Source organism: Pristis pectinata, chromosome 20, assembly GCF_009764475.1.
Source record: "Pristis pectinata isolate sPriPec2 chromosome 20, sPriPec2.1.pri, whole genome shotgun sequence".
Classification (NCBI taxonomy): Eukaryota; Metazoa; Chordata; class Chondrichthyes; order Rhinopristiformes; family Pristidae; genus Pristis; species Pristis pectinata.
Window position 1 is genome coordinate 25,266,455 of NC_067424.1, and position 867,102 is coordinate 26,133,556.

At 40.2% G+C, this 867,102-nt stretch overlaps 3 protein-coding genes and 1 long non-coding RNA gene across 5 annotated transcripts; 1 reads left to right on the plus strand and 3 right to left on the minus strand.

Annotated features, from left to right (window-relative positions):
* Positions 1 to 65,898: 65,898 nt before the first annotated feature.
* Positions 65,899 to 72,454, minus strand: LOC127580828 (pleckstrin homology-like domain family A member 2). Its single transcript, XM_052034752.1, has 2 exons — positions 71,787 to 72,454; positions 65,899 to 66,304 (listed from the first exon to the last, which is right to left on the minus strand). Exon 1 carries the CDS (start codon positions 72,186 to 72,188, stop codon positions 71,802 to 71,804), a length of 387 nt encoding a protein of 128 aa, XP_051890712.1. The 5' UTR covers positions 72,189 to 72,454; the 3' UTR covers positions 65,899 to 66,304; positions 71,787 to 71,801.
* A 93,941-nt stretch (positions 72,455 to 166,395) lies between these two features.
* On the minus strand, positions 166,396 to 187,590 carry LOC127580848 (cysteine and glycine-rich protein 1-like). The gene is made up of 6 exons (XM_052034782.1): positions 187,485 to 187,590; positions 176,752 to 176,864; positions 171,541 to 171,709; positions 169,552 to 169,681; positions 168,675 to 168,768; positions 166,396 to 167,611 (listed from the first exon to the last, which is right to left on the minus strand). Exons 2-6 carry the CDS (start codon positions 176,861 to 176,863, stop codon positions 167,535 to 167,537), a joined length of 582 nt encoding a protein of 193 aa, XP_051890742.1. The 5' UTR covers position 176,864; positions 187,485 to 187,590; the 3' UTR covers positions 166,396 to 167,534.
* Positions 187,591 to 237,689: 50,099 nt separating this feature from the next.
* On the plus strand, positions 237,690 to 723,684 carry nav1b (neuron navigator 1b). 2 transcript variants are annotated; one of them, XM_052034603.1, is made up of 35 exons: positions 237,690 to 237,888; positions 246,976 to 247,098; positions 251,445 to 251,551; positions 349,747 to 349,855; positions 366,236 to 366,375; positions 384,141 to 385,110; positions 408,071 to 408,177; positions 462,259 to 462,361; positions 470,435 to 470,821; positions 578,711 to 578,849; positions 591,888 to 592,182; positions 614,008 to 614,710; positions 623,764 to 624,198; positions 636,628 to 636,669; positions 645,845 to 645,969; positions 649,520 to 649,705; positions 656,301 to 656,353; positions 658,193 to 658,216; positions 658,574 to 658,651; positions 661,440 to 661,523; positions 663,697 to 663,808; positions 665,604 to 665,725; positions 677,578 to 677,756; positions 680,741 to 680,894; positions 683,807 to 683,975; positions 686,929 to 687,026; positions 690,807 to 690,902; positions 694,648 to 694,816; positions 698,632 to 698,867; positions 701,118 to 701,272; positions 707,076 to 707,147; positions 708,821 to 709,017; positions 710,954 to 711,072; positions 716,222 to 716,419; positions 721,388 to 723,684. In XM_052034603.1, exons 4-35 carry the CDS (start codon positions 349,845 to 349,847, stop codon positions 721,481 to 721,483), a joined length of 6,054 nt encoding a protein of 2,017 aa, XP_051890563.1. In that variant the 5' UTR covers positions 237,690 to 237,888; positions 246,976 to 247,098; positions 251,445 to 251,551; positions 349,747 to 349,844; the 3' UTR covers positions 721,484 to 723,684. The 2 variants fall into 2 exon arrangements, with proteins under 2 accessions (XP_051890563.1, XP_051890564.1); XM_052034604.1 differs by lacking the exons at positions 237,690 to 237,888; positions 246,976 to 247,098; positions 251,445 to 251,551; ... (2 more) ...; positions 384,141 to 385,110; positions 408,071 to 408,177 and adding an exon at positions 434,811 to 435,609.
* Positions 332,079 to 337,092, minus strand: LOC127580768 (uncharacterized). The gene is made up of 3 exons (XR_007957875.1): positions 337,055 to 337,092; positions 334,070 to 334,157; positions 332,079 to 332,260 (listed from the first exon to the last, which is right to left on the minus strand). It is a non-coding gene; the product is annotated as an uncharacterized LOC127580768 (long non-coding RNA).
* Positions 723,685 to 867,102: the final 143,418 nt, after the last annotated feature.

The following is an 867,102-nucleotide window of genomic DNA, read 5'->3' on the forward strand; positions in this document are numbered from 1 at the left end:
TCGTCTACGCCTGTTGTCTGTGCCCATGCAGGAAAGGGCTGCTTTGTTATCTGATGAGTTGCAAGTGGAAACAAACTTTGTGTAGTCATCGGGGAACCTCATCATTTCGGACCTCATAATGGACAGAAGGTCATTGAAGATGGTTGGGCCTAGGGCACCGCCCTGATAAAGTTTGGCCTCTAACAGCCATAACCATCTCCCTTTTATGTAGGCATAGTTCTAGCCAAAGGAGATTTTTCATGTTGATGCCTATTGACTTCAGTTTTTCCAGGGCACTTTTATTCCCCATTCAGTCACAAAACCCTTGGTGAAATTGTCAGTCACTCTCATCATGCCTCTGGAAATCACTTGATGTTTGGACCAAGGCAGTTATGTCCAAATATGAAAATTAAGTGAATTTCAGAGCTGTACAATGTTGGTGAAACCCAAACTGGTCATCAGTTTTCAGGTTATTGATGCTGCTTGATGCCACTATTGAAACACCTTCCCTCACTTTCCCAATGATTTGCAAGTACACTAACAGAGTGGTCATTAGTCGATTGGATTCTTCCTGCCTTTTATGAAGAGGGCATACCTGGAGAATTTTCAGGGAGATGCAAATGTTGTACTCAGCAAGAGGTGAGGTTTGTTCTGGAGCAGATGTCTTCAGAACCACAGCTGGGAGGTAACCTGCTCCCATTGCTTTAACTGCATCCAGTTCTCTCAGCTGTTTCTTGAATTCAGAGGAGTCAATTGGTTTGCCAGCAACCTCGGGAGGAAACTGATTTAATCTTCTACTCTCCCCTTCTAGCTGAAGATGGTTGCAAATGATTCACCCTTCCATAGAGGATGGGGCTGTTCCTGGAATTGTCTTCATTATGTTTATTTGAGAGTTGATAGACCAACTAAATGTAATATAAGTATTTGGCTTCAACAAGCCACAGCTGAAAGAACATTTAACTCTTGGTGGAGTCATGTCCAGACAGTGCAGAGTTTCTCTGGCAAGTGTTTTATTTTATAAGTGTCACTTCTCCAGGTCAAAGTTTGCTTTGTTGTTGAGCAATTATTTTTGAACAGCTAATAAATGCAATCTGCAAATTAGTGAGTAAAAAGATCCTCTGCAACAAAATACATCTCTGTAAAACCATTGCAGAGAACTGCCAATGTTGAAATTAATTCAATATAGTTACCAATGTTTATAGTTTGAGTTTTCAATACATAGGCGGGGGGGGGGTGATAGAGGAGGGATGAAGTGTGCGTGCTGCTCTAGTATAATAAATTTCTGCAGCAAAGGCCAATTGTGACATCATGAAAAGCTGATTTGAAGCCAATGTTACAAAGTGGACCTCAATGGTTCTGCTAAATGTCATCTATTAAGCATGCACAGAGAACCTAATGTTCAATGCCTGGAAATGCCGCTATACAATGCCAGTTAAAGGAATTATCAATGGTCCATTGCTGATTTATTAATGGAGAACCACTTAGAGTAAGGAGTGGATTGGTCAACTTCTCAGGGGTATCTGATAGTCATACAACACAGAAATGGACCCTTCAGCACACCCTGACCATGCCAACCATTAAGTACCCACCCAAACTAATTCCATTCACCAGCACTTGCTCCATAGCCTTCAATGTCTTGGCAATTCAAGTGCTTGTCCAGCTGCTTCTTAATGTGAGTCTCTGCTTCCACCACCTTCCCAGGCAAATTCTAACCACCCTCTAGCTGAAAGAAAAAATCATCTTTTTATCTTCTCTAAACCTCTTGCTGGTTATCTTAAACCTATGCCCTCTGGTGTAGGCCCCTCTGCCATGTGGAAAAGTTTATTATTGTCCTTAACTACCAGCAGGAATACAGTGTGATGAGGAGAATAAGGAGAGGGCACACAGAACTGTAAGGAGAGAGGGTCTCTCAGCAGAAAGCCCCACCTACATTGGATAGCCATGGAATAATTCTCCTCAGTGTGATGCAGTACATTAGGAAAATCTGTTTCATATCCTCTGAGGAAATATTCCTCAATTGCAGCCACAACAATATGGCCAGTTACACATTGCCAGTGGCAGCTAAGGCCAGGGCAATGGTTAATTTTCCCCTCTCAATCATTCTGGGTTGAAGCAGGGAATATCTGCACCTCACTCAGGCTTTAAGGAGGTCATGGATACACCATGAGAGTGGAAGTTATCACCATCTCTCTAGGCAGAAGCACCAGGCAACACAATTCTGGGACTCAGAATGTTCTAACTCTACAAATGTGCAGAACCTATAACACGATGAATGCATAAACTGAACAACACTATGAATGTAAAGAAAGCCATGCACTTTTTTTTTGTATCTATCTTTTAAAGTTTATTTTAAAAATTAAAAAAAAGGATTGTTGTATTCCCAGTGGAGCAGGTTACCATTAACTACACTCAGGTTGCCATGAGGGCACTGCACCAGAAGTAGAGACGAACATAGAACATAGAACTTCAGCGCATCATGTCCATGCTGAACACAATGCCAAATTAAACCGGATTTCTTCTGCCTGTATGTGATCCACTTGCTGCATATTCATGTGTCTGTCCATCCTTAACCCTAAGGGCTTCTATGTCTTGAATGTGTTTTTTGTTATTAATGTCACTGCCCTTTAAGTAGTCCACTGTGCCTTCTTTCTTTGATCCACCCTGCTGGTAGTCATTGCAAGATATATTGGTTCTATCATTTCACCTGTGTTTGGATTCTGTGCAAATCCCACACAAAAGAGCACAATCTATGTAGAGCATGCAATTGGGCCACCAGCAATCTCGTCATACAGACTGTTGACATTCTCAGACGATGCTACTTCTGGCTAAAAATGCTGTGGAGGACATGCACTATGAGGCAGAAAGTCATGGAGCGCAGAAACAGGTCCTTCTGCCTATTATCTGCGATGACCATCAAGCACCCACTGATGCTAATCCTACATTAATCTGATTTTTATTTTTCCCACATTCCTAACAAATCTCTTCTGCAACTGATCAGAATCAGGTTTATTATCACTGTCTTATATAACGTGAAATTTGTTGTTTTGCAGCAGCGATACAGTGCAAAGACATAAAATTACTATAAATTACAAAATAAATAAATAGAGGGGAAAAAAAGGAATAATAAGGTCGGTTCATGGACCATACAGAAATCTGATGGCAGAAGGGAAGAAGCTTGTTCTAAATCATTGAGTGTCGGTCTTCAGGCTCCTGTACCTTCTCCTTGATGGTAGTAATGAGAGGAGGGCATGTCCAGGATGGTGAGGGTCCTTCGCGATGGGGAGGGTTGTGCCTGTGATGGAGCTGGCTGAGTCTACAACGCTATGCATCCTCTTGCAATCCTGTGCATAAGAGCCTCTATACCAGGCTGTGATGCAACCAGTCAGAATGCTCTCCACCATACATCTATAGAAATTTGCAATAGTCTTGTGACCCATCAAATCTCCTCAAATTTCTAACAAAGTAGAGCTGCTGGTGTGCCTTCTTCATGACTGCATCAATGTGTTGGGTCCAGGATGGATCCTTGGACACTCAGGAACTTAAAGCTGCTCACTCTTTCCACCGCTGACCCCTCAATGAAGACTAGTGTGTGTTCTCCCATCTTCCCATTCCTGAAGTCCACAATCAATTCCTTGGTCTTGCTGATGTTGAGTGCGAGGTTGTTGTTGTGACACCACTCAGCCAGCTGCTCTATTTCACTACTGTACATCTCCTTGTTGCCATCTGAGATTTTACCAACAACAGTGGTGCCATCTGCGAATTTATAAATGGTGTTTGAGCTGTGCTTAGCCACACAGTCAGGAGTTTAGAAGGAGTAGTGGGCTAAGCAAGCATCCTTGAGGTGCGCCTGTGTTGATTGTCAGCGAGGAGGAGATGTTACTACCGATCCGCACTGACTGTGGTTTCCTGATGAGGAAGTTGAGGATCCAGTTGCAGAGGGAGGTACAGAGGCCCAGGTCTAGAAGCTTGGTGGTTAATACTGAGGGGATGATGGTGTTGAATGCCGAGCTGAAAATTGATAAACAGCAGCCTGACATATGTTGCTATTGTCTAGGTGCTCCAAAGCAAGTGGAGATCCAGTGAGATTGCTTCCGCTGTAGACCTGTTGTGGCGGGAGGAAAATTGCAGCGGGTCCAGGTCCAGGTCCTTGCTCAGGCAGGAGTTAATTCTAGCCATAACCAACCTCTCAAAGCTCTTCGTCATAGATGTGAGTGCTACTGGTCAATAGTTGTTGAGGCAGCTCACGCTGTTCTTCTTGGGCACCTATATGATTGACGCCCCTTTGAAGCAGGTCAGAACCTCTGACTGCAGCAGTGAGAGGTTGAAGATGTCCCTGAACACTCCAGCCAGTTGGTCGGCACAGATTTTCAGTACCCTGCCAAGTACACTGTCGGGGCCTGACGCCTTGAGAGAGTTCACCCTCTTGAAGGAAGTTCTGACATCAGCCTCCAAGACAGATCACATGGTCACCAGATGTTGTGGGGATTCACATAGGTATAGTGTTATTCTCCCTTTCAAAGCATGCATAAAAGGCACTGAGCTCATCAGAGGGTGAAGCATTACTGCTGTTAGGTTTCGCCTTGTAGGAAGTAATCACATGTAAACCCTGTCACAACTGTCATGCATCTGATTATGTCTCTAGTTTCGCACGGAGTTGCCTTTTCACTCTCACTATGACCTTCCGTAGGTCGTACCTGGACTTCTTGTAGGGTTCTGGATCACCAGTCGTGAACGCCACAGCTCTAGCCCTCAGTAGATTTTGAATCTCCTGGTTCATCCAGGGCTTCTGGTTAGGGAAGACTCGGTATGTTCTCAAAGGCACATACTCATCCACGCAGGTCTTGATGAAGTCGGTGACGGCCGTGGCATATTCATTCAGATCCGAAGATGAATCCCTGAATATGGTCCAGTCCACCGATTCAAAGCAACACAAGTGAAGGGTGTAGTGGATACAATAATTGAGTGAGAAAATGAACTTGAGGCAAATTATCTGTGGTCTTATTGAATGGCAGAACTGCTCAATGAGCTACAAGGTCTTCTCCTTCTCATCTTTATTTTCTTGCACCAAACTCTAATGGTGTGTCTGGTGAAAGATCACTGACTTTCAGTCTGCAGACAGCCTGACAGGGTGACACCAAGCAGACCAGCTTCAGACTGCATATTCCTGACATGAGTGGCCATGATTTGGCTGGGTGACCAGTAGTGAGGATGCTGCCAGTGGTGATCTGGAGAGGGGATGATAGACTCGTACTCCACAGGGCTACTGCCTCCTCTCTGAGGATGGAGGTTAAACAATCCAATAATCTGCTGAAGGACAGAATGGAGAAGCAACATAGCCCATTTGATCACTGGGATTCAGAGCAGTGATGCCCTTTGCCTCCTTTCAGATTCCTTCTTCTTCAGCCCTTTGCCTCTTCCACCTATCACCTCCCAGCTTCTCACATCTTCCCTTTCATCCCCCACTTCCCCACCCGCCTGCCTTCCCTCTCTCACCTGGACTCACCTATCTCGTGCTCCTCCACCTCTCCCTACCCTTTTATTCTGGGTTCTGCCCTCTTCCTTTCCAGTCCTGATGAAGGGTCTCGACCCGAAGCATTGACTGTTTATTTCCCTCCATAGATGCTGCCTGACCTGCTGAGTTCCTCCAGCATTTTGTGTGTGTTGCTCCAGATTCCAATATCTGCAGAATCCCTTATGTCTCCGCTGAGATGCCATGGCCAGAACTTGCAAACCTGTAAAGTAACTTTACAGATAGCCTCACAGAGTGACCCCAAGTAGCCCAGCTTCAGACTACATCCTCTCATTATGAGCACCCACAATTTGGGTTGGGTGACCAACAGCGATAGTACTGCCAGAGTGGCAGTGGTGAGATCTTAAAAGCCATCATCCAGAGCGAGAGGGAATGATCACTTCATGCTTTCTCATGGAGCTTGCATTAATTTCCATTGCAACTTTCATATATTGGCTGTCCACTGCTTTGTTGCAATGGAAATTAATCCAACAGTCAACTGTTTCTTCCACAATAAAAGCAACATCTTCAGAAAGAGAAACACAAGTAATGTTTGAGATTGAAGACCTTCCATCAGAACTGGTTGTAGCGATCCTCAAATGCATGCAGTTAGAGCTTGATAATAGAAACAAAGAAGCATAGTGTGTTGCAGATAGTAGTGCTGTAGGACATGCTCAACAGTTTGGGCTGTGCTATTGGAGGATAAAACTGAGCCAAGATCACAGATGGATGACACAACAGAACTAGCCAGTTCACAGACTGAGAAAGTAAGTTACTTATAGTTGGAGAATTGAGCAGAGAAGGTTGAAGGTAAATTTTGTAAGCAAATAGAACAATATATCATTCTGAAAAGCAACACATAAATGTCCTGTTTTACATATTTGCAAATTGTAGGAATAAAGTACATTTTTGGAAAAATATATTACTTGCTATCTTTTGGTATCTTAAAAGAGAGTGAGAGTGATTTACGTTAATTTTAACACATTTCCTTAAAAGATTTGCATCTAACTTCTTGGGACACAAAGGGAAGTTTATCTTCAGTTCAACTAGATTCCATAAATCAGGTTGTACACTGCCTTACTCATGAACAGAGACTGCATTGGGATGTTTACAAAAGGTTACCTCTGCCAACAAGTTTTGCAAATTATTTTATTGTATAAAGATATTCTTGAATCATATTTTACATGCAAGCTTCAATTATTGTTTCTTTAGTATTTATACAACCAGTTCCTAACTGTTTAAGTATTGTTGCATAATAAGATAAATATAATTACAACTGTATTCTGAATGTAATGGTTACAAAAGAATGCAGGATAAGTGCCAGTAGAAGAGTGATTGATTGACATTTCGAAGGATTATCTTCTAATTCTGGCTTAATTATAAGGCTTCTGACACCTGTTTGACTTGCAGCACAATTTCAGTGCCCCACAGACCTCTGATTATCAAATGGTTTAATGATCCTGAGAGCAAGTTTAAGCTGTGAAGGACTCTTCCGATACAGTTCACTAAGAGGATGCTTGCACCTAACTTTTAACCTAGAGCCGCAGCCCTGTACTTCAACACCATTAACACTGCAGCCCAATTTCCTTTTGTATTTCCTGTTCTGCTGAGTTTACCCTGAAACTAAGTTGTGGAATGAGTCCAGCTCTTTAGAAATTTTGAGCCCTTGTCTGAAGCAACTAAGACCAATCATGGAATGTTGGACCTTCTAATCTGTATACCTCCTTATCATAACAATCTGACTGAAGCATAAAGTTCTGAAAATTTGGAGACAATGGTTCTGTAGAAGGTAGCCTTCTGCAGTCCACAGTGCAGCTTATTCATATTCCACTCAGCTGTCATCAAACGCAGCAGTCCAAGATGAGCTGACGGGCAATTCAGCTGCATCTGACTCGCCATTAAGTCCAGCAGCAAAGTACTAACGTGCTCAATAGAGGGAGTGTATAAACTTCATTTCAAGGAGTTTTTTTAAAAATTATTTTTATTTAATTTGGACAATTATTTGAAATGCCTCTTAATATTTTAAAAATGCTTCCAAAGCCTTTGACAACTATGAGTTTTCAATGACCATCTGAGAATCCTTATGAAATTCTGGGCTGGTGAGTCAATAGGATAGAGTACATTCTCCCTCAGATATAAAGGGCCAGTTCAGACAGATCGAGAGAGTGGGTGAGTGTCAGATATGAAAGCTAAGGCACCAGGCTGGATGTAGTCACTGAGGAGCGAGTCTGAAATCAGGGTCAGACATCAAACACAACTTGAGTTGGACTTGAAAGTGGAGGGGTCTGATACAAGAGATGGTAGATAAGGGTCTGACCATCCAGGTACCAGGGGATAGGGATTTGATCATTGGTTTCTGGGTGTAAGAATTGAAGCAGATAATCTTGGGGGGGGGGGGGGTGGAAATGAAGGTAAACACATCTGCTGCTTCCAATACATAGGCAGCACTGGAAATATACTGTTCTATAATGTCATTTATGCTTCCCTTAAGCTGCCAGTTTTCCCAAAGCTGCAGAAACCCAGTCTGCCTGCATTAAATCTAAAAGAAGCATAATGTCTCGGACACACAGCCTCATTAGAATGACAGTAACATGTTCACGTCTGCAGAGCAGGTAATCACAGGCTTCATTCTGTTTATCTTTTATCCAGAAGTGAGCACTTTGTAGGCTGGTTAGGGTTGGGTTTCCTGTCTTTTATAGTTTTTAACCATCACTATTCAACTTTAGACAACACAAATCATTGCTATTTCCATTGAAATTTGGAGAAAAAATATATTAAATAATGAAGTCAATACATCTGTGGTACGCTTATTGAAGTGGAATATTGTAAAATAATGAATTCTGATCTTGAAATTTGCTTCCATTAATTTCAGAAGCTGGGATAAATGTACAAACATTGTGTGATGTTTTCCATAAAATACAAAATTCTTCACATCACACTTTGATATGATCATTATAATCAAAACAGCCTCCTCACTGTCTGTTTTGTGCAGTGATTCAAACAGGCTGCTTCAAAAGACAGATGGTATCATTTTGCAGGTCATCCGTTTCCACAGCTGGTTATCACTCCCCATCAAGACATTTATAAAATGAGGTTAGTGAAAACCTAGCAGCTATTTCTCTGGAAAAATGAAATGTATTTAAAATAACCAAAATAATCTTAATTCTACATTTACTATTCTCATTTCCTTCACATATATTCTCTCAATAGTTAGAGCTGAACTCATTACTGAAATTTCCTTGGGCTGGAAACAAAACTAAAATGATACCATGTGGTTTAACAAAGGTTTCATAGCATTACCTAGTATTTCATTGTATTTGGAAAATGGAAACTGGCCAATTGGATCCAAGGAGTAGAGGCTGGCATTGATGCTGAGTGAGAGCCTCTTCCCATTTCATCTCCTCTTTGCATCCAAATAATTTTAATGCCTCTATTTTTAACAGATGTTACTTTGTAATAATTTTTTATTTTAACAGGAGTAAAACTGCAAAAGTTCTCAAATATTTAGGAGTACTTTGAATTATCACAGAAGCAATAAATGAACACTGGTCAGAATTTCCACTTACTTTGCATGTATTATCAGATATAAAGGGATTGATGGTATATTTTCTAGGATCTGGCAGTATTAGGGTAAGTATCAAATGATTTGATCAAAGAAGTGGTTTATAAAGTGAAACTTAAAAGAGAAGACAGTTAAGTTAATATATTTTGGGAAGGATTTCTAGAAATTCAGGCACTGCCCATTGAAGATACTGCTACTAATAATGAGCAAATTGATTGGGGAATAATCAACAGGTAGACTTGGAGGAATTTAAAGTTCTTGGAGGACTGGAGGATAAAGACTGAGAGGGCTGAGACCACAGATGAAGTTAAGCACAATGAGAGTTTTAAAAATGAGGCATTGGGAAACTAGAAGTCAGTCAGCACAGCATGGATGAGTCATCTGCGTGGTGCATGTCAGGGTAAGAGCTGCAGAGTTTTGGAGAAACAGTTTGTGGAACAGAAAGATGCAAGACCAACTGCAAGAGCAATGGAATGGCTGCCTGGCAATAGGTGAGTTTCTTAGCAAGAAGTGAACGAAGAAAGTGATGCTGCTAAAGTGGATGTTAAGATCAAGAAAGATGGGGCTGGGGTAGAGCTGAGTTCACATTTGCCATTGCAATGTGTCCAGTAGTTTGGCAACAGCATGGTTCCTCTGTGGACACTCTGAGCCCTCAAGGTGACCTTGAGCTATGAAGGGTTTTTTTTGTACAAATCACAACTCCACCACCCCCTTCCCTCACCAACCCCAGTGCGTAACATATAAAGGGAAGCATTTTCTAGTGCCACTATCTTATGAAAGAACACTGATTAAAGGCAAATTCCCACAGAGGAGTCTAAATCAATGCAGCATCACGATGATGAATGGCATCCTTCCAAGATTTGACTTTGAAAGTCTTTGTCTGTATTGAAGAACAACCTTTATTGTGAAGCAGAGAGAAGCAGAGGGATATAACTTGCTCCCCTACTAACATAAAAAGAGAAATGAATTAATCCTCACCTGTGATAATGTTCTAAGCTCAGGTAAGGAAGAAACTCTCCAGAGATAAATTGATTCAAAATTTCATCAATTTTTGCATCGCTTCAGAGAATGAATACATGATATTCAGGTCAGCTTATTTTCAAATGCATGACCTGTCCAAGTTTTGTCATCGCTCTCTCCTATATTGCATGCTAAAATTTCTTTATAGCTTGCATATTGTTTAATCAAATGGTCACACCTGTAAGTTCAGATGCTGATTCTTTATTTGCACCATATCATTTCAAGGAAGTTTCTTATTCCCTAAACTGTGTGATTAATACAGTTGTTTACGAACAAAGATAAAATGACACAACTGAATGACAGTGTTCATCATTTGGTTATATTTAGTATGCCCCTTTCAAAGACGCTCCACTTTGTAGTCTCCTGACTGGAAGTAATTAGCATCTTCTCCCATTCTGTCCTGATGACATTACAGCGATCTCCTACAGCCCTGCTGCTCCAGGCTTTTACAACTATGGCAAGGAGTGAATCCAAAGCATGCAGACAACACCAGGGAGCTGCAAGTTTAATGACAACAGACACTGTGAATGATTGTCTGGGTTCAATCCTAAAGCAGATTTTAATCTCTCTGGATGTTGGCAGGGAAGGGGAAGGTGGGGGTGATAACTGCCAATGAAAATCTAACCAAAGGAAGTTGGCCATCTTATCATATGCATGGAAGATCCAAATCAAAATATACATAATTGACTAAAATAGATCATATTATTGATAAAATTCCATTGTATTTTTTGCCATTTGATATAATTCATCCCTAATCTGTTCGACTGAAAATTCATTCTTGGTGTAAAGTATGCCAACATGAAATTCATTAGCACTGCAGGAGGCAAGTCAAGTCGAGTTTATTGTCATGTGCACAATACGGTGAGATACAGGTACAATGCAAATCTTGCTTGCAGCAACATCACAGGCACATAAGTTACATGAATTATGCATAAATTCTACACAACAGTGCAGAGAGAGAGAGTGAGAAAGAAAAAAAATAAGACTGTGCAAAAACAAGACCTGAGTGCAAAAAGCAGGACACAATCAGAGACAACTCCGTGGTTGTGGAAGGGGTGGTCATAGTGTACCACTGCTGAGGTAAGGTTAGGGTTCAAGAACCTGATGGTTTTAGGAAAGTAGCTGTTCCTGAACCTGGTGGTGTCAGACTTCAGACTTCTGTACCTCCTGCCTGACAGTAGCAGTGAGAAGAGGGGTGAAAATGTCATAAGTGCATTATAGTAATAATTACACAATGTGCCAATGACAGGTTTGGTTATTGGTGGAAGTGTCAGGGGCTTTTAATGACCTTGTGTGCAAAAAGAGGTTACAGGAAAAAAGGGGGGAATAATATTGATATAATTGCTTTGAGAGCTGGCATTGGCACAATGGGTCCAATAGTTGCCTCCTACATCATTATAAAATGTGAATCTGAAAATATATGGGTCTGTAATACCAGATTTCTGCAGCAACTGAGGCCCAGTGTATGGGTGCTGCTGGATAGCTTTTAGTCAGTTTCCTTTGCACGATGCACCATTGCAGAACTTCTGAAGAAAATTATCTGGGGCTGGGCCTGGTCCTAGTTCAAGAATCCCAGTGGAGTTTGGGGGGAGGGGAGAAGAGGTCATTGAGCTGGGAGTTGTTGGGGGGGGGGGTTGATCAGGGATCATATATAGGCCCCATTCAGGTTGACCCAAGGTTGGATCAAGTTGAGTACTGATTGAGACTTCACTGGGATCAGGGGTGGATTGAGCCCTCAGTCAATGGAAAGAAGGAAGAGGTAGGCCAGTGTCACAGGGTGATTGGGGAGTTGGGGGCACTTGAGGTGACTAACTTGGGGTGAGTGATAATTGCTAATTATGTGCTTGGCGATTGAAGATTTGGAGCCAGAATCAGTGAGTGATCAGAGAGTCAGAGGGTGAAATCATTGGGTTGGAGATTGGTACCACGGGGATATTGGTCAAAGTCAAGCTTATTGTCATTTACACAAAGTACAATGAAAAACTTACTTGCAGCAACATCACAGACATATAGTGCAAAGTGATCAAAGTGGTCATAGTGTTGCTAAACTGTAGTGATTAGGGTTGTGCCAGTTGGTTCAAGAACTGAATGGTTGAAGGGAAGTAACTGTTTTTGAAACTGCTGGTGTGGGACTTCAGGCTTCTGTACTTCCTGCCCAATGGTAGCTGTGAGAAGATGGTATGGCCTGGATAGTGGGGATTTTTGATGATGGACTTTGCTTTCTTGAGGCAGAACCTCCTGTAGATACTACCAATGGTGGGGATGGATGTGCCCGTGATGTCTTGGGCCAAGTCTACTACTCTCTGAAGCTTCTTGCGTTCCTGCCCATTTGAATTGCTGTACCAGACCATGATGCAACCAATCAGGATACTATCAACAGTATGTCTGCAGAAATTTGTTAGAGTGTTCAGTGACAAGCCAAACATCCTAAGAAGATAAAGACACTGATGAGCCTTTCTTGTAGTCCTAAGAGAAGAGCTATGTATGGGAATGCATCTGGGTGCAGTCCCGGTCCCTTGCTGAGACCTACTCAAAAAATAGTTCCATTAAAACATAGATGTGTTGAGAGTCCCCTGTGATGGATGCACCACAAAATAACATGAATGGATTTCCTAGGCAAAATCATTCTGTCCACTAAAGTGAAACAAAGTGCAAGAAATGTTCAATTGATCAGGCAGTATCTGTGGAGGGAGAAACAGATATAATGTTTCAGGTCAATGACTTTTCATCAGAACCTTGACCAGAAGTGACTGATAGAATTTGCAGGGCAGTGTGATTCAATCCAGAATTTGTCACAACTAAATTGCACTCCAGAAATAATCAACCTTTCTAATGTGTAGAGCTGGAAAAAATGTGATACTTGTAAGAATTTCTAGACTTTCCTTTTCTAAATTTGGCACCATGCCATCAAAAATAGGAATAAAAGTTAAGTTATTTTAGGGTAGGTGCACCTTAGCGATGGCATTTCCTTCCTTCTCTGTTTTCATCCAAAATCACCTGAGGCAAATCATTGTATCTATCAATCCTTAATCTAACCTACTTCCCTGTTGCTCAACTTTATTCATTTAATCCTTTTTTTACAATCATTTGGCAAGTTGCAAGCTAAACTGTTCTTTGCTTGAAGGAGGCTCATATCTCCTTTAATAATGTGAGGCACATAGTAATGGTAGATTTGGCAGGCACAGCGACACAGCAAGTAGAGCTGCTGCCTCATAGATCCAGTGATTTAGATTCAATCCTGATCTTTGCTGCTGACTGTGTGGAGTGTGCACATTTACCTTGTGACTGTGTGGGTTTCTTCCAAGCGCTTTGATTTCCTCCACATCTCAATACTTGCGAGTTGATAGGTTAATTGATCAGTATAAACAGCCTCCAGTGTGTAGATGAGTGATGGAATCTAGTGGGACTTGATGGGAATATGGGGAGAATAAAAATGAGATTAGTGTAAGCGGGTGCTTGATGGTGAGTGTAGAAGCACCTGGCCGAAGCCCCTGTTTCTGTACTGTCTGCCTCTGCCCTGCTCTACAATTCATTGCCTATCCAGCACATTCCACCACTGGGTACTGCAAGAGTCAATGGCCCAGAAATACTTCTCCTACCAGCAGAAACCTTGCAAGTGGGTGGGGATAGAAAGCTAACATGGAGTGCTTGTGATTTATTCCTGCTTCCTGGTAGAAACAACCCATAAAATCACTCTGAGTCTACTCTATGAAGAAATTGTTTTAAGTAAGTTAAACTATTGTTTATTTCCCTCCATGGATGCTGCTTGATTTGCTGAGTTCCTCCAGCACTTTTTGTGTATTGGTCCAGGTTCTAGCATCAGCAGAATTTTTTGTCTCCTGGTAGTTTAACCTACTTAAAATAAGTTCTTCATAGAGACCTCAGAGTGATTCCATGGGTTGTTTCTGCCTTTGTTTCTAAATAATATGTTAGATCTGCCAGCAAAAGTGACATCCTGGCCACAGAAGGCCAACATTAGTTTATTTTAAGTTTGTGGGCCATATGAATACCATGAGCCTGACACATGCTGGCCTTCCCCCGTCACTGATTGCAAACTTTGCTTGTTTCTTAACCTTCTCTTTCATTTGTTCTCCCTGGGACCATTTCTGCTGGTTACTAGCCACAGTTTAAACATGCACAAATTTCCCACACTTGCTCAATGACTTTGACTTCATTCCTTTGCTGGGGGTGGTGGGGTGGGGGGTATAAGTATTCAGGCTAGCAAATGGACTTAAAGAGCAAAGGAGAACATCTGTTCTTAACAGATCTCAAAATACTGGAAATCATTGGTGTCTTATGTGATCTGAGATTTATAGAATGAACAATAGGTGCAGCTTTTGGTGACTCACAGCTGTGTAATGGCTGATTTTCTGGCAACTAAGACAGCAGAGAAATAAACAATTGAGTCCAATCAGTCATAACAACATTTATGCTCTGTTCAAGCCTCCCCTCATCCTTTCTCATCTCAATCTACCAGCAGTCTCTTCTCTTCAATACGCTTATCAGTCTCCCCTTAAATGTATCTGCACTATTTGCCTCAGATACTGCGGTTGGAAGTTCCTTAATCTGACTGTTCTCTGGGTAAGGGAGTCTCTTATGAATTTCCTGTTGCTAGGTAGCTATCTTACATTAATGACTATTTGTGTCCCTGCAGGGAAAAGATTCTCTCTAGCAAATTATTCATAACTTTTCGTAATTTGACCTGATGACCTCTTTGTTCAACTTTCAGTCTTCATTTTTGTAAAAACAAATAGGTTCAACCAATAAGCATGATCTCTCAGCTATGCATCATCTTTATCAATTATTTTAATACCTTCTAGGGTGCCACCATATGCTTTTACCAATCTGATGCCCAAAGTGCTCCAGTTGTGGCCCAACAGGGTGACTGAACTGAGTTACTTCTAACACATTAAACAGAGCATTACCTCTGCTAATATAAAGATTCATCATTAGCTAAATACAACAGAATGTTGCTGTCATTATTCTAAACTAATCTCAGATTTTATTATGTAGGTGTGCTAAACAAACATATTAAGTTTTTTTTTCACTACTATAACTTGTATTAAGCTCAAAATACATCAACTCTTACAGATGAAATTCAAGACTTCTGTTTTGGTTGAATGGACAGGAAATTGCCCTCCACAAATATACTTTAAAAATGTAAAGAATGCTGTTCTTAGTTCTACTTCGCACAACAGCCTATTTTGTTCCATGTGTGTGGATGGTCCATTAATTATAAAGGTATTTGCTCTCAGATGGCAATGATGTTGGTCTGGCACCTGTCACATCAAAAGGATTCCTTTGTATTAATAATGTGTTTACTTAGCAGCTTTATTTGCATTTGAGAGATACATTTTGAGATATGTGCTCCCTGTTCAAACTTCAAAGGGTATGAAGCCATCGCTTGCACAATACACTCCCAATTCATCATGTTTTTTTCTCTAAAGTCGTCGATGTGTAAACAGCGGGTGGGACACTATTGCCTGAAAATTAGATTGCCTACCACTATCTATTTCATTTGCATGACTGAAACATGGTAATAACCGTTTCCAGTTCATTTCACATCATTCCAGATCACTCAATTGGGTCCTTCCTGATTGTATTGTGCTTGTGAGTCTGACATAGTTGTCAAGACAGATGTTCATGATGTGACTGAGTGTGTGTTCTGATGTATGTTTATTAACCTGAAATGCTAACTTTATTTCTCTCTCCACAGATGCTGCCTGATCAGCTGAGCATCTCCAACATTTGCTGTTTTATTTCAGACTTGCAGCACCTTTCATAGTTGCTTTCAAACTACGTCATTCCCTAAGATACATTCTTTCTGGAGTACCTCAGGGGGAAGTGCACAAGTTGTTTTGGTAGAGGCCATTGATGGATGCTCATGGGCCAGCTAGATCCTTACAGCACAGCACCAGACTGAATCGCAACTAGGGGAAGCCCCGTTTGTAAATTTTGTCCTTTTGGGGCACCCACACTACAATACTGACCCCTCTCACTACCTGCCCACCTTCACCCTGCCACCTCCACCCCCAAATGGCCCTGCTCTCAACCTCCTGACTTCCGGCACCAGGCTCCAATATACTCTGACCACCACCCTCACTCTGACTCACTCAAATCATGACCTCACACCACCCATTAACCCCTCCCCTTATCAACCACACCCAACCATTCCCTCCTGCCTCTCCCACCAAATCTCCATTTAGGCCACTAATCCTCAATCAGCCCACCAACCATCTCAGAGACCTTTTGATGCCCCCCAAGGCCTCAGAAGGAGGCCCCAGTCTTAAACCATTTTCCACACCCACCTGCCTGATGCCTTCAAATGTGCTACTTGACTGTCCACCAAGCTTGGTCACTGCTCTTCTGTCCAGTTGCCTGATTGCTGCCCCCAGTCCTGATTCCAGACACTGCTCTCCCCACCTTCTTGGGTTCACGGGAATTTCTAGGTAATGAATGAAGATCCAGGGTTATTAGCCATTGAGTTAGCAAAGTATCACATCTACTTAATTTCATCTGAGATGGAAAAAGTGCTTAACAGTTCTGTGAATAAAATAATACAAATTCGTTTATTGGCTTGGCTATAGCACATCATCTGGTTTCAATAAATTTGCTATGTAACTTACAGCTGAAGCTGGCGGAATGTATTCTCTTACAGTTTTCAGCCTAAGGGAGAAAACAAGAGTGTTTGTGACATGTACAACGTTAAAGGTTTCATTTTTAATTTTGGGCTTGTTGCACTATCAATTATTGAGTATGCAAGGGTATATTCCAGTTCATAAGGAATGAGATCTCACTTAGAGGAGCGCCATTGGCCCTGAGCATCAGTGAAATTGAGTTTTAAAAACTCAGAAGTGTGATACACATTCTTCTCAGAACAGAATGGAATGAGATTTTCTGAGTACTGACTATTTCACTCCGGTAGAACTGGTAGGATACAATCCATGGAACCTTTAAAACAATGTCCAAGCAGTTGATTATTTTATATGTAAGGTTCAATGATTTTCTCAATCTTCCCCTTTCCCTGTGCAATTTCCCCCCCAACGCACCCTTGCCCCCTAACAATGAAACAGTTTAACCACCAAATCTTTCCCCATTCTGAACAATAATTCTTTGGTTTAACTAAGTTGCACCTCCTTTTTGTATAGATTACATCCATCCAATGTTTAGTAAAGGTTTTGTATAAAACATAATTTTTATAAGATCTTTCTTTCCTGTACAAAGCTTCAGATTATCTATTACCATCTATATCTTTGATGGAATTAGTTACATTGACTTTTATGCTGCATTCATACCTGTTTCTCATCATGGTGTAAACTGCAAATATGAAATTGGGTCCACTTGGCAAAGATTGCCCAGTAAAGCATCATACTGGAGAAGGTGAGCAGATTATGCTATTTGTGGAAATTACAGTTTTTAAACTCTGCCCCAAAATTCACCCAAGCTAATTAATATCTGAGAACCTCTCAGCTGGAAACTTCAGCACAAATCTAATGATTCTTATAAACTAGTAAGAGATAGAAACTGTACATTCTGTGTTGATAAAGCCATCTGAGCTCTAACAGATTTATGTGAAATAATATAATCCTAATTTTATCATACATACACTTACTCACACATTTTGGCAGTTGAAACTAAAGGAAAACTGCAGATGCTGGAAATCTAAAATAAAGACAAAAAATGCTGGAACTCTCAGTGAGTCAGGCACCATCTGTAGAGAGAAATAGAGTTACTGTTTTAAGTCAACCTGCTAACTGCCACGCTCACTCGTCCTATCCCATTCATTCCCCCTGATGTCTACTAAGTTTTTAGTTATGATTTACCCTAACGAGCATGGTCTTAGTTTCTTTCCTTTCTTTCAAACCTTTTTTCTTTACCTCATGTTCTTGTAATCTTCTGCCGTTGCATTCCTTCTCTTCAGTTTCCTTCCTGTTATTTTTTTTGCTCTTTCCATCTTTTCCTGTTTATCCCTGTCTCATTCTGCCTTCCCTCCTCCTCTATTCCACTGCCATTCTTGCCCTGAAAATGTCAAATGTCTTCAATGTACCTGTGCAATATCATGGAAGATCAATCCCCACATGCACTTTGAAGGAAATAAATCACTGTTAAAATGCTGTTAAGTCATTGTTAATAACTCACAAACAAAAAACTTTAAACAGTAAGTGGTGTACTCTTTGTTGCAATTGAACATTTTAAGTCCCCTTTAAATTTTGTGCACAATCAGCTTATTAAGCATACAAGTCTGTAAATATTACATTATGTCCATTCACTAAGCTGGAGGAGTATACTCAAGATTTGCAGAGAGAATGATTGCTCCTGCCAGGTGACCATGTGAAAAGTGCCCCTTAGGAGGCTGCAGCTAATGCCTGCTTACTTCAGGTCCTTGAAACTATCCCATAATGATAAATTCATCAGGTTATTGCTATTTCAATTGACTCTATTTGTAGACAGTGCTAGAGGCTAAAAGGGATGTTCACTTCTGAATGTGCAATAATAAAAAAAAATTCTTTTATCCTCCTCACAGATGGCAAGCAAAAAGGTTTGTAGTCAACAAGGTGAAGGAAAAAGCCCCACGGGTAAGAATTTTACAAAAAAGTCTTCTTAGACCATAATTAAGGAAGACAACTTCTTTATTGCATTCTGAAACCCAAGCCGCTAAACTCACTGATGTGAGCTGCTATTACCTTACAGATGTTTTGTATAAAAGATAAGAAACCAAGCCAGGGTGATAAATTACAAGGTCTGAGAAGAAGCATGTTATTCTTTGATTTGTGTAAACAAGCTGAAAGAGGCGATGCTTCCCAGACTGCCTAGTTTTAGATTTCTGCACAAACATGATCTTTCCGGCACAGAATGCTAATTGTATTTTGGAACACAACATTTTCTTACTAGGTCAATGCCTTATTTTTCACCATGAATTAAAAAAAATTGTTCTAAATATATATAAATCTTAACTTCAATTTGCTATTCTGCAGACATAATTAATTACAAAATGTTATTTTTCATTTCTTTCATGAAAGTAGTACTTTTGCATTTGGGTTCTGTTGCTCTGTGCTTTTCCTGTGTTTTGTTTTGAGGGGCATGATTTAATGCCCTATTTCAATGTAACCTCAGTTTCACAGATCAACCTAAAATACAAACAAAGCTATTGCAGTAACATAGGAGGTCCCAAGACTCCATTCATAAGTAGGCTTCCAGAGAGCCATCAACATTGGCTCCGGTGAAACAAACCACTTGTTCCTATTTCATCTTGGTTGGGACCTTCATTTTGATTGTTTTAAAGACATGTCAACGGTTGATTTCCATGCAGTTGCTCTTTGTGCTGTATACCTCAATATCATCTTAGCTTCTGGCTTGGGTTGCAAATGCGACTTTGCGTAAAATGTATGAGCTCAGTGGGTTCCTAATCTCTAACAAAATCCATTGTAGAACATACAGACTGATACACCTAAATCACAAGAAGCTCAACGTCTGTGCAATTCACAGAATGCCTCTGGAACTCTCCGCACACAATGTTACAGCTCAGAAATCTGTTAGTCACAGGATACAATCTTTAAGGGGACACAGCATATATTTGTAAATTCAACCAAGTCACAGTGTTTCACACTCTCTATGATCTTCACACAGGTACAAGTGTCATTTTCATTGAACTCAGGATTTTGTCACAAGTTGTTAGAATATCATCAGGCTCTCGACTTAGTTGTCTCAGCTTTACTCTGTTCAGGAATATAATGAGTTGGTTCTTCTTGAGCAATTTTTCCACAGTCATCTTCACAATTCTGCTGGGTATTGCGTGTGAAAATTAAATGGGTTACGTGGACTTTTGGATTTTTCTCAGCAATCTTCACAAGATAATCCTTAGAAAGGTACCCTGCCACTATTTCTCCCATACTCTGTGATTTTCCGTGAATGCAACTTGGTATGGGTGTATAATCACATGTGAAATTAAATTCCCAGGTAGAGTAGGTTAAGCTGGCTATTAGCTGGAGACAGGTGTAATTTTAGTGAAAACCTTTGCCCCTCCCAATTCTTTACATAAATCTTCAGACATGGGCAGGGTGTTACTTTATAATCTCTCCAAACAGTTGAACGGTCTTATCTGCCTTAGGCAACATCATGCTAGGTGTTGCCTAATTACCCATGGCACTTTCATCAAGACCCAATGTCATTTCCGTTGATTTAACTCTCCTTCTCCCTGAGGTTATCATGTAGGTCTGGGTTTACAATTGTTCAGCTTGGCATTTGGTTAGGTATGTATATGAGCTTGGTTCTTTCCATGTCCATATTGAATCCTTAAATATATCATCATATCGTTCCAGACGTTACGTTAAATATGGTAGTGATGCATTCAAGCTAAGTATGTTTTTTTTCTAAACTGTTCTCAACCCTTTCTACTAGACTGTGTACCAGCAGAGTTCACATGATTAGCCACTATAACAGTAGCCTTGCCTTTTGCATTTGTCCTAGCAGGGTTTTATCAGTTATACATTCTCACCTTTAATGTGTTTCTTGCTAATGATGCCTTTCTAAACCTTCCCATTATGAATCAGTCACTAGCTGTGTCAATATTCACATTGTCTTGATTATTAAACATTGATTTTGAAGTTGCTGGGTGCTTATCACTACTGGGGACGCAGATGCTATTTAATGTATGCTCCTTGAATTTCTCATCCGCCTCAATGCTAAGGAAACCTGTTTCCTGTGGTCTTCTAAAGGAATTGATCCCTTCCGTTGGGATACCACTTGGCTTGCACAACATTGGCTTGCTATACTCCATCACCTCTGCATACAGACAGGATGTATTCTTGTTTTCTATAAATAAAACATCTTGGTAGTCTGAAATGACACACTTGCACTGAATAATTTTTCCACTGCAATGGTAGTAGAGCTTCCCACAAGACCCCTTTTTCATACCATTTGTGCTCAAGGGACCCGGACTCCATTTCAGAGCTCCCCATATAGCTGCTACCATTTACCATTTACTAACATTCTGTATTGGCTGAAATTCCTTCCCAATTTTGAAGGCAGTTTCCACAGTTGCAGCTACCTTACATATCCACTTGAATGTTGGATCTAGCATGTTTAGTGACCTGGACTGGATCTGTTCATCAGTTAGTGCACACACAAACCTACCTCACAATGGATAGTCTAAAAGCACAGTAAAGTTCTCTAAAGAACTAATCAGCTCTAATAAGTTCACTAATAAGTTCTCCCAACCTCTGAATAAAGGTTCCAAAGATATAAAACTGTCAACAATTTCCAGTGCTGGATTGAAATGGTTTTACAGGTTTTCTATTGTTTGGTTAAATAAAGGTGTTGATTGGCAAGTAAGTTTGCCAATATTACATTAGTATCTGGCCCACCACTCTCCATGAATGCACCCTCTTGCATTCATTTATAGCTTCATCCTGATCATTTTCCCATAATCCTCCATTTTGATTTTATTTGCCAGAAACATCTTGATCTGTTTGATGTACAAATGGGAGGGTTCCCGTGCTTTGTTGTAACACCTGGATTTCCAGTCTAACCAGATTGGGATTGGATGACCATGTTGTTTCATTTTGTACATCAGCTGTTGCCAGGCTAGTCTTTTTATTTGCAATACATTTTGATGGCACTGCCTTGTTTCCCCTTGTGCTTAAGCATGCAACTCAGACATGCGTCAATTAGTGGCAATGAAGTAAAAGTTCACCCTGTAGCAGAATAGACATGAGAGACAAAATAGCTATTCCTGCTTCAGTTGATAATGTTCTCATGATTAATTATGAGCTTCTCAAACTTATTCCATCAACACAGTCATGTTGTCACTCAACATCCTTGATAGTTTCATAAGTGCTGATGGCTGTGATTGTTCACCATCCTCACCACCAGTGTACTTAACATCTCATGACTTTATTGTAGAGTGTATAGACTGATACATGTGCAACATAAGGAAGTCAAACAAGATGTGCAGAGTTTATTCAAGGGCTGTTCATTGCCTGCCTTGTGACTTTGAGCCAGGCAGAAACTGGAGATGTAGATATAACAGCACAAGCAAACACACTGAGGGGACCTAGTGGAAAAATGCCTCAGTATAATCTCCTTGAACTCAAAGTACATCAAGTTTTTATGCCCTTCAAGTGAAAAGGTAAAAGTAGGTTAATAAATACAATTACAACAGTTTCAAATGGTTTCATTTACAACCGGAGCACACCAGCAATAAACAAAAGTACATTGGACCAAATTTGTGGGGCTATGTCCCAGAAGCACAGATTTATATGTAGCACCATATTGATAGGCAACAAAATCAAGGCCATCTTATCCAATTAATGGCTGCCTTGCAAAAATCAATGAGGCAGTTTATCCCCTATTTAAAGAATCTTTCTTTTCATCCAGTTTGAAAATGAATTAACTAAAGTAGTTACTTTACTGAGGCATCAACTAATCTATTAGAACATAGAAAAACATAGAAAAGGAACAAGCCCTTCAGCCCATGATGTCTGTGCTGACCATGATGCCAATCCAAACTATTAGGAAAGAGTATACTGGTTTTCCTGTCCCTGCAACCAAATCATCTACAAAGATTATAAAAACTAAATTTTCCATCTTAGTTACCTGGGTAGAAACATCACACAAGACAACAGAGGTAGAAAGTTGTGTGTGATGTACTTTGTGCTGAAATGGAACTGGAAGAGAAGTTGAGCAGGGTCACATATCTGTCCTTGACCAATATTCTTCACTGCTGTTAATGCTTTGTAGATAATAACCCCAAGTGACATTTTCAAACATCCTTCCCTCATAATTGGGAAATTTACCCCTCTTAAAAAGATGAAAAGCTTGAAACAGTAAAAAATTTCTCTTGTCCTTTCCTACCGATCCATACCAAATGCAAACTGGATTTATACAGAGTATTTCTAAAGTGTCTCATAATGTAACATGATATACCTAGGCAATGAAAGAAGAAAAAAAAGACTTTCATTTAAATAGCAACTTGGGTGGCCTTGTGCCATCCCAAAGTACTTTGCAGCCATTGAAGAACAGTCACTACCACCATGTAGGAAACATTGCAACCATTTAGCACAAAGCAAGCTCCCTCAACAACTGAGAGATATTGACCAGATTCAGATCCTTCAGACCAGCACTGTGGCATCTTTTACATTCATTTGAAAGATTTACGTCTTTCACATTCTTTTACAAATCTCTTACATTCATCTGATAATCTGAAAAAATTCATCCGCTTCATGTCTTGTTTGAGAAGTGCACCATCAGTCTAGATTTTGAACTCAGAACCTTCTGACTTGAAGGCTACAGGTTGCAAAACCACAACTGACATCAGTTATGCAGTATAGTTACAAATTAGGACAAGCCATTGGCAATGTCACAGTGAAACAATAGTAAGATAAATATACATTTAATCTTCCTCTTGATAGTCTTAGTTAAGGGATAACTATTGACTAGAACTCTAGAAAAGCTCCTCGTTCTTCAATTGGTTGACATGGGGTATTTTACATCCACTGAACATCACTTGAAGGATAGCACCTCTCAGTATGCTCACTCCCTCAATACTCTTCAGGTCTCAATGGAATGTTTCTGTCTTCGAGATGCAAATCCAGACAATAGGAAAAAAAATAGTGTATTCCTGGCTAAATCCACTCATCCCAGCCCAAAGTTAAATCTAACATGTTCCTTCAGATTACGTTCTTGGAGTGTATAAGGGGACTTAGAAATTCACATTATGGAAATGTAAGGGGGAACAACAGAAGATTTCCAGATATCGTGTGAGTTGAAGTTGGAGTTATTCAGGGGAAAAAATGGACACTGCAATGATGATGTTGTAGATCCTTCAATGAATACAAACACACAAATTTACAGTACAAATGGAGTTTACTTGGCCATCATGTCCTGATGGCCAAAAATGGACTAGTTTACTGTCACATCCTAGGTTTTGGTACATAAACCTGCAGTTATGACCACTCAAAGTGATTATGCAGGTACACGTTAAGTGTGAAGAGGATTTCTGCATTCACTATTCTTGCAGGCAATTAATTACTTACATAAATAATTGTTTTCCAACTTCCCTCTAGTTATTCCACATATTAAACTAAGATAGATGTATTGAATGATATAGGGAAAAAAGTGGGATGGGGTCCTACAAGCTGAATTTCGGGAGCTAGGAGATGGACTAAAAAATAGGACCTCAAATTTAATGATCTCAGGATTACTACCTGTGCCACATGCTAGGCAGAGTAGGAATAGAAGCATAATTAGGATGAATATGTGGCTTGAGCAGTGGTGCAGGAAGGAGGGTTTCAGATTCCTGGGGCATTGGAACCAGTTCTTGGGGAGGTGGAACCAGTACAAACCGGATTGTCTACACCTGGGCAGAACTGGGATCAATGTCCTAGGGGGATTGTTTGCTGGTGCTGTTGGGGAGGGTTTAAAAAAATATAGCAGGGGGATGGGAATCCATGCAGAAAGACAGAGGGAAGCAAAGCAGAGACCAGAGCAAAAGTTAGAAAAGAGGAAAGTGAGAGGGGAGTACAGAAGTCAAATGCAAAGGACACAGAGGTTACTAGATTCTAAAAGGACAATGAGTGTAAAGGCACTTTTATCTGAACGCCTGGAGTACTCAAAACAAGGTCAGTGAACTTGTGGCACAAATCAGTACAGATGGGTATGATTTAGTAGCCATTACAGAAATGGGTTGCGGGGGGGGGGGGGGGGGAATGAGTGGGAATTAAATATCCAAGGGTATCAGGTAATACAGAAGGATAGGCAGGAAGGTAAGGGAGGTGCGGTAGTGCTCTTAATTAAAGGATGAGATCAGGGCAATAATGAGAGACGATATGAGATCTAAGGGGCAGAATGTTGAGTCCATCTGGCTAGAGATTAAGAATAGTAATGGGAAAAAATCACTGATGGAAGTTGTCTGTAGACCACCAAATAATAACATTACAGTGGCACAGGCAATAAACCAAGAAATAGCTGATGCATGTAAAAAAGGAATGGCAGTTGTAATGGGGGACTTTAACTTCCACATAGATTGGGCGAATCAAGTTGGTCAAGGCACTCTTGAGGAGGACTTCATAGAATACATCCATGTTAACTTTCTTGAACAGCATATTAGTGAACCTACAAAGGAAAATGCTATCTTAGATCTGGTCCTGTGCAATGAGACAGGTATAATTAACGGTCTCATAGTTAGGGATCCTCTTGGAAAGAGTGATCATAGTATGATTGAATTTCTCATACAAATGGGGGGGTGCAATAGTTCGATCTAAAACCAGTGTACTATGTCTAAACAAGGGAGACTACAATGGGATGAGGGAGGAGTTGGCTAGTGTGGACTAGAAACACAGTTAAAATGGTGGGACAGTTGAAGAACAGTGGAAGACTTTCAAAGAGATTTTTCACAGTGCTCAACAAAATTATATTTTGATAAAAGCAAGGACAGTGAGGGTGGGGAGAGCCAGCCATGGATAACTAAGGAAATGAAAGAAGACATCAAGCTAAAAGCTCATGCATACAAAGTCGCCAAGAGTAGTGGGAAACTGGAAGATTGGGAAAACTTTAAAAAGCAACAAAGAACCACTAAGCAAGCAATAAGGAAAGGGAAGGTAGATTATGAAAGTAAACTAGCACAATATATAATAACAGTAAAAGTTTTTATAATTATATAAAATGGAAAAGGGTGGCTAAAGTGAATGTAGATCCCTTGGAAGGTGAATTAATATTGGGTAATGTGGAAATGGCCGAGGCCTTGAACAACTATTTTGTGGTGGTCTTCACGGTGGAGGACACATTTAACATGCCAAAGAGAGATGTTAAGGATGCGATGGGAGATGAGGACCCCGATACGATCACTGTCACTAAAGAGGTAATGATGAGCAAGCTAGTGGGCCTGAAGGTAGACAAGTCCCCTGGTCCTGAATGGATGCATCCCAGGGCACTGAAAGAAATGGAAGAAGTTATAGTAGAGGCATTTGTGATAATTTATCAAAATTCTCTGGACTCTGGGCAGGTCCCGGCAGATTGGAAGACAGTGCATGTCACGTCACTGTTTAAAAAAAGGATGTAGGCAAAAGACAGATAACTATAGGACAGTTAGCTTACCATCTGCAGTCAGGAAAATGCTTGAAGCTATGATTGAGGAAGAAATAGCAAGACATCTGGATAGAAGTGGTCCCATCAGGCAGACACAGCATGGATTCAGGAAGGGCAGGTCCTGTTTGATAAACTTACTAGAGTTCTTTGAGGATATAATGAGCGCAGTGGATAGAGGGGAACAGGTGGATGTTGTATACTTGGATATTCAGAAGGTGATTGATAAGGTGCCACATAAAATACTTATCCATAAGATAAGGATGAATGGAGTTGGGGGTAAGGTATTAGCATGGATAGAGGATTGGTTAACCAATAGAAGGCAGAGAGTTAGGATAAATGGGTGTTTCTCTGGTTGGCAATCAGTGGTGAGCAGGGTGCCTCAGGGGTCAGTGCTGGGCCTGCAACTGTTCACGACATGCATTAATGATTTGGAAGAGGGGACCGAGTGTAGTGTATCTAAGTTTGCTGATGACACTAAATTGAGTGGAAAAGCAAATTGTGCAGAGGATGCGGAGAGTCTGCAGAAAGATATAGATAGGTTAAGTGAGTGGGCAAGGAGTACAATGTTGGTAAATGTGAGGTTATCCACTTTGGAAGGAAAAACAGAAGATCAGATTATTATTCAAATGGTGAAAGATTGCAGCATGCTGTTGTGCAGAGGGACTTGGGAGTGCTTGTGTATGAATCACAAGAGGTTGGTTTGCAGGCGCAACAGGTTATCAAGAAGGCAAATGGAATATTTGCCTTCATTGCTGGAGGGATTGAATTTAAGAGCAGGGGGGTTATGCTGCAACTGTACAGGGTACTGGTGAGGCCGCACCTGGAGCACTGCGTGCAGTTCTGGTCTCCTTACTTGAGGAAGGATATACTGGCTTTGGAGGCAGTGCAGAGGATGTTCACCAGGTTGATTCTGGAGATGAGGGGTTAGCCTATGAGGAGAGATTGAGTCGCCTAGGACTATACTCACTGGAATTCAGAATAGAAACATATGAAATTATGAAAGGGATAAATAAAATAGGGACAGGACAGTTGTTTCCACTGGTAGGTGAGACTAGGATGAGGGGATATAGCCTCAAGATTCAGGGTAATAGAGTTAGGATGGAGATGAGGAGAAACTGCTTTTCCCAGAGAGTACTGAATCTCTGGAATTCTCTGCCCAGGGAAGCATTAGAGGCTACCACATTAAATATATTTAAGACACAGTTAGATAGATTTTTGCATAGTAGAGGAATTAGGGGTTATGGGGAAAAGGCAGGGAGGTGATCTGAGACCATGGCCAGATCAGCCGTGATCTTATTGAATGGCGGAGAAGGTTCGACTGGCCAGATGGCCTACTCCTGCTCTATTTCTTATGTTCTGTGATGTTATAAATTTCACATTGATGAGTAATGGGAGAGGTTTATGCTATTGGTGTCCACGCTGTAGAACTAATTCATGCTTTTGTTTTGTTTCACAGCCCAATCCAATGATAGGAAATAACATTTGTGCCAGTATTTATTATAGTTTTCTTAAAATAATTAGGCAGGCATTTCTAAGTGTTATCCTCCCATAAGCCATTTTCTTGAACAGTAGTATAGAATGAAGTCAGAATTAATGATCTTTTCAGAGGTTTTCCACTGAATGTCTTTGTGCAGATATAATGCCTAACATAAATTCCTATACTTCCTCCTGTCATACATTGAGTATGAATAATGATTTTAAGTAAATTAACTGTTAGAAAAAACATGCAATGTTAAATTAAGTCATTCTTCCAATATCAGATTCCTTTCCGCCAAATTTCAAAGCAGGGTGTAATATACTTTCTTATCCAGCACTAATACAGTTATAAATGAGTAAAAACCTATGATTGGTTTTCAACATATGTATATTGATTACCAATGTGCATAGTATGATCATCAGAGTGATTTTTCTTTATCTAGAAACAATAACTGGTAAAAATACACTGAAGTAGTTTATATGGAGATGAATTGGACTTTATTTGCTTAACCATTTTGTCAGTGCAATCCTTGCTCATCAATTAAGTAATGTAGCTGTTCTTACTTTGTTTATTCAAAATGGTCTGTGATCACTTGTTTAGATCAAATGGGTGTGATTTGCATCTTTTTATGGTTTTTAATAGCAGCTGATTAACAATAGTTTTGAAATATAAATATATCTAGTCCTAATGTGCAATTAAGCAGGTGGGTAACAGTGACTTGAAGACAGTAGCATAATACCAACCTTTGATGATGTGTACAAACCGTACCAGCTTTTAGAATGTCATCTGAATTCACCAGTATTGTAATTCTTTTCTCTCATCCATTCTAACATTGGCTTCTGCAATAGGCTGGAACATCTACAGAGAGCTAATTCATTACATGCTTTATTTGTCACGTTGCTTGTTACACTCCACATCCTGCACCCTACACTGCTGCAGTAGTAATGCCTGGTAATGAGTTCCAGGTAGGAATGATGCCAAATAGCTTCCTTATGGAGAACAAAGCTGAGATAGATGTGAAATGCATACAACAAGAACATATAAACTAGTAAGTACTGTACACTAAACAAATAAAGGAATATTGGCCAAATCATGCACTTCTCTATTTATTTTGGTAATATCTATATGGAAACTTGCTGTTCTCTTCTGTATTCATGTTCTTAAATCAAAATATTTACAGCAAACTGTATATGATAAATTTTTACTGTAAACTTTGATTACATTATTTCTTAAATTTGTGCCCTTTCTTCTCATAACTGGAAAGATGCAGACAATCAATCAGGTTTCCTTTCCTTCCAGAACAATTGGGCTTGTTTTCCCTGGAGCAGAAGAGGCTAAGGGGTGACCTGATAGAGGTATACAAAATTATTTGGAGAATAGATAGGACAGATAGCAAGAATATTTTCCCTTGGAGGGGACGTCTGAAACAGGAGGGCATAGGTATACAGTAAGAGGTAGGAGGTTTAGTAGGGATCTGAGGGGGATTTTTTTCACATACAGAATGGTTGGAAACTGAAACATGCTGGCTCAGGAGGTGATGGAAGCAGGAACTCTCACATTTAAGAAGCAACTAGACGAGCACTTGAATTGCCAAGGCTTAGAAGGCTACAGACTAAATGCAGGTAAATGGGACTGGTATAGATAAGTACAGTGGTTGACATGGAGATGATGGGCTGAAGAGCCTGTTTCTGTGCTGTACGATTATGACTCCATTTTTCTCCGAGTCATAATGACAGGATATTGTGATTAAGAAGAAAAATAAAGGAAGGGATAATATTTATGTAACACATTTCTTCTATTCAAATCATCCTAAAGTGTCCTGCAGACAATGAAGTCCTTTTTAGATGTGTGTTCATTGTATTGCAGGAAATATAGCAGCCAAATTGTACACAGCAAGTTCCAACAAACAGCAATAAAATTATGTCTGGGCAAGAGGAGAACAGCCATAATGCTGCAGTTGTCCCTTAGTACTGCACAAGAGTGTCAGCATGGAACTTTGCAGTTAAGTCCCTGGGAATAGGACTTGAACCTTCTGACACTGATTGAGCATGCTACTAAAGAATCCTTTTTGACTTGATGCATGACTCTCCACATGCTCTCATTAGTATCTGTGAAGTCTTGATATGGTTGACCATAGCATTTCCATCCCATAACTTTTCTTTGGCTCACTAAGACTGTCTTCACCTGGTTTCTACCTTTTAGCCAGAGCATCACATGGAATGGCTACTTTTCACAAATCTGCACACTCATTCCCCAGTCACCTTCCTCCATCCCAGAACAGCTCTTTTTTCCCCATTTGCTCGCAGTCCCTTGGTAACATCGATTTCATTATTTGGGTGACCATCCATGCGCATTTTGAAGCTGCTAGATCTTTCACTCCCCTGTGTCTTATTGGACTGCTTGTCTGATGTCTTGTCTTATATTAGTCATACCTTGCTCCAGTTGTCAACACATTGTTACAGTTTACATATCCTTAACCAACGTTAGCCTCTCTATTTTATGCTAAAAGAAACTGTTCACAACCTTACAGATCCAATTAATGACAAGCTGAGATCTGATCCCATATTCCTCAAAGACAAAACTGATTACCTTTGCCTCCATAGTATTGCTCAGCTCCATCCATACTTCAACCTCTCTGCCTCTGAAAACTTCATTGATGCATTTGTGGACCTAGAAATGGTAAGTTAAATGCCAATCACCACCCCTTGGCTCTTCCAGTCTATTGTGTTCACGTTTAACCCCACGCCCAGGTCCTTAGGTTCATCACTGGCATTACTGGATTTACGTTAACTTCCAATCCCTCAATATCTCAAATTGAAATATTAACTCATGCAGCAATCTCTTTGTCATCATTTTTCCACCATATTATGAGCTCACCCAGCCTTGCAACTCCTCAGACCCTGGTCTCTTTCATTTCTGTACTGCCCTCCTGTGCCAACAGTGAGCCTTCCCAAGTTATTATCTGGCCTGACCTCTAACTCTTAACCCCACATTTTGAAAGTTCCTTCCCCTCATTTTCTGCATCCAATAATTTCCCAATGTAAAACCCAGCTTTTTGGCCAAGTTTTCAGTCAGATCTCCCAGTGTTGTAGGACACATTTTAAAATGAATAATACTTAAATTCATCTTCATGTGGAATTTAGAAATAAAAAGTTCTGCAAAAAGAAAAGGTCATTTTGAAACTGATGAACATTGGTTACTTATGTGTTTGTCGGTTTTAAAGTCTACTTTTCTATTACATGACCCAAAGATATAAAAACATCAGTTATTTAACATTGTGAAAAATGCTGCCATGATTACTTTGATGAGACCTCTCTGTTGCCTTTCATCTATTTAATGCTGATTTGCTTTTGTCAGCTTGTCAGCCATTGATACTCAACATCAACAGTCAACGTTTTGATGTATGTGTCCACCTGTCTGTTACTGCACATGAAAATCTCCCGCTCTCCTAGTAGTCTTTGATCTAAGAGAAAACACACCATTGTGGATGGGAATTCTCATGAGAGTTGCACTGAAGGATTCTCAAGAGCAGAACTCCACCCCCATAGTGGCAGCATTACGGAATCTTTCCTTTGTCTTCAAAAAGAATCTTGTTCATGCCATCAGGTGGGAATTCCTGACATGTTGCTTGCTGCATCCAGGAATCACAAAGCTTGGGCAAAATATTCCCATGTAAGATGTGCATGATTCATGCTGTATTAACAAAAATAGCAAGCATGTCAGTCCTTTGCTAATATCATGAACAGAACAACTTTTGAGAGGAAAGGGCCATCATAAATTAGGAAAGGGTGTATAGGGTGGGTCATTGGACAGACAGAGCTGTGTCACAATCTGAAATGATAGGTAAACATTTCAGACAGTAAACCAATTTGTCAGATCCAGATACCTTAATCTTGGTTTTTTTTCCCCCAGATTTTAACAGATGCTTCAAGAAGTGAAGGAAATTTGTCCTGATACCTTATTACTGTCATCTGCCAGAATGCAAATAGTAAACTTAATTCATGCAAGATGCTCATTACTGTAATTACAATAGGTCTGACCCTGATTAGGCTATAACCTACAGAGTTTGCAGTTTGACTCAGAAATTCATGCCATCACTTGCAGGATTAGTTGGACACAAGTCACTAGATTGAAGATTATGCCTAATAATAGATTTATTATTATTATTATTATTATTATTATTATATGTGATAGATGTAGACAGTTATCTTTAAATATGTTCACACTTATTTTTGCATTCTACAGAACCTTCTTTTAATTATCATTTCCTTTTCTAACTCTTATTGATCATCACATGACACAATAGATTGTATTCATGTTTGATATCAGTATTTATATTATCTGCAAATGATTTAACATCTGCTGTTACTTTCACTAAGGGGGTAAGTTGCACACTGTTGACTCTGCTTGCAATGTGTTGTTCTTTCTTTCATTTCTTGGCTTTGTATCATTGTATTGCACTTTGTGAATGGAATCACCTCATTAATTTGATAGTATTTTTTCAGAGTTGATGCATGCCATATGCTAAATGGTGAGATTACTGGACAAGCAATGAGATTGCGGCATGATCCATGTCATTTACAAAATCTGTTAAGTGGTAGGTGGAAAGCTAATATAATTTTGGTTAATGTCCTAAATTTCATTTCTATGTGGAAACCCGCCGTCCATTCAGTTTCCAGCTACTGAGACATCAAATATGAAAGACATAGATGTTCTTAATAATGCAGAGTTGAATGTAAACTGTGATGTAATTCTGAACATCTACATATGGACCATTAAGAATTGTAAAATTAGAAATATTCATAAACAGTGTAAGTTCCATCAGACAGATATTCTTTATAATTCCCTACTTTGTTTCCAAGAATTTGAATTGCAGCATGGTTTACATTCAACATTCCAAATGGTTAATAGAATCTGTGTTTTTATGTGTGATATTCTGGTGGTTAGAGCCAACAGAAAGGCAGGTAATCATTCTGGACTTGGAATGAGGATATTTTTATAAATCATACTAGCTTCCCAGATTCCACAGAGTTTTCACAATCGACATTCGTTACGTACAGCCCCACTCAGTACGCATCAACTCATAAAATATTAATTTAAAGGAGTGATTCCATGAGTAAAATCAACTCTTAGAAACAAAGTAGAGAATCATAAATAATATTTGTCTTCTGTTATCATTTTTACTATGACTCCTCTTTCTAATGTTTACTTTTCTTAATTGTCATGTACCCAATGCAGTTCGTCATCATAATCAAAGTAGGTTTCACTTATTTGGAAACAGTCAATGCTATATTTCAAAGCCAGTTCAAATGAAGCAGTCTAAGCCAGACATATTAAATGTCTTTAAGCACTTCCTATGGATTGTTGCTTATCTACCCAACACACACTCAGCTGTCCACCTAGTTTTCTTCTTCCTTTGTTCACGTCTCCCATCCACAACCCCCCCCTGGTTCCATCCTCCCATCACCCCCTCCCCACCTGGTTCCACCTATCACTTAGCAGCTTCCATCCCACCACCACCTCCACCTCCACCACCCCCCCCCCCCCCCCCACCCCTTCAGACTCCTAAATGCTGGGAAAAATTCCTCTTCCCTCTCAGTCCTGATGTAAGATCTTGACCTGAAACATTAACTTTAGCCTCCACAGAGATGCTTTAAACTCACTGAATTCTTCCAGTGTTCTATTTTTTTGTTTCAGGTTCCAGCATCTGCAGTCTCTTTTGCCTTAAGCACCAAATAATAGACTTGTTTAAGTTTATACAATTAAATCAAAAAAGGTGTAAACTCCTGAACCTTACCTCTTTCCCTAGGAGACATTCATCTCCATTGAAGTGAATGGAGCCACTAAACCAGTTCCACATCTATCCTGGCACAGGTTCACTGGACAGATTTCCCAGCCCAACCACCGCAAGACTGCAGAAATTCTCATTCAGTCACCTATCTCTATGAGGAGTCCAGCAGCAGAGTGTGGAGGATTTTAAAATGGCAATCTATTGTGCAGAAGTTCCAGATTTCTAAGTTCACTCATGAGGTCTAAACTTTCTTACTACTTTGGAGATAAATTCAGCGGTTCCATGAAAAACTGTCGGCTTTTTGTTGGAAATTTGTGAACATTATGTACTACAAATTCTACCATATTAAAATAGTTCAGGGCATATTTCTTATAAAATTAAATTTAGAAGAATGATTTTCCTTTGTCTTTCCTGCTGGATTCCTGACTGCCAGATTCTGAAGTAACCAATTTCAATTCTTAGGCTCTCCAATGCCATTGATCTAATTTTATCAAGGATCAGTGGTTTTATTTTTGACATCTTCTTGGTCTCGCTCTTGAGTGGGTAGACCTTTTTTCACCAGGTTCCCTTTCCTTGTGCCAAGCTGGTGATTGGGAGACACCATGTGGTATCATGAAGTCCAAGCCAACATGATCTCACCTGACAAGAACAGACATTTTAAATTCAATGTACACATATTTCACTGGATAATCAGGAATGGAAACCCTCGCTACCCTACTGAGGCTAGTAATGGTTAACTGATTGAAAAATAGAGATTCATTGTTGTCTGGGATCTTCCAGAGGGGATAATCAATATGTTTCCCAAGGCCCAGTCCTCAAATCCAGCCAAGCCTGAAACATGGGAGGCGTAAGAATGAAATAGCCAAGTTGCCTGGTTTCCTGTCATCGATCACTGCCAAAAACCTGAGAAGACCTCAACAGTAGGAAACCAATGCACCCACTCAGCCTACATTTTCTGCTGAAGAAACAAGAGAACAAGTCCTTCTCCCTTGAGTAAACAGCATTCATGATCTCCCTAATTCTGAAATGAGCAGCAGAGTGGGACATGGCACCAATTGCCATCACTTCCAGGCTAGCTTCGAAGGCTAGGAAGTGGAGGGTGATGGTGTCATTGACCAGTGGGTATAGTGGTTCAGCCACTGTGTGTGGCTGGAGATGTAACCACAGAAGGTTGCAGGTCCCTGTCACTACTAACCTAAAAAACATTAGACTATGTTCAGAAAGGATACCTCTAGGGGATGGCATCTGAGGGTGATAATCCTGTCAGCTCTCCCTCTGGATCCCTGGCCATGTCTTCATTGCCTCCAACACCTACCTCCTGCCTCCAACTCATGAAGCACACCAGCAGGATAATCAAAGTATCCATGGTGTGAAGTTTTCAAAAGTGAACCTCATCCACAGATATATGCCAAGTTCTCAATCAGAAATCAGCCTCTGAACACAGAACATCAGTGTTCTAGTTGTTCTAGCGTAGTCTGAAAAGGATAGAACATGTGAGGCCCTTTAAAATGCATTGCTGCACAGAATTCAGTATATAAAAGCATAGTTCCACAGATGCTACGAGACCTGTTCCATGTTCATGGCATCTTCTGTTTTATTCCAGATTTACAGCATCTGTACTTCTTTTGATTTTCACTATGAAAACCAGGTTCTGTTCTGAATGGCCAAATTGAAGCTCTATGACCTAATTTCTTTGGTGATGCCATTAACGACATAGCAGAAGGTTGAACATCATGACAATCACATCCTATGCAGAAAGTGAGCCAAGTACAAATTGCATCAGGAAGTGCACAGTCTAATTTTTGGAATGGCATGATTCCCAGTGCAAAACTGCATGATTGCTTTTCTCTCTAGAGTACATTGATTTTCCAATGCATAGTGCTGAAAAGCCAGTTCTTTGCAAAATAATTTCCATTGATATTTCAGATAAGCAGAATGGAGTTCTCATGTTGAAAAATAGGAAAATTCAAATCCAAATAGCACAGAAGAGCACTTCAAGAGTTAACCTTCACTTTCAGACCAAAAATATGAGCCTTGATCTGCACAAGAAGTAAATACTGGACTTAAATCAGCTTTTATATGCATGATTACGCAGAGCAACATTGGCAATGCAAGCCATATATCAATGTGAAAGACTCACTTCCTCTCTTAGCTGGAAGCATGTAACCTGGGATTGAGTAGTACTGAAGCACAAATGAAAAATCTGACTTCTTTAGAATAACTTGAAGAGATAATATAACTCACTCCTTCTATCAATAAAGGTTAAAACATTAAAGAACAGCTTTTAAAATCAAAATAATGGAGACATTTCAAACAATAACAGAAAATTCAGCCTCCTTGTGCGTGTTGTTAATGTTATTATTGCAACGTTGTGTGGATCGCATTAGTCATCCTGTTTCCATGGAAATCTTTCCTTTATGCTCATACTTCATTTGCCCTTTGAGAAAATTATGCACACATCAAAAACAAGTGAGTAAACTGTGCTCAGCAATTTCCATTCACCCACATAAGTCTCCTTTATGCAATATGGGTCTGTATTTCATCAGAGTGGCATTGTTAATACATTGGGTATAATCAGGATTGCAAAGCTGTGAACTTAGTTCAACTGTAATTTGATGCTATGTGTCCCTCTGCACTATTTGAGTTCAAGAAAAACAGCAGCTAACAAGAGATTACTCAAAATAATCAGAATAAATGTGATAAACCTTTCAGATTGAATTAAAACCCAAATGCACTTTCAGAAATATCGCTGTTTGAACTGAAGGCATAATGTTGTCAGGGATAAGTTCTTTCCCTTCAACTTGCTTCAAAATTATTCAATATAACATATTACAAAATTGAGACTCTAACAACTTGGCATTATTTACAATATGTACGTAGTTAAAATATGTCTTATATAGTAGGTCCTCTCCTCTTTCTAGATTAAGTAGAAAAGTTTGTCCAGATGGTCATTATAGATGTTACATTTAATCTTGTGCATCTCTTCAGGGATGCCACTTTGTTATTCTTCATAGACCTCATAGTGATCTCCATTTCCTTGATAACATTGATTACTTCCATATTGCAATCCAATGGCACCTCAGTAAGAGATAATGCAGTATTCAGTAGTTCCTCATCCATCTTGTGGTATTATGTCTTCAGCTGTTATCAATGTTTTAACAGCCTTGACCTTCATGATGTTGGCCATAGGAAACCTCCTGTGCCAATTATCTCATGATGCTTATTGGCATATTTCTGCAATTACCTGCAACCTGCAATCATGTACTTAGTGTACTTCATTGCAAAGATGCATTGTCCTTCAAACCAGGGTCAGCAAGGCCTAGTAAGCTTACTTCATGCAAAGTCAAAGAACAGGTGGATCCCTCATTCTCATTGCTCAATCTTGGTTTGACCTAGATATGATCTCCTCACTACCCCACCACACCCTGACCTCATCAGCATCTATCCCCATCCCCAAGTCATCATTTATAGCTCCCAAAAATATGAGCTTCCAATCTACATCGCCAGCTGGTTGCTTTCCATGGGGCAGTATCATTTACTTACCAGCCTTCCAGGAATGAACTGGATTTTCCAGGAAACAAAGTTAATCTCCTGATCACAACCTTAAGAAATGTAATCGTAAAATTATTTAAATGATTTTACAACTATAAAGGGATTTTTGTTGACAGGCTAGGGTGGCTAGAAGCGGATCATGTGGTGAATTCTTCAGTAATCCATTCAACCAAAATTGGGAACCCCAAACCATCATCACAGGAGAGGGAAGAGAGGAGTTGTAGAGAATGAAGCAGAAAGGTGAATGAAGTGAAAGGAGCAGAAAGGAAAGTGGGAGGAGAGGAGTGAGTAATACTGAAAACAAATGGAGAAGGAAGCAGATGTGAGGAAAGAGAGAAATAGAAAGGGTTGTGAGATGAGGAGATGTTGTGATTGTTTGCACTGAAATGGGGAAACTCCAGCTGATGGCTGAAGCTGCAATGGTTTACCCAGTCCAGCGGAAATGTGGAATAGACGGCAGAAATGACCTAAAGAAATGTCGCCACACTTTCTGCAGCAGAGGACCCACAACTAAAAAAGGAAAAAAACTGGAAGAGGGCAATTTAGCTGGACCTATTTAAAAGAGGGGATTATGAATACGTGAATTAAACCACCTTATGTGTTAGCAAATTCCGAAAGGATGAATAATGAGTATATGAAATGGTACTGAGGTATGAAGTATTATTGAAGCCTCTTTTTCATAAACACCAAAGTCATTAGGTGGACCTCAATGATCTTAAATATTTCTATGTCTCTTTGTAATACTGATTGAGATAGAAAATTGAGTAAATTGTTTAATTTTCAATGGCAATGCCAGTGTCTTCTCCTCATTAGACAGTCCCAGAGGTTGCCCTAAGGGCATTCAGAAGCTTTCTCCTCTGACTATAGATTTTTATCTCTATGCTGTGTTAGGACATTTTCTGTTTTAGAATACAGTGCATGTTTTCTCTTTAATATTGTGTACTATTCTGATCATGTCCGGTATATTGGGTGTGGTCATGAAGAAAGCGGTCATTGTTCTACATTGTGCAACAATGAGTTTGACTAATTAATCTCATATATCAAAGGCTTACTGATCATAGTTTGAATCATTCGATTTAGAAGTGTCTGGTCTGTGCTTTGTGTCTTTACCAGAGACCCAGCCCAGATCCATTGCTCACTGTGTGTAAAACCTCAAGGCCAAATGTTGTTGAACCATTGCTTTTTTATCTTTAGATGATATGACATTTTTTCCAAGCTCATTTATAAATCTGGTTATGGATAAAAAAAATATGATATTTTAATCTTTACATAGTGTTTCATGTTGAAATTCATTAATATCCACCCTAATACTTACTGACCCCATATATTGATTCAGACATGAGGCAAGTTTAGATTTTTGTTTGTAAATGGTTCTGTTTCTGATCCTGTTGCATTATGATGTTGGAAAGGAAGAAAAAAGCTCAGTACGCCTGTAGAAAGTTCAGGAAGCTGCAGGTACATTGTAGGTATTTTGACAACTTTTGTGCATACGTATGTACAAATATAGCACTGTTTTGAATGTTTAATGGTTCAAGTTCAAGTTTCAAGTTCAAGTTTATTGTCATGGACACACATACACAGGGTATAAACGCCATGAAAATTTGCTTTTTGCAGCAGCAGCAGCACAGTACATTGCAAACATGACAAACATAAGTTAGCATAAACTTAAATTAACATAAATTATACATAACTTGCACAAAAAAATAAAAATAATGACACTAGTACAAGTTGAGGGAGAGAAAAGAGCTACAGTCTGAGGTGGTGTTAGGGTTTTTCAGGTCAGTTCAGGAATCTGACGGCAATGGAGAAGAAGCTGTTGTTGAACCTTAAGCTGCTGGTATTCAGGCTTCTGTCCCTATTACCTGATGGCAGCATTGAGAAGAGGGCATGGCCCGGATGGTGAAAGTCGCTGATGATGGATGTCGCCTTCCTGCAACATCCATGGTGGGGAGAGTTGTACCCTTGAAGGTACTGGCTGAGTCCACCCCTCTCTGTAGCCTCTTGCAAGCCTGTGCATTGGAGTTTTCATACCAGGCCGTGATGCAACCAGTCTGATATTCAACATAAATATCTTCTTTAAAGACAGGGAGAGTGCATGCACATGGATTCTGAAATTCTTCATAACAAGATTTAACATTAATCGTTTTCATATTTTTCAAAAAGTCAAATTAAAACCATTGGCTCCTTTTTTGTTCTGATTGTTGGTCTTCACATTGCTCCAAGGTGAAAATAATCACCTGGTAGTTAGCATTTCTTAATACCAAATCATTTAGGAATAGTTATTGAGACTGAAAGTCAGATACTCATGATTTGTCATTCTGATTGTGATTGGTTGATGATGCAGACGTAAATGTAATTTAAAAATCTTGAGTACCATTTTTCCTAAGTCAAAAACTAGCACGAAAGGAATGACTCTGTGGCTAAGGGTGCTAAAGTAGAGGGTATCAAAGTCATTTGAGCTGATCAGTAGAAATGACATGGTAAATGGCTGGACAGTCATTAATTTGCAAATGCATTTGCTAACAATTGGGAAGAGATGTTCTTGGGATGCACATCCATGGATGTTGATTTGGGGGTAGAGAAGAAATCATGGCTGGAGAACAAAACACGAGGAGGGCTATATCTTTGATGGGCATAATGGTACAATAGAGGCCTCATTAGATGGCAAAGTCATGGAGGTGAACATGAGTACGAGAATTAATATGAAGGGAGAGGTTGAGGAGAATTAGAATATATTGAACAGAATGCATAATAAATTAAGAGGAAGACCTCAATTTCAATTCAACAATAATAATTAATCATCTCTCCCACCCTCTCTGCATCATTAGTCATATGGGAACATGATTATCTCCATGGCTTGGAAATAAAAAACTGTTTTTTATTGTTACAAGCCAAAAATCCTGGAATAACTGTGCAATAAGCAGGGAAATGGCTCAGCCATTATAACTAAATTTATATTATCTGATCGTTAGGGTACTGCTGACTGTCAGAGTTTAATGTGCATATTTTGCTGGCTAAATTTCCTATATTGCAATAATTGCTACACTTTAAAAGTACTTACTTATCTGTAAAATACATTTGAAATTGCTGAGGTTAAGAAATGCAGATAAAAAGAATGTTGTTTCTTTTGTTTCATTTATACTATGTTTTCTGATGTGAGTGCAAGGGATTACATTTTATTAAAGGTATTCATACTGCATAAAAGTTCAAACATATAATTAAACATGTTGTAATTATAACATTATAAGACGCACCAGTGGCTCTTGAGAGAGTTAGTCCCTTCACTTAGACAAACCATGTTGCTCAATAATTAAAATACTGAGGGCAGTAAGATTATTGAGTTATCCTTGGGACCTATCACTGCATTTGCTATGGAAACTGGTAAAAGACAATTAACAATCACGAGTAATCATTACTTATTCACACTCTAAACTTTTATGGCATTATAACTGGAATAATACTTTTTGAATAACAGGGAATCACCACTGTGATGATTATAATTCACTACAAATGGACTACAATAACAGTTTCAGATGGGTGTGTTTTATGACAATAGGTTTACATGATCAGTAAATTGATACCTAATTGAAAATCTACTTCAATTTTCCTTTCTCTTTGCATTAGGAAGACATATTATTTCCAACGTAGTGAGGGGAAGTGCATTCAGCTTCAAAGTAACTGTTCATAGCTTCCACATTTCTACAATTGTTAATAAAGAGAGCCTTTGTAGACTTTACCAGAAGTCTTGGCAGTTTTATTCCAAGCATCTTTATGAGCGCTGAGGGTAAATGTGCCAGAAATACCAACAAGCTTTGTCAGTCTGTCTTGCCATCATGCACGAATATAATTTGGGCTTCCGGTCATGAGTTCCAACTCTTACCAGTTATGACTGTACAGTATACTTCTGATCTTGAAGAGCTGCTTCACCACAGGAAAGGAACAACATGAGAGTGAGTTATCCCAACCAACACTCTCAATCAGTGGCCATTTACAAAATATAGAAAACATAGAAAATATGAACAGGAGCAGACCATTCTGCCCTTCAAGCCAGCTCCCCTATTCAATACAATCATAGCTATCTTAGTACCACATTCCCACTCTCTCCCCCGACACCCCAATACCTTCTGTGTCTCGAAAGCAACATCACACATGGCTGGAAATAAGTCCCCTGTCTTGGGAAGGACATGCATCAGAGAGCATTTAATGACATTTGTGAACAATATTAACCTAAATACAAAATAAAATGAAGAATCCAAGATAGGGTTTATCCATTCTGTTGAAATTCTTAACCTTGTTTCTAAACTGGTATTCAACCTGTTCCTTTTTAATTAACCCAAAATTCATCATTTCTTTTCCACTTTTAATTCTGGACATCATGATTTTTGGAAGAGTGCATCTGATTTATGCACTGATTAGTACAAAGTAAATGAACTGTTTATGTTCTCTCTGTTATCTACCTATATTCTTGTTACAAAGATTTGGATCCTGTCTCCTTCTAATTCTGACTAAAATGATTACATAAGAGTAACAGGAAGTCCAAAGTATAATGGAATGTATCTGAAGGTGAACCTTGAACATTGATGGATAGCTGGTAAATTCTACCTGCAATAACAGTGAGCTTAACATCTGTCATTGGGAAAATATCAAATGCTATTATTAAAGATGTTATAGCAGGGGCCTTAGAAAAATATCAAGGTAATCAGGCAAAGTCAACATGGTTTTGGGAAAGGAAAATTATGTTTGACTAATTTATTGCAGTTCTTTGAAGAAGTAACATGTGGTGTGCATAAAGGGAAACAAGTAAATTTACAGAAAACATTTGATAAGGTGCTGCATCAAAGATATGGCACAAAATCATAGCTCATGATGTAGGAGATACCATACTGGCTTGGATAACAGATTGGCTGGCTGACAGGAAACAGAGAACGGAGATTCCCTGGAGCATAGGAGACTGAGGGGTGACCCTATAGAGGCATATAAAATGCACGAGGGGTGTAGATAAGCTCACAGTCTTATTCCCAGGGTAGCGAAGTCTAAAACTAATAGAGTTATGGTGAGACGTAAGGTGAGGGAAGAAAGATTTAAAAGGGACCTGGGGGGAATCTTTTTCACGCAGGTGATGGTGGGTATATGGAACAAGCTCCAGGGAAAGCTGTTGAGGCAGGTACAATTCCAATGTTTAAAAGACATTTGGACAGGTACATGGATAGGAAAGGTTTAGAGGGATATGGACCAAATGCAGGTAAATGGGACTAGCTTGGATGGACATCTTGGACGAGTTGGGCTGAAGGACCAGTTTTCATGCTGTATAACTCAATAATGAGCATAAGTGGGTCTTTTTCTGGTTGGCAAGGTATACTACAGTATACTACAGTGACTGGCACTGGGAGCACAACATTTTATAATTTTTGAAAATGACTTGACAAAGCCTCTGAAGGTATCGTCACTAAATTTGCTGAGGACACGTAGATATTGTAGGAAAATAAGTTGTGAAGGGGACATAAGGAGTTTATGAAGGGATATAAATAGGTTATGTAACTGAGCAAAGATCTGGCAAATTGTACAACATGACAAAATGTGAAATTATCTATTTTGGTAGAAAAAAATTAAAAAGAAGCATATTATCTAAATGACAGACTGCAGAGATCTGAGATGCAGAGGGATCTAAGGGTCACCATTTTAAAAATAAGAGATCATCCAATTAAGACAGAGATGAAAAAAACTTACTTCGCTTGGGGCTTTTGGAATGCTTTTCCTCAAAGGGTAGTGGAGATTTTGTGATTTTTTAAAGGCAGAAGTAGATTGGTTCTTGATAAGCAGGAGTAGGCAGAAGTGCACAGCTAAAGTTACTATCCAATCAATTATGATGTTACTGATTGGTGGAACAGTCTTGAAGGGCTGAGTGGCCTATTCCTGCTCCAAAGTTGTAGGTTTGTATCTTGGACACAGGATTTTCAAGCAAGTGTGTTCACTTTATTCCACTTTATCAGCAAAGAGATCGCTACTGGTGGGAGTGTCATCATATTCATACATATGTCACCATATCCTCTGACCACAATTATTCAGCATATATAAATACACCACATTACTTTCCCACTTTGAAGAAACCACATGTAAACACTTTTCACAGTCATTACAGATTTTGCCTGTTGACTAGCCTTATAAGTTGATTTGACTTTCTCAACTACGTGTTTGTCCCTGATGGCGTACTTGTTCCTTGAACTGAGGAACTTACAATCTCTTGACTTGACTCACTGCTGTTTTATGTCTCGAGAACAGCAGTTGACTCAGTGCCAATGTCAGGATTAAACTCATCATCATACGTTACTGCTCTCCACAGATGTATCCTCTGTTGTAATCACTTGAGCTTTACCTCTAAGGCTTAGAGTCTTCTTAGTTACTTATTGCAACATCGTTCACTCTTTGAAGACAGAAGTTCAGTTATTTACTGACTTCTGCGAAATCAATCTTGAAATAGGGGCGTGAAAGGCAATTCAGCCCCAGGTATATAGAAATTAGGGGCCAAATACTAGTTTCTGGCACAAATGCTGCACACCTATTTTGTGCCTTTCAATTACAAAAATTTCAATAATATGAAGAAGCAGAAAACTTATGACATAGAAGAAAACCATTCAGACCATCGTATCCATTCTCATACACCTCTTAGATAGTCCAAAGGATCATATAATCAATTTATTCTCTTCATTGACGGATATTGAACTAAACCTAATTTTTGTTTTGTTAAATTGCAGGACAAATATATGTGAAGTGCAAGTTAACTTTTAGCACCAAAGGCCAAATTAAACATTGATACAGAATGTATACTACTGTACTTAATGAGCATGTGAGCAAATAGGCTGACAAATGGCAGATGAACAGTAACATGGTGATAAACACAAGTTAATCAAAATAAACAAATAAGCATGTATACCTCATGAAAGAGCTTGAGTTTAAATCAGATCTATCTGTCCTCAGCCTTCTCCATTGCAGGTTGAGGTGAAAAGGAAACCAGAGGAACAACACCTCATATTCCATTTAGGTATAATCTACCATCCAACGGTATGAACATTGAATATTCCAATTTCAAGTAATCCTTTCCTCCTATGTCTTCTGCCATCTGCCCCCACCTTTTCTTCTGATCCACCACTGCTCCTCCCATTCATATCCCCTTTCCCATACCTACCCCCAACCATCCATCACCCATTTTTTTAAAGATCTCTTTATTAGTCACATGTACAGTGAAACACACAGTGAGATGCATCTTTTGCGTGAAATGCTCTGGGGGCAGCCCTCAAGTGTCTCCATGCTTCCGGCGCCAACATAGCATGCCCACAACTTCCTAACCCGTACGTCTTTGGAAGGTGGGAGGAAACCAGAGCACCCGGAGGAAACCCACGCAGACACGGGGAGAACGTACGAACTCCTTACAGAGAGCGGTGGGAATTGAACCCGGGTCGCTGGCGCTGTAATAGTGTTTTTCACCCCCCTTCCCCTCTTGGTTCAACCTACCTACTACCTAGACATTTCACCCTCTGAATCTGCTCTCCCCTTCTGTTTCTATTTGCCCTTCACTTCTCCTCTAATGGTTCCTTTGTGATTCTGATTTTCAATTTTGCCTGAGAGGTTATAAGTCTTAACATTTTTCAGATAAAATTCCTTTTGTGTAGCACAACATTTTTGTGCATAAAGCAATTTAAAAGTTGAATGTAAATGGGATCAGGCCCCTTGTGCACAGCACACACTCTTTGGAGAAGTTGTTTTCGGTCACCTAGATTATGACATGCGTGCACTCGGAGGCCAGTGGGCATAATGATTTCTTCAATGAGGCTAAGTTCGCATAGCAGAGGGCAGCATGCGTCAGTATTGTGTGAAGTCCCCAGTAACAATATCCTATCGCTCACAGTGTACAAGACTTGTCAAGAATCTTAGGAGAGGTGGCAGAGGAAGGTGTTAAGACTGAAAGTAACACAAATGTGGGTAGAGAGTATCAGGCCTGGAGTAGGGGTTACCAAGGGCAGGGACTACATTAGAAGAAGAGACTTTGAAGTAAGGATCAATATTAGGAGAAAGGGAATTGAGGAAAGGGACATCAGAGCTAGAGATGCACTCAGTAGCGGGGTTGGAGGGAAACTTACATGTTATCAGTGAGGATCTAGTTTGGATGAAAGTGAAAAGGCCAGGGTCCAAATTTGGTGGTGATAGGAGGGATAATTAGGGCAAAAATGACATTGGTGAAGGTTGAGAGGGTTTGGTAACAGAGTAGTACAAGTAAACACCAAGCTAAATACATAAGGAATTGCCTGTCAATGATTGATGCTGTGGGTTTGCCAGCTACAGATCAGATAAGGTCAGTTTCTAGCTAACACAGAAGGGAGGCCTCAACTCTCCAATAAGGCTTGTTTCCATGTGCATTTGCAACTCCCAGGTACACTTCTTTGCATGTGTGCGTGATACATGAGAAGAGCACAGAGCAAATTTATGAAAGTCTCCTGCCTGCTAAAGCAATGTTTTAATATACAAAGCAATTTCTCGCCCTTGGCCTTTGATCCCAATATTCATACATTCATGCTTTTAGAGGCATAGATCATTCCTGTGAACATACCCTGGTTCTCTTATGTTCTGGAATTCGTCCACAGTCCTCATCATCTAGTGATGCTATATCATAATCCATTAAATTGGTAAATTGGTAAATTGTTTTTTTTATTGTCACATGTACCAAGGTACAATGAAAAACTTTGTTTTGCATGCCATCCATACAGATCATTTCATTACAGCAGTGCATTGTGGTAGCATAAGGGAAAACAATAACAGAATGCAGAATAAAGTGTTACACTTACAGAGAAAATGCAGTGCAGGCAGACAATAAGGTACAAGGCCATAATGAGGTAGACTGTGAAGTCAAGAGTCCATCTTATCGTACAATGAACAATGCTTGTTTGGTCTTTAGAATACAATCCTTTAGAAGCCACAAAAAAAGAAAATAAATCTTTGTGATTTTGATCATCATCACAAGGACTACATTATGTTTCTATTATGCTTCACATTACCGTCTAAGCATACACTATTGTGGTGAGGAGCAATGAGCCTTCAATTCATATTAGCATGTTTAACATTCAGTCTGTCTTTCTCCACGATGTATGATATGGTCCTCCAGTTTATGTGGCTCAAAAGCCACCTGTTTTATCATTGTTCAAAACCAAATCTCAAACTGGCTCTTGAAATTTGTTTTCTTTCAAAAAGTGTGAAGAGTCTGCAACCGCATATGAAAATGTTGTGGATTAAAATCTGTAACTCTTATAATTCAATAGAACATGGTAATGTTCTACATTTTTTCACTTGGTTTTGGAAAGATTGCAGTTTCTTATTTAGGGAATATCCTTGTTTGGCAGTCCCTTGGGGTTGAGAATGACTTGCCTCCACTCCAGCAATGGACACCGATGATGTAATTTACAAAGTTTGCTTTGAAAGAATTATCAGTGAATCCCAATAAAGATTGACTAAGATTAGGGAAAACAAGTCTAGATCAGTTAACAAAAGAAATAATATTTCAGCTGCGACTGAGACACAGGAGAAATAAACAAATAGTTAAAAAAACTGGTCAATAACTTGCCTCACAAAAAAGACACTGCAATCTGCCTCACAAGTTTCAGTAAACCAAAGGCTCCAGTCCTACATTTCTTGATCTTTGTTGGAATTCTAAATGACTCTCTTAATTATACTTCTAAACTGCTTTCCATTTAGCAACAGGAAACAGTTAGTCCCAGGCATGTGATTCATTTCACTAAGAATGCAGTTGGGTTCAAGGCAGGCTTACGAGATGTCAGTGTTGATTACTGTCACTTAATTCCCACAAGCTTTTCCCATTTCAATAAACTGCCTTTAAACTAATACTGCTTATGACAGTACCCAATGTAGTAACACTTCAGTTTACTGCGGACATGATTCCCTCCTAAATCTGACCACTGTTACAGGATAAAGCTTTCAAACTGACTAGTAATCAGGAATGAGAAATACACAGTTGTCCAGAATTGAGTATCCGCCAAGGTTATATTTATATCAGTTAACAATAAGTATAGCAAATACAAGATTTCTAAGGTAACTGGTTTCATCCTGTATTGCTTTTGCTAGATTTATTTACATTGCTCCAGTTTCTGCTCCAAGAGTGACTATGTTCAACTGTGGTGGGATGCAGGGATTTAAAAACAAATATACAGATTTTGGATTGGATAATCTGATACAATGGAACATCCACCTTCTCCCTGGCTCTGGTTAATATCATCAGCCACTGGCAGTGTTCCACGCTGTGGTGGAGTGGAAGATTTCTGAAGCTGCTGCATACTTGGATAATTTTTGAAAACATGTTTAGAACTAAAGCAGAAGAGCAACAGAGAAAATATCCTGGACATTTTACTTTGTGAACTATCAGAATTTTTTTCGACACACCATCAATCTTCATTTCCCTTGAAGCACCTGCATGCAGTCAAAATTAGAAATAGACCGAGAGGATTATGCTCAGTATAATTCGTAGACCATGAGTGAATAGAATGAGCTGGAATCAGAACAAGAGGCCGTTCTGGTGTTTTTGAAATCAGGAGATGATCTGGTCACGGCAGTGAAGCTTTGGGACTGAGACATTGTAATTGAGCTTTTCAGAGGTGCTAGAAGTACATGTGTGAAGACAGAAAGAGACCATTCAGTACATCAAGACTGTGTTGGTTCTATGCAAAAGCAATAGATTAGTCTCACTACCCTACCTTCTGCCTCATGGTACTGCAACTTTTTCCTTTCAAGTACTCATCCAGTCCTCTTTGAAATGCCTCTGCAGGGTACGCATCATTATCTGGATTGCAGTCTTCTTACTTGTCTTGGCATTGTGTATTGTTCACTATGGAACTGAACAATGACTCTTTATTGCAAAGAACAGGCGACTTACAACTATGTACAGTCAGGCAAGTAGTCATCATGGAGTTCAGTCACACAGTGCTCTTCATCCATGTGTAGATATGATATGTACAATTAATGACATCATCACATTACACCACGAGCTCTCTTTAGATGTAGACAACACTTTACTTCCCTTTTGAAATGTAAAATTCTACACACACCCCTCCACTAGCCCAGGTATACATAATCTTCAGTTCAGTTGCTCAACTTGTTTACATTTAAGTTATGATCTCCTCGGAGGGTCTTGCATTTGTGGAGCTTCTGTGAATTTCTGACTGTCCAACAGCACATCCCTCTGGCTTGACTCTGTGACAACTTGCTTTTCTGGTCCATAGATTGGCATGGCAGGTAATCAAATATACTGCCCATCTCTTCTTCCTCAACAAGGTCAGTGTTGTGGAGAGAGATGGGAGCAGGCATATTACGTCCCAGTCCTACTCTGCTATTTTCCTGTCCCTGCCTCTCTGGACTCTATATACTTTGATCTGACAATCTACTTTGTCCAAAAGTAGAATATTCCTTATATATATCTTCCTTTTCCATACTGAATTCAGTATTCTCCAGGCAGTCTCAATGGCCAGAACTTGGAAGGATAGATTACACTTGTCCTCAGTGGACTGACTTTGCAGCGGCCCAGGCAGCAGCTCTCAGATACCTCCTCATTACCTACCCTTGAACTATGACCCTGCCAAAGTACACCAGGGCCACTGTCTCCTAGACTGTCATAGATCTCATCACATCAGGAGATCTCCCCTCTGCAGCCTCAAACTGATAGTGCTCCAACCCTACAATTCCTGTTTCCAACAGTAAAACCAAGATCTGCGAACAGCACTGTCCTGATAGGCCCATTGTTCCTGCCTGTTCTTGTCTGACTGAACTTATATCTCATACCTTTGACTCTATCCTGTCTCCCCTTGTCCAGTCATTCTCACCTACGTCCAGGACACCTCATATGCCCTCTACTATTTTGACAATTTCCGATTCCCTGGCACTCACTGCCTCATCTTCACTATAGATGTCTAGTCTTCATACACCTCCATTTCCAATCAGGAAGGCCTTTAAGCCCTTTGCTTCTTTTTGCAATAAAGATTCAACCAGTTCCCTTCCACCAACATCCTCATCAACCTGGCAGAACTTGTTCTTACCCTAAACAACTTCCCATTTGATTCCTCTCACTTCCTACAAATCATAGGTATAGCCACAGGCTGTCGTATGGGCCCTAGATATGCTACATGGAACAGTGCTTTTTCCAACCCTTCTATGATACAACCCCCAACTCTTTGTCTGTTACTTTGATATCTGCATTAGTGCTGCTTCCTTCGCTGCTTCCTTCCACCCTGCTCTCAAATGCACTTGGACCATTTCTGACACTATTCTCCTTTTTCTGGATCTCTGTCTCTATCTCAAAAGAAAAGCTATCCACTGACATTTACTATAAACCCACAGCTATCTTGACCAACAACCTCTTTCCACCCTATCTCTTGTAAAGATGCCATCTCTTTCTCCCAGTTTCTCCATCCACGACCGCATCTACTCTCAAGATGAGGCCTTTCTGTTCCAGGACATCTGAAATTTCCTCCTTTTTATAGAAATGTGGCTTCCCTTTTTCTGTAGTTGATGCAGCCAATTCTGGCATTTCCTCCATTTCACGGACTTCTGCTCTCACTCCATCTCCCTCCAAATAGAACAGAGATAGAGTTCTCACATTTCATCCTGCTAGCTTCTGCATGCAGCACAACATCCTTCATCATTTTTGCCAACTGCAATGAGATGCCCACCATTACACACAACTTCCCCTCCCTATCCCCTTCCACCTACCAGAGGGTCCATTCCCTCCTTGACTCCATACTCTGTTCATGCCTACCCACCCACCTCACCCCATCCTATGGCACTTTTCCCTGCAAACGCAGGAGGTGGAACACCCACCCATCTGCTCCCATCAGCTCTTCAATTCTCCCTTAATGTTCCCATTGTAGACTTCCTTACTTATCAGGTTTCAACATGTGTAAGCCTTTGTAAACCTGCTTATCACCCTCCAGCCTCTGTCTCCACTTTCACGCTTCCCCACTTGCTCCATCTGCCCATTTTCATCAGTTGTCCTGCTTCCACCTATCAACTAACCAGCCTCTGTCTCCCAATCCCACCCCTCCTCCACCTTGCTCCTTCTGCACATCATCCCACAACCCATCTTGGTCCACCAATCCACCTACTGACCCTCGTCTCACCCCTTCCCTTTCCCCTTTGTCCTTCTCTACTCTCAGTGCAAGTTTTCAACTCTAAACTTTGACAATTCCTTTCCCCCTACAGATGCCTGCTCGATCCTCTTGAGTTTCCTCCAGCAGCTTTTTCTTTGCTCCTGATTACAGCATCTTTAGTCTCTATGTCTTTAGATTTATATTTGCATGTGTAGATCAAATTCTCCATGTAACTGTAAAGCATAGCCAATTTAGCTGGAGATTGTTGATTATTTTTTTCCTTCGCTTAACAGTCAAGCAATTGAGTATGCTTGCATTCACAGTTTCTGCAACTTTTAATCCTGCTTCAGTTCATGCTGCATTGATTTCAGGTGCTGTGTCTTCACGGGAAATTCTTGTAAACTTCTGAAATTATTCTCCCTCTTTCACTTCTGATTCTTCAAACATTTCAGCCAATGCCTCAACAGAGAACCACACCAGCTACAGTCTATTCTCATTCTTTGGTCCTTGATGAAACAGTAATAACGCCCATTACCTGTCAATCTGGAGATCTGTTACATTGCAAAGTCTCTTCAGGTGGTAAATCTTGAAGGTCTACACCCAGAGGTCCCGTAGAGGCTCAGTTGCTGAATAGCTCAAGTAAAAGATTGAATATTAAGGGAATCAAACAATATGGAGCCAGCATAGGAAAGTGGCACTGAAGTAAAAGATCTATCATAATATGTCATAAGATCATAAGATCTATCATAAAGATCTATCTGGTCACCTAACTATAGGAAAGATGTGGAAGCCATAGAGATGGTGCAGAGGAGATTTACAAGGATGCTGCCTGGGATGCGGAGCATGCCTTATGAAAGCAGGTCGAGGGAACTTGGCCTTTTCTCCTTGGAGAGACGGAGGATGAGGGGTGACCTGATAGAGGTGTATAAGATGATGAGAGGCATTGATAGAGTAGATAGTCAGAGGCTTTTCCCCAGGGTTGAATTGGTGGCCACAAGAGGACGTAGGTTTAAGGTGCTGGGGAGTAGATGTAGAGGAGATGTCAGGGGTAAGTTTTTTACTCAGAGAGTGGTGAGTGTGTGGAATGGGCTGCCAGAAATCGTGGTGGAGGCTGATACGATAGGGTCTTTCAAGAGACTGTTAGATCAGTATATGGAGCTGAGTAAAATAGGGGGCTATGGGTAAGCCTAGTAATTTCTAGGGCAGGGACATGTTCGGCACAGCTTTGTGGACTGAAGGGCCTGAATTGTGCTGTAATTGTTCTATGTTCTATGTTCTATTATTGAACAGCACAGCAGGCATGAGGAACAACATTTCCTGCTCTTGTTTATTTCTTTTGTTTTTAAATCTTTCCTACAGAAGAAAATTGATTGCAAATCCTCTATATTTAACACTTACACAGTACTTTATCCATTGTAAGAATAGGCTCTGTATAAGCCATATCTCTGTAGCAGGATTTGTTTTTAGTAGAACCAATGTCATTTTAAGTTCCATTGTATATGAAATAGATGCTTGTCGCTGGCAAAAGCAACAAAAGTGTGTTGATAATATTGGCAAACAATGCGACAATGTAGAGCAACAATGCAAATCCCATGAAAAGGAAATAAAAAATAAACAAACTCCATGGATGACTGAGGACAGAGAGAACAGATGAGAGTTAAGGAAAGAGAAATGCATAGAATATACAGTATAGATGGTGCAGATGTGAAGAATAAGGGAGAATGCAAAGGCATGATGAGAAAAATCAAAAATAATTTGAAAGACAAAGAGGACATGTGAAGTTAAATTGTCAAGGAAAATAAAACAAAATCGTAAAATGCTTCACAGACAATTCAATAAAAAAGAGAATTTCCATCACCTTCAACAAGATGATGCACCTTCCTCTCCCTTTTCCTTTCACTATTGCAAATGGACTGTTTATTTCTGCAACTCCCTGGTCTGCTCTTCCATCTCCACCAAGCATTTTCCTTCTCACAGCACTTTCTCATACAAGTGCAGGAAAGAGTACGCCTGTCCTTTTACCTCCTCCTTTCCTACCATCTGGGGTCCTGAAGGATCCATCTAAGTTAAGCTGCAATGCAATTGTAGTGAACTTAAGACGGGGTTATTGGACACATGAAAAAATTTAAAGTAAAGTTCAGAGGACAAAGCATCCAGTCTGGATGGATTGCAGTCAATAATTTTAAAAGATTCTAGTGTATTGCATTCAGTGTTAATGACATGGTCTCTGCTGCAATGGAGCAACCAAACGCAGATTGGGAGACCGTGTTAGATAAGTTTGTCTTCATTGACATCCTTCCTATCATCTACCAACCACATCACATCATGAATTTAAAAGCTACACACACACACACACACACACACACACACACACACACACTCTCTGCGTGTGTGTGTCTCTCTCTCTCGAGCTACAATTGAATCTGCCTTCCACTGAACCTATTGCAAAGCTAAGCACTGTATGTGTTAAGTAAAGGTTTTCCTCATGTCACAATTTATTGCATCTGGTGCTCCCGGTGCAGCCTCCTCTACAACGGTGAGACCCGACACAGGTTAAGGGATCGCTTCGTTGAGGACCTTCGCTCCGTCCACCAGAACAGCCAAGATCTCCCGGTGGCCAGCCATTTTAATTCCCCTTCCCATTCCCACACTGACATGTCTGTCCATGGCCTCCTCTACTGCCATTTGAGGCTAGACACAGATTAGAGGAACAACACATCATATTCTGTCTTGGTAGCCTCCCAACCTAAGCTAAAGCATCAACGATCAATTTCTCTAACTTCCAGGAACCACTACCCCCGTTCCCCCCCACTTTGTTTTCCCTTATCCTTCTGGCCCCTTTACCCCTTCTCTTTCCCCTCCTCCCCTCACGATCTGCCCATCACCTACACCTTCCTCCCTCTGGTTCCCCACCCTCACTTTATTCCATGGTCTACTGTCTGATCCTATATGATTCCGTCTTTTCCAGCCCTTTGCCTCTTCCACCTATCACCTCCCAGCTTCTCACATCATTCCCACTTCCCCCCCTTCCCCCACCTACCTACCTTCCCCCCACACCTGGATTCACCTATCACCCACCCACTTGTGCTCCTCCCCCTCCCCCAATCCTTTTATTCTGGCTTCTGCCCTCTTTCTTTCCAGTCCTGATGAAGGGTCTTGACCCGAAATGTCGACTGTTCATTTCCCTCCATAGATGCTGCCTGACCTGCCAAGTTTCTCCAGCATTTTGTGTGTGTTGTTCCAGATTTCCAGCATCTGCAGTCTCTGCTGTGTCTCCACATGTCAATTTTTTGTTTTTTTTTGCCAGTTCCTGTTTTGCTATGTCCCCTGGTTCTTGTCCCTTCCACCAAGAACACAAGGAATTAGCTTATGGATTATGCATAAAGTGTGTTGGAGGAGTGTATTGTGCAGTGAGTTCAGCAGTAAAGTCCACTGGAGCATAAAGCAATTTCAACGGATGCCTCAAAGTCCCAAGAGCAGTCTTCTGGCATTAACTCTTAGGCTAGGGTCTTTGAGGCTTGAGTCACAAAATGAGGTTGTCTTTCATGCTTTGCAGTTTTAAAGGATCTGCTAAACTTTGAAACAAGGCATGTTCCCCGTAGCAGTGACGTGCCAGAAACATGAATGCATTCTGCTGTGTCTCAGATAGCAATACACCGAAATTCTGGCACCAATACTGTCAAATGGCAACTGTGATCTTGTGATTCCACAAGAGAGGACCAATTAGCAACTGTCCTGAGGCTACTTTATTTGCATAGACTCACATGGAAGTCGTTTAATCAGCCATCTGTGTTGTGCATAGTAAAAGCAGCAGGTTAGGAATATTACGTAGACTGGTACACACCAGTGCCAGGAAGAACCTAGTGATAAACAAAGGAGGCATGATTTTAGGAAAGCATTGTTTTCTCTGGAAGTGGATTGTCTGTGGTAGATTTAATCTGTATGTCAGACTTCCAGAGATACCAATAACCTGATCAGAAAATCCTGGTGACAGAGTAATGATTTGACACAATAAGCACATGCATTCTGAAAGTTCATTGTTTCCCTTACTCATTCAAATGACAAGAATGTTATTCTCAGTGAGGAAACGACTAGTTATGCTCCCAGTTAAAAATTTATACTCCTCTTCAGAAAACAGAATCCCAACAAAGATGCTGATTTGGAATTGCAGAAGTAACAAAAGCTGGCAGAAGTAATCTAACAATGCATGCTTTGATAATAACTTATGCTCACAATGATCATACAATGGCTGTATTGTGGTATCTATTAGTGACATAGACATGCTCAGCACTGCAAAAGAACACAACTCATATCAGGACTTTACCTACGTGTGAGCTTCACTAGCTCAGATAAATTTGGACATGCACTCCTCCCACAAATGTTATTTCCTGCACTATTCACAACCTCAAGACATCCCAAAGTGCAATCAGAATAATCATGGCCAGGGGTCTGGCATTAACCCTGCTCTTCATTAAAATTGTGCTGAGGGATCTTTCACATGCCTCTGAGCAGGTAGACCAGACCTGCTTATAATTTCATCCAAAAGATGGTTCTTTTAACAGTACAATATTCACTCAATTCCACACTGGGGAGTCAGTTTCGATTTTATGTACAAGTCTCTGGAATGGGATTCTGAAGTGAAAGATCTGTCACTGAGCCACAGCTGACACACCTAGGAGCGTGCAAGTGGTGTGATGACTCCTGTCAAACTTTACACATCTGCTCATCCAAAAATCACCTGAAACGTCATAAAGGTATCAGAAAATCCAGGCTTCTCTTCCTTTAAGCCCAAGTAGTCTGGATGTTAATCACTTTATAGTTCACCTTCAAGTGAACATACCTTTCTGGGAGTGGGTATCCTGTAACTTAAGGGGCAGCATAGTTGTGCAGCCAATAGAGTTGCTGCCTCACAGCTCCAGCACTCGGGTTTGACCCTGACCTCTGGTGCTGTCAGTGTGGAGTTTGCACATTCTCCCTGTGACTGGAGTCTAATCCAGACAAGTGTGAGGTGTGGCAATTTGGGAGGTCAAATGTAAGAGGAAAGTATACAGAAAATGGCAGCATTCTTAAGAGCAGTGATGTACAGAGGGATCTTGGGGTGCAAGTCCACAGCTCCTGGAAATTGGCAACACAAGTGGATGAGGTAATAAAAAAGATGTACAGCGTGCTTGCCTAAAAGTTGGCAAGTCATTTTGCATCTGTATAAAACTTGGTTAGGCTACATTTGGAGTCTTGTGTGCAGTTCTGATCATCACACTATAGGAAGGATGTGGAGGATTTGGAGAGGGTGTATAAGAGGTTCACCAGGATGTTGCCTGGACTACAGAGTATTAGCTATAAGGAGAGGTTGGACAAACTTGGAATTTTTTCTCTGGAGTACTGGAGGCTGAGGGGTGAACTGAGAGAAGTTTTTTTTATTTCAAAAATAAACATTATTCATAATAAAAAAGATATACAAAGGAAGAAACAGTGCAAAACCAAAACCTTAACATTTATGGTTGTTACATTCCGTAGTGTAAACTTTAAGGTGAAAGACACCCAAACAAACATGGCATCTATGTGGCTCCCTGAGGTGATACCCCTTTCATTGTTTGAGGGGCTTCCCAACCCAACTCTGCCCTTCCATGTGTGGCAATGGAAGGAGCCCAGATTGCGTCCTTCCCCAGAGAACATTAGCATTGGCTGCCCCGAGCTTCAGTGCGTCCCTCAGCACGTACTCCTGCAGCCGGGACTGTGCCAGTCGGCAGCATTCCCTTACGGACATCTCACTGTGCTGGAAGACCAGCAAGTTTCGGGCAGACAAAAGTGCATCCTTCACTGAGTTGATGACCTTCCAGCAGCAGTTGATGCCTGTCTCAGTGTGTCCCCCTAGGAACAGCCCATATATCAGAGAGTCCTCTGTCATGCAACTGTTGGGGATGAACCAGGACACGAACCCTTGCATCCTTCTCCACACCCTTCTTGCAAATCCACAGTCTGCAGAGAGGTAGGTGACCATTTCTACCCCACCGGAGCTGTCCCGAGGCCAGCGTACGTTGGGGGTGATATGTCGTCTGTAGCGGAAAGCTCTGACTGGGAGGGCACCTCTCACCGCTCAGCCAGGCGAGGTCTTGGTGCGTGTTGGTCAGATCTGGCGATGAGGCATTCTGCCATATGGTTTGGACCGTTTGCTCCAGGGACAAACCCACAAAATCCGTAGTGTCCCTGTCCCACAGTGTATGAAGTACATTCCGCACTGACCACTGTCTGATGGACTTGTGGTCAAAGGTGTTTACTTGGAAGTACTCTTCCACAAAGGACAGGTTGTGCGGCACGTCCAGCTGACTGGGACATTGTGTGATAGAGGGGCCAGGCCTATCTTCCGCAACACCGGGGACAGGTAGAACCTCAGCACACAGTGACACTTAGTGCCCACGTACTTTGGATAAACATGAAAGTGGTTATTAGGATGAGGGCAACGTTGGGTAAACTTCTGCCTCCATTCCCAGGGGCCTTGTGCAGTGAGACCCATCAGACACATTCCATCTTGGACCCCCAGATAAACTGGAAGATGTCCTGGGTGATTGCCGAAGCAGAGGAGTGAGGAACAGGCCATACCTGAGCCAAGTACAGCAGCGCTGATAGCACATTGCATCTGATGACCAAGTTCTTCCCAGTTATTGACAGAGGACACTGTTTCCACAGATCCAATTTTTGTCTGACCTTCCCAATCTGCTCCAGCCAATTCTTGTTATATGCCTCAGCCCCTCCGAACCAGATTCCCAGCACCTTCAAGTTGTCAGACCTGATGGTGAGGGGGACATTGGATCAGACGGGCCAGTTACCGAAGAGCATGGCCTCGCTCTTCCTGTGGTTGACTCTGGCCCCCAATGCCAACTTGAACTGGTCGCAGATGCTGATCCATCTGCAAACTAACCATGGATACGAGCAGAAGACGGCGACATCCTCCATGTGTAGGGAGGTTTTGACTTGTGTGCCTCCATTGCCTGACAACATCACCCCTCTTATGCTCTCGTCCTTCCTGATCGATTCAGCAAAGGTTCCATGCAGCACACAAGCAAAACAGGGGAGAGTGGACAACTCTGCCTGACTCCGGATCTGATGGGGAAGTTCAAAGGAAATTTAAGAAGGAAATTTTTACACAGAGAGCAGTAGGTGCCTGGAATGCGCTGTCAGGGATGGTGGTAGAAGCAGATATGATAGCAATGGTTAAGAGGCATTGAGTCAGGCACATGAACAGACAGGGAATGGAGGGATATAGACCATGCACAAGCAAATGGGATAAATTTAATTTGGCCTCATGGTCAGCACAGCCATCGTGGACTGAAGAACCTGTTCCTCTATGAACTATTCTATGTTCTATGTGGGGGTTTCCTCATGGTGCTCAGGTTTCCTCCCACATCCCAAAAATATGCAAATTGTTGGCTTGCTTGGCCACAGTAAAATGCCTCTAGTATATGGATGTGTGGTAGAATTTGGGACAGAGTTGATGGAGATGTAGGGAAAATGAAATAGGTTAGGTTACCATTAGAGTAAAAATGAATGCTTGATATCTGGCAGGGGCTCAATGGGCCAAAAGGCCTGTTTCCACACTGTATGTCTCTATGACTCTACAGATAGGGTGAATGCACTCCAGGGGTGGGGAATCAAGAATTTGTGGTTTAAGGTGAGAGGGTAAAGATTTGATAGGAACTTATGGGCAACTTTTTTTACACAAAGGATGGTACCTATGTGGAATGAGCTGCCAGAGGAAGTGGTTGAGGCAGGTACAATACCAACTTTTAAAAGGCAGTTGGACAGGTACATGTATTGGAAAGGTTCAGAAGGTTAAGGGCCAAACGCTGGCAAATGGGATTAGCTTAGGTGGGGCATCTTGGTCGGCATGGACCAGTTGGGCTGAAGGGCCTGTTTCCGTGCTGTATAATTCTATCTCTAATGTAATGGGGGAGAAGAGGGTGGGAAGTGTTTCCAGAATGTTTGCTGTTTGGCTATTAAACAGGCAAATTCCACAGGAGGAGCAAACTTCCTTATGTGAATTGAGGAATGTTTCCTCCAAAGATTCTTGCAGTAGCTGTTCATTCATGGAGAGTCAGTAGCCAATCAGATCAAACTAAGATGACACCAATTAGGCATTCTAATAAAAGAAGAAAATGAACCTCTTAAACATTCAAAAAACAAACTGGTTACTACTTCAGCTAATCCTCAAAATTTACCCAAGACAGCTCCATCACTAGAACAGAGCGTGCAAGCATTCTTTCCAGTCATTCAAGCCAATGGCTGGAAAATGAGCAGAGAAACATAAAACCAAGAAGGTCAGTGCTGTGTCAACCATTTCCACTCCTACCCTCAATGGTATAAGGTCAGAATGCATTCTGATGATGTGGAAAAACAATAAAGCTGGAAATGACTTTCACCTCCAGGCACGCAAGATCACAAAAAAATCACAAAGTACATACACTGTCAGCACAAATAACACTCATGATTTAAAATGTTACTTCAACTTTTTCCCTTTCCTTTCCTTTTAATTCTAATAAGTAGAATTCAAATAAGCAGAACAAGCCCCAGCTTCTTATTTAATCTTTTCTGGCACAGATGAGTTCAGTTCACATTGTAACCCCTGTGCATTAATAATGAATCACAGTCCTTCTGCACACTTTGACTACCTTGTACTGTAAGTTTCCTCCTGAAGTCTTAAGGTACCATAATGACAGCATCAGACAGACAACGATTCATTCAGTGACAGACACCAGCTCCAAAACTATGACTTCTCCAGAAGGGGAATAAAAGTGGATACACACAAGACTGCAGATGCTGGAATCTGGAGCAACACAAAAGGCGCTGGACAAACTCAACGGGTCAGGCAGCATCTATGGAGGGAAATGGACCCATTTCCCTCCATAGATGCTGCCTGACCCACTGAGTTCCTTCAGCACCTTCTGTGTTTCTCCAGGGTAATAGAAGGTACTGTTTTTGTAACAGGTTTCCAATCTCTCTTTCCACCTGGGCAGTAGCTAGTAACACTCCTCAAGGCAAAGGAAGAAATGACCTGCAAAATTCAGAATAGAAATAATACACTTCCCAAGATGTTTTCTTTCATTAGATAGTCTCAAGGCCAGTTTTTCTCTTCCCAAAGTCCTGTGCATATCGATTTCCAGAATTTGAGAATGAGGGAAAATAAACTGCCAAATATCTGTTATGTTGGAGCTCCATACAATTTTCAAATGGCACACAATTGTGGCACAGAGCAGACAGATCCAGCAGCATCCATCTTATAATTTTATTGAAGTGATGGAGTACTGGCAGCAAAGTGCTTGGCTCAACATTTTCCACCAATAACACTAATTCTGCATTCTGTTATTGTTTTCTTCAACGTGCTTATGTATGGAATGAGCTGCATCGATGGCATGCAAACAAAAGATTCTCACTGTATCTCGGTACACGTGACAATAATAAACCAATTGCCAATTACCAGAATCAGAATCAGGTTTATTAACACTAACATATGTCATGAAATTTGTCGTTTTGTGGCAGCAGTACAGTGCAAGACATAAAAATTACTACAAATTACAAAAATAAATAAATAGTGCAAAAGAGGAAAACAAGATAGCGTTCATGGGTTCATGAACTGTTCAGAAACCTGATGGTGGAGGGGAAGAAGTTGTTCCTGAAACATTGAGTGTGGGTCTTCAGGCTCCTGTATCTCCCCACCGATGGTAGTAATGTGAAGAGGGTGTGTCCTGGATGGTGAGGGTCCTTAATGATGGATACCACCTTCTTGAGGCACTACCTCTTGAAGATGTCCTCAGTGGCAAGCAGGGTTGTGCCCATGATGGAGCTGCCTGAGTCTACAACACTCTGTAGCCTCAAAACACTGTTGTTGAAGAAATAACTTTTTGTGGATATTATTAAAAACCTGCATTAGCCTTAACTCCTCCACTTCAGGAGGAAACTGACAGTACAAGGTAGCCTAGGTGTAGAAGGGAATGAAGAGAAGTAGGAATGAGCAAAACTAATAGCTAGACACGAGGGTTAAGGGTGGAAACAGAAACAATTGCTATTTGTCCTTGAATATAGCTGTACCTTGTAGCATATTCTGCTGGGTAAGGAAGGGAAGCTTGCAAGAACCTCTATTAATTAAATCTGAAATGTCTCTGAAAACCATTGTGGAGTATTTAATCTGATTAACACTAACCTTGTCATACCAAAGGCAGGATGAGACAAGGACAGGACCAATTCATATGATGAAGGAAGAAGAGCAGAGACATTGATTAACACCTCTGGTGCAAAGACACGGGGAAATGGTTGAATAAACAAAAGATATCTGTTTTGCTTGATCCTGTCTGTATATTAAAAGTATATAAACAGGGAGAAACTGTGCTTGGGCAGAAAAGTCCATGAGACTTTCTGGGCTGTTCTCTTGATTAATCAGTACTGCGCAATAAAGCTTCTCTCCACTACTCCGGATTTCTTGATTTTATTTCGTCTCTACACTAAGTTTGCAGAAGGATTGGGATCCTCTGCAATCACTGTCAATGTGCAAGGAATACAATGTGAACTGAAGTGACTTATGCTAAAAAAATGTTTTAAGGTAGCCTGGACTTAGAATCATAGAAGTGATACAGCGCAGAAATGGGACTTGCTGCCCTCAACATCCATGCCGACTTTTTTGCCCATCTGCACTAATCCCATTTGCCTGCATTGGAGCCACATCCTTCTGTGACCTGCCTATTTAAGAGACTGTATGAAAGCCTTTTAAATGTAGTATTGTATCTGATTCCATCACCTCCTCTGGCAGTACATTTCAGATATCAGCCACTCTGTGTGTAAAAAATTTACCCCTCAGAATCCCTTTAAAACTTTTTCCTCTCACTTGAAACTTATGCTCTCTTATTTTTGATAGTCCTACCATGGGAAAAATATTTTGATTATTTCCCCTATCCATGCCTCTCATAATCTTATATATTCTGCTTTTCTGTTCTACCTACTAAGGTGAGTAATCTTTCATTTTCTCACATTACTCTCCATCTGCCAACTTCTTGCCCAGTCACTTAACCTATCTATATTCCTTTGCAGGCTCTTTGTGTCCTTCTCACAATTTGCTAAACCACCTCTTCCTTGTATGTCAGCCAAAATTTGATACAATACACACAATAAATTGCACTTGTTCTCTCTTAGTCCTGGTTTCCTCCAACATTCCAAAGACGTACTGGTTAGGAGTTGTGGGCATGCTATGTTGGCACCAGAAGCATGGCGACACTTGCCGGCTGCCCCCAGAACACTCTATGCAAAAGATGTATTTCACTGTGTGTTTTGATGTACATGTGACTAATAAGGATATCTTCAGATATCTTAAAAGGAATGTTAAGTGCAAAAGTGGAAGTAAAATGTTAAATCACATTACTGCAGGATGTGAGACCAGCAGATGATGTAAGGTGGTCTGGGAGGTCTTTTTTATTCATCTGCTATTATTCCTCTCCGCACAATCAACATTTCTCTCTACAACAACCTGCACTGTGCCTTTGATGAAACATCCTAAGGTGCTTCACAAGGGCCATATCAGAAAATAACACTTGAGCCAAAAGAGGCATCAGGAGGGATGATCAAAATCTTAGCCAAAGAGATGTGTTTGAGCAGGAGTTCTCAGGATGAGCGGATTAGGGCAGAAATTCCAGAGTTTAAGGCTGGGTGGCTGTAGGCAAGTCCAGTAATGAGATGATGAAAGTGGGGAGGTGCACAAGGCCAGGTTTGGAGGAAAGCTGTAGCTTTGTGTGGGTTGCAAGGCTGGAAGTCAGAGAAGTTTGAAGAGGTGAGGACCTGCAGGTTTGAACACAAGGATTTAAGTTGAGGCAATGATCAACTGTGATCCAGCGGAGGTCAGTGGGCACAGAGATGATGGATTAAAGTGGGAATGCTGATATTGATGAGGCCCAAGCACTAATCCCTGTGGTGCCCCCCTAGTTACTGCCTGCAACCTGAGAATGGCCTATTTACTCCATTCTCTGTTTCCTGTCTGTCAACCAACTTTCATCCATGCCCGTACATTTCCGCCAAAACCACGTGTGTTAATTTTACACATCAACCTTTCATGTGTCACTTTATCAAAGTATTTCTGAAAATCCAAGTGCACCACTTCCATTAGTTTTCCCTCACCTATTCCACCAATTATATCCTCAAAAAACTCCCAAGGTTTGTCAAACATGATTTCCCTTCCAAAAATCCATGTTGACTTTATCTCATCCTGTTCATATTTTCAAAGTGTCTTGTTATGATATCCTTTATAATAACCTCTTGCCTTTTCCCCACTACTGAGGTTTGGCTAACCAGTTTGTAGTTTCCTGGTTTCCCTCTCCTTTTTTGAATGGGGCTTGCAATCATAGGAAGGGGTTATTCAGCCTCAACAGGAAGAAATCCAGCAGCCCCAGAATGATCTGTTTGGAACCGCATTAGTATTAACAAAATTCTAGAAGCTGACATAGTCTAGGGGGAAGTTGTGTTACCAGGGATAGGGATATTGCCATGAACAGAGCTTCAAACTCCCAGATGGGTACCGTGAGTGTTCAGGTACAGCACTGGGAGAACCCCTGGCTGGACAATTTCTGTTGTTCTTGAGGTTTCTCTGCCTACTACAAAATCCAGCCCACTATTTCTTTCTTGACTCAGGTCTAGGTCCTTGAAGTTTGGATGCCCACGTCAGGAAACTTATAAGGGAAATAGCCTACCCAGTATCAAACTAATAAGGGCTGATCTATTTCTCATTGAAATAAGGAAGTCCCTTTCAGTGAGGGACATTGACAACTCATTGGACATAATAACTTAGGGTCTGAGCAACAGGATGTGCTCAGATTGAAAGAGGTTGGTAGATGGTAGATTGCCCACTAGAACATTGTGATAGGCTTTCAGCAATAAATGGTTTGTACTGATGTTGCTTTTCCTCAACTGTTGAAGAGGTAGAAGCAAATAACCTTAGTGATCTATCAGATTGACGGATCAGATCTTAGTGATCTGGCAGGCTTTGGGCTTCCTGGAGTTTAACTAAGACAGCCAAGGAACCAAGGGATGCTGAAGCAGAACTAAGTGCCACCAACTTTCACATAGAGATTGACTTCACTTCTTTGGTGATGTCAGTGAATGATGTGTGGATGAGAAATTGAAGGAGGTAAGGGACAGATTATTGGCAGATTTCAGAGGTGACACTGTGGGATGTAAAGCCCAGAGCAGAAGAATATTTGACTATGATTGACTTAGGTAACAATCTACCAGACGAGAGCAACAGGGGATTGAAGAGGAGATGTCAGAGAAGGAAATCTTAACACATCCACCCATTCCGATTATCCTGAGGATGTTACTCCTAAAACAAACTCCAATAAATTGGTTAATGAATAATTGTGCAATGACTACATGGTGTGAGTGAAGAAAGGTCTTGGATAAGCCTTGAGCTAGGCTTTGTCTCCTTCTTCCTTTCTCCAATTTCTTTATCCAAGTGTCATCCTTAAATTCAGAGAATGCTCAGCAGTAATGAAGGGGTCAGTGATATAGCAGGTGGAGCTGTTGTCTTTAGTTCCAGGAATTATTCAGTTTTGACCTCCCATTCTTTCTGTGTGACATTTGTATATTCTCCCTGTGACCATATGTATTTCCCCCACTAGCTCAGGTTTTCTTCCACATCCCAAAGACATGCTGTTGGGTTAATTAACTACTGTAAATTACCCCTTGTGTAGTTCAGTGGTAGAAGAACCAGGTTGGAGTTCAAGGGAATATGAGAAGAGTTTATAGGGAACAAGTGGTGCATGGGATTGATGGAAATGCTCTGAGAGCCAGCATTGACTCAATGGGCCAAACTGCCTCCTTCTGTGTCATGAGAAAATATGAAAGATAAGTGGTTTCTTTTGACTTTCTCTCCTGGCTTTCATCTACTGCTTATTTGGTGCATCGCGGACCATGCTTTGGATCGTCGTTGCTGGTACCCAACTAATCCCAAAACCATTGACCTTGAATTCCTTCAATAGATTTTTAAAGCACACTCCTTTGCACAAATTATAATTTGAGTAATAACCAAAACTTTGTCTTGCGCAGCTCTCTTCTGAAGATGTGGGTCTAGGAAGTCAACAACAGGATCTCAGTAAAGTAAGGCATGGAGGAATATTGAGAAGCAGGAGATACACCAATGAAATAAATATGTTGATGGAATGAGTTCATGCAACAGTCTTGGTGTGAGATGATCATGTAGTGAAATGGTCACGTGTATTGGTAAGGAGCATAGGAGGGTGAGGCATGGGAGCTTTAAAGGACCTGATGCAAGAGAGGCCCAGGAATGTGGAAAGCAGAGCATAAGGTAATTGTTGCTGCTGGATGAAGATAGCACCCAAGAAATATGTTCCCATGGCTGCAGGAGACTGCAGTCTGCTGACATCAGGCAGTACCAGAAGGGCAAATGAAAATTCTCCTTCACTTTCAGGTGTTCTAGGCTAGACTGAAGGCTTCAGGAGGCATGGTGATTGGCAGTTGGGAAGTGATCCCTGAAAAGGATGAGCCAGAGCAGCCACTTTGTGGCCACACTCTTAGAAAGAGCAAGCAGCTGGAGATTGGGGAGCAATGGGGAGGTGAGAGAGTCAGGGACACTGAGAAGGAGGTGAAAAAAACTGGGGGGAGCTGAGAATGGCAAGGACTAAGGCAGTGGGGAGACAGAGTGAGAGGAGAAGATTAGGGTGTGTTTGTGTGTGTGGGGGAAGGTTGTTGAGGAAGTGGAGCTGATGGAGAGTGTGTGCAAAATCACATGTATGTGTTCATAGTGATTAGTTAGAGTATGTCAGTGTGTACTTTGTGTGTGTGTGTGTGTGTGTGTGTGTGTGTGTGTGCGCGCGCGCGCGCTGTCCATGTAGCAGAGCCTGGTCATCAGTCTCCTTGGGTCTCCTTGCCATTGGACCAAGACCACACTCTGTCAAAACTGTGTGGTGGCTGGTGTGTTCTGCCACATTAAAAGAAAGCATGCATTGGCAATTTCTGCTGCACAGTGGAAACTATTCATCCTCATTACCAAGATGATGTTCCCTCATAAGGACATTGAACTTTTTACGTACACTGATTTAGCATCCTCTGGGGAGAGCATGCTGTAATCTGCCTACAACTGCTTCGCTCAAACACCAATCAGCATCTATCAACCACACTAGTGCAATGTTGCATTGGTCCTGAGCTGTACTGGCTGCAGAGAATCTATTGCCTTATCATTGCCTTTCTAACACTTTTTCCAGAATACTTTTTCACTGCAGAAGCTGCTTCCTCTATTCTAAAACATGTGATTATATCCCATTCTCAAACATCTGGCTGCTCCATCATTAACTACACCCAGTATTGGGTGACAACCTTCTTTGTGCAGTGATTCAAGTGGAGAAAACCAGTTTTTACTGGAATAACAGGATGAAACTGGAAGTCCAATTAACTTCAGAAAAGTTCAGGTCAGGTGAATTTCAGACAGGCACTGTAAGACATATTGTGGGCTTGGGCGAGGAGAAGCTAATTCTGCACTGGATTATTAGGTCCATAGATGCTGACCACCAGTAACTAAGGAATTACTGTCCATTACAAATGGCTAGTAATCTTCTGTACTGTTTAATCTTTGAATAAACAAATTCAACAACATCTAGTTGTTCCATCTTGTCTCCTTTCCTAAATCTTTCTGCTTCCCTGTAAAATTCGCCTTGGTCAATCCCCTTCTTCTTAAAGACATTTCATTAAATACCATCAAATACAAAATAGTTTCAGTACATAGTCATCTGTTTTTATTTACAGCATAACACACAAAAAAAATTGTCGTACAGATTGCAAGATTTCCCATTTGGCAGAGTAAAATCACGATGTGAAGCATTGGAAAGACATTATATCTAAATAAATAAAGTAGGCATAGTAATTTACAATGTATTATGCGTGACTTTAATGAAGTCATCACTACAGTGAATATTGGTCATTTAATAAATAAAAAATTAAGACTTAGAAGCATCTTGTGAATAATGAATCTGTTTTCTAAATTATTATAGTCCTTCTCATGAAAATACATCCATTTTGATTCATGATTGTCATTTGGTTGAACCGATGTATATTCTTGTGATGGCTGCAGACACATAATTAATCCTGTCCCATTCAGCACTGTTTGGTTGCAGGTCAAGAATTGCTCATTGCTTTTGCATATTGATAATACCTAGAGACAAAGAATGACATTTAAAAAGTTAGACATCAAACAAGATTTTAAGAGGGTAAAAAGAAATAATGAGGTAAATCATGTCATTTAAATGTTAAACTGATAATTTTGAAAAAGAAAACAAAATAAACAAGCTCAATGTAACCATGAGAAAGTATCACAGCCATTCTGTCAGATAGCCAGATTTAATATTTTTTCTTCACTTCTTATATCTCCCCTATCAATCTCTCATGTAGCATTGAATCAATTCAAAGATGTTCCCATGTGCAGAATGTAACCCTCAGTAATTCACCCGGGTGAGTCATCATTAACGTGCATGCCCCAATGGTAAATTGTAGGAAGCTACTCGGCCATTGTAGCCAGATCCAATTCTGTCCTTGCCCAAGACTGACACCTGACCTGCTGAGTTCCTCCAGCACTTTGTGTGTGTTGCTCCAGATTCCACCATCTGCAGAATCTCTGTCTCTTACATGCTGCTACTTACAGGGAAGTCACTCTTGAAATGCAAACTTGAACTCATTTTTCCTTACCAACAGAAAACAATTGTATTCTGTTCACAGTTACAACTGCTGAAATCACCTAGCGCAAAAGAATAGCGTCTGTTCTAAAAATAATCAGCGCATATTCAAGCACAATTCAATAAAATACAAAGTTACTTATTTTGAAGGTGATATATACCACTGAGGCAAGTATAATGTTGAGATATGGAATTTGCATCATCATATTTAAATACAAAGCTGCAACTTGTCTTTGCAAGTAAGTGATGAATTCTTTCTTCTTCTTAGTCAGTCGCTCAGGATTGAGGATGTCCTACTTCCACTCTGCTTTTGTGAATTCCAAGATGGCTAATGAGGCCAATTTGGGAACCCCAGATTCTTCCACAGATGGGGCAGCTTGTAACCAGTGGTGAATTAATATATTTTCAGCTCACTGGCACCAAACACAACCAGTGGTGAAAGTAAATTGATTAATCAGACTTACAATGCAGTCAGAACAAAAGTAATAGCAGACCATATATTTTCTGTGGTTCTCCAGCATTCAGTAAAAACATGATTGATCTTAGGCCTCAATCCCTCTTACCCACTTGATCTCTGTATCCCTTCGTTCCCTCAAAGGCAAAAACATGTTAACTTCAACATTGAATATATTCAGTAATTGAGCATCCATAACTGTCAGGGGTGCAGAAAACCAAAGATTCACAGCCAATTTAATCATTCCCCTCACCACCACCTCCAATATAATAGGCCAACCAATAACCTGAGATTATGCCTTTAACCTGCTCACCTATGTGCTTCAATTAATTACCTTTCATAGACCACTGGCACATTTTCTCCTCAATCACAGCAATGTTAGACCTCTCTCTGCAAACCATGTTTAACCAGCAAGACTACATGTTCTCAAGTGATTATCAAAGGTGCAGTCCCCCTTTGAGTAAATAAAGTACCTGACCTACATTTAAATATTCCGCCATATCAAAATACTAATGCACAAAGATTTTTTTCAAAAGTTGCATGCATGTGTAATCAGTTGAATATAAGCTATTATACTTACATTATTGTTTGCTAGGTGTGGAAAGGGTAATAAATTACTTGTAAAGAATAATAAAGGCATATTTTTCTCCAAGTCTGCACTGCAATCTAATGTTTCAATTAAATTTGTTCTACTTACTGTGTTAAAAAATAAAATAAAAGACAAAATGAAAGATTCATCATATTTGCTGAAATTTTTGAAATTGCATCTTGTGGTTTTATTTACTCAAACAGTAACAAGAGTCTTAGATTTGTAATACCTGTATTAATATGTCAAATATAACAGTATTTTCTAGGATACATTACACTCTGGTCATATCAGATATATGATGGGTAAGCCACTGTGAAAAAATCATCAATAAATGTATTTTTAAATGCTGCATGTCAAAGATAATCAATGATATGATGATGAAATAGAATTTCCTTACTCTTCTTGCCCTCAAACCCCATTCTGTCATCCAGTGACATGAGCAACCAACATCACATCAAGCATAGAAATGTTTGTTGTATTCAATCTACTGTATTTCCCTCATCCATCATTCCACTCTTAGACTATGTAAAGCTCGTGTTGAATGACAGTGACATTTATTTTATTGATGGGTATTTAAAAGCCAAGCTTCTGATTCAGTGTTATTTAACATTTAAAGGATTCAAATAATCGAGATATGTCTATATCATGTTTTATATCATGCTGCAAGCCATATACACAATAGTGATTTTAAACTGAAGATTAGATTAGAACCTCTGATTTATTTGGAACCTCAGTTTGCATAATGTGCAAAGTAAGGTTCCAAATAACCTATAACCAAAAAAATTATTTATCAATATTGGGAGATGAATCCTTAATGTGTTCATACATTCACTGTGTAATAATTTAATAACTATAAACTTGTTTATTTTAGCACAAATTAATATCCCTTTTGGTAATAAACCATAGAATATGAAATTTATGGTCATAAATCACAGATTACATTAATGTATGTAACAGTCATTCCAGCAACCTCAACAGCAATTCCTGGCTTTTAAAAAAAGTGAAAATGTAACCTTCTGGTGATAATTCTAGAAAACCCGACAGTTCCATTGATCTGGAACCAATGTTAATGATATTCACATAACAGTATTATGCTGTCTTGTAAAACAATTACAGGGGGTTTAGTGTAACACAATTTACAGGAAGATTTCATTAACTGTAAATTGTATGCTGGAAATCAAATTAAGATCTATTTCAATTAAAGTCCTAACAAAAATTACCTTCTGAAATATCAGATTTGTATATTGGACATCCTGGATATACTAAAGAGCATGTTTAGAAAAATCAAATATAATTGGAGATATGTTTATCTACTGCAAATTGATGATAAAAGATTTTGACATCAAGTGGTACCTTGTTTATATTTAAAATCATCAATTTATAATGTTCATTTTTTAAATGACAATGTTGAATAGGGAAAATCTATACCACCAATTCAACACTGTGACATTAAAAATGACTCATAAATTGAGATTGAAAATGATAGTGTTGAAAATTTACTTGAAAAAGAGTAATCTGTCCAAGTCTCAGAAGTGGCAAGTTAATTCCCACTGCTCCCTGGTTTGAATTAATTTGTTTTGCCTGAATACTAAAACCAGTCAGCCTGATGGGTTATGGCTTGGAGTATCAGCAAACTGCAAAGAACCTGGGCCCCAAGAAAAATAATGCCATGTTTTTTTAAAGTCATTCTGCACTTCTCATGAAATTATAATATGACTCATACTTGAAAATATAATCTCAAAACTAACAGTGCCAACTTCTATGTTCAGCCAGGCAAGCCACTTACTATCATGGTTGATACTCTTCAGATTCCTGTGCAGCTGAACTTTACAGACAATCATTTTCTCTGATAAAAATCCCCCAAGCTTATTTCAATTGATGTAAAGTTATAAAATTACTCTGTTATTATGACACTTAATGTCAGTTGTATCTAATACTAGGGAGGGGTTTGAAGCAGTATTTCAGAATGTAACTATGGGTGTGTATTCCATTCACAATTTACACAAAGAAACCAGTTGGTGCTGAATTCAACCTGTGTTGTCTTACAATCCTAAAGTTTGCATTGTACATAAATGTTGTATAACTGGTGGTTTATTGTTTAAAATTGAAGATTTTTTCATTTGTTTCCAACTTCAGTTTGGGACTAGATTTCCCCTTGTCAAAAGTTTTGAACAATGGGAAGTTGGTTTTCCTTTTGTCTTCCTCACTGAATATTAACAATGGGATCAGGTGTTGGCTGTGCTGCTCACATAAACACCAACTGAATGGCTTGAAGGTGATTTTTTTTATCCCTCTAGACACCTACTGCACCTCCAGCGCACAATGCACAGGCCTAAAGCAGCTCACTCCAGACTCACCACCTGGATGACATTCAACAATATGCATTTTAACCCAATAGAGCTAATGCAACTCTCATCAATTGTAAACAGAACTATTGCCTCAGTTCACATATCAAGAAAAGCCACTTGGGTGTGACACTGAATGACTTATGCCGTAATGGAACAATAGTGCAGACTTGGTGCTGCAGAGGGATAAACTCACTATTTAGAACAATTGAACCTGTTGTTTATATTCAGCCACCAATTGACTCCTCCTGGTTTTTAACGGTAAATCTTCTGCTTTTTTATCAGTACAACTTTATGTCTCTATTATACCAGTAACATCCACACTTAACTTCATAACATTACAATTCAGTATCTGAACTTGTTAATTGAGCGTAATTATTAATTGCTTTCCTGATCTTCTGTTAAAGAAACCTTTAACAATCTAATACCACAGATTGTTAATGTGTTCAATCACTGCAGCAACATTACCGGCATATGGGAATAGTCTAGGGAAGGTGTACTATTTGTTGCAAAAGTTAGATGGATCTAAGTTAATGGATTCAAATGATCCAGAAAGTATGTGAACCATTCCACAAGTTATAGTATTTGAAACTGCTTTCCTATCAATTGAAATATGTTTTCACGCAATGTTCATTTTAACATTAAAGGAGATAAGAATTTTGAACTCAGCCCCGTGTGGTATGTATAGTAAGTACATTAGCATACTAGTATAAAATTCTTCTGTTCAGTATTTTTAAAAAATATTAACCTTTATATTAGTGAATTTAAGAGTGTTGTTTAAATAGGAGGGTTCTGCACAAACGTATTGAGTAAACATTTGAATTTATATGGTGCCATTTCACATCCTCAGGATGTTCCCATGTGCTCCGTAGTAGCTGTATTTTAATACTTTGCAACTATATGATGTTAAGCTACTGGATTCCCAATCTAGTTTCAAAATAAAATTAACTTTTTAATTAACATTCATAGGGATGGGGTGACGGCATCTTTTATACAAATATACTCTATTCAAATGCCTGTGGCTGAGTTTCAAAAACTTTTTTTTGTACTGGGACGTCAGGATTCCATCCCGTGGAATTTATTGCTGCTTGTGGGAGGGAGCAAATGCCCAACCATGTAGTTTTCTATAAAGTAATGCAATTAAAATAGTTCTCATCCGTTAAGCAAAATAATCTTGTACCAGAATAACGGGGATGAGATTGTTCTGAAATCCCACCCCCTCTTCCTAACCCCAGAACTGAGCAGAACAAGGCACCGCGGCATTTCTTGGCATTTGCTTACTGGACTAAACTTTCATGTTGATGCAGTGAGCTGATAGAACTGCGAGCTGTTCGATATCGTGTATATGCCCAATGCGAGTCACTTGCTCGGTGACAGAAATGGCGAAAGAAACAATGCATTGCAAGCTATCAGCGACTACTCCGCATGTCGATCGCCTGTTGATCCAATTTCACTTGACATTTAACCGGGTTATTGTTCATTCATGTGCGTGCTCACTAGTAAATAACATGCAGCCTTGAGTGGGGGGAAGGCAGCAGTGATGCGACAAAGAAGCGTTCTGTTGACCACCAACTCACCCTGGTGTCTTTGGATCAGGACATGGTGCTGATTGCTGTTGGCGTACAGATGTGAGTCAGCTGTCGAGATTTCACAGACTGAATTGCCTGGCGGTTCTTAAACTGCACCATCCCCAGTGTGATCTCGGCGTTCCACGTCGAGTCTTCCAGGCACCTGAAGTCAATTTCCTTGTTATCTGCCATCACGATGGTGAAATAGACGTATCTACCTTTCCTCTCCACGCAGTCTACCGTCTTCATGTTTTCAAAGGTTAGCACTTTGCATTTTGACCGGCTTGCCTTCGGATCGTGGATGCACAGCCCTTCGTCCGTCAACAGGCAGCTTTTCCTTTTCCAAAGCTGCAGTAAGCCGTCGCTCCTCTTCTCCAACTGCCCTTCCTTCAGGACGTTCTGACCACTCATTTCGGCTGCACTGTTTGATTCCCCCTTTACTGCAAATTTTGTCTAAGAACTTGGGATGGTAGATCTTTCTAGTTCATCTCTCTCTCTCTCTCTCTTTCTTTCTGGTCCCTCCTTCAGCCTCTGCTCCTATGCTGCTAAGGATCTGTTGTAACATGCCCAGATGGCTTTTTATTCAATTCAGCATTTCTTCGCCCAACCCTCCGCTGACGTCTCCCAGATCAAAGGCTTAATCCTACGCAGCAGTTAGTCACTCAGGAAACTGGCAAACTGGGGGATATACCGGCAGGACTGTCTGTCTGAGGTTTGGGAAGATTTAGGGCTATCATCTGCCTGTGGTATGGGGAAGCCCCTGCCTTTAGTCTTTAACGTCACCCTATCGCAGTCAAAGCCCCGCAGCATCTGAAGATACGTAAATATTCCTTTTTGCAAAAAGGAAATAATGCAGACGAACCACACTTGAGTGCAGTTCTTCCCAGACACCATGTGCGATTATGATTTCTATATTCTTATAAATAATTTCATTATCGCTGTTGATGCAAACCGCATTGTACTGCATGCATTCCGAATTATACAAAACCTGCTGCTGTAAAATCCCTTAGATATTTGTTTTAATTCTGACACCTTGCCCGCGTTCCTGCGAGCACGATGCACTAGCTCTTACATAGGGTGGCTGTGGTCAGACTGAACCCCAGTCCATCAGCTGATACGCGGGGACTTGGAAGGGATATTCATTCAGCGGATTGCGTTCATTCACCGTTCCTCCCCGAATTTTCCCACCTCTGAAACAATTGTGCGTTAGATAAAAGGAAGCACCGCATGGTGCACTCGTGAGGTTGTGTGGTGATTGTACGGCCTTTGTCTTGCTTCCGCTACACAATTCTGCAATTATCCTTTTAAGGTTGTTTACTCCGGCCTCCCTTCAGTCTTCAACACGTCTGTTACACTTTCCCTCATCACCTGTACAACCCTGGCTTTGCGGTTTGATGTATTGCCCAGGGTTAGGGTCGGGCGTTTTTTTTAAATAACCCGCTTTTTGTGAAACGGAATTAACGCTGAAGATCCTTCCTCAGAACAACGATACACTGATTCTCATCGTTAGTTACTTTTTGTGGACTCCAACATTAAGACAATAAAAGAAAAAAAAGTTGGAAATCCTGGGTAGGTCAGAAGAGAAAGAAACGTATTCGTGTTTTAGGTTCCTTCGAAACGTTAACTCCACAGACACAGGCTATTTCCAGCATTTTCTGCTTTCACTTCAGATTTCCAGCACCTGCAGTTTTTTGCTTTGATTTGTTGTGTGAAAGGCACTTTACTAACTCTTTGGTGGGGTGTGTAGTCACCAACATTTTTAAAATGTATTTTATTCATAAAATTTGCAATTGTGTAACACAGTGCATCCATATGTCAACATTCTCAATCTAAGCCATATAATTTAATTAACATCACATTAGCTTGACATTAATTTCCCTTTACCTCCATTCTTTGAGCAAACAGTCTGATGGGTTTTTTACACAGGTTCTAGCCCATCAATGTGCAATGGTGGCAGGGCCTTGATCTATGGCCTTCTCCCATAGAGCCCTCACTGTAGCCGAACAAAGCTTCAGTGTGTCCTCGAGCACATTGTCCAGAACAACTGAAGCAACACACAAAAAGTGCTGGAGGAACTCAGCAGGTCAGGATGAAACAATTGTGAGCAATTGAAGCATTGCTTCTTATTCTGGTTTCTGTCCTCTTCCTTTCCAGTCCTGATGAAGGGTCTCGACCCGAAACGTCAACTATTTATTTCCCTCCATAGATGCTCCCTGGCCTTCTGAGTTCCTCCAGCACTTTTTGTGTATTGCTCCAGATTCCAGCATCTGCCGAATTTCGTGTTGTCTCCAGAACAACTGAATGTGTCACCCACAACACACATGGTAACCAGCTCCTTCACTGGGCTGGTGGACCTCCAGCAATGGCTGATATGCATGTGGCCCTGGGAACAGCCTGCAGAGCACAGAGTCCTGTACTCTGTAGCTTTTGGGGATGAACCTTAATAAAGGTCGCTGCATCTCTTTCTTAAGAAACATATCTTCTTGCAATGGGGTTGAGACTCTAACTGTGCAGGAAGGATCTGACAGGGGTTTCCCTTCCCTCCACAGCCAAGCAAGGTCTTATTGCAGGATGGAAAGTTCTGGTGGTGAGGTATTACACATTTATTGCTCATCACTAATTGTCCTTAAGAAGCCAGTGACGATAACTGGTCACGTGGCAGGGCATAATTTGTTTGATATATCCAATCTGATGGACAGTGAAGAAGGATATCTAGGGTTACAACAGGATCTAGTTCAACTGGGAAAATAGGCCAAGGAATAGCAGAAGGAATTTAACTCAGGCAAATGCAAAGTGATGCATTTTGGGAAGTTAAACCAGGGCAGGACATACACCATGAATGACAGGCCCTGAGGAGTTTTATAGAACAGAAAGACGTAGGGGTACAAATACATCGTTCCCTGAAAGTGGTGGCACATGTAGACAAAGTGATGAAGAAGGCATATGGCACGCTTGCCTTCATCGGACGGGGCATTGAGTACAAGAATTGGGACATTATGTTACAGCTATATAAGACATTGGTGAGACTGCACCTGGAATATTGTGTGCAGTTCTGGTTGCCATACCATTGAAAGGATGTGACGAAGCTAGAGAGGCTGCAGAAAAGATTCACAAGGATGTTGTTAGGACTGGAGGACTTGAGTTATACAGAGAGACTGAATAGGCTGGAACTGTTTTCCCTGGAGCAAAGGAGGATGAGGTATGACATTACAAAGGTTTATAAAATCATAAGATGGATTGTCACTGTCTTTTTTCCATGAGTAGGGGAGTCTAAAACTAGAGAGAATAGGGTTAAGATGATAGGGGAAAGATTTAAAGGGGAACTGAGCGGCAAGTTTTTCACACAGAGGGTGGTGGGTATGTGGAATGAGCCTCCAGAGGAAGAGGTAGAGGCGGGTACTTTGACAATGCTTTAAAGACATTTGGACAACTACGTGGATGGAATGGTCCAAATGCAGGCAAATGGGACTAGCTCAGGAAGACACTTTAGTCAGCATGGGCGAGTTGAACCAAAGGGCCTGTTTCCATGCTGTCTCAGTGTGAAGCTGAGAGAGAATTTTGAACACAATTCTAAATATTTATTTCTGTTTATTATGAAATCACACCATTTAATTGTTGCATTATACAGAAGAATTCTTATTTACACAGTGCCCTTTTACAATCTAATTTTACAATTCCACAATACCTATCAGCTAGTGAAGTTCTTTTGGTTTGAAGAACAGTCCTGTTGTAATATAGGAGTGTTCCACTAGATGGAGCAACAGTACTAAGTGTATTGTACCTCAGAGCAGGATCAAGCCTCCAGCATTGTTACTTCTAGACTTGTCCATCTTCCTTAGTTCTGCTCTCCGTGAACCTGAGGTCACCAACAACTTTGTGCTGTGTTCCTAACACTTTCTGTACCTGACTTGACATGGATCCATTCATTTTAATTTACACATGGGGATCACAGTGGCACAGCTAGTGGACCTGCTGCCGCACAGCTAGTGGAGCTGCTACCTCACAGCTCCAGAGACCCAGGTTCAATCTTGACCTCTGATGCTGCCCGAATCAGAATCAGGTTTATTGTCACTGAGTTATATGTCGTGTAATTTGTTGTTTTGCGGCAGCAGTACAGTGCAAAGACGTAAAATTACTATAAATTACAAAATAAATAAATAGTGCAAAAAAGAGTTGTGTTCATGGGTTCACAGACCATTCAGAAATCTGATGCCAGAGGGGAAGAACGTATTCCTAAATCATTGAGTGTGGGTCTTCAGACTCCTGTACCTCCTCCCCAATGGTAGTAACGAGAAGAGGGCATGTCCCGGATTGTGAGGGTCCTTATTGATGTATGCCATCTTCCTGAGGCACCACCTCTTGAAGATGTCCTCGATGGTGGGGAGGGTCGTACCCGTGATGGAGCTGGCTGAGTCTACAACCCTCTGCAGCCTCTTTCAATCCTGTGCATTGGAGCCTCCATACCAGGCAGTGATGCAACCAGTCAGAATGCATCTCCACCGTGCATTCTGTAGAAATTTGTAAGAGTCTTTGGTGACATACAAAATCTTCTCAAACTCCTAACGAAATAGTGCTGCTGGCTTGCCTTCTTCCTGATTCAGGTGCGCCTGTGTTGATTGTCAGCAAGAAGGAGGTGTTATTACTGATCTACACTGACAGTGATCTCTCAATAAGTAAGTCAAGGATCCAGTTGCAGAGGGAGGTACAAAGGCCCAGGGTTTGAGGCTTGTTGATTAATACTGAGGGGGTGATGATGTTGAACACTGAGCTGTAATCGATGAACAGCAGCCTAACATATGTTTTTTGTTACCCATGTGCTCCAAAGCAGAGTGTTTGTGTTATGTTTGTGCATTCTCCCTGTGACTGCATGGTTTTCCTCCAGGTGCTGCAGTTTCCTCCCAGGGTAGGTAGGTTTAATTGGCTATTCTAAATTGCCCTTAATGTGTAGATGAGTGGTAGAAAATGTGTGAGTGTGTGGGGGGGGGGGGGGGGGGGGGCGGGAGGAAGGGAGGAGAAGTTGATGGGAATATGGGAAAAATAAAAAATGTGGTCCGTGTTGAAATAGTGTTAGTGGATGCTTGATAGTCTTCTTTTTATGATTCCAAAATAAACTTTATTCATCATAAAAAACAAACTATATACAACAATACAACAGTGCAAACTTTTACATTCGTGTATGGATCAATCATTAGTATTACCTTATATATAAAAAAAAGCACCGATGCCACACTGTGTGGCTCCCTGGGGTGCTACCCCAATCCCATATTTAAGGGGCTTCCTCGCCTGACCCCGCCCCTCCCTCTCCAGTGGCAGAAGAACCTTAAACTGTAGTCCTTCCCCACCGAGCCCTTACGTTGGCTGCAGCCAGCTTCAGTGCGTCCCTTAGCACGTACTCCTGCAGTCTGGAATGTGCCAGTCGGCAGCATTCCCCTACGGACATCTCACAGTGCCACCAAGTTTCGGGCAGACCAAAGGGCGTCTTTCACTGAGCTGATGACCTTCCAGCAGCAGTTGATGTCCGTCTGTGTGTGTGTCCCCGGGAACAACCCGTAGATTAGAGAATCCTCTGTTACACAGCTGCTGTGGATGAAACGTGACAAGGACCCTTGCATCTTTTGCCACACCCTCCTCGCAAGCCCACAGCCCGCAAAGAGGTGGGCAACCGTCTCTTCACCAGCGCAGTCCTCCCGGGGGCAGCGCGCACTGGGACTGATGTTTCAACCATGCAGGTATGATCTAACTGGGAGGTCCCCTCTCACCACTAGCCAAGCAAGGTCTTGGTGCTTGTTGGTGAGTTCTGGCGATGAGGCATTCTGCCAGATGGTCTGGACAGTCTGCTCAGGGAACCACCCCACAGTATCCATCGAGCCCTTCTCCTGCAGTGTCTGCAGGATGTTCCATATTGACCACTGCCTGATGGATTTGTGGTCAAAGGTGTTGGTCTGGAAGAACTTTTTCACGAAGGACAGGTAGTGCGGCAACATCCAGCTGACTGGGACGTTGCACGGCAACGGGACCAAGCCAATCCTTCACAACACCAGGGACAGGTAGAACCTTGGCACATAGTGACACTTGGTGCCCATGTACTTTGGTTCCACGCACAGCCTGATGCAGCCACAGACGGAGGTGGTCATCAGGATAGGACGACATTGGGGACACTTTATCCCCCATTGTCCAGGGGCTTGTGCATGGCGACCCATCGGACCTGCTCCATCTTGGATCCCCAGATGAACCGGAAGACAGCGCGGGTGATTCCCAAGCCATAGGAGCAAGGAACAAGCCACACCTGCACCAAGTATAGCAGCCCTTAGAGCACCTCACACCTGATGACCAAGTTCTTCCCAGTTATTGAGAGGGAGCGCTGTTCCCACAGTCCCAGTATTTGGTTCACCTTCCCAATCCGCTCCCGCCAATATTTGTTGCACGCCCCAGCCCCTCCGAACCAGATCCCCAGCACCTTCTTGATAGTCAGCGCAGACTCGATGTGCTGAAGGGTCTATTCCTGGGCTGTATGACTCCATTATGCACCATTCTGCTGTTTTGCGCTCATTGTTAAATTATTGTATTTAATATTACCATGTATACTGTTTACTCTGTGAGCTTCATGCAAACAAGGAATTTCATTGCACCCTGGTGTTTATGACAATAAACTAATCTAATCTAATCTATTACCCCAAGACAACCTAATCATAATCCTTGCATGATTAATGTTAAAATCCCTTAATCTGATTGGTTAACAAGATGTCCAGTATGTTTCGCTGTGTGTAATGAATTTGTGTCAACAAGAACTTAGCACACTAAATATTTAAACTCTAAACAACATTGCAAGTTTAATTAATGGCAGATGCAAGTGAAAGCCAACTTTTTCAACCCACTCCTATCTGTCTTTCTGCCTTGCACCCTTCAGAAACCTGAGCTCATCTAAAACTCTGTTATCCCTAACCTAACTTGCACTTCACCCCAGCTCGATGTTTCCCCAGAGAGTCATCGAGTTTCACAGCACAGAAACAGACCCTTCAGCCCAACTCATCCTTGTTGCCATGCTGCCGATCTACGTTAATCTTATTTGCTTGCATTAGGCTCATATCCATCTACTCCTTTCCTATTCAAGTACCTGTTCAAAGGTCTTTAAAATGTTCTAATGGTATCTGCCCTTTCCACTTCTTCTGGCAGCTCATATCATATAACCACCATCCTCTTGTGAAAAACTTGCCCCTCAGATCCCCTTTAAATTTCCCCCCTCTCACCTTTAAACCCATGCCCTCTTGTTTTAGATTCCTCCACTGTGGGAAAAAGATTCTGACTACCCATCCTATCTACTCATAATTTTAGAAACCTTGATAAGGTCACCCCACAGCCTCCAAAATTCCAGTGAGAATAAACCCATTTTATCCAATCTCTCCCTATAGGTAAAGCTCTCCATTCCAGGCAACATCCTGGTGAACCTCTTCAGCACTCTTTCAAATGTTATCACGTCCTTCCTGGACTCCAAATGTAGCCTGAAAAATGTGTTGTACAGATGCAACATGACATCCCAACCCTTATGCTCAATGCCTCAGCCTATGAAGGCAGGCATGCTGAATGTCTTCTTCACTATCCTATCTACTCGTGTCACCATTTTCAGGGAGCTATGAACTTGCATTCCCAAGGTCCCTCTGTTCACCCACACTCCTGAGGTCCCTGCCATTAACTCTGTATATCCAGTTAGTATTTGATGTCCCTGAATGCATTACCTGACATTTCCTGACAGACTATTGCTCCTTGTCCAGCAATGGTTTTATTTTAAATTTCCCATTGTTTTTAAAGTCCTCAGGCATGACCTTTCCCCTATTTCAGTAACTTTTCTGGAGTTTAAACTAAACAAGGTCTCTGGGCTTGCCCACTTCTAGGCTCCTTTGCACACCTTGACGTTAAATGCTCCACTAATGCCATTCGTGCTTTCTGCCGGCTCAGTGCTAAGCAATAGAATTCCTTCCTTAAATTCTCCATCTTACCTCCTTAAGATGCTTGTTAAAGCCAACATTAAATCAAGCTTTTGGGTACCTGCCCTAATATTTGCTAATGTGGCTCATGTCAAATTTTGTTTGATAGCACACTTGTGAAGGAGTTTGGGATATTTTGCTATTTTAAAGAAACCTTAAGTATAGCAATGAATCCTACAGCACTTAATGGTGCAATCAAATAAAGTTGATACTGAGGTAAGAACATAGAACAAAGAACAGTACAGCACAGGAACAGGCCCTTTGGCCCATGACGTCTGTGCAGACCATGCTAATTTTAACTAATCCCATCTGTCTGCACTTGCCTGTATCCCTTCATTCCTTGCCTGTTCATGTGCCTGTCTAAATGCCTCATAAATGTTACTATTTTATATGTTTCCACCTCTTCCCCTGGCAGCGTGTGCTAGGCACCTATCACTCCCGGTGTAAAAAAAACTTGTCTTGTAAATATCCTTTAAATTATCCCTCTCTCACCTTACAGCTATGGCCTCTAGTATTTGACATTTCCACCCTGGGAAAAAGATTCTGACTATATACCTTTCATAATTTTAAACACCTCTCCCCTCAGCCTCCGACACTTCAGAGAAAACAACCCAAGTTTGTCCAACCTCTCCTTATAGTTAATACTCTCTAATCCGGGCAACATCCTGGTGAACCTCTTCTGCATCCTCCCCAAAGTTTCCACATCCTTCCCGTAATGTGGTGACCAGAACTGCACACAATACTTCAAATGTGGCCGAACCAAAGTTTTGAACAGCTGCTACATGACTTCTCTACTTTTATACTCAACACCCTGACCGATGAAGGCAAGTATGCCACACGCCTTTTTTTACCACCCTATCTACTCATGTTGCCACTTTCAGGAAGCCACTGTACATCAATGTAGATCCCTCTGTACATCAATGTTCCTGATTGTTCTCCCAGTTACTGTATACTTTCCTTTTACATTTGACCTCCCAAAGTGCAACACCTCATACTTATCCGAATTAAACTCCATCAGCCATTTCTCTGCCCACATTTCCAACTGGTGTACATCCTGCTGAATCCTTTGACAACCTTCCTCATTATCAACAGCTCTGCCAATATTTGTGTCATCTGCAAATTTACTAAGCAACCCACCTACATTTTCATCCACATCATTTATATATGTCACAATCTACAGAGGTCCCAGCACTGATCCACTGATCGCAGACCTCCAGTCAGAATAACACCCCTCCACCACTGTCTTCTAAGGCCAAGCCAATTTTAAATCTAATCCAGCAAGTCTCCATGGATCCCACGTGCCTTAATATTTGGATCGGCCTTCCAAGAGGGACCTTGTAGAACACTTTACTAAAGTCCACATGTACAACATCTACTACCCTATCTTCATCAATCATCTTGGTCACCTTCGAAAAATACTCAATCAAGTTTGTAAGACGTGACCTTCCCCACACAAGGCCATGCTGATTATCACCAATAAGTCTATGCTATTCCAGACGTGAGTAAATCCTATCCCTAAGATTATTCTCCAATAATTTCCCTTCCACTGATGTAAGACTCGCTGACCTATAATTTCCTGGTTTGTTTCTATTGCCCTTCTTAAACAGAGGAACAATATTGGCTATTCTCCAATCCTTTGATTCTCCAGTAACAAAGAAAGGAAATTCTAGTTTGGCTGAGCAGAAGGTAGATATTAAGGCTGAACTTAAAAGTGTAGTGAGAGGTGGAGAGACTAAATGGTTAAGTGCAGAATTATTTTTTTATTCAAAATAAACTTTATTCATAATAAAAGACAAACTATATATAATTACAAAACAGTGCAAACCTTTACATTCTTGTACAGATCATTCATTAGTGTTACCTTTTTATATATATTAAAAAAACAGCACCGATGCCACACGTATGGCTCCCTGGAAGCTACCCGGTCCCGTATTTACAATATTTAGGGGCTTTCTTGCCTGTCCCCACCCCTCCCTCTCCAGTGGCAGAAGAATCCTAAACTGTAGTCCTTCCCCACCGAGCCTTTGCGTTGGCTGCACACAGCTTCAGTGCGTCCCTCAGCACGTACTCCTGCAGCCTGGAATGTGCCAGCCAGCAGCATCCCCCTACGGACATCTCACAGTGCTGGAAGACCAACAAGTTTCGGGCAGACCAAAGAACATCTTTCACCACTTGTGGTCTTGATTCTTATTCCAGCAGAATCTGTCCCAGTGTTTTGGTTAAAGGGAGCTCATGAATATCTTCAAGATAGGGATGATGGGAGAGGCAGGACCTTGCATATGACATGTTAGTCTTGTGAAATCTAGGCTATTTATTGTCCATAGGGGGTGAGATCTGGTAATTACCAAGGAAAACAATGGAACAGCTGATTGAGGTCTCAGGTGAGATAAGAATGGATGTGGGCAGCATTTTAAGGAGGTGGAAATATGAAAGCTTGGTTATCTCTAGGTAAATCAACTTCAGTCACGTCAACTAAAAGTAGGGAAAAACAACATCATGTCACACTGCACCCTTTCCAGGAGTATGTATCTCCTGTAATAAAAGGCAGAAACTAATTATTTTGATGTTGTTACACTGTATCTCACTCAATTGATGGCACGGACAAATAAAAAATATGATTGAAGATGTGTGTTGAATCTTGGCAGACTCTCAGCAATGTTTAATGATTCCAGACATTTCTTGCTGTTGCATGAAAATAACCTGGCCCAAAAGACTGCCTATCTTGGAACCAATAAGCTTTTAATTTAGGAAATCAAACCAAATATCTTGGCTACAAAAATAACCAATGTTGCAAAAAAAGGACGATATAACGTTATTTATTTGTCTTTCTTGCATGTTCTAAGATGCCCATAATAGTAGTCCTTTTCAATGGTAATATATTTTCAGATATTGATGGCTGTGAGTTCCTTTCAAATGAATTATTCAGATACAAGAATATTATTAAGGGAACAACTTACAGTGTCTTTAATGTAGCAACATAGTCCAGGGCATTTATTGGCATAATTAGATAAGAATTTTGCCGAGCCAAGAAAGGAAATACTAGTTTGACAGAGAGAAAAGTAGACATTAAGGCTGAACTTAAAAAGTGTAGTGAGAGTTGCAGAGGCCACTTGGTTCAGTTACAAAGTTTGTGCTTGAGACTGGTGCTAACAGTGAGCCAAGGAGAGTCGGAATGAGTGGAAAGCCTGGGTAAAAGGAAAGGAAAGATCTTGGAAGGGTAGAGGGTTGGAAGTGACTGCAGAGGTAAGAAAGGGTGAGAAAGTGCAGAAATTTTAACAAATATTAAATCTGAGTCATTGATGGTCATTGTAGGTCAGCATGCATAGTGTGGTGAGCAGGTGGGGACTTTATGCCACCTAAACAATGGGCAGCAGAGTTTTGGATGAAGTCAAGTTTGTGGAAGGTCAGGGAAAAAACACAGCCTGGATGGTCAGGGCTGGAGATCACAAGATCATGGATCCAGGTTTCTGCAGCAGATGAGCCAAGAGGTGGAAACAGCTGATATTACAGAGTTATAAGTAAGTGGGCTGCAACATACTTTCCTATAAACTCTGCTGCTTATTGTGAGGAGACTGTATTTTGGGTCAGGATCCAGTAGGGTTCCAAGGTTGCATTTATAATCAGGTATTGGTATTGGTATATTATTGTCACTTGTACCGAGGTACAGTGAAAAACTTGTCTTGCATACCGATCGTACAGGTCAATTCATTACACAGTCCAGTTGCATTGAGTTAGTACAGAGTACATTGAGGTAGTACAGGTAAAAACAATAACAGTACGGAGTAAAGTGTCACAGCTACAGGGAAGTGCAGTGCAGGTAGACAATAAGGTGGAAGGTCACAACGAGGTAGTTTGTAAGGTCAGAGTCCACGATTTCCCAAAGTGAGGGTGAGGGGTGGCTCGGAAGGCATCTTTGATGGTTGTATAGCAGTGGTCAAGGGTGTTAGGGCCCCTGGTGGAGCAGAAGATGTGCTGGTATAAAAATGCTTCAAGTTTCAAGTCGAGTTTATTGTCATGTGCACAAGTACAGTTAGGTACACGTACAATGAAAACTTGCTTGTAACAGCATCACAGGCATCTATGTACAGACAACACACAGAATGTAACTTACACAAGACAGTGAAGAGAAAGAAAGAAAGACTGTGCAAAAACAAGACATCGGTGCAAAATAAAGACAGAATCAGTGACAAATCCATGGTAGTATAAGAGGTGGTCCGCAATGTTCCATTGCTGAGGTAGGATTAGGTTTGTGCAGGTCGGTTCAAGAACCTGATGGTTGTAGGAATGTAGCTGTTCCTGAACCTGTTGGTGTGGGACTTCAGGCTTCTAAATGCTGCTTTGTTTTTGTTGTCACAGAGTTTATTGCCTTGTCTCTGTAGGTTCTGAAAAGCTAAAGAATATGGGCACAGTATATCTTGCAGCCTGGATTAAACGTTATCCATCAACTGTGACACAAACAGCTTGTGTACTACCTATTACATGGGAAATTGTTAATGTAAGTTTTGACTAGTTGTTTAGCTATTATGCTGGATACATCCTGGAGATACATTGGGACCTTACCTGAGTCACACAATAGATGTCAGACACAAATCAAATTCACACCTGACCCAACTTCCTTTTTCTTGATTGATTAACCTGAGAACAAAGCAAGATTGTAAACAAGAATGCAATTAACATACTAAACACATAGTTCTGTCATAAATTGGTTTGCTTCAGGGGTAAACACACAGACTTAATGAAATATGCATTTTCAGAATTAAGCTGACAATCTATTGTACCTGGGAGGTACAACAAGAAAGAAAGAAAGACAATATACCATGAACAAAATACTTAATTTTGTTATTTTAAACATTACTGAAGGCGCAAAGGTGTGTATGCATGTGTTCAGATCAGGATGTTGTGTAATAACAGGTTTAGGTTTAGCTGTGATGTTTCCCACGATCAGAAAATCTGCTGATACACACATTGTCAAAGCTCATAATAATATTCACATGGAGTGCTTGAGGCAAGCCAGTGCACAAAGAATCTTACAAATTATTTTTGTTATCAAGTTTTTTCTCCTTATTGATTTCTTTTCTCTCTGGAAATGAAGTGACAAAAAAAATACCTGATTTCTGATTATTACAACTAGTATGTATACAATTCCTTGAAGAATCTTTGCAGGAGAATCACTTGACACTCAGCCACATGAGATACTAAGGGCACTTACCAAAAGCTTGGTCAAATTAATAGGCTTTGTGATGCATCATGAATAGGACAGAGCAACAGAGTGGCAGAGATGTTTAGGAAGGGAATACTATACTTCTGAGCCTTGGCAACTGTGGCCATAAAAGGCTGGGTGATTGTAAAAGCTGGCTGGAAAGAACACAATAACACTAGAAGGGAGGAGCAGAAGTAGGTCACCTGACCCCTCAACCCTGCCCTGCCATTCAAAATCATTATGGCTGATTTATGTTGCCCTCAACTCCTCTTCTGTCCCATTCTCCATATCCCTCTATTCCTTGATCTATCAAATATTTATTCGGCTCCATTTTAAATACTTAGAATGGAGGACATAGAACATGGAAGAGTACAGCAGAGGAACAGGACCTTCAGCTCACAATGTCCATGCCAACCATGATGCCAAATTAAACTAATCCCATCCACCTGCACATGGTCTATATCCTTCTTTTCCCTGCCTGTTCATGTGCCTGACTAAGTGCCTCTGACACATTGCTTTCATGTCTACTTCTACTACCTTCCCGGACAGCGTATTTGACATTTCCATCCTGGGGAAAGAAAAGACTTTGTATACCCTGTCTATCCCTTTCATTATTTTATATACTTTCATCAGCCTCCAACCTCTCCTTATAGCTAGTAGTCTCTAATCCAGGCAACATCCTGGTGAACTTCTTCTGCATCCTGTCCAAAGCCTCCACATCCTTCTGTAGTGAGGCAACCAGAACTGCACACAATACACCAAATGCGGCCTGACCAAAGTCTTATGCAGTTGCATCATGACTTCCTAACTTTTATAATGATCCAGTTTCCACCACCCATAGGGACAGAGAATTCCAGAGATTCACCATCCTCTGCAATAAGAAATTTCTACATACCTCAGTTTTAAATGATCAGCCTCTTATCTGGTCATTATGTCCCTTTGTTCAATCCTCTCCCACTTGTGAAAACATCCCAACATCTACCCTGTCAAACCTCCTTAGGATCTTGTGTTTGAATAAGGTCACCCTTCATTCTTTTCAACTCCAAGGAATGCAGACCCAAACTATTTAGTCTCTCTTGGTAGGATAAGCCTCTCATCCCAGGAATTAGCCTGGTGAATTTTCTTTGTACTGTCTCCAATGTTACTATATTTTTCTTAGGTAAGTGACCGAAACTGTACACAGTATTCCAGGTGAGGCCTCACCAATACCCTGTACAATTGCAACAAGACCTCCCTTTTTTTTAAACTCCAGTCCTTTTGCAATGAATGCCAAAATGCCATATGCCTTCATAACTGCTTGTTTGATCTGCCTATCTTTTTGTGATTCATGCACTAGAACACCTACACCCCTCTGTACTTCACTCACTTGCAGTCTCTCTCTACTTAGATAATTAACTGCTTTTTAATTTCTCTTACCAAAGTGAATCAACTTAACCTTCATTTGCCAGTCTTTTGCCCACCCACTCAAGCTACCATTATAGAATCACAATGTCTTTATCACATGCCCTTCCACCTATTTTCGTATCATCAGCGAATTTGGAAACCTACATACTGTTGCTTCCTCCAGGTCATAAGTGTAAATGGTGAACAATTGCGGTCAGAGAACTGATCCCTGCGGTGTTCCACTAGTTACCTCCTTCCTGTCTGAAAAGGACCCATTTATTACAACTCTGTCAAGGACCAGCAAGGCCACTGATGTCAAGAGGCTGAATCTAACTAACTTTATATACCATGCCTTTGAAATTTATTCTTTTAATTTCAGTGGAAAGAATTTTGGATGCAATGTGCAAAGCACTCATATTGCTCTTTGTTGTGCATCCCCCCCAGGCATGAATTTCTAGGCACTGGACTTCTAGCAAGTTATGTTTGTTGGCCTTGATACATGATCATATTACTTCCATTTGTCTGGCATGAAACAATGAAAACTATGTGCCAATGACACGAAAATAGGTGGGAGGGCACGTCGTGATGAGGATTTTTGGACACGGCAAACAGGATATAGATAGTTAAGTGAGTGGGCGAAAACTTGGCAAATGGAGTTTTATGTGGGAAAGTGTGAGGTCATGCACTTTAGTGGGAGTAACCTAAAGGCAGACCATTATTTAAAAGGAGAAAGCTTGCAGATGAGTGGAGTACAGAGGGATTGAGGTGTTCTTGTGCATGAGTCACAAAAAAGATAACAGGCTGGTGCATCAAGTGGTTCGGAAGGCAATGGTATAAAAATAGATCTGTCTTCTTTGGAGTTCGGAAGAATGAGGGGTGAACTTATTAAAACATATAATATCCTGAGGACGCATGACAGAGGATGTGGAGCTGTTTCCACTAGTGGAAGAATCTCAAATGAGGGGACATAGTTATAAAATTAGGGAATGGTCATTTAAAACTGAGGTGTGAAGGAACTTCTCACAGAGGGTGGTGAATCTTTGGAACTCTCTGTTCCAGAGGGTTGTGGAGGCTGGATCTTTGGAGGTAATTAAAGAGGAAGGAGATAATTTCTATGAAAGATCAGGAAAAGATCAGGTGAACTGGCAGAGAAGAGAAGATGAAACCTGGGGCAGATCAGCCCTGATGATATTGAACGGTAGGGCAGGCTTGAGGAGCTACACCTGCTTCTGTTCCCTTATGTTCTTATGTTCAACCGCCTGACACTCTGATATTGTGGGCAGGAATTGGGTACACATTTCACATTGGGTGTGCCACATCTGCCAGTTTGGAGTGAGCTGCCCCAATGGCATTCTGAATGTTTCAGCAGGTAACTCACGTACCTGCCAAGGTACCTCTCCAACTTTGGAATTTCTTCATAGACAAGCCTAGTGTATATCAATGTAGGTATACATATAAGATGTGAGTGTGTCATGTAGTATTACCTTGATACAATGTTGTACCAGTCATTGCAGTTCAGTTTAAGAATAGTTATTGGTTTACAGACAAGTCTTGGGACATTGGGACATTTTGTTGCATTATATGGCACGAGATGCAAGCTATTAGTGGGTTTTACATGTTAATCTTACTACTTAAGGCACAGGCTTTTTTTTAGACGACAAGAAGTTAGAAGAAAGGAAACAGAGCAGGTGAATATTGTGAATAGGAAATAGAAATAGAACATGCTGGAAGACATTTTAGGGAGATCAGAGAATTGAGGGCTATATGGAAATGGCATAGAAAAGGAGCTGTGGCCTGGGGTATATCAGGTATGATCACTTTGAATGGCGGAACAGGCCTGAGAGCCAGATGGCCTACTCCTTCTATTTTCTTGTGTTCTTATAAAAGCCAAATTAACCTAACAAAACAAGATGCAAGCCACCTTGCTGTTCAACTGCACCTGATAAACAAAGGAAGGGTAGATAGAGGTTACACTAAGTGCCACTTGCTAGCTGCAATAATTTAAAAGATATCAGTAGTGTTTTCCTGTGAAAATCAATTAGCTTTTGCAGTTTCCTAGGCAACTACATCTCAGAAAACACTCAATTATACACCTTGCAGCGCTTCCTTTCTTCAAAATTCAGAATTAGGTTCAAGTTCAAAACTGTTAAAATATATTATTGGGCAGTTATTGTGGAGATGCAATCCTGCCCATTTGAACAGAACCAGTTAACCAAAAAATGGATTTATAATTATTTCCCCAAGTCAACCATAACAAAGTAGAGTGGTTTAAAATTTATGGAACATTAATAAACAATCTATTCCCTTTAAATACAGAGAAAACTTTTCTATTTACAGTTTAGTTCCCAGTTGATGTTCACAATATCTCAATGTGTTATTCACTGTTACTTAAAGGGACACTGACGCCCTCCATGGAGAGAACGGTGCACATTTTGTTGTCTTTTGCCAGAAATTTGATCGTGTGGTTTTCCCTGAATAGCAGGTTTCCCCATAGTGCAGAATGCCATTGATGGTGTACACTTTGATTTGCACATGCTGTGTGTGCACTCTTAATGGAACTGACAGGTGTTATCCTCCCTCAGACACCAGCTGGTACCTGATCAGGGTAGGTCAGTGCTCTATTTGCTGTCTGCTATGATAGTGCCTTCATTCTGTGTCAGTCTATTGTTCCAGCCAGATTTGAGCTACCATGCTTGAGCAAAGGCTAAAACGAGCTGGGGACATGGTTGATAACTCCAGTGCACAATCCACACATGTCTTCTCTTTAGGCCAGCCTCTCAGGATCAAGGATGACATAGCTCCACTCCAGTTCTGTGGTTTTAAGGTGGATGATGAGGACATTGTGGCATTCACAGACTCCTCCATAGGAAGGTCAGGGTGACTATGTAGCATGACAGGTGGTGCACTGCTTCTGCCATTTTCACTGGGCTTCCACCGGCTGCCAACAAACAGACGCTATGCTTTCACTGCCATTCCAGATGCTGCTTCTTCATTTTGAGCAGTCATGGGCCAGAGATTCCTATATGTTGGTGAAAGTGTTATGTTCTTTCAAGGGACATTTGAGAATATTCTTGGAGCATTTCCTCTGTCCTCCTGATAATTTCTTATTGTGACCGAGCTCAGAGTAGAGTGCATGGTTTGGGACTCTGGTGCCAGGCATTTGAACAATGGTAGCTGACCTACCACCACCGGCTGACGTTGGGGATGTTGGCCAGGGAGAGACTGCTGATATTACTTGGATTTTCCTGTCTGTGGATTTGGAGGATTTTGTGAATGAACTTGGCTACTCACATAAAATCTTCACCATTCTACATCTGCTACAGAATGACATGCAAACCATGATCCTAACCAATGGGACAATCATGGCTTGTGTGTCATTCTGTAGCAGATGTATAATGCTACAGACTCAATCCCAGTACAGACTCAGGTCAAGAAAGCCTGTGTCATTATTCCCTTTTCTTAATCTTTCCCCACGTAATAATGTACCAACATGCCTCCTGTTAGAATACAGTTAATCTCCATCTCTTTCTTAGGACAAATCTACAGGATGAATGGGAAAATGTTCGTTTTATATCTCCTTCATTCCAAAACAAAGGTCATTCCAACTTCAGTCCTCATGCTGAAGTATACCGATGGCACTTACATCTGCGCATGTTAAGAGGCCAAGTTCTAAGTCATCACTGATACATTAAAGAGAATGGGCTTTATGCTAAATATCCTCAAAACAAAGATTCTCTGCCAATCTGCATCTGCTATACAGTGCTATCTGTCAACAATAAGTACCTGGAAGTTGAATCCCTGCAAATGCAGACCAATTACAACATCTTGGAAACCACCTCTCAAAGTTAGGCATCAGTAATGAAATTCACCAATGTGTCCGCATAGTCTTTAGTCATCTGGGAAAAAGAGTGTTCAAAGATCAATACCTCTAACCCTTCACAATGTTTATGGCCTTCTGGGTAGCAGTGATCAGGACATGCATTTGAGGTGAGAGGGGGTAAGTTCAAAGGAGATGTGTGGGACATTTTTTTTATGCAGAGAGTGGTGGGTGTCTGGAAATCACTGCCAGAGGTTGTAGTGGAGGCAGATATGACACAGGCATTTAAGGGGTTCTTAGATAGGCACATAAATATGCAGAGAATGGAGCAATATGGACCATGTGCAGGCAGAAAGGATTGGTTTAATTAGGTGTCATTAACAATTAGTTTGGCATAACATCATGGGCTGAAGGGCCTGTTCCTGTGCTATATTTTTCTATGTTCTACTTAATGAGATGTAGATTATCTACAACAAGCACTTCAAAGTACAGAAGAGATCCCAGCAAATGTGATGCCATATCCATTGAAAGGATAAGCAAATCAATGCCAGTCTCCTCTTGCTGGCAAAAGTCCCCTACATCAAGGCATTAATCACATATCATGTTTGCATTGAAGGTCATGAGTTGGACAATACCTTTGGGGTGCTGCAACAATCATTTCAATGCCTGGGTCACTCTGGAGGAGCCCTGAAGTACTCAGCTGAGTGGGTGTTAGGATTTGTGGTGGTTATTTATACAGTATCTTGCCCACCCTTACCATCACAGCACTAATTACACAGTGAGCCAATAAGGACCAGGTAGAGGATTAGGAATATATAAAACTATGGAGTTATACAGTGTGGAAATAGATCCTTCAGCCCAACTCATCCATGCCAACCAAGATGTCTATCTGACCTAGTCCCATCTGCCTGTGCTTGACCCATATCCCTCTAAAACTTGTCTAATTGTCTTTTAAACATTGTAATTGTCTTTTAAATATTCTACAGCTTCCTCAGGCAGCTCGTTCCATATCCCTACTACCCTCTGGGTGAAAATGTTTCCCCTCAGGATCCTTTTAAATCTTTCCCCTCTCAGCTTAAATCTATGTCCTCTGGTTTTAGACTTCCTCTTGTTTTCGGCTCCCCTACCCAGGGAAAAAGACTGTGACCATCCACCTTATCTACACCCCTCATGATTTTATATAACTCTATGCTCCAGGGAAAAAAGTCCCAGCCTATCCAGCTTATCCTTACTACTCAAGCCCTCCAGTCTGGGTAACATCCTCATGAATCTTTTCTGCACCCTTTCTAGCTTAATGACATCTTTCTTAATAGCTGGGCGACCAGAACTGCACACAATACTCCAAGTGTGGTTTCACCTGCAAAATGACGTCCCAACTCCTGTACTGAATGCACTGATCAATGAAGGCAAGCACGCCAAATGCCTTCTGCACCATCCTGTGTAGCTGTGTCATCATTTTCAGGTAGCTGTACCACTGGGTCTCTCTGCTCTACAATACTCAACCAATTATTGCGCAAGTCCTGCCTTGGTTTAACTTGCCAAAATGCAACACCTTGCACTCGTCTGAGTTACATTCTATCTGCCGTTCCTTGACCCATTTCCTCAGTTCATTTAGATCCCATTGTAATTTCAGATAACCTTCTTAACCATCCACTGCACCAAAATTTTGGTGTTATCTGCAAGCTTACTAACCATGTTAACAACACTATTATCCAAATCATTAATATAGATGACAAACAACAGTGGACCCAGCACCAATCCTTGCGGCACACCACTGGTCACAGGCCTCCAATAGCAACCCTCTACTACCACCCTCTGTCTCCTCCAACCGGGCCAACATTCTATTCAGCTGGCTAGCTCACCCTGGACCTCATGTGATCCAATGTTCCAGAATAGCCTACTATGTGGGACCTTGTCAAAGGCCCTGCCAAAGGAATGCAGAATGACAAAGGGATGAAACAACCTGGACAATTGCACTTGGCCCAGGCTGTCTGTGAAGAACTCAACTCAGTGCATTTTTATTAACCACAAAACCAATTCATCATTCACCAACTGATCATATTTTCCCTCTGTTGTCAATCGTCACAGCATTTGCATTCCTTACAACCGGAAATAAAGAAGAAAGACTGCCATTTATGCCACACTTACCCTGAACTCAGGACATCCTGAAACAATTTACATCCAATTAAGTAATTTTGAAGTGTCATGATGTAATGTAGGAGATATGTGACCATTCAGCACACAGCAATCTCTTTTCTCCACCTTCCACTACCCACACATTCAGAGCTCCACACTGGATTGTCCCTTCCACAGCATTATAAATTTTCATACATACATAGAACAGTACAGCACTCAAAGTTTCTTTCCCTTTCAGTTAGTATTTCAAATGGTTTTTCTGGGGATTTACGTCATGACATTTTGAAGTGCCATCTCAGATCTCCATCTTCCGTCAATTGCAACGTCTCTAATCCTGTGCTTCTGTACAGATGGTTTAATTGATTTAGTCCTTGAATCGTTAAACTGTAATTATATGTAATCTTTACTCTGCCACTTTTATAAATTTAGAAACTAATGCATTTTAAATGAGTAGCAGATATAACTTTGTCATCCCAACTCGTTCAGAAAATGAATAGAGATGAGCACAATGGATAGATTTAGCTCTCCAGGAACCCATTATATCAAACATACTCATCTGAAAGACGAACACGTTGCTAGAACTTAAGGCATCACACTTTTTAATTTCACTTAAAAAACAGTTTATCCAATAGCGTAATTAAACTTATCTATCCAGTGGCCATTTATGACTCTGAATAGCTTTTATAACATTATTGAACAGAGATCAGTAAAAAACACAAAATGCCAAAACAATTTTTGTGGATGTAATAAACCAAGCAACATGGATGCTAAATAGCAAAGGAAGCTGGCTGTGAACTACTCAGAAGGAAACTACAGCCAATTAATCAGGACAAAATTCTGCAGTTTTGGTACATCAACTTGTTAATGGTGATAGGCAAGCAAGCAACTTAATGATAATTTGTGAACATCCCCATCTCCTGCTGTAGAACTACCATGTGAGTGGAACTAAAAATTCATGGGTGCTGTGGAAGGCACAACAGGGCCATTGCAAGGCATCACAACAATCATTTCAGTCATAGGTCTGGTGATGTAAACTTCAGTAGGCCCAAGGTCCAAAGTCTAAGATGTTAATGCATGAGGAAAATATGGTGGCCAGGACTGGGACAGTGTTCAGTGGAGCTCAGATAAGGGAGACCCAGCAGTCAGGAGATGGGTAGTGGTTGATCAGAGACTGGTGACTTGTTGGGGATCCTAATGCAGTGGTGGGTCAGGGACTCGACTGGTAAGTCAGGGCCTTGATTGGTGAGTTGGAGGGTTTAGAAAGTCAGTGCAATTGGTTTTGTGGGGGAGGTTGTTGGGTAGTTTGGGGAAGGGTTGTGGTGATTAGGGCATTGGGTGGTAAGTAAATCAAAGGGGGGTTGGAGATGGGACAATCAGGGAGCTATGGGCATAAAACAGACTGCTAGAGGAACTCAGCGGACCAAGTAGCATCTGTGAAGACAGAGGGGTAGTTAACGTTTCAGGTGGAGACTTTGCGCCAAAGTCTAGACCTGAAATGTTGACCGTCTCTTTGCCTCCACAGATGCTGCCTGACCCGTTGAGTTCCTCCATCAGTTTGTTTTTTGCTTCAGATTCCAGAATCTGCAGTCTCCAGTGTCTCCGGAGAGTTGGGGAGTCTGGTTTTTGTGTAGGTTGATTGGCACTATGGTGGGGTAGCTTGAAGACAAAGAGGTAATGGGACTTAACTGTTCTTAAAGTAGAATAATGTTATTGAAGTATGATTGTTCCAAAAGTGACGAACAGCTATCTACTCTAGGAAAAATGTGCGCTGATTTCCTTGGCAAATGTTGTATGTTGAATTGATGTTGTTTAATGTGTAGACACGAAACTGCAGATGATGTATCTCTCCTCTATACTCACAGTGGATCCACCTATCACTTGTCAGCTCCTGCCTAAGTCCTGCCCCTCACCTCTTTATATTGGCTATCTCCCCTCTACACTCTCGGTCCTGATGCAGGATCTCAACCTAAAATTTTGACTATCCCTCTGCCTCCATAGATGCTGTCTGGAGGAACTCAGCAGGTTGAGCAGCATCTGTGGGAGGAAAGAAATTGTCGATGTTTTGGGTTGAAACTGTGCATCAGTTCCTCCAGCAGTCTGTTTATTTAATGTGGGCCTGACTCAGAAAATGCATCAGATATGCAATGTGATCCATGTCTGGAAGTACCCAACTGAACGTCTGGAGTGGCAGATTTCACCTGGAAACAATCACACTCATGTTCCACTCATGATAAAAGAACAGTTTTCAGAAGCGCAGCAAATCAGTACTGGTTGCAGAAGCTGGCAGTTTGTTCTTTGGCTGAGTGTAGAAAGAAATATCTCCTGGCATCTCATCTCATTCCATACTTCTGTAATTTATCAGGTATTTTTTGATGAAGGCTCCAAACTTGTACAGTAGTTTCATGTTTCCAAATAAGAGAAAGATATTTTGTTATTATTGTGCATGCACAGGATAAAGCTAGCAACATTTGCAATCACCAAAACAAACCTTTTATCCACAGCTGAGGATCAACCGGTTTCTCATCTCAAACAAACTCCAAGTTAAGGAAGAATGGAGAATAAAAGACAGAGTGAGTAAGACATTAGCTGAGAGCCACAATGAGTATCACCAGGATGGAACTGAAGTTTTGAACTATTCAACAAAAAGCTACATGCAATTAAAAGATGATCATGTGTTTAGTTTCAGATTTCACACCAACAAGTATCAGGCTAAGAAGAAATTCTCTCATGACATTAGCTTGTAAAGTTCCATGGCAGAAAGTTACTGTGAATATTTGACAATACAATCATGTTAATGTAACCAGGAAATGTGGTCTCTTTAAAAGCATTATAAGCCATCAGGCCAAAGTCTGTGGAATTGTTATTCATTCAAGGGATGTGGGCTTCACAGGCTGAGCCAGCATTTAATTGCCCATCCCTAAATGACCTTGAGAAAGGGGTGGTGAGCTGCCTTTTTGAACTGAAATGGGGAATGAAGAAATACTTTCCATTGTACCAACACAGCTAAAGCAAACCACTTCCAATAATGTTTGAATCATTTAATAAAGCTTAAAAAGCCTGACAATATTCCACTTTCATCATTTTTCTGGTTGTTAGTTCATAATACATGAAGAAAATAAATTTATCAAAGTTCAGACCATCAATTGGTTCAACAGATTTTTCCAAGACAGAGCTCATTAATATGGTCATTTATTTGTTAAACTCCTGTGTTTATAATTCTCAAAATCACTTAGAAATATCTGTTAAGCAATAGTACATTTTGTTACATTTTACTAAACCAGTTCAAACAAAAATGTCATTATGTTTTAGAAAATAAATCGCATTAAAAGGAGATTTTCATTTTGCTACACAAACTACTTAGCTTTTGCCTTGGTTTAGTAGACAATAGTCTATGAAATTGAGCAATTCCCCTGCATCACTGAAAGATGAGTTTCAGTCCCTGCTGGGAACTGCAACAGCATAAACACTCTGCAGCTTGCTAACTATATAAATGATGATTTCATTTCCTGCTCTTAGTCACATTCCTTGGCAAAGATTCCATATCAGGAGCAGAATGATTTTGATTCAGCTGAAGCCACAGACTATTGATGGGCAAGGCATGGATTTCTTGTAAACTGCTGTGAAGTGTTAGAGGGAGAAAGGTTAGAGAAGAACCACTAAACTATTACCAGTAAATAGGTCTATAAATCTTACAGGATAACTAAGATTGGAAAGTAGAAAAGTGAAATATTTTCTTAATGGCAAGAGATTGAAAGGTGTTGATGTTCAAAGGGATGTGAGTGTTCTTGTTTATGAGTCACTGGAAGTTACTATGTATGTACAGCAAATAATTAGGAAGGCAAATGGTATGTTAGCCTTTACTGTAATGGAATTTGAATACAGTAGAGATGACTTGTTCCAATTATATGAACCTATGCCTGGAATATTGTGGACAGATCTGGATATATAATGAATAAAGCATACTTTTGAAATAACAACTAATTTGGTCTCTGTCTAAAGAAAGATATTGCTGCAACAGAGGAAGTGCAGTAAAGGTTCAACAGCTGATTTATGGCAAGGCAGGTTTGCCATATGAGGAGAGATAAGGCAGACTGGGTCTGTACTCTCTTGAGTTTAAAAGAATTAGAGGGAATCTTACTGAAAATACACATAATTCTTCTGAGGCTTTGCAGAACAGATGCAGAATTGACAATACAGCTATCTCACAACATGGGTTCAGCAATTCAGGACAGAGACAAGAAGAAATTTCTTCACCCAGAAGAGTTGAATCTTTGGAATCTCCACCAAGAGAGCTGTGGGGATCAATCATGTAGTCGATTCAAGACAGTAATTGGTACGATTTTAGAATCAAGGAATAAAGGGTTCGTGAAGGAAAGCAGTGGTGAAGAGATAAATAATCCACAATCTTATTGAATAGCCAAGCAGGCACAGTAGGGACAATGCCCTACTTCTGCTGCTATTTCTTATGAAGATGCAGAAGTAAACAAGGCAGAGCCTATAGCATCCCAAAACATGGAAATATGGGCTTCCCAATGGTCCTGCCAAATTTAATGACAGGACCTGAATAAATGGAAAAAAATGCTGTCTCCGTTTGCAACCAGGCAGACTGAAAAATGTAGACACAAAAGATTGTAGATGCTGGAATCTGGAGTATCACATTGAAAAATGTCTTGACCATCATTCGGTAGGACATTGAGAGAAGAGTGGTCCTCAGGAGAGGGTCAGATATGAAGAGAACAGATATCGAGAGGGGAGTGAAGATCAAGGGGAGAGTCAAACAATGAAAGCAATAAAAGTGTGACTATGGTTGCAGGAGTCAGTGGAATGGGTTGCAAACAGTATTGTAAAACACTCACCACATTTGTTCCAACTATTCTTGCCTCCCATCAGCTGCCAGGTGCCCTGAGATTCAGAATCCCCAGCTGCTCAGTATTAAATTTAAAACAGAGCATCATTAAAATTTTAAATTTGGCCTCCATCTCTTGAAAGTGGAGTTGGTTAGCTGCTGCAACCAACCAGAAAAACTGAACGTAGGTAGGATGGGGTTAGGTAGGCCAACTGGCGCCGATATCTGTGGGAGAACATTCAGTGAGAAGCAATCACAGCATCACCTTATGGATGGATCACTTTAGGATAAAGGAAATAAATTGCAGAAGGACCAGATTAAAAGGGATGAGAACAGGTCTGACCTGGATAAATTGTATTCAAAGATTAGCAAGTAAAACCATAATTGAACAAAGGGTGGTCATTAAGGACACAACAGCTCAGATATAGTCTAGATACATTCCCATGAGGGAGATGTATTAAAGACAGAGTTCCCTGGATGAACAAAGAGCTAGAGAGTAAAAGAAAAGCAGACAGGCTGATTATAGAAAGTTTAGAGAGGAATTTAAAAGGGAATTAAGAGGGACAGAGTATGAGATGTTCTGGCAACAAACATAAAGGGGGTGGGGGAGGGGAAGACAGGCTTTGGTGAGAAGAGGCTGAGTAAGTGACCTAGGTGAGGGGAGTGCAAGCAGCTCTTTAAAAAAACAATTTCAGTAAGAAGGTATAGGTAAGGTCTTTATTTTGTTGTCTGTAAATCCTTAGTCTTTGATTTAGTGTCGGTAGGATGGTAGTCCGGGCAGTGGAATGCTCCTCCTGCAAGATGTGGGATGTCAGGGAACGTCACAGTCTCCCTGATGACTACGTTGCAGGAAGTGCACCCAGCAGCAGCTCCTGACTGACCAGGTCAAGGAAATGGAGCTGGAGTTGGATGTACTCTGGACCATCCAGGAAGCTGAAAACCTCTTAGATGAGACTTTTACACCCAGGGTACAGGCTTCAGGTAGATGGGTGACCACCAGAGGAAGTAAGGGGAGTAAGCAGTCAGTGCAGGGGTCCCCTGTGGCCATACCCCTCAGCAACAAGTATACCCCTTTGGATACTGCTGGGGGGGTGACCTATCAGGGCACAACAGCAACAGCCAGGTCAGCGGCACTATGGCTGGCTCTGTGGCTCAGCAGGGAAGGGTAAAGTCAGGCAGAGTAACAGTGAAAGGAGATTTGTTAGTTAGGGTGACAGACAGGAGATTCTGTGGCTGCAAAAGAGACACCAGGATGGTGTGTTGCCTCTAAGGTGCTAGGGTTGAGGATATCTCAGAGCAGCTGCAGAACATTCTCAAGGAGGAGGGTGAGCAGCTAGAGGTTGTGGTGCACATTGGCACCAATGACATGGGTAGAAAGGGAGAAGAGGTCCTGCACAGTGACTATAGGGAGTTAGGAAAGAGGCTGAAGAGTAGGACCTCCAAGGTTGTAATCTCTGGATTACTCCTGGTGCCACGTGCTAGTCGGGGCAGGAATAGGATGATAGAACAGGTGAATGAGTGGCTGAGGATCTGGGGCAGGATTTCAGGTTCTTGGATCATTGGAACCCCTTCTGGGGTAGGGGTGACCTGTACAAGAAGGACAGGTTGCACCTGAACTGGAGGTGAACCAATATCCTGACCAGGAGGTTCGCAAGTGTTACTTGGGAGGGTTTATACTAGTTTCCCAGGGGATAGGAACCAGAGCACCAGGTCAAAAAATGGAGGGATTGAGAGGAAGGTAGATGTCAGAACCAGTAGAAACAGGCAGGAGCAAAGTAATAGACACGATGGGACGGACAGTTTGAAGTGTGTGTATTTGAATGTGAGGAGTATTATGGGTGAGGGTGATGAACTGAGAGCATGGATTAGTACGTGGAACTATGATGTTGTGGCCATTACAGAGACTTGGTTAAGAGAGGGACATGAATGGGTGCTTAATATTCCAGGGTTTCTGTCTTTAAGAAAAGATGGAGAGGGAGGTAAAGGGGGGTGGAGTTGCACAACTAATCAGGGCCAATATCACAGCTTCACTCAGAGGGGACATATTGGAAAGTTTGTCCATGAGTCTATATGGGTATAACTCAAAAATAAGAAAGGTGTGATCGCTCGGATGGGATTATACTACAGACCTACCACCACCACCACCACCACCACCACCACCACCCCCACCCCAATAGCCACTGGGTCATTGAAGAACTGATATGCAGGCAGATTAGGGAAAGGTGTAAAACTAATTGGGTTGTTGTCATGGGGAACTTCAACTTCTCTCATATAAACTGGGACCTCCTTAGTGTAAGAGGTTTAGACAGGGTAGAATTTATTAGGTGTACCCAGGAGGGTTTCAAGTCGATATGTAGATAGTCCAACAAGAGGAGTGGCCGTACTAGACCTGGTGTTAGGTAACAAACCTGGCCAGGTGACTGACGTTTCAGTGAGAGAACAGTTGGGGAACAGTGACCACAACTCCTTAAGTTTTAAGATAGCTATAGATGAAGATAAGTATGGACCTTGCAGGAGGGTATCAAATTGGAGCAGGGCAAATTACTAGAGCATTAGGCAGGAACTAGGGAGAATTAATTGGGAACAGCTGTTTTTGGGCAAGTCCACAGAATGATAGGTTTTGAGATATCAAGGTAAATGAGATTGGAGCAGGAAAGTGTTTGAGGTAAAAGATCAGTCATAATTTTGCTGAATGGTGGAGCAGACACAACGGATTGAATGGCCCACGCCTCCTATTTATGCTCTGATGTAATGTGCAATGTAACTGAAATCCTTATTGAATGCTCATTTGGATAATTTATTTCTTCAGGTAGCAAGATCTCATACCTGGTCTTTCCAGATGGTCTCCCTTTCAGGTACTTGCCAAGACTGGGTCTATTTAGCCAGGTGCTCAGAGGGAGCAGACACAACAAGGGCACTGATTTATTGCACCTCAGAGGGTTGGTAATCAGAGGACACAGATTTAGCACAATTATCAAAGGAACCAGTGGATGAAATGAGTGTTCTTTTTTATTTTACACAGTGAGTTGCTGTGATCTGTTGATCAATGGCTGAAGACATGTTGAAATAGAATTGAGGAAATTGCAAAAGAGCATTAGCTAAATATTTGAAATTTTCATACCTGTGGAGAAAGAGCAGGAGAGAATGCATGACTCTTTTGAAGTGTTGCCATGGGGCTAATTTATCTCCATTAATGCTGTACAACTCTACAACTTTACCACGTATTAAAAATAAAATGGAGAAGCTTTGGAAAGAAATGTGTAGATCTTGTCTGTTGTTTTTGGCCTACTGTCATTGAGGAGCTAACACTCCTCTTGTTCACCCCTTTGACTGATTGACTTGCTCTATATAAAACCCAGAAAACAAGGGAGTAGTATATATTTTTTTGTTGTCAGCATTAAACACCTCCACTGGTATTACCCACTGTTGTGATTCCACACATTCAGATCCATTAATTTTAATGCACAGAGGTAAGTACAATTCACATCTGATACTCATTTGTGCATTAAATGCTTGTGACCAAAGATGAATTTCTCCCCACAATAATTACAGATGACAAATCCTTCAGGAGGGTGAATCCACAAAAGGCATCTGCTCCTGATGGCACACAAATGAAAGATTTGTGTGGATCAACTGGTTGGAGTAGTTATGGATATATTCAACTTCTCGTTTCTGCAGTCTGAGGTTCCCAACTGCTTCAAAAAGGCATCTATTGTACCAGTGCCCAAGAAGAGTGTGGTGACCTGCCTCTGACTACCATCTGGTAGCACTTGCATCAACCATAATGAAGTGCTTGGAGGTTGGTTATGGTGCAAATCAACTCTCGCCTCAGATAACCTGGATCTGCACCAGTTTGCCTACCGCCACAACAGGTCAACAGCAGATGTGATTTCTCTGGCTCTTCACTCTGCTCTGGACCATGTGGACAACAGGAGCTCATACATCAAGCTGCTGTTCATCAACTACAGCTCATCATTCAACACAACCATCCCATCCAAGCTCATCACCAACCTTCAAGACCTGGACCTCTGTATCTCCCTCTGCAACTGGATACTCGACTTCCTCATTGGCAGACCTCAGTCAGTGAGAATTGGTAACAATATCTCCTTCTTGCTGATCATCTATACAGGTGCACCTCAAGGCTGCATGCTTAGCCACCTTCTTTACTCTCGATACACAAATAACTGTAGCTAAGAACAGCTCCAATTTGCCAACAACACTACTGTTGTTGGTGAAATCACAGGTGGCAAAGAGACAGCTCACTGGAGTGAGATAGGGCACCTGGTTGAGTGATGCCACAACAATCTTTTGCTCAACATCAGCAGAACTAAAGAGCTGATTGTTAACTTCAGTGAGGTGAAGAAGGGTGAACATGTACTAGTCTACATTGGGGGATCAGCAGTGGAGAGAGTCAGCAGCTTTAAATTCCTGAGCGTTAACGTATGTGAAAACCTGACCTGGGCCCAGCACAAATGCAATCATAAGGAAAGCGTGCTAGCATCTTCCCTTTCTTAGGAGGTTAAGGGGGTTCAGCTTGTCACTGAACTCTCTAATAAACTTCTAAAATGTACTGTTGGAAGTATCCTGACCAGTTGCATCATGGTCTGGTATGGTGATTTGAAAGCACAGGAATGTAAGAAGCTGCAGAGAGTAGTGAACTCTGCCCAACACATCACAGGCACATCCCTCCTCACCATCAATAGTATCTACAGGAGGCACTGCCTCAAGAAGACAACATCCATGATCAATGAACTCCATCATCCGGGCCATGCCATCTTTTTGCAGCTACCATCAGGCAGGAGATACAGAAGCCTGAAGTCCCACACCACAAAGTTCAAGAGCAGCTACTTCTCTTCAACCATTAGGTTCTTCAACCAGCCAGCACAACCCTAATCACCACTACAGTTGAACAACACTGTGATCATCTTGCACTATAATGAACTTTTTTTGTTCTAATTGTTTTGTTAATTGTAAAAAATTGTATATAATTTGTTTTTCTTGTGAATGTGGCTTATATGATGCTTTGTGCCAGTGATCCTGCTGCAAGTAAGTTTTTCATTGCACCTATGCTTACATGTACTTGTACACATGACAATAAATTCTACTTTGACTCGGATATTGAACATATCCTTATCAGTCATAACAGAAGTTACTCCCCTGTTCACATATACATAAAATCTGCATTGCCTTGATGTAACTGAGCTAAGTGAATAATCATGATTGCTCAATTAAGTCTTGTGAATGGTTTCAAAAATGGTAATTGTAACACAGCTGCAGCAAAGGAAATATTGCTTTTTTCAATAGATTTTAAGGGATGTATTCTAATTTGTATATACAGCCAATGTTCTCCAAAACTTTTCGTGTTGTACTTGGGGTTAAACTATAATGTGCTGCTACTTTTTGAGATGGTATATTCTATATTTTTAAACCTATGTGATTTTTTTAAATTCACTTAAATGTCTAAGTTATATATTTAGGATTATCTCACCCCCTATATTCAATTTCCCCATTGAAAGAGTTATTCTTGTACAACTATATCAATGAACTTCATTACTTTAATGATTGTTTCAACGATTTCAGGGCATACCTTACAAAAGGGAAAACAGTTGTGATTGTTAGAAGCAAGTAAGCTCATCTGCAAGCTATGACCTTGTAGAATCTGCAGGTTATGAGATTGCCTGCTCTGCCATTCAGTAAGATGATGGCTAACTGTTTCCCACAACAACACTTTCCTGCACTAAACCCATGTATCCCTCCATTCCCTTGATATCTAAAAAATCTATTCACTTCTGTCTTGAATAGTATAGAAAGACTCGGTGCCACCAGAGAAACTCTTAAAATTTAGAGCAACTGAGCTTGTTTCTTTTCAGTTAGGGTTCTAATGGTAAATCTTCCCGAGTACACACTCATCATTAAGGTCCTAATTGGTTTATTTTTATTTTGTTATTCAATTTTCAGGATCTGGGTGTCATTTCTAAGGCCAGAATTTATTGTCCACCCTTAATTGCCATTGAGAAGGTGCTGGTGAGCTGCTGCCTTGAATCTCTGCAGTCCTTCTAGTGAAGGTATTCCCAAAATGGTGAAGGATTGGTGATATATTTCCAAGTCAGGATGGTACATAACTTGGAAGAAATCTGTTTGTGTTCCTTCGTGCCTGCTACCCTCATCCTTGTTCTGAGTAGAAATTGTGGGTTTTGGAGGTGCTGTCAAAATAGCCTAGGTGAGTAAATGTGGTGCAATTTGTAGACGGAAAACACTGCAGCTATTGTGCACTGGTGGTGGAGGGAATGAATGCTTGGGGTGGTGGATTGGGTGGCAATCAAGCAGGCTGTTTTGTCCTGGATGGTGCCAAGCCTCATGAGTTGTTGGACATGCATTCATCCAGGCAAATGGAAATAATTCTATCATGCCGTGGACTTGTGTCTTGTAGATAGTTAAAAGGCTTTGGGAAGCTAGGGATTGAGTCACTCACCACAGAATACCTAACCTCTGACCTGCTGTTGCTCGTCTAGTTGAGTTTTTGATCAATGGTGACCCCTGGGATGTTGTTGGTGGGGACACAGTGTGATCAATGTCAAGGGAATGTGATTAGATTCTCTCTTGTTGATGGGCATTGCTTGACACTTCTTGGACACAGATTTTGTTGCCACCTGTCTGCCAACATCTGAATGTTGTCTAGGTCTAGCTACTAGCAGACATAAGCTGTTTCATTTCTGAGTACATGCAAATGGAATTGAACATTACGTAACTATCAGTGGAACTCTCTGCTCTGACCTTGGGATGAAAGGAAGCACATGAATGAAGCATCTGAAAATGACTGGGCCTAGGACACTGCCCTAAAAATTTCCTGTTGTTCCTAATTGTGCAAGGTATGACTCCAGACTCTTTGCTTTTATGCGTATATTATACCAATAACTTCTACATCAAAATGATTGCTTAAAAACTTGCATGTTGTTTAACATATGGTCTATATTTATGATATAATATCTAACATAAATACTAATTACCTTCATGTTCATAGAGTCATAGTCATACAGCATGGAAACAGGTCCTGTGGCACAACTCGTCCATGCCCATGTTTGGCCCATCGTCCTCTAAACCTCTCCTATCCATGTATTTATCTCGATGGCTTTTAAATGTTGCTAATGTGCCCACTTCAACCACTATTTTGGGCAGTTCATTCCAAATGCACATCACCTTCTGTGTGAAGAAGCTGCCCCAATGGCCCTTTTAAATCTCTCATCTCTGGTCTTGAACCTGTGCCCTCTTGTTTTTAGCAGCCATTCCCTTGGGGAAAAAGACTGTGCTTTCACCCTGTCAATGCAACTCATGATCTTGTATACCTCTATCAGGTCACCCCTCAATCTCTTGTATTACAGGAAATAAAGTCCAGGTCTATGCAACCTCTCCTTGTAACTCAGGCCCCCCAAGTCCAGGCAGCATCCCGGTAAATCTGAGACACAAGATATTCAGCAGTTCGGGCAGCACCGATGGAGGGAAATAAACAGTCGACATTTTGGGTCGAGACCCTTCATTAGGACTAGAAAGGAAGAGGGCAGAAGGTTGGCGGAAGGGAAGGAGCAAAAGCTGGCAGGTGATAGCTGAGAGGGGAAAAGTGGGTGGGTTAGGGGGATGAAAGAGGGTGATGTAAGAAGCAGAGGTGATAGGTAGAGGAGGCAAATTCTGATGACCCCCCCCCCCCACCCCTTCTCTTTTTCCTCCCCTGACCTCATGACCTGCCCATCTATTCCCCATCTCCTTCCCTTTATTCCATGGTCTACTGTCCTCTCCTACCAGATTCCTCCTTCAGACCTTTGCCTCTTCTACCAATCACCTCTCACCTTCTTGCATCACTCCCTTTCAGCCCCCCTTCTCCCCCCTCCCCCCTTCACCTGGACTCACCTATCACCTGCCAGCCTGTGTTCCTCCCCTTCCCTCAGTCTTGGGCTACTGCTCTCTTCCTTTCCAGTCCTGACGAAGGGGCTCGACCCAAAATGTTGACTGTATTTCCCTACATAGATGCTGCCTGACTGCTGAGTTCCTCCAGCGTTTTGTCTGTGTTGATCCTAGTAAATTTTTTCTGCACTCTTTCCACTTTCATGACATTGTTTCTATAATAGGGTTATCAAAACTGTACACAATACTCCAAGTGCGGTCTCAATGTCTTATTTAACTGCATCATAATTTCCCAACTCCTATACTCACTGCCCTGACTGAAGGCCGGCGTGCCAAATGCCACCTTCACCACCCTATCTACTTATGACACTGCTTTCAGCAAACTATGCACTTGCACTCCTAGGTCTCTCTGTTCCATAATACTCCCCTGGACCCTACCATTCACTGTATCAGTCCTACCCTGGTTTGATCTCCCAAAATGCAATACCTCATTTATCTGGATTGAAAGCCATTTTCCAATCCTGAGCCCACATACCTAGCTGATCAAGATCCCCCTGTATGTAACTTTACATAACCTTCTACACTATCTATAACCCCACCTATTAGTATCATCCGCAAACTTGCTAACCATGTCTTGTACATTCACACCCAAATCGTTTATCTAAATTACAAACAACAAAGGTCCCAGCACCAACCCCTTGACACACCACTAGAGACAGGCCTCCAGTCTGAGAAACAACCCTAGACCATCACCCTCTGCTTCCTACCACTGAGGGAATTATGAATCCAATCTACTATCTCCCCCTGGATCCCATACAATCTAACCTTCCAGACTAGCCTGCCATGAGGGACCTTGTCAAAGGCCTGGCTGAAGTCTATTATAGACAACATCCACCGCCCTACCCTCATCTACCTCTTGGTTACCTCCTTGAACTCCAAGAGATTTGTCAGACACGACTTCCCACACACAATGCCATGCTGATGGTCCTGAATCAGACCCTGTCTTTCCAAATGTTGGTAGATCTTGTGCCTCAGAATCCCTTCCAGCAATTTATCCACCAGCAATGTCAGACTCACCAGCCTGTAGTTTCCTGGCTTGTTTTTACAATGGTAAAAATTTGAACAATGGTACCACTTTAGCTGCTTTCAAGTCCTCTGGAACCTCACCTGTGGCCAGAGATGAAGCAAAAATCCCTGCAAAGACCTCCACAATTTCTTCTCTGGTTTCCCACAAGGTCTGAGAATGCACCAGGTCAGGCCCTGGGGATTTATCCACCTCAATGCACTGAGACCTCCAATACCTCCTTCCTGCTAATTCGTATGTGGTCCAAGACAACACCACTCACTTCCCCCATTTCCTTAGCTTCCAGCTTTTTCTCCACAGTAAAAACTGAAGTGAAATATTCATTAAAAATCTCACCTATTTCCTTCTGGCTCCACACACAACCATACTGATCTCTAAGGGGACCTATTCTTTCCCTAGCCACCCTTTTAATATACCTATAGAATCCCTTGGGATTTTGCTTCACCTTCCCTGCCAGATCCTTATTGTATCCTCTTTTTTCCTATTCTAAATTCTCTATAGTGCACTCCTACACTTGTCATCAAGAGATTTGATTGTTTCCAATTGCTTATGCATGGTGTAAGCATCCCTCTTTTTCTTAACCAGAGCCTCAATATCGTTTGTCAGCCAGGGTTCCCTAAACCTGCCAGCCTTGTCCTTCACCCTAACAGGAACTTGCAGGCCCTGACCTCTTGACATCACACTTTTAAAGGCCTCCCACTTGGCAGATGCTCCTTTCCCTGCAAACAATCTCACCCAATCAACCGCTACAAGATCCTGCCTAATGGCTCCAAAATTTGCTCTGCTCCAGTTCAGGGCCTTGACCTGTGAACCCACCGTATCCTTCTCTATAACTATTTTAAAACAAATAGAATCATGATCATTAGACCCAAAGTGCTTGCTGACAGACACTTCTGCCACTTGCCTTACCTCATTCCCCAGGAGGAGATCTGGTGTTGCACCCTCTCTAGTAGGTCCCTCAATATATTGATCAAGGAAGCTTTCTTGGACACATTTCACAAATTCTATTCCATCCAAGCCTTTCATACTATGGTTGGTGTGGAAGGCTTGGATGGAATAGAATTTGTGAAATGTGTCCAAGAAAGCTTCCTTGATCCAGAGCCAATCCACACCCTGAATTCATCCACCTTGCCTGTCAAGCCTCTTGCATTGAAATGAATGCAGTTTAAACCAATGGTCTTTCCTGTCCTTTTACTGTGCTCCTGTCTATCAGTTGTAAAAGAATCATTTTACAATCTAATATTACAAAATATTAATAGGTTAAATCACCGCACCAACATTTCTAGAATGTGGGATTCTACTCACAAGTCTAGTAGTCTGCATAACAGTAGTACATCCTTTCTTTTACATTTCATCTGCTGAATCTAACAACATTCAGTTTGGATTTTGATTCCTTTTGTATCTTTGGGCTCATTTTGATGTCCTTCTTCCCCAACCTATTTGATCATCTCTCTCTCGAACTTTCCCCATTTATTTGCATCTTGTTAAGGATATATGCAATTGTCCTTCCCACTTATTTAGTTATTTTAGCAGTGTTACATTCTTCATAATTCACTGTGCCTTTTAGATAAATATGATCTATAAACCTGAAGTATATTGGTGGACGTGTTAAGTTTTAGGATGATATGACCCAGGCATTTCATAAGGGAGAACCTGGTAAACATTCATTTGATCTCTTCTATTTTCAATGCAAGTCAGCTGTATGTAGAATGAAAAGCTGATAACCAAACACTGATCCCTGGGAGATTCCATTTGTCATTGATCATCTATGCAAGAATGTCTTTTTTTTTGCAACACCATCTCCTACTGCTGCGTAACAGAATGTGCTGTTATTTCCCTCATTTAAAATTCTTGGGCGATATCCTGCAAGAGGTTTTAACAATAGCGATTCACCAATTTTATTCAATTTGTAATGACTGCTACCGCGGAATGAACACAAGACACTAGTCGTAGAGTTTCAGAACAGAACTGGTTTATTTTCCCGCCTTGCGTGGGCCTTTTAAGAGAGCCTGTTCCCGTCCACTCAAAACGGCAATGACGTATACGCCACATCATCAAACCCTTCCCGCGCGCGGGTTCTCCCTGTCGCTCGGGGCAGACAAAGGCCCACTGCCATCTTGGGCCTCGCCGCTTCAACGACACGCGACCCGACCGCCGAGCCGTTTTAAGTGCTTCAATTCTGATTCCCTTCAGACAGGGAAGAAAATTGCCTCCTGAGGAAAAACTGATCTTCCCAAAAAAGTGGAGCATTTGTTATTAAAACTGCCAAGTTACTTTTATCACATGTATTTAAGGAAAGGAGGGTTTCAATCATTAAAATGTGTTGCTTGAAATTGCTGCAGAGACTGGTTCAGGAGAAAAAAGCTATAATTTTGAATTTTAACCTTTCCATTAATATTGCATTATATTTGTAATACAAATTGCTGGAATAGTGAATTGTTGGTGTGGTGAAGGACAAATCATGGACCAAGCAGGGAAATTGGTCTTTGGCCTTTTCGTCAGACTATCTGTGTGCCACCATAAATACTGAGATCATTGGAGCTGACTCAGACTGAGGCAAGATGTTGAGAAATAACTTGAAACTTGGGAAATTGTATATTCGCTATAAAATGTTAATGGATTAGCAACTTCATTGCACTTGAAAATGTGTGCTGAAATGGCAATGCCTATGTCTTGCATAAGTATTCAGATCCTAGGCCTTCCAAGCAATTATGTATAAAAACTGGTCACATGAGAGGCATAAATTTTTAAAGTGTGATCTCTCCTTGGAAACAACTGCTTCAAATAGCAGCTTTCAGACTGCCATCTCTTTGAATGGTAGATAGGTGATGGGAGCTAACAAATGTCTCTGAGCAGCCATCAATCTTCTGCAGGAACTTAGTGGGTCAAGCAGCAGCTGTGGGGAGAAAATAATTATTACATTTCAGGTTGAAACCCTAAAACCTCACGCATCTAAATTAAATTCCATCTGCCGCCACTTTACCGAACCCTGTTCCTTTCCCTCTAATAGATGCTGCTCGACCCCGCTGAGTTCCTCCGGTACATTGTTATTCCAGATTCCAGCATCTGCATTCTCTTGTGTCTCCCTGTCTCTAAGGCAAGGTTGGGCAGATTGAACCTAAATTCAAAGAGCTTAGAATAATAATTAAAACCTATAAGATCGAGTGGGCTTGACAGGGTTGATGCTGAAAGGATGTTTCCATATATGGAGATAGCCAGAGCTAGGTCGCATTGCTTCATTATTTAGGAATTGGGGTGGGGATGAAAAGGAGTTTATTCTCTCTGTGGGTCACAAATCTTTGGAATGCTGTACCCCAGAGAGCTGTGGAATTTCAGTATATTCAAGGCTGAGATGGCAGAGGGAGAGTTAAGGGTTAAGAAGAACAGGCAGTGGTGGAAAATGGTGCCATGACCAAGATCAGATGAGCCATGATCTTGTGGAATGCAGAAGCAGGCTCAAGGAGCCACAGGGCTGCCTCCTGTTCCTATTTCTTAGCTTCTTAATTTATTCTTGCTCTTGGAGACCTGCTCCTACATAAAGGTTCATGCTGTTTCTTAAGGGCATAAGGTGACACAATATTGCAGCGGTGACATCAATCCTGCATAGCACACTGATTGACATCATTGCAGGCTGCTGGTGGCCTCCCTGTGTGCATCATACTCCAGGGGAGTGAGGATAGAATTTGCTATGATACATTTTGACCATGTGTTATTGTTTCTAAATATCATTTTTTGATTCGCAAGCCACTGCATCATGCATAAAAACTTCAGCCTGCACCATAAAATATCCAGCCTGATAACTCTTAAATGTATACTGCAATGTTCCACAGCAATGGCCAATTTGTGTATGATTGAAAACAGAAGAAGCAATCCTAATATGCACAGACAATGTTGTAACACAGCAGCGTAGGATATGATTGCACTCTAGCACATAAAGGCAGGCATGATGTAACATCACACCAGCACAATTTTAGCCTCCACCCTGTAATTAGGTGACACAAGGAAAACACTGGCACTTACTGTGGAGAAGAATTAAAAGTCTAGAATATGAGAAGAGAAAGGATACAAAGGTTTTTTTCCGTAGGGAGAAAACGTTGAGCTAAATCAGCTTTTATATTGTGTCCAGTGTGAAAACAAGTATCTTTGGCACAAGTTGGCCCGGTTTGGAGGGGTGACAGTGGGAGGAGTTGTGAATTCTGCACAGCCAGCCCACACCAGAGGCATTGTAGGTAGAATGGAATATGAAGAATTGTTCAACACTGGTCTACTGATGGTACAGTCAATGCTTCAGATAGTGCCCCTCTTAACTGCACACTGAACACATTCAGCAAACGGAAGGATCATCTTCCCACTGCAATGCCAGTGCATTTGACACTATTTCAGGCCATCGCTGTTGGATTGATTCATCAAGTATCTGGCCTCTGTTGCTGAAGCAATTTCCCTTAACATTAAATCTTCTGTACATATCTATTAGTCCCTGTAAATGAGTGCCTTCATATGCAACCGCATCTGCATACTGGAAGGATAAACAGACAAACAACGTGCAAGAAGAGATGGGAGTGCTGGGGGGAAACAGCTCATATGCCCAGGATTTTCAGGAAGAAATTCTGTCTGAACCTTAGCAAGAGACAATGTGTGAGATGTCTACATTTGAGTAGGGTTGACCCACTCCATTTTCAGCAACAACCTTGGGGTATAATAAGGACCACATTGCCAGTGGCTGCCAAGGTCATCCTGATCATGAGATTTTATAAGTCAGGGTTCTTTCAGGATGGAACTAGAGGTATTTATAACACCTTGTCTTCCTTTGTCTATTGCAAAAAGTAATCAATGAAGCTCTCTATTTGAAGAAAGCTGATTACATTTTATACTCACTTGCTAGAGAGAAGCAGATGGAGTGGGCTCGTGGTTTCACTAAGGCTGCTGGTTTCCCCTTAGTTCAAGGTGCTATCAACTACATATACACTATTTTTCAGGCACTGTATATCAACACTGAGTGTTCCATCCATCAGTGTCCAGCTAGTGTGAACTTAAACGTAGAAAGTAGCTTGATAGCCAATATACTGGTAGCAACAATGATGTTTTCATTCTGTGGCAATCCCCTGTGACATCTGAAATGCCACCATGACAAACCAAACATGGTTGCTGAGTGACTAGATTGTCTACTGATGACATAGTTCTGACTCCAGTGTCCAACCTGTAGATATGCCAGTGGTCAGACAATCAAAGCTATACTGTCATTTGAAACGTGATATGATTGTTGTACTATGAATGATTCCACTGCCTGGACAGGTCACGAGAAGCCATTCAATACTCATCCGAGTGGGCATCATGAATTGTGGTCATCTGCAGTGTAATGCATTGCTTAGAGAATATTGGTCTTTGACTATTAATGGAATCAAGGGATAATGGGTTAGTGCAGGAAAGTGGCACTGATGTAATAGATCACATGATCTTACTGAATGGTGGGGCAAGCATGAAGAGCCAAATGGACTACAGCTGCTCTGTTTTTTATGCTCTTGTGTTCCAAACAACATTCATTAGGTTTAACTAATTTATTGTTTGTTTTGGATATTTGGAAACTAATTATCTTTATTGGCTTTTAGGAAATGCATGACAGTACTGCCTCCTACAGCTGCCAGCACAAACAGCTGAGGAGTTTGTTATTGCCCATGTGTATTAAAGTGCCCGGTGTAATTATTCCTTTTAGTTAGTTTTTTGTGATTGTTATTGCATTGATTATGTCGGTCATGAAAGTCAATGTCATACAATCTGTAAGCTCCCACAGATAGGCACACAACTGTGACCCACTAACCTGATTTTATTATAGTGACATTCATTAGGGTATTAACCTGGCTAAGCAATCAGGAAGATTTTCTCTCCTTTTTATTCGACCATTGCCCTGGAATCTGTTATGACCATCTGAGGGGCTGATGTGGCCCTGGTTTATCTCCGACAAATACAACATGCAGTAACTAGGTTCAATCCTGACCTCTAGTGCTGTCTGCTTGCTAAAGGTATTCCACAATGACCAATAAAGCACTTTCCATTAATAATGGAGATGGTGAGAAAGGGTTGAGTTCTGGTTGGCCAGTATTCCTCATTCTTGTTTGCCCACTTGGCTTGCTCCCATCAGACAAGCAGAGTTAAATTCCATTGTTCAATTCATTTTTATTCAGTTTTGGATGCAATTCATGGTTTATTCAATTGATGATTGATTTACTCACTAGTTCTTTAAATTGTTAACATATTAATTTTTGAAAAATGATAGTCATATTTACCAAACACACAAAAAGAATAGCTATAACTTCGGTTCCAGGCCAAAATATGGCTTGAAGACCAAAAGTCAAACCGTTTTGGAGAAATTAGCCATATAATTATTAGCAGATAAAGGACAGTTGTTTCATTTTCTGCTAAATTAATAAATTGAGAATAACCAATTTAATGAGGATTTTCAGTGGGATTAATACACACATTAAAATAGCTGGCAGAAAACCTGCTCAATGTTTATTTATTATTACCACCAGTAAACCAACCCCCAAACCCACACTGCCCCCACCACTACCAATTCTCCTATCACCCACCAACACTGGAGATGATTTGCAGTAACCAATTAGCCTGCTAATCAGCATGTATTTGGGATGTGGGAAGAGGACAGGAGCACCCAGAAGAACCCCACAGGGAGAACATGCAAACTTCACACAGAATCAAATTTGCAAATATATAATAATGACATCTATATGGATGACATTTGTATCTGGTTGTCTAATTACCTAATTTTCTGAAGACAGTATCTCAGTTATTGTCAGGTGACAATGTAATGGTCAAAAGCACATTTATCACACTGAAAGATTTTGTTTATGCAGCTTCAGACAAGTGTGATTGACGTTGAAAAATTTTGCTGTTTCTTTTAGCACTGTACAGGGGGAAATAACCTTTGGATGGAGCAAGGCAATAACCACCATTTCTGGGCTGTTTCATGTAATTCCAGAAATTTGACAGGCCATTTTCCTGGGTGTGTCATACTTGCGGATCAGATAAGTGGCAAATGATATTATTTCCTATGTGACCTTCCTTCTGTTGTGTTGCTGGAGAAATTTCGTCCTGTTGTCCCAGGAGCCATCATTGTTGATCTCCCCTGGCAGTCTTGTTTTCAACAGACTGGGACCCCAGTGAGGCAAGTCTAATGCTTACCCTCCACCCTCAAGAGCCAATCTCCTCTCTAAAACTCTGACCACAAGAATCAGCCGAGGTCCCAACCACAATCATACAATATAACTCATGGATCACTGGTAAATAAATTGGTTTATTATTGTCACACATACTGAGGTACAGTGGAAAAACTTGTCTTGCATACCGTTCATACAGATCAATTTATTACACAGTGCATTGGGGTAGTACAAAGTAAAGGCAATAACAGACTGCAGAATAAATGTTACAGTTACAGGAAAAGTGCAGTGCAGGCAGACAATAAGATGCAAGGCCACTGATATTCCAATCACAAGAGGCCCCGACTCACCACTCCCCATAACCTGCAACCCACTGATCCACAAGGCCACCAGCCCAGCCCACTCACTCTTCAAGGACCCACTTCCCTGAGTCACCAACCCTCTGACCCACTGCACCATTCAGTTAAATAATTTACAGCGGTTAATTAGTATGATCAGAGAGCTAACCGTTTCATACAACCTAACCATTTTCTTAAAATAAACAGAAAAAAAACAAAGTGCCTGGAAATTACATATATTGGGCAGCACAGTGGGAAAGTTAGAGTTGCTAGCTCCAGACCAGAGACCTGGGTTCAATGCTGACCTAGGGTGCTGTCTGTGTGGAGTATGTGAGTTTCGTCTGGGTGCTCTGGTTTCCTCCCCCATTCCAAAGATGTGCTGGTTGGATGGTTAATTAGCCACTGTAAATTGCCCCTAGTGTGTAGGTGAGTGGCATTGGTTTATTACTGTCACATGTACCGAGGTACAGTGTAGAACTTGCATGCCGATTGTACAGATCAACACAGTGCATTGAGGTAGGACAGGGTAAAAGCAATAACACAACACAGAGTGGTAGAATCTGGAGGAGAGTTGATGAGAATATCGTAGAGAATGAAAATAATGGGATTAATGTGTGACTAGTGTGAGTGGGTGGCTGATTGTCTGCATAGTCAGTGGGCCAAAGGTCCTGTTTTCATGCTGTATTTCTCCATGGCTCCAAATTTTTGTGTGACTTACATAGTGTCTTTTCCTCACACTCTAACTTCCCTGGCATTCATTTTGCACACATTAGATTGTGTTCACATTTGTATCTGTGTCAATTGGCAATCATCAGGAAATTTGCCTTGATGTTACTGAGGGTGATTCACCGAATATGGCTGACAGTTGCCTGGCATCAGTCACCCAGCTAACGATGTCATAAATCATGCAGTGCATGTTTCCTCCACTTCCAGCAGAAATAATAACTTCTGTGGCCAACCTACATCCTTCATTATCAACTCACAAAAGTATGAGAGATCATTGCATTATGTTTGGAAATGCAATGGGAATTATACGATCAGCACTGTCCTGCACACAGCAGCTCCTCACCTTGCTTTTCAATGGGCAACATTATGCTACATAGTTCACAGGATCTCCCATCACATGCAGTCTTTTAATTCACAGTCAGTTGTGATCTGCATGCTGTGATCTCTGGCTCATTGATCAGCTTGCAACTCACAGTGGCTTGGGGCCATACGCAGCACAGGAGCTGATCAGGCCAGTTTATCACACTGGAGAGCACCTTCTCCCCAACTTCCCTGGTATCCTGTTCTGTGGCTGTCATGGGGAGTGTACTTTATGCACTGGCTTCCCAATAGTCAGTGAGCGATGGATAAAAGACCCATAGGTAACAAACTGTTTGTTGTAAATGTCATTGCACTATTTTTTTTGTTTCTTTGCCAATTTGCAAATTTTGTCAGAAATATGGGAGTGGATCTCAAATCCACTGCATTTATTTGGAGAACCAAGAAATGGTTGGCACCAATTTCTAGACACTTTTTTGTGACATTAGTAGAAAACGAAACTTTTAAATTATGATTTTGTCCAGAATTGATTGTGCTTTATTTCATTTCCAATTTTACTATCTAATCTTTAAACATCCAATTAATGTTTCAGCTCTTATTTTTACAACAGTAAAATAATACTATTGATCTAATCTCTACAGAAATATCGTGACTATTATCTCCTTAGTTGTAAAGTTTATGTAAGTTTGAATACAACAAAGTTGAAATATGAAATCACATGAGCATTTGATAGGAGTTCATTAATGCATAACACAATAGCTCACTCATCAATGAGGCTTCTGTTCCCACTTAATTATGATGGTGTGTGGTCTTTACATAGTTCCTGTTGACACTCACTTTTTGAAGTCAGCTTTGTTTCAAAGCCAAAAAGTTTAGTGATTAGTTGTTGATTTACTTTCTGTAAATCACTAATCCCACTTATCGCTGAGTAAATTTTTTTCCCCTGATATCCATCCCAAACTTACGTTTCTCCAGTTTCCATTCGTTCCCTGTGATCGCATTTTCTTTGCTTACATTGAAAGGTTGTTCTGAGATTAACTTATGGACACATTTAAACTTCTATAATCTTTCTCTTCTCTACATGTAGCATTGACCCTGCTGATCATTTTCTGTGCTCCTTCTAATGCAAATGTCGTGGTGATGTATTTTTGGACTGGCAGTATTCTATCATTTTTGGTGTTGCTGCATTAGTGGCAGAATAAAGGGTTGGTTGGCTGGCTTACTCTCCACTTTAACTCTTGAATTGCTCTGGGTTGTAAGGTCACTTCCACTCAGCACCATCATATTGTCAGGCTTTATGACTGATTGGGGTCTAATTCCAGTTTTGTACAATGTCATATTTATTACTGTGAGATGTTCTTGAGATCTTACAAAATTATTTTTGATTCTTGTTTACTATTTGAGAGAAGCAGCTCACTCAGCTGCCCCGCTGACAGGAGATTAAATATTAGCTGCTTGAGGAAACCAAGCTCTGTGTCATTCTGACATGTGGTCTACTCCTGTGTTGCTGCCATCAGTTAAGTCAGACTGCACTAGGCCTGGTCTCTCGTGGGATGCCTGTGGTTACACTTACCTACTCCTGATGTATGGCTCGCAATGTGGCAGGGATGCATACACCAACTGGTCCATAGGCAGCAGAAACAAAGACCCACTGCTGTCTTCAGAAATCTGGTGATCAGAGACATTCAGAAACAGTTGAAAATACTTCAACTCATTATTGTAATTAAAAAGAAGTATTAAATTCATACTCAACTTGCACAATGATAAGAGTCCTAGATGCACAACACAGCAACATGACGTTCAAGCCATTCCATCCACGCTGACCTTCTCGCCCTTCTAAACTAATCCCATCTGCCCACATTAGGACCAGGTTCTTCTATGATGTTAACTTAGTGAAGGAGCCAGCAAACCTGTCTTGTCCCCTGGCTCAGTACACCGCAGAGCAGTCGCTGGACTTGCTGCTGACCCAGTGGGATGTCACGTGTCACTCTGACCACCAGCACACTCAGCACATTGTGTTGTGGTGCACGGGTGCAGAAGCCCAGAATGCATTGACACGCGTACTTCTCTGCAGAACCGCTGGCTAGCTGTTGGCACCATCCAGTCCTTTGAGTGTATTCAAGGCTGAGATTTGTGGACTCTAATCAAATCTGGGAAAATGGTGATTAGGGTTGGACTTGAGGATCAGTGATGGATAAGATAAGATATCTTTATTAGTCACATGTACATCAAAACACACAGTGAAACGCATCTTTTGGGTAGAGTGTTCTGGGGCAGCCCACAAGTGTCACCACGCTTCCGGCGCCAGAATAGCATGCCCATGGCTTCCTAACCCATACGTCTTTGGAATGTGGGAGGAAACTGGAGCACCCGGAGGAAACCCACGCAGACATGGGAAGAACATACAAACTCCTTACAGACAGCAGCCGGAATTGACTGAGCCCAAAGATCCATTTAGTCTACATCTGTACTCTTCGCTCTTATGTTCTTATCTTCACAATTTTATGAAAATAAAATTCAGTGTCTTTTTATGTACTGAATAGCTTGTACAAACATAAAGATCTCATCAGTTGACTAATTGTGTTGGGGAAGGTCATGGAATAGCACAGCCCCTAAAACAGCAGAGAATCACTGATGTTATTCCAGATTTGAGTGTCCACCTACGTGATTTAGATCTTGTTGTGAAGCTGGTGAATGCTAACAGTTTTGTCACCATTACAACAGGGCCAGAGCAAGTGTTTGCTGCTGCAAAATTCAAGGCCTCCTCTAAGGCACAATTGACCTTGCACTATTAATGCCCTGAAAAACATATCCTTTGCACACTTTAATATTGCGAGGTATGGACAGGTTAACAGTATCTGATTGGTCACCCTGGCACAGTAGTCACAATGAAATGACCATTGGTTCACATATTCTTCAAATGAATTTGGAGGATTCTGCACAGACAGTTTTGGTGGTGGTATTTCACCAGAGACTTGAGATGTCTGCTGCTGGCAGTCCAGGTTTCAGAAGCATAGAGGAAAGAGTATTTTTAAACTAAAAAACAATGTAGGAATCTTCTTTAAGTATCAAACATTGAAGTGAGATTTTTGCATCTGTTCTCTTCCATTCCAGCCCAGGAGAAATGGTCAGTTGCACCTCCTCTAACCTGCCACATGGATGTCCTGCATGTACTTTATGTAAGTGACTCTCCTTAAGAGTTTGTCACTGAAACACAGCCTTCTGCCCAGCGGTGAATCACTGACAGCAACTTCCAAGCTTCTGGGTTTCTGGGTTCACGTACATGTGTGTAGAAATGAGAATGTTGCTGCATAATTTATGCAAGGTGTTGTCAGCAGAGAGGTTTCCCTAAAGAATCCAAAATAATAATTCTGACACCTGTTGTGACAAAACATTAAGACTTAGATGCACAGCCTTTTTACATTTCAGGGACAATTTAAAGACAAATTATAACCTCAAGGAAAACACAGGCATTGAGCTTCTCTGGAACAGATATGTTTATCAGCATCATAGCACCTTTGTACCAGAGACCACTGTAGTTTTGTCAGGAATTAAGGAAGAGCAGAGGCAAGTAATATGGTCCCAGGAAACTGCTCACCATTCAAGACTTTCATGGCAGATCCCCTGCCTCAATCCCTCTTTCCTGCCTTGTCCCCATATCAGAACTGTGGTTTTAGCTGAGGGTTGAAAGAGAATTTCAAGTTTCTCTGACTTCATCGCCACAGATTTGCTGGAAGGGCAGCGTAATCCCCCAACAAGCATAAATGAGTTCTTACCACTCCTGTCAGGGAATGATCTGTCAGAATGAGAGCAGTTTTGATGACATAGGAAGCCAGAGAGTTGTATGATAATAATGATGTATTAGATGCATAATATATAAAGTGTTAATAATAGTTGTTTGACACTGGCCCAGACCTAGAGGACATTTCAGCACATAGTGTCCCAAAGCTCTTTGTAGAATTTTATGCACTACTGAACTTCAAATCATTCCCAAACCATGAGTAAGCCCATTATTTTTGTTTCACACCATTGGCCTCTTCCATCCTTCCTGTCAAAACTCTTATCTGTTTATCTCCAGAAAAGGTGCTGATTTTGCCAGGGCAAGGCCTCTAATGGTGCCTCTCTTTAGGTTTTACATTTTTGCGTGAGAAATTGCTGGGAATGTGAGTTGATAACATCTCAGTGAGGGAAGCAAGGCATCTGGGCCCTTGGTAAACAAGGTAAAACCAATCACTGAAGGGGTGGGAAATCAACAGCACAATGACAGAGTATGTAAATGACAGTCGGTGAATTCAATGTCAAAGCAGTTACAGAATGAGAGAGAATGAGCTGGAAACAGAAACAGCAAAGGCCTGTAAAATTGCACTATTTTCACTAAACACAACAAATAAATCCTGAAGCAATGACACCCCATACTTGTGAAAGCTCACTTTCAGTAATCAAGAGTTGATTAGCAGTTACTAACATCCAGCAAGCCTTACATTTGCCCTTAGATGTGCAACAGAAAGGCTAAACTTTCTGTGCTGATTTAGGTATGTGCCCACCACACAAATACAGCTCCACAATGTTTAATGTATTTCAATGTGAGACATTGCGAGAATCCTTTTTTTCTCATCTGGTGGCTAAGTGGAGCAGATCAGTCACTACCTTTTGGTTATTTGATTTGAAGATCTTGGACTTGGCACATTATTCATGGTCTGCAAAGCAGCAGTGACCCCTGCCCTACTATACATTTCTGAGGTCTGGACTATCAACCACAGGCACCTCAAGGCACTGAAAAAAAACATATGCTATTTCCACAAAACATTCCAACTTTACTGGGAGGACTAGTGAACCAATATCAGTGTCCTCTCCCAGGTCCACATCCCTGGTGTTGGGAGTCTACTTACACTACAGTAAGTAGACCACATCATTTACATACCTGACATCAGACTTCCAAAGCAGATTCTCTGTTCCAGCTCTGTCTTGGGAAGAGGTTACCAAGGTGAAGAGAGGAATAGTTTCAAAGATGTGTTCGAAGCCTCCTGCAGGAAGTACAACATTCTCCAGACTCCTGGGAATCTCTGGCCCCTGATCATTCAAAATGGAGAAGCAGAATTCAGGTTGGTATCGAGAACCTTGAGCCCATGTACTGGGAACACACAAGACGTCCTGTGTAAGTGGCGGACAGAGTACACCACCTCCTAATCTACCCACCCAACCATCTGTAGAAGGGTCTGTGGTTCTTACATTGGCCTCATTAGCCTTCTCTGAATCCACAAAACTTAAGTGAAACAAGACATCCTTGACCCCAAGAACTGTCTTCGAGAAAGAACTTTGAATTAACCACAAGCTTGACTTTTGCCTGAAGTTTCTGTATCATTTGTACATAATTAACACCAACTATCTTTAGCCCAACACTGCCCCGCCTGCTAGTTTGATGATAAAAATTCTTTTATCAACTTGCTTGTCACCTATCAACATTCACTCTTCATGTGCCTCAAACTTCATCCCCAGTCAATAGGACTGTGGGCTATGTTATCACATCAGCCTGTTATACACCACTGGAGCTCAACTTTCATCGCAGCTGCTATGAAAATGAGAAAAAACCTGAAGTATAAACAGAATCCAAGCAAACTCATCACCAAACTCTGAGACCTGGGACACGACACCTCCCTCTGTAACTGGATCCTTGAGTTTCTGACCAACAGACCACAACAAGGGAGGATTGGCAGCAACACCACCGGCATAAATGTTCTCAACACTGGTGCCCCATAAGGCTGCATCCTCAGCCCTCTACTCTACTCCCTATATACTCATGACTGCATGACCAGATTCTGCTCTAACTCCATCTACAAGTTTGCAGATGATACCACCGTAGTATGCTGTATCTCAAATAATGATGAGTCGGAGTACAAGAAGAAGATAGAGAGCTTAGTGACATGCTGTCATGACAACAACCTTTCCCTCAATGTCAGCAAAACAAAAGAGCTGGTCATTGACTTCAGGAAAGGGGACGGTGCACATGCACCTGTTTACATCAATGGTGCTGAGGTCGAGAGGGTTGAGGGCTTCAAGTTCCTCGGAGCGAACATCACTAATAGCCTGTCCTGGTCTAACCACGTAGACGCCATGGCCAAGAAGGCTCACCAGTGCTTCTAATTCCTCAGGAGACTAAAGAAATTTGGCATGTCCCCTTTGACACTCACCAACTTTTATCAATGCACCATAGAAAGCATCCTATCTGGATGCATTATGGCTAGGTACGGCAACTGCTTTGCCCGGGACTGCAAGAAGCTGCAGAGGGTTGTGGACAAAGCCCAACACATCACAGAAACCAGCCTCCCCTCCATGGATTCTGTCTATACCTCTCGCTGCCTTGGTGAAGAAGCCAGCATAATCAAAGACCCCATCCACTGGGTCATTCTTTCTTCTCCCCTCTCCCATCAGGCAAAAGATACAAGAGACTGAGGACAGGCTCAAGGACAGCTTCTATTCTACTGTGATAAGACTATTGAACAGTTCCCTTATACGATGAGATGGACTCTTGACCTCACAATCTACCTTGTTTGACCTTGCACCTTATTGTCTACCTGCAATGCACTTCCCCGTAGCTGTGACACTTTACTCTGTATTCTGTTCTTGTTTTTACCCTGTACTACTTCAATGCACTGTGTAATGAATTGATCTGCACATACAGTATACAAGACAATTTTTTCACTGTACCTCGGTACAAGTGACAATAATAAACCAATCCCAGTACCAAAATGCTGGAGTTACTCAGCTGGTCAGGCAGGATCTGTAGAGAGAGAAACTGTGTTAACGTTTAGGTTGATAACCCTTCGTTAGTTCTGAAATGTTAACTTTGTTTCTCTCTCCATAGCTGCCGCCTGACCTGCTGAGTGTACCCTGTACTCCTTGTTTTAGTTGATTCTCACCAGCTCCTTGCAGCCTTTAGTAATGTATTCCATCAGCCAAGTGCCCTCGGCCCACTCACATACTTCTCCTATTAAGGCTCAGGATTGATGGGTTGTCTCACATTAACTATTAAATGGATGTTACTGAGGTAAGAATGACTCCCCTTAGATTCGGCTCCATGTAAAAATAGAAAATGCTGGAAATATTCAGCAGGTCAGGCAGCATCTGCAGAAGAGAGAACATGTTGAAACCGAATAGAATTAGAAAAACACTATACATGTTTTTTAAATTATATTTAGTTTCAACATGTTCTTCTTCATGGAAATGTACATGCACCCTGATTGTATGACATTTTATTCCAACTTCTGCAGTATTAAGTGAGAAGGTAACATGCAAATACTACAGCCTGGTTTCCAGGTCAGAGAATCAGTTCTCTTTTCACCTGAGAGTGTTCTGGTCCCTTAGAGAACCATACACTCTGATTCCCAGGCCTGTACTGATCAGCTCCAGTCCTCTGTGCAGTCTGAATGTCTGTTTAACTCCTGACTGCTCCCACAGCACTCAGACCTTTAAGAAAAAAATTGTCTCATTCTTATTCTGCCTTGGATGAGGACTCTGTACATTGAGGTGGGGATATAGAATCATAGAATCATAGAGTTATACAGCACAGAAACAGGCCCTTCAGCCCAACTTGTCCATGCCAACCAAGGTGCATTTGGCCCATATTCTTCTCAACCTTTCCTATCCATGAACCTGATTGTACCCACCTCTACCACTTCCTCTGGCAGCTTGTTGCACATATCCACCACGCTAAGAGTGAAAAACTTGCCCTTTAGTTCCTCTTTAAGTCCTTTCCCTCTCACCTCAAGCCTATGCCCTCTGCTTTTCAAGTCTGCTACCGTGGGAGAAAGACTATGACCATCTACCTCATCCATGACCCTCATGATATGTTACTGAGGCTGTGTTTTCAGTAGTTTGCTCTGTCACTGACCTTATGGCCCTTCAGCTCTGATCTGCAAGCTTGCTTTAGTTTTGGTTGCCACGTCCCTTGCCTTACTGGGACATGCAGCGACTTTTCCTTGGCCCTACATTCTCTGGGTTTGCAATAATCGAGAAACCGATACTTTTCTCTTCATTTGCTAAAAATGCCGAAGGAAATCATGTTGGGGCATTTTGACAAACGTGTGGCAATTTCAGATGTTCTAACTCCCAGAATTTGGCTTTCTCCCCTACTGTGAGCCCTCTTCCTTGGGATCCTTCCTTGAGGGCAAGCAAGCATTTTAAAAATCTTCACAATGCTGGAGGAACTCAGCAGGCCAGGCAGCATCCGTGGAGAAAAGCAGGCAGTCAATGTTTCGGGTCAGGACCCTTCTTCAGGACTGAAGATAGGAAAAGGGGAAGCCCAATATATGGGGGGCAGGGAAACAGAGCTTTAAGTAAACCAACCCCCCCACCTTGCCTCTTCTTTTCTTCCCTTTACTAGCCTCTCTCTCTTTTTTCTCCTCACCATTTTTTCTCTCTCCTTTTCTTTTTCCTCTTCTCCCCTCCCCCCATGCCACCTGCCTCTATACCTTTGACCCATCCCCCAGGTGGATCTGCTCTCCCCTCCTCTCCCGCACCTGCCTATCACTATCTCTTAGCTGCATCTACCTATCACCACCCTGTGCCCACCCCTCCTCCCCTCTTTTGTCCACCTATCACTGCTCTGTTTTCCTCCCTGTATATTGGGCTTCCCCTTTTCCTATCTTCAGTCCTGAAGAAGGGTCCTGACCCGAAACGTTGACCGCCTGCTTTTCTCCACGGATGCTGCCCGACCTGCTGAGTTCCTCCAGCATCTTGTTTTTTCATGTAGATTCCAGCATCTGCAGTCCTTTGTTTCTCTATTTTAAAAACCTTGGTTCTGCTTTGAAAATGATACATCTGTCACCAACCATCCAACATCAGCAGCTACACATTCATTAACAAAAACCATTTTGCTTTTAGTCTCCTGTTTGAAGAGCATGTCCATGTTGGAACTACTGAGACACATTGCAATTGAAACCATTCTCATTGTCTTTGCTGGAAATATTTTCCTTCTGTTTTTTTAGGGTGGGAATGGGAACAACTTAAAACAACTCAAAATTTACATGCAGTATGTTTAAAATTCTGCTTCATTAGCAAATATTATTTTTAACAAGGACATGATTAGTGACGTTACTGCAGCAGAACTGAGATGTTCACAGCTGGCCTGCCCTCAGTGAAGTCTCTCATCCCATTGCAGTTGAGGCTGCATGGACAGCAGGTGGCAGTGTGTCAGACTCCTCACAGAGAGAAAACTAGTTTCTCTTGAATCTGACATTCTGAGAAGGGTAAGATTCACGATGGAAGTTGTTGCCTTTAAAATATGCATTCTTGGACAAATCCAAGGTGAATTTGATTTCCATTCTGCAGTCATTTGAAGGAGGGAGGGTTGTCAGAATGCCTCTGCAACACTTTTGATGGGTGCCTATGTGTTTCCTCCTGTCGTAACATTTTCGTCCAGTAGGTGGGAGTGTTGGACTATTTTAAAGAAATGTGAAGTTTTGTTTATGTGTCATCGACCTGTGTATATACAGTAGGGAGAGGATTGAATATTTCGACCACCCGCAGTATAAACAGAGCACCTTTTAGATCCAGAATTGCCTTGATGGTTGGAGGCAGAGGGTAGTGGTGGAAGGATGTTTTACTGATTGGAAGTCTGTGACTGGTGGTGTACTGCAGGGTTCAGTGCTGGGACCTTTGCTGTTTGTGATATATATTAATGACATGAATGTGAAGCTAGGAGGGATGATGAGTAGGCTTGCTGATGACATGAAAGTTGATGATACCATGGATAGCAAGGAATGTTGTCTAAGATCAGATGGAAAGTCGGGCAAAGCGTTGGCAGATGGAATTTAATTCTGAAAAATACAAGGTGATTCATATCAGGCTAGGACACGTAGAGTAAATGGTGGGACACAAAGGAACATTGATCAACAGAGGGACAACCTTGGAGTTCAAGTCTATAGTTCCCTGAAAGTGGCAACACAAGTTGATAGGGTGTTGAAGAAGTCAATGTTGCATGCTCGTCCTCATAGAAAATAAAAGATGAGATATTATATTTGCAACTTTACAAAACACTAGTTTGGCAGCATTTGGGGTATCATATGCATTTCCGGTCACCACAATACTGAAAGGATGTGGTTGCGCTGGAGAGAGAGCACAGGAGATTCACCAGAGTATTGCCTGGATTGAAGGATATTAGTAATAAGGAGAGATTGGATAGGCTGGGCTTGTTTTCCCTGGAGCAAAGGAGGCAGAGGGATGACCTGGTAGAGGTTTTTAAAATTATGAGAGGCTTAGATAGATAGTCAGAATCGTTTCCCAATGATAGGTGAGACAAAAACAAGGGGACATAGGTTTAAGGTGAAAGGGAGGATTGGAGGGGAAAGTCTTTCTACACAGAGAGTGATTAATATCTAGAATGCGCTGCCAGAGGAGGTGGTGGAATCAGATGCAGTCACAATGTTTAAGAAGCATTTAGACAGGCACTTCAATAGGCAAGGCATAGAAGGATATGGATGTAATGTGGGGAATTGGGATTATTATATAAAGGCACAACGGTCGGCATGGATGAAGGCCCCGTTTCTGTATGACTCTGCAATCCATCCCCTCCCCATCAACCGAACAATTTGTATCTTCCTCTATCCCAAAATATAAACTTTCACGCAGAAAACAAGCTATCACATTTCTGAAAGTGAAATCTGAGATGTCACACAACCACTTCCTTTGTATGAATCGTGGAAAGAGAAGCAGTTCACATTTCAAATCCAGGTCCCATCAACCAGGCTCTGATGAAGGGTCCATACCTGAAACGTTAACTGTTTCTCTTTCCACAGAAGCTGCCCGACCTGCTGAATTTCTCCAGCATTTTCTGTTTTTATTTCAGATTTCCAGCATTTACAGTTTTCCTTTCTGTAAATACAGCCTGAATAATCATTTATTCCAGTGTAGTAGAAATGCCAAGGAAATGTTACACAAATGGAGGAAACAGCTGAGGAACTTAACAGGCACCTGCATGTAATTTTAATTTGGATGGGTTATACTGGTGCACTAGTACAGGCAGGAGGTTTTGTGTGAAAGGGATGGTGCTGCATTTTCTATTGTGGCCTCACTGTGGAACTTGACTGTGTGGACTGCCGATTGGAGAGGCTCACAGCATCAACAGAATCAGACTTCCATGCAATATACAAACATGGTTATTCTCAATCAAAATAAGGCAGGGCCAACTTGTGACACTCATAACCACAGCTTTCTGTAATGCATGAGCAGGGCACATCTTTTCTCCTACAAATGTGCTCATTTCTTCAGAATTTTGGAACATTAACGAAACAGCTTTCTCTGTTTTAAATGGAGTGCTGCTTAGGAAGAGAAATAATTGCCTTTGACAATCAAATCTTTTGACATTTGTATACATGTGATTACTTTCAGTGCCTTAAAAACAGGTGGCAGAATTGTAATTACTTCTGCACCTTCCTTTCTGTCCACCTAAACCAGACACACACCCAGTTTCTCTTGGCACATCCAATCAATTCTACTTCCCTTCTCCACCAGACATTCTTCTAATTAAAACAAGAACATTACATGGAGCATCTGGCACCATGAATTGAAACGTTTAGGCACCTCACAATAGAATTATGAAATGATAATAGCATACTTTTGGATCTTTGCTCTAACTGTCTGTGTGTGTAGAGTTGGATTGGACTCCTGTACTCAAGAGGCCTTGCCTGGATGATTGAGGTCAGCATCAGTTGAAGGGCACCTGGCCTTACCTGGGGGCTGCCAGGGATTCCGAAGTGTCCATCCTTTTCTAAGTTAGTCTTCAAGTGTAGTTCCTGGAGGTTGTTTCTGCACCATCTCAATATGTTGCCAATATCCTCTGATCCAACCTCCAGTCAAATCCCTTGAATCTCTCCCTGACTGATACTGTCTGGAACCCTATTCAATTGTTACCCTTCCAACCACAACCCTCACCCCAAACATCTTCCCCTCCATTCCACTACCTCCCAGTGATCCCCACCTCTCTGTCTCCCCACTCAATCGTCTCCTTCCTCAGTGATTCCATCCAGCAATCCCAGATTCCCATCCAGAACCCACTGTTGAACTAACTCCCTCTCCGAGCTCCACTCCCAGACAAAAGGGCCAGCTGTAACTTCCGGAGTGCCTGGCCTGTTCTATCCACAAAACACCTCTGTGTCTCATATGGGATAGAGTGTGGCTGCTGGGAGCCCCACACAAAACTGACACGTGGCCCCACACTGAGCAACTTTCATGCATCTTCTCCAGTCTTGTGTAATTTCTAGCCTCAAATGTTAATATAATCTATGAATGACCCTTGGAGGTTTTCTGGCCTGAAACATTGATTCGATTTGCCTCTTCTCAGGTGCTGCTGGATCTGTAGAGTATTCCCTGCAACTTTTTGTTTTTCTTCAGGTTACTAGCATCCACAATACGTAGCGTTTGTACTAGATTTACTTAATTTGGTAATATATTTGGCTTCATGTGTGTCATTTTGGTTCTTAAAATAGTGAACAAAAACTGTTCAGTGGAGATGAGAGAGACTCATGGGACCCTGTATGAAAATTGCTGTTGGTTTAGATTTCAGTGTGGACTAACAATTGAATTCCTTTGTCATTGTTAATAATATTTTTAGCCAGGCATAACTTAAACACACTGGGGGAAGCAACAGATAATGTCACAGTGTACTTGGCTTGCTTGGTAACAATTAAATCATGTTGAATATGAACATCTGGACTTGTTTTCAACATGGAAAACAAATCCTGTGACATATTCAGGAAAGCATCCAAAACCCAGCCATGGATGGACTGATGCAGGAGCAGAGACAGGCAATGTTACAAAGGGGAGGCTCATTGGTGCAGCTAGCAGAGCTGGTGCCTCACAACTCCAGTGCTCCAGGTTCAATCCTGGCCATCTTGTTACCATGTGGGATTCCCCCAGGTGCTCTGGTTTCCTCCCACATCCCAAAGACACGCAAGTTGGTTGGTAAATTGCCCCTCGTGTATGTGTGAGATAAAATTGATGAGAATGTGGAGAGAATAGGTTACAGGGAAAATTAGTAGGGAAATCTGTGTGCTGGCATAGACTCAAAGGGCTGAACGGCTTCCTTCTGTGTCATTAGGAAATATGGAAATTCTTTATGGGACCAAGAATTTCAGGGTGAAATGAAGGTTCATAAGTTATAAACTTATATTATTCCAAATGTTTTATGCCTTCTGGAGAGATGGACAGAAGTCTAAAAAAATGAATAATACACAGAAACTAATGGAAATGTCTAACAGGCCAGCCAGTGTCTGAGAAGGACAAAATAGGACAAGGCTTGAAAGAACTAGGTTAACGATCTATGTGCAACTCCAGAACTACAAAGCAAAAAGCTGCAGATGCTGGAAATCTGAAATAAAAACAGAAAATTCTTGAAGTACTCGGCCAATTTTTTTTTAAGTTATCTTTATTAGTCACATGTACATTGAAACACTCAATGAAATGCATCTTTTGTATAGAGTGTTCTGGGGGCAGCCCGCAAGTGTCGCCACACTTCCGGTGCCAACATAGCATGCGCACGACTTCCTAACCCGTATGTCTTTGGAATATGGCAGGAAACCGGAGCACCCGGAGGAAACCTACGCAAACACACAACAAACTCCTTACAGACAGTGGCTGGAATTGAACCTGGGTCACTGACGTTGTAATAGTGTTACGCTAACCGCTACACTACTGTGCCTGCCCCTTTTCTTTGGTCTGAGTGAGAATACATGAAAGGATATACATTATGATACATTCAGAATTTCTGAAGGTTCATCATCAGGTTCCCATGGAATGTTTCCCACACTCCAGCAAGACTCCCCAGTCCCCACCCAGGATATTCCCCTGAGTCTCAGCAGGTCCTGCACTGTCCCAAGACTTACCAGGTCCCTGGTTCCCACACTCCCCTGAAATTTACCCAGTTCAGTGGAGAATTTATTATAATACTGTGATATCATAAAAAACTAATTAAAAGTGTGTGGGAATAACTCTGAAAAACACCCAATAGTCTGCAAAATCCACCAGTCCAGCACCTTCAAAGTCCTGAATGTGTTGGATTTCACTGGATATTGTTTTGAATAATTCAAATAAAGAACTTTCACTGTTGTCTTTTTACCATCTTACCCTGTTCCATTTCTAGATGGAGGATACTCTTATGCACTCATATGCTCTCTTTCTTCCTGGCAGACTCTAGTTATCATTACCGTTTTACCACCCTGCTCTATCACAGTCATTATTCTTTAACTTTGTAAGTTTCCTCTTGCCACCCTACCCCCTTCCCCTTCAAACACTGTTTAATTTAAAACTGTATTTACATCCTCAGGTATTCAGTTTGCTCGGACTCTTCTCATCCACAAACAATGTTGGAAATATTTCTTGGAATATCAGAAACCCCTATTACTCAGCACATTTCATTATGTAATATGCTACTGTTTAAACTGTTTCCATTTAAGGAAGTTTTCAATAACAGTCCTTCAGTGCTTCTGTGGTTGGATCTGTAAGCAGTATTATCCAAATGCAGTTAACCCAATCATGGGGTAGACTTCATATTCCCATTTTAGGAGAAGTATGTGAATTACCTTTGATAGTCTGGACTTCATTACAGTACTGGTTAAAAAAACATTTATCTTCTCATGATTTATTCATTGAAAAAGAATTTGAAAATACACAGAAGTGAACCGTACTTTTTCTATGGCATTTATACAAACTAATATATGAGCAGTCTCTGTATATTTTATTAATATTTAAGTGTGCAAGCAAACTGACACTAAACACAGAAGCTGTAAAATTCATCTGTGTGGTGCTGTTTGTTGATTCAGAGCAAAAACTCACAAAATGATTCTAATATGGCATTGATTTCTGTACATAGCTGGAGAGTGTGTAATGAGTGCTCCATAAAGGACAACACGCTATCCACTGGGGTGGTTGGGTATTGGGTATTGCTGACACACACGTCATCCCTCTGGTTGTTGGTTGATGCCGATTATGAGCTATTTCCTTCTATAGAGAGGGAGGTGTGTTAGTGAGGATTGGGGCTGAGGCTAGTGTTGTTGAATAGCTAGCAATGTGTAAACAAGCAATGAGTTATGAGTTAACATCATGGTTACTGTGTCAGGGACTGGTCAAACACAAGAAGTTAGGTCACTACCCTGAATAGTAAACATCATTAAAAGGTGAATGAGGGGATTGTGGTGCATTGAGCACCGTGCAAGGTTAGTGGTGCAGTTTGATGATACATCTACTAGCATTGACTGGGACGTGAGATCATTCAGCCTTTTGCTACACTCCATCAATGTCCTCAAGGCTGCACTCTGTGCATTGATCTCAACAGCTGCCTCCTTGAATTTCCACTTTACCATAAACACAAAGGGTTTCCTGGACCCTAACACTTGAGGACTTCTCTCTTCATCTTCACTTTAACCAGCAAACCTTCCATTCCGCATGTGAATATGTGTGTGTACACTCTTGCTCATGTTAAGCTGTGGTTTCCAACAAGTTTCTCAGGCTTTTGCCATTAGGTGAAGGAGGCCAGATTTAAATCTGTGGTAGCTATCTTGAACTGGTTTGAATTACTCTGAAAGCCCCATGGTGGTGTACCTGGGCAATCAAGCACTTCATGCTGATTGGCTGCTAGAGTCACCAAAATGAGCAGTCAGCACAAGGTCAGGATCAGAATCAGGCTTATCATCACTGACATATGTCGTGAAATGTGTTGTTTTGCAGCAGCAGTACAGTTCAAGACTTAAAGACATAAAACTTACTATAAGTTACAAAATAAATAAATAGTGCAAAAGTGGAATAACGAGGTTATGTTCATGGACCGTTCAGAAATCTGATGGCGGAGGGGAAGAAGCTGTTCCTGAAACATTGAATGTGGGTCTTCAGGCTCCTGTCCCTCCTCCACGATGGTACTAACATGAAGAGGACATGTCCCATGTGGTGAGCATCCTTAACGATGGATGCCGCCTTCTTGAGGCGCCGCCTCTTGATGATGTCCTCGATGGCAGGGAGGGTTGTGTCTGTGATGGAGCTGGCTGAGTCTACAACCCTCTGCAGCATCTTTCGATCCTGTGCATCGGCGCCTCCGTAGCAGGCAGTGATGCAACCAGTCAGAATGCTCTCCACCGTATATCTGTTGAAATTTGCAAGAGTCTTTGGTGATATACCAAATCTCCTCAAACTCCTAATGAAGTAGAGCTGCTGGTGTGCCTTCTTCTTGATTGCATCAATATATTGACAATATTGATGCCCAGGAACTTGAAGCTGTTCACCCTTTCCACCACTGACCCCTCAATGAAGACTGGTGTGTGTTCTCCCAACTTCCCCATCTTGAAGTCCACAATCAATTCCTTGGTCTTGCTGACAATGAGTGCGAGGTTGTTGTTCAACACCACTCAACCAGCTGATCTATCTCACTCCTAATATACCTCCTCATCGCTATCTGAGATTCTGCCAACAACAGTGGTGTCACCGGCGAATTTATAGAGAGAACAAGGATGTGTACTTAGCCACATAGTCACGAGTGTAGAGAGCGTAGAGCAGTGGGCTAAGCACGCATCCTTGAGGTGCACCTGTGTTGATTGTCAGCGAGGAGGAGATGTTACTACTGATCAGCACTGACTGTGTTCTCCCAATAAGGAAGTCAAGGATCCAGTCGCAGAGGGAGGTACAGAGGCCCAGGTTTTGAAGCTTGATGGTTAGTACAGAGGGGATGATGGTGTTGAATACTGAGCTGTAATCGATAAACAGCAGCCTGACATATGTTTTGCTGTTGTCTAGGTGCTCCAAAGTCGAGTGCAGAGCCAGTGAGATTGTGTCTGCTGTAAACCTGTTGTAGCAGTAGGCAAATTGCAGCGGGTCCAGGTCCTTGCTTCAGGCAGGAGTTAATTCGAGCCATGACCAACCTCTCAAAGCATTTCATCACAGTAGATGTGAGTACTACCGGGCGATAGTCATTGAGGCAGCTCACCCTGCTCTTCTTGGGCACCGGTACGATTGATGCCCTTTTGAAGCAGGTAGGAACCTTAGACTGCAGCAGTGAGAGGTTGACGATGTCCTTGAACACTCCAGCCAGTTGGTCGGCACAGATTTTCAGTACCCGGCCAGGTACACCGTCAGAGCTTGACACTTCGCGAAAGTTCACCTTCTTGAAGGCTGTTCTGACATTGGCCTCTGAGACAGAGATCACAGGGTTGCCGGATGCTGTGGGGATTTGCACGTGTGTAGTGTTATTCTCCCTTTCAAAGTGTGCATAAAAGACATTAAGCTCATCAGGGAGTGAAGCATCACTGCCATTTATGCTGTTAGGTTTCGCCTTATAGGAAGTAATGGCACGCAAACCCTGCCACAGCTGTTGTGCGTCCGATTGTGTCTCTAATTTCACACAGAATTGCCTTTTCACTCTCAAGATGGCCTTCCATAGGTCATACCTGGACTTCTTATAGGGGTCTGGATGAATACACAGGTAGATTGGGAAAATCAAGTTGGTACTGGATTCCTAGAGAAGGAATTTGTAGAATGTCTACAAGATGGTGCTTTAGAGCAGCTTGTGGTCGAGCCCAATAGGGACAAGGAAATTCTGGATTTGGTGTTGTGCAATGAACCAGATTTGATTAGGGAGCTTAAGGTAAAACAACCCTTAGGAGGCAGTGATCATAATATTTAAGAATTCTCCCCGCAGATTGAGAGGGAAAAGCTGAAATCAGATGTATAGGTATTACAATTGAGTAAATGTAATTACAGAGGCATAAGAGAGGAGCTACCAAAGTTGATTGGAAGGGGACCCTATCAGGGATGATGGTAGAGCAGCAATGGCAGGAGTTTCTGGGAGTAATTCGGAAGACACAGGATCAGTTCGTCCCAGAGAAGAAGAAGCATTCGTTAGGAAGGATGAAGCAACTGTGGCTGACAAGGAAAGTCAAAGGCAGCATAAAAGCAAAAGAGGGTGAACTATGAAGGTAAGCTAACCAATAATATAAAAGAGGATACCAAAAGTTTTTCAGATATCTAAAGAGTAAAAGAGAGGCAAGAGTGGAGGGGGCAGAAGGTTCTTGGGAAACAGGAAGGTCCGAAGGCAGATAAGTCACCTGGACTGGATGAACTACACCCCAGAGTTCTGAAAGAGGTAGCTGAAGAAATTTTGCAGGCATTAGTAGTGATCTTTCAAGAATCTCTTGAGTCAGGAATGGTTCCGAAGGACTGGAAAATTGCAAATGTCACTGCATTCTTTAAGAAGGGAGGGAGGCAAAAGATGGAATTATTGGCCAGTTAGCCTGACTTCAGTGGTTGGTAAGATGTTAGAGTCCATTATTAAGGATGAGGTTTCAGGGTACTTGGAAGCTCATGACAAAATAGGCCGGATTCAGCACGGTTTCCTTAAGTGGAGATCTTGCCTGTCAAATCTGTTGGAATTCTTTGAGGAAGTAACAGGCAGGATAGACAAAGGAGAGTCAGTGAATTTTGTTTACTTGGATTTTCAGAAGGCCTTTGACAAGGTGCCACACATAAAGCTGCTACACAAGACAAGAGCCCATGATATTACAGGAAAGGTACTAGCATGGATAGAAGATTGGCTGACTGGCAGAAGGCAAAGAGTGGGAATAAAGGGGGCCTTTTCTGGTTGGCTGCCGGTGACTAGTGGTGTTCCGCAGGGATCGGTGTTGGATCCACTACTTCTCACATTATAAGTTAATGATCTAGATGATGGAATTGATGGCTTTGTGGCCAAGTTTTCAGATGATACAAAGATAGGTGGAGGGGCAGGTAGTGCTGAGGAAGCAGGGAGTCTGCAGAAGGATTTGGACAAGTTGGGAGAATGGGCAAAGAAGTGGCAGATGGAATACAGTGTAGGGAAATGTATGGTCATGCATTTTGGTCGAAGGAATAAAGGCGTAGACTATTTTCTAAATGGAGAGCAAATTCAGAAATTGAAGGTGCAAAGGGACTTGGAAGTCCTAGTGCAGGATTCCCTAAAGGTTAACTTGCAGGTTGAGTCAGTGTTAAGGAAAGCAAATGCAATGTTCACGTTCATTTTGAGAGGACTAGAATATAAAATCAAGGATGTAATGCTGAGGCTTTATAATGCGTTGGTCAGACCACATTTGGAGTGCTGTGAGCAGCTTTGGACCCCATATCCAAGGAAGGATGTGCTGGCATTAGAGAGTGTCCAGAGGAGGTTTACGAGAATGATACTGGGAATGAAAGGGTTAATGTATGAGAAGTGTTTGATGGTTTTGGGCCTGTACTCACTGGAGTTTAGAAGGATGAGGGAGAATCTCATTGAAATCTACCAAATATTGAAAGGCCTGGATAGAGTGGACGTGGAGAGGATGTTTCCAGTAGTGGAAGAGTCTAGGACCAGAAAGCACAGCCTCAGAACAAAAGGACATCCCTTTAGTACAGAGATGAGGAGGAATTTCTTTATCCAGAGGGTGGTGAATCTCTGGAATTCATTGCCACAGATGGCTGTGGAGGCCAAGTCACTGGGTATATTTAAAGTGAAGGTTGATAGGTTCTTGAATAGAAAGGACGTCAAAGGTTACGGGGAGAAGGCAGGAGAATGGAGTTGAGAGGGAAAGATAAATCAACCATGATCGAATGGCAGAGCAGACTCGAAGGGCCGAATGGCCTAATTCTGCTCCTCTGTTTTATGGTCTTATGTCAGGAATAGAAGTACAGCCAGGTGATAGGACTTGCCAAAGTGCTGCTTTGACAAGCCAGGGAGATTCTGAATTCAGTTGGCTTCTACCTCTACTGCTGCTATTACTTCTAGTATTGTTATTACTACTGATATTATGAAAATTACTATGCACCAGCTTTCCCTCATAGAAAAGTTTCCATGGAAAATTCCTTTGACTGCAAGTCAATCAGGCACTGGTCTGCACAGGGTGCCCTGGAGATCCTGGTTTGTTGAGCAGAGTATCAGAGTATTTGGCAGAATGCCTCATCACCAGAACTCACACCACAACTTCACTTCGCAGGTAGTGACAAGGACTCTCTCCAGCAGATCCTCATGCAGAATCCAACTGCACATGGCTTCTGAAGTGATCATCCAACTCCTTGTGGACTGTGTGTTTGTCAAGAAGGTCTAGAAAGGGACACGGTGGTCCTTGTCGAGGTTCATCCCAAGAAGCTGTGTAACAAGGGAGCACATTGAGCCAAACATCAACTGCTGCTGGAAGATCAGCAGCTCAGAATAGACGCACCTTAACTTGTTGGTCTTCCAGTGTAAGATGTCCACAACCAAATGCTTCCGACTGGCACATTCCAAGACACAGGAGTACATACTGAGGGACAGACTGAAACTCAGCGCAGCCATGAAAAGACTCTGTGGAGAAGGACCGCAGTCAGTGTTCTGCTACTACTGAACACTGAGGGGCTGTGCCCCATATAACAGTCTCTCAGACATTTCAATGATAGAATGTTTGGGAACGAAATATTAGTGACTTTCACACTTCGTAAGTGAATGTATTGAATTGCTTGGGGAGCAACAAATGAAGATAACAACATGTCCTGAAAGTATTGATGTACAGTATATTTTATGAATAAAGTGTATTTTGGGGGAAATATTACTGCTACTTTTGCCACAGCATCAACAACAACAAAAATAACAATAGCAGCAGCAAGATAAAATATATATTCCCTTAACAGACTCAAATCCAAAGAGTTTCTTGACATATCCGTTGTCAACAATACTTTGTGAGCAGGCCCTGACAAGATATCAATACTAGAAATACTGGTAATTGGCTTATTATTGTCACATGTACAGTGAAACACTTTGTTTTGCATGCCACCCATACAGATCATTTCACAACATCAGTACACAGAGGTAGTACAAGGGAAAAGCAATAACAGAATGCAGAATATAGTGTTACAGTCACAAAGTGTAGTGCAGGTAGCCAGTAAGGTGCAAGGCCATGGTGAGGTAGATTGTGAGGTCAAGAGTCCATCTTACTATACAGAGATCTGTTCAATAGTCTTATAACAGCAGGATAGAAGCTGTCCTTGAGCCTGGTGATGTGTGCTTTCAGGTTTGTTTTTGCAATGAAGATTGTGATTTCACCCCTCCCCTTAAAACCTGCTGATTTTTGTTTTCACTCATGATAACTCCTGATGTCAATTAAACATTTTACTGGAAATAATGGGGGAAGAATTTATTTTTGGTTTCTAGCAGTAAACACATATTAGGCACAGGTTGCAGCCAGCCTAAAACATGGGTGCTTAGAAATCAAGACATTTTTTGACTAGGTACGTTCAATCATTTAAATAAACACAAGACTGAAGTTTCAGTTTAAGTATGCCAGTATAATTGTTATGCTCTAAGTGTAATTAACTGTTTTAGTACAGCTAAGAAATATAGAGAATGCAGGAACAATTATGCAAAAAACATATAATTGCAATTGCTGTGAAATCATACCCCTCTGCACTTTGTATTGGAGAGGTGACATTTTTGAAGCTACCTTCAATATTCAGCTGCATTGACTTCAATGGAAATTGAATTTTGGGATGCAGTAGAGAACACGTTGATGGTAATATAGAGAGCCTTTACCACCACTGACCAGGGATGGATTTCTAAGCAAACTGACAGTCCATGCTTTTAAGTCCCCAGTGTGTAGTGAGTTCCTTGTAGGGCCAACATTAGCCAACTGTCAAGGACCGAAAGCCTTCTTGCCTGTGAGCCCAAGAGTAATAAGCAAATGCACAATGGGACCCATCTTCCAGAATTCGCCTAGAAGTCCTTAAAGCCCCAAATGTTTTCACAAATTACCAGAGGTTCCATATCAAATCCAGGAAATTCCATGCATAGGTTGATCAAATCTACAAACTCACCATACATTCACCATACACCCAGAACATCCCAGAAGTATGTTGTTCACAATGGTCCTGAAATAGACTGAAGGTAGGAAGTGCAGGAGGAAAACAAAACCTTACTGGGAAATAATGATAAATACATGACTTTGTTAATGCATGATTTGCTCACTGAGACAGACAGGATTAAGAGATGCAACATGTCAGATCTTGCAGAGAACAATTTTGTTTTACTTTAATATTTTTAATTGCATATTTGTGTTTTATACATTTTTAGTTAAGTTCATGTTGTATAGTTCAATTTTTAAAAATAATGTTAGCGTTTTAAATAATTTACTCAAATTTTAATAGTTTTTTGATGTTGCTGAATGTTTTGCTGATTATTAAAGGTTGTCAGGAGTGTTTGAGAGGCATCCTCCTCACTACACTACTGACAGACCATGCCATCAGACTCTGCATGTGGAAATAATTTCACTCGGTTGTACAGGCGTAGGTATATCATGGGCAGTGCTTCCAGTAGGAACAGGGGTGGTTGGACTTGCTGGGAGCAAGTGGAGAGGCAATCAGGGCAACCACTCTTGGCTTCAAATGTTGCAAATCACTGTAACTTGTTGGTCACTTTCACAGTTATGAAAACTTGCCTTAAGCACCATATAATCTTAAACATCTTGCATCTGAACATTAAGTATCCATTAACCATTCCTCAGAAAGATAGGGTTGTTATTTAAGTGTATAAGCACCCTTCCATTGACATAATTGTTAATTCAATGCCACCCAAACTCTCAGGCCTGGAAAGAAAGGAACTAAAGCTGTCATGTCTCATTCCTGCATATAATAAATCATAAATATGGATTATTTTTTACTTGTCCTATTGTTTGTTTATTCCTTTCTCTACCTGATTTGACTTCAATTCCCTTTCTTTCTCTTCTGTTATTTCTCAGTCCATAAATTTCATTGGTTATGGACACAGAGTGACCATTCTGTTGCTTGGACTAATGGTCCTAAATACTATATTGTCCTTGCTGTGCCATTATGGACCACAGTTTCAGCAATGTAAAGGACAAAGTGACTTCAAGGAAGAGAACACAGGGAAGTGTAACAAGATACACCACAAGATATCCCATTCCGATAAGACTTGGCCCAATAGTTATAAATTGGTACCTACAAAATCTGTAGACAGGTGACATAGTCAGCCATAATATTTGCCTAATTGTTAATATGCTCTGACAGCAAGGGTGAAATCATGAACACCCACATGTTAAATAAAAAAAATGTTTTGAGCATACTGCATTTGTTAGCCGAAACAAAATAGTTTGATTATAAGAAATGGTTCTATTGAAACAATATGATCACACATTGAAGCTGCAACATTGAGCCTTCCTCAACAATAGTTAATGATAATGTTTTATTTTAATTGCCTTTCCATTTCTTCTCCTTCCTCTCCAAAAGGCAGTGACTCAGTGTGGGTGTAGATGTGAAGATGTTTCCTCTTATGGAGAATCTAGAACCAGTGACACACATTTAAAACTCTGCGAGTCTTTCAAACTCTGCGAGCTGCAAGTCTTTCAAACTCTCTTCTTCAATGGGTTTTGAGGGAAAGCAGGGTCTTTGAATACTTTTAAGGCTGGGGTAGATCGATTCTTGTTAAGCAGGGGGTGAAAGATTACCAGCATAGACAGAAACGCAAATTTGAGGTTAGAATTAGATAAGCCATGATCTAATTGAATAAAGGAGGAGGCTCAAGGGTCCCAACTCCTACTCCTGATTCGTATGTTTGTGTATCCTGGGTGTCACCAGGGTTGTTGGGAGCACTTCAAACTCCCAATCAAATTATGGTTCATCACTGAGTCAGGCTATGCATGCCTGCCCTGATGGAATCCAAATGTATGTGTTGGGTTTGAAGTGGATTGGGTCAACTTTTATATATATAGATAGATAGATGTATCAGCTCTGCTCAGTACCATATCCAGATTAGGATTATTTGCTTGTCATTCCTGCATGTGGTCTCTGTTCTTGATCAATAGCAAAGTGTGTTCCACATAGGGTCTTATTTTCCCACATTGCTGCAAACACATCTAGGTCAGTTAGGTGAGATATAGAGAAAGAAAATTATAATTACTGGGGCTCAGGTCTGGTTCAGATTGGCTGTGGTTAAATGGGTTTTAATTTTACACCCCAGCAGACCTTGAACTTATTATAAATGATCCCAATTGATATCAGCAGGGTATCCTCTGGCAATAGGAGGAAGAACATCACAGCTGAACCTAGAACTACTCCATAAGGTAGTTTTCTGAGGCCTCATTGTACAATATTTTAAAATGGAAGCCTTCTCTGATTTTGTTTCTACCTGCACCTCCTGTCAACCTTCTTCCCTCTCCCTTTCCCCACTGCTGAAAACAAGAACTCTGTCACTACAGTTGACCAGTGCCTCCTGTTTCCTACTTGAAGTGCAGCAGTCAATTAGCAGGTCACAGGGTCTTGTGACTGATTTCCATTCCCGACACCAAAGAAAGAAAGACTTGGATTTCTAGGGACCCCTTCACAACTTCAGGATGCATCAACTCAATTGCAGCCAATGAAGTACTTTTAAAGCAGAGTTTCTCTTGTGATGCAAGAAATGCAGCAGCAAATTAAAGGATCCTGCAAGAAGGAATGTTATAATGACTCACTAATCTATTTTTAACGGCAATTTAAAGGGTAAACATTGGCCAGGCCACTGGCAAAACTTCATCAATATAATGCAATGGAGTCATTTACATCCGTCCATTGGACAGAAAGGGTATCAGTTTAACAGCTCATTTGAAAGCCAGCAGCATGAATAGTGGTGCACACCCTCAGCAAAAGATGATCATGAATCCTGTGCTTGGGTCTCTGAAATGAACTGTGCACCCAACATCTACCAACATAAATGTGTAACCAACTAAAATAAAACCAGAAACACTCAGCAGGTCAGGCGGGATCAGTGGGAAGAAAAACAGAGTGAACATTTCAGATCAAAGACCCATCATCAGAACTGGGCAAGAGGGAAAACAAGTTACTTTTAACTTGCAGAGAGTGTGAGGGAGAAAATGCATAGGACTGGAGGATATCTGATTTAACTTCAGATTTCCAGCATCTGTCATCTTTTGATTTTCATGCTGTCAATTGAGATGCTATTGGTGCATGAAAATCCAGTTGCCAAAATTGAACTCACCCATTTTCTTTCCAGATTCAGTTACCTGAGATACGTCAGGGCAGAACAACTCTCTCTTGCTCATTATCAAGACAAAACTTCTACATTCTCCACTTTGCAATGCAACAGCTGTTTTCCTCATTGCCAGAGATTACTTCTCTCATTCTCCTACATAATGAAGAACTGCTGCAGTGAAGTAATATAACATCTCACTTACTGGAAATTATGAAACTGCCTTTCACAAGCCCTCCAATTTAAAGAGCAGCCAAGTTATAAATTCCCCAGGAAATAAACATCAGGTGCAAAGAGACTATAGACTCTGAGTATTAGATCTCTATCCTTCTGTCCAACCAGATCTAGGTGCATGTGATGAGTTGAGCAATATTACTGCAAAATTTTTTAAAGCTTTGAGTTAGTTAATATTCAGGAGTGAATAGCTTTAAAACTCAGGGGCCATCAAGGTGACGTGAAACAGATGTGTTTATATTTATTTCAATCAATCCATTTTCCTACTGAAATCCTAGTATATTAATCTGCAAGGAATTGTTTGGTTCCACAATGTTCCATAATAGTGCTGCATGCTTTCCAACCTCATTATGGATTATTTTCTTCAATACATTTGAATGTCCTTGAACCAAGTGAACTCTGATTATTCTCTTCTTCCTCCTTACTCTGTCCTACTTTAATTTTTCCAGCTCCTCAATACCATTGTTATTCCTCATTTCCTCTCGTATTCTACAGGCTCTTGAATCCAGAGTGTGTTGTTACCTGCCCACTGTAACTTGATTTACCTGTGTGAAAGGTCTTTCCTCCACTCTGTCTCTGAAATCTTCCCCAGCCCATTATCCCCACCCCCTAAATGATTCTTTCCTGCCACTGAGATTTTTTGTCATCTTCTTTACATTACCATTAGTGACCAAACATTTAGATAGCTTGGCCCTAACTTTAAGAATCCACACTTCAACCTCATCACCATACCCTCTCTGCCTCAAAATTCTGCTCAACCACATTTATTTCACCAGTCTTTCAGTTACCCCACTGAGGGTACAATTTTGGCTGAATGCTTTAAGCACAAGAGTAATAAAGTAATTGCCAAGAAAGCTTGACTGCTTCTTCCCAGTTTAGTATAAACACCACTTTGGTGAAGAATTTGAAGCATTAAGGAGAACTATTTGGATGATAGTTAAAGGGCTGCTTGACAATTAAATTGTCTGCTAGTTCTTATTACTTACTTATTATGACACAGAAGGAAGCTATTGAGCCCATCATTGCCAGCTCCCAACAATCCCATTACCCCTCATTTCCCCTGTAACTCTCACACTAATTCTCTTTCACTTGCTCATCCAGTCCCCTTTGACTCGTTTACCATTTAACTACACCTCATGGCAATTTACAGCAGCCAATGAATTTACCAGCACAGCACTGGGAGCATCTAGTAGAAACTCACACAGTCAGAGGGTCAGGGTCAATTCCCAATCCCAGGTTCCTGGATCTGTGAGGCAGTAGCACTCACTTCTGTGTCAACAAAGATGCTAGATGTTATTTTGATACCTAACATTTCATTTAACACCCTCTCTGAACAGCAACCAGTTGAATAGGACCAAACAAGTAATTGCTGAGAATAGCAAGGATACTGAAAGGTATGTTGCTTTTTTTCTATTTATTTGCAGCTACTATCAAGGGGTTTTTGAAGCACTTTAGTAGGCTTTCTGGGGCATTTTATCAAGACTTTACCAATTGTCTATCAACATTTATTTCAAATTTGTCTGAAGAATTTGCCTTAAAAAGGGTGATACTATGCTATCTCATCTGACTGCTTTTTAGAATCACCATTTGAAAGTCAATATATGGCCACTGACATCTTGCCAAATATCTGTCTAAGGAAGATTCTTCACTTACAATTCACTCCAGCAAGCTGCAGAAAAAAAATAGTGGACATTTGCAAACTGGTAGCTGATGCCTTCATTAATGTCACCAGACAATAACAAAATCTAACCAAGCCATCGGTGATCTTCAAGAAAGGGAGTTGTATAATTGTCACTGAATGTTATTGCATTTGTTAAATGATTCATCAGTGAGCAATTGGGAGAGTGGGATGGAGTGAGTGTGGGGGGGGGAATAACATGACTTTTTCCAGGACATCAATGTCCAGAGAACAAATTTGCCCTCATTGTTACTGATTAGAATTGCTAGAGCAGTTGTCATCTGGGTAGATTGCTTCTAACCCCTAATTTATTCACTTCCTCAAAGCAGCATCTGATCAACAACCATAACCTTACCAAAACTATACTGGAGTACTCTTACACACTAAAAATGATTTCCACCATTTAAAGCAACAGAGTAGAAAAGTTACCAATAAAGCCCATTTTCTGGATTTTCTACTTCTCTCTGGCAACCATTTTCTAGAAACAAAAAGGAGCATCTCACATGTAAAGGTCATTTGAGTAAAGCCAAGCCATTCAAAGATGCGAATCTAATTACCTCCAACTTAAGTATAAATTCAATGTTTTGAGCAATTTCATTTCAGACAGCCATTTCTTTATTGCTGTTGAATTATTGATTTCAGAATGTTGTGGTCCCTTTGATGCATTTCAGTGGAATGATCGTTTTCAAACAAATTGGCTTTTCTGTATAAAGATCTTGAGCAATATTTTAATGTAAATATATTTGTCTACCTATTTAGTGTTGGAACAATATTTTTAAAAATAAAATGCTTTGAAAATATCCCCATTATAATCACTTAAGAATGTGAGTGAATTTTAGAACCATTATGCACTTTTTAAAAAAAGTTTCTCAATTATCTTATTGAGACATCTTAAACTATTCCAACTGAATTGTGTGATTGTTCAGAGAATCATCTGATTCTGACATGTGATGGTATTGAAGACTAGTCAAGCTGGATCTTAGCAGAGAACTCATAGAATGTACTGATAATCTTGCTACTTTGGCAGTTGTTACTATTTGTTTCTTTATGTATATTATGGGATTAATACTACATGGCACAGTGTACCTGAAATTTTGCAGTTGGCTTGCTGTTAGCTGTGTCTTGGTGGCTTCCTTGCCTCTCAGTAAAAGGTTTTGGGTTGAAGTCCCATTCCAGAGACTTGACTAACACTCTGGAACAGTACAAATAGATTTTTTTTTCTGGTTGCAGCATTTATCTTTAGATGCTGGAAGCTCTCTCGACCACAAATTCCATTTTGAAAAAGGCAGTAAAAATTATCTATCCTCAATCCTCACTAATATTTTCCCTCGATTAACATCATTTAAAAAAAGTCATCTGGTCTCTGCGCAATGCTGTTGAGGGAAACTTGCTGTGGACAAATTAGCTGCAGGGTTTCCCACCTTAAAACAGTTAGCATGCTTCAGGTGAAAAATCACTATTTGTTTTTTCTCTCTACAGATCCTTCCTGACCTTCCAAATATATACAGCACTTTTTATTTTATTTCAAATGTCCATCACCTGCAGTATTTTTTTCTTTGTTTCATTGAGTGGGTCTATTCTCTCCTGGATAAAAATGACCTGGTCAATGGCCATTCTCAATATAGTTTTCACTTGAGATTTTCAGAAAAAGCTGGATCCAGCCACACAAATTTAATTCACAGGACTGCCACCCTCCAGTAACAAAAGACGCACTGTTGCATGTTTCTGCTGGACCAATTTGGAAAAATATTCCACTGTCCATCTCCACTGTAATCTTCATAATGTCAGGCCTCCATTTGCAACATTGTCCTCTCTAAATTAAATCTGTGCCATATTTGACAAGCAGGAACAAACTACCAACAGACAAGTACGAAGAGAGGGATGTGGCCAAACTATCTAATTTCAGCAGTATTTGTCTTTTGTGAAAACCTCCAAATCCCTGACAAGTCTGGTGACACCTCTTATCACCAATGCATGACCAAGTTTTCACACTTACATTGTGAAAACACTTCATTTACCTTATTGGAACTGAACTCCAAAATCAACAGCTGTACATAAATACAGCCAATGTACATACACATAATATTGTATGAATAGTGCTCGTAGCATTACTGAGTACGAATACCTAGTCATGCACTGGTGTCACTAGATTTGTCAGGGATTTGGAGGTTTTCACAAAAGATAAACACTTGAAATTAGAAAGTAGAAATTCAGTTTATTAAAATTAAAATAAGAAGTTTAGTTTTTCACAACAGCCTAACTCCAGTGCAATTAGAAAGGTTTCAGGTGAATCTCTCCCTTTTCTCACTTTGTATTCATACTTTTTGTCAGTAGCTTGCTCCTACTAGTCAAACATCAGTGCAGAAATGATTTTGGTGGTTTGGATATCATAACTCCAAGACAGAAGAAGCAACAAGGGGAGGAATGTGCTTGCATGGGAATTCAGATTCTTCGGCATTAAATGGTATGATACATTGACATTCTGATTGGTACAAAATTATATCAATAAACTTTGAAAGTAAGTATCTGCACATTATAAAATGTAAATGATCAGTCTTGGGCAGATGATAGTTGAGGTGTGAAAGTAAGTGGGACAGTCTCGTGAGTGGAAAGAGAATGCTAAAGATGGAAGAGGGCACATGGGCTAATGTTCTGAATTTGAGAAGCAGTCTCTCCCAATGCACAAGAACATAAGAAGCACAAGCCCTGTCTGCCATTCACTAAAGTCATGGCTGATCTGATTGCTGGTCTCCCCACTTTCTTGCCTGGTCTCTCATAATCTTTGATTCTCGAATCCAAAAATCTATCCATCTATCTCTGCCTCAAATATACAGAATGGACCTGCACCACAATTCTCTGGAGTTGGAAATCCCAAAGATTCACATTCCTCTGAAAGAAGAAACTGATCCTTGTCTCCATCTTATAAGGGCATCCATTTACTATATACCCTCTAGTCCTAGCCTCCCCTGCCCCCCCCCCCCCCACTTAGCTAAACACCCTTGACATCTACCTTGTCAAGCCTTCTCATGATTTTGTTTTGATAAGATCATTGCTCTTCTAAACTCGTATCACCTCTCATTCTTCTAAATTCCAGAAACTATTGTCCCAATGTACTCAGCTGTTCCTCATGAGATATTGATTTCTAGTGATTCATCTATTGATTAATCTACTGAACTTTCTCTGCACTTCCAATACAACTATATCTTTCCTTAAATTAGGAGACCAGAATTGTATGCAGTATTCTTATGTGAGGTCTTACCAAAGCCCTGTGGAGTTATATCCAGACTTCCCCACTTCTGTACTCCATTCATCTTGCAATAAAGACTAACAAATATTTGCTTTCCTAATTACTAAGTTGTATGTGCATGTTAATTCCCTGCATTCCTTGTTGAGAGCACACAGATTTCTCTGAACAGAATTCTGTATCCATTTAAATTTGCTGCTTTTTCTTTCTTTTTCAATCTTTTTATTAGTTTTCAGATTAATACAGATTGATATAGCATCAATATTTATACATGTGATGCAAAGAGATCAGGACAACAATCATAGCATATATAATCATAAAGAACAATAAAATATAAAAAAAAATCTGTAGATCCAACGATCTCTTAGTAAATGAATATAACAAAAGAAAGGAAAGAAAAAGATTTATTATATAAATCTTAAAAAAAAACCAAATCAATAAAAAAAATTATTAACAATATAAACTAAACAAAAAAAACTTTTCAAAAGAAAAACAAACAAGAAAAAAGGGGGAAAAAAAACTGGGCTAAAATTTCTCAGTAGAAACAGAGCAATATTATGTCGTCAAGTCCGTTCCTCCAAGTTGGAAAGTTATTGAAAGGGGATCTACATCATGTGAAAATATTGAATAAATGGACTCCTGCTGCTTTTCTACTCTTCCTACCAAAGTGGATAGACTCACATTTTCTCGCACTGCACTCCATCTCCCATTATCAAGAACAAGCCCTGGAGTTTCTGTGACCACAACAGATAAGAGCAGAAGGCCAAATTTGACATGTCCAGCTTTTCTGCCTGTCTGGTAAGTCTGCCCCAAGTCTGAGGTGGGCACAATTGTATAACTCTCCTCTCCATAATAAAGGAAGGCACAACATAATAGCTTTCAAATTAAGGAAAACCTGGCTCACAGCTCCAGTGACCCAAGTTTAGTTTTGTCCTTGAGTGCTGTCTGAGTGGAGTTTGCAGATTCTCCTTGTGGCCTCATAGGTTTCCTGTGGTGCTCCACTTTCCTCCCAAATTCCTAGGACGTTAGAGTAATTGGCTGTTGTAAATTAACCATAGTGTAGATGGGTTGTGGGAGAATCATAGACGAGTGGGGAATTGGGAGAATAAATTACAAGGAAATAAGAGAAGGAATGAGATTGGTAATGCTCAGAACTAGCAGAGACTTGATGGATCAAATGCCTCTTTCTATTTTGGAAGGAAATCTGACAGATGAAATGAGAAATATCAACAGAGTCTCAAGCACATGTGCTGTACACTCCTCAATGAATAATTCACCCACACAAAATCTGTCCACCGTGATGATGCCAGTGAGATTTTGGTATTACTTATTCAAATGTATGAGTTAACATCATTAACCATTCATAAGTCATCTCAGTTTGTGATAGGTGGGTTTGGATGAGATGGATGGAGTACTGAGCATGGGAGAATTGACAGGAAATTAGAAAAAATATTATTGACCATGATTTTCTGTGCTTAACACAAGCTAATCATGATCAGGCCACCATGCTAGATGGCTGTAACTACCTATTCTTGAATAAAATGTGCAAATCTGTCAGACTTGGTCAATCTTTTATTTCATTTCTACAATCCTACCTCTGTTCTTGTAAAAAGTCAGCCTTTTCTAAATAAGGATTTATTTAAGGATTTTGTGTAAATGGCACTTGCAGACTTGTCCTCCTAGACATCCATTAGCCATCATGAGCAGCATAGCAACACTGAGCCACAAAAAGCACCATAGCAACAAAATCACACTGCTTTTTGCAGCAAGACACCTCAGAACGACTTTCCAGAGGAAGAGAGAAGTGTATTTTGTCGTTCTTTTTTCCACTGCATTTGGATGTGATGAAATAATGCAGCGGTTTAAAGAGGATAGAGAGTGGAAAGGTTTGTCTACACTTCTATTCAGTTATTTTGTCCAGTTGAGTAACTGAAGTATAAAGGTCAGAAACAATTATATTTAATCCAGTCTCATGATTTGTGTTGTAATTTTGAATTATTGTTTCATTGTCAGTAATGAAAAATAGCTTCAAAATTGACAATTGGTCTTGGATAATTACATTATGCTGATGGTTTTATTGTTTTTCACTGCTGTTCTGTAGTAATTGAGAATATAATTGTTACTGCATTGTTTTTAAACCATCGGTTGGGTTACTACAGCTATAACTCAAATGGCATCTGGTACTGACATCATGTTGACTTATTCTGTGGTCTGTCTCCTGTGTTGTGCCTGTTTATAAGTCCTTGAGTAAGAATTCTTTTGAAACTGGCTTTCAAGCTTAATCAGGATGTCCTGCACAAACATTTGGTCAGAAATGGAAAAAGGACAGGAATCAGGAAATATCAGATCAGGAAATTGGATACTCTGGAGTGCTTTAAAAATGGATTAGCAATTGTATTGAAAAAGCTTCAAAATTTAAGAACAATGGGAAGCTGGATCACTTTTGCTTCTTGAAGCATTTTTGACTTTCATAGCTCCAATCCACAGAATTTACATGGTTCTCTGGTTATATATGGGCATCGAATTGGGTCAAGTACAGGCAGGCAGCCCCGCACCCCCCCGACTGATTATTAGTGATGCACATGTATATATTTGTGTCTGGCCCCTGCAAAACCAGTGAAATTGAAGCTCCTTCAATTGTCACAGGAAGACAGACCAGGTGTCAACTATTTAAATATTTAACCTGTCAATTAATCACAGGAATAAAGAATACACTCAGTAACTTGTAAATGTAGGTGAAAGTAACTTGCAGTTTAATAAAAAAACAGTCAATAGTTCCATTTAAGATGGTCAACTACAAAATCACATTTGCAGCCTAGCATTAAAGGGCACCATGTCACCCAGTGAAGACTCTGCAGAGGTGGACATTCAAGTTCTTTGACAGCTTTGTCTGCATGTTCAGATTTGGAGGCCAGGGATTTACCAGCTGTGAAAGTAATACTGGAATTTATGATCAGAGCATATTTAGCAGGAAGGAAACGGTGAATGCAAGTGTCAACTGTCAAATTTCTGACTATTGAATCAACAGTGGAACACAGAAGATCAAAGCCAAGATCTCCACTCACCCAGACCAAGAATCTGGACAAGTAAATCATAACAATCTTGTGGTTCAATCCTGGCCTCAGTGCTGTTTGTGTGGACTTTGTGCATTCTCCCTATAACTGTGTAGGTTTCCTTCAGAGCTCGGTTTTCCTCCCAGTCTCAGAAACGTGGATCGGTAGGTTAATCAGTCACTGTAAATTGTCCCTAGTGCGTAGATGAGTGGAAGATTCTGGAGGGAATTGATGAGAATGTGGGAGAATTTTAAAAACTTAAATATAGGAACAGAACAAGTGGATACTTGATCTCTGCAGATGTTGGGCCAAAGGGCCTGTTTGTGTGCTATATTGCCCTCACTTTGACTCTGATTTAAAATTTGTTTTATTTTCCATTTGTACAATCATCTGAAGATAGATGAAGTTCTCCATTTTGCAGTTTATAAGGAAGTATAATATCAATAATCTGATTCTTACTCAGTAGTGTGGTCTTGTGTGAACAGAAGTTAACTTGCTGCTTCCTATTTTGTATGTTAGTATCTGTAACAGTTCTGCAACAAATGATGGAACATTAATTCTTTAACCGAATAATGTGGAGCTTTAACTTGGAATCGGCAGCCTTCAGACAATCCTAACTGAGGAGTTCGAAGATTTCAATGGCTTATTTTTATTAATCCTGACTATTTCTACTAAATTTGACAATTACTTTGGTAAAATACCCAAATGTTAAACTGGTTAATCTTACAGATATGAAGTTTAATTGCAATTAAACAGCTGGACTTCTGGGGAATTGATATGAGCATTCACACACTTTATGAAATGTTCATGCAGATTTAATTTTGCATATGTGGGTTAACAAGACTTGGTCTGTATTATATTTCTGTGCACCTTTTTTTGAGAAATCAAGGGTTTGAATCAAGCCTTCATTGGTATGAAAATTTGGTCTTTTTCCATATCTCAAAGCGGAACTACTGTGGAGTTCCATTTGCTCATTTATCTGACTGCTGTTTCTCTGCGCTGTGATTGCTTCTCTTTCATACTCGTCTGGTAAGGCACTTACTTATAAAGCAAGTTGCCAGATTTTTTTCATCTGCATATTTTGAGTAGGTGTTACTGCTTCAGTCATGTAATTCTCATTTACATTCCTGGTACAAAGGAATCTGGACTGAAGAAACCACATAATAGAATACGATATCTTTCATCCTAACTTGTTATTCTCAGATGCCATTGCATGGGGTGTAACCATTCTGCACACTCATTTCTACATGCATGCAGTAATACTGTTAGGAGAACACTTCACAAAGTTTAAAGTTCCTTTCATAGGATTCCCAAGATGGAAAAGGAGAACATTCACTCCATCAGGACATTGTAGGGTAATCCATACTGTCCTACTTCCCCCACTCTTACCTGGAGCTCTTTTTCCATCCATACAACTGTCCAAACCCTACTGATAGCCCCAGTTGACTGTTTCTACCACCCATTGAGGCAATGAAATACAAGTCATAACCACTAGAGTGACAGATCCACTTTAAATACAAGGCAGGTTAACACAGTATATTCTTAATAAGAGGACCTAGCAACAATGAAGGGATCTGAATGTCCTGGTGTATAAATCATTAAAAGCTAGTCCACAAGAACTAATGGAATATTAGCCTATACCTTATGCCTAGAATACAAAGGAGAGGGTTATTTGTGTTACTTCTACAAAGGCTTGATCTGATGTCTTAAATATTACGTTTGGCTTTTGGCACCTCAACTTAGCAAGAATATAATGGCCTTGGAGGGAGTATGGTGAAAATTCACAAGAACGATGCCAAGACCTGAAAGATTCGGTTACATGGAGCAATTGTCCAAACTTAAGTGATTTAATTGTACTGCTTAAGATAAGATTGGAGCTAATTCCCCTGGAAAGGAAAATTTCAAATGAAGACCAGACCCTTCAGGGGTGAAATCGCATCCATATGCAGTAGTGCCATGAAGTTTGGAGAAAAACTTTTTTTATGGCGCGTAACTATACAATTTACTTTTTTAACCAGGAAAAAGAGTGGTTTATTTTTAAATAGAAACAGAATGCTGGAAAAGCTCAGTGGGTCAAGCAGCATCTGTGCAGAAGCTGGAAGGCTGTTGTGACCAGAGGTCGGATGCTCAGCAAAACAATTGCCGCGTCGACACTTGGCTTCTCGGGTGTAGGGGAGCTCCCGTTGTGAGCACTGCACACAGGTTGGAAGAGGTGAAGGTGACCCTCTTCATCACTTGGAAGGGCTGTTTAGGTCCCTGGATGGTGGTAAGGGAGGAGGTGAAGGGCCAGGGGAAATTGCCAGGGTTGGAGGGTGAGGACCAAGGGAAATCTATTACTGTTCTGTCTGGGGAGAAGGGAGGTGAGAGCAGATGTGTGGCAAATGAAGAAATGCATGCGAGGGTTCCATCTCAAGCTTCTGGTTGAATGTTATTTTAACTCTTTCCCACTCCCACACTGACTTGTCTGTCCTTGGCCTTCTCCATCGCTATGGAGAGGCCAAATGCAAACTGGAAGAACGACATCTCTTGTTCTGCTTAAGTAGCTTACAACCCAATGATATGAACATGAAGTTGGTAAATTCAAGGTAACCCATGCCCCTGGTGTTCTCTGATGTGCACTAGCCTTTCCTAGGTTTCTTCTCCCTTTATTTTGTTCACTGTTTCCATGCACTCTCCCACCTGGTTCCACCTATCACCTATACCAGCCTCTATCCCAACCCCCTAAAATTGTTTTATACTAGCAATCTTTCCTCCTCAGTCCTGATACAGGGTCTCAATCTGACATCAACATGCACCTTTTGCCTCCACAGATGCTGCTTAACCTGTTAAATTCTTCCAGCATTCTGGTTTTGTTTTTGTTCCAGATACCAGCATCTGCAATCTTTTCTTACTTCAAGACAAGTGACCTTTTTTTGACTGGAGAAAGAAAACTAGGAACTGTAGTAGCAGAGGGATTTGGGTGAGGTGTAGAAGCCACTAAAAGCTGTTGCAGAGGTGAAAGAGTAGGCAAAATGACTGATACAATTTATCTCGAGATACCTGAGATATGAAGGATGGAGTCTTGTGCTTCACCAGTACAGAGCCTTAATCACAGTCTGAGATACTATATTCTCTGACATCAAATCTTGGGAAGAATATAATGGTCTTGGATGCTGTGGCATGGATTTATCAGAATGAAAGCAAGGCACAAATGGTTCATTTATCGACAATACTGAGTAGGGACCTGATTGCCCTGTTTAAAACTGTAAGCCAACTTAAGAGGGTTGATACTGAGAAGTGACTTCCTCTATCTCTCCCCTAAAATTTTAATGGATGCTACAATATTTGAAAATTTCAAGTTGGTTGAATTTTTTAATCTGATGAGTGCATCAAATGCCATGGTCCCAATGTTCCTCATATTCTGCTTTTGGTTTTTACATACAAAGTTGACAAATGGACCATAGTCTTTAAACATGCTTTTTAGGGAAGCTCAATTATGTACTGAAATACCAATTTAGAAGTGGAGTTCTTCAAAAAGTGCTGTGGAATTTTTATCTTTGGAAGAAAGAGCTAAATGTAGCATGGAAGAAACAAAGACAGTTTCACTGATGGTGTAGCACTTTCTCAGTACTACATTGGAGTGTCACCTTGGCTTGCATGCTTAATTCACTGGAGTGGGGCTTGGCATTTATAGAAACATAAACAAGTGTTCTCAAGATGATTCATCTACAAATCTTTTCTATGGTGTTCCCAGCCAATTTTTCAGGATCGGATCCCTTTACACATTTTTAGGTGAGTGCCAGCCTTTGCTAGAATTGAGTTCTGTCGGAGAATGGATTTGGCAAAACTGATAACTGTTGCAGTAGACAGCCTTGGGTCAGAAACAACTGAAAATGTTATTTTAACAGAAACCTTAACAGTTGCAATTGATTTGCTCTGTGATTGATTGTGTGGCCTCTAAAAATGTAACTAGCTTTTCCAACCAGCTCCACTACCATAGCAACATGGGAGGTCAGAGACAAATCAGCATTCCTGACACCCAGCATTGCTATGGTATGAACTGTGGAAAACATTTTAGTAATTAGCATAGTACTGCAACTGCCTACCCATATATGAGCAGATGTATTGCAAGTCCCCATCACTTCCGGTGGAAAATATCAACAGTGATAGTAAAGAGAAATAAACTCTGTTCGAACTTCCTAAAGATGCTTATCACCCAGTCTGCTCAAATTACAATCAAAATATTCTCCCCTGATAACTCACTGAATTTATTCAATGCGCTATCTGTGATACACAGAATAAATAGGCTAGGCAACTCCTAAATACACTCGTTTCCCATTCAGTTGGATGGGCAGCCAACTATCAACAAGCTGCCAGGAAAAAAAATCATGCCAAATGTGGGTGAAGGAATTGCTGCTGTCCAATCCAACAAGTACTATAGATTTAACTGCACATCCTGGAAAACAGACATTTGAGTTTTGGCTAATTTTATAAATCGTAATCACTGCATAGTAACAGTACAGAATTTCACTCTGAATAGAATGACCATTGCAGTTCATTGCCGGCAAATTATTCTCTCCCTCAAGTGCTTGTCCAATTCCCTTTTGAAGGCACTGATTCTGTTTCCAGCACCCTTGCAAGCATGAATTCCAGATCATAAAGACTCTCTGAAGTAAAATGCCTTTCCCTCGCACCACACCTCCCCTCCTTCACCTTGTACCTTTTCTCCCTGGTCCTTGAACCATCCACTGATTACCTCTAATTACACTAGATGTGATCATGCCAACTTCCACTAAACCCCCTCTTAACTTGCTCTCTCCAAGGGCAAAGACTGTGTAGCTTCTCTAGTCTAACCCTGTCACTGAAACCTCTTGTTCCTTGAACTTCTCCAGTACACAAGAAAATCAGAGCAGGGGTAGGTCATCAGGCCCCTCAAGCCTGTCCTACCATTCAGTATGATCATGGTTGATCTATGCTGGCCTCGATGACTCTTCTGTGCCAGTTTCCCACAGCTTTCAGTCCCTCAATCTTTCAAATATTCATTTAACTCCACCATAAACATATCCAGTGTTTCGAAATGTATCTGGGGCTGAGAATTCCAGAGATTTACTGCCACCTGTGAGAAGAAATTTCCACCCACTTTTGTTTTAAATGATTGGCCCCTTGTGTCCCCTAGTTCATGACTCTCCCACCAGTGAGAACATTCAACATCTATCCTCTCAAACCCAAGTATTATTATTAGTGTCATGAGATTCATAAATATAGTAGTGAACTTTGATCAAGTTATCATGAGCAGCCAGTAGGTTGCCAGGAAGTCTACCAGAACCATGACTGAATTGGTAGAACCTGATTTTCAACAGCTAGTTATCGGAAAGCACCAACCCACTTTAACATCAAGTAAGCACAGCCAGTCAATCATCCAACTTTAGTCAACCACCTGCCATCAATGGCCAGTGCACTGATCATTAGTAACCAGTACTTCGCTAACTGCTAAGATAAGGCAGGTCTGCTGAGGTGGGGAGTGAATTTGGGACCATGCCCTACTGTACAATTTTTAGTACTGACCTTCTGCCATAAAATGGTTTATTGTATTAGTGAATTGCAGTGGATTTCAGAGTATATGGGTGCCACTGCAAGCTCCTTTGAGATCCTTAAGTGACCCTGCAGCTAAATCCCACTCAGACTGGCTGCAGACTGCACTGCTTGTACATGGAGAGAATTTTATTTTGTATGTCCTTGAAAAAGCCTTTTTTTGTTTGGCAAATCTGAAACAGCTCATTGTGCAGATTTCTGACCATTTCTGTACAGATCTCTGTACTCAATGACCATTTGGAAAGTTAATTGAATTTTAAAGTGGGATGAGTAAGTCCTGTGAGCTTACTTAGACACTGAAAGAGAATGGCCTCTAGCCTCTGATATTGAAGGCCTCCAAAGCATCAGCAGGGCATTTTGAACATTCAGATTGGATGTAAACATTATCCTCGTTGACTCTATCTTGCCACTTGCTCCACATCCTGATGGTTGGCAGCTTGCAGATCGGCTATCACAGTTCTTCAACTTGACCCACAGCTGCTCGCTGGTGCAGACTGATCTCCAGTGCCTGTTATGTACATGGAGTGCTCTTATACATGCCTGCAACCAGATCGGACAACTTTGATGGATGTAGGGTTTCTTCACTGTTATGAGGTTGTAGAGTTCAATGGCAGAGTTGGTATTTGGCTGGGTGGGGGAGGTGGGTTAGATAGTTAAAGGAATATGGGAAGAGAGTAGGTAAATGGGATTACTCTTATTTGCTTGAGTGAATGATAAATCCTGACAAGGAGTGTATGATCTGATTTCACGTTGTAATTCCTGCATATTTTTAAGTATAGGTTAATGATATTTCAGCACATTCTATTTATGTTCAGATGAAGAAAGAGCACAATAATTGATACTGAAACCGTCATATGGTTGGTAACAATCCAGGTGGATCCAGAAACTTGTGACTTGCATTTCTGGCCATGACTGAAAGGATGAAATGCACTGATGCTGACCTTGAGTAAGTACTGGAGAACTAATGGACTTCAGAGTGGATGTCTTGAGGCAGTTACATTAGCAAAATGTGATTGAGGGAAAAGAGGAATAATAACTACAATGGCCAAATCTAGCTAAATGGCCCAGTGCATCAAGTCTTCCTTTTGCACAGATTGCTATCCTCTTGAAGGAAAACAGTGGGAGAGATGAGTTCTCGCTTGGGCTATACCTGTTTATAAAGCACTTGGAATTAAAACATAAGCACACTTCATTAGAAAGGATTTCATTTTGGTGATTTGAGTGATAAACACCAAATACCAAGACATTCTGAGCAACAGCTCCTAAATGGATTTCTATTTCACATCAAGGAAAAGTGAAAGAGGCATTGATTGGGGTGGGATAAATTTAAAGAAAATGGCTCAAGTCGAATTTGTATTTTTCTCTCTGGAAGGAAGTTTTTGAACGTCTTGATGTACAGATCCTAGAGCAGCTGAAGAAAGCAAAATGCACAGTTCTAAAGTATAGCTGGATGCTAGAAAGCTCCAGGGGGCTAAAGATGTAAGGAAGCTTTGAAGCTCTGCTGTATCGGGAGTCCATTTTAAATAGGTCCCATTTATGGTTTATATCTCTGACCATTATTACAAATTCTACAGCAAGGATACCTTCAAAGTTTGGTTACTTGGGTTACCTCAACTAGAATGGAAGAGCATGCCAAGAAATTGGAATATCACATTAGAATTTTTTTTTTTGAAAGTTGCAATTCTAATACATTGCACCAAGGGATTGAGGGATAGCAAGTTGAGAGAGCTTTTATGTATTTAATCAACTGTTTCCAGTCTTCTGAAAATTCTAGATGCCAACGTTAAGTCCGACAGTTGTAAAGTCTTCCGTTTTCCTGTAAGAACAACTACCCACTTGTCAAGCAGAAAAGGTGCACACAGAACACTTACAAAAAGCACTTTAACTTCTTCCAGTTGTGTGATAAACACAGGGATTTTCTGGAATATAATTTGTCTCTGGCTTTCACTTAGCTTTATAGTTATATGTCAACAAGTGCAACAGTAAGTTGATGACATCATCTTCTGTTAAAATTATTATTGCCTGAAATTCCTAACATTAAACACAAGCCAAATTCATCTGATCCTCCACCTTATGAAAACACTAAGGGATCTTGAATATGGAAATATAAATTAATTTTTTGAAAAGGCTAAAATATTTAACATTTTGGGAACATTGATGCTACATATAATGGTCACAGTCACCTTCAAAGCCATTGAAATTGGCTTGTGTTTAATGGTAGGAATTCTGGATGATGATTATCTGAAGAGTACAGGTTACTTCCTGTTACGAAACATAGTGAACTGCACAGGAAGTCAGAATTGGAAACTCTAACCTATGCTTTGAGCACTTATTACTTTGAAAGGTTACTTCATTAGGAAGTCTTCTAATGCAGGCCCAATTAAAATAATTATAACTTTGCTAATTACTCTTGGTGTATTGAAGCTTGATTTTGGAAGTAGCCTTATTTTTCTATCAAGGCAGACCTGTATGATGAAATATTGAAAATGAAAGTTAAAATGTACTGCAGAGCTATGTCCCAATATGTTGTCTTGCTGCAACCACATTAGAGGCCAACAAGAAACTATAATAGGGAGGAGTAAACATTGGTGGATGGGAATATTAACAGGACTTGATCACTCAGTTCTGATCATTTCAGGGTAAGACAACAGCTTATGATACCTCTTTGCAGCACTAAACCAATGCCTATAGTGTTTAAGAAAATGAATTAAACTTGTATTCTGGGTAACATTTCTTAAACTAGATTTTTTTTTCTTGATTATTTCTGTATTCTGTAAATGCATTTCTGCATTTACCAAACAATCTTTATAAATGAAAATTACTTAGGAAGCAGGTATAATGTTGGTAAGATTCTTGTCAAAACTAAGTCATCTGTTTTAAAATCTAAACTATTGTTAAAGTATTAGTCACTGCACATCCAACTTAACTGTGTTAGAATAAGTTGTATGAAATAGGATTACAAGTCTTCTAGTTGTCAAGTATTTACTCATCATAGGTGAATTTATGGAGCTTTCTTCTGATTTTTCATTTCATTATGAATATTGTAACACACCCAAGAGGAACCTTAGCTATTTCATCTTTTGCAACACCAAAGGTTAGAAATTGGATAATGAAGCATCTGTTTTTGAGGCATAAACAGTGCAGATTTTGATTTTTACCCAGAGTAGATCACACGAGCAATCAATTCACAAAAATCACTAAATCGGAAGAGGTACTTCAAGTGTGATTCATGTTAGCATGCCTGACCTCTTCCCAGCATTCACCAAATGACTGCAGGTTCTGTCCACACCATCAAATACTGGAGCTCAAAGCTCTGCACTATGAATATCATGGAACAGTCTCCATTGAACCACCCTTCCTTCCTTCCTCTCTCTCCAATTTGCAAACCTGCCATAGCACATGAGAACCCTGTAAAGACCAGTATTGTTGTGGAGAATGCAACATTTCTTCTTTTTTAAAAAAAACAGATTCAATCACCTGCACAATCCAAGGGCACCTGCAGGACACTCAGCAGGTGCAAAGACTTCATAGTGGTGTGCTACTTGCTGCAGAACACAATCAACAAAAGGTAGCAGCTGATGCTGGAGTAAATGTAGCATATGAATCCAGATTCTGAGGGTTATTAGTTATATCTTGAAGAGGAGCAGAGAAATGAGGAAGGCTCTTGTGTGATATTCAAGGTGAACATAAGCTACCTCCTCTCCCAGCAAAATATGGGATGCTATAGGTAAAAGGAACCCCTCCCTGAAGGCTGATCTTCATAAGGAACCTGCTAAATTGCATGCAGACCTATACACTAAGAGGACCTAGAACCATTCTAACTAATCTTTTCTGCACCCTCTTTGGGCAGTTCACATCCGAAATTATGGTGATGAAAATTGGGTGCAGTACTCCAGGTGTGGTCTAATTAGTGTTTTACAAAGGTTAAAATTATATTTTTGTTTTGTACTTTGTGCGTTTCTCTGCCCTGCCACTTTCAAAGATTCATCCAGGTTTCTGTGCCCCTACACCGATTGAACTATTTAGCTTTTATTTCCCCTCTTTCTTCCCACCAAAGTGTGTTCCCTTACACTTCTAAAAATTAAATTTCATCTGTCACGTTTTCTTATCTCACTACCCTTGTTATGCCCTCTGGAAGTTTACAGTCTTTCTCCAGACCAATCCTACTTCTAAATTTTATTATTCACATCCCTTTCTAAATCACTAATGTATGTCAAAAAAGTTGTCCCAGCACCGCATACTTCCCTTTAGTCTTAAAAACTATGACTTTGTTTTCTGCCCTACAGTCATTTTATTACCTGTACCATTGCTAATCCTTTTATTCCAATTTGCTAACCAACCTTTTAAGAAGGATTTCATCAAAGTCTGATAGAAAATACATATTTGGGACATTTATCCCACCCATCCTCTCTGCCTCTTTTCATATATGGTATCATACAAGCAGTGTTTTATTCATGTGAAATGCATTAATCTAGAATAATAACTAGTTATGTTAGCCTCAGTTATTTGGTTAGCTAAAAATTATTTGAGTAAAATTGGGCGGCACGGTGACACAGCGAGTAGAACTGCTACCTCACAATGCCAGAGACCTGGGTTCAATCCTGACTTCGGTTGCTGTCGGTGTGGAGTTTGCATGTTCTTCCTGTGACTGCTCTGGTTTCCATTGGGTGCTCCAGTTTCCTCGCATGTCATGTCGGCTGGTAGGCTAATTGTCCTAGTGCGTAGGTGGGTGGTAAAATCTGGGGGGTAGTTGATGAGAATGTGGGGAAAACAAAATAAATAGTTAATGTTGGTTTAGTGTAAATGAGTGATTAATGGTTGGCACGAACAGTGGGCCAAAGGGCCTATTTCCATGCTGTATATCTCAATGACTCTATTATCAACAAATGAGACTGCTTTGAATCGGTGGACTGGACCGTATTCAGGGATTCATCTCTGGATCTGAATGAATATACCACTGCCATCACCGACTTCATCAAGACCTGCGTGGATGAGTGTGTGCCGTCGAGAACATACCGAGTTTTCCCAAACCAGAAGCCCTGGATGGACCAGGAGATTCGCAATCTGATGAGGGCTAGAGCTGTGGCGTTCACGACCGGCGATCCAGAACCCTTCAAGAAATTCAGGTATGAACTATGGAACGCCATCGTGAGAGCAAAAAGGCAATTCCGTGTGAAATTAGAGACACAATCGGATGCGCAACAGCTGTGGCAGGGTTTGCATGCCATTACTTCATATGAAGCAAAACCTAACAGCGTAAGTGGCAGTGATGCCTCACTCCCTGATGAGCTGAATGCCTTTTATCCATGCTTTGAAAGGGAGAATAACACGACGCCTGTGCGAATCCCCACAACATCTGGTGACTCTGTGATCTCTATCTTGGAGGCTGATGTCAGAACATCCTTCAAAAGGGTGAACCCTCGCAAGGTGTCAGGCCTCGATGGAGTAACTGACAGGGTATTGAAAATCTGTGCTGACCAACTAGCTGGAGCGTTCAAGGACATCTTCAACCTCTCACTGCTGCGGTCAGAGGTTCCCACCTGCTTCAAAAGGGCATCAATTACACCGGTGCCCAAGAAGAGCAGGGTGAGCTGCTTCAATGACTATTGCCTAGTAGCACTCACCCACTGTGATGAAGTGCTGTGAGAGGTTGGTCATGGCTAGAATTAACTCCTGCCTGAGCAAGGACCTGGACCTGCTGCAATTTGCCTACCGCTACAACAAGTCTACCTGTTGTGCATACCACCACAACCGGCTCTCCACTCGGCTTTGGAGCACCTAGACAACAGCAAAACATATGTCAGGCTGCTGTTTATTGATTACAGCTCTGCGTTCAACAACATCATCCTCTAAGTACTAATCAACAAGCTTCAAACCTGGGCCTCTGTATCTCCCTCTGCAACTGGATCCTTGACTTCCTTATCAGGAGACCACAGTGTAGATTAGTAATAACATTTCCTCCTCACTGACAATCAATGCAGGTGCACCTCAAGGGTGCATGCTTAGCCCACTGCTCTACCCTCTCTACAGTCATGACTGTGTCGCTAGGCACAGCTCAAACACCATCTATAAATTTGCCAATGACCACTGTTGTTGGCAGAATCTCAGATGGCGATGAGGTGGTGTACAGGACTGAGATAGATCAAGTGGTTGAGTGGTGCCACAACAACAACCTCGCACTCAATGTCAGCAAGACCAAGAAATTGATTGTGGACTTCAGGAAGGGGAGGTCAGGAGAACACACACCAGTGTTCATTGAGGGGTCAGCAGTGGAAAGGGTGAGCAGGTTCAAGTTCCTGGGCGTCAACATCTCAGAGGATCCATCTTGGGCCCAACACATTGCTGCAATCATGAAGAAGGCATGCTGGCGGTTCTACTTCATTAGGAGTTTGAGGAGATTTGGTACGCCACCAGCGGTTCTTGCAAATTTCAACAGATGTATGGTGGAGAGCATTCTGACCAGTTGCATCACAGCCTGGTATGGAGGCTCCAATGCACAGGATTGAAAGATGCTGTAGAGGGTTGTAGACTCAGCCAGCTCCATCAGAGACACAACCCTCCCCACCATTGAGGATATGTCTTTGTCTTGCACTGTACTGCTGCTGCAAAACAACAAATTTCACAACATATGTCAGTGATAATAAACCTGATTCTGAAATAAGATTACTTCCATGCACTGTGCAGCTACCTATTAATAAAGAGTGTGTTTATAATCCGTCTACACTATGATGCTTAATACCAGCATAGCACACCAGTGATTGATTGAGCCTGGATGACGCAGATGCTTCCAGCACATCCACCTGCACTGATTACAACAATCAATGATTTCAGAAGTTAAATGGCTTGCTGCAAAATTTGCCTTTCCTGATGAGTGGCTGATATGTGCACAAAATACACTTGAATCAACTCCACTCTTCCAATCTAATATTGGCCAAAATCTAGAACTTCTTGGACTGCTTTTCAACATCAATGTTAGTGAGTTAGCACTGTCATCTCAGCAACTGAGTGTGATGTATGTAACAACATATCACTCAGATTGTCCTTAATTGGGCAGGAAGATGCATTGACAGGGTAGTGTTTCAAGCTCTTGAATGTACAGTCATTCAGTTAACCCTATCCCCCTTCCTTCCCCCCCAGTACAGAAGGCCTCACTGCAGCATGTATTTAATGAACCAGAACTTCTAACACCACTTTTGAAAATTGAACCCCTCTACTGCAGCCTGTCCCTCCAAGTTCAGTGCTAATTGTGTGTTGAATCTCTGCCTCCTGTGGGGAGTGTGCCTTTAATCAATCATAATTCTGTGATTGCTGCAGAGCAAAGTGCTGGCAGTTGCATTCAGCTGAGTCTGGCTAGACTGTGGGAGTAAACTGCCCTAATGCTGTTTCAAGTTTTTTTAAGCCAAGTTTGTGACTCTTTAGCAAATGCTGTCTGTGTAAAAAAAAACAGATGTTTGAAGGCACCAAATGTAGATAAAATCCAATTTTGGGGCATAATTGATTTCTTAATACCTAGAAAATACAGGTCTGGAAATTGGATCATGCAGCACCATGTTTTTGTGAACCAATGGAAAGTAATACACAATGGAAAACTGAGGAACTCACTTGCACAAAGATCCCAGGCCCCTGTTCACTTCTTGTGTTAACACATGGAGGATACTGGATATGCATAGTTGCTCCCATAATTTTCAATGTCTTTCTGCAGACTTTCATAGAATCTGTGAGACTTGCTTCTGTATGTCTTAAAGAAGCCTCCTTGAGCTCATCCCTAGCAAGTGCAGTGAACCTATGTCAGTTAGATTCCCTTAACAGACATGCAGCCTAGCCGTTTTTAGCACCCTCACCACCCCATTTCTAGAGTCACTATCATCATCACCACCTCATCCACATTTCCCTGGTTTTCTCCGAGCTTGTCTCTTGCCCAACTGGCACCCACATACACTGATCTGCTCTCTGAACCAACAATTGTGACTCCTTCATCCCCATCGATAACTGCCAGTAATTGCATCTCCCAATTACCTATCTTAATAATCTTGCACCCCTAACGACCAAGCCTACCCTCAATGCCACCCTGCTCCTAAACCACTTGCTAATCATCAGTCCCACCTTGCCTGCCTACACCCCCCCCCCCCACAAAACCATTGATCCCCAACTAAACCTCACCATGATTCCTCTACCCATGGGTGAGTACTGACTTTCACTCTCCTAATCCCTGCATTTCTCCCCCACCACCAGAAGCCTTTCTCCCCTTCAGTCCCAGTCCTAATTCCGCCATCGCTAAACCTGACGGCATCTTTTCCTGATTTCCTTCCCTCTGGTTTGCTCCACCATTAGCCGGTAGGGCTAAGCCTTGGGCCTCTTCCACTACCATGGTAGTGGTGTAGCTGGTCGAGCCATTACCTCCCACCTCCAGAGACGCTGGTTCAATTCTGACCTCGGACTGTCTGTTTGGAGGTTGCATGTTCTCCCTGTGACTGGGTGCTCTGGTTTCCTCCCATGTCCCAAGGATGTATGTGTTGGTAGGTTAACAGGCCACTGTAAATTGCCCCTTGTGTGTGTAGGTGAATGGTAGAATTCTGGGGAGAGTTGATGAGAATATGGGGGGAAATTAAAAAAAAAGGGTGAAATAAAAAAAATGGGTGAAATGAAGGATTAGTGTAACTGGGTGGTTGATGGTTGGTACAAACTTGATGGGCCAGAAGGGTGGTTCCAATGTTGTATCTCTCTCTGACTCCACTGGTTTTATCAGCAACAATCTCATGAATTGAATTGATCTGCCACAAACCAACTGCTCAACACTCCTTTTGGTGAGGTCTATCAATCCTAGGCAACACAGTAGAAGTAAAGAATGAAATTAATTGTCATGGCAGTCTAGAAGTCATTAAAATTAGATGCATGGGGTAGGATTTTTTTTATTCAAAGAAAGATTTTATTCAAAATAGGCCAGTCATCATTGGGGAAAATGCTAGAAGCAAGAGAGTTAGAAACTATCAAGGTAATCTGGCAAAGTCAACATAGGCAGGCACAGTAGTGTAGCAGTTAGCGTAACACTATTACAGCGCCAGCGACCCGGGTTCAATTCTGGCCACTGTCTGTAAGGAGTCTGTACGTTCTTCCCATGTCTGTGTGGGGTTCCTCTGGGTGCTCCGGTTTCCTCCCGCATTCCAAAGACGTACAGGTTAGGAAGTTGTTGGGCATGCGATGTTGGTGCCGGAAGCGTGGTGACACTTGCGAACTGCCCCTAAAAGATGCATTTCACTGTGTTTTGATGTACATGTGACAAAGAAATCTTATCTTTTGCAAAAGGGACATCATTATTTGACCAATTTATTGGAGTTCTTTTGAAGAAGAAACATGCTGTACATAAAGGAGAACTGATGGATGGCTGAATGAACTGAGATTTCTGGCAGGCATTTAATACCACACCATGTCAAAGGTTATTGTGGAAAATAAAAGCTCATGGTGTGAATAGAAAATTAACTAATGGGAAACAGGATCTGCTTGAATGTTTTTTTTTCTGGCTGGCAAGAAGTAACAAAAGGTTCAGTACTAGAGACACAACTTTAACAATACATCTCATGACTTGGGTAAAGACACCAAAGTATGATTGCAAAATTCATTGATGTGAAGATAGGTAGGAAAATAATTTATGAAGAGGACATGAAAAGGCTGTCAAGAAATGGGTAAAGTGAGAGAGCAAAGACCTGTTAAATGGAGAAAATGTAAAACTGCATTATGGCAGAACATGTCAAAAGGAATGATCTAAAGGATAAGAGATTGCAAAGCTCTGAGATGCAGCAAGATCTAGGTGTCCTAGTGCATGATTCACAGAAGACTAGCATATGTGCTGCAAGCAATTTGCAAAACAATATTATTTATTGCTTGAATTGAATACAAGAGGAATGTTATGCTTGTTATGACATTGAGGTCATAGCTGGAGTACAATCTACAGTATCTTTCTTTCTTATTTAAGAAAAGATGTTAAGGAAGCAGTTTTGGAAAAAAAACTTTTACTTGGAATGGCTGTTTTCTTCTGAGGAATGGTTCGACAAGCCGGGCTTTGACATTGGTATCCTGTTTGGAGAGAGGCTGTAGAGTGCGAGACTCTTGGTCTCACAGAATGAACACACACAGGTGTGTACCCTCCTGTTCATCATCTGCTTAGGCTGTGCACTGGAACCCGATTATGAATCCCTGTCCTCCCAATTGCAATGAGCGATAATGCTGGAAATCTGATTGGTCCCATAAGTGAGTGGTCACAGGCTACCTATGAGGGCTGGTATTAGCTGGCTGGGGTGAGTGGGCATTGCTGGCAAGTGGCAGCACCTGGCTCCATGTAATGACAGACCTATGGTCCTACAATCTCATTACCTTCTGTTGATGATTTGATTCAGTTTTTTTTAAAATGAAGTGACCCAGAGGAATGATGCAGGCAGGACAGTAGATGTTTCCTACATGGACTTTAGTAAGGCCTTTGATAAGATCCTACATGGTAGGCTGGTCCAGAAGGTTAGATCATGTGGGATCCAGGGTGATCTACCCGATTGGATACAAAGTTGGCTGGGTGGTAGGAGTTGGAGGGTGGTAGTGGGGGGGTTGTTTTTCAGATTGGAGGCCTATGACTAATGGTGTGGTACAGGGAGCAGCGTTGGGTCCAATGCTTGTTATATTAATGATTTGGATGTGAATATAGGTGGCATTATTAGTAAATTTGCAGATGACACCAAAGTTGGTGGTATAATGGATAGTGAAGAACACTAGCTAAGGTTACAGGATGATCAAGATCAACTGGGAAAGTGGGCCAAGGAACAGCAGATGGAATTTAACCTGAACAAATGTGAAGCGTTACACTTTGGTAAGTTAAAGCTGGGCAGGGTTTGCACAGTAAATGACAGGGCCCCAGTATTGGAGAAGAGACTTAGGGATAAAAGTACATAGTTCTGGGGCTTTTTTCCTTAGTGCAGAAGGCTGATGGGGTGACCTTTGAGGTGTGGATAAGGTGAATGGTCAGTCTTTTTCTTCCAAGGTAGGGGAGTCTAAAACTAGAGGGCATAGGTTTAAGGTGAGAGGGGAAAGATTTAAAGGGGACCCAAGGGACCACATTCCTTCTCTCCCCCCCCCCCCCCCCCCATATAGTAGTGGGTTTGTGGAATGAGCTGCCAGAATAAGTGGGTCCAATTACAACATTTAAGATATTTGGGCAAGTGCATAGATAAAGGTGGTTTAGAGAGAGAAGAGGCAAGCAGGACTAAATCATGGATGAGTTGGGCTAAAGGGCCTGTTTCCCAGCTTCTTTTATAGTTATAGAGCTACTGTGCACTCTTTTTGGCTGCACACCCTGCCTCAGCCTGTCCACAAACAATTCATTGCCAGGTTTGCAGCACTTGGTAACACCTCTCCACATATGCTACAATGCCACTTAACATTCATTCCATCACTCAGAGGGTACACTAACTGAGTTATCAGGTGTCATTTAGAATGAGAGGGTACTTGATCAAATAATGAAAGATTAGTCTTTACAGGGCATAGGATAATCTAGAGGTGGAAGTCACTAAAAAGTTATTTAAGACTGAGAATTGGTGGGTCACAAATCTTCAGAGCTCTGCATGTGAAAGGGAGCCTTTGAAAAGGAAGTGCAAGATTATCAGGAATGTGCAGTTAAGGAAACAATCAGGTAAGCATGGGAGTAGATCCATGAAAGTGAGTGACCCACTGCTGCTCTGAATTCATAATGGCTACTTCTACCACATGAAGTTGTGTAAAGAACAACTCCTTACTTGAGGTAATTTATCTTTGCAGGATAGTTTATCTATTGTCATCAAGCAATAAATGGGGTAGAAATTACTTGACCCCAGCACAATAGCAAAAAATTGTACTAATAGCCTGTTAAATACACTGCCTAGATCTCTTCTATAGAGTGCATCAAAATAGATTCTCTCCTCATCCCATCAGCAAGCATAACATGCTCCAGATACAATGTGACCTATTTAATAATGTGGTTCTGTGGGTTCCATTTTCTATTCTCTCAAGAAGAGGGATGTATAAAATGGTATTTGACAGCTCTTCACTTTTAATGTCGATCCATTCAAAATTCTTACTGTGGCTGTTAATGGTGGGATGAAGGCTAGATGCCACCTATTGAACAACTGATCTCATCATATTCCTCTGTAGAAACTGAAGAGAAAGGTCATCCCAGCTTACTCCAGTGTTACTAAACATTTTGAACATCAAAGACACTGCTCACACATAACCTTAGAGTATGGGAGTACTGGGCCTCATGGGTAATCAACACCCAAATCTGTAACCTGCTTGGCCCAGGAGGTCCAATGCTGTTTGGCTATGCTGGAGTGCTGAGATTCAGGATCAGATGTTGACCATGCTCCATGTGGCTCAGGAGGTAGGTGGCTAATGGAATAAAAAAAGACACACAGATCAAGGACAGAAACAGACATTGAAACCAGTTAATTAACCATTCTCCCCAAAACTCTCCCATTCATGTCAATGGGGCTATTGTACTTGCACAACACTCAACAGGAAAGGTTCTCAGCTTGAGCTTGTTTTCACTGCTCTACCAGACTCTGCTTAGGCCTACATTAATGCTGCATAAACACAGGTAACTCCTGGCATTAGCACTGGGATGGGAACAAGATTCAGACCATTAAGGAGCAAATCTCCTTGATTCAATGCTGAGGAATCCCAAAGTTACCAGGCTCAGTTACTGGATCAAGTACAGTCCAGTGACAATGTGGTGTCATCAAAAACTTGGGTATTCATGAATTTATAACAGGTCTGCCTGACAGGACCAAATCAGTTGGAATAGTTAAATGCTGCAAGTTCCAGAAAGCTACCACCATCCACAGTCAGGAAACATTCAAACTAATAAAGGAATGCTGCAATAATCCAAAGTTATCAGATTCTAAACTTGCCCTGGGGGAAAAAAAGGCAAATTAGAAGTCATACATTGTGTGGGAGGAGAGCCAGATGGCCTTTATTAAAATGCAAGACACTGCTTTCATGTAATATGGAAAGGCATTAAAAATGGTCCTAAAGCCCAACTGATCAAATTAGCAAAACAAGTTGCATTTAAAAAGCAGCACAATTATATAGTCCACTTTTTTGCATATGCTACAGAAAGTGAGTAATACCAAGCCAACTACTGATGATCTCCACGTGTTGCATTCCTCCAACAAAAAAAATCCACCATTTATTAGGGAAAGATTTATACCAATTACAGATTTAACTCCATGCATCATCTAATTTTTTGAAAAGAGATTACTCAAAGCAAGAGCAGAGCAGAAGAACTTGTTCATTTGTTAGTGATGCTTGCAGTATATGTTTGGATCATTAAAAATCTACAAAGGTTCCTCTTAGTTACTGTCACAGATTTTAAAAAAAATCACCCAATGTGTAAAAATTCAATGGTGGACTAAACTCAAGCAAGCCTCAGTGCTCAAGTCACCCATTTTATCATGTGATACTTTGATATGATTTAGAGAAACAAACATCAGTTAGTCAGTAAACCAGACTAAACTTTGGCATTGACTGCAGCTGTTAAATCAAATTAGACATCACATGTGAATCAAATTGAAACCTGGCTGAGCAATTCAAGCCACCAAGGCTCCAGCAGGATCTGGACAGCTTATCTACAATGCAGCGTCAATCTGTAGTTCTACAGTTACATGCAGTACAAGAAAAACATTTCTGTACAAAATAATTTTGAAGAGTGCTGAATAAAACTTGGACTAATATTGGAGTGTTGAGAACTGTAGCTGCCAAGTGAATGCTAATCCCAAGTGTGTAATTAACCACAAGCAAATCCAATGCACTAAAATTAGATTTTGGACTTCAGCCATCATTCATTCTGGTTTTCATGTTAGTATATTTAATCTTAAAACATTTCAGTTTGAGAGAGGTAGGACACTTAACATGGTACATGAAGCAGTCTGTGCCAAGCAATGCAGAAGTGAGAGAAAACATCTTATTGTTTATATATACACATAGTGTTGTAATCTGAACTACTACTGCTATTACTACAGGAACATCCAGAATTCAGCAAATACACTGCAGGTAGGGTCTCCATGTAATTCAGCACAAGGTCCTTTACTGGGTGTTGATGAGTGCACCAGCTCCTTGACCAAAGCCAAATCCTTTAGGTCCAAAGTTCTTAGCATAACAACCTAAAGAGAAAGAAAAATGTCACAATTTGAAGAGCAATTTCTAATGAGCATCAGATTTGTGTACAAGTGCCTACACCAATAAAAGTAAATAGATTGAAGTGGCTCTAGTAGCAGCAAAGTAGAATATTTTTACCTAAAGGATAACAGGCTCCTGAAATAATGAATTTGCTATATTTTTAGTACATTGTCTCTTATGGAGAGCTGTCCTATAGATTCTTCCCTGCATGATCACTAATTCTGCCAATGATACCAAAACAAAGGGAAAGCACATGTCTGGGAGCAACAAACTAAATAAGCTCACCTTTTATGCTTTCCCCTCAAAGCTTTATCATCTTGCCAGGTCACCTGTTAGTTGTAAAGTCCTTCAAAGTGCAAAGTGCAGTCAGTTACCTGACAATTATTCACACAGTTAGAACTAGTCAGTCTATGCTGGGATACAGATTTTGTCTCATGGACTTACTGTTGAAGTATACATACTTTTAAAAAAAAAAACTGGCTGAGGTCAACACTGACAAAGCCAGCATCTCTGCTGTTGTGCTTCTCTGCTTGGTGCAGAGGTCATGGTACACTACCTTGAACTATGACAGCTCTTCTGGGAAATATTGTTTGACAAGCCTACTTGAGTTTTCAGGATTAACTGGTAGAATAGACAAGGAAAAGCCAGTGGTGACATACTTGGATTGCCAGAAAACTTCAATCTTGTGTGACTTCATCTGAAGTTTAAAATTAAAGTGCATGGTACTGGAGGTGATATTGAATATTGGCTGACAAAAAACAATAGAAATGTTTTAGGTTGGCAGCCAATAACTAGTGGGGTACCACAGGGATCGGTGATTGGGCCTCAGCTATTCCTGATGTACAGCAATGATTTGGATAAGGGCAATGTAATATTTCAGTTTGCTGATGATACTAATGTGTACAACACAGATGATTTGGGCAGATTGAGTGGGCAAAAATATGCACCATCACACAAATATAGGCTTAGAGGGCAAAACTGTTTACACCCATTTTCTGAACTGTTCAATCACAACATTAATTAAAAGCCAACAATTAAAAAACAAACCTTTGCAATAGATCTCCCCATCCTTATCAGCCAATGTTGTGGACTCCAGGCCTTTACCACATTTAGCACAGCGGAAGCACGCCTTATGCCAAGCCTAAAATAAGACAAGCATAACAGTAGTTTACAAAAACATTACAACTAAATCTAGATACAAGGTCTCTATAGCACATTTTAATGAGAGATTTAGCATCAACTACTTAGCATGGAATACTGCTAATTGTGAATATCAGAACATTTTCCATCAATAGTGAAAATGCTATATGGGAGGGGAAAAGGAAACACTAGGTGTCTCATCACAAACCTTGCTGACCACAAATCTGAGAGATGCACAATATTATAGCTTAGATTTATTAAATGCTTCTGAGTAAATGTTATTAGACCCCTTAAGGGGAGCAAACTCACATCAGGCAGCATCTGTGGACAGAAATAGACAGTCAACTTTTCAGGTCGAGACCCTTCATCTGGACTCAGCCCAAAAGCACTAATTGTCCATTTCCCTCCATGGATGGTGCCTGACCCACAGTTCCTCCAGCTTCTTGTTTGTTGCTCTGGGTTCCAGGATCTGCAGTCTCCTGAGTCCTCAAGAATAGCTTCAACTGGTAGGGAAACAGACAATTACTTCCCCATCCAGTAGAGTTGGAATTGCATCACAGCCCAATCACACTTTTGGGCACAAACCTGCTTCAGGTGGGTACTTTTGCTGTCTACTTGAAAATAGATAACCATTATTTAGTGAGGTTGTCATTAAAATTGCCCTTAATTTTTTTTTAAAAAACAAGTTATTCAAATTGCTAACAAAAATGTGAAACTTAATTATCGGTTTCGTCAACAGGTATGGACTGTTAAAAATTTTAAATTGTGCAGAAAATTGAATTACCTTGCCAGCTCCAATAATTTTCTCAGCAGCATAAACTGCTTGTTCACATCGAGGGCACTTTTCTGAACTGCCAAATTTCTGAGCAAACTTGGATTCATTGACATTGGTTGTTGGGCAATGAGCCTGGGGTCTGAAAATACAACATTTTCCAATAAACAGAACTGACTGAAGTCCATATTAATAATTAAAGCAGTCTTGACATTTAGCAAGCACCAACCCAGATAAGTATCAAAGCCCCAGACCAAGATTCTTGGGGGATTAAGTAGCCTTGCCTTCCATATGCAAGTTAATGAATTAATTCAGACAATTAAAAATAAATCAATAGTACCCATTGCATGAAAGGGGAAGCAGGAGGAAAATTCTTCCTGCTGAAACACAAATGCTTAACTTGATAAGGCTAGAAGGATCACCCCTATAGAACCCTAAAAAGGTGAAAAGCAGCTTCTTTACTATAGTTACTTGGGTTGTGACACAATCATGCCAACTCACATCAAATTGATACCCATGAAACTCTCTCTTATTAGGCCACACAACCTCCCCCTCTCTATAACATTCATAGGCTTCCTTTCCACAAGGAAAACCAGAGCTGGTGGTCATATACTGGTACATTTCACCACCTGCTCTGCTGCTGCACTCAGGAGTCCAGTGTACAAAGTGTCCTGAGCTGAGGGAGCATGCCCTACATGTCCATCGATACACCAGAAATGACTGCCATAGGTAGCACAGACCAATTCACGCCAATGGAGTTCCAGACATTGAGGAAAAGAGTCTCAATTATTCCCCCCCCCCCCCACCATTTTAAAATTTTAATCAGTTTTTAAAAACCTCTAATCAGCAGGGAGGTATTTGAGAGCAGTTCAAAAGGCCCATGAAAGAAGCAGAATCTTAGGATCAGACACACAAGTTATAGTCACTGCTCAGAGCCACTGAAACAGTGGATTGGAGCTGTATGGCCTTAAATTAAAATGCCACCAAAAGGAATGGATTGGGTACTATCCAGCCCAATATAAGAGGTGGAAAATCTCTTCCCTCCCTCAACCAAAACACTGCAGCAGACTTGCATGTGGTAAATGGGAACTTTACTGATAGCATTCAAGAGCCACTGAACTTATCCCCTCCATTCAAATAAGAACAGGAGTAATTTGTGTTGCCCCTGGAACTGGTTCTTCTATTCAATACAATGGCTGATCTTCTCAAATCCATTTTAGCATCCAATCACCCAATTTCCCCAGTTGTCCAAGTTTCCAAAGCTTCACCATTTCAGCCTCTAATATACCCAGACCAACTTAACACATTCCTCTGCATAAAGAATTGTCACATAGTCAATCCTGCATACTTTGAGTTCACCCCTCATTTTTCTCAATCCTAGCAAGCAATATGCAATTTTCCTGTCTCGGAGAACCTTCTCATCCCAGGAATAATTTTATAGATAAACCCTGCACCTACTAAACGCTTGTCAGTACAGCACAAAAATTGAAATCCAAAACAACTCTGCAAAAGAACATGGGTTACACAAGTGGGCAAGAATATTGGAGGTGGAAAACTTAAGGAAAGAAGTCATGCACTGATCAGAATAGAAACAATTATTAAATGTTAGTGTACAGATGAATCTGGTTGTGCATGTACAGGAGATTCAAGTAAACATTCAGGTACTGCAAGCAGTGACATCGTATTTAATTGGAGTGCCAAGTGAGAAAGTCTAGCTGAGATTGTGGAATGCTTTGGTGAATCATAGTTGAATATTGTATATACTTTGTTCTCCGTACCTAAGGAAGGATGCACTTAAGGTGCAGCATAGATTTACAAAACCAACATCCATCTCAGATACAGGAGTTCTTAAAAAGGAAATATTTAAAATTAAGCAAGAATGCCTTCTGCAAAAGTGTCCCAATTATTTGTTCAGGTTTAAAATAGTACAAGGAACATCCATTCAAATTAAATAATACCAAGCAACTCAAACACAGTTTAACTTAAATAAACTAAACTTACTGTACAGGCTTTATTCCCACCCTTGCACCAGAGTCCATGTTCAGAACACCTGCACCTTGACCATAGCCATAACCTTTAGGTCCATACTTTTTCCCATAACATGATTTGCAGTAGATTTCATTTCCATGCACAGCGATTGTGGTGCTGTCAAGGTTCTTTTTACAGGCCACTGAAAAAAGAATGAGGATTGTTAGCAAATGGAATCTTTCAGCACTTCACGTAACACAGCTCAATAGCAAGCAAGGGCAAAGAACTGGTCTCACATCTAACACTTCTGGTATGCCACTTTGTTTTAATTAGAGGTGTCACTTTTAAATTATACGTTTCCCCCACCCTCCTCCTCCTCCCACAGACTGTACCAATTTACAGTTGAAATGATTACTAAAATATTCCAAGCAGCCACCCATTCCCTCCTCCCCACAATAGTTATTCACTTTTTTCCCCGTTACTATAGATTGAGTAAATCAGAATAAAACAATATGTTGGGCATGTTGGCTTCATGTTAATGCCATGTAATGTTTCTCTGTAATGAATGCAAATTTTGAAGTGTTATACTTGAGTGCATTTTGATCTTGGTTGATTGTGTAAAGTGCAGTATATTCATGATAGAGTACCCATAAAAGGGGATCTACAATATTGCCACTTTATGTTGAAATTCCATATTACAGCTTCAGTACAAAATAATCTTAGTTATAAATGACAATTCTTTAAGGGCCCTCTGAGGATTTATTATATAATGACTTTTCATAAAGTTCTAAAGCTAAATCTTTGAAAAGCCCAAGTCCATACAACATTTAGAGGTCATGGACCCATGGAATATACAACAGATCTGCCAAACTAGATTTTGGCACCAACTATACCTTGCATCACCACCCCTCCCCTCCTTCACTTGTGTTAAGTCTGATATGTGCAGTTTTTCCCCTGCTTAGTGGTAAACCCCTTTGTTTTTAGCACCAAGTTATTATCCCTCTTAGTTGGAAAGTAGGAAGTGTTTTTAATGCTGGTAACAGTACAGACAAAAAAATATCCTAAACAAAATCAAGAGGCAAGATACTGCAGATGCTGGAATTTGGAGCAAAAAAAAACAAACTGCCAGAGGAACTCAGAGGGTCAGGCAGCATTTGGAAGGAAATGGACATTCAATATCTTGACCCAAAACATCAACTGTCCATTTCCCTTCATACACCCACAGAGTTCTTCTGGCTGTTTGTTTTTTGCTAAACAGTAATCACATTGTTTCTCACTGCTATAGAAACCAGTCTTTTTTTGTTTAAAAGGCACATTAGCAGTTCAAGCTTATTCATCCTCCAACAACATTAAGTTTACACAACATTACATTTTTTGTATGAACATTTGTTTGGATCTTGCTACTCAATTTGAGTTAGCAAAAATACTATACAGTTGCCAGAACAATAGAAAATTTGTGAAGTTCCAAGTTATAGGCTTAAGCAAAAATATTTACATTGCTAAATACAATTTCATGTTAAACTGGTGCTCAGAAAGAATTACTCCTCCATTCCAGTGCCTGAAGTATCAAGATTCTTTGAAATGTTAAAAATGTCAACATTCACTGTCATTCAGCTACTAAAATGATAAATATGGTGAAAATGATAAATCAGCAACTTTTAGAATTCACCAATACTTAATGGGAATTATGCTGGAGACTTCTGTTTGAAGACCTGTACTTAAACATTTTTCTATAGAATCTAGTGTTTTTGATAAATTCTTTAAAGAAAATTTATCAAAAAAAATCAAAAGACCCAACTTCGTAAAGTTTCCACATATTTAAGTTTTCCTCTTCATGAGATGATTTCAATTGAGATAATTAACGAGGAAAACTTCAGCTGAAACATTCTAATCCTTCAGGCAAAATTAATTTATTATTGATGGCAGTCACATCACATGACCAACTACTATTACCAAGTGACAAATGTTACTGAAGGATAGGATCAGCCAGTATTGCAATATAAATTAGTTTAGCTGTATCGCCTTCCACAAATTCATTGCTTTTATTGAGCTGCTTATGTGAAAAATCCAGAATATTCAACCCAGGCACTCTTTGCTCCCTGAAGCATTCCAATGTCTTGGCCTACCTTTCAATCCATACATGGCAGTCAGACAGATGAAGTTTTTACCAATTATGGTTAGTCTTAGGCAATAAGTTGGCAAGCATTACATAAAAACTTTGAAACTGAAAAATCACCAGTTGGAACAGTTCCCAGCAGCTGGATATCCAGGAAAGAAATTATTAACTTATTTAAATGCCATGTGTGCCCTAATATTTAATCTGCTAGGTTTGTTTCAACACAATCTGACTTTAGAAACCTGGGTCCTTCGACTTCTTACAGTAGTTAACTGTCAAGTTTCACATACACCTCATTCCATCCTGATTAAGCCAACTGCCATAAGGAAATGAGACCCAAATGCACTTGTATCAACAAGGATAAAACCCATTCTCACCAAGCACAAATGTTGTATGGATAAAAAGGGTAAGATAAATAGCCACAACAACACACAAATCACAAGTACAATTTGATAGTGAAGCCTTTTAATTCTTATTTCAGTCAAATAAGCACAAAAATACTATGGTGCTCAAAAATAAACTCCTTCCCAGCTGTTTAGGATTGGTTTGGGTGCCAAATGCATTTCCTTTAATCCTGTAAGTATGCTGGAACAGATTTCGCCAAATCAATTCAAATGCAGGATGTCTGTAATTAAGTCAATGCCACACTAGTTAAAATGGTAAGCATTTTATTGCACCCCAGAGGACAGAGTCTAGTACAGCAAAACTCCAATAATCCACTATCCAGCATTTGGAGATTTCAGTGGTTCAGCATTTAGTTCAGTGGTCTCGTTTCCTATGCTCCCTTCAAACTCAAGGCAAACTGGAAAATTATACTACTGGGTATTGTTCAAAAGAAAAGTAAATTAAGAGAATTGTGACATTAATAGATTATCCAGTAGTCTGTAAAAATCTGCCAGATCAGCACCAAAGTCCCAAGGCTGTCAAATTTAGTTTTACTGTAATATAACAAAGTGGACTACTATGCATTGCATCCAACTAAAGACTAAATGCAATACTGGAAATTCATAACCGACCAAGTTAGTGAACACTAATAGACCAGAACATGACGTATGGGCTTAAGGAGAAGCTATGATTAAGAAAGTAATTTCTTCCAAAACATTAAGTAATTTGCAGTCAATTACTAGATTAAATGATAATAATGTCAGGTCTGTTATCAAATGGGAACTGAACTATGGAACATGCAGTGGTTCCACCTGCACTAATGGATTTGGATAGGGGCATTCACAAAACAGATCAAAAGACTTTAAGAAATGTGCAAAGCAAAAAAAAAGTCAGTGATACGAGTCTACTAGACCCAATTTAGCAAACTGGGCTGTGTCTTGCAAATGTAACTTAATGCAATGTATGCATGCAGTTTTTGGAAACCCCAGACCCAAACAACCAGACCTGGAGGCTCAAAAGTCATTGTCTACAAGACGAGACCTGGAAAGAGCATTTTCAATTATACTACTACTTCCCCATCTTCTCTTTTCTTCACCCTCACCCCCCCCCACCCCCAACCACCAAAATCAATCAATTTTTGTTCCTTGCCCCTCTTCACTACTTTAATGGTTCCCCTATACAAGGCCACTTAATTGATACATGTGTCTGACGAGAGTGGTCATAAAAAATGGTGTAGGTTGCCAAACTGTACTAAGGAAAAGGGCTTAGCTGATGTAGGAAGAAAGTGACAAGGGAATTAAAATCTCTACTCTTCCAATTTCTTATTCTCAGAGAACATGTAGAATAACTAAGTATTTACAACTGTTTCTAAATTCAATTAGCTAAAATCTAGCAGTTTAATATTCCAGTTACAAGCAAAGCCCAGTATATTTCCAATGAATGGAGGTAAAGGGACATGTGAAGATCTGTGACATTAATGGACAAGCTAATGATCCTGTATTACATAAATTAAAATGTTCATCTAGATTGATTTTGTGACAAAGAATTCAGCAATGCAGGCAGCCAATTCCTTCCAAGCATTGAGGTAAGTACAGGAAATGAATACTCATACATCAGCCAGTTGGTTTCAATGACGTAAACAGCAGCAGCTCATAATATCAGTAGACTAGAATGCTTTGGTGAATGACATTGCTGTGTACAATGGTAAGCAATCTGAATACTGCAAAATAAGGGGAGAAAAATGGGTTGAAACAATGGTTTCTTGAAAAAAGAAACCCGAATTGAAGGTATGATTTGGATGCCAGGTCAAGTGATATCAATAAGTAACTGCACACTCTGTTGCTCTGATGATATTAGTTTTGATTAATGTGCTGTTTCTTTCACATCTGACAGTCCAGGTTGATGATAAAAAAAAGTGCACTCACATGGGACAAAAAAAAATTCCACAGGTTAATTCCTGGGTTATTTCAAATAATCAGTGGTCTCCCACTCAGAATTGGGAGTAGAAATTTTGTAGATAACCTGAAGTGAAACTAATTTTTCTAGCTGGAAGTTAGCACTAACTTCCAGGATTCTGTCTTGGAGGGAGAAGCACTGCAGTGGTGCCCAAAGCACACTTCTGTTCCTTCTAGCCAAAATGTTTTTGGACATTACAGATCAATAGGAAGAGGACAGCAAGAAAACAGCAGTAAAATACAGACATGCCCAAGCTGCTAATTCCAAGTGCATCAAACTAATTAAATGCCATTAGAATGTTGCAGGTAATACAGAATTCTGCAAAGTACAGTCAAAGACTTCAATGATGAAGCAGTGGCATTCTTTACGAAAGTGGACAACATTTTAGAAATAGGATATGCTTTGGGGAGGGAGAGAAAAAGGAAGTTTAGGAGATGTATAGGGCAGCTTTGAAGAGTGGTAGGTGCTTGGAATGGGCTGCTGAGGTATTGGTAGAAGCAGATACAATAGGTGGCATTTAAGAGGCTTTGAGACACAAATATGCAGGGAACAGAGGGATATGGATCACGTGCAGGTGGAAGAGATTTTAATTTGGCATCATGTTCAGCACAGACACTGTGGGCCAAAGGGCCTGTTACTACACTGTACTGTTCTGCGTTTTAGTTTGATTATTGCTCCCAATTTTAATTCTGTAGGAAAAAGGGAAGTGGAAAAAAACCTTAGTTTTTGCAAGATTAAGAGCTATCAATTAGGTATGCAGACAAAGTTAAATTTCACTATCTACTTACTACACCGGAAGCACGACTTGTGGAAGTATTTCCCATCACATTGCACTTCTTCAGCGAAGTACACAGTCTTCTGGCAAACGCCACACATGTTTCCACCACCAAAGTTTGGCATTCTACAATGAAGAACACAGGCATTACTTCATAAGTAAAATAGTGCAAATGCTGGAAATCTGAAATAAAACAGTGCTGGGAATTCTCAGCTGGTCAGGCAGCATCTATGGAGAGTGACACAATTAACATTTCAGAGCAATGATTTTTTAAATTAAAAAAGCATTTGTTCCTGAATATTTTGATAGTTGTTTATGGGCAATAACCGAAATTTAGAAGTTATTTGGTTGTTGCACAATTATCACTTGGAATAAGAATTGCTTCGCTCTTCTAGTAAATTCACTATGCAAAATTCACCACAATTCAGACTGCAGCATTGGTTGGAAATGAAGGCAAGTTATCTAGGCCAGAATGCATGCAAATACAGTAGTTAGTGTTGAGAAGAAAGAGACTGATGATAATCCCATGATTTCTTGTTGCAAAACAAAAGAATGTTGATTTTGGGCCTCCATAAAAACCAGATTTGGCTATGATACGATCATTAGAGCCAGAAAACTATAGCTGGCCCAGCACTCAGTGAAAGGGACATATTGTATAATGCCCCATTAGTTAAACTTTTAACTTGCAGCTCAAAAAAATGTCACAAAGCAAGTTACTGCAAGTGAGACCATCAGATGGTAGTGAGAATTAGGGCATGTGAGAATACCAAATGGAAGGCTGTTGGCTCACTCCATTAACCAATATCACAGACTGAGAAAAAGCAACAAACAAGAAATTGGGTAAATTAACATCCAATCAGATATAGGAATAAAAGGATAGAGCAAGACTGAAGAGGTAAAGAAAAACTAAAAAAAATTACCACCTACAAGAATAGTTTCCTTTCTGGCCTGGACAAGTAGAGTAGTTTTTTTTTAAAAAATGTTTCCCATGCTTTGGTATTAGCCCTACTTATGCAGATAATTAGAGAGCACAAATAATTAGCTTGCAAAGTCAATTTCTTCAAACACTCAAACTGGTTACTATTTTCATGATGTTAATTATAGAGCATTGTAAACAATTTAGAAGTTAATGATAATTAGCCACTCATGGACATCACCTCAAGATGCTGGACAATTTACATGAACAGTGAGTACAATCCCAGTTCTGCTAGCAATTTTTGACCATGCTCAGGCATGAAATACTAGAGGTTTGCCAGGAGTTCTCAACATTATCTCTTTCTCTGTACAAAACATAACGTCCAGTTTAAACATCAATGGATGCAACATATTAGTTCAAAAATGGAAGTTCATTTCACAAGTTAAGTGAACCATGCTATTTGTGGTGACCTTGATTTGGGGGTGGTTCCAATTAGTAGTTAGTTTCTACGTGGAGTTGTATATTTAATGACATAGCTTTATTTAGGAGATATTGGGGTTGCCAAAGCAAACATTTTGCATCTGATGTTTTAAGAAAAGTGAGTGCAAATCAACACTTGTGTAGTATGGGCTTAAACCTATCCCACAAGTAAAATGCCAGCAGGGATAAAAACAAAGCTATAATTGACCTGCAAAGTATTAATTTGGAGAATTATTTTATGAGTGTAATGAAACAGATGCCAAATCTTTTGTACAGGAGAGGGTTAGTGGGACTTTATTAATGCAACAAAAACTTCAATAAAAAGACAAATTTTGACTGCAAGGAAAAATTCTGCACTTTTCAGAACTGTTCTACAAAAGTGATCAACTAATGACTTGTTGACATGCAATGCCAGGCAAGACAGAACAACAGGTCAGGGCAGAGTTCGCTTCAGGCAAAGCATTATGCCATTACCACAAATGCTTTGATCCAAGACAAGAAATCCCAGAGGCATGTGTTCAGATTCTTAAGTGCAATTTCAGGCAAGACAACAGTATCCATTACAGGTAGTCCTCTAAATCATATTAGTTTTGGAGCTGCAATCTGTTAAAACAAGAATGAGCTAAATAGTTTATTTTGCCTTCTGGAGTATTCTTTCCTTATGACACAGAAGGCACCCATTCAACCCACTGGGTCTCTGCCAGCTCTCCTGTCAATCCTAGTTTCACCATATTTCCCCCAAAACCTGTTTGTTCTCATGTGCTTATGAATTTCCCTCTACTTCTGCAATCACCCATCTACACAATTGATAATTTAATGGCCAATTAAACTAACCAGCAAGTCTTCATGATGCAAGACGACGACTACAGAGCCACATGGAAAAATGTGCAAACTCCATACACAGCACTGGAAGTCAGGAATGAACCCAGGTCACTAGAGTTGAGATAAGATATATTAGCCACACCACTGTGTGGCAGTTTTCATCTAGTGTTTGTAATTTTGACCAAGGATGGAACAATGACAGATTAATCTATTTCTAAATTGATGCAATTTTCCCACTGAACAAAGCAGAATGCACAGAAACTACAGCCACATTATTTAGCATTTCCAGAACATGATCTCCAATCTAATGAAAATTTAAATTTTGTCATAAACAGGTCATGAAGAGATGTGGCAGAGATTCAACTTTGTTTATATAGAAAATTGAAGGTAAGCAGGTTGGATTAAGGTCAAACACCTATTATGACGTTCTGCCCAACTATGCACCATTGAATTCAAATGGAGACAAAACCAAGTAAGGTGAAAAATTAATGAGGGGCCCAGATCTGTGCTGGTCTTGCCAGGCATGTTGGCTTAAAATTCAGCATTCTGAATTTCTGAAGCCAAATCACTAAATGCGATCAATCATCCCACACAAAATATTGCACTGTCCAGAAGTTTAAAAGGAAATCAGGACTTTGATGTTGTGCAGGTGGCAATGGCACAAAAACACCTTTAGTTACTACTGCTCTTTGTCAGAGATCAACTTGCTTTGTCAAGCACCACAAGCATGATCTCAGCTCCATCAATCATTCCCAATTGTGCTTTGATCTGTTTGAGGAGTTTTTTTTATAAAAAGTCTTAGAATATTATCTACGCATCTATGTTGTGCAATTATCTTCAAATTGAAACACGTACAGAGCTTCTGTAATAATTAAAAAATCCTCAATGACGTAACAGATGCCCAGCTTGTATCTACACTTTCTTGCATTAGCAACAATTGCAAGAAATGGTATAGAGGTGCCACAGGACAAACAAATTTAGCGACAGCATGCCAGAACAGATCTTAAAGTATATCACACTTGCAAATCAGTCTTGTAGGCACAAATTGTGCAGCAGGCCTAAAACTTCACTCAAGTGAGAGTTCCAAATTAAAGGCATTCCTGATTATGGAACCATTAGTTTCCTTTGGAGCAGATATACTTGGGCAATAGAGAAAAGGAATAGACCATTGACAATGCATTCTGAAATTAAGTCCAGTATATCCACTGGTTCCCTTTTATCTACAGGTGATGTTACTTCTTCAATGAACTCCAATAACTGGTCAAGGCAACAAGTGCATTAGACAAAGGAGAACTTGAATTAATTTCTGGAATCATGCTATGCACAGACTATCTGATCACAGTAATCAAATGCCAGGAGCTGATACAGCTGCAGTGTACAGCAAAGAAATTTAGCCTGTTTAATACTGAATTTCAAAATTGGAAGTGTTTTATAATCCACAATCCAAAAAGGATGTCATACTTGCCTTTGGCTCCAGTACCCCAAACAACAACTTTATGGGCCAAAATCAAATTTACAAAAAAAAAAATCCCCACCATCCCCAATCCATGACATGAAGCTTTATCCAATTTAATCCATGGCATTGAATACCAAAATGCAGTTCTGCCTGGGCTTTTAAACCCAACTAACTAGAAATCAAATTTGAGACAATTGGAATAAAAAAGGACAGCTTTTTCCTCACTAGGTCAACAGGATAGTTTTTATGCAACAGCTAATCTGCTGGAGGACCTCAATGGGTCAAGCGGCATTTAAGGGAAAGGAATTGTCAATTTTTTGGGGATCAAAACCCTGCATCAGGATAGTTTCAATATCTAATAACAAGAGTCAAACATTTACTTAGTGGTAGGAAGACTCTGCACCCCCTCAAATAGTCAATGATCAAATAAAGCCATCAAGTCCCTTGCCACATGTCACAGGTTCAAAACGGAAAAAAATATTCAGTATAACTAAAAATAAATTGACAGTACAATTTGCTTTTACAAAAAAAGCATGAAGCCACCATTCAAAAACCTCTACATGTGAAACAATGGTTCTTTATCCCAGCTTTTGGCACTTGAAGTTTTGTATTGTGTTACCTCCAAACAAAACTCCCAGATTTCCCAGCACTGCACTGACTGATGATTCAAAAGGGCAGCATTCCCTCATATTAACTACACTGATGAGAATAAGATAGTTTGATGCTACTACCGTAATGCTAGTCAAGCAAGACATTAAAAACTTGATAACGAAATGTTGCTCCTTTATACAAGACACTGGAATTTTTCCAGCTGCTCCACCTATAGTGTGTAGAGTTGAGTATTTATCAGCACAGGAAGTATAATCTTTTCTTCCCCTCAATTCAAAACAAGAAAATGTCAAAAAGAACATTCCTTCAATAATTGGCATTGATTTGAAGACTCCCCCCATATTCTTGGGGTTTTCACTTTATTTCAAAGTGGAACAATGCTGTTTGAAAGTAACACTGCATTTTAGGCAAACTGCATCAAGACACGTTGAGACTGATCCTTCATTCCTGCCCACTCCCGTTTCACCTTCTGCTGAGAGCACAAGTTTTTGTTCCTGCTATCAGAATACTAGCAGGAAAGGGAAAATTAACCAGCTAAAATATTTCCTTTTATTTCTGCTAATACTCCAAGGATAGGTGTGGCTAGGAAGAAGCAGTTTGAAATTCACCCAAATAAATTAAAATTACAGGGTTCATAAATATAAATACAACCACTCATTTAGCTTTAGGACAAGAATTTGTAACATTGATGGACTGATGCATCAATACAAATAAAAGCCAAACATTGGTTTCACTTCCTAATATGGTGTAATATTGAAATAAACAGATCTGAAAGATGTTTAAGGTCTGTTCTCATGCAAGTTAAACAACTTTGGTCAGTAATGCAGTAAGCAATACTCTTCCCCAGACTGAGAAATTAGATGTTGGGGTTATTAACAGAATTGAGAGTCTCATTTAAAACAATATCAGGATTTCCTAACTCTGATCAATTGTGATCTGTCACACAGATGCAAGAGTACAAATTCAACTACATAGTGTCATCCAAGGACTAAGAATGTGATTTTATGAATAACAGTTCATAAATTCCAAAAAAACATCTGTTAGTGTGCTATCAGAGGACAAATGGCAACAACCAACTATACTCCAAGAGTTGGTTTTCAGTAAGGAAGAAAGAAACCCAACACTATTTTGCACACTGCAGACATTTCTACCAGGAGTCAATATTTTGTTAAAAAGATTGCACTAAATCCAATTCCAATGTGAAAAGAGTGCATACATTGTGCATCCATTCTAAAACACCAACTATGACAAAGCAAGTGCTGTTAGGTAGCTACCATGTCTTCCAATCCTTAACCAGCATGCAGCAATTGCAATAAACAAGTCAGAATAGTCAGCCTCAAAAGGAAGTGGTGATTACCCAGGACCTGCACAAGAAGACAGTGACATACAAGGACTTGCTCATCTGTGAACTTACTGTTAAAGTATGATGTCATGTTAATGGAATGATATGGTCAGTACTGAGAACTACATCACAAATTTCTTGAATAAAAGTAGTTTTCAAAGACCTATATTGGTCACCTCACCACCATCTTACTTAATTCAACAGATCGTCATGTGTTTGTGACAATCAGGTATTTGGCCTCAAATCTGTCCTTGGAAATTGTTCATCTTTATACACTTAAAAATACCATCCCACTCAAATACACAAAATATACAATGCTTTTCAACTGCATTCCTTTAATCCCAAAAAAAGGAATCTGATAATGCAATAAATTAGTGTTACAATTTTGACCCATTAAACACCATTCAGAAGCATTGAGAACCCAAGGGACCAAACCCTGGGCTCTGGGCACGTAAGTTTACAGTTTTGTATTTTGTCAGACAGATTGATGTTCTGTTTTTGTGCGCAAGCCAAAGGGCACATCCCCGTGGAGTGAAGAAAAAACTTAAAACTCACGCCCACAAATCACCAGTTCAGTCACTACATCTGCCCCTGCTTTAAAAAGCACAAGAAGAAATGCCAACACCACTTCTGAAAGGTCAACAATAAACCAAAGCCATTGTTGGGATTCATGTAAATATATCCAAAAACTTGGAGAATGCGCACACATTCTTTTTGTAGAATTTCTGCAATTGACTTGGCCAAAACCAAGCACATTGAACAAAACAATTTTATTTGTGAACTGGGATTTTCCACATCTGTGCTTTCTGGCCCACCATTATGGGCCATTCCTCTTATTGAGGAAGAAGAGCAAGGAAGAGATCAGCAGCTACAGGACAACAAGTGGGAAGTGATGGCAGGGTAAAACTTAAACCTTACCTGCAGTAAAAGAACAAAATACACAAGAGGCAAGTGAGCATCGAGATCAACAGCAGAAATTCATTTCTAGTTTGCATTAAACTTGAAGATATAGCATGTTCATTGTAAGGCCAGTTTTCAAATTTCAGATCCAGAGTGCAATGACATGAAGCTATGCTGCTTGTTGAATGCAAGTCACCAGGAATGCACTCTACCCCAAAATATCACTGAATGTGGGTTCCATTCTGGCCCCATATTGGAGCAGAGGAGTTGTGGGACACAAGCCGCCAGCTGAATGAAGCAAGAGCAAGAGACTTGACAAGGATTGCAGGGATAAATTAGACTTGGCCCCAGTACACACAATTGAAGCAAGAGTCTCTGATCTCAGCACATTCAAATGAGGTACAGAGTGTCCTCACTTAGCACAGCAGGTTTAATACCAGAAATCAGTCAGAGCTGTTGCCAGCATGGCCAATTGAGTGAGTGTTTGATCTGTGGGGAGTGATTGATTGCAACAGGGGGCAATAGTAATGCAGATTGTGTGGGTCCCAGTGGAGCAGGCATATAACAATTCAAACCTACTTTGACAGGAGATTTTCTACCCTCCACCTAACCCCTATTTTTGGTAGAAAATAGAAAAGGCTCATTTAAAAATGGTGAGATTCTGAAAACACTGGTATTCAGAGGAACCTGGGTACACAAATCACTGCAAGACAACATCCAGGTTCAGAAAACAACTAGTTCATAGGCCTATCTTGCATGAGAATTTGAGCACGAGAATGGAGACAACTTGCTCCAATTAGATAGAGCCCTGCTGAGATTACAAATGGTACACTGCATATACTGTAGGTCTGGTCTCCCTATCCAAGGAAGGATAGGCAGTGAAAGATCACCAGACTGATTTCAGGAATAACACTTTGTCCATGCAGTGAAGATTAGTGGGTATGGTTTTTTTTAAAAAAGTATTCTTTCTTCACCTTTGTTTGGGTCATGTACTTTGGGTTTGCACTCAAGAACAGAACATTAATGCAACTGACAAAATATAACATAGTAAATGCACACATCCCAGAACCCAGGTTTTGGTCCCTTGGATTCTCAACACTTGAATGTTATTTCGGCCAAAGTGTGTAACATTAAACTCCAAGCAGACTGTGCCTATAATAACTTAAAAACAAATTGAGAAGTAATCACATGGAGGTGTCCACATTTTTAAAAAATGAGACTTGACAAGGTAGATGGAGATGCTTCCCATGGCTGGGATGTCTAGAAAAAGGAGTCAGCCTCAAATAAAGCTGTTGGCTGTTCAGGAAAGACCAGCAGAAATTTCTTCACTCAGGAGGTATTTAACTTTCAGGAATCTCCACTCAGGAGGACCGAGTCAGCTCAGCTGCTGAATATATTCAAGAAGAATGATGAACTTTTGGACACTAAGCATATTAAGGGATATGGAGTTAGAGTAAGAATGTGGCACAAAGTAAATAAACTATGCTCTCACCAAATGGCAAAACAGCCACAAGGAGGCAAATGGCCCACGACTACTTCATGTTCTCTAAAACTGCTCATTGAAATCTGCCCTGTATATTTCTCCTACCTTAACTGGCAAGGGGTTCTAGTTGCACCATAGGATCCTAGTTTGCATATATGTTACCCTAAACAGACGGGACTCCTAGCAGGAAGCCCTGTTCAAAATGGAGATGTTTAACTATCCATCATTAAGATGGTAAACCAGCAAACCCATTTCAAAGCAATCACTGCTAGGCAAAGGTAATCCTATCAAAACAATCCATGACATTGGAGATCTCCCTTAAATCTAACCTCCTCTGGGCCACACAGTGGCACAGTTAGAAAAGCTGTTGCCGTGCAGGTTCAGTAAGAGTTCAGTCCTGACCATCTGTGTAATCCATTCAGTTTGCATGGGTTTCCTACAGGTGCTCCAGTTTTCTTGTATATTCCAAAAGGCATGGGTTGGTAGGTTAATTGGCCACTAAATTGTGCCTAGTATGGCTGAGTGGTGGAATCTTGGAGGAAGAAAAGCATAGATGGGAAGAATAGTGGGATTAATGTGCACTGGTGAGTATTCAGTGAGCCAAAAGAGGCTGTGTCAATGCTGTACAACTCCCAAGAAAAATAAGCCACTTTACTAGTCTCTCCACAATACTCATCATTCCTTCTCACTGGCATTCTGACAAACCTACATTGCACTCTCCAGCATTTGATATCTTTTCTAAACTGTTGCACCCATAATTGGACAATCCTTTAACTGTGATCCATCCAGCTGTATAAGGCAGCTTGCAGCACATTCTTGATTTTTTATTGCATGCCTTTGGTTAAAAGACCAAGGATCCCATTTCACCATGTCCTCATAAGGTCCACTACCATTCTCCTTGCATTGCCAAGCACTAGCACAATCTTTAAACTTGAAATTATGCTCTTCCTGCTCCATAACAAAGTACAATTCATGGATTCAAAAGAGCTATAATCCCAATAAAAAGCATCAACAGATGACATTGAAACAACCACTACTCACTGCTTTCTTCCACTTAAGAATGCCATTTCTACATGGCTACTGACCTACTAATTATATGGGCTTCAAATCATGCAAACAGATTTGTTGTGTGGCACTTTATCAAACACCTTCTAGAAATCGTCATACATATCTCTAATAGAAGTCCAATAATCCACAATCTAATGATTGTTCAGCATCTAGTTCAAAAGCTGATATATACCAAACTCCCCTTCCACTCACCAAGCCCCAGTTCCCATATTCTCTTCCAACCTACCCACCTTCAATGGAAAATTTACTTTAAAAAATGTTACACAGTATTATAAAGCAAATTAAAAGTTTGTTGGGTAATAGAAATAACATCCAATGGTCCAGAATGTCTGGTAGTCTGGCACCAAATTCCTGAACTACAAATTAGTTTTACTGTATTACATTTTCAATCCTCTGAATCTGCTTTTGATGAAAGCTCACTTATCAACAGTTGTTCTTGCAAGCAAAAGTTTGTCTTGTATTATAATTACCAATGTTCCTCACTACTATCACATGACAAGCTGTCCAGTTATTACTAATTTCTCTCTCAATCTCTCTCCCTTTTTGGAATAGGGATGTAAAATAAGCAATTCTCCAGTCTTCTGGCACTAATTTCTACATTCAGGAAGGACTGGAGGATTGCAGCCAAAACCTTCACTCTCTCCAGCCTCAATTGTCTCAAAAATCAGTGATGCAAACTAATCCAAACCAACTGACTTTTCCCCATAAAAACAGCTGCCAGCTGTTTAAATGCCTCTTTTTCATCTGCTTCTATCCAATTTCCTCTCATCTTTACCATGTCATTGGAAACATCCTCTTTAGTAAGTAAAAGTGTAAAGTACTCTTTTAGTACTCAAGTTAAGCAATCTGCCTCTACAAGAACTACGTTGGTTCAAGAACAGCCCCACTTCCATTATTTTATGCCTAGCTGCAAAATACTTTAGTGTGCCCTACTATATATGTCCCATTTTCTCTCCCCAACTCTCATTCTATTTGAATTTCTGTTGTATTATAGTAGTATATAATAAGTTCATGAAAAAAAAACTTCAGCATCCAGGGAGCTCTGGCTTTCCATGTCTTTATAGTACTTGTTTAAACCCAAGTTAGAAACTTTGGATCAAAATAGGCATTCCTTTTTTCGTTCTTGGGTTTGTTACTAGAGATTACAAAAGCAGAGGTGCTTTTTAAATTCTGAATGAATAACCCAATAAAGTTAACACAATGTCCGTTCAGTCACGGTGATAAACACCCCAACTCTGGTTTAGGCTCCGATTTATTGCTACAGTGCCTACCACCTCACATGCTTCGGGAGTGCCAATGCAACACTACTGTTCAGCTTCCTGTTACGCCTCATCAAAAGTCTCTCTGCTCCTCTCCGGGGAAAACCAACTTTGCAGAAAGTGATCACATTCGCCACATCCAGAGTTTTACCTAATATGGAAAGTAGACCAAAGCTGACAACTGCTCCCTCCAGCAGCCAGACTGCACACCAGTTTGAACGCGATTTCAGTCCAGAAGCCACATCCCTCCCCAAAAAGAATACGACAGTCTCCGAAAGCATTTCTCTGTGGCGCTGACAAACAGCATCGATCTCAAGCCACTTTCTAAACACCTGCCATTTGCACCTGAAATAACGGTAGTGCTAATGCATCTGCAATAAACAACGCTTGAGGAGCAGCGTATAAGTTTACCTGCTGGTAGTACCGACTCTCACTGCGTCCCGAATCCAACTAACAGCACACTACCGCTGCAATCAGCGCTCAATTTAAGGCGGAACCCCCAGCCAAAGACAACGCCTTGTCCCTTTGCACACAGCACTAAGGATGACGTTATCACTGTCTGTAGTTTTAATGCCAAAACATGTTTTTTCTCGTTTCTTTTCAAACATACTTTAATTTCAACTTTTGCAAACAAGACTATTTCTTTATTCATAACTGTTAATAACAAGGATTGAGATTCTACAAGGAAAAGCTGTAATTTTCCCTTGTCTCTGAAGAACATTAATATCAGATATTGTTTTGTTACCAGAAGTTTCTGATATTACGTGGTTGCTTCTTGTTCAGGTTGTCATCAATGAGGATTAATTTATTCACAAAAAATATAGTTTTTTGTCATTAACTGTTACAAGTCAAACGAGCCGATTAATTGGATGTTATGCTGCATTCTTCTACACATTGTTTCAGCACTTCAGCCTTTTCTGGGCCACCTACATCACTTTTGAAGTTCTCGCACGTTCTCCACCACTGCTGCAAGGTGGCCTCCTGCCATTCCTCATCCACCCCTTGCACTGAGTGTAAACGGTGTTTTAATTCCCAGTCATGCTGCAGTCGAGTTTCACTGCTCTGGGTTAACCATCTTCTTTCAACTCTCTTCCTCCTTCTCCATCCTCAGCTCCAAAGAGAGGCGCAAGATTCCTGAGCTTCCAGTTCACCATGATAATGATCTTTCATTCTTCCACTTCTACTTGTTGCCTCAAACAAAATTTCTCCCCAGGATCCCCTCCTCCAGGTTGATGAACGGATACCCGTGCCCCTCCTTGCCCACATGGCCACCCTTATCTCCACTTCTATCCCTCCTGCCAGGAGCCCTGGTATCATCTTTGAGCTTATCTTATTCACGATATCCAATAACTGTTCCTTTCATCCATTTCCTTAATACATCTGACCCTTCAGATTCTCTTCTGAGCCTCAGTGCTCACTGATATTCTTGCCTCCCCTCAGATATTTTCAACGCTATCAGATTATTGCACTGCCTCAAAGAAATTCCCCCTCTGCCCAATTGCTACTCAATGTTCCTTTCCTTCCCAAAACTGACCTTCCAGACCTGTGAATATAATTCCAACAGTTTCTGAGACTAGCAGGCAGAAACCCTTTAAAATGAGATAAGATATTTAATTATTAGTCATATGTACATTGAAACACACAGTGAAATGCGTCTTTTTGCGTTACTGAGAATGTGCTGGGGCAGAGACATTTATCTATGTGTTGTGCCCTGGAGTCAGTATCTGCAGATATGGAACCCATTTCCACATTTGTTACCACTGCCTCTGCATTCTCAGATTCCAAATTTGCCTTTGAGTGTTGAATGAGCTGCAATTTCCACCAGTGAAATAGTGGGAAGATCAAAAGTCTTTTAGCATTCTCATAAACTCAGTACATGTATTACTGATTCTGTTCCCCTTCCTAGCCATAGTGTTAGTTTAAACCTCAGGCCCCTGTCTCATCCAGAATTAAGCTTCCAGCCCCATGCACAAAGACATTTTCTTCAGAATGTGAACTGTCAGTCATACCTTTGAAGCAGTCCAATATTCCAAAAGGAAACCTCCTGTCCTTTACCTTCTGTAAACTTCAGCTCATCCACCATTCTGTCACACGTTTCATCCGGTAGAAAGATCCAGACATCAATCACCCCATTCTTCCTGATTTTGGCTCCCGGTCTCTCATCAGTTCAAATTAAAAATATCTGTTCTTATTTCCAGACTCCTTCATTGTTCCACCTTTCTGGAACATTTTAACTTCCTCCAGATGTATACTCTTCCCACCCTCACCCCAAGTTCTCAGATCTTTGGCCTTGGCCTTGTGTTCACCCTACTGTCTTTCACTCAACTGTTGGTACTTGTGCTTTCAGCCACTGTGACCCTGATAAACAAATTCTCCTGTAAAACCTCCCCACCTATAACCACACCCACTCTTCCTCACCATCACCACCCCACCCCCTTCTCTCTCCTTTTTAAACCCATATCTTTCTCAAACAGTGGCTCGGGATCTTCTCGATCACCCCTCGATAACTTGCTTTCGGAAATAATTTTACATTAAAAATGCTAGTTTATGCAAGTTGTTTATGAGACTGGAATATGGTTACTTAGCCAAGTGAAAGATTTAATATCTAAGTTGAAGCTTTAATATATTAATTTAAATTTATTTGTGGATCATGAAACTGACAGTTAGTACATCACATCAGACAATTATTATTTAACATCCGGCCTCAGTGATACAACGCTCCAAGGCACACAGAAAGGTTACTGTATTCCTTTATTTTCATCCAGAATTATCTTGTAACTTCGAAACGATTCACAAATAAATTTATTATGCTCCATCTTGAAAAGGTCAAGACAGTCTACTCTTAACCATAGATCTCTGCTAACAAATTAATGTTATTTTCTAACTCAAATGGTCCATTAAATAACTTATAGTAACAAAGTTATAGTACAGTACCATTCATAGAGCATTTTGCCCAGCATATTAATGTCAGACTACGAGTAGCTGATTAGGAATCCAGTTGCGTCATTTAAATTTCAGATATCGAATAAAAAAAATCGAACATGTCTTTAAAAGTTTGTGATCTCAAAATTCATTACCATTTGACGTATGGTGTAAGCACATTTAATTATTCTTTGTGGTAAAAATGTAATGTGAAATCAAAGTTTGTGAACATTTTTCAATCACTCTGTGTGCTTTATGACCTTGGCCATTGAATGCTTGTTAATTAACTGTACAGATGAAGTCATTTATTTACATCGAATGAATTTGCGTAAGGCATTTCTGACTCAATTAAATGCACGCCACTAAATGTTATCTCTTGTTGGTAATGAGTAATTTTTCTTAGAAACATTTTGCGTGCATGAATCCATGGTAATTGCCTTTGGGTTGATTTTATTCCACCCAGTTTTCAAGAAATGGCAAAATTGGGTGAAATGTATACAGAGGAAAAGAGCTTGTAAATCGTTCCCATTTTGGTCCTATCTTCCATTGTTTTTCTGGCGTCTGAATCTGATAGACCAGATGATTGTGAAAAAATACAAATAAATAAGACTTAGTGACCACTGTATCCAAAAGTCTCTGTTAACTGTTCAGGAACAAATCTGCTTCAAGCAAAACCTAGAGTCACAGATTCCAGAGCTGCTGTTTAAATACTTTGGGATGTGAATCTATTGGTCAACACTGCAGTACAGGAATAAATAAATTGCTTTTAAGGAGCAGGCTGCTGTTGTCTTTATTTTATGCTCTTTAATCCAAAACTGCATTTACTGCTTCTCTATTTGTCACAGAATACAATTATTACTCTACACAGTAATAGAATGTATGTTCGTTGCAGCATCATCCTGCTTGTTTTAAATGACTTGTTTAAATGCAAATTTTGTGACATAGTTCTTTGTCCCACAAACTGGCATAGCAGTTAGCACTGTTGGCTCATACCTCCAGAGATGCAGGTTGGATCCTGAACTCAGGTTCTCTGCCTGAACTTAAAACAATCTCCCTGTGATTGCATGGATTTCCACCAGGTGCTCAGGATTCCTCCCACATTCCCAAAGATGTGCTGTCAGGTTAATTGGCCACTGCAAAACAAAAAGTGGCAAAAAGGATCAAAAGGGAGTTGATGGACATGTGAAAGAATAAATCGCAGGATAAAGGGAAATAAGGACAACGGGAATGGGACTAATGGGATTGCTTTGCTGGGAGCTGGCATGAACCTGATGGGCCAACTGGCCTTCTGTATTGTAATGTTTCCATTATAGCTGCTGAAGAAATTTAGCTTTCCCTTCTCTGAGCTCCCGACAATAGCAGAGCAAAATTTGCCCTAGCTCAAGTCGCCATGTCACCAGAAATGGAGATTCCAGCAATCTCATCCTATTTCATGAATGCAAGAAGTAGAAGCAGGGATATGGCATTTGGCCCCTTACACCTGGTCCACCATTCAATACATCCACAGCTGATCTTTCACCTCAGTGCCATTTTCCTGCATGAACTCTAATTCCTTGATTCCACTAACATCCAAAAACCTATCAATCTTTGTTTGCAATCTACTCAATGATTGAAGCTTTGGTTGTGATTTCCAAAGAGTCACTACCCTCTAGGTGAAAAAAACTTCTCACTTCTGTCCTGATTGGCTGAACCTGCATTTTGAGATTGTGACTCCTGGTTCCAGATACCCCAGCCAGTGGACTATCCCTCCTGCATCCAGCCTGTTAAGTCCCAAATGAATTTTGTATACTTCAATGTTCATACGTTACCATCTGAAACTATCAAATTTGTCAAACATGATTTCACTTTCGTAAGTCAATGTTGACTCTGCCCAATTCTTTTATTATTTTCTAAGTGCCCTTTAACCACTTTCTCTCACATAGAATCTAACATTTTCCCAGCTGCTGATGGCTGGCTAATTGAAATATAGTTCCTCATTTTTTTTCTCACCTCTTTTTAAGTGGTGGGATAATATTCATTACTTTCTACTGGGAATTATTCTAGATTCTGCAGAACTTTGGAAGATGACAAATTGGTAGCCATTTCTTTCAAAACCTTGTGATTCAGGTCATCAGGCCCTGTGAATTTATTACCTTTCAGGCGTATTAATTTCTCTCTTTTTTACTATTCTACTTTCTTTCTACTCCTCATTCACTCTTGACTTATTGTTCTCAACTATTTTCGGGAGGTTTGCTGTGTCATCGGTGAAGACAGACAAAAGAATATTTAATTTCTCTGACATTTTCTGATACCTCAGTCTGTAAGGCACTCACAAACAGTCCCTATCTCTATTTTCTGCAATTTGCAAATTCTTATCTCCACCCAAAATGATTCTACAACTGGATTTTCCAAGCTAAGATCAATTCTACTGCTTTTATCTCATTATTTATTGTCAGGGATTCTACTCCTCCTGTTCCATTTTGCTCACCTTTTCTAAAATTTATATATTCTGGAATATTTAATCCCAGTCCTTGCAATCACATCCCCATTATAACTATTGGGTCGTACTGACTTATTTCTATGTGTGTCATTAATGGAACACTCCTGTTCACTTGTCCTTCATGCTTGCAGTCATTCTGTTCCTCCAATAATAATTCTATCCACTGACCAGTTCCCACTGACCCGTACTAAATGGACACATAAATTTCTGTTGGTTGTGCTGCTGCCTTGGCACAACAGTGTGACAACACTCACAAGACTCAGCATAATACAATTAAGGTGAAGACCATAGCAATGAAAAGGCACATTTCTTGGTGGCTATAATCAATTTTAGCACTCACAAAGCCTGAGACAATTTTTTTTAACAGACTTTAGATCTACAGAGATGGATTTACCGCCCAAAGAAACTTACCCTCGGCTGGTGTAGATAACTTTGAGTGGGTATAAATTTGGTGTGACAGCCCTACTAGGTTTCTGTTTTTAAAGGAGCCAGACAAAATTTTTAAAAAGTGACATAATTACTTACAAATGCTAATATGTGAGATTTTCACAGTTTAGAGGTACCGCCATTGTCTGCAGATAGCACTGACCACTCATGTGAAAGCAGACCTTCCAATATAAGCAATTCCTACCTGAGTAGTTTCAGGTCACAATACATGGATTCCAGTGCTGGGAGGTAACTTTAAGCAAGTCCACTTTTAATTAAAACACATGCAATCCATATCTGTTCTCCCTTGGACTCTTCAAAATCCTCTCACTCATCACATCCTCATGCACATTTGTATCCCCCTATAATGGCCTACCCTATCCTTCACATCTCAATCCTCCCAAATCTCACCCCCATAGAAGCAGAGGAACATATTCTGAATGTGTTCAGCTTGTGAATCCCATTCTCCTACATATAATATCTTGGATTGTATGCCAGTGAAACTCCGCAACGGTGGGCCCAAAACACTGTGACCTGCCAAGCACTGTGACTATTGCACTGCTCCATGTGCTGAAGAATTTCAAGGACAATACCTTGATGTCATGATCTACAAGCAAAACACAATGTGGTCAATTTTTATCTTTATTCCATTGGTTTAATGGCGTCTGGATGTCGTTTGGAAAAAAAATGTTTCGGTGAGGATTGTGCATACCTTTAAAAACCCAGTGGAGTTTCCTTCCAATGACAAACTAACTCAGTGCCCCAGGTCAAAATATGATCTATTTTCCAACACTGATTTCCAGTTTCTGCTTCCATCTGGCTTGAACCTTGCCAATGTTTTTTAGCAGTTCTTTATCTCAGCACCAATAGCTTTTCTTTGCTCAACTGCTACCAAGAAACTTGGAAGTATTTTCAGTCTAAACACTGTTATCTTATCTATTGGCAATGTTTGACTACAAGTCCTATCTTCCTCTAATAAAATAATTCACACAAAATTAAGCAGGGTCTTTCAGGATGTCTTCCTCATTTTTAAACAGAATACAGAAATAAATGTCACTTTGTTTGAGCTCAAGATCTAATCATTGCAATGTTCCTTGCAAATTCCTTTTATGTCAATTCTAGCATACACAGTGCTTTTAAGAATGTTTTCTTTTTGATGTTTGTAATTAGCAGCCCCTCTCCTTGCACTTCCACTGATTTGAAATCAAGACTAATTTCACAGTTTTTTCTAGAACTCATTTCTTTCCAAGGACCTCAAATTATCAAAGAACTTATCTGCTTTCAAACCTTCTTTCAATTTACAACCTTCAGGCTTTTAAATCTTACATTTCACATCATGCAAAATGACAATAATGGTTCTCCTTCTTTCCTGTCTTCATTCTATCCTTGACATGATTTATGAAGGAATTTGGCTTTTGCTTTCTTGAGTGAGAAAAAAAATTATATCCCAGAACTTCATGAAAAATTATTAATGAAAGAAACTAGTGCTTTATTGATCGTGGGTAATGAAAGTTAGTTTACTTTTATAGATTAAAAATAAATTATTTCATTCTATGGACTGCCCATATCATTTCCAATGTGGAGCATATCAAGTATATCATTGTAAAGGTCAACATTACATACTTTACCATGAATAATCAATCAATGTAATGACCTTGGAAGCTTGACCTTTTTACTTCATTCAAACAAGTTATAAATGCACATTTATATTGTCAATGAGATTACATGTTTCTTCACAACTTCAGTTTTTAATAGCACCTCTGTAATTTGTGATTTATATTACAGTGCTGAAGGCATTAAGCTATGCATGCAACACTGATATTTCTCTTTGTGTTTACAACTTGCTTCCCTTGGTGATTGGGTTGTAGAACACCAGGTTATCAACTTATCCCCTTCCACATGTCCACTGTGATTTACTTCAGTGTAACTGTTAAGTGGTGTCACTACCACAGTTTAATGAGTTAACATAATTTACTAAAAGACAAACTGTGAACCATATTTTTCCTCCTTTCCTCTCCGTCTCTCTTTCAGCTACTGGTTTACATTTATATGGCTATAGAGAGGACAGCTTTAATGCAGTACTTAATAGAAAATAAAAATAATTAAGTGATTGTTTTTTGCTTTGAAAATAATGACAATAAATGAGCCTTGGTAAACAGCATGACATAGAACATAGAACAGCACAGCACAGTATGGGCCCTTTGGCCCACGATGTTGTGCCGAACTATGTGAACAACTCCTCCATGATCAATCTAACCCTTCCCTCCAGCACAGCTCATAACTCTCCATTTCTCTTACTTCCATGTGCCTATCTGAGAGCCTTTTAAATGTCCCTGTTGTATCAGCATCTACAACCACCTCCAGCAGTGCATTCCAGGCACCCACCACTCTCTGTGTAAAGAACCTTCCTCTGACATCTCCCCTAAACGTTCCTCCTCTGACCTTAAATTGATGTCCTCTGGTATTGGCCATTGCTGCCCTGGGGAAAAGGTGCTGGCTGTCCACTCATGTACCTTAAGTTCCAAAAAGGCTTTTGATAAAGTAAAACAATTTAATTTCAAAGCCATGGGCTTTCAACCTAAAGGTTGGGAATTAACTTAAGGCTAATAAACAGTGATCATTAGTAAAATCCAGATGAAGTGTGGTGGGTTGTGCTGGGTATTCCAAGGAATCACAACTGTTTCCAATTTACATCAGCAACCAGGATTTAGAACATCAATCAAAAATGATCAAATTTGAAGATAATATTGAACCAAAAGGAGAAAACAAATTTAAGTTCACAGCCACACCCAATTTCACATGGAATCAAGAACATAACATAAGTTTTTTTGCTCCAGAAGTAAAGAATGAACTAAACAGAGTTTGTGAACAAAAATTTGCATCAATATGCAGATAGGAAGTGATAGTAAAAATATGACAATGGGTGTACTTCTGTAAGGGCTTCTGGAGGGTTATAATGAAACAGTTTTCCCCATTCTTACATCTCTTGCAAAGACAGCCTTAATTTTCAGTGAAAAGTTTAAATGGCAATCAAACTCCCATTAAAGGGATTTCATGAAACTCACTAAGGGACTACTACCAGTTCCACAAGATTAACCACAGAGTGGTGAAATTGCATGTGGCAGTTTCCTGGCGAATTGCTTCCTTGTTAGACTTGTCATCACTTGCATGTAAGTCACATGATAAGCACATGATAAGTGTTGATATTTTGTCAGTAAATTATGGGCTCATATATTTTTTGCTTCTATGACTGTTAGTGCAATGGGGAATTGGCTTGGGTGGGAATATGGATGAGGCAGAGGATCAGCCTCTTGTCCTTTAAATGGCAGAACAAACCTGATGGGCCATGTTCTCCTCCTTTATTTATTTCTTCTCATAACAGAACTTCATTAATGGAAAACATAAAGATGGAGTTCCAAAATATTAAACCTAACAAAATCATTGGAAATTCTACACAGCCCCTGAAAGAGAAAGAGGGATTGGTGCTTTGTTGTAACTTATCATCTACAGTGGAGTTTCTAAACTGCAGTGTGCTTACCCCCGGAGTTATGCGAGTGAAGTCTGGGGTAATAGGAACAATTAAGTTTCATCATGGTTTCAAATGTGAGCATTTAGCAGTACACTTACTAAATTGACTAGCATCTGGCTTGAATAAAAGATGCTGTTCTAGCTTGAGAACTCATTGGCTGGGCCACAACTTGGCTACCTGGGTCTCTGAGCTTCGGGGGGTTTGGATGGCCTGGCTGGCTGAAGTGGAGGTGACTGAACATCTAGGGCTTTGCTTGCCTGCTTCCTTGTGCCCCAGTACACATCTTACTCTCGGGCAGCCCATGAGTGTCCACAGAGCTCTAAAGGCAAGCAATTCAGTTGCTCGAAGAGTTGGGAGGCCTGGCAAAGTCAACAGCACTGGCTGCCCTTTGCTGTAAGCCTGCAGTTGCCTTGAAGGTCCTGTCCAGCTGATGGCCTGTCCACCATCACTACTGTAGCTGCTGCCATGTTGTACACCTTCATCTGTCTCAACCACCACAGGTGTGTTGTCTACACCTCCTCGAGATTTCATCGTGTGTATAAGTGACACCAGTTGCTGCTCCACTGTTCTGTCCACCATTACCACCAGTCTCATCCTCCCTGAGTTGGCAGGTCCATCTCCTAACTATTCCATTGCTACTCCGCCTCACCAACGTATGTTGACAGGTTTTATCAGGCAACTGGTAAATTTGACAATTCTGAAGTACACCAGAAAGTGTGGATTGAAAAACCAGTGAAAGCAGTGAGATGGAGAGAGGGAAATGTACTTTAAAAACAATTGGATATCACGGAGATATTGCTGATCAAAAAAAAATGCTAATCAGATTATTTCAGCGGTGTTTCATGGAGGAGCCAGAGGCAAGGCCTCAGAAAATAATGTGAGCATGAATGGGCTTTTCAGACAATTCTTTAAATTGACTGAATCATAGAATTTTTTTGAAGTATTTGTTTATCTGCCTTTTGCAGATCAGTGAGCTTGTTTAAAGACTTTGAAGTGAACTTGTGGGTATGGAAAAGAAAAAGATTCAATATGAAAATTAGTTTCACATTGCATGCCAGGTGGGAAATAATTATTTTATTATTTTCCCTTACAGTAGGGCACCAGTCAAGCGTACAAAATAAATGTTTGTGTTACTGTCACTATTTGCTTGTTCTAAAATAATTTAATCAAACTGTTTGGCATTTAGGCTGAAGAAAATGTCTAATGATGCATTATTCTGCAGCTTTACAAAGCTATGGAGGATCCTGTGAAGAAAGTGTAGGATAAATAGCTGAAATAATCAGAAAGGATTTCTGTACTTGGACACTCTCCAAATTTTGCCAAAGAAAATGACAATATTGGAGTATTTACAAGATTATAATGCAATGTGGGAGCTAAAAATATCAAAAATTAAAAAGGAAAATAAAACAGAAGTTTAACCAGAGCAGTTAGATGGTTGATAGCATTATCGTTGAATGCAGGCTTTCCTCATGTGCAATGTGTTGCAAATGGCATCCTCATGATCTTAAGTTTACACTGGCAACAGCAGTTGGCTACTCAGTGTCAGTTGCTTGTGTGCTGTGGGTGGTAATTGAACCCAATGTGCAGCCCATCCGGCACACATTTCCAAATCGAGTCACTTCAGCCCCCATATTGGGAAGGGTGTTAGCACACACAATGTAAATTCCTGTTGGAACTACACAGTGCAGGCAGATCATTGTGCATTACCAGTTTGACGCCAGCATTGCCAAATCAGAGCTTAATTCACCAGCAAAGCACAATAGAAGTTCATTCAGCAGCAGGAAGGAACCTATCCATTGCCAATTTAAAGCGGTCCTCAGCTGTTTAGGACCCTGACATTTTCACTTGAATGAATTTTAAGCACAATTTGACGTTGAGAACTTCTTCACTGACTTAGGCTCTGTGCTTGTTTATTTGACTGGAGATCTTTACCCAACACAGCAAACCCTTTCTTTCAACTTCAAAGTTCCTGGTCTCCCTGGGCCCTTCCCTTTGACCCCTTACCCCTCCTCGAATGGTCTCTTAAGAGTGAGATTTAAACTCCCATTCCTTGAGCTCATTTCTACTTATTTCTGTAGCTTACACCTAGGACATAGAATCATGCAGCACAGGAACAGGCTCCTCAGCCCTTCATGTCTGTGCCAACCATGATGTCAATGCAAACTAGTTCCATCTGCCTGCACATGGTCTATACCCCTCCAATCCCTGCTTGTTTAAGTGCCTTTCTAAATGTCTCTTAAACGTTGCTATTGTATCTGTTTCTACCACCTTCCCAGCAGCCTGTTCCACAACACGTGTAAAAAAAATCCTGCCTTGTATATCTCCTTTAAACTTTCCCCCTCTCACCTTAAATCAATAACATTTAGAACAGTACAGCACAGGAATAGGCCCTTCGGCCCACGATGTCTGTGGCATGCATGATGCCAAATTAAACTCATCCCTTCTGCCTGCACATGATCCCTATCCCTCCATCCCCTGCAATATTCATGTGCCTATTGAAAAGCCTCTTAAATGCCAACTTCATATCTGCTTCCACTCCCACCTCTGGCAGCCTGTTCCGGGCACCTAACACTCACTGTGTGAAAAAACCTTGCCCTGCACATCCCCTTTAAACTGCCGAGAGCTTCCATCATGTTCTGTTTTATTTTCTCTATTTTTCCAGTCCCTTTCCTGTCACTTCTCCATTGGTGCCTATGTCTTCAAATATCTTCCTTGCAATGAAAGTTCCTTGAAATACCTCAGCCGCTTTCTTCATCATCTTTAAACTCTACAGAGAACCCCTTTACTTAGCCAACCTTTTGATCCATTATAGCTTCATAAACTCTTCTCTTGATTACTTTTAAATGACAACCTGCTTCTTTGTCCTGTAATCAATTGTCTTTCACAAGCTAAAAATGCCGTGAAACTTTTTATCTTATTTTCAGCATTTAAAAGAACTTTAGGTGATTAGACCCATCAATCACGAGGATGGAACAATTCCTATTTAATACCAAAGACTTTTAATATACACTCCTCAGGAGGCATTGTGGTGCTGACGTTGTGACACCCGTTGATAGATATTGAACAGTTGCTTTCCCATATGGAACTATTTCCAAAATTAAATGATCTAATTATAATGTACAGTCACAAATGCAGAATAAGAAGTTTGTTTCAGTGCTTCCCCGATGAATTGCGAATTGATCTCGCCTTATCCTTGTTCAGTTGTCAGCAAGAATATTTCTCTGAAACCCACAGAAAGTTTAGGCCTCTGCTGCATTTGTGGTCTCCTCAATGCTCACTCCAAAACGTCCACCTCTCCATAACTGTTGCCCCCTCCTCTTTTCAATTCCCAATCTCCCTCATTAACCTTCCACCTTGCACCACCATCTCCTGGCCATCCCTCCTCTAGCCCCTTCAATTCTGCTGGCCTTCTGACAGTTTACAGGAGTTTCCTCCCTCTCCCAAGCTTCCAAAGAGCCACCTGTGACCGTGGACTCCTGCCTGATAGTGCCAATTCCCGCAGGGTACTGCAGGAAACTGATGGGGTTTATTTATGCAAGAGAGGCCAAGGAGTTAGAATCTTCCAGCCTAGGCCTGACTTACACTGTTGAACTCCCCTCCAACACACCTCACACCCCCAGATAAAAACGGATGTTAAAACTCAAAACTCAAAGGTTTAGGATGATCACCAAAAGCCCAAAAGTAGTGGTTTGGAATAAATTATTTCATTCAATTGACATTGCAGCCAGGAATTTTCATAACAGTGTCCTTCAATAGTGAATTGGCGAGTGATCCACTGAGTTGGACCCTGGCTTAGGACCCTTACCTTGTGTGAGGTATTATCTCATAGCAACAAGAGGCAGGAGGGGGTGGGTGAACTGCCACTGAAAAGAAGTTTATGTTGTTACTGTCTGAAACCATTAGCCTTCTGAGTCCCATTTAAAACTTGACAAACTCAAAAAGGAATGCTACCACCAAAGGTCTCAGCCAAAACCAAGATCTTGAGCAGCTAAATTCTGCCCAATGAAGGCAGGGGGAGGAGTTTGCTGTAACTACAAGGCCCTGTCTCACAGGATCTCAGGAAGGTAATCACTATGGAAGTACTTCACAGCGATTACCTTCCTGCAATCCTGTGAAATTCCCTGTAACGATCCTATAACTAGCAGTAATACAGGCTGAATGGAGGAATATCTGACATGAATTCCTTACATTCTCACTTTCATGTGGAGTGTGGTGAATGACATGCTGATTCCATGGCAGCACAAAATGAGTGAAGCGGTGGTGGGCACAGGTAGCGTCACAGGCTGAATTTTGCCTCATTTTCAACCAGTCAAGCTCATTATAAGGCAGAAATACAATCTGGTAAATCCTACTGAAAACAGTGTTTGGAATCTGTCAGCTAATTTGGAAATTTTATAAATAATTGAAAAAAGTGAATAATAAGGAAGTTTGGGGAAGGTCATAAAATGGGACTAAGTGGATTATCCTTTCATTGAACTGCTACAGCGACTCTGGGCCAAACAACCCTGTTTTATTATATAAAATATGAATAATTTATGATTCTGTATGTAGTTCATGCTAATAACCCGTCTTAATACTAAAGCATAACCTGCACACAATGATGGACGAAGTCAGCTGACAAGCAGCACTGCAGCCTTTTATTCCGTAGTCAAGTGGCTTGGAAGTAACAATAATGAATAAATAGATTGTGATGAGATCATGGAATATTGGCACACACATGGGTGATGTTGTGTACATCAATCATCTAATATGTTCATAAAACTTAATCCTTTCTAATTACAAAATTGTGTCGCAAACTAGAGGCTTATCCATTCTTGCAGGTCCCTGTAGAAGCCAATTATAACACAAAACATGATGGGTTTCTGTTGCCGGTCTGTTTTGTCAGTATTTTTTTGTGACTAATCATGCAAAACAAAGCAGCTGTTATTTGGCTAATACAATTTCCTATGTGTTATTCATGGTCTGTATGAAATATGATCAATGATATGCTTCAACTTTAAAGTTATTGAAAGAATATTTATTAATATTTAAGTGATTATTAATTCAAATGAATGCTGTTTAACATTATATAATTAAACCAAAAATCAGTAAAGGAACAGCAGGATCAATATTTTAAAATATAAAAAGACATATGTTTTGGTTATGCATATTATGAATATTAGTAATAGTGCAGCAAAATTAATTAACATGGTGAATTATGAATAATTTAGGCTTTCTGACATATTCACACAGAAGTAAATTTGACAGCATTGGATACATTTTGGAAGAATATCCTGTATCCATACATCTACAGGAGAATCAATAGCATTTACAGCTAATATGCAACCAGTTTCTTTACCAGCACAGTTGTTCTGATCCTGGACTAGATTGTTTTGGAAGGTAAATTGAGGTTAGCTGATAATTCAGGGAGGATTCTGTGTTCCTCAGAAAAGGGACGCAAATCAAACAGCATCAAATAACTGTCTGACATTTGTACTGAGTTATACACTAAGTCAATGGAAAACTTGTGAGAATTCAAATAAGAGAATTTTCATTAGGTTCATTTATGATTCATAGCTGTTTCAAAGCCAAAGGAAAGTACATTTTTCCATCACACTTTAATAGTAGGACAATAAGTTAACACTATTTTGATAGGAATTCTAATTCCGAACAGCAGTGAATTTGTTATAATATCAAATAGACAGTTTATAAATGAAAATTATTAAACTACCTTTTCATATTTTACTTATAATGGGTAAAGTTTAGGTAGGGCACAACTGTGATCTCCAACATGAACACAGCAGGCAACTGTTTTGGAACCAAGAGCTCATATTAAGTGAAATGCATTCATTTGTTGATGAGACCCATTGTATATGACTGGTTATTGTAAATATTTAGTGGAAGTTTCTAATAGGTGTGCTGTATGGTTAATGTACATGTCAGCCTTAAAGTGCTTTTGAGTCATAAACTGCACAACTTGGATAAATATCACAGCATATTGAAGAGCAAAACAAGTTAATTACCGAGAAAGAAACCAGTCCTGATTGGTTTCACACAGGCACAGACAACATGAGAGGTATAAATTTTATATACAAAAGCCATGCAGATTCAGGATAAAAATGTTTCACAAGTGTATCAACACTACCTATTAAGTTGTGTGAAATTTATATGTCCCATGAGTTACAGCTCTCATATTTGTATTTTGATTTCCCCAGGATGGGAAAAACTTGAGTGCTCATTTTGACAATGCTCTGTAGCTTTAACTTAAAGTTGACCCAGGAGTGCAATGAATTTGGCAGCATGTAAAACATGTTCCAACGGAGCAAAAACTGACTTTCCTTCCTGTTTAATGGAATTAGTTAATATTTTAATAGAGGGAAGCAACATAAAAACATTATTCTCCTATTTTTTCTCTTGTTTCTTTAGGTCACTGTGACACCAATTAAGTAAAATTGGGTAGGCAAGATGTTCTCAGTCTTCTGTTAATGCTGCTTTTAGGACAGAGATGGGAATGTGTACAACTTTCGCTGAAGTGATTATTGCACTACATCTGCTCTCATGTTATGTGGTGAACACCCAAAAGTCTGCATGATCCAGTCATTGCAGCTGAGTTTGAGAGTTTAGTGGAGCCAGTTTTCATTCTTATCATCAGCTGCACAGTTATATATCCAATGGCAAATGTGAAAATTACTCCCATTTTGCACATTAAACCACTTAAAGAATGAGAAATTTAGCGACATTAGTTCTTAACTTCAAAAATATCATAATAAGGGAAAATAAATATAAAGAGTAGGAAAATCAGTAGAAAGTGGTAGTATCCTTTGTCAGTTCTAGTAACTCTGATTCCAAAAATAATAGTAGAGAAAGCATTTACTTGTTAATAACTGTGACAATCTTATTCAGGATCAAATGTGAAGTATTACATGAGTAGTAAAAATAGGAAGAACAATTGAATAGTTTGTTGTACTTTTCTGATTTGATTTAACTCTAGCATTGATTAGATTGGGATATATTTTCCAAGAATTATAAGGAGCACCAGACAAATCTTTAGCCCTTCACTCCAACTCTTTTATCGCCCAGTTTATCATCCAGTTTATGTTTAAGGGCATACAATGGTTAAATAAGGCAGATTGACCTCAGCTACAATAACACATTCAGATCATATAGACATTTACTCCGAGAGCTTTCATCAGGATACCTATCAATTATTAGAAAAGATTTCAGATATTAAAAAGTTACAGAAACAATTCACTTAAGGTGTGGAAATGGAGCAATAACTATTTGTGGTCACGGTTTACATTTCAGATCAGTGCCTGAGATTGTCATGAGTTGGTGGCATTGACATAAAATTAGGTTCCTCAGCTCACAGAAATGTTATAAAACATGAAATATCTTAAAAAGATTAAAGATATAATTAAAGATACTAAATTTAATGGTCTCCAAATACAGTTTGGGGGAATCACAATGCACGACTTACTCAGACCTATTAATTATAGTGCAGACAAAACCTAACTTCATACTAACTCCTAACGGTACTGTTGATTGGCTGGACACATCAGCTGAGGTAGAATATTGTGAGCAACTGGCTCTACTTAAAGCTATCCTGGACTGCTCAAAACTATCTAGCAGCTCTTCTGGGAAAGTGTATAGTGGTGGGAGTAAGTACTGGCATCCATGTAGGATGTGACTCTGGTCTGGGAAATATTGAAGGAAAGAACAGCATGGGAAAGAATAAGATCCAAAGTTTTTAGTCCCTGTGTTGGAGGCCTTGGTGGAGGAGGTGCAAAGTAGTAGAGATATCCAGTATTAATAGGGGGCCAAGGGGTACAAATTACTCGAGCAGTCATAGCCAACAGTGAAGCCCCAAAGAGCTGGATGAGAGACAGAAACAGTTCAACGACCACACACAAACAGAAGTTTATAACATTGATAGGTCTATAAAGTTATGAGAGGCATAGATAGAATAGACAGCTGGTATCTTTTTCCCAGGTCCAAAATGACTAATGCAAGAGACCATGCATTTAAGGTGAGAGGAGGCAAGTTTAAAGGGGATGGGTGGAGTGTTTTTTTTACACAGAGAGTGGTGGGTGTCTGGATTGCACTGCCAGGGTTGGTGGTGGAGGCAGATATGATGAAGGCATTTAAGAGGCTCTTATATAGGCACATAAATATACAGAGAATGGAGGGATATGGACTATGTGCAGACAAAAGGGACTAGTGTAATTAGGCATCATTAGCTCAACTAGTTTGGCACAACATTGTGGGCCGACGGGCCTGCTTCTGTGTTGTACAGTTCTATGTTCTGTGTTTTAAATGGTCAACATTAGTACATGCACCCTTACCTCATGCCACAGACATTGTGTAATTTAAAATGCCCCCATCACCTACCTGAAAACAACCTCTATCAATCAGGACTCGTACCCTACATTGATTCTCATCATCCCATCCACACAGACCAGGTGCTGCTATAAATCTTGCATCCAGATCCTACATCTTGCACCTAACGTAAGCTTATCAGTCATGGGAGTCACATCACCCAAACAGATCGCATAAAACTCATGCCACACTTTAATCTGTCTTGCACGGTAGTGTAGGGCAGGTATGGTAGTGTAGCAGTTAGCATAACGCTATTACAGCACCAGCGACCCGGGTTCAATTCCAGCCACTGTCTGTAAAGAGTCAGTACGTTCTCCCCATGTCTGTGTGGGTTTCCTCCAAGTGCTCCGGTTTCCTCCCACATTCCAAAGATGTACAGGTTAGGAAGTTGTGGGCATGCTGTGTTGGCGCCAGAAGCGTGGCAACACTTGTGGGCTGCCCCAGAACACTCTACGCAAAAGATGCATTTCACTGTGTGTTTCGATGTGACTAATAAAGATATCTTACCAATATGATGCACAGTTGGAGGGTGTAGGAACTATTTGGATGAGACAAGCATATCTATGTGTCTCAACACCCTCTACATTGGTGAGACTAGGTGACCGTTTCACAGAACACCTGAGCTCTGTCTGTAACCACAATCTGCATACCTCGATTACAGCTCGTCCCACCCTGTCTCTTGCAAGGACGCGATCCCTTTTTCTCAATTTCTCCGTCTTCGCCACATCTGCTCCCATGATGAGGCTTTCCATTCCAGGACATCCAAGATGTCCAACTTCTTTTCTAACCAGGGCTTCCACCCCACCCCCCCACCCCCCCCCCCCCAACTGTGGTCGAGAGAGCTTGCACCCGCATCTCTGCCATTTCCCGCACCTCCACTCTCACCCCCACCTCTCTCAGACCCAACAGGGATAGGGTCCCCCTTGTTCTCACATTTCATCCCAGCAGCCTACGTATCCAACACATCATTCTCCGCCACTACCACCATCTCCAACAGGACCCCACTACCAAGCATATCTTCCCCTCCCCTTCCCTTTATGCCTTTTGCAGGGAACGTTCTCTCGTGACTCCCTAGTTCACTCCTCCCCAACCCCCCCCCCCCCACCCATCCCGCTCCCACTCCGGGAACTTTCCACTGCCCCCGCCATAGGTGCAACACCTGCCCCTACACCACCTCCATCACCTCCATCCAGGGACCCAAACAGTCCTTTCAGGTGAGACAGAGATTCACCTGCACCTCCCCTAATATCATCTACTGCATTCAATGCTCCAAGTGTGGCCTTCTCTACACTGGTGAGACCAAACGCAGACGAGGTGACTGCGCTCTGTCTGTAACCACGATCTGCATGCTTTTCTCCACGGATGCTACCTGGCCTACTGAGTTTCCTCAGCATCATAGTGTTTTTCATCTAGATTCCAGCATCTACAGTCCCTTGTTTCTCTACTACCACTGGGGGAGATCCTGCTGGCCTTTATTGGTGAGCCTTAAGTAATTGAAGATGACAATATCTTCACAGCTAGTTCTTCTTAAGGTCCAGCCTCCCTTCAACATTCATTCTCTTCTGACGTACAAACTACATGTGATATAAGCATTTTTGTCCAGTTTTTCCTTGACTCTGCATCACAATCTTACCCTTGGTTCCCTTTCCCTTTCAGTTGTCCAACTCTGCAACCTGATCAGGATGTGCAGGAAACAGGTGAAGACAGGGATGATAAAGATGCAACATTACTTGATCTCAGCACCACCTACCTGCTCACTACATGCCTGTTCAGGGATAGCACGAAGAGGATGTGCAAATGGAGAGATAGTAGCACAAATGACCTACAGCTGAGGAGGTGCAATGATAATACAGGTGCAAGCTTGTCCAAATGTAAAGCAGTGGAAGATTTCTGGTGCATAGGTTTAGATGAAGATTTAGATGAAGTTGGCCTCAGAAGTTAATGAATGCGCACAGTGATCCATATTTTGATGGGTACCTCTTGCTACCTGAAGTCACTCCCCATTCTCATATACCTAGTCTGGATGTGGAATGTCAGTCTAATTCACCCTCCACACCAACAGGACATCTGATGAGGCATAGTGGGGGTTAGAGTGCAAACTGAGCTTCAGGAAGCAAAGTCATGAGGCCCCACCCTCAGAACTCATCGACAAGCTTTGCAGACTTTCCTTCAGTCAAAGACTTTTAAAAAAATTAACAATTTTTAAATGCCTTTCATACTCAGAAACACTTATATTTTGTTAAAATAGATGTAATTCTTTAAACAATATATAAATAACTTTTCTTAAAAAAGTTAATTAAAATGGATCAAAGCACTAAAATGATTAAAAAACATTAAGTAAGCAACTGAATTTACTTTACTTAGCTTTCTCCATCTAATCTATGGGACAATCCCTGTTCAAATGAATGGATTTGTCCCTTCCATACCAAGTCTGGTCTACAATAGGATCTCTGAGTGATCCCTCAGTGCAATTCTTGGAAATCCCAGTGAGACCAGGGTTCCATACCATGGAGCAGGATGACAGATGTATTTCCATTATTGGTCAGTAAGTAGTTGACTTGAATTGGTAAGCAGGCCAGAGTCACTTGGTTCTTTATCGAGGTGCATGGAGGTGTTCTGCTTGCACAAAGCTTGATATCCATACTTTCCAGCATGGCAATGGTGACCAAATCCCTTCACACGCATGTAGAGTCAAGCAGAACACAATGCTTGATGGTTAGTATCACAACTGCCATTGCAACACAAGCAAAAATGCTGTTATGCAGTCATCTGCTCCCAGAGATCCTCAAATATCCACAATCATGTGTGTGAAGCATCATGTGCAGAGGGATTTGCAAGATGTCACAACAATCCAGTAATCAGTTCTCCAGCAGATCATTACGCTTGCTAAAACATCATCCTTGGGGATGATGTTTTAGCAAGAAGAAAAACCTGCTGTCCTTTCTCAGGAAGACGCCATTTGTTCTTCCTCTCCTACCAGTATGTCAGTGTCTATGATGATTCCTATCAGCTGTTTCCTCCAATTGCTATTGGGATATTCAAGTACAGAGACAGATCTGGGGCCACAACAGCTTTGTGCTAGTCTCTGAGGTACTGTAGCATGGTGGTTTTGTTACCTGAAAAGTAATTGAGAATCTGGATTCATAATGCAGAATATGACAGGTGGGGAATTCAAATTCAGTTAGTTAACCTAAACAAAAAATTAAATAAATAATATATACCCAGTAATCAACATTGATACTGTAGTTCTTTAAAATCCCATCTAGTTCATTAATTTTTTTTAAGGATGGAAATATGCTGCCCTTGACTGGTCTGTCCTGTGAATAGTTGATTCTTAACTACCTTCTGAAACAGCTTAGAAAGCCACTCAGTTGTCAACACCACCATGTTCTTACAGCTGAGGTAGGGATGGGAAATAACTTTCTACTTTCCAGTGACTCCCACATATCATTCATTGGAGTTGAGTTTACTGACATCATATTGACATTACTTTTTAATAGAGAGCCTGGACCTACTGGGGTGTCTAGCTTTTTAGTTCCTTCTCTTCTCCTTGTCGTCCTGCTCCTCAGCTACTCAATACACAGGTAGTGGTAGGACTGCCTCCCCATGTCGTTAGACCACCATAAATCCACAGCCAATTGAGGGCTGTAAGACTCCAGTGGGCTGCTCTGTCTGCTTTTATTGGACCATTAGACTTACACTGTTGTATACTGGTTTGTGTGGACAATCCGGGGGTCCTGTTGCCGGGATAGATGAGTGCAGAGATGGCAGATTGTGGTTGAGTTTGGTGGGATGCCCAGTTGTTTCAGTAGTGGGGATCTGAACTTGGAGGGGTGATTGGCACTTGGGGAGTAGGTCAGGTAGGGGTTAAGAGGAGTGGATATAACAACTGAGAAGGAGGCAGGTTAGACTGGTGGATTGGAAGGAGATACTCCAGTACCTGATGGTCTGTGTAGTGTGCTAGACATGTCCCTATAGCAGATTTCTTCTCTCCTTACATAAAGGTTTTCTGATTCTTGGGTGCCTGACCAGTCAGGTTTCAAACTGAACAACACAGCAAAAATCTGAATCACAGAACCTTATTAAGAAATGTAAATGCCCAATCCGTCTTCTGGGACTAATCAATCTCCTGTCCATGTTCTATCTGTGTGAAAACCAGAAGTAGGCTGGTTTATGGAAGGTGATGTTTCAGTGTGAAAAATTGAACATTTTTACATCCCTGTCACAAACCAACTTGCTTCTAGGTATTAAAATTCCTTCCTATGGTTCCTTCATGACAAAAAGGAGATGCATGCTATCAAATTACTTTTACTATTTCATAGAAAGAATTTCAAGGTTGTCAGATATTGTTCTTTCCTTCAGCCTATCTTATCAGGTGGAGGTAGAAGACTGTTCAGGGGAATGGTTATTAAAATATCAAGCCATTGGATTCATTATAGCTGTATACTATTGCAAACTGTATGATGGATTTTTCACCAATAAGGAAGCATATTATATAATAAAGTGTGGTCTTTGGAATTTTATGCAAATATAGTAACTCATATTTTAATTTCTTGCCTTGCAATATTGAAGAGGTTTATAATCTATCTCCCAAAATCACCCTATTTGCATCATTAAAAGGACAACAAATTTGCTATTTATTTAATTGTAAACCCTGAATATTTTGTATAAATTTGAAGTTATTAAATGATCGTAACATGCAGTCCTGGAGATTTTATTGATTGACAAGTACAACATGTCCTGCAAACTGAGCTTCAATAACTCTTTTCACAAGAAAAGGTAGTTCATCTTCTCTGACTGTAAGATGGGCACCTGACCTGCTGTAGCATGCAGACGAGGGAAGTGATTCAGGACAATCCAATTGCTGCAGGCAGATTTGCAGCATGCTCTCAGGCAGATCCCTGTGCTTTGACACTGGGCCAGATGCAGAAGTTTAGATGCAGGCCAGAGAAGCCATGTTCCTGGTTCCTGCCCAGGAAACAGCCTTTCAGCCTAGTTTTACTTCATTGTTTCATTATAGAAATGCAAGCTGCTGTTTTATTGTTGTTAGCCTGGAAGAAGATGGAGGTGACTAACAAGAAAAAGTGCCTGTGAAAGTTTTCAGGCTGTAGACTTTCAAATCCAACTTCAGCTACCAATGATCCAACACTAAGGGGAGTGAGGCTGGAGGTGAAATGCTTTATCCCACTTCACTGAATGTTATTGTGGCTGTGCATGTACTCCAAGAGCAGATCGAGCACTGCTCACCTACAAAACCCCAGAAATTCCTCCGACAATGCTCTGAGTTCAGCAGCAGGAGGAAACTTTATCAGTGCGAGATAAAGATGATCAGCTGCGTGCATGTGAGTTTGATTTCATGGCCGGCAATCAAAGTGTTTGGTAATTTTCACAGCTGTATAACATTATTGTGTAAAAATGGCTGAAGATTGCCAGTTGCTGAATGCCTTTGTTGTGACTTCAGGGTCCCTGCCCAAATCAGTTGCTCAGATGTTGATGCATTATTAGACATTCCCCGGGAGTACAGCATGACTGGGATAAGGAGCTGAGGGCAAAGTAGAACAACCCGTTTGATGAGGGAGGCTTGTGAGGGGGAGAAGGCCCTTCAACAGGGTACTACTTCCACCCAGGGAGCAATTCTCCTTTCTGAACCTCAGCAAATAATAACGCGCGTGATGTCTGTACTTCAGTAAGGATGCCCTCACTGAGATATGCCACTTTGTCCAGTCACAGCAACAACTGCAAAACAAAGTGAGAACTTCATTGCCAATGTATGTCAAAGTGACAGCATTCATGAGGACTCAAGCTTTCAGATCCTCTCACATACTGGAGTTGCATGTATTTGCAACACCTCGCCATTTAGCCATTAAAGTAGGTGAATGATGATAAAGTAGGTGGATGAGGTCTTATGAGGGTAGGTTGAGTGAGCTAGGGCTTTTCTCTTTGGAGAGAAGGAGGATGAGAGGTGACTTGATAGAGGTGTACAAGATGATAAGAGGTGTACAAGATGATAAGAGGCATGGATTGAGTGGACAGTCAGAGACTTTTTCCCAGTGCGACAATGGCTAACACAATGGAACATAATTTTAAGGTGATTGGAGGAAGGTATAAGGGGGAATGTCAGGGGTAAGTTTTTTTTTTACACAGAGAGTGGTGGGTGTATGGAACGCACTGGCTGCAGAGGTTGTGGGGGCAGATACATTAGGGACATTAAAGAGACTCTTAGATAGACACATGAATGATAGAAAAATGGAGGGCTATGTGGGAGGGAAGGGTTAGATAGATCTTAGAGCAATATCAAACGGCCTGCACTGTGCTGTTGTGTTCTATGTTCTAAAGTAATGTATGATGCTGATGTCCTGTCCATATCAGAAACAACAGACATGAGTTAATTGCATCTCATGATCCCTATTCCCATTTTTGAAGATTAAGCAATTTAACCCAATCTAGAAAGAATTGGGCTATTAAAGTTCACTACTAAAGTAGGCCACAGATTTCCTTCTATCTTATCACAGCATGGAAGATAGAATGAGCACGTGGCTGTGTGATTGCAGGACTCTCCCTGGGGTGCCATTGACTGTGCATGTCATTTTTCAGGTAGCATATTTTAACTCAGAGATGTACCATAAGCAAAAGGGATTCCACCCTTTCAATGTCTATCTGGTATGTGACCTCAGTGCATCATGCAAGTCAGTAGTCATTATGGCAATGATTGTTGTGCCTTCATTATTCAATAGTCCATTTTGGCATCTACATTTAGGCACCTTGACAAACCGAAGGGTGGTTACTACACAGCACAGCTTATTCAAAATTACTTGCTTGACTGCAATATGCTTTCCATCTACAAAAGGTCAATATTTACACAGGGCATACCATGAATGCATATGAAGTGTTATGGAGCAGATCAGTGCCAAGCTGAAGCTATGATTCCACTATCTGCACCACTCTGAAAGAACCCTGTGGTACTCAGCAGAGCGCATGTTCAGAATCATGTAGCTCTGCTGTACGGTGAACCACCTGTTATCATGGCAACTCACCCCATGCCACCAACTATACAGCAAGTGGCTGTAGAACAAGAAAGGAGGGGAAGGAAGAGGAAGAAGAAGAGGAATAAAGGCAGTGAATAGGGCAGTTCATTTCTGGCCAGGGTAAACAGGGTAAACACTGCAACACCAAAAAACGCAATCCAACTTCCCCATCCCCAAACTATCCCACACCTCCCTTTCACTCTTTTGTTGACCTTCAGTGTCCATTTGGTCACCATGCAGTGCAAAAACAAAAGCCAACCCAAAATCAACACTCCAAACCAAATTTCCAAATCCAAGCATACGATTTTTAATGGAGACATTCTCTAGTCCCCTGTCCATTCATTTAATGTCTGTCCCCTTTCTGCTTCTGCCTGATGTAGTGCTCCTGCACTGTGCTACTCCAGGGCCTGCAGAAAGGTTGGTGGAAGTCAGCTGACTCGCAGTGGGGGAAATTGCAGACGGACTTAGAAGTTGACCACAAGCAGCACAGTCTCCTCCATGACTGTAAGATAAAGCTGCCATATGTGTCCCCTGCCAGTAGGCTGTTACTCCCTGGGTAGTTTGTCACCTTATTTTGCAAGGATGAGGAAAGTGTGTAAGTTGCTCTTATTCAATGTATTTGGGTAATGTGCCCATCATTGTTGAATAACCAAGAGTATGCACAAGCTGTGAGATGTGGGTGTAAGGCACACTTATAAGTGAGGTGTAAGTGTGTGAGGATGCAGTGGAGCGTATTATTATTATGTAGGATATTGATTGCAGATGGGTGAATGACGTGTATATTGTACAGTGAACAAAAACCTAGTCATGCAATTTTTGGCATATGGCATTTTGAAAATGCTGTTACTGACTGACGATGCATGTGAGATCACAGAATTTACACCAATACTGAGTTTACTGAATTTATACCAATACATCAGGACTTGAGTTCTAACTTTGAGCACACCAGTTATCTCCTCCCATTACAATTGCAGTACATGTCTCAAGGACAAATTGACTCTCCATGAATCTAGGACATCTCTCATGTGTTCATCCTCCTCTAAACTATGCCATTCAATCCCTCCCAGGTCAGAATGATTTCCAGAGTCCTAGCTATTATGCACTGAAGCCACAATCCAGTCTTAAAAGGTGCAGCATAAATTTTAAAGGACTTATCTTTAAGTGGTGCTAGCCATTGATACTGTCAGTCCCCTGCCTCAGTATGCAGTGATAAACAGCATGGGTTTGTGCTGGTTGCATGTAGTAATTATAACTATAAGCAGGCCTCATGATGCTGATGTACTGTCTGTATCAGAAACAAGAGACATGAGTTAATTGTATCTCATGATCCCTATTCCTGTTTTTGAAGATTAAACAATTTAACAAGATCTAGAGACAAAACAAAGTAGAAAGTCTTCTTTTGTTAGAGGCCCCAGTAAAGCATATGGGTTGAGCTCTGTTTCTGAAATTCGGTTCCTTTGAAATTATTTAGCCCATATAACTGAGGGATGAGTTTGCAGCCCCATATTGGGGCATGATTTTATTTTGTGGATGAGCTCAGAATATTATGTATGACCAAAGGGTGAAGAGCGGGGAGCTGCGTAAACAAGAATATTTTGTGAAGTGCAAAATCTTCTACAATACTGCCACCAGGTGGAATTCTGTGTGGACTTGTTCATTTCCTAATGCTGACTGCCACACAGATTTATACTTTATATTCATCAATGCTATTAATTTTGCTGATAAATCAGTTATGGAGTCACAAAGTTATACAGCCCTTTGGCCCAACGTATTTATGCTGGCCAAGGTGTCTTCTTGAGCCTGCATTTGGCCCAAATCCCTTAACCTCTCCTGTCCATGCACCTGTCCAAATGTTTTTTAAATGTTGTAAATGTACCTGCCGCTACAACTTCATCTGGTAGTTCATTCACATCCCCTGTGTGAAAAACTTGCCCCTCAGGTCCCCTTTAAATCTTTCCCCTCTCACCTTAAACCTATGCTATCTAGTTTCGGATTCACCATACCCTTGGGAAAAGACTGTGTCAATCCATCTTATTTATGCCCCTTATGATTTTTAAACACTTATAAGGTCACCCCTCAGCCTTCTTCACTCCAGGGAAAACAGTCCCAGCCTATCCAGTCCCTCTTTATAACTAAAGTCCTGCAGGCCCGGCGACATCCTTGTGAATGTTTTCTGTACCCTCTCCAGCTTAACCACATCCTTCCTACGGTATGGTGACCAGAACTGCAAATATTCCAGATGCAGAGTTATCAATGTCTTCTACAGATGTAACATGATGTCCCAACTCTTGTACTCAATGCCCTGGCCAATGAAAGCAAGCGTACCACACACTCTCTTCAGCACCTTGCTTACCTGTGTCACCACTTTCAAGGAACTATGTACTTATGCCCTTGTTATTTTATTCTACAACACTCCCCAGGGCCCTGTCATTCACTGTGTACAGTATGTCCTACCCTGGTTTAACTTCCCAACATGCATCACTTCACACTTGTCTAAGTTAAATTCCATCTCACCTTGGCCCACGTTCTGGATCCTGTTGTGAGCTCAGACAACCTTCTTCACTCTTCTCCATTCTGTGTAGTAACAGCTTATAGCCTTATCCATGTTCAGGATGTAGCTGATTCTTCCAAGTGAGCTAAATATAATTTACAGATAAAAACCCCAGGAAATTTTGGAACATAAGCCAACACCTCTTTTATTTTTTTCACAGAATTTGATGTTATTTTCATAGTATGTGACTGATTTTCCGGAACTGCTCTTGAAACAAATGGCTTGCTAGCTAATTTCTGTTAAGAATCAATGATCTTGAAAAATTGGATACCCAATGCCAAAAAAAAAGTGTGACACAGTTTGAAAATTGGACCCATTGCCAAATTCACTTGACAGCTCTGTGCACCATTCATATTAAGGTGTCTGATATTTATCCCATGTCAATTGCATATTATTCATACAATGCCCATCCCCCCCCCCTCCCTTAGCAACATAAATTAGAGCCCATGGTTGAGACCTACGAGCTAAATGGAACAGTTTCAGTGCAATTAGAGCTCATTGTGTTACTTTCTTCCTTTCATTGTTATTTAAAGGTACATGTTGCTGATTTTGCAGCATCACACCTCACTATAGTCTGCTGACATGCAACAGCTCCCTGTTCATGCAGAATAGCTGGATTCTCACAAGCAGCATCCCTTTGTTTTTGGAGAGCTGCCCATGGATTGTATCCCTGTGTCCACCGGGAGATACAACCTGAATGGCATTGACTGCTCCCTGAGGACAGTGATCTGCTCATGAGTAGAATGTTTTTGTTTAATGAGATCATTAATCTGTTTCACTGTGGCAGAAACCATACCTCTGACTGGAACATGGTGAGATTGCAAAGGAGCAGCAAGACTTTATGTGGCCTACACTTGTGTCTCCATAGAAACTATTAATCCACCCACAAGGTGATAAGTGATGATATTGTTGCTGAGTCCTTGAAAAGAAGTGCCCTTAGCCTCCAGGGTGAAGGTCGTGGTCTCCTGATTCCACACAGTGTCTAGCTAGAGCATGATACTGGACTCCTTCATGCATCTTGTCATTTGGTCAGGCAAGCCTGACAGCTCACTTACTTTCACACTCTGCATCCACATCGTACATTCAGTGAAACATACAAACTGGGAGCTGGAGGAGGTTCTCCAATATGATCGGGGATGGTCTGATTGTGACCTCAGTCTTGTCATGAGAGTCTCCCCATCATGGTCCTCCTCTTGAGTCCTTCAGTGCAGTACAGATGTGCTGCACAAAGCTCTGTGGCCCCACTACAAAATGAGAGTGTCTCCCATTCCCTTCTCTTCACTGCAGCATCCATCCATCCATCCATTCAGCCAGTAACAATGCTCCCCCATGGATGGAAGAATGGCACCTGTATTGTGGTATGTCCCTTTAAGAGCTGGCTGCACAGAGGGCCAATATCAGCAGCTGCAAGAACTTGCAATAAATCAATAGAAAGCATCACACTGACTCTGACGATGACAAAAATCATCAACCTTAAACGGTAATCCCATTGTTTTCTCCATAGACGCTGCCTGGTCTGATCAATATGATAGCTATTTGTGTTTCCATGTCATTTTAAATAGTGCAGGCATTCCTGGGTTGTTGCTGCTGATGGTGAGGGTCACCCATGGAGGTAAAATTTCTTACTACTATTCATAGAGTTCTTTGGCCCATGCTGAGCTTCATTACCCTTTAGCACTAATCTACATGAATTCTGTTTGTTCTCCCCACAGTCCCTTCAACTCCCCCCAGATTCTATCACTTACTTGTTCAATTTACAATGACCAATCCACCAACCCACACACCTCTTGGATGTGGGAGGCACACAGGAGAACCCCATGCGGTCACAGGGAGAAGGTGCAGACTCTGCACAGACAGCACCAGAGGTCTGGATTCAACCGGGGTCACTGGAGCTGTGAGGCACAGATCTACACTATTGTGAAATCCCATTCAATGTCAGGTTCTCAGTGCATGCTTAGTAGATGGCACGAACTGAATTATTGAGACTGAATTGGCAGTGCTGCATCAAATTAGCATTTCTTGAAGGTTTGTTTTTCAATTCCGTGTACCATTTGTATCCTCTGTATAATCAGTGGGTGGCACAGTGGTGCAGCTGGTGAAGCCACTGCCTTGCAGCATTAGAGACCTGGTTTCAATCCTGACCTCAGCTGCTGTCTGCATAGAGTTTACACATTCTCCCTGTGATCACATGGGTTTCCTCTGGATCCTCCAGTTTCCTCCTACATTCTAAAAACATGGGGGTTGGAAGATTAATTAAACACTATAAATTGTCCCTGGTATGTAGGTGAGTGTTAGACTTTGGGGGGAGTTGAGCAGAATATGGGGAGAATAAAAATTTGGATTAATGTAGGATTAATGCAAAGCAATGTTGATGGTCAGCTTGGACTTGGGACCAAAGAGCCTTTTTCCATGTTGTATCTCTACAACTTCCAACCTATGTGTCCATCCTTGTGAGATGCTCTAAAGTGAATGCAGAAACAGTGGATAAAAATACACCCAGGTCAACACTTGGGGTGGCCAAATAACAGCACTACAGAGGTCAGTTCAAATTCCTTTAATTTCATTAACCTTTAGTTGGATGAGATTTTGCAATCTGTGAATTTTGATTGAGAAACTTAAACTTCACTTTTTTAAAAAAACTGACCTTTTAGGTGGTTAGAAATAGTGTAAAAAAATCAAATTTCAGCACTTTGAAATCATTTCTAAAGATGGTTTATTTATGCTTTCCCCTTCAATGAAGATCACAATTTAATGTCTTAATTGCACGGAAGTTTAGATATTGGAGGATACAGCCAGTATTACCACCTTGCTCTCCACCAAGTTATTTTTTCTTCTAGTCCTTTCCATAATATTTCACTGTGGACAAGTTCAGGAGTTCTGCTTGAACACAAATGTTCTGGTCTTAAATTTACTTATCCTTTATGATAGAGAGGTCATTCCTCCATCCTTTCCTGCATCTCATTTATCTAGTTTCATCAAGATTTTATAGGTTTCAATAAGTGTCCTCTTATTATTTTAAGCTCTAAGGAGTATAAACCCAATTGGTCCAATCTCTTTTCAAACATCAGCCCCGCCATCCCAGGAGTCAGTCTAATGAACCACTACTACACTCCTTCTACAGTAAGACTGCCCTCCAGGATAAGGAGACCAAAACTGCACATAATACTCAAGGTATTATCCCTGTGTAATCGCAATAGGACATTGCTGTTCCTGTACACAAATCCACTTGCTAAGACAGCCAATATACCAGTTGCCTTGTTAACCACCTGCTGCACTTGCATGTTTGCTTTCCCGGACTGGTCGGCAAGGATACCCAGGTCTTGCTGCATCTCCACTTTCCTAATCTATCAGCATTCAGTTTTTGCCACCAGAGTGGATAACCTCACATCATACTGCAATAGCCATGCAATTGCCTGTTCACTCAACCTGTCCAAATTACTCTAGAGCCTCTGTGCTTCTTCTTCAGAGCTCACACTCTCGCCCAGATTTGTAGAGACATCGTACATTATATACTGGGACTATTTGCATCCAGGGCAATCTGGCAGCTGGTATCAATACCATCTTGATCATATGAAGATAAAAGATAGGCACAGGCTTCTGTAGTGTCATTGCAACAATGGGATCCAGACACCTAATACTCCATGGGTGCAGAGATATGAATGTCAGAAACAACACTTGTCAGTGCTGATGTTGTTGTTTCTTCCAATTATGATAATTTACTCTACACTGTAGTGCTCCTCATTGAATACTTAGTACCAGAAAACATCAGGGCCAGAGCTACTCCTGCACTAATATATGTAATTTAGATCAAATGTCCCTGTGTGGTCCATACTCTGGGACATTGAGAATCACTTCACTTCCAGACCCCAGCACACTCAGCTGCAAACTTCCTGATTCCATTGAGTTAAAACACCAGATGAGATGGTCAAGTGCAGAATATGCAGAACCGTGCTTTGAAAGAAAGGAGGAGTAAATTACAGGATGACATTCATGTGTGTTTTGTCAGGTCAATGATTTTGTACAATAGATGCAACATTGGCTTGTGCTTTTATTGTGAAGTTGAGTATCAGTTTTGTTATGAGGAGGAAGGGTTAAACATTTTCAATTATTAGACAGTGATTAATTTCAGTAAAGGGCAAATTTAACCAAAAACCTCAAATTGTGTTGAGATTTCTTGAGGAGGTCATGATAATATTGATGAAGTTTGATGGTTTAGTGTTTTCCTTCAGTGCTACGGTTGCTGATTTACCTGTAATTTTAAGTTAGGATGACGAGTACACAATTTGAGTTGAATTTGTGCCATTCAGCAAATTGCACAGTTATGCTTAGTCAAGTAAAACTGAGCAATGCAGAGCCCATCATCGGTAATGTTGATCCTCATGCAATGGTGATTTGACAGTGACCATGTCTAATTGAGGACAAAAGTGACATGTGACGTATATTTATGCACACCTGCTGCAGAACATGCTGGATGCCTTATTGGTGAGGTGTAAGACGCTTATACCAAATAGAAAGCCGAAGCATGCAAAGCAGCAGATCATGATATCAGTCAACCATGTCACAATGATTTTACGCCAGTGTTGATACCTCAGACATTTATGCTCTTGCCTGTGTTCTTGTTTTTCTTTAATCTTGCATAACTAAACATACATTTAGCAGTAGGAAGAGCTCTGCTTTAGTTCTGGTTTGACTTTTTATTTCAGACTGTTGGTATAATTCTGCCACTGTTTGGTGCTTTCCACTGATGTTTCAAGCTGAAAAATTCAGTGGGGAGTGCTGTGGCAAGAACTTTTTCCTGACTTAAAAGGTTTGATACAAACAAGTTGCTGCCAACTTGTATCTCAACTGGTAGGGTCTTCTCTTGGAACCAAGAAAGACTGGAAGGATAAGCAGAGCCTCAAATGATTGCACATGTTGGAAGTTGGGCAAAAAACAAATTGATGGAGGAACTCAATGGATCAAGCAGCATCTGAGGAGGGAAAGGTTTCAGGAAGAGATCCTGGGTCAGGACTGAGAGTATAGAGGGAAGATGGCCAGTATAAAGAGTTGAGAGGAAGGGGTGAGACAAGGACTGGTAGGTGATAGGTAGAAGCAGGTGAGGTGGGAGTTGATGGGCAGATGGAGCCAGGCTGGGGGGAGGGGAAAATAGGCCAAGAGAGAAGGTGGATTGGTGTGTGGGTGATGGGCAGATGGTTCCCTCAATGTCAGCTAAACATAAAAGCTGGTCATTGACTTCAGGAAATGGGGCAGTGTACATGCACCTGTCTACATCAATGGTGCTGAGGCTGAGAGGGTTGAGAGCTTCAAGTTCCTGGGAGTGAACATCACCAATAAGTCCAACCACGTAGATGCCACTGCCAAGAATGGTCACCAGCGCCTCTACTTCCTCAGAGGGCTAAAGAAATTTGACATGTCACCTTTGACACTCACCAACTTTTATCGATGCACCATAGAAGGCATCCTATCTGGCTACACCATGGCTTGGTCTGCCCGATATTGCAAAAAACTGCAGAGAGTTGTGGACACAGCTCAGCACATCACGGAAACCAGCCTCCCTTCCATGGACTCTGTCTATACCTCTTGCTGCCTTGGTGAAGCAGCCAACATAATCAAAGACCCCATCCACCAGGGTCATTCTCTCTTCTCCCCTCTCCCATCAGGCAGAAGATACAGGAGTGTGAGGGCACACACCACCAGGCTCAAGGACAGCTTCTATCCCACAGTGATAAGACTATTGAATGATTCCCTTATACGATGAGATGGACTCTTGACTTCACAATTTACCTTGTTATGACCTTGCACCTTAATGTCTATCCGCAATGCATTTCCCTGTTGCTGTGACACTTTACTCTGTACTACCTCAAAGCACTGTGTACTGAATTGATCTGTACGATCGGTATGCAAGACAAGTTTTTCACTGTACGTCAGTACAAGTGACAATAATAAACCGATATCAATACCAATACCATGTGGAGAAGGGTAATGAGGGTGGGGGAATGGAAAAGTTGAACAAAAAGGGCAGGAACCTATCTGGACTAGTAGGAGTGGGAAAGGAATATAGGGGGTGTGGGTTACTTGAAAATGGAAAATTCATTGTTCATACCATGGGTTGTATGCTACTCAAGTGGAATATGAGGTGTCATTCTTCTGGTTTGTGTTTGGCTTCACCATGGCATGGAGAAGGCCGAGGACAGACAGCTGGAGTGGGAATGGGAAGGGGAGCTGAAACGATATGCAACCAGAAGCTCAAGATGGCCATCGTGGACTGAGTGCAAGATCATCTGGAACAGAAAGCCTCATCTTGAGAACAGATGTAGTGGAGATGGAAAAACTGAGAGAAAGGGATGGCGCCCTTACAGGAGACAGAGTGAGAGAAGGTGTGATTGAGGTAGCTGTGGGAGTCAGTGGCTTTATGGTTGATATCAGTGGCTAGTTTGTCTCCTGAGATGGAGACAGAGAGATCCAGAAAAGGGAGAGAAGTGTGGGAAGTTCTCCAAGTAAATCTGAGGGTAAGGTAGAAGTTAGTAGTGAAGGTGATAAAATTGATGAGTTCTGCATGCATGCAGGAAGCAGCAGTCATCGACGTAGCACAGAAGGAGTTTGGTGGGGGTGCCAGAGAAGGTTTAGAACAAGGACTATTCCTTGTAGCCAAAAGAAAAAGACAGACATAAGTGAATGGGGCCCATGTGAATTTCTATAGCTACACCATTGATTTGTAGAATGTGGGAGGAATCAGAAGAGAAGTTGTTGAGGGTGAGAACAAGTTCTGCCAGGCAGATGAGTGTTAGTGGAGGGGAACTGACCAGGTCTTTGTTCCAGAAAGAAGTGGAGACCTTCCAAACGGGGAATGGAGGTGTATAAAGATTGAATGTCCAAAGCGAAGATGAGGCAGTTGGAGCCAAGTTGTTAAAATAGTGGGGGGCATGAGAGGTGTCCTGGATGTTGGTGGGAAGGAACTGGACAAGGGGAGACAGGATAGAGTCAAAGTATGAAGAGATGAGTTTGGTGGGGGGGGGGGGGCAAGTGCAGGAGAAAACAATGAGTATACCAGGGCGTTCCTGTTTGTGCATCTTGGGTGAGAGATAGAAGCGGGTAGTGTGAGATTGGGACAATATCATATTGGAGGCTGTGGAGGGGAAATCTTTTGATGTGATGAGATCTGTAATGATCTGGGATACAGTGGCCTGGTGTTTGACGGTGGGGTCATGGTCCAGGGGAGGTCTGAGAGCTGCTGTCTGGCCTCTGTAAGGTAGAGGTCAGGCCGCCAGACCACAACGGCACTGCACTTGTCTGCAGGTTTGATGATGTGGTTCAGATTGATGCAAAGTGAGTGGAGTGCTGCCCATCCAGAGGGGGTGATGTATGCATGGGTGAAGGGAATGGAGAAGTCAAGGCGTTTGATATTGCATCGGCAATTGGAAATGAAAAGGTGAAGAGATGGTAAAAGGGCAGAAAGGGGTATCCAAGAGGAAGAAGAATGTTGGTGCCACAAGAAGCAATGGTCAGTGGGGTGGGGTTAGTGGGGAGGGGTGTGGCATTGGTGAGGATTCCTTGCCAAAGAAATAGGCATGGAGGCAGAGGCAATGGAAGAAGGGCTCACCCGGAACTTCTGGAGGTGTGGGCTCAGGGGTACGAAGGTAAGACCTCTGCTCAGGACGGACTGCTCACCATCAGACTGAGGGAGGTCTGAGGGGAATGGTGAAGACCCCTTTTAGGTTGGAGTTGGGATGAGGCGTGCAGTCAGAAAATGGTAATGGGAGGGAAGATGAGGAATGGAAGTAGCAATCAAAACAACCCCTTCTGCCTGGATGACGTATGTGGAAATATTGCAAGTTCTACATAAGAAACCATAATCTCAATTCCATACTGATGAACAGTCTCACATTTTCACTTTCGCTCTGTTACTGATTACCTTCAGGGCCACAAAACAAAACCAAAAACCACCACAAATTGACCCATTTCAGATTAAATTCATAAACCAAATCATTTCTCACTGCATGGAATTTTTAGATAATCACCCTTCTGTTTCTGTCTCCTGCCAGTCTTCTGTGTGCCCTTGACTGTCCCAGTGCCTCTACACAGAACAACTCAGTGGCTACCACGTGGCTGATGGAAGATTCAGTTTTAATGGCGGCAAAACGAACTTATGTGACTGAAGTCTGAGCTTCCACTGCAGCACCCAAAGGTTAGGTGGCTTCTGCTTCTGCTGCATGGAAGGCCATTGAATGCTGCAAAGTAATTTGTTCACTAGTCTACAAATGGAGTTTGACAAAAAATGTGGTAAATAATTTTGACTTTTTACACATGGTGGTTATTTGTAAAGACTGTAGGCATATTTTCTGGGGAAATAGCTTAATCTACATGAACAAAAATCAAAAATCTGGAAGTGCTGGAAATCTAAAACAAAAGCAGAAAAGGCCGGAAAAATCTCAGCAGGTCAGTCAGCATCTGTGGAAAAAGAAACAGTCGAAGTTTTGATTCTGCAACCCTTCATCAGAAATGGGGAAGAGAGAGATGCAAACTAGTTCTGATGAAAAGTTGCAGACCTGAAATGTTTACTGCTTCTCTTCCCACAGGTGCTGCCTGACCTGCTGAGTTTTTCCAGCATGTTCTGCTTTTCTTTTAAACTATATGAACACTTCTTACATTTGCCTTGTTGATTTTGTTGAGAACCAGCTGCTCCCCTTCCTCAACCATCAAGCACCATTCTTCAGCAAAGACTGAGAATTGAGCACAGTGGCACTTGGTGCTGGCAGTCCAGAGAGTGAGTCTGTTTTGCTCCCTCTCACACCAATGCTGGAGCACAAAATGTGATCAGATCCAGACTTGGAAGCCAAACTCTCTGACCCATTAATTATCTCCCACTGATGGGTCAGGCCAACACCTCATAACCTCTGCAGTCAGTCAACTGCACCCACCGTCATTCTTCTTTACTGATGGTCATCAACCCCTGACACTAGCTCACCTACACAATTTCCCAGCACACTGCTGTCTCTACATCACCTCTCTTTCTTTTTTGAGTTGTGCATCCTGAATGCAGAGCATCAGCACTGCGGTGAGAGGAGAATACTCAGTGTGAGGGAGTAAATCGGGAGCTGCTGATGGCCTGAGCCCAAACATTACAGCAGAGGTTTAATGTTGCAAGACCTGCAGTTTCCACAAAATCACAATTTAGTGAACATGGAGTGACGTTGGAAACATTTGTGAGAATGAACGGATACAATTAAGAGTTCTGTCAACTATGCTTAAGGGGAGACCACGGTTAGGGGAAAAAGGAGGACATCTTGCAAGCACTGGTACAGAAGGTGTCACCATAATAGATATGATGAAGCCAGAGAAACGGGGAGAATGCAATGTATCCTTGCGTGAGGCAGGGTAGAGGTATGTATAGACGAGGTAGAAAGGAACAATTCAGTAAGGCAAAAGCAGGCTGAAACAATGGGTCTACCCTTAACAGTCCTGTTTGTGAACCGTGGGCAGGAGGGAGATGCTTGTTTGCAAGGGACAGGGAATACATTGACTTTCTACTAATAAAGTTAGATTTGAATCTCTGTTTCCCTCTCGTCAGATTGCTGCCCAACCCATTGAATATTTCCAGCATTTTCTAATTTTATTTTTGTTTAAACTGATGCTAACAATCATAGTATTGGACTGCAGAAACAGAGCTAGTGCTGGCTGGATGCTGCAGTTTTTAGGATTAATAGTCAGCATGAAGTCACCGGCATTCCACTGGGTGGACTGAGATAATGGCGCATTGCAATGCCAGTGTCTGTTTCCCAGGCTTTTGAATTTGACCCCAAGTCTCTAAATCTGAATAAAGCATAAAGTGCTTTGTCACCCACCCCAGCCCCCACTCACACCCTGCACTGCACTAGTTACAGCTTTAATGCATACTCCCTGAACCTTTGCAGTAGTCCAATTTATCCTTTTGTTTCTCTTCTTATTCCATTGAATCCTTGTGTGAAGTTCCTCGGGCAATGATTGATCTTCTGTGGCTGATCTGGTGGCTATTCTTCAAAGAATGCTCTTGGACAGTAATCATGTGTAGAACTTCAATGAATGATCCCATGACTGCCGGTGGAAGGAGTGAATGAAGCACAGGTGGCTGAAGTCTTCTCCCTTTTGGAGCTCATGAGGATATCTCCATAGACTGTCCCATCTCTCCCCGTGCAGGCACGACTCAGCCATTGAGATAATGGGCATATGCAGTGTCCTGACTGAGGGAGGTGAAGAGTGGAAAAGCTTGAATATGATCTCCATTTCCACCACCATTTACATCATCACCCGCTCATCATTTTCCTGCACTCCACACCTAAGCTGGTGAATGCTTTGCTGCATATCAGTGGGGCACAGAATGGCCAAGGCCACATTAGCTGTCATCTTATTGAAGGGGCGTTCGTAGTGTGCAAGCCCTCGGTGAGAGTTGCTTGCAATTGTGTAGTTGCCACATTTATTGTTCCTTGCAGAACATCAGTTTTTTTCAGACAACATCATAGCAAGTGAATGAAAGGGCTCACCTTTCCTGACCTCATAAGGACATTGTGACCCTCATGCCTGAAACAGGCTGCTCCAGTCTCTCCACAAGGGTGCACAGAGTGACGAGAATACCTCATGCATTATTCGCTTTTGCATCAGAAGTATCCTGTTGTTAAGCAGCCCCCAAAGTACCCTAGTTACCTACTTCCCACTGAACAGAGTTTAGTGGATCCTGTACTGACTTATCACAGACAATCCTTTCTCAACCATTTGTTCTTAGTCATAAGTGAAGTTCAATGTGAAAAACCAATCATCTGGCTTACCACATCTACTGAAGTGAGAGTACCTGCATTGGTTGGCACAAGTAGTGTGACGTTACACCCTCATTGTCATCCTCCTTCTCTGTGGGATGGGTGAAGGCCTTAGCCGAGCTTTAAGACATGGACATTTAACGTTTCCTTTATGCAGGGTGATAACCGTTTATTCATTACTGACATCAGATGAATGAGCAATGTAGCTGGATAATGTACTTTTCTGCCATTTTTTTGCTATGAGATTTTCCCTATCTCCAAGGTCACCTCTACAGTGTTAGGCCAAAGGGCTAAAACCTGTTCTTCGTCTTCTTCGTCTTTTCCTGGCATACGCTTCCTCTCATGTAAATGTGGAAAGAAGAGACCCAGGATTGAGGGTAAGGACATATGTTGAATAAATGGTATGGAGAACATTTGTGTGAGCAAAGATAGTTATATAAGCAGTGCTACTTCTGATGATATCTGTAGATCTTTGAGGAAGAGGAGAAACATTCAAGGTTCCTGCATAGTTAATATGATGTCAGGCGACCATTCACAGTTACGTACCCTCCAAGGAAGTTGTGTGTATGATTATGTAGTATGGTAAAAATCCAACAATCCGGCACACCCAGGACTTTGGTAGTGCTAGACGAGCAGATTTTCCAGATATTGGATGTTATTCCCTATTAATCCCAATCTTTGAATCGCCTTTTTTTAAGATGTTACAGAGTATTATATATTTTGCACGTTCTGGAGATGTTTTTGCCAGGCTTGGAATTTTCCTTATTTCTGGACTATTTATTGAACAATCACTTTTCTAAAAGCATCACAACATCTAATTTCAAATTAGAATGGTAATTTCTGTGCATAAAATTGAAGTTGGGTATCAGTGAGGCTGAAATGGAGATGGAAGGAAGTGCATTGACCAAGTGGGGTGGGAGTCTCTCCAAGAAGATGGGGGGAGAAGTGATATGTTAAAATGCACTTTAAAGGCAGTGAGGGATTGGGGGTGTGTGTGGGGAAACATTTGGTCCACTGGCTTCATGCAGCTTCCCAACAGAGTAATCCTATCAGTCCCATTCCCCCTCCGTATTTCTCTGCATCCCAGCAACTTAAATCAACCACCCACAGCATGTTTCTCCCAAAGCTCAATAGGAGTTATTCATCACCCTTGCCGCTGACTTCTGTGGCTACCTCCTGCCACACGTTCTTGGTGTCCCCTGGAGCCTTCAGTAGCAGGGAATATGATCTCCCAGCTAACCCTTACAACCCCCAACCTGATGTCCAGCCAGTCATCAGGGAACCCGAGGGCAGACATTATACATCCACTTTCTATTCAGCTCTCCTTTGAAGAGCGGGTCGCATAATCCTTGCAATGTACCTTTAAATATCTGGGCTGACATTATGTTGTATGCTTCATCACTGTCATCCCTCTGCCTAACTGGTGAGCAAACAATACAGAATTATAGAACTGTAGAATCGTATAATTGTACCAGACAGAAATGGGCCCTTATGGCCCACCTCACCCGTGCTGATCGTGTACGCTAATCCCATTTGCTTGAATTAGGCTTGTATCCCTTTATGCCATTCACATCTAAGCACTGTACTTGTTTGAGTGCCTTTTAAGTGCTGTGATTGCACCTGCCTCTACCACCTTCTCTAGCAGCTTGTTCCAGGTAACCACCAGCCTCTGTAATGAAGAGCTTTCCTCTCGGATCGCTTTTAAATTTCTCCCCTCTCACCTTAAACGTGTGTCCTCTAGTTCTAGACTCCCCTGCTCTGTATACCCTATCCATGCCCCTCATAATTTTATGAACCTCTATCAGGTCACCCCTCAGCCTCCTGTGGTCCAGTGAGAATAAACCAGCCTATCTAATTTTGTCCATTTAACTACAGCCCTCCATTCCAGGCAACATCCTGGTGAATCTCTTCTGCACACTCTCTATTACTACCACATCTTTCCTGTAGTGTGATGGCCAGAACTGTACATAATGCTCCAAGTGTAGTCTCAGCCCTTATACTCAATGCCTTAGACTACGAAGGCAAGTATACTAAAGGCCTTCTTCGTTACCCTATCCACCTGCGTTGCCACTTTCAGCTGGCTGTGGACTTGCATCCCAAGCTCCTTCTGTGTCAATGCTCCAAAGTTCCCATCATTTACTTCATATGTCCCACAAGAATTTGACTTCCCGTAGGTTGGATTGGAAGCATAGCGAAACAGGTTGTCTAAGGATATAGTGGAACATGGATCAGCTGGAAGGTTGTCTGGATTAAATGCCATCTGCTACTATCCAACTTGGAATTTTGATGTAGCTATGAGACTTGGTTGTAGCAGGGGCAGGACTGGCAGCTCAATGTTCCGGGGTTTGGTTGTTTCAGACATGATAGAGGAGGAGGTATTACAGGGGGAGGGGTGGCATTACTCATCAGGGAATATGTCACGGCAGTGCTCAGAGAGGAGATACTGGAGGGCTCGACCACCGAGGCAATTTGGGTGGAACTAAGGAATAAAAAAGGGATGATCAGGTTAGTAGGACTACATTATGGCCCTCCCAATAGTCAGTGGGATTTAGAGGAGCAAATTTGTAGAGAGATCACAGATGGCTGTAGGAAATATAAAGTTGTGATAGTAGGTGATATTAACTTTCCACATGTGGTCTGGGACTCCTATACTGTAAAAGGACAGAATGGGATAGAATTTGTCTGATGTGTTCAGGAAAGTTTCCTCAATCAATATGTAGAGGTCCCAACTAGAGAGGGTGCAATACTGGATATCGTCTTAGGGAATGAGACAGGGCAGGTGACAGAAGTGAGTGTTGGGGAACACTTTGGACCTAGTGATCATAATTCCATTAGTTTCAAGATAATTATGGAGAAGGAAAGGACTGGTCCTTGGGTTAAGATTCTAAACTGGAGGAAGGCCTACATTGATGGCATCAGAAGGGATCTGGGAGGCGTGCACTAGGATAGGCTGTTTTCCAGCGACGTGATGCTTGGTAAGTGGGAGGCCTTTAAAAGTGAAATATTGAGAGTACAGAATTGGTATGTTCCTGTCAGGATAAAAGGCAAAGCTAACAGGTTTAGGGAACCTTGGTTATCAAGCGATATTGAAGCCCTGGTAAAGAAAAAGGAGGCGCACCTCAGATACAGGCAGTTAGGATCTAATGAGGCACTTGAGAAATATAAGAAATGCAGGAGACACTTAAGAGAGAAATCAGGAGGCAAAAAAAGGACATGAAGTTGCTCTGGCAGACAAGGTGAAAGAGAATCCCAAGGGTTTCTATTGCTATATTAAGAGCAAAAGGATAGTAAGGGACAAAATTGGTTGTCTTGAAGATCAGCGTGGTCACTTATGCGTGGAGCCGAAAGAAATGGGGGAAGTCTTACATGAATTTTTTGTGTCTGTACTTACTTGAGAGACAGACACAGTCTACAGAACAAGAAAAAGAGTAGTGAGGTCATGGACCGTATCTGAAAGAGGTGCTTGCTGTCTTGAGGCGAATTAGGGTGGATAAATCCCCAGGGCCTAATGAGGTGTGCCCTCGGACCTTGTGGGACGCTAGTGCACAAATTGCAGGGGTCCTGGTAGAGATATTTAGAATGGGTGAAGTGCCAGAGGACTGGAGAATAGCTAATGTTGTTCTATTGTTTAAGAAAGGCTCTAAGAATAAGCCGGGAAATTATAGGCCAGTGTGCCTGATGTCAGTCGTGGGTAAATTATTGGAAGATATTCTGAGGGACAGGATATATAAGTATTTGGTTTGACATGGCCTGATTAGGGATAGTCAAGCTTTGTGCAAGGCGAACCAATCTTATAGAGTTTTTCAAGGAGGTTACCAGGAAGGTTGATGAAGGGAAGGCGGTGGACATTGTCTACATGGATTTTAGCAAGGCCTTTGACAAAGTCCCACATGGGAGGCTGCTCCAGAAGGTTAAGTCTCTTGGCATTCAGGATGAAGTAGTCAATTAGATTCAATGGTGGCCTAGCAGGAGAAGCCAGAGAGTGGTAGCAGATGGTTGTCTCTCTGATTGAAGGCCTGTGACTAGAGGTGTGCTGTAGGGATTGGTGCTGGGCCTATTGTTATCATCTATATTAATGATTTTGATGATAATGGGGTAAACTGGATCAGCAAATTTGCAAATGACACCAAGGTTGGGGGCATAGTGGACAATCTATGCCCCCTATACCCCCAATCTTGGTGTCATCTACAAGATTGGGAAGGCTGTCAAAGCTTGCAAAGTGATCTGGGCCAGCTTGGAAAATTGGCTGAAAAATGGCAGATGGAATTTAATGCAGACAAGTGTGAGGTGATGCACTTTGGGAGGACAAACCAGGGTAAGGCTTAAACAGTGAGTGACAGGGCACTGAGGTGTGCGGTAGGACAAAAGGACCTGGGAATACAAATCCTTAATTCCTTAAAAGTGGCATCACAGGTAGATAGGGTTGTAAAGAGAGATTTTGGCACATTGGCCTTCATAAATCAGGGCATTGAGTACAGGAGTTGGGATGTTATGTTTAAGTTGTTTAAGATGTTGGTGAGGCCAAACTTAGAGTATTGTTATCAATAAGCTTGAAATAGTGCAGAGAAAGTTTATAAGGATGTTGCTGGGACTTGAGGACTTGAGTTATAAGGAAAGGTTGAATAGGTTAGGACTTTATTACCTGGAGTGCAGGAGAATGAGAGGAGATCTTATAGAAGTATTCAAGATTATGAGGGGTATAGATAGGGTGAATGCATGAAGGCTTTTTCCCCTCAAGTTGGGTGAGACTAGAACTAGAGGACATAAATTTAGGGTGAAAGGTGAAATATTTAAGGGGAATCTGAGGGGGAATTACTTCACTCAGAGGGTGGCACGAGTGTGGAATGAGCTGCCAGTGGAAGTGGTCGATGTGGGTTCGATTGTGATAATTAAGACAAATTTGGATAGGTGCATGGATGAGAGGGGTTTGGAGGGCTATTGCCTGGGTGCAGGTAGATGGGACTTGGCAGAAAACCAGGCCAGCATGGACTAGATGGGCCGAAGGGCCTGCTTCTGTGCTGTAGTGATCCATGACCTGCTATATCCTTAGACAACCTTGTTCACTATCCACCACTCTACCAATTTTCGTGCCGTTTGCAAACTTATCCATCAGACCACCTACATTCTCATTCAAGTGATTTATGTATACTGCGAACAACAAAGGTCCCGGCACCAGTCCCTGCAGTACACCATTTATTACAGATTTCCAGTCAGAAAGAAGCCCATCCATCACTACCCTTGGCCTCCTATCACCAAGCCAATTTTGAATCCAGTTTTCCAACACCCCAGATCCCTTGTGCTTTTTGTTAATGGAGCAGCTGAGTTAAACTTGTTCCAACAAAGGTGCTGCCAAAAACAAAACTGGGTGTCCTAACCAAAGCTATGATCCCTTCCCTCCCCACCCCACCTTGCTCTTCGTGGCATGGTGGCACATGTAATAGAGCTGCTGCCTCACAGTTCCAGTGATTCCGGTTCAATCCAGACCTCTGGTGCTGTTCATCAGACTCAACAGATTGATGGGCCTGTTTCTGTGCTGTGTGACTCTATGGACCAGGGACTTAAAATTCACCCTTATGTCAGATATTTTACTATTATAAATACTTATTATATTCTGTCATACAGGCTCAGCAGGTGCTGAAGTTAAACGTTAGGTTGTGGCGACTCACCGTCTGAGCAGGCGAACCGGCTCAACGGTCGGGGGGCGCGTCATCAGAGCGGCGAGGCCCAAGATGGCGCTGGGCCTTCGTCTTCCCCAAGCGACAGGGGAGAACCCGCGCGTGTGAAAAGACTCTAATGACGTAGCGCGTTCGTTATTTCCTCTCTCGGAAGGCGGGAACCATTTCACTTAAAAGGCCCGTGCATGGCAGTCAGTCTTGTTCTACAACTCACAGACTCGTGTCTTTATTTTCGAATCACGGTAGCAGCCGCTACATTGGTGACCCCAACGGTCCAACAGGATTTTGGACCCTCACAATGACCAACAACGCAACAGCCAACGCAATGGCACTCAAGCTGCCCACCTTTTGGACGCTTCGGTCCCACGTGTGGTTCGACCAGGCCAAAGCCCAGTTCCAAATTTGCCAGATCACCTCCAACTCCACACGGTACTACCGTGTGGTCAGCTCCCTGGACGAGGAGACAGCCGTCCAGGTCGGAGACTTCATCCAGCCTCCTCCGGAGGAGGCAAGCACCTGGCTTTCAAGGACCTTCTCATTCGGACATTCGGCTTCTCCCGTCGTGAGCGCACTGCCCGCCTGCTTCATCTCGATGGCCTGGGGGACAGATCTCCATCGGCCCCGATGAATGAGATGCTGGCTTTGGCTGAGGGGCACAAGCCCTGCCTGATGTTCGAGCAGGCCTTCCTTGAACAGCTGCCCAACGACATTCACCTGCTGTTGGCTGATGCCGATTTCAGCAACCCACATGAGGTAGCCACCCACGCAGATGTCCTGTGGAAGGCCAAACGTGAGAGCAGTTCGTCCGTCTGCCAAATCGCCAGACTGCGTGCCCAACGCCTACCTAAACCAGCAGCCCAGTGACCACACCCCAGAAACACAGATGACGACACTGACGACCAGCTGTGTTTCTACCATCAGAGGTGGGGCGCTGAGGCCCGTCAATGCTGCCCACCCTGCAAGTCTCAGGGAAACGCCAGGGTCAGCCACTGCTGATGGCTACGACGGCTGGCCGCTGACACAGCCTCCTATTCGTTTGGGACAAGCAGTCCGGGCGTCGTTTCCTCATCGATACTGGAACAGAGGTCAGTGTTCTACCCCCAACCAGCCACGACACTCGTAGCAGGCAACAGGGACCCACCCTCAAAGCCGCAAACGGCACAACGATACGGACTTTCGGTACCCAAACAGTCCAATTACAATTTGACGACAGCCGTTTTACTTGAAACTTTACCCTTGCCGCCGTCGCCCAGCCACTCCTGGGAGCCGACTTCCTCCGGGCCCACAGCCTGTTAGTCGACCTGCGAGGGAAATGGCTAGTGCACTCCAGAACCTTCCAAACTTACTCTCTGGGAGAAGCCAGCCTACCAGCCCCGCGCCTGGACTCCGTTTCCCTGTCTGGCAACGAGTTCACCAAGCTCCTAGCCAAGTTCCCGTGGGTTCTGGCACCTCAGTTCACGAATTCGATGCCCAAACACGGGGTGCGGCACCACATCACTACGACAGGGCCACCCCTTCACGCTCGAGCACGACGCCTACCTCCAGACAAGCTCCGCCTGGCAAAGGAGGAGTTTCGCCGCATGGAGGAGCTGGGGATTGTTTGCAGATCAGACAGCCCCTGGGCCTCCCAGGGGCACATGGTCCCCAAAGCCACCGGCGGGTGGAGGCCCTGCTGCGGCAATTACTGCAGGCTAAATGACACCACCACCCCAGACCGCTACCCCGTCCCTCATATCCAGGACTTCGCAGCAAACATACAGGGGCCCACATCTTCTCCAAGGTGGACCTCGTCCGGGAGTACCACCAAATCCCCGTCCACCCTGACGACGTCCCCAAAACTGCGCTCATCACTTCGTTCGGCCTCTTCAAATTCCTTCGAATGCCGTTCGGCCTTAAGAACGCTGCGCAGACCTTCCAGCGGCTGATGGACGCAGTAGGCTGCGACCTGGACTTTGTGTTCATTTACTTAGATGACATTTTCATCGCCAGCCGTAACCGCCAAGAACACCTTTCCCACCTCCACCGACTGTACTCCCACCTTAGTGATTTCAGCCTCACTATCAACCCAGCCAAGTGCCAATTCGGGCTTGACTCTATTGATTTCCTTGGCCACAGAATCACCAGTGAGGGAGCAACACCCCTACCCGCCAAGGTAGACGCAATCTGCCATTTTGCCCGTCCCAACACGATCAATGGCCTGCAGGAGTTCGTTGGGATGGTCAATTTTTACCATCGTTTCATCCCTGCAGCAGCCCATATCATGTGCCCCTTGTTCTCGCTGATGTCTGGCAAGGGCAAGGACATCACCTGAGATGACGAAGCCGCGGCTGCCTTCATTAAGGCCAAAGCAGCCCTAGCAGACGCCGCGATGCTGGTCCACCCCAGGACAGACATCCCAACTGCCCTCACGGTGGACGCATCCAACACCGCGGTCAGTGGGGTACTGGAACAACTAATTGAAGGCCATTGGCAACCCTTGGCATTTTTCAGCAGGCACCTTAGGCCACCTGAACTTAAATACAGTGCTTTTGATTGGGAGCTACTAGCGCTGTACCTGGCAATCCGGCACTTCTGGTACTTTTTAGAAGGCAGGCCTTTCACTTAGTTCACTGACCATAAGCCATTGCCTTTCATCTTCTCTAAAATCTCCGATCCCTGGTCAGCCCGCCAGCAGTGACATTTGTCCTACATTTCCGAGTTCACAACGGATATCCAACATGTCTCCGGAAAGGACAATGTCATTGCTGATGCACTCTCAAGACCAACCATCCACAGCCTGTCCCTGGGTGTAGACTATGCGGCCCTGGCTGATGCACAGCAAGTCGACAACGAGCTGCCCAGCTACAGAACCGCAGTCTCAGGCCTGCAGCTCCAAGAATTCATAGTTGGCCCAGGTCAGCAGACCCTCCTGTGCGACGTCGCAACTGGTCAGCCCTGCCCAATAGTTCCTGCAGCCTGGCGGAAACGCATTTTTGACTCGGTACACAGGTTGGCGCACCCGTCCATCAGATCGACTGTCCGACTAGTCACCAGCAAGTTCGTCTGGCACGGCCTGCGCAAACAGGTCAGTGAGTGGGCCAAGTCCTGTCCACACTGCCAAACGTCAAAAATCCAATGACACACCAGGGTCCTGCCACAGCAGTTCGAGTCTACCCGTAGAAGGTTCGACCACATTCACGTCGACCTCGTTGGTCCCCTGCCAGTTTCAAGAGGAGCACGGTACCTTTTTACCATCGTGGACCGGTTCACGAGGTGGCCAGAGGCAACCCCTCTCTCAGACATCATGACCGATTCCTGTGCCCAGGCGCTGCTCACAACTTGGGTCTCGCGCTTTGGTGTTCCGGCCCACATCACTTCAGACAGAGGTGCTCAGTTTACCTCCAGCCTATGGTCTGCATTAGCGAACATGCTAGGAACGCAGCTGCACACCACCATGGCCTACCACCCTCAGTCAAACGGGTTGGTAGAACATTTCCACTGCCATTTGAAATCAGCCCTGATGGCCCTCCTTAAAGGTCCTAACTGGGTTGACGAACTTCCTTGGGCTCTGCTCGGCATACGCACTGCCCCCAAGGAGGATCTCCATGCTTCGTCAGCCGAACTTGTGTACGGTGCACCCCTGGTCATCACAGGGGAGTTCATACCCGCCCTTAGGGGGCAAGAGGAGCAACCTGCGGCAGTCCTGGGAAGACTGCGCGAGAGACTCGGCAGCTTGGCACCGATCCCCACTTTGCGACATGGTCCATCCCTATCCTGTGAGCCCAAGGAACTACGAGACTGTAAGTTTGTTTCCATTCGCAGGGGTGCACCCCGGGTCGTCAGAAACAATGAGTCCACCTTTATTTTGGACATTGGGGCAAGTCTTCATGACGGACCGCCTCAGACTGGCCCATTTAGACCTACAACAACCAGTCGAGGTCCCAACACCGTGACGCAGAGGCCGACCACCTAAGCAACGGCTAGCACAGCCCACGAACTTTGGGGACCGTATCGCCGGTTCTGGGAGAGGGTGTGGGGTTGTGTGGCGACTCATGGTCTGAGCAGGCGAACCGGCTCGACGGTTAGGGCGCGCGTCGTCAGAGTGGCGAGGCCCAAGATGGCGCTGGGCCTTCGTCTTCCCTGAGCGACGGGGGAGAACCCGCGCGCGCGAAAAGACTCTAGTGACGTAGCGCATACATCATTTTCTCTCTCGGAAGGCGGGAACCGTTTCACTCCTGCCCGCACACGGCAGGAAATAAATCAGTCAGTCTTGTTCTACAACTCACAGACTCGTGTCTTTATTTTCGAATCATGGTAGCAGCCGCTACAAGGTCATCTTTCTTTGTTCTCAGGATGTATTTGTTACCGGTAAGGTTGGCATTGATTGCCTGTCCCAAGCAGTACAAGGAAGAATAGTGCTGAACCATCTCCTTGAATCATTGCATTCCACAGAATTGTTTTGTTTGGAGTTCTTGAATTTTGACCCACTGACAACAATAGGAATTTCCACTCAGAAAGCAGATCATGGAACATTTTAATCTATTTTGAAATTAAATGTTATGATCCATCCAGAGATGTGATTATTTAATAAACGGTGCAGAACTTGAGCAAATCTTTCCATGCCTGACAGGAAATCACTGTGACAACCATAAGAATTCATGAAGTGTTATGATAGCTCACAGCTTCCTAATCCATTGCCACATGGTCTACTGAGCTTCAGTAGTGTACATACAAGTTCCTTGGATGATGCAAATACTGCTTTCTGAATGGTCACAACTCATTGTATGAATTATGTAGAACTCTTTTTAGTGTTTCTTCTCATCCTCAATAATCTGGTAGATATCATTGGAAGTAATAGTGCCCCAGTCTCTCATAACGCGATTCTTATCTTTTCTTATCTTTGTTTTGACAGGCACGCATGAACCGAATCCTTAAATCAGATAGAAAGACTAAAATGGAGCAATGGAAATTTTCAGAACTGCTTTGTTTCATTCTCTCTGATCATTCCTCGCCATTCTGAGAGCTGAATTGCATAATCACACAATAAAGATAGATAGTACTGGTTATGAATCAGTTATTAAAAAATCCACTCATGTATGGAGATTCTCTGGAATGCACTTGGGCACCCTATATAATCTCAACAGTTTATTTTGTTTTTTTTTATATCCTCCCAGAACATTAATATAAAATAAAATTGGAGAAATTAATGGCACTGAAAACCAATAAATCCCCAGGATCTGATGCTCTGCATTCTAAGGTTTTGGAGGAAGTGACTTCAAAGATAATGGGCACACTAGTTGTTAACCTTCAAAATTACAGCGGTTCTAGAATATGGTTCCGAAAGATTGGAAGGCAGCAAATGCAACATAACTACTTAAGGGAAGGGGAGAGAAAATGGGTATGAATAGAGAGCCCCACATCAGTGGCCGGGAAAATGTGAAATATTATTTTAAAAATAGTAATGTAATTTTGAAAATGCTAATAGAATTAGGTTGGGTCAACGCAGATATATGAAAAGGAAATCATGTTTTCTGATATTGAAGACCAGATAAGGGGAACCAGTGGATGTCATGTATTTGGACTTTCAGAAAAACTTTGATAGGTTGCCACATAAAAGGATTGTCCTTTGAGGAGGAATGAGGCATACTGGGCCTATATTGTCTGGAGTTTAGAAGGATGAGTCATAATCTCATTTAAACATGCAAAATTCTTGCAGGGTTGGAGGGTGTAATGCAGGGGTGATGTTTCCCCTGGCTGAGGCGTCAAGAACCAAGGGTTCCAATCTCAAAATAAGAGTAACATTGCCAAAATTATGAACCAAGACTGGTGAGCTTCATTTATAATGAGTAACTGTTCACTTGGATGTCACAGGCGTCCAGCCACACACTTCTGATAGATATTCACAAAATGCTGGAGGAACTCAGTGTGTCAGGCAGCATTGTGACCCACTGAGTTCCTCCGGCATTTTGTGTGTGTTGCTCCACATTTCCAGCATCTGCAGTCTCTCTTGTGTCTCTGTGCTGATAGATATTGTTGTTTTGTCAGTTATGGGCCCAGCCCAGTAGCTTTGTCTGGGCATCAACACAAAAGTAATCAGGTCCTGGTCTGAAGCTGGAATACCATAAAGCCAACCTGATGAAGGGTCTCAACCCGAAACATTGGCTGTTTATTTCCCTCCATAGATGCTGCCTGACCTGCTGAGTTCCTCCAGCACCTTGTGTGTGTTGGTAAAGCCAACCAATTTGAAGACCCCTCAGGGATGCACTCTCTCTCTCTCTCTCTCTCCGTGCTGGGTCTTGGCAACAAGTGAAAGTGTAACGAGTCCAACAAGGTTTACAAAAAGCTAAAGCACCTCCTGAATCTAAAATTGAGAAAACTAACTCCTCTGTCCAAACCCTTGTATCTTTTAGATATAATCATGCAGAACTTTTTCCACCCAGTAATGCAAATCACAGACACCCCCCACCCCCTCCTATACAACTCGTACTGGCATCCGGTTCAAACTTGGAAGCTCAGGCCAGTAGTGTACCGGCCAGTCATTGAAAGAAGTCACATTTTGATCAAAACATTGAACAAACGCAGAGCAGCAGTGCACGCAGTCTTTGAAGGAGGAAACATTTTGATCAAATCATCTAACTCCAAATGCAATTTTCTTCAGCCAAGCATCGACAAAACCCCCAATGTAAGTTGCTCCTGGATCTTTCAGCCCCCTCATTCGCAGAGTCCTCAGCAGCCGTCTGAAATACTCTGCGTTTCCAGAATCTGGGGCTATTGCTTTCATTGTCCTCCACAAAAGGAGCTGGCGACTAGGCGAGAGGGAGACAGAGAGAGATCGGGGGCGGTGCGAGCTCCGGGGAAGGAGGCGGCACCCAGTTACTGCTGCAAGGTAAAGGCTTTGTAGCGCCGAGCAACCGACTGCTGGTTCCGACGCGGCCAAATGTGTGCGTGGGGCTGTTCAGTCTTTTAAAGAAAAGCGTAAGGAGAGATTACCGTGCCTGAGGCGTATTGCAGTGAGGTGTGTCTTATCACCACGCACGGCGAGGAGGGCTCGATCAGGAATTTTGTGGCAGCATTTTTAATTTGAAAGGTAAAACTGGGGAAACGGAAAAAAAGAAAGAAAATTGCGACGCATTAGAATAAGTGCGGTGTTTGTGTGCAGTCACACAATAGAAGCTAGCATGAAGGGGGTCTGTGTAAACAGCGCCCTCGCAATGGTAGAGACGGAGGGTCAATAATACAGCCACGACTGATCCAACCGCAAATGCGTTGCTCTCCATATGAAACTTTAAGGCTGCTTTCCCCTACAGTCCTCTGAATAAATAAACTGTTCCACTAATGAAACTGCCATTTAAATAAGGCAAAGCATTGACAGACCTGTTCCAAACTCTCTTCAGTTCCAGTGGTGTGCATGTTTGCAAACCCCTTCCACAGTATTGTTTTCTCTTTTTGATAATTACAATTATATTGACCCCCATCTTTGTGGATGATGTTTGTATTGGTTTGCAACATGAACATTGACAAACCGAAGTGTATTACTTTGCATTCTTCTCATAGAAGCATTGAACTATATTCACATCAAAAGAGAGCACAAAGATAAGTGTAATTATGTTATTCAGAGCCTGAAAAAAAATGATCCCAATGGAACTGCACGATGTGGACCCCGACTTTATAAATTAATTTTAATTACAAGGTTTCCATTCATCTTTTTGTGGACATTATTCTGTAATTGGTGCTGAGTCTACTATAGTTTGTTATTTTTATTGCAGCTATTTTTAAATTTAATCTCCTATATGAAATGTGCATACAGATACTGTAAGATTTATTTACTTTCAACTGGAAATAACTTTGTTTTGTTTCTGTTAGGTATTGTAACTGAGGACGTGGAAAAAAATGAAGTTTTTTTGTGTAGCCATCCTTAGGACTGAAATATAAAATGAAATTGAAGAAACTCTGTGTTTGAAACTGCTTTGACTCTTGTTTGGTAAATAATTGGGCAAAAACTTGTCTTTAGTGGGCTGTGGTTGTGATTTTTTTTTGAGTCATCTACATGTTTGAGTATAGAATCTAATTGCTAAGTTGTATGCGTGCTACAATATTGCTGCATTCTGTGATGGAGATGTCATTATACAATAGAACAATAATCTAGGTGGCAATGCTTTCTGTTTTTCAAACCATTTTTAATGATTCAGTGAAAGTGGCTTTGCATGAGGTTAGCACGTTAAAATGGCTAATTCTTTGGTTTGGTTTTTGTTATGTTTTGTATCAGAAACAGCTGCTGCATTTAAATAGTTTGGTGAGAACTGAATTATACAGACCAATGTAGCAGGTTTGGGTGCCTGGTATGTACTGATTTTCTGATTTCAGTTAAGGTTCTTTGTTTTCATATTTAAAAGATGCCACGGTTGGCTCTACCATAACTTCCCATTGATGGGTGTGGACAGAATTGGACTTGATTATACTAAACCCCAGTGATCAGTGGTTCATTGCTCCTGATCTTGGCTTGCATGTCAAGAACAGTGACTGGCACAAGTTACTACAAGATCACTGTTTGTTGATGGATCACTGTGGGATTGTATGTCATGAACTACAGCCCTCTTTTTTTGGGGGGGGGAGGAGAAATGGATTGATTTAATAAGGCAAGTTGATGCTACAGGCTTGATTCTCAAGTGACAACAGCGATCAATAACATGATTTTATTTTCCACAATGCAAAATAACCATTCAGAACTAGTTTATTTACTTAAAACTGTATGCTTAATAAATGGTCGGTTTGTTTTATTCTCTCGGGCAACTTTAAATCCAATTTCTGATGAAGTTAGATCCTTCAGTTTCATTTTATTTTCCAGTCCAAAGGTAATCAAAACAAAAGCTGTCTTTATTTTTGCTAATAGTTTTTTGCCTTATCTTGGCTTTGTCGTTGGCAGGATGGTCTGTATAAACATTAGTGTTTTTCCACAATGAAAGAAAAGAAAGTATTTTAAGAAATCAGGATTGATTATGCTAGCTCCCTTACTTGAAATTGACACATCAAACAGGGAAATAATTTGTTCTTATACCTCTTTGATCAGGGAAAATTGTGTGAAAAAGAAGTTCAGCTCATTGTTAAAACATGCATCTCAGAATATTACTGCAATCTTACAATGCACTAAGAAATAAGGTAAAACATAAAATTATTTAAGTTGGAAGCCGGCCAGTCATAAGAACTTCACCAATATAAAATGTGCTTTCCTCTCTGCCAGCTCCTTAAAAAGCCTGCCAGTTACCACTCTTCCATTCTGATGCCCACTCCACAACCCCGTCTCTGGTCTGACCTTTCTTTAACTCTTCTATACTGTGTTGATCCTATGGTTTCTTTTTCTATTGGGTTGTTTGGAATTTTACTCTATTTAAGATTTTCCTGGTCTGTTTCTCAATACTTGAATATGTTAATTATTCTTATTGCTGTCAAGAAGCCTCTGTTGTTGTTGAGTATCCAAAAAAGATCACAGTACATTTATTCCTGAAGTCTGATTCCACCAGGAATGGATCACTGCCCCGTTGGCATGTTTTATTGACTCCTGGACATGGGCAATAGTCCTGATTTTCATATTGGAAAGGCAGATTGACTCGTATGGGTTGGTTGGGAAGGGAGATTTTTCCCAGATCTCAGTATTGCCAACTCTGGAGACTTTGGGCCATAAAAGGCCATAAAGGTGGAATTCCAGGGGTCGTACAAGAATTCCCGAAGCAGTAAAAAACACAAATGATTCCAGAGTGAACAAAGTTTATTGGTTTTCCTGGATTAAAAGCATACAGAAAGACTACCCATATACTGTTAGGCATGCATTAGAACAAGAATGGATCTGCCTGCTTTTTGTATCAGAATGCAGAATCAATACTTGGGTCTAGAATTAATGCCAGAATATTAATAATTAGCATTGACTATGGGAACTTTATTCAGTCTTCTCATCAAGGCCAAGTTAAATATTGGTTAAAATAGTGCATTTGGCTTTAACATCTTATCCCTCCTGACCGCCAGAATAATTGTTTACTGTGATTAGTTGGCTGAGGCGCATGCTGGGTATGGACAGAAGTTTCAGATGTTTACAAATGTTCTTCAATTATGTTAATGAGACCCCAGCTGAAATTTAATTTGGGCCCCAGGATGAGAGTTCCAGGCTCCAAGAGGAAACCTCATTGCTTTCCATTTTGTATCCTCGATAACCCAACTGAGACATTGTCCTCATGGCTAACCTTCCAGCTGGCAGCATCAATTGGTTCCGGCAAATGATCATTGACCCTCCCAGGAAATCATTTTATGCTTGTCTTAGGTTGGCAGATGAGGCCAAGACATCTGTCTGTGACTGTTTTTGCACTAGTCTTTCTCTTCCATCCTATATCTGCAGAGAAACTAATTTTAACCTATGTTTTTCCAAACCTTGGGGCAGAACATCTGGGACGTTGACTTGGGATTTAGGGTTTGTAATGCATCACATGAATTATATGAGTAAAAAAATTGTTGTGGGGCCTTAATGGGGACCACATAAGAAGCTGGCTGAAGGCAATTGGTGAAACAATGCAAGCCAGTGTCAGGAAATACATAGATATAATTCCTCTAATTTGTTTGCTTTTTAATGCTTCTAAAATCCTTTCTCATAAACTATCTCTTGCTAAGTGACCACAGGAGACCGTCTACTTATGAGTAATCATGTGACATGTCTAAGAAGCTTCTGAGTTCTCTAAGTAGAAGTCATTGGCCTTGGAATCTTGCCATGTGGTGATAGTGAATACTTCGAGCTCTTCTGAAATTTTACATGCATCGTAGAGATAAAGTACATTAATGTGAATGCAACTCATAATTTCCTCAAGATTTAATTTTATCACATTGGTTTGAAAAGCTGGAAATATAGGCTTTCTTCACTACACTTTAGAACGAATTCCTCATATTTTGTGGGGTAGCTTTATTTATGAAAATAATCATAAAATGTACTTTGATTTCTCATGCCTTATGCATAAATACAGAGCTTAAAGCAGTACTCTGCTTTTTTAGTGGGATCATGACTCTAGTTGGAATTGATACCGCTTGGTTAAAATATAGTGAGGGAATTACTGATCAGTTGAGATGAATGCTATCATGTGGGATTAGGGGTTTAACTCTTGCAAGATTGGATGCACAAGTGTCAGTGGGCTATATGGCTCCTTGATCTTGTTCTGCCATTCAATAATATCGTAACTGATCCTGTACCTCAAGTCCACTTCCCCATCCGATTTCCATATTCCATCAATTTCCTGACTGTGCAACAACCTATAGATTCTAGCTTCAAATAACTGAGCGTTCTGGGATAGAGAATGCCTGAAGTCCATGAGACTCGAAGTAATTAAATTTCTCCCTGCTGAAACCCCTTGTCCTGAGACTTTGCCCTTTAGTTTGAAGCTCTTTCTCTTCATGAAATAGCTTTTCAGCATCTGCCCTGCAAACTCCTCTAAGCAGTGTTTTTCATGTTTCAGTGAGACTGCCTCTCAAACTATACTTTAAGGATTTTGACCAGCTCTCTATTTTGTGTGTTGGTCCATAACCTATGAGCAATAAAAACTCTGGAAAATTTTATCTAATGTCTGATTGAATTTTTTTAAAATCCAAATATATTGCGTCTACTAGTTCTCTCCTTTGAACTAACAAAGGTAATAATTAGATCTGTGATTAGATCTAATTAGAACATGATTTCCCTTTCGGAAACTATTTTGACATTATTGAATCATAGTATGCTTTTCTGAATGCCCGTTTACCAAGTCAGTAACTGATTCCATCATTTTTTGTAACAACTGATGTCAGACTAACTGTTCTGTAGTTCCATTTTGTGCTCTTTTTTTTGAAGAGCAGGGTTATATTTGTGATTTTTCAGTCTGTTACGACTGTTCCAAAATCCAGTGAATGTTGGAAGTGTATCACTGATGCACCTATTGACTCTGTAGTTACCTGTTTTATAATTTTGTGTTGCTGGTTACCATGTCCGGGGGATTTGCAGACTTTTAGTCCTTTAATTTCTCCATGACTTTCCCTTTACTGATGTCAATTACTTTTAAACCTCCTTGTCATCACATCCTTAGTTCCCCAGTATTTCCAGTACATATATTGTGTCTTGTACTAGATAAAACATTCATTTAACACCTCAGAAATTTCTTTATTCCTCTTTACGATTTCTCTTGCGTCTGCTGCGAGCCCATTTTTATTTTTGCTGCTCTGTTCATGTGGTTGTAGGAGGACCTAGTCTCTTTACGTCTTGCTAGCTTGTGCTCATTTTACCTTGCCTCTCTTTACCACCATTTATTCACCCTTTTAAGAGTTAAACAAAGAACAAAACTTGCATTTATATATCCCCTTCATGATCCACCAATGCACTTTTTTAGAACTATTAGGTATGAAACAGAGTAAAAAGTGATGTGATAACACCTGGGTAATCTATTTGTATCTCCAATATATTTAGTAATATTGAATGAGGGTGAGTTAATTATTGGGTAGGTAAACCAGGGATGACTCCCTGCTCTTCAAAATAATGCCATGGGATCTTCTGCTTCTGCTGAATTGGACAGGTCCTTGTCTTAACTCTGCATTTGAAAAATAGCATATCCAACCATGCAGCACAGGAGCGTCAGCCTAGAATTTTTTGTTTCAGACTCTGGAGTTGGTCTCAAACTTAGAACATTTAGACTCACAAGGCAAGTGTTCCATCCACTGAGGCATATCTGATATCGAAATTAATGATCCAAGTTATCCATGGCAACATATGAAGGTAGATTAGGGATCAGGCCCTAAAAGAGGACAAAGGCGAAATGTACAATCATTGATTGATATGTGTATGACCAGAAGATAGCTTGTATTTCCATTTGCAGGCATACCATCAGACTGTTATCATCCAATAATCTTTTTATTTTGTTTTTTCATTTTCATATGGAGGCAAAACATCTGTTAACACCTGAGTTTTGTTTGCAGGCCTGAAGTTCCTGGGAGGGTGGTGGTGGATAGAGGGTGTAGGTACAGAATGAGAAGGAACAGATGTGAAATAGAGAGAAATAGTGTTTTTAAAACCAGAAAGACAAAATCCTAACAATTTGGGGAATGAACCACTGGATCATGGAATAAACTCTAGGTGTCCAGTGGGAGGGCTGGTTCCAAAGCAAAATATGTGGCTGTTGTAGAATTTTGATCATGCCACCACATACTCAATGTCTTTTCAAAATTGCAGGTAGAAGTGCCAACCAGTGGCTTGGGGCATTGTTCTTTTCTCCATTAATAAGAACAGCTATAACCTATCAGAGGAGTCTCTGGTTGCAATAGACTCGGTATCTGAAACCTCTTGTGATTGTTTCCCATTCTTGTAGAATGTGCAATGAAATCTGTGGCAGTAATTCCAGGTGCTTAGTGCCAAATAGTAATTTAATTGGAGGTGATCTGACACTGACTGTGGATGGATAAGCATTTCATTTCTTTTTGTACAGTTTATTGAGAATCTGTAAGTCATCACATTTAACTTAATTTAAAAAAATTTTTTAAAGTTTTATTTACAGTGTGGTAACACGCCCTTCCGGCCCAACAAGTCCGTGGCGCCCATTTTAAACCCAAATTAACCTACCCATACGTCTTTGCAATGTGGGAGGAAACCGGAGCACCCAGAGGAAACCCATGCAGACACGGGAGAACGTACAAACTCCTTACAGACAGTGACGGGAATCGAACCCCAATCACTGGCACTGTAATAGCGTTGCGCTAACTGCTACGCTACCGTAATGATAGGGAATTTATTTTCCTGGAGGAAATGAGATGATTGGTTACCATTTTGTGAACAGCCATCAATATTCATTATGCAAGTTTCCAGGCATTACATATTTTTACACCTTCATTTGTACTGCCTGGGCCTCTTCTCGTGAGCCCAGTATGCCAGCATCGGTGCTTTTGTACTGGGGAAAGTGGTGAATAGCCTAGCACTTGTATGGTGGAGAGAAGGCATGGATCATGTCACACTCCTTTCCTTTAGAATGGGTGTTTTTGCCATAGATGAAGAGAGTGAAGATTCCCTAGATTGGTTCCAGAGAAGGGGGAGGGGTCAATGACGGAGAGAGAGAGTAACCTGGGACCGTATTCTCTGGAGTTCAGAAGAATAAGAGAAAATCTCATCAAAATTTACAAAAATGCTTAAGGGCTTGACAGGCTGGATGTGGAGAGGAGTTTCCCCTTACCGAGGAGTGTAGGACCGGCCACACATTTTCACAATAAAGGGATGGCCAATTAGGGCTGAACTGAGGAGAAATTTCTTCACTGAGAGGCTGAGGAAGCTTTGGAATTCTCAAAATGCATCATGCTGACCATTTAAAACAGAAATGTGGACTTCTGAACATGGAGGGAATTGAGGAATATGAAGATATTGCATGAAATGACACATAGAAAATCAGCCATGACCTAAGTAAATGGCAGAGCAGGCATGAAGGTGCTACTTCTGGGCCTACTTCTTGTGATTTGTGCTAGGAATGATGAGATTGAGCCAACATTTGAGAAAAGGTGGGAGTTTGTGGTTGGTGGTGAGATGAGGGAAGCTGACAGTAGCTTTGTAGGAGGCAGTATCAGGAGGAGGGGATCGGTAAGGCTGGCATCGTGGTTGAAGTGGGAGGATCATGGAGGAAGGCTGGCCACAAGATATGGTGGCATGGTTGGCAGAGGCAACAACATGAGGGACAGAGCTGGGAGATTGATGGGGATGGGTTTTAGGGGGTGGGGGTGGGGGTAGGGGGGATTCTACCTGAGGATTTGAATAAGCTTCTAACTTATTTGATAGCCTCCTGGTCAATGCTGTGATATTGAGGATGCGGACTCTCCCAGGACCACAATGATGGATGTGCTTAGAACAGCACAGAGAGTGAAGTTATTCTGTGCATCCTTGGCCAGAGAACCTTATTGCAGTTACACATGTAATTTGTACCAGGAAGAGCTTGGCCAATTTTTCCAATGACTGTAATTTGATCAGGGAAATGGTCACAAGCACTGTTTTATCATAGAATTGTACAGCAGAGAAATGGGACTCTTTCAGCACACTGCCCAAACAGACCACGATGCCTATCAAAGGTAATCCCATTTGTCCACATTAGGCCCATATCCCTCCAAACCTTTCCTATCCAAGTACCTGTCTAAATGCCTTTTAAATGTTGTAATTATACCTGCCTTTACTATCTCCTCTGGCAGCTCGTTTTCTCTGGGTTAAAACAATTGGCAACCACTTCACACTGAGAAAACCAAAACTCTGCAATTTAACTTCTAGGCAAGTTTGTTGGAGTAACCTTGAAAGTATCTTTTTGTTAAAGTCATAGAACATAGAACACTACAGCACAGTACAGGCCCTTTGGCCCACAATGTTGTGCCAATATTTTATCCTGCACCAAGATCTATCTAACCCTTCCCTCCCACATAGCTCCCCATTTCTCTATCATTCATGTGTCTAAGAGTCTCTTAAGTGTCCCTAATGTATCTGCCCCCACAACCTCTGCAGGCAGTGTGTTCCATGCACCTACCACTCTCTGTGTTTTTTTTTAAAAAAACTTACCCCTAACATCCCCCTTATACCTTCCTCCAATCACAAAATTATGTCCTCTCATGTTAGCCATTGTCGCCCTGGAAAAAAGTCTCTGACTGTTCATTTGATCTATGCCTCTTATCATCTTGTACGCCTCTATCAAGTCACCTCTCATCCTCCTCCTCTCCAAAAAGAAAAGCCCTATCCTCATAAGACATACTTTCCCATCCAGGCAACATCCTGATAAATCTCCCCTGCACCCTCTCTAAAGCTCTCTAAATCATGGGATAAGATGAATTGTGACACTCCTTGTGACTTAAAATGGGTAGGATTTGAGTTGTAAATAAGCAGTCGCAGCAATTGTTATCGTATGTATTTTATCAGAAATTGTCAGAGGATTGCATTGTGAGTCCTTCACATGTTGCTGGTTTCTTATTGTGGAAACCAAATAAGAAATTGTGCCTGGGTAGAACATTATAGTTAGATATTCTTTCCATTTCATGTTTCACCTCCCCAAAGCTGTAAACCCGTTTTTCATTGTGTACTGAGTTCACTGCATATATGCTTGCAGAGGTTACAACCACAGCAGAGTGCCCCTCATTCCACCAGTCTTTGCTAAGAGACTTTAATTTCTAGTTCACAGAAGTTGGGGGACATGACCACAATGACTGCACAGCAGCAAAGTGTTTGACCCTCATCTGTTCTGGCAGAACCTGAAGGAAAGTCTAACTGGAAAGGTTCGAACAAGGAGTTGCTGAGGTGAGTCTGTGGATTACAATGTTCAAGGTTAATGGGAGAGGAAAGTTGTTAGTTTGAGAATATGGGAAAATTAACCTGGATGGCAAAAAAAAATGACAACGCCTTTCAAGGGATTTGGTAACACTACAGTATTTTGCCAGCCTTTGGTGAGGCTACAAGAAACCAATATGAGATTAGCAAAAATGAAGGGAAAGTAAACCCAAGAGAGCTGTGGGCAAATGGTCCAACACTGAGCCACACGTCAGATATCTCAGGTGGAATTGGTGGTTCATGAAGTAACCATGGCATTAGCTGAGTTTTGTTACTCTTAGTGGCATCTCCATCTGCCATAAAATGGAAGGATACTGTGTGGACCATTGTGTGTATGCTATCCGTAAAGAGCAATGTGGGCTCATCCCACTTCCCTGTTCTCGCTGTGTACAGTTTTAGATACTGGCACTTCAAATGCTTGTCTGGTTACCAATGAATTTGATCAATGTTTCTTTTTACAGCATCCTTTCTGATAATCAGCTCCACACCCTTGGGTGATTTTCTTTTCTATCAGCTTCCTTGAAACCTGTTGTTGTTCCCTCTGCTCTTCACCCTGCTTAAGCCTCTCATTAATTTTATACAGCTCGATTAAACTTTCCTTCAGCCTGTTTTATTTCAGAGAAAAGTAGCCAAGGTTGGCTAATCTTTTCTCATAGCCAAAATTCTCCTGCTCTGGCAACATTATTGTAAATCTTGCAAATCAAAAAAAACTGATTCTGAAAATTTGAAATAAAAGCAGAAAATGCTGGAAATACTCAGCAGATTAGGTGGCATCTGTGGGATGAGTAGCAGAGTTAATGTTTCAGGTCTGAGATCTTTCTGCAGACAAAGACCGTTCTGCTGAAGGATCTCAGACCTGAAATATTAATTCTTTTTCTCTAACCACAGAAGCTACCTGATCTGCTGAGTGTTTCCAGCATCATCTGTTGTTATTGTCCTTGTAAATCTTCTCTGCACTGCCTAGTGGTATCACCAGTGGTATCTTGTGGTATCCTGTAGCATGCTGACCAGAAGTGAACATAGTACTTTAATACTTACTAGTGTTTAACATAGTTTCAGAATGATCTGTTGTATTCCACGGCTCGGCCAATGAAGAAGTGTGTCCAGGATACAATTCTTTATCGGCTAAGCCTCCAGGGATCTGTGACTACATGCTCCAGATTTCTTTATTTCTGCATGCTTCTTAATTTCCTACCATTTGTTGTGTATTCCCTTATCTTGTTTGCTTTCTCCAAATGCATTATATTGCATTTCTCTGGATTAAAATCCATTGACCACTTTTAATCCCCCAACTTTCTTACTCAGTGTCAACCACACTGGCACTTTGATAATTTTGACATACCCACAATAAGGTGAAATTTTACTGGGCATAGATGGGAATAAAGAGTTGAGGTTACAGTCAGAATAACCATGATCTTACTGAGTAAGGTCTGCTAGGGGTGGGGTGGTGGTGGGGAGGAGGGGACAGTCCTACTCATTCGCCTAAAAGCTTGTGTTTTCATACGAGAAGAGCTGACGTTCATGCTTCAGCTGACCAGGACTATCCTGCAGCTTCTCGTCCAATCTTTTATGGTGTCACTTAAGTGATAAGACACCTTTGTCTGTGTCTCTTTGTTCACTGTAATGAGATAGCCCCACCATCGATCATTCACACTAACACACAAAATCTCGCAGAAATATTTGGCAGCTGCAGAAAATCCCCATTAGTTCTTTTTTACCCTCTTTTGTACAGAACTATTAAAAGCACAATCTGCAATTGTAGTGCTTTGTTTGGGCATAGTACGTTAAGGTTAGTAAGTCTCTTGCATATCTTACTGATGGCATTTTACAGCTGCTGCGTTAGCTTGCTTTTGGAAGATGAGCTGACATCAGCATTAATCTAATAAAGTTAATTATTTTTATTATCTATTTCAGCCTAATTGCCTGTGAGCCATTTGTAGATCCTCTTTTGCATCCAGCTATGTAGAGGACTCTCTTTGGTGTCAGTGTTGGTGCCGGAGGAAGGGGAATAAATAACCTGCATCATTTGGTGAATGAGAGATAATGCTGTTATTTCTGCTTTTACTTCTAATAATTTAAATTTAGCAATGACAGGAAGAAGATGGTGTGAGGTGAGCTCAGCAGCTTAAGTAGATTTTCCATTATAAAGACCCTCTGCTTTTCTAAGTGAGTTCAGCAAAACAAATTTTATTTGTTGTTGTCAAAGAATTCTGGTGCTTGAGAAAGGCCAATATTAAATTACTGTAAGAGTTCTTGTGTACCAAATCAATAAAGGATTATCACAATGTTTTTTAAATGGGAAGATCTTTTTTGACTAAAAAAAACTGTTTAATGATGAATGAGAAAAAAATGGTTTCAACATAGATTAACAGGTTAATTTGGTATTTAAATCATTAAAATATTTTGATAGTTTTTAAATTCTAATTATGTCAGTTGTGTACAATGTGAGTTTACTAACGTTGTAGTGTTTCATTTTATGGAACTTGTATTTAAATGACAACTCACTTAGGATCATTAATGTTTTTGGTCAGTGGGAATCCAGCCAAGCTAATTACGTACCTATTGTCATGCATGGAATCAGTTGTATTTGTATCTTGTTAACAATCAACTAATTATCTTGAGCTGATATCATGGGTGTAAGAATGTTATAGATTTTCATTTATGCCATGATGGAGGAATTGTCATAGGGTGTTGGGGGAGTACAGGGTGGAAATTCACATGGAGAATTTACCAATAGTGGAATTAACGATTTATTTCTTTTAATCTGAAGGGAAATCAGATGGGTTCACTATAAATGTACAATTGTATCTCTGCAACTTTTCTCTTGGCACTTTGCTTAACTGAAACTTAAGTCTAGGTAGTTTACTCTGCAGTCCATCTGTTAGTTATGGTAGAATGTAATTATCATGGAAGATTGTTTAGCAACAAATTGAAATTAGTGCACATTTTTAAAAAAATTAGAAATGATATATTTTATGGATGTGGTGTTTTATATCAAATTTAATTTTTGTTTTGCTGCTTAGATGTTATCCTTCCAAAAGTATCAAATTGCAGCAGTTCAGTTCTATTTGGAAGTGTAGATGTTGTTAATATTTTCATTCATTTGTAATCATTTATCATCCTTAATATGAAATTATCTCTGAAGGAAATTAAAAATATATATTTTTTTACATATTTTGTGCTGCTGTTTTAGCTCTCAAATAAAATAATTGTGCTAAAGCCTGGTTTTGTATTTTCCCCTGGTTTGCAGCCCAATTTTACTGTTGCATAAATTTCTCTTTACTCCCCCCCCACCCCCCACAACCCTCATTTATAAATTAGAAATATTAGCATTGACATCAAATGAGAAATAATTCAGTGGAAAATATTAAATAGCTGCAAAAATGCTCTTTGTCAGGGCAATAATTTCTTATTAATTTATTACAGAATCTTTTTTCTTCTTTTTGATGTTGCTGTTGTCATGAGGACCTTGCACGAGCCCCTTTTGCTTTCCTGCAGGCTTATTGTGTCTAGGCTCCAGCAGTTGAACCAGTCGCAATGAGCTGCTTTGGAGTAAAAATGTATCTTTCTAAAATAGATTTTCATTTATTATACGTTAGATTATAGTTAAATCCGAATGTGAGTAGAAGTGCATCTTGTAAAAGGTATGTATTTCCTGACAGCAATCATCAGAGCATGTTTTTTTTGAGTAATTTACTCCGTTTGGGTGCTGATATGTAGTTTATTGGAAATTAATTTTTTCATCACATTGATGTATAGCATAAGTCAGTCTTGATTTACAAAACCTCATAATTCATTTTTAGTGAAAGAGTAAAAACCAGACATTTTATTGAAAATTTTAACGATAAAGAACATTCAAAAAGCACAAATCTGGTTTGAGCTCTGTGGCTATAAAATTGTTTCCTCAATTAGGTTATCAATGGTGAATCCAGAATATTGATAGAGAAACTTCTGTTTTTGCTCCATTTAGGCAGACTACGGTTGCCCTGCCTGAGTTTAACTTGGTGGTTCCAGACGATATGTGAAAGGAGCTTTGTTGCTTAATTCTATGAGGGTGTTTCCTTTGCAACTGCTGCAGTAATTAATGAGATCTTCCTAAATGCAGACCACTGATGTGCAATGGGACACGGTCACTGAAGAGATTAGTATTCTTGAAATGCCATAAGACCTCTATTGTAAACTGCAGCTGCACAGCAGCCCTCGTACTGTAAGTGTAAAAGCTGACTGGTGCCAAAATGCAAATGAAGTGGGATAAATATTTTGTAGGGATTAAAAACATGAGACTGATCATCTTTGAACTTGACTTTTTTCCCCAGTCTTATGAGGAATATCTTCAGTGAACTGAATATGCAGCAAATTTTCAAGGATGAAATTGGAGTATAAATTGAAATGGAACTTACTAGTCACCTGCTTTCCACCAATAGTAAGTAACCTCTTGTGTAACTATTTTGTACATTTACAAACTGAGTGTAAATGAACCCTGTAAATTGAATTAACCAAAGACTTTAAATGCTCACTTTGTTTTTACCTTTTTAAAGTGTTCTAATTGTCAAGCCATAAATGCAATTTTCTTTTCCTTTGCCATCACAAATTAGATAAAGACTTCAGTTATGTAAATATCTGAACATGTAGGCATATTGATGCTATACGTAAATTATTGGTTTTCCACTTTTGGCAGACAACTAGTCTCCATGATTGAGTAGTATTTTATAAAGGGGTCTTTCTTAATGAAAACTTGTATTTCGAATTGTGTTTAACAAAGAAAAATGTACCACTTTGCAGAATTGTAAGGATAATGAAGGGCTAAAAAACTTAAACTCAAGAAGGATAACTGCAACTTTTTCAAAGAAGTTAGTTCTATGGGAAGTTGTTGCCAAGTGGTTTTCTAAATGCACAACCGAGGTAGTATACAACTCTGGAGCCAAACTTGATCTGAATTTGAAATACAGCAGGACAAGATTCCCTTGGGGTGGTATCTTATATAATTTGGGGATTATGTTGCATAGTGTGTGTTAAGTTCTATTTAATGTTTTGAGGAGGTGGATATTCCAATTTAAAATTTTCCAAGACCAGCAATCATTTTGTGCTTGCAAGCACCCATTGCGATGGGATTTTGATTCACAGGTTTCACTGTGCCAAAGACCATCTTCTGTTCTTCCAATCATACACCTTGGTTTCAGTTAAAACATTTAACTGTAGGTGAATCACTTTGATTTCACATTACCAACATTTTGTGTTAACTAGTTAAGAAAGTTGAATGATTACATCAGAAATCATCGTAAATTAACTCTGTATAGGAAAGATAATTACTTTGAACCTATATTGTCCATTTGCAGAACTAGTGTGTTCCCAAAATTACAAATAATTTCACTGTGGCATCAACAATTCAAGTCTTTTGTGAGTCCAACCTTGTGGAGTATTGACTGTAAATACTTCCATTTTGATTATAATGCACAATCAGACATCACATGAAAGCGACTTTTCTTTGTCCATTCTACACCATTCCCCAACAAAACATCTGCCACATGTACTTGAATTGCTTCCATACTCTTTTTGGAGTATACAAGTTCTGCAGCAAGAATAATGTGAATAAAGTTTACTGATTTTTCTATTAGATTAACACTGTATGGGGTTTCTCAAATGCCCTGATTTACTCAAGGCATCCTAAAGTTAATCAGTACCAATGAGCACTAGCAACATCTGCTTTTCCTGCTATTGCCCAGATATAGACCGGAAAAAATACCATATGGTAATTAATGTATCAACATATTTGGGATCTTACTTTGGGCAAATTAGCTACCATTTGTGTGAATCATAATCAATTTTAAGCCCTGGAAGACCTGTCTTTTTATAGTAATATAACTTGTTCACTTCTTCTATCATGACTTTGTTTTCCCAATGTGTGTAAACATTGGGATTTCTTTTCTTTTTCCTCTTGGAGTGGAGGACATACCCAGCCTGACCTGCTGGGCATGTCTTCCTGCTCTGCATTTAAGTAACTCACACATTTATTGTCTTGGTTCTTTTGTCTATGATTTCACTCATTGACTAGATTACCTTGTTTGCTTCTTATCCCCACAGTCATCCCAATTCTACCCATCAGAGATGTCCCCCTCTCCCACTCTCCTTTCCGTTCATCATGCTTCTTTTGTCTCCTTCCATGCTTTGATAAAGGGTCTTTGACCTGAAAAGTTAGTTTTATTTCTCACAGATACAGCCTGACCAGCTGAGTATTTCCAATGTTTTCTATTTTAGATATCCAGCATCTATAGTTGTTTTTTGTTTGATTTTCATTCTAAATATTCCTAGTTTGGCTTGGTAGGTCTAAACATTCTTGGATAGGGAAATGAGGGATCTTTGCTTTGGAGCTAATGAGCTGCACCAAGAGCATTTGATGCTGATATTGAAAGCTGGGAGATAGCGCTCTTCATGTTGCAAGGACACATGTCTGCTGATGATTGTACATTGTTTAATTTCCAATTGCAATTCCTCTGAAAATGTAGTCCATGGTGCATACAGCAAAATAACATTCAGGGATGAGCTGGTGAGTGGAAAGTTATCATTTTCCCTAAATAAGCAGGGGGATTCTAACCACCTCCCCTTTGATATTTCATAGAATTCCCAATGCTGATTCCTCTACCATCAACTTCCTAGCATCACCGTTGACCAGAAGCTCAGCTGGATCAGCCACAAAACAATGTCAGTACAAGAGTAGGTCAGAGGCTGGCTGTCCTGTAGTGAGTAACTTGCTTGCTGACATCCCAAAACATCTTTACCATTGACAAAGCAGGAGTGTGATGGAATATTCTTCAGTTACCTGAATAAGACATTTGACAGTCCAGAGCAAAGGAGGCTACTTGATTTGCATTTCATTCAACATCCTTTCCCTGCACAACTTTTATAACAACATTGCAGGAAAACAGTAATAATTACTGAACATTCTGTTCCTTGTCCAAGCAGGAATTTCAAATGCAAATCCCCAAAAACTCAGTTATTAAATTACATGGTTTAAACCTTTCAAAGAAACCACCATTCATTTTCAAGATCTACTTGGTCATTTAAATCTTTGAATTCAGACACTCCCCAGGTTTAATAGCTTAAATGCTGTTTCAGATTGTATCTTGGGATTCAAAGGCTGACATTATAGCACATGAACAATGTCCCAACAGTGTTACACCACTTCAAACATCGCACAAGCATTGTCATTATTTATGATTATAGTTCCCGAGAGGAACAGCATTCATTTGCAGTCTCTCATGTAGCACGAACAAAATTTTAATTTTTGGCAGAAGTGTAGATATCTGGAATAATTCTATAGCTCTCTTCAATTTCTTGTTTTCCTCTCACATCTCAGTGGCTGATGAATGTTTTGTATAGATAAAATTTGTGGTTGCCAGTAATGAGGATTTAATTCTGTGAGGCAGTTCACTTGATATCAGAGTATTTGGAAGAGGGTTTAAGTTTTTTTATGATTATCATGTGATCCCAAGGTTTAAAAAAAAAGCAGACTCGATTATCCAGTCTTGCTTTCATGCATCTTTTAATGGGTCTAGTTTAATTCGTTATAGCAGGGAGCTGTTTTAAGTTTTTTTTCTCTTGGTGCCATTTCTGCTGTACTTGTTTGAGGTGAATAATAGAAAAGATCCTGTGTGTTTGCAATGCAGCATTAGCACAGGTACCTTTTACTACCTTTTGATTAATTTCCCTTTGGTTATCAAAACATAACAATATCCTATATATAAGTCTCAATTGACCTAGCTGTAGTTGCTATTTTCAGAACTTGGCACATGATGTCTTTCTCAATCATACCCAAGCTGTCAGGCTCTAATCTTCAGATCTGTGATCTATGGCTTTTATTTCTCTGTGAATAAAAATAGTTCATCCACCATTTTGATTTTCCTTAACTTCTGGAAACTTTGAGCATTATCCTGTTAACATCCTAAATTATTATGATGACAATCCTGTATCATTTCTTGTCATAATTGAACCCTTGTGGTGCAGCTATTATTCTGGTATAAATTCTGGTATTATTCTGGTATCCAGAATAAAATCTATCTTTTATTCTCCCCAAGGTCAGTAGGTGCCCACAACTGCTTTCAGAACTATTGATTTTTATAAGCTGTTAATATAACTTATACCATCCTGTTTCGTAGTCCCTTACATGCAAAATTCAGCATTCCATATTATTGATTATTTTCTGAATTATTTTCTCACTTTAGTGTTCATAGATCCCCATCACTCTGAACCTCCTAATTTCTTACTATTCGGGGAGTATTCTGTTCTACATTTTTTCAATTAAAGATTTTAATTATGTATTTGTTTAGATTGAAATCTATTTGCCTTAGGTTTGGCATTTTACTTCATCTATTAATATCCTATTAATTTCATACCTATATCTAGACTAGAGACTCTCAGATGCCTTTTGCAAGTCCATATAAGTCATATCCACAGGCATCCCCCTGTCCATTACTTCAGTCACCCTTTAAATAGTCAGTCAGTTTTGTCAGACAAGTCTTATTTTTAGAAATTTCAACTAGCACTTTCTCAGGAATTGAAAGTTTTCAGGATGTTCAAGCATTTCATTCTAAATTCTAACCTCTGGTAATTTTCTAATAACAGGCCAACTGGTCTTTTATTTCTTAGTTTTCTTTGTCACTTCTCTTATATCAGAGAGGTGTGCAGTTTTCCAATCAAGAATAACATTTCTTGATCAAGAGGAATTTAGGAGATTACATTTGGCACCTGCGGTGTCCTCAGTCACTTCATTTTAAAAACCTGCTCTGGAAACCAGCTGTGGACTTCTCATTCTATATTTATTTTAATTTGCAGAATCACTGGTCTGATTTTAAGGAGCCCATATTGGTCCTGACCAGCTACTTTTTTCTCAGTTACAAACTTATAAAAATGTTAGCTTTTAATATCCTTGCAAGTTTCTCCTTGTATTCCTTGTCATCCTCACTATCTATTCTATCACCATTTTTTCTTTGTCTCTCTCCTAGTTGTCAGAATTTGTTTTTTTTTCCCCTTGTATAATGTTTACTTTTATGATTTTTATATTTTGTTTAGTTTTATGTTATTCTTTATCATGAGCTCGTCTCACCTTCAGAGAATCAGCTGGCAGTTCAGTTGACCATCTGTCATTTCACCCATTGAGCAAATCTGCTTAGTTCATCATGGATTGTACTTTATTATTGCACTGAAGTTAGCTTAACCTGTGTGTAGAATCTTGGTTGTAAAAATTGATTTCTCCATTTTGAATGTCACATTGAGCTCAGAAATACTATGTTTGCAATTAGATAGAAGTTTACTCTCGAGCTATTAACTTAAGCAAGTTATTACTCTTTTTTTTTTATTAGATCTTTTACAGTCTGCCCTTCGTTGGTTCTAGGACATATAGTTGTAGAAGATTATCCTGAACACACAGGAAATTTACAGCCTTTCTCACATTCCTATCCTAATCTCTGTGGAGTTTAAAATCTACTTTTCTTATATGTGTGTCCAGTCTTTGCAATTATGCCTTCTATGTCTTCATAGTTGTAACCAGAGGCCTATTAATTACTCGCACTGCAGAATTAAACGTGTTCCTGTTTCTTGGGGTTAAAAATTTGTCCTCTGCTCAATGTGCAATATAATGGCAATGGAACTGAAGTCAATTGTACCAAATTCCTGAAACAGTGTAGTACATTAACCACTATATTATGTTTTTAAAGAATACAATTGACGGCAAATTTCTATTGCATAGCCTTGATGCCTTCTCTCACCAATGGGGATTTCATCCTTGATCACAGAGGCAATGCCTCCCCTCTACCATTCCCCTTACCTTTCCTGTGGGCCTTTGTTTACGAGGTATATTTAATTTCTCATCCAGTCTGTCTTGCATCCGTATTTCAATAATTGCTATCATATCACGTACTCTGAGTTGAATTAACATCTGCAGTTCATTCAGTTTGTTCATTATTCTGGTGTTTGTTTTTTAAAAAAGCCTTCTTTGGGTCACACACTAATGTGTCATTGTGGTCTGATATTTTACGCACTCATTTCTTATCTCTGTTTCCTGATTTTATTCACACGTTTTACCTCCTTTTATCTGTGGTGGCTGAAATGCAATTCCTAACATGAAACATACCAAATAAAGCTTAGCAAGAATATTAAAAAAACATACTTGGATGTGCAAGGTATGTGTGGTGGCTCAAAGCAGCTAAAATTTAACTGGCATATTAAGCTTTGGTTCAGATCTGTCATTTCACTCCTCAAATCATGATGTAAAACAATTGGGTTCCATAACATTAGAATGTGAAATTTAAATCCCAACAAGAAAGTGTCTCCTGATCTTTAATAACATCATCGTCACTGAATCTAAAACAGAAATGGAAAATACTGGAAATACTCAGCAGGGCAGACAGTGTCTGTGGGGAGGGAAGTATAGTTGATGTTTTATGTTGCATAACCTTTCAGAAGAGATTTTTCTCACAGATGTGGCCTGACCTGCTGAGTATTTCTAGCATTTTTCATTTTAGATTTCTAGCAGTTTTTTTTTAAGCTTCACGTCATCACTAAATCACCCACTATAAGCATATTGCCCCATCATTTTTGATCACACGTAAGAGTGTGTCAGCTCAACTAGAAGACCAAGGTGGAGGCCGGACTCTCCAAAAGCTTTCACCTACAATACTCAAGCCAGGGCAAATGAGAATGTGCACCACTTAGTTGGACATCAACTACAATCTGATTGCATCGTACTCCATTATTATCACCGGTTTTCTCCTCATGTTATATATTGCCATTTAAACTTTAATCCAAAATCTTGGGATTCATTCCCTAATACATAATTTTGAGAGTGCCATAAACATAATATCCAGAGGGGCCTTGGCAAGGTGAATGTGGAGAGGATATTTTCCCTTATAGAAGGATCTAAAACAAGATGTCATTGTTTTTTCAAAAAAGAGATCAACTGTGCAAAACAGAGAGGAGATTTTTTTTCCCTTCTGAGGGTTGTGAATCTTTGAGACTCTTCCTCAAAGGACAATGGGCGAAGGTGGATAAACATTTGATAAGGGGATGAAAGGTTACCGGAGGTAGACAGTAATGTGGAATTGGCATTTCAGTGAGATCAGCAGATTTTATTAAGTGCAGGATTGAGGGCTGAGAGATCTACTTCTGCTCCTAACTTGTATCTTCTTAACATCCACTACTGGCCTCCGAGCACCAAGCAATTGGCAAGAATATAGACACAGGTTGACCATTTTAAGAAAATGATTAAAATCTGCTGCAGGTGTGAAAAAAGGCATTGGGCCCATTGTAAACAAGGTGAATGCCAGGTGTGAGAGTCTGCAGATAATTATTACAGAAGGTCTGTAAAATGTTTAACACCTGGTGATGAGTGATATTGAATGGTGGGGAACCTTGGACTGAGCTCCAGGAGTGGTGGCATTGATGCCGGTAATGGCATCTCAGTGGGTTGTTAGGAGTGGTGGGAAATGTTAGTCTGGGGCGTTTTGTTGCTGTGGATGGAAAAAAATAAAAAGATCAAGGGGAGGAGGAGAAGTCGTGGTTGGGACGGCTGATAGTGTTCTAATTGAGGAAAGGTGGGATGGGGGCATAAGTGGGGCATGGTGGGGACTCATTGCTGGGGTGTGGAGAACAGCAGCTGTGCAGTCAAAAGCAGGTTAGGGGGTTGGGTTGTGGGGAGAACTCTCCTAAGTGACCAGCAGTGCTGTTAGTTTATGTATATTGCAAACCTGGCCACCTTCAACTGGATGGATTTCTTGAGTTCCTGGAAAACATAAACCAGGTTAAAAATAAAATTCAGTTAAGATGGAGGTATTGCACATTTGGAATTGGAATTAAAGAGCAGGAGCCAATTTCCATAGAGGCAATGTTTGTGGAAAAAGCTGATGCAAACAGACCCACCTACTGAAACCAAATTGGTTGTCCGCAGCTTCCCCTCATCTCCATCCTTGTGTGTTCATTTTCCTTTTTGAAATTGGAAAGCTATCCATGTCCTGAATAAACTTACCCAATTGTTCCAGTTTTAGTTTGAATATTGGATGGAGCAAGGCTGAAAGGAACATATGGCTTTGTGGAAAGCTGCACATACTTGTCCTGTCCATCCAATGTCTCCCAAACTTTTGCAACAGGATTCCATGTGTCCAGTCCCCAAACATGTAATACAGCTCAGTAAGTTGAGAGGAAATGGTTTTCTTTGTGTGAATTACCATGATCATTTTTCAAAGGAGTCTGAATGTAACACCATATTCTCTGATACTCAAACAAATTTATTCATTGAGTATATTGAAGGTCAAGATCAATTTGCATGGTTTTAACTTATAAGGGATCTGTGTATAAGGCAGGTAAGCGAAGTTAAAGTCAGGAAGAATACATGATCTTTGTGTGAGCATTTTCGCCGCAAGAATCACACCCATTCAAGAAGGTACTCGCTAGTATTTGCAAATGGACTTTAAATAGTGGACTTGCCAGAATGACATTCACTGCTGGTGATGTTGGTTTCATTAAGAATAATAAAAAAGTATAAATGGTAATGTTGGCTCAGTAATGCACCCATTCCTTGAGTCACAAAAGCGATACCTTGGTGGAATACGTTTTTGTTAAATGGAATTTCATAAATCCAAGGCTGGATGAAAGCATTATGGGATTTTGGTATTCCTGTGTGTGGAGAGCGATACATATTTCATTATAGCCAAAGGTGGCTTAGTTAGTCAAGGGCATTAATCACGGATCTGAGTCAATGGTGTTGTAATACTGGTTCATAGATCAAGAACTCATTTGGTTATTATTGCTTTGTCTCAAATCCCAATCTAGGGTTGACATTTCTCCTGACTTTTTTTATTATTGTTTGTCATCATGTTGGTCACTTGGGGTTACTGGAGTATGGTGTAAGTGTATGTATGGTTTTCAGTATTAGAAAGAGTTGCATTCAGCATGCCAACGAGTGTTTATGTGTTAAAATAGGGAGTGTTTGCTATAATGAGGAGGACATGTAATATAACAGGGAGACATATTGAAGTTGGTGCCTTGGAGATTCCAATTTTCATGCAAAATAATCTTAAAAGTAACTTCAGGTATGAATGACCATCTCCCTCCTCTGAAAATGCCTATTGGGATGATGGACTGTAAGGATGGGACAAAAACACATTTTTCCTTAGCCCAAGTTTGGATGACAGATGTGTGCCGCTCCATTCCATTATGGCAAACAGTGGCACTTACCAGATTGTGGAGGAATCTTAAGGCTTTAATAAAATTTTGAGAGTAGCCAAACCTGGCATGTACCTTTCACAGGGCTTCGTACTTAAAGGAGTCAGTCAAATCATTGAATGCCATGTACATTTCCTGATCTTTTTTGTTCCTGATATTTTTCCAGGATTTGGTGAGCAAAGAGTATCATGTTAGTCTCTGTGGGATAGTCTAAAACAGGATCTCCTTTACCACGAGAAGTAATCAGTTTGACAGGATGTGGGTAAAGATTTTACTGCTGTAGAGAGGAAGGCAAAGCATTGACAGTCACAACGCTCTGATTTACCTCCTTTCTTAAAGTCTGTGACTACGATGGCATTTCTCAAGTCCACTGGAGTCTTCTCAGTGTAGCAGATTTGAAGAGAGGGTTTGCGGAACTTCTGTACCTTGCTGACTTCATCTCTTACCCAATCCATCCCAGAGTGTTGTTGTTCTTAGTTTGCACGGTGGCGCATCATAGTTTTCTGAGGAAGGTTGGAACACCAAGAGAGTCCCTTTCCGAGCATTGAGGGATGGGGTTCAATAGTGGCATCTGTCTTAAGTTGACATGAAGTTCAGGAGTATCTTGGAGTGTTCCCTCCATCTCACTTTGATGGCTTTGTTTTCTTTGAGGAGCACCTTTGGCTTGGAGTGGTTTGAGATCTTAGGATCTTGGATCATAAGTGGCCCTTGTAGCCTGGGAAAAGCTTTTCATGGCATTTTTATTAGCATATAGCTCCATCTCCTTAACCTTCTTTTGCTGCCACTTAATTTTAATAACATGAATCACCTCCCTTTACGCTTCAGCATTGAGTTGCTATATTGAATCTTTCCTTTGCTGGATGCTGTTTATTGCATATGGATCTGCCATATGCAATAAAATGCATTAACATCATATACTGTTCACAACAAACACCCCTGTTTTATTTCTCAACTTTGGACTCGTAGAATCATGACTAAGTATGACATGGAAACAGGTCCTTCGACCCACTGAGTCAGCACATTTTTACAGTAATCCTTCCCTAACCCATTTTCTTCTCCCCACATTGCCATTAACCTGCACTTGATTCTACCGCTCATTGACACACTAGTAGCAATTTGCAGCGTCATTTAACCTACCAACCTACACATTTTTGGGATGTAGGAGAAAAAACAGAGGAAACCCATGTGGCCACAGGGAGAACTCCACACAGACAGCACCAGAGGTCAGAATTGAACTTGGGTTGCTGGAACTGTGAGGCAGCAGCCTTACTGACTCTGCCACTAAGTAGGTCAAACTAATTCAATGGACCAAAAGGCTTTGTTCTGGTCCGAGTTCTTGTACTTCATTTCCTGTTTAGTATGGTAATTGAGAAGTCAACATTTTGAATGTTATAATACTTAATCTTAAATAACGTTAATTAAATTGCTAAAGTAAGAATGTGTTTGGTTCAGATATAATTACGTGAGCTGGAATTTGCACTCTGCTCCACTGCCAGAGAAAACCTAATTCCACAGCTTTACTGGTAATTGAAGCTGAGGATATGGGCAATAAAGTATGAAGTTGATTTTACAGCATGTTAAGAAAACATGGATACACTGTATTTGCATCATACAGACCATTCAGTCATCAGTTCTTTATGCTTCCTGAGTCTCCTCTCACCTTACTTCAACCAACATTTTCAACATATCCTGCTATTTCTTTCTTCCTTGTTTGTTTCTGTAATTACATCTGTGTGCTGATTTTGACTTTGAAACTCTATTTTAACTGCTTATTTCTATATTGCATCCCAAATACCTGGGTAAAGGAAGTTTGGGCTCAGTTTATCCTAAAAAAATGTTTAAGTTAACACCTTATTTAAAAATAAATTTGGTTTAATTACCAATGACAGCCTCATTCTAAGGTTTGTTAATACTTTCTATATTTTCTCCGCTTTCCTCTGTATTAATTATAATCCTGCTTTTCCCCATCTTCCCTCCTCACACAAAAAAATTTGGTGTAATTTAATATATTCATTTTACCAGAGGCTGGTATTGCTGGTAAAATCAGCATTTATTGCCTATCCTTAATTATCTTTGAGAATATGGTTGGGAGCAGCTGTCTTGGAATGCTTCAGTCCTTTTAGTGAGGGTACTGCCATGCTGCTATTCGGTGGTGAGTTGATGAAGAACTGACAGTATTTTTCCAAGTCAGGATGGTGTGTGACTTGGAGAGGCACCTTCAGGTAGCAGTGTTCCCATGGCACCAGCTGCCTTTGTTCTTGGTGCTGATTTGGGAAGTGCAGTTTGAATTGACTCAAAGTAACTCTAGTGTATGTTTATAAATGGTATTTGGTGCAAGGAATGCTTAGGGCGCTGGATGGGGTACCGATCAAGAAGGTTGCTTTGTTCTGGATGGTGTTGAAGTTCTTGAGGTTGGTGCTGTGCTCGTCTAGGTAGATGGAGAATATTTCAAGCTTTGTGCCCTGTAGATTGTAGAAAGGCCTCTGGGTGTCAGTAGATAAGTCACTTGATACCCAGCCTCTGACCTTGTGGCAATGTCATTTATGTGACCTGTCCACTTGAGTTTCTGTTCAATGATGACACCCAGGATATGGTGATGGGGACTCGGTGGTGAGGTGAAAGTGACTACCCTCGACATCACGACTGCCCTGCTAAATCTGAAGACAATGAGCATCAAAGGGAAAATCTGCGTTGATGCGATCCAGGAGCTTTATTGTAGACATATTTGTTCAGTGTATCACTTACCTCCTCTCTTTTTGTGTTGGATAACTGTATATCTTTATTCATTTCTTCTCCAAACATTACCTCCATTATGTTAGTCATCCTGGTAAAAAAGGCGGGCAGAGTATCATTTCTGCTAGTTTGCAATTAGTACTTAGCTTGTTTTGTTTCTCATTTATTTGGCTTAGCTTGACCATATTTTATTTCCTTTTGCTATTTATGTGTCTTTGGAAAATTTTTAATTATTCCTTGGTAATTTTAATTTGGGAAGTCTTTTTTCTATACAGCCTTAATTGTTTTCATATTCTTATCAAATCTTTTCCTTGTTTGTCATCAATCTATTTTAGTTCTTCATTCATGTTCTGTGAGCATGAAATTATTCAGTACACCACTGAAAACTGAGAGCATTAACACATTTTTGTTGCACGAGGACAAGGCAGGGAAACTCAAGATGGACTGAAGTGCCTACTGAATGGCAGAGTAGACGCAAGGGAACAAATGAGCAGTCGAGCACTTACGTTTGTGGGAATTAGCTCAGCAAAAGGAAGCAGGAGGGGCATGATGAATAACAGACTGACGTGGGTATACAGTGTGTTTCACAAGTAAGTTCTCATATGTTTCTCAAATTATGATTGACAAGGAGGCCATTTGGCACGTCAGGTCCATGCTGCCTCTCAGAGCAATCCTAGCAAACCCATTCTCTCACTTATTTCCCCATTACACACATCTGTTAATTCCCCATATTCTCTTGCCTAGACTAGGGGTAACTTACAACAGCCTGTTAACCCATCATCATGTCTTTGGAATTTAGGAGGAAACCACAGCACCAAGAGGAAACCAAGAAGGTCACAAGTAGACTATGCAAACACCACCCCACAAAGACATACCCAAGGTTAGGATCAAACCCAAGTTACTGGAGCTGTACAGCAGCAGGTCTAACCACTGCACCCGAAGTTGAACTATATAAATTCTTGTTTAAACTTCAGCAGAAATATTGTGTTCGTTTCTCTTGCTAAAGCCTTGGTGAGGGTGCAGAAGAAGTTTACTAAGTGGTGACGGGAATGAGACGTTCCCCATGTTCTGAGAGATTGGCGAACCAGGATTTAATTTTCCTTTGAGACAGCTTTAAAAACGAGATTTGTTTGAGCTGCTCAATAAATTGAAAATAAATGAAAACTGCAGATATTGGAAATCTAAGATAAAAACAGAAAATGCTGGAAATGCTCATCAGGTCAGGCCACATCTGTGGGAAGAGCAACAGAATTAATGTTTCATGTTGAAGGTCCTTCATCAGAACTGGGAAGAAGGGAAATGAAGCTTGTTAAGTTGCAGGGAGGGTGGGGGAGGGGGATGTCTCCGATAGGGTAAAACCAGGGTAACCATGGGGATAAGCTGTAAATAACGTCACCTGGTTGATGAGTGAATAGAAGCAGTTAGAGAGTGAGAACATAGGCAAAAGAACATAGATGGAAGAATGTAGGAGTTGTGAGATACAGTGCGGGAAGATGTGCCCGGGTGATTTGGCTGATCATGTCCTCCATTTCCAGGGGGAAAAATAGGAAAAAAAGGAAAAACAAACAAACAAGCTGAGATATCACAAACAACATCACAGATGGAGAAAGCAGATTACTTGAAGTTGTAGGATTTAATATTGAGTCTTGAAGGCTGCAATGTGCTCATATGGAAGATGGGGTGCTGTTCCTCAAGCTTGTGTTGGTCCTCATTGTAACACTGCAGGAGGCCACAGATCAATTGGTCAGAGCGGGAGTGGGATGGAGAATTGACATTAAATAAGAAGGAACTGTTTACAGCAGCAGAAAGGCCAGTAACTGCAGGGCAGATATTTAAGTTAATTGGTGAAAGAATCAGAGTTGACATAGTAAGATTGTGAAAGTCATGGCCTGAAAGGATGGTGGAAACACATTCAGTAGCTAAATTAAGAAGAGAATTGGGTGAAAGAAGGGAAAAAGAGCCACTGGGAAAGAACAAAAGAGTGACTAATTGTGGAGCTTCACAAAAAAACAAGGATGGGTCAAATAGCCTCCTTCTGTGCAGTATCATTCTGTGATTCAGCGGTTTGTCACAAATATATTATTATATCTGGGAAAAACAAGCAATTGGGTAATTAAAAATTAAGTTCTAAAAGATGATACGCTCTTAGCAGAATCTTCACATTACAGCTCCTAATTTGGCCTGCATTAAACTTTCAGAATGCTTCACCAAGCATTTCACTGCCCGCCCATCCTGAGTGTTTTCAGAGCTGGGTGGCGTGCTTCTGTTCTTTTGCTTACCTTTCAAGCTTTGCAGCTTCCCTAATTGCAGCTGTCTTTAGAAATGGGTTTACTTACATGAATAATCTCAACCAACTGGGAGACTGGAATGGCACAAAATTTATCAGCATCTTTCTGAATCTTACATAAAAACAGAAATTGTTGGAAACACTTGGCAAGTTGGGCAGCATCTGTGGAGAGAGGAGCAGAACTAATATTTCAGATTATTGAAAGCTCCTTGAATTGAAATATTAACTTTGTTTCTCTTTCCCCAGATGCTGCCTGCCTGTTGAATAGCATTTTCTGTTTGTATTTTAGATTTCCAGCATCAATAATGTTTTACTTTCTTTGAACCTTGGTTGTCCGGATTATGACCTGCAGACCAAATTCTGCCCATTGCATTGTTTGAGTTGAGCTGCTGACTAATCCTAGGCTTGGATCTTATACTCTGCACAAGGATATGCACAGCACAATTTCACTGCAAACTCTTTCCATCAGGAAGAGTGGAGATCACAAAAGAAGTGTGTTGGAGTTCAAATTGTAAATGTCTGAGCGATTGCTTTGGGGGTGTGAGATGGGTTTCGAGAGATGATCAAGACCTTGGATGGTGGGGTTCAGAAAGGATTGAGACATGGTAAGAAAGAGCTGCTATGAGCAGTGAACAGGGTGGGGGAATACAGAGGATGCTTGGCACATGGGAAATTAGCTTTTTTTTGGAAGAATTGGTGGGTCAGACAGGTGACAAAGGCTGGTTGGATAGTTGATCAAGTTGATGAGATGTTCAATGAGGTGAGGGAGGAGCCTGAGACTAAGGCAGCATAGCAGTGAGTATGGGTGGAAGGACAACTCCCAAAAGAGTAAAGTTAAATGAGGCATCTGCACATCTGCCTCAAGGAGGATTCTCCAGTTATAGCCCGGGTAAGGTCTCCGTGCTCCAGTGTTTGAGACCTTTGCTGTTTGCAGGCGTGATGAACTTTTTGCAAGTGACATCAAATAACGTTGTCCATTATTTGTTACGGTGAATGCCATCTGGCTCTGGATAGTCAAATGTATGGAAGTACTGGCAACATTTTTGGCCTATGAGCTTCTCCAATCTAAAAATGGTCTTCCAACTGCGAAGTCTGAGTGACATGCTCCGAATATACTTTGTGCATTGTAACCTCTGAGCCTAATGAATGGAAAAAAAATATTTGAAGACCTCCTTATAAATGAAAATCTATAATATGGAAATGGCCATTTGTATAAATGTTTATCTTGTCCAACTTACATTTTCTTGTATTGTATTTTCTGTATTGTTCCCATTTCTTTTTATCCCTTTTTTTTCCTTTATCCATTTATCCTGTCAAATCTTAAATGCTCATACATGTTCCCCCTCACTGACTAACCCTGGAAGTGAATTCCACTACCTTTGATTTGACTCTGTGTGTGTGTGTGTGTGTGTGTGTGTGTGTGTGTGTGTGTCCCTTCTCAGCAGCTCAGGCAAATGTCTAGCCTTTCCTTTTTATTTCAGGTTTCCAGCATCTGCAGTATTTTGGTTTTACAGTCTTTATTCTTGTTCATTGAATACAAAAGCCAATATGCTTCTGTCAGCTGTGTCACATTCTGTCATAATTTTTATGGTCTTATTTTCGCTAATGGAAATTGTTGACTTAAATAAATTAACTAAATGGATTTACCTAATACACATCTATCACGAAGTAGTCCAAAACTCTTCACTTTTGAAAACTGCTTTTTACCACTTTACTTGTAATGACATAAAACACTTCTCGTATGCATGCATGTGCCATTCAAATGAGTACTGGTGTCATCTTCCTAATTACTGTCATTTTTTTTGTGTATTGATCAAAAATAGATTTGGCCACATGTTTGTTAACATATAGATTATCTGTTCAGATGGTAAAACCTCAGAATATTCAGACATTTACTTTCCTTTGGAAATATCAGGACCATCAGTCCTGATACAGGGTTTTGACCTGAAATGTTGACAATTCCTTTCGTCCCACAGATGCTGCTCAACCTGCTGAGTTCCTCCAGCAGATTGTTCATTGCTCCAGATTCCGGCATCTGCAGTCTCGTACGTCTCTCCTTTGTTGTTTATCTTCCAGTGAGTCTTCATCATACCTCCAAAGCCTTCAGGTCTCTGTTCCTGAAACAAAATGATTGCACAATATTGATTATGAACTTTAATTGTTGCTGCCACATTCAGGATTGTGTCTTAGGACTGCTCTGTTGGGCTACAGTAATGTTTGTAGAAAGTTCCAGAGCAGTCTGTGAGGAACCCTTGTGTAAAGAGGTCATGTGTTACTTGGAATTCCTTGTGCCTTCTGTATTTTTCTGTGCATTTCGCAAAGTTTGTTGAATATTTGGAACCCCACACAAGCAACAAAGATGGGATGGCACAGAGCTGATCGGTATGAGTAGTGTGAGTGCAGGAAATATGCAATCAATTGCGGTGAGTTGAAGTGTGGACCCAAGTTTGTGGGGAAAGAAGTGTAGCATTTGGAAAGATTGATTGCAATTAAAAGAACAGCCTTGATGCTGTCATTGTATTGGAAATGTCAGAGGCTACAGCCAAGTGCAGGAACCTTTTATCCATACTTTGAAAATTTGGAGGTGTCTGATTGGGATGAATGACTTCATTGAAATAGAAGGCGAGGAAGAAGATGGACACTGTGAAGCTATAGGCAAATGCATCGTGTCAATAGAAATAGGGCTAGGCACTTGCCTAAGCCAGCTTGGGCAACCAATTTCACCCTTCCAAAATAAACGATAGGAGAGAAGTTGATAAACCTCTTCAATGCTGCAGCATCCGAAATAAGGAGTGTTGCAGGTTTGGGACGTAGGTCAAGGAAGCTGATTAGTAACTATGTAGTTGTTCTGAAAAAAAACCTATCACAACATTGTAATTCAGGTGTGTTTTTTGGATCACATACAGAAAGAACTTGGACTTTTGGGTGAACAAATCCAGTCCAAATCACTAAATGTGCAAGATGTAACATTCGAATGGGCAAGCAGGATTGTCACATCTATAAGAAATGGCCTTGAAGATGCAAAGCAGCTTCAACCAGCACGGCACACTGGTGTAAATGAAGCAAATGGACCACTGCAGAAAAGACGGCAAGATTTTTAACATCAATTTCATGTCTAGTGAGAAATCGCCGTGAGAGAAAGTCTTGCTACTGTTGTCATGGGAACCACTTGCTCAAGCCTATTGATCTAGATTTGCAAAATGCCTTAAGCGAGGGCAGGCAGCCTCCCTATCTATGCAAGGCTAGACAGAATGCAGTGAACCAGAATAGTGGCAGTTAAAGCAAAATCCCACTGGAATGGAAATAACTACAGCAGCATACCACAAGGAAGGTTTGCACAACAATGAGATTGATGAGCAATGTGTGAAATGGAGTTGGATTACTATACATGTTACTGGTGGTGACTCTAAAATAAAAAGTGATTTCAGAATTATACATCAATAATTGGTACATGATTTGAATATTGGCACAGCCACAGATCCTTCCATTAGGGAAGAGATTAAGCCAGAAGTTTGGTCAGGTGCCATTGTAGAAGCATTTTAAAGTTAAGGAGTTGCATTAATGAGATCCTGAGTGCATTAGGACAAACAGTACATGTGGCAGAGGGAAAAGTTGCTAATTATATTAGCAGACTAACCTTGTAAGGAAGGGATTGGTTGAAAGAGTTGAGGGTGAATCAGAGAAAGATATTCAATCTAACTACATCACCATTAGGTTTGAACAGGCTTCTGCAAAAGTGTAATGATATGTCAAGTTTTAGCAAATGTGTCTTCATTCACAAGAAAGTAATTTGGGTATGTCTGCAAGTAGATGAGAATGGGCTACAGCCAGTGAAAGAGGAAACTGAGACTATCATTAAAGTTAGGAAACATGGAAATATTGCTGAGCTCACATTGCTTTGGGCATGATTCAGTACAGTGCCAGATACCTACCCAGTCATGGCACAGTGTTGACACCACTTCACTATCTAGTAAAGAGAGATGAAATGAACTGTGGTGCTAGAGTATAGCTCAGCAAAAATCCTATAATCTGTTCAAGAAAAGCCTCAGCAGTGGTTGTTTTTGGTACTTTGCAGCTGTGTGTTGAAGCTAGCTTGTGATGCTTCTAACCATGAAATGGAGCAATGATTAGTCTCCATGGATAGTGCCTGTCACATATGCATCATGCACACTGACCAAAAACCCAGGAAGTTATACACAGATGAAGAAAGAAGCATTGACAATTTTATTCCAAGTGACACAGCTTCACTCAGTCTTGCCGGGATCCCATACTGCCATTTGCCTTACGTACATAATACAGTTAGCAAGGACATTGTGGGCATAAATGGAAAAAATAATGTTCTAGACTTGCTGTGTGGCCATTACATTAAAATTGTTATACATTTATATATCAGTAAAGTGGCTATTTTTGTGCTGAATAATTTTAGAGCATTATTTAAGCAGGGATGTCATGATTTGTTACTTTATTTCTGACTAATTGGTTCTGTCATTTCATTAGCACAAATTCTGATGAAAACTGGCATTTTGGAAACTGCTTTCACTTTAGCATATGATTTTTCTCATGTCCTCTGATGTTTAGCTGCACAAAGACTTCAGGATTTGCACCATTTGCTTGTCATACAATTCACTAATCTAAAATCCAGTCTCCTTGAATCCTTTCCAGTACTTCTGTTTTAGTGCTTGACAAACTAGATATTGTATTTCATATGTGGTTTTGGGACTTGTTTGTGGTGTGTGTATCCATTTCTCCAAATTTGCTGTGCAGATTCTGATAATTGGTTCTTGAGTTATAATTCCTTGGCTCATGCTTTTTACTGAATAGTTTTCTAACCTAATAAGTGCTTTCCATTGTCCTGGTACAATGGCAAGATCTGATCAGCTTTCTCCCTATGGGCACCCTTAGGTCTACACATACTGTAGTGCACTTGGATGCTTTCCATTTGGGCTATTGCAGTGGTCATTTCTTATGCACTCCAGAATTTCATGACTATTTAATTGCTGGAAATAGTTTCTTTATTAATGTAAATGCTTCTTTTCCTACTCTATTTAGCTAATAATGGTGGTGATGCTCAGATCCCAGAAAATGGAGAAATAATAAAAAAAAACGTAGTCAAAATATTCACATTTTTATCTGTTCCCCAATTTAAAAATGTTTAGCACATAAAAAGGTTTTTGATACATAAAGCCAGTAGCGCTTTCCTCTGCTTTGTCTAATCTCTTCGTCTTCCTCTGAAATTCACTTCGTCTAATCTTTGCCTGACTTGTTTGGAGTAATAATTACTTGGTAAAGAATTTGTGAGTTTTGGTTCTACTATAGATTGTAGCAGAGAATTTCACATATAGTGGTACTCAGACTTGGTGCTACCCCACAAAGCATTGTTTCATTATAATGCTCTTGGTCCTCTAGTTTGTACACTCACAGGCACGCATTTCCCCCCCCCCCCCCCCCCCCCCACCGTACTATTTTTAAAAAAAGACATCCACTCAGACTGCATGCTGTTGTATCAGGAATCTGGCACATACCCCTCCCCGCTGGTATTCCCATAGTAGTGAATTGCTCTTGGCTCAGAGAGTGGGCTGGAGTGTAAAGTGGGCCAGAGAGAGCAGTGCGGTCGCTCAGTGCTGAGATGTGCGGCTCAGGGCAACATCCTGGCCGGCATGGTGAGTGTGAGTCATTGCCGGTTACAGGCAGCACTTGTGCCACATGTTGAAAAACCGCTGGGAGTGCAGGGACTTGTGCCATATTCCCTGCCTAGTAGCACTATCAGTAACTCAGTTCTCTATATCTAGTGCCAGTGCTGATTCCGTTAGCATTCTCATTCCAAGGAAGCATCCTGTGTTTGCTAACATGTGCAAGTATTTTAAAAACTTGCCTATTTAATTTTCCTCATTATTCTATAATCCTTATTTTGATTAACTTAGCTTAATTAACAGCTTTCTTGTTTCCAATTCACAGACTTTGAATATATTATATAGGCTGATACTTAAGTACACCATTGTAGATGTGCTAAATTATCAGTTTCTCGTTGAAAGACTGATGTTTTTAAGCAAGTACTTGTCTCTTTGTTGCAGTCTGTGAAATGATTCAGAGTAGAGTTTCTTCCGTGTCCTACCAACAGTTCTTACCCCATTTATAAAACTTAAAGGTTATTTGGTCTTTCATTGAATTTCTTTTATGAAAAGTTACACCGTGTAGATTGATAATTGGGTTTACTTACTGAACACTTGAGAAATAACTTATTGTTTGCATTGGTGTTAGATATTTAATGGAAATAATTTGAAGGCTGGTTCTTACTTGTATCAGTTGTTCTGAAATTAGCTATAAACCCTCATGACTTTGTCTCTACTCCCCATCACTCTGAACCATACTTCTAGACCTGTTACTGAGGGAAACGATCTCTCCACATTTATCCTGTACACCCTCTGTTTGTTAGTTTCATTAATCTTGCACACTTGAGTAAAAATTAATGGTGTTAAAAGAAAAACTTTTTTTAACTTCAGCTAAATTTGATGGTGGGGAGGATAACTTGAATAAATGAAACGGACTTGTAAGTACAACAGATGTTCAAAATGTAGACCACATAGTAGATATTTACATATTTTACACCTTTTGGGACTATGGAACAATAATCAATGAATACAAGCTGCTTCATTATTTACTAGTGTGAAAACAGCTGGGCTCAAAAGAATGGGTCAACTCTTTTTAAAAAGTTGTGTAACTCTAAGTTATGGGAACAGATTCTCTGTCCAAATCTGCTGGCAGATAAGACTGTAACTCTCCCTAGAAAACCCAGTCTTCATGGAGTCCATCAGCGCACTGCCAACTTCTGCACATTTCCTCTCTCTGAGACTGGGAACTTTGCCCACTGAGCCAGTGTTAGTTTAAACCTGGTGCTTGCACACATTGTCATGAGTGGGAAAATAAGCTGCTGGGAGAAAGGTAAATAGGTAAATTGAATATTCCTGGTTTTCAGTGTTTTAAAAGGGATGGGGGGGGTAGAAGAGGAGGAGGGGTGGCGATATTGATCAGGGATACTACTACAGCGGCAGAAAGGGTGGATAATGTAGAAGGATCCTCTCTAGAGTCAATATGGGTGGAAGTTAGGAACAAGAAAGGGGCAGTTACCCTCCTGGGAATATTCTATAGGCCCCCTTGGTAGCAGTAGGATACTGAGGAGCAGATTGGGAGGCAGTTTTTGGAAAGATGCGAAAATAACAGGGTTATTATAATGGGAGACTTCAACTTTCCAAGTATTGATTGGCACCTACTTAGTGCCAAGGGTTTAGACGGGGCGCAGTTTGTTAAGTGTGTCCAGGACGGATTCCTGACACAGTATGTTGACAGGCCGACTCGAGGGAATGCCATATTAGATCTAGTTTTAGGTAATGAACTGGGACAGGTGACAGATCTTTTGGTAGGTGAGCATTTGGGGGACAGTGACCATTGCTCCATAACCTTTAGAATTGTCATGGACAGGGATAGGAGCAAAGAGGACAGGAAGATATTTAATTGGGGAAGGGCAAATTATAAGGCTATAAGGCTAGAACTTGCGAGTGTAAATTGGGATGACATTTTTGAGGGGAAATGTACTATGAAGATGTGGTCGTTGTTCAGGGATCTCTTGCAGGATGTTAGGGATAAATTTGTCCCGGTGAGGCAGAGAAGGAATGGTAGGGTGAATTTACGTTGAGTAAATTAGGTTGGTTTAAATGTTTTAATGATTGTCGTCGTGTGTGTTTCTGTGTGTTTTATCCTTTCATTTCAAAAATATTTTTATATTTTTCAAACATAGTTGTGTTTTAATTGATCATAAGCATTTGAGAAGTGGGAGCAGCAATAAGAAATTGGGAATGTGGGAGCAACGCTCCCTCCTGTGGCGGCCAGCACCCTAGTCATTGGTGCAAGGTGCTTTTGGTGTTGCTGTATGTGGTACAGAGGTTGCCCCCTACTCTATCCCTGTGCGGTGGAAGTCGCCAGAGCCTTCTTCCTTTTCATCTAGAGATCCATGATAGATTGCATCCATGGGATCATGATGTACAAGTTTCCAGACAAAGGAGAAACATACCCAATCTAGCCCTCAGCAATTGGTCACCTTTGTGTGTGGCTGCACTAGGCTGTGGGTAGAGTTGGAGGAAGCAAACCCCAAGTGTCTCTACATGCTGAGGTTCTATCTGCCCTGCTGTTGTATCAAATGGGCCTGGCCTCATTGCTAAACAATTTTCTATTCAGTTGGACCCTACTCCCTTACCTGCCTTCTTAAAAGGTTTTTTGCATAAAATCACCTTTGACCACAAGTCCAGCCAGCAATAGTCAGTATGGAACATCCTGAAAGCACCGTGGGAGGAGGGAACAGTGGATCCCATGGGATGGTTTCCTGAGAAGACAGTCAAAGTCATTTGGCAAAATGCCTCATTGCCAGAACTTGCCAACAAGATCAAGACCTGGTTTGGTTGGAGGTGAGAGGGACCTTCCTCATCAGATCCTTCCTGCACAGCTGGAGTCTCATTTCCACTGCATGTTGCACTCAAGGTTGCTGTGGTACAGATAAGGTGATTGTCCACCTGCTCATGGCCTGTGCCTTTGCCAAGAAGGACTGGAAAAGGTCCTTGCTGAGGTTCATCCTGAGCAATTGCATTACGGAGGATTCTGTGATCTACGGGCTATTCCCATGTAATGAGACAAACATCAACTGCTGCTGGAATTGCATCAACTCAGTGAAATACGCTCTTTAGTCTGTTGAAACTTGTTTTAAGGAGCTGTCTGCAAGTGAATGCTGCTGACTGGCACATTCCAAGGTGCAGGAGTACGTGCTGAGGGACGTACAGAAACTCAATGCAGCCACTGCAGAGGCTGTGTGGGGAATGACTGCTGTCCTACTGCCACTGAACACTGGCTGGGCCCTGTGTACACTTTCTTAAATGCTTCACAAGTGCTTTGCTTAAGGAGGAAACAAATGGCTTTAACACATCGTAAGAGAGTGCACTTTATTGATGGTACAATGAATGTAGAGAAAGATGAGTACCAATTTTATTTACTGTCTATAAATTACAAACATAGTACATTTTTGAAATAAAAAAACAATGCGTTCTTGGGGCAGGGGTATTGATCTTGGAAGCAGAAGATCATCCTCAGTATTTTATTCATTGATGTAATTTTTATTGTGTATTAGAGAAGCCAGTCGTGCTCTTACCTTGAACAGTAATTACCATTGATTTTTGCTTCTCCCACTTGTTCTATTTCCACTTAAGAACAGTGCTGGCACACTAGAATGCTTTGGGACAGTTTTTCTTTCATTTACTTTATCAATAAAAAATGTAACAAATGGAATTCATTGAGCCCCCAGGGTCAAATTCCATCCAACTCAAAAAACAAAGTTGGGTCCAGTGGCACACTGTCTGCTTACTATCTGTAATTTTACTGCAATGTACTGATGTAATTTTCTCTGTTCTGACATGGAGCACCTGCGTATATACCACTGGAAAGCATTTTCATTCAAATCTATTTAGTAAGATACAAATGGCATAATACTGCCATATAACCTTTTTGTGGACGCTTTACTATGTCCCAGTCTGATGTTGCTGCCTGCAGTCAGAATGTTTATGGAGCCATCAACTTTAACTATACCCTCACCTCTATTTTTGATGCTTAGCCCACTTCAGATATATTACTCTTTCTTTTCCTGATAACACCCGTTCACTGTAATTCATCGTCAGTGGGATGCAGCCTTAGATTTTACATGGTGAGCAACTGGGTTACCTTCTCATCATGTATTGGCTAGAGTGTGAAGTCTAATTAGCTTTCTCTTTCCTCTGCTTAAAGTGCTCAGTATTCCAGAAATTCCTTGTTTTTTCTTTACAGAAGACTGTCTGATTAAACCACTCTCCCCTACCTCCTCATCTACTTCAACAACCAGGGCTGTTTGTCACTAAGTTTGAGACTATCCATTCAACAGCCTCAGTAACTTCCTTTTCTTGCCTAAGCCTTGCAGGCTAAACATCATCTTGATTTAGTCCTTGACTCTCAACATTTGCCACTCATCTGCCCATATTTCATCGATGAATTCACTTCGTCTATGGCACTCACCTTATGCACACTTGATCCCATTCCCACTAAGCTGCTGGCAACTCACTCTTCCTCCCTGGCCTCTATGTTATGTGATATATCAGTGGCTGGGATATATGTGATACTGGGCCCCTCTTGAGATTTGCCTTGTCTCCATATGGATAGGATTGTTGACCCTTTGGTTCTTGCTGGCTACTGTCCTATCTTCAACCTCTTTTTTTTGTCTTAAGTCTTTGAATGTTTTGGAATCTCCTAAATCCATGCCCATCTTTTCCAGAAATGAGTAATTGAATCCCTTCCATTAGACTTGGCTCCCTGCCACATCTCTGAAATGCTTCCAACCATTTTTCATTTGATCTCAAGTTTGGGAATCCCTAACTCAATGAATGAAGACTGTTCCTGCAAGTCTGATAGGAGAAGAAACTTCCCCATAGTAATGTTGGGGAATCCAAGCAAGTCACAGCTCCATTATTGGACTACAATGTGGAGTCTGGTGATAGGGCATGGTGACAGATGTGCTGGCACATGTTACTTGGCATGTCCTGGACTGACAAAGTATATACGATTTGATTATGAATCAATAACTTTGAATGGCCGAAACCTTCTAAGATCAACATGACAGTTTTCCGCTTGCTTAAAGTGTTCCTGATCCATAGCACAGTGGTGACCCTTTTTTATAAGTAGTCGAGTATTTTGTAAATGTTCTGTTTCTTTCACTTCCTCAAGAAAATCCACCTGATATATTGGGAGAGAGAGAATGGGATGAATCATCACACTTCCACAATATCCTTTGATCTAGTAAATCGACATCTGGAGAGTTCTGAATTACACTATATTGACTCTTTCTTCAGTTGTTGAAGTGTTTGTTCAGTCAGTATAGAAATGCATCCTTGGCTGTGCGCACTGAATGCAGGATTTGTTATTGCATATACACTGTGTTTAGCATTTGAAATTCAGTGCTACTAAAGCCAGTGGAGTCAATTTTCAAGAACTAGATGCAATGCATATAAACTACATTACCGTGTATTTGCATTCAAAGTCAAATTTCAGTGCTATTCACCATTAAGAGGTATAGAGATATCTATATGTATTTGGAAATTTATTCATATTTCTGATGCACTTCTAGGTTTGAGCAACAGAGGGCAGTGCCTCACTAAATTACCCCTTTGGAAGGAACACTTTAAAATGTAAGACTGTGAGACAGACACAATCACTCCAGAAGAGAGAGGGGAAAAAAACAGGGATCTATTTTAAAAGCAGCTTGCTGCAGGTTGCTGTAGCTGTGTCCAAGGATAACTTAAAATGAAAAACTAAATAAAACATTGACTAATTGAATAGAGTGAAGGAAAATACAGTACCTTAAGTTGGAATATGCCCTTTTTATTTTGGAAAGCAAAGTCCAATGATTAATTCTTCATTGAATCTGTTGATCCTGATGATGTTGATATTTGAACCTGTTCCTTTTTTCAAAATGTAACCTTTAGCATAATGTTGAATTATTGTTAGTTTATTATTGAGTGTAGTGCCTTCACAACTGCATTGAGACGCAGCATTTGTATCCAAAGCGATAATGGTTTGTTGGAAAGGCACGTTTAAGCGTTGGACATGTTGAGTTTTTAAAGTGGCAGACTGAATGTTCCTCACTCTGTGATATTACGTGGTTGAAATGCAGACACATTATCTTGCCAAATAGGATCACAATATGAACACAGATGGATACAGTGTGAAAATATGTTCACACATAAAGATACACAACAATATTCTGCTTTTGTTTTAAGCAACAGTGAGGGATAAGTAACTTATCAATATGCACATTTAATGAACAAAGCTATAAATATAGTCAAGAAATTGTGTGTCAGAGTCTTCCAGATCTCCTGACTCGATTTAGTGCAGAATGAACTTTTAGACAGTTCTCACCTAAACATGAGGAGCAACTTACACAGGCCAATTAACCTGCTAACTCACACATATTTGGGATGTGCGAGGAAAGTGGAGCACCCTCCACACAGTTAGCAGTGGAAGGTCAGGAGAAGACAAGGGATAGAAATGTGGAAGAGAACAGGGTATTACTGCAGACATAGATAACGCAACTAATATGTCAGCTGGACTCCTACAACAACAAACCTAGCATGTCTGTCTGACTGTGTACTCTCTGTGCAGTGCTTCGGGACAATATTATTGGAATGCAAATGGTATGGTTTTGTTATTTCAAGTGGCTTCTGAATGTGCTTCAGTTGTATATTTTCACATCTGTGGAAGTTTGTACATATATCAGTCATGTAAAACTATAACTTCTACAAATCTAGGGAGTGAACATTTTTTCAACCTGCCACACAGTGCAAGGTTCCTTTTACATCCTGGCGAATTTGCTGTGCTCACACTGTGTATCCCTGGGTACAGTTTAAAAAAAAAGACCATTGTGCACCACCAACTTTGTTTTTGACTCGTGTCAACATGTAAGGCACCCATCTGCTGCAGAGTGCAGGAATCGGAAGCAAGAGCCCATCTCTGTGTCTTGCTGTCAGGTGCACTGGCCTGAATCTAACACTTGCAGACATGAAACTCCAGATACTGGAATCCAGAGCAACACAAAATGCTGGAGGAATTCAGCAGGTCAGGCAGTATGTATGGAGGAAAATGGACAGTCGCCATTTCAACCCGAAACGTCAACTGTCCATTTCCCTCCATAGATGTTGCCTGACCTGCTGAGTTCCTCCAGCATTTTGTGTGCTGAATCAAGCACTTGTTTGGACTGTTTTTCCTGCAGTGGTGCTGAAAGAGCCATGGTGACCAGTAAAATTAGTCACAGCCTAGGCTTTGGCCAGTTTACTAAGAGGTAGGGTTTAAAACAATGGGGCTAGAAATGCACTAATTTTATAAACATGCATTAAAACTGGCTAACTGCACCAGTTAGTCCCACAGTGTACTTAGGAATTATGAATTGTATTTTCTGATAGATGTGGTGCATTTGGACTTTCAGAATGCCTTTTGATAAAGGCAAAATGGCATAGAAAGGGTCGATAGTCCAAATCTTTTTCCCATGTGGAAATGGGAAATCTCAAATACGAGAGGGCATAGCTTTAAGGTGAGAGGGGAAAGTTTAAAGGAGATGTGTGAAGCAGGTCTTTTTACACAGAGTGGTAGGTGCCTGGATGTGCTGGCGGGATGGGGGGCAGTGGGGGGGCACAGACATAGTGGGCCGAAGGACCTGTTCCTAGGCTGTAGTGTTCTATGACAAGATGCCACAAAAGAGTTTATTAAATAAAATTAGGTTGCGTGGGGATGGGGGTATCACACTGGTGTGGATTAAGATTAGTGCATAGATAGTGAATGGGGAGCAGAGGATCAGGTTCACTTTCAGTGTGGAATTGGTATTACAGACCCATCTCTTCACAACCTCTTGCAATCATTCAGCTGAGGAGAGTGAATGTTGGATTTCCAAGTCTGCTGGTGATACAAAGCTGGGTGGCACTTTGAGTTGTGAGGTAGATGTTGAGAAGTTTCAAGAGGTATAGACTGGTTAAGTAAATGCATGAAGATATGGCAGATGGAATATAACATGGCAAAGTATGAGAGCCACATTAAATTTAGAAAGGTAGAAACTTTTTTAAAAAGCTGGAAGGTTGAAAGATATTGGTGTTCAGAGGGACCAGGGTGTCCTTTATACATGAATCACTGAAGGGTAACATGTGAGTACAACTTGGAACCTGGATGGTACATTGGTCTTTATTGTAGAAGGGTTTGACTTACTGAAAATAGATTGGTCCCTGGTGAGAACTCACATGGAATATGGTGAACAGATCTGGTCGCCCTACACAAAGAAGAATATGGATAGTCCTATGATTGGGCTGATACTGGTTAGAGTTTAGAAGAACGAGAAGTGATATTGAAGTATCAAAGTCGAGTTTATTGTTATATGCACAAGTACATGCATGCACAGGTGCAATGTAAAACTTACTTGAATCAGAGACACATAGCATCATATAAGCAGCATTCGCAAGAAAAACATAGACATAAATTATACACAATTTTTACAAGAAAGAACATAATTAGAACTATAAAAAAAGAGACCATTTTAGTGCAAAGTGATCATAGTGTTGCCAAACTGTAGTGTTCAGGGTTTTGCCAGTTGGTTCAAGAACCGAATGATTAAAGGGAAGTAGCTGTTCTTGAACCTGGTGGTGTGGGACTTCAGGCTTATGTATCTCCTGCCCAGTGGTAGCTGCATAAAGATGGCATAGCCCGGATAGTGGGGATCTTTGACAATAGATGTTGCCTTCTTGAGGCAGCACCTCCTGTAGATACTGCTGATGGTGGGGAGGGATGTGCCCGTGATGTATTGGGCAGAATTCACTACTGTCTGCAGCTTCTTATGTTCCTGTGCATTCGAATTGCTGTGCCAGACTATGATGCAACCAGTCAGGATACTTTCAACAGTACATCTATAGAAGTTTGTTAGAGTGTTCGGTGACAAACCAAACCTCCTTGACCTCCTCAGAAAGTGAAGATGCTGGCGCGCTTTCCTGATGATTGCATCTATGTGCTGGGCCCAGGACAGGTCATCCGATATATTAATGCCCAGGAATTTAAAGCTGCTGACCCTCTCCACCACTGATTTCCCCCAATGTGGACTGGTGTATATTCACCCTCCTTCCCCTTCCTGAAGTCAACAATCAGCTCGTTAGTTTAGCAGATGTTGAGCAAGAGGTTGTTGTTGCGGCAGCACTCAACCAGGTGTCCTATCTCGCTCCGGTAAGCTGACTCATCGCCACCTGTGATTCATCCAACAACAGCGGTGTCGTTGGCGAATTTGAAGATGGCATTGGAGCTGTGCTTAGCCACACAGTCATGTGTGCACAGAAAATAGAGCAGTGGGCTATGCACACAGCCTTGAGGTACACCTATGTTGATGATCAGCGAGGAGAAGATATTGTTACCAATCCTCACTGACTGAGGTCTGCCGATGAGGAAGTCAAGGAGGTACAGTGGCCCAGGTCTTGAAGATTGATGATGGGGTTGGATGGGATGATTGTGTTGAACGCTGACCTGTTGTTGATGAACAGTAGCCTGATGTACGAGTTCCTGTTGTCCAGATGTAAAATTCATATGAGGTGATCTTCCTCTGGTTCAGGCATCCAGAACCAGGAGTCCTAGTCTTGCAATGAAGCCTTGGCCACTTGGGAATGAGGTGAGAAGATATTTCTTCATTCAATGAGTAGCGAGTCCTTGGAATTTACAACCCAAGACAGCTGTGGAGGTTCAGTTGTGGGTGCATTCATGTCAGAGATTTATAAGGTTCTTGGACATTAATGGAGATCAAGAAATATGGGGTTATCACAGAAAAGTGACAATGAGGTAAAGGATCAGCCAAGCTCTCATTGAATGGTAGTACAGGTGTGAGGGGCCTGCTCAGGCATTCTGGCTTTTATGTGATGACCAGAGAACTTCATACCAGGAGCAAAGCGCAGTTAATGCTACAAATGTTTATAGACTTGCTTCTTTTGTCAAAATCAGGAGAGGCGTCAACAACTCCTATTTTGTTACCATGTGCATTACTGCATGGGAAGCCCTTCCAGTTCTTCTTCTCCATCTGTGTTGATGACCATGCAGAATGGCAGACATTTCAGATTGGTGGTGTTGTGGATAGTATAGAAGACTGGCAAAGGATACAGCGGGATATAGATCAGTTGCAGATATGGGCGGAGAAATGGCAGATGGAGTTCAACCAGGCCAAATGTGAAGTGTTGCACCTTGGGAGATCAAATGTAAAGAGACAGTACACTGTTAATGGTAAGACCCTTAACAGTTTTGATGAGCAGAGGGATCTTGGGGTCCAAGTTCATAGCTCCCTGAAAGCAGCGACACAGGTTGATAGAGTGGTAAACTAGTGAAGGCATGCTTGCCTTCATTAGTCGAGGCATTGAGTTCAAGAGTCAGAAAGTTATGCTGCAGCTTTATAAAACTTTAGTCTGGCTGCATTTGGAGTATTGCATTCAGTTCTGGTTGCCCCATTATAGGAAGGATGTTGAGGCTCTGGAGAGGGTGCATAAGAGGTTTACCAAGATGCTGCCTGGATTAGAGGGTATGTGCTACGAGGACAGGTTGGACAAACTTGGGTTGTTCTCTCTGGAGTGGCGGAGGCTGAGGGGAGATCTGATAGAGGTTTATAAGATTATGAGAGGCGTAGAGTAGACAGCCAGTATCTTTTCCCCAGGGTTGAAATGTCTAATACCAGAGGACATGCATTTAAGGTGATAGGAGGTAAGTTGAAAGGAGATGCGTGGGGCAAGTTTTTTTTACACAGGTCCTGGAATGCACTGTCTGGGGTGGTGGTGGAGGCAAATATGATAGGGGCATTCAAGAAGCCCTTAGATAGGCACATGAATGTGAGGGAAATAGTTGGATATGGACATTGTGTGGGCAGAAGGGATTAGTTTAGTTGGGCATTTTATTACTAATATAATTGGTTCGACACAATGTTGTGGGCCGAAGGGTCTGTTCCTGTGCTGAATTGTTCTATGTTCTATAATTAGCCCAATGCGGTTACACTCTGTTGTGATACCATCCACCATATATTTTTTCCCCATATATTTTTCGAGCAACTATTGTTAAATTATTTTAAAGAAATTTTTGCACAGGCGGAAACAGATGTTAGTTGATAGCGTAATGTTACTTTTTTTAGGTACCTATTGTTGAAATTATCAAGAATGAATGGGACAGGTTTGAGTTGGTTCAGCAGCAGCAGGAGTTGGATCTCTCTGGGGAGATGGGTAGGGGGTGGCAGTTTGCTCCTTTCATTGTTTCTTCTTCACTTCTCAACTTGGGACTGATTTGAGGGTCACTAAGCAATGAGGCAGGTGAAACAATTTCACCTCCCTAGTGATGCAAACTGGCTTGACATCACAACAACTCCTAACAGCTCACCACAATTATTTCGGTGAGTCCAAAGGATCATTTTTTCATGGTCCTTTGGCCTCTGTTCCCTGCATTCATTTGTCACTGAAGAAGCAGCCTATATAAATTTCTGGTCCATCAGTTGTTATCTTTAGCACAAGAATAGATAACTTGTGAAACTAGTTAACAGGGGAGAATATCTAAATGGTTTAAAAAAAGCAATTAGAATGGTTTCCAGCTAATTGGAAAGGAAGCTAATGGCTGGCAGGTTTATCAAGTGGCTGAGATTAATCAAAAATTAAGGTGTCTATTGGGCCCAACAGCATACGTCTTTTTGAAGACTTGTGTTTCCATAGCAACAAGGTTTAGATATGGGAATAGAATGAGCTTCCTGAGGCTTCTCCAATTGTATGGCTGTTTGAGGTACTGATTAAACCTTGTCTCTGTGGTGTCATAAGGTTGTATTCCAGTACTCCATTGATGTACACAAGCTTCTTTCTACAATAGATTTTGATTGAATTCTTAAACCCTGTTCTTTGTTTAAGCATTAATGTAAATGGTGAATTTGTACAGTGTTCCAACTATAATTATAAAAATGAGATGAGAAAATCACACAATGAAAACTGTTACTCTTTACAAAAACAATGGAAGTGAGTAAATAATAATTGATCATATACCATAAATCCTTGATTTTTGTAGTACATAATGAATAACTCGTATAAATTGGCAAATAAAAGATTTAACATGAAGCCAGAGATTCCGTGGGCTTTTTATTGGGTCTCTTTGTTTATTTAACAATTTCATTCTCTTGTTAATAACTGTATTGTTTATTTTAGAAAGGTATGGCAGCCATGTATGTTAATATCTGCATCCTAATCTGTTAAATTTTGAATTAATAATTATCTGAACAACACTATTAAAATTGCTGAGAAAATATATTGTCTAGCTTCACAATTTTTTAGACTACGCAATTCGATGTCTGTGAATGTGGTGGAGAATCAGGGATCAAATTTCACAATGCTCTTGATTTTCCTCAGACCCCGTTGAGCATCTAATGCACTAACACATGGGGTCAGGCACAATGGCACACAGTAGACACCAACTTCCGTGACTTTTTGTCCATATTGTCACTCATGCAAAGGTAGATCTTCATCCAGCTTGTGAGGCCTGCTGATGTGTTGCTTACATTGTCCCAGCCCATGGAATACAGCACTGGCAGCCAGCCTCTTGCAGATTTAGTAAAATGCTCTGCCAACATTTTTTCTACCACTCCCTTCACTTTTCACCCCCCCCCACCCCACCTCCCAAAATCATCCCTGACAGTTAGCTCTGCTCTTATACCTCTACCAACTTCCTGACCTAATCTTAACCCTTCTGAACATGGCCCAGTGATTCCTCTTCCAATCTCAGGCCATACTTCTGATCATCAAATTCCACCTCGCAGCACCTCCTTTCTCCCCCAGGCCCAACCCCAGATCTTCTTTGCATTTGCAGCAAAGATCTTTCCTTGTTTAAATTTCATTCAGTCGTGTGTAAGATTTTAGGTCTCATGTACTGCTGAATTTTCCTGTGGAGAGCCCTCTTTTGCCTGCTGTATGTCAACAACATAATATGCCTAAATAAGTATCATTCAGTTTCCAGAGAAAAGTGTCTAAATTGCTTTAAAAGGGGTCACAACATTTTGTTAGCTAGTTTTCCCTTGGAACTGAGTTGATTAATCTAATAATACTCCATATCTTTGCTATTTAGTTCCATAAATCAGGTGAACAGCACTAATTTCCAAACTTGTATCAACTACAGAGATAACAATTTTGAAATTGTACTTCTATCAAAGATTCACTGAAGAATGCATTAATTTTAAGGTTTTCAGATTCCGTTCACCATTACACATTCTTTCTGTTGAAGGCCACCAGAAACATTTGTAAAACTGTTGTTTTCACTTTTCAATCATTCTAGATGCTAACTGAAGCATGCACTCATTCATAGTCATAGAGTAATACAGCATAGAAACAGGCCCTTTGGACTAACTCATCCATGCCAACCATAGTGCCCACCAAGCTAGTCCCATTTGCCCACATCCCTTTAAGGCCCTCCTATCCATATACTTATCCAAATGTCTTTTAACTGTCGTTATCGTAACTGCCTCAACCATTTCCTCTGGCAGCTCGTTCCATACATTCATCACCCTACGTGTGAAGAAGTTGCCCCTCAGGTCCCTTTTAAATCTTTCACCTCTCACCTTAAACCTATGCCTTCCAGTTTTTACTTCTCCTTCCCTGGGGAAAAAGACAATGTATGATCACTGTATCTAAACCTTCATGATTCTATGCGCCTCAATCCCCTATGTTCCAAGGAATAAAGTCCTAGCCTGCCCAAACTCTCCCTGTAACTCTCCCTCAAGTCCTGGTGGCAACCCTGTAAATTTTCCCTCTACTCATTCCAGTTTAATGATGTTTCTCTTAAAACAGGGCAACCAAAACTGTAAACAATAGATGCGATCTAACCAATATCTTGTACAACTGTAACATAACATCCCAACTCCTACACTCAGTGCCCTCACTGATGCCAGTGGGCCAGATGCCTTCTTCACCACCCTGTCTACCTGTTACACCCCTTTCAGCTAACTTTGTACTTGTACTCCTAGGTCCCTCTGTCCCACAATGCTCCCTAGAGTCCGACCATTCACTATATAAGTCCTACCCTGGTTTGACTTCCCAAAATGCAACACTTCGCACTTGGCTGGATTGAAAGCCATTTGCCAACCTTCGGCCCACTTGCCTCGCTGATCAAGATCCCCCTGTAATTTTTGATAACCTTCTTCACTGTCTCCTTTAATTGTATTTACTGAATCTCAAAGCAAATGCAATTGGATCACAAGACCTAGTAACTTGAATAATTGTTGGTTTGTGGGAAATTTGAAAGAACTTGTTAACTCTTTTGATATTGGAAATAATTGGAGTTTAACAGCTTTTAAATCCAGATATAAGAACCAAACCTGTTTGAATGTTGATGTTTCACATTATTTCAAATAATGTGATAAGTCTTACAATTGGTAATTAGATAATGAATTAGTTTAAGGTAATTATATTTTTCAGGTAACTATGAGCAATATTGTTCCAGAATTCTATGTGAGTGAATGTAATGCACCACTCTAAAATTATTTTAAGCATTGACTTGAATCTTTCTGATGGATAGCTGGTGGTTTCATTTGGCACCTTCAGCTGTCATCCTTTTGAGCCCCAGCATGCATGTGTGTGGTGAAAGGCAGAGTCTGAGACCTGCTGAAGGTCAGGTGCCTGCATATCTGACTGTCCATGTCATTGTTGACCTCACCATGATGCCCAGTGGTGGAGCAGTACCATGCTGAAGAGATGGTCAGGAGGCACTTTGCATCTGGCCTTCAGCTTTATACCAGGAAGCCTGGCCAGGGAAAAATGACCCCATTCATTTGAATGGAGTCATTGATAATAGAGAAAAAAGGTAGTGCCTGAGTTATTTTAATGTTTGTGATTGCTGGTATTTTAAATTGCTTTATATTACATTTATTCTTATATATTTTTTTTATTTGAATAATTTAAATCAATTTGGAATATTTGCTTTATAAAGATAATGCTTCCTTCTTTCTGAACCTTTTTATCCAAACTCGTCACTCTCCTGTGGAATGGCATGTAGGGACTAAGTATAGTAATTAGATTAGGCAGGATGGTGAAGGATAACTAGGTTAGGGGAAGGGGAACTGGGGGAGAAGAGAACAAATGGGCTTCAGAGGGGAGAGTTGGCAGAGATGATTCTTTGCTGGGATCTGGGGAATGACTGGAAGGTTCCTAGTGTGTTGTGTGAAAGGAGGAGTGTGTTAATTTATGTTGGTTTGCTGGATTGGGTAAGGCAAATCCTTAATAAATGATGTTGTAGATGGTGAAAAGACCATTACATTGCAAGAGCAACAGGGAATAGAGAGAGGACTTGATGTGAGTGAATGTGAATGTGCAACCAAGAGTTGGTAAGTTAATGCACTCTGGGTCTGTTGTGTGTATACCTGGTCAAGGCTTCTTCACCGACGTGTATGGGGGTGTGGGAGGTGGAGAGATGACTGAAAAGGCTGATTAAGGGGGACAGGGTGGTCATGCATATTTTTAAAAGACCACAGCCAAATGTGGGTAAATTTGAATTGTGTAGATAGATACAGTGATCAGTGTTATGTTTGTTCTTCATCTTCATCTGAACATTTTATTAACCAACACCAGACGATGATGTCATCCATCATGGTCTCGACACCAGGTATGCCCTCAGAAATCATGTAGATGGTTTTATAGTAAAGTTCTGGTGCGGACAGGATCCCATATGGCAGCCGAAGATAGCAATCTCTTCTCTGTGGTGTGTTAAAAGTACACAGTCTTGAACTTGCCTCATCAGGCTTCATCTGCCAAAACCCAGACGATGCTTCGAGCTTGCTAAACCATTTGGCACCTGAAAACTGGGACATGATCTCCTCCTGTGCTGGCAATTTAAAATGCTCTCTCTTGATGGCTTTATTGAGATCTCTTGGGCCTAGACATATCCGCAATGCTCCATTTTTCTTTGATAAGGCTGCAGAAATATGATGTGAAGAAGACCAGGGAGACACTTTGGGAAAGGACCTTGCTGAATTGCAGAAGCAGTTGAATGAAATATTAAAGTGTTCACAACAAGAAAAAGAGAAGGAAAGCAAGCCAGTCTGGTGTTGGTTAATAAAGTGTTCAGATGTTAAACCCACACGAAGTTTGTCTCTTGATGAAGAACAAACATAACAATCAGCATGGGCATCGTGGGCCGAAGGGTCTGTTTTTCTGCTGTATGATTCCGAGTTGCCTTACAATGACATTCTAATCAATGGGAGAGAGTCTTCAGGGATTCTGAGTGTATGGAGTTAAAGGTAGGGAAACACATAGATACGAGTTGAGGAAGGTTTGAAAGTTAGCCCACATTCCAAAGGTGTGCGGGTAGGTTAACGTGGGTTTAAATGGGTGGCGCGGACTCGTTGGGCCAGAAGGGCCTGTTACCATGCTGTATAAATAAAGTTTTAAACAGATGGTAGCAGGTTAGGAATCTGTTCACACACTAATCTGATTAAGGAGAAAGAAAATCACATGGAGAAGAAAACTGGGTTGAGTGTAAAACTAGCTGCAGTCACCCATTTAGCATTACCACTCATGATGTTTTACACTTTCAGGATTGAAGATGACTGACTTTGCCATCGCAACCTGCATGCATTAGATTCTCACTATAAAATAAATCTTTACTACATATTCCCAAAACTGTGTTTGGCAAATGTCTTGAAATGTTTTCCAAAAGGAGAAATCATTTACCATTTTTACTGATTATATGAAAGTTTCTTGACTCAAAATAGGAGATAAAGCAAAATAAAATTCATTGATTTAGGCATTTTACAATGAAATGATTGAAATATTATGCCTTTGAATGCTTTTATTAAAATATTTGCTTTATTCCAATATTGTGGGTTTGTGCTTGATAGTTCTGCTCAGAGCTGTAAACTGTGTTGAATTTGTATTGTGAGCTACATCATTTTCCTGGAAGCATCACCGGTGTTCAGTTAGCTGTACCATATGGACATTTTCTTGTGTTTCCAACAGAGTGTGTTCAGAGATGTTTTGAGGGTGTAGGGGTGAGTACTGCTGTATGGAATTGCTGTGTACAAGGTCATCATTGCCAGTAACTGGAAATGAATATTCGTCAGAAGGTGATGTGAATGTGGTATGACTCCACCTTTCTCATCAATAAAGGGCTTTTGGTAAGAGAGAGATTCACCATAGTTTCTGACATTTATCTTTCAACAACTTTTCACTGGACTATCTTTATTACAACTGAACCATCTTGAGAGCTGTACTATGCCAGGTTATAAAGATGAGGTGCTGTTCCTCAAACCTGCAGTGGACTGTGATACAAGAGACTGCAACTGCTAGAATCTGGAGCAAAAATCAAACTGCTGGGGATTCCACAAAAGATGTTTTGCTCATTTATGAAAACACATCCATGTGTCCAAAAACCCCTCTTCTTGAAATTTGAGTAATGCAGTGAAAATTACCTGAAATGTGGGTAATATGCATCTAATTCTATAATCATTGACTGCCACTAGAGGCTGCTCAAGTACACAATTGCAGTGCAAGCTTTGTAAATGAGCATCGTATCTATGCATGAACTATCTTCTGGTATCACTTAAAGCGCGGCTTCTTACAATGTTTCAATTCAGGACATAAAAGCAATGGCTCACTGCTTTCTCAAGACCCACCTTGTGTTTCATTTTGACACCACATCCCAGACCTATTCTTGGTGACCCATCCCATTTTTACCCGTTGTTTGCCGGAGTTTCAGTGACTTAGTTACCATGAAATTGCACTAATAATGTGATTATTTGTTAAATATCTTGGTTGTTTTCTTCACCTTAACTGTTGGACTTAAGGATTTTTAGGATTCAACTTGGTATGTGAGAATGCCATTGAAAGAAAACCTACGAAGATTGTCTGGGCAGGAACAGGACTGGGAAATCCTGGTCTCTGAAAATAAAAATGTGGGGAAAGAAACAACTTTTAAATGAAGATGACGGTGACATTAGTATGACAGTGAGTTGTTGTAGCACAGAGACAGACTGATCACACAGGTTCAGACAGATGGCCAACACGAACACGGTCTTGTCCACACATTCTTCCTTAGTCTCCCCTATACTTAACCACCTTCCTCCTTCCACCAATTACCTGCCCCACCTTCTCTCTCCCCAAACCCTCACCAGCTCCTGCTCTTCCACTTCTCCTCACCACTCTGCTATACCTTTCTCTCTCACTCTCCCTTTTCTCCTTCCCTACACCCTCTCTTCTCCCACCACCTTGCTACCCCTCCCTGTGTCAACATAGAACAGTACAGCACAGGAACAGGCCCTTCCGCCCACGATGTCTGTGTTGAACACGATGCCGACTTAAACTAAATCTTTTCTGCCTGCACATGATCCATATCCCTCCATTCTCTGCATATTCATGTGCCTATCTAAAAGCCTCTTAAATGCCATTATCGTATCTGCTACACTTGGGAGCCCGTTCCAGGCAGCTACCACTCTCTGTGTGTGGGGGAAAAAAACTTGCCTGGCACATCTCCTTTAAACTTTCCCTCTCTTACCTTAAATGCATGTCCTCTAGTGTTTGACATTTCTACCCAGGGAAAAAGATTCTGAGTTTACCCTGTCTATGCCTCTCATAATTTTATAAACTTCCATCAGGTCTCCCCTCGGCCTCTGACGCTCCACAGAAAACAACCCAAGTATTTGTCCAACCTCTCTTTATAGCTCATACCCTCTAATCCAGGCAGCATCCTGGTAAACCTCTTCTGTTCCCTTTCCAAAGACTCCATATCCTTCCTGTAATGGGGAAACCAGAATTGCACACCATACTCCAAGTACAGCCTAAGCAAAGTTTTATACAGCTGCAACATGACTCTCTTGTACTCAATTCTCTGAATGAAGGCAAGCATGCCATACGCCTTCTTTACCACCCTACTTACTTGCGTGGCCACTTTCAGAGAGCTATGGACTTAGACTTGTTAAGGGTCCTGCCATTAACTGTGTACTTTCCCCTAACATTTGACCTCCCGAAGTGCAACATCTGACAGTTTCCTGGATTAAATTCCATCTGCCATTTCTCCATCCATGTCTGTAAGTGATCCATATCCTGCTGTATTTTTGACAACTTTCTTCACTGTCCACAACTCTGCCAATCTTTGTGTCACCTGCTTTTCTTCCTTTCTCATTGCCTCCATTGTCTTTCCCTCACTGTTCCACCTCTCTCCCATGGAATCCGTCGCCTGTTTTCCCTCTTTTCTCCATGTCCCTTGCTTTGCCTTTTCTTCCTCCCCCGCTCTCCTTCTGTTGTCCCATCTTGCCCTCCCCACAATCTCTGCTCTCTTCTTCCCAACCTCTTGCTGTCCTTCCTCTCCTCCATGAACTTCAAGCCCCACTTTCCCTTTACTCCCACCCCTGGTTTCCTTCTCCCCCTTGCCTTCCCCACTCTCCCTCTTTTCCTCCTTTGCTCCTCGACCCATCGCCTGCCCATTTTCCCAGCTTGCCCTCTTTCCCCCACACTCTCTCTCCCTCTACGCGCTCTCTCTCTCTCCCCCTCTCCCTCTACGTGCTCGCGCTCTCTCTCTCTCTCTCTCTCTCTCTCTCTCTCTCTCTCTCCCTCTCTCTCTCTCCCTCTCTCTCCCTCTCTCTCCCTCTACACGCTCTCTCTATCTCTCTCCCTCTATGCGCGCTCCCCTTCCATCCGTTGGCTCGATTCATCTCTCCTGGGATGAAGCCACTCCTGATCATCAACCATCCTGCCCCCACTTCAACCCTCCTGTCCCAATCACCACCAACGATTCTCCTCCAGTCCCAGCAGTTTGGGCACCGGAGCCTGGAGGGTCTCTGACAGCAGGTGAATGACATGGATGGCTAAGGTCACTGTGGATGAGGGGAGCAAGTGATCCCCATTGGATGAATGCATCTCATCTTCCAACAAAATCTGCAATTGATCAGAAAGGTGTTAGGTAATTGGTTTATTATTGTCACATACTGAAATACAGTGGAAAAACTTAGTTTTGCATGCCATCCATACCGATCATTTCAAAACATAAGTACATTGAGATAGTACAAAGGGAAGAGCAATAACAAAATGCAGAATATAGTGTAACAGTTACAATTACAGAGGAAGTGCAGTCCCGGTAGACAATAAGATGCAAGGGCCATAACGAGATAGATTGTGAGGTCAAGAGTTAATCTTTATCATACAAGAGGTCCATTCAAGAGTATTATAACAATGGGATAGAATCTGTCCTTGAGCCTGGTAGTGCGTGTTTTTAAGCATTTGTATCTTTTGCCTGATGGAAGGGGGGAGAAGAGAGAATATCTGGGGTGGGAGGGGTCTTTGATTATGCTGGCCGCTTTCCCGAGGTGGCGGGAAGTGTAGATATGGAGGGGAGACTGGTTTTCATGATGTGCCGAGAGGTGTCCACAATTCTCTGTAATTTCTCGTGGTCTTGGGCACAGCAGTTGCCATACCAAGTGGTGATGCATCTGGATCAGATGCCTTCTATGGTGCACGTGTAAAATTAGTGAGGATAAATGGGGACGTGTTGAATTTCCTTCGTCCTCTGACGAAGTAGAGATGCTGGTGAGCTTTCTTGGCCATAGCGTCTAAGTGGTTGGACCAGGGCAGGCCACTGGTGATATTTACACCTCAGAACTTGAAGCTCTCAACCATCTCCACCTTGGCACCATTGATACATACAGGGCCATGTGCTCCGCCCTGCTACACAATCCATAAGAACTAATGGTTTAAATTATGGTGAAATGAAGCACTGGCTGGGGTCTACTGTCAGAAGAGCCAAAGCAATTGGCTGAACTGATTGCTGGGGGAATCTCGTTATCTTATACAGTCCCAAGAGCTTAAGGATCATTTGCTTCCACTCTAGTTCTGTAGTACTGAGGGGGTTGAACTGTTCTGCGTGGGGTCTGCAGACTGTCTTGGATGGGGCAGGAGGAGGCATGGCTTGATGCGATCCTTCCACTGTTCGCTCTTGGCCTCGTCACTCTGAATAGTCTTGGGTCAGGGTTTCCATGAGTTAGGGAGCATTTAAATTCTTTTCATGACAACTTTGAGAAAATCCTTGAAGAATTTTCTCTAACCTGAAAATCTCACAAGGAAATAGAATCAGGAGTAGGCTACTCTGCCCCTCAAGTCTGCTCTGCCATTCAGTAGAATCATGGCTGATCTGTCCCTGACTGCAATTCCTTGCCTTGTCACTGACCTTTCATGAACATATCTACCTCTTTAAGTAACTCCAGTGACCTAGTCTCCGCAACAGTCTCTTTCCCTGATGGTGTTCAGAGGATAGTGCCTGATTTGGGGGCCTGCTGCCAGGTATGTGGTGTGGCTGGCCCTGCAAGGTTGATTAAGCATTATCAGAACCTTGATGTTGGGCATGTTGGCCTGGGAGAGGACACGGACATCCTGCCTGTCCTGCCAATATATTTAGAAGAGATTGTGAAGACAACATTGGTGTTTTCCCAGTGCTTTGAGATATGTACTGTATGTTCTCCAAGATTCCCGAGCACACAGGAGGAAATCATTATTCGTTAGGCCATGAGCTTGGTGCTGGGTATATGGTTTGGCCTTTGCCTCCCTTTATCTCTGTCGGCTTAAGGCTGTCCTGTTGCACTGGAGGGTGTGGTTTTGTCATCAACATCAGCCTTCGCTGGGAGGTGGCTCCCAAGAAATAGAACACTTTTCATTTTTTCTATTATTAACATGACCTAACGTGTAAAACAGCTTTCATGTGCAGTCTTTTTATAATGATGTTGAATTATAGATAATATTGGCCAGTGTACCAGGGATAATTCCAATGTTTTGTCACAAAATAGACCATGGGACCCTTCACATCCATCTGAGGGAAATAGCAGGGACTCTATTTAAGGGCTTGCCTCAAAGACTGCAGCTCTGGTAGTGTAGTATTCCCTTAGAACTGTACAGAAAAGCTAGAGTAGGTGATTATATTCAAATCTTTGGAGTGGAACTTCTTCCTGGAAGATTGTGACTCCGAGACAAGAACGCTACCAACTGAGGCTCGACTGATAAAAGGCTAAACCAACACAAAAAAATGCTTTCAAAAGTTTTTGACAAAGAGCAATTGTGTAAAAATGTTTGCAAATCTGAGATCCTAGTTCTTGCTTTTTATTCTCCCATTTGAAAGACCATATTGTCTTTGTCCAGCAGATGTATAGGATTTAGGTGGTCACATGGGAGATGCAGGAACGTTGACAGTACTGTATGTGGGTGATTGATTGGATAGAAATCACGAGGATATTTCTGTGAGACTTTAGAACTTTTCCCCTCTCGACAATTAGTAGTAGTGCTCAGAAATCCATATGCATAGCAGATGGCCTCATTCACAGACCACAATAGACTAATGTGTTTTGTCAAAGCAATAGTAATGGATTTTAATTTAATTATCTATTTAGATCTTTATGATTATTTTAGAGTTACATTAGTTTTCTTTTACAACCTGTGTGCAATTTAGATTTATAAAAAATGCATTGTTCATTTCTTTCAAACAGGAATGATATATGACAGAATATCCAGCAGTGGCAAAGTAACTTAGCTTGGAAATTGGATTAGAGACTTATGTGGCATGTTGAACTTTGTTTGTGCCAAATTGGAGGTCACTGGGGAAAAAAAAATGGCTTTCAGCCACCTTTGGTTTATGAGATTGCCATCAAAGTTTCCTCCCACATATAAGCATGGAATGATGACCTGTGTGTTTACAGAGGGCAGCTGCCTGCAGAGCTTGCAACTACTGTGTCATTCGCCCACTGACCACTGGGGAACGGGTCAGCTCAGCTCAAGACTACTCTCTATGCGGCACTGGGACATTGGAGGAGTACAAAATCAGGGTGCAGTGGAGAATGAGTTGGACGGGGGAAGGAGCAAAATAGCACACTTGACCCCTGATGGGGCTCGCCACTCCAGACCATGCTCCGTGCCTGGATTGGGCAACTGTCACTGAGAGCAATGAAAGCACCGGGGACATTGATCACAGCGTCATCGCTGAGCTCCAGAGTGCAGAGATGATGCAGTCATTCTCAGTGCTGCCTGTGTGCAGAAGGGCAGGATAAAAACATTAATGTAGGGAGTCGATCAATGTAAATTCGATGTCTCAGGGGTGACCCTTTGTATCAAGTATGGTTCCCATATTTCTGCATGTTTTGCTGTTCCCTGCCTTCCACTGAGTGAATAATAAAGGTCATGACAACTTGATCTAATTTATCCAAACCACTGATAGAGTGATTGTAACTGGAAGTGCCAGGTCAAATTTTCCAATATGGAGGATTTCTGGAAATGGGTGCAAACGGACAAATATTTATGCTTAATGTATTTGTAGAAAAGCAAATGGCATTTTTCTAATCCAATTTCTAGGCAATAGATCCTTATCAATAATTGCAGTTTAAAACTTTAATATATCTGGATTTAGGAGAAAAATGTGAGTTTATTTTATTACTAAGCGCCGTTTGATCGCTGTGTCTGATGCCAGCTGCTGTATGAAATATTGACTAAATTCCAAAAAAAATTGGCAGGCTGGTTCAGCACCTGGGACACCACAGCTGAGACTAACCAACCAGTATCCATGTGCATACTAGCTTCCTTCTTCAGCTTGGTTCTTGAATCGGAATCAGGAGCAGGGCTCTAGCTGTTTTCCCTCAAGTGTCCAATCTGCTGCCGCGGCTGAAATCGGCTAGCTCGCCACAAATCAGGATCAAATCTCAAAAGTTGACCCCTAATAGCAGTCAGCAAGTGGACGATAAGTTGCAGTTTGAGATAGAAAAAGCATGCCAGAGTGACAATGTGAAGATAATTATGGGGGATTTTAACATGAAGGTGGACTGGGAAATCCAGAATGGCGGTAGTACTCAGGAGAGGGAGTTTGTGGAATGTCTAAGGGACATTTTTCTAGAGCAACTTGTTGAAGAGCCCACCAGGGGATCGGCTGTTTTGGATTGGGTGCTGTGTAATGAACCGGAGGTGATTAGGGAACTAAAGGTAAAGGAACCACTGGGAACCAGTGATCACAATATGATTGAGTTCAGTTTCAAGTTTGAGAAGGAGAAGCTGATAACTGGTGTATCAATATTTCAGTGGAACAAAGGAAATTACAATGGTATGAGAGAGGAGTTGGCCCTAATTGATTGGAAGAGTAAGCTGGCTGGAGGGACGGCAGAGGAGAAATGGAAGGAATTTCTACAGGAAATAAGGAAATTGCAGGATAGATATATTCCAAGAAAAAAGAAGGTTTTGAATGGGGAAAAAAGGCACAAATGTGGATAACGAGAGAGGTGAAGGCTAAAATAAAAGCAAAAGGGGCAGCGTACAAAGAAGCAAAAATTAGTGGGAAAACAGAAGACTGGGAAGCTTTTAAAAACCTGCAGAGAGAAACTAAGAAGGTCATTAGGAAAGAAAAGATGAATTATGAAAGGAAGTTGGCGGATAACATTCAAAAGGATACTAAGAGTTTTTTTAAATACATAAGGTGTAAAAGAGAGACACGGGTTGATATAGGACCAATTGATAACGGTGCAGGAGCTATTATAATGGATGATAGAGAGATGGCAGAGGAATTGAATGAATATTTTGCATCGGTCTTCACCGTGGAGGACATCAGCAATGTGCCGGTTAGTCAGGAGTCTCACGAAATGGAATTGAGTTCAGTTAAGATTACTAGGGAGAAGGTGCTAGGAAAACTAAATGGACTAAAGACTGATAAGTCTCCCGGACCGGATGAAGTGCATCCCCGGGTTCTGAAGGAGGTGGCTTTAGAGATAACGGAGGCATTGGCGATAATTTTCCAGAAATCGATAGATTCCGGCGTGGTTCCGGAGGACTGGAGGGTCGCAAATGTAGTTCTGTTGTATAAGAAAGGTGGGAGGCAGCATAAAGGAAATTACAGACCTATTAGTCTGACGTCAGTGGCGGGAAAGTTATTGGAATCTATCCTCAAAGACAGGGTTACGGAATACCTAGAGGCGCAGGGCAGGATAGGTCCTAGCCAACATGGTTTTGTGAAGGGAAGATCCTGCCTGACCAACCTATTGGAGTTTTTTGAAGAAATCACAGGTAAGGTGGATAAGGGAGAGGCGGTAGATGTTGTGTATTTAGACTTTCAAAAGGCCTTTGATAAGGTGCCTCACAAGAGACTGATTAATAAGATGAGAGGTCATGGAATTACGGGTAGGATAACAGAATGGGTGGAGCATTGGCTGGTTGACAGGAAGCAAAGAGTGGAAATAAAAGGATCTCATTCTGGTCGGTTACCGGTTACTAGTGGTGTGCCGCAGGGGTCGGTGTTGGGACCGCTCCTTTTTACCTTGTACATTAACGATTTGGATGATGGGGTAAATGGTTTCGTGGCTAAGTTTGCGGATGACACCAAGATAGGGGGAGGAGTAGGGAGTATTGAAGAGATAGGAAGGTTGCAGAGGGACCTAGACAGTTTAGGAGAATGGGCAAGGAAATGGCAGATGAGATTCAATGTAGAGAAATGTGCAGTTGTACACTTTGGAAGCAGAAATAAGCGGGCAGATTATTATCCAGGAGGAGAGAAAATCCAAAGCACGGAAGTACAAAGGGACTTGGGGGTACTCGTGCAGGATACCTTAAAGGTTAACCACCAGGTCGGATCGGTGGTAAAGAAAGCGAATGCTATGTTGGCATTCATTTCGAGAGGTATAGTGTATAAAAGTAAGGAAGTGTTGATAACGCTCTACGGGGCACTAGTGAGGCCTCATTTGGAATATTGTGCGCAGTTTTGGGCCCCACATCTTAGGAAGGATGTGTTGACGTTGGAGAGGGTTCAGAGGAGATTTACGAGGATGATTCCAGGAATGAAAGGGCTTACGTATGAGGAGCGTTTGTCGGCTCTTGGACTGTACTCACTGGAGTACAGAAGAATGAGAGGGGACCTCATAGCGACATTTAAAATATTGATAGGAAAGGACAGAGTAAATGTGGCTAGGCTGTTTCCCTTGGTGGGTGAGTCCAGGACCAGAGGGCACAATCTTAGAATTAGAGGGTACAGTTTCAAAACAGAGATGAGGAAAAATTTCTCTAGCCAGAGGGTGGTGAATTTGTGGAACTCCTTGCCACGTACAGCAGTGGAGGCCAGATCAGTGGGGGCATTCAAGGAGGAGATAGATAGATATCTAAATAGTCAGGATATCAAGGGATATGGGGATAAGGCCGGTAATTGGGATTAGAATAGTTTTTTTTTTCTTCTTCTTCCCCCATTCCCCATTTCTCATTTCTATTTCCCTTTCCTTGGAGCAGACTCGATGGGCCGAATGGCCTGCTTCTGCTCCCTTGTCTTATGATATTGTGATCTGTATGACCCAGTTCCTTGTCATGTTGCCAGCTGAACCATCAGCTGAATCTATTGCTGATCTTTATTGAACAGACTCTCAAATAAATGCAGGAAAAAGTATGGGGAAGTCACATTTTGTTGTTTTTAAATGGAAGATAACCTTGAATAGATGCACATGTTACAGCATTAATTGATGTTATATTGGCAGCAAGAAGTTCCAGTTTGAGGAAAATCTAATTTCAAAACTGTAAAATACCAATCATTTGGTGCTTTAAAAAATCTTCTTCTTGTCTTCTACATTCTTATGCGAATGAATTGTGGATCACATGCATTCTTTGAATTTCCAATCTCTAATGTTCTCTTTGTTTGTGCATGCAGTTTTTATTGAAAATAACCATAATTTTTTTTTTCTTTACAGGAGGTAGCATGCAAGCATTTTAATAATTAATAATTAAGTAGAATGCATTTTATTCTTGATTTTTATATATTATGTACTATCATCAAATATTCCACCAATAATAAAAAAAAATAGTGAGTAATTCAGCGGAGTGAGAGGGAGCAGAGGGATTGGGCTTTGGCTCAATGGGCTTAGGCAGTAACAGGTCGAGGCGGGACCCACTTATCTATTATTCTTGTTGGCATCGAGGCAGAGGCCATCTGCAACAGCACTGGTGAGTAGCTGGTAAGTAAGAGTAAGGTTTAACTGTTATTGTTATAACTTTTAAGTAGAAAACAACTAGGTAGGGAAAAAATAGTTCAGATGGAGGGCAAGGCGATGTGCTGCAGCTGCTTGATGTGGGAGCTAGTGGACCCTGCTGTGGTGCACAGTGATCACATCTACAGTAAGTGTTTGAGGCTGGTGGAACTTTGGCTCAGAGTTGATGAGTTGGAGTCGCAGCTTCAAACACTGCAAAGCATCAGGGAGGGAGAGAGGTATGTAGATGCTGTGCATCAGGAGGCAGTCGCCCCCCCCTTAGACCAGGTACTTCTAGGGTCCAGGAGGCAGATAGAAGGGTGACTGTCAGGGGAGAGAAAAAGAAAGGGAACAGGCAGATAGTGCAGAGGAACTCAGAGGCTGTTCCCCTCAGTAATAGGCGTTCCACTTTGGATGCTGTTGAAGGGGATGACCTACAGGGATCAAGTGGCAGAAGCCAGGGGTCTGGCACTGGGGCTGATCCTGCTGCTCAGAAGGGAAGAGAGGAAAAGAGGAGGGCAATAGTGTTAGGGGACTCGATAGTCAGGGGAACAGACAGGAGGTTCTGTGGACGTGAGCGAGAATCCCAGATGGTATGTTGCCTCCCAGGTGCCAGGGTCCAGGATGTCTCTGATTGGGTCCACAGCATTCTTGAGCAGGAGGGAACGCAGCCAGAAGTCGTGGTACATGTTGGTACCAACGACATAGGTAGGAAGGGGGATGAGGTCCTGTAAAGGGGGTTTAGGGAGCTAGGCAGAAGGCTGAAGAACAGGACCTCAAGGGTAGCAATCTCAGGATTGCTGCCAGTACCACATGATAGTGAAGGTAAGAATAGGAGGAGATGGCAGTTGAATGCGTGGCTGAGGAGTTGGTGCAGGGGGCAAAGTTTTAGATTTTTGGATCATTGGGATCTCTTCTGGGGAAGGTGGGACCTGTACAGAGTGGATGGGTTACACCTGAACTCGAGGGGGACCAATATCCTTGCAGGCAGGTTTGCTAGTGTGGTTTGGGAGGGTTTAAACTAGTTTGCAAGGGGGATGGGAACCAGAGGGGTAGGTCAGTGGAAGAAGTGTATGGAGTAAAGTCAGATCTAACATAGAGAGGCTTTGAGGAAGGAGAAGCCGAGTATAGGGTATAAAAGTAGAAAGGTAGATGGGCTAAAGTGCATTTACTTAAATGCAAAAATTATCAGGAATAAGGGTGATGAATTGAGAGCTTGGATAAATACTTGGAACTATGATATTGTGGCTCTTGCAGAGACTTGGCTATCACCAGGGCAGGAATGGATACTGAATATTCCTGGATTTCAGTGTTTTAAAAGGGATGGGGGGTCGGCGGGGAGAAGAGGGAGACGGGTGGCGTTACTGGTCAGGGATACTATTACAGCTGCAGAAAGGGTGGATAATGTGGAAGGATCCTCTCTAGAGTCAGTATGGGTGGAAATTAGGAACAAGAAAGGAGCAGTTACTCTACTGGGAGTTTTCTATAGGCCCCCTGGTAGCAGCAAGGATACTGAGGAGCAGATTGGGAGGCAGATTTTGGAAAGGTGCAAGAATAACAGGGTAGTTATCATGGGAGACTTCAACTTCCCAAATATTGATTGGCACCTGCTTAGTACCAAAGGTTTAGACGGGGCAGAGTTTGCTAAGTGTGTCCAGGACAGATTTCTGTCACAGTGTGTTGACAGGCTGACTAGAGGGAATGCCATATTAGATCTAGTATTAGGTAATGAACTGGGTCAGGTGACAGATCTATCGGTGGGTGAGCATTTGGGGGAGAGTGACCACTGCTCCATAACCTCTAGCATTGTCATGGACAAGGATAGGAGCAAAGAGGACAGGAAGATATTTAATTGGGGAAGGGCAAATTATAAGGCTATAAGGCTAGAACTTGCGAGTGTAAATTGGGATGACGTTTTTGAAGGGAAATGTACTATGAAGATGTGGTCGTTGTTCAGGGATCTCTTGCAGGATGTTAGGGATAAATTTGTCCCGGTGAGGTAGAGAAGGAATGGTAGGGTGAAGGAACCATGGGTGACGAGAGGTGGAACATCTAGTTAGGAAGAAGAAGGCAGCATACATAAGGTGTAGGCAGCAAGGATCAGATAGGGCTCATGAGGAATATAGGGTAGCAAGGAAGGAACTTAAGAAGGGGCTGAGGAGAGCAAGAAGGGGGACATGAAAGGGCCTTGGCGAGTCGGGTTAAGGAAAATCCCAAGGCATTTTTCACTTATGTGAAGAGCAGAAGGATGACGGGAGTAAAGGTAGGACCGATTAAAGACAAAGGTGGGAGGATGTGCCTCGAAGCTGTGGAAGTGGGTGAGGTTCTCAGTGAATACTTCTTTTCAGTATTCACCAAGGAGAGGGGCCTTGATGATGCCGAGGACAGTGTTGGTAAGGTTAATGTTCTAGAGCATGTAGATATCAAGAGAGAGGATTTGTTGGAGCTGTTTGAAAATATTAGGACAGATAAGTCCCCGGGGCCTGACGGAATATTCCCCAGGCTGCTCCGCGCGGTGAGGGAGGAGATTGCTGAACCGTTGGCTAGGATCTTTGAGTCCTTGTTGTTCATGGGAATGGTACCAGATTTTTGGAGGGTGGCAAGTGTTGTCCCCTTATTCAAAACAGGAAATAGGGATAGTCCAGGGAATTATAGACCAGTGAGCCTTACGTCTATGGTGGGCAAGCTGTTGGAAAGGATTCTTAGAGATAGGATCTGTGGGTATTTAGAGAATCATGGACTGATCAGGGACAGCCAGCATGACTTTGTGAAGGGCAGATCATGTCTCACAAGCCTGATAGGGTTCTTTGAGGAGGTAACAAGGCAGATTGATGAGGGTAGTGTAGTAGAAGTGGTCTACATGGATTTTAGTAAGGCATTTGACAAGGTTCCACATGGTAGGCTTCTTCAGAAGGTCAGAGGGCATGGGATCCAGGGAAGCTTGGCCGTGTGGATTCAGAATTGGCTTGCCTGTAGAAAGCAGAGGGTTGTTGTGGAGGATGTGCATTCAGATTGGAGGGCTGTGACTAGCAGTGTCCCACAAGAATTGGTTCTGGGATCTCTGCTTTTCATGATTTTTATTAATGACTTGGATGAGGGAGTAGAATGGTGGGTTGGCAAGTTTGCAGACAACACAAAGGTTGGTGGTGTTGTGGATAGTGTGGAGGACTGTCGAAGATTGCAGATGGACATTGATAGGATGCAGAGCTGGGCTGAGGAGTGGCAGATGGAGTTCAATCTGGAGAAGTGTGAGGTGGTACACTTTGGAAGGACAAACTCCAAGGCAGAGTACAAAGTTAATGGCAGGATTCTGGGTAGTGTGGAGGAGCAGAGGGATCTGGGGGTTCATATCCACAGATCCCTGAAAGTTGCCTCACAGATGGATAGGGTAGTTAAGGAAGCATATGGGATGTTAGCTTTCATAAGTCGTGGGACCGAGTTTTGGAGCCGTGAAGTAATGATGCAGCTCTACAAATCTCTGGTTAGACCACACTTAGAATACTGTGTCCAGTTCTGGTCGCCTCATTATAAGAAGGATGTGGAAGCGTTGGAAAGAGTGCAGAGGAGATTTACCAGGATGCTTCCTGGTTTGGAGAGTATGCATTATGAGGAGATACTAAGGGAGCTAGGGCTTTACTCTTTGGAGAGAAGGAGGATGAGATGAGACATGATGGAGGTGTACAAAATATTAAGAGGAATAGATAGAGTGGATAACCAGTGCCTCTTTCCCAGGGCACCAATGCTCAATACAAGAGGGCATAGCTTTAAAGTAATGGGCGGGAAGTTCAAGGGAGATATCAGAAGGAGGTTTTTTACCCAGAGAGTGGTTGGGGCATGGAATGTGCTGCCTGGGGCGGTGGTGGATGCGGGTACATTGGTCAAATTCAAGAGATTGCTAGATAAGCATATGGAGGAATTTAAAATAGAGGGATATGGGGGAGGTAGAGGTTAGATAGGTGAGGTTTAAAGGTCGGCACAACATTGTGGGCCGAAGGGCCTGTATTGTGCTGTACTGTTCTATATTCTAAGATTCTATGAAGCATGCAGATCAATAAAGCAACTTACCTTTGAGCATTTCTTAGTAAGATTTTAAGTCTCTAACAATTAAGGAAATCTTGGTGAGTTTCTTTATTGTTTCATCAAATATGTTGAACAGAAAAAATGTGCTGATGCTGTCACTCACAAAAATGATTTGTGGTTTGCTGATCCTTAGTATCATCATTCTTTGTTTTTATTGGTTTCATCTTTATCAGCAAAATTCTTTATAGTCTCATCTTAGTTTGTTTCACTGGACGACATCCACTTTGTAAAATATGCTGCATACAGTAGCTGGTTCAACTGCTCCCTGTTTTGATCTGTTTGTACCCTGATAATTTCCAAATCTGGTGCTCTTCATCAAAGTAAATGAGTACACCATGTGCTTATGTATTTTCCCCTTCTCCTGCCGGTGAATGTTTTATTAAAATAAAACTAGGTGGTAGAAATATCAATGGGATGAGATTCCCCAAAACCATTGAAAATTAGGGAATAAAGTTCTGTTCTAAACAGGTTTGTTTTTGCTATTAAAATCCAATTTGAGGGCTGATATGATGAGGAATCAGGCACTTGCATTAGACAATGTGCCTGGACCATGCCTGGCAGCGTTTGTCAATCCACATCTTTGTTCATCCAACAATTTCTTTTCATGAGTCAGAAATACACCTGAAGGCAGCTTTTCACAGGACTGAGCTGCAGTTTGTAAATTGCTCTTGACTTTGGAGTTGTATTGCTGTAGGGGAGATAATACAAGTGTTGGGTAAGTTTACTTGTTGCCTTCATAATCTCCATCAGTCCTTTTGCGTAACTGTTCACTCAGGCAAATAAGAAAGATAGAACACCCAGCAAAATGTCCTTTACTAAAAGTAATCAATGCTCAACTACAACAGTAATTCTTGCAAAAGTGAATAAAAAGGCATGTCAAATGGTCAACTGCTCTTTAAGGTACATTCACACTCAGTTACTATACTGTTTTCCCCCTTTTTAAAAAGAAAAGAACAAATTTATGTCAGGCAACGACTATATTAATACATTAAATTATATGATCAACTAACTATTGGCACATGAAATTATACAATTGACTAATTATTTATAGAGAATATGCATGGACACATGTATATTTAAAAAGTCATATTTTTAATGAAATATTCCAATTATTTTCTCATTCTCTCAACTAAACTACATGAAGCTCAGCATGAAATCTCAATGGTGTCTACTCATACCATTAATAATCTTAAAGGGTCAACTTTCTAATCAGCTTCAGAGATGACAACTGTCGCACCGCATTCTCCAGTTGTTTCCAGTATATTCTTAAATACTGTAACGTCTAATTAAGACTCCCCACCTTCATGCCTTTGTGCTCGTCCTGTTTTGCATCTTCTGTGGAGGCAAAGAGTTCGTTGACGTTTTAGGTTGAGACTCTGCTGTAGGGTCTCGACCCAAAACGTTGACCATCCCTTTGCCTCCACAGATGTTGCTCGATCCGCTGAGTTTTTTTAGCAGTTTATTTTTTTGCTTCAGATTCCAGCTCTGAAGTCTCTTGTGTCTCTTGGCTTCCACATTGGCTTCCATGAACACTGAATTTTCTTTTCCCCATTGTTCCTTTAGGAAATTAAAGCTGTTGATCTGATATTTCCTCTCTGGATTGTTTCCAGTGGTTGTAGCTTAGCCATAACTGTTTTCCCCTCCATTGGTGCATCTTGGTTACTTTGTACTGAGCTCAATCCAGGCCTAGTGTAACATTGTTTATGAGATCTTCAGAACTTTTCAGTGCCTCTGCATTGCAATACAATTCTCCTTGTGGCATCTGGAATTCTCGGTTTGCCCGATTCTGTACTCTAACTTGGCCATCCCACGTTGCAATAGCCTCCATTGATATTTCTGCCCAAGTACTTCACTGCTATTGTCCTGCAGTATTTGTTATACTTGCTGCCCTGCAGTGAACAGAACATGTGCACAACTCCAACTGACAGGCATCCAGCAAATGCATATTATTCAAAAAAGAAGGCTGTTAATATCTAAAAGTTCTATTCACTGATGTTATGAATTCGTACCAACCCCATGTTTGGGTATGTCATTTTTCCATTCACCACTGTACAATTTCACCATGGCCTTTGACTTGTATCACCTGATATCTCTTTCGCTGGTCGCTTTTGTATTCATTGGCCCAATTTCTGGTTTCCTTCATCCTGGGTAGACCTGACATTTGCCCATTTCTCTCGTTTTATGGCCCAAATTTCGTAGTCCCCTTTAAATGGGCTATTGTCAAACTCCATCTCCATTGGTGCCAATGTGTTGCTACATATATCCCAATCCCTGCACCTGTGAGTCCATCTGATCAGTACACCCCAAAGGTTGATTGGCTCCTGGATTTCATCACTGCACAATGCTTTAATTCTCTCAAACATGCAGTCCCTCAAACTGAGTGAGTCAATCCAGATGATACCTATGATGGCTGGTGCATGCCTCAGGCTCTTAACCATAATAGGTAGCTGGACTCATCTGTCTCTGCTGGCAACTCAACCTCGTAACTTGGAGACTTCCTACTGCATAAGTGCCCATTACCATTTTATTCTGCATTAATAGAAAGTGTAGAGATATTCCCAGCACATATCCTGGTCTTAACAGAATGGCTTTCCATTGTTTTGATACATGTATTGACATGATGGCCTTCAAAGTACTGTTATTATGCTCGATCTCCGGTGTATGGTAAATTCCATTAAACATATCCATTTCCACCTCTTGTCTCTCAGATTCCAATGCATGGCTCATACCCAAAAGGAACTGTTCTAGTTCTGCTAAGTATTTTCCCCCTTTCAAACAAGGACCTTTCTCTTTACCAGGAGCTACATACTTCAAGAATTTGCATGCCCTTATGGTAGTTCTTATTTTGATCTGCTAGAACACCAGGGCATTTTGATTGGGTGTTCTCCTATATTTTATATCATTATTATCTTATTTTAGTTTACAATATTCAACTGATTCTCAGAGCCTTCCCATCAGCTCCTTTACAGTGCTTATTCTCGATAATCTATTTTTCCTTACTTACTTCCCCCCACCCCTCAAATTCTGAGGACAGGTAACTAACAAAACATTCCTGTCAAGGTTTCTTGCCCTTTACACCTACATATCGTACAGCCTTCTTGCCTCTGGCTTTCATGTGATCCTCTTGTTTTCCCCAACCTACTTCCAGCATCCAGGTGAAGAAGACCATCACACCTCCATTACCATTTCTTCTTGGCTGCACATCCAAAGCTTGCCTTCACCAAAACCATGTTCCATGTTTTCTAGTACCATCTCCATGCTGGTGGCTAGTTTGCACTCTCCCTCGAATGTTGGGACTAGTGTGGCAAGTAGTTCTGCCTGAATTCTCTCCTTTTCCAGGTTGCTCATTAAATGACCTTGCAATGCCCAGTCTTAAAAGGTCCGAAAGTTGCAGCTTTTAGCCATTGTCTTTAGCTTGGCTACATATTTGCCAACCATCTATTTTGGTTCCTGGCTACACATCCCAAATTTGTAATTTTCAAAAATCATTGAAGGTATTAAATTAAAATGTCCCATCAGGGATTTTACATTGTTCTCCTGAGAGCTCTTATCCATGGTTCTTGATGCTTACAGTCTGACCAAGATTTCGTATGTTGACTTTACCATCGAGAACAATGTCATCCACCTCCTTCCATGTACAGTGTCATTGCTCCATTCTGTGTACTTCCCAGGACCTCAATTATATTGTTTTCACTCAGGGACATCTCCACTTGTTCCGTGGATAGGGAAAATGGCTGAGACCTTTTGCACTTCTCAATCTTGCTAATATACTGCCACATCCATTGCTGTAGCTGGAGAACCCCACCTTCTATTACCTCACACCTGATTCCTGTATTGGTTCTTCCTTAAGCAGCAGCGTTCTGAACTCATCATCACGGTCATAGGCTTTTTGTGTTCACTATGGTCAGTAACAAGGATAGAGTTAGTAATTAAACATTTTTTACTGAATGCAGTCAACATTCAACCAACAGCAGTACTGACACAACTATATATCAAAAGACATTCCACATCGTAGATCTGCACTTAAAGGTACATTCATGCTTTGATTTGCGATCCCAATCAATTTTATCCAATAGCAGAAAATCAATTTTGAAGACTATTTAAATAATAGCGAATCTAATACAATAGGGTGTGCATAATCTGGAAACGTGGGCATTTTTTAGTGTCCCCTTAATTATGTCCAGTTATTATTGTGATTTGTTTGCAGCCTATATTAGTGTTCAGCCTATAACTGTAAAAATATGGTGTGTGTTAGGCACACCAGATCCTGAAGATGACTTACCTGTTTTGCGTGCTGCTGGATCCAGTTTTTATGCTCTTTCCAAATTCAGCATTTACTGAAATTTAGTAAGCTCTGTCTATAAGGCTTGCTCTTGTGATGTGCACAATTTCCTGTTTGGAATCTGTTTTCATTTAATATGGTTACAGTTATATAAATCTCTGTATCTCATTTAGCATGTTGTATACAGTTCTGGCAATGTACCTAATGAGGAATAGGTCAGAGAAGCCATGGCATAGATTCACCAGAGCAATGAATCTGAAATGGTTGAATTACGAGGACGGGTTCCATCAACTAGTCCTGTAGATGGTTAAGGAATGATGTAAGTTAGATGCTCAAGGTGATAGTAGGATTTGATTAGATCTTCTAGTTGATTTGTTCAGAACAAGAGGATTTAATATTAAATTTTGAGTCAGACTGTAAGGCTAATGGAGACCTTTTGAGGCAAAGTCAATTAACCATTCAAACCGGCCCTAAATAGATTTCTGTTGACAACAGTGTTAATGGTTACATAACCAAGTGGGGAGATAGAATTAAGATTGCAGTTGGCTTTTATTTAGTTGAAAGGAAGAACAAGCTCGAGTGGCTGAAAGGGTAATTTCTTTCCATATGTTCTTATAGTAGTGGTAAGCTTTCCTGGAAGCACATTAGATTTGGCAAGTGTATGATTTTGCAGGCCTCCACAGCTTATTATGTGTTGCATTAGAGGAAAGGAATACCATCTTGAAATTATGTAAAAGAATATTCGACCAGGACCAGCCCATAAAAATACCAGCAATATATTACCCAGAGTTAATAATGTAGAGAGAATTTATTGGTGCAATTATTTTCTTAGAAGCAATAAGCATTGGAAAATTTCCAACAGCAGGTTTTGTTTTAAATTGTGAAGAGAACTGCACAAACTACACTTATGTTCGACATGCTTTTGTCTCACAAATGAAAGTGCTCATCTTGTCCAGAATAGAAATTGTTCCCGACAGTTATGCCATGTGAAGAATTTGATAACAGATGTTTATTGTTATTTGATTTCACTGAGCATTTTGCTGTCATTCTTTTTCTTCATTTGGATATGGTGTAGTTTCTTGCTCAGCTTTTCACAGTATTTTCTGTCTAGCTCTTTCCAGGCTCATCTTGTTTGGAAGATGTAATTCTTTGTCAGCCTTCTCTCTACCAAGTTGCTTGCCACCTAATCATGCTAGCAGTTCCTTAGGCCTTCAAATATGTCATCAACACCACCCTCCTCAGGAACCTTGCACTTGACCCGTCTGTTTTCGGATCTGCTCCAAAATGGAATCTCGCCGCTGTCACAATAAGCATGTCTTACTTCCATATCCATTGATTTTTCTACTCCTCTGCCATGTTTAGGTAGCCCTAGTGTAATTCAGAAATGGGCAGGCATAGTAGTGTATGTGCAGGCATGGTAGTTCAACGGTTAGCAAACGCCATTACAGCGCCAGCGACCCGGGTTCAATTCTGGCCACTGTCTGTAAGGAGTTTGTATGTTCTCTCTGTGTCTGCGTGGGTTTCCTCTGGGTGCACTGGTTTCTTCCCACATTCCAAAAGACGTACGGGTTAGGAAGTTGTGGGCATGCTATGTTGGTGCCGGAAGCGTGGTGACACTTGTGGGCTTCCCCCAGAATACTCTATGCAAAAGATGTATTTCACTGTGTGTTTTGATGTACATGTGACTAATAAAGATACCCTGTCTTATCTTAAATGAGGATATTTGTTGGAAATCATTATCCTTGTTGTTCTCCACCTAATTTCAGGCATTGACATCAATCATCTCACCATCTTCCTCCCTTTTGTTGTCCAGCTCAGAGCCTTGCCTCGTTCCATTAGATTGTTCTCAACCTTGACTTGCATTTGGCCCTGAGATGAGCTTCTGTTCAATTACCATTGTTGCCAATTAAATACAGCACACGATAAAAATGCCAGACAATGACTTTGCCTAACAATTACCTTCTTTCTTAATCACGATTGATTCAACCAACTCAAAGGTTTAGCACGTAGTTTCAAACAATCATTGAACTCTTTAGTTTCACAACTCTCTTAATTAGAAGCAAAATTCTTTAGTTTACTTTTGCAACTTCCAAAACTCACAACCAGTATTCAGATATTACCCCCGCTTGATTAATCTGGCAGGAGTTCTTCTGAGTCCTTGACTTAGGGTCGTCTTCTGCAGTGGTTGGTCTCCGGAGTCACTGCTGCTGATCATCTCTTAAGGCAACTTTTTATGCATTTTTTTTCACATACCTCCCAAACATTGCCTTTATTTGTTGTTCTTTATTGCCTTTACACAGCCTTAATTCCAATCCTTATCTGTAGGAGCTTGTGTTTCCTTCATATTGCTGCTGGCACCATCCTACTATTATTTTAACCATTTGTTTCCTAAATTATCAGAATGTTTATCTGAGATTTGGAATTTGCCAAATGTCCTTTTCCATAGGATGTCAGGTCCCAAATACCCCTAGCTGCTTGTCCTGTCTTTGGGATAGTCCACAGGGCTGTAAAGCTGTCTCAGCTGTGTTCTCAATTGAGGCTGACCAAGCATTCCATGACCTTCCTTCATTATGCCCCTTTGTCCTGTGGTGTCCAGCATCTCTTCCTAGGCAGCAGAGTATCCTCCCAAAGCCTGATGGGATACTTGACAACGCACTCTGGCTGCTACACCATGACTACCAATGTCCATCCCATAATTTTGTGCATCTCCTGCTCTGCCTTAGCTCATCCAACATTGCTGAAATGGATTTTATATCTTCTACATTTGACATTTTAATGTTTTACTGGACAGCCTCCCATCTTCCATCCCCCATCAACTTGAATGCAAACAAAACTTTGCTGCTCTTATTCATATTGGTGGACGCAGGGTCAGATTTCACATGTACCTTGATGACATCCAGCTCACTCTGCCATCTAAGAGGCCATGTGCTTGTACAGTAACTAATCATAAGCTGTTGTATTTAATTTTCAAACACAGACTCCTATAGTCTTGCCATCAGTTTCATTCCCCACTCCAGCCATTTCCTCGGCTGAACCAGAATATTAAAGAATTCATATTCTCTCTGATCCTTAGGGCACGCAGATTTGCATTGGTTTCCGATTCGATTTTATTGACCATTTTCTCCTGCTAACTCCTCAAGTAACACTGTGTCAGCTTTTTTTAAATAACACTCCCATGAGGTGCCTTAAATTGTTGTAATCTATTAAAGGTGCTATAAAAATGCAAATTGCTGTTGTTTTCAAGTAACAACATGCTCCGAGACAATGTTTTAATATGTCTTTACACCTAATAATAAATGATTTTGTTGTATACACAATGCTTGCTGCCATCACTATTAGCTGGGGAATTGTCAGTAGTATATTAGGATTTAAACTGTCGGTACATCAAAATTATGTTCATGTACATGAGGTTTGTCTTTATTGTTACACCAATGAGTGCATCTGTGCACTAGAAAGTGGAGGAGGCTGGGTGTTAGTGGAGTGTCCTAGAAATTATATTGTGTAGTGCAATGTTTATTTGCAGTACAAGATTGGATTTCCAAGAGAAAAAAAATCACGTTAAATCAAGTTGGGAGCAACGTGGATTGCAATGCTGGTGGTTTCGCTTCTGGATCCTCCATGTATTAGATATGCAGACTCATAGACATATGAGGTAGCAGGTAGCACACATCTGGGCTTCGCTTCTGTGATTTTCATTCACGTGTACTTGCCATGCAGGTGGCAAGCACCACAAGACAATAACTGCCCATCACATGGATGTGTCCAGCCTTCATATTGTGCTTAAAGGACACTTGCCTTGAAGGTCCCAATCTGTGTGTCAAGTGGAGTTTAACTTGAAATTGTAGCCCCCATGGTGTGCCTTGTTTGGAGTTCCCAATCCACCTGCCCCTCCTCCTCCTGGTTATGACCAGCAGGTTCAAACCTGGACCCCATTTTTACCCAGAAATAGATGGGACTCAACATAATCACCCAATTCTAAAGGTCCTGTTCATTTTTGCCTGCATCCCCCAACCTCAAACCACTGATTTTCATAAAACAATATTGTTAAAATTATTTTTGTTTCATTCTGAATGTCTTATCTATCATTTAACATGAATAGTTTTCTTTGAAACAGCAAAAAAAAATGCTAAAAATGTTCAGAAGATCACACAGCATCTTCCCGAAGCAATTACTGACCTGGAACTTTGACTCTTCTCTCTCCACAGATGCATAGTTCCAGCATTTTCTGTTTTTATTTCAGATTTCCAGCATCCGCAATATTTTCATTCTGTAGGCTTTTTTTTTTACTTTCTTTGTTGTGATTAGTGTTATTCACTCCAAATATGCCCTTGGATATTTACAATCAATGCAATAATGTTCAAATATATAAGAAGAACTTTGCATTATTACAAGTTACAAAGAACTTATTCCATGTTACAAAGGTGTTATAACACCACAGGGTACTTCAGGAAGGTGTGATTGGACAATGCCAATGAAGAGAAAGATGGAGTGCGCTTGGGTGAGTTTTTGAGCCTGATTATGTTAAAGGCATGGGTGAGAGCATGATAATTGGAAAAGGCTGGATGGATGCAGGCAACAGCAGTGGAGATGAAAGTAGGTGGTCTTTGTGGTGGACATATATTGGATCAGAAGTTCAGCTTGACATAGTACAGAAGCCAATGTGGGTTCATGAACTCCAGAGCTCGACAGAATTCTGATTTTTGAACGTTCTGGGAATGGCTGAAGAGGAAGGTAAGGGTTACAGGAGTTTGTGCTTGAATATTAAAGATAACAGTTTTGACCTTGCAACTGATTTGGCCTTTGACGTTATTGGACAAGCATTAGAACTACATATGGGTAGGGAAGAGGTGGATGTTGTCAGTATACGTGTGGAATCTGACCCTATGTCTCCATAGGAAGAAGAAAGTATAGTTGGTACATGGGTTTTCCAAGAGGTTGGTTCGTTGAAAAACTTACAACCCAATAACTGTTGGGGTTAATCAGAATGATCCTCCCTGAGGTAATGCGTATGATGCATCTTCACATTTTTTTCATTTATGTCTGTGGTCAGAATTTTATTCTGCTGATTGACATACAGCATCAGGAATCTATATTCCTCTATTTTGATGCAAAGACTTGTGCATCTTACTACAAATATGCATTTATTCTTCAGTTGTTCAGAGTTAACAATAATGTATCACTGAGGAACATGAAGAAGTTCATGTTCTACTGTCATTTACAGTGAGCAATTTTTATTTTGTTACCAGTAGAGTCTGTTCGTTGCAGGACTATCATTAGTATTATATAGCATATATAATAATACGATCTATGTTATCCATGCTTTGTTGTATTTGAATGACACTGAAACTAATTTTGTGTAAGATTTCATTATTCAGTTCCAACTTCTATAGTTAATTCAAAGCACTTGTTTACTGTTTAAAAATGCAGTGCTACAATTTGAACCTTATTGACATTCATTGTTGAGTCCTATCAATGCAGTTAACATGACATGTTTAGGCTTATGATCAAGTAACCTGAATGGTTAAATAAACATTCGAGAACTATGTACTATGTGAATGATTCCATTTAAATTATTTCCTTTTCCACTGTCTTTTTAGTTTCTTCCCATACACATTTCATATTCTGTTCTAATCTTGTATTTGTTTGAGAGGATAGCAAAGCACTTTCAAACTTGTGTGATCAAGATGCATTCTTTGTCATTGTTTTTATGAAGTTAATTCTTTACCATTTTATGTACTAATAAAACAGTTGCGGCTTTTAGGAAAGTACACTGGCGGATGGATCACCCACTTATTATCGTACCTGCATGATTCTCTATTCCATTATTGCTATATTACTGTAAGATGCTGCTCATGAGTCCAGAATTAAAGCCCAAATTTTGGTTAGTAGACCACTTTCTGGCAGCATTGTTGAAAATGATATTGTATCACAGTGCTGGGCTCATCAGATTTGTATGTTTTTAATACTTGCATTGTTTGGGTAGTTAGAAGCATAAATGTTAAAGGATCTTTACTGCAGGTATGTTATGTTTCACTGAATTTTGTTAACACCATCTTTCTTTGGATGGGAAGCCATCGACCAATTGTACGAATTGCTACGTTGTTTAAAGATCTTAAAGAATGGAAATGTGGTCTGGTAATCAGTCCACATTTCTTTTGATTCTGGGCTTTTCTTGAGCAGCTGAAAACATTGTGGAAAGAAAGAAACATCAATAACATGAAAGCAGATTTTTTACAATTTTGGATAAATCTTGTTTGAATATTTGAGAATTGCAAGAGAAGCACTTTAATAAATTTGACCCAAGTAATTCAAGACATCTTGCGTTTTGTTACTTGAAAGAGGTAAACTTATGTAATTTTATACAGAAAATAAATGACTAATACATCTGTTGTGAATCATAATTACGGCATTATATTTTTTGTCAATTTTCTTTGATTTTTCTCCCTAAAGCATTCCAATTCTTGAACAATTAACACCTCATCATTGATCATGTGGTGATACCATTGACATCTGCAGTGACAGTCCTAGTAACAGACCCTTTCAAAGTGGCAATACCATCTCATGGTACTACATTTGAGTTCTAAGCAGGAAGAAGTAGTTATAGATGCATTTGGAAATCTTATGGATACGTGGTATTGTTGGTCAAAGATTATGTAAGGTGTTCAAAGGAAAATGTCCCCTGTATGTGACATTTCTGGAGCAGCAGTTTGGCATGAAACCCTGCACATGTTCCAGCAGATCCCAATTGTGAAAGTAAAGATTCTATTGCAATTCTTTTAAGCAAAAACCTGGCATTAATGCAGCTTCATCGACATACGGGTAGATATTTTTTATTCACCAGAGTTGACCAGGTAACCATATACCTATCTGTAAAAGAAGATTCGGGTACCATTAAGTTAAATGGAATCCAGTCACTGCAAAATTTATAGAAGATAAGATATCTTTAGTCACATGTATATCAAAACACACAGTGAAATACATCTTTTGTGCAGAGTGTTCTAGGGGCAGCCCGCAAGTGTTGCCACACTTCCGGCACCAACATAGCATGCCCACAGCTTCCTAACCCGTACGTCTCTGGAATGTGGGAGGAAACCAGAGCACCTTGAGGAAACCCACACAGACACGGGGAGAACGTACAAACTCCTTACAGACAGCGGCGGGAATTGAACCCGGATCGCTGGTGCTGTAATAGCATTACGCTAACCGCTATATCACAGAATTCTTAAAATCCATTGGGAACTTATTTTGTCAGCACATAGCAAGCCCAACAGTAGTTTTAGAGAATGAAGCAGCACAGCTGGAAGGAGTATCAATGGTTCAGCATTTTGATGGTAGTAATTAAAATTCAGTTAGATTTAACATAGTTAATAAAAAGAGCAAGCTAAACCAGGAGTAAAGGTCAGAAACAGTAGATTTTTATTCTTGCATGACCGGCAGGTAGTCTGTAAACAGCTACTGGAAGGTAGGTCTGTCAGAACAAGAGGTATTTGACGAGCAAATGGTGATGAATATTTTAATAAAGAGGATGGGTCTCAAATCTTGATATCTCTTAATGACCATACAAAAAATACAGTGAAGTTGAACAGAGGAATATCTGAAATGCAAGGGTTAAATAAATGAAGAAATTAGGAAAACATAAAGATGGCACGATAAAGATATTTGCAAATAAAATCAAGGAAAACTCAAAGACCTAGAAAGATCAATGGAAAGGCCGTGTCCAGTTAGAGACTGAAAAGGTGACCCATGTGTGTTGCCAGAAAACATAGCAGAGTGCTTCATGGATACTTCATCTCTACCCTCAAAAGAGAGCAAGGTGACAAAAATTATAGTCGAAGAGGAGTGTGAAATACTTGGGAAATCGAGAAAGAGAGAAAACATCAAGGGGTTTAGCCTCATTCAAAGTAGGTAAATTACAATGCCTGTATGAAATTTATCCCAAGGTGTGTAGAGAAATGAAGGTAGAAAGAGTGAAGTTTTTGGCAATTATGGTCAGAAGACTGCCACAACAGTACAGTGGCATAAAGAGGAAGAAAGCAATAGATCAAGTAACTAACCAGGCAGTCAGCCCAGCATAAGTGGTGGATAAATTGTTGAAGAAAGTTAGAGGGACAATATATATATACACCGTCATTTATAAAGGCACAAGTTAATCAAGGACAATCAGCAAGTGATTATTTATGGAAGGTCCTGTCTGACGAGAGGATTACTTAGAGGGTTGAAGAGTGTAGTGTTTTTGATACAATCCACATGGATTTTACATATAGTTTAATATAGTCCACATGGATTATGGCAAAGCCATGAGTGGCCCACTGGTCAGAAAAGTCATGGAATCCTAGGGAAAGAGAGAAGTTGGATCCAGGTTAGGTTAGTGCAGGAAGCAAAGGGTCATGGTTGATTGATGCTTTAGTTACTGACAGACCATTTGCAGTGCGCCTATGCAGGTCAAGATGCTAGGTCCATTGCTCTTCAAGGTATTTTGTCTTAAATGTAGGAACCATAAATATGAAATGCAGAAAATTCAAACATTTGTTATACAGTTGGTAAAGAGAAAGAATGCTGTGGACAGCAGGAAGACAACCCAGTAGGCTGACTAGGTGGACAGAAAAGTGCTGAATCTAAATTATTCTGGAGGAATGTGAAGTGACACACTTAGGGAGAGAGAGAATGCACAACATATAGTAGGATATTGAGAAATGTAGAAGCAAGGAGGGACTTTGGAGTGCAGGTCCATTGATGTCTAAGGAGAAAATAGGTATGATGCTTAAGAAGGCACGTGGGATATTTTCCTTACTTGTCTGAGGAATAGATTATAAGACCAACAAGGTCATGCTAGAACTGTATAAAACACCAATTAGGCCAATGTTAGGAATATCATTTACAACTCTGGTTATCTCAGCTGAGGATCTCTGTGATATCACATGAGAGGATGTAAAGGTGCATTACAGAAATGTTCTGAAAATGGGGAATTTTAGTTATGAGCATGATATGAGAGAGTGAGACAGCACAGAAACATGCCCTTCAGCTCATCGAGTCGAAGCCGACCATCAGATACCCATTTCTACGCTGATCCAATGGCTAACCCATTTGATTCTCCCTCTATTCACATCAACTCCACTCCAAATTCTACACTTTTCCACACAGGGCAATTTACAGTGACCAATTAATCTACTGACTTGCACTAATTAACCTGCTGACTTGCATGTCTTTGGATGTGGGAGGAAACTGGACCATCCAAGGGAAATCTACGTGAACACAGGGAGAATGTGCAAACTCCACACAGATAGTACCCAAGCTCAGGATCAAATCTGGGTTGCTGGAGCTGTGAGGTAGTGGCTGTGCTAGTTGCACTACTGTGCCAGTCCCAATTTGGGTAGCATATGGTTGTTTTCTTTAAAACTGAGGTGGTTGAGGAGAGATTTGCTTGATGTGTATGAAATGATGAGAGGTGTTGGTAGTGAATAGGAAGGGCTTAAGTGCTTTAGTAGAAAAGACATTACCCAATTTTTTCAATTATTTTGTATTTATGTATTCACATACCAGATACTACTGTACCCTTTCTGTATTGCTTGTCATTATTCCTGTGACACAAAGCTCAAAGTTCTTCATTATAGAGCTATAATCTTGGTAAGTGTTTATATAAAAGTGTAATTATATTGAATTTTTTGCTGAAATTACTAACAAGAAAATATAGATCAGAATTTGTTGGGTAGGGAAATTGATTATCATGTCCACTTAATATGCAATGTGAAAGTCTATATGAATGAGCATGCCACTTACTTCAGACTTCATTCAGGCCCTGAAGCTGTAGGCCCTGAAGCTGCAGGCCCTGAAATTCCACCAGGCTGAAAGTTGTTGGTGCTTTTTAACTCAAATCTTGTCAAAGGGCATTTCATTTACATAACTCGTATGGGTGTCAGTGTCACCTCAAGTGTATCTTGAGGGCTGAACACCATTGAAAATCCCTCAAGGAAGCCAATCTGGTTAAATTTTTCTATAAAGAAATGAGCTCGCATGGATCCAGGCTGTCTATCTGATTATAAATAAGGAATCATTTAAGGCATCATTCAAAAGCTATAAAATGGTAAACGTCTACTCCAGAAATTCAAACTGAATGATTTAGCACTGCCAGAAGCTAATGGGTGGGCTACACACAGAATCAGATAAAAGTAATTCACTATATTTTGTGAATAGTGGCATATAAATAATATCTGAAGCTAATGATCAGCACATTTCCAGAAGCTTGACCTTATTTTTCAATTTTAGGCATTTGTTTTGGAGGGAACTTAAAGTCTGTAATGTCTTGAATGAAGGATGCAGAAAGACAAGTACAATGGACATTTCTTTGCACCACCTGAAACTCTAATTGTTTTCTTTTTCTGCTTTGTAAATATCTTAAATCTGGATAACAAATGGAATACTTTGTTGGGAGGGACTTTGAAATGTTTTAACATCAGTATTTCCAGTGCCTTTAAAATTTTGATCAACTCATCTGAAATAAAACCAGTTCCATTTTTCTCCTTCCGCGGTGAAGATTATTTTTAGTAGTTTCATGATTGACAATCTGTAAATTTATCTGAATTGTTTCAAGTTTCATGTGTAACATTTGGGCTTGAACTGGTACAGTACCTTAATGCCACAGTGAATGGTAACATGAATATAGAATGAAAATAGTGTTTGGAAGTCTGCCAAAGTATAATTTGTTTTCCACATTGCTGTAATATATAAATAGTATAACTAAAATGTACATGTTTAACTGAATATATTGTAGTCATGGAATTGCACCATTTTATACAAGGAATGAAGTTTATTGTGATTTTGATGACGCTTTAAAAGAGCTAGCTAGTCTCTTGCTTTAGCCTCAGATAAGTTAATAATTTTCTCATTAAATATTTGCCATTTTCTTTGTAAAACCATCATGGATTTTGCTTCACCAGTAATTCTAGTTGGTATTACATAATCTAGCACCCAAGTTCAATAAATAATTCACTCAGTGGGGTAGAAATTTCTTTCTCTGCTGCTTGCACATAACATACAGTTTTTAGTAGCAGTTGTATATTGTAGTCTGCTTCTAAAATTTGGCTCCATTAATTTCAACCAAATTTGACAATGAGAATACAATTCAGAGCCTCTATGATGTATTGCATTTAGGACAAGCTACTGAGGATGAATTACTATCCTATTAATAAGTGGAAATAGTTTTCTCCTGATTTACCTTAACAAATCTCTGTAATTCCAAAAGAAATCAATTCTCTAACAGAAAATAAGCAACTGCGAGTCACATACAGTTGTCAGGCAGCATTAGTTTAGAGAGGAACTCAGTTAAAATTTCAGGTGGATGATGTCTCATCAGACACCTACGGAAACCTTCACTGTGTTTCTGTCTCTGCATCAATGCTACATGTGAAGTATTCCCAGCATTTTCTGTTTTATTTCAAATTTTTAGCAACTGCAATGTTTTGGTTTTGGGTTAATTTTTAATCTTTTTTGGTCGAATGAAAAATTATCTCTTTTCATAACAGGAGTCTTATCTGTTCTGTCTGCACTCTGTCTGTCGCCTTACTACAGTCTGATACCCAAAGTTTGAACTGTGTCCAGCGTGCTGAGTTGACATGTGGCTTTGCATGGAGTCTGGAGCTGATCCTTTCCAAAATTGAATCACTTCTGTTGCTGTCTTATGGAATGCAACACGACACAGTGTCCAGTAGCTACCGTCAAAGTTCTGGGTGCTATTTTGGAAGCCCAGCGTTCGCCTATTTTGGCTTTTCTTCAGCAGCTCAATAAAATTGTCCTGGGGAAGGTATTGATGGCATGAACTGTTTTATCTTAGGATGACCGCATTTCTGTTCCAATGCCTGCCCTTTCACTAGTGCTCTTATTGTTTCCTGTCACCCAGCCAGAGCAGGCTGTTGAAGCCTGTGGCAAGTGGATGCAGCTGGGTTCTCTTAAACTCAGAGCTGCTTGAGGTCACCCTTTAAGACTGCCTCCTCAATTGAAGTAGTCCTTCGACCAGCCATGCTTCAGTCACTCTGCAAGTACCCTACAAGGAGAAGTATTGGGGATGTGAGATTAAGAATGGGTTGTTTAGCATCTTAGGTTATCAGTGAGAATGTGGCTGATCTTTGGAGACATAAGAGACAGCAGATGCTGGGATGTGGAGCACCAATCAAGATGCTGGAGGAACTCAGCAGATCAGGCTGCATCTGTGGAGGGAAATGGACAGGTGACATTTCAGGTTGAGGCCTGTCATCTGGACTGAAAGAGAGAAGGGACATAGCCTGTATAAAGAGGTGAGGGGAAGGGGTGGGTCAAGAGCTAGCAAGCGATAGGTAGATCCAGGTGTGAAGGGGTGATAGGCAGATGGAGGAGGGAAGAGTGGAAATAGCGACAGAAGCTGGGAGGTGATAGGTGGAGGCAACAAAGAGCTGAAGATGATGGAATCTGATAGGAAAGGAAGGTGGAGCATGGAACCAAATAAGGGGGGTGGGATGGGCAGATGGGAACAGTAGGGGGAGAGAACCCAGTGGGAGGAGTGTGTGGGTGGTGGGCGATGGAGTGGGTGGAGAAGGGGAATATAACAGGGTGATGGGGGGGGGGGGGAGGATGTAGGAGGAACTGGGTAAATCAGGAGGAGAGAGAAAAGGGACAGAGGTGGTGCAGTTTACCTGCAGTTGGAGAATTCAGTGTTCATGTTATCGGGTTGTAAACTACCCGGGTGGAATATGAGATGCTGTTCGTCCGGTTTATGTTTAGCCTCACCCTGGCAGTAGAGGAGGCAGAGAACAGCCAGGTTGGTGTGGAGATGGGGAGGGGAATTAAAATGGCTAGCAACCAGAGCTCCAGAAGGCAAGGCTGACTGAGCACAGGTGCTCGGCTAAGCAGTTGCCTAGTCTGCGCTTGGTCTCACCAATGTAGAGAAGCTACATGGAAAGCACCGAATGCAATAAATGAGGTTGGGAGAGATGCATGTGAATCTCTGCCTCACCTGGAAGGGCTGTTTAGGGATTGTGATAATTGGCCTAATGTTGATTGAAGTTTGGGGAAGAGATTTGCAAATTTTTGCTTTGCCTCCCAAAAGTCCTGCCTTTAATTTTTAGACATCTCAACAAGTCCAGGGCTCCCCAACCAACAGAAAAAGCTTATCTACCCTATCTTTTCCCCTTAATATTGTGAAATCTTCAATCAAGATACCCTTCTAAACTATCATGGAGATGGTAGCCAAATATCATTCCACTGCCATGGTAACCAAATATCATTCTATGCCTCTGTCTGCAATGGCACTATATTTATCCTTTAATGTGGTGGCCAGAACTATTGGTAGTGCTAAAGGAAGGTTCTAATCAGGGCTTTTATAGCTATAACTTTTACCCTCTTGTATTCTCGTCTTCAAGATATAATGCCTTGTATCACACTGACCTTTGTGATTTCTTTTATATGCCTGTCCATGATATTTCACTGATCTACAGAGCTGAACTCTTAGATTTCTTGAGAGGTCCACTGTTTCTAACATTTTACTAGTTAAGATTTCTTTTATCACAAAGTTGATCAAAGGCAGGTGAAAGATGGGCACTGAGAGGATACAGTAGGTTGATTAGTTATTTTATATTTTTATTAAATATTTGTACTTATAAAACATTATCTGAATGTGTATTATCTCATCTTTATTCTTCTGTTGCTTGAAAATTGGTGATTTGATGATCAGTGATAGAGGAGAATTAGAGATGTCTGGTTATTTGTTCATGAATTATGTTGTTCATGAATCCACTTGGAATCAGGCGGAAATGGACTATCCACTTTCCCATGGCTTCCCCTACTTCCTGTTGCATTTGCTCCTCTTTTCTTTTTTGCTCCTGTTCCTTAGCTTCTTGCCTGATAGTGTTGGAAAAGACATTTCCCTTGAGGCAATTAGGTTATGCATTATGCAGCATACCATCATCTGATACAAGATTCATCCAGTATGTTGGGGCTAGTGGAAGCACACTTAAGTTCACTTCCACTAGGATAACTTTCACTGTAGGTCTGCCATATAGGTGGGTGAGTGTTTCAGTTGGAGTTATTGGTCATGCCATAAGGATGGCGAACTGGGAACCTTTGACTTGCCATAGTGTCTCAAATATAGATGACACAATCGATTGTCACAGAATGAAGGTACTGTATGTTGAAAGCTGCTAGCCTGTCAGCAATGACCTAAGTGGTGTGCTGCAGATGTAGTTAAATGCCAACTGCATATCGAGGAGTGAAGTATCTTTCAGCTCAGAAAAATGGCTGAGGTATACAAAAATCCACAGTCGGTATGTCAGGAAGAATAACAAATCGAAGTAGGTTTAAGTATGAGGAACTTGAATTTATTACCTTTAATGCTAATAAGCACACTGATGATTTCATCAAAATCCTGATCTAAGCTTCCCTCTGGAAATTCTGCACAGTATTTAGAATGATAGTTCAGTTTGTGCTACTGAGGGAGTGTTGCATGATTGGAGTGCTGTTTTTGGATTAGGTTTAAAAAAATCAATCTCTATTAGTATGTCCAGGTGAATGTAAATGGTGCCTTTTGAAGAAAAACAGTTGTTGTCTCTTATCTTGATGTTCATTTCATTGTTCCTCCAATCTGTCTAATGACCTTCCATCAATATCTAGATAAACATTAATAATGTCTGAAAACAAAGGGATGACTTGGTCATTGTGTCTTGACTTGCCTTCATCTGAATGTTAGCTATGATGAGCAGGCTTCAGTGAAGATGAAGCACAGCCGCTTTAATTGACTTGTTCCTTTATTAGACATTCAACTCTCACACCTTTTTCCCTCGACTCTGAGACTGATTGTAAGATTATTCATTGGTTTCTTGGTCCCTCATCTCTTTTCTCGTTGTACTATTGTTGATAATGTTAAACTCCTTCCAGTTTCAGTCACCAGTAAAATGAGTTTTCAAGCTGCTAATTTAATCTGTCAGTGAGGTGATCATGGCCTTTATCCTCTGCTAAACTAATCATTTGTTGAAGTGGTCAGCACTTTTGCTAGTTTAATGGCACTCTTTATTTTGTGCCCCAGTGGTCCTTTCTGCTCATTTTCAACTTAACTACTTCCTTCCCATGTCTCAACATATTTGTTTTATTCAATTTGTTATTTGTGGAACTTCACTGTGTGAAAAGCAGCCACTACATTTTCCTGTGTACTTTGCACTAATTAATTGACTGTGAAGCACTTTGGGAGATCTTGGGTACTATACAAGCACTATATAAGTGTATGTTTGTTTATTCAATGCTTATTGGTTTTTATTCTGACTTCTGTAGTAGACTTATTATTTCAGTATGAACAATTTAATTTGGTGGCCCAGAACGACATGTAATTCAGAGTAGACACAGAAACAGGCTCGTATGTCCACATTTGCCAACCAGTGTCGGTTTTCACCATCCCTACACTATTCCCATTTCATTCTCCCCACATTCCCATCAACTCCCCAAGGATTTTGCCACTTACCTACGCACTAAGGGCAATTTACAGTGGCTAAATAACCTACCAATCCATGTGTCTTTTGGATGTAGGAGGAAACCAGAGCACCCTGGAGGAAATCCATGCTGTCACAAGGAGTATATGCAAACTCCACACAGGTCAGCATTGATCCTAGATTACCGGAGCAGTAAAGCAGTCAGTCTACTAATGGCACTATGTGATCACATGATGGTTAAATATATAGTATCTCAATTGTTAAATAATCATATAACTAAATATTTCTCATAATGTGCATAGTTGAAGACTTTGATCTTTTGATAGATCCAACTTCTCTGAAATATGCACACTGTCTTTTTCCCAGGGAAAGGGAACCAAAAACTAGAGGGCATAGGTTTAAGGTGAGATGGGAAAGATTTAAAAGGAACATGAGGGGCAACTTCTTCATGTAGTGCATATATGGAACGAGCTGCCAGAGGAAGTGGTTGAGGCAGGTACAATAACAACATTTAAAACACAGTTGGACAGGTACATGAATAAGAAAGGTTGAGAGGGATGTGGGCCAAACACTGGCAAATGGGACTAGCTTAGATGGGCATCTTGGTCGGCATGGATGAGTTGGGCTGAAGGGTCTGTTTTTGTGCTGTCTTGCTCTGCCTGTGCTCAACAGATAGGGAGCAAAAGTGTGGATCACTTTTACCTGTAGTTTTGAATATAAATTATAATTACATTGGGCAAGAATTATCATCTGTTTCAACTCTGGTCATAAGTTTACAAGAAATTCAGGAAGCAAAACTGTTTATTCCTCTTTTAGTATTGCTTTTATTGTTGGGTGCACTGTTTTATTGTTAACAGGTTCAGTGGAAGGACTGATGGATCTAAACTTTTGAAGGTCAGCTAACTTCATTGGATATAATTTACTAAAAGTATCAGTTGAAGCCCTATTATAGAAACCAGCTGCAGCTTATAATAGTAGTCTCCAAAGAGAGAAGGATCTTCCTATAGGGGGAAGGTGGTGGTGGTGGTGATGATGGTAATAAGATTTAATAGTATGCCCTTTACACAAAAATAGGTTGGTAATTGAGCTGATTATAATTGATAGTGACCTGAAAAATACATTTGCAAAGATTTATCTTTCTAATCCTTCTCATAAAGTCAAGAAAACATTTTTAAAAAATACCTTCATCATTTCATTATATACAGTGAATTAAGAAAATCTTCACAAATATGTTCACAGTGTTGCTTTGTTTTTTTATGTTTGTATGCTATGACATATTTTCATAAATGTTACCAAAAGCAGATAATATAACTTTTAACATGAAAATTGGCTAACCATGAATTAATGGAACAATATCAGCAGAAATTTGAATCTGCTTTAGGGCAAAGCATGAACCTGAGCCAGAAATCTAAACCAACATGAATTTTGATGTTATTTATTGGTGCAGTGGTAGCTAAAAGCTTATGAAAAGGTGCCCATGCAATGAGGAATCTAAACCTATATTGAACAGGCAATTGGAGCTCAGCCGAGTTTTCATTTGCACTGTTGATCATGTTAATGATTTTGGTGGTTTGGTTTTGGCTTACTTAAGTGATGTGGAGTAATTCTGGGTCAAACTGAACCAACTATGTAAACGTAAGATTGGTTTGCTGTGGTTGCTTTTCAAGCACAATATTTTCCTTGGGACCTGCAGAAACCTATCTCTAGACCTCTCTTTTGTATTTCTTCCCTTTTTTTCTTTGTTTTACTTTTGCTCATTTTCTTCAAAGCTCCGTGGGGCTTATATTCAGGCTTACATATGTTTGCTTAGCGTATGTTGACAATCTTGTTTTTTTTACTCATAACATTAAATTAAAAAAAAGAGAGAGACCTTGAATTTTTTGGATCCCAGCCTACCAAGTCCATTTTCCTTAATAAATTTCATTCCACATCTGTGCTTAATATTGCAAATTTGAACCATGGTGGTTGCTGAAAAAAAATTGCAAATATCGAACATCCTGTGCCTGATAAATCCATGGTTTGACAACCTTGATTTACCATTCACAAATGTTACCATATTCCAGCATAATCCGTAGTTTTCAACAGTGGAATATTGTATTTTCTTGTGCTTTTATATTTCATTCAATGCTTTCTGTACAAACGTTTTCCCATTTTTTTTTCACTATATGAAACTTATAGTTTAAATGAAGACAGTTCAAATGTTGTCCATAAGAGATTTTTTTAGATATGTATGCATTTTAATATTGCAGAAACTTTATCAGAATATCATAATAAGATTAAGACAACATGTGGTGCTGGCATGGAATATCTTAGCTACAAATATGCTTTGTGCAGTATTTGAAGTTTAATTTGCTTGTTGCCATTCCAAAAGCCGTAAATGTAATTCCTCCTACAATACAACTTTGGCAAGTTGCAATTGTTTTATTGAATTAGTCCACATAAGGAAATACTATCTAATGTCTACATCACTTGGCTAAATGTTTTGCAAAGGCTTCAGCTTATTATGAGATGAAAAACACAATGATGCTGGAAGAACTCAGCGAGCCAGGCAGCATCTGTGGAGAAAAGCAGGCAGTCAACATTTCAGGTCAGGACCCTTCTTAGCTTGTTATGAGAATTTTATTCAGAAATATCAATAATGTATTGATCAGCAATAAGCAATTGCTTCAAACTTAGAAGACAATCTAAATAAGTATTCTGGAGGCAAAAAAACAATCTGCTGGAGGAACTCAGTGGGTCAAGCAGCACCTGTGGAGGGAAAGGAATTGTTGACATTTCGGGTTGAAACCCTGCATCAGGACTGTGTGTGTAGAGGGGAGGGAGGTAGTATAAAGAGGAGAGGAGGGGTGGTGAAACGGGCCAGAAGTGATTGGTGGACTGAGAGGGTAGTGGGTGTTGAAGGATGACAGGCAGATCGAGCCAGGTAGGGGAGGAGGAAGGGTGGAGTTGGGAGACATGATAAATGGAGGCAGATGAAAATAAAGATGGAGGCAGGAGGAGGCTGGGGAGGTTGAAGATGGAGACAGCTGCTGGATGGTGATAAGCAGGAACACAAAGGCTACCAGTGCTAGAATCTGATAAGTAAGCAAGGTGATAATGGGGACATTTGGGAGGCATTAGAACATAGAAAAACTACAGCACAATTCAGACCCTTCAGCCCACAAAGCTGTGCCGAACATGTCCCTACCCTAGAAATTACCAGGCTTACCCATAGCCCTCTATTTTTCTCAGCTCCATGTACCTATCCAACAGTTTCTTAAAAGAACCTATCGTATCCACCTCCACCACCATTGCCACCAGCCCATTCCATGCACTCACCACTCTCTGAGTAAAAAAACTTAACCTGACATCTCCTCTATACCTACTCCCCAGCACCTTAAACCCATGTCCTCTTGTGGCCACCATTTCAGCCCTGGGGAAAAGCCTCTGACTATCTACCCGATCAATACCTCTCATCATCTTATATACCTCTATCAGGTCCCCCCTCATCCTCCGTCACTCCAAGGAGAAAAGGCCAAGTTCCCTCAACCTGCTTTCATAAGGCATGCTCTGCATTCCAGGCAGCATCCTTGTAAATCTCCTCTGCTCCCTTTCTATGGCTTCCACATCCTTCCTGTAGTGAGGTGACCAGAACTGAGCATAGTACTCCAAGTGGGGTCTGACCAGGGACCTATATAACTGCAACAATACCTCTCGGCTCCTAAATTCAATTCCCTGATTGATGAAGGACAATACACCATATGCTTTCTTAACCACAGAGTCAACCTGCACAGCCGCTTTGAGCGTCCTGTGGACTCAGACCCCAAGATCCCTCTGATCCTCCACACTGCCAAGAGTCCTACCATTAATACTATATTCTGCCATCATATTTGATCAACCAAAATGAACCACTTCACATTTATCTGGGTTGAACTGCATCTGCCACTTCTCAGCCCAACTTTGCATCCTATCTATGTCCCTCTGTAACCTCTGACAGCCCTCCAAACTATCCACAGCACCCCCAACCTTCATGTCATCTGCAAACTTACTAACCCACTCCTCCACTTCCTCATCCAGGTCGTTTATAAAAATCACAAAGAGCAAGGGTCCCAGTACAGATCCCTGAGGTACACCACTGGTCACTGACCTCCACGCAGAATACGACCCTTCAACAACCACTCTTTGCCTTCTGTGGGCCAGCCAGTTCTGGATCCACACTGCAATGTCCCCTTGGATCCCATGCCTCCTTACTTTCTCAATAAGCCTTGTGTGGGGTACCTTATCAAACGCCTTGCTGAAATCCATATACACTACATCTACTGCTCTCCCTTCATCGATGTGTTTAGTCACATCCTCAAAAAATTCAATCAGGCTCGTAAGGCAGGACCTGCCCTTGACAAAGCCATGCTGACTATTCCTAATCGTATTATACCTCTCCAAATGTTCATAAATCCTGCCTCTCAAGATCTTCTCCATCAGCTTACCAACCACTGAGGTAAGACTCACTGGTCTATAATTCCCTGGGTTATCCCTACTCCCGTTCTTGAATAAGGGAATAACATCCACAACCCTCCAATCTTCCGGAACCTCTCCCGTCTCCACCAACGATGCAAAGATCATTGTCAGTGGCTCCGCAATCTCTTCCCTTGCCTCCCACAGCAGCCTGGGGTACATCTCATCTGGTCCCGGCGATTTATCCAACTTGATGCTTTCCAAAAGTTTCAGCACCTCCTCTTTCCTAATATCTACATGCTCAAGTTTTTCAGCCCGCTGCAAGTCCCCACTACAATCCCCCATATCTTTTTCTGTAGTGAATACTGACGTAAAGTACTCATTAAGTACCTCTGCTATTTCTTCAGGATCCATATACACCTTCCCATTGCTGCACTTGATAGGCCCTATTCTTTCTCATCTTATCCTCTTGCTCTTCACATACTTGTTGAATGCCTTGGGGTTTTCCTTAATCCTGCCCGCCAAGGCCTTCTCATGTCCCCTTCTGGCTCTCCTAATCTCCTTCTTAAGCTCCTTCCTATTAGTCTTATACTCTTCCAGATCGCTAACATTACCTAGCTCTCTGTACCTTTTGTAAGCTTTTCTTTTCCTTTTGACTAGATTTACTATAGCCTTTGCGCACCACAGTTCCTGTATCCTCTCGTGACTCCCCTATCTCATTGGAACATGCCTATGCAGAAGTCCACACAGATATCCCCTGAATATTTGCCACATTTCTTCCGTATTTTTCCCTGAGAACATCTGTTCCCAATTTAATCTTCCAATTTCCAGCCTGAGAGCCTCATAATTCCCTTTACTCCAAGTAAACACCTTTCTAGTCTGTCTGTTCCTATCTCTCTCCAGTGCTGACGTAAAGGAGATAGAATTATGATCACTATCACCAAAATGTTCACCCACTGAGAGATCTGACACCTGACCAGGTTCATTTCCCAATACCAAATCAAGCACAGCCTCTCTTCTTGTAGGCCTATCTACATATTGTGTCAAGAATCCTTCCTGAACACACTTAACAAACTCCGCCCCATCTAAACCCCTCACTGTCTGGAGATGCCAATCGATGTTTGGGAAATTAAAATCCCCCATCACAACAACTCCGTTATTCTCACACCTTTCTAGGATCTGCTTCCCTATCTGCTCCTCAATATCCCTGTTACTATTGGACAGCCTATTAAAAAAACCCAGTAAAGTTATTGACCCCTTCCTGTTCCTAACCTCCACCCCCAGAGACCCCGTAGACAGTCCCTCCACGACGTCCACCTTTTCCGCAGCCGTGACACTATCTCTGATCAACAGTGCCACCCCCCCCACCTCTTTTGCCTCTCTCCCTGTCCTTTCTGAAACATCTAAAACCCGGCACTTGAAGCAACCATTCCAGTCCCTGAGCCATCCAAGTCTCCGTAGTGGCCACCACATCATAGCTCCAAGTATTGATCCAAGCTCTAAGCTCATCCGCCTTGTTCACAATACTCCTTGCGTTAAAATAGACACATCTCAAACCTGTTTGAGCACATTCCTTCTCTATCATCTGCCTATCGTACCTACTACCAGCTTTCTCTATTTGAGAGCCAAACACCTCTTCCCCAGTCTCTCCAGTTTGGATCCCACCCCCCAGCAATTCTAGTTTAAACTCTCCCCAGTAGCCTTAGCAAACCTCCCTGCCAGGATATTCGTCCCCCTGGGATTCAAGTGCAACCCGTCCTCTTTGAACAGGTCATACCAGCCCCAATGATCCAGAAATCTGAATCTCTGCTCCTTACTCCAATCCCTCAGCCACGCATTTAACCTCCTCCTCATTCTGTTCCTATACCCACCGTCACTTAGCACAGGCAGTAATCCGGAAATTACTACCTTTGAGGTCCTGCTTCTCAACTTCCTTCCTTCCTAATTCTCTATAGTCTTTTTTTCAGGACCTCATTCCTTTCCCCTACCTATGTCGTTGGTACCAATATGTACCACGACATCTGGCTGTTCTCCCTCCTCCTTCAGGATATCCTGGACGCGATCTGAAACGTCCCGGACCCTGGCACCTGGGAGGCAAACTACCTTCTGAGTTTCTTTCCTGCATCCACAGAATGGTTTGTCTGCCCACCTGACTATAGAGTCCCCTATCACTAGTGCCCTCCTCTCTCCTCCCCTACCCTTCTGAGCCACAGGGCCAGACTCTGTGCTAGAGACACTGCCACTATTGCTTCCCCCAGGTAGGCTGACTCCCCCAACAGTACTCAAGCAGGAGTACTTATTGTCAAGGGGGACAGCCACAGGGGTACTCTCTAGTACCTGACTCTTCCCATAGAACCATACAGCACAAAACAGGCCCTTCGGCCCACCATGTTCCCCTTCCCCCTCCTGACTGTGACCCACTTGCCTGACTCCCGTGGTCCCGGTGTGACCACCTGCCCATAACTCCTTTCTACCACCTCCTCATTCTCCCTGCTCAAAGGTCATTGAGCTTCATCTCCATTTCCCTAACACGGTCCCTCAGGAGCTGCAGCTCGACACCTGGTGCAGATGTAGCCTTCCTGGAGGCAGGGAGACTCCTGGAACTCCCACATCTGACACCGAGTACAGGAAAAGGCACTCATACCCCTTCCTTAACTCGTCACCTACCTTTCCTCGCCCCTTTACACCGAAGCCCCTTGAGCCAAAGCCCAAAAACACTTTGCTACCTCCCACTCCGCTGCCTGCTCTGACGCTGCCCGCTGGATATGGCGGTTTGCTTTTTAAACTGCCCATGCCTTACCTGCTGATGTCACGCGCCTGCGCAGTCCAGTCCCCACTATTCCCGATTAAAACTCATATAAAAAAACTTATAAAAAAGAACCTTATAAAACTAAACCTTATAATAAAAACCCTATTTAAAAAAAAGAAAAACTTATCTGTCCCGACGTCTGCCGAAGCATTTGGGAATAAATCCTCTCAATTTTCATTGGTTTAAATTATGCTTAAGTAACATGTTCCAGTGAGATCTTGGTTACTGTGTTCTGGCATGAATGTAAAAACTAAAAGTTTCATTTAAGAAAAAGAATCAGGAAATCTGATTGGCCTCCTGTCTCCTAGCTGTTACATTTTAAGACTACTACTCATTTGCATCCTTGCATTAACATCCTGTTTAATTTCCCCATCTCCTTCATACTGAGAGCACCCCCTACTGTGTTTTAGAGCAGTACAATCATAGTAAATGGGATAGATTCAGAACAGATATGACTGCTCAACACTTGGCATCCACAAGGCACTGTGTACCATTAGCAGCAGCAGAAGTGTACATCAAGACAATGTTTAACCTCCTTGCATATCCCTCAGTCTACAATTACACACAAAATGCTGGAGGAACTCAGCTGGTCAGGCAGCATCTGTGAAGGGAAATGAACAGTCGACGTTTCTGGCCGAGACCTTTCATCAGGACCCTTCGTCTTGGCCTGAAACGTTGACTGTCCATTTCCCTCCACGGATGCTGCCTGACCTGCTGAGTTCCTCCAGCATTTTGTGTGTTGCTCCAGATTTCCAGCACCTGCGGCCTCTCTTGTGTTTACAGTCAAACCAGAGGATCAAACCCACTTCATTGCAGAGTGCAGAATGGCATACATAAAAAATAAGGTGTCAAAATGGTGAAGTTGTAACGTGTACTAAACAGCAAAGACCAGCATGAAATAGACAGAGATAATTGATCCCACAAGTAATAGTTCAAATCAGACTGAAGCTCTGCAGTCCTGCCACATCTCATTGTGAACGATGGCAGACAATTAAACTGCCAATGGGAGGTGGAGTCTCCAGGAATCTCCCCGTCCTCAATAGTGGGGCCCAGAATACTAAAGAAAAATACAGAAGCACGTGTGAATGTGTTCAACCAGATGTGCTGAGTGGATGATCTGTTTTGACTTCCTCCTGAGAGCCCCACCCTTACAGACACCATTCTTCATACATTTCAGTTTACTTCATGTGATATCAAGAAATGCTGAGAGCACTGAATACAGGAGATGCATTGGGATCAGACAACATTCCAGAGGTAGTACAGAAGGTCTGCTCTCTAGAAATAGCTATGCCTCTAACCAAGCTTTCCAATATAGTTACAACACTGGGATTGAACGGAAATGTGGAAAATTGCCCAGGGACCATCCTTTTCACAAGACGTAAGACAAATCCAACCCTTTTCATTACTGGCCAATCATCAGCAAATTGATGAACAATGTCGAACAGCAGTACCGTCAGGTTGCATTTACTCTCCAGTAACCTGCATGGTACTCTTGAATTTGGGATTTATCTGGATCACATGGATGGAAGAGCTGAATTCCGGAGGTGAGCTGAGAAAGAGTAACCTTGACTTCAAAACAACGGTGTGGTATTAAAGAGCCCTGGTAAAAATGAAGTTTGTGGCAACAAGAGAAAAACACTTCAATAACCGGACAAAGGAAGGTGCTTGTGGCTTTTGGAAACCAATCATCTCACCCCAGGTCATCAGTACAGAAGGTCGTCTGGGCCGTGATCTAGGTCAACCATTTATAACTGCTTCATCACTGACCTTCCTTCCATCATGGTGTCAGATAATTGCTGATTGTGCAATATTCAATTCTATTCACAATTCCTCAGCATATGATGAAACTCATGCTTGCATGCAGACAGGCCTAGACAACATTCAGATGTGGTCGAATAGGTGGCTAGCAACATTCATGCCACAGAAGTGCCAATGACCACCTCCAACAAGTGAGTCCACCAAATACCTTTGACATCCAATAGCATTACTTTTTGTTGGGCTCCCCCACCATTGACATCTTGATATTCATCGTGAAACAAGTAACTGAACAGAATTGGCCACAAATACTGTGAGTATGAGACCAGCTCAGAGGCTGGGTATTCTATGGTGAGTGAGTCGCGTCCTGACACCCCACAGCCTTTCCACCACCTACAAGGTAAAAGTCAGAGTGTGATGGAATAGTCTCTGCTTGCTTGGATGGAGCTGGATGAGTGCAGCTCCAACCACACTGAAAATATTCAGCATCCAGGCCAAAGCAGCTGCATGATTGGTACCTCATTCACCAAAGTAAACAATTAATGTACAGTGCATTGTGGCTGCAGTGTGTGCCATCTCCAAAATGTTTGCTGTTCTTTGCCTCGGGTACTATGACAGCACCTCTCAAACCTGTGGCATCTGCCATCTAGAAGGATGAGGGCAGCGGGTGGATTGAAACACTACTAGATGCATGCTCACCGCAAAGTAGCACTGGATCCAAACTTGGAAATTTATCACTATTAAGAGGTCATTGCTGTGTCTGGATTCTTGAATTCCATCCCCAACAACAATTGGGGGAGTACCTTCACCAGAAGCACTGCAGTGATCAAGAAGGCAGCTCACCATTACCTTCTTAAGGGCAGTTATGGATGGGCAATAAATTCTGGCTTGCTAGCGATCCCTCATAAAGGAATAAATTAAATGGATGGATGAATAAATTCATTAATCGCTTGTTTGCCCTATCAGCACTCTTGCTAAAGTCTGTTGCTGCTAACACTAGACAGGAATTGTAATAATGGATACATACAAGTTTTGTTTTACACTCGCTTTTCACCCTGGAACTGACAGTGGAAATAAAGCAATGATATATGCACACCTGAGTTTACTTCAGAAATATATGTCTTTGGAGGACCTTTAATTCATCACATTTAATGGAAAGGACTAATACATTTCAGAATTGACAGAATTACACCTGGTAGTTACAAAACCTGTGACTAAGGATCTTTTCAGTTGCAGATATTCTTTGTTAACGGTGGACTTCAAAACAGCACACTTACATTGATTAGTTGCATCTTTGTTATGGTGCTTATCTATATATGCAAATTGAAACTAACTGCTACTTTTCCTACAGAGTCTTAAAAATTGCAATGGTGTTTGTGCATAGATTTGGAACTTTTGGACGTTGAATGAGATCACTGGGCTGGATCGTGCTGCTGCCAGTGTTCTTCCCATGTCCTATTCCCATGGCTACGCTTGTCATTTGCTGTTCTCCATTCCAATTAACATTTGTCTGGGTTTAGTGCTTTAAATAATGAAAAAAATAATTATTTTAAAAAAGTCTGTTTACTTAGAATAGCTCAAAGTAGCTTAATCCACTGAAATCAAATCAAAACCATGAACATAAAGTTAAAGAAAAATAAACCACTTCCTTTTAAATCAAAGTCAGTAATTGCAACCTCCTCTCTTCCAAACAGAACAACCCCAGCTTCGTCAGTCTATCCACATCACTGAAATCCGTTAGTCTTGGAATCATTTTGGCAAATCTTTTCCTCACACTTTTCAAATCCTTCACATCTTTTCCAAAGTGTGACGCCCAGGACTGGACACAATATTCTGGTTTTGGCCATACCAGTGTTTTGTATAGATTCATCATGACTTCCTTGCTCTTGTACTCTATGCCTCTACTTATAAAGCCCAGGAACTTGTGTGCTTTCAAAGAGCTATGCAATTATTCCCCAGATTTCTGTGTTCTTGCATGCCTTTCAGAATTGTGTCCTCCAGTTAACATTGCCTCTTCTCATTCTTCCTACTAACATTCTAGATATCTCTCAGCCCTGCCATCTATCTGGCCATTTCACTTGCTAATCTTTCTATACTCCCTTGAAATCTATTACTACCCTCCAAGTTTTAAAGTAATTGAGTTGTACAGCTCAGAAACAGGCTCTTCAGCCCATCGTGTCCATGCCAACCATTTTGCCCATTTACACTAATCCCATTTGCCTGCATTAGGACCAAATCCTTTTATACATTACGCATTTGTGTCTGTTTAAATGCCTCTTAAACATAGTAATTGTGTATCTGATTCCACTATCTCCTCCGACAGTGCATTCCAGATATCAACCACTCTCCATGTAAAAAAAATAAACTTATCCCTAAGATTTCCTTGAAGTGTACTATCTCTCATCTTAAACCTCTTCCCTCTTGTTTATTGATACCCCTACCATGTGAAAAATATTTTATCTCCCTTTTCTATGCCTCTAAGAATCTTCTTTACTTTTGTTAGGACACCCTCCCCCACCCCACCCCCACCCCCAGCCTCCTTTACGCCTGGGGAAAAAAAAAGCCCAGTTTATCCAATCTCTCCGCACAACTAAAATCCTCTAATCCAGGCAACACCCTGGTGAATCTCATCTGCACTCCTTCCAGTGCAATCATTTCCTTCCTATAGTGTGGTGATCAGAACTGGTTTCCTACATCAGAACTGTGTCATCTGCCCCCAATGCCAAATTATTAGTACATTTTAAGCAAAGTCATGGTTCTAATACACTTGAATCTCCATTGTGTTCCGTCCTGACTGAAAAACAATTTTCTCTGCTACTGTTTCCATCCCTGCTGCAACGGCCCCTTTTGTTCCATGGCACTTAATCTTGATGACAAGATGACCCACAAGGAGGATGTTAGTGGTGGTCTCACCAGTGGTCCCCTATGGAACAACTGGCCAAAGGTGAGAATCTATCAGCCCATTAACATTTGCACGTTCTATGGAGACTAGTTTTCAGTTGATGCCTAGAGCCAGAGAACACTGAAACACTGTGTGTGTTTGTGTGTATGTGTTTGGTTAAAACCCAGACCAGATAGCATTAATCATTACTTGTCTATGCTGAGACGCACCTCGTGGCTTCTAAATGTACAAGAAGAAAATCTGTTGTAACATATGTTTCTGTACAGTTTTAATGCTATTTAATCTCTCTGCCTATTGTGAAGCAAATTCTCTTGCAGATTTAGTGTTTTTGTTAGAGTCTCTTTCTAGTAGAGGCTGTTTATGTTGTCTCATAACTGCTTTTCTGTACATTGTTTACATTGTGATTTTATTTTTCAGAAGTGTCCTTACATTGTGTATTTTCTTAAATAAAGCCAGGTGTTTTACGTTTCAGACAATTTACATTGGCTCCATTCCGGTGAAAGGTTTTATTGGTTTCCTGTGAGAGGAAGGAGAATAACTTTAAAAGTCAAATAAAAGAACAAAAAATAGAAGTTAACCAAAATAGAAATAGGAAAAATATTACAGTACCTGGAACTGCTGAATACAGGACACCACATGTAGATTCATAGCAATTATTACCAAGTCATACTGACCTGTTACATTAAGTGTATGTGCCATGAGTTGTTTTGTTGCCAAATTATGTATGACTAGGTTTTAAATCTATTTCTTGGGTAGGAAATACTGAGCATTACATTTTATAGTGAAATAACTCTGCATTGAAACATTTATATGACTTGGCTGGTTCTAATGTGGAGTGTAGATAGTCCTGTTGAAATCCCAGTCAGCATGTTTCCTTAGCGGATGCTACTAGTTACAGGGTAACCAGTTAGTCCTTTCTTTGTTGTTTGTACAGTCTTGTGGTGTGTAAATTGATAGTTGTGTTTGCCTTCATGTACATTCACTAATTTCAAAGCCAAGTGCCACTTTGAGAAATGAGGAGGTTCAAAAATCATCCTTGGCCATGCTTCACCTGAGCAATATAGTAGTGATTGCATGGTGTAATCCACTTCCAAAATTCAGTTCCACTGAGACCAGTGGTGCCAAATTTTGGAACGAAAGTAATGTACATGCAGTATAAATAAAATGTTTTTTCGGGTAGATAATCTTAAAATAGCGCATTACAGAAATATACTGAAATAGGAAAAAGGCAGCTGTGGTAAAACATTTACCAATGTTTGTATTTAATTACTGTGGAATTAAATTTGCTAGGGTATTTAAGGAATACAATACAGAAAAAAGTAGTTGTAGAAGGAAACATTTAACAATTATGATTAATCAAGGTGCAAAGATCTCCTTATGAAGCAGCTGATATTCCATTGTTTACGGAAAATTATCGGTGAAAATCGCTAATGTGTTTGCTGACATCAACAGCAGTTTGTCAAAGTATCTCTTCAGACATATGGACCGTCTGGAGAAAATAACAAACACGCATCACATAGTGCACATAGACACATTTTAGGAGACTAAAGCTATAGAGGATTTATTTTGATATGAATACACAGTTCTAATGAATCAGATTGGGATTTAGTATTCAAATCAGGAATGCTCTACCAGTTCAATTTCTTCATGTGATACGTTAAGAAATCTTCCTCTCCTTTCTTCCACTTGAATTATACAATTGCTTTAATTTGCTTTTCTAAATGAATGCATCTGGCTAGAACACAGCACTTCTGAATCTTGTTATATTTGTATATTATGTGATCATCATCCCTTAATGGTGCCACATCGTCCAGACCTTGTAAATTGTCTGAATTACATGCTAATCCAGAGCATTATGGTTTCTGTGATACGGTGTAGCCCTGGATTAGACCTTCTGACTCAGGCTTAAAGATATGAAATGTTCAGCAAAATACATGATCGCTTCATTTGTCTTAATGATGCTACCAGGAGTCTGCTGTCTCAGTTTCTTTTAGAAGAGGAGTATCTATCAGCATAAATTGACAGCCAATGTAAGCATGCTGAATTCTAACTACAAATATGGATTTTGATTTGATTAAAAAGAAGCATTTACATGGCATCTTTCATGACATCAGGACATAAGAAGGAACATTACTACACTTCAGAAGTACTTCATTAGCTGTAATCATTTCAATGAAGGAAGTGCAGCAGGCAGTTCATGCTTAGCAATGCCCGACAGCCACATGATGGAGACCAGCTAATCTGTTTTGGTGATATGAAGTGAAGGATAAATGTTGGACAGGATTCTTCAAAATAGTGCCATGGGATCATTTACTTCAGCTGGAGAGAACAGATCGCCCTTTGATTAGCACTTCATCCAAAAGAAGACAGCTCTCAGGGTATGCCCTTTGGGATAGTCTACTTGCTTTCCTTTGAGGTAGTAATACTGGATCTTTTTGAGAGGGCTTATAAATTTTGACTTCACATGTCATCCAATAGATGACACTCCTTTGGTAATTCACTCGGGTATCAACCTCGATTTTTATACACCGGTTTCTGAGTGGGACTTGAACACATTATCTTCTGATTCAGAAAAAAAAGAGTGCTACCAAGTGAGCCACAGCTGACAGCAGAGATCATATCTCAGCCAACTACATTTTCTTAATATTCATCATTGATCCTCCTTTTTCTAAACCTGTCAAGTGTGGATATTTCCTTCTGAAAGTTTTTGCCAGAGTAATGATGGTTGGGAAGAAAACATTGCTTGTGACAATTGCTACAAAGTCTTCAGTGAACCTGACAACCTGAACAGGTTAAATAAAAAGAAGCGTGGTTTAAGAAATGAGTAAAATTATTAGACCTTCCAAGTAAATTCAATAAGCAACTTAAGAGAAAGACGCATTTGGACCCTGGCACCACAAGGAGCAACGGAGGCAATTACACAGCGATGCCTTCAAGGAGAAGCTGGATAGATACAGGAGGGAGAGGAGGATAGAAGAATGTGCTGAAAGGGATGATAAAGTAGGGTAGGACTTGGCTGTTGTGTAGCACAAACCCTGCCTGTTTAGGCCAAGGCACCTAACTATGACCTGTATACTCAATGGAGATTAACATACAATTTTTTATGCTTATCACAGTTCAAGGTACCTCACTATTTGATGATAGATGGAATTTGGTATAATTTGTACTAAAATGAAAAAAGTAAGTCAAATTTAAGTCACAAGGCATTAAAAATGAGAAGTAACCAAGGGTGGATACAAGGCAGCATTATATCTGTATGAACCAGTTTGTGAAGTGATGTGCATCATTCAGACTTAGGCCTGAGAAATTGGATGCCCATTGAAACAACTTGGCAAATCTACCTATTTATTATATTTGGGTTGTATTCTTGTGAACTGCATCAGGTATCAGTTTACAATAATAATATGCACTCACCTGCCTGGACAGCAAATGGGGTAATTATTCTGGTGTCATTCTTTCCTCCAAACTCAGCAGGAAGTATTGCAGCAAAAACTTTTGATCTGAGGTGGGGAAACATATGGGTTAATCAGTCACTTCATTGACCAATCTGTGGCCAGGAAAAGCTGGAAGGAAGTCTAAGGCTAAGCCCTTGGTTTCCTGTCCAGATAGGAAAGAAAAGACTGAAACAAACAATCACCAGTTAGGTCCAGAAGGTTTAGTAAGAGTGACACAGAACAATCTAATACTTCCTAAAATAGAATTAGTAGGGATCAAATGAACTATTGAACCACAGGGGGAAACAAAGGGACATCTTTAACAGACAGCGTGGCATATTATGCTATATTCTTTGGATGCGGTGAGATTTACTTTAAACATTACTCTTCATCTTACGATTGTAAAATTGAGCAATGCCAGTTTGTATTGAGCCTTTTCTCATTTGGAAAGTTGAATAGCTTTAAACTGATGCATGGTTCTGCCTTACAGTGTTCTTGGTTGTCTGTACTTTTGTTCCTGCTTTCATGCTCCTCCCTTTTTATTCTTAGGCAACTGGCAATGCCTGAATAGTCGTCCTGTTGTTCCCACATCATTTTACATCTTAAATAGATTCTTTCTTAGTTATCCAATCTGGTATTCACCTAAATTTTTCTGAGATGAACACAGTTCTCCTCTATTTGACTTATTTTAAGTTATTTTCCTTTATCTCACTGGTTGTTGGTCCTCTTCAAACTTATCTTCTGAAGAGTGCCACACATTTAATTTTACTGCTTTCTTTGCTGGGTTAACGCCTCGCATTCAAGAGGAATTCCCCCAGGATAAGCTGATGAATTTTTCTTCACAATTCCCTAAGCTATGAACTCTTCCCACTATCCATTTCCCAGCTTCAGCTCCTTTGTGATTGGATTCTGTTTCAAAGTTTGTGGAAATATTCATAAGATTTCAAGCTAATTGATGATACTTCAACAAAAAAAAGCTATTGTTTCATAAAGTTGAAGGTGATCTTGAACAAGAGCAATGACAATCTCTCTCGCTCACTCCCGCTCTCTCTCTCACATCAGTTTCACTAGTTGACCTGTAGAAGTGAGCTTAAAGAGTCCTTAAGATTTTTCTATTTGAATGGAAATATTTTAATAGAAACTATTGGTGGCTAAAAAGACAAATGTTAAAATAAATTAGAAATCTAAACAGGAAGCAGCAAAATAATTATCTGTTAAGATACAAACTATGAATACTGATTATGATTAGTATGGGATAAACCTGGATATATGTTACTGTACATTACAGTAAGATTATTAACTGGTTATGTCCTCAAAATTGCAATAAATCTGTCAAGAATGATTTTCTTTCTGTAAATCCATGTTGACTCTAACCAATCCTGTCAAAGCTGACCAAATACTCTACTGTTACTTATAGAAATTTTTATGTCTTACACTGAACTGCTGCTGCTGCAAAACAACAAAATCACAACATATGTCAGTGATAATAAACCTGATTCTGATTCTGTAATAATGAACTGAAGCATTTCCCCACTACTGATGTTTTCTCTCTCCCTCATTTTTTTTTAAACAATGGGGTTACATTAGCTGCCCTCCAGTCTGCAGCAACTGATGTACAATTCACTTTCGGGATCTATGCATTATCAACAAAGCCACCATTTATTGCCTATCTCCTCAACAGCAATTACAGATGAGCAATAAATGCTGGCCTTGCTGACAATGCTAAAACTGAACTCTGGATCAGTTCCAGAGTTTGGAGGATAACTATTTAAATAAAAGGGTGGGAGAGAGAAAATTGGAAATTCCAGATTGATTGGCCTGACATCCATAGTGGGCACCTCATTGAAACTATTACAATACTGACGGACTGGACAGAGTGGGTGCAGGAAGGTTGTTCCTGATTGGAGGTTATTTAGGTCTGAAATGAGAAGAAATTTCTTCACCCAAAGAGTGGGGAATCTGTGAACACAATGGAGGACAAACCATTAAATATATTTGAGGAGTTAGATTGAATGATGAAGTATGCTCAAAGGAATGAATGCCCAACTCTTAATCCTATTTCTATGTTTGGCAACTAGAGGTGAGCAACCAGGAGAGGAGTTTTTTTATCGGAGCTACTCAGAGAAATCAAACTTTGCGGAGTGGTTGCCTCCTGTTTCAGCATTCAAGGCCAACACTGCACACAAAGCTACAATAGTGTAATGGAGATCCCATTAGATGGAAAGTGTCAATCAAGTACCTTTTATTACACTTCAAAAGTAATTGCAGTAACAGCTTTAGTAGAAGTGAAGTGGACAGAGCTCAACCACAAGTGATCATTTTAATTTTATTCATGATTCTCACCATGTGTCCTATTTAGGGCAGCAAGTCTACCTGTATGAGAATTGACATTTGGAAAAAAAAACACTGGATCTATTTTACTTGTCCCACCTTCATGACATTTGGAGGATCCTACCTGCTCCAATATAATCAAGTGATTTTCTGGAAAAGGCAAAAAGAAAGAAGTCCCAGGTTCACAATGGGAAGGTGGAAACAAATCTGGAAAAATCCTTTTAACCTTCGTCAGCTAGGGAAACCAATTCAGGAGTTCATGTTGACCATGTATGTCATTGACTTCAGGAAGGGGGGCATTGCACATGCTCCTGTTTACATCAAAGGTGCTGAGGTCAAGAGGGTTGAGAACTTCAAGTTCCCGGTAGTGAACATCACCAATAGCCTGTCCTGGTCCAACCATGTTGACACCACCGCCAAGAAAGCTCACTAGTGCCTCTACTTCCTCAGGAGGCTAAAGAAATTTGGCATGTCCCCTTTGACACTCATCAATTTTTATGCATCAGGGCTTGGTATGGCAACTGCTCTGCCCGTGACCTGCAAGAAACTGCAGAGAGTTGTTGATACAGCTCAGTACATCACAGAAACTAGCCTCCCCTCCATGGACTCTGTCTACTCTTCTCACTGCCTTGATGAAGCAGGCAGCATAATCAAAAACCCCACCCACTCTGGACATTCTCTCTTCTCCCCCCTTCCATCAGGCAGAAGATACAAAAGCCTGAAAGCACGTACCAGCAGGCTCAAGGATGGCTTCTATCCCACTGTTATAAGACTATTGAATGGTTCCCTAGTGCGATAAGATAGACTCTTGACCTCACAATCTACCTTATCTACAATAGCATCTTATTCTCTATCTGCATTGCACTTTCTCTGTAACTTTATTCTGCACTCTGTTATTGTTTTACCTTGTACTGCCTCAATGCACTGTTGTAATGAATTGCTCTGTATGAACAGTATGCATAACAAGTTTTTCACTGTACCTTGGTACATGTGACAATAATAAACTAATTTACCAATTTATCTGTTATTTTTATTTGAATGATCTTCTCAGTGCATCTCTCATTAGACGGCCTTCCTTTGCATGCTCTCCAGCATACATTAGGAGGATTTGATTGCTAATGGTTGAAAACATTGTTTGAATATCAATCTTGTTTGTTTGGTTGTAAACCTTTTGAAAGTATTTGTCTAGTATTCTTGTTACTTATATCTAACAGTTCAACTAAATCACAAAGTTTAAGTTTCTTTATGTAAGAAAGGATAAAGTTGGCTTGGAGTGGGTGGACAGAAAATTTACTTGATTGATTCCACACATGAAGGTATAGAGGAAAGATTAAGTAGACTGAGCTGTTAGAAACTGGAGCTCAGAAGAATGAGAGGTAATCTCATGAAAACATGCAATCCTGATGGGAGCTAGACAGGATCGAAGTTGAGGATGTTTCTTTTGATGGGGTCATCTGGAACTAGTGGCACACCTTCAGGGTAAAGAGTTAAGTCGGAATTCCTTCTCTCAGAAGACTTTGAATCTTTGGAATTTCCTAACACTGTGAAGATTGAGTCAGCTTCAAACTTTATAGGGATCGAGGATTATGGTGATCAGGCAGGAAAGTGGCATTGAGGCTAAAATCAGATTATCCGTGATTTTATTAAATGGTGCACCAGGCCCAAGTGGCTGTATGGCAGATTGTGTCTCCGTTTTGCTGCACCTATTTCTGTTATTCTTTGAGAAGGCATAGAAATTTGAGTTTTGTTGCTTGAATTAAATGGTGATATATGGTTGAGGCATTATGTGGTACTCAAATTGTAAAATTTGGCTCTTTTGACTTCAATGCACAACCACTTGTATTTATTGCTTTTTAGCTTGTTGCCAAGTAAAAATTTCAAATCCACAGGCTCTTTCAACCATAATTTTTCTTTATTTCATTGTTTGCTATACTACCATTTTTCTAAGCAATTCTAGAGCTTGCTGTTCTCAAGTTTTGCAGTCATTTTTCTCTAAGTAATAGCTGCTGTGAATTGTGACTTTATGGTAGTTGCTAAAATTTAGCTATTAAACTTTCAGTCAACTAGCTTGTTATGGTTTAACATTTCCTACTTGTAATATAAAACAATATGTTGGAACCATTCAGCAGGTCAAGCAGCATCTATGAGAGAGAAACAGAGTTAACGTTAGCTTTGCTTCGATGGTGTTTGGAAATACGTGACATGCTTAGTTCATGAAAGGCACGATATAAATGCAGTTTTACCTTTTATCTCTGTAATTTTCAGTGCATTCTCTGCCCTAATAAAATAGTAGTCCTTTTGGAAAAAATGAATTATCCAGTACTTACAATTTAGCAGTTTTAATAACAATGAAATTATAGAGCTGCTATATTTAGCAATTTTAATCAAACAATTCAAGAAGATAGTTTTCTGCAATTTCCATTGGAATTAGTAGATAATTTCAAATTGGCAACTTTGAAATTGGCTGACTTCTATACACTGGTTCCTGTCTTTCTGATTTTCTTTAAATTTTTGCTCTTTATTGAATTTGTCCACAAATGTCACATTATGAGTTCTAGCAGATTCTATTATATATCTAAGTTGTTCATTATCGACATTCATCTCAATATTTGAGTAACCAACTGGAACCCTGGTCATTGCTAAGTTGTCTGAACAATCCTCACTTGATATTTTTAATTCTAAACTATAATACAAATCACCATTAACCTTGATCTTTCTACCTTAGAAAGAATTTTGAACTCCTTTACCACCTTGTGTTTAGAACCATGTTTATATCATGTTGTTAGTATCATGTTGTTCTGCTAATCGTATCAATCTCTGAATCTAAATGCTGCTCATTTTAGTTAATAAAAAATCAGGTATAATTGTTCTAATTTCATTATTTTGTATTTCTGTATTCATCACTAGGCAGTCTGTTTAGTAGAACAGTAATTTAAAATTTAGTTCAAAGTCGGTTTAAGCATCTTTCTGCTTAACTTGTCTTTTGCCTTGGCTGCCTTTTGCTGTGACATCAGCTGACAATACAACCCTGCTATAGGCCTCTGGGACTTACTGCAGCATTTTTTATTCCTTCGAGGCAGAGCATTCCACAGACCGAGTCATAATGGTCTGCAGACTATGCTAATAACCCTTAGATCAGAGGCTTGGTTTGTTGATGGCAGAATTCCCAGCATGTTGAAGATGCTTCCAAATTCACAAGCAGTGGAATATCTGGACCCTTATCTTCAATTGTTTTCCATTTGCCAATGGAAAAACTGAAGAGAATTTAAAATAGAGCTGCTCTTGTTTGTATTGCACCATTTTGAAACTGGAACTTGCATTAATTTTGTGATGACACTGGCAAAGGAGATTTTTTTGACTTTAGTCTTGTAAATTATCTTGGACTATTCTATTTTGGTTGCTGAGGCATTAATTGTATCAAGTTAGAAGGCAATTGAATTAACCATTTTCTTACAAAGAAACTCCAACAGATATAGCAAACTTTTCAATCAGAACAAGTTAATGTGATTATGCTAATGTACATGCTGTTCTGTAGATCAGTATTTAACAGGTTTTGATCATTTTAGGATTGTAGAGTCAATTTTGTCAAGTTTCTGTTGTTACTGCATCTTATTATTTTGAACTGGTCTAACAGGTTCAGAGGAAGTATTATTTGATGTTCATTTAGTGGAATCTTCTATGATGGAGTTCCAGCCCTCATCCCTATTTCCTACGTGTCTTGTTTGTGGAGGGAATGAAGGCTGTGATCCATACTATGCTTCTCGAACTATTCTACACATGCATTTGAACATTTCCTTGTCCACCGTTCCAGCAGGAATATCCCAGAACAGCTCAACAATGTTGCTGTTATTTTCCATAATTGGATAAAAGGGAGATGTTTAATGTAGCATGTAGAATGACATATGGACATGTCTGGAAATGTCATCCAAATTTGGGCATGGTTGGGACATCTTAAATTGAAAGGCATTAGTTTTTTTTATGTTATGCATTATCAGTGGAAGAAAATATGTATTTATTTCTGTTCCTCTTCATATATATTTACCAGGAGGATGACTTTCTCCTTTGAAATCTTTGTAGAGGAAGTTCACTTTTGTAAGGTAAATCTATTGTGTTGAAACAAAATAACCACTAATTTTAAAGCAGTGGCCAACGTGCCAGGACAAATCAGATTTGTTTGTATTCCATATTCACTATCTACAGTACCTCAATGGCCATACTTATCTGTATTCAGATCACTGTTAGATCTTCATGTAATTAACATTCACAATATGCCCAATCAGCTGTGTCATCTCAGCCTAGTTGATTGCACCCTTGCCTCTCATTTTGAAACGAGTAGGTTTAAATCATCCTCCAGAGATTTGTATCTCTGTGCATGCCGCACTGACAGGAATTCCATCATGGTCTTTCAGATGGTTGCATGTAATCCTAATTGCACCAAATTGAAGAACGAGGAAAGAACAGCCTATCTGGTTATTATCACATTGCTGTTCATGGGTGCTTGCTATGAACAAATTTGGCTAATTTTTCCCCACATTGTAACTATCTCACTTTAACGATACTCCAAGACCAGTAGAATGTAGAGTATTTGTGATGATCTCAGAGTACTATATAAAGTTCAAAGCTTTCTTAGATGAGGTTTTTAAACTGCATCCTGTATCAGTTAAACACAAAAATAAATTCATGTTCTTTTGGACTCACAGTACATTTCATAATAATGTTTGGCATAATATATAATCGTGTTGTAATGCATCTGTCAAGATGGCACAATCCTGCGTGCCAATTTTGAGAAGGATGCACTATTATACCTTTCAAATGGAACCAAAGAGATCCAAAATGGCCGTGTATATTAGATTCTGAAATTCGGATCCCTGCAGACAGGAGGAGGAGATGAATTTCTGCTTTACAATGGCATATCCGCCTTGTTCTTAGCCAAAAGGTCCATAACTGATGCAATCTCAGTACAGACTGGTACAAACGAGGCTGCGTCATTTCTTGGTCTCTCCTGCTGTAGTGGTGCACCTCACATCCATGAGCTTCTTGCTGTCGTGGAGCTGAGCTATAGGATAAACGGAGTACTCTTCAACCTATGTCACTTCCACTCTTAAAACCTAAGTCACCCCAACATTAGACATTGAGTTGCAGTATGCAGATGATGGTTGGATATATTTTTGGACCAAGCTTCAACTCGTCATTGGTTAATTCACTGAAGCGTACAAGAGACTGGGCCTTAGATTTCTGCATAACAATGGTCCTCTTCCAGCCTTCCCCTGCTGACAATGTACACCTCTGATAATAAAAGTTCTTGAGGAAAGGTGGGCAGTTTGAATGATTTCTTTTTCTCTCCTTAGTTCAGAGAAGCTAAGGAACCAGATGTGTTAACAAATTAAACTGACTAAAGTGCAACAGAAGACTGGAATAAAACCCTGGACCATGTTCATTTGTAAGGCTCAATGGTACACAACATATGTTTTTATCTAACAATTCATCAGGGTGTTCCATTTTATAATTTTCATATGACTCGGCTGCTATTCAAGTACACAGTAAATCATTGTAACACATGTATGAGATTACTTGGATGGATTGCTCAGAAAAGAATGTCATTTTACAGAGAAAATATCTTGGATGATTAAAGGATTACCCTCATGCTCTAAAGGGTTTGCTTGAAGTTTCCCAATTCTTTTGGCATCTCTGGATTAATCCCTTCTGAAAGGAATAACTGACTCATCGTCCTGCTGCATAGGGGATTCCTTGGATTTGATGCTGGTTTGCATTTTATCTACATGTCCACGCTTGACTTATTTAATAGGAAACCATATTCCACTGGCTGAGATTAAACTTTAAAAGTAATACTTTGATTTTATGCCATATTTTGGAATCAGAATGTATTAATTTGTATCATATATAGTAATTTCCTACCTACACAGCTGTTTATCTGGTACAATAATTACTGAAATTTAAGGATAGAACTTAAAGTTCAGCAGGTTTGCTTGTCCCTTGTCTCAACACACTACTAGTTAGTTGTCCATTTATTGGATTACCTACTCCCTCATGCCCGGGCCCCCTCCACTCACCCTCCCCACTGGCAGCCCAGAAGGACCCTAATCACCAATCCCAGTGCAGGCCATCCTGGGTTAAAATGGGTTCTGTTATTATAGACATCCATAAATTGACTTTGTCCATAAGTCGGAAAATACACTAGATCACCCAATGTGGTAAGAATACCTCCACGGTATTGTAATAAATGGTGTTGTGACTGTGAATAAGCCACTGGTGACTGAAGCTGTCAGATGTAAAAGGTCTTTATTCAACACAAGCAGGTATATTTCCTCTCCCCCTCTCCCCCTCTCTCTCCCTCTCCCCCCTCTCTCTCCCCTGTCCCTCTCTCTCCCCTGTCCCTCTCTGCCCCTCTCCCCCTCCCCTCTCTCTCTCCCACTCTCTCCCCCCTCCCCCTCTCCCCCATCCTCCCCATCTCCCTCTCCCCATCTCTCCCCCTCCCCATCTCTCTCCCTCCCCATCTCTCTCCCTCCCCATCTCTCTCCCTCCCCCTCCCCCTCTCTCTCCCTCCCCCTCCCCCTCTCTCTCTCCCCCCCTCCCCCTCTCTCTCTCCCCCCCCTCCCCGTCTCTCTCTCCCCCCCTCCCCCTCTCTCTGCCTCCCCCTCTCTCTGCCTCCCCCCTCTCTCTGCCTCCCCCTCTCTCTGCCTCCCCCCTCCCCCTCTCTCTCTCCCCCCCCCCTCTCTCTCTCCCCCTCCCCGTCTCTCTCTCCCCCTCACCTCCCTCCCCCCCTCCCCCTCCCCCCCCCTTTCTCTCCCCCCCCCCCCTCCCGACACACCGCATTACAGTGAAGTTTTAATAGAACATAGTACAGCACAGGAACAGGCCCTTTGGCCCACGATGTTGTGCTGAATTTATACTTTTAAAACACAGATTAAGTATAAATTCAATAGTTATAATTACTGACTTAAACATTTTGTGTGTAGATAGGTAACTTTGCCGAATTACGTACGTACAATGGGAGCACATACCAACTGACAGAATCTGTTTGAATATTCAAATACCGGTGAATGCAAAACCCCAGACAGTCAAAATACACTTCTTTAGTTATAGTGTTGAGGGGTGCTGGATATACAATCAGCTACAATATTAATTGACAAAACAGACATGTCCTGGCCTGTGTATTAAGTAGCAGGGATATGTCTTTAACGAAGTGTTAATACCAGAAAAGGCCTTCCCTGATCTCATCATGAGGGTTTCAATGAGGGCCAATTAACATGAACATCAATTTATTGTCTTCCCTGCATAGTTATAATGGTACAGAATCGGGTTGCCCCACACTCAATGACTGGTTTTGATGTCCTTGAAGTATCAGTTGATGTTGCATTGTTTCATTGCACAATTATCAATTAGTTATTGCCTAGTCAGTTTCCAAAGCAAATCCCTTAAGTGGCCTCCCACTGTGAAACAGACAGCCAGTATTCAAGCAAATCCCTTAAGTGGCCTCCCACTGTGAAACAGACAGCCAGTATTCAAAAAAGACCATGGTTATGATTACTGCAGGGAAGTTACATGTAAACAGTTTTTTTTATCATACTGGTTCTCGTTTTAATTAACTAATATTCATGGGAGCTCATTTGTATGTAGAGGTGTCCATAAATCAGGCGTTTGTAACCTGGGGAGGGCCTCTGTATCTGCTTCTCGTGGCACTGAATAAGGACACGTAAAAATGGTACTTAGTGTCGCTAATTTGATTGCCATTTGCCATATCTGCAGTCCAGAACATGCTGTGTTCAAATCTTTGGACTTGTCAGTCTTATTCCACTGTAAACGATTCAAGTGCAAACCAATCTGATGAGGATGTTAATGAGTACAATTTATTTAAAATGGATTACAGCTGTAAAACACACTGGTTAATCGAGCAGAAATATGATTTATGACAAGTGTTGCTTGAGTGGACCAGATTGGCAAGTCTTTGACAGTTCTTTTTTGAATCTGCCTCCAGGGATCCCTCTTTCACTGTTAATAGAGGTGCATTGTCAATCTAGATAACAATAGAGCCTGTTGTCTACTCCCCTTGGCTGAACTCCTGCCCCCTTGAGGCAACCCCTCAGGGGATGACTTGTTTTCATTCCAATTTTCTGGTTTCTGAGTTGGCTGATGAATTCTTTGCAAGAATGAATGACTCTACCACAAATGGAGCTTACCAGGGCAAGTAGATGTGTGTGGTTTTTATGGCTTCCTTGTTGTGTGCTCCCATTGTAAAGACACAAGATCTTCTCTCTTGGTCCGTTTCCATTTTGAACATTTGTGGACCAGGGATTCCCATGAGTTGCTGACGATGTTACATCTTTTCAGGGGGATCTTGGCATTCTTTATGTGCTTTTGCTATCCTCCTGAAAATCTCTTGCCCAATGAAAAAGCTTGGAATAAAGTGCTTGCTTTGTGTGTTTGGTGTCAGGCATATGGACAACCTAGTCCACTGGAGCTGTGTGTGAGAGACAAATTTTACCATCATGAAAATAATGTTTCATTTTAAAAGAACAGGAGAACAGATGAAACTACAGCCACAGTGTCGTGGGGAAAGAAGTTCCAGGATTTAGAATGAAAGGCGATGAGGGAACAGTGATATGTTTCCAGGTGTAACTTGGAGGGAAAGCTGCAGGGTATATATAATAAAAACACAGAAAATACTGGAAATATTGGGCAGGTCAGGCAGTGTCTGTGGAAGGAAGGACAGAGTTAAAATTTCTGATCGAATGTCATTTTGTCTTAACTGGCAAGGAGAGAAAACAAGTTCATTTTTAAGTTGCAGACAGGGTGGGTGATGGATAGATTGGAAAAAAGAAATATCCCTGATAGGGTGAAGTCACAGTTGCTATGGCGATAAGCTGTTGATGTAGTAATTCGGTTGATGAATTAATGAGGGCAGTGGGAGAGAGGTAACATGAACAAAGCAACTTAAGAAAATGTTAGATGAAGAATGACAGTGGAGGCAATGCCTATGCATTGATGCATGGATGGCAATGATCGACTCTCGACCTTGTCATGGCTTTGCACCATATTGTCTGACTGCACTGCACTTTCTCTGTTACTGTAACACTACATTCTGCATTGTGTTATTGCTTTTCCCTTGTATCACCTCGATGTACTGATGTGATGAAGTGATCTGGATGGAAAACAAAGTTTTTCACCGTACCAATTATCCATTTACTTTTTTCCTTCCCACCATCTAGGAACCCCAGCACTCCTTCCAGGTGAAGCAGAAATGCACTTGCGCTTCTTCTAACCTAGTGAACTGCATTAAGTGTTCATGATGTGGTCTCCTCTTGAGTGGAGGAGCCAAACTGGATGACTGCTTTATGGAGCACTTGTGTTCAGTCCACTGGCTGACCCTGTGCTTCCTTTTGCCTGTTACTTTTATTTTCCATCCCACTCTCGCTCTGACCACTCTGTCCACAGCCTTGTGCGCTGCTCTAATGACCTGCATTAGAGTGTTGCTTATATGTACCATTGCTTAATATCACCTACCTGGTAATGATCATGGAAAACTTTCGTTGCAAGTTTTTGGTGAGCACCAAGCCAGATACAGATCAGAATCATTTCTATGAAGACATACAGCACCATGAGGTGTGAGGTTGTCAGTACAAGCTAGTCACCTATGCTTACACTTGCTGAAGATGCACGGAGTGGTTCTACTTCCAGCAGCTCTCACATAGGGGATCTTTTGTTGTGTTACTTAGTCTTTTGCCTGAAAACTTATACCTCCTGATGAAGGGTCTCAGCCCAAAACGTCGACTGTTCATTTCCCTCCAGAGATGCTGCCTAATCTGCTGAGTTCCTCCAGCATCTTGTGTGTGTTGCTCCGGATTTGTAGCATCTGCAGTCTTTCTTGTCTCCAACTTGTATGTTGGTTGCTTTTAGTTTCCTCTGTCCATTCTTGGTCCTCTGTCATTCAATGTTGGCAGAAATTTGGCTGCTTTTAGCATTTATCCATGCTGGCAAGACTTCTATCAGTTTGACAACTAATTTGCCTAGTATCTGTAGGTGAAAATCATTCTCCCTCTCCGATGATTGGATGTGCTAGATTTCTTGTTATGTTCCATCAACAGCATGATAAAGTGGTCTTCAGAATGTGGAAGGGTAATGTTTAAGCTGATGTTAACAAGCATTTGCTATTTACCAATTTGTTTTAACTCTCATCATTAAAATTGTAGATCTCATAAGAATTGTCCTTATTTTGTATAGCTCTCAAGACATTATGTACCTGGGGATTTTATCATATTAAAAAATTTGGGTTGAATTAAATTTAAAATTATAAATATAATGTGTGATTTCCTTTATTTCTAGATATTGGCAACTGGACATTAATGGCTATTGTCAACCCAATATTCCACGATCTGTTACAGAACTTTGATTGACATTTCCTCCCTCAAGAACACTTAGACATGCAGTCCAGGTAAGTACCACTCTGATATTCATGATTATACTATACTTTGGCTTTTTGTAATAAATTTTTGTATAGTAATAAATGAAAAGTTCTCCTTCAGATTCTAAGTAGCCAAGCGAACCCATGAGACTCGTCAAGTTATTTGTGTTGTTGAATATTCTTTTAAGCTCAGTATTTCCATCATTATATATGTGGATTTCACAGCTACGAGGACTTTGATGGAGTTTGATGATTTCTTCAACTGTGCTGACATCTTAATATGTTGACTATAAAGTGAACAGTGGATAATTGTCAAGGAATTACAGTGCCGCAGTATGGTTCAGCTGCTACCTTATGCTGCTGGAGTGAGTTGTTTGTGTTCAAGGTTTTCCTTTTCCTTAAGCTCCCTTGTGCAAAAGGCATTTGGATATTTGATTTTCCAAATATTCCCTTTCTCCTCTGGTTGTTTATGGATCAAAATTATACATATTAGTGAAAGATATGCAATATGGATACAGAAGAATGACAATCATTTCGGGATGCATATCCCGTGTGAGACCAGTGTATTGAGTGTCGATACTAGTCAGCTTATTAGTTACAAATCCATTCAGCAGTGCTACTTTTAGCAGCTATTATTCATGGGGTCAGATGCTGGGTTGACAGTCCTGTGCACTCTCCATTATCTACAATTACTATTACCATTAGTCTTACACTTATTTTTAAGATGGTTAAAAGCATAACAGCATGTGAATATTTGTTAAGCATAGTTAGAAAGAGAGATTCACCCTTGACCTCCTGCACTAAGTGCACTAAATTGCAACAGCTAAATGCAATACACAAAACACTGGAGGAACTCAGCACCTGTGGAGGGAAATGAACAGTCAACGTTTCGGGTCGAGACCCTTCATCTGGACTGGATGAAAATTTAATTCTTTTTTCTCATGTGACATGCCCCTCTGACTTACTGTTTTTTGCTTTTGTTGTGCCGACATTTGTCCTGATGTATCTCAGCAAAGTCACAATGTTCTTTCTCAGCCTGCCTCTCCACTGCTGCTGCTCCTCACCTCTTGGTGGTTGGTCATTGGACGATGGAGGTTCTCAATATCTCTCTGGATAGTTTGCAATGATAAATAAAAAGGTACGGGCACATCAAAGCTTTGTGCACTGTCTTTTTGGGAAAAGCAGCCAAGAGTTGCATTTAAGCATCGGGCAGATTGGTAAGGGATGGAGGAACAATTAGGGAACACTTGAATTATACTTACCTCAGAGATTGACAGTTTCCTCAACTGGACCTTCAGCGTGTGCCTGGCTTGCCCTAGTGCCAAATGGAGGAAGACTCTCGTACAAACAGAGCTCAAGAAGGTCCACCATGTTTCTGATGTGCCACCTTTGCAACTTTGTCCAAAGCGATAGATGAAGCATCTTTTAGTAGTCTACCATGATATTTGAATGATGTGTGGCCCGAATGCGGCAGAGAGGGGCTGTATGCTTCTGTGCATTTCACTCCTCCCCCCCCACTCCTGCTTCTCATCTGTGGCAGCTGTTATATCCCTTGCTGGCACTTGCATACCATTGTGAATGTGGCCATTCAAGGACTGGAGCCCTATTATGCTTGCAGTGCAGCTGTGCCAATGATCCTAAGGCAGCGAGCTGAATCTGTGCAAGTTAACCACAAAGCAATGTTTTGAAACTGCAACACTGAACTGATGGAGTTTCTAAACAATGCCTTCACTGTATTGATTCACTGCACCACTCTTTTTTGTAAGCAGGTGATTAGCTTGAGAAACAAAAAAAAACTTTCCAGAGTCCTGATTGATGACTCTATTTGGAAATCCACAAATGGATACAGGTTGATAATACAATAAGGATCATACCACTGCTAGATCACCACTGAATTGTGCCATTATAGACTGAAGTAGGGATTTGATTGTAAGTGGATGACGCTGTATAGCTCTGACAGTATCTCTAACATGGTAACCTTCTGACACCTTGCATAGTTTTATTATTGGTAGAGATGTAAAAAGGTAGATGAGGAGGTCCAATCCCAACATTTATCAGAAAAGGACAATTAAGAAGAGGAAATAACGTAATGTCTACAAATACATCATTGCAAATCAATAACGTTGGCTTATAAATTTTTTTCCAAACCTCAGACATACTTTATACATTGGCAATGCATTATGGGCTAATGCATGTTCCCTCCACTGAAGTATTCTATTGTGGATGAGGGCCCCACTGAAGTATTCCACTATGCTCAAGGCTGAAGGGATTGTGTGGATCATGTGGTTGGGGTCAGGATGGATCAGGATGGGGAAGGATGTGTTGGATCTTTAGTCATGGAAGGAATTGGAATGCCAGGGTTGGATTGGATCAGAGCATCATGGTGGGGGAACTGGCAATCAGACATTGGGGGCTTGAAATTGCATTGGGGATTCTAATGGTGATGGTGGTGTTGGGGGAAGTGTGCTCAAAGTACTCCTCAGGTATAGGGGATAGGTGAGAATGAGGAGTAAGTATTGAACTTAAAAGTGTACCTTGGATAGATCTGTTCATGGGCTGTATCGCCTTAGACTTGGTTGGATAAGTCCTCTTTAAGTTACATAGAAACAGGCCTTGCGTGAGTTGTCAAGGCTCAATTCAGAGTGACTATTCCACACCATTTGTCACTGTTCTACATAAAGTCACTGTTCTACAGAGATATTTCTGGACCACTGTGTTCTCTCTGATGGCTGATCAAGATTCTGCATGAACAGTTTACCACTAGCTCTGCCTAAGGAAGGGTTTTGCATCCACGAGGTAGGCAAGGCTGATTCTGTTGAATACTATAATTTACAAAATACAGCGCAGCATTAATACCATTCCAGCCATTCTACTACTGTACCTCAGACCACATTTATCTACACCAACTGTTTGTTTTTATCTTAGAATGTTTCAACAAAGCATTTAATAAGATAAAATTTTTATTAGTCACATGTACATTGAAGCATACAGTGAAATGCATCTTTTGCGGAGAGTGTTCTGAGGGCAGCCCACAAGTGTCGCCACACTTCTGACACCAACATAGCATTCTTACAACTTCCCAACCTGTTTGTCTTTGGAATCTGGGAGGAAACCAAAGCACTTGGAGGAAGCCCACGCAGACACGGGAAGAAGGTACGAATTCTTTACGGACAGCGGCCGGAATTGAACCTGGGTCACTGGCGCTGTAATAGCGTTACGCTAACCGCTACACTACCGTGCCTGCCCTATAATATCTTTGCAAGCCAATTATTTATTGCACTAACACTTCAAATCACCTTCCCCTCAGCAGCATTTATATTATTTCTTTCCTCCGATCTAACTCACTGAATGTGGCCTTGTTGGTGGCTCCAGTTAAATGGCAATAGAAAATCATTGCAACATTCTTTATATTAAGCTAACTATTTCATGTTGCTATCTGTAAAGTACTATTTTTCCTGTCTTTTAAAGATTTTTGGCTAATTTGGTCCATAGGTAATATCGTTTTGTTCATAGAGAATATCATTTTTCTTCATGAGAAATATCATCCTTGCCTAGTCCTGCTTAGCCTATTTTCCCACCATTCCTAGCTGAGAATGCTTCAGACTGCCAATTGTCAAGGGATGGAGACTTCGCTGGATACTTGACAGGGGTTCAGAGTCACAGGGATTTGTCAGTCTCTACAGTCAACCTCCAATAATCAGAACTCTAGGGAGTTCAGTAGTGCCAGACCAGCAGATTTTCCAGACTATTGGATGTTAGCCTAATAATTCCCCAAGTCACTATTATTTCACTTTTTTTTCCACATGTTACACAGCAGTATAATAAATCTTGGTGAATTTAAAGGGAGCAGGAAATATGCAAGATCCTAGCTCCAGCCTTAAACCTACCCACGTTCCTGTTCGTGTTCCAGATCCAAACTTCAGCTTTGGCTGCACGTTTGGACCACAGTCCAGACTTTGTCCTCAGGTGTACAAACCCCTGGCATTGGCTGCACACCCTGCTTGCACTTTGGACCCGCAATTCACACTCTGAACTGGGTGAGCCTGATGCTGAATTGTTCAAGATTTCTGAACAATTTGATGCTGAATTATCAGAATTTTACTGTGGGCCTTTTTTCCCACCATCAAATATGGCATTCTTTATGTCAATCATATTTCCCCCATACCTCTCCCCATTTGGACTTTGAAACATCTAATGAACATAAATGCTTAGAAGTGGGAGTCCTTTCTTATTTGATGTGCCAAAGATGCATGCTTCATGCCCAATTGGATGACCTGCATGAAATCACAAAATTGGTCAAAAAGCCAGTTTAAAAAGTCATGGACAGAATCGTTAACCACACATCTCCTGATGATATCTGCCTTTAGAGATCACTGCCACAGCGTCATTCCTCCAACGAGCTTCCCACCGGAGAGAAACAGTTCAACCTACTGCTTGGAGATCACTCTGGCTTCAGTCATTGAGCTGCAGCACATAGACAATGCTTGTGTCCGCATATGTTTTGAGGCTGAACCCCAAATCATTATCAGCTCATTCACTGAGGTATGCGAGACAACAGGCCTTGCATTAAACATCCACGAAACATAGGTCCTCTGCCAATTTGTCCCTAGTATAAAACACCGCCCTCCAACAATAAAGGTCCATGACAGGAAACTGGGAATTATGGACAACTTTCTGTTGCTAAGGAGCCGCTTCTCAGCAAAGACAACCATGGATTCATGACTACCTCTGGTTTTCCAGCACAGCCTGAGGCCAATTGATGTAGAGAGTGCCTGAGCAGATGAATTCACCAAGGTTATGGTCTACTGAGCAACAATGACCCCTGTAAACCCCAAGTAGGAAATATATTTCATTATATTCAAAAGCTGGCTTTGCATTATTTAGAGACACAAGAGGTTCTGCAGATGCTGGAATCTGGAGCAACACACACAAAATGCTGGAGGAACTCAGCAGGTCAGGCAGCATCTATGGAGGGAAATAAACAGTCGACATTTTGGGTCAGGACCCTTCATCAGGACGGACCAGAGTCCTGAGGAAGTGTCTCGACCCAAAATGTCGACTGTTTATTTCCCTCCATAGATGCTGCTTGACCTGCTGAGTTCCTCCAGCATTTTGTGTGCGTTGCTCCTTGCACTATTTGTCAAGGACAGTTGATCACCAAATTGACATACCTTCTTGGACTTGTTGAATTGGCCCCAAAGGCATGTAGGATTGAGTTACATGGTCTACAATAGCTAAGGTCAAGATCATCATGCACAACTCTCCTTCCCAAACAGAAAATACTGCACTAAGTAATTCATGCTTGTTTACTCTTTCTTCAGTGATACCACATGCCACTCAGATGATTCCCTGCCCAAATAATCTACAACAATATTAAATATATTCCCAAATTTTAATTGACAAGGGAATAATGAGCAGGGCATCACTGTTGAAGTGATTAAGATTTGGATCATTACCCAATGTTCAGTATTACTGAAGAAGAATATAGTTCCGACTAATGATCAACTGGACCATGAGTGGATTGGCATCAATCATTGTCACATATGTCATAAAATATTTTATGAGAAACTGCACTGCTCATCAAGCCATTGTGAGGAAGCCTTGCCAACAGTTGCTTGCTTTATGAATTGTGCTTGTTCATTTGCCTCATGACCAGCTAATGACTCCTTGCTGGGTTGGGAAGGGAGTTAAGTCGTGTCTCCTGAGAACTGAGCAAGAATCAGGATGAAATGCTGAGCTCCATTTGTGGTCATGATCCTCATTATGTGCTGGAGTGCAGTTTATTCCTCCTCACTCTTTGCATGTCATTGAAAATTTTGGTCTTGGCAGGTCTGTTTATTTCTGGATGTTGTGCTCAGCCACCAAGCAAATCCTTCCCAGGCCAGCTTTCTTAAACAATGAAATACTTGGTGTCTGTGATTTGGCAGTGCACGTTAGTATAACTTCACTGATCTTAGCTGTGCAGTGAGGGAGCCACACTCAACAGGAATGCGAGCTGGAGAAATGAATCCATAATGTTGAAACACTATCTCTGACGTGTTCCTTTTGATGCAGCTCCCTACTGGAAGTAATGTGGAGAGTAAGTTATTCATCTCAAGAGTAGTCATGATTTATTTACTTTATGTAACCTACTACTGTTTCAAAGGCCAGGAGAACTAGATGGACGTCTGCTAAGGAAGCAAGTGCTACCCACTCCATTGAAAGCTGTCATGTCTCATTAACGTGCACGATCAAGGGAAGAAGAGTGACATAATGATGCGTACATGCAACCAAGGGTTAGGTTTGTCAATCTCATAAGAATCCCCTATGGCATCAGATTCCAATCAATTGCTCAGCATGGTACTCTTTGTGTCTACCTTGTTTCTGTCGCATTTTAACATTACAGCCAGTTTCCCCTGAAGGGAGCCGTCAGCCGTTCAGCAACTTGCAGTGCCAGATAACGTCACCCCTTGGGTCTTCTCAATTCATTATTCTGTATGTCTGGAACATCAAAAAGTTACCATGCATTGCTGTATCAGGCTAGCCTCTGGGTATGGATGGTACCTAAAGAAAAGTTGGCCCGGCATGCTCAGCTCCCTTTATTATTTCTACATCTTTATTTGAATGTTAATAAATTCCCATCCATCAATTCAGGAGTAATAATGGGAGCAAATGAATTCACTCCATTGTTGTTGGTTCTCTACGAACTACCTTTTTTAGTGACTTAAGTGACAGGTCACTTTTGATGTGATCTATCCAACACTTTCTTAGTCCTCCTCAATTTCCTGTTAATGTGTTGCTGTATGGAGAATAATTCTAGCTGCTTTTGTTCTTAAAATATATGCAAATATCAATCCTGCTGAATCACTAAGCATTTTGTTATCTGGTGTACTGTTCAACATCTCTATAAACATCAAGCTTGCTCCCTTCTGCATTAGAAAATCACATACTTCATTGGCTGGTGGATAATATTGTGAGTAATGCTGTGTAAAAAGCAAATTTAGTTTCATTTTGCAATAAATAAAACTATAATAGCTAATAATCTTAATATGGATCTCTTGTGGTTCTTGTATTTGTTATACTGTTTGTTATATAAACTACTAAGTTGGTATTGTAAAATATAAAGGCTTATCAGTGTGTTTTAGAATTTTATATGAAGCCTTGGTTGTGTGCTTGCTGAATCTGCCACTTATCATATTGTGGATTGCAGACCACAATACCTAACCATCAATGAGAGCTTTCTGAAAAATGTTTCAGTTCCGTTTTTACCTTGCAGGCTTCAGGTCTGAGCCAATCATGGTGCACAATGCTTAGTAACATTTACTGAATTGAAGAATGCATGATACATTTAGGAACTGTTCACTTCTCAACTTGCATTCTTCTTTTCCAGTTTTTATTGCCCATTGATCAATCTCTCTGTTCCAAGCATCCATGGATGTATTCAGTTTCCACCTATCCTGGATTTGCTCTGTATCTTCAAAAAGTTTGTGTTACATTCCAAATGTGTTCTAAAAGGCTATGGTGAAGTTGAAAAAGACCATGCGCAGTAGTTGGTACTGATCCCTGCATTTCTCTTTGAGTTGTTGTGTGGTGAAGATCATGTCCACTGTGTCCCTAGATGAACAAAATTCACACTGTGATTTGAGGAGTGGCTCCTCAACTGCTTGGAGGAGGCACTTAAAAACGACAGGGAATGCATGTTGGTATTTATTGTTCAGAACAGTCAGGTACTTTATGGGGGGAAAAAGGGAAGGAAGCTGAAAGAAACAAAATGATACTTGCATTTCACAATCTCAGGGCAGAGTTAATTGCCTTTAAAATTTATATGAGCACACCAGCTAATTAACACATTGTCACACAATTGGATGTTTGAAGGGATGTGGGGAATTGGTAAAACTCCATTCTGTGACCATCAGACCTGCAGAATTTAATTCTCCATCATGTGTGAGAGGCTGACAGGCAAATACATGGCAAAGAAGAGGAATAGCCTTAAAAAGCCAAATACCATGTATTTGGAAGAATGTGTATTCAGGGCTTTTCTGAGATTGTTATGCTGATCTTTGAACTATTTGGGTTGAATTTTCCAAGGCCTTGTACCAATGCAGGAATTTCTCATGTAGGGTGTAACATATTTCAGAAAAACATCACGGCCATTTTCAGTGCATTAAGATTATTTGCATTTGACATTCTGGCATTGAACCGTGTGCATTCCTTTGACTGGGAGTAAATCTTTGGGGGCTTAGTCTAGTAGAGGCATCATTTCCTGTGAGTCAGTAGGCTGTGGGTGTAAGCACCACAATAGTGACGTGACAATACTATCAAGGCCAACACTCCCAGCTGGTGTTATGTTTTGATACAAGTGGCTGATTGGGCAGTTGGTTGTTAAAATGAATTCCTTGGCTTTTGGATCTTTCAGTGTTGCAAAACATACCATATAATTTTATGTACTTTTAGTATGATTTGAGACAAAAAGGTTCTACATTTAAGAATAATCAGTTTAGAGTTCTTTTCAGAAGTAGTTCAGAGAAGGTTTGCTGGACTAATATCTGAATGTCTTATCAGAAAGGGTTGGACTGACAATGCTTGTGTCAGCTGGAGAGGGGATTTAATTGAAACAGGTAAAACCATAAAAGGTTTGATCAGTTGATTTGGAGAGGATGCTTCCTTTCGTGGGAGAGCCAAGAACTAGGGGGTCACTGTTTAGAAAGAGGTCATCCATTAAGACAGAGATGTGGGAAATTTTTTTCTCTTAGAGAGTTGTGAGTCTTTCAAAGTTTCTTCCTCAAAGCATGGTAGAAGCCGAGTTCGTTGAATATTTTTAAGGCAGAAGTAGATAAATCTTGATAAGAAAGGGGGGAGTGGGGGGAGGAGTTATTGGGGAAGGATAGAATGCCAAGTTGAGGTTATGGTCAGATCTGCTATGTTCCTGCGAGGTTTAGGGGTTCATATTAGAATTTTTATTAACAGGAAGATCAAAACCATAAATCGAATTTGTCCTCCTTTAAAGAGCTTCAGTATGCATTCACTAATGCCTCTGGGCTTGTGAAAATTACAGTTGGGAAGTGTAGGTTTAACACTTGCAATATCTCCAAAGGACCATGCTCTGGAGAAATAGATTTTGGCAGACACTGAAAAGATTGTAATGGAAAAAGTTTTTTTGGCAAGGATTTTGTGTTTTCATTATAACGATTGAAATTGTAATGTCTGTAGACTCTTTCATGTTGTAAGGCTGTTTGCAGAGGTAGAGCTATCAACAGAATACCTTTCATTGGAGCAAGTAACTCGCAACAAATGCTACAACAATACATTGAAAGTAATACCATTTGGTACTCTCAGTTTTGAAAGGGATGTTTTTACCTTTACATAAATAACTAATGTGGTGCTGCCTTGCATATCTATACAAGGTACATTTATACTTGTATAGATATGCAAGGCAGCACCACATCAGTTATTTCTATATTAACAAATGAAAGCAGAATCAGGTATCCTCAAGAACAACAAACATTTCTTCCACTTACATCGCATCGTAGCATCAAAATCATATCAAGGCATTTAATGGGAGCATTCTCAATCAAGATTAATTCTCAATTAATCTCAATCTTGATTGATTCATAATCAAGATCTCCCTGCTTCAATCTGAGGTTCCCACCTGCTTTAAGAAGACCACTATCATCCCAGTACCTAAGAAAAACAAGGTAACATGCCTTAATAACTACCAACTGATGGCTCTGACATCCACCATCATGTAGTGCTTTGAGAGGCTGGTCATTGGCACACATTAACTCCAGCCTCCCAGACAACCTCGACCCATTGCAATTCACCTACTGCCAAAGTAGGTCTACAGTGGATGCCATCTCCATGGCCCTACACTCATGTCTGGAGCAGCTGGACAGTAAAGACACCTATGTTAAACAATTGCTTATTGACTACAGCTCCGCCTTCAATACTATAATTCCAAGCAAACTCATTACCAAACTCCGAGACCTGGGACTCAACACCTCCCTCTGCAATTGGATCCTTGACTTTCTGACTAACAGACCACAATCAGTGAGGATAGGCAGCAATACCTCTAGCACGATTACTCTCAACACTGGTGGCCCACAAGGCTGCGTCCTCAGCCTCTCTACTCTACTCCCTGTATACTCATGACTGCATGGCCAGATTCTGCTCTAACTTCATCTATAAGTTTGCAGATGATACCACCGTAGTAGGCTGTATCTGAAATAATGATGAGTTGGAGTATGGGAAGGAGGTAGAGAGCTTAGTGACACGGTGTCATGACAACAACTTTTCCCTCAATGTCAACAAAACAAAAGAGCTGGTCCTTGACTTCAGAAAAGGGGGCAGTGTACATGCACCTGTCTACATCAATGGTGCTGAGGTCAAGGGGGTTGAGAGCTTCAAGTTCCTAGGAGTGAACATCACCAATAGCCTGTCCTGGTCCAACCACATAGACGCATGACCAAGAAAGCTCACCAGCGCCTCTACTTTCTCAGGAGGCTAAAGGAATTTGGCATGTCCCTTTTGACACACACCAACTTTGATTGATACACTATAGAAAGCATCCTATCTAGATGCATCATGACTTGGTATAGCAACTGCTCTGCCCATGACTGCAAGAAACTGCGGAGAGTTGTAGACACGGCCCAGCACATCACGGAAACCAGCCTCCCCTCCATGGACTCTGTCAAAACCTCTCGCTGCTTTGGTGAAGCAGCCAACATAATCAAAGACCCCACCCACCCTGGTCATTTTCTCTTCTCCCCTCTCCCATCAGGCAGAAGATACAGGAGCCAGATGGCACATACCACCAGGCTCAAGGAGAGCTTCTATCCCACTGTGATAAGACTATTGAACGGTTCCCTTATATGATGAGATGGACTCTTGACCTCACAATCTACCTTGTTATGACCTTGCACCTTATTGCCTTATTGCAATGCACTTCCCTGTAGCTGTGACACTTTACTCTGTATTCTGTTATTGTTTTTACCCTGTGTGATGAATTGATTTGTACGAACGATATGCAAAATAAGTTTTTCACTGTGCCTTGGTACAAGTGACAATAATAAACCAATACCAATACCAAAAGAGGCCTGGTCACAGAGTTAGCTTTTAAGTGTCCTGAAGCAGGTAGAAAGGCAGAGTTGTTTTGGAAGGGATATCTCGAGCTTAGGGCCTTAGCAGCTAAAACTACTGCCATCAATGATGCAACAATTAGGCCATCTTAAAAGGTCAGAATTTGAGTAGCACAGGGCTGAAGGAGATGACAGAGAAAGGGGGAAACCTGAGAATAAAGATGAAGATCCAGTGTAGGTCAGCATGTGTAAGGGCGATGGGTGAATGTGACCTGGTCTTGGAAAAACAGATTGGAGAGATTGTTGAAGGGAGTGGCAAAGGATGATAGCTGTGTCTTGGTGATATGAAGTTGTTAGTCATCGATTAATTAGAGATACTTCCCCTCCAAAACAAGTGTCAGAACTGGCAACAATTGCAAACTGCCCACACTTGTCACTGGCACTCGGAAAAAGTTCAGGTTTCTTTTTTGCATTTCCCTTGACATTTCCGTTGACGTTGACATGTTGTCAAGTGCTGCCTCGATCAAAATATTGAGGTTCTGAATCCCTTGCGTAATTAATAGATGGGCTAGAATGAGCAGTTGAAGCAGCTGAAAGAAAGTGGTTGCTGGAAGAGCAACTTCCAGTGCTTCTCCAGCTGTCAATATGATTAAAGGTTCTGAATGTTGCTCAATGTTCCTGTTATTCAAACTATTAGGCTGGATCGCCCAACCCGCTGACAGGTAGTTATTGCATTAATTGCCACTATTTACCCACGTTTTGGTGGGTGGGATGGCTCAGTGGAGGTACTCACCTTTCCTAAACCTCTGATGCTCTGTGAATCAATTAAGCCAGTCTTTTTCCATGTCGCCAGCACTGTCCAACTTTCTTGCTGTTGTGACTTTTGTTCCCTCCGCCCCAGTTAGCATCAACGTTTATTGAAACACCTGGTAGCAGGAAGGATGTGAAGGTCCTATTCTCTGGTTATTTTGGGTGCATTTGATTCTAGGATTGTCTTTGATTATCCATGATATATGGTAGTTATCTTGAAGTTTTAAGCTTGTACTGTAAAAAGCAACTAAGAGGTTTCACTTTGAACTATTTTGGATCTGCCTAGTTCATTTTCATCTGTAGTATGAAGTTAATCTGAAGGAATGAAGTTATTTGTGATGGGTGATCATTATTAGTATGTACATTTTTAAAGAATATTACTTTATGGTCAGTAACCTCGAATGAATAAAACAATGTTTCGTACAGCATGAGAACGTGTGTGTGTCTTTTAATCTCTCAGGCCTCTTCCACCATTTAATGTGATTATGTCTGATCTGTGACCTAATTCCAGGTATATTTCATTTCCCAATATCCCTTTAAATCTTTGCTTGGCAATTATCTATTGATTTCAGATTTGAAATTAACACCAATTGCCATTTGTGGGAAAAGTTCCAAACTTCCAGAACTCTGCATGTGGAAGCTATTTGTGAATTCAGTCCTGAAAGATCTGGCTCCAATTTTCAGACTGTGCCCCTCTAGTCTGAAACTCCCTGGCCAGCAGGAATAGTTCTATCGCCCAAACAATTCCCCTTAATACACTGAAAACTTCAAACAAATCACCTTTTAATCACTGGATGGTCTTTATGTGAGAAAGCCATTGAAGAACTCTATTTTTTGTTAATTCAACCCATGTGCTTACATGCTAACCATGGACAACTATTGATTTAGGTATCACTGTAAATGTAGTAAGACTGTGCCAGATAGTGCCTTAAATGAGGTAACAAAGGCAAGTGTGTAAATTTGATTTTGTGTCAAGGTCAACACCAAAGATAAAACTTTTTTCAGAACAATTTCCAGTGTAGATTTGATTTATAATGACACAAATTTGGTGTGTATGAATTGGCTTAAATATTTAGAACATCTGAGATAAGGTATTCAACGGGGAGTAGAGATGGTGCAGAAAAGGCCAAAAATAAACAAAACAATTTTGCAGAACTGAGGACACAGGGAACCAAAGTAAGTTAATGTTAAAATTGCAGAGCATGAGATTTATTAAAGTAAAGCCACAGAAGTAAGTTGATAATACAAAACAAATCAGAGAACTGACAATAGGTGAGGAAATGATGGGGGTCTCTGAAGATTGTCTTATCAGTACTTTGCATCTGGAAGCCTCAACTTCAGTCTTCACAGTTATCTTAGAGAAATATAAAATGAAGGCACTCTTTTCTTCGGCTTTAAATAGGCAGAAGTTATTTATTATTGCTTTTAAGTACTTTGGAGCATGTTTGATGATATACTCATTTTATTTTTTACTTCTACAGATCTCACCCAAAGGCAGTTTATAATGTGTATAAAGCCTAACATGACATAGGGTCATAACACAACTGCCGGGGAATTCAGCTGGTTCATGCTCTGCTTTTGGACTCAATGTGGAACATAGCCGGGAAGTCTGGCAGATCTCCGCCAGAAAGTTGGGACTTCTAGGGTCTGTACTTCAGTTCCAAACTTCCTGTCATTTATGGGGAATAAATGCAATCCATTGGGAATGAACTGCTGGCAATTCCCAGTGATTTTAATCTTATTTTTATAACATAAGTGTCTGTGAATATTCTATGATCTTAATCAGTGGCTCCAACAGAGCCGATCTCAGGCTGAACTTGGAGTACTGTGTGTGGTTCTGGTCACCACACTATAGGAAGGATGTGGTTTTACTGGAGAGAGTGCAGAGGAGATTCACTTGGATGTTGCCGAGATTGGAGGACCTAAGTTATAGGGAGAGACTGGATAAGTTGGGCTTGTTTTCCCCAGAGCAAAGAAGGCTAAGGGGTAATTTGTATAAGATGATGAGAGGAATGGGTGGTCAAAATCTTTTTTCCATGGTAGGGGTATCAAAAGCAAAATGGCAAAGGCTTAAGGTGAGAGGTAGTAAGGAATTCTTTTACGCAGAGAATAGCTGTTATCTGGAACTTGTTGTCAGGGGAGGTGCTGGAATCAGATACAATTACTACGTTTGAGAGGCATTTAGATAGACACTTAAATAGGCAAGGCATACTAGGATACAGTCCTAATGTGGGCCAATAGGATAAATGGAATTAGTATAGATAGACATAAAGGTCAGCCTGGACACGGTGGGCCGAAGGGTCTGTTTCTGTGCTGTACAGCCCCATGACTCTCAATGCAAATTGGCGTCCAGCAATACAATGTCACCCTCATTTTTTCCAACTTTTCTCATTGCAATGTTGTACCTTATTTTCAAAGCTTGCTGCTGGAGTGAAATTAATCTGTAGGACAAAAAAAATGTGAATCCCTGCCATTTCATTCTAGAATCGTGGTCACCCCACATTAGTCATTAAGCAGCACTACGCAGATGATGAGTGAGTATGCGCACATTTGGAGACTAAGCTCCAAGTCATAATTGATTGTGCAATGAATAATAGAATGTGGGCCTTATGCTTAACATCCACAAAACACAGGTCCTCAGCCAACTTTCCCTCAATGAACAATGTTTTTCAACAATAAAGATCCATGATGAGACCCTGGGCCTTATCGTAGGAGCCACCTCTCAGCGAAGGCAGACACAGGCGAAGAAATCCACCATTGTCTTCAGTACACTGGCACAGCTTTGGGTCATTTGAGGACAAACGTGTTTGAATCTCAAGATAAGACTCATGGTCTACCAGGCAGCAGTCATGCTTGCTCTTCACGAGGTCTCTGAATTATGGGCGATCAGTAGCAGGCACCTCAAAGCACTGGAGAATAATTATCAGTATTGTTTCGGACTTAAAAGCAGCTTCTTCCCCACTGCTATCTGACTTCTGAATCAATCACCTCTTTCATATTCCCTTCTCACTGGTGCTTTCATGTTCTCTGCCTCTCTCGGTTATTCTATTATTGTCACTTCAGCATTTCTTATTGCACTACTTCAGATTGCATTGCAACCTTTGCACCATTTTGCTGTTTTGTGCTTGCTGTTGTATATATTGTTGTATTTATTTTACCATGTTTACACTTTACTCTGTGAGCTTCATTGTGAGCAAGGAATTTTATTGCACCCTGGTGTGTATGACAATAAACAAATCGGAATCGGAATTTGAACGTCCTCCAAATCCACTATCAGAAAATGTGAACCGCCATCAGTATCCTCTCCCAGACCAGCATACCCAGCACTGAGGGCCTAGTTGCACTTAGTCAGTTCTGATGTGCAGGCTACATTGTTTATAGACCCAAAACCAAAAGCCTGATACAGCTATTTTCTGAATTATGTTACAGCAAGAGATTACCAGGTGGACAGAGGAAATGGTTCAAGGATATTCTCAAAGCCTCTTTCCAGAAGTGGCCCAACATAAAAAGTGGAAAGAGCACATTACTTTCCAAAGTACCCACCTATCAAGCACCACCTGCCTCACCTGTGGCAGGTATTTGGGCCGTACACTGGCCTCATCTGCCTCCACAGAATCAAAAGAACTGGGCTGGAAGCAGGTCATCTTCAATTCCAGGGGACTACCCAAGAGAAGAAAAGATGCTCCAGAGAAAACAATTCAAGTCTGTCCAACCTCTCCTTATAGATAATGCTTTCTAATTTGAGCCTGTCCTGATGAAGGGTTTCGACCTGAAACGTCGACAATTCCCTTCCTTCCCCCAGATGCTGCTCGACCTGCTGATTTCTTCCAGCAGATTGTTTGTTGCTCCAGAATCCAGCATCTGCAGTCTCCTGTGTCTCCTCTCTCTCATTTGAATCTGGGACTATAGAAATTTTGTTAGCTGTAATTCTCATTTGGTTTATGAATCGCTCTTGTATAAATTATGCCTTTCTTTCAAGTAGTTAAATAGACAATCTTTGGTAAGCTCTGGTGAACAAACCAGAAGAGGAAATTGCTGATTCTGGGTATGAATCTCGGCCTTTTGCATCATTATTTCTATTGCTTTATTTCTAGCTACTGTTCAACCATAGGATTAAGAATCTGTGCTCAGCAGTGCTATGCTCTGCTTGTGATTCAGTAATAGATTGCTTATGCTAAATACTAAAGTTGGCTTGGGCATCTGCCTGTTCCCACCCCACATATATCCCTCTTAGTAATTGTATTTTAGTACATGTAGTTAGCATTAAGATGACCACTGAACTACATCTCTTAATCTAAAATATAACACATGATATGTAATCCTGCAGACATATCATATTTCTGAAGAGTGGTGAGGTAATTTCTTTAACTTTTAGTCTTAATACGTGGATTGGCATAATTGAATGTTTTTTTTTCACTTTGCTGATTTCAGTGCTGCTTCCATTTGTGGTTAAACCCAGAATGTCTTGTTACTACTGCGCAAAGCATGTTCTCTGTTATGAATCTGCTTCATATTTACACTCAAGCCAGAATGTTTCTTTCTTCAGGATTCCTGGCCCCACTACAAGGGCAGCCGCAGCAATCAGCAGCAATTCCAAGTCTCTCACAACTATGAACAGACAAGGTCAAACTGTTAGCTGTTTGAATAAGCACAACGCATTGCCGTGCAAGTCCGGGAGTCAGAAAGGTAAGGACTAAACATGTAATAGTACATCTTAAAAGTTAGCTGAATTTGAAGTGTACCTAAATTAACTCAATTATCAAGCAACAAAGTTGGTAGATCTAGTCTTGATTAAATTGATAATAATCAGGTTACTTACAGGAATGCAAATTTGACATAATTTTTTGCTTGCATAGGTTTTTATTTCTTGTCTTGCATCAAGATGCTGTTGAAGATTTTGTATTGTAGTATATGGAATTACTGTTCCACCAAAAATATGTTCAATCAAATAATATAATCATTCTGAATATAAGAGAAAAAATGATATTGAGTGAAATTCAATGTCAAGTATAAAGCCAGAGCATCTCAGCACTAAGATCTATTAAACAGGGTGTGGCATCTTAAAAGGTGCTTTTGCACTGTTATTCAAGGATACTATTGCTCTCCATGTCCAGTCAGTTAATTTGTAACATTCTTTACTAAGTGATATTTTTATGCTGTTAGCTGTAATTTAATCTTTTCATTGATTTCATACCAAAGCTACACATGTAGCTGCATGATAAAAATATTGTTGTGGTATAAACAGCTATAAAAAGGTAAATAGCTGTAGCTAAGTAGTGCAACGAAATTCTAACTCTTCTCCAGCCAAAATGGTTCAGTACTAGTTCTATTTTAATGGCAATGGAAGTTAGAAACAACTTTTTACTTCCTATTGATATCATGTGGAATGGGGCAAAGCACACACACACTCAGATACATAAACTGAATTGAGCTGTAGTTAATGATTTCCAATTATCTGTCATACCTCTTGTAATTAGGAAGAGATGATGAGATAATTAGGTTTCTTTTATCACAAAATGCAAGTGTGAACCACTCACTTAAAGGTAGTTCAAGGCTCAAAAGCTTCCACATTGGCTGCACTTGCAGACGGTGAAAGTGAGTCACCTTTTCGAACTACTGCCCCAAGTGTCACTAATTACTCTTACAACAAAAAATCACCAGATTATTATCATAATATGTATGTTACAGACGAAAGTTTTATATTAAAATTCCGAGGTAAGAGAACTTTCATAAAGCACCCTTGATTTTACTATATAATCAAAAATTTTAATCTTCCAGTGATTAATGAGATCTACTTGTAGATAAAATTAATTTGAGTTAGATATGTGGTTCCAAGGAAATCCATGGTCATGAAAAATTTTGCAATGCACTTTAGTAAACTATGAAGGATTTAAATGCTTGATCCAAATGTTTTTTCCTGTGTAAAGGTGAACTTTCATGGATTGGCAGTCATGGTACATTTACGCTATAGCCTCTGAGGTTGAATGTAGCTTAACTGAGGATGATCTGAATTGAAAGGGATGTCAGAGAATTCATATCCACAGCTGCTTCAGTCAGTTCATGTGCTTGCCAATATTGAATTACATGCCCAAGGCATATGTTAAAATACTTATTCTGGTTACAAATGCATATTTCTTGATGTGTTTAATATTTAAATACATATCTTCCATTGGTAAAGTTAGAGGGATTTTTTATTTTGCCTTGTTATTGTCATAGAGTTTTACAGCATGGATATAAGCTCTTTGGCCCAACTCACCCAGGCCAAACATGGTGCTTTCCTGAGTTAGTCCTATTTACAAAAAAATGTCCCATTGGTACAAAATAATTTTGCAACAGACATACTTTCCATATGCATGTCAGAAAATTGTGCCATACAGCTGTAATGTAAGCGGGTCTTTTGTAACTATTAATAATGTTGCCAGTATTCAAGATATTGTAAATGCCCATTAAACTGAAGTATTCATGTGGTAGATAAACATTAAAAGGCACGGCAGTATTCTCAATAACTATAATTAACATTATCAAAATCAAATATGAACAAATTGCATAGTTCATTAACAGTAAACAGTCGAAGGATTGTATCTTACAGCAAAAATATGCAGACAGGGAGAGCTAGCCAAAAGCTTTAACAAATATGCTATTGAATATTAGTATTTATTTATTATGGTAGGAATGGTTTACACCTGAATCTTAATTGTGATTTTGTGAAGCAGTGATGCAATTGCCCCTTTAATAGTTTTCCTGCTGTTCATTTCCATAGAAGGCAATGGAAATAGAATTTGGGAAAGATGTAAAATGGGCAACTTAAGCAATCTCTCGCAGTTCATGCTATCACTGAAGGTCAAAATGGCTGCCAATCAAAAAAAGACAACTTTAATTATGCTTGATTTTTCAAGCTTTTTTTATAATGTTAACAACTAGAGATACTTATGATATTTCTGCAACTGTTACCAGATGTAAAATGTTAATACATAAGTCTTGATCTGATCAAAATATATTTTACAGTTTTAATAACATGTTATGCTCACAATATTTAAAAACTTTTCAAAACGTTATGTAAATCACCATTGTTATTTGAAAAATCACTTGGAATGGAATATCACCTAACATGACATAACAGTGTTCTTGCATCAAGACCAGATGTTTGCCATTAGCCATTTTCCCTTCAAACACAAACTTAAATTGCAAGGTGCCAAAAGTAATTACGGAAACAATCAAACTTAAGGCTTTTTTTCCCAGTATATTTGTATATAGGAAAGTCATCAAGGAAGTATTAGAAAATTGCATGTGTGGGCAATGTTGTTTAGATATTGTAGTTTTTCTATTCTCACTTCTGCTATTTTTTAACTCTTAAATTTTTCTTGCTCTTTGTGAGCACTCTCATCTCTGAGTCACTCAGTGGAATTCATGTTCTACCACCGAAGACCTGAACATAAAAATTTAGGCTGATATACCAGTGCTGTACAGAGGAGTATTGCCCACTTCAAAGTGGCCTCTTTTGGATGCAGGGTAGACCTGGGCCCCACCTTCCCTCTAGGATTGATACCAAAAAGCACTGTGGCGCCCCTGAAGAAGAACAGGGAAGTTACTCCAGATGCATCATCTCTGAACCAAATTCACAAAAGAAGATCTGGACATTATAAAACTGGTGCTGGTGGGGACCCCCTTGCGCATGAATTGCTGCTGTTTCCTACATTATATAAGAACAATCACTTCTAAAGTGATTCATTGACTTTGGGACGTTGAGAGGCTGAGAAAAGTGCAATGTAAGTGCACCATTTTATCAGTTTCTGGATTTTTCTTTTTCTTTCTCTCAAGTTATATTGCCTTTTTCCATCACTAATAATTTTGTTACATTTATTCTTTGTACTGGCCATTGTTTCCTGAATTTTTTACTTTTGCTATTCAGTCTTTGGGTCATTGGTAAACTCTCTGATAGGTTATAAAAGCCATGAACAAATGCATGCTAAATAGTTAAGAACCAGCACAAATCTTTGCATGACACCATTGGTCACCATTTGTCTTCAATTCCATGAACTTCGGCTATTTATCTCTTATACCGGAACTTTCAATATCTAGTGGAAGCCGTTATAAACTATATCCATGGATATTCCTGTGTTTCACTTTAGTTTCTTTCTCAAAAATGCAAGTAAGTTTGTTAAACATTCCCCACCCTTTACAAATTCATGTTGACTTTCTTTAATTAACTCGCATTCTCTTAGGTTTAAGTCATTCTTTCCTTCAATAAGATTCTTTCATTCCCTGCAACAGATATCACAGTAATTAGGTCCACAATTTCCTGATTTCTCACCTTTCTTAAATTAAGGAATCAAAACTGCAGTCTTCCAACCTAAGAAAGGCAGAAAGCAGATAAGTAAGTGTTCCCATTCTAATCTTACCTCCATAGACTAGAGTCTGTGATGTGTTGAATTTTGTGCTACATACCTTTCAAGGACAAGTGCCTGCTCTTCAGATAGTACAGATTGTTAAAAGAAGATGAAATCTTGAAACTCCCAAGCCAGATTTCAATAGTGTAAGAGAAGCCTGGTGAAAGTAGATTGGGAGCAGATGCTTGAAGGTAAAATGACAGCAGACAAGTGGAAGTTGTCTAAGAGAGAGGTAATAATAGTTCTGGGCCTAAATGTCTTGGCAAGGGTGAAAGGCAAAGGTAGCAAGATTGAAAGTTTGATCAGGAAAAAAAAGGAAGCAGATGGCAGGTATGGACTATTGGGATGGAGGTAGTCACTTGAGTATCATAGAGTGTGTAGGAGAAAACACGGTAGCGTAGCAGTTAGTGCGACGCTATTACAGTGCCAGCGATCGGGGTTCGATTCCCGTCGCTGTCTGTAAGGAGTTTGTACGTTCTCCTGTGTCTGCGTGGGTTTTGTCCGGGTGCTCCGGTTTCCTCCCACATTGCAAAGACGTACGGGTAGGTTAATTTGGGTTTAAAATGGGTGGCGCGGACTCGTTGGGCCGGAAGGGCCTGTTACCACACTGTAAATAAAAAAAAATTTAAAACAAGAGAAGAAATTAAGAGGACAAAAAGGGGCCGTAAAATATCTTTGGCAAGTAAGATCAAAGAAAATCCCAAGACATTCTATGTATTCCAGAAGCAAGAGGGTAGCCGGGGAAAGAGTGGGTCCCCTTAAGGACCAAAGGGGCAATCTTTGTGTGGAGGCAGGAGATGTGGGGGAGTCATAAATGAACACTTCTAGCAAGGAGAGGGTAATGAATTCAGAGAGGGACACAGGGATAATCTGAAGCAGGTCAATATTAGGAAGGGGGATATGTTCGATGCATAACAGTTGATAAATCTCCAGGGCTGGATGAGATCAGTTTAGATTGCTTTAGTTATGGGGATAGATTGGACTTATTTTCTCTGGAGTGAAGGGGATTGAGGAGTGACCTAATAGATGTATAGAGGTATATATAGATAGAGTAGATAGACAGAATCTTTTTCCCATGGTAGGGGTATCAAAAACAAGAGGACATAGGTTTGAGATGAGAGGAAGGAGTTTTAAAGGCTGTCTGAGGGGAAGGCTTTTTACCCAGAGAGTGGTTGATATCTGGAACTTGGTGCCAGAGGAGGTGGCGGAGTCACATACAATCACTACGTTTAGAAAGGCACTTAAATAAGCAAACAAAAGGATAAGGTCCTAATGAAGCCAATTGGATTAGAATGGCAAAATGGTTGGCATGGATGTGGTGGGCTGAGGGGCCCATTCCTGTGCGGTACAACTATATGGCTGTATGACTTGGTGGAATAAACACTGGGGATTGTTGGAGGTTCAAGGCACAGACTGTGAAATTATTGACTTTGAGGTGTTGTCCGTAGGTCATCCAGGTTTTACATCCATGGAGGTGTGCTGAGATGATGAGTGTATTATGGACTTGGATCATTGTGTCCTTCTGTAGATTGTAATATTGTTCATTTTTTTGCTTAGTCGGGGAATTAAGGGTTATGGGGAAAAGGCAGGTAGGTGGATCTGAGTCCACGGCCAGATCAGCCATGACCTTATTGAATGGCGGAGTGGGCTCCACGTGCCAGATGGCCGACTCCTGCTCCTATTTCTTATGTTCTTATGTACTTATCTTCAATAGCTGACATCTGCTTTTAGTTAACGATTCATTCAGTACTGGTGGAATCAAGAACTGACTGAATTGTTAACCTATCACGATACTAGATTAATCCAGCCTGACGACTAAATTAGAAACAAGAAAATTAAAATCTGCACTTACTTCTAATTGAAAATAAAACCTAATTGAACAGCTTACCAGGCTGTGGCCTCCATTCAATTTGTCTTGTCTTTAGGAGCCTTGCATTGTGTCAGGCAAAGCTTTGTGTTCAGGTGGTCTGCTGCATGCTGAGCATTGTGTGGCAAGGTTCAGGAGGCTCACTCTAACATGGCATTCTCTGTCACACTTGCCTGACAATTGCCTGAGATGGTGCTAAGTTTGCTGGCCGCTCTTTTCTCGGGGCTCTCCCTAAGCAGCTGAGCTTTCCATTTAGCCTTGCCTCTGATGCACTCCTGAAGCTGTCGGTGTCCAGGGACTGATGTTTGGTGGCTGTCTCCCAGTTTTCTACCGTCTTCGTATCTCACTTACAGTTGTAAACCATGACACTGTCAAACCATGAATGAGATATATACAGTTTTAGCCATCTCTGAGCCTGTAAGTGTCTCTCATTTAACTTGGAAAGACAATATTACTTAAATTGCAAGAATGTTTCATTTATCAGACTAAATTAGGTGAATTTGTGTTTTTGAGAATATTGAAACTTGGATCATTTAGCTACAACTGGCCATGCAACTTTCTTATTAACTTCTGCTCAAATGTTTAGTTTTGCCATTCACAAGTATAAATATTTAGTCGGTCTACAATTTGTCTTTAGGCTATATTTACAAGCACTAACTCATTCCATTTTCAGACAAGAAAATCTGTAACTCTTTAGTTGATAAAACTGTTGCAATGAACAGAAACTAAAATTGTAGTACTAAATACTCAAAATTAGCTTGTGCAACCTTAATAATTATTTTGTGGTTTACATATACGTTTATTAGCAAAAAAAAGCTAAGGAGAAGAAATGGAAGAACTCTATGGGAATGAAAAACATATACCTAAATTTATTTTCCAAGTCTTCTCCATTTATTTTCATATTTTAAATCCATATTTCCTTTCTGCATATAAATAAGGTCATGTATATTGGACATTTCAACTGCATTGTATTTTTTTGAAGTCTTGAGGAAGAATATTTTCTTTGGGTAGTAGAAGTGCAAAGCTTTCCCATACTACATGAGAGTAATAATATCTTGGGAGATGGTTGTCATTGGGAGATCTGAGATTTCTGTCCATTTCAAGTACATCATCAATTGGTGTAATGTCGACGCAAGAGACTGCAGATGCTGGAATCTGGAGCATCAAACAATCTGCTGGAGGAACTCAGTGGATCAAGCAGCATCTGTGGGAGGAAAGGAAATGTTGATGTTTTGGGTTGAAACCCAAAATGTCGACAGTTCCTTTGCATGACCCATTGACTTCCTCCAGCAGATTGTTTGTTGTGTGAGTATCATGTCGCTTTATAGGTTTTGCAAGTTCAAACTTTATGAGCTGTCTTGCAAGCTACTTTACCTTGTAGTTAATTAGAGTGAACTAGTTGAACAATGAGCAGGAGATTTAGGAATCTGGTAAATACTGAAAATGTTGCACTGAGTATATTGAAAGTTTAAATCTTGTGATACAGCATACAAAACAACAAATGTACAGTATATGTCTCGAAATCAACATTAAACTTCAATGTATCCATTATATGTAACACTCACTTTCCATTTTACAGTGGTTGCAGCTTTCTTTCCTGGATAGTTTAGGGAAACAGTTTTTCAGTCCAGACTTCCTAGATAGCAAAAGTCATAAAAGTTTAGTTAAATGTTGGAAAATCACACAACCAAAGAGGACTTTGAGCTCTCAGGCTGTTGTGCATTGTGAACATTATAGAAGCAATGGTTTGATTCCTCTGGTTGATTACTTGATGTTACCATCTGACGACTACATGTAGACAGAGATATGCTCTGAAGAGCTGACCTACATTTTTCCACAGCCATCAGCAAGTGGGTATGATTGCTATCTTTCTGCAATGCAATGTATTGAAAACCTTACCAATTGTACAGAGTCAGAATCTTTTTCAGGAATTTTTTTTTGTGCTAAGGATATTTCTGACTAAAGCACAAGTTTCTGCATATTTATATTTGAACAACAGATTTGAAGAATTGAAATGCCATATAAAATTAGAATTATGGTGAGCATTACCTCATCACTCTCCCATATGGAGTATAATTTTTTTTGTAATAAACTATGCTATTTCTTGAATTCTAAGGGCTAGCCATAATCCTTGGATTCCAGCAGGTTGAGGAACCTGCTGTTACTCATGATTATCCAACTTTTTCAAGTAGTCAACTCAGTAATATCACCCACCAATAATTAAAATGTTATAATAAAGCTGCGCAAACACCAAGGAAGTATATTACAGTGATGTTAAACATGTACAACAATAACTATTAATAATACTTAATGGTATTAATTTTGATTGTGTATGTTTCACATCACTAATACAGTGATTTTTAATATAATTTAAAATAAAACAACAGCTTCTGTAATCAAAGGACAAAAATCAAGAGGCAACAGATCCTGCAAGTACAAAATAAAATCACAAAATGCTGGGAATACTCGGGAGCTCAGGCAATTTACCTGCTCGTGTTCCCTAGCCTGTCTTTTGTCATTAGTAGGGATAATTTAGCTACATCAATTGATGAAAGATGAAGATAGATATAATTAATTAGTTCTTTAATCCAATTTCCTAATGATAGAGACCAATAGATAAAGGAAAATGGAAAACTAGGGAATGGAGTTATTCCTGACCAAGCTAATCCTTGAGGTGTTACAGATGAGGAGAAAGCATTAAATGCTGATTGCACACATCAGCACTTTGGCAATAGTGAAAAATGATTCCCATTTGGAAATAAAATTGATGAGAGAAATGTGTGTGCATGCAAACATCTATTCCTCTCTCTGCCTTTCAGGAAGGGATATATTAGCATAGCTCCTATCCACGGTCAGATAGTACACATGAAGAAACTAGGATGTAACAGATTTCCATCTCAGTGTTCTATAATTGTCCCAGTATAAAAATGCTGTAGTACACAACCCGTTATCTAAACAGTTCACAACCATGACCTGTTAACATATCCGGATAGTTTGGAAATAGAAATAGGCCATATCAAGATTCTTTTTGGTGTGAACTGTCACGTTTGTCATGTGAACTGAACTGCTTGCATTTATTTCAATGTTCTTAGTTAATTCATGTGAACTAGTGCTCTGTTTTTCTTTTAGTAATGAAACTGATAGAAGAGCATTGACCTGAAACATTGACACAGTTTCTTTCTGCACAGATGCTCCCTGGATGAAAGGTTATTGACCTGAAATATTAACCTTGCCTCGCAGATATTAGCTAATCTGCAGTGTATATCCATCATTTTCTTATTTTTACTTGAGGGATTTTAAGCTTCTGAAGTATTTTGCTTTTGTATGAATAAAAGTAAATTGCATTGAATTTTACAGATATTATACACCAAGGGGAAATACCCAGAAGAAAAAGAATAGCTGTTTAGAAAGTACAACAGTGTGACTATTAAGCTGTGAATAATTGAAAAAATAGATTGAATGGAAAAAAAATGATCGTACAGGGTAGGAGGTTGTCTGAGCCTGGATCTAATTCCTGCCACAGAATACATTGCATTTGGCTGTGTTCTAAGTGGCCGTACCTGGGAATATTTGATGTTAAATATTGTGCTTTAGAATTGCAAAAAGGGAGAATTTGGGGCAGGGCACAACTCTTTATATATTTTCCTGCAAGGACTTCTTGTTCTTGGCAAGGGAAGCAACCAAGGCAATTCTGTTAATGAGGGAAAGCTGGGATATGAGATCAACAGCATAACACTTGTGTACCATTTAACAAATGATAGTTGACCTTGAATAACGTTATTTGCCAGCTTTGTTTGACTGAATAATGAGTTGCAATGTGAATGAACAAGAAAAAAAATGTTAATTTGAGCATTAGGTAACAGATAATCCAATAATAATCATTTTATATAGTTAAAAACAGTTATTTTATTCCATTACATATATCTTTGTCAATTTTCCAAGAAGAAATTGCATTTTCCAAGCCAGATTTTTGGAAAATGCTTTGTATTTTATAATAAATGGTTTATGTTAATATTGTAAAGTGATGAATTATGGGGGTCAATACCCACTCGGGAATACAGAACCGTATTGCACACAGATTATTAATGAGTCCTACCCTTCATGAGAATAATTTAATCCCTTTATTATATGTTCTTTCAGAGTCTTTCCCTCTTTGGCACTCAGTTTGAGTTGTATATGGTGACACAGTTTTGCATAATTAATATTTTACTACATACAATATCTTAATATTTTTGTTTAAGTCAAGTACTTCCTGAACTTAAGTCCCAAAAGTTACAAGCCCTGAACATTGGTTCTAGGGCATATTTCCTTGCAACCACTGAAAGGCACGTATATCTGAGGTGATGTTCTGGGAGCGTGGGAGTTTCAATCATTACTGGTATTTGTGTCACCAGGAGGCTATGTAGTGCAGCTGTCTGCTCAGGAGGCTAAAAGGGTCTGTGGTGACCTTCACCACCCCCTGCCAAGTTGCTGAGAAACAAATTAGAAGAGGTTACCTTTGTAAAAGATTGAGGTTGAGGTTGGGGAGGGGTGGGGGAGGTGCTCATTCTCTCTCTATTTGCTCTACCTAGTCAGGCTATGATCAGAGGCAGAACTACTGGCTGGACTCCATGAGCATCCACCAACAACTTGCCATTTTTTCTCTTATTATACATCAATTGCCCGTAAGAGATTATAAACTCCTCAATACACATACATTCATAACATTACTCATAACTACCTCCTCCCTTAGGTCTTCAGTTACCTTGATTAGTGATTCCCACACTTCTGTAAAACTTGTACAAGGAATCCAATCCAACATGCCATGTTGCCTCATAATTCATAATAAATGTTTTGACAGATCAATTGCTGGGGGGGGGGGGGGAGATTAAAAAATGTTGACAAACGAATGTACCAGATGATTTCTGAATAATTTAATGAAATTTAAAAAAAAATTGTTAGCTGGCATGTAGCCTCAGTGACTTGAATCATTCATTAAGGGTGCATTACTAAATACCAATGCAAAATATTGCCTCGCAGGTTATCTGCACCTGTAATTTATGATTCTTTTCTGCTAATGCACTTTGCACCTAGATATAATATGTACTACTACACCACTGTTGTTGTTCTATTGTGAATTACTTACTTGAGTAGAGGGACAGTTTCCATCAACATATATGCACTTCCAAATTTTTCTTTCTTAACTTGCTTTCAAGATTAGGAACAGGATACTGAAGAGGTTCAATTTCTCAAAAATAGGGACAGGAGGCTATGAAAGGTTTCTATTTCAAAATAATAATGGGATAAAGTTACTTCAATTGGAACTGAAAGAGACTTCCTCTGCTTAATGTTGTTAGCAAAATCATAAACATCTTTGATTCTAGGATGCTGCTAACAAACGGCGACCCATAAAATCTTATTACTTTCTTAAATTGGGTTAAATATTGTTATAGTGCATTTTCAGTTTTTGTAAGCTTCTTTCAATTCAGGTTTTGAATTGAAAATTAAGCCTGAAGTATTATTTTAGCATATCTGTTGAAGTTTTTCTTTGACTTGGAAAATAATGACATGCAGGACAAAGGAGAGGATGTGTTGACAAAATTCTGGAAACAGTGTAACCATTTGCCACGATTCATTGAGAAAATGAATATATTTCAATGCTTGTCATTTCTCAACATTAGTTATGTCTTGAACTTTATTGAAATCAATTTGTGTTCATTTTATTTTATATTTGGGTTCTTACATTCACTGGCAAGGGAATAATTGGAATACTGTTTTTTTCAAAGTGAATATCCTTTACAAGAAGTTATGAGGAATGGTGATTTTTATCAGTGTAAATTAACCAATTACAGGTGCTTTTCTCTTCCACCAATTCTGCACGCAAGGTTACATTACACCAGTGATTACACTTCACAAAGTACTTAATTAACTGCAAAACACTTTTGAGCTCCTGAGGCCAGAGGTGACCTATGGATGGCACCAGATAGCAGGTCACATGGGAGAAGTTGGAAGGCAGAACCCACTAAATACTTGTGGGTTGTGTTCACAGAATTATGACATCTCCAAGGTCAGCAGTAAGTGTGATCCTTTTGAGATTTATTTGGCCAATGAATAAAAAAAGTCCTGATATTATTTGCCAGCCTTGTCAAAAGGTTTTTAGTTTGGCTCTGTCATAACACACTATTCTCTAAATTAGAAAATGGGGTTCAAGTTTTACTCCATAGACCATCGCACATGAACTAAGATGGTAGATCAATGCATTACACAACTGGGGATTACATTGATGTGGGTGGGAGGGAGGCTTCTTTCTAATGACAGGATAAACTGTGCATTGCTCATTGTGTAACTAAAGATGTTGTGGAATTGTTTGAAGAAAGCCTGAGAGTTCACCCATTGTCCTGGGGTAAAAAATTAATCTCACCACCAACATTACCAAATAATTACTTTTTGAAATTTACCGTATTGCTGTTGGTAACACACATTAAAAACCACATTTATGACTTACAGGCATGGCTGGTGAGGCTAACGTTTATTGTCCATCTCTAATTGCCTATGAGAAGGTGAAAGTGTGTTGTAGTCTTTGAGATGAAGGTACTCTCATAGTGCTGTTGAGTAGGGATTTCCAGTATATCGGTCAAATAACAATGAAAGAACAGCAGTGTATTTACATGTTAGGCAAGTGTGTGTATTGGAGGGGAACATGCAGGTAGGTAGTGGTGTTTCCATGTACTTGCTGTCTTTGTCCTTTTTGGTGGCAGAAGTTGCTGGCTTGGGAGGAGCTATTGGAGTAGCATTGATGGGTAATTGCTGTGTATTTTGTAGTGTGTACAAACAGCAGCCAGGATGCAATTGTAGTAGAGCGAGTGAAAGTTTGGGTGGTTTATGGGATACCAATCAAGTGGACTGCACTTTTCCGAATGGTGTTGAGCTGCTTCAGAGTTGTTGGAGGTGCACTCGATCGGACAGGTAGAGAGTATTCCATCATGCTGCAGATTTATGCATTTCCAGTGGTGAAAAAAAGGCCTTGCAGTGTCAGGAGCCGAATTGGTTGCTTTTGGCTCTATCTCAATCTTGTATTTAAATGATTGGTTCAATTGAAGATGTTGGTGGGGACTTAGTGATATTAAAGTCATTGAACGTCAAGGGTAAATAGAGAGATTTTCTCTTATTGGAGATGGTCATTGTATGGCTCTTTGGTGAAGCAAATGTTACTTGTCATTTGTCATCTGTATCTGAATGTTGTCCAGGTTTTGTTGCATGCAGACCTAACCGCATTGTGTGTTGAGTTGTGAATGGAATTGATCATGCTGCAGTCATCAGCGACATCCACACTTCTGGCTGCATGATGGAAGTGTCTCTGGAGCAGCTGAAGAAGCTTGGGCCTGAAACACACCCCTGAGCAGTCAGTGTCATTGGCACTATATGAAGCCAGTAATCCTAGTAATACTGCATGCTGCCTTCACATGATGGTCTCTGCAAAATACAACAGAATGCAGATAATTGTCTTTGAACAGGAAGCCTCAGTGACCTTCCTTATATAATAGTGAATGGGAAATGATGAGATTCAGGTTTTTCCAGCTGCAAGCTGGAAGGATCGAGCTAAATAAAATGTAATTGCCACAGTCTCCTTTGGAAAAGTGGTCAATGACCTGCTCAGATGTTATAATTGCATGTATAGCAGATTGAGAACATCCTTATTGAAGTGCTGATACCTAGCATTCTATGCTGAAGTTACTCTAGAACTGTTGGCAGCTCCTCAAGTTACTGCTGATGTTTCTCCATGAATGTGGATGTCCTAAATATGAAGTGGGATGTCTCTGATATTTTTCACAAATATGTTCTGGCCCTGGAAAGCAGTGAGGGAACACAGTTTGCCGCCACTTCCAATGGGAATCCCTTTGGATATCCTACTCCAGGTTACAAGCAGGGAATGCTTCTCCAATCATTTTAACGGAGGGGAATGGCTGTGAGGAACTAAGTAGAGTATTATTTAACCTACATATTTTAAAGATTGTATGAGTTTATTTAAATTCTTCCATGTATTTTCTCAGAATTTTTTTGTTTGCATTTTTCAAAAAAGAAATGTTTAAATTTTTCTTTGTCTGAATAGTTTAAATGATTTTTGAATGCAAGAGTCAATGTCCTTTGCTGAAATTTGGGTAGCAATGTTGTCTGAGCATTCTAGGCAGACAAGAGACTGTGGTAAGAGTATCTCTTGTATTCTTTCCCTTCCTCCTCTTTCCCCTCCTTTGACTTAAAATAGCATAGCACAGGAACAGGTCCTTCAACCCACCTTGTCTGCATTGACCATGATGCCAATCTAAACTAATCCCATCTGCCTGCATGTGGTCTATATCCCTCTATTCCCTGCCTGTTCGTGTGTCTGTCCAAATGCCTCTTAAATGTTGCTATTATATTTGCTTCTACCACCTCCCCTTGCATGTGTTTCAGGCACCTACCACTCTGTGTAAAAAAAAAATTAAGTCTTGCAAATCTCCTTTAACTCCACCCCCCCCCCCCCCCCCCCCCCACCTTAAAGCTAGACCTTAAAATATTTGACATTTCCACCCTGGGAAAAAGACCTTGACTACCTATACTATCTATGGCTCTCATAACTTTCTATATTTTTATCAGATTGCACCCCTCCCCCAGTCTCTGATGCTCCAGAGCAAACAATCCAAGTTTATCACAGAAACAAAGGACTGTAGATGCTGGAATCTAGATGAAAAACACGATGATGCTGGAGGAACTCAGCAGGCAGGGCAGCATCCATGAAGAAAAGCAAGGGTCCTGACCCGAGACGTTGACCGCCTGCTTTTCTCCATGGATGCTACCTGGTCTGCTGAGTTCCTCCAGCATCATCATGTTTTTAATCCAAGTTTATCCATCCTTTCCTCATAGCTTGTACACTCCAATCCAGTCAACATCCTGGATTGGAGTGCACCTCTCTTGCACCATCTCCAAAGCCTCCACATTCTTCCTAGAACTGCACACAGTATTCCAAATGTGGCCTAAGCAACGTTTTACGCAGCTGCAATGTGACTTCCCAATTATTATACTCAACACCCTGACCGATGAAAGCAAGCATGTCACATGTCTTCATTGTCCTATCCATTTGTGGTGCCAATTTCAGGGAGCTATGTACTTGCATCTGAAGATTCCCCTGTATTTCAGTGCTCCAAAGGGTCCTGCCATTTACTGCATTCTTTCTCTTGCATTTCACCTGCCAAAATGCATCACATCACACTTGTCAGGACTAAACTCCATCTGATCTGTATCTTTCTGTATCCTTTGACAACCTTCTTCACTGTCCACAACTCCACCAATTTTCATGTTATCTGCTAAGTTACTAATCAGACCACCAACATTTTCGTCTAAGTCATTAATATATTATTAGAAACAACAGAGCTTCCAGCACTGATACTTGAGGAACACGACTGGTCAGGGAAAGCTCATCAGAAGAACATCCCTCCACCACCACCCTCTGTGAAAGCAGATACAATAGCAATATTTAAGAGGCATTTAGACATACACATGAACAGGCAGGGGGTGGCAGGATATGGACTATGTGCAGGCAGATGAGGTTAGTTTAAATTGTCATCATGGTCAGCACAGTCATTGTGGGCTAAAGGCCCTGTACCCTGGCATAAGGTTCGGTACGGCTCCTTCCCTAGTTTGACTATCCATATATTGTTTCAAGAAACCCTCCTGGATGTACCTAACAAATTCTGCTCCATTTAAGCCCCTGGCATCAAGGTAGTCCCAGTCAATATTGGGAAAGTTAAAATCACTCACTATACTATGGTTTTTGCATCTCTCTATGATCTGCCTGCATATCTGTTCCTCTGGCTCCCACTGGCTATTGGGAAACCTCTCGTATGACCCCATCACAGTGATTGCACCTTTCTTATTCTTTAGTTTTCCCCATATGGCCTCACAGGATGAGCCCTCCAAGATGCCCTCTTGTAGTGCAGCTGTGACATTCTCCCTGGTCCGTAATGTAAATCCTCCATCTGTTTTACATCTCTCTCTGTCACGCCTAAAACGTCAGTACCCTGGAACGTTGAGCTGCCAGCCCTCCCCTCCTGGATTAGTACATGGAACCACAATATTTTAGCTATTACAGAAACTAAGCATCTGCCTTATCCGTTAAACTCCTTGCATTAAAAGAAATGCACTTCAAACCATCATTCCTGCTGTGTTTATTATCCTGGCCCTGCCTATTTTTTCCATAAGACTTATTTGACTGATACCAATTTGTCTTAATGTGTGGCCCTCTGCTCATTCCAAAGGAAATTTGCATAAATGCACTAACACCGCTGAGCATCTCGTCTGTGCAGAGGTTTTGAATCAGCAAAAAGTCCTTCAGAATGTATCTCATCTCTCACTATCAGCTTCTGCAACTTGAAACTACCTCAGCAAGGACCCAACGTAGAGGCATATTACTAGCCAGCCTGTAACTAATTAATGATCCAGTTAAATAGTTCATGTGGGCACTTCTTCCTATTGACTATGCTGTACAAGGCTGCAAGCATAGGCTGGAGAATTGATCTCCAAAAGGTTGTATTGGCATTAAATTAGCTTTCGATACAGACTGATGTCAGATGTTAGTTCTGTGCACAGTGATGCTTTTTCTAATGTGGCATCCAGCCAAATTTGCAGCTGAAGTGTGTGAGCAGTTTGGCTATCAAAAAATCTATATCGGACCAATCAATAGTCATCAGGAGCACTAATTTCATGCCTGATATGTTCTGTGATTAGGACCATCATAATTGCTGCAATGTCTACAAAGAATGTTCAACCCATTATTAATTTTGTAACTATCAACTTCTGCCTGCATGATTTAACCAACACAGCTTTCAGAATTTAGGCAGTTAAAGTAGGAAAAACCTAATTGGATGCTATTTCTCAGGCACTTAATAAAACTTAAAACAAAACATTGATTCCTGGCTCCAAAATGGAAAAGGCCTACAAAAGAAGAAAAATGTAAGATTTTGCACTAGCATGAAACAATACAATAGTTAGAAAGTAGTGAACTAGAATGTTAGTAATTCATTTGCAGACATTGCTTTGGAAAACAACAAAGGGAGAAGAGCGAATAAGAACAGCTGTGGAAAAGTAATCGATTTTTTTATTTTGCTTTTGTACGAAATTATGTTTTAGATGCTCATTAGTTTGATATTCCTATAGCATTAAAGTTATGTTGCCCCAGTATTTATTTAAGGTACAAAGTTTTTGAGTTACAAACAAATGAAACCAATCAACCAACTGACAAAGATATTTTTGAGACTGCTGGCAAGCAGATGGTTAAAAGTTTAAAATGTGTTCGTGAAAATTTCTCATTGGGAGTGGTATTGAAGGGTGAATGTGCTGCATGAATACTGGGTGGGACATAATGTTTACTGAATTATTGGATCATGTAGTTATTATGCCAAGAAAAGCAATGAGTCAAGAATGGAAACTGAGATGTCAGAGTGGATAGATATTGTGGTTTTATTCCCATTAAATTTAGAATGCTGAATTTTTCCAATTGTCATTCACTGGTTTGGGTAGATTCTATGACCACACTTACCAGAATATGTGAGAAAGAAATTATCTGTGTGAAATTGTGATAATAAACTTTTGGCATAATGCAGTTGTGTTCTAATAAATGTACATTACAGTTTTGGTAGTTTCTGATGCAGACATATATTTATAATTTGGTGTTATGATAGCCTTAAAATTGCTGAACATTAATAACTTGCTCAGCTAAATCTGCATAAATTGAGAGATTTTGTCCACTTGGAAATATCATTTTACAGGCTGGTCTCATTTAGCACAATTGGAGAAAATCTTCTGTGACATCCAGAAGTAAACAGCTGTAATGTGAATAGTTCCAGATGTTTTTTTAAAGGAAGGGTGAGCAAACCATTTAAGGACCTAAATCTGGAGTGTAAAAGTTAGACCTTTCAATCCACCTTAATTCTTTTCCATTATATCTAAACTTCTTTAAAAGGTGTTCATTTTAAAATCTACTTTATTCAGCAATTAAATAAGTTTGAAATATTGCCAGCAAATCCAAACAAGATTGCATCTAAACAGAAAATTCCTTTTGCTGCAATATTTTCTTAATAGGCATTTATATTGCACTACTTCAATTTTAACTGCTTGTTTAAATTAGAGATAATCCATAAATAGTGATCAGTATAGGTTAAAGTGTATTTTCCATCTTTTTTCAGATTTATCTGACAATATAACTCAACTGCCAGTCATGAATGGGAACATGCAATTAAATTCAACAAGGCACCAGCACACTTCAACCGTATCTCAACCCAGAAACATACCACCTAATAGAAAGCAAACCTCCGAGATGTCCTCCAAACAGATTTCTAGGCAGCTGAATCCTTCTGTTTCTTCCTCAATAAATGATCTGGATAAGGTCCCTACCCCAGGAAATGAAAAAAGCTCATCTAATGCAAATAAATCTGTGGAAGAACAGAAATATCACAGTAAAACCTCCAGAAATACTGCAGAGGGTAGAGCTGAAGTCTTTTTGAACAACAAGGGGCAGGATAGTTCAGTAGAACTTGGGAACCCTGAATTGTGTAATACTGAACCAGACAGTGGAGAATCTGCATACAACAGTCCACGGATACCACGGAAGGGAATCGTTCAGTCTTCGAATAAAACTCAGAACATGCAGAAGTCAGCATCAAAAATGTCGGATAGAGGTCAAAAGGACGAGAAGAGAGATAGTAGTGGAGTCAACTCCAGGGGAAAAGTTGCTTCTACAAAAGCCTCTCGAATTGCTGGCTTGAACCATGCAAGGAGCAAAGTTTTGAATGATGTACAGAAGGGCATTGCAACTCTTCCTCCCAGGGGAAAGTGTAAATCCAGATTCAGTATTTCAAATGATAATCTATTACAGCTGTCGAGATGTGGAAGTGCAACAGATACAGAGAAACCTAAAAGCAGTTCCAGTCAAAGACAGTGGAAATCTGATGTTAGCTGGAAGTCCTACAGTTTCTCCAATTTGCTTTTAGATGACAATGAAGATTTGTCAGAACTGTCTGTCTCCTCTGTGAGTTCTCCAAAGCATACTTTTACAGGTGGTGTGAAAATGTCCGTCAATAGCAACGTCATCAAGCTTCCATCTCCAACGCAAAACAGCCATCCCAACACAGCAACAGTAGCTCCCTTCATGTACAAGTAAGTAATATTTCACAACTAGCAATGCTTATTAAAATGTGAAAAGTTACAGCTTGCACATTTACTGACCTTTCAATTTTTGTACATTTAGTATTTAAAGTTTGCTGCTACAGTGTTATGCCGGCTGTTATTCTGTGCATACTGCTAAGCCTAAGCATAACTGACCTCATTGATGTGTGGTAGGCATCAAAGTTGGTGCAAAATGAAGCAATATTTATGAAAAAATATAAAAACTGGGAAATGAAGTTTAGTTACGATAATTGCTCTTTTATTTATTTTTGTGGTTTTTCCTTTTCCTGCTCTGGTTATTTACTAGTCCTCTATTTACAGTAAGTTGTTCTGTGTCCATTCTTTGGAAACTGGTGTCTGTTCCAGTGTTCCTTTAATTCTATTGGAGAGTTTTGAAAATGATGGAAACATTGAGGTTTTGGGATTCCTGCAGTAAAAGGGAATTCTGTATTGTGTGCACTAAATCTGTGCAGCAGAGCCTGGTCACCAATCATATTCAATCTTCTCAGCATTGGACGAAGATTTCACTCTGTCAACTCCAGGTGCTAGCTGGTTTGCAGAGGTTAAAAGAATTTGTGCATTAGTGTCACCCTTAAACTTGAGGGATTGTCAAAGAAGAGGAAGCTCACTATGAATGACCACAATGAGGTGCACCAGGATAACTGGGCTGATTTATCACCTGATTGTTCCCCCCCACCCCCCCATTCAGTTCAGTTTATGACTTTATGACTTCTGTTTGTCAACTCCTGAAAAAGCACAGGTGATGATCAGGTGCTGATTGTGGGCAATCTCCTATGTCCTGCTATTTTCAGCACAGAGTGTTGATGTGTTATTTCCTCTGCTGTCAGTCTAACTCTGCCACTGAGTGCTTGAATTAACAGGTAAAATGTAATTTGACAGTAGCTTGGGAGAAGTTTAAAAGGCAGAAAGTTTCAGATGCAGGAAATTTGAAAACCAAGTGCCAGAAGCACTCAACATGTCAGGCAGCATCGATGGAGAGAAAATCAGAGTCAACATTTCGATCAATGACTCTTCATGGGAGAAACCCAATCTACTATGATGTAAATGATTAATTGCCCATAAATTTCAAGGGAAAAAAAGTAAGGAAGAAAGTAAGTAGCTGGACAGAACATTTTCTCGGGTTCTTTCCTAGTGTACCTCAGGAATGTGCCAAAATAGTAATAGTAATCTAGGACTTGATAATCTGGAAATATAATAGAATGAAGGTGAAAGTAAATAACAGTGATTAGAGAAGTATAGGTCTATTTCCAGGTGAATGACACAGAGTTATAGAGCAATACATCATGGATACAGGTCCTTCAGACTAACGGCCATGGTGCCTACCCATCTAGTTCTAATTTCCTGTGTTCATCCCATATCCCTCTAAGCCCCACCCCTTTGTGTACCTAATGATAGTATTGTAATGATTAAATGATACTCTTGTACCTGCCTCAACCACTTCCTCTGGCAGCTCATTCTATATACTCACAACCCTCTGTGTGAAGAAGTTGCTCCTCAGGTCCCTTTTTAAATCTTTCCCCCTCACCCTAAATCTATGCCCACTGGTTTTGGACACCCCCCTCCACCCTATCCTGGGGAAAAGATTGCAACCATCCACCTTATCTATGCCCCTCATGATTTTATAAACCTCTATAAGATCACCCCTCATTCTCCTACGCTCCAAGGAATAAAGACCTAGCCTGGCCAACCTCTCCCTATAACTCAGGCCTTCTAGTCCTGGCAACATCCTCATAAACCTTTTCTGCACTTTTTCCAGTTTAATCATGTCTTTCCTATAAGAGGGTGACCAAAACTGTACACAGCGCTCCAAGTGTGGCCTCACCAATGACTTGTACAACTGCAACATAATGTAATGTCTCAGCTCCTATACTCAGTGCTCTGACCATGAAGATTATTGCTAATGTGCTTCCTTGGACAGCTCATGAGCCAGAAATGACTTGAATATTTCTCCTCACAGGTACTCATGGAATTACAGGATTGTGCAAGAAAAACGACAGCCATTTGGCACATTGTGGCAGACCTGATACATGATAAAGCTACCTACTTAGACTTATTCACTTGCTCCTTTCCCACAGACTCAGAAGGTTTTTTTGATTCAGATATTTATCTGGTTCCCCTTTGGAAGTTATTATTGAATCTGCTTCACCTACTAACTCTCCAATTTCAGATCATAAAAGTTGCTGCAGTTTTCGTGTAAAACAAAAGTGTCCTTATCCGGACCTGATTGTCTGTCATAGAGTCATAGAGAGATAAAGCATGGAAACTGACCCCTCGATCCAACAAGTCTGTGTTAACCATCAAACACTCATTTACACCAATCTTAGCCTAACCCATTTTACTTTTCCCCACATTCCCATCACCATCACCTCGCCCCCTACACACTAGAGACATTTTACAATGGTCAATTAAGCCACAAATCTGCTCATGTTAGAAATGTGAGAGGAAACCCAGTAACAGGGAGAACACAGGCAGCAGCAGAGGACAGGATTGAACCCGAGATGCTTGGCTGTAAGGCGCCACTTCTATCAGCTCTGCCACTGTGCTTGCCGCTAGTCCTACTGCCATTAGAACCAGTTTCTTCATATTTATCAAATGGTTTCATGATTTTGAATACTTCTTGCAAATCTCTTCATAACTTTTTTTCTGAAGAGAGCAACACAGCTTTTCCTGTTTGTCCCCAGGACAATTCTTTCATCAAGAGGACCATTTTAATGTCTTTTTTGCACTCTATCAACTGCCTGGACATCTTTCATAAACTGTGATATTCAAAACTGAATTCTGATGATCTTCAGCTGAGAACAGAAGAGTTCGCACAGCTGCTTTGCTTTTGTTCTCTGCAAATAAAGTTGAGAAATTCTGTATGTTTTAGTAGCTTTTTAACTTGTCCTTGCACTCTTACTTCATGTTTGTCTTCTACACACTTCCAAATTATCATTAAAGTTCCACTATTTATTATTACCAAAATGTATCTCTTCATTTCTCTGGATTATATTTCATTGGCCACGTGTCTGCCCAGTTTATCAGTCTCTCCATATTCTGCCGTTGACATCCTCCTCATGGGTCACTACATTCCTGAGCTTTATCACATTCTAAATTTTGAAAGGTATCCCTGTGTACCCCAGACCAAAGTCGTTAATATATTATCAAAAAGTGCAGCCTTACTAGTACCACTGCCTGGGAAACTGCACTGTGTGTGACCCTCCAGTGGTGATAAGCAGCCATCATCACACCTCTCTGCTTTCTGTGCACTCTTGTCAGAGAATTAAATTTTGCTGACAAGTCGATTCTGTGGTCCTTCATCAAACACCTTTCAAAGATTCATGAACACATCACCTGCAGTGCTGCTATCCTCATAAACTACTTCTATTATTTCATCAAAAATTGCAATCAAGATAGTTAAACATAAATTGTCTTTCACAATCCAGAATTGCAATCAAGATAGTTAAACATAAATTGTCTTTCACAATCCAGGCTTATTTTCATTTTTTAAACAATTAATTGTTGATTAAAAATTAATTCATTAATCAAGTAATCAATTATGGTGGGCCGAAGGGCCTGTTTTGTGCTGTATGGTTCTATGGTCTCATTTTAAAAGTTTGAGAAGTTTCCCACCAATGACGTTAGACTCCTGAGAAGTCACTTTAAAACTGGTTACCGAGCATTCTGCTACTGAGAACAGTTTCTTTATATTTATGAAAGCCTTTATGATTTTGAACACATTTTGAAAATCTCCACTTTACTTCTTCTAAGGAAAACAATCCCAGCTTGTTCAGCCTGTTTCCAGGAAAATTCCTACTTTTTTTTTGCACTGTTTGCAATGCTTGCAATCTTTCAGCTATTTAATACCATCTAATGATGGTTGGAAAATTCTGGCCAGGGCCTCGAGTTTTCACTTTCAATTTGCTCAGTCACCCATGATGCATCCTCTCTTGACTTGATAACTTTTCTACCCTGAGTACTTCATTTTTTAAATTGCACTATTTGACTACAACCTCTAATTTTCCCGCTTAAAATAAACGATACATCTCCTCATGAAGAAAGACTCATTTAGCTACATCTCCTGTCACTATGAATATCTTTTTTGATCTCTTAATTGTCTTCACCCTTCTATTCAGTACTGTTTTGCTATTTAAATGTTGATAATAGGCTTTTGGTTTCTCTTTGATGCTATCAGCTAATAACATCCTTTCTTTATTCCATTTTTCAGATCGCTTCTGTATTTTCTTTGTATTCCACACTTCTCCATTATCTTGTGAGCACTACATACATGATCCTTGGTTACATCTCTTAAGTTATCCAAGGACCTTGAGCTTTAGATAGCCTACCATTTCCCCTTTATGTGTCTACTTTGAGACTCGGCCACCCCTTCTTTTGAAGGCTTTCCGTTGTTCTGTTCTTTGCTCAGCATGCATCGAAGGCAATGCACTTGGGCCAGATCCTTTTTCACTTCATTGAAATTCACAGTTTTTTTAGTTTAGAGTTTTTCATTCTCGAGTGTTCCTTGTCTTTTTCCATAACTATTCTGAATCTAATTCTATTATGACTACCGAACATTCAATGCTCTCTCACTGAAACACTTCATTTGTAGCCAGAATTGGATCCAGCATTGCTTCCTTCCTTATTGGGCTGGAAATATTCTGACTGAAATCTTTTGTTCTCATTTCAGGAATTCCTCTTCATTTTTGTTCTTTCCGCTCACTATTTTATGACAAATTGAGTCCCCCATTATCATCTCTATATATTCCTTTATGAAGTTTTCTCTTCTGTCTCCTTCTCACTATTTGCACAGTGTATTCCCAGAGTCAGAAGAGCCCCCATTCTAACCAAACGGACTTTTTCTTTGACCCCTCCTTTTTGTCATCCCTTTCCCGTGCTATAAAACTGCTGCTCACTCTCCTCTTCTCCCTTCCCTGTCTTTCCTAAATACCATAGCCAGGAATATTTAATTTACTGATCCTCCCTCCTTGGTCTCTGCAGTTCACGTACCTTATTCAAACACAGAAAATGCTGGAAACACTCAGCAGGTCAGGCAGCACGAGTGGGAAGAAAAACAGAGTTAACGTTTCAGATTGAAGACCCCTCATCAGAACTGGGAAAAAGAGAAAACGAGTTTGTTTAACATTGCAGAAAAGGTGGGGGAGGGACAGTTAGGACAAAGGGAATATCTCCGATGAGGTGAGGGCAGGGATGCCATGGGTATATGTTGTAGATGTTATCTGCAGGGCAGTTATAGAGAGAAAATATGGAACAAAAGCTGAGAAATGAGGGTTGTTAGTGAGAATACAGAGAAAAGAACAAGAAAAAGGTTTAAAATGCCTGACTGCATGATGTGTCCAGTAGGTCAGGCTATGCTAATGGAGAGAGGAAAACTGACCCAACATCACAGATGACTTGCTGGCAGCGGAAATGGCCAGTTCTGACGTAGTCAGAAAAAGTTGTGGAATTCAATATTGAGTCCAGAAAACTGTTCCCTGAGCTTACATTCAACATTGTTATAACAGTGTAGGAGGCCATGGACAGATAGGTTGGAGTGGTAGTGGGTGAAGAATTAAAGTGGCAGGCAACAGGGAACTCTGAGTCATGCCTGCAGTCTGAATGCAGCTGCTCTGCAGAGCAGTCACCCAAGCTGTGTGTGGTTTCTTCTGTGTAGGAGAGATCATATTGTGAACAATGGATGCAGCATATTGGAAGAAGTATTGGCATTGGTTTATTTTTGTCACTTTGTACCAAGGTACAGTGGAAAAACTTGTCTTGCATACTGATCGTACAGGTCAATTCATTACACAGTGCAGTTACATTGAGTCAGTACAGAGCACAGGTGAATCGCTGCATGGGAAAGTGGTACGATGCATACCTTTCCCTCTCTTCCCTTTTCAGAATTTTGAAGGTTCCATTTGCTTTGTGGCTCCCTATTCTGCTCTTCCCTTCCCACCAACCATTTCTGTTCATTCGTCACTTTTCCATACAACCACAGGAGAAGCCCTTTAACGTCTTTCCTTTCCAGCATTCCAGGGTGCAAACAGTCCTTCTAAATGAAACAACAATTCACTTGCACCCTGCTGCCTGAGACCTTGCCACTGCTGAGACCCACCACCCAACTCTTATCCTTCGCATCGGGCCAGATGAGTGCAGATAAGTAGGTACAGTGGGCTGCGGTTCCAGATGGTGGGCTGAGACCAGGAGGATCCAGAGGAATGTCCTGGGACAAAATGATTTCCAAAACATTTCAGTGACAAATTAAGGTGGTAGTTGGAATGCAGTCAAGTGAACTGCATTGTTCTGGATGGCGGTTAGCTTGAACATTATTGGAACTGCACTCATCCACTCAAGCTCAGAGTGTTCCACCACAGTTCTGATTTGTGTCCTGTAGATGACAGAAGGTCTTTATGAGTCAGGGGGTGAGTAACTCACCACAGGATGGTGGTCCAGTTAAATTTCTAGTCAGTGGTGGCTGCCTGGATGATGGGGGTTTTGCCAATAATAGTGCTTTTAAATGTCAAAGGTAGGTGGTTAGACTCTTTGGTTGGAAATGTTCATTGCCTGACATTTATGTGGCACAAATGCTCATCTCTACTTATCAGTAGAAGCTTGAATGTCGTCCAGAGTTTGCTGTATGCTGTTTGCTGTTTGATTTAATGAGGACTTGCAAATGGAATTATTCTCTGCACAATTATCAGAAATTAGAAGAAGAGTTATTAGTGAAGCAGCTGAAGATCGTTGAACCCAAGACACTGCTCCAAGGAACTCTTACTGCAGTGGCCTGGGGCTGAGGTAATTGGCCTCTGACAACCGCAGTCATTTTCCCTGTGAGGTATGACTCTAGACATTGGAGTGTTTCCCACTTGATGCCCATTGACTTCAGTTTTACTAGGACTTCTTGATGCCATGCTGGGTTGCATATTGCCTTGACGAAAGAGCAGACACTTTTGGAATTTAGCTGTTTGGTCAGGAGCCAACTGGATCTGGTAAAATTCAAACTGAGCTTAGGTTTTTCATGAGTAAGTGCCATTTAATAGCACTTTTAGCAACTCTTTGTATTACTGATGATTGTCAGTAGATTGTTGGGGTAGGAATTAAATTTGCCCTGCTTTTTGTGGACAGGACTCACCTGGGCAATTTTTTTCACATTGTGGAATAAGTGAAGATATTGCAACTATACTGCAAGAGCATGACTAGAGATGCAGCTCGTTCTGTAGGATCAGAACTTAGCACCAAAGCCTGGAAATTATTTAGTCCTATAATCTGTGATGCATCCAATGTTCTTATTTATTTCTTGAAATAATGTAGAATGAATCAAATTAGCTAAAGACTGCTTCTGTGATGGCAGGGATCTCTGGAGATGGATAAAAGATGGATCATCTGCTCTGTACTGCTGACAGAAAATGATTGCAAATTCTTCAGTCTTGTCTTTGGCACTTGGTTGCAAAAATTGTCAACACATTGTTGTAAATTTTGATGGTAATTGTAGTGACCATGGCGTTAAATATTATATGTCTACTAATGACAACTTCTCAGTTATTTCTTTACACATCAGCTGTAATCCTTCTAAAACAAAGTCTAATTGGTGTAATTTGAAAACTATCCATTAGAACAAATTTGTTTTAAAGCTCAATTTTGAATTTTGTAAGCAATTCATTTGATTGATTATTTAATAACTAGATGATATGTGACACTTTGTCGTAGCATATACACTGAAATGGAATGAAATCAATTATAAATATGAGTGACAATTATTGTGTAGCTTTTTAAAAATTGCTGTATCTGGTTAGATTTGATTTTCCACTTCCATTAGTTTGTAATTTTTTATTTAACTTTAAAGACTTTAATGAGGTGGTGAAGAACATTTTGCAAGATCTGCTTTGCTTGGCAAAATATTCAAATTGATTACACAGAAGGAAGGGAATTGCATAAATTTCTTCCATATCTACTAATCCACACATTTTTTTGGCAGAATTTAAATTTTACCAGATGCTAGAAAGAATGAGTTCAAATCAAAACCTAGAAATTTGAAGTCAATTGAAACAGACAATTACATTGAAGCAATAATGAAGCATAAAAGCCCAACAGGTTTACTGATGTCCTTAGCAGATTGTCTTTACCTTGGCTGCCATTTCCAGTGCTGTACCTTTGTGATTAGCCCTTAACTTTCACTGAACAAGCCACTGAACCTACTGCAGAGTATAAGAATGAAACCAGCTAGTCTACACAAGTAGATCCTCGCCAACAATTTGCCAAGCAAAGAAGATCCTGCATAATGTTCTTCACTGACCTCATAGAACTGATACCAAAGTTGGGAGATCTGTCCTTCAGTTTAATCAATCAACAACCTCACCCCATCTTCATGGACTCTGCCCTCATTCACTTTTCCATCCAGAATGCTATGCCACTTGCAACCAATGCCACTCATATAAAAGTAACAAGGAATTTTTTACCTCTCTTTCCCAGTTCTGACAAAGGATCTTGGACAATGTACCCTTAACTCTGTTTCTCGTCCCGCAGGTGCTGCTTTACCTGCTGAGTGTTTCCTACATTTTCTGTTTTTTTATTTCTGATTTCTAGCATCCACATTTTGTTTTTGATTTTTACCAAATCTCATTTTGGTTAGACCTCCTCCCTAACTGTCTGGACCTTCTTCTTTGAGCACTTCTCATCTCTTCTTTAAAATCTTGATTCTCTTCTGCCCATTCATGCCCTTACCCACTTAAATTCACCATCTTATCTCAGCTTTTCTTTCTCATTGTTTTGATCATCCATTTCAACTCAGCTTGTCCTCTCTATCTTCCTGTTCTCCTTTAACCTCTCTCCACAAGAAGTCTCTTACCTGCATTCATCACCATATCCTCATGACACTTCCAAATTTTAGCCTGAGATTCACCACCTACCACAGCACTTCTGCAGCTCTCCAATGTGTTGGGTCATACACCAGCTCTACCACTAGTTGCCATAAAACACTTTCACTCCACGCCCTTATTTGTTCCTTTGGATTCAAACCCTATTCTCCTTTCAGGCCAAAGGACCCCCATTTGAACATTTTATTGCAGAGTTGAACAGGTTGAGTCATTTGTTGCCAGGTTTGGCTGAACCATGCTTCATTAAGGTTGCCTTCCTTTGTCTTAACAGTTTATTCCAGAGCCAGTTAATCCTTGTGATAACTCATCAAATCCTGTTCTTCCTACATCCCCAAAGTAAGTACGAGGAGCTCATAAACTGTTTTGATCTGAGACCATTCTTGCCACGTGCTTTTTCCATCTGAGCCATAAATTTATATGTATTGGTAACGTTACTCCCATGACGTGCTGTCTCTGATCTCCACAAGTGAATGAGACCACCCACTGTTTCAACTCTGATCTCAGTAAAATGCTGAACTCTCAACATTGCCTTCTGGATTCATACTAGCTGATGTTGTAAATGGGCTCTCCCTTTAGAGGAACTGTGAACTCTCCCCAAATTAGGCTCCGCTTCAAAAAATATCTTGATTCCAACGTCCTTGAAAATGACCATTTCATTTTCAATTTTCTATTCTCCTGCAAAACCTTTGAATGTGTTCAGCTTTCCTGGACACTATATTTCTGCCTCCAGCACAGTACTGATAAGGACCTAATCAGAGTCACTATAAATAGTCCCTGTGACTGAATAAGTTGCACTATTCATCTACATCCCTCTTAAACTGTCTGCAACCTTTGTGAAAGCAGACATTATAATGTTAAGTTATTTAAAATATACACTTTAAGACCAGCTGTAAACTTCCATCTTGCAATCAACTATGCATTTCCCTTTTAAGGACACTGATTATAAGACAAGATACCTTTATCAGTCACATGTACATCAAAACACACAGTTCAGGAGCATGGGTAGTTGATCGCGTCAATAATGAAGAAGCATGATGGACATCATTTTATTGAGCAGCAATAAGCCTAATCCATCCCATCTCTCATCCTATAAAAATTTGAGTACTCTGTATTCATCCTCCCATGACTTTTTGCACCATTGTGAGCAATTGCTGTGTAATATCTCGACCTCAGTTCCTTAAAACCTATTCTGTGACCAAGCATCTTGTTCCCCGTCCTGATATTTCCTTTCCCTTGGAATCACTCTGATTGATTCACTCTGTGAATCATCCAAGATTTTCTTTCAAACCAGGTTAAAGATGCTATACTAAATGGAACACAATATCTTGCACTCTTGTAACACTATATTCTACATTCTTTTTTTCCCTTTTGTGCTACCTCAATGTACTTATGTTTGGAATGATCTGTCTGGATGGCATGCAAACAAAAGCTTTTCACTGTATCTTAGTACATGTGACAATAATAAACCAATTACCAATGATATAGACCAAGTTGTAATTGTCATATGTGTTATGTCACTCCCCTTGATTCCTCCATCATGGCAGGACAGAACCACCAGAGGTGGCAGTGGCCTTAACATTGGCCAAAATCTCCCATGGACTCTGCTTGAATACCCACTAAATTCAGCTGACCAGCAACTAGTGAAGTTGAATGCTTCCTGAATGTACCTGGTAGTCACATACAGTATAATATCAAAAACATTCAAAATCTATTAAAGTAAGCATGTTATTCAATAAAAACATAAAATTCATAAAGATGAGCAAACAATTGACTGGATTTTCATTCACATTTTCACTTCCCCCTCCTTTTTCAGCATTTTGAAAAGACCATTCCATTCTCAATTCCCTAGTCCACTCTTCTGTTTCCACCATCACTCCCTTTCTCATGGCACTTTCCCATTGCAACCTCAGGAGATGCAACTTCTGTCCTTTTATTGCTTCCCTTCCCACCACCCAGGGACCCAAACATTCCTTCCAGTTGAAGCAATGAATCACTTACACTTCTTCCAATTTAGTGTATTCCATTCAGTGCACACAATGTGGACTCCTCTGCACTGGAGAAATCAAACACCAATTTGGTGACTGCAAAAGGCAACCCTGAGCTTCCTGCTGTCGGCTACTATAATTCCCATCTCTCTACCCACTCTGCCTGTGGCTTCTTTCACTATTATAATGAGGCCCAACACAAGCTTGAGGAACAGTGTCTCTGGACACATTGCAGCTTCTGGACTTGTATCAAATTCTACCACAGCACTGGCCAGTCCATCTGTGATATTGGCTCAGTTTCTCTCTCCATTCTCACAGGCAGGCCCTACCGCTTTTCATTTGTAACATCTACGCTCCTTTATGTTCGTAGTGGTCAGCATAACGCTTTACAGTGCCAGCGACCCGGGTTCAATTCCGGCCGCTGTCTGGAAGGTGTTTGTACGTTCTCCCCATGACTGCGTGGGTTTCCTCTGGGTGCTCCGGTTTCCTCCCATATTCCAAAGGGTTAGGAAGTTGTGGGCATGTTATATTGGCACCGGAAGTGTGGCGACACTTGCGGGCTGCCCACAGAATACTCTACGCAAGAGATGCATTTCACTGTGTGTTTCGATGTACATGTGACTAATAAAGATATCTTAACTGTACTTACCTCGTCGCTTTTATGCTCTTTTGCTCAGATTCCCTCTCTCTAACTGCCCCAATTAAATGACTGGATGGCCTCATTTACAGCTTATCCTCACAGCCACCCTGGCCTCACCTTGTCAGTGAAATTACCTTTGACCTATTCAACTCTTCCCCTGCCTTCATTTTCTCAGTTTTGATGAGGGGTCTTCAACTCAAAATGTTAACTCTGTTTCCAAAATTTTTCTGGTTTTATTTCAGATTTCCAGCATTGGTACTTTTAAAATTTGCTTTCGGTGTCCTTGGGGAGACAAAGCCCATTCTTCACCTTAGACCATGTGTCACTGTGGCAAGTGGGATAGATTACAGATAGGTCACAGCAGCTGTCTCCACCTTTAGCACCTCTTCCCCCCACCTGGCTCCATCTGCCCATCATCCTTAAACAATCTTCAGTCTGCCAATCACTTATTGGCCCCTGTCTCACCATTCCCTCTCTCTTTATACTGGCTATCTTCCCACTCCATTACTCAGTCCTGATGCAGGGCTTTAACCCAAAATGTCAACAACACCTTTTCACCCAACAGATGCTGATCGACCCTCTGAGTTCCTCCAGTAGATTGTTTGATGCTCCGGATTCCAGAATCTGCAGTCTCTTGTGCCTCTAGGTTACAAATAAATCTGATTGTCAGAACAGGGGCATTGTAGGAAATTAGTGACTCTGACAAACTCATTTATAAAATATTTCAAACTCATTTATAAAATAATGGCTTGGCAAAGCTATATTTTATGTCTGTCAATCCACATCATGTTCCCTGACCTATTAAGCATGTAAAAAGTACTTGCTATGAGCAGCACTGGGAGTAATTTGAAAGCAGATGCTGATCTGGTGAAACGACATTACAAACTTGCAAACTAGCAAGAAATAAATGTTATAGACAGAGCTCAGCCATTTCACAGCTAGCAGGACTGATCAAAGCACTGCATTCATGAATGGTGGGGGACGGTGAAGCAACCAAAAGAAAGAGGATGGTTCATGGATAAAAATCCATTTGTCTTGTTTTGAAAGGTGCAATTAAGCCAGCATTCACAGCCTTTCTAAAGAGCTTTCCAGATTTCTTTGTGTGAGGATGTGCTTCCTGATTTCAATCATGAATGGTCTGGTTTTAATTTTAAGGTTATGCTCCCTTAATCTGTATTCCCCCCCATATCCTCTATTGAATTCTTCAGAATTTTAAATAAATTCCCTGCACTCCCCCAGCCCAAACTACCTTTCTCCTCTGTATTCAAAGAAGTAGAATCAACATTTATGCAAGGTAAAGCTGACTTATTTGGAACTATCTTTAAACAGAAGTGACAGGCAGGTAATCCTTCTCAACTACCTTCTCAACTACCTGAGGTCCCCACCTATGATAGATACCAGACCTCAGCCAATTCCATCTACTCTTTATGATATCAAGTAATGAGTCAGTTTTGTCAACACAGCAAAGTCTATCGACCCTGGCAACATTTTGACCAGTGTTGAAGATCTGTGGTTCAGAAATACTTTTATCTCTGGCCAAATTATTCCAATGCAATTGCAGAACCAGCATCTTTTCACAAATATTCTTTCTTCCAAATCCAAAGTTAGATGAACAGTGTTTCCTTAATTTTCTTTTATTTTCATGTGGTAACATTGACTTTCTTTTTAAGTCCTTTTCCTTTTGTTGTATTCTTTATTACTTCCTTTTTTATTCTTTTAAACAGATGTGATAGTTCTTTTCCTTGCTCTATTCCACCTGGTGGTGGAATTAAATATTGCAATATTCAAATAATACAGGTCATTAATATGATTGCATCTTGTTATTTGTGAAAACGTGCAAAGCACCAGGCTAAAGAAGAATATTTTTATTTGTCCAAAAATTTCATATCTCCATGTTTGCTTATGGCTTAGAAGGAGGCTATTTGCCCATCATGATGGTTTTCACAGCAATCCTATCACCCTGCATGTTTCCCTGTGATCTATTCTCTCGAAAATAAAAATCAGCAAATCAGTTTTGATCCTGGAGTTTACTTTTCCATTAGCAATCAGCTACAAGTGTTCGTACTAATCAACAAATGCAATGGAAAGTTATAGCCTTGATTTCCTGTCTAAATAAAAACTTGAAGTAAATAATTCCTGTTCTCATCGGTTCAATCCATGCCAATCATAGGAATCACTGTGAAACATTGCTAAGGACAATGTTTATAAGTACAGCAACCTCAGTGTAATTGTAATCCTGTTTACGGCTCATCTGTGAATGAGCTGCATGCTTCTTTCCACTTTGATGTGAGGGAGTGACTTGCAAACATTTAACACTAATCCCTTGCTCCCATTGGGTGTTTCCTGAGTAGTAAGTGAGCACGAGGTGACTGCACATGAAAATGAGTCTTTTAGATGAGACTTGGAGAGAATTTATACCCAGCAACAACATGGTCTTTCCCACCTCTTCCTGCAAATGGCAAATTCCAGGCCAAAGCAGTGTTATTGCCAGGGCTGTGACCATAGTATCTGAAGTGAGTTGATGCTTAAAAGATGTGATGTTAGCTCAATTCACTTCCAACAGACAGTATGCCATCAGCCATGTGAAGATTACCTTGCTCATTCTGCTACTGTGCCCTCTTAACTGTAGTGAAAGTGTGGACAGTATTTCTGATGAGCTCAAATTGTTTTCTGGGAATGTGCCTGTGGTTACAGTATAGAATTAAACATGTATTGCAGTACCTCATCAGCCTTACTTCATCAGCACTTGTCAGTTCTAAATCTTTATCACTAAGTACAATGGGAGCAAGATCATAAAACATGCAAGTTCCCCTTCAAGTTCACACCCCATTCTATTTGAAATATATTACCATTTCCTCAATTTTGTTGTAGTTTTGTTGATTCTTACATTTTCTTACTTGGTACCATTGAGGAAACAACTGGAACACAAAAAGTGAAATACTTAAGAAGGTACTACAATATAAATGTGGTTTGTCTAAAAGTATATATTATTTAAATAAAATACAGTGAACCACAGAACCATACAGCACAAAACAGGCCCTTCGGCCCACCATGTTGTGCCGCCCATCAAACCACCCTCACACTATCTAACCCTTTCCTCCCGCATATCCCTCTATCTCACATTCCTCCATGTGCCTATCCAACAAACTCTTGAACCTGTCCAACGTATCTGCCTCCACCACCACCCCAGGCAGTGCATTCCATGCACCAACCACTCTCTGGGTGAAAAACCTCCCCCTGACATCTCCCCTGAACCTCCCACCCATAACCTTAAAGCCATGCCCTCTCGTCTTGAGCATTGGTGCCCTGGGAAGGAGGCGCTGGCTGTCTACTCTATCTATTCCTCTCAATATTTTATATAAAGCACATCATCTCATTACAGGGCTCAGAAATGTAGAAATTTGCTCTCAGTTGCTTGCAGTGTAGAAGCAGGTTTGTGTTATATTCTGCCTCTTAAAATTGGTTTGGTTCCTTATCACCACATTATTATTTATTACTTTAGTATCCTTACCGAAATAACATGGATAATGTGATATCTGAGAGAGTGTGAGGAATCATAACCGTATGGAAGCCCTAGTCTCTACTGACTGTCTGCACTGAACGACAACACCCAAGTCAGGAAGTGGCTGTGTTGGGAAAGTGGTTGTTAACCCATAACATCAATTGAAACATTACCACAGTTGTGAATTTAATTGAATGTTTCACTTTTGAGCATTTAATGAATCTTATAGCTTTCTTCAGTCATTAATCCAATGTACATCTGCTATTTCATTAAAGACTAAAGATATTGGGGATTGGATACTTCCTTTATTAGTATCCTTCCTATATAAGCAGCTGTTCAGGAGCAAAAAAAAAACCCAGTAATTTAAAAAAAAAGTAGGAAATGCAGTCTTTTCAAAGCTTTTGAAGACAAGAAGGTGCATTCTATTTTTGTTTGGACAAATAGTTAACAGAACGCAAAGCATAACAGGATGTGGCAAAGCCTGAGGAGGATCTCACAGGTGGCTTTTATTCTGACAAGGCCAAGGCTTAAATGCATGGATGGAACTTTCTGGCTCATGAGCATTGTTGAATGTTTCGACGTGCCTGAAAGAGCTCTTTGATTTAAACTTAAATGAAATGTGTTCTGTTTTTGGAAGAGTACATGAGGTTATGTGTTCATTCTAAAGTAGGACTGCCTTAAGAAAGGAGAAAAGTTAAAGTTGAAATATCCTCAAAGTTACACACAGGGGAGCATTGAGCCATTGTGTTTGTAGCAGCTCTATGAAGGAAGTAACCAGTAGTCCCACTCACCTACCCTTTCTTTTTAGCCCCTTCAAGTATGATTTTTTTTTCCACTATATCCAAATCCCCTTTGAAAGTTATTGAATCTCCTTCTGTCAGCTGTTCAGGTAGTGCATTCCAGATCATAGCACCTCGCAGTGTGAAAGTTCTATCCATGTAGAACAATGTTTTTCTATGATGTGTGTTGGAAAGTTACCAAAAAATCTGATTGTAGTTAGTGATGTGAGTGCTTGATGTAGTGCTACTGTGATACAAGGATTTTGTTATGGGTCCTCTGTGCAGCACATGGCCAGAGAACCATCAGGCATGCATGATGCACAATGGAGATTTTGGTGTCACTTGAGCAAAATTGTTCTCCTTTTAGGAAGGCGGCAGGCAGCAGGAGCCTTGCATCTGAAGCAGGCCTTGCTTGAGTATTGAAGCCATTATTCTGCCATTAGTTAAGGTGTTAATAGGGGCTGGGCTTACTTGGCTGCTGCTAGGAGTCCATGATTTCCATTTTCTGGGTGGATTCTTCTTCCCTTTTGCCAAATGTGATCATTTCCACCTTATCTGCACCCTCACTGTTGATGTGCAACCCATCCTAATTGTTGTTCCAACTCCTGCTCCAGTTGTTTCTGTTGTTCACCCTGACTCCAGCTCATCACCTCCCTTCTACTTACACTGACTGACCATCCTCAGTAACTGTGATCTCCTCTACCTCCCCAAGCTACAATCGCCTCACTGATTGTCCACTCCCAATTGTTCCCATGCTGATCCCCTCAGGCACTCCTGGCCATCTCTTTCTCTAATTCTCTCTGCCTCACCCATCTGATCCTCACCACACTGCTGGCAATCCACTGCTCAGTTAACTTCGTCTGTAATTTTGAATGCAAAAGGCTTTTGTGCACAATAGACAAGGCCTTGTACGCTACACCTTGGGCCTTATTCATAAATTGTATTATATCTGGGGATTCTTCACAAACATGGCACAGGACTCCCACAACGCCACTTTAATTGGCTTTTCAGGCACGGTGCAATTTTTAGCCCATTTCTTTTCATCTCTGATCTTTGCTAATTGTTTGAGATCTTCATCCATGTGTCGCCAACTCTTATATTGTGCTCACACATGTGTCACTGGTGATATATGGAGTGTAATTTAGTTCTGAAGAAACATTGGATTACATTTATATTTTACAAGTGGACTACAATAAATATGGCAACCTTGCAAAAGAGCATCAGGGGTCTGATATGTTAATGTTGATAGATGCAGAAATGTTAACTGAGTCAAAGTCCAAATAAAACAATGACAGAGTAATTTTAAGGGAGCCTATAATGGAGGACTCATCTGTGCCAGCATTAAGGCACCCAGCTGGCAAACACATATTCAAGCTAAAATTCACCACAGGGCTGATTACCCTCACTTAAATATTAATGCTCGGCCTGCACATGCTGGTTACATCTACCTTGGAACTTCCCCAAATAGCTCGAATCTATAACCCCAGCTGGTGCTGATAAGTTTCCTCCCAGCATGACTTTTCTGAATTTTATCTGGTTAACAGGCTAAACTGAAAGACCTTTTTGTTGGAATAAAACCACCCCAAATTCCATTTTCTGGGTTGCCTTTGTAAAGGGTTATTACAACTTTTGTTTAATAGTATAATAGAGGAGAAAATGATCTGCTTTTCTATTTCACTATTCCAGTGTGACAGGAATAGTGAAATAAAAATAATGTTATTAGCATAAGCTAATTTGAAAAATGATTCTGACAACTTCTTATTCCAAAGTTGGTTTTGTTTGCAAAATGTTCTAACTGTCAAGATTTCAGTATCAATCAATTTGGCAAAATATCACCAATGAGTGGTCATATTATTTTACTAATATTTTGAATGGCTAATACTCTGAGCTATTATTTTTATTGAACCCTGTAGCCAGTATCTTCATGCGATCAGGATCATTATGAGGCAAAAATGGCAACAAAATCAAAATTGCCAGCTTGTCTGAAGGGTTTGCAGTTACTAATCAAACCTCAATTAAAGCAGCCAACAACTGCCTGACTCTGTATCACTAGATTAAAGAGATCCCTTATCCACAAAAGATCTAGCGGTCACAGTCCTGAACCATTCATTTGACCAAGCAGGCACAGCTTTATTTCTAGATTCCCATGGAAGAATTGCTTTATAAATGGCCTGACAAATTTTAAATCAAACCATTAGATCAACGCAAAATAAAAGGAAATTTATTAACAAGAATAACTCCCATATAAGAAAAAATAAACAGTTCTTATCAGGTTAGTAGAGTTGTATTAGAATTGGACAGAAGCTAATATATAGATTATTATTACAAAATACAGTTACATAAAAATGCAACATAGAAATGGGTCTTCTGACCCAATCAATGCTTTTTGATGTCTATTTCCAATTTAAATGGGTCTGTGTTTATGTTTGTCAGTTTTCTTATTATTTTATCCCAGTTTCTTTCAATTATCTATGTAAGCTATTAAATGTTAGTATTAGCACAACATCAATCACTTACTTCAATAAAGGATTCCATAATGCTTTCTGTCCAAATCAATTGTATTAAACCTTGCATCTATATCCAGTCATATTAACCCTTCACAATGGAAAAAAGTGCTTCTATCTACTGTCTTCGACACTTTACAACACCTGTATCAAAATGTCCTGTTACTCTCCTCTTACCTGCATGTAATTGTAAGACATCTGCTTCCAAGCAATTTTCTCTGTTGACAGAAAAATCCCAATTCCAGCCACCCCATCCCCACATGCATGACTACCAAACCATCCCGCTGAGTGCTGGTAATTCCCAAATCCATCACCTCCCCTGCCATGCCCTCAATCCCTTGACTGCAAGCTAAATCGGGCCTATGATCAGTGTCCTGAAGCCAGCTGTGGGGGAAGAGAACTGTGCAACAAATTTCCAAATGCAAAAATTTGGTTTGTTGCTGAAATTGTGATTGGTGGGACAAGCCCAGGAATGTTTTTCCAGCACAGCTATGCCCTCCTAGCGCAGTCTTTGGGGTGCCTTAGAATTGCTAGGATTTAATTACCAAAGAATGGATGCCAAGAAAGCCAGTCGCTTGCAGATGGAGTTGTATTGGTTTACTGTCAGCTCTATTTTCTGATACTATTGGCTATTGATCATGCTTGTTTCTGAGGAAAAATTAGCAATCACTGAAGTGCCTTTTTTTGGTTTGTACCAACTGACTAAAGGGTTTAGCCTGGCCATTGCAGTTCAAAATATGCTGCATTTGCCTCAACCCCTGTTGTGTTTGCTATTTATATAGTCTTTTTAATAACTTTTTAAAAAGCTTTTGCTAAATAAAAGTTACTACTTTAAAATACGAACTTTTATTAGTCTTAAAGGAGCTCTGCTTGTTAATTATGAATAAATTCTGTTAAATTAGACCTTGTGTTAATATGAAACAGCTGCAAAAATGAATGCACTGTTGTTTTCAAATTAGGTCCCTTACACTGCTGTATTCACTTGAAGGGGTGAATTGGGTAAAAAGCCATTTGAATTTACATTAAAATTCTGCAGGCTTTACGTCAACATGGCTTACCACTGGTCTCTTAGGCTGTGTAGTTTTAATGCATATTTTACAGAGCCAGTCAAAATTTCATTTGTCCATGATTTGAAGCCCAGTTTGTGCTGAGTCCACACATATCAGCGGTAAGTGTTCTGTAATTTACTAAAGTAAACATGAAGAAAAACAGCAAAAATAACTGGCCTAGAGATTCAATAATATGGAACATATTTTTTAAATGTTGCAAAGTTGACTGAGTGTGAAATGTGATTGCTACCTTATGGCACATAATCAATCTTTGATCAGCTGCTTCCATGCACACGATGTGTCAATGCAAGACGCACGTAGAACATGAACAAATGATGTCAATCCATGCAGCTCTCCTCTGAAATAGATAATTAAAACAGTGTGGTCCACATGAAAGAAAGCATTTCCTAACAACAGTGCAATTCCTGTAACTATGCAGTATTGAAGGAATGTTAAATACTTCAGGAACGATTTAGAGCAGAACTCTCTTCATTCCATGGAACAGAAGACTGTGGCCACAATACCAAAGCACTGTAGATGCTGGAAATCTGAAACAGATCCTGATGAAAGGTTATCAAGTTGAAATATTAACTCTGTTTCACTGTCCTCAGATGCTGACTGGTCTGTTCAGTTTTTCCAGTGTTTTTTTGTTTTTACTGCTTGATACGTTGTGTGAGAATCTGGATATATATTGAGCACAAGGTTATCTTTCTTTGTTGCTTATCGTGCGTGCTTCAGAAGTACTACCCCTCGGCTTCCATTGTGACCAGGAGCAGGAGGAAGAGGGCCGAAGGCTAGGCTGACTTGGGAGTAGTGGGATGTTTCAGGCTGGAAGGGTACATCCTCTCAGAAGCTTTTAGGAGTCATGCTTCTATCTCCAATAACTTGAAAAGATATGGAGGGCCAATGGTTTCCAAATCAGTGTGTGACCAACAGCAGCCAGAAGCCCCAGGCAGCATTTGTACCTGCTTGTAGATGTGAAGAGCAGCTTAGTATTTGGGTCATTGCAGGTGGATTTATGTCAGGCTGCATGCTGCAGTAAAGGATGCAATGGATACTGTCTGTTCAGGGACAGGGTAATTTATCTCCCTCTCCTTGAGTAGAGACCAGCAGATATCATTGCCAGGGCTGTTATCTTCCTGAGTGACGGATTGTACTCATGTGACATTCTAAGCACCACACGTCAGGTGGGAGCTCTTTATGAGCTGCAAATGTATTCATACCTTGAATCAACAGTTAATGTGGGACTACCAACAGAATACTCTCATGGCTAAATCCACAGATACATGTGCTTCCCGGATAAATGACACTCTTTTTGTGCCCACGTTCTTTCACCCACCAAGCTGGACAGTTTGAAGACCCTTGGACAAGGGCTCTCCCCTTGGGAGCTCACTCCAGTCTTGAATCCTGACTATGCTGGAAATGGAAAAACAATTTCATTTGCAGGGCGACTAGGAACTTGATGGGGCATCCTGAAGCTGAGAGTCCACTTCTTGTACTGATCTGGTGCCATCCACCAATTCTTCCCAGAGAGAGTGTTGTACTTTGTTGTTGTCTGCTTCATGCTTCAAAGCCAGGCTGTCAAGACATCATACCCGTGGTTAGTCAGACAGCAGGAGGGACAAATGGGTATTAAATAGAAACTCTGTCTAGAGCTTCCTAATAGCCTTGTAATTCACTTGAGGAACCCACTGAGCCCCATGCTGAAAGACAGTCCATCATCAAATGCAACAAATCTATTGACTTGGAATAATAAGTGCCTGGCAATGACTTTTTGCATTAAGTGGATGTCTCTCTATTTCCTTTGAGATGAGAGGGATATGGTTGAGGGTTTAAGCAGCAGGTGAACTGAAGTAGGAGCAGTGTCAAACAATGTTAAGGAGGTGGAAACAGGTGATTGGAAGCTCATCTTTGAAACAGATGTTGCAAATTGCAGGGTTCAATTTCAGAGTTGCTAGTGAAAGAGATTGGATTGGTGTTAGAGAACAGATTTTTTTGCTAGGGAGGGAAGAGAATAACTGGTTTAACCGATATTTAGCTGGACATAATTTCTGTTCATTACTGGATGTTAGGCAAACAATATGCCAATTTTGAGAGTTCAAGAGAGGTGAAGCAGAATTAGTCATTGTCAACATACATAAGAAGACTGGTTCTGTGCTTTCAGATGATCACTGAGCTATCTGTACAAATTCAAAATGTTACTATTAAAGTTACTGAAATATTATTGGTGGGGAATAAAGTTTCTGGTGAAAAAAACTTTTTTGACACTTGTCATAAGGATAGTTGCAACTTTGTTGTTTATGGAAAAAAAGTGGAATTAGACCATGTGTGAAATAATGTAATGAAAGAGTAGAGACTTTTGTGAAATATTTGGTTAAATTGTCTGATGAACCTGCTGAACATAAAAACCTAAAATACTGGAAACACTCAGCAGCAGTAAAGATGTACGGGTAGGTTCACATGGGTTTAAAAGGGGCAGCGTGAACTCATTGGGCCGGAAGGGCCTGTTACCGTTCTGTATAAATAAAGTTTTAAAGTTTTAGATCAGGGCCAGGGAGTAGATGAGAAAAGGAGGAGTTCCAATGATACGCCTGATTTAATTGTGTGAGATCAGGAAGGATAGGAGAGGCCAATGCAGGTGATCTCCAGGTATGGTTGGGCAGATAAGGACAGTACCTGGTGAGCGCAGCCTCACCCAGCTGAATAGTGATGGAGAATCATGTGATCAGCTATGGCAAAAACTGCAGGAGATTGAACAACGGGCATAGAGTCATACAGCACAGAAACAGACCTTTTGGCCCACGTAGTACTCATTGACCATAAAGCACCAATTTGAACTAATCCCATTTTGTTCTCCCACATTCCCATCAAATTCCCCCAGGTTCCACCACTTACATACTAGAGTCAATTTACAATGGCCAATTAACTTACCAACCTACCAACCTGCACGTCTTTTTGCGATGCAGAGGAAGCTGGAGCACCCTGGCAGTCACAACAAGAATGTGCCAACTCCACACCGACAGCACCAGAAGTTAGGATTGAACTGGGTCACTAGATCTGTGAGGCAGCAGCTCTATAAGTTGTGACACTATGCTCTATAACTGTATAGCCAACTGTGTCAAAGATTGTAGATGGTTCAAAAGGGATGTGCAGATAGATTAAACTTGTCAAAATCCTTTAGATTGTCAATAGATCTGTTTAGGTATTGTGGCAGAAGTGGAAATTTGATTAGAAGTGTGTGCACAAGGAAAGATGAGTCAGAATTTGGGATTTAATATCATCTTAGTATTTTTCTGTCCATGAAGTTTCTCTGAATTTCTGATGTTTGTTTCTGACATCTAATGCTCCATGCATGAAGAAATTTGTAAACTTATCTCTTTTTATCAATGAAATATTCAGTATTGCCTAAATAAGTATCTTGCAAAGAATTCTGGAAATACAGAAATTGTGACATTGATATTTTGAAAAAAAAGATGATATAGCACGATGATCTCGCGCCCACAAAAATATAATGTAAACTTTCAAAGTTATTCTTTAAAGGTTGTTCAGTTTGATCTTGGTTTAATTATGAAAATATGATTTTTACATCAAATCATTGAGTTGTTCTGTTTCCATCTTTCAGAGGAGAAACAAAGAGAGAAAGTAATAACGCAGAGGTAAAGGAGTCTACAGCCTATCCTAACACAGGGGAATGCAACTGGAAACTCAAAAAGTCTCTTGAGGATATTGGTAATGTACATTTTGTGTGATTTTAGCTTTAATGAACAGATTTTAAATATACTTAACACTTTTTTAAAAATTCTAAGTATCGTGGTAGCTTGATGAACTGCAATCATTTGATGCATAATTCTTACCAAATCTTCACCAAGTTCTTCTAGGCAAAGACAACTATAACTGTTTTTCTCTATGCAACTTTTTTTTCATTCTTGTCTATTCTATTATACATGCTTCAGGAGCACCATAGTGTTCATACAACAGACCATCTGTGACATTATACGCACAAGCATATTAGAATTAATTTCCTGTTGATTAACAGTGTTTTCATTTGATGTACTCAGTTACAGCTTTTGATTTTTGTAGGTTGATTTTATGATAGTGTTGCATAACTGAGGATAACCCATTTGGTTTCTAATCAGAAGTAATAAAGGCATGTTCAAAGCAGTTACTATGAATTGGATTAGATTCATGTGGATTAATATTTAGAATAGTGTACATTGGACATAAGAACCAAGCACAGGCAGGGCTCCATGATCAAGTTTTATGCTGTATTTTTTCCATTTTCTTTCAAGAAGATTTGCACGTTACTGAAGAACAGATCTGTATTGAGTTAGTGCATTCAGACAACATTTCGGGTATTTTTCTTTTAAGAAATGTAGCATTTTTAGGAATGGTTGCCCGATACTGCTAAAAGTAACCTTCATCCAATACATTAGGCTTTTAATCATGGTGTTTGGTTGACTGACTGTGAGTAACCTGATGTTAAATGAATATGAATATCTATAAAATATAACCAGAACCATTCCTAATTGCATTGCTGCACCCAAAAGTTAAACAATTTTATGAACCCTTGCATACACACATATCGGCCCCATTAACAAAAAATTGATTAATTCTGAAAGTAATCAGAACAGTAAGGAAGTTGTATGGGTTCCCCTGACCTCCAGGAAGATAGTTTTAAAAAAAGCAAAGGTCAGAGTCATACAGGACAAACACAGGCCCCTCAGCTCGACTCATCCATGCTGATCGAGATGCCTATCGACACTAATCCCATTTTTCTGCATTTGGCCTTTCCCCCTCTACTCCTCTCCTATCCACATGCCTATCCAAGTGCTTTTTTAAGTGCTGTGATTACACCTGCATCTACTGCCTCCTCTGGCAGCTTGTTCCATGCACCCACCCCCCCCTCTGTGTGGAAAAACCTGTCCCTCTCAAACTACACCTTGGTCCTCTACCCTGGGAAAAAGACGATCTACCCTACCTATGCCCCTCATAATTTTATAAACCTCTGTAAGTTGATCCCTCAGCCTCCTATGCTCCCGTGAGAACAATCTCAGCCTATCCAGTCACTCATTGTAACCAAAGCCCTCCGTTCCAGGCAACATCCCTGTGAATCTCCTCTGCACTCTTTCTGGCGCTACCACATCTCTTCTGTAGTGTGGTGACCAGAACTGCACACAATATTCCAAGTGTGGCCTAACCAATGTCTTGTGCAGCTGCAACATGATGTCCCAGCTCCGATACTCAATACCTCTGCCTGTGAAGGCAAGGAAGCGAAACGCCTTCTTCACTACTCTATCCACCTGTGTTGCCATTTTCAGGGAGCTATGAACTTGCACCCCCCAGCTTCCTCTGTACATCAACATTTCCAAGGTTCCTGCCATTTACTGTATATGTCCTGCCGGTATTAGTCAACCCATGTTGCAGAAATTTCATATTTATTGACTGCGTATTTTTAACATGTATATTTTTTCAGGATGTGAGCATAGCCTACAAGGCCAGCATTTACTGCCCTTGAGAAGGTAGTAGTAAGCTGCCTTCTTGAACTACTGCAATCCTTCTGGTGAAATATGTTCCCACAATGCTGTTGGAAATTTGGACACAGTGCCAATGAAGGAATGGCAATATTTTTCCATGTCAAAGATAGTGCGTAAATTGGAGAAGAATGTACTGGTGGTGTTCCCATGTTTCTGTTGTCCTTATCATATCAGGTGGGAGAGGTCATGGGTTTGGCAGGTGCTGTAGGAAAAACCAAAGTGGTTGTCTGCAGGGAATTTTATACATGGTAGATATTGCAGCCACTGTGCAGCAGTGGTGGAGGGAATGATTGTTTTGGGTGGGCTGCTGATCAAGTGGGTATTGAGTGTCTCAGCTGTTGTTAGAGTAATGCTCATCCAGGCAACTGGAGAGTTTTTCATCACAGTCCTGATTTATGCCTTGCAACTGGTGCAAAGACTTTGGGATGTCAGGGTGTGCATCACACACCACAAGATTTTATGACACAACCTCTCAGGATACCTATCTCAGACTTGCTCTTGTAGCCCTGTATATATGTGGCTGGTCCAATTGTGCTTCTGGTCAATGGTGACGCGCTAGATATTAATGGTTAGGGACTCAGCAATGATTATATAATTGGATGTCAAGGGGCAAATAGTTGTATTCTCTGTTGGAGAAGATAGTCATTGCCTGACACTCTCATGCCCTTGCCTGAATGTTGTCTCAATCTTGCTGCTAGAAGATAAGCGCTGCTTCATTTTTTGAAGAGCTGTGATTGAAATTGAGCATTGTGTAATCATTAGTGAACACTCCCAAGTTCTGATCTTATGGTGAAAGGAGGGTCAACTGAAGATAGTTGGGCCCAGGTCATTGCCCTGAGGAACTCCTGCAGTGATGTCAGGGGGCTGAGATTATTTGACCTCCAACAAACACGACCACCTCTCCCTGTGAAAGGTGTGAGTCCATCCAGAAGACTTTATACCCATTGATTTCAGTTTTACCAGGGCTTCTTGATGCCACTTGGTCAAACTTTACCTTGATGACAAGAGGGTCACTGTCATCTTCCCTCTGGATTTCAGCTTTTTAGCCCATAACTGTGATGATATCTGTGAGTGGTTCTGGCAAAATGCAAACTGAGCTTCAAGAATCAGGTTATTGGAGAGTAAGTGTCAAACAGCACTATTGACAAGATCTTCCATTGAGAATACACTGACTGGGCTTATTGGATTTGTTCTTTTAGTGAATGGGATATACCTGGGAAATTTTCCATATTGTTGGGCAGATACCAGTGTTGTAACTATTCTGGAACAACTTGGCACATTTAGGCACATTGTGCTGGATATACCATTGCAACCAGACCTCCAGCTGTCAATGAAGCAACTGGAAAACAATAGAATAGCAAGTTGAAACACTACGCATGTGCACACTTGCCAACTGTACATCCACAGCCATAATCACAAAATGGTAGATGTAATAATGGACTGAAAATGATTGTTGTAATAGTGGCCTGAAAAGTTGGGCTTTTTGCACTGACCTGATGAGAACTTAAGGTGTTTATGATTGGGATGATGTTATACTTCATTGTATGAGGTATAAGTGGATACTATATACTCCGTAGTGCTCTATGACTTAGGGTTTTAGAGCAATACAGCATGGATACAGGCCCTTTGGCCCAACCAGTCCATGCTGACCACCCAGCTAGTCCCAATTTCCTGCATTCAGTCCCTCCATGTACTTATCCAAGTTCTTCTTAAATGATACTATTGTACCTGCCTCAACTACTTCCTCTGACAGCTCGTTCCATATACTCACCACCCTCTGCATGAAAGCATTGCCCCTCAGGTCCCTCTTAAATCTATCATCTCGCACCATAAATCTATGCCCCCTATTTTTGGACTTCCCTACTCTGGGGAAAAGACTGTTACTGTCCACCTTACCTATGCCTCTCATAATTTAAAAAAGTTCTATAATGTCGCCCCTCATTCTCCTATGTTCCAAGGAATAAAGACCTAGCCTGACCAACCTATAACTCAGGCCCTCTAGTCCTGGCAACATCCTCGTAAATCTTTTCAGTACTCTTTCTAGTTTAACCACATCTTTCCTATAACAGGGTAACGAAAACTGTAAACTGTACTCCAAATGCAGCCTCATCAACAACTTATGCAACTGCAACGTAATGTCTCAACTCTTATACTCATTGCCCTGACTGATGAAGGCCAGCGTGCTAAACGCCTTTTTCACCACCTTGTCTACCTGCGAAGCCACTTTCAACAAACGACGCACTTGTACTCCTAGGTCCCTCTGTTCCATTACACTCCGTAGTGCCCTACCATTCATAGTATAAGTCCTACACTGGTTTGACTTTCCAAAATGTACCTGCATTGAAATCCATTTGTTACTCTTCAGCCCATTTCCCAAACTGATCTAGATCCCCCTGTAATCTACGATAACCTTCTTCATTATCAACAACATCTCCGAATTTCGTGTCATCCACAAACTTACTGATCACGTCTTGTGCATTTGCATCCAAATCATTTGCATAAATAACTAATAACAAGGGTCCAAACACCAACTCCTGCAGCACACCACTGGTCACTGGCCTCCATTTCGAGAAACAACCTTCAATCACCATCCTCTGCTTCCTACCAATTTTCCATCACTGTCTTAAAACTAATAGAATTATGGTCACTAGAGCCAAAGTGCTCCGTGACTGCCACTAGTTGCTTGCCCTACCTCGTTCCCTAAGAGAAGTATTGCACTCTCCTGAGTAGGGCCCTCTATATATTGACTTAGGAAACTTTCCTGGACACATTTCACAAATTCCACCTCCTCCAAGCCCTTAACATTCTGGGTAGTCCAGTCAATACTGGGGAAATTAAAATCTCCCACTAATACGACCCTATTATTCTTACAACTATGAGCAATTTCTCTACACACCTGCTCCTTAAATTCCCACTGACTATTGGGGTCCATAATCATAAGTATTGTGTTACGATCTCTCTGATTCTGAAAAATAATTTTCATTGTCATTTACTTCAGTAGATAATTCAATATTTGAATGCATTTTAAAATCAATATAAATTATTTTAATTTTCTCAACATTTAGTGACATTTCTGCTTCTACCATAATTTGATATATGCTTCAAAGTTATTTCACATACCATGAAGTGCTTAAGAAGTTTTGCTTTTTTTTAATCTCTTGGCTGGATTTCTGTGAGAATTCTTCATTGTGACTAGCCACACAGGCTACTTGATAACAGTGCCAGGGATTTCCTCAAATTGATGCTCATTAGTAGCCAATATTGGAAAAGGGGAAATCCACAACACGGAGATCGTTGCTAAAGACTCCAAGCCACTATTCTGACTACAAAATTCAAATGTTTACTGTTCAGTTCAGAGTTTCTGAAATCTTGTGTGTGGGTCAGTGTGTGTGTGTGTGTGTGTGTGTGTGTGTGTGTGTGTGTGTGTGTGTTTGAGGTGGGACACGAGAACACTTCTTCAATGGTAATGACAATTGTGAATTAGCGAGAGAGAAGGAAGTTATAGCAAAGGTGTATGTTGCTGTAAAGGACAGTAGAGTAGTCTGTGCAACAGATTAAATCCCGTGATGAAGGATAAACCTGGGATCTAGTTATACACCACAGTTCTGCACTTCTGAGGATAGGTAATTAACCTCATGATTTCAAATACGTCATTGTAATTGGCTGCTGGGAAGTCCATATGATTACTTCGAAGTGATTAACACTCTAAAAAGAGTAAGGCAGTCTACTCTTTTTTCAGGAATTTAAGTTCAGATGATTAATTAAATAAATCGTAATTTACAAAAAAAAACGTTAGAAGAGAAAGGGAGGGAGCAAATGAGAGTCAAAAGCTCTCAGCAGGAAATCATGTTCACCGAGGGAAGTGAAAGAGAAATCCTACCTCCTAAACAGGGGTAGAGTAGCATAGTGACATGTTGCTGGACCAGTAATTCAGATGATGAATAAATGATGTTTAGACATGAGTTCAGATCTCACCACAACATCTGGAGTATTTAAATTCAGTTAATTAAATAAAGCTGGAATCAATAACGGTGGCCATGAAAGTACTGGATTGTTGTAAAAACACAGCTGGTTCACTTATTTGCTTAAGGAAGGGAAGTATACAACTTTTGCCCTGTCTGGCCTCTGTATATCAACAGACCCACAGTAAAGTGATTGCAGGTCTCTGAAATGGGAACTGGGATATAAACGGTTACAAAGGAACTATCAGGACAAAACATGACAAAATTCGAGCAATGACCCAGGCACTGAATTTGAGTGTGACAGAAGTCCAAGCAAAGACCACTTCACTGACATCTGGGCTGTGCAAAAATCTAGAAAGCTGATCCACAAAGGTAAAAGTTTGACATAGCCACACTTACACCTTTTTAGCCAACATCACAGACTTCTCCATTAATAACGATGGAATATCTTAGTGGTGCAATGGGATTGGGGAGAGGTTGTTCTGGAAATCCTCAACATTGTCATTGGACTCTATGAGCTTTCAAGATAACAGTCAAATAAGGAAACAAGGAAACCACCTGTTCATTATCAACTGTTATCCTCCCTCAGCTGAAGAATGTTGGACATCACGTTGAAGAACGTTTGGAAGAAGCTCTGAAGGTATCAAATACATAGAGGTCGGAGTGCATCAGTGTTCAAAACTAAATACTTTCGAGACATTACCACAGGCTCAGCTGATGGAGTTCTGAAGGGCATAACTGGCAGACTGGACTTAAGGCAGGTGCTGAGAGACCCATGATGAGGGAAGTACCCACTTGACCCAGTGTATGGAGCAGTTGCATCTATAATAAATGCAGATGCATCTATAATTGAGATTATTGTTAATACTGATCACTGAACCATTTTTGGGACCTGATGTCCATCTTCAAAGTAAAGGCACTATCCATTTTGCTGCAGGATACCATAATAATTTCGATTAATTTGGAAAAGATCTAGCAAGGTGGCACTGTGGCCCAGCAATCAGTGCTGTTTTCTCATACCCTCAGGGACTGAGGTTTTATCCTATCCTTGGGTGCTGTCTGTGTGAAGTTTTGCATGGTCTCCCTGTGACCACGTGTTCCTCTGGCTGTTCTGGTTTCTTCCCATATCCCAAAGATGTGTTGGTAGGTTAATTGGCCACTGTAAATTGCCCTTTAGTATATTCAGTGCAGAGTGTAGAAGGGGATGCCATGGAGATGTTTAGAAATCAGGTGTCAATCTGATGAAGTTGCAACACATGATTAGATGCATGTTAAACAGCAGAAGGAGCATGACCATATGCGACATCATATTTTAGCATATAAAACTAACATTCATCCATAGAGATAAACCTATGTTCCATCAATGGTGAACATAAATGTCTTAAAAATTGTACAAAGATCCTGCATTTTAATCTGTTTGCATACCGATCCATTTTTGAGTGGAAGAGACGATATTTAAAATGTAAATCAAAGCAAATGTTGAAATTTCTCTGAACCTGAATTTCATGGAATGTGGAGAAATAAAAATTCAAGTGATATAAGTTATGATGTCATTACTGCCTGAGGTATGTGAAATAAAAGAGAATCAGTGACATTAAATCCAATAACAGATTGTGAACCACCAAGTAATTTATATATCTTAAGAAAATTTTTATGGGTTGGTAGATGTGCAAAAGATCTATGCTTTTAATCAAAGGTAATAAGTCCTACTGTGTTTGCTGGGGTTGTACTGTGGTTATGAAAAATCAGGCTTTACAATCCAAACAAAATGAATACAGCATTGTTGTGCTATTTTTCCAGCATGGCACAAGCACAACATTGGACAGTTTAGCAGAGCAGCTACATATTTATGTAAGGTAGTTCTGCTGTAACGTGTTTTCATAATTTGTATTGGTTATAATGTGATATAGGGAACACTATTTGCATGACATGGGCTACATTGGTTATAGCATGATCGTGATTGGAAAAACCTGTGTAAATCTGTGCTTTGAAGATAAGTACAGCTTGTTCTGCTGTAAAGCAATTTTCTACAATGCAAGAAGAAGACACAAGAGACTGCAGATGCTGGAAATCTGGAGTAACACACAAAGGAGCTGGAGGAATTCAGCGGCTCAGACAGCTGAGGGAAATGGACGGTTGACGTTTCGGGTTGGGACCCTTCATCAGGATCAAATGTGTCAGGGAGAACTTGCAAACTCTTTACAGACGGCATCAGAGGCTAGGATTGAACTGTGGTTGTTGGAGCTGTGAGGGAGCAGCACTATTGCTGTGCCAGTGTGCCATCCCATGCACTGCTTGAATGAATTGCAGCTCTAAGCATAAAGCACTTCAAACTCTGGGAATAATTTAGCTGTAGATTGATTATATTTTTTAATCTAAGCACATTATCTGAATTTTCACAATCTTAATTAAAGTTCTCTAATTTGGCTTTCTGCATGATAATATGTTTTACAAAATCTGGCAGATGATTCCTTACAGCACTGATATTGTTTCCAAGCAAGTAGTATCTGGTTAAGGTAAGAAAATAAGATAGAGATAACGAGTAATGTCATTAAAGGTGACCATTTCTGAAATAAACTAGGAGAAGGGAGGGGTGGAGACAGTGACAGAGGCTGGGAGGTGATAAGTGGAGACAGCAGAGGGCTGCAGATTATGGAATCGCATAAGAAAGGAAGGTGATGAGTGGAACCAGGTAAGGGAGGGGTGGTGGGCAGATGGGATCAGTGGGGGGAAGGGAGGGCAGTGGGGGGTTGAGTGTGTGGGTGATAGGCATATGGAAATGGGGGGGAGGGGAAAGAAACTGGGAGTGGGAAGAAATTGGGTAAAAGGGGTGGGGGTGTGGGTTTGGGTTTGGATAGAAGGGTGTGTGTAAGAGGACCTGGGTGGATTGGAGGGAGAGAATAAGGAACAGAAAGGTTGTGGGTTACCTGAAATTGGAGAATTTGGTGTTCATGCCATTGAGTTGAGGAATACCCAGGCAGAATATGAGATGCTGTTTCTCTACTTTGTGTTTGGCCTCCCTCTGGCAGTATGGAGGAGGCCGAGGACAGACAGGATGGTGTGTGAGTGGGGAGGGTTGAACTGGGAGCTCAAATTGGTCACTGCAGACAGAGTGCAGGTGCTTGGCAAAACTGTTGCCTGGTCTGTGTTTGGTCTCACTGACGTAGACGGGACCATATCGAGAACACCAAATGCAACTGACAAGGTTGAAGGAGGTGTATGTGAATCTCTGCCTCACCTGGATAGGCTGTTTAGGTCCCTGGATGGTGGTGGGGGAGGAGGGGGAGGGTTGGGTGAGGAGCATCAAGCAAACTCAGGGTCCCAGAGAGAGTGGTTCCTGCAGAAAGGGGTGGGATAGTGATGCAGCTGGCAGCACTCCGAACCAGGCTAAATAGCCACTCGATTGCTAAAGTAATTGCTGTGAAGTTCTACTGCTGCTTTCTTAGAGTAATTAGAGATAGAGAATACCTTTATTCAACCCATGATTAGTCACTCCCTTGGAACAGATGCCACAGACATTTAAAAGTAAATTATTTGAAGTGGAAGTCTTCCATCTTATGTTACAAAAATTGTCCAGCCTAGAAGTTGGTCAGGGTCTGGAAAGAACCATTAACATTCACTGTGTAGTAGGCCAACGAACTGGTGGAGTAGGCAATGGAAACCAGCTCAGGTCTCAGGGACTGCCGATTGAGTGAAAATAATTATCAGCGCACTTCAAATATTGAAGCACTGTCATGATTTTCTGGCACAATGATAAGGAGGGAAGCTTGGGTGAGGGCAGCGGGACATTATTGATCATTGTGTGAGAAATTGGAGCTCAGGTTGGCAGCAAGTGGCCGTTGTCAGAAGCGAGTTAGGAGTTGAGTCAGGAGTGTAATTGCCAGTCAGGGATTGGGGGTTTTCAGTTGGAGGACGTGATTGTCAGTCAGAGAGTTGGGGGTGATTGAATAGGGACGTGCAATTAACAATAAAGGGGGTAAAGGTCCATGGTCATGTGTATAATCTGCAGTTGGGGGGGGGGTTGATCAGGGATATGAGGGTTGGATATCAGGGTGGACCTTGAGTTGGTAAGATGTTAAATCATTGGGTGGGGAGCTTTGAGGAGAGTCAGGGTTGCTGTTGCGGGTTGGGGTTGAAGTGGGGTAGCTGAAACAGAACTGGATGTGCAAAATACTGAAGAAGAATGCAACTGAGTTGAATTCCCAATGTCTTGGACCTGCTCAGGTAGATCTCATTAAATTATGTAGAAGCTGACCAATAGCATTGTGACAGTATGAATGGCTCTCTCACATACACCACTGAAAAGTCCAAAGTGGCATCTAGCCACATTACACACTATTGAATTGTCCTGCATGTAATTGGGGTTCTCTGTGCATCAGTGTGTCAGCACGTAAAGGGCCCAGAATGAAAACAGGGAGTTTGCAATCCTCCTAGTCTTAGGAAACCTTTTCGTGGAAATGTATCCTGTAGATATTGATTACTAAATGGTCCCAAAAGATAATGTTTATGAACTATATTATTTATTACTAAATAACATTTAAATGACAGCAATATGCTTTGTCATCTTTTAATAAGCTTTTGCTAATTATTCTATGAGTTGTATCCTCAAACCAAATAATTGTTGCCATAGGGACCAGAATTTGTGAAATAGATCGACCTCTGTTCTCTGCATGAAGTAAGTCATCATTTTACACTGAACATCCAAGTTGTAACTTTGAAATAAATCTCCATGTTCACAGTAAATCTCATGGTAAACTGTTGCCAATAATCATGAAATGTGAAATCAGTGAGTTTTCAGGGAGATTTTTAATGGCAACAAACTTCTGGATGTGTTTTATCTCCAAGCTGGCAAATCCACTAACACATTCTATAAAATGCTTTCAGCCAAATTGGTTCCTAATTTATTGCAGTTTTATTGAAAGCCCCTGCATGCTGAATCTGTTTGTGTCTTCTCAAATAACATTACTGGTGTCATTGCACAGTTGTACCACAAGTTCCACAAGGAAGCGATGAGCTCAATTAATATATTGAATGCAGTTTATGTGAAATCTGCTTTTGAGTACAGGTCTCCTGCTTGAGTGGTTTTAGAGGGGCTGAGTTTACACATTGCTTTCGGTAGACTTCTGCAGAGTCTGTCTGGAAATCGAGAAATTATGTGAAGACTCGCTATGTCCAAGTGATGGTTTTGAATGGGATGGAACCTCATCACTCCAAACGAGACCAATAAGAATATGGCTGGGTGGGGCTGGGATCTTTTATGCTGGGAGTTCCTGTGTTCCAACCATACTGGGACCTGATGTGTGATTGAACTCTAATACAGTGTGTCAAAGGAGGCCACAGTGCCAGCCGATTGAGTCTTCTGTATCCACACCGGATCAGTATGTGTGCAGGGAGATCCTCACCCTATCTAAGCAAGGTCTGGACCTTTATGTCCAACTGTAACACCTAATATGGTATTACTTCACCGCCAGAGTGCTACCTTGCTTGGTTTTCATTGTGGGTAACACTAGTAAATGAGAATTAAGTTCAACTGTTGTTTCTTACAGTTTTTCCATCTTTCTTATGCTGGTCAGAGGAAAGTGCCAGGACGTACAATTATTATCTAATATTTCACAATTAGAGCTCTATTTATCGCTACAATTGTACTACCTAGAGAATAGACTGAGATTGATAATCTGGTGTTGAGTATTTATTGTTTCTTAATGTTGTCGTGCACCAATTTAACATTTTCCTCTGAAGTAGTTGAATCTTGGCTCCACAGAGATCATTAGCACTTAGGTTACTAACTGTGTTTGCTTTTTATTCATATCTGATCCTAAGTGTATGAATATGAGACAGCTGTTCATTCATGAAGGATATCACAGCTGAAGTCTGACTGTGCCCGAAATTCATTCAGCTCATCCCAGAAATAGAACTTGGAACTTTTTGAGCTATATGGGTACATGAACAACATCTGTATCCAGTCAGTCATGAGAGAACAGAGATGGAAGGTTTATTTTGATGTGCATCCAGTTCTGAGGTAATGCACTGGCAGTACAATACATGCCAGATTATCTCTCAAGCCCAACATATAATTCATACCTTTTATTTATGTTCTGTTTTTTACCTGACTTAGTATAGTTACGAAACCATAAAAGTGACTTTTATTGGAGTGGAAACATTAAAAAGAGCTGGGATTTATACAGTGCTGAATTGCACACTCAGATGCATTTTTTTTGTCTGATGGCATATTGAATAAATATTCTGAGAGTGTTATGCACGGTATCCTTACATCCAGTCAATAATGATAATTATCATTGTAAATGGTCATAATCTATTTTTATTCTTCACCTTTAATTGCATGTTGCACAATGTCCCTGAATGACCTCAGACTTTCTTCCACAGTGCCATCATAACTTCATTGCAAGTTATGATGGCACTTGCAATGTTTTCTGGCTGTTTTCAGACTTAAATGAAGTTCCCACCACCCTTTTGAAATTCACACCATCCTTTTGAAATTCACACCACCAAAATTGCAGCAGCAGAAACTCCAGAGCAGTTCAGGGCATTTTCTTCCTGTTGGGCAATCGGCCATAATTGGTGGAAAATCTACTGTAACTGTTCCACATTGCAATCAGTGGCTCTCTAGATCACCCCATGGAAACTGGATGTTGATATGCTCAGATTCCAAGTATGCAATGAACAGATTTTGTATCAGTTGAGAGGAGGTCACTCAGGGTGAGAGTTTCTATTGCTTATATTGTTTTAATGCATTATGCAGCAGATATGAATCTGAAATGTGATCACTAAATGTGATTGGTTTTTCCAATGACAATGGAAAATAATGCTCGTCTTCTGCACACGTGAAGAGCCCACACATAGAAACCATTTGGTGTGTAACACTTATTGGCATGTGTTCCATGTTTGACGTTGCTGTTGCAACATTGAGGTATACTGCACATCCGAATAAGGAAGGGAGAATCTTGTGATCAATCACCATGAACATTATCACCATTCCATTGTAATTAGTCTCATCCTTATTCCTAAAAAAAATGCCTAGAAATTCAGTTGTGTAATGAGTTTTCAGAAGTTTTATGATAATTTTTTTCTAGAATGAAGTGGGATAATGATCATTCCTGTAGTCTTCCATGTTACCCAGAAATATAACCAGGCACTTCCAGCCATGAGTCAGCCTTGCATTCCAACTCAGTTTTTGCACTGGGTGCATGGGGATGATCCTATTTCCTGTGTGACACTTCTTTTGGAGCAACCTGGAGGAACTTGGGCCATGTTGTCCCTGGAGCAACACTTCCGGGATAACTTGATCTTCCCAGTGCAATGTGGGATTGGGATTACTATCTGCCAAGTTCTCTACTTACTTTTCATCTTTTGCACCTCAGTCTCAAGACCCTCATCTTCTTCATTCCCCCTCCCCCCCCACCCCACCTGTCAGTCCTCCTCCCAGGACTGCACAATTCCCCAAGGCCTACACACTGATATCTTCCCTTATCCTCTAACCGAATGATGCTGGGAGGCAGCCTGATGGAACTTGTTACTTTTCTAAAATTGCAGGTCTAACAGAACAACCTGCTATCTCTGCCGTTGACCCAGAAGGTACATACAGCAATCTTGATCCTGTGTTTACAGCTTTAGTTAAGTACCCAGAGGATCCAGTTAGCAATCATGAAGTCATGAAGCACCAGACAGGTCATTGTGCATTGGTGAAGAGAGCAACATTCAGTTGTTGTGTAGGTTATAAATAGAGATGAAATTATTGGCAATGCAGACCTATACATGAATCATTTACTTGATACATTCAATAGCAGCTGATATTGCAGATGATCCCGATGCTGCATTGAGGAGAAGAGTGACCTTGACTGACACCGGCATGCTTAGAACCTTCAAACCAATGGTGCAACTCTACACATGGCTTAATGCTGACGCAGCACATATGCATTTCACCTCAGCCTTTGCCATGGAGATTAGCTGGAGCTTGTGGATGCAGTCGGTGGTATAACAGCAGGTCTGTACAATCCAGCTCAAGTGTCATCTGATCTAATCGGCATGGCTTCTTTCAGCGTGTATCACTTCAACCATTACGTACTGTGACTGGAGCTTTTACATGTACTGGCCCATCAGTAATTTTAAAATGACTTGCCAAGCAGTGCAAGATTAAATACAGGTCAGAGAGTGACTGAATATTTAAATATGATCTGCAGAATGTTAACATCTCTGTGGACCCTTTGGAAATGTTTTATTTACAGTCACTTTCATTTTCTAGTGATTGGGATATTCAGCTTCAAATATATTCAAATTCTACTGAGCAGTAGTGCAGTGTAAATTAATGAAGAACTACCACGTAATCCATCTGCCCGTCATTCCTCTGTTATTTGGTTTTACCTGTCACCTACCAGTCCCTGTCTCTACCTTTCCCCTCCCCCATCTGGTTCCATCTGCCCAATTAAACCCCCTACCCCCCCCCCCCCCCCCCCCCCAATCCTCATCTGGTTCCATCCATTAGCCTCTGCCTCACCCCTCCCTCTCACCTCTTTATGCCAGCTATCTTTACACTTTCAATGCTGATGCAGGGACTCGACATTAAAAGCCAACCATCTCTTTGCCTCCACAGATGTGGTTAAATGCGTTACTCAGCCCCACTGTAAATAATGAGAATTTGCCGAAAGAATACTTGAAGTTTAAGTTATACTGTGCAAGAGTAATTCACAAACTCTAACCAAAATTTAATGGTCAACTTGTATTCATTTTTGGCCTTTGCTTGTTGTTGTGCCAACAAGAATATTCTCGTTCCATCAGCCAGAATGCCTGCTCTAGTTTTGGTCTCTATGGTTACAAAATTATGAAGTATAATTGGAAACTACACTCTAAATAGCTTCACTAAGCTATTATGTGTTCTATGAGCAAACACCAAAATAGCTGAAAGAAGTTTACTTAAGGTAACTTAGGATATGTCCTGCTCGAACTTTTCATCTTCGTCAGAAATGAAGAACTGACTTTTAAAGGTGTAATGTTTAATGTGAGCTAACGATATATGACTTTCATTTTTCCATACTGTAACATCACCATTTTCTCTTTGCATGACATTCTAATTCTCACTATTTAATTTTCAGAATCTTATGAACAAGTTGGATTCTTCCCCACTTCTGTAAAAGAGCAAATGTTTGACATAAATCAGGGGTAGTCCATTCATGAAATTTATTTCCATCTCCAATTTGGGGACTGAAAGTTGAGGAGAAACAAAATAAATGAAATGTTTTAATGCCAGATATTTTTACAAGGGGGAACAGAAGAAAATACAGCAGAAATAAGGATAGTGAATGATGGCTGATGACATGGAAGATTGTCTTCTGATTTTTGGATTTATTTTTAATTGTCAAGAATAGATTTAAAAGTTTGTTACACTTCGTGCATAGAAGAAATCTTCCTCATTAATTTTAATTGTGCAAAAATAACATTACAGGAAGTGTTACTCATCTTCAAGGTACCTATTATCTCACATGGATGTTTTATTGGTGTTGGAGTATGAGCTGAAAATGTGGAAAACCAGCTGATGTGTTTCTAGAATAAGGCAGTCAAAAATTGTAGAGCATAGAGAAAATTTTTGACACACATAAGAGGAAGTACTTTGTTTTTAAGCCTGTTGGTAGCAACAGTGAAATGTTTTGTGTCTCTTAAAAATGGCTCATTCCTCTTGTCAGTGAAATGTTTGTGTTTGTGACTGGCAGTGTTGAGCACAAGAGGTATCATTGTTTGGGTCAAAATTCAAGTGTGTCAGCAAGATAGAGCACTATGCTTTAGTCCTGAAAGAGAATGATAAGAAGGAAAACTTGTTGCAATCAGAAATCAGCCTGTGTTCAATTTTTATTCTGATCAAAAAAAAAGTCCAGCAACAAATCCCTTGCAATTGTGTTTGGAGCACTTTTTTAAAAAGGAGATAAGTTGGCACAAATTTCCCTTCAGGCCATAACTTACTCTCAGTCAAACGTATTTAGCAGTTGATATATTTGCTAAATCAGCATTTGATTCACCAGCAGCTTCAGTGTCGGTTAGCTTTCTATACAAGCTTTCATAGAGTAGTGAATGACTTGAGACCTGAAACAGTAACGTTCAAATCGTGCCTTAATGTTGCATAGTATTTAGTTTTAAATCTCTGTGTATTCTGAATAAATTGTTGCAGCTGTACCTTCTAACATTATTATTACTTTCATTCATTATAATTATCTTGAACATTTTAGCAATGGGAAAACAAAATTTTATATCGTAATTACTGGTTGCATCAGAGTTCCAAAGTGTAAGGATGTGACTATCTAGTTTAGTTACATATTATGAAAGAAAATTATTGTATTTAAAGAAGATAGAAAAAGCTTGAGGTTTCATGACATAAATGTGATTGCATGTGACAATATATCCCTAACTGAAATACTAAAACGTTGGTTGCATGTGTAAAATGAATGAGTCCTAAAGGGGTGAAAAAAAATCGGACTCCTTATTGCTTATAAGTGGTAGAGGTGGGTACAAATACATAAATAAAAGACATTTGGACAGGTACATGGATAGGAAAGGTTTAGAGGAATATGGGCCAAACGCAGGCAAATGGGAAAGCTCAGTTAGGTAACTTGATCAGCATGGACAAGTTGGGCCGAAGGGCCTGTTTTTTGTGCTGTATATCTCTGACTCCATGCTTGCTATTCCCACAGCTAAGGTTCAAATGTTTTGTAAGATTATTAGCAATATTGAGAGACAGATTTTGTAATGATAAAAATTGCAAGGCCATCATCATTATAGAGCAAATTGCACACTGACTTACTATTGGCCCCAGTCTTACTGCAGCAGCGTGGAGTTATTCTGCAGAGATTGGAGTTATATACTGGCTTCCACTTGGGAAGAAAAGCCTGCAACAGAAAGATACAGCAGAGCAGAAAGTGAGGTGAAATAGGCATTTGAGTCTCAAACGGTGGGAGAGATCATGGTGGTGGTGGTTTTGGGTATGAGGGATTGTAATCACGGGAGAAAGCATGTGGTGATCTGAGAGGGAAAGCGTGCAGTATCAGAGATGCTAATCATGAGAGTGGGGATGTCGACAGGCCAGAGGGTTTTGCAAGTAGGGAGATTTCATGGTTAATCAGTTGGATTGGGAGCAAACAACTCTGCTCCTTCTGCCCACGTACAATATTGTGGTCAGTTGTCGATTGGATCCAGCCCTTCTGACTTCCATTCACCTGCTGTTTTTGCCAGGCCTGGGAAACTCAGCCAACATGCATTTCAGATAGAATTGCAATCAACAACTGGTCCCACCCCATGCCCATCTCCTGCGTTACACACCCTTCTGTGCCACCAGCATTGAAACCAGATGGAAGAATTTGAGGCAAGTTTGCTTCCTGGCACAGATTTTGTGAATCTCCCAATCAAGCCAAACTCACCCATTTTTGGTGTTTAATTTAGCCTTTGCATGTTGATTGATAAGTCTTCAGTCTGATTGGTCACAGAACCTCACTACTTAATGCCTCGTATCCCATTTAAAGGTAGCCACAATGGGTCATGTGCCAGATTGGAGCAAGGTTCTTAAAATACAGAAGCATTGTGCAAAGCTGTCAGCAAGGTGAATGGTGATTGTCATTCCTTTCCTAACAGTAAAATCCATGCCTTTATTTATACATTATTGCTTCCAAAATTCACCCTTGGTTGGTAAGTGTTAAACGGGCTATATAGTTACATCGGTGGAATGAACATCAGAGGCAGAGTACAATGTGACAACTGAGGATAAACTTCCAGGTGAATGTTACTTGGATATATAAGAGCTTGCTGTAAAGCTCTTTGTAGTTTAAATTTTAACCTTTAATACAACTAATGTTTATAACGAAGTGATGAAAAGAAGATTGTGATCTATATGTATGTTAATCGTAGTTGATTGCGGGTACACTGATCAGTGAAGTGGAGCTTTCAAAGCTTGCAGCCAGTATGCTGCTTCTAGTTCTGCATTACCCAGCTAACACCAGGGGAAAGCATTCTCATTCAGGAAAACGTTTCAGTTATCAGAAGGGACTCACTAGGCTGGGTTTGTATCCCTGGGAGCGGAGGAGCAAGAGGACTTGGCAGAGATATACAAAGTTATGAGAGGGTGAAAAGTAAGCATTTTTCCCCATAATAGAGAAATCTAAAACTAGGAGGGGAAATGTTTAAGGTGCGTAATAAAAGAGTTAAGGGGATCTGAGGATTTTTTATTTTCGTCCAGAGGGTGGTTACAATCTGTAATTCATTGCCCAAGAAAGAGGTAGAGGTGTGTACTCACACAGCATTTAAAATGTATTTTAGCAAACACTTGAATTGTAAAACATAAAAAGTTATAGATAAAGTGATGGGAAATGAGATTAGTATAGTTAGGGGACACGAGGTTCTGCAGATGCTGGAATCTGGAGCAACACACACAAAATACTGGAAGAACTCAGCAGGTTCAGGCAGTATCTATGGAGAGGAATAAACAGTTGACGTTTTGGGTTGAGACCCTTCATCAGGACTGTGAAGGAAGAGGGCAGAAGCCATAGTTAGGTACTTGACAGTTGGCATGGACATAAAGGACCAAAGGGCTTGTTTCTGTCTTGTATAACACTGGGCTTCAAAAGCTAATGCCTGAGAGTCATAGAGTAACACAGCATGGAAACAGGCCCTTTGGCCGAACTCGTCCATGCCAACCATGGTGCCCACCAAACTAGTCTCATTTGCCTGCATTTGGCCCAGATCCCTCTAAACCCTTCCTATCCATGTACTTACCCAAATGCCTTTTGAATGTTGTTATTGTACCTGCCTCAACCACTTTGTCTGGCAGCTCAGTCTATATACGCACCACCCTCTGCATGAAGAAGTTGCCACTCAGGTTCCTTTTAAATCTTTCCCCTCTCATTTTAACCTCTGCCCTCTAGTTTATAGTTCTCCTTCACTGGAAAAAACACTGTGCATTCTCCTCATCTATGCCCCTCATGATTTTATACACCTCTATAAGGTCACCTCTCAGTCTCCTACGTTCCAAGGAATAAAGTCTTAGCCTGCCCAACCTTTCCCTACAGCTCAGGCCCTTGACTCCTGGCAGCTCCCTTTTAAATCTTCTCTGCACTCTTACCAGTTTAATGATGTCTTTCCTATAACAGAGCGACCAAAACTGCGCACAACGATGTGTGGACGTGGTGGGTGGAACGCTGAACAGTGTTTCTGTTCCCTTTCCAACACATCAACAAAAACTGACTGATTCTTCTCCATGCTTTGAATTAGAATTGGAATTGGAATATTATTGTCACATGTACTGAGGTACAGTGAAAAATTTGTCCTGCATACCGTTCATATAGATCAATTCATTACACAGTGCATTTAGGTAGTACAAGGTAAAACAATACAGAATGCAGAATAAAGTGTCAAAGCAACAGAGAAAGTGCAGTGCAGGCAGACAATAAGGTGCAAGGTAAATTGTGAGGTGGAGAGTCCATCTTATCATACTAGGGAACTGTTCAATAATCTTATAACAGCAGGATAGAAGCTGCCCTTGATCCTGGTGGTACGTGCTTTCAGGCTTTTGTATCTTCTGCCAGATGGGAGAGGGGAGAAGAGAGAATGACCCAGGTGTGTGGGGTTTTTGATTATATTGGCTGCTTCACCAAGGCAGCGAGAGGTATAGACAGTGTCCATGGAGGGGAGGCTGGTTTCTATGATGTTCTGAGCTGTGTCCACAACTCTCTGCAGTTTCTTGCGGTCCTGGGCAGAGCAGTGGCCATACCAAGCTGCGATACACCCAGGTAGAATGCTTTCTGTGGTGCATCAATAAAAATTGCTGAGTGTCAAAGTGGACATGCCAAATTTCTTTAGCCTCCTGAGGAAGTAGAGGTGCTGGTGAGCTTTCTTGGCCATGGCATCTACGTGGTTGGACCATGACAGGCTACTGGTGATGTTTACTCCAAGGAACTTGAAGCTCTCAACCCTCTTGACCTCAGCACTGTTGATGTCGACAGGAGCATGTGCACCGCCCCCCTTCACGAAGTCAATGACCAGCTCTTTTGTTTTGCTGACATTCAGGGAAAGGTTGTTGTCATGACATCATGTCACTAAGCTCCCTATCTCCTTCCTGTACTACGACTCGTTATTTGAAATTCGGCCCAGAATCTGGCCATGCAGTCGTGTGTGTATAGGGGATAGAGTAGGGGGCTGAGGACGTAGCCTTGTGGGGCACTGGTGTTGAGAATAATCTTGCCAAATGTGTTGCTGCCTGTCCTTACTGAGAAAATGTTGAGGGGTTTTAAAATGTTGATACACATTGGTCTGTTGGTGAGGAAGTCAAGAATCCAGTTGCAAAAGGAGGTGCTGAGTCCCAGGTCTCAGAGTTTGGTGATGAGTTTGCTTGGAATTACAGTACTGAAGGCAGAACTGTAGTTAATTAACAATTTAGGTATCTAATAATGTACTGTCCAGATTCTCCAGAGACGAGTGTAGGGCCAGGGAGTGGTGTCTGTCATGGACCTGTTTTGGCAGAAGGCGAATTGCAGTGGGTTGAGGTTGTCTGGGAGGGTGGAGTTAATGCGTGCCATGACCAGCCTCTTGAAGCACTTCATGATGATGGATGTCAGAGCCACCGGTTGATAGTCATTAAGGCACATTTCCTTATTTTTCTTAGGTACCGGGATGATAGTGGTCTTTTTAAAGCAGGTGGGAACCTCAGATTGAAGCAAAGACAGGTTAAAAATGTCTGCAAGTACCCCGACCAGCTGATCTGTATAGGATCTAAGGACACGGCTAGGGACACCATCCGGGCTAGGTGCTGTCCACGAGTTCACTCTCCTGAAGACTGATCTTACGTCCTCAGTGGTGATGATGGGTTCAGGTGTATTGGAGGTTGTCGGGGTGGGTGGTGACATACCAATTACTTTCTGTTCAAAACGTGCATAGGATGTGTTAAGCTTATCGGGAAGGGATGCACTGTTGTCAGCGATGCTGCCCGACTTCGGTTTGTAGCCCATTATGGCATGTAAGCCCTGCCACAACTAATGGCTGGTCTGAGACTTGATTTTGAACTGGTATTGTCTCTTGGCATCTCTGATAGATTTATGCTGCATATGTCTGTGCACTGGCTTGAAGAGCAAATGTGTTCCTGCCCTGAGCAAAACATTTTGAAGGGTGGTAGTGCGACCTTGTCGATCACTGAAAATTAAATATTTTATTTAATTATGTGATCATTATATTTGTCAGGGGGAAAGGATAGAACACAAGGATAGGAGATATGAATTCTGGATTTATATACCTTGCAGAAGAGAAAGCTAAGAGAAAATGTTGACAGACATTGGTTGGATTGGATTGGAAAGATAATTCCCTTGGTCTGAGAGACTGTGACCATCTTATTCATGTAAAATTGCCACTATACAAGTGAGGAAAGAGGATATTTACTCCTTGAGTTGTGAAAGAATGAAAGACTTGCTTCAGGCTGTAGTTTAGACAGGCATTGTTTCATCTTTTAAGAGATGAATTGATGCACATTTGAATCTGACAAAGGCAAATGCACGTGGGCTCTGAGGGGGAAGTAGGACAGGAGGGACTAGTGAGGATTTTTTAGCCAAAACCCAAAACAGCCACAAAGGACCAGGCACAAAAGTCTGGAATTCTAAGAATTTATAAAAACAAGCAATTCTGTATGATCAGTAACGAGACCAAATTAATAATATGAAGGAGGTGAAAATTTCTCAAAACTTTGCTTTCACCCAAATCTGCAGAAAAAGATAAATATGGAAAATAGGTTGAGAAAAGATCAGGCTGAGTGTATTAACCTAATTGCTCCCAGTTTCCTGTGGGTGATTGAGATATCTGGAGAGGATCTGGCTGAAGACAAAAAGGGATCATCAAGGGAAAAAAGGGCACAACGCAGTGAGAGAAAACAGATGACTCAATTGAGAATCTCACAGACAGGATGCCTCGTGAGTTGGTCTTATTACTCATATAAAAGACCAAATGTCTGCATTTTATGCAGACAGTGTTTTGTATCCAGAGGTCAAATTTGTGGTTGAAAATCAACAGCTTTTCATATTTTCCAGCCATGGTGGAGGTCAGACAATGAGCCAATGCAGTTTGCTTTTAATATATTGATCCATCAAATTACTGTAGAAGGTACATTTAGGAATTTGAGTTGCTTTTGCTTTCAACATTAAAGCTGTTTAAAAGGGGAGGCAAGAGCTTGGGAAAGATTTGAGATGGAGCCTGACTCCTAGAAGCACAACAAATAAATTAGGTACTGATTAGTTAAAGGAAACAGGTTTTCCCTGTTCTTGGTATAATTCTGCCATCAAAAAGACAGTTGAAAGAAACTTTTCTGAGGACAGAAAACCTCAGAAAATAAATTTCACACCTTCTAAGTGCTTGTGTCCCCCAATTGTTCCAGTGCTTTATATTATCCCAGTGTTGTATGTAACAGGACATATAGTTTACCAGCAACTTCTGATGCTGCTGGAACAGCTAAGTACCTCCAGCAGATTGTTTGTTGCTGCAGATCCAGCATCTGCAGTTTCTTGTGTCTGGCAGCAACTCGATTTGCAGCAAGCTGGGGGCTGTCTTGTACTTTCAACCTAGTGAAAGTTTCGGGTCTGTTTAAAGCGATGAGCATTTTGTAGTTGTGTCAGCTGCTCTGAATTTAGTGTGCTATGTATGATTTTTAAAATATGTGATGTGATGCATTTAAAACAAGATATCAGTGATAAAAGGCTGATATCCAGCTTACCATGATAGCCATACATCTTAAAAAGTGTTTTAACGATGCAAAATTAAAAATGGTATTGGCCAAATACGTATATTTGTCTCAGGTTTAATCTCCTTCACCTGACAAGATCAAGGTTAAAGTAACAGCAAACAACTGCGTATCTTGGCCATCACATTTCAATTGCTGGATTTAGAAAATGGAAGAGATTCCCACTTGGAATAAATGAGATCCTCATATTAAAGTCATGGATATTTTTCCAAAGTTTTACCCCTCTCTATTTGGGCTACAAGATTGCTGGTGACTTGATACAGAGTATGGAAGACACAGGACGAGAAATCCCTCCATGGCAGGAAGGACTTGCTAAAGTAGAATTGTGTAGCAGCACCGTATCAATTTTGAGGAGATCCCTGCAGCAAAATTCTGTTGAGCCTGAGATCAAAGGCATTGTAGGCAATAGAATAGTCCTTGCACAGATAAACACATTGGCCTAGAAATTGCTTTGCTACATTTCACTGGCACTTACACAGCATTGTGGGTCACCCTAACTCCAGTAGAAGTCTCATAAAGATCGGCATCTTCAATTATGAAGTTCCTAGAGTGGCATTGTCAAGTTTTCCTGTGTACTGTTGTGCTGGAGTACAGAAGAATGAGAGGGGACCTCATAGAAACATTTAAATGTTGAAAGGACTGGACAGAGTAGATGTGGCCAAGCTGTTTCCCTTGGTGGGTGAGTCCAGGACCAGAGGGCACAATCTTAGAATTAGAGGGTACAGGTTTAAAACAGAGATGAGGAGAAATTTCTTTAGCCAGAGGGTAGTGAATTTATGGAATTCCTTGCCACGTACAGCAGTGGAGGCTAGATCACTGGAGGCGTTTAAGGAGGAGATAGATATCTAATTAGTCAAGGTATCAAGGGATATGGGGATAAGGCCGGAAATTGGGGTTAGAATAGTTTTTTTTTCATTGCCCCCCCCCCCATTTCTCATTCTTTTTTTCCCCCTTTTCTTTGGAGCAGACTCAATGGGCTGAATGGCCTACTTCTGCTCCCTTGTCTTGTGATCTTGTGTGTCCATTTCAGAACACACTATTTCTTTGTTTAAAAATGAGCTGCTGGAGGAACACAATGGGTCAAGCAGCATCTGTAGAGGGAAATGGGCAGTTGATGTTTCAGGTCGAGACCTTTAACCTGGACTGATGAAAGTTCTTCACCCGAAATGTCGACTATCCATTTCCCTCCACAGATGCTGTCTGACCCGCTGAGTTCCTCCAGCAGCTACTATTTTCCTCCAGGTTCCAGCGTCTGCAGTCTCTTGCATCTCTATTGTTTGGTCTGTTGCAAGTTTACAGCGTACTTATTCTTGAAGTTGCAGAGTCACCAGCCAGCATTTGAAGGGACGTACAATACAAAAAGCACTCTGCTAGGTACTGGAGAATATGTTGCCTAATGAATAGATGTTGCAATGATTGGGGGAGGGGACTCATTGGAGAGGTGGGACAGAGGTGGAGGTGGTATTGGGGCCAGGAAAGGCTGATGAAGAATATTAAGTACAGTCTGCAAATTCATGTGTAAGGAATGCAATGGACCACTCCAGGGTTACATCAGGAGGTTTCCAGGAAGGTCATTGTAAGGAGTGATACTTTGTCAGTGCTGATCATAACTTTGGAGAAGTCTGCACTGCAGGCAAATGGCCATGCTTTGCCTACTCCTGTGGGTTGAAAGAAAGTAGATGAAGTCTTATCTCCTTGAGCATGCAGTTGGGTGATATCCCTGATGAAGCATTGAAAAACAAACTGAGATATTTTGTATTAAGCATTAGCACCCTGGAATATGCCTGGGACCAGGAAGCTGAGAGTGTCTGTGACTTTGAACTCCAAGGGCAAAGTAGTCAGGTGTTAGTCTATGTTTGAAGTTGCAGGAGGTCGTAGATTTCTGTGAAGATAAAGGAGGAGGAACAGGATTAGTAAAAGCTGGCTGTGTGAGTGAATAAGAAGAGGCATTTTTCAGCCCACTGAGCTTGAAAATCTCACTGGAGTTGAATTTTGGAAGTTGCACTGTTGTTGATGTCACCCAGGGGCACATTAGGTTGAAAGGTGCCAGTGCAACAAAAATCTGGTTGCAAAATTTGGAATTGAATTTTCAGTGGGTGCTAAGGCACAGAAATGAACACAAAATTGCTCTTCCCTTTGATAAGCTGATCGACAAGAACACAGTGCTATGTTTTTTGTTGTTGCATAAAGGGATTTTTGGGCCCTTCCTTCCAAAACCAGCTAGGACATGGATCATGAATGGTGGGCAGGAACGGACGATTCATGTGGGAAAAACAGTTAGGGAGGATCTGACCTGGAGTCAGAAGTTACAGACATTGTAGTTGGTGACTTCAGTGCAAGGTCTCTCATCGGACGAGGTGCATGCAGTTTGATGGGTGGGGTGAGGCATGGGTGGTAGATGGTGAATTGGAGATGTGATCAGGCCAGAGTTTGAAGAGGAGGGGTTTGATTCAGGCATAGGCTGGTCTCCATTTTGATGATGGGAATAATTAAATGGTTAGTCACACATGTTAGCCATGTGTCCGACTATCCCATTGCTTTCAACACTACCCCACTAATCTGTAAGGAGGGTGGATGTCGGTGGCGAGATCTGGGCTTTTAGCAAAATAAGTAGGAAAGAGAGGGATGTGTGGGAACTGATACCTGGAATAAGGTCAATGCAGTGGTCCAGTTAAGCCTGGACCTTTTGAACTAATGCTGCGGCAGGCCTTATCACACTAATTGAGGCTTGTTTCAGCATGGATAGCTCACACCAGTTGAGGACCTATTTGAGAGAATATGCTGAAGTCTTCTCTGCAGGTAAGATCAAAGCATGTGCTTTTAGATAAAATTCATTCAAATCAAGTAGAAAAAAAATTAAGCTTCTCTTCTAGTTTACGGATTTCTGTAATTACTTTAGTCCATCATTATAAGAACCTTTTGATGTTTTTTGGTCTTTCCATTACTGGAATGCTTGCTGTTTGAAAATGAACATCAAATTTGTCCTGAATGTTATTGTTTTTCATTTTCAATATTGTCATGCAGCAATCTACATGCAGCTGAGTCATTTGTGATTCGATACATAGTGTGAGTAAATGGATGCAAATGAAAGTTGAGGGCTGGGAAAAAATTGATGTAAATATGTCCTGAGAGGGACTGCCATTTCCTGTTGGAAGACAGGAATTATAATGTTCACTTTTATTCGACATACAGAGCTATTGTTTTCTTCACTTGCTCCCTAATTACGTTACTAAGCGTCAGTGATCTGTATGCTTTATGTGTGTTATCCTCTGAGACAATAAAATGGTTACACCTCCGTTTGTAATGGGGCATGGCATTTATTTGATTGAATTTATATTTCGAAAATATCTTGTCTTCAAATTTTTATGCACCTGTAAGAAAATATTTTTTCATGAATATCAGATAATTTGCCTCTTTTTTAATAAATTCAATAGCATATTTTTAAAAAATTAAAGGTTTCCATTTACCCTTTTGCAGGTATGGTATGGTACCTTCCACCCTTAAATGCACTTTCTAAAATTAATAATTATATAGTAACATTACTTAGGGTTTTACCAAAGGAACAGGATGCACTAAAATCAATTGAAATGATAGAACTTGCCACTTTTGCATTCTGCTTCTTGATGGATGTTTTATTTTATTTAATGTTTTATGCTCTTGTTCTAATTTTCACTGAGATGTCTGCTGCCATGGCAGCAAGGAGCAGCCACTGCAGTGGAGGAAGCTGGGATACACTAGGGATGTGGGCTGCATATTGAGGAGGGCTGAGTCCAGCCCATTCCCCTGCTCTCTCACGCTCAGTATTTCCTGTCTTGCTAATTGAGCTGATTTAATGCCGGAATGGAAGCTGTTACCACAACAGCTGTTTGAATTGATGCCTGTTTTGAGCTGTGAGAAAAATTCTAGAGAGAGCAATTGAACAAGAAAGAAGCTGCTCTCTGATTTCCCCCTTTTGCTGGGAATGATGGAATAGCCTTTTCTTTCTTAGCACAGAGCATCTTGGAAGCAGGGGAGGGCGTTTGGTGATGACATTCCTCTGGTGATCAATCTGCCAGCGGGAGTTGATCATCTGATGCTGCAACAAGCAAGCTGTGTGAAGAGAGCTGCACAGCCCAGGAACTGCTGTTTCAGAGAGGGATATCTGGATTGAATACTGGAGCTGGAAAGCAAGAAACCTTCCTGTTATCCTGCTGTTTGGATACAGACGAATGATTACATTCAAGCAAGATGCTTGGTGCAAATGTCAAATGTTGCGAAACTGAGATGTGTGATGAGACCCAAGAAGATGTGAAGAATTATAAGCGGCAGCCAGATGGCAAGGGAGTGCAGCATGCAAAGAAGGGTAAACCTCCAACAATGCAAAGAACCACCGAGCTGAAGGTGTTTAAAGGTGGAACTAATTTGAGGAAGCAAAAATCTCTCACTAACCTTTCCTTCCTGACTGATGCAGAAAAAAAGATGCAGCTGTATGAGCCCAAGTGGTGCGACGACATGTCAAAACCAGCTCAAACACTCGGCAAGGGAGGGCTGAAACCTAAAGAGGCACCAATGTCTAAATCTCTCTCAAAATCTGAGCACTCACTGCTTCAGTGTAAAATAGCACCAAGTGTGAATAAACCTCTCGCAGCACCTTCTGCAATCCGTGGGATCCCAAGTAGGATCCCAAGAGGACCCTGGGCTGAAGTAAAACCACTTAATAAACCAACTGACACCAGCACAGGGGATGGGAGCAAGTCTGACGATGAAATTTTGTCCAGCAAAGCAAAGAATATTAAAAAGCAGACACCGGCAACAAGCAAGACACAGCAACCAGAGGAAAAAGCTTATTTAAAGGTGGATCCTGAGCTTGTTGTCACAGTGCTGGGTGACCTAGAACAGCTTTTATTTAGTCAGATGCTGGGTGAGTTTTATGCCTGTTATGCTAAAGGCATGTCCATTAAATAGTAAAAATAAACTCATTCAGTTTTTACATCCAGTTTATTTGTTTCACAGTTTACACCACAGTTGTTACTTTTTCCCTGCATAAATAGTTAAAATGTGCTCTTTTTATGATCTGTCATTATAATTAATGTAAAGAAGGATGTCTATAATTAGGCCTTTGTTGTATTAATAGCATTCCTTGACTCACTTAAAATTGTCATCTTTAATTACTGATGCAGTGCAGTGATGCTCTGGTGGGCAGGTTGCTGCATTTGCAGCCTCATAATGCATTTTAATTGTGCCTTAGCTATCTATGTGCCATCTGCACATTATGAGATAACTGATGGTTAAAAATGTATTGTCCACTGGATGAATTTTGTTATTTTCTTTATACTTTATATTCCAGATATGTTTTAATTTGTGGGAAAAGATTTTGTTTAAAAATGAGAATCTTTGTGTAGCTACAAATAGCTGCTCTGCTAAATTTGTTGTACTGACTGCTTTAAAATAATGGATGGATAATATTTTATGATAACTTTTTTTAAAATCAGTTATTTCAAAAGGAATGTTTGATATAGTTGTACACGATTGAAGTTAATTTAAGGTATTTCTGTTTAATGGTAATACAAATGTTTTATTCAATCATGCCATACTTTGCATGTTCTGCATCTTAACAATCCTACTTGAAAAGAAAGTTTCATGCCCTTTGGTTAACATTGCGCTTCTGCATTGCTTTAAATAGGTGATATCACGCATGCACTTGAAAGAGAGCAAATCAGTACCACTTACTTCAGCATTCACTTTGACTTAAAGAAAAATATTATTAGAAACAGAAATCTCTTTTTTAATCCATTTCAACATTTTAATCACAGTGGAATATTTTATTAATATTAACATAATATTTATATAATAACAAAACTGTGCAAAACTGAGATGTACACATTTAAAATTACATTAAAAATCTCTTGAGATAAAGGAATTATTTTTGCATTATTTTAATATAGGAATTGTTATGTAGTATTTAAAAATCAGTGTACAACACTGGGTAGCTTTGATTTCATATTTTCTAATTGAAAATTAAATTCTAAACTGTTTTATTTAGTATGTTTGTAAAGTAATTTTTTTCTCCATTTAAAAATCCAACCATTATGGCACTCATATAAATGTCAGGTTGAGGTGATAAACTATAGATCCAAAAATAAATTTATATCTCACTATAATATTTTGAATAATAATGTTTGACTAAAAATTATGTTAGAATGTTAGAGGATCTGGATTTTTCAGTGTCCATTTGCAGATTGAGGTTTAAATTGGATCCATTTAATAAACTCTTTATGAAGTCATTGTAATTTACTTTGCAAATTGCTACCAAGTAACTATATGTGGATTACATAAATCTAATTTCATGCTTTTTGTGAACATAGGTGGACAATATAGTTAGAGATGTGTTCATGTGACAGCTAAGATTGACTCTTTAGTATTGATTTATGATTTTGGCAAGGGACTTCAAGGTTTTGATGTTTAATTTAATGCATGACACTATAATTTCCATTTTTGCTGTATTAACTTAATTGTCATGCGCATGGCTGAAATTGGACCTCCCATTAAAAGAATTGTAATCCTTTGAGGAATGACGGTGTGCTATTGCAGCATGACCACTGTTCAAAAGACTGCAGTGTTTTACATCTCACTAAACTGTGGGCATCATTGTAATATATGGTATTCACAATGGACATTGCATTATCCAGACATTAATCATGCTTATCAGGGTTCAACCCAGTAGCTATTAAATAGTTTGAAATGCTAGATACAATTAAAATTGAAATTATGCTAAAAGAGAGTTCAAAGTGATTTAGTGAGTTCTGGAAAGCAAAACATGATTCTGATTTACGAACATTTACAGAATGCCATAATTGTGAAGTTCCTAAATGATAGATGATTTGAACTGTCTTCTACTTATGATGATTGCCCCCAAATCTGCTAAAGCTGTTGAATACCTATTACGTAAAATTTTCTGTGAGCTAATTATAGGTAATACACTACACATATTGTTTAAATTACCTAAACATCATTTAAAAAAGAACAATATATGAAACTAATCTTGTGTATTTCTAAGAAATGAAAGTACAAGTGCAATATCACATTAGCCAGGGTACAGATTTAGCATTTGAGCTTGGGTGTCCCAGGACAGGGAAGGAGAAAATGAAATGTCAACGTTAAGTGGTAAAATCAGCTTGATCACAAAGCTAAGTGCATTCTTGATTTCACCAAATGGGCAAACCACTGATCACATGTCAGGCATTTCTACACAAAATGTGAGGTGATCAATGGAGAAGTTCCCATTGGCCTACTGCAGTGTTCCTCTGATCAAAAGCAACATTGCCAGTAGCTTGGTGGTCAATTGCCTGCAAAGCATCTGAGTTAAGGATGGAATGCAGTATATTACCCCTGTGGTAGAGCAGGTGGAGAGTCTCTACTTGTAAATGATAGTTATATGAAAGTAAATGCCTCATTTCAACTGGCTCCTTGATGCATTTTTCTGTTACAGTAAAGCTCTATGTAAATTATATAATAAGATGAGATAACAGGGAGGAAAAAGTAATTAAAATGCAGACATTTTCTTACTTCTTCCTGCCCAAAGCTGTTTTTATTTTGTATACAGGTCTTTCTGCTTTTCTTTCTGTGGAATCTCTAGAACATGCAACCTGGGTTCCAGACAGTGAATGAATGGGTAATCTAAAGCTTCTTCATGGCAGATCAATTCATTACACAGTGCATTGAGGTAGTACAGGGTAAAAACAATAACAAAACACAGAGTAAAGTGTCACAGCTACAGGGAAGTGCACTGAAGGTAGACAATAAAGTGCAAGGTCAAACAAGGTAGATTGTGAGGTCAAGAGTCTATCTCATCATATAAAGGAACCGTTCAATAGTCTTATTAGCGTGGGATAGAAGCTGTCCTTGAGCCTGGTGGTATGTGCCCTCAGGCTCCTGTATCTTCTGCCTGATGGAGAGGAAAAGAAGACAGAATGACCTGGGTGGGAGGGGTTGAGATGATTGAGAGGTAGTTTGAGATATTCAATTGAAAGTTTTTCCCACCTTCCACTTGAACACTTACTAAGGACAAATGTGTTGAGCAACAATAGTTGTTTAAGCAAATAATCCTGCATTTACTAGATTCTTCTTCTTGGCTCAGGAAAGTGCAAAAGGAAGAAAATAATCTCTGGTTGCCCAGTGCTGAATGCATGTGAGAAAACTGGTGGGCTAGTTGTATTCGCCTGTTGTACACCCTTTGTAGTCAAAGGACAAAATGTGTAAAGTGAATAAGCACCAGCAGTTCCTCTCAGCTTGAGTGACCAAAGATGAATTTCTCTCCTCTGTTGTGTATGAGAAAAGGCACAAGGTAGGGAGGAACATGATTCAAATTGCAGCTGTGACTTTATACCAGTGCTCTTGTCTCTGAGTCAGATGATTGTGGGTTTGATTCTGGACATGAAAACAAATCCTAATTTAGCCCTGTGGGAAAGGTACTATTTTCTAGATGAGTCATTGAGATGAGGTTCTGTCTACCATCTCATATTCTGTGACACTGTTTTGAATATGAACATTTTGAATATCCCACTGACTTGTCAAAATTTTCCCTTCAACCAATGTCACTAAAACAAAGCATCTGGCTGATATCAAGTCAGCTGTTTCTGGGACTTAGGTATTTGTAAATTGGTTGACATGTTACCTATTTGTAGGAGTGATCACAAAATTTATTCATTCATTGTGAAGAGCTTTGGGGCATCCTGAAGTTATGAAAGGTTTTGTATATTTGTACACTCCTTCCAATTGGTTGTCTTGCACATTGTATTCAGTCATTCCATATATATTCTTAGTGAGTCAATGGGGCGATGAATGCATAGATAGTTGAGTGGCAAATATAATTTATATAACTGAGGTAGAGAAATGGTTATCAAAAATGTAAGCTGTTTTTTAGGGATGAGGAGAAGCTCTTCTCAATTTTTTTAAACATCTGTTTGGTCTTCAAATCTTCATAAACTATTAGATTACTAAATTACATTAGAATGATACACTTCCAGTTGTGCTTCAAGCAAATTTCCTCATTCCAATGGAAGGCATTGAGACAAAACCTTTCAACCAGAAAAGGATTTGGAATGAAACACTAATTTCCTATTTTGCAATGCTGGCTATACTTCAAAGGTACTTTGTTGGCTCTAAAGTACATTGAAATTTTCGAGGTTGTGAAAGGCACTGTATAAATGCATTTAGAATTGTAGAATCTTGACATCAATGAATTCAGGCAGCTCTGCCCATTGAGTTTATACCAGCTCTTTGCAGGGAAATCCAATTAGTCGCTTTCCTCAGAACCCTGCAATTTTTATTTACCTTCAATTATTCAGCAAATTCACTTCTTGGGCCAAACAGGGGCAAATGGGACCAGCTTAGCTGGGAATCCTGGTTGGCGTGGATCAGTTGGGTAAAGGGGCCTGTTTCTGTGCTGTATGACTCTATGAAAGCTGTGGCTAAATCTGTGTCCACCATACTTTCAGGCAATACATTCTTGATCATAAATATTTGCCACATAAAGAAAGCTATTTCATATACCAACTTTGTATCTTTTGCCAATCACATTAAAGCTGTGTCCTCTGGACATGTTTCTCATTGTTTGTCCTATCTCAACCTGTTATGACTTTGTATATCTCTATCGATGCCCCTGTGAACAGTCTCTGCTCCAGAGGGAATAACCTCATTTTCTCCAGGTTCACCAGACAGCTGAAATCTCTCATTTCTGGAACCATTCTAACTAATCTTTTCTGCACCCTCTTTGGGCAGTTCACATCCGAAATTATGGTGATGAAAATTGGGTGCAGTACTCCAGGTGTGGTCTAATTAGTGTTTTACAAAGGTTAAAATGATATTTTTATTTTGTACTTTGTGCGTTTCTCTGCCCTGCCACTTTCAAAGATTCATCCAGGTTTCTGTGCCCCTACACCGATTGAACTATTTAGCTTTTATTTCCCCTCTTTCTTCCCACCAAAGTGTGTTCCCTTACACTTCTAAAAATTAAATTTCATCTGTCACATGTTTTCTTATCTCACTACCCTTGTTATGCCCTCTTGAAGTTTACAGTCCTTCTCCAGACCATCCTACTTCCAAATTTTAAAATGTTATTATTCACATCCCTTTCTAAATCACTAATATATGTCAAAAAAAGTTGTCCCAGCACCGTGTACTTCCCTTTAGTCTTAAAAACTATGACTTTGTTTTCTGCCCTACAGTCATTTTATTACCTGTACCATTGCTAATCCTTTTATTCCAATTTGCTAACCAACCTTTTAGGAAGGATTTCATCAAAGTCTGATAGAAAATACATATTTGGGACATTTATCCCACCCATCCTCTCTGCCTCTTTTCATATATGGTATCATACAAGCAGTGTTTTATTCATGTGAAATGCATTAATCTAGAATAATAACTAGTTATGTTAGCCTCAGTTATTTGGTTAGCTAAAAATTATTTGAGTAAAATTGGGCGGCACGGTGACACAGCGAGTAGAAACTGCTACCTCACAATGCCAGAGACCTGGGTTCAATCCTGACTTCGGTTGCTGTCGGTGTGGAGTTTGCATGTTCTTCCTGTGACTGCTCTGGTTTCCATTGGGTGCTCCAGTTTCCTCGCATGTCATGTCGGCTGGTAGGCTAATTGTCCTAGTGCGTAGGTGGGTGGTAAAATCTGGGGGGTAGTTGATGAGAATGTGGGGAAAACAAAATAAATAGTTAATGTTGGTTTAGTGTAAATGAGTGATTAATGGTTGGCACGAACAGTGGGCCAAAGGGCCTATTTCCATGCTGTATATCTCAATGACTCTATTATCAACAAATGAGACTGCTTTGAATCGGTGGACTGGACCGTATTCAGGGATTCATCTCTGGATCTGAATGATCACTGCCATCACCGACTTCATCAAGACCTGCGTGGATGAGTGTGTGCCGTCGAGAACATACCGAGTTTTCCCAAACCAGAAGCCCTGGATGGACCAGGAGATTCGCAATCTGATGAGGGCTAGAGCTGTGGCGTTCACGACCGGCGATCCAGAACCCTTCAAGAAATTCAGGTATGAACTATGGAACGCCATCGTGAGAGCAAAAAGGCAATTCCGTGTGAAATTAGAAACACAATCGGATGCGCAACAGCTGTGGCAGGGTTTGCGTGCCATTACTTCATATGAAGCAAAACCTAACAGCGTAAGTGGCAGTGATGCCTCACTCCCCGATGAGCTGAATGCCTTTTATCCATGCTTTGAAAGGGAGAATAACACTACGCCTGTGCGAATCCCCACAACATCTGGTGACTCTGTGATCTCTATCTTGGAGGCTGATGTCAGAACATCCTTCAAAAGGGTGAACCCTCGCAAGGTGTCAGGCCTCGATGGAGTAACTGACAGGGTATTGAAAATCTGTGCCGACCAACTGGCTGGAGCGTTCAAGGACATCTTCAACCTCTCACTGCTGCGGTCAGAGGTTCCCACCTGCTTCAAAAGGGCATCAATTACATCGGTGCCCAAGAAGAGCAGGGTGAGCTGCCTCAACGACTATTGCCCAGTAGCACTCACACCCCCACGTGATGAAGTGCTTTGAGAGGTTGGTCATGACTAGAATTAACTCCTGCCTGAGCAAGGACCTGGACCTGCTGCAATTTGCCTACCGCTACAACAAGTCTACCTGTTGTGCATACCACCACAACCGGCTCTCTACTCAGCTTTGGAGCACCTAGACAACAGCAAAACATATGTCAGGCTGCTGTTTATTGATTACAGCTCTGCGTTCAACAACATCATCCTCTCAGTACTAATCAACAAGCTTCAAACCTGGGCCTCTGTATCTCCATCTGCAACTGGATCCTTGACTTCCTTATCAGGAGACCACAGTGAAGATTAGTAATAACATTTCCTCCTCACTGACAATCAATGCAGGTGCACCTCAAGGGTGCATGCTTAGCCCACTGCTCTACCCTCTCTACAGTCATGACTGTGTCGCTAGGCACAGCTCAAACACCATCTATAAATTTGCCAATGACACCACTGTTGTTGGCAGAATCTCAGATGGCGATGAGGTGGTGTACAGGACTGAAGTAGATCAAGTGGTTGAGTGGTGTCACAACAACAACCTCACACTCAATGTCAGCAAGACCAAGAAATTGATTGTGGACTTCAGGAAGGGGAGGTCAGGAGAACACACACCAGTGTTCATTGAGGGGTCAGCAGTGGAAAGGGTGAGCAGGTTCAAGTTCCTGGGCATCAACATCTCAGAGGATCTATCTTGGGCCCAACACATTGCTGCAATCATGAAGAAGGCACGCTGGCGGTTCTACTTCATTAGGAGTTTGAGGAGATTTGGTACACCACCAGCGGTTCTTGCAAATTTCAACAGATGTATGGTCTGGAGCATTCTGACTGGTTGCATCACAGCCTGGTATGGAGGCTCCAATGCACAGGATTGAAAGATGCTGCAGAGGGTTGTAGACTCAGCCAGCTCCATCAGAGACACAACCCTCCCCACCACTGAGGATATGTCTTTATGTCTTGCACTGTACTGCTGCTGCAAAACAACAAATTTCACAACATATGTCAGTAATAATAAACCTGATTCTGAAATAAGATTACTTCCATGCACTGTGCAGCTACCTATTAATAAAGAGTGTGTTTATAATTCCGTTATAGATTCTGTACAGAGGAAATCTTCCCCATTATTAGAAAGTTCTTAGTTTACAACTTTTGTTAGCTGTGATAAAACAGCCTTTACTCTCACAGTTCTAGGATGTCATTAAACCAGATGGCAGTTATTGAAACATAAAAAACTGCAAAGGTTGAATTCATTCTTTCACCTCATCACTTCTGGTGAGAAATAAGACTCTTTTATTTTTTTTATTTCTAATGGAAATATTCAGTAAATTTCTACAAATAAATCAGAAGTACATTTGCTGTCAAAGGTAACAGTAATTTTATTCATACTGTACTTGCTGTGCATTGTAATGTTACTCATATAAAATGCAGTGTTTAAGCTGCATTAACTCTAATGCAAAAACATCAACTGACCCATTACAACATTTTATAATCGATTGAGGCAAAAATTTATAAATGATCTTGCGTGTAAAATTGAACATCTTTTCTTGGCTATATTCTGCTTGCAGCTGGAAAACAGCATGCAGCTGACGAAGCAGCCAATATGTTTCTGATTTAGATTGAACTTAATGGATAATTTTTGCATCAAGTTCACACTGTCGAGTATAAAAGATCCATTTCAGATGGAACATAAAATATTTTGAGAATGAAATGATTTAACTTAATTTTGTCTTTTCTGGAACTCTGATGCAAATACTTGTGACTAGTAAACTCATTTATGTACAATGATTGTATTGTTGCATTTGATGATTAATAAATGCAACCTTTGATGACAACAAAATATGTTCTTAAGATGCTCTAAAATAAAAATGTTGTAATTGTTTTCACAATGTAGGAATAACTGATATTTTCAACTCATGACGAACATATTCAATTGCAATGCTTTGGAAAATCTCCTCAAATAATCCCTGGCATTCTATTTACAAAACTTCATTATTTTTAAGATTTCCTCTTAAAAAAAAATGGATGATTCACAACAGTTGAAAAGATACTTCTGAAGTATTGGGGGAATAATTCTGTAAACCATTAATAATTTCCAATAATTCCTTACACTTAAATAGAAAAAAGTATGCAATTAGAATAATAAAATCAGTACAACACAGGAGGAATTTGGCCCATTGAGCTTTCTTGAGAGAAATTTGGTTTGTCCCATTCTTTACCTCTTTCCGAATAGATCTGCAGTATTTTTCCCTTGAAGTACATTTATAATTTCTTCTTGGAAGCCACAATTGAATCTTCCTCCCCCAGTCTTTCAGGTAGTGAACTTGAGCGCATAATTACTGTGTGAAGCAGTTTTTTTCTCATGTGACCTTACGTTTCCTTTGCCACTTATCTTAAATCATTGAGCTCTAGTATTCACCGTTTTGCGAACAGAAACATTCTCGTGATGCACATTATTCTTTTTATTCTTGAACACTGGTATCAATTCTCCTCTCAACATTCTCTGCTTGAAATGGTCTTGCTGCAGTCAGGCATATTCTGCTTCATTTGCAAATGAGGTTGAACACTGTGCAATAATTAGTGAACATCCCCATCTCTGGTCTTATGATGGAAAGAAGGTTATTGATGAAGCAGCTGGAGCTGGTTGGATGTAGGGCACTGTTCTGAGGAACTCCTGTGGAGATATCCCAGGGCTGAGATGATTGATTTCTGACAATCATAACCATCTTCCATTGTGAGAAGTATCACTCCAACCATTGGAGTATTTTTCTGTTGAGGCCAGTTGTCTTCAGCTTTAACAGGGCTGCTGGTAAATTGCTTGTGGATAATATAATCTTCATTTTTCTCCCTCTGTTAAATATTAAAAATCTTAATGATTTCTTCTTAATAAATCTAGCCTGGCTTTAATAATTCACAAATGACTGTTAGTTTTGTAATACATTGCCATTCCTAGTAGCCTCTCCACCACCAAGTTTAAACCGCCTGTATTTATTGGGTTTACCTTACATCTTTTGTTGAAGTGTAAGAATTTCAACTTTGCTGAAACCTCTTTACCAGTGTCTATCCTACTCAGTATCTCAGCTGCCATCATTCTTACATTGCCTTAAAAATTCTGCGGTATCTTTGCCATAGAAATTCTGCCATGCTCTCTGTCTTTATGCCTAGAAACTTGCACTCTGTCCTTAACCGCGATCTGCATCTCCCCGTTACCAGTCACTCCAACTCCCCCTCCCACACTATCACAGATATGTCAGTCCTTGGCCTCCTCCACTGTCAGGAGAATTCCAAGCGCAAACTGGAGGAACAGCACCTCATTTTCCATCTTGGAACCTTGCAGCCGAACAGCATGAACATTGAATTCTCCCACTTTAAGTAATTCCCACCCCACTTCCCCACAACCCCCCCCCCCCCAATGTGCTGCTTCTCTTCTTCCCTCTCCTAGCCTCTTTTTTTCCTACCTTCTTTTCCTTTCTCTCCTCACCCTTGACCCATCCCCCGGTGGATCTGCTCTCCCTTCCTCCCTCATACCTGCCTATCACTATCTCTCACCTGTATCCACCTATCACCACCTTTTGGCCACCCCGCCTCCCCTCTTTTGTCCACCTATCACTGCTCTGCTTTTCCCTCCTATATATTAGGCTTCCTCTTTTCCTATCTTCAGTCCTGAAGAAAGGTCCTGACCCGAAACGTTGACCGCCTGCTTTTCTCCACGGATGCTGAGTTCCTCCAGCATCATCGTGTTTTTCATCTGGATTCCAGCATCTGCAGTCCTTTGTTTCTCTTTGCCTAGAACTTATTTTCCATCCCTGGTTGTCCCCATCCCTCCTCTCATGACCTGTTCATTCTTTATACCCTTTTTATTTTGCCACTGTCTCTTTCATGCTCTCTCCCTTTGCTCCTTTTGGTTTTTTCTTTCACTTCCCCTTTGATCTTGTACCCACTTTTTCTACATCACTGTAATTCTTTTTCCCAGAGTTGGGACTTCACCCTCTTTTTGTTTGCTAGGTAGAGCAGCAACTCTCGTGTCGATTCTCCACAAAATTTGGCAAAATACTAAAAAAATACAGCATTTTGATCACTAATTTGCATGCTAAAATGGGACCTACATGGTCTCTCTCAGGACCTTGATGCGATCTTGTAGTTGCCATGTCATTGGTTTACTGACTGCTGGGGAGTGAGTCAGCATTTAAAGAACTCCCTCCATGGGACTCACAGTACAGTAGCAGAAAAGACTGCCACGGAAATGAAAGGGGCCACCTTTCCCTCCCGTTTATCTGGGCATGCTTCCCACTGCCCTCCCCAGCCCCAGTATGAATGACTTCTATGCTATGAGTGGCCCACCCTCTGTGAAGGGGCAAGCTGATCATAGGGATGATATCGCCCTACACAACTTAAAAGTGATTTTAAAAAAAGGTTGCCTTCTATGAAGGAATTAATTTAATGTAATGCTAGCCATTGAAAAATGATGCTGGGAGATTCTGTGCACAGTTCATTGATATGACGGTGGAGACTCTGATGTCTCGTCGCTGAGCTTTGAGCAATCTGCTGCAATATTTTTGTGCTTTAATAATGAAGGTTGCAGGTTTCAACAGAAGTTCCAACTTCTGTTTGCAGGGGAGGGAAAGTGCACTGCTCACCCCATGATATCATTGGTTGTGTAGTTGATATTGAGAAAATGTCAGTTATGCTAAGGTGAATCATTGGACAAGTGCCCAAGCCACTTTCTCATTGGTTGTATATTGACCTTGACGTGCTGGCTAATGCAATTTAACGCGTGAAATGTTAAGTATATATATAATATATAAACAATATACATTACAAGTTTGCACAAGCATGTCCAGCTTTTGGGCAGTTATCCCTTCTGTCAACCAGGGCTCTGGGTTCTGCTGCCCATTGCTTCCTTGAGATGAGAAGGAACCTGGATTATATCTGAACCAACTTCTCTTTAAAGGTCTCTCATTGATTGATTGCAGTTTTCTTTACCAATCTTTGATTCCAATTTACCTTACTCTAGCTTGCTCCTCGTTATCTTACATATCTGATCTAAGTCTTATGCTGCTATGACCATTTTCTGCAAATGTTCCCCATTGACACATTCTCCACTTGATCCCCTCAGTTCCTGAGATCCAGAAATGCCTTTTTTGGAACTGAAACCTACTGATGAAGAAACTTCTGCCAAATGCACTTCTTATATTCTTATCTTGACCTGTTAAAATATTCCACTGTGGTTATCTTATTCATTAGTCACATTTTCCATAAGATTTGGCTTATTTCAAATTACTGTCACAAAAATTGTAATATTACAATTTGTAAATCATCCTCTATGCCGATCCTCCCTTTGAGAGTCTATAAAAATTCTAATGTTGTTTTCTACTTTATTAAAAATAGAAATATTGACACATACCACTAGTGAATACACTCTCTTAACCTTGTAAGGGTGAATATTGTTTCAGCAGGAGGAAGATATTTTTAAAAGTATCATCAAGTACAGGGGTGCTACCTAATTTAGAGTCATAGAGTCATACAGCACAGATACAGACCCTTAGGTCCAACGTCCATGCAGATCACGGTGTCTACCCAGCTTGTCCCAATTTCCTGCATTTGGCCCATATCCCTCTAAACCCTGCCCTCCATGTACATATCCAAGTGCCTCTTAAATTGTACCTGCCTCAAACATTTCCTCCAGCAGTTCATTCCAAATACATGCCACTCCCTGTATGGAAAAAGTCGCCTCTCATGTCCCTTATAAATCTTGCCCCTCTCACCCTGAACCTATGTCTCCTAGTTTTGGATTCCCCTATCCCGGGGAAAAGACTGCTTTTTTGGCTGCAACTCTCTTAAGTGGCTGTTGCTTTCGTTAGTTATTTCAACTTTCAAAAATCTTTAGCCCTTCTATTATTAAAAGGGATTATCAACTACATACAGGTTAGTTGTTAAGCTGCTTCTTTCTGATTGTTACTGCAATCCAATGAACATTTGCTGTTTTCTCTAATTATTTCTAGCTGCAAAAATCCACAGTGAGTACTGTGGCAAGTGCTGAGGGAAGTTTTGCTGATTTCAAGGCTTCTGCACAAACCGGTTGTTCTCAGACATGGTGCATTAGCAGACAATCCCCTGGAATAGAGCATGACTGGGAGAATGAGTAAAGGACAATCAGAGAAGGACAAGCTGCTCAAAGCAGCAGCAGGAGGACAGGACAACAGGGAAACTCAGCACAAGGCCTTAGCTACCCAGGGTGTTGAGGGGACAGTTCTCTTACCTGAATATGTTAGCTGATAGTAACACAGATGCCTTAACTATTTGAGTTCCAGTCCTATTAGAGCAATTGTGGAAATTACAGTTGATTAACTAAGTAACTCCTGGAGTAAAAAGCTAGAACTAGTACTGATAACCATGAAACTAACAAATTGTTTTAAAAAACCATCTGGTTCAGTTATGTCCTCTTGGGAATAAAACCTACTGTCTTTGCCCCATCTGGTCTATATTGTGATTCCAGACTCTCAGCAATTTGGCTGACTCTTAACCGCCCTTTAAAATGACCCAGTAAGCCATTCAGTTGTATCAAACAGCAATTAAAAATCAACATTGGCCCAGACTTTGCAGTCAGCAGTGAGCCACCTGCACTTACTGCTGACTTCCCAGTGGGACTGTTGGGAAATTATTGAGAGGAACCCATGATCCAAGTTCAGCATGGTGAGAGAGCCTTCTACAGGATCACGTAGGAGGGAGATTAAAATGAGCCCTACCCACCAAAAGAAGGAAACACCCCTGACTTTGCTGGAAGCATTAAAACAGTAAAACGCTTTGATTCTTTCTGAGACATTCAGAAACACTTAAAAGCATGCTTTAAAAACACTTAATAAGCAAAAAAAAAATACAATGATAGACGTTAAGAGTTGAAAAACTGAAAAAAGATCCAAAAGGCTTTTGAAGTGTCATACAAACTTCTTTAAGTCTGTTAAGGCATTTTAAAAGATTGGGAAAAAAAGTGGCCTAGAAATTGGAACAGGTTTGCCACATCATTGGTGCACGGTTTGCCAATGACTATTTTGATTGTGGATCTGCCTCTACAAACTGCAGTTGTGCCGAAGGTCGGTGATCAATTCAGGCTGCTGGGAGTTGTTTGAAATTGAAGGTTCCCCTGGGTATTGGAGGGTCAGGTGTCAGGAGGATCTGGGCTTTGGGCATTGTTGATCTTGGTCCTAGGCTTTGTAGGGTGTGGGATGGGTTTGAGGATTTGTTGGTGAGTCTGGGCATTTTGCCAACATCATGTGAAATTGATTGAGATTTATGAAGATGTAACCAAGAGGATTGATGAGAGCAAGGTGGTAGATGTTGCCTACATTGACAAGATCCTGCATGGTAGGCTGAACTGGAAGGTTAGAGCACATGGGGTCCAGAGTGAGTTTGCCATTTGGATACAAAGTTGTCTTGGTGGTAGGAGGCATTGTTTTTTAGATTGGAGGTCTGTGACCAGTGGTGTGCTGCAGCGATTGGTGCTGGGTCTTCTGTCATTTGTCATATATATTAATGATTTGGATGAGAATGTAGGTAGCACAATCAGTAGGTCTGCAGATGACACCACAATTGGTGATATAGTGGACAGTGAAAAAGTTTGTCTACGGTTGTAATAGGATATAGATCAACTGGGAAAGTGGGCAAGGTAATGGCAGATGGAATTTAACTCAGACAGGTACAAAGTGATGCATTTTGGGAAGTTAAGCGGAAATGCACCATTTACCAATAATCGCACAATTAACCTTAACGCTGTTATTGTCTGTCAGCTTTGGAGTGCAGAAATAAAAGTCACTGCAAAAGAAAGATTTTGAACTGACTTTGTGAATGAAGTGATTATATTGGTTGACTTTTCTATGTAACCACCCTAGTGTATTCTACTGGTGCCTGTTCCCCTCCTCCTCTGTAGTCCTAACCCAGTTGCAGAAGCGTGCTAGAAGGCTACTGACTCTCACAGGAGGAGACTGCCACGGCCTTGTGACATGACCTCAAATTACTCTGTGCCTGGGATTGTACAGCTGCAGATGCACCATCTGGTTGTGGGCAGCAGCGGTCTTGTTTGGCTGGCTGATAGGCAGAAGCAAGAATTCCAGCGCAGTGGTAGAGGTGTGAGATCAAATGCAGTCTTCCTGAGAAAGACTAGCAGAACCATCGGTCTTGGAACCACCACCTCAAAAAGCCTCATAATCTAAGAACAGATTGTTGTTACCGTGACACCTTGGAGCCTCTTTACACTCCCTCATCCACAGCCATTGTGGCAGTAATGTGAACTTGATGTTGGCAGCGAAGTGATTTTTGAGTGGCAGCACACTCAGCCTCCACTGGGCTCTCCAATGTTAGGGTATCTCTGCTTGTGCAATGGAAGCTCCAATGTCAGCTTCCAGAGGATATTTCTTGTTTGGGTGCACAAGTGTGCAAAAAGTTTTGGCCCTCACTGGAGAGCAAGATCCAGGCAAAGTTCTGTGCCGAGTTAGTGTTGGGCTTGCCCATCTGTTGTTGTTGAATGCCCATCAGCCGCCTTCTGCAGCTATGCCACCATAGTCAGTGAAGCTTTTGTTAGCCACCTGACACTGCTGTGGGAGACAGGAGCTACATTGTAGCCCAGACCTCATTACAATGTCCTGTATGAGCTTCATGTCCCAAATGCATAACCTCAGCAACTTCATGCCAAATGGTGAGGAATGAGGGGAGGGAAAGTGACATTGATTCGTAAACAGCCACTATTTTGTGGAGCTATTTGGAGTCATTTTAAAGACCACTATTGAAGTTGCTTAATATCAGGACACATGGAGGGTACGAAATACCACACATGCTTCACCCATATGTCCCTTAAAATTACAATCATGATCCAAAGTTTGGAATAGGTTGAATTGTAAATGCACAATCTGCCCTAAACAGTAGGCCATTCCAGTTAAGATTCTAATATCCCTTTACTTTCAAAAGAAAGATCTTTTTCTTCATAAAAATTTAAGTCCAACCACTTGATTGAACATTCATGTCGGGGAGAATTTGGAGAAAACACTAATTATAGAGAGAGACCACCAACATTGCAGCAACAATTGTGATCTTGATAGATAAGTAACTAATGTTCGAGAAGATAAATTTAGCATTTGGAAAGGGCTTGTTTGGAAAAGTTTTGCCAAGCTTTCCCTTGGGAGATGAGGTGGATTACATGAGGGATCCAATAACACAGTCCCGATGTTGAGACATCTGGAGCCTTGCCCTTTGAACAGTACGTTTGCCTGTAGCATGATGAAATCACCTTGTACAGCGATCCAAGGTCAACTCCTTTGCATATTATTGAGACACTACTTCTACATAAAGCTTGAAGCAGTCAGGTGATTTATCTGGTGACAGCAGTTTTTAATGGGTTACAAGGCACCCCAAGGCTGTACTGTTGAAAATTTAAAAATGGTTGAGTAAGGCATGAATAATATTCTGCCAGTTTGCAATCATTTGGAAGACTGGAACATGGCTAATATTGTGCCCTTTATTTAAAGGCTGCAAGGACATGCTAGGGTACTACAGGCCAGTGAGCCTAACTTCAGTGGTGGGAAAGCTAATGGAGGGGATTCTGAGAGATAGGATCTACTTGCATTGGGACTGACAAGGACTGATTGGGGATGGTCAGCAAGGCTTGTGCGTGGGAAATCACATCTCATGAATTTGGTTGAGTCTTTTGAAGAGGCGACCAAGAAGATTGATGAGGACAGGGTGATACATGGACTTTAGCAAGGCCCTTTGACCAAGATCCCATGTGGTAGGCTGGTCTGGAGGATTTTTTGGTGAGTCTGGACATGTTGCCGACTTCATGTGAAATTGAAGAGGCAACCAAGAGGATTGATGAGGGCAGGGTGGTAGATGTTGCCTACATGGACTTTAGCAGGCCTTTGACAATGTCCTGCATGGTAGGCTGAACTGGAAGGTTAGAGCACATGGGGTCCAGAGTGAGTTTGCCATTTAGATACAAAGTTGGCTTGGTGGTAGGAGGGAGAGGGTGGTAGTGGAGAATTGTTTTTCAGATTCGAGGCCTGTGACCAGTGATGTGCCACAGGGATCGGTACTGGGTCCACTCTTTGCCATCTATATTAATGATTCAGATGAAGATGTACTGTAGGTGATGTGGTTAGTAAGTTTGTGGATGCCACCAAAATTGATGGTGTAGTGGACTGTGAGGAAGGTTATTTAAGATTACAAAAGGATCTAGAATAACTGAGAACGTTGGCCAAGGAATACAGGTGGAATTTGACTTAGGCAAGTGTGAAGTGTCGCATTTTGGGAAGTTAAACCAGGGCAGGACTTGCACAGTAATTAGCAGGGCTCTGGAGAGTGTTGTAGAACAGGGAGACCTAGGGGTACAAGTATTTAGTTCCCTGAAAGTGATGACACAGGTAGACAGGGTGGTGAAGAGAGCATTTGGCACACTTACCTTCATCGGTCAGAGCATTGCGTACAAGAGTTGGGCTGTCATGTTACAACTATTCAAGTTGTTGGTGAGACTACACTTGTCATATTGTGTGTAGGTCTGGTCACTGAGCTATATAGGAAGGATGTCATTAAGCTGGAAAGGGCACAGAAAAGATTCACAAGGATGTTACAGGGACTGGAGGGCTTGAGTTATAAGGAGAGACTGGATAGGCTGGGGCTTTTTTCCCAGGAGTGGAGAAGGCTGAGGGGTTATCTTATAGATGTGTATAAAATCATGAAGGGCAAAAATAAATGAATGGTCAAAATCTTTTTCCCAGAGTAGGGGAGTCTAAAACTCAGGTACAGATTAAAGATGAGAGGAAAAGCAATTAAACTTTTTCACACAGAGAGTGGTGGGTATGTGGACTAAGCTGCCAGAGGAAGTGGTAGGGGCAGGTACAATTATAATGTTTAAAAGTCATTTGGACAGTTACATGTATAGAAAAGATTTAAAGGGATATAGGCCAAATGCAGGCAAATGGGACCAGCCCATGTTGGCATGGATGAGTTGGGCCAAAGCACCTGTTTCCATGCTGTATAACTAACCCGTATCGCTCTGTTCTGCGGTGTCCTCGTTGGTTAACCAACTGGGATCACAAGTCCAGGTTCCGCTGTGGTGTGCTGTGAAACTAAATTCAAGAGATCTGTTAACCTTTGAGTTAGATATTGAAAGATTTTGGATTGGCAGCAAGTGTTTATTGGCTCAAAGATATTCTTTAGGAAAAGGAACTAGCCACTTTACTTGGTGTAGCCTGCATCTGACAAGCCACAGTACATAGCTGACTTAATGTACAATCAAGTAGCTTACAAGAAATTTGGTTGAAGCAACTGATAAGTGAAGACCAGTCCTTCTCAAGACTGGATAAGTACTTAAAGGAAACAATTGCAGTCATATGGGGAATAACATGGGTATGGTGGGGTTAACTTTGTGGTTAAGAGGACACCAAGAGTGTTACTCACAACCCCTACCAAGTGGGTATTTTTCACTTGTGAGAATGTTAGCTTTCTATTATGTGGCAGGTTTTGCAGATGAGCCCATTACAGTTTTAGTCAATGCTCACATGTGCATTGTGATAGAGGATTTCCTGACTAGAAATCTCTGATTAATTCCTTTTTGTACTTCAGGAGAACCACAGTTTTATCCACACTGAGGTAAGCCAACTCAGGGAAAACTAAGATCCAATCTAGAAGCTTCCAGGATGATGTGGTTTCCCACGTTACTTTGAAGCCAAGTAGATAAGTGACCATTCACAGCTCCACTTTATAATTTGCTGAATCTGTTGCTGTAACAAATGGCTGCTTACATTCTGACGTATCTTCGTCGAACTCTTCTCCTGCTGCTTCTGCCTCTGCCCATTTCTTTGGCCTCATGCCTGATCAATGGCCCATTCTCCTGTCTCCAGTATTCCTGATCCACTTGGACCCCTCCTCCCCTGTCACCTGGCCTCTTATCCCCGTTTAACTATTCATTGCGAATTGCTGACTTGACATTGGCTGCCTTGATGTCTTTACTTCCTTCACCCACTCCAACCTACCTCCTTCTGAACAGACAGCACTCTGAACACTTCAAACCAATTCAGATTTTGTTAGCAAACCCACAAAGGTAGTGCTGTTGTAGTCTGGTGAACCAACCTTTACCTTGTAGAGGCCAAACGTCATCCCTCAGACACATCCTCATATCTGCCTCTGGACCATGATCCCACCAACCAACGTCAGGCTATTGTCCCCCTGACTGTCACAGATCTCATTTCATCAGCAGATCTTCCCTCCACAGCCTCCAACCTGGTAGGGCCCCAACCTCATACCTGCTACCCCTACCTCTCTTTTGTTTCCTATCCAAGATCCACATACAGGTCTGTCCCATTAGACCTGTTGTTTCAACCTGTCCTTGCCCTACCAAACATATTTCTTCCTACCTTGACTTGATCCTGACTCAATCCAACTGGTTGACTCAATCCAACCAGTTCTGCCACTCATTTGATTGGCAGAACTTGTCTTTACTCTCAGCAACTTCTCCTTCAATTGCACTCACTTTCCCTAGATTAAAGGTGTCGCTATGGGAGTGTGCATGGGCCCAGCTACACTTATCTTTTGATTTGATGTGTGGAACAGTCTTTGTTCCAGGCTTGCTGGGACCATGCCCCAAATCTTTCTCTGATACATTGATGACTGCCCCATTCGCCATCAATACAGAACTCAAAGATTTCATCACTTTTGCTGCCAATTTCCACCTTGCTCTCACGTTCACTTGATCCATCTCTGACACTTCCCTTCCTGGATCTCTCTGGCTCTAAGTCAAGAGAGAGGTTAGCCACTAACATCTTTTACAAACTCATAGACCCCCACAGGCACCTTGACTATACATCCTCTCACCCTGCCTCCTGTAAGGACTCCTTTCCTTTATCTCAGTTTCTTTATCTCTGTTGTATTTGTTCCAACAATGAGGCCTCCTTCTGTGGTATCTCTGAAATGGCCTCCTTCATGCTGAATCATGGTTTCCCCTCCACCATAGTGGATGGAACACTCAACTGCCATTCCTCTATTTCCTGATCTCACCTCCCTCCCCCGGGACAGAACAAAGATAGAGTTCCCTGGTACTCGCCTTCCATGTCACCAGCCTTTGCATCCAACATATTATCCTTCATAATTTCTGCCAGCTCCATCATGATCCCAGTACAAGTCATATCTTCCCCATCCTGCATTTCATGGGGTCTGTTCACTTTGTGACTCCCTGGTCCATTCTTCTACCCCTATCCACCACTCCCTGTCCCATGCCACCCTTTCCGTCCAACCAGAGGAGGTGCAACGCATGTCCATTTACCTCTTCCCTTCCCACCATCCATGGGCCCCAACAATCATTCCAGCTGAGGCAGTGATTCACTTGCGCTTCTTCTAATCTAGTGTGCTGTGTTCAGTGTTCACAGTGTGATCTCCTCTACGCTGGAGAAGCCAAACGCAGATTAAGTGGTCACTTTGCGAAGCACCTGTGCTCAGTCCACAAGGTGACCCTGAGCTTTCTGTTGCATGCCATTTTAATTTGCAATCCCACTCCCTCTTCACCCTGTTGGTCTGCAGCCTCCTCCACTGCCACAGTGAGGCCCATCGTAAACTGTAGGAACAACATCTTCTGTCTTGGCACTTTACAATGCTCCAGAATGAACATTGAATTTTTTGACTTCAGATAAACTGCTCTCTCATTGTTTCCTATAATCAAGCTGATGTTCCTTTCTTATCCCATTTCTTTAAAATGTCTTGCTGATGGTCAGTGTTCATGCTCCTTATCACATGATCTGACTTAACTATCTCCAATAGGCTTTTGTCTTGCACCACACTCCTCTCATTGCTCTGCTTTGAAAACAGTAAACCTTCCACTCTCCCCCCCCAATTTCTGAGGAAGGGCCCCTGATCTGAAACACAGAGGGTTTTCTCTTTCCACAGATGCTGCGTGACTGGCTGAGTTCTTCCAGCGTTTCTATTTTTGTTTTAGATCCTAGCATCTGCAGTTTATTTGTTCACCATTCAGCAGAGCTCTGCCCTAAGTAATTAAAAATTAACCTTGCATGAAGTCTCCTCCACCTAAGAAATGTTGTTCATGAAGCACCTGATGCTTCCTCACCAGAAACCATAGCAGCTGCAAATCAGACTCAGTGAAATATAAAGGTGACAGTTGCAATGCACCCATTATTGTTCTCCTGTCCTTTGAAGCAGCTGTCTTTGGCTAGCTCCCTCCTTTAACATAAAACCATTAGGTTTTTTCAGGCTGGTAAAACCAAACTTGGTCTGGAATAGATGAGGTGTATCTATGGCCCAGAAAGAAGCAAAAGCTCTAGGGTGGCACGGTAGTGCAGTAGGGCAACGCAGTAGTGTAGCGGTTAGGGTAACGCTATTACAGCGCCAGTAACCTGGGTTCAATTCCCGCTGCTGTCTGTAAGGAGTTTGTACGCTCTCCCTGTGACTGCGTGGGTTTCCTCCGGGTGCTCTGTTTTCCTCCCACATTATAAAGATGCACGGGTTAGGAAGTTGTGGGCATGCTATGTTGCCGCTGGAAGCATCGTGACACTTGCGGGCTGCCCCTAGAACACTCTATGCAAAAAGATGTATTTTACTGTGTGTTTCAATGTACATGTGACTAACATAGAAATCTTACCTTATCTTATTTATGGTAAGTTTTGTGACTTGAAACCCAATGGAACACATGCCTTTGTGGCCTCCGTTCTTACCTGCTGTGAGTTTGAAAACCTAGGCCTTAATAAGCATCCTGTTGGGCACCATGCTTCAGATGCAAACAAACTAATGTTTTATCTATGTTCAGACTAACTTACTGGATTTTGTACTCTGTATCGCTGGTTATAAAACTAAAGGTTTGTTAACATATTCAGCCGTTTTCAGAAATTTGACTCACACATTCAAACATTTGTGATGGCTCTTGCATGCTCAGTAAAATTGTACTCTTGACCTAGTAATGCTTCTCTTCATTCTTCCAAAGAAAACACATCAGCTCTCATTTTTTGCATTGACTGTTACGTGTCATGTGTCCACGCATTCCATAAGTCAGTCTATGTCCTCATAATATCTATAAACATCTTCCTCACTCTGAATTAGATTCCCAAGTTTTGTGTCCTCTGCAGAATTTGATACTGCCCTGTAGCCTCGAGATGAAATTATTAATATATACGAGAAACAGCCGTGATTAAGATACTGAACCTTGGGGAACACTATGTTCATCTTGAGAAACGGTTATTTACCACAACCCTCTTTACTGTCAGCCAATTTTGTATCCATGCTGCTCTTGCTGCTTTATTTACTGGGTTTCAGTTTTGCTCATAAACCTGATATTTGGTAATTTACCAAATGCTTCTTAGAAGTCCATGTACAAGCTGTGTTGCTACCATCCACCCTTGCTACATCATCAAAATCTCAGTGAAATTCATCATTGACATTTGATCTGACCAAATCTATACTGACTCATCTTTATTTGTCACACTTGTCCAAGTAGCTATTTTTATTCCCCTGGTTTATTGCATGAATAGTTTTCCTACTGGTTAAACTAATAGCCTGTCTTTCTAACTGTTTTAGATTTAACATGTTTAATCTGCTAGCCCTCTGGAATGACCTCATTGAAGCTAAAGAGCTATCAGATGGAGAAGGTTTTGGGGGGGGGGGGGCATTGGCGATAGAGTTCTTATTAGTCCATTTTGTCAGATCACCATTGCAGATCCTGTACTAATATCCACAGATGTTACATGAGGTGCAGCTTTTATGTAACATGTTCAATATAATTCCGAAAATATAGGACGCCATGAGTTAAATTCTCAAAATTCCGTTTTTATCAAACAGAACTCACATTTATGTATAGGAACTAGCTTGACATTGGACCAACCTGTTTCAAGTTAACTGTTCATAACCTCAGCATCCTATTTAGATCAAGCTGGGCTTTTGATCTCATAATTTCTCTAGTGCAGAGACCACATACTTCCATCTCTGTTATATCATTTGTTTCCACTCCTATCTCAACTTATCTTCAGCTCAAACCCACATCAATATTTCTGTTACTTGACTTTGCCAGTCCACTCCTAGTTGAAATTGCATCTTCCACCTTGCCAAATTTAAGCTCATTGAAAACACTCATTAACCCATCACCTTTACACTAGTGGACCTATGTTGGCTTCTAACCTCATGGTGTCACATATTTAAAAATGTCTTTCACACGTTCAAATCCAGTCCAAGGCCCTGCTCCCTTTGTATCTCTGTAATCCTCAGCTCCATAGCATTGGAGAATTGTGTCCTGCACTAATTCTGGCCTCTTGCTCTCTGTTATTTTACTAATCCTTTTGTCTTTAGGTGTCCATGACATATGCTGTGCTGACCTGCCTCTAAAGTTCTGTCTATTTTTAGATGCCAAGTGTTGACTTCACTATTCTACTACCTTTCTTTCTGTCAGTTGCCTTATTACTCTTTTGTGGCTGATTTGAATTTTTCTTATTTTAAAGGCACCATATAAATGTAATTTGATGATTAGAGGGTGCTTTACCCAAGAATATTTGCTTGGATCAGACCTGAAGGTAGAATCCTCCTTGAGGCAACTGAAAATTAAAACAAAACTGAGAACGCTGGAAATATAAAAGCAGAAAATGCTGGAGATATTCAGCAGGTCAGGCAGCATTTGCAGAGAAAGAAACCAAGTTACCTTTTCCAGTCAATGATTCTTTATTAGAACTAGTAAATGAGAAAACAAATGTGTTTTATCTTGCAGAGAAGAGGAGGGTTGGAGTGAACAAAGGGAATGTCAGTACTCTGGTTCAGATCAAGATTGTTCATGAATCACAATACCTTTGGAGCTGTTCAGCGAATGGATGAATGAAAGCAACGAGAAAGAGAGAGAGAGAAGGGAAAAAAAAACAAAACATGCTGGAACTGCAGGACAGTGCAGTTGTTGAAAATCTGAAACAAAATAGTATGGTGGAAATGACCAGTACATCAGGCAGCATCCACGGAGAGTAGAAGCTGAGCTAGAGTTGCAGCTGGATTTATGTCAGAACTGGACAGTGCTGATGCAATGAGGAAAGGCTGGTTATCTGAAAAGTTGAATTCACTACTGAGCCCCAAGGGCTGCAACGTGTGGAGATGTGAGGTGCTTTCCTTGAGCTTCCACTAGGCATTTGTAGAACAATATAGAAGGTGAAAGGAATAAAGATGAGGGAGGCAGTGGTATAGAAAATTAAAGTGATAGGTGACTGGAAGTTTGGAGTCACCCTCTTGGGACAATATGTTTCCTGCTGTGAAATGGTATCATGCTGGAAGCACATATCTCCTAATTGTCTTCAAGTATTCATTCCTTTTATATCTATTATAAGTAGAAAGCCAAACACTCCAATTTAATTTTTAATGTATGCTCCCAGCAAGTATAACTCTCTGCCAAGAAAAGGAGTAATATATGATTACCACATTGCTGTGGTGCAAGATTACTATATTGTTCCGTATGTACTTTAGAGAGTTACTTAACATAAGGTAATCAGAAAATACAAAATTAATGCACAGAGAAAAGCATCTGGTCCATCAAATGTGCTGTGCATTATAGCCTTAGAATCTTGATTAAACCCATCTTCCTACCATTTCCCTTTTGCTCTCAACAATTCTAATCTCTGCTCAGTCTCCACTGTGTTTAATAAGAAGTGAGTCTACATTGGGGACCTAGTAAGGTTCACACACTTCCATTATTTTTGTTTTGTGCTTCATCTTTTCTTTAAATATAAAGACTACCTCTTCTTAAACTCTGAATGCTAGAAACACTCAGCAAGTCAAGAAGTGTCTGTGGAAAGGGAAACATAGTTAATGTTTTGGGTCTGACAAAGGGTCTCTGACCTGAAGCAATGACTCTGCTTTTCTTTTCAGATAAAAACAATTATCTGAACTACTGACCAGGAGCCTTGATTTTTGAATCCCATTGATGGGGATTTAAAAAGCTAGTAAAAGAAAATGTGGCTATGGCACTACCAGATTGCCATTAAAAACCTATCTGGTCCACTTACAGTATGTCCTTAAGGGCAGGAAATCTGCTATTGTTACCTGCTCTGGTCTTCATGTGACTCCAGACCCACACCAATGTGCTCCATTCTTATCTGATCTCTGAAATGGTCTCTCAAGCCATTCAGTTCATGGATAACTAGTGATGAGCAATAAATGATGTCCTAGCCAGTGATGGGAAGAAATTGTGGAAGAACAAATTAAAATATTGTTAGATTTTCAGACGTCAACATTCTCCATGTCATTATGATCTTTTTTCATTCAGCCATCCTCCAAGCTGTTATCCCCACCTTCTACCCAATCTGTGTACAAACTGGAAAATCCATGCACTATGGGCACACAGCACCTTAGCTGCATCCAGTTCGGCATGAATTATTTTTAAAATCAAATTAGCGAACTCATGGTCATTATAATGGTTGGCAGGGAATGAGTTAATATGGACTGACACAGGAATAAGTGACCTTCTGGAGTCAAGGTTAGACTAATCTTTTTTCAATGCATTAGAGAAAATAGATATATTTGGCTTAGTTATTTGTAACCTAGGTATGCTTAATAGATACTCATAACTCACGCATCATCTCTCCAATGTATCTTTCATCTTAATTAAGTATTAAAGTGGGAAAGCAAAAAAAAGGTTATAGAAGTTTATAAACGGAATTACAATATGATGAGAATTACCCAAAGTTACATCCAGAAGACCATATTCTCTTCAAATATGGAAATAAAATTGGCAAATTGCATTTACTTTAAAGCTGTCTTTTAATTTGACATATTAATCTAGAATATTCATCAGTGTTCTGTCACTCATTATCTGTGTATGGAACACATGATCTCAGGAATAGCAGTTGAAACAAAAGGCAAATGCATTGACTAATACCAAAACTAATTGATATCAACAAATAGAAAGCGCTGTCCTCTTAATGGGCAACTCTGGTTCAGATTCTTCCTTGAATTTTGCCCATTACTTTTTTTGATTTAAACTACAGCAAAGATATCATTGGAGCTATTGTCTGATGGGGAATTGAGTTGCCAGCAGTGGTGATGAATCTGTGTCTCAAAGCATATATTTCTTGTATTTAGTATATCTTGACATGTCACCTCCTTTGGCATTTTGAACAAAATTAAACAGAGGTCTATTTGTGATATTTTGTGTTTAACCTTGAAGCAAAATATTTAATTATTATTATGTGTGCAAAAGCAATTTTTTTGATGTTATTCCACCATTGATTCTCAACATTTGATTGTTCTGTATATCACACAATCTCCTCTGGGGATCATGTTGGCTGTGGGCTTTAACATAACTGCTTGCAGCATTGCAGTGGGGGATGGATTTAAGTGGGGTGAGGTGATGTCAGTTTTTATTCCTTTGAGCTTCATGCAGTGTCCCAGGCTGGTAACTGCCCAAACTTATTCAGCTGTCACAACTGAATTGATATGGCAGGCAGCCTTTGGCTTCATGCTTTCTAACCATCTGGCTAGGAATGAAGACCCAGAGTCCTTTGGCTACGAGCCTGACATTTCATTCCCACATTTACAGTGTGTTTCTTCATGTTAACTTTAAAAAGCAGAATCAAATAACTGTGTGGATTCATTAGAGCTCCTTAATTTTGCTAACAATGAATAAGCCCAAAACTTGCAATCTACTTTGTTTTCAATAGGATCTACTGGGATTCACAAAATATTTGATATTTTGAATCTAATGTGACAGCATTAGTAGTATTCATTCAAAATTCTATTTGTTTTTGATGTTACTACATTCCGTTCAATTTAGTTCTTTTAATTCTTGCAAGTGTTTTTGGGGTTCAGGAAGGAAAATTGGCTGATTCATTTATTTGGGACCACTTTTTGAAAGATTCTATTGATTTCTTAGTTAATGGTTTTATAAAATTGCACCTGAAGATAACTAGGAAGAAATATATGTTAACAGTTGAAGAAATAATGTTGAAAATGAATAAATTAATTTAATAATTTAATGTTTATTCATTTGATTCAAAGATCCAGAGACCCAGAGAAAAAGGACTGTTCAGAATATTGTAGATCTTCGGCAGAACTTGGAAGACACCATGTCGAGTTTGAGGGGATCACAGATAACCCATAGGTATGGCATAAATTTAAATTTATTTAAATGAGTGTCTGTTGGTAATCAGAACAAAAAATAATGCGAGCATGTGTGTGCACCTTCATTTGTGTAGCTTCCCCTATTTTCAGCATTCTCATCAAGGTTAAAAATGCTTATAAATTGGTAGTCTATTACCAGATGGTTCCAGCTAAGTATTTGCCAGAATCATCACTTAATGAATCCCATTTCCTTCAAACATTCCAACCACCAAATCATGCACAGCTCTGCATCCTTCAACAATTTCACTTAGGAAACAACAGAACAACCATTTGTTTGATGACAGAATCATCTGCCTGATTTAGTTTTCCTTCTGCTTAATGAAGACTACAGCATGGCTATGTTGGCTCTGATCCTCATATCATGTCATGTCTGGTTGTGATCATAATCAAAAATCATTTATTTTACCTGATTTTGACTGAGATTGAATTAGTGAAAATTCCTCAGTCCTCAAATAAATCTCTCACTTGCTTTCGTGAGCATGACAATTATTAAGCCATTTGTAAACTGAGTGGTTTTAGTGTCCTACTGCCATGCACTGTCAAAAGCTAGAAGCTTCGTGCAACATTCATTAATTTCTTGTTTTGTTTCTTAAATGTTATTTTTTATTAATCTGCATGTAGAATGTTTTCAGCCAGATGTGAGTTGTATTGGTGCTGTAATAAAAGTACGTATATCCACGTAAGAGACGTTCTGCTTCTGTCTTGTATTGATTTGGTCTGTGCGGAGATAATTGGTCATGGAACTGGCTTTGTGTGAAGCTTTGGGAATAATTTGCCTGTGCTTTAATATATACTAAAGCCATGTCATTGACCAATAATTTCTGAACAATCAGTTAATATTTTAAGAGGAGAAAGTAAACTAATATAGTAACTATTTCAAGATATACATACATCTACCTCATCCAATTGTTATCTGAGTAATAAAGGTTAGAAAAGTCCTAGGTTTGGTTCTATTTTGCGTTGAGTTAAACGAGTGCTTGCCAGCCTCAGCATCTCCAGTTAAAGCTGATCCTGGATAAGGTGGGGGAATTAGTTTTTTTTCTCAGGACTCACTGACAGAAGTCACAGATGAATAATTAAAAGTGGGCTGTGCAGGAAGTGAGGGGAATAGCATTTGCATGAACAAATAATAATAGTGATGTTTATAAAGGCAGAACCGGTTTTGTGTTATTTAACATTCAACTATTCAAGTTACTGAATAGTCAGATTTAATTCAGTTGATATTGCAATTTTGATTTCCAAATTTTCATAAAATAATTTAAAAATATTTGTTCACATCGCTTATAAATTCCAGAATATTTTAAGATGAGTGGTTCAAAGCAGGGATGCATTGGATGAATGAAGCAGAAGGCCCTTTTTGTTGGCCAGGAATTATTATGAAAGCACCTCATGGAGCTGCAGTGAGGGTAGGTAGGGTACTCCCAGCCCCACTTCCAGGGTTTGACATCTTGAGCTAAGCCTGACCTTCCCAGCATGACAGACATTCCAGGTGATATTAGCCATCAATCCATTGAAGTTTAACTTTCATTCACTCTTGCACTGAAACAAACAATGATATTGCAGTAACTTGTATACGAGCGGTAGTATTTCTGTAATAGCATTACATGGCTAATTGGAGACTGCCTGCTGCACACAGAAGAAGACCAAGGCTCTGATGCAATGACTAGGTCATATTAGGCCTAAGAAATTCAGCATTCCCACTAACCTCTGAGAACAGTGCCCATAACTCATTTGGGGGAAGCTGAATCATGGCAGGTGGAATCACTGCAGGGAGCCACCGAAGAGCCTCGAGGCTCACAGGCAAGCCAAGGGAGCAGACTGTGCTGCAGACTCTGACAGTTGAGTGGATCTGCCAACTGCTTTGACACAAAAGCAGAAAATGCTGGAAACAGTCATGCAGCATCTGTGGAAAGAGAAACAAATCAACATTTCCGGTCCAGGACCCTTTGTTGGATCTCATCAGATTTCTAACATCTGTTTTGATTTTCATTTACTGCAACCACTTTAGGCAGGCTTGCCCCTTAGACAATTGGTATTTTCTCCCACACCACTGCCAAGCACTATTAACTGACTGACCTACTTGTATTGCCTCTCATTTGTTAGGATATTGAATAGCCTTTCAACATGTTCTTAATTACAATAACAACATGTTTTAACTTGGTTGGCTCTGTCTTCATTATCAATTTTTCCCATCCTCTTACTTCTCAGTTTTTTCCACCAATTATCAGCCCTTAACTCCTCCCATTAAAAAAAAGAACCTCTGTATTTTAATTTGCTTTGATTCTTAACTTAGTTCCTTTGAGATGAAGGCAATGTTTCTTGTGTTCTACTTGTTATAAACCATCTACAAAAGCTGCTTTTTAAAAAAAATTGAGAAACTACAAATTCTGACATTGAAGATAAATGTTATCAGGTCGGTCTCTGCTTATGGATGAATGAGCTCAAAGATGACCCCTAAAGGGAATTGAGGAAATCCATTTGTGTCAAAATAATATTTTAAATGATATAGGAAGGAAAAGTATTCCTCAATTCTACTTGTATTTTGTTATAAACTATGATTGGTAAAATTGGATATGATCCAAGCAAAATATGGGCTTGAAATTCTTCGAGGCATGTTTTTGACAGGTGTTGCATGTGCTGGCCCTGGTTTGATGCAAAACACATGGAGTTGACGATGGTACAATAGGTCTTGTACATGCAACTTCGCATGAAAGCCTTTCTTCCACTGCTGAGAAGTGATTGGTGGGGAACAGGTTGTGGCACAGGGTGGGGAGATGATTAGGATGGTGAAGTACAAACAGAGGATGGGAAATTGCAGGGGTTTGAGCATGTGTGCAGAGGATGGGAGAAGACAGAGGGAGTTGAGAAAGGATTGTGGCAGTGGGGAGAGAGTTTACTGTGGGTTGGAATGATCTTGAATGGCTGGGAAGATGATCATGGAGATTGGTGCTGAGGAGATAGAAAGTGGGCATATGATTAGAGTGCTGAGTAGTAGTTCAGAGAGGCTGTTGGGGAGATAAAAAGTCAGGTGCACTGGAGACTGGATTGTCGGGCACAGGTCAGCAACTGAAGGGCCATTGAGCACTTTGGCAGGGCTTGATAGCAGAGCGAGAATGAGAAGATAAAATTAGCTTTTTCAGACTGTCCAGAGCAGCCCAGGTGGGGTGAGCCCTTTAACTGGAGTCACCTTAACTCCATGGTTAGAAACTGCTGCCATGTGTGAGACACTGCCTAATATCACTCGGATGATGTCAGCCCTGTGTTGTATGCTGGCTTCTGCCACTGTGATTGCCCAGTGTCTCCATGCACCTAATACACATCCTGTCTTGGATCAGACTTCCAGAAGTGTAATATGTAGCACGTTAAAAGCATTATGTCATGGAAGAGAACTTGGAGACTTTTCTGGTTGTAAATTTTATGGTGCAAAACAACAGCTTGAAATAGTTTGGTGACTCTGCTAAATTTGTTTACCCTGCACTGATAATCCAATCTTCATGAGACCGCACCTGGAGTGTTGTGTGCCGTTTTGATCTCCTTACCTAGAAAGGGATATTCTTGTCATGGAGGAAGTGAAGTTCAGCAAAGATTCACCTGGGCAGGCAGGTCTGTGCAGTTATAGATTCAGATTAGTTTATTGTCATATACACTAGGGTTCAATGAAATTCCTTCTTTACCAGCAGAGTACATGGTATACATGGTAATAATAAATTCAACAACAAATACAGCGACAAACGCAAAATAACGGAATGGTGTGAAATATAGTAGTGCAAACTGAGGTGTGCAAAAAAAATGCTAAAGGGACAATAACAGAGGAGGTAGAATTAAGGGTTTGAGAAAGTGGCAGCACCACTGGGAAGGGGGTGTGAAAGAGGTGATTAGTTCAAAAGTCTGATAGCAGTGGGGAAGACGGCAGAATGAAGGGCAGGCTGAATTTGCCACAAAAAGAAACAGTTAAAGATGGTAGCTGAGATGAAGCCATACACTCCAACCAGTGCAATCATTGTTAGGTTGGGTTTGGTATGTGACCATGCTGCTGTGGTCAAGGGGTTGGGCACAGTGCACTCATTTTTAGTGGTGAATCGAACATTCTGCTAAACCATTTGAATGGTATTTTTTGCTGACCGATGTCAATTCTGCAGTCAGCTGTTATGTATTTCATGACCAAGTGTCTCTGCTTTGGGAAGGGAGGAACAGATCATTGGAAACACTTTTAGGGATGTGAGGCTTAAACCAAGTCAAATATCTGTGTAATATAAGATGTGCTCTGGCAATCACTTAGCCAGGTTGATTCTGCAGTGTTTCACTGGGAACCTGGATTTTTCCTCTGGACGGCTTTGAAGGACAGTGCAAGAATGTCTAAATTGGATGGGGCATATCATTTCAATGACTACCAGCAGTGCCACTTTTGTAGGCTTTCACTATCACATGGAAAGGCATTGGGCTTAGGAACCCATTCACCTGCCTTCTGAGTGACCTCCTGTCAATCCAGCAGGTGCCTTTCACTGCACTGGCACACCCTTCATTGTCCCAGTAGAACATTTCTGCCCTCTTGTTGACGGACTACATGGCAGTTCAGGGAGTGCTGAATGGAGTCAGAGGATCAGGACCACTGGAGTTGTTCACCAGCTTGTAAATCCCTTTTGTCTCCCTACACTTACCTGGCTTCAGACAATTTTCATGAGAACATCTCAAAGCTCTGTTAGTTCTTTCAGGATTTATTTCTACTTTTGAGCATCAGTTTTTATATGAAACTGGTTTGTACTAGGGAGGGTGGGTAAACCTAGCAAGGCCTGGAACTCTCCTGACATTGGCCTCCAAACTAGTGACCCAACCCAAGGTATTATTTTGTTTATTTTAGACCTTCCAGGCATGTGGAAGGCAACTGAAGATTGATGCCTTTTGATATGTACTGAAAGTTAATTACAGTTAGAATTATGTTGTTGGGAGAGAGTGAGAGATCCAAGTAGTGCAGAGGAATCCGAGCATCATTGGGAAGTGTACGTTCTGATCAAATGGAGAATCAGAGACTTTTTCCCAGGGCGGAAATGGCTAATGCGAGGGGGCATAATTTTGGGATTGGAGGAAGGTAGAAGGGGGATGTCAGAGGTAAGTTTTTTACACAGAGAGTGGTGGGTGCGTGGAATACACTGCCGGCGGATGTTGTGGGGGCAGATACATTAGGGACGTGTAAAAGACTCTTAGGTAGCCACATGAATGATAAAGAAATGGAGGGCAATGTGGAAGGGTTAGATGGATATTAGAGCAAGATAAAATGTCGGCACAACATTGTGGGCCGAAGGGCCTGTACTGTTCTATGTTCTATGTAACTTGAAAGACAAGATCTCATTATCATTCATCGCCATTGAGTCTGAGGGTGGAAGCTGTCAAGGCCATGTAGGTAGGACTGGCCACTTACAGTATATTGCAAAAGCCCTGTACTGTTATGTCCCACCCCTGACAGTGTGCGGATGATGAAGAGATTGGATCGGGGCCATAAGAATGAGTCATGGGAAAATAACAATCATGGTACTATTTAGTTCAATGATAAACAAAAGCAACATTTGTAATAATTAGTCAATCACTACAGAGTGGGGGTTGATCAAACTTACCTCTTAGCATTGTGCAATGCACTGCCCACGTGTTGGTATAGCAGTGAAAGTGTTGCAGCAGTAGGGAAGCTTTTCACTGTGCATGATAAGCTTGAAGGGAACAGTCAGGCGGAGTTAAAGTGGTGTTCAAGCACAAAGAGGGTGCTCTGTTCATTTGAAGGTTATAAGTGGCTTTGCTCATCAGTGCAGCACCTACAGAGATAGCTGTTTATCAATTTAAACCATTTTCATAAGTTTGCTGAGACAAACTGCATATCTCATCTTTCAGGAAAAGGGAGTAAGCCATGCATCAGGAGAGATAATTCTGAGCTGCCGACTAGAAATTGCTTCAGAAGTACATTTTATCAAGGTGATAGATATTAATTGATTGATATGACAGATTGCCTGAGATGAGAGGAGGAGACATCAGAGCCCAGCATGTGGGTAGGTAGGCTGGGAACATGGAGGTTGGTATGTTTTGCAGTGTGGAGATTGGGGATGTCACAGTGTTTTTGAGGGTTGGGATCAGGAAAGCTGACATGCTTCAGAGACCCAGGAGACTTGGCCTGAAGGCATTGTGATTTGGGGGAGTTGGGATCAGCAGGCAAGGGTGTACATTTTGAAAAGGGAATTGTGGAGACCGAGGTGGTGGTTTAGGGAGGGAACTGTGAAGTCTCAGCATGGTGTTTTAGGGAGTGAATTGTGGAGTCTGGGCTCAGTGTTTTATAAAGAGATTGGGGAGGCCAGGCTTGGTGTTCTACAAAGAGGTATTGGAATCTGGGCTCAGTGTTTTGGAGAGTGGATTGGGGAATCCGGATAGGGAGTTTTGGAGGGAGGAATCAGGGAGATTGGGCTTGGTGTTTTGGAGTGGCCATCACAAAGTCCGAAATTGGCATTTGGGGAGAAGTTCAGGGAGATTGTGCGTGATGCTTTGGAATGTGGACAGATGATGGGGGAGGAGAATAGAAACAAAGGCAGGCATGTAGACATGGGAGGACAGTGAGATCAAAGGGGAGGATCAGTTGCTGTCCTGTGGGGTGCACTGATGAAGTATGTGAGGTGGTTGATGTCCAGGGGTGTTGAGGATGCTGGCTCAGTGTGTTGGGGGAGCAGGTCTATGGTGGGACAGGATGTTGGTGAGTGTTTTAACTTATCAGCTGGCCTCCCTGTTTCCTGCTGTGTCCCCTGGGAGTGACCTGCCATAGGGGCCCAGAACAATGTGTTCTGAATTCCCTTGCAGTGCCCCAAATGCAGTGTTGCATTGGGAGTGATGTTAAGAAGTACAGCCACAATGTAGAAATCATGTCAGGATTGCAAAGGTGGCTCAGCAGTGAAAGTGCCTGGCCTTATTTACTGATTGGCATGGTTTGACCTGGAAATAGTCACAAACACAATTTACTCCAGGTTAAATTTATTTCCAATCACATAGTGCTTGAAAAAACATGCCATCTGATTTGATTTCTCGACCCTATACCTAAATTAAAGGTGTCATCATTACTCCAATGGTTCAGCATCTTCTCAGTAACTTTCTCTAGCTATTGTTATTGTTTCTTTTGATTGTTCTCATATGAACAATAGAATTATGATTGTTTATTTGAACAGTACATTTTTTGTCATAGTGCAGATTGACAGTATTAAGGATCCCTAAGTGGTATAGAAATGATTATTTTGTTTCCATTAATGTAATAAATTTTAAATTGAAGAACTTTCTAAAAAGGCTCATTTTCAGGAATAAGCACGGGAAATTATGTAACGTTTGAGTGAATTGGCTTGAGTTACCATTGATTGTAAAATTAAAATCACTGAAGCTAAAAACCTGATTGTCACCAACTGCACAGAGCGATCACGATCAGCACTCAGAATTACTGCTGGAATGTTCATAGTGGCAAGCAATTATCATATCCATTATCTCCTTGTGCTAACTAACAATGGTTTCATATCACATTATTTGAATAAACAGTTCATGGAGTTCCATTTTTTTTAAAAATAACTACCTTTTCTATAAGCATGACAAATTGCAATCTATTTTTTACCTTGTGCAACATTTTGGGAAAAAAAAGAGGGAACAGTCCAAAAAATCCTCTAGGAAGCCTAACCCTGTGGAGTCCTCACTTCATAATAGCTAGGAAGATAAAAGATTTTCCATTTACAGGGAGTCTGTTATATCACAGGACACCCCAGTGTCTGCACAGGCAAGGAATTGCTCATGAATGGTTGACACTTGTTTTGTAGAAAGTAAGCTTCTGTGGTTAGATTGTTCTTTTTTCTCCATGGGTGGGAAATTCTCTATTTTGTCATATCGGATAGCTCAGGCTAATAAAACATATCACATAGCAGACATGCTAGTATATAAGCCACAGCTGGAAGCATTAAGGTAGCTTTCTCTGTTTCAGCTCCGAGTAAGTGTTAGCATTTCTTAACATTACACCTACCTTAATTCCTCATTTTCTTTACTTACTTTGCAGTGCTTTAGATGCAGCCTTTGACAGCGACCTGACTGCTGAAGTAAATGCCAGAAGCCGCGGCACAAGTTCATCTAACCGATCTTCACCATTGTCCTGGCGCTATGGTCAAGCAAGCCCCCGTCTCCAGGCAGGGGATGCACCTTCTGTAGGCACTGGCTGCCAGCCTGGAGGGAATTCTGGCTGGTTTGTTCGTGGAGACTCCTCCCATTACTCTCACACCATGCCCATGCGGAGTTCCAGCAAATCATGTAACATCTCTCGCTTAGACTTGGATTCTCTGGATGCTGATGACGTGGACCTGAAGTCTATCAGTGCTGACATGTCTGGCTATATGAGTGACAGTGATCTGTTGGGGAAAACAATGAATGATGATGACATTACAACTGGGTAAGTTGGAATTTCATTCTTGTAGCTTCCCTATAGTATCAACTTTAAAACTGTTTCTCAAATTGTTTTCGCATTATTTTTATTAAATACCCACTGCATGTTAAAATCATACTGATTGCAAAGTTGCATGAAAGTGATGTGTGTGTCATTTAGGTTCTATTTGAGAAGGCACGTTTAAGTTGCCCAGTGTTTAGCAGTGATTGGCTAATTGCATAAAAAAAATCAAAATACCATGGATGCTGGAAATACTCAGTAAGTCAGGCGGTCTTTGTGGAAAGAGAAATAATGTTAATTTTCAGCTTTTCAGAATCCAACATGGGCAGTAAGATCAGTTTAGAATCAAGAATATTTCATTTGCTGAATCTTAAACTAAGTGAACTATACTACCTAAAAATTCAGTTGTTTCTCACTACTTTTTTCAGCAAGATGTAACTGGAAATCGATCTTTTTGTTCCAGACTGAAATGTGATAATAATTATTTCTGGGTTGTTTCATGTCATTCTACTAATTCAACTGTGCACATCCTGGTGGAAGTCTGGTTTGTGACCCTGAGTGGAAATCACTTCTGGGGTTTGCATGATGATGCTGTTCCTTCGCATGATGATGCTGTTCCTTTGCAACACTCCTTGCAGCAAACAGGGGGAATGGTCACCAAGAGCACCAGTTGGAGGGCAGGTTAACTTTTACTGGAGGGCCTCTGATCACTGGAATCCTACTACTGCACCATATCCACTACACCCTGTTGGGGTGCACTTGAATTTCAAGGTTTATGTACAGTGATGTTGAGTTAAAGTTGGAGTACTGCCAGATGAAGAAGAACTAGTGACTAATGGCCCAAACTAATTTCTTGGTGGTGATTGACTTTTTTTTCATCGTTGAATTTAAATTGGTACAGTATTGTTCTATCAAGTAATAGTATTTAACCATTCATTTATTATTTGTTTCTGTCTGAGATCAACACGGTAACGGGTCTTTATTCAAGTGCCCTTTATATCTAACTGTCCTCATAAAGGTTTAGAGGCAAGGTAGTGTTAAGTTATTGTGCTGGTAACCAAAGGTTTAAACTTAGACGTTGGAGAATGCAGATTTAAGTAATTGATTAAATCTGAATCTCTCCTCAGCTGCTGATGTTCATAGGAGTAATCGTAAAACTGACAGATTGATGTAAACTTCCATCTGGGTCATTAATATTCTTCAAGAAAGGAAATCTGCACTAGCAGACCATTTCGCAGAACACCTGCACTCTGTCCGTAACCGCGATTTGCATCTCCCCTTTGCCAGTCACTTCAACTCCCCCTCCCACCCCATCACAGATCTGTCAGTCCTCGGCCTCCTCCACTACCAGGAGAATTCCAAGCACAAACTGGAGGAACAGCACCTCATTTTTCACCTTGGAACCTTACAGCTAAACGGCATGAACATTGAATTCTCCCACTTTAAGTAACCCCCACCCTCTACACACCCACCATCCCTCTTCTTCCCTTTCCTAGCCTATCTCTCTTTTTTCTGTCCTTTTTTTCCTCCTTACCTTTGACCCATCCCCCGGTGGATCTGCTCTCCACTCCTCCCCTGCACCTGCCCATCTGTCTCTTACCTGCATCTACCTATCACCACCTTGTGCCCACCCCACCTCCCCTCTAATGTCAACTTATCACTGCTCTGCTTTTCCCACCTATATATTGGGCTTCCCCTTTTCCTATCTCCCTTCCTGAAGAAGGGTCCTGACCCGAAACGTTGACCGCCTGCTGTTCTCCACGGATGTTGCCTGGCCTGCTGAGTTCCTCCAGCATCATCGTGTTTTTCATGCCTCTTAACCAGTCAGGCTGTTTGTGGCTCCAGACTCAACAACGTTGTTGACTCTGAATTACCTGATGAGTTCAGGAATAATTAGGGAAGGGCAGTAATGTTCACATTCTGTGAGGAAATACTTCCTGCCAGTCTGGATGAATTCTATGCTTATTTGCTCATTTCAAACAATTTCAGCTTTTGAAAGAAGTAATAGAAACATCTCCCTCCAAAATTAGAAAGGATGTTTGGTTAGTTAAGAAATTGAAGCACACAAAAATGATGTCCACATTTTAATGACAAAAGAATGTATTAAAATTCCAGAAGTTTACACGTGGTTATCCATGTGCTCAGAAAGTTGAGTAAAGAAGTCCTTAGTCAAGTGACAAAATCCTGATTGGCAGCATGGCTTTGAACAATGCAGTGGAAAGATGTGAGTGGACAAAGTCTGTTCTACGAACCAGGGACTCTCAGATCTTACAGGTTCCTTATCCCAGTTCCAGGATAATCATCACAAGGCACTGCTCTGCCACTGGACCTCAAGGGGGGTCCATCAGTGGCGTGCAGCCAGGAAATGGTTGGTCGTGCTCACCCAACAAGTTTATGACTTGGGAAAAAGAAAAAATAATTGCCAGAATTTATTTATCTGAAAATGTACTTAAGTTATATGATGCAAGATTTAAGTAAATGAAGAAAATCCATTTCCCTGAAGACCACTCTGGCTTTTTGGTTACAATGATTCCAGTAAAATGTCTGTACTATAGTGATATTTGCTCCAAGGCAGGACTTCCAAAGTAGTAATCTCTGGATTACTCCTGGTGCCACGTGCTAATCAGGGCAGGAATAGGATGATAGAACAGGTGAATGAGTGGCTGAGGTACTGGTGCAGGGGGCAGGGTTTCAGGTTCTTGGATCATTGGAACCTCTTCTGGGGCAGGTGTGACCTGTACAAGAAGGACGGGTTGCACCTCAACTAGAGGGGAACCAATTTCCTGGCCAGGAGGTCTGCTAGTGCTACTTGGGAGGGTTCAAACTAGTTTGGCAGGGGGATGGGAACCAGAGCACCAGGTTAGAAAGTGGAGGGATTGGGAGGAAGGTAAATGTCAGGGCCAGTAAAAACAGGCAGGAGCAAAGTAATAGACACGATGGGACGAACAGTTTGAAGTGTGTGTATTTGAATGTGAGGAGTATTGTGGGTAAGGAAGATGAATTTAGAGCATGGATCAGTACATGGGATTATGATGTTGTGGTCATAACAGACTTGGTTGAGAGAGGGACAGGAATGGGTGCTTAATTTTAAAATTTTTTTTTAAATTTTATTTTTTTAAATTTTATTTACAGCGTGGTAACAGTCCAACGAGTCCACGCCGCCATTTTAAACCCCCAAATTAACCTACCCGTACGTCTTTAGAATGTGGGAGGAAACCGGAGCACCCGGAGGAAACCCACACAGACACGGGAGAACACACAAACTCCTTACAGACAGCGACGGGAATCGAACCCCGATCACTGGCACTGTAATAGCATTGCACTAACTGCTACACTACCGTGCTGCCCCATGTTCTTGGGTTTTGATGTTTTAGAAAAGATAGAGAGGGAGGTAAAAGAGTGGAGGGGGGGAATGCGCTGCCAATCAGGGCCAATATCACGGCTGCACTCAGAGGGGACATAATGGAGGGCTCGTCCACTGAGTCTATATGGGCTGAACTCAAAAATGAGAAAGGTGCAATCACTTTGATGGGATTATACTACAGACCCCCCAGTAGCCACTGGGACATTGAGGAACAGATATGCAGGCAGATTAGGGAAAGGTGTAAAACTAATAGGGTTATTGTCATGGGGGACTTCAACTTCCCTAATATAAACTGGGACCTCCTTAATGTAAGAGGTTTAGACGGGCAGAATTTGTTAGGTATATGCAGGAGGGTTTCTTAAATCAATATGTAGATAGTCCAATGAGAGGAGGGGCTGTACTGGACCTGGTGTTGGGTAATGAGCCTGGCTAGGTGACCGACCTTTCAGTGGGAGAACAGTAAGGGAACAATGACCACAAGTCATTATGTTTTAAGGTGGATATAGATAAGGATAAGTATGGACCCTTGTGGGAGAGTATTAAATTGGAGCAGGGCAAATTACGGGAGCATTAGGCAGGAACTAGGGAGAATTAATTGGGAACAGCTGTTTTTGGGCAAGTCCACATCTGACATGTGGAGGGTGTTTAAAGACCAACTGCAGAGAGCACAGAACAGGTATGTTCCAGTAAGAAGGAAGGACAAGGATGGCAGGGTAAGAGAACCCTGGATGTCGAGAGAGGTGGTGAATTTAGTCAAGAATATAAAAGAAAAGTATATAAAGCTTAGGAAGCTCGGATCAAACAGAGAACTTGAGGATTACAAAGAAGCCAGAAAGGAACTCAGGAAGGGAATTAGGAGAGGCAGGAGGGGCCATGAAAGGTCCTTGGCAAGTAGGATTAAAGAGAATCCCAAGGCATTCTATACATACATCAAAAGCAAGAGGAAAACTAGGTAGGACCACTCAAGGATAAAGGAGGGAGCACATGCTTGGAAGTGGAGGATGTGGGTGAAGTCCTTAATGAGTACTTTGCATCAATATTTACCAAGGAGAAGAACGTGGAGGATGGGGAGATCAGTGTGGAGCATGCTAATATGCAAGGGCATTTCGAGATAAAGGAAGTGATGGCGTTAGGTCTCTTAAAGAGCATTAAGGTGGATAAGTCCCCAGGGCCTGATGGGATATATCCCAGTTTATTGAGAGAGGCAAGAGATAAGATTGCTGGGGCCTTGACCAATGTCTTCATGTCCTCTCTAGCCACAGGTGAGATCCCGGAGAACTGGCGAGTAGTTAATGTTGTTCCATCATTCAAGAAGGGAAACAGGGATAATCCTGATAACCATAGACCGGTGAGTCTCACGTCAGTGGTAGGGGAGTTACTGGAGAGGATTCTTAGGGATAGGATTTATGAGCATTTAGAAACCCATAACCTAATTAGGGACAGTCAGCATGGCTTTGTGCAGGACAAGTCGTGTCCTACTAACTTGATTGAGTTTTTTGACAAGGTGACGAGGGTGATTGATGAAGATAGAGCTGTGGATGTGGGCGACATGGATTTTAGTAAGGCGTTTGACAAGGTCGCTCATGGGAGGTTCACCCAGAAGATTAAGATGCATGGGATCCACAGTGAATTGGCTGTTTGAATTCAGAACTGGCTTGCCCATAGAAGACAGGGTAGTGGTCGATGGGACTTACTCTAGCTGGAGGTCTGTGACGAGTGGTGTTCCTCAGGGATCCGTACTGGGACCTCTGCTGTTTGTGATGTATATAAATGACCTGGATAAAAATGTACATGCGTGGGTTAGTAAATTTGCAGATGATTGGTGGTGTTGTGGATAGTATAGAAGACTGGCAAAGGATACAGCAGGATTTCGATCAGTTGCAGATATGGGCGGAGAATTGGCAGATGGAGTTCAACCCGGCCAAATGTGAAGTGTTGCACTGTGGGAGATCAACTGTAAAGAGACAGTACACTGTTAATGGTAAAACACTTAACAGTGTTGATGAGCACAGGGATCTTGGGATCCAAGTTCATAGCTCCCTGAAAGTGGCTACACAGGTTGATAGGATGGTAAAGAAGGCATACGGCATGCTTGCCTTCATTAGTAGAGGCATTGAGTTCAAGAGTCAGGAAGTTATACTGCAGCTTTATAAAACTTTAGTTTGGCTGCTTCTGGAGTATTGCATTCAGTTCTGGTTGCCCCATTATAGGAAGGATGATGAGGCTTTGGAGAGGGTGCAGAAGAGATTTACCAGGATGCTGCCTGGATTAGAGGGCATGTGCTATGATGATAGGTTGGACAAACTTGGGTTGTTCTCTCTGGAGCAGTGGAGGCTAAGGGGAGATCTGATAGTTTTATAAGATTATGGGAGGCATAGATGGAGTAGACAGCCAGTATCTTTTCCCCAGGGTTGAAATGTCTAATACTAGAGGGCATGCATTTATAGGGGGTAAGTTCAAAGGGGATGTGCGGTGCAAGTTTTTTACGCAGAGAGTGGTGGGTGTCTGGAATGTGCTGCCTGGGGTGGTGGTGGTGGTGGTGGTGGTGGAGGCAAATACGATAGGGGCATTCAAGGAGCTCTTATATAGGCACATGAATGTCGAGGTAAATGGCAGGATATGGACATTGTGTCGGCAGATTAGTTTAGTTGGGCATTTTATTACTAATGTAACTGGTTTTGCACAACATTGTGGGCCGAAGGGCCTGTTCCTGTGCTATGTTCATCGAACTATGTTCTATATTCTATTTGCATCATTGTTTTACCAAAGCAAATGATGACTGTTGCTTATATATGCATTCAGACCCACTAGTTAGGATCTGGTTTGGATCATCTTAATATTTTATTTAGCTTTATCCTTCAAGGAATAATTTGTGTCAATATACGAACAGTTAACTAGAAGGCAAAAAAAAAGCTTCTAAACTTTTGCTGTAGACAGGTGTTAAAATGGAAGAAGATCAGAATTGGCAGTTTAATTATATTGAGTAATTGAATCTTAAGCTCTTACCTTCTTCCCCTCCCTATAAAATAAAGTCCTCTCTATTCCCCTGCTGTGCCAGATGTTCTCAAATCACAAGGGAAGGTAGGCAGCTTAAAGAAAGGTTGCTGTTGGAAGATTTATAGGAGAGGCACAAGTTGATTTCGCCTCATGTTGTTTCGTTCCTTCCTTCTTCCCTAAGGGCAGTCCTTTCACTTCGATACAGCATAATGTTCACATGGTTTAGGAAGGTATAATCTGGAGGGAGCCATCTTGATCCAGTGCTCTGTGACATACTCTATGGTGCAGTCACAATGTGCTTCATAAGACTGCCTTAAATAGAACACAGAATTAATCTTAATTTAGAAAATAAAGTTTCTTGCAATGTTTACACTTCTTAATTCAGTACACCAACCCAATTTAGTAACAAAATAATCACAAAATCATGTGAAATGCCATCCAGTAATCTTGCAGTAAATATTCCTGATGAAGCCTGTTTTGATTGCTACGGTGTGCTTTCCGGAAGAGATTGTAGGTGTACTGAAGAAACAACTTCAGTGGATTATTCTTGAAAGGTGGCAAGAAATGATCTCAATGTGGTAATTGCACATATTAATTGTACAAGTTAATTGTAGAATCTCTAAAAAGGAATATCTGAGTTTTTATGTTTATTTTTATGTGGGCTTTGTAGGCTGAGGCAACATTTAATTGCCTATCCTTAACTGATTTTGAGAAGGTGGTGGTGAGCTGCCTTCTTGAACCACAACAGTCCTTGATATATGAGTATACCCACAATGCTATTAGGGAGTGTGCTCCAGGATCTTAACCTAGTAAAGGAAAGGCAATATATTTCCAGGTCAGGATGGTGTGTGGTTTGGAGGGCAACTTCCAGGTGGTGGCATTCCCATGCTTCTACTGCCCTTGTCCTTCTGGCTGGTAGAGGTGGGTTGGGAAGGTGGTGTCTCAGGAGACTTAATGAGTTGCTGCGGTGCATCTTGTGGATGGTACAAACTGCTGCTACTGTATGTTGGTGGTGGATTGAGTGAATGGTTGTGGATAGGGGTGCCATCCACAACTTGCGTAAGGCACTGATGTTTAGTCTTTGAATTATTCTTTTAATGTAATATTTTTCACTGAAGGGGCATTTATTTCTTCCTTTATCAATATTGTTTCCTGGGTGTTCACAAGTGTCAATGCACAGTACTAGAGGTCTGGTACTAGAGTTTCACTTTGATTTTCCTGCTTACAGGTAAGGTGAGAAATTCAGTAGGGTTAGAGGGAAGGAACTGGGAGGATGTGGGTTTGGGGAAGTGGGAGGGGGTGATTAGGGCAGAAAAGAGCTTGGAGGAGAGGGTTAATATGGCTGGGGGGCTACCGCAGAGCTCTGAGACAAGGGTGTGAGACTGCAGCTTGAAGCAGTATCGTCTTGATGTCAGTGGTGTCAGTTTTGATAAATTTAAAACTGAACCGAAATTCTCTGGGTCGATCCTTTCTTCAAATTACTTCCATTAATTAACATCTGTACCAGTTCCAAAATAAATCTGGAATGGCGCAAATAACTCATTGCCTTGTTAAACTGTTCCCATTAAAAGTTTGTGTTTAGCAATTTGATGAAAAGAGTGTTTTCAATTTGGAATTTAAATCGGGGGATAATTTTTGGATTAGGTGCTGATGGGTAGAATGTCCTCCTCTACCCAAGAGCATGTTAGCTGATGTATTTTTTGGCTACAGGCATATATTGGAAAATTTAGACTGATCATTTTCTTGATGCTGAAGCCCAGTTATTCTACATGTCATGTATGTGCTCTCGTACCATTGAAATGAGGGGCATCCCATCATCAGTAGCTTTTGTGTCCTTAATTTCATTTGTACTAGATTGAACCTAAATTTAATGATGCTAGTCCAGTTTCTTACTGCAGCTTAATGTCTAAAATATTAATTTACTTTCAGGGATTATTTCATCAGTCATATATTTTAAAGACAGGTAATAAGTATACATTAGAATGCTGCCTGATTAAATTAAAATATGTTGCTTATAAGCTTCAACTGATCACTTGGTCAATAACTTATTAAATATTTGTACATGCATGAATAGCTCTAAAATGCCTATAACCAATAAACTATTTGAGACTGGCTGCTTCTTTGTCTGGTAGTGGCCGAAATATGATTCAAAACTTTGTGTGGTTGATTGAGATACAGTCACCAGATCTGCCCAATAGTTGGCATTTGAATGATGCATTTGTAAAGATTGTGATTTAGTTAAGTGAAAAGTACAAACATATATCTGTTATATTTAATCGGTGAATGATTCAAAAGATCTGGCTAGAAGTTCTTTGCCAGTTCGAAATAGACCAGCTGCGTTAACAATTTTACGAAAATTTTCTGTACCTAATTTTACACCAGGGTATGCACGGTACTTCTCATAGAGTTTACACCACTCTATGAAAGCTGTCTTACAGTCTTCTTAAAATAGAATTAGAAATGTTGGTGCAAACATGATACCAAGATGGGAATGTGTGTTTTTTCCAGTAGAGCAAGCAGCTCTGGGTCTGAATGACTTGGGTGCCTTCTCACCATGGGCAGCAGCAGATAGATTAACTGGCTAATGGGCAGCTCTGCTGGAGCGGCAGTTATGGAAGCCTGATTGCTTCATCTCAAGAGAGGACAGGAGGTTCGTGCTCTCAACCATCTGGCTCTCCCTTGGGCCAAGGCTTCAGGTGGTTTTGCTTCAGTCTGCCAGAAGGCAGATCACACAGCCGCTATCATACATTCTAGCTCACTAAAGCCTTCCAGAGAAGGAAACCCTATGCCCTTACCCCATCTGGACTATATGTGACTCCCGACCAACAGGTTGTTGGTTCTTAACTGTCTCATCATTTTAAGGGCAATTAGAGATGGACAATAAAAGCCACAATTGCCAGCAACATCTAGGTCACCTGAATGAATACAGTAACTCAGAAGCCTCTGCCAATGGTGGGGAGTTCAGAAGGTTGTCCTGGATGGCAGAGGAGTGAGATTCCATTGCAGCTTTGAGACACTGAATGGCCTCTTCCTGTGCTGCTTTGGCAACTGAGACCTCACCATGATCCACTGCCCCATGGATATGGTCAGATGAAGCTGGCCACCAAATTCCACTCTGGAATTCCTCCATGAAAAGACTCCCTGGAGCTGGATTCGATCATGCTCCTTGACATTTAATGTAAGCTTTTAGACAGATCTGATAGTATGTTCACGATCACTTGCATTAGGCTCTGTCCAGGAAATGGCCATTGATATCCTGAGATGATCCTTCTGAGCAGTCCGATATGCAACCTTCCCCTCCAGGGAGTTGCCACAAAAGCTGCCTTTCCCCTTTGCATCTTCTCACCTTGTACAAAACATAACACTAAAGTAAAATAAAAGCAATAGGTCAGGTATCCCTTGTGAGTTAACATTATAGCTGGATGATCTTTCATCAAAATTGGGAAATAAAACAGATATACAGGTTTTAACTTGTGAAGAAAGTAGAAAGAGGAAGAAGGCACATTTGGTGGAATTCTACAAACAGATTGAAGGCAGGAGAGATTAAGTGCGAAAATGGGATTTAAGTTGAGGTGAAAGAGAAAGTCAGTCAAGCATGTAAAGAAAGTAGGTTGGTCTGGGGAAGATACAAATAAAAGAAGCAAAAAGTACCAGAGAAAAGTACTGCAGATACTGGAAATCTGAAAGAAAACCAGGAAAAACTGGAAATGCTCAATATCTGAATTTGGTGAACTCATTGCTAAGCTCCAAAAAAGACTATAATGTACCGAATGATAAATTGAGGTGCTATTCCAACACTGCACTTTGCGTACCATCAAGTGCCTGGATCTGGGCTGGTGGATGGGACTGATAGTCCAGACCCAGTAAATGCATGTCTTCTTCCTCTTTGGAGACCCATAACTCCTGGGAGTGTGTGCAAATGGGATGGCCCATGAATCTGAAATATGAAAGGCCAAAGAGAGGAGAGGGCAGGCAGGAGGGGCTCTAATGAAACATGTGGGTGTTACAGACAGGAGATTGCAGAATGAGGAGAGCTGAGTTGTGCAGGGGCTGACTGGCAACGAACATACTGTCACCAGTCCTCCAGGGAATGGCTAGGTGGCAGCAGAACCCATGATTATAGACCGCATCTCCTCCAAACAGTTGAGATGCTGAGGTTGGAAGGGCTCCCACTCTTACTTGTTGCAGTGGTTGCCTGTTGTGACCAACCTCCTCCTGCAAGAGAGACAGAAAAGGATCAGTGGGTGTATTTCAATGTGTATGAATGAAACAGCTGCTGTTTATTGAATATCTGTAAACGTGTGTGAACGATGCATATGGGTGAAATAATGCACGTGCTGTCACAATGGTACCTCCATTGATCTTGATCACACCAGTGAGGTCATTGAACCTCTGTACTGAGAGGTCCACAGATCTTCAATCCCAACATTGATCCCTCCTGACACATCATCTCACTGGCTTCTGTTACCCTGGCATGTAAGACCACTGTGTGGCTGTTGGTCAATTTAATAATGATGTCAAGGTGAGGGCTTTAGTGAATTCTGGGGGGGGCTTTAGCCATCAATGAGCAATTGCCTTGCAGCCATAACTCTATGCAGTGATTGGAATTCTGTGCAATGGTTTCCAGCATTGGTTGGATTAGAGGGTCAACTTCCCTTGATTAAATTGAACCATGGCACAGTTGGTGTTGTTTGCATTCAATAAATGCATAATACTCATGAAATTGTTTGTATTTAAAGAGTGTAATGGGCAAATCTTTGTGCTTTATGTTTCAAGCACACACAAGCTCTTGCATGAGGAGCAAGCATAAAAATTGTAGTCCAGTTGTAATGAGGCAAATAACTGCAGATTCTCATGCAGGATTATTTAATTGCATGTTTTTATGGCCAGCACATTTCTAGCTGATAGTCTTTGATGAAATACTGGCTCACTAGAAAGCTAGATTCAGCAAAGGTTTCCCAGCCCAGAGTCCTATCCCCAAACATATACCTCTCCTTCAACAGGATGATTTGGACTTGCCAGACCTCAAATGAAAACTTGATGAGCACTGTTCAGTGGAAATATCCAGACTGCAGTCTGACATGGAGTCCAACGGTAAAAGTTTCAGCAATGCCCCGTCACTAATACTGCGATAGAAATACTGCAAGAGCAGCTAATTCTTTCCTTCGAGTGCAAAGAAAAGTCTAAGGGGAGCAAAGTACATGGTAATTCATTATTTGAATTATCACACAAAGGTGCTGGAGGAACTCGGCAGGTCAGGCAGCATCTATGGAGGGCAATGGACTGACAGTGTTTTGGGTTGAGACCCTCATCTGGACTGGAAAAAAAAGAGAGGAGATAGTAAGGAGTTTGTATGTTCTCCCCGTGTCTGCGTGGGTTTCCTCCCACATTCTAAAGACGTACAGGTTAGGAGCTATGGGCATGCTAGGTTGGTGCCGGAAGAGTGGCGACACTTGCGGGCTGCCCCCAGCACATTGTCAGTAACACAAAAAGACGTATTTCACTGTGTGTTTCGATGTACATGTGGCTAAAAAGGTGGGGGGAAGGGGTGGAGCAAGATCTGGCAGGTGATAGGTGGATCCAGGTGAGGGGTGATAGGCAGATGAGGGAGGGGGGAGAGTGGGAATGATGTCAGAAGCTGGGAAGTGATAGGTGGAAGTGGCAAAGGGCTGAAGATGCTGGAATCTGATAGAAGAGGACGGTGGAGCATGGAATAAAGGGAGGGGGTGGGGAGGGCAGCTGATGGGGAGGGTGTGTGGGTGTTGGGCAGATGGAGAGGGAGGGTGCAGGGGAGGAGGATAAAACATCAAGTGATGAGGGCCAGTTGCATTAGGAGGAGAGGGAAAAAATGGGAGAAAAACAGACAGAGGGAGAGCAGTTACTGGAAGTTAGAGAATTTGATGTTCATGCTTCTGGATCGGAGACTGCCCAGGCAGAATATGAGGTGCTATTCCTCTAATTTGCATTTAACCATAACCTGACAGTGGACAAGGCTTATTTATTGAGGAACATCTATAGCTTTTGAGCAATTTGACAGCTGATTAGGCCAAGAAATGCAGCTTGCTCAGCTGTCAATGCTTTCATGGGTGGGGCTGGTTCTGGCTTGGCTCACGTGACAACATTTTAAGCATTGAAGACCCTGGATCTTTCTACCAGGATGTATTTATGGTGTATGAATAGCCATGGTAGAAAAGGGGAGTACATCTGTAATATTTTACAAAATGTATGGATAAGTATTACAATTAACTGGCAGGCATTCTGATTTATATATGCATTGTTCTTTTAGGATATCTTAGGTTTTTATTATAGTTGTAGCAGAAAGAAAGAAATTATAATGGAGACATCTTCTTACACAATTTTGTTCTCTCATCTGTTTAAGTTGATACTAAAATGATTTTAGTTTCACAACATCTTAAGTGCAGAAAATTAAATATCTAGTTCATTCTACCCCTGAACATGCTGAACATCAACACTAAACAGGAATTTCCACTTCCAACACCCTCGTGTACAGTTCCACGATGTAAAGTTACTGCAATGCCGTTGTCATCTCAACCACTCAGTCTTGTATTATTGTTGTTATTCTCTGTCCAGTGGCTGTTTGCTTAGCTTGAAGCTGTATAACTTTAAAAGTGGAGAAATACTAGACATCAGAAATCAAATAAGGGAACAGCATGTATTATGGAATTAGATGGAAAATAGATTTAGGTTCCAAATGTGGTTAGTGTAAGAATGCTACCACATCTTGTTACACAGATTCAAAATAAAGGATAAAAATCTCTGAAAACACATACAAGTGTAGCTTTGTAAGAGCTCCATTTTCTGAAGTCAATAGGAAATGAAGTCTTGCAATTGCCAGTGTGCTGGTGGCATCATTGGTATGCCACAGCAATTGTTTGAGAAGCTGAAGTCCTTAATCAGGACTATCGAATTAGCTGATCTTGGAATTTTTTTATCATAGGGTACTAAAGGAAGTGGCTTGCAGTACAATGATGACTTTTAATGGGTACAGAAAAGTTCAATGGGTTTAGTTAAAGACCTCTTTGAATTCATCAGATGACGGGATACCGATGGCCAAAGAAAACTGAATACTCACTGGGTATCCCAGGACAATATGAGTTGTGTGTGGATATAATAGAAAGTAATTGCAGTCCTTAAATTAATCAAGCTAGTCATAATTGCTGAATGAGTGAATAGTACATTGTTATTTCTTCCAGACTATTAATACTATTCACTAGTTGAGAGAAATGTTAATTAGTGAGCAGGCCAGTTTGTGCAATCTAATAATGCTGATCAAGTTTATTCTGTTTTGCATGAGATAAATATGTTTGTTACAGTGGGGCCTTTGTTTTTGCATGTGAATTTTAAATAAGGTAAAACTCCCATAATCCAGCATGGAGCTATGGTTGCGTCGGACTAGCAGGTTTCCCGGATATTGGATGTTACTCCTTTGAATACCCAAACACACTTTTATTTAACTTTCTTTACATATTACATCGTGATATAATAAATTTCCAGTGAACCCAGTGTGTTGAAAGGGAGTGGGAATATACAAGCATTCCAGACCTTGAATCCAGTCGCACACCTGGCCCACAGTCTGGACCCTGGCCTCAGTTGCACTCCAGACCCCTGGTTCTGGCTATAGACTTCGCTTGCCTCCTGAATCTTGGCTCACGTTCTGGACTCGCAAGTGAGCCAGATGCAGGACCATCAGGATTTCCCAATAATGCTGGATTATTGGAGTTTTACTGCAGCTGTGAAAATCTGTCATTAAATTAGATTCCTTTGAAAGTCAATTTATGTTTTTCTGTCGGTAAATAATTTGTATATCTTTGCTGTTTATTGCAAAATCTCTATCATCTTCAGGAAGCCAGAGTTGTACATGCAACATATATTGATCCCTGTAAAGATAATGTCTTCAAAGTAATGGTGATCAACAATAACTAGTATTTATATCACACCTTAAACATCACAAGGAATACAAAGGCACCCCAATTTCAAAGACATTAATCTCATATGAAGCAGAAGGAACCTAGTCTTTACCATATTATATGGAACAAATATAAGTGTCCTATTATATCAGCAGCTCTGTGTACTTTTGGCGTGTAAATTAAAGATAACTGGAAACATGTGCACTTTGAGAAACTAATGGAAACTGCCCCCTTATTTTCCATTGATTTTTTTAATGCTGTCTTATACAGTACTGAGATAATTACTGCTAGATCATACAGATTTAACAGATTTGATCAAATTTTCACACTACAACTTCACTTACTATGGGTAAGTCAATGAAAAACATGGGTGCAATGTTACTATATTGATATCACATTTTGCCTATTTTGCATTTTCCCAGTTATGATGGGAATTGACTATACTATTCCAGACTAAGACAGGAAATCATTACCAAAATATGTTTTGTGGTTCGAAAGCATGGCCACAGAACTTAATATTGCATCATTGAGTATATAACCTAGTCCAAGATTTTAGTGCAGTATTGTAGGAGTCCTAAACTGCAGGAAGTGCATCTTTCCGATGAAAATTTCAACCAGAGGTTATAACTGCCCTGTTGGATGAATATAAGAAACCCTGCAAGGGCAGTGATTGGAAGGGGTTTGGCGAGTAATGGAAGGTGTGAATGCATCCCTTCTATCCTGAACATTATTCATAGTTTAACTCTAATTAGCTACCTCATTTCCTTATCCAACAAAGAATAAATTCATTGGCTGTGACCATGTGTGGCTGGGTGGGATTAATTACTGTGGAAAGACAAACTGAGTTAACGTTTCAGGTTGAAGAACCTTCATCAGAATGACCTAGAAGAATTGATTTGCTCTCTGTAATGATTTTTATTAATTGCTTAATGTTGTTTCTCAGAATAAGTCAATAGTGAAGGCATTGAAGCATAGCAGATTTTGTTTTAGATTGTGCACATAAAAATTTACCAGGATGTCATACAAAGCTTTGAACTTCACTTGCAATCCAATTTATTACTGCTCTAACTGCTGAAGAGGATATTTTAATTAGTTTTTATTTTTTTTTAATTTTATTTACAGCATGGTAACAGGCCCTTCCGACCCAACGAGTCCACGCTGCCCGTTTTAAACCCAAATTGACCTACCCGTACGTCTTTGCAATGTGGGAGGAAACCGGAGCACCCGGAGGAAACCCACGCAGACACGGGAAAATGTACAAACTCCTTACAGACAGCAACGGGAATCGAACCCCGATCGCTGACGCTGTAATAGCGTCGCACTAACCGCTATGCTACCGTTTTGTTTACCTGTTCTTTATGTGCAACAACTAGTTCTGTAGGACAGCAATTGAGGCATAGACTTCGAAGTGCCTGCTAAAATTCCATACATCTGAATTTTTGTAACTTTAGTCAAAACATATTTTTGATATTGATTTTCTGCCTAGCTTAGGCAAGCTCAGTAAGATTCACTATCTGGGAAGGGAAAGAAAATGCAAATCAACGGGGCTGTGCAGTGCCAGAAAGACATTGTGCAGGCAGTTGGTAAACCATGGAGCAAGGTAGGGCATGTGCCAGGTGTCAGTGGGGGAATGAATGGCCCAGTTTAGATCTTTTTCTTGTATGTGACTAATCCTGCTGCTTCATCTAAAATAAGTACTTGTCACAGCAGTAGCACATCATGTTAACAGTTTTATTTGTAATTGCAAGAGCCTTCTAACACCGTAGCATTTGGAGAATTTAAATTTGAACTAATTCCCACTCAGTCCTCCAGGACATTTTCATGCAACTGCTCTTTTTGACTGCAGCTGTGATAGATGGCATTATTTTACTTCTGTTATTTGAAGTTCAGTGACATCAGTGTCATAATTAACCGCAATTACACAGCAAGGGGGCAATCACTGGAAATAGCTTGCAGGCAATTAGTTTTCACAGGACAATGACCAAGAGGCACTTTCTGTACTGTTGAAGTTGTTACTGTCAGAGCTGTTTTACATTTTAAGATCTGTTGGATATATTGAAATATTACGGTTAGGCAGCTGTGGCATTATACTTGTTGTCTGGCAGGTTTTAAAAATAAGGACTTTTACAAAATTAATTAATTGTTCGTTTGGTTTTTGATAATTGCCAACAGTATCTCTGAAAAATTTCTCTTCGATAAATAGTCTGTCTTGAAACTGGGATAGAGATATTAGCTTTAAATAACAACTTTTCAAACAGTAATCGAAGAACAATTTTTCATGCAACATTTGCAACATTGAAAAGCAATAGACCTAACATTACATTCCCATTGATTTCAGTGGAATGGATTTTGGAAGCAAGTACAAGATGGTATTGCTATTTTACAGGAAGTTTAATACTATTGACTGAGGATGAAGTTGACTGGGACAATTGTAGTTCAGATGCAACCAGTGCAAAAGTAGTGTGCACGAAATAGTGCATTACAGAAAACAGAAGACTATTCTCCATTCATTTGTTCAAATCTGTCTTGTTATTAACATAAAAAATCAGTGAATCGCATCCTGCTTACCTCCGGCTGATGGTTCCATTGAGAACTGTGAAGCAGCTTGTAGTGGACTTCCATGAATGTGCAATGCAACATGGAAGTCAGAGGTGAGCTATTGATCAGACCGCCCACTGTGCCACTAGACTCAGCAATGAGTCCAGGGGCAGGGTACAAACGTCCTGAAGCATTTCACCCTTGGCACCTCAAGCTGTGCTATGTAATGCAACCCCATTCATTTAAATCAGCTTCATCAGCTAAATGTTACTTCACCTTTGTTTTAATTAATTTCTAACAGTTAACTTTTTAAATTTTTTTAATCACTTTTAAATCTAGTTCAACTGATCTTTCTGATTATCAGAAACATTTAGTTTAAAGTCCTTTCAGGGCTGTGAGCTGCTAAAGGTCACAAGGATGTTTTGTGGGCAGGGCCTCAAGATCTGCTACCTGAGGCCTGGCCACTCGCAGCTCATTCTGCTCCACAGCTAGGCCTTGATGTCAATTGGAACCACAAAGCAGGGAAGCTAAGTGTGGCCAAGGGCAAAGTACAGGGCTGTGAGCATGTATCAAGGACAATCTGACAAAACATAGTTTTCTCTTTTACTTATTTCCTCAGTTGAATTTGGCAAACACTATCAAGTAATAATGCTCAGTATATTTATTCAAACAATTTTTATATGGCAGTGCAACTTAATTTATTTATGTTCAAAATATCTATATCTAAGATTCAGCCCATTGGGCCTTAAAGATGAATGATTTTAAGACAAAGATTGTTATTGGCCCAGATTATATGGGCAGTAAAAATAGCAAGGTTAAATGAACAATGCAGTATTTGTTCTGGAGTTCAGTGGTCTAGTGTCATGCATCCTCAGACTGACTTATATTTCCATTAGCTGTGATTGACTGAAAAGTAGAACATTTATTCTTGCATGACTTATCCTTTGTTAGTGAAGTAACAATATAAAATGTGCGTGCTTAGTTTAAAATTGCCTAGATACTGGCCTCATTTACCTTACATTAGTTACTGAAGAAACTTAATGTTGTTTCACATAATTGGGCTCTGTGTATGTGTGGATTTTAAGCCAGAATAGTATGTGTATATAACTTTGGAAAATAACCAAAAGCAATTTATGTTAGTGTTATTAATTAAGATTTGATTGACCCACTAATATTAGGATGGCTGACCAAAGGTTTTGTCAAGGAAATAGAATTTTAACAGAATACCTCAAAGGAAAGGAATAGAGGGATATACGGGCACATGGGTTGAGTGTAGATAGGTATCACAATCAGCATGGATGAATTGGGCAGAATGGCCTGGTTCTGTACAGTGCAACTCCATGATGTTTTGACTCTACGAAGGGAGAGTGATAGGTAGCAGTTAGGTCAAAGGGTGATCAGTGGTAGAACAGTGAAAATCAAGGATGGGCAAGAATTTCAAATTGAGGGGTGTGGGGCTGGAAGAGATGGAAAGGTTTTTAACCAAAGAAAGACTTTTAACTTGAGAAGCCTAGGGTTCCAGCACTTTGAGCACATGAATAAAAGTTGAATGGATACAGGCTGTTGTTTTTTAGGAGAGTTCAAGTTTATAGAGTGTGTAACTTGGGGGACTGCCAGTAGAGTATTGGCATTGTCAGAGCATTGGGATTGTTAGTAGTGTTATGCCTTTAATCGATACAAATCTAATGAGATTGAGAGCAACACCCTTTCCCTAATGGCAGATAAATGTTAGCTCTGCTGTAATAATATTCTGTATAATTATTAACATTTTAGTTTTATTACCTTCATTTGTAAAACATAAGACACCATTTTTTTTCAGTTCAGTTCATCTTTCTACCTGGGTCACTACTTTTGAAAATCTTTATGATGAGGAACTTGAGTTTGAATGGTCACTTATCCTCTATTCTTTTGGTTTGACATAAGGAGCAGTTATTCTAAACCAACTTTTCCCCCATCCCTGTAATTAATCAGTATCCTTAAATCTGTTTAATGCATGTGGAATGGCGAATATCTACACATACTTTGCTTGCACAGGTTTAGCTCAAAAAACATTTCTATATTTTCATTTTCATAGAACCTCATTTTAACTTCAGTCCCACAAAATTTTACACTTGATGTTATCTTCCAATGATGTATTAATTCATCTACATTAGTTTATTCTAACCTAAATACATTGAACCACATCTGTAACATATCAGGTTGCTTCTAATTCTCTTTGTTCTACTGCATTTGTTCTCATAATTTGGAATAATTTCTAATGTGGCAATAATGGTATATTTTGAATGTTTGCTCTCTGATCAAATGCCTGTCATTTATTTATAATGGAAAACAACAAAGGTCAGAGATCTCTGGGGGGTAAATAGCTATATCTAGCCAATCTGAGAACATCACTGTGCTCTTGATTCCTGCTTCAAAACATCATTCATCTTTAATGTGTTCTGTGTAACATGTGTACTTTATGGATTTTGTTTATAGATTTCATTATCAACATATCAATGTGTTCAGTAATTTCCTCTAAATATTGGACCTTATTAGCAAAGCATGACTTGCTTTTTACATCTTCCTGCTTCTTAATGCTTAAAGTCAAATAACTTTGGTTTGTTGTGTGTGTTGAGAGATCTCTTCATTCAGCTGTTTTGTTAATGATTTTAAAATTACAACGGGTTTGACTTGATTAAAGAACCTTAGCTTTCCCACAGAATACCAAAGTAATATTCTCTGGCTGTTCAAATTCATTTAACACCTTGTTTAACAGAGCTCACCGCTCATGCCTGGCAATAGGGCTTAGTTTCTTCCACCATGTCCTTTCAGGGGAATTGCCAATATCAATGTACTCTACGTCAACGTAAGTCCTGCTTGCTGACCCTTTCTTTTGCAGCCCTGATGATGAGGAAGTTAGAGATGTAGCCTGTGACTACAGAGTTAACATCCAGTGAAATGCTTGCATCCAGTGAGAATACAGAGTTGATTCCCTAAAATATCCCTCTGATAGGTAGTTGTGACTGAGGCTAAGTTCTGGTCCCAATTAAAAATGAAGTATCTTTGTTACTGAAACTACTTAAGGCTTGACATGCTGAATAGAAAAGCTGTAGAAGATATGAATTGTGTTGACAGCTGGGCATGGAAGAGAAAGAAGATGATTTGTAAAAAGTGTTTGATTCCTTTCCCACTCAAAACCTGTCGGAGCTGAACTTGTATGCAATTTTCACCTTCTTTTCCGTCTTCTTGACATCTGTAGGTGCTTATGTCTGGTTGTAAAAACTTCACTAAACTGCATGGCTCAACCACTATCACCCTCAGCAGATATGACAAGCAGTGGCTAAATTCCTGTCCAAGCCATTGGGCCAGATTGTACTTAATTCAACCTGTCACCCATGCTCGTCTCTCAGCACAAGGTCCACAGCCATTTACCAAGCTTTTACAGCTGTGTGGCTCCCAATAACCTTAGGCCTCGGTTTGTGGCTGCCCTATAAGTAGAGCGGGCCGCTAATGGTGACCAGTCCTTCAAACTTTGTATCTGGAGGCCTATTCCTCAGCACCATCCTGACAGCCTCATTCCGTTTCTGATAATCAGGGAATTTCAAAACAGTTGAAATTAACTTAAACACTCTGAACTGCACAGTGGCACAGCTGGTAGAGCCGCTACCTTGCAGCCTCAGAGACCTGGGTTCAATCCTGACTTTGGGTGCTGCTTGTGTGGAGTTTGCACATTCTCCATGTGTCTGCATAGGTTTCTTCAGGCTGCTCTGGTTTCCTCCCACAGCCCAAAGATGTGCTGGTTGGCAGGTTCTTTGTCCACTTTAAATACCCCCAGTGTGTAAGTGAGTGGTAGAACCTGAGGGGGTTGGTGGAGTTGATGATAATGTGAGGAGAATAAAAAATGGAACTAATGCAGGATTAGTGTAAATGGATGGTTGATGGTTGGTACAGACTCAGTAAGCTGAAGGCTCATCTCTGTACTGTGTCTTTTTGTTGATTTGCAAATTCAGATTTATTTTAATACTAATTTATTTCAGAACATTATTGTTTTCAAAATCATATTGAGAGAAAGAATATAAACAATGAAGGTTTAAATCATGTCGTAGAAGTTGGTGGCCCAATTCAACTGAATAGATCTACACTAGATGTGTCACCTCCAGCAGACATAAAGCCAGTGGAGGTGAGGTATTGGGGATTGGTGGGGGAGGAGGGAGGGAGGGGCAGAGGGAAGTGTTTCTGGCCCTTCAACTTGGTTACAGAATGTCCCTGGATCTAGGAGCCAGTTGAGAGGTCAGAAGCTCCAAGTTTCCATGCTATAGTGCACAGACATGGAAGTCCAGAACACACTGATATGCACATTGCAACTTGCCAGTGGTTGCCACTGAGCTGTTGGGTAGCTGTATACATGATCAGACCTGCTTTGAACTGTTAATTAGCTCCAGAAATCAGCAGTTTATGTGCACACATCAATTCTGCTTTACGCAGTACATAGATTGAACAAAATCTTCAGTAAACCTGAAAATTAGTAGGGCATTGAAACAAAATATTGAACAACCTTTACATGAAAGAATCAACACAGGGTAATGATTCATGTTGGACAACAAAAATTTAATGAGGCTCTGAGCTGTCCCCTCAGAGAACTACTCGCTGTGAGAGGCTGCATTTTTCACTCGGAAGATCCGAAACTAACATTTCAGATCAGAAATACTCCTGGGTGGTATGTAATTATTGCAGGCAGCAGGCTTTACCAATGAGTTTTTCTATCAATTCCATGCTCCAAATGGTGTGCCAAAGCTGTCAGTCTGTTTTAAATGAGTGCATGACCTAGTTTTGAGAATGGATGAAAATCAGAATTCCTCCTAGCAGGGTGCAAAAAATTTAAACAAGTTGTATAAAACATAGAAGAGTCTGAAGTCTTTGTATCTTGTTGATTTTTATTTTGTTTGTCGTACGTTAATATTTCATTCACACAAGAGCCACTTGATCATAGGCCACTGCTATCTACTTGGAATTTGAATAAGTCTAATGTGAGCTTCCTCATTGTTTTTAGCTTTGGCCAAAAAAAAACTGCAGTATGTCATGAACTTTACTGTTGTTCTGCAAGAACCAAAGACTTGCATTTGTCTATAGCGATTTGCATCCCCTTCAGACTGTCCCAGATTGTTTTATATCCATTGGAATAGTTCTGAAATGTCACTGTTACAGTGTAGAATACGTGACAAGCAATTTACACACAGCATGCTTCCATAAACTGAAGTGTGATAATGAGCAGGTAATATGATTTGGCCACATTGAGTGAGAGAGAAGTATTAGCCATGGACACTGGGGATAATTCTCCTGCTCTAGTGGCATTGGGATCTATTGCATTCATCTGAGAAAGCAGACAGGGCCTCGGGTTAAATCGAATCTTAAAAAGACAGCATCTCTCGCTTTGCAGGGCTCCCTTGGTACTGCACAGGAGTGTCAGTTTAGATTTTGTGCTGATGTTGCTGGATTGGAAATTGAACTCAGAACTATCTGATTCAGAGAAAGAGTGTTGACAATGCATAGTACACCAATCTCCCATGGCACTGTATTGCTCATACACTGAGTATTTTGGGGATTTTATTGTGTCGGTAATGGATAACTGTTTCAGTCATCATATTCTTATTATTTCAAAAGCAGTAAGCTGGAGGCAGCAGTTTTGCTTGTTGATATTTATTAAGAAACATAAAAATAAAGTGGGAAGTGTTGAATCAGTCTCATTATAAGAAAAAAAACTGTGAATTACAAGTTTTCCAAAAGATGAATTCCACCATTTACTATCTGTTGTGACATAAACTTAATTACTAATGTATGAATTTAGTGCATTAATTTTGCACATTTTGATGTCTTAGAAATAAATGATTAAATGGATTATAAATATACCGTGAGTTCCAGTTGAAAGGAAATGAAGAGTCAGCGTTGCAATACTATGTAAGGCACAGGAAAAGAAGGTCACATGAAGAGATGATGTAAAATGCTCATATAGTAACAGACATCCTGAAACTTTGCCCTCTGGGCTAAAGCTGGCTTCAAATCACTACCATTTCCTGTGAAAACAGCTTTATTTAAACAACATAACTATAGGATGCTTGGGAAACTATCTTTAAATGCAGTCTGTGGCATTGTGTGGTTTCATCAATGGTATTCTGCAAGCAAAATATAGCCATGGATGATTTGATGGGTAATTCACATTTTTTAATGCTTTTCCAGTTATTTTCTAACATTATTCATTTAACCAATGACACAAATAACGTCAAGCATAAATCAGCTGTTTAAATTTTAATATGAGTTTATTTCGTGTTCAATTATGAGGAATTTATTTACTTAGTTCTTGTACCATTTTTCACTCTGGAAGTAGAATGAACATTGATGGATTTCTCCATTATTCTTCAAGTTCTTGAGTAATAGAGTCATACAGCATGGAAACAGATCCTTTGACCCAACTCGTGCATGCTGATCAAGATGGCTATCTGAGCTAGTTTTTCTCAATTTTATGTTACAATAGTGCCATGAAATATTTAAAATAAATGTAAATGCAATTTAGCACTAAATTACTGAGTCAGAATTTACCCTTATTTAGTTTCCTCTTTTTAATATCATAGTCTTTTAAGTTAGTGGTACACTACAGTACATTATTAATTATTATAAATGCATTTTAACAACTGTTTGATATCAAATAATAGTTCCAATGATTTTGACAATACAAGTCTCTTTGGGATTAATTTTGTCGTTTGAAACTATATGTTTTATCTCCAACTATATTTACTAGGATATGTTTTATTCTGTTTAGTATTAATGCAATGAAGCAGAAAATTCCAGCTGAGGCTTAACATTAAATAATGTAGTATTCAAAGTGTTGCTTCAAGTTATATCTATTGTTTTTTTTCCTCTAAATATTTCAAGAGGTTCAAAACCTCTAAATGTTCCAAGAGAACCTGTGAAGTGTATAAGCACATAGTTCTATTAATTAGCAACCACTTTCAATCGTAAAATTAAGGGAGAAAATGAAAATCCTGATGTTAAATCTTTTTAGGAGCCATCATGAATAATCCTGACATTTAATTTATTGCTTTAGGGTTTTCAACCCTGAAACCATTGTTCATGATTTAGATTAGTTACATAACACGATTATCATTCTGAACTGTTATGAACAAAAAAAGAATAAAAAAGTCACACAAGAAGTTGCTACCTCAAAGCCCAGTTGGAAAGTTTTTCGCAGAATAAAATAGGGAGCTCACAGGGAGCTACAGGTTTGACTTAATGCAGTCATTGTGATTCACTTTTAGGTTGTTACAGTGGTTGGCACAAATAATTTGACTGTGCTCAAGAATTTAAGGGGGCAGTTTTTGCATGGCATAGCAAACACAACTTTATTCCATAATAAGATTTTTGTCGCTAGCAATCAGTAACAGAAACAAAAGCAAGCGTAAAATGAGGCAGATAATTTGAATATATTGACTGATGAAAGATGAGCAATTTTCCTATTCAGATCTATATTTAACATTATGAAGGAAAAAGCTCATTTAGATGGTAGTTCATTACTTTAAGTTGAAGATCTTCTGTTTTACTTTCCTAAGTTCCTCACCTAATTTAAAAAAAAGTGAAGTTAACACATGCATCCATATGATAAACAAAGGTTATTTGGCTCATTGGGTCCATGCTGCCTCTCAGGGGATCAGTCCCATTAGTTCCATTTCCCATCTCCTCATTTCCTTTTACACTTGCAACTTATTCTCTCTCATATTAATAAGTTAAATTGGTTTATTATTGTCACACGCTCCAAGATACAGTGAAAAACTTTGTTTTGCATGCCAGCCATACAGATCATTTCATTACAACAGTCCATTGAGGTAGTACAAGGGAAAAGCAATAATAGAACGCAGAATAAAGTGTTATACTTACAGAGAAAGTGCAGTGCAGGCAGACGATAAGGTGCAAGGCCATAATGAGGTAGATTGTGAAGTCAACAGTCCACCTTATCATACTAAGGGACCGTTCAATAGTCTTAATACAGCGGGATAGAAGCTGTCCTTGAGCCTGGTGGTATGTGCTTTCAGGCTTTTGTATCTTCTGCCCGATGGGATGGGGGAGAACAGAAAATGACCGGGGTGGATGGGGTCTTTGATTATGTTGGCTGCTTTACGAGGCAGTGAGAAGTGTAGATGGAGTCTGTGGAGGGGAGGCTGGTTTCCGTGATATGCTTGTAAACTCCCCTTTTGATTCCATTTACAATTAACCCACATTAAGGGATAATTTACAGTGGCCAGTTAAACTACCAGCATGACTTTGGGATGTGAGAGGAACAGGAGCACCCAGAGGAAACCCAGGTGGTCACAAAGAAAACATGAAAACTTTGCATGAACAACATCTGAGGTCAGGGTTAAACCTGGGAATGTGAGACAGCAGTACTAACTGCTGTACGGCAGCACAAGAAGTTCACAGGTACACAAGTAAGCTATTGTAATGATTTGGAATAAATTACAATTATAGTGGGATGAAATACATACATTCAAGGTAAATTGATAGGTTGCACGTTAAGTATAAAATGGACACTTGCATTAGGAAATCTATATGTCTGCCTGTGATCACCTGTCTTCCAAGGAAATTAATAAATATTCCATAACTGTCTATAAACTCTCTGCACATAATATATTGCAGCTGCTAGAAATATGTCGTCATAATTCTTTCTCCACTTTTTATATGGTTCTAAATTCAGGTCAGTGTCAAATATGATTACTATATCGATTATTTTGCTTTTACTCACATGCTGTTTGAAGGGTTGTACTATTTTGTGGCAACATTTTGCAAACTTATTTTCTTTCATTTTTAAATTAGAAAATACACTGAACAGACAATTGAATTAAACATCTATTATTAAATGAATAATAGAAGTTGCAGATAATTTCAGCTGTTTGAAAATGAATTCAGAATGACTTTAATTATGCCATCTAAATTCTAAGTTGCAACTATAACCATAAAATCATCCCGCATTATATTGTTTTAAAAATGTTTGTGGTCCATGTGTGGAACTACTGTAGACTTCCAGAAATGTTTTTTTTTATTATTTTAAAATCACTTTTTGCCAGTGTTATAGACCAGTGGACAATATGTTCTACCATGCAAACACAGTAATATGTTAGAGTTCAGTGTCTCTGATATGCTTGCTAGTTTACTGAGAATTCATTTGCAGTTTATTTCTAATGTGAATGCCATCACTGTAAAGACAGTTTTAGAAATATTATTCATAACCAACAGAGGCAAGCTGCTGAATCACAAGTAACAGCTCTGTTATTTCAAAGGTTTTCATTTTCTGCCTGTTTGCTTATAAGATAAGATGAGAGATCTTTATTAGTCACATGTACATTGAAATACACAGTGAAATGCATCTTTGCGTAGGGTGTTCTGGGGGCAGCCCGCAAGTGTCGCCACACTTCCGGCAACTGATGCAAGAGTTGGGCTAAAGAGTTTGTTTCCGTGCTGTATAACCTTATGAATCTATGAAATGTAGCATTGAGCTGAAAGAGAAAGCTGTTCAATTCTTGACATTTAGAACACACAGACAGTTTTATAAATCAAGTTATCAGAATCATCATCAATGTATAACTTTTGAAGAGGTATGTAAATTTTCACAGGTTTGATTTCAAAGCTCTTAATAAAAGAAATCTGATTTGATTCACATTATATTGCACAATTCCACATGAACTTTAGAATTAGAAAGCAAGGCAGAGGTGCAGTAGATAGACAATTGCTCTGGCCTTTTTGTGATTCATTTGGAAATCAGGCAGAAGTTGAGTCTATGGTGTTGTTTATTGATACATGTGAATTACTGGATAAGCATTGCCTATCCACCATTTTGTTTGTCTTATATTCTCTTGGAAATTGCATGATACCATAATAATGGCAATCAATCTTTATCAATTAGTCCACAAAAAACACAGACATGATATGAGAAAAATCCCCAGTGATGGAAAGCTTTGGAAACTATAGTTCCAATGTCACCTGTTCCTCCCTACATTTGCCATATGTCATGTCTCAAATTACGCATACACTTATTCCAAAATATTATTTTCTGAAAGAAATGTAATTTGCATTTGGATGAATCAATACTATCTGCTTCCAGTGTCGCCCTACTCCATTGATTTAACTCTCACTTACTCAAATGAAGTTTTTAATTTATCCCTGTTCAAGCACAGGCCATGCTCTCAAAGTCTGCTGCTCGGGATAAGAAGGAACAGCTGGTCTTTCTGTATTCCCTTTGGGACCCTAAAAACAGCACGCAAAGCACCTTTTAACCTTCACTTTTCTGGTGGGATAGAAGCTGTCCTTGAGCCTGGTGGTATGTGCCCTCAGGCTCCTGTATCTTCTGCCTGATGGGAGAGGAGAGGAGAATGACCCGGGTGTGTGGGGTCTTTGATTATGCTGGCTGCTTCACCAAGGCAGTGAGAGGTATAGACAGATCCACAGATGAAAACAAAATGATTGATTGTCTTATTATGTAACAAAAGAAAACAACTTATTACTTCTGGCACTTGCTTGATTAAAAAGTGGCTTCTCCTGTCTTTCCAGTAGTTTGTAACCCAGGTCCTCTCTGGGTTACAAAAACCAGACTTGCGGGTACCTGTGCATATGAATGAGCCGCAAAAATCAAGGGCTGGGTTGAGCTGTGCAGAGCTGGGAGCACTGAGCAAACTCACTTGCTCACTTACTGAATCACTGAGGCCGGCTGACGGCTGGTCTTCTCGTGCCTGCTCGCTGTCCCATCACAGCTGTTCCTGTGATCCTCTCCCACTGTTGTTGTTTGTTTCTGACTTGCGCAAGATTTGGGTTATGAACAATTCGAACCTGGAGTCTGCCTCTACCTCTTGTGCATGTTGATAAATGTGCCCCTGTTTTCTCCTTGATCTAAGTTAGATTATTCATTGAGTATTCATCAGTTTACAGAACAATATCCATTCTTTGTCACTCATTCCTGAAGCCCCTTTTGCAATAATAGTACCAAAAGGCAAAGATTTAGGTTAGGATCTCAGATCAGATCAAAATATTCCAAATTTACTGCATTGCAGCAAAAGGTTTAGATGCTTTTTGTACCACATTTTGTTTAATCAGATTTCTATTATCTGTAATACTTTATTATCTGTAATAATTATTATCTGTAATAATTGTAAGGATTTACCTTTCCATTGCATAATGAATGATGAGATTCTGTGTTGTCTGAAAATTGATAATTTTTAAATGAAAAGGGAAGAACTTGCTTTTATTTAACACCTTTCCTGACTATGTCCTAAAGCACTTAATCACCATTGATGTACTTTCAAGGAATCACCTCAGTTTTTATGTAGTTAATGCCAAACAATTTAATCACAGGTCGCTCCCGTGAACAGCAACTTAAAATGTCTGGGTTACTTGCTTTAGTGACGTTGATCAATAGATAGATATAAATTCTGGAGATATCACGTGATACCTCATAATATTTCAATGGTCTGGAGAGGTACCAGCAATGATGTTATGGAAGATCCAACACATAAAGTGCAAGATCGCTAGACTAATGTCATCATCCTCACTGGAATCATTATCATCAGCAATGAGGCAGTTAATCCCAAAGCACCAACAACGCTGGAGAAGGCAGCGTGTCCAAATGCCAAATTCTTGTTTCTTCAGATGAATGATCTACTCTCTACTCACTCAGGTCAGAGATCTTGTGATGGCCAGAAAAATCACTGCAAAGACTCTCTGAAAGCATATTTTATGAGGACAGGGAGGGACAAGACATCAGTGAGCCTCAGTGGTACTGTATGTTCCATTGGACTGTGGCCCCACTTTGCTCTTGTAGCTTGAAAGGGAGACAGAAATAAGGAAAGGGAAAGAACCTCCATCGGCGGGCAATTGACCTACAACGAATTGTCTGCAGGTGAATTTATGGTTCTAGAGTCAGACTCTGGAGTTATCTGGGGAACCATCATCTGTGGTGAAGGCCATTCTTGAATTGAGGAATGGCATGTGATTGGCCAGGACATGGGAGAATTCTTCTCCACTGCATCTAGTAATGCCATCGGGTCTTTTATTCCCATCTGAGGGGGTGGGTGAGCCCTCTGTTAAACTTTTCATCTGATAAATGAAAAGTAGGTAGGAATATGCTTCATGTAATTGGGTGCAGAACATTGGTATAAGTACAGTAGGCCTTTGTTCAGGGCAAAATGTTACTTGGTTGTAAAATTGATGGCTTGCCTGTTGGCTGTATTAAAAATAACATACTGTAAGAGCACTGTGTGCAGTCTGTCATCTGATAGTCATATGAATAGTGTGGAGCAAAGGACTGTTTCTATATGGTTACATTTTTTTTTAGCTTCATCTGCCCCTTTTTTTTAGTAATTACCTTAAATCTTTTCATGCATTGAAACCACATTAAAGGTGAAGCACATAATCTTATTGTTGGTAATTTGTTATTCCTGTATTTAGTGTTTCCAAAAGGCTTAATTTAACCTCTGAAAAGATTTTTCAGAAAATGAGAAAAGATGTGTGGCTGATTAATAGGAGAATAAACATGCAGACTAAATTTGCGTTTCATTTTTTCCGAATGCACCAACGTTTTATTCAGCGAAGCCTTTTGGAAGATTTTTGTAAAGAAATTTAATAATGATGCAATTTAATTTTTGCTCCTGCATATTCATGAAATTTTAATGTTGATAATCAAAATCTATCACCAGAGTTCAAATCTCTATTCATATGAATGAGCAGTATGAACTTTACTGCTCAGTCATAAAGTAATTTAAAAATGTCAATCCAGTAAAATAAAATGATATTTGAAGTATTGTTTTTGTTGGAATATATTGTGCCAGCAACTAGGGAGTGGATACCCTGCAGCTCTTGTGGTGATGGCACCTCCTATACTACTGTTGAGGGAATTCCAGGGCTTCCACCCAACAGTGACGAATGATGAACAATATACTTCCAAGTCAGGAGCAGATTGAAATGGCTGAGAACTGGTTTTGATGTTTGCAGAGATTCAGGAGTTAGTGGAGGTGGATTATTCATTCCACACATTCAGCAAAAGATTTATAAGATACTTCAGCCATACCTTGCTCAGATTTAATCATTGTGGAGGCCTCCTCCTCCTCCTGTTAGCTGCTTCATTTGCCATGATCATTTAATTTCCCCTTGTGGATGCTGCCTTTTGTGCTGTCACATCTTTTCCAAACCTATCCCATTTAGCTGCACAACATGTTGGAGGAGTCAGTGTGAAGGTGGGATTTGCTCCACAAGAACAATGGAGTGAACACTTTTGCCAATAGTGTCCTTGGCAGCTGCATCTACAAAAAAAAGGTTATTGAGAATGAAGCCAAGTAAATTTTCCCCTCATTTTGATCCTCGTCAACTTCTGCAGGCTCAGTTTGGCAGCTCTCTTTCAGGACTCAGGTATCTTAGTCAATGTCAATGTTACTAAGTCACTGTTGATAACGGTGCTTAAAGTTCTCTGATCCAGAGTACATTTGGTGATCTTGTTCCGTCCATGTGGTATACAACGTGGAAGGACTGAGTGAGGGAGCTGGGTGGTAATCCATAAGATATCTCCTTATCCATCTTTGACCTGATACCATGGGACTTGAAGGGAACTGAACATACTGACTCCCAGGACCCTTCCTTTCTGAATTTTACTTGCTCAGTGGACATTGCTAGCTAGGCCAGAAGTTATTGTCCACCTCAAATCAATACAGAAGTGGGGTCACGTATACGATAGAGAAGATAAGCATAGCAGATTTTTAACTTGTGAGACATGAGTGAACCAAATTGTTTTTTATGACAGCCACTATTTTGTGGTTACCAATACCTTTTATTCCAGATTTATTAAATTATTTAAATGTAAATGCCACAGCAATCAGAGTGGCTAGAGCATTTCACATCAACAGTCTAACCCTCGAGCTTTAGTCTCATATCTTAACCACTACCCACTTTGTCCTGCGATGGATCCGGTTGCTGGTAGAATAAAGCATTCCCAGGGATTGTAATGGAGCAATTTGGGATATTGCTTGTACCGTACTTCTCTTACTTGAGTTACTTGATTAGTTTGAGTCCAGATTCACTTTGCCTCTCTTTATCTTTCTGTACCTAATTTTCATTGAATTAACCTACTGTATTCTCTTTCACCCTCCTCACAATATTTCCTCTGTTTATCTTTAAACCTCACTGATCAAAGGGATTCATTGTCCTTTTGTTGACAAACATTGCAAATGCCCTCTTGACCTTAGTGCATCATTACCGGCTTCCATTCTCAACAATTTTCTGAAAAATTGAATGTGCAGGAACAAGTCTCCACTAAAGTCTGGCCCAAGTTGTATATTCATCTATTAATTCATAGAGAATGTACGCATTCAAATATAAACATTCTGTGCCTTGCTTAGAACTTTCTCAAGAAATAAGTTCTCCATTTAGTGTTGAGTTACATATGATGTTCAAGTACAATATTTTGGGTTATTTTAAAACAAGTACAAATTACTTAAGTGTTATAATACGTGAATCATCCATCAAGTAATTGAGAACTGAATCTAGTCTGGTGGTAAGGAGTTGTGTCTTTATCTGCAATCTGACATGAGTAGATGACAAAGATGGGATTGTTTAAAACTTTTTTTGCCTTCTGGCATGAATCTGTTGATCTTAATTTACAAATCTGCAGCACCCAGGAACACTCCAAATGTTTGTTTATTCTGTGCAAGTTTAGCTGGGAGGGTTCTTAAGCCATTTTGTCCATGCAGAGGATCATAAACAAGCCATGTCATTTCCTCTTTTTTGTCCAGAAATTGGATTTCACCCATCTTCTGCTGTGCCTCAACATCATTACATTTAACACTAGTAGCAAATTGGGTCGGCCTTAACAAATTTAGAAATTGGTCAAATGTTTGCTTGTTCCTGATGGGATCACACTCAATTCAATGTAGCTGCTGACACTTTGCCACAAAGTAATCAAAGAAGAACCTCGCCCCTTAAACACACACTCCCCATAGCAACCAGAAAGCACCAAAGGACATTGTGGGTGGCATGGATTAGAGAGAGGTTGCAAGGGAGAGGGAGAGTGCTTTCAAATTTTCAGCAAGGATTCAGCAGTGGTTAATGAAATGCAAATGAGGAGCCCTTGAGAAGTGGAAGGAGAGGGAAGAAGGCAGGAGAGCCATCAGGGCCTCCATGAGAAGAACGTGGCAGAAGGCGGTTTAAATTGTTTTCTCAAGGAGTGAGAGTACCCATGTAGGAATACCCATGTAAGATATTTAATGATCTCATCAAGTATAGCAAGATGAGCTGCAAACTAGTGAAAATACTGCACAGCAAACTCACACACTTATGCAAGTTTTTAGTTCTAGAAGATATTTCTCCATCCGTACCTTCATGCTCCCTCTCCTGCATCACCCTCATCCTCACCTCACCAATGCCATTCTACTCCCTCTCCATCACTGCCCTCTGTCCTGCCCTGCACGTGCGCACAACACACGCACACACACACACACACACACACACACACACACACACACACACACACACACACACACACACACACACACACACACACACACACAAGTAAAGCCTCAAGTGGTTGGATAATGAAACTGTTCCTCAATATTCTTCATCTCCTTTGAGGTTAAAATAGCAAATCACTCGCACAGGAAAGTGAGGACATGCAGCCACAGGGCCTCTTCATGCTGACCATGGATTTCTTGACCATTTGACTCAGAATTTTGTTGCTGATTAAGTGCACAGGGAATAATGTTGTGAGGAATAGTATAACCCATTAAGAATGGGCCATAAAATGTTTGTATAATGGGAATTTTAAGGAAGATTTCCACAGTGCACTGGATCATGTAGAGGATTATCACCTTAGACTTTTAAACTGAAGGCTATAGGCTTAGACATGTGCCCCATTCTGGCCCTGAGCAGTACCAGATTAAATGAGATTCTGCAACTGATAGCATTTAAAGACCCATGTGGTTACATGCAAGTGAAATCTTAGTGATCTTTGCAATGAGATTTCTTATTTCAGGGGAACATATCAGAGGCAGACTGCTCTCAAAAACATTAGTACTTTTGCCTTTTGACTGCCTCATACCTGTTATCATTAAATTGGGTCTTTAGTTTTTGATTGAAAAGGGGGACCTCTATTCCAGTGCCTGTGGTGGAAACCACACCTATTTGAAGCAGTCAAAAGGAAGCAGTCACACTCCTGTTAATGGCAGGCTAGATTTCTTTTCAACCATTGACAGAGCATCTCTGTGACAGAGTACTTATCTATCTACTACTTTCCTTCCACCATCCCATCCTCACACATCTCATTGTCTACTCATTCGTCTGGAGTAAAGAGAAGCCTGACAACACCAAACTTTATTCCCATACAGACATGACAAGGCACACACATGGACTTGCAAATTTCTGGTCATGAGCATCTGGGGATGGGTCTGAACTGGGAAAGCTCTCCTGCAAACTATTCAAGCTGATTTAGTCATACTCACAGGTTCATGCGTTTTAGCCAACATCCCAGACTCCTCTATCATGATTCCTTGTTACCCTATGTCTCCCTAGCAGAATAAACCACCGGAGTTGACAAAACACAGTTGTAGAATTCGGAAGAAGTGGTCCTAACTTTTGTCAACATTTGAATGCAGACACTTGAGGTCTCTCAGCAACAGGCAAGCAAACCTTCTGATTACCATTCACTATCCTCCTTCAGCCGATGAATCAATCTTGAAGAGCATCTGGAAGGCAGCAAGGGTGCAACATGTACTCTGGGTGGTGGACTTCCAATTCCTGTCACCAAGCATGGCTTGGTAACACAGTGTTTACTGAGTTGGGTATTTTCTGAAGGATATAATTGCCAGACAGCCAGTCCAAGAGATAAGCCTCCTTGTCCTCATCCTCACTGATCTACCTATTGCAGTCTATCTGTCCATGGGGTGATATTGGTAGCAATGGCCACTGTACATTCATTATGGGCCTTAAGAATATTTCTACATTTATTATGTGGCAAAACCATTGTGCTTAATGGTGTTGATTTAGAACAGATCCATCATTCAATGATGGGCATCGATAAGGCACTGTAGTCCATCACCAGAAGGAGAAATGTGTTGCAACACAATACACCTCATAATCCAGCAAACCAGTCACTCTACCTTCATTATCAGGTCAAGGGAGTAAACTCTGTCTCATGAGGGTATTAAAGTGTACACCAGGAGCACCTCAAAAAAAAATGGTAACACCAAATGGCAATCAAAAGCAATGTGCAATAGACAGATGCAAGCAGTCCCACAATCAGCAAATCAGATCACTCCCCTGAAGTCCTGCCTCTACCAATTGTTCCCATCTTCAATAGTGCTGGAGTCCTGCATGTGAGTATCAGAACTGAGGCTGTTGTTTGCAAGTTTGTTCAGCAGAGTGATCCTGGTCATCTCCTGCGATACCTGCCATCACAAAGGCCAGTCTTAAGGCAGTGTCATTCAGTCCACAAGTAAGGCTGAAAGCACCAGACACAGCAAATGCCCTAAGACCTGACAATATCCTGATGATAACACTAAAGGTTGAACATTGCATTTCTGGTCAAACTGTACCAGTACAGCATCAAAAGTGACAATGGAAACCTGTCCAGGGATATCTTTTCCACAAAAAGCAGAGTAAATCCATTTCAGCTAATTAACATAAAAATGTGTGAGGAAGCATGTTACGATGAGGATATTTGGACTCTGCAACAGGATATGGATAGGTTGAGTAGGTGAGTGAAAACTTGGCAAATGGAGTTTAATGTCGGAAAGTGTGAGGTCATTCACTTTGGGTTTGAGAAACCTCAAGGCAGACTATTACCCAAATAGAAGAACATTGCAGATGAATGAGGGATCTCGGTGTTCTTGTGCATGAATCACAAAGAGTTAGCAGATAGGTACAGTAAGTAGTTAGGAAGACAAATGGCATTTTGAACATTATTGCAAGAGGATTGGAGTTTAGAAAAAGGGAAGTATTACATTTCTATAAGGTACTGGCGAAGCTGCACCTGGAGTACTGTGCACAGTTTTGGTCCTATTATTTAGGAAAGAAAACAGCAACATTGGAGGCAATCCAAAAGGGATTCACTTGGCTAGTTCCTGTGATGAGAGGATTGTTGGATCACAAGCGGCTAAAGAGATTAGATCTATGTTCTTTGGAGTTTAGAAGACTGAGGAGTGATCTTATTGAAACATATAAGATGCTCAAGGGTATGACAGGGTAGTTGTCTGGAAGTATTTTGAAGGAGGGAATATAGTTACAAGATTAGAAGGTGATCATTTAAAACTGAGGTGCATAGGGAGAGTGGTGAATCTTCAGAATTCTTTACCTTGGAGAGTTCAGGAGATTAGATCGTTGGTATATTTAAAGAAGAAGAAGAAGATAATTTTTTGAAAGATCAGGGAATTGAGGGCAGTGGGGCATGGAAGTGGAGATGAGGTCTGCGGTGAGTCATAATGATAGTGAGTGACAAGACAGGCATGAGGGTCTGAGTGGCCTACTCCTCCTCCTATTTTTTTTAAGTGCTTATGTCCTAACTTTCACTCCATCAGTCCAATCACAATCATTTGCAAAGTGAGAAAAGGTGTCGCTGACAGTGCTATCAAATGGCACGTCGTCACCAGTAATCTGTGTGAAATGTTAGAAGTGGAGATGATTGCGAAGTTTGCATAATGTTCAATCCTATTGGATAGCGAATCTGTCTGTGCTACACACAGCAGGACCTGGGCAACATTCAGACATGGCCTGGTAAGTGGCAAGTGACTTTTGTGCTGCACAAGTGCCAGTCAGTGACCATCTCCAACAAGAAAGAGTTAAACCTCCTTCCAATATTCAGCCTTACCACCTCTGAGTTCCCCACCGACTTCAGATCATTATTGACTAAAAAACTTGACTGGATCCACCACGTTACCACTGTGGTCACAAGAGCAGGTCAGTGGCTAGGTATCCTGTGGTAAGTGATTCACCTCCTGAGCCCCAAAATATTTCGACTATCTGCAAAGAACAAGTCAAGGCTTTGACTGAATACTGTCCAGTTCCCTGAACGAGTGCAGCTCTAATGATATTCGACATCATCCAGGATATAGCACCCTGATTGAATGGCACCCCAACCACCATCCTATCTCTACCAAAGGTGCACTCTACCTGTACAGTCAAGAAAGATGTGCTGTCTTAAACCTTCTATGCACTCTTTCCAGCATAATGGAATGTTTTCTTTAATATGGAGTGCAGTCATTCAAGAAGGTAGTTTAACAATGTCTTCTCAAGAACGATAAGAAATGTTCTATAAATTCTGACCTTGCCAATGAAACCATCACCAACTGAAAGAAAGAAAAAAAAGTCATTTAGTTTCCAACTGATGCTTATCTCTGTGATGTAAGTATTTGAAATGAAGTTTCAATGGGACCATGCGGTCTTCTACTTTTTAGGAGTTTCCTAATCTTCAATCAAGTTATAACTTTCTAGTTAGAATTGATCTTAATTAATTCAGAATGGGTAATTCCACATGTCCATCTGTTGATGAGCTTCATTGGTTCTTGTCCACGCTTTGTGGGGCAAAACACCACAAGATATGATCAATGCTGTACCAGTGCTAGTGAAAGGATGCAGCTGGTTCTTGATATCGAATGCAGTCAAGTGGACCACAGACCACAGGCTCTTTAACTGGCTGATGAACTGTGGATCAGGGCCAAATGACTGGGAAAGGGGACAGAAACATAATCAAGATCTGGGCATCGTCTTTCTTTTTGACATCAGTAGAACAGACTGTGCTGTCAATATAAATGACTCAACAGCATTGCAGAGTAAGGGAAGCAATAGTTGGACTTTGTACACTTATGAATAAGATACATTTGACACTTTGGTCTCATAAAATTGATACACATGGATTTATGCTGCAGCTTTTACTGAATACATATGTGACTACTTTGGCAGAAAACCAGTGTTTAATGCATTTTACAGAACCTGAGGGAGAAATGTTTAGCTAGAATTGGAGTAGGTGTTGCTGCTACTGTCCAATTATAAAAATAATATGGAACTTCTCTCAGAAAAGCTGAAAGGAAAGCAAAAACGAATCCCAGGAAAAAAACATGACATTCTATTAAGTTAAATTTAAACTTATATCACCAGCAGTACAACAAATAGTCTGAGCAGGGATTAAACATATTTAAACAAAATACCAGAAAATTATCTAGAACGAAATGTAATTTAACAATGCTGTTGTTTCATGAGTTCTGGTGAAAGTTCTCCCACAGTGCTGCTGAGGAGAGAGTTCCAGGAATTAGACCCAGAGATGGCGATGGACCAGTGATATACTTCCAAGTCAGGATGTCGTGCAATTTGGAGGGGACTTGGAGTATTTGTGATGAAAAATTATTTGCATTTAGGGTACAAACTCCTATGAATGCCACAAATAGCCTAGGAACAAAGTAGCAAGACCAACATTTTTATGCGCTTTTTGTGGCCTTGGGTGTTTCACGGCAGAGAGGAAGCAAGCAGAATTCTTCAAAGTGAACGTGCTGTCAAGTGGACGATCAAAAAAGCCCTACTGAAATGAACTCTAACACATCGTGGCTGAGTCACAGACAAGACACGTACCATTGCAGAAGAAAATTATTTAATTTTATTGGAAAACAATTAAGACTGCAAATGCTGGAATCTGAAGCAAAAACAGAAGTGTTGTAAGAACTCAGCCAGTCAAGCAGCATCTGTAGAAAGAGACACCAGTTAATGTTTCAGATCAAAGTGGTAGGGAGAAAAAGGTTGTAATAGGGAATCTGGAGAGCAGTTTGTTATTTTACAACAATATTAATGAAAAGAGAATTGTTAAATGTCGAGTGGGACAACTTAAATGAGAGGATGCTGGTTTAGTAAGTACTTTGCTTCAGCATCAAGCAGCAGCATATTGTGGAGGAGATTATTCACGATCATGGCTAGAGAGGCTCAGGGAAGTTATATTATTTGATATTTCTTTTTGTTGGGGGCCATAATGTGCCTTCCCTGCACCAGGTTTCCCTCAACCTTCCGCAGCTACAATCAAGGGCAGGCACGGTAGTGTAACTGTTAGTGTAATGCTATTACAGTACCAGCAACCCGGGTTCAATTCCGGCCACTGTCTGCAAAGAGTTTGTACGTTCTCCCCGTGTCTGCGTGGGTTTCCTCCGGGTGCTCCGGTTTCCTCCCACATTCCAAAGATGTACGGGTTAGGAAGTTGTGGGCATGCTATGTTGGTGCTGGAGGTGTGGTGACATTTGTGGGCTGCCCCCAGAATACTCTATACAAAAGATGAATTTCACTGTGTGTTTTGATGTATATGTGATTAATAAAGGTATATTATCTTATCCCAAGACCCTTACCAAGCTTAAGTAAGTTCTTTGACCTACACAATTATTTGAGACTCTCTTTACCACACTGCTCCCTGTGACCAGCCTGTGTAGCCTTCTTGCCAGCTTCAGGTTGGTACAACTTAAAATGTTCAAATGGGACCAGAACTCAAAAATCATAGTCTCAGTTTCTGGGTGGTCCAAATTAGTCTCCACATGCCACACTCCCGCTTTAGGTTGTCATTGGGGATTGTATTTCAGAATTTTACAAAAAGGTAATGTATGTTGGAAGACTGTAATGGTCAATGAAATAATAATGTTCAAACCAGGAAAACAGAGCTAACGCAAGTAATTACAGACCAGTTAATTGAACATCATTGATGGAGAGCATTTTGAAATCTTTAATTAAACATGAAGTCACTAAATATCTTGATGCAGGAAGTTGGTTGGGTACAGCTAATTTACATTTCTGTAAGGAGGATTGTGCCTTGACAAACCTTCCGATCTTCTGTGAGGTGGCAGTTTATGGTGGGTGAGGATATTGCAGTGCATACGTAAAAGTATAGACTTTCAGAAAGCTTTTGAGAAGATAGCCATTAAGCATGGAGCTAGTGTTTGAGAAGATTGGGGACCTTAAACTTTGTACAAGAAAGTGAAAAGAATACAACTTAAGCACATGTTCTCAATGTGATTGGAAGTAGGTGGTAATGAGCTAGAGAACTCTCCTCTGGGATCATTTCCATTCATTGAAACTTTCATCTTACATATGGCTGGACCAACATTTAAAAATTAGTGTTGAGTTATACAAACCAGTGTTTGGCCTTTTTGGAGTAACTAAAACTAAAAGAATATATTTCTTAAATGGGTTCAATGCCAAGACTTCTGGAAGAGCAAAACAATTTAAACATTAACTTCCATTCTTTGTGTTTGACTAAGCATGTGCCATTGCCAGCAATACTGTTTTAGAATGGTATTGCTAATAGCCTCTCCATTAATCCTATCACAAATCTTTCCCACAAAAATCTTGTTGCATTGTATTGTCGTTCATATTTAGAGTGTACATCTCTGCACCAGAACTTATTCCACTGAGGCATTTGAAGTCTTATTGTTCAGAAATATGAGGATCAACAATGGAGACATGTACAGGAAAGGGAACTATCTAGCAGCCTCTGCAGTGAGATTTTGTTAGGTGGTTTTGTGACTTTGTAATTAGTTAAGATCCTTAAGGAAAAAGCTGTGGATATTGCATGTAAAGATCTAAATTGTATTGATAATTAGAATAATATCAGTTGAAAAGGTTTACTCTTCCAATGGTGAAAGGCTTTTTGAATGTTAAAGAGTGGTCTGTTATACTCTCAGTCATCAATATATTTTAAATTAAAACTTAATTTTAAAAATTTGTATTACAAATTATTTTTGAGATTCTTAAGATTGCATCTGTACCATAAACTTGTAAGAAATATAACCAGATCATTAACCTTAAAATGTATTAATGAAAAAGTGGTGTATGAAACAAAAGGGTAGGATACCATTGTACATGCAATAGTTTATAGGCTGGAGATAAAGGGAGAAATTACATTTATGAAAATAAGTTGACAGGATGTGCTTAGTAGCAATGAGCACACCTGTCAATAACATAAAGGTTGTGTGATTGGATTCATATAAGATTCCTCCATCATCTTACCTTGGTATACTGTGTAATTTTGTATGAATCTTCTTCCAAAGAAGAATTATCATCACCCTGCTTTCAAACCTGATAGTCCATTTGTTTGAGTTTTCTCAACTACAAGGTCCCTATCAATTAATTAGGAGAATATCAATGTTCCATTAATATATCATCCCTCATTTTTGGATATACTCTTTGCAAATAAAACCAAAAAATGGAAATTGTAGCGTGATATATGCAGGATTATATTTGTAGCATTCGTTGAGGTGTAACATGGTCTTTCTGAGAAAAACTCACATTGCACAAGTATTATTAGTTTATGGAATTGTATTTCTCAGGAGTCTTCATAAAATTCTTGAGAAGCAAAGAATGCTCCCATGTGAATATTTAAGATTTTAACATGTTTGTTATTTGTACCTTGCCTCACTCCCTATTCTCGTGATGTCCAATATGCCTAAACAATCTGCTGCTTCTGGATGGATGGAAGTTTGTTTCAGAAAAATGTTTGCCTGGCAATTCAATTGTGTAATGTAGTTTATTGGGCAATGAAAACCTTTCTCCATGAGTGAAGTATGACTATGACCATTACTTGGTCATTTTGCATCAGTCATAAAACTTGACACAACATCTCCATCCTTGAGTCGCCTATACAACCCTTTGTACAAATTCATACAAGACTTTGCATCAAGACTTCTGCATCATGTACGAGAAATGACATCATTCCCCATGCAGCATTGCAGAAGAACGTGGAGATGTGTGTTGTTGGATATTTCTGGGACAACGTAGTCTTAAAATTTCAGTATCCAACCGGGAGGCCAGCAGGTAAGTGAAATAATTACCTAAAATCTTGCCCCTCCCCACCTACCCCCACTGAATCCCACCTTGAAGATGTGAAATATTTACTTGCATCCATCCATCCACTCCCCACCTTTAACAACCCCCGATCTCCAATCTATCTTCCACACTGAGGCTCCATCACCTGATGTGTTTGTTCTTGCAATTTTCTGTTTCCCTCTCTCCCCCGTCCCCCTCTTCCTGACCCCCTTACCATTCTCAGTCAAGCACAATGACACTCTTTGCCTTGCCAGTGCTCTTGGCATTATGCTTGTCCTTCTCCATGCAATGCCCAAAGTAGAATGCTGGTCTCCAGCTCCCGGTCTCAATACTCCCACCTGCTGAAATGCTGGGCCCTGATGTGCCCACCACTACACCCCCCACCTTCCCACAGCCAACAGCTCCGAAGCCCAGCCTTAAGTGAAGGGGACCAAGAAGCATATGTTCATCTGCACAAATTGCAGTGCCTTGTTTGCTGAGGACCTGAGTACAATTGGCAGATAAGACAATGACCAAAATGGTCATGTCCCATCGCATCTGTGCTGATCTAACATATCCTTGGGAGTGCACGAGAGTTTCTAGACAGATATCACTTAACTGTGTCAAGTTTTCTGATAAAGGCTTTCAATATACATGAATTCCAGTTAATCATCCCTCTGCTGAAGTTTGAAACAATTCAGGAGGCAAAGATCAAGATGCAAGTTATTCTGTTGATTAGTGTAAAGTGACAGTGTTATCATCGAATCTTATTCGTTGAATATTGCCAGCTGTCCTACACCAGTGGTTGCAATTTGCTTGACAGCGATTGGATAAAGAGTTGCATGTTATAAAGTTCTTTTCCTCCATTAGTGTAGGATTACAAAATATTAATTTTTCCAATGTGTCAAATGGAAAACTCTTGCCAATAGTATCCTTTTATTTTTTCTTGGACATTTGTTTAAAACAGATTGAATGTTTTTATGTGCCTCTATTGAATGTTATTACTGCTTTCTTTAAATGAGTTTATTTTAATAAAGTTATAAAAAGTGTGTGTGCACAAGCAAAATATTTATATAGTTCTTGATTTATGTGGCTTGGGTCAAGCCAAAGATTCACTCCATTCACGTATTGTTGGTACATGCTTCCTTGTTCAAAAGCATGAATCGTATTAAAACCTTCTTTACAAAATGAGTTTGCATCTGCTTGTTAATAATTTTACCCTATAGTCTTGCATGTAGACATCAGCTGTAAGCAATTAAAATAGTTTAGTATAGTATTATACCAGATCCTTACTTTCATTGAATAGTTTGTCCATGCTCTTTATATCCTTCTAAATTAAGTATTAACATCTGTGTTAGAAAAAACTGAAGGATATTATTTTCCCATTTTTCTGCAATGCTGATTTATCAGACACTTAATTGTGAAGTAGATATAGAGAGTTTATACCTTTGGTTTAAAGTTTTCAATTACCCATAGAAAGTTAACTCGAGTGAATAAATCTTTCCTGCCCATTTGAGAGTCATTAAATCTGCTCCACACAATTGTGTAACACTGGTTAACATTTACAGTTTGGATAGATTCAACCATCGGATGTAATATAAACTCAATTTACAATGGTGAGTTTATCTCAGTATACTTAATGTGCTTTGGGGTGCAGTGATTAAGTATATATGTATCAGGATATTGATGGAGATTTTATTTCTGATAGTTAAAAAAGCAACACTGCTTTTTGTTATATATTTTTCATGACCTGAATTTGATATTTATTTGCCATGGCTAACTAAAAGAAGTTCAGGTTTAAAAATGAAACTTTTCTTGTTTCTTTAATCCGTGCCCTGAGTTTTCTGTGTTTAACTGATAATGCAAATGAAGCAAAGAAATGGTTTGATGAGAACTTGTTGGGTTATTGCCATGGCAACTGTCTTTTCCTTCTCTCTAGCTAAATAAGGAAACTGATTTTTTTCAATGATGAGGCTGAAGTAATTCCGTTTTTCTGTTGACATACTGGTGAAGAGAGCTGGTACGTCTTCTGCGATGCCAGGTTTCCCCTCCATGATCCATTCATTTTACAATGAGGTTTGCATTATTGGAGGGAGGATACCTAGGAAATTCTTATCTCTAAACATTGTTAAAGGGCATAGATTTAGATTGTAAATCAGACTTTAAATCCTGGGTACTGAGGTTTATATCCCAACATGCAATGAGAAGAATATTCCAAAGAGGGGCAGGCACGGTAGTGTAGCGGTTAGCGTAATGTTATTACAGCACCAACAACCCGGGTTCAATTCCGGCCACTGTCTGTTAGGAGTTTGTACGTTCTCCCCGTGACTGTGTGGGTTTCCTCTGGGTGCTCTGGTTTTCTCCCACATTCCAAAGACATATGAGTTAGGAAGTTATGGGCATGCTATGTTGGCACTGGAAGCATGGCGACACTTGCAGGATGCCCCCAGAACACAATACACAAAGATGCATTTCACTGTGTGTTTTGATGCACATGTGGCTAATAAAGGTCTGAATCTTAATCTTTAATCCTATTCATAAAGTGCACATGAGAATACTTGGATGACAAAACATAGGTAAATGAGTGTCCTCCCGTTTACACAGAAGGAGTTTAGCAGCATTTTTAATTAAGCCTCTGTAAACAAACCTTGCAACATTTTGTTTTTTGCAATTGTATAAGTTATTGCGTACTTCTAAAGAGCACCAAAATTATTTACCTAGTTGGCCCCACAATTGTGACCAAGAGCCACACAATTGCCTATTCTTCTGTCATTCTGCATAAAGCAGCTAAAATGCTCCACCAGAGTTGTATTTTCACCCAGCTCCCAATATGGTCGAAAAAAATGTCAGCATCTTCTCAAGGAAATTATCAGCCGTGTGTTGTCTGGCTGGTTGTTACACATTTTCAGCCCTTGGTAACAAGGCACAAGGGATAGGAAAATATTTTACTTCACATTACAGGGCAGTGTCAAGCCATTGTGTATTAATTATATTTATAGTTTTTTTTGTCAGATAACATGCTGGCTTCAGGAATAATTAACAATAAGCACACTGGTGAGTCCTTCTGCATTGAATAAAAAAATAATGTGGATCTAATTACCAGTAAGCATAAAAATAAAACAACTAGGGAAATCAAGTTAATTGTATTGTGCAATCTAAATGAGATATAAATAAGATAATTCTTGCCATAATAAAATAATTTACATTTTGCACATTTCCAAGTGCCATTTTCTTCCTGCAATACTTTTCGAATTCAATTTATTGATTGGTTTGAAATGATGGGTTTCCTTGGGGTGCTTGTTTTATACTCGTTGCCCCAATATAAGTCCTAGCCATCAAAATATATTATCCTCCCAATGACACTGTGGTGCCTCCAACCCAAAAGACCCACAGAAGTAAAATCTACTCCACTATCTAGCTCTCTTACAAGTTCTGAATGAAACTAAGAGCTCCTTATTCGCAAGATAGACTCTGTGCTGGCAAAGCTGGTACTCAGCCTTCTAGGCCCATCCCAAGTTAACCTGAGAGAAGCATTGAGACTTTTTTCTTGCTTGATTGATTGCAAGTCTTTATCATTGGTGAGCTTTTCGACCAGTGGTGCTCTGTAGTGGGCAGTGGATAAGAATTTTTTAAATAATTATTTAAGTTTTGTTTTTGAATGTTTCTAATAGTTTCTGATCGTCAATATGAGCCGTCTGAAGGCCATTAAGGTGGTCAAAGGAGGGGATTTATTTTCCTCTGTCCCTCACCTGGTCTTTGCTCATAGACTGTTCCACCTCATTGGATGGCTACAGTGGAAAGGCTGATGCGTCTTTAGGACCTCTGCAAGAGCAAGAGTTAAGTGTAACCGCAGATATCAATGCAAGATGTAGATGTGTCAAGCACAATCCAACCCCTTGAACTCAAGAAATGTATTGAAGCTTCTACATAAATCAACTCGTGTACAAAATCTCACAGTACAAGTTTACAGTAATTTATTCTGGCATTGTGGTAAGGCTTTCAGTGTTGGTACTCCTGTGACTTCCCTGACAATGAAAATAACCCAGACCTTTAGTGAGTGCATTACAAGGCATTCAGATTGAAATCTTCAGGGGAGAGCTGAAAGCCCTCCACCACTGGGGTTCATGTTACCCCATGAGTTTTACTTCTCAAATATATCTATGAAATACTGAATTGATTCTTTGGTTCCATTTTCAACTCTGCCACACCTCATTACAAAAAGAACACATCTTGTGCTATTTCTACCATGAGCTAACCCTACCTGCAATCTGAAGTTTCAGCATGAAGTTATGCTAAATCCACCAGATTCAGTCTTATGTCCAGTAACCTGATCCTCAAGAGTTTTAGAAAACCTGAAAATAAGCATAATATGGATTTGAGATTGTGAATGCTGCTTTGGTGGCATGGATGAGGAGAACAGCTGGCTAAAGAAGGAAGCTTGTAAATGTTATAGATGTGACTTTCCGAGGGGAAATCAATCAGGATGAATTAGGTGGAGAGGTGGCAAACCAAAATATAAAATGGTGGAGGGGGGATGAGTGAGAGATCAAGGAACAGATAGATTGATTAGGAAAGGAAGCAATCTGATGAAAAGGATATTGATGCAGATGATCAGTAAAAAGAGTGGTGCAATAAAGTGAGTAAAGATGGGGAATTCCAAGGAAAGCAGTGGATCGTGTGACAGTATTTTCCTCTCTTAACGCTTTCCAAACTGCATGGTTTTGGAGCACAAGAAGTGGCAAAGTGAGCAGCAAAGATTGTCCCTGACTACTCAATGTTTCACCCTCTATTCCCTCTGGGAAGGATGTGTCAGTTTTTGACTGTTGTATGCAAATGTGAGGTGAAACAGTGTGGTGAACCTCCCCATCCTGGCCTTCTGCCAGTGCCCAAGTCCCCTTTGGTAAATGCAGCAGCAGCCTCACTGGGCAACCTGATATTTACCCTCTCGAAGAGCTCAGTTTAGGGTGTGGGGGAACCAGCTTGTGCAACTAGAATCAGTTGAGGTCAGAGTGGAAAATGGACACTAGCCTCAATTCTGAAACGGGTTGAAAGAAAATTTGGGTTACATGGTCAAAGGGGAGATTGAAGTTCAGGTGATCCCACCCAGTCCTTGTCTGTAACTCTTTGTCCACTAATTATTCTTTACTGCTAATCACACTCACATTTCATTTTCAGATCTTCCCAACCAGTCTCCGCCTCCTTCGATTTCCCTGTTCTTCCCTGACATTTTGAACTGCTACCTTGGCCCAGATATGAAAATAAACCAAATGAAATACTTTCTTTTGGCAGCAGGTATTTGAGAGGTGTGAAATTACCCAGGTACTGGGTAGTGGTAGAGCAGAAGCCATTGTTTCCAGTATCTCAAGGGAAGAACTACCTCCTAATAGTCAGCTCCGGGCCAGTTCTTCTGTTTTAACTTCATGTAGTGTTCAAGAGAAGAGATAATAAGGTAAAATACAAAATAATACTTGAAGGATCAGCAAAAATGTAATTGTCTAAAACTTTGTTTAATTCTCATTTTACTTTGTAATATTCATTGTTGGAGAGGAAGAGGAAATTACTTGGTACATTGTGCATTGATTTTGAAAGCTACGCAATTTATCGTACAGACAAGGTAAAAGGAGACAGAGTGTATCTTTAGCCAATCATATATTTTCTTCAATCTCTCATTTTTGCTGCTTTTCTTTATGTTTTATCCTTTTTCCTCTCACTCATAGATTTTAATTGACTTTTTCAATCTTATTGGAAGTGTGGTGTGCCTTTTGTGTTCTGGTACTGTCCAACACAGTCTTTTTGTGAGTGCAGTATCTTCCTCCATAGTTGTCTTAGGAAAAGCAGCTATTGTATTTAGAAGGCCTAGCAAGGTACTTTTACATTTCTCTGTGCTCGAATATAAAAGATATTATGAATCCCTTTTATAAACAACATAATTTTTCCTGCAGTAATGGAATTTGCAAAGTTTTTAATGCTAAATGTCAACATTAATTGCATTAAATTATATCAGCTCATCATCTATGTCTAATGTTATTGTGGTGAAAATGTTACATGCCACATTAGGGTTTTCTCACTTTCAAGCAAATAAAGAAAGCACTTCTCAGAGGTATTTGATAAAGCGTACTGCTGAAAGCAAATGAAGTAGGCATTCTTTGATATCTGGTTGTAGAATATAATTTAAATTTTCTAATTAATATCAAATTAGGACCTGCTATTATTGGTGCTGGAGGAAATTAATTCTCTCTCAGACCTTTCTGATCTTCCTTGACATCAGCTAAAGAAGTAAAGAACATTCACCGTTTGCTGGCCAAACAGGATTTGCTTTGTAAAGTAATTGTGGTTTTCTAAAGAAAGCAGATCTCCTTAAAAATGATATATGTGTGTAAGATTGATCTGAGGCAACATTGAATTCTGCATCATTAATGCAATAAAATATATTGTTCTGCACACAGCAGTTGAGATTAGTGCAAACAATTTTATAATTTTTTTGTATATGAAAGTTAGCCTTTCAAGATTCAATCTGAAACATACACAACAGATGTTTTGGCTTTTTGATGCTTGTGGAGTTTCGGGGATCCTTTTGGCTGTATGCATCAGTTTCTTTAGATTATTGGCAAAGTTCCAGTGTTGTTTAGTTGCTTTTTGTGGGATGGATTGGGAGGTAGTGGAATATTGATATGGTTTACTAAGCTGTGGTTCTACATGGCAAACAGTATGTACTATAACAGAATAGATATAACATTCTTACTAAATTTCTTTTAGTTTTAAATACGTATTGGTTTAAAATTCAATCCTCCCTGGATTGAAGTAGGTGAAGAAAATCTTTGTTATTGAGCAAGCTGAGAAGAAGTTCTTCAAACTTGTGGTGATTATGAGAATGATTCAAATTGTTTGGACATTTGCTCTGCTCTGCCTTTCCAAGTGAACTTGGCTGCATTGTTCAGATTGATGGGATGTTAGGCACACTAAAGAAATGTAGATATTTTGGGTACATTCAAGGAATATTTAATAGGGGTGCAATTACAATCTAATTATTTAAAAGTATAACCAAATGTTCCTATTTACTTCTTATATTATCACTCTTATCCAGGACAAAGTAGGTAAGATAAACATTGCAAATTTGGTGGAAAAATCATCCAGTCAGTAGAATTGCAATATTTTAAAGTTTTTTTTTAATGTTACTTTTTTTTGTCAACATAAGGTTTGATTTTGAAATTTTACTGAGTATTAATTGTACCTTTTTATCTGAAAGTAAGTAACTTATTTTCCTGATCTATTAAATACTAACAAAGATAACATTATTTGCATTTGACATAAAAAAGACAGCTAAAAGTGACACATGGCAAAACTAAATGCTGCTTCTATGTTAATTAATCAACAAGATGTCTCTAACAAACTGTTTGGTGAAGAAGTCATCCAAATGTTAGTGCATGTAAATGTAGGCTATTCCAGACAGAACTTGTTTTTGGACCTGTTATTATGCAGGCCGATGGTAGCTGCGAAAAGCTGGCAACTGCAAATTGGAATTAACACTTTGAATACCACTCCTCTGCAACTGCATGAGAAAAATAGTTCAACCTGTAATAGAAGTAATATTTAACATGATAACATTGCCGAAAGGACTTTTAAAAAATATATCCATTGTTTTGGGATTTGGGCACCACCAGTAAGGCCAACATTTATTGGTCATCCATGATTGTACTTGAACTGTATTCAAAGTTGAGTTTATTGTCATATGCATAAATTCATGTGTGCCCAGGTGCAATGAAAAACTTACTTTCAGCAGCATCACAGGCACATAGAATCATATAAGCAGCATTCACAAGAAAAACATAAATTAAACACAATTTTTTACAAGAAAGAACACAATTTGAACACAAAAAAAAGAAAGTCCATTTTAGAGCAACGTGGTCAGAGTGGTCATAGTGTTGCTAAACTGTAGTGATTAGGGTTTTGCCGGTTGGTACAAGAACCGAATGGTTGAAGGGAAGTAGCTGTTCTTGAACCTGGTGGTGTGGGACTTCAGCTTCTGTACCTCCTACCGGATGGTAGCTGCGAAAAGCTGGCATGGCCTGGCTGGTGGGGGTCTTTGATGATGGATGTTGCCTTCTTGAGGCAGCACCTCCTGTATATACTACCAGTGGTAGAAAGGGATGTGCCTGTGTTGTAATGGACTGAATCCACTACTCTCTGCAGCTTCTTACATTCCTGTGCAATACAAGCCAAACCTCCTTAATCTCCTGAGAAAGTAGACACTGGTGCACTCTCCTGATTGCATCCATGTGCTGGGCCCAGGACAGGTCATCCATTATGTCAACACCCAGGAATTTAAAGTTGCTGATCCCCCAATATAGACTGGCACATGTTCACCCTTCTTCAGCTTCCTGAAGTCAACAATCAGCTCTTTAGTTCTGCAGACGTTGAGCAAGAGGTTGTTTTTGCGGCACCACTCAACCAGGTGTCCTATTTCATTCCAGTAAGCTGACTCATTGCCAATTGTGATTCATCCAACAACAGTGGTGTCATTGGCAAATTTGAAGATGGCATTGGAGCTGTGCTTAGCCACGCAGTCATGTGTATATACAGAGTAGAGCAGGGGGCTAAGCACACAGCTTTGAGGTGTACCTGTGCTGATTGTCAGCAGGGAGGAGATGTTGTTACCAATCCTCACTGTTTGAGGTCTGCTGATGAGGAAGCTGAGGATCCAGTTGCAGAGGGAGGTACAGAGGCCCAGGTCTTGAAGCTTGATGATGAGTTTAGACTGAAGGGTTTGCTAGGCTATTTAAGAGTCAATCACATTGGTTGGCCTGGAGTCATATGAAGGCTGGGTCAGGTAAAGATAGTGAATTTCTCTCCACCAAGGGCATTAGTGAACTAGTTTTGATGACAATCTTGTTGTCTTGTGAGCATCATTACTTCCAACTTTTTTTCCCGAAAATTCCAGATTATTAACTGCCATAGGAGATTTGAACTCAAGTGCTGGATGGTTAGTCCAAACTTTTGGATTGCTAATCCAATAATTTAACCACTGCGCCACAACCATGCAAATGGTTTTTCATTTCTTTAATATGATCTCATTAGATGCAACACTGCTTTACATAAATAAACTTAAACTGCTACCACAGAAACCAAGGGGATCATCACACTGTTAAGTTGCAATATGAATTAACTTGTTTTACTCTATATGTCAATACTTGGAGCATGATTAAAATATTACATTGATGTTCTTGGGTGTTTGCAAATTGGCTGCTGATTATCCTATATTAGAACAGTAGTTAAAATTCACTGCAGTAGAAGTACATGTACTTCACTGTATGCACTTTGGGATGTTCTAAATGGGTCATGAAAGGTGCTATATAAATGTCTTACTTTAATTGGAAAATAGGCACTAACATGATACAGCACTGTGCATCAACGGTATATACTGTCATAGTTCTCAAAGAGTTAAGAAGGCTTTATTCTGGTTTACATTTGTGAGTGAACAGCTGCAGTCATATTCATGTGGATTCCGGCCAGTTGGCTCACAATGGTACAAATCCCTAGTGATGAAACAAAAGAAGCCTTGGTGGCGTTAGAATTAAAATTTGGAGAGTGGATTCCCTTACATTGAACACAGAGATATATCAGTCACAGAAATGTCTTTAATTGACTCTGAAAAACAAGAAAGTTTGTATATTAAGTGCTGAATAGTTTCCACTGTAAGGAGCCATTGTAATGCATCACTACATTTGCTTTTCAGTGTTTTCTTCAAAGTTAAAATTTATCTAGTATTCAGTGGTACCTATTCAGTTGGTCTACAAATCATCCATAAGCAGCAGGAAATGCTGGATAGGAAAGCTGCAACTAAAATTGTTTCTAGAAATAATCTCATTGTTTTACTGCATTGATAATCATGAATATTATGGAGTTTAACTATGTGTGTGCTTCACTGGGTTTACATTCAGGTTGAAGGTTGAAGATTACAAGTTAAAAATTAGCTCTGGCTTCATATGGAAAAAAAATGTGTCCAGGCATTAAGCAGTAACTTCATGGGGAAAAAAATGTTTGCATAACTTTGTTGAGAATAAGGCAAAGATTTATGCCATTTATTTAAAGGTGACATAAGCACAGTTGATGCAATGGGGTATTTGATATTGTTTACATCATCCTGGACCTCGTTTGTAAAGATAATGTAATAGAGATTAACCAAACAATTTTGAATCATAATCTTTCTGCAAGAGAAATTAGATTGTATTTTCAGTCCTCTACTGACCTTTTCCACATCTGATCACAAAGACTGGAGCTCTTCCACTTTTCTGACATTTAATGTTGAGATCTAACTAATTATTAATGGCAGATTATGGATTTCTTTTTATATTCCCACTATTAAACTGTTCTCAAATCGTGATACTTATAGTAATTCCAAGTTTTCCTATTCCTTATAAGGTCCGAATTGATGCTTTCATTCCCAGTCCTGGGCTGCCATTATTCAGGAAAGAAGTACATGCCTTTGCTGATTTGGGATACGTGGAATGGAAGCCAATTAGCCCTTGTGCCAGTTCTGCCATTCAATTAAGATCATGGCTGACATTTTACCTCAGTGCCACTTCTTGCACTAACCCTGTGCTTCCCTTAATATCCAAAAATCCATCAACTTCTGTTTTCAATATACTCAATGACTGAGCTTCCACAGCACTATTAAGTGGAAAATTCCAAAGGTTCATTACCCTCTCGGTGAAGAACTTTCTTCTTCCAACCTAAATGGCTGATCCCTTATTTTGAAATTATGACCGCTGATTCTAACTACCCTGGGGAGGAGAAACATCAGCATCTACCCTGCCAAGCTCCTAAGCATTTTTGTTTGTTTCACTGAGATCACCTCTTATTCCTCCTGACAGTTTAAGTCTAGTCTTCTTATACTCTTCTCCTAGGACAACCCCCCCCACCCCCATCCCCAGCACTTATCAGAAGTCAGTCTGGTGATCCTACTTGCATTCCAGCAAGTATATTCTTCCTGAGAGAGGAAGATCAGATCAAACGCAATATTCCAGGTGTGGTCTCACCAGGGCCCTTCATAAAATGTAGTAAAATGTCTTTACTCTGTATCGAAATCCCTTTGCCAAAAAGACCAGCACACTCTTGTCTTTACTAATTGCTTGCTGAACCTGCATATTGACTCTTGGTGATTTGTACACAATGACAGCCAGGTCAGCCTGAACACCAAAACCTTCTAATCTCTCACTATTCAGTTGAAAAAGTCTGCTTTTCTGTTTTTTTAAAACCAAATAATTTCCATTTTGTCTATATTTTAATCAGCATTATTAGGGTGCTATTACATGATGGGATACATTATGATTAAGTAACTGTAATAAAGAGACAGCAGCATATTTGAAGTAATCGGTTTTAAATTCATACAATTTTTGATTCACAAATCACAAAATGTAAAAAGCAACTGAGTTAATTTGTTCAAATCATGAATTTATTCCTTATTTATTTTAAGCTATTTTCATTTTAAGGGCAATTTTTTTTAACCAAGAAACCACTTTAACCACTGCCTACACGCTGATATTTGGTAATCTAATATTTTTTTTATTTTGTGCCATATTCATTGATGACTTTGCAGTTACTACAAAAACTTAGACAACCTTATGGGATTTGTTTTTAGGAAATAAAGATCACAATTGTTTTGAGTATTATTCAGTTATAACTAAAGGTGGAAAGTTGAAATGCTTGTTCATAGCAATTTTTATCAGGTTCAACATTTTGAATTTTAAATGTCCTTAGTCGGAATTAATGTTTACAAAGCTATAACTTCCCATTTATCTTAAAACAATCAAGGAAGCCAAGCAACGTAACTATGTGGCAAAATGTGAATGTGGCTTACTTTACCATATTTTAAAATGAACATTGTTCAGGAAAAGGGAACTGTCTAAGAAACTTACACGTTTAATTCTTACTGCTGACGATCATATCACCATTTTTAGCACATGGCTAATTCCGATTAGATTTGGACTTAGTGATGTGTCAGTTGTCTTCAAAATCATACGGTAGAATTGTTTGAAGTTTTTAATTGAATGAAAAGCAATAAATGTGGCAAAAGCAAGGTTAGCCATTATGTCCTTTGATCATGTTAGTTGAAATGTGCTTATCATTATGTTTGCCCTTTTTCATTCTTTGTTTCCATTGCACATCTCTGTTTAATGTTAGTTTTACCAGCTTTCAAGAATTATTCTTCCTTTCTTTACCTTTTGCTATCTAATCACTCTTTCCTCCCCATTTTTAATTAGTTGGTTTGGATTACTTTTTGTTGTTCCATTCATCTGATGGCTGTCATATTGTGTGACATTATCACACAATAATGGCTGTATTTTTCTATCATAACTGCACTTCAAAATAAAGGTACTGAAATCTTAAAATATCTTGCAGAAATGCAAGCAAATGACAAGAGTATGAAAAGACTAGCCTAACACAGAAGAATTGGCAGTTTTGTTCATGGATGTGAGGTCAAATGAGGAAGTCACTGCAGAAAACTGTTTTCAGAGTGACTTCAAATAATTTCATAAAAAATCAGTCATGTCAAATAATGAAAAAAAATGTTCCCCGTTTTGGAATAGGTACTGTTTTAATGTCCTGTTTTGAACATTAGTTCTGTAACCATTCACTTAGAAAAAGAGAATTTCTTTTTTGTCTTTTTCCTTTTTTAATGTCAGTGTGTTTTTGGCTCATGAAGATGCAACATGTTCCGGTTACAAAGGCTAACTTTGTTTCAGTTGAAGTAAAAGGGCTCTAGGAAAATGTTAGTGTGCTGGTCAGGGGTGAGACGGAACTCCCACAAGACACCACATTGGTTCAATTAACACAGATGTCTCAGGCAGACATGAGTATCGGTTCATTGGCCGATAGTGTAGTTTTGTTTAACTCATTCATTCTAAGTAGAAGACCTAGATTTACTGACTAGACAAAAATTGGAACTCAAATGTCTTGCCAGTCATTGCATTTTTACACAAGGGTGGATTGAAAATTTACTGGTCAGTTTGCTGCTTTGAATCTGGGTCTGTAACTGCAGCTGAAAGCTATCAAAGGGAGTGACTGGGGGCAGCTCATGTTGCACTTCCCCATGTGGCTCATTTTCTGATTGTGAAGCAGTCGAATGGATCTGATCAAGCCTGACTCTGTGCTTACTAGAGGAAAGTAATATGCAATTCGATCTGAAGGGAATATAGAGACCTAATTGATAAAATGATACAGTTTCCGTCTGCGAAGATGGGCCGGACAATGCATTTTAGTTCCAGGTAAGGTAAGGTAACCTTGACTGTTCTGTCTGAGCTTTGTTTTAAAACTTCAGCACTTGCTCTGTTGTGACTTGGCCCAGAGTGCTTCAAGGTTTCCCTCATTGAAAGCCATTGAATCCATTCATTATAATGTGTTCTCTGTGTATTATACTGAGCAAGTCTCTGCAACTTAATACAGTAGCAGATGATTAAAAGTTGGCACAACGTCCATGAGCACATGGACTTTCTCCAATAAAATCTGCAAAATTCAGTTAAATCAAACTTGTGTCTCGTGTACTGAAGGGGTTGTGTGAAAATCTTTATCAGTTTTAAAAGTTGTGATATGCTTTCTTCATGAAAGAAATGAAAGGTGTTTGCTTAGGCAGTTCAATTGTATGGATTGCTTAATTCTGTCAGAGTAATTAGTGCCTGTGTGATTTTGAGGATATATGTCTGTGTTCATAATGCTCCAGTGCTTTTCTCCACCCCAGTTTTCTCCTCTCCTTTCATGAAGCAGGTCAGGGTCAAGTGTCATTACAATTTGAAGACTAGTCAAACAGTGAGGAGCAGAGGAAATGACTGCTTAACCTGAACCTGTCCTTGTCCAGTATCCTCACCCATGAACTGCCCGGCAAAGATAATGGATTGCATTTAGGAAAAGCAAATGCAGTCTGTTCCCTTTTCCCCAGCTCCTGTCAAAGCGACCAGCTGGTGTAACTTATTGCCGTGCCAGCCTTGGTCAGTTCTCTTAGTGCAGAACAGACATGTTGTGCAGTTATTCATTTATTGGGCTCTCAGCACCACTGACAAGGCCAGCATTTATTGCCCTTCCTGAATTAACATGGAAAAGGTGATGGTGAGCTATCTTCTTAAATTACTGCAGTCCTTTGGGTGAAGCTGCTCCCACAGTGCTATCAAGTAGGCAGTTCCAGGGTGCTGACCTAGTAACAATGAAGGAACAGCAATATACCTCCAATTCAGGACAGTGTGCGACTTGGAAGGGAAGTTGCAGGTGGTGGTGTTCTGATTGCCTTTTCCTTCTTGGTGGTAGACGTCAGAGGTTTGGAAGGTAATGTTGGAGGAGCCTAGATGGGTAAATCCACATGATTTTGCAGTTAGTACACACAACAACTACTCTGCATCAGTAGTGGAAGGAGTAAGTTTAGATTAGTGTATGGGGCACCAATCAAATGGCTTACTTTGTCCAGGATGGTGTTGAGCTTCATGAGAATTGTTGGAGATATTCATTCAGTCAAGTGGAGATTTATCTGTCATATTGCTGATGGTGTCAAGAGCAAGTCACTCACTACAGGACCTTTGACCTGCTCTTGTAGCCATGATGTTTATGTGGCTGGTCCAGTTGAGTTGGTGGTGGTGGACTTGGCGATGGTAGTGCCATTGTATGTCAGAGGTTGGTAGCTGGACTCTCTCTTGTTGGAGATGCTCTTTGTTTGGCTACTCTGTGGTATGAATGTTACATGCTAATTATCAACCTATACCTCAACATAGTCTGAGTCATATTATACAACTGGTTCATTTGCTGAAGTGTTGCAAATGGAATTGAATATTGTTGGCATCAGCAAAAATTCTCAATTTCTGATCTTGCTGTGGAAGAAAGGACTTTGAGGAATCAGCTGAAAAACTCCAGCTGCAATGTCCTTGGGCTGGGATGATTGACTTCCAACAATTACAACCATCATCTTTTGTATGAAGTCTTACTCCAACTTTTAGATTGTTTTGTTTTCTTCCCTTTGAGGACCACTAAATTCAGTTTTATCAGGGCTCTTGAACACCAGACTTGGTCAAATTTTAGGAGCAGTCACCTGCATGTTACCTCTACAATTTAGCTCTTTGGTCCATGTTTAGAAAAAAATCAGTTGTAAAATGGTCTGAATCATAGTCATACAGCACAGAATCAGGCCCTTTGGCCCACCATGTCTGTGCTGACTACTAAATACCCATCTACACTACTCCCATTTACTAGTACTTGGTCTATGGCCTTGGCATTTCTAGTGTTCATCTAGATACTTATTAAATGTTGTAAGAGTACTTGCCTCCACCACCCACTCAGGCACTGGTTTTTTTCACCCTTTGGGTGAAAAAAATTCTTCCTCAGATCCCCTCTAAACCTCTTACTCCTTGCCTAAGCCTATGCCCTTTAGTTTTAGGGGAAAAGTCTCCTAATATCTACCCTATCCATGGCCCTCATAATTTTGTATCCTTCTATCAGATACCCCCTTAGCTTCCTCTACTCCAGGGAAAACAAATCCACCTTATCTAGTCTCTCCTCAAAATTGAAATGCTCCATCTCAGGCAACATCCCAGTGAATCTCCTCTGCATCTTCTCCAGTTTAATCATGTCCTTCCTACAGTGTGGTGACCAGAACAGTATTTCAGTTACTAACATTTTATAAAATTGTCCCATAATTTTCCTGCCCTGGTTAAATACCACCTTTTCTACCTGCACCCTTCAGGGATTCGTACGTTTTGTTACCTCCTCAAAAAATTCGATCAGATTGGTTTCCCCTTAAGGAAGCCATGCTGGCCAGCTTTGATTACTCCCTGGTGTCCAAAATGTAGATTAATCCTGTCAGTCAGAATTTTTTCTAGAGTGGCATGGTCTTGCTATAATCCATACAAGGTATCAGTAAGTACATTATTGGTGAGTTTATGCTGTCTGACATTGAATGGAGGGTTTTTTCTAGTCCACTAAGCCCAGCTTCTAACTGGTTGTGAAACTTTACTCAAAGCAAGTCGGAAATGGGTGGAATGGTTGATTTACCCAGGCAGTTCTTGTCACCAGAGAGCAGGACAGCTTTCAGTGTGTGTGCAACATTGAAATGCTGCCAGCAAGATGCAAATGCAGGGAGACAGACAGCTTGCTGTAAGTTAATGGTTGTTCAAGAACAGGAAAGTAATTGACATGTCAGCTTTAGGAATGTGAGGGGGTGCATTTAGGTGGAATCTAGTGGGTGGGAAGTGAGGTTTGCAGGTATTACCCTGGGAGGCTTGTGGTAGATTTGCAGGTGTCCCCACAGAAATTGAAACTAGATATTTTTCTCTGCCATTTCATGTGGTCTCTGATAAGGCTTCTCAACACCTGCTACTAACTGATACCTGTTTGTGATGCAGGGTATACCTTTTCTACCTAATGTTGTGCCCTGTTTCTGTGTTAATGTAGGATTCAAATATTTCAGCCAGATATTCCACTCCATTGCTTGCAAGCCATAAATATTCCAGCAGCTGAACCTTGAACATCAGCATAGCCTCTGAATTTTCTCCCCTCCCCCAATTTTCAACAGCTCTCAGCATTTCTCAGGCGAGAGGCTGGCAGCTCACAGCAGCAACTTGTTCAAGCAAACTGTTTGTGTTCATCTACTCTGTGTATAAATTCACCTGACATCTTAAGAATGTTATGCATATTCAGATTCAGTTTATAGTCAGATACACCAGGGTGCAATGAAATTCCTTGCTTGCATGAAGCTCACAGAGTAAACAGTATATATGGTAATAATAAATACAACAATAAATACAGTGACAAGTGCAATACAACAGAATGGTGCAAAGATTGTAGTGCAATCTGAAGTAGTGCAAAAAGAAATGCTAAGGTGACAATAATGGAATAACTGAGCGAGGTAGAATTAAGAGTCTGAGAGTGTGGCAGTGCCACTGGGAAGGGGATGTGAAAAAGATGATTGATTCAGAAGTCTGATAGCAATGGGGAAGAAGCAGTTACTGAGTCTGATCATCTGGGCTTTCAAGCTCCTTTATCTTCTCTCAGAAGGTAGAAGAGAGAAAAGGGAATAGCCAGGGCCTTGACGATACTAACAGCATTCCTGAAGCAACACATCATGAAGGGAGACTGGATGGAAGTGATGAGCCTGCAATGGACTGGGCAGTGTTTACAATCTATATTTGAGAAAGACATTGTGTTGTAGAAATTTTTCTTATTCTACCACTGATCTGTGGGCTTGTATCATGGATGATCTCTGCCCATTATTTATATTTGCACAGGCCCTCTTTGCTACTGTTGCAGTGGCATCAGATGCTGTTAGCCCTGAGCCTCAATGAACTTCGTCTATTATTTTATTTTTATGCATCTCCATTAAATGTGAAGCCAAAACTTTCCCTCACTGGTCACTTCCAAATCGTAAATTATGTTATTGATACCTCTTTATTATGATTGCACCTCCAGCACCGAAACCACTCCCTGCAGAAAGGCCATTTGGTCCCACAATGTCATCCAAACCCTTCCTTATCTCTGGCCTGCTTAAGGCTCTTGCTGGGAGAGAGCTGCACCTCATTGAATTGCCTCTCCTCTTCCCAATCTTTTGAAAGGATTGTGTGTGTTGTTCTGCTCAGCCTCTCTTCTGTGAAGCCGACTACTGGTTGAGAAAGTACTCTCCAAATCTTCGTGCTTTGGTATTAGATTGGCACTGAACCTGTTTTTCCTCTTGCTTCCTTATCGAAGCATTCTTACAGGATGCAGTAACATTCTGTGCACTTACACAAGTGAGCTGAAGAATTTTTAGGCCACAGAGTTCAACTCGTTCCCACTGTACTCGGCAACCCCGAACTCCCTCCCTACAGCAGCACCCGCACAATCCCCACCAACCTCCTTCCTCCCCTTGCTGCACGTGTGTTCTGGGTCTCCGAATATTGAATCAGTCTGCATCCAGCAGGTTGTGTTGAGTTGGCCATTTTGGACACACAGCTTCCCCACCAGCCTGGAACTTCCTGCACTGATCTCCAAAGCAGTGCAGTTGACAATCAGTGTAAGCTGGAGTACAGCAATTGTAGTACTTTCCAGAGCACATTAGTGTCTGCAGGGAAATTTGACATTTTGGCAAGATTTTCGTTGCACAAAATTCCTGCAGCAGTAGTGCAATGCCCAAAGTTCAACTGTAGTGAGATTTTCATTGTTCCTAGCCTGTATAGTGACAGTTCTTATTTACTCACAGAACAACCAGCTTTCACTGATCTGTGTCTCCTGAAACCATATTGTTCAAAAGCCAACTGCATTCATTGTCCCCACTGAGATCTGTGGCCTTCTGTGACCTTAAACATATCCCGACACCATTGCCTCGACTGCTTTGCTTGCAGAGGTCAAGGTCACAGTGCGACTTAGCTTCCCTGCCTCAGGATCAGCCTGGATTGCCACTGCTGTTCTCTGCCACATCTCACATTTTGCTGCACTGTGCTGCCTTAGAGAGATCACCCAAATTTCATTCTTTATCATTACCTGGCTGAAGAGCTGGTAATCACGTTCATTTAAGATCCAATGTAACAATTTCTTTGAGGTGATATATTGCATGTTGTTTGAAAATTCAGATCTAATTCACAAAAATGTGAAATTCCTCATTTGTATTTTTTGAGAACATTATAACACAGTTTTGCCAAGAGCAACATTTAATTCTTTGCATTTTTTAAGGAGAAGTAAGTTTATGCATGTGTTTTTGATTCATTTGATGTTAATATAATGTAAATTTCCTGGAATTGGTGTTAGTGGGAATAAAACACATTAACAATTTCAAGAGGCATTGAACACTAAATTAGATTTAAATAGCTGTCTGAACAGAGCAGTTAATGATGCATGTATTGTAGGAGTTCTGAATATAGAAAGGCATCCTTTTTAAAATTGTGTTGTGATGTGTGTTAATCCTGCTTTATCCATAAATGGACAGGTTTTCCAGGTTGATGTTGAAGCAAATGTTCAAAGGTGAAATAGCTTTTTATTAAATTGTATACAGCATAAACAATATTAAGTATGTAAATACTTAATTTAAGTTCATTTCAAAGTTGTCCCATTACTTACACCATTGCTTATTGGTTTATACTGTTAGTATAGCAGTATCACTCAAGATTATTATCATTGCAGCTTGCTCTGTGTACTTCAATGTGTGAATGAGCGTGTTTCCACACTTCACATTCTCAACATCTTCCTGTTCCATTCACTATCCTGTCCCAGTGAAATTGGGATAACCAATCCATCACTGGACATTGGACCGATGACTTGAAATGATCGACTGAATTGTTTCTTTACTCTCATTCCCTCTGGAGAAGTGTCGCGCCTTCATTTCTTGATAGCTGAAAGCAGAAACTTATCGGGGAGTTGGATTGGTGCATTACGTTTCATTTGTCAGGGTTTTTTATCATGGAGGTGGAAGTAACAATCCAAACAATATAAAACCAGAACATCAAATATTTTGCCCGCAAAAGAACAAGCCACATTCAACTGCAAAATGCATGCATTGTAATCAGGATGTCACCTAGTTAAAGCTGGTTTCAAATCAAACAATACCTCATATGTGATAGGATCATAGAATTCTTACAGCATTGAAAGAGTCATTCAGCCTGTCAAGTCTACATCAATCTTGTGTAAAAGCAAACTAATTCGCCCTATTTTCTGGATTTTTCCCTGTAGTTCTGCATTTTTATTTTCCCTTTGATTACTTATCCAATTCATTTTTGAAAGCCATAATTGAATCTAATTCCAGCACCCTTTTACGCAGTGCAGTCAAGTTCAAAAATACTCACAATGTGAAATATGTTATTCTTTTCTCTCCTCTAGTTCTTTTGTCAATCAACTTAAATATGTGCTTTCTGCTTCTTGACCTGTCCACCAATGGAATTCTTTTCCTTTATTATTTTGTCCAGATCTCTGTGATTTTGTAAACCTCAATCAAACCAGCTCTCAATCTTTTCTGCTTGATGAAGAACAGTCATAGCTTCTCTCGTATACCTACTCATTCCTGTGAGCGTTCCAATAAATCTTTTCTTTTCTTAAGGCCTTCGCATCCTTCCTCAAGTGCAATGCTCTGAATTGAACACAATACTCAAGTTATATTCCTCAGTTTGGTACTGTTATCCTTTTGCTTTCTGTAAATTTCATGGGTTGCATGTCTGCACATTTTACTGGCCTGTATACTCATTATGGCCCATATATCCATTATGACCCTTGTCATTGTTTACCACACTTCAATGGTTTTGTTACATTTGGAAGTGTACTCTCTACATCCTAATCCAAGTCATTAGCATATATAAAGACGAGAAAGAAAAATACTAGAACAACGTATACCTTCCTTCACTTCAAGAACCAATGGTTTCTCACTACTCTTTGTTTCCTATTCCTAAATCAATTTTGCTTCTATTCTGCTAATGCTCTATTTATTTCATGAATTCCAATGTTCTTGATGTGCCTCTTATGCAATGCTTTGTCAGGCTTCTTTTGTGAGTTCATATGACCACATTAAGCACAGTGCCCTCATTACTTTGTGTTACTACATTAAAACAATACACCTTTACCAAATCCATAATGGTTTTCATTCATTGACCTGTATTTGTTAAGTTGATATTAATTTTGTTCTAGATGATCATTTTCAGCAACTCATTCATGAGGAGGTTAGGTTGACTGGAGTGTCCCCTTACATCACTTTTTGCAATGTTTCCAGTTTAGTAACACAATGCCTGTAGCCAAGATGGATCTTAGAATATGGCAAGAACTTCCACAATTTTCATTTCTACTTTCCAGGACATCTCAGAGTGCACACAATCTGGACCTGATGACATTTTCACTTTTAAATATGGCTAGGTTGTCCTATACCTCCTCTGTTAATCTTTAGGAGATAAACTGTTTGTAAAATAGGCAATTTTAAGGATAAACTTCCACTTACTGTGAGTTTAAGAGGGAACTTCAGGCTAAAATCTATTCAAGTAGTTTTGAAGTGATGATGGATGAATAAGCTACAAGATCACAGATTAGTAAGGAATCATTTGATCCCTGTCCATCTGTTCTTTTCTTATAATGCATACAAGCTGTTCAGTTTCTATTTTGATAATAGAAGATTGGTAGAATAAGCTCATTCCATGCATAGACAATGGAAAAGAATAGCCATAAGATATCAAAATCTGAGAAAACAATCAATTTATATCAGAATTAAATAAATTACACAGAATTTTTTTTTAGAAAAATACCAGCTATATTTTATTGCAGCAGGACATCCAATGGCATCTGATAAAAGCCTTCTCTTTGCACATTTTAATTCAGAAAGAAATGTGTGCTAAAAATGTGAGCTGACAACATGGGGAGTAGGGCTCCTGTAACCTGATGAAATGAGAAAGCAATTATATATCTCCTTAAACTATCAGATTGCAATAACATGAAACTAAATAGGGTGAGCACTGAAGGAGGTATAAATGATTATGGGCAAATTCAAAGCCAAATGGGTAGCAGAGAAAGGGAAAGAAAAGCTCAATGAAGTGGGAAAGAAAATAGAAATTGACAGGAAAAGTAATTTTTAAAGAAATTATTGCAAATTTTACTTATTTGTAATCTCTAAATCAGAATGAGATTCAACAATTTAATAGAAATTTTTCATAATCAGGGATGTTATTTGACAGTAAGTAAGACATCAAGTTGTTAAAATGTAATTGGGCTGAAATGGATAAGACCTAACTTTACGACAACTTTACAATAATAGAATGTACTAACGTACACCCACTCCCTGATGTACAAACGCACAAGTCATGGATGCCTGGACTTACAAATGGCTCCACATAGTTGACGTTTTTCAATCATGGTAAGACGCCAGAAAAACATTTATAATTAAACCCTTGCATTAAGTGGAAGAATTGGAAACAGTTTAAACACTAAATATTGTTATTTGCTGCAACATCTGAAGATGGAATCAAGTAGGCTTGTTGACGGAGCGCTATTACTTCAGAAGCTTATCTCCAGTTCAACCATGGCGACATAGAGGATTGGTGTTCATGACAAGGACAAAAAACAATGGCTGCAATGTTATCAATTTTTGGAAATAATTTTTTCTCATCCTGTTGGGCAAATTGTGCAATAAACCGAAAACAGTGGTTGATCACAAAAGGTATTGATCAAGCATCATTACCTTACATATAGAAATTAATGTATAGCCAAGAGGCATTTTATAGATATAACAGTGAGATTTTATACAGCTACAGTGAGATCCTTGGGACTTTCCCATTGGTGCCAGAGTGGGTGAAAAAGCTGTTGCGGTTAATTGACTTGTTATGTTTGAACAGAGAAGCGATCAGTCAATCACACACAACTGGACATTAGGAGGAACTCCAGATCCTCTAATATTAAAATTAATTGGTGCTTCATCTTTGAAGGGAAAATGATTCTACTGCTCATTTCACTGAAAAAAAAGTGGGCATTGGGAAGGAAGTCTTGCTGTAATTATGGGGAATTATGGGATCATACCTGGAGCACTGTGTACAATTTTGTTCTCTTGAGAAAGGATATATTCATATGAGAGGGGATGCAACAAAGATCATAAAAAATATGTTCACCCTTACATTTTACACCATCTTGCTTAGCTACTTAACTGTTTTCTATCCCATTTTAGATTCTATGTACCTTCTTACTGTCCCACCTATGGTCAAGGAATTTGGATAAATTATTCAGCACCTTCCATGATCTCAGGATCTCCTAAAGCGCAATATAGCCAATAAGACACTTCTGATGGGTAGTCACTAGTGCAATGTAAATGTGTTAAAATTAATTGTCTATCTTTCTATACTGTGAATCTCTAATCAATTGTTTTATTCAGAGCAGCAATTATTCTATCCAGGTCTCTACTACCATTATAAAGTTGTGTGGAAGATACTCATGAAATGCAGCTTTTTATTTGCAGATTTAGACAAAAATAGCAACAAGTTTGTGGTTTAAAATTTTCTGACAACTTTATTGGTTTAATTAATATAATTTTAAAAAATTGAGGCACCAGGTGACTGATTTGACAACAGAAAGCTGTCTTATATTTTGTGAGTTTTTCTTCAGAATGTTTTATGTTCAGAAAATCAATTATATTACAGATGAAATTTTCTTATTATAGAAACAGTTACAAAGAATGTGCAAGATGATATTGTATGTTGTTGATGGATGTATTATATCTTAATAATATGGTTTGCATAACAAAAAATAGGAAGACAGTGCACAGTAGATTGGAAAATGTAATTGAAAGATCAAATAAAAATGAAAGTTTTTATATAAAAGTATAAGAGCAATAACTCACAAAATTTCACTCAGAAGAACAGAGGTTGTTGAACAGAACTCTTCAAGGACAGTTGTTCTTGGAAAATGACCATTGAAAGTCCTAAAAATACTAAAAAATAGCCAAGAGTGGTCAAATGGGCTGCAGGCTTTGACCCAGTTTGTCCCTTAACCAATCAATGTCACTAAAGAAAATGATCTGGTCATTATCATGTTACATTTTTAGGGAGCTTGCTGAGCACAAATAGGCAGTGATACTTCCTATATTACAATAGTAATGCACTTCAAATGTAACTCGTTGGCTGTAATACATGTCAGGACTTCCTATGATTGTGAAAGCCTCTATATAATACAACCCTTCCTTCTTTTTATTTCAGTGGTAGGTTCCAGTTTTGATTTTCAGCTCATTACTTTTCCCTGATTATCACCACTCCTCCATTATGGCACATTATAAAATTTACATCAGCTATTATTTAATATATAATTTTTGATGTGGCATGCAAACGACAAACTGCACTAACTACTCACATGCATGGTTATTGGGGTTCAAAATTTTAAATGTAGGTATTCAGTTTTAGAGGATATATGCATCCTTTTATGCTGCTTGAAAAGAAGATTGGATGTATTTATCTTATTTCAGAAATCTGCAACTAATAACCATTGATTATGACCATCTGCAGTCTGTCTTGTGGTCCAATTCCACAACCCATTTCATCTCTTTTAAGAATAGCATTGCAGCTGTGGGTGCCTGACCACTACATTAAATCTCAAGTAGTTTTGCTTCTGCATTTATGAAGTATTTCTATCTGATTCTGTAAATTTTCCACACAATCTTTGATCCTTAATTACCGGGCCATTTATTGAGACAAGATACAGATCTATTCATTACTTCTAATGATATATTTTAAAATAAACATCCTTAAATATATTGCTCTCATTATGATAGCTTACTGTATTGCATGAATACATTTATACTGCCTAACACACTGAAATTCATTTATTGAAAAAGAGATTTAAGTGCTGTAGCTTTCAGCTACTTAATTTAAAAATAACTTTCAAAAAACACTATGACCCATTAACCTCTGGTATAAAGGGAGATAATAAGGTTCAATCCCAGTGCTCCACTGAATTGGTGAAACCATTTGCAACTCCATGTTGAGACGCCTTGTCTTCTAATCTGGGAAAGAGGAAAAAAATGTCATTTATTGAGAGGTTGGGAGCAAGTCAGTCAGTCTAAAGCCACATGAGGTGCAGGGTTTGTAACAACAAAATTGAGTTAATTCATGCAATATTAATGGTCCCAGTCTTATCTTGGAGACACTTGAGGGAGCAGATTTTGGAATATACAATTTTGTGGTCCCGGGTCCTGCTGAATTTAATGCTGAACCTGATTATCTTCTGTTGGCTGTTTCCTGCCTAGATTGAGATGGACAAGCTGTTCAGTGTGTAGGCTTTTACTCTTGATTCCTCTCCAGGCCTCCACTGGATACCTGAATCATGCAACGTAGCAGAATTGCTTGTGCAACGAAGAGTGGAGGAGTTGGAGGCCAAACAGGAGATCAGGGTTGAGGGAAAATTTGGAAGTGGATCGAAGAGGAGATAGGAGGCCAGGGTTGAGTAACCTGGACCCAAAACACGGAGCAGGGATTGGACAAAGATCAGTGTGCAACAGGATAATTAGCAAGGTCAAGTGATATGGGAGGATTGTGGTGTGTGATCGTGTGCTATGGGTGGATCACTTAAATGGATAGCAATTTACCCATGGTCCATGCCTCCCAGGAAACTCTGGTTAGGATAAATAAAAATAAAAACAATGGATAATTCAAAGTGAAGAAGCTTCTTTATATTATTTAAATAACTAGCCCACCTCCTGTGAGCATGTCATTGCAACTCTAAATATCTCTGCCCCTTCACCCTACCCATCCTGCCTTCATTAAAAACAGAAGTGGTTGGGAGTCCAGCTTCCATCCAAACCAAAAGCTACCTATTTTGGGGGGGGGGGGGGAGGAAGTGGGGTGTCGGTTGGTTGGGAATTCCCCCAATGTGGTTCACATGTATAGAAAGTTTCAAATATACTGAGGAACTCAAAAACCTTTCTTTTGTTCATTCTATATGTTTTAAGGAACATAAATTGAAGGCCACTTGGACACGAGAGCTGTTGTAGATTTATATCATGTTCTTTTGAATCTCTTGTGTGCAGACCACTGTTCTCAGTTTTTAGATTTCAAGTGTTTTAAAAACACTTCCAGATGCATCCCTGCTCTCAAAAGGTTTAACTCAAGGCTGGTTTACAAAATGCCAGGAACCTCCTGTGAATTTTTTAAATTTGGTTTGATATCCACTGGTGTTGTATTTTGGCTGAAATTGCACTCATTGTGAAATTGTATCCTTCATGGAGTCTGTTTCTCTCCAGAGTCAAGTGGGGACCTGACTCCAGAGCTGCACTGTGATTATAATTGCATCTTAAGTAGTTTGCTGCTTTTGCCAACCAAGCTAATTACACAGAACATTACAGAGTCTGGTTTCCTCTCTGGGCCTCCACTAGATACCTGAATCACACAGTACAGGACTGCTTGTGAAGTAAAGAGTACTTTCAATGTTTCTGCCCTGAGCAATTTGGAGCAAAGCTACTGCCTGCGAGACCTATGCCTGTGCTCTTGAATGTTAGGGAGCCTGGCTGGCAATCTCCAGCAGGGACTGAAAGAGCTTTAAGAGAAGCAAGGGGAATTTTGATTTCCATTCTTTGGATGTAACATTATTTGAAAACATGGATATAACATTATCTGAAAAACATGAGAATAGATAAGTCCCCGGGGCCGGACAGGGTAAACCTCAGGTTACTATGGGAAGCGGGGAAGAGATTGTTGGGGCGTTGATGATGATCTTTGCATTCTGCTTGTCCACAGGAGTGATACCAGAAGATTGGAGGATGGCAAATGTTGTTCTGTTGTTCAGAAAGGTAATAGGTATAATCCTGGGAATTATAGACCAGTAAGTTTTACGTCAGTGGTGGACAAACTATTGGAGAGGATTCTTAGGGGCAGGATTTATGAGCATTTCGAGAAGCAAAGTCTTATTAGGGATAGTCAGTATGGCTTTGTGAGGGGCAGGTCATGCCTCATGAGCCTAATTGAGTTTTTCGAGGAGGTGACAAAACAAATTGATGAAGGTAGACTGGTGGATGTGGTGTATATGGATTTTAGTAAGGCGTTTCACAAAGCTCATCCATAAAGTCATGAGGCATGGGATCCATGAAGACTTGGCTGCATGGATTGAGAATTCACTTGCCTGCAGAAGGCAGAGGGTGGTAGTAGATGGAACATGTTCTGCCTGGAGGTTGGTGACCAGTGGCATTCAGCAGGGATCTGTTCTGGGGCCCCTACTCTTTGTGATTTTTATAAATGACTTGGATGAGAAAGTGGAAAGGCGGGTTAGTAAGTTTGTAGATGGCACAAAGGTCGGTGGTGTTGTGGATAGTGTAGAAGTTTGTCGTAGGTTACAATGGGATATAGACAGGATGCAGAGCTGGGTGGAGGAGTGGCAGATGGCGTTCAATCTGGAAAAGGATGAAGTGATATACTTTGGAAGATTGAAGTTGAAGGGAGAGTACAAGGTTAATGGCAAGATTCTTAGCAGTGTGGAGGAACAGCGGGATCTTGGGGTCCAAGTCCATAGATCCCTCAGAGTTGCAGTGCAAATTGATAGGGCGGTTAAGAAGGTGTATGGTGTGCTGGCCTTCATTCGTCGGGGGATTGAGTTCAAGAGCTATAAGGTAATATTGCAGCTCTATAAAACTCTGGTTAGACCACACTTAGAGTATCATGTTCCGTTCTGGTTGCCTCATTAAAGATGTGGAAGCTTCAGAGAGGGTGCAGAGGAGATTTACCAGGATGCTGCCTGGATTAGAGATCATGTCTTATGAGGAAAGGTTGAGCAAGCCAGGGCTTTTCTCTTTGGAGCAACACAGGATGAGAGGCAACTTGATAAAGGTGTATAAGATTATTAGAGGCATAGATAGAGTGGACAGCCAACACCTTTTTTCCCCAGGGCGGCAATGGCCAATACCGGAGGACACCCATTTAAGGTGAGTGGAGGAAAGTTCAGGGGAGATGTCAGAGGTATGTTTTTTTACACAGAGTGGTGGGTGCCTGGAATACACTGCCGGGGGTGGTGGTAGAGGCTGATACAATGGGGACATTTAAGAGACTCTTAGGCAGGGAAGGGTTAGATTGATCATGGAGTAGGTTTATATGGGTCGGCACAACATCGTGGGCTGAAGGGCTTGTACTGTACTGAGAGAAGAATTTGTAACTATATTTATAGATATTTGAATCACTTGAAACTATTGGTTACGGAAGGGATAAATATCATTTGAAAAGGGACAGGTACCAGAAGATTAGGGGACAATTAATTCTATTTCTGTATTCAGTAAGAGAGATAAAACATACAGGGAACTAAACATTCATGTTTATTCAAAGATGTGAGAGAAAATTATTTAGAAACTGAAAATACTGGAGTGGTCAGTACAAACTTCAGAAGGGAAGGTTCGGCTTTAACGTACGAAATCGGTGCAATGAAGAACGGATAAAGGTAATGCAATGCATGCGAAAAGAAAAGATTTTCAAAGGGCTTTTGTCAGTAGACTGCATCATAAAATCATCAGTAACATCTGGGTATGGAATGAGGAACAGTTAGCAGAATTCTAACAAAACAGGCAGGAGTGTAGGGGATCAGAGTGGATACTCTGACTGTCAAACAGTAGATTATGATATTTCACTTGGATTGCTGCTGGGCCATTGAAATACAATTTAAGAATTTATGGATAGTTTTAAATTAAGAGATATTATTAGCATGAAGGGAGTTTGTAATAAAAAATTAATAAACATAACAGACCTATAATTGGGAAATAAATTTCAACATGGGGTATATGAGATGGTTCATTTTGGTGAAGATGTGGTAAAGCTTCTTTAAGACAGTGGGAATATACATGCCTAGAATTAAAGCAAAGTGTTGCATAAGTTGGCAGTCCAAATAAACAACACAAAATTCAGAAAGAACGTCAAACGGCCTTTGCAGGGATAGATACAATAATAGTGTTTTCAGGTCGAAGATTTGTCATCGATGATCTACTTTTCCTCCCCTGCCCTGTACCTGTATTTGTCTAAAACTGATGCATCTCTAAACATCCCATCAACAAACAAATGCAGATGTTGGAAATCTGAAATGTTGCAATGTTGAGAAATGTGCAGTTGTACACTTTGGAAGTAGAAATAAGCGGGTAGATTATTATCTAGAAGGAGAGAAGATTGATAGTGCGGTAGTACAAAGGGACTTGGGGGTACTCATACAAGATACCTTAAAAGTTAACCACCAGGTTGGATCGGTGGTTAAGAAAGCGAATGCTATGTTGGCATTCATCTCGAGAGGTATAGTGTATAAAAGTAAGGAAGTGTTGATGAGGCTCTACGGGGCGCTAGTGAGGCCTCATTTGGAATACTGTGCGCAGTTTTGGGCCCCGCATCTTAGGAAGGATGTGCTGACGTTGGAGAGGGTTCAGAGGAGATTTACGAGAATGATTCCAGGAATGAAAGGGCTTAAGTATGATGAGCGTTTGTCGGCTCTTGGACTGTACTCGCTGGAGTACAGAAGGATGAGAGGGGACCTCGTAGCGACATTTAAAATGTTGACAGGTAAGGATAGAGTAGATGTGGCTAGGCTGTTTCCCTTGGTGGGCGTGTCCAGGACCAGAGGGCACAATCTTAGAATTAGAGGGTACAGTTTCAAGACAGAGATGAGGAGAAGTTTCTTTACCCAGAGGGTGGTGAAATTGTGGAACTCCTTGCCATGCACAGCAGTGGAGGCCAGATCAGTGGGGGTATTCAAGGAGGAGATAGACAGATATCTAAATAGTCAGGGTATCAAGGGATATGGGGATAAGGCTGGCAAATGGGATTAGAATAGTTTTTTTTTCTCTCTCTTTTTTTCCCACCCCATTTCTTTTTCCCTTTTCCTTGGAGCAGACTCGATGGGCCGAATGGCCTGCTTCTGCTCCCTTATCTTGTGATCTTGTGTGAAAATCAAAATGGTGAAAGTACTCAGTAGGTCAGTCAGAAAAAGAGTTAACGTTTCAGGTTGTTGACCTTTCATGAGAACTGAGACACATGAAGAGATGAAAAAAATTATTTGAAGTTGCAGAGAAATGGAGGAAGAGCTGATAGAACAAAGGAGAATGCTGGTGATTGGGTGGAGACCAGCAATGATTGTATGTCATGGTGTGGTAATGCTAGCTAAATCCAATGGCAAAGGCCAGTGAATGTAAATTTAGGAGACAAAATGAAATCTGAACATACCCAAAGAGGAGAGGGAGAGAAAAAACTGAACACTGAAAATGTGAGATACAGAACTGGATAAAATTTGATAGAAAGCAGATAAAATTGACTCCTAATAAATTTTTAGACTCTAAAGTCTCAGGTTTACTTGCATTCAATTTGGAGAATAGCAGATAGAATTTAACATGGATAAAGAATGTACAGTCCCAAATGGTTTTGCAAAGCAGCGAAAAATAAAATTGAAACTGACCTTGGTGACCTTGGCAGACTTGGTGGTCAACATGGCCAACCACAACAGAACTACAGTCAATTGCCAAGCCTTACATTGAATGCTGTGTCCGATATTGAGACGTAAAGGAAGGCATTCTAGTGTTGAAGGTTGTTCAGAGTATTGCTATGCAGTTGATAGTGTTGGATTTATGAGGATATACTAGAGAATCATGGATTTTTTAGCCTTGAAAAGACGGAAAAGATTGTTGATCATGTTTGGGAAGTAGCATGGTGAACACATACACCTAGATATTAGACCATTTATTGAAAGTCTATTAGCACTACTGATTAAAAATTGCTTTAACCCAGAGTAAATCAAGTTCACAACAATTCCTGAGTCATATCAGGGCATCAGTAAGTTTGACCAGCCACTTCCAATCATGATTCGGCCTTGTGACAGCGACTCAATTTACACATACTGTAGAAATAATGACACGATTCTTCTTTTGCAGCATTGCAGGCAAATTTGGACCATGTTGTCATGGGTGATCCGTCACCTCTCCCAGCTTCTTATGACCTGCCTCAGGCATGGATTACTGAACAGCACGTTCTCAAGCACACCCAGCAGCTGGCAACCAAAGACTGAGGCTCAGTAACAAGTGAATTTTGATGTGGTTGGCAGTGACCAAATAGTTATTTATGCCACTGTACCACTGGCATTCTAGGGCAGCCTTTAAATTTGCACTGGAATTTCCAGAAAATTTTAAACACAGTAGTAAGTAATGTGGAAATATCTGAGGTCGTCCTTGAAACTAAGTTGCAATGGTAGAATACAGGAACATTGGTTCAAGCAAGTAAATACAAATTCAAGACTGATTTCAAGTAGTGGCAAATATAATAAGTATTGATAATGCACTTTTAATCCAAAATCCATGAAGGACAAAATAAAAGCAAAAATGTGCTTTGATGGGAGGAATATATGTTTTTTCAGGATGGAGTTATAAGATGGTGAATTTAGATAAATAATGCAAACTGGCTCATGGTCTTCATGATACGACAGCAACAATTTTCCTTTTAACACAGTAACACTATAATGAGCTGAGGGAAGACTGCTATAGAGTTTGAGCTTCCTGTGTTACCTGTTCTTAGACTTCTGCTGTCTTACAGAGGAAAGTGTCTAAAACATTCCCCACCAGTAGCATGTCTGGAACCGGAAACCAAGCAAATGAGGAATTGCAGTCTTAATCTGAATCCTTTCAGTCTGGGCTTTGGCTTGGAGTGAATGTGCAGGCAGAGGTGAACACAAATGATGAAAAGTTGAAACTGTCTGCTACTGAACATAAAAAACTTGAGATTTAAACAATCTGGTGTATCCTGAATCTGAAAATACAACTCACCCTAAATTTGCTTTGTGTTACCTCTGGGAAAATAAGTGCTGGTTTTATAAAGTGTCTCATGTACATTTCAACCTCAATAGCATACCACTTCCAAAAGGGAAGTTTATGTGGAGAGATACACAAATTAACATAAGTGGTGTGGCTAGTGGATTTGTACAGCCTAACAAGGTGCTGTGACCTTGTGTGTGAGAGATGGGTCTGTTTAACTTTAGCAGTATAGTTAAAGGAAGGGATAAACAGTCTGGTTTTGTTTCCTTGGTGTCTGTTTTCTAACTAACTAGAACCATGACTTCATTAGCCACAATTTATTGACATTTATAGTGCAGGGCTTCAAAGCCAAACAGTTGCATATGGGATGATGAAACAGCAGGGGGTCTTTTACAGAAAACTTTATCTGAAGTAAAACCTAAAAATCAAAGGGTGACAGATGAACTCTTTCCTACATTAACGCTACATGATGCAGACCTTGAAGTCCAAAAAATTTAATTGGGCAAAGTTATTCCTTCCCATTCAGGCAGAGTTTAAACTTTTTGGATTGACAGTAGTGATGTGAAGTGAAAGCACTTTCAATCTCCTGGATTAGCTGTGAGGATGGCATAAATTTATTTCTTGGCAGTGAAACATTAATTCTTTTGCAGCTGACCAAGCTAGCATTATACACAGGATTTTGCTAAATGGAGGTGCCACCGTTCACAATTGGTGCTCAGACTCCCTGTTTACCTGCACTTAAGGGACCAAGAGCATTTTGGATTTGATCCCTGAGGGCCAGTGTAATCTGGTCACATGACTGGATCAGAGCAAGCCCCATCCACAAAAATATGAGAGCTGTTGTGCTTTTAGAATACTTCTGAATGTCCCTGAAGAACAAAAGCCATTTAAAAAAGCAGACAATCAAAAGAATTAAAAAGAAAGAAAATAACCAACTTTATTTTGCTGATTTTATTAGTTTTTAAGAACGTTTGAATAATTAAATCACATTAGAATAATTAAAATGGAAATAAAAATGAAACTCCCCTTCTTATCTTTTGACCTATTAGCCATAAAATTGCCATTGAAATGAATAGAACCATGGATCCATTTTGAGGACTAATGTGACGTAGGATCCAAGAGCAGATTCCATGCATCCTGATGCAGCATTTTGACCCAAAACATCAACAGTTCCTTTTCTCACACAGAAACTCAGCTGTACAATCCACTGAGCCTCTCCAGCAGATTGTTTGTTGCTCCAGAATCCAGCATCTACCATTTCTTGTGTTTTCCCAGCGTAAATGCCCAGGCATCTCTGTGAGTTTGTGGTCTACCTTAGGATTCCATATGGGCTGTAAGAGTACTGGTAGATTTACCAGCTGGAATCTATCATTAAGTTTAGGACTTCAGCCTTTCAATAATTGTGTACCAAGGATAAGCTGACATCTGGCATCGTGAGCAAAATTCTGCCTGTTCTGATATTCGACCAAGCATGAGGCTCAGATTGTTGTGCATTGTTGAAAAGGCCTTATGTACAAACATGGACAGTCTTCTATAATCTCTCAGCTTTGCAAAATGTGATGCCTGTGAAGGGTGCATTTGGCAGATGGATGAGATAGTAGTTGATTGGTTGGGAAGACCCATGAGGGTAGAGAGAGGATTGCAGGGTTGGAGGGAGGAAAATATGTGGAGAGGGCAAAGAAATAATTTGAAGGGCTGACGATGAGGAGAAAGAATTAGGCAGAGGATGAAAAAGCTGGTGGAAAAGATCCAGAGGGCAATGAGGACATTGCTAGGAGGGATAGATGAGGTGGGGCAAGTCATTAATGATAAAAGAAGGAAGTTATATGGATCATTGACACCTTAGAGTCCAGGTAGGAACAGATTTCTTCATTAATACCAAGCCAAGCCTCAACCTAGGAAAAAATAAAGGTACTGGGAAAAACTCAAATGTGACCTTATGTCAAGAAAAAACACAGAGACAGGTATGATTACATTCAAAAGATAAGAGAGAAATCACACTGGGGCTTCACGTAGGTAAAGGTTGGAGAGGAATCTTCTGACGGAATGCATGAAAACAAACATGCAACAAGGATCTCAACTCAAAATGTTGACTGTCCATTTCCCTCCACAGATACTGCTTGGCACGCTGAGGTCCTTCAGCATTTTATTTTTTGCTCCAGATTCCAGCATCTGCAGTCTCTTGTGTCTCCACCCAACATCAATCCAGTTTCCACCACCTTCCCCTTCTCCACCTTTGTAAATAGGTGTCTAGCCGATGAATAGTAGGAGGAAACCACCCACTACCTGTATCACAATAATAAGCAAATAAAATGCATATTACATGCTGCTTGGGACAACTTTAAGAGTCACACGTAGCACATGCTTTGGGAGAGGTTGCAGTTGTAAGCCAATATTTCTGAGCAATTTTGGTCTACCAAGAATTTTATTATATTCAAAGTTCTTTCATTGTTCCCTCTCTGGGTGTACCTTCAACTGTTAGAATTTAATTGTTTGCCAAGTTTTATGACAGAAAAATGTGTTTCTGAACACAGAATAATTATCAAATTGTCACGTCAAGCTGATTTCAAGTGCACAGGAGCTGTTTTGCAATGTCTTTTTGATGGCTACATCTTTTACAGTTATTTTATGACACACCTTTGACTTCTTTTTGGCTTATGTTAATAAACAGGGTGCAGAAACCCTGCTGTTTCAATGGTTTCAATCCAGAATTGTGGTTGCCCAGAAAAGTAGTTTATAACTTGGTTAAGAATGAGAAGAAAAATTGTGCAAAAGTACCAAGTTATACAATAGGTTTATCTGACATAAGTTTTATTTAAAATAATGAGTTGAAATTGTGTCAGTTGTATAATACTTACTTCTGGAACTTTTGTTATTTTCAGGATGCAGCATTGCCTGTAAGGCCAGTATTTATTGCCCATCGCTGGTTGCTCTTGAGAAGATGGTAGAGGGTCACCTGCTTGAACCACTGCAGTGCTTCCAGTGAGGGTGTTACCACAGTGGTGTTGAGAAGTGAGTCCAGGATTTAGACCTGGCAATAGCGAAGGATGATGTGCAACTTGGAGAGGAACCTGCAGTGGTTACGTTCCCAGGTGCCTGCTGTCCTTGTCATTGATGGTAGGGCTTGTGGATTTGGGAAGTGCTATTAGAGTGATCTAGGGGACCTACTGCATGTATTTTGCACGTGAAACACACTGCAGCCCATGTGCTCCATTGGTGAAGAGAATAAGTGTTTAGGGTTATGTACAGGATGTCAGTCATGCAGGTTGCTTTCTCCTGGATGGTGTTGAACTTCTTGAGAGTTGTTGGAGCTGCATTCATCCAAACAATTGAAAAGTATTCCTTCATGCCACTGACTTGCACCTTCTAGATAATGGGAAGGCTTTGGGGTGTGAGGCAGTGAGTCACTCAGCACAGGATACCCAACATCCAACCTGCTCTCATATACTCAGCATTTGTGTGACTGGTCCAGGTGAGCTTCTGGTCAGTGCTGACTCCCAAGGTATTCATGGTGAGGGGCTTTGCAATACGCCATTGAATATCAAGGGTAGGCGGCTAGACCTTCTTTTGTTGGAGATGACCATTGCCTGGCATTCTGTAGCATGAATGTTACCTTCCACTTATCAGCCATGCCTGAATGTTGTTTCGGTCTAGTTGTGTGCAGACATGGGTTGCTTCATTTGCTGAGAAGTTACAAATGGAATTGAATGTTGTACAGCATCAACAAACATCCCCACATCTGACTTTAGGGTGGAAGGAGACTGCTAATGGATCAGTTGAGGATGGCTGGACCTAGGACCCTGCCCTGAGATAATCCCATACCATCCATCTCTTTACTGATGATTAAAGGCTAACAGGGCTGTAATGAGTGGGTGGGATTTGACCTTTTTGTGAACAGGATAGACCTGGGCAACTTTCCATATTGTCAGCAAGCTGCCAGTGCTCTAACCAAAGATCCACTGTGCAGCTGCGTTTTAACCCTGTGTTCACATATTAATAAGAAAGGCAAAATGGAGCCATTAAATACAAATAGCTTGGATTTTCTGAACATTTTTATTTTAAATGAGTTACAATTTTTGACTCGGGTATAAAAATCTGGTACCTCATTTGATTATGATTATTTTTAGAATATACACTCCCTAATTTAAAATAAGTTGCACTTTCTTTCAAAACAAAATCAGTGTAAATGTAAGGAATGTAACTCCATTTGTATCTGTCTTTAGCCTTATTTCTGCCTGCTGTCTGTCTTGAATGCCTGGGGCATCTGGCTCAGCTCTGAAGCAGTTCACAGTTATGCAGTGCTTACCACTTCCTCCAGCTGGGAAGACTCAAAAATGAAGTGATTATGGAAAGGATGAGATTGAACAGCAAAATCATCCAGTGTGGCAAAGCGAATAACATTAACAAGATGGGCTTTGTCTGTAATTTCAATACCAGTAAGCCTAAAATTCTGCAAGAGCACCTCAGAGCCTGGGAATTTTGTGAGGAACTGATTCAGCTCCTTTCTCCCCAAAGCCCTTCCACCATCCAAGGCAGGAAGCATGTGGCAAGGCGGTGGAGTAGTTAGTGTTGCTGTTTCACAGCTCCAGGGACCTGGGTTCAATCCTAATCTTAGGTGCTGTCCCACAGAGTTTGCACATTCTCCCTCTGATCACACGACTTACCAACAAGGTGCTCAATTTACTTCCACATCCCAAATTCCTGCAGGTAGTTAATTGGCCATTGTAAATTACCCTTTAATGAAATAATCAAGTGGGAGTTACTGTGTGTGTGTGAGGGTGAATATATTGCAGGATTGGAGGGCAAATGGGACTGGTCTGCTGGGAGTCAGCATGAACACAGTGGGGCAAATGGCTTTCTGTGTCATAGTAAGTAAGTGTGATATTAATCTCACCACTGGTTTCAAAGAGTGCATCTTCAACATTGCTTGGCATTACCCAGGACAGTCTTCTTGATTGACTCCACATTCAATAGGCTTAATATTCTCTCTCTCCACCATTGGTGCATCGAGGTTGCAGTGTGTACTATCTGCCAAGTTACTGCAGCTGCTTCTCAAGGTTTCTTCAATGACACCCACTAAAGCTGTGATCCTTACCATTAAAGAGATATCTAGTGAGTTAACCTCTTCCTGTAATGTAAATACAGATGTAATTATTCTCTGTGTCTGCTACAGCCTTGTTTTAATTCACACCTTTTCAAGAGACTCACATTGACCACCATTTTCCTAGAATAATACTTTTTTAAAGAAGTATTGTTTTTGATATCCCATGTACTGTAAGGTTCTTTTTACACACATTATCTTAATAAAGTTAATGGGAATTCACGAGATAGTAGCAAGATAATATTGTAAGAGTGATGTCTGAGAGATCTAGCCTGCTAGTCTTTAAGAGGAAATAGATATTGAACTGCTTTCCATAACCTCAGCACATCCCATTGTCCCTTACAGCCAAAGGAGTATTTTTGAAGTGTAATTCCTGTTATGAATACAGAAAATACAGTGGTACAGGCTACAGGAACTAGAAAAGTGTCAGTCAGCCATGGCTCAATAGAGGCAAGTTTGATTGCAGGAGATTGTGAGAGTAATTTGTATTCTAGGTTCCTGAGGACGTAGTCTAGACTGGCAGGTGAGGGAGGGCTGCACTATTATTGGTGTTGCAGTTCAAGTATGAGACTTACAAATCGTAATATATGGTGCCACAGTACTACTCAGAACCCTTTTGTAGTTTCATCCATTCAGTAAATTCAGCAATCACAGTGGATCAACTACACAGGAACAGCACCCATAAGATTTCCCCAAGTCTGTTACGTAAGCCATTTATTATGATTTGGGAACCTTAATCTCTGTACTTATTGGGATCACAAAATTCTAGCTGTCAAAAGACAGCTGTCTTCCTTCCAAATCTCCAAAACTGTTTTGCTGAGCAGACCATTATTTGATTTATTAATGTGGTGAACTGACAATGTTTAATGATGATCAGGTTAGTTGCTCATTATATATTGAGGATACAAGTACCACCAGAAACAAGTTTTTTCCAAAAATTGGATCTGGGTACAAGGGGGAAGTAAAACAAATATTCTACACCCCAGGAGAAATTGAGTTATGGAGCTACAAAGATCACAGGAATGGATCAAATTTATGGGTTTAAGGGCTAAACGTAGGTGTTTGCCGATAATGGGATTGCATGCCTAGAACTTCAGCTTAAGTCGGATGTGCTCAATGCATTATATGATAGAAGCAGTGTGTTGCATGGCCCTTCCAGACTCCGGTTACCTTGACTTTAAGTTTGCAGCAAGGCGCTCATGATTGAAGTGTTCACTGGCACCCCCTGCAATGCCCTTCCAGTACATAGAGGAGTAGATTAGAATTTCTTAGGCTGCAGCTTTTAAGATCTTGATTGTCTTCTCCTTTCTGTTAACAGAATAATGTGAATACAAATTGCCCTCTCTGTTTGCTCAAAAATAGGGATTGGATCAGATGATCCATTTCCATGTTGTAATTACTGTGTATTCCCATATCCAATGTTTTAGTCTTTGTCAGAACTACATAAAAGTGTGAAAAGAATGTCTGGATCTTGCTGTGTAAAGCTTATAGATTCTATTTATATTCAGAACAGTGTAAATTTCTGTGTTTGATTTCTTTTCCTTATTAAAATTCACACAATAACAGAAACGTGCCTTTATAATACTGCTGAGGCATCTTTTTTGTCAAAACAAAACCTGAAGCAAAGCAAAATAATATTGATAGAAGCAGCCCATTAACATTGAGAGCACGTTCACGCTGCCTGAAAATATTGCTTATGTTGGGAATTGCTCTTTAGGAAGTCTTTCTCCTGCTGTTAGTAATTGCTACCAGAACTGACACAAGGTTAAATAAGTTCTAAACTACACACTATCAAGATAGCCATTCAGCAAAACTAATTATAATCATGCCACCAAATCCACGATAATGCAGTTTATTAAACTTGCTGCATCAATACATTGCAGTGTCTGTTTTGCAGTAATCTGAGATGTACAGGATAATTACAGCTTAACAGGCATTGATTTAGTCTTTGTGTCATTTGCAAGAGTTACCTTGGTTTTTATCAAACTACGACTGGGCTGGTCAATGTATAAAAGGGATAATTTACATATATAGAAAAATGCCATGGTTTTTCATGTTTCCTTATTTCATTCAGTAGAGCGTAAAAAAATGGTAATTCAGCCATCACCAGGAGTAATTTCACTCACAACCAAAATGTTTCTTCCACTCACAAAAGAATCCCAGATGAGGATTGTACGTGTGATAGGGATAAACCATGGCTCAGCTTTCTTATTCCATTTTGCAATAAATTGATTGGGGCGAATTTTGCAGAAATGGAAGCAGTTCCCCATGTGAGCACCAGCAAGGTCCTCTTAAACATTGCTATCATAATAGTGGCTGTTCTTTAATAGAACATAGAATAATATAGCACAGGAACAGGAAGGGCCTAACATGTCTGCACTGACCTTGATGCCGATCTCAAATCCTATCTGTCTACAACATGGGCCATATCCCTTTCTATTCGCTGCCTGTTCACATATCTGTCTAAATGCCTTTTAAAGTTGCTTTTACCTGTACTTCCACTGCCTTCCCTGGCAATGCATCCCAGGCACCTACCACTCTCTATGTAAAAAAAACTTGCCTCTGAAATCTCCTTTAAACTTTCCTCTCTCATCTTAAATTTATGCTATCTGGTGTTTGACATTTCCATAAGCCTGCTCAAATGTCTCCCGCAGGTAGGGTTCCTCACCAGCATGGCAATGTTCCTCCACAGCCCATTCCTAACCTTTTCCCAAGTTTGCTACAGCCATTCCATCCATAGTACCATTTCCCTGTAACTGGGGGAGTGTTGCCTATATTTTGGTCAATCCTTTTAAGAGCAGGCTGCAAAAAATCACACCTAATATTCCACATGCTGAGAATTTGCAACACATCAGCCAGGAACAATACACTGAAACTGATAATGCCAATTTCTTTATGACATTTCATAAGGAAACTCCACAATGCCAATCTCTGAGCCCTGCAATTCAACTTCTCACTCTTTGTGTGATTTTCAAAAACTGGGGTGATCTGCAGTGCTGTTTTGGCACCCGAGCAACTGCCTGGAGGAATTTCTGGGCCAAAGTATTCTGGAACTTTGAGGGCCTGCTAAGCAGAAGGTGTGGCTTAGCCAGATGTCAAAGTTTACTTCAGTTTCATGTAACGGCTTTCTCTGCCTTCTCCTCACCATGTGACAAGATTTAGATGAGGTAGATCTTGCCACTGTAATTGCAGCTCAAAATTGAAATAAATTACAAAGGTATAATTGAAAACATAAATTAAGAAGCATATAAATGTTATTTGAGGTAATAAATAGGAAATAATCCCGAGGCTTCCTTTTCATTGGATTCCCACTCAATGTCTTAACCCAGAAAATATATCTTTTTTCAACTGATTAAATTTAATATTTTTAAAATAAATAAAAATAAGCCTCCGACATAACAATAAAAAATGAAGACTGTCAGCCATTCTTGAAAGTGGGTGATCTTGACGCAATGCAGTTGTAGTCCAGTTAGTCACCACTGGCATAGCTCAAGAGCGTTCTGAGGTCTGAAGCCAATTTGTGATCTATGCTTGTCAAGGTTGAATAGCACTTAAGTTGTCAATGACTTAGGCATTCCCTGCGGGGAATGGTGTAAATATCCCATGGCCAATTGAAGGATGATTGAGAGAAGTTTTTATATGTCAGCTAGCAAAGGTAAATCGCAGACTCTGAAGTGCACCATGATGTGTAATAGACAAATATAACACACCAGGCTTCTGTATGTGGGACACAGATACACGTACTTATTCACACACTAGCAGATCTTATGTTGTACTGCAAATAGACCTGTCTGGAATTTAGATAGTGGCTGTTCTTTTATAGAACAATATAACACTGGAATAGGCCCTTCGGCCCACCATGTCTGCACTAACCATGATGCCAATCTAAACTAATCCCATCTGCTTGCAACATGGTCCATATCCCTCTATTCCCTGCCTGTTCACATCTGTCTTAATTTCTGTTCAACATTGCTATCATATCTGCTTCTACCACTTCCTCTGGTTGTGATTTCCAGGCAGCTCTGTGTAAAAAAATATCTTGCAAATCTCCTTTCAACTTTTCCCCTCTCACCTTAAACCTTAAATGTATTTGACATTTCCACCCTGGGAAAAGGAGTCTGACTAGCCATGCTTCTCATAATTTTCTATACTTCTATTAGGTTGCTTGTCAGCCTCCAAAGCACCAGAGAAAACAAACCAAGTTTGTCCAACCTCTCCTTATAACTAGTACACTCCAGTCCAGGCAACATCCTGGTAAACCTCTTCTGCACTCTCTCCAAAGCCTCCACATCCTTCCTATAGTGTGGCATCCAGAAATGCACATAATACTGGCCTAACCAATGTTTTATACAGCTACAACGTGGCTTCCCAACTTTTATACTCAATGCCCCAACTGAAGAAGGCAAACATGCCGTATTTCTTCTTTACCACTCTATTCACTTGTGTTGCCGCTTTCAGGGAGCCATGGACTTGCACTCCAAGATCCCTCTGTACATCAGGCTCCCAGGGTCCTGCAATTAATTTACACTTTCCTCTTGCATTTGACCTGCCAAAATTCATCACCTCACATTTAAAATGTATCTGCCATTTCTCCACTCAAATTTCCAATTGATGTATATCCTGCTGAATCCTTTGACAACCTTCCTCACCATTTACAACTCAAGTTATTGTGTCATCTACATACTTACTGATCAGACTGCCTAAATTGCCATTCAAATTATTAATATATATTACAAACAACGGAAGTTCCAGCACAGATCCTTGTGGAATACCACTGGTCATAGACCTCCAGTCAGAAAAACACCCCTCTACCACTATCCTCTGTCTTCTATGACCAGGCCAATTATGGATCCAATTTACCGTGGATCCCATGTGACTTAATCTTCTGGACCCATCTACCAGAAGAGACCTTACCAAATGCTTTACTACGTAAACAACTTCCATTACCCTACTTTTATCAACTATCTTCGTAATTTCCTCAAAAAAATTCAGATTTGTGAGACAGGACCTCCCCTGAATAAGGCCATGCAGACTATCCCTAAGAACTCTATGCTTTTCCAAATGTAAGTAAATCCCGATCCTAAGAATCTTTTCCAATAATTTCTCTACCACTGATGTAAGGCTCAGCAGCCTATAATATCCTGGTTTGTCCCTGTTGCACTTCTTAAACAAAGGAACATCATTGGGTATTCTTCAATCTTCTGACATCTTGCCTATGGCTAAAGAGGATACAAAGAACCATCAAGGCACCAGCAATGTCCTTCCTTGCTTCCTTCAGTACCCTGGACCTGGGGTCTTATCCACCTTCATTCAAGACACCCAATGCACCCTCCTTAATATCAACGTGTCCAAGAATATCAACATACCCCTTCTCAATCTCACCTTCATCCATATCCTTCTCCTTGGTGTGAATGACAATGCAAAGTACTCAATAAGGACCTCACCCATTTCCTCTGGCTCCACGCATAAATTCCTTCCTTTGTCCTTGAGTTGACCTACCCTTTCCCTAGCTACTCTCTGGCTCCTGATAGACATATAAAATGCCTTGGGATTCTCCTACCTGCGAAGGACATGTTATGGCCCCTTTTAGCCCTCCTAATTTCTTGCTTACGTTCTTTCTTGCTGCCTTTATATTCCTGATTTCAGCTTTCTAAACCTTATGTATGCTTCCTTTATCTTTTTGACTTAACTTACAATATTTATTGTCATCCAAGGTTCCCAAACCTTGCCATCCTTATCTTTCATTCTCACATGAACATACTGTCCTGAACCCTAATCAACTGGCCCACACGTCAGATGTGGATTAGCCCTCAAACAGCTGCTCCCAATCTACTTTCTCCAGGTTCTGCCTCATCCTGTTGTAATTAGCCTTCCTCCAGTTTAGCACTTTCACCTGAGGACCAGTCTTAACCTTATCCATAATTATCCTAAGACTTATGGAATTATGGTCATTGTTCCCAATATTAGTATTGGTTTATTATTGTCACTTGTACCGAGGCACAGTGAAAAACTTGTCTTGCATACTGATCATACAGGTCAATTCATTACACAGTGCAGTTACATTGGGTTAGTACAGAGTGCATTGATGTAGTACAGGTAAAAATAATAACAGTACAGAGTAAAGTGTCACAGCTACAGAGAAAGTGCAGTGCAATAAGGTGCAAGGTCACAACAAGGTAGATCATGAGGTCATAGTCCATCTCATCGTATAAGGGAACTGTTCAATAGTCTTATCACAGTGGGGTAGGATTATTGAATGGTTCCCTTGGACGATTCCCAATATGCTCCCCCACTGAAACTTTGATACCTGGCTAGACTCATTCCCCAACAGAAGCTCCAATACAGCCTCATCCATAGTTGGACTATTTACATCTTTTGTGGCTTGGTAGGTCACTTAAGGGCATTTAGTGACATGTGTAGATTAGATCACATTGGGGTGATAAATTCAATGTTTTTTGGAATTAAGTTTTTCATTTTGTCACAATAGAATATAGCCCATAACCACTGCCATATCCTGTAAATCCATAGTTCATACTTGTTTCATTAAAATGCATCTTGCAAAAATGTTTTATATGAAAATCCACAATTAGAGATGCTGGAAATTCTCGAAACATTCAGCAGGCCAGGGCATTGGTATTGGGAGCTTCTATGGATAGAACAACAGAGTTAATGATTTGGGTCGAAGACCATACATTTTGCAAATTAATTGGTTCCAAGTTTCACATGAACTGGAATGGATGAGCCCTGCAATTTTCTACGTATATATCAGGTGGGCAATTACCCACACCATAGTAGTGCATGTACACAAATACCAGATCTTTCTGTGGGGTACCAATGAAGCTTTTTTTTTTGGACATGCCTGCCAACTTCACCAGAAACTTCATGTTTCAGTGTGCATAAGTGAACACCGTAAACTGCTGCATGGTTTATTCATTGATAATTTGAGTGCTGGTGGACTAGATTATTACTATTGCAAACTGTGGTCCATTATACCTAATATTGGGGAAACATCTTCTGCTCTCTAGTACCCTTTTTCCTGTATTTGTAGAACTCTCAATGTTAATACTCTCCCTTTAGTTAGTGCTCATCTTTCTGAGGTTAATTTCTGCTTGGTTACCGCTTTACCACACTGATCCCTCCTGAGCTCCCTTCTCCCTAATGTTTACCTGTCTTTTTAAGTATCATCAAAGTCTGTTCTTGTAAATATGTAAAATATTCTGGAGAGGTTCAGTATTTGATCTTTCTCATCAGATGTGTTCCAACATTGCAGTTTAAATCTCTGCTAAAAAAAAAGCTTTCAATATTTTGGAGGTTCGGTGTGAATTTTAAAAAATCTCTGAAACTACAGCATTCCTAAAGGATTTGTACATCAACATCAAACAAAAATCTTGAGCCAAGAGCACTGGTGTTACCCAACAGTATTATGATTCCTTATTATGCTGTTGGTTCAGTGGTAAGATTTTTTTTAAATAACTGCAGAAAAACAGACAACAAAAATCACCAAAAGTAACCAGCTTGGTCCAGACTGCTTACTGAACACAACCACCTTGTTTACATTCAGTGGGCTAGAGAAAGTGCTGTATGTATTTTGATACTTGGCCAATGAGAGTGCACAATGTAATTTGACACTTGGCCAATGAGCACAGTACTTCATTGTCGTTCAGCCACTGCAAATCCAGTAATGTATTTTCCTGTATTTACAAGTGGTTCATGTGCTCCTCTACAGTATTTGTATATATAATGCCTGAAAAAAAGACCACCAATTTTCAATACAGGTAATATGTCCAAGTTGTCAAGACTTGGATATTAAAATGTAAATGTTGAGGTGGCTTGAAGTGGGTGAATGCCAGGGAGAATGTTGGACAAGATTTCAATTTCGCTTTGTTGACCACATAAAGAATTTAGGGGGATGTAGATGAAATAAGATCTTCTACCAAGACCACCACTTTTATTAATACTACACAGTTAACTTGATCAGCAGCTCGCCGGAGAAGATGGTCATGTTTGTGGATGGTAGACCCAAAATACCACCCCATGCCTGTAAGACCGCTTATAATCATGGAGAAAGCCAGGAGCACCTTCATCCAGTTGCAGGAGCAAGAGAGCAAAGGATAAGTGCCAGAAACATTCATAGCCAGTTGAGAATGGTTCTTTTTATTTACACTTTGCTTGCACACTATTTGCCTCAGTGGTGAAACTGCAGGCACCGATAAATAGGCAGCCCAGGAATACCCTGCCAGGTTCAAAGCCATCATCAAGGATGGCAACTATCCTCCTCATCTAAACTTCAATGTAGATGAAGTCTTCAACTTGAAAGGTTAGCTCTGTTTCTCTTCCCACAGATGCTGCCTAACCTGCAGAATATTTCCAGCACTTTCTGTTTTTATTTCAGATTTCTTGCATCTGCAGTTTTCTTTTGATTTTCATGTAGATGAGACACACCTCTTTTGCAAAGAATGCCGTTATGCACCTTTCTCTCTCGAGAAGAAAAGCATGCATCTAGATTTAAGGCTGCCAATTACACTCCTCGGGGCTAATGCTTTGGGAGACTTTGTGCTGAAACCCCTGCTTGTCAATCATGCAGAAACTCTGAGAACAATGTAGGGATTTTATAAAGTGCATCTGCCTGGAGACAAGTAAGAGGGCTTGGATAAAACTGCCATGTTCCAGAAGTGGTTCACTTTATATTTTTGCCCAGCAGTGAGGCTTTACTACAAGGAAAGCAACTTTGAGCTTAGGGCAGTCTTGGTTCTTGACAATGTCCAGGGCCACCCACAGAACCTTGACAGCCTTCCAACTTCCCTCCCTGGGGAAAGTGTGTACCTTCGGCCTTCCTACCTCTGGCACACCTTTGAACAGCTAGTTGAAGCAACAGATGTCAAGGTTGGCTGCTGACAAGGGAATTCTGGAGGTCGTACAACCTCCTGAAAGCTGTTGATAACATCAGTGCATCCTGGATGAAAGTCACCAGCGTTTGTATGAGCAGTGTTTGGCAGAAGTTATCATCCGTCAATATTGTTGAATTTGAGGGGGGTGGGGGGGGAAGAGCAGGGCGATCACCAATGACACCCAAGCAGAGCTAGATGAAGTTGTTACCAGCGATATGGCAGATCTAGTCAGTCTCACGGGGACTGGCAAATAAATGAGGAGCTGCAAGAGTTGGAACAGCACCATGTTTATGTGGAGGCAGACAATGCAAACACTAGTGCCTCCAGATGAAGGTTACCCAAGCACAGCAATTTTGATGGGAGGCATCACAAAGGTCAAGGAGGAAATGACCCAGGAGACACACGAGACCTCAGATGCTGGAATCTGGACCAATATCTGGTCCTGATGCAGTGGTTCTGACCTGAAATGTCAACATTTCCTTTCCTCCCGCAGATGCTGCTCGACCCACTGAGTTCTTCCAGCAGATTGTTTATCGTTGGAGGAAATGGCCCAGTCTGTGTGCCCAGCTTCTCAGTGAAGAGAACTGTGCTCTAGAGTACCTCCTGCCTCAGAAATCCTTCCTGGAAGGAAGAGACTTGCAAGATTTAGTCCCTGAATATCATCAAAAAGGAAGAGTCATAACCTGGCCCATATTCCCAGGAGAGAGAGCCACGATCTGGCTCATCTCCTCACAACCCAGCTGTAGCCTCTTCCACATTGTCTCCTACTCCTGCTGCTGCCCTGATATATTGTACTTTGTATTGTGTTAACTCTCATTGTATGTTCACCATTTAACAAATAGTACTGTCATATCCTGTGTTTATCTTCAAAGCAACTCTCATTTACCACTCACATCTCCATACATATAATGTATACTGACAGCTTTTAGAGCTGATTCATGCAGCATTCTCATGCCCAGGAATGCATCCTAAATACTAAGTTAGGCACCGATATATGTGAATTGTGAAATAGTCATAAGTTAACTGAGGAAATGCTTTATATGTTTTTATTGGGGATAATGTAACAGAATTAAATGAAGTACTCAGAATTATGCCGTGTAGACAGATTATTTTATAATATAAGTGATATCCAAATGGATCCACAAGAGTTCACTGCACTGTCGTTAACATATAATGGCACACAGCTTGAACATATGTGCCACTATTGTAGATTCTGTCATCAAAACAGGTGGTAGCAAGTGCCCTTGTGAAGAGGGTTCAATCCTTGCCAGGCCTGAGGGGGAACTAGGGACTTCCCTAGTTCCTGTTTTTGCTAATTTGAGTAGAAGTAGTACGGTTTATTCATATTCAGGAAGTATTGAATTTGTTTATTTTTCTTCATTCCTTTCACAGATTAAAATTCTTGGGACTTCCTTCTACCAGCCAGGGTAATTTGCTCTTCAGATTTGACCTCGGGCATTTTTTGAACTTTACAAAGATACAATGCAAAATTATGGCAAAACCTAATCAATAAGTCAGGGCATATGAACAAATGTGATGGAGAACTTTAAAGAAGTTAACAATCACATACAAACAGATCACCAAAAAGTAAAATCAAAATGGTGGTAACAAAATCAAATTAGCATTGTGGCAACACCAAAGTTGTGATTATTTCATGTAAAATTTAACAAAAGAAAAGCAGAGGAGGTTCAGTTTCAGTGGGCATGCAAAGCTGGTAGTGAGAGATTGGTGATCATAATATGACAGTCCTATTTTTTTTAGTTTTAATGGAAAGGAAAATTGAATGGTTACCATGAGCAAAGGAAAGATCTCCAGGGATCGATTACCATTGATAAACTGAAGAAAGATAACTGAAGATATTCTGAAGGTGATTTTATTAGGTTGCAGCACAATCCATTGCAGTTTGGTAGTTGATGTGTTGCTGAGGGATCTAGGAGAAATGTATTTCCAAATCCAGTGCAAGATTAGTGAAGTTGTAGATTTGCAGACAGAGATGGATGTGTATTGATCCAATATTACCTTGGTAAAACCTTGGAAATAACCAGGTGTCATGTGCTCTCACAATCAAGGGAATGTTCTTGAACATGGCTGAATGGATTGAGAAGTTAGTGGAAAGGGGGAGAGAAAATCTAAATTCAGCTTAAAATGACCACCAATATACTCCATACAGTGGAAAGAAGAGGAGGGTGCACATATTGAGGTCACGAGAGTTAGACAAAATAATTGTTGGAAGTAAACACTTTACAGTACAAGCAGGAAGGCTGGAGGACTTTGAGATGATCAAACAATGAATACAGTGGGAGAGGAATTCTTTTGTAGAGTGCAATATTGTTTCTGAATATACCCCACACATCTCTGAGCATGTCATTCAAAAAAACCTTACTTAAATTCTCTTATCAATTTGAGATCTGCAAATGACTGAAATGGACATTAACTAAATAGTCAAAGTCTGCTTCAGCATTTGTCAAAGGAATCCAAACTTAATTGCTCGCTTCCCATTGAATTTGGTGTCTAGTAGTTCTGCCTGTACTTATATTGATTTTTCACTTCCCTCTCCAACCATGTTCACCAACGCCAGTACGCACATTTGAATAATTTTTTCCAAAGTAATAACATTTTTCTCAGGCTGGTTGAACTAAGCACACTATAATTGTCATTTCCCCCTCCAACTGCACTCATTGAAGTCAGCACATCCAATGAAAAGGAAAATAACACCTTCATACAGTTGCATCACATGCAAATGCCACGTTTCAATTCTTGGCAGCTGATCAAGTTGACTATCCACTTACTGAATTCTATCCACCAGTTCATAGAAGTGGGTTACATTTTGCTTTTCACTTCTTCACCCGCAGCTGAATTCAGAATGTTACACTTAATTGAATATTATTGCAGTTAAATATCTAAAGTTGTATAAAATCTGCTCAAATTGAGAAAGAACCAGTGGATATTTTGAATAATATGGGCACTCTGGAATGTGGATACAATTTATGACCACATTTAATAAGGAAGGTTAGTAAAACAGCTTGCAGAGGTAGAGTAAATTTTAAGATAACAGACTGCTATATCCTCCAGCAGATTGTTTGTTGCTCCAGATTCCAGCATCTGCAGTCTCTTGTGCTTCTAGATTGTTATATCTGTCCATGTGTATCATACTTCCTAAAATACTCATTGTTTGTGTTAGAGTAATAAGAATTTTTGACAGAAGTGTTCATTAGCTGTTATATTACATTTTGACTTGCATTTAGTGATAGTCTATAGATGGTAATGACTTTTTCTATCTCTACTGTTTGGTAGCATATGGTTGACTTTGGAAAAATATCTGTAAAGCTAACCAATCATATTGATTGGCCTGAGATAATTTCATGGAGTGCCATGGACAAGGTGTTTCACTATTCTTTTTTGGAATTATGTTGACTGTTTTTCATATTGAAAAATATCCATGTGAGATTCAAACTATTTGGTGTGTCAGATTACAATCAAGGTTAGTGAATATGCCTTGATAAAAGTACACAAAAGAACTAGAATGAATTGAGCAGGCAAGATGTATCACTCTATTCTGTAGACATCTGGCTTTTCTCCAGACAGGAGTCAGTATCAAGCCATCCAGGCAAGTCCTTTTATAAAACACAATGCATCTCTGTGCACATGCATGGTTTGATTTACAATGCATGTCATGTAGTAAATTTTTGTCTACGGGTAGCAGTTTGTTTATTCATTGCAACTGGTACTTATTTAACTTTATGGGATGCCTATTGTGAATTCTGCCCATGAACATAACTGGGAGGAAATTAGTGCAGGAAGCATATCAATTTTGTAGTTGTGGTCTGAGCCCAGTCAGCACAGATATTGGTTTCACTGCTAAAGTTGTGGGGCAGAATCCCAAAATGGATAAAAGGAGATTCGAATAAGTTAATGGAAGACTGGCCAATGAAGCCCACGTCCTGTGAATTAATAAATAATAAATAAAAGTTGTCAAATTTCCAGGATTTGGCTGTAAGGTGGGGAAACTGAAAATTTCGTATTTTGGATTTTATAATGATGTTATACCATGATGTCAAATGACATTTTTTGTCTGCTTCAGAGAAGTAACATTCCAGAAACTCACACCTTGATCAATTCTGGCATTTGATTTTGATACATCTCATCCTTTATTCTATTAGCTCTAATTTAAGGTTTCTTTTCAAATTAAACTATAGTAACTTTGATTGACCTACAATTTTGTAAGGCTTACATAACAACAATGAAACAGAAAGATTATGATATGAAAAATATAAAATAATAATAGAACAGCATTTCTAATTACAAACAGCACAGGTTCTGTACCTGAGTAGACCATGGGCTGGAAACTCTACAATGCCTGTAAAAGGTGGCATCAGGCAAAGTGAGCACTGGGGGAAAGAGCTTCAGGTATTGTAAAGAATAAGTGATTAGGCATGCCACTAAGGCTGGTGAGATGTGGAGTGATAAGTCAGATGTTCTAATCCATTATCTTAAATGGATGATTTAGGCCTTGTATTAAAATTGTGAACAAAAGATGTACAGTTCTGAGGGCATTCAGAATGGAATAATATCCAACAAAAGCATCCTTGTTCAAAAATGTGTGGTGGTATAGCAAGACACACATCAGGAACTTCTTCAGTATGTTCAACAATGTACACAATTCACTACTGCAGTTAATGGTTCAACTCGAGCAGTGCATTCTCTTACAAAGATGATCACAGAAGAATATATCTACTGAAAAGCGCACTGATTGGTTTGATTGAACACTTTTGGGGATGATGGATACATCAATCCCTTTTGCAAAATTAACCTTCCATATACATCCACTTCTAAAATTAAGCTTTATACCACTACCCTTCACCTGTATCGCTAACCATACATGCTGCTCATCTGCCTTTTAGCTATAATTATATATACATAATATTGACCAAACCTGGAATAAAAGGAGTTTTCTAAAATCTGTTGGAAATCAGTGTCATCTCAGAATCCATCAAGTAAAAGAAGCTCTATTTAATATTACTTGAACAATTTTGCTCCTTGCCTCAAAATCCTGCTTGGCTTCCATCTGTCAGCTGAATATTATGGCTCATTTGGGAAGGCAAGCTCACGTTGTGGGAATTTTTGGGAATAAGCCCATAACCCAGAAATCCATTCAACAGTTATGTTGTAATTTTCACAGAGTGGCTATGAGCAAGGAATTGATAGGGGCTGTGCTCTTCAAGAAAAAAAATTAGTGTGAAAATTAGAAGAAGGAGTAAATTATTGTGAATGCTTCCTCTGGGAGGTAGGTGTAACAAAATTCTAATTTGTTATTTATGAATACAGTATGTTTTGTCTCCATCTGATGTACAAAGAGAGTCTCCCTATATATTTAATAAAATGTAATAATAAATGGACTTGGGATCAATTATTGAATTTGCTAGTCCCAGTGATACATTCATAGATGTATGTAATTCTTAAGGTGAGCCATTTTTGACAAAGTGTTCATCCATCTGCAAGGTAAAGTATCAGGGAAAATCTATTAGATTGGCAACGAATTGCACAAGGAAACGCAAAACCCATTTTCCTGTATAAATTAACAAGAGGAAATTTGCAATTTCTATGTGATAAGCCTGTGGTTATACTAATTCACACCATGTTATGTAAAAATGTGACTGTTCATATAACTGTGAAGCATTTCACAAAGGTATCTGCAAACCATTGAGGCACAGGAGAAATTATGATTGCTCTCAGAACATTGGTATCCTGGAGAATGCAACGTGTCAGTTTTAATTCTAATATTTGTGTGCAAGAGCTGCCACTCTAGAGGCCCCAGAACACCCAGAGATGTTGTAGATATTAAATATAATCTTGGGAAATATACATTTGCATGTTCTCAAATTTGGATAGATTTTGTCAATTTCCTGTCCAGAGCATTTGGAAATGTTGTTTCAATGTATTCCTCCCTTTTGTTTTCCCTTCTGCACATTGGTACGTAAGTCTGGAAAGTCTGAATAAAGAAGTTAGGTCCCAAGATGTATTGAGATGATAACCATACTGCTTTGTCTGCTGTAGCTCGCACAGTGGTGTTGGTGGTCTATGTTAAACTGCATAACATTTGTGATCTTTGTCCCACATCAGTTAACTACATTATGACTTATTAGTATTAGGTCCCTTAAGCTCTGCCAGGTCATCAATTTGCACACAGATTTAAGCATTAGACTAGACTATGACTATTTGTATTGTTTATGTTTTAGATATTTAGGCACTGAGATTTAAAACACTAATCTTGATGCCAAGATATCATACTGAATTATTATCAAACATGATAAATATTGTAAAACAAATTTCATCCTGTCAGCAAAGAACTTCCTCAGAATACTTGGTTGTGTATTCTTTTCATAGTTATTTCAGCTATGTCATTTTTTTCCAGTAAAATTTCTGAGCATTTGTAGGCGGTTGCAATCTCTGCTGAATAGATACAGAATTCTAGCAGACTTTTGAAGGAGTGATTGATCGGCAGTCCTGCTCGGTTCTAAAGTGACAGAAACTCAGAGAAAGAAGAGAGAGAAAACACAAACAAATCCACACACGTTCATGCATGCGCAAGTGTGCGCGCGCGCACACACACACACACACAGAGTCAATGGAAGTCATGAATTTGGGGGTTGGTGTATAAATTTAAAATAGCAGCTAGAAAGATTACACGGGAGTTGAAGGTTTATTTCTTCCACTCAAAGAGTGAAGAGGGTGTAGACCTCATTGTCTGAATGAGTGGTGGAAGCAAATAGCAGCTCATTTAAAACGTACCAATATGCACTTAATGTGTCATATTCTACAGACTATGGACCAAAAGCTCTCTTTCTGTGCTGTAGATTCCTATGCTTCTGTGGTGTAACTGTGATTTCTTTTTCAATACTAGGTTTGTTCTGAATAAATCACTTTTTTTTAATAGTTTTTGGTTGTCTCGTGCCATGCCCTATTTCGTGTTTAAGAGCTGTTTATATCCTAATACTGACACTTGTGTCCATTGAAAAAAAATTGGGAGAGTGTGTCTTAAAGTAACATTCCATTTAGCCCAACCACACTTGCACTTTTAATATCATGGGGAAGTCAGAAAAACTTAAAGATTGTTATCTTCATTGCCTCTTTAAATCTGTGATGTGTCTCTTGTCACAATATCAAATGCCATGTTTACCTTCCTCTCTTATGAACTATTACTACAGCATTTGCAATAAAAATAACAGTGGGGCTATCAATATTCACAGTTATGAAGAGGTGACATATGATGTAAGCACGTGCACAATTAAATGTAGAAATCTAGCTGTTGTCTGAAGTACCTTTGCAAGATATATCAGACTCATCTCAGCAATTAATACAACATTGTGAAGTTACGTATTTTACTACATAAATACTTCTGCATTAAAAAGGGATAGAATAATTTGGGCTGGTAGATTTTGGTTGAAATTACTTTTTAATGACTGGCATGAAAAGACCTCTCTACCTTTAAACATTTAACTTTCAAGTATGCAGTTCAGAAAGAAAATAGTGTTTGAAAGCCAGCAATCAAGATGCTAGAGTCAACATTTTGGGTTGAGACCCTTCATCTGACAGAGGGGAGATAGTTAGTATAAATAAGGGAGGGGAAGAGCTGGAGCAAGAGCTGGCAAGCGATAGGTAAATCCAGGTGAGGAGGGTGATAGGCAGAAGAAGGATGGAAGAGTGGAAACAGCATTGTGGGCCGAAGGGCCTGTATTGTGCTGTACTTTCTATGAAATAGCAACAGAGTCTGGGACATGATAGTTGGAGGCAACACATTCCACAAATGATGGAAGCTGATGGGAAGGGAAGGAGGTGGGGGTGGGCAGATGGGAACAGTTGGGGGAAGGGACTCAGTGGAAGGAGTATGTGGGTGATGGGCAGATGGAGTGGGTGAAAGAGAGAAAAGAACCAGTGTGATGGGAGGAAGGCGGGGATATAGGATGAACTGAGTAGATCAGGAGGAGAGAGAAAAGAGACAAGAGGGAGCAGTTCACCTGAAAATGGAGAATTCGATGTTCATGCTATTGGGTTGTCGACTGTTGAAGGCTTTTCTTTATATATTCTGGCTATCTTTTATCTCTCTTCCTTAATTCTATTCCTCTGCATTCCCAATCTTTATTTTGCTTTCTCTCAATATTTAACATTTTATTTCAAGCCTTATACTTTATGACTTAGTTTCTGCAATTCTCGGTGAGGATACCTCACTGTGACAGGTTGAAGAGCCACACAGCTCATGAACACCACACATGTGCTGGGCTGGATCGCACATGAGAGGGCGAAAGCACTGCAACAATGTTATGAGCTGCTGCAAGTGGTGAGCTGCTTTCCTTTTTCACTGCCTAAAGCACCCAGGCAACTTTCAACAACTTGAAGAATTCTGATCTTTTAAAACCTAAAGCGGCATGATGGATAAATAAAGAACATTTCCACTAATGTCTGATTTCATAATCATTTTGGCCATATTTCTAACCAATTGTAAATTTATGCATTTTCTGACCTCAGGCAAGATTGAATGGTGTGGAATCTAGGCTGTTAACCTGGATCATGGTTCCAAGGCATCTCTTGTCTTGAATATGGGGTTTATTTAAAAATAAACTAGCATTGTACAACAGTGCTTTTTATTGGTGAATGCTCCCTAATTTCACATGGTGAGATATTCTTTTAAAAGAAGTGTAGGAGTAAATATGTCACCTTGCCATTAGTATGTAAAACTGGATAATTGCAACAGTTCTGTTGTATAGATTCATTTCTTTAAATTAATGTTTTATGCAGGAAATCTGATGAAGGGTGTTGCACTTGCAGAGAATCTGTTGGCTCTACATTCCTAGTATGCCAATTTCTGATTATTACACTACACTAAATAAGAGTTAATTTTCTTCCCTTTATAAGCTGTTAAAATAATTTCTTATAAAGGCTGATAAGCATACGTTTTGGTGTCAGTTTTAAGCTATTATCCATCAGCATGCTGTAGGTAGCATCATGTGCCATGAGTATAGTTATACTGTAAAGCAGAAAAAATACAATTCAATAAAATATAAATAGGTAGAAACTTATCCTTTGCTAGACATATGAACGCAAAACTCCATTGGGGATGTTCTCAGGCTGCTGTTCCAAAGGTGAGGAACACTAGACAGATTAGATTCCCCAAGAGGTGTTCCTTTCCCATCCACTGCCCCCTGTTTGGTTGCAGCTGTGTGGAGGGGTTCAGTCACCTCAAATTAGCAATGGAGGTACTGACAGAGTTATCTCATCCCACAATGCCAACAAGATCTCTCGTGGCACTGCTAATAAATCTTTGTACCAGTTTATGCCAGCAGTGCTTCAGCAACTGCCCAATCATTGTGTCTTATACTTTAAGTGGTACCAATGAAAGAAGTCTTCCAAAAGACTGTTAAGAGATAGTATTGTCTGAATGGCTGAATGGCTGCAGTTATATCAACTTGCAAGCTATGAAGCACTTATCTGGAAAAAGGTGTGAGAACCTGTCCTCTCACTGCATGGGTCAGCAGAGAATCAGAGGCAGAGCTGTGCCATCTGCTCCAAGTTATCTGTGGTTCCTGTGCAGCTCAGGATTGGCACATTAAGTATCAGGAAAAGTCAGCTTAATATCCTTCTAACCCCTTGTTTTTTTAGAAAGTCTGTCTGTTGTGAATGTTCAGTGGCTGGCTATCTTTTGTCTGATTAATCTAAGGATTATTTTTGTCACATCTGTCAATGAATAGATGTTGGTAGCATCTTGCGGTGTACAGACATGACAGATTCATTATTTGAGGAGTGACAAATGGTACCAAGCATTGTGCGATTATCAATGGCTGTTTCAACTTCTGATTTTGTGATTGAGAGAGATAATCAATAGAACAGCTGATGATAGTTGCATCAAGGGAACGATCCCAAAGTGCACCTTCGGAGATTTTTAAGATATCTTTATTATTCACATGTACATCGAAACACACAGTGACATGCATCTTTTGCATAGAGGGTTCTGGGGGCAAGTGTCGCCACTCCTCCGGCACCAACATAGCATGCCCACAACTTCCTAACCCGTACGTCTTTAGAATGCGGGAGGAAATCGGAGCACCCAGAGGAAACCCACGCAGACACGGGGAGCACATGCAAACTCCTTACAGACAGCAGCCGGAATTGAACCCGGGTCGCTGGCGCTGTAAAAGCGTTGTGCTAACCGCTACACTACTGTGCCTGCCAGTGATTGGCCTCCAATAACCACAATGTCACCTTCCATACAGAGAGTTAAAGCTGCTTGGATATCAAGGCAGGCAGTGTTCACTCAAAGAGCAATGAGGTCTCAAGTTGAATGGTAGAATCCAAAGATCTTCTTCCCCTGAACTTGGTAGCCAAGTTAAACATGGTGTGAATTGGGCACGATTGCCTGACCCATCAACTGGGCTGGCTGCTATTCAGCTGCTCAATCACTGACAAAGATGGTCCCATGCTGGGATGTGGAATCTCTTGCCCTTTACATCAGTGTGTGACCTATACCGTTCAGCAATTCACCAATACGGAGGGTTTTCAGCACAACTAGCAGCTAAGTGGCAAGAGTGAGACTGTAACTGAGGTAATGGGGGTAGGAGGCATTGAATTTGGTGAATTTTGCTTATATAATTATTTGCCCAAAATGTCAACCGACAAGATGAGAGATAATATGGGTGGATGATTACATGAAGACAGAATCCAATATTTTTAATTTATTTTTCTAGTTTCTCAAATTTTTGCTTCCTTTAAGATAATTGATGTGGAAACCCCAGTGGTGTTCCTCAGCCAAATCCTTGTTTTGAGGTGGGGTGGGTTAGGGTGGTATAAGACCATGTCCCATCCCAAAAAGGGACACAACTGACAAACATTTGCAAGGGTTTCCATTGCTCAGAACCATTTTCAATGAAGTGAGAAAAAGGTAGGAACACCAGTATTGATGCTAATGTGTATTTAACATTCTTGGCATGTGCTGTATCTTACTCCAAGTCATTGTAGAATCTATTTTTGTGCCTTTTATTTAGCAATTATAATCATCTTCCTGTACATACGTGATCAACTTACTTTAATGAACTAATTAGCATTTTATTTCAGTTCGTCGCTGACAGTAAGATAATTGCTAGAAATTCTTAACTACAGTGTGAATTCTTGCTCTGTAGTTGGAATACACATGCAAATATCATGGAAATCATTCAAGCAAAATTAAGTACTTATTTTAAATAAAACTACTGAATCCTGTTTTCCTCTGGGTATTTATGACCTGTTCAGATATTGACCTGGAAAGGATTTTGACAGATTTTGTTAACCGAGAGACTGTTAAAAGCGGCGTCATTATCAGATGTCTTGTAAAAAAATATATGTACCGTAGGGTGGACAGGTGCCACGTAAATGTGGCAGGCCAGTGCTGCATTGTCATATGATGAGGCTGTGGCTAAAGGCATCTGCTGCTGTGACTCTATTTTGTCAGTGTAATTATAGTAGATAGACAATGCATCATATAAAATGGGATAGAATATCCTATTATTTTTATCCACCATACTTTTTTTAGAATCAATTGGTACACAAGTAAGAACTAGGGAATTCTCTTCTAATGTTAAAATAAATGCAGTAGAATTTCATTTTGACATCTTGTTTAAAAATGTTTCTGTAATTGGTTGAAGGTACATTCACCTCTTAATAGCTCAGATGTAGGGTATAGTTGGGGGGATGCTTGTACTTGGAAACTGATGGTCTAGCAAATTTTATCTCAGGAAATAATTAAAATCTTTTAATGCAGTTTCCTGGGCTGCAGCACCTGAGTTGAGAAGCTAGGTGGTTACCAAGAGCTTACAGGCTGGGAAATAATGGAGGAATTGATAGGGGGATGGTTGAGTCAGGAGTTGGATTGCTAGAATTCATTGCATAGTATATTGCTCTGAGTTTGAGATATGATTATGTGCATCCCACTTTCTGTTTTGATAAGGAGCTTTACTTTAAATGTATTAGAAAACAAATCAAAGTAATGACCTCTGTTTGGAATGCTATTATTTAGTCTCTTTTAGAAAACAGCGAGGCTAACAACTGCATGGATCCTACAACCAAATTATAAAACACCATAACAGTACAGCTCGGGAACAAGCCCTTCAGCCCACAACATCTGTGCCGACCATGATGCCAATTTAAACAGCACATCTGCCTGTATTAGTCTATATCCCTCCACTCCCTGCCTGATCATGTATTTATTTTACTGTCTATATTTTACTGAATCCTTTGATAACTTTCCTTTCTGCCGGACATCACCTCGCTTTCTGCCAGTGTTGTTAGTACCAATATAGACCACGATCTCTGGCTGCTCACCCTCCCCTTTCAGAATGTCCTGTGCCCGCTCAGAGACATCCTTGACCCTGGCACCAGGGAGGCAACACACCATCCTGGAGTCTCACTCACAGCCACAGGAAAGCTGTCTATGCCCCTGACTATAGAGCCCCCTATCACTATTGCTTGCCTACTCCTTCACCTACCCTGCTGTGCCATTGATCTGGCTGCTGCTGTCAGTTTCTCCTGAGTATATTTATTTGAGAGGGGAACAGCCACAGATAAATACTACATCACCTGCCTGCCCTTCCTGGCAGACACCCATCTGTCTGACTGAATCTTTGGTGTGACCACGTCTTTGAAACTTCTACAGCACAAAAAAAATCCCTTTGACCCACCTTGTCCATGCCAAACAAGATGTCTATCTGAGCTACTCCCAGTGTTTGACCCATATCCCTCTAAACCTTTTCTACTCACGTACCTGTCAAAATGTCTTTTAGACACAGTAATTGTACCCACCTCCATAGCTTCCTTTGGCCATTCGTTCCATATACCCACCACCCTCTGTATGGAAAAAGTTTCCCCTCAGGTCTCTTTTAAATCTTTCCTCTCTCACAAATCTGTACCTTCTAGTTTTAGACTCCCCTCTCCTGGGAAAAAGACTGTAACCATTCACCTTATCTGTGCCCCTCATGATTTTATAAACCTCTGTAAAGTCACCCCTCATTCTCCTACGCTGCAAGGAGAAAAGTCCCAGCTTATCCAGCCTCTCCTTATAACTTAAGTCCTCTAGTCCTGGTAAATCCTTTCCAGCTTAACGATGTCTTTCCTCTAGATGGGTGACCCAAACTGCGCACAAGGCTCTGTATGGTCTCACCAACGACTTGTTCAGTTGCAACATGACGTCCTGACTCCTGTACTCAGTGCCCTGACCGATGAAGGCAAGCACGCCAAATGCCTTCTTCACCACCCTGTCTATCTGCATCATCACTTTCAGGGAACTATGTATCTGTACCCTTAGGTGTCTCTGTTCTTCAACACTATCCAGGGCCATACCAATTATTGTGCAAGTCCTGCCCTGGTTTAAGTGACCAAAATGGAACACCTTGCATTTGAGTTAAATTCCATCTGCCATTCCTTGGCCAACTTCCCCAGCTCATCTCAATCCTATAACACTCTCTGCCTGCTGAATGGTCCTCAGTGAGTCTGACTACCACTTTAACCAATCCAGGTGGTCTGAGAGGATCTGCAGTTGGACACACTTCCTGCAGACATAGTCATCAGGGACACTCGAACGCTTCCTGATATCCCACATCTCCCAGGAGGAACATACCACTCCACCAACAGCCATTATTGCCCCTTAACAATGAGTGGAATCAGGAAAGGGAAAAGGAAGAATCTTGTCTTGCCTTGATGCTACTCGGCCTCCTCACCAAACCTAGCACTTTGACCACAACAGCAGCACTTCAACCTCAAGGGCGTCCTTTTCTAAATGGCCACTCCAAAATACAGCTCCACTAGATCCTGTCTCTCTTTTAATGGCCTCAGGTAAGAAAATAAACAGCTCCTCACCTGATGCACAGTTTTTAAAGAGTCACTATAGCTCCTTCTCCCTCATAAAATTACAAAGATTACTAAAAGGTGATTCCAATAGAAGTCATTATCAAATTGAGTGATGGTGCAGCATTGTTACATTCAATATTCAACAGTGGAGAGTGTTTCACATGTTTCCAATTTCAGCCTTGCTCTCATGGATGCACCAACCAGAAGGGTTTACCTGCAGGCTTCTCTCAACACCTCCCAGCAGCTGGCTTCACAGCAACATCTGGAGAAACTTGAGATCAGGTTGCATACGCAAATTGTATCCACCGTAATACCCTTGAACAGTTTAAGCAAATAGCAGTTACATATAACATGATATAATGACCTCTCAGCAATCTCAGACTCATACCTGTGGAGAGTCTTACTCTACCTGTTAAACTAGTTACTGCTTCTGATAAGATAAGATTTCTTTATTAGTCACATGTACATTGAAACACAGTGAAATGCATCTTTTTTGCGTAGAGTGTTCTGGGGGCAGCCCGCAAGTGTCACCACGCTTCTGGCGCCAACATAGCATGCCCACAACTTTCTAACCCATATGTCTTTGGAATGTGGCAGGAAACCAGAGCACTCAGGGTAAACTCATGCAGACACGGGGAGAACGTACAAACTCCTTACAGACAGTGGCCGGATTTAAACCCAGATCGCTGGCGCTGTAAAATGTTACGCTAACTGCTACACTACCATGGCAGCTAATGAGAGAACAGTTGGGAGTATACCTTGTTCACTAACAGTGAAAGAAATTGACAAGTAAAGGATAAAGTTCACAGGATACACCAAGAACTGTGTGGGCATTTTTAAAAGTCAACTGGACTTGTTTTTCTTTAGGTGCAAAAAAAAATTCCAGAAGATAAACTTCTCAGGATGTTCATATATTTATTACTCTGCTGCTATTGATCTCATTCTCAATTTATTCGCAAGATAAAAATTCTATTCTGGGATGGATGCATGCATCGTATAGTAGAGTCCGTGTGTTGAACTCCACTTCTTTGTCAATGTTTTTATTAATTTCAAATAAGAAGTACAAAATGCATGAAACAAAGGAAAAAAAGAAAATGTTACAAAATAGATTGTATTGAATCACACAAGAAATCACAATGCTTCATATTGATAAACAAAAAAAATCAATTGATATTGATAAGTTGGAATAATTTTATTATAAAAAAAATCTAACCCCACTACCAAAACCAAAGCTGTTTAGTAACATCCTAAAGACATAGTAGTATTGGCCAATATCTGTACATTTAGCACCAAATCAGCGGTTTTGAAAGTAGTTCAAACAAGGTCCCCATAATTTTTGAAAGTTCAAAATAGATCCAGAAATAGAGCAACAGATCTTCTCTAAACTTAGATATGACATAACATCCCATAACCATTGAGCATGAGTAGGGGAAATAGTTTCCTTCCATATTAGCAATACAGCCCTCCTGGCTATAAGAGAAATGAAGGCCAATTTGAACTCCACTTCTGAATTTGAAATCAATGGAACCAAGTTTCAGAAACTGTGTGCAATGTCTGTTAGTATATTGCTTGTTTTCTGCCTACCCCACACCAGGGACACATTTCTCCCCCACCACCATCTACTTTGCACCAATTGTATCCAAATGATTGTCTATAAATGCAAACGTGGTAAAATAATATTACCCAGAAGTATTACAAAGTAGGGAATGCTAATAAAAGTCAATAATGACACAGTATACAACACTATTTTGGGAGTTTTTTTTTGCTTATGATCAGCTGGACACTTATCCACAATTGGTGCATTGTACTCTGCTTCAGAATTCAATGAAACTTAAATTTTGGAATCTGAATTGTGTGTTTTATGCCACCAACCAAGGACTAAGTTATTGGTGATTATTTTCCAGTAACATAGTATCAGTAAATTTACAACTAATCATTTTTTTTTCTTTTGTCCTTAATTTTTAAATGAAATTTCAAAAGACTGTTACGACAAACTCGATAGATTTTTGATAGGAAACTACTTTAATACCGTTCTGAAATGATCATGCATATGATGCACTCTGATGGCAAATATAAATTGGTTGCATAATGTTTTGTTTCATTTAATTGGAACATTCAGTTGCACATAATTTAAGTTATGCCAGCAGCTAGACAGCTGGTCTCCTCTTGAGCAGAAACAGAGCATCTTGTAATGTGGCCTATTAGTTAGACATTACCTCTCCCCCAGCAGCTTGAAAAGGATTTTCCCTTGTGAGGGCAACACAGCATCAGAGAATATCGTGAATAATGGGGCTAACTACTTAATTACTGAATCATTGGGATTTGAAGACTGAGAAAGATGTAGAGCGATTTCAGGGAAGGGTATAGGATGAACTGGAGAAAACTAAAAGGCAAGAAAGGCTGGATTAAGAAAGAAGGAAAAGAGAGAGAAAAGTAAACAATGGCCTGGAATTTATAGACATCAGCAAGCCCTGTAATTTCCCATGGTCTTCCAAATTAAACTTGAACTTGCTTTTTGTCATTGTTGCTCTAGGAGGAATCCAGTTAAGGTCCAGTGCAGTGAAAGAGCCTTCTACACGGTGATAGAACTGCCTGATTTCATAGAGTCATCCAGCACAGGAATGGGACCTTAGACATATCATGTCCATTCTAATTGCATTTATCAGCATTTGATCCATAGCCTTATGTGCCTTGGTGATTTGTTTGTCTTCATACTTCTTAAAGGTTGTGAGGGTCTCTGCTACTAACACCCGTAAACAAGCTCAAGACATGAATATTGCATAGGACACTAAAGATAACGCCCTTGATCTTCTTCAACATGGTGAATTAGGTCATTTTGTCCACCTGAGAGACTAGATGGGACCTTGGTTTAACATCTCATCCAAAAGATGGTACCTCTGTTAGCATAATAGCATAACCCTGCAGTACTGCATTGGAGTGAAAGCATAGGTTTGTATGCTCAAATCTCTGGGATGGGACATGAACCTCAAATACTAAACCATGGGAAACAACAGAAAATAGGATGAAATAAAGCACAAATTAAATCAAATAGATTATTACAGATCTAAAAGTCAGGATCTTTTCAAATTTTACCCCTTCTATAAAGGACTTCATGAAAAACTTGACATGCACTTGTAATGACTCTTCAGCTGCTTGAACTCATACGTTCACATCTTTGACATGCACTTCAGGTGAGAAGTGCAGAATCAAAACACTATTCCTTTCAATGTTAATTGATATAAAATCTTTTGGAGTGCATCTTGTTAAATTCATTTGATAGATATGGTGGCTGTGTTTAATAGGGTCTACCTTGTGTATGTGAATTTAATAATCAAATTTCCATACATCAAAAAATTAGCCCTTATGAAATTCTGGAAGATATTTATGAAAGGAGAAATGATTGATGGGATAGTCCACATCAATTGAAAAAAATGCGTGTAAGTGTTTCACCTGGAATATTTGCCTAATGTTAAAATATTAATTGACATTGACATTTGACTAGAATAATTGTAAATAAGTAGAAGATAGAAAATGAGAGGAAATGAGCAAATAATAAAAAGGTAAGGAAGGAAGAGATTAGCTGGAGTAAATGTTGGCCCCTTAGAGAATGAAACTGGGGAATTAATGATGAGAAGTAAAGAACTGGCTGAGATCCTAAATAATTATTTTGGATCCATTTTCATGGTAAAAGACACACAAAAAATCTCAATAATAACATATAATCAAATGACTATAGGCAGGAAAGAACTTAAAATAATCTCTGTCACTAATATAAATAAGTACTAGGCCAGCCAATGGAAACTACAGGCTAACAGAACCCCTGGACCTGATGAACTGCATTCCAGGGTTTTAAATGAAATGGCTGTAGAGATAGTAGATGCATTAGTTGTAATCTACCTAAATTCCCTTGATTCTGAAAAGGTCCTCTCAGAATCCTCTCAGAGGATTCTTCCTGGAGGCCAGTGATCAGTGGTGCTCTGCAGGGATCTGTTCTGGCTGGGACCCCTGCTCTTTGTGATGTTTATAAAATGACTTGGATGAGGAAGTGGAGAGATGGGTTAGTAAGTTTGCAGTTGACATGAAGGTTGAAGGTGTTGTGGATAGTGTAGAAGGTTGTCGTAGGCTACAACGGGATCTAGACAGGATGCAGAGTTAGGTGCAAAAGTGGCAGATGGAGTTCAATCTGGAAAAGTGTGAGGTGATACACTTTGGAAGAACTAACTTGAAGGCAGAGTACAAGGTTAATGGCAAGATCCTTTGCAGTGTGGAGGAACAGAGGAATCTTGGAATCCAAACCCTCAAAGTTGTCGCGCAAATTGATAGGGTGATTAAGAAGGCATATGTTGTGCTGGCCTTCATTAGTCGGGGTTCAAGTTCAACTCAAGTTCAAGAGCCACAAGGTAATGTTGCAGCTCTATAAAACTCTGGTTAAACCACACACAATATTGTGTTCAGTTCTGGTCACCTCATTATAGGAAGGATGTGGAAGTTTTAGAGAGGGTGCAGAGGAGATTTACTAGGATGCTGGATTAGAGAATTTATGAGGAAAGGATGAGCGAGCTAGGGCTTTTCTCTTTGAAGTGATGCAGGATGAGATGCGACTTGATAGTATAAGATTATGAGGGGCATAGATAGAGTGGACGGCCAGCACCTTTTCCCCAGGGCAGCAATGGCCAATACCAGAGGACATCCTTTTAAGGTCAGAGGAGGAAAGTTTAGGGGAGATATCAGAGGTAGGTTTTTTACACCGAGAGTTGTGAGTGCCTGGAACATACTGCCGGGGGTGGTGGTAGAGGCTGATACAATAGGGACATTTAAGAGAATCTTAGATTGGCACATGGAAGTAAGAAAAATGGAGGGTTATGGGATGTGTGGGAGGGAAAGGTTAGATTGATCATGGAGTAGGTTTATATAGGTCAAGGGGCCCATACTGTGCTGTACTGTTTTATGTCCTATGATTCGGAAACAGTAAATGGAATGCACAACAGTAAATGAGCTAACTTCTCCAAAGTTTTCCACTTTTTCTCTCCCTCCTATTCAAGAAAGGAGGGAGAAAAAAAACAGGAAACTATAGGCAAGTTAGCTTAACATCTGTCATTGGAAAAATGCTGGAATTCATCATTAAGAAGGTGATAGCAGGACATAAGAATTCAAGCAGAGTCAACATTATTTTTAAAAGAGGAATTGTGTTTGACAGATTTACTCAAGTTTGAGAACATAACAAACAAGGTGGACAGAGAAGAATCAGTAGATACAGTGTATTTGGATTTCCAGAAAGCATTTGATAAGGTGCCACAAAAAAATGCTTAAGAGGACACAAAGTTAAGGGTAGTATATTAGCATAATAGGGGTGTGGCTAACTAATAAAAAGCAGAGGGTCAGGATAAGTGAGTCACTTTTGGATTGGCAATCAGTAACAAGTGTGGTGCCACTGGGTCAGTGCTAGGGCCTCAACTATTTATAATAAATGAATGAAAGGGCAGCACAGTAGCATAGCGGTTAGTGTAACACTATTACAGCGCCAGCGATCGGGGTTCAATTCCCAGCGCTGTCCGTAAGGAGTTTGTACGTTCTCCCCGGGACTGTGTGGGTTACCTCTGGGTGCTCTGGTTTCCTCCCACATTCCAAAGACGTAAAGACATACGGGTTGGTAGGTTAATATGGGTGTAATTGGGTGGTGCAGGTTCATTGGTCTGGAAGGGCCTGTTGCTGTGCTGTATAAATAAAGTTTTAAAGTTTAAAAACTTCATTGAAGGAAACAAGTGTATCATAGCTTGATTTGCTGATGAGCTAAATATACAGCAAAAGGTAAGTTAGTAAGTTGTAAGAAGGACTCGAGCCTACAGAGGAAATAGTGAGGTGGGCAAGAGGTTGGAAGATAGAGCATAATGTGAGAAAATGTGAAGTTATTCACTTTGGAGGGAAGAATGAAAATACAAATTATTATTTAAACAATGTGAGTCTGTAGAATGTTGTGGTACAAAGGGCTCTGGGGTTCCTAGTGCATGAAAAGCTAAACAAATAGCATGCAGGTGCAACAAACACTCGGGAAGGCCAATGGAATGTTGGCCTTTATTGCAAGGGTATGGAGTAGAAAAGAAGGGAAGTTTTAATGCACTTTTACAGAGTGCTTTGTGTCGTCAAGGGGAATGGGAAGGGAGATAGACAGGCCAAGGTTGGATCAGCTGTAATGTTATCGACATTTATAATATTTCCTCATATCTACCATTCAATGAAGGCTTTTGTTAACCTTTTTGTCCACAGTTGGAGTTTTTTTTGCAGTACCTTAACTGATACATTTGTATGTTTATCGAAATGACACTGAGAAAGTCTACTCCAGTGTGTTTTCATATTTTGTTCTGATATTTTTCATTAAGTATAATTTGGACTTTAATATTTTAATTTATGATGCTTTGTGCATTATTAATTGTATTTAAATTACTGCCATTTAATGAATATTTATAAATTAAAATACAGTGCATTTAGATCTAAATATGATTAAGCATCAAAATGTAGACAGGGATTATTTTTAGTCGTGTGGCTGGCCTGTACTGTATGTGATTGACCCAATTTACACTTCCAGGTGCCATAGCAATGCTTGGAAATTTAATTTCTATAACATAAACTTTATCCAATTTTAGATTTCCTCCTTAGAAAAACAAATAAAATGAATTATCATGACTTTGTGAAATCTCTCTTCACTTTTTCTAAACTGGCTACTGCTGGCCTAATGCTGATCACTACTTCCTTGTTAGTCCTTAAGAAATTTCATGCCAGTTATTAGACACTTCCCCTACTGAGATGAGTGATATTTTTCCAACTCTCGAGGTGGCACTTCATAGTTAACAGATCTCCATTTTCGTATGGATAAGTCACTTGATTTGGCAGTCCTCCATATTTCTCCTATTTTAACTTTGGCAAGCATCCTCGATATAGGTGTCTGTTATCCTTTTCATCTGCGTATTAGATGGAATGTAAGTACATGGTTCAATTCTCTCCTGTAACTGACTCCTTACTTCACTGCACTTCCCACTCACTCTAAAAACACTCTGTGTGTTACACTGCAGTGACATCCTGTCAGCAGGTAATTACACCTGGTCCTGCTTGGACGAAATCCTCAATCGAAAGACTTATTTCCATATTTTTGCTGCGATTTCCCATTTGGTGTCATTTTAAATGGATTAGCATTGACATTAAAATTACTCTAAGCATAAAGTACAGGCTTCCACGTCTATTAACTTGCAAATCATCTCTATTTAGCTTGCAGTAATGTTGTAAATTATTTATACCTATATGGATCCCAATCATTGGTGATTCATTTTCATGTGACAATATAAGAAACCTGATTACATGGAAAGTTTCCTTGATAATGATATGAGGTGAGCACTTAATATGCTTGCATGAAGTCAGCTCTCTGCTATTTTATAAGAAACACTTATCGATATAAAATAGACTAATACCACCATTAAGATAGTCAAAAAGGGATTTTTACAAATGTTTAGTAAGATCACGTGACAGCATCAACGGTAATTTCTGTCCTGTCCTGCAAAGAATTGGAGAAGTTAAATGTCATGTAAGAACTCCCTGAAAATGAGATGTGGGAAATAATTTAATACCAGAAATTACGTCAAAAATCAACAATATGGGTAGGAATGGGGATTTTGTCCAAATTGGGCCCACAGAAATAAAGACCAGTTACCAAAAACATGGACTTTCCACCAACTTAGTACTTTAAGTGGATTGCTCTATCAGTATAATTGTGGTAATTTTGTTTATGGATTGTTGGTATTCTTCAGGACTAATGAGCACACTAGAATGGTGGCTTCTGTTACTAGGTGCATGTATTGATTTGCCAGACCTGATTTAGTATATTGCAAATTTAGAACATCATTGGTGTTTTATCAGCATTACTGGAATATATTGAATATTAATTATCAAGTGCAGCTGTGGGATTTGAAAATTTGTATGGAAGGATGACTTTCTGTCATCTGTATTTATTTTTAGCATCTTTGATAAAGTAAATTTTTGCCATTGGAAAGAAAATTTTTGATTAATGCCTGTCAGTTTCTCAGATTCTCCAAAAAAACTTGCAACAGAGTGCCTGAAATTGCAGTGTAAGTGCCAGGCCCACTTGCTCTTCAAGGGTAGTGTGTTTACTTTTCATTAGACTTCTCAACTTTATTTTCATTTCTCTCTTGCAGTTGGGATGAAAGTAGCTCCGTTAGCAGTGGCCTCAGTGACACCTCTGACAATCTTAGCTCTGAAGATTTAAATGCCAGTTCATCTCTCAACTCCTATCCAACTACGCCTGTTGCTTCCAGAAGAAATTCCGGCATAGCGGTAAGAGCAAAATAGTGTTGTAATAATCTGCTTGTGATGTGGTGTTGTAATCTCCTTCTCTGGAAAACATGCATCAACCTTTGTTACTCTCAGGCTAAGATCATTCCTGTCTCTTCCTTTTACCTTTTTTAAACAGAGTGATGTTAATTATTTTTGGTTCTTTTCTCTGGCAGCCCTTTCTCATAGTGCCGTTACTGTAGTTGTGCCTATGAAGAAAATAGCTTCTCTCGGTTGTGCTTTGTTTTACTACCACAAGTGAAAGAAATGGAGAACTGTGCTTTCCCTAAGCAGTTTTACAGCACAGAAACAAGTGTCTGTGCCTTTATTTGTACAGATTTTTTCCAAGTGTTGTATTACGGTTATTCTATAATGCCCTCTTGTTTTAACATGCTTCTTGAGCACAAGCCAAGAAGTGTGTTACAGCACATTGTATTTTGGACACAGGCAATGGCAAGGGGGCATGATTAATATTACATCCAAGTATAAAGCCAGTGCAGGAGGCAAAGTTATATAGTTTTGTACAAACGATATAACCTCCACCCGTCTCTCTGCCCCCACCACCCCCACTCCCAGTCCTTCGCCTCGTAATGTACTGCATGGAAGACTGCCAAACAACCATCAATAATCGGGTGTGTTACAGCAAAAAGCAGAGTGGAATTTATGCAGTGGTACAGCTGTGTTAATGCTAACTTCTGAAAGACATGTATAGTAAAGATTATCTTTGTTTCTAACTGCTCATCTGCAATTAGAAATCTGTTCGAAAGGCATCTGTCAGCTGGAGAAGTTATGCGCAGGGATTTCTGAAATACATAAATGCATAGATATTTAAAACAACTGTTCCAATTTGGGATTGAATTAAGCTTGTCTTCTGCGATTGACGTTCACTATCTGTATTGCAGAAAATGAATGTGCAAGCTGTTAACACCACAAGAGAAGTAAGTATATCTGGGAAGCTGTTTGTTTTCAGGTACAGCACTTTCAGTGGTGAACCAGAACATTAATATTGAAATATAACTTCTGCTAAGTAGTGTTGATTTAAAGTTGAATACTTCACCACTGGAAGCAAAAGGTTAACTGGTCAGCAGAAAAAGAATCCAGGAAGCACAAAGACAACCTAGAACTTTGTTTTTTACTTTTAAGTGGCAGAAAGACAACCTAGAACTTTGTTTTTACTTTTAAGTGGCAGAACTCAGTGGTGACGAGACAGAAATCATGAAACAAAAAGTGACAGAAATCTGGAGGTCAAAATAGCCCTCTTCCCTTCCAGTCCTGATGAAAGGTATCAACCCAAAACATCGACTATTTACTTCTCTCTGTAGGTGCTGCCTGACCTGCTGAGTTCCTCCAGCATTTTGCGTGTTTTGGTCAAAATAGCCCTGTTAAATTGTTGTATGGCAGAAGGTGCTTGCCTTAAATTTTAAGCAAAAGGCAGGGAATTAGAAGTGGATTTATTGCAAAAAGACATTGCAAATGGGCACATTGTCCAAGATGTTGAATGCTGCCAGTTAAGATGCATTAATGGGGCAGAGTACCACAGACCAATGTGGGTTTTGTTTCAAGAAGATTAGTTTGGTTGCTAGGACCATGGCATGAGTAATAATGCCATTGCAAGAATCAAAAAAAGATCTATAAATGTGGCTCGTTAGCAAAGTGGATGTGTTCCTGGGAAAGAAAAATTCAGGGGTTTAAGAGAGTGAGAGTCAGACATAAACAGAGACTTGGGCCAGCAGATTGATAGTTACAGAGGGTCATTTAGCCGAAGGTGTAGTTTTGATTGCTGCGGGGAGGTGGTGTAGGATGGACGAAGGCCAAATCATTTGATGGGTAGACATAGGGTTGGGGTTGAAGGTGGTTGAGCAGGGGGATCAAAAGTTTTGATCAAAAAGTTTTGATCAGTGATCAAAAGATGATTGGTAATTAGGGGTGGGGTTTCTTGGATAAGAGCATGTGCTGTGCAAGGTGTGTGGGTGGGAGATGGGTAATAAGAAGAAGAGCTATCATGTTGGTCAGTACATTACTTAAAGAAGGAATTTCCAAAGTTATTTCCTTCTGGCAGACATTGTCAGACATGTCCCACAGGCACTGTGAAGACCTGTTTCCCCACGAGTGACCCACACTGCCCGGGGGCCATGCATGTGTAGGTAGCGGCCAGGTGTGCACTGGATGCCTCTGCACATGCCCAGGTTCATTAATCCAATAGCATAGAGCTGCACTGAGGACCTGGAAGGAAATTACGGACTTCATGCAACCCACAGATAGTCCTGGATATTCCATTAAGATTGAATTTTCATTGAAATAGTATCAAACAGTGCATTAAATGTGGCACTAAATGATTATATTTTTAGACAAGTGAGTTTTGTAAGATGGAATATATTTGTCAGTTGTACAAATTAAAATTCCAGCTGCTTAGCTTTTATTTATATAAAGCATCAAATAACTATTATATTCAGTTACATTCTCGCAAAGGAACGAAAGGAAAAGGAGAAAGATAGAGACTGTATTGTACATAACAGATGCCTGAAATTTCTTACAAAATGTAACACAAGTGGAGCCATCTGATAATGTGGATATCATGCTCATTTGTAGCTCAAGGTTTTGATTTATGAAGCACTTAAATCATTTGGAGGATGCATCTAAATAACTTAAGGGAATAAGATGGGAAAGCATCTTTGCCAAATGCCAATTAGAATCCTGCTCTAAGTTATTTAATTTATAAAAATGAAACATTTATAAATATGGCTGTTCTAAATATAAACTGATGTTGTCTAGCTCCACTATTGTGTAAATGTTCATTAACCCTGTGTTACTTTACAATTTACAATTAGTAAATAGTGCAAATGCAATAATAACTACTAAACTGTAGAATTTATTGTGGTTTTCACGTTATTGTAACAGGTTAAAAATCGCTACCTACAATCTTGTCTGTGTGGATAGTCAGCAATTCCTGATAGAGTGCTTTGTTGAGCCTTGATTGAAGTGACATGAATGAAACCTGTCATACAAGCTTTAGCAAAGAAAGTTAAGGAAACTGAATATGAGCAGACATGTGGTTCGTTCTCAACTACAGCTGTATTGGTTATTTAATTGATTAGGCACAAACAGATGATTTGCAAGTTTTCCATTAGTGTGAGTCACCATGCATCTGATGTAAGTCAGGCAACGCACTGCACTGCAGGTGAGAAAGCAGCCTTCCACTTTCTTTACACTAGCATCAATTGCAGGCACAAACCCATCTCTGTCTCTTGTCACTTCTGTTTGAGACTAGCGTGGTGGAAGCAATTGCAGGTTAATCTACATTTTGACAGACTACAATTTAAAGTCACATTTATTGGCTGCATTCAGTTTTATCCCAGGGATGTTAGTCCACTCCAAAGGAAATACTCCAAGCTCCCACAGCCCATAGGATGTCATGTGGAAGGCACACCCAGATGCGCAGGAGAAAGGCATCCTGCTGTATGTTAATCCAGAATTTGAAGCTGAGCTCCAGTTTCCACTGCCTGGAGCAAGATTCAAGCCCTGCACCATCTGAGGCAAGAATGCTACTGCTAAATTAAAGGCATACCCTGGGTCAAAAGCAAAGTGGGTGCAGATGCAGAGAATAGGGTTCTTACCCCTTCAAAATGATCATTACACACATTGCTGTGGCAATACCCAATGGCAAAGATTGGAAAAATCAACTTCTCTGCATGTTTAATGTAATTTACACATCAGATTTATACAAAATAAAATACCAGCAGCTATTTTGAATATACTTTAGTAATGTCAGTTTTAATTCTATTTAAAACACTTGAGGGAGGTCAGAATTATCTGTTATGCCATGATGGATATAGCATATACATATCTTGTGATTTATAGCAGGATGATTAAATTCACATCTGCAAAAGAAGGAAAGCTTGGAGCTCCAGCCATATGGGTTTAGGGAGGTGAATGTCAACTTTAGAGAGTTAGCATCCACTAACTCTGTTCTGCACTGATTCAAGTCTACTTGTTCTCTTTTAAAGTCTTTGGGCAAAGGATTTCATTGAGAATTGAAATGAAGGTTATCATTGGAGTGAGATGCAGTAATTAGATATTTCAATACAAGGGAAATGGCCAGAACCTGCAAGTTAAATCACATTCACTAATATTTGAATGATAGCAACATCTGCCAGTGCTTTTTATTCAAAAGTTGGAACTAACATACATCGTACACGAAATCATGTTCTTCCAGAAAATGAAGTTGCAAAACCTCTTTTAAATGTCCTTCAATTTTGAGCATAGAAATTCTTTCCTATTAAAACAGAAGCAATGGGAGCAATCAACAGCAAACAAAGGTATGATTCCAGTAACTATGTTTGTGGCCTCCACTTTCAAGCAATTTATTGCAAGTCATTGAAGCAAATCAAAGATTTCAAAGGTTCATAGAACTAGGCTAATGTTAGTGAAGAGTCTTTGGCTGAATGATGTGTTTTAGCTGCTTCAGATGAAGGATTAAAATAAAGTAAAAGAAGAGCAGTTTTAGGGTACTTAGTGTTGATGTTCAAGAATGTTTTCTGTATTCAGATAATTACGAGAAAAAATGAGCGATTTAGAAAACTAGCCTCCAGTTACATACCACCTCAGGGAAGCATCCCTAGCATGGAGGAGTAGATTCAGGTGCGTAGTTGAGGCTGCCTACTAGCAAGCAAAATAGCAGTAGGGGGTTATTACTGCTCTTTATTTACATCCTCCACTAATGTTATTAATTAAGGTAAGGCACTATACAGCCCATATTTCAAAATCTAAAATCCCAGAGGAATTGAACCTGGACCTGGTTATGCCCAATTTCTTGGGGAAAAAAATGTAAGTAATGATGCTTAATTTCAGTGATTAATATCCTGAATCACAGGACACCCGATAAATGTCCAATCCAAACTTAGCTTGCACCATTTATCAGACAACCCTTGGCTACCACTTATTAACACAGTATCTTACATGTATAAATTAGGTCCTGTCCTAGGTTTATCCAGCAGACCTGACCTGCTTAGTGTTCTTCAGTCGCCATCAAAGTACAGTCTGTCACCGTGGTCATTGCAGTCAGATGCACTAATTAGCTATTTAAATCCAAAGGAAGTGGCCAGAACCTCTTGGTTAAGTTGCAGTTACTAACAATGAAACAATAGCAGCATCTGCCAATCTTCTAATTTATATTTAATTTAATTTATAATTAATCTAACTTAAAGACTGAATACACCAAATCATGTTCTATAAGAAAATAATGCGTAAAATCTTTTTGTAATATGCCATCCAGTTTTGGACATAGAAATTCTTGCCTATTAAAAGAGAAGTGATGGGAGCAATTTCTGGCCAACAACGGTATTGCAAAGTTTTACAAAGCACTTTTGTGGAGCCTGGGAGAGCAGCGTCCATTCTCGTCACAAATTCCAAACTTCAGTCATTGTGATTGATCCCCTGTTATTTGGATAACACCCCAGCTTGGAACTTCAAGTCTCTGAGACGTTATCAGTGGAGTTGCAACAGGCATCAACAGCTTACTCATTAAAGTGCTATTGACTGATGTTAATCTCAATTGATCAGCCTCTGTCTTGGCACACTGCAACTCTGCACAAAAATAAACGTACATAAATTTCTGGCCCAAATCATCAGATAACTTTGAAAATGGCTTTTCAATACATCTTGGGGTAGGTCGTTTTAAACCTTTTTATTAAACACAGGGTAGGCCATAACTGGAGTATTGTTGTTGCACTATAGGAAGGATGTGAAGGTTTGAGAGAAGATGCTGAAAATTCTGAGGGAGGTCTCTGACCCAAAACCTTAACTGTTTTCTCTTTTCACAGATGCTGCTTGACTGGCTGAGTTCCTTCAGCATTTTCTGTTTATATTTCAGATTCCAGCATCTGCAGTATTCGTGTTCCATTACTGCAAGAAAGATGTACTTGAGTGGTTCCAAGGATAAGGGATTCTGTCTATCAGATAAGAATGGAGAAGCTGGATTGTTTAATGACATGAAAATAGATGGGAAGGCATGTAGCGATGAGGACCAAAAAACAAAATGCTGGAGGAACTCAGCAGGTCGAGCAGCATCTGTGGAGGCAAAGGGATAGTCAAGTTTTTGGGTCGAGACCCTGCATCAGGACTGAGATTGTAGAGGGGAGATGGCTGGAGGTGAGGCGGAGGGGTGAGGCAGAGGCTTGCAAGTGATAGGTAGGTCCAGGTGAGGAGGGATTGATGGGCAGATGGAGCCAGGTGGGGGAAGGAGGAGTGGAGATAGTGACAGAGGCTGGGAGGTGATAAATGGAGACAACAAAGGACTGCAGATTATGGAATCTGATAAGAAAGGAAAGTGATGAATGTTTCCAGACAAGGGAAGATTGGTGGGCAGTTGGAACAGGGGAGGGGATGGGAGACCGTGTGGGTAGAGTATATGGGTGATAGGCAGATGGAACTAGGTGGGGAGAAGAAAGAAAGTGGGAAATGGGCGAGGGGGTGAGGGTGGTTCGGGGGTTGGGATGAGGATACTTGGACTATGTAACAGGATACAGATAATTTGATTGAATAGGTGACAACATGGGAAATAGAGTTTAATGTGGGGAAGCATGAGGTCATACACTTTGGTAAGAGGAATCTAAAGGAAGACTATTATCTAAATAGAAAAAGATTGCACACGAGCAAAATACAGAGAGATCTAGTTGTTCTAATGCATGAAGCACAGAAAGTGAACAGCAAGTGATTAGGAAGACAAATGGCATATTGATTTTTATTGCAAGAAGGTTGGAGTTTAGAAATCAGAAAATATTATTGCAATTGTACAGGGTGCCAATGAGGTCACACCCTGGAGGACTGTGCATAGTTTCCGTTCCCTTATTCAAGAAAGGATATACTGGCTTTGGAGGCAGTTCAAAAGAGATTTACTGGGCTAATTCCTAGCATGATAAGGTTGTTCTGTCACAAACAGCTAAAGAAATTAGATCTATACTTTTTGGAGTTTAGAAGATTGAGGACTGATCTTATTGACACATAAAGATCCTAAGAGGGCATGACCAGCAGATGTCGAGAAGTTTCCATCAGTGGGAGAATCTTGAACAAGGAGACAGAGTTACAAGGTCAGGGGTAATCATTTCAAACTGAGATGTACAGCAACTTCTTTTCTCAAAATCTAGTAAATCTCTGGAATTCTTTACCCCAGAGGGTTTTGGAAGCTTAATTATTATGGGCATTTAAAGAGGAAGTAGGTAAATTTTTGGAAGATAAGGGAATTGAGGTTTTTGGGGAGCTTGCACAGAAGAGGAAATGAGGCCTGGGGCAGATCAGCTGTGATCATATTGAATGGCAGGGCAGGTTTGATGGGCTGAATGGCCTACTCCTCCTACTATTTCCTTATTATGTTCTTATGTTCTCCTTGTAGTAAAGATAGTTGAGATGAGACTTGTTAGAAATGCACAGTTATGACTCATTTAAAGAAGGAATGTTTTCATTCATGGATGGTTCAAGGATGTGGAGACAAGGATTTAAAATTTTAGGCTAAAGTTACAAGTTACTAGTTTTTTACTCAATGTTTATGATTTGGAACTCACTGCCTGGAGAGGTGGTGATAACAGAATCAATCAGTGCCCTGAAAAGGGAATTGGATAGGCACTTGAAGGAGAATTATTTGCAGAACTATGGGAGAGTGGGATAGAATGGGACTAATGAGATTGCACTACCAGGAGCTGGCACAGACTGAATGGGCTGAATGCAGTAATTCAATGATTCTATGATTACTTGGGAACAAAGATTGGAATAGTTTTTGAAAATCAAGTTTTCATTTTAGTCATGAGTGATTACAAGGGTTGCATCATCCCCATAATGTTTCATCTCTCTCTGGAGAAGCAGAGTCTGCTTCGTGTCTTCGGTTGACCAAAAGTATGCTCTGGCCTGGATTTCATTGCAGTTACCCAAGTTTGACCCTGATATATGTTCCAAGATCCAGCTCATTCTTGAACAACACTGGCTGATATTTTGCTGCTTTTAGCTCTTCAATCTTCAAGGTTAGAAGTGTATTGCTGTCTGCCTGCTCTGTTGTGCTCTGGTTGGCTGTACTAAAGAAGGATTGAACAAAATTATTCATGTTTTAAAACCTCCTATTTTAACGAGTGCACTTGACTGGATGTGGTCCAACACCATGAAACCAAAGACATTTCTCCCTAAATTATTAGTATCTTTGAAAACCCTGTCATCTCTGATGAAAGGTCCTCAATCTGAAATATTAATTCTCTCTCTGTTTCCACAGATGCTGCTTGACCTACTGAGTGTTTCCAGCATTTCTGTTTTATTTCAGTTTTCCAGCATCTGCAGTTTTTAAAAAAAATTTCATTCTTTTTCCAGGTAAAATGGCACAAGATAAGATTTCTTTACTAGTCACATGTACATCGAAACACACAGTAAAATGCATCATTTACGTAGAGTGTTCTGGGGACAGCCTGCAAGTGTCGCCATGCTTCCAGCGCCAACATAGCATGCCCACAACTTCCTAACCCACACGTCTTTGGAAAGTGGGAGGAAACCGGAGCATCCAGAGGAAACCAACGCAGACATGGGGAGAACGTACAAACTCCTTACAGACAGTGGCCAGAATTGAACCCGGGTCGCTGACGTTGTAATAGCATTACGCTAACCGCAACACTACCGTGCCTGCCCAGCCTGCACGTTAAACCCAGCCTGCACAGAATCAGAATCAGGTTTAATATCACTGACATATGATGTGAAATTTGTTGTTTTGTAGCAGCAGTACAGTGCAAAGACATAATATTGCCGTAAATTACAAAAATAAATAAATAGTGTAAAAAAAAGGAATAACGAGGTTCATGGACCATTCAAAAATCTGATGTTGGAGGGGAAAAAGCTGTCTTTGAATCATTGAGTGTGGGTCTTCAGGTACCTATATCTCCTCCCTGATGGTAGTAATGAGAAGAGTAGAATTAAGCCTCTAAATTCAGATAGATTCCACAAGATTTCTCAGTGTGTATACTTTGTAACTATTTTACTTAATGATCTGAATTTAGTCTTCATGAAATATTTAATATATGAATAGTTTCTTCCTTTGCTGACTTTCTTGTCTTTACCATCTTCATTTTATGGATTAAATTCTGTGTAGAACTTGATCAAAGGGTCTAGGCTTTTAAATTACATTCCACTTATTGATTACATTCCTCGCTGCAGTGATTGGATTTGCAGTTTTGATTGATCATCTCAATGGGATGAGGGATTGAAATTGTATTTTTCAATTTCCATTTTGTAATTATTTTGTCTGCTTTCATTTAGTTTCAGTGGAGACCGTTGTTTCTTTTATCTTTGTTTTTCCCGATTGTGAAATATCCTGCATGATTTTAATGAAGGATATTGGCTAGAAATATCATGACATTGAACAAAAAAGTACAGTGTCAAACTTGCAGGAGCAATTTTTATCAGGAAGCATGTGGGAGTCAGCAAAATCTGATTTCAATAGCTGAGAACAATGCTTGACCTGCGGTTACTGATGCAAGGATGAACTTCACAATGAAGGCAATTTAATTGAGAGGAAAGAATAATAGCAGAGCTTCAGGAACAACCAATGCAGTCTCATTTTCAGAAGTTTCAAATATTGATTGTGGCTTCTGTTGGCCTATTTTCTGTTTCCTGAACTTGGAGAACCAGAGCCTTCAAATTTCAGCTCATTTTCAGGTCACAAAATTGCCTTAAATTGTAGTTTTACCAATTCCTGTTAAGTTTATCAGGTAAACTAATTTATACTATTTCTGGCCTCATAAAATATAATGCCATATCCAATTTAACAGTAGAATTGAGTGGAATAAACCCTGCCCTGAAAACATTGTCCAATATAAAGAACATTCAAGACCCATTGGCAAGACTGCTTGGATTTCACCGGTCTCAAAGGACTTGGATTGTTCCAAATAGGATTGGAATTAACATGAGAAATTTGCCAACTCTTTGCATTTTAGAAGAATGAGATGATCCTTTGAAACATAAAAGAGCCCTGGGGGTATGACAGGGAAGATGCCAAGATGTTTCCACGAGTGGGAGAATCTTGAATGAGGAAACATAGTTACAAGATTAAGGGGTGGTCTTTTAAAATTGAAGTATAGATGAATTTCTTCTCATAGAGGGTAGTGAATCTCTGTAATTCTCTACAATGGGGTTGTAAAGGCTCGATCTTTGGGGATATTTAAAGAGGAAATAGATACATTTTTGAAAGGTCATGGAATTTATGGTTATATGAAACTGGACAGAAGAGGAGATGAAGCCTAGTGGAGATCAGCCATGACCATAATTGAATGACAGGGCAGGCTTGAGGAGCTGAGCAACCTACTCCTGCTCTACTTGTCTCATATTATACTGTAACTTAATACGTAAGTGGCAAATCAAACCCTAGCAAATTCTAGCAACCCCGTACTATATAGAACGTGCTCAAACCATGGACTATATCATCACTTACTGCTCTCAAAATGCTTGGGATAAATGTCCTCATCAAGAAGGCCTTTCAGTAGCTTTCAAACCATAAGTCTCAATTTATAAATGTTGCTCCAGCCAAACACAAGAAGAAGGAAGAAGAAATGTGAAAAGCAATGCATGGTATCTCTTTTACAGACACAATCCTGAAAGTTTTACATACAAAGCTTGTAGTTTGGCTTTTACTTATTTCATGATTGATAGTTTTCCTAATTCAATGTGCAGTTCAAGTGTTCATAATGTTTAGTTTCTTTAAAAAAAGGAAAATTGTGCAAATGAATAGGTACTCAAAAGGCTTTGCCAAGAAGTGAAGTCATTGTAGGAAAGAGATGAAGGAAACACATTCTCCGGTCCAGCCCATAATATTGCACTGCTCTAATCCCTTGAACTGCCCTTCAGCTGCCTGACTGGAGTTTCCTCCTTGTGGTGGAAATTAGACCCATGAGTGTGCCCAACATTGCTTTTATTTTAACAGTGTCAAGTTATGCATGTTTCCTCCCAATATCATTGGAGCACAGTCAAAATCAAAATAGATGCAAAGCACATAAGTAGTTGGAGCCCAATGAAGTAATGTACCACAACAGTGTCCCAAAATTTAAATTTTAGCTCATTGCTGAACATTTGTGCAGACAAGGCACATCTTATTTAAGATCTATAACAATGAAAGCTTTCAGTTCTTAATATGGTTTTATTTGTACCATAAAGATGCATTAATGGAAAAAGAAAATACAGATAAGGTCTCTGAGGATAATTTTATTTTTTAAAGCTGATATTAAAATGAACATGTACAGCTACACCTTAAAATTTGATCAAATAGTGAAAGTGATTGACACCTCAGGTAATGTTTGAGAGATAGGGATGATCAAATCTCAGGATGGAGAGTCATTTGGACAGTGGCTAAAGAGAAAATTGGGGCAAATTGTGCACATGCATATAACTTGTATGCACCTCAAATTTCTTTAAACCACACATGTACTTTACTAATGAATGTCTATACCAGGGAAAGCCTGGTCCTTATTTATTGCATCCCTGAAGTTTTCTGAATCATGTATTTTACACAAAACATTTTCTTCATAGCTTTTGTTTTCTATGATAAAATATCATTTCCTCCCCTCTGAAACTTAATACATTCTTCTCCAGATAAAATCTACACTAGTTGATCTGTGCTTTGAAGCTGTGTTTTCAAATTTTCCACAAAATCCTGGTTTGCAAAATTGACATCTGCCAAAACTAATAATGTCTTAAAATATTATTAAGCACACTGCTGAGTCTCCAATAATGTTAATCTGAGTTTAATGAAGCATAATAAAGTTAACCAGTATTTGTGAGTTTTGGAAACTTTCTGGCATTCTTTTTTTGTAATTTTTCCACGTTTTCATGATCCTTAGTAAATTCTTATGGCATAATATCATTGAATGTAACAGGTCGTTTCATACTTATGGAAAATATTATCAGAACTGAGTCAATGCATTTTAAATGTTAATTGTCTGCTTCTTTTCCCACGGAAAGAGAATCGCAGACAGTCTTACTCCCTTCATCCATCAAAATGGTTAGTCACTGCAATTAAAAGATTATTGTCTCTTTCTTTGTTAACATTTTTATTTTAAAACATTTTTATTTTCCTTGATATCCAGGGTGTGATCCTTTAACATTCCACACTACATTTTAAGCCAATTCATTATTGAGCTGACATGTCAGAATGACAACATTTCAGCACTCAATGCCAAGCTGCAAGAAGACATTTTAATTTTCTGTTAATGTTTGCTGAGTTTCAGTTGCTTTCAGAGTATTAAAACCAACTGTCCATGCAGTTATAATATTTCCTGTAATAACTTGGTTATGGATGAAAGAAGCACAATTGATTTTGAAAGAGCCAAGATTTAGATAGGAAAAGATTGACATGTATTCTCTTTCCACCTTCTGGGATCAAGGTATAAATATGATGGGGCGGAACATTTAATGACATCTGAGTAAACAAATTTAAGTAGTCACTATATGATTTCCATTGAGCATAAAGCCAAAGAAATAAATTTTTCCCAGATCCATACAAATAGCATTAAATTTGTAATCCCATGTGAAAGCTCAAAAAATGTAATATCTTGAGAGACTGAAAGGAGTTACAATGATGAATTCAAAAGAAGCAAAGTCCATATAGAAAAGCTTTATTATACATCTGACGTTGATTGCATTTACATTTCTTTATTGACTAAATAATCTAGAACCAGTAAATAGTAGTCTCAGTGAGAAAGTTGTAAATACGCTGCAGGTAATTGACTGGGTCCTCTTGGGTGATGTAAGTGAAGAAAAGAGCTGATATTCCATGTTGGTAGATAATTGGTTTATTTTCAGCACCTATGGCCTGGCTCAATACTACATGTTAGAACAGTTATAAACCTTGAACCCGGTAGCCAGATAAAGGAGCACAGTAAATCTGATATGATATTCCTGCTTGCATTTGAACTTGTTAATTCTTTAGGGTTTTTTTTCTTTTTGTCATATTACTCTATAACTGTCAATGTTTGAATTTTCATTTGAGAACAGTTGGTCATCTGATCTGTATAAATTGCATTACAGTTGCGGACAGATGCAGAGAAGCGCTCTATGGTTGAGAGTGGTCTGACCTGGTGCAGTGGCTCTGAAGGCAAAGGCCAGAAGAAGTCTGAGGGTGGCTATGATGCCAGCAACCTCAAGATGGATCAAAACACAAAGTGGAGACGCATTCGGAGCGAATCAGCTGACGAAACTACAAAAGGAGAACTAAAGAAACCACAACCTACAGTGCAAACCAGTTCACTAAAAAAGAGTGCAGCACCAGTGGGTGTAACTTCCCCAATGACCAGTTCAGGAGCAGGCTCTCTGAAACCAGCTGGTAAGTGTCAAGAATGGCAATGGTAGTTTCAAGAAAGTGTATTTGACACAGGAGTTTTTGAGCAGATGTGTAAGGCCTCTGTTAGCCAAAACCCCAAATAGTTTTATGGTTAATATTGCCCTGCATTTCCAATTTCATGTTTATGTTCACTGTGGCCTGTAAAATGACATGGCTCCACGTTGCAATTACTTCACTATGATCCCCATTTATCCTCAAAGGAACTGTATGTGACCATCTTTTCTTACTCATTCCTCTCTCGCTTTTCTCCTGGGAAATCAGCTTCTTTAAAAAAACAATTGTTCACCCTAGGAATTGGGTTTTACCAGTTTATAGCAGATTAAATGAGAGTTATGTTTTGCCCTAATACCAAATCAAGGGTCAGCAAACAAATACAGTGATATGGTGCTTTCCTCCATTTGGAAGCGTTGTAATGTGACCTGCACATTTACAGATGAGAGCTGCCTGAAGCACTCACAACTGCTATGTCATTTGCCAGTTACCATCACCATTAAAGTGCACTCCCCACGGCAACCAGACTGGGACCATCACAGCCACCATGGAGATGAGCAAAATCAAGGAAGTGGGGAAGGAGCGGATAGATTGGGTGTGGGAAGGACACACTGGATTCCTGACAGGATTCTCCCCTGCCCCCTCCCATACTATGGAGCAGCCAAATAATGTTCCATGCTGTGATTGGGCCCCTGTCACTGAGAGTAGTGGGAGCACCAGGATCATTTTTCACAGCATCGTCACTGAACTCCAGAGTGCAGAAGCACTGCAGTCTTTCTCAGTGCTGCCTTTGTGCAAAAGGGCAGCACCTAAATATTAATGTAAAAAGTCCATCAATGCTAACTCAATGTTCCAGCTGGAAACCTTTAAATCACATATTGTTCCTGCCTTGCCCATGGTTTGCTACTTATTTTACCATGACTCAAAAAAATGTAGATCATAGATCAGAAGCTTTTGATCCAATTTCCATCAGAAAGTCAGAAACATATTCCATTTACGTTGAAGATGTCATCCCATGTGTGAAACACAATAGGGTCATGATGCCAGCGCTAGGATGAATTGTGACATGACTTCAACACCAATAAGAAGCAAATACTTCAAATCACGTGCAAAATGATTTTAATGCATACCTTGTGTGTAAAACAAAAGCAAACGGTCCACTTTCCAGGATGCTTACTTTAGATGTGGTCCGGTATATCTCTGATTCACAATTGCTGCAATTTTTTATTACAACTGCTCATTGTGTAACATTACCTAACTTATTATGCCTTGTTTAATTTGAGCGCAGGTTTTCAAATTTATAGTTGTTCATATAAAAATGGAATGTTTGTGATAATTTTGTGAATTAACGGTGACTAACAGGGTGCTCTCAGTGTGCCACGTGAAATGTTTCTGGGTTTAATCTCCTTCCCCTACAACTACCTTCTCACCATCCTGAACAAACCCCTTGGAATTGTTGTGTTCTAGCCAAGAAAAAGCATGTGGGATGTTACCACATTTCCACCCATCCATTTTAAAGTCATCTTAAAGTCTCCATTTGTCTCAGTACGAGCATTCTCATTCTGAGTCAGAAAGTCATGTGTAGGTCTAAAACTCAGTCAAGAGTGGCACACCACTGACCAATTGCACCTTTGTTCAAGGTCTCTTATTTCAGATAAGACATAAGACAACAGTGATTTAGCTATTCAGATAGTAGTGACAGATCCCATTTTGAAAAACAACTGTGCTGTCATGTGTTGGCCAATATGTCTTCCTCATCCAGGGGCAAGCCAACATACACGATCAATTCCCCTATTGTGGCTTGTAGTACATACGAAGCAGAAATGGTAAACCCTTTTCCAATGAAACAATATTAAACGTTCGTTAAAAATGTCATTCTCCTAAGGACGTGGAAGTCACAGTATAAATTAAAGTTTTCTGCTTTTATATCATTTGACACAGCTCTAATGCCACTGTAACTAGCATGATCAAGTTAAGAACTACAATAAATACTTTATACTATATTGTTCAGTGACATAAAATCTAGATTAATGTAAGATGGAAATGCAGCTTTGGCTGGGCTTTGCTTGATGATTATATTACAGAGCTGTATTTATTGTCGAAAACTAGTGTATAGCCTAGCAAGTTAATTATATTGCTGAAATAAAAACAGAAAATGCTTGAAACACCCTGCAGCTCAGGCAGCATCTGTGAAATGAGAAACTGTTAACCTGGGAGGTATGAGACTCTTCATCACAACTGGCAAAGATAGAAAACAGGTTAGTTTTTAATAACAGAGAAGATGGTGGAGGAATGGGTAGAACAGAGAGAATATCTCTGATAGGGTGAGACCAAATGTAGCAATTTTAATGAGAGTTACAATCGGATTATGCTTCTTTCTCTGTGTAATGTGCTGCTAATGATGAGGCTGTGGAGGAACATGCCTAGCAGGCAAGATTATGTTAATAGAAAAAGAAAAAAAAACTGAGCCAAAATGATGACAAGAAGAAATGTCCAGTTCTGAGACACTCAGAAAGAAACGGCCACTTATCTAAAGTTGGAGAATCTGACAGTGAGTCCAGAAGGCTGCAAGATGCCCAGACAAAAGATGAGGTGTTGTTCTTGAAGTTTGTGATGAACCTTGTTGTAACAGTTCAGGAGACCTAAAACAGGCAGGTCAGAGTGAGAGTGAGATGGAGGATTAAACTGGCAGGCAACAAGAAGCTCTGTGTCACCCCTGCAGACTCAACACAAGTGCTCTGCCAAAGTAATTAGCTTTGCCAAAGTCATGAATTAACCTCATTCTCTCAGAATGCCTATTGTATTTTTTTTTATGAAATCTGTGTTTGAGCCCAGCAAGACACAACACTGGCAGCAGATTGCTGACAGTTTCCTGAGATGGAGCCATTTGGTCCATTGCATCTGCACTGACCATCAAGCACCATTTTCCCTCTTGCATCCCCATGTACTCTCCCCCCATCTGATTCTCCTGTCATGCACTGATACTGCGGACATGCAACAGTTGATAAGTAACTGACCAACCAAATGAGCTTACTGCTTCATAATTTGCATTAGTTACTTAGAGTCCATCAAATGCAGGAAAAATTTGATATGCTGATCTTCTTATGTAATGCAACACACACCCATCAAATTGATCGAAAAAATCTTTTAAATTTTGTACAGCCCCTTCAGAAATGGTGAGTTGTTGTTAGTAAAGCCATGGATCAAGGTTTCTGCATTGAGATTGATTAGGGGGTCAGTCATACAACATAAGGGGAAAAGAGGCAATATTTGAGGTGAACTGACTGCAGTGTAGAAAGCTCAGAATCAAAACTTATACTGACTTTGCACTGAACTAAACTAAAAGCAAAGTAATGCAGAAACTGGAAATCTAAAATAAAAATAGAAAGAGCCAAAATACTGAAGTAACTGGCATAGACTCAGTAGGTCCAATGACCTTCTATATGGCAAGAGATATGAGAACAAAATTAACTTTGTATAAGACACAGAGTCAATGTTTCAGGTCAGGGATCTTTCTTCAGAACTGGGCTTAACATCGAAGAGCTGCTGAGACATGTCTTTGATAACAGAGCTGGAGGAACACAAACTCCAGAAGAAAATGAAGAAGTGTCTGCTTTGTCAGTACTAAACTGGAGACAGTTTTATTCTTTTGTATGACTTGCTGTAGTGCAAGTGCTGGATCAGTGGAGGCACCGGAGAGGGTTTTGTATTGTCAGCGCATAAACTAACTCCATGATTGTAAATAATGTTACCACAGGTGATTGTACATATGAGGAGGCATGCTAACTTCATTCGTCAACTGCGTACATAGGATGAGAATCAGCTTGCTGAGATGTAAGATCAAATAAGATATCTTTATTGATCACATGTACATTGAAACACACAGTGAAATGCATCTTTTTGCATAGTATTCTGGGGGCAGCCCGCAAGTGTCACCACGCTTCCAGCGCCAACATAGCAGGCCCACAACTTCCTAACCCATATGTCTTCTTGCGTAGCATTCTGGTGGCAGCCCGAAGGTGTTGCCACGCTTCCAGCACCAACATAGCGTGCCCGCAACTTCCTAACCTGTATGGTAACCAAATTAGTTGGCATGGAGCCTTTATAGAATGGTAACAAGCTAATCAATTGTGGAAGTAACATGGTAAAGGGAAGTGGTATCTATTGAGTGACAGAGGTCAAGGAGAACTTCAAAGGGAAACAAAGCGTGTTGACACTCATGAAACTTTGATCAGAATGGGCTAGATGCTGAGATTTGGTCAGAAGGTTTTGTGAAACAGAGAAATGAATGTTAGATGTTGCAGATGGAATTTTAAAACTCATTAGTGCTATAAGTCACATGCTCACCAAGGCACATCATCCTCTGAAGCTGTTGTCAGAGGGTTAATTTCAACCTCAGGTTTTCTTATATATTTTGATCTTTATAGTTTTTTGAAGTTTAATTGTGTGCTTACTGTGCAAGCTTCTGCCTGGGGCTCCAGAGTGTACCTTTTAATGGCAATTAAGAGATGTTGTCAAGTGTGAAGGGTGCTTTATTAAATGGATGCTGTTGTTAACTTTACCTTATGGAGAATTTGTCAGGACTTCACAACTTGAGATCATGTGTTAGTATAAAGATCGTGTTCATGGATACGAATCAGCATTTTGTACTATGACTAATATCTGTTTATAATACAGAGTTCACATCTAAATTCATGAATATAGGGATCACATCTGGACTTTAGTAAATAAAACAAAAATTGGAAGCAGAGCGAATACTTTTCTCAAAAGTTGTTATTTTTTGGAATGAGCAGAGGAACTGATAAAAATCAGAATCAGGTTTATTATCACTGTCTCATATGACGTGGAATTTGTTGTTTTGCGGCAGCAGTACAGTGCAAAGGCATAAAAACTATAAATTACAAAATAAATAGTGCAAAAAAAAAGGAACAATGAGTTAGTGTTCATGGGTTCATGCACTGTTCAGAAATCTGATGACAGAGGGGAAGAAGCTGCTCCTGAATTGTTGAGTGTGGGTCTTCAGGCTTCTGTACCTCCTCCCTGATAGTAGTAACAAGAAGAGGGCATGTCCCGGATGGTGAGGGTCCTTAATGATGGATGCTGCCTTCTTGAGGCACCGCCTCTTGAAGATATTATGGATGGTAGGGAGGGTTGTGCCCATGATGGAGCTGACTGAGGTTACAATCCTCTGCAGCCTCTTGCAATCCCGTGCACTGGAGCCTCCATGCCAGGCTGTGATGCAACCAGTCAGAATGCTCTCCACCGTACATCGATAGAAATGTGCAAGAGTGTTTGGTGACATACCAAATCTCCTCAAATTCCTAATGAATCAGAGCCACTGGTGTGCCTTCTTCATGATCGCATCAATGTGTTGGGCCCAGAGCAGATCCTCAGAGATGTTGACACCCAGGAACTTGAAGCCGCTCACCTTTTCCACTGCTGACCCCTCAATGAGGACTGGTGTGTGTTCTCCCGACTTCCCCTTTCTGAAGCTTCAACTAACCACTCATGAAATTGCGGCCCATAAATAAACAGTAAAGGGATAAGTTAACTGGACCCTGCAGTCGAGGTAATGAGGTGGTCAAATAGACGTTACAATGCCAGTGCTTGTTTTTAGCACAGTCAAATTTCTTGCGGTTTCGATCATTGGTTTCACCATAGCAAGTATCATAAATGTGTACATGACCACAGGTAAAAGAAGCCATCGTCTCTGCTATCAACAGATTAACCTGAGGACATGTTGTATGATATTTAACCTATTGAGATCATGGTATTGCCCCTGCTGTTTGGAAATGATTCAGTGACCAGGAAATAAAGATTTGAATCACAGCTTTCAAACACTTGGACTTGGGCTGGCATACATGAATGTTATTTCCTATTCTTTTTTGGAATTCACATTTTTTTGGTCTTGAAATGTGTTGGAAGCTTGCGAGGTTATCACACAGCTTTGGATTAATATTTAATTTAAATTTAATTTACTATTTTTGGTACAATACTGCTAAAATTAGTGGAAGTGTATCCAGATTTCAGATTAAAACATTTGTCAGGGTATTGCATTTCATATATACTAGAAAAAGAATGTGGTTTTATAATTCTAATGTTTTTTATACATGTGGAACTGAACTCACCTTTGGAAGGTTTTAAATTGTTCAGAGATTTGCATATGATTGTCGAAACGAGGGCTCTATTCTTATGAACCAAAGCAATGACATCTAAAAAGTGCATTATTTAGTATGAAATTTGTTGAAATTAATGTGGATTGTTGGTGAGGTAACCTGCCTTGAGTGTAATTAGTTATAGTGGGAAAATCCAGATAAAACATAGTCAGCTTTTAATGTTAATTTTATGCAACAGATGCATTGCTGCCCTTCGTCGCATTGTGTGAAGGTTTGAACAACGAATCATCATCAATTCTCATTATTGGATGATTTTTCATGTGTTATTTTGGTTTTACTCTCTGTGACTTCCATAACAAAAAACCTTTTACATGCTACTTTGTGCATGTAAGCAGCAGTTGTTAGAACAAGACACTGAAAGCCAAATAAAATGTAATCATGCCAGCAAATGATTGAGGTATGACATGACCTGGGGTCTGGAGTGTGTCTACACACTTTCATACTAATATATATCTAATACGTATTTATCAAAAGAGCAGCAATTTCAGTTATCATATTTAACACAGCACATGGAGATATATATTTTAACACCGTCCCATAATCTTATCTGCTTTAACTCCTATGATGAACCATCTGGACTCTCAGCAGCAATTTTCAATCATACCCTGACTGAAATCGTAAACACATTATTGGTGAATTACAAATCAATCTATTCTTTTAAGTAGCAAAAAAAAGATGGCATTTAAGTTGAGGCTCTCAGAAATTGCTTCAAGAAGAGCACTTCTGCAAGTTGCCTAAGCATTCAGTGGTGTACCTGTTTATGTGCATAACATTGACCACCAGCCTGAACTGAGCTAAATACTTCTATCTATATTTTGATGTCTTTTGGGTTGTCTGAACTTCCTTTCGTCCTGTCCAATCAAAATATATATTTTTAATTTCACCACTTTGACCCCTGTCCCCATTCCTATCCCACTGCATCATTGCATTTCTGCCTTCCTTCTCTCCTATGTCACCCCAAATAAACTTATTTCCACCCTCTGTGAGACTCTCAGCATACTCCAAAAGGCCAGTGAACTACCAGCAGCTGCTTCACTGAACATTAAAAATATAACATTATAAACCAGAACAAGAGGAGCCAATTCAACCTTTTGACCCTGCTCAGTTGTTCAAAAGAATTGGGGCTCATTTTCTACCATGGTTGCAATATTACCATACCCCTTGGATGTCTTATGTTAATGTGTGGCTTGAATGTACTCAGTGACTGAGTGTACACAAACCCCTGGCATTCAAAATCTCAGTCCTCAATGGTCATCCCCTCCTTCTGAGACCTGATCTCTATTTCTTGACCCAGGGGAATCATCTTTACATTGTTCTGGAGCGGCAGAGGCTGGGGGGAGACATGTAGTTTATAAGATTATGAGAAGCACAGATGGAGTAGACAGCCAGTATCTTTTTCCCAGGATTTACATGTCTAATACTAGAGGGCATGCATTTAAAGTGAGAGGGGGTAAGTTCTAAGGAGATCTATGGAACAAGTTTTTGCACAGAGAGTGGTGGGTGCCTGGAATGTGCTGCCAGGGATGGTAGTGGAGGCAAGCATGATAGAGGTGTTTAAGAGGCTCTTAGATAGGCACGTGAATCTGCAGAGAATGGAGGCATATGGACATTGTGTAGGCAGAAGGGATTAGTTGAGTTAGGCATTTAACTACTAGTTTAATTAGTTTGGCACAACATTGTGAGCTGAAGGGCCTGTTCCTGTGCTGTACTGTTCTATGTTATATTGTATACTCAAATTTAAGATTTTATATATTTCATTCAGATTGCCTATCATTCTTTTAAACTCTGAGGAATGTAGGCCTAGACTCCTCAATTTTTCCTCATGGTCACCCCTCCCTCTCCACCTATCCCTGGAATCCGTCTGGACGGATCCAAACAGTGTCCTCCTTCACTTCTGCTGACATTTTAACCCACAAGGGTTACTGTGGGCACTAACATCACTGACCTGCCCACTCCATTGTCTTCTGAATTTTCCTATAGAATGAACACTTGAGTAGAAACAAGCCATTTGCAATCCTTAATTATATTAGAAGAGATTGCACTGACCTCTTTTTGACTGAAAACTGGCTCACGAATGGTGATACTTGGCTATGAAGCTGTACTTGGCAACACCAGCCCTGCCCTGTCATGGTAGTTGTGTAGTCCTCTTCACCAAATAATATTTTCAGTTTATCCTCCTAAGACTCTGTTTCCTTCTTTCCCTTCATACATCTTACATTGTTCCACTCCCATCATATATCCTTTGAGATCCACACATCCTGCTTTTTTGCCCCCAAGACATGCCTCAAATTTCTTGCCAATGTATTTTCCTCCTATCCTCCAACAGCATCTGCACTGAATGAAGTTTTATCCTTGTGGATGTTAACCTTCTTATCAACTTATCTAGCCAATTTCCCTCTGAATTCCCTGCTCCGAAGTAGTTGCCTCCAAGGAAGTCAAGACCTGTTAATCTTTCTCCAGAAATGACCAAGCTCTTGAATTGTGTGCCAACTGGTGGTGCAATCAGCAATGTAATCATGTTGTTTCATGTTGAAGGAATACTTGCAAAGTTTTAGGCATTATAAACGTAAAGTGCAACTCTTCAACAAGTAACCCTGCTGTTAAATTATATTACAATACTTTAATGCATAAGTCTTTCAGAAATGCATTTTTTGCCTCTTATTTATGAACTACGGAGGTGTAAGGTAGAAAATCAGAGATGTTGGGAGCACTTTGCATCGATGAACAGTAAAATTAGAATATTTGTGGCCTGGAAACTTTGGCCATCTGTTTGGAATTTAACTCTGTTGGGTAGTTGTACAGAATTATTAAAAGAGAACCATATCCTCTGGCATCCGTTCATATGTGTTGCAGGTGTTCTTCACGGTGATGAACTTGATGGTCACCCACTGATGGGAATAATGCAGTACCACCTTCTAGGGTGGGTGCCTTGACATCAGGGAGACCTTTCTTATCCTCACCTCGTGCCACGAGAAATTTTTTGCAAGCTTTTAGTGCGAGGATTATGAACCATGGAGTAGGATTTCTGCTTTGTGCAAAACCTTGAAAGTGAACTGATTTTTTTTAAAGGGAACTTAGTCCTCAAGTTTCCACTCAAATACAATTGCAAAATAGCAAATGTTAAATCTTCCATAAACCAGTGTAAATGGGCAGTGTTTTAATGCTTATTTTCTTTTCCTCTTGCAAAAAAAATCCTTGAGATATTTAAGAGTTGTTATTTAGTTCCTTTTTATTAGTACAGCTGCAATGCACAACACAAAATAAGCATTTTTATTAAAAATATCTCTTCCAGTACTTGTGTGTAGCTCAACGTTAAACCACTGAAATTGATTTAAAAAGTACATAAAACAGTTTTCTAGTTTGATTGTTGTGCATTTAATTAAGTAAATACATTCTATCATTTAAAAGCTTTTAAAAGGTATCCGTGGAGCCTGTGCCTAAAAACGTAGTTCTGTACAGAGCTTGCGAGGAAACACGGTGTGTATTGATTTGATCCAGAGGCAGAGTTAATTTCTAGTTTGAATTTAATGTGAAACAGAATGGAAACATGAATTACTCTGGACAACACTTGTGTTTGAAATTACTGAACATTTGTGCTGATTTGTCCAGTTTCTATCAAATTGCCTAGCTGGATCCAAGGCAGTCTAGGGGGGAAATTCTACCCATATCTAGAGGCTGTTTTTTCTCTCTCACTAATACTTTATGTTGACCCATCTCCATACAGCCATTCCAACTTGACCAAATTATTTTTCAGCCTTTAAAAGAGACTTCAGCTCTTTTGTAATCTCCCTGTACAAAGTGTTTTTCCTATGGATTCACTATTCATGCAGTTTCTTATCTCCATGCAGCCAAGAACCGTGTGGAAGGTTGAAACCATGCTTAGTTGCTTGTATTAACACAATATAGCTGTGATTGCACGCTGTACTCCAGTTCCATTGACTGTAGTCATTAACCCATTTAAACACAAGGATGTGAGACAACTGTTATTTTAAAACTATTCTTTTTGTTGTCAGAGTTATTTTGATATTTTGCTTCTATTTCCAGTAGTATGGATATTGTGGAGCTAGGATCACATCAAAGTATACCCACCTGTCTGAAATTGAGGGTTTGCCAGATCCATTTTTAATGTGTTGTCCTGACTGCTGATAGCTTTCTTGTAGCCAATAAATGCAGTGGATTGGTAGTGAGATTGTGATGAAACATACACCTCACTGTTCTCTCTGCGCTGTTGGCATCTCAGAACATCAGTACCCTTTAGTGAATGATAGTCAAATATCACGACCAGTCCAAACATGCACAATAATGAACTCCAGAATGTCCCTACTTTCCAAAATGATTGGTTGCACATCATAAGATAAATTTAGAAATGCAGAGTAATTATTTATTCTGTCATGTCTGCAGATGAATGTAAAGTTAGATTATATAAGCAGCTTGCTTTATTTTCACAGTTAATAGTCTCATATGTATACTCGATTAGATCATTGCCTTGTACTTTACTAAGAGGTTTGATTATCACCATGTAACCTGTCGTAATGTAATACTGCAGTTGCAATCTAAGACAATATTTTGAGTTATCTAATCCATCATGGATCCACCGGGGCCTAAATAAAATATTACCCCACAGTTAATCATCATGTCAAATATCACTTGCTCAGGCTTTTGCATGTAAATATGAAGTCACAAGTTCATATTCCCTGTAGGAAGCTAAGCTTGAAGAAAGTGCAGGTCAAAGATGCAGCACCGTTAGTCTTTAGTCTGAGCTCTCTTCAAGTACATTTCCCTGCTGGGACATGTATTTTGTTCATTCCTCTGTATATTTAACAAATGTATTTATTTGCAAAGAAGCACATGAAGATGTATTTAATATTATTTATATATTCATACTGTTTCATATGTTTCTGTGAAAAAACTTAGTATTAAGGGTAGATTTTCCCCAGTAGGAAGGTACTAAATAAATCTTCTAAGTAATTACTTTTGGCCTTCCACAGTAAGCCAAATAATATATTCATATCTATCTTAGATTAAATAGCCATGTTACATCACTGTCAACCGAATCAACCAAACCGCTGTACTAATATTGAAATAACACTGCAGCATCAAATAAAAAAATGCCGTTACAAGAGTATGATAGGCTGAAAATACTTGCAGAAAGTTAAAGGATTAAGATTCCTTTTGTTAAATCACTATAGCAACAACTTCCATTTATTTAACACCTTCGTCAAGGTGCTTCACGTGTAAGTTAAAATAAAATTGAAGCCTAGCCTTATAAGGAAATATTGAGGCAGATGACCAAGTCCTTGGTCAACGACCAGCTTTTAAGGTGTGATAAAGGAAGAAAGAGGGAGCAAAAGTATTAGCAGGGATTTCCTCAACTTAGGACTTTGGTAGCTGAAGCCAAGACAGCAATGATGGAATAATAACATTTGGGGCGTGCAAGAAACCCAAACTGGTAGATATAAATTTGAACTAGATTGCAGAGAAATGAAAAAAGGAGACTTCATAATTGAGGCATTGGTCAGTGGTTGTGCATCTCATGTCTGCAAACACAGGATGATGGGTGAATGCGGCTTGAGAGTTCAGACACAAGCAACCGACATTTGGATGACCTCAAGTCTGCAAAGACTATTGAGGGTTCCAGCAGCAGGTGACAGAAGCAGAGATGCAGTTGGGTGGAAGGAGGCAGAGATGGCAACTGATATGTGGTCCAAAACTCAACCCCATGTCAGATGTGAGACTAAGCTTATGAATGGTCTCGTTCCAGGTTGGGCAATTGCCAGGAAGAGGGGCACTATCAGTGGCTAAGGGAAAGAGCTTATAATAAGGATTCAAGACCATAGCTTTGGTCATCCCAATATTTAACTTGTACTTTCCAGTTTAAAAATTTAGAGACAATGGAGAGTGGGGTCTGACTGTAGCTTATTTCTTTGTCCTCTGTGAGGCCCTAATTAAAGTGCTGTCTTCAGCTGAAATATTTATAAAGTGATAACAACAGGTTGGGGTTCTGAGAGAGAAGGTGAGGAACAACTCTGAATCTGGTCAACCTAAGTAATGCTGCATAATCAGATTTGCACATCTGCCAATCATGAGCTTCTTGTCACCTCTCCAGCATAAATTATGTGTATAAATGGCGAGGCAGGGATGGATGTAGAGGAACATGCTTTTTTGTCTGTTTATTAATTACACCCTTACACTCTGTAACTGAATTATCCATTCAAACAAATTAAAATGCACCAGATGTATTATCTATCTGTTTGGCATTCAGTTGGGATTCTGTGTCAGATTAAACTATCATGGATCAACCAACATCTATTTCACATTCGCTTTACTTTATCATTTTTATATCTCACCAAGCAGGTGCTCCTTCTGAAAACAAAAGATTGTTGGTATAAAAATTGAATTTGCTGAGCAGTGGATCTATCCCCAGTATTGAATTGTGATAAAATAACATCAGGATATGAAGACTTGTTTTTGCTGACTGTCGAGGGCCAAACAATGTCATTGTGCAACTAAATTTGACCTCTGCTTGTTATTGAGAATATATTGAACTCTCAGTACTCATGAATTAGCTTTAATGCCATGTGTAATTCAAATGAAAAATTCAGTGGATTTGCCATCATGGTCAATTTCTATCCACTGTGTCAATTCAATTCAATGTCATAAATCTGATTTTTCAGCCTTGTTTAATCTGATTGGTCTCATTGTAAAGTATAAATCATTTCCATGGAGGGGAATATTTGTTATTCTCACTCACTTGTCAACATGTAAGCCAGCCTAGCAGAATATTTAAAAAGTATGTTAATTGTATTCTTAAAGAGGAGCATCCTACTTGCAGTACTGAAGTTAGTGTCTCCTTTGAATGAACACTGAATAAAGCTGCAGAAATTCTAGTTCTATAAGTGGTTCTTTATCCTACATATCTTAAGTTTGAAGCAGTTGGTTGAATTAGAGCTAAGAAAACCATTTTGATGAAGTAAAATAATGTATCTGTGTCCATTGCTGCCATCCAATTCTGTCCCTAATTTCCTAAATGCATGAACCAGATTGCAACCATTGATTTATATCCATGATTCAGAGAGCATCATATACAAAGTTGTGCAACTGGCTGTGATTGGCTCAGGCACCTGTAGTCTCCATCCCCACCAATACTTGGTCCAGAAGCATCACGGACTCCAGTGACATGGTTTGAACGTGGCAGGGCCTCAAGCGGCTTACTGAGGAACCCAGGCCCCCAGGAAAGCTTTGGCCCAGAGTATCTCAGGTGTTGGTGTGAATGTTGTAGTTCTTCATGCAGATGTTGAGTACATTCTTGAATCTTTTCTGTCACCTGGTGATCTCTTCCTATTTGAGTGCTCAGAGTAGAGTGAAAATTTTAATCAATACAGATGCTGGAAATCTGAAACAAAAACAGAAAATATTACAGAAACTCGGCAAGTCAGGCAGCATCTATGGACAGAGAAATCAAAGTAATATTTCAGGTTGAAACATGCTTCCTCAGACCCAGGAATAAGATAACGAGTTGCAGAGAGTGTGGGAGGGGATGGCTAGATAAAAGGGAATATTTCTGATAGGGTGACTTTGGGGTTGCAATGGGGAAAAGTATAGATGAAGTCATCCAGTCCATAGGATGATGAGGCCAGTTACAGAGAGGAAGCATGTACAAAGGAGCATAAAAGCAATGAAATGAGTGCAGTTAGACAGAGGATACACAAAGCAATATGAAACCTGCAAAATGCAGAGCTGGTCAGATATAGGATCCAGGAGGTGATTACCCCTGCATAAATGGGGAATCTCAGCAAGAATGGGCTCCAGGACTGGATATGGAGTCTAGCAGTGGAAAGAACTGATAGATTTAGCATTTCCAGTCTATGATTTTCTTTTTTAAAACTGCATACATGCAAGTCCCAGATTTGCTGCTATTTATAAAGCTAAGCACTGATGGTTTTGTTCAGAACCACCAGCATTAACAAGTGTTAAGTTAGAGACGTTTACAACACAGAAATGTGCACTGTTGACCCATAAATTCACTTTCCCTGAGAAGAAATGCACCAGCACTGGATTCAAAGGCTGGTCTTAGCTCACCCCACATTCAAATTTTGGATCAGTGCAACAGCTGCACTCTGATCCTTGAACAGCTGATTAAAAGTTTGATTAACACATCGTATTTTAACCACAGAGATAGCAGTAGAACGAGGAGGAATTAAATCCACGAAGCCATTATGAACCAGAACATATGGTTCCAGAAGATGAAAAATATATGTGAGGGTGAAATCATTTGCACACTACACTTCATAAGCTAATAACTGAAAGCACATTTTTTTCAAGTTAGAAAACCATATAAAGGCTAACCTCCTGTTACCATCACAGTGTCATGGTTGAAATGTGTGAAATCAAAATTTCCATTTTTAGGGATACTGGTGGACAGGAAATAGTCCCCAACCATGTGCTAAACATGTACGATGCACAGCTGCTACTATTTATACTTCTATTCCAATGTTCAGATGCATTGATTTCAATAGAGCTGACTTTTGGACAACACGCAAATGCTACCATATCACATGAATTTTTCCAGTCAGGATTCCCTTTGCTGACAATGCGTGCATGCAAGTCCCAGATTTACTGCCATTGAAAAGGCAGAAAATACATTTTGGATCCTATTTTGCAAAATATAAGATTCCTTCCATTTATTTTGGAATGATAACATCAGAAGATATATGTGGTGTCCTGAATGAATACTTTGCATTAGTATTTTCACCAGGGAGAAGGATGAGGAGGATGAAGAGTTAGGGGAGGTATCCCCCGATAGTCTGGAACATATGTATCAGGAAAGAGGAACTGTTAGAGATATTGACGTACATTAAGATGAACAAAACCCCAGGCCCTGATGGGATCTATCCCAGGGTATTAGGGGAAGCAAGGCAGGAGATTGAGGCTCTGACAGGGATTCTTCCATCATCTTTAGCCCTGGGTGAGGTACTGGAAGGCTCGAGGGGAACTAATGTTGTTCCCATATTCAAGAAGGGTGGTGGGGACAAGCCAGGAAACTACAGGCCAGTGAGCCTTACATCAGTAGTAGGGAAACTATCGGAAGGGATTCTTAGGGATGGGACTTATGATCACTTGGAAAGGCACGGACTGATTAGGAGGAGTCAGCATGGTATTGTGCATGGGAAATCCTGCCTCTCAAATCTGAGTGTTTTGAGGAGGTTACCGAGAAAACTGATGAAGGCAAGATGGTACACATGGTATATATGGACTTTTGCAAGGTTTTGACAAGGTCCCACATGGTAGGCTATTCCAGAAATTTAGGGCACATGGGATCCAAGGTGTTTTGGCAAACTGCATACAAACTTGGCTTGGTGAGAGGAGGCAGAGGGTAATGGTGGAGGGTTGACTGTAAGTCTGTAACAAGTGGTGTACCACAGGGGTAGGTGCTGGGACCTTTGTTTGTCATATATATTGTATTTTTCCCAAGGGAAGGGGAATCTAAAACTAGAGAACATAGGTTTAAAGTTAGAGGGGAAATATTTAAAAGAGATCTGAGGGGCAAGTTTTTGACAGAGAGGGTGGTGTGTATATGGAACAACCTACCAGAGGAAGAGGTAGAGGCAGGTACAATCAGTGTTTAGGAAGCATTTGGACAGGTATGTGGATAGGAGAGAAATAGAGGGACAGGGGCCAAATGCAAGAAGATGGAATTAACTTAGATGGGCATCTCATTCGGCATGTACAAGTGGGCTGAAGGGCCTATTTCTGTACTGTGTAACTCCATGAAAAAGAATAAGCCAAGAAATTATAGGAATTATATGATCTTTTTCATCAGTCATGGGTAAATTATTGGAAGGTATTCTAAGGGACGGGATCTATACGTTTTTGGATAGACAAGGCCTGATTAGGGATAGTCGACATGGCTTTATGCGTGGTAGGTCATGTCTAACCAATCTTATCGAGTTTCTCGAGGAGGTTACCAAGAAGGTTGATGAAGGAAAGGCAGTGAACGTTGTCTGCATGGACTTTTGCAAGGCTTTTGACAAAGTCCCGCATGGGAGGCTGGTCCAGAAGGTTAAATCGGTTGGCATTCAGGATGAAGTAACCAATTGGATTCAACATTGGCTTAGCAGGACAAGCCAGAGAGTGGTAGTAGATGGTTGTCTGTCTGACTGGAGGCCTGTGACTAGTGGTGTGCCACAGGGATCGGTGTTGGGTCTGTTGTTGTTTATCATCTATATCAATGATTTATATGATAGTGTGATAAACTGGATCAGCAAGTTTGCAGATGATGCCAAGACAGGGACCATAATGGACAACGAGGAAAGTTATCTAAGCTTACAACGTGATCTTGACCAGGTGGGAAAATAGGCTGGAAAATGGCAGATGGAATTTAATGCAGACAAGTGTGAGGTGTTGTACTTTGGGAGGACAAACCAGGGTAGGACTTACACAGTGAATGATAGGGCTCTGAGCTGTGTGGTAGAACAAAGGGACCTGGGAATACAGATCCATAATCCCTTGAAAGTGGCATCACAGGTAGATAGGGTCATAAAGAGAGCTTTTGGCCCATTGGCCTTCATAAATCAGGGCATTGAGTACAGGAGTTGGGATGTTATGTTGAAGTTGTACAAGATGGTGAGGCCAAATTTAGAGTATTGTGTGCAGTTCTGGTCACCTGCCTACGGGAAAGATATCAATAAGCTTGAAAGACTGCAGAGAAAATTTACAAGGATGTTGCTGGGACTTGAGGACCTGAGTTATAGGGAAAGGCTGAATAGGTTAGGACTTTATTACCTGGAGCGCAGGAGAACGAGGGGAGATCTTCTAGAGGTATACAAAATTATGAGGGGTATAGACAGGGTGAATGCATGCAGGCTTTTTCCCCTTAGGTTGGATGAGACTAGAACTAGAGGACATGGGTTTAGGGTGAAAGGTGAAATATTTAAGGGGAATATGAGGGGGAGCTTCTTCACTCAGAGGGTGGTGCAAGTGTGGAACGAGCTGCCAGCGGAAATGGTCGATGTGGTTCAATTGTAACATTTAAGAGAAGTTTGGATAGGTACATGGATGGGAAGGGTTTGGAGAGATATGGTCCGGGTGCAAGTAGATGGAACTAGGCAGAAGATCAGGTCGGCATGGGCTAGATGAGCCGAAGGGCCTGTTTCTGTACTGTTGTACTCTATGACTCTATCATATTGACATTGTTGGCTGGGTTATTTTCTGATAAACATGCCCCAAATACTCTGCTGCGGTATTCCTGTTAAGCTGTGAGAATTTGTTTATCAACACACACAAAAATTGCTGGAGGAACTCAGCAGGTCAGGCAGCATCTATGGAGAGAAATAAACAGTCAACATTTCGGGTTGAGACCCTTCATCGGGACTGGAAAGGAAGAGGACAGAAGCCAGAATAAGAAGGTTGGGGGAGGGGGAGGAGCACACGCAGGCAGTTGATAGGTGAGTTCAGATTATAGGTGAGTCAATAGGTGAGTTTTGTTTATATAGTATTTTATTCAACATTTGGGGCCTGATATGATTGCTAGGATTTCTTCTTTTTCCAGATTTGTTCACTGTTATATGCATTGCCTTTTGGTATTCCATGATCCCACCAGAGCTAACAACCCTTCTTTAACATGTGAGCCAGGTCAGTGAATGTCAAAAGGTTATTTGACCAAAGAGGCTTTAAAATCACATCTAATCTAGTGTTAATCTGACTTGCAGCAGGGACTCTGGAAATCAATCAGGAGTCAGGGCACAGAGTGATTTTCCCCTTGCCAGCCCAAGATTACTGGGCACAACTGCTGTCTCTGTTGAAATCAGATGTGACATTTCAGGTCAGGATCAAATCTGGCATGATAGATTAAGGGCACTCTGCACCATTTACCGTTACCCAGAAGACTATGAGAGAGCAACAATCATGAATGATTTATTTTTGTCACAGATGGGTTTGTTCACTCTCTCTGAAAGGACATAGATATATGCTGATAATACTCCTTCAATTATAAAGTCTATGTTTTGCAAAATAATAGTATTTGTATGTAAACAAAGAAATTATAAGTTCTCTTTATAGATCTAAATCAGATTGATCTGAATGTGCTCTTACCATCTGTGTGTGTTGATGCCTGAATAAGCCAGAGCTCACAATGCCGTGCACCTGCTATAGCTTGTTCACATGGTTAATTGAACTTGGTGCGAGGGGGTTCCAGGACTCTGTATTTTACAGAATATTTCAAAGCAAAATAATTTAAATCTGCCGAAGAACTTGGAGGCATGTTGTGCCTGGTCTGCAATTCTGTTTGTATTGCTCTTCAACTGTGAATGTCACAAACCAGATTGTCACATCTCAAGTCTTGGTTGGGCAAAAAAACTATTAACTGATACAATTAAATGGTATTAATTCGCTGATGTAAAAATAATCAAAAATGAATTTCACACTCACATAAAAAGGCACCAATCAGCAACTCTCAACTAAGTAGAATTTTCTTCTAAACCCAACTATCATTAATAACATAAAATGAATTTATCTCGTTATATGTACTTTATGATGACATACACATTTCTTTACAAACTGCATTTGGTTTTTACTTGAACCAGGTTTCTCACCTGAACCAGATAAAGGTACAAACCAAAAGTAATCTTCATCATGAAGTACTTATAAAAAGATACAAAAAGCTGATTACTTCAAGGCACGTTATAAAGACAATTCATTTGCATAGATACTTTGCTCAAACTGGGATGTGAAATTTGCTTCCTACTTCAGCCTCTGAGTTGTAAATTTTCTCAGGACCTGCAATGCTAAAACATTTCAGTTCCTGTGGGGAACAAAACACAGTTGGAACAATTATGAGCTGTGAGTGATGGGAAAAACAAACATTGGCCCAGAATTTTTAATCAGAGGTGAAGCAATGATACTCACCACTGACTTTTAAGAAAGCCCCCTGCAAAGATTAAGTAATCTCCATGATGAGAACATCTTTTCAAATGTCTGTTTCTGTCAGCTGTCAGTTCAGAGGGATCCTCCACAGTCAGTTACATTAAAGTCTTCACAGGAAGCAAGAAGTGTAGGTTTTAAAAAAACTTATAACACTCTTACAATGTTAAATATAAAGATTTAAATGGACACATATGATTAAGTTTGAAGCTAAAACATCATAAATAAACTAATTAAAATATAAAATATAAAAATCTTTATGTTAGAGATTTACAACACACACAAAAAATAGTTTTATGGGGGGGCAGAAAGTTGTTTGACAGTAATTATGACTTAGTTTGCAGTTTAAAAACTCACTAATACCTCCTGCAGCAAGGCATAGTTTTGGGGTTTTTTTACTGCAAGACTATTTTGTTACTGCCTTTATTTACAAGTTGGAGTTGAGCAATTTTTGGCACACTTAGCACCTGCCACATGCAGCACTACTGTGCAAACAGGGGATCTAATTGTGAAATTGGAGTGCAACCTGGTAAAGAAATAGTTAAGGTGGTTTTCCACCTTGGAACATGTGGTAAAACCTGTGCAATTCCTGATGGCAGCTGCCTGTGGTGCTTGCAGTTGCTGCAAATTAGCTGTGTTAGCTGCTGGGAAGTGAGTCAACTCCTCAACAACATTCTCAATGGCAGCTGCAATACAGCAATATAAAGGGTAAAGAGTGGAGGGGAAAGGGAACACATGGCATCCACCTGTGCATCTGGACACATCTCCTACAATGGTCTGACCTGATGGAGTTCAATACTCTGAGTTGCGCAAGGTTCTGCACGTTATGGGCTCAACAAGTGACCCAGTGCCATACACTGAGGTGCATACTATAGAGATGTAACTAACATTGTCAGTGATTCTTGTGGAGCAAGGATGAGTGAAGAATAACGAGTCTGGTGGTAGCTTTGAATAAAGTGCCAATATCCCCAGTTAATTCACATCATTTGGCCAATATTTCTTGCATGCTCCTTGTTTTACCATAAGACTCAAACACAGGACAGAGGTCACAGTTTCAGCAGCTAAATTCTGCCAATAAACAGAGAAATTACTCTTGCACTCTGGATGATATCATTTGATGTGTACCTGACAACTGGAAAATATTGAGAGCCAGTAAGGTGAATCTTGCCCAATAATACTCAGGACAATATCCCATTGGTTTTTAATTGAATCAGAATGGGTTGCTAATACAACCTAATAGGTGCAAAGGAATAACTTTTAAAATTGCACATTAAAAAGTGTTTAAATGGATCTAATTTCCAGGCACCTCCATTCAAAGGATTTCTCTTGAGTCTATTGAATAAACTCACAAACAGCAGAGCCTTTAGACTGGATTGTTGGCAATAATATTATGATTTCTGCACTAAACTCTGCCTGCACGGAAATCCCAAAGTTGCTGTCAGGTTCCAGTTTAATGGAAACAATCCTGACTATTCCCACATCATTACCACTGCAAAATCTGGCCATGTAGAAATAAACTGGTTTACACTCTGGGTCACTGAGTAAGAGTTATGAGTCGCAGTGAAACAAACCTGCCTTATGACTTTGATGGGTAATTGCATAAGGGATCAACAGGTTACCAGATGTTCTGATGCTGACTGTGGATATGCCCACAAAATGCCACATTACTGTTTATTGAAAATGATGCCAACCAAAATGAGCCAATAGCGAAGACCTGTTTAGTGTGTTGATACATCAAAACAGTGCAATGACATGCCCACTATGGGTGATAAAGAGATACATATTTTGAGATCTGAAAATACCAAAAAAGTAAGGTAGAGCTGGTTTAGTTAATAATGTAGCAGCAGAGGACCCTTCAGGCCTGTTCCATTATTCAATGGCCCACTGATTTTGAACCAAGCCCTGCCACAATAATGAGCTGAAAGCTTGTTCCCTATTCCTATACTTTGTGGACCTCCCTCCCCTGCAAAGCACCATCACCCCACCCTACATTCCACCCTGCCCTGGTGCCATCACACACACACACCTGAATTCATTGCCTATTTTTTTATGCCCTGCATTAATGAAGTCAAGGCCTCCCAGCTCACAAGAAGTTCTGGGCCCAATATTCTCAGCGATCGGTCTTTGATAAAAACTACTGTCTGACTGATTCCATATTCCTTTCTGAGAGGCAAAGCCTTCCTAAAGTCAAAAGTCAAAGTTGAATTGATTGCCATATGGACAAGAACATGTACGCAAAGGTGCAATGAAAAACCTGCTTGCAGCAGCATCACAGGCACATAGCATCAGAGGTACAACATTCAAAAAAAAAGCATAAATTAAACATAAATTTTGCAAAATTATACAATGAAGAACACAATTAGAACAAAAAATAAACAAAGTCTATTGCAGTGCAAAGTGGCTATAGTGTTGCTATACTGAGGTAGTGGTTTGGGTTGTGCAAGTTGGTTCAAGAACCGAATGGTTGAAAGGAAGTAGCTGTTCTTGAACTTGGTGGTTTGAGACTTCAGGCTTCTGTACCTCCTGCCCAAAGATGGTTGTGAGAATATGGCATGACCTGGATGGTGGCCATATTTCTGTTCCTTTGCTTCCTGATGAGGTGATTAACCAGCATCTCGGGATTAACTTGAATGAGATACACCAGAAGTATTGCCTGTGGACTCTGTTTTGCCTCAATTTCCTGACCATTAATTCCTCTTCATTCTTCTTTTTGCACCTGCAGGTAAAATTGATTCTAAAGTCCAAGACAAAGGAAAATTGGCTCTCAAAGGAACAAGCTTGCAAAGATCTTCTTCTGACGCTAGTAGGGACAGAGTTGGAGAAGCACGAAAACCTCCATCAGGAATTTCCAGGCCTTCTACTGGTGGTTCTTTTGGCTATAAGAAGCCAACTACAGGCACCGCAACTGTGATGACATCTGGTGGGAGCTCTGTGCCAGTGGGAAAAACTCAGAAATCCACAGGCATCCCTGTTAAACCAACAAACTCCAGGAAAACCAGCCTTGATGTTTCCCAAAACCATGATGGTTTCATGTCATCAGGTGCAAGGACAGCCGTGCAGTACCGCAGCTTGCCCCGTCCAGCCAAGTCGAGTTCTGTTAGTGTCACTGGCAGAGCAGGTGTAAATAGACCTGTTAGTAGCAACATTGACCCAAGTCTCATCAGCAGTAAGCATGGGGGTATCCCTGTGTCACGTCTGAAAGAACCCTCAAAAATTGGTTTGGGGCGTACAAATTCAGGACCAGTGAATCAAACAGATCGAGAGAAAGAGAAGGCAAAGGCAAAGGCAGTGGCTTCGGATACTGAATGTACAACTGCAGCAAGTTCTGCAAAGACCACTGCAACCCCCGAAAGTCAAAATAAATTGCAAGGAATGCGACAGCAAAGTTCCAAGTTCTCAGAGATGTCATCTCCAACAGCACAGAGGTGAGCTGTATGAACATTCAGATGATTACATTTCAAATAGATTTTAATCATATAATTAATTCATTGCATATTTATACATGCAGTGATCATTTATTGTTATTATAATTAAGCTAAATTACAGTGACCATAAATCAGATTTGTGTTTTAACAATATGGAATTTCATTTTCAATTTGATTGAGGCCAAAATAATCCTGTTATTTTAATGGTCCCTGTCTTTATCATTGAAGACACCTGTGTTGTTTCCTTATTTCCACATGTTATTAAAGGTTAGCTAATTTACATCTATCATAATTTTGCTAAGAATTTAGTTTTAAGCTTTTATAATATGGAATTTAATTGCCAATTTTATTGAGGCTAAAATGATTCTGGTCTTTTTTTAAATGGTACCTGCTTTTATCATTGAAGACACCTGTGTTGTCTCCTCACTTCCATATGGCTAATTGGTATTTCTCCATGATTGCTGGCAGTGGGCCATGCCATGCTAATTGACAGATAGTGCTTCACTGGAAGGGCTTTACAGCATTTTCTGGTAAAGTTTGCCTGCTGAATTGGCCCCAAGTTAGAGCAGCCACAGGGGCAGCAGTAGCATTAATTTATATTGAAAGGAATAGTGGTAAGGGAACATGGTATTAGAGTATTTACATATTTTAATTAACTGTTTAGTTAAATATTTTAATTGTTAGGCATGTTCTGAAGTGTTTTAGTTTTATTTTAATAATTTTTAATAGTTTGAGTAGTAAAGCTAATAATTCAGCATCCAACCATTCAGAAATGCTTACGGTTGTGCATGTGACAAACAGGGTGTGCGGCCAGAACCGAGGTTCCAGAGAGCGGCTAGGTCTGGGGTCTGGGTTGTATGCCGCCTAGGCCCAAGTAGGGGACAGAGGTGCCAGGGGTTAGGACTGTGGGTAGTTTTGCAGCTGGAGCCGTGGTCCTGGGTAGAATCATAGAGCAATACATCACGGATACAGGCCCTTCGGCCCAACGAGTCCATGCCGACCATGGTGCCCATCCAGCTAGTCCCGATTTCCTGCATTCGGCCCATATCTCTCCAAGCCCCGCCCCTCCATGTACCCATCCAAGTGCTTCTGAAATGATACTATTGTACCTGCCTCAACGACTTCCTCTGGCAGCTCGTTCCATATACTCACCACCCTCTGCGTGAAACAGAGTGCCCCTCAGGTCCCTTTTAAATCTTCCTCCTCTCACCCTAAATCTATGCCCCCTATTTTTGGACTCCCCTACCCTGGGGAAAAGACTGTTACGTCCACTTTATCTATGCCTCTTATAATTTTAAGCATTTCTATAAGGTCACCCATCATTCTCCTATGTTCCAAGGAATAAAGACCTAGCCTGGCCAACCTCTCGCTGTAACTCAGGCCCTCAAGTCCTGGCAACATCCTCGTAAATCTTTTCTGTACTCTTTCCAGTTTAACCACATCTTTCCTGTAACAGGGTGACCAAAACTGTACACAGTACTCCAAGTGCGGCCTCACCAATGACTTATACAACTGCAACCTAATGTCCCAACTCCTATACTCAGTGCCCTGACTGATGAAGGCCAGCGTGCTAAATGCCTTTTTCACCACCCTGTCTACCTGTGATGTCACTTTCAATGAACTATGCACTTGTACTACTAGGTCCCTCTGTTCCATTACATGCCCGAGTGCCCTACCATTCATAGTACTTGTATATTTCCTGCTCCCTTTAAACTCACTGGGTTCACTGGATAATTTATTGTACTACTGTGTAACATGTAAAAAAAAGTGAAATATAAGTGTGTGTGGATATTAATAGGAGTAACATCCAATAGTCCGAAAGTCTGCTCTTCCAGTACTACTGAAATCCCAAGGATTTTGGATGATTGGAGCTTTATTGTAATAGGTTTCAAATGCTTTTGAAGTGCAAAGGCATTCAGAAACATTTGTAGATTTTGACAGGTTTAATTGCCCAAATGGCAAATCCAGAATCCATGGCTTTGTTATTTTGTGAGCCACTCGAGTGCCTGGAGAAATTTGTGTCCTCTGTTGATGACCACTCTGCCACTGGCAATAGTTCCTACTCACTTGGTCTTCATGGATTTCAACACATCTGTTAAATCTGCCCTGTCTACGAAGAGTATTCTTATTTCTCCAGTCTCAGATGTTTGTCATTTATGGTATGTTTTCAGAAATTCTCCACTTCACCATCTCAAAGACTTTGGCATGTGATGCCTAGAATTCGATAAATACTCTACCAGGAGCTTAACCAGTGCTTTAGAGTCATAGAGATGTTAGGCACAAAATGGCTCTTTGGCCCATCACATCCACACCGACCTCTCTTGCCCCATCTACCCTAATCCCATTTGCCTGCATTAGGACTGTGTCCTTCTATGTCTTGCCTTTTAAACATCACGTCTTTTAAATGTCTTTTAAACATAGTAATAGTCAATAGAATTACATAGTGTTATCTTATAAAGCTTTGGCATAACATCCTTTCCTTCTTCACCAAGTAACTACCTCTGATTATGAACCCAAGAATCTCATATGCCCTTTTAAAAAACATTCTTAACTTGTCCTAACGCCTTCAAGAATTTGTGTATAAATATTTCAGGTGTCAATAATTCTGCACCCTTTAACATGGTACTATGTTATGTTACCTCTGCACATTGTTCATGCTGACATGTATCACCTTACATTTGCCTGCATTAAATTAACCCGCCATTGGCCACTCAGTGATCCAGTTTGAATACGCCCTCCTCAAGTCTGTTACTATCCTCCTCATTGTTTACTACTTTCTGTCATCTGCAAGTTTTTTTAAGTGGTACCCTTTATGCTTCAGTTCTTCTATTTGAAACAAAGTGGTGCTGATACCAACCTCTGAGGGACAATTCTGCACCACCTCCTTCCAGTCTGAAAAACAGCCATTCATCATTGTTCTCTGCTTTCTGTCACTTCACCAATTTGACTTCCATGGAGCCACCAACCCTTTAATCCCAATGGATTTAATGTTGCAGACATTTATTAACTGATACTTCATCAAATACTTTTCTGAAAGTTCATTTACAGAACAACTATGCTTCCTCCATTGGCCTGCTCCGTTACTTCAGAATGAACTCGTAATCATTTGCAGTTGTAGGCTAATCATTTCCAAAAGTACATTTTCAATTAACTTACGATAAAGGATGCACTTGCCACGAGTGTGAAAATTGATAAGGTTGCATTTTATGGATGTTGGGTAATTTTACTAAGTTAACCTATATTCAAAAGAATGCATCCCAACTGTAGAATTGTATCTTTGTGGAAAAAGAGGGGTTAAAAAGGATAAGCTTGATGTAAAAGTAAAATTCAAATTTAGATTATCCTATAGTGCATGGGTATTTCCTTATGTCTTTGGCTTTACTTTTGTTTGAAATATTCAATTACAAACACCCAGAACAGCATGAAACAATTAAAATTATTGAAGTCAATTGGTTCAGGATTTGTATGTACGTGGACAAAGGAAATAGGAAACAAATGCAATCTTTATGGCTGCAAAACATAAATCTTTATGATAGAAATTCATCTTTGGTCAGATGTGCATAGTGTGCAAGTGAATAGGATATGTAAATTGAACTCCACTTCAGAACCTTGGTCCTGTTGACCGAGAATATATTTCCACTGTATTATCTTTCTTTTAGCAAAGGCATCATTGCTGTCCTTCCTGTGTGCTGAAAATCATGATGGTCTGCAAGAACTTGAGTCAGCCAAGGTAGAAAATGATCCTCCAGGGCACTGGTGACTTTTTCCAGTTACTTTGTGATGTTTCAATTTACTTTGAAATTTGGTACAATAGGTGCAAAAATAAAATAGTGACCACAGGGACTGAATTTGATGGATATCAGAGTTCTGCCATGGGATTGCGACACAAACATTCAATGCATTGATCCAAATTTAATTTAGTTGTACATTCCTGTCACTGTGGAGTAGTATTAAAATATATTAATAAAAAGGCACCTTTTACTGCATTGGGAGATTCAACTGATTGACGTAAGCTACCTGGGAGAGTTTTCGTGTCCTGTGGCTTTGGTGTGCTTCAAAATCCCGACAATTACACTGTTATTTTTGTGTTCATTCACAATCACCACCAATTCATGTTCATGCCAAACGGAACTCTAAATATACAAAGTTACATCTCCCTCTGGATACTATTATCAATCATTGAGGCCTGTGCAGCTGGTTTTATCCCTTTGGAGTCTTTTCAGGATTTCTGTGCTTTTGTCATCCAGTTACTTCATCTACAGCTCTAATTTTGCAACACTCTAAATTCTTAAACAAATCGCTGCTTAAGTAATCTTTTTTGCAGATGTACATGCCCTTCACCCAGTTGTTGAATAAAAGCAGAGTGCACGACCTAGCTTGAAATCTGCAGCCTGAGACATCTATTGAACATCCAGTTTATTGTGTTTTAGGGGAGATGATAATGTGGACAAATTTTTCAGTGCTGAGAAAATGTTGGTCTCGCATGTTGACATGAGAAGATCCTTTGCAACTGGATCCTCAGCTTCCTTGTTGGAAGACCACAGTCAGTGCAGATCGGTAATAACATCCCCTCCTCGCTGACAGTCAACATAGGTGCACCATAACGATGCGTGCTGAGCCCACTGTTCTACTCTCTCTACACTTATGACTGTGTGGCTTGGTACAGCTCAAACACCATCTATAAATTTGCTGATAACAGCACTGTTGTTGGTAGAATCTCAGCTGGCAACAAGGAGGTGTACGGCAGTGAGATAGATCAGCTGGTTGAGTGGTGTTGCAACAACAACCTCACACTCAACGTCAGCAAGACCAAGGAGTTGATTGTGGACTTCAGGAAGGGGAAGTTGGGGAGAACACACACCAGTCCTCGTTGAGGGATCAGTGGTGGAAAGGGTGAGCAGCTTCAAGTTCCTGAGCGTCAACATCGCGGAGGATCTATCCTGGGCCCAACACATTGATGCAATCACAAAGAAGGCACACCAGTGCCTCTATTTCATTAGGAATTTGTGGAGATTCAGTATCACTGAAGACTCTTGCAAATTTCTATAGTTGTTGGTGGAGAGCATTCTGACTGGTTGCTTCACAGTATGGAGGCTCCAATGCACAGGATCAGAAAAGGCTGCAGAGAGTTGTCGACTCAGCCAGCTCCATCATGGGCACAACTATCCTCACCATCGACGGCATTTTCAAGAGGCGGTGCCTCAAGAAGGTGGAATCCATTGCTAAGCACCCTCGCCATCCGGGATATGCCCTCTTCTTGTTACTGCCAACAGGGAGGAGGTACAGGAGCCTGAAGACCCACACTCAAAAATTCAGAAACATTTTTTTCCCTTCCGCCGTCAGATTTCTGAACAGTCCGTGAACCCATGAACTCTACCTCATTATTCCTTTTTTTGTACTATTTTATTTTTGTAATTTATAGTAATTTTATGTATGCTGCAAAACAACAAATTTCACATGTTCTAAGTCAGTGATAATAAATCGGATTCTGATTCTGCATCTCCCCATCACCACCAAGTCGTTGATATTGGGGCACTTGACAATGGTCAAGCTGTTAAATGTTAAGAATTGGTGGTATTAGACTCTGTTTTGTGGAGATGATGGTCATTGCCCTGCACTTTATGCAGTATCAACATTTTTAGCATTCAGCCTATGTCTGAATGTTGTCCAGACTTTGCTACACACAAACTCAGAGTTGAGGAAGTGCAAGTGGAGTTGAATATTGTGCAGTCGTCAGTGAACCAAGCACACTTTCAACATGATGATGGAATGTCATCAATGACATTGGTTGGGCCTTGGACACCATCCTAAGGAACTCCTGCAGGAAGGCACTGGAGCCGACATGATTGCTGGACCAAATCTATTGCAACCAACTAATTTTGTACACAGTCTGACTACAGCCAGTGAAAAGCTTCTTATTGATTCCCATTGACTTCAGTTTTCCTTGGAGCCACACTCAATCAGATATTGCCTTGATATCAAAGGCAGTCATCATCACATTACCCGTTGAATTCAGTTCGTTTGGCCATACTTGAGTCAGGGATCAAGGTCTGGACTGGAATAGTCATAGCAGATCACAAATTGTGTAAGGCCATTTGTATTAAATAGTCTTTACTTCTGTCTTCATTCCAGCTGGACTAGCATGCGAATTGGAGAACAGATGCCCATGAGCCGAGGAAAAATGTTAGCAGAAAATTAACATTAAGCATACTTACAACCATTTGCATGCATTATTCCTTTCTCACCATGAATCAGTTGGTTTTTGTATTATTGTTACTATTCAATTGGTGTAGGAGCAGTTATAAATTTGTTTGGCTAAAAATAGATAAATAAATATGCAAGACAAAAATGTTCAGAATTGCACTTCTTAAAAACAGGCTTATGCTTTACATATCTTTACAGACTAAACACAGTCAGTGGCCTTTCCACATGTCACAATCATCGAGGTTCTGTCAAGACCAGCATGATTTGTTTTCTTTCCCCATTATATCAGGATGGCATGCTGTGTCAGTAGATCATGCTGTTGTCATTCAAATTGCACAGTTGGTTCTGAACAGAACCAAGGCAAATAACCATCGCAATGACTTTCTATTATATGTCATCGATGAACTGCTGCAGTTCTCAACAGATGTTCATTTGAACACAAAATGCATAAAATAATTTGAGATTATTTATACAGTGCTACTAAGGTTTGTTTAAAGCTGGCTACTGTAGGAAATTGAGACTACTTAAGGTGAGCTAATCTATTTTTATTACTCATGAGAGACCAGCCTACTAAAAGGCAAAAAAATTACAAGCAACTATACATGCAATGTTAAATTTATAACCCTTATTAATTCAGTGCTTGCAATTGTTTCTGTTTCATTGTTTCTTTGTCTCCCTCCTTCCCCGAAGGCATTCGCCCCTTGCTGTTATCTTTTGGTCATAGTTTGTAAGCTTCTACAGTGAGTGACAGGAACCAGGGGGCATCACAGCTGTTTTTACTCAACATGCTATTCCAACATGGGTCATAGGAACCCTGCTGGATTAACCCCTCAGTAACCCAGTGCTCTGAGCTCAATTCTAACCTGCCAACTGATGGAGTATTCTTGGTTACTTAGTGCTTTGGGTAAGTCTGTATGAATAAAGTTTTGTTTCAGAAGTCTAGTAACATTTTTCTGGCTAAGTTTTCCATTACTTTCAGTTGCAGGTAAATGGAATTATAGAACTTACTATCAAACTGACTGTGCTAGATCTTTATCAGCACGTATTTCCATTAGTCAAGGAGACACTGCATTGGTTGGGGGTAGGAAGGATAACGCCAATTTGGTCTGCGACTGTGAAGTTGTAAATATTCTACAGAGCAAAATGTACAATGTATCATATATGTTGACACCAGATTTGCACATGCAATGACACATTTCACTCCATGTTCTCCCACCACAACAGTGTGGAGATCGTAGAGAGAGTCATGGTGAGAAGATTAAGGGGAGGGAGTTTGAACCACAGATAACTTGGGGCAGATAGAGAAAGAATCACAGGTGACATAGCAGATGGGTTGTAAGAAGGAGATTGGAAGAAATGGGAGATTGGAAAGGAGATCAGAAGGGTCTAAGGAAATGATTGTGGAGGGAGTTGGAGAGAAGATCAGATGATCAGATAGAAGATTGCAGTATCAGGGAGATGGCCATTGGAAAGGGGTGGGAAGAGATCCCAGGTGCTGAAGAGGACTTGCAGAGATCGGTAGGAGGAAAGCTGGTGATCAATTTGACAGTGAAGAAGAAACAGGAACTTTAAGGAAAACTGCATCATCAGTTTCTTGACAACAGCCCAGGCAGGAACAGACCCTTCAATTCACATTGGCGCAGGGCTGAAGACTCTTGTAAAGACCATCTTCTGTATCAGAGGCCTGCAATATTCCTATACACATATAGATGACCAAAACAAACATGCATGTAATATAAATTACAGGCCATATATCTATCAATATCACTACATGGATCCAGCAGCGTCTACGCATATGAACATCATTTACTTAGAGCATTGGGTTCAGATTGATGGAAATTTATTGCATACTGAATATAGAACGTGATTACGTTTAGTTGAAATTCTACTGTGACACACAGAAATGTTGTATTCTGCAATGGAATTTATAGGCTATTATTTCCCTTGAAGTGTGATTAAAAGTTCCCACACGCGGTTGATCTCAGTCTCAGTTCAGTCCCAATATAGTGTATTTCCTAGTTGTTCTTGCTAAAAGATAGTTACAGGTGTGACTTGCATTAAGTGGAAAACAAATCATCTCTGGATGTGGATATTTTTATGTTTGAGAAACAGAAGGAACCTCTGTTTCCTCCTAATATTAAAAGGATTCTTCACAGGTTTTGATAGTTTGCAGAAGTGATTTGATATCTGATTACTTAATACATGGCTCACATACAATTTGGTGTAAAGCCATAATGGTCCGAGACTAGCAACTGGAAATAGTTTGGCCTCTGTCATGAGTTTTACAGCTTTTATATTGTAGCTTCGATGTTAATATGTACTCAGAACTGTTTTATACCAAAATAAATACATTAATATAATGCAATTGCAATATTCATTTACAAATGGCAGTTTATGTGAATATGCATCATAGATTAGTCCAGTTAATGGGGTACTATTTGAGTTGACTTTTGGGATCATTGTTTCAAAACTCAGTGGGAACATTACCTTGTTTTTAATATTTTTTCTGATGTATAAGCCATGGGGATTGATTTTTTTCCTCATCAATAACAATGAACTCGAAAACATACAAAGAAGGCCTTTTCAAGATGATAATCCATGTTGTGTATAATCTTCAATCCATTCTAGCACAAAACAACTAGGTAATTGGGCCTAGTTTTATAATTTTTTTTTACATGTTTCTGAAGTGCCAGGTCTTTCTGTCTGATTATTGAACATTTTTGATCAATTATATTCTCGATTGAAAAAAATGCCCTGCTTTATTCTACGCTTACTCAGAGTAGATTGTGGCTTTTCCCATATATTGCATTGGTAAAATAGTCATTTGAATTTTTTCTCTTTTATTCCAGGGTGATAAGCTCAAAAGGAATCAGCAAGCCACCTACAATGGCCAACATTGACAAAATCAACTCCAATAGCTTGGACTCTTCCACCTCAGGACATGCATCTGTCAGTAGCAGTATTGCAAATGAAACTTTAACCAAACTCCCTGATGCCCAGACAAGTACAATCAGCTTAGCTCCATGTCTAACTCCAAGCCCTGCCCCTGTCCTTAATGTAAATTCCAGTACCTTTAGTCAAGGTCTTGGTCTCGGTAGCAATTTCACAAACAACAAGGAAACTCTAATGTACCCTAAGCTAAGTAGCCTGCACACCAGCATGGAATCTTTGGATCTTCCATTGAGTGTTCCATGTTCATTTCCCGCTAGTGGCACGATTTCGAGGGAAGAAGATCACAGCACACTCACATGGACTGGAGGTTCTAGATTCTCACAGATGGAAAGGTAAATGACTCATTTGTTATGTTACTTTTATGTTATAGCATTGAAGATAGAAAGAGTGCAAGATTTTGGATGAATAATGTTATTTAGTTGAAGTTCCTTTTTAATAAATATTTAGATTCACTTCATGCAACTTAAAATCATTTTGCTGGCAAGTAATAATGATTTTTGAAGTGATATAATGTTGCCTATTCAATATTCAGACACTTAGTTTGTGAAGTAATAAGGTCAAATGTGTAAATCTCTAGTGTGGTCTTTAGCTCTCAGCAGATATATTTGAGAAGTTGAGTTGGTAATTATGTGCACTCTGATTTTTGCTCCAAAGTATTGCTACTAATGCTGTATGTTACTAATGAAGTGGTAACCCATTTAATTAATTGATCTTTGCTCTCAGTTTCAGTGGCTATTTTCTTTATATCAGCTGCACACAATGGATCCTAAATTCCTAATTCAGCTTGTGACAATAGTGTCTCATTTCAATTGGATTTGTTAAGTGTCAGCAGCACAAGCTGCTCTTGGTTGCTACTTATAGCTTGATAAAGTTTTAGAATAGTTTATATTTTTCCAATCCAAACAACACCACTTTATTATAATCCCTTCACCTACCTGAGGTGTCTTTGTTGCACAGAAAAGTTATTTACAGAACTAAAAATTAATTGGATTGATGGGAACAAAACATAGGAATCTGTGAAAAGGCATTCTGTGCAATGGCAACTACTCATATACTTATAGCTCAGTAACAAAGAGATATTTTATATTCTTGAAATAGAATACAGTGATGGGCCTGTGTTATATGTTTACCATGAGACCTTTTAAGTAAAATTATAACGCACATTCAAAAGGAAAATTCGACTGAAGACTTACTGGCTTTGGGGATCAAAGGTTGAGAACAAAACAACAAATATTAGGTAATAACAACATCTCTTGTTTATGACATATAATGGGTAACTAATAGGAAGTGGTGAACTGGAATTAAAAGTATAACGTGCATGGAATGTTAAAATACCCATATGCCAATGTCGCCCTATTTCTGCCATATAATTGTCTTGATGTTGACTCATTTCTTTGACATAAAAACTAGCAGAGCATTCACCAAGCAATGAATAGGGATTGAAATACAAGCATATATGTACATTTAAATGTAAACAATATTTCGTAAAAGAACTTTTAATTTATTACAGACTTCTAGTCTGTAATTTTAATGTTTATTGCAGTCAGAAATACTTAATACAAACAAAATGCTTTCTTTCTTTCTTCAAAGATAACTTAAGTCATATTTGAGGCAGGGATATACTTTACCTTTTCTTTCTAGAAAGGTTTTAATGTTCTTTTTTTAAGGATTCAATTACTGTCAGTCTCAATAAGGATTTTCAAAAACTCAGATTTGCTGGTGGGAACATGAAGCTATTAATCTAAATGTACCTGTAATAATTAAGCTTTCACAGTTTTAAGCACTTAAATAGGTACTTAAGAATGACTGGAGGAACATTTTGTGTCTGAGCTGTGCAGTTTTGTGTGCAAAGATTTCCTGAAAGCAAACTAAATACTAATCTACCAACACAGCTTAGTATTCATGAAAAACAAAGCCTAAAATAGAGATATCTGTTTTACCAGTTAAGAAAGGTTGGAAGCTAAGCTGGATACACCCAGAAAATGACCATGGTTGGTTGTGACCTGCAATTAACCCAAACCCATTCAACACAATGCAGGCAGCACACCAATAGCTTTAAATAGTGCATGCTACTCAGTAAATTGACCCAAGATACTGAGTAACAAGCACTGTTTAAAGTCAGCCTGCCCTGCTTAAAGGTAGTCTGTATCTCTTAAAGGAGGGATGCATTATGCTGGAAGTAGTTGCTGTCAGACACACAGGAACTTAAACTGACCTGGAAGTGGGATGTAGAAGTGGATTAGGTGAAGATGAGAAATAACAAAGGCAAAAAATCACTTGTGAGAGTGGTGCACAGGTTGCCTAACAGTCACCACATAGTGAAACAATATAAAGGAAAAAATAATGGAAACTTGTGATAAAGATACAGAAATAATTCTGAGACATTTTAATGTACCTATTGAGTGGCAAAGATCACATTGGGTGAAATTTCGAGTATTTCCATGATAGTTTCTTAGAACAGCACAATCTGGAATCAGCCAGAGAACGTACCGTATACTAGACCTGAAATCATGCAACAAGATACGGTTAGTTCATCAAGAAGCCACTCTTTGTCCATTGTGATCATAATATAATTGAATTACACATTCCTTTCAGGGGAGAAAAAATAGATGACACTAACCTACCATGGCGTCTAGTCATGATCATTCCTGTTAAGGGATAACATTTCTATCCACCCTATCTATGCTTCTCATAATTTTGATTCCCAGCACGAGCACTTTAAATTTAAATGAAGGCAGGAAAGCAAAACTTGTTGAAGTGAGCTGACAAATTATATAAAGGGATCAGTCATTCACAATACAAAGAATAGAGACATTCCAATGAGAAAGGAAAATTCCAAGAGGAGGACCCACCATCTACTGATAACTTAAAAAAATTAAAGATGGTATCAATTTTTTTTAAAAAAAGTATAATCACACAAAGGTGGGTGGTAGTTTAGAGGACTGAATAGAATATAAAGAACAACAATGAATGACTCAAAAGTAAATAAGGGATGAAAAATGAAGGAATGGGTTAAGCTAGCCTGGGATATAAAACCGATAGAGTTCAATTAAAAAACGAGAAGAGTTATCAAAGTGAGTGTTGGTCGTGTAGAAGTTGAGTCTGGGGAATTAACAATGGAAAACAATGAATAATAATGAATTAAACAGATATTTTACATCACTCTTCACATTGGGATACAGTTAAAGCAGCTGTAAATCTGGAAGTGGAAGGGAGGGAGGAGTTCAAGAAAACTGCAGTCACCGAGGAATTGGTACTGCAGAAATTGTTGGCACTGTGGACTGACAAGTCTCCCAGTCCTGATGGACTTTACCCTAAGATTTTAAAGGAAGTGGCGAATGAGATTGTTAATGCATCAGATTTAATTTTCCAAATTTCCCTAGACTCGGGGAAAGTTCTATTAGAATGCAAAATAACATTCTTTATTCAGAGAGATGGCCCAGAAAGCAGGAAATTAAAAGCCAGTTAGCTTCACATCTGTTACTGGGAAGAATAGGAGCTGTTTCAAAGATGTCATAGCAGGATGCTTCGAAAAATTGAGTGTAATTGATAAAGTCAACATGGATTTGTGGAAGGGAAATCACGTTTGATAAATTTATTGGAATTCTTTGAAGAAGTAACATGTGGTGTAGATAAAAGGGAACTGATGCATTATTCTACATAGATTTGCAGAATGCATTTGATAAGGTACTGCATCAAATGTTAATGCAGAAAATAAAAACACATGGTGTAGGCAGTGACACATTGTTGTGGATAGATATTTGGCTGGATAACAGATAACAGAGAGCAAGCTTAAATAGATCTTTCTCTGGTTGGAGATATGTAACAAGTAGTGTGCCGCAGGGATCGATATTATTGCAATTTATATAAATGACTGCCAGATCTTTGCCCATTCATTTCACCTGCTTAGCCTCGTTGTATCCTCTTCACATCCAAAACTATGGTTGCTAAATTTGCCGATGACACAAAAGTTGGTAGAAAAATAAATAGTGAAAGGGATGGAAGGAGGCTAATAAGGAATGTAGATATGTCGACACAAGAGACAGCAGATGCTGGCGTCTGGAGCAACTCCCAAGATGCTGGAGGAACTCAGCGGGTCAAGCAGCACTCATGGAGAGAAATGGACAGTCGACATTTCAGGTTGAGACTCTTCATCTGGACTGAAAGATAGAGGGGAGATAGCCAATATTAAAAAGTGGAGCAAGAGCTAGCAAGTGATAGGTGGATGCAGGTGAGGAGGGGTGATAGGGCAGATGGAGGAGGGGGAAGTGGAAATAGCAATAGAAGCTGGGAGGTGGGAGGTGGAAATAGTGATGTAGATAATGTTAAATGAATGGGCAAGGATCTGGCAAATGGAATAGAATGCAAGGAAACGTGAAATTGAAAATAAGCATATTTTCTAAAAGCAAAGCTCTGAGATACAGAACAATCTAAGTGGCCTTGTGCATGATTTGTAAGACTGGTATACAGGTACAGCAAGTAATTCAGAAAACTAACCAGATATTAGTGTTCATTGTGAAGGGAAATGAATAGAAAGTTGGGAGATGATGCTTCAGTTATATAGGCCATTACTGAGACCACATCTGAGTACTTTGTATGGTCTCATTTAAGAAAAGATATTAATGCAATGGAAGCAATTCATAGAAGGTTCGGGATCAAATTCAGAATCAGGTTTATTATCACTGACTTATATGTCATGGAATTTGTTGTTTTGCGGCAGCAGTACAGTGCAAAGACATAACACCACAATAAATTACAAAATAAATAAATAGTGGAAAAAAAAGGAATAACTAAGTAGGGTCCATGGGTTCATGGATCGCTCAGAAATCTGATGGCAGAGGGAAAGAAACTGTTCCTAAATCATTGAGTGTAGGTCTTCAGGCTCCTGTACCTGGACTAATACCTTGAATTGGTGGGTTGCCTTACGAGGAAAGATTGGTCATGCAAAGCTTATATCTGCTGCAGTTTCAAAGAGTCAGAGGGGACTTGCTTGGGCCTTATTAGTCCTGAGGGATCATGACAGAGTAAACATGGAGAGGATGTTTCCTCTTGTGGGGGAACTCAGGACTAGAGGTCACTGTTTAAAAATAAGAGGTTGTTCATTTAAGATAGAGATGAGACAAACAGATTTTCTCTCAGAGGGTTAAAGGGTGGTGGAAGCAGAGTCATTGAGTATTTTTAAAGTCAGGGTCGATAGAAACTTAATAAGCAAGGGATGAAAAGATTACCATGGGTAGAATATGGAATACAGAGTTGAAGTTACAATCAGATCTTATTAATTGGCAGAGCTGGATTAAGGGACTGTGAGGCCTACTCTTGCTCTTAAATAGGCTCTTTGGCCCACTGTGTCTATGCCAGTTGTGAAGTACCAATCTATGCATCCTCTCTAGGACAATAACATCTTTCCCATAGAAATACCCAAGGCTTCAAGGTAATCTGGCAAAATCAAGGTAGTTTTGTGAAAGGGAAATTCTGCATGAAGCTTTTTTTCCCGTGACCATCTGACTTTCCTCTGGCATCGCAAAGACATACCAGTAGGTTAAATTGCTACTGCAAATTACCCCTTAGAACAGCTAAATGACAAAATAATCAAAGGGGAGTTGATGGGCATGTGAGAGCGTATAAGTTGCAGGCACACAGGGAAATGAGACTGATTTGCTGGGAGCCAACGTAGACCCATTGGAACAAATAGCCTCATTCTGTGTCCTAATATGTCAGTAAAATCTTTCACCATGTAAAAAAAATGTTTTCTACTAAATTGAATGACCTTACGTTTCCACCTGTATAATTATCCGCCATGTTCTAACATATTCATTTAACCCCTTTATCCCCTTGAAGCTTTTCTACATCCTCCTCACAGTGCACACTGCTACCCAGCCGTGCCTTGTCATCAAGCTCAGGCACATTAGATTTGCCATCCACATCACTGATACAAACTGTAATCAGCTGGGACCCCAGCAGCACTCTCCATAGCAGCCCAGTAGTTAAAGACCCCCAATTTGAAGATGACCCATTTATTCCTTCTCTAGATTTTCTGTCCTTTAACTAATCCTCACTCCACACCAGTATCATACTCCCAATCTCATGCATTCTAATCTTCTCTTGTGAGGCAATTTATTGAAGGCCTTCTGAAAGTCCAAATACACACAGTCCACTGGTTGTTCCTTATTGCTTCAGCATATTACAATTTCTAATTGTTGGCTATCTCCCCTCTATCTTTCAGTCCAAATGAAGAGTCTTGACTGTCCATTTTCCTCCACAGATACTGCTTGACTCGCTGAGTTCCTCCAGCATTTTGTTTGTTGCTACAGTCTCTAAAAACTCTAACAGATTTGTCAAACATGATTTTCTTTCACAAATGTATCCTTACTCTGCCCAGTCCTATTATTATTTTCGAGGTGTTCTGTTACCATCTCCTTAATAATTGATTCCAGCATTTCTCCTACTATTGATGTCAGGCTAATTGGTCTGAGGTCCCCATTTCCTCATTCCATCCATTCATAGTAGTGTACTTACATTTGTTGCCTTCCCATAGAGTCATAGAGCACAGAAGCAGGCCCTTCGGCCTATCTCATCCATGCCAGCCTGGTTTTCTGCCTAGTCCCATCAACCTGCACCCGGACCATAGCCCTCCATACCTCTTTCATCCATGCAACTGTCCAGACTTCTCTTAAATGTTACAATTGAACACACATCCACCATTTCCACTGGCAGCTCATTCTACACTTGCACCACCCTCCGTGAAGTAGTTCCCCCTCAGATTCCCCTTAAATATTTCACCTTTCACCTGTGTCCTCTAGAGGACCTATGTCCTCTAGTTCTACTCTCACCCAACCTGAGGGGAAAAAGCCTGCATATCTATACCCCTCATAATTTTGTATACTTCTATAAGATCTCCCCCTATTTTCCTGTGCTCCAGGGAATAAAGTCCTAACCTATTCAACCTATCCCTGTAACACAGGTCCTCTAGTCCTGGCAACATTTTTGTAAATTTTCTCTAATATCTTTCCTGTAGGTAGGTGACCAGAACTGCACACAGTACTCTTAAGTTTGGCCTCATCAGCATCTTGTACAACTTCAACATAACATCCCAACTCCTGTACTCAATGCCCTGATTTATGAAGGCCAATGTGCCAAAAGCTCTCTTTACAACCCTATCTACCTGCAATGCCACTTTCAAGGAATTATGGATCTGTATTCCCAGGTCCCTTTGTTCTCCCGCACACCTTAGTAACCAACCATTCACTGTGTAAGTCTTACCCTGGTTTGTCCTTCCAAAGTGCATCACCTCACACTTGTCTGCATTAAATTCCATCTGCCATTTTTCAGCCCATTTTCCCAGCTGATCCAGATCACTTTGCAAGCTTTGATAGCCTTCCTCGCTGTCCACTATTCCCCCAATCATGGTGTCATATGCATATTTGCTGATCCAGTTTACCACATTATCATCTAAATCATTAATACAAACAATAAACAACAATAGACCCAGCACCGATCCCTGTGGCACACCGCTAGTCACAGGCCTCCAATCAGAGAGACTACCACTCTCTGGCTTATCTTGCTAAGCCAACGTTGAATCCAATTGACTACTTCATCCTGAATGCCAAGCGACTTAACCTTCTGGAGCAGCCTCCCATGCAGGACTTTGTCAAAGGCCTTGCTAAGGTCCACGTAGACAAGATCCACCACCTTCCCTTCATCAACCTTCCTGGTAACCTCCTTGAAAAACTCTATTAGATTGGTTAGACATAACATGCCATGCACAAAGCCATGTTGACTGTCCCTAATCAGGCCCTGTATACTCAAATACTTATATATCCTGTCCCTCAGAATACCATCCAATAATCTACCCACGACTGATGTGAGGTTCACCGGCCTATAATTTCATGGCTTATTCTTAGAGTCTTTTTTAAACAATGGAACAACATTAACTGTCCTACAGTCATCTGGCACCTCACCCGTGGCTAAAGACATTTTAAATCTGAGTACCATTCTGGAATCCATGAAACTTTGGAAGATGACAACTAGTATTTCCTTTGCCACCTTTCTCAGAACCTTGGGATGCAGACATCAGGTCCTGGGGATTTATTGTTCCTCAGTCCCATTAATTTCTTCAATGCAATTTTTTTAAACTGTCGTTAATTTCTTTCAGCCTCTCAAAAACTCTAAATTCATTGTCCTCCACTATTTCCAGGGAATATAGATACAAAATATGTTTAATTTCTCTGCATTTCTTCATTCTGCTATACAATTTCTGCTGTCTCAGTTCCTAATCTTAACTTCTTACTACAATATCCAAGCTTATCCATGTTTCCATGTTTCTCCCTGGAATACTCCTGCATTCTACTTTCCATTCTCGTAATTTCTTGGTCCTCCGTTGCTGAATTCTGATATGTTCCCAATCCTCAGGCTTACTGTTCTTTTTGCAACATTATTAGCCTTTTCCTTTGATCTAATACTATCTTTAGCTTCTTTAATAATAGATTTAATTCTGTGCAAGGGTCTTCAATCTGAAATGTTAACTCTATCTCACATGCCAAGTATTCCCTGCATTTTCTGTTTTTACTGTCTTTAACTTATCTTGGTAGCTATAGCTGAATCATTCTTCCTGTTGGGTTTTGTATCTTGAAGGAGTAGGTACTTGTAAACTGTATAATACTTCTTTTAAAATTTTAGTCATTGCTTATTTATTGTCATACCTTTTAATGTAATTACCCCATGCAATATAGCCACAATGTTGAATTCTCCCACTTTAAGTAATCCCCACCCCACTTCCCCACAACACCTCCAGCCCCCCCCCCCCCCATGCTTCTTCTCTTTCCTGGCCTATCTATTTTTTTCCTTTTTTCCCTTTCTCTCCTTACCTTTGACCCATCCCCCGGTGGACCTGCTTTCCCCTCCTCCCCAACACCTGCCTTCCCCTCCTCTCTGACACCTGCCTATCACTATCTCTTTCCTGCATCTACCAATCACCACCTTGTGCCTACCCCATCTCCCCTCTTTTGTCCACCTATCACTGCTCTGCTTTTACCTCCTATATATTGGGCTTCCCCTTTTCCTATCTTCAGTCCTGAAGAAGGGTCCTGACCCAAAACGTTGACCACCTGCTTTTCTCCATGGATGCTGCCTGGCCTGCTGAGTTCTTCCAGTATCATTGTGTTTTTCATTTCTCAATGACCTGAAGATGGCAAATATATCTTAAACTGCCATTTCCAATTACTGTACCACAAGTCTCAGATACTACTCAGACCACTTCATCTCTGTCACTCATCCACCACTGAATTTATATCAATCAGCACTTAAGGTTAACATTCTTCTGCTCACACACAGGTGCTACAAGCCTGACACCTGTATCCCACAGGTTGCACAAACCACCAACTGTGTAACCAGGATAAGCACATCACCAAGACATTCACACTACATTCACCAATACCTCCACTTCTACCACCACCCATTCTCCTCCTCCTCTTTCCAACGGTTTGTTCTGCTCTACATGCTCACTGCTCAGTCTCCCACTCACGGTACACTTTGTGGGAAAGGCAACTAATATACCCATGTGTGGAAGCTACCAACTTCTGCAGAGGCTTTAAACCCAGGCAAATGTGACTTTCAACAGCTCCCTTCAGACTTCCTTAACCTTAAAAAAACACTAGAAAGCACCATACCCCAGAGGAGAAGAAACAGGAGCTAATAGAAATTAATCATCAACTAATCTGCAAGTAGTTGATGCACTTAGAGAGTGTTGGTAGGGAGTTCATTACTGCTACAAAGCACCTGATCAGCTATGTGACCTAATAAAAGGACATAAACTGGAACATTAAACTACACTTTAACATTTAACATCACATTCTGTCTATGTAGGAACTTCCTGCAGGTGTCAGCTCCCAAGTGATAACACCTTTGGCAGTGTAGCAGATGGAATGACTCACGTTGAAATTATGCACCTGTGTACTGCTTTGGTTGCTGTATTAAAGCCAATTCAAGATCTGTTGTATCCTCACAATGGCTCAGTGAATTTGAGTTTTGTGGCCATTGCTCTTTCTGATTCACTTTTTGTAGTTACATCCTGAACACTATGTGCACATGAACACCTGTCCATTTGGGGATGCTGCATTAGTTGTCAGCAGAGACTCTTGAAGATTTCAAGTCACCTGGAGAACCTAGTGCACTTCACCATTCAGATATTGACTTCACTTTATGGAAATAAGTTTGTGTACCATAATGGCAACTGAAGCATGTTTCTGGTGCCTACAGAAGAGTATTCATTAATTAAAAGAGAAAATATTGTCATCACTTAGCAGGTCAGGCAATCTCTGTGGAATGAGAAACAATTTTCATTATTTTTGAAAAGTCATCAACCATTAACAGTAAGACTTTTTCTTTCTCTGCAGTTGCTTCCTGGCCTGCTGAGTGTTTCCAACAGAATCTGTTTCATTCCAGATTTCCAGCATCTCCAATATTTTGCATTTGGATATTGTTAATTAAATTGTACTTTCTATGATTTAATGTTGCAAAGATTTTGAAATGATATTCCCTTAGGGAATGACCTACTTTAACCATAGGTTGCTGTGTTGGTCCTTGTTACAGAGGCAGCATTTCGACTAATTCAGCATTTTTTCTTAATTAAAGTCATACAGTACAAAATCTTGCAAAGGAAAAGTTGAGGAGAATTTCTCAGATCTGTCCATCCATTGCTTGTGATAAGAAAGTAGGAAAGCAGAGATTCTAATCATGCTTGAATATCAGGGTGTTGGTAAATGATCTAGACAACAAAAAGAGGTCACATCTGTAAATGCAGAATGCTGCTAGTTTGCAGGCCAGTGTTGTAGGTTATTGTTTTATTTCTGGCACTCATATTTCATTGTAAACCAGGTGTTGCATTGTAAATTCAGGCAATAACCCCCAGAGCCTGGTTAGAGTCCAAATTAACCAAAATAACTATTGGGTAAAGGACAAACCTTTTGAAAAGTGCTATAAAACTCCATGGTAACATAATGAATGAGTATATTACTCTTCTAAAGTTAAAAAGTTTCAGAAATGTTGTGCAATATTTAAATTTCACACAACAAGGAAAAAGTAAGCATGCTTGCACCTTTTTTGATCCCCCTCTCAAATTACTAGCTGCATGACTGATTAATAGAGTATTTATTTACCTTAACCTCCAGGGTGTACAATGTGCATGGAGGCAGGAAGAGAGAGATTAGGCAGATGATCAAATGCTTGTTCAAATGGTTTGGTTTTGAAAAACTCAAAAAATCCAAGGAGAGAGCTCTGGAGAGCAGGGGGTAGAAACTCATTCTCTGAAACATGCACTGTGCATAATATTTTACAGTAACTGAGTTGTTCTCCACTTACAAAATTCTTCCAAAAACTTGCCATTTGCCACTTTTTTTAAGGTTCTTTTATAAAATGTTATGTCATATTGTATTTTGTAGGTTTGAAGTGTTTTGGGAGAGTCTTATAAATGTTGCGTCCCTAATGTTTTCTTCTTGTTTTTAGGTATCTTAGCAACTCCTCTTCCCTTCATCCCAATATTGATGACATCCTGGTGCATCTTTCCCTCAATTTCTCCATCGCTTCCAAATCTGTTCCTTGGCCATGCTTTCAGGTGGCCCTACTAACTACTTGCATCTCCATTGAATGTTCATTCCCCTTATTCCTAAATTAAATACAACAGAACATTCTTTCATGGGTAGGACAATATTTAAGTAGTTGTTAAAAAGCTGATTTTGTACAAATTTGGAACCAGAAATTAATAATTATTTTTTTTACCTTGCCAGAGGTTTCTAAGCCAAGTTTGTCAATCATTGCTTGGTATTGTGTTTTAGTTAAAAGTAGACTGGGCTGAGTAGTTGGAACAGGAAGATGTTGCGATATATTTGATGTTTGACATGATGCTGGATAAAATAACATCATCTTTGATTGCTACTGGCATTCATTTAGTGATTGATATTTTCATGTGTTTTTAAACATTACACACAGTAGTTGTTTTGTTGTTACCCTTCACAAGAAACCACTGACTGCTGAGAGTGGAATGAATTCGGAATACTTTTGTGTTGCCAATTCCATACAAGTTCATATTTCCTAAACAATGCATTCTTTTGTGAAATGATTTTTATACAAAAATACAGGGTTGAATTTGAAGCATCCAGCAATAAGTATCCAGGAACCTGGTCCAACAGTTCTTTGACACTATTTTGAAACTACTCTATTTTTTTCAACAAAATTCATACCTTATCTGCAAAAGAATCCAAACAGTTTTAATTTAATGTATGAGAAGTTTATAAAATATAAAATAATTCAGATTCAATCAAATATGAATTATGAAGTACAGATGCTCCAATTGCCTGACTGTAGATTGATGTAGATTGTGCCTGTGGTGCTTCATAACAAGAATTGTCTCAATGAAAAAAATAGAGGAAGACAAAATAAGGTCATACTGGCCTTGGTTTAATGCCTGTTCAAACAGCTGGCTCAAGCATAAGTCTGAGGGTAGTGTTAATGTCTAAACCTATAGCTTAGGACAATCACTGAACCAGGAAACCAAAGGAACAAGCAATAGCACCAATGATCCAAAAGCTGAAGCAATTTTGGTGTGTGCAAGTTTAAGCCAAGCCTCATCATCCATTTTAATCACTCCAATCAAATTAAATCCATCTGTTTTTTTTTCCTTTGAATAGTTTGTTAGTAATTCCATGTCTGTGTTGTTTTGTCTGTTGTTGTGTATGATGTTGTATCAGTGTTCCCTGTTTATTTTGTAGTGCACAACGTGACAGAAATACTCTGCCGAAAAAAGGACTCAGGTAACAACCTTTTGATGTAGCTTGATTCATCTTTTGATGTCAAATTCTAAATTCCAGACAGCCTTTGTAGGTAAAGTTATAAAGTACAAAGCTGTAACATAAAGGAACTGAACTGAATCCCCCATCCCCTTAACCATTTTGACCATGGGTTATTGATGGATTTGTCCATTATTTCACATGCCATAGCTCTATCTCTTCAGATCAATAAATGAAAAATTAAGGAACAGTATGACTAAAATGACAAAGTAAATGACAGATCTGACATCTTTTGAGACAAAGAGATACATTGTCATACAGCAAGGAAACAGGTCCTTTGACCAACTGTACTGACCATCAAGCACCCATTTACACTAATCCGACACTGATTCCAGTTTATTCTTCCCATATTCCCATTAGCCTCCCCCAGATTCTGCCACTCATCTACATATTAGGGGCAATTTACAGTGGACAATTAACCTGCCAACCTGCATGTTTTTGGGAATGTGGATGGAGACCAAAGCACCTGGAGAAAACCCATACTATCAGGGACAACATACAAACTCCACGCAGACAATGCTGTAGGTCAGGGTTAAACCCGGGTCACTGGCACTGTGAGGCAGCAGCTCAACTTGCTGTGCCACAGACTTTAGTCCTCACATCCCAGTTTTATTAAGTCAACTGTGAAAGTCATCCTTCCATTTACAATACACTCAGAAAGATCACAGCTGACCTTTCATTTCAAATTCCTACCCAACACTCAAATCCTCAGTGCTGAAGAATCATTATGCCAGTCTTGAAAATGCTCATTGACTGAGTATTCACAGTCATCTGGGGTAGAAAAGTCCAGGTTCACCCTCTGAGTGAAGCTGTTTGAACCTGAGCGTTTGGACTTCCTGCACAACCAACTCTCCACTGAGCTCAGCAGTGGATCAGTGACTCATTAAAGGCAGGGTCCAGAAGCAGTTTGCAGCTGGCCCCTCAACTTTAAGCCAAGTCTGGCTGGCATTGAAACAGTAGTCCCTTTCATTTGAAAGAAGTGCTCAAGTTATTTTGCTTTATTTCAATTTTTTTAAAATTACCTGTTAGTGTTTTAATGTGTTTTAATTAATTTTTGTTACTTTCTTTTTTTTAATTAGTTGTACCTATTTGAATAGTGTTTGAATGTTTCTGTCAGAGGCATTTATAATATTTTAAAGACCTTTGACCAGCGGTGAGCATCAGGGCATTCTGGGGCATGGATTCAGGACAGACTGCAAGAGGCCTACTTGTCCCTTGGAGCCTGCTGCATCTCCCAGGTGTGGTAGCTCAACACATCTGGTCTTCCTCATCCAGAGAAAGTAAGTGCAGTCAGGTGGGGACCACAGGCAGGAGCCAAGTCCAGGATATCTATTCCAACTCCTTCAGCTCCGGCAGGTCCCTTCTGTTGACTGAGAAATAAATCAGGCAGTTGTTGTATGATAAACCGTTAACAATACTCAGTGTGAATGCTCTCATGTAAACAGTGATATGTCAGTGAAGTACTGACTTGGGGTGACTGACACCCTTGGCTTTGTTCCCCAACAGGGAAGAGAATTAGTGAAAAAATTCTTAAAATTAAAATCAATGAGTGTCAAGGGTTATATTAATCCCACACATAGTAGAAAAGATCTCTCCCTCTCTCTCTCTCTCTCTTTCTCTCTCTCTCTCTCTTTGTATGCTATAAGCTGCTTATAATTAACTCTGAACTGGAACATCTGCATCTCCAGCATCTGCAGTCCTTTGTTTCTCTGAACTGGAACTAACAGTCTGACTTCCATTCATAAAATACAATTGGAAATTTATGCTAGACCATTAATAATAATGTTGTGTTCTGCATTGTTTACTTTCCATTATTTTTTATGACCACCTCATAAACAAACTGTATTCATATCTGTATGGTGCAGATACATTGTGTTGATTTTGTTATTTCCGAATGTGCTGTTATCAGAATTCACTGAAATTTACTCATTCATAGAATCTATGGCGACAATTGAAATGACAGTGACAGCCAATGGTACTCCAAAAACTTACCCAGAAATTGTACCACCTGTATTGTCAGCACATTGCTAGATTTCTGTCTGCTGTGTGATCATAACTGAATCAAAAAAAACCCCAGAAAATCAAGGATTGACTGCAGGATTGGCAAAATCTGCTATGTTTCTTTGGGATTCTCTGTAAATCTGACATCCTAATTCAGAGAGGGCCACTCTTACAGGAGACATTCACAGAACATCTGAGGCTGCTTCAGCATTAGTTCTAGGGGTTCAGCTTGAGCAGCTACCAGCAGGTAGAGTCTGGTGCTGGGGAATCAGTTTCAGATGAATACCCTTCAACTCAAACACATATCCTCTCATTGTGGCTGTGATTCACACGTGCATCCAACCCTAGTGAAGGGCCGAATGGCCTAATTCTGTTCCGATATCTTATGTCTTATGATGCCGATTAATCCACTCACTCACGTCTCAGTGTGAAGCTGACCAGCCCCTCACAACTACCCCCAACAGGTACCAATGACAGAGGCAGGAACAGGGATGAGGTCCTACAAAGTGATTTTAGGGAGCTACATAGAAAGTTAAAAAGCAGGGCTTCCAGGGTTGTAATCTCAGGATTACTGCCCATGCCACATGCTAGTGAGGTGAGAAGTAGATACATAATGCAGCTCAATACGTGGCTAAGGATCTGGTGCAGGAGGGAGGGCTTCAGATTTACAGTTCATTGGGCTCTCTTCCTGGGCAGGTGGGACCTGTACAAACAAGACGGTTTGTATCTGAACTGGAGGGGAGCCAATATCGTCACTAAGAGATTTGCTAGTGATACTCGGGAGGGTGTAGACTAGAGTGGCAGGGGATTGGTAACCACAGCAGCAGGGCAACAGGTGGTAGGGTTGAGGGCAAGAAAGATGGTATGACAAATGAGACTGAAAGGAGGGAGAGCAAGACACAGGGTAATAAACATGGTAGGACTGACGGGCTGAAATGTGTTTATTTCAGCGCTAGGAGTATTCTGGATAAGGAGATGAACTTAGAGCCTGGATCAGTACATGGAATTATGATGTTGTTGCCATTATAGAGACCCGGTTGTATGAGGGACAGGACTGGCAGCTCAACGTTCCTGGGTTTCATTGTTTTAGACGTGATAGAAGTGGGGTAAAAGAGGTGGAGGGGTTGCACTACCGATAAGGGAGAAAGTCACAGCACCACTCAGGACATGCTGGAAGGCTCATCCACAGAGGCAGTTTGGGTGGAGCTCAGAAATAAGAAAGGTGCAGTTACACTAATGGGATTGTACCATAGGCCACCCAATAGCCAATCGAGAGGTGGAGAAACAGATATGTAGAGAGATTATGGAAAGGAGCAGAAACAACAGGGTTGTCATAATGTGGGACTTTAACTTCCCCAGTATTGATTGGAACTTCTTTAATACAAGAGGCTTAGATGGGGCAGGATTTCTTCAGTGCATCCAAGAGGAGTTCTTGAAACAGGATGTGGAGAGTCCAACAAGAGGAGAGAACATACTGAACCTAGTTTTGGGAAATGAGCCAAGCCAGGTGACAGACCTGATAGTGGGTGAACATTTTGGGGATAGTGGCCACAACTCATAACGTTTTAAGATAGTTATGTGTAAGGATAAATTCGGATCTTGCGGGAAGGTACTAAATTGGGGGAGGGCAAATTACGACAGGATAAGGCAGAAGCTAAGGGGCAATGATTGGGAGCAGCTGCTGTCGGACAAGTCCACGTCTGACATGTGGGAGTTGTTTAAAGACCAGCTGATCAGAGTTCAGGATCAGCATGTTCTGGTAAGGAGTAAGGACAAGGATGGTAAGGTATGGGAACCTTGGATGACTCGAAAGGTTCTAAATTTAGTCAAGAAGAGAAAAAAGGAAGCATATGTAAGGTTTAGGAAGCTAAAATCAAACTGGGCCATTGTAGAATATAAAGATAGCAGGAAAGTGCTCAAGTAGGCAATTAGGAAGGCCAGAACGTGCCATGAAATGTCCTTGGCAACCAGGATCACGGAGAGAATCCCAAGGCATTTGATATAATATTAAGAAAAAGAGGATAACTAAAGAAAGGGTAGGTCCACTCAAGGATAAAGGAGGGAATTTGTGCTTGGAGTCAGGTCAAGTGGCAGAGGTACTAAATGAGTACTTTGCGTTGGTATTTACCAAGGATAAGGATTTGGAGGATAGTGAAAGCAGAGTGGGGCATGCTAATGTGCTGGGACATTTTGAGATTAAGGAGGAGGTGGTGCTGCGTCTTCTGAAAAGTTAAAGGTGAATAAGTCCCCAGGGCCTGATGGCATGTATCCCAGAATATTGAAAGAAGCAAGTGAGGAGATTGCTGGGACTTTAACAAAGATCTTTGTGTCCTCACTAGCAACAGGTAAGGTCCCAGAGAACTGGAGAACAGCAAATGTTGTGCCTTTGTTCAAGAAGGGAAATAGGGATAATCCAGGTGATTATAGGCCAGTGAGCCTCATGAATATGAAAGGAATGGAGGGATAGGAGGAGGAGGTCATTTAGTAAATATTGGCATCAAGATCAGCAGAACATCATGGGCCAAATGGCCTGTCCAGTGCTACATTAACAGCCCCCCTGCACAACCTCTCCTCTACTCCTTACCCCAACCTCCAACATTTGAGATCCTTCTTGGACCGACCTCTGCTGTACATCCACAAACCAGACCTGTGAATAAAGTTCTCCATCAAGCAGGCAGAGTTCACGAAGGGAACAAGTGTGTAAGGCTGATTCTATTGCATGCAGTAATGTAGAATTGTACAGTGGGAGACCTTTAAAAAACACTTTTGTTGGTCTTCCCATAATGGAGGTTAACATGCCTCCCAGACACACAGGAATTTAAGAGCTGATATCTTTTAATTTGATAAGTTTGCAGACCTATAAAGGAAAAAATGAATCAAATAGCCAGTTGCATATTTGCATTTGGAATTTTCTCATGCATTTTTACAATGTACATATTCAAGAACTTTGACTGTTTGAGTCAGAGTCACAGACCACAGAAATAGGCCATTCAGCCCACCATATCCCTGCCGACCATTGTACTTATCTGTACTGGTTCCATTTATCTGCTTTTGTTCCATGGCATTTTATAATTAAATCCTTGAGCAAGGTAAGTAGGTCCACTATTGATAGATACACTGCAGCTGAAATGTGGTTTGACTGGGGATACAAGCTAAGCAAGTGTGCATAATCCACCATTTACATGCCCTAGAGTTTCATTGATATATAACTTTGAGGATCTTCTAGAGTATATTGAGCAGGCCAGAAAACATGATGGCTAGAAATTCTGCAGCATGTTTTCACAAAATGATGAGGCACTTCAGGGGCTGCAAAACATTGAGCTTCCAATACTCTGCCTCAAATTACACCCAAAATTGAGCTGGTCTTATAAGTTCAATGAGGCACATGGGCCTTCCTTCCACCATCTCTCACCATCAAGATTGAACAGTCAATGGTAGGCGAAAGAGAGCAGACGGGAATTGGGAGAGGATTGGGGGAAGAGGATGTAGAGATGGAGGTTGAGGGGGAAGATCCAGAGAGGGAGATTAAATCCGGGGTGTTGGATGTGAAGATGACAATGGTGAGAGGAAGTGAAGCATTAAGGAATAATGCTGTAGTTGATGTTTGGAGAGGGAGGAGGAAGACGATCATCATTTTTTGCGGGGATGATGGCCAAGGGGAAAAGATCAGAAAGAACCTGGAAGAATATTGAGCAAAGTTCTCGGAGATGATATTGATGCGAATGGAGAGATCAGAGAGAGACACCAAGGTGAAGTTCTAAATGGGTATCAGGAAGGACACTGGAGGTGGAAAGCTCAAGCAGAAAATCAGTGGGGAGATGCAGAGAGATCCAAGACACTTAGAGGACATCGGGAGAGGGTGAAGACTTATTGTAGCTGGGGATTGGCGCCAATGAGGCAGTAAGGGAATCACAAGATGGGAGTAGATAAAGCTGCATCCTGCTTCAAGGTAGATCAACTCATTGGACTTCAACCCTGGTGGGAAAGGCTATTAAAGGATATGTTTCACCTCTTTTTAAGCCCTCCTACAGCACTGGGCCTGTGTTGCTTGTGAACTGTGTATGTGTGGTGTAAGATCACGCAGCTGATGGAAGTCATAGGTTACATGCCAGTTGAGGTGATTGTGCATGCCCAGTGACCTTCCTGCAGTGTTTTCTTTGGACATGGAGGGACTGGATCAAATTTCTAGATGCAAACTCTACATGCACAAAGTAACTAATCAGATTTAACTGGACACCTTCGATAAAATTCACTCGCAAAGTGTGATTAAAACATTCTGCTATATGTGGGGATTTTTAGGTTGATGTATTTAAAACCTGACATGAATGATTATTTTAAATTAAATATCATCAGGAGACTGTTACAAAGACTTATTACTAGTTTGAAAGAAGCTTTTTTGATGTGTAACTAAGATGGAATCAATGACAGTTCAGACAGAGTTATAAATGAACCTTTCAATGTCAGTTTAAGAAGCTTACAACCATTGAGGTTTGCAGCACAGGACGAGGTCAGATAACTTCAACACGCTGACTTTTTTAACCAGATCAATTCAGATCTAAACCCAAAGCCATTCTGCCCCCATGGTCTTGTATCTTCTTCCGCTTATGCACACAATTTTTCTGCTAAAGGTAATGTTTTCGTAATATCAGCTATTCCCAAGAGCAAAATATTCCCTGCTCTAACAACTCTGAACAAATAAATTTCTCCTAACCTACATCCTCTTAATAAACATTTTAAGTGGGTGACCCCTCATGACTTTGCCCCAATCAAAGGAAGTGGTCTCTCACCAATAATAAAACTTCATAATTCAAAACATCTCTATTTAACTTCTTAAGATCTTAATAGCACTTTCAAATAATTCTAGGAACTCCTAGCCCTCTTTCATTGCTTCATCACTCATATCCTGCTGGTTACCACATGGTTTCTGAGGCTTTAATATCATTGCTTCAGGAAGGTGCCCAAAACTGTGTAATATTCCGCTGCCTCCGTTAGCTTGAGACAAAGGATGATATTTTCATATTTTAATTCCTTACACCCTACTTTTAAAACTCACAATGCTTTTATTTCCTGACTTTATCAATCTGCACTTGCAATTTAATGGACTCACACAGACATTTTATTCATTTTACAGAACCTTCCGTATGAACTATATTGCTACTTCTCATTTCTCCTCCCAATTGGCATTTTGTTTAAATGACCACTTTATTCTAAGATAAAGTAACGGCTGTTTTTGATTCAATCAGATGCATCTATGAATGCTTTTAAATTTAATCTTGAATTAAGTATCCCAAGAGTTTGCTCACAACTGCAAGGCTAGCTGAAATATTGTTATCCAGTTTAATCTTATTTTTCCTCCTTGAACAAAGCTGACAAGTTATCTGCCTTGTCTGCCCCAGATCCAATTTGTGAATCTAAGAATATCAGAATGTTTGTAATTTATTTTGTCCACACCATTGTGCTTGAGTAGAGTTGACATAATAGCAGGGCACAACCTAAATCTTTTCCAACTGTCCAACTATTTTATAAAAGTTTAGACAACTTGTTAGCCAGGTTAACCATGTTGGAGTCCCTGGTTTTTTTTATCATTTGAACATACTTGAAATAAAATTAAAATGAATGATCAACTGAGCAAGCCCATTATAGAATTATCTTAAATTCATGTTTTGAAAATGTGAGTCATGCCAGGTTTTGTTACTTTTGTACAAAATGTAAGTGATGCTAGATGAACGAGCTTCAAATGAGCACACTTTATGAATTAAGCCAGGTCTAAATCTCTCAAAACCACTAAGGTGTGTAATTTTGTGCAAACAGCTTCTTGATAAAAGACTTCTGTCATCGCTAAAAGCTGCAAACCAGAGCAGAGCATGGAACTGATATAATATACATTTTGGACAGTTCTAGGTCTATCTTTCAGAGCTTCAGGTTGAAACTCTCTAATCTGGCATTCTGTGGTCCAGCAAATCCTGTGCTCCGACATGTTTAAACCTGTAATTCAAATCTGTACCAATAAACAAGTTCTATCTAAAATCTAACTAAGGGATCTGAAATTAACTAAGATCTGTACTAATCTGCAGGTTAATTAGCTACAGATTAACCTTTAACCTACCTTTGCGATCTCAGCCAACAGTGTTTCTAATTTACGGCAACTTCGGGTTACGGACAGTTCTTGAAATCCTTACTTAACTTGGGGAATTGTATACCTAAAAAGAACAGTTCTTCTGCTCAAAGAGGGACATTTTCTGTGGTCTGGCATTTTCTGTGGTCTGGCACCAGTCAGGTTCCAGGGGTGCTGGACAGGGGAGTTTCAATCTGTACCAACCTTTCAATAGTTTCACATTTTTGCTACTTTCAAACAGTTTCAAAAACATTTGAAATAGTTTCAAAAACAAATAAAGGAGTGTTCTTAAAATAATTTTTTTGTATGTCAATTTATAGTGAGTTTAAACTGACACAAGTACCCAAGGTTTTGAATTGGTCATTGTACTCAGAAGTGTTATATTTCACTTGAAGGCTAGATTTTATCTTAGGTTCAGCATATGGAGAAAAATTTGCCCCAAGCACAAGCAAACACACAAAATAATTTGCTTGACAATTGTGATGGAAACACGTCTTTTTAGCTCAGAACGAACTTAAACAACAAATGTTTGATCCTCGTTAGAAAGTCTTGTGTTTTATTCTGTATGCTTATTTTAAAGTAGACTTGGTTTCTTTGGTTGAGATTCTCTTTGTTCCAACTCTGAGGGATGATGGTTACTTCTCTGGTTTAAATGTACTTAATTCTCTTCAGTTACAAAAGCAGTCATTCTGATGGAAGTGGAAAGTATTCAGAACCCTGTGCAGAAGAGTTGGCAAACAACTAAAGCATTGTCTCTGTAGAAATCCATCTCTATTTGATCCTATATTGCATTTATAATATAATCAAGAACTCGGTGCTATATATCTATTAATACTAAATGTGCAGTATTTAAATTTATCTTGAGTGAATTATAGAGCTAATACCAGCAAGCAGTATAAACTATCCATAACATAAAATATTAATTTGTACTTTTACTCCATTACCTTCCACACTATTAGCCCGGTTCCTACATTAGCCAAGTGAATGATAATTTATGTGCATCTGATTTCACTTCATTTACAGATATGGAACAAGTTCGCAGCAAGAAGACACGAAGGAATGGCTCCACACACGCCCTATTGGCGGCTCTATAGACTCAGATAACCAATTACTTTCTTCTCCCTCTGCTGTCCCGTTGTCAAATTTAGGTTAGTACGTTTCATATTCAATTACGTTATAAACAAAACCTGTACTCTGGGTTTTCCATTCGCCTTTTGTCTATTTAATTTTACTGAAAAATATCCTTTTTGTCTTGCAGCTGCTGAGTATAGAATGTATTAAGAATGACAAATTTTATTTTTTGGAGAAATAAATTTTATTGAGGAAAGCATACACATGATATATGTTGTTGAATGGTTTGAAGTTAGTTTCCACATTGTAAAAGAAAATTTATAATGCTTTATAATGTAGCCAAGAGACCTGTTGACCATTGAAGAATGGTCATATAAAAATTTTGATTAATGAAGTTTATATATAAATGCTAGACTCAATCATGCTGCATTACTCTATGCACTCTTTAAAGTTTTAAGTTGCTTTAAATAGATGGGCTTTGTCTATGTATGCAAAAATGCACACAGAATAAGTACATTACACTTTTATGTAAACTTTACAGATTAGATATACACTTGGAGTTACCCACATAAGTATAAACTATTTATGCCTGCAACAAACAAAATCTGTCACTGTTAATTTGTCGAGCAGTATCCAGATTTTGACAGATCTTCATATTTTAGTGACTAATGCATAAATGATTTCTGACCTTACTTTCATCTAAACTCCTGGTGCATATGGTAGACAACATCTGTAGATGTTAGAATCTGGAAAAACAAAAACAGAATGCGAGTAAACTCAGCAGGTCAAGCAGCATCTGCAGAGACTTGCACCTTTTGCCTCCACAAATGCTGATATATGTTGTGCTCAATTCCTGATGGTCCTAATGTCTGCTGACCTCGATGATTAGGTTAGAGGTGGATACACTGATTGATAAATGATGGGGAGTAGAATCCTGAAGGCTAACTGCTGTTGTTCAGTGTTTACATGAATGATATGGACATGAGAAATGCAGATATAATTCTGAAATTGATAACGAATTGGAAGATGGAGAGGTGTCATTAATTACAAAAGAGGATTGCAGCAATGTACACAAAGCCATTAATATAAAGAAATGTGTTTGGACTCTACTTGAAGTACACCATTTTATTAAAAAAATTGTTTAAAAAAGGAAGAGTGCCATAAAAACTAATTTCTGGAAAGATATCAAAAATGTGAAACTATACCTGACAGGGAAGGCAAGAAAATAAGACTGAGTGAGCCAATAGAGAGGTGTTTAAGATGTTGAAAGGGTATAAATTGAGTAGAGTTTTCCATCTGGTGTAACTAAAAGCATGGGTGATAAATGTAAGGCAGTAAATACTCCGGAACAGAATTCAGGAGAAAACTCTTTACCCAGATAAAGGTTAGAAAGTGGAACTCACTATCACAGGGAGTAATTGAGGCAAAACAGATTATGATCACATTTTACTTTCAATCTTCATTGTGCTCTTTTTGACCCACAATGATCAAATTCTGCAACTCAAAATTATTTTGAGCCACTACCTGAATTACAGATACTTTGAGAGGATCATGTGGCTGCTTTTTCTTTTTGACAACATGTGTTAGCTCATTTATTTATACTGAAGGTGAATTTCCAATCACGGGCACATATTTCAAGTTCACTATTGGCTTTGTGTATTTAGCTGCAGTTGTCTTCTACAGTTAATGACTTCTCCCCACGCTCCAATTTGGTATCAGTTTCAGAATTATATTTGCAGAATCATGGAATCAAACAGAATGGAAACAGGTCACACCGACCAGTGGGCACCTTTCGTATTTATCCCATTGCCCAGCACTTGGTCCATAGCCCTCTATTTGCCATGTTCATATCACTTCTGTGGATTCCTGCTTCCTACCATTTGCCAGTCAAGTCAATCTGGACAATCTGTACATGAGCTGAGCTTCCATCACTTCAATGGAGAGGAATAGATGTAAAGACCAAGCATCCTTTCAGGTCATTTACAATTTTAAAGTTGTTTATGTTTACTTAAATATTTTAATTTTCATGTTTTTAAAGTTTATATAAGTTTTTATTTTTTTTAAGTTTTAATCATTTTAATTAGTTTAAAGATGTTTCATGATTGTGAACTCTCTTTGAATGTTTCTGAATGTCGGAAGCATATTTTATATTTTGACTATTTGACAGCCAGCTAAGCTCAGGGAACGTCTTAGTCAGCTGTCAAATTACTCATCAGTATTTTTGTGGATAGGATTTGTTTTGTATACACCTCCCCCCATCCCCTTCTACCTCCAACATGACAGGATTTCTGTCCAGTGCCCAGAAGATCCTATGTCACTCCAATGGCCTCAAGAGATCTGCACCAGCCAAGCACAGATTACAGAATCCTAGTTAATACTAATCCTTGTCACAACATTTCAGTGTGTGAATTTAGTAATGACCTGACCTGGAATTCCTTACAATTTAAAAACAAACTTCTATGAAGTGAATCATCCAGATAGAATATTTATGAAATCTGAATATTCCTTTTTTTAAGCCTGAAGTTTGTTTAACTGGCATCTTAATGAGGTGATTCTAAAACCAACAGTTAATTTAGACCAGAAGTCTCATTAGTGACCATGAAGCATGACAAAAGACTCTTTTTTATGGACTTTGCAGTAAACAAATGGCAATTATACAAGAGATGTGACATTCTCAGAGTGAATGCCAATTAACAGCTGGATACTGGGAAAAAGAACAAACCTAAGTTCTATACAGCACCTGTTCATTATTTCTAACTCTTATGGTTGAATAATATTGTTTGTGCAAAAACACCCAAAAATATTCGAAGAACTATCAATTTTTTTTCATAAATTGTATGTAATTGCTGTGATTACTACCTTAAATGCAGAAGTCCATTCAATGAAGTGTAGTAGTTTGGGATTATGAAAATAACATATTTATTTCACTTTTGAACATTAATTAATTGTTTTTATTTATTTCTCAGAATGTGTCCTTTTTCAATATCAGTCATTGAAACTTTTGCTATATGTATCAGTACAAACTATTAGTTTAATACATTAACTAGTGTCGGAATTAGTAAGATTATGTTAAAACAATGTTGTGCCATGGTCACTTTTCCTTTATTTTCAAAGTGCTTTGGGGACTATTCAATATGATAGTAATATACCGGTTAGGCTTCTGAGGTTGATAAAAACCCAGAGCTCACCTAATGTGGCTGAAAACTCACTTTTGCAAATGTCATTTCCACAATTTTTGTTGGAGCATTTTACTTCAACTTTGTATGTGGAAACAGATATGAAATTAATTTTATTGAGGATTTCTATTACTCATAAATGATGTTGCCAAAATGTTGCCCTCAAATAGATATTGAAGTAAGTTCCGCAGCAACAACAGTGACAGTCAGTGTTTGAAGCATAATTAGATGAATACATATAGCATAAATACATCTATTGCTAAATATCTGATCTGTTACCTGGATGTGATGCAGATTAATGAGCAATCCTGTCCAGCCAAAAAAAATGAACTGCTAAATCATTTTTTCTTTCTCTGTATGTCTTCTCACATCGGATTCACATCCAGACTTGTTTCTGTTTTCATTCTGCGATTTGCAGCTTAGTTGAATATGTATATTGCTTCATTAACAGCAAGCCCCACAGTGGTGTCTCAGCTCAGCAGCCCCACTCCAAAAATGATGCGCTCCAATAGCATTCCAACCCATGATTCCTCTTTTGATTTGTATGGAAGTCTGCAGATGGGAAGCACAATTTCTTTGGCAGAAAGACCAAAGGGGATGATCCGCTCAGGCTCATTTAGGGATCCTGTGGATGATGGTAAGATTAAATGTTTTCACTTTTAACCAGTGTTAAGTAAATAATTTTTAAGATATTTGATGTGGCAGTATCATACAGCAATTTATATCAATGTTGCCCCAGGATATGTGACTGTAGAGGTAGCAAAGCTGTTTGCACTTACTGTTGTTTTTGTGTAAAGTTGTCCTCCACTTTAGGCTTCCCCATGTGTGCACTTAAATGCTTAAGTCCAGAAGTTGCTGCCAGTATTAACCTGGGGAAGATTGTTGTGATTTTTCCTGGTGCAGTCAGCAGAGATGCAGTAATTGATTTATACTTCAATATATCAAACACTGTTTTGGTTGCAAAGTCAATTGAAAACATTGGCTTACTGGATGCTAAAACTGAGTTTTTAATGATATACTGAATTTTTAATGGTGTACTGCTTCATAAGTACTGCGAAACAAACTCTCTGTCCCAAAAAGTATATTATGTGGCGTGTCAGAAATTCCATTCCATCATAAGGATTAAAAAATATCACATATTTCTTAAAGTGATAATTTTTAGTAAAAAATATTGTTCAGCTTCTGTTGAATGCCATGTGTTTTTCCCATTTGCTGTAAAATGAATATAAAATTATTTATAATCCCAGTTTTTCAATCCCAGTTTACTCTGTTCTGATTGGCTGTTCAGGCTGCTTATGACTTCACTGTTCCCAGATGTCACACGATCCCAAAGGATATAGCTGGAGTGGAAGTCATATTGTAATAGGAGAACTCAACACACTCAGTGTGCTAAACCTTTGTGAACAACTTTATTCAAGGTCAGCAAGCAGCATCCCTTTGGCGCTGATTGCAAATTCCAAGCCATTATTTGAAAGCCTTGCTCTAGCAAAGCATATCTAACCTTATGTAACCGTTTCACTCAATCAAACCTAACAAAAGAAAAGAGCCAAAATATGCATTTAATAACTTACATGAGCTTAGGATATCCCAAAGCAGTTTAGAGCTCATGAACATTGTGAACATAAATTCAATGTATTATTATCTGTGAAACCTGATATCAAACCTTCCTGACTAATATTAATCATTTTATACCACTCATAAATTGTAGAACCAATAATTTAACCTGGTGGAAATATTAGCATTTCCGCCATGTGTTACAGCCATCACTTGCACAACCAACTGCTGTTTCAAAAAGCTAACACAATAATTTAATAGAAATATCATGTTTAGGAAGAAAACATTGGCCTTTAAAATAACCTGGATACTATGTTGTTTATTCACATCTCCATTTTGACTGATATTATGAATTGCATATCCCCAATGAGTAATTTCATTGATTTCATTGATTCAAAATGCCTTGTCTCAGCAGACAGGTTTTGATGATGTCTCTTGCATAGTGTTCATACTGAGAAGATCAATGGTCCTGGTGAAGTCTCCTTATAATCTTGATGGTAAAAATTAGAAAATGTATTTTTTTTGGAAAAAAAATTATTCATAGGAACACCCAAGTTCCTGTATTCATTTAATAAAAGAAATGAACTCAAAGAAGTGCCTTATCTTTGTAAAGAAAAATAGGATTAAAGTAGGATTATGCTATATAGCGGTTGATATTTGGCATGGACTCAGTGGGCCGAAGTGTTTGTGTGCTGTATGTCTGTGACTCTATATCAGCTTCTAAGGAGCCACTGCATGATCATACTGCTGTATTTCCTAAATGGTAGAGCACACTGTGTGCTATTATCAAAAGAGACGAGATGAATAGGGACAGAAATTAGGTCAGGACGTATTTACGCTAAATCTCCTTCCCATTCTTGATATGCCAATAATTTATGAAGGGATACCATCCGCACTCTTGCTTGAACAAGTCGAAATGATAAAATTAAGTTCTCCCTGTTGAATCCCCATAGAATACTTGTCAGTTGACAGAGGTGCAGCCTGCTCTCCCTGCCTTCTTCTCCTGGCAAACTTAGGGAGGTTGTTTTCTTCACAGCACCCAGCCTCAAAGGGGTTAGCTACAGTAAGGATACTGGCTATCTTGGAAAAGGATTTGTTAAGGTCATATATTTCTTCGGGCTGCGTGATAGTCAACCCTACTCCAGAACAGTACAGAACAGAAACAGGCCCTTCAGTCCACTAAGTAAACTGCAACCATCAAGCACCCAGTTACGTTAATCCTATACTAATCGCATAGCTGGCCAATTAGCGGCCAGTCCCATCAAGTCACTGCAACCCCACCAGCTCTGGCAGAGACACACACACTTTACTCAAGTATCCATGACAGCAAAAACCCAAAGGTTTAGCAGCACCAACAGACAAAACTTGTGGTGTTTCAGGGTCAACATAATTTGAACAATACACTTGGAGAATAACTTGTATCTCCACATAATAAAGTCATGTGTAACTTTAAATAAAAAGGAGCAAGAGAGGATCAATGTGGTTTGGCATCTCCTTCAGTTACCATGATTACATCTCTGAATTTTATGACCTTCTGTGTAAAGTCACATTAAAATCAAAGTTGATCTGATTTTCTTTTGCCATCAGATTATCTTTCCTTATGCCACATTGCTATTCAATTTCAGTTTTCTAATCATTTCATTCTTTTACTGGCTCCATCCCATTGAGGTTTTCTGCAGCAGATTCAGATAATTGGGGGTATTTATGCATTGCCTGTTATTTTTGCACTTACTTTCTGTTTATAAACTTTTTACTTCAGGCTTTTATTACAACATACAAACCTCCGATTCCCAGTGGAAAAATAACCACCTCCAAACCCAAGTCAGATAGCACTGAGACTAGCTACCTTGAGGCCACAATTAACATTTTCGGAAATGCTACTTCTACCAAAGTTTAAAATAGTCTTTTACGGGTTTTTTTCTTCTCCCTTCCTTGCAGAATTCTGTAGTATTTATTAAGAACAGATGGTAAAGTCAGTGGTGGTCCTTTAGCAGTGTTAAACTTCAAAGCACTCATTAGCAAAGACAAGTCCTGCTGCCCGAGGCTAAAAATATGCATTCATTGCTTTACGGTTGTATTGTAAATTTTCCCCAGTTGCATAGGTTATGAAGCCGGGGTCCCAAACACACTGTTTCCAGATCCCAAAGGTCAGGCGTTTCTGTCAGATTCACTTGATTACTATATTTCTCTAAATTTGTTGATTTGTTGGCATATTATATCTGTTACTATATATCCCAAGAAAAAGTTAAATATTTTATATATATACACACACACATACACCAAGAAAAGTCAAATATTCCCAGTGTCCCTATATTCTTAAGCTTGGAAAGTCTTGTGGAACTATCCACCAGTTGTTATGGGATTGACCTGCAGCTTGACGCCTGTTAGAATGTTTTGAAAATTCTCCTTTGTTTTACTGAAACCTCTGACATACAGGCTCATATTTCCCTTTGTAATCAAGCTTTACGTGTTTTTTCAAAGCTTTCCTAGGCTTGTCATATGGTTTAAGATAACAATACTGCCTCTATTAACATTGTATGAAAGCAGGACATGGATTTGTCTTTCATTGTTATCTGTATTTTTGTCTTTGTCCTTTATTGTATCTGAGTTAAATTTCAGATTTTAAGGAGGTGAACTAAATGGTTGTAAACCCTAAAAAAAAGATAATTAAAGTGAGATTACAGTTGATGGTGCTGTACATGAATGAGAATGGGGAGGGCTGAAATAAAAGAGAAACCAAGTCAGGCAGACAGTAAGTTGCCCACAAACTGCTAAAAGAACACCCAAGACTTCAAATGTGGCTGGCCATCCCCTCAACTATTGTTCAGTACAGACCACTAAACCATGAGCAATAAAAGAAGCACTTACATACATAGCACTTTTCAAGTTCCCATTGGGACATTGCAAAGCACTTTACAGCCAGTGAAGTATTTTTGAAGTATAGTTTCGGTTAAAGTGTAAGAAAAGCAGCAACCAAATCATATACAACAAACTCCCATTAAAGCATGCAGAGAAGAGGAGGAATCTTTGCTTAGTTTTCCTATAATCGTAACTTAATATTTTACCTAATGTTTTAGAAATGTTGAATGAGGGCTTTAGCATTGATGGGGACACCAGAAGAAGCTTACCTTCTTCAAAATGTTGTGATAAAATATTTTACAACTTAGACACCACTTCAGTAAAACAAGCTCATCTGAAAGTCTGCACATCTGAAAGTGCAGAACTCCCTCAGTACTGTTCTTGAGTGTCAGCCTAATTCCTGTGTTCAGATCTCTTGAGTGGAACTTAGACCTACAACCTTCTAACTCAGAGGCAAGAATGCTACCAAGTGAGTCATTGCTGATGCGTGTATATCAAATGCCAGAAGCATACTGTGTCTAAAAAGGTGGTCTGTTTACAATGTAGCTGCAGTGTAGTACATCAAACCAAAACCTTTTATAAAAATTTAAACACCACGTTTAATCTTTCCATCCATCACCCTTAATGTCCATACTGTCACAATAAGGAGAGTCATAAATTTACTATCACAAATTAAGATCTGTATGTTTTATGTTAGTAGAGAGTGACATAATTAGGAAATTTGTATTAGATTTGCACAGCATTCTGATTGATAATTTCAGAGCTTAGATTCTGAAAACTTGATATTTAATTTTGCTCTGAAACGAAGTGTGCCCTAGTTACACTCTGTTGCTTGCCTTAGGCAGGCTATGTCATTCACATACCTGACACCAGACATCCGAACCAGGATGTTTTCCAAACTCTGTCATGGAAAGAGAGAGATTACTAGGCACTCCATTCCAAACTCTGTCATGGGAAGAGAGACATCACTAGGCAGACAGAGAAAAATATGCTGAAAGCCTCCCTGAAGAAATGCAACATCCACACAGACTCCTGGGAATTTCTGGCCCAGGACAGCTCAAAGCAGAGAAGGACCATTCAGGGTGGTCTTGAAGACCTCAAGTCTAATGACATCAGAAGTCCTCTGTCAACAGTGGAAGGGGGACACCACCTCACCAAGTACTCACCTGTTTGCCTTATCTGTGGAAGTATCTGGGCATCTCACAATGATTGCATTAGCCACCTAATAACCCACAAAACCAAAGTGGAAGCAAGTCGTCATCACTCTGAGAGACTGCCTAAGAAGAAGAGCAACAGCACCAAAGTGCACAGAGTTACTTTTCCTTCTTCTCAGTAAAATAAATGTGATGCATTTATTAGCGACAAACGCATTAATGCAATGGTGCATAATGGATCCCTTTGATGTTGCTAAAAGATAAATATAAAGTTGATTTGGAATTTTGGTCACAGTGTATGTTATTTATTACACGTTTTACTGAAAGTGAAGATATTGCTCTATAGATGTGTGTCAGACCCTGTCAGAAATACTGTGCCTTGTCTTGGGCTCTGAAGTCTACAAAACATACATTGACCTTGTAAGGAGTCCAGTGTGGACTCACTAGATTGAAACCAGCCTGAAAGCATTAAATTTTTCAGCACACATTGGATAATATTGGTTGGTATATGTTGAGCTTAGAACGTAGAAGGCTGTCTTTTGAGCTGCTTAACATAATAACAAGGTTTGATTGGGAAGGTACTCATGAAGTCCAGCAAAAGGACGAATATTAGAAATGGCTTGATTCAAGCTGGGCTGAACACAAAGGGCAGCGGAAATTGATAACTTGTTTCAACAGAACTTTCCAAGATGGATTCCTAGACTTTTTGGTGATTAGCTATTGTTACCCCAGTAAACATAAATCTTACTGTGCTGGAAAAAGTACCCTGATGTAAGTGGAGCCAGTTTTCAACTAAGTTTTTAAACAGAGTGTACTTCTTCCTGGTCAGGTGCATGTAAGAGTTCCAGCACAGGTATCTCCTTGAGTTTAGAAACATCTGAGCATTATTCAGAGAGCAGCAGTGTTTTTCCAATGCCCTGACAACAACACCTAAAGCAGCCATGTCGACTAATTCCAGGGCTTTCTAAAGGGTGTACAAGAAGGGTGTAGATACAGTTAGATATTGTCATTTGGTCTCGGTTGCCAACCAGAAATACTTAGCCCACTCCACTGTCCTGAGGCTGTACACAGGAGACAGGATAAAGTCTCCTTTGGGCTTATGATTATGGTGGCATGGAGGTGTGGTAGGAACCAACTTTTTTCCTTGGAGAATCAGGAAGAAAAAAACTGGCACTCTTACCTGGGGATGAGGTGGGCATTCTATGTAATGAACTGGAAGAAGACTGGGATTCAGATCCATGTTTGGGGGGGAATGGTGGTGGTGGTTGTGTGGGGGCATGTTAAAGATTGGTTTGATTCAAGCTGGGCTAAACACAAAGGGCAGTGGAAATTGGTAACTTGTTTCAACAGAACTTTCCAAGACGGATTCCAAGACTTTTTGATGAGAAGTACAGGGAAAATGAATAGGTACGTAGCTAAGTACTTACCTTATGGGTTTCACAGGTAAGTCCAACAGTGGTAAGATCACACAGTGCCAAGAGAGTTACTGCACAGGGTAACATGGTCCAAGTTCCCCTACTATTGTCCAAGAAGAACAATATACAGTGATTGGCACTGATGCAGAAATCAGGAATTAATTTATTGGCAGATGTTTCTATTTTGAGAGTGTAAATGCATGTAATAATCAGACAATTACTTACTTTAATTTGAAAAACTGTTTTGCAGTTCATGGCTCAGTGCTTTCACTTGCATCTACCACATCATCGGTTCATTCTATGGTAAGCCTTGTTTTCATTTTTATAAAATTTAAGGATCATATTTTAGTGGTAGCTTTAAATTTCAGGCTTTAAATATATTGGTGGATTTATATTACAATGGCATGTATCAGGTGATATTTTGTTGATGTGATTTTGAGAATAAATAAATTAGTTGCACGTTTATGTGTAGTGTTCTTTCTGATCAATATCCTATTTAATATACATTGAAACGTGCTGAAGAGTGGAGTTATTTCATGAAAGGCTTGTTATTCTCTGTAAAATCTATATTCTTAATCAACCTGCTTTCTATCTAAAGCCAGATCAATGACTTAATGTAGCAACGAGATTTCAGCAACAATACTTACCAGCACAAACATTGCTTAGATTTGTAGATGAGTTTCCTCTCTGAAGTAAAAAGTAAAGTACTTACATATCCACAATTAAAGTTATTAGGGATCATAGAATAATACAACATAGGAAGCCATTCCAGTCACCGTGTCTGTTCTAAAACTTGGGAAGGTTTCCCAGACACTGCAGCATTGACAACACTGAGTCAGCCAGAATTGGACCACAGAAACAATCTGACTCTAAGTACAATTGTGCAGAAAAATTACTCAGAAAACAAAACCTATTTGAAGAGCAGAGGAAAAAGAAACTACGACAACCTCCCCCATTAAAACCAGGGTAAATGTGGTGAATGGAGGTTAATTACATATAAATTAGTTGATTCAGGTAAGTTTCAGTCACTTATTGCAGTATGGCCACTAAGGTGATTTTCAGCAGAAATACTCAGTCATCTCCACCCTGCCTCTCATTATGGCGTTGTAAGTAAATAAAATAATTCCCATAACTCTGTAAATTTCTCTTCTTGAAGTATTTTTCCAATAGTGTTTTGAGTTATTCTCGAGTCTGGTTTCGTCACCCATCCCCTCTTCCAGGTAGTGCATACCTGATCATCAAAATTCACTGTGTGTGAAGAAACAGTTCTCTTCATTTCCCCATGAGATATTTTTCCATTTACATTAAAGTTGCATTCCAGTTATCGAACTCGGTGTCTGTGGAAGCAGCTTTGCACTGCCTAATTTATCCAGCACAAAAACTCATAACTTTAAGCACTTCTCGCAAATCTCCCCTTAACCGCCACTGTCTGAAGGATAACCATCACACTTGCATTATATTTCCTTTCAAATAAGGAAAGAGATCAAGAAAGTTGGGGCAGTGGGTAGGGACAATGGGGATGGTGTAGAAGTTCTTCCTGAAGGAACAAGCGGTACAGCTATGCTCTGGTCCTCTTGCCTGAGATTGCGAGGTGTAGATTTGATTGACTATTTAGAATATTCCAGACTACATCGCCGCTTTCTGCTATTGTGACTTCCAGTAGTAAAGCATTCTGGTTTAGCAATTCAGAGAATGGATGCCACTCACATTGGCATAAAAAGGTAACCTTTGATTCCGTATACTTATGATAGTATGAGCAAAAGCAGTTCAAAGACCTTGACCTTGGACTTAATATGGCAATGAATTACTGTGCAATAATTGTCAACATAGAAACTTCAGTGAACATATGAGAGAGTGACAGTAAGTCTAAAGGAGGGGTGGCTTTCCTAGAGTTTGGTAAAGTAAACCAATCTTTGCTGTCTTCCTGGAGCATTTGATGTGTGGATATGAAGGATGTTGACTACATCTTCACTGTATATTGAGTGATGATGGGTCTGGAAGAACAAAAAGGACTTGAATATTTTCTTTCAGTTTCTCCTTGATTTTGCACACCAGTTTAGGCAGGAGCTGTCAACAATTAGAAGAAGTCTGCATTTTGCATTAATTTTTAGGTTTGAAAATTTTTTTTGTTACTTTCTGCAGAGTGAAGACAAGGTCCAAGGAGAGGTATGAATAGATGAATATTTATTGCTTTGCTTAATGTAGTGAGGCAATGAATAATCACTTGTTTAATTAAAATTGTTGATTTAATGCATGTTTACACTAGAATTAATAAGAATAAGGTAAGATAAGACTTAATACATTTCTACTCATCCATATTGTATACCAAGATAACGTAAACTACAATTTATTTTAGATTTGCAACACTGACATTGTATCAGTAATAAAATTAGTACACTTATAAATTTTTGTTCTATTTGTGCATTTGAATAAAGAGGGCATCTTGCATTCAGAGGGTTGCAAGGTATGTTGAATTTGTAGCCCTATAAATAAGTGGCATTAATATTGAATTCTTTGTTACAGCATATTCGGAAACTACGTAGAGAACTTGAATCTTCACACGACAAGGTTTCTGCACTTACATCACAACTGTCTACGAATGTAAGTTATTTCTTTGTACTTCCTTCATGGCGTTAGGCATAAAACAACACCTTGTTCTCTCCATCTGTTACTGGTTTTCTGTTGCAAATAGCATCATACTGACTAAGATCATGAAGTAATGCCCTGCAATATATATTCTGAGTATTAGCTGGCCTTTGATGACTGAAAATTAGCTTTGCACATACATAGTATATCTCTGAACCTCAGGGCAACCAAAGTGCTTCACATCAAATGGAGCTGTTTTGATGTGCAGTTACTGCAGTGATGTGAGAAAAACAGCAGCCAATTTTGGGCACAATAATCCCCCACAAATAGGAATGTGGTAATGACCAGATCAGCTTTTTTGATGATGTTTATCATTAATATTGGTGAGGACACCCTGGGTAATTTCTCGGCTCCAAAATGGCAGCATAGAATCTTTTCGACACACCTGAGAGAGAACTTTGGACTTTGGTTTAGGGTCACCTTTGAACAACACCAACTTTGAGAGTGCAGCAAGAGAGCATAACACTTATTGCTGTTGTCTCACTGCTTCGGGGACCTGGGTTCCATCCTTGGTCAGTGTGGAATTTGAATGTTCTCCCTGTGATAGCTTGGGTTTCTGTCAAGGGCTCTGGCTTCCTCCCACATCCCAAAGATGTGCTGCTAGATTAATTGGCTACTTTAATATCCCCCTTTGTGCAGGTAAATGGCATAAGAATCAAAGGAGAGTTGATGGGCATGTGCAAGAGAATAAGTTGTGGGGCAATTGGGCAGTGGGATTGATGGGATGGCTCTGTTGAGGGCCGGCATGGACCAGATGGGCCAAATAACCTCTTTTTATGTTGAAGCAAGTGCCTCACCAGACTCAGGATCGATTTTTGTGCCAATGTTGCCAGAATGGTGCCTTTGGACCCAAAGATCAATGTGCTACAAACCAAGCCCTAGCTAACAAAGTGTCAGCATTAACAAAACTGACCACAAGTACCATCATACAATTCTGCATCAGGGTGATTGAATAAAAAAAACACAATTTTAGTTTATAGTGAAGAACAAGGAATGAAGAATATAGCAGTTGATGAATACACACGGGTCAAAGCTCCTTAGCAAGCTTTGTGGTGAACTAAAAGAAGCTGATGTCACATAACAATGTAAAGCCAGCATGTGGAGGATAACATACCAGGTACATTGTGATTAAGCACGAGTTAAAATGTTAGATGCATCATGCAGACAAGGGATGCAGATTGGCATCCAATTTTTGCCTTGTGCATGCTCAGTGCTCCCAATCTCAATGCTTCAGTGCCTGGGGAGTGGAAGAATAGGGCCTCATGACCATACATGAGAAAGCATTAACCCTTCCTCATTCGATTCCTTTATCATGTACCTTAACGTTTGACCTACAATTGAAGCTAGTTCATATGATAGAATGAAAGTCATTTTTCTTTATCGCTTGCTCAGGTTCGAAATGAATCAATGGTCAGCCTCCAGCCACTGAGCTTGCCAATGTTTTTTGGTCAACAAATAACATACTACAGTAAGCTCCAATGATCCGCTATCCAACTATTTGGAAATCCCGATGGTTTGGCATCTAGCTCACAAGGTTATGTCTGCAACGCTCCTTTTTATTTGCCCAGCCCTGGTTTCCATACTCCCTTCCTATGTTCTGGGCCCCACTTCGTGAGCTCCTTGTCCACTCACCCAGGGCCTGGTTCCCACCCTCCCTTTAAAATCATTTGTTCCTGTTGCCTGTGCTCCCTTGAATCTTAGCTGGTTCTGTTCCCCTTAAATTCCAGCCCAGATGAAGGGTCTCAACCCGAAACATCTACTGTCCATTTCCCTCCACAGATGCTGCCTGACCCTTTAAATTCCTACAGCTGCTCATTTTTTGCTTCAGATTCCAGCATCTGCAGTCTCTTGTGTCTCTGTAGCCCTTTAAATTTATCTGGCCTTGTCTTGTGCACTTCCTTGGGACTTACCAGGTTCACTGGAAGAAAATGTTATTCTAGTGTGTAACATTTGAAGAAAAAGTGACTTAAATGTGTGTCGGAGCATAAATAGAATAGCATCCAATAGTCCAGAAAGTCCACTAGTCCGGCACCAACAAAGTCCCCAGCATGCCAGATTAATTGAGTTTTACTTTCTTTGTGTTCTTGCATCATGAAGGTCAGTCAAGGCCCAACCACTCCTGCTGTTACTTGAGGTGCAGACACTTCATAGTTAAAACTAAGCATACTTGGTGACTTTTCCCATTGTTATCCCAAGGAAGTTGAAACCAATTAGCAAAAGATGCTGCCTCAGCCATGATAAGCTAAATTAATGCAGACCACTGATCAAACTTATGAGGTTTGCACTTCATACTGTCTTTGTTCATTAAATTCATTTTACCATTAAATACCTTTACAATATCATAATTATTCCAGTTCCTTCAATCTGAGCCACAATTGTTATTAAAGACATTAACTGTATAGTTATTATTTCCTTATCCTGCCATTCTTTTATCACATTAACCAGAAATTGAAGTTCACTTTATCAACCATGGCATATATTATTTCAAAAGCGGTCACAAAAAGATGCCTTTCCTCAGCAAGCCATCAAAGGACTTATATTTCTTGGTCAAAAAATGTACAAAATTATTTTAGGTTATTTTGCAACGAGAAATTTGATTAGTTTGATTTAAACTGAACATTACTCTAACATGAACATGTATCATTGTGAAATGTTTCTGGACTTTTGTGAACCAGCCTTAAAAATAGATAAAGTAAAATAAAAAATTGCCATGTTGCTTACTGCTTCCTGTTGTAATTTTCAGGCTCATCTTGTGGCAGCATTTGAGCAGAGTTTGACCAATATGACATCTCGTCTGCAGAGCCTTGCCATGACAGCAGAACAAAAGGTCAGTAATACCCAAACTTCCACGATTCTAAAATCTAATTGCAGACCAAATAGAGTCAGACCTCAATAAATACCATGTCTACAACATTCATTATTAAGATGAGAATAGCGAGACAATGAGAGAGCAATGAATTCTGTCAAATTAAACCTATATCAGATCATACAGTTGTCGTATATTGTCAAGTTCTACATGACGAAGGTACATTTTGATCACAGTCACTAACTAATCATGTGTGGGAGAGAACTGAGAAGGAGGAAAAAAATCAATGGAAGATTGCCATCTGTTCTATCATTTTGGCAGATGGTAGACAACAGGAGCAGCTGCTTTATCAGGGTGAAAAATGCAGAAGATTCATTACAATAATGGTAATATTCTGGAAACTGTGTGAAGGTGGCATTAATGATTGAGAAGCAGTATTCTAATATTAGTATAAAGAGAGAAAACTCCATTGGGAAGTGCAGTCTTCTTGAGAAGGAAGAAATTGAGTGTCTTTAGTAAAGTGCCAACCAGGATGTTTCCTATCTCTGGTGTGGTTGCAGATTGCAGACCTGACGTAGGTGTGTGCGCTCCAATACACTGACCAATATTCCTGTGTTTCTGTATTAAACCCCAGGTTTTAGACAGAAATGACAAATGTCACATAACCAGCTTGTAAATTTAAACAACAGAAAGAAACAGAGGATTAAATTTTACTCTTTCCCTTGCCTCCAGATGAAGAAATGATACAAATTGATAATTGTCATCTAGGATAATCATTTGTGCTTTGAAACCAATGAGACATTGTGCTAATTTTTTCTATCCAAAAGACAATCCTTTGATGAAGAACACTAAAAGATGTTTACAGTTATGGAGTTATACAGCAGGGGAATTTCCTCAGCCAGAAGGTGGTGAATTTGGTGCCACAGAGGGCGGTGGAGGCCAAGTCATTGGGTGTATTTAGGGCAGAAATTGATAGGTTCTTGATCGGTAAAGGGGTTAAGGGTTTATAGGAAGAAGGCTGGAGAATGGATTGAAAAACAAAATCAGCTATGATTGAATGGCAGAGCAGACTCGATGGGCTGAATGGCCAAATCCTGTTCCTATATCTTATGGGAATGGGCCCTTTGACCCACGAAGTCCATGCTGAAAACAGTGGCCAATTAACCAAACAACCACAGGTCTTTGGGATGTGCGAAGAAACACATATTCACAGGGAAAATATACAAACTTCACATAGACAGCTCTAGAAGTCAGGATTGAACTTGGGTTGCTGGAACTGTGATGCTGCAACTCTACTGGCTGAACCACTGTGACACCAATTAATGACTTGACCTACTTTGACTTTTTTTTCTGAGATATCGTGAAAAAGGAAAGAGAGGAGGCAGATGGCTTATGATTGGTCTGGAAGCAGACCACACTGTGACAATGAGAATAATTTGGATATGCTTTGAGGGAACCCCCACTGAGTAACATGATTGGAACACACACACAAAATGCTAGAGGAACTCAGCAGGTCAGGCAGCATCTATGGAGAGAAATAAACAGTCGACGTTTTGGGTCGAGACTTTTCAACAGGACCCTGATGCAGGTTCTCGACCCAAAACGTTGACTGTTTATTTCCCCCCATAGATGCTGCCTGACCTGCTGAGTCCCTCCAGCATTTTGTGTGTATTACTCCAGATTCCAGCATCTGCAGAATCTCTTGTCTCTACGATTGGAACACATATACCCCAGTTTTAAAAAGCAGACTGAGAGCAGAATAGTCTTCCCCAGGAAATAAAAAAACAAGTATCATCATTTATACTAAGCCGCATTATGAACTTTTAAATTTTAGTTTGTGAAGTTCTGGAAGTAAGATAAAAATCAGTTGGAGTTGCTCTGGTGCTATGATTTTGATAACACCAGGAATTCATTCTAACATTTCATTCTGGTGGCAGTTGAATTGCTGACAAAATTCTGCCTATCTCTGAAGTCATTATATTTGCATTATCTCCATACAGTAATTGTTTTCTTTATATTTCTGCATTATTCAGATTTGGTGCTTTTGCAAATATTATACACTAGGACCCGCATGTTGGCCTTCTATTAGAGCAATTCTTTTAGCACTGTTTTCAGGATTGCTGACAGTGATATATTTTGCTAAAGATTAAGTTATTTCCTTGAAAGTCAAATATTTTGTCTTAACTTAAAACAGGACTCAGAGTTATTTGACCTCAAAGAAACTATCGATATGTTGCACAAGAAAAATGCAGAAGCACAAGCTGTTATACATGGAGCCTTGAACAATCCTGATTTAACACCCAAAGGTAACTCTTGTTAATTTTAAAACAGGATCATGGATATTCTTAAGCCTTTGAACAATGACTAGCCAAATATTTTTTGAACATTCTTATTTCTTTAATTTCATTCATCGCTCTCCTTACGTGTGCATTATTCACTATAGACTACTTGGATCAACTGTGTGATGATTGCACATTTTACCTGATTTCTAGACCAAATGAATTTCATAGCAAAGGTACAAAATTCCATGGCTACTATACCGTGTGCTTAGTTCATGCCTGAGAAAAAATTTCTAGCCTAATTATAAACAAAATTCAAAAATTGGTCCTTTTTAAAACATAGCAGATTATGGTGTGTTGATAGAATTGTTCAATAATGTGAAGTATTGGTATTGGTTTATTATTGTCCCTGATACCGAGGTACAGTGGAAAAACTTATCATGCATACCAATCGTACAGGTCAATTCATTACACAGTACAGTTACATTGAGTTAGTACAGAGTGCATTGATGTCGTACAAATAAAAACAATAACAGTACAGAGTAAAGTGTCACAGCTACAGAGAAAGTGCAGTGCAATAAGGTGCAAGGTCACAACAAGGTAGATCGTGAGGTCATAGTCCATCTCATCGTACAAGGGAACCATTCAATACTCTTATCACAGTGGGGTAGAAGCTGTCCTTAAGTCTGGTGGTACGTGCCTTCAGGCTCCTGTATCTTCTACCTGATGGAAGAGGAGAGAAGAGAGAATGACCCGGGTGGGTGGGGTCTTTGATTATGCTGGCTGCTTCACCAAGACAGCGAGAAGTAAAGACAGAGTCCAAGGAGGGGAGGCTGTTGTCCGTGACATGCTGGGCTGTGTCCACAGCTCTCTGCAGTTTCTTGCGGTCCTGGGCAGAGCAGTTGCCGTACCAAGCCATGATTGAAAGAAAGAAACCAACACATCGGTGACTAAAGAAAGGGTCTTGAAAGGCAGGAAGTAGAAGTGAGCAAAAACATCAGCTTCAGCCAAGTGGTTGTAAGGTTGTGGAATTCACTCGGAGCATGAACAATATCTATATGTAAGAATAGGACAGGTATGAGAAATGGAACTGAACATTGTCTGTAAATCATTAGGAAGTTCACAACAATTAAGACATTTACAAGAGATGTTGCAAGACACCATACACATATTTTATAGGCTTCATTACACACAGTATGTTTACTCAGAATTTTCTAGATATCTTACATGCCAGGTATAGAGATTTCAGTCAGTCAAAAAATTTTAACCTCAAAGTGGAAAGATGATATTTATTTTTGAAAATATGAATTCAATTTTTTCCTGCTGCTGTTTGGATTTCCTTTTCCATTGCTACTTGGAATATCAGTGGTGATTTTTAAACAGTTGCACCAATATGGTTATAACACTGATGTTGTCCTTTGACAAAGGGGGAGTAGTTCCCAATCATGCAGTAAGAGCCCTGTTTTACGTTTTATGTTCTTTCTTTCCACCATTGGGTACACAGATGTTTAAATGTCTACCATTCATAAAGATGATTGCTGCCACACACATCTTCTATTATGAATTTAACATTTCTTATTCTTTTATTCCTACCTGTTTGACTCTATTTTTTTGATGTGAGTGTGCTGATATCAAGATCAAGGTGCTTTGAAACATTTCCTTATTGTGCGTTATACTATTTTGCTAAATTTACCATAGTTTATCATATGGGAACATAAAATTATGCATAAATGAGAAATATTAGAACTTTAACTCAATAAGGATCTGCTGTGTCATCTAGAGGCTGAATAATGTTGTGAAATTAAGTTGTCTTCTTTAACAGAATTACGTATAAAGAGGCAGAATTCATCAGACAGTATCTCCAGTCTCAACAGCATTACAAGCCATTCCAGCATTGGGAGTGGTAAGGATGCTGATGCAAAAAAGAAGAAAAAGAAAAGCTGGGTAGGTTATGTTTTCAGTTCTATGATGGTCAAAGTGATAAACTGGCACTCTTTCTGTGATACTTTTAATTTTACACTTGTATTTCACTGCAGAGATTGAGTGTTCACCATCAGGGTTTCAAGTATATCTATCACAGTCCTTTTAATCAAACTGTCAAATAGAATTTGATATTGCTGTGAAAGCCTTCCTTTTATGGTTGTATGTGGGTCCTTATGCATATTCACCTGCAATTATAAGCAAATTCTTATCCCTAGACTCTAGTGTCCACTTTTAGTTCTGTAGAACCAGGTTATAGGTTTCCACTGTCAAGACCAACAAAGCTTCAACGGTAAATCATTTCACAATGGAAACAATCCTGTTGGAAACAGGTTATATTTTTCAGAATGTCACAGCCACAGCACAGTCAATTAGGGGTGAACACCCTAATCACAGTCTCCCAGTAAACAGCTGCACTCAGAGTACATTTAGGTTCAGGATATGGTAACAATTGCTGCAACACTCAGATTCTATAACCCACATACCTTTCAAGTGCTGTTCTTAGCTCTCATTGGAAGATCATTCACTAAAAACAAACTTTTGGAAAGAAATTACATTTTCAATTTCCTTCACATAAAACCATAAAACTGACAAATGGATCGAAAAATCTCCAGACTATATCCATACTTCCTGTTCCTCAACAGATGCTGTCAGTTTCAGGATCATTCCCTGCATGTCCATGACATTTTGTGTTTCATCCAATGCCTTCAATCATTGTATCTTCCTTTAACTTGTGCCCCAATTGCAGTCCTCAGAACCATATTCTTTCTACATTGATTTCTCATTTATTCTGTTTCGTTTTTATGGTGGAGAAAGTTTAGAGGAGGATACTTGTGTGTTAGTATCAATAACTTGTTTCAAAATTAACAAGAATGTTAATACAATATTTAAATATAGCTCCATGATCTGCCACTCATAAGACGAAGCTCAATTAAAAGTTTTAAATATATTGATGCTACATATCAAAGCATGTAGGATAAATTGTCAGACAATCTAAAATCTCCCTGGATCCTGACCACTGATTTTATTGCTATTCATGCTTCAATCCATGATGCTGAAACAAAACTGTAACAACAATAAGACATTGGTAATACTTTCATCAATGTTATATTAATTCCAAATTACATAGAACATAGAACAGTACAGCACAATAAAGGCCCTTCAGCCCACAATGTTATGCCGACCTTTTAACCTCACCTAAGACTATCTAACCCCTTCCTCCTACATATCCCTCTATTTTAAATTCCTCCATATGCTTATCTAGTAATCTCTTGAATTTGACCAATGTACCTGCCTCCACCACTGCCCCAGGCAGTGCATTCCATGCTCCAACCACTCCCTGCGTAAAAAAACCTTCTTCTGATATCTCCCTTGAACTTCCCACCCATTACTTTAAAGCCATGCCCTCTTGTATTGAGCATGGATGCCCTGGGAAAGGGCCATTGGCTGTCCACTCTATCTATTCCTCTTAATATTTTGTACACCTCTATCATGTCTCATCTCATCCTCCTTCTCTCCAAAGAGTAAAGCCGTAGCTCCCTTGGTCTCTCCTCATAATGTATACTCTCCAAACCAGGCAGCATCCTGGTAAATCTCCTCTGCACCCTTTCCAATGCTTCCACGTCCTTCCTATAATGAGGCGACCAGAGCTGGACACAGTACTCTTAAGTGTGGTCTAACCAGAGTTTTATAGAGCTGCATCATTACCTCGCGGCTCTTAAACTCGATCCCTCGACTTATGAAAGCTAACATCACATAAGCTTTCTTAACTACCCTATCCACCTGTGAGGCAACTTTCAGGGATCTGTGAATATGGACCCCCAGATCCCTCTGCTTCTCCGCACTACCCAGAATCCTGCCATTAACTTTGTACTCTGCCTTGGAGTTTGTCCTTCCAAAGTGTACCACCTCACACTTCTCCGGATTGAACTCCATCTGCCACTTCTCAGCCCAGCTCTGCATCCTATCAATGTCCCTCTGCAATCTTTGACAATCCTCTGCACTATCCACAACACCACCAACCTTTGTGTCGTCTGCAAACTTGCTAACCCACCCTTCTACCCCCTCATCCAAGTCATTAGTAAAAGTCATGAAAAGCAAAGGTCCTAGAACCGATCCTTGTGGGACACCGCTAATCACAGCCCTCCAATCTGAATGCACTCCCTCCACCACAACCCTCTGCTTTCTGCAGGCAAGCCAGGTCTGAATCCACATGGCCAAGCTTCCCTGGATCCCATTCCCTCTGACCTTCTGAAGAAGCCTACCATGTGGAATCTTGTCAAATGCCTTACTAAAATCCATGTAGACCACATCTACTGCACTATCCTCATCAACCTGTCTGGTCACCTCCTCAAAGAACACTATCAGGCTTGTGAGACATGATCTGCTCTTCACAAAGCCATGCTGACTGTCCCTGATCAGACCATGGTTCTCCAAATGCCCATAGATCCTATCTCTAAGAATCCTTTCCAACAGCTTGTCCACCACAGATGAAAGGCTCGCTGGTCTATAATTCCCTGGACTATCCCTACTACCTTTTTTGAATAAGGGGACAACATTTGCCACCCTCCAATCCTCTGCTACCATTCCTGTGGACAACAAGGACTCAAAGATCCTAGCCAAAGGCTCAGCAATCTCCTCCCTCGCCTCGCGGAGCAGCCTGGGGAATATAAAATTACTGAACTAATCACTTAAAACAAAATGTTATCTAAAGATTATCCCTTTATCTATGCTCATTTTAAATTGTATTTGTCATGGGTAATGTTTGACTAACTTTTTATTAACCTTGCCATTTACACTTTCCTTTCTATTGAACATGTATTTTGATTGGATTTTAAGATCCTTTCCTTACCTTTCTTCTGCCCCTTTAGGCATGCAATAGCTTCTTCTAATTTGAGTATTTTGTTGCTTTTGCTTAAAGGTAATAATTCTGATCAGTAAATGTGTTTTTTTTAGTATAAAGTATATTGATTAATACAAGTAGGGATAAATGCTCCATAAATCAATTGATCTGACAATATGAAGAAACAAATTTTGGAATCATATTTATTGAAGACAACTGCCTGCTACAAAGTTAGAATCTTAAATGGTTCTGCAACAAATATGTGCTTTGTATGGGTTTGGAATAAATTAGTTCTATTGACTCCAAAAGACGTCATATTCATTTGGTAATTAGCTTATTATCGTCACATTCACTGGGATACAGTGAAAAGTGTTGCTTTGCATGCCATCCATGCAGATCATTCCAAAACATAAGTACATTGAGGTAGTACAAAGGGAAAGGCAATAACAGAATGCAGAATATGGTGCAACAGTTACCATTACAGAGAAAGCACAGTGCAGGTAGACATTAATGTACAAGGACCATGATGTGGTCAATTGAGAGATCAGGAGTTTATCTTTAACGTATAAGAGGTCCATTCAAGAGTCTTATAACAGCAGGACAGAAGCTGTCCTTAAGACAGGTGGTGTGTGTATTCAAGCTTTTGTATCCTCTGCCTAATGGAAGGGGGGAGAAGGGGGAATGACCATGGCGGGGGGCTGGGGTCTTTGACTGTGTTGGCCGCTTTCCCCAGCTAGCAGGAAGTGTAGACAAAGTCGATGGAGGGGAGGCTGGTTTTCATGATGGACTGAGCTACGTCCACAACCCTCTGCAATTTGTTGTGGTCTTGGGCAGAGTAATTACCATACCAAGCTGTGATGCATCCGGATAGGATGCTTTTCTATGATTGTTGTGTACCACCATAGTAAGAAAACTAATATCCCTTTGCAATTTATCGTATTGATCTCTTGATGTTACAGTGGACATTGTCATGATTTTCCAAAAATAACTCCATTGCTCCTGCAATATTAAATGACAAAAAACAGTAGTAAATCCCCAGAAAAAAAAAGTTCTAATTTACATTTTAGTTTGGTACAGCAAAATGTAATGTTCATATCTGACTTAGTTCATATGAAGTTAGACAGAAGTTATTATAATGCTGTATTCTATGCAAGTAATCTGGATTAATCCATAGTTACATGACGCTGGGAAGATAGAAAACAAAAATAACATCAGAATCACCAAAGGGGAAAGTACAGAAGATGTTAGCAATGTGAAACAAAACATGAAGTGCAAGAGAATCCCAGGTGGCAATCCAGCTCTGAAATCTTCCTCATAAGTTTAGCAGCAGCTAAAACCTGAAGTTCTTAATTTACTAGCATGTGCTCGAATGTGTCTGGAATCTAAGAAAGAGGAACTAATCACTGCAATAATCTTCCTGAAACCAGAGTTAAACTTTTGAGTTATAGAAAACATCAAGTGCTCCATCCATTCAAAGTTGCCACTTGGAAAGTATACGATATTAGCCATTGGACCACTGTAAATTAAGTAAAAATATGATTGATACTGTTCACAACAATAGAGATTATTAATGAGTAAGCATTTTTCAATTGAATTTACACCAGACAATTTTAATTTAATTATCCAAAAACTGGAAAACAGATGAATTTCTAAAATACATAGAAGGGTAACAAGTATTGCTTTGTTTTTCCTCCCATGCTGACACAAAACTTTTTTTCAGGTTTATGAGGTAAGTGCTCTCAGTATGTCAACCATGCGAGGAAATCATATAATACATCCAGTATGGATGCGTGCCATCCACTGACATCCGAATCCATCAGCCCCATTGAGACCCTTAAAGCACTCTTCCCCACTTTTGCAGTTCAGCAGTGATGCATGACCTCATGATTTATTAACTCTTGGCATTTGTGTATTGTAGTAGTTTCATTGTAGTCTGTGCCTTGTACCTTTTATTTTGTTGACTTTTATTATACTATCCAGTATCACTTGTTGGGATTGTAAATTATTACTTTAACTCTGCATTTTGAAATTTCAAAAAAAAATCTTTGTACTTCACAACAAGTGACTTCAGGGTAGATACAAACTGTCTATGAACAATATGCACCCATTGTTATCAATGTAAATAGAGTGAATTGAATATTTCACTGATGAACTATTTGTTGCCCTCTATTTGCTGGTTAAGACAATTTCACAAATAGGACTGTCATGAGTACTTGATTATGAAAATTTGAAGTATTATATTTAAACTGGATTCCTTTTGTGTCAAATGCTTTTTGGACTTGAAATTTTCTAGAACCTCTAAAGCAGTTCCTGCGATCTAACTGAGTACACATTTACAAAGGATGCTAGATTAAGACTAAGTGAGTAGATAAATGGCAAGAGCAAGAATGTTTGCGATATGAAATATGAGGTGGTAATGACTACAAAATGTTTGAATTTCAAAAATGTTATTGCATTACGGAGATTAGTGAATTATTTTGCGTAAATGATCACTGTAACCTGTACATTTTCTTTAATATAATTATATGATAAAATATTTTACATCGTAGTGAATCTCCCGTAACATTGTTCCTGAATATAACTGGAGATGAGTGAGTTTTATGCAATAACAAACATGTCGAATTTTATAGTGAAGAAAAGCATCTTAGAATATTAAAGGGAAGGGAGAGGTGCGCGTGAAAGTGATGAACATCTGAAGGCTGGTAAAGTCAAGAAGACATGATGGGAATGGAGGGGTAGGTAGAGGGATGTCAGTGAGGAAGGTATAGCTTAAAACTGTCAAAAGCTAGATTTTCATGAGAAATTTCCTGTAATGTGTTGCAGATGGAGGTAAAAGCCACCTGCAGCAGCCGGGCACCACATTGGAGCCATTGGATAGTCAACTCAATCTGATAAGCAAGCTGCTCAGACTGAGATTTGGAAATAAATCCTGACTGTGAAAATTGGTCAGATTGTTAGGCAAGTGAGAGATTCACATCACTTGCTGCTGACCCAGGAAATCAGTCATCTGAAAATCCCAGGCCAGAATGTCGTAAAGTTTAATGACCAAAAATTGGATGGCTTCTGCCAACAGGCACCTCGTGATGGTTGGAAATATTGAAAGTGACCTGGGCACATTTTCCATGCTGGGAAGGATGGGCTCCAAGCTCCATTGAAAGCCTGGTTCAAGGTTGGATCTGAGCTCCTCCATGCTCCCTGACATTGCACACGTATTTTCTTGCAGGCCTGCTGTTACACCAAATGCTTCATTGTGCATGCTCATCAGCCTTCATCTATAGACCTCCCCATCAATGTCCTCATACAAGTCCTCTGCAACCTGTCCCTTGGGGAGCTGACAAACAGACTACTCTGTCTGGAGCCACAGGGTAAGGGACTGCACAGGGGTGAACAGTGAAATGTAGAAGTGCAGTAGTCACAGTGGGCATCAGGCAGACGTTCTTGCAAACTTCATCATCAGTCCCATATTGGCCTCCCAGATACCAGGGTAACGGGCATAACTGAGATGGTGGGAATATTCTGCCCATGCAGGGAAGGGAATTAGTTACATCGGTACCAATGACATGGGAAGAAAGAGAGAAGGCGTCCTGGAGGTAGATTGTAAGGAATTGGAAGAGAGTTTAAGAAAGAGGGCCTTAATCAGGGTGGAGTCTGAAGGGAGACCTGATAGTTTATAAGATTATGAGAGACACAGATAGAGTAGACAGCCAATATCTTTTTCCCAGGGTCGAAATGTCTAATACTAGAGGGCATGTTTTTAAGGTGAGGGGGGTAAGTTTAAAGGAGATATGCGGGGCAAGTTTTTTACACAGAGAGTGATGGGTGCCTGGAATACACTGCCAGGGGTGGTAGTGGAAGCAGATATGGTAGTAGCTCTTGGATAGCCACATGAATGTGCAAAGAATGGAGGAATATGGACATTGTTTAGGCAGCAGGGGTTAGTTTAGTTAGGTGTTTGTTAACTAGTTTAATTAGTTCAGCACAACATCATGGGCCAAAGGGCCTGTTCCTGTGCTGTACTGTTCTATGTTCTATGCCTTTTGTTAAAAGGACTACTTCTGGTTCCCCATGGCATTATAACCTAGAAATTGGACCATTGGTGCCTCTTTTCTATGTATAAATCATATTTAAAATGATTTTGAACATGATCTGAAGTTGCACACAATTCCAGTTGGCCTGCTCATCAGAACAAAGGACACAGCAGTTCTGGGTCACTATTCATGTTAGTGTCAGTGTATGTCCCTTTTTTATGCTCATGATGACATTATCAGCATATGCAGTGCATGTTTCTGGCTTACTAACAAGAATTAGATCAAGTGCTTGCAACCTACAGCCTTTGTTATTGTAATGAATGGCATCAGAAGCACACAAGGCTGATAAGAAAGGACAATTGCTAAAAGTGGAGAAAGAGAGGAAACTAGTTCTGCCATTTGTAGGAACAAATGTGCATGCATCAGACCTTTGAATTTAATAATAATATGGGAGCTATCTCATATGTTGAGGTGTCCATAAGTCAGCTGTTCATAACCAAGGGATGGCCTGTATAGCAAAAGGGCAGTCTTTATGGAGAAAATAGTTCAGGTACAGTCAGAAATACATTCCCATGAGGGAGAAGGGTAGGGCCAGTAAAGCCAAAGCCCCTTGAATGGCCAAAGAAATAGAAAGTAAAAAGGTATCAAGATGATAACATAAATGAAAACAGGTGATTTTTAGGAAGTCCAATATAAATAGGAAGAGGGCAAAAAGAAAGTTTGAGAAAATAAGCAGCAAACATAAAAGGGAATTCAAAAATCTTCTCCAGAGATGTAATCAGACAGTGAGAACCTTAAAGGAGTTGAAAACTTGTTTTTGAAACAGGAAGCAGACAGTCATAGTAAACAGTTGTTTTTCAAGATGGAGGAACAGTAGAAAAATAATAGACAGCAGTGTTCCCCAAATGTCACTATTTTCTTCTTGAAAGATATGAATGATTTGCATGTGGGTGAGAGGATTTTAATAGTCTATAGCACATGGTCTGGTAGAAGTACAGAGAAGTGGCAGATGAAATTTGAGACCAAAATCTGTGAAATGATATGAGCAGAAAGAACAAGGGAAGAATATTGACCAAATGTCATAGTTCTCAACAGTGCCCTGAAACAAGGACGTAAGTGTGTATTTGCTTAAGTCTTTGAAAGTGACAGAACATGTTGAAAGATCAGTTAATAAAGCAGATGGAATGGTGGACTTCATAAGAATACAAAAACAATGTTATGTTGAAACTTCATAAAGTGCTGGCCAGACCACAATTAGAGTAATCCATTCATTTGTGCTCACTGCATTGCTGGAAGATGTGAAGGTCCCTGGAGAGGTGCACAAACGATTTATTAGGATGGATCCAGGGATGAAGGATTTCACCACAAGGTTAAAATGGAGAAGATGTTTTTATTTCCCATTGGAGGAATTAATCGAGGCATAAGAGATGATGACTGGCTTAGACAGTGTAACGGAAGGAAGCTAATCCCATTAGTAGATGGTTCAAGGACAAGGGGTCATAGTTTTAAAGTGATGACCAAAAGGCACAGAAAGGATTTGAGTTTTTTTTAAGCAGAGAGTGATTATGAACTGGAGATCATTCTCTGTAAGAGTGAAGGAAATGGAACAAGTCAAGGCTTTCAGAAGGAATTAGACAGGCAGTTGAGAGAAAATAATGAATAGGATTTCAGGTTCAAAGTGGGGAGGAATAGGAAAGAACAGATTGTTCTGCAAAGTGACAGCATGGACTAGATGATTGAATAGCCTCCTTCTGTACCAAAATAATTTCATATCCTCCAACAAGGTACCAACAGAATGATTTCAACCATCAGTTGCAGTGTAGACCATTACATTCTCAAGAAGCCCAGGCTAGCCTGGGCTTTACTCATTGCTGGCCATCTTGAGCTGGTGCTATCCGCTTACAAAACTGGCCCCACATTTATGGCCTAAGGTCAGCAGCAGCTAGGTTACCATTGGCTTGTTACTGAAACTTGAGGCACAAATTTTGTGCATGTCCTGCTTTGGATCAAGGCACATCACAACTGCATTGCCATTTTTGGATGCTATCCAATGTAGTTCACAGGATCCTTAATTACCTTAGCATGGTTCGAAAGTTACATTTGAAGGCGTGATTAGTAATTTTGACTATTTAATTGTGTTAGTTAATTTCAAGGACTATGACAGAGTAGTTATTGAGAAGAAATGGATATCCCCCTCAAAACCAAAGATATACCGTAGAGGAAACTTTTTTGTACAGAGGTTGTAAGAGTGTGGAATACAGTCGTGATTGTCAGGGCAGATTATGTCACCTTTTCTGTGTATGTTAGGCAGATAATTGAAGGGATAGAGATGGAGAAAGAGGATGGGTGCATTGGAACAAGATTTCCACCATCTGTGACAATGTCGCCCAAATGGACCAGATGATCTGTTGTAATTTCTTCAAATGGGTTTATAATGAATTGGGTACTTAGAAAAACTGTTAAAAATTTAGATTCTTATCAATGAGACAACCTGTGATGAGGTGACAGTGATGTTCAGTGAATCGTTATATTTTAAATTTCAGTGAATAATTAAGTTCATTGCTAATGAACATTGTACTGAGATGATGGCTGAAATGTTGAGATTCTGGATGTGCTGCTAAGTTTAGGTATACAATTAGGAGTGATATTCCTTGTGGATAACGAGAAATGGTCACTGCATTTGAGCTGAGATTCAGAAGATAAATTTTATAAACTATGCTTTGTTTATATACACGGTGAAGTTTTGGTATGGGAGAAGTGAATCTTGGTGAGTCAGAAGAGCCTGGGAAAGTGTTACTGGGATTTATCATCCCTCATTTAAAAAGGAATAGGGAATCATTGAACTGGAACCCATTGACTGGGTGCCCTGTCTGGAATCACCATCCAGGTATTACCCCACCAACCCCCATGTATTTATCTAGTTCAGATGCGAAGGGGGGATCTCAGTGATTCTCAGCATTCAGGACTCCAGTGGTATAACCTGAGCAGTGGCAGGACGTTTAGTCCACATTGAGGAAGCCTCATAATTAACATAACAGAGTTCTGTCCCCAGCTTTGCCAGCTGTAAAGCTGCAGGTATTCCTGTAGGGTTTTTTTTTATTGTCTTTGTGATAGCCAGAGACATTCAAAACCTTTTAAAATTGAAATGGATAATTAAAAAATGTATTAAAATGTTATTAATTAAAACATTAAAACACATAAATAATTAAAGATGTAACAGTGAAATAATTTTAGATTAAGTAGCTTAATTTCCCCTTTGCCTCCTAATCTGCAGTTCTACCATCCCCATTAACGAAATCTTGGATCCTGTGGTAGGGCTGACCCTGCATGCAATCCGAGAGGCAATTTGCCCATTTTTTTGCAGGGGCATCTGAGCAAATCTGGGCTTTTCCACTAGACTCCACATGAAGTCCAGCAGAGGAGGAAACAGACAGCAAGTTCAGTACATTGGCACGACATGTGTGGAGGTATGGGGGTTTCCTGCCACTAAGACACCTAAATACTCTGTGTTCTTGCCCTCTCTTCTCAATTCTATAGTAGGTTTGACACATACCTTCACAAGCCCATTCCTCAACATTTTAGTCCTCCATGAAATGAGTACTCAGGCCCTCTGTTCCATTGTGGGGCAGATGTATCCACTCATTACATCCCTAAGGCAGTAGTTGTAAAATCATTCATTGAGATCAAATCTGTTCTTCTTCATTTGAATTTTGACATTGTAATGCAGATTTAAGTACACTTATCTAGTTGTTCACCCAATTCATCCTATACTATAAATTTAAAGCCAAAGGATCACTTGAAGTTGGGCAAATCTTCAAGGCACATTTTGAGTTTAATGTCCCCTCTTTTGTCTGAGTGCCCATTGTAATTTGTTGTTTCTATTGCTGTGTATATTTAACCCATTCAATGCATTTGACAAATGTGGAATGTGGAAAAGATATTATCATTTGTTTTGGCTGAAAACTTATGGCAGAGTTGGTTCGGATGCCACTTAATTTCGGACAACTTTACTTCTAATGCCATCTACAAAAAGAAAAAAAAAATCAGTGTGAGGTTTATTAGTGGAATATTCTCCACTGAATCTCCACATATTCTAAAGATCAATGTCATGACAGCCCTGAAATCATCACATCTAACTCTTATTTGTATTTCTTTGTAAAATTGTATGTCACTGAACTTGTTGGCAGTATTATTTTTGACAGGATTATAGCTAATTGCAAATATCCTACAATTTATATCTTGAGATTTATCCTCCGTGATGTCACCTAAGTGATATCTAATTTCTTTGCAATTCTAAATTATTCAAATTAAAATATAGACCTAAAGCCCAGTTGAAAATTTGGGTCTTTTAAATAGCAATGTTTAGTTTTATACTTGAAGATTGAGGAGTTAAAGGACACAGCACATTTTTAGTCAAACAAGCAGTGTTTTCTGTACTTAAATGAAATTCCAGGTTAGGTTGACATCTGCAATGATGTGGTATTGGATTTCTATTCCCAGATTAGCTTTAAAATTGAAACACATCTGTTGTTCGCCTGCAGTTTCCGTTGAATGAGTTTTGGTAGAATACCTGGAAGGAACTTCTTATTGAAGACAAGTTGAAGTAAACAGCTAGTATCACATACAGCAAATCACTGTGGAAGTCCCAGAGCAATATACCTCCTGACTAAAAGAAGACTCTGACACAGGAGAAAAATGAAAAGCAATGATTGATTTTTTTTTGGTGAAAGAAAACACGTTGTCCCTTTATTTTGAGGCATTCACTGAAATATGTTTCATGCTTTGAGGATTGAACTTTTCTCAAACTTGCTTAATTTTTTTGTTTGCTTTTATTTCCTGTGAACAGACGGTGCATATGCAGATATGAAACCCATTGCTTCGCAAGCTGTCGTCTTTGCATGTTCTGTGAAGTTATACTATGCTGTCAAAATCTTCTCTCTTTTCAGCTGAGAAGCTCATTTAAGCAAGCCTTTACCCTCAAAAAAGCACCCAAATCAGCATCCTCATATTCTGACATTGAAGAGATAGCAACACCGGACTCTTCTGTTCCATCATCACCCAAAGTGCAACATGAAGATGCAGAATCATCATCTCCCTCCATGAAACCATCACTTTCATCCACTAAGTAAATACAAATTTTGATACTGTAAATTTTTTAAATTATGAAAATTAGAGTTTTCCATTTATAATGCACCTTGCATGGTTTTAGTACATCTCAAAATGCATAAATACCATTGAATTACTTTTGAAATATAGAAAATGCAGTGATGCATGAAACATATCAGTAAAGTCCCACCAACTGGAATGCAACAATGGTGACCATGGTAGATGATTTTATTTAGTAGTAATTGGTTTATTATTGCCACATGTACCAAGATACAGTGAAAAGCTTTGTTTGCATGCCATCCAAACAGATCATTTCATGCACAAGTACATCAAAGTAACACATGAAAAACAATAAAAGAATGCCGAATATAGTGTTGCATTTACAGAGAAAGTGCAGTGCAGATGGGCAAATAAGATGCAAGGGCCATGACAAGGTAGATTGAGAGATTGAGTTCATCTTAAGTGTATAAGAGGTCAGTTCAAGAGTCTTTTAACAGTGGGACAGAAGCTATGCTTGAGCCTGGTTGTACATATTCTCGGAGTTTTGTATCTTTTGCCCAATGGGAGAGGGGAGAAGAGACAATGACCGGGGTGGGTGGGGTCCTTGATTTTGTTGGCTGCTTTCCCGAAGCAGCGGGAAGTGTAGACGGAGTCAGTGGAGGGAAGGCTGGTTTTCATGATAGACTGGGCTGTGTTCACAACTCTCTGCAATTTCTTGCAGTCTTGGGCAGAGCAGTTGCCATACCACTCTGTGATGCATCTGGATAGGATGTTTTCTGTGGTGCATTTGTAAACATTGGTGAGTGTCATTGGGGACATGTCGAATTTCCTTTGCCTTCTAAGGAAGTAGGGGCACTGATGTGCTTTCTTGGCCATAGCGTCTATGTAGCTGGACCAGGTCAAGTTATAGATGATGTTTACGCCGAGGAACTCCACCTCAGCAGCATTGATACAGTCAGGGACGTGTACTCTACCCTGATTTCCTGAAGTCAATGACTAGCTCTTTTGTTTTGCTGATACTGAGGGAAAGGTTGTCGTCTTGACACCATGCCACTAGGCTCTCTATCTTCTTCCTGTGCTCTGTCTCTTCATTGAGATCTGGCCCACTAGGGTGGTGTCATCTGCAAACTTAAGAGATGGAGTTAGAGCAGAATCTGGCTATGTGGTTGTGAGCGCATAGGGTGTAAAGTAAGAGGCTGAGGACTCAGCCTTGCAGGGCACCAGTGTTGAGGATAATTGTGGTGGAGGTGTTGCTGCCTATCCTTATTCATTGCAGTCTGTTGGTCAGGAAGTCAAGAATCCAGTTGCAGAGGGAGGTGCCAAGTCCTAGGTCTAGGAGTTTGGAGATGAGTTTGTGTGGAATTATGGTATTGAAGGTGGAGCTGTAGTCGTCAAATAGGAGTCTGCGTAGGTGTCTTTGTTATCCAGATGTTCCAGAGGTGAGTGTAGATACTGATAAATATTGATAGAGAAACTGGAAGAATTCTGAAATAAAATATAAATTGCTAAAAAAATTCAGTAGAGCAGCCAGCACCTGTGGGGAGAGAACCATTTCTGATCGAGACTTGCAGATTTCCAGCATCTGCAGCATTTTGCATTTCACCCTGGTTATTTTCAGATAAGTGCCTCTGCATCTTTTATGTCCAGCTTAAAGAGTAAACAGGCTCTCCATTTAACCGCTCATCAAAATATATTTAGTTTGTTTGTTTCATTATATAGCTTTAAGGCATGATGCATTGAATTCTAGCAAAATAATTTTGTGGGTATTTCAAGTCTTTTTTTTGAATATGTAGGAAATTGTTGAAAGGTATGAAATGATAGAAAGTATTGTAATCCTTATGTTTTCCAAAACTTCCCTCTTTCGGGCATTTGGATCCCATGATGTTGCCAGGTACTGAGTATCTTTTAAATGAAAAATTCTTGTTGCAGTGAATGTTTGAGCAACATTGCTGAGTCTTGGATGTTGCCTGAGGTAATCCTTTGCAGGAGTTCCTTCGACAACGAAGGAGAGCTATTCATCCTCAGTCACATGTACTCAACGGGTAGTATAGTGGTGACTGTGAACTTCTGAATTTCTACTTAATCAACTTCAGTGTAGCACAAAGTTTTAGAGTAGGCATACAGGAGTGAATTTCTATCACCCCAATTCTGTCAGATGAGGAAGGGAGTGAAGACTCTTTTAGTGGGTACAGGATGCACCCATTTGATCTCTCTGTGAGAAACCTCTGAAGCCCTTTAGTCAGCTTTTTGCAGTTGTAGAGTGATGGATGTTGCTTCCAGATTCTCCATATAGCCTGAACAGCTATAATGGAGCTCCTTTGACTTCAGCTGTCTTGGGGTCTGGTCCTTGATTCCCCTGAAAGAACATTGACAGAGTGACACTTATCACTTCTATTTCCATTCCTATTCCTTTATTTGCCTGGAGCTTTCTAAATGTCGAGCAATTTTAGTGCACACTATAGAATGTGCTGAGATGAAATAACAGGGCTTGGTTCACAAAAAAAAGGCATTGGGTTTTCACGCTTAACAATGTGTTGCTGGGACCTCCAGCCCATCTCCTGAGACCAAGCTTGGAGGGGTCTGTGGCTGGGGATGGGCCTTGAATACACTTACTGGCATCAGCTGTGCTCACACCTCCAAGAGAGGAGGGGGGGACCTTCTGGGGTGGTGGGGGAGAGGCATTTGTGTGCTGAGGAGGGGGAGATTGGCCTGGCATTTGGGGGGTGGGAAGAACACAATACACAGTCTCTTTGTTCAAGCCTTTGGCCATCTGTCTTAAAATATTTTTGTCTAGCTTAGTGCCAAACTTTTGTCTGATTGCTATACTCTGAAAGGCCTTGTTACATTAAAGGAACAATATATATGCACATCATTATTATGTTCACAATGGTTAAAAACTTAATAACATCAATTGATCTAACGAATTTAAACTGATGAATTTCCAGCCTGTTGTGAAGTCAGCCTTGCTCTCCAGAAAATAATAAGAATTTATTTAAAACTTAGGGCCTTTGACTCCAATGAGACTGACTTGAAGGAGGTATCAATCCTACGGAGTGAGCTGTGGGAGAAGGAACGGAAACTAACGGATATTCGCCTGGAGGCTCTTAGTTCAGCTCACCAGCTGGAGCAATTGCGAGAAGCAATGCACAATATGCAGGTATGTTGTATGTTATCAACATGAATACATTTATACAAAAATAGGGAGCTTACTTGTCAGTAAATGTTTATCTCATGGATTTGTTTTTAAAGAGATTAAAGTACTCTGCAAAATTATTGTGAGATACAACATCACTAAAATCCTGTGTGGGAATTATTTGCATTTGTTAGTCTTGTTGATTCTCTCATTTTTAAGGCAAAGCTTCTATCATTTGACTCAGTTACTTGCTGACTGCTCTGCCAATCTGACAATGGTTGTATCTCTTCTTGAGAGGTTAAGCACTCACCTGCTTTTGGCAGGACTTGGAGACATGCTGATATATTCTACACTAAGCATCTGTGAATATCTAAGCCATCTTTAGTCGGTTCAAGCCCACATTGCTTTATTAATGTCATTAGTCTCATTTCATGTTTTCAAGCATATATAACATTCATTAACTTATTTGTCTTTGAATGTGTTGTAGACTTTACTCATGCAATTGAAAGAAACCTATGTGCTGAAAACAGATTTTGTTTTAAACCTTTGGTAGAAATGGATGTGTGATAACCAAACTAAATTTTTCTGGAGATTATGATGAGCTGCACTCTCACATGATTCTAATTGCCACTATTAGGAATACTTCTGAACAAGCAATTAAAAAGTTTCAATGTCTTATCAACAATCATCATTTGCACATGGAGCAGATGGTGACACATTGTAATCAATGATGATGATAAATGTGGTGCAAACATGTTAGCAAATGTGCCAGACATGTTTGCCAGATTCTAACACAGTAAAAATAAGAAATTATGAATTTTAAAGAAGTGTTCATGACACGAGCCTGTTTCTGGATAAATTAATTAATTTACGAACTACTTTTTTTCCCAACATGTCATCAAGGTCCCACATTACAGGTTAGTCCAGAAGGTTAGAGTTCATGGGATCCAAAGCAGGCATACAATGACAGAGATAGATAAAATTATGTTGAGTTTAGACAGGGTAGATAGTAAACATCTTTTTCCCATGGTGGGTGTGTCTAAGATGAGACGACATTGGTTAAGATGAGAAGTAGGAATTTTAGAAAGGATCTGAGGGGAATTTTTCCAGAGGGTTGTTGAAGTTTGGAATGCATTGCCTGAAGAGGTGATGGAAGCAGATCCCCTCATGATATTTAAGAAGCATCCAGACAAGTATTTGAATCAACATGGCACAGGTGGCTACAGGGTTGCTGCTGGTAAATGGTAGTAGTGTAGATAGGTACAACAGGTGGCATAGACATTGTGGGCTGAAGCACCTGTTTCTGTGCTGCATGACACCAACAGTCTTCTCTAGTGGTCTCCTGAAGGATCCACAGATCATTGGAACAAATTCAGCCACTTCATCCTTTGAACCTGTTCTGCTTTCAGTGACGATTAAAGATTGCTGATGCAGGGACCTGGAGCAAAAAAAGCAAACTGCTGGAAGAATCAGCAGGCAGAGCAGCATCTGTGGGGGTAAAAGAATTATCAACATTTTGGGTTGAGACACTGCTTTCAGTGAGCTCGTTGCTGATCCATGGTTTGCAAAATTGAATAGCAACTTTAATCGTTGTCACATTAAGACATTGTTTTTGGACTCAATTTACCACACATAACCTCTCAGCTGAGGGAATACTAACCTCTCAGACACATACTATCCCTGGAGACACAAGAGACTGCAGATGCTGGAATCTGGAGCAACAAACAAGATGCTGAAGGAACTCAGCAGGTCAGGCAGCATCTATGGAGGGAAATAGGCAGTCGATATTTCAGATCGAGACCCTTAATCTGGAGTCAGATGAAAGGTCACGACCTGAAACTCCGACTGTCCATTTCCCTCCACAGATGCTGCTTGACCTGCTGAGTTCCTTCACCATCTTGTTTTTGGTACATGCTATCCCTTCTAAGCCATCACTGGTAGCAAGTCCTTCCCTCCCTCTTGTGAAGAGACACCTTTCCAATTGCACCTGACAGTCCAGATGGAATCAAGACTCGTGAAGTGGAGAACAAATCTCACAAAGTTATATCCAGTTATATATGTAAATTATTACACCACAAACTCTGTGACATTTTAAGAAATGTAAAGAGTCACAGAGTTTCTTATTTTAAAATCAAATAAGAATGACGCTGAAATATGTTTATATTTATGTGAATTTTACGGCAGCAAATTCCCTTTCTGATGAAATCATGAAATCTATTTAACCTTGGCCAATAATGTGGAAACAGAGCACAGTTTTTATTAGCTCTATTTTAAAAGTTGTGGTGGCGTAGCCATGGATTGCAAATTTTCGTGCCTGCCATTTTTTTCCCCTGTTTCATTATCTGAACCAAAGTTTCAGATGAATTATTTGCTGTGCAAGTAGAATATTGCCAATCTGAAATTGATTGTTGTGTTCATAATTATGCAACCAAAATTACACAGTATGAGCAGAATTACTAAATGAGATAGATTTTCATTTCTAATGCTTGGGTGGTAATCTTGTGGAGTTTGGTGGTTTTAAGATTACTATGGCATTATTTTCAGTGGAATGAAAAAGAAGCAGGTTCGACAGAAATCCTGCAGATTCCCAGCCAACTAGCAAATTCAGTATTCTAACCCAGTAGCTTTCTCAAAGTTTGATGAATCTTTCATTTGTGCGACATTCATCACAAAATCCTTCATAAAAAGTATTTCCCCTCTAACAGCACCAAAGTACATTTTCTACAAAATAAAAGGCCACATTTGGTCAATTATTTGTTGAGCTGTAAGAAGAATAATTTCAGCTTAAGTATTTAAATCAACATAGTATGAAAATAATATTAGAAATACTTGATTTTGGTGAGTTTCCTGTATTTGCTATGAGTTGGGAACTTTGCCTTTATTTTCAAAGCAAAACCATAAGTGGACGTTTCTACTGAATCATGTTATCTCTGTAGGTGGAAATTGAAGCACTGAAACTGGAAAATGACCGTCTAAAAGCAGATACAGGTACAGGAGCTCCACAGGCTGCACCATTATCTTCTGCCACTTCTTCTCCTCGGCGATCATTAGGGCTCACCTTAGCTCATTCGTTCAGCCTCAGTCTTACAGATTCTGTCGACCAAGGTAATGTTAAATAGAGTTCATGCTACTCTCACATATGTGTCTTTCAACTATACGTTTCACAAATCAGGAATATCTCTGAATTCTATGATGGGAATTTGGTCGACTAGACTATTGTTAAGATGGCCATAATGAGTTTAATTATGAAGTTAACATCTCTGGTTCTGAAAGCTTTTCCCTTGCCTCCCTACTCTCCAATCAGCAGTTACTGTCCCAATTTCTCTTATTACTGAAAATTCTGGCCAGTCTCTCTTTTTACTCAGTCTTTCATTTGACTTTCTCATGATTAACCTATCTGTTTGAAACCCACCATTAGGCACGAAGCCTACTTGATTGGATTCAAGTGCTCAGTCACTTGACTTCACATCCAAGTGTCATAAATACCCGTTAGTTGGGATTTTCACAATATTTGCCTAGTATCTTGTGTCTCGGTGCTTTATGCACAGATGATTTTGAAGTTCTGCACCTGTTCCTGTGCACATATTTTTGGAAGCTTCAGAAAATTCCCAAAGACAGCCATAAGAGGAATATCTAGTTTATCAGTTCATGGCAACATTGGTTGAGATAGGATTGTTGGCAAGGACATAAGAATTTCTTCCACTTTCTTCAATAAAGCAATGAGATGCGTAAGGGTAGCTTTTTCTAGGCCAATATTCAATTGCATTAGATCACCTGGGCAAACTATGTATTGCAACATTGAATGGGTTAGGAAAACACACTGTAAAGCAACCAATGCAAACTCCTGTTTGAATGAAAGGAGGAAGTTGGTGTGAGCTGCTATAAATCCCTATACTGTAATGCAACTAATTGTCACACTCTCTTTGCCCAGGTTATTCTGCCCCCCTGACAATGGACTCAGGAAAACCTCCCCTTTTACAAGGAATATGTACTTTGTCCATAATGTATTTGTAAAGAAGAAAGAAAAAGGAGGAATTCCATTCATACGATCCTTTGACAACTAGTAAACCATTTAGTGATTAATTTCCCTGACCCACCACTGCTGTTGCTATGTTACAATTGTGAAATTTCAAAAGCTCTCAGTTGTTACCTCTTGACAAGCCTTTTGATCTTGAAATTCAGTCTCATGGTGCAGTTTTATCAATGATGTTTGACTGAGGGTCACTTACTTTCAAAGTGGAACCCACAATTGTAACCATTTTTGGCTTGAATCGTGCTACTCAAGAAATTCAACCAGGCACTTCCATCTGTCAATCAGCCTTGCACTGATGACACTATTTCCATATCAGTCAAGCAAGGGGCAACATATTTCCCTGCATCATGTTCCTTTGGAGCATTGCCCGAGAAATTAGGTCATGTTATTCAAGATGCAGCTGTTGTTGGTCACCCGCAGAACAATCATGCTTTCACATGAGCCTAAGCAGCAATGTTGTTGAAAGGCATCTCCTGAAACACGTACCTGTGCAGTGGTGGGTGCCTGATGCAGATAGGTTCCTTTATTTCATTTTAAAATTGATTTTAAATGCTTTTGAGCAAAGGTTTCTTTGGCATTTCTGGGGCTTCAGGGTTGAAGTTTCTGCCGGGTACATTGGTGGACAATTCTTTCCTCATAATTGTCACCTTTATGTTATCACTGGACAGTGCTTTATACAATAAAGACAAAGATGTGTTTCCAGGATTGAAATCATTTGTGCAGTTTGTTTTCTTATCAGTCCATTCAGAAGTGAATCTGTTCCTTATTTAGGCTTTAGCAATTGAGAACATAAAGAATGTAGCTAAGACACCTAATTTGTTTTTATTTTGGATACAAAAACTAACCTTGCTGTAAATGCTGATGCCGCAAAATGACAGGCATTTTTTTTTGTTTTATGTATCAAAACTCAGTTGAAATGGACATTGATTTGTGCAATTCAACAGAGCTCTAAACATGCCTGTTAAAAAAGTATAGGAACTGTGTAACAGAATGGGATTAGATAAAGTTATTCCAAGAGAGAGAAACACCAACACAGATTTAACAGATTTATTTCTGCGTTGTATCATTCTGAATCTATCTCAGATAGATAATTGTGTGCTTGATTCGTTATCTTCCATTATGCCAATAAATTGATGTAAGTTTTGATATAAATAGGTAGTTATTTTGATCTATGTGCTATACAGTGCTGGTGGAAATTTGCACTTATTTAATATTTAAATTTGGTATTTTTCACTGCAATTGGTGCCATCAACGAAACCTCATGTTTTTAGTGGCATGACAAATATCTTTTACCAAGAACTGTGTAAATTAGTGGGTTTGATATAATAGTCACTTCTGTTTTTCTTGTAAGTTATTTTCTTATAGTCTCCTATTTTTCTTGGCTTACATAATTTGAACATTAAATGTGTGGAAGGAATATCAGGGCAAAACAAGACAGCCCTGCCTTTCCTGGTGCTGAGTAATGGAGCCACTGACAGCAATATGTGTGCCTGTGTGTGGAAGAAATAAGACTAAATTTAGTTACTGAGGGAGTGAAATTATTTTCTTTGTATGAAAAAGTATAATTTATCTACTCATACCTAAAATAGAAAAGACGGGCATTTTCTTTCCATTTCCACAACAGATAAGCACTTAAGATCAATTGGCTGCATTTGAAATGGGAGAGAAATGATTTGCCATTGTCCCATTATCCCTTAGGAACTGTACCACTCTTTGTGTCGGCTTCCGTGTACATAATAGCTTTAACACTTGAAATTACATGAATTTTCAATTTCAAATTAAACACAGCACAGCAAATACTATACTAATTCAATTTAATTTTAATTCAATTTAGGACATTCAGTTAAGGATATTTTCATCAAATTTAATAAATTACTTTGCTTTTGGTGGCTATGTCTGCAGAAAAAAATATTTTCTTATTGCTGTATATAAATTAGAAACAGAATTGGTGCTACATGACAATGATGATGAAACTTTGGTCCTGTTCAGGTTTGTTGCATTATTTTCCTCCTTTTACTGATTCAGATACATCCCCAATGGATGGGGTGACCAGCTCCTCCTCGAAGGAAGAAAGGACTGTTCGAATTGTGGTCCTGTTGACTGAAGAGCAGATTTGTAATGAAGTAAGATGGATACTAATATGAAGTTAATTTGGGTTCAGTGTTCAACTTTTATGAGTACAAAGCAAAATTTGATTAAATGTGTTCATGTATTCTCCATTATCCACAAAAATTGGTATATAAAGGGATAAGAGTGGGGATTAGAGGCAGAAGAATGTTTCCTCTGTTTCAGACTGTGGTCCTTCTGCCAGTAAGACCAGCTGCATCATAGCAGCTGAACAGTAAGATGCATGGAGACGCCAATAGATAACTGATTGATCAACTGGAGGAGCTTTGTTTGCCGGCAGAACTAAGGGATATGAGTCCTGCTGGAAAAGATTAAGGAGAGCTCATAGAGGGAAAGAAGATGGATGCCAAGTTTATACAGCCTGTCATCATATTTTAATCCTTTTAACGCGCTCATAATTCTGGTGAATTTTCTTTTTAAGTATCCTCATATGAGGAACATTGCTGAAAACAGAATAATACTTCAGACAGTGTCTGGCCAAAGCACGATGCAACTGAAGCAGAACTTCCTTCCCTTTGTATTTCAGCCCCTTGAGATTAAGGTCAATGTTCCAACATCCTCTCTGCTTCTTCTTTGTGTATGTGTGTTGCTTCTTAATGATTCACATGTCTGGGCACCCAAACCCTTTGGCCCTGCACAGTTCCTTCTTTCTCATTAAAAAGAAAAGCTTGGATGCATCCTTCCATCTTTCTGACCATAGTTAAAAATAGAAAATTTAATTGAGCAAAATATGCTCTTTTTTTCTCCCCAGCCAATCACATGATGTCTTACTGTAACTTCGTTTTAATTGGGTTGTGCAGCACAGAAACAGGCCATTTGGCCAATCAGGCCCATGCTGATCTTTTCATCCACATTAATCCCATTTGCCTGCATTAGGTCCATATCCTTTTCTGCCATGCCTATTTAAATGCTTCTTAAACATCGTGATTGTATTTGATTCCACCCCATCCTCTAGCAGCACATTCCATTTATCAACCACTCTCTTTGTTCAAAAAAAACTTTCCCCTCAGATCCCCTTTAAAATTTCTTCCTCTCACCTTATACCTATGCCTTCTTGTTTTTTGATATGGAAAATGTTTTCCAACCATGTGGAAAAAGTGTCTGACTATTTACCCTACCTGTGCCTCCCATAATTTTATATACCTCCATCAGGTCACCTCTCAGCCTCCTTCCTTCCAGGGTAAACGAGCCCTGTCACCAATCTCTCCCCATAAATGAAGTCCTCCAACTCTGCTAAATCTCCTCTGCACCTTCCAGTGCAGTCACATCCTATAGTGTGGCAACCAGAATTGCACACAATACTCCAAATGTGGACTAACCAGTGTTTGTAAAGTTGCCACATACCCCCCCAACATTCTATGCTCCAGCCTACGAAGGCAAGTATACCATATGCCTTCTTCACCACACTACCTACCTGTGTTATCACTTTCAAGGATCTATGTACTTGAACCCGAACGTCCCTCAGTTCATCAGCATTGCTTTGCGCTTGACCATTTGCTGTATATGTTCTACCTCTATTTGATTTCCCAGAATGGATCACTTCACACTAGTCAGGATTAAATGCTCCACCCAACTTTCCATCTGATCTCTATCATGCTGTAGGCATAGACAGCCTTCTTCTCTGTCCACAACACCATCAATTTTCATGTCATCTGTAAAGTTAATAACCATATTTCATACATTCACATGCAAGTTGTTAATGTATATCACAAACTGCACAGATCCCTGCGGTACACCACTGGTCATAGACTCCCATCACAAAAGCATCCTTCCACCACCACCCTCTGCCCCCTATCACTAAGCCAATGTTGGATTCAATTAGCAAGCTCACCTTGGATTCCATGTTACTTAATCTTCTGGACCAGTCTTACTGAAATGCCTTACTAAAGTCCCTTTTGACAACATTTACCACCCTGTCTTCATCAGTCTTCTGAGTTACCTCATTGCATGTGATTATTTTGCAAGAATAATACTAATATGAACTATTGAAGAACTCCCTGCATAATTATGACAAAATTAAACTGGTTAATGTTAGCTGAAGATATTATGATTAGATAGAGGGTCCACACTTTTCCCCCTGTCGCTCACCTAGTCCATATTTGGAAGGATGCTTTTGCACAAACAATTGACCTAACCTTTTTGACTTAAGCTGGGCGAGACAGAATTTGGCAGATGCTTCAAATGAAAGCCATGAGTTTGCTTGATGTCTCTCATTGGCAGAACTTGCAAATTCATAGAGGTTGTCAGTTTTTCACAATAATGTCAAATGTATAATGCACAATGTTTTATATGACTGAAGTAGCTCATATATATAGAAATAGTTCTAAATAGGATAGTTAAGGCCTGATATTTCATTAATTAAATAGGAACAGCCTTAGATGTTTTGTTCCACTTGAGTCTGACATATTAGTTTTTCATCAGGTTAAAAGTTTTTCTTAACATTTATTCTCAACTGGCCAACTGCACCCACTCCCCTTCCCAATACAGCCTTGCTGCTAGTATCAATCTATATACTCTATTTGACCCCCATCCAATGTCATGCCCTCATCTATTTATGTCCCCACACCCTTACCCCAGCAACCTGACCATCCCACCGCACCCATTTTCTCCCCCTCACGCAAATATGCCCCTTTTACCCCAACCCCAACTCAAGGTCATTCCCATGACTTATCAAAGTGTATATTTTTCAAGTGCAACACCCATCTATTTTGCATGATTCTAAATGTGTAATATTGTATTGCAATATGGGGTTTCCAATAAAACTGGTCTGGGTCCCCTGTGTGAAGCCATTTTAATGCATTTTTTTGAGATGCAAGAACATTTCTAAGCCACCACCATTCTGGAAACTGGGGATTCTCCAAATTACTCCAATATCCATGATTCTTTGGTAGTTTTTGATGGTAAATCCCTGGATACTAATATGGGAAGCATTATAACATCATTCTCACATCATTTGCATGTCTCTGACCACACTTTCTCATTGTAATTTTGAAGAATTTGTGTACAGGAAAAAATAATATTGAGACATGCTGAGAATGTACTTTATCTTGCCCCTCCAAGCCTCTTCCACTATTTGATAACTCATCAGAATCAGGTGTATTATCACTGACTTGTATGTCATGAAATTTGTGTTTCTGCAGCAGCAGTAGAATGCAAAGACATAAAATTATGATAAATTATAAAATAAATAAATAGTGCAAAAAAAAAGGAATAATGAGGTAGTGTTCATGGGTTCATGGACCGTTCAGAAATCTGATGGCGGAGGGGAAGAATCTGTTTCTAAATCGCTGACTATGAGTCTTCAGGCTCCTGTACCTCCTCCCCGATGGTAGTATTGAGAAGAGGGCTTTTCCCGGCTGGTGAGGATCCTTCATGCATCAGTTCCCAAATTCCTTTGTTTTATCAGGTATCCAGAAATCTGTGATTCTGAACCTTGAGTTTATTCAGTGGGTGGGTACCCACAACCATCCATGATTCACAGCCCTCCGTACAAAGAAATAGCTACTTATCTCACAGATAAATGAGCAATCCTACATCCCCAATGTACTTTCTTTTCCTTGCTTCTAAAAACACTGTTGCATAAATGATCCCAAATTTCAATTTACATTTTTGCAGCTATCGGGAAATTCATGACTTAGAACTCTGGAGAGGATTCACTTTGATTCTTTGCCTATTTAATTTCCATTTGTAAAACAAATGCATTTGTCAAAAACATATGTTTTAAACATTCCAGAAGACAGATATGAAACTCAACAGATTTGTTTATCTTCAAACAGACCACAAAGCAGCAAGAGTTTTTCATTGGTTCCACCAAAGTAAGTGGAACAACTGACTGGACTGCTTTGGATGGAGTTATCTGCCAACTATTTAAGGTATGCTTTATATGATTATGGGTTACATTCTGAAAGTTGTGTACTGTGTAAAGGGCTTATCTAAATAAGACCAATGCAATGTGGGTGACTATCAAGCTCCCTGACTCAGCTCACCAGCAATAGCCTTTTCAGAACTGACCAGCTTAGATGCCAAATTGGCTCACAAGATATTTCTGAAAAGAGATATCACTGGAGGGACACAAACTTCAACTAGCATTAGTCTACAGTATTGGACCTGGGTGAAACAAGAATGCCCCCTCCTGATTCTAAAGATAAATCACTTTTTTTTTGTGTGGAGCTCTTTTAATGACTACTAGTTAAGCCACAGAGGATGTATAAATACTGAACCTTATCCTAATTTCAACTGGAATTTATTAGCATATTTATTGAACATAATGTCACAGGCGCCCGGACTACCTGAAGACTCCAGTTTCTGATTTGGTTGCTGTCACATGCAATGGAGAAATTGGACCTAGGAGGATCCTGCCTGAAAAGCTCTTCCTTAAAACTCTAATTTTACATTAAGTTGCAAGCGCAATGCAAAATATTTTCTCCTGTATTTTCTTTGGCTGCTGCATGCCACTGACTTTTGCAGGAATGAACCTTTATGGTCTGTGATAACTGAGCAGCATAGTTTTTAGAGTTTGTCCCTTGGAAAACTCTTGAAAACAAGCTTGTAATTTCTTTTCAGTATGAAATGGTATTCTATTTGCACTACATTTATTTACATCAATGTCCATGGTGATAGCAGTAAAATTCATGAGCTGGAGTGTAAGCTGCCTTGTGGGATTATGATGTGGTAGCAGTAATAAAGACATAGTTGATTCAAGGCCCAGAATGGGCCCTTACTGTTTCTGGTTACCAAGTAGAGAAGGAGAAGGAGGAAGGATTATTGATTAAAGGTGATATTCTAAACAGAAAGGTGGTTCCAGGACTAGATCTGTTTGGTTTGAGTGAAAGTTCAAACACAAAGGAGAAGATAGATGAGCAAATCTGAGAGCAAAATTTAATGGCATGAAAGAAATGAAGGGCAGGAATAAAGGAAGTATTTAGTAACTTCATATAATTTGGAAAAAATATGTAAAGCTAAGTATAGGGAGGAATGTATAGACAAGAGAACTTCCTCAATCAACATGATTCCAATTCAGCAGCTTAAATTCTGGTTTTGTGAGTTGAATTTGGGCAAGTGGTGTGTGTTACAGTAGATCACCGTCCTATTAGCTCTTCAAAATTTGGCTTATAATAATTATGGAAAGACCTAAAAAGATAATTCCAGTGATTTGAAATGAGATGCAGCATAGATAAATTGGAAATGGCAATTAAGGGTTAAGCAGTAACAAAGCAATGCAAAGCTTTCTGGAAGAAGTTAGAAACTGGACATTTCCCTGTGAAGGGAAAAGTTAGAGTATCCAGTTCTAATGTGGTGTGGAAAGGTAGCATGATAAATATCAGAATAAGATACAGAAGATTATGATATGAACAGAAAGGAATAAAAAATTAATGCAGTTAGGCAATAAAGTATATAAGAAAAAATTATAAATATATTTAAAGGGTTACCTAATTGTGCCTAATAAAGACCCAAGGGAATATCTTCATATAGAAGCAAAGTATTACATCTACCTTTACAAAGAAAGTAGCTTTGCGAAGATGATATTAAGAGAAAAAGAACTTCTGAATATAAAGAGGAGGACTATTACTTGAAGTTGGAAAGTCACCTGGTCCAGAAGGAAAGCATCCTAGATTGCAGAAAGGAAGGATAGAAATAGCAGAGGGGTTGGTCAAGATCTTTGAGTCCTCATTACATGTAGGAATGGTGATTGGGAACTGGGAAATGTTAACTTTATATCACTGTTTAGAGCGAAATGGTGCCTGATAAACTAGGAAGATCTAGTCACCTTAACACTGGTGATGACAATGATATTGAAAGCTATTATCAGAAACAAAATAAAGCTTAATTCACAATAACGAAGTTAACCAGGGATTTTCTGAATTGTGTCTGATGAGCTTAATTCATCAAAGAAGTTAATCAAAGCAGCACAGTAAATGTTGTACAGGAAGACATGAGAACATTTTGATCAACTGTAATTTGGAGGTTTTTTTGAAAGATGGAAGTCAGTAGAATAAAGCAACTGTGAATATAGTATGGGTATGGAATTGGGTCAGCAGCAGAAGGTTGATGGGACCTTGGTCAAGTTGTTTGAGGCATCAAGGTTAGATCAGCCCTTGATTACGGCTGAGTGGAGGGATGGGCAATCAAGGAGACAGAGGTTAGGACCTGAGCCAGTGGATGATTTGGAGCAGCAGGAAGTGGGAGAGGTCAGGAATTTAAGGGTTGAGGCCAGATTTGAGAATGATCACAAGGCAGGCCAAAGTCAGGGAATAGGGGGACAATTGGAGAGTTGGTAATTGGATCACATCCAAAGTCAGTGTAAGTCAAGAGGTGGGGCCAGAGTCAAAGCTGACTAGGGAATTGGTGGGAGTTGGTGGGGGTGGGGGGGGTGGGGGGTCAGAGTGACAGTGGGGAAGGGTTTGCTTGATCATGAATTTGTGGAGGGAGATCAATGAGCAGGTGGTGTGATGCCTTCAGACTAGAGAAGGGAAGGTATGTAAGAGAGCAGCCCACTGACAGGTGCCCTTCAAAAAGAGTGGAAAAAAAGTGTGAAGTGTTTTCAGTGGAGTGCTCAGAAAGAGAACTGCACAGTGAATTACAATATGCCTGGCAAATCTGATATGGAGGTTTGTCATCAGTGCAAGTAAATCTGACTGCTGCAAGTGCCTGGTGAAAAATCCTGGAAATATTTGAGCAGGAAGTTGTCAAAATTATGTTCCACTCTGGAAAGATCTGATTTTAATGTAGACAGCACTATGGGTACGGATTTCGAGGTAAATGTTCAAAAATCTGGCCTTGCCCACAAACCTAGCACTAACATAACCTATAATGGGATCAAATGAATCATCCACAGCTTTTCATTAATTGCATCAGTTCTCGAAACTTCAAGTTGGCTTTTAAAACTATGCTATATTTCTTTAGGCATGGGGCACATTTTAAAAACGCTTGACTATTTTTATCATTATATTGAAACTGACTGTTTTATATACTGGAATATATATAGTTTTTATAAGTTATTTAAATTGAGCTCATGCACTTCTTAGTTGCATAATATCCAATCTATTGAAGGTTCTGGCCCTAGTCCATGATCCCAATTTATCTCTTGCACCTCTGATAGGAAGAGAGGTCCATCAGCCACAAGAATGCCTTTCTGAACAGTAATAATGATCCATTTTTGACAACAGCATCTTGTATTTGTCCAGTGCTATTAACATATAAAAACATCCTAAAATGCTTTGGAGGAGCATTAACAAATAAAATATGACACCAGGGCACTGACCCACATAGGTTGTAATAATCCACCTGTAAGGTAAGTGACGTAGGGCCGTTGCCATTCTTGGGATGTGTTTTCCAGTGTAGGTGTGAAAGAAGGACAACATTTTAAGAACAACACATTGAGGACAAACACTTCCATATTAACCAACTCCCTCCTTTCCTTGCCCACTCATGGGTCAGGTAGCCACCAAGGATGTAGTGCACAGGTTATGTAAACACCAAGGCACAGGTTATGTAAAATGTGTGAGATTCCCAATATTTGCATGAAATTACAATACAGCTGCATAAATTTTAAGAGTATGTCTGTGGCCTAATTCTGCTTCTATGTATTATGATCTCATGTTAACACCTCTCTCATAGGACTACATTACAAAAGTGGACCCGGTTTCTTGTCTTGGGTTGAGTACAGATGCCATCTACAGCTATACTGTTGATCATGTAAAACGAGTGTTTGGAACTGATCCACCAGAGCTACTGCCCTACAGATATATGGGAAAGGAAGCCACCAGCTTCTCCGTAACTTTGAAAGGTTAGTGAAAAAAATAATGTGGAATTTCCAAGCATTTACCCATTGCCTTTAATGGTTGGTTCATGAAAAATTTGTGATTGGTGATACACTGTTTCAGTTTCTTTGTGTGAAGTAAAATGCATATTGTAATGAATACAGAACAGTACAGTACAGCAGCAGGCCCTTCGGCCCACGATGTTGTGCTGAACTAATTAAGCTAATGACACCTAATCCCTTCTGCCTGCACATGATCCATACCCCTCCATTCCCTACATATTCATGTGTCTATCACTTAAACACCGCTATCGTATCTGCCTCCGCCACCACCACCAGCAGCACATTCCAGGCACCCACCACTCTCTGTAAGAATACCAGCCCTGCACGTCTCCTTTGAACTTTCACCCTCTCACTTAAATGCACGCCCCCTCTAGTATTAGACATTTCAACCCTGGGAGAAAGATACTGGCTGTCTATCTATGCTTCTCATAATTTTATAAACTTCTATCAGGTCTTCCCTCAGCCTCCATCGCTCCATAGAAAACAAACCTAGTTTGACCAACCTCTATCCCACATGCCCTCTGTTCCAAGCAGCATCCTGATAAATCTCTTCTGCACCCTCTCCATAGCCTCCACATCCTTCCTATAATGGGGCAACCAGAATTGAAGGCAGTACTCCAGCCTAATCAGAGTTTTATAAAACTGCAACATGACTTCCTGACTCTTGAACTCAGTACCTTGACTAATAAAGGCAAGTATGCCATATGCCTCCTTTACCACCCTATCGACTTGTGCAGCCACTGTCAGGGAGCAATGGACATGGACTCCAAGTTCCTTCATCAACACTGTAAAGGGCCCTACAATTAACTGTGTACTTTCCCTTTACACTTGATCTCCCAAAAAGTGCAACACCTCACACTTGCCCGGATTAAACTCCATCTGCCATTTTTCTGCCCACATCTGCAACTGATCTATATCCAGCTGTATCCTTTGGCAACCTTCTACACTATCCACAGCGCCACCAATCTTTGTGTCATCTGCAAACTTACTAACCCACCCATCCACATTTTCATCTGTAATTTATATACATATATATCACAAACAGCAGAGATCTCAGTAGCAATCCCTACAGAACACCACAAGTCACAGACGTCCAGACAGAATAAGACTCATCAATCATTACCCTCTGTCTTCTATGGGCAAGCCAATTCTGAATCCAAACAGCCAATCACCGGGGCTCCTATGCATCTTAATCATCTGGATAAACCTCCCATGAGGGACCATGTAGACAACATCAATAGCTCTACATCGTTCAATCACCATCACCTCCTCAAAAAACTCAAAAGAAAACCCTGCTCCACACAAGGTCATACTAACTGTCCCTAATTTGGTCATGCTTTTCCAAATGCTTATAAATCCCATCTCTAAGAATCCTCTCCAAAAGCTTCCCTACCACTGACATGACACTCACTGGCCTCCAGTTACCTAGATTATCCCTATTTCCCTTCATAAACAACAGAACAACATTAGCTACTCGCCAGTCCTCCGAGACCTCGCCAGTGGATAGAGAGGACACAAAGATCTTAGTCAAGGCCCCAGCAATCTCATCTCTTGCCTCTTTAAATAACCTGGGGTATATCGCATCAGGCGCTGGGGACTTACCTTAACGTTCTTCAAGAGACCCAACACCACTCCTTTCTTTATCTCAAAATGTCCGAGCATATTATCATGCTCCGCACTGATCTCGCTATCCTCCATGTCCTTCCCCTTTGTGAATACCAACACAAAGTACTCATTTAGTACCTAGCCCACATCTTCCACCTCCAAGTGCATGTCACCTCCTTTATCTTTGAGTTGTCCTACCCTGTCCCTAGTCACCCTCTTGCTCTTGATGTATGTATACAATGAAGCACATGTTTTAAGGAAAATGTAGAGAAAGTGGTATTTATTAAACTGAGACCTGGTGAAATAATCCCTAACCACATAAACAAGTACATCATTGGGGATATTTAATATGAGTCATAGCCTGAGCACACAGAGTTCATTTTTTAATAAATGAAATACTGTAAATTGATAAGAACAGAGATAGAAAAATTCTGAAGATTAAAGAGAGTGCAGATGCAGGAATCTGGATCAAAAAGCAGAATGCTGGAAGAATTCAGCAGGTCAAGCAGCATCTGTGGAGGCAAAAGGTGTAAGTCGATGTTTTGGGTCAAGACCCTGCATCAGGACTGAGAGGGAACAGGAAAGCTTGCCAGTGCATAGCAGTATAAGGGGGGAGTGGATGGGATAGATTCTGATAAGGTGATAGATGAAACCAGATGAGGAGGGGATGGAACCAGGTAGGGGGATGGGAAAGGTGAACAAAGGGGGAATAAAACCAGGTGGACGTGTGTGTGTGTGTGTGTGTGTGTGTGTGTCTATATATATATATAGAACATTGGGCCTGTGAATTACCTGAAATTAGAAAATTCAATTTTCATGCCATTGGGTTGTAAGCTACCCAAGTGGAATATGAGATGTTGGAGATGTTGTTCTTCCAATTTGCGTTTGGCCTCTCCGTAGCAATGGAGAAGGCCAAACACAGACAGGTCGGTGTGAACGTAAGAAGGAGAGTTGAAATGACATGCAGCCAGAAGCTCGAGCTGGCCGTTGTGGACAGAACTGCTAACTGGTCACCTCGTCTACACTTGGTTTCACCAAGGTGGAGGAAGCCACACCACAAGAAACGAATGCAGTAGACCAGATTGGAAGGGGTGCAAGTGAATATCTGCCTCACTTGGAAGGGCTGTTTAGGTCCCTGGTTGATGGTGAGGGAGAAGGTGAGGGGACAGGTGTTATACCTCCTACAGATGCAGGGAAAGGTGTCGGGATGGAGAGGGTTGGGTGGGGAAGAATGAGCAGACCTAGAAGTCACAAAGAGGGTGGTCTTTTTGGAATTGGAGGAAATGCGTATGAGGGCTCCATCAACTGTGGTAGAAGGGAAGCCACAATTCTCTGGTGAGATTTCCACTATCATTGATGCCAATCTTCAGCCAATTCACTTGACTCCAAGAGTAATTAAGTAACAACAGGGCACCCTGAATACAGGACAGTGTATGGGTTTCACTTGCATTTCAGGTATAGCACTAAAGGTTTCTGTTATAGAACCAGCTGTGTTTATCGCCCATCTGTTCCAGTATATTAATAATATTGTCATTTACCCAACAAAGAAGAAAGTTACACAGTTCTCTCCAGACCACAGAAAACAGGACAAATCCAATCTGGCCAATTACTATCCTACAAATGTACTGTTAAACAGCAGCAAAGTGATGAAAAGTATTGTTGACCTTGTTAAAAGCCAATTACTCATCAGTTTTGGATTCTGCCAAGATCATTCTGCTCCAGAGTGTTTTCTTGTGTCTGCCTGGACATGGACAAAAGTGATGAAAAGTGACAAACACAATCCTTGACAATAAGCAACATTTCCATGAAGAGACAAGAAAGAGCCAAAGTAAAACTGAAATCCACAGAAGTTAGAGAAAAACTCTTCATCTTTGGTAATGTTTGTTGGAGGCCGATCATGTTGGCATTAGCACAAGAATTCCTCAGTATGTTAAGTCCTATCACCTTCACAGACTCCATCAATGACCTTCCCTCCATCATAATGCCAGAACTGGGGATTTTCACTGGTGACTACACAGTGTTCAAACTTGCATCAGACTTGTCATGTTCATCAGGAAAATTGGATTGGTAATTTTACAGGTGAATGTAGCTTTGATTCCCAAATTTTCCTTATGCATTGACTGTTAGTAATGGCCAGTCTAATTGGAGAATTAACCAATGTGATTTCCTTTCAGGATTGAAAGAGAAGAGTGTAGACAGCTTGGTTTTTGAAACTCTGATTCCTAAGCCAATGATGCAGCATTACCTCAGTCTACTGCTCAAACATCGAAGGCTCATCTTGTCAGGCCCCAGTGGGACTGGCAAGTCCTACCTGTCCATTCGTTTGGCTGAATACTTGGTTCAGAGGTCAGGACGAGAAGTCACGGATGAAATCATTGTAACGTTTAACATGGATACACATTCATGCAAGGTGATGTTTCACTGTTATGTTTCACTGTATGATTATTACATTTTCTTTGCAGTGTGTTTATTTCGTATATACTGGAAGCTGCAAGGGGCTTGAAATTTTAAACCAGCATTTCCCAAATGCACTTATTTTTCTTTGTGTGCTTGTTCAATCTATGATAGAGACAATTTTATCTCAAACAGGAAGCTCTGTATTCATTTTTCAAAAGATCTTGTGAGATAATGTGACTTAACTCAGCTGTATTTTCCAAAGTCTGAGGTCTATTGTCAATGTCTGATGCAGTCGTACAGGTAATGCAATACAAGAGACAAGACTGAGGAAGCCCAAAATCCTATTTTGCCAAATTGGTGGACCAGGATTTCCTGTTCACCAGGTAATTGCAGTCAGATGTCCATCTAGTTTTTTTGTGTACTGAGCAGGAGCCCTCATTGATATTGGGGCAACCAGGATCACTGCCAATTGAACAGAGAGAAGACTTGAGTATTTACCGGCTGCTGGGGTCCAGAAGCTCAGAACAATTTCCTTCCAACAGTCAAGAACATGGTGACTGGCAGACACAAGGACATTGTCCTGCCCCCTTTCGTCTCCAAGGTTGCTTCAAAGGGGAAGCAGCACTGAATCATCACCCCCAAGATATGACTGGGACTGTCAGGGCAAAGATGCAGAGTAAATAAATTTAATTGCCAACCATTCTTTACTAATTACCCTCCCCACAATGGTGCATTAATCTTCAACAAATCCAGGATCAAATTGGCTCCATGAGAATAAATTTATTGATTTATGAAAGTGCCCAATTTATTCTGTGCTTTAGGTTCATTTTGAATTATTGGTCCTTTGAAGAAGAAGAATTATTTTTGTTATTAAGCTCCAGACACAATCAGTTTGATATGAAAGATGTTTTCCCTTACAGTTTTCTTTCAAAAACAAATTAAACCACAAAATTGGGCATAAATGACTGTTATTTGAAAAATATCTCTTTCAGTAATAGAAATTATTAACTGTTTGATTACCTAACTACTGAAAATCAACCTTTTTCTTCTCAGTTGTTCAATAAAAGCCACGTAAGAAAGGTTTTACAAATTAAATTAGTTCCTTTCATTATGCTCCTTCTTATAGTGGAGTTAATAAAGGGGGGCTCCAGACATCTTTGCTATGTAATAATTCCTCAGAAAATTAACTCAGAAAACATTGAAAGGAACTGCTGACTATATAGGGCTTTATATTGTTCTGAATTAATTTTGCATTTAAATTTTGGGGTGTTTTTCTGCATCTCACAAATAAATCGGTTTAGCTTGATTGTTATGATGCAACAGTGCAGACAGAAAAAAAAGTCTCTGTTAAATAATACAATAAGTGGATAATTGTGACATAATACTTCACATGATTCAATCTGTCCCAGTGACTACACTCACTGTATCATCAAGATAGGAAAACTGTTAACTGTGAAATAAAAGGATTGGAAACCAGTTCTTTAACATTTGGCAATGCAAGTTAACTCCCTACTACAGTTAGTAGAAGGATTAGTCAAACTCCAAGTTACAAATGTTCATGTATGCCAAAAATATGAAGAAATTCTTTTCTTTCAGTGACCTAATGGAGGTTGTTAAAATTATGAAAGAGTTTGGTAGGTTAAACAAGTAGGACAAAGATTAATGGCCATAAAATAAGTCCAGTGAAGAATTCATGGTAAACACCAAATGTATGGTTGGAATCTGAACCTCCCTACTATGAATGGTTAAAGTGAATTGCGTGGGTATATTAGGAAAAACTGGAAGAGCAGGTGAGTGAGTAAACAGCAGGTTAATGGACTGGGAGGAAGCCTGTGTGGAACGTAAAGACTGTACAGACAATTTTTCCAAAAGTGCCTGTTTGGAGTAAGTTCAATGCAATTTTATGCAAAGTGGAACCTATTGTGCAGTGAATTGAAAACACTTACCTTGAAATAGCTTCATTTGAATATTGTTATACAAATGTTTAACACCTAACCATTATTCCAGTAAATTACCATCTCTGTTAAAATATAATCAAAGGGATTTGATATAAAGTGAAGTGATGGTTTGCTTTAGTATTCAGTCGTTTTAAGCCCCATGAGTCTTCACTGTTTATAGTGTATATACAGGTCATGAATTTAAACAAATCAGTCTTAATAAGCTTTACATTGTTTTATAAACTAAGGAACATTTCATTACAGCTAATTTCATAATATTTTTGATCCTATCAATATAAAATTGTGTTTATGCATTTCACTTGTAGGATTTGCAGCTATATCTTTCCAACCTCGCCAATCAAATTGACAGAGAAACTAGCACAGGGAATGTACCATTGGTAATAATACTTGATGATCTCAGTGAGCCTGGTTCTCTAAGTGAACTTGTCAATGGTGCCCTTACATGCAAGTATCATAAATGGTAATTATACTTATTTTTACTACTAATTGTATGCTGTTTCAAAACTAATTATATTCACTGCTGGTGCCATTGGTCACGATTTACTCTTGAAATCACACAGAATTTATAGCATTTTTTTCCAAGACATTAGTTAAGACAGAGACTTAATTTTAACCTAAGCCAACCGATGACAATGGAAAGGGTTGAGTTAAAATGTGAGCTGAAGTAACTTGCATGATACAGTCATTAAAGCATAGGACAATACAGCTTTTGGGGACCAGAAATCTGCACTTTTTATCCCAACACCACTATAAAGATAGATACCCTGAATAACGTGCACAAAGGTGGGCTGTGTTTCTTGAATGAATTGCACAACTACAGTAGTTAAGAAGCTATAGAGAATTTTAAAACTCTGTAAGCTCCAGTAGTTATCAGATACACTGCTTATAAATAGCATGAGTGAAACGTGTGAAAATGCTGTTGTGCCCGAATACATTTGCCTAGGAGCAGTGGTGTGTATTGTACTAATCCTTTAATGTGAGGGTTCTTTTGGTCCAGAGGCATGGTGGTCTCAACTTGCAGAAGGTAACCTTTACAGGTAAAACAAAAGAATCTTTTTAAATTATAAGTTAGTTGTTTTTATGAAATATTAAACATTAATTTCAACATAGGGTTGTTTCATGTTTTGAAATAATATATATGATTTAATAATATTTTAGTATATGGTATGGTAGAATCTCATTTTGTCATATTTCTTTTGGTATTGCAGATTGTTACAGCATAAAAAATTAATATAATGCTGGCTGTAAATGCAGATAGAATATAAATTAGTGGTAGTGACTTGAATCATAGTGATAATTTTCATTGCTCACATCCAAAGTTAGTATTATTAACTGTATGATTGTGCTTTTAAGTTGAACTTATTTTAAAATTCAGTCAGGGCATCAGGATATGAAGAGGTAAACCCTCAAAGTGGAGGAAAAAAGTGTAAGTGTTCAGGAATTACACCTTTTGCCTTCACAGATGCTGTTTGACCCACTGAGTTCTTCCAGCCTTCTGTTGTTTGTTTCAGACTCCAGCATCTGCAGTCTCTTTTGTTTTCAATGAAAACAATCCTAGTCTGCAGGTGGGTGAAGTAATTCTGCAGGGCAATGTTCACTAATAGTTAGCTGATCACCGATCCCAAGACAACTGTACTCTGTCATTGGACTCTTCATGGAATTCAAAGAGGCAGTGCAAACTTCCAATGATTTCCTGGCACTTAGGCAAGGAAATCTGCTTGCGTCATGTAAGGCAGGGTAACTTGGTGCAAGACCAGTGGGCTCAAAGTTTTCAATAGGAAGACATAGCTACAGACAGAAGTGTGAAGACAAGATAATTTCCAGTTTTAATTTAATTGAGTTGATCTTATTGCTTCCTAGTATTCTAATTTTTTCTTTTAAATGTTTAGTAATTTTAATAACATAGGCATTCACAAAAGTTCTTTGACTGCTGGTATGCCTGGGTACAGGGTCTAACAGGTTCTCAAGGCAGAGACTGGGACCTGCCAGTATGTTTGCAAATGCCCTTTGCTGGCCTGGGCCTCATCAATCAGCTGGTTACTGGCTTTCTAGTGGAAGAGTGCACCTGGTGTTCTGCTCCAGGGATGAGCAGGCTTTGGGGCAGGTAGGCAGTAAGCTCAGGCAACTCCCAGTTGAGTGGAAGACCTAGGACATTGAAACAATATAATATGCATTCCAAAGGTATCAGAGTCTTCAGAATGGGAGATGGAAATTTGTCCTCTGTTGTACACATTGAACAAAATTTCAGAATCATTGTTGAACATTATGTTACAAGGTTACCCATTTAGTACATTCAACAGAGGTGAATTTGTATTTACAAAGGCCTGAATATCCAACAGAGTCATACAGCATAGAAACAGGACCTTCGGCCCAACTGGTCCATGCTGACCAAGGTTCCGATCAAAACTAGTCCCATTTGCCCACTTTTGGCCCACATCCCTCTAAACCTTTCCTATCCATGTACCTTTCCAAGTAGCTTTTAAATATTGTTAATGTACCTGCCTCAACCAATTCTTCTGGCAGCTCATCCCATGTATGGACCACCCTCTGGGTGAAAAGGTTGCCCCTCAGTTTCCTATTAAATCTCTCCCCTCTCACCTTAAACCCATGCCCTCTAGTTCTTTATTCCCCAACCCTGGGATAAAGACTGTGCACATTGACCTTTTCTATGCCCTTCATGATTTTATACACCTCAATAAGAGCTGAAAACTGAGCAGGATCCAGATAGTTTCACCTGAGGCTTTGTACAGTTGCTTTGTCTCTTAAGGGAGAAACATCCATCCACCCTAAACATGGCACCAGGTGACAGTAGATGTGGAATTGAGGGTTATAATTCCTTCATCTCATGCCTGGGGTCCACCAAATAGCCGAATGGAGGAACCAATCACACTGGGACACCAGGAGGATGTGGGCTGAGAAAAGAATTTTCAGAAGTTCTTTCATTTAGCATCTTATGCTTATTGGCTTCTATTGACTTCAACCCTGCTAATACTTTATTTTGTAAAAATTCTCATCCTTGAGATCAAATCCCTTCACATCCTTGCTTATATAACTTCCTCTACCCTCTGACTCTCCTCATATCTCTCCTTCACTGATGTACTGTGTTTCCTTCACACCCTTTGACCCACCATTGGACTGCACTTTCAGCTGCCTCAGCTCCAAGTAGTGGAATTCCCTCCCTACCTCCCCACATCTCTCTCTCCTCCTTTGAGATACTTCGTAAAACCTGATACTTCAATCCAAGACTTACAACAATATCTACTCTTTGAATTGGTCACTGTTTGTTTACCCTCCTGTGATGCACCTTGGAACTTCATACAACTTTAGGGTAGCTTATAAGTTGTTGTTAAAACATCTGATTGGCTATAAACTATACATAAGCTGTATCTCCTACTAACTACTCTCCTGCCACTTGTCCACACACAATAAAGTCATCAAAAAAAGAATTCTAGGAGGAGAAAAAAGAAATGAAAGTTGTTAAACCAATTTTTGTCTCCAGGCTTCCAAATCAAGTTTGCAAACAGTAAATTTATTACAAATAGCAGATTCATAAATATTACTGGGATCTACCTAATTAAATATTTCAATTTGAATAAATTGAAGTATATATGTCAATGAAAAGCTGAATTCTGAAATAACATTCACTTTGGATCTTTGCAATTATGTCACTGTCTGGCATTTTCACACAGATGCACAGATCCAATTTCTTTACGAAGTCTGTCTCTGTTTCATTGATTCTGGTGACAGTTCTCTTTTGCACATGGATTAGATTGCCCTTTATTTCTGCTTCAAATAAAATTTGTTGAGAAGTATTGAATACACAGCAATTAAGAATTATACAATTATTTTCTCCTCATTAACTGATACTAAATAGGAATTGTCATTGCAGTGACAGACCAACCTGATATATATACCCATCAAACACTGCATTTTATTGGCCTTGATGTCTTTCTGAAATTAATATTATAGTCATGGGAGAATACTTACACATGGCAGAATGCATTAAGTGGTCTTGAGGATATGTATAAATGAGCTTTGTATGTTTTGAGAGACGAACTGTACAACTGTATAGCAGATTCATGCTAGTTCTTTTTCATTACTCTCAGCTGGATAATCAAGCTGTCCAATAATATGATAGAGTTGGCTAGATATTGGACTCATTTGCACACATTCCACAAATAACGCATATAAGGCCATTTGCAAATGTTGGATTATCTTAGCAATTATTTCCAGTATGATTAGTGATCATCAGGAAGCTGGCCCAGCCATGTTTTACCTTAGTGCAGCTAATGTTTGCCTGTCATCAGCTGCACAGCTAATAATATCACAGATTTCACAATGCATGTTTCATCCACTGCCAACAGAAATCGGAGATGTTATGAAAAATCTACACTCTTCATTGTTAACTGAACTGCAGGATTTGGGAACAAGACAGCAATTATAGGGTCTGCATTATAACATCCATCTCCTGCACAAAGCATCGTTGCAGCCTCATTGTGCAGTGGCCAATAGGATTCACTGGAGCTCCCTTCATTGATCACAACTTTTTGTTATTTTATGACCCTGCAACCTGCAGTCCCTGGGTCCTTGAACAAATCCCACCATACAGTAGCTTTTAGAGACACCTGCAACACAGGAGTTGATCAGACTAGTTTCTTGCATGGGGGAATGTCCAGACTTGATGGAGAGTGCAGTCTTCTCCCATATCCTGCGTTTTCCCACACCTCTGTGGCAGCCTTCTCTGATGCTGTACCGTGGCTGCCGTGAGAAAATTCCTTAAGTGCAATTGCACTTCCTAGCAGTCAGCACAACAATGACACAGTAGCAATGAGCTCTACACTTAAGTCCTTATGGGAACAACACAAATCCAATCATAACACATGAATTGGTGAGCAAAATGCCATAATGCTACTTTCAATTTATCTTTGTCCAATTTTGTGATTTTTATTTGGAGGGCAGGGTGAAAATTACAATGAGCATTCGCAAAATATGTAGCACAAGCTTAGCACAGAAACAGGTGAACCCCAGTATCTAGGCAAGCAAGTTTTATCCTTACATCTAGTCAAATCAGAAAAAGGTGAGCTTCATTATTGGTCGATGTTATTGAAGCAGATTTGACTTTGTTTTGAGGAGAGTTATATTAAAATTAAAATCTGCTTTACATAGAGCATAAGAAGTAGGAATAGAAGTAGGCAACCCCTTCCTTCGAGCCTTCTTCACCAGTCATCAAGATCTTCTACCCCAGTGCCATTTTCCTGCACTATTCCCATACCTCTTGATTCCTTTCATAGTTGGAAATCTGTTTTGGGTGAACTCAACAAATGAGCCTCCACAGAGCTCTGAAATAGAAATTAACAAAGTTTCTTCAGTCCTAAAAGCCCTTCCTTTTATTCTGAGACTGTGACCAATGACTCTAACCAGAGGAAACTTCATGCATTCGGCATATCAAGCCCCGTAAATGTTTGTAAGTTTCAATGAGATCTTCACTAACTTTTATAATCTCTGGAGAATATAAGCCTGGTCTACTTAATTCTTCTTCATAAGGAAAACTCACTAGTCCTGGAACCAATCTAGTGAATCTTTGCTGTACTCTTTGGCTACGTACATCCTTTGCAATGCATGCAGCTTGAAATTATTAAACAAATCTGGCATTCTTTGCACCTTCCTGTTGCTGATTCTTTCATCTTGAAAACCAATCAGTTACTTCAATAGCATGTACTTTTAACCTAACAGCAGAAATGTCCTGTGCTTGATCCGCACAAGATCTTAATCAGAGTTTTTTTTAAATAAGTGTAGTTACAACTCAAGTCCCTCTACATCTGTCAGGCAACATCCAGATGTGCACCAGCAGTGGGTGAGGTTCATTCAATCAGCACATTTCAAAAAAAATTAACACCTTGCCATTGATAGGAAACCTATTTTTGCACTACAAGTGATTTTATTTCAAATTATGGCACTCTTAGATTCTTATAACTTTGATCTGTGTGTGTTCTATTTAGCATATTGTAACTAACCATTACATGTCTTGCACCAAATATCTCATTAACAGTAAGTGATTTAACTGAGTATTATATACATTTCTTGCTCGATCTGTGATGGTGTTAAATTATTATTTGAAAATGAAACCATGTGTGCAACTGTAGAAAATATATTGCAAAAGTTAATCACAGTTCTGAAGTTGTAAACCAGTTGATATAGTAACTTGGATATGGCCCTGGTGTTATCTTTGTTTTTAACTTTTTAAAATCTTTCTTGTAATGTAGCCCATATGTAATTGGAACCACCAACCAGCCTATCAAAACAACACCAAACCATGGCCTTCACCTCAGTTTCAGGTAAAGTACAGATTGATGTTTAGAAATAAAAACATGGTGTAAATATGCCATTGGTCTTTGTGAAGTTGATTTAATTTTCATAATAGGTCCAGGCTCCTCATGTTCAGTGAAGTAAATAAAATGGTCCAATTTTCCTCTTAACGATTAAGATGCAGTGTTCACCATTCTTACCATGTACAAATACCCACAAATGTGTCAGCAGAGATTTCTCCATATTCAGCATCTGTCTCAATGTGATGTCCTTGCATGGATGAGCGGCTGTTAGGCTTTGAAGTAATCAGATTGAACCATGCTAACCAAAATCGCACAAGTGACAAAGCAAGAAGTAAAAAAGAACTAAAATATAAATTACATTTAAATCAGTGTACAGGAAGCAAATAAATGGACATACATGGAATTCAGGGAGAGAAAGAAAATGTATTTTTCTGATTTGAAATCTATCACATTAATTTTCTTGAGAAAATGAGACTCCACATTTATCAAATTATTCTTTTCAGTACCTCAGAAATCATTTAGCAGAAATTTTTACTTTTTAAAAACTCACTCACTCCTGAATGCACAGGCCCCAACCCATTCAGCTTTTTCTAAATTCAGTGCAAGTGGACAGAGAACCCAGGTTTTGTACCATTCCATTAGTTTCTGAATAAATTCCATTGTCAGAGATAGCAGCAGTGCAGTCTATCAAAGAGTACACGATGAACTGACAGCAATATATGTTTCTATAAATGTGTAGATGCCAGAAGTTGCTGTCAGATTTTCCTTTAATATTGGTGAATGCTTATAGCCTCCCTGGTATTATTGCAGCAAATTCTGGGCCACTAAGTTTCAAAGTACTTCAGACTATAGGATTTACTCAATACCATAAAGATTAAACTGTGAATGTTCAAGATCTGACATAAAAATAAACATGCCTTCACTAATCTGAAAAAGAAACGATAAATTAAAAGTTTAATACAGTCCTTACCACTATGGATCTGAACAGAACATATGCCTGAAGAATCCTCAGACTTTTCCCAGGATAGATGATCAGGTCCAGAAGGAATTGCCAACATTTTCAAAGATTCCCATTTGGTCCATTAAAGGTAATTGATTAAAAGAAAACAGTTTATTCACAAACTCACTATGCCAGTGGAGTAACATGTTGGTACTATGACATGGCTGGTAGAGTCATCAAGTGTCCTATCCTGTCCTGAGTTGGACCTATTCTAACAATGCCGGCAACTACATCCTTCAATTTGGGACAGGGCTTTTAGCTTAGGAATCCTGTCATGCAACATTTGCAAATCACCCAGAATTTTTAATCATCCAAGCAGATGTTGAGATGTGCCTGTTTTAACTTAGAGCAATAGGCAATGTTTCAAGTATTCTATCCACAGTTAGAACAAAATACTTCAAGGCGATAATTCAAGGAAGTTAAATGGAAAGGTAACTGGGCAAATAACTGACTCCACACCAGAAGTATATTTGTAAGTGTGTCTTTGGGACGATTAGATTTCTTTGAATTGATGCAATAACTGCAGAGGATCAGAGCAGGAGAGTGCACTTCCATAAATAAATAAAATGTGGTATTTTCCTTGTAGGATTATAACAAGAACAATTGCTGTTTTCCACAGTGTTTTCTATAATTGACAATAAAAAAGTATGGAATAACAGTTTGCAATTTTGTTCACTAGGTTGGTGCCATTTTCCAACAATGCAGAACCTGCTAATGGATTCCTTAGTCGCTACTTACAGAGAAAGTTGATCGAGTCAGAGAATGTCGCAAATGCAAACAATAATGAAATCCTTAATATTCTTAACTGGGTGCCCAAGTTATGGTATCATCTGCACACATTTCTGGAAATGCACAGTACATCTGACTTCCTCATCGGTAGGTGCTGTTACATTGATGATGTTGGAAGGTGCTTGATAAATGACATTCATTTGATGTCAATTATTATCATGTAAATGCATTTGATATTTAATGTAATATATTCACAGAAATCAGTTAGTGTTCATCCTATTAGGAACTAGTTTATGGGAACTTTGACCTATTGTAGTGAAATCCAATTAGAGCCTTGAAAAACACTTGCAGTGATAAACCATAACAATATTTCTTCTTGTGATGTCAAATATAATTTGTGTGAAGAACAATATACAGTTGACTGGTATTGTACGAGCAAACTGGTGGCGTCAGCTAACTTTTAGAGTTTGCTCCTACAACACTAGTTTTAGGAGTATTCAGCTTGGACAGAGTTCAATGGTTAAGTCAATTATGAAGAGGGTGAAAGGGGAGAGGAGATATGTAGGAAAAGGAGGAGGTAATTCAGCCCCTTGAACCTGTTCCACCATTCAATCAGACCATGGCTGAATGTACTCAATTCCTTTCCCTGTCTTTGTTCCAAATCCCTTGTCATTATCTGGTAAAAAATTGATTAATAACAGTCTTGAAAATTTCATATGAGTCAGTATCCAAGCCATTTGGGACAAACAATTGCATTTTTTCCTAGCTTTTGTTTGGAAATGTGTTGTCTCATTCTTTGGGACGTGGGCATTGGTGAAAAGGATTACATTTATAATCCATCTCTGGTTGCCCGAGAAAATGTTACTGCTGAAGCCCAAGTGACGAATATATTCCCACAATATGTGCTGCTTCAGAACTTTTCAGATAACAACAATGATTATATGAATGTCAGGTCACAGAATAATTTTGAGGGAAATCTGCTGATCTTGACTTACCAAGTGTGGAAGTTGTGCTCTCCTTAAAGGCCTATAACTAATCATAAAAATATGTCTCTTTTCTGAAGTCATTTACCAGTTACTTTCATATCAACTAGAGGCAGGAAACTATTTTATTACCAGTGCACTGGCTTCAGAAATTAATTAAGTTTGCCTGTGGTGAATCCATTAATATATTGAACTTTAAAAACTGGCCAAATAAGGATTTCATTGGGTTCCATTCCAAATAAGTAATCCAAATTGGCTTAAAATGCTTTTTAGAGCAATAGTTTAAGGGAAAGCAAAACATGTAAGTAGGAAAGAAAGGTGGGACTGAGTAAAATGGATTTAAACTCGAATGTTGCAGGCTCTCCAAACAGAGATTTTATTGACTATAAATAAGGTACAATATAGAAGAGACCTGATTCTTGTATTTTCTTTATGGATTCTACTTCTGAAACAAACCTAGTTGTTCAATTCAGAATCTGAGCCCAGCATCAGAGAAAGAGAGAGGAGTATAGGTTCCAGTAAACACATAGGTGGCAATTTAGGAAGGGGAAACATTGAGCTTTTCACAGCTGCTCTTGTTCTTTCACCTTTCCAAGTGTTTATTTCCATAATTACATTAGACGTCTGATAACGTCAATGCTTAGAATCTGGTCTAATCCAGTTAAATCTGACATAAGAATGCAGATTAAAAATGTGTCACTGTTTTCAGAAACACTCGATTGCATCCGCTTGCTTGGCACTGTTGGAGATTTCCTACTGCTGCTGCCATTGAGTATTGAATGAAAAGGCCAAGGATGCGATAATAATCGGCCTGAAATACTTGGTGGTCGGGTTTTGTTGAAATGAGGTGTGAATACACCAAATTTAACATTATGTTTTCTGTTGCATCATCTCAGAAATAATAGGGGGCACAGTGAATAGAGCTGAAGAAATAAACAGCTTTTAGCCAATGGGTTTAGTTCAGCAGGTATTTAAATTACTCATTTTGTTTCATCTTATTAAATTTCAAGGGAGTAAGAGTTTGAAATATATTGTAGCCAGGATGGAGCATTAACACTATATTTTATTCATTGCCTTCTATTTTATTTATTCTCTTCCAGGCCCTTGCTTTTTCCTATCTTCTCCTGTCAATGTGGCTGAATTTAGAGAATGGTTCATTGACCTGTGGAATTACTCCATTCTCCCTTATCTTCAGGAAGGAGTTAATGATGGTGTTAAGGTGATTATATGTATTAAGTGATACTGAATTGCAGTCATTTTCTTTAATTAAATTGAAAGTTTATGCCATTTAATTTTGCCTTTATGATCTCTTCCCTGAAATGGTTGAAACAAAATACTTGGACCTTCAGAATTATTTAAGAAAGACACATGAGGTGATAACAAAAAGACCATGCAAACAAATATTTTAATTTAAAAAGTGATAGAGCATTTTTCTGGTGAAATCAAATTTACTAATCCACTCAGCTAACATCATGAATTTGGTTGCTTTCATGCTGTTACTAAATTAATATTTAATATAATACGCCATTGAGCTTATTTCACTCTTCCAGGAGAGGCTATTGAGTCAGTATATTGATAGTCCTATCTGAGAAGGGGGAGTACTTGGCCTAATCTTAGGGAATGAAGTAGACAGGTGTGTGTGGTGAGCGTTTTTGGGATAGTGACTACAACTCTGTTACTTTCAAGATAGTTGTGGCAAGAGATAAGGGTAATCTGAAAATTAAAGTCTTGAATAGGTGGAAGGCTGATTTCAATTTCATAAGACAGGGACTGACAAAAGTAGGTTGGGAGCAGTTATTTGTGACATAATCTACATTTGACGAAGGAGTCTTTTAAAAATAAAATAGTTCAGAGCCAACATGTTCCTGTAAGTGTGAAAGCTAATGAAGGCAAGCCCAGACAACCCTGGATGTCAAGGGATGTTGTCAGGCTGGATGCAGAGAGGATGCTTCTCTTGAATGAAGAATCTAGGACAAGGGAGCACTGTTCAAGAACAAGGAATAGACCAGAAACAGGTTTATTATCACTGACATATATCGTGAAATTTGTTGTCCTGCAGCAGCAGTACAGTGCAAGACGTAAAGACATAAAAATTACTATGAGTGACAAAAATAAATAAATAGTGCAAAAGAGGAATAACGAGGTTGTGTTCATGGACCGTTCAGAAATCTGATGGCAGAGGGTAAGAAGCTGTTCCTGAAACATTGAGTGTGGGTCTTCAGGCTCCTGCACCTCCTCCCTGATGTTACAAATGTGAAGAGGGCATATCCCGGGTGGTGAGGGTCCTTAATAATGGATGCCGCCTCTTGAAGATGTCCTCAATGGTGGGGAGGGTTGTGCCATGATGGAGCTGGCTAATGAAGTAGAGCTGCCAGCATGCCTTCTTCATGATTGCATCAATGTGTCAGAGGGTCCAAGATCAATCCTCTGAGATGTTGACACCCAGGAACTTGAAGCTGCTCACCCTTTCCACTGCTGACCCTTCAGTGCGGACTGGTATGTGTTCTCCTGACTTCCCCTTCCTGAAGTCCACAATCAATTCCTTGGTCTTGCTGACACTGAGTGCAAAGTTGTTGTTGTGACACCATTGAACCAGCCAATCTATCTCACTCCTGTACACCTCCTCATCACCATCTGAGATTCTGCTAACAACAGTGGTATCATTGGAAAATTTATAGATGGCATTTGAGCTGTGCCAACCCACACAGTCATGAGTGTAGAGAGAGTAGAACAGTGGGCTAAGCATGCATCCTTGAGATGCGCCTGTGTTGATTGTCAGCGAGGAGAAGATGTTACTACTGATCCCCACTGACTGTGGTCTCCCGATAAGGAAGTCGAGTGAGGTACAGAGGCCCAGGTTTTGAAGCTTGTTGATTAGTACTGAGGGGATGATGGTGTTGAACGCCAAGCTGTAATCGATAAACAGCAGCCTGACGTAAGTTTTGCTGTTGTCTAGATGCTCCAAAGCCGAATAAAGAGCCAGTGAGATTGTGTCCGCTGTAGACCTGTTGTTGTGGTAGGCAAATTGCAATGGGTCCAGGTCCTTGCCCAGACAGGAGTTAATTCTAGCCATGGCCAACCTCTCAAAGCATTTCATCACAGTAGATGTGAGTGCTACCAGGCGATAGTCATTGAGGCAGCTCACCCTGCTCTTCTTGGGCACCAGTATGATTGATGCCCTTTTGAACCATTTAGGATTGGGGTGAGGAGAAACTTCTTCATTCAGAGGGTAGTGAACCTGTGACATTTTCTACCTCAGTGGGCTGTGGAGGCTCAGTTACTGAGTTCATTCAAAATAGATCAAACATTTCAGGACATCAAGGGAATCAGTGGTTATGGCACTGAGATCTGCCATGATCTTGATAAATAGCAAAGCGAGCTCAATGGACCAGACAATCTATTCCTCCTCCCATTTCTTATGTTCTAATGAATTTCTAGATCATTGTTTGCTGCTTTGATTGGGGTGATTTCAGTATTTTTCTGCAAATTTATCTTTTAAACTGAAGTTCAGCTGCTATAATTGTGTAAATGTGATAAAATGAATTATCACATGCAAATCAGACTGCAGATCCTCCATTTCACACATGTTGTCCAAAAAGGAGTTAGGAACCTTAATGAAATCAGGTGAAGGGGTTGTCTTCATTTTAAAAGGCCCTCTTGTCAACTTTGCTAGCAATTGTCATAGCTCGATACAGACAGAGTAATGATTCATAAATGGGAGAACTCTCATAATTACTATGAAACTGATTGCAGTGTCTATTAAACATTAAAAGATATGATTGCATTTCCAAATTTATAATACAAGGACCAGTTCAGGAAGGATATATTGAATTTGATTACATACATAATGAATTCATTCTTTAAGTAGATAGTTTGATATAGCAGAGTCTTCAAAATGATCTAAAATAGTATGTATATTTATAGTGCCTTTAGCATTCTAAGACATTTCACAGAAGCATTATCACACAAAATGTTCACTGAAGGAAAAGTTAAGGCAGATGTTTGGTCCAAAGAGCATCTTTAAAGGTAAAGGTATCTCTTAGAAAGATGGGGAAGGGTTTGCTGATGCCTTTGATCAACTGAAGCTCCAGTCATCACTGGTGGTGTACTTAAAGTTGGGATACTCAAGAGGCTAGAGAATGAATTGTTAAATTTTGATAACTATCTGTGGGTGAGAATCCTAATCCATGACAAGTGAATAGTTGATTTCTATTATCATTTAGTTTATATTAGTCATGTAAAGCCAGCCCTGGTTTCTTCATTTTCAAAACCATATTTTTCTTTGTTTTCATCAATGCTGGTTTTCCTTTGAAGATGGTGTTGGCTGCTAATGATGTGCAGTATTATGTGTGCAGCCACACTTGAGCATCTTGGTAACCATTATACATGTGCGATTGTGGATTGAGTTTTGATAGGCTATACAACTGAGGTAGCACCACTGCAGAGCCATTTCTGTCTGCAGTGCAGCATCTTTCACCTTGTGTCATTGCACCATAAATTGGAAACAAAGTCCTGGCTGTTTTACTTTGAGGCTAGCTTCACTGACATCAGTTCTCATACTCCATACTGTAACTCAGATTCAAATTAGCAACCATAGTACATTGAACTTCATAGCATTTGCTGGAAGATTAGAAGCTAACTTTCATTCTAAAGACTTATGGATTAATACTTTATTCTATTTGTGATCATTTATCAACATAGTGCAACATTAGGACCTATTTTGCAGTTCAACATGTTTTTATCCCCATTGAAAATACCAATTATGCAGGAGTTGGTATCATGGTGTTGGTCATTATTTTGCTATATAAATCTATACAGTACATGTGGGTAGATTTATGGTTTGGGGATGTGGGAATTAGGCCAAGATAGCAGTGGTGGTAGTGGTAGGGGTCTATTAGTCTCTGTATTCAGTTAAGATTTGTATGTCTGCATTTTCTTGATGGCATGGTAGGTTAATGACCTGTTGAGATACTCCTAGCTCATTATGCATTAAAACCCACCCTGAGGATATGGATGCTGTTTGCAAAAGTCTGCCACAGTTTGCAAAAGTCTGCCACAGTTCTTTGTGGATCACTTCTATAATGAACAATGCCCTTCACCAAGGCATCAAGGAATGAGAAACCAAAAAACTTAACTGCTAGTTCTTGAAGAAGGAGAATATTTAAAATATTATATAATAATTATGAATTACTGAATTCAGCCCACCACTAATAATAAATCATGTCCTTGAAAACCTCTTTGCTTTAATAGAATGTCATATTTTATATGAAAATTAAGCACTTACATTTTTGATGCTGTTGGGTGATTTTTTCTGTTTTGTTCATTCTGTTTAAATCTGTCTTCTAGCAATATTTCATTTTTACACAATTTATTTTTACACAAATCCATGAGGGCTAATTTTTCTTCTGTTACCAATAGATTGCTATTTGTATCGTAATTATAACATGGTTAAAGGTGTAATCTAGTCACAGAGGTTTCGAATGTCATGTATTCTGTGATATTTGCTTGTGTCCATCATTGGAGAAATTAGTTTCTTTTACATATTTTGAATTAGCCCTCTGCCATCACAGCCCTCATTATTGACACTGTTTAGACCTAAGAATACAACCTCACAGTCCTGTTTCTCCAACTTCAACATCTACTGATTCAGGCTTCCTAAGGAGGGTGCAGGATCGATTAATTAAACTGCATGTACAAAATAGTAATTGTTCTATTTATTCTGTTATGTTCAGCATCATGTGTGTATGTGTACTGCTTCCCATGACTTTATTCTTTTTTTCTCTGATTTTGAGTAAATATGCCATGACTGTTCTGTGACTTACGTCCAAGTTTGCTATGACTCAATCCAAACCCTACTTACAAATAACACACAAACTGAGTTATTTCCCTTTAGTCATACTCTTTGTTGAGATTCAGAATTAATGTCACCTAAAGGACATCCATGCTTTGCAAATATCAATTGATTATTTTTATTTAATGCAGATTATTATGGACTGATTTAGAGAAAGAAAACTCGGGAAAGAAGCTGTGAGAGATAAAAACATGCCAGTGAAAAGATTTTGAAATTATGTTGAGCAGCTGTTCTCCTATCAGGAGTACTCTGACACTTCACTCACTGAGATCCAAGTTTATGGCTGCCCCAAAACTGGAGAGAAGAACAATATACATTCAACAGGAGATACTTAACTAAACCTCTCCTTCAGTAAAGGAACATAATACTTTGATATCTTCTGTTGAATCAAATTGAAAATTAAAATTAGTCTTAGAAACACATCTTGGGTTTCTCTATGAATTCCTTATGTTTTGAGAACATCTTCTGAGCTGTTGGATACAATTATTACAATGCATTTTTCTCAATTTTATCGTAGACTTATGGAAGGAAAGCTGTGTGGGAAGACCCTGCTAAGTGGGTACAGGATACACTGCCTTGGTCAACTGCTTCACAAGACCGCTCCAAGATCTTCCATTTGCCTCCTCCAAGTATAGGATCACATGTTACAGGACCTCCTGCAGATGAAAGAAAGATCAAAGAGACGGCACCTACTTCAATTGAATCTGACCCACTTGTAAGCATAGTAGCTTTGTCATTAGTTATTGGTGGTGAGGGTCTGAATTTTACTAACTTTAGCAGGAAAGTAAGCATGAGCATCAAATGTTGGAATAGCACTTTATACCTCTGACTACTTTTACTGTTGAATTAATAAAATATGAGCGGGATTGATTAGGAAGAATCCAACTTTTAACTGGAAGAAATGCTGTTGTTTGAATAATGCCTTAAGATCTTAGGATCCCTCTACAGAGACAAAATTGATTAGATTGCATCCCAATTTTTCATTTCACTTGAAAGGCAACACTTTCGCCAATGAATCATTGCCCACCAACTACACCAAAATATCAAGTATAAACAGAAAATGCTGGAAAAACTCAGGTAACATCTATGGAAAGAGCAACAGTTGTTGATTCAGGTCAAGGATGTGTTAGACCTTGAGTTCTAACCCATTAAGACTGATGAAGTGTCTTTGACCTAGCATGTTAACATTGTTTCCCTTTCTGCAGATGCTGCTTGATCTGCTGGGTATTTGCAGCTTTTTCTGCTTTTATTTCAGATTTCCAGCATCTGTGTGAGTTTCAGATTGAAATGCTTGATCAGTGTGTGCTTAAGACTACTTAGAGGAAAATTATCCAACTAGCTGTACTAGGTCAAGAATGGAGAGAAATTTCCCTTCTGTACCTGATTGTTTGCTAAAATTACTCTTTAAAGAACCACTTATTTGATGAAAATTCACCTAGTTCTGATTTTACCAAAAACCTGGAGCCAGCCAAAGCCACAGTGTTTTAATTAACATTTTCTGATCTTCATGCAATGGTGACGATGGTTTTAACTGAGGCATGAGTATGGAAGCCACCAGATGAAGGCCTGCTTGTAGTGGATCACATTTTTTCTCTTTGGAGAGTGAAGAGGAGGAGGGGTACACCTTCAGACAGCATAAGTAGAGATTAGACTTCCACAGTTTAGATCTCCCTGATCTCAGGTTCTAACACAATCACCACCACTCTCCACCACCACCACCACCTAAATTCCTTTCTGCAAGAGCACCTACCCAGAACCTCCTTCATGCTGCAGAGTAATCAGGGACAACTTGATTTTCAGCCACATGCAGCCACTTCTTCCAACTTTCTACCTGGTTCAGGTGGGATATAATCTCATGACATGTTCATTAAATGTACCTGGGTCTTAAAATTGGCATGGAATCATACTGCTATGGCTAGGTTCAGTTTAAACTTTCAATGAGGAATTGAATAAGTATTGAAGTGGAAAAACTGTAGGGTTCAGGGCAAGAGCTGGGGAAAGGATATCTCCTCCAAAACAGCATTGAGGAGGCAGTCCTCCTCCAAGCAAGTGAGAGGCACAGAGGTCAAGTCAACTTGGCTTCCAGCTTTCCAATATCATTCTCTGACTCCATACCGATGTCTATCCTTTAAAAGAAAAAAACAAATATTATTCTACCAGTTGCTTGAGTTATTTTAGCACATTACAAACAACCCTTTCCAGACTAAAACCAGTTTCATGCTAACACAAGGAGTGCTGAACAACAGATGGTGCTTTCAAAAAATTATTCATCTCGATGGTAGACAGTGGTGTTTAGAAGTTTACAAATCATTCTGGTGACTGGATACTTTAATGGGTGATCATACATTATATTCAGATCTGTAGATTCAATGGGAAGCCTGAGTTTAATCAGAATAGAGAGGGAAAACACAAATATTTTGGAGGAAATATTTGCTCATACTGTATGTTGCACCAGCAGTGTGACAGTGTAGAAGCAGCAGGGGATTAAATAAGGAGATGAGATTAAAGGTGGGTTTCATCAGTGTACAAGTGGAAGTTGAAGATGTGAATTTTTAAGATTTTGTTGAGGCACAGCCTTTGGTTGAGGAGTAAAAGCACCCAAAGACAGATCTTTGTGGTGCAGCTGCTGAAACAGAAGCCATTGCTGGTGATTCTCTGGTGAATAGATTAGAATGAGATAAATTGGCTGTGGCTCCATTCAATTGAATGATGACAGTGATGTTTTGAAGGACAGTCTGGTCAAAGAGGGGAAGCAGTTCACGAAGAGTAAAAGCAAACATGAATTATCAATGTTGTAGTCACACAAGATGTCATTGATGACATTTAGACTGTGTAGATTTGGTATTGTGACAAGGGTGAAAACCTGATTAGAGGGATTCAAAGAAGGAGTGTCTGGTAAGGTAGAGATAAATTTAGGAGGCCACAACACACCCAAGGAGTTTGGAGAGAATTAGCTTGCAAGGGTTAGCAATGTTTTTTGAGAGGGGTAATGATGGCAGATTTGAAAGAGAGGAGTACAATATATCAGGAGAAGGAAGCTTTAATGACATCAGCCTACATAGGGGCCAGGAAGGGAGTAACTTGGAATGAATAGTATCCAGAGAGCAGGAGGTGGGTCTCATGGGCAAGAGTAATGATTTGTGAATGACTTGTCAGCTGAACTCCCATATCTTACTCCAGTGTAAAGTCCTCTGAATATTTTTAGAATTATATTGATTTCTTCATACACATCTATTTTAATATTTTTGTGCATTGTTAGGGGAGCACTAACAGTCATTCTGTTCTATATCATTGGACTGGGAATTGTTTATTTAATGAACAAGAAATGAGATTACTATGGGTTGCATAGAATATTAAATGCAAATTCACTAGCAGGTAATTTTTGTATAAATCCTTAAATTAGCTCTTTTAAGAGTCCAAATTTGTTTATGTATAATATACATCCCTGAAGTTACAATTCAGTAAAATAATAATATAACAATATTTTTGTATCCAATAATTTTGGGATACACTACAATATTGGAGGATTATATTTATCCTTAAAACCATGTGGTCAGAATTTATGGTCAGCAAGGAGCACCTGGTCCTCAGTACCGACTTCCAAATAAATTCCGAACCTTCCTGGAGAAATCCAGACTGCTGCTCTTTCTGAGCCTCTCCTGGGAAGCTGTGCACAGCTCTGTAATTTAATCACATGGTGGGGATTGAGGGTCCTCAGAACAAACTCCTCTTACATAAAGAGTGGAAAAGACTTTGACAGCTGGCTGACCCCCCGGCTGACTCACGACCTCAAAATTACTCAAAGTTGTCAAATACTTCAAATACGTGAATGCTTCAAACATACAAAAGAATGTTATAACTTCTTAAAAACTGAAATATTAAGTTAAAATGGATCAAAGGCATATAAAAACAATTTAAAAGGAAATAAAACTAGCTAATACTAAACCAATGGCCGCTGCAATCCTTTTCCTCCACCAAAGTTAACAGAGAATTACTCAGCGCACCAGGCCCAGTGTTTGTGAGGAATCACTGCAACTTCACCTTCCCACGCTGAACTCAATGAGGACTCCAGCAATGGAGCGCAGTTGGAGCAAGCTGCTGACTACAACTCTTGGAGCTCTGCGTTCACCTGTGAATGCGTGGCATCGGTGGAGTTACTGACAGTTGTGCAGGGAAATGTTGGCTGTTTCACCAGCATTTCCCCACAGTATCCATACCATGGCCTCTCTCTCTCTGTCATGACTCTGACTGCCGTATGTAACAATTTCAAGTTGTTTAGTTGACTGAGGAGGCATCCTGACCCTGTAATTAATTGCAGCTTTAGCTACTTGATATGGTAATGCTCAATGTGTGATTATTTGATACTGTTCAGTAAAGCTTGTTTCACACACTGAATGCTGGCTGCACAACTAAGCATGTTCAAGCCAGTGCCAGGTTTAAACAACTGTGCTGTTATTACCAGTGAAAACCTGGTGATGTTCAAAGCAAGAGGCAATATTCTGATCCTCCAATTAATTCATGTTCATTCTTTTATAAAGGTCATTTAAGTTGCAAGAATAGATAATTGCTGTTGCAGTCCTTGTAGATTCAGCTTATATATTAGCCATCGTAATTAATTTGTTCTGCTTTAAAGAACCCAAGAGAAATTTGCTTAATTCTTATTATTATGGATCACAATTTAGTGACTGAATTTGGGTGAGCTGTGAGGAAGAAGAATTTCCACAACATCTTCATAAATTCTCTCCATTTGCCATATATATTTTAATGGCACATGACGCTCTAAGTTATATCAATATTTGTTCATCATTTTAAAATGTACAAATTGTAAAAGCATTGAATTTTACAAGTAGTGATTTCCTTTTGTTTAGACTAGTATTTCCAGTCTTTTTCAACTGGAGTTTGCCAAACCAGTTTAATAGATGGTTGAAGATCAGTCGCAAATTACATCCAACACATTGGCGGAACTGCAGTCTTTTACATTTGTTTTAAAGCTTTGCACCAGAAACGCTCCCCACCCCAAAACTGCCCAGACCGCCAGATCAAATCAAATGCCATGCCAAGTTTCTCCTAATTATGCCTGTCTGTGGACATTTGTGGAAGCACTTAAAATTCTGCTCCATTTTTCAGCACAAGGACATCAAAGGCACATTTATTGATGTTTAATTTTTAAAACTATATACAAAGAAAGAGACTGTTGTATGCCAATACAAATATTAACTGGTGTTATATAGCATTTAAAGTCATTTCAGTTACTTAAAATCTAGAGAGACAGTTTAAACAGAATGGTCTCGAATTTCCTGGCACTGGCAGGCCATCCACATTCACAACTTCCCCATCTCTTGTGTCCACTCTTAACTGCAGCGAATCCACAGGCAACTTAGGGATCATCACAAGGAACCCTTACTCACTTCAGTGATGAATGTGACAGATCTAGGTCAATAAAACAGTTAAAATTTTAAATAACCCACCTCCCTGAGAATAGTGACATATTGGATTCTCTCCCACAAAATCGTCTGGCCTGGGAAATTTTCTGTTAATCTTTTATTTAATCTTGGCCATTGACTGGTTACAAGCTATTCTAGCAAAACCAATATTGCAGCTAAACTGTCACCTCGTTTCAATTAGCACCAATCAAATGTATGATAGTTCAACGCTAAATGTTTCTTCTCTTTTATATTGACAGATGAGTATGCTACTGAGGCTCCAGGAGGCAGCCAATTACACCCAAAGTTGTGAAGGAGACAATGTTTTGGAATCATCTTTGCAATCAACACATTGAAAGGAAAGAAAGCAAGGAATATGGGAGCCATCTTGTTTTTAATCATGTCATAACTACATTTTGAATATTGTAGTCCTGAAACAGATGTATATTCTGTGATAGACGTAGTTAGGTAGGGGGCTAAATTAATTGATGGGTAAAATTGTAGGTTTAAGGCCCAAAATCATATGTAAGTTAACTGTGATCATTTATTGTAAATCATATCGCCTAGCCATCTGGAAGGAAAAATACCATCTAACTGTATGGACTTTTAATGCTGTGTTTGTACCTTATAATTCAATCTTCAAAAGTGCATGGCAATCATTTAAGCAGAAACAAATAATATTTTAGTGAGCTTTATTAAGGTTAATTCCAAATCTACAACTCAATTATAGGAGCCATCGCTGTTCCACTACTGCTATCATCTCAGATGTCACACTGGTGCTGACTGGAGGACCTCTCCACCAATCTTTGCAGTTTATAGTGTTCAAAACCGCATTAGTCCGCACAATTTGTGTGCACAAAAGCACAGCTAAAATGTGAATCATTGTGAAACCACTAAAACAGGAGTTTATTATTTCCCAAGTGCTAAAATGGTGCACATTGTAATTGAAAGATTTTTGTATCCTGAATTTAAAACTGATATGTTTTATGAATTTTGGTTTCATTAGTCATTATCGTGTATTATAGGAACCCTTTAAGTACTTGTTTCCCTTTGTACTGCTTCAAACATAAGAAAGCTTTTTAATCAAGGGCAGTTGAGGGAGGAGTGAGTGTACATTACGGAAACAAAATTCTTAACCTCAGGAACAAGTTATTTTCCCTTCTTCTACGTCCCAACTTAAGTTAATTAGTTTCATAAGATCCCCTGCACTAAAACTATTAACAAGGGGCTAAATTAACTTTTCCCAGAGATGACCTAAAACCAACTTGTAACTAGCTCCTTGAAGATGTACGACAATTAAATTTTTAATCCCTGCTAAGTATTATCTGTTTTGGGGCATTTGCCTTGTGTCTCAATGGCTATTCTATATACTTCCTTGTGTCACATATTGTACCACAGAGTACCCATAATGGTAGGAGCAGATTTTTTTCTTATCTCTAGCACAATATGTGTTTCTTGTGTTTATAATGATACAAGTAAGGAACTTTCGAAAATAGTTGCAGAAATGTCATTTTTTGATTTCTTCTGAACTACTTAAGCTTTGCTATTAAGAACGCCCACAGCATGAGTAATTACTTGGAGCTTTTACAATAAAACTGTGTGGGAAGAGATTCAGCCTCTGCAATATGAGCTAAATGTTTGATGTAGTGTCATGTCCATTGGACTATATATCGAAGTCAATGGAACCGAATTTCAATATTAGATTGCACGTTTAGCACATACAGCAGATGGTGAATTTCGAGCCTATGCACTTTCCTTAAGATGTAAAAGGCAGCAATTTAGGTTAATTTTTATGTTGTTTCTGAACTAGCTTTTATACAATATTCTGTGATTTTTCTGGTTATTGATTAAATCAAATCATCAACCTTATCAACTTCATTCTCATCATTCATTCCATCAGTTCAATTTGCCTGGATATAACTATATGTGTGGCTGGGACTTTGGCCAGGAGTTTCATCTTTCATGTAACACAGAGGATGACCATTTGGCTCATCAGATATGCTGGCTTTCAGACCATTTCCCAACATTTCTCTGTAACCTATTCTCTCTCACATATCCATCAACTTCCCCCAATTTTTGCATCAGGGATAACTTACAGTAGTCAATTCATCTATCATCCAGTGCAATTTTGGGATATGGGAGGAAACTGAAGCACCCAGGAGAAACCCACATAGTCATAGAGGGTATGTGAAAACTCTGCACAGAAATCTGAAAGACATAAGCACTGCTTATATTGTGTGTGACTGATGCCCCCTCTCCTTATCCACACCTCCAAACATATTACTGTTACATTTATATTTTGCTTAATTTAATCTTTGACCTACACACAAATATTTTTAGTACTGGTTAATTGTAAACTTTACTGATCTGTAACTAAGGTACCAATAGCTTCCAAGTTATTGTACTTTATATTCTTGAACACAATTGTTCTTAATCAAATTATTTAAATACTTAAAATTTTCTGTGACACTCATGTATAATTTTTACAATAGAGATTCAGTACCCATTTTCCTTCCTGTTCAGCAGTGAATCTAACGTACTTGAGATTGCTTCTTTGCCAAAGAATTGAAGCAATTCCTGAATTTTTATCATTTGGGCTATCTGCACAGACAAATAAATCACACATTTCACTATATTTCTAACAATAACATAGCAACACAAAGCCAAGCATTTCGAACTGCAGAGCACTAAATGAGTGCAGCAAGTGCTTTAATAATACATCACATGATCCAATAAAAATGCTATTTTAACCCAATAAATTCTTATATGAACAAGCAGCTCAAGGATATCAACATGATTAAGGAAATTAAATTTTCCAATATCTCTACTTCATTTTGCCTCATTATTGTAAATGTTCTACCATCCAATGTAGAATTTGCTCAAGATGGTTAGTGAGCAGACAGAGTAGTTCCAATCCACTGTTGATATGTAAAATCTGATGTTATGACTTGAATATGTGAAAACTAAAATCATAATCTAAGATATTTAAAACAAAACATTTCATTTCACAATGGAATGTTCTAGTCATAAAATTCCTGCCAATTGGAAAACCATCAATATTTTCAGATCTGTTCTCTGCATGTGAGGAAATAAACAGCCTAAGTTTACAGTGATCAAAGGTAAGTTAACAAAGGGTACCCATTTACAATGAGAGAAATGAGAATTTTTCAAAGAATATTTGCCTCAAAATTGATCTCTGGTGTGTTACACCAACCACGTTATACAGTAGCAGCAGTGCATTCTGCTCTGTTTTGGAAATTTGGTGTCACTGATGTTAACTGAACAAAATTTCAGAAGCAAGTAGAATGTATGACTGCTACAATACAGCACAGTTGCTACAAACCAGAGATGAATTTCCAAAATTTCTAGAATTCATGATGCTCAAGGAATTTTGTCAGTACTTTTCTTTTAATCTGCATCTGTACCATATTGCCCTAAACAATGCTTTTTGAACAAGTTTTTTGCCCACCTTTCTTAATAATCACCTCCTTATAATCCCAACCCTACTTGGAAGCATTTTGCAGTAGTTCTCATAGAGAGTTGTTATTATACAGTAACTAACACAATAACAATGTATAAAATACAAGCAAAATTTTATATTGCAAAATAAATGATGCAACTTAGAAAATTAGAATTCCAAAGTTGATGTAATGCATTGAAATAATGTGAAGAGGCTGCTATTGTAGAAATAGTACATTATCAAAGATTTGTTAGTGGTACATTTTTACCTATCCTTTAGCAAGCCAGTAAAGGCTTTAGCATGTGCTACCTTGCAGGAAGATAGAAATATTCTTTGCATTCTGCCATTTTGTTCTGTGAACATACACTCCACGGATGGATGAATGAACCTTTCAATATTTCAACAAATTACATACTGTAGCTGGCTTTTAAAAGTTAAATTATACTTATTGCGATTATTGGTGATGGGTTTCATTAATGCAAATGATTGTGGAAAATTCTCACATTTCCCGAATGTGTTGGTAGTTCATAATTTGAGCTAAATTAATCCCAGTTTTTTGCGGGGAGGAAAACAACAGGTTCCAGCTCCACCATGTGCAGAATTTTGCTATTAACTAATTTTCCATTATGATGATAAGAATAGGGAAGTGCTGCCCCCTGTCCTTATCCATGTGATTTCCAGTCATGATGTTACTGTAACAAGAATTGTTGTGTCTGTTTTTTGCATAATTTCTAGGCTTCAGTTATCATGCATCTGTTTTCATTTCAATTAAATTGGATGGCAACTAATATTATATAGGATGGTTACTCTTACACCATTGCAAATTCGTGATAATGCATTCCCTTGCTGTCCTGTTTAGAATTATGTGACAATCCGGCAAGAAATGTTTCATCCTTTGAGAAAGATTTTTATTCCTGCAATGTTTTATCGTTGTACTGAAATTGGAACTCATTTCAAAGAAGTCACAATGCACTTGTCTGATTTGCTAAAATCTGGTACTTAAAGGGTTCTGTGACCAAAAGCACAAAATTTAACATAATGTAACATGAACTACTAACAGTTTTCAATATAAATTATTGTTTGTAGTGTGCTCTGATTAATGGGTGTTCCAAACAATGTGTACCAATCTTATTGGATTGCATTGAGAATAATTCAGTTTCCCATTATTTGCTTCAAAGGTACTGGGAGTTGGGATCACTGAGTGGTACATACTCAAAGGAAAGTTTCAACTCAGGCTGCAGTTCGGTATGAAACTAATAACTGGAAGGCTTCTCAGGTTTTATTTCCAGCCGTGATTTATTTTCCCATCGTTTTCTGTGTAGCAATGCCTCAAAGTAAAGGTTTCTTCTTACATGATATAAGGCATTGAATAACTTAGTGATGCATAGTCCAGATGAATATCACTGGTTTAAATACATAGACAACTAGGACATCAAGGAAAGATAATTGAACAAAAACAGTTAATTAGACATTTCCTTAGGGGGAGAAAACTGCATTAGCATATTGGTATTTCACTTCATGCGATTTGGGTCTGTTTCCAACAAAAAGAATGGAACTTTATGCCAGCTATTACATACTTGTCTGATATGAAATGAACTTAAATAGTCTTTGATGAATGTTTATTTGATATCAAGTCGTATTCATGAAACTGCTCATAATTCAGCAAGAAATTGCCTCATAATTGGCAATTTCATTTGACTAAGTCATGAGGATGTGACACGGAAATAATCAATCTAGTAAGGAGCGATACTTTAAGATTTCTTTGGTGAAATGCCTGACCCATAATCCTTGCTACTGATGCACAGTTTTAACATCATTAAAAATAATATTTACCAGAAAACTACAAAAAAAACCAAAGTACATCTCTGTTAGTGATGTTAGCAGTTTGTCATAAACCCATCCTAAACATTGTCGGAAGATAAAAATCAACATGTCAGATTCTTGTGCCTTGAATTTCATCCCTGGTCAGTAATAGTGCCAGCCCTCTGCCCCCGAACTTAATTCCATTCACTCCCATGGATTACATTTCAGAAGCAAGAGTGGAACATGTTAGAGTTGTTGTATAATGCTTTTAGCATCATTGACAAGGATGACTTTGTAGGCCCGAATTTATTGTATGCTGTTCTGATTATTTTTTCAGATATCAGCAGTATCAGGATATTCTTGCTCGTTGGCTCAACCATTCAAAACAAAAGTTCAATGTTATAAAGATGAAATATTCTCAGATATGAAAGTAACAATGGGATTCAAATTGAATATATTAGACACTTCTAAAGGTATCGATGCTTCAGCTTATTTTTTTCACATTTACCCCCAGATAATTATTATTTTAGCCTTTAGTGCATCATATTTCATATGTTGCATGTTCTTCTGTACTTCAACATTACGCTCTCCTTCTTATAGCTGGAACCCACATCCCTAGAAGGAAGTTAAGCTGGCTTCCTTTACGCAACAGAAATGAACAGAACACAAATTTAACCTGGTACTGTCACAGGAACTGGGCCAAACTACTGCTCCTCACAAATCCACCCATCTTCATTGACAGCTCAGGGAATAGTCCCTTAAAAATTAGGACACATGTTACGTGGGTTTAAATTTGGCTACCCTCTTGTGTGAGCTTAATTTAGTTTTATTGATTGCTTCAGGTTTAGTCTGTTTAACCTCATTGGACCTAAATATCATTCCATGACTTTCCATTAACATTTGGTCAAGCTTCAAGTAGGCTGGGTGGCATGTGTGGAATACTTGCAGTTTAAAAAAATAACAGGAGTAAATGTTTGTGTGCCACCAAGTGCAAAGTGCTATTTTTAAAATGGGCATATACAGTATGTAGATTGCAGTAAAATCCCAGTGTTAACAACTTTACTTCAAAGGTGCCCTTTTCAAAGTGTCTAATGATTAGAAAACATTTATTTAAGTTATTTTTACTGCATCAGTAGAATGGTACAAATTTCTGTAAGGAACTAGATATTAGAATATAATAGATAGTATTTAGAGTCTGAAAATTTGCTTCATTGTCTTAACATCAACCTTTTCTGTAATTAAAACAACTCTTTCATGCTGAAGCTATGACTTAAGAGTTAAAATAGTTAATCACATGTTCCAAGTCTTTCTATTTAAATATGTAAGGTTGACATTAATGTCAAATACAACTTATAAAATAGTATATCCTTAAATTATTAGTCTAAAACTTCTGCCAGGTCTGGTAGCTTATTAGATGAATAACACATTCACGTTTTGTGTGCAATTAAGCTCTGCATTTACATTAGTGCACATCAGAAGCAAGTAACTTTGAAAATATTAAACATATTCTCTAATGTTATTCAAGTATCCAAAACCAATGAGTTTAAACACATGATCAAAAACCCAACAAGTTCAATATTTTTCTTAATTGAAAAGCAAAAAAACCTGCAGATGGTGGACATCTGAAATACAAGCAGAAACTGCTAGAAATACTCATCAGGTCAGGCAATAGAATTAGTGTTTCAGGTCAGAACAATGAGAGGTTATTGACTTGAAGCATTAACATTATTTATGTCTCCACAGATGTTGCCTGACCTGCTGTGCATTCCCACAATTTTCTGCTTTTGATATTTTAACCATCCTCTGCCAGTTTTATTGGTTTAAAAAAATTTCTATTTTTTAAAATCAGTTAAACCCCTTTGAATTTAAATAAAAGTGCATGAAACTTTTATCTGTAAAGTGTCCTAGTTGGTTGGTGCAAGATCTCTAAACTTTTCTGGCAAATTTGAAGCTACAATCCCAGTCTCATTTGTCATTTTTATTTAGGTTCACCCAAGGGGAAAGTTTATCAGGTTGCAAGCAGCTTGTCATCAGGAGGAAATGGAATAAGATGGATCATTTTATGTAGCATTCTTATGTACCTGCTGGAAATTTACCCGTGGCACAAAACTGTTTTGCAAGCTGCACCTGACCAAATGAAAAGAATTAGTCGAAAGCGCTATCAGGGAAAAAGATTTAAACAAAATCCAAATTTGGGGATAAGACGGGAGAAAATCAGAAATTGTAATTTCATATAATGAACTGGCATGCTCCAAGAGGTCTCTTCCAATACATACCGAATTGAATTAAATATGACAATAGATACTGAGACCAAACATTCTAGTTTTTAAATTCTTTTATTTCTGGAGATATCATTCAGGTGGGGATTAGCACAAACCATAGGTTATCAGCATGCAGTTTAAAATCTTAAACTACAAGTTTATTGCAGACACTGGCATAAGTCAGGATATTTTTATCAATGCCATTTTACATATGCACAAAGAATGTTATCTGCCTTTTTGCTACACTGTTCTTGTTTCCTCTGAAACTCTGAGTTGCCTGAACTGCTGTATATTCCCAGCATCTTTTGTTTTTTGTCCTTTTCTTTCACCAGAATATATAGGTTCAAAGTGAGGAATCAGAGGGTTAGAGGGGACCTGTGGAATGTTTTGTTTTCACCCTGAGGGTGGTTGCAATCTGAATCACACTGCCTGAGAAGATAGTGGAGGCAGGTGCTCTCACATTTGGAGGAACACTGAAATTGCCAAGGGTTAGAAGCCTATGGACTACATTCCTGGTAAATGAGATTCAAATAGATTATGGTCAGCATGTTCATGGTGGGCAGAAGGGCCTGTTTCTGTGCTGTATGACTCTATGACTAAGTACAAATGAGAGGCAGAGAACCAAAATTGTGCAAAATGGACAAAAATTGAAATCTGCTGACTGCTGTAAATTTAAATCTCCCCAGAGCTCAGATGCATGCCAGAAAATTATTTAAATGGTTTCTGATTACTTTCTGTTATGTTCATTGTTATCTAAGATATGTCTCCTTGTCACACTAGTTGTGCCATAAAGGAAGTCCAGTGGATGATTATTAGGTTCCTTGTAAAAGGTTAGAATCAGAATCAGAATGTGGATTTAAAATTTGATAGTGGTTTGTTCTGATGTTTTTTTTATTATCATGGATAGCTATGTGATAAGTTCATGGAACACCAGCGTAATAGCTCACTGCTGTGAAGATGAAGTGTAACAGAATTCTACAGTCTTTAATTCAATCATATTGGAGTCCACCTAATTATTTCATTCCAGAGCTTAAGTTTAAGTCCTTGGAGTTGGAGCAGGAGACTTTCTGTTGCTTTCCATCTGTCTCTCACTTGGAAACCAAGCAATTACAGTTGAATAAGTTATGGGGATTTGAGTTTGATCACTTCCAGAGCTTTGTGAATTATGGGACTCGATCTGAGAGATGGCTGTTGCTCCTTTAATTAGTTTTAAAGAGATAAATTAGGTTGCTGAATTTTTATGCTAATTTTTGCTGAAATTCATTTCCCAAAGTTTAAATCTTTGAGTATTTGCACAGATATGGTTGTTGATGTGTGGGTGGATGATCAATGCAACAGCAATCTCAAATTGGAACATTTGTGCTTGGAAATCAGACCCTTTTGCACAAATTATACAAAATTGGACCAGGCATTCCCAGTCATGATTCACCCCTAGAATGGTTTACATTTCTCCAGCATCATTTGCAAATGTTATGAAGTCATTTACGTGTGCGGCACTTATTCCTGCCTTACCAACGGAATTGGATGAATGATGTGCCACATAAAACCTTTACCTATAGTGCCCAGTAAACCCAGCAGGCCTGAGTCTTCAGTGGTGTACGTATTTGTTACATTATCACTGGATCCCTGTATCATATTCCATATCATGTACAGCTACAACTCTCTCTGATTAGTGAGTCTGTACATCTCAGTGTTATGGGCCCACTTACTGCACAGGACTCAAATCTCTGAGGACAGTCACTGGGTGGGGAGGGCACACATGCCAAAGTACGTGTTCCCCTCCCCCAAATATTCCACCATGTCATGGGAACCTTTAATTCACTATACTATGGCTACAGTGGAGAGAGTCTTTTAAGGCTCTGACCCACATCCCATGTTTTCCCACAGCAAAGTAGCATGTATTTTATCGATTCCCCCGCTTCCCCCACCAGTTTGCAGTATTTTGCATGATCCCAGACTGGCATTTGTGCAAAATACAGCACTTGTTCAGCACACCAATTAAGGGTGTGTAACAGCAAATAAGTCTTGTTCCACAGCATGTTCTGAATTGGATTGTTGTACTTTGGGTATGTGTTATTTGTGCCTTTAATGTCACTGTAATCAATGGATAGTATATCATGATTAGCTTGAATTTCAAAAGTAAACCCAACATGCTTCAGTTCTGAAATTACCAGCCTGGTATGTCACAACCAAATATAATCTTTCAGAGAAAGACGCAGTCAGGTTTTGTGGTTTTAAAACTTTTCCATATCAACACCATCAATTGAGACAGTTGTGGAAATTTTCTGGCTATTATCTTAGTCAGTTGCAGAATCCAGAAACCTGATGTTATGAGATCCAATTACATAAGAACATTAGAGATAGAAGCAGGAATATGCCATTTTCCTCATCCCCCTGCCTGCTCCACCATTCAATAAGATCTTTTATATCATTGTCACTTTCTTGCACTAACCCCACATCTCTTGATTGATATGCAAAACTCTGTTGATCTCTCCAGCTAGAAACTGGCCATGAAAATTTCAGTTTTCTGTATAAAAACTCAATTGACCTTCTCTGATTGGTCATGTCTACCTGTAACCTCCCCTCACAATATTAGTTTTATGTTCTTATATGTGCAATATGTTTGAACTGGTCAACAACAGGAACTTCACTTGCCATTTTTAAACTATCTATTATGAAACATCACTATCTTCAGCAATTAGAAGTTGGGGTTCCAACTAGCTAAATATTGTAATTTGTTTTTCTTTAATCAATTTTGGGTGATCAATTTGAAAAGCAGGAAATATTTCTCTAGTTTTAAATTTGTTTTCTATGGTTGAGCCTGCTGGAGACATGTTTAAACTTTTTGGTGATACATTAATGGAGTATACTATTTTCAGGCATACACTTGCAGAATCAGACATAAATTCGCTAATAGATAATTTATTGAAGGTCTTTTAATTTTGAATGTATTCCAAAAGTTAATTTTGAATTGTATTAAAGTGAAACATATCTGAACCAATTTATGATGTCTTTTTCCAAATGAACTCTAAACTACTTATAAAAGCAAAAAAAAAAGTGCAGATTAAGTGTTCACCATTGTGCCACACTTTTTAATTATACAAACGTATATTTGGTGCTTGTTCCTTCATGTAAATATACACTGCAGCAACCAAAAAAAATCATCCTGGTCAACTGTGTAAATATGCAATGAAAAAACTCACTAACAGCAATCTAGATTTACCCTAAACTATTGTAAATGTTTTACTTACATTTCAGGTAGTTAGAAACATTATTTTTCTCTTTCTCTCTCTCTCAAAATGCTACTTTTTAATTCTTATCACATCATGTAAATGAAGATCATTGAAGCATGTTTATGGCAATTGTTAGAGTTGAGTTCCTAAGGACCTTATACTGGCGAGTAAATTCACTATTTTTCATCATTGATAACTTCCAACATCCAGAAAGTATCTGTGATATTTAAGGAGTGCATTTGCTTGATGCACAATAAATACTTTACATGTGAGCAGTTGTGGACCAGCAGGTTTTCCTTTGTGGTTACGTATAAGAGTACAATTGAGCAAAAATTTAAAGAAAGCTGAAACCATAAAAACAATACTATCTGTTAAGCATGATAATACGTCATGGCATCTTAATATTTTACTATTTAATTTTTTAATGTTATTCAATGTAACTAGAAATGTTATTAATGAAGCTCGGCTTTTAATTTCACTTGTTTTACTTTTATAATTCAAAATGGTTCTTTATACAAATGTAGAGGTGAACAGTTACCCTGAGTTTATGATCAGGGTATTTGCACAGTTACTGGTTAAGTAATTAAAAAGAAACTGCTTTTTACAGTTTAGAATTTTTTACTGGTTTCTCTCGTGTCATGTTTTTGGAGTTGTAGGATATATTTGAAAAGGTTTTTTCTGTAAGTATAGAGTTTGGTACCACTTTCAACCAAGCCTCTGTGATGATGTGCTTCTGATGGGTATTTCCAATATTGTGTGTGGATTAATGTGCTAAACAGAAGCAGTGATTTATTGTAAGGGACTGTGCAACAATTTCTATTGGCTTTTTAAAAGTTAGCTTCATAAAGATTATTGACAACCTGTTTTATTAGATTTTCTGATAAATCACCTCTTTGGCAAACTCTTAAATCTTTTAACCAAACATTAAAATAATCAAGCCAATCAATTAGTAGAAGCATTACCCTTTGGTTTCAACATATTGGATAGATGGAATGGCAATTTTGATTGGATGATTTAAAGTCAGAATTTTATCATATGTTTATATCCCTTGTTTTTGTTTGAAAGTATTGGCTATGAGAAGTAAAGACCCAAGTAAATAAATAAGTTTAAACCAGCCAATTTCATTGGATATTGAAACATTAGCAGAAAGAGTATTCAATTTCTATGCAAGCCCTGCTGTATTTCCTCAGCCTTAAAATTATTAAAATCCAAAAACAATTAAAATATTTAAAATAGACCAGATATAATCAGCAAAGGGAATTAGGTTTGATAGTTGCAATTTCACATCCCATACATACCTCATTTAAAAATTCAGGAGTGGTGTCCTTTTATCTCTAAAAGTGATTAAAGAATAGATTTTTCCACGTGGAAATTGTATAATGGTTTAACCAAACCTTGTGGAACAAATTCCAAATTTAGAAGTGGTCACTAAAATTTAAACATTTGAAAACATAAGTAGGAATTAAATATGTTTCATAATTGCATTTGTCCAAGATCATGCAATGATTCTTGTACATATGTCTTTTTATACCCTAACAAATGAAAACAGCCAATACAGATTGCTGAATAGTCTTGTTTATATACCATAAAGTTGGATTGCTAGGATTTAAAAGCATTAACATTAAAATGTTTACTAAACTGTGAAGTCATAGACTCCCATGTTAGCATGTTATTATGTTTGCCTAGGTGCTCTGTTCTCAGTTACTTTTTATGAACAAGTTTTGCAAAGCAGTTCTTTGTAAACTCGCTTTATATTTTGTACATTATAATGTATACAATGTAAATACGCAATGTCGGCGACAGCAATCATTTAAAGTGTCTGTAGTCTTTCAAAGAAACTAATGGATTCTATTCTTTATGCCAGAGTAAGCTATCAGTTGCCTTTGCTCTTGGCTCAATACCAACCTGAAGCATGTCTCTACGGCAACAAAATTATCATCTGTCTAACTTTCTGTCCATTAAAGTGATGCTACATATTTGTCAGTTATTTTTCTAATGTCTAATGGATGATGAATTGGTTTCATGTTCAGGTTGCCTTGTTAATATAGCGGAAACTAACATGTGGTCAGTGTGGAAATCAATAGAGGGGCACACATTAGAGTAAAGATACATTCCTGCATGTGTCACTACTTTTTGCTGATCTGCACTATTTGGCATCTAAGTGTTAATGCAGTTAGCAATAGTGCAATAACACTTGATAGTTATTCATAATGTCTTATGATTACATTATGAACAACAATGATGAAGATTCTGAGACTGCTAGGATGTTGATGGTAAGGAATTCAATAATAGTGCCAACAATTATTTAAACTAAAACATGATATTTATGCATAATATATTTTCTTCCATTGAATTTCTTATAGATAGGGGAATCAAGGGATATGGGGACAAGGCAGGAACAGGATATTGATTGTTGAGGATCAGCCATGATCTCAAAATGGTGGTGCAGACTCGAAGGGCCGAATGGTCTACTTCTGCTTCTATTGTCTATTGAATTCAGAAAGGATGAACTTATGGCTGTCATTGCCTAGAAATTCACTCATGGTTAGTAATGCTATGTGTGCTAAATTGTGTCAGTGCACAGTAATTTGCTTTGGAATTATTCCACTGAAGTAATGAATGAATTTTGGAGGCAGGGTACAATTTCTTGGTTCTTCTCTGCTGAAGTACAATTACTTTAAACCCAACAGGCCTAAAATACAACAGATATGAAAACAGCTAAAAGGTGAAATAAATATACAAAATATGTTACAGACATTTAACATGCCAGATCGAATAGGCCACAACGAACTCAAAAATAGAAAAGTAGCCATATGAATGAAACAATACTCAACATATTATATTCATATCTTGTTACTTGGGTTTTAAAATATGAACTGCAGAAGCTCAACACAAGTGGTTGTTCAGCTTAAAATAATGGCGAGGGCGAAAGGTGAATGAATGCATAATGTTTTCACCTTAATTCCTATGCCTATCACTTTAAAGCAGGTGCCAGCCAGATACTTTACATAAGTGATTGTGTCTGATAAAATAGAAAATGAAGGAATACAAATGTCTGCTTTTTTTCATAAGTTCATTCATGGGATGTGGGCATCATTAGCAAGGTGAGTATTTGCCATCCCTAATTTCCCTGCAGAAACTGAATTTTTTGAAGCACTGCAGTCTGTGTGGTAAGATATAGCGATAATCTTATTTCATAGGTAGTTTCTGAATGTTTACGCAATGATGCTAAAGGAATGATAAAATGTTACCAAGTAAGGTTAGTGTGTAACATACAGAGTTTATATTCACGTGTTGCTTTTGACTTTGCTTAGTGATAGAGTATTTGGGAGGTTCTATGAAAGTGGTTTATTTAAATTGTTGATGTACATCTTGTAGGTGGTAGATGCTGTAGCCACAGGAACATATGACGAAGGGAGTAAAGGTGTAAGCTGGCAGATACAGTGCCAATGAAGTCAACTACATTGGTCTGAACAGTGCTGAGCTTCTTAAATGTTGTTGGAACTGTATTTATCCAAGCAAGTAATACATATTGTATCGCACCATTGATTTGTGCCTTGAAGATGATTGAAAATTTTTGAGAGGGTAAGGAGGTGAGCCACACACAGCAGAATACCCAGGCTCAGACCTGCACGTGGTTGCTGACTTTAGTGGGGCTGATTCAATTAAGTCCCTAGTCCTGAGAGTGCTCGGATGTTGATGGTAGGGAGTTCAATAATACAACCAATGCTTCCATTCACTCCCCCAGTCTCTTTCCCCCAACCCCACAACTTGTACCTGATCACTTTGTACACATCTACCAGAAACGCTTTTAATGCATGCGTCAGTTTCCTCATCACTGGAGGAGGATTGCAAGGACCATCCAACCATGGCAGACATTCAGCAGAGGGATCACTGCCACAATCCACATGTTCATGCACACATGCATTCAACAGAAGATAAAGTTTAGACAAAATACATTGCACTCTGAAGTGTTCCAACTTTCCAAAATCTCTTTTATCATTCCAATTGTATGTTTTATTCAAGTGGTTAAACTGGAGTGAATGTGAAAAGATTTTAATTAAATAAATGTTTGAATATTAAAATCAATTAAATTTACTAACTGAACAGTCACATAAGATTTTCATCTTTGAGCCTCCGTAGTGGCAATTTTCCAACGAGGTTTGCTGGCCCTGCCATATCCACACAGTACCCCCACTATAACATGGGTCAGGCAGGTAGATGCCTGCTCTCCCTCAATGGTTGCAACTTCTGATTGTTGAATTGGACTGCCACAGCCAAGTCACGGGAACAAATGAAATGGGAGCAGAAGGCAGTCAAACAACCCCTGTCAATAAGGTCATGGCTGGCCTAATTGTTGGTCTCAACTCCACTTTCCTGCTTGAGCTCCCTAACTTTGATCTCAGCCTTTAATGTACTTTAAAATTCAGCACCTCCAACTCTCTGGGGCGGAGAGCTGCGGACATGGGATAACTGTTGTCTAGTTCTTCAAGCTGCACTGGCAGCCTCCTTCCTGAATCTGTTCCCCTGTCTTACTCCTCATCCAAGTCCTCTGAAGTAGAGTTGATGCGTGACTTATCTCTCCAGGAAACTGGCACATTAGTTCTGCTAACTCTCTGGCATGACTGCTGCCTGCTAATGCCAGACATCTCTCAGTGTGTTACATCTCTAACCAAGCCGCATCAATCCTCACAATGCCAGTACCTGAGCTGGTGCTTGGTGGTGTCTGGGGGCACTGATGTGCTGCCCTTCTCATCTGTAGAGTGCTCTTCCTGTCCCTGGTGTGGCCGGACGGGTAATTTCCTCTGGACTTTGCAATAATAAAGATGAAAGGTAAAACATGGTATGGCAACTGCACAGTGCCGTTAAATGGTGTGCTCAGTAAACGTGCAGTGCATACAGCAATTCATTGTTATGATTGGAAGAGGCATATGAAGTGGCTGGTTAGGAACTTGCATATCTTTGCCCTTGGCATCTTAATTCCAAATTTATTCATGGCTTGGGTAACCCTAATGCCTGGAGGATCCTTTGGTTGGCCTGTTGTGGGTGACCTTATCCTGCCAAACCTAGAAGAATCTTCATATGATAGATTTGTAAATACTTGACTATCATTGTTCAGTTTTTGCAGCTGTGCCTGGTGTGCACTTTAAGCTATGAGAGTTGTTCAGAAGTAATATTGCAGTGAAGAATGCATTCGGGACCTGGTAGCATGTCTGTCATTGTGGGTGAACATGAATGTGAGCATGCACACCCACAGAGTGTAGAATAAGGCACGTGAGTGTTGCCGCTGTGGACTCTGGCTGCTTCAGGGTTGAATTGGAGAGCCAGGGTTAGATAAGTTAGAACACTCCCCTTGATTAAAGAGTGACAATTCCTTCCTGCTCTACTTACAGCTGTGATAAGACACATTTCTTGCCACCTCCTGCTGCTGATTTTACATCTCCGGTCTGGGTATCTGCCTCGCACCCTGTTGCCAAGGCCATGCCTCCTCCTATCGACTACATCAATGATATGAGGGTGCTTGTTCAGTGAAGGGTGGGCTATTAATTTCATTCTCCCTGCACTCCTATTGAAAACTATTGTCACATGAATAATCAGAAGTGAACCAGAAGATCAGGGGAAAGAGCAACAGTTTGTGAATAGTCATAACCAAAAAGATGACTGTTGCAATCAGTTTTCGTCTTCTTTCCCTCTTGCTGTAGGCTTGAATAAGGTTACTAGAATCAGCATGTTAATGTTGGAAAGCTCTTCAGATTGCAAATCCAACATATGGCACACTTGTGAGTTTTCCCATGTTGCAGAGTTCCTGTTGTCAATAATGTTAATGTAGAAAAGTTCTGAACAGAATCTGTGCTTCTCAACACAGCAGGTAATGGTGAGTTTTCCCACTGGCCACTTAAAGGCATTTGCTTGTGGTGCCCTCAAAAATGACCTTGAAAAGTTACCCCCTTTCTTGGAGGCTGTAGTTATCTGGCAGTGCTCTGCAGATAAAAGAGAGGAACAATTCTCTTCATGTCCTGAAACATTTTTCAATGTGACATTCTTTCCTAAGCAGCAATCATAAATTTTAGTGCTAAACTACTTTCTAGCAAGGCTCATTGACCACAAGCTGAAATCCTAACTACTATCCCTTTGAGCCTTGAGACTAATTGCTATCTCTCTCCTGCTACACCACAGATCAGAAATCTCAGCATAAAGTAGAATGCTTCCAGAATACTCTTAATTGTTACTTGAAAAATATTGGTTGATATCAGAAAACCCAAATTGAATGTTAAGAGTTAGCTAAGAACTAAACGTAATTAATAGACTATAGTACTGGAAATTCATGAACATGCTGTCTAACTGATTGATGCATTGGTTCCCTGTAGCCCCAAGGTACATCAAAGGAGCCAAGCAAGACTTCTTAAAATAGCACAGTTTGCCCTTGCAAAGGTTTTCGATACCAGATGTACATGAAAAAAAAAACTAAGCAAATATTCTGAAATATCCTTGAGCTTCGTAACAGGCAGCAACAAAATTGTCTGCAGACATCAGTATGTATTAAAGTGAAACAGAAACTTCAAATACACAGCAGCAAGGCATATCAATAGCCTTCGAGTGGGGACACGAAGAATATTTACTGGAGATGATTCTTATATTAGATTTCAGTTACATCGATGGACAGAGAAAACTGATAGAGGCAAGCATCACGCACTCACGCACACACCCACCCACCCACCCCCCAACCAGCACTATTACGACCATTCAGCTTACATTGCCCTTATGGAATTCACAAACCACTGCTCAAACTCTCGGATGCAGAATAAAATTCACTCTTACAGAATTTATGTGGGGAAAAACTTGAATAAATAAGCACAATACGGAAGAGAAACAACAAATTTTTGTTTTCTTCAACTTGCACTCCTTGATGCATCTTCATGTGGGGAATTGACCTGTGAGGAGCGATAGGCAGATTGGGGCTATATACTTGAGAGATTCAAAGAATGAGAGATAATCCGAATGAAACTTTTATAATTCTAACAGGGCTTAATAGGATAAATGCAGTGATGATGTTTCCCCTAGCTGGGGTGTGTAGAACCAGAGGTTATAGTCTCAAAATAAAGGGCCAGGCTTTCAATTATGAGATGAGAAGAAATGTCTTCATCCAGAGGGTGGTGAATCCTTGGAATTCTTTGGCTTGGTGGTCAATAGAGGATCAGTTGTTGAATATATTCAGGAGTGTGATTGACATATTTTTGGATATTAACGGAGGCAAGGGATATTTGTGCAGGAAAACAATCAGTAAAAGATCAACTATGATCTTATTAAATGGGGAGCAGGCATGAGACACTAGATAGGTAAGTCTGACCTCTATATTCTTATGAATATATAAGACAAAAGGAATTGTTTCCAGAACTATGTGGGGGATGGCGGTGGGAACATGGGAACTGAACTAATTGGAAACACTTTCAAAAGCATACAAGGGCATTATGGCTTGCAGTTCTTGCCCTGTGCCATACATTGATTCTATGCAATGCAGTTCTACAAATTTTCATTCCTGGCAAAGATATTAATTAATTAGACACATGTTTGATGAACTACCTTTTAGTATTACTATTTTAAATCTACAAAGTGATTAATAATAATTAAATCTATAAGATAGGAACACCACTGGGGGTTTCCAATCTCCTTTCATTAGTTTGGTGGGAATTCTGGGGAAAATACCTGAATGGCCAATCATGACACCTTCCTGGTATATCCACCCATCCCTCACTAACATAATGATGGGATTCCCTTGTACTTTTAGCATGATCTGAAAAGACAGCTTGTGACTCAATCCTTCATCAAAGATATCCTGAATATCCTTAATGATATTTTCCACAGTTCTTTGAAAGTTTACTTCTCAATTTGTGTCTATCAGCCATCAGATAAACTGGCATTTGTTTCCCATTTTATAACGGTCTGCTTTTGCTGAATTAATTCAATAACCTACCACATCAGAATGGCAGATCTGCAACTTCATCTCTCTTGAATAAGTTAATTAATGATAGGAAAAGGTGAAAATGATACTTATTGAGATGGTTAGATGAAGGGAATGATTTTCATCATAAATCAGATCTGAATTGGCATGTCCTTATGTGGTAGAAAGGACCCGACGTTAACTTTGCCAGGTACATATGTCATGCCATGTGGTTTTGTTGCTATCTAATTAATGCACTCAACTCAGGGCCACTGACACTGGAAATCTACAATGGGGCAAAGAAGAAAGGTTGGGCAAACTTGGATTGTTTTCTCTGGAATGTCAGACCCTGATGGGCAACCTGATAGAAGTATATAAAATTATGAGAGGCATAAACAGGGTAGAAAATCAGAGTCTTTTTCCCAGGATGTTAAGTGTCGAATACTAGAGAGCATAGATTGAAGGGGAAAGGGGAAAAGTTTAAGGGGGATGTACGAGGCAAGTTTTTTACATAGAGAGTGGTAGGTGCCTGAAATGTGCTGACAGGGGAGGTGACAGAAGCAGATATGATGGCCACATTTAAGGGGCATTTAGACAGACACATGAACAGGCAGGAAGAGAGGGAATATGAACCATGTGCAGGTAGATGGGATTAGTTTAAAATGGCGTCACAGTCAGTGCAAACATAGTGAGCTGAATGTTCTGTTCCTGTGCCGTACTGTTGTATGTTCTATGTTCTGGATTATAAGACCTGCAAACACTTAATAAAAATCATTATCATATAAAATCATCTGATAAGTAATTAAGACCATTGCTGGACCAGGATGGACTGTGGGCCCACCATTTGTGGTGATCAGCATGATAACAATTGATATTCAACATCAATTTACCCTGTCCAGCAATTTCCACTCACTTTATTCATGAGACACTGTATTGCTCTTTTGTTTAAATGACCTCACTGTGTTCACAAGATCCATTACAATTATGGAAATGCAGTAGCATTTTTATGTTACCAACTGTAGTCAGGTAGTCTGCCTGTGTTCAAAGGTTACGACGTGGTGGAGTAATGAGTTTAGAAATAAAAGTCTGACATGTTAAAGGTCTTGCAATAGTTGCAGGAAATTGTATTCCACATTGAATAGTCTGTTTTGTTTCATTCACCGTTTTGTGCTCTCCTGATGCTAATTATAGCATATATCAATCCATTAATCTTTGGTGATGATGTACCAAAATATTAACATACAAGGGGCTTGTACTTATGCCTTTTATTGCCTCATTTCATTAATTCAATCACTACCAACTAGAATTAATCCATCCCATATCATTTCACTCCCAAACAGTAAAATCTTGACAGCTTCATGTGGTGTATGTGATTTATAAGAGGATATGACTGCTTCTGGGCCAAATGTTTATTGAATGTTCTCTTAAATAGGTTTAGAAAAATCTCATGTTCCGTTTTAAAAAGTGCCTTCTACCAAGATGCAAAACAGGTGAATTCTAATCTGGATGGACATGAGTGATTGGGTGCTGCTGGGTGTTGAAGAAGTTTAAGGTGCCATCGGAGGGGATAATAGTGGGTGGGGTGAAAACCAGACCAAATGTTATCAGGACCAGCTAGCTGCCTTCTACCTTTAACTTGACTGTATATGGTCTCCTTCCACGGCACTCTTAGTCAAGGTGGATTGTTTGTTGACATATATTGATGGTGTATTAAGAACAATATTTCAAGTGATTTTTAAAATTATAGGTGTGCCCATGGATTACTTGAGACCTAGCATTGGAGGCAAAACATGAGAACAATAACAATAATTTAGAGGGCTGAATTCACCTTGTGAATGGAAATGCTACACAATACTCAGTACTTGACTTCATTTGAATGGAGTGTTCAATGGGCCACAGAGCTTACCAAAATACATGTGAAAAAACAAATCATTGCAACATCCTGTGACATAAAGCCACACTGGAAATTGTACATTTTCTATTGCTAGTCAATGATTCTCCTCCTTACTGCAACACCAAGGTTCCGCTGATCTTGGTGTTCCAGTGAAGTGAAGGATTGAAGCTGAACATAGGTGAGTGTTCAAGTGTACTCACTTTTCCTGACCCAGTAAGGTCATTGAAGTAGTGTCTGCACTGAATTCAGGAGAGAAGCACAAACCTCCTGCCACTTATGTCCTGTCATGTATTCTTTGTAATAATAGGAGGCTTCTACTTTTTGTTCATGGGGAAGAAAATCCTTTTGCAGATCTTCACGTGCCCTAACGTCACTTGAAAAGGCAGAATTAAAGTGGGAAGCAGTCTTTCAACATCCTGATTCTGTGGTCTATGATTCAAAATCTTCAAAATTGCATTGTCAGATTGCCTTTTAGATATTGGAATTGAGATCACTTCACGGGAGTCCTCACCACACCCACTTCTACAGAGTGGTTGGCAAATGTGAAGATAAAATGCTAATATTTTGGCCTGGTTTAAAAGCTGGAGGAACAATATCTGCAATTGCTTCCAGATTTCTCCTGCAGAATTGAATACGTCTCTAATAAATATCAGGCCAAAATGTCAGTCTTCAAAAGGAGCATTTAATTGTGAACTTTCCTTCACAATGTTGACCATGTTCTTGTTTTCTTTTACAACACTCTCCCATGTGAGAATATGATCTTCTTGGGATTCAGATACCATATTTTTCAAGCTTGACCTCAAGGGTGAAATTTGTTTGAGGAAAAAAAACCTGGAATGTTGCACCAGTTTACAGGCACGAAATGAATGAAATGAGGAACAATTCTGTAGAATGATATCTTGTGTCAAGAAGTGGCCAGGGACACAGGTGCTATTATTTTGCCATACACAGTGCCTACGGTTGCTGCCTGAAGCAATGCATTAGTTCTCTTCCATTTGCAACTGAAGGTTATACTCCTGCTTCAGGTCGGCAGCACTACATGATGAGCAATGTGCAGAGGATGCTCATGGTGTCAGCAAATTACAACATCCGAGAGCCGCTGTCAATCTACTACCTCCACCAGCTTAACCCTAAACCCAACCCTCCCACCAAAACAATTCCCATCTACCCCTAGCTCCCAGAACCTAACGCAGTGCTTCTGTCAACGAAGTGGATTTTACTGAGATTGAAACTGTGACAATGGATGTGTGGCCTTTGGAAGTATAAATTATTTAGATTTGAGGCAAATCTCCATCTGCTTTGAATTCCCATGGGTTTATCCTCATGTTTTGCGGTAATTTTGTCTGGTGGATGGCAGAACCCCAGAAAAGTGGTTTTAATAGGTTTTTTTGCTGTTCATTTCATTTTTCTGAAGGTTCCTCCAGTTTTCCAGTAGACAATTCACACAGAAATTCTGAGTGTGCACTTTTGCTATGAACGTCTAGTTTATACTGAACCACAGAACTGCTATGGCACAGAAGGAAACCATTTGGTCCACCGAATCTAAGTAGAGCATTCCCATCTGTCCTGTTTCCTGCTCTTTCCCCACAGCCCTGCAAATAATTCTCTCTCCTGTCTATCGAATTCTCTTCTGCAGTTACTGACAGATTATGTTTTCTAAGAAGTAAATTCTAAGAAGCAAATTCCAGATCATAACTGCGATCTGAGTGAAAGGACATTTCTTCACGTTCCCCTTGTATCTTTTGTCCAAAATTTTAAACGTGAGGAAATTCCAGGCCCTTATCTGGCAGTGGGTGAAGCCCAACACTTAAATTAAGTACATCCTGGGCCTACACAAATATGCTGTTGGCCCTGGATGAGTTGAGGTACAAATGCTGGCACATCTGTCTCTCTGCTCTGTCACTGGATTCCCAATGGAGTCCATCTCCAGAGCCCAATCATGTGAGGTTCCCCAGCATTATGCTAGGAACACCCTCTACAATTGTGCATTATGCACTCTGGCTTGGATCAGCACCTCCATTTATTTGAGTAGTGCTACCTGATATAGCAATTAGGAAGAGGATATTATTAACATTTACTTAATTTAGTTTCAATGTAATTATTTTAGTGATTTCTCTTGATTTTAATCGGCAAGGTTCCACTCCTAGTCTTGCTTCCTGTCAAGGGTGATCAGGACATCCAAGGGGGAGGCTCAGTGTTCCGGCATCTGAGACCTAGTTGATCGAGGCTTTACTATTCCATGCTGCCTGACTCCTGGGGGTGGAGAACCAGTCAACTCTGCCCTCCACGTCTCAGCCAGGTAAGCACCAGTGGGTGGGTTTGTGGACAGGTGTCACTCTACTGCAATAGATGGTGCTGCACCACACAGCTCCATTGGCTTGGGTTCGGCCTGCTCCTTGGGTGCTGTGTGCATGGAGTTTGCACATTCATTCTGTGACTGCATGCGTTTTCCTCATATGCTCCAGTTTGCTCCTACATCCTGAAAATATGCTGGTAGATTAATTGCTAACTATAAACTGCCTCCAATGCTTGTGGGTGGCAGGAGGGTCAAAGTGGTGTTGATAAATGTGAGAGAAATCAGGTTTCAGCAGATAAGTGGGGGAATGGGACCGATAGAAGTGCTCTGAAATGAGGGACTCATTTGGCCAAATAACTTCTTCTATGTTGTAATGAAATATGAGACTCAGCCCAATGTTTTTCCTGAATTCATGTTTCTTCAGAGACCTAATACATTTGGAAGCTTCAAACATTCCTTAATGTACTCACATGAGACCTGTTTCAGGTGTTAAGTCCGGATGCCACTATTCCTTTTGCCTTCATCAAAAGGAATTCTTATACAATTTCAGCATGTACGTGTGCATTCCCCACCCCCTAATCATATTAGAAACTAGATGCTTGAGAAACAAGAGTCACTATCTAAGCAAAAAGAGTGAGCAGCTTTGATGTGAAAGTGATGGTGGATTAGTATCTTAAGAGCAAACCAATTCTATGTGAATATAAATTGGGCAGAATTGAGTAAAGGGGATAATGATCATTATGATTAATGAGAATGTACATTATTGGAAATGACTGAATCAATAATCAAATAACTAATGCAATAAAGATAAATATTAATAGACAAATGGGATACCTTTACAGAGGAATAGGAATAGAAAGGAGAAGACCATGATTTAACAAAAAGATCTGGCAGTGACTAAAATATCTGAAGGAGCAATGCTAGTGTTGTGAATTTTTCTTCAGACTGCAAAACCTTAAACTGCTCATCCAGTTTTGCAGCAATTTTCCATTGGTCATACCTTTTGTTGCTTAGCAACACTATGGATTCTATTCTTCTGTTCACATCAAATCCATGTTGTTACTTTGCTTAACAGTGTGATATTGCCAGTGGGATTTAGCAATAATTTGGATCTGACAGTCATAAAGAAATGCAGGAATGAGTTTTGGCTTATTAAAAAATATTGGTTGCTACATCTCTATGGCTACTCGAACAATTCCTGCTCTTGTTCAAATGGAAATTCAGCAGAACAGTCAGGAGCTCCATCTGTTTGTGTATGTGCATTACAGCTTTGCAAAGGGAGTTCTCTAGCAAAGATGGTGGAATAAACCAAAATGCATCCATATGAGCAGCTCTCCATGTCTATTGTGATTCCTTACATTCCTAGCATTGCATGCAGTTACACCAAGAAACCACAGACACATTACAATCTGACAATGAGGATGTAGAGAATGAACTTCACATGAAAAAGAGAACTTTTTCATGCAGGCAAAATCAGACTTTGGGTCAATCAATAAGACTCCCCCGCGCCATTGGTAACGGCAGTGACATTTGAGCATTGCAGCAGTTAACCTGGAGTAAATGCCAGCAAGTATGGGCACTGGGGATAACAAAAAGATAGAACATGAATATGCAGAGAGTGGATGGATATGTAGGCAGAAGGGACTAGTTTTGTTTGGTGTTTAATTAGTTTGACACAACATTGTGGGCTGAAGGGCTGTTCTTGTGCTGCAATCTTCTATGTTCTATGTTTGATGTAAAAGGAGGACACCGCATGGCTTGAGGAGACAGCTGTGTGAGTACCTTGGACATGGGTTAGTATTATTCTGTGGAGAAGAGCAAGGCTACTCAGACACAGTGCAGCCAGTGGACCAACTTCAGATGCATGTATGTACCAGGGTAAGAGAGTTTCTGATGCTTCCAACAGCACATAAGTTGCATTGGCAGAGGCTTTGCTGTTAACTTAAGTCAGAGGGCATGGCCATTAAATTAAATCAGCACTGCAGTGAGAAACTTTGCATATTCTGGTGTGTTGCCATCGAACTTGGTGGGAATGGCATCAGATGAAGAGGACAGAGGAAATGATTTGAAGATGTTCTCAAAGCCTCCTTTGGAAAAAATATAACATCTGCATTGACTCATGAAATTTTCTGGCCTGAGATTGATCCAAATAGAGAAGGACCATCCAGGAGAGCACTGAGAACCTTGAGTCCTTTTTCAGAAGCATGTGGAAGTCCTTTGAAAAGGGAAAGGAGTGCACCACCAATTGTATGAGCCACCCCCTGCCTGTCCCATTAGGCACCTCCTGCCCCACCCGTGGCAGGTCCCACATTGGCCACATCAGCCATCTTGTAGCCCACAGAAATGGAATGGAAGTAAGTCATTCTCAACTCTGAGCAACTGCCTGAGGAGAAGGTGAAGGAAATATGAGAAAACTTTAAAAAGATCTTCTGAATCAGACAAACATCCAGATGAAGGATTGAGACTGTGTTATGCCTACAGTTGCCCAGAAATTGGATTACACCTAGTTTTGGTGCTCTAAAACATGGCTTTGTTGATTGTCAATGCTCGGTTTAGACCATGCAAAAATTATTCAGCGCATGTTGCAGTAATTGCAAACCTTATCATTCTCTTCATAGATCTAAAAACAATGCCATGTCTTACCATGTGTTGAACATTAAAAACAAATGTTCATTTCCTTCTTGATGAATAAATGCAGAGAATAGCTCAGTCCTTTTAGCTGTGAAGTGACTAATAATCTAGATGTTCATGCTCCCAGGTCCACACACACTGGAAACTTTGGTCATACAGCAGTTAACAGTCTAAAACCCATGTGGGTAATGTCTTCTTCGAGGCAGTTCCTGGGATTCCAAGTTGACTTACTTCCACACCAGTTCTGTGACTCCTGTGATGGACGATGAGGCATATGTTGGATCCTTAAACGCTGCAATGGTAGGGCAGGAGGTGCTTGGTGGAGTGGGTGGGTGAGTGATACTTGGTGTAATGTGTTCCTACCAATTTTCCAGGGCTTCACATGCTCCCAGTGAAAAGACTCAAGGTCCTAATGTTCTTCCTTTATTTTGAGTGGTTATGAGTTTGGGATTACCACAGTTGATGAAGGTGTTATGAGGAGAATTTGGAACTTCATTGTATTGCCTTTTTCGATCCATCTTGCAATCTTTTGCCAAGAAGGTCCTTGGAACGGAGTTCCTGTTTCAAGAGTGAATGTTGGGCACATGGACAATGTAGCTTCCCAATTGGAAACTGGTTGAGTGTCATTAAGCCTCGATGCTGGATATGTTGGCCTGGGAGAGGAGAATGATATTGTTGGTTTATCTGTCAATAGATTTGGAAGATTTTGCAGAGACAACATTGGTGGCATGTCTCCAATGCTTTGAGTCGTCTGCTGTAAGTAGCTCATTTTTCCAGAGCATACAGGAGGTGAGCAATCACAGAATGTGAGCTTAATGGTGGGCATGAGGTCTTGAGCTTTGAACTCTCTCTTTCTCAAATGGCCATAGGTGCACTGGAAATGGTGGTAAATTTTGCTATCAATACTTGCCTTTGCTGAAAGGTCCATCCTGAGCTATGGAAAGTTTTCCATGTTTTCCAGCATCTCATCATGACCCTCATTCCAGCGTCCCATCATGGACAGCTGTTGCTGGGACAGAGGTCTGCAATATGGGCAGATTGACAGAGGACCTTTGGTTAATGTTTGGTATAAGACTTATTCACTTGTATGATTTAGGGAATGAGGGCAGTTATTTAGAGTGAGTCCTTTGAAAATACACATACCCAAGCTCAAAACAGGCAGTCTATTCCATGTGTCATATACTGTAAATATATATATATATATGTATATAGTGACTGAAGTTGGAGGAACGTTGTTTTTTGAGTAGGGGTGATGTAGGTTGAAGAGTTTTCCATTCATCCTGTAGATTAGCTCCACTCCAGCCAGAGTCTTGATGTGAGCTACAAGGCTGTGGTGGGATAGACTGGCAAGAGTATTGGAGTAATGTCACAGCTTTACTTGGTCCCAATCTGCAGTGAGACTGGGTCTGTGGAGGATTCATTGGTTAAAATTACTGCTTGCTTATCATCATAGAGAAGACATAGATTGAAGCCCAATGTCTGAAGGCAGCTACGTTTGAGAAGAATTCTTTACATTGTGTCCTGGTTGATAGTCAAAGTCTTTTGTAAGGTTGATAAAGGCCATATATGGCAGTTGAAACTGCTCCCAATATTTTTCTTGGCGTTATCTCGTAGTGAAGGTTTTTGATGCATTTTGATGGACAGAGTTCATACTGGGATTTGGGGAGCATCTTTTTGGCCAGTGGGAGGAACAGGCAAGAAGGTTCTTTGCAATGGCTTGGCCTGTGGCAGGCAACAGTGATATGCCTCAGCAATTACTGCAGTTGGACTTGTCTCCTTGCTTGAATTTGGTCATAATTATGCCAACCCTGATGTCCCCAGAGGTGTCCTCTTCTTCCCATGGGTGGAGATAAGACTGTGAATTTGTATCAAACATTTTTCTCCACCAAGTTTTGGATTTAAGCAGGAATACTCTCTGCACCAAGGTCCTTTTTGTTTCTCAGTTGGCATGTGGCTTTTTACTCAGAGAGTGGTGAGTGCGTGGAATGGGCTGCCGGAAACGGTGGTGGAGGCTGATACGATAGGATCTTTCAAGAGACAGTTAGATAGGTATATGGAGCTGAGTAAAATAGAGGGCTATGGGTAAGCTAGTAATTTCTAGGGCAGGGACATGTTCGGCACAGCTTTGTGGCCGAAGGGCCTGAATTGTGCTGTAATTGTTCTATGTTCTATGTTCTATGTCTTGTTGGATCTAGATATCAGCAATGGTGGACTAGCTATTGTCTTGTGGAGTAAAGTCAAAGATACCTGTGAGAAAACAGAGTCTTAACTAAAGGATTCTTTAAAGTGCTTATTCCAGTGGGCAGTGACTGTCTTTCTCTTCAAGGATAAACTTTTGTTTGTCCTCAGTGGGCCTTTGGGTGTTTGAGTCACGGATGGCTTGACATGAAGAATCCATACATGCTTTTACTCACTTTTTTAAGACGTGATTTATTGTTGGTCTTCAGGCTTCACTTGCCTGTAGAGCTGGGGTGATATTTCCCTTAAGGATGAGGTAGGTTTGAAATGAATAGATTAGATCGTTCAAATAAGTATCTTGATTTAAATAACTATCCTGATTTTATGGTAGTTAAATTACTTATTAAATTTTAAGATATAGCATCTAACAATATTGGTTGTTGCTAGAAAAAAACATTTTAATCTATTTTTCCACAGACAGGAGTTCAAATCCCAACATGGCAGCTGGAGAATTTAAGTTCAAGTAATTTAAAACATCTGGATATTAAATAGAAGCTCATAAAATGTCCATTAAACCATCAAATTTGACACACAAAAATGTCCTTCAGGGAAGGATATTTGCCATTCTTAACTGGTATACCAATATTGAATCCTAGATGCATCATTACACCATCAGAAGTGCCCTGTGATATGGTCTAGAAAACCAGTCAGTTCACAGGCCATTCAAAGATGGGCAATAAATATCATCTTTGCCTGTAACACCTGCATTCTGTGAATAAGTAATTAATTCCTTTTGCATTTTTACCTGAACAGTTTTGGAGATGGTGATCTATTACGGTTACGGGCCTCTAATTTTTTTATTTGAATCCCAGCTGAAATGTTTGTAACAGAATGGAAAACTGTAAGGTTTGTCTGAAGAATCTTTGGAAATTTGAAGCGTAGTAGACACAGCATGAGTAATGATTCTTTCCAAGCAGAGTAGCACATCAGCAATGCAGCAGGGCGCACACAGCCCAGTGCCAATGTTGCCTCCCCCTTCCCTTGCACGATCAATAACATCCATAATGAAAGGAACACACAGTCAGTATTAAAATGAGGTTGACCCACTTCTCACTGGGCAGGTGCAAAGTGCATGCATCCGCTCATGATTCCATCCAAGCAGAAAATCCAGGCTTGTGTGAGAGAAATTAACAGAAAGAACCTTCTGATTGCAGCTGAACCGTAAGCAGATCCTGTTGATTAGGGGGGGAAAAGATCCTGCAAAGCTATCTTCCTTTGAGGGCAGTCAGAGCGTCATTGTGCTGAGCTTGTGAATCCTGAAATTTGTACAGCAAAAGCACATTCTGAATATACTATTTATTGAAGGCCAAGGGCATGACTGTGCTGAATGTGCACTTTATGTGCAGCCTGTTACAAAAAATAAACAGTGGCTCTGTGGCATCAGCTGATTTATTCTGGCATCTATAAAGAGAACCTTCTGCTTGTCCAATGATTTGGAAAATCATAATAGTTTTAAGTGCTCAATAATTATTTATTTTATAAGAAGCACAATGACCTCCCAGTAATCATTACATTTTAATAGGAAGGTTAAATCCGATGCTACTGCACAAAATCTCAGGCAGTCCCAGCTCTCAGTTGCATGCTGGTAAATGTTGTAAGGCTGTTAAGCTTCAATTTATCTCTTAGACAAGCTTCCATTTCAATGAAAGTGGATTTATTAAATGAACCAAAAACAGCATCAGTCACCTTCAGGAAGTTCAAGGCACATCCCTGGGAAGCAGTGCAGTAAATCCACTCAAACTTCAAAAAGTACAGGATTTTTATTAACAGTGCGGGATTCAGGCAATATACACTGAGGTTTGTTGGATGTAACTGTGATACCCCTGTGGCACAGCCTGCAGCTTTTAATCAAATATTACCACATGTGCTTGATAGCACAGATGTTTTGAATCAGAATTTTCAATGATTTGCTTTATACTTTGACTCTCCTTGAGACTTCTAAATTTAGAAGATATGATCAAAAGACAATCATTTTTGTCTGCACTGCTGTGAAAAGGAAATTAAGCTGTGATCATCTTTCCCATCCTATATAAACTCTACCCTTTGGAGTTACGCACTGTTTCATTTATGGTTATTGAGACTTCAAACCAGTGCGTAATGTTTTTGTGAGAATTAATAGCTGCCATTTGCTTTGAAGTAGGAACTTGATTCTTTAAGCTACATCAAATGGTACATGTTTTGAAACCCAGACAATAATATTAACATTTTACTGAAATTTTTATCTCAAAAAGTGGCACAGTATGATACATACAATTCTGCCTCTGTCCCCAGTCCATTTTTTGGTCATTTTAATCAATTTGCAAAGGAACCTGTCCTTAATCCTCTTGTAATCTTTCCTGATGCAAATGCTACAAAGCACATTATGTAAGAATAAAAAATTCAATGAAGAGTTTTTATATAAGAACAAAGAATTAGCGTTTTGTTTTAGTTAGGAGGAAATTTAAGGCATGATTGATTTTATGATGAGCTAGACCCAAGTCCTTGCAGCCTGCTGCCCATACCGCCCCTCCATAATTTTCCTGCAGACATACGTACCTTTTGCAGTTGTGCTGGACTGATCAACCTGCCATGATCATCCCATGAAGTGGAGCAGGCTGGAAGTGGCAACTTGACATCAGGTGACACATTCTGCTTTCCCATCCCCCAGATGGCCCTGATAACTGGATCACATCATGGTCAGAGTGTTTACCATCCTGAAGAGATGCAAACACTATGACCATGATGTAATCCAGGAGGATCCCAACAAACTGTAGTTGCAGGCAGTAATAATGGGAGTGAAGGACCATCTAATATATGAGCTGCGACAGAATCAAAGGGAGACACGGTGCACAGCCAGGGTGACCTCAGGTACTGTTTGTGGAGTCTGCGCATTCTCCCTGTGAGTTTTGTCTGAGTGCTCTGGTTTCTTACCACAACCCAAAGACAGATGGGTAGCCTAATTGGCTACTTTAAATTGCCCCTAGTGTGTAGGTGAGTGATACATACTGGGGGGAGTTGATGACAAAGTGGGAGAATAAAAGAATGGGATTTACATCGGATAAGTGTAAATAAGTGGTTAATGGTCAGCATGAACTCAGTGGGCTGAATGGCCTGTTTCCCTGCTGCATCTTTTAAAGACTACAAACCCTTGACAACTATCAACTTCAAAAATTTTCTGATAATGAGGTACATTTAAAAGCAGTTCAAATACATTTAAATAATTCAAAAAGAAGTACTTAAAATAGTTTAAACTACCAGAAATTAATTAGAAGCATACAGACAGAGTAAAATAAAGAAAACTAAGCATATCATTGACTTGCACTTACACCATGAGTAGCTTAAAGCTGAACAAGATGCAAAATACATCTACACCCTCAACTCATAACATTTCTGGTTGGCTGCAGGATTAATTTTTGAGGTCACAGTGGAGTGGGAAATCAGATGCACTGTGCCCTGTGCTCCAACTCATTTCTGACCTGTTTTTCCATTCAGAAACACAGTGGTCAGAACTGATTTCCCAGGAGGATGTTGCCAACGATTCTTTGCAGAACCATGGTCTGGAGGCAAGTACATTTTGCACCAAGGCTGATGGGGTATCTCGATTGCACTGTGAATAACGCTTGAGGAAGGTTTACCTGACTTTATTGAACATGGTTCAATATGGTGTTATGGTAGTAGAACTTGTATCCAAACCTGGAAATACTCCAGTGCCTGGAGAGGTGAGATAAATGTGTGGCCTATGGCAGGCCAACAAATATTTTGTATAAGGGCCCAATACATAAAGATTCTGTAGTGTGTAATCCCAAGATGTTACTCGCAACAGAACTGGCCTTGGATGATTAAGAGTTCAAAGGCCATTCCTCCATTCAATGCACCAATATGGATTCATCTATTTATTTGCTTTAGTGGAGCAGAATAAAATATATGTATATGTCAACATGAAAAGCTGTAACACATAACAAACCAGATAAAGAAAGAACATCATTGATGTAAGAGAATGACGTGGTAAAAAAAAAAAATTGCATTCAAAACAAACTTTTAACGAACTCTGGAAAGAATAATTTCCTTCCATATTCAAAAGAAACTATAGTTTTATCCAGCAGAGTGCAGAACCATGCCAGTGGAAAATTTTGATTTTTAAACACATTATTTGATGCATCCTCAAATAGTTGAGATAGTTTAGAATTTCATTTCTTGCAAAAAGAAATAAAAGCTGGATGGCAAATCCAGCAGAGGAGCAATTTTGATGGGACTTCACTTTACATAAGAATAAACCGTTTAAAAATAATTGTCATTCATATTGTAATTGCAATTCATATTGATTGAAACTTTCATACTATTCCTCAAAAGTGCCTTGTGATATTTCACAATGCTAAAATGCATGTTGTCTTTCTTGTTGTTGATATCATAAATCTGTCAGTTAAAGAGTTTAGACATTCATTTCAATAAGATGGTACCCTAATAGTAGTTAATACAGTCTCACATACCACTCTTGTTTGATAATTTTCTCTTCTTATTTGCATTTATATTCCTGAAACAAAAGTATAGGTCACAGCTGAGTGACTGGGAATTTGTCCTACATACCACAGTGAAAGCTCCTGAACAGGCAGGAGATTTAGCAGATCACTTTAGATTTTAAGCTTTGGTCTCAATTCCAAATAAGGTGAGAAATCCTGCAACTGGAAAACACTTTGGCAGACAAAAATCTGTGCTTTTTCATTATGCCTGACTTATGCATTTAATCAAGGCTTATGTTCATTGCTGCTCCTTACCAACTTGCAGTCTTTAAAATATCATTGGCAGGGAGTGATCACTTTGGAGAATCCTGTTGAGAATTCCAGGAGATCTGCCTGGAAATTGGATCACCTGGTCCGATGAATTTCAATAATAAGTGAAACATAATTGAAGATTGGGGATAACAAAAAAACAATTGGGAATAAACATGGTTTTAGTTCCAGATCTTCCATGCATCTAATACATGGAGAAACCCAGACCTGTGCAGTGGCAACATGCACATTAACACCAGTTCTGTAATCTTTAATGTGTGTCCAGAACTATCTGCATTCCACCAGAACAAAAGTAGACTTTCATAATAGCCTCACCATCTACCACCTGCCCGTCTGTGACTTTTGGCAGGATGTCTGAGCAGGATCTAATCTAGTATCAAGAAATCTACACTTGTAGGTCCTCTTTAATATAAGAAATTGCCTGCTTTCCCAATGAGTGCTCCTATCCCCACCACTGTTTCAATATCCTCCCTCATGCTCTTGCCTAAACTGTCCTCAAAAGTTGACCTTCTGACACAAACTGACCCATGCTCCAAACTATGACCACCACCAGCCACTCACAGCTATCGATTAGAACTCCAACCAGGCAGCCATCCTTGAATTATCAATTCTAATTCCTGATCTCTATCCTGCTGCTACCTTCCAACCATGAATCTTCTGCCACTGTGACCTCTGGCAGTCAACACTCACCCTGACACCTGTACGAGTTGTTTATCCCAATCCCTTCCCATTACATCAATGCATCTCTCTCCTGTTCCCCCTCACAACTTCATTTCATGATCCCCAACCCCATTCCCCAGCTCTGAACCTTCTAAAGGAAAGATCTTGAGTGTGAAAGGCTGGTTCAGTAGTGTGCATTGCCATGGACCTTGTGTACTCCTTAACTTTCCGATGCTGGTGTCTGTTTACCTGTCATGAATCTACTAGGCGCATCTGGGAACAGTGTGTAGATAGTTCAGCCAGGGTAGGGGCCACACAAGACCTAGTACGGGGGAATGAGCATGGCCAGATAATCAAATTTTAAATGGGAGAGCATTTTGGGAACAGTCATCATTATTCCATAAATTTTGTGACAGTTATGGATAAGGATAAGACAGGTCCTCTGGTGAAAGTGCTAAGTTGCAGGAAGGCTAATTACCACAGTATCAGGCGGGAACTGGGGAAAATAGATTGGGAGTGGCTGTTTGGGGGGTAAATCCACAGCTGACTTGTGGGAGTGTTATGCAGGACAGTTGGTTAGATCAGCATTTTCTTGTGAGGATGAAAGATAAGGATGGCAAACTCTGGGAACCTCGGATGACCAGACATTTTGTAAGTTTTGTCAAAAAGGAAAAGGAAGCATATGTAAGGTTTAGGAAATTGAAATCAGACAAGAACCTTGAGGAATATAAAGGAATCAGGAAAGAACTTAAACAAGGAATTAGGAGGGCCAAAAGGGGCCATGAAATGTCCTCGGCAGGTAGGATTAAGGAGAATCCCTGGGCACTTCATGCGTGTAGTAGAAGCAAGAAGGTATCTAGGAAAAGGGTAGATCCATTCAGAGACGAAGGATTATGTGTGGATCCAGGGGACGTGGGTGGGATTCTTAATAAGTACTTTGCATTGGTATTCACTAGGGAGAAGAACATAATTGGTCTAGGGCATAAATTCTAGGTCATATTGATATTAAGAAGGAGGAGGTGTTGGGTGTCTTGAAAAACATTAAGCTGGATAAGTCCCTTGGGCCTGATAGGATCAATCCCAGGATACCGAGGGAGGCAAGAGAGGAGATTGTGGGGGCCACAGTCGAGGTCCTAGAAGACTAGAGAATAAGCAATGTTATTTCTTTGTTGCAGAAGGGCAACAGTATTAATCAGAGGGTTTTTCCCAGGGTGGAAATCTCAAATACTAGAGGGCAAGGGTTTAAGACGAGAGTGGGAAAGTCTAAAGGAGGTGTGAAGGGCAAGTTTTTTTGCACAGAGAATGGTAGGTGCTTGGAATGTACTGCCAGGGGAGGTGGCCAAAGCAGATACCATATTTAGACAGATACATGAACAGGCAGGGAATGGATGGATACTGTCCAAGTGCAGGCAGATAGGATTAGTTAGAGTGACATCATGGTTGGCACAGAAGGGCCTCTTCCTGTTCTCTACTGTTCTGTATTATATCCTTTATGTTCCATGTTCTGTGAAGCATCTGACAAATTGGCCTTTAGTAGCAACAACCAATCTCTAGGCATGCCTATTTCTGAGCCAGTTAGGTTTAAACCACTGTGGACGTCATACTGTTCACAAAGAAGATACTGGATTTTGTCATTCATAGCTTGTCATAAACATTGCATCATTTTGCTTTTGTGTTAGACTGTAGTAAAGCATAACAATTACTAAGCGGTTACAGGAATGCCACTGTGTAAAGCATGGGCACAAGTTCAAACAATATCATCATTGCAAGCCATGGTTAGCATGTAGGATCCTCTGGGTTCAGTTAAGCTTGTGAATTTCTTAATCATTATAATCTGAAATCACAATGTCACTTAACGGTTTGTCTTGCACTGATGAGGTCAATATAACGATTGAAGAATATTAAAGATTTGTGACCTGATCCCAGTGAGAATTGACCTGTTACAAATTCAGATATGACAATTCTGTCTACAGATGGGCAAGTCAAAAAAGAGTGGGCAACATGCATTAAAAAACTGCCATATTAGTACAAAAATGGAATGGGACAGACTACTAGCAAGCTGAAACAATGGCTCCACTTTCTGGAACACTATGAAAGAGCTTTGTAAAACATTATCCCATGGTTATAAGACTATGGAATGGTTCCCTTATATGATGAGATGGACTCTTGACCACACAATCTACCTTGTTTGACCTTGCACCTTATTGTCTACCTTCAATGCACTTCCCTGTACCAGTGACACTTTACTCTGTATTTCTTAAATCCATTCTGACTTTGACTGATCCTGTCACTGTTTTCCAAGTACTCTGCTATAACATTTTGGTAATTGACTCCAGCATTTCCCACACTACCTAACCAGTCGATAATTCCTTATTTTCTCTCTCCTCTCTTCTTTAAATACTGAAATTCGATTAGCTCCCCTTTAATCTGTAGGAACTGATCCAGAGTCCAAAGAATATTGGAAAATGACCACCAATGCATCCAACATTTGCAGGGCCACTTCTTTAAGTATTCTGGGATGTAGTCAGTTGGACCCTGAGGACTCATTAGCCTTCAATCCCATCAATTTCCCAAAAACCATTTCAATACTAATGCTGATTTTCTTCAGTTCCTTCATCTCACTAGGTCCTAGGTTCACTAACATTTCTGGGAGGTTATTTATGGGCTCCTTTGTGAAGACAAAACAAAATTCTACAGTTCTGAGGAAGGGCCCCTGACTTATAGCATCAACTGGCTTCTCTTTCCACAGATGCTGCTTGACTAGCTGAATTCTTCCAGCTTTTTTCTTTTTGTGACCTAAATTACTTTTTCAAATTTTCTGTCTTTTCTTTGTTCCCCATTATAAATTCCCCTGTTTCTGACTATCCTCAGGTTTACTGCACTTTTGAGCCAACTTATTCATAGAATTATGGAGGTAAACAATCTCAGTTTATCCAATCTTTCCTTGTTATTAATATCCTCTAATCCAGGCAACATCCTGGTGAATCATCTCTGCACTCTCTCCAGCCCAACCACATCCTTCCTCTCATGTGCAACCAGAACTGCACACAGCACTCCAAGTATAGCCTAAACAGTGTTTTGTAAAGTTGCAACATAATGTCCCAACTTCTATATTCTCTGTGCTGATCTATGCAGGCAAGCATGCCAAATGACTTGTGCACCACTCTATCCACTTGTGTGCCACTTTCAGGGACCTATGGACTTGAACTTCAAGGTCATCTGTCTGTTCATCAACAGTTCTTAGCACCCTTCCATTTACCGTGTATATCCTACTCCTATTTGACATCCCAAAATACATCACCTCTCGCTTTTGTTGCTTCAGGTTTCTCACAGTTCATATAATAAAAGGGTTACTGGACTTTTTTGAGGATGCAAACCAGTAGAGTGGATGGAAGAGAATCAGTGGTATGTTTGGACTTTCAGAAGGCTTTTGACAAGGTCCCATGTAAGAGATTAGCAAGTAAAATTTAAGCACATAGGATCAGGAGAGAGGTACTGACGTGGATAGACAACCGGTTGGCAGACAGAAAACAAAGAGTGGGAATATACAGGCACTTTTCCATGTGGCAAGGAGTGGCTGGGTTACTGCAGTGTTCACTGCTTGCATCCAGCTATTTACGTTGTATATTAATATTTAGATCAAGTCTATGAATGATACAAAGCTGCATGGGAGTTTGAGCTCTGAGGAACTATTTGGAACAAGTTGAGTGAGGAGGCAACGCATTGCAGATGCAGTATAATATGGATAACTAAGCTGGTAGTTTAGTTATTTCATCAAAATTAACTCTTAAGATAATTGGGATTACTGTTCCCCTTTTATTATATGAACCCTGAGAAATCTGATGCAACAAAAGCCTAATTTCTGTGTATGTTTTAAACTAAAATTTCCATGTAAACCCGGGCTCGGTCCATAACATAAGCACATTCTGCCCTTCTCTACACCTAGCTCACTGTTTTTTTTATTTGAGCAACATTTTAGTTTCTTCAGCAATCCCCTCACTGTGGAAGTCAGGAGAGAGAAGCTCATGGCTGCCTGCCATTTATAGTTTCCATATTTGTCCTTTAATCTGTTGAGCATGAAACGACTCAGCTAACTCTTACCTGGAGTGGATCATTTGTGTTTTTGTGCCTTGGAACATCTCTTCTCTGAAGTATTCTTTTAATTTAGTGTGATTCTGGTTATTGAATCAAAATTCCCTATAGAAATTACATAGCTCCTTTTAATGACTGACAGCATCTATACAACAACGGTTTCTGCACATAAGCATAATTAGTGCAGTAAATTTCATAGTCCCAGAAAAGATTGGCAGGTGGGTCTATGTTTTTGGACTGGTGTTTGCTTCTTGTCCTATTATTTTTCAAATAACCTGTCAAACACACCACTTTTCCAAATTCACGTTAATAAGCAGAATCTCAAGGGGCTGAACACCAATGTACATAAACTATATACGTTTTTTTGAAATATATGCTGCTTCAATTATTATGTTCTGAGTGACTCTAAATATGTTGTATGCCTCACAAAATCCTTTAATATGCAAATAGTCAAGCAATGTATTCTAAGTTAAGTTTACACTTGCAGAGAGCTGAATACCTCAAATGATCCATGCAAAAGATGGCTTTCATGCTAATTATTTAAAGGAATTATTCAATGCTTTTTAACTGAAATTAGTTTGCCAGTGATATTTTTGAAATTGTGTGATTTATTTTTCTTTGGTTTGTTTTAACAAATACTGCATTAAAAACTGTTCAAGTTCTGAGTCACTGTGGTTGCATTTAAAGCTTTCCTTTTACCTGGTCGCTATAGTTCATTGAATACATTTAGCCTTTATAAAAGTATCATTCAGAGCTCAATTGTATTCTGTGCAGAAATCTGGAATTGATAGTCAGAATATTTCTTTCAGAAGGGATTGAAGGTCCAGTGAGATGGATGAGGTGAACTTGCAAATTGAACAAGTTTGTAAATATTCATATTGTAATTTTTTTAAATGAGAGCATTCAGTCAAGTAATGAAATGATGAAAGTCAGAAATCAGAGTCATAAAATACATTATTGTGTGAACTAAAAAGGCCTAAGTTTATGCCAAAATCTTTCTTAGGAGAATAAACTACACTACATATTTTAAAAATAGTTAGCTTGACACATCGCTATTGTTGAATGCTGTAACTGTTGCCAAAGGAGTAAGCTGTCCGAATCTAGTGGTAGCCATATATTTAATAAATAGTCTTTTTATTATCTTTGTAGACATCCCTGAGCTCCCATTTGGAAAATCTTGTTTTATGTAGTTGCCAAAGATGTGTTCTCCTTATATTGCCTGTTAATCTTGCTTCTTTCTTCACTTTATATAAATGTAAATACATTTAAATTGGCTATCTATTTAAAACCTAGGAAGCACAGAGAAGTTTTCTGATGATACAAAGCTAGGTGGCAGTGTGGGCTGTGGGGATGGTGCAGAGAGAATGCAGAGATATATACACACTAAGTCAGTGAACAAAGACGTGGCAGATAGAACATAATGTGGAAAAATATGAGTTCATCTACTCTGGTAGAAAAAAATAGAATATGGTGGGGTATGTTTTTTTAAAGTGAGAAATTGAAAGGTGCTGATGTTCAGAGGGATGTTGGTTTCCTTGTGCACAGATGACTAAAAGTTAATATACACATTCAACAAGCAATTAAGAAGGCAAACAGTATGTTGGCCTTTGTTGAAGAAGATTTGAATACAGGAGACGTATTGCTCCGATTAGACAGAGGCCCAGTGAGATTGGATCTGGAACAGAGCTGGTCTCTCTGCCTCAGGAAGGATACGCTTGCAATGGAGGGAGTGCAGCAAAGGTTCACTGGATTAATTCCAAGAATGGGGGTCTGTACATGAGGAAAGGTTAAGAAAAATAGGCCTGAGCTCTTTTGAGTTTAGAAGAATTAGAGGTGATTTTATTTGAAACAGACAAAATTCTTATTGCTTGTCGGAAGTGATATGGAGTTTGGCATGTGAAACGTTAACTCTGTTTTCTTTCCACAGATGCTGCCTGACTTGCTGAGTCTTCCCAGTATTTTCTGTTTTTATTTCAGACTTCCAGCATCTGACGTTTTGTGATATTCATTTGACATGGAGTTGATATTCCCCCTGGATAGTTTTTAGAACCAGTATCACCACCTCAAGACAGAGGAGAAGAAATTTCTTCACCCAGAGGCTGGTGAATCTTTGGAATTCACAACCCGATGGAGTTGTGAAAGCTCAAAGATCATATTCAAGGTACAAGTGACAATAATAAACCAATACCAATACCAAGACAGAGAATGGTAGTTTTTTTAGTTGTTAAAGGAGCCAAGGGTTTATTGAGGAAAGTGGTGATGAAGTAAAAGATCAGCAATGATTTTAATGGATGGTGGAACAAGCAAAAGGAACCAAATGGCCTACTGTTGTTTCTATTTCTTCAGTATCAATAACATTATAATTAACAGTGGAAATAAATTCTTCCCAGTGAAAAATAATTTTGTAAGTTCTTTTCATTTTTATTTCAATTTCCAATCATACTTAAATGCCAGCGTTTCCCTGCCAGTAAAATAGGTGTAATATTGCATATATGCACTTGGGGGAGCCAAACTGCTAACTAATGATAGTTTAGGCACCAGCCTCGATTGTGTGGCAAAAAATAATCCCTTGTTTTCTTTTGCCTCCAATGTTTCATCAGGATGGTTACTGTTGACAACAGAAGTCTATATTTTAGAAATTTTGCCTCACTTAGGACATGTAGAGCTTTGGGTTTATAGTCAGCATGTCAAACTTCACCTACAGTACATTATAAGTTGTAAATGTGATACATGCTACTGTCTTGATCTTATTCAAATCATTAGCAAAGTGTAAGATTGCAGTGCACTTTGTGTCTTGAAGATCTTTCCAACATGCTTCAGGAAGCCTGAAGCTAAAATGGTCAAAGCCAGGAGATAAAGTCCTTTGATGGTAATGCATCCTGCAATGTTAAGAAATGCATATTTTTGTTGCAGAGTTTCGTATGGCATTTTCAATGTCTGTTCTTGGGTAATGGGACATCTGTTTATATTCCTTTCGAAATGGGGAGGTGAAATTTAACAGGTCATCTTAGAGCTGCAAAATAAATCAGATGAGCTTTGGAGAATGGCTCTTGTTCATAGCGCAATCAATCACAAAGAAAATGCTTGACTGTTCATGAGGTTTGCAGCAAAGGAATTACAATATCTTGACTGGTTTCTTTTTAAAGAAACTGGAAAATGTGTGAGAGTAGGACCTCATACAGTCATTGTGGGTCCCAGTGCCAAACATCTCACTGTACACATACTGGGGCATGAATTATACTGGCATACAGGATGGACTTTGGGAGGAATGCAGAGGCAATTCAAAGAGAAACCGAATACTTTTCTGATCTCAAGTCTTTTTAATTCATGATATCAGAGCAACAAATTTTGAATTTGGCTCACATAGCTGCCTGTCTCTGCTTGATCAGATAATAAATAACTAGAGCTGTGTGACATTGCACAGATGAACTGCCTGTGAAAAGGATACAACTCAGGCGACGTTTTATTGTGGTGCCTGCAGCTGCTTGCAGCAATAACTGCTTGAATGCCAATAGCATGGCTGGTCAAGCCAGTTAACACCAAAACAGAAAATTCTGCAGCACAGTGCTTTGTAAATCATCTTTCAGTTTGTTTATTAATTAATATTCCTGGATGGTGACACATTAATTGGCTCTGTTATTGCATACTTCTCTGTTTATGGACCTAGTAAACCTTGGTACAATTACACAGCAGGTGATTTAGTTATTCAATCACTTCATGGCCAAATGGCACATTGTGATCTCTCCACTGTTGTCTGAGTGTGGCTGGCCTAATGATGATATCCCATGTCATGCCGCACACGTTCTTCTCTCTATTAGCTGCTTTCTATCATCTCTCCAAGGGATGACCTCCTACTGCTTGTAGTGTAGTATCCCACATAGGGCAGTTCAGGGTATTGTGTCTGGTGGCACATTACTCACTTGCCCAATGCCTTGCAATCTTTTCCTTCTTATTTGAGCAAAAGGTTTTGCATTTGTCTTTTTGAAAACCCTCAGTTTGAGATTCTTCTCAGAAAATCCTAAGAATTGCAGTCACTTATTTTGGGAAGTCTTTAGATTGTAAACTATTCTGACTGTAAGTTTCTGACATTTTGAGGTATATACCAATACACGGAGGATTTTGCTGTGGAAAATCCTGAGGTGCGCCTTTGTTTCCATTTGTTTTATGTCTAGTTATTCTTCATTATGGTAAAGGACATGTTAACTTTACTAATGGACTGGGATTACCATAGGATTAGTGTAGAGGGGTGCTTGATGATTGGCACAGACCTGGTGGGCTGAAGGGCATGTATCCATGTTGTGTGACTCTGCAATATTGTGTTGACTTCTTGTCAATCTCCCTATGTTGCTAACATATTTCTCATGTCAGCAAACTCACTTACTTCCATGGAATCATTGTTGATGGTGACTAAGTTGTTATTTGACTTCTAATTCACTTTCATCAACATTATTTTTCTTGTGCACTTTCAGTGCAAGCTCGAGATGGTGAATCAAACCATTTTCTAAAATACCTTTCTGACTTGTGGCAGTTGCGGGCATGCTGATATCATTACTGTCACTGCATTTTCCAGACAGTAGGTGGGGTTCCATCGATTCCTCTTCGGATGTCTATTATGGTTTCTTTCAAAAACCACTCCACAGCAACAATGAAAAGATTAACAGAAGAAACTAAAAAAGTCAAGGAGCATGTCTTCTTAATATTGTAGAGAGACTTTCAACAGAAGCAAAAGGAAGCAATGGGTATATGAGAAGGCCCTGTATAAAATCAGCAGAAGGTTAAGATGGCCTTACATATTTATTTGCATTCTGACATTTATTCACTTTGACTTTTCTCGTTTCATGTATTGAGCTTTCTTTAACAAATTCCCTTCTTTTCATTTTCTACGCTCCCACATTACTTAAGACAACATATCTATTTATACATATAGGAACAGCACAGTCTGGTCAAAAGGCCAACATTTATTGCCCATGAGAAGGTGGGAATGAGCTGTCTTCTTGCATTTGATGCCTTCCACATGGTGAAGTGGTTATGAAACATTACAGTTTTAAGAAAAAGGATTGCAAGTTAAGCTTTTGCCCTGCAAGTTGTCCTTTATGGAGATTCAGGTTTGGACTGAGTGCATTTAGGCAAATACTTTTTGGATTTTACTCCAGTGATGGTTAAACTTTTTGCATTGCAGTTATTTTAAGTTGCAGTTGGAACTGCTCTTGCAGAGGAAGGTGGAGCAAATTCCCCCAATCACCTGATGGGTACCTTGCAAATGATCAGAAAGTTTGATAAGATAAGATATGATATCTTTATTAGTCACGTGTACATTGAAACACAGTGTGAAATGCATCTTTTGTGTAGAGTGTTCTGGGGCCAGCCCGCAAGTGTCGCCACGCTTCTGGCACCAACATAGCATGCCCACAACTTCCTAACCCGTACTTCTTTGGAATATGGGAGGAAACAGAAGCACCTGGAGGAAACCCATGCAGATAAGGGGAGAATGTACAAACTCCTTACAGACAGTGGTCGGAATTGAACCCGGGTTGCTGGCACTTAAATAACATTACACTAGCCACTACACTACCATGGGGAACCAATCACCACAAAATATCTAATCTTTGGTATGCAGGCACAGTGCTTGGTCCACAGAAGTTTCTGGTCAATGTGATTCCCTGGATGTTGATTATGGTGAGCTGGAAATGGTGATGTCACTGACCATCAGAGCAAGGTGATTAAACTTCATTTTGTTACTGATAGTCATCGCTTGGCACTTGGAGTATGCTACTTATCAACCCAAGTCCTGACCTTGCTGAATATAAACACAGACTGCTTCATTACCCGAGGAAACATAGATAGAAGTGAAAGCAGTAACCTTCACTGTACAGTCTGAAGTCTAAACTTCATTCAGACCTCTCAATTTCACATCACGTCTGAAGTTAACATAGAACACGGAACAGTACAGCACAGGAACAGGCCCTTCAGCCCATGATGTCTGTGCTGAACATAAAGCCGAATTAAGCTAAATCTCTTCTGCCTATACAAGGTTCATATCCTTCCATTCACATTCATTTGTCCAACTAACAGCCTATTAAACAACACTATCGTATCTGCTTCCACCACTAGCCCTGGCAGCCCATTCCAGGCACCTTCTACCTTCTGTGTAAAAAAAAACTTGCCCTGCACATCTCCTTTAAACTTTCCCCCTCTTACCTTAAATGCATGTCCTCTAGTATTTGACATTTCTATCCTGGGAAAAAGATTCTGACTATCTACCCTACCTATGCCTCTCATAACTTTGTAAACTTCTATCAGGTTTCCCCTCAGCCCCTGGCGCTCCAGAGAAAACAGCCCAAGCAAATCTCTTCTGCACCCTTTCCAAAGCTTACACATCCTTCCTGTACTGGAGTGATCGTAATTGCACACAATACTCCAAGTGAAGTCCAACCAAAGTTCAACTTCTTTTCAATGAAATCTGGAGCCAAGCGGTCCTGGTGGAACCCAAAATCAGTATGGTTGAAGAGTTTTAGTGAATAAGTACCTTAGAGAAAGTGATTAGACTGTTGATTCTTCCAAGCTTTGCTGATGGTTTGAAAAGGACCAATGGGACAGTAAGTTGCTTTAGTACCTTCATTCTCCATTTTAAGAACACCATATATGGCTAATTTTAGAACAGTTGCAGGTTTGTAACCAATCTGGAACTGCTGAGCGAGAGATAAATCTAGTTCTGGAGTTAGTCTTCAGCACTGGAATATTGTCTAGCTCCAAAGCCTTTACCATCTTTCCGTGCTCAGCTGAATACCATAAGATCTGAATCTAAATGGCTGGAGACAGACATCTTTGACAATGGAGATCTCAGGAGGAGGCTGAGTTGTATCATCCGCTTATGAACAGTTTGAAGGTGTTTGGCATCACTTCAGCCTTGTCTTTTCACCCCTTCCTGGGGCTGTGTGTTCATTTAGAATCAGAATATTCATGGTTTTTTTTCTCAACAGCTGTTTAATTGTCCATCACCATTCACATGCAGATGTCCCACAATTGCAGAATTTTAATCTGCTCTGTTAGTTGTGGGTTCACTTAGCCAACTGCTTCTGAAGTTTAGCATGCCATTTTTTTGTGGCTTTACTAGATTATTACTTCTGTTTTGCATTTGTCTCATGTTGCTTCGGGGCTACTTTCATACTTGGTAAAGCAAAAGTTGGGTGATTGGCTTGATGGTGATAACGGAGAGGTCGATATGCCAAGCCTTGAATCTGTGGATAGTGGTTAGCAGCAGCAGAATGGTGGCATCAGTTTTGGTCTGGGATGTTATCGAAAATGTATGAATCTATGGCAATGACTTTTCATGGCTCTATTTGTTCTTCTAAATCTGATGTCTTGGTCACTACTGTGATATGCCATGTTTATTCTTATTGGTCCAAAAGTTCCTCAGAGAGGTTGGATTTCCTAACATAGGTGCTGTGCTCCATGAGGATCTGGAGTACATTGAGCTTCAGAGATGTGATCTGTTATGCAGCATATTTGGACTTTGTGTTTATGCGACCTTATGTGGCAATCTCAAACTTATGGCAAAGTTATGAAAGTAAATGTCCCCCAGTATCCCACATTTCCTGCCCAGCAGTTTTGTGTGGGCTTGTTGACATTTTAGCAGAAATCTTAGACCATGATATTTTTGTAGGGCTTTGTCAGGCCATTTCAATGGCAGCTGTCAATCACATTGCTGTTTGAAATCACATATAGTACAGACTGGGTAAAAATAAATGTTTTCTTACATAAAGGACATCAGTGAATCCTTCAGGATTTTTCAAAAATATGACAGGGCCAAATTCTCCTGTGACTATATAATAGCATTACTATTACTGATATGTGCATTTTATTGCACGTTTATTCAGATTCATAAACTAGCACAGTGAAATTTGAACTCACGTCTCCAGATTTTTAGAGCACACCTTTGGACTTCTTGTTAGTATATCAAGAGCAATGTTATGAGTGTGGTTGGACAGTAGGGGGACGATGCCTGTCATCTCTGTATTCTTGAACTGAGACTGAACTCCCAATCCTGTTACAAATACTCATCCACTAGAGCTGCTATTCATATTAATTTAACTGCTGAAGTTCAAGGAAAGAAGAAAAGATTTATGAACTTGTAAGTCAAATAAATACACATGCAAGTGAAGCTTAATGTAACTTAAGTGCTATAAAAATGATCAGCCAAGGCAATAGGATAGCAAGAGCTGTTTGTATATTAATGCTCAATGACATAATTTTATTAAGTATTGATGATACATAGTTAAAACTTTTTCCATTAGGCAGCACCACTACGTCAGTAGTTGTTCTTTGGGCCTAATTTTGCAATATTATTTTTCTCCTTTGGCCTACAATTTCAGAAGTAATTTCAAAATGAAATTATAGGCATAATGTAAAGTTATATCATTCATGCGTCCTGGCACATAGAACAATCATTTATTGTTTTCATGACAGAAGCACTTTATATTCTGCCAGTTGAATGCAATTTCACTTTATAGCCTTTGAAACAATGTCATAAATTAGAAACACCCATTGCATTGTCATCAGGCACTAATCATGAAAAGCACCGAACATTGTACTGTATCAAAGTTATTCAGATGCAATTTAATGCCTTGCTCTCTCCCTATATGTTTTATCCATGAAAACCAGAATTGAGAATCTATTCTAGTCGGTCACAAGAATTAACCATCACAGATTTTCATTTCATATGAAGTGACTGTTTTAGAAAAGCAATTCAGCCAAAATCAAGTGATCAATTCCAATGACCAGTTTGGTTTGTGACTGCAATAAACTGTGAGCACAGTTTTCAACACTTGCTGGATTGCGTAGTGCTGTTAATCTTAAAGGGTGTTTGGTATTTGGTAAGTGGTGGGTAAGCTTGTTGTAAACTCCATATATCTCCCTCGGATTTTTTATTTCAATGGGCTGAAAATGACTGTCATTTTGAGTTGTAAATAATTTTGTACTGAAACAAAATACTAGGTTGATTGAAAATGTAAAATAAAAGAGGAAAATATTGGCCAAACAGATTCTGTCAGCTAATCTGTTGTTCAATCATTCCCAACATCCTCTCCATTTCCAGAGGAATTTCTCAGGCAGATGTTCCAAATGAAAAATGAAAGGTATCTGTAAAACATAATAGGGAAAGAACACTGAACATCTCTTCTGAAGAATGATCATCAATGATGTTAATTTTCAAGAGCTCAACATATGTACTTTATAATATTTAGTGGATACAACAGAGGACAAGTTCCTACTGCTGCTGATTTACCTTCTCTCTTCTCAATGTCTAATTCCAATCAAAGGTTGGTGAAGAAGGCATATGCTATGCTTGCCTTCATAGGTCGGGGCATAGGATATAAGAGTTGGGACATTAGATTGCAACTTTATAAAGCGCTGGTTTGGCTGCACTTGGGGTGGTGCATGCAGTTCTGGTCACCATACTATAGCAACAATGTGATTGCGTAGGAGAGAGTTTAGAGTAGATTCACCAGGATATTGCCTGGATTGGAGGACTTTACTTATGGGGAGAGATTGGGTTGACTGGATTTGTTTTCCCTGGAGTGCAGAAGGCTGAGGGGTGACCAGATAGAGGTACAGAAAGTGGAATAGACAGGGTAGATAGTCAGAATCTTTTTCCCATGGTAGTGATATCAAAAACAAGGGAAATAGTTTTAAGGTGAGAGGAAGGAATTTTAAAGGGAATCTGAGGGGAAAGTTTTTCACACAGAGCGTAGTTGATATCTGGAAATCACTGCCAGAGGAGGTGGTGGAATCAGTTACAGGTGCTATACTTAAGAAGTATTTAGAATGATACTTCTAGGCAAGGCTTAGAAGGGACCTAATGTGGTTAAATGGGATTAGTGTAGATGGTTGAAAAGGTCGGCATTGTCCTGGTGGGCCGAAGGGCCTGGTTCTGTGCTTTACAATTTCCTAACTCTATGAGTCTAAATATTGCTTCCAGGTGAAGCACTGATTTACTTTCACTGTTATCACAAGATCACAAGACAAGGGAGCAGAAGCAGGCCATTCGGCCCATCGAGTCTGCTCCAAGGAAAAGGGAAAAAGAAATGGGGTGGGGGAAAAAAAAACTATTCTAATCCCATTTTCCAGCCTTATCCCCATATCCCTTGATACCCTGACTATTTAGATATCTGTCTATCTCCTCCTTGAACACCCCCACTGATCTGGCCTCCACTGCTGTGCGTGGCAAGGATTTCCACAATTTCACCACCCTCTGGGTAAAGAAATTTCTCCTCATCTCTGTCTTGAAACTGTACCCTCTAATTCTAAGATTGTGCCCTCTGGTTCTGGACTCGCCCACCAAGGGAAACAACCTAGCCACATCTACTCTATCCTTACCTGTCAACATTTTAAATGTCGCGACGAGGTCCCCTCTCATCCTTCTGTACTCCAGTGAGTACAGTCCAAGAGCCGACAAACGCTCATCATACTTAAGCCCTTTCATTCCCGGAATCATTCTCGTAAATCTCCTCTGAACCCTCTCCAACGTCAGCACATCCTTCCTAAGATGTGGGGCCCAAAACTGCGCACAGTATTCCAAATGAGGCCTCACTAGTGCCCCGTAGAGCCTCATCAACACTTCCTTACTTTTATACACTATACCTCTCGAGATGAATGCCAACATAGCATTCACTTTCTTAACCACCGATCCAACCTGGTGGTTAACTTTTAAGGTATCCTGTACGAGTACCCCCAAGTCCCTTTGTACTACCGTACTATCAATCTTCTCTCCTTCTAGATAATAATCTACCCGCTTATTTCTGCTTCCAAAGTGTACAACTGCACATTTCTCAACATTGAATCTCATCTGCCATTTCCTTGCCCATTCTCCTAAACAATCTAGGTCCCTCTGCATCCTTTCTATTTCCTCCATGCTCCCTACTCCTCCACTTATCTTGGTGTCATCCGCAAACTTAGCCACACAACCATTTATTCCATCATCCAAATCATTGATGTACAAGGTAAAAAGGAGCGGCCCCAACACCGACCCCTGCGGCACACCACTAGTAACCGGTAACCAACCAGAACGAGATCCTTTTATTTCCACCCTTTGCTTCCTGCCAACCAGCCAATGCTCCACCCATTTTGCTACCCTACCCATAATTCCATGACCTCTCATCTTATTAATCAGTCTCTTGTGAGGCACCTTATCGAAGGCCTTTTGAAAGTCTAAATACACAACGTCTACCGCCTCTCCCTTATCCACCCTACCTGTGATTTCTTCAAAAAACTCCAATAGGTTGGTCAGACAGGACCTCCCCTTCACAAAACCATGTTGACTAGGTCCAATCTTGCCTTGCGCCTCTAGGTATTCGGTAACCTCCTCCTTGAGGATAGATTCCAATAATTTTCCCACCACTGACGTCAGACTAATAGGTCTGTAATTGCCTTTGTGCTGCCTCCCACCTTTCTTATACAACGGAACTACATTCGCTACCCTCCAGTCCTCCGGAACCATGCCAGAATCTATCGATTCCTGAAAAATAATCGCCAATGCCTCCGCTATCTCTACAGCCACCTCCTTCAGAACCCGGGGATGCACCTCATCCGGTCCGGGAGACTTATCAGTCTTAAGCCCCTTTAGTTTTCCTAGCACCTTCTCCCTATTAATCTCAACTGAACTCAGTTCCAATTCGTGAGACTCCTGACTAACGGGCACATTGCTTATGTCCTCCACGGTGAAGACCGATGCAAAATATTCATTCAATTCCCTTGCCATCTCACTATCGTCCATTATAATACCTCCTGCACCGTTATCAATTGGTCCTATGTCAACCCGTGTCTCTCTTTTATTCCTTATGTATTTAAAAAAACTCTTAGAATCCTTCCGAATGTTGTCCGCCAGCTTCCTTTCGTAACTCATCTTTGCTTTCCTAATGACCTTCTTAGTTTCTCTCTGCAGATTTTTAAAAACTTTCCAATCTTCTGTTTTCCCACTAATTTTTGCTACTTTGTACGCCGCCCCTTTTGCTTTTATTTTATCCTTCACCTCCCTCGTTATCCACATCTGTGCCTTTATTCCATTCAAAACCTTCTTTTTTCTTGGAATATATCTGTCCTGCATTGTCCTTATTTCCTGTAGAAATTTCTTCCATTTCTCCTCTGCCGTCCCTCCAGCTAACTTACTCCTCCAATCAATTTGGGCCAACTCTTCTCTCATACCTTTGTAATTTCCCTTATTCCACTGAAATATCGATACACCAGTTATCAGCTTCTCCTCCTCAAACTTGAAACTAAACTCAATCATATTGTGATCACTTGTTCCCAGTGGTTCCATTACCTTTAGTTCCCTAATCACCTCGGGTTCACTACACAGCACCCAATCCAAAACAGCCGATCCCCTGGTGGGCTCCTCAATAAGTTGCTCCAGAAAAACATCCCTTAGACATTCCACAAACTCACTCTCCTGAGTACTACCGCCTTGCTGGATTTCCCAGTCCACCTTCATGTTAAAATCCCCCATAATTATCTTCACATTGTCACTCTGGCACGCTTTTTCTATCTCAATCTGCAACTTATGGTCCACTTCCTGACTGCTGTTCGGGGGCCTATATATGACTGCTACTATTGTCCTTTTACCCTTACTATTTCTTAGCTCCACCCATAAGGATTCCACCTCCTCTGACCCAATGTCCTTCCTTTCTATTGATTTTATATCGCTACTAACCATCATGGCCACACCTCCCCCTCTGCCTACCCGCCTATCCTTCCTATACACTGTATACCCCTTGACATTCAGTTTCCAATCACATCCATCATGAAGCCATGACTCAGTGATTGCAACGATGTCATATTTATTAACCTGTAGTTGTGCCACTAGGTCATCTACTTTATTCCTGATGCTACGTGCATTTAAATATAGTACGTTTAGACTGGTATCTGCTATTGATTTTATTGTACTTCTATTGTTCAGCAGATTATCCTGACTTTCTACCTGTCCATCCTTCTTACTATCTTCGCTACCTACTATCTTAGACATGTTCGTGTAGACCTCATCCCCTATCCTAACATTCAGTATCCTAACATCCTCATCCCCGATCCTAACATTCTGTATCCTAACATCCTGATTTGTTGTACTTCTATTATTCAGTAAATTATCCTGACTTATCACCTGCCTGTCATTCTTGCCATCCTCAATGGATTCGTTTCTATACACTTCCTCCCTCACCTTAGCATCTTGTAACCTAGCATCCTGGTTACCATCCCCCTGCCAGATCAGTTTAAACCCTCCCCTACAACTAAATTAAACATTCCCGCCAGGATATTGGACCCTTTGGAGTTTAGGTGCAACCCATCCTTAGCAAATAGGTCTTGCCTCCCCCAAAAAAGGTCCCAGGTATCCAAGAATCTGAAGCCCTGCCCCTTGCACCAGTCACTCAGCCACGCATTTAACTGCCAGAGCTTTCTATTCTTCCTGTCATTGACACGCGGCATGGGTAGTAGTCCTGAGATTACTACCCTTGAGGTCCTACTTTTCAACCTTCTCCCTAATGCCTTGTATTCCTCCTTCAGGACCTCTTCTCTTTTTCTACCTACATCATTGGTACCTACATGTACCAAGATTTCTGGCTGCTCAACCTCCCGTCTCAGAATATTCTCGACACGGTCTGTGATATCCCGTACCCTGGCACCAGGGAGGCAACACACCATCCGAGACTCATTATCGCTATCGCAGAATCTGCTATCCGTACCCCTTACTATCGAATCCCCAATAACCACTGCATGTCTCTTCCTCTGCTGGACCACAGTACCAGACACGGTGCCAAGGTCCTGGCTGCTGAGGTCTTCCTCTATGAAGTCATCCTCTCCAACCGAATCTAAAATGAGATATCGGTTTTTGAGGGGGGCCGCCACTGAGGTGCTGTCTACATATTCTTTATAACTCCTGTCTATCTCCTGCTCGCTCTCCCTAACCAACTGAAGGTCATCCAGCTGCTGCTCCAGACTCTCAATCCGTTCCTTGAGGAGCCGCATCTCGGTGCACTTTGCGCAGATGTAGTTATCAGGGAGTCTGGTCGTCTCCCAGGGGCCCCACATCTGACACTCCAAACACAACACTAATCCCAGATGCATACTGCTGAATATCACTGAGGTCAACAACTAAACTAAACTAATAACTTACCCCCTCTCTATAATCTCGCCTCTTTCCCGCTCTCGCCGAAGCCCGTTGAGCCAAAGCCGAACCCACTCTGCTCCCTCTCACTCCGCTGCCCGTTCTGACGCTGCCCGCTAGATATGCTTGTCTGCTTTTTAAATCGCCCGCGCGCTTCCGGGTGATGTCACGCGCCTGCACAGTCACTCGCCGCTGTCCCGAACGCTAGAAAGAGAAAAAAAAACCTTGCTCGTTATTTTCCGGCACTCTCCGCTCTCTCGTCACTGGAAAGAAAACTGAAGGCGAACCTCCGACTTTTAAATTGCCTGCGCGCTTCCGGGTGACGTCACGCGCCTGCGCAGTCACTCGCCGCTGTCCCGAACGCTAGAAAGAGAAAAAAAAACCTTGCTCGTTATTTTCCGGCACTCTCCGCTCTCTCGTCACTGGAAAGAAAACTAAAGGCGAACCTCCGACTTTTAAATCGCCCGCGCGCTTCCGGGTGACGTCACGCGCCTGCGCAGTCACTCGCCGCTGTCCCGAACGCTAGAAAGAGAAAAAAAAACCTTGCTCATTATTTTCCGGCACTCTCCGCTCTCTCGTCACTGGACTTGCAGCCCTCCTCAATGGGGAAAACAAATATAGAGAGGAAAATTGATTCCATTTTCCTCCATTTAGTAAAGCTTTCATATTTATCGTTGCCCAAGACCATCTTTTGTTCCTTGAGTTTCCCCTCTTCCACCTCCTTTTATGATGATCCATTTTGTCATTTTGTCCTTACTTCCCTCCTACCACAGACCTTCCTTCGTTCTTTCTTCTTTCATCTCCACACTGCCTCTATACTTTCTTAAAGGCTATTATGTTGCTAAAATCTATGATGTATTAACTTTCTCCATAGATGTTGCTTGACCTGCTGAGTAACTTTCAGCAATTTTCTGTTTTCATCATTATATAACTACCAATGTCTATTGTTAGTACTCTCAAATATGAGTAAAATTGATAAGCTTTGCAACGTTTGGTTAGAGTGTCGATATAATCAGGATCAGTTTGTCTCTTGTGTCTCAGTTTGTCTCTATCTGAATAAAGCTTAGCAAGTAACAATGCTCTCAAATCATGTCCATTTATATAAATGTTGTGCTGTACTTCCTATCCTAGATTGTAGAACTGAAGGTGTCCTTTGAAGAAGAATCTCATGAGGAAAGTGAAGGACAGTTCATGGAATACAGAACAAACATATGCTTCCTAATTAAATAGCTGGTCCAGGATGGCAGCAACACTGGCATCTACCCGGCAACGTGGAACATGATCCAGGTATGTCCTGTCCATAAGAAGCAGGACAAATCCAACACAACCAGTCACCGCCCTGTTAGTCTACTCAAGATCATCTGAGTGAATGAAGAGATAACCAATCAAGTGGCACTTGCTTTGCACAACCTGCTCACAGAAGCTCAGTCACTAAATTCACTCAGGTCCTGATCTCATTACAGCTTTGATCAAAACATGGACAAAACAAATGAACTCCAGAGGTGAAGTGAAAGTAACTGCCCTTGACATCAAGGCAGCGTTTGATCACGTATGGCATCAAGGAGTCTTGGTTAAACTGGAGTCAATGGGAATCAAGGGGAAAGCCCTCTGCTGGTTGGAATCATACGTAGCACAAAGGAAGATGGTTGTGGTGTTTGGAGGTCAGTCATCTCACCCACAGATTATCTCTGCAGGAGTTCCTCAGAGTCGTATCCCAGGCCCAACAATCTTCAGCTGTCTCATCAATAACCTTCCTCAAATTCTATGATCTGAAGTAGGGCTGTTCTTTGATAATTGCACAATCTTCAGCACCATTTGTAGCTCCTCCGATAACAAGCCACTTCCAAATGCAGCAAGACCAAGGACAATATCCAGGCCAGGGCAGATCAGTGGCAAGTAACATCCGTGCCACACAAGTGCCTGGCAATGACGATATCCAACAAGATAAAAATCCAACTATCAACCCCTGACATTCATTACCATCACTGAATCTCCCACTATCAATATCCTGAGTGTTACCATTGACCAGAAACTGAATTGGAGCAGCCACATACACAATATGGCTACAAGAGCAGGTCTGAAGTGAAGAATCCTGTGGCTTGTAACTCACCTCCCAATTCCCCAACTCTTTCCATCATCTGCAAGGTTCAAATCAGGAGTAAGAATATACTCTACTTGCCTGGATGAGTGCAGCTTCAACAACACTCAGGAAGCTTGACACAATACAGGACATAGTAGCTTGCTTGATAGGCACCCCATCCACAACTATTCACTCACTCTACCACTGACGCACAGTAGCAACAGTTTGTACCATCTACAGGATGCAGTGCAGCAACTCACTAAGACTCGTTAGACAACAACTTCCAAACCCACGACCTCTACATCTAGAAGGACAAGGTCAGCTAACGCATGGGAACATCACCTCCTGGAAGTTGCCCTCCAAACCACACACCATCCTGAGATGGAAATATATCGCTGTTCCTTCACTGTCACTGGGTCAAAATCCTGGCACTCCCTCCCTAACAGCAGTGTGGGTAGACCCACACCTCAAGGACTGCAGCAGTTCAAGAAGCCAGCTCAAGACCACTTTCTCAAGGGCAAATAGGGATGGGCAGTTAAAGGCCGGCTCTGTCCACATTCCCTTGAATGAAGAAAAACAAATGTTCTCTGGCTAGCAAACATGCATTATCGATGGCATATGAAAAACAACTCTGCTCAAGGGAACGGCAGGTTTTTGGTACTCCTGTCAATAATTAAAGCAGAAAATACTGAAACTATCTATGGGTCAGGCAGCATTTATGGATAGAGACAGGTCTCAATATAAAGCAAAGAAACTGCAGTAGCTGTAAGTCTGAAATGTAAACAGAAAATGTTGATAATGCTCTGCAGGTCAGGCAGCATCTGTGGATGGAGAAACAGAGTAAACATTTCAGGTTGAACTCCCTTCATCAGTACTCTTCCTAGTTCTCTTTCCCAGTTCTTCAGGTTGAAATATTAACTCTGTTTCCTCTTCCACAGTTGTTGCCTGAACTGTTGAGTGTTTCCAGCATTTACTGTTATTTTTTCTCTTTCAGATTTTTATGTTTCAGGTTTTTGGCATTTTGTTGAATCTGAAAAAAAATTAATGATAGAATTGCTTTTTAGCAAGTACAAAGGCAGAGAGAGGACGGGAGAACAAAAAGGAGTGTTTGATAAGGTGGAAAGCAGGAGAGGTTGAATAAATAATGGGAATAGAGGATAGCACTGGAACAAGTGAAGAATTCAAAGAGTGGTCTGGAGAGGGAGGAAGTGGCAACAGCAGAATCATGACTAGTGTCTACAGCCTGAAAAATGGGGTTCATGCTTGCAGTCTGAACTTATTGAAAACATTGTTGAGGCCAGATTGTTGTTAATGTTCAGATGATGTTCCATTTGTGTCTATATTATGGCTACTCCCATCTCATTCAGAACACACAGTATATTACAGTCAGAAGCACCACATTTTTAGTTCAATCATAATTTGCCTTTTGAACCTGGCCTGCATTTTTTAACCCGGTGAAATGTGAGTTCCATTTGGCCAGTTTTATAGTCAGAGACTTGAAATACATAGTGATGACCTTGAAAGCCTTTAATGTATTAATGTATTTACTTTGAAAGTTATCATTAAATTTTGATGAGTTTGCAAATAAAATCCAAACTAGAAGGAGACTGTATGCCAGGCCAGACTAGATCTGCTCCACTTTGGATTGAAACAGACAACCTTTATTTCTGTGGATTGTATAATCAATTTCTTCCTGTTTCTTAACTCAATATCCTGTAGTAATACTTTACAATTTCAGCTCATCTGCAGTCCTAGAACTCTGCAAATGATGTAATTTATCATAACACCAGTGAGAGTTCTGTCATTATCAGCTGAATCTCCTTCTTGGTATTGTGGCTGACAAACTTACTGGGGTAAAGTTGAGCTTGTGGACTTATTATCTTTCACAAGAGAGGGTTCTTCGCACAAAGAAATATCAGCTCTGCAGTGTGCTAAGCTACATGATTCCAGCATGGTAAACAAATAATCTATATACATGATGGTGCAAACCACTCTGCTCACCATATTGCTGCGGGCACTCTCAAATGCAATAGGATACACACTCCTATTTGATGGGATACCCATGTTCAACAATAGGATACACAATCCAACAGCTCCATCGAAGGAGTTCATCAACTTTTTGTGCTGTTCTATGCTCTATGTTCAAGTACACAGGGAGCCATCTGCTTTTTCTTTCCTGGAAATTGTCAGGCTGTTTGAGCATTGTGGGCTTCCTGAAAGCTCAGTGGGCAACAGACTGCAGTTGTGTTGGAGAGTACCTAACAAGGAAATTAGGAGGGAAAAAGGGGCCATGAAAAATCATAGAATAGAGAACATAGAACAGTGCAGCACAGGAACAGGCCCTTCAGCCGACAATGTCTGCACCGACAATGATGCCAAATTGAACTAATCCCACCAGCCTGCATGTGACCTTCATGCTCATGTGTCTGTCCAAAAGCCTCTTAAATGTTGCTATTGTATCTGCTTCCACCACACTCCTTGCTAGCGCCATCCAGGTACCTACCACTCCCTGTGTAAAAGTAAAACTAGCATCCCACACCTCCTTTAAACTTTCCCCCTCTTACCTTAAAACTATGCCCTTTGGTAGTTGAGAATAATTTTTTTTGTGTGCTTACTCACTTTTTGGTGCTTCCTAAAGTTCTTGAAGCTTGATAAAGTCCACAGAGATGGCATTCCAGCTGCTGATGTGTACGGATTAGTAGCTCCCAGACATTGGCAGGCATCCCCTTTGGAATACACTGAGAGACTGTGCAGATGGCAGACCGGCCAGGAGCAACTGCTGGAAGGGGAGGAAGGAGGAAGGATAGGGATGCTCACAAAAAACTCACTCATCTGAACTTCAGGGAGCAAGATTGTTGTCGCTGAAAACAGCCACCTTTTCCAGACCACCATAGTATTCTCAGAAGAGGGCGAGGTCTCCAGCTGCAAAGGCTGGAAGCATCATGGTAATCATGAATTTTATACATCAGCTGTTCAGGCTGATTGTTGAGTTATTTCCAATATTTCACAGTTTGTTATCCACTGTTGCACACAAGAAACTATTAAAGATCTTTATTCTCAGGCAGGTGACTGTATTTAATTTTGTTTTACTAGAGGGCATTGCGAGGATTAAAGTCTTGCCTATGATTGAGGACAAGATATTTGTTTTTTGAGGGGTTCAGGAGCCAACAGGAACTTCACTCCCTCAATGTCCATCTAGTGTATGATCGTACACAGTGCACCATGCAGATCAGTGCCCTGCATCCAAGAAGCAGTCATGATACCTTCATTCTAAGCAGCCGCGCAAAACCATCGCTGATGGGATAAGTCAGACTTCTGATGTGTAACCTTTGCCTCCCTGGTAATATGAACACAACAAATGCAAACCTACTGCAATAAAAGTGATCAAATGAACTCTTACTTTGAGTCAGCTATGATTCCACCAACTGGAGGAACCCTGAAGTTCTTACAGATTCTCAATGCTCTTGTCCAATTACCTGTATTTGTACCTTGATTGAACCTGCTCTGCTGAATCCTGCCACCAGCCTATTTCTCTCAGCTAAGTTCTCATCGAAGTCCTCTGCAGCAGAACTTGTGTGACCTCATTCATGATGGAGCTGGAACCAGCAATATCCTTTCCTCCTGCTCCAGCTTATGCCTGATGTCCCACTCAGATCTTGGCTCTAGAGTCATAGAGTTATACAGCACGGAAACAGGCCCAGCTCATGCATGACCTATTTCCATTTGCCTGCATTTAGCCCAGATCCCTCTAAGCCTTTCCTATCCAGATGCCTGTCTAAATGTGTTCTAAATATTGTATCGTAAACTCTAAGCTAAACTCTAAATTATATCTAGGTTTAGTGAATGAGTCAGCAGCTAAGAGTGCTAAATGTAGATGGTTTCTTCATCCTCATTGTCTTCTTGTTTTTACACCATTGCCTGGCTGGATTACTGCTTTGGCCATCTGAAACAAAGAAGGTAAAAGGTAGCATTGTGGTGAAGGTGGGTGGGGAAGGAAAAGCTGCATGTTACACCAGCCGCTGCTTGTAATTCAGAAAAGATTATGTGATTAGAAAGAAGTGGGATGCAAGAAGGAAGTTGAAGATAGAGGAGACCATTATCTTCGGTGGTTTCAGCCCCATCGCTGACTGGGGACCCAGCAATGATGCTTCCAATTTGGTGAGATCATCTCCACTCTGGGGATAAGGTGAAACAGCTGCTCCTGTCCCCTGCCTCTGAGGTGCCGCTGCTTCTGAGTATCTACCACCTTCCCTTGCAAGAGGGAGGGAAGAATATTAGTGAATCATGTGAGATGTGTGTGTGTGTGATGTGCTTGTCATAGTTGAATAGTTAGCAGTGTGTTCATGCCTAGAGACATATGTGTGAAGTTTGCAGCAGTCCATCATGGATGAGGTTAACCTGTAAATGTACAGATGAATCTTCCAATATGATACCAGTTCTAATGTCCGGTCTTACCGATGTTTAACATGTCTCAGGGACCAGCATAGGTGTGGGTTTAAGCTGTTGATGGCATCCTCCTCACTACCTCCTGCATTGTCTTCTGCCCCGATACTGAACCAATGGATACAGTAAAACTCTGATAAACCTGTCTGGAAATCCTGGTGATTCAACATCTTGATCCATGGGGCCCTGGTTCCTGTGTTTCCTTTAAGACTGGGATGAGGAGAAACTCTTTCACTTAGAAGCTGCTAAATCTACAGAATTCTCTGCCACAGAGGGCAAGCCACTGAAGAAGGACATGGACAGACTTCTAGAGTCAAAAGCATCAAGAGAACAAGATAATCAGATGAAGGATCAGCCATGATCACGTTAAATGACAGAGCAGGTTTGAAGGGCTGAATGATGTACATATGCTCCTATTGTCCTACATCTGTCATCAACATCATCATTAAGCAGAAACTTAATTACACCAGCAACACAAACATAATGGGTACAAGAGCAGATCAGAGACTGAGTTTTCCGTAGTGTGTCACTTATCTCCAAGTGTCCCAAAGCCTTTTCATCACTTGCATAACTTGTCAGGAGTGTGATTGAACAACTTATATAGATAAGCGCTGTTCCAGTTCCGCTCAAAGTACACCACTATTCAAGACAGAGCAATCTGATTGACAAGCAGCCCATCCATTCCCCTGAACGTGGAAATATTTCACTATAGGAGCCATTGTGGTTGCAATGCATTCCTTCTGCAAGTGCACTTCAGGAACTCACCAAGACTTCTTTAAACAGCCTTCAGTTCTGAGTTGTGTCATCTAGACAAGCACTGTAGGAACCTAGGAACAACAGAACCTCCAAATTTTCCTACAAGTCACACACTAGACCAGATTTGGAAACATATCCTTATTTAATCATTGTCACTGAGCCAGGATCCTGCCAATTCCCACCTAAGAGTGCTGTTGCAGTATCTTCTGCATACCATGAATACCTTCTCAGGGCAATTAGTGATGGGCAACATTTGCTGGCAGTTCTGGTGATGCTCACATCTTGTGAATGAATGAAAAAGAAAAAAAAGAAATATGATTATGTAACCATGATGAATGCTTCTAGTCCATTTATCATTTTGGTAAATGTACACTGCATCCTCTCCAAGGGAATACAACCTTTTTTAAGAATGCATGGTCAGAATGGAGCTTTGTATTCCAGGTGGGATCTGACCAAGCTCCACACAAACGTAGCTTAACTTCTTCCTTCCTGAATTCCAGAACTCTTGAGGTAAAGACTGACCAATGGCTGTTGGTGATCAACATTCTTCATTTACCAACACTTAGAAAGTGTAGTAATTTGTCATTATTGAATCCAAAGTGGATTTCACCTTTCCCACTACACCGAAGTTTTTTACTACACACTTAACCTATCAATGTTAATGTACAACCTTGTGATCCCACCTGCACTCTTTAGTTCAACCCATAACTTAGTGCAACCAGAAAACTTCAACATATGCTCTAACCTACTTCTTCCAAGTTCTAGTTATCATAAAAGCATCTAATGTAGCCAGTCACGGTGCATTTCCGAAGAAAAACTTGGAGACGAGGAGGTTGAGTTCGAAAAGCACACTTTACTTCACAGACCAAACACGCGCGCCCAAAAGTACCCGAGAGCCTCTCCGGGCCCACGTGGGGCGGACCTGATGTAAGGTCCCTGCCGGAAGGCCCGCCCCGCGGTTCGCTCACGACATGCTCCCGCACGTCTGCCCGCTGCCACCGATGGTGGTTTGAGTCCCATGTGTACGGGCCGCTACACCACCCCCCCCAGAAACGTCCATCGGGGGTGTGGGGGCCCCCAGTCTGTGTGTCCCGCTTGGGTGGCCTGCCTTGTCGGCACGGTGCGGGTACCCTTACCGGTTGCTCAATGTCCAAATGCGCCAGTTTGAGGCGGCCCACTGTAAAAAGTCTCCTCACGGCCACCCACCTCCATGACACACATAGACCCGTTGTGCTGGATCACCTTGTAGGGTCCTTCGTATGGCCGCTGTAGGGGTGACTTGTGCATGCCCCTGCGAATGAAAACGTACTTGCAATCCCGGAGGTCCTTAGGGATAAAGGATGGTGCAGTGCCATGCCTGGAGGTCGGAACCGGTGCCAGGGTCCCTACCTTGTCCCGCAGCCACGTCAGCACCTCTGCCGGTGTCCCTGCTGGACCTCTGGCCTCTGGCACGAACTCGCCCGGGACCATCAGGAGGATGCCGTAGACCAATTCCACCAAGGAGGCACCCAGGTCCTCCTTGGGGGCCAGTAAAACCCAGGGGGGCTCATCTGTCCAGTTGGTGTCCCTGAGGCGCGCCATCAGGGCCGACTTGAGGTGCCTATGGAACCGCTCGACCAAACCGTTGGACTGGGGATGGTACGCCGTGATGTGATGTAACCGGGTGCCCAGGAGCTGCGCCAGTGCTGTCCAAACCTGACGTGAACTGTGCTCCTCTGTCAGAGGTGATGTCTGCTGGGAGTCCGAACTTGGCGATTCAGTTTGCGATGAGTGTCCTGACGCAGGATTCAGTGGACGTGTCTGCTAGCGGCACAGCCTCCGGCCATCTGGTGAACCTGTCGACCATGGTAAAGATATACCTGGTGCCCCAGGAGACAGGCAGGGGGCCGACAATGTCCATGTGGATGTGCCGAAACCTCCTGAGCGTCAGCTGGAACTACTTGAGGGGGCCTTCACATGCCGCTGGACTTTGGCGGTCTGGCAGTGTATGCAGGTCCTGGCCCAGTGCCTGACCTGTTTGCGCAAACCGTGCCAGACGAAGTTGTCCACTACCAATTTGATGGACGCCGGGATGGACGGGTGGGCCAGGCCATGTAGTGTATCGAACACCCGGCGCCTCCATGCTGCTGGTACCACGGGCTGGGGTTTTCCAGTAGACGTGTTGCACAGGAGCCGAGCCGCTGTCGGACCGACAGGGACGTCCTCCAACTGGAGTCCCGAAACGGCGGTGCGGTAAGCCGGGATCTCGGTGTCAACCTGTTGCGCCTCTGCCAGCGCCATGTAGTCGATCCCTGGGGACGAGATGGTCGCTGAATAAATGTGGGGGCGGGGCAGCATGTTGGCAACCATGTTGTTCTTCCCTGCGATGTGGCGGACGTCTGTGGTGAACTCCGAAATAAAGGAGAGGTGCCTCTGCTGCCGAGCCGACCATGGGTCTGATACCTTTGCAAGGGCGAAGGTGAGGGGCTTGTGGTCTGTATACACAGTGAAATCCCTTCCTTCGAGGAAATACCGGAAATGCCGGATGGCCAGGTAGAGCGCTAACAACTCCCTGTCGAAAGCGCTGCACTTAACCTCTGGCGGTCGCAGGTGTCGGCTGAAAAAGGCGAGTGGTCGCCACTGGCCCTCGACGAGCTGCTCCAGGACTCCGCCGACCGCCGTGTCGGAAGCGTCGACTGTGAGTGCTGTGGGTACATCGACTCTTGGGTGTACTAGGAGGGTCGCCTTCGCCAATGCCTCTTTGGCCCGCTCGAAAGCCTCCGTGGACTCCGTGTCCCATGCCACCTCTTTGGCCTTGCCGGCCATCAGACGGAACAAGGTCTTCATGATGCGTGCTGCTGCCAGCACAAAACGATGCTAGAAGTTTACCATCCCCATGAATTCCTGCAGGCCCTTGACCGTGCTGGGTTTGGGGAACTGGCGGATGGCCTGGACCTCGTCTGACAGAGGGGCGGCACCATACCGATTGACTCTGTGGCCCGTGAAGTCGATCTCCGTCTGCCCGAACTGGCACTTTGCCAGGTTGATTGCCAGTCCGTGGTCGCTCAGGCATTGGCAGAGTTAGCGCAAATGTGCCACGTGCTCTTGGTGTGACTTGCTGGCCACCAGGATATCGTCTAAGTAGATGAAAACGAAATCTAGGCCTCGCCCCACCGAGTCCATGAGCCTCTGGAAAGTCTGGGCGGTGTTCTTGAGGCAGAAAGGCATCTGCAGGAATTCAAACAACCCCCAAAGGGGGTGATGAGGGCTGTCTTGGGCACATCATCGAGGTGCACGGGAATCTGATGGCACCCCTGGACCAGATCGATTTTCGAAAAGATGGTCGCCCTGTGTAGGTTCGCCGTGAAATCCTGGATGTGAGGCACCAGGTATCGGTCAGCGGTCGGGGCGTCATTGAGCCTTCTGTAGTCCCCGCAGGGCCTCCAACCTCCTGCAGACTTGGGCACCATGTGCAGCGGGGATGCCCACGGGCTGTCCAAGTGACAGATAATCCCCATCTCCTCCATCTTCTGGAACTCTTCCTTGGCGAGGTGGAGCTTGTTGGGTGGGAGCCTACGTGCTCAGGCGTGCAGCAGTGGTCTCTGTGTGGGAATGTGGTGCTGCACGCCGTGCTTGGGATCGGTTGTGGAGAACTGCGGGGTGATGATGGAGGGGAAATCTGCCAGCACCCTGGTGAACTCGTCACCCAAGAGTGTGACAGAGTCCAGGTGGAGGGCTGGTAGCTGGGCTTCCCCGAGCTAGAAGGTCTGGAACATCTCGGCGTGGACCAAACGCCGGCCCTTCAGGTCGACCAGAAGACGGTTGGCCCATAGGAAATCCGCCCCCAGTAATGGCCATGATACCGCTGCCACCGTTAAGGTCCAAGTGAAACGGATGGGCCCGAAATGCAACGGGATGGTTCGTGAGCCGTAAGTTTGGATAGTGGTGCCGTTTGCAGCGGTGAGATCAGGACCTGGGGCGGAGGGGGGAAGAACGCTGATTTTGGCCCCGGTGTCTACCAGGAAACGTTGCCCGGAGTGTCGGTCCCAAAGGAATAGGAGGCTGTTGCGATGGCCAGCCGTCGAAGCCACTAGCGACGGCCAGCCCCGGCGTTTCCCGGAAAGACACATGGTGGATGGCAGCGGTGCGTGTTCGAACCCCATCACTGGTGATAAAAACATCAGTGGTCCGAACCCTCATCCTTATCCCCTGTGGGTCTCAGCGGCTTCAGTTGTGGGGTCTTGGCCTTGGGCTGCGCGGTCGTGGTCAGGCAGATGGAGGCCACTCCCCTCTGTTTACTCTGCCACAGAATGACCGCCCTGGCCGCGAGCCCGCGTGGGTCACTGAAACCTTCAGCTGCGAGGAGGAGGCAAACGTCCTCTTGCAGTTGCTCGAGGAACAACTGTTCGAATAAAAGGCACGGCTTATGGCTGTCCATGAGCGCCAGCATATCGTTCATCAGCTCGGATGGCTTGTGGTTGCCCAGGCCGCCCATGTGCAGGAGTCGCGCGGCTCGCTCGCGGCGGGAGAGTCCGAAAGTATGGAGTAGGAGTGCCTTGATCTTAGCGTACCTGTCCTCCGTTGGTGGCTGGTGCAGGAAGTTGATAATCCGGCCTGCAGTGTCCTGGTTGAGCGCGCTGAGCACGTAGTAGTACCGCGTGGCATCAGCTGTAATGCCTCTGATGGTGAACTGGCCCTCAGCCTGCTCGAACCAAATGTGGGGCTGAGCGGCCCAGAAAGTCAGGAGCCTGAGTGAGACTGCATTGTGTGAGTCATTGGAATGCATATTGCGGGTTCCAGATGCCGTCTGGAAGTGTCGGGGTCACCAAATGTAGCCGGTTGCAGCGCGTTTCCGAAGAAAAACTCGGAGATGAAGAGGTTGAGTTCAAAAAGCACACTTCACTTCACAGACCAAATGCGTGCACCCAAAATTACCTGAGAGCCTCTCTGGGCCCACGTGGGGCGGACCTGACGTAAGGTCCCTGCCGGAAGGCCTGCCCCGCAGTTCGCTCACGACGCACTCCTGCACATCCGCCCGCGGCTGCCGATGGCGGTTCGAGGCCCGTGTGTACGGGCCGCTACACTAATAACATACATCTGAATGCTCTGGAACTTGCAATCAGCATGCTATAATGGATGGGCTTGAAAAGTTAAACACGATCAAATTTGGAGGAGTCAATCCCCAACACATTCAGTTTTGCTGAGACAATCTGCTTCTAGTTTAAAACTAATTAGTAAAGATAGGCTGGGAGTGAGATAATAGTGCATGTGAGATTTGATGAATCAAATAAAGAATTTCAAAGTGGAGAAAAAAATCAGACCCATTAGTTTATCGCCCACACACAGCAGCCCACCACTGTACTTATTTATGATTAGTCTGTATTTATGTATTATCATTTGCCTGAGCTGATTGCTTCCCGTATTTTCAGAAAGCTTTGTATTTGGTTTAAGGGCAATAACGGGCAATTCAGTCCTTTGACACTGTTCTGTGATTCTATTAAATTATGGCTAAAATCAACTCCATTTATCCAGCTTTCCCCAATAACCTCACCTAACACTGATCTCTCAACCTTTCACTGTTTTTCATAGTTCTGCATTTTTGAATTGTGTGAAGCAATGATTTTTGATATCCAACATGAAAAACCTAGCACTACTTCTAAGGTTTCACTTCAACAGAAGAAATTATTATGAAAACAGAAAATACAGGAAACACTCAGCTCAACTCTACAGGGTTGCATCTGTGGAAAGAGAAACAGAGTTAACATTTCAGGTTGAGCTGAAAGGACCTCAATTAAACATGTAACTCCAGTTCATGTCTTCAGAGCACTGTGAGGCTGATTCTGCTGTGTGTAAGTGACTTTATGCTGGGCAGACAACACCACTGACATTCCAGCCACCATCTCTTTGAACAGGTCTCACTTATGTATTAGACCCCAGCTCTGCCACTATAATGCTGAACATTCTTCCTGTAACTTGTCCAATCCCAGCTGTAATTACTTGAACCCCTTGAAGAAGTTCCATGATCACCAATGATCTTGACATCAAACATAAAAAGACCTAGCTCTAATTCTAAGGTTTTCACCTCAACAGAAAAAATTGTTATGTAAACAGAAAATGTTGGAAACGCTCAGCAAGTCAGGCAGCATCTATGGAAAGAGAAAAATAGTTAACGTTTCAGGTTGAGGACCTTTCAGCAGAACTGAGAAAGAGAGATAAAAAAAACTTCTCTTTATTCACGATAACAAACCCTTGTATTTATCACATAAACATGGTTTGAGATAATTAAATTATTGAATGCAGGTAATATTTTTTATGCCATGGTATTATAGAGTCATAGAGTCATACAGCATGGAAACAGGACCTTTGGCCCAAATGATCCATGCCAACCAGCATTCCCATCTAATCAAGTCCAATTTGCCTGCATTTTGCCCATATTCCTCTAAATCTTTCCTATCCATGTACCTGTCCAAGTGCCTTTTAAATGTTGTTAATGTACCTGCTTCAACACTTCCTATGGAAGCTCATTCCATATACTGACCACTCTCTGGGTAAAAAGTTGTCCCTCAGGTTCCTGCTAAATCTCTCCCCTCTCACCCTAAACCTTTGTCCTCCAGTTCTTGATTCCCCAACCCTGGGAGAAAGACTGTGTACCCTATCTCTGCCTCCCATGATTTTATACACCTCTATAAGATCACTGCTCATTCTCCTACGTTCCAATGTGTAAAGTCCCAACCTGCTCAGCCTCTCTACATAACACAGTCCAATTCCAGAGAGAGGTGCTTAATTTGACATTTCTCTAAAACTGCACACCAGTAACATGCAGTATCTAGCTGTTCTCTAGGGTGATTATTGCAATATGTAAATGGCAAAATCTGTGATTGTCCTTCTGGGCCCTCCATATACTCCGCTATTGCTGGAGACGTCCAGATATCTGCAGTGGCATCCAATGGCGCACAGTTGGATGACACTTCATTGATTACCCATGATGGATGATTACCACGATGAGACCAGGGAACAGCACAGGTCACATTCAAAAGCAGGCCTTCACAAACAGTGGACCTTCTTTGATGCAACTTAAATGGGCTGTGCCTGAGCAGGCTCCAGGTCATAGAGCCCAATTCAGTTTCCTCTTCCATGAACATACATAAATCTCCCCACCAAACTACTAACCTTCAGTTGTTCCCCAATCCCAATCCAAATCTGAAGCTGACCCTCAGCAGCTCCCTCCCAATTGCAAGTCTTAAACTTGCCACCCTTATACAGATCAGTAGTCTAACCTTTGGCCTTTGGCCTGATTCCGAAGCATGACTCTCACTTGCCTCGATCTCAAATCTAATCACAAATCCAACACTTACGTTCTCCATTTAATCGGTTGCTTAACTCTTGAACCTCTAAACTAATGATGAGTTTGGCCCTCAAACTAAAATCCCCGACACAATCCCAATTTTGACCCTAGCTGTAGCAGCCTGTGGCCTAACTTGATTCTTGATTTTGTTCCTATGACTGATGCCCTTGATCCTTTCCTTCATCAGGTTTCTCTCTCACACAACATGGACCCACCAATTGGCTGTTCTTCCACAATGCAGACAAAAGAAAGGCTTTTTAATACACATGGGGTCCAAGGCTTGAGCTATGATGTACAATACCGTGGGCATTGTGCACAAAGACGTTTTACAATGTTGCTCCTCAATAAAAGCACTTACTGGCTTGATGAACAACATTTAATTTGCATAACTTTCAAAGTACCAAATAGTTTCTAGATCACTGAATTTCCTACTTAGGTGTAAATTTTTACTTGGGCATTATTCTGTTTTGTTGATGATTCAGATCACAGGGTTTATTTTTTTGTCTCAATAACTATTCTATTTTCATGCAAGTATCCTCGCTTTGTTCTGACAATGGTGGTTGTTATGATTTCATACTTCAGACTCTGAAGACTTAAGCCCAGTTACTTGTGGGCCCTATTTAATATCCCAAATTAAATCTTGCGTGAGATGAGCAATTTCTGCCATTCCTTCTCATTGTTATGATTTTTGTCATTCTTTTCAATCAGCATTCTCTATTTTGTGTATGAAAATAATCAATTGACCAGAGGCAAAACCGCTCAAAGTTTGTTAATATGTTAATAAATCAAAATGCAGCCAATTATTTCTAAAATAGCTTGTTGGCAGGCTGAGAGAGTCGAATAACCAAAACAGTTATTAAATGAGTGCTTCTCGGAGGAAGTCACACAATTCACCCAATAAATGCCCCATCTAGACACAGCATCAAAGGGACATCATAAATTCATCTTACTTACAATAAGGGGTAAGTTACAGTACCCAATTTACCTACCAGCATGTCTTTGGGAGAAGGCAGAAAACCAGAACACCCAAGGAAAACCACTCGGGGAGAATGTGCAAACTTCACTCATGCACCCTCATGTTAGGATTGAGCCCGAGTCTCTGGAACCATGAGACAACCGGGTTAACTACATCACCACCATGATGCCCATGACTCCATAACACCAGCCCGCTTGATGTATGCTGGTAACTGGGAGGGATGTACTGTAGCTTATGCTGTAATCACATGCAGAACAGGTAACATATCAGCAAGGGATATGTACCCACAGCTATTTCTTAGGTTTATTATCACTGACTTATATGACGTGAAATATAACCAAGTGGTCTCATCACACACGTTGATTATATTGTGGCCTAGCCTGCTGCACCCCAACTCTTTGAGTATTATTACTGAAGGTTCCCAAGGATGCGATCCATCTTTCTCTTCCACAAATCTTTCACTGCTACCAGAGGGATTGGAAAAGGTGGAAAAGCTGTCTCACTGTCTGGAGCATGCACCAAGTCATTGCAAACCTCAACCAATCCCCATCCTCCTCCTTGTTTTTTTTTTGGCAGCAGCTTGTGCTGCATTACCTGGCTTCATCTCCTTCTCTCTTCCTTCCTCCGGGTAACGGTGAATCTCCTGCAAGATCTCGAGAACAAGTTATTCCCATGCTTCTGCTGATCTGTGTAAGACTTCCCATGGGATTCAGTGGCAGGGACTTGCTCAGTTTAAGCGGAGCCTGCTGAGAATTCCCACAGTAAACATTGATCAGGGTGCTGATGAGGTATTGGCGAAGTGTACCGACCTTTCTCAAATGTCCTCGTCAGACACGATGTAAATATTATCTCAGCATGCAAACAGTCAAAGCTGCCTATGACGTCGAGTAGCATTAATAATCCAAAGTAATGACTTCATTATTCCTGTTCAGTTGGTTGTTGCTGGTAGATGATGCAGATTGGAGATCCAACCAGCTAAATGCTGGGGACCCAGTTAAATGAGCATTTGGACCTAGTGCTCGGGGTGGTGGTTTCAATACATATAGAATTTCCTTTGCCAAGAAAGTGCTTTGCACTGTGTGGACCAACCATCTAGGGCACTTTGGAGATCCTGTAGTAACTAAGCTATGGAGACTCCGGTGGCAACATAACCCCTGAGTAAGGTACATTTACTCATATTTCAGCCTTGATTTTTAAGTGAAAGCACATCAAAAATGCACTCCACTTTGGCTCACTTGCTGATGAAGGCCAAATGCAATCCCATGATGCCATTCAACATGATCTTGAAAAACTCAAAGTTTTTGTCTTTATTATTTTCCTTGTCAAGTACATTCCAATTGTTGATTTATTTGTGGTTTGCTTAATGGCATTGCAGTACATAATGCAACAGAGAGGCATAAATCAAGAAAATATGCCAGAGGAATCAAGAAGATGATCAACCATTGAGCCCGAATCATCTTTTATGTCAGGACTTTTACTGATATATGTACAAAATTTGTTTTTCCTATCACACTGAGTACCTGACTGTCTTGTCCTGCTGTGCTGATTTATGCTGAAGTAATTTTCTTTACCTTCTTTGTACAGTTTTATAACTTGCACATTTCTAAAATCACTCCCTCAGATGCCTTTTCTCCTAGGATTAAGTACCTCAGCGTCTTTAGTCTACATTCATTGCTCAACCCTGTGATGCGGGCAATCAGTTTTGTGTCTAGAGTCTGAAAGAGTGAAATACAATTTTGGCAGGTAAATCACAAGGGTGCACAATAAGTTCTTCAGCTGCATCTATGCAAAATCAAGGAATGTTGCCTTACATTATTAAAACCATACTTTAAGAAAAGCTGGCTGTGACAGCCTACAACTATTCCACAAGGAAGAGCTAGTTCAGAATTCACAATTCACAATGCTTTGTATTGACGATCTTCCACAGAAAACAACCCTCGAATTTATCATTCCAAAGACGTACTGAAAGAAAGAGCACGAAAATTTTAGTTCTCACAACTCCATTTGATGATTGCCAATTACATAGGACTCTTGAATTTAATTAAGTTGTAGAGGAGGAAAGGAAGACATTTAGTCAATAGTGCCTCTGCTAATTGAATTGAATAGCCTGAATCACTGAAGAAAGCTAAATTTTGCCTTTGCTGCAGAGGTGGGTTCTACCCTGGTTCAATGGCCATCAAGACCATGCATCTTCCTGATATTCCTGATCAGTACGTTTGCAGATGACATTAAATTAGGAGGTGTTGTTGATAGTGAAGTACGTTATCGTAGATTACAGGAGGTCTTGATCAGTTAGGGAAGTGGACCGAGGAGTGGCAGATGTATTTCAATACAGATAACTGTGAGGTGATGCATTTTGGAAAGTCAAGCCAGTGTAGGACTTATACCATGAATGTAGGGCACTAGGGAGTGTAATGGAACAGAGAAGCCGAGGAGTACAAGTGCATAGTTTGTTGAAAGTGCTGTCACAGGTAGACAGGAGGGTGAAAAAGGTGTTTGGCATGCTGGTCTTCATCAGTCAGGGCACTGAGTATAGGAGTTGGGACATTATGTTGCAGTTGTATAAGTCATTGGTGAGGCCTCACTTGGAGTGCTGTACACAGTTTTGGTCACTCGGTTATAGGAAAAATGTGATTAAACTGGAAAGAGTGCAGAAAAGATTTATGAGGATGTTTCCAGAACTAGAGGGCCTGAGTTACAGGGAGAGGTTGGCCAGGCTAGGTCTTTATTCCATGGAACGTAGGAGAATGAAGGGCGTCTTTATAGAAGTGTTTAAAATTATGAGAGGCATAGATAAGGTGGATGGTAACAGTCTTTTCCCCAGGGAAGGGGAGTCTAAAACTAGGGGGCATAGATTTAGAGTGAGAGGTGAAAGATTTAAAAGGGACTTGAGGGACAACTTTTTCATGCAGAGGGTGGTGAGTACATGGAACGAGCTGCCAGAGGAAATAGTTGAAGCAGGTACAAGAGTATCATTTAAGAAGCACTTGGATAGGTACATGGAGGGGGTTTGGGACTTATTCCTCTGAATATGGGCCGAGTCCAGGAAATTGAGACTAGCTGGGTGGGCACCGTGGTCATCATGGACCTGTTGGGCCGAAGGGCCTGTATCTGTGCTGCATTGCTCTATGACTCTATGCAAATATTAGTCAGAATGTAATGGGTGTTTTATGGAAATTGCAGAATCAACTGGAAGTGATTGATATGAATTCTTTTACCCTGTGCACATCAGCATAAAATCTACATAGTATCTAACATGGGCAGAAAAGAAAACTAAATTGTCTTACCTCCTAAATAGGCTAGATTTCCTTTTTGCCTTCAGTAGTTGCCCTTGTGACTGGATTGATCTCTTCCAGATTTTGCATTTCATTTACAACTATGATGACATAACTTGCATGACGCCATCATCCAGAGAGGAGCATACATTTTTCTCTGCAAAAACTATTCATTTCTGGAAATTTTGCAATGTAGGGGAACTACTTAAATGAAACAAATTAGCACAGCATTTAAGCTTGAATACTAAGCCTGGTTAAAGGCACTCACGTTTCCCTGCATAACTATAATAGTAAAATGATTGGCAAGTGTCAGGAATGTGAATATCTCACCAGAATGATTGCAATGTCATGACAATTATTCAAAACTTAATTGACATACGAACGTCAGACTTTAATTAATGTCGTGTTCATCTGCAAATCCATTCAATTGGACAACTTTTCTTGTGGGAAAAACTCCATGACTCATTCGTCTAAAAACTAATTTACTCCTTCAAGCCGCCTGCTGAAATTGATGAGCTAGATGACTGCAAAATTGGTCCTTTTATTTCATCAGATGCAACCAGTTTGCTAGAGCCCCAGTCATGCTCCAAGAGGTTGTGAGCACTTGCAACTAGCTGCTGAGGACAGGACAGTGCCAGATGGAAAGCTTGAAACCGGATTGTGTAGCACCCATTTTGTAAATGCTGTGCTCTTCAATCTTGATTTTACCCGAAGTCTGGTGCTCGGCAGGTCATTAATGGGTCAAATCATGTCAGGTCTACATGTCGTGGAGAAAGTTATGAAAAATTACAGGAGGATCTTGATCAGCTTGGTATGTGGGCTGAGAATTGGTAAATGGCTTTCAATCCAGATAGATGTGAGGTATTGCATTTTGGGAGATCAAACCAGGGTAGGACTTGTACAGTGAATGGTAGGGACCTGGGGAGTGTAATGGAACAGAGGGACCTAGGAGTGCAAGTGCATAGGTTGCTGAAAGTGTCTGAGATAGATCAGGTGGTGAAAAAGGTGTTTGGCACACTGGCCTTCATTGGCCTGGGCACTGGGTATAGGAGTTGGGAAATTATGTTGCAGTTATATAAGATGTTGGTGAGGCCTCATTTGTGGTGTACAGTTTTGATCACCCTTCTATAGGAAAGATGTTATTAAACTAGAAAGAGTGCAGAAAAGATGGATGTTGCCTGGACTTGGGGGCCTGAGTTACAAGGAGAGGTTGCGTAGACTAGGACTTTATTCCCTGGAACGTAGGAGATTGAGGGCTGACCTGATAGAGATATATAAGACCATGAAGAGCATAGTCTTTTTCCCAGGGAGGAGGTGATAAAAACAAAAGGGCATAGGTTTAAGATCAGAGGTGAGAGATTTAAAAGGGACATCACGGGCAGCTTCTTCATGCAAATGGTGGTGCGTATTTGGAATGAGCTGCCCAAAATAGTGGTTGAGGCAGCACAGTAGCAACGTTTAAAACCCATCTAGGTAAGCATATGGATAGGAAAGGTTAAGAAGGCTATGGGCTAAACACAGGCAGATGGTGCTAGCTCAACGGTCAACACAGTTGGCATGGACCAGTTGGGCAGAAGGGCCTGTTTCCATGCTGTAAGACTCTATGACTCTATTAAATTAGACCTGGTACTGTTGTGTGCTATTCATCTTGGTGAATCTGCTTACCGAATGATGAAATTATTTATGTACCGCCTGCTAACATAAATTGGAGCAGAAAGCTACAAATGATTATCGTTGTTGAACATTCTCACTTGAACTGGGAACACATTGTGATAGATTATTGCTTTTCTTGATCATTCAAAGGACACATGCTGACATTGGGTGACTCGCTCAGATACCAGTAATGACTGCAAGCTGCAGAAACACCTTCCAAAGTCCACAGCCAACAGTGAATGCTTTCTCAGCCAATGAGCTGCTGAGAAACTCATTCAATGGGATCCTCAGGAGTGACACCACTGGCAGCACTTCATTAATGGAAGTGTTGTTACAGCCATTGTTGGCCACTCGTGATGGGATGGGGATTTGGGGACAGAAGACATAGACATGACCATCAACAAAGACTGTGCTCCCAATGTCTTCAGAGATGCCATCTCCTATCTTGTCCTCTCTGATGAACAATGTATCCACAGGCTCAGGGTTTCCAAGACTGTCAATCAGTGAGATATATGATGTGCTAAAAATTTTGGCCACGTTCCCATGTTTCTGCTGCTCTTTCCATAAAGGTCTTAGCTTCCTCACCATACGATCATTCCAAGTGTTGGCAGCAGATCTCATCTTCACATTGAGATGTTAACATTACTCACAATGTTAACATGCTCACCGATGTAACAGAGAGGTCAATGATAACATTTCAAATGATATTTATGATGAGAAAAACATAATTTGTTGTGAATCTTCTCAATTATAGTCATTTTTTCAATTCTCTCCCTCAGAGCATTGTGAGTATACCCACACCTCAAGGACTGCAGCGTTATAAGAAGGCAGCTCACCACACGGTACGGCATACTTGACTTCATCAATTGGGGTGTTGAGTACAAAAGTCAGGAAGTTATGCTGCAGTTAAATAACACTTTGGTCAGGCCACATTTGGGGTATTGTTTGCAGTTCTGGTTGCCACGTTACAGGAAGGATGTGGAGAGGTTGAAAAAGAGGTTCACCAGAATGTTGCCTGGATTAGAGAGTATTAGTTATAAGGAAAATTTGGACAAACTTGGATTGTTTTGTCTGGAGCACTGGAGGCTGAGAAGTGACCTGATAAAAGGATATAAAATTATGAGAAACATACAGAGGGTAGATGGAGTCTTTATCCCAGCATGGAAATGGCAAATACCAGAGAGCATTGCTTTAAGGTGAGAGGGGGTAAGTTTAAAGGAAATTTACAAGGCAAGTTATTTTTTAATGCAGAGAGAGGTAGGTGCCTGGAGCGCACTTCTGGGGGAAATGGTGGAAGCGGGTACAATAGCAATGTTTAAGAGGTATTTAGAATGTCATACGAACATGTAGGAAATGGAGGGATATAGGCCAAGTGCAAGCAAATGGGATTAGTTTGGACTAATATCATGGCTGTCACAGACATAATAGGCCAAAAGGCCTGTTTCTGTGCTGCACCATTCTATGTTCTATGTTCTACCACACCTTCTCAAGGGCAACTAGGGATGGGCAATTAAATGCTGCCTCAGTATGTGAAGCCCACGTCCCTTGGAATGAATATTTAATAAAATTGCAAACTTTGAATAGAATGACCAGTTGCCATACAACAGCAATCTGCAAACTTTGTCTTGATATTCATGTTAACAAAGATGATTGGTCTTGAGCATGCAGGATTCTCATTTCTGAGTGGTGAGTATTTGAATAAATACAACAATGAAGATATCATCGTGGAAAAGTCTCTGTAAGTCTCAAAATCAGATCAAATAGTAGTGGAGAGATCAGGTGGTGAGGCCTAATTCTATTGCTTCACTGTACATTTCCTCCCTTTCCTCCCACAGAGACTCTCACTGGTGATTCCTTCCCTTCAAGTTGTTGGTAGAGAGGCAAGGCCTAGCACCCTAGCCCATTTCCCTCTTGTTTGCTCCTCTGACTGGTGATACTTGATGGCAGTGTTCCTGGGCTGGAAATGGTAATAACTTCCCCTTTCCTGGTGAAGACAGAGGATCTAGTTCTCCCTCTTTCCTCTTTCAATGCAGTGGATCTTATATTAGCCAGTTTTCTTCACTGGAAACAAAATACCAAAGGTGATTTACTATCACCCATTTTACACTATTGCCCAAAGTCCTGCCCTGTTCTTGGTCATCAGGAACATGTGGATGCAAACTGAGCAGCTGGTGCTTTGCATCCTTTGGTCTCAACCCCCACCCATTTCAACTATTTCTGCTATTACCATTTACATCCCCTCTCGACACACTTTCTATTTCTTTTTTGTCCCATTGCCATTCCCTCATTCCTTGGCTTTGGAATGTAAACTCTCCCTGTTGCATCTCATCACTTGCCTTTCCTCTTGTTCTTCCCTCCCCTCCCCATTTCCTAGTATCTCTGCTAGTGTAACATCTCAGATCTTTTCCACTGAATATTCATTGATTTGAAATGATGATTGCTTTTCTCTCCACATAAGTCAGACAATTTCCTAAATATTTCCAACACTTCCTGTTTTTACTATGGATGTAAACACCTGGATCACCTGAAAAATGGCAATACTCCTTACTGCCGATCCATTAAAAAAACATTGATGAATTAGTTCTCTAATCTCAAGGAGATGGGCACGATCCTCAAAAAGCTCAATACCACCAAGGATAAAACAGCCTATTTGATAGGCACCTCATCCACACTTCCACTCTAAGCATTCATTCCCTCCTCCACTGTAACACTGTAGCTGCAGAGTGCAGTATCTGCACAATGCATGGAAGTTACTCAGTAAAACTACTCCAACAGCATCCACCAAGCTTGCGACTCTTTCACCAAGATGGACAAAGGTAGCAGGGGCATGGGCATTTGCCAGCAAGTTATACTCCAAGTCACATATCATCTTGATTTGGAAATATATTTCTATTCCTTCATCACCATTGAAACTTAATGGTGGAACCTCCTTCCCAAACATACTTCTGGTATCTGCACTGGAAGTTCTGCAGCAATTCAAGAAGGTTCATCATTTTCTTCTTAAAGACAGATGACATGAAAATTGGTGGTGTTGTTGATAGTGAGGAGGGTAATCTTAGGCTACAAAATGATATTGATCAGCTGGTAAGTGGGCAGGACAATGGCAGATGGAATTTATTCCTGAAAAGTGTGAAGAGGGTCAAGTAAGGGTAGGACACATACCATGGATGGTAGAGTTTTAGGGAGTATTAAGGAGCAAAGCAACATTGGTGTACAAGACCTAAAGGTAGCAGCACAGGTAGATGGGGTGGTGAAGAAGGCATACAGGATGCTTGCCTTCATTAGCTGGGACATAGAATAAAAGTGCAGGGAGGTCTTGGTACAACTTTAAAAAACATTGGTTAGGCCACAGCCGGAATATAGCGTGCAGCCCTGGTTGCCACACTATAGGAAGGGTATGATGGCACAGGAGAGGTGCAATTGAGATTCAATAGATTGTTGCTTGGGATGGAATGTTTCAGTTAGAAAGATGGACTGCATAGGCTGAGTTTATTTTCCTTGGAGCAGAGGATGTGCCTGATAGAGGTATAACAAATTATGAGAGACCTAGATATGGTGGATAGTAAGAAACTTTCCCCATGTCAGAGGTGTCTAAGACCAGAGAACATGGGTTTCAGGTGAGGAGTGAAAGGTATCAAGGGGATCTGAGGATGATTCTTTTTTACCTGGAGGGTGGTTGCAATCTGGATTGCACTGCTGGGGAGGTAAGTACTCTCACAACATTTAAGGAATATTTGGAATCACCAAGGTGTAGTAGGATATGGACCAAGTGCTTGTAAATAGGGTTAGTATAGATAGTTACTTGATGGTCAGCATAGACATGATGGGCCAAAGGGCCTGTTTTGTTGCTGTATGACTCCATGACTTTATGACAATTAAACCTGGGCAATGAACGATTCTGGTAGTATTCACATCCCATAAATGAATAAAGATAATTGGAGGCTTTAGACTTCTCTGCTTTACTCTAAGGTTAACCCAACAAATTACACTCAAGGATTTGGTTCAGATTACCATAGATTTTGTCTAATTTCCAAAGAGCATGAAGACAGGATACATAAAACGTGTACAAGGAGAATGTTTCCTCTGGTATTTCTTATGATTTCTTGTCTAAAGGATCTGAGACATTTGTATCTGAAATGATCCATTAATTAAGCTTTCGGAAACTCGTTAAACATTTAGGTAGTAGAAAGATTCAAAGAAGCTTACAATTATATCCTGGTAAAAAAATAGGATTTCAAAATTGCATTTATGCATTTAGTTCAGAAGAGGGCACCAGATGTTCACCGTTTCCAGAAACTATTCAGTTAATAAAAAGTAGGTTATTCAATTATAATCTGTAAATGTAACAAATAATTCAAGCAGTAGTTTGAAAGTCAGTTTTTCCATTATGTTACATTACAGTTGATAAAATAGTCACTGAATGGCAAATGCATCCTGAATCAAAGATTTTCTGAAGCTAATCAACATGGGCTTTGAAACTTGAACAATCAAGTAGCAGCAGACCATTCCGAAAATAACAAAGTTAATCTTCATTGTATGTTGAATAAATGGGATTTTAGCATAATCTCAGGATTCTGATTAATTTGGTTGATATATTTTAATGATTGTGAGTTACACCAATGCCTTTAATATTGTTCCAGTTCAGAGTGTTCTCTCATCCCAATTTTCATGTTGTCATGGCTGAGAGGCAGTTTCTTTAAACTGACTGATTCTGCTATGGCTTCATCTATAATATGAATTAGACAAGCATGCCATGGAAGCATCAATAAACTCTTTATACAATGAGGGTACTAATCATGAGCTGGGCTGTCCACCACTTTCTCATGTCTCCTACTGAGAATGGTAATCCTGACTGTTTTGGCTATTATATTCCAGCTAAAACAAATGCTCAGGTTATTTACAATTCATGTAAAATAATAAAGCATTAAGACACAACAATTTTGGGATGTGGGATTTACTGAGAAGGTTAGCATTTATTATGTATATGGTGTTGTTCTGCCTCTTTGAACTATTATAATCCTCCTGGTGAATGTACTCCCACAGTGGTGTTGGGCAAGGAGCTTCAGTGTTTAGACCCAGTTATGATGAAGGACTAGAGATATATTTGAAAATCAGAAAGGTGTGTGAGTTGGAGGGGAACCTGGTGGTGGTGGTGTTCCACTGTCCTTGCTTCCTTTGTCCTTTGTGGTGGAGATCACAGGTTCAGGAGGTGCTGTTGGAGAAGCTTGGGTGGGTAAACACATGAATTTTGTAAATGAGATACACTACAATCGCTCTGCAATAGTGGTGGAGAGAATGAATGTTTAGGATGGTTGATGAGGTGCCAGTCAAGAGGGCTACTTTGCTGTGGACAGTGTCAAGCTTCTTGTGAGTTGTTGGAACTGCACTCATCTAAGCAAGTGGAGAATATTCATCACACTATTGACTTGTACTTTGTAGATGGTGGTGTAAGGAGGTGAGTCAGTCACAGCAAGATTCCAACTCTCTGACCTACTCTTGTAGGCACAACACTTAAGTGGCTGGTCCAGCTGCATTGCTGATCAGTAGTGACCTTCCCAGATATTGATGTGGGGAATTGATGATGGTAATGCCAGTGATTGTCAGGTTGATTAGAATCTCTCCTGTTAGAGGTGGGCATTGCCTGCCATTTACCACTAATCAGCCCATGCCTGAATGTTGTCTGGGTCTTGTGGCATGAAGGAATGGACTTCATAGGCTGAGGAGTTGCAAGTGGAATTGAATATTGTGCAATTATCCAGAAAGATCCCTATTTCAAACCTTATGATGGAAGGAAATATGCAGAAAAGCAATGGAGAAAGGAAGAGAGTTAATGTTTAAGTTAATGACCTTGGGTTAGAACTGAAAATCATTGGAGATGTAACAGGTCTTATAGAGTGAAAGACATACAGCATGGAAACAGCCCCTTAGACCCAATGAATCCACATTGACCATCAAGCACTAATTTACACTAATCCAAGATTAATCCCATTTTATTCTCCCTAAATTCTTATCAGACATCCTGAGAATCTACAACTCATCTACACACTGGGTGCAATTTACCACCAACCCAGTTGTCAAGTAAAATGACAGGGAAAAAGAAGGATGGAAAGTAAGAGCAAAATGGAAGAGATGTTAAGGGACAGGAGGCGAAATAGATTAACTAAAAAGAGGGAATGCTAGTGAGAGAAGGAAAGAAGCAAATTCAGATGTGCCATGATGCATGGTGAGTGATGTAATACAATTATGTTTACTGTGGCTATATACATGAGTAGGAGGGTAGTATTCTGGTGTAGTGACTCACCTGATTCCCCAAAGACCTACCACCATTTACATGAATCAAATCAGGAGGATACTGACATATTCTCCACCACCCTGGATAAGTGCAGTTCCAACAATGTTCATACAAAAGCAAAATACTGCAGATGGTGGAAAACTGAAATAAAAATAGAAAGTACTGGATATGCTCAGCAGGTCATGCAGCATCTATCTAGAGTTAAAGAGGGTCAATGGCCTCTCCCCTCAAAGGCAGAATGAAAGGTTATTGATCTGAAATATTAACTCTGGAAATGGAGTTGTGATACTGGGCAGGAACTTCTGTTGGGACAACAGGAAATAGAGAAGACAAAAGGGAAACAAAATAAGCTTTTCACTTGGAAAAACTCAATAGACAAAAGGAAGTAAAGCCTTGGCTGCACATAGTCTGGGTCCAGAATCCTCCTTCTGTAATGCCTGTTTTACTCTCACATTTTCTCTCATTTCCTTATGTCTATGAGTCAGTCTACTTTTGCCATTCTCAAATGCTTGAATGAATTTTTGCTCAGTGCAGCCAATCCAAAAGTTGTTCCTCCAAGACATGTGATGATTCAATAATGTATCTGCTTCTAGGATTTCCAGAATTCCATTGCTCCTCTCAGTTATCTAGAAGTGGAGATCTTGCTCCTTAGCCAGACTGAAGTGTCCCAATGGCATGGGTTGTCACACTAGAGTCAAACTGGCTGCTTCATCAGGCAGCGGGAAGTACCGACATGGAGGGGAGGCTGGTTTTTGTGATGCTCTGGGCTGTGTCCACAACTCTCTGCTGTTTCTTGCAGTCCCGGGCAGAGCAGTTTCCATACCAACCTGTGATGCATCCAGATAGGATGCTTTCTATGGTGCATCGATAAAAGTTGGTGCATGTCAAAGGGGACATGCCAAATTTCTTTAACCTCCGAGGGAAGTAGAGGTGCTGGTGAGCTTTCTTGGCCATGGCATCTACGTGGTTGGACCAGGACAGGCTATTGGTGATGATCACTCCTAGGAACTTGAAGCTCTCAACTCTCCTGAACTCTGCACCATTGATGTAGACAGGTGCATGTACACCACCCACTTTCCTAAAGTCAATGACCAGCTCTTTTGTTTTGCTGACATTGAGGGAAAGGTTGTTTCATGTCACTAAGCTCTCTATCTCCTTCCTGTACTCCGACTCATCATTATTTGAGATACGGCCTATTATGGTGGTATCATCTGCAAACTTGTAGAGGGAGTTAGAGCAGAATCTGGCCACGCAGTCATGAGTGCATAGGGAGTAGATGGCTGAAGATGCAGCCTTGTGGGGCACCAGTGTTGAGAATAATCATGCTGGAGGTATTGCTGCCTATCCTCACTGATTGCGGTCTGTTGGTCAGAAAGTCAAGAATCCAGTTGCAAAGGGAGGTGTTGAGTCCCAGGTCTCAGAGTTTGGTAATGAGTTTGCTTGGAATTATAGTATTGAAGGTGGAGCTGTAGTCAATAAATAATAGTCTAACACAAGTGTCTTTACTGTCCAGATATTCCAGAGATGAGTGTAGGGCCAGGGAGATGGTGTCCACTGTAGACCTGTTTCGGCGATAGGCGGATTGCAGTGGGTCAAGGTTGTCTGGGAGGCTGGAGTTGATGCGTGCCATGACCAGCCTCTTGAAGCACTTCATGATGGTGGATATCAAAGCCACCGGTCAGTAGTCATTAAGGCACGTTACCTTGTTTTTCTTAGGTACTGGGATGATAGTGGTCTTCTTAAAACAGGTGGGAACCTGAGATTGAAGCAGGGAGAGGTTACATATGTCTGCAAATACCCCTACATGCTGATCACCACAATATCTGAGCTCATGGCCAGGGACACCATCTGGGCCAGATGCTTTCCTTGGGTTCACTCTCCTGAAGACTGATCTTATGTCCTCGATGGTGACCACGGGTTCAGTTGCATTGGAGGATGTCAGGTTGTGTGGTGACAAGCCAATCCCCTTCTGTTCAAAGCACGCATGGAATGCGTTAAGCTCATCAGGAAGGGATGTGGTGTTGTTGACTATGCGGCCCAACTTTGTTTTGTAGCCCGTTACAGCGTGCAAGCCCAGCCACAACTGACGGCTGGTCTGCGACTCTGTTTTGAACCAATATTGTCTCTTGGCATTCCTGATAGCTTTCAGGAGGTCGTATCTCAATTTCTTGTAAAGGTCACGGTCACCTGATTTGAATGCAGCAGTCCTCGACTTTAGTAAGGAGTGGATCTCCCAGTTCATCCATGGTTTCTGGTTTGGGACACCCATATTGTCCTCTTTGGAACACAGTCCTCAACACACTTGCTGATAAAGTCCGTGGTGGTGGTGACATACTCCTCAAGGCTGGCAGCTGAGTCTTTGAACATGGACCAGTCCATTGACTCAAAGCAGTCACGTAGAAGCTCATCTGCTTCCTCAGACCAGCACTGCACGACTCTGTACCGGAACCTCCCATTTCAGTTTCTGTTTGTATGCAGGGAGGAGGAGCACAGCCTGGTGGTCAGATTTCCCAAAGTGAGGGTGAAGGGTAGCTCGGAAGGCATCTTTGATGGTTGTATAGTAATGGTCAAGGGTGTTAGGGCCCCTGGTGGGACAGGAGACATGCTGGTTGTACTTTGGTAACACACTCTTGAGGTTGGCTTGGTTGAAGTCACCTGCGATAATGAAGAGGGCCTCAGAGTATCCTGTCTCAAGGTTGCTGACCACGGAGTATAGTTCATTGAGTGCAGGCTTCATGTCCGTCTGTGGTGGGATGTAGACTGCCATCAGGACAGCTGAAGTGAACTCCCGTGGCAGGTAGTATGGTTGACACTTCACCGTTAGATATTCCAGGCTGGGTGAGAAGGAGCTCGCCAGGACCGTCACGTCCAAGCACCATGAGTTATTGATTAAGAAAGGAAACTCACTTTCTTTGGTCTTAGTGAGTTTAATGGGGTTTCAATAGGTGTAACTTGAAAGCATTGAAAATTAGTGAGTACATTTATACATATAATTTATGTCAAGCAGTAAGTTCCCGGATGTAAAACAGTACACATATTTGGAATATTGTGAGCAACTTATGCCCCATATCTAAAGAAAGATGTGCTGGCCCTGGAGAGGGTCCAGAGGAGGTTCACAGAAATGATCCCGGGAATGAAAGGCTTAATGTATGAAGAGCATGTGATGGCTCTGGGCCTACATGCAATGGAGTTCAGAAGGATGAAGGGGGATCACTTTGAAACCTATCGAATCCCCTCCGCCTCTAACTTTGCCCGAGTACGCTGTACGGTCCATTCGGTGGATTGAGAAGCCCTCAGGTTGTATGACACAGTCAAGTGAAGCAGGTGTAAACCATGTTTCAGTGAGACAGAGCACACAGCAGTCCCTCAGTTCTCTTTGATAGGTCAATCTTGCCCTTAGTTCATCAACCTCGTTCTCTATGGCCTGGACGTTAGCTAGTAGTCTGCTGGGGAGGGGGGTCTTATATCCGATGAGATAGACTCTTGACCTCACTATCTACCTTGTTTGACCTTACACCTTATTGTCTATCTGCAATGCACTTCCCTGTAGCTGTGACACTTTACTCTGTATTCTGTTATTGTTTTTACCCTGTACTACCTCAATGCACTCTGTACTACCTCACTGCACTGAGTAATGAATTGACCTGTACAAACAGTATACAAGACAAGTTTTTCACTGTACCTCAGTACAAGTGACAATAATAAACCAATACCAATACCAACATCCGATAGTGCCATTATACTTCATGGTGGGAAAGGGTGCTTTTGAAGAGAAACTTATATAAATATCACACTTCAAGTGCTTGAAATATAATTTTTTAGTGTCGGGATTAATCTTTTCAGCATTAGTATTTTTTCTAGAATGGAATCACATTAACAAACTTGGAGTTGTCTGCCTCCAAGTGCCTTTACAATCAAATGTCCTTGTTCTATTTCTATCTAATGCTATTGCCTGCCAAGGTGCTCTTAATCAGCCTAGATAATGCTGTTGTGTTCACTTGTTCATTCAGTTGATAGCAATCTCAAGTGATTTTGCTTTGTTGGTAGTTTGATAGAAGTTGTCTGCAGAGGATATGTCTGTTTGGACAGTGTCCTATCCGCATCTATGGTGCTGAGCACGCATTCCTCAGCTTACATGTGATCAATCCATTTTTCATGACCATAGGGCATGTGCACTCAAGTCCTTTCAATGTCAGTTTCTGGAGCTGAGATACATAAATAACTGGAATTTCTGGATGGTTTAGCAATAAAAACAAAAGGTTGAAAATGGAGTTCACCATAAAACTATAAGATATGTGAGCAGAATTTGGTGATTCGGCCCATCGAGTCTGCTTCACCATTTAATCATAGCTGATTCTTTTATCAACCCCATTCTCCTGCCTTCTCCCCATAACCCTTAATCTTTTACCAATCAAGAACCTATCAATCTTTGCCTTAAGTACACACAATGACTTGGCCTCCACAGCCCTCTGTGACAACAAATTCCACAGATTCACCACATCATCTCAGTTCTAAAGGGACAGTTCTGAAGAAATTGCTCCTCATCTCAGTTCTAAAGGGACATAACTTTATTCTGAGGCTGTACCCTTGGATCCTAGACTTTTCTGCTAATGGAAACATCCTCTCCAAATCCACTCCATCCAGGCCTTTCAGTATTCAATAGGATTCAAAGCGATCCCCCCCATCCTTCTGAACTCCACCGAGTGTAGGTCCAGAGCCATCAAATGCTGTTCATATGTTAAGCCTTTCACTCCTGGGATCATTTTTGTGAACTTCCTCTGGACCCTCTCCAGGGCCAGCACATCTTTCCTTAGATATGGGGCATAAATTGCTCACAATATTCCAAATATGTGTACTATTTTACATCCAGAAACTTACTGCTTGACTGACTTACATAAATTATATGTATAAATGTACTCACTGATTTTCGATGCTTTTATGTTACACCTATTGAAACCCCATTAAACTCACTAAGACCAAAGAAAATGAGTTTCCTACATTTATAATGTTTATAGAAAGGTGCTTATGAGGTCTAAGTCTGTGGTACGGTGGAACTCAAGGTCACAATTTTCAGGGCATTATAGTGACTTTAACATGGTTCTTATTGCTGAGACCTCCACAGTATTTTCTATGTCAGTGAATACTTTCTTGTAGCATTGAAATGGTTATGTCATAAAGTGAAAAAGTTCCACAATTGCATTTTCTTAAATCTGTTTTGCTTAGTGGGATTAAGTTATACTTTAATTAAATAAAGCTCTAATATTCATGATGACAATAAAAAAATGAGAGAATCAAACTAGCGAGATGTTTATATTTAATGATATTCTTATCTTTTATCGTTAACGCTGATTCCCACTTCTTTAATGCTGGTTTTGGGTTCTGGTTATTAAGTAATTTCGGCATTAATTTGCATTGCAAAATTAGAATAAAAACCAGACAGGTTTCCTGGGAAATCATAATGAGGAAATTCTGGCCCTATAATAAACACCCTTAAAAAGGCCAAGTGTAGATTGAGGGATCCATTGTGTTAGGATTGTTTTTTGGTTCCCTCCTTACTTTGTTGTGTATTTTTAATACTCTTAAGTTAAGATAATGATATAAATAATATATAAATGAGTTTTTAAAGCTCTTCTTAAAGCTGTCTTTTTGAGACATAACATGACCTTAAGCTAACCCAACGTAATAGGATTCTGCAATAACATATACATATATTGCAGCAGTAAAATATTTACTGTGCTGGAGATGTCTAGTTCTAGGCTTTTCCTTCTGAGAACACTATTAGGGTAATTGCTTTCTTGGCATCTTTTGCTGTATTTTAATTGAGAAAAGTTCTCAAGACAAGCAGCAATACTAAGCTCTGACTTCGTTAAAGTATCTGCTCCAGACTAGTTCAAGTCATTTGCATTAATTTGTAGTTTAGCTCAGCTGTTATAATTTATTATTTATTACAATTTATTGATTGTAATGTTGTAATGTTGTAAAACGGAAGACATTTGGAAGAAACTGTACTGAAGTGTCTTGTTCATTAAGTAAAAGGTTAAATGCAATAACATCATCATAGCTAAAGAGTGAGAATATTTGCTGAGAGGCTATCCAGACAAATTTACACAAGAACATAAGTAAATAAGAATTAGGCAGGGAGGAGGCCACATCTCACTTCAACCTTGCTCCGTCATTCATCAAAATCATGGCAGGTCTTCTATTTCATTTTCATGAACTCTCTCCATTTCCCATACTTCTCTTAGCATCCAGAAATGTGTTGTTCTCTGTTGTGAGTGATCTCAGTGACTGAGCCTCCAACTTCCACGGAGTGTAGGGAATTTCAAAGATTCACCACTCTCTGAGTGAAGAAATTTCTCCTCATCTCCATCCTAAATGGCCTCTTTATTCTGAGACTATGACCACCCCCCTAACCCACCCCCCCCCCCCGTTCTAAACTTCTCAGCCAGGGGAAACATCTTCTCTGCATTCAGCCTGTTGAGCCCTGTAAGAATTCTATAAGTTTTCTTCTTATCATTCTAAACCCTGTAGAAAACAGGCCAAGTCTCCTCAATCTTCCTCATCTGGCAAACCTGCCATCCCAGAAACCACTTTAGTGAATTTATTTGCAGATAATGCTTCTAGGCATCCCTTTGTATAGCATGTTCTTTTTTTTTAACCATAAATCAAAGTCAATTGCCATCTGAAGCATTTTATTTAAAAAAACATACAATTTCGATACGGAACAATCAAATGAGGAAATCTACAAACCACAATTTCAGGAGGTGGAGAGAGAAGAGAGGCAAGGTGGAAGAAAGTACGCCTGGAGGTTCATTCACATCAGGCAGCAACTGTGGAGAGAGGAAAATAAACTGAGTTAAGGAGGATGCCTTACATACATTACTGACCTAGTCAGGTTCCCAGATTTTATTTAGGATGCACTCAAGCAGGCCCCCTTTATGTCTTGGAACAGTTAGCTTCACAGTCACCTTGTGAGCCTGCAACCCGCTGCCACCTCATGAGTAGCCTGCTAGTCTGCAGACAGCTCTCCTCTGTTGTCCTTCAAGTATCTGGTGCACAGAGAACCTGCAGCTTGTACACTGTCTCCAAATTTGAATTAGAAAGTGAATTCATACAATGAAGCATTGCATCAGGAGCATCAAAGAGATATGTCAACTCTTAATTGACCTGAAGTATGGTACATGCATTGTTGCCATCGTTAAACATGTAACTCCATTTCATGTCTTCTTCAGAGTACTCTAAAGCTAAAACAAAAACACAACGTGCTGGAAAATACTCAGATGGTCAGGCTGTATCTGTGGGAAGAAAAACAGAGATAATGTTTCAGGTCAGAGGCCCTTCATCAGAACTGAAAAGGAGACAAACCAAAGCTTGTAAAGCTGCAGGGAGGGTTGGGGAAGGCATGTGTCTGACAGGGTAAAACCAAGGTGATCATGGGGGTAAGCTATCAACAATGTTTTCTGGTCAGTAAGTGAACGGGAGCAGTTAGAGGGTGAGAACATAGACAAAAGAACCTTGACAAAAGAATGTGGAATCTCTTTCAAGGTGGCAGAAATTGTAGAGGATGATCTGATGAATGCAGAGGCTTGTGGGGTGGAAGGTGAGGACCAGGGAACTCTATCCTTGATCTGTCCTGGAGGAGAAAGAGGTGAGAGCAGAGGTGTAGAAAGTGGATGAGATGTGGTCAAGGGCTTTGTAACAATGGAAGAGGGGAAGCTATGGTTTAGAAAGAAAAAAGACCTTGCAGAGCAACCTGTACGGAAGGCCTCATCATCAGAGCAAATACAATGAAGATGGAGCAAAAGGGAGAATGTGATCGCTTTGTGAAACACCTGTGTTCAATCTGTGGGGCAACCCTGCGCTTCCCATTGCCTGCCACTTTAATTCCACATCCATTCCCACACTGACCTATCAGTCTGTGGCTGCCTGCACTGTCACAGTGAGGTTCACCCCAAGCTTTAGGACCAGAGCCTCATTTGCCATCTGGGCATGATGCAGCCTTCTGGACTTGTATTGAACTCTACAGCTTCAGATAACTTGATTTCTTGGTCTGTATCAGTCATTCATCTACAATATTAGCTCAGCTTGGCTTCTTTCCTTCCTATTTTTCCTCTCTCTCGGAATGGAGGACATGCCCAGCTTGAAATGCTGGGCTTGTCCTCCTGCTCTGCTTTTCTGCTAGTTACCATCTCTTTGAATGGGTCTCACTTATGTACTGGACCCCAGCACTGCTGCCTCAGTGCTGAGCATTCTTCCCACAACTTGCCCAATTCCAATTGTGTTGAAATACTCCTCCTCCCCCAACTGGGTCCATTTGCCCATCATTCCTCCTCCCATCTGGTTCCACTTGTCACCTACCAGCCTTTGCTTCACCCCTCCCTCTCTCTTCCATATACTGGCTATCTTCCCTCTACACTCTGAGTCCTGTTGCAGGGTCTTGACCAGAAACATTAACCATCCCTTTGCCTCCACAGATGCTGCTAGACCCACTGAGTTCTTCCAGCAGTTTATTTTCTTTGATTTAGTCCGTGAGACAGATATGTTATTCAGAGTCTGATGTTCAATGTTCCTAATTCTGCTGTGGTCACTTTTTCATTAGGGCTTCAGGCCTCAGAGATATTCAGCCCAGCATGGCTGAGCTTGTTAAATACCATATGGGTTATCACTGAGCAATCTGCTGCAGTATTGATATCTTTCACGACACTCCAGTCATTTATCTGAAAGGTTGCTTTAACTTCACTGCAGTGTTTTCCTCTGTTGGCCTCTGTTATGTAAATATTGTTCAGCGTGCACTCTTCCATGCCTTTGTTTAAGGACCTCTCTTAGTTTGCTCTGCATATACTGTATGTCACCCTTCAAGTAAGACAGATGCTGACTGTCACTCTAACTATTTCCTGTATACTGCCTACTGCCTAATTTTGCAAATTTGTGTAAGATGTTTTATTGTACTGTGATTATAATAATGAGGTGCTTTGAATGGACAAATTCATGCTGGGTACTTTCCCTGGCATCAAAAGCAAGGACTCCCACCTTTTGAATTGTGTCTCACAGGTTTCCTGCTCTTCAGGTTCACATGGCCTTTCTGCTTCTTGATTCTTCCTGAAGAGGACAGAATTGCCAGTCCTGTCCGTGTGCTTTTGCGCAGTGTGCAAACTGAGCTGAATGAAATTCTTGCACATGTTAGTGGCATTTCCACCTCAATGACTTATCCTACTTACCTTTTCAAAGATAAGGTCTGGCTTTTTAAAGAGTTTGACTCACATGCGCTAACCTGCACACTGATCTCTCCTTCAATACTCAGTCCTGTGAAGTTTCAAAATTACAATTATTTGCTAGGTCCCTCAGGTTCACAATGTAATTGCCAATTAACTCCTTTTGTATCTGATTATCTGTCCCAAGTTTCTAGCCTTGAAAGATTTCAGACACTCTCCTAGGATACCGTCCCCTTCTCTTTCAAATCTGCCATCATTACTCTTCCCAAATAAAAAGGCTTTGATCCAACCTCTTGCAAATTCCAGTCCTCTGTCATGTCTAAAGACAGAAGGAGAGCCAAGAATGCCAATGGTTTTTCCCACAGACCTGGCTGACAACACAATGACCTGGAATTTTGATCACATAATTCATGTTTTTATATGCTACATATCCACGTATCCAATCATTGCAGAAAATTCATTGTGAATCATAACCAGTAGACTATCAATTACCTATTGAAAGTCTCGATCAAAAGTTCCATGAGCATCATGTACACACACCTGAAGCATGCTGTGTTTGCACATGTGAAATCATGGACCGTGCTATGGACCTTGGTCCTGTCAAATTAATTTACATGGGTACAATTAATGTAAAATGTGGCAAAATGAAGCCCTGTACTTATTTTATTTGAAGGGACAATTAACTACTTGCAGGTTTGTTGGGGATTCATTTGGGGAAAAAAATATTGGGTTTTGCTGGGCTGCACTTTGGACCTGCATTTTGGAGCTTTTCTTCTATTGAGGTGAATCCTTGTTTTTTTTTACCCCCAGAAAAATAGATGCATTAATAAATGTCCCACTGTAGCTCCACAACAACCAGGAGCAGGAAGAAAGGAACCAGAGACAAAGCTACCTTCTCAGACCAGTCCAAAAGAAAAGGGCTGAACTGATCGAGTCTTTCAGGAGCAGCAGGACTACCCCATCTTTCTGAAGAGAAATTCTTCGAGAGGCCAAGATTGTACAAGACAGTGATGACAGAGATCAGCCACCTTCTGCAGGCAGAGCTCCAGTCACACGCTCATGCCTGGACTGCTCTCTCTGTAGAAGTGAAGGTCACTGTCACCCTGAACATCTTTTCTTCTGAATCATTCCAGATGGCAGTGGTTGATATATGGCATTTGTCACAGCTACAACACCCCATCTACAAGGCACATGCCAGCTCTCTGAATGACGTTCTATACAGCAAAAAGGCTTTGAAGAACACTGCAGACTTCCCTCCATACATGCAGCTGCAAAATCTTTAACTCATTGAGCATCAGGCACCTTACAGCACTGCCACTCACATGAATCATCATAAACCTCCACAAGTCCCCATGTTTTCTCACGTTTCTCATGACATTGAAGGAGGCCATTTGGCCCATTGAGACTATGCCAGATTGTATAGCGTATCCAACAGTCTTTTTCTCCACTGATTTCCCTGTAATCTACACCCTCTCATATGCCCATCAACCCCCTCGGATTCTCTAGCTCCCATCTACAGCAGATAATTGACCTGCCAACCAGGATGTGGGAGGGAATTGGAGGATCTGAAGGAAACTCAGGCAGATGCGAGAGAACATACAAACTCCACACAGACAGCACCCTAGGCAGACTTGAACCCGGGTTGCTGGAGATGTGAGGCAGCAGGGTCTACCTGCTGCCCCAATGTAAATGCGACATTTGTCAGTTACAAAATAGATGACAGCAACTTGTCAAAACTTCCTCCCAGTGCACGGAGAAGCCTCCATTGTACCACACAAATTGAGCAGGGTAGCTGTTACTTGGGTACTCAAGCAATATGCAGATGGCCTTACTAGAGAGGGGACAACACTTAATCTCCTCTTGGGAAATGAGTAATCCACATTGTGAGCACTGGGGGCAGCATTGGAAGAAATGAAGAAGTGAATTACTGCTTCACTTGGATGGACATTTGGGTCCTTGGGTGATGGGAGTGGTGATAGGACAGCTGTTGATTCTCCTGTGGCTCAGTGGGCAAGTGCCATGAGAAGGGAAGTCATTGGTGGGGCTGGAAAAGGGGACCAGAAAGTCGCAAACCAAATAGTCTCCGAAATTCTGAAAGATGTGCGGAGTGGAATATATAGCTACTGTGTAATCTTGTTGGAACTGGTGAAAATCGTGAAGGATGATCCATTGAATACTGGAGACTGTTGAGGTGGAAGGTGAGGAGCAGAAGAACATTATTCTTCCTCAGTCCAGGAGGTGAGGCAGTCAGAGCCGACCTGTTCTCATCTTTTCACATTCTTTTCTTAGTATTCTCACTTTCTAACTGCCCTCATCTTATAGTTTTTGTTTTTTATCCCTCTCTGTTTTTGGCCCCTTTAACCCAGAGACTGGATGATCTCTACAACTCGTCCCCATGGCAACCTTGGTCTCACTCTGTCAGAGATTTTCTCTTTGTCCTGTTTATCCTCCCCTACCTTATCTGCAACTTAAAATAAACTAAATTGTCTTTTTTACTTAATTATGGTGAAGGATCTTTGACCAGCTGTGGATTTCTCTTTCCGCAGATGCTGCCTGACCTGCTGAGTGTTTCCAGCATTTTCTGCTTGTTTTTTAATTTCAGATTTCCAGCATCTATGTTTTGTTTTGCTTTTCATCTTGTTTGGTTTCTTTTATGTTGGAAAGGTAGCTATCTGGCTGTTTGTCTGGTATTCTTGGTTTCATTTTTATTGTGAGTCACAGTGTTTTCGGAGTACTGGAATGCATTTCTTTTAAGACAACAAACAACCAGGGTGGATTATCTTTAAAAGAAAATGTAATTGTTGTCTATGAAAACTATAATTACATCAACAAAATGGCAATATGCAAACAATTACTTTTTTTCTGATTTATTGACTGAATTGATTTTGCTATTAGTGAATAAAGCATTCATCCCAATTCCATTCCATTTAAAAGCTGTTAAATTTTCACAAACGTTGAAGGCATCTTGAGACATAGTTCACAAAAATGATGTTGGGACAATTTCTAACAAATAATTAATGCATGCAAAATACACATTAAAAATTTTGTTGAGAAACTGTAGAATCTTCATATGCTGAGCTATACAACCTAAAGAACTTACCTTATCATTGGGTCTTTAACATCTTTAAGCCATCCTAAAGTGCTTTACATACAATGAAATAGTTATTTCTTTAAAAAGTAGCCATTGTTGTAGGTTAAATAACAAACAATTTGCAGGCAACTGGATTCCACAACCAGCAATGAGATGAATGATTGGATAATCCAAGTTCAAAGAAACCATTGGCTTTGGAACAAGGATATTGTCCACTACTTTGTTTTGATTAATGTCATGGAGACAGGAGCTAAGTACATGAGGGGGTTTGGTAATGTAGACATAGGGAAGATGCTTCCATCTGGAAATTCAGAACTGGGTCCATAAATCCAATGTGAAATTCAGGCTAAAACTCTTTACCAATAAGTGATTAGAATGCAGAGCATTTTAAAATTCAGTCATAGGACATGAAATATAATGGGCAAGGGAGGCATTTATTATTCACTCCTATTTGTCCTTTGATGTGTGTGGTTTGTTTAACCATTTTAATAGGTAATTGCCAGTCAATCTGGAGTCTGGAGTCATACATCCGTCTCACTGGATAAGAATGGAAAATTTCCTTAGCTAAGAGACACTATTGAGTAAGATTTGTTTTACAATAATCAAGTGGTTTTATGATCACCATTACTGATACTAACTTTTTATTCCAGATTTACTTAATAACATGAATCTAAATTTCAAGCTCATCCCCAGGTCCAGACCCTCTGGATTTCTGATCCAGTAACTTGATGCTATATGGATTCAACAAGGCAAAGAACATCAATATTTTTAACGTGAAACTGCCTGTGCACTTACAAGGAAAAGGAATGTGGATAAATAGACAAAATTAGCAGAGTTGGGTGAGAGGACGATTGTTCAGAATTTCAACGCTGATAGAAATCAGAACAGACTGTTTCTATATGTGAACTCCATGCAATCTCTTACCTGTGAACTCCCTCAAAACCTCAGACATTGTACTGAAGTTATAATGAAGAGTTACTTATTAATTTGCTTGCTGAAATATACAATAACTGAATTTATTGTTTTTGTTGATTCATGTTCTTAAACACACAGTGGTCTGGATTTTCCTGAGTGGATTCTGCTGCCCACTCTTATCACCTTGATCCCCATTCCTCCAAATTATCTTCTCTGACCCACCAACTCAAGGAGCCATGTGGGAATGTTCTGTGTGGGAGCAGGGCCTCGAATGGCACAATGGGATAATGTAAATGGTCTAGGACAAGTCCTGCCCAAAAAAAAACTGACCTCCCATTGCCAACCATACCACCTGCTTTTCTTCCCCTATATTTCTGCATCTTTGATATTCACAAATATTTGAACACAATTAGAAATCAAAAAATAAATTTTAGGAACATATATAAATTTTGTAGAAATAAATACATTTTTAAACAATGAATAAGAGATAACATCATCTATAATATTTACAAAGACTTTTAACTAATTAAAAATGTTAAACAAACATACATAGTTAAAAGAAACATAACAATCTGGCAAAAACATTAAGAACAGGTTCCTCAGAATAGGTTCAGGGCAATCTCAGCAAGTTTCTGGTCCATCATTGGATTACATGGAGAATACAGTGGGGAGAACAGTTGGGAAATCATGAGTGGAGAATGGCTTATACATTCAAGACTTCCACATTTGCCCATGACTCATGATATTTATAGATAGTTACAGTGAGAAATTGTAGCAGTTCTGTGTGGAACTGCTAACAAAATCAGGCACGCAAAGTTTGAACGTAGTTAAAAGTCTTTGTGAACAATCACAACTGGAAATTCCTCCTCAGTTATTTGCACCAAACACACAATAGTTTGTGCATGGGCATTTTTGCTCTGATTTTGAAATTTGGTCTCCATGTCATGTCAGTAGGACCAAATTTCAAAATTCAGCTTACAGCCACCAGTAATTTAGATGTTTATCGCAAGTTTTCACTCTGGCAACTTTTGGTTTTGTGGCTGAACTGGACAATTTTTTGTGTGAAGTTCTTCCTGATTTCTTTTTAAGTAACTTTATAAGTAAATACCAGTTCTTTGAAGGAAGAGAATTGACAGAAAACTTTCCCTTAGAATCTATTGCCTAAAGCACAACTCTGATTTCAGTTGCACTGTTGTGGGGAGATGACAAGTAGTGATCAAGCACTAAACTACAGGAAATCAGAAAGATCACCAATGTAGCTTTTGTATTCTCTTGGAGGATGAATCAGCCTTGTATGTAAAGACATATGAGTAATTAGACCACCTGTCATATTGGTTAGACTTAGCACAGAACACACAAGGAAACTTCTTGTTCAAAACAAAAGGAACTGCAGATCATTGTCTGTTAGTTTTTGTTCATGTACTGTTGAAACCTTGAGCTGTCATTTGTTTTCTCTCATGCTGAGGAAATAGCTACCTGGCAGGTAACTTTGTCATGCATTACTTCTAAGAAAGCAATTAATCAGGAAGATTTAGCATTTTCTATTAGTACATCAAATAAAGCATTTAAAAGAACAGACCGTTATTACCATTTTATTGATTTCATTAACTATTAAGAAATGATGTTGCAGCAGTTTGTGCTGTTATCTTACAACTCCAGGGTCCTGGGTTTGACCCTAACTTCTGTTGCAGTCTGGGTGAGATTTGCATGTTCTGCCTATGAACATGTGGGATTCCGTCAGGTGCTCTAATTTCCTTGCACATCTAAAGATATACTGATGGATCAATTGGCAAGTAATTTACTCCCTGGTGTAGGCCAATGGCAAAAGAAACAAAGGGGAATTGATGGACATGTGAGAAGATAACAATTTGCAGGGAAATGGGACTGATGATATTGGTGTGCTGGGAGCTGGCATGGGCTTGATGGGCCATATGGTTTTGTCATATGTAAGTAAAACATACATTCTCATTCCATCCCCATATCCTTAAATATTGTCAGATTTTCACAAATATTATTGAAGGCGAACTCCTCTTGAGTGGGGTATGTGGTAACCTTGTAACGCATTCTCTATGTTTTTATTGATGAATCAATTTATTCAATAGGGGATTTACCATTTCATTGGGATGGCACTGAATCTTTCAATTCAGTCATATTTAAAAAAATAACACATTATTATTCTGTTCTGTACTATTCTGTTCTGTTCAGGTAAATTCTCATATTTATATTCTTATAATATGGAAGGAGGGCATAAAACTCATTGGGTCTAAGCCAGCTCTCAGATCAATCCCATTCCCCAACCTGTGTCCCTACAACCCATTCTACACTCTGACAACAGGGGTAATTTACAGAAGGCAATTAATCTATCAATCAGCAGGACCTTGGGATGTGGGATGAAACCAGAACACCCGAGGGAAACCCACACGGTCACAGGGAGAACATGCTATATCCACACAGACAATACTAGTGGTTACTATTGAAACCAGATTGCTGGAGTCATGGGGGAGCTGCATTACCTGGTGTGTCACTGTGCTACCTTAAAAGGTTTTATTTTAAATGTATAGTCATAATTACAATTTAGCCAAACATAGTTGCTAATTTGCCCACTAACAACAATGAAATAAATGACAATTGAACTATTTTTAAGGCGACTTGTTGGCCAGACTGGAGGGAGATCTCCTTTTCTCTTTTTCAAATAATTAACCTGTGATCACTTCTGAGAGGTTGGTCAGGATCTTAGCATGACACTCTGTATAAAATCAATGGCTCAAAAATTATCACCTGGTGGTCCATGCCAATTCTGTGCATGCCCCACTGATGGCATGCAACAGGCCCTTTGTATCATTGCTGGTATAATTGCCCTTACGTGAGGAAACACACATAAAGGCCTTTCCATTGTTGGTGAGCTCCCACCTTTGTGGATTGTGGAGGAAGTGAGCTTTGGTGTCAGAGTGGGAAGGGAGAGTATTGTGGGGGAAAGAGGATATAAGGACTGAGATAAGGTAGCTCTGGGGAGGGGGTGATGGTGGATCTTTAGTGGGATAAGACCACAGTGGAGAGAGAGGATTCAGGGAGATGGAGTGATCATCAGACAGGAAATTGGTTTGGGAGAGGTTCAAGACTTGTTGGTCAAGAAGATGATCAGAAGCAGGGTACTCAAGGTGGGGCCTCGGTTTGGGAGTGAGGGACGGAGATGGGTGTGGTGGTGGGAGCGATCATGAAGAAAGAATACTGAAAGAAGATGGATAGGTAAAAATGATGGAATTCTGGAAGAAGATGGCCTCCCTGGCAGTGCCCTGAGTAATGTCAGAACCCCTTTATATAAAGTTGCAGCGTTTGGTTAGGTTAATATCTGCTTTTATGTGTAATATGCAGGATCATTTGTGGTCCTTTGATGAATACAGCATTTCTTCATAAATAATGTCATATGGTAGTTGCAATAAAGTTATCAGAATCCCAAATTAATGGAATATAAATATAAACTCATCACTAATAAATGCAAGAGGAATTCCGTAAACTGAATGTCCATATGGTATGAACAAAAACATAAAATGCTGGGGTAACTCAGCAGGTCAGGCAGCATCTGTGGAAAGAGAAGCAGGCAACGTTTTGAGTCTGTGAAACGTTCTGACAAAAGATCACAGACCCAAAGTGTTGACTGTATCTCTTTTCACAGATGCTACCTGACTTGCTGAGTTTTTCCAGCATTTTCTGTTTTTGTTTCAGATTTCCAGCATCTGCAGTATTTTTGATGCTATATACTGTAGCATAGTTACTTTTAAAGGAAAGCAGGAAAGGAAAACAAATATATAATTAGGATTAGATTGAAGTATTTTTAACATTGGTTGTGAACATGTTACATTAAGGCTGTCACCCCTTTAAGGATTGCATCATGTGACCAACATTTGACTGGGTTGCAGCCATGTTTTGAACCAGTAGGTGAAGGGCCCTTGTATAAACAAACACTTTTTTGAGTTCCACTTGTCTTGTGTGTTTAAGTTTGCATATGCTGCAATGGACTTTGTTAATGGTCACTCTGATCACACAAACTTTACATACATAAAGGAGGTAAGCTTGCCCTTGTGACATTAATTGTGTGTATTTCCTTCATAAACGTGGCTTTCATTCCAAACTTTAGTCTTTGTTCCAGAGTTTCACGAAGTTCTACTACTCAATGCCAACATGAAGGTCAAATTCATGTTATTAACATGTTGCAATTGTCTTCAGCTGTACCTTGTTTCACCACTTAAAATACAACTCATTGTTATTTGAATCAATTAGTTTTCTCATGTGTTGAAGATAAATTTGTCACTCATTCTCTTTTAATCTATTGCTTTTTCATTAATGCAAAATTTTAGACAATCAGTAAGAGACAGAAATGCCCTTGGTATCTTATAAATCTATTTGAATCAAAAAATTGCAAATTTATCATAAATAAAAATGAAAATCAAAAGATTTTTGGGGAAAAAATCTCTTTTAGTCTATTGGATTTTCATAAATTTATTTATGATAAAATTGCAATTATTTGATTCAAATTGATTTATAAAATACCAAGGGCATTTAAAATGGGATATTTTACAATTAAATCATTAAATTGGTCAATCAAATGAACTTTTGTGTTATGTGTAGCCTTGCTTTTAGTTTTCTCAAAAGCATTGGTTGGGAGTTTTTAAACAGTACCAAAGTGTATGCGTTGAATATATTCTGGACTCTTTGCATGAAGTACAAGATCTGTATTCATTCTGGCACAGAGGAGTGTGAGTTAATTAGCAACTGTGTGGCAGCTTGTGTTAGAGACCTATCCAATTTGAAGAGGAGAGATAATTAATGTGGAATAGATAGAGCAGTTGACCATTAATAGGACCTTGAGAGGTGAGAGGGAATTGCTATCAGGGCATGTTTCAAGGTAGCAGCTAATGAGAGCTGGAAGGGAAGTTGTCCCCAGAAATGTCTGTGGGGGTAATGTTAGCTTTTATTGGCAGGCAAAAAATGGATGATGGTAAAGGCCTGACTCTCTCTTGTTTCGTTAGTGATGTGTAAAATAGCATTTACTATCACCTACTGTTTGCAAGAAAAGTTATAATTCCTATTTTGTAATTTGAACAATGGGATGAAATAGAAAGTGAGAGAGAATTGTTTTTGACATGCACTAATTAAATCTAATGGTTCTACCTCCTGAAACATATTTGTTTAATGAAGTAACAACATAGATAGTGTTCCCTGTGCCTGAATTTGCACCCTGGTGGTTCATTATTGGTAATGTCATTGAGTCCCCTCCTTAGATAATTTTTTAACACTTTATCAAAGCTTTCAATAATTATCATAAGAGCTTTAAAATAGGGATAGTATCAGGACAAAGACTTGGAAGGATTAAGAAAAGTTTTGTTCTAATGTGAAGTAGACAATCTGAATACAGGGGTTTCTGTGTTCCTTTGCACGATACATGATGGTCTTTTCCCAACTCTATGGAATCTTGCCCTTTTCCTTGTCATAGTGTTGTTGCTGTTTGTTTTGATGGGGAGTGTGCCTTTAAGGATGGATACTCTTCTGTATTGATGCTAGTGGAAGTGTCTCCGGGTGTGTTAAGTTCAATGTGTTCCATGAAAACTGGGCAAGTCCTGATTAGTGCCTGACCCTGGAGGTGAGTCACCATAATGCTGTTTCTAACATTTTTATTCAGCTTCATGTTTTATTTTTGTATGGGATCTGATTGGGTTTTATCACTGGATGTAACACGTGTTGAATCAGTTTTAAAGCATTACTTCTAATTCTAGGCATCTTTTAAATTGGTGGTCTTCTGTTGTCCAAAATTCCTTCCACAATTAGTATTGCCAAAAAATAAATGACAAATAATTATCAGAGTATTTGTTGGATTATGGGATCTTGCACAATTTATGAACATAGATTTTCCATCTGATAGCTTAAGTAAGTACAATTTGGCTGTTAATTCTTGTACAAATCTTTTCAGAATCTCTGAGGAATGTGATATGAAGTCAAATAAATACTTTGCAAATACTGGATTTTTTTTTTGCTTATATGGTACAATGGAATGAGTAGCTGTGACTATTGAAAGTTTTGAGCATTAGGTCTGGCAGTTGCTGGAAAATTTGAATCCATGTGTTTTAGAACAACTATTATGAAAACTATTTTCTGTTATACTGAGATTTCCAGAGGACATCTGTTAAGGTAACACATCAAAAGTCATTGTGGAAGCTGAAAGTTCGTGCTGAAGGAGTTAAGTTATTGGCCAGGATTGAAGGTAGGAAACCAAAATTGGGCATAAATGGGTCTTTTTCTTGTTGGAATGAAAATGTAACCAGTGGTATGCTTCAGTGATCAATATTTGAGCTTTGGCTTTTAACGTTTTGCATCAATGATGTGAATGAAGGGACTAAGGCACAGCTGCTAAGTTTGCTGATGACACAAAGATGTATAGGAAAGTAAGATGTGAAGAGTACAGAAGGAAACTACAGAGGGATATAGTGGGAAAAGATCTGGAAAATGAAGCTACAACAAGTAAGTAAGACAGTTAACAGGATGCTAATATTTATTCCTAGGGAATTGAATACTAAGTAGGATGTTGTCCTTCTGTTATGTAAGGCAATGAAGCAAAATGTATAGTATTGGTCCCCTTGTTTAAGGGAGGATGTGAACACATTGCAAACAGTTCAGAGAAGGTGCACTAGATGATGACTGCCCCTTCCACAGAGATGGCAAAGAAAAAGTAGAATTTTTACTGCCCTGACTGAGGTCAACTGACTTGGCAAAGACTGGAGATTGTAGCTGAGGTCTTCCTGTTGTGCATGCTGGTATTACACCATCAGACTATTTACTCTTTCAATTCTTGTCGAAACTTTAAAAGTGCATTTTCTGCCACTGGGGATAGGAAAAAAATATCCAATTTAGGGAAGAAGATTTATTTGAAGCAAAACTCATTTGGAGTCTTTTGCTGCTCAGTTTATGACAATCGAGATTTCTGGTATGTTCATCTGGTTCCTCCTATGGGGATTCACTGAAATGAAGCCATATTATGTTCTTCCAACCAGGAAAAGTGACTTGTTATGGTTCTGGTCTGTTCAAATACCTCTGCATTTAGGACATTTTAAGTAAAATTATGGTGCTACACATGAGCACTGTGGAAAATTCTGGAATTTAGTAGGCTTTGAGATGCTGTATTTAAAACCATTTACTATGATAGAAAGAAAATAAGTCACTTGCTGTTGTAAATGAGCTGCTTGTAAATGAGTTCTATTATCCACAATTCCATACATCAACCCCATATTAATGTTAATAGGCTGCCTGGAAAGTTTGTTTCTCTTAAATTAATACACTCTAGATAGATCTTTCAAAACTGGACCATAGTTTTCAAAGATAATTAAAGTATGCCAGGTTTACTGTTCTTGAGTCTGCTGATATGAGAGTGTTCTGCAAATACTTAAAAATTATTGGAGAAGAAGGAGTAGTATCCTTACTTTATCTACCGTCTCTTTCACAGATTTAAACCAGGCTGTATATCTATTATTAACGTAGATGGAGATATTAAGCTTTTCAATAGATGTCACTTCTACAAATTGTTTTATTTTTTCACGAATTGGATTCCAGACGGGCACCAGTCATGGATGCCTATCAATCCTGTTCTTTTATTTTTCCCCTTTTTACAGAACAACCTTCAGTGTTGAGGGAATAGAAATTGAAAATCAGTGTAATATATTTTGTATGAAGAGATGCTTTGCTCTGTGTGCTCGATCTTCATTATTGTGAATGATGTGCAAAAATGTTTTCATCTATTTGGGGATCAGAATCAATAGATAAAAGCAAAGCACCAGCACTTGGCTGAGCAAATACCATCATTTTAAGCCCATTTCATCTTTAATAGCATAATCAAGCGGTTTTTTTTACAATTACTAATACTACTGATCATAATCTAGCTGAAATTTGCCCATGCCAAATGTATTTTGGATGGATAATGCTTATGGTTTGTGCACTTAAGTTGTCTTTTAGCATATTTTGTACTAAATAAAATCCTTGTAAAAGTAATTATGAGAATAGATATAAAAACATATGTTACATGGTGGCCCATTCTTAGGACACTTTCTTTACATTGTTGTACACCATTAGCAATGTAATTAAATCCTGCCACTGTCTCAAACCTTGTAACATGACATATTTCCATTAGTCTCTTTAATTGCAAAGTGAAAAGCAGCAGATGGCAGAAATATGAAAGAGAAACAGAAAATGCCGGAAACACTCAGCATTACTGGTAGTATCTGAAGAGAGAAAAACTGAGTTGACTTTTTCAGTAGATGAAAGGCATTTTCAGCAGTTCTTGTTTTCATTTAAAGAGACAATGAGCCTTGGTTTACAGAGAAGTTTGGAAGACCATGCAAAGAGCAGACATGCCTAAACATGCAGTGTCAACCTTGTAAAACTGCAACGTGATAAAATTGGTGCTGAGCCACAGAAGCCAGATGCATGGTCTGATCTAATTGATCACACGATCAAAGCTCTTCAATTTTAGCTTGCCTAATCATGAATGCTGGTGGATCTTTTAATGCTTAACAGGAGGAGGAAGCTCCATGCATTTGCATTCATCTTCAGCTAGGGGTTTCAAGGGAATGATTTATCCTTGCTTCTTCCAAAGATCCCCAACATCAACAAGGTGTGCCTGTGGAACTAAATGTTGGAAGCAGAGTGAAAACAACCACCACTGCAATATAGCAGCTGTGATGATTCTTCCATATGGGGTTGTATTTGAAATGTGTTCCTACTTTCTGTCAACAGACATATTACAAAAAGAGATTTTAAATGACTTTCACTTAAATTGGAATCTGGATTTAATCATTTGTAGTTTATTTGTATTAAATAATAGTAAAAACTTGCAAATTTAAGGAAACATTACAAAGATCTTGAGGTTCATTTTAACTTAACAACAGATTCATAAGTGGCCAATTGAACCCACTAGAAAACAAATCTGTATAATGATTCACAAATTACACTCTTTTGAATATAATCTTCCAGATAATTTCTAAAACCACTTAGTCATTTTAAAGTAATTTGCAAGAAAGCAATACCCAAACACATAATTAACATTGGGTAAAATGAATACTGAACAATCAAAGCTGTTGGCGTAAAAGGGACTTTGATAGCATGGATATGAAGTTAGTTAAGTACCAGACAACAAAGGGTAGTGGTAGACAGTTTTCCAAACTGGGGGAAGGTGAGTAATGACTTACCTTGGTAATCTGTGTTGGGGCCATGGTATTTTGGACCCAGTAATGACTTTGACTCAAGGGGTGTCAAGCCACAATCTCTGAAATTGCGGATGCTGCAAAACATTCCATATTCTGAACTGGGAAGAAGATTGTGATATTCTTCAGCAGGATATAAATAGGTTGGTGGAATTCATCACCTCACTTCATCTGCCAGGGCCATACTTCTGGGTTTTATCAATTGGTGCAGAGAGAACAAACACAAGGAAGTTGCGTTGAAATATATTAAGCCTGGTCCAATCTGAACACGAGTATTCTGTTCAATTCTGGTTGCCACATTATAGAAAAGAGATGAAGGCATTTCAGAGAGTCCAGGAAAGATGTGCAAGAATGGAATGAGAGACTACAGTTCAGAGAAGAGATTAGAGTAACTGGGACTGCTTTATTGAGATAAGAGTTTGAGAGGAAATTTGGTTGAAGTACATAAGAATGATGAGCAGTCTGAACAAAGTGGATTGTGACAAACTGTTTTCTTCAGTTGAGGGTCAAGGACTAGAGGTCACAGATTTAAATAAAGGGGAAGAACATTGAGAACAACTTTCTCATGCATTGTGTGTTTGGAACCTGGAATGCACTACCTGCAGATGTGGTGGAGGTAGGTTCCATTGTGGTTTTCACAAAGGAATAGCTATATGGAGGAGAAAGATTTGTAAGGCTGATGGGTGGAACTGGAGAATTGCTGTGGTAGAGGGTGAGCACAGACATGGCAGGTGAATGGCCTCTTTTTGTTTGTGCTGTAATCACTCTATGGTTGTATAAAAGTTCTTATTGCTTTGTCCCAATGGAGCTATTAGTGCAGCCACGTTTGATTGAAGAGGTGGGTTGGCTTCTGTTTATCACTATTATTTAAATGAACCTGAAAATATTGAGAATTAAACTTCCAAAATACATTAGTTAAATATAAACATCTTTTTAATTTAATGTGCTTAGATTAGGCAGGTAATTATTCCTGGGATGAGTCATTCACTCTGAACATTTTACGCATATTAACCGGATCACTTTTTGAGGTTAATCTGGCTAATTTATAGATTAGGCTGTTACCTGACACAGTAAATGGTGGAGAATTTAAGGAGAACTGGACAGATTCCTAATTCTGTCATCAGATGGTTAAGGGTAAAAAAGGACATCATAAAGTATTTTTAAAAACCAGAAAGTTGATGGATGAATGGGTTGAATAAAAGTAAGATCACAAATGGGAGCAGATGTGAACCATATGGCCACTCGAGCCTGCTCCACTGTTCAATAAGATCATGGCTAATCTGATTTTTGCCCTCATCCACTTTCTTGCCCTGGAAGTCCTTTGGGTCTCTTGAGTTCCTGCCTGCATAAATAGATAAACAGAGGTAGAGTTGTCAACAGAACATACTTTATTGAAGGAAGTAGCTCTCAATGACAATGTCTGGTGTAACAATGAATTCAAGTTATGTTACGTGGTGCACTCAATTCATAAATGTACTTGTACGCGTTACGCTGGTTCCCTTTCCATGCAAACCACTGTTTACATAATGATTAATTGTAAAATTTTGTATGTAGTTAAATCAACCTATGGTCAAAAATTGAACTAATTATGCATTCACTTAACCTCTTGATCTGTTTGTTTACTGAATTCTCCAGCGGAAGCTATGCTTGATATCTCTGAAGTATTTGCTCTACAGTGGTGCAATGGTGAGTGCTGCTACCTCACATCCCCGGGATTCTGGGTTCAATCCTGACGGGTGCTGAGTGGTTTGTCCAGGTGCCCTGGTTTCCTCCCACAGGCCAAAGATACTGATAGGTAAACTGGCTACTGCAAATTGCTTCTCATGTAGGCTGGTGGCAGTAGAATCTGGGTTGGGTGTGTTGATGGGAATGCAAGAGAATAAAAAAGAAGGAATAATGTAGATGGAGGCTTGATTATTGACGCAGATATGATGTGTTTCCATGACGTACAACTATACGTTATCATTAATCCCAGTGGATCACTTGTCAAGGTAAGCTTCAGATACGCCTTCTTCACATACTGTTCAGCAATTGTTGCTTCAAAGTAATTCTCATCCTGATCCAGTTCTCAAGGTCTGTTTCTCAAGTTCAGCAGGTGTCCTGAAATTGATATCTTCTGTCCAAGTATCTTACATCATGAAGCAATACCTGCTTTACTTGTTAAACATGGTGAAATAAACATGCCCGATCCTTACTGCCTGAATAGGCAGTACTGTGAATGCATGACTGTGGGGAAAATGTCCTTTGTGTCTCTGAAGGTGTGCTCTTTGTTTGTATTACCCAGTCTCATTGAAGATTCAGCCTGCAGATGTCACATTGCAATTCACACCCATGCTGCTTCACCACAGCCCTGGATTCTACATCACATGACTTTCCCTTGGGTTTTCCTTGTACTTCGGACAAACTGCTTCCTAGGAAGGTCTTGTGTTTGACTTGTCAACTTGCTCTTCAGCCCAAGTTCCACATTAGATGGAGTGTTATCAAAGTCCATTCACAACGGTACCGTTCATCATTACCTTCGCCTTGAGAGAGCTGCCTGTATGAGTTATTCCCTCACCCAAGGCTGTAAATACTTTCACTAACAACAATAATTGCATAACAGGAGTTCAATATTGCTTTGTGTGGCGCAGCCTGTAACTCTACTCTGCCTGTATCTGCTAATTGAAGACCTCTTGGTGCCTCCTAATTTTACCTGACCAGTCATCTTGGGCAGTGCCAGTTCACACTAAGGTGTGAGTGGTTTCCAGATCTCACTACCCACTGCTGTACCCTGAAAAACCTCATCCTTCAATCCAAGTGATCCGATGCACTCTATTCCCATGATTGCTGTCATACTCTCTTAGCTTATAATTTCGATAGGCAACTGGACTGACTTGTCTCTTCAAGTGACCCAGCAGTTTATTCCCCATAACCCAGAGGGTCCCACTTGCATGTGGCACCCAAAAGCATTTTGGAAAATGGTTGAAGTGATTTAGAAAAAGGTCCTGGTCTACAGCAAACCCATTTTTTTTTTGCAGTATTGATGCACACACTTATTGTTATTCCCCAATCCACAAAGTGGTCTTAAATGTGCTGTTCTTATCACTCTCTTCAGGTGTACAACAGGTACTGTTAAATATTCCTGTTTTCACATTCTCATTATCTGATTCCAACATATGCAAGGTGCCTCAGTAGAACTGTTCCTTAATCTTGCCCACTTGCGGCTCAGTCATGTGGTGACTACCATCCTTACTTGTGGTTACCTTCAATGATCGCAATATGCCCATCCCTGTGACATTGTAGTACTGGGCCAGTTTGAATGGGCACTTTTTTTTTTGTCTGCATGGCCCCTCAGGATCTGTGGCAAGACTTCAAATCTTTTGTACTCAGATGACCTGCAGTTATCCTGCCTTCTGTACTTGTGTGAATTAGTGGTTTCCTGCTTAACCCAGTGTCAGCGTCCATGTTTCTTAGCTGTGATGAAGAAGACCTTGTTGCCATTGCAATCTTTGTGGACAGTTACCTGCTTGTATTTTAGAATTGTACCCTGAGCAAAACTACCTCGTGTTTTCAAACACCTTCTCTACACTGGCAGCTCTTTAATACGCTCCCTAGAATGCTTAATCCACTGTATTAAATAGTTTTGCCTGAATTCACTCCTTTGCCTGTCCACACACTCAGCAATCCTACACCTTACCAAAAAAAGCTCTGGAATGTGCACCTTCTTGCGAGTGTCTTTACCTGACCTTGTATCCACCAATTCCTTCAGTCCATGGAAGCACATGCTTAACTAATAGCTCTTAACAACTCAGACGTGCCTTTTCATATATCCCCATCCATAACAACTGCAATAATATTGCTTTCCTCTTCTTGAGCATCATTGGTGTTTCTCTGTCCTGTGTCGTCTCTGAAGCTTCTAGTAATATCGTTCATCTTTGGGATTTCCACTCATTCTATGTATTGGGCAAATGACTGAGTCTGTTCACACTTTTTGAGCTCATAGGCATACCCAATGTGACCATTGTTATCGTCATCACTTCCTGACTTGGAGAATCCTGTTCTCTATTTGCTTTGCACCAGACTACATCCTACTACTTCCTCCAGCAGCAACATCCCATCCTCATTGCCAGTGTGGCTTCTACTGGTTGTTTTGTGCTGCTGTATGCATAAAGAGAGAGAACCATCAATGGGGCATCCTTTATTGAGGACAATAACTCTCAAGTAATTGGCAGTATCCAGCATAACAGTATATCAAAATCATACCACAACATGCACTCATTTCTTAATGGATGCAAATGTAAGTGTACCTTTGTTCCTGATTTCCCCATAACCCTTGAAGTTACCTGAAAATCTGCTGAACGTCCTTAATGTCTCAGTGCTGTCTTTCCTACAATTTAGAATTTGCGGCAGAAATTCTGTGGTTACATTTGCTATGACTATTTGAAGATACGGAAACTGGTTATGGATTGCCATAGAATATTTCATCGTCCATTTTTTTTCACCTGATGTCATTTCTCTTATTTGCACATTGGGCTGAGACATTGTTCCACACTGCATTATTCTGAGGTTCATGGGTCAGCTTAACACTGTTTAAAATTGCATGGAGCAAAATCTTCAAATGGGACATTCACAGAATGGTGTTGTCAAGTTCCCCTGTGTGATGTTCCAGTGAAATGTGCACTGTCTGTTTTGGCTTGAGTGTTCTCAAATAATGTGAGGCCTCTTTTTGCAAATGTTACTATACAACACGGCTAGATGTGGCCCTTCAGTCAGCTCTTAGAGGGACATACTGCCATATAAGCTGCACTCTTCCAACGAATCACTTTGCACTAAAATGGATTAGTTTTTTGGTTTTTTTGTAAAAATTATGTCTGTTAAATTAATGTTTTTGTGAATGCTGCTTATATGATGCAATACGCCTGTGACGCTGCTGCAAGTAAGTTTTTCATCGTACCTGTGCATACATGTACCTGTGCATGTGACAAATAACTCGACTTTGACTTTGATGCGACACTGGAAGAGGTGGAATGGGATGGATAGAAAATTCCTGCCCTGCATGAGCAAAGCAGTCAAGGCACATGTGAGGTTGTATTTGAGGTCAGAGGAGGTCACAGATTTCAGTGAGAACAAAGAATGAAGTTTAAGCATTGGTCTATCATTAAGTACAAACTGTTACTTTTCATACCAGTGAGTTTGACAAATTCACTGAAGGTAAATTGTGTCTGTTGCACAACTGTTGATGTCATTTGGGCCAGTTTAACTTCAGAAATAAAATACCAGGGAGAACGAAAACCCTCCTGAAAAAATGAAATTTATTTTCTGACGGGCACTGAGGCATACAGCAGTGTATACAAGCCTGCTTTTCTTTGAGTTAGCATGATTTTCAACCGTCAGCACTTTTTGTTTTGAATGCATTTTGTATGAATACATTTCTAGTCCTAATTTCTTAATGAAATAAAACAATGCTCTGGGGATAGAACTTGTGTTTAAATCAAGCGATGATCTATGTTAATAGGAATTATGTTGCAGTACAAGAAGCATTAATGTAAAGGCAGAGTGAAATGTGAAGTCACAGAGAACCAAAACCAGCTGATAATCTTTTATTGATGCTCTGTGCTAAATTGTTTTTATATCATACATTCCTAAATCTACTAAATGTAATCATTTAAAGCGGTGCTGTATTTTTTCTCTTTTTTTTACTGCTTTTAGTACTTCCTGCAGCTATAATTGTGCTGTCAAAATTCTGTTCTTGAAAAATTAAGGTTTCCACTGTGCACAGGAACTTCAAAAGAGAAAGGAACTGACGGCAGTGGATAATGAAACACTTCTGCTTCTTTGAATCAGGTAGTGACAGCTAGAAAATAATTCAGTTTTAATAATATATATGGAACGTGCTTCATCTGCTTTAGTAACCTGCAGTTGTGATCTAAGGATGGTTATAAGAGCTAGTGCATTGAATCAGGGGCTAATGAGAATGTTACATTTCCATTTTCTAGTTCCAAGCCAACAAACTAATTGTGCAGTAATCTGAAGTGAACATATGGTAGAAGAAAATCGAATGATACAGGCTATTTTATAAATACCTTGTGTACCAATGCCTTGCCTTAAAGTACTGCACCAACTGGGCCCTTTCATTATCAATTTATGGGCAGCACAAAATTGGTTTGCATGTGATGGATATTTCAAAGCTATTTTATTATGAGGCCAGAAAGTATTATTGTGTTGTGATGAGATTGCAACGGTATATAAAAAAAAAAGGACTCTGCTGGAGGCTGTTTTCGTCAAGTCCCCTCAGCCTATAATTCGTAAATAACAGAATCTGTTATTCTTATGATAAAATCATAGGAATTTATGACACAGGAATACTCCATTTGGCCCATTATGCCCCCACTATTCAAAAAAAAGTGCAAGATAATTTGCTCCCATTTCCTGGTTCTTGGTTTGTAGTATTGTAGATTATGTCAAATGAGGCACCCCTACAAGTATCTTTTGCATGTGATGATTGTTTAAGCCCCAATCCCCCTTTCCTAACCTCCATTACCCTCTGGGTGAAGAATCCTCAGTACCTCCAATCCTACTATAAATCATCTAAATCTTCTTAGCCAAGGGAAATTGGTCTTTCCTTGTGATTGTTATCCATGGTGATATAATCTGTGGAATCCCTAACAATTTTCGGGTGTAGCTGGGCAGCACAGTGATGCAGCCAGTAGACTTTGCATCACAGTGGCAGTGACCAAGGTTCAATCCTGACCTCTGGTACTGTCTGTGAGGAGACTACATGTTCTCCCTGTGGTTGTGTGGCTATCCCCCAGGTGTTCCGGTTTCTTCCCACATCCCAAAGACTTGCTGGTTTGCGGATTAATTGCCCCTGGTGTGAAGGTGGGTGATTTTAAAACCTGCGAGTAGTTGATGAGAATGTGCAGAGAATAAAAAAAAAACATGGGATTAGTGTAAGTGGGTTGGTGTGGACTCGTTGGGCCAAAGAGCCTGTTTCAGTGTTGTCCGATTGCAATTTTTTTTTTTATTGCATTAACTATGTGTGCAACTTGAAATACAATGGTTCAAGCAAATCAGCAAAATTTAAAAGCAAGGCTAATGTTGTCAGTAAAAAGCATGCACCCCTCTTTAGAGGGGACCACATCATGACATCAAGAAGACACTTATGCAGGTTGACTTGGTCTTGAGTCATTGGAACAAGCAGACAGAGTGCATCACTATACCTAATAATACCTTGTTTTGTGTTGAGGTATTAGGGATGCAGCACAACAACCTGGATACTTGAGGCAGAAATGGTACTAATGATAAAGAAGGAGAAGTCGGGAGAATATTGGATTGCATTAATGGAATTTAATTGCAGTCTATTCATGCAGCATCAAGCAAACAGAGTTTACACTGGCGTGACAAACAGACTTCCCCTGTCAGGAATCTCCTTGGATTCACGCAAACTCATTGTACAGAAGGAAGCCATTTGGCACATTGCAATTGTCTGGTCAGTTAATTCTGCTTTCTCATTTTTGTCTGAAACCATGCAAGTTCCACATTCTCAAGTGTCATCTACAAAACTTTTTAAAATGATTAAAGAGATCTACATTTTTTTCAGACAGAACCTTTCTGAACCTTCCAATAACAACTTCTCAGGGCTCTCTTCAGCATCCTTGATAATGTTGAATCAGTCACCTCTGGAGGTTAACCCCTTTACCGGAGGTTTTTTTCCCCACTACCTATTCTTTCAAAACCTCAATCATTTTGAAGACTTTTGTTTTATGTTATATTTACAATCACTGACCCAAAAGGAATATTCCCAGCTCTTCCAAACCCTTGTCTCTTTGAACTCTTAATACCCAGTAAGATGTCAGTACATTTTCAAAGGCCTTTAGATCTTTCCTGAAGTGTAATGCATAAAATTGCTTATTATATGTCAGATGATTCTGAAACAGTGATTTTAAAAGCTATAGTATGACTTCTTTGAAGCTCCTTGCTGTTTACAGAACCCATTTTCCAGACTTGCATTTATTTTGCTAGAGAGTGAATTTTGTCAATTACTTTTACCCCAAATAGTCCTTTGAAAGATGAAATTGTCCTTTGAAACATTTCCAGCCTTTTTAAAGGTTAATGCAATTGCTGCCCTCAATTTGGTCACTTACCTATTGAGAGGCCAAGTCTGCTTAACTTTTCTGAGTACTTAATGACTGCCAGTAATCAATTTCCTACTCTCTCATTCTCTGACAAGCTTTCAGTGTCTAACCCAATCTGAGCTGAGAGCTCTCTGAACCTGTTCAAATTAGACTGACCTCTAGAAGTTCGGTGTTGGAGCTCTTACCAACCAGCCAGTTGCAAATTGTATAGCTTCTGTATTCCACAAGGTCTGAAATCTTGTGCATGACATCTTTGGAAAATTAAAATTAGAGCATTAAATGAGTGACGTTTTTGCATTTGACAATTAAAAGTTTTCAAATTTTAGATAAAATTTGAGCTATTCAATATGAGAGTAAAGTCTCTGATACTGGAACTCTGAATTTATTTCTGAAGGGTTGTGATCATTTATTAGATTATTTTATCCAAATTCATTGTATACAGATGGTTGAGGTTAAATACTGTCACCCAGTAATAAAGAGAAATGGATCGGATAATCCTGGACCTGGCCTGCTGCCTGGAATCCCTGCCAGTGGTCTTTGAATATCTGAACTTACTTGGGCCAGATGCGGAGGGCCAGTCCTGCTGGATCTCCATACCCTGGAGGTGGGTGGTGAGTCTTCAGTGGCAAATAGGCCGGAGGTAGCCTTGCTCCCAGAATGCCCCTGACTGCCTTAACAGAAGGCATAAGAAGCTGGGAGCAGATTCTTACCTTCTGTCAAAAGTGTAAGGCGTTTTAATAGCTTTAGGATGTCCCTGAAATTCTGAAACATTTTAAAATGTTTAGGTAGTGCAGGAGAAACCTACTTGACTCCTCTGACATCTTGAGATAAAGTTTACTAAAATTGCCAGAAAACAAAAGGTCAAGATATTCCAGGACAAAGCAGTGTATTTGAATGTCCCCTGGAGTCCTGGTTTTTTTAGAGAAGGGCATGGTGCTGCTGTCAAAAGTTAAGTGGAACTGTAGCATGGATATCCTCTTTCCAACATAAATTGTTGTTGGATGCTTTCTCTGGAGTTTTTGCATCCAGCATTCATAGGATGGCTGAATAGTCAGTCAGACTGACTAATTCTGGGATTGGTTTATTAATGTCACTTGTACTGAGGTACAGTGAAAAACTTGTCTTGCATACCATTCATACAGATCAATTCATTACCCAGTGCATTGAGGTAGTACAGGGTAAAAAAAAATGACAGAATACAGAGTAAAGTGTCACAGCTACAGGGAAGTGTATTGCAGGTAGACAGTAAGGTGCAAGATCAAACGAGGTAGACTGAGGTCAAGAGTCCATCTCATCGTATAAGGGAACCATTCAATAGTCTTATCACAGTGGGATAGAAGCTGTCCTTGAGCCTGGTGGTATGTATCTTCTGCCTGATAAGAGAGAATGACCTGGGTGGGTGGGGTCTTTGATTATGTGGGCTGCTTCACCAAGGCAGCGAGAGGTATAGACAGAGTCCATGGAGGGGAGGCTGGTTTCTGTGATGTGCTGGGCTGTGTCCACAACTCTCTGCAGTTTCTTGCGGTCCTGGGCAGAGCAGTTGCCATACCAAGCTGTGATGCATCCAGATAGTATGCTTTCTATGGTTCATTGATAAAAGTTTGTGAGTGTCAAAGGGGACATGCCAAATTTCTTTAACCTCCTGAGGAACTAGAGGAACTAGTGAGCTTTCTTGGCTGTGGTGTCTACATAGTTGGACCAGGACAGGCTATTAGTGATGTTGCTTTCAAGGAACTTGAAGCTCTTAACCCTCTCAACCTCAGCACTGTTGATGTAAACAGGTGCATGTACACCACCCACTTTCCTGAAGTCAATGACCAGCTCTTTTGTTCTGTTAACATTGAGGGAAAGGTTGTTGTCATGACACCATGTCACTAAGCTCTCTATCTCCTTCTTGTACGCCGACTCATCATTATTTGAGATACAGCCTACTACAGCGGTATCATCTGCTAACTTGTAGATGGAGTTAGAGCAGAATCTGGCCACTCAGTCATGAGTATATAGGGAGTAGAGTAGAGGCTGAGGACGCAGCCTTGTTGGGCACGAGTGTTGAGAATAATCATGCTGGAAGTGTTGCTGCCTATCCTCACTGATTGCGGTCTGTTGGTCAGAAAGTCAAGGACCCAGTTACAGAGGGAGGTTTCCAGGCTTTTTGCTTTAACTGCCTATTGTGGACAACAGCAATTGGTGTTAGTTTAACAGAATAGGGTCTGCAAATGCCAACAGCTTTGCCATCACTACAACTGGAAGTCCTGTGCTATTGTAGGACATACTGTTTACTTGTTTTGTGTTCAGTAACCTGGTTGGTTAATTGGTGGTCTGATCAATATCTGTCCTTTTGGAGTGGCATCACGTAATGCACCTTTCGGTGACAATCCCCTGGTTGGAAAGTACTGACAAAGCACAGGGTTATCTTGAAGGGTCCTGACCCAAAACATTGACTGCTTGCTTTTCTCTACGGATGCTGCCTGGCCTGCTGAGTTCCTCCGGCGTCATTGTGTTTAGATTCCAGCATGTGCATTCCTTTGTTTCTCATAGGTTTATCTTGCCTTCAATGCCAGAGGAACCCTGAACCCCCAATCTGAACTGAAATCGAAGTAGTCAAAAACCTTGAGTCGAGTTTATTGCCATGTGCACAAGTACTGTGAGGTACTGTACAATGAAAAACTTATTTGCAGCAACATCATAAGCATGTAGGTAAAGACAACACAATATAAATTGTACATAACTGGTATATAAAATTATACCATACAGTGAGGAAGAAAAACACTGTGCAAACACAGGAACTTTGTGCAAAAAAAATTGAAGACAAGTCCATGGTAGTGTAAAGAGCCTGTACTGTTCCATTGCTGAGGTAGGGATAGAGTTGTTCACATCAGTTCAGTGAATGAATAACCTTGAATGTTTATAAAGATCAGAAACACACAGTAATTCAAAACCTGTTTTAAAAGAAAATAATTACCTATGTTGTTCAGGAATTTTAAACACAAAATATGAGAAAAACAAAAGGCTAGAATGTCCCTAAAAAGCTAGATATATTTAACTTATTTATATTAAAAGATGTAGCTGAAACTTGCCTCTCTCCCTGACTGCCATTCCTCTCCATTGAAATAAATTTGTTGATTTGGTACTTAATTGAACTTGATGCAGGTTAAGCAGACAAATTGCCTATGGAGCTGCTGGGAAGTGTCACTCCACTGGGCTCCATAAGGAGAACAATACAGGGGAACTGCTGTAATGACAGTGAAAATTAGCTGCGACAAAGTTCAGGACGTCCATGCTCACAAATAATTACATAGGAGTTTCAAATGTTCTGTTAGTTACATGGAGAAATGCTGTTGATTACATCTTGAACAACTGTCATTTCAAATATATTTCTAATTAGGCTGGATTTATTAGATGCCTGATTCTCACTGCATCTATCTAGAAACCAGATAGGGAGGAATTCTCTTGTTCACAAGTTGACTTATGGATATGATGATAGATGCTGAATTCGAGGGGAAAGATGCAATGTAAAGACCGTATTCATATAATGTTGAACACTGCAACATCTGGAGGATTAAAAATTTATTCTTTAGAAACCTTCTGTTCTGTGCAGATATTTAATCGTGATGTTTCTAAATTTTCAGTTCAAACAAACATAATTGTCAGCATCCAAATAAACTTTAGATTTCAAAGATATTTTGAAAATATATTATGTCACATTGAAAGCCACTGTGATAGTAACCTAACTGAATGTCACAATGAGCCATTTTGGGCATCTGATTAATTAACAATAATAGACAAGTCATCAGCCAATTAACTGGGATATTTATTAAAGCCATCTGACAGACTGTTTTCACTATCTAGCTCATTACCATATCTCTCATTCACCTGGGGCTATCTGTCACTGTGCAACCTTGCACCTACATTAGTTTCCAGTTTGCAACACATAACATTAACAATTTTTTTTGCTTTCCAGCCTTTCTGTAACGTCACATCTCCCTGACTCTGCAGTCCCCTCCAATTGTACAGCCCTCCAGGGTTTCTATGCTCTTACAATTTCAGTCACTTATGCATTCTTATTTTTCAACACTGCACCATTGCAACTTGTTCAATGGGTTGTCCAAGTTCTCTGCTCAAGAATTCCCTTCCTTGACCCTTCCACCACTCTGTCTTTAAGCTGCTCCTTAAAATCTGTTTTTGACAAAGCTTTTGGCCATCTTTCCTGATAGTACCTAAGGTACAGTGTTTCTGATTTTAAATGATATTCCTGTGTAACACCATATGGGATTTTCCTGTGTTAAGGGCTTGATATAAAGACTGCTGATAAATGGAATTAGTGTAGTCAGCATGGGTGTGGTGGGACAAAAGTCCTGTTTCTATACTGCATGAATTTATTACTAACTGTGCCAGCTAAAACTGTCCAACCATACTCCTCCTGTCCAAAGCCCCTGTTGCTCCAAGTTTAAAGATGTGGATGGAAAGAAAATAATTTTTTAATCTGCATTGTGCCTTTGACAAATTCATGGTATCCAAGTTCTATTCAGAAAACCTTCCTGAACCTTTGTATATTTTCTATTTTTAATTGACTTTTTTTTTAGACAAATTGCATTCTGGAACATCAGCAAAACAATCATGTACAGAGTTTGCAGGGATATGGTGTAGAAAACCTTTTTGAGACACCTCATTTCTCTGACCTCTATTGCTGATTTTGTCTCGACACCAATAGTCTTAATGCTTGAGCTGGCAGACATTGCAATACCTCACTTTCAGTGCTTAAGGATCTAAATTTACATGAAATTAATGGAAGGACATTACATTCTTTGGCAGGCATCTTGCAATTATTTCAAACAACTTTAAAAACAAAAATTCTGATTAGCGTCACTGACTTGAGATGCAGAATGTAAAATAACTTAACCCATAATGCAGAGCACTCAAAACTGTGCTCCAATTTCATTTCAGTTGGTAGATTTTGCTAAAATTTATTTTCATCTATAATTCCGAAGGAGGTAAGAAGACTTGCCATTGTAATTGTGTCCAGGTAGAATTCGACTAGGTTGTGAAATTCCTACAGCTCCATGACCTTAACTTGCTTGAAGGACTTTTATTGATCTCACTTTCTTGAGTTGGATTCACTGCTGACATTGCCCTAGAGACTGTCAGCCATGACCTATATATTCTTATTAGCTAGACCAGTCTCTGCTGTGCCATTTGTGTTATTACTGGAAGATTTTCATTGTGACTGAGTTAGGTTACAATTATCTATGACTTTCCAGAATACTAAATTAGGATTGTTTCCTTGTACACAGCTCTGTGCTATATATTAAAAGCTCATTTTATTTTGATGTAAATCTGCTGAAAGTATGCCATGGGCAGGATAGAAATGACTAAAGCAGCAAACCTAGTATTAACTCATTCAAATTAATTAAGGAAAAACAATTGTCTGAAATAATGAAGCAATTTGCCTGCTATTTTGCCTGGGGAGAGGGAGACCTAATGCATTTGATTTCGTTGTCAAAAAGGGAAGAGGAACAAGTACAATCCCAATTCATAATGGCTCCAAAATATTCTGTCAAACCTGCCTGCCAAAATGTTACATCATTTTACTATTTTGAAGAGAAATAAAGACAAAAATCAAACTCTGGTGGGTGGAGCATGTTGAAGAGAGCTGTGTAATTAGAAGTGCATCAGATTATATGCAACTACCACCTCTGCGGAGATGTTCCTTGTGCCATTCTGTCCTCAGTCTGATGGTTTTCTTTCCTATTTAAGTTGTGGCTTTTTTTCATTTCATCTATCTATTATGAAGTCAGTGAGCTACAAATTGCAATACCATAAAGCAAACAGTGTGTTGGACTGCTGGGATTTATTAAAGGAGAAATAGTTATAGCCTGTAGGTTACTGGAATACAACAGTGCTTCTGGCAGCAGGGGTTGCTTGCTGCTTGAAAATGCATGGGGTGTAATGTTAGGTCATAATGTGACCTGAATAATAAAAGTAAATATTTTTAAAGAGGTGTTTAAATTCATAACTAATTCAGAATTATTTGACATTTTGTGTTTACGAATATATTTGAAAGTCCTGTAGGATGATTTAAAATAATTGGTCACCTTTTGATTTAACATAAGCAAAATGTATGTGATCTTTCTTTCAATAAACCTTTTACACCGATTTAATAATATTTATTTCTACAATTTGAAAGAGTTGATATTTATCCAGATTTCAGAATCCTTCATCTGAGGTCAATGCAACGTACATTGTGGGATATTTGAATTGATAATACTACAACTGATAGCATGCATATAGCTGAAAATATATTCTGAAGTCTGCAGTTTGCTTTCAAGGAGCCTGCAGAAAAATACTTGACCACCATGATGATAAATATGGAAGAACATTGTCCATTTTCAAAATCGTACCTCATGAACATAGAAATAAATTTCTTACTTTGTTTATTTGCTTCCTAGAGATGAAAAACACTACAATGCTGGAGGAACTCAGCAGGCCAGGCAGCATCCGTGGAGAAAAGCAGGCGGTCAATGTTTCAGGTCAGGACCCTTCTTCAGGACTGAAGATAGGAAAAGGGGAAGCCCAAATATATAGGAGGGAAAAGCAGAACGGTGATGGGTGGACAAAAGATGGGAGATGGGGTGGGCACAAGGTGGTGATAAGTAGATGGAAGTAAGAGACAGTGATAGTCAGGTGCGGGGGGGGAGGAGGGGAGAGCAGATCCACCGGGGGATGGGTCAAAAGTAAGGCAAGGAAAAAGGGAGGTAGAGAAAAGAGAGAATAGGAAAGAAGAAAAGAAGCAGAAGCATGGTTGGGGGGGTGGGGTGGGGAGGTGGTTGTGGGGGTGGGTGTATGGGGAAGAGCTGAGGGGATTATTTAAAGTGGGAGAATTCAATGTTCATGCTGTTAGGCTGCAAGGTTCCAAGACTGAAAATGAGGTGCTGTTCCTCCAGTTTTCTCTTGGAATTCTCCTGGCAGTGGAGGAAGCCAAGGACTGACACATCTGTGATAGTGTAGGAGAGGGAGTTGAAGTGACTGGCAACAGGGAAATGCAGATCGCGGTTACGGACAGAGCACAGGTGTTCTGTGAAACGGTCACCTAGTCTGCGTTTGGTCTCACCAATGTAGAGGAGGCTATTCCTCTCCTATATATTGGGCTTCCCCTTTTCCTATCTTCGATCCTGAAGAAGGGTCCTGACCCAAAACGTTGACCGCTTGCTTTTCTCTACGGATGCTGCCTGGCCTGCTGAGTTCCTCCAGCATCGGCGTTTTTCATCTAGATTCCAGCATCTGCAGTCCTTTGTTTCTCTTAGTTGCTTCTTCCTTTTGATTATCAATAGTCATACAATCTAAGCAACATTTAACTCTTATTCTTCCACACACTATTCTTCCATTAATTTTTCTTCCTTTTCTCTTTAGGATCCATAGTCTCCAGTAAAGGGACACACTGAGAAGTATTGCAGCACCCACTGCACCAGCACATAATGCATTTCTCTGCACAGAAGATTTTGACAGATACTTAGATCATGTTGTGGTGCTCACTAGGTTTAGTTACTGAGTCTAAATTCCACTTTAATTAGCTGTCATGCATTATAGAACATCCAAACTTTATTATTTGCTGCTGCTTCATTTATCCATGCTTAGGATCCAAGCTGATTTCTTTGTTTTTGTCAATTCAGATTTTCAGAATGGTTACCAAGTCCAAATCAAATTAATTAGGAATTCACTTAAGCTGTTTTTTTTTGCTAGCAAACACTTCCCCAAGAGGAACATAGCCCATTTGCAGGAGCCCTTTTGTGAGCTGATAATAATCTAGACCGAGAGACACCTAATAGAGGTGTACAGTTTAAAACCAGTAAAACCATACAACTGACTGGCATAGGTGGCTTTGATTCCTCGATCTTTCATGATGGATACTTAAGCTTTCACCTTTGCACAGCACATTAAGCCATGGACGTCTGGGCAAAAATCCACATTTCCTGTTCATGGGGTATATCTCATTGAGGTAGATAACTGCAATGATAAAATAATTTATTCATCTGCCAGGGTGAGTGCTGCTTCAAACTCAATTACTATGCTTGACGTAATCTGGCAAATCAGCCTACTTGATGGATACCCTATCTATTCCAAACATGCACCACAGATGAACTGTGCATGCCAGTAACTTGCTAAGACTTTACAACAGCACCTCCTAAACTCATGATCGCTACACCCAAGAATAACAAGAGAAGATGACACATGGAGATGTTACCAAATGTGGGTTTCTGCATGCAACATATATATGTTTTTCTATGAAGTAATTTATGAAGGTAAGTGATAAAGATGGAGCCTTAAACAGTACATTCTTTATTGAAGGTAAATCACAACTAACTCCACAACCTAACACAATATATCAACAGTAATACTACATGGGGGGAGTCACAGTGCTTAAGTATACATACATACTCATTGAATATTAAAGCATCCCACCTCCTCCCTCTCCCTGCCACCCCCCAAGTTCCATTGCCAATACTCTTCACCATTGGATTAACAATTCTATAATTCTCTATCCAGCAGCATTATCATTCACCACAAAGACTGCAGCACACAATAATTTGATTCACCACCATCTTCACAAAGGTGAATAGGGAAGAGAATTAAATATTGTTCTTGTCAGCAATGTTCAAGTCCCACAAATGAATAAAAGAGAGCAAAAATATGATTGCTTTATATCATTGACAACTAAGCATTACTGAATCACTATCAGGGACTAAAAGGAGTCTTTCTCCTACGAGCTTTGGTATTCTCATCTGTATTCTTTATCTTACAAACTTAACCCTGCATTGGAACTTCGCTGACATCAAAATAAGACCCAGATGCCTTTTTATACTTGATCCAGAAAAAAAAATTGTCCAGCTTAATATTGTCACAGACAATGGTCTGATCAAACCAATAACTTGGATTCATTCCCCTTGTGCCTACCAAATAATACCTCCAAGGTATTTTGTCATACAAAGACAGAGACCTGGGATATTGTTTTCATAGTGCTGTGTGCTTGCATTTGGCCTATGTGGCAAGTATAAACTCACCTTTAGCAGATCCATTGATGTCAATATCCTGCAACGGGCTGGCCCAACCTTCGATGGAAGGGCTTGTATGGTGATGGGGCCTTGCAGGTGTGATGACTTCACACGGAGAGAATCAGAACAGTGACTGCCCATGGAGTCGATGGATAAACCACACACTGGCTTAAAAATATTTTAAAACTTCAAACTATTAAACAGATTAATATTTAAAAAGAATAAGCAATATAAAAAGTGCTCTTAAATATATTTAAAAGCAATTAAAAAAAATTAAAATCTCAAAATTGTTGATTAACTAAACTTAGGCTTTTTCTTAGGAAATTTATCTGGGCACAGGCTGGATGGACGGATTCCCCGGTCCTGATGCAGGGTCTCGGCCCGAAACATTGATCGTCCCTTTGCCTCCACAGATGCTGCGTGGCCTGCTGAGTTCTTCCAGCATTTATTTTCCCACTGCAGGTGCCAGGGAACTGCTGCAACATCGACGTCTTCTGCTGGAATCTAGAAGAAGTCCGATATCAAAGTGAATTGCCACAAACAACTGACAGCAAATTTAGGGTTTTCAAGTTTGTGTAAATATCTTGAACTTGTTATAAGTTATGCAAGGGAAATGGTGACAGCTGTATGCATAACCGCCAATATTTCCCTGTATAATCTGGGCCAATAGATGGGATTTGGTGCAACCATTACTTAGTGGTTCAGGCCCTCCCCACATTACAAATGCCTGACTTATGGATGCCTGTACATTTGAACAAGTTACCCTAAATATTATTAAATTCAAATGAGAATCAATATTGGGAAAAAAAATATTTGTTTACAAATAACCTCTCCTCAATAATCAGACACCACTGTCTCTTAAGAACACAGGCTGCCAGTTTTACAGTGGGAGGTCGCTTAAGAGATTTGTTTTGGAAATTGACAAGCAATCGCTTCTATTGAGACTTGTGCAATGTAACATTCATTTATACTTCAAGCCCTTCAAAACCAGCCACTGAGTGTGAGACATCTTGATTCCGTGCCATTTGTAACTAGGCAGGGGAAGATGATAGATAAATGTTCATATTAATTTGCCCTCATCAGCACCATTCATTAAAACACTGCGTAGGTATGACTACTGCATGGAATGATGTCGTGTATTTTCTGACTTGTAGACAAAATTGACTTCTAGATGTCTGTAAAAATGAAACCTGTTCATAACCTGGTGATGGCCTGTACTTTTATTTTGCCAATTTCACAATCGTCCCTCTTGTTATCTTACCATGACTCTAAGTTTGCGACCATTAACTTCAGTTTGTACCTTTACGTGTGGAGATATGAAAATCATAAGTCACATCTCAGGTTACCAGCTTCCACTCCATGGTATCCTTTCTTATCACGTTCCTAATCCCAAATTGAGTATAAACCATTCATCGTGCATGCATTCACATTAATATTCAGTGCTGAGGTGACAGCAATTTACCAGGTTACATGTACCAATTTACTGCTAATGACAATTTGAATGACAACTGTGCAAAAAGAAAGATTTGCATGAATTTAGGACATTGTGGAGAGTCTTAACAGCCAGTGAAGTACTTATGAAATGTAATCTATTATGGGAAACAGTGATTTCGATACAGCAGAGTCCAACAAGCAGCAAGGGGATAATCAGGTAATTTATTTTTCTTCGTTTAGCTATTTGATGTATAAATATTTCCGAAGACACGAAGTATAATTTCCTGCCCTAATGGCAGCACGGTAGCGTAGCGGTTAGCACGATGCTATTACAGCACCAGTGATTGGGGTTCGATTCCCATTGCTGTCTGTAAGGAGTTTGTACATTCTCCTGTGTCTGCGTGGGTTTCCTCCGGGTGCTCCGGTTTCCTCCCACATTCCAAAGACGTACGGGTAGGTTAATTTGGGTTTAAAATGGGCGGCGCGGACTTGTTGGGCTGGAAGGGCCTGTTACCATGCTGTAAATAAAATTTAAAAAAAAGTGGTACTGTAAAACTCTGATAATCCAGGATCCATTTGCTAAGAAGTCCTGATAGTTTGGCATCTGGCTCCCTGGCTTTGGTTTCCCATGTTCCCTTAGAGCGTGCTAGGACTCTGTTTTCCCCCACTCCCTTTAAATTCACCTAATTTGCTGGACAATTTATTATACCACTGTGCAACATAACAAAAAGTTGGTGAAATAAAAGTGTGTGTTGCGATGTTAATGAGAGTAATGTCCAGTAATCCAGAAAATCTGTTAGTCCAGTACCACCAGAGTCCTAGGCCTGCTGGATTATCAGAGTTTTACTGCATGTGGTCTTTTCCGTCTACTTGAGCTGTCAGATGAGGATTCCATTTAATTTTGCACCAAAAGTTTGGCACTACAACAGCAACAACTTTCATTTAGATAGCACCTTATAATACCAAAATATTGCATGCAGAATTCTCAAAATAGAATCTGACACTGATCCACATAAGGAGATACTAAGGCAAAAGACTAAAAGCTTTACCAGCCAAGTAGGTTTTAAGCAACATCTTAAAGGAGAAATGAAGGTGGAGGCAGAGAAGATCAGGACAGGAAATCCAGAGATGAGGGTATTGGCAGATGAAATGACAACCTCTAGTGTAGGGATATACAAGAGGTCAGATTTTGAGAAAGGTAAGGGAGGGGATCTCAGGTGGGATGAAGCTAGAAATGGACAACATTGAAAATGTCACAAGTCTTTCACTTCTTTGTTATCAGAAGTGAGGGAAACTTAGAGTCACACTCTGGTATGGTCAGGAAATTAAACCAGGGCAAGACGAACACAGTAAAAGGCAGGGATTTGGGTTTTGTTGTAACATGGAGAGTACATAGTTTCCTGACACTGGTGTCACAGGTAGACAGGGTGGTGGAGAAGGCATTTGGCATGCTTGCCTTCAGCAGTCAGGGAATTAAGTACAAGAGTTAGCACATCATATTACAGCTGTACAAGTCGTTGGTGAGAACGCACTTGGGGTATTGTGTGCAGTTCTGCTTTCCGTAGTATAGGAAGGATATCATTAAGCTAGAGAGGATGTTGCTAGGACAACAGGGCTTGAGTTAGTAGGAGAGACTGGATAGGCTGTGACTTTTTTTCCTGGAGCTAAAGAGGCTGAGGCATGATCTTCTGGGGGGTTTATAAAATCATGAGTAGGATACTGTAGATAGGGTAGGTAGTCACAGTCTTTTCCCAGGGTAGGGGAGTGTAAAAAAAAAACTGGGCATAGGTTTAAGGTAAGAGGGGCAAGATTTAAAGGGACCCGAGGGGCAAGTTTTTCCAAATAGAGAGTGGTGGATATATGGAATGAGCTGCCAGAGGAGGTGATAGAGGTGGGTACAATTATAATGTTTTAGAGACACTTAGATAAGTGCATGGATAGGAAATGTTTAGAGGGATATGGTCCTAATGCAGATAAATGGGACCTTGAGCTCAGGTAGGAACCTTGGTTGGCATAGATGAGTTGGACAGAAGATCCTGCTTCTGTGCTGTATAACTCTAACAGCAAGCATTGCTGTTTCAGCCGTATATACTGATTTTTATGCATTTGGCACAATGACATTTCAATGCATGTATTGTCAATGTTCATGGAATCAATGCAATGCTCCCATTATCCACATAGACTGGATAAATCAATAATATTTTGTTTAAATGTTCTTCCTGTATGGGAATATTGACCATATAAATTCTATTTCTTCTCCATGGGGTAAACAGGTACATAATGCATATGGCAAAAAACATTAATCATTGAGTATGGTTTCCATATCTTCTATTTATTATGGATCTGTACCTCTGTGATCTATTTCTTTGTCCATGGGCAAAATGTCCAAGCATAGGATTGCCACTCATAAAGTTTGTTCCCATTTGAACTGGACTTGCTGAGAAAGTAGACAATAGAATAAAATCGGGTTTACTATCACTGACTTGTATGCCATGAAGTTTGTTGTTTTGCTGCAGCAGTACAGTGCAAAGTCATAAAAAATTACTATAAATGACAAAATAAATAGTCAAAACAAAAGGAATAAAGAGGTAGTGTCCATGGGTTCATGGACCATTCAGAAATCTGATGGCGGAGGGCAAGAAGCTGTTCCTGAATCGTTGAGTGTAAAGTCTGCTCTGTAAATTGAAATGATTCTGTGGACAATTCCAAAGTATTCCATATGAAGAAGGTCCATTGTTTATGCTGTGAGCTCCACGTTCTAGATGTAGTAAATTACTATTACAATATCACAGAAACTATATTTCACCACACACACTTACTGCTGGCATTAGCCCATCTGTGGTTTTTAAAAGGGCAAAGAAATATTCGATGATGTTATTGCGCTTTACCTCCCGACATATGATAAATTATTGGATGTAAATAGGCAGGTGTAAACTGTGACCAATAAGCTCTTATATAGTTGTTTCCACTGGTAGATGAGACTAGAACTAGAAGACATAGCCTCAAGATTTGGGGAAATAGATTTAGGACAGAGATTAGGAGAGACTGCTATTCTCAGAGAGTAGTGAATCTGGAATTCTCTGCCCGGGGAAGCAGTGGAGGCTACATCATTAAACATATTTAAGACACAGTTAGATAGATTTTTGCATAGTAGGGGAATTAAGGGTTATGGGGAAAAGGCAGGAAGGTGGATCTGAGTCCACAGCCACATCTTATTGACTGGCAGAGCAGGCTCTACAGGCCAGATGGCCCACTCTTGCTCCTATTTCTTATGTTCTTATATCATCTGTGATTTGGAATCTTCAGACCTATGAAGCCACATTTCCTAGTGAGACAGAACCAAGAATCGTTCAGACTGGAAATTGCAGATTTAATGGCCTCAGGTTAGACATAGCTATTGCCTTCTCGCCAGGATCCAAATGTAGCTTTGAGACACTGAATACATTGAGCATTGCTGTTTATTCAAACATATTTCTCTCATGTTTGTTGGCTTGCACAGACTCTGATTATTAGATTAGATGTTGAGATTCAGTTTGTCATATGATGTTATTGAGATTTATCTTCTGACATTTGACAAATAAATCACTGTATATAAATAGACACGATAAACTGCAACTGGTAAGTGTGATTAATTGGACAACTTATTACTGCGTGATGTAGAACAATGGCGGCTCTCTTTATTACCGTACCCAAGATGCCTGGCATACTCTGACAGAGGACATACACACAGTATTCTGAAAATGGAACTGTATTAGGATTACATAATAATAACTCTGCTTTCTTCCCCATGTTAATTCAAAGAACATTCTAGTCCTCTCAGTCTTTATATCATTTTGCTACACAGTTTCTCAGATATGAAGGGGGTTCCAGTTTGCATGATAGCTAGAAGATAAGGATTTCCAGGTATAAGGGTTTTTTTGTCGTACCTACTGAAGTTGCATGATCAAGGAAATGTAATCAAGGGAAAATTTACAGCAGTAACTTCAAATGACTGTGTGTCATATGGCATTGCTTGCCTGCCTATGTTTTGAGAAGATCTGTATCCCTGGGCTGTAATGACCTAGATCTGAATTTCAAGTGTTTGTCTGCATTAACTTTCATGGTGTTTTTCTTGGCTTTGTCAAACTCGTGTAGATATTGATCACCTGTCTCACTGGCTTTCTCTGGGGAAAAACAAGTTGTTCAAAAACAAGTGCAATTAACAATTTTCCTATCATTGCACACAGCATTGCTTTCTAGTTCTGTAAATACTAATACATTTAAGCTTCTGTGATTTTTTTTTTCTATTTGCATGAGCAATATGGATGATTTTCGTCAGTACTTGCACAATTCTCTCCACTATTTGTTTGTGGGTAGCAAGGCGTGATCAGAATCAGGTTTATTATTATTATCTTATATGATGTGAAATTACTTGTTTTGCGGCAGCAGTACAGTGCAAAGACATAAAATTACTATAAATTACAAAATAGTGCAAAAAAGGAATAACTAGGTAGCTATGAGTTCATGGGCCATTCAGAAATCTGATGGCGGAGAGGAAGAAGCTGTTTCTGAATTGTGGGTCTTCTGGCTCCTGTACCACCTCCCTGATGGTAGTAACGAGAAGAGGGCATGTCCTGGATGATGAAAGTCATTGGTGATGGATGCTGCCTTCTTGGGCGCCGCCTCTTGAAGATGCCCTTGATGGAGCTGGCTGAGTCTCCAATCCTCTGCAGTCTCTTGCAATCCTGTGCATTGGAGCCTCCATACTAGGCTGTGCTGCAACTAGTCAGAATGCTCTCCACTGTACATCTATAGAAATTTGAGAGAGTCCTTGGTGACATACCAAATCTCAAACTCCTAACGAAGTCATTGGTGTGCCTTCTTCATGATTGCATCAATATGTTGGGCTTAGGATAGATCCTCCGAGATGTCAACGCCCAGGAACTAATAGCTACTCACCCTTTCCACCGCTGACCCCTCAACGAGAACTGGTGCCTGTTTTCTTGATTTCCCCTTCCTGAAGTCCACAATCAATTCCTTGGTCTTGCTGACGTGGAGTGCGAGGTTGTTGTTGCAACACAACTCAATTAGCCAATCTATCTCACTCCTGTACACCTTCTCTTCCCATCTGAGATTTTATCAACACAGTCGTGTCATCTGCAAATTTATAGATGGTGTTTGAGCTGTACCTGGCCATACAGTCATGAGTGTAGAGAGAGTAGAGCAGTGGGCTAAGCACGCATCCTTGAGGTGTGCCTGTGTTGATTGTCAGCGAGGAGGAGGTGTTATCACTGTTCCTTACTGACTGTTGTCTCCTGATTAGGAAGTCGAGGATCCAGTTGCAGAGGGAGGTACAGAGGCCCAGGTTTAGAAGCTTGATCATTAATACTGAGGGGATGATGGTATGACCGCCGAGCTGTAATTGATAAACAGCAGCCTGATGTATGTTTTGCTGTTGTCTGGGTGCTCCAAAGCAGAGTGGAGAGCCAGTGAGATTGTGTCTGCTGTAGAGCTGTTGTGGTCGTAGGCGAATTGCAGTGACTCCAGGTCCTTGCTCAGGCAGGAGTTAATTCTAGCCATAACCAACCTCTCAAAGCACTTCATTATGGTAGATGTGAGTGCTACTGGCGATATTTGTTGAGGCAGCTCACTCTGTTCTTCTTGGGCACCGGTATGATTGCTTCCCTTTTGAAGCAAGTGGGAACCTCAGACTGCAGTAGTGAGAGGTTAAAGATGCCCTTGAACACTCTAGCCAGTTGGTCAGCTCAGGTTTTCAGTATCCGGCCGGGTACATTGTTGGGGTCTGAGGCCTTGCAAGAGTTCACCCACTTAAAGGATGTTCTGACGTCGGCCTCCGAGATAAAGATCACAGGGTCTTATAATGTGAATTCTAGGTAGTTTGCATATGTGCTGAAGTCATCACTGTTGAATAGAAGTACCCAATTTTCCATCTTCATTATTTGCCATACATCAAACCATGCAAGGACACGATCAAGCTTTGGAATGGTAATTTTTGTAGAAGTAAAACTAACAGTTTCTGTACGCAAGGAATCTATTATAGTTATTGACAATCACAAGCAAATTAATACCAAAATACAGACCTGCAAGCTCAATACTAATATGAATTCTTGGTCCATTGGTGGTAATTGTTGATTTGATATCATGGTTGCTGGACCGTGAAATATTTGTAGATTTTGCATTCAACTGAATTATCTATTCCTCAGAACCATTCCTTCTCTCTTAAATACTGTTTAGTTTTTGTTATTCTTTGATGGACTTCATCAGCAATGCCTATAACACATTTTGTTAGCAACTGCAGGATAACAATGCAGATAGGTCCAAGCATAAGTTCACAATGCAACTTGTAGAGGACAAATAACATCATAAGAGGGTGCACCTTCTATGACCTGTTTCCATTTTGTGATTTGCTGTTATGGACAGGGATAGCAAAGTATTGAAATGTATTACTTATTCTCTTTTGGTGCCATTATTCAAGCATCATATTCATCCTCATATAACACATGTGGTTCTGCAGCCACTTCTTTATGACTACTGACATCTGTTGTAAGCATTGCATGTGATATATAATGTGAAGAGCTGACATTGTATCAAAAAGAATGTCACAGTCATGAAATAGATGCTAACGCATTTGGAATTGAATAATATTTGCAATGAAAATGTTCCTATAACTGTTCAAAGTATAATAACGTTGTAAGTGTTATCATCCTGGTGGTGTCTGTATCAACCAGAACATTGATTTGGGAGTTGCAAGCATTCCCTTTTACCCATGACAGAGTGCTCAGACAAAATTAGTGAATAATAAATATTTACTGAGGAACAACAAAATCATTGTTGACCCCTGCATTGTCTTCAACATTCACTTCATAATCTGATTAGTTCTTAATTGCTCTGTTCTCTGAAAGTGACAATGATCTTGTTACCTTAAGCAGCTGGGCAGTTTGATTTTATTTTTAGGGCTTCTTGAAGTTGCTTTACATTTATCCTTCAATGGCATATGTTTTCAGATCTCACTTGAGATCAGAAAATTCTTATTTTGCAGCAAGTTACATGCAGTATTGATGAATTGTTCTGTTTGCTTCTTGCTTTGTACAACAGAGCACAATTGTCTTGCACCATGTTGTGCTGTGATGTGAAATATATGCAGTCAGTGCAGCACTTACTTCTGTGTGGTTAGCAATTGTAGGTAATGATATGTCATGAGTATCCTTTTATACTATGGCAATGAGTAATTTTTCATTGCCAAGTATAAAAGGATGCTGCCTTTTCTTCATTTGAAATCTTGAAACCTATGAAGCCACTTTTCCCAGAGGGACAGAACCAAGGAGGGCTCAGATTGCAGACCTGAAGGCCTGGGGTTAGACATGGCCATTGCCATCTCACCAGTGCACTGAATGTATTGAGCATTGCTGTTTAGTCAAACAATTTTTTAATGTATTTAAACTTGCACAAGCTCTGATTATTAGACTGGATGTTAGAAATCACCATGTCCTTGGTTGCTGTAGGGTTAACTGGTTGTTACAGGCACAGCATGCAAGGGGTCCTGCAAACCAGATAAAAATCAACAGTCTAAGTACATTCTGGGTGGTCAAAACACACACATTGTTCAAGATGACAGTAAGCACACTTCCATTTTGTTCATCCTTGGCACTACTATAAACTGTGAATGTCAAACTTTTGAAAGGTGCGATTAAGTGGACAAACTCACTTCTATACTGTGTCGAAGTACTGCTATTTTCTATATTGCCACTCCCAAGAAACCAGACATGCTCAGAATTATACAGCCTAAAAGAGGAAATGCATGTGCATTATGAAGGAAATGTACTAACTAACCTTACCAATATCAATAATGCAATATATATGTGCTTGAATAATATATGGGGGCTGCTATATAGTTTGCAATATCGAGAACTTTTACAAACTACAGCCAGCTTTTTGTCTAAGACATCTGTATTTATGTCTTTTTGATTGGTGTTCAACACAGGGTAATCTTGTATCAGTTAATTTAGCATTTATTGATGACCTCAGAATATGAATATAAATGTCAAGTTATAGAGTAACGTGGAGAGATATTTCATTGGAACAATTGACCGCAAGCTGGATGAAGATGGTGCCAGAGCATGGTAACTTGTGAGCTGCCCTCTGCAGATCTGCTCATTACTTCTATTACAGTTGTTCTACTCTTTACCAGATGATGATAAGGTTAAGGCAAAAGTTCTCCTGAAACTACCCTGCTTAATGTTCACTATGTTACTTATTTTTTTTGTTATATTAGTCAGGGCAGTGATAAGTGCCACAATCACTCTTTGTACTTGTAAATATGGAAGATCAGAAATCTAGTCAGAGTATTATCTTTTGATCTTTTAGATAATTTTACATAATTTTCTCCCAGATGGTGGTCTTCCTGAAGCTGGTGTAATTGAATTAATTTATCTACAAACGACCTGCTAGAGGAGATCTGCGGGTCAAGCAGCATTTGTGGGGGGTGGGGGTGGTGGGAGGAGGACTTGTCAACATTTCAGATTCAAACACTGCACCTAGTTCCCTCTCCACTCTCGGTCCTGATCCAGGGTTTTGACACAAGTGTCAACAATTCCATCCCCTCTCCACAGATGCTGTTTGACCTGCTGAGTTCCCTAGCACAGCACATTGTTTGTTGCTCCAGATTCCAGCATTTCCAGTCTTGTGTGTCTCCAACTGATTTACTTAAATTGTCTGATGGAAACTGTCTGACTTCTATTTCTATTCAGCCTGTTTACAAGCAGACATGTCGTACTCCAAACAAGACTTATAGATATGGATACTACTTAAGTAATATGTACAAGATATATGCAGGATTTTAAGAACTCAATGATGCTCTAAGTATAAGATAACATTTTCATTATCTCTTCTGAAATGACTTGTTGTCTCAATGGGAAAAAAAGTACTTCCTAGTGTTAATGCCAACAGTCAAAAAACGATGACTCCAGCAATATCTTCCAATTTCTAGAGTTCTTGAGGTATAATTAATAATAGATTTTGACAGGCCTAAGTTGAGAACAATCTTGAAAACTGCATTCTTTGAGCATCTTTGATCCAAATTCTTTTCAGTCTCTTAATTGTTGATCAATATGCCAATACTAATAAGGCACATAACAAAGATTTGACCTCTCCTGTTATTTGGAACAACATAATGGAAGTGATCTCAGAAATGCAAATCCTGCTTTAACACTTCTTAATGCAGGTTACAGCATTTTAGTAATAATGTACCAAACTATGAAGTTTTTGAAGTCTGGCATGAAAGTGCAGAATTGCTGATGATTCATAAAATAATCAACAACTCAACAATGTTGGGCATAGACAACTGTAGTAAGTATCAAAGGCCTCCTGAATATTGAATTTTATTAAATGAAAATCTTGATTTTTATTACTGTTTTAAGCATAATATTTTGAAATTTTGGCTTTGTGATTTTATGTTTTGAAAATCAAATGCCAAAGGTTATTCCCTTTGTGAAACTAAGAATGCAGTGCAACTAGTTTACCATAACTTACAGCTAATGGTCGATAGAAGTTTAATCATGTATAGTGCATGGACATTGTGAGCAAGGCCAGATGTAATGCTAATCTTGAGAAGGTGGTGGCAACCCACCTTCTTGAAGTGCTGCAGTCCTTCTGGTTTCAGTTATCCAGTGGTATTGGTGGGTGGGGAGGTCCAGGATTTCTACGCAGTGACGATGACAGAGCAGAGCAGGTTAGGATAGTGTCTCACTTGGAAGTGAAGCTGGAGATGGAAGTCCTCCCATTTTCCAGCTGGCCTTGTTTATCTTGATGTAAAGATTTTGGAGGTGGTGTTGGAATAGCCTAGGTGTGTATCTACAGAAATTTGTGTAGGTGGTACACATTACAGCCATGATACACCAGTGATGCTGTGAGTAAGTGTTAAGTGTGATGGATAGATTGTCAATCAAGTGAGCAGTTTGGTGCTGGGTGAACTTGATGAAAATGCTCTTTCAATGAAGTGGAGAATCTTTCATCAGACTGCTGACTAAGCTTTTGTAGGTGGTGCAAAGTCTAGTGTTGTGAGGAGGTGAGTCAGTTGCTATGGAACAAACAACCACGGATCAGATCTTACAATATTTCTGCAGCTGGTCCTGCTGAGGTTCTCGTCAGTGCTGACTTCAGGATGTTGTTGGTGGGGATTCTATAATGGTAATGTCATGAGATGGTGGTTGACTCTTTTTGGAGATAATTTTCTAGCATCTGTGTGAGTCTAATGTTACTTATCAGATTATGCTTGAATATCATAGAGGTCTTGTTGCATGTAGGCATTGACGGCTTCATCTGCTGAGGAGCTTTGAATGGAATTGAACATTATACAATCATCAACAATCATCCCTACTTCTGACCTTATAATGGCAGGAAGATAATTGGTGAATGTCAGTAGTTGGGCCTAGTATGGTGGCATGAGGAGCTACTGCAATGATACCTTACACATGGATGATTTATATTCAACAACCAGGACCACCTTCCTATGTACGAGATATGATCTCATCCATTGGTGCATTTTCCCCTTGATGCTTCATGGTTTCAGGTTAATCAGGGATTCTTGGTGCCACACTGTAAAACACTGCCTTATGTCACGGAGAGTCACCCTCACCTCACCTCTGGAATTCAGCCTGTTGGTACGTGTCTGGGCCAAGGCTGTGAGGAGGTCTGGAACCAACTGGTCCTGGAGAAACAGGGCATGGATGATCACATTATTGGACAGTAAAATTTGTCATTTAATCACATCATCGACAATATCTCCATTACTGTATTGATGAATGGAATTTCACTGATTTGCCAATAATTTGCATTATTGGATGCAATAGGCAATTTTCTGCATGGCAGGTATATTCGAGTATTGTAAGTGTATTGAGCAGGTCTCCTGGTTCTCTGTATTTAAACCATAGAACCATACAGCACAAAACAGGCCCTTCGGCCCACCGTGTCATGCCGTCCATCAGACCACCCTCACACTACCTAACCCCTTCCTCCCGCATATCCCTCTATCTCACGTTCCTCCATATGCCTATCCAACAAGCTCTTGAACCTGTTCAATGTATCTGCCTCCACCACCACCCCAGGCAGTGCATTCCATGCACCAACCACTCTTTGGGTGAAAAACCTCCCTCTGACATCTCCCCTGAACCTCCCACCCATAACCTTAAAGCCATGAAAATAGTGAACAAGTTTCTTTCTCTTCACCTCTCTACTAATGTGTTTAGTGTAGAATCCAAAAACAAGCATTGGAGCCAGCCCTCTCATGTGCCATTCTTCAATGTCTCCCAGATCAGAATATGTTCCAGGGTCACTCTTGGTACCTGCTCCAGCAACAATACATCACCATTTTCACATGTGCAGAATGGCTTTAACTGCCACTGCTCTGTAATGATATCCACCTCTGAGCCATAAACATCCAGACAATCAACAGCTGGCTGGAGCTATGATGAGAATGCAGCACAGACTTTGCATTCTTTCTGCAATGGGTCAAATAGTCAATCTTGCATTGCAATTCTTGTGACCTTTTTACAACACAAAAGCCATTATGCCCATAGTGTTTGTGCCAGTTAACAAAGAGCTATTTAGGCTCATCCATCTTCCCTGCTCTTGGTCCTCCACCCTATAACGCATGAACCTTTGTTCTCATTCAGGCACTTTTTAAATGTGATGAGGTTTTCTGCACCCCGTCACCCTCCCCAAGCCTCTGAGGCAGTAACTTCCAGATTCCCAACACTCTCAAAAAATGATTTCCTCAATTCCTCTTAAATACATCTGCTATTGATCTCTCTGGAAAGGTAAATAAGTTGCTCCTTTTCGTCCTGAATGGCTTCTTGTAATTTTATACATGATATCACAGTAAAATATATCCCCTCAATCTCAATTGTTGAAAAGAAAGCAATCCCAGCCCAGCCAATTTCACCTCATGCATAAAATTCTTCATTTCCTGCAACAGCCATGTAAATTCTTTTTGCGTTCTCTTGTGCTTTCACATCTTTCCAAAAGGTGGTGACCAGAACTGTACATCACACTCTAGCTGTGGCCTAACTAATGTTCGTTAGCCCATGTAACTTCTCATTAATAAATCCATTGCTGAATATCCTTGTTTAAACTGTGGCTTTTTAAATGATGTATTATACTGTTCCCCGGACTGTCTCCCGTAATTCTCCCTGCCAATGTTAGGTTGATTAGCCTGTAATTTCTCAGTCTATCGTTTTCTCTCTCCATAAACCTCTGTACTCAATTAGCAGACTTCTGGCTTTCCTGCACCAGGCCTGTAAACAAACAGGACTGGAAATGTTGTCCATAGTCTGTTATTTCCACCCTTGCTTCTCTTAACAGTCTGGGATGCATTTAATCTGAGACTAGTCACTTTCCTACCTTTCAAGATGCTGTATCCCTCAATGTTTGCTCTTATATCCAATATTTCATCATCATCTTCCTTAATTTCAATGCCTTTATTGCCCCTGTGCTTTGTGAAGGCAGACACAAAGCATTTACTTTTTAACTATCTCCGCATCTTCTCCCCACAATGAAGATTATTTTGGTCTTTAATAGTCTTTAATGGTCTTTAATGCTCTTTCCATTGTTATCCTCTTTCCTTCCAACATCTTGCATTTTCTTTGATTGCTTATTTGCCAATATATTTTTCATGTGTCCACTTTGCCTTCCTAATTTGATTTTTAATTTCACCCTTGCACTTTCTATATTCCCCTAGGCTTTCTCATGTATTGAACTCTCAACATCTGTCGTAAGCTTCCTGTTATTGCTTTACCCCATGTACTCTGCTACATTCAAGCAGGTTTGGGGGTTCCGTCAATTTTCTTAGTGGGACTCTGACATGACATTTTACATGTTGCATTGCTCTATTCTTGCTCGACATTCAAACTAAAATACTGTAATTGCATACCTTCCTCACAGTGTAACATTACAGAAATAATTGCTTCTCATATTGCAATTTTAAAATTTCCTTGTCTAATTTCTTGTTACATTTCCTGAGCAGAGTTTGGAGGGATGATGTGTCACTCAAGCTTGGGGGAAATCCTGCTCTGGTTTTTTGGCATTACAGAGTTATTGAATTTTTGTCCCCATTCAAAGGTTTCATGCAGTTACTTGCTTGATAAATTGCTCTTTTGCCTTGTGTTCTCCAGTGTTAATGTACCATTTATCAAGGACCTCTTAAAATAATGGAAGATAACACATAGAATAAATAATAAATGAAAAATAAAAAAAAACATTTGCTCAATCTCACTCAATAAAATATTAAAATCATGATTTGTAATGCAACTGAGTTAAATATGGAAATCATGATGAAATGTCAGTGTAAGGTATTAACTTGATCAATTGCCTGATAGATCTGAAGAAAATGTTTAAAATTATCACTTTTTGAAATAAATTGAGTAGTGTTTAATATGCAATTAATTGAAATTAATTTAACATTTAAGGAAATAAGAGGAGCCATTTGTATTTATACATGGTAGCAAATGATGAAAGCTTATCTGAAGAATAAATTTGACTAAAAATAGTTATCTTACAGTGGTGGGGGATAAACTGTTGGCAGGGAAGGTGTTAGTTTAATGTTGGAAGGAAAAGAAAAATGATTCTTCAGCGACAAGAAGGCATGAGTATTACCTTGGGATTGGCTTTCGAATTCCAACCTGTTAAATAGGACAGGAGACTTAAAACGGGTATCAAGGCCTGCCACTGGAAACATGCTACCAGGAATAATTTGAAAAGCCCTGAAAGTTATAAAAGATGTGCCACTTATCAAAACACGAAGCTGCTTTCCTATCTGGGAGGAGTTGTGTGTGGAGTTGGTTGAGCTGCACAGCTTCTGAGGGTGCATGAAGGTGGGTGGAGCTTTGGGCAGCCTTCTGAAGCTCCCTCTGGTGGTTGAGCTCAAGCTCAATTTTCTGGCAGGAAAATCAGAGCAAGTTATTCACAAAGGAATCTTTTGTGGGAGGGGGAAGTAGGGAATTGTGACATTGAAATCTTACATTAAAAATTAATTGAAGATATTTATTCAGTTTTAAAATGGAGCCTGCAACACACATACTAATTGTAACGTATCTCTGTTGTGTGCTTAAACAAAATTAGAGGATGGGGTACAGTTGAATCTGAGAAGGGTTTTGCTGTTGGCACCTCTCCAGGGGTACCCTCCACTTCTCATTGGACAGGATCTCCGACTTCATTGTCACCTGCTGCCCACAGCACAATCTTGCAAACTGAGGTGAATCTTTCTCTGAGGACATCCTCCGAGGGGAGGAGTAGGAGGAGCCACAGAAGGAAGAGGAGGGGGATGAAGTGCGAGGAGGAAATGGAACAGGGTACATATGCGCAGCAGATGCTATCGGTGGGAAATGGAAATGGAAATGGTAGGCTGCGCAGAAGGTTGTATCTAGGTGAGTCGTCAAGGTCTGTTTAATAGCTCATAGATTTCAGTACACGTACTGTTCTGCAGTTCCCAGCTTTCTCAGGGATGTCTGCCAGTCTCAATCTAATCTCACAAAAATACTACAACAGCCATTTTGAGCCTTCAGTCCTGCCCCAGATGCTCTACAGTTTTTCCATCCACCCCCCACCACTGCCCCAGCAGACCACACAGAAACAAGGAACCAGAAGATAGGTTAACAATTACTGATCTGCTTAAAGTGAAAACAAGGTTCATCCTGCCTCTTTGGGTCTCTGTTCATAGATGCAAATCACTGGGTCAGACATCCAGTGAATGACCCTCCTTAAAAAGGATATAAGGAGAAGTTTCTTTGCCTCATAATGATCTCTTTCCTCCACAGTTCCTTCTGCAATTACTCAGCCTGATTTGAGGCTAGAATCACATTGGGCACAGCACATTGCACCTATTGTAATTGAAATCAGTCTCCAGGCATGATTTTGTGGTAAACTGCTCCTTCCATTAAGCATCATTGTATATTTCAATCAACTGTGATAAAGAGAATAGCTCGAGAGAAGTGTGGCCAAGATCAATTTCAACAATAAAGTGGTAGCCAGTAAGTTGCATGGTAACCTTACCATCAATTCTGTTGGAATTAATGCCAGACTGAAGCATGATGGGCAAATGCAGATCCTGTCTATCTGAAGTTACTTATCGTGAATACTTACAGGGGATCAGTTAATTCCAGGAACAAGTTTATAAGACTCAGTTAAATATCAATTTCCCTTTCTTTCACAATAGCAATTTGTCTGTTGCACCTGTGAGACAGCCACAAGACAAGCAAAAGAAATGAAAGCAGTGCTTTCTGCTCCTCAAGGCTGCACTCAATGGTCTCTTCACATGGAGGCACAACATTCACTGATGTTTCATTTCCTGACCATTATCTTTTTACAATAGTAAGTGGTTCTGTAATTGGGATGTCAGACGCTGTGACATGGATTCTGTCTCTATGAATAGAATAGTAATGTCGGTCTTCAGATATCTCTTGCTTATGCAGTTACAAGGACTGAAGCAAGATTAGTGTGACCACATTGAATTATCAATGTGCGGACAATGCATGACCATCCTTCACTAAGTCTCATTTTGCATCTGAGATAGAGGTCAGGGTCAGTGTTTGTAAACTTGTATCTACATTCATGTCATTAATATTCTGCAATGGGAGATTATAGTGTTTCCTCCCATCACTGAGCACCATCAAAACCAGGACACCACCTTACCCTTCTAATATGGTGAATCCAAATGCCCCAGCACCTGCATCTTGATGAATTGCTATCCCTCTATTTATTTGCAAGGATTGATGTTGGTTTACAAGAGCAACTGCTATAAAATCCATTAATTATTGAGTATGGCCACTCATTGTTTTGCACAACATGGATTCTCGAGCAAAAATGGAAGTGCATTATTCAGCATTAAAAATGAAAATAAACCATGTTTTAATATTAAAGCCCATTCACATGACCAATTTATAAAAATGGCAACATTCAAGTTACATGTACCAAACTCTTGGGTTTCCACATTGTGCTTGCCTTCAATGCAGCTTCACTTTCCTACAGTGCTAGCCTGTGGCTCTCACCAGGTGTCTGGAGGGCTGCCCTCCTTCTATAATCAGGAGCAAAGAAGTCAGTGCTGGATGTCTTAAGCTGAGTCAGCTTCCAACTATTGCATTGCATTGGGAGTGACTGCAGTCTGGCAAAGCTGACAGTGGGCTACAGGTGGGGATGTTACCTGAGAGCCCATGATGGGCTGTGAACTTGTGGTATTCTGAGAGAGAACAGGACTTTACAATACCACTAGAACTCTCATGGCTTTCTGGGCAGGAAAAAAAACCCATACAGATTTGCTTTGACAAAGATAACTTGTGTGAAAGCCTCTGGACCTTTCACACAACTGCTGTAGTCCAGCCGCCTGCTCCTTGTTGGCTGCAGTGCTGTCTGTAAGGCTTCACAATGTTCCTACGGGAAAAAACAATCTCCCCATTCGCAAGACTGACCTTCTGTTGGCTGGTCTTGGCCTGTGTTTCCATGGAAACAGGAACCTACTCCACCACTGCTGTTTGCTTCAAGTGTTCATCACTTCCAGAGTTCTGCACCACCTCCTGTGCGATGTGAATGGAGGCGTCCTTAATGCTCCTAGTCACCCCATGATTTCAGTCTGGCAGGCAGGACAATGTGCTTGGTGTTTTATTGTGGATCCCCACTAATCTTTTCTGAATGACTCCCTATCATGGCCCTCAGGAAACCATGGGAAGTCCTACTATGTGGACTCACCTGCCCATTAGCCAGTCTATTAGATTGTGGTGTCCTTTCCCTCTTGCCTGGCTGCAACTTGCTAATGCTCAATGCTTCTCAGTGTGAAATGCGCCTATCTAACCTGTGTTCAGCCCTCAGTGTGCCAATATCTGAGCTGGTATCAGGTGTCCTCCTCCCACATTCACGAGAGTTTTGTCAGCTTTAAACTTGCTGCACCAGGTCCTGCACTTGAAGTGGTGGAGGACCCCTGAGGGAACCTGCAATAATAACAGTTGTGGGGTAGTCACCTTTATGGAAAGTACCCAGCTTGCATGGAGGATCAATTAGACTGTGGACTCATCTCCGTAATGGAGGCAGAGACAAGGAGAATAAAGTAATTGCACACCTGTGAAGATTTCTTGCTTCCTCCATGGATGGTTGGGCATGTGGCCATCAGGAGGAGGGCATCTTCCTCCAGACCAGTCAGTCTGTGAACCCAAGAGGAACCCCCCCCCCCCCCCTTTCCTATCTGGAGAAACAGGCTTCAACAGTGTGCAGCCTTACCTTGTAAGACAAAAAAAAGGCAAATTAGTGAGGCGGGCACATTATCGTGCTTGGTGGTGGATGTGGTGTGTGTATATGGGGTTATAGGTCAGGTGATAGGTCAAGGGGTAGGTCATGTCCTTACCAGTGGTTCCCAGATTCCAAAACTTAAATTTTTCAGAAAAGCAGCACATTTCAATAAAAACATATGGAACTCTCATTTACATACATAAATACTTCTTTCTGCATTGATCCAAATTTCTGTGTATATTATTCCTGAAGGTCAGGCCTACAGCCCAGCCCCACCAGGGCTGTTGCTCAAGATGGCCTCACTGGCAAACACCTATTATCCTGCTCCACTTGGATCATCAGGCCATGATCAGTGAAGCGATAGTCACTCCCTCCCCTCTATCTCTTTACTTATCACTTTGTATGAACAAACACTTGCAGCAGAGATGCCTGCAAGCTGCACAGGCCTCTTTAAGGGCTGGAGCCCAAGGTCACAGCTTTGAGGCTAAATGCCAACAGCTGCGTGAAATTCATTAAAGCTTTTCGAATGGGCATGCCACTTACCTTTTGAATAGAAACATAGCTGTGCTGCTGCCCATTTCTGGGTTCTTGGTGCCCACTGGAAAAACTAATTTTTCAAGGGAATTTTCATTCTTCTTAGTACTTTTATTCCTGAGTAAAACATCCCCAAAATGAGATCAAGGGTAAAGTAATGTGTAAACTTTACAGAAAGATTGGCAACCTCACTGGTCTGAAAGGCATTTTGTATTTATTCACATAACTTTCTGAGACCCATTCCCCCAGAGCTGTGCTATTTAAAGAACCAGCATTCAAACTATACTCTTTGATTTCCTTGAGATCATTTGCTGTTTTATCCATAGAGGCCACAGTCATGGCCACTCTCAGCTTCCAAGTCTCAGGGTCAATCTAGGCTTCTGACCTCTGCCTCGTGTCACAGTTTACTGCTGACTGGTGCATTAGGGTTGATATTCAAACTCCATACTCAGGAAGAAGAGTCTTTATCTACTTTTCCTTCAGCAAGTCGTCATTACTTACTTCTCCAAAGTGCCAGGTACTCCTGTCTGTTGTCAATTTAATCCAATTAACTGTAGCACAGGACAAACCACACCAGATAATGACTATGCCTATTAAGTGTACTTCTTTACTAATTGTGTTTAGTTCAAATAACTCAAAGGTTCACGACATAGAATCAAAAAAACTTCATTAACTGTTCAGTTACACAACTCTTTTAGTTAGTTTCACAACTTCCAGAGCTCATTAATCCTACACAGATATTACCAGCTCTAGATGAACCTGACTGGGGTTCGACATGGTGAGTTCTTCTCTGAATCAGAGATTTGGGGTGGTCTTCTGCAGTTGTTGCTCTTCCAAGTTATTTCTATTGATCATCTCATGAGGTACCATTTTATACATTTCTCTGTAAACTTTCCAAACATTGCTTTGATCTTATAGCCAATTATATGGCTATGTCAACTCCTTTTCCATTTATGTACTTGTTTCTTTGATAATTTAAAATTTCTGCTGGTTTCCATAATCACCTTAGCCACCTGGTCTGTAATTATCAGAGTTTAGACCTGCATAATTTGCTAGACTGTCCCTGGTACACAGTATCTCAAAACTGTCTGTGTTTCTCAGTGTCAGGGATAGAGGGGGAAAATATTCACAGTGCTGTAAAGCTGTCTCAGGTGGAAAATTACTGCAGCTACATTCCCACACTGACACTAACCAGATGTTCAAATGTCAGCGTGACCCCACTTCACACCATCCTTTCAGTTTCATGCTGACCAAGTCTCCTTTGTTGTTTTCAGTTCTTCTACTTAACTCTTTCTTCTCTCCTCTACTGTCTACATGTCCTTACAGAGACCTCCCTAGCTAAATCTCTGAAGGGTGTCTGCAGCTCTCTTGCACAAATAACATGCCCCCCTAAATAAATAATGTTCTTTAACTGCCTATTCAGGCTCCTCTGATCACTCCTTGGGAAGACTTTCCAACTGCTCCCCCTCTCCTACCCCCTCCCCCCATGCTTCCCTTCCACATCATTGGAACATTCAGTAGCAGCAGTTGCCTGTAGCTGGAAGAGTGCTAATTGTAGGGAAGTCGATCTCTTTAAGAGCTGGCTGCATAAGAGGTACAGGATCTTGCAGCACATCACCAGGGAACATCATGCTGAAGCTGACAATATCACTTTTAGTGTGAAGTTACACAGGAAAGCTGGACAATTTATGAATTTTGCAATTAAAATACTCACTCTTTACATTACTCCCACAATTAATTTTAGGGTGATGCATAATGAAGTTTTAATGGCTAAAAATGAGTCTGAGGAATTTCCTGTACAGCATGTTTTTTAATGTTCCTGTTTGGGAGCAAATTACTTTCTTGGCTGAACAACTTTAATACAGATAGACACAAGACGAAAAGCAATCATCTAAAATGTTGTCAGAAAATGCTGACAAGCTAGCACAATATAGTATCTGTTCTCTGTCAGTATAATAAGCACCTGCCATAAAATTCCCCATCTATTCTAACACTCTCTCCCTAGCCCTTCCCTTATTACCCTTATCTTTTTCTCCACAAAACCTCACTGTCCTCTTGCTCTTATAAATTATCAGTCCAGTTTCTCCCTCCTTTTCTTCTTCAATTCCCTTGTGTCAGTGTCCTATATCCAAGCCTGAGTTTCATACAACCTCATATTTGGATTTTTCTGATTATGCTGCGGTCAGTCGGCAGCACTAAGATCACAAGTTTCCCCAAACTTATGCTCGTGTTGATCTCCCTGCACCTTTAACACAGGAAGCCACTCCCTACCTCACACTGTGCCTTCCCTTATACTCATCAATTACATTGCTGCATCTCTAAAAATGATCCTCTTCATATATTTGCACTCTTCCTTCTGAACTCCACAAAGATTTACTCTGATTCCTTATCTACCCTATCAGCCCCTTGACAACATAATCTACAGTCATGATATTAGCTTTCAAAAAGTACATTGACATCTGCTGCTATCCGCTGCTTATTCATAGAATGGCTACTATCAGTCTACTTATACCACATCTGATCTTGCATAAACTGCCGTTTCCTCCAATTAAATTTTAGGAACATCACACTATTACCTTGGGCTTACAAAAAATCCTTACCACTAATTGTATCCCCATCCCTGCCTTGTAGAACTTTAGCACCTCATCTGACCGAGTCGAGTCTCACCATCATAAAAGCCATCTACTGCCTGTATAACACCATAAACCATTGTCATCTCCAAAATCAATTACTAAAGTGATCCAAAAATTAATGTTCCACCCTCCATAAACTTTTGTTATTCTAAAGCCTCATTGTCCATTTCCTATCTCCTAAAGTAGGGAAGCCGGCCATAGTAGCTGGTGGTTACTCTCTCAATGTTTAAGAAGCATCTAGACAAACACTTGACTCACCGAGGCATAGAGGTCTATGGACCTAAAGCAGGTAAATGGGATTAGTATAGATGGGAACAATGGTCGGTGTGGATGTGGTGGGCTAGAAGGTCTGTTTCGGAGTTGTATAACTATGACAATTCCTTGGGTCCAGTCACACCCAGTTGCTTCACCTTCCTTCCATCACAAGGTTAGAGTGGATTTCTTTGCTGACAATTCCACAATGTTCAATTCTGTCTAAAAATTCCCCAGCAAATAAAAAGGTTCACATTTGCATGTAACAAGACCTAGACAACATTCAAGTATGGACTATTAAGTAGAAAACACAGTTTGTGCCACACAAGTGCTAACACCAACCTCCTACAACTGATATTTCCTGATACTACCACTGCTGAGTTTCCCATCATCAATGTCATGGAGTCAGCAATGACCATAAACTTATCTGTACCAGCAATGTTAATATTTGTGTTTACAAGATCTGGTCAGGGAATGAGCATCGACGAGATGGTCGCCACCTCTTTGTGGGCTGTGGGTTTGCGAGGAGGGTGTGGCGAAAGATGTAAGGGTCCTTGTCACGGTTCATCCCCAGCAGCTGCATAACAGAGGATTCTCTGATCTACGGGCTGTTCCCGGGGAGAGAGACACAGACGGACAGCAACTGCTGCTGGAAGGTCTTTAACTCGGTGAAAGATGCCCATTGGTCTGCCCTAAACTTGTTGGTCTTCCAGCACTGCGAGATGTCCGTAGGGGAATGCTGCTGATTGGCACATTCCAGTCTGCAGGAGTACGTGCTGAGGGACGCACTGAAGCTGGGTGCAGCCAACGCAAAGGCTCGGTGGGGAAGGACTACAGTTTAGGGTTCTTCTGCCACTGGAGAGGGACGGGCAGGGTCAGGCGAGAAAGCTGTTTTTTTATATAAAAAGGTAACACTAATGAATGATCTGTACAAGAATGTAAAGGCTTGCACTGTTTTATAATTGTAGTTAGCTTGTCTTTTATTATGAATAAAGTTTATTTTGGAATATATAAAAAAAATCTGTGGAATGAGTGCTGAGGGACGCACTGAAGTTGGGTGCAGGCAACGCAAGGGCTCGCTGGGGAAGGATGACAGTTTAGGGTTCTTCTGCCACTGGAGAGGGAGGGGTAAGGTCAGGCGAGAAAGCCCCTTAAGTGGTGTGAATATAGGGTTGGGGTATCACCCTAGGGAGCCACACGAGTGGCATCGGTGCTGTGGGTTTCAAAAAAAAAGGTAACACTAATGATTGATCAGTACACGAACGTAAAGGTTTGCAATGTTTTATTGTATATTATTTGTTTTTCATGAAGAATAAAGTTTATCTTGGTTTAAAAAAAATCTGTGGTGAGTGACTCAACCCCTGACAGACAAGGCCCTTTCTACCATCTCCAAGATGCAAGTCTGGAGTGTGATGGAATATGCTGAACTTGCCTGGATGAATGCAGCTCTATCAAAACAAAGCTTGATACCATCCTGGACAAAACAAACCACTGGATTGTCATTCCATCCACCACTGTAAACATTTAATTTCTCCACCATTGGTGTGCAGTGGCTAAAGTGTGAGCAACCATAAAATATACTGTGGTTATACACCTAGACTACTCCAATAGCACCTCCCAAACCCACAACCTGTACCACCAAGGAGGATAAGGGCTTCATGTGTGTGGAAACAACACTATCTCCAAGTCCCACATCATCCTGACTTGGAAATTGGGCCAAGGCTCCAATTGTCAGACTATGATTGCCGGCTCTCTCTTTACATAGTCCACTTTGAAGTCAAAGATTAAAATTTCATAACTAAGGAGATCTTGTACCACTATTGATCAAACTTTCTTGATTTAGTTATAAACTTGGTTCTATCCAGAAAAGATAAGAAATTACAGTTGTTCATCTAGTTCTGTTCTTATCTCAAAATCACTTGCTTACTGATTAAAGTTCAAAATAGATTGATAATCATTTCATTGGTAGTGTCAAGAAAAAAATGCATTGGCTGATTGTGGTGCTGGTTCCACTTTGAAAATAAGGACCTTGAGTTAATTTTTAAAAAACTCAGCAATATTCTTTAGCTCAATCCTGGCTGCTTCATGACACTGAATTTAGAAGTGCATGTATGGTGATAAGATCATTTTTCATTACAGCGCCAGTGATAAAGATGTCCTAAGTGTTGCAATTTGTACTATTAAACCATCAGTGTAATTGATATCATTGTACCCATATTTTCTGTTAAATATTGCCTTGCAATCAGGAAAAAAGTTTGCAATTTTAATTTTTATGTCTGAGCCACTACTTGGATTGAGATCACCAATTCTGTTTTGGTTAAATATGTCATCCATTTATATGAATGGTCATAGACCTGATATGCTAATTCTTTTTCTCTTACTACAGCTGCTGCCTGATCTGCTGGGCATTTCCAGTATTTACCTTTTTCAGATTTCCGACATCCACAACAGTTTGCAGGACAAGTATTAGGAAATGAAACTGGTGGCTCACAACTGTGTATTGCCTTTGGTGCAAGCATGTCAGCAGCAGTTCAAGGACTAAACTGTAGCCTCTGAGTTTGTATGTTCAAGCTCTGATTCAGAGACCTGAGTAAATATTTTAAGCAAACAATTCAGTGCAGTACTGCGGGAATCCTAGTCTTTCAGATGAGAAATCGAACCTTTGCTTCTTCAGGTTAGTGTATGAAATTCTATAGCAGTATTTTGTAGAAGGGCAGGGAGTGTTCCCAGGTGGCTAGCCATCAAGTATCCCTTCAGTAACATTACCTAAAAACTCTTACTGTGTGGTTATTATCACATTACTATTTTTGGGTTATTGTGCAAATTGGCCATTGTATTTACCTACATGATGATAATAGTGTTTCATTGGTTGTGATTTGTCATGTAATACTCTGAGGTTGTGAAAGACAATACAAAATTCTAATATTCCTTATGTGTTTTTCTTGCAAATGTTTCCTTCAATAACTTATATGAAAATAAGTCAGTAGGCAGTAATACATTTAGTAGGGCTTCTAACAGGGGAACAAAACTGTTAATACTTCAAAATTCTTTGTCAAATTAAATAATGAAAATATAACAGGAATATTTTTGGTTGATCAAAAAGAAATCAGTAACAAAATAATGACAGAAAATTTTCCATAAAAACTAAGGCCAAGGATAGCCATCATTATTTGCACATAGGTAGCTTGTTGAACCTTAGAATTTTTTGAAGCGGTAACCAAAAAGGTAGGTGAGGGTAGGGTAATGGATGTTGTCTATTTGGACTTTAGCAAGGCCTTTGAGAAGGTCCCACATGGCAGGCTGGTCTGGAAGGTGAGGTCCCATGGAATTCAGGGAGAGCTAGTTAGGTGGATTCAAAATTGGCTCGGAAGTAAGAAGCAGAGGGAGGTGGTTGAAGGTTGTTTCTCGGAATGGAGGCCGGTGACCAGTGGTGCGCTGCAGGGGTTGGAGGTGGGACCCTTGTTATTCATTATCTATATAAATGATTTGGATGTCAATGCACAAGGTTTGATCAGTAAGTTTGCGGGTGACATGAAATTAGGGGATGTTCTTGATAGTGAAGAAAGTCATTGTAGATTACAGAGGGATCTTGATCAGTTAGGGAAGTGGCCGAAGGAGTGGCAAATGGACTTCAATACAGATAAGTGTGGGGTGATGCATTTTGGAAAGGCAAACCAGCATAGGAATAATACTGTGAATGGTAGGGCACCAGGGAGTGTAATGGAACAGAGGGACCTGGGAACACAAATGCATAGTTTGTTGAAAGTGCCGTCATGGGTAGACTGGGTGGTGAAAAAGGCATTTAACACACTGGCCTTCAGTCAGGACATTGAGTATAGGAGTTGGGAGATTATGTTGCAGTTGTACAAGTCGTTAGTGAGGCTGCACTTGAGGTGCTGTGTACAGTTTTGGTCACCTTGTTATAGGAAAGACTTGGTTAAACTGGAAAGAGTACAGAAAAGATTTATGAGGATGTTGCCAGGACTAGAGGGCCTGAGTAACAGGGACAGGTTGGCCAGGCTAGGTCTTTATTCCTTGGAACAAAGGAGAATGAGGGGTGGCCTTGTAGAAATGTTTGACGTTATGAGAGGCATAGATAAGGTGGATGGTAACAGTCTTTTCCCCAGGGTAAGGGAGTTCAGAACTAGGGGGCATAGATTCAGGGTGAGAGGGGAATGATTTAAAAGGGACCCGAGGGGCAATGTTTTCATGCAGAGGGTGGTGAGTATATGGAACGAGCTGTCAGAGGAAGTGGTTGAGGCAGGTACAATAGTATAATTTAAGAAGCACTTGGATAAATGTATGGAGGGGTGGGGGTTATGGCCCGAACACAGGAAATTGTGAATAGCTGGGTGGGCATTCTTGTCGGCATGGACACGTTGGGCCGAAGACTCTAAGTTACATTCCGATATGGGCCTGCACAAGGAAATCGAGAAGTCGCAGAAGATATGCTACTCCATTAACTTTGCGGTTGGGGTCTAGCTGCCCGGCTCTCCATTCAAATACAATGTGCTACATGAAGTTGGCATATTTTGACAGAAGTAAAATGCAAACGTATCCCAGAAGGTTAAGACCAGTCAATGCATGGCTAAGTGCCCTTTCAATCAGGTGATAAGTTTTAATTATTGTCAGTCACTGTGTCATTCTTTCACTTTCCTAATACTTAGTTATTTTCCTCTCCTTGATTTGGCTCTCAATTTAACAGCCTGAGTTAAGTTGCTTCAACTTTGCACTGTTCCTTTCACAATTCTTCAATATGATCATGCGAGGGATAATAGTCTGCATCATCTTGGACCCCATTATCTCTGTTTACCAATGAGTATTTTCTCCAGGTGCAGAGGGACAAACATGTCAACACTCCCCCCCCCCCCCCCCCCTTGCCCCCACAAGTTGCAGTGGATCCCAAGGGGAAGGCTTCAGACAATGTGTCCTGAGACCCTGCTCCTAGAACACCCTCTGACAGCTTCAAAGGCTGTGAAAAGATTTATTAAACACATTAAAAAAAAAGTATCTGACAGAGACATTTTAGGAACTCTGAAACCATTTAGAAAATTAGAAACTGTTTACAAATTAAAAATATATTCAATTAAATACAATAGAACACTAATAATGAAAACATCCAATAAAACAAAATAAAGCAATGATATTTTTCCACATGGTTGGTGACGCCATTCAAAAGAATGCAGTCGCTGTTCCTGTGCTACCTGTCTAAAGTAAAGTCAAGGGCAGAATACAAGGTACACCCAGAGCCCCTCTACAGTTTGTCACAGCTCCACTGCTGGTTCAGTGATGGACTGGACAGTCAGATACACTGGCACCTGACAATCAAGATGTCTCAAACACTCACAGTTGACCATATGTGCATAGATGTTTGACACTTCCTGAGCACGAGTGGCTCAAAGGCAATGATTCTCTTCATTATTACTGGCTCTTGGTCAGGATGATTGGGCCCAGTCTTCACCATTCTGGATGTCCTGCAGAGGGTGCTATGTCATTTCCATCTTGCACCTCTAGCATCTTACAATGCAAAATGTGATGGCAATTAAACAGGCAGGAACTCTAGTCAAAATCTGTGTCTTTTAAAGAGATGTTCACGTGCACTATATTTCTCCAAGAAGTTCTTCTAATTAACTGACTGTTAACTTTTTTGGGGGGGGAGGGGTGGGGGGGGGTGAGGAATACAAAATTGGACAAGATAAATAATGATGCAAGTGCTTTGTTTCCTTATTCAACTGGTAGTTCACTTCTAACTTTTTAAATTAGCATGAAAAAAGAATATGTGGCTTTCAGCTCTTGTAGTTAATGAGCAAGAAGTTTGATTTCAAACTTTATTCTGTCTATCCACAGTACATTTGTTGTCAATTAATATTAAATTGCCTAGTATTGTCTTTCTCTTCCTACATCTTGTCTGAGAAAAAGGTGACCCAAAAAGTTAGAAACAGAGTTGTCAAATGAAATTGATGCACTCCTTGGAAAAACTTCAACCTTAATCTATCTTTGGCATAATATCAA

Coding starts and splice junctions, on each gene's coding strand:
- LOC127580828 (XM_052034752.1), bottom strand. CDS start 72,188: ATGAGTGGTCAGAACGTCCTGAAGGAAGGGCAGTTGGAGAAGAGGAGC.
- LOC127580848 (XM_052034782.1), bottom strand. CDS start 176,863: ATGCCAAACTTTGGTGGTGGAAACATGTGTGGCGTTTGCCAGAAGACT. Junction 169,682..171,540: donor GTGGGAATAAAGCCTGTACA/GTAAGTTTAGTT, acceptor TTGTATTTTCAG/ACCCCAGGCTCATTGCCCAA. Junction 168,769..169,551: donor AAATTATTGGAGCTGGCAAG/GTAATTCAATTT, acceptor GTCTTATTTTAG/GCTTGGCATAAGGCGTGCTT.
- nav1b (XM_052034603.1), top strand. Junction 366,376..384,140: donor CAAGTCCGGGAGTCAGAAAG/GTAAGGACTAAA, acceptor ATCTTTTTTCAG/ATTTATCTGACAATATAACT. Junction 680,895..683,806: donor AAGCAATGCACAATATGCAG/GTATGTTGTATG, acceptor TTATCTCTGTAG/GTGGAAATTGAAGCACTGAA.